The sequence below is a fragment of the Loxodonta africana genome, chromosome 22, assembly GCF_030014295.1.
Source record: "Loxodonta africana isolate mLoxAfr1 chromosome 22, mLoxAfr1.hap2, whole genome shotgun sequence".
NCBI lineage: Eukaryota > Metazoa > Chordata > Mammalia > Proboscidea > Elephantidae > Loxodonta > Loxodonta africana.
In genome coordinates, this window is record NC_087363.1 from 8860585 (window position 1) to 9986126 (window position 1125542).

General features: G+C 42.5%; 3 protein-coding genes, 1 non-coding gene and 1 pseudogene across 10 annotated transcripts; 2 read left to right on the forward strand and 3 right to left on the reverse strand.

Moving 5' to 3' along the window:
* The first annotated feature begins 394228 nt into the window (after nucleotides 1-394228).
* Nucleotides 394229-974925, forward strand: CADPS (calcium dependent secretion activator). 7 transcript variants are annotated; one of them, XM_064274285.1, is made up of 32 exons: nucleotides 394229-394368; nucleotides 394459-394654; nucleotides 534963-535076; nucleotides 546140-546472; nucleotides 666069-666149; nucleotides 683137-683370; nucleotides 688136-688257; nucleotides 754253-754364; nucleotides 765605-765744; nucleotides 779572-779638; nucleotides 792755-792863; nucleotides 798905-799083; nucleotides 800602-800623; nucleotides 812677-812813; nucleotides 816629-816816; nucleotides 833039-833140; nucleotides 834794-834857; nucleotides 835243-835376; nucleotides 848004-848020; nucleotides 853193-853290; nucleotides 854295-854303; nucleotides 862160-862316; nucleotides 863098-863239; nucleotides 871221-871352; nucleotides 874839-874994; nucleotides 879528-879675; nucleotides 888134-888208; nucleotides 889097-889180; nucleotides 924974-925006; nucleotides 933892-933999; nucleotides 970827-970931; nucleotides 974337-974925. In XM_064274285.1, exons 1-32 carry the CDS (start codon nucleotides 394229-394231, stop codon nucleotides 974514-974516), a joined length of 3918 nt encoding a protein of 1305 aa, XP_064130355.1. In that variant the 3' UTR covers nucleotides 974517-974925. The 7 variants fall into 7 exon arrangements, with proteins under 7 accessions (XP_064130355.1, XP_064130353.1, XP_064130357.1 ...); XM_064274283.1 differs by lacking the exons at nucleotides 800602-800623; nucleotides 848004-848020; nucleotides 854295-854303 and adding exons at nucleotides 838603-838620; nucleotides 860924-860944 and having other exon boundaries at nucleotides 394229-394654; nucleotides 798905-799117; nucleotides 835243-835366; nucleotides 853184-853290; XM_064274287.1 differs by lacking the exons at nucleotides 854295-854303; nucleotides 871221-871352.
* TRNAK-UUU (transfer RNA lysine (anticodon UUU)) lies at nucleotides 766465-766537 on the reverse strand. The gene has a single exon. It is a non-coding gene; the product is annotated as a tRNA-Lys (tRNA).
* Nucleotides 911538-911936, reverse strand: LOC100677166 (DNA-directed RNA polymerases I and III subunit RPAC2-like; annotated as a pseudogene).
* Nucleotides 974926-1023843: 48918 nt separating the features above from the next.
* FEZF2 (FEZ family zinc finger 2) lies at nucleotides 1023844-1026531 on the forward strand. Its single transcript, XM_023548083.2, has 4 exons — nucleotides 1023844-1024689; nucleotides 1025000-1025134; nucleotides 1025277-1025409; nucleotides 1026272-1026531. The coding sequence occupies exons 1-4, from the start codon at nucleotides 1023844-1023846 to the stop codon at nucleotides 1026529-1026531; spliced, it is 1374 nt and encodes a 457-aa protein (XP_023403851.2).
* Nucleotides 1026532-1065337: 38806 nt separating this feature from the next.
* On the reverse strand, nucleotides 1065338-1081883 carry CEP15 (centrosomal protein 15). Its single transcript, XM_010589704.3, has 5 exons — nucleotides 1081844-1081883; nucleotides 1080379-1080462; nucleotides 1078555-1078678; nucleotides 1068383-1068457; nucleotides 1065338-1066110 (listed from the first exon to the last, which is right to left on the reverse strand). The coding sequence occupies exons 2-5, from the start codon at nucleotides 1080429-1080431 to the stop codon at nucleotides 1065988-1065990; spliced, it is 375 nt and encodes a 124-aa protein (XP_010588006.1). The 5' UTR covers nucleotides 1080432-1080462; nucleotides 1081844-1081883; the 3' UTR covers nucleotides 1065338-1065987.
* Between the last annotated feature and the right edge of the window lie 43659 nt (nucleotides 1081884-1125542).

Sequence of the window (1125542 nt, forward strand, 5' to 3'; positions counted from 1 at the left end):
ATTGAAGATATGTTTCCCCCACTAGACTGTCATTTCCATGAAGGTAGGGGCTGTGTCTGTATTCCAGCATCTAGTATAGAACCTGGAGCCCTGGTGGCACAGTGGCTTAAGAGCTTGGCTGCTAACCAAAAGATCAGCAGTTCAAATCCACAGCTAAAGGACCTGGTGGTCTACTTCTGAAAAAGTTAGCCAGTGAAAACCTTATGAATAGTAGTAGAACACCTGTACTCTGTAAATATTTGTAGAATGACTTAATAAATTAAAAGTTCCAAGGAGTCAGTTTAATGTTTCTTAACCGAGCAAGATCCAAACAAAGTTGGCCACGGAACCATTTTCGATATAATACCTCTCAACCTTCTTGAACAACTCATGTTCTGTTAAAACACATTGCAGAATACAGGCTTTCAATCAGGACCCTCTCTGGTCCCTCATATCACTCCAGAAAAAAAAAAAAAAATCTTCTAAGCAGAAAATACACAGAGTCAAGTTTTACTGTCCAAAGAGCAAAGGATTCATGGACACTTCTTATTAGATCCCAGGAGGGATCCTAGTTTAGAGGCAAGGGCTTGGTCTTTGAGTTATAACAGGATTGAATTCCAATCCTATCTCTCTGAGGATTACAATTCTTGTATTTCAGGAATGTTGGGAGGATGTAATGAAATAAAACATACAAAACACCTGGTGCAATGCATGGCACGTAGTAGGCTCTCAACAAATGTCACCTCTCACACTTGCACTTACTCCCTTTTTCCATCAATAAAAAACCAAACCCACTGCCATCAAGCCGATTCTGACTAGTAGCAACCCTATAGGACAGAGTAGAACTGCCCCATATGGTTTCCAAGGCTGCAAATCTTAACAGAAGCAGACTGCCATATCTTTCTCCTATGGAGCAAATGACTTTATGATTAGCAGCTGAGTGCTTTAACCACTGTGCCACCAGGGCCACTTTCCATCTATATCACCCAAAACCAAACTCATAGCTGTCAAGTCAATTCCGACTCATAGCAACCCTACAGGACTAAGTAGAACTGCCCCATAGGGTTTCCAAGGAGCACCTGGTGGATTTGAACTGCTGACCTTTTGGTTAGCTGTCATAGATCTTAACCACTCTACCACCAAGGTTTCCTTTCCATCTGAGGAGAAACAAGTTGCTTACAGCCTGCAGAAAATGAAGGAGAAACACAGACAGCTGCTAGATAAATGGGACAAAGATAGCCTCTGTGCTTTGGCTCTAGATTATTTTTTTTGTAAGAGGCTGGGCCTAAAAAAGGGCCTATTAACCCAAAAAGTCTACAGACGTCAAACTCAAATCATTGCACAGCCAACTGTGTAAGAATAGCCCAAACAACCAAGTTTTTAGCCATTTAGAGCCTACCTGCTTTGCATGCCCTGTGAAACGTGTTCAACATCTGCTAGCCCTAGGTTCTTATATGGACCCCGGCTTTGTCCATCCTTCAGAGTTCTCTGTTTCAGAGGCTCCCCACTTTGCTGCAGAGGGATATTGCCTGGGCACATGAAAGCCTCCCCATTTTCCTCTCCTCTCCCCCGGGGTTTCCCTGTTCTCTTCCCCTCCTGGTGCTTGTTTCTGGAGGACCTCCTGCTGTGGGGAATCACCGCTACATGCAAGCTCTCAATGCGTCATCCCAATGAAGAGCTTGCTGGCTACACCACTATCTCATGGTCCTATCTTTTTTCCTGATCAGTCCCACACTTCTCCAAACTTACTACAACAGCGTAACCCTGGCATGGATTATGTTAACTCCTAACCAGCAGGGTCATCAACTAAAGCATCGCTGATCATTTTTCATCTCTACAATTTGCTTAGCCCGTTAGTAAATACTAGACATAGCCCTGCCCTTGAGAATTTTACAATCTAATTATGGAAAAACCACCAACCCAAAGGCAATAACTGGAGAGAAGTAAAATGCTAATAGGAAATGAATTCTAAGAAAGCAGGCAGGAGGATTGAAGTATCTGCCTTTTCTCTCATAAAGGATGGTGGGGAGCATGGCTATGCAATTCCTCTTACGCAGCCTACCATACCGAACAGAGTTTGCCAAATGCTTTTGGGTAGAGTTGGGAAAATCCACCCAAAATAAAACAAAGTTCTGGATTTAACCCGAGACCACAGCACATTTAAGAAGTCTGTCCTCATAAATTCCCAACTAAAGGAAGATCCAAGCTACTTTCTAAAACCTGACTTCTCAGCAGAGAGCTTCATTACAGACCCTAGGAAGCTCAAATGGCAGGCTAATTTCTCTTCTTCCCCAAAATTGAAAACAGCTTGAGCTCTCTAAAGTCCTTGTCATCTACCAAGGCAGATGGAAACTAAAGAAGAGAACAGCCTCATAACAAAATAACAGCAGGATTAACCTATGGAGAGACAGTGGGGACTTGAAGGGATTCAACAGAAAACTATTTCTGGAAAGACTATTACCTTGAGTCTTTTTGCTCTGGCACCACAGCATCATTGGAAAGGATGAACAAAGACTTGAAGCAAAAGAAGGCATTAAAGTGCCCTTTCCTTCCACCAGCCTAGCTTATAAAAACAAATCTAGTTGATTAGCAGAATCTGAGGAAGAGGCTGAATTGGAGAAGGAAGAGTTAATATGCCACATGTGGATTCTCAGGTACCAGTTCGGAATAGCAACATTTTATTCTATTGTACGTGGGGTGGCTATGAGTTGGGGCTCGCTCGATGGCACCTAACAACAACAAGTGGAGCTCACCTGAAGATGTCAAGTATGAAGTCAGATTTCCAAAGGTGATATTCATCCACAATTGATATAAAATTAAATCAATGGTTTTTACAGTGGGCCCTGCTGAACTTCACACTCCATCCCTCCACAATCAACACAAGCATCTCCAGTTTGTCATTTTAATATTTTAATTTTTATTCTGAAAAATGAAAAAGTTACACTGCTTTAAATAAAAAAAAGTGATTGAAAGACACAGTACTAGGTGATTCATGAAGATTTCCCCAAATCTAAGTGTTAATCTATGAGATTGGGAGAGTTACCAATGCAAAACTTACCCATGCCCATGTTCTCTCAAACGATTGTTCACATCTGGAATTAGGGTTCTTCTGTGAGGGAGAATTTTTCCCCACTGCATCTGTTAACTTCCTATGATCTATTGACTTGATTATAGCTTTGAGTATTAGAAAGTCATAGAATTTTATATTAGAAATGCAGTATCAATTAAGAGACAAAAATTTATAAAACATCATTTGACACAAGCAAAAGAAATAGAACCCTAATTTAATGGGTTTGTCAATTGTTCCTCTTTAACATTCAATTTTTTGGTAGAAACATACCTTGGGTATGTAAGCACTTGAGAATCCACAAAACAATATTCATAAGGAGAGGAGGAGAAAGGGAGGGAGAAGATGGGGAAGTGAAGGAAAGTAAAGAAAGAAAAGGAAAGGACAGGAGGGAAAGTAGAAACAGCTTATAAAAATAAATGAGTAGCATAATTTTTTTACTAGTACCTACCAAATGGTTTTACTTCATCTCTTCATCATTCTCACTCTTCAGTCATTCTCCTCTTGTCCCTGTTGCATCAAAAGGCAGGAATGGTGATTGTGAAAATGACTAAGTAAGGAAGGGAACCCAAAAAACCAAACCAAACCCATTGCTATTGAATCGATTCCGACTCATAGCGACCATATTGGACAGAGTAGAACTCCCCCATCGGTTTTCCAAGGAGCAGCTGGCGAATTCCAACTGCCAACCTTGTGGTTAGCAGCCAAATTCTTAACAACTGTGCAACCAGGGCTCCAAGGAAAGGAAACGGATTGGGAAATAAGTAAGGTCTATAGGAAACTGGACCAACCAAATCAACTTGGCTCAGAGCGAATAGGATTTACAGCAATCCTGAAAACCTAGGGTCCTAAGATCCCACTGCCATCGGGTCCTAAGATAAAGGGAAATAAAAGCACAGGACTTGTGTATGCCCATCTTTTTCACACTCCTATTCATACACCAAATAAATTTTCTTTATTCCGATCAGTTCTACTTAAAGCACAGTCTGTGCAACATACCGTGATGCTGCAAGAGAAATAGTTTGCTGGACTCCCCAGAGTAGAGTGCAAAATAGGTTGTTAGCAGAGACTCTCACAGAATAATATTCTTGGTTATCTTTCTACCCTATTTTTAGGCAAATAACACATGCCTTCCATGTTTTTTTGCCAACCATGCCCTCCTCCCCCCTTGAGGTATTTTTGTAAGCATGCTATGATAATGTTTTTACAGCAACATGTAAAACAAATTGGCATAGTGGCTTTCATGAAAATTCTTGTGGGGGGAGGGCACAGGTGCCAAACAAATGTAGACAGTGTGCATTATTTGGGTAAATAGGGTAATCCTATCCAGAAGAATCAGTACTAGTCATTCCCAAAACACTCAAATAAAGTTGTGTGGAAAAGTACTTTTAAAAAATGCCAAACAAGACCTTGTTTCCTGGAGGACAGACCAGGTGGCACGTGGTAGGGTGGCCTTTTAAGATAATGAAGAAGGAGGCATCATTAGAAGACCATACGTGCCCCAGAGAGAGAAAGGCTAGCTCATTCTGTGGTGTATTTGACAGAAGGATCAGGAAGTTCCAATGATGAGCACCGGAAGCCCACATCTTTCCTCGTGCCAACTTTGGAAATAGACCTGGTAAACTTTCCCAAGCAATTTAAATCTCATGTCAGTCACGCAATAATTGGGTCTCATTGTAGTGTCTCTTCTGATACAATTTTAATTCAAAGAAGAGTATCAAACTAGGTGTGAGGCTAATTAAGACATCCATCTCCTCACTCTGAAAACAAATGTACAGTGTGGAAGTTGGTGACTCTATGAGTGTGTGTGTGTGTGTAACTAATAAAAAGTTCTTTTTATCCTCTGACCATCTCTAAACCAAGGCCTTCTCTTAAGTGTTCTTTGAGGAGAACCAATATCAAATTTGCATTGCTGAAATATCTGAAGACAATGAGTGTCTTGTTGAGGTGGAGCAGAGGATTTCCTCTAGGGTCTCACATTATTTGAGGTTCATTAATGTTCATCAAACGAGCCCTGGTGGAGCTGTGGTTAAGCCCTCAGCTACTAACCAACAGTTTGGCAGTTCCAACCCACCAGTTGCTCCACAAGAGAAAGATGCAGCAGTCTGCTTCCATAAAGATTACAGCCTTGGAAATCCTATGGAGCAGTTCTACTCGTATAGGATTGCTATGAGGTGGAATCAACTCAAGGGCTTTTTTTTTTTTTTTTTCATGTTCATGATGCTTGATGCTAGGATTTGAATAGAATTTTTTTCTTTCATTTTTTTTCCCTAAAATGCTGCAGACAATAATTATACAGGAGATTTGCTGTTGTTGAGATCAAGAGAGACTGGAAGATGACTCACCTTTGAATTCTAGGAACCCAGAGTTTCCTTTTCTGATAAATGATTTTACGTTCAAGTGTTCTACTCTTTGTGGACTTTTGTGATTCACACTACATTGAGTTTGGGTATTGTGTTTTGATCTTATTTAGAAGGATCCAAAATATGACTTACTTCAGATAAATCCATACGAAGGAAAGTATCTTGGTACATAAAAGGCACTCAAGGATGCTCATTAAATTGTTTCATCTTGTTCGTGATGAATGTTTCCTGTGAGTCATTTTCCCTTTGGTGACAATGCCGTCATGAGCAAATCAAGTCAAAGATTAAATCCACCTACTCTGGTTCCTGATTTCGAATCCACTTTTAAGGGAATTATCATTTCCAGATAATATGGCAGGAGAAATCAAACCAGAACACACTACAGAGAAAAATTGCTACTGAGTCAGAACATTTAAAAGCTTGTCAGGCTGATGTGTGTGCCAGCACACGTCACTGAGTGAAACCATTTCATGAAATTTGTTGATCTTCCATTCTTCCCATCTCATTCATCCTTCAGTAAATTCTGCATTTTCATGAACAGTGACCTTGGTTAAAATGATGACAAGAATATGAAGCTAAATTTCATTCTTTTACCAGAAAATAGTGCACACTGCCAACAGACATGTAAGTGAAACTGGAAAGCGAGGACTCATAGCTCCTCTCACCTTCTCCCTGAGACCCTGGGACTTCTCTTTATGCGTGCATGTTGACTTTATTCTGTTCTCTTTCTGCAGATCGCTTTCCTCTACTTCACCATTTGGACCAAAATGATGGCCACAACCCCAACTCCAGTCACAGCCCTACATCTACATAACCTCCTAATTCCTATTATCAGCCTCACTTCAATTTTCTAGAATAGAGAATCTGATTGGCCCAGCTCAGGTCAGGTGTCTACTTCCAGTTTAGTCAGCTACCAAACCAAAATCAAACCAGGTGCTGTTGAATCCATTCCAAATCATGATGTCTCTGGTGTGTTAGAGTAGAACCTGTGCTCCATAGGGTTTTCAATAGCTGGTTTTTCAGAAAAAGATCACCAGGAGCCCCTGTGTGGATTTGAACCATCAACCCACAAGTTAGTAGCCTCACTAAAACCAGGGACTCCTTCAATCAGCTACAGCAAGGATCAATGGCCCGTGTGTTCTGCTGCCCCCACGAGGAGAAAAATGTACAAGTGATTGACATGTCCAATATACATTTCATGCTTTTTGGAAGCTAAACTTCAATACAGCTCCATGTCGCATTCAAAAAGTTTGATCCCCAACAATGCAAAAATTAAATGATTGATATAACTCACCCAAGGCCTGAATAGTGCGAGACTTTTCAGGGGGGTGTGTTTATAAATGTCCACTGGAGAAGTCCTACCCTGGCTTTTTCCCTAAACTGGTAATTCTGACCAAGTGAGTCTCAAATGTTAGGGCACATGAAATTCCCCAACAGATAAAAATAAGGATTCCTCTGCCATACTTCAGAAAGTCTGACTAGTTAGTCTAGGGAGAAACCCAGGAATAAAAATTTTTACAAGCCCTCCAAGTGACTCAGGTGTATTTGGGTCAGTTTGAGAAACACAGGTCTAAATTAAATAGAAGGAAAGAAGCGTCAGCGGCTAAGAAATTGAGCAAAGCATCTTATGTGGAGGGGAGAACAAGAACAAAATCAGTCATTTATTTCTGAAGAATGCTTTCTTTGCTATAAACTTTCTCAACCACCACAGAGAACACCTAAACTCCTACTCATGAACAAGCACTCTTCAGTGGATTCTCCACCAGTGTATTTAGCACTGGGGCCCTGGTGGTACAGCAGTTAAACATTTGGCTGCTAACCAAAATGTCAGCAGTTAGAATCCACCAGCCACTCCTTGGAAGCCTTATGGGGCAGTTCGACTCTGTCCCGCAGGGTCACTATGAGTCGGAATCGACCAACGGCAATGGGCTTTGGTATTTAACATGCTCCTGGAATTTGTGGTCAGAAATGCCCAGTCATACCCAGAAAAGGGTATGCAATGTCTGCTTGAAAACGAGAGCATTTTCTAACTGAGGTAGGTAACCGGTTACATCCTCCTGCCTGGCAGGTAACAGAGGGAGCTATTTCTCACACAGGTTATAAACATGAAGCCAGTTTCCCAGACAGAGACAGACAGGGCTCAGCTATCCTCAGAGATTAGCTGCTGAATGAAAATGATACAGATTCTCCTTCTGAGCACCCGTCAAGGGAAGGACATAGACATGCCACAAAGGGGCTGCAGAAGCCAGCTTGAGCTCAGTGACAGAGCATCGTGATGATCATTTCATTCTCTTTTGCAAGAGCCAAGCTTAACAGTGACAGGCACCCAACAGCAACGCCAGAATTTCAGAGGCACGCTCCCTCGCAGCGAGCAGAACATGTCACACAGAAGGAGTTTTTGTTTCCCTCACTCCGGCACCAGGTCAAGTGCCTCTTGGTGCTATATGGAAAGATAAAAGTAAAAAAAAAAAAAAAAATAGAAGACACTTATTTTGGTTTTTTTTGGAAGTACCCTCAGAAAGGCTCTTGAATTGATTGATTCATTTATTCATTCATTTGTTTACTCAACAACATTACTGCAAAATATTAAGGCACCGTTTTCATTAGGCTGTGCCAGAAACTATTCCAAGTGCTAAGGATACAACAAAATGCAGAAACTGACATGGCCCCTGCCTATGAGAAAGAAAGGTGAAAAAGACAGTCATAAAGACAATAATCATATATATATATGATTATATATATGTACAGTAGAACAAAACACTGCCTGGTCCTGCGCCATCCTCACAATCGTTGCTATGCTTGAGCCCGTTGTTGCAGTCACTGTGTCAATCCACCTTGTTGAGGGTCTCCTGTTTTCCACTGACCCTGTACTTTACCAAGCATGATGTCCTTCTCCAGGGACTTATCCCTCCTGATAACATGCCCAAAGTAGGTGAGATGTAGTCTCACCATCCTTGTTTCTAAGGAGCATTCTGGTTGTATATATATATCGTCTGTCAGTTTATCATACTGTGGGGGCTTGCACCTTGCTGTGATGCTGGAAGCTACACCACTAGTTATATATATATATAAATACACGCACATATATGTAATACAAAATTACAAATGAGCTGTTATGGAATAAATTTTGGGGTGCTAGAAATTATGTAAAACGGGGAAACAATCCTGTCAGAGAGGTCAGAAGAGGATGGTGAAACAGAGAGATGGAGTAACAGTCAGGATAATGAGCTGAGGAATAGCCAGAAGTATTTCCAAAAACTTTGGGATGGGAGGGATCTGGGTAATTCAGGAAGTTGATGAAGACTCCAGGTAAAGGAGAGAGAAAAAGTGTGAAGTAAGTTGTTGTTGTTTAGTCGACCCTTGACTCATAGTGACCCATCCAGGCACAAAGGAATGAAACACTGCCTTGTCTTACACCATCCTCATGATCTGTTACCAATCGGACCCTTGTGATCCATAGGGTTTCCGATGGCTGATTTCAGAAGTGGATCAATGGGATTTTCTTCCTAGTCCACCTTAGTCTGGAAGCTCCACTAAAACCCGACCAGCATTGTAGCAACATGTAGGCCTCCACTGACAGATGAGTAGTGGCTCACATAAGGTGCGTTGGCAGGAATCAAATCTGGGCTCCCACATGGAAGATGAGAATTCTGTCCCTGAACGACTGGTTAAGCCGGATTGAAGAGCAGACAGAGCCAGGTCACTCAGGGCCTCACAGGTTTTCTTAAAGGTCTGGATCTCTCTCTTAGGAGCAACAGGAAACCAAATACATTTTTTAAGCAATGAAGAAATGGTGGCTTGGTAGTATGTGATAGGATCTGATTTGTTTTTTGAAGCAGTTACCTGGTATTCTAGAATCTAGTAAATAAATTAAAAGGAGACGAGAATTAGAGTTAACCTACATTCCAAATCATCAATCTTTCAAAATGGCCACCCAATTAGATCAGATATTTCTTTCTGACTAGCCAAACTTTCTAGACTCACTAATACCACGCAACAGAAAGAAACTTCTCCTGTGTTCCAGTGAACACAGATTCTGAGAAATATGTTTTTAAAAAATGTTCCACGGTCAGAGAAGTTTTGAAAAATCTAAGCTCCTTGGGATGTTTCTCCTGTCTTGGGGGTGGGGGGGTCATAATGTGAATTAGCATATTGAAGTCTTAAGGCAGAGGTCCCCAGCCATGGAAAATTCTACTGCCTCAAGCAGCTTGCCTGGCCTGCCCCAAAGCTTTGCATTAGAATCCTAGTTCCTTCCTTTGGCCTGCCCTGCAAAAATTCTGGCTATGCATGAAGTTATATGTAAACCCCAATGCGCCTGTGTAGTATGGTTAAGAATGTTGCTGACGTAACTTGTATGAACTCCCTACTTGTAAACCCCTTAAAAATAACCCTTCCCCTCACCCTCTTGGAGCAGTCTTGGCAGCAGCAGCTCTGATTGCCTCCCTTCCTCGTGCAACAAAATAAAGGTGCCTTTTCTGCTCTTCCACCTTGATCTCTCGTTCATTGGCCAATATGAGTTACGTTGAGCAGAACCTGAGGTTTCCACCCGGTAACAGTCTCTTGGATATTTTGCAGTAAAGAAAGAGTTATCCACAATTCCCAAATGTGATATACTCTTGGGACATGAAATACTCCTGGGACAAATGAAACACTTGTTAGCTTTCTAAGGAATTCATTTGGGGAAATGCTGAAAGTCTTTAGAATAATTTTTTATACACCAGTTTTGGAACCAGGAAATTCTACCTAATACTTTGTTTAAATCTCGTTCTATAGTTTTTCTTTTCTCCTTTTGCAGGGCCCGCTGATGAGTAGCTGCTTACAATCTGTGGAGTGCTCATTCTGTTATTTGCAGCTCAAATCTCCCTTCCCTTTCTCTTCTCCCATCTGAGTTTCATTTGAGGGATCTACCCTCAGGTAATTCTACAATCAGGGTATGGAAAAAGTATTCCTGAACAAAAGGAATTATAATGATTTTTAAAATGGCATGTTCAAATGTGATTTGAAATATGTAGCCGAAAATGTTTAAATGTTGGCTGTTATTGTCAAGACAGAGAACGCTATACTGGAAAGGAATCTGGGAGTCATTTGGTGCAAAACACTCATTTTGTTCAAAAGTAAACTAAAGCTCAGGTAGCCAAGAGGTTGGTCCACGGACACACAGCTGACCCGAATAACACAGCTAGAAGGAGATCAGGTATGTTCACACTCAGCCCCAACTTCTTTTGAAATATATTTTCTGTGGCTCTTTAAAAGCTTGCATAAACTTCTAATTGAATTTGAAGTCAGATATTAATAGCTAATACAAAGACCACTAAAAGGCAATTTAACTAAGTTAAGAATCTTCATAAGAACATATCTTCTTTGTGAGTGAAACTAACCAATTCAATAAAAATGTGGACAAGGAGAAGAAAATTAGAAATATTAAAAATAATGCCCAATAAAGTTTTATGTTCCAGTTATACATGTACTATATAAATTACCTTTAAATCATCCCCAAGATAATCTCTATTGACAATTTCATATATTCATCATGAGTTTTTCATTCTTGGTGGTAGAATGTATTTTTTTCTTAAAAAAAATAAAATGTTAAGAAAATGACTCTGAAAAATATCTCCTTTAACCAAAACCAGTTGACATCAAGTGGACTCCAACTCATGGCAAATCCATGTGTGTCAGAGTAAAACTGTGCTCCCTAGGGTTTTCAATTGCTGATTTTTTACAAGTAGGTCACCAGGCCTCTCTTCCAAGGCACCTCTGGATAGACTCCAACCACCAACCTTTCAGTTAGCAGTTGAACGCATTAGCCATTTGCACCACCCAGGAACTCCATATGCCCTCTAACCTGTTGCCTTCGAGTAGATTCCGACTCGAGTGTAGAACTGCTTCATAGGGTTTCCCAGGAGCAGCTGATGGATTCCAACTGCTGACCTTTTGGTTAGCAGTAGTGGCCCTTAACCATTGTGCCACCAGGGCTTCATATCCCCTTCAGCTCTTCCTTTTCTCCCCCTCTCCTTCCCTTCATCAAGTGTCTGTGGTTGCAGGCAGAAAGATATCTGATCCCAAACAGTAGACCCTACGTTTAAGAGAGGAAAGTCTTTTTTGCTATTTCTGATTTTATACCTTCCAGTTTTTAGTTGCCAAAGATCCTTATCGATGCTTTTACAGAAATAAACTTCAGTTTTTTCTGTCATTGCTGCCCCACACAGGTACACATCTGTAGCCTGGTAGAAATAAAGGCAGATGTGATTCTGTGCCTAAGGGATAGTCTTTCAGACAAGGTGATAGGACATGGCAGAAAGAATGATGACAGCAGTTCAGACAACTGCCCCGGAGTGAGCCTTAGCTGGGAGGCATAAATATGGTGTTTCTCATAGCATTTCCCCTGGCTTTTCAAGAAAAGTAGTCTTCATACACCAAGACTTCTTTACTCAAGCCAGCTTCTTCACCCTGTATGCAACTGAAGAAGCAGCAATCTGTTCTAATACTGGAGCCTAAACAGGCTAAGGGAACCACAGAGACAATTTTTTCACTTCCTATTTCTCCTTGGAGGAGCTATGGTGGCACGGTTGTTAAAGCACTCAGCTGCTGCGGTGTAATGAATTACTTAATATGGCCCTTCTTGCCATAGTCTCTGTGACTCACATGCAATGACTGAGTTGTTGTTGCTGTTAGGTGCCATCGAGTTGATTGCAATTCATATCAACTCTATGCACAACAGAACGAAACACTGCCCAGTCTTGCACCATGCCCACAATCCTTGCTATACCTGAGCCCACTATTGCAGCCACCATGTCAATTCTTCTAGCTGAAGGTCTTCCTCTTTTTTGCTGACCCTCTACTTCACCAAGCATGATGTCCTTCTCCAGGGACTGATCCCACCTGATAACATGTCCTAAGTATGTGAGACATAGTCTCGCCATCCTTCCTTCTAAGGAGCATTCTGGTTGTACTTCTTCCAAGACAGATATTTTTGTTCTTTTGGCAGTCCACCGTATATTCAATATTCTTTGCCAACACCACAATTCAAAGGCATCGATTCTTCTTCCTGTCTTCCTTATTCATCATCCAGCTTTCATATGCACATGAGGCGATTGAAAATACCATGGTTTGTGTCAGGCACACCCTAGTCTTCAAGGTGACATCTTTGATTTTCAGCACTTTGAAGAGGTCTTCTGCAGCAGATTTGCCCAATGCATCGTTTGATTTCTTGACTGCTGCTTCCATGGGTGTTGACTGTGGATCCAAGTAAAATGAAATTTTTGACAACTTTGATCTTTTCTCCATTTATCATGATGTTGTAAACCTAGTTGTGAGGATTTTTGTTTTAAGTTCAGGTGTAATCCATAATGAAGGCTGTGGTCTTTGACCTTCATCAAGTCCTCTTCACTTTCAGCAAGCAAGGTTGTGTCATCTGCATTAACACAGGTTGTTAGTGAGTGGTTGTTAATGAGTCTTCCTCCAATCCTGATGCCCCCTTCTTCAAATAGCCCAGCTTCTCCAACTACTTGCTCAGCATACAGATGGACTAGGTATGGTGAAAGATATAACCCTGAGGCACACCTTTCCTGACTTTAAATCACGCAATATCCCCTTGTTCTGTTCAAACAACTGTCTCTTGATCTATGAGCACAATTAAGTGTTCTGGAATTCCCATTCTTTGCAATGTTATCCATAATTTATTATGATCTGCACGGATGAGTGCCTTAGCATAGTCAATAAAACACAGGTAAACATCTTTCTGGTATTCTCTGCTTTCAGCCAGGATTCATCCGACATCAGCAATGATAACTGTGGTTCCATGTCCTCTTCTAAATCCGGCTTAAATTTCTGGCAGTTTTCTGTCGAGGTACTGCTGCAGCTGCTTTTGAATGATCTTCAGCAAAATTTTGTTTGCACGTGATATTAATGATATTATTTGATAATTTCCACATTTCGTTGGATCACCTTTCTTGGGAATACACATCAATATGGATCTCTTCCAGTCGGTCGGCCAGGTAGCTGTCTTCCAAATTCCTTGGCAGAGATGAGGGAGCACTTTCAGGGCTGCATCAGTTTGTTGAAACATCTCAACTGATATTCCTTCATTTCCTGGAGCCTTGCTTTTCACCATTGCCTTCAGTGCAGCTTGGACTTCTTTCTTTAGTACTATCGGTTCCTGTTCATATGCTTGAAATGGCTGAATGTCAACAAATTCTTTTTGGTATAGTGACTCTGTGTATTCCTTCCATCTTCTTTTGATGCTTCCTGAGTTGTTTAGTATTTTCCCCATAGAATCATTCGGTATTGGAACTTGAGGCTTGAATATTTTCTTCAGTTCTTTCAGCTTGAGAAATGCCAATAGTGTTTTTCCTTTTTGGATTTCTATCTCCAGCCTTTGCATATGTCATTATAACATTTTACTTTGTCTTCTTGAGCCACCCCTTGAAATCTTCTGTTCAGCTCTTTTCTTCATCATTTTTTCCTTTTGCATTAGCTACTTGACGTTCAAGAGCAAGTTTCAGAGTTTCTCCTGACATCCATTTTGGTCTTTTCTTTCTCTTCTGTCTTTTTAATGACCTCTTGCTTTCTTTATGTATGATGTCCTTGATGTCATTCCACAACTCGTCTGGTCTTTGGTAATTAGTGTTCAATGCCCCAAATCTATTCTTGAGATGGTCTCTAAATTCAGGTGGAGCATACTCAAGATTGTACTTTACCTCTCGTGGACTTGTTCTAATTTTCTTCAGTTTCAACTTGACCTTGCCTATGAGCAACTGATGGTCTGTTCCACAGTCGGCCCCTGGCCTTGTTCTGACTGATGATATTGAGCTTTTCCACTGTCTCTTTCCACAGATGTAGTCAGTTTGATTTCTGTGTATTCCATCTGGTGAGGTGTAGTTGCCATTTACGTTGGCGAGAAAAGGTATTTGCAATGAAGAAGTCGTTTGTCTTGCAAAATTCTATCATACGATCTTTGGCATTGTTTCTATCACCAAGGCCGTATTTTCTGACTACTAATCCTTCTTCTTTGTTTCCAACTTCAAATACCAATCACCAGTAAATTATCAATGCATCCTGATTGCATGTCTGATCAATTTCAGACTGCAGAAGTTGGTAAAAATTTTCAATTTATTCATCTTTGGCCTTAGTGCTTGGTGTGTAAATTTGAATAGCCGTATTAACTGGTCTTCCTTGTTGGCATATGGATATCATCCTATCACTGATAGGGTTGTACTTCAGGATAGATCTTGAAATGTTCTTTCTGATGATAAATACAATCCCCTTGCTCTTCAAGTTGTCATTTCCAGCATAGTAGACCATATGATTGTCCGATTCAAAATGGCCGATACTAGTCCATTTCAGCTCAGGATATTGAGGGCTACGCATTCCATTTAATTTTTGACTTTTTACAATTTTCCTAGATTAATAGTTCGTACATTCCACATTCTGATTATTAGTGGATGTTTGCAGCTGTTTCTTCTCATTTTGAGTTATGTCACATCAGCAAATGAAGGTCTGGAAAGCTTGACTCCGTCCATGTCATTAAGGTTGACTCTACTTTGAGGAGGCAACTTTTCTCCAGTCGTGTTTGAATACCTCCCAACCTGAGGGGCTTGTCCTCCTGCACTATTATCAGACAATGTTCTGCTGCTATTCATGAGATTTTCACTGGCTAATTTTTTTGGAAACAGACCATCAGGTCCTCCTTCCTAGTCTGTCTTAGTCTGCAAGCTCAGCTGAAATTTGTCCACCATGGGTGACCCTGCTGGGGTTTGAATACCGGTGGCATAGCTTCCAGCATCACAGCAACATACAAGCCCCCACAGTATGACAAACTGACAGACACATGGGGGAATCATTGAGTGGGAATATACAAATAAGATATATGGAACACTAACGAAGGGATTGGTTAGGTTTGCCATCCTGTTAGGTTTAAAATAAGCCATTCGAGAGGCAGAAGGGGAGGATCTCACCACCACCAAGAAAGAACAGCCAGGAGTGGAGTGCGTCCTTTGAACCCGGGATTCCTGCACTGAGGTGATTGTTCCTGGAACCAGAAGACCAGAAGAGCCGTAATACTAAAGACAGTGAGAAGTGGTGCCAAACAGTGGCAGCCAAGGCGGGAGACCGGCAGAAGATGGCACAGTGGGCTTCTTGGCCCATGGAGGGAAAAAGCTGAGCACCTTCAGGCAGGAGCCTTGCTGGCAGAGCAGTGTACCTTTGGGCACTTGTTGGAGCTAGGTTTGCTGACCTATGAAGCTAAAGCTGAGTGCCTTCAGGCCATGGCCTACTGGTGGAGTGGGGTGCCTCTCAGCACTTATCAGCAGAGTTAAAACAGCTTTGTAACACTTGCCTGAGCAGGGCAGAGGCCAGGCGGAGGGGCTGAGAGGTGAAGAACCAAAGAGAGGCATGCCTGAGGGCGCAGCTGAGAAGAGCCTGTCTTGATCAAAGAGCTGTAACCTGGGTTTTCCTGAACCTGAATTATAACCTGTTACTTGCCTAATAAACCCTGTAATCGTGAATATGGTCTGTGAGTTCTGTGAGACCATCACAACGAATTATCAAACCCAGCAGAAAAGTAGAGGGTGCTGTGGAAGGGACAGTTTGTGTCAGAATCCATAAAGATGGCAGAAAGAGGATGCCACCTCATAGAAATCAGCCTTGGATTGTGGATCTTGATTCTCCTTCCCCCTTGTGAAGTTAGAGGAGGTCAAACACTACCACCACACCATTTTTACAGCTGCTAACCAAAAGTTCAGTGGTTCAAACCCACCGGCCACTCTGCGTAAGATTTACAGCCTTGGAACATTTTGGGGCAGTTCTACTCTGTCCTGTAAGGTCACTGTGAGTTGAAATTGATGATGGCGCTGGGATTTGGTTTATTTCTCCCCTCTAAGGAATTTTTGAGGATAATTTTGTCTCTATGTAATTTTCTTCTTACTGGCTAATTTTAGAATATGGTGTTGCTGTTAGTTGCCATTGAGTCGATTCCCACTCATGCCGACTCCATGTGTGCAAAGTAGAACTGTGCTCCATAGGGTTTTCAAGGCTGTAACCTTTCAGAAGCAGATTACCAGGTCTGTCTTCTGAGGTGCCTCTGGGAGTGTTTAAACCACCATCCTTTTGGCTAATGGTTGAGTGCTTAACCATTTACACCACCATAGCCAACACATAAAACGTACTCTTTCAGGTGCATCTTTATCAAACTTAAACGGTAGTGACAATGCCTGGAAGTATCTTGACTTATCTACCCCCACCTCGCTCTTCACAGCCTATTTTATTTTGTAGAGATGGTACACGGATCTTATCCCACTTGGGTCAAACTGAAAGCACATTTGATTCCCACCATTCTCTCATCTCAGAAAGCAGACACAACTTTCAGGATGCATGGGGAACTGCCTTTGAAACGCTCCTTCTCCTCCAACAATAAATAATACCACAAAGAAGTTAGAGTCAAAATCCTTTTTCTAACCCAGAAAGAGGCTGGAAGTAGGCAAAGATCAAAAAATAAAGACGAGCATCTAAATCATGGTCCCACCATTTATTTGCTGAGAGACCTTTGACAAATTTCTTCATCTTTCTGAGCTTCAGTTCCCTCATCTCTAAAATAGGCATGATAATATTTACTCAAAATATTGTTGGAAAAAGCAACTGAGATTTTATCAAGAGTCTTTCATGGTTTCTTGCACATGGAAGCTCTCAGCCTCTGTGCTCCACCTTCCCTTCTCTGGGCCCCTTTCCACTTCCACACTCAATCTAAGGTAGCTTCGGAAATCAAAGGCCAGCTGTGCATCTAAAAGAAAGTTCTTTGGGAATGTTTGGCCTCTGTCATTTATAGTCTGTCTAATATCTAGGGTTGAATAAAATACCATAAAAGCAAAGCATTTGGGGGAAAAATAAAGAATAGACAACAAATGATCATTATGACAGAAATAAAAATATTCAGCCTAGCAAATAAGCCATATCAATTCCACTGGTACCTATAGATAAGGGGGTCATGGGGATATTAGACAAACATGGGAGCGCAAACAAAAATGTAATGGTTAACACATGAGTTTGGAGTCAAATACAACTATATTCCAAACTTGGCTCTGCCACTTACTAGTTGTGCCATCTTACCTGTTAAAACCTGTTGCCACTGAGTCAATTCTGACTCCTAGTGACCCTGTAAGACAGAATAGAACTGCCTTGCAGGTTTCCAAGGCTATAATCTTTACAGAAACAGATTGCCACATCTTTCTCCTATGGAGCAGCTGGTGGGTTTGAAGCTCAGACCTTTCGGTTGGCAGCTGAGCATTTAACCACTGTACAACCAGGGCTCCTTGTACCACCTTAAGTGAGATATTAATCTCTGTGAGCTTCAATTTTCTCTCTGTAGAAAGAGGGTAATATAACAATATCTAACTTATGGAGTTGTGGGTACTAAATATTATAATGAATGCAATATGTTCTGCACAGAACCTTCCAGGTAAGAGATGTTCAATAAATGGTATCAATTATTTAAAAAAAAATCAGTTATTATTGCTGTTTACGTTTCTTCCTCCCCTCCCCCAGACACTTAAGGTCAAGTTTGATTCACTCCTAATCACAGAGCTTCAGCCTTCTAGCTCTCTAAAATGCACAATAGGAGCCCAATGCTTGAGTACAGAAACAAACAAAAGAAGACAGAAATACGTGTCTTTGATGAACCCTCCTCCTGCGTTAAACACTCAGGGAATAACATGGTGGGTATCAGTGGGGTAGGACAATCCTGAAGTATTATTTCTAGCCATCAAGAAACACTCTACAGTCACTTGAATTCCATGCTCTTCAGCGTTCACACGTGAGACGCGGATTTTGTAAAACATGTTTGTTTTAGCTCAACTGCCCTTTTCTTCTAGAGGAAACTCAGATAATTAGCCATGCTGCCAATGGGGAAGCCTTTGTCTTTGCTCAAGTTAGCTGGCCAGCCTGCAGCTGAAATAACAGATCTTTTCAACAACATTATTTTTATACATAGAATACATAGGAAGCCTGACTTTGTCTTAAGTGGCAAGTACTCAAAGTGAAACCCAGTAGATGTACCTATAGCTTCCTGGGTAAAAATAAGGTGATTTCCAGAGAAGATCCCCATTTGTCTGTCACTTCATGGAAACACTGACAGGAAGCCACGAATCATCATTTTAAAACCCAAAAAAACCCGTTGCCATCTAGTCCATTCTGATTCATAGCAAACCTATAAGACGGAGTAGAACCGCCCCGTAGAGTTTCCAAAGGGGCCTGGTGGATTCAGACTGCTGACCTTTTGGTTAGCAGCTACAGGTCTTCACCACTATGCCGCTAGGGTTTCATCATCATGTTGCCAAGGTTAATGCCTCCGCTCAGTGTAGAGCAGCACAGGCTTGTAGCAAATCAGACCAGTGTGATATGAAATGAAACCAAAGGGAAATAGTTGCTATATTGCTGTTTTGTGTAAATACTAGTCAGGAAAAGAGCATTGGGAAAAAAATCCAATATATAATGTCAAAACCTAAAATAGATAGCTGTTGCTGATCACAGACTAGGTTGTCCAGTAGTCAACAGCTGAAAACTTTTAAATAATTTTACATATGATTTTAAAAAGCTGACATATAATTGTATAATATACAGTAAATTAAAAAATACATAACTATGCTCATGAGGAACCTGTACATAGACTAAGAAGCAGTTGTTTGAACAGAATGAGGGGATACTGCATGGTTTACAATATGGAAACGTGTGTGTCAGGGTTTACCATACTTAGTCTGTATGCTGAGCAAATAATCCAAGAAGCTGGACTATATGAAGAAGAACTTGGCATCGAGATTGGAGAAAGACTCATTAACAACCTGCGATATGCAGATGACACACCTTGTTTGCTGAAAGTGAAGAGGGCTTGAAGCACTTATTGATGAAGATCAAAGACTATGGCTTTCAATATAGATTATACTTCAAGGTAATGAAAACAAAAATCCTCACAACTGGACCCATAAGCAACATCATGATAAATGGAGAAAAGACTGAAGTTGTCAAGGATTTCATTTTACTTGAATCCACAATCAATGCCCATGGAAGCAGCAGTCAAGAAATCAAATGATGCATTGCATTGGGCAAATCTGCTGCAAAAGACCCCTTTCAAGTGTTAAAAAGCAAAGATGTCACTTTGAGGACTCAGGTGCACCTGACCCAAGACATGGTATTTTCAACAGCCTCACATGCATGTGAAAGCTGGATGATGAATGAGGAAGGCTGAAGAAGAATTGATGCCTTTGAATTATGGTGTCGCCAAAGAATATTGAATATACCATGGACTGCCAGAAGAACAAACAAATCTGTCCTGGAAGAAGTATAGCCAGAGTGCTCCTTAGAAGCAAAGACAATGAGGCTTTGTCTCACATACTTCAGACAGGAGGGATCAGTCCCCAGAAAAGGATATCATTCTTGGTAGAGGATCAGTGAAAGAGAGGAAGACCCTCAACTAGATGGATTGACACAGTCTTTCATTCTGTTGTACATAGGGTCACTATGAGTCGGAACTGACTCGATGGCACCTAACAACTACAACAACCATTTATATATATATATATATATATATATATATATATATATATATATATATATAACCCAGTGCCGTTGAGTCGATTATATATATATATATGTAAGTATATATGTATATATGTGTTTACGAGTACATTACATATATATATAATTTGACATGTGGGGAGGCCAAAGTAGCATGTAACTGAAGTATTATGAAATTACAGAATTTAAAAATTCAAATAAGAATGTCTTTGGGTTTTTTAAACAAACATTTACAGTGGCTTTATTAGTAATTGCCAAAATCTGGACACAACTCAAATATCTTTCAGTTGGGGAATGGATAATCAAAGTGTGGCACATCCATACAGTGGAATAGTCCATGGCATTAAAAAGGGACAACTTATTAACATAGCTAACAACATGGATGAATCTCAGAAGCATTGTGATTATTAAAGGAAGCCAGAATCAAAAGGCTACATACTCTGATTCCATTCACAAGCCCTTCTGGAACAGGCAAAACAGATCAATGACTTCCAGGAGCTGGGCGTGTGGCAGAGATTGTCCACTCAGGGGCATGAGGGAATTTCTGGGGGAGGATGGAAAGTTCTGTATCTTGATTGTGGTGGTTGGTTGTCAAAGCTCATAGAACTGGACTCTAAAATGGGTGAATTTTGCTATGTAAATTATGTAGAAAGGAAGGAAGGAACAGGGAGGGAGGGAGGGCTGGCCAGCCTTTGGGTTTAACAGAAAATTCCATGAAGGAGTCTAGCATCTCAGACAGAGCTTTAAATGGCTGAGGTCCCATCCTTGAGGCAACTTAGTATTGACTAAGCGAGGCATATTGAGTTGCAGTTAACTACTTGCTGAGGCCTTAAATCATTGCCACTTGGCCTGGACACACAGCCATGGGAACCAATGAAAGCAGCAGCAACTTCCCAACGGAGTCCCCGGCTCCCCAGGCCCAGGGTGGGCCCTTCCTGTCTTCCTGTCATGGCTTCTTCCCAGCTTATCACATTTGTGTCTCAGTTGAGAGGCTTCCTAGGTCTTCACTGGGTACTTTCTTCCCTGAAACTTCTCTTTCTCTCCACATATCAGAAGTACTTGCAGGAGAAACCAGTGACCCACGACTGTCCACACTTCCAGGACCCTGACAGGCCATGCTCATTAAAAACAAAACAAAACAAAAAAAACCCACTACTGTCGATTCCAACCCATAGTGACCCTATAGGACAGGGTAGAACTAACCCATAGGGTTTCCAAGGTTGTAATCTATATAAAAAAAAAAAAAATTTTTTTTTTTTTTTTTTTTAATCTATATGGAAGTAGACTGCCACATCTTTCTCCCATGGAGTAGCTGGTGGGCTCGAACCCCAACATTTTGGTTAGCAGCCAAGCACTTAACCACTGTGCTACTAGGGCTCCTTAGACCCTGCAAATATCCCTTGTTTGGCAGGCAAAAGCAATGCAAAATATCTGTCTCTTTGCTGGAACTCTTCCAGAGTAAATTAAAGGAAGAAAACAAGAACAGAATTAAAGATCATGTGTAGGAGAAAGGCGATTCCCCAAGGTCTCCCAATGAAAAGTGTATTAATTAGACTTGGTGTTAAATAACAAACCAAGTTGCGATACCGTGCTAACATGATATCTCAACACGTTAATCTGTACTTTTTATATATTCCCTTTCCCGACCAGACTGCCAAGGCTATTGTCTCCCCTCTCCTAGTCCGCACAGAAGTAAAACAAAGACTGAAAAATGTCACCGGCCTAAGCGTGAGGTGGAGTTATTTGATTCCTTCTTTTCATCCTCAGTAGTGGCTAGTCCAAACTGAGATGTGCAGCCAATGTAAAATACACACCGTGTTTTGGACTTGATACAAGAAATAAAACATATCTTAAGATTTAATTTTTAATCTTTAAACCTTAAATAAAAAATATCCCCTAAAGTCTTCTTAAAACCAAACAATAGTTTAGCTTAACTAGTAAAGAATATCTGCCCTGAGCATTCTGCTCTTTTAAGATCTATCTATATGGGATCAAAGTGAAAGCAGCAACTTGAAAGATGAGATAGGAAATTTAGGAGGCAATGAGTTTATGCTAATGGTGGAGGAACAACTTGGAAAAGGAAGGCGAGAATGATTGCACAACTCACAGAATGTCATCAATGTCACTGAATTGTATGTGTAGAAATAGTTGAACTGGTGTATGTTCTGCTGTGTATATTCTCCACAACAATTTAATGTGGGTCTAACCCAAAAAAACCAATGTGGGTCTAGAAAATTAAAAAATACGTATGTGGCTGGCATGTGTTTCTAGGGGAGAATGCAGCTCCACAACCTTGGTAAATCACTGAAGTTTAGTTTCCTCATCTGTAAATAGCGGTAAGGATCAAAGCTAACAAAGGTTGGAAACTTAACTTAGGGGGTTCTCAAAAATGGTTGCAATAATTCACACAAAACCATGGATTTAAGCAATTATTTATACAGTATGCATTGCATGGAGTCCCTGGGTGATGCCAATGGTTAACACACTTGGCTGCTAACCAAAAGGCTAGAGGTTCAAATCCACCCAGGGGTGCCTTAAAAGACAGGCCTGGTGATCTACTTCTGAAAAACCAGCCATCGACAAACCTGTGGAGCACAGTTCTATGCATGGGGTGACCGTAAGTCGGAATCAACTCAACAGCAATGGTTTCCTGGTTATATGTTGTACAGAATATTCAAAAACATAAAATTATTAAAAGACCATAACATAGAGAAATAAGTTTAAACAAAGTAGAGAGAGATTGTAGAGTTCAATTGTCCTACTGTAATTCATGAAAAGCAAAATTCCTTCAACAGGTCTTATGGGCAAGTTGAAATTGTTATCCAAAAGAGTTGAGGGGAGGGGGGCTATGCATTAAGAGGAAATATGGAATGTCTCTGTTAAGGACATTCCTTGGCATTTCAGAGAATTGGAGTGTTTGGGTGATTCTAGGAATGGCAGGGACCTGCACCCCACTCCTGTGAACCACCTACAGGTCATGAGGCCCTAAAGAGGGTCGGCCACATTGACCTAGGTTCTAGGGAGGCTGGGCTTGGGCCATGACTTAAGAGTCCTTGAGACCTGCATCCCCAAACTTTGCATGGAGTTAAAGGTAGGTGGTACCATAGGTAGTACCATCATGGCCTGAGAACCAGAGTCTCTTCCCATTATCTGGACTAAATAAACCGAAACATTCCTGTATGATCTCAAGAGAGAAAAAGAAAGTTCACCTTCCTTAACACACACAGACACACACACATACACAGACGAATGACATTAAAATGTCTGAGACTGGATATGGTGCCAGTTCTGGTAAACGGCCAAACTGGTTCAGAAAAATAGTGATATTTCTTGAATCTCAAGTTCTATATTACAAATTCATGCTAGATTCCCATATATAATTTTTCATACTCATGGAAAAATATTTTGGAAAGATACACCTTCAAGTGTTCTCATTGGTTGTCTCTTGCAATGGAATAGGAATTTGGGGGAGAGGAGTTTCACTTACTATTTTCTTATTTTTCCATAGTATTTGCACTTGAAAAAGAAAAAATGTATACTCCTTTTAGAATAATAATAATAACGTATTTCCATTAAAAAAAAAAAAAAGTCCACAGAAAAAACTTCTCCCTATTTAAGTAAGGAACCCTGGTGGCACAATGGTTAAACACTTGGCTGGTAACCAACAGGTGAAAAGCTCGAACCCACCCAGTGGCTCCACAGGAGAAAAGACCGGCTCCAGTAAAAATGCAAAACCCGTTGCCATGGAGTCCATTCCAACTCAAAGAGACCCAATAGGAAACAGCAGAACTGCCCCAGAGGGTTTCTAAGCAGTTAAGAGCTACAACATGTTAAGGCTGCTAGCCAAAATGTCAGCAGTTCAAATCCACCAGCCACTCCTTGGAAACCCTATGGGGGCAATTCTACTCTGTCCTGTTGGGTCATTATGAGTCAGAAGCCACTCGACGGCAAGGAGTTTTTTTAATCTTTAGGGAAGCAGACTGCCACATCTTCCTCCTGAGGAATGGCTGGTAAGTTCAAATCGCCTACCTTTCAGGTGGAACCCGGGTGACAGTGGTTAAGTGCTAGGCTGTTAACCAACAGGTGGGCAGTGTGAATCCACCAGCTACTCTTTGGAAACCCTATGGAGCAGTTTTACTCTGTCCTACAGGGTCACTATGAGTTGGAATCTAATCAACAGCAATGGGTTTTTCGGATTTACCTTTCAGTTAGCATCCGAACGTTTAACCACTCTACCACCAGGGCTCCTTTCATGAACATCACAGGCTAGAAACCCCTGTGGGATGGTTCTGCTCTGTCACATTGGGTCACTATAAGTTAAAAATAGACTTGACCGCACACAATATATAAGCAATGCTTCAACCGCCTTCCTAGACTTAGAGACTGCTTACTAGTCTCCTGGGGGCTCCAGAAATATGTTCCCAAGTCTCTGGTCTGTAGCTGCTGCCCAATAAAGACATCCCTGTCTCTAGTCCCTCCCTAAGTAGCCCTACGGATCAGGGCACTGACTTCTGAGAGCTGGCCCAGAATGGCAGGGGCTGGGCCATCAACCTTGCAAGCTTCTCCTCAAGTCAAGAAGTACGCTTGAGCACAGCTCTGGGTTTCACGCTGTTGTTCAGGTCACTCAGGGTCAGTTGCTGCGCCACCTGCCCAGGAACTTTTTCCAGGAACTGCCCACCTCACCCAGGAGTAAGTTCACGTCTCTGCTATGTCACCCACACCTCTGGTCAAGGTTGCTTGGTTCAGGGCTGGAAACCTAACTTAACGAGGACAATCTGATTCTGTCTCACAGAAATTTGTAAATGGGAAAAAGACAATGTTGGACCCAGAGGATAACAAGCCCATGGCATGCGGACTTAGAACTTGGAGTCAGCAGAGCAAACTAGTCTGCTGAAAGAGAAAAGCGGGCAGGCAGAAGGAGCCAAGTGAGAAATGGCAGAGGCTACATGTCAGCCCTGACGGCCCAGCAGTGCCATATTCCAGGCTCTGCCCGAGGCCCCAGCATCTTTGTATTCTGGGATAGACCCCTGCACCTTGTATAATTTCCTGCTCTCGCTCAAGCTACATCTAGTTGGTTTCAGTTGCTCATGATGCAAAGGTCCTAAATCAGGCAAAGTTCTACCTACTCTCAGCTCAAACTAGTGAGGACGAATAATTGAGAAAATTAGTCTTAGCTTTCTCTTCTGTAGTAAGAGGATCATCATACCTTTCTTCCCTGCCCAAATTATGAAGTTATAGAAAAGGTCAAAGGTATTTGCCAGAGAATTGTGAAGAGCCGTATGGTGATTCCAACACTGTCACAACCCTGCCTAGATCATCTAGCTCACCCCCAGGATCCTTCAGCCCCACTTGCCACCTAGAGCTGATGCGAACACTATCCTATTTAATACATCTCTTAACGGCAGTGGGTTTGGTTTTTTTGGGTTTATACAAAGTAACTGCATTAGGCTTTTCAGCCTAGGAAAAGATAATTAATCTATTACTATCAGGAAACAGAAGGGGGCACCCTAAGAATATTTAAGCAGCAAGCACCAGCTGGAACACACCTCTAAATACTACAATAAATGCCTTCTCTCAAACATAGGAGAGCAAACAGTGGTCTACTTGGTAATTAAAACCAGTTTTTAAAGCCACACGACTAAGGGGATAAAGACCAAGTGTGCCTAGAGAGAAAAAGGCAATGACTTAAATAAAAGGTAATATCTGTCAAATACTTGATACTTCCAAACAATAATTTTTCTGTTACAGTTGTTTTATAAGAAAAGATGGTTATAAATTATCTCTATTTAATAAATGTGGAAAGGAATTTGGAGAAGGAAGTAATAAAAATTTAGTCTGGAGCAATTTCTATATGCCAAACATTGGTTTTACGAACATTATTTTAATTAGTACTCTATAATAGTCCTGAACAATCCTGGTCAATGAGTAAGGAAGACCAAAGAATTGATGCCTTTGAATTATGGTGCTGGCAAAGAATATTGAACACACCCTGGACTGCCAGAAGAATGAACAGATCTGTCTTGAAAAAAGTACAGACAGGATGCTTCTTAGAAGCGAGGATGGCGAGACTTTGTCTCATGTAGTTTGGACATGTTATCGGAAGAGACCAGTCCCTGAAGAAGGACATCATGCTTGGTGAAGTGGAGGGTCATCGAAAAAGAAGTAGACCTTCCATGAGATGGATTGACACAATGGCTGAAACAATGGGCTCAAACAGAGCAATGATTATGAGGATGGATGGCGTTGGATGCAGGACGGGGCAGTGCTTCGTTCTGTTGTACATCCGGCCACTACGAGTCAGAACAGACTCGACAGCACCTAACAACAACAGCTTAACAATCCAGTGGCGTCGCTAGGGTTGGTGTCACCCAGTGTGGCTACTCAAGGTGTCACCCCCACGTGGACTGCCTCCTGTACCAGGCTCCTTAGCAGTAATTCCCATACGAGAATTCTTAGTAATTTTTTTTTTGTAGGTAGCAATGAAAACAACAGCACGTGCTTGTAGCTACAAGCACGTGCAGGGGAAACCATGCGATTCGAAGCAACATCATAATTGGGTAATAATGGCAGCTCTGCATTAGAAGGTTCAAAAAGTATATTAGCGTAGAGTTTTAGCCTTGTAGGTGTATTGATACATGTATGCTGGGTTTACAAAAAATGTTTTTGTTATTGTCACTAACTACCAACCCGTTGCTGTGGAGTTGATCCGACTCAGAGACCCTGTAGGACAGAGCAGAACTGTCCCATGGGGTTTCCAAGGAGTGGCTGGTGGAATCCAACTGCTGACCTTTGGGTTAGCAGCCAAGATCTTAACCACTGCACCACCAGGGCTCTCACTAACTTCGGGGATATTTTCACAAAAAATAATGAATTTCTGCTGAACCACTGCACAAAAATTTTAAAGACAACCATTTTGGTGCCACCCCCTCAGACAGTGTCATCTGGTGCGGTCCACACACCCCCATACCACCATGGTGACACCACTGCAGCAGTCCTAAGACGTGGGTACTCAAAATATCCCCCAAACCTCCAGTAATTAACGATGCCCTGTTCCAGTCATTTTTAGCAGCACTTCTTTCAGGTAACCCAAGTAGTCTTCTCCATAATGACAGACCTGAAATCAGTCGGGGGATTATTGAAGGAGTCTTTACTGAATTACGCAGATGGAAGAAAGAAGATGGACAGGGGAGGAGAGGGAGATGGGAAACCCACCCACATTTGGGGGGGGAAAAAAAAAGCTTCTACTGAGGGCCTGATCTATTCAAAAAGGCCTTCATGTGTCTGACTGGATAACCAGCTTTCCTTTATTTTTTCATAATTTATTATATTTGTATTGTTGCTGTTGTTGAGAATACACACAGCAAAACATACACCAATTGAGCCGTTTCTACCTGTACAATTCAGTGGCACTGATTACAGTCTTCAAGTTGTGCTACCATCCTCAGCCCCCTTTCCGAGTTGTTCTCTGCCATTAACTTAAACTCACTGCCCTCTAAGGTCCCTGTCTAATCTTTCAAACTACTATTGTCAATTTGATCCCATATAGACAGTTCTTAAAAGAGCACAGCGTTCAAGGCAGACATTCTTTACTAGTTAAGCTAAACTACTGTTTGGTTTTAAGATGACTTCAGGGGATGTTTTTGGTTTAAGATTTCCTTTATTTTTGTACACACAGAACAGCCCAAGTATATATATTTCAGAGACATCAGACAATGTTAACTTAGGCTACGGTGTCCACGTCTGTGTAAGAGTGGACATTTATAAGGGAGCCAAATGTGGCTACTTGATAGGGGACCAGTCAAGGGTGGGGTATTGACTTTGCTGAAAGGGTTTGCAGGCTCCAGATGTTCATTAGCTAATGAATATGAAACATTCACTTGCACATTCACCCTACAGGTGTTCAGGGAAACAATCTTGTTTCAAACAGGTCATCTGCATACAGCCTGAGGGACAGGAGTGGGGAGTTGTCCTTTACACTCCTTTCTCCCTGGATCTCTCCCAGAGCCTCAGGCTAAGGTGGATCTTGGATTCTTTCTTTTCTAGATGGAACAGCTCTTGAAATAAAGACCATGGGCGGCACTTCTGTTCTCCCTTTCTAAGCACTTCAGGACAGAGACAAATTGACTTAGGAAATTTGTGAGTTAATTTTAATGTTAGCCCTTATGTATATAAAGGTTTCTATGGTGGCAGGATGGAAACCCCGGTGGCATACTGGTTAAGAGCTACAGCTGCTAACCAAAAGGTCAGCAGTTCAAATCCACCAGAGGCACCTTGGAAACCATACAGGGCATACATATAGGGTCGCTATGAGTTGGAATAGACTTGACGGCAGTGGGTATGGTTTTTTGTTATAGGGTCGATATGAGTCGGAATCCACTCGATGGCAACAGATTTTTGGGTAGGACTCCCTGAGTTCTGCAAATGTTTAAACACTGGACTACTAGCTGAAAGGTTGGAGGCTCCAACACACTTAGAGGTACCTCAGGAGATAGGCTTGGTGATCTGATTCCAAAAGGTCATAGCCTTGAAAACCCTACTTTGCACACATGGGGTTGCCATGAGTCAGAATCCACTCAAGATCAACTAACAACAAGAGGTGGCACAAAAAGTTTTTGATCAACTACCCACCCAGCAGCTCAGACGAGAAAGACCTGCAGATCTGCTGCTATAGAGATTACAGCCTAGAAAACCCTGTAAGGTAGTCCTACTCTGTCGCATGGGGTCATTGTGAGTTGAAATCAACTTGATAGCACCTAACAACTTACCTAAAGCCTGGTGGTTCAAACCCACCCAGCAGCACCACGAGATAAAGGCAATTTGCTTCCCTTAAGATTACAGACAAGAAAACCCCATGGAGCAATTCTACTCTGTTACATATGGGGTTGCCATGGATTGCAATCGACTCCACTGCAACAGTTTTTTTTTTTTTTTCCCTTGGTCTTATGTATTTACTTATTACATTGAGCAAATCTGCCGCAAAAGACTTCTTTAAGGTTTTGAAAAGCAAAGATCACTTTGAGGAGGACTAAGGTACACCTGACCCAAGCCACGGAATTTCCAATCACCTCATATGCATGCCAAAGTAGGACAGTGAACAAGGAAGACCAAAGAAGAATGGGTGCCTTTAAATTGTGGAGCTGGCAAAGAATACTGAACGTATCAGGGACTGCCAGAAGAACGAACAGATCTGTCTTGGAAAAAGTACAGCCAGAATGTTTCTTGGAAGCAAGGATAGTGTATGACTTTGTCTCACATACTTTTGACAAGTTAACAGGAAGGACCAGTCACTGGAGAAGGACATCATGCTTGGTAAGGTAAAGGGTCAGCAAAAAAAGAGGAAGATTCTCAATGAGATAGATTGACATAGTGGCTGCAACAATGGGCTCAAACATAATGACAATTGTGAGGATGGCCCAGGACCAGACAGTGTTTTGTTCTGTTGTACGTAGTGTTGCTATGAGTCAGAACTAACTTAATGGCACCTAACAACAGTACTTTATGAAAAAAAAAAAAAAAGCTTGCACTTAAAACTCAATTTCACAGGTATTGGAGCCAAGCTAAAGGGGTATTTATATTTTTTAAGTAAATTAAATATTTAAAAAAATTATCATAGGACATGTAGTATGCAGATGAGATTATAAATATTGGGCTAGAGTGTTAATGGCTGAAGTTTGAGAAATACAGATTCAAAGCATAGCACAATTTGAACCAGAGATAAACCCCATTGCTGTCAAGTTGATTCCGACTCATAGTGACCCTATAGGACAGAAAGGAACCGCCCCATAGGGTTTCCAAGGAGCAGCTGGTGGATTCAAACTGTTGACATTTTGATTAACAGCCGAGCTCTGGGTGGAGGGTGGATAGATGAGTGCTGGTTAAGTGAACAAGTAGATAAACCAGGCACGTTGGGAGGATGAATGAATGGATGAGTGCATGCACGCATAGGTAGGTGTGTGAATAAACCAAGAGTGTTGGATGGATGAATGAATGCATGGGTGAATGACTGGGTGGATGAATAGCTGGATAATTGTACCACTGGAAGCATGATAAACTAGAAGTGTTCACTTAGGATATTCCCTTAGCTTGATTTTTTTCTAGTGCAAAGTGACTACACTGAGTTTGAAGGGAAATGGAAGTGGAAATGGGTTCTGGTTCTCAACAAGTGCATCCCAACAAATAGTTGTGGGGAAATCCCTTCACAGGTAAACTGGTAACCTATGGTTAATATAAAAGCTTGGTTTTCTTATGATCTGAACAAAATTGTTAAGAGTTTGAGCTCTAGAGTCAGATTTCCCATGTTAAAATTCTAGCTCTTCTATGTAATTGCTGTTGACCAAAAGCAAGTTGCCGTACTTCTCTGTGCCTCTATCTCCTCAGCCGTAGAATGAGACCAACCATAGAATCAACCCACTCTGAAGGGTTGCTGGGAGGTTTTAAAGGCAACCGAAACTATCATCCAATAAAGTTCAAATTGACACTAATCGATGGATGGTGTTGTTTTGCTGGAATTAAATTGATGCCGTTGAATATAATAAAATAAGGACATTTGCATGTTTTAAGTTTTCCTTCTCAGTTCAAATGTTTCAATTTTGGGTTAGTGGTATCATCAATTTTGTTATTTTTTTCCTTTTTAACAATGAAATAATTTTTAATTTCTAACCATTGTTTTGATGAGCCATTAAATTTAATCACATACTCCAAAATAAAATTGTAATTTTCAAATAATTATCTCATGAAAAATTTTATTTTTAATTATATACTTTTAAAAAACTATGTTTTTTTAGATGGCCTCTAAAATTGTTCCCAACCATCCATCCTTGTACAGTCGTCCCTTGGTAATCGAGGGGAATTGGCTCCAGGACCCCTGTAAATACCAAAATAAGAGGTTACTCAAGTACAACCAGAATGCTCCTCAGAAGCAAGGATGGCAAGACTATGTCGCACATACTTTGGACATGCTGTCAGGGTGGATCAGTCCCTGGAGAAGGACATCGTGCTTGGCCAAGTACAGGGTCAGCGGAAGACCCTCAATGAGGTGGATTGACATAGTGGCTGCAACAATGAGCTCAACCATAGCAACCATTGTAAGGATGGCGCAGGATCGGGCAGTGTTTCTTTCTGTTGTGCACAGGGTCGCTACGAGTCAGAACCGACTCGATGGCACCCAACAGCAAGTTCCTTAAATAAAATGGCACAGTATTTGCAGATAACCTACACACATCCTCCCTATACTTTAAATCATCTCTAGATTACTTGTAATACCTGATACAATGTAAATGCTGTGTAAATAGTTGTTATACGGTATTATTTAGGGAGTAAAGAGAAGGGAAAACAAGGTCAGTACACGTTCAGTACAGATGCAACCAGTGCAGGCCTAATGATATAACACATGTCAGACTCGAGGAGGACAATGCTCATGAATCTGCAGATACAGAAACTGTGGATACAGAGGGCCGACTGCAACTTTGTGTAATCCCCTCCCCTTGAGTGTGGGCTGGACCCAGTGACTCACTTCTGATGACAAAAGTGATGGGATGTCACTTCCATGATTACATTATACAAAGACACTGTTTTCCATCTTGTCCTTGCTCTGGGGGAAGCAAGCAGCCATGTTATGAGTATGTCTATGGAGAGGTTCACATGGCAAAATCTGATATCTCTGGCCAACAACATGTGAGAGCCTGTGACCTGCCAACAGCCCAGGAGTGACTTTGAAAGTGGATCCTATCCCAGTCAAGACTAGAGGTAACTATAGTCCAAGTGATGCCTTAATTACAGCTTTGCGAGAGACCCTGGGTCAGAGGTCATACCTCACAGAAACTGAGATAATAAATGTTTGCTGTTTTAAGGGGCTAAATTTTGGGAAAATTTGTCACACGGCAATGTTCTTATCAGGTGCCATCGAGTTGGTTCTGACTCATAGTGACCCCATTATGTACCACAGAACAAAACACTGGTCGACCCTGCACCATCCTCACGACAGTAATGTCTCAGTCATCTAGTGCTGCCATAACAGAAATACCACACGTGGATGCCTTTAACAAAGTGCAATTTATTCTCTCACAGTCCAGTGGGTTCAAAACAACAACAACAAAAAACCAAACCCAGTTAGGTTACAAGTCCAAATTCAGGGTGTCGGCTCCCGGGGAAGGCTTTCTCTTTCTGTCGGCTCTGGAGGAAGGTCCTTGTCTTCAATCCTACCCTGATGGGGGAGCTTCTCAGGCACAGGGACACTGTGTCCAAAGGATGCGCCCCGCTCCTGGTGCTGCTTTCTTGGTGGTACGAGGTCCCCAACTCTCTGCTTGCTTCCCTTTTCTTTTATCTCTTGAGAGATAAAAGGTGGTGCAGGCCACACCTCAGGGAAACTCCCTTTACATTGGATCAGGGATATGACCTGCGCAAGGGTGGTGTTACAATCCCACCCTAATGCTTTTAAATATAGAATTACAATCACAAAATGGAGGACAACCACAGAATACTGGGAATCATGGCCTAACCAAGTTGGTACACACATTTTTGGAGGGACATAATTCAATCCATGACAAATAGGTATGTTTGAGCCCATTCCTGCAGCCACTGTGTCAATCTACCTCATTGAAGTTCTTCTTCTTTTTCGCTGACCATTCTGCTTTACCAACCATGATGTCCTTCTCCAGGGATTGGTCCCGCCTGATAAAATGTCCAAAGTAAGAAAGACAAAGTCTTACCATCTTCCCTTCTAAGGAGCATTATGGCTGTACTTCTTCCAACACAGATCTGTTTGTTCTTCTGGCAGTCCATGGTATAGTCAATATTCTTTGCCAACACCATAATTCAAAGGCATCAATTCTTCATTCTTCCTTTCTCATTGTCCAGCTTTCGCATACATATGAGATGTACCTTAGCCCTAAAAGTGACATCTTTGATTTTTAACACTTTAAAGAGGTCTTTTGCAGCAGATTTGCCCAATGCAATGTATTGTTTGATTTCTTGACTGCTGCTTCTATGGGCATTGACTGTGGATCCAAGTAAAATGAAATTCTTGACAACTTCAATATTTTCTCAATATGCAGCAATAGATAACACAGACATCAAAATATAAGAATTCTGATAGAACCTTCAAGCAACATTATCCTAAGTCATCAAAGTTCCTTTATTTGTGGGCTTTGACAATTAACTCACTTAGCCTCTCTGACCTCCATCCTTCATCCATAATATGGGGATAAAATAGTCTACAACCTTACAAAACTGTTCATTTATTTAACCTTTACTGTTAACTTGTAAGAGTGCTTCTTACTCCATGAATTGGTTTGTGAATGCAAATAACTATTCTACTTACAAGCTCTCTATTTGCTCCATTCCATGATTGTGGAAAGGCAGGGCCCTTGTGAAGGGTGAAGAAATTAAATACCAGTTTCGGAAATGAGCATTTAGTCGGGCTGAATAAACCTAGATCATTGAGCTTACCTGGCTTTGAGTTCAAATGATAACCAACCCCTATGCAACTGTCATTTTCCCAGGGAGGTCTATTCTGATGATCCTGGGCGAAGCAACTCTGCCTTCTCCCCCAGACCACAGCCCATAAACCTACCTTAATCTCTTCATTGGACTTAGCAATACTGACATTTATTGTGTTCATTCGTGTCTTTTCTGCTTCCTCCTTCAAGTAAATGAGGTTTTTGAGGGCAGGGACCCTCTCTGCCTTGTCCATCGCTAGAACATAGCCACCATGCAGAAGGAGCACGATATATTTATTGTCCGTCTGACAGGGGTAGGAAATGTGTTTTCTGCCTTCATTTTCTTGCCAAGAAAGAGTCGCAGAGCCTTTCAATTAAAGTACCTTTATTAAAAATAAAGAAATCATCTTTATGTTCAATTTAGGATTTTCCTGGTTTTCACAGGATGCAGGATCGATTCCAGTAAAGAGCTACTGGATAGAAGCCCCCAAAGAGTTAAAAAGATCAATGAAAATTCTCTGGCCCTGGATGCTCTAAAAAGTGGGAGATAAACCAAATGACCTTGAGGGCCCTTCTACCTGTTAGCAACTGCCTTTGACACAGGAAAAAGGACAATTAGTCTGTTGTCTCTTATCTGTCACTGTTAATATTGTTTAGGAAGTACAGAGACCCACTATTGACTCATGGGTGATTAAGAACAGATTATCAAAGCCTCAACTGAGAGACTGTGAGGCTAACTTTTAAAATTTTTATTTGGATGGCATTAATTTTCTTCAAGTGAACCTCCATTTATCTTCTTCCTACCAGAATACATCCTCTCGTGTGTGTGTGTGTGTGTGTGTGTGTGTGTGTGTGTGTGTGTCTGGGGGCTGGGAGCTGTGTAAGGAAGAACAGAGATACAAATGTATTCAGATTTTTTTAAGGACCACACAGCATAGTTAAAAAGTATTTTTCATGTAACATTCTGGAAAAATACAATACTTACGTTATTTCATTTGATGCTCCGAAAAGATATTGTTGTAGTAAATAAATTGCTGTAGAAAGATGGTTTAAAAAATAACCTCACCTCCTCTTAATCTCAGAGAATTCACTGAGCCTTTAGCCTGAAAAAAAAAAAAAAAAAAACAAGTCCAGCCTTTTCATTGATTTTACCTTCTAAAGTAAACACCACAAGATGAAAAATTAATTTCAAGTTCCATAGAGGTTGGAAAAGAGGGTTTTTCCTTCTTACTTAACGCTTCTTCCCTCGGGCATGATTCTGGAGCTGAATAAAGACAACATGTTCCAAATTGCCAGTCACATTAGTCTCTGTGTGGGCTGCTTAAGACATACAAATGCTCTGAAAAATGTCTCCCGTCCTACAAAGATAAATGAAGATGCACGGCCGATCAATCGCACTGGAAGTCAAAGGAAGACAGAAAGCCTTGACAAATAAGGAAATGTTGCCTTTCCCCACAGACAAACACTCTGCAAGGAAACTTGAGTGTTGATCAATTACATCAGCCTCCTGACCGTAGACACACCTACAGCCTGCAACGCAACCATCGCCCCCAACACTGACAGAAAAATCTTTCTACAGGATCACTTTATTCACTTAACTTTCATGCTCAAAAACCTTGGAGGACTCCCCACTGTCCTTTAGGTAAATGAAGAAAGTCCTACATTTTCACCTTGATGTTTAAACTTGCCGTCCTGATTTCCCACAACTTCTCGACTTATACCCTATATTCCATTCGAAGTCAACTACCAGTTAAAAAACCAGTTGCTACGGAGTCAGTTCTAACTCCTGGTCACCCCATTTATGTCAGAGTAGGACTGTAATCCGCAGGGTTTTCAATGGCTGATCTTTCAGAAGTAGATGGCCAGGTCTTTCTTCTGAGGCACCTCTGGGTGGACTTGACCTGCCAGCCTTTTTGTTCGCAGCCCCATACATCAACCGTTTGCACCACCCAGGCACTCCAAGTCAACTGCAAGGCATCTCTATTGAGTGTTTGTTATTAGTGTCTCTGCAATGAAGACACTGCAAAAGGAAGTCAAAGCTGTAATAATAGGAAAAAAATTACCAGAGCACAGAATATTTATAAACTTAAGGCCTCCCCTACCATCTCTGCCTCTTGGGTCAATCTCTTCGTTTCTCAGTTATTGTCAGAAGCTGTAAGTGTCCCTCAACACAAGGTAAATACATGAACTGCTTCAACCATTGCAAAAGATGGAACGTTTTATGAGGTTGACAAAAATCATATGTAAGAAATCAAATATTTTTGCAAGTATGGGATCTTCATGGGCAATCCCTGAAAGTGAAGTATAAAGTGACAAAGGCCATGTCATGTCATACATTTGTGTCAAAAGTAATTCACACTCACACACACAAAACACCTTTGATCCACTGTTTATTTAAGACCTAGCATATTGCTGTGATTATAACTGACAGTTTATAAAATAGAAACTAAACTTATTTTTATAAATCATGTCTTATTTTTAAGGTAAATTTCCATTGAAATTTCCCCCTATTACTTACTACAAAATTTTAGTTCCCACTTTAATTGGATCCCCTTTAATGGGACGCCGATTTCCTTTGGTCCTTGCTCGTACCTGAAAATATTCTATACCTTTCTGTTCTGGATGATTTGCACGTCTTCCTGTTGGGATTCTCTTCATCCTTCCAGGTGCAGCTCAAATACCACTGCCTCCAAATATCCTTCTCAATCTCTTCTGATAAAAAGGGACCTCTCTCCCGCAAATGGCCAGCACATCTGTTTGTGGCAACTACGGGACATTTCAGATGCTGCCTGGAGGTATGGAAACTTGAGTGCCACGTTAGGGGAGACTGTGGCCAGGTTCTACATAATTCTCATGCATTCATTCATTCAGCTAGTATTTGTTGAGCTCTTTTCATGTACGAGTCAGCGCTCTGGGGTCAGTGGGCAGACAGCATTGTTTCTGTAAACCATGTCTATATTGAATTCTATGTATTGAATAAAGAGCAAACAAGGAAACCAAGATTTACAGTTTCCTTCTTATGGGCTTTGCAAAAGTGAAAGTAACAATTTAAAACTTTCATGTGATAATGCTGAATTTTACCTGAGCCCTATGATACTAAAAAATAGCAGTGGTTAAAAAATACTTCCACCTTTTGTGTTCAGCAAAACCGCTTACTGCAAATAGCCACCCTTTCTGTAAGACTGAGTTAGAACTCAGGGATGCTTCCTTGTTTACCTATGGCAAAGCTAGGCACCAAGAAAAAAAAAAACAAACCCATTGCCACTGAGTCAATTCTGACTCCCAGTGACCCTACAGGACAGAGTAGAACTGCTCCATAGAGTTTCCAAGGCAGAAACCTTTGCAGAAGCAGATCTCCAGGCCTGTCTTCCACAGGGCCCCTCGTTGGATTCAAACTGCCAACATTTAGGTTATCAATAGCGCACAGCTAGCGCTACCTAAACAAAACAAACCCGTTGTCCTCAAGTCGATTCTGATTCATAGCACCCTTACGGGACACAGTTGAACAGCCCCATAGAGTTTCCAAAGAGTGGCTGGTGGATTCGAACTGCCTATCTTTTGGTCACCAGGGCTCCTAGGGGCCTCTTTATGAGCACGTCTCAGGGAAGAGGCTGGCCTCAGAGTAAAACATTCCAATTTACTACTATTCAATAAGGTCACCCTTTTACCCCGCTTCCCCACACCTGGGTTTTTCCTAGCCAAGTTTACTCTCAGTCTCTATAAAAGAAAAACACATTCTCCTTAACTCTTGAGACACTCGCTGATCTTATGATCAGTGTTCTCCCTATTATACAGCTCCCTCTCCCTATTGAAATAGTCCCCTTCCCTTTTCTTTCTGAATAAAGCCTCTCCCTGTGAAAGTATGGATTTGTTTGTTTCTTGACATGTGTCACTTAAACAAACCCAAACGAAACCCATTGCCCTCGAGTCAATTCCAACTCACAGAGACCCTATAGGACAGAGTAGAACTGCCCCAAAGGGTTTCCAAGGCAGTAATCTTTACGAAAGCAGACTGCCATATCTTTCTACTGAAAACTGGCTGACCTATCAGTTAGTTGCCGAGCACTTAACCACTGTGCCACCAGGGCACCCGTCATTTAAACAAGGGGAGATCTATTCCTTTTCACTGTGGACCTATTTCCAAAAGGAATCGGTTTCAGACTGGAGACCATGGCTGCACCTTGCGGGATATGCAAACTGGCTGGGCCTCAGGGCTCACTCTTGTCTTACCTGCATAGTTGGTGACAATCTGCAGCCCCAGCTCTGTGCAGCCAAGATAGGCACTCTGCAGGTGGTACCCTGACAGGGTGGCATCAAATGGTGCGCTAGGGCCTGTCCCTGGTGAACACCACAATTTCTTTGGGTCAGTTGAATAGCTTCTGCAAACCTGGAAAGCAGTTTCTCAAAGTAACGTCAACGTTCATGAGTTGGTCCAAGCTCGTCACATAATTTCTCCTTCAGGAGGAGGATAGAGAAAGTAGCTGTTGGCTGGGATCTTTACAACACTGATTAGTGTTATTTGTCAGTGTTAGTAGAGAATCCAGATTTTAAAATACCAAGGAATGAACCACTCAGTGAATGACTTCTGAGGCCAAGCGTGTAACACAAGTGCTTCCCGTCATGAGAGCTGATTGGATGACCTGGAGACTATGCATACCATTTAAAGTTACTCCAGTAAAAATTTTTATAAACATTGTGTGTGCATAACAGTACAATTTGGGTCTTGATGTTGCAAGTCCTAATTTGGGGAACAAGTCCCTGTTTTTATTGTTATTTATTTATTCTTTCATTCATTTTGCTGCTGGGGCATCTTCCCAATATCTTGTTTTACAGCTTCCTGGGCCATTTTCCTCATGATAAAGATCCAATTATTTTAATAAAACAAAGGGCAAAGTGGATATCTTGGGAGATTTTACTGTTGAACTCCAAGTTCACGTGTGCACGTGAAAACAGTTTTGGGACTACAAACTGACTCCTGTAAGTATACCATGATAAGCGAAGTGTAGACTGCTGACCAATGCTGCTCTACCCGGTGGCAGACTCTCTCCCTGGCTGAGCCCCCAGGATGTGTCTCTAGCTGCCTTTGGGGAGGAGACTATTGAGAAGATACACACACAATCCCCTGTCCAGAACTCAGAAGCTTCTGAAAGGGGAGGGTCACAGAATACCTTCATTCCTGCCTTTCCCGGAACCAAAGTGTGATGAAAGTTCAAGAAGTTCTTCCCTGAAGGCTCAGAGGACTGTTGCAAAGTTCTTCTGGGAGGACAGGAGGATGGGGGGAGAAAAGAACTACTGGGTGCTGTGAGCTGATTGCTCCCCTCCTCGTACTGCTCAAAGGGTGAGTCCTTGATATTAATTGTCTTTAATCAGATCCTCAATCTTGGCTGCATGTTGAAATCATCCAGGGAGCTTTAAAAAAAAAAAAAAAAAAAAAACTGAGGCTGGGGTCCTAACTTCCAGAAATTGTGATTTAATGGGCTTAGAGAATCTGGGCATCAGGCCTTTTAAGAAGATTCCAATATGCACCCAAGGTAGAGATCCACTAGTCTAGACCTTGCCAGAGAGTAATAAATGCTTCCTTTGCTCAAGTAAAGCAAGGAGATTTATTGAAGGTTTAATAATGGTCTGGACTGCGGAAAACATTTGAAGGAGAAAACAGGTTTTTCGAGGTTGAACATAGCTTCCTTCATGCTTTCTGTTAGTTTACTGCTGTTTCTGTTAGTTCACTGCTGTTTTCCAAGCCACTGTTATGTGACCTTGCTGAGGTCACCTTATGTAACATCTCTGGCATGTAGCCACTATTGTCCCTGAACCCTATAAAACCTCCACCTCCCCTACTGCTGGGTGTGGAAATCTGCTTTGGTCCTGAGGCCGCCAGAGACTGCCTCATACATAAGTCTCCCTAATAAACTCCTTTGCTGCCACACTGGAGTTGCCTGCCTCTTTCTTCAGTCTCTCAGAACACTCCAATTTTAGAGGTAAATTTCAAGTTACTGGTCTATGCCTGGACAATTGCCAAGCCAACCAGGAGACCAAAGAAATGGCAAGTGGAGTGAGGCCTCCGTGGGGAATAACCCAGGTTGGCTATCGACCTCCATGTGGGGAGGTCCAGCTCATATGCTTGATGCATGAGGATGGCCACATAAGTACAGGGATGCCCCAAAAATGCCAAGCAGCATAGCATGGTTCTGGGAAGACACACGCCCTTGTAAGTATGGAAGGGAAGCCAGGATAGCCGTAGCAGTCATAGGGTGTCTGATGCTCTGGGCTGTTAGCTGGCCACTGACGCCCAGCTAGCTGCCAAAGTGCACATAAGAGCCCCACAGGAAGAGCCTCAGTTAGAAAGAGATGTGTGCCAGTTGAGTGTGGCAATGACTGATGCTGCTTTTGAATGATCTTCAGCAAAATTTTGCTTCTGTGTGATATTAATGATATTGTTCAATAATTCCCACATTCAGTTGGATCACCTTTCTTGGGAATAGGCATAAATATGGATCTCTTCCAGTCAGTTGGCCAGGTAGCTGTCTTTCAAATTTCTTGGCATAGGCAAGTGAGCACTTCCAGCGCTGCATCCATTTGTTGAAACATCTCAGTTGATAGTCTGTCAGTTCCTGGAGCCTTGTTTTTCACCAATGCCTTCAGTGCAGCTTGGACTTCTTCCTTCAGTACCACCAGTTGAAAATGACCAATTTTTGAAATGGTTGAACGTCAACCAATTCTTTGTGCTGTACTGACTCTGTGTATTCCCTCCGCCTTCTTTGATGCTTCCTGTGTTGTTTAGTATTTTCCCTGTAGAATCCTTCAGTATTGCAACTCGAGCCTTGAATTTTTTCTTCAGTTCTTTCAGCTTGGGAAATGTTGAGAATGTTCTTCCCTTTTGGTTTTCTAGCTCCAGGTCTTCGCACATGTCCTTATAATACTTTACTCTGTCTTCTCGAGCTGCCCTCTGAAATCTTCTGTTCAGCTCTTTTACATCATCACTTCTTCCATCTGCTTTAGCTGCTCTATATTCAAGAGCAAGTTTCAGACTCTCTTCTGACATCCATTTTGGTCTTTTCTTTCTTTCCTATCTTTTTCATGACCTCTTGCTTTCTTCATGTATGATATCCTTGATGTCATTCCACAACTCATCTTCCATCATTAGTGTTCAACACGTCAAATCTATTCTTGAGATGATCTTTAAATTCAGGTCAGATATACTCAAAGTTGTACTTTGGCTCTCGTGAACTTGTTCTAATTGTCTTCAGTTTCAACCTGAGCTTGTATATGAGCAATTGATGGTCTGTTCCACAGTTGGCCCCTGGCCTTGTTCTGACTGATGATATTGAGCTTTTCCATCATCTGTTTCCACAGATGTAGTTGTTTTGATTCCTGTGTATTCCATCAGGTGAAGTCCATGTGCACAGACCAAACCCACTGCCGTCAAGTCAATTCCGGCTCATAGTGACCCTATAGGACAGAGTAGACCTGCCCCATAGAGTTTCCAAGGAGCGCCTGGCAGATTTGAACAGCCAACTTCCTGGTTAGCAGCCATAGCACTTAGCCACTACCCCACCAGGGTTTCCTCCATGTGTATAAAAAAAAAATCACTGTTTATGTTGTTGGAAAAAGATATTTGCAATGAAGAAGTGGTTGGTCGTACAAAATTCTGCTATGTGATCTCCAGTATTGCTTCTATCACCAAGGCCATATTTTCCAACAACCGATCCTTCTTTGTTTTCAATTTTTGCACTCCAATCACCAGTAATTATCAATGCATCCTGATTGCATGTTCGATCAATTTCAGACTGCAAAAGCTGGTAAAGATCTGCAATTTCTTCATCTTTGGCCTTAGTGGTTGGTGTGTAAATTTGAGTAACAGTTGTATTAACTGGTCCTCCTTGTAGGCATATGGATATTATCCTACCACCGACAACGTTGCACTTCAGGATGGATCTTGAAATATTCTTTTTGACCACGAATGCAATGCCATTTCTCTTCAAGTTGTCGTACCCGGCATAGTAGATCATATGATTGTCTGATTCAAAATGGCCAGTACCAGTCCATTTCTACTCACTAATGCCTAGGATATCGATGTTTATGGTTTCCATTTCATTTTTGATGATTTCCAATTTTCCTAGATTCATACTTCGTACGTTCCATGTTCCAATTATTAATGGATGTTTTTTAGCTGTTTCTTCTCATTTTGAGTCATGCCACATCAGCAAATGAAGGTCCAGAAAGCTTGACTCCATCCACGTCATTAAGGTCGACTCTACTTTGAGGAGGCAGCTCTTCCCCAGTCATTTTTTGAGTGCCTTCTCTTTTTTTTTTTTCCCCCAACCTGGAGCACTCATCTTCTGGCACTATATCAGACAATGTTCCGCTGCTATTCATAAGGTTTTCACTGGCTAATTCTTTTCAGAAGTAGAGTGCTGGGTCCTTTTTCCTAGTCTGTCTTAGTTTGGAAGCTCAACTGAAACCTGTCCTCCGTGGTGACCCTGCTGGTATCTGAATACTGGTGGCATAGCTTCCAGCATCACAGCAACATGCAAGCCCCCACAGTACAACAAACTGACAGACATGTGGGAGGATAAATGTAATATTGTCTAATAATTCTAGCATAAAACCAGTAAGTTAAAATTAATCACTTATGAATCCCTGTTTATACAAGACTATAACTTCAAAGGTTATAAGTATTAGACAGAGGATAATGGCTTCTAGTGAGGATACAAAAAATTAACACTATGGAGGGAAATTTATTGACACAGGGTTAAGGCAACCTAAATGTAATTACGTTAGAAGAACTATTAATGTTGTTAAAAATAAAATTCTAAGAATCTCAATAGCCTGCATGAGTGAGAAATGAGTAATTCAACAATAGCTTAAATTATTAACCGGTGAAACAAATACCTTATCATTCTATGAGTTTAAATCAATAAAATAAAGTTACCTTAAAGGCTATATATTAATCAGAGAACAATCAGTTCAAGGGTTTCCACATAAAATAGTCACCATGGAAGAAGATTAACTAGATGCAACACAATTAGGATTATCAGAAAAACAGAAATTATAAAGCACAATTTAATAATTTCAATTTGTCTATATGAGTTTGAGATTTTAGGTGTCACGCTGAGGTGATTGCAGGGCTGGTCTGGAGGGCTTGGGATCAGCAGTCTACACTAAGTGTCATCTGTTTTGGATCCTTGTAATAGATGAACTTCAGGTTAAGTCCTCTGGTGGGCTAGGTAGTCCAAACGGGAGTTGTAATCTTCTTTAATCGGGAGGGGTACATCTGAGTCATAACTCTCTGAAATTTAGTGGCATAAGGAGTAGTAAGGAGAATTACATACGATCTTTTCCAATGAGAATCTGGGGACTTCTTTGTGTGTGTGTGTGTGTGTGTGTGTGTGTGTGTGTGTGCGTGCTATTCCTTTGGAACAATATCAGGCAGATTTTGGGATTTGCTTTTTGGTTGTTAAAAGCTCTTTTAACCTGTAAAAACATTCCTTAGAGTATTGGATTAAAGATCAACAATGCTTAACAATATTAGAGCTGGTATAAGTCACATAGGAGAGGGCCATTTGATCTGAAGAACTACTTTTCTTACTATAGTTTTTTCAGCACTCATATCCTGGAGTACATAGCTGGATTATTTAAAACATTCTGAACATACTTAATTATAACTTTAATATGTGTTATAATATCTTTTAATTTGTAAGATATTCTGTAATCAACGTGTTATTAGTTACTGAAATAACTGGTCCTTATATAAAAGAGGGAAAGGAAAATAAAAATGGTTTCTTACATTTAAAAATTAGAACATTGAACATCAGCAATATTCTCATAAAAACCTTGTGGTAATTCTCTTAGTTTACTTAGTCTTATGTAGTTAATCTTGGTTCCGTGTTATTCTTGATTAGCAGCAACTTGGAAAACTTCATCAGTTTCTATATAAGAGCTCTAAAAATTCTGATGCAATCCAACAACATCCACATCTGAAATGTTATAGTCTTTTTATAAGTTGATATAGCCTATTTTCCATTAAAACATCAAGTTCAAGCATTCTCAGCAAGTCAGCAAAGAGAAAACTACCTAGAGATGATAAAATTTAATGCAGCTACAATTAACTTACAATAATAATACTATTTAAAAGTGAAAGACTTGATGGAAATTACAACACTAACATAAAACCAAATAAAGTCAATTTAGACAAAAATGTCTTTAAACCTTATTTTTATTTTATTTTATTGTGCTTTAGGTGAATGTTTACAGTGCAACTTAGTTTCGCATTCAAAAACATATACGCAACTTGTTTTGTGACATTGGTTGCAATCCCTACAGTGATTCAGCACTCCTCCCTTTCCCTTCACACCCTGGGTCCCCATGTCTATTCATTCAGATTTCCTGTCCCTTCCTGACTTTCCACCTTTGTTTTTGGGCAGATGTTGCCCATTTAGTCTCATATACTTGTTTGAACTAAGAGGCATGTTTCTCACATGTGTTATTTTTGTTTTATAGGCCTGTCTAATCTTTGGCTGAAAGGTGAACTTTGGGAGTGGCTTCAGTTCTGAGTTAGTAGGGTGTCCAGGGGCCATAATCTCATGGGTTCCTCCAGTCTCTGTCAGACCACTAAGCTTGATCTTCTTGTGTGACCTTGAAATTTGTTCTGCATTTTTCTCTGACTCTGTCCAGGACCCCCTAGTGTGATCCCTGTCACAGTGGTCGGTTAAAATCTTATTTTTAAAGAGCTTTGGCTATAACACGTTATAATCTTGAGACATAATACTATATAGTCAGAGTATACCAAGATTATTACATCTCCAAACATCTGAAATGATGTGTATTTCCTCAGTTAAGTCACTGGCTTGATGATACTAGATTTAAAGGAAATTAAGTTGCAACCAAGTTAGCAATTGAAATAATAAAATTATGACATAATATCATGTGCTTGTTTGTTTACTATCACAGAAATAGAACTAACCTATAAATTTTAACTCAAAGAAAATTTAGCACTTTTTCTGATTTGACATGTTTTATGTAACTCATAACATATTAAATAATCTTTTCTGTATCACTGTTATTATTATTATTTTATAAAACAGAAACAAACCCTTTGCAGCTTTCCATAAAGTTTTAAAGTTGTCAGGAGTTTATTATAGATCATTAAGAAACAATATTTAAATTATTTAAAGCAAAAATTTTAAAGGTAAAACCTTAGTTTTTAAAACCATGTAGCTTGGTTGTAACTCAGGATTTTCATTTTAATGAGAAACCAAATCCTTGTTTTTAAGGCAGATTACATAAAAAATAAATTAACTCTTTAACTTAATAATTAAAAAAACTTTTGTAATTTTTAACAGTGATGAACCCAATTCTTTGTTTATATTATATGACATTAAGGCTGTTAATTCTTAAAAGTTCTTACTTATTGCAACTAAAGGTTTAATGTGTTAAAAAGATTCTCAAAGTAGTAACTAACTGATCCCTAATCAGGTAATGCTACATCATGGGACCAAAGTACAGTACAGGCAGGAGCTGCCGTCTTCCCCCTGTGAATCAGCATTCCCAGGGATCTCGAGCTCAAACAAACACCCACTTTGGGGTCCTCAATTGAAAGAGTGAGTAACTACAAAACAGGCAAGAGTTGCCTCCCCCTGTGAATCTGGAACTTGTCAGATAGTTGGAAAAAAATGAACTGAAAAATAAAAATACTGTAGAGAAACACAGACAGATAACTAACAATAAATCTCCAGGAATTCTAGGCAGATTTTGATTTGGGCAACATTTCACCTGGGGCAACATCACCGGGACCCCAGGAAAGTGGAAAGGGCACAAAAAGCCCATGTGGCATCACAGCTCCCATTTCATCATGTCCCGGGAAGCTGCCAAAAGGTGGTGTGCCTTCTTCCTGGATGGCGAGCCATTTTTTATGTCTAAGAGTAATAAACGCTTACTCTGTTAAAATAAAGCAACGAGATTTATCGAAGGTTTGGTAACAGTCCAGACTGGGGAAAACGTCTGATTTTACAACGTGAACAAACACTTCCAAAATGGCGAATCTGTGGAGACCCTTTAAAGGGTGAGAAGAAAGAACTGGAGATGTACCATTTTGATTGGACATTACAAACTTAGATTAACACGAGACGAGTTTACTAAAGTTGGGGCTAGGAGGCAGGGAGGTTATAGGACTTTTCTCTCTTCGAAGCAGCTTGCTTAAGTTTTTTTTTTTTTGTAGTTGCCTAGAAGACCCAGATAAGAGTCAGCATCAAGGCTTTCTCCCTGAAACATTGTTTCAGGAAGGGTCTTGATAGCTCCTGGGAGACAGTTTATTGTTATTCTCTCAGTTTAACCACAGAGAAACTTCCTTTAGCTTATATTTAGCACACGCTTTAAAGAATAAGTCAGGGGGTATGAACTAAAGAGAAAATACAAAACAAGCTAAATACATAATGTAATTGCAATGGCTGCATAATATGCTATCACGTGTATGCATGATCATTTTTTATAACAGTCCCCTATGGTTATACATTTTGGTTATTTCCCATTTTGGAATATTATAAATGAATTCACTGCTGGAGTTCGCAGGATAGAATTTTGCAAGACCAATGACTTCTTCATTTCAAATACCTTTTTTCGCTAACATAAATGACAACTATACACCAGAACCTTGCCGAATGGAATACACAGGAATCAAATTGACTAGATTTATGCAAAGAAATGATGGAAAAGCTCAATATTGTCAGTCAGAACAAGGCTGAGCCAACTTCAGAACAGATCATCAAATGTTCATGTGCAAATTCAAGTTGAAGCTGAAGAAAATTAGAATAAGTCCAAGAAAGCCAAAGTACAACCTTGAGTATATCCCACCTGAATTTAGAGACGATCTCCAGAACAGATATGACACATTGAACACTAATGACCAAAGACCAGATGAGTTGTGGAATAACATCAAGGACATCATACATGAAGAAAGCAAGAGGTTATTAAGAAGATCAGAAAAAAGAAAAAAAAAAAAAAGAGAATGTCAGAAGAGACTATGAAAACTGCTCCTGAATGTTGAGTAGCTAAAGCAAATGGAAGAAATGATGAAGTAAAAGAGCTGAACAGAAGATTTCAAAGAGCAACTCAAGAAGACAAGGTAAAGTATTATAACTACATGTGCAAAGACCTGGAGTTAGAAAACCAAAAGAGAAGTACAGGCTCAGCATTTCTCAAGCTGAAAGAATTGGAAAAAAAAAAAAAAATCAAGCCTTGCGTTGCAAATAGGGAAGGATTCTATGAGGAAAGTACTGAACAACAGAGGAAGCATCAAAAGAAGATGGAAGGAATACACAGAATCATTGTACCAAAAAGAATTGGTCAATGTTCAATCATTTCAGGAGGTAGCATATGATCAAGAATTGAAGGTACTGAAGGAAGAAGTCCAAGCTGCACTGAAGACACTGGCAAAAAACAAGGCTCTGGGAATTGACAGAATACCAATTGAGATGTTTCAACAAACACATGCAGCACTGAAAGTACTCACTAGACTGTCAAGAAATTTGGAAGACAGATAGCTACCTGGCCAGCTGACTGGAAGACATTCATATTTATGTATATTCTAAAGAATGGTGATCCCCTCAAAATGGATCAAAGACCTAAATATAAAATCTAAAACAAGATCATGGAAGAAAAAATAGGGACAATGCTAGGAGCCCTAAGACATGACATAAACAGTATACAAAACATTACTAACAATGCACAAACACCAGAAGAGAAACTAGATAACTGGGAGCTCCTAAAAATCAAACACCTATGCTCATCCAAAGACTTCACCAAAAGAGTAAAAAGCTTACTTACAGACTGGGAAAAAGTTTTTAGCTATGACATTTCCAATTAGCATCTGATCTCTAAAATCTACATGATACTGCAAAAACTCAACTATGAAAAGACAAATACCCAATTAAAAAATGGGCAAAGGATCTGAATAGTCACTTCACTAAAGAAGACACTCAGGCAGCTAACAGATACGTGAGGAAATGCTCACGATCATTAGTCATTAAAAAAAAAGTCATTAGAGAAATGCAAATCAAAACTACAATGAGATTCCATCTCACTCCAACAAGGCTGGCATTAATCAAAAAAAAAACACAAAATAATGAATGTTAGAGAGGTTGTGGGAAGACTGGAACACTTAGACACTGCTGGTGGGAATGTAAAATGGTACAACCACTTTAGAAATTGATTTGGTGTTTCCTTAAAAAGCTAGAACTAGAACTACCATATGATCCAGCAACCCCACTCCTTAGAATATATCCTAGAGAAATAAGAGCCTTTACATGAACAGGCATGCACACCCATGCTCATTGCAGCACTGTTTACGATAGCAAAAAGATGGAAGCAACCAAGGTGCCCATCGACAGATGAATGGATAAATAAGTTATGGTATAGTCACACAATGGACTATTACACATCGAAAAAGAACAATGATGAATCCGTGACACGTTTCATAACATGGAGGAATCTGAAAGGCATTATGCTGAGTGAAATTAGTCAGCTCCAAAAGGACAAATATTGTATGAGGCCACTATTATAAGAACTCAAGAAATAGTTTAAACAGAGAAGAAAATATTCTTTGAGGGTTATGAGAGGGGGGAGGGAGGAAGAGGTGTATTCACTAAATAGTAAGTAGACAATAACTATTTTAGGTGAAGGGAAAGACAACACACAATACAGGAGAGGTCAGCACAACAGGACTAAACCAAAAGCAAAGAAGTTTCTTGAATAAACTGAATGCTTCGAAGGCCAGAGTAGCAGGGCAGGGGGTTTGGGGACCATGGTTTCAGGGGACATCTAGGTCAGTTGGCATAATAAAATCTATTAAGAAAACATTCTGCATCCCACTTTGGAGAGTGGCATCTGGGGTCTTAAATGCTAGCAAGTGGTCATCTAAGATGCATCAGTTGGTCTCAACCCACCTGGAGCAAAGGAGAAAGAAGAACACCAAAGACAGAAGGTAATCATGAGCCCAAGAGACAGAAAGGGCCACATAAATCAGAGACTACATCAGCCTGAGACCAGAGGAACTAGATGGTGCCCAGCTATAACCGATGACTGCCTTGACAGGAAACATAACAGAGAATCCCTGATGGAGCAGGTGAGTGGTAGGATGCAGACCTCAAATTCTCGTAAAAAGACCAGACTTAATGGCCTGACTGAGACTAGAAGGACCCCAGAGGTCATGGTCCCCAGACCTGTTAGCCCAAGACTAGAACCATTCCCAAAGCCAACTCTTCAGACAGGGATTAGAGTGGACTATAAGATAGAAGGAAACCTTGGTGGCGTAGTTGTTAAGTGCCACAGCTGCTAACCAAAGGGTTGGCAGTTCGAATCCACCAGGCGGTCCTTGGAAACTCTATGGCACAGTTCTAGTCTGTCCTATAGGGTTGCTATGAGTCAGAATCGACTTGATGGCACTGGGTTTTTTTTGGTATAAGATAGAAAATTATACTGGTGAGGAGTGAGCTTCTTGGCTCAAGTAGATACATGAGACTGTGTGGGCAGCTCCTGTCTGGAGGGGAGATGAGGGGGCAGAGGAGGACGGAAGCTGGCTGAATGGACATGGAAATACACAGTGGAGAAAAGGAGTATGCTGTCTCATTAGAGGGAGAGCAACTAGGAGTATATACCAAACCAAAACCAAACCCAGTGCCGTCAAGTTGATTCCAACTCATAGCAACCCTATAGGACAGAGTAGAACTGCCCCATAGAGTTTCCAAGGAGCACCTGGTGGATTCGAACTGCCGACCCTTTGGTTAGCAGCCATAGCACTTAACCACTACTCCATGAGGGTTTCCCAAGGAGTATATAGCAAGGTGTATATAAATTTTTGTATGAGAGACTGACTCGATCTGTAAACTTTCACTTAAAACACAATAAAAACAACAAAAAAAATTAAATGGTGATACAATCCAATATAGAAATTATCAAACGATATCATTCATATCACACACAAGTAAAATTTTACTGAAGATCACTCAAATGCGGTTGCAGTAGTACATACACAGGGAGCCTCCAGAAATTCAAGCCAGACTCAGAAGAGGACGTGACACAATGGAAATCCTTGCTGATGTCAGGTGAATCCTGGCTGAAAGCACAGAATACCAGAAGGATGTTTACCTGCGTTTTATTGACTATGCAAAGGCATTCCACTGCGCGGATCATAACAAAGTGTGGATAACATTGTGCAGAACAGGAATCCCAGAACACTTAACTGTACTCATGAGGAAACTGTACATAGACCAAGAGGAAGTGTTTTGAACAGAATAAGGGGATACTGAGTGGTTTAAAATAAGCAAAGGTGTATGTCAGGATTGTATCCTTTCACTATACTTATTCAACTTGTATGGTGACCAAATAATCCAAGAAAGTGGACTATATGAAGAAGAACGGGACACTGGATTAGAAGAAGATTTATTAACAATCTGCGTTGTATAGATGACACAGTCTTGCCTGCTGAAAGTGAAGAGGCCTAGAAGCACTTACTGGTGAAGATAAAGACTACTGCCTTCAATATGGATTACACCTCAACATAAAGAAAACAAAAATCCTCACAACTCGACCAAAAAGCGACATCATGATAAACAGAGAAAAGATTGAAGTTGTCAAGAGTTTCATTTTACTTGGATCCACAATCAACACCCATGGAAACAGTAGTTAAGAAATTAAATGATGCATTTCATTGGGCAAATCAGCTGCAAAAGACCTCTTAGTATTAAAAGTATTAAAAAGACATCAGTTTAAGGACTAAGGTGTGCCTGACCTAAGCAATCGTGTTTTCAATTGCCTCATATGCATGCGAAAGCTAGACAGTGAATAAGGAAGACGAAAGAAGAATTGACTCCCTTGGATTACAGTGTTGGCGAAGAATATTTAATATACCGTGGACTGCCAGAAGGACGAACAAATCTGTCTTGGAAGAAGTACAGCCAGAATGCTCCTTAGAAGCAAGGATGGTGACATTTCGTCTCACGTACTTTGAACATTTTATCAGGAGGGATCAGTCCCTGGAGAAGAACATTATGCTTGGTAAAGTAGAGGGTCAGAAAAAAGGAGGAAGATCCTCAAAGAGATGGTTTTACACAGTGGCTTCAACAACGGGCTCAAGCATAACAATGATAATGAGGATGGCGCAGGACCATGCAGAATTTCGTTCTGTTGTACATAGGGGGTCACTATTGGTTGGAAGCAACTGGATGGCACCAAACAACAACAAAAACATGTTGCCATCCAGTCCATTTTGAGCCTTGGCGACCCCATGCATCACAGAGTAGAACTAACTCTTCTATAGGCTTTTCTTAGCTATAACATTTAGCGGAAGCAGATCTCCAGACCTTTCTTCCACAGCACTCTGGGATAGGTTTGAGCTGCCAACCTTTCGGTTAGTAGCCAAGTGCATACCATTTGTGTCACCCAGGGACCTTCTAAAATCATATTGTAGCATCAAATAATTATAAACCAAAATTCATAATAAGACTAAAGTAAGATGTCCTCACAGATGAAGTAATTGCTGCAAGAAACTATTAGTGTTGGATTCATGTGTTTAACATATAATCAAGATTTAATAATATCACAAATACATTAAAATTATAAGATATAAGATACATATCAGAGACCAATGATCGTCAATAGGATGGGATACCACTCTAGGATAAGCTGGAAAGTGGGTCTCAAGCATCAATTTACAAAATAATATCACACACTGATGGGCTGGGTGCAACCTCTCACATTCCTATTGTTCTCAGGAATGGCAAACCATTTCCTAATACGCATATGCATTCGCACGTGTGTACGTGTGTGTGTGTGTGTGTTAGAAAAACTGGAGACAATAATCAATGTTGGTATTTCTCCATAGAACTCCCACAAACACCTGAGAGCAGCAGTGCTGAGAAATACATTTGGGAAATGTTGACTGTCTTAATTAGGGAGCAGTTTGTTGCCAGGAGAAGTAAATACATTTCAGACTAGCTGGTGCAACAAGGGGAGTAAAGGTGATAAGACAAGAACACTTCACCTAAGCCGAACTCAGAAGCAACAGCCAGGCCTTGGCAGGTGACGGCGACCACCTCCACCAATACATGCTCTCTAACCTCTACTCTCTTTGAAAATATATTCCAGCAATTTGCTTATTTCACATCCCTTTCAACAAGTCACTTGCAAGGACAGTTCCTGCTGGTCATGACGATGGGCATAAAGGAGGCCCTTGCTAAGCTCTGGTTGCTGGGATGGTGAGCGCATCTGTCTGCAGACACCTGAAGTTCCAAATGCCAAGCTGCCTGAGGCTCCAGGTTTACAATTTATCTCACCAGCAAGAAATGATCAAATCAATGAACTCCAAGCGTGCAATACGCTCCCATTAGGCCAATAAACAGGAGCAGTGCTTGAAAGATTACAAAGCACCCCAGACAGTAAGATAATTAAATTGGCAACAAACGAAAAATGATTGCTATGTGATTTTTGAATGCACACACACACACACACACACAAACACACACAGAGTACCTCCTGGAAGTACACTTTTTTTTTTAAATACCTGATTGTACAGATCCCATGTCCAGAACAGGACTTCTGCCAGTAGAGGTACGTACTGGTGCATAAGTTAGATGTGATTTGTGGAGCCCTGGTGGCAAAGTGGTTAAAGTGCTTAGCTACTAACCAAAAGGTCAGCAGTTCAAACCCACCAGCTACTCCGTGGGAGAAAGATGTGGCAGTCTGCTTTTGTAAAGATTATAGCCTTGGAAGCCCTATGGGGCAGTTCTACTCTGTCCTATAGGGTTGTTATAAGCTAGAATCGACTTTATGGCAAGGGGGTTGTTTATTTTTTGGTGGGGTTTGATGAATTATTTCTTTACAATGCTGAGGTTTTGTAAAGATGATATATGATCATTCTAAAAAATGTTAGTATACAGTGAAAATTCCTTGCATTCCAAATTCATTGCCCCCTGAAATAGCCACTATCAATAGTTCGGTGTTTATGCATACATTTCAGTATGCACACAGATTTAAAATTTAGGGATAAGACCATATGTAGTGTTCCACAACCTACTTCTGTCACTTGATATATTATTGATATCTTTCATGTCAATATATAAATATGGCGAATATTAATGGACTTTGTCAACAAAGTGAAAAGACAACCCACAGATTGGGAGAAAAATTTCAGTTGCCATGTATCAGATAAGGGCCTAGTATCCAAACCATATATAAAACTTTTATAACTTAACAACAAAAAGACAAAGAACCCAACCAAAAAGGCAAAGGGCTTAAGCAGACAGTTCACTAAAGAAGATATTCACATGACCAACAAGCACAGGCAAAGATGCTCAACATCATTGGCCATCAGGGAGACGCAAATCAAAATCACAAGGAGATACCACCACACCCATTTAGAATGGCAATGATCAAAAAAGGAAAAACAAGTGGTGGAGGGGTTGTGGAGAAACTGGGACCTTCATCCATTGCTGGAGGGAGTATAAAATGGTACAGCCACTGCGGAAAACAGTTTGGCAATTCCTCAGAGTGTTGAAAGTAGAACTACCATGTGACCCACCAATCTCAGTCCTGGGTATTTATCCAAGAGACTCGAGAGCAGGCACATTACAGACACAGGTACCAATGTTCATTGTAGCACTATTCACAACAGCCAAAAGATAGAAACAACTGAAATCACCAACAGATGAACGGACAAAGTGTGGTACATGGAATATTATGCAGCCATAAAGATGAAGTTCTGCAGTATGCCACTGAAAACATTACACTGAGTGAAATAAGGCAGTTGCAAAAGGACAAATACCATCAACTACTCACTTTCATGAAATAAGCAAATATATAGAAATCAAAGATTATTAATGGTTACTAGGGATGGCAGGGGGAGGGAGAGGGGAAGTTTTGTTTGGGGGGCACTGAGTTTACACTAATGGTGGTGGAATATTTGGAAAAGGAGAACATTTAAGGGTGGTACAACATGGAAAATGTAATCAATGTCATTGAGTTATAAATGTGGAAGTTGTATTGGTGGATGTTTTCGTGTATATGTTTTTACCACACTAAAAAGGAGGAAATAGATAGACGGATGGACGGACGGACGGACGGACGGACGGACGGACGGACAGACAGAGACAGATATTGCTGCAGAATTGTTCAGTCATATGGATGAGCCATAATTTGTGTGGCCACCAGTCTCTTCATGGGCATTGATTTTCCTTCTTCTGGCAGACTGAGTTTCCTGAATATTGGCCAAATACTACTATTTGTCTAGAAAAACTGGAAATTCATATATTTGGGAAAAAATAGCAGATTGTAAAATGCTGATAAGTAAATCAAAACTTAAAAAAAAAAAAAAGTAAACAACTCCGGCTAGCAGAAATAAAAGACACATTGGCTAGACCTGCCCAGAGAGACACTAGTTTGAGGCCTATGACCCACAAGATAAATTTAGGATTCTTCCCAGTGTAGTCTCCTGCAGATATCCCAGGCTGGTCTCCTGCTGTTCCTCCCAAATGTTCCCTGGACAAGCAACACGGGGCTGCTTGCAGTTCCTCAAACAAACACGCCCTGTAGGCTTGGGCCCTAATGTCTTTCTGCCACTATAGCTGGTTCTACAACACCCTCCTCCCACAGACACATCAATGCTCTTGTCTTCATAGAAAATTCTATTTATTCTTCAAAGCTTGGTTCATATGTCCTTTCTTCTATAAAGTCTTCTCTGAATCTGCACAAAATCAAAAGACCACCATAGTCCTTTGTACATAGAGTGACTGTGGTGTTTCTCACGTGATATTATGGCAAGTTGCTTACCAACCACCATTAGGAATAACTACTGCTAGTTTCCAAGCCCTGTCTTGGTGACTTGTATAGCTTACTAACTGTTCTCCCAGGGTTAATAAGTCCCTGATGTTACTTCCTTCTCTGTAAAGGATGGGAAATGATAGTTTTGTTTTTACTTCCTGGGGTAGCAAACAGTGAAAGAGATACCGCATAAAAAAAAAAAAAACAACTTTTTTTTTTTTTTTTTTTTACTGCATGCAAAGCATTTAATCCAGTGTCTGGCATGCACCAAGCACTTAATAAAGGCTTAGCTTCGTTGCCATTACTTGCCCTGGAATAAGCCATGGAGAGGTGTTCTTATGCGAGGCAAAACAATCACAAGTGAATGTCTGCCATTAGGAAAGACTGTCTTGGAGAATTTGATTTGGGCTCTCAAGCTGGATACGACAGTTTGTTTCGTCTTTTTTTGTTCTTTCCCTTTCTGCAACAAGGCGCATCCCTGAGCTTGGCGGTCACACGCGCTTCTCGTTCCTCAATTCCAGATGCTTGGAAAGATGACAACTTCTCTCTCCTAGTGGCCCCTGAGCACCTCCCAAAATGAATGCTGCATATGCCGGTAGCTTACAGTGAACTTAAAATCCAAATTTGGTGAAAAACACATGTACCCGTTTTAACCTGAATAAGTACACAATTTCATTTGTATAGAATGTTCTCTTATAATAATGCTGTGACTTAGGTATTATGAATTTTATCTTACAGATCAAGAAACTGAGGCAGAAACAGGTTAGGCAATCTGCCCAAGTCACGTGGGTGCTGGAGCAGGGATTGAAACTCAGGTCTGTTGGAAAACAAAGCACAACAATGCTAATGCCCAGCCCAGGAGCCGGCTGATCGCCCTCCTCCCAGGTGGGGAAGGTGCTGAAACCAGGATCGGCTGCATGACTCGGCAAGGGCTGCATGGGCAGAAATGGGGCTGAAATCCACACCTCTACACTCCAGAGGCTTCTTCCGCTCTAGCTCGCTGCCCTCCCTGCCTAAAGAAGCAGTTTACACTCAGGACCACCCCAAAGTAGGGACGGAGATTCTGCAGAGCAGCTGTTGTACTGGAAAAACCATGACTCTTTTTAAGTTTACAAACCGAGAGTTTTATTATGGCGAAAAAGCATTTTGCAAAGTGGGAAATACGGTGCTAGAATAACCTGAACAAAGTGCTTCAGGGGGCTGCAGTGACACAGAAGCTCATGAAGGAAAAAAGTGTCACTGTAAGGGAAACCCTGGTGGTGTAGTGGTTAAGGGTTCAGCTGTTAACCAAAATGTCAGCAGTTCGAGTCCACCAGCCAGTCTCTGGAGACCCTATGGGGTAGCTCTACTCTGTTCTATGGAGTTGCTATGAGTCGGAATTGACTCGACGGCAGTGGCTTTGGCTTTAGTTTAAAGAAAACTTGGTTTAGCCCCAGGTTTAGCATCTCGTCTAACACGTGTACAGGTCTGAATTACCTTTGTTAACATCAGCCGTTTCTAACCGCAAGCCCTTCTTTCGCAGAGCAAAGTAGGTAAAACCGCATTTTTTTTTCTTTTGTAGAAACTGCTTGTATCTAGGTCAGGGTACAGTGGAGATTTTTATAGGCTACATTATATGGTAGAAGCTGCATTTAGAAATCTAAAATGGAGTCACTCAGGACAAGGAGAGATTTGGCTGAGACCTCAGCCAAAAGTCCTAGTCTGTCAGGGGCCTTAGTTTTGGAATGGTCTTCCTCCTTCTAGAAAGGGTCTGTCTTAGTCTGGGTTCTATACAGTGAAGCAGATATATATACATAAATATACAGAGAGAGATTTACTTCAAGGAAACAGCTCATGCAGTTGTGGGAGCTGGCAAGTCCCAAACCTGTGGCATGCCTAGAACATACAGGGTGCTCAATGAATGCTTGCTGAATGAATGAAACCATTCCAATGGTGGGACAAGAATGAAGACATACTTCTCATGGACACCATCGGCATGCCATTTCCATGTTTATATTTATGCCTTCTACCCTCCACCAGGACACCCTGGTGACATAGTGGTTAAGCGCTGCAGCTGTTAACCAAGAGGTCGGCAGTTCAAATCCGCCAGGTGCTCCTTGGAAACTCTATGGGGCAGTTCTACTCTGTCCTATAGGGTCGCTATGAGTTGGAATTGACTCGACGGCAGTGGGTTTGGTTTTGGTTTTTTTACCCTCCACCAAACGACCAGGTCAATCTGTGCGTAATCACAGCCCCACTGGAACAGTTTGGTCATTTCCAGATGAAACCACTGACACCAGCCTCTCCCGCACAGCATCAGATGTTGTCCACAGCTCACACCCCAGGGTCTCCCGCTGACAGCCCCCTACAAGGTAAAGCTCTATATTTCAGCGTGGTACCCCACGGGTCCCAGAAAGTCCCAGAAGCCCAGCTCCGAGCCCCAGCTGCTGTTTTGAGCTCCACCCAGGGATGAAAACCATAACTACAGCCCCTGAGAGTCTTTTGCTCAGAGTCTGAAAAATCTCTCTTTCGAGAAGCAGACATCTGACAGGCACTGCAAAGTCGGCGAGTCTAATTTCAGACTACCTAGGAAATAAAAATAGGATCCCGAATTCAGCTGGAATGGCTGTGAGGAGAATTCAGAAGCCTGGCAAGCTCACAGATGCGTGTGAGCTGCGACTCCTCAGGCAGCTCCTTCTCGCAGCAGCCCAGACCTTGAGGGCCTCTTCTGCCTCCGTGGAGTCAGGCATGTCGTGGCAAAAGGGGACACAGATGGTCAGATCTATCCCTCTCATCTTACAGCTGAGCAAGCTGAGGGCAGGAAAGAAGCCGCTTTCCAAAGAAGGCACAGCAAAGATACATCGTTGGCCACCAACACCTGACCGCCAGCGAACAGGTGCCTTTGTTTTCCCTAAAATGACACTGGGTTGCATGACTCTGCTCCTCTGGCCTTTGGTGACTTCAGAGGCTGCTGACTCAGAAACCGGAACTCTGCAAATCCACGAAATGGCCTGATTTCACATGAAATGCCGAATTTCATCACACTTTCTTGTTCAACCAGGATTAGTTTTAAAAGAATATTAATTCATTCATTAATATTCATTTAGACTCTGTGCTTGGAGGTGGTGGTGTTGTTAGCCGCCCCCTACACAGCAGGACTGGACCACTGTAATCTATAGGGTTTTCATTGACTAATTTTCAGAAGGAGATCACCAGGCCTTTCTTCCTAGCCTGCCTTAGTCTGGAAGTTCCACTGAAACCTGTTCAGCGTCATAGCAACCTGCAAGCCTTCACTGACAGATGGGGGGTGGCCGTGCTTGAGGTTTCATTGGCAGGAATCAAACCTGGGTCGCCTACACGGAAGGCAAGAACTCTACCACTGAACCACCACAGCTCCCGTACGCTTGGAGGTGGCAGACATCTTTTAGCTCCTCCATCCAACTCACAGTGATACCCTTTCTCTGAGGGGCACTTCTCCTCACACCCCAAGGGCTGCCACACTGCCACCCTCTCCAGGGATATTTCTATCATGAGCCCTCCCCATTTCTCTACTCACCGTTGAGTGGACCAAGGATGATACCTAGCTAAAGCTGGACCAATCAGATCGTCTTTCTATTGATTTTGAAATCTGAGAGACTTAGGGAATTAGCCAGTCATCTGAGCTGGTCTCTTAAATGGAGGAAATAAAATCTGGAGAGTTATGAGGAAGGCTTCTCCGGAAGTATGGAGAAGAAAACAAAGCCAGTTGAAGGGAGAAGAACAATGAGAAAGTGGGAAAGCATAACAAAGACAGTGAGAGATAGAGAGGCCAACAGAGGGAGAAACAGAGAGAGGAGGAAGAGGGAGGGACAGAGAAAAGACGAGAGAGGGACAGGAAGAGACAGACAGACAGAGGCAAAGATACAGAGGAGACAGAGACACTCGCACATACACGCATACACACACACGCACATAGACCCACACACATATACACACATTCACACGTACACATATATGTACAATACATACACACACACTCACAGATTGAGAGATTGATAGCTGCCCGGCTTTCAGGTTTTTGTTTCTCCTCATTTGAGGGGCCCAGCTGCTTTGGGGTTCCATGAATAACGCAGTACAATAACCCTCCCTTTTATAATGCGAACTCCTGTTGTTTTCCATTAATTGCAACCAAGGGTTTTAACTACTCTGGCACTCATTCAAAATTCCCTGCTAGTAAAAAAGCAAAATGAGACCAAGTACAAGCCAAAAAGCGATACAGTATTAATGGCGACATATTTGAGGACTAGCCACACCTCTCCGTATCTATTCAAACGCTGCCTGATTATCTTAAGTTAATAAAACCCTCCCCTGGAAAAGCTGTGCGATCCAGCTCTGCAACTGGGAAAGTCAACTACAATTCTCTCAGCATAACCGTAGGATGGGTAGAGCAAGTTGATGTGTCCAAATGTGAAGGAAATAGAATGGAGATTGCCGGAGAGGACAGCATGCTTAGTTACCGTGCTAGAATCCAGCCAAAGGCGCTGAACGCTTTCTTGAGAAAGTGCCTCTGGAAAGCAGGTGGGGTGAGGGGAGCAGGGGTGCCCAGGAAGGGCCAGACGGATGGGGATTAGCATATTGATCATGGCTGCGCACCGTACGTGGCTTCACCTTGCTGCGCTATGTATTGCTCACAGTCAGTCCCCTGGGCTCACACTTGGTGTCCTCACTGCCTAAACGTGCTGCACATTTATTTTATTTCCATGCACCCGGCATTCATTTCTACCTTTCCCTGCAATGCCCACACCCAAATCCTCCACAGGCAGACTCTTGGACACCTTCAAAGCCAGCCTACAAACACTGCTCCTCTGGGGTCTGTCCCAGCCCCCTTGGGGCAAATTCAATCACTTCTTTCTCTACTGTCTCCATTGCACTTGGCATTGGTGCTTATTATATGCCAAGCCCTGTTCTGGGTGCTGGGAACAGAGTGATAAGCTGAATCCTTGCTTTGTTGGGGCTTACCTTCTACTTTGGGAGACAGTAGGAAAATAAGCAATACATAATTTTTAGTATTCATAAAAAAAAAAAGTATTCATGAGTTCTATGAAAAAAAATTAAGCTATGTAAGGTAGTTATTGACTGGAAAACAGGAAGGATCTTATTCTAGTAGTTTTTATACATTACATCTTAGTTGTTCTATGTTTATTCACCTAACTAGCCTACCAGCTTTGAGAAGGTTCTTGCCTGGCACATAGCAAGTGCTCAATAAATTTGTAATCAAAGTAGGAAAGATCAGGACCAGAAAGTCAGTGTTTCACAGTCAAGAGAAAGCTCTTCCAGATTTTACAGGAAGCAGGCGAACTAGAGAGTTAACCAATTTCCCAGTGAATGACTGAAAATTATTTTGTTCCCTGAGAAATGTGAGTATCATATTTTTCTCTGACTTCACCCAGGAATGTAATTAACCAGAAAGCTCTCAGTACTGGTCCCAAGCATCAATATTCCATTTCTCAGTTTCATAAATAGCTGTGTAGACTTGGCCCCACATTCCGTTCACTAGCTTCAATTATTTAGTGCCATGTTTATCCATCCAAAATTTGCTGTCTATTAACTGTGTGGCTCACATTATTTTTCTAGTCACCAACCCAGCTAGGCTGTAATTTTCAACCCAGTGCACTGGGGTTTGTTGTCTGACTTCCATTCCAAACACTGGTTAACTTGGCTTTGGGGAACCTTGGGAGGCTGAGCTACTTGGCTAGAATGGGGCGTATTTTGTTAAGCAAGAATATTCACTCATTTCTGATTACAGGAATGGGGGTGGCGGAGGTGGTGTACCAGAAATACTAAGTTGGAGCCTTAACACTGAAGAAGCCAGTGACTTAGATTTGGAAGGCAGCAAAGGACACAGGCTTGGGGACCAGCTAAAGACTGGTTTGAATTTCTGTTCTTCAACATATGACTTGTTCCTGGACAAGTCAGTCCCAGGTGTCTCCTCTGAAAATGAGGGAAATAACACTTGGCAGTTGCGACTGTTAAGTTTGTGTGTCAACTTGGCTGGCCATGATTCTCAGTGGTTTGGCAGTTATAATGCAATTTGGCAGTTGTATAATGGTGTGATCACCTCCATGATGAGATCTGCTGTGACCAGCCAATCAGTTGAAAGTGAGTTTCCTTGGGGATGTTGCCTGCATCAAATATAAGTGGACTTTCTGTAAAGGCTAATGGGCTTCTGCTCACTCTGAATCCTGCAGCTGGCTCCTCTTCATCTGACCTCCGGTTCTCGGGACTTGAGCTAGCAGCTTACCTGCTGATCTTGGGATTCATCAGCCTCTGCAGTCTGTGAGCCAGAGGCCGGTTTTCTGACCTGCCAACCTTGAGTTCAGCAGCCCCTGCAGCTATGTGAGTTAGGAGAAGCCTCCAGCCTGTCCCACGGACTTGGGACATTTCAGCCTCTACAACTGCGTGAAGCATTTCCTTGATATAAATCACTCTCTGCGTATAGAGAGAGAGATTTCACTGGCTTTGATTCTCTACAGAACCCAGCCTAAAGACAACATTGCTACTGTAACAATCAAATGTAATGTATGCGAAACATCTAGCAGACTATCTCACATGCAGTAGACACCTACGAAATAATTATTAGTAGACCTTGATCAAGGTAATCAACATTGTCAGAAGGAGACTGATATACAACTAGCTTTCCCTCTAGACCAATTATCTCAAAACTGACTGTGTCTGGACATAGACAGCATGATGTAATTAATGTTCTCCACGCTCTTGGCATCAAAGTAGAGATTTGTGTTCAAGAATACCGTGCTGGACAGATGGCCTGGGTGTGAGTGCTGGCTTCACCTCTTTTAGCTGTTATGTCCTTGAACAAGACAGTTAACCTCACCATGCCTGCCTCCTAGTCTGTAAGATGGGGATAACACTAGAGTTTACTTCAAAAGATTGCCCTGATGTGAAATGAGTTAATACATGCAAGGTGCTTAAAGCAGTATCCGGCACAGTGTTTGTTATTATTTGCTTGACATTTTCTTTCAATTGATCGATTTTTTTGTACTTAAATACATTCATTTTAAAAGGAGACTTTATGTCTATAGATGAAAAACCATGTCTAAGAAATAAAATCTAAACATTGCTATGAAAGTTCAGGTAGGCATTATTGCCAGCTGAAGACTAGAGTCTGAGACCTGCATTCTCTTTGTTCAAATGGAATTTTGCAAGTAAGAGAAAAATGTTCGCTATGAGCAGAAATCAACTTCACAGTACCTAGCAACAACAAAGAAATGTTAAAGGTACTCTTGTTCTAAACTGAGACTTTCTACACATAATCAGAACAATTTCTGCCTCTAGATATAAGTGACCCACACTTGAGTAAACTCTTGAGAAATGGAATCAGGAACACCAGCTTCCAGCCCCAGCAACGCTAGTAATCAGCAACAGGACCTTGGGCAAAGTTACTTAACTTCCCTGGGCCTGTTTTTCCTGTATAAAATGAAGAACCAGGGGTTCTAAGATCCCTTTCATCTCTGGAATGCAAAGATTCTGATGTTACCTGGGAAGAAGCTAGTTTTATTGTATTCCTCTGCTTAGCTCCATCAGAGAACCCGTGAGTGACCAAGTCATTCTTTCTTGATTTGAAATGACCACTTCAGACCACTCTTATTGTATGGGAGAGACAGCGCCCTCATCTTAGCTAGATGGAAAATTCCTTCGGACCAGAAATATTGCTCATTTTATATTCTTTCTAGTGCCAGACTGTGAGAAGACTTGGTGATTTCATATGCTTTGTCTAAATAGGACACTCAGCAATATTTATTTTTCTCTTAGAACAATGGGAGACAGAAAGTGAAACTTCGTTGCGCTGGGAGAATATCCTCTGAGATCCTCACATAATCCCAAGTTCACAACATGAGAAGTTTGCATAGATAATGTAGATTCTCCCAATATGGAAAACTCAGTATGGATATAAAGTGTATCATGAGCACACTTTCTTTTTTTTTTTTTTAAATACATTTTTAATCTCTCTCTTGATAATTTAGAAACCTCTTTGGAACACTCATTAAAACAATTTTTTTTATTGAACTTTAGACGAATGTTTACAGAACAAACTAGTTTCTCATCAAACAGTTAGTATGCACATTGTTCTATGACATTGGTTAACAATCCCACAACATGTCAACACTCTCACTTCTCAACCCTAGGTTCCCTATTACCAGCTTTCCTGTTCCCTCCTACTTTCCAGTCCCCGCCCCAAGGCTGGTGTGCCTCTTTAGTCTTGTTTTGTTTCATGGGCCTGTTCAATCTGTGGCTGCAGGGTGAATCCCAGGAGTGGCCTCATTACTGAGCTGAAAGGGTGTCCGGGGTCCATATCCTCAGGGTTTCTCCAGTCTCTGTCAGGCCAAGACTCTCCGCAAGAGAGGATTGCATTCCTTGACTGACATTCCCACTAAGGCAGTGTCCGATGGGTGAGGAGGCATAATCCCCCAGAGTGAACCCAAGGAGCTGTACCAAAGAATGGAAAAGAGGCACCAGGCAGGCAAAAACAACAGATGTCCAGGGCATACACTCCCACGCAGCAGGCTTGTAGCAATCCAGATTTATGCTTCGGTAAAATTAAAATATATAAACACACTACAGGCCATGAAGTTTCAGTTGTTCATGAGCAGTCAAAAACACAAGCGATAACTTTTAATTCCAAGAGTCTACTGTACGCCATTTCTCCTAGTCTCAAAAACACTAGAAATAGCACTGAGGGCAAAAGCAAAGCAATACCACTGTACTTCCTGTCCTAACACTGAGAAGCAAGGCACACCTGAGACTGGCTTTCCCCACCCTGCTCAGCCTGTTACCCAGAGCTGTGGTGAGACACAGGGTCAGGTGTGGAGTAGGTGCTCATTAAATATTTGCAAATGGATGATGATCCCATGTGAATAAAAGGGCATTGTGAATGGAAAATGATTAGACAAAAGGAAGGCATGATTAAAAATCCAAATAAAGCTTTTTTATAGCAGGGTTTGATTGTCTCTAAATGCGATATGCTACAGTTCACAAGCAGCTGTTTGCTTGTCTATCATTTCTTTCTTTGTTGTTAGGTGCCATTGAGTTGATTTCAACTTATGGTGACCCCAAGTGATGCAGTAGAGCTGCCCCATAGATTTTCTGGGCTGTAATCTTTACAGGGAAACCCTGGTGGCATAGTGGTTAAGAGCTATGGCTGCTAACCAAAAGGTTGGCAGTTAGAATGCACCAGGCACTCCTTGGAAACCACATGGGGCAGCTCTACTCTGTCCTATAGGGTCACTATGAGTTGGAATAGACTTGGCGGCAATAGGTTTTTTGTTTGTTTGTTTGTTTAATCTTTACAGAAGCAGATTGCCAGGTCTTTTCTCCATGGAGGCTCTGCGTGGGTTTGAGCTGCCAACCTTTCATTAGCAGCTGAGCACTTAACCATTGTACCACCAGGGCTCCTATTTCTTTCTATAGCCAGCAAGTATTAGGTCTCTTCTTATTCTTCCTCCCTCCAACTACATCCTCATCTCCAGTGGGTGTGGCCTCCCTGTAGTCACCAGCGTAACATGGTAAACTTGGACACCAGTCTGACTTGTAGGATCCTAGGAAATAATACCAACTCTAAGATGCCCAGTGCCTTCTTGGGAGCAGACAATGCCTCAAGCCCAGTTCACAGGAGGAAATTTCCACAAAACTTCATACAGTCTGGACCTCTGAATATTATACCTCCTTCACTGGGCCCTGCTGGGTTAGCCTCCCTCTCATCACCATAGCAATCCACTTTCACATTACTTATTTTAAAAAATATTTTCTTGTGTTTTAGGTGAAAGCCAACATAGCAAATTAGATTTCCATTCAACAATTCATACACAAATTGTTCTGTGATGTGAGTTACAGTCCCCTTAATGTGTCAGTATTCTCACATTCCACCCCGCCTGCCCCCTTTCCATCTGTCCAGTTTCCCTGCCTCTCCTTGTCTTCTCATCTTTGTTTTTGTGTAAATATTGACATTTGGTCTCCTGTAGTTGATTGTTTAAAGGAGCACATTCCTCACGGGGGCGTTATTGGTTTATTTTATAGGTCAGTCTATTATTTGGCTGAAAGGTGACCTCCGGCAGTGGCTTCCATTCCAGGTTAAAAGGGTGTCTCTGGACAACAATCTCAGGGCTTCTTCTGCTCTCTATCAGTACAGTAAGTCTGTTTTTTAATAAATTTGAGCTTTGTTTGACATTTTTCTCCCATTCTAACTGGGAACTTCTATCGTGTCCCTGGTCAGAACAGTCAGTAGCAATAGCCAGGCTAGGGAGGTTGTGGTTCGTGTGGGTCATTAGTCCTGTGAACTAATTTCTTCCTTGAGTCTCTGGCTTCCTTCACTCTCCTTTGCTCAAGACAAGAGGAGACCAACAGTTTTATCTTACATGGCCACTTGCAAGTTTTTAAGACCCCAGACGTTACTCACTAGGCTGTAGAACATTATATTTAGGAATAAAGTTATGCAAATTGACCTAGTTGTCTCATGACACTATCGTCCCGAGTCTTCAAACCCAGTAAATCAATCGCATGAGGGGTTTGGTTGGGTATGTCTAAGAAGTATCCCTGACTGTGGCCACTATGTGCTTTATTGTATATACGAATATATGTGCAGCACATACAAACATGTATATGCATATGCCCACAAATATACCTACAAATGCACATGAATGTATTCCTACATGCCTTCCAACACCCATATATGGCATACATATCTACCTATGTAACCACTCACATATTTTTTGCTTATTATTACTGTTGTTGCAAAGTTGTATATGTTATAGCATTTACTGTAGTTGTCTTTTATTCTTGCATACCTCTCAGTGTCTTCATTTACCTTGGTCACGTTGTACTGACTTCTGCCATTTTGTGTATTGCTTTTCTATCACCAGAATTAACACATGTTTACTATCTAGTAAGTAATACCCCCTTCCTCCCATCCCAACCCTGGTAACCATCAAAGAACTTTGCTTTCTGTGTATATACCTATTCTTGACTATTTATAAAAGTGGTATGCAATATTTGTCCTCTTGTGTTTAACTTATTTCACTCAGCATAATGTCCTCCAGATTCACTCATGTTAGGAGATGTTTCGAGGACTCATCATTATTTTTTACAGTTGCGTAGTATTCCATTATATGTATGTACTACAATTGGTTAATCTATGCATCCATTGATGGGCATTTAGGTTGTTTCTATCTTTCTTCTATTGTGACTAGTGCTGCAGTGAATATGGGTGTGCATATGTCTATTTGTGTCACTGCTCTTGTATCTCTGGGATATATATCTAGGAGTGGAATTGCTAGATCATACAGTATTTCAATTTCTAGGTTTTTTAGGAAGTGTCATACTGTTTTCTGTAGTGGTTGCACCATGTACAATTCCACTGGCAATGTATAAGAGCTCCAATCTCCCCACAACCTCTCCAGTATTCGTTGTTTTCTGTTTTTTTTGATCAGTGCCTTTTCTGCTGGGGTGACAAGGCATCTCATTGTAGTTTTGGTTTGCATCTCTCTAATGGCTAATGATCAGAAGCATCTCTTCATGTGTTTGTCGGCCACCTGAAAGTCCTCTTTGGTGAAGTGTCTGTTCATGTCCTTTGCCCTTTTTTTTACTGGATTGTTTGTCTTTTTGTTGTTGAATTGTTGAAGTTTTCTATACATTTTAGAGATTAGAGCCTTGTCAGAAATGTTATTACCAAAAAAATTTTCCCAGTCTGTAGGTTACCTTTTTATTCTTTTGGTAAAGTCTTTTGATGAGCCTAAGTATTTAATTTTTAGGAGGTCACAGTTATCTAGTTTATCTTCTGTTGTTTGTGCATTTTTAGTTGCATTTGATAGTGTACTTATGCCCAAAATTAGGATCCCTAGCTGTGTCCCTATGTTATCTTCCAGAAATTTTATAGTTTTAGTTTGAACATTTAGGTCTTTGATCCAGTCAGTTTTTGTGTATGGTGTGAGGTATGGATCCTGCTTCATTTTTCTGCAAATGGATATTCAGTTTTGATAGCACCATTTGCTAAAGAGTCTGTCTCTTTCCCGTTGAATGGACTTCAACCCTTTGTCAAAGATCACCTGTTCAAAGGTGGATGGATTTACTTCTGGATTCTCAATTCTGTTCCATTGGTCTATGTTTCTGTCATTGTACCAATACCAGGCTGCTTTGATTACTTGGCTGTGTAGTAATTTCTCAGATTGGGAAGTGCGAGGCCTCCTACTTGCTCTTCAGTATTGCCTTAGCTAATCAGGGCTTCCTTATCACATTACTTATTGATGGCTGTTAACCTAATGATTTTGTGTTCCTCACCAGAGCTCCTCACACCCTGGGATATGCAGCTCCAAGACTAATCAGTGCTTTAGTATCACTCCAGTGATAATAACAACCCCTAACAGTGTGCCAACCAACGTGCTAAGATCATATATATTTCATTTACTTGGTGCAAGATACTTAGCAACATTTCACAGATGAGAAAAACTAATGCCAAGTGATATTAGACAACTTGCTCAAGGTCACAGAGCTGGTAAGTGCTAGAGGTTGTATTCAAACCCAGACTGACTCAAACAGGAGCCCTCTCTGGGACAGTGCTTGGCCATTTAAGTGCTCAGCAGCGTCAAATGAAAGGAGCACCAAGATCACATATCAGACACAAGTAAATATGGAAAACAATGAAGTTTTCTCTAACTCCAACATTTGGTAACTTTGAAAAATAAGATGCAGACCATCACTAGGTAGTGCCAGCTATTGATAGAGAAATATTGAAAGTCGTAAGTATTTAACACCCCAAAATATAGACTCACAACGGTAAAACACTTTAAAGCTCTGTCCTTTAAGCTACCCTTCAGCAGAGCTTACCCTATGCCTGTACAACTAGTCATCATTTTTGCCACTTCTCAAAACAGTGCCAATGGGGTCTGATAAAAAATTAAGAAGGTAAGAAAGGAGAAAGTCCACCATTTGCCTTTTCCATAAACAGTCAGGGCAACACTGAACCAAGAAAACTGTAAATTACCTTTCCACCAATGGTGTGTGGAATTTAGCTAAGGATTAAGAACTACTACTAAGTGGCAGAACCAGGACTGTTGCTATTAGGTGTTGTAGAGTCGATTTTCGACTCATGATGACCCCATGTGACAAAGTACAACTGCCCTATAGGGTTTAATCTTTATGAGAGCAGATTGCCCGGTCTTTTCTCCTGAGGAGCACCTGGTGGATTTGAACTGCCGACCTTTTGCTTAGCAGCCGAGCACTTAACCACTGCACCACCAGGGCTCCTAGAACCAGAATTAAAACTCAAAATTTCAGACATTTTCTCTAGTTTACTTAAGCCTCAGGCAATGTTCTTGTCTGTCCTAGGTGGGTGTTGCTAACAAAGAATTAAAAATACACTGAAATACAAAAAAGGATTCAGAGCAAGGGAAAGGCAGGAGTCCTATTTGGTTTCATTTTACTTGCATTATTTCTCTTTTCAGGTAACAAGCAAATAAAGCTCAATTATGCATTCTGCTCCAAACAAAGCTAGACAGCAAGTCTGTCACTGGAATTTCAGAACTGGAAACTCTTTTCAGGTTTTATGAAGATTTATTATAAATGAGGTATTACAGTGGGTAATAAAGCTAGCTTCGTTGACTACAGCAATGATGGAAAGTAATTAAAAAGCTGTGGCTATACTACATTTTAATTAGGGTAATGGACATGTCTAAATTGCAGGTATCTCCATTCATTATTCTGTTAAAGTTCCATATTTTCTAAAACAGTAATGTACAAAAGTATGTCCCAAGACAGAATGGCTACATGTAATGAATTACTTTAAACATGGACATTATTTTAAATTTTGGCTGAAGACGGTTAATATTTTCAGAAATATCATCTAGGTAATTTTCCATGAAAAGTTTCTGCTATCACCGAGTCACATAAGCCTCTTCTTTCTCCATTAGCTTTCTACAAAAACAACTTATCCCTTTATAATTTGTAGGAAAGTGCTCCAGCACCGTGTCTGAGCATGGCTATTCAAATACTGATTCATTCATTCATCTTTACTTTTGAAATTAAAGTAACTCATTCAAAACAATTTGTGCCCCCCATCTATTCCCAATCTACTCTTCCTGACCCATCTAAGGATAAAAATAAAGATTTCAGCTCAAAAATGTAAGACTGGAATTTTCTGGTTTAGCAACCCATAATAATTGGATTACCAATTATGGTAGAGTGCCTGCAAAGATGGCCACCAATAATTTCTCCCATCCTTGGATAGACATCACTCCTCCCAGCTAGACGTAGAAGCTATTCTCCCGCTCCTGAATCTGGGCCATCCTGTGAGTTGCTTCAATGGAATGTGACAGATGTGACATCGTGAATTCTGAGCCAAAGCCTTAAGAATCTTAGCGGCTTTTGTTTTTGTGTGCTTTGGATCCAGTGCCCATGTAAAGGAGCTCAAGAGATAGTACTAAATGATGACAGACCACAAGAAGAGACACAAGCCCAGCTGCCCCAGCCACTCCAACCACCCCAGCTGAGGCACAGACACATGAATCAAAAGATCTTCACGTTCCAGCTCTACCTGGATTCTCAGTTCAATGAGGCCACATAAGTGATCTCAGTCACACTACATAAAGCAGTGACAAACCATACCCACTGAACCCTGTCCAAATTTCAGACTCATAAGAAAATAGTTACTGTTTCAAGCCACTATACTTTGGGGTGTGTTTTTGTTTTATGCAGCAATAGATAACTGAAACACCAAGATAATCACATTTTATCTTTACTCCACATAGACTAAAAGCTAAGTCCATCAGTTCAACATGTATTTATTAAGCACCTACTTCCAGTTCTGGGGATACAGAGATGATTTATGCACAGTTTCAGCCTTTAAGGAGATTCTTACCTAAAGGAAAATACAGAAATAGAAACACAAAATTACAGTACAATGTTCTAAGAGCTAACACAGAGCTGTGTGGTTGAGGGGTATTAGAGCCAACCTCCTAAAACAGGGAAGGGTGGGGAAGAGGACTACTGAGCTGTGTAGAAGGAGAAGTAATAATTATCCAGATGTGAAAAGAACAGAGGCATCTAGGGCAGAAAGGAGGGGTGGGGTGCAGAGTAGAGGAACTGCAAGAAAGCTGGCATGGCTAGAACGTGAACTGAGCCTGGAAATGATCAGAGACAAGCCTGGTGAGGATGCCAGAATATGAGTAACTCATACCATATCAAGGAGCTTGGTCTTCACAGTATATGGATCAGAACTAATTTTTTAAAGGCAATTATCAGGATAGATACATTGATGAGGTCCACATCTATCATTGTAATAGCCTGGACAATTCAAGCTGGTAAGTGAAAAAGAGTATTTTGGGGGTCATGTAGCAGAGAAGGTAATTAAAGCAGCTCAAAGAATTGGATAAAGAGCTGCAGAAATCTGGGACTCAAGGAACAAAATTGAAACCAAAAACCATCAAGACACATTGACCACCACCAAGACACGTTCACTTGTCTCTTCATCTTCCCAGGGACAATCACTTAAAAACACTTTAGCTGTTTCTTCTGGTTACGATCATATTTTTATAAAAATATGTCTACGTTACTTTTTCTTGAAGCTTCAAGTTTCGACACTGTCCACTGACTTTCTCTTCAAAAATGAAGGCTTTAGTTCTATTACACACCATTTCCCTTGCCTCTACCCCATTCAGCAGAGTTATATGGCAACTTCTGATTAACTACATATCAGTGCTTTTATTATTATGACTATGTAAATATCTCCCACTGTTCAGTCAAGTGGTGTGCCATAATTACATTTAATTTATTTATACCATTTTTGTTTTACCTGGAGTTTTAAAATTGGCTTCTTTTTTATTTGCTTAGTTTTAGGTGTATCAATGAATTCATTCTATATCTTCCAACAACTCTTCAAAATATTTCTCAATACAATTTTTCCAGTGTCAAACTTTTAATATCCTGGCTTCAATATTTCCCTAAAGACATTTCTCCTTGAGCCCACTATACTCCTGCTCCAGCCTGGACCACAATCTCTCCAGCACAAATGAACCCTGGCTTTTCTGTTAGCTGCCATTTTGGGAATTCCCTTCATCTGCGTTGGATCTCTTTTTCTGGATCCCCTTCCTCTGTCCTACTTTGTTCTTATACTTTGATGGGATTTAAAAAAAAAAAAAAAAATGGAAGGTAATTATTTTGAAACATAAAAGTCTGAAAAAGAGACTGGCTTGATTTGTAAACTTTCATTTAAAGCACAATAAAAATTATTTTAAAAAAATTCTTTAAAAAATGTGATTTTTTTTTCTTATTTTCATACTTAATAGTTTGGAGGGCATAAATCTCTAGGTTGAAAATCATTTTCCCTCAGAATTTTGAAACTATTCTTTCTTTGTCTCCCAACTTTCAATGTTGTTATTGAGAACCTTCATGCCATTCAGATCCCTGATCCTTTTTATGTGAAGGTCTCCCAGTCCCTTCTGGAGGATTTTATGTTCTTCTCTTTATTCCTGGTCTTCTGAAATTTCATGAAGGCACACCTCAGTGTAAGTACATTCACTTCCATTGTAAAGTATACTTAGTGAGCTCTTTGAATCTGGAGATTCATGTTCTCAAGTCCTTGAAAATTTCCTTGTTACATTCTCTGAAAATTTTTATAGCAGATGTTGATATTTCCCTGTCCATATCCTCTCAGCATTCACCTCTTCATGTAAAAGGCTACTTAGTGTGAAACTCTGTGATTGTCTGCATGAAAGATCTTTTTTTTTTTTTCTTTCTGGCCATGAAAACACATGAACAAGCCAAATACACCTAGAAAAAGCCCGTAAGCAATGACATAAAAGGAGCGGTAGATTACTATCCCAGCTTTGTCACACTTTGGTTTAATAACTGTCATGTATATTCTTCCAGACCCCCCGCAACGGGACTGACCTCCTGTTGCCTACCGTAGTAATTGCCCTGATAGCACACATTCTACTAGCTTTCTTTTCTTTCTTGTCCCACTGCCCTACAACCCTACTGTTATTAAATAACTTGAGCTCTAATATGTGTCTAAGAGGGAATCCGACCCAAGACAATTTCCTCTCCACAACTTCCTCAACTCTTTTCTTCTATAATTCTAGTAAATCAACTAATGGGCCTAACTGATAGAGCTTCTAATGTTCTTATCATTTACCTCCAGTTGTCCATCCCATTCTTATTGTTGTTGTTCCACTTTTTTAAAGGAGATTTCCTTGTATAAATCTCTTAATCCTTTAATTATTTCTGGCTTCATAGTTTTCATTTCCATTCTTTGCTGGTCTTTGTTCCTTTTTTATAGGCACCTCTTCTTGTTTCATGGATGCAATGTCACTTTTTGAGGATTTTTTTTAAAAGTTTCTTTTAAGTTTTTTTTCCTCTGTTCCTTTCTTCCTCTGTTCATTTGAATATCAATTTGTTAGCTTATTTTGCTGCCTCTCTTACAGATTTCCCCTGCCATCTGGAAGTAGAGTGTTCATACGAAACCTTTCATAAGCCGAAACCACATAAAGGGAAGAAGCAGTTAACATTAATTAACATGGGAAAAAATTATGAGTGTTTCCAGACACAAAAAATAACCTACCAAATCATACCAAATAGCACGTAAAACCTAAAATAACACTGACAAATAGTAAAAACAGAAACAATATGACACACAGCCTGCTCAGGATGTGTGCTGCCTCTTTAATGGCTTGCTGCAATACAAATGCTGAATGCTATTTCTGCTCTTTGCCTTTTTTTCATAAAAGTGAAAATTCTCTTCGTATTTCTTTTGGTTAGTGAAAACAGGTAGTCATGCATCGCGTAACATCCATTCAGGCAACATCCAACCACGTATATGTCTACGGTTCCATAAGTTTTTTTTTTTAAGGGAAGGCAGCTCTCCTTTTGTCGATTATTTCCTCCTAATGGCTTCATGGAGCCCTGCCTGGTGGCACAGTGGTTGAGTTCATCTGCTAACCAAAACGTCAGCAGTTTGAATCCACCAGCCACTCCTTGGAAACCCTATGGGGTTGCCCTGTCCTATAGGGTTGCTATGAGTTGGAATAGACTCGATGGCAATGGGTTTTTGTTTGTTTATTTTTAGAGGTTTTAAAGAGCCCAAATACAGACTCTTGCAGCACTGGACCATGGGTAGGATACAGGCAGGTGAGGCAGAGGACATGGCTCTTGTGGTGGGTTCTTGGCTTTTGTCCAGTGGGTGGCAGTGGTGGGAGCTGTGGGGCCCCAGGATGCTCCTGCTTCTCAAGGGGGTGGGACAGCAGGTGGTGATGGGCACAACCTACTCCCTCCTCACTCACTTCCTCCTGCTCTACTTCCTCAACAATGGCCTCAAACAGGAACAGTCCTGCTTCTGAATATTTACCAATTCACTGAAGTTCTTTCCTAAAAGCAAAGAAACTTCTGCCTCCCAAGGAAAGTAAGTGGGTAGCCCACGCCCTCCTCATGGCCCTGTGAATTGGCCATGTTCTGGCCACCCCTTGTTGGAATTGGAGACCACTGACAATCAGAGAGGAGGGCAGGAGAGAGTAGGGCAGGGGCTGGAACAGCAGGGACACAGGTAGGTGTTTCCCAACGCCCCCTACCCCTCTGCACCAGGATGGGGCCTAAGGGCAGAGCAAGTGGCTTATCTTGGCCTTAGGATCTCGAGGCAAGGACTATGGGCTCAGTGCCTATTCAACATCACACCCCCAGCCTCTCTCTTAAGCCTGGCTGCCCCTCCCTGGCTGTCTGGACTCACTCTCCCCCACGGGATCCAATTCCCAGAGGGGCTCCAGCCCTCACCAAGGCTCCTGCCGACTCCGCAAGCTGTGTAAGCAGACACAGTACAAGCAGAGGCTGTCCGGGCCAGCTGCTCCAGCCCAGGTCACTGCATAATTTGCTCTGGGTGAACCCTCCAGGCCTACCAGGGTGCTGATGGTTTCATGATCCACTGGGAGAGCAGGCTGATGGCACAGCCCCTGACCTCTGCCCATGACAGGGGAACCCCTGAACCCCAAGTCACAGTGTGTGCAGATGCAGCTGCCTCACCTGGCTTGGGAAGGCAGCTGTTGCTCCATGACCTCCGAAGAGCCACAGGCAGGGCCCTGGAGGTTCCATCCTATAGTCCATTTCTGCAAAGTCCCTCGACTGGAGGTGGTACCATGCTTTAACATGTGTGCTCCAGAGCTCCTGCCATCTGGGCGGTAGGACATAGTGGGGCTCCCCTTCTTCTTGAATCCTTTCTGGAGCGATCAGATGGAGATCTATAAACCAGGATCACCTAGCAGTGATGAGGACTACCAGAAACAGGCTCCCACAAGGTTTTAATATAACAGGCTTTATCTGGGACTTGGTTCATAACTACTGGTTATACATAAGTCAGAGGTGTGTGTAACCCAGGGACTGCCTGTATCCAATATAGTGTTCATACAACATCCATATCACATAACATCCTATTTCATAGAACATATCATGGACGTCAAGCAATACATGCCTGTACTAATGTAGGTCTGTCATAAAAGCGAAGTTGCATAAAAAGAACTTTTGAAAAGCAGGGGGCACCTGTATTTGTTGACTCTTGGCTATCCTTTCAGTTAAGTACTAAGAAAGTGATTAGAAATTCTATGTGTGTTGTTGGGGCTTGTCACCTGGTGGGCACATTTTATATTTCATGGCCAGCTGGGTATTTTCTTTGGGATTCTCAAAGATACCATTGGCAGGTGTTTTTGAGGGGGCATTCGGTTTCTCCAGAGAAGGATCCCTCAGTCTTATGCCCGGGGCTAATGCTAAGGATATACGAGCTTCGGGCTGGACAAAGGTGTGGGCTGTGGAACTTAATGGAATAAGCAGACTCTCTTAGCTCCATTTTCCATTTACACCCCTCTTCCACCCTTCTCTGTGCCTAGAGACCTAAGTCTAAAAGGCCTAGAGACCTAAGTCTAAAGTTTCTTCAGCTCAGTTATATCAGGGACCGTTCCTTCCATTTTGTGAGGTGTAGCAGAGATAGCTAGCGGGCTTAAAATCCTACAGGTACAATGCTCCTTATATTAACTTTTAAAATGTCTCCTTGTTTTCAGCTACCACCTCACTGCCCCCTTCTGAATACCAGGTGCCTTCAATTTCTGAACTTATATGATGGTCTCCAGCTGGGCTGCTAACAGAAAGGTCGGTGGTTCAAACCTGCCGGCCGATCCAGGAGAGAAAGATGTGGCCGTCAGCTTCTATAAAGATCGCAGCCTTGGAAACCCTATGGGGCAGCTCTACTATGTCCTATAGAGTTGCTATGAATCAGAATTGACTCAAAGACAGTGGATTGGTTTGGTTTGGTCAGTGCAGCCTGACATCTGAGTAAATGACTACTTGGTAATTTACCATTTATATGTCTGCCATCTGTCTTCATATAAACATATTTAATTTAATAGATGATGGTTTAATCCAAGATGGAGCTTGTATATCAGATCATTTTTCTCTGTGATGTTCTCGGGGTAATTTTCAAAACGAGGAGTTTGACTTTATATTATAAATTATCTTAAAACTGGAAGTCCAGGAAATAAGTTTAGGTGGCATAAGCATTAATTAGAAATAATATCTAAACTAAAAATAGGAGTCATCTATAATAAACTCCTATTCCTATCTTATGGGTCTACACATGTAAACTTATAATCAATCATAAAGTCTTCGAGGGCAGAGAACTCATACACTCACTTTATTTTTGGCACTGCCTGCAGCACAACGCTGGGCACAAGAAATGTTTGATAAATATCATATAAAGTCAATTATTTGGAGAATGGATAAAAGAAACCATACATGCCTGTAATTTTCCTCCAGATCTAAATATCCCCAGGCCGTCATTCACATCTCAAGCTGTGCAAACATGTTGCCCCATTTCTTTGTTACCTATGTGGGCTTTTGCAATTTGCAAGATAGAGATCTTAATTCATCTCCATGTTTCAGACCTCTGCATCTCCTAAGGAAACTAACAACCACTGCCTCATACATTAAGTCCAAATTATCAGTGACTCACTCTCTGTAAAAAGCAATTCACACCTCCCTCCACATCTTCAGAGTCCACAAACATAAAGAGCTTCTGGAAAAGGAAAAAAACTTCTTGCCGTTTTAAGATGATCAGACGAGGACAAGGCAGGAGCTGTTTTACCAGGGAGGGTAGACAAACTAGCAGACAAAACACAAAAGGGCAGAATTTCCCAAAGAATGTGAGATGTCCAACAAAGAAACCATCCTGTGTGAAATACATTTAGCAATCACTGAATAAGTGTCCCCTTCTTGGAGGTTCATACCAAGGAGCCTGGTGGCAAAGTTTTTAAGAGATAATTGCTAACCAAGAGGTCAGCAGTTTGAATCTACCAGCTGCTCCTTGGAAACCCTGTGGGGCAGTTATAAGTTGGAATTGACTTGATGGCGATGGGTTTGGTTTTTTGTTTTGTTTTGACAAGATTATATTTGTTAATTAGAGATACACAGGATTGCAGGGGAAAAAAAAAGTTACCATGTTCCAAATAAAAAATTACACTTTGAAACCAACCCTTCAGACAGGGAATGGACTGGGCTATGGGATAGAAAACGATGCTGGTGAGGAGTGAGCTTCTTAGATCAAGGAGACACATGGGACTATGTGGGCAGCTCCTGTCTGGAAGGGAGATGGGAGGGCAGACGGTTTCACAGGCTGGCTGAATGGACACAAAAATAGAGAGTGGAGGGAAGGAGTGTGCTGTCTCATCGCGGGGAGAGCAACTAGGAGTATATGGCTAGGTATATATAAATTTTTGTATGAGAGACTGACTTGATATGTAATTTCACTTAAAGCACAATAAAAATTTTTTAAAAATTACACTCTGTAAGAGTGCATACATTAACCCATTTTTTGGGGGGGAAGGGGTTGCTTACTGAAGGAAAAAGCATCTGAATAAGGTTTTTTTTTTTTTTTTTAATAAGTACATTAAAGGTTCTGAGAAGTCTTGCAGTAAAGAAATGAGCTAAACTTGGTTTAATTAGATGGTTCCAAATGTATTTGAGACTATAACTTATTTTTCTCATATTAGTAATTAGCCACTCCAAAACTTGGTTTCTCCTTCTGTAAAATGTTGACAACAGTATCTACTTCGGAAGACCATTTTGAGTGCTTAATGAGATAGCCCATTTAAAGCATTTAATCAGTGCCTGGATTATAATAACCAAAACCTGTTGCCGCTGAGTCAATTTTGACTCATAATGACCCTATAGGATGAAATAGAATTTCCCCATAGGGCTTCCAAGGCTGTAATCTTTATGGAAGCAGATTGGCATATCTTTTTCCTACAGAGCAGCTGGTGGGTTTGAACCACTGACCTTTTGATTAGCAGCAGAGTGCTTAGCCACTGAGCCACCAGGGCCCTTTGGTTTATAATAAGCCCTCTGTACATTTTACCTGTAGTAGTTTATTTGTTTAATTGAGGTAGTTGTAGTTTTTGTTGTTGTTAATAACAATATTTTATAGGATATGCCGCAGAGAATACTATATGGGAATATAACAATGTTTGTTGTTACTAGTTACCTCCAAGTCAGACCCTACTTACGGTGATCCCCGAACCACAGACGGAAGTGCTGCCCGGTCCTGTGCCATGCCCATGATCGGTTGCAGACTAGACCACTGGGATCCATAGTGTTTTCATTGGCTGGTTTTTGGAAGTGGATCACCAGTGTTTTCTTCCTCCCAGTCTGACATAATCAGGAAGCTCCGCTGCAACGTGTTCAGCATTACAGGAAAACGCGCAAGCCTCCACTGACAGAAGGGTGCTGGCTGCACGTGAGATGTACTGGCTGAGTATCAAACCCGGTCTCTTTCGTAAAAGGCATGAGTTTTACCACCGAGCCACCAATGCCATCATGTCAATCTTTACACGTCCACAGATCAGTGAAACCTGTGAGTGAGCAAGTCTGGGCTTATCACGGGCTCCCAAAAAATAAAAAATCTTAATATGCCCCCTAACACCCTCTACTCTAGTATTTTAAGCCATGATATTGATGATTTGGGTCCTATTAGTGTCTAAGCTGACGTGGTTCATGGAGGTGCCATTAAATCAGTGGACTGGAACTCCAGGGATGCAATGTGGAAGATAGAAAGAGCTTCGATTTTGGAACTAGGAACACATTTTAGTCCAGACCCAAAGTCTACTCTTTGCTCTCTGCATGATCCTGGACAGTTTACTTAACCTCTCTTGGCCTCAACTTCCTAATCTAGACAGTGAGGTAGTTGGGAAGATTAGCTGAATTACTTGGGGAAAAGAGTGATTCAGTGCGTCGGAGCTATGAGGTCATTTCCTAGTTAGTTCCTTGTACATTCAGGCCTTTATGTGACTTGTGGTGACAACCCTTGCTCTACTGCTTGAATCTGGAACTTCATTCCTGCCTGTACATGGGACAGTATCAGTGTCTGCTGACTGCATCCCCTCCCTACCTCCCATCACCTCACACCTATGCTTACTGGGTTCAGCCCCATGGGGCATTATCCTTGAAGTCCAAAGTGCTAGAATCTTACCACCTTAACACAACTCAGTGCTGAACATACTAGCCACCAAGGCAAAAGGGAGGAAAAACAGGGCCTCGAGGACTTTTGCACTGCCAGGAAAATTTATGTTCAGATTGACCCAAAACTTAAGGCTTCCACATCCACACACCATCCATTTGATGTACACAACAGCCTTGTAGAGTAAACCTACCACCTTTATTATCCTCTTTTTACCTAAGGAGGGACAACCTCAGAGCCTCTATAGGGTTCCCCAAGGTCATCTTATATAGTGGAGCCAGTCCTAGAATCGAGCCTTTCAAACCTATAAAAACGGCATGGTGGGGGTTTCTGACCTCCTCTAACTTCACAAACGGAAAGGAGAATCAAGATCAACAGCCCAAGGCTGATTCCCATGAGGTGGATGTCAGATTTGCCTCCACCCTCCAAACTTTTTACCAATTCTGACACCAACCATCCCTCCCACGGCACTCTCTTATGAGTTCAATAATTTGTTACAATGGCCACATAGAGCTCACAGACAACACTCACGATTATAGGGTTTATTAGGGAAGTAACAGGTTACAATTCAAGTTCAGGAACGCTCAGGATACAGTTCTTCAATCAGCACAGCCTCTTCTCAGCTGCACCCACAGGCAGGCCTCTCTCTGGCCCCAGGGCTTCTGCCCTGCTCGGGCAGGTGTTACAAAGCTCTTTTAGCTCTGCCGATAAGCAGCCTGTCCTATAGGGTCGCTATGAGTTGGAATCAGTCTGGGATAAGTGCCTGGAGGCACCCCACTCCACCAGTAAGCCTCAGCCTGAAGACGTTCAACTCTCTCACTCTGTGGGTCAGCGAGCCTAGCTCTGCTGCCAAGTGCCCAGAGGTACCCCGCTCCACCAAGAAACCTCCTCCCCAAAGGCGCTCAGCTCTCTCAGTCCATGGGTTGGCACACCCACTGTAACCACCTTGCTGTGTGGGCCAGGAAGGCCACCTTGCCATCTCCTGCTGGTCTCCTGGTTAGACTGCCTCTGCTGCTACCATTTCTCCCTTTTGCTGTCTCCGATGTTACAGCTCTCTCTCTCTCTCTCTGTCTCCTGGGTCTAGGAGGTCTCAGTGCAGAGATGCCAGGTCCAGTGAACACACTCCACTCCTAGTTTTTCTTTCTTGGTCATAGTAGGTCCCCCTTGCTCTGGGATTGCCTGCTCTTTTAAGCCTAGCAAGATGGCAAAACCGACCAATCCCCTCATTAGGGTTTCATACACTATATTTGCATGGTCCCACCCCCACAAGGTTGCTATGCACCTTATTTACATTATTAGCAAGCTATCCAATCCCCTTGGTGGGCCACAAGCACTTCATTTGCATACTGGCTCACCCAGTCATTTGGTGGGAGTTACATAGACTATGCTAGAAGGGCCACATTAAGTAATTCACTGCACAGCAAAACCCAAACGGTACATTCCAATAATTCGTCACAACTGCTATGACAAAGCCCACCTGGCACTGTACAAAATCCTCACCTGCATATCTCTCATTTAATCTGTAAAAGAACCCTGGGGTATAGGTAACATTTTCTCCTTCCATAGACAAAGAAACAGGAGCCACTGGAAGGTGGCAGAGCCAGGATTTTAACTGAGGTCTGTGTGACTCCAAAGCTCTCGCTCTGCCCACTAAATTACACAGACTCTGGACAGAACCCTGGATCCGCTTAACGGCTGAAGGACTTCAATAAGATATGATCCAGTAAAGTAGCAGCCGGGCTGCAAATGAGCTCTAATGATTACTTACTGTACACAAACACACAGTTGCCGGCTCCTTAAACACAGGTTTTGAGATGTCTACAAAGACTAGCAGAGTGAACAAGCCTTTCATCAAGACTGAGTCAGTTATGCTGGAAAGATCTGCCAAGAGCTGAGTCAGTCTTTGCCTTGTCCCCTTATTTCCTGGATTTCACCCTCCACCTCTGATTAGTATGCTGGCCCTCTGGCAGGTACTCAGCCTGCTGGGGTGCTTTGATTCTTTCCATTGTTGTTCCTTTCAGATCAGAAATGGGCAGTCGCAAAACTGTGAACATTTGTTTAAACTGACTACAGGGCACCATGCAAGACTCCTTACTTACCTACAGTCTTGGCGATGCCATGCCACATGGTCAAGGTCACGGAGTTTGTAAGTGATGTTGGTGTTGCTGTTGTTGTTGTTAGGTGCCGTCGAGTCAGTTCCGACTCATAGCTACTCTATGCACAACAGAACAGAACACTGCCCGGTCACACGCCATCCTTACAATCGTTGCAGCCACTCTGTCAATCCACCTCATTGAGGATCTTCCTCTTTTCGCTGACCCTGTACTTTGCCAAGCATGATGTCCTTCTCCAGGGACTGATCCCTCCTAACAACATGTCCAAAGTATGTACGATGCAGTCTCACCACCCAAGCTTCTAAGGAGCATTCTAGTTGCACTTCTTCTAAGACGGATTTGTTCGTTCTTCTGGCAGTTCATGGTACGTTCAATATTCTTCGCCAACACCACAATTCGAAGGCATCAATTCTTCTTTGGTCTTCCTTATTCATTGTCCAGCTTTCACATGCATATGATTCAACTGAAAATACCATGGCTTGGGTCAGGCGCACCTTAGTCTTCAAGGTGACGTCTTTGCTCTTCAACACTTTAAAGAGGTCCTTTGCAGCAGATTTACCCAATGCAATGTGTCTTTTGATTTCTTGACTGCTGCTTCCATGGCTGTTGATTGTGGGTCCAAGTAAAATAAAATCCTTGACAACTTCAATCTTTTCTCTGTTTATCATGATGTTGCTTATTGGTCCAGTTGTGAGGATTTTTGTTTTCTTTACGTTAAGGTGCAATCCATACCGAAGGCTGTGGCCTTTGATCTTCATTAGTAAGTGCTTCCAGTCCTTTTCACTTTCAGCGAGCCAGGTTGTGTCACCTGCATAACACAGGTTGTTAATAAGTCTTCTTTCAATCCTAATGCCCTGTTCTTCTTCATATAGTCCAGCTTCTCGTATTATTTGCTCAGCATACAAATTGAATAGGTATGGTGAAAGAATACAACCCTGGCGCACCCCTTTCCTGACTTCAAACCAATCAGTATCCCCTTATTCTGTCCAAACAACTGTCTCTTGATCTAAGTAAATGTTCCTGACGAGCACAATTAAGTGTTCTCGAATTCCCATTCTTCGCAATGTTATCCATAATTTGTTATGATCCCCACAGTCGAACGCCTTTGCATAGCCAATAAACACAGGTAAACATCCTTCTGGTATTCTCTGCTTCCAGCCAGGATTCATCTGACATCAGCAATGATATCCTGGTTTTCTGTCGCTGCTGTAACAAATTATCAAAAACTTGGAAGCTTAAAACAGTACAAATTTAATATCTGTGGGTCAGAAGTCCAAATTGAGTCTGACTGAGCTAAAATCAAGAAATTGACAGGGCTGTGTTCCTTCTGGAGGCTCTGGAGGAGAATCCCCTTCCTTGCCTCTCTGGTTTCTACAGGCTGTCTACATCCCTTGTCTTGTGGCGCCTTCCTTCATCTTCAAAGCTGGCAATGTCCCAGCTGAGTCTTTCCCATCCTGTGTCACTCTGACATTGATTCTTCTGCCTCTTTCTCCACATTTAAGGATACCTGCTAAGTTTGACTGATTGTTGTGGTTAGATGCCATTGTGTCGGTTCCGACTCAGAGCGACCCTGCGTGCAGCAGAATGAAACACTGCCCTGTCCTGCTCCATCCTCACAATTGTTGTTTTGCTTGAGACCATTGTTGCCGCCACTGTGTCAATCCATCTCATTGAGGGTCTTCCTCTTTTTTGTTGACCCTCTATTTTACAAAGCATGATGTCCTTCTCCAGGGACTGATCCCTCCTGATAACATGTCCAAAGTATGTGAGATGTAGTCTTGCCATCCTTGCTTCTAAGCAGCATTCTGGTTGTACTTCTTTCAAGACAAATCAGTTCATTCCTTTAGCAGTCCATGGTATATTCAATATTTTTCACCAACACCACAATTCAAAGGCATCAGTTCTTCCTTCTTCAGTCTTCCTCATTCCTCAGCCAGCTTTCACACGCATATGAGGCAATTGGAAACACCATGGTTTGGGTTAGGCGCACCCTAGTCTTCAAGGCGACATCTTTGCTTTTCAACACTTCAGAGTGGTCTTTTACAGCAGATTTGCCGAATGCAATGCATCTTTTGATTTCTTGACTGCTGCTTCCATGGGTGTTGATTGTGGATCCGGGTAAAATGAAATCTTTGGCAACTTCAATCTTTTCTCCGTTTATTATGATGTTGCTTATTGGTCCACTTGTGAGGATCTTTGTTTTCTTTATGTTGAGGTGTAATCCATACTGAAGACTGTGGTCTTTGATCTTCATCAGTTAAGTGCTTCAAGTCCTCTTCACTTTCAGCAAGCAAGGTTGTGTCATCTGCATAACTCAGGTTGTTAACACGTCTTCCTCCAATCCTGATGCTCTGTTCTTCATATAGTCCAGCTTCTCCGATTATTTGTTCAGCATACAGATTAAATAGGTATGGTGAAAGGATATAACCCTGATGCATACCTTTCCTGACTTTAAACCACACCATATCCCCTTGTTCTGTTCAAACGACTGCCTCTAGATCCAAGCACAGATTCCTCGAGAGCACAGTTAAGTGTTCTGGAATTCTCATTCCTCACAATGTTATCCATAATTTGTTATGATCCACACAGTCGAATGCCTTTGCATAGTCAATAAAACACAGGTAAACATCTTTCTGGTATTCTCTGCTTTCAGCCAGGATCCATCTGACATCAGCAATGATATCCCTGGTTCCACGTCCTCTTCTAAATACAGCTTGAATTTCTGGCAGTTCCCTGTGGCTATGCTGCTGCAGCTGCTTTTGAATGATCTTTAGCAAAATTTTGCTTGCATGTGATATTAATGATATTGTTTGATAATTTCTGCATTCGGTTGGATCACCTTTCTTGGGAATAGGCATAAATATGGATCACCAGTGTCTTCTGTGTGGCTTGGACTTCTTCCTTCGGTACCATCAGTTCCTGATCATATGAAATGCTTGAACGCTGACCAATTCTTTTTGGTATAGTGATTCTGTGTATTCCTTCCAACCTCTTTTGATGCTTCTTGCGTAGTTTAATATTTTGGGGGCAGAATTCTTCAGTATTGCAACTCAAGCCTTGAAGTTTTTCTTCCGTTCTTTCAACTTGAGAATTGCTGAGTGTGTTCTTCCCTTTTGGTTTTCTATCTCTGGGTCTTTGCACATGTCATCATAATGCTTTCAGAGTCTCTTCTGACATCCATTTAGGTCTTTTCTTTCTCTCCTGTCTTTTTAATGGCCTCTTGCTTTCTTCATGAATGATGTCCTTGATGCCATTCCACAACTCATCTGGTCTTTGGTCACTAGTGTTCAATGTGTCAAATCTTTTCTTGAGATGGTCTCTAAATTCAGGTGGGATATGCTCAAGGTCGTACTTTGGCACTTGTGGACTTGTTCAAATTTTCTTCAGTTGAAACTGAAGAAAACTGACTGGTAAGCAGCCTTAATTCCATCTACAACTTTAATTCTCCTCTGCCACGTAAAATAACATAATTACAGGTTTGGGGGCTTAGGATGTGGACATCTTTGAAGACCTATTACTGCACCTAGTGCATAGAACTAGTCATAAATACCTAACCTCTGGGTGGAATCCTTTGTAAGTGTGCAAAATTGAAAACAGAAATAAGAACTCAAGCTTAAAAGATAGTGATTTCAAGGAGATAGGCCTCTCCCCAAAAAACAATCATCAGAAGCATCCATTATATTAAGAAATCTTTCTGCATACAACACATTGTACCATGGTAACTCATTAACCTGCACTGCAAAACTCTAAGGTATTCTTTGGTGAGTAGCTTCTGGGGTCTTACCAGTTTGCTAATGGGCATCTAAGATATATCTGTGGGTTCTATCCCGTCCAGAGCAAAGTAGAATAAAGAAAAAAAAAAAAAAGACACAAGGAAAATATTAGTCCAAAGGACTAATGGACCATATGAACCCAGCCTCCACCAGTCTGAGCCTAGAAGAACTAGATGGTGCCAAGTTACCACCATTGACTGCTCTGACAGGAATCACAGTAGAGGGTCCCAGACAGAGTGCAGGAGAAAATATGTAGAACAAAATTCAAATTCACAAAGAAGACCAGACTTATGGATCTGACAGAAACTGGAGGAACCCCCAGGACCATGGCCCCTGAACACCCTGCTAACTCAGAACTGAAGCCATTCCTGAAGTCCACCTTTCAGTCAAAGATTAGACAGGCCTATAAAACAAAGGATAACACACGTAAGTGATGTGCTTCTTAGTTCAACCAAATGGGCAACACCTGCTGAAAATCAAAGATAAGGCAGGACAGGGCAGGAAAACTGGACAAATGAACACGGGAAACCTGGGGTGCAACCAATGTCACAAAAGAATTTGTGTATAAATTTTTGAATGGGACTTAATGTGTGCTGTAAACCATCACCTAAAGCTCAATAACATTTAAAAAAAAAAAATCCCTGAGAAAAACATTATTTTTGAAGCTAAAAATAGAGAATAAAATTTATCTCTGTAAAAAAAAAAAAAAATCTAAGGTGTTCACTACCCTCTCCATTTTGTAGATGACAGAGACCAAGGCAGAGCTGGGATACAAACCTAAGTCTCTGACTCCATGACTTGCAGTTTGTCTATCACCTGTCTCATCAAGAGAAGGCTTTTACCTTGTGAGGTACCTTTACTGACAAAGACCACCGACTGCCAGGACTGAGAGTGTTGATTAGGCAAGCATATCTTCTAGGCTTACGGCGTATGGTGACAGATGTGCAGGGCATCTTCAAATGCACTGGAACATCGTCAGGTTCAGCCTTCCAAGTCCATCCCATGAACTTGAGTCAGCAAGCCCCTGCTAAGGAGGTCAGGCTTCTTTGGATTCCTTACTTTCCAGGGAATCCTGACAGAAGGTCTCTTCTCTCCCGGGATCAGGTGGCAAGAAGTCCCCTGGTCTCAAATTCCTTTTCTATCTACCAACCAAGGACAGATGTCCTAGTTCTCCCATTTGCCACTGCCTGTGGGAGGAGGGCTTTAAAATGGGAAAGTCCTGAGAAAACCAAGATGAGCTGGCTGTCTTAAAAGAAGGTGAGGAAATATCTAAAAATCATACCCTGAAGTGGATTCCTGGTATTCTTTCTAAAATACTTCATTAATTGGATTTCATTAATCGTTGAATCTGCATTGGAATTAAATATGTGTGGACTCTGGTCAAATATATCTGGCCAAACCCAACTGTCTCACCTATTAACTATATAAATTTGAACAAGTTGCTTAATGGTTTTGAGCCTCAGTTTCCACATCCATAAATTGAACACGGTGGTATTTCCAACCTAGAGTCAATGTGAGGACTGAATGAGACAATGTATGCAAATTTACTATTGCTGCAGGCTCTGAGTACACAAAAAAATCAAACTTATTGTCTCAGAGATGGGTCTAACTCATGGAGACCACATGTGTTACAGATTAGAACTGACCTACAGGGTTTTCTTGGCTGTAATCTTTACAGAAGCAGTTCATCAATTAGGCTTTTCTTCCCTGGCACTGCTGTGTGGGTTCAAACCACAAACCTTTAGGTTAGTCATCAAACATAAACCACTTTGACCACACTCGGGTCTAGCCTCTGAGTGTTATTGTTGTTAGGTGGTGTTGAGTCAATTCCAACTCAAGGTAACCCAGTGTCAACAGAATGAACCACTGCAGAGTCTTGCACCATACTCACAATCTCTGCTATGTTTCAGCCCATTGTTGCAGCCACTATGTCAGTCCACCTCATCGAGGGTGTTCCTCTTTTTTGCTGACCCTCCATTTTACCAAGCACAATGTCCTTCTCCAGAGAATGGTCTCCCCTGATAACATGTTCAAAGTAAGTGAGATAAAGTCTTGCCATGCTCGCTTCTAAGGAGCATTTTGGCTGTATTTCTTCCAAGACAGATTTGTTCATTCTTTGAGCAGTCTATGGTATAGTCAATATTTCTCTTTGACACCATGATTTAAAGGCATCAGTTCTTCTTTAATCTTCCTTACTCATTGTTCAGCTTTCATTTACATATGAGGTGATTGAAAATACCATAGCTTGATCAGGTCCAGCTTAGCCCTCAAGGTGATATCTTTGCTTTCTAACACTTTAAAGAAGTCTTTTGCAGCAGATTTGCCCAATGCAATGCATCTTTTGATTTCCTGACTGCTGCTTCCATGGGCATTGATTGTGAATCCAAGTAAAATGAAACACTTGACAACTTCAGTATTTTCTCTGTTTATCGTGAGGAGCCCTGATGGTTTGAACTCACCAGCCACTCTGTGGGAGAAAGATGTGACAGTCTGCTTTCATAAAGATTTACTGCCTCGGATCCCCCATGAATGGGGCAGTTCTACCCTGTCCTACAGGGTCACTAGGAATCAGAATCGACTTGACAGCAGTGAGTTTGTTTTCTTCTTGGTTTTATCATGGTATTGCTTATTGGTGGAGTTGAGAGAATTTTGTAATTGGTAGTAATTACTACATTTACCTAAGTAATTGATTCAGTAATGGATAATTTTTTTAAATTCCCCAGTGAGGGTTGGACCTTGTCAATAGTGGCTATCTAGTCATATAAACCTTGGTTCAAATCCCAACTTCTCTATTCCTTAGAAGGATGACTGATGGCAAGTCTCTCACCCTCCTTGAACATCATCTGTAAAAGAAAATTATACTATCTCCCTCAAAATGTTATTATTTTAAGAAACAAACGAGATGATAATAAGCTCTTAGCACATGTGCTGGCATGTAATAAATACTCAATAAGTGGTAGATATTATTATTTGTAATAGCATGTGTGGCCTTTTATTGGTTGCAACTAGAATTTAAAAAATCAGAATTTTATTGGCCTGTGGCTTGAGATTTGTGAAGTGTTCCATAATTTTGCAGCCCTGGTGGTTCAGTGGTTAAGACCTTGACTGCTAGCTAAAAGATCAGCAGTTCAAATCCACCAGCCACTCCTTAGAAACTCTGTAGGGCTTTCTACTCTGTCATATAGAATATCTATGAGTTGGAATCAACTTGATGGCAACAGGTTTGGTTTTGGTTTTGTTTTGGCTTGAAAAGTCCAAGGATAGAGCTGGACTGAATCACAGCTAGCTTTTCTAGATACAAATAATAATGCCACCGAGAATCTCCCCTCTCTCACTCCATCCCTTGGAGCCATTTCCTCTATGCTGACTTCACTTTCAAGGAAAATCTCCCCATATGATAGAAAGTGCTTAGCAAACTTCACAGGAAGAAAATCAATCCCAATGGCTTCAACAAAATTTGAGAGTTGATTCTCACTGAACTCACAGGGTTTATGTGCCTGTCCCAGAACCATCGCTATGGACGGAATAAAGGCATATGATGATTTCCCAGCCTGGGTCACATGCCCACCTTTGGAACTGAAGGGATTGGACTCAAATCACCATTCCACATAGACTGAAAGAGGTGATTGGGGATTCCCCAAGGTACAATTAGAAGAAAGGGGGATGAGCAGGCAAAGACTACAGATGTCCTCCATTGTTATATTATTATTATGGTATTATCTGAACTCTCTAGAAACCCAGACCGGCTGAGGAATAAAGGGCTCTTTTAGAGGCTACCTTAATAAACTTCTCATGCAAAAAGTTTTGGTAGACTGGTTCACTATTCTAGCTTGAGTTTTCTAGGGAAATAATACTGCTCATGCTTAGCAGAAAATTTTTAAGCTACCCGAAGAACAGGATAGTGGTGGTTTTAAAATATGCCCATAAGTTCTTTGAAAACCCTGCTTTCAAGTACTGGAGCTTCATTCTTCTCCTCTCGAATGTGGGCTGGACTTGGTAAATCACTTCTAATGAATAGAATATGGCAGAAGTGATGGTGTGTGACTTCCCCTTGCTCTCCCTCTTGGATTGCTCATTTGGGGAGAAGTGAGCTGCCATGTTGGGAGAACCCCTGAGCAGAACTATGGAAAAAAACCTCAAGTTGCAAGGAATTGAGGCTTTCTGTCAATAGCCCATGAGGAACGGAGGCTTCTAGTCAACAGCTCTGAGAGTGCACCATCTTGGAAGAGGACCCTCTAGTCTCAGTCAAGCCTTCATGACTGCAGTTCCTGCCAACATCTTGACTGCAACTTCATGACAGACCCAGAGCCAAAACCATTCAGCTAAGCCTCTTCCTAACCCCCAGAAGCTATGTGAAATTATAAATGTTTGTTATTTTCAGCCAACAAGTTTTTGGGTAACTTGTTATGCAGTAATAGATAACTAATACAAGGACATCAGGCTAAAGGGAATTGGTGTGTAGCATGGGATATGCACTCGAAGAGGTATCAGAAAACCTGAATCCAAAATTGAATGGCAATATCCTTGGACCAATCATTTAATTTCTCTAAGCCTTAGTTTCCCCAAATACAAATTGGGGAAACTAAGGCTTAGAGAAATTAAATGATTGGTCTAAGGATATTGCCATTTCCCAAATACAAATTGGGGAAACAGAATACCCCCTCCATATTTCACAAGGTACTAGTGATAATCAAAATATATAATATAGACATGGTTTAGGGTAGTGGAACTGATCTTCCTCTTACCTAATTAACTTCATATCATCATACCACAATTAACATGGGAAGAAAATACTTTTAAAATGATCAATTCTGTAAGAAACTAGAAATCTTAGAACTGGAAATGACTTTGATGTATAGTCCATTTTCTTGCATTTTTGGCATTTAAGATTTGTATTTAAGCCACAAGTTGCCAAAAATTAAGAGTGAAGGCTAGGATTAGGGTAAGAATTAAGGTTAGGATTAGTTAGTATGAGGTTTAGGGTTTGGATCACAGCAACTCCTAGCAGCAGGTTGGGCTGACCTTACACATTCACCTTTATCAGTCATTGGTGAGAGGCCACTCAGAGAAAGCCATGAGCTTGGAAATGGTCCCGACCTGGAAGAAGGGCATAACCTTGGCCAAGGTCACCCTCCATAGCTGATACAAGTCTGGAAGGGGCTGAGAAGTGAAGGCTGCCTGTCAATAGCATTCCCAGCAGCTGCAGCAGTAAATCCTTTCCTTCAGGGGGTTTGAGGGGCTCATCACTGTGTTCGCATTCAGTATAACATGTATATGTGCCTGGCATCTCATAGGCATTGAGTATTACGATCGCTAGCAGGCATTGGTTCTGGCCTCTTTCTTCTGGTAATCTTCAGAGAGCTTCCTGTCTGCATCCTCAAACCACATGACCCAGAGTAAACCAGTGGGTACAGGGCGAACCTCAGGAAACCCAGACAACAAGAGGGGATGCTGCCCTAATCTACTAATTATTTTCCGGGCAGGAAGTCATCCATAATGGACCATTTCCAGGAGCTTCAGATCATGCAAGGATTTTGCTGGAATGCCTGCGATCTGGCCCAGTACAGGAAGACTCAGAGGACAGATTTTCTGCCTGGCACTATGCTTATTACTCAGCTTTTCTTCCTTAGTGTTCGCTGTTAGCACAGAGCCCTTGTGCTGGCTGCATCTGACGGCAGCAATAACAACGCAACCCTCTGCACTCTGAGCCAATAAACTGGGTTACTGCTCATGCTGGAGGTAGGGCCTTCCAGAGGGAAAGTCTCAGCCACCTCCTCCAATGCAGGCAAGGGCAAGGCTGCTTGTCATCAGCCACATGCTGTACAAAGTCAGGTCAAATGACTATCAGAGACAGCCTTGATGGGAAAGAGAAATGACCAGAGGGAGACTTGGAAGGACGGAGGACAGGCTGATTTCTGTTCCCTGGGAATACAGGGTATATGGGCTGATTAGCTCACTAATTCTCCTTTCTCTTTGCTTCTCTCAGGCATCTCTGGGAATTTAGGAAGAGAATTTGATCAGTCATCATTTCAAAAGCGAGGGACAGCTCTGGATACTCCACCATGGCAGGAACTTTCATTCATTCATTCAGCAAATATTTATCACAGTGCCAGGTGCTGTTCTAGGCCTGGGGATACACCTGTAAACAAGTAACATCTCTAACCCCACGGAAGAAAAACCCTGGTGGTGTAGTGGTTAAGTGCTACAGCTGCTAACCAAGAGGTTGGCAGTTTGAGTCCACCAGGTGCTCCTTGGAAACTCTATGGGGCAGTTCTACTCTGTCCTATAGGGTTGCTATGAGTTGGAAACGACTCGACGGGACTGGGCCTGGGTAACCCTGCAGAGTAGTCCCTGAGTGGTGCAGACAGTTCAATGCTCAACTACTAGCTAAAAGGTCGGTGGTGATTCAAACCCACCCAGAGGTGCCTTGGAAGACAGGCTTGGCACAGTGGTGTCACTAGGATTGGTGACACCCCCACCAAGGACCTCCTCCCTTACCAGACCATACAGAATCCTTGTAAATTGAATTCCCGTATACCAACAAATGCAGTGGCAAAAGTAGTGACACAAAGAACTGCAAAATTAAAATTCCACCTTTAAATTACATCATATGCACAACCTAAATGTATTTACATAGTTTCATGTGGTTGAAGTAAAAAGTCGGTAAGAAAAAAATAGAATTCAAAGTAAAAACGTTTAAGAACTACAACAAAATGGTGCCCATTTGAACATTAAACTTCATGATTCCATGGGACACTTCAGTGGATTAGGTTTGGAAAGCTGGACTGAGAGAGAGCGAGACAGCCAGCCATGCGCTCTTGGGTCATATGCCTTCTCCTCCTCTCGAGGCTCCTGGTCCCAGGCTGGTACTGGTAACTTTTTTCTTTTTAAGTCTGATTATTTTTCTCCACTTGGGAGGACTTTAAAAATTTTTAAATCAAACTTTCCTCTCTTCGAGGGTTTCTGCTGGCTAGAGGGTCCTGGGACCTGTTACCTGAAGGGAGGAGGGAGGAGGGAGGGAGGGAGGGAAGGAGAGAAGGGGGAAGTTGTTCTCCAAGCTGAACTGCTCCATCCAGGGCTCCAGAGGTCCAGGCTGCTTCGGATGTAGTTGGGAGGTTTTTTCCCTCTCGGGTTGTGCCCCCATTTCCCCAGCTCCAGAGGAGGTGTGTGCATGTGCATGTTTGTGTGTGTGCGTGCGTGTCCCACGGTGCCACCCAGTGCATGGGCCCCACAGCCAGGAGAGGGAGAGGCACACACCCAATGATTGGCTCGAGGGGAGGTTGGTGTCACCCCCTCTGACAGTGCCATCCAATGGGGCCCGCACCCCCCACATCCCCCTAGCGATACCAGGAGCCTGGAAACCTGCTTCTGAAATGTCACAGCCTTGAAAACCCTATGCAGCAATTTTCCTTGCACACATGGGGTCACCATGAGTCAGAACTGACTCCACGGTAACTGACAACAACAACCTCACGGAACTTGCTTTCTAGTGGAGGGAGAGAGCCAGGAAACCAAATGTAAGGAAGACATACCATGTGTCTGACAGGAAAGATGCTGAGGAGAGAATCAAACGAGCAACGGGGGACAGGGAGTGCTAGGGACAGGCGGTGATCTGTGATTTTAAATAGGATGGTCAGGGAAGGCTCACTGCAAACAGGATGGGTGAGCAAAGGCCTGGAGAAGGCAGGGCACTGAGCCCAGGGGCTAACTGGGGACACCATGAAGGACTCTCCTGAGCAACACCAGAGGGCCTGGTGAGCATTCCCACAGGGCCCTGTGCGGCTCCTGCCAGCCGGCTCACATTAGCACATCCGGATCACTCAGAACTGGGCTGGCTGAGCATCAGGGCAGTGACCAAGGTCAAGCCCAGACTCTGTGGGAGGGAAACACTGTCTGCCCTTGCCCAGCATCCAGTCACAAAGGGTGTCAGATGCCAGATGGTGAGGGGTGAGAACCTGCATGACCAAAGGGAGCAGCCAGACCGCAAGCAGTGGGTCTGAAACACTCCCCACATCTTGTTCACTGACCTAGTGGCTCCCTATTGTCCTTGGACGGAGGGAGGGTACGCTGAGAGACAAAGCTTCTTCCTGTCTCCCCAGCATTCTCCCAGGTCTTCTCTACAACCTGGGAATACATCTCCCTGAGAATAGTTCAGGCAGCTGACCAGAAGATTAAACAAATAGCCCTTTCTGTGTGCCAGGCACTGGGCTCGGCATATTATATATGTTACCCCATGTGATACAACAAGCCTGTGAAGTGCTACTCTTATCCTTGATTCACAGTGAGGGAACTGAGGCACAAAGAGGTCAAGTGGCTTGCCCAACATCATACAACCAATAAAAGGTGGAGCTAGAATTTCAACTCCTGTAGCCTGTACCTAGACCCCATGTTCTTAGCCACCGGACTATAATATTATAGGTCACATGTTCAGTAATTGGAATTAAGCCCAGACCTGTCTGATCTCAAGTCCACGATCTTAACCAGCATACCATTCCACCTGCCCCCTCTACCTCCCACCATATATCCGCTCCTCACCATTTTGGTTTTTGTTGTTTAAAACATTTAAAGCCCCAATTTTTATAGCATCTAAAACTCACTGTAGGAGGATAGGCAACCTTGGGATTTTGAAGAAATTAAAATGGCTACATTGAATATATTATTTGTTGGAATAATGAAATGATAGACCTTCAGCAATGGAAGAGACCTGACAAGCCATATGACCCACGAAGGAACGCTGATTTGTCCGCTCATTTATTCAGCAAATGTTTATCACAGTGCCAGTGCTGCGTGTTCTGTGTCTGGAGATACAGCAGTAAACAAACCTTCCTGACCTTGTGGAGCTCTCATTCTAGTAGAGGGAGAGAGTCAACAAACACAAGTGTAAATACAACATATAGAGTATGCCATAAGGTGAAAGATGCTGAGATGAAAAAACCCTCCCTCAGCCCTATCTCATGCTTCAGGTCCTTCCTCAACACTCCTTCGAGGGTCCCCCAGCTTCTGCTTGCATACTCTTGCTAATCAGGAGCCCAATCCATTTTTGGACAGATATGAGTGACAGAACTGCATTATTCACAGTCAGATAAAACCTATATGCACTATCATAGCCTGACTCCATGGTCTGGCCTCCCGCTACATTCCAATACACCCGCTCCTCACTTACTGACATGGCTAGGTTCCAAAGGCCAGGTTGTTATGTGAAAATCAGCGTTATGCGAAAATGGAGGATGACCACATCAGATCACAAAATGGAGAATGACTCCATCATTATGTAGCTGCCAAATGACATCATTACAAAACTGCCAAATGACATCATTACAAAACTGCCAAATCACATCATTACATAACTGCCAAACCACTGAGAATCATGGTCCAGTCAAGCTGACACATAACCTTAACCATCATAGCCACCGTTACTCTCACCTCATACCTTGGTGTTTGTTACTACCAGATGTATGTCATTAATGTGCAAAATAGTCAGATAGTTTACTATTGTCATAAATATGAAATGTCAGATAATGAGATAGGTGATGAGTAAGGAGTAGGTTTATTCAAGTATCCCCCTTCCTACTTAAGCTATTGGCTTCCTTTTGGTCCTTGAGTGCGCCAAGTTCTTTTCCACATTTTCTGTTCCTTCTGCTTGGAATGATTGTCTCTTTTGTTCACCTGACTATTCCAGAGGCATCTTTCAGGTCTCAATTCAAACATCATTGTCTTAGTCATCTAGTGCTGCCGTAACAGAAGTACCACAAGTGGATGGCTTCAACAAAGAGAAATTTATTGTCTCACAGTCTAATAGGTTACAAGTACAAATTCAGGGCATCAGCTCCAGGGGAAGGCTTTCTCTCTCTGTCAGCTCTGGAGGAAGGCTTCCCCTGGTTGAGGAGCTTCTCAGGAGCAGGGATCCTGTGTCCAAAGGACGCGCTCTGCTCCTGGTGCTGCTTTCTTGGTGGTATGAGGTCCCCAACTCTCTGCTAGCTACCCTTTCCTCTTATCTCTCGAGGGTAAAAAGGTGGTGCAGGCCACACCCCAGGGAAACTCCCTTTATGTTGGATCAGGGAGGTGACCTGGGTAAAGGTGGTGTTACAATCCCACCCTAATCCTTTTAACCACAGGCAAAGATTATGATTTATAACATACAGGAAAATTACAAAATGGAGGACAACCACACATGGCCCAACCAAGTCGATACACACATTTTTGGGGGTACATAATTTAATCCATGACAGTCATTTTCTCACAGAAGTCTTTAATGAACCCTAAAATAAGATTAGGAGTCCCTGGGCAATACAAACAGTTATGCACTAGGCTACTAACCAGAAAGGTTGGCAGTTCAAGTCCACTCAGAGGCCCATCAGAAGAAAGGCCTGGCAATGTACTTCCAAAAAAATTAGCCATTGAAAACTGTATGGATCACAGTTCTACTCTGAGACACAGGGGGTCATCATGAATCTGGGCCAAATCCACAACAGCTAACAACAGCAACAACAAAATAAGTTTAACTTACTGATTTTCATGACTCTCTACTTTTCTTTCAGAATTTGTTGGATGGATGGCTGCAAAATGGATGGATGGGTGGAATGGGTAAACAGATTACTGCTCATTACTCATGATTCCACCTTTTGGCTTCACCAAACAGGCCTGGTTCCTTTTCCTCATAAGATCCCCTCCAGGATTTACAGAATGAGTTTATGCCCTCTTTCTAGTCTAAACATCCTCAATTCCCCTGTCTTCCATGCCAGACCAAAGCATGGGCAAGGCTGATGTATTGTCCAAAGGGCACCTCTCATAGTTAAATTTGATTCAAGTTGTTTCTAAACGGAATGGAGATTAATGCATGGGAGGAAAAGAATCCTTGACAGAAGCCAGCTGTAAAGGAAAAGAGCAATGGGTGGGAACAATGACAGGAAATCAATGCAGTGATATTTCCGGGAACACCTACGTACAGGAAAGACCTGTACTGACATTATTTATTCTTGCAAATACCTATAGACGTTTTACCAGCGGACCCCTGCCCAGATGGCCCAAGGGTCATCCTTATATGGGGATGATCCTACACACAAGGTTAACCTATTCTAAATGATAATGGCTCAGAGCCATTTCCATCTGCTTCACCCTTAGTACCTGTTAGGGCATTCACATCTTAACCCCTCAGTTCACCCTTTCCAGGTCTAGATTTTTGCTTGAATGAGTTGTTTTCTCTCATTGAGAATTAGCTTCTTCACCTGAGAAACTAAGGATGACAACGCCTGTCTTATTTGGCCCTAACAATCAAATGGTACAAATTAGAAGTTTTACTTAGGGAATAAGATGGTATATGTTTTAAATGAACCACAGAATATATCTTTAGGAGAGGGGAGTGTTAACGTAAACTCTAAGCTGATCGCATTTTAAAAATGGGATCCAGATACGCCAAGGAATATTGAGATTCATCTTCCTATCATGAAAAAGGAGTCTATGGTTTGGCTTCAGGAGGCAGCCAGTCTGTGTGGTAAGACCAGCAAGAAAGATCCTAAGATGCTGAGTTTCAGCTTATGGAGGCAGACATCTCAGGGCCCAAAAGTGTGGCTCTTTCTAATGTGCACAAAATCAGATTTGGCCCAAGGAATCCTTTAATGCTGTTTCCTCGCTGACGTGGAAACCTTGCCCTTCTATAAGTCATAGGAAAAAAAAAAAAAGATGCAAAATGATCTTCAGTAGTATATCCTAGTGGTTCAAAACAAGTTTTGAAATCAAATGACAAGGGTTCTGATCCTGGCCCTGCAGTTATAAGCTGTGTGACCTCAGCATGTCCTTCACTGTTTAAGCCAAATATTTCTCATCTGAGAAGGAAATTTTATATATTTTAAAATAAACAAAATACATCTATTTTATATTTATATTACAGTATAGCATACTATGTTATATACATATTATATATATATATATATAATATGTAATCTTTATTCAGAGCCTGGTAGATAGTAAGAGATTGACAAATGGCAGTGGTTTTTTGTTTGTTTGTGGCATAAAGCCACAGGAAAATCATGTACTGAGTTACAAATTACAATTACAAATACTGGAGTGTGAAATGATATTTACTACAAACACATAACTCAAGTCATACTATAAAAGAATCAAGACCAAAAAATGAGTTTAAAAACATAACGATGGAAAGCATTTTTAATCTATCCTATGAACTCATGGGGATTATTTATTAAAGCTGCCCTCAAATACACTCTAGAATTGATGTTTTGACTAGATTTTAACCCTAGCTGTTGTGCAGGTGTTTTCTCTATAGTGAATAAACAAACACCACCAAGGCGTTCTACAGAAAGTGACACTGGAACTTGAACACCAGCGTTCCCTGCAGCACCAGGCACCGTAGTTAGAATGTCCACCAATAGATGAAAACCAAAAAACCCAGTGCCGTCGAGTCGATTCCGACTCATAGCGACCCTATAGGACAGGGTCGAACTGCTCCATAGAGTTTCCAAGGAGCGCCTGGAGGATTAAAACTGCTGACCCTTCGGTTAGCGGCCGTAGCACTTAACCACTATGCCACCAGGGCTTCCAATAGATGAAAGAATAAACAAAACATGGTGCGTACACACAATGGAATATTACTCAGCCATAAGGAGAAACGAAGTTATGATACATGTTACGACATGGATGAACTCTGAAAACACTGTGCTGAGTGAAATCAGTCAGTCATAAAAAGACAAACATTGTATGAGGAAGTAGGCCGATATACAGACACCAAAGCCTATTAATGGTTACCAGGAGTGTTAAAGCCACCCACCTGTGATATTTCTGGTATTACAGCAGCACTAGGCAACTAAGACAGTGTAGAAATTGTTGAATTGGGAAATGTTATGTTATATATATTTTTATCACAATTACAAAAAAAGAAAATTATATCGGAAGCATTTAACATACCTTCACTCCCTCTGGGCCCTCTAGCCAATGTCAAATATCAAGATTCAGTCTCCCTACTTCCTTCCTTTTTCTCCCTCCAATCCATTATCTACACGGTAGCCAAAGTGATCTTCTTAAAACCTAAATTAGATTATATCACACACACTCCCATCAACCCGCCATATTATTTAAAATCTGCCATGGCTTTCCCTTGCATTGAAAACACAACTCAAACTCTTTCCCCTGGTGCACAAGGCCTGCATGCTCTGACCCCTTCCCTCTTCTCCAAAACCACTATGTGGCAGTGTTCCCCTTGCCCCTGTGCCCCAAACTCATCGAGCTTGGGACAACACTTAAATCAAACCAAGGGCTCCTCTTCACCTGGAACACTCCCTTTCCTCCATCCTTCTCCCACCCCACCCCGCAAAAATTCAGGTCTCTGTTTAAACGTTCCCCTTCAATGAGGCCTTCCCTGACAACCCTATCTAAAACAGCCTCTACCCCATTACTCTCTGTTAAGGATTGAATTGTATCCCCCCAAAATATGTGTCAACTTGGTTAGGCCGTGATTCCCAGTATGCTGTGGTTGTATTTTCCTGTGTGTTATAAGTCATAATCTCTACCTGTGGCTAAAGAAGATTACGGTGGGATTTTAACACCCTTACTAAGTCCATGTCCCTGATCCAATGTAAAGGGAATTTCACTGGAGTGTGGTCTGCACTACCTTTTATCTTACAAGAGATAAAATGAAAGGGAAGCAAGCAGAGAAGGGGATCTCATACCACCAAGAAAGAAGTACCAGGAGCCCAGCGTCCTGCGTGGAGAAGCTCCTAGTCCAGGAGAAGACTGATGATAAGTACCCACCTCCAGAGCCGACAGAGAAAGCCTTCCCCTGGAGCTGGCACCCTGAATTCAGATTTCTAGCCTACTGGACTGTGAGAGAATAAACTTTTCTTTGTTAAAGCCAACCACTTGTGGTATTTCTGTTATAGCAGCACTCGATGACTAAGACACTGTCTCTTACTGCACTATTAGTGTCCTTCTACTAAACGCCTGTTACATACTGCAATCACCTTGTTTATGTATACATTCACTGTCATTTGGGCTGTCTCCCTTCACTAAAATACAAGCTCCGTGAGAACAGGAGCCAGATCTCGTATCCTGAGCTCCCAGCATCACATGATCCTTGTCTCACAGAAAAGCACTTACTGAACATCATCGTGTGGCTCACTGAATGAGCATAGCCAAGCGTCACCTGTTTTCCTAGATGGTGTGTCCCTGAAGACAATGGGCTGGCAGATTGATCACACGCTTGTGGTGTTTATTCTCTGTGTTTATTCACTGGAGAGAAAACACTTGCACATCACAGCCAAGCTCTCTCGGTGAATTAAAACAAAATGATGCAGTCCATGTGGCCCATGAATTATAACTGGAAATTCTGAAAGTTAACTCTGCTGCTGTCAGATTAATTCCTTCCTTTATTCCCCAACTCAGCTATGAATCCAGAGGAAGGGGCAGGTGCAGGTTTGGGGGCAATTGAGAGGTATGTGGCCATGGGGGGCTCAGATCTCTCTTCAGGAAAAACTACAGCACCTTCACATCCACACATCCCCTTCCCCTCCCCAGCTGCTCCCACCAATGACTGAGCACAGCAGGAGTTTCCAGGCTATGAACTCGATTGGGTCCAGTTCAAAACCCGGCTGAGAACTTGCATATCCACCACCAGATATACTGAATCAGAATCTGCAGTTTAACAAGATCCCCAAGTGATTCTTATGTATAATATATTTTGAGAATCACTGCTCTACCAGTGCTTCTCAGAATTGGTCTCTGACTAGCAGCATTAGTCTCAACTGGGAACTTGTTAGAAATGCAAATTCTCAGCAGGAGTTTGGACCAGAACAAACCAGTTCAAAATCCTGGGGGTTTCAAAGCAATACCATTTCTACTGATGCAGCACTGCTCTGGTAAGTAACCTTTGTTCAGCGACACACCATTGGCCTGGTCAAGACTTTCTCAAAACTACACTACGGTGTGAGGGTCTTCCTACTTAATTTTCTGTCTTTTCTTCCTTCCTCCTTCCCTCCCTCCCTCCTTTCTTCTTCTTTCTTTCCTTGCACGGGTGTCAGACATGTCCTGCAATCTAATGGCTCTCTCCTACTCCTGCTCTCTCCCTTTATCCTTCCCTCAATAAATCTTTAGCACAATCTAATGTCATCTTGGAGCCCTGGTGGCACAGTGGTTAAAAGCTTGGCAGCTAAACAAAAGATCGGCAGCTCAAATCCACCAGCCACTCATTGGAAACCCTATGGGACAGTTCTACTCTGTCGTATAGGGTCGCTATGAGTTGGAATCGACTCATTGGCAGAAGGTTGAATGGGTCGGTTGAATCTCATTTTAAGGAGCCTTGGTGGCACAACGGTTAAGCATAAGGCTGCTAACAGAAAGGCTGGTTGTTCAAACCCACCAGCTGCTCCACAGGAGAAAATACCTCTCTATCTGTTCCCATTAAGATTACAGCCCAGGAAACCTTATAGGGCAATTATACTCCACCTTATAGGGTCACTATGAGTCAGAATCAACTCAATGGCACACAACAACCATCTTATCTTAGTGTCTGATTTTCAGAGGACCCAAACTGACACAAGGGGCCTTCTTTGAGAAAAATAAAACAAAATCATAAACATAAATTTGGATACAGGTTCTTGTAAAACAGCCATGCAAAAACTAAGATCCTTGAGACTTAAGCTTCATTGGCATCACAATAAATCCACTCCTTTGCTGTCTATTGGGATCACCTGGAGAGTTCTGAAAAACACTGGGTCTGGGTGTGGCCTGGGCATCAGGACTACTTAAAGCTCCTGGTGTGATTCTGATGCCAACCAGGGTTGGGAGAACCATCACTCTTCATGGATGTCTGGCGGGGCAGCCAGCCTTCAGGAGTTCCAATTCTGGGCCTTGTTTTAAAGAGGTTACAAGGTTCTGTTTCAGCATTTCTGCCTCTAACCAGCTATGTAATGCTGAGCCAGACCCACACTAGCTTCGATTTTTTCTCTCCAGACCTGGAAAATAAGAGGTTCATTACCTATTTCACAGAATCAAATGACCTGGTGAATGTTAAAACACTTCAAAATTGATTTGTGTTATTAATGATGGTTGTACAAAGCAGGCCTTGCCAGATACAGGAGTCTTTACAAGCACGACGTGGGAGTAAGAATCTTGGGCAGAGATACATAAAATTTCCCGATTATTTAACTCACTGAGAATATCAACTCTTAGGAGGTAGGGACCATCATGTCTGTGTGTTTGGTGGCATTAACAATAGGTAATGACAACTCATTATAGAAAAGCAATTTGTTTTTGCCAAAATGAGCTAGGTTGGTATTTCTCAATTTCTCATGGGTATCAGAATCTCCTGGGAGTGCTGGTTAAAAATACAAATGTCTGGGCCACAAGTAAGGTGTATAAAGTAAGGATAAGGGAAGGTGGAGCATGGGGATAAGGGAAGGTGGAGCATGGGGGAAGAGTCTTCATTTTTAATAATTGCCCCCAAGTAATTCTCATGCAAACCCAGCTGCCAGCTCACCTCTTGTAGGCTTGCGGCCAGGGTTCTTCTCCAGTTAAGATGACAGTACCCTCCACTTCCCTGTGTAGCATGCACTTCATCACAAACCGATTTTAGCCCCAAATCCAGCCTACTTGAAATGACCACTTGATTGCAAATTATTTGATCAAGAGTAGATTTTGCACATTAAAATGGAAATTTCTAAATGGGTTTTGGGAATGCAGTAGATACAAAAATAAATACTCAGCAAACATCTGTGCTATTTAGGAACATAACCTAAAATTCTTCTTTATTCTGCAGCACAAATCCAAACAGAAGCAAGAGAGTGAAGGAAAAAACTGTCACTGCTTCCTGGCACTACAGTCACTCAAGATGACACAGAAATCTAATTCCTCTCCTCATTTCTCATGTGCATCTTGATGTAACTTCCTAACTGGTCTCCTGCCTTCAGAATTTCCCACCTCACATCCATAATGATCCCTGCTGGCACAATGGTTAAAGTGCTCGACTACTAACCAAAAAGTCAGCGGTTCAAACCCACCAGCTGCTTGGCAGGAGAAAGCTGTGGCAGTCAGTCTGCTTCATGAAAGATTTGTGGCCTTGGAAACCCTCTGGGACAGTTCTACTCTGTCCTACAGTGTTGCTGAGTTGGAATCGAATTGACGCCTGTGGGTTATCCACAACATGGCCAGTAATCTTTCTGGTATAATTTATAAAACCAAAAAAAAAAAAAAAAAAAGCAAAACAAAACAAGCCCATGCCATCGAGTTGATTCCAACTCACAGTGACCCTATAGGATGGGGTAGAACTGCCGTAGGGCTTCCAAGGCTATAAATCTTTATGGAAGGAGACTGCCACATCTTTCTCCCACGGAGCAGCTGGTGGGTTTGAACTGCTAAACTTCTGGTTAGCAGCCGAGCATTTTAACCACTGTGCCACCAGGACTCTTTAATACCATATTCCTTCTGTTTCATAGCCTTCAATGCCCTAGTGCTTACAACCTTGCTACTCAAAGTGCGGTCTGTGGACCAGCAGCATTGGCATCACCTGGGAGCTTGTTAAACTACAAAATCTCAGGCCCCATCCAGACCTACTCAATCAAAGCTGCGTTTTAACAATATTCCCAGGTGACTTGTATGCGCAATGCTCTGGTCTACGGCATAAGGTACAAGCCATTTAGCCTGACGCACAAAGCTCCCTGTGATCTGGCCTCTGCCCCTCTCTGTAGCCCTGCTCCATACCTTATTCCCCCTTGACCTTCTGTGACTACAAGCTGCCCATCGCTCTGCAAACACACCATGCTCTTCCACTTTCTCACACATTTACACATGCTGTTCCTACTGCCTGGAACACCTTTTACCACTCATCCACTTCTATTCATCCTTCAACACATGCCTGGGCGTCCCCTCCTCTCTGAAGCTTCTTCTGACTCTCCCTCAGAGGGCGTTATTTACTCTTCCCCTGAAAATCTTGTGTGTTTCCATCTGTATCACACAGTGTTGCAATTGTTTTTTGTTGGTCTGCGTTCCTAGATTATGACCATGTACAGGGTAGGTTTGGCCCATTTTTATTTTTAATCTTTCTACCCTATACCTTGCACGTTCTCTGGCATAAAAAACCAAACCTGTTGTCACAGAGTTGACTCCGACTCCTAGCGATCCTACAGGACAGAGTAGAGCTGCCCATGGGGTTTCCAAGGCTGTAATCTTTACAGAAGCAGACTGCCACATCTTTCTCCCATGGAGCAGCTGGTGGATTTGAACTGCCATCCTTTTGGTTAGCAGCCAAGATCTTAACCACTGCACCACCAGGGCTCTTATAAAGTAGGTACTCAATCAGTATTTGATAAATTGACTTGAATACTCAAATACTTTGTTCAAGGACTCCATGGCTATTTTCTTAGTTAGGGCTCTCTAAAAAAACAGAACCAGTGGTATATGTAGAGATAGACAGAGAGAGAGATTTACCTCAAGAAATTGGCCCACACAATTATGAGGGGCTGGCAAGTCCAAAATTCATGGTTCAGTTGGCAAGCTGGGGTCTCCTGCAGGCTTGGATCAGGCAATGCAGAATTAAGTTCTGCCAAAATATCTATTTATATTCAGGAGGCAGAGCACATTCTAAGGAAACCCCTTTTTTTCAACTGATTGATAACATTAAAAAAAAAAAATTTTTTTTTTTTAATTTACATTGGATTATATTCTGGGATGTAATTACATTGCAATTTACATTAAATAACACTATGTAACAGCAACTAGATTGGGTTTGACCAAACAACTGGGAACCACAGTCTAGCCAAGTTGACACATAAAGTTAACCACCACAGCTATGAAGATCAGGGTCTCTGCATATGGCTGTTGTTGTTGTTGTTACGTGCTGTTGAGTTGGTTCCGACTCATAGCAAACCCATGCACAACAGAACGAAACACTGCCCAGTCCTGCACCATCCTCACAATTGTTATTCTTGAGCTCATTGCTGCAGCCACTGTGTCAACCCACCTCATTGAGGGTCTTCCTCTTTTCCGCTGACCCTGTACTTTGCCAAGAATGATGTCCTTCTCCAGGGGCTGATCCCTGCTGACAATCCAAAGTATATAAGACCCAGTTTCATTGTCCTTGCTTCTAAGGAGCATTCTGGCTTTGTTCGTTCTTTTGGCAGCCCATGGTATATTCAATATTCCTCCCCAACACCACAATTCAAAGGTGTCAATTCTTCAGTCTTCCTTATTCATTGTCCAGCTTTCACATGCATATGATGCGATTGAAAATACCACGGCTTGGGTCAGCCACACCTTAGTCTTTAAGGTGACATCTTTGCTTTTCAACACTTTAAAGAGGTCCTTTACAGCAGATTTACCCAAAGCAACGCGTCGTTTGATTTCTTGACTGCTGCTTCCATGGCTGTTAATTGTGGATCCAAGTAAAACGAAATCCTTGACAATGTCAATCTTTTCTCCATTTATCATGATGTTGCTCATTGGTCCAGTTGTGAGGATTTTGGTTTTCTTTATGTTGAGGTATAATCCATACTAAAGGCTGTGGTCTTTGATCTTCATTTGTAAGTGCTTCAAGTCCTTTTTACTTTCAACAACTAAGTACATGTACAATCTGCATAACGCAGGTTGTTAATGAGTCTTCCTTCAATCCTGATGCTCCATTCTTCTTTGTACAGTCCAGCTTCTTGGATTATTTGCTCAGCATACAGATTGAATGGGTATGGTGAAAGGATACAACCCTGACGCACACCTTTCCTGACTTTAAACCAATCAGTATGCCCTTGTTCTGTACAAATAACTGCCTCTTGATCTATGTAAAGGTTCCTCATGAGCACAATTAAGTGTTCTGGAATTTCCATTCTTCACAATATTATCCATAATTTGTTATGATCCACACAGTCAAACGCCTTGGCATAGTCAATAAAACACAGGTAAACATCTTTCTGGTACTCTCTGCTTTCAACCAGGATCCATCTGACATCAGCAATGATATCCCTAATTCCACGTCCTCTTCTGAAACTAACCTGAATTTCTGGCAGTTCCCTGTCGATATACTGCTACAACCATTTTTGAATGACCTTCAGCAAAATTTTGCTTGCATGTGATATTAATGATACTGTTCTATAATTTTTGCATTCGGTTGGATTATCTTTCTTTGGAATCAGCATAAATGTGGATCTTTTCCAGTCAGTTGGCCAGGAAGCTGTCTTCCATACTTCTTGGCTTAGATGAGTGAGCACCTCCAGCGCTGCCTCCATTTGTTGAAACATTTCAATTGGTAGTCTATCAATTCCAAGAGCCCTGTTTTTCACCAATGCCTTCAGAACAGCTTAAACTTCTTCCTTCAGTACCATTGGTTCCTGATCATATGCTACCTCTTGAAATGGCTGAACATCAACTAATTCTTTTTGGTATCATGACTGTGTATTCCTTGCATCTTCTTTTGATGCTTACTGCGTTGTTTAATATTTTCCAACTAGAATCCTTCACTCTTGCAACTCGAGGCTTGAATTTCTTCTTCAGTTCTTTCAGCTTGAGAAAAGCCAAGCATGTTCTTCCCTTTTGGTTTTCTATCTCCTGCTCTTTGCACATGTCATTGTAATACTTTACATTGTCTTCTCGAGACGCCCTTTGAAATCTTCTGTTCAGTTCTTTTACTTCATCATTTCTTCCTTTTGCTTTATCTGTTCGACATTTGAGAGCAAGTTTCAGAGTCTCCTCTGACATCCATCTTGGTCTTTTCTTTCTTTCCTGTCTTTTCAATGACCTCTTTATTTCTTCATATATGTTGTCCTTGATGTCATTCCACAACTTGTCTGGTCTTCAGTTACTAAGTGTTCAATGTGTCAAATGTATTCTTGAGATGGTCTCTAAATTCAGGTGGAATATACTCAAGGTCATATTTTGGCTCTCGTGGACTTGCTCTGATTTTCTTCAGTTTCAGCTTGAACTTGCTTATGAACAATTGATGATATGTTCCACAGCCAGCTACTGGCCTTGTTCTGACTGATGATATTGAGCTTTTCCATCATCTCTTTCCACAGATGCAGTCAATTTGATTCCTGTGTGTTCCATCTGGTGAGGTCCATGTGTATAGTCACTGTTTATGTTGGTGAAAGAAGGCATTTGCAATGAAGAAGTCGTTGGTCTTGCAAAATTCTATTATTTGATCTCCGGCATTGTTTCTGTCACCAAGGCCATATTTTCCAACTACCGATCCTTCTTTGTTTCGAACTTTCGCATTCTAATCACCAGTAATTATCAATGCATCCTGATTTCATGTTCGATCAATTTCAGACTGCAGCAGCTGATAAAAATCTTCTATTTCTTCTTCTTTGGCCTTAGTGGTTGGTGCATAAATTTGAATAATAATTGTATTAACTAGTCTTCTTTGTAGGTGTGTGGATATTATCCTATCACTGACAGTGTTGTACTTCAGGATAGATCTTGAAATGTTCTTTTCGACGATAAATGCAACACCATTCCTCTTTGAGTTGTCATTCCCAGCATAGTAGACTATATGACTGTCTGATTCAAAATGCCCCATACTGGTCCATTTCAGCTCACTAATGCCTAGGATATCAATGTTTATGTGTTCCATTTCCTTTCTGACGATTTCCAAAATGAAATGAAACGTGTCTGTCAGTTTGTCATACTGTGGGGGCTTGTGTGTTGCTGTGATGCTGGAAGCTATGCCACTGGTATTCAGACACCAGCAGAGTCACCTGTGGAAGACAGGTTTCAGCTGAGCTTCCAGACTAAGACAGGCTAGGAAGAAGGATCCGGCAGTCTCCTTTCGAAAAGCATTAGCCAATGAAAACCTTATGAATAGTAGCAGAGCACTGTCTGATATAGTGCCGGAAGATGAGCCCTCCAGGTTGGATGGCACTTAAAAAATGACTGGGGAAGAGCTGCCTCCTCAAATAGAGTGGACCTTAATGATGTGGATGAACTAAAGCTTTCAAGACCTTCATTTGCTCATGGGGCACGACTCAAAATGAGAAGAAACAGCTGAAAACATCCATTAATAATCGGAACCTGGAATGTACAAAGTACGAATCCAGGAAAATTGGAAATCAGCATATGGTTATATAATGCAAAATATGACATGACTAGCATCCGTGAGTATTGTGCAGTATGTAACTGTACATGGCAGCTCTGATGAAGATTAAGTTTGGTCTCTGTATTAGTTAAGTGTTGGTGATGACAAGTGATAGAAGCCAACTCAAGTTAGTTTGTGCCATTGTGCCAATAGTGGGAATTTATTATAACAATAAAGGAATGGTATGGGGATTATAACTAGAACTCATGGAACAGGACTAGAACCAGAAATTCAGACACTTTCATGAATTTTTCTCCATTTTTCACGGTTGTTTCCCTTTGCACACTAGTATTATTTGTCCTTCTAGATGTATGTAAGTTTCCTTTGCTCCTGGTCACATAAAAATTTATGGCCACCCCATTGCTCTAAGTTGACCTTTTATTGATTAAGCCACTCACAAGGACAGAGATAGGATATCCAAAAATCCCAGGGGCAATTATCTAACCCAACTTGGGTCTGGGTCAACCCACTGACCAACCGACTATGGCCCGGGTAGAGTTGTACAACTCAAGCCAGGGCCTCAAACCAGTTCTTCCTGGTTCAGACGTGGCCAAGGAAGTGACACCGGAACAGACCCAAATTTTTAGAAACTGGGTGAACTGGAACGATAACTGGAATGGCAAAAATTATGGTCCAAGTCCAGCTGGAAACTTAATCTATTTCTTAGAAAACAAGGCCAGCATAAGCATTGCATAGCAACCAAATCTGTTGCCCATCAGATTTTGAGCAGAGTTGGAAACAGTGCTGCCTCACTCAAAGATGGTGGCCAACAGCACCACTTGACTGTGTAACACTCTCTGCAGTCCTGAAAATAATCCAATCTCATGCATCAGGCTCCTGAAAGGGCTCACTATACCTTTTCCAAGTCTCCCATTCCAGGGCTTCAACCGGTAATTTCTCCTATTCCAGTCATCATTGCAGATCACCCAAATTGTACAAATTCGGGTCTGTTGCTTCATTAGCCTTGACTGAACTGGTTCAAAGCCCTGGCTCATACATGACTGCTAAGAGTATATTTCTGTGGATATGTGGATGGCAATGTCCCCTGAAAGAGGGGGTCCTTCCACTAATGACTGAAACCATACCCCAAATGGTACTCATTATAATGTAATTATGGAACAGACTGATTCTGCCTGCTTAAAGCCGATAGCACTAACGAGGCAGAAGCCATAGGTTCCATCCTTATATGAGCCAAGAAGATGTGCTTGGTTCCATGCCAAATATCACACAGAGCCCTCAACCGTTGTCTCAATAATGCTTTGGTTGAGTCACCCTCCACCCCTTTGCTGGCCCAATTGCATACCCTAGAGAAAAGATTCACAGACTCTAAGAAAATAGAAACCAAAATTCCGATAGACTCTGACTTCACTAAAGGCAGGAAATGCATCTTATTTATCTTTGTCTCACTTTCCCTGCCCAACAACTGAAACAATTCATGCACCATATGAATCTTCTAGTGGGCTGAATTAAAATGGACTGGACCAGGCCACTTTTTATTGTAAACACTGAGGATGACCAGAACAGCATTGAAAACAATGTATAAATAAGATGCCGTGAGTTGCTGAATAGGAAATAACTACATTATCCTAAACTTTCATTTAGCGGCTTCCCGAGGAGTGGGATGTTACTTCATTATGAATGTAATTGTGGTTTCGGAATCAGCCAGACAGAGGTCTGATATTGGCTTTGCCACGTGCTAGCTGTATCTCTCTATGCAAATGACTTCACCTATCCAGTATCAGTTTCCTCATCTGTAAAACGGAAAGGATGATAATAACTGCCTTATAGGTTATTTATGAGGATTAAATGGAAAGATGTATATAAACTACTTGTCACAGTGCTTAGTGCATAGTGTGCACTCAACAATTGCTAACTATTACAAATATAATTATTCACGCATTTACTTCAGGTGTTGGCTGGCTAAGGGAAACTTCATCAAGTCGCTAGGCACCAGCGTGAGGGGATTAATATTTTCAGGTTACGTCATAATCCCGAAGCATCCATGAGAGCTTGGATGCAATAAGAATTCTTCAAACCCGACTAATTTGCCACTAGGGAGTTGAGAGCTATAATGCTTAATGAGAAAATATACAACCAACTTGTATGGATTCTTTCTAAAGCCTGCACAATTCCCAAGGGACAAAAATCCCAACTCAATATTAAAGTGTTTTGGAAGCTCAAAACATTGCAGAGTAAAAGCTAATGGCAGAGGAACCAGTTTTTTCCTTCAATGTGACCCTAACGTTCCCTCCTTTCTCTAACCTCCAAACCACCTTGACTAAAACCTTGCCACCGCTTGGGTGGGGAGGTAAGAAATACCATCCATCACCGCTGAGTTGATTCCAACTTATAGTAGCCCTCTAGGACAGAGTAGAACTGCCCCATAGAGTTTCCAAGGAGTGGCTGGTGGATTCCGACTGATGACCTTTTGGTCAGTAGCCCAGCACTTAACCGCTGTGCCACCAGGGCTCCATTCCTTGTAGCTAGAAACCCAGAAATCTTGACCAAGTAATTTGGTTTCTTTTCTGGCACCTGTCAGCCAAAATGTCTTCAGTGCATACTTCAGTCTTTCCACTTATGTCTCCAATTGCCAATGGGGATGTCTAAGACTAGGAAGCTGAAACCTGCATAATTTCCTTAACAAAGAATGAGAAGACTCATTGAACTGAAAGAAAACCCAGTAATAACTGGCTCTCCAATATTCTATAAGCAAGCTCTCTCCAAAGATACAGAGAAACTTGGGCTGGGCCAACTTCCTGCTGGTATACAAAATATTAACCCATCATCCACAGCATAAACTGAAACTCTTCTAGTACATTCACCCATCCATATTCATGTTTTTACTTATTTTGTTTTTCAGTATCCTCTACAAGATCTTAAGCTGGCAATGCAGAAACCACAGGTGTATTATTTACTGATATACCTGCTACCTAGCACAGTCCCTGGCATAGAGTAGGCACTCAAGAATGCATTGAATAAACACAGATTATTTCATGTTCATTAACATAAGTCTCTTTTCAGGTTGCATTCTCCAGAACCAAATGCTGAATAAGAGGGTGGGGTTCAAGATTTTTATTAGGGATCAATACCTCTGAAAGGAAGGGAGAAGACGAGGGCTGGACAGACAAAAATTGCGATGCAGGTCCAGAAAGCTTTGGCCAAGCTGGCGGGGATCTCTGCAGCAACTTTTGCCTATCAAAGTGTGTTGTATCACTGAAACGACTAGTCACCTTGCTCAGTCGCCGGATGCTGCAGCAACCTGGTTTGGGGGGAAGGGGGGGATGACTTTGGGCAGGAGAGGTAAGCTGCTTTTTATAACAAAGTAGGAGTTCAGGGGTGTGGATTTTTGTTGTTGTTATTTTTTTAATTTTCTGGAGGGCATTGAGTAAAGAATGTATAAAACCAGAGGGGGCTAAGAAATTAGCCTGAAGACTGTTGCCTGAGTTAGCAGAAATCATTAAAGGATTTTAAGAGACAGATATTTAATTTTAAAACATCTGCTTACAAATCTATAGTGTCACTTCCCACCCCAGAGCCTGTTACTCTGTATCTTTAGTAAAAACATGCTACGTATATACATGGATCCGTCTGGTCCACTGGGGTACATTCACATGGTCAAGCTCTATACTAAAGCTTAAGCAAACACACAGTATATTTAGCATTAAGAATGTGGAGCAGAGATGTAGCACGGCAACATGGAGAAGATATCAAACGGGCTCTGGCAAGTCTATGCAAATAAATTCATTAAGACAGGAAACTGGAGCATCCCCAAGTCAACCTTGCCAGTATCTGATCTGTTGAGTCTCCATTTTCCCCCTCCCTTCCAGGTCTGTGAAGCCCAGGGGGTTGTTCTCAGTGTGAGAGGCTCACCCGAACCAAATTAACTAACCAAGATTGAAACTCAACACTGGCCAGATTCATGTGAGCACACATAGCTCATTTCTCCATTTAATTGACTGTCCTCATAAGCATTTGTAGTCTGGGCACATCCTCCATGTGAATTCCCACTAAGCCCCCCAAAAGTGACTTCATGGGAATCAAGCAAAGAATACTGAGTTGCATATGTGGGTCATACAGAAGAGAGAAAAAGACACAAACCAGGAATTTTGAGCATGGGGTCATAGCGATAATGCCCAGGAGTGCTGGGGAGAACATGCAAGGACATTTGTGTTCTCCAAAGCAAATCCAGAAATCTATCCTCTCAAGGAGTAACGTCTCAAGGATAATCTCCTCTTGGAATATATGAATATCAATTGCTAAGAGAAACCATTTCAATCTAATAATTTTAGTAATGTATACTAATATGTGAAGACATACAGTATTCATTGGAAATATTTATTTATGTTGCAAGCATCCAAAAACCCTACTCTAACTGCGTGGTTCTCAACCAGGGGCAATCCTGCCCCACAGGACATTTGGCAATGTCTGGAGACATTTTTGGTTGTCAGAACTGGAGGAGGAGGGTACAAATGACATCCAGTGGGTAAAAAGGCCAAGACGCTTTTAAACATCCTATAGCACACAGGGCAGCCCCCACAACCAAGAATTATCCAGCTGAAAATGTCGACAGTGCTGAGGTGGAGAAGCACAGCTCTGGAGTGAATTTACTGGGCACATGTACCTGCAAAGTCCAGAGGCAAGTGAGCTTGATCCCGCAGCTTGAAGGAATTCACCCAGGAGCTGGCTCTGTTCTGTCTTTTTAATCTACTTTCTGCGGTGCCGGTTCAATCCTCAGGTTCTTGCCTCCTACCTGCCAGTTCCAGATACTCTCGTTGTGGTACCTACGTGGCTGTAGAGCTTCTGTCTTTACCCTAGTCTACTCAGGAGAAGAGAAATAATTTTCAATCGCCTCCACACAAATCTGAATTGCTTTGGGCATTTGCACAATAGGTTAAGAACCTGTTACAGTGGCCAGTGGGTTGACTACTGATAGTTTAAGCCAGTGGTTCTAAAGCTTTGGCTTCTATCAGAATCACAAGGTTTGTGAAAGCACAGCTGGCTGGGTGCACCTCGGCAGGTCTGCAGGGGCGGTGGTGGTGGGGGGCTCACTTTTTGTATAAAGGGCCAGATAGTGTTTTAGGCTTTTCAGGCTACAGACAGTTTCTGCTTTACTCTCCCTCCTTTGGTTAGCAGCCATAGCTCTTAACCACTACACCACCAGGGTTTCCACCAGGGTGTTAAAAAAAAATAATTTTTTTTTTAGGTGTGAACAATTGCAGGCTCTGGCTTTCTGTTTTTGAATTTGGTGGGACTGAGTCCTCTTATTTTCTTCTACCTTAAAAAATAAATAAATAAATAAACTTATTTTTAAATAAAAACTTCTAAGTAAAAATTTTTGTTAGGTGCTTATTGAATCCATTTTGACTCATAGTGATCCCATGTGACAGAGTAGAACTGCCCCACAGGGTTTCCTAGGCTGTAGTCCTTACAGGAGCAGATCGCTGCGTCTTTTCTCTTGCAGAGCCACTGAATGGGTCCAACTACCAACCTTTCTGTTAGCAGTTGAGCACTTTACCACCAGTGCTCCTTAAATAAAACTTAGTAGGTTAAAGTATTTACACATGTAATACATGCATGCAGAGGCCTTATGAGGGGGTGGGCAGATGAGGGCAGGTAAGACACGTGCCCTGGGCACTGCTTGAGGTGGGGAGCCAATTAGCAGTGTCTATAGTGTCACTATGAGTTGGAATCGACTCCACGGCAATGGATTGTATTTTTTTATTGGCCATCACAGTTCCCATCGCCAGCTGTGAGAGATCATTCAGCAATTTAACACTCATTTCCCTAGGCGCTGTTTTCTGTAGACAGACCCCTGCAAGTACATAGCAGAAAATTTACGTAACGTGGAAAAGCAAAAATAAATAAATAAATTCAGTCGCATTTTTACCACCCATGAAGATAGCCATGGTTGACATTTTGGGTTGTTTCCTTTCATACTTGTCCTTTCTAGGTTTCAAAGTTTGGCACGTTCATGATGAGTGATACACAGTCATGAGTCAGTTAACATCCACAGTACGTTCTGTGAAACAGGACCTTATGTGATCTGGGCTTTGTGTGAACACTGTGCCAAATCAGGCCTTGGAGACCGCTGTCCCACTGCCCAGGGTGGCCTGGAGGGCAGGGCCCATGAAACATCAGGGCATGGAGACCCCCAGGGCCCAGAGGAACCCGGTGTAATCAGCACAGGCTATCCACAACCAAACCCTCTGGATTTCCAAAAGGATCAGGAAAGTTTCCTCTTGTGTTGTGTTCTCCAATATACGTCCCATTCTGTGACAGGGATTTCTGAACTCTGTTATAACTTTATGGGACCATGGACACATATGCAGCTGGACATTGCCCAAGTAGACATTATGCAACGCATGACTGTAGTTTCATATACTGTTTTTGTACAAATGACTTTTTTTTTTTTTGCCTCCCCTGAGGCTTTTCTTCAGAATAAAAGATACATGATGAAAAATGTTCAGAAGTATACGACTTGATGGATTTTCACAAACTGAACATGCCCATGTGACCAGCACCCAGATCAGACATACAACACCACCAGTAACCTCAGAAGCTCCATGGTCTGCAGCCACTATCCTGCCTCAGGAGCAAACACCACCCTGACTTCTATCCCTGTGGCTTAGTTTGCCTGTTAGAACTTGATATAAATGGAATCACACAGTATGTTCTCTTTACCAGTTGCCGTCAAGCTGATTCTGACTCATGGCGGCTCCACGTGCACAGAGTAGAACTGCTCCACAGGGCATCTAAGACTGACCTTTCAGATTGCCAGGACTTTCTTCCAAGGTACCTCTGGGTGGATTCAAACTCCCAACCTATCAATTAGTTACCAAGCACTTAACTTTTTTGGCACCCAGGATTCTTTATGTACTCTTGAGTGTCTGGCTTTTTTGGCTCAACACTTTATATGTGAGAATCATCCATCCATGATTTTGTGTTTACTTTCATTTACTCTAATTGCTGTTCACAACCAACATTTTTTAAAAAATACGTGCGGTGAGAAGAGTGAGGATCTTGCATATTCTAGTTCAGAAAATTGATCTCTGCCATTTCCCAGTGAGGTGATATTATTCAGAATTCTCTCTCTGAAACAGACATCAGAGTGACTTATATTTGAGAGGAGGGCTAAGGGGAAAACGTATGGAAGGTGACTTCCATGGTGACCTCAGAAGATTGTGCATGTATTCAGGACTCTTCAAGTCCCTCAAAATGTGAACAGCCTAAACCAGAAAGGCTTTTCTTAGAAACAGTAAGCATTGAAAGCAAAACGCACAAAATCGTAGGAGTACAGAAAGCAAATAAATGAGCTCACAGGAATTTATTCTGGTCATTTCTAGGGTGTTTTTATGACTCAGGTATTTATTAATTTATGAGAAAGGTTAAAGTCTCAGTTATTATTTAGAGCAGTGCTACTTCTCAAATGGGCAGCGTCACGCTCACCGTAGAGATTGTCAGAAATGCAAATTCTTGAGCTCCATCCTAGACCTACAAAATCTGAATCTCTGGGGATGGAGACCAGAAATCTGGGCATGGATTTTTGAGGTTGAGGAGAGCTGGGTACAAAATCCACTTCTGCCATTTTAAGTGTGTAATCCTGGACAAATCACTTAATCTCTTTGACTCTGTTTCTCAATATATAAAATGCAATCATAATTGCATTGAGTTTTTGTGACTTTCAGACAAAGACATTTTGAAGGGATCACCACGGTGCTCAGTAAAGGGTCCTTAACATGAGGTTTGTTGTCTTTGGGGGTCCATATTTGGGCTTTAGGGCTTCTGTAAAATCCATGATTGGACCAGGGGTGGACAAAACGGGCCAAATTCGTTGCTCAGAGACTCTTTTCTGGGGACTGGGAATCAGGGATATCACTGAATCAGTCTTCACTTATTGTTGGACATGAGGTGTGTAAATGAGGAAGCGGGAGGCAGCCACCTACCGCCATATGTGCAGGGCCGGAGATTCAGCAGGAGTGTTAGAAAGGACAAGAACAAGGCTGAGATGCAGAGACGAAGGGAAATGAGAGACCATGTAGCCCCAGAGAGACAGAGAGTAGGTATTCAATTTCTCAACCCAGTCTCTCCAGAGGTCTGACTACAGTTACCATCCCTGAGCTCCATAAAATACTCCTGCATACTTATACTCTAACCTCCTTGACATTTCAGCTAGTTTGAGGAGATATATGTTAAAACCCTGGTGGCGTAGTGGTTAAGTGCTACGGCTGCTAGCCAAAGGGTCGGCAGTTCAAATCTGCCAGGTGCTCCTTGGAAATTCTATGGGGCAGTTCTACTCTGTCCTATAGGGTCACTATGAGTCGGAATCGACTTGATAGCACTGGGTTTTGTTTTGTTTTGTTTTTATGTTAATTGTAACATGAAAGAACACCTTCCACACTGCCCCAACAAAAAGCCTATTGCATCAACATCTGCCCCAGAGTCCTGGCAGCTGGGGTGGTCTCACCTAGCACAGCGTTCCTGATGCTCCCAGCTCCATACGTCAGCATCTGTAAAATGGAGCATCTTTGGCCAGCTGCAGTAATAATCACAGCAGAGGGAATATTTATATGTTGAATGCAGCTGTGGGGAAGAATGAAGGAAGGTTCTTCCTGAGAAGTCCCTCTTATATAATGAGGAGAGACACGGACTCCATGGTCTAGGACCATTAGGGTGGAAGAGAAGCTTGATCATTAAGCTGTCTTTCAACTTTTTTTTTTTTTTGCTAATACCAGGAAAAAGTAACAAGTATTTGGAGCGACTCTCTCTCCTATATCTGCTTCACCCCCTCCCTAACCTGACCAAACACAGCACTTGGACCACCAGCTGGGCATGCTTAGCAGAAGTTGGTTTTTAGGCAACAGTGACTCTATAGGACAGAGTAGAACTGCCCCACAGGGTTTCCAAGGAGTGGCTGGTGGATTCAAACTGCTGACCTTTTGGTTAGCAGCTGAGCTCTTAACCACTGCATCACTAGGGCTGAAACCTTACAGGTAGGGGTTGATTAAGCCTATACACCACGTTTTGAAGGGATAATGGTGAGCATGCACTGTCCCTACCCCACCACGTGGTGGTCTCCTTGAGAGCAGTGATTGAGACTCCATCCTTAAAGTCCAGAAGAGCACCTGGATTATTCAAGGAACCTCCCATAAACCTGATAACAACCCGATGTAATCAATTTCTCCTTTCCTTTGGGGGGATAAGAAATAAATTAACAAATTATGACTAAGTTCTATCAACTACACAGTTGAATTATCTATAAATAAGGAAAATGTGTAATATTTACAAAATCTTCCTAAAAAAAAATCCTCTTTGTCCAGAAAATATGCTTACTTGCTGTTTAATGTTTCTATTATGAGGGGAACTTGCCCCCAAGTGTCTCAGATGAGATCAGTGAGTTGTGACTGAACGCCAACACCGTCTACAATTTTTGCTCTTGAGGAAGTCATGAAAATAGAGGGTCACAGGTTGGTTGGCTTTCTGACCCTCTGTGTCCACCAGTTTGCCTGAGTGACCTAGAGCTATGGGAGGGAATGGTAATGGCGAGGGGTATCCAGGGCTGCTCAGGCATGCAAAACAATCACACCTTCAACAGAGGGGAAAAGGTAGTGGCCCTAACATCTCGATGATTGCCTTAGAGATAGAACAAAGAAGTAGTTAAAAATTATACTTAAAAAATACTTGATGTCTATCTTGCCTATTTCTGTATGTCCTGGAATTGTGTTTAAAAGAATCAAAGTAAGGCTCATGCATGGAATGGAATTTAGTTTTATTAAGTTTTTTTTAAGACATTTATTCATTTTCCCATTCACTTGATCCATTTCATTAGAAATTATCTAGTTCAATATCCTCGTTATACAGATGAAAAACGAAGGTCAAGGAAGGCAAGGCTGTCTCGTCTAAACTAGGTAATGGCAGAGTCAGGACCTAAATCCAGTCTTGCTCGTCACTGTGCTTTCTCCCTGTGTCATGGTGTTACTTCCGAGTGACCCTTGCTGTGTCCAAGATGTGATGAATAGTTTTTTAAATCCTGCAAATGGGATTTTCCAAGTGATTGAAATGTTCATTGAGGGTTAAGAGATTATATACTGGCACCTTCTTCATCATGTCTGAGTCATTCTCGAAATCTGAGTTAAGCCCTGGAACACCAATTTCCTTACTTCCAACACAGGCACAGAGCCAAGTTCCAGGAAGAAAAGCTGGTAGTGGCCCCAAGGGCCTTGATCATCATTCATAAATCTGTATCTACTCTAAAGAAACATTTTATATCAAGAAGGTGATTATTTCTATAATGCTAAGAGTTATGTTGACTAAAATTAAGTCTTAGTCCTTGGTAAAGAGTTTTCCTTAATTTAAACATGAGCATACACTTGTTTCAGATGTATTTTTGTTTGTCTTTCAGTTTTCTCAGCATCCATTAGGAATTTGCCACTGGCCCTACCCCATGTGATTCTGGCAGGGATGTCAATCATGGGGTCCAGAGTTCACAGTGAAGGCAGAGGATCCAAGATTTAACTTAACAACAGACTTTCCCTCCAGGAATGTGAATATTGGACACACATGTACATGAGACAGCTGATGCTGAATGTTCTAGAGGCAGAAACTTGGAGAGACTGCTCATGAGTTCTTGCCACCGAGATCCACTGAGGATGCTTGCTCCTGTCTTTCCCAATGCCTGGGTCTTCTGTTCTTCCTTCAGTTCCACAAGCTGTTCGGTATCCTTCTTACATATCTTTTGCTTAAGTTACTATAATGGATATCTGTTGCTTACAATCAAAGAACTCTAGTCTTGCTCTACTACTGAGGAGAGATGTAATCCTGAGAAAATTCCTTCCTTTCTTTGGGCCTCTATATTCTTATCTGTTTAATGGGTGTGATTAATTGGATGATCACTGTACATGAACAAATAAGGGAGTGATTGAACAAGAAGGTGAGCAAATTAAAAATAAAAGAACTACTACTTTAATCATTATGCTAAGCCCAGGGGACTACCAAGATAAATGAGACACAGACTAGTGTTAAGACTCTTCTTACTCTATTGTTCTGAAAATCCAACCTTTATGTAACTAGTATAGGAGAGACAGTATTTCCAAACTTTCTCTAATGAAATAAATAATCTTACTCTACCTCTGGAAAGAAATAGTGGGGAATCATAAAAGGGCTATAGAAGGAGGTGTTTTGAGTATTGGTATTTGTTACAAGTTGCCCTTTGGTCCCTATTAGCCCCTTTGGCAGTCCTGATGGGAGGGTGGGCACACTAATGTTGGCTTACTCCTCTACAGCCAGAGTGATTCTCCTACCCCAGAGCATCTTCCACCACGCACATCACTTTGAGCCTTGGCTGATCAGTGTCTAGCTCAGCCAGGGCAGCTGTTGACAGTTTGACACTGTCTTATACCCGGCATGGACACTGATGATACCTTGCAGGTTTTGAAGCTCTTACACAAAACTAGGTCCTCAGCTTGAATTCAAGAAATAAAGTCAGAAATGCCACCTTGTGGCCTGCCTCCAAATTGGTCTTTTTTTACTTCTCTTCTCCAAGTGATATCCCCTACAGGTGTATGGCTGAATGCAGTAAAATGGGTGCAGCCTCCTCTGAAAATGTGGTTTGTGGCCCACAACCTCCCCACCCACATCTGGGCCTTCATGCGTCTTCACCTCAAGTAGAAGAATGTATAAGCTTAACCTTTTTTCCTGAATTAATAGGAAGACTTAAGATTTACTGAGCACTAAGTTCACCATAGCTATCTCCTTTAAACCTCACAAGAACCCAGTGAGATAAGCCTTATTGCCCTCATTTCTCAGTTGGGAAACCTGAGGCTTAGCATTTACAAAGAGGTAGAGCCAGGATTCAAACTCAGGTTGTCTGACTCCAGCCTCCTGGCTTATCTTAATCGCTATACTATCCTGCCTCTCACCTCTCCCTTTGAGAATGGCAAGAGTAAAAACTTAGCTAAATAATCAGACACAGGATTGATAACTGTCCTTTTTTTCCTCTGTTCGGCATCGTTATGTAGGATCTACTACTAAAAATGCCTGGTATCATTCGTATCTAAGTATCTTAGGCTTGGTAGCTGAAATCCTTGTGTGGATGCCCCAAGAAGTAACATGCATTTGCCCTAGTCTCCCATTTCCTGAACCTTCAGGCGTTCAGCTCCAAGTTCTCCAAAGTAAAGTTCTGAATTCCAGGATGGTTTCACCCCAATACACAGGGAATTGTGAAGCTGAATTTCTCTCTTCCTCCTGTCCCACTAAGGCACATATTGTATTTAATATCAAACTGGTCAAAACCTAAATAGAATAGCAAACAATACACACTTTCTGAGTCCTATCACGTATTACAAAATTGAACAAACATGTTCTGAGGAACCTATTCTCTGCTAGTAATTGTACTAGCAGAAAATACCTCATCAGACCACCAGGCTAGGATAAAATGATCATACAAATACAACTGGGGAAAGTCCCGGCAAGTTGCTGCCACACTGCCTATTGGGGTTTTCTTGAAGACTTCTTTCCTGAATCCAGTCTGCATCCATTATAATTATTACCACTTAGTAAGCAGCCACTCTGTGACAGATGATGAACAAAATTCTATACAAATAGCACTGTGTTTAATCAAAAGAATAACAAGAAGCAGATAACAGATGTCTCCGTTGCTCAGAGGAGATTGGGGCATAGAAATTGGTCCAATAAATGGTACGGTCAGGACTCAAACCCAGGCAAGTTCTGACTTCAGAGCACTTTATTCCTGGGCACTGTGCTAGATGTCTTCCACTCTGCCAAGAAAGGAATCACTGCTGTTTTCATAAATCATCCCACCTATGGGTTCAGTGTCATACACTTTACAGATATTCAGATAAATTCCACCTCCCTCGCTCCTACTTATCAGGCAATGGGGGAAATGTATAAAAATATCCAGCCACATTTGTCACACATGATCTGTTTATCATTAGTGCAGTAGAGGCTCAGTAGATTTCCACTGCAATCAGCTGAGGAAATAATCAGTTCTGCTGCAAACTCACCTTGCACTTAACGTCATTCTTTGTCCTTGCAGATGATTTAACCGACTTTCTGGGAACCTAAGTGTTCATACTACAAACGGCCAACATTGAGAGGTGTGAGAAAGTGGTAGGAAGCCTAGGCTTTCTGAAATGGTGTCGCATCTCTTTATGCCTGTGTAAACTGGTGGTTTAACTGGTGGGGCACGAGTATTAGGGACCTAAACTGGACCTAGGATCCTGAGGCTGTGAGCTCTGGAGTAAGCAAGAGGCAGTGCCTTACTAAAACACTCAGCTCTTAGAAAGGCTCTAACCTCTGTTTCTCTGGGGTAGAAGGCATTTTTCCCTCTCCCTTCTGTACGCATCAATGCAGCTGCAGGTCCAAAATAACTAGACCCCTAGTGAAGAGACACAGCAGCGACACTGTGTCCACTTATGACCAAACTGCTTGATATTTGGTCAGTTACCTCCTGTCCACAGAACCTAGCTTAGATTTTCCTTCCGCACATTTGTGGAAAGTCAGAGTAACCATCTCAACATCTGTCATATAACCAATATATTTTTTTACTCAAACAAAATAATACTTATTACAGAAAACCACAACAGCATCAAAAATCAAGAAGCAAAAAAAAAAAAAAAAAGCCACACGATATGTTTCAAAAGTGCTGAGTCCTATCTTGGGGTGGCCTCAGAGACAGTTGGTATACCAAATTATATCATCCTCTTTTCTGCCATTGGCTGCTGTATTGTTAGTTGAGTCCATTATTCAACTATTAAAAAAGGAGCCCAAAGGGGAGTTATGAGACAGTTTCTGATTACACAAATTTATAACCCCCATCTTATCTCCAACAGTTTATTCATATTTCCAGTGTCTTCAGAATTAAATAACTGTTATTCAAAATGACCCTGAAAGAACTTCTTCTGAGTAGGATGTAAAGGTCCATCACTCCCACCCTATCAGCAACAAGTTGGATAAACTACAGAGAGGGTGCAAGGAAATTCAAAGAGCTAAATTCCAGAAATATGATAAGACATTCCTAACAGAGAATAAACAGTTGTTTCATCCTAGTGGAAATGTGGGAGGGAAAGGAATCTCTTGAGACGTGGATGAGGATAAACCAGCCAAACTTTTAATGATTGCATGTGAGCTGACAGGAGATAGAGAACCCCAAGAAGCTTCAACCATAGAGAAATTCTGACCCATTCACCAGCTCCTTCCTACAGGCTTTCACTGAATGCTTGAGGATGTTATGCTGAAGACTGGGAGCAGTGCAAGAGAGCTGAGAAAAATTCCTCCAATCCTCCCAGACCTACACTGCGTTGTTATTCATTGGCCTTCCAAAGACTAAGGGTAGGAAGGAGGGTTAAGATAAACTCCCCAAGATACAGAGTTCTGAAGAGCAAACAGAACTTCCCCAGAGATTCAAAATACTAGGAAAGGCTTAAAGCAGACACAGATCCCAGAAGTCTCACTGGTGGTGATATCCCAAGTCCTTTTGAAGGGAAGATCCTTCGGGTGAACTGAATCTAACTAAAGCTGCATCAAAGCTAAAAAAAAATGTGGACTAAATTGACTCTGTCCACAACATTATACTTCTTACAAAATAATAAATATGTAATTTTCTGGAGGGAAATAATGTCTACTTAAGTCTCTGCTAGTCTTTTACACAAAGTATGTAGGATAAAATAACAAATTTGAGATACTGAAGAAGTAAGAATATGGGACCCATGGTCAAGAGAATAATCACTAGACAGAGACTCAGAAATGGCCAGAGGTTGGCAGTATAAGAGAGGGATAAATTAATCAGAATAAATAGGTTAAAAATCTAGAGGAAATGGTGGACAACATGTGTGAACAGATGAGGAATTTCAGCAGACAAATAAAAAACTATAAAAAGAACCAACTGAAATACCAGAAATTAAAATATATACCAGAAACAGAAAATTCATTTGATGGACTTAACAGCAGACTGGATACAGCAGACAAACAGATCAGTGAACATGAAGATAAGCCAATGGAAATTATCCAAACTGAAACCCAAAGAGAAAAGAGTGCAAAACACAAAACAGAACATCAGTGATCAATGAATCAATATCAAAAGGTCCACCATATATGTAACTGGAGAATCATAAAATGCAGAAAGAATAGGGCAGAATAAATATTTGACAGTTGATGAGCAACATCAACCCACAAATCTAGTAAACATGATAAATCAAAAGGAAACCATTACTAGACACAGGAAGGTCAAACTGCTGAAAAACAAAGATAAGGAAAAATATTAAATGTAGCTGTTATGGATTGAACTGTGTTCCCTCAGAAAAATATGTTGAAATCCTAACCCCTGTGCCTGTGAATGTGACCTTGCTTAGGGAAATGGGTTTTCTTTGCAAGTGCTATCAGTTAGGTTATCGAGTTGCTTCTTAGCCTTTTGGCTAAGATCAAGTGCAGTTAGGTTAATGAGCTCATACTGGAGTAGGGTGGGTCCTAATTGTAATCCCTTCTATGTGATATCTTACAAAAGAGGAGAACAGATGCAGAAAGAGTCACATACCAAGGGAAGACACCAAGGGAAAACACATCTGCAAGCAAAGGAACACAAAGAATTGGCAACAGCCACTAGAAACTAGGAGAGTAGCATGGAAAAGTCCCTCTCCCGAAACCCCCAGAAGGAATCAACGTGGCTGACACCTGATTTGGACCCTAACCTCCAGAACTGTGATAAATGAGTTGCTGTTCTTTAAAGCTACCTACTTAGTGGTATTTTGTTATGGCAGCCCTGGGAATCTATGATAGCAGCCAAAGGAGGGAAAAAAAGAGGTATTAAATATAAGGGAGCAGTGATAAGAACTATGGCTGATTTCCTCTTAGAAATAATAGAGGCCATGAGACAATGAAATATCATCTTTAAGGTGCTGAGAGATAAAAGCAGTCAAGTAACATATCATCTTCAATAAAAATTTCCCTAAAAAAATGAAGTCAAAATAAAGACATTTTCAGACAAAAAAGTTGAGATGATTCATTTCAGCAGGCTTGCACTCTAAAAATGCTAAAAGAAATTCTTCAGAGTGATACCAGATGAAAAGCTTGTAGCTTCAGGAAAAAATGAAGGGCACCAGAAAGGAAAAATGTGTAGGTGAATGCAAAGACCATTTTATGATTTATCTATGCATCTATAGTAATAGCTTTAAATAAGTTTTGACAACTAAAAAAAAGACAGCAATATTCTATTGGGCTTATGTAGAAGTAAAATTAATGACAGCAAGAGCACAAAGTGGGATGGGACAACAGTAGTATACTATTGTAAGGTAATAACATCATCAAGTAGTCTGATACGATTTGAAGGTTGACAGCAACAAGTTAAAGGTGAATATTGTGATCTCTAGAGCTTTTTTTTTTTAAGAGCTACCACTGAAAAAATACACAAAGATATAAAACTAAAAAGTGAAAAAAGGAGGTAAATGGAGTTCTAAAAACACATCAATTCACCCAAATACGAGAGGAAGGAGAACATGATACACACAAAAAAAATTGGTCAAATGGAGAAAAAAAAAAAAAAAACCGAGATGGTAGGCTTAAACCAAACTATATCAATAATTATATTAATGTAAAAGATCATAAAATTTGTATACAACACCCAAACTCTACAGAGGTATTGAGCCAGCTGTATTCCAAATATAGTGGTTGTCTTCTTCAAACCTCATCACAAAGGAAATGGTGAGGTACTGGATAAAGAGATAGCCAATGTGAAGGCTTCCCAGTGACGTGCCTGGCTCAAATAGATGAGCTGGACTAACGGGATTTCTGCTCTCGAGAATACGAATTAGAAAACTAAAAAAGAAATAAGGTGGTTAGAAATAGGAACTAAAGGTTAAATAGTGAACATATTTATTAAAAAAAAAAAGGGGGGGGTACAAGGCAGATTTAGTTCCCTGAGATAGAGTTACAGTGTAAAAGGTCATGGTAATCCCAAGTTATGAAGAAGCAGAAGCCATGAGGTATGGGAAACACCCAGAAAAGAGGGAGAGAATAGGAAAATTAAGAGTGAGAAATGAGTAGAAATCGGCAAAAATGAAAGGAAGCCATATGGTCCAAAAGAGAGACAGAAAAGTTGAGGGAGAAATAAGCCTTAATATAATAGTAAGTGTCCTTCAATTCCATTTCTCAGCAGACCCAGCTTGTCTCTGACAGTTCTCTGTTTCCAGATTCTGGCAGAGGTCAAGGGTATTGGCTTTCATGTCTACAAACCTATATTTCTATTTCAGTTCCCCCACAAGTGGCTTTGTAATCTTAAACTAGTTATTTAATTCACTAATATCCAGTTTCCTCACTTGTAAAATGAGAAAACGATAGCAGTAGCTTCATAGGATTGCTGTGATTGGCACATTGTGAGCACTCAATGAATGGTGGATGCTTTCGGTCATATTATTGTTTTTATTATTCATCCAAATACAGTCTGAGCTTCTAACACAGGTAGGCAGTTCTCTACACACTGGGAATATCGTGGTGAATGAAAACAAAATCCCTGTTACGTGTTATATTCTGTCTCATTTATTACTCTCACAAATATCCTTATGATAGTTTACTTCTCATTCACCGTATTTAAAAAAAAGACTCTGTGCCTTGTATCCAAAAATGCAAAACCAAAAACTAGCAGCGTGGTAGAGTGGAGAAGATTAACAATTCAGGAACTTGTCTGTGGATCTAAAATGTGTCCTTTTGATAATGTTCTTAAACTCTCCGTATATCTATTTGCTCACACCGTGAAAAGGAGTAAAGTACATGATAAATAAGAGGCCATGGGGACCTCTTTTGACCTCATTAGGAGAAAAATACTAGATGAAGTCAAGGAATTACTATGATTTGTTCTATCAGTGTTATTTCTATTGTTCATGATTAACAACTCCAAAGCATACATATTTAAGATTTGTGTAGCATAATAATGGGAGCTTAGGGTCCAAAAATATTATTTTTCTTAATATCCTTGATTAAGAAGTCAGACACACAAGGTTGACACATCAGCAGAAAATAGGCCAGGTTAGGTACATAGAGAGAGACAAATCTGATTCTCTATGTACTCAAAATTTGTTATCCTCCTGTCCTTATTTTTGATAAGCTGATCAAAATCAAAGGTTGTGTTTCTGCCAGAAAATCTGTCATTGAAAAATTATAACTCAGAGATCTCAAGATCCAAAGAGAGTTGTCCTTATGGTGACCTTTACTGTTTTATTCCATTTCATGACCCTGTGTCTTAAAAGAATGAATGAGAAATCAGCAAAAGTCTAGACCAGATTCAGGCATCAGTCATGATTGTGGAAAATAACATGCCTGACTGCTCCTGTCTTACCGCCACGCATCAACAAAGCTCAGTAAACAAGCCTGTGAGTCACGAGGTTCACCAGACAGAAGAAGCATTTCTGAGGCTCAAAGGGAGCAACCAATGCCTCACACTCAAGACACCAGGTCCCGGTGAAGACAATTACCAGACCTGGGATGAGAACTCAGTTTGATGCCTGGTGTTGCCCCTTGCTGTTCTTGGTTATGGACAAGTCCACCCCTCAACTGTAAGTTGAGGGATATGCGACACAATACCTTGTTGTGGAGTTAAAACAAATATGAGAACGTAAATATGCTTGGAAAACAGTAATTGTATAATGAGTATATCTTGAATGAAATAAGATATAAAGGATTGGAAAACACTCTAAAAAGGGAAAAGACTAGAGAGGGCTGAGTAATTTCCTTAATGGACTTCAAAAACAGTGCTCAAATATCTATATTTCAGCCATAGTATTAATTGGCTGCTGGGCTTTATACAAGTTCCTTAACCATTCTGTGTCTCAAATTCCCATGAGAGCAATACCTAAAAATGGCATATCCCAGCCATATACATCTATCCATTTTTGACAATATAGCCATGTAAGTGCTAAATTTCATTAAAAGTTCCCATATTCAGTAATTAACCATTCAAGAAGATTTATTTAATTTCTACTATATGCCCAGTGGAATCCCTGGGTGGTGCAAATGGTTAAGTGCTTGACTACTAGCCGAAAGCTTGGCAGTTCAAACCCACCCTGAGGCACCTTAGAAGAAAGGCCCAGCGATCTGATTCAGAGAGGTCACAGCCTTGAAAACTCTATGGAGTGGTTCTGCTCTTTACATGTGGGATCACCATGAGTTGGAATCGACTCAATGGCAGCTAGGTTGGGTGTCTATGCCCACTACTGTGCTAGCCACAAAAGACAAAGTTAAAAACAAGACCCATGTCAAAGTATACTTGATCAAATAATTTGAAGACTGTGTGTGGTGGCCGGTGACAGGGGAAGTATGGGGGCTGTGGGTGATTGCAGCCGGAGCCCTCACTCTACCATGGGAATCCCACGAACCCAAACATTTCACTGCTCTGGCTTTTCTAGGTAAGAGTTAAAACCATCATCAAAGCTGGGCAGTCTCCTTGAGCTCAGCTGTCTGCCGTGAATGAGAGTCAGAAGCGACATCTGTCACTGCACATGACACTGGCTGTCAGAAACAATTGCATCTTCAAGAAAGGATGAAGAAAATGTCCCCCTCGTGCTCCTAAGTGAGTATGCCAGGTGTACTTTTTATGCAAGAGGGAGCTTTCAAATCAGCAGCTAAAGCAGAGCTCAGGACAGCCTGGAAAGCAACAGACCTATCCATCAGGTGGCTGGCAACCCTCCTCTCTGGAAGAAAGTACGTTCTTCCCCATTGAGTGTATGAGCCTTATTTGTATACAAAAAAAATAGTGCACAGATCTTTGTAAAGAAAAGGTGTACGTGTGGAATTCTGCTGTTTTTGCCTGCCTGCAACTCACCAGGCCCCATCTTTATTAACAGTACTCCAACTGTCTCCAGGAAACCACTCTACCCTACGCCAATATGACGTGACTCGGGGGAGTGGGACATGAGTCTGGCTCCTGGAACGCCCCATCCTCTTCACTTTAATGGCTGGTTGAGAAATGGGGGCATAACACAGACCAAGCCAATGTTTCAATCAGCACTAACCCCAGGATTTTCCCTTGAACAATCAGGAAATAAGGCACCCCAGTTCTGAACTTGAAACTGGATTAAGACTGGACTCATCTACAGCCGTCTTGCCATGTCATTAGGAGAGTCCACGCGAGAACGCACCCAACAAGAGCAAAGGGTAGCCAAGAGGCAGGAGATACCCTGGATCCTGATGGAATAATTTCCAACCTGGAGCTCACCATGCCTAAAGCAGAACCAATCAATTTCTTTAATGAATTTGAGCTGAGTTTTCTGTTACTTGCAATTGAGAGAATTTTGATGGTTACAGATGGTACATATCTGATCACTACCAGGTCAAGTACTTTAGGTTGCAGGGTGGTGAGAACTGTTTTATCTATTCTTCTACACTAATTACCATTTATAAGATAGCTGAATTCGTACCCAGAGCTGTATGATTCCACAGCCCAGATACATAATCATTCTGTTAGACTTGCCTTCCTATCAAGTTAACTTTGTATGTGCGCTACCCAAAGACATTTGAATTTTAAAATATATTCCAAAGGGATACATTCTTTTAACAATACTTGTCAGATGATCGAAATGTCTTTCCTTCCTTTCTCCATATTCTTTTATTGCTAAATTGAAATCAATTTGAAAAATCTTAAGAAGGCAAACATTCTAAGATAGTTTTCTACATCATACTATAGCTGGAATTTCCATTCTGCCCTCTTACTTCTGGCCAAATATTTTCCAAAAGGGCTGGATTTCTGGCAAACAGTTTGGGAATCATTCATGAATGACCACTGGCTGCTAGCTTAATGTGGATGAGTCTTTATGAAAGCAGGTGGTGCTGAAATGTACTAGGAGTTGTGGAAACCCCTGACTGCTCAGGCCTGGTGGAGTCCACATAGGTTTTGAAGTTAGATAGTCCTCAGCTCAAAAGCCAGCTCTTAAAACTAGTAGCAGTGGAACCTCGGACAAGTTACTTAACCCTCCTAAGCCTCAGTGTCCTCCTCAATAAAACGGGTATAATCGTAGTGTCTATCATGCAAGGTTGTTGAAAAGATTAAATGAGATATTATAGTAAAGATACTAGGAACAGAGGAAGGACTCAATAAACCTTAGCCACTGTCACAGATTGAATTGTGTCCCCCCAAAATATCCATCAACTTGACAAAGCCATGATTCCCAGTGTTGTGTGACTGTCCACCATTTTGTCATCTGATGTGATTTTCCCATGTGTAGTAAATTCTACCTCTATGATGTTAATGAGGCAGAATTGGCAGCAGTTATATTGATGAGGCAGGACTCAGTTTCCAAGATTAGATTGTGTCTTAAATCAATCACTTTTGAGATACAAAAGATAGAAGGGAGCAGAGAGACGGGGGACATTATACTACCAAGAAAGCAACACCAAGAGCAGAGCGTGCCCTTTGGGCCTGGGGTCCCTGCACTGAGAAGCTCCTAGACCAGGGGACGGTTGATGACAAGGCCTTCCCCCAGAGCCGACAGGGAAAGAAAGCCTTCCCCTGGAGCTGACGCCCTAAATTCGGACTTCTTGCCTCCTAGACTGTGTAAAAATAAACTTCTCTTTGTTAAAGCTATCTACCGGAGGTATTTCTGTTATAGAATCACAAGATAACTAAGACAGCCACTATCAAGATACACAATTATGCTTATAACCTTCAAGGTGTCCTAATTCATCAGAGCTGCACATTTCATTGCATTTGATTCTTTAGAAATGATAGGAAGGCTCTGGTTTGCCGTGAATCTGAGACCAGAAGGTTCTTCTCTGAACTCAAAGTTCACTGCCCTTTCCTTGCCCAGGAGCAGACCATCAGCAGGCTCCTCCAGGGCAGGGGAAGACTCAGGCCCCTCCGCTGTTTGGGGGCTCTTAATGTAAAAGTATAAAAACTACCAATGCAGGATTTAAAAAAAAAAATAGTGAGGCTAGACAAGGAAATAAAGAGCATCCGGATGGGCAAGGAGGAAGTAAAATTATCTCTATTTGCAGACTACATGATCTTATACACAGAAAACCCTAAGGAATCCTCCAGAAAACTACTGAAACTAATAGAAGAGTTTGGCAGAGTCTCAGGTTATAAGATAAACATACAAAAATCACTTGGATTCCTCTACATCAACAAAAAGAACATCGAAGAGGAAATCACCAAATCAATACCATTCACAGTAGCCCCCAAGAAGATAAAATACTTAGGAATAAATCTTACCAAGGATGTAAAAGACCTATACAAAGAAAACTACAAAGCTCTACTACAAGAAATTCAAAAGGACATACTTAAGTGGAAAAACATACCCTGCTCATGGATACGAAGACTTAACATAGTAAAAATGTCTATTCTACCAAAAGCCATCTATACACACAATGCACTTCCGATCCAAATTCCAATGTCATTTTTTAAGGGGATAGAGAAACAAATCACCAGCTTCACATGGAAGGGAAAGAAGACTCGGATAAGTAAAGCATTACTGAAAAAGAAGAAGAAAGTGGGAGGCCTCACTCTACCTGATTCCAGAACCTATTATACAGCCACAGTAGTCAAAACAGCCTGGTATTGGTACAACAACAGGCACATAGACCAGTGGAACAGAATTGAGAACCCAGATATAAATCCATCCACATATGAGCAGCTGATATTTGACAAAGGCCCAGTGTCAGTTAATTGGGGAAAAGACAGTCTTTTTAACAAATGGTGCTGGCATAACTGGATATCCATTTGCAAAAAAATGAAACAGGACCCATACCTCACACCAAGCACAAAAACTAACTCCAAGTGGATCAAAGACCTAAACATAAAGACTAAAACGATAAAGATCATGGAAGAAAAAATAGGGACAACCCTAGCAGCCCTAATACAAGGCATAAACAGAATACAAAACATTACCAAAAATGATGAAGAGAAACCAGATAACTGGGAGCTCCTAAAAATCAAACACCTATGCTCATCTAAAGACTTCACCAAAAGAATAAAAAGACCACCTACAGACTGGGAAAGAATTTTCAGCTATGACATCTCCGACCAGCGCCTGATCTCTAAAATCTATATGATTCTGTCAAAACTCAACCACAAAAAGACAAACAACCCAATCAAGAAGTGGGCAAAGGATATGAACACACACTTCACTAAAGAAGATATTCAGGCAGCTAACAGATACACGAGAAAATGCTCTCGATCATTAGCCATTAGAAAAACGCAAATTAAAACCACGATGAGATTCCATCTCACTCCAACAAGGCTGGCATTAATCCAAAAAAACACAAAATAATAAATGTTGGAGAGGCTGCGGAGAGATTGGAACTCTTATACACTGCTTGTGGAAATGTAAAATGGTACAACCACTTTGGAAATCTATCTGGCGTTATCTTAAACAATTAGAAATAAAACTACCATACAACCCAGAAATCTCACTCCTCGGAATATACCCTAGAGAAATAAGAGCCTTCACACAAACAGATATATGCACACCCATGTTTATTGCAGCTCTGTTTACAATAGCAAAAAGATGGAAGCAACCAAGGTGTCCAGCAATGGATGAATGGGTAAATAAATTGTGGTATATTCACATAATGGAATACTACGCATGGATAAAGAACAGTGGCGAATCTGTGAAACATTTCATAACATGGAGGAACCTGGAAGGCATTATGCTGAGCAAAATTAGTCAGAGGCAAAAGGACAAATATTGTGTAAGACCACTATTATAAGATCTTGAGAAATAGTATCAACTGAGAAGAACACATACTTTTGTGGTTACGAGGCAGGGAGGGAGGGAGGGTGGGAGAGGGTTTTTTACTGATTAATTAGTAGATAAGAACTGCTTTAGGTGAAGGGAAGGACAACACTCAATACATGGAAGGTCAGCTCAATTGGACTGGACCAAAAGCAAAGAAGTTTCCAGGATAAAATGAATGCTTCAAAGGTCAGCGGAGCAAGGTTTGGGGTTTGGGGACCATGGTTTAAGGGGACTTCTAAGTCAATTGGCAAAATAATTCTATTATGAAAACATTCTGCATCCCACTTTGAAATGTGGCGTCTGGCATCTTAAATGCTAACAAGCAGCCATCTAAGATGCATCAATTGGTCTCAACCCACCTGGAGCAAAGGAGAATGAAGAACACCAAGGTCACACGACAACTAAGAGCCCAAGAGACAGAAAGGGCCACATGAACCAGAGACCTACATCATCCTGAGACCAGAAGAACTAGTTGGTACCCGGCCACAATCGATGACTGCCCTGTCAGGGAGCACAACAGACAACCCCTGAGGGAGCAGATCAGTGGGATGCAGACCCCAAATTCTCATAAAAAGACCAGACTTAATGGTCTGACTGAGACTAGAGGAATCCCGGCGGTCATGGTCCCCAAACCTTCTGTTGGCACAGGACAGGAACCATTCCCGAAGACAACTCAGCAGACATGAAAGGGACTGGACAGTGGGTAGGAGAGAGATGCTGATGAAGAGTGAGCTAATTATATCAGGTGGACACTTGAGAGTGTGTTGGCATCTCCTGTCTGGAGGGGGGATGGGAGGATAGAGAGAGTTGGAAGCTAGCAAAATTGTGACGAAAGGAGAGACTGGAAGGGTTGACTCATTAGGGGGAGAGCAAGTGGGAGTACAGAGTAAGATGTATATAAACTTATATGTGACAGTCTGACTTGATTTGTAAACGTTCACTTGAAGCTCAATAAAAGTTAATAAAAAAAAAATAGTGACATGCATATGAGTTTATATAGTTTTTCCAAATTAACAATTCACAGTGTTGTTCAGGTAATGTGACCCTGTAATGGGGCACTAGGTTAAGGCTTCTGTCTTGTCACCAAACCTATGAGACTATCTTCTTCTTCTAGTCACCATTGTGTCGACTCCAACCCATGGTGACCCCACAAGTGTCAGAGTAGAACTGTGCTCCACAGGGTTTTCAGTGGCTGATTTTTCAGAAGGAGACTGCCAGAAGGCTTCTTGGGTTCACAAATCACACCCCTCTGTTCCAGACCTTCCTCTCTCACTTGGGGCCTAAGAAGCCCCGAGCCCCCTTTCACCCACAGTGTGGAGATGGCAGCCTGAATCACCACAGTACGAGGTATTGATCCTGGGGCAAGCTCTCAAGCCACGTCAGATCCTAATGGGACCTGGCTGAAAATGACAAACCATCAAATGATAGGAGTGAATGGTAATTAGATGCCGTCTAGACCCAAACTCCCATCTGTAAATCCCTTAAGTCCTTTTTGGACTTTTCAAAAAGCCCTGTATGTCAGCTACTATTCCAAAGACTACTTTGGCCAGGGAGACTAACATGAAATAGTATATTGTGGGGCTGGATTAGCTATGGGGACCATCTCTGGCTTTCAGGAGTGAATGTAAGTCATTAGGTATTGAAACTGTCTGACAAGTCCCTCACTCTCAAGCTTTTCTTTTATCTGCAGGATGAGAAACAGGCGCAGACCCAGGTTTCAGCGTGCATGCTTACATTCATTTAACAATAATATTTTGGAGGTACCTGGACTCTGTGATGGCAGGTCTGATGAGTGGACAACCATGTTTACTAAGAACCCACTAAGAACACTTTTCTCGGGCTACCTGACATATCAAAAGGAATGGAGAGCCTAATTAATCTCTAACAAACAAAAACAAAAAGCAGAGTTTTCAGCTTGTCCAGCTGACATTGGAAAGTGTGAAATGACATCTATGGGATCACTTTATAAACTGGACATCTCTACACCAAAGCAAGGGATTTCCATCAGTGTTAAAAGCAGTTTTTATCTTTTAAATTCAATGCAAATGTCCTGTGACCATGAAAAAGTGGGAAAGTGGTCAGATTTGTGAGCCTTGGGGAAGACAACGAAGCGTTTATCTACCTCCTGGGACACAAATTTTCATAAAGGCCGTCGCAAATACAGTGATTAAGTATGCCTATGCCTTGCTGAGTGTCCCTAAGGGCAACATATTCTGGAGAGGGATTGTAAATTGCCTTCTTTGATGATCTGCCCACAGATTTGTTTCTTTGTAGTAAACAACAGGTTCTTTATAAAGGTACACAAGATTATCATAACTTACCAGCATCTGGTCCACTGAGTTTGATACTTGTCTATTTAACACTTATTATGGAAAACCTGGTGGCGTGTGGTTAAGAGCTACAGCTGCTAACCAAAAGGTCGGCAGTTCGAATCTACCAAGCGCTCCTTGGAAACTCTAGGGGACAGTTCTGCTCTGTTCATTAGGGTCCCTATGAGTTGGAATCGACTCGACAGCAACGGGTTTATGGTTTTTATGGAAACCCTGGTGGCACAGTGGTTAAGAGCTACAGCTGCTAACCAAGAGGCTGGCAGTTTGAATCCACCACGCACTCCTTGGAAACCCTATGGGGCAGTTCTACTCTGTCCTATAGGGTCGCTATGAGTTGGAATCGACTTAATGGCAATGGGCTTGGTTTTTTTTATGGTTTTTATAGGGAACCCTGGTGGCGTAGTGGTTAAAGCAATTGGCTGCTAACTGAGAGGTCAGCAGTCTGAACCCACCAGCTGCTCCAAGGGAGAAAGTCATGGCAGTCTGCCTCAGTAAAGATTACAACCTTGGAAACTCTATGGGGCAGTTTTACTCTGTCCTACAGGGTTGCTAAGAGAATCAACTCGACAGCAATTGGTTTTGGTTTTATGTCGCTGTCAGGAGTCTCTAGGTGGGGCAAACTGTAAGTGCTCAACTACTAGCCAAAAGTTTGAACCCATGCAAAACATCTTGGAAGCAAGGCCTGATGATTTGCTTCTAAAAGGTCACAGCCTTGAAAACACTATGGAGCAATTCTACTCTGCACACAGGGGGTCACCATGAGTCAGAATCGACTTGATGGCAACTGGTTTGGTTTTTTTTGCTGTTGTTGTTATGTCCCTGTCAGAGTACTAAGCCAACAGGGGACACAGCTAAGAAAGACACATTCCTCAAAGTCAAAAATGTTACAGTCTAACAGTTACACCCTCAACCAAGAATGCAAATGGCTATAACTCAAAAACAGATGTCCCAAGTGCCATTAGGAATTCAAAAGATAAAGAGACGATGCAGTTGAGGTGAGCAGAAAAAAACTTAATTGAAGAGGTTCATATAACGTGGACCTTGAAGGATGGGTAGGATACTGACAAGTGGGTATAAAGGCTATTCCATCAGAACGAACATGAGTAAACACAGAGAGATTGGAGGGGTAAGCTACTTACAGGAAAAAGCAAGTAATCATGGCATGCCCATTGAAAAGAAATGGAAAATGGTGAAAATAATAAGAAAACAATGGTGAAAAGTAATAACGACGCTGACAGCCAAGAGGAAACATTTACTGAGCTGGGGACAGTTCTAAGGGTTTTCTATTTAATAATACACAATTACAGAACGTGTGATGAAATGTGCATTCTTATATCCTTATTTATGGAAATCTAAGTAGATACATTCTTTCTTAGATTCAGTGTCAATATGAATCAATAGATGTCCCCACCCCCAAAAAGCATATACGTTTAGACCCAGAAGTTCCACATAAAGAAATTTGTTCCAAGAAAATAGACTAATGCAGAAAAACGTAGGCACAAGAATTACGAGAATGTTTACTGAAGCATTGTATATAACATCAAATAATTGGAATCACGGTTGTCCCACAATAGGATATTGAATAAATAATTATTGAAATACTAACGAAGCATTAAAAATTATAAAGGAAATGCAAAATAGTACAGCCACTGTGGGAAAGAGTGTGATGGTCCTCAAAAAACCAAAAATATGACCCAGCAATTGCACTGCTAGGAATATACCCAAGGGACTCAAAAGCAATGACACAGGCAGACACAGGTACACTCATATTTATTGCAGCACTATTCACAGACAGACACAGGTACACTCATATTTATTGCAGCAATATTCACAATCGATATCCTAGGCATTAGTGAGCTGAAATGGACTGGTATTGGCCATTCTGAATCGGACAATCATATAGCCTACTCTGCTCGGAATGACAACTTGAAGAGGAATGGTGTTGCATTCATTGTCAAAAAAACGTTTCAAGATCTATCCTGAAGTACAACACTGTTAGTGATAGGATAATATCCATATGCCTACAAGGAAGGCCAGTTAATACGACTATTATTCAAATTTATGCACCAACCACTACGGCCAAAGATGAAGAAATAGAAGATTTTTATCAGCTCCTGCAGTCTGAAATTGATCGAACATGCAATCAGGATGCATTGATAATTACTGGTGATTGCAATGCGTAAGCTGGAAACAAAGAAGAAGGATCAGTAGTTGGAAAATATGGCCCTGGTGATAGAAACAATGCCGGAGATCGAATGATAGAACTTTGCAAGACCAACGACTTCTTCATAGCAAATACCTTCTTTCACCAACATAAACGGCGACTATACACATGGATCTTGCCAGATGGAACACACACAAATCAAATTGACTAGATCTGTGGAAAGAGATGATGGAAAAGCTCAATATCATCAGTCAGAACAAGGCCAGGGGCCGACTGTGGAACGGACCATCAATTGCTCATACGCAAGTTCAAGCTGAAACTGAAGAAAATCAGAGCAAGTCCACGAGAGCCAAAATATGACCTTGAGTATATCCCACCTGAATTTAGAGACCACCTCAAGAATAGATTTGATGCACTGAACACTAGGAACCGAAGACCAGACAAGTTGTGGAATGACATCAAGGACATCATACATGAAGAAAGCAAGAGGTCATTGAAAAGACAGGGAAGAAAGAAAAGACCAAAACGGATGTCAGAGGAGACTCTGAAACTTGCTCTTGAGCGTCGAACAGCTAAAGCAAAAGGAAGAATTGATAAAGTTAAAGAACTGAACAGAAGATTTCAAAGGGCGTCTCGAGAAGGCAAAGTATTATAATGACATGTGCAAAGAGCTGGAGATGGAAAACCAAAAGGGAAGAACATGCTCAGTGTTTCTCAAGCTGAAAGAACTGAAGAAAAAATTCAAGCCTCGAGTTGCAATAGTGAAGGATTCCATGGGGAAAATATTAAACAATGCAGGAAGCATCAAAAGAAGATGAAAGGAATACACAGGGTCATTACACCAAAAAGAATTAGTTGATGTTCAACCATTTCAAGAGGTGGCATATGATCAGAAACCAATGGTACTGAAGGAAGAAGTCCAAGCTGCTCTGAAGGCATTGGTGAAAAGACTCCAGGAGTTGATGGAATATCAATTGAGATGTTTCAACAAACAGATGCAGCGCTGGAGGTGCTCACTCATCTATGCCAAGAAATATGGAAGACAGCTTCCTGGCCAACTGACTGGAAGAGATCCATATTTATGCCTATTCCCAAGAAAGGTGATCCAACCAAATGTGGAAATTATAGAACAATATCATTAATATCACATGCAAGCAAAATTTTGCTGAAGATCATTCAAAAACGGCTGCAGGAGTATATTGACAGGGGATTGCCAGAAATTCAGGCAGGTTTCAGAAGAGGACGTGGAACCAGGGATATCATTGCTGATGTCAAATGGATCCTGGCTGAAAGCAGAGAATACCAGAAAGATGTTTACCTGTGTTTTATTGACTATGCCAAGGCATTCGACCGTGTGGATCATAACAAATTATGGACAACATTGCGAAGAATGGGAATTCCACAACACTTAATTGTGCTCATGAGGAACCTTTACATGGATCAAGAGGTAGTGGTTCAGACAGAACAAGGGGATACTGATTGGTTTAAAGTCAGGAAAGGTGTGCGTCAGGGTTGTATTCTTTCACCATAACTATTCAATCTGTGTGCTGAGCAAATAATACGAGAAACTGGAAAGTATGAAGAAGAACAGGGCATCAGGATTGGAGGAAGACTCATTAACAACCTGCATTATGCAGATGACACAACCTTGCTTGCTCAAAGTGAAGAGGATTTGAAGCACTTACTAATGAAGATCAAAGACCACAGCCTTCAGTATGGATTGCACCTCAACATAAAGAAAACAAAACTCCTCACCACTAGACCAAGGAGCAACATCATGATACACGGAGAAAAGATTGAAGTTGTCAAGGATTTCATTTTTCTTGGATCCACAATCAACAGCCATGGAAGCAGCAGTCAAGAAATCTAAAGACGCATTGCATTGGGTAAATCTGCTGCAAAGGACCTCTTTAAGGTGTTGAAGAGCAAAGATGTCACCTCGAAGACTAAGGTGCGCCTGACCCAAGCCATGGTATTTTCAATCACGTCATATGCATGTGAAAGCTGGGCAATGAATAAGGAAGACCAAAGAAGAATTGACGCCTTTGAATTGTGGTGTTGGTGAAGAATACTGAATACACCATGGACTTCCAAAAGAATGAACAAATCTGTCTTAGAAGAAGTACAACCAGAATGCCCCTTAAAACCAAGGATGACGGGACTGCGTCTTACATACTTTGGACATGTTGTCAGGAGGGATCAGTCCTTGGAGAAGGACATCATGATTGGTAGAGTACAGGGTCAGCAGAAAAGAGGAAGACCCTGAACGAGGTGGATTGACACAGTGGCTGCAACAATGAGCTCAAGCGTAACAACGATTGTAAGGATGGCGCAGGACCGGGCAGTGTTTCGCTCTGGTGTGCATGGGGTAGCTATGAGTCAGAACCGACGTGATGGCACTTAACAACAACAACAAAAGTGGAGGCAACCTAAATGCCCATCAAGGGATGAATGGATAAACAATACGTGGTACATACATACAATGGTATACTACTCAGCCAGAAAGACAAATGAAGTCTTGATACATGCTAAAACATGGATGGAGCTTGAAGACAATATGCTGAGTGAAATAAGTCAATCACAAAAGGACAAATATTGTATGACCTCACCTATATAAAAAGACAAGAACCGGCAAATTTATAGAAACCAAAGTTTATTTGTGGTTAACAGGAGCAAGTTATTGTTGATAGGTGCCATCAGGTTGGTTCCACCTCATAGCAACTCTATGTACAACAGAATGAAACAGTGCCCAGTCCTGCTCCATCCTCACAATCGCTGCTGTGCTTAAACCCATTGTTGCAGCCACTGTGTGAATCTATCCCATTGAGGGTCTTCCTCTCCTTCACTAACCCTCTACTTTGCCAAGCATGATGTTCTTTTCCAGGGACTGATCCTCCCAATAACATGTCCAAAGTATGTGAGACATAGTCTCACCATCCTTGCTTCTAAGGAGCATTCTAGTTGTACTTCTTCCAAGACACATTTGTTCATTGTTTTGGCAGTCCGTGGTATATTCGATATTCTTCTCCAGCATCACAGTTCAAAGGCATCAATCCTTCTTCAGTCTTCCTTATTCATCGTCCAGCTTCCATATGCATATGAAGTGATTGAAAACACCATGGCTTGGGTCAGGCACACCTTATTCCTTGAGATCACAAGCTTAGTCTCTTTAACAAAAGATTGTGTAGTCACATCCTTGGTGAACATTCTAGAACATATGTCCTTAATTTGTACAACAGAATTCTCCAAATCTTTAACTTCTGTTTTCATTTTGTACGGTTCATTTTTAAGTCTCTTTCCTCTCACATTTTACTGTAAGCAGCAAAAAGAAACCACACAGCCCCTTTAAGATCTTGCTTAGAAATCTCCTCAGCCAAGTGTCCAAGTTCATCACTTAAAAGTTCTACCTCCCATCAAACATTTGAACATAATTCAGACAAGTTCTTTGCTACTGCATAAGAAGTATTGCCCTTCCTCCATTGTCCAATCACACGTTCATCATTTCCTTCTAAAGCCTCAGCAGAAGCACATTTAACATCCATATTTCTAGCAACATTCTGTTGCTGGCACCATATGTATTCTCTAAGAAGATGGAGACTTTCTCTATGGCTCTCTTCACTTCTCTTCTGAGCCCTCACCAGAATTGCCTTTGATGTCCATAATTCTATCAACAGTCTCTCCAAGGCAATCTAGAATTTTACTGTTAAGCACCTTAAAACTATTCCGGTCTCCACTCACTACGCAGTTTCAAAACGACTTCCACATTTTAGATATTTGTTAGAACAGCACCCCACTCTTTGGTACCAAATTCTGTCTTAGTTACCTAGTGCTGCTATAACAGAACTATCACAAGTGAATGGCTTTAACAAACAGAAGTTTATTTTCTTACAGCCAGAAGACTGGAAGTCCAAATTCAGGGTGCCGGCTCTCGGGAAAAGATTTCTCTGGCTGTCAGCACTAGAGGAAGGTCCTTGTCTCCTTTGAGCTTCTTTTCTTCGGCAGTCTTCATCTGGCTTGGCATCTCTCTTCCCCCAACTCTGCTTCTCTTGCTTGCTTGTTTAAGCTCTTTTATATCTCAAAAGAGGTTGATTTAAGAATACTCTATACTAATACTATCTCATTAACATAACAAGGAAAACCCATTCTCAAATGGCATTATAACCACAGGCATTAAAAAAAAAAAAAAAAAAAAAAAAAACTCACCGCCACGGAGTCAATTCGGACTCAAAGTGACTCTATAGGACAGAGTAGAAGTGCCCCAGAGGGTTTCCAAGGAGTGGCTGTGGATTCAAACTGCCAAACTTTGGTTAGTGGCCTAACGCCTAACCACTGTACCACCAGGGCTCCAGCCACAGATATAGGGGTTAGGATTTGCAACACATTTTGGGGGAATACAATTCAATCCATAACACACACGCACAGATAGAAACTATTATAGCTAATAAATGAATTGAGCAAAGTTGAAAGATACAAGATTAACATATAAGAATAGGTAGCAAGGAACAATTTAAAAAGGAAATTAAGAAAAGTTGATTTAGAGTAGTATCAAAAAGATAAAATAGTTGAGAATACATTTAACCAAGATGGTATAAGCCTTATACACTACAAAATATTGTTGAAAGGGATTAAAGAAGGCCTAAGAGCTTGGCTGCTAACCCAAAGGTCAGCAGTTCAAACTCCAGGCTGCTACATAGGAGAAAGAGGTGGCAGTCTGCCTCCACAAAGAATTACAGCCTTGGAAATTCCATGGAGGCAGTTTTACTCTGTTCTATACAGTCGCTACGAGTTGGAATCAACTGGACAGAAAAGAGTTTGGTCTGGTTTGGCCTTAAACAAATGGAAAGTCATCTTGTGCACATGGATTGGAAGAATTGAAATTATTATGATGGCAATATTCTCTAAATTGATCTATAGATTCAGTTCTCCCTCTTTTGCAGAAGTAGACAAGCAGATCCTAAAATTGATATGAAATTTCAAAGAGACTAAATTTCCAAATTAATCTAGAAGAAAAAAAAAAGAAGAGAGCTCACAGTTCCAGATTTCAAAACCTACTACAAAGCTGTAGTAGTCAAAATAGCACGGTACTGGCATCAGGATAGACATACAGACCAATGGAATTGAATAGAATCCAGAATAAACCTGTACATCTATGGTCAACAGATTTTTGACAAGGATGCCAAGACTATTCAGTGGAGTAAAGAATAATTTTTTCAACAAATGGTACTGGAACAACTAGATAGCCACATGCAAAAGAATGAAGTTGGACCTTTACTTGACACCTAAATGTAAGGCCTAAAACTGTAATACTCTTGGATAAAACAGAAGTATTTGAGAATAGAGTCATAGATATGACATCAAAAGAATGAGTAACAAAATAAGATGTAGATAAATTGGATTTCATTAAAAGCAAAAATTTCTGTGCATCAAAGGACACTATCAAGAAAACATGGAGATAACCCGCTCAATGGGAGGAAATATTTGCAAATCATATCTGATAATGAACTGGTATCCATAATACAAAAAGTACCCTTACTAGTCAATAATAGCAAAAGACAAATAACCCAACTAAAAAATTAGACAAATGAAGTGAATAGTTATTTCCCCAAAGAAAAGATTAAAATAGCCAATAACCACATGAAAAGATGTTCAATATCATTAGTCTCTAGGGAAATGCAAATCAAAACCACAATGAGATACTACTTTACACCTACAAGAATGGCTATAATTTTGTAAGTACAAAAAATAACAATTGGCAAAGATGTGAAGAAAATGGAACCCTGATACATTGTTCATGGAATCGTAAAATGGTCAGCCACTTTGTCAAACAGTTTGGCAGTTCCTCAAAAAGTTAAACATAGAATTACCATATGACCCAGCAATTCCATTCCCAGCTACATACCAGAGAGAACTGAGAACAGGTGTTCAAGCAGAAACTTGTACATGAAAGGTCATAGCAGCTATTCACAACAGCCAAAAAGTGGAGACAACTCAAATGCCCATTAACCGATGTACAGATAAACAAACAGGGTATATCCAAACGATGGAATATTTTTCAGCTTTTATAAAAAGGAATGAAGTACTGATACTTGCCACAACATGGATGAGCCTTGAAAACATTATACTAAGTGAAAGAAGCCAGAAACAGAAAGCCACCCACATATTGTTTGATTCCACTTATATGAAATGTCCCCAAAACAGGTAAATTCACAGAGACAGAGAGCAGATTAGGGATTTCCAGGGCTGGTCCGGGGATGGCGGAAATGTGCAGGACTTACTTAATGGGTTCAGCTTTCTTTTTGGGCTGATGAAAATATTTTGGAATTAGATAGTGGTGATGACTACACATCATGAGTGTACTTTTTAGTTAGCGCATTGTACTCTTTGGAATGGTTAAAATGGTGAGTATTGTTACATGAATTTTACGTCAACAGAAAAAATAAATGGCCTTACAAGAATGTATTCATATCTCATTTGTATAATTACAGAATGAGTAAAAATGAAAATTTGAGGCTCCTGCTTATAAAACAAAATTATAAATTACATGCATTATATTTCAAAGAACTTCCAAATTATATGCTACAGTGAAACAGAAGTTTTGTCAATCAGTTTGTATAACATAATTCCAATTTGTAAAACACATGTATTTTGTATGTGTTTATCTAAATAGAAAAAACTCTGAAGGGATATCAGTAAAATTGCTAAAATATATATTTTGTATAATTTGAATATTTTGTTCATTTGTATTTTTTACTTATCCTACCCTGATCATGCAATAAAATAAGATTTAAATTATAAATAAAATCACAATATAGAAAATGAATTCATGCTTTGAAGCAGATATATTCTACTCTACACTTCACCCTGGAATTATTGGTAACTTATCTAAAGGATGGTAGAGTTTCAGTAGATTTTGGGGTCTCAATCAAAGGGGCCAAAGCGGCTCCCTGACCTTTATTTTAACAGCAGGGAATTGAGTCATCAGATCAAGTCAACTACATTCTTTTGCATTCTTGAAACTCTGAGTTCTACCTGTACCATATTTTTGCAAATAACTCGCCCACACATATGATGCTCACAGCACGTCCAGGAAAATAATGCATGATGGAGTTGCACAATTACAAAATAAACATATAACATGTGCATTATTTGTGTGAAAATACAGTAGGGGATGCAAAGATTAGATAAAAGGGAAAATGGTGGCCAAATAATTCTGATAGGTTATGAGAACTGGGAAGGATTTCCAAGAATGATAGGTCAACCAAAAGACTATCAGATTGGTAAGAAAACTGGAAACCACAGGAGAAAAAACATGGCAGTATCAGGGGATTGCATTGTTTTAAGTGGATTATTTTCGTTTAATTCTTACCACAACAGCGCCAACTATACACTACTATTGTAACCTGACCTTACTAATGCCAGTAAATTTCCATCAGTCCTTAAACGAGCCTAAGTCAGATTTGGCCTGCCTCACATGTGCGGAAGCGCCAGCTGTGGCCGTTCATTGAATTCCACAGAGGACGCAGCAACAGGAGGAATGAATCAGAAGGAAAATTATCACCCAGGCCCTATTTCAAAGTGAGAAGTCTGACAAGAACCATGTCACCTCCTGTTTCCTGGCCGCCTTCTAGAGTTTTCCCTCACCAGATCACCTGTGTGGCCACTATCTTCCTGCCCAAATCACATCTAAGCCCTTCTTCCCTGTAGCTCGGGGAGCTGGATCTGAGGAATTTCCTCCTGGCTCCTTGCTCTGCTCATTGCAATAAAATTACTTTCACTTTCTCAAAGACTGGTGTCCAGATAATTGGCAAGTCTAAGGGCACTAGACAAGGACCTACCTTTCTGGGTTTGAGAACACTACCTCAATCTTACAGACAAGGAAATCGAAGCTTACATTATCTAACTTCCAGAGGTCACCCTATAGCAAGCACTGAATACAAGACCGGGAGATAGAAATTACAGAGAAATAGATTTCAGTTCAGCACAGGGAAGAACAAGGATGAGGTGGGCCTCTGTTGCACATACCGAGTTCCACACCACTGGAGGCAATGAAGCACTGCCTAGATTCCTATTAGGTAATGATTCAGAGGAGACTATACCCCTGCTAGATGGTTGGACCATTTGAATGTACAGTTCCTTCCACCCCTGAGGATTCTCTCATCTAGCCTTCTCATCAAGAATGAAACTTGGTCTCCTCCTCTTAACGTTCAGGCAAAAAGCGTTCAGAAACTCTCTCAGGGACCTGAGGTTCTAAGAATTAACAAAGGAACATTTTCACATGTCTCTCCTTTATCCCTGTTACCGTAACGTTCTTTTTCCTTGTTCTTCTCCTTCACTGTTCTTTGAAGAAGAGCAAACAGCCTTATTCCATATCCGGCTCTCTTCCTCACCTCCCACTGCTCGGTCTCATGCTCCATAAGACACATATCCTAGGACAGTTTCATTTTTCCCTTCTCAGTACTCTTTTTTTGATACTTTCAATCAATATGTATCATCAGGACATAGGAAACAGCACAAAATGAGAGAAATAATGTCATGAAATACTGTTAGAACAGTCTTCAGAGCTCCTTTGTTCATGGGACTCAAAGTAAAGTTCTGTTATTTTCTCCCAGCCAGTGTCCCAGAAGCTGCTCTTCCAATGTTAGATCAGGAATAGTGATCGGGGCCCGCTATGATCTTACATTTAAAAAAAGACAAAAGGGTAACTGGGACCAATAAGGATGCAGTGACAGACAACCTTCCCTCAGATCTCCTCTATGGAAATAAAAGTTTCCAATGGTCCTTGCTCCATTCACCCATTCTTTTATTTATTCATCAAGAATCAATTGCACATCTATCATGTAGATGCCAAAGAAGCCGATAAGTAAGACTTGGAAGAGCAAAGCTGAACACACATACTGGGGAGGAGAATGGCCTCCAGCAATAAATTCGTGACAAATAATTCCCACAGGAAAAGCTATTGTTGAAAAATATGGCATTGCAGCCATTGTTTATTGAACACAAATTCATTTAATCTTTCCAACTCTGCAAGGGAAGTATTCTTAATCCCAGATTAGAAATGAATTGAGATTCAGATAGGTTAAAAGACACAGGTCACGTGGCCCACAAGTGGGAGGGCCTGGGTTGAAACCTGTCTCCGAATTCTGTGGTCTTTGCAGGAGAAGTGATAGGGAAGGAAAGAGAATAGATCTCTATACTTCAAGGAAACTTCTTTTCTCCATTTCTGAGAGAGAAATTCCATCAACAATGTCCCCTGCTGAGGAAACAGAAAGGCAGATGAAGAACAGGGACAGGACGAGGGGCCACAGAAAAAAAAACAGGAGCCGGTCTTGGTTTTTCTTCTCTCATGCCCTTTTCCAATACACACACATGCATGTATGCACATACACACGCTTACATCCTAGCAGACACATTTGTGGCGACGTCTGAGCATTCTGTCTTTTTATTTTTTCTTCTACCTGGAATATCCTTCCTTTGATACTCACATCTTGATAATGGAGGAAAATCTATATTGAGACTCTCATTTTCATGAAATCCTTGTTTGGACTATGCCTGGCTATTTTGGTGCATAGTGACACTATTTTCTGAACCAAAATTCTAATAGATTCTGTTAAATCCTACCATTCAAAAGGACTTTAACTTATACACAAGCACAGCCTGTCTCAACAACTCAATCTGAATACCCATCAAAATAAAGACCTTGGTTTCCATGCCTAAATATTTCCCACTTGTAGTACAGTCCTGGGCACAGAGATAAAAGAAATCCTTACTGAAAGATACAATTGATAAAGATAAGGGATCCTTCAGTAAGTGCTATAACATACACAATTTTGCAACAACAACCCAAAAATATGTGTACAGTTACATATGTAGGTATGTATGCATATGCTTGTATAGGTAGGTACATGTTTGTATATATGTATGCATGTACAGGTGTATCTATGTTGTTGTGTGCCTTCAAGTCCATTCCAACTCATAGCGGCCCTATAGGACAGAGTAGAACTGCCTCATAGGGTTTCCAAGGAGGGGCTGGTGGATTCAAACTGCTGACCCTTTTGATTAGCAGGGTGAGTTCTTAACCACTTTGCCACCAGGGCTCCAGGTGTATCTACAGGCGTATGTATATACATGTATGTGGGTGCTGCATGTATGTTCATATATATAATAAAGCACATAGGAAGCAAAGTTATGGATATTTCTTAGACCTAATGAACACCTTATGGGATTGATTTACTGGGTTTGAAAGCTTTAGACCATAGTCTAGTGGGAAAACTCAGTCGATTGGCATAATATAGTTCATAAAGTTTATATTCTATATCCCAGTTTGGTGAGTAGCATCTGGGGTCTTAAAAGCTTGTGAGTGGCAATCTAAGATACAATTATCAATCTCTATACATTGGGAGCAAAAGAGGAAGAAGGAACTAAAGACTCGAAGATTAAACTAGTCTACAGAACTAAGAGCCTGTTCAAACCATGGCCCCATCTACCCTGAGACCAGAAGAAATAGACGGTGCCTGGCTACCACCACTAACCATTCGGATCAGAGACACAATAGATGGACCCTGATGGTTGTTGTTGTTGTTAGGTGTCGTCATGCCAGTTTCAACTCATAGCAACCCTGTATACAACAGAACAAAACACAGCCCAGTTCTGTGCCGTCCTCAAACCGTTGCTATGCTTGAGCCCGTCGTTGCAGCCACTGCTTCAATCCATCTCATTGAGGGTCTTCCTCTTTTTTGCTAACCCTCTACTGACAGACTGGGAGAAAATGGAGAACAAATCTCAAATTCTTAAGAAGTCCAGACTGGACTGGTAGACACTAGAGGCACCTCCAAGACTATCACCCTGAGATACCCTTTAAACTTTGAACTGAAATTACTCGCAGAGGTCACCTTTCAGCTAAGTAACAGTTTGGCTCATAAAATAAACAGTATCACCCACGAGTACCGTGCTCTATTAAAAAATCATCTATATGAGACCAAATGATCAACATTTATCTTAAATGAGAAGGTAAGGGGGCAAGGAAACTAGATTAACGGAAACGGAACAACCAGAATGGAAATAATGAGAATGCTGGCACATTGTGAAAAACGTAGCCAACGTCACTGAACAATTTGTATAGAAATTGTTAAATGGGAACCGAATCTGCTGTGTAAACTTTAACTAAAAACACAATAAAATATTATTTTTTTAAAAAAGAAACAATTGAGAACAATTGGAAAAAATTAATGGTGAGATGTGAGTGGCAGCTCAATACAGTTGGTCAGGACGTAACGGTCTTAGGAGATAGCTTCAGGCTTAATCAGTCAAAGCCTGTCTCCCTCCAGGAGGCACTTGATAGGACTTGTATTGACTCAAATCTGGAGGAAACTTGACTGGCAGCAGGAATAGAAACAATTCTAGCTACTACTGATGACACCATCAGTGAGATCGTTTAGATGCGGCCCATTAGGCTATAAAGGGCAATAAAGCCTTAGCGAAAGGAGGGCAATAGGTAAGAGGCCAGGGCACAGCTGACCAGCACCTCTCACTAGTTTGTGTGTGTGTGCGTGCGTGTGTGTGTGTGTTTAAATAACCAAGAGAATTATGAACTTGGAGGAATTTGTGTTTGGGAACCTGGAAGAGAATATTGATGGTCCGGTCCACATAAAAGGCTGAATTGGATAATTTTTTTCAAATACTGGAAGAATATTTCCTCAATTACTTGTGCTGATCACCATGTAACAGCTACCTGCATCACACACTTTAAGTTTAGTTCGCATTATTAATATCACTTCCACGATTCTCTTAAATTTAGACAATCAACAAAACAGTAAATCAACCCCTGGTTTGTAGCACTTGCCAATTTCTGTGATGTAAATACTCCCACCATATCCTATTTTAAACTACCAATAGGGCATCACTGGATGTGAGTCGGAAACATATGCACCACTGTCCACCATTATACAGTATTTCTATAATATAGATACAATAGATGTTGTAGCTAGAAAAATATGATCTCTGATTACTTATCACCTTTGTTTTATACTATTTAATTGTAAGTTTATATAATTCAAATTTTAATAATGACTGCGTTTAACAGCCAACTTGCAAAATTCTTAGAAGGTTAATAATCAGCTCTTGTGAGCTAGCATGAGCTAGCTTGAGTATGCCGATTAGCCCCTCTTGTTGTAGTCACTTCCTATCTCATTATATTGTGGTAATTTTCATCACAGTACTTATCACAATCTAATGTTACAGTATTTACTTTGTTCTTTATTGTCTATTCCCCAGCTACCAGTAGAATAGGCATTCATGAAAGCAGCACCCTTGCCGTTTTTCACTGTTGCATCCCCAGTGCCTGAACACACCCTGGCATCACAGTAAAAAACAAAACAAAACAAAATCAGTAGCCACAGAGTTGATTCCAACTCATGGCAATCTCATGCTTGCAGAGTAGAACTGTGCTCCATAAGGTTTTCAACAGCTGTAACATTTCAAAAGCAGATAGCCAGGCCTTTTTTCTGGGATGCCTCTGGGTGGATTTGAACTGCCAACCTTTTGGTTAGTATCTGAGTACTTAACCATCTGTGCCAGCCAGGGACTCTGACACTACAGTACATGCTCAATAAATATCCACCAGATGCTGAGTGAGTACAGAATATACACTGTCTTGGTCATCTGGTACTGCTATAACAGAAACACACATACCGCTTTAACAAAGAGAAATTAATATTCTCACAGTCTAGTAGACTAGAATTCCAAATTCAGGGCATCAGCTCCAGGGGAAAGCTTCCTCCGCTGGCCTTCTCATTAATCTTCCCCTGGACTAGCAGCTTCTCCATGCAGGGACCCCGGGTCCAAAGGATGCACTCTGCTCCAGCACTGCTGTCATGGTGGTATGAGGTCCTCCCTCTCTGGTTGCTTCCCTTTCCTTTTTATCTCTTGAGAGATAAAAGGTGGTGCAGGCCGCGCCCCAGGAAACTCCCTTTACATTGATTGGATCAGGGATGTGACCTGGGTAAGGGTGTTACAATCCTACCCTACTCCTCTTTAACATAAAATTACAATCACGAAATGGAGGACAACCACACAACACTGGGAACCGTGGCCTAACCAAGCTGACACATTTTGGGGGGGACACAATTCAATCCGTGACATATATATTTAAAAAAAAAAAAAAAAAAACACTTCCGACCAGTTGATTTCAACTCACGGCAACCCTATACTGAACTTACCAATTAATGAGAGAAATGGCAAATAAGTTAGTAGAAACTGGTCTAAGAAAACAGGAGGTATTTCACAGGTGAAGAAATTTTAACGACCAATAAACATATGAAAAGATACTTAACCTCAGATGAAGTTGAGAAGATATCCTTTTTACACTTATTATACACACCACCCATGCCATAGCTGGGGACTTCCTTACCACACCTCCCCATTTGAAGAGTGATCCTCAGAAATAGGTGTCCCTAAGAGATTCTGGCTCAGAAAGCCCAGAGTCTGTATGTTTTTAACTAGCGCCTTTGATGACCCTAGTCTTGGCGATTCCAGGCTCTCCTGTTGAGAAGCAGTGTTCTTAACCCTAGCTGAACATTAGCTTTGCCTGGGTGTCACTGGGTGGTGCAAATACTTTGCACCCAACTACTAACCTAAAGATCGGTGGTTCAAACCCACTCAGCGATGTTGCTTCTAAAAAGATTACAGCCAAGAAAACTGTGGAGCAGTTCTGCTCTATAACACATGGGGTCGCCATGAGTCAGAATCGACTTGATTACAATGGATTTGGTTTGGGTTTGAGAAGCTTATTAAAACTCAGACACTCCTGACCACCATTGCTTCTCCTCATATACATTGATGGAAGACTGTCACCGAGCTTTTTAAAAATTATTTTTTTAATGTGATTCTTTTCTGCCTGGTAAAAGGCTAAAGCTTATCATAGTCAAGAGTATAAGAAGACAGTCATAGTTAGTTAATTCTTGCTGTTTTAGCTCTGTAAGTATAAATACTACCTAAAAACTGAGCTTATTAAACTTAAAATTATAAAGCCATGTGTCTTTAAAAAATATATTGCAGATTTTTCACCATTTCTGCTTTAAAATACATCTACACACTTAACACACAAATATGCATGTCCTTAGCTTTGTAGAGACAGCTGAATGTGATAGTTGAGGACATGGACCACAGAACAAGACTGCCTGGGTTTCAATCCCAGCTCTGCCCCTAGCTGGCTGTGTGCCCTTGAGCAGGTTTACTGACCCCCTTGTGCCTCAGTTTCTCCATTGGGTTTTCACGAGGATTAAGGAAGTAAAGACATGTGAAGTCCTGAGAGCAGTACCTGGCACATAGTGGGCGGTCTGTCATTGTTATTATTATATCCTTACCATCAGCGTAGCCATGGCTCCAGAAACGCACAGCCTCACAGGAGGGGAAAAGACTGATACCAAAGAAAAGACACCAACTGGTGAGTTCTAAACATTGCTTCAGTCTGCATCAGTGTCTGCACTGACTAGCCCTTGCTCACTTGATAATAACGGCAGCTTAGCATTTTCATAAGCCACGTGATGTGTTGCCCATCTTCTCAGCTCCTTTCCAAAATAACAAGATCCTCTTCAAGCCTTCCAATGAGATGAACTTCAGGTTCATCTTTCACTCTTCAGGGACTAGTAAAGAAAATTTCAAGTGGCAGCCATCACTACCTTTCAAATGCCTTCTCAGAAATGGGGGAAATTATACCATTTTTACTTCAAATCATTCACCAGTGAAGTGAAGCAGATTCTATAAAGGCAACCAAGGTCATCAGAAGAAGAAAATTCTAAAGGCCATTTATATGGCACTGCTGTGATGATCCTAGAGACAATTGATCAAATGCCCCCATATTCCCCCAGGGTCATACTTTTTTCTTTTCTTTTTTTTGATAATTTAATTTATAAAGTAAAAAATAGCAATATAGTTTATCTGTAGTGAGATTAATTACTTTTGTGTGTGGCCTTTCTAGCCATGATCTTGTAACTCCCATCCAGGTGATTGTGTGTGATAGAGTAATTGTGGCCTACCAAGGGGATTGGTCAGTTTTGCTTTAAAAGAGAACCAATTCCAGAGTAGGGAGTGGAGCCCACCACCAAGGAAGGAGAGACACAGCAGCAGAGGCCTGGCAGTAGGAGATGGCATGGTGGGCTTTCCAGCCCACAGAGAGCAAAAGCAGAGTGCCTAAGGGCAGAGACTGAGGGCCAGGGAGAGACATGCCTGTGAGCATGGCTGGGAAGAGGCTGTCCTGATGGAAGAACTGTGTCTTGAGTGTTCCTGAGCCTGAATTGTAACTGTTACTTCCCTAATAAACCCCGTAATTGTGAGTGTAGTCTGTGAGTTCTGTGTGGCCATGGCAATGAATTATCGAAACCAGCAGAGCACCGTGGGAGGAGCAGATGGTGTCAGAATTGGTAAAGATGGCAGAGAAAGACCTGTCTGACCCCCGCCTCATAGGAATCAGCCTTGGGCTGTTGATCTTGGTTCTCCTTCACCCTAGTGGCGAGGGAGGCAGTCAGACGCTTCCCCCAAGCCGTTTTTACATTACCCTGAACAATACTGTCTGCTTCCACAGAGCTTTTGTGCTCTTTGTAAGTGGGATCACACTGGATGTATCTCTGCTGCCTGTTTTCTTACCCCAAACTGTATTTTTGGGATTCACCTTGTTGATTCAAACAGCAGCCACTTCATGTCTAGTCTTCTTCAAAATGGTAGACATTTGGGTTATGTCCAGCTTTTTATTACAAGCAGTACTGGTATAACTTTCCTTGTATTTACATGTTAAAATGGCAAAGAAGAGTTAAGAGAATGATAAACCTAAGATTCAGGAGAGTGCTTCTCTTGGAGGTGAGGAAGGGGGACTGGCATCATGGAGAGGAATGGAGAACTGTCATAGGTATGGTGATGCTCAACTTTTTTAAGTTGGGTTTGTAAATACACACACACACACACACGTACATTCCGACTCACAGCCACCCTATAGTACAGAGTAGAGCTGCCCCATAGGGTTTCTAAGGAACAGCTACTATAAGGAACGGCTGGGTGAATTCAAACTGCCGACCTTTTCGTTACCAGCCTGAGCTTTTAACCACTGCGCCACCAGGGCTCCATAAATATAAAAAAAAATTTTTTTATTTTTTTTTATATACACGTATATATGTATATGTATTTATATATGTTGTATACACACATACATATACATATACATATATATATTAAACTTTATCCTGGGATAATTGTAAATTCATAAGCAGTTGTAAGAAATTCTACAGAGAGATCACATACATCCACCCCTCAATAGTAACATCTGTGATAACTATAGTACAATACCACAACTAGAAAATCGGCATTGTTATAATCCATAGACTTTACTCACAGTTTTGAATATACTCACTTGTGTGTGAGTATTTAGCTCTATGCAATTTCATCCTGTGTGTAGATTCGTATAACGACCACCTCAGGTAAGATGCAGAACAAACAGCTCCATCTCAAGGACCTCTTACAGTAGGCTTCGACAGCCTTAGCCACCTCCCTCCCTTCCCCACGTTAATCCCTGGCAGCCAACAACGTGTTCTCCATCTCTGTAATTTTGTCATTTCAATACTGTTGTATATGTGAAAGCACATGTGTGTGACCTTTGAAGACTGGCTTTTTTCCAATCAGCGTAATTCCCTTGAGATCCAGCAGAGTTGTTGCCTGCATCAATAGTCAGTTCCTTTTTATTGATGAGTAGTAATAAACATGGAAACCCTGGTGGTTGAGCAGTTAAGAGCTACAGCTGCTAACCAAAAGGTCTGCAGTTCGAATCCACCAGGCACTCCGTGGAAACTGCGGGGCAATTCTACTCTGTCCTATTGGGTCACTAGGAGTCGGAATCGGGTCGACGGTAGTGAATTTGGCTTTTTGGTTTAGTAATAAACATATGTACTTTTAAATGTATTATTATAAAAAAGGATAATGTATTGGCTAAAAGGTTGAGACAAAACAATGAGAGAGAAGGTTTCAGAGAAAATTTTTCATCATCCTGGCTTTTTAAATCACCCATTTTGAAGCAAAGAAATAAAAACCTGTAACTGCTTGCCTGCAAGCGTGTGGACCCGTTTGGCTTCAGGAGTCTGACCCTGAGATTTCGATTTTTGTTAACACATGATCATGTCAGTATTACTAGAAATTTTCCTTGGTGGCACAGTGGTTAAATGCTCAGCTGCCAAATCAAAGATTGGCGCAGTCCGAACCCACCAGCTGCTCCACAAAGACGTGGCCATCTGCTTCCGTAAAGATTTACAGCCTTGGAAACCCTGTGAGGCAGTTGTACTCTATCCTATAGGGTCGCTGTGAGTTGGAATCGACTCAACAGCAAAGAGTTTGGTTTGGTTTTGGCAATGAGGAGATGCCATAGATTTTTCAAAGAAAGGATGGCGTCGATCTGAGTTTACTACCTAGAAGCTACCCTAGAAGGGCGGGCTGGTAAAATATGTGGACGAATAATTCCAATACAATTGCAAGTCTTGATAAGATGTTTAAGCCAAGAGAGAAAAAAGTTTTCTGAGTTTTCTGCCATACCATCATTTTTAGTCATGTCAAGAGAACCCATCCACACATTCATTTAACAAACATGTCGTAAGTGCCAACTGTGTGCCACCACTATAGGGTCAAATTCCTGCCATCAAATAGCTAGCAAATGGTCTAATAAAGAAGAAAGACCCGAACAGTTACAGTTCTCTCACCAGGTCATATATTCTTTTACCAACATCAATATTTCTCTCCAGCTTACAGAAGAGAAGACTGAGGCACATAGAAGGGAAGCAATATATCCAGAGTTACATAGTTGGTGAGTCATTTAAAATACCAACACATTTAAAATACAACTGCAATGATAAAAATTCCATGAAGATGTAGTTCTCAAGACGTGATCCCCAGCATTATAACCCCTTAAAAAACAACAGAAACAGCAACAAAATCATAGCAAAACAAGGAGCACAGTAAAAGCACCGTTGTTACTAGCCAATAAGGCATCTGCTAAGGAAAAGTGTTACGGTGGTAACTCTCCTTTTGCTACCTTTTAAGATATTTGATAGAAAAAAGAAACAAAATTATATAAACCCGTAAATCCAGCCCTGTACTTGGGAATTCTCTCCAAATGCCACCTGGGAGGTCTCTGGGTTCAAGCTTTGGCTTGTGTGTGTGTGTGTGTCAGTGTGTGTGTACCAACCAACCGACGGACAGACAGATATTGCTGTAGATTGCTAACATCTCATTCAACAACACCATACCGATATTTACTGAGTTCCCTCAGTGCTGTGACCACTGTGTTCGGAACTGGAGACACTGGGATGAGTAATGTAAAAATGGTTCTTGCTCTCGTGGAGTCTAGGAGCTAAAGGAGAGAGGCCACAGAAGGAGCCCCACTAGTGTAAGTAATTACAAGCTGTGAAAAGGCCCCGAAGGGCAAGTACGGAGAGCCCTGAGGGCTTATTTAAAAACAAAACCAAAAACCCGTTGGGCCTGAGTGGATTCCAACTCACAGTGACCCCGTAGGACAGAGCAGAACTGCCCCATAGGGTTTCTGAGGTGCTGCTGGTGGATTCGCACTGTTGACCTCTGGTTAGCAGCCAAGGTCTTAACCACCGCCACCAGGGCTCCCGAGGGCCAATGGCACCTGCCGATTAGCTGGTCGAACAGGTCAACCCCAACCCCAAAGGTTTAATTCACCAGGACTTTGCTTTTCACTCACCTCAGATTCAAAGCAAGTGTTCCTGAGCAGCAGGAGGTCTTAGAGCGGTGGCTCTGCGGCCCAGGCACCTCGGGCTTGCAGCCCAGCAGCCTCACTGCCCAGGAAGAGGACACCCCGAGGAGGAGGGTGTCTGGGCAGGCCTGGTCCACGGGCTAGGACTTGGCGCGCTCCCGGGAACCTGGGTAATGTAGTCCAGCTGTGTGCCGGCCTGAGGCCAGAGGTCACAGGCGTGGTGAGCGACCAGTCCCGGCCAGTGCAGGACCTTCGGGGAAGGCTCCTTGAGGAGGTGGCATTTCAGCTGAGACCTTAAGAATGAGTCGGAATTACAAGGTGGGGAGGACGCAGGGTTCTCAGCCAGGAGGAACGGCAGCGCAAAAGCCCCGAGACTGAAGTGAGAGGTGTGCCAGGAGCTGAAGACCGACAAGGAGTAAGGAGGTGTGGGGGAGGGAGGCTGAAGAGGCTGGTGAGCAGGTCACACAGGGCTCTGGAGGTCTCAGCAAGGACCAGATTTTAGCCCTGGATCATTGGGTAACCGTCAAGGGTTTCCAGCAGGGATCTGATACTACTGGGTTTGCATTTGAGGAGGGGCATGTAGAACAGGCCAGCCCTATCAGCATCACATTCCTCTGGTGGGGGGAGTGAGTTAGGGATGTTCACATGACTCAGTCAGAGCCTGAGAGAATTCCCCAGTGGGACTTGATCCCTGAGTGGTTTAGGGTAGGGCCATTGCAGGCATCTTAAGATCACAAGCAGGTATCCAATCAGAAAGTGAAGTCAATGCACAGAAAAGATGAGAGAAAAACTGGCTCCTGGTGATGTTATTTAAGCCCCTGGATCAAACTGGAACTGAAGTCCACTGAACTGTTTTGTTATATGACCTACCCAAAAACCAAACCCAGTGCCATCGAGTCGATTCCAACTCAGCTACCCTGTAGGACAGAGTAGAACTGCCCCTTAGGGATTCCAAGGAGTGCCTGGTGGATTCAAACTGCCAACCCTTTGGTTAGCACTTAACCACTACACCACCAGGGTTTCCCTTATATGACCTAGTTAATATCATTTTCTCTAAAAAAAGAAGCAAAAAGTTGCTGTCGACTCTGACTCGTGGCAGCCCCATGTGTGTCACAGTAGAACTGTGCACCCACAGGGTTTTCAATGACTGATTTTTAGAAGTACCTCTGAATGGGCTTGAACTTCCAACCTTCCGGCGATCAGCCAGTGCACTGCACCACTCAGGGACTCCCAGAACCCCTTGGCTGTTGTTAGTGGCCCCGGAGTTTGCTCCCACTCGTGGTGACCTGATGTATAAACGAACAAAACTTTGCCTGGTCCTTTGCTATGTTTAACCCATTGACGTGACTATCAGAACCCTTGTTGCTGCTGAGTATCATGGAGTTGATTTTTGACTCATAGCGACCCCATGTGATGGGTAGAACTGCCCCATAGGCTTTTCTGGGCTGTAATCTTTATGGGAACAGATTGCCACGTCTTTCTCCCACAGAGCCTCTGGGTGGGTTTGAACCACCAACTTTGGGGTTGGTGGCTGAGCACTTATCCTCTGCACCATCAGAACCCCTCAGGTACTTGTAAAAGTGAAACTCTGGGGAGGCCTGAGATTTCCATGTTTTAGCAAGCTTCCGGGGAGATTCTCTTTCACAGTAGTTTAGGCACTGTTTCTACAAAGTGTCTATTGAATATTCCATTGTTGCTAATCAAATTCCTTTAAAGGTGTGTAGGGAAATTAAATTAGGTTATAAAACCCTATTGGGCAGTTCTACTCTGTCACATGGGGGTCCCTATGAGCCGGATTCTACTCCACTGCACCCAACAACAACAATAAAAACATTCTTTTATTTAAAGTAAGAAACGAACAAGCCAAAGTGACCCTCAGGGGCCTTTCATTCCTCCACTGTTTTTTCCTTTTTCTCTAGCCTGTCTCTTCAAGAACACAATGAGAGCTGCCCGCTTTCATTCCTTTATTTTGGCATCACATTAGCACAGACCAATTTCTCACCCCGTGCACCTCCTAGGAAGGAATAATGGAGGGCAGCAAACAAACAATAAAAAGAAGAAACCTTAACCAGGTTGCTTGGAGAAAGACCTCCTCAGCCTTTCAGAGAGCAACTCTCCATGTGTCTCCCATTTGTTCCTTTCTAAGATTCCTTTAGGAGTGCTTATCCCAAGAAATGGCTATTGTCCTGCCCACAATGTCTCAGTCAAGAACAGTTGAAGTCTAGAGCCAGACTACCCTCAGAAGAGGTGTTTTGTTTTAAATCACCTCTAAGATGCTAGGTGGCGCAGCTCCAGCTGTCATGGCGCCTGCATCAAGCCGATGCAGGCAGAGATAAATGGACCAGGCCACCTGCTTCATAATTCAGTCGGTTGCACTGCAAAATATCAAACCACAGAGCAAGAAGACTTACCTCACTTGTACCTTCTTGGTCAGAATTCTCTCTCAGGAAATCATACACTCTGACCAATGCCAGTGTTTCTTTCCTGTTTACAGATGAGAAAGCCAAGGCACAAAAGGGATAGGCAGTTTTTCCAAGGTCACTATAGATGGAAGCGGCCAAACATTTAAAACACCAGTGGATTGCCACAAGGAGTTTGGTGCCGGGGAATGTTAGCTAGAGAATGCATGGGGGATCTAACCCAGCACCTTCATTTAAAAATGAGGAAACTGTGGTCCTGACAGATGAGAATATTCTCCAAGGTTAGACAGAGAGGGGAGCTCCTGGTCTCCGGGCATCCAACGCTGTTCCCACTGCACTGATGACTCAACGCTGGCTGCACATCAAAATTACCAGGGGGAGTACAAAAACCGAACCAACCAAACAAACAATAAAGGTATAAACACTGATCCTCTGGGCCCAGCACCAGGATTCCGATCCGCAGCTCTGGGATGAGGTCTGGGCATCAGTGTTCTGTTCTGTTTTGTTTTGAACTCTCCCACCCCTGAAAAAAACATTTGCCATGAGGTCGACTCCAACTCATGGCGACCCTGCGTGTGTCGGAGTAGAGCTGTGTTCCATGGGGATTTCAGTGGTGATTCTTCCAGAGATTGCCAGGCCTTTCTTCTAACATGCCTGTGGATAGACTTGAACCTCCAGCCTTTAAGTTAGCAGCCGAGCACATTAACCATTTGCACTACTCGGGTACTCCTGTGATTCTCAAATTAGTGTGTGTCGGAATCACTCAGAGCTGAGTCTTGCCCTCAGCGTCTCTAATCCAGTAGATCGGCCCACAAACTTGCATTTCTAGCAAGCACAGTGTGAGAAGCACTGTGCTTACGACTTCATGGTTAAGACTGCCTGGATTCAAATCCTAATTCTGCCATTGACAAGCTGAGGGAATACAAGAAGTTGCCTATCCGCTGCAACAGTGGTTCTCAGGCTGGGGTGATTCTGCCTCCCAGTGATCATTTGGTAACGTCTGGAGACATGTCTACTTTTCACAGCCCAAAGCCTGTTGCAATGTGGCACCCAGTGGGAAGAGGCCAGGGATGCAGCCAAACACCCTGCAATACATAGGACAGCCCTGTACAACAAAGTACTGTCCAGCCCAAAATGTTGATGGTGCCAAAGTTAGGAAGACTTGCCCTATAGCTTTAGTTTCCCTATCTATGAATTGGAGATCACGAGGCTAACTGCCTCATAAAATTAGTGTGAGGATTAAATGGGAAATGACGTGTGAAGCAGTTGACACTGTGCCTGGCACATAGAAAGTGTTTAATGAGTGTTACTTATTGAAGCAAATCCCTTTTATACTAAGTCGCCAACCAATAATTTCAATGCAAATGATTTTGATGCCCAGGTACAAGCAATAATAGGGTGCATTGTCTGTAGGATATTTAAAAACAATAATAAACTTCACTAACATCCATCTGCATTTTATTAACAACTTGTTGTTGTTAGGTGCTGTCAAGTTGGTTCCTACTCATAGTGACCCTGTGTACAACAGAAGGAAATACTGCCTGGTCCTGCACCATCCTCACAATCATTGCTATGCTTGAGCCCGTTGTTGCAGCCACTGTGTCAATCATCTTGTTGAGGATCTTCCTCTTTTTCGCTCCCTCCACTTTACCAAACATGATGTTCTTCTCCAGGGTCTGGTCCCTCCTGATAACATGTCTAAAGTATGTGAGACGTAGTCCCACCATCCTTACTTCCAAAGAACATTCTGGTTGTACTTCTTCCAAGAAAGATTTGTTCATTCTTTTGGCAGCCCATGGCATATTCAATATTCTTCACCAACACCACAATTTGAAGGCATCAATTTTCAACTAGCATTAGAAATTCTAAACAATATTACCAACATAATAGGAGACCTGGTAGTGCAACAGTTAAGAGGTCGGCATCTAACCAAAAGGTCAGCAGTTAGAACCCACCAACCACTCCGAGGCAGAAAGATGTGGCAGTCTGCTTCTGTAAGGATTACAGCCTTACTACATCAGCCTGAGACCAGAAGAACTAGATGGTGCCTGGCTATAACCGATGACTGCCCTGACAGGGAACACAACAGAGAACCCCTGAGGGAGCAGGGGAGCAGTGGGATGCGGATGCCAAATTCTTGTAAAAAGACCAGACTTAGATAGTCTGACTGAGACTAGAAGGACCCTGGTGATCATGGCCCCCAGACCTTCTGTTGGCCCAGGACAGGGACCATTCCCAAAGCCAAATCTTCAGACAGAGATTGGACTGGACAATGGGTTGGAGAGGGATGCTCGTGAGGAGTGAGCTTCTTGGATCAGGTGGACGCTTGAGACTATGTTGGCATCTTCTGCCTGGAGGGGAGATGAGAGGGTGGAGGGGGTTAGAAGCTGGCAAAATGGACAGGAAAAGAGAGTAGAGGGAGAGAGCAGGCTATCTCATTAGGGGGAGAGCAATTGGGAGTATGTAAAAAATGGGAGTATGTAGCAAGGTGTATATAAGTTTTTGTGTGAGGGACTGACTTGATTTGTAAACTTTCACTTAAAGCACAATAAAAATTTAAAAATAAATAAATTTGCATGTTGGTTCTAACTGCCATGAGTTTACCTTCTGGTTAGTGGCAAGACAATGAGTAATATAGATCTAGAAGAAAAACAGTCTACTCAGCTAAGAGATTCTTAGATGATCCAGTTGTTACCAAGGCATCTCTCTCTTTTTTTGTGTAGTCATATCTTGTAGCTGTCTTAGAGTTTTTCTGCACAGAGTGGGAACCAAGCAGGAATATACCCCTCTTTTTAATGTTCTTTGGCGGGTATAATAGATTGAACTGTGCCACCTAAAAATTATGTGTCACTTTGCTAGACCGTGAGTCCCAGTATTGTGTGGTTGTCCACCATTTTGTGATCTGATATGATTTTCCTATGTGTTGTAAATCCTACCTCTATGATGTTAATGAGGTGGGATTAGCAACAGTTATGATAATGAGGCAAGACTCAATCTACAAGATTAGGTTGTGTCTTAAGTCAATCTCTTTGGAGATATCAAAGAGAAAAGCGAGCAGAGAGAAATGGGGACTTCATACTACCAAGAAAGCAGCTCCAGGAGCATAGCACGTCATTTGGACCTGGGGTTCCTGCATGGAGAAGCTCCTAGACCGAGGGAAGATAGGTGACAAGGACCTTTTCCAGAGCTGACAGAGTCTTCCCCAGGGCCAGTGCCCTGAATTCAGACTTCTAGCCTACCAGATGTGAGAGAATAAACTTCTGTTTCTTGAAGCCAAAAAAAAAAAAAAAAAGATCACAACCTTGGAAACCATATGGAGCAGTTCAGCTCTGTCCTATAGGGTTGCTATGAGTCAGAATCAATCGACGACACACAAGAAGCTCAACAGCATCAGAAATTTTAAACTATATTATTGATATAATCCTTCTCCTACCTCCGGGGCACACACGCTTTTATCACCCCACCATGCCGTTACATGAAACAGCTTATTAAGAATTAGGAACTTACGTGCTAAGAGTACTTTTTTAAAAAAGTGCTTTACAGGTATTAACTCATTTAAGAATTTTAGCAGCAAACTATGAGGAAAGTAGTAATGTTATGCCTGTTTTACAGGTGAGTAAACTGAGAACCAAAGATTATTAATGCGTCCAGATCTGAAGCCAGGCTTCTCCAGAGTCAGTGCTCATAGCTGTAAACCACCTGGCTTCCCATCAAATGCCACTGACCTTTTGAAGAAGCATATCTCAGTTCTTTTAAAGCATTAGGCATCTTTCTATCAGAACACAGAGCAGCTCCAATGCTGAGTAATTTTCCCTGAAATGCTGACATTAGAAAAATGTAAAAATGTGTTAAGTTGTTGGGCCCCAGTCTCGAAGGGCTGAAGGTCAAAGCCGAGGTTCTGTTGATGAAGTATCTCCAGCACCAGACACAGAACTGGCACCTGAATAAATGTTTGTTGGCTGAGTTAATGTTTGCTGAGTTCAAGTAGAGAAATGAGCAAAGGTCTGGCTCCTACAGATGTTGTTGTGTGTATGTGGGCAGAAAGTAACATCTGCCACCCAGATCCCTGGGCTTTTTCCAGATGTTTGGAGGAGGGGCCTTATTTGGGGTTAGTTTGCCTCTGTGTGAGTAAACATGTTCTCTGGCTTCTTTTGTGCTGAGTAATGGTTTCGTAGGGTCTAATTTCACAGATAAAAAGCAGCATTGATCATTCTATTTCAGAATTCGGTACAGCGGTCTTGGAGCAGGAATTGGAAAAATGCATCTCCCGGGAGAGAGAATTCCGTTTCCCGTGGGAATATTCTGCTTCTAACTGCTCCTGAAGACAATGTAAGGAAGTCAAAGGTGTGAGTCGGCAAGATTGGAACCATTAGCTCTAAACCAGCTAAGTGACAAAAAGGGTTATAAAGAAAAGGGTTAAAACTGGGGCACGCACTCTTCAAGGGAAGGTCCAGAGGTGCCCAGCACGCATGCAGGCGCGAGCTGTGCAGGTGGCATTTAATAACATTTTCCCATGAGGTGGGATGGGTTTGGAAGGGCTTGCTTCTTCACCCCTGGAGCTGTAGGAATAGAAAATACCATTCGCATTTCCAAGAGACGAGCAGCGCTATGTAAGTGTATTCTTTTAGAAAGCAGAAATGCCAAAATTTTACTTTTATCATTCTTTTTGAAAATTCCTTAAAATGTTACCCATTTTCCTTCCATCTTAAAAAAAGCACGCAGCATTTTCATGCTGACTTAGGGCTTAAATAATGATAATCAGTTATATATTTATATAAAAAAAAACCCTAGGACTGTGTATAATGACACATCCAGGGTTTCTGACACATCCTGTCCCTCCACAGAGAGTAAATGGCCCCAGCCTGCTCCCTTTGAGCTCCTGTCCCCTTGCTTTTTCTATCACAGTCACTTCTCCCTGATGTCTGTATATTTTCTCTAGAGGTCCTTGCCTTTTTTTATTCTACTGGCCTCTTCCATTCTGGTGAAGGCTGGGAAACCAGGTAACTAAGCTTGTTAGAATTGTTTTGAACATAAGAGTAAACAGGTTCAAAATGAAAAAGTGAAAGGCCCTTCTATGAGTGAGGAAAATAATGACATGGTCTTGATGTTATTATTTTCACTCTCCGGAGTTTACAGGTCCAGGCCTAATGTGACCAAATCACGTACACCATATACATGAATAGGAAGAAGACTTAGTATCCTAAAGCTGGCAGTTCTTCCAAACTTGTCTATTTATTGAACGCAATGTAATGTTGCATGAAAGAAGACAGGCACCCAAGAGTTAATTCTGATTATTCCAATTATGCAGTCAACTCAATTCTGAGACCCTATAGGCCAGAAGAGAGCTACCTCAGAGGGTTGCCAAGGCTACAGTCCTTTATGGAAGGAGGCTGCCATGTCTTTCTCCCACGGAGCAGCTGGTGGGTTCGAACTGCCAACCTTTCTGTTAGCAGCGGAGCGCTGTAACCACTTCGCCACTAGGGCTCCAATATATTTAAAAAATAGCTAAGACCACTTTCTGGTTTTGGAAGTCAGGATAGTGGTTACCCGTGGCTGGTGGTAATGACTGGAAGGGGGCACACAGTGGGGGTTCTGAGATGCTGCTGATGTTCTGTTTCCCCAGGTGTGTCCATCAGGCTGTACCCAGTGATCTGGGTACCTTCTGTAGGAGCCCTGGTGGCACAGTGGTTAAGAATATGGCTGCTAACCAAAAGGTTGGCAGTTCGAATCTAACAACCATTCCTTGGAAATCTTCTGGGGTAGTTCTACTCTGTCCTATAGGGTCACTATGAGTTGGGATCAACTCAGTGTCAATAAGTTTGTTTTTGTTTTGTTTTTTGTTATAAGGAGCCCTGATGGTGCAATGATTAAGCACTTGGCTGCTAACTGAAAGGTCAGTGGTTCAAATCCACCAGCCACTCCCAGGGAGAAAGATGTGGCAGGCTGCTTCCTTAAAGATTACAGCCTTGGAAACCCTGTGGGGCAGCTCTTCTCTGTCCTGTAGGAGTTGGAATCGACTCAATGGCAGCAGGTATGATTTGGGTGTGTGTGTTATACTCAGTTAAAATTGTAACAAACCGGAAGCTCCTTCCGTGATTCCAATGTATAGTAAGAGTTGAGAACCACTGGTTTAGAGCTCAGATCAGATTTCTTTCTTCCTTCCCTTCCCAACCTCACCCACCCATGTCCTCCTCTCTCTCTGTCTACCTCCAAAGTGTCAAACACTGTTCTAGCTACAAAGGATGCAGAAAGGAAAAATCTACCATCCTTGCCTACAAAACACTAAATGTTTTCTTGTCTATTAACCTCAGCCTGCCTCCTGACAATGAGTCACTCGCTTACACTGCAGTGGTTGCAAGGTGAAGTTCCCACTAATTACAGCTGCAAAGAAATACCCGACAACCTTCCTGAATAATCGAGCTCCAGTGCATGGGTTGTGACCACATTATGGGCACACTCTGTTACAACAGGTATTAATCACCTAAGATTGTACTGGGGACTATTAGGCCTGAGGTGTAACAGCATGTGCACAGAAATGAGCTGAATTATTGGCACCAGGGTTCTAGAATGCACATGGTGCTTCAACTGTATCTGGCAGGAGGGTCATCCCACTCCCAGAGGGACCATTCTATTCCCAGTTGACACCACATGCTTTCCTGAGCATAAATTACTATAATCCCCTTTCCCCTGGTTTCCCTTTTGCAAGCAGTGTGGGAAAATTAGACTTTCTTCCCTTTCCTTTAGTATTTCCTTTGCCTCTCTCAATATCCCTGCTCCAAAACACAAACAAAAAAGCAATGTCTCTGCAGAATCTAGACTTTGCTGATTTCCAGAACACATATTCATGCCCATATCTTTGTCCTCAGGCACATCCGATAACCAAGGCACCACTGACATGGAAAGTCAAAGAAAATTCTTTATCTTTCACAGCACACTCTGTCTCTTAAGAAAGTGGCCATTGATTATTTGACCGTGGTCATTATGCCAAGGTTTTCCTTCATAAACAAACAAAAGATGGGCTAACCTTGGCCTACTTCCCACCTTTAGTTCATGCTCTCCCTCTGCGGTAACCAGAAAATCTAAATGCCCCAGTGGCAAACAGCCTTGAGAAGTTACCAATGGTTTCATCTTTGGGCACAAATTTCCCTCTACCTACATCTTCCTGATAACCCAGTTAACCCATCTAGATAAGAACACTTACAATGTTCCCAAGAATAGGACTTTCCTTATTTCACTCACTCCAACTCACCCTTTGGGTCCCAGATTAAATGTAAATTCTTCAGGCTAACACTCCCAACCCTTCCAGAACGTTGTTATTGTATGCCCTCCAGGCGATTCCAACTCATTGTGGCCCTCTGCCCCATAGGGTTTCCTAGGCTGTAATCTTTACAGAAGCAGACTGCCACATCCTTCCCCCATGGAGTGGTTGGTGGGTTCAAACCACCAGCCTTTTGGTTAGCAGCCAAGCGCTTAGCCGCTATGCCAAAAGGGCTTCATCCTTCCAGAATAGGTTCCAAAAAACCAAAATCAAACCTGTTGCCTTCAGGTCAGTTCTTACCTAAGATGACCCCATGTTTGGCAGAGTAGAACTATTTCCACAGGTTTTTCAATGCTGTAACCTTTCCGAAGCAGGTCTCTGGGCCTTTCTTTCAAGGTATGTCTGAACTTGTTCGCTGACCCTCTGCTTTACCAAATATGATGTCCTTCTCCAGGGTAACATGTCCAAAGTAAGTGAGACGCAGTCTTACCATTCTCGCTTCTTAGGAGCACTCTGGCTATACTCCTTCCAAGACAGATCTGTTCATTCTTCTAGCAGTCCATGATATATTCAGTATTCTTCACCAACACTATAATTCAAATGTATCAGTTCTTCTTCAGTCTTCCTTATTCATTGTCCAGCTTTCACATGCATATGAGGGGATTGAAAACACCATGGCTTGAGTCATGCCCACCTTAGTCCTTGAAGTGACATCTTTGCTTTTTAACACTTTAAAGAGGTCCTTTGCAGCAGATTTACCCAATGCAATATGTTGTTTGATTTCTTGACTGCTACTTCCATGGGTGTTGATTATGGATTGAAATAAAATGAAACCCTTGACAACTTGAATATTTCCTCCATTTATTATGATGCTGCTTACTGGTCCAATTTTAAGGATTTTTGTTTTCTTTATGTTGAGTTGTAATCCATACTGAGGGCTGTGGTCTTTGATCTTCATCAGCAAGTACTTCAAGTCCTCTTCACTTTCAGCAAATAAGGTCATGTCATCTGCATAACAGGTTGTTAATAAGTCTTCCTCTGATCCTGATGCCCCATTCTTCTTCGGAGAGTCCAGCTTCTCTGATTATTTGCTCAGCTTACAGATTGAATTATTTGCTCAGCACACCGTTTCTGATTTTAACTGAACCATTATAGAATCATATAATTTTCCTTTATAGCATTTAGCCCAGTTTCAACTCATTAGTTTTTGTGATTGTTTGCCTCATTTACCGAGGTATCTCCAGCACCTGGCACAATGCCTGGCACATGGCAGGTGTTGGTAAATATTGTTGAGTAAATGAGTGAGTGGATGAATAAACAGGTGAACCTCCTAAATAATCTTTGTTATTATCTGGAGCTGCAATGGGCATTGCCTTGTCTGAAGTGTGATTTGGGCTGACTCATTTCCCAGGTCTCTGACCGAAAGGTAGTGAGGCTCCAGGTCACAGCTAAAGTCTTATCGGGAGCTATTGATCCAGAGCTGCAAGATTAGTCAGCTTCATCTGGGTTCTTTCTTGGCCACCGTGCTGAGGATCCGGCAGGTCAGTTGAACTAGTTTGAAAACTCATATTAGCATACGTCCGTGGGTGGAATACGCAGTCAAAAACCCCTTGCCATCAAGTCAATTCTGACTCATAGAGACCCTAGAGGACGGAGTAGAACTGCCCCGTGGGGTTCCCAAGGCTATAAATCTTTATGGAAGCAGACTGTCACATCTTTCTCCTGCAGAGCAGCTGGTGTGTTCGAGCCACTGACCTTTTGGTTAGCATCTAAGCACTTAAGAACTGCACCACCAGGGCTCCTAATATACAGTCATCAGCATAGAACATTACAACACTGGTCCAACAGGGAGCGCCTAAGTGCGTAAGCATGTTTGTCTTCAGCCCGAAGTGGACTTCGGTACCAACTCTCTCACCTAGAGGTTAGTGATCACTGCCTCTAACCCTCAATTCCTTCGTCTACACGCCAGGCTTCAAAGGAACAGTTAACTCACAAGATTGGTCTAATGATTCTGTAAGGTAAGGCACAATGCGCACCTCACATTAAGCATTCAACACATTTTAGCTAACATTGTTATTCATTAGTTTCTCAAACTTTCTTTATCACATATATCAGTGCATTTTATCCATCATCTTTGCAAACAATAAACATACAGTCAGCATGGGCCCTTTCATTTCCTGAAGGCTGGTTTAGAGGTAGAGTTTCACTTGTTGGATTTATACACAGCTAGCTTCTTTTTCCCTGGGTGGTATGGTTAATGTTGCTAACTGAAAGGCTGGAAGCTCAAGTTCACCCAGAGACACTTTGGAAGAAAGTCCTGGCAATCTACTTCAGAAAAATTAGCCACTGAAAACTCTATGGAGCACAGTTCTACTCTGACACTCCTGGTGTTGTCATGGGTTGGAATAGACTCAGTGGCAACTGGTTCACTTCCTTTTGCCATACCGTGTAAAGATTTCCACACTAGGGCAGAACTCATTCCCTGTTAAGAAGAGAGCTGTAGGAACAGATAGTTGTCCTCCCTAAAAATCAGCTTTAAACAGTAAGGGTATAATATTTACTGTCCCCTCAAACCCCCAAACCATTACTTGAAACTACAAGGAATTCCCTAGGATATGACCAATTGAATGTGAAATGATCCATATCAGCCTGGGGTCAGACACACCTGGTTTCAAGTCCTGGCTCTACTGTTATAAATGCTACTGTTACCTGACCTTGGACAAGTTACTTAAACTCTCTCTGTCTCTATTTCCTCCTTCTTCAGAAAATAATAATTACTAATGAGTTTACGGTGAGCAATAAATCAAGCAATGCATTTTTCCAATACCAGAAAAATAGCATGCAAATGTCAATTATGTGAACTCTTACCATTTTATCCTGGTATATGACCCTCATTCTAATATTCCTGGATTTGTTGAAGGAGTCTGTGTCCTTCAGGATTGGAATGGTTTCAATCATATCCCCTTTCAACCTCCTCTTTTCAAGATCAAAGCCCTAATTCTTTTAGAGAGTCCATGTTTTTTTCACCCTTTTGAATGGTACTGTCTCCCAGCAATTCCTCCTACGGCTGCTTCTTCAGTCTTGCAGACTATTCAGAAAAAGAGCTTTCTAAGGCAGGCCTTTCATCCACATAGCCAAGGACAGGGCCTTGTCCATAACAAGCACTCGATAAATACTTTTTGAATAGATGAATGAGTAAATGAAGCGAAGACATGCAAAGGCAATCATGGTATTAAGCTAAAAATAAGGTAGGCTTTGTTCCTCCGTTAATGGGCAACAGGACTAAATTACTACATCTCCTTCAAAGAGGTGTTCCAAATCAGTCACTCATGAAGCACCGTACAAAGCCCTATGAATCACAATGATATTGTGAAACACAAGGGTGGGAAAGGGGACTGTCTCCTCTCTATTAGGTGTCTTTCGATTCTTACTCCGGCCAAAATCCACATCATCTAGACACGGCCAAGTTCAAAGGGAAAACGCCTTGGCAGTCACATCCAGGTGCCTCTGTTGACTGAAAACTGGTGGAAACCCAATTGGTTTGGAAGCCCATGGACTGCTAGTCATCTTGAAAAAAAGAAAATTAGATCATTTACTACCTTGTTTGAAACTATCCAGTGCCATTCTGTGATCCTTAACAGTAAACCCAAACTCCTCGTCGCAGCCTAAAAGTCCTACATGATCTGGATCCTGCCTACCTTTCTGCTCAATTGTCATTTCCTCAGACAGCCCTCTCCGGACCCTCTTTATCCCTTAAGGCCGAGGCCAGAGAGTCAATACTGTAGACTCTGGGAGACAAATCATCTGTGTCGCAGCCACTTGGCTCTGCTGTTGTAGTGCTGATGCAGCCCTGGACAATGCAGAGATGCAGCCCTGGACAATGCAGAGACGCAGCCCTGGACAATGCAGAGACGATAGACAATGCATAAACAAAGGAGCATGGCTGTGTGCCCATCAAACTTTATTTACACAAAGAAGTGGTGCCCTATAAATTTAGGACCCTTCCCCTAAGATAAGGCCCCACCCACCAATTTCTATCCCCATACCCTGCTTTAGTTTTTGTTACACATTTTCACATTTTGTTGTTGTTGTTGTTACTTACCTGGCTCAGCTACTAGAATGTGAGCTTCACGTGGACAGAGCCTTTGTTTTGTTGACCACGTGATCGCTAGCATGTGGGACAGTTCCTAGCACAGCTTGTTCAGTCCCTGTTTGTTGAATGAATGGCTTCATCTCCTATCACTTTCTCTTCCACTAGCTGCCCTGACCTTCCTGCAGTTCTTGGAACACCCCAGGCTGTCTTGCCTCCTGGTCCTTGCACTTGCCATTGCCCTCTGCCTGAAGCTTCATTCCCCATATCTTTACCTGCCTGCCTCTTCCTTTTATTCAGGTCTCAGATCAAATGATAGCTCTTTGGATACTAGTTCTTTCAGACATCCATAGCCATTCAACGAAAATCTAATGATCTTCCTTGGAGATCAGTTGGTTTCAAGCTCTCTTTACCAGTCAGGACTTTTGTTTCAGGTGACAAAACACCAATCAAGCTGAAGTCATGCTAGTTACTGGGACTTTAGGCATGGCTGGATCCAGGAGCTCCAGCAATGTCATTGTGAGTCTGCCTTCCCCTATGTCTTGCTTCTCTTCCTTCCCTTTTGGTTTCACTCTTAAGCCGGGTCTATCCATATAGGGAATAAGATGGCCACCACCAACTCCAGGCCTGTATCCTACCACTTGAGCAACGCCAACAGAAATTCAGCTTTACTTCTCTATAAATTCAAAGAGATATCTCTTTTATATCTTATCAAGAATAAACTCTAATTGATCTCTGTTGGGTCACAAGCTCATTCCTGAGTCAATCACATATGAGCAGGGAACTGAAATAGGTGGTGAGCCACGTCTAAGTCAGACGTTCACATATAGCTTGGACTGTGTGGGAGTGGAGTGTTTCCCAAAGGGATATCAGGATGAAGTAACCAATGGCAAAGTAATGGGCCCTGGGCAGGTAAAATCGCCTGGTGCTCTACATCGTTATTTTACAGATGGGTAATCTTGTGACAGGCAAGACTGATTCTTAGTTCATTTTTATCAAGTCCTTCCCTCTGACTCCTGGTGTTCTATTATTCCATCTGTTCTGCCTTTCTTACAGGAAAAGAGTTGACAACTGAATTCACTAAGGTATGAGTCACTCAAGCACCAAGAATCCTTACAGTCTAGTTTTTATAATGAGTATTCATTTCTTTGACAACTATCTATTGAGCACTCACTGGGTGACAGCCTGTGCCAGGTAAATGCTACAGAGAGAGTGGGGAACCAGACAGGCATGTTTTACACAGATTGGAGTATATATTAATAATGCATTGGGGAAAAAACTATATTATTATTCAAAAATTTTAAAGGTCATCAGACAGAGGGCAAATACTCAGGCATTTTCAGATTTGAAGGGTTTATAAAAATTGCATGGCTCTGTTTTCTGTCTCCCAGCCCCTGAGCTATGATTCAGCAGGCCTGGAATAAGACCCAGGAATCCAAATTTTTATAAAGCACTGCCAGGTCATTTTGATGAAGATTGTTCAGGGACCTTGCTTTGAGTACCACTGGCTTAACCTAGTGGAATTATTCTCTAATGACTAAATTTCTGGAATCACTGAATTTCTTCTGCAAAAGGTAAATCTTTGAGCAAGGATACTTTTCTCTTCACAGCATACTGCATAACCAGCCTCTAACCTGTCCTTGGAGTCCCTGGGTGACGCAAATGGTTAACACAGTTGGCTGCTAACTGAAAGGCTGGCAGTTCCGATCACCCAGGGGTGCCTCCAAAGGAATCCCTGGTGATCTACTTCCAAAAAATCAGCCACTGAGAACCCTGCGGGGCACAGCTCTGCTCTGACACTCGTGGGGTCGCTATGAGTCAGAATCAACTCAAAAGCATTTTTGTTTTAATCTGGCCTCCTCATAAAGCACCCGCCTCCACTCCTTGGATGTTGGAATTTGCAAGGTGGATGCTTAATTCCTTGTAGTCATGTGACATGTTGCGGCAGATGCTGTGGGTGCCCCGTCCCCATCCCCTTGATACCGATTCCTTCACAGCGAAGGCTGCTCATTGTGCACCTCAGCCTCTGTCTGTGGGGCTTACCTCTGCCTGTGGGAACACACTTGGCCTCTACAGGTCCAGGTAGAAGGGCAGCAGAGTGAGTTCCTCTAGGGCATCCCTCAGCCAGTGCCAAATGAGGTGGCAGGTACAGAGCCCAGCTTCCTTCCCCTCCATGGGATAACCCTGAGTCATGTCTACATCATCTCTCAGAGTTCCCCAAAAGGACCAAGCTCCAGTTGCCCAAAACGGTAGCTGGCTTGTAAGCCTCCCTTCGTTGGCTTTCTTCCTTACCTAGTCTCAGATCCCCACTCTTTCACTAGTGTTCCTGCCATCTCCTCCTCTATAACCCACCAGTACTTTAATCCTGGTCTCAAGGTCATCTCCATGCGGAATCCAAAGCAAGCAACCATGTATGTCTAATTGTAAAAGCATGTCCTGTGCAAGCAGCAAAGACAAAATAAATAAATCGAATCTCATAGAAATTAAAAACTTTTGTTCATCAAAAGACTTCACAAAAAAAAGTGAAAAGACAAGCTACCAGCTGGAAGAATATCTTCTCCGACAAGAATCTAACAACCAAAATATAAATAAAACTTTGAGAAGTTAATAACAGAAAGACAAATAAGCCAAATGTAAAATAGACAAAGGACTTGGATAGACATTTCATTTAAAGAGGACATTCAGATGGCCACTATACACATGGAAAGATGCTCAGTGTTATTAGCCATCAGAGAAATGCAAATCAAAACCGCGCTGAGATACAATTTCACTCCCACTACTAAGATTTAAAAAGAACAAAAACAAAAAGCCCAGAAAATAATGAACGTTGGCAAGGGTGTGGGGAAATTTGAACCCGTAACCATTGCTTGTGGAAATACAAAATGTTAAAGCCGTTGTGGAATACAGTATGGCAGTTCCTCAAAAAACTAAAAATAGAATTATCATACAACCCAGCAATTCCACTCCTAGGTATATACTCAGAAGACTTGAAAGAAGAGACTCAGAAAGAGACTTGTACACCAGTGTTCGCTGCAGCACTATCACAATAGTCAAAAGATGGAAACAACCTATGTGCCCATCTACAGATGAATGGATAAACAAAATGTGGTACATACATACCATGGAATACTAATCAGCCTGTAGGAGAAATGAAGTCTTGATACATGCTACAGTATGGATGGGGCTGGAAGACATTATGCTGAGAGAAATAAGCCAATCACAAAAGGGCAAATATTGTGTGACCTCACTTACATAAAAAGACAAGAAAAGGCAAACGTATAGAGACCAAAGTTTATTAGTGGTTATCAGGGGCAGGAGGGAGGGAGGGGGGAAAAGGGAGTTAATAGTGATGGAAAAATTGTATTGATTAAGAGGAGGGGTGCACAGCCAATTATATTGTAATTGCTGTCAATAAGTTGTATACCTGTAAAAAGCTGAATTGGCAAAAGCTGTGTGATAGATTTACAACAATGACAAAAAAAAATGTACAACCAAACACATCATGAGATTTGGTTCCTTGGTTTGGAGTTTTAGGGTCATGGTTTTATGGGAAATCCCAGCTAACTGGCCTATAATGTATTCAGTACTTCTATTCTACCTCACAGTTCGTTTCGTAGTACCTGGATCTTAAAAGGTTGCAAGCAGCCATCTAAGGCACAACAACTGGTCTCTATTCACCTGGAGCAACAGAGGAAGGAGAGTCAGGAATAGAAGGAGGACGAGGAATGTGTGACTAATTGCCTCCCCTTTGCCAGGATAAAAACAGAAGAACTGGATGGTGCCTGTCTACCATTACTGAACATTTTGATCAAAGATTCCATAGAAGAATTCTGATCAAAAGGGGGAACATGCAGAACAGAATTTCAAATTATTGTGGACTCCAAATTTCTGTATCTGTGGAAGGGAGATGAACCCTTGAAATGATTGCCCTGAGGTAATCTTTAAACCTTAAACCAAAAATATCCCCTGAAGTCATGTTAAAACAAACAATAGTTCAGTTTAACTGGTCAAAAAGGCTTGCATTATGCTCTTTCAAGAACTACCTATATGGGATCAAAGTGACAAACTCAAAAGATTAGGGGGCAATGAGTTTACATTAATGAGGGAACAACGACGGAGAAAAAAAGGTGAAAATGGTTCTATAACTCGAAGAGTGTAATCAATGTCACTAAGTTGTACATGTAAAAATTACTGAATTGGTGTATTTTTGCTGTGTATATCCTCAACAACAACAAAATAAATAAGATTTACAAAAAAAAAATGTCATCTGTGGACCAGAACGAGAGCATGACCTATTTGCTACCAGTGAGTACAGAGATTGAGAGTAAATATGTGGAAACTTTTCCAGCAATTTGAAATAGTAATGTTATGTATGTTCAAGCTAATCATTAAATACAAGGCTTATATTCTGCAAAAACAAACAAACAAAAAGACCATGTGCTGTGTTTACACTGTTCTTAGAAATGCTGAGTCCTGACAGTTGTCCTCAGACTACATCATCCAGGAAGAGGTTCCAGTCAAGTGTCTGAAAGAATCAAGGCAAGGTTTAAGTTACAGTGAGTCCCTCAACATCCCTGACACACACACTAGCACACAAGCCCTCCGTCAAGCAGAAGAAGGAGAACTTATTACCATTATTATCATTTTGGCCTCTAACTCAAAAAAAGCACTCAGCCCGAATCATGCTAAAAAGTTCTAAAGAAGGATGTGGGAAGGAACAGACTGATATTGAGATGTTATTGTCCTAAAATAGCCATAGAAAGCGCGAAGACTGTGTTTATTATACAGAATACGTATGAGCATGATCAGATGTTCGGCAGAATAGAAGCAAGGAAACAGTGGAAAACGCTGCGGAAAAACCAGCCAAACCCAAAGATTTACTCAAAGAGAGAATATGGACGGAAAGCTGCTTGTTGGGATTTGAATGTTGGTGAATAACTGGCATCTCTCTTCTTTATTTGCTTTGAAACGGTAACAAGTCGTTCTGATGATAATTGCGGAATGTGTCTATTTACAGCAATCTGATGGCCGTGGAGATCATCCCATTTTGTGTTTTATTGATTATCCCCCAGACTGATTCAAGAGCTTCCAGAAGAACTCAGAGAATAAATAGCAACATCAGTGCTTTGTTCACTGACATGAACAGGAAAAGAAAAAGAAAAATACTTGTGGAATGAACACATAAGAAGATACAAAATCAGTACTCAGAAAAGACTGGAGGGGAAAAACAAAAGAAATATATATATATATATATATGTCTTGGAGAACTCTTTCAGACAAATATTCAGAATTTCTGATCACTATTATGCGTCAGAGCCAACTCGACGGCAACAGGTTTATTATTCCTTCTATAACCACCAGGGAGATAAAGATTTGTTTTTCTGTCTGGTATGCAGATCTCTGTCGTATTATTATAGAGGAAAATACACAGCTGAAAAGCTCCTGAAAACAATTCTGCTGTGTTTTTTTTCCCAGTGAATTTCAGATGCGTGCTATTCTTCTGAAACCGTTTATTAGGTATTTTCAGAAATTATCATTAAACCTTTTCCTCCTCGTCTAATTGTAGCAAAGCCAACTATTTCAGTTAGGATTCATTGTTTGCAAGCAATGCAAATTGATTGGGTCTGGCTACCTAAAGCACAAAGTAATTCGTAGGAAGTATGAGGGAAAAACTTTCAGAATTAAAGCAACAGTTGAAGAAACAGAGAAAAAGCTGCCAGGAGCCAGTGACCCTCTGGGGTCCTGGCAGCAGGAACAAATCAACACCCTCATCTACCACAGCTGGGCTGGTCAGTTCCGGCTGCTTCTCTGCCCTCCTGTCACTGTACTCGATATTCAGAACACTGGGAGAGAGCCGCATTTGTCCAGCTTAACCCAAGGCCCACTTCTTGGCAAAGGGCAAGCAGGTACCTGGAATGACAGTTCTTTCAAGATGGCATGCAACGGGGGAGAAGTCATTCCCCAAAAGAAAAACAGGCTCCAGAACCCAAAGAAGGGTGGCTATAGAGCCTGAGGGCCAGGCTAGAGGCTAGAGCCCTACTCAGCTGATTAGTGAGGTAACAATCCAGTTGCCACTGAATTGATTTGACTCGTGGCAACCGCATGTGAGTCAGTTTTCAGTGGCTGGTTTTTCAGTAGATTGCCAGGCCTTTCTTTTGAGGCTCCTCTGGTGGATTCAAACCTCTATCCTTTCAGTCAGCAGTCATGCTCTTAACCCTTGTACCACCCAGGGATGTAAATAAGTGTTTAAAAAAAACAGCCGTAGGCCACTGCGCCTCACTGTCTCGTGGTCTTGCTGCTTTGTCGAAAAGATTTTCTTTGCGGCACTAAGAACCAGCATACCGACATTAATATTTTGTGGACAGGCATCACTTTTGGAGGGTGGTATTCCTCATCCCCCTCTCCTCCCTAGCTTCTCCTCCCTTCTCATTTTCCACTCCAAACTCCAGACACAGAGGTGGCCCTGCCAGTCTATCTCGCCTCTACCAGTCAGTATAGTGCCCTAAAGACTCAGGTTTGAGGGAAAAATTTAAGCTCTCTGAGTTCTAATACACAGCCAATTGCTATATGCTAGAAATTTGATATTTATATTCCTTGTATCAGGTATTTTACATCTGTATTCTCCTCTGTGCATGCAAACCCTCCAGTGTAAAACTAAAAGTAATAATTGTAACACAGCAGGTCCTTGGAGTCTAGTGGGATGTAGTCCAAGGCCTTGAGAACCACCAAATCCTCAAATACATCTCTTCAAATTAAATTTTCCCCACAAAATGTAGCACGGAATAACTGAGAAGCTATAAATATCCCTTTGGTCTTTAATGATTCTATAAATATGAGACTAAAGTCATTTATAAAGCCATTAGAGTAAATTCCGGATCGAGCGCTAACTGAAACAAATCACTTTTTCTTGTTTTAATAATAGAGTGTAGAGATGTGACTCGCCGCTGAATACAGCATTCCCCTCCTTGATGTCTCCAACACATGCAATTTCCAGATAAAAACGCCTAACTCCTTAAACCTCTTCCTGTCTACCACCAATGCTGGGGAAAGGTAGTAGGTAATGAGTTGGGGTCTACTGTTGTTGTTATTGTTTGCCGCTGGTAAGTCAGCCCCTGACTCATGGTGATCCCATACACAACAGAACAAGATACTGCCCAGTCCTGCAACACCCCATAACTGGTTGGAGATGGACTTTGTGTCCATAGGGTTCTTACTGGCTGATTTTTGGAAGTAGATCATCGGGCCTTTCTTCCTAGCCTGTCTTAGTCTGGAAGCTTTGCTGAAACCTGTGCAGCAGCATAACAACATGCAAGCCTCCACTGACAGACAGATGGTGGCTGGGCATGAGGCACACTGGCCAGGAATCGGACCCAGGTCTCCCAAATGGAAGGTGAGAATTACTTTTGTGGACTTGCCAAAGACCTCGCCTTCTTAGCTCTGGTCCCCTCACTTCCAAAATGGGGTAATGACAATATCTCCATGTGACAATTCGTTTTAAATATTTAACAAAGTGTCTGGTATGTCACAAATGCTCAAGATACATTAGCTATCACTTTTATGTAAGTCTTTAAAATACTTCCATTAGGAGACAATTGCTTCTGCAAAAATGAGTAAAGAATAGCAAAGCACTTCAAAATGTATTTCCTGGGTGCTCAGCTGGGCTCTCTTACCAGCCTGGTGGCTGGTTTCCCCCATAATTCATATGTGTATCTTAGCAAAATTTAAAATCTCTTTATGGCATCAGCCATCAGGGTCACTTACAAATAGTTGACATACTCAGTCCATATATGCCATGGACATAATGCAGATGTGATAAATAATTGGGGAGTAAAACGGTAAACTTTTAGAAAGAATGCCCCTGAAATATCACTTTGTTTTAGGACAAAGACAAAAGGATATTAAAGTCAGTAACAAAGTAATTGAGAACATAACTGAACTTCAGAATGCTTATAGCTTATGTATGAAATTATATAATCCTCTGAGTGATTTATTAGAACTCCAGGGTTAATATAAGACGAATTAAATAGAGGGTTCACTGGAGCACTCACCCTATAATGATAATGTGAAGTTTCCCAGGGAACACATTAGAATTGCTGGAATGAAGGCAGACCATGAAAAATAAATAAAAGTCCCAAGATTTGCCATCTTTATCACAGAGTTGAATTAAAAATATCATAGAAGGGGGTAAGAGGAAATCATCATTTAGGAAGCATTGAGTTGCTGTTTATAGTGATGGACATTCTGGCAGTGGATATGGGTAATGTTTGCACAACATTGTTGATGTAATTGGCCTTACTGAATTGAACACGTGAAAAAATGTTGAAATGGCAAATGTTGCATTATCCATATTTTTCCAACAATAAAAAAGAAAGAAATGTCACAGGAGGCACATTTATGGTAAAGTCTATATTATCGCAAATGAATTAACACTATAGTAAACACATAACTGATGACAGCTATTTACGCATCTAAATACCATGTTTGTAGCGAGAATTCCCCATTCGTTTCTATGAAAAATATCTCCAGAGTTCACAATGGGAAGTTATAAATGCTATCTCAAACACAAAGTCCCTCTGTGTACAGAACTTGTGTTTAATAGAAACGTGGTACAGTTTATAAGTGGCCTCAGGGAAGACACGTGACTCCAATTAAATACGGAACCGAAAGATGTCAAATAAATATTCCGGTCCAGGACTTCTCTCCAAGAGGCCTAGGAGATTTAGCGAGAGAGAAATTTACCAGTAAGCTCTTTACCTCCTTGGCAACACTACAGAAAAATGTCTTTCTAACAGCGGATTGTTGCTTGATCTGATGCTGGGCCTTTCCACAGACAATCAACCAACCTGTCACCTCCCCTGCACTCTCATGTCGTAGCACCAAAACATACCAGCATTACTCATTCAGACCTCAGAGTTACCTATCCTCCTTGCAACAGGGCTTTACTTAAAATACAACTAGCCTTGGGAGGAGACAATGCATTATTACCATTGCCTTAGCGAGAACTCGGTCAAGCCACCCAAAAGCCTTTAGCACCTGGGAGGAAAGCCTAGGAACACTCATTTGTGGTATTGGTCAGGGGCACCACAGTGAGGCAAAAAGGAACTCAGCTGAGATATAGTTAGGTAGGTTCTTAAAGAAAATACTGCTCTGCTTGTATGCCAAACTTGCAAATTTTGATAAATGATATTATCTTCAACAAGTATTTATTTCCCTCTCCTCAGACCACTTGGAATTGAACACTTACTTACCTGCCCCACTGACTTTGGCCTTGGCCATGAGACTTGCTTCGTCTGGTAAAATGTGGCCAGGAAGTAAGTAACAGCCTCTCATATGTTTGCACACTTTGACTTGCTCTCTTGCACTTGTGCTGTTTGTCATCAGGGGAACGTTCCCAGGTAGGCTAAGAGAATGTGCAGAACTGAACCCAACCCATAGCCTTCAGAGCCAAGCCTAGCCAATCCCCAACACAATACAGAGCCTCTCCCACTGACCCTTGGGCCATTTGCAGAAAAAAAAAAAAAAAAAATGTTTATTGTTGTAAACTACTGAGCTCTGAGTGATTTTTTATGCAGCATTATTGAGCGATAACTGATGGATTAACGACAATGGCTAATGCCTATGGAGTTCTCACCCTGTGCCAGGCACTAAACTGAGGACTTAACGTTTCTTAACTTGGAGGGGTTAGTATTATTACATTATTTAAAAGCTAAATGATTTTTCTGAAGTCACAAAATAAGCAAGTAGTAGAACAGCTACTAGAAGGCAGATGTTTCAACAAATGGATGCAGCGCTGAAAGCACTCATTTCTCCATGCCAAGACATTTGGAAGACAGCTACCTGGCCCACCAACTGGAAGAGATCCATATTTGTGCCCATTCCAAAGAAAAGTGATCCAAAGGAATGCAGAAATTATTGAGCGGTTTCATTAATATCACCCAACTCACACCCAGTGCCGTCGAGTTGAATCCAACTCATAGCGACCCTATAGAACAGAGTAGAACTGCCCCATAGAGTTTCCAAGGAGCGCCTGGAGGATTCGAACTGCCGACCCTTTGGTTAGTAGCCATAGCACTTAACCACTACTCCACCAGGGTTTCCATTAATACCACACACAAGTAAAATTTTACTGAAGATCATTCAAAAAGAGTTGTAGCAGTATATCGACAGGAAGCTACCAGAAATTCAAGCTGGGCTCAGAAGAAGATGTGAAGTGAGAAGTATCATTGCTGATGTCAGATGGACCTTGGCTGAAAGCAGAGAATACCAGAAAGAGGTTTACCTGTGTTTTACTGACTATGCAAAGGCTTTTCACTGTGTGGATCATAACAAGTTATGGATAACATTACGAAGAATGGCAACTCCAAACCATTTAATTGTGCTCATGAGGAACTTGTATATAGACGAAGAGGCAGTCTTTCCTACAGAACAAGGGAATAATGCGTGGTTTAAAGTCAGGAAAAGGTATGTGTCAGAGTTGTATCCTTTCATGATACTTATCCATTCTGTACACTGAGTAAATGATCTGTGAAACTGGACTATATGAAGAAGAATGGGGCATCAGGATTGGAGGAAGACTCATTAACAACCTGCTTTATGCAGATGACACAACCTTGCTTGAAGCACTTTCTGATGAAGATCAAAAACTACAGCCTTTGATTTGACAAAGTCCAACACCCATTTATGATAAAAACTCTCAGCAAAATAGGAATTGAAGGACAATTCCTCAACTTAATAAAGGGCATCTATACAAAGCCAATGGCCAACATCACTCTAAATGGAGAGAGCCTGAAAGCATCCCTGAGAACAGGAAACAGACAAGGATGCCCTTTATCACCGCTCTTATTCAACATTGTGCTAGAGGTCCTAGCCAGAGCAATTAGGCTAGACAAAGAAATAAAGGGCATCTGGATTCACAAGGAGGAAGTAAAATTAGCTCTACTTGCAGATGACATGATCTTATACACAAAAAACCCTAAGGAATCCTCCAGAAAACTACTGAAACTAATAGAAGAGTTTGGCAGAGTCTCAGGTTATAAGATAAACATACAAAAATCACTTGGATTCCTCTACATCAACAAAAAGAACATCGAAGAGGAAATCACCAAATCAATACCATTCACAGTAGCCCCCGGGAAGATAAAATACTTAGGAATAAATCTTACCAAAGATGTAAAAGACCTATACAAAGAAAACTACAAAGTACTACTGCAAGAAACTAAAAAGGACCTACTTAAGTGGAAAAACATATGTGGCTCATGGATAGGAAGACTTAGCATAGTAAAAATGTCTATTCTACCAAAAGCCATCTATACATACAATGCACTTCTGATCCAAATTCCAATGTCATTTTTTAATGTGATGGAGAAACAAATCACTAACTTCATATGGAAGGGAAAGAAGCCTTGGATAAGTAAAGCATTACTGAAAAAGAAGAAGAAAGTGGGAGACCTCACTCTACCTGATTTTAGAACCTATTATACAGCCACAGTAGTCAAAACAGCCTGGTACTGGTACAACAACAGGCACACAGACCAATGGAACAGAATTGAGAACCCAGATATAAATCCATCCACATATGAGCAGCTGATATTTGACAAAGGACCAGTGTCAGTTAATTGGGGAAAAGATAGTCTTTTCAACAAATGGTGCTAACATAACTGGATATCCATTTGCAGAAAAATGAAACAGGACCCATACCTCACACCATGCACAAAAACTAACTCCAAGTGGATCAAAGACTTAAACATAAAGACTAAAACGATAAAGATCATGGAAGAAAAAATAGGGACAACCTTAGAAGCCCTAATACAAGGTATAAACAGAATACAAAACATTAGCAAAAATGACGAAGAGAAACCAGATAACTGGGAGCTCCTAAAAATCAAACACCTATGCTCATCTAAAGTCTTCACCAAAAAAGTAAAAAGACCACCTACAGATTGGGAAAGAATTTTCAGCTATGACATCTCCGACCAGCGTCTGATCTCTAAAATCTATATGATTCTGTTAAAACTCAACCACAAAAAGACAAACAACCCAATCAAGAAGTGGGCAAAGGATATGAACACACACTTCACTAAAGAAGATATTCAGGCAGCTAACAGATGAGAAAATGCTCTCGATCATTAGCCATTAGAGAAATGCAAATTAAAACTACGATGAGATTTCATCTCACTCCAACAAGGCTGGCATTAATCCAAAAAACACAAAATAATGAATGTTGGAGAGGCTGCGGAGAGATTGGAACTCTTATGCACTGCTGGTGGGAATGTCAAATGGTACAACCACTTTGGAAATCTATCTGGTGTTTTCTTAAAAAGTTAGAAATAGAACTACCATACAACCCAGAAATCTCACTCCTCGGAATACACCCTAGAGAAATAAGAGCCTTCACACCAGCAGATATATGCATACCCATGTTTATTGCAGCTCTGTTTACAATAGCAAAAAGATGGAAGCAACCGAGGTGTCCATCAACAGATGAATAGTTAAATAAATTGTGGTATATTCACACAATGGGATACTACACATCGATAAAGAACAGTGAGGAATCTGTGAAACATTTCATAACATGGAGGAACCTGGAAGACATTATGCTGAGTGAAATTAGTCAGTTGCAAAAGGACAAATATTGTTTAAGACCACTATTATAAGATCTTGAGAAATAGTATAAACTGAGAAGAACACATACTTTTGTGGTTACAAGGTGGGGGAGGGAGGGTGGGAGAGTGTTATTTAGTAATTAGTTAGTAGATAAGAACTATTTTAGGTGAAAGGAAGGACAATACTCAATACATGGAAGGTCAGCTCAACTGGACTGGACCAAAAGCAAAGAAGTTTCCGGGATAAACCGAATGCTTCAAAGGTCAGCAGAGCAAGGGCAGGGGTTTGGGGACTATGGCTTAAGGGGACTTCTAAGTCAATTGGCAAAATAATTCTATTATGAAAACCTTCTGCATCCCACTTTGAAATGTGGCGCCTGGGGTCTTAAATGCTAACAAGCAGCCATCTAAGATGCATCAATTGGTCTCAACCCACTTGGATCAAAGGAGAATGAAGAACACCAAGGTCACACGATAACTAAGAGCCCAAGAGACAGAAAGGGCCACATGAACAGAGACTTACATTATCCTGAGACCAGAAGAACTAGATGGTGCCCGGCCACAACTGATGACTGCCCTGACAGGGAGCACAACAGAGAACCCCTGAGGGAGCAGGAGATCAGTGGGATGCAGACCCCAAATTCTCATAAAAAGACCAGACTTAATGGTCTGACTGAGACTAGAGGAATCCTGGCGGTCATGGTCCCCAAACCTTCTGTTGGCCCAGGACAGGAACCATTCCCGAAGACAACTCATCAGATACGGAAGGGACTGGGCAATGGGTTGGAGAGAGATGCTGGTGAAGAGTGAGCTACATGTATCAGATGGACACTTGAGACTGTGTTGGCATCTCCTGTCTGGAGGGGAGATAGGAGGGTGGTGAGGGTTAAAAAAAAAAAGTTAGAAACTGGCAAAATTGTCACGAAAGGAGAGACTGGAAGGGCTGACTCGTTAGGGGGAGAGTAAGTGGGAGTATGGAGTAAGGTGTATATAAGCTTATATGTGACCGACTGGCTTGATTTGTAAACGTTCACTTAAAGCTCAATAAAAATTATTAAAAAAAAAAAAAAACAAAACTACAGCCTTTGGTATGGATTACACCTCAACATAAAGAAAACAAAAATCCTCACATCTGGACCAATAAGCAACACCACGATAAACAGACAAAAGATTGAGGTTGTCAAGGATTTCATTTTATTTGTATCCACAATCAACACCCACAGAAGCAGCAGTCAAGAAATCAAAAGATGCATTGCATTGGCCAAATTGGCTGCAAAACGCCTCTTTAAAGTGTTGAAAAGCAAGGACTTCTTTTTTATATATATATACTTTTTATTGTGCTTTAAGTGAAAGTTTACAAATCAAGTCAGTCTCTCACACAAAAACCCATATACGCCTTGCTACACACTCCCAATTACTCTCCCCCTAATGAGACAGCCCACTCTTTCTCTCCACTCTCTCTTTTCATGTCCATTTCGCCAGCTTCTAACCCCCTCCACCCTCTCATCTCCCCTCCAGGCAGGACATGCCAACATAGTCTCAAGTGTCCACCTGATCCAAGAAGCTCACTCCTCACCAGCATCCCTCTCCAACACATTGTCCAGTCCAATCCATATCTGAAGAGTTGGCTTCAGGAATGGTTTCTGTCCTGGGCCAACAGAAGGTCTGTGGGCCATGACCACCAGGGTCCTTCTAGTCTCAGTCAGACCATTAAGTCTGGTCTTATGAGAATTTGGGGTCTGCATCCCACTGCTCTCCTGCTCCCTCAGGGGTTCTCTGTTGTGTTCCCTGTCAGGGCAGACATCGTCTGTAGCTGGGCACCATCTAGTTCTCCTGGTCTCAGGATGAAGTAGTCGCTGGTTCATGTGGCCCCTTCTGTCTCTTGGGTTCATAATTGCCTTGTGTCCTTGGTGTTCTTCATTCTCCTTTGATCCCGGTGGATTGAGACCAATTGATGCATCTTAGATGGCTGCTTGCTAGCGTTTAAGACCCCAGGCACCACTCTTCAAAGAGGGATGCAGAATGTTTTCTTAATAGACTTTTTTATGCCAATTGACTTAGATGTCCCCTGAAACCATGGTCCCCAGACTCCTACCCCTGCTACGCTGGCCTTCGAAGCATCCAGTTTATTCAGGAAACTTCTTTGCTTTTGGTTTAGTCCAGTTGTGCTGACCTCCCCTGTATTGTGTGCTGTCTTTCCCTTCACCTAAAGTAGTTCTTATCTACTATCTAATTAGTGAATACCCCTCTCCCACCCTCCCTCCCTCCCCCATCGCATAACCACAAAAGAATGTTTTCTTCTTGGTTTAAACTATTTCTCAAGTTGTTATAATAGTGGTCTTATACAATATTTGTCCTTTTGCAACTGACTAATTTCACTCAGCATAATGTCTTCCAGGTTCCTCCATGTTATGAAATGTTTCACAGATTCATCACTGTTCTTTATCGATGCGTAGTATTCCATTGTGTGAATATACCATAATTTATTTATCCATTCATCTGTTGATGGGCACCTTGGTTGCTTCCATCTTTTTGCTATTGTAAACAGAGCTGCAATAAACATGGGTGTGCATATATCTGTTCATGTAAATGCTCTTATTTCTCTAGGATATATTCCAAGGAGTGGGATTGCTGGATCATATGGTAGTTCTATTTCTAGCTTTTTAAGGAAGCGCCAAATCGATTTCCAAAGCGGTTGTACCATTTGACATTCCCACCAGCAGTTTATAAGTGTTCCAATCTCTCCACAGCCTCTCCAACATTTATTATCTTGTGTGTTTTGGATTAATGCCAACCTTGTTGGAGTGAGATGAAATCTCATTGTAGTTTTGATCTGCATTTTTTTAATGGCTAATGATCGTGAACATTTCCTCATATATCTGTTAGCTATCTGAATGTCTTCTTTACTGGTGTCTATTCATGTCTTTTGCCCATTTTTTAATTGGGTTATTTGTCTTTTTGCAGTTGAGTTTTTGCAGTATCATGTAGATTTTAGAGATCAGGCGCTGATCAGAAATGTCAGAGCTAAAAACTTTTTCCCAGTCTGTAGGTAGTCTTTTTACTCTTTTGGTGAAGTCTTTGGATGAGCATAGGTGTTTGATTTTTAGGAGCTCCCAGTTATCTGGTTTTTCTTCTGCATTCTTTATAATGTTTTGTATAATGTTTTTGCAATGTATTAGGGCTCCTAATGTTATCTCTATTTTTTCTTCCATGATGTTTATTGTTTTAGATTTTATATTTAGGTCTTTGATCCATTTTGAGTTTGTTTTTGTGCATGGAGTGAGGTATGGGTCTTGTTTCATTTTTTTGCAGATGGCTATACAGTTATGCCAGCACCATTTGTTAAAAAGCCTGTCGTTTCCCTATTTAACTGTTTTGGGGCCTTTGTCAAATATAAATAACTGCTCATATGTGGATGGATTTATGTCTGGATTCTCAAGTCTGTTCCATTGGTCCATGTATCTGTTGTTGTACCAGTACCAGGCTGTTTTGACTATTGTGGTGGTATAATAGGTTCTAAAATCAGGTAAAGTAAGGCCTCCCACTTTGTTCTTTTTCAGTAATGCCTTATTTATCCGGGCCTCTTTCCCTTCCATATGAAATTGGTGATTTTTTTCTCCATCTCATTAAAGAATGTCCTTGGGATTTGGATCGGAATTGCATTAAATGTATAGATCGCTTTTGGTAGAATAGACATTTTTATAATGTTAAGTCTTCCTATCCACAAGCAAGGTATGTTCTTCCACTTATGTAAGTCTCTTTTGGTTTCTTGCAGAAGTGTACTGTAGTTTTCTTTGTATAAGTCTTTTACATCTTTGGTAAGATTTATTCCTAAGTATTTTATCTTCTTGGGGGCTATTGTAAATGGCATTGATTTGGTGATTTCCTCTTCGATGTTCTTTTTGTTGGTGTAGAGGAATCCAACTGATTTTTGCATGTTTATGTTGTATCCCGATACTCTGCTAAACTCTTCTATTAGTTTTAGTAGTTTTCTGGAGGATTCCTTAGGGTTTTCTGTGTATAAGATCATATTATCTGCAAATAGAGATACTTTTACTTCTTCCTTGCCAATCTGGATGCTCTTTATTTCTTTATCTAGCCTCACTGCTGTGGCTAGGACTTTCAGCAAAATGTTGAATAAGAATGGTGATAAAGGGCATCCTTGTCTGGTATCCGATCTCAGTGGGAATGTTTTCAGGCTCTCTTCATTTACGGTGATGTTGGCTGTTGGCTTTGTATAAGTGCCCTTTATGATGCTGAGAAATTTTCCTTCTATTCCTATTTTGCTGAGAGTTTTTATCATGAATGAGTGTTGAACTTTGTCAAATGCCTTTTCTGCATCAATTGATAAAATCATGTGATTCTTGTCTTTTGTTTTATTTATGTGGTGGATTACATTAATTGTTTTTCTAATGTTGAACCATCCCTGCATACCTGGTATGAATCCCACTTGGTCATGGTGAAATTATTTTTTTTTGATATGTTGTTGAATTCTATTGGCTAGAATTTTGTTGAGGATTTTTGCATCTACATTCACGAGGGATATAGGCCTATAATTTTCTTTTCTTGTGGTGTCTTTACCTGGTTTTGGCATCAGGAATATGGTGGCTTCAAAGAATGTGTTTTGTAGTGTTTCATCCTTTTCTATGCTCTGAAATACCTTTAGTAGTAGTGGTGTTACCTCTTCTCTGGAAGTTTAGTAGAACTGTGCAGTGAAGCCATCCGGACCAGGGCTTGTTTTTATTGGGAGTTTTTTGATTACTGTTTCAATCTCTTCTTTTGTTACAGGTCTATTTAGTTGTTCTACCTCTGTTTACGTTAGTTTAGGTAGGTAGTGCGTTTCCAGGAATTCATCCATTTCTTCTAGGTTTTCAAATTTGTTTGAGTATAGTTTTTCATAGTAACCTGATATGATTCTTTTAATTTCAGTTGGGTCTCTTATAATATCGCACATCTCATTTCTTATTTGGGTTATTTGCTTCCTCTCCTGTTTTTCTTTTGTCACTTTGGCCAGTGGTTTATCAATTTTGTTGATTTTTTCAAGAAACTGGCTTTTGGTCTTGTTAATTCTTTCAATTGTTTTTCTGTTTTCTATTTCATTTAGTTCAGCTCTAGTTTTTATTATTTCTTTTCTTCTGGTGCGTGTGGGTTTCTTTTGTTGCTCTGCTCTCTTTCTATTTGTTCAAGGTGTAGGGATAATTCTTTGATTTTGGCCCTTTCTTCTTTTTGGATGTGTGCATTTATTGATATAAATTGGCCTCTGAGCACCGTTTTTGCTGTGTCCCAAAGGTGAAAAGCAAAGACTTTTTTAAAGTGTTGAGGACCAAGGTGCGCCTGACCCAAGCCATGGTGTTTTCATTCGCAGCTTATGCATGCAAAGCTGGACAATGAATAAGAAAGACTGAAGAAGAATTAATGCCTTGGAGTTATGGTGTTGGTGAAGAATATTGAATACACCATGAGCTGCCAGAAGAACAAACAAATCTATCTTGGAAGAAGTACAGCCAGAATGCTCCTTAGAAGTGAGGATGATGAGACTTCCTCTCACATATTTTGAACATATTATTAGGAGGGACCGGTCCCTGGAGAAGGACATCATGCTTGGTAAAATAGGCGGTGAGCGAGAAAAAAAAGAAGAACCTCAGTGAGATGGATTGACACACTGGCTATAAGAACAGGCTCAAAAATAGCAACAATTGTGAGGATAGTGCAGGACCAGGCAGTGTTTCGTTCTGTTATATATAGGGCCACTATAAGTTGGAACCAACTGGACGGCATCTAACGATAACAACAACAGAGCTGAGATTCAAATTCAGGACTATCTGACTCTAGTGCCTGTTATTTTCCCTTGCCCTTGCATTGCCTCTCTAGTGCTGATTTCAGTCAGTGTTGGAGGGTCACGACCCCACTTTTTTACTGCTCTTGAATTCGTTTGTCCTACATTGTGGTTTTTGTTGTTAGCTGCCATCAAGTCAGCCCCTTCCTCATCGCAATCCTATGTACAATAGAATGAAAAGCTGCCTTGTCCTGCGCCATCCCCATAATTAATAAACCATAGATCATGTTGTTATGTCCAGAGGGCTTTCACTGGCTAGTTTTGGGAAATAGGCCATCAGGCCTGTCTTCCTATTCTGTTTTAGTCTGGAAGCTCTGCTGAAGCCTGTCCAATGCTAAACCAGTTCATGTCGAGTCAATTCAGACTCATGGCCACCGCATGTGTGTCAGAATCAAGGTGCATATGAGCGTACTCAAATCACCAATTTTTCAGCAAGCAGCCTAGCACATTAACTGTTTGAACCACACAGGGACGCCTGCCCTACATTAAATCAAAAAACCCCAAACTCATTGCCGTCAAGTAGATTATAACTCATAGCGGACCCATAGGACAGAGTAGAATTGCCCCCATAGAGTTTCCAACAAGTGGCTGGTGGATTCGAACTGCTGCCCTTTTCATTAGCAGCCAACCTCGTAACCACTGCGCCACCAGGGCTCCTACATTTGTAATTGTTTATTGAGTACTTTTTTTTTTTTTTTTTACAGCACGCTATGCACTGAGTCTGCATACAGTAAGGACTCACTGTTTGAATGTAAGTTAGCTATTGTTTTTAGTGTTACCATGTGAATTTGTGAAAAAAAATTAACAGATAATGAGATATTAAAACAATAAAAGGAAAAAATAATTTGTTTCTATAAATAATATTTGATGAAACCAAAGAGACTACTTATAATTATCCATGACTGATCGCTACCAAATATGATCTCAGAGATTTAATTTCATTATCAGAAAAAAAAAAAATTCACTTGAAACCTGGAAAAAAAAGTATTTTCTCACTGACAGCTTCTGTATTCTGAACTATCTCTTAGACTCTAAACTTGTCCTAAAAAGAAACAAACAAAAATCATATAACTCCCCTTCAGCACATGGTGTTTCTTCATGAGGAGGGATTATATGGAGGTTAGAATATTTTTAAATAGAGAAAAAAAAAAATGCCCACGTCCAAAAACAATATCCTGGGGTATAGAAGGAAGATATTCTTTCTTCGTAAACAGTTTTTCAGAACTTTAAAGAGTTAGAAGGGACAAAGTATTTATTGAACAACTAACTACTAGATGCCAGGTGCTAACATAAGTTCTGCAAATCTTAACATCATCTGATCAAACACCCTTGTTTTACACTTAAGGAAATCACAGGGAGTGTTCACAACATCCCTGGTCACATAGCTGGTAGTTGTCCATGGAGACTTGGAATCAAAGTTGTCCAGATCCAGCAAACCAGGCATCTTGTTTAGACTGAGCCAGATCAGAACCAGGAAAGTGATAATGGTTGCTCTGAACCTAGAGTCACAAGTGAAGATGTTCAGGTAAATAAATGAGTGAAGGTGGCCAGGTGTGAGACAGTAGGGAGTGAGGAGGTCTGTGGTGAGATGGAGGGCACATACCCTGTAGCAGTCACCTTTGAGTGCCCACTCACAAGCCATTCCTTGCACCATTTCTCCTAGCTAACAGTGCCCTGATTTTGTTCAGGTGGTAATGTTCCCAAACCCAGGTAATGAATGGGAATTGATGTGAACAGATCATGGAAGGATAATCCTATAATCCTTCACCAGCGCCTGAGGCTTACTTGTAGGTGGCTTCTGTAAAGATTAACTTTCCTGAAAAAAGAAAATGGTGGGTGAGGAGCACTCCCTTGAATGACCTCCTTCCCTTATACACTGAGAACAGCAGAGCAAAAGAGAGAAAGATGGCATCGATAAGCTCTTAAATGAAGCCTAGACAAGCCTACCTCCAGACTCCTTGCTAAGTAAATAATAAATGACCTATTGGTTTAAGCCTCTATTACTTGCAGCAGAACGCATTCCTAATTGCTCCATGTCCCAACTAAAGAAGCAGCTGCTGCTCAGATCTTGCTGATTATTGAACCTGGGAAATGCAGGCCCAGTTTTGCCATATCTTCCACTAAGCTAGATGTCTGCTTTTTTTTTTTAATTGTGAAATCACCTGGTTTTAAAAATATTGGCAAAAAATCAAATTATTAAAACATCGTGCATACCAAACACAACACATCTGCGGGCCAATTCTGAGACTAGCAATCCTGCAGTTCTTGCAAGTTGTGCATATCAAGTTTGTAAACTCTGCCTTCAATAAATTACCCCTTTTTGCTGGCATGGTCTTATAGGAAACCCACAGAAGGACAATCAAAAAGCGATTATCATGTGACCACTGAATCCTGCAGACATAAAAAGCCAGATTTGCCTTCCTAGACTCAAGAAGAAAAGAAATGGCTTCTCCATACACCTGGGCTCGGATTTAAGAAGAAAGTTGAATTATTAGGTCATAAAAAAAAAAAAAAAAGAGAGAGGATTAAGTCTGCTTAGACACTTCAATGGGCCTGTTTTCAGAATTAATTTGTCATTCTTTTGATAAGATTTCAGAAACAGTTTACAGACCTACTTGGAGCCCATAGATCATGCAACTCATATCAAAAGAGGAAGAATATAAGACTTGCTACATACATGTCAATAATCAAACCAGGAGTCTGCAGCTTATCTTGTGTTTATTCTGTGGTTTAAGATGCTGCCCCAGGCTGGAATAACAGCAGCAATGGTAGAAACAGCAACAGTAACGCAATGGCTTCCACCCAATATAAGCCTAAAAATAAATCTGTTGTTTTACTTTGAGAAACTGCCCTCCCCTGCCCCATATGGTACCAATGGAACTGTTAGATCCTGGGGACTTGCCTACCTGTTGGATGCAGGAAGAGCACATGACCCAGGTTGGCCAGTCGTTTTACCTGTGCCTTCTTGTGTGGTTGGCAGGGGGGTGGGGACGTGATGCGAGCAGAGAAAGGCAGAGTCCCTTTGTGAGGGTTGATATGTTGACAGAGTCATAGTCTCTTGCCTCCATCATAATCCTGAACTGTAAAGAAGTACTTTGTGTGATACCAGGCGCCATCTAAACAGGAAAGGCATAGAATCCACCTGAAAAAGAAGCCAAGTGATTCGTGTGCAGCCTAGAAGTGGGGAGAGAGGCAGAGCCCTGACAATAATATTTAAATCCTGGATCCAGCTGTGCCTGAAAGGAGCTCCCTGCTTGGATGTTCCCATTAAATAAACCAGTAGATTCCTGAGGAAATGTTGCTAAACAGTCAGAACAGAAGTGTGCTGGGAGTACAGAGCAACTAAATGGGAACCAAAATTGTCTGCCTAGAATCAGGAAGAGAGATTTTAATCCAGCGCCTCCCAGGAGTTCTCATGGGAGGGACAAAGAGTGTTAATAGGAAGCAGAACAAAAAGAAATAAGGAATGCAGTACATACGACGACATGTATTAATAAGAGGCTCTCTATTCCTTATTCTCAACAAGTCAATCTATCTCGAATTTATCATCCTTCTTTTTCTTTTTTTTCTCTGCCTCCGAATGAGGCGTGCATTCCCCAAACAGAGAGCACGGCCTCCCGTGGATGATGCAGGGCAGACAGGCATCTTACAAGCCAGATAGAATAAAGTATATTCTTACACTGACAAGAAGGAATAAACATCTTCCCCACTTGGAACACAGGCTTTAGGGTCAGGTAAACTTGGCTTGGAGCCTCAGATCTCCCTATAACTAACCAGCTGTGAAACTTGTATGTGTTACCTAAACTCTGAGCCTCTGTCTTCTCAGGAGGAATACAGGTTTTGGCGAACATTACACGACAGATTCTGTGCAAAGGTATGTAACACAATCCTTTGCACATTGTATAAATTCAATCAAGAGGTGTTCGACACCCAGTCCCTTTTTTTCCCTCCATTATCTCTTTCTTGCTGTCAAGCTCCCTCTCAATTACTTGGTTTTCTTTTTCTGTTATTTCTCTCTTTATCAAAGTCTTCTGTGGACCATATCTCATTTGTTTCTATCCCAGAATATAAGACAGTGGACAACACAGAGTGGTGTTCAATAAATCCCCTGCCCTGACTTATCCCAAGAGCATCCAAAATGTATCTCCAGCTACTTCTTTGACATTTCCACTCACATGCCCAGTGGACACCTCAAATTGAACACAGCCAGAACAGAACTCTTCATTTCCTCCATACCAGCAAGTCTGTTCCTGTCTCAGTGTTCTCCATCTGAGCAAATGAGACCACCATCCATCCAGGATCTAACTAATTCTACCCTTCTACTCCTCCTCCGTACCTAAATCATCAGGGAGTCCAACTGCCTCTGTCTCCTGAGTACAACAGGGATCTCATCTTCTTCCCTGCCAGTGCTGGCACTGTTGTTCAAGCCACCATCAGCTTTTGTCTTGTCTCCTGGAGTCTCAGCTAGTCTGTTACTGAGTTCAGAGTTAGCTTAAACTGATTACCATGGAAAGTTCCAGTGGAGACAGAACTGATTTTCAACATCCTCAACTAATGAGAATTTACTGCAAGTTAGAAAAGTCAAATGACCGCCCTGAGTTTTCTCCATCTGGGACAAAGACCAGGAATTCTTGGGAACTTGAGTGTCACGGAGAGATGCGAGCTGACATCCCCTGGCATCAGATAGTACATATCCTTTCAAGCTTCGCCATTCTCTTGATGGTTATCTTTCCATCCTTGTGATATGAGAGGGGAGGCGTGGTTTCTTAAGAACTTCATGAGACGTTTAAGAGAACTTGTCAGTTAATTAGACTCTCATGACATTCAATCAATCACTGCCTGAAGACGCAAGAGGAAAGGCAGCAATTAATCAAGGTTTCTGCTGCTGAAACAAAACGAAAGCACTTAAGCTACAAGGTTACTGGCCAGAATCCTGGTGGCAATTGCAGCTACCTTTTAAGAGTAATAATATTTTGGATGAGCCATATGAAGTTGCCTTTTTTGGTTTTTCTTTTTATTTTTTTGTTTGCTTTGTTTTTGGTATGTCAAAAACAGTTAAGTAATAGCAATTTCTATTATTTAATCTTATAACCACTAGTGTTTATTCAGGAGTCCCTGGGTGGGATGCTCGGCTGCTTACTGAAGGGTTGGAGGTTCAAGTCCACCCAAAGGTGCCTCAGAAGAAAGGCTTGAAGTTCTTAAGAAACCACGCCTCCCTTCTCATATCACAAGGATGGAAAGATAACCATCAAAAGGATGGCGAAGCTTGAAAGAATGTGTGCTACCTGATACCAGGGAATGTCAGCTCATATCTCTCCACGGCATCTGCTTCTGAAAAATCAACCACTGGAAACCACGTGAAGCACAGTTCTACTCTGACACACATGGACTCAACACGAGGCAAAATCGACTCGAGGGCAACTGCTAATTGCTTATTTATTGTGAACTAAGTATCAGGCACAGTATCAAACGCTTTATGTGCATGGAATAAAAGTGCTTAGCACATTTAAAAGGATTACTAACTATTGGCAATAATAATAACTAATAACGCATTACTCAGTTCCCACAATAAACCTACAGGGTATTATTATCCCATTTTATAGATTGAGAAACTGAATTCAAATTCAAATACTAGTAAATGGCACAGTCAGAAATAAAGACAGGTCTTTGAGAGTCTAAATGCCTCCAGTTGCTGCTTTACTGAGTACCTACTCTGTGCTGGCACTTGGAATACATTATCTCTAATTCTCACAAAAGCAGGGTTTGCTCCCATTTTGAAGAGGAGGAAACTGAGCCTCTAAGTGGTTGTGGCTTAATGTCAGATAACGTGAGCACAGCTGTGATTCAAACCCAGAACCGACTCCACAGACAACGTGGGCACAGCTGGATTCAAACCCAGAGCTGACTCCACAATGTGGGCACAGCTGGATTCAAACCCAAAACCAACTCCACAAAGAGTAAGGACATAAAATGATGCAAATCCAGAACTGCCTCCACAGCACTTACTGCTTTTTGGTATGCCAAACTACCTTTCCTAAACTGAGGAAGAGGAGAAAAAATTGTGTGTGTGTGATTTGCTAAGATGAGTCAGCTGGATTTATAAAAGGGCCATTTTCTTGTACTTCTGGAGACTGTGCAATTTGTATTATTTTCCCGAGAGTACAATGTCCATCCTGATCAACATGGAGGTCAGGAATGAAGCCAGGACCCGAGCCCCAAATTTGTTCTGGGTAAAAGTACTGCTGATGGCTTCCTGTTCGCCAGTGAACTTGAAAGCTCTTGGCTGTCCCTGGAGACTGTCCTGCCTCCTCCCACTTCTCCTCAGGGAACCAATGCCTGCAATGTGTGTGGAATGACTCACTAAAATGTAAAAATGAACAGATCTTTCAGGGGCTGTCAGCTGACACTGAGAAATTTGGTTCAGATCATCAACCAAATGGAACTTGATTCATCTGTATCAGGATGACAGGAAAAAGTCAACTCTCAAGAGCCTTGTACCTTTCATTTCAATTAGTTCAAATAATGTAAAGCAAATGCTTTTAAGCCATTAAAACTCAACAAGCTGCCCACATCTTCCCATAAATACTCTACCTCTACTCTCCCTCTTACCTTACCAGAGACATAAGAAATTGCTAAATTCAAAGGATGCAATCATTTCCCCCACTCACATGTTGACTGAACCTATCTATACTTGCCAAAAATCCAATTCTGTTAGCCTCAACCTTTTTCATGAGACACTCACAGGGAAAAAACTCAGAAGAGTAGAATCAGGGACCACCCCTAGAATAGAAAGAAAGGATGTGATTTGGAGAAACTCTTTACATACAGATAAACACATAGAATCCCAAATATTTATTATCTATTATGTGGAGACATCTCTTCTTTTTTCTTAATTATACTGTGGAGGTTAAGAGCATGGACTTGGAAATAAGAGAAACCTTCCTTCGAATTCTGGCTCTACAACTTACTAGCTGTGTCAACACAGTTTTTGTTTGTTTGTTTTTTCAAACACCTCATCTAATTTCTCTCCCCTATCAAGTGGACTAATATTAGTTACAAGTTCCTAAGATTTTTGTAAAGATTAAATGAAATATAAAGCTTGTAAAGTGCTTAGAATGATGTCTGGCACACATAAGTGCTCAAGAAATGTTATAAATTAAATTATCATCCATGTATTGTTGTTGTTAGGTACCATCAAGTCAGCTCTGACTCGTAGAGACCCTATGCACAACAGAATGAAACACTGCCTGGTCCTGAGCCGTCCTTACAATCGTTGTCATGCTTGAGCTCATTGTTGCAGCCACTGTGTCAGTCCACCTCGTTGAGGGTCTTCCTCTTTTCCGCTGACCCTGTACTCTGTCAAGCATGATGTCCTTCTCCAGGGACTGGTCCCTCCTGACAACATGTCCAAAGTATGTAAGACGCAGTCTCGCCATCCTTGCTTCTAAGGAGCATTCTGGTTCTACTTTTTCTAAGACAGATTTGTTCGTTCTTTTGGCAGTCCATGGGATATGCAATACTCTTCCCCAACACCACAATTCAAAGGCGTCAATTCTTCTTCAGTCTTCCTTATTCATTGTCCAGCTTTCACATGCATGGGATGAGATTGAAAATACCATGGCTTGGGTCAGACGCACCTTAGTCTTCAAGGTGACGTCTTTGCTTTTCAACACTTTGAAGAGGTCCTTTGCAGCAGATTTACCCAATGCAATGCGTCTTTAGATTTCTTGACTGCTGCTTCCATGGCTGTTGATTGTGGATCCAAGTAAAATGAAATCCTTGACAACTTCAATCTTTTCTCTGTTTATCACCATGTTGCTCATTGGTCCAGTTGTGAGGATTTTTGTTTTCTTTATGTTGAGGTGTAATCCATACTGAAGGCTGTGGTCTTTGATCTTCATTAGTAAGTGCTTCAAGTCCTTTTCACTTTCAGCAAGCAAGGTTGTGTCATCTGCATAATGCAGGTTGTCAATAAGTCTTCCTCCAATCCTGATGTCCCGTTCTTCTTCATATAGTCCACCGTCTCGTATTATTTGTTCAGCATACAGATTGAATAGTTATGGTGAAAGAATACAACCCTGACGCACACCTTTCCTGACTTTAAACCAATCAGTATCCCCTTGTTCTGTCCAAACAACTGCCTCTTGATCTATGTAAAGGTTCCTCATGAGCACAATTAAGAGTTCTGGAATTCCCATTCTTTGCAATGTTATCCATAGTTTGTTATGATCCACAGAGTGGAATACCTTTGCATAGTCAATAAAACACAGGATGTTTACCTGTGTTTTATCCATGTATTAGACAACAATATTTTTGTTGTAAGCAAGAGAAACCCAACTGAAACAAGTTTAAGGAAAAAATAAAATAATAAAAACAATAAAATCAAAACTAGTGACTAACATAACTCACAAGTTTACGAAATTATCAGGTTCAGACTCAGCTGGATCCAGAGACAAAACCTATATCATCAAGAATCTGAATACGCGTTAGCAGCTTACATTTTACCCCTGGAAAAAGAATTTTTCTTTCCTAATAGTTCCAATAAAAGCCATAGGCCTTTCTCATACTGGACTAAAATTCTTACCTAACCATCTCTCAAGCAATTGTTGTGGCTTTTATTGAGCAGGCCTGGATCGTATCCCAACCTAGAAGCTGTGGAATGGAGTGAACCCCAGCTGAACTCCATGGTCTGAATGTGGGGGAGAAATAAATCTCCAAAATAAAACTGAGATTCCATTTCCAGAAGGAGAAGGAACAGGGGCCAGAAAGGCAAAGGTAACAGATGCTCAGTCTAGCCTCCAAGAGTTAAAGCTGGTGTGAATGTGAAATCCAAGACAGACAACTTTGTGACAAGTCACTCATCATATAGAAATCAGAAAACTTTGAAGGTGACATGAGGTCTTTTTTCGAAAAGCCAATCTCCATTCTGAATCCATTCTTAATACACATGGGTCAAATATAGAGTCTTTAGACTCTTTTAACTTATTTCCAAGGCTGCTATAATGTGGCTGATTACACAGAGGATGGCATTTCACAGTTCATTTAAAATCACCTCTAAATGTATAGAAGTCTGAAGAGACAGCTTTTCCTGTGGAAGGAAAGGTTCCAGTCTGCATCTTTATGCACATTTTTTCATTCTCAAACCTGTGAAGTAGGTCTCATTGACACTATTTTACAGATGAGAAAACCAAGGCTCAGCAAATTTAAGTGAGTTGCTAAAGCTGTGCAGGTATGAACGTAACCAGCTGGGTTTCTAATCCAAATTTGTCAGACTCCAAAGTTTATACTTATTCCTACAATTGGCTATCAGTTTTCTCAGCTCCAGCCATGCAGCGTTCTTTCCCCTTTTTGCTCTTTGTTCCATATTTGAAATGCTCTGTAAAGGAGGTAGGACAGTCATGAATAAATCCAAGAGTCTCCAAGCACAAGTAATCTTTTTTTGTGGCAACACCAAGTACAGGTGAAAAAGCATTTTCACAATAGGTGAGGACCTGCCACCTCCAACAAAGAGCCACCCTCTTTAATGTGAAATGTCTCACGTTCCACCTCAACTCAAGGAGGGGTGCTTTTAAAACATCTGAAGAAAATCCTTTCAGCCATTTTGAGTCAAGCAAGTGTGACAAAGCAAATATTCTGCACTCCACAAAGAGTCTGTCTGTTGCTTGTACTCATCATTGAAAATTCCAGCTCTCACCACAGCTAGCTTGACATGAGGAGAGCTTTTGCTGAAAGAAGTAAGTCAAGTAGCTGGAATTGTTTTGTAGTTGTGGTGGTTGTTGTTGACGGTTGTGTCAGTCATCTAGTGCACCTATAACAGAAATACCACAAGTGGATGGCTTTAACAAAGAGAAGCTTATTCTCTCATAGTCCAGTAGGCTAGAAGTCTGAATTCAGGGCGCCGGTTCCAGGGGAAGGCTTTCTGTCTCTGTCAGCTCCGGAGGAAGGTCCTTGTCATCAGTCTTCCCTTGGTCTGGGAGTATCTCAGCACAGGAACCTCAGGTCCAAAGGATGCGCTGCGGTCCTGGTACTGCTTTCTTGGTGGTGAGGTCCCCATGTCTCTCTGCTTGCTTCTCTCTTTTATGTCTCAAAAGAGATTGGTTTAAGACATTATCTATCTTGTCTCATTACATTATAGTGATAGGATTTACAACACATGGGGAAATCACATCAGATAACAAAATGGTAGACAGTCATACAATACTGGGAATCATGACCTAGTCAAGTTGACAGATATTTTGGGGGGGACATGATTCAATTCATGATGAGTTTTTGTATTTATTTATTTTGAGTTTGCAAGCATGGTGGTCATGGGCTCATCTTAAATTGATTAATGTATATGGGATATTTGTAGGAAATTTTCCATTAGAGAAATTCCCTATTTAGGAGATTGTTGGTCCAAGATGATATGTTACCTGAAATGACTGCTTTCCCTGAAACGTGGCTCAAATTATGCTATGTTACTCAAGAGGACACCCACCACATCATTCCTCATTGACATCCTTAGTTAAAATTTAAGAAGTATGAAAGCTTCTTACCTCTTTCTGCCTCTTGAAGAACTGAGGAATGTTCTAGGATCCAGCACCCACCCAATTGGCTGAGACCAGGGTCCATCCATTCCTTGTTCGTTCATTCCTAGAGCTCAAAGTGCCATGACTATCCGAGACGAGTTCTCCATATGGTGACAGATTTGGCAGAAAAGTTGCTGAGCATGGTGATCCCAGTGGTTACTTCGACTGCTTCTTTCCCGCTGTCTTTTCAGAAGTGAAATGGGTTGGTCCTAACGGGTACTCACATGGAAGCAGAGTTATCAAATAACTGCTCAAGAAAAAAAAAAAAAGAAGAATTTTCATTTTTATTTGAACTCCATTATATAGTTAACTTTCCTTTTCTCTTTGTGTCTGTTTTCTTACTGTTTCTGGAGCATGCTAATGTTAAAAATCTACATATATTTCCTTCAGAATGTGCTGAGTGGCAGAATGATACACACAAACATACATATCAGATAGATAAATATAGATAGTCCACAAAGTTACAAGCTTGGAGTTTGGCAATTTCTCCTGGTATTGCCATAATGCGTGAGAAATTATTAATATTTATTAGTTCCTATAGAAGCAGACCATGAGACAAGGAATAGAGTTAAGTAGGTTGATAGGTGGTTCCAGGAAGCATCAATGCAGGAGAAAACCAAAAAAAAAAAACAAACCGCTGCTGTCGAGTGAATTCCAACTCATGGTGACCCTGTAGGACAGAGGAGAATTAACCCATAGGTTTTCCAAGGAGCAGCTGGAGGATTTGAACTGCTGACCTTTTGGTTAGCAGCTGAACTCTTAACCACCACACTACCAGAGTGAAATGTGGAAGGGAAGAAAGCTAATACAGGGTGCTTTCATGAGCAGGTTATGGCAGTGGGCAGCTGGAGCTCAATCTAGCCACAGGCATCTGGAAGGCAGTGTAGATCAGGGGCCTCAGAGTCATGGGATTTTGATTCACCTACTCCCATCCCTCACTGGTTGTGGCCTGTTCCTGGTGTTAACTCCCCCATATTTCTGGTTTGTCCCACTGTGAGCCCGGTACACTCTGTGACCAGAGAAATCCTTCAGAGAGTTGCAAGAGCCTTGGGTAGGGTGCCGGGACCTGTATAGAGTGGTGTGGCAACCCATCCCTGCAAAGTATGCTGCCATAGTAGATAGCCTCTAAAATGAGCCCAGTGCTCCCCATCTCCCGATATTCATACCTGTGTGTAATTCCCTTCCCTTGAGTGTAGGCTGAACCTGATGACTCACTTCTAATGAACAGAATATGACCAAAGTGATGAGATGTCACTTCGAGATTATTGTTGTCAGTTGCCCTCAAGTCAGCTCTGACTCACGGTGACCTTAGGGATAACAGAACAAAATGTTGCCTGGTCCTGTACCATCTTCATGATTGTTGATATGTTTGAGTCCATTGTTGAAGCTATTGTGCTAATCCATTTCATTGAGGGTATCCAAGATTACAAAAAACCAAAAACCAAACCCACTGCCTTAGAGTCGATTCTGACTCATAGTGACCCTATAGGACAAAGTAGAATTGCCCCATAGAGTTTCCAAGGAGTGCCTGGTGGATTTGAACTACTGACCTTTGGGTTAGCAGCTGTAGCTCTTAACTACTATACCACCAGGGTCCCCAAACCAAGATTAAAAAAAAAACTAAACCTGTTGCTGTCGAGTTGATTCTGACTCATAGCGACCCTATAGGATAGAGTAGAACTGCCCCATACGGTTCCCAAGGAGTACTTGGTGGATTTGAACTGCTGACCTTTTGGTTAGCAGCCGTAGCCCTTAACCCCTATGCTACCAGGGTTTCTTTAATCCAAGATTGGGTGACTAAAATATTGCCTTGCTCACCCCTCTTTCAAGCTCTCATGCTAGAAATAGTTATCTTCAGAGCTACCCTGTGGAAAGGCCCATGTGATGAGGTGAGGAATTGAGGCCCTCAGACCAACAGCCTGTGAGAGACTGAAGCCTGCCAACAGCCACGTGAGTAAGCATGAAAGTGGATCCTGCAGCCTCAGTGGAGCCTTGAGATGACTGCAGCTCAAGCTGACACCTTGATGAAAGCCTGTGGGAGACTCTGAGTCTGAGACAATTAGTTATCTAGTGCTGCAATACAGAAAAACCATAGGCGGATGGCTTTAACAGAAATTTACTTTCTTACAGGTTAGGAGGCTAGAAGTCCAACTTCAAAGCGCCGGCTCTAGGGAAAGGCTTTCTCAGCTCTGAGGGAAGGCCCTTATCACTTCAGCTTCTGTTTCCTGGTTCTTTGGGGATCTTCATGAGGCTTGGCATCTATCTTCCCCCATCTCTGCCTGCTTAATTGTCCTAATCTGCTCTTTTTATATCTTGTAAGAGATTGATTGGAGACAAACCCTACACTAATCCTGTATAATTAACATAACAAAGACAGCCCATTCCCAAATGTCATCGAGTTGATTCGACTCATAGTAACTATATAGGACAGAGTAGAAACCCACAGAGTTTCTAAGGAGCAGCTGGTGGATTCAAACTGCAGACCCATTGGTTAGCAGCCAAGCTCTTGACCACTATGCCACCTGGGCTCCTAACCACAGGTATAGAAATTAGAATTTATATCACTTTTTTTTTTTTAATTTTTATTGTGCTTTAAGTGAAAGTTTACAAATCAAGTCAGTCTCTCACACAAAAACTTATATACACCTTGCAACATACTCCCAGTTGCTCCCCCCAATGAGACAGCCCGCTCCCTCCCTCCACTCTCTCTTCGTTTCCATTTCCCCAGCTTCTAACCCCCTCTATCCTCTCATCTCCCCTCCAGGCAGAAGATGCCAACATAGTCTGAAGTGTCCACCTGATTCAAGAAGCTCACTCCTCACCAGCATCCCTCTCCAACCCATTGTCCAATCCAATCTCTGTCTGAAGAGTTGGCATTGGGAATGGTTCCTGTCCTGGGGCAACAGAAGGTCTGGGGCCATGACCTGTGTCCTTCTAGTCTCAGTCAGACCATTAAGTCTGGTCTTATGAGAATTTGGGATCTGGATCCCACTGCTCTCCTGCTCCCTCAGGGGTTCTCTGTTGTGTTCCCTGTCAGGGCAGTCATGGGTTGTAGCCATCATCTAGTTCTTCTGGTCTCAGGCTGAGGTAGTCTCTGGTTATGTGGCCCTGTCTGTCTCTTGGGCTGGTAATTACCTTGTGTCCTTGGCGTTCTTCGTTCTCCTTTGATCCAGGTGAGTTGAGACCAGTTGATGCATCTTAGATGGCCGCTTGCTAGCGTTTAAGACCCCAGACGCCACTCTCCAAAGTGGGATGCAGAATGTTTTCTTAATAGATTTTATTATGCCAATTGACATAGATGTCCCCTGAAACCATGGTCCCCAAACCCCTGCCCCTACAGGACATATTTTTGAGAGACACAGTTCAATCCATAACAGGCACCCAGCTAAGCCATGCACAGATCCTGACCTACTGAAAACTGTGAGATAATAAATATTTGTTGTTCTAAGTTTTGGGGTAATTTTTTACACAGCAATATGTAACAAATACAGCTGCACTATAAAAACCAAATGTTTTTCTATCATTTTCTAATGATAAGAGCTTCAGAAGGGGCATTAACAGGTTTATCTGACCAAGGCGTACTGCTAATAGCTTTCACAAGATTTTCAAAGAATTTCAACAGGTCAATGGAGAACTTGCTTAGATTTTTATTTTATTTTATTATTGATTTAATTGGGCAACTTAGCATATAGAACAATGACCTGCTTATTGGACACAGTAACTGAAATTATAACCAGAACAAATATATTGGAACTAAAATGTGTTACAGCCAAATGAGAATCAGTTAACTTTACACAGTTGGTTCCTGACTCTGGCATATATTATATGTTTCTCAAAGCTGTTGAGTGAAACCTTGAGCCCTGTTACTCCCTGTCCTGAAATAACCACAGCTAGGAAACAGTCTCTAAATGACACGAAGTCTGGTCACATGCAGTACTGAAATACAGTCTGGGAAGTCAGAAATTTGTGCACATAGTAATTCATTTCTAAACTTGGGATAGAGCCATCATATAACACTAGATCTACATTTCAAACTGGAACGTTCTACTTTGTCCTGAAAGGATAGAGCTAGTACCAAAAAAAACCCAAACCCACTGCCATCAAGTCGATTCCGACTCATAGCGACTCTATAGGACAGCGTAGAGCTGCTTGATAGAGTTTCCAAGGAGCGCCTGGTGGATTTGAACTGCCGACTTCTTGGTTAGCAGCTGTAGCACTTAACTACTATGCCACTAGAAACCCTGGTGGCATAGTGGGTAAGTATTATGACTGCTAACCAAAAGGTCAGCAGTTTGAATCCACCAGGCACTCCTTGGAAACGCTATGGGATAGTTCTGCTCTGTCCTATATGTTGCTATGAGTTGGAATTGACTGGATGGCAATGGTTTTTTGTTGTTGTTGTTTAGTAGCCCAATACACCCTTGAGAAATTTCCCTACAAGGGCCTAGCAGTCTCCTTTCACACTTTCTCTTGAGACGTCTTTATATTTAAGCAAGCCATAATAAAATCTACATGCCCTTTACTTGAAGGTAGACCAAATATCAGCAAAAAGGTACACATGTTGCTTTCACAAATTCCTTGCTCAAGGTCCTTTGTGGCTTAGAAACTCTGCTTGCTTGATTTTTATGATTTTACAAAAGAAGAGTGAGAACTCCATCTCTCAAGGTCAGTAACAATAATAAAGACTGTGGTTTGTTTCTGCCCAGGCCCACAACTTCTCTCCAGGAGGAAACAACAAGGGGAGCTGGGGCCCCTTCTCTGAGTTTGGCTCGTCACAGTCACAGTGCGGAGTCCCAGGAGACCCCTCTGCTGTCTGTCCCAACAGCGAGACAGCTCTGCCTGCCCTGGTGTCCAAGACAATTGGGAAAAAGAACTGAGAAGGCACAATCCTGCAAAATTTCTGGATATCGCTGGGCACGGCGTTTGATAGACAGTAAAGATATAGTGGAGCCCTGGTGGCCCGATGGTTAAAACTCAGGCTGCTAACCAAAAGTTTGGGAGTTCAAACCCATCAGCTGCTCCTTGGAAACCCTATGGGGCAGTTCTACTCTGTCCTATAGGGACTCTATGAGTCGGAATTGACTCAATGGCAACAGGTTTTAGTTTGTGTTAGCCTTGGCAGCCTACTTCCCGCAGGCCACTGACTTAGCTCCTCTTACTTCGGACATAACAGAGGGAAAGGGTCTTATTTTGGGGTTTGGGGATGAGAAGGAAGCAGCCCCATCCTCCCACCCCTGCACTCAGGATGGGTGCTTTAAGCCCTGGATATTTTCCACTACAGAACATCTGATGGCGGCTGCGATAAAGAACTCCTACTTGAGGATGACTCAGCTGCTCTGGTCTTCTGCCAGACTCCTGCTCGTGAGGGAGTAGAAGGGGCCTCCAAGAAGGGGTGGATGGAACACCTGCAGCAGGGATGGTCTGCGGTCAGGACTTGACCTTTTACTATCCTTCCCCCCAGTCCATCCCCATAACGATGGCCAGTGTTTCTCCAGTGCCCTTTATGTGCTAGATGCAAACGATGCCATTTTATAGATGAGAAAAGAAGATGAAGAAGTTACTCACCCCGCACTGCTTTGAGCCTGCACTGTCCTAACCACTACCCTGCCCGCCTTTCTGAGCAGAAATGCATTATTCCTGGTGCCTCCCATTCGGGGTCCTTACATCAGGGACTCAGAGCTCTCTCTCTCTCTCTGCCAAAGAAGAAGAGGGGAGGGGTCTTATCACTGATGGCTCAGCTGCTCTATCTTTTGCAGAGACAAGTTTCAGGGGGATAAAAGCAAAGGATACTTCTGGATAAGCTGTTTGAACTTTACAAAGCTACCTTTCATTTGTAATAGAACTAGAGCCAAAAACCTGCCTGCATTTTGAACCCAAAACATAATTACAGTGGCTTTGCTTCTTTTCCTAGGAAGGAAAATCAACACATTATCTGGATAAGAAAATTCCCGTGCTTGGCTCAATATGTATATCACAATTTTATCTCAGCTTCTCAGGTAAGAATGTTGGAAGCTGCAGAGAATGAGGGGACCTCTTGGTTGTGACCCCCATCCTCTCTGTCATCACTAGGGCCTGGAGCTGTATGTACTGTTCCCGTATCCAGAGTGAAGAATCTTTTACCACAAATGGGAACAATATTTCTGTATTTATAAGTCCAAGAGATTCAGACACATCTGCTCATATTTACACCAATTCTGTTGCGGCTGTAAAATTGCATATGCTATTTTGATGAAACCGTGTCTTAATTTCATTACCAGCCTGAGTAATCATGTGATAATTGCCCGATTTCCAAGTAGCCATACAAAAATGATATTTAGGGGCTATTCTGAGTTGTTTTTTTATTTTAAGACTCATGACTTTAATAAAATGCTGTGCTATTTTACCTTCCTAAATGGAAGCCAATGTAATATATTTTCTAGTTACTCAAAGGTCTGTGCTTTGAAGGGAAGATAGCTGACTTTTAGCTTAAGGGGGAGTCATTGGCAATCATGGTGGTCATCCAATCCAGGCATAGAAATCCACAACCAAGTGCATTTGAGGTGAGGAAAGATACTGTAGAAAAAAGAGCTCAGGATTTGACCTCAGACAGACCGGGTTAGCAGTCAAGTGCCTTCACTAACTAGTTAGTTGTGTTACCTTATGTAAAAGTCACATAACTTCTCTGAACCTTACTCTTCTCATCTAGGAAAATGGGTTTAAAAAAAAAAACTGTCTTCTATGAATCTTAGATATTATACATACGAGGTGCCTAGGATGATAATTGGTATGCAGTAGGTGCTCGATAAATGATAGTTATTATTACTTTGCTTGGAAACCCTGGTGGTGATCAAGTGCTATGGCTGCTAACCAAAGGGTCAGCAGTTCCTGATCATATGCTACCTCTTGAAATGGCTGAAAGTCATCCAATTCTTTTTGGTATAATGACTCTGTGTATTCCTTCTTTTGATGCTTCCTGCATGGTTTAATATTTTCCCCATAGAATCCTTCACCATTGCAACTCAAAGCTTGAATTTTTTCTTCAGTTCTTTCAGCTTGAAAAATGCCAAGTGTGTTCTTCCCTTTTGGTTTTCTGCCTCCAGGTCTTTGCACATGTCATTATAATACTTTGTCTTCTGAAGCCACCCTTTGAAATCTTCTGTTCAGTACTTTGACTTCATCATTTCTTCCTTTCGCTTTAGCCACTTGATGTTCAACGGCAAGCTTCAGAGTCTCTTCTGACAACCATTTTGGTCTTTTCTTTCTTTCCTATCTTTTTAATGACCTCTGGCTTTCTTCATGTATGATGTCCTTTATGTCATTCCACAACTTGTCTGGCCTTTGGTCATTAGTGTTTAACACATCAAATTTATTCTTGAGGTGCTCTCTAAATTCAGGTATGATATACTCAAGGTTGTTCTTTGGCTCTTATGGACTTGTTCTAATTTTCTTCAGTTCAACTTGAACTGGCATGTGAGCAACCGATGGTTTGTTCCACAGTCAGCCCCTGGCCTTGTTCTGACTGATGATATTGAGCTTTTCCATCATCTCTTTCCACAGATGTAGTTGATTTGATTCCTGTGTATTCCATCTGGTGAGGTTCATGTGTTTAATCGCCATTTATATTGGTGAAAAAAGGTATTTGCAATGAAGAAGTCATTGAGCTTGCAAAATTCTATCATGCCATCTCCACCATCGTTTCTACCACCAAAACCATATTTTCCAACTACGGATCCTTCTTCTTTGTTTCCAACTTTCGCATTCCAATCACCAGTAATTATCAGAGCATCCTGATTGCATGTTCAATCAATTTCAGACTGCAGAAGCTGAGAAAAGTCTTCAATTTCTTCATTTTTGGCCTTAGTGGTTGGTGCATAAATTTGAATAATAGTCATATTAACTGGTCTTCCTCGTAGGCGTATGGATATTATCCAATCACTGACAGCATTGTACTTCAGGATAGATCTTGAAATGTTCTTGTTAACAATGAATACAATGCCATTCCTCTTCGAGTTGTCATTCCTGGCATAGTAGACTATGTGATTGTCTAATTCAAAATGGCCAATACCAGTCCATTTCAGCTCACTAATGCCCAGTATATCGATCTTCATGCATTCCATTTCATTTTTGACAATTTCTAATTTTCTTAGATTCATACTTCATACATTCCACGTTTCAATTATTAATGGATGTTTGCAGCTATTTCTTCTCATTTTGAGTTGTGCCACATCAGCAAATGAAGGTCCTGAAAGCTTGGCTCCATCCACGTCATTAAGGTCAACTCTACTCTGAGGAGGCAGCTCTTCCCCTGTCATCTTTTGAGTGCCTTCCAACCTGAGGGGCTCATCTTCCAGTGTTATATCAGGCAATGTTCCGCTGCTATTGATAAGATTTTCACTGGCTAATTCTTTTCAGAAGTAGACCGCCGGGTCCCTCTTCTTAGTCTGTCTTAGTCTGTAAGCTCAGTTGAAACCTGTCCATCATGGGTGACCCTACTGGTATCTGAATACTGTTGACATAGCTTCCAGCATCACAGCAACACGCAAGCCCCCACAGTACGACAAACTGGCAGGCACTCCATACAGTGCCATAAAAATGACAGTCAATACTCATTTAGTGTCTACTATTTTTTTATGTGCAGGCACTGTGCTAAGACTTTCCTGTGTTATCTCACTGGTTCCTCACGATAATTCCATGAGATAGTTGCTTTCCTTATTCCATTTAATGGATGAGGAAAGTAGGTTTCAGGGAGGTAAGTAACTTCCCTAGGGTCACATAGCTAGTAAGTGGCAGAGCTAGCCAGGACACGCATAGTTTGGCTGCAAATCCCACACTTCACACTAGTGAGCCACACAGTCTCTTGATGATACTATCATTCCTATAAAAGGAACATCAGCAACTTCCAAAAACACATTCTTCTAAGACACAGTAACTGAGATAGGATGTTAAACCAAATTAAAAACTACGGAAAGATAATGAAGCATTGGTTCTTTCCCCATACATTTTCTCATCAAAACTCACGATCCTGTTAGATTTATTGTTTTTTTTTTTTTATTCTAGCTCCTTCTTAAAAAAAAAAAAAAAAAACTTTTGATTGGCATCTTCTTGGCAGTCACTATAATTTAATCTATCTACCTTCTCCTTTAATCATTTTACTCTCAACTGTTTCTATGCAAAGGAAGAAAAAAAGTCACTTTTCTTTTGCTTTATTATCTCTATTTTGAAAATCTTGGGAGGCTTTGTATGTTTTTCTTTTCTTTTTCAAACTCTACCATTTCCAGGATACAGGTCACATATTCAAGAAGAAGAAAAGATGGACAGCTTGGCTCCAATTATTTGTTTTCCAGTTGAGATTAGAGAAGAAGAAGCACTGAAGGTGGGAGAATATTCCCGTTCATTCAAGCATAAGACACGTATTTACTGAGCATTTACTACAAGCTACGTCCTTTGATAGATTTAGTAGAACATTCAGCCTAGAGAACAGATATATCAGTCAGATAATCAATCAATAAATGTACAGGTGCACTGAGAGCTATGGGTATAGTAAAAACTTATACTAGATGAGTTGACCTCATCTGGAAGGTCCAAGAAGCTTCTCTAAGGAAGAGACACTCTCTTCCTAGCCAGAAGAACGGGGTTGGGGACCACAGAGAGGAAGGGGCAAGAGTGTGCCAGGTAGAAAGAACAGCACCTGCGCAGGTCTTGTGGGAAGAAGGATTTAAAAGACCAGTGTAGCTAGAGCATGAAACAAAAGCTCGTCCAGAAGTCAGAGATTCAAGCAACTTGTCCAGAGCCCCTCAAGCTCAAATGTGGCTGGGCCAGGATTTGAAGCCAGGTTCATCTGACAACCAAGGCAACAGACCTGGATACCTTGCTAGTCTGCACGATAGTACTGGGGTTTATTGACAAGACCATCGAAGTGAGAAGACCCAGGTGGCAGAGGTAGCAGGAGGGCACCAGGAACTTAGGGCTAGGAAAAAAGAAGCTTATTGGAAATGGGATTTCCTTCTGGCTGGTTGAGTAGTCTGACAAACATTGTAAGGGTTGTGAACCTGAGTTAAGGACATATGCATACACATCTCAGGAACATAAAATGTCTTTGTCAGTGAAGACGTTAGGAGTCTTTAGGTGAAATGTACCACAAGGTGAGACTTAGTCCATTTTAAGGGGCTTAGAAACTAAGGTTGATAAGGCTTCCCAACAAGAAAGGAAAAAAAACAGAATATGCTTCCAATGAGAATCACTAATGATTTAATATGGAATTGAGTTTGCCTATTTTCAATAAATATTTTCCACATTCATGAAAATATTACGTGAATAGTCTATGAATATATTCCATGAACATTGTCCATTTTCAGTGACTATTTTCTCCTTAAAACCCTTTCTTGCTATTCTTCATGGTTTGCTCCATGCCTCCGGGTATAGGATTTAATTATTATTATATGCTCAGTAAGACAGCTTTTGTTCTCAAGTTTAAGTCTGTTCAACAATGCTAGTCCCAATCTTTTAAACAAGTAATGTAAAATCTGTGTGAAGAGCAAATAGCATATTCATTTGACTGAATAATAAAATTTTATCTCTAATACTAAAGCTTTTCTGTTCTCTCCTTGGCCAATCTAAAGACGAGATGGTGGTGTCCCTTGATTTTAGGATTACAGTATTGTGTATTTCTATCCTTTGTCTGCATGATACCATCAAATTTAAGATTTTGCCACAGATATTTAGGATATGGTGGTAAAAGATCACTATCTAACCTGAGTAAATAATTAGATTAAACTCTAAAGAAAAACAGTCTTGTTGCAAAAAAAGTCTACATGATTTTTTTTTTTTTTTTTTGGATGTAGTCTGCCCATGTGGTCTAGATTCACTTATTTAAAAAACATGTGGGGATTGGAACATAAATAAATATTGCATATTGCTCCATTGAAAGCTTTCATAAAGAGCTATTATTGTATACTGGCAATATTATCACGGCCTACACATTTCCTTCATTTGATAATTCATTGTTGCTTTTAAATGACAGCTTTACTGTGAAGTCTAAATGGCTAACGACTAAGTAGACACTTCATGAAATACCCTAAATTATGCTGAAGAATGTTGCTAATATAGCAAAGCATGCTTTGTTCTTTCAAAAAGATATTATTATACATTTCCATGTCTAGAGCCTATTTACTATCTTACTATAATAGACAGAATGCATGAGAATCTCAGTTTCATGTAAGATATATGACCTTTCATATATGAAATAAGGCTAAAGACCCGTTAGTGTAACCAAGACATGTGCAATGAATTTTCTCCCACTTGTAGTCACCAGAATATTTTAAAATTGTTATTAAGGCACTTGAATCATTCTAAAAAGGATCTGAACTGCCATAACAAATAACATGGTTTTCAAGATGGCAGATCAAGGTTAAGGGGATGGTGAGTGGCCATGAAAGCTCAGTCTTTTTCTGTGTGGAACTCAGCAATATTTTAAAGCATCAAATTCGAGTTTGGACCATATTAGGACTTATTAGTTGAGAAACATAATTCTGTAGACGAGGCCCTTTTTGCAATCTAAGAAAAGCCCTAGATGTCTCTCATCCTACCCAGTAATTACCAGTTGCTAAGTTGAGTTGTATGCATGTAAAAATAGAAAAGAATTAATTTGAGTGGGACTAAATATAGAAGACAAAATCCAGGTCCTATTGTATTAGAATTCCACATGACTCAACCAATTCCCATAGGTTGACAACCAGTCTTAATTTTAAATCTAGAGACTTTATAGCAGTAAAAAGTATTTCCTAATTAGGTAAGGCACTTGCCCATCGTTCTCCACCCTTGGTGGTTATCACAAGAAGCCATTTACATTTTTGACTGAACATTTCAGAGTTTCCAATTTTGTTCCAAGCCCCATTTCACTTCCAAGAATTGTGCCTAATTGTCATAGATATGGTACAATCACTAAACCATGGTGGGAACTGAGCTGGGAGCAGTAAGCAGAGCTTTAGTTACAAGGAAAAGGCTTAACTGTCACTCATGCTGACCAAATCTCAAAGGCGTGATAAATGGTAGAGCTTCATTTAATTACCAATTTTTCTTTCATGACAGTAAAAATTATCGTAAATTATGCACACAAGTAATTCATCACAGGGAATATGCCAAAAGATCTAGGTCTGTTATATTAAATAATGTTGACTCAAGACTTTGTGAAAATTAAAATTATAGAGCAAGAGGATAAAGTTTGTCCTGCTACTTAGTACAAATGAAGTCTCCCTACTTGTTTGAATATGCCTAGCAAATAATATTGAATATACCATGGACTGCCAGAAGAAGGAATAAGTCTGTCTTGGAAGAAGTACAGCCAGAGTGCTCCTTGAAAACAAGGATGGCAAGACTTTGTCTCACGTAGTTTGGACATGTTATCAAGAGGGGCCAGTCCCTAGAGAAGGCCATTATGCTTGGTAAGGTAGAGGGTCAGAGAAAAAGAGGAAGACCCTCGAAGAGATGGTTTGATACAGTGGCTGCAATAATGAACTGAAACATAGCAGCTATTGTGAGGATGGTCCAGGGCTGGGCAGTGTTTCGTTCTGTTGTTGCACATACGATCGCTATGAGTAGGAATCGACTCAACAGCACCTAACAACAACAACCTATTCCTCAATCATCATTCAATTGTGCAGTGCAAAGAGATACTAAGGATTTCAACTCAATTTAGTAGGTATTTGTTCAGTGCCCACTAAGCAAAAAGCATTGCCTTAGGTTCTAGTTCATAGGCCCATTTTGGTCTCATTTGATCTCAAGGTTGTGCTACTAGCCCATTCTTAAGAGAGGTGAGAGTGGTAAATGACAGCTCTTACCTTAGCCCAATAAAATTTTTCATAAATTCTTTGAAATTTCAACTTTTCATATTCAGAAGAATTTGCTATAAAATTTTTTGCCATATCAAAATCTGAAGTTCTAGCTTGTGTCTTAGTGAATGAGATGTTTTGACTCCAAATCCAGTAAGTTTTCCATTATACATGGTTGTTGTTGTGTGCCATTGAGTTGATTCCAACTAATAGTGGCCCTACACAAGGAAGCCTCTTCTAAAGTTGCACACATAGAGCTGATAATGAGGGCCAAGACTGTCAGAGATGAGCATAAGTGAAGCAAATTTTGATAAGGGGTAACAGAATATTATGAGAAAGAAGGTGGCCTAGGCCAAGCTCTATACTAGGGAGTTCAGGGGGACCAAAGAGAGCAACAGAGGCACTGAGAGTCAAAGAGCTGGGATACTCCTCTAAGGGAAATATACTGAAAAAATGTTATATATATATAGTAACGACTACCACTACTGACCATTTTTAAATGCAAAATGTCCGAGGAATAGTGCTAAGCACTTTACGTGCCTTATCTCATTAAATCCTCACAATAACAAACGTTCTGTATTTCTCGTTTTTTAGTAGAGGAAACTGAAGCATAAAGGGGTTAAGAAACTTGCCGGGGACACACACAACTGGAAAGTGGCAGAGCCACTGGATTCAAACCCAGCTGTGCCTCCAGAGCTCAAATTCTTAATCACTTCTAGTCCCTCATAAAAATAGAATTTACAAATCTGAGAGGAGTGGAGTTAGTCTCCATTCAATAAAGGGCACTTCAATTGCCTCAAGTAAAAAACATTTAGGAATGTGTTAGAATGCTCCAAATTGAGGCACCTGGCTGGAGCAGGATAGCTAACCCCAGTTTGAGTCAAACTCCATATTGTTAACTAGACTCCATTCTGAATCAGACTTTAGCTTGACCAAAGCCCCTGCCTCTGCAGTCCTGAGAATGCAACCCAGGACTTCCCTAAATTGTAACCCCTCGCAGCAAATAAGGGCGAGGATATGTGTGTGGCTGTTCCAGGAGTGGTTTGCTCTCACTGCCCCTCCCGTATTTGCTGATGTTCAGAGAGATTATGGTGTTGATGTCTCTCCCTGCTCCTCCCCATTTTACTTATAGGGCATGTGCTATCCTGCATTTACCATCCCCATTTCACCATATAAAAGGCCTGCCTCTCCGTCAGAATGTTGGAGCACTTTGTAGAGTCTTCTCTGCCCTGTGTTTCCCCAATTTGTAAATTGTATTATCCTTAATAAATCTCTTTGCTTTTACTTTAACAGAGTGAGTATAATTTCTCGTTGACAGGAGTAATCCTTGAGTGACTCTTTTTCATTTACTCCAACCCCAACTTTCATTCCATCTTGTCATCTCTACTTCCAAAGTGTACACTAAACCTTGTCACCCGAATATCAGACTACCATCTCTCAGTGGGCCACTACAGTCACCTCTAAATGGTCTCCTCGCTTCCCTATTCATGCTCCTTTTAGCAGTCAGAGTGATCATATTAAAAAGCAAATCAGATTATGACACTACCCTGTTTAAAAAAAAATTTTTTTTTTTTAGAACTCAGCAATTACTCACCATCACTGTTAGAATAAAATTCAAAATCCTTTCCATGGCCTAGCAGATTCCTCGGGATCTATGCTGTCACCCCTTCAAATTAATGCCTTATCCCATTACACTTTGATCTAGTTATACTGCCCTTTCTATTCCTTGAACATGCCAAGGTAGGTTCCACCCTGGGACCATTGCTCCTCCCTCTGCTGGGAGTGAGTTTCCTCCAGATCTTTTGGTGGCTCAGGTTCCAGTTACTGCATAGTTTTCTCCATGAATCTTCCTCTGAACCCCTAATCTCTTCACACCTTATCCCTCCAAACCCACTTTTTGTTTCTTCATAGTACTTATCACTACCTGATAGTTTTCCATTTGTTACTTTTTTATTATGTCTTTCTCAATCTCATCTATAATTTCTATCAGTGTAGGTTCTTAATCTTTCTTTTTCCTTCATTTTCCAGCACTAAGATTAGTACCTGGAACGTATTAGTTACTCACAAAATACCGAAGATTGTATGGATGAATGAATGGAGAGACCAAGGCTCAAAGAAATTGTTTTCGTTTGGTGCCATCGAGAGTCAGTTCTGGCTCATGGTGAACCCATATACAACAGAACAAAACACTGCCCAGTTCTGTGTCATCCTCACAATCATTTCTGTGTTTGAGGTCATTGTTGCAGCCACTGTTTCAATCCGTCTTGTTGAGGGTCTTCTTCTTGTTCAATGACCTTCTCCTTTACAAAGCATGATGCCCTTCTTCTTTGACTGGCCCCTGCTGATAACATATTCAAAGAACATGAGACAAAGTCTTGCCATTTTAGCTTCCAAGGAGCATTCTGGCTTTTTTTTTTTTAATTGTGCTTTAAGTGAAAGTTTATAGCTCAAGTTAGTTTCTCATACAAAATAATTATATACACACTGTTATATGACCCTGGTTGCTCTCCCTATAATGTGGCAGCACACTCCTTCTTTCCACCCCAGATTTCCTGTGTCCATTCAACCAGCTCCTGTCCCTCTCTGCCATCTCATTTTGCCTCTGGACAGGAGCTGCCCATTTAGTCTCATGTATCTAAAAAAAATTTTTTTTTTTTTTAATCTACTTGAGCTAAGAAGCACACTCCTCACGAGTATCATTTTATGTCCTATCCAAAAAAAAACCCACTCTCGTTGAGTCCTATAGTCCAGTCTAATCTCTGTCTGAAGAGTCGGCTTCAGGAATGGTTTAGTTTTGAGCTAACAGAGAATCTGGGGCCCATGTCTCCCAGGGCCCCTTTAGTCTCAGACCATTAAGTCTGGTCTTTTTACTAGGATTTGTGTTCTGCTCCCCACTTTTTCAGGGCAGCCATTGGTGGTAGCCAGGAACCATCTAGTTCTTCTGGCCTCAGGCTAATGGAATCTATGGTTTATATGGCCCTTTCTGTCTCTTGGGCTCATATTTTCTTTGTGTCTTTGATGTTCCTCATTCTCCTTTGCTGCGGGTGGGTTGGGTGGGACTAATCGATGCACCTTAGATGCCTACATGCTAGCTTTTAAGACCCCAAATGCTACTCACCAAAGTGGGATGCAGAACATTTTCTTAATAAACTTTGTTATGCCAATTGACCTACATGTCCCCTGAAACCATGGTCCCCTGACCCCCATCTGGCTGTACTTCTTCCAAGACAGATTTGTTTGTTCTTCTGGCAGTCCATGATATATTCACTATTCTTCGCCAACACCACAGTTCAAAGGTAACAACTCTTCTTCGATCTTCCTTATTCATTGTCCAGCTTTTGCATGCACACAAGGCGATTAATAACACCATGGCTTGGGTCAGGTGCACACTAGTCCTCAAGGTGACAAGTTTGCCTTTAAACATTTTAAAAATGTCTTTTGCGGCAGATTTGTCCAGTACAATGGGTTGTTTGATTTCTTGATTGTGGATTCCATGAGTGGTGATTGTGGATTCAAGTAAAATTAAATCCTTGACAATTTCAATATTTTCTCCATTTTTTGAGGGTTTTTGTTTTCTGTATGTTGAGGTGTAATCCATGCAGAAGGCTGTAGTCTTTGATCTTCATCAGTAAGTACTTCAAGTCTTCACTTTCAGCAAGCAATGTTGTGTCATCTGCATATCGTAGGTTGTTAATGAGTCTTCCTCTAATCCTGATGCTGCATTCTTCTTCATTTGTTTAGCTTCTCTGATTATTTGTTCTGCATACAGATTAAGTAAGTGTGGTGAAAGGTTACAATCCTGACACACCTTTTCTGATTTTAAACTGCATGGTTTAAAAACAGGGAAATTAAGGGGAACTTAATCCATGACCCAGGCTCCTGAGTGGAACAAGTGGTTTGCATTCAACTATGAACTTAAAGGTGGGTGGTTTGAACCTACCCAGTGGCACTGCAGAAGAAAGACCTGGTGATCTGTTTCTGTAAAGATTACAGTAAAAAAAAAAAAAACCCTATGGGGCAGTTTTACTCTGTAACACTTGAGGTCACCATGGCTGGAATCCACTCATTGGCAATGAGTTTGGTTTTGGCTGGGAAATCCATGGCTCCATGGCTAGTACAAGGTGTAGCCAGAACCAGATTTAGGTCTTCTCACCTATCCAGGGATCTTTTTACTACGTGACGTTGCTGTCACGTCTGTCCTCATTGCCTTTACAGCAATGGAGGAAGCTAAGACCCATGTACAAATGACTATTTGCTAGTCAGAAGGTGTTAAGTCTATAATTGCTATGGGAACACAGGTTAGTAGTGCTCAGGGGGTCAAGGAAGAGTTGGCATTTGAGTTAAGTCTTAAAGAATAGTAGGGTTTGGATTTGCAGCTATGGAGGCTAAGAGTGGGTATAGCGTGGGCAAAGGCAGAGAGGTGGAGAAGTTCGGGACATGTTCCCCTACAAGAATAAAACATAAAATTGGAAGAGATAAGTGAAGAGGAGGCAAAGGTTGACACATCAGCCTCCCACTCTGCAACCTTCAAGCCTGTGGGAGAACTTTTGCAACCGACACTAGAGTTAAGAGATTCTTAATTGTACCTCTTTATTTTTTAGCTTAACGGTTACAATGCCCAGCCTACTTCTATCCCACCTTTATTACGATGCTTTCACACAGTTCAGATTTAATTTTTTTTTTTTTAGGTTGCCTTAGACTCTGATGACATAATTACAGCAAAACTGGTTGGTGGGTAGAAAGAAGTGAGAGTCAGGAAGTGTGGGTTCTTAGCTCACTGCAGGACACTGGGTGGGTTTTCACCTCTCCATATGTCAGTTTACTCAGCTGGCAAGATCCAGTCTTAATACTCTAGTAAAATTTTACTGTTTGATCTAGAAAATCGATTGCCACTGACTAAGTCCCTGAGTCATTCACTTATTCACCCATTCATGTAGTGTTTATTGACTGTCTCCTTATTGGGGAATGCACTAGTTTCTTTGGGCCGCCATAGTAAGTATCACAAATGGGCTGAGCTAGAACAACAGGAATCTATTCTCTTACAGTTCTGCAGGCCAGAGTCTGAAATCAAGATGTCCACAGGGTTACTCTCCCTCCAGAGATGCTAGAGGAGGGTCTTTCCTTGCCTCTCCTGGCTTCTGGTGGCTCCTGACGTTCCTTGACTTGTGGCAACATAACTCCAATCTCTATTTCCATCTTTGCGTGGCCCTCTTCTCCCTCTGTCTCTCTGTTTCCTCTCCTGTTCTTATATGGACACCAGTCATTGGACTTAGGGCCTACCCTAAATCCAACAAAGAGCTCAAATAGTGATGATTGTGAGGAAGGTGCAAAACTGGGCAGTGTTTGGTTCTGTTGTACATAGAGTCACTATTGAGTCGGAACCAACTCAACAACACCTAACAACAACAACTAAATCCAGAATGACTTTATCTCAAGAACCTAAGCTAATTACATCTGCAAAGACCCTATTTCCAAATAAAGTCATATTCACAGGTACCAGGGGTTAGGACTTTTGAACATATCTTTTCGAACACAATTCAGCCAACTACAGGGAGCTGCACAGGATGAAGACCCTAGGTCCTGGAGACAGTCTAAGCTCAAAACCCACTTTTACCACTCCCTAGTCACCATGTGACCTTGACAAGGCACTGAATGTAATCATCTAGGATTATCCGGAGGACTAAATGAGATTCTACATACAAAGTACTTAGACATGACTGGCACACAGTCAGTGTTCAGTAAATATCAGTGGCTTGTGTATTGCTGTGATGCTGGAAGCTATGTGGTAGACAGGTTTCAGCAGAACTTCCAGGCTAAGACAGACTAGGAAGAAAGGTCTGGCAATCTACTTCTGAAAATAAGCCAATGAAAACCTTATTGATCACGATAGAACACTGCCTGCCTTGATTGTTTTGGACACATTATCAGGAGGGATCAATTGCTGGAGGAGGACATCATACTTGGTGACGTAGAGGACCATCAAGGGAGTGAGAGTCATTGTTGGCACAATAAGCCTGAACATGATGGAGATGTAAGGATGCTGCAGGACTGAGCATTTCATTTGGTTGTCCATGAGGTTGCCATGAGTCAGAGTCGACTGGACAGCTGCCATCTATCTATCTCCACCTATCATCTCTCCATCTTATAACTGTTAGACCTTTACCAAAACATTTCCAATGATGGGGCTATCTTTCCATCCAGAAAACAAATTTTTGACCAAACCAAACCACTACAAGGAGAGTAGAAGTAGTTCTCTGAAAACTAAAAGCCAAACTTCTGTCCAAAAGCAAGACTAGAAGGCAGGAATGGACAGAAACTGGATGAATGGACACAGGGAACCTGGGTGGAAAGGGGGAGTGTGCTCTCACATTGTGGGGATTGCAAACAATGTCACAAAACAATATGTGCATAAATCTTTGAATGAGAAATTAACTTAAGCTGTAAACTTTCACCTAAAGCACAATAAAATAAATAAAAATACAAATTAAAAGCCAAAAACCTTACTATAGAAAACATGGGCCTGACTTCCCTAGACTGACTCTCTACACTGATTACATTATCCAGATAAATGTTCAGTTGCCAAGTTAATGGCATCCAAATAGACAAAGGCTGGATTTCAGGTTCATTCAATACCTTTTTTACTTTCTAATGGGCAATTCCCACGTTTACCCAGCACGATTGGAAAGATGTAGTTAAGACAGTAGGTTTCTTAGAGTATGAAGTCTATTGAGCTTAAAGCAAACTATCATTTTTACTCCTTGAAATCTTGATAATAGGAACAAGAATCCAATTTGTAGAGATTTTTTTGCCCTATGTTTCCGTTGTTTATATGCCTCCAAGAATGCATACTTTGATTGCAGTGGCCTGTCGTTTTCTGCTGTCTGTGCAGAAGCAGCTGCTGTTGCTTTCTAAGACGCGGGACCTGTCTCTGCTTACTTCTCCAGCCTCGTTGTGCACCCGTTCACTCATCAGAAGTTGCCAATCAGCTACCATGTGTCATGCACTCTGGTGGACACTGAGCAAACCTCTGGTGACTTATAAAGTGTACATAGCATAGATGTTTTAGGATTTTCGAGTTCAGGCACAGGACCCCAGGGATCCTGAGCAGGACCTCTTTAAGATATTAAAGGACAAGCTGAGAGCTCTCAGGACACAGGGAAAATAGGATAGCAATGTTCTGACTCTTCTGGAAAATTACGTGGTTACAACATTGCAGTGGGAGTTGGGTGGGGTGGCTGAGAGCAGACTGGAGGGAGATGTTATTCTATTGTTGTTAGGTGCCATCGAGTTGGTTCTGATTCACAGCAACCCTATGTACAATAGAACAGAACACTGCCTGGTCCTGTGCCACCCTCACTATCATTGTTATGCTTGAGCCCATTGCTGCATCCACTGTGTCAACCCATCTCAATAAGGGTCTTCCTCTTTTTTGCTGACCCTCTACTTTACCAAGCATGATGTTCTTCTCCAGGGACTGATTCCTCCTGATAACATGTCCAAAGTATGTGAGACATGGTCTCACCATCCTTGCTTCTAAGGAACAGTCTGGTTGTACTTCTTCCAGGACAGATTTGTTCATTCTTTTGACAGTCCATGATATATTCGGTATTCTTCGCCAACACCGTAATTCGAAGGCATCGATTCTTCTTTGGTCTTCCTTATTCATCACCCAGCTTTTGCATGCATATGAGGCGATTGAAAACACCATGGCTTGGGTCAGGTTGTTATTCTGGAGTTTATCAATTCTTCTTTCTTTGGTTTCAGGTTTGGTCTGTATCACTATTTATGTTGTACACCGTAAGATTCTGATGCTGACACAAATGCCTTAACTTATTTGTCCCATGACTCTGGATACCAAAGTAGGAGCAGGGTCCAGGTAGCTGTTCTATCATCTTCACTTAACTTAAGCTCTATAATAGTGGCAACTATACCTGCTTGGAAACCCTGGTGGCATAGTGGTTAAGTGTGACAGCTGCTAACCAAAAGGGAGGCAGTTTGAATCCACCAGGCGCACCTTGGAAACTCTGTGGGGCAGTTCCACTCTGTCCCAAAGGGTCACTATGAGTCGGAATTGACTCGATGGCAATGGGTTTGTTTTTTTGCTGTTTTTTATGCCTGTCTCGTTCATCATTGTATGCCTGCCACCTGGAATACAGAAAAAAACTCGAAAGTGTTCATTAAATACTTGTGGAAGGACAGAAAGAAGGAGAGACGGAAAAAAAGGAGAAAGAGAGGAAAGATGGAGGTGACAAAATTGTTTTAATTCTCCTGGAATCTAGATTTCTGACTTTCATGGAAGTTGAGGTAACCCACACAGGCCAATGCCCTTTGATGTCCTTTTGCACTTTGAGCCTTGAAAAAACTGGTTCCTAAATGCCACTTCGGAGTCAAAAGATGGTCTAGATAAGCTAGTAAGACTGTTTTGCCTTGGGGATTTTGCTCTTTTGAAGAAGAAGTCAGTTACAGGGAAACAAGACTCCAAAGGTCAGACTGAGAACCATGTTTAGGGTAAATTAGTAATTTTTTTTAATTGCTCTTCAAAATGGTGCTGTATGAAAATCCTCCCTGACCACAGATTTGCTTATGTTCTGTTCCCATCCTTTTTTCTGTGGCAATGCCGTTAAGAATTTTGGAAGTTCTGCTCATCTTCAGGACATTTCTGACACTCAGGACAAAATGCTACCTTAATTTGCAAGTTGTATATTCAATAAACTTCAATCAATTTCTATTATTAGCTTAATACTGTTTTTAACAGAGGGAAGGATCACAATCTATAAGATAAACCAGGTGCCCTCGAGTCACCAGGCCTTTCCTCTGAGGCACCTCTAGGTGGACTCAAACCTCCAAACTTTTGGTTAGCTGTTGAGCTCATTAACCGTTTACACCACCCAAAGACTCCATAGTTCAGATACAAAACTAATAGCCTTGGCTGCAGTTGGCCATTTAAAAGATGAGATTATATAGAGAGTGATCCACCATTCATGACTAAGCTACAGTTTTTGCTCAGCCCTGAGTTCCTAACTCTGCTTGTTGGCAACCTTTTTTCCTTACAGCTTCTGCTTTCTCATGGATTGAGACGCCTCTCAGCTACAGGTGGGGCCCTGGTGGCACAGTGGTTGAGTGTTGAGCTGCTGACTGAAAGGATGGCAGTTCAAATCTTCCAGCTGCTCCTTGGAAACCCTATGGGGTAGTTCTACTGTGTCCTCTAGGGTTGCTATGAGTTGGAATTGACTCGACAGCAGTAGATTTGGTTTTTTGATTTTTCAGCTACAGATTACCAGCATTTAACCCACTGCTGTCGAGTCGATTCCAACTCATAGCGAGACTACAGGGCAGAGTAGAACTGCCCCATAGGATTTCCAAGGCTGTAATCTTTATGGAACAGACTGACACATCTTTCTCTCTCGGTGTGGCTTGTGGGTTCGAAATATCCAACTTTTGGTTAGCTTTAATCTAACCCTATTAGGGCCTCTCTATTCAACCCTTCAGCCTTGACTCCTGCTAGTTGCCTCCTTCTCTTTCTGTTTCCCAGTTCAAACTCCCATGAGACAGATAATCTCACTGGTTCATTTAGTTTTACCTTTTTTTTTTTTCAACTCCACTACATCACATTAGTCATTAATGGTTTGACTCACCCTTTGTCAGATGCTCACTCTTAGGCTAATTAGCTGTGGTTAGACATATTAGGGACAGGATATCTATTTTACAAACATTTTTGGGAAGAAATGCAACCATTCCAAGATGAAGTCATTCAATAAACAGCACACTAATTCTTTGCAGCAGCTCATTACCATATTGGCCAATCTATTTAAAAAAAAAAAAAAAGACAGATACATCTGAGACCAAAACTATTCTACTGGAATCACAGGGAAGCCAATAAAACACATCATCTACACAGCTTAAGAAATGAAGCTTGACTCATTCCAAGAAAATTGTCCCAGTGGGAGTGCTGATGAGATCCTCCTGTTTCCCCCCATCCACTCTGGATTATCTCCATGCCGGCCAATTATTTTCACACAATGAAAACACCCATATAGGAAATATTTCCAAATGCAAATATGCTCTCTCCCCTTTGAAGAGATCTCTCTTGGCTTCATTATTTCACGGCATGCAATTTACACCACTTTCTCTGTTGCTCCAGCCACTGGCATCGGTGGAATGAAGCAGGCATGAAATAACATTGTTTCCATAGAGGTCACCGTCCTTTGGACAGTAAAAAAGGTTTTTTTTTAATGTTCTGGGCCCAAATTGAAAAACACAACTGGGTTCTTTCTAATCTCTAGATGTTGGCACATGTGTTTAAGCAAAGAATTTGTGACAATTAAGGCATCAGGAAAGACGAAACGACGCAATGAGTGTGTCCCTTTTGTAGTAATACCGGAAACTGTGCTCAGTACAGCGCAGCATCCAACCCTACAAGCCTCCCTTAAGCTGACAAATGATATTTCATTTATTTTAAATCAACCAAGTATCCCTAGAGAATTTCACCAGAAAGCCAAATGTAATTACGTAAACACATAGGCTTCCCATCTATGCATGTATTATACCAACAGGAAAATATACCTTAAGTGCAACACAGAAGGACTAAAATTTGTAAAATGTGTCTTAATGTTTTAAGAATAACAATATTAGACTTAGAGTGGAACAAACATGCTTTAGCAAAAAAAAAAAAAAAAAGAATAAGCACAGAAGATATAATTCCACCCTTACTGTGGTTGGAATTACCCAAAAGTAGCTGCTCCTCATTCAAATGAAGTTTCCTCTGTTTCGTAGTGCTCATTTCAATAACGTACTTATTCAAATCCTAGAAAATTGCTAAGTTCATCTTGACTAGGCAATGCTGGCCTGAGGGCACAGGCTGGTTTTTATTTATTCATTATGTTTATATAAGGTCTCTTTCCCAAACCACTCCCGGCATCGCAGAGAATATTTAACTGATGTTGGACCAACATCACATGTAATGAGAAGTGAGACCATGTCTAAGGAGAAATGGCAGCAGAAGAGAAGAAACAAGGAGGGAGACTAAGAGACAACGGAGATATTTGTGATGGGACGAAGACACCGTAGGCTTTCAAATGCCAAGATAAAAATGTGACGCCCCAGCACCGGCCTTCCACAGCCACTCCGGATGGTATAATGGCACAAGACCTGCTTTTATGGAGGAATGGTGTTTTGAATCTCTTTTTTAAAACCCCACAGGTAGAGCAAACATTTGGGAACCTTGTTTTTAACAGATATGTTGGGTGACAGAAAAATCTGGAAATGGATCATGGTGATGATTGAACAACGTGATGAACGTAATTAACGTCACCGAGCTGTACAAGCAAAAAATGTTAAAATGGCCAATGTCTTGTTCCATATATATTTACCACCATAAAAAAAATACATGTGCTGTATGCTGATAACATTTAATGTTCATATCAGATGACAAGATGCTTATTTAAACGTGTTTTAATACTCTCCTATCTTACAGTTGGAAACTCTGGCAGCACAGCTATGGCTGCTAACCAAAAGGTTGGCAGTTCGAATCCACCAGGTGCTCCTTGAAAACCCTATGGAGCAGTTCTACTCTGCTCTATAGGGTCGCTATAAGTCAGAATCGACTTGACAGCAATGGATGTTTTTGACTTTCTAACAATTAAAGCTCCTGCCCACTTCACCTGGGTCTGATGTGACCCAGCTTCTTTTCATAGTTCACACCATTTGAGAAGTACTGAACATCAGGAAGGAGAATGACTGGAGGGTGGCAGAGTTTGTACGCATTAGTCGGTAATACTGCCTAAAAAGTTAACAGGAAATACCCTCTCCTTCTGGCCAGGGACAGGTAGGAGGGATTTTGAAAAAAGTTCTCCAAACGTAACAGCTGTTGAACTCCTTCTCTGACTCTTAATCTCTACAAAACTCATTGAGTGGTAGAGACAGTAGGCTCATGCCATTTTAAACACTAACAGTAAAGAAGAAGCAAAGGAGCGAATTGAGATGAGAACCTGAGCAGTGGGTAAAATTTTTTAAAATTTCATTTTATGAGGAAAACAGAAGACTAAAGAGTTTATACCTTTTACACCCTTGCTGATATAAAATGTAATTATTTGTTAAAGCACTGACAACTGTTGGCTTCTAAAAAGTTAATGCCAAGATTCAGACACATGGTACGGAGAAGATTCAGGAGGGATGGATCCTGGACCCTTTTACGTTAACCCTGAGAGCCTCAGTGGTGGGAGATGACCGAGACGGAGGATATGCTTGCTCCCAGACCAATGCTTCTTTCAACACTGCATTGGTGAACCACAGAGGGAACAGTACTTTTCTCCTAGGCCTCTGTTTCTGGTCAATTTAATTTAGCACAATTCATCCCGGTTGTACAACCGTTAAGCACTTGGTTGCTGACTGAAAGGTTGGCGGTTCAAACCCACCCAGTGGCTCTGACAGAGAAAGACCTGGTGATCTGTACAGCCTAAGAAACTCTATGCGGCAGCTCTTCTCTGTTCTATAGGGTCACTACAAGTTGGAACCGACTCGACGGCACACGACAACTATTTGTGGGACGGCTACACGGTGTTTGGAGCTATGGCACATACTACCCAGAGTCCCAAGAGTCAGCCTAGAGAGAAGCCTGAAGATGGCATGCTATAAAATATATATTTAAAAAAAAAAAATTTTTTTAAACCACTTCTTTTATCAGAGGATTATGAGAAAACAGTGAAAGAAGAATATTTGCTCTCCATGAGCGTTTCTTAAAATGGCCATAGGAATTTTAAAACTCATTGAATTTTAATTCCCATTCGTTTCAAAAACAATTTTATCTTGAATGATTCTCTGGAGAAAAACTTTGTCTTCCTTCAAAGATCAATAAATGAATTCCAAGTCAAGAGAACTCATTAGTAACGGTTTATTTATTGTCATTTAATCAACGCTTTTCCAATTCCTTATCTGCAAACTTATTGACCCAACAAAATTTAATGTTTAAGAATATTAATGGCAAAGGGGACACAGGTAACTGAAATGAAAATAAGAAATGTTAGCTGTTGCCTAGTCTTTTAAAAAGAACTTAATAGGGTCCTTATAACCAGAAAGCTAGATTAGGCTGAAGATGGCAAGCATAATACTTAAATTAGGTCTTTCGGACTCTCCCCGGGGAGTTTGAATCTTGAGTGAGTGACAGAAAAGCAGAAGGAATGTTTCGTGGTGACTCCTCCCAGCAGCAGCCCCATAACAGTCCTTGTTCTGGCAATGATCCTGGCTCCCTGGGGTTGCCTTAGAGCCTCCCCGTTTCCCAGACCGGTTCTGCAGCCTTCCCTAAAAAAAAAAAAAAAAAAAAAACTATAGGTCCCCCAAATCTCTGCCACCCCCCAGTACATTCCCTTCTGCTTAAGGTAAGACTCCCAGGGTTGGTTTCTGTTGCCGAAAATGAAGAAGCCTGGTCAAAAACATAAAATGACCTCTGGTGCTTTGTTGATTTCTGAAGAATGAGATACCTGGTGAAGGAGCTCCTGGTGGTGCACATGGTTAAGCACAGGACTTTGAAAGGCTAGAGGTTCATACCCACCCAGGGGCACCTCAGAAGACAGGCCTGGTGATGCACTTCCCCACGACAATTGAGGAGAGACTTCTCTTCTGCGGACCTCCCAATCATGCTTGTTGGGGGCATTTTCACCTGAGCCTGTGTGAGTCCTGAGAGAAGAGGGCTGTATTAATTCACTAAAAGTGCTACTATGGGGAAAGGTAAAACCGGGTACTGCCTAGTTGACTACAACTCATTTTTTTTCATGGCAACCCCATATGTGTCAGAGTAGAAATGTGCTCCATACGGTTTTCAATGGCTGATTTTTCCAAAGTAAAATCACCAGACTTTTCTTCCAGTGTCCCTCTGGATGGATTCTACCCACCAACCTTTCAGTTAGTAGCCAAGCACAGAACTGTTTGTGCCACCCAGGGACTCCGGGGAATGGTGAGGAGGAAAAGAGAACCTTTGCGTGTCCTTTGACCAGCCAGCCATCCTCCTTCTCCGTGATTCTTAGCTGACTCGCCTCTCAGTCTCACCTGCTCCCAGGAAACCAGAGCAAATGATCGAGAACTAAAGAAATTAAAACTTACTGCCCACAGGCATTTACCTCAGAAAAATCCAAACCCAGCTTGTGACGGATAGGCTGAAAACTAAGGAATGGAATTTTCCGATTCTGCCTGTTAAATTCTAAAAAGAGAGAGAGAAAGAAGTGACAAAATGGCAGGCCTTAAATATAAGTGTGATGCTTCTGTGTTTTTTGACAGTAAAATGGTGTCACTTTATGCTCTTGTAATGTGTTAAAAAAAAAAAAACATAATGTCAAATTACACCAAAAATATTTAACTCTTTTAGAATGGTTGGTTTGTCTCTAGGGGATTTAAAGACATTTTCCACACACTTGTTTTAATAAAGCAATCCTGAGAGTATTTTCAGATCATGCCATGATACAACCACTTCAACAGGTGATAGATTCTATTTTAATTTCAGTATCTCTTATTTTTCCCTGTGGTTTCCTTTTTAATTTGTTGATGGCTACCTTTTTCTTTACCTAGAATTCCTCCTGGACCGTAGTTTCTTTTTCAGCAGAGTCATATCCAAAGATGAACACCCTTTTCGTATTCCTAAGTTGTTCTTCTTTCCCTCTTACCTGAAGTTGATCTCAATCGAGGCTTAATTAGCCATGAACAAGTCAACACGCTAAGATTTCTAATTAATGGTGGCTAAAAAAAAAAAAACCCATCAAGTTAATGTCCTTGCAAATTATCTCCTTCTAGAGATTATTACAATTTGCAGGTGCAAATCCATTATTTATTATATAGGGGGTTTAGCAGACAGAGATGCTGGGTGGTGCAAACGGGTAATGTGCTTGGCTATTAACCAGTAGGTTGGAGGTTTTGGCCCACCCAAAGGTACCTTGGAAGAAAGACCTGGAGATGTACTTCTGAAAAATCAGTCATTGAAAACACTATGGAGCACTGGCCTACTCTGCTGCATGTGGGGTTACCGTGAGTCGACTCAAAGGCAACTGGTTGGTTAGCAGACGCTAATCTTGAACATAACACAGGGGTGTCTCTTCCCATGAAGGGGTGAGATTCCAAAGTCAATGTGTAAGGTGAAAAATGTGTGCAGTCAAAATTACCCTCTTGACAAAGCCTTAAATGGCACTGGTGTCCACGAGTCCCATATGGCCACCTAAACCAAAAAAAAAAAAAAAAAACCAAACCCATTGCCACTGAGTTGATTCCAATTCATAGCAACCCTATAAGACAGAGTAGAACTGGCCCATAGAGTTTCCATGGAGCACCTGGTGGATCCAAACTGCCAACCTTTTGGTTAGCAGCCATAGCATTTAACCATTACACCACCGGGGTTTCCGTATGGCCACATAGGCCACCCTTTTTTCAGTTAAGCTCCAGATGAGTGGCACTTAGGGGATATGCTGAATGAAAAATAATTACTTCTAAACACTAGAGTCACGTAAATGTGGCAAGGTGCTTGCCCTGTGAGGTAAATGTGGAAACAATAGCTTCCCATCATATCTCAAGCTCAACCTAAGGCCTGTGTTCTGATGGAACCTGACCCGAGTTACCTGTGTTATTTAAATTGCTTACTCTCTCTGGCACCTCCCTCCCTCCACCCATTTCTCTTTCTTTTTTTTTTAGGTAAGCACACAAAGATGAACTTATGTAATTTAAACAGCACAGGATATGAGGCCACCATAATATCTTTTAAGCAACAATCAGACTGGGTTAAATTTTGGCCATCAGAATTTTTCATATTTTATATTTGTACTGTTTCTTGCATTCATAAAATCCACATTCTAATTTCAAATTCTCTGGCAAGAGTCTCTATGCCAAAGTTTCAAAAGAAACCAAAAGTACTTTACTCAAAATCAGTCAGGCTGAGCACCCAGTTCTGAGGTCTGGTGAGTACTCACTCACAAGAACATCAGGGCTAATCTAGAAAATTCTTTTCAACACAGGTAAGCCATCTGCATTGGGAAATGTTGCCTTCATCTTTTTGCCACAGGAATCTGCAAAATACTGGCATTTTGTAGGTTCTTTGAAAATGCTTGTTGAATGAGGAAAAAGGGGGGAGGAATGGGAGGGAGAGAAAGAAGAAGGGATGACAGAAGAAGAAAAGAGAGAGAGGGAAAGAATGAAGGAAAAGAAGGAACGAAAAAGAAAGGAGGTAAGGGAGACAGCAAGGGAGGAAGAGAGGTGAGAGAACTGAAGGGGCAAGAAGGAAAAGAAAGGCAGGAGCTGATAGAAACTAACAGCATGAGCTTGAAATCAGTCTAAATCCACTGTGTGAGGTCTGATTCCACACATTTGTAACTCTATGACCTTGGGCAAGTTATATTTTCTCTTTGTTCTCAGTTTTCTCAGCTCAGTTTGTAGACAGTAATGAAAAGGCTACCACATAGTGATTCAATAAATAGTAGCTGTACCTGCCATTAAAACATAAATCATATTAAGTCAATAGTAGAAATTGACTGTAGTTTATTTAATACACGATTTATAGATTGGGGCAACATTTCTACTAGAAAATAAAAAATGTTCCAAAAAGGGAAGAACTGTCAAAGGGTTCTTACCCCATATTATCGACATTGCCTTGGAAACAGGGCCAGAATGTTGTTATGCGCCACCGAGTCAGTTCCGACTCATAGCGACCCTACGCACAACAGAACAAAACACTGCCCTGTCCTGTGCCATCCTCACAATGGTTGTCATGCTTGAGCCCATTGCTGCAGCCACTGTGTCAATCCATCTCTTTGAGGGTCTTCCTCTTTTTCGCTGACCCTCTACTTCGCCAGGCATGCTGTCCTTCTCTAGGGACTGATCCTTTATGATAATATGTCCAAAGTATATGAGATGTAAACTCACCATCCTTACTTCTAAGGGACATTCTGGCTGTACTTCTTCCAAAACAGATTTGTTCATTCTTTTGGCAGTCCATGGTATATTCAATATTCTTTGCCAAATCCATAAGTCAAAGGCATCAATTCTTCTTCAGTTTTCCTTATTCATTGTCTAGCTTTCACATGCATATGAAGCGATTGAAAACACCATGGCCTGGATCAGGCGGTCCTTAGTCTTCCAGCTGATATCTTTGCTTTTTAACACTTTAAAGAGGTCTTTTGCAGCAGATTTGCCCAATGCAATGTGTCATTTGATTTCTTGACTGCTGCTCCCATGGCTGTTGATTGTGGATCCAAGTAAAATTAAATCTTAAAAAATGAATCTAGGCCATGTTTGACTTAAAGGCGGTTTTAGGAAGCCAGTTTTCTAAAGGCTCAAGGTTCAAAGATCGAGTCAGGGTGATGGCTTGGGTGGGACACTTTAACTTCTATGGAACCTAAAAATCTAGATTCCATGAAAAATTTGCTTCTCACCACTAAACGTTTATCATTGGGCCATATTTGGCATTCTATTCTGAGTTATCATGTGATTATTCATAAAAAAATAAACGTTTATATAAGTTAAAAAGCCCTGTGGCGTAGTGGTTAAGAGTTCGGCTGCTAACCAAAAGGTCAGCAGTACAAATCCACCAGCTGCTCCTTGGAAACCCCGTGGGGCAGTTCTTCCCTTTTCTATATGGTCACTATGAGTTGGAATTGATTCAATGGCAATGAACTTGGTTTGGTAATAGTTTATATAAGTAAAAAATAAATGTTTATATAATTTTTAAAAGTTTACTTAAGTAAATGTTTATATATCAGAACTACAGAGTTGGGCAGTAACTAGTTATGTTGTCCCGAACAGTCTGACCACAAAGACTATAACAGAAGCATGAAAAATCTTCTGAAGGATCTTCCAAAAATGCTGCCCTCACAGACAAAAAACACACAGATGTGGCACTTCCTTCCATACACCAAACAATTGGTCTGTAATCCTAGCATCTTCTCAGTTAGGAAAGTGTTACTATTCTCATTTTTTTAAGGAAATGGAGTCCAGAGAAGTTAAGTAATTTGTCTAAGGTCACACAGGTCAGAAGAGGCAGAGCCAGGATTCAATCTCACATCTACTGAGTCCACAACAGCGAGGCACCACCCTCAGGCTCGTTATTCTAAGTTGGCTGAGTAACTCCACAGAAAATGTTAAAAGTCTTCAAAAAATGTTTTAGTTATCTAGTGCTGCTATAACAGAAATACCATAAGTGGGTGGCTTTAACTAACAGAAATTTATTTTCTCACAGTTTAGGAGGCTAGAAGTCCTAACTCAGGGTGCTGGCTCTCGGGGAAGGATTTTTCTCTCTGTCAGCGCTGAAGGAATTTCCTTACCTCTTCTAAACTTCTGTTCCTGGGCACTCTTCATGTGGCCAGGCATCTCTCTTCCCCCATCTCTGCTTGCTAGCTTGCCTTTAACATTTCTTATATCTCAAAAGAGATTGACTCAAGACATACCCTACACTAATCCTGTCTCATTAACATAACAAAAATAACTCATTCCCAAAGGGATAATAACCACAGGTGTAGAGGATAGGATTTACAACCCATATTTTGGGGGGACACAATTCAGTCCATAACAAGAAGCAAACTGTTTCTTGGGATAGAAACACATGGCTAAAAGAAAGCTCACAGAGGAGTAGGTGTTGAAGGAGAATGATCAGTTTAACGCAAAGCACATTCACTACCAGGCTCCCTTGAGTGATTTTTCTCTCTCAGACAATATGAAGCCCTAACAGGTAATGGTAAAGGACTCCTCACAATAGGGTCCTTGACTTCATATTATGTGACAAGCACTGTTCTAAGCCTTTTTACAGGTACTAAGTCATTCAAGGATGCTCCTTAGAAGTGAGGATGGCGAAACTTCAGCGCACTTACTTTAAACACATCATCAGGAAAGCCCAATTTTTAGAAAGGGACATAGTGGTTGGTAAAGTAGAGGGTCAGCAAAAACAGAAACCCTCAATGAGGTGGATTGACACAGTAGCCTCAACAATGGACTCAAACATACCAACAATCATGAAAATGGCCCATGACTGGGTTCTATTACATGTAAGGCCGCTGTGAGTCAGAGCCAACCCGACGGCAACTAACAGCGAAAACAACTCGTTCCATTCTTACAATAACACTTTAGGGCAGGTTCTGAGGCCTGGAGAAGTTAATATAGCATGTAAGTAAGATGGAGCCCTGGCGGCACAGCGGCTAAAAGCTTGGCTGCTAACCAAAAGGTTGGCAGTTCAAGTCCACCAACCATTCCTTGGAAACTCTATGCGGTAGTTCTACTCTGTCCTATAGGGTTGCTGTGGGTCGGAACCAACTGGATGGCACACAACAACAACAATCATAATGATTAGCTGATTTGCTTGTCACCAGTGATCTATGGGAGCAAAATGGTCATTAGCCAAACTTTGGTTAAGCTTCTCACCTTCCCCCAGATTCCTGAAATTTTTGTCCCTCCCTCCCTCAGCCTGAGCCAATGTAAAGCCCCTTCTTAAAAGCCCCTTCTGAGAGTAGATTGGCCTTGGGTAAAAATCCTCTGATCTATTGTCCTGTCACACCACCCTTCCACCCACTTCCTCACATTTGGTTCTTTTAACTTTGTTTACATTTACTCCTCCCTGTGAAATAAAAAAGGAGCCCTGGTGGTACGGTGGTTAAGCACTTAGCTGCTAACCCAGGAGATACTCCACTGGAGAAAGGGTTGTTATCCGTCAGAATTGACTCGACGGCAGTGGGTTTGGTTTTTGTTTTTTTTTATGAAAGAAAACCCCTTTTTAACTAACCCTCGAGATGCTTGCAGATCCAAGATCAGAATATTCTTCCCATTGCAATAGCCACCTCCCTACCCCCACGTGGTAATATTACAGTAATTCTTTTGAATGAAGTCTCTCCCTACTAAATCTGGATTTTTTTTTTTTAATTCCAGAAACTTTTATATATATACATACATAAGGAGCCCTGGTGGCACAGCGGCTAAGCATTCAGCTGCTAACCAAAAATTAGCAGTTCGAATCTACCAGCTGCTTCTTGGAAACCTTATGGGGCAGTTCTACTCTGTCCTATAGGGTTGCTATGAGTTGGAACGGACTTGAGGACAGTGGGTTTGGGTTTTGGTGGCGCAGTGGTTAAAGCGCTTGTCTGCTAACCAAAAGGTCGGTGGTTTGAATCCTCCAGCCAATCCACAGGGTGGAAGATATAGCAGTCTGCTTCTGTAAAGACTTACAATCTTGGAAACCCCACGGGACAGTTCTACTCTGTACTACAAGGTTGCTATGAGTCAGAAATTAACTCAACAGCAGTGGGTTTGGTTTTGGTTTGTATACATACACACATGCACACATATATAATCCCTGGATGCAGATGGCTAATCTACTTAGCTGCTAACTGAAAGCTTGGTGGTTTGAGACCACCCAGGGGAGCCTTGACAGAAAGGCCAATTTCCAATGAAATCAGCTATTGAAAAGTCTACAGAGCACAGTTCTACTCTGACACACGCAGGGGCACCATGAGCTGGAATAAACTCAATGACAATTGATTTACCCATATATATATGCTTATTCATATATACACATAAATATATGTGATGCATACAATACATGAAACACTCAGTGCCTGTGGGATAGGGAACTCAGTAAATATAGGCTGCCATTTTCATACACTGTGAGAATTTATACATTTTAGGAGTTGAGCACCATCATTATTTCAGATATAACTCAAACTTAGACCACAAAGTAGGCAGTCTCTATAGTTATTTGATGCTCTGTAGCTTTTTCCAAAAACATCTAAAGCTGACAGATTGACAGAAATAGCATGAAAAGGAGTGTAGTATCCGAAGGACTTGCAGAGGGGGTCTTTCACCTGTTCTCTGCTTTGCTGCCTGAAAGAAAACAGCTTCAAGCCTGTGCTCTGCTGGTTAACGTTGGCTGTATTGAAAGCCAAGTCAACATCTTGTCCAGCTTATGTTAAGTGCTGTGCAGTGTCTTCCTTGGTGGCACGAAGAAGTGGTGGCAGCCTCTAGTTCCCCAAATGCATTTAGCTATCAGGAAATCTTTTGTCATGTAGGAAACCCTGGTGGCATAGTGGTTAAATGCCACCTTTGGTCGGCAGTTTGAATCTACTAGGCGCTCCTTAGAAACTCTATGGGGCAGTTCCGCTCTGTCATATAGGGTCGCTATGAGTTGGAATCGAGTCGGAGGCAATGAGCTTTTTGTTTTGGTTTGGTTTTTTTGTCATGTAAGGTGGCGCAGTGTTTAAAGCGATGGACTGCTAACCAAAAGGTCAGCCTCCGAAACACCAGCAGCTCCGCAGGAGAAAGATGGGCCAGTCTGCTTCTGTAGAGAATGGCAGCCTTGGAAACCCAATGGGGTCTCTCTAAGGTTGTATTGACTCAGTGGCAGTGGGTATGGTTTTGGTTTGTCACGGAAGAGCAGTAAAAACATTATGGGGAAAGAAGAGAAGGGAAAAGGAAGCTACAAAGTAGCTTAACCAATAGTTAAAAAAAAAGTTATGCACCATTCCCTTCTTTTTTAAAACAGCACCCCAGTATTCCTCAACGAATCATCCCTTTCCCACTCATGGTCAATATGACTTGGGTGGAACTGACATTACGCACCACTCCCTCCCTGAGAGAGGGCAGGAATTGGCCCAGGGCTGGCCAGTCAGCATCTCCCATCCCTTTGGTGGTAGAGATTGGTTCAGGGTGGGCCAAGTGGGCCAATGAGAATCAACGCTGGGACATTTGTTGATGGAATTAGCAAACAGGGGCACCTGTTGCTGAGGTCACTAATTAGCTGGAACAAAACGTTGGAGTGGTTGGTAGCCATCATGCCACCATTTTAGGGGCAACCTCATTGGAAACGGAGCCATACAAAAGGAAAGTAGAGCCTAGAGATGGCGAAAGGGAGATGGCATCTTTAAAACTCTGTACGGAGCCATGCCTGAGCCAGCCCTACTCCGCGTGTTTCAGTTACAGGAGAAATAAATTCATTCTCTGTTCTCCTTCCTTCTCTGCCCTTCCCTCTTGGTTTTGGTTGGTATTCTGGTCATAGTTAAATGTGTTCTCAATTTCACCTTATGCTTGACTCTAACCTCCCAAATTGTAGAAAGCTGCATCTCCCTGTAGAAACCCTATTCAAAAAATTAATCATAAGACTTCAGAATGATTGAAAGACTAGCAGACAGCTTAAGCAGAAGCTCATTGTCCTGGGGGAATCACTTCTCCAAATTAATAAAAATATCCATGTCTACATTATGGAACACAAACTCACTTTCCCAGATTTATAAACTTCCAGACAGATACCCAACTCTATTAAGATGCTGATGGCTTTTATGAAGCTCTGCTGAAAAGAGGAGAAACAGATGCCTCCCTATGAGATATGCTCATGTGGCCCATGGGCCCCATTCATTATCTTGGAGGTAGGATGGGGGTGTCAGAGAAGTGGGAAGAACAGTAAGGGGCTCTTTTCAAATCAGTTCACTGTTCAAGCAGAAACAAGGAAACAATCAGCCATGTCTTCATTGTGCCCATCCTGCCTTTCACATGGAGAATACAAACCAAATTAGATTTGAAAAATGGGCTATTATCTGCCCTCATTGAGGAGAAAAGAAGCTACACATTGCTCACTGGGAGTTGGTGTCCTGCTGAGAATTCCTAATGAAATCATTGTAGCTGCTTGGTCACTTTTGTAGAAGTCCAGTGCTATTACTTATCTTTTTAGATGATTTTTAAACTTCTGGTGTGATTAGCACGCAATTAACAAAATAATAAAGGAGAAGGTTTTACTTAGAAAATAACTGAATGGGGCATTTCCTCTTTGTCTTGCCACCAAACATTAATCGCATTTGCTCGTTCAATACGTATTTATTGAGCAACTGCTGTGTGCCAAGCACGGTCCCAGGTACTGGAGTACAGCAGACACCAACGCAGTCAAAGTTGCTGTTGTACGTGGAATTCACTTCCTAGTTGAAGACATGCTCTGAGCAGGTAAACATACAAATGATCATGAAGGAAGGAGTAAGGCATCTTCAGGGAGTGATAAGTGCTTTCATAAATACAAATATTGTAATGCAAGAGAAGAGGCAGCGGTGACTCAGTGGTAGAACTCTCACCTTCCATGCAGGATACCCAGGTTTGATTCCCAGCCAATGCACCACGTGCACAGCCACCAACTGTCCCTCAGTGGAGGCTTGTGTGTTGTTATGACACTGGAGAGTTCAACAGAGCTTCCAGACTAAGACGGACTAGGAAGAAGGTGCAGTGATCTACTTCTGAAAACCAGCCAATGAAAACCCTGTGAATCACAAAGTGGCCAAAGTTTAGTTCCGTTGTGCATGGGGTCACCTTGGGTCAAGAACCACTTCAATGGCACTTAACAATGACAAATACGAGAGTGACTGTTGGGGTGTGGGCATCTTTATTTAGGTGACGAGGTAGTGAGGCTTCACTGAGGAAGTGAAGGAGGAGGGGTACAAACCAAGAAAACAGGAAGTATAGGGTTTCTTGTTTTAAAAACAAAAATACAAGAAACCCAGTTATATTTGAATTTCAGATAAACAACAAATTTTTCTTATACTCATTACCATAAGTATAAAATAACTTTTTTTTTTTTTTATCTAGCAACCCTAAAAGTACAAAGGCTCAGAAGTAGGACCAACCTTAGTGTAATCGAGAATCAGTAAGGCTAGAAGAGCTGGAGTTTGGGGGTGAGAGGAAAGTGATTGGATGTGAGGTTGAAAATGGAGGCAATCAAGGTTAGAGGTTTGGGTTTTATTCTTAAGGCAATAGAAAGCTACTGGAGAGTTTTATACAGGTGAATATCATAACCTGGTTTTTTCATTGATTGCCCAGGCTGCTGCTGCAGGAGACTAGATTGGGGTGGGTGGGAGCATGGAGGCAGAGATCCAGGGAGGAGGTGATTGTGTGGGTCCAGTTGTGTGAGATGATGGGGCCATCTCACTCCAGGATGACAGCCGTGGAGGTGAAGAGAAGTGATCTGTATCCGTTAGGGTGTTGAGTTGTAATCCATAGACACTGACTCTGGTCATCTTTAGCACAAAAGGGGTTTTTTTTGGAAATACATGTGAAGGCTGAAGAAACCGACTCGGATGATGGGCTGGAATTAAGGGAGCAAAGGTAGCAGAAAGGAGTCCTTGGGCAGTGCAAACAGTTAAGTGCTCTGCTATTAGCTGAAAGATTGGTGGTTCAAATCCACCCAGAGATACCTTAGAAGACAGGCCTGATGGATCTGCTTCTGAAAGGTCAGTTGTGAAATCCCTATGAAGTAGCTCTACTCTGTACCACAGGTTCAAACCAGTTGATTTTGGTTCGAACCCCTGCTGAGAATTTGCAGTTCTAAAAGTTCTCTACCAAGAATTTGCATTTCTAACAAGTTCCCAGGAAGTTATGTATAAGAATCACCTCAGGATCTTGTTAAAATGTAGATTCTGATTCAGTATATCTGGGGTGGAAAGGCAAACTCTCAGTAGGGAACTTATTAGAAATGCAAATTCTCAGCATGGGTCTAAACGAGAATCAACTGGTTTGAAGCCCTGCTCTGCATGCATGGGGTCACCATGAGTCAGCATCTACTCAGCAACAACTGAAACCCAGCCAAGATCTTGCCATGAAAACAATACAGATGCCAGCACCATGCCTTGTCCCTTCAGATCTGCATTCCACATGTTGTCATCTTCCTGTGAATATGTTTGCCCTGTCCCTACATCACCACATCATTCTCTTAAGATTCAAAGCCCTGAAAGGGAGAAGCCAAGATGGCGGACTAGTCAGATGCACCATACTAACTCTCCACAGCAAAAATGGCGGACTAGTCAGATGCACCATACTACTCCTCTACAGCAAAGATGGTGGACTAGTCAGATGCACCATACTACCCCTCTACAGCAAAGACCCAAGAAACCAAGTGAAATAGATTCAGATAACAATCCTGGAACCCTACACATCAAAAAGGAAGGATAAAGAATTGAACAAAATGACAAAATAAATAGATAATTCAAAACCAAGAGATGTACAAAAATAGCAACTAGAAATTCAGAAGATTAACAACAAAATCTCAGAAATAGATAACTCAATGGAAAGACATAGTGGAGTTGAATCAATGGAAGACAGGTTCAGTGAAATAGAGGACAAATCCCTTGATACTAATTTGTCTAAGGAATATTCAGAAAAAAGAAAAATGAAAAAAAGCCAAAGAGTTATGTGGAACACTATCAAGAGGAATAATTTAAGCATGTTGGGAATTCCAGAACAGGAGGAGACAAAACAAAAAGCACAGAGAAGTTTTTTGAAGATTTGCTGGTAGAAAACTTCCTTGATATCATGAAAGATGAGAAGATGTCTATCCAAGAAGCTCAACAAACCCCATACAGGATAAGCCAAAAAACCAAACCCACTGCCATAGAGTTAATTCTGACTCATAGTAACCCTATAGGACAGAATAGAACTGCCGCATCAGCTTTCCAAGGAGCACCTCGTAGATTCGAACTGCCCACCTTTTGGTTAGCAGCCATAGCACTTAATCACTATGCTACCAGAGTTTCCCCATACAGGATAGAGCTCTCAAAAAAGCCGCCAAGACATAGCAAATCAAACTTTGAAAAGCCAAAGATAAAGAATCTGGAGAGCAGCTCAGGAAAAAAGGAAATCATCACCTACAAAGGGGAACCAATAAGACTAAGCTACAATTTCTTGGCAGAAACCATGTTGGCAAGAAGGCAATGGGATGACATATATAAAATCACAAAAGGAAAAAAAAACATTGCCAGCCAAGAATTATATATTCAGCAAAACTGTCTCTCAAATACTATGGTGAAATTAGGACATTTACAGATAAACAGAAATTAGGGAAACTTGTAAAAAAAAAAGAAAAAAAGACCAACCTTACAAGAAATATTAAAGGGAGTCCATCAGATAGAGAACCAACAAAATCACACAACAACCTGAGATTAAGACACAGGACAACATCACCCAGGTACCAATCAAGACAAAGAATTCTCAAAATAAATAAATAAAGCTATAAGACTGAAAACATGGAACCAGAGACATCAACCTGTAAATGATGACAACCTCAAAATAAAAAGAGGGAGTAAATGGTGTAGCTACAGAACTTCCATATGGAGAGGAAGTTAAAGTAATATCAAGATATAACAGGTTATTTTAAACTTAGGAAGATAGATGTAAATTTCAGGTTAATTACAAAGAGAATTAATAAACCTACTCACCAAAATAAAAAAGAAAACCATAAAGACTCAGCAAATTAGAGTTAAAATGAAATTAAAAGAAAATCCATAAACAAAAATAACTCAGTACAGAAAAGTAAGCAGAACAAAGAAACTATTTCAACACCACAAAAAAAAAGCAGAGCGAAATGATAGCAGTAAATATACACCACCAATAATCACACTGAATGTGAATGGGTTAAATAGCCCCACGAATCTGTCAGTTTGTCATCCTATAGAGGCTTGCATGTTGCCGTGAAGCTGGAAGCTATGCCACCAGTATTCAAATAACAGCAGGGTCTACTTCTGAAAAAAATCAGCCAATGAAAACCTTATGAATAGCAGCGGAACATTGTCTGATATAGTGCTGGAAGATGAGCCCCCCAGGTTGGAAGGCACTCAGAATGTGACTGGGGAAGAGCTATCTCCTCAAAGTAGAGTCAACCTTAATGACGCGGATGGAGTAAAGCTTTTGGGACCTTCGTTTGCTGATGTGGCATGACTCAAAATAAGAAGAAACAACTGCAAACATCCATTAATTAATGTACGAAGTATGAATCCAGGAAAATTGGAAGTCGTCAAAAATGAAATGGAACGCATAAGCATCAATATCCTAGGCATTAGTCAGCTGCAATGGACTGGTATTGGCCATTTCAAATCAGCCAATCATATGTTATACTATACTGGGAATGACAAATTGGAAAGGACTGACGCTGGATTCATCACCCAGAAAAACATTTTTATGGTTACCAGAGATGGGAATAGGAGGGAGGGGCAATCACTAATGCTGAGCAGACACGTGTAAACTTTGGTGAAGGGAAAGGCAGTACACAATATGGAGGAAGTCAGCACAACGTGACCAAGGCAAAGGGAGACACTGAGAGGTACACAAGAATAAAAGGCAACAAAGGTGAATACTAAAACCAAAAAAACAGTGAATAATATACATAATTCTGCAACAACAGTACTAAGAAGCAGTAACTTATGAGTGGATACATAGGTAGATATGTGTGCTGAACAGGTGTGGGAGGGCATATGGGAGTACACCCATATGCATATATAGATTTGACTGGGGATATTTCTATGTACATATTGTATGTGCTGCATGCATATTCATATATAATAGAGCACACAGGGGGCACAATCATGGAAACTTCCTAGACATAACCAAACACCTGGAGGGACCTAGTTATTGGGCTTGAAAGCCAAGGACCGTAGTCCTGGGGGACATCTAGGTCGACTGGCATAACATAATTCACAAAGATAATGTTCTACATCCTACTCTGGTGAGTAACATCTAGGGTCTTAAAATCTTGCTAGCAGTCATCTAAGATACAACTATTGGTCTCTTTCCGTCTGAAGCAAAGGAGAGTGAAGAAAACCAAAGACTCAAAGACACAATTAGTCCAAAGGACTAATAGGCCACAGGAACCACAGCCTCTACCAGCCTGAAACCAGAGGAACTAGATGGTGCCTGGCTACCACTACTGACAGCTCTGACCAGGATCACAGTAGAAGGTCCTGGTTAGAGTGAAAAAAAAAAAAAGAGTAGACCAAATTTCAAATTCATAAAAAGGCCAGATTTACCAGTCTGAGAGTTACTGGAGGAACCCCCGAGAATGTAGCCCTTAGATGCCCTTCTAACTTGGAACTGAAGCCATTCCCAGAGATCGCTTTCAGCCAAATAACAGACAGGGCTACAAAATAAACAATAACACCCATGAGGAAAGTGCTTCTTAGAACAATCATCTACATGAGACCAAAAGGACAACATACGCCAAAAGCAAAGATGAGAAGGCAGGAAAACCAGACAAATTGAAACGGGAAACTCAAGGTGGTAATGAGGAGAGTGCTGATACTTTGCAGAGATTGCAACCTATGTCATGGAGCAATTTGTGTATAAACTATTGAATGGGAAACTAATTTGCTCTGCAAACCTTCCCCTAAAGCACAATAAATGTGTGTGTGTGTGTGTGTGTGTATAATCAAAGCCCTGGGTGGGATCATTTGAATGGCCAGTGCCTTTTCACAGGTCCATCCTTCGGCTGCTGGGGAGAGGGATAGGGGCTATATGGCTCCTTTGGGTTCTGCAGTGGAAGAATGGGGGCTCCGTTTCCCACCATGACTCAGACTAAGAGGGATTTAACCCATTCAGGGATCATGTTCAACCCGGGTGGCCCAAAAAAATGGTCAATATCCACTATATGGATCTTTACTGTTTTATCAGAAAAGTGACCAAAAGATCATAATTCTGGGAGTTGTCTATAATTTGTTAAAGTACAAAGATCATCATGATTAGATGGATACTCTGAGTGAAGAGAAACTTCAGCACTTATGTCTAAAAGTTCCACCTATGTGAGCAGAGAAAGGAAGAAATAAGACTGATCAGTGGCAGGTACAGGGAAGGCCTGGGGATTTTAATGGCTGGTAAACACAATCTGAGTCAACAGTGAGCTGTGGCTGACAAAACAGCATAAATCCCCATGGAAACAAAACCAAAGGGAATTAGAAGGGAGGAACCCAGGGAGAAAACATACTGCAGCCCTTTGCCTGATTGATAGTAGACTCAGGTATTTTTCTGACCAGTATTTTTTTTTTTTTTTTGGCAGACATGAACAATCTTAATGCTCTGACCATCACTGAACCCCAACTCTTCTCCAAAATACAAGGCTCTTTTGTTACCACGAGGCTAAAGAAGGAAGTTGACACCTTCCAAGGAAGGTGGAGTCTTAGACTCTGTAGGCAGACAGACCTGGACCAGCAAGTTATGGATTGAATGGTGTCCCCCAAAACAATGCACTGAAGTCCTAACCCTGTATCTTGGAATGTGACTTTGTCTGGGGAAACAGGGTTTTTCTTTGCAGATGTTATCAGTCAAGTTAACAAGGTTATACTGGTACAAACCAAAACCAAAAAACCAAACCCGTTGCCATCGACTCGATTCCAACTCATAGTGACCCTATAGGACAGGGTAAAACTGCCTCATAGGGTGCTGTTTTATAGCAGGGGAAAACCATCATGGAATCTGAATTACACACAGGGGAAGAGGCCACGTCAAGACACTCCTACAAGCAGCAAAGGAACGCCAAGGATGGTCGGCAGCCACTGGAAGCCAGGAGAGAGAGCCTTAGCTTAAAGGAAGATGATAATAAACCAAACTGATACAGCCATTGTAAGAATTAAATGAGCGAAACCGTGGAAATTAATAAGTCTAGTGCCCAGCATGTGGTAATTGTTCAATAAATGTTAGCTATTTCTTTCAAGAAGAATGTTTCATAGCTTCTAAGAGCAGTGTCTCAGAATTGAATGTACAGAGAGAGGGCAATTAATAGATACTCATTGAAAAAAAAATTTTTTTTTAATTAAATTGAAATATCTGCTTAAAATTGCCTACGGAGAGAAAAGAAGCCTTGAAAATAAATGAATAATCAATCATACAAAGGAAAGAGACTAAAAGGCCCAATATAATTTCATTCTTTATCTCAGTAGAAGTGTGTCTTTGCGTTAATAGGCTACTACTTAAAGTTCCTTGGGGTCCCTGGGTGGTACAAAGAACTCGACTGCTAAGTGAAAGGTTGGTAGTTTGAGTCCACCCAGAGATGACCTGGAGGAAAGGCCTGGCAATCTACTTGTTAAAAATCAGCTACTGAACACTTTATGGAGCACAGCTCTGTTCTGACACTCATTGGGTCACCATGAGCTGTAATTGGTTCTACAGCAACTCTTTTCTACTAAATATTCCTGTATTTGTGATCCCACCCCAGAGGATAGGCGCTCCATAAACATTTAAAATGAATGTAGCAACACTCAGCATGGATATTGTAGGCTACATTGAACCTGACTCTGGCTCACACTTCATCTATTTCCACCCAAAGACTCACTGCCAGATCTTTTAACTCTGTGACCTAGAAACCGAGAACCAAATAGTCATAAATAAAATTCACATCTTCCCTTACAGTTTCCACTCAAACCTCATTCTATGAAACCTTTAGAAGACAAGACAGCAAAGTGGTTGTTAAATTTTGATGCAACAGGGAGTATTTTATAGAGGAGAAATGTACCCATTACATCAAAAACAGAGTACTGGTGGCATAATCTATCATATTCATTTACTTGATACTTAGTGACATATTCTAAATAAATCCTTAACTTTATAAAAGTAAAGCAACACTAATCTTATTCATCTTACCTTTCAATTTTTCATGAAAAGGAAAAATTAATCAGTACATCAAATGAAGAGAAAGGCAAACGGACCAGCTTTTTGAGCTTGCAAGCAATAGGCATTCACGTGGGATATAAAAATACCATGTGTTGAATTCTAGGCCAGGACTCCAAAAAATATGTACATTTCCCTGGCAAGCTGGCTTTTAATAAGCCACAGGCGAAGGCATGCTTGGCTTGGCTTGGCTATATTTTCTGTGGACCATCAAGTGAACTGTCTTTAATATCGAGCTTCTTTTTATCTCCTGCTTTCAGCCAGGGCTTATCCTCTTCTCTGCAGGGCACTTGGATGGAAGCAATATTGAATTTCCAGTACTAGTAAGGAGCCATTGGAAATCAGATCCAGGAAAGGCTAAATTCCCACTCATTTCTATACAAAGAACCAGCAGAAAGGAGCTTTGGTTGGTTTTAACGTTATTTCTAGTGAACAGTAAGGGTGTGTACTTAAGTTTAGCTTAATTTGTCATGAACTAAAGCTTTGTTCCACGTTATTTCCACCCTGGGCTTTTCAATGATGACCTTTTTGCACTGAGTAGAATTGCTTAGTTCTTCAGTTGGTCATTGATCAATTGTTCATCTATACACTTCTGAGGATAAGATTATGATAGGGACAATGCTGGTATAGACAGGTATAGGACAAGCTGCCCCTCCAGGAGTTTGTGATAAACATAACTAATGTCACTGAACTATACACAAATGTTCAAATGGCAGACAATGTGTTACATATGTATTTACCACGATAAACACTGGATCTGCTCTGTTAAGTTTGCCATAGTCCTCACTATTCCCAATTGCTTATACAGAGCATCCTCTCTTCCTGTATGTTACTCACCTTGTCCTTTAACGCAGTGAGTTTGCAAAGTCTTTTTGAAGCCATAAACAGATATGCAAGTTGTGTGTGTGTGGAAGTGGAGAAGGAAACACATTTTCATATGGAATGTACAACTACATCCAATATAAGAAAAGACCTAGGCAAAAAGACCTAGCTTAGGCTAAAAAAAAGGAAAAAAAAATTTTTTTTTTTTTTTTTAGGCTAGGAGGCACAAATTGTTAAGTGCTCAACTGCTAACCAAAAGATTGGCCATTCAAACCCACCCAGGGACACCTGGAAGACAGGCCTGGTGCTCTGCTTCCAAAAGGACACAGACTTGAAAACCCTATGCAGTAGTTCTACTCTGCACACTTGGGGTCGCCATGAGTCAAGATTGAGTTGAAGGCAACTAACAATGAGGCAAAAATCACTGATATATTTTACTGCCAATTAACTAGTAGTTAAAAAATTTGGACTTAATATCTACTTACATTGTTGAATGGGCAAAGGAGAAATGGAAATGCTATTCAGAACTTAGTTATCGTTTAAATTACTCATCATCAGTAGCTTTATAGACATTTTTCCCTTATTTTGTCTAATCCAGTAACTACAAAAGATGTGGAGATACGTTCTGCTAAAGCCCACACTAAAAGGATAGAAAGCTTGGTCATGAGAAATGATGGATTATTTTCTTTAATGCCTGCCTGCATTGAACAGCATCACATGGCTAAGCTAGATCAGTTTCAATCTCTTTAAATACTTGGAGCTCAGCTAATCTCACTACCGGCTCAGGTCAGTTAATTAAAGAAGAAAATAAAGAAAGTGTTGTTATCCAAAGTCAGTCTTATAATTCTTTTTTTTAAGTTGAAGCCATTTTCTTCATGGTTTTATTTGTTATTTCTCTCCTGGATGATTTCAACATGACTTAGTATCAATCTTCCTTCAGTCTCTACTCTTATTTTTTACTTTGAAAGGAAACATAGTTCATTAAAGGTTTATGTTGGAGGTTGAAAAAACAAACCATCTTCTTCTCATTTAACTCACCCTCCTCCAGAGATTTTTCTTCATTCTCCTAATTAAAAATTAACCATTAACTGCACCTCATCTTTCCTTTCTTGTATTTTTCTGACATCTTCCTGGGAAAAAGCTTTTCCTCTTCATTCCCCACCACCGATCCCAATGTCCCACGGAGCCCTGATGGTGCAGTGGTCAAGCACTTGACTGCTAACCTAAAGGTCAAAAGTTCGAACCCACCCAGTGGCTCTGTGGGAGAAAAAAACCTGGCAATCTACTTCCATAAAGATTACAGCCTAGAAAACCTCATGAAGTAGTTATACCCTGTCACATAGGGTCACTACTAGTTGGAATCAAGTGGATGGCATCCAACAACTTCCAGTCTGTCTTTCCTGTTCTTGAGTTGGCTAAAGGAGTTAGGATCATAGATGCTAAAATATTACCAATTAAGAGACTTTTTTTTTTTTTTTTTTTGGTAACAAGCAGTTTGAAGCAAAGAGCCTAGGAAGGCATAACTTGAAGAGTTATTTTCTAGCCAAGAAATTTGTTCCCTTAAGGCAAAGAGACCCCCCCACCCCACCCATCCCTGTCAAGATCAATCTTTTTGAAATCGGAGCAACGTTTCTCAAAATTATGATTTCCACTCCGTTGGTGGGAATTTCCGCAAATGTTATGCAAGGTCTAAAAATGTCACCGGTCTTCCCTCTGACAGCTTGTTGTTCTGCATCATTTAATGCTTTCAAACAATGTTTTTTAAAGGGATGGCAGCTTTTCTGAGGAAAAGTGACAGAATATATAAGATATTTTTTCCTCAATCATGGATAAGAAAGATGTAATTTTGAGATTGAGCGTCTTTCCTCTACATCTGAAAGATGCATTGCCCACAATATGCAATTATATGTCTCAAGACAAATAATTTCACAAATACAGAGCTACCAACTGATTGAAGAAGAGACATTGTTGGTATTTCATGAAAAGATACACCATGCATAATTTAAGAAGGTAAAATTATGCAAGGTGTAACTTTTCACATTGGAAAGAATTTTAGAGAGTACAACTGTTTCTTCTCAACCTTTGTCAAACGGTCTTCCCTTCCCTATATATCAATTTGTTCTTTCTTCATCATTATGAGGACAAATTCCTGGAGCAGATCAACGTCCACTGGCAATGCAAAAAAAAAAAAAAAAACTCAGGCTTTCTGGCTGCATCCATTTCCATCCATTCTGGTATTTTAACTAAGATTATTTCTTCTCAAGTAGAAATAAAAAGAAATTTTTGGCGGGGGGAGGCAAATTACAAAAAAAAAAAAATTTTCATCAAGATAATGATATCTAATTTATATATATACAATGCTTAACAAAAATAAACAAAATCGACATAATTTCCAAGATGCTAGGTGTCTAGAGATTTATTTGATGTAAAAGTCCTAAGTTCAGGCTTAATTTTTAAATGATATCATTTCTAAATACTTAATGGTATTGACTTTTTATTCATGGTATTACTTGACAAGTTACATTACATATACGTGAATATTTATTAAAATGTTTTTATTAAATCTGACTATCCGTATTGTTTCCATTTCCAAAATCATCAAATGGTTATGATTTTAATGGGTATTTTATTTAGATATTTGTTTTCCAAAAATGAACATTTATAAACAATCTTTAGAGTTTAATTGATGAAGACAATCAATCTGTAAAACTTAGAACAAACTATTCTGGCTGTCTGCGTGGGTCAGGTGCAGTAGCTAACGGGAAAGTCTTCAGCTCCTTATTACCATCTTTTCTGATCCCTGTGATTATGATCACCATCTGTCTTCTTTATCTCTCTCCTCCCTCCCTGCCTCCCTCCCTCCTTCCTTTCTCCCTCTTTGCCTCCATCCTTCTCTTTCTCCTTTCCTTCCTTCCTGGCTGTCTGCCTTCCTGGCTGCCTGCCTTCCTTTTAAACAACATCTATTGAGCATCTAGTGGTGCAACAATTAAGTGCTCACCTGCTAACCAAAAGGTTGGCGGTTCAAGTCCACCTGGAGATGCTAGATGAGAAAGACCTGGCTATCTTGATGGGGCAGTTCTATACTGTCACATGGGGTCACTATGAGTTAGAATCAGCTCCATGGCACCTAACAACAACACTGAGTAACTAATATGAGCCAGGATGTGAACAAAACAAAATCCTTGCATTCATGAAGCTTACAGCCCAGTGGAGGGAGAGTGACAGAAAATAAATAAATATTTATATAATGACTAAAAAGTGTGGTCATAAAAAAAAAAGACAGAGTTTGGTGGTAAAGAATAGTAACCCAGTCATTGCCTTCAAGTCAAATCTGACTTATAGTGATCCTATAGGACAGGGTAGAACTGCCCACATAGGGTTTTCAAGGCTGTAAATCTTTACAGAAGCTGACTGCCACAACTTTCTCTTGCAGAGCAGCTGGTGGGTTCAAACCACTAGCCTTTGGACTAGCAGCCAAACTTCTAACCACTGTGCCACTAGGACTCCTTAAAAGAATGGTAAAAACCCAAACCCATTGCCATGGAGCCAATTTCAACTCATAGCAACCATGTAGATTTGCCCCATAGGGTTTCCAAGGATTTGAACCACCAATCTTTTGATTAGTAGCGAAGCTCTTAACCACTACGCCTCCAGAGCTCCTTAAAGAATGATATAAAACAGAAACCAAACCCATTGCCATTGAGTCAATTCTGGCTCATAGCAACCCTATAGGACAGAATAGAACTGCCCCATAGGGTTTCTAAGGAGTAGCTGGTATATTCGAACTGCCGACCTTTTGGTTAACAGCTGTAGCTCTTAACCACTGTGCCACCAGGGCTCCAAAAAAGAATGTTAATAAACAAACCAAAACTATTGCCATGGAGTCAATTCCAACTCATAGCAACCCTGTAGGACGGAGTAGACCTTCCCCGTAAGATTTCCAAGGAGCACCTAGTGGATTTGAACTACCAACCTTCTGGTTAGCAGCCAAGCTCTTAACCGTTGCACCACCAGGGCTCTGCTAATGAAATGACTTATGGAAGACTTCATCTTGTCCATGAAAAAATAAAGTGGAAAATGGATATTTGTATCACAGAATTTAAAAAAATATGAGGGAAGAACTAGATGGTGCCTGACTACAACCAATGACTGCTCCAACAGGGAACACATCAGAGAACCCCTGAGGGGAGTAGGACAGCAGTAGGACACAGATCTCAAATTCTTGTAAAAACACCAGACTTAATGGTCTGACTGAGACTAGAAGGACCCCGGATGTCATGGTCCCCAGACCTTCTGTTAGTCCGAGACAGGAACCATTCCCAAAGCCAACTCTTCAGACAGGAATTGGACTGGACTATGTGATAGAAAATGATACTGGTGATGAGTGAGCTTCTTGGATCAAGTAGACACATGAGACTATGTGGGCAGCTCCTGTCTGGAGGGGAGATGAGAGGGCAGAGGGGGTCAGAGGCTGGCCGAGTGGACACAAAAATAGAGTGGAGAGAAGGAGTGGAGAGCATTAGGGGGAGAGCAACTAGGAGTATATAGCAAGGTATATATAAAATTTTGTATGAAAGACTGACTTGATTTATAAACTTTCACTTAAAGCACAATAAAAATTAAAAAAAAATACATGACGGAAAACACTTCTCAATTATGTAAGTATCTTAGTTGAAGGGGAATATTATATTGTAAGCAGTATAGGGAAGTACCTCAATGCATCTTTTTCATGACTGTAGATCCAGGAAAAACAACTCAGCCAACAAACATTGTTGAGAGGGCCTACTTTGTGTCAGGCACTGTTCAAGGACCTGGAAATGCAGCAGTGAACAAAGCCAATACATAGCAGCTGTAAAGCAGGGTCGTCGCATGCAGCTGCTCAGGCAGAGCACTGCACAATTCTCAGGGCACATTCATATGGGCTATGATATGCCCTGGATGTACAATCTAGTAGCACTGCTCCAACTGCGTCTCACATTCCAGTGAGGGGAAGACAGGTCAGAAACAAATAAGAACATCACAAGGAAGTGCTCAGGGTGGGGGGGGGGGGGTGGCGGGGAGGGTGGCATAAAGCAAGATAAGAAGGAGAAGAGGAGTAGGGAGGGCTATTTCTGATATTACAGTCCCAGGGCAAGTCTCCCTGATAGAGTGATATCAAGGAGGGAGCAACTGGGATATCTGGGGGTGGGGCAAGCATTCTAGGCAAAGGGGGCAGGTATTCTGAGGAAAATGGTGTGTTCAAGGAACATCTCAGAAGTCAGTGTGGCTCAGCCAGAGTCAGAGAGGAGGCTTGAAGTGGGACCCAAAGATGAAGAGCGACATAGCCCAAAACCAGATCTTGCAGAGCCTTTGAGGCCACTGTAAAGACTCTGATTTTGACCCTGAGAGAGATAGAAAGCCATCAGCAGGTTTTGAGCAGAGGAGTGATTTGCCCTGACTCATGCTTTATGGGAATCATTCGGGCTTCTGTTTTAAGAACAAACTACAGTGGGGAGAAGGTAGAAACAGGGAGACTGTGGCAGTAGTAGACCATTGCAGTAAGTTAGGTGTCAGGTGATGGTAGCTTGGGCCAGGTGATAACAGGGGAGGTGGTGAGTGGTTTAATTCTCATATATTTTGAAAGTACAATAGGATTTTCTAATGGATTAGAGATGGAACATGAGAGAAAAAAAAAAAGAGCCAAGAATGACTTCAAGGTTTTTGTCCTGAGCAACTCAAAGAATGGGATGCTGCTTACTGAGACAGATTGGGAACAATCTGAGAGAAAATCAGGAGTTCCTACATAGATGGTTAAATTTGAGATACTTATAACTCTATGGGGCACTTCTACTCTGTCCTATAGGGTCGCTATGTGCTGGAATCGACTCGACGGCACTGGGTTTGGTTTTTTTTTTTTGGTTTATTAGAAATCCAAGTGGAAAGGTCAAGTAAGTTTTAGGTATGTGAATATAGAATTTAGTGGAGACATTGGATTGGAGACATAATCTGGGAGTTGTTGCTATTTAGTTAACATAAAGATTTGAGATGAGACAAAATCTCCTAGTTAGTGGTTGTCATGGTTCCCAGTCCTGGCTATACATTGTAACCTCCTGGGGGAGCTTTCAGAAGTACTGATGGCTGAGCCCCATCCCAGATCAATGAAATAAAAGTCCTGGGATGACACCAAGGTATTAGTATTTTTAAAAAAAGTGCTCCACTTGATCTTAATAATGGTTTGAGAACCGTTGACCTAGGCAGTCAATGAACTGATGAAGGAATGTCTAAGATCTCAGACCTGGAACACTACTGTTCATAAATCAGGACGATGAAGAGGAACCAGCAAAGGAGACAGGGACTGAGGTAAGTGAAATAGATCAGGGGTCAAAAAGCTTTTCCGATTAAGGGGCAGAGACAGGGGCCTCATCTACGGAAAACAGCGCCTATGGTGATTAGCTTTAAAGTGCTGAGTGATGTCTCACAGCTGGTGATAGAACCGCGGTGGCCAATAGAAATTGCTCTATAGTGCCCCCTCAGGCAGCGCCCGGGGCATGCGCCCTACCTGCCTTACCTTAGAGACACCTCTGATCAGATAGTCAACATTTCTGGTTTTATGAGCCACTACTCAGCTCTACTGTACTCAGCTCTACTACCGTAGCATTAAAGCAGCCTTAGTACATACACGAATGAGTGTGGCTGCGTTCCAATAAAACTTTATTTAAAAAAACAGGTGGTGGACCAGATCTGGCCCATGAACTATAATTTTAGATTGGTCCTGGTGGTCTCTTAGTCAGATTGTGATGGTGAGCTGGTGGGGTGGGAATATAGACGGAACACATAGAGTGCCATGGGACACCTCTTTAGTGACTCACGAAGATACCAAGACCATTGGAGGGATGGTTAACAGAGTGTGTAGGCACCCCTTACTCATTTAAATACTCCAAATATTTTTTAGTAAAATCTGTTGTGCCTAATATAATGTTTGTAGGGAGGTATTTAACAATAGGCATTGATTTTTATAATTTCAAAAAATCCTTTTTTTAAAATAAAAACTACAACAAAATGAGAGAATATGCAATTCTAAACAACACCATGAATAATTGGTTAATGTTTTCTTTTAGTGTTGAATATACTGCTACTTTCAATACAGGTCTGTGGGGGGAACATTCTTCTCCTAAGACCTCCTGTTTGTGGTTTCCCTGGAGGTTTCATTTTACACCACACTTGTAAAACCGAGGCAGAATGTATTCTATCTGATGGGTTGTCCCAGAGACATAAGGGTAAAAACATATTGCTAATGTTGAAACCAGAAGCCTCCAGAAAATTGCAAAGAACTCTTTGAAAATGCAACTTCCCACACAAGGGGGAAAAAAATCACAAGGAGAGCGATTCTTTGGAGACCCAGACTAGTGCTTTCATTCCATTAGCAGCTAAATCACAACAATAATTCCGGTAATTTGCAGTTTCACAGGACCTCTAACTCAAACAGGACTTTGGAAACCTAAATTATTCTGTGCCTAAGAAGAATGCCATCTACAAAGACAGGAAGGAAACAGCAGCAGCAGTTTAAATAAATGATTGTTCTAAGCGGTCAAATAGCAGGGAAAGTAGAAGTAAATCCTAGAGGCAGAATTCCCAAACTCTGGCCAACCCTACACACAAGTGAGGTGTCATCATGACTACTGGGGGGAGGGGGGTGCTCCAGGTCACTAGAAGAGTCTGTGTACAGTGAGGCACAAAACTTACTGCCATTGAGTGGATTCTGACTCATGGCAACCCCATATGATACAGAGTAGAACTGCTCCATTGGGTTTAATGGCTGTGATCTTACAGAAGCAGACAGCCAGGTCTTTTGCCCGTGGCGCCGCTGGGTGAGTTCAAACAGCCAACCTTTCAGCTAGGAGCTGAGCACAAACCATTTGTGCCATCCAGGGGCTTGGGGCTACAATCAAAACCAAATCAAGTTCATTGCCATCAAGTTGCTTTTGACTCATAATGACCCTATAGGACAGAATAGAACTGCCCCACAGGGTTTCCAAAGAGCAGCTGGTGATTTCGAACTGTCGACCTTCTTGTTAGCAGCCGAATTCTCAACTACTGTGCCACCAGGGCTCCGATATAACCAAAAAACTAAACCTGTTGCTGTTGAGTCAATTATGACTCATAGGGACCCTATAGGACAGAGTAGAACTGCTCCATAGGGTTTCCAAGGAGCAGCTGGTGGATTCAAAGGGCTGACCCTTTTGTTAGTTAGTAGTAGTAGCTCTGAAAGGAATCAGCAAATTGGAAGTACAGAAAGCAGCTGCCAATCCAGTCCTTCACAACTCTCCAACAATGTCCAAATGGGGCTAATCAAGCAAGACGTGGATTAGAAATCAACCAGCGTCTATTGTGTACCTACTGTGCCCCAGTCCTCTGTTGGGTGTGATATTAAATCTTGATATTAAGATACAGTGGAGTGGAAGGCTTCCACTTCTGCCCAAGATGGTCTAGTGCCATTCCTCCCAGGCCCTCCCTCTTACAACTAAAATACTCCAGATATAACACAATAAACCAGCCTAGGAAGACTCTGAAAAGTGGGAAAAGGCAGACAGCCTAGGCTTTCCTTACTGCTTTTCTTATACCCCAGACTGGGTGTTGCAGAAGACTCCAACCCTGAACCATAAGTAAGTACTGGCAAAACAAAACAAAAAAAAAGCTCAAGAAAAGTCTGTTTCCCTAACCAAAAACAAGGTAAAGAGTGGAAGAACAACAGAAAATCTTTTCAGCCATGCCCACCCTGCAGAAGCCAAACATCAACAGAACAATGTACCACCTCAACTTTTGCCCCCGCCAGGGTTCAGCACAGTCGAGCAGGAAAGCAACCTTCATTCCTCAATCAGCAACTTGCAGAAGCAGGCTGTCCTCAAATTCCCTTGCTGGGTGGTGCTATTAAACCATCTGGGGGCTTGGTTCTGATTTCTAACACCATAGACTAGTTTTGTCTGATTTTGAAGTTCGTGTGAATGGAACAACACTGTGTGTGTTCTTTTGTGTCTGACCTCTTTTGTGTAACAAAATGTTTTTGAGATTTATCCAAGTGGTTGCATTTATCAGTAGTTAGCTCCTTTTTGGAGACCTGGTTCACAGTGGTTAAGAGCTATGGCTGCCAACCAAAAAGTCAGCAGTTTGAATCCACCAGCTGCTCCTTGGAAGCCCTATGGAACAGTTCTACTCTGTCTTACAGGGTTGCTATGACTCCAATTTGACTGTACTGTAACTGGTTTGCCTTGGTTTGGGCTGGTCCCCGAATGGCGCAAATTTGTTAATGTACACTCGGCTGCTAATCAAAAGGTTAGAGGTTCAAGTCTACCCAGAGGCATCTTGGAAGAAAGACTGGCCATCTACTTCTGAAAAATCAGCCATTGAAAATCCTGTGGAGCACACTTCTACTCTGACACTCATGGGATTGCCATGAATTGGAATCCACTTGGCTGCAGCTGGAGAAGAAGGATCATATTATATGGATATACACAGCTTGTTTATTCATTCTTCTGTTGATGGACATTCGTGTTGTCCCTGGTTTGGAGTTATTATGACTAAAGCTACTTTGAACATTCTGTACAATCTTTGTATCAGTATAACTGATCTTGATTTGACCATGTAGATGACAATCCAAATAAATATCAATATCCTTGCTATATTCATCTATTTTGGCCATCTTGTCTAACTAAATTAACCAGATAATTGTTAAATTTTATCTCACTTCATATTGTTTATAATCAGTCTCAATAGAAAGAAAAAGGATGTAAGAATTGGGTGAAATGAACCCAGTGGGGTCAAAAGATGGCATTTCAGTTCAGGCTAGTTGTATAGAGATTTATATTTCACTAATTCAACCCACTTATTGAATCCAGCCAAGTATCAACATAAAGATGAATGGGATGGTGTCCTTGCTGTTTATGAGCTCACAGCCACGTCTCTTGATAATTTGAAAGCTAAACCATTTAATTTGAGGGAGCTTGAGAGACTTTTTTTTTTTTGAGAGAGGCGCAACTTGTTGAATTCTTGGTCTTTGGATGCTATTTTTGGATGAACCTTTTCTGAAGTTAGAAGTGATTAAATTCCATGCCGAGCAGGGAAACTGACGAGCTTTTAAGATCAACAAACCAAAGGGAATGATAAGAATTTAAATGACTTCTATTCTTTGGAAAGCACAAGACAATGTTATGTGATGAGTAGAATGCCAATTCATCCTTCATTTATGGGCTATTCCTGAAGTACTCTAATCTTTCCCCGATGAAAGAAAGAAAGCGGGTGGTAGGCGAGTTGTTTTTGATACAGATCCAACCAATGACACAGAGAATCTGTTACTCCTAACAGCAATACAGGATTCATGTCAGGTAAACTCTGAATCAGGGGTGGATTACCCAATAGGCAAGGTAAGTACAGTGCTTACTTTGCTTACCAGATCATCTGCACTGAAATGTCTTATAGATTAGTAAGAAAGCACAAGTAAGCCCGTGCTTACCTTATTTACTGGGTCATCTGCCCCTGTCAGGGACTGTAAATTTGAAAAGAGGCTTTGATTCTGTAGGAAGGTGCTGTGGAGCTGGGAGAGAGATAGATGTCAGTCATATCTAGGAGGGTCTTTGATGTGGTGAAAACATATGAAATTGTTCACTTCAGATGATCTGGTAAGCAAGCTAACCACTGTGCTTACCTTGCCTATTGGGTAATCTGCATCTGCTCTGAACCTAGCTGCGTTAGCCACACTGGAAGCCTAATGGGTCCCTAGGGAAGGGGATGGGATACAAGGGTGAAGCTAGAAATCATGGGTGAAAATAAAAACTGAGATGATGCTATGAATGGGATTAACTTTTCTAATGTGCTTTTATTTGTCTTTTTTCTTTGTTTTTGATCACAGGTTCTAGGCATTCTAATTTCCAAATCACAATGCGTTTTTGCAAGTTTTCAGTTTGAAATGCCTTGGCTTTCTGGCTCCTTATCTAGCTGTAATGGGCAACACTGGTTAAATTATGGCAAGGTACAGTATGAAATCCTTCTCACAGAGTTTTGTGGGACCAGCATCAAAACCATAAATGGGAACATTTACTAAGCCTTTCAGAGGCAAGGAGCTCCTGTTAGATGCTGCTAAGTGCTCATCATCTTTGTAGGAGAGTCACAACTCAGCCGTAAAAGTCCTGCAGAAAGGTGTCCACACACAACAGGCAGCATTTCTACAGCCTTCAGGCTGATGACGCTGATTCTCCAGGCAACACTAAGGGAGGAACTTGAATTATCTTGTTTCTGAGAAACTCTTTGGACTGCAGTCCTCATTTGCTTTACTCTGGCCTTTGTGATATGCTTTTCTGTTGGTATGTTGAATCTCTGTGCTGAAAGTTCACTTAAAGTACAATAAAGTTTTGATCAACTAAATTAAAAATAGAGGTTGCTTGCCTCTTCTACACTCTGCAAATTGCCTTTCTGCCCATTAGCTGGTAATGGCTTCGTTTTCAGTTTACGTGGCCTAGCAGTTTTCTGAATCTCCCTGAACCCTCTCTCACCCTACTTGTATGTTCTGCATTTGTTCTATCACTTCCATATAGTTTTCGTTTGTTATTTTTGTTTTTATTTTTTGGTAGGAAGGATGATTCCAGCAGAAAAGGGACCCCATGTCAGATAGGAATGTGGATCCCATCTGTTGTTGTTGTTGATGTTGTTAAGTGCCATCAAATTGACCCCATATGACAGAATAGAACATTCCCATAGGGTTTTCTTGGCTGTAATCTTTATGGGAGCAGATTGCCAGGTCTTTTTCCCGAAGAGTCACTTGGTAGATTCAAGCTACCAACATTTTGCCAGAAGAACACTTAACTGCTGCACCACCAGGGCTCCATGGATCCCAAGTAACTCCTGTGTTAAACCATTAAGCATCCCCTGGTCACATCTCAGAATTATACTTTAAATCATTTTTAAACTACTCATTGGGATGTGGGTCACAGAGGCTGTAACTGATTCTCTCTTTGAGACCTTGTGTGACCTTGACATTCCTAGTTACCAAAGGTAGGATATCCCTTAAGCCTGTTCTCTAAGACAAATAAAGTGTTAACCACTAGCCTGACCCTTATCGCTGAATGCCAAAGGCAGCTGCAGCCACTCTAGCCTGGAAGAATCTCCTACCTTGTTCTTACCTGTAGCATCTAATGATGGATAGGCTGGTGCAAACTTAAAACTGAACCTAGAATTCAGAAGGACAATTTTGCTGTCTTATTCTGACCACAACTGTACCCGAGACAAGATTTACATGGTCTGAAACCCATCTCATGACAATTTGCTTGACCCCAGGTTTTCTCACAGGACTTGAATTGGTGACTAGTTCTCTTACACTCATCATTTTCTCAAATAGAAACCCATTCTTTTTATTTCTGTTGCTAGCTGCCATGGTGTCAGCTCTGACTCATGGTGAACCCAGGTACAGCACAAAAAAGTTGCCCACTACTACACCATCTTCGTGATCACTGGTATGTTCAAGTCCATTGTTGTAGCCACTGTGTATTTTGAGCGACTTCCAAACTAGAGGGCTTATCTTCCAGCAGTATAATGGACAATATTCTGTTGTGATCTATAGGGTTTCCGTTGGCTAGTTTTTGAAAGTAGATCACTAGGCCTTTCTTCCTAGTCTGCTTTAGTTTGGAAGCTCCACCAAAACCTGTTCACCATGGATGATCCTGTTGGTATTTGAAATACCTGTGACATAGCTTCTAGCATTATAACAACATGAAAGCCACTACGGTATGACGAACTGAAAGATGGGTGGTGGATTTATTTCTACCACGTATCAGTAACTACCAACTATTTAAAAAATAATAATAAACAAGATACTTCCTTCACTGAGTTTACATTTTGGTAGGCAATAAACACAAACATAAATCAACAATATTCTTTTGGATCATGATAAGTACTATGAAGAAAATAAACAGGGTGGCTTCGTAGACGTTAACGGTAGGAACCTACTTTAGATAAAGTATTTGGAGAAGATCATGGATTGTTTCAAGAAGAAAATGAGGGCAAATGCTGTACAAATAGGTGTTTTACTGTTATTTTATAGTCAGATTTTAGAGCATATATCAAACAGGTTTATCAGGAAGCAGATGATACATTTAAATGGGTTTGGGGAAGAGTTTTAAGAAGGGACTCCAATGTTGTGGGTAGTGTTAAGGAAAACCAAAAACAGGCAATAATGCTCCCCCGACCAAAGCTAGGCATGAAGGGACAAGAAGGGTGATGCGTTTCTGGGATTTGGAGAGGGTTGCTTTGGTTTTAAGAGGGATACCTAACAGGAGCAGTGACCTTAAAAGGAGAGCACAGGATCACTCATTACCTGGCAAGGTGTGAGCCAGCAAAACAAAGACCCCAATCTCAATTTCCTGCTGTTTTCCAGCCTCCCCCATTGTCCAGTTATTAGTGAAACTCAACCAGAGGCCAGGGCAAAGCATCCCGGATGTTGCAGTCCACAGAGATCAGCCTCCCAGCACATAGAACAAAGCAGAGAAGGGTAGAGATGTCTATGGAGAGCCAATGGCAAATAATCATCACAGGATAAAATGAACTGGATGTGATCCAGGAATCTGAGTGGTGCAAATAGTTAAGAGCTCAACTACTAGCCGAAACGTTGGTGGTTCAAATCTACCCATAGGCACTTCAGAAGACAGGACTGGTGATCCACTTCCAAAAGGTCACATCCTTGAAAACCCTATGGTGCAGTTCTACCCTGCCCACATGAGATCGCCATGAGTTGGAACTGACTTGATGGCAACTAGCAACAACAGATGTGGTCTGCCAGTGTTGAAATGTTGAAGTTGCAGTTGCCGTTAAGACCTGCCGTTAAGACCATTCTCACTCATAGTGACCCTATAGGACAGGGTAGAACTGCCCCATAGGGTTTCCAAGGAGTGGCTGGTGGATTCAAACGGCTGACCTTTTGATTAACAGCCAACCTCCTAACCACTAAAGGCAAATATTCACCTAAAGGATGAAGGAAACCAATCAAATACACAACTAATGCCTCACCGTAAAACTGACCCATGCACAAAGGCAGTTCGTGGTATAGGACCACCAAGGCTGCCTTACAGCACCCTTGGTAATTCAGTAACTAAAGTATTTCCCGTGAAGTATCATTCCACAGCAAATTTTGTCATAATGAGATCGTGTTGTGTAATTTTTTAGAAAAAAATCAAGGTATCCTGACAATTGTAACAGCAAGCATTCTAAATAAGAGTGCACCAACCATTTGAGTGACTGTTTGAGACATTCAATATGACAAGAAGCTTTGGAAGCTTAAGCTCTGGTTTATCCTGGATAAAATGAAAATTGCCTCCTGGCTGGTCTTGCATAAATTTGGATTGCAGGTAATAAGTGACAAGATGGATTTTCCTTTCCAATGAAATCACTTGTTACCCTTCAGCCCACCTTCAATTACTTATGCTATCTTTAGTATTCAAAATATATTTCTATATATACACCAAATCATAGGAAACTATTTAAGGGCCAGAAAGAAATTTTATTTCCTTGATATTTTGTGCCCCATCAATTTCAAAGTTATCTGTTCATGGTTTATTTCTATTCAAATAAACTCTACAGCATAGTAGATATTTACCGAATGCCTATCCTGTGCTAGATTCAAGCAAAAAATTGCGTACAGTAAAACTTCCTTTGACATGTTCCAAACTTGCCCAATGTGTATTGAATAGTACGTGTGACTTTGTGGTTACAGCCCTGTATTAGTTTATCTCTTCATTAATCAGTATTACTCCATTACTCTCAATTGATATTTGAATTTCTTCCCTTGAGGGTATTGGTATAGTATCACAGCCTATTCACCTGTCTACTTGATTAATGTATTTTACCTCTTGGTTGGTGGTTGTAAAGCCCTTAGAATCATCCACACATTCTTCCCAAGGGTTTTGCCAATAGGATTGACTGTGACAGGCTTACTTGCACCCACTGACTGCTTAAAATAAGAGATGTCATGGAGCCATTGCAAGCCAGCTTAATTGAAATCCTGGAAGTTAGGATCGCCTTGTTATGACTTTGCTGTGCCACATACTGTGGAGACACAAAGATGATGCTCATGTAGTTTCTGAACTCACAGAGACCCCGGCCTATGGTTGAGGGTGGGGGTGGAGATAGTACAAAACAGCTAAAACACAAAGGACGGGTACTGTCTTAGGCTGGATTCACTAGAGAAGAAAAACCAGTGCAGCATCTGAATATAGAGAGAGATTTATATAAAGGAAATAGTTCACGAGGTGTGGGGGTTGGAAAGTCACAAGTCTGTGGGTCAGGCTGGAGGCTTCTCCTGATGCACGTAGCCTCAGGTGCTGGCAAATCCAAGATTGGAAGGTCAGACAGGAGATCTCTGGTTCACAGACTGTGAAGGCCAAGGGATCCCAAGATCAGCAGGCAAGACTTGAGCTGCTAGCTCAAGTCCCAAAAGCTGGAAGTCAGGTGAACAGGAGCCAGCTGTGAGATCCATAATGAACAAAAGCCCTCGAGCCTTGCCAGAAGGGCCATCTATATTGGATGCAGGCCACACCCCCAAAGAGACTGCCTTTCAACTGATTGGCTACTCACTGCAGATCCCATCATGGAGGTGATCGCATTATATAAGATCTCATTATGGAGGTGATTACATCATTAAAAAGCTGCCAAGCTACATCATAACTGCCAAACCACTGAGGATCATGGCCCAGCCAAGCTGACACACAACCTTAATGATGACAGGAGTATTTTAAGCAAAGCAGAGGAAGGGGCTAAAACTGGGAAATTTGAGAAGGCCAAAGAGAGGAGGTGGCATTTGAGCAGGACCTTAAAAGATAGGACTTCAAGGGACAGAAATAGAGGGAAAGGAGAGTTGAGACAGAGAAAATATAAGCAAACTCTCAAGGGTGGGAAAGGGCAGAGGTGTTTAAGAAATGTGAGTTGCTACTGTTTGGGAAAGAAGTAGAAGGGGGGTTGCAGTGGCAAGAGCAAGGCTAATAGGATAAAAGAAATCTGGTTATGAATCCCAGCTCTGCCTCTTCCGTGACCCTGAGCATGCCATTCAAACTTGCCAAGGCTCAGGTGCCTCATCTTCTGAATAGAAAAAGTAATAGCACCTTTTTATAGGGTGGTTGTGAGGATTAAACAAGGTGAGGTGTTCGCTGAATGCTAATATCCTTCCCTATTTTTTTATATCTTATATTCATTCTGAAAATCACTGTACTTTCAAATACAGCAAAAGTAAGATTTGAATACTGATTTAAAAAAAAAAATGTAAATCTTTATGGAGGCAGATTGCCACATCTTTCTCCCAAGGAGCAGCTTGTGGGTTCAAACTGCTGACCTATTAGTTAGCAGATAAGAGCTTAACCAAGGAGCCACCAAGGCTCCTTCATTAAAGATATAATATGATTAAATCTACCACTTGTCTATCAGTTCGTCGTACTGGGCCGGCTTGCATGTTACTATGATGCTGGAGCTATGCTACCGGTATTTCAAATACCAGCAGAGTCACACATGGTGGAAAGGTTTCAGTGGAGCTTCCAGACTAAGACAGACTAGGAAGACAGGCCTCTTGACCTATTTCCAAAAATTAACCAATTAAAACACTAAGAATCACAACAGACTATTGTCTGACTGGCTTGCTTTGGACTTGTCATCAGGAGGGATCAATCGCTAGAAGAAGATATTGTGTTCAGTGGAGCAGAGGGCCATTGATGACCAGGGAGACCCTCAGTGGGTTGAATTGACACAATAGCCACAGCAATGAACGTGAGCATGCTAGTGACTGTGAGAATTATGCAGGACTGGACAACGTTTCTTTCTGATGTATATAAGGTTGTCATGATTTGGAGTCAAATGAGCAACAGCTAACAAAAACAACTATTAGGCAGATAAAGAGATAGACAAAAGGATGGGTGAATGGATGAATGGATGGATAGCTGGATAGATAGATAGATTAGATAGATAGATTAGATAGATAGATAGATGATAGATAGATGATAGATAGATAGATTAGATAGATAGATAGATTAGATAGATAGATAGACAGACAGATAGATAGATAGATAGATGATAGATAGATAGATAGATAGATGATAGATAGATAGACAGACAGACAGACAGATAGATTAGATAGATAGATAGATAGACAGATAGATAGATACATAGATAGATAGATAGATAGATAGACAGACAGATAGATAGATAGATGATAGATAAAAAAAAAAAAAACTAGTTCCATCGATAGATAGATAAAATGGGTGATCTTAGCTCATTTATTTTTCATCAGTTATTTTCTGAGTATCTACTGTGTGTTCAATTCTTTTTTCCCTTTTAAAATGTTCCTTTCTTTCTTGTTCCCTTAATTCCTTCCTTCTTTGCTTTCATTTTTTTCTTTTTAATCCAAAGTAACATTATGTTAATTCCAAACCTCATTGCAGAACTCTCATCAGTTGGAAATGACCAAGCAAAGGTGCCATTCCCTGAGCCAGTTAAGCCTGAAAACCTGGTATCAAAGCAGGAGGTGAGAAACGTCAGTTTGTTCATCCCCAGGTCCCCTTCTCAGGCCCATACACAAGTCAGATCTGACCACCATGATATGAAGAAAAGTGAGTCCAAAGGCTACACATCAGTGACAAGAAAAATAGCCAAAGCAAGAGACAAGATGTTGATCCTTACGGTCCAGTCCTGAGCTACCCAAACTCTTATGCTGCAAGAGGGAGACAGAGCCTGCACCTCCCCGCCAGGGATAAAGCAGTGATGTGCTGAGGGTCAGTTCACATTCTACCTTCAGTGAAAGGGGTGGAGAGAGAACGCTGACTAAGACCGGTCCCTGCCCTCAAAGGGCTTGCCTGCTGGTGAGAAAGAGAGACAGTACCATGAGATAAATGCCATAAGCATATTAAAGATTTCCATGTGGCTCTCAGGGAGGGCTTCCAGGCCAAGTGACATTCACACTGCATCTTGAGGGATGAACAGAAGTTTACTTGAAGGTCAGTTTGGGGATCTTAGATGTTGCTGTTGTGTGCTGTCAGGTTGATTCTAACTCATAACAACTGCATGTGACAAACTAGAACTGCCCCCAAAATTTTCCTAGGTGGTAATCTTTATAGGAAAAGCCAGGAGCCAGCTGCAGAACACAGCATCAGTTGCTCATATGCAAGTTCAAGTTGCAGCTGAAGAAAATTAAAACAAGTCCATGGGAGCCAATGTACAAACCTGAGTATATCTCACCTGAATTTGGAGACTCTCTCAAGAACAAATTTGATACATGAGCACTAATGACTAAAGACTAGATGAGTCGTGGGATGACATCAAGGACATCATGCATGAAGAAAGCAAAAGGTCATGAAAAAGACATAAAAGAAAGAAAATACCAAAATGGATGTCAGAAGAGACTTCGAAACTTACTCTTGAACAAAGAGTAGCTAAAGCAAAAGGAAGAAATGATGAAGAAAAAGAGCACTGAACAGAAGATTTCAAAGGGCAGCTTGAGATGACAAAGTAAAGTATTATAATGACATGTGTAAAGACTTGGAGGTAGAAAACTAAAAGGGAAGAACATGCTCGGCATTTCTTAAGCTGGAAAAACTGAAGAAAAAATTCAAGCCTTGAGTTGCAATATTGAAGGATTCTATGGGCAAAATACTGAACAACAAAAGAAGATGGAAGGAATACACAGTCATTGTACCAAGAAGAATTGGTTGATGTAACCATTTCAGGAGGTAGCATATGATCAAGAACCGATGGTACTGAAGGAAGAAGTCCAAGCCGCACTGAAGGCATTGGCAAAAAACAAGGCTCCAGGAATTGATGAAATACCAACTTAGATGATTCAAGAAAGGGATGCAGCACTGGAGGTACTCACTCAACTGTGCCAAGAAATTTGGAAGACAGCTACCTGGCCAACCAGCTGGAAGAGATCCATATTCATGCCCATTCCAAAGAAAGGTGATTCAACAAAATGTGGAAATTATCAAACAGTATCATTAGTATCACATGCAAGAGAAGTCTTGCTGAAGATCATTCAAAAACAATGGCAGCAGCACACTGACAGAAAACTGCCAGAAATTCAAGTGGGATTCAGAAGAGGACATGGAACAAGGAGCATCATTGATGATGTCAGATGGATCTTGGCTGAAATCAGAGAATTCCAGAAAGATGTTTACCTTCATTTTATTGAGTATGCAAAAGTATTCCACAGTGTGGATCCTAACAAATTATAGATAACCTTGCAAAGAATGGGCATTCCAGAATACTTAATTGTGCTCACAAGGAACCTGTACAGAGACCAAGAGGCAGTCGTTCGAGCAGAACAAGGGGACACTGCATGGTTTAAAATCAGGAAAGGTGTGCTTCAGGGTTGTATCCTTTTACCGTACTTATTCAATCTGTATGCTGAGAAAATAATACAATAAATTGGGATATAAGAAGAAGAACTTGGCATCAAGTTTTAAGGAAGACTCATTAACAACCTGCATTATGCAGAGACACAGGCTTGCTTGCTGAAAGTGAAAAAGACATGAAGCACTTACTGATGAAGATCAAAGACCACAACTATCAGTATGGCTTATACCTCATCATAAAGAAAACAAAAATCCTCACAACTAGACCAATAAGCAATATCATGATAAACAGAGAAAAGTTGGAAGTTGTCAAGAATTTCATTCTACTTGAATTCGCTATTAATGCCCATGGAAGCAGCGGTCAGGAAATCAAACAATATATTGCACTGGACAAATCTTCTGCAAAACCAAAAAAAAAAAAAACCTGTTGCCGTCTAATTGGTTCGGACTCAGAGCCACCCCATAAGACAGAATAGAACTGCCGCATAGTTTTTCTAAGGAGCAGCTGGTGGATTTGAACTGCTGACCTTTTGGTTACCAGCCAAGCTCTTAACTACCATGCCACCAGGACTTCTCTGCAAAAGACATCTTTAAAATGTTAAGGTGCTCCTGACCTAAGCCATGATATTTTCAGTCATCTCATATGCATGTGAAAGCTAAATAATGAATAAGGAAGACTAAAGAAGAATTGATGCCCTTAAATTATGGTGTTGGCAAAGAGTATTGAATATACATACCATGGACTTCCAGAAGAACAAACAGATCTTTCTCAGAAGAAGTACAGCCAGAATGCTCCTTAGAAGCGAGCATGATGAGACTTTGTCTCACTTACTTTGGACATGTTATAAGGAGGGACCAGTCCCTGAAGAAGGACATCATGTTTGGTAAAGCAGAGGTTAAGTGAAAAAAAGGAAGATCCGCAACGAGATGGACTGACTCAGTGGCTGCAACAATGGGCTCAAACAGCAATGATTGTGAGGATGACAATGACACAGGACCAGGCAATGTTTCCTTCTGTTGTGCATGGGGTCTCTATGAGTCGGAACCAACTCGACAGCATCGAACAATAACAATCTTTACTGGAGCAGATCACCAGGCCTTTCTCCCGTGGAGCCACCAGGTGGATTCGAACTGCTAACCTTTTGATTAGCAGCTGAGAACCTAACCATTACGCTACCAAGGCTCCCGGTATCTTAGATAAACTGCTTGCCGTCGAGTCAATTCTGACTTATCACAACACTATAGAACAGAGTAGAACTGCCCCATAGTGTTTCCAAGGAGTGGCTGGTGGATCTGAGCTGCTGACCTTTTGGTTAGTAGCCTCAGCTCTTAACCACACTGTACTACCAGGGCTCTGGTATCTTAGATCCAAACCAAACTCACTGCTGTTGAGTCGATTCCAACTCATAGTGACCCTATAGGACAGGGTAGAACTGCCCCGTAGAGTTTCCAAGGAGCTGCTGACCTTCTGGTTAGCAGCCGTCAGACTTAACCACTACGCCACCAGGGATCCGGTATCTTAGATAGGAGGATATTATTTCTATGCATGAATAAAAAGTGGGTGAAAGGGTACGCAGCGCTTGTTTTTAGAAACCCGATAGTGTTTCCTCAGTTTTGGATTTTGCCTTGGTTTGTATTTTCCTCTCGGCCATTTTACCTAGTCAGCAAATTCCAGTGGTAAAGCACAAATGCAGAGCTGCAGCCTGACTGTCTCAGGAGATGAATAGTCCCAGGGCTTGCAAGTTTGCAGGCTTGAGGAAGATCCTCCCTCCTCTTCAGAGCCCAGACCCTTTCTCAGGAGCCTGGGGTGCAGGCACCAGGGAGAAGATCAAAGTAGTTTGCTTGTGTTGGGCCCTTTAAAAGCCACTTGCAATAATACCAGGGAGAGACAAATGAGCTGGAGAATTGAATTTTTAGCAGCAGATTTATACACTACCTTTACTGCACTTTGTTCCTCATAAAACTCGTAGGTGCCCACCCCCAAACGCTAGAAAATAAGGGTGCCAGTACAGCGGGGACTACTCTCAAGATGCTAGCTATTCACCACAGCCATCATGTTTCTGTGGTGGCCCAGTTCTTTGACACTCGTCAGTGCTCACCAGCTCCTAGACTCCAAAGGTTTGCAAAACGCAGCACTCTTAAAAAACTTAAGGCACTCCATTAATTTCAAATTGCTCCACTCTACCCAGACCCAAACTGTTCTCATTTCCAAAGGAAATGACTCTTGAGAACCCGAAGAGCCTCAATTACTCTAAATCACTCTGCAAGGCAAGCACAAAATTAATCAGGGCCCCTGTGTGTGTCTGTTAGACGTCAGCAAGGCACGCAGCAGAGAATGCCATAAATAAAAACTCCAAGTCTGACCGTTGGCCAAAACCTCAGGGAAGTCTGCTTTCCACTGGGTAAAATAAAGCAGCACCAACCTGTTCAGCACATTCTCCTGTGTGGGAGGAAAACCTGAAAAATATCTCAAATAGATAAATAAAGCTCTGATCAGCAGGGAGTTGTGTCTTCACTGTTTGTCCATTAACAAAGATGCTTGCATATTTTCTTAAAATTTTGAAAGAGTCATGCTTACTTATAGCTGCTAGGGCAACGTCCATCTAGACCATGGTCAACGTTTAGGGCCTTTGTGCACTTGACCATTGTGGGGGCTACAAGGCCTTCGGTGCCTTGGCAGTTTGTAGATGCTTTTTGGATGGTTTAGAAACCAAAGCTACTGTAAGTAGAAGAGGCCCTAGAGATCTTCTTTGCAGTGGAGATAAACACAAAACAGAATATTCTGAAGATATCATCATCATGAGTAGTTACCAAGCATTCGTGATGCCAGACACTATGATAAAAGTTTAGTATGGCAACACTCGAATTCTCACAACAACCCTATGAAGGAAGACCTTTTAGTGCCCCAAACATCAGATTGCCATGAGTCAGAATTGACTAGACAGCAACAGGTTTGTTTTTTTTTTTCCCCCGAGTGGTACAAACAACTAATGCACTCAGCTACCAACTGAAAGGTTAAGGGTTGAGTCTACCCAGAGTTGCCTTGGAAGAAAGACCTGGTGATCTACTACTGAAAAATCAACCATTGAAAACCCTATGGAGCACATTTCTACTCTGACACACATGGGGCTGCCATGAGTTAGAATTGACTCAACAGCGGCTGGTGCTGCTAGTGGTATCTTACATATGGGAAACCTGTAGAGGCTAAGTAAGTTGTCCAAGATGCCACCCTGACATGTGGAGAAGCAGAGATTCAAGGCAAGTGCCATTGGACTATAGACCCTCTCCTCCAGCTACAGGGCTGGACCACAATGGATGGTGGAGCCGGAATAAGGACCCAGCCCTTCCGACTCCATTTAGCTCTCCTCATAGGCAGTGTTGACTAACTAAGTCATGGGCAGAGCACACAAGTCCTTTTCTTTCAGCCCACCTCGGACTATGAGCTTCTTGTAGAAGACAACTCTGTTTCTTCCAATTGTGTACCCAACACCTACTAAAGCCAGGCCTTTAGTTATTGATCAATTAATGTTCATTGAATGAAAAAGTGAATAAATGAATTTAACCAAAAGTCTCACGGCCTTTGACAGTTTTCAAGTTTGCTATTGATTTCCAAAGACATCAAAAGCCTAGGATACAATTTGGCTTCCAAAAATATCCATGAATCCACTTCCAAAGAGGAGTCATTCCCAATTAATGTCAACTTCCCACCCATCCCACACGTCCATTACGCAACGAGTGGACAAAATTGCTCAGAGTGAATATAGAGCTGTCCTGGACAAGATGCCTAAGCTTGTTCTCTATGACAGATTCAGGCCTTTGTCTCAGACATAATTCAGTCGAGGGGTAAAGGAGAGCAGCAGCTGAAATACTTACTAAAATAACTGAAGAATGTATTTAAGAAGTTTCTTCTTTCCTGAGGAAAGTTACGGGTGGAAAATACTTAAGATTTATTCACATATAGCTTACAAAAATAATTCCCTGATACATTAGGAGTTCCCACGCACTTCATATAATCAGCCTATTTTGGAACTTTTCAAAACCATAGCCACTCAGTTCCCAAACACACATTATATCAGACTAATTAGGTGCCATATGAATAACCCAGATTTGTAGATATACCCATGTAGGGCTAGTTTTTAGGAGAAAAATAGGGTGCAGGCTGGGATTAAGAACACGGCTACTGAAATCAGACTGCCTGAGTTCAAATGTTCACCTCTGCCACTTACCAACTGTGGTTCTTTGGCAAGTTATTAATATCCTTGTGTCTCATTTCCCTCACTTTTAAAAGGGGGATGATTATAAAAATGCCAAGTACTCAATTGCATAAGGGCAATCTGAGGACGAATTGAAATGATACACGTAGAATTTATAAAACCATCAAGCCCATGATAAATATATACCAAAGGTTAAATACATTGTTAACTTTCTGTTGTTATCAACTTACCTTATTTTTTCAGATCTCATTTGGAAGAGTGTGAGTTGAAAGGTGTCTACCATTGAAAAGGTAGCTTTTGTAATACACCTGTAGGCTTACCAATTTGATCTCTGAGAGATGCAAGTTCCATTTCCACAGCTGAGATTACATGCTATCACTATACTCTCGGTAGAAATGTACCCAAATTGCTTGGGACAAAACTGAAGGAAACGAACAAACAGAAATTCTCTGACCTCAACACAGAATTGATGAAAACGCTTAGTTATGATGACTTGCTAGGCGTTAAACTACATGTAATTTCTGATCCTCACTGCCTTAAAGGATAGCCGTTACCATCCTTTTTATAAATGTGAATGCTGAGACTCCAAGAGGCTACATCATCTGCTCCAGGCACAAAGCTAGAAAACGACTCAGATGGGTTGTGAATCCTGCTCTTTCTTACCAAAGCCCACCCCTCCTTCCCTATGTAGTTCTTCTCAGCCGTGTCAGTGCGTTAGAATCTCCTGGGGAGTTTTAAAACTGTTAATACCCAGGAAAGGAGCCCTGGTGGTACAATGGTTAAGCACTCCACTGCTGAATGAAAGGTTGGTGGTTCAAACCTACCCAACAGCTCCACAGGAGAAAAACCTGGCAATCTGCTCCTGTAAAGATTGTCGTTGTTGTTGTTGTTGTTGTTTGCCATCGAGTCAATTCTAACTCATAGTGACCCGGGAGAACGGAGCAGAACTGCCCCACAGGGCTCCCAAGGAGCCGCTGGTGGATTCCAACTGCTGACCTTTTGGTTAGCAGCCATAGCTCTTAACCACTTTGCCACCAGGGCTCCCTTGTAAAGGTTAAAAAAAAATATAGCCTAGCAAATCCTATTGGGCACCCAATAGCAATACCCAGGACCCACTCAAAACAATTAAATCAGAACTTCAGGGGGTGGAGGGAAAACTCAGACACCTGTAATTCATAAGCTTTCCAGGTGGTTCTCATGTACAGCGAGAGCTAAGGAGCACTGGTCTAGACTCTGCTATCTCTCTGACGTGTGTAAATTAACGAGTAACTAAAAGGAGTGCTCTTCGCATTATCTATTCCATTAATTAGCTTAAAGAAGCTTAAAGGGAGACTATTTGCATCATTTACTCAATGAACTAATTTTCCCTTCTTAGAGAGCCATCAATTCAAATTTGAATGAAGAATCTCACATCACTTAATTTGTTTCTAGATTATGAGCCATAAAATATTTTCCTTCAAAAGTGTTTTTTTCCTTAAAAGTTATTTTTAAGAGCCCCCTTTATGTCACTATTGCTAGCTACAAGAGACATACAGAAAAAACAAACGGTTGCTTTTCTCAAGGAGCTTGTGGGCATTATTGCAACAAACATCTTTTGAGCATTTTCTTGACACACGGCATTGCACAAGCCATTGAGTATTGTCTTAGGCTGGGATCTCTAGAGAAGCAAAACCAGTGAAGCCTATATATATGCAGAGAGAAAGAGAGAGAGAGAAGTATATCTCAATGCAATGGCTCATGTACTTGTAGAGGCTGGCAAGTCCCAAGTCCATAGGCAAGCATCAGGCTGTAGGCTTCTCCCGTCTCATGTAGCTGCAGGGGCTGATGATCCCAAGATCAGCAGGTCAGACGGCATGACTCTGGTTCACAGGCTGCAGAGGTTGATGAATCCCAAGAGCAGCAGGTAAGACAGCAGGCCACTGGCTCACAGGCTGCAGAGGATGACAAATCCCAAAATCAGCAGGCAATACAGGAGGCAACTGACTCGAGTCCCAAGAACTGGAGGTCAGATGATGAAGAGCCAGATGCAGGATCCAGAGCAGACCAGTAAGCTTTGCTAGAACGTCCATATATATACATATATAGGATGCAGGCCACACCCCCGAGGAAACTTCCCTTACAACTGATTAGCTGATCACATCAGATCACATCATGGAGGATGACTACATCATTACATAACTGCCAAACTACATCATTACACAACTGACAACCCACTGAGAATCTTTGTATAACTGACAACCCACTGAGAATCAGTCAAGATGACACACAATCTTAACCATCACAGGTATAAGGTGGCAAACAACATACAACTCCTGCCTCTTGGAACTTACAGTTTAGCAGGAAGACAAGTGATCAACTTGGAAACCAGTAAGTAAATATATAACTACCAATACCGATAAATGTCATGACAGAAACAACAGAGAGGGTCTCCTTTGGGTTGGGTGATCAAGGATAGTTTCCATTAAACAGCTTCAAAATCGTGAGACTATTTGAAAGTTGTCCCATTTAGTCACCATAATTAATTTCATAACAATGGGAATACTCGGTATATTCACTTTGGTGTCTTTCTTTTTCTCAGCATAAACCTTTTGAAATGCATTCATATTGTTGAATTATCACTATCTCATTCTTTATTATTGCTAAGTAGAAGTTCACTGTATGAACATATCCTTGGTGATTTTTATGCACACAAAAACTTAAGAATTGCTGAAATAGACTGTCCGCTCCTTAAGGGTAGGCATACTGCCCACCATATTGCATTTAGTAGGTACTCAAAAGACATTAGCTAATTTGATAAATTTTGATGTTCATAGGTAATGTCTATTGTTTTATCTCCTGCACACAATATTCATGTGACTTTTTTTTTTTTTTTGAAGTAGACATTCATTTGAGCCAATAGGAGGCAGGATTATTTCCATAGAAGGCAAATAACTCATTTGGGGTGAGGACAAAGAATTATATCAACAGCGTAGAATCTGTTTATTCTCAGGGTTCTTTAAAACTAAATGTGTCTAATGCTGGTAGACATTGTCCTGTCCATTAACATGTTCATGGTTGGTCTTAATCTTTAGCAGTGATGTTGATTAACTGCATGTCTTAGTCATCTAGTGCCACTATAACAGAAATACCAGAAGTGGATGGTTTTAACAAACAGAAATATATTTTCTCACAGTTTAGGAGGCCAGAAGTCCTAATTTAGGGCACCAGCTCGAGGGACGGCTTCCTTCTATGTCAGCTCTGGAGGAAGGTCCTGGTCTCTCTGAGCTTCTGTACCTGGACAACCTTCATGTGGCCTGGCATCTCTCTTCCCTCATCTCTGCTACTCGCTTGTTAATCGCTTTTATATCTCAAAAGAGATTGACTTGAGACACGCCCTACACTAATATTGTCTCATTAACGTAACAAACCCATTCTCAAATGGGATCATAACCTCAGGTATAGGGGTTAGGATTTACAACACATATCTTGGGGGGACACTGGTCAAACCATAACATTACACAAAATTCAGATGCATAGAATATAGACTGTAAGTTCCTAGTAATGCCTGACTTAGCCTTATTCGTCTCCACTTCCATGATATCCCAAGTCATAGCATCTAGAGCTCAATAAATGTTTCTGGAATTGAACTGAGTGTAGACAAATTGGAGCCCTAGTGGCATCGTGGTTAAAGTACTTGACTGCTAACCAAAAGGTCAGCGGTTCGAACCCACCAGCCGCTCCATGGGAGAAAGATGTGGCAGTCCCCTTCCACAAAGATTTACTGCCGTGGAAACCCTGTGGGGCAGTCGTGCTCTGTCCTGTAGGGTCTCTATGAGATGGAACTGACTCTGGCAGTGGGTTTGGATTTTTTGAGTAGACAAATTGCTTTAACACCAAATACAAATGTTTACAATGTGTTTATCTGCAATAATTAGTTTGCGAAATGTTAAAAGTAACCCTTACCCAGCCTGCATTTTAATTCAGGGCACATTTCTGAGCTGAGATGGATGTGCTCACTAACATTTCCCATGGAACCAGACTAACATTTAAAGTAGTTAGTATGCCAGCAGCAGAGCTGTCTGGGAAATGTCAGTGCTGTTCGCGATTACGAGCTGGTCTAAATGAAGAAAACAAGCTCCTGTTAATAAACTGAGCTGTGTACACGCTTCAGAAGCCTATTAAAATGAAGGAAGCCTGACGTTACTAAACTAAAAGGCTTAGACATATTATCACCTATTCAAATCTATTCATTAATCACGGGATAAAACCATCAAGAGCGATTCCATTTTGATGGGAGGCAGTTAGAAGATCGTTGAGCCTCCAGGCTCTGAGGTCAGGTTCAATTAGGTCTGCCATTTCCTGCCTGAGACCTGGGCAATACATCCAACCTCTCTGAGCCTTCGTTTCCTGACTTATAAAGAGGCCATGATATTAAGGAGCACACTGGGCCACTGTAGGATTCAGTCACGTAAGGCATTACACGAAGGCTTGCCAGCCCAGCAGCATCACCTGAGAGCTTGTTAGAAACCCAGAATCGCAAGCTTCACCCCAGACTGGCTGAATCAGAAACTCCATTTTAGCAAGACCTCCAGGTGACTCGCACGCATGTTCAATGCTCAGTAAGTATGAGCTGCTATTATTCCATGAAAAATACAAATGGATACACGTGTGTGTGTGCGTAAGGAGCCCTGGGGCAGCAGTGTTCAACTCTTGGCTGCTAACTGAAAGGCCGCTGTTCAAACCCACCAGCTGCCCTGTGGGAGAAAGATGTGGCAGTCTGCTTCCATAAAGATGTACCGCCTTGGAAAGCTATGGGGCAGTTCTACTATCCCATAGGGCCTGCACGAGTTGGAATGAGCTCGACAGCGGTGTGTTTGGTATTGGTTTAGCATGTGTATGTCTGTCTGTCTGCCTCTGTGTATGTACATGCACCTCTATCTCTGTCTGTCTGTGTAAACACACATTTCATCCTCTCCTAAGGGTGAGTCAGGTGTGTTTCATGACCACATTTTATATGTCTTTCATCTTAGACTTCTTTCACAGATCTACTGTCCTTTAATGTACGGCACCCCTGTAAACAGCTTTCTTAGTGTTGATGATCATTTGCAAAGCCAGGGTCCAACAGCAGACATTCATCACCTGAAATGCAGGTTTGATTTCTTTTGAGACTACCAATTCACAGCATTATCAAAGTTGGCAGGCTTATGTTAAAACGAAATTAATTGGCCTCTTTCTCTCTGCATAGCCGTGAACGGTATATATTGGTTTTAAATGGATTCTTTACCCTCTGACAGCTTGGGTACTGCTTTCCACACCCATAACTGACAGCAAAAGATGAAACATAAAGGGACAAAGACAGGAGATTTAAGAGGCGATCATTTCTAGCTTCTTCAAGCTTATTTTAACCAAGACTAGAGACCGCGTGGTGGGCAGGGACAGCAATGCCCTCTCCTGGATTGTCCCCTCTGCATCAACATTGCCTGTGTTGTCTGCTAACCTCTAAGAGAAATAAAAGGTTCAGCATCTGGCTTTGAGAATTCTCTGTCTCCCTTGAGTGGAAGCTGGGAGCACAGCAAAGCCAATGGATTCCTTACGAGCTTCAAACGGAAAATACAAACCATGGAAAATTTTCCAAGCAGCATGCTGGCCCCAAAGCAAATGGACTGAAGAGGGTGTCAGGCCATAAAAAGTGAACGTGCTGGAGTCTCTTCTAAGAATGGCTGAGTCATTTTAAATTATGCTGCAACATCTCTGCTCTTCTTCTACGGCTGTCACTGGACTGAACAGAAGAAATAGAAGGCAGCTACAACGGAAGCTTGGAAAATGGGGGGTCAGGAATTCACGCCCCCGTTTGCGTGGCTGCACGCACACACACACGCTCGCTTCTTGGGCCCTTTGTTCACATGTTTAGCAAGTTTACTTCCCTGGGTCTCTCACGTTGCTCCGGGGCACTCTTCTTATAGAGATGATGAATCTAATAACAAAATTCACGTGCAGTAGCAGCATCTGGTAACACTGTTCTGATGTTTTTTTCTTAACTTGTTATAAAATGTTGAAAGTACACACAAAAGGCACAAATAAGACGTTTCTATGCAACATCCTATAAAGGCTTCTTATCTCATAGAGAATAAAGCCCAGCGGAGCCACCTGCCCTGGCCTTCCAGCCCATGCGGACCGCTTCCCCCTCTCAACCACCCTGCCCATCTCTCACTCCACCCAGCCACTAGCTGCCTCACATTTCCAGAATGTGCCAGATCATTCCTCTGCTTCCATACTCACCCTCCATATGTTTGACACGTTTCCTCAGTTCCTGCAGATCTCTCTGCCATGTCTCCTTATCAGGCAGGCTTTCCTATAGCCCTAAAGGAAACAGCTATCTCTCCATGCCCACCCTCCAGTCTCAGCATTCTAGGTCACCTCACCCCGCTATGTTCTTCTCCATAGTGCTAATCACCACCTTAAATAGGATACATTTCGTGGTACATTTCTTTTTTTTTTTTTAACTAACTGTCCATAATTAAAACATAAGTTCCACGAGATCAGGGATTTTTGTTTTATACCTGCTGTAGCTATATCAACAGAGGAGCCCTGGTGGTACAGTGGTTAAGAGCTCAGCTGCTACCCAAAAAGTTGGCAGTGCAAATCCATCAGGCACTCCTTGGAAACCCTGTAGGGAAGTTCTACTCTATCCTATAGGGTCTCTATGATTTGGAACCTACTCGACAGCAATGGTTTTTTTTTTTACTGTTTTTTTCCCAAAACCTAGGAAAGAGCCTGATGCATGGCAAACCCGTTGCTGTCGAGTTGATGCCAACTCACAGCCACCCTGAAGGACAGAGTAGAACTGCCCCATAGGGTTCCCAAGGCTGTAAATATTTTTTTCCTTATTATTATTTTTTAAACCTTACTGTGTTTTTGGTGAAAGTTTATACCACAAGTTAGTTTCTCATTCAAAAATTTATACACAAATTGTATGGCGACATTGGTGGCAATCTCTGCATTGTGTCAGCACTCTCCCCATTTCCCTTACACCCCGGGTTCACTGCAACCATTCATCCAGGTTTCCTGTCCCTTCCTGCCTTCTGGTCTTTGCTTTTGGGGCAAGGCTGTAAATCTTTACGGAAGCAAACTGCCACATCTTTCTCCCAAGTGGCTGGTGGGTTCGAACCGCCAACCTTTTGGTTAGCAGCCTCACAGTTTAACCACTGTGCCACCAGAGCACACACACACAAAAAAAAACCCATTGCCAGCTCCAGAGGATCTATAATAACTGTTCAATGAATGAGTGGTTTTAACTTCAGAGTATCAACCAACCAGATTAAGAAAATTATAAATATATGTATGTTGTTGTAGTTAGGTGCCATTGAGTTGATTCTGACTCATAGTGACCCCATGTGACACAGAACTGCCCCATAGGGTTTTTTTCTAGGCTGTAATCTTTAGGAAGCAAAATCGTGAAGCCTTTCTCCCTTGGAGCCTCTGAGTGAGTTTGAACAGGCAACCTTTCAGTTAACAGCCGAGAGCTTAACTGTTACGTCACCAGAGCGCCTAATATATGTGATATAGATACAACAAAAAATTATATACCTGTGAATGTGCATCAGGACAGTTAAAGTCACCCATGTACCTTCCTGGTCCATCCCCCTCCCTCTTTCCCGGAAGTAACCACTATCCTGAATTTAGTGCTTATCATTTCCATACATTTCTTTATATTATGTGTATACGTATTCCCAACTAATACATAAAATAAGGGTAGATGTAGAGTACAGTATTTAAAGTATAGTAATATATAAGTTAATTGAGTGTAATCATATAGTAAAGAACCAAAATAATAATAATAAACCAAACCAAACCCCTTGCCATCAAATTGATTCCTACTCATAGCAACCCTATAGGACAGGGTAGATCTGCCCCACAGGGTTCTCAAGGAGCGCCTGGTGGATTCCAACTGCTGACCTTTTAGTTGGCCGTAGTAGCTCTTAACCACTACACCGCCAGGTTTTCCCAGTAAAGAACAGGGCTGCAGACTTCACTGCATATCATAACCATCTAGGGAGATTACAAAATGCCCATTTCCAGGTTATGCTGCTGTTGTTCGCTACCGTTGATTCAGCCACCAATTCATGGTGGCCCTATGCATATCACATCATTCAGACTTGTAGAGTTTTCATTGCCTGATTTTCAGAAGTAGAGTGCCAGGCCTTTCTTTCTAGTCTGTGGTGGTCTGGAAGCTCTGCTGAAACCTGTTCATCAACACAGCAACACACAAGCCTCCACCAACAGATGGGTGGTGGCTTTGCACGAAGTGTGTTGGCTGGGCGTCGAACCCAGGTCTCCCACGGGAAAGGTGAGACTTCTACCACTGACCCACCACTGACCACACCCAGGTTATACCGTATCAATTTCGTCTGAAAATCTCTGGAGTTGGGACCTAGCATCACTTTTTTTTTTTTTTTTAAGCTCCTGGATGCTTCCAAGGGGCAGCCAGATTTGAGGGCCAGTGTTATTGCCCATGACAGACTGTAGTACTTAGGAGGCAGGTTCAAGAGCCATCTGCTGGGATCTGAACCCCGTCTCCAAATCTCTCCAGATTTCTAATGCTCCTCTGACCCAACACTCAGCCACCAGAGGCAGAAGCAGGACACAAAATCTGATGCTACCCCTTCAACTAACCTCTTTTGGGCATTTTTCTGAAATATTAAACCCTCAGTCATTTTTAAATAGCTTTCATCTAAGTCACTGAAAATCTCAAAAAAAAAAGGGGGGGGGCCAATTCCTTGCTTCATAATGCTCATTAATTTTGCCTGAATTTTAAAAAATTTATTGAAGTATAACATATATGCAGAAGTGTACAGATCGTGATCGTACCACTTGATGATTTTCATAAACTGAATATACTCATGTAACCAGCAACTGGATCAAGATACAGAGCATCACTCGCCCCAGACGCCCTCTCTCAGCTCCCCTTCCTGTCTCTACCCTCCCCAAAGTAACTAGCCACTTAACATCTACCATAGTAGATTCACATCACCTATTTTTGAACTTGATGAAAATGAAATTATACAGTATGTGCTCTTTTGTCTGACTTTTTTCACTCAACATAATAAAAAAAGCATTACTTTTTAATATCTTTCCTATTTTAAAGGAAAAGTGTAAAAGAGAAAAACCATGCAGAAAGAAACCAAAAGGCACTACTTATAAATACTGTATTTGATTCACTACATAAACAAAACTCAAAGAAACGACATCAAGGGTCCTGTAATTTATTTTTTAAAAGAGAGTTACCCATTTTTCTTCAAAGAATAGAGAAGCTTTTAGATTGCCTATGTTACCAACGCATTCATAGGCCTGTCAGTGTGCTTTGCACAACGTATATCACTTAGAAAACAACATGAACATAGATTATCTGGAAAGACATTGCTGGAAAGCCAGGTGAGGCCAACTCTGTGTCCTGCTGGAAGGTTCCGACAGTCGGTAATCTCAAATTTATTTTTATTTCATCTGGGAGTGCATGGTTTAAAAGATAAATGTGATCTCATGGTGACGATTTTAAGCTAATAACAATATTAATCTGAAATACACTTTGATTTGTTTATTCAACAGGTTCAGAGCTCTGGGAATACAATGCTGAGCAAAGGCAGACTTGGTGACATTAATGAAAGACTCATGTAAGTAAATTCAAACATAAACTATGCTAATGGCTGAGAGAAGCTGGGCACAGGCCTGTATGAGCGTATCAAGGGGAGTCGACATGATGGGAAGGGTCAGGGAATGTTTCTCCAAGGAGGTGATGATGTTGTTGTTGGGTGCTATCCCCAACTCATAGCAACCCAAAGTGACAGAGCAGAACTGCCCCATCGGGTTTTCAAGGCTGTAATCTTTATGCGAGCAGATTGCCGAGTCTTTCTCCCACAGAGCCTCTGGGTGGGGTCGAACCTCCAGCCTTTCAGTTAGCAGCTAAGTCTTAAAAGTTGCACCACCAGGGCTCCTTAAGTGATGATGAAGCTGGTTCTTAAAAGCAGGAAAGCAGCTGAATGGTTGTTCTATGCTGTGGAACCTATTCCAAGTCTTAGCAGCCCAGCATGACAGAGTAGAACCGCCCCGTAGGGCTTTCTAGGCTGTAATCTTCAGGGGAGAAGATCACCAGGTCTTTTCCTCCTGGGGAGCTGCTGGGTGGGTTCAAACCGCCCACCTTTTGGTTAGCAGCCAACCACTTAACCATTGCTTAACCAAACCAAAAGCAAATCCACGCCGTGGAGATGATTCCAAGTCATGGTGACCATAGTGACCACAGTGACCACGGTGACCATGGTGACCATAGTGACCACGGTGACCACGGTGGCCACGGTGACCACAGTGACCACGGTGACCACGGTGACCAAGGTGACCACGGTAACCACGGTGGCCATGGTGACCACGGTGACCACAGTGACCATAGTGACCATGGTGACCCCACGGGTTTCCAAGGCTGTAAATCTCTGTGGAAGCAGACTGCCACGTCTCTCTCCTATGGAGCCACTGGAGGTTTGGAACCACTGGCCTTTCAGTTAGCAGCCAAGTGCTTTAACCACTGCACCACCAGGGCTCCTTATTGTAAAGAATGGCCCTGGAATTAAAAAACAACATGAAAAATTTACAAACTGCATGTACAGAAATTGAGTACAACACCTCAGGGGTCTGTCTGCCTAGAGTGATCTCCACTGTCCCCACAGTCCTCCACGCACGCACTCACTCACACACACTCGGATGGACACTCACTCACTCATTCACTCACACTCACACACTTACACTCATACACACTCACAGACACACACACATAGTCATTCATACACACACTCACACACATTCACACTCACTCACACTCCCTCACACACTCACATACACTCACATACACTCACTCACACTCACTCACACACAGTCACTCATACACGCTCAGACACACACACTCACACACACACACACATTCACATACTCACTGACTCATACACTCACTCACTCACACACACACTCACACTCTCACTCACTCACACACACTCACACAGCTTTAGCTGTAAAGCTCAGGTGTCGTGCGGAATTTCTCTTCCTAGGGATGCAGCCCCTGAGTGCTATCCATGCGCCCAAAGGAAGTCGAGGCCCCTAATTCTACACTTTCATATTTTTCCTCACATCTTCTTCATAGCATTTCTGATAGACCCCCCCCTTTTTAAGACTAGCATGCACATCGTAAGTACACAATAAACACTGACTCTTAATTTGTACAAACATTTCACTTGTTCTATATCTACCTCTGCAAAAACACCCCCAGCTCTGTGAAGGCAGGGACCATAAGACATGTTGTCCCCAGTAACCCCAGCACTGGGCATGGTGATTGGCAGCAATAGGCCAGGGCAGCGCAGTGTGAAGTATAAAAGCGCCAGAGTGAGAACAGGTTGAATCTACGGCTAGCAGTTGTTGATGCTACCTTGCCATTATGAGTTGAATTGTGTCCCTACCCACACCCCTCAAATATGTGTTGGAATGCTAACCTCTACACCTGTAGAAAGGAGCCCTGGTGGTGCAATGGTTAAGTGTTCGGCTGCTAACCGAAAGGACAAAAGACCTGGTGATCTGCTGCTGCAAAGATAGTTGTTAGGTGCCGTCCAGTAGATTCCAACTCATAGTGACCCTGTGTACCACAGAACGAAACACTGCCCGGTCCTGCACCATGCTCATAATCTTTGTTACGCTTAAGCCCATTGTTAGAGCCACTGTGTCAATCCATCTCTTTGAGGGTCTTCCTCTTTTTCTCTGACCCTTCACTTTACCAAGCATGACACCCGTCTCCAGGGACTGGTCCCTCCTGATAACATGTCCAAAGTATGTGAGACCAAGTTTCTCCAGCCTTGCTTCTAAGGAGCATTCTGGCTGTACTTCTTCCAAGACAGATCTATTCATTCTTCTAGCAGTCTATGGTATATTCAATATTCTTTGCCAACACCATAATTCAAGGGCCTCAGTTCTTCTTCCATCTTATTCATTGTCCAGTTTTCACATACATATGAAGCAATTGAAAATACCATGGCTTGGTCAAGCACCCCTTAGTCCTCAAAGTGACTTTTTTGCTTTTTAACACTTTAAAGACGTAAAGATTACAGCCTAGGAAACCCTGTGGGACAGTTCTACTCTGTCATGTAGGGTCACTATGAATGGAAATCTACTTGATAGCACACAACAACAACATACCGGTAGATGTAATCCCATTTGAGATACTTTTTCTTTGTTATGTTAATGAGACCATGTCAGTGTAAGATGTGTCTCAAACCAATTACTTTTGAGCTATAAAAAGGCTGCGGATTAGGCACAGAAGCCAGCAAGCACAGTTGGGGGAAGGTAGATGCCATGCCATGTGAAGACTGCCAGGGAAATCAAGCCGAAAAGAGACAAGGACCTTTCCCAAAGGCCATCAGAGAGAGAACGAGTTCAGGGTGGTGGCCTGAATTCAGACTTCTAGCCTCCTAAACTATTACAAAATATATTTCTGTCGATTAAAGCCACACACTTGTGGTATTACATGCCTTGCCAAAAAAATAACTCCTGTGATAAAATCTCACAGAGTTGTATCAAATGAGTTAATATTTAGAAACTAAAAGGAACAGTGCCTGACTCATAGTAAGGGATCTGTGTATTAGCTATGAGTCAGAATCGACTAGATGGCAACGGGTTACTAGGGATTCAATAACTACTCCTGTTCTATTCTGCCTCCTTGAATACGACACTAACATAATCTTAGCACCATGAGGCCATGTTTTATAATCCAGTAATGTGAGAACTGAACTCCACGATATGGTTCACCCAGGGCCACTTCGTGCATCTTGGTCCCTCCTCAGCTGAGTTAACTAAGCCTTGTGGTAGACTCATGGAGGTCAGTAGGACTCACTTGGAAAGGACCCAAACTGAGGGTCCAGTTAAAAGAATGTTTACTCTTTAAACACTTGACCCTTCGTTCCCTCTTCCCACTTCACCAACTGGGCTCCTTTCCAGCCTCATATGTGGCTTCATGCTCCTCAATTTCAAAAGAACTCCAGCATTTTTTTAACTGAAAAGGAACGTAGAAATTATCTAGTCCAACATCAGTGGCTTCTATACGAAGAAATAGAGGCTCAGAGACAAAAAGTGAGTGGGTCAAGGTCAACCTGCAAGACTACAGCAGATCCGGGATGAAGAAGAATGCCCCTTGACTCCAAAAACAGTGTGCTTTCTACCACGTCACACAAGTCCACAATTGCTTTGGCTATTGTTGCACTGGCTGGTCTTCACTTCTAAAGCAAACCAGAGGAATCTGCCCATCCTGTTGGGAATCTGGAGTGGAAAGTACAGTAATAACTTCTTGTTATTTTCCCAAATGAAAAGAGTGGCATAGATAATAAATATGCAATGCAGTGATAATTTATACAAATTAAATGCATTAGGAGCTAGTGTTTATTGCATATTTATGTTGTGCCAGGCATTGTGTAAATCACACAACATTTATTATGTCATGTTGTCCTTTAAGAAAAAGGAGAAAAAAAAATGCATATTACTATTATAAGCCTTACTAGCCTGGAGAGGTTAAGTGGCTTGCCTGAGGTCACACGGCTTGTATGAGCTAAGACTTCAATTCGATGATCTTACTCTAGAATAGCATCGCCCAATATAAATATAATGCGGGCCACGTATGTAATTTTAAGTTTCCTAGTAGCCAAAAAAAACCAAAACCAAACCCAGTGCCATTGAATCGATTCCGACTCATAGTGACCCTATAGGACAGAGTAGAACTGCCCCATAGAGTTTCCAAGGGGCACCTGGCGGATTTGAACTGCCAGCCCTTTGGTTAGCAGCCGTAGCACTTAACCACTACGCCACCAGGGTTTCCTCATCGTAAACCCAGTCCAGTAATAATAATAATAATAATAACCACTACGTCACCAGGGTTTCCTCCTAGTAGACACATTAAAAAATAAAAAGAAACAGGTGAAACTCATTTTCCATTTAAGTCAATACATCCAAAGTATTATTATTCCAACATGTGATCAATACAAAGATTACTAATGAGTTAGCTAACATTCTTTATTCATGTAAGCTTTGAAACCCAGCGTGCATTTTTACACTTACAGAATGTTTCAATTTGAACACTAGCTGCTCATCAGAATTATTTAATCTGTATTTAGATTTTTCAAAACTTACAGTTCAAAAAGAATATTCATATACCCAAGTTGTTCCAAATATACTTAAAAGCTTTCCAATTACTGAGCTGAGTATTCGTTTTCAAAATTAAATTCAAACCAGTCTTAAATAAAATTTAAAAATCCAGTTCCTGGGTCCTACTTTGCCACATTTCAAGTGCTCAAAGCCCACATGACTCTTGTGGCTACCAGCTTTGAGCTCCTGGCCTAACTGCTTTCACAGTACACTTAACCAGTTGCCGACTCATAGTGACCCTACAGGGCAGAGTAGAACTGCCCTATGGGGTTTCAAGGAGTGGATGGTGGATTCAAACTGCTGACCTTTTGGTTAGCAGCCGAAGTTCTTACTAGCGTAAGCTTAGTGTCATGAGGACATGTCTATAGAATCCAACAAAATGAGAGCTGATTTCTACAGTATTGTTTACCCATGGCCACTTCATTCACCCGGGGCCCCCCTCACCTGAGCTAATGGGCTTCAGCAGGACTGCTTTGGAAACAGGCTAAACCGAGAGTCCAGGGAGGTTAGTCAGGAATAGAGTCTGAGTGGAGCAGAGCAGATACACCATGGAAATAAATCATTTCACAAAGACATTCATGCTTAGGGCTTCTGAAGCCAAGAGCAGAAGCTACCCCACCGCTGGAGGTCACCTTTCAGCCAGATATCAGGCTGGCCTATAAAATAAAGAATACCCATGAAGATGGTGCACCTTTAAACAATCAACTACAGGAGCCCAGACGGTCAATACTGACACAAAAGCAAAGATGAGAAGGCAGGGGGCAGGGAAACTGGACGATGGGAACAGGGCAGGCAGGGTGGAATGTGAGAGTGCTGACACATTACAGGGATAGTAACTCACGTCACGGAACAATTTGTGCATGAATTGTTGAGTGGGAGTCTAATTTCCCATGTAAACCTTAACCCAAAACTCAATAAAATATTCAAAAGAAGAGAGAGAGAGAGAGAGGAGCTATAATTCCCTCTGGGGTGAAGAGAGTCAGTGGGTCATCTCTTCCTTTCGAGGCGAGAGCATGCTTAAAAAAAAAAAAAAATTTTTTTTTTTTTTTATGCTTACTTAGTGGGAAATAAAATGTTCTGATCATCCTAGTGTAAAATCGCCAGCATGGGGGTTGGGAGACGTGGTCTGGAAATGTACTCATAACGCACTTACCTCATCACACCAACCAACCAGGACCTCAGAGAATTCCTTCTTTAATTAATTGGTTTATTCAGGCACTCTTTTTTTTTTTTTCGTTCAATAAACATTTACTGAGAAACTACCAGTCATCTGTCAGTTTGTCATACTATGATGACTGACGTGTGTCTGTGATGCTGAAAGCCATGTCACTGGTATTTCAAATACCGGCAGGATCATCCATGGTAGGCAGGTTTCAGTGGAGCTTCCAGGTTAAGACAGACTAGGAAGAAAGGCTTGGTGATCTGCTTCCAAAAGTCAGCCAACTCAATGGCGACTAACAACAACAACCATGTACTAAATACTTGACACGTGTTATCTCAGAAGAATCATTACAACAACCTTATGGGGAGAGTGCTGTTATTATTCTCAGCTTACAGATGATGAAACTGTGGTTGTCTTACTCCAGACCTGGAGCTATGGTATGCTGACATACAAAGTCACGTGGGTAAGAAAAAGCACAGCACATTAGAGGAGTCCAAGGAAATCGGGTGTCCCCAGGGGTAAGGTGTGTATGAGCATGTGGCAGAAATATGAGGGTCAGATCTGGTGGTAAGCTCAGAAGTTTGAATTTATTCTGAAAAAAAATGAGAAGCCACTAGGCAGGTTTTACACAGGAGACTGACATGATATTGTTGCTGTTTTATAGCATATCAGGTAAGAATCTTGCTGTTGGAACCCGCAGAAAAATCTAATCCAATCTAGAAACGTTGTTGTTGTTGTTAGGTGCGGTTTAGCCACTTCGAACTCATTGCCACCCTATATGCAATGGAACAAAACACCGCCCAGTCCTGGGCCATCCTCACAATCATTTATGCTTGTGCCCAGTGTTGCAGCCACTGTGTCAATCCACCTCATTGAGAGTCTTCCTTTCTCACGGACCCTCTGCTTTATCAAGCATGATGTCCTTCTCCAGGGACTGATATCTGGTGATAACATGTCCAAAGTATGTGAGACATAGTCTCACCATCCTTGCTTCTAAAGGGCATTCTGGTTGTATTTCTTCCAAGACAGATTTTTTCATCCTTTTAGCAGTCTATGGTATATTCAATATTCTTCACCAGAGCCACAATTCAAAGGTATCAGTTCTTCTTTAGTCTTCCTTATTCATTGTCCAGCTTTCACATGCATAGGATGAGATTGAAAGCACCATGGCTTGTGTCAGGCACACCTTAGCCTTCAAGGTGATGTCTTTGCTTTTTAACACTTTAAAGAGGTCTTTTGTAGCAGATTTACCCAATGCAATGCATCTTTTGATTTCTTGACTGCTGCTTCCATGGGTGTTGATTGCGGATCCAAGTAAAATGAAATCCTTGACTTTAGTTTTTCTGTGCTTATCGTGATGTTGTTTATTGGTCTAGTTGTGAGGATTTTGATTTTCTTTGTGTTAAGGTGTAATCCATAATGAAGGCTGTTGTCTTTGATCTTCATTAGTAAGTACTTCAAGTCCTCTTCACTTTGAGCAAGCAAGGTTGTGTCATCTGCATATGGCAGGTTGTTGATGAGTCTTCCTCCAATCCTGATTACCCATTCTTCTTCATATGGTCCAGCTTCTCAGATTATTTGCTCTGCATGAAGACTGGATAAGTATGATGAAAGGATACAATGCTGACACAGGCCTTTCCTGACTTTAATTCACTCAGTATCCCTTTGTTCTGTTCAGACGACTGCCTTTTGATTCATGTACAGGTTCCTCATGAGCACAATTAAGTGTCCTGGAATTCTCACTCTTTATGATGTCATGCATAGTTTGTTATGATCCACACAGTCAAATGGCTTTTGCATAGTCAATAAAACACAGGTAAACATCCTTCTGGTATTCTCTGCTTTCAGCCAGGATCCCTCTGACATCAGCAGTGATATCCCTGGTTCCACGTCCTCTTCTGAATACGGTTTGGATTTCTGGCAGTTCCCTGTCAATGTACTGCTGCAACCACTTTTGAATGCCTTCAGGAAAATTTTACGTGTGTGACATTAATGATACTGTTCGACAATTTCCACATTTGGTTGGATCACCTTTCTTGGAAATAGGCATAAATATGTATTTCTTCCAGTGAGTTGGCCTGGTAGCTGTCTTCCAAATTTCTTTGCATAGACCAATGAGCACTTCCAGCACTGTATCCATTTGTTGAAACATCTCAACTCGTATTCCATTAATTCCGGGAGACTTGTTTGTCGAAAATGCCTTCAGTGCAGCTCGGACCTCTTCCTTCAGTACCACTGGTTCCCAATCATATGCTACCTCCCAAAATGGTTGAACATATATATGTAGTGACTCTGTATTCCTTCCATCCTCTTTTGATGCTTCCCGCACCATTTAATATATTCCCTGTAGAATTCTTCAATATTGCAACTCGAGGCTTGTTTTTTTTCTTCAGTTCTTTCAGCTTGAGAAATGCCAAGTGTGTTCTTCCCTTTAGGTTTTCTACCACCAGGTCCTTGCACATGTCATTATAATAGTTTACTTTGTCTTCTCCAGCTGCCCTTTGAAATCTTCTGTTAAGCTCTTTTACTTCATCATTTCTTCCTTTCGCTTTAGCTATTCAACATTCAAGAGCAAGTTTCAGGGTCTCATCTGACATTATTTTGTCTTTTCTTTCTTTCCCATCTTTTCAATGACCTCCTGCTTTCTCCATGTATAATGTCCTTGAGGTCATTCCACAACTCGTCTGGTCTTCAATCATTAGTGTTCAATGCATCAAATATACTCTTGAGATGGTCTCCAAATTCAGGTGGGATATACTCAAGGTCGTACTTTGGCTCTCATGGACTTGTTCTAATTTTCTCTGGCTTGAACTTGAAATTGCATATGAGCAATAGATGGTCTGTTCTGAAGTCAGCCCCTGGCCTTGTTCTGACTGAAGATACTGAGCTTTTTCATCATCTCTCTCCACAGATGTAGATGATTTGACTCCTGTGTGTTCCATCTGGCATCTGGCGAGGCCCACGTGTATAGTCACTGTTTAGGTTGTTTGAAAAAGGTATTTGCAAAGAAGACGTCATTGGTCCTGCAAAATTCTGTCTTGTGATCTCCAGCATCATTTCTACCACCGAGGACATATTTTCCAACTACAAATCCTTCTTCTTTGTTTCCAACCTTCACACTCCAATCACCAGTAATTATCAATGCATCCTCATTGCATGTTCGATCAATTTCAGAGTGCAGAAGTTGGTAAAAATCTTCAATTTCTTCATCTTAGTGGTTAGTGAGTAAATTTGAATAATAGTCATATAGTCTTTTTGTAGGTGTATAGATATTATCCTATCACTGACAGCATTGTACTTCAGGATCGATCTTGAAATGTCCTTTTGACAATGAATCCAATGTCATTCCTCTTCAAGTTGTCATTCCAGCATAGTAGACCACATGATTGTCCAATTTGAAATGGCTGACATCAGTCCATTGCAGCTGACTAATGCCTAGGATATCGGTGTTTATGCGTTCCATTTCATTTTTTATGATTTCCAATTTTCCTAGATTCATACTTTGTACATTCCACATTCTGATTATTAATGGAACTAGTCACATAAAATAGGCAAGGCAAATACAATCTTTTGATTGGCTTAGGCCTGAGCCACAAAATCTACTCCTGGAGCTGGGGGTGAAGTCATCTTCACCCAGAAGCATGCACCTGAGATTGCCAAGGAAATTCAGGGTGCTGGCATCACAAGTCATTTTTGCTGTTAAGGAACTCTGAAAAGTCTGGCCACTGTATGCCATCTGACAACACCAGGCAAGGGGTGTGATTTTGCCTCCATAGGCCTGATGCCCTGGTCAAAACTTACAGTTTGAATGTGATGTAAATGGAGAATTTCCAGAAGTAGAAAGTGTCCTGCATGATACTGTGATTGGTGAGTCAATGGTCCGGTAAAGCGCAGAGGGAAGATGCAAGTGGTAGAAAGCAGAGGGAGAATTAGGCTGGACGTGGCTCATTATTTAGACTAGTCAGGAGAAGGAATTCATCAATCTTCCCCCAAAACTGTAGCCATGCCCAAATGATGGCGACATTCCACCATTTTCCATCACCATAGTTGGTTGCCGTTTCCTACAGAGGCAGTAAGAATCTCTGTGTTGGGAATGTACAACAAAATGAACTACCATTCTCAATTCTTACGTGGAGTAATAAATTTCTACAGGAAAAAAGGATCATTTCTGTAAAACAGAATCAGTAAACTCCTCCCACTGGGGAAGCTGGCTTTAAGACAAAAACAGTAGAGAAATTGAAGTTGGAGTTTCAGGCTGTGAATTACATGTTTTATTTTCTATGATTGATTTTTGCTATTTAATTACAATGACGCCTTGTTAAATCAAACACTTCCCAAGGGATGCTGAAAATTTTTACTGTACCTTTTTATTTGTCTCAATAAATAAATTATGTTTCCTTGTGGTGGTGTTGCTACTTTTACCCCTAACATTTTTCATAACAAACACTTATAGAAACTGGCAGCTAATAAAAACAGATTAAAATTAAATCATGAAAGAATTTCTACAAGGATCCACATTCTATTGGATTGAGAGGTTAAGAAGGAAAAACATGAGGCTTAAAAACACACTTTTTTTTTTCACAGTTTTAATACTATTCTTTAGTTTCTGTCCTCATGCAAAGTGAAATGGAGGAATCAAGACAAGTAAACAGATTGTACCACATTTTATGGCACTTTGACGTTGAGAACATCTGCTTGATGAGGCCGTAAAATCCATATTTAAATACCACCAGGGCATTAACTCCTTGAAGACAGAGAGGATGATTCTGCTTATTTTCACTCTATCCATGGCTTGCCCATAGTGAGAGCTCAAGAAATTCATTGAATGAATATGCTGAAAAAAATAAATTTAGGATAAGGAAGGTGGTTTTCTAAAGGGTTGACTGAGTAGGCAAGGCCTAAGAGCTGTGAGAGGATCAAAATTTGACGTGAGTTCCCTGACTTAGCCTGATCCAATCTTCAGTTACCTAATCGTTGTTGTTGTTAGCTGTCCTGGAGTCAACCCCTGACTCATGGCGACCCATTCACACGGATATGAAACGCTTCCAGGTTCTTTGCTGATCATACCTTGGCGGTCCACAGGGTTTTCATTGGCTGATTTTCAGAAGTAGATTGCCAGGCCTTTCTTCCCAGTCTGTCTTAGCCTGGAAGCACCACTGAAACCTACTCAGCATCATAGCAACACAAAAGCTTCCACTGGCAGATGGGTGGTGGCTGTGCTTGAAGTGCCAGGAATCAAACGCTGGTTTCCTGCATAGAATGTAAGAATTCTACTGCTGAAACACCAATGCCTCATTACCTAATTAAAATGATAGTAATAAAAGATAGTATCCCTGGAAGTACTACTTTCATCCCCAGCACCTATTTCCTCTTCTATCTCCCCATCAGCTCCCAGTTTTCATTGGGGAATCCACAGCACCTTAAAAAAACTGAATCCGAGTCTGGAAGCTCTGCTGAAACCTGTTCGGCATCATAGCAGCACGCAAGCCTCCACTGACGGATGGTGGTAGCAGTATATGAGCGGATATTCAATTCCTTTGTGTACACTGAGAAAATCTCCAATGGAGAAAGTGAAGTACAGCAGCTAGCCAAAAAAATCCGAGAGAAGTTCAACCGCTACTTGGATGTGGTCAATCGGAACAAGCAAGTTGTAGAGGCTTCCTATACAGCTCACCTGACCTCTCCCCTAACTGCAATTCAAGACTGCTGTACTATCCCACCTTCCATGATGGAGGTTGGTTAGTGCATATTTTTTTTAAAAAATCCAATACTGGAGGCGGGGCCAAGATAGCGGACTAGGTGGATGCTACCGCGGATCCCTCTTGCAACAAAGACTCAGAAAAACAAGTGAATCGATCACATATGTAACAATCTACGAACTCTGAACAACAAACACAGACTTAGAGACGGAGAACGAACAAATACAGGTAGACAGCAATCGTTTTCAGAACTAGGAGCCAGCGTACCAGCTGATTACCTGGAAAATCTAGTTTCCCAGTGATGGCTCGGAGACAGCAGTCCATATCAAACCACATAAAGAAACAGACCATGACAGCTTCTCCAACCCCCCAAACAAAAGAATCAAAATCTTTCCCAAATGAAGATACAATCCTGGAATTATCAGATACAGAATATAAAAAACTAATTTACAGAATGCTTAAAGATATCACAAATGAAATTAGGATAACTGCAGAAAAAGCCAAGGAACACACTGGTAAAACGGTTGAAGAACTCAAAAAGATCATTCAAGAACTTAGTGGAAAAATTAATAAGTTACAAGAATCCATAGAGAGACAGCATGTAGAAATCCAAAAGATTAACAATAAAATTACAGAATTAGACAACGCAAGAGAAAGTCAGAGGAGCAGACTCGATCAATTAGAATGTAGACTGGGACTTCTGGAGGACCAAGGAATCAACACCAAAATAGCTGAAAAAAAATCAGATAAAAGAATTTAAAAAAATGAAGAAACCCTAAGAATCATGTGGGACTCTATCAAGAAGGATAACTTGCGAGTGATTGGAGTCCCAGAACAGGGAGGGGGGACAGAAAACACAGAGAAAATAGTTGAACTCCTGACACAAAACTTCCCTGACATCATGAAAGACGAAAGGATATCTATCCAAGATGCTCATCGAACCCCATTTAAGATTGATCCAAAAAGAAAAACACCAAGACATATTATCATCAAACCTGCCAAAGGCAAAGACAAACAGAAAATTTTAAAAGCAGCCAGGGAGAAAAGAAAGGTTTCCTTCAAGGGAGAATCAATAAGAATAAGTTCAGACTACTCAGCAGAAACCATGCAGGCAAGAAGGGAATGGGACGACGTATAAAGAGCACTGAAGGAGAAAAACTGCCAACCAAGGATCATATATCCAGCAAAACTCTCTCTGAAACATGAAGGAGAAATTAAGATATTTACAGATAAACACAAGTTTAGAGAATTTGCAAAAACTAAACCAAGACTGCAAGAAATGCTAAAGGAGATTGTTTGGCCTGATGACCAATAATATCAGGTACCAGCACAATACAAGGTCACAAAACAGAATGTCCTGATATCAACGCAACTCAAACAGGGAAAGCACAAAAACAAACAAATTAAGATTAATTCTAAAAAATAAATAAATAAGCAAAATAATACACATAACAGGGAATCATGGAAATCAATAGATAAACGATCACAATATTCAAAAAGAGGGACTAAATATAGGAGGCATTGAACTGCCACATGGAGAGTGATACAAGGCGATATAGAAAGATACAAGTTAGGTTTTTACTTAGAAAAATAGGGGTAAATAATAAGGTAACCACAAAAAGGAATATCAATTCCATAACTCAAGAAAAAAGCCAAGAAAAACGTAACGACTCAACAAACATAAAGTTAAACATTATGAAAATGAGGATCTCACAATCTACTAAGAAAAACGTCTCAGCACAAAAAAGTATGTGGAAAAATGAAATGGCCAACAACACACATGAAAAGGCATCAAAATGACAGCACTAAAAACTTATTTATCTATAATTACGCTGAATGTAAATGGACTAAATGCACCAATAGAGAGACAGAGAGTCACGGACTAGATAAAGAAACACGATCCATCTATATGCTGCCTACAAGAGACACACCTTAGACTTAGACACACAAACAAACTAAAACTCAAAGGATGGAAAAAAATATATCAAGCAAATAATAAGCAAAAAAGAAGAGGAGTAGCAATATTAATTTCTGACAAAATAGACTTTAGACTTAAATCCGCAACAAAGGATAAAGAAGGACACTATATAATGATAAAAGGGACAATTGATCAGGAAGACATATCCATATTAAATATTTATGCACCCAATGACAGGGCTGCAAGATACATAAATCAAATTTTAACAGAATTGAAAAGCGAGATAGACACCTCCACATTTATAGTAGGAGACTTCAACACACCACTTTCGGAGAAGGACAGGACATCCAGTAAGAAGCTCAATAGAGACACAGAAGACCTACTTACAACAATCAACCAACTTGACCTCATAGACTTATACAGAACTCTCCACCCAACTGCTGCAAAATATACTTTTTTTTCTAGTGCACATGGAACATTCTCTAGAATAGACCACATATTAGGTCACAAAACAAATCTTTGCAGAATCCAAAACATCGAAATATTACCAAGCATCTTCTCAGACCATAAGGCAATGAAGCTAGAAATCAATAACAGAAAAACTAGAGAAAAGATATCAAATACTTGGAAAATGAACAATACCCTCCTGAAAAAAGACTGGGTTATAGAAGACAGCAAGGAGGGAATAAGGAAATTCTTAGAAAGCAACGAGAATGAAAATACTTCCTATCAAAACCTCTGGGACACAGCAAAAGCAGTGCTCAGAGGCCAATTTATATCGATAAATGCACACATACAAAAAGAAGAAAGAGCCAAAATCAGAGAACTGTCCCGACAACTTGAACAAATAGAAAGTGAGCAACAAAAGAACCCATCAGCCACCAGAAGAAAACAAATAATAAAAATTAGAGCTGAACTAAATGAATTAGAGAACAGAAAAACAATTGAATGAATTAACAAAGCCAAAAGCTGGTTCTTTGAAAAAATTAACAAAATTGATAAACCATTGGCTAGACTGACTAAAGAAAAACAGGAAAGGAAACAAATAACCTGAATAAGAAACGAGAAGGACCGCATCACAACAGAACCAAATGAAATTAAAAGAATCATTTCAGATTACTACGTAAAATTGTACTCTAACAAATTTGAAAACCTAGAAGAAATGGATAAATTCTTGGAAAAATACTACCTACCTAAACTAACACATTCAGAAGTAGAACAACTAAATAGACCCATAACAAAAAAAGAGATTGAAACGGTAATCAAAAAACTCCCAACAAAAAAAAGTCCTGGCCCAGACGGCTTCACTGCAGAGTTCTACCAAACCTTCAGAGAAGACTTAACACCACTACTACTGAAGGTATTTCAAAGCATAGAAAAAGACGGAATACTACCCAACTCATTCTATGAAGCTACCATCTCCCTGATACCAAAACCAGGTAAAGACATTACAAAAAAAGAAAATTACAGACCTATATCCCTCATGAACATAGATGCAAAAATCCTCAACAAAATTCGAGCCAATAGAATCCAACAACACATCAAAAAAATAATTCACCCTGATCAAGTGGGACTTATACCAGGTATGCAAGGCTGGTTTAATATCAGAAAAACCATTAATGTAATCCATCACATAAATAAAACAAAAGATAAAAACCACATGATCTTATCACTAGATGCAGAAAAGGCATTTGACAAAGTTCAACACCCATTTATGATAAAAACTCTTACCAAAATAGGAATTGAAGGAAAATTCCTCAACATAATAAAGGGCATCTATGCAAAGCCAACAGCCAATATCACTCTAAATGGAGAGAACCTGAAAGCATTTCCCTTGAGAACGGGAACCAGACAAGGATGCCCTTTATCCAACAGCCAATATCACTCTAAATGGAGAGAACCTGAAAGCATTTCCCTTGAGAACGGGAACCAGACAAGGATGCCCTTTATCACCACTCTTATTCAACATCGTACTTGAAGTCCTAGCCAGGGCAATTAGGCTAGACAAAGAAATAAAGGGTATCCAGATTGGCAAGGAGGAAGTAAAGCTATCACTATTTGCAGATGACATGATCGTATACATGGAAAACCCCAAGGAATCCTCCAGAAAACTACTGAAACTAATAGAAGAGTTTGGCAGAGTCTCAGGTTATAAAATAAACATACAAAAATCACTTGGATTCCTCTACATCAACAAAAAGAACACCGAAGAGGAAATAACCAAATCAATACCATTCACAGTAGCCCCCAAGAAGATAAAATACTTAGGAATAAATCTTACCAAGGATGTAAAAGACCTATACAAAGAAAACTATAAAACTCGCTACAAGAAATTCAAAAGGACATACTTAAGTGGAAAAACATACCCTGCTCATGGATAGGAAGACTTAACATAGTAAAAATGTCTATTCTACCAAAAGCCATCTATACATATAACGCACTTCCAATCCAAATACCAATGTCATATTTTAAGGGCGTAGAGAAACAAATCACTAATTTCATATGGAAGGGAAAGAACCCCCGGATAAGCAAAGCATTACTGAAAAAAAAGAAGAAAGTGGGAGGCCTCACTCTACCTGATTTCAGAACCTATTATACAGCTACAGTAGTCAAAACAGCCTGGTACTGGTACAACAACAGGCACATAGACCCATGGAATAGAATTGAGAACCCAGATATAAATCCATCCATGTATGAGCAGCTGATATTTGACAAAGGACCAGTATCAGTCAATTGGGGAAAAGATAGTCTTTTTAACAAATGGTGCTGGCATAACTGGATATCCATTTGCAAAAGAATGAAACAGGACCCATACCTCACACCATGCACAAAAACTAACTCCAAGTGGATCAAAGACCTAAACATAAAGACTAAAACAATAAAGATCATGGAAGAAAAAATAGGGACAACCCTAGGAGCCCTAATACAGGGCATAAACAGAATACAAAACATTACCAAAAATGATGAAGAGAAACCAGATAACTGGGAGCTCCTAAAAATCAAACACCTGTGCTCATCTAAAGACTTCACCAAAAGAGTAAAAAGACCACCTACATATTGGGAAAGAATATTCAGCTATGACATCTCAGACCAGTGCCTGATCTCTAAAATCTACATGATTCTGTCAAAACTCAACCACAAAAAGACAAACAACCCAATCAAGAAGTGGGCAAAGGAAATGAACACACATTTCACTAAAGAAGATATTCAGGCAGCCAACAGATACATGAGAAAATGCTCCCGATCATTAGCCATTAGAGAAATGCAAATTAAAACTACGATGAGATTGCATCTCACACCAACTAGACTGGCATTAATCCAAAAAACACAAAATTATAAATGTTGGAGAGGCTGCGGAGAGATTGGAACTCTCATACACTGCTGGTGGGATTGTAAAACGGTACAACCACTTTGGAAATCCATCTGGCATTATCTTAAACAGTTAGAAATAGAACTACCATACAACCCAGAAATCCCACTCCTCGGAATATACCCTAGAGATACAAGAGCCTTCACACAAACAGATATATGCACACCCATGTTTATTGCAGCTCTGTTTACAATAGCAAAAAGCTGGAAGCAACCAAGATGTCCGTCAACGGATGAATGGGTAAATAAATTGTGGTATATTCACACAATGGAATACTACGCATCGATAAAGAACAGTGACGAATCTCTGAAACATTTCATAACATGGAGGAATCTGGAAGGCATTATGCTGAGCGAAATGAGTCAGAGGCAAAGAACAAATATTGTATAAGACCACTATTATAAGATCTTGAGAAATAGAAAAAATGGAGAAGAACACATACTTTTGTGGTTACAAAGGGGGGAGGGAGGGAGGGAGGGAGAGAGTTTTTTATTGATCAATCAGTAGATAAGAACTGCTTTGGGTGAAGGGAAAGACAACACTCAATACATGGAAGGTCAGCCTAATTGGACTGGACTAAAAGCAAAGAGGTTTCCGGGATAAAATGAAAGCTTCAAAGGTCAGGGAGCAGGGGCTGGGGTCTGGGGAACATGGTTTGAGGGGACTTCTAAGTCAATGGGCAAAATAATTCTATTATGAAAACATTCTGCATCCCACTTTGAATTGTGGCGCCTGGGGTCCTAAATGCCAACAAGCGGCCATCTAAGATGCATCAATTGGTCTCAACCCACCTGGAGCAAAGGCAAAGGAAGAACACCAAGGTCACACGACAACTAAGAACCCAAGAGACAGAAAGGGCCACATGAACCAGAGACCTACATCATCCTGAGACCAGAAGAACTAGTTGGTGCCCGGCCACAATCGATGTCTGCCCTGTCAGGGAGCACAACAGAGAACTCCTGAGGGAGCAGGAGACCAATGGGATACAGACCCCAAATTCTCATAAAAAGACCATACTTAATGGTATGACTGCGACCAGAGGAATCCCAGAGACAATGCTCCCTAGAACTTCCAATGGCACAGGACAGGAACCATCCCCGAAGACAACTCATCAGGCATGAAAAGGACTGGTCAGTGGGGGGAGAGAGATGCTGATGAAGAGTGAGCTAATTAAATCAGGTGGACATGGGAGAGTGTGTAGGCAACTCTTGACTGGAGGGGGGATGGGAAGATAGAGAGAGAGGGAAGATGGCAAAATTGGCACGAAAGGAGAGACTGAAAGGGCTGACTCAATAGGGGGAGAGCAAGTGGGAGAAGGGAGTAAGATGTATGTAAACCTACATGTGACAGACTGATTGGAATGGTAAATGTTCACTTGAAGCTTAATAAAAGTTAATTAAAAAAAAAAAAAACCTGAATCCGTTTTGAGCTTCAGGAGCGCATGACCTAAAATAAGCCAGCCAATCAGTGCCTTCCCCTCCCTGCTTGCCATGATTGGTTCAGGTTGGGCATGAGACCCAAATCAACCCAGTCAGAGTGACTCAAAATTTCTACAGGGAACGTTGAGACACAGATGGGTTTTTCTCTGGACAGAGTGGAGTACGGGTGGGAGCCTGGGTCACGTGCAGGGGTGTGCAGAATAAGGCCTGTGGCAGATGCCGCCCTTGTTGTCCTGCAGAAAGCCAGCAAGATGAAAATGCAGATTCACCTGGAGGGTAAATCTGAGAAAAGTAAGGGAACTAGAGCCACAGTCCACTGTGAACCCCTGGGTCAAGCCCCACCTAAAGTTCGATTTAACTTTGAATTTTTTGCAAGACACCAGTCTCTTTATTGTCTGAGTCGGGATTTGGAGGAAAAAGAGTCACGGTCAACACAATGATATTTGTAGAGTTCTTGCCATGGGTAAGTGTGGTAGTAAGCACTCAACACACAATATTTTATTTAGTCTTCTGTTGTTGTTGTTAGATGCCGTGGAGTCTGTTCCGACTCACAGCAACCCTGTGTACAACAGAACAAAACATTGCCTGGTCCTGCACTGTCCTCACAATCGTCGTTATCCACGCGCCCATTGTTGCAGCTGCTGTGTCGATTTATCTCTACAACATCCATATGAGTCAATCATTATATTATTCTCATTTTACAGATGAAAAAACTGGGAGATTTTACAGAAAAGTTTAGTGATTTGCTCAAAACGAGAAATCTATTAAATCGTAGAAGCTGGCTCCACAGCCCGTACAACTAACCACTTTACTCCAAGCCCTGAGACCACATTGCCTCCTATCCAATCAACTGACCACTTGCTGTCGAGTCAGTTCCAACTCATGGCAGCCCCGTAAGTGTCAGGGCAAGACTGTGTACCAGAGTTTTCAGTGGCTGACTTTTTGGAAGTAGATGACCAGGGCTTTCTTCCAAGATGCCTCTGAGCAGACTCAAACCCCCAACCTTTCTGTTGATTGCACCAACCAGGGACTCCATTGCCTCCTTTCAGGACCTCTACTGTGGCAGGCTCTTTTTTTAAATTTCCCCCAGCCTAAAAAATTCCTTAAGGAGCCCTGATGGTGCAGTGGTTAACTGCTCAGCTGCTAACCAAAAGGTTGGCAGTTTGAATCTACCAGCAGCTCCCCAGGGAAAAGACTTGACAATCTGCTCCATAAAGATTGCACCCTAGGAAGCCCTGTGGGAAGCTCTACTCTGTCATATAGGGTCTCTATGGGTCAGAATTGACTCTATGGCACACAATAACAACAAAAATGTTCTTTCATAGTGACCCTGTAGGACAGAGTAGAACTGCCCCCATGGGGTTTCCAAGGCTGTAATCTTTACGGAAGCAGACTGCCACATCTTTGTCCTGCAGAGCAGCTGGTGGGTTCGAACAGCTGACATTGCTTAGCAGCTGAGTGCTTTAACCACTGTGCCACCAGGGCTCCTAGGAGCTTCCCAGGAACTCCTTATTCTATCCTCCTGCTGTTTCCTCTTTTTACACTCTTCACATTCTGTACGTATGCCCCACTAGAATGTAAACTACAGAGCCCTGGTGATGCTAAGGTTAAGTGTTCTGCTGCTCACCAAAAGGTCGACAGTTTGAATCCACCCAGCAGCTCCTCAGGAGAAAGACCTGGCGATGTGCTCCAGTAAAGATTATAGGAAACCCTGTGGGGCAGTTCAACTGTGTCCCATGGAGCCACTATGAATAGAAATTGACTCGACTGACACCTAACAACAGAATGTAAACTACCTGAAGGCAGAAACCTTGAACTATGTTTCTTCCTGTATTCCCATGCCTAGCACAGAGCGTGGCATGGGGCATACCCTTAGTAAACACTTGATATTTGTTGAACAAATAAATACTGTAATTAATTAGAAATGATTACCATTATTCAGATGTTAATCTCACATTAATGTGTGCTAGGAAATAAAACAGGAATGGAGAGAAGAGAGAGAAAGCAAGACTGATTTTAGATCTTTGCTGGTAGATTTGTTTTGCTGGCACCTGAGCAATTTGATGAGCCAGCAGGTCTGCATTCATCTGTGAGTAGCCAAGTTATCATTTTAAATGCCCTCTGTAACCAGTCACACGCGTGGCTACCCAAACAGCTATTTAAGGGAAGAGAGGAAGAAGTTGACTCCAGGTGCTGTGTGATTCACAGGCACGAGGAAGCCAAGTGGAGGGGAATGGAATAAAAATGAGTGTTGAACAAGATCAGCTCTGTCCAGCTGTTCAGGGCACCTTCTCAGCAGCCCTTTCCCCAAACCCATTTCTGCTGGAGCCCTCTTGGTAAAGCCTCACTCCCACCCCACTGCCCACCCAGGGCTGCACCGCTTTCCCTAAGCTCACCTGTCTCAGAAGGTGACTTGGCTTTAAAATGTGGGGTAGTTAAGTGTTCCTGGGGGCAACCCTCAAACAACAGAGGCTAGGAGTCAATGAGAAACGCTGCCATCTCCCATTCCTGACTGTGTTCTTGAGTTTTCCTCAGAGGGTCCCCAGTGGGGTTGAGCTCTGGTTGTCCGTGGTGGGAACCAGCTTAATAACACAAACTTGATTGGCTTTATTCACCCCTCCTCTCTCACTCTCTCGCTTTTCACTTGTGCTTACTGAGTGAGCTCTCCTCCAAAATAAACTACCTGCACCCAAGTCCTTGTCTCAAGATCTGCTTTCAGGTGAGGCTTTGAGCAAATTTACAAAACAGATTCTTCCCATGACAAGTAAAATTGTATTTTAGCCCACCTCCCCTGCCCCCTGAACCAGGCGATTTGTGCAGCCCCAAAGTCCACAACTAGATGCTGCACTCTTGCTCCAGCCATTTTTTGCATCTCCTCAGATATAGCAAAAATATTTCTAAGCTTTATCAACCACCAAATTCCGAAAGGACTTATTCCGCAAAACTCTATTTCTCCCCAGAATCAATCTATTATGTGTGAATATACATATTGAAGCCTCCTCTTATGGACAATAAAAATGATTATAGTAAAAGTTATGTTTAATTTTTGTTTCCAAATTACTATACCATACATTCTTACAAATCTCTCATATGCAGATAGTACTCTCACTGTGCAATGAGAAAACTGAATCTCGAAGATAACTGATTTGCCCAAAGCAAAACTAGTTAGTTAGGTAGGATATGATGAACTTAATATTCAAAACCCAATCTTCCGATCCTTAAAACTTTTCTGTCAGCCCAGGGAGCCTCAATAAGATGGCCATGATACATACAACTGAGCATTTTTGAAAGCTAAATATTCTTTCCCTTACTCTGCTGAGTGCTATAAATTTCCTACTGATGTGGTCAATTTAGAGGCATATAGAACTCGGCATATATTTTTCATTTGAGTGGATGAATAGCTGAAGGGATGAGTAAGGAGGAAATGGAATTGATTCCTTGTTTATTCCCTAATATTGCCAATTAAAACATATATGGTTCACTTATAACAACAACAACCATTATGCCAAAGAGACCCAAATCTGTGAGGAATGGGTGCATTTGAAATCAGATCGGGACTAGAATCTTACCTTTTAATGACTTTGAGACTTTGAGCAACTCTGCTCATAGGGATGCTTAGAGGACTAAATGAGACAATATTTCATTCATAATTTCAGTAACACAACAGATTTCAATAATTGTTGTTATTGTGCGCCATAGAGTCAATTCTGACTCATAGAGACCCTGTATGACAGAGTAGGCTGCCCCTAGGGTTTCCTAGGGTGCAATCTTTATGTAGCGTATCGTTAATCTTTACAGAAGCAGACTGCCACATCTTTCTTCTGAAGAGCAACTGGTGGGTTCAAACCGAGACCTTTTGGTAAAAAAGGCCTTCAGGGGCTTTGGATAAACCCCCAATCTCTTTGACTTCTCTTTCCATTTAACCAAAATTAAAAAAAAACCAAGCTCGTTGCCATGGAGTCAATTCTGACTCATAGCCACCCTGTAGGACAGAGTAGAACTGTCCCATAGGGTTTCCAAGGACAGGGTGGTAGATTTACACTGCTGACCTTTCGGTTAGCAGCCGAGTTCTTGATGCTAAAGCCAGAAAAAGACATCACATTTGACACTCAGACATTCAGAATTCTTGTCCCTGGACACAAGATCTGATCACTCCAGCATCATTTCTTACATCGTCTGTTGATCATCGTCTCTAGAGGCTAATACAACCTCAGGTTTGGCATTTTGTATAGGAAAAAATAGATACTTGACTTGAGAAGGTGTGAGGAATTAGAACCTCAGTTTATTTGTTTTGTTAGCTTGCCAGCTTCTTCCTCTTCTTCACAGAGCATCAATGTGATTTTATTCTTTCTCTTCAAAACCTGTAACATCCTCTGTCATTTATTTTCCCACAAGTGATTAAATTCACTTGAGTAGTTTCAATCCTGTCCCCCCTGCCCACAAGTTGGTCTGTATGTTTAGATTCATCCAGAATAGGACAATAAACACCTAGTTTGTATGAACTTCCAGCATGGGGAGTAGGCATAGCTAAACTATCCAAATACTCCCAATGCTGCCTATATCCTCAGGCCTTGCCATTTTAGCGCCCTTGTTACCACAATTTTGTGAGTAAGAGCCACCTGCTGCAAACAGCCAATTCTTGAGATGGGGGTGAGGTAGGTAGCAAGAGCTTTATTATATGTCCACATATAGGAGACAGAAAGGGATGAACTCCTCCTAAACCGACCTCCCCAAACTCGAGGCCAGTTGGAGGCTTTATAGGAAAGGGGACATGGGTTTTAGGAACTTGTGGAATGTCTGTTCTCCTTCTGTGTGGTCACGCCTCAGACATGTTGACCTTTTTCTGTCATTGTCTCATCAGCCCAGGGGATGACTGGTGCCATCCTGGTTCCTGGTCACAAGATGGGTGTACTGTCCTGTCTGACAGACTTAGATTGATAGCTCTTATTTTTCCACAGTCCTAAGGGGAACATTGTTTAATTTTTAACTTCTGGAGGAACTGAACTACAAAACAGCAAAATCATACTAGGAGATAGACAGGCTAGGTAAGGAAAAATGGTGCAGTTTCTGTTCAAGATATGACTAAGCAGCCTGTTCCACCCTCTGCCTGGTTCTAACAGACAGACGGTTCTTCTCTCTAGTCAGAAATGCCATAAAACTAGCACACACCTGCACGTATACTGCCATGATCTCTTAACCAATGAATGACTGATAAAAGTTGGCATATAAAAACTCTAGCACCCTAGGCCTTCAGTGGGATAATTCTGAGGCCTGTTTTCTACACTATTTCCCGGAGTTCACCACAGGATTAAATGCCAGGAACTCTCTAGTGTTGGCTGGCTTGGTAACAGTCGGTTTTCACTGCTTGCCCTTCCCTGTCTTGTTTCCCCACTTCTGTACTGGTAACTAAGAGTAGAAATCTACTCGATGGCACCCAACAACAGCTACTGATTTCCACGCCTCCCAAAGAAACTACTTACGAATCTTTTCTTAGGAAACAAAATTAAGGCATACATCATTCCTAAGCATGAAGAATTTCTAGTCTATTAAAGATTCAATTTAAACACAAAATGACATAAAAAATGCATGAGGATTTCCAGTGACCCAACAGGGTGTGCTAGTTTTTCAAGTTCTTCTTTGAAATCTAGTAAATAGTGAATTAAAAATTCACCTCTACTGTTTAGCATAATGGCTGTCTGTGGTTACCATAGGGAATTGTTAGTTAATCCCATCAAAGGCTGCTCCCTTGCTGAGAGGGGAAGGCCCACTCTCCTCCTCACCACCCTTCTGCACCAGGGGCCATGTCTCATTAGCATCTTGCTGATGGCAGATTAAGCAACTGGAGAAACAGAGGACGCTATTCTGCTTTGGTCTCAGAATCAAAGTTTCAATGTCAGAAGCTATGATTGAATTATTAAACTTTTAAAGTAAGGAAAGTCACTTTCAGCTCCAGTTCTGTCTGAATAGCCAAATAAGAAACAGAGAGAGAAAGACAGAGAGCCAGCAAGCATAATGAAAGCGTCAGTTATCTAAAACTTGAGAGTGAAAGAAAATAAGAAAAATAATATAATAACAGCTCACATTTTTTAGTATTTATTATGTGTCCAGTACCCTTCTCACAACAACTTTAAAAGGTAGGTATTTTCATCCTTATTTTACAGGTGAGAAAACTGACTTGCTCAAATATTGAGGAAGAAACAAATATAAGCTTCTAGAGAGTCAGGATTATATCTTGTTCACAACTGTAACCTCTTAGTGTAATATCCCATGCATAAAAATTGTTTGATTAAGTGTTTATTGGATGTTTGATGAAGCTGAAAATCTATCTTGAGGATAAAAGTATTCAATCTCAAAGGAATCATTTAGCACAGAGGTCAGCAAACATCTTCTGTAAAGGACCAGATAGCACATATTTTGGGCTTTGCAGACCTTAAGGTCTCTGTCAAAAGCTCCTCAAGCTTACTCTGTTATTGTAATACAAAAGCTGTCATAGAGGATATGATGTAGTCACATGACATGTGTCATAGCAGCTGTGTTTCAGTAAAACTTTATTTACAAAACTAGCAAAAGGCTCTATTTGGTCCATGGGCCATAGTTTGTAGATTGTTGATCTGGGGCCTTGCTACTGAAACTGGAGTCTGTGGTCCAGCACCATCATCATCATCACCTGGGGTAAAAATGCAGAATCTCAGCCCCATCCCAAACCAAAAACCCTTTGTCGTGGACTGAATTCTGATTCAGAGGACCCTACAGGACAGAGTAGAACCGCCCCTCAGAGTTCCCAAGGCTGTAATCTTTATGGAAGCAGATCTTCCCATCCTCCCGAAGAATGGCTGGGTTGGAGACACCTACTTTTGGTTAGCAGTTGAGGGCTTAACCACTGTACCACCAGGGTTCTTTAGCCCCATCCCAGAACCACTAAATTAGAGCCTGAGTTTTAAAAAGGGCCCCAAAGATTTTTATGCACATTAAAGTTTGAGAAGCACAGCTCTAGAAGACTTGAATAGTGTTGGTCGTCAATCAAGATCATTATATGGATTTTTAAATAAATTTTTATTTCCATTCAATATTGTCTGACTGTGATGATAGCAGAAATTTGCTCGGTTTTACATGATTATCCAGGTTTACACTGGTCACCCTTCCTTACTGGTAGAGAGAGGAACAGGAAACCCGAGGAGCATCAGTTTAAGGCCTACAAAACTGGATCAGACCACCAAATCTGGTCAGTTCAATTCCGTACGGCTCACAAGTACTCACACCACAACATAGAACCAAGAATCCTAGTGTCTTCCTTTCCTCCCATGAAGAAGAAACAGCTTCTACTAAACTGAACCAATCAGCACTGAATTCGATTGCTTCGATGTGTGTACAAATAATTTAGGTGTCCTTGGCATCACAGTCATTAAATGCCCACAAAGGGCACAGTTGTTCCCATAAATGTCAGGTTTGGAACCTTGGAAAAAATGAATGCCTCTCTCCAAGGGCTGAAATACCATCTCGTTAAACTTGCTAATTGCTTTGTGTTTTATCAAAGATGAATCCGTAGTGGAAATGACAAAGGAGGAAGAGCCTGGGACTGAAGGGGAGTGAAAAGAGTACCACCCTGAGTCAGAAAACAATTGGCTTCCTGGTATTAACCACAAGTAGCTTGAGTGCTCAGAACCTCAGTATTAGCCTCCGTAAAATGGGGATTAAAAACACCATAGAGTTGATCTGAACTCATAAAGACCCTATAGAACAAAGTAGAACTGCCCTATAGGGCTTCCAAGAAGTGGCTGGTGGATTAAAACTTCCAATCTTTTGGTTGGCAGCCATAATTTATCAGTATCTACATAAAAATGTTATAGACACACAACCTTTGATCCAACAAACACACTCCAAGGAATATGTTCTACACAAATTTTTGCATATGCGTGTAAAGGCTTATACTGAAAGATATTCATGCAGTGCTATTTTAATAGTAAATCTGGGAGCAATGTAATGTTCATGAATAGGAAAATGGCTAAATAAGTCATGGGACAGCTGACTATGTTGTAATATGGGGCTGTTGAAAAGAGGTGGATCCATTTGCACTGAAGTGAAACTATGTGCTGTATCTTCAAGTGAAAAAAGATGCAAAGCAACGCCATATTTCCTTGATTCCAAATGTGCATTTTTCATGTTATTTTAAGATACGTCTTATAATTGTGATGTCTTATAATTTGCTATCACCCAGGCAACAGTCATCATCCTGTACATAAGATAATGAACATTATACAATTGATGCATCTTATATTTAACACACTATGGAAAAAGAACCATATACATATGACTGTTGTTGTTGTTGTTTGTTGCTGTTAAGTTGGCCCCGGACTCATGGCAATGCCATATATTACAGAGTAGAACTGTTTTGTAGGGTTTTCCTGGCTGTAATCTTTATGGAAACAGTTCACCAGGGCTTTCTTTTTTTTCTTTTAAGGGTGAGTTTGAACCACCAACCTTTAGGTTAGCAGCCAGTCTCTTGATTGCAAGCTACTTGCGCCACCAGGCTCCTATACATATGTGTCCAGATGCGTTTATATATGTTTCTTTTACACTGTATATTTATACTTACAAACATATATATACATATATATGAAATCGTAGAAAGATATCTAGAAATATGCATATGAGACCAACAGTAATCATTTCTAAGAAGAAGGATTAAATAAATGGGGTTGGAGGCAGCAGAACAGGGAGAGGTGTTTTGCTTTTCAGTTTTTACACTTTTCGTGTTTTTTAATTTTTATGGTGAACATGTTTTACTTTTAAATTTAAAAAGATAGTATAATAATAGTGTCTATACTTCTGTCACAAGAGTGAAGTGAAAAATATTATCATGCATATGTATGCAAGTGCTATGCAAACTGTAAGGGGCTGCTGAGCTGGGCAGCAGATCGACTTTTTTCCTTATCTGCAAAGACTACATGTATGAAACATTTAGGGCTGCCACCTTTTTAATTTTTTTGCCTCTAGTGCTGCATTTATTCTGTGGGAAGACGAGCCTGGGGTGGCCCCTGGTAGCAGGAGAAGCCAATCTTTGGCTCCTTGGGATATCACTTGAATCACGAATATGTCATGAGACATTCCTTCATGAGGCTAATCACCAAGGAAATGTCAAAACATAGGCAAGTTGTGAGTAAATAGACTCAGACGCCTTGGTGCAAACTTGCTGAGAACAGAGGCTGTAGTTTCCATATGCCCCGACAGACTCCACTGGATAGAAGAAGGCCCTCATGAATATTAACGAGTTATGCATTTCAGGAGGAGCCCTGGAGGAGCAAATGGTTAAGGGCTCAGCAGCTAACCAAAACGTTGACGTCAAGGACATCATACATGAAGAAAGCAAGAGATGGTTGAAAAGACAGGAACGAAAGAAAGACCAAGGTGGATGTCAGAGGAGACTCTAAAACTTGCTCTTGAACAACGAGCAGCTAAAGCAAAAGGAAGAATTGATGAAGTAAAAGAACTGAACAGAAAATTTCAAAGGGTGGCTCGAGAAGACAAAGGGAAGTATTGGAAGAGCTGGAGATAGAAAACCAAAAGGGAAGAACACACTCGGTGTTTCTCAAGCTGAAAGAATTAAAGAAAAAATTCAAGCCTCAAGTTGCAATACTGAAGGATTCTGTGTGGAAAATATTAAACAATGCAGGAAGCATCAAAAGAAGATAGAAGGAATACATAGAGTCATTGTGCCAAAAAGAATTACTCGATGTTCAAGCATTTCAAGAGGTAGCGTATGATCAAGAACCGATGGTTCTGAAGGAAGAAGCCCAAGCTGCACTGTAGGCAGTGGTGAAAAACAAGGATCCAAGAATTGATGAAATAGCAATTAAGATGTTTCAACAAATGGATGCAGTGCTGGAAGTGATCACTTGTCTCTGCCAAGAAATATGGAAGACAGCTACCTGGCCAACTGACCGGAAAGGATTCATATTTATGCCTATACCCAAGAAAAGATGATCCAGCTGAATGCGGACATTATCGAACAATATCATTAATATCACACAAAATCAAAATTTTGCTGAAGATCATTCAAAAACAGCTGCAGCAGTATATTGACAGGGAACTGCCAGAAATTCAGGCCAGATTCAGAAGAGGACATGGAACCAGGGATATCATTGCTGATGTCAGATAAATGCTGGCTGAAAGCAGAGAATACCAGAAAGATGTTTACCTGTGTTTTATTGACGATGCAAAGGCGTTCGACTGTGTGGATCATAACAAACTATGGATAACATTGCGAAGAATGGGAATTCCAGAACACTTAATTGTGCTCATGAGGAACCTGTACATAGATCAAGAGGCAGTTGTTCGGACAGAACAAGAGGACACTGAGTGGTTGAAAGTCAGGAAAGGTGTGTGTCAGGGTTGTATTCTTTCACCATAACTATTCAATCTGTTTGCTGAACAAATAATCTGAGAAGCTGGACTATATGAAGAAGAAATGGGCATCAGGATTGGAGGAAGACTCATTAACAACTTGTGTTATGCAGATGACACAACCTTGCTTGCTGAAAGTGAAGAGGACTTGAAGCACTTACTGATGAAAATCAAAGACCACAGACTTCAGTATGGATTACACCTCAACATAAAGAAAACAAAAATCCTCACAACTGGACAATAAGCCACATCATGATAAATGGAGGAAAGATTGAAGTTGTCAAGGATTTCATTTTACTTGGATCCACAATCAACACCCACGGAAGCAGCAGTCAAGAAATCAGAAGATGTGTTGCATTGGGCAAATCTGCTGCAAAGGACCTCTTTAAAGTGTTGAAAAGCAAAGATGTCACCTTGAAGACTAAGGTGCACCTGACACAAGCCATGGTATTTTCAATTGCATCGTATGCATGTGAAACCTGGACAATGAATGAGGGAGACCAAAGAAGAATTGATGCCTTTGAATTGTGGTGCTGGCAAAGAATGTTGAATATACCATGGACTGCAAGAAGGACAAACAAGTCTCTCTTGGAAAAATTACAGCCAGAATGTTCCTTAGAAGCAAGGATGGTGAGACTGGATCTTACATACTTCGAACGTGTTGTCAGGAAGGATCAGTCCCTTGAGAAGGACATCATCCTTGGTACAGTACAGGGTAAGGAGAAAAGAGGAAGACCCTCAGCAAGATGGACTGACACAGTGGCTGTAGCAATGCGCTTAAGCATAACAACTATTGTAAGGTTGGTGCAGTGTTTTGCTGTGTTGTACATGGGGTCGCTGTGAGTCGGAACCGACTCAACAGTACTTAACAACAACGACATACATTTCACAAGGAGCCCTGGAGAGGCAAATGGTTAAGGGCTCAGCGGCTACCAAAAGATTGATGTTTTGAACCACCCAGTGGCTCTGTGGGAGACCTGGCAATCTGCTCCAGTAAACATTGCATCCTAGGAAGCCATATGGAACAATTCTACTCTGTCACATGGGTCCCTATGAGTCACAGTTGACTCAACAGCACCTAACAAGAATGGTACATTTCAGGGCAAATGGTGGTGGCAGAACCAAGCAAGCCAGTCTATCTCATGACAAAGAGCCAGGCCCTCATGTAAGGTGGACTGAAGGGAAAAGACAACAGTCTGATGCCTCAAAGTATCCCTGTGAAAGCCAGAACAGTGCCCTGGACAACAGTGCCTGTGTTTCTCCGGCAGAGTTCTATCACATATGATGATGCCTGTGGCTGTGCTTTGCAAACTGTAGTATCATGTTCATTCTTGTATTGTAGGCATATATGGACATTTCGTGACAACGTCTACATTGTTAGCTCCTGGTACTCAGTCCCTTCTATGAATCTTGTGCTTTGCTATCAGCAGAACTTAGGCAAAACTGACATAGCAACCTAGCTTCTTTCAGAGTGAGAAAATCTCTGTTCTTGTGTTCTCAGCCTCCTCTTCTAAAAAGTGGAGATAATACCAACTCACCGGGCTGTGATGGTTAAAGGAGGCAATGTTTGTAAAATTGCCAGCACTGTCCCTAAAAGTGTGTTGATACACCCACTCCTCACTTGGTTAACTTCCAAAGATCAGGTCGTTATGTGAAAATCCGTGTTAGGCAAAAATGAAGGATTTTTTTTTCTGTTTTCAGACCAGCCATTTGTCCATTTTTTTATTTAGAAAATATAGTCATAGAAATAATAACAGCCAAGATTTACGGATGTGTTCGTCACTGTGATGAGTCCACTTATGGATTATTCCTCTGTGGAGACGGAGGCTTGGAGGAGACAAAGCTGGATGAAGCCAGGCTGTGTGACTGGAGGACCCAGGGCTTAACCACCTCACCTTCCTCCTGTTCTGGGTCAGAGCTTCCCTCACAGAGCTGCCTCCAGGCTCCGCTCCCATCCCTGCAAGCCCTGCACTCACCGTCCCAAAGCCTGCTCTGCCCTCTGGGCCTGGTGATTCACCAAGGCTCAGGGATCCCTGCAAGGGCACTGGGAGCCTGGCGGTTTGTCTGGCCCCACCGAGGCAGAGGCTTCAGGCCCCATTTGGCTCATTTTGGGATGTCGCTATAGCATGATTTTTTTTCCAAACACCCTCTCTGTTACCTCTTTCTTTCCTCCATTCCCAGCCGTTGTCATTTTGAGCTGCAGGGCCTCAGACTGCATAGGAGCTGGAAACCCAGAACAGGTGCCCGCTGGCTCGGTGCTACCTGAGCATCCGCCCGGGGACTGTGGCTGCAGAGGAGGCCACCCCCATGCGGCAGCTGAATGCTGTGGCCTGGCCAGCAGGCAGACACCGAGGGCATGGGACATCGTGGCCCAACTTCCTGGAGACTGCCCAGAGACCATCCTCGAGGGTGGGGACACTCCACAGCGGTTGCCTCCATTCCCAAGAACTTGTTAATGCACAAAATAGCCAGAGAGTAGATTCTTCACTATTGTTGTAAATGTGAAAGGCTGGATAATGAGATAGTCAATAAGCCAGGAGAAGGTATGTGGTCATCTCTTCCACATGTTGGTCCCAATAAAATGTTTAAATTAGCCACTGGCTATTCCTGTGTAAAATTAGTTTGTGATTTCATTTGAAAAGTTATAGTAACTCACCCTGCAGTTCCCCAGGGATAAACATGAAATATTCTGCTATTGTCAAAGAAGTTAAATTGCTGTTGTTTTATCCTTAAAAGTATGTATCATGTGCCCAGTACCTCTGCTTTTATTAGGAACACAAAATAAATAGAAGACACTGACTTGTGCTAGTTTTCAATGCTTATGCTGCGCTGAAATGTTCAGATACACTGTGTAAGTTTTCAGTTGCCACAATGATGCAAAATAACTAGTCAAAGTTCACACAGCTACCTAGCCTCATCAGGATTGGAGGAAGACCCATTAACAGCTTGTGATGTGCAGATGACACAATCTTGCTTGCAGAAAGTGAAGAGGACTTGAAGAAGATCAAAGACTACAGCCTTCAGTATGGATTGCACCTCAACATAAAGAAAACACAAATCCTCACACTTGGACCAACAAGCAACATCATGATAAATAGAGAAAATATTGAAGTTATCAAGGATTTCATTTCACTTGGATCCATAATCAATGCTCGTGGGAGCAGCAGTTAGGAAATCAAATGACACCTTGCAAATCTGTTGCAAAAGACCTCTTTAAAGTGTTGAAAAGCAAAGGTGTCATTTTAAAGACTAAGGTGCGCCTGACCCAAGCCATGGTATTTTCAGTCACTTACTATGCATATAAAAGAGGGACAATGAATAAGGAGGACCGAAGAAGAATTGATGCCTTTGATCGTGGTGTTGGCAAAGAATATTGAATATACCATGAACAACCAGAAGGACAAACAAGTTTCTCTTGGGAGAAGTACACTCAGAATGCTCCTTAGAAGCAAGGATGGCAAAATTTCTTCTCTCATATTTCGGACATGTTACCAGGAGGGGCCAGTCCCTGGAGAAGGACATCATGCTTGGTAAATTAGAGGGTCAGTGAAAAAGAGGAAGACCCTCAATGAGATGGATTGACACAGTGGTTGCAACAATGGGCTTAACCATAGCAACGATCGTGGGGATGGCACAGGACCGGGCAATGTTTCATTCTGTTGGACACAGGGTCACTATGAGTCAGACCTGACTCAACAGCACCTAACAACAACACCTAGCTTCCTTGAGAGTAGTATAATATTTCATGTTTTTCTGGGGATAAATGTAGGCTCAGTGTCTTAGGCTGGATTCTCTAGAGAAGCAAAACCAGTGACAAGTATATATATTTAGAGAGAGAGAGAGAGAGATTTATCTCAAGAAAATGGCTCACATGGCTGTAGAGGCTGGCAAGTCCCAATCCATGGGTCAGGCGTCAAGCTAGAGGCTTCTCCTCACTATGTAACTGAGGGGCCGAATAACCCAAAATCAGCAGATCAGAGAGCAGGCCACTGGCTCATGGACTGTGGAGGCTGACAAACCCAAGATCAGCAGGCAATATGACAGACCTCTGGCTCAAGTCCCAAGAACTGCAGGCCAGATAATAAGTCAGATGCAAGATCCAGAGCAAGCAAGTGAGTTTTGCTGAATGTCCCTATATATATTAGATGAAGGCCACAGCCCCAGGAAAACTTTCCTTATAATTAATTGGTTGATCACATCATAGAGGTTTACTACAGTATTACATAACTGCCAAACTACATCATTACATAATTGCCAAACCACTGAGAATCAGCCAAGTTGACACACAACCCTAACCATCACAGTTCACCCATTGTCAGCTTGGCACCTGTGCACATTTCCTTAAACCATACACAATCTCTAAATAAAGACAATTACAAAATCATACTTCTGCCTAACGTGATAGAACTAACATGCATACAGCCAAAACCACACTAGCCCTGTTTACATCTTATAGTTTATAACAGAAGAAAACAAAAATATTTGATGCACACAGACAAGGAAGACATAACAATAACAATTACAACCCTCATTTCTACAACTCATGTGGTCATAACTGGTATTTAGAATAACCTCCTTCCACCACTCATTCCCTATTCCCTTTGGCATCAACAAGCACCTCAGCTGGTCATGATTCTTTCTTGGTGGGGTGACCCAAATCTTCATTCCTGGAGAGTCTGGGCCATTAGTAGTCATATCAGAATAGGGTTGCTGTAGTTTTCCATTGACTTCAATTACAGGGCATGGTATTACTAAGAAACGTTCTAAGGGATCTCCTGTATTCCAGACATACTCTTCTTCACCTCCATTATGTAATATCAGTCTGATTTCCCATTGGTAACTAGAGTCAATTGCACCAGCCAATATGGTGACTTCCTTCTTTTCCTGTTGATTCAGAAGCATGAGGAGCCAAAGCAGCACAGCAGCACTCTAATTCCAGTTCAATAGAATCAGTGTTGTGTCTCCTGGTGGAAGCATTCCTCCCTTTGGAACTAAGACCTCTAGACCCGAAAAGCATAGGGTCAAGGGGACAGGGACCAAATATTTTACAAGTGATTCACTAGGGGTAATAGTGAATGTTGCCACTCCCATTTCCACCCCTTGATTCCTGGAACTGTGAATTCTGGCTATGGAGAAACAGCACCATATATTGGATGCTGGTTTAGAGCATACACAGCCTCCTGGAGAACATTGTCCCAACTCTGAAAAGTATTGCAACCTACCTGGCACCATGATTGTGTCTTTAGAAGGGCATTTTGTCATTCTATCAAGCCAGCTTCTTCAGGATGATGGGGAACGTGGTAAGACCAGTGAATTCCACAAGCATGGGCCCCTTGCTGCAAAATGAGTCCCTTGATCTAAGACTACACAAGGCTGTGTAGTATACCATGATGGTGGATAAGGCATTCCGTGAGTCCACAGATGGTAGTTTCAGCAGAAGCATAGTGTGCAGGGAAGGTAAATCTGTATCCAGAGTAAGTGCCTATCTCAGTAAGAACGAAACCCTGCCCTTTCCATGATGGAAATTGTTCAATGTAATCAACCTGCCACCAGGTTGCTGGCTGATTGCCTCAGGGGATGGTGCCATATTGGGGACTCAGTGTTGGTCTCTGCTGCTGGCAGATTGAGCACTCAGCAGTGGCTGTAGCCTTGTTGAGCCCATGCATAACCTCCATCCCTGCCACCATGGTCACTTTGTTCACAAGCCAATTGGGCAACGATGGGAGTGGCTGGGGAAAGAGGATGATTGGTTTCCACAAAACGCGTAATTCTATCCACTTGATTGTTAAACTCCTCCTCTGCTGAATTCATCCTTTGGTGAACATTCCCATGAACCACATTCAGAGAAGTCAGTTCACCTACCTCTTCCCCATACTTCCTTGTCACCAATTTTCCTCTTGTGCTGGGTCAGAGCTTCCCTTGCAAAGCTGCCTCCAGGCTCCTCTCCCACCACTGCAAGCCCTGCATTCATGATCCCAGAGCCTGCTCTGCCCTCCTTGCCTGATGAGTCACTGAGGCTCAGGGCTTCCTTTAAGGGCTCTGGCAGCCTGGCTGTGCACACGGCCCTACCGAGAGGCCTCAGGCTCAGTTTGGCTCAATACTCACACACATTTCTTCCAAACACTCTCTCTGATACCTGTTTCTTTCCTTCCTTCCCACCCTACAGCAATTTTGAACCGCAGGGCCTCAGGCAGTATAGGAGCTAGGAACCCAGAACAGGTACCCACCGGCTCAGTTCTGCCTGCGCATCTGCCCAGAGGCCATAGCCATGGAGGAGGTTGTCCCCATGCAGCAGCTGGACACAGTGCTCCCAACAGCAAGAGGGAGTGGAGGGTGTGGGACAGCACAGCACAGCTTCCCAGAGGCCGCCTGGAGACCCTCCTCAAGAAGGGGACACACCACAGCCATTGTTATCATACCCACCACCTCATTAATGCACACAATAGTCAGATAGTAGATTTTTACTGTCGTTGTAAATGTTAAATGTGGGTTAATGAGATAGTCAATAAGTGAGGGGTAGGTGTACTCTTTTCACTTCTCTGTTTCTGAAATCATGTTTTTAGTTAGAAAACCCACTGAGCCTCCTTTGGGACTGGGTATGGCCTCGGTTTTGCCCAAGGTTTCCTTCCCTCCTCTGTGAGGGCTGCTTATATCTGAGCTGGCATTCAGGGGAAGTACAGCAGACTTTCTTCCATTTCAGGAAGGGGAGGGACTGGTATCCCCAAAAGGATCTCTGAAAGATCTACCTGGTTGGTTTCAGATCCCAAGAGGCCCTGTAGTGGTTAGGGAGCAGTCTCCACTTAGATAACCCACCTCCTGACTCCATTATAGGGAACATTCTGTAGGAGTTCACAATAGCCCAGCAGCCAACAGTTACCAGTTAAAGAAGGGGTAGTCACACTCCAAATGGACTCCCAGGGAGGTCTGTCTTTTTGCCATCAGAGCCCTCCCTATAGTAGGTTAGCTGTAGGTGTAGCTGCCATGAAAGATGCCTGCTTCTTAGCACACAGCAGCCTCAGTCAGCAGTCCTCAACACCAACCTAAAGGGGAAGCAGACAGACCCGAACTGACTACCCGGGAGGTCTGGCCTGTTGGCTTCAGAGGCCTGAGCTATGGGGTGCACAGAGAGGCCAGTAGAGTGATTTTTATAGGAGCACACTCCACTACACCGGCCTTCTGTAGCAATTTGCAGTAGGCTTGCAGCTAACAGTGTTCAGGTAGGGTAGGTGCTGACACACTCCAAATGGACCCCAGGGAAGTCTACCTTGTTGCTATCAGAGCCCCCCGCCCAGAGCGTGTTGGTTGTGGGTGTAGTGTCCACTAAATAGGCCTGCTTTTTAGCACAACAGCAGCCTCAGTCAGCAATCCACATTACTGTTCACAGCAGTTTGATGCTTATGTGGCTGAGGGAGGGGTAGTGATGTTGGGAGAAGCAATTTTCCTACCATATGCGGCTCATTGCTGTTTTTTTGATTCTTGCCTCTCTGCAGTTTCCCTCTGCTTTGCTCAGCTCCCCTATCCAGAGTCCCTCAAATCTGGGCACTGTTTCTTTGTTGTATTTCTTGTTGTATTTGCGGGAGATAGAATGATTTTTTTGTCTATAGTGCCATCTTCCAAGAATACCCAAGTGCTTTTTTAAACCTCTGTTTATGTTGGCCAAGGCAAGTAAATAAGCCAGTTCAGAATCAAAGGATGAAGAAGTAGACCCTGTCTCTTTAGTGCAAGAAATTGCAAAGTCATATGGCAAAAATTGGAGATACAAGTAGGAGGTAGAGAATTGAGGCCATCGATGTAATCAGTATGCCATATCAAGTTGTGATGCTATATAATTTATAAAGCATTTTCATATGTCATCATGCATCTAAATGCATTCCTAAACACTGTATGAAGACAGTTAATTCTTTCAGTTGGACAGCTATGAGTGGTGGCTTCAATGCTGAAATTTATTTTTACTTCTAGCATCTGAATCGTATATATATGCTGTGATAGTTTGAACTTAAATTTCAGAGATCAGTGAATAAAATTGCCTCTTTGATTTTTGCATGTGCAGTTTGTGGTTGCCTGACACACCTTTATAGGAGGTTTGGTGGCACAGTGGTTAAGTGCTTGGTTTTTATATAAAAGGTTGGTGGTTTAAACCTACCAGACTCTCCATGGGAGAAAGATGTGGCAGTCTGCTTCCATAAAGGCTCGCGGCCTTAGAAACCCTATGGGGAAGTTCTACTCTGTCTTATAGGGTTGCCATGAGTTGGAATTGAATCGATGGCAATGAGTTTAGTTTTGGCAGGATTTGGATACACCTTTACGGTTGCCTGATAAATATATGCCTATCCATCTTTCAAAACTCACCTATTAGATCACCTCCTCCAGGGAGACTCTCTCCAGATAGAGCTACCTCTGTGCTTTGTACCTAACTCTACTTTCATCCCACTATTTGTTTTAGCTGCCATCTACCTCTCTAGACTCTGAGCCCATTGACAGAGTGAGGAACACAGGTTCTTGAGTCAAGTGGCTGGGGTTCAAATCCCAATTTTTTCCTACATATGGGACCTTGGACAAGTTATTCAACTTAGGCTCTGCATGTCTCCATTTTATCATCTGTGTAATGTGAATAATAATTGCTCTTGCTTAAAAGTGATATTGAGAGAATTAAATGAGCATTAAACATTTGATAGAATACCTGACACAGACAGCTCAATAAAATTTGATTAAAATATTAATAAAATTAGCTATTATTTATTATTAATAACCTTATCCTTTTTATTATTTAGTAGGCTTTATACTGCCTTGTAACTGTATAACACTGGGTCTGGACTACCAAAGTACTCCTAGATATTTGAGTCTCACCAGGGTTCTTTCACATCAATAGCTTGGATCAAAATTATTAATAATATTGCATTCAGGACCTAAAGAAGAAGAGGACAGAGAATTAATAGCTGGGCAGAGGAAAAAGCCTCATTCTGACCCTGATACACAATTCCCCAAGAGGAAATACAGGAGGATCGAAATGTACCCAATTAATATTCATCTTTATAGATCTCATTTCTAGGTGCTGTCTTTCTGTTCCTCTGAACAGAGGGTTCATTCAAGTCATTTCAACAAGCTCTGTTTGCCAAAAACCAAATAATAAGATGACGAAGATGACACAAGGATAGTGGAACATAAAATGAAATGGCATAACCCACCCGCAAGGCTCGACAAGGCAATGAACTAGAAAGACATAAGCTGCCCCAAAATCCTCAACTTGAATTATGAGTTTACTTTGAGGTTTCTCATCTTCAAAATGGGTGAACTGAGGATTAGAAGAACTGAACAGATGGCATCTCGATAAATTGAATTAATACTCTGAAAATGAGGGAGGAAACATATTGCAGATAAAATTCAGAAAGTATTTTAAGTAGAATAAAGTGTATGTGATATTTTGATGTTTTTGAAGATTAATTTCAGTGTCCATGTCACTGCCATTTAGCACATTGTAGGCAAAGAATCTTAGCGAATGAAAAAGTGTACTTTAGCATTTATTTACTATGTCACAGTGCTCCCAAATATTACTTTTAAAAGATTAGCTTGGTGTATGAATAATAAACATACTATTGTTTATCAAAAAATTTATCTTTGTAGAATCATGTAATTGGGATTTTAATACATATATATATTTTTTAATTTATACATAATAACAACAAAAATTAAAAAGCTCAATAGTGCAAAAAGGTAGACAATGAAAAATGAGTGTCTCTCGCCTCTAATCCTCATTCCTCAACACTATTACCAATTTCTTATACATCCTTTCCTTTCTTCTTTATGCTATGTGTTCTGACAATTATTTTACAGCTTGAGAGATTTAAAGATTTCTTAAGAAACCTGTGGCAGCTGGAATTCTACGGGACTGCCTTGTGTTTTGGTCTTCCAAGTTTTCCGCTTCTGACAGGGTGTAGTCTTAACCCAAAACCCAGTGCCATTGGGTCGATTCCAACTCATAGCGTCTTACCACTTATTTATTGCTCTTTTTAGTGGAACACATTTGTGTTTTCCTTCTCTGACAGGTTTCTGGTTTACATAGGGTCTGGCTTTCTTAGGTTTTACTGTATATTAAAAAAAATTTTTTTTTAAAGAAACTAAAACTTTGCATCTTAGAGAATTTTCATGGTTCGGGACAGTTTGTTCAGCGAATCAGTCAGGATTAGTTTGATTTCAGGTAATCAAACCAAAGCCGATTTAAGCAAAAAAAGGAAACGTTTTAGCTCATGGGAAAATATCCAGCTCAAACATACCTGGAGGTCTTGGCTGTGGTTCTTTCTTCCACTTCTTGGCTGTATTGTCTTCTTGCTGCCTCCATCTTTATACTCCCCTGAGCTACAAAACAGCACTCAGGAGCTCCACATTCCTCCTGCTTCAAATCCAGCAGAATGAAAAAGAGAACTTCTCTTCTCCAGCTATTCAGTGAAAGTTCTAAGCTTAATTCTTTTGGTCCAAATTGTCTTATGCCCATCCCTGAGCCAATGGCTGTGCCCAGAGAGATGTCCTAACCTGTACCTCCTCCCAAAGAAGCATGTGGCTGAAGAGTGAGGGAGGTTGTATCACGCAAAGTAAAATTGGAGTTATTATTGGGGAAATTACCTGAAGAAGCATGACCTGCTGATGCCAGAAAAACCAAAACAAACCAACTTACAGTGACCCCATGTGTGTAGAGTAGAGCTGCTTTATAGGGTTTTCAAGGCTGTGACCTTTTGGAAGCAGATTGCCAGGCCTTTCTTCTAAGATGTGTTTGGGTGGGTTTGAACTACCAACCTTTTTGCTCAGTAGTGGAGCACTTAAACATTTGCACCACCCAGGGACTGAATTGATGGTAAAACCAAAAAAACCAAACCCATTACTGTTGAGTCGATTCTGACTCACAGCAACCCTATAGGACAGAATAGAAATGCCCCATAGGGTTTCCAAGGAGTAGCTGGTGGATTCTAGCTGCCAACCTTTTGGTTAGCAGCCGAGCTCTTAACCACTACACCGCCCCATAAACTTGTTGCCATTGAGTCAATTCTAACTCATAGCAACCCTATGGAACAGAGCAGAACTGTCCCTACAGAGTTTCCAAGGAGCACCTGGTGAATTCGAACTGCTGACCTTTTCTTTAGCAGTTGCAGGGCTCTGAATAGATGGTGTGCAGTGAATTTCTGCATAGATGGTTGGGAGACAGAAATCACAAAACCCACTGCCCACATCCAGTTAGGAGTGAAATGGGAGTAGATATCTCCTGCTTTGGAAGAGAAACTAGCTATACCTAAAACTAGGGAAACTGTATCCTCCTTTTACAGTGCCACGTAATTGTTTATTTTCAAACCTTATTTTTTATTATAGAATAAACTTCAGTGGACAATGGGTATAAGTTGTCTGTATAAAAGGCATTCCAATGGTCCTGTTTTCTACAATACAGACTCAAATTAAAGAGCACAATAATTCAGATTTTGGTCATTTTCCGATGGCTTTTCAGAATCATTCCTGGCAAACACATGCTGATAACATAGCATTATACTTTTCGCCCCTTCAGGTGACTGAGCACCTTCCACTGCTGGAAGGTGCTTAGTCAGGAAAACTGACAATTCAATGTTTGCGTCAGCCAGACAATGTGAATGTACACAACACAACCTATTGTCAATAAGATTATTAAATAATATTCAGATGACTCCTCTCAAAGTAGAGAAATGACAGGTAACACTCGTATAGGAGAAGTAAACCAACAGGTAATACAGGGCAAAATATCTCTTTAAGACACATATTTTAAATGGTATTTAGAATGTTGTTTACAATCTGAAAACTATTCATTGGCATTGAAAATATACTGCTTTTAACTTCATGATTGCAGTAGGCTCAGGCTGGGATAGAGATCACCTAGTCTAGTGAAGTGGATGTACGATGGAACAGACCCTTAGGAAAAATCAACTCAGGTGTTGGCTTAAATGCAAATCACTGGGCATGATCCTGGGCTAATAAACCATCACTTCTGCAGGCGGGATCTGAGAGCCTATGTATTAATAACCTTAATTGATGACGCTTATGCAGTCCAAATTTGAAAAATGTGGATGGCCCAACCCCCTCATTTTATAAAGAAGGCTGTTGAAGCACAGAAGGGGGAAGTGATTTGCCAGTAAATGGCCAATTTGGGGCTAAAGCCATGTGTCCTAAGTGCCAAACTTACTTACCTCCTCTCTTGCTTCCCACTTTTCTGTAGGTCCATTTCCATAGGGTCACTGATAAATCTGGCTGATCAGGGGGTCAAAGCTGGTGTGAAATTCTATTAGAAACCTGTCTGGTTGGCAAATTACCATATCAGTGGGCTTTAGCTGTTCCTCAGAGAATTTATTTCCCTGGCTGTACAAAGCAACCTGTCTAGTTCAATGCTTAGTTAGCTAGTTCTTCAACAAAAATGTTCCAGATGAAGAATATTTTCCCTTAGTCGAAAGGCCATATATTCAAAAGATCAAAATCAACCAGTGGGACACATTCAAGTTCAGGATACACTGCACCTGAAATGTACCCTGCTCACAGCCCAATCAAATCCTACTGTGTTCTCTACAGTGAAAGTGAAGAGAGGCTAGAGAAATTATTAAGCTGAAACGATCTAGATTTTATTTTTCCTGGCTACCTTAGGTTACCATACATAAAATTGTACCCGGATAATTTATCTGGAGTGATGTTTCAATCTGAATTAAGCAGGCATCATGATTTCCAGTGCCCGAGATTTTTGTTTCCTTGACTCTGCTGTGACTGATTCAACTTTGTGTCTTCAGTATCCAGCTGAATGCCTGGTACATAATACTATAGCATTACATAGGAGATACATATACCATAGACATAAAGAGACAGGGCCACTGGCGTGCTCATAAACAACTGACTCTCCGGGAGGGGAAACTAGTCCTGATTTGTAGCATTTACTGACTTCCGTGGTGTAAAGTGTGCACAAAGGCCAATTTCAAGTTTGATATCAGTGGATACAAATTTGGAAAGAGACGTGTCATCGCCCACCATTGTATAATGCTGCCACAGAAATAACGTCATCAGCATGGATAAAGTACATCCTAAAATAATTACAAAGCTATGAGTTTTGTTTTTTATTACCTTTTTTAAAAGTGTAATTTATTTCACTGGAAGTTGAGATAATTTGATTTTTAGTAATGGCCGTATTGAACAACTCGTGCTCAAAATGCCTGAAGGTCTAATAATTGAGAGGCAAATGTTACCCGGCAAGCAATCTACCTTCTGCTTTGCAATTACTCTTCTCCATGTCTTTCCGGCTACAAGTGTTTTAGATGATAATGCTTTATTACTCCTCAAATTCTACTCCTGTCCTTGCAAACAGAGACAGGTACCACACCTGGGTTTAAGGCCTAAGGAAGCCAGTCACCCTCTGGGCAAGGGCTCACCCCCTTCTTTCCCTCTCCAGAGCACTAAACCACTCCCCTGCTGTCTCTGTGGAAGATTCCCATTACTGCAGCACTGTGTCCGCCAGGGCTAACTTGGCTGCTGGCCCGTCCTGCTACAGAACCCTAGGGAGAAGGTGACATCTGTGTCTCTCCCCCAGTAATATCCTGTCTGTTTCTATTCCTTCTCTTGGGCAGCTGGCGCAACCACTCTGAGTCGCAGGTGTGGGGTATGGAGGGAGAGAGGCACTCGAGCTGTAACCCCCAAAGAGAAAAAAAAAACTAAGAGATTCTTCTGCGGGTAACTGGTAGTCATGCCTTTTGTAGGCTGTTCCCTTTACCTTAAACCTGAACATGTCTCCTCAAGCCTGTGGGCAGCATGCCCGAATTCCCAGATCTCAAGTCACTGTGACAGTGTCTCTGTCAGTCCCCTGTGCTTAGTTGTGAGGATTTCTCCTTGTGTGCTGTTTACTGTTTGTTTTGGGGGGGATTGTTTTTGTTACTTTTTTAAAGGGTGCACGTCTGTGATCAACATTGTGACTTGGAGATAATAAAACTTAGACTGTAAACATGGCTCCCTTAAAGACAAAAACTTCAGTTGCCACTGGAAAGGGTTTGAGGGTAAAAAAAAATCTGGATTTCAGTCATGATTTCAGTCAAATACTAACTCTGAGATGCTGAGCAAATCTACTTCATCCCCTTGTGCCTCACTTTCTTTATCTATATAATGGAATAATAGTATGTATCTCACAGGTTACATGAGGAATAAATGAGAAAGTACATGTAGAATTGGTGGCATCTTGTAAAAGTTGAGAAACTATCTCAGTTCTCCTGGAATCCAGATTTCTGGGTCCATAGAGTTGGCGTGGCTCACTCAGGCCATTTGCTCTTGGGTGCCCTTATGAAACTTGAACCTTTGATAATCTGGTTCCTGGGGGTCGCCTTCAAGTCAATGACCTAGATAAACTAGTCAGGCTTTTGCCTTGGGCATTCTGTTATTTTGAAGAATTGAGTCATTTTTGGGAAATAGACTCCAAGGGTCAGACTGGGAGCCATATTTAGGGTAAATCGGTGATTATTTTAATTTTTCTTCAAGACAATGCTGTATGAAAACCCTTCCCAGTCACAAATTTTGCTCATCAGTTCTGTTCCCACTCTTTTTCCACGGCAATGCTGATAAGATTTGGTAAAAAGAGTTTTGGAAGTTTTGGGAACATTTCTGACACTCTAGCCAAAATGTTACCCCAATTTGCAAATTATATATTCAGTAAACTTCAATCAATTTCTATTATTGGCTTAATATGATTTTTTTGTCTTAACAGAGCTCACCAAATATCAGCTTTTAGTAATAATAATGATAATACTCAATAAATGCTGACTCAGTAATGGATGGATAAAAAGGTGGATGTTTTTCAGGTGGGAGAAAAAAAACATGCCTTTGTGATTGCAATATAAATAAATAAAAATGAGTTGTATTCACCCATAAAACGTCTCTGAGGAGAAAATGGAATCTTCCACTCTGAACTGCTGGGGAATTTAACCATCTCCTTTGTTTTCCTGTGAAGTTACAGGGCTAGCATTATGTTAAGAGATACAGCATGACTTGCTATTAGTAGTGTTAGCAGCGACTGAAAAACCAGGGAAAGAAATGCCTCTTCTTCACTCCTAAATACAGTAGCCTTGCTCTGGAAACACAAGCGTTAAGTCCCCTCTTTCAGACATGATTTCTGCAAGTCCAGGGCCTGTTCCCCTTGGAAAAGGCTGATCTGGCTTTGTCAGACCATACCTCAGCTAATATTAAGTGGCATTGTTTTCCCTCCAGCTACGGCCTCCTCTTCTAAGACCATCTAAGGAGACATCTCTTTCCTGCTCGCATGGATGGATCCCAGAGCAACTTAACGGTGCCTTGTGAGGCTGTCTCCCTCAGATGCAACATCTGACATATTGGAAACGCTTTTCTTCTCAGACTGAAGTTCAACACTTTTCTTTCTGAATTGCCTCTTCCTTTCTATTCCAGTCAGGGCTCTAGTTCACATTCACGTGCTGAGAGAAGAGAGAAAAGAGCTCCTGAGAACTGTGGGTCTTGGATTTTCTGTGCAATAATATTTCAGAGCAAGCGAAGAATTGGAAGCCTATTTGCCATCAAACTCACCTTTCTGAAGCATCCCAACAAAGCCCCAACGGTGGTGCAAACAGGCTTTTGATAAAAGTCTGTATCAGTGCTTGGAATTAGAACATTGGCCTCCTCACTGTAAGTCTAGAATTTTTTTCATCAAATCAAGCTGCTTTTTGTGGGGGAGGGGCGTGTGTGCCTGACGTATAAAAGTGGATTCACTTTTACTTCTTCCAAAAGCTAAACACTTTGATGAGATGGCATGTGTTTTGTTATGTGTATTTTTATACAAAACAAAACACTGGAGTGCACCTATGTGTTTCACTGAGGGCAGAAATCTACTTCTATTTTCCAAACTAAATTTTTTTAAATGAAGAAAATATATCTTAAAATATCTACAACAGCGCTGGTAATCAAGGAAGAAGTTCCATCAAAGGGCAATAATAAAAGATGGGTGGAAACCTGGAATAGAAGGAACTTCGTGAACCTGGTGAAGGTTACCTTCTGAAAAACTAGAGCAAGCGCCATTCTTAATGTTCTACTTTCCTTTTAAAATCAAGGAAAACACCAGCATGTTCAGTCTAGCTTCTTCTGTTTTCCTGGAAGTTTTTCAGTGGTTCCACAAAGACAGAAGCACAGGAGTTAGACAGAAAGAAAATTGTCATTCATAAATGGTAAAAACCTAAAAAACTCAAAGGAATCATCAGAGAAATTATTAGAGTTAATGAGAGAATTTAAGAGAGATTGTTGGCTATAAGATCAATGTGCAAAAATAAATCTATATCCCAGCATAAAGTATTTACAAAATTGATTTTGAAAGTCTATGCTTATAAAATTTATAGTATACAGGGGAGTGAAGCTAAAGAATTGCTACCATGTTAATGGGTAAGATTCTGGATCATAAGTTAGTGATTCTCTTCAAAATAAATTATGTTAAGTACTATTCCCATCAAAATCCCTACAGCTTTTTAAAAATTGCTTCTAAAGTTTATATGAAAAGCAACAGGCATACACCATGAACATTTTAAAGCAAAACTAGGTTGTGAGAAAGACATGCTTCCCAGATACCAAGACCCGGTATAAATCTATAGTAATTAATACAGAGTCATATTATTTTTGGTAAACAGAAAATGGACAAAAATGGGCAGCAATGGACAGAAGACATAACAGAATCGCAAACCCAGAATAATACACTTAGGAATATGTAAGAACAAAATCTAAAAGTCACAAACTATAAAGAAAAACACTGACAAACTAAAGACCTAAAAACAAAAAAATCTTTAAAACAAATGTAGAAGATGTGAAAGTATGTCATTTTCAGTTACAGAAGCTGTTTATATATTAGGAATACTAATCCATTACCAGATTTATGCACCTATTTTATTGTTGCCAAGTTGATGACCCACTATCCACTCAGTTGAGGAGCCCTTGAAACAGGCTGCTCAGCCATGTCTTGAACAGAACTTGAGCCATTTTTCCTTTCCCTAGCCTGTCTCTGTCTCCAAGTATTATTTTGCTGTTAACTCCCCTAAAAGTTAAATGTTAACTAATGTTTCCCCTAGGACCATGAAAAACAGGTGATATCAATCTAAGCCTGTCGAACAGGATGAAGGATGGTGCCAGCCACCCCCTGCGCTGATGGGATAATGGCAAGAAAAAATCAACATGTTTGAAATAGGACCACTGAAGCCAGACAGAAAGAGAATGGACATTCCACAAGTTCCTAAAACCCATGTCACCCTTTGCCTACAAAACCCCAGGTGGACTGCAGTTCCTCGAGACAGACAGCTTTAGGAGGAGATCATTCGCCTCTGTCTCTGTATACCGGTATATCTAATAAAGCTCTTGCTACCCACCTCACCCCTGTCTCAAGAATTGGCTGTTTGCGGCAGGCAGCTCTAACTCGCAAAATTGCGGTAATACTCTGGTGACACAGGTGTTAAGTGCTCAGCTGCAACCAAAAGGTCAGCGCTATGAACCCATCAGCCACTCCACAGGAGAAAGACGTGGCAGTCTGCTTCTGTAAAGCTTACAGCCTTGGGAACCACGGGGCAGTTCTACTCTGTCCTAGAGGTTACGATGAGTTGGAGTCAACTTGACGGCAAAGGGTTTGATTTTGGTTTTGGTGGCACAATGATTAAGTACTCAGCTGCTAACAGAAAGGTTGGCAGTTCGAACCCAACCAGCAGCTCTGAGGGAGAAAACCTGGTGATCTGCTTTGGTAAAGATTACAGCCTGGAAGACCCTGTGGGGCAGTTCTACTCTGTCATATGGGGTCACTATGAATCAGAACTGACTCGACAGCACCCAACAATAATGCCATCCACTCAATTACATAGGCCCCAAACCTAGGAGACCTCCTTAGCTCCTTTCTCTGTTTTACAGCCACATTCAATCCACCAGCAAGTCCTCTTGACTCCATCACCAAACATATACAAATGCACCATTTTTGATCCTACTGTTGAGTTAAAGCTGCCGTTGTACGCCTCTGAGCCACTGAAGTACCTTTCTAGCTTATTTCCTTTTTTCCTCTCAGCATCACTTTCCCTGCACTCTGATCAACCTGAACAGATAAGTGATTTTTTTTTAAATAATAAATATAGCCCCTGTACGCCTGGCCCAAGCCATGGTGTTTCAAATTGCCTCATATGCATGCAAAAGCTGGACTACACATAAAGAAGACCAAAGAAGAATTGATACCTTTGAATTATGGTGTTGGCAAAGAATATTGAATATACCATGGACTGTCAAAGCAATGAACAAATCTGTCTTGGAAGAAGTACAATCAGAATGCTCCTTAGAAGCAACGATGGTGAGACTATGTTTCACGTACTTTGGACATGTTATCAGGAGTGGTCAGTCCCTGGAAACAGACATCATGCTTGTTAAAGTAAAAGGTCAGCAAAAAAGAGGGAGATCCTTAACGAGATGGATTGACACAGCGGCTGCGGCCATGAGCTCAAGCATGACAATGTTTGCGAGGATGGGCACGTCCGGCAGTGCTTCATTCTGTGGTACATAGGGCTGCTAGGAGTTGGAGCCTGCTGGATGGGCACCTAACAACAACAACACAAGCTTGCTTAAAATCCTCCAGTGATCCCCAATTGTAGTTAGAATAACATTTAAACTTTTCAACACGTCCTTGTTTTTGTTGGGCACCATCAAGTTGATTTTGTCTCATACCTGCTCCATGTAACAGGGTAGAACTGCTCCATTGGGTTTTCTAAGCTGTAATCTTTACGGGAGCACATCATCAGGTCTTCCTATCACGGAGCCACTGAGTGGCTTCAAATTGCCAACCTTTTGGTTAGCAGTCGAGTGCCTAACCTTTGTGGCAGCAGGGCTCTTTAACATGTCTTCAAGGCCTGCTGCTGCCTGTTCCTCACCTATCTCTCTGGTTTCTCCTCCTAATGTCCTAAATGAATAATTTCTTTTGTAAGAATCAGCACAAAGCTGGTTCCTATAAGATGGAGATTAAAGATGTCCCAAATGTCCAACTTTTCTAAGGTGCTATACTACTCCATCATCTCCAACATCAGCTACGCCCTCTCCCCTCAGCACTCTCCCTCCTGTCTTTGGGTTCCCTAATTCCCTGCAATGCCTCACAAAGCTCCTGAACAGAACCATATAAAGGAAATGGCTCACACAGTTGTGGAGGCTGGCAAGTCCCAGATTTGTGGGTCAGGCATAGGCTTCTCCCAACCCACATGGCTGCAGGGGCTGACAAACCCAAACCAGCAGTTGAGACCACAGACTGCTGGCTTATAAGGCTACAAATCAGGTCATACACTAGGCCGCCAGCCCACGAGGCTGTGGAGGGCAGTGAATCCCAGAATCGGCAGGTCAGGCAAAGGCCCCTGGAGAGGACAGTTGATCACAAATTCTCCCAGAAGCCATCCAAGTGTTTGTTGTGTACAAGAATAAGCACTTTTTATGGTATGTATCCTTGGAAACACATGGTGTGTATACGGGAAAGAGAGGGACATGAAAATTTGAGGAGAGTTTAATAAAGATTATGAGTTACAAAGGGGAACGATTTTCATCAGAACATGGAGAGGACTGTACAGAGGGAGAGAGCCAACTGAATGGAGCTCTGGCTTTCTGTAGAGGTAGTCTGAAGGGAAGGGAGCTGGGGAAATAAATACCTGACCCCATCATCTTCTTGCCCTGGGGGCTTCAGGGCTCCCACTGGAAAAGCAGAATTCAGAAGGGAAAGGAGCTCATTAACACAGTCGTGATTAATGAGCCTTCCGGGCACAGTCCAGGCTGGAAACCAGTGAAAAGTAGGTCCAAGGGGAAGCAGGTTCTGTCCTGCCCACCTCACTGGTTGGTTATATAATCTTTGCAACAGCCCTAAGGGGGGCTTACCACTATTACCCACATTTTCACATGAGGAACATGAAGCTTAGAGAGGTTGAGTCCTGGCTGACAGTTGGCATGTGGTGGGGATGGGGTCTAAATCTAGACAGTCCCAGTCATGAGTCAAGGAGATCATTGCTATAAGTGACACTTACTGCTCCCTCATAGGTGGAGACTACATCTTAGATTAGGTAAAAAACTGGACTTACACCAAAAGAAAGAGCTGAGGTTTCCCAGTTCCGCCTGGCTCCCAAGGCCACATTCCACTTGTAACACCAAATGGGTGTCCACTGCACAGCCACCACGAGAGGCAAACACTTAGGATGTTTTCCCATAATATCCAAATGGAAAAGGGACTTCACCAATAGTACTAGTTAGAGTACTCAACTCGTTATGACCTGAGTTGGGTGAACAGATGTCCTTAGAAATTAATGACAATATTCACAATGACAAAAAAAAAAAAAAATAGCAAGGAGCAGGCCAATATTTTCCAGTCCTACACTTTGCAAAACCCCAGGGGGCGCTTAGCAGTATTCTGAGGGTTTACACTGTTAGAGATGTTGAGATTGTCTGATTTTCTTTTGATATTTTAAGACCGTAAAATAAAATGAAGTGTTTTTTTTTTTTTCCCTTCTTGTTTTAAAAAACAGAACAGTTTAAGGTCTAGCAGCTCTTACCATGTGTACCTGGTGGAGAGTGGTTAAGAACTATGGCTGGCTGTTAACCAAAAGGTTGGCGGTTCGAATCCACCAGGCACTCCTTGGAAACCATATGGAACAGTTCTACTCTGTCCTATAGGGTCGACTATGAGTCAGAATCAACTTGACGGCAATGGGTTTGCTTTTGGTTTTTGGAATCTGTTTTCACTCTGCTGAATGCTGCTGGCCAAACCAGAGGCTCCACAGCCGCAGTTTTGTTTGTTTTTACATATTATTGATTATTCACACATTATTTAATTTATACTCTTAACAGACCATTGGAGAAAGATAGGAAGCATGAGAAAAGCAAGAAATTAATGACCATGAAAATGATAACAAATCTACCATTTCCCCTCAATTGATATCCTCTAGATTCATACATTGATCCCTCTGATCAGAACTTTTAATCCACACATCAGGATGTTCCTACTACCTCAACTTCCGTTGTTCAATAAAGGTACTTCAAACCAAAAAAAAAAAAAATCCCACTGCCATTGAGTTGATTCCGACTCATGGTGACCCTACAGGACAGAGTAGAACTGCCCATGGGGATTCCCAGGCTGTGACCTTTATGGCAGCAGCTGCCATGCCACATTTTCTCCCGTGGAGCAGCTGGTGGGTTCAAACCACAGGCCGGTTAGCAGCTGAGCGTTTAACCACTGCACCACCAGGGCTCCAAAGGAACTTCGGTGATGATTACAGTTAATTTGGCTTTTGATTTATTGTAGATTAAAAATAACTATCCATATGATGGGTTATTTTCAGAGACGTGTTGCAAATAGAAGCCCTGAAAATTTTTATTAACTTGTCATTTGGACACAAAACACAAAAACATTAAAAATAAACCAGTTAACATAAAAAGTGAAAAATCCCAGCATTCCAAACGAGTCATGAAGCCATTTTTAAAAGTCTATTTTTGATGCTGTAACACCTGTTAAATCCCAAACTTTATTTTAATAACCATAAGGTCCTCAAACTAAGATATAATATCCTTTAAAAAATTATTTTATTACAGAATTGATTCAAAGTAAATTAACTAGTGTCTGTCCTTTTTTAAAGGAGAAAAGTTGCAATTTCTTTTTACATATAAAGTGATTATTATTGATGATTATTTTAAATTTTATTTTATTCTACAATATAGATCTAAATCATTTTTTAATCACTTAATATCTTTATGATATTCCATGGAAGAAATAATGAAGTAATTTATTAACCTGCCAAGGGAATTCATGAAACATTGCTATATGTAGTTGACTTTGCTTTTGTCCATTTGGTATGATTTCTGGCAATGATACCTGGAGTCTCTTTTGGGAAATACGCCCTCCTAGTTTTTTTAGTCATAGTCCATATGGTTTAGGTGAAGCTGACCTGATTCCCTGGCTTGTTGTTGAGGGCACCTTGGCCCAGATCTGGAAAATTAGAATGCGGAAAGCCCTTGGCCACAGTGGTTGGTTCAAGAGTAGACCATCCCGAATTAGGCCATGGACTTTTACTAGAACCAGTAGAATAAAGAAGCTCTCTTTTGGCTGGTCACCAGCTGTCTGTCAGTTTGCAGTACTGTGGTAACTTGTGTGTTGCTATGTGCTAGAAGCTCTGCCACCAGTATTTTAAATATAGCCAGGTCATTCATGATGGAGATGTTTCAGAAAAGCTTCCAGACTAGGACAGATTACGAAGAAAAGCCTGGCAATCTACTTCCAAAAATTAGCCAATGAAAACCTTATGGATCACCACAGAATATGCTCCAACGGCTTGCTTTGGACACATCACCAGGAAAAATCAAGTGCTGAACAAGGACATCATGTTTGGTGAAGTAAAGGGTCAACAAGGGCAAGGGAGGCCCCCTGGTGCAATGGATTGGCACCGTAGCCACAATAATGGCTTCAAACACGCCAGCAATTATTGAGATGACACAGGACCAGGCAAGTTTCGTTCTGCTGTATATAAAGTCGCCATGAGTCGGAGATGACTTGACAGCATCTAACTACAACAAGAACTTTTGGGGGGAGCCACCAGGATGGAAGAATGTAAAATTGGAATTATCTTACCACTACGTGAGAAGAGTCTTCCTGAGAAGAAAGCAGAGTCAAGTGATGGATAGAGACAGACTCCAGATGACACGTTTGAGCACCTGCATGGAGCTGTGACTGAAGCCAGCTGGATTCTACTTCCAGACTTCTCAGTTACATCAAGCAATAACTTGATAGATTTCCTTGAATGAGTCACTTTATTTCTCTGGACTTCAAAATTTTTATCTATAAAATAAAAGCATTAGATTAGCTGACTGCCTAAGATCTCTCTCAACTTACATTTTTTGATGTTGTGATTAACCACGCATTAGTGACTCCATGGATAGAGTTCTTAAAAGAACCTGACTGGAGCTGACAAAATGAATGGTGCTGGCCACCTCTGCCTTCTTTGTAGATAACAAAAGATGAATCTTACAAAAGTCATAATTGAAGGGTCCTTGGGAGATATCTAGTCCTCCTGAGTCTGGCTGTAAATGGAAAACATACAGCAATTGTTTTACACGTGGTATCTTTGTTTTGACGGAACTCAAGGGCAAATGACTGGGTTAACTTAATCAAAGATGTCATTTACAACCTGAGCTACGATCCTAAGATCCCTGCCCCATTTTGACGAATAATGCTGCCATTTATCCCTGTATTTGATAAAGTTTCACAGGTATTTGATAAAATTCTATTTGTACAATTTACCAAATGCAAAAGAAAGTCCTTTATGCAATCTCTCATAGTTTAATAATTCTTTGATGGACAGCATCAATAGCTCCTGCTAATTATTTTCCCCATAAGGTAGGGTATTATGTTTCCTGGAAGATGTTTTACAGGTAGGAAACCTTCTGAAAATATATAATATTTTGACCTTTTAAGATAAGAGGCTTGTTGTGAAACTAGTCCTTTTTATTACCAGGGTGTCATTCAAAATAAAATAATACCTTTAGACATGTTGCAGCAATTTACTTGCTATTACTCAAATCTTACCCTCTAATTAGAAGGAGAAATATGAAGCCTCATCAGCACATAATTTTGCAGACTCTATGTCAGAAAATTACCATATTTTATTCTTGTCTAGCTCCAAAATTTGTAGGCATGGAGGAAAAAAGTTCACTTCTAAATGCAAGATATGACTTATAACAAAGGAATACTTGAGAGGTGAGAGCACGAGCTTAGGCTAATCGAAGGTTTTGGACAAGTTCCAAAAGGCAGATTTTGAAATATGACTCAATCTCTGAATCCCACTTGCTTTCGGATGCAGTGAAAAAAGAAACGAAGTCATTCGGGGTGAGAGAAAACTATGAAAACCAGGATTTTTTAAAGCTCTGCTGGAAATGTTTATAGAGCCAAGTGTATTTCAGGAGGAATTCTTGAGGGCATAAGGATTTCATCCTCAGGCTGGATAACACAGACCCGAGTAAGTGGCAGAGATCTCCCTACACTGTAATCCAAGTCTGCTTTGCTCTATCATTTCTACCAAACAAAACAAAATCTGTTGCTGTTGTGTTGATTCCAACTCACGGCAACTCTCTATGACTGAGTAGAACTGTCCCATGGGACTTCTGAGGCTGTAAATCTTTATGGAAGCAGGCTGCAACACCTTTCTCCTGCAGAGCAGCTGGTGTGTTCAAACCGCCTACCTTTCAATTAGCAGCCAGGTGCTTAACCACTGCACCACCAGGGCTCCAGTATATGAGTCTATCATCTCTACCCAGCATCTATTTGCATATCCCTATTAGTGTAGGTGGAAACCCTGGAGGCATAGTGGTTAAGTGCTATGGCTGCTAACCAAAAGGTCAGCAGCTCAAATCCACCAAGCGCTCCTTGGAAACTCTATAGGGCAATTCTACTCTGTCCTGTAGGGTCGCTACGAGTTGGAATTAACTCGACAGCAACGGGGTATGGGATTATTGTAGGCGAGGAGCCTTGGTGGCACAGTGGTTAAGTACTCAGCTGCTCACCAGAAGGTCAGCAGTTGGAACCCACCAGTCACTTCATGGCTGAAAGATGAGGCAGCCTGATTCCATGAAGATTTACAACCTTGGAAACCCCGTGGGGCAGTTCTACTCTGTCCAGTAAGGTCACTATGAGTCAGAATCACACGATGGCAGTGGGCTTGGGTTTTTTTGTTTTCGTTTTTTAATTAGGTTAGGTTAGAGTCTATCACAGATCACCCTAAAATTACAGTACTACAACAAAATCAAGGTTATTTCTCAGTCCCTCATAGTCCAGTAATGGTGTCCCTGGTCAGGAGGACTTCCTCTTGGTCATTCTCTCTTGTGGCTCCTCTAGGCCCTCGGCCCTCTCCCTTCAGCTGGCGGATGGGAAAAGAGGGCATAGGCAAGGCACACCTGCTTCTTAACTACTTTGGCGTCAAAATGACATCACTTCTCCTCACACCTTACTGGCCAGAACTCAGTCACATGTCTACATTCTGGTACAAAGGAAAAGGGAAGCATAATCTAACTGGGTGCCAGGAGGAAAAAGAAAGGATCTGCAGACCATGTCATAGTTTCTGCCACATTACCTCCCTGTCTCTCTCTCTTCCTGCCTCTGCAGAAGCAATATTGCTAAGTAGTAAGAATGCAGGCTATCGAGCCAGATTACTGGATAAAACGCAAATTCTGCTCTTAGAAGCTTTGTCATCTTGGGCAATTATGTCAGCTTCCTGTGTTTACTCTTTTGTAAAACGGGAATAATGAAAGTACTTATTCATAGCATTACCGTGCATATTAAATAAATGGATACCCGTAAAGAACTTAGAATATGCCTGGAACTTAGAGACTTCTCAATCTATGTATCAATTGGACTTCTAGGTTGTGACAGAAAGTCTTTGCTGACTTAAGCAAAAGAGAATTTGTGAGGGGAATAGAGGTTGGGAGTAGCTCACAGAATCAAAGGAAGATTTAGAAAACTAGCAAAAAGCAAGGGACTTTCAGAGGGCCAGGCATCAGAAACCAGGGTAGTCTTCAGAGGAGCAGGCCCGTAGATCCACAGTCCTCCTCTGCTGCTGAGGTGAGGACATCCTTCAAATGCCACCACACCCTGCAACACTTACTCAAATTCCAAGTGCTGCAAGAGACTGTCCAATTGGCCTGGCTGAAGTCGAATGCCTGCCCTTGGGCTTCCCAGAGTAGAAAGAAAGGGGCTTTGGCTCTGCTTGCTTCTCAGTTCCCAAGAATGCATACAATGGTACGTTCCTAAACGGAGGCAAAATTTTAAAAGTCACTGTTTCTTGCCATGGTTGGATGCCTGACAACTGAAAAAAATGATAAATATCCATTATGTGATCCTTCTCCCCATCCATTCATCCACCCATCCATCCACCCACCCAACCACCTATCAGTCCATCCATCCATCCATCTGTCTGTCCGTCAGTCCGTCTGTCCATCCGTCCGTCCATCCATCCACTCATCCATCCATCCATCCACTCACCCATCCACCTATCCATCCACCCATCCATCCATCTACTCATCCACCCATCCATCCAACCATCCGTCCGTCCGTCCATCCATCCATCCATCCACCCATCCATCCATCCACTCACCCATCCACCTATCCATCCATCTACTCATCCACCCATCCATCCAACCATCCGTCCGTCCGTCCATCCACCCATCCATCCAACCATCCATCCGTCTGTCCATCCATCCGTCCGTCCGTCCATCCGTCCGTCCATCCATCCATCCTTCCGTCCGTCTGTCTGTCCGTCCATCCGTCCATCCATCCATCCACTCATCCACCCACCCACTTGCCCACCCACACGTCCTACCCATCCATCCACCCACCCATCCACCTGTCCCCCACCCACCCATCCATCCATCCATCCATCTGTCCGTCCGTCCGTCCATCCATCCATCTACCCATACACCCATCCACACAGATGTATCCATAAATACATACATATCTGCCAACAAACACACATTGGCAGATTTCAGTCATGTTCTTTATGTCCAAGTGTCCATAAAAAGTGAGTCAGAGGCAGCTTTTACGGACCTAATTCTCCCCAAAGCCTGTGTCCCCCTGAGTAGTAGATGAAAAACATTGCAACCTGAAAAGAATTGACTTGAAAGAATTAGGCCCCTGCCTAAACACCTAACATAGTACAAAAGAGTGACTCCTGCCTGGGGCTAGTGCAATTTTAGGTTTCAAAATGCAAGATATTAGTTTCAATGACAGCACAAAATGAGCTGTTTGAATCTTAAATCCAGGATGCACCTAAAGCAAGAACGTCACTTTCAAATTCAGATCCAAAATTTACATTAAAGGCAAAGAGTGTGTGTGAATTCTATTTAAAACTCTCTTTTACAAAATCGGATTAGGGCTGCCATTGATGCCAAGCTCCTATTCTACCTGAAATGGATTTAATGCTTTGAGCAGAGTTTAAGGCTTTCTTCTGGAACTAACAACCTCATTTAATTTGCAATTTCTATATTAGAAATGACATAGTCAAAATTAAAACAAATTACATTATTCTTCAATGAAATTCTAAATTAGCTCTTGGAATCTCCAACTATGACAGCCCCCACAAAAGATTCTGTATTTTAAGGGCGCTAATAGTCTTGGCATTTTAGTGCCATGTTTTTGAGGAATTAAAATTCAGTCACCAAAATGTGTGGTAATACAGTTGAAATAGATACCTTTTTGTGACTGCCTCCCACCGTTTAATGGTTGGGTGCTAGGCACCATGCTAAAATATCTACATAGATAAGCTCATTTAGTTCTCACAACAGCCTATGGTGGAGGCTTTATTTTTTCTGCTTCATATATGGGTAAGGAGTCCCTGGGTTAACGTGATCTGCAGCTAACCAAAAGGGTGGAAGTTTGAGTTCACCTCAAAGAAGACAGGCCTGGAGACCTAGTCCTGAAAACTCAGCCATTGCAAACCTTACAGAACACAGTTCTGCCCTGACACACACGGGGTCACCATGAGTCAGAGTCGACAGCAACTGGTATATGGGGAAACTGAGGCTTGTAATATCAAGTAGCTTCCCCAACTTTACACACATATAAATGATGGAACTGGAAACCAAATCCAGTAGTTAGATTCTAGAACCCATGCTCAACCACTATACAGTTTTGCAGGTCCGATTTAACTGTCCTTCCCATCCACACAATTGGCTTATTAGCAGCTGTGTTTGGTATATGGCACCTCACTACCTTGGCTATTATTATTAGGGTTGGATATCTCATCTGAGAATGGCTAGCTAGGGTAGTGCTCCTGGAAATCTGGAATTGAGACTAAGAGATTCCTGTTTAGCCTGTGGTAGCTTCAGTAAATGTTCATCTTCTCCACTTGATATGGGACTGAGTAAAGGAAACCTGGACTGCGGAGGGCAGAAGAATTAAGAGGACATGCCAAGAGAAGCTTCGGTGTTTTTTAAATCGTTTTTGTGTGTGTTTAATCAGCATTTAGTGAAACAAGCATTTGATGGCAACCTCAAGAGTAATAGCTGTGTTGGAGACATACTCTGCTAGATTTTTATAAATACAATTATCTCAGGACTCAAGAAATCTGTTTTATGCAAGACAACACTACAGAAATATGTATGTACCTTTTATTCACTTTGCTATTATGCTTTCAAATGACTTTTTTTTTTTTTTTACCACTTAACTCCTGTGAGAAGTCCCAAAGACATCTTATTTGTAGGTTGTTGTTCAGAATAAAGCACTGGTATTTAATTCACTGTTTTTTCTTGGGGCTCCCTTTTAAAATAAGTGCCTTTTTCTGTATCACGTTGTTGTTGTAGCTAAGTGCCGTCAAGTCTATTTCCATTCACAGTGACCACATGGAGCAGAGTAGAACTGCCCCACAGGGTTTTGTAGGCTATAATCTTTACGAGAGCAGATCACTAGGTCTTTCTCCTGAAGAGCCGCTAGTTGTGTTTAAACCACCAACCTTTCAGCTAGCAGCTGTCTTAGGCTGGTTTCTCCGGAGAAGCAAAGCCAGTGAAGCATGTACGTGTGTGTGTGTGTATATATATATATACCTGTTGCTGTCAAGTCAATTCCGACTCATAGTGCCCATGTAGGGCAGAGTGGAACTGTTCCACAGGGTTTCCAAGGAGTGACTGGTAGATTCGAACTGCTGACCTTTTTGTTAACAGCCAAATGCTTACAACCACTGGCCACCAGAGCTCCCCAGGCTGGGCAAGCACCGCCGAAAAGGGTTAGAGAAAGTGTCCCCATGGAAAGCTACAGCCTTGGAAACCCTATGGAACAGTTCTACTTTGTCATGTAGAGTTGCTGTGTGTTGGAATCGACTCAACGGCAATGGGTTTTGGCTGCCCCTGGGTAGGTGCTCCACCATGGTGTGTATATTCTGTGTGTACACATGTATGGGAGAGTGGTAGATCCAGGACACACAGCATAGAGATCATCATCTCCTAAGCCTGCCTCCTCATGGGTGATGGTGGATGGGGAAGTTTTACTCATGAGAAGCCGCAGCAGCCACGAAATGAACAAATTTATTCCAAGTTTTGCCTGAGGGCTCTATGGATTAACAACAACAGCTAATATACAGGTATCAACGCCTACTAAGTCTTGGCACTGTTCTGAACGGTTCATGCGCGTGATCCTGGGTATTCCTAATAATAACTTTATGAGGTAGCGTTTTTATTATCCCCATTTTAGAGATGAAGAAACTGAGGGACAGAGAACCCACACTCTTAACCACTACATGGGAGTTATTAGGGGTTGGAGTCGGGGAGTTTGTTGAAGGAAGAATAAAATTTTCCATACAGAACATGAAACTGGGCAACGTATGGCTTGTCTTTGGGATTTCTGATCTCTGGTAGGACTTGAGTGTTTTCCAAGCTCCTACCCAGGGAAAATAAAAAGCCAAAAATGGAGAGAGTTTCCGAATGTAACGGAAGTGGCAGTGCCCTCAGAAATGTTGAGCCCTCAGCGTCATATTCAAGATTCAAATACAATACTTGACTCCAGGGATATTCCAGAGGAGCGTCCTTCTCCTAAGATTGAGAAAGTGGAGTCTCTCAGAAGGCAATGAAGAAGCAGATTGACTCAAGGGAGGAGAAGGTCCTCCCTTTTCTGATCTTGGTCCTTGATTATAAAGGAGAAACCAGCATCGGTACCAGTTGCCGTTGAGTCAAGGCCAACTCATAGCTACCCTATGTGTGTCAAAGCAGAACTGTATTCCATAGGGCTTTTAATTGCTGATCTTTTGGAAGTAGATTGCCAGACCTTTCTTCGAAGGTGCCTCCGGGTGGACTTGAACCTTTAAACTTTCAGTTGGTAGCTGAGCACGTTAACTGTTCGTACCACCCAGGAAAGGCCGATTTCAATTCCGTCTGACCTAAAGGTGTGAGCGAGTTCTCCTCCTCCTCCCAGAAGATTCCCTTGATAATTCTGGCCATCTCTCCTACCTAGAACTCCTACTGCACTTATTTTGTAGCCAAGGCCAGAATGCCACCCTCAGTGTAGAAAAGAAACAATTGCAGGTCCACTGCCTGAGCCCCTCTGTTGCAGCTCCAGCTGTGGCAGCAGCAGGGACAACAGCAACTGAAGGAATATTTGCATCAGCGAGTCGGGCCAATGCCAAGATCCAGACGCAGACGTGTGTTTAGGCTTTATTCAGTCTTTGCTGCAGTGGTTGCTGCTGTCCTCTTCCTTCTGATCCTCCAGTCCCTCTCTTTTCTCTTCGGAGGGCCTGGTCCCAGGTTCCAAGGAGGCCAGCTTGCCTCTGTAGCCTAATGGTCAAAGACCATAAGTCTGGATGAGTCCACTGAGGGATTCAGAGGGAAGGAGGCCAAATGCAGCCGGGAAATGAGCTGACAAATGAGCTGAAACAAAAAGGCCCGGCATGAAGAGATGGCTGCGGTCACTGCGCATTTGGATCTCACCACCTACCACACGCTAAAGAGTTAAAGGAGATTGCCTCCCTTTCACACCTTAGCAAAGGCCTCCTGCGGAATGGGCCCGTCTCCAGCTCTCTGGAGCACTGTCTTTTCAGGCCTCGCTAAAAATGCCTCGATAAGAAATGTGCAATTATGTTCCAAATCTCCCCATCCTCCTGCCTTCCCCTGCACCGAGCCGTTACTACTTCCCTGTTTCCATCAGCTGCAGTTCTCCTATAAGGATAATGCATAAGTGGCTTTTTTTTACTCAGACCTCGGAGCACTGTTCCATGTCCCTGTGGGCATACTGTTTCAAAGAACAATTCCCTGCAGAAGGAGGGTCGCCCATCTTATCCTGCCCGTGTTGAATACATATCTGTTGGTTATAGAATCAGAAATTGTACAGGCTTAAATGTTGAATCGTGTGTGTGTGTGTGTGTGTGTCTTTTATTAAGATGAAATTCTCTTCTGAGCTAAAGCATGTCTCTCTTTTAGATAATAAACCCTGGGACCCAGTCAGTTTCTTTACAGTACGGTGGTATTATCTTTGGGGAAAAAAATTTTTTGGGGCTTTAAAATATAGACACATACACCCTTTTTCCTCACCTAGCTCAGTGTTTCTCAACCCCGGCACTATTGCTGTTTGGACTGGTTAATTCCTTGTGGCACAATGGTTAAGCACTCAGCTGCTAAAGGAAAGGTTGTTGGTTCCAGCCCACCCAGCCACTCCTTGGGAGAAAGACCTGACAATCTGCTCCCGTAAAGATTACATACTAGAAAACCCTCTGGGGCAGTTCTACTCTGTCACGTGGGGTCACTATGAGTGGGAATCAACTCAACAGCACCACACAACAACAGCAATTCTTTGATGAGGGCTTGTCCTGTGTATTACAGGATGTTTAGTAGCATCCCTGGCCTCTACCCACTAGATAGCAGTATAACTTCTGTACACCGCGCCCCTCCCCGGGAGTTATGACAACCAAAAAAAAAAAAATGTTTCCTGCATTGCCAAACACGCCCCTGAGCAGGCGGCAAAATTGCCCAGTTGAGAACCCTGAGCTAGAGAAAAGGCATAGGGCTTTCACACAGTAGGCACTCAATATGTGGTGTAAGTGTGAACAAATAAGAGAGTTTTCTACGATAATTCTATCGGTTATAGAATCAGAGATTATGAGACATAAATATTGAACCACGTGCGTGTGTGGGTGTGCGTGCATGTGTTTTACTGAGATGAAATTCTCTTTCTGAGCTCAAGTACGTTTCTCTTTTAGATAAGAAACCCCCACTGCTTTGGGGGAAAGGCACAGCATCCAAACTTGGCCTTGATGGCTAACGTGGGGCCACAGCTTACCTGTCAAGTCAGATCTCAAGCCATGCGTCCACCGCTCTTTGCTCCGGCCGTACTGCCTTCTGCCTCTGCAGTTAGCCAAGCTGGGTCTTCTCTGCAGATGGCTTCCTCCACCTTCTTTGCAAACTTAACTCCTGTTTATCCTCAGAGTTCATTCAAGTGACGCTTTCTCGGGGAAATGACAGTGAGGTCCTCCCTTAATGGGCTTCACCCTTTGTATAACGAGTCTTGATACCTTATGATTCTTAGTTCTTGTCTTGGATGAAAGTTTACATTTGCTTGTGGATTTTTACTAAATGTCTGTCCGCCCCCACCCCCTCCACCCCCATTAACTAGACTGTAAGCTCCATGAGGGCAGGGACTAGGACCAGGTTTGGTTTGCTTTTTTTTGATTCCCATTTTCCTCCATTGTTGCCCAGCATCCAGCGCAGTTCTTAGATCGCCATGAGGTACAAGGTATTTGAATAAATGAGTGCATGAATAGATGATTTGAAGGACTATTTCCTAACAGATTGACTCTTTCAAATATCCTAATTCCTTGTTTCTGTCAAATAAAAGATGCTGGTAAATATCAAAATGATGCCCTTTTATTTTAAAACCTTGAGCTGGGTTCACGCATTTAATTGGTCCCTCAATGATGTGGAAAACAGCAAGCACTTGCGCACCATAATTTGGACTACCACATATCATACCAGTCGCTGTCAGGCTGGTTCGGACTCACCCCGTGTGTGTTAGAGTAGAACTGTGCTCCATAGGGTTTTCAATGGCTGGTTTCTCACAAGTAGATCTCCAGGACTTTCTTGTGAGGTGTCTCGGGGTGGATTTGAACCTCCAACTTTTCAGTTAACAGCCAAGCACATTAGCTGTCTGCACTGCCCAAAGACTTCTATAACTTAAAATCAGCTAAATTAGAAGACCTGAGAGCAGTGTTCCTCAAATTTTAGTACACCACAGTCACCTACTGGCTTGTTGAAACACCAGGTACTGGGCTCCGCCTCCAAACTTCTGCTGCTTATTTAAGAGGTCTGAGTAGGGCCTGAGACTGTGCATCTGTGACATGTTCCAAGGCAGTGCTGATGTCGCTGTTTGGGGAACCACTGCCCTAGAGGAAGCAGAACCACGGAGGCCAGACTCCTCTCAGTTGTGGCCTCTCTGTGAGACATCAACAACGATTTTACTGAAATTGTGGTCCAGAATCTTGAAATGACTGGCCACAAGCACATAGCTAGCTAGAAGGCTGTGGAGTCCAGCTGTAACTGATTGCAAAGCCTGTGTTCATTAACTACCAGGCCAGGATCTCTCACTTGCTGAATGGCAAGAATTGCTGAGGCCAGTTTTAAATAAAAAGGTGAACTTCCCTCCCTAGGAGGCAAGTTCGGGATTCACTGTGCTGGCTCTACTTCCTGCCTCCCACTCACAGACACAGCCCTGGGCCTGGGACTGTCCCTGCACCCCTTCTTCTTCCTGAGCCACCCCCAGGCTGCTCCATCACGGAACTGTGACACAAACCAACCTACTTGGTGCTTCTTCAGCCGGGCTGTCTCCAGAGATCAGCAGTGGTGTGTGGGAGCTATGCAAAACTGCAGAGAAAAAAAGGCACTTTTTTCTTTAATTGGAGCATCAAGTCTTACTCCTTGGTGAGTAATTTAAGACATATACATATATATTTGTATTTAAAACAGTGTTATTATACACTATGAGAAAAATTTCATGTACACGTGTGTGTGTGTTTAAGGTAAAATACAGACTTTAGATAAAACTAATGCTTGAGATGAGCAAACATTCCCCACCATTGGACAACCCCTACCAGCACGGACCGAGGGTTGCCAGATAAAACATAGGATGATCAATTAGTGTCAGATAAATATGTCCTATGCAATACTTGGGATGTACTTATACTAAAAATTATTCATTATTTATCTGAATCAACTCCATGATAACAGGTTTAAAGAGCCCTGGTGGTGCAGTAGTTAAACGCTCAGCTGTTAACTGAAAGGTCAGCCGTTCTAACCCCTCTGCTGCCCCATATGAGAAAGATATGGCAATCTGCTTCCTTAAAAGACTTACAGCCTTGGAAATCCTATGGGGCAGTTCCACTCTGTCCTACAGGATCACTGTGAGTCAGAATTAACTCACTGGCAACGGGTTTGGCTTTTGGTTTGATATCCTGTTTTTTCCCTTTATAAATGTGGCAATTATAGAACAATATCATTAATATCACATGCAAGCAAAATTTTGCTGAAGATCATTTAAAAACTGCTGCAGGGGAGGCGGGGCAAAGATGGCTGACTAGGTAGATGCTACCTCGGATCCCTCTTGCAACAAAGCCTCGGAAAAAACAAGTGAATTGATCACATACATGACAATCTATGAACCCTGACCATCAAACACAGATCTAAAGAGTTGACCTGAGTGACAGAGACTGAGAACAAACAACCACGGGGAAGCAGCGACTGTTTTCAGAGCCTGGAGCCAGCGTCCCTGTCAGGAAACCTTGGCGCCGGGCTTTGGACTGGGTTCGGGAGAGCTGAGCATGGCATCCTGTGATGGCGCAAACACGGGGCGCAGCCCTAGCCCCCAGAAGTGACCTCGGGGGAAGCCCAGCCAGTGCACGAAGGCAGCGCAGAGACGCGGCTGACAGGAGGAGAAGTCACCGGAAGGCAGCGACTGGTTTTGGAGCCGGGAGTGCAGTGTCCCAGCTGGGGAACCTTGGCGCGGGGCTTTGGATTGGCAGCGGAGGAACTGACCGCGGCTTCTGAGACAGCGCAAGCAGGGGACGCGGGCCTGATCATCGGGGACAATCTCCAACCAGCGCACACAGTCCACATGCCCCTCGGGAATCTCAGATAAAACAGTCATCCCAAGCAAGATAAGTAACTTTGTTTATATTCGGGGTGCTACTCTCTCCTATTTATCTGAACCCTCCCCTCCCCACCCCAGGCGGCTTCATTAACATTGGAATTTCCTGAGCCAGAAAGTAAACTGCTCTGTGGATCTTCTTTCTTTTGTTTTGTTTTTGTCTTTTCCTAACCCATTCTCCCAGCCTGAGAGAAGCAGCTACAAAAAACCCAGGGACCAAAAATTCTTCCCTAATTGGACTAGAAACAGAACCAGCTCCAGCCAAGCATACATGATCCACAGTCTTGGGCTTTCATCCCTACAGGGAACAAGGTGGCTATTATAATGCAAAGGCATTTCTGATACGGATCTGACTGTAATTGATTTAGTGGATTACTGGAAAGACAAGTTTCCCAGGTCTAATACCTCTGGGTATTCAACAGAGCCCTCACTGACCCACAACAGGGAACTGAGGGCTAAAGCTCCCCCCAGACCACCTAGCCTCCTGCCTTAGGGGTCTAAGGAGGGTGACACCTACCAATCTGTAGAGGTACTTGCACTGGGGGCCTAAGGTACAGCTGCAGAGCCCACGCACCAAAGTACGTTAGGAATAGAGACACACCTACCTCACTGGAACTTGGGGGAAGCCTGTCAGCATCCTGCCCCCCCCCCCCAGAGTGTGAACCCCTGCTGCTACTAGAATCTGGTGCACACAACTATCATCGCTACTTCTCTAAGTGGATAGGTGACAGTCTGCACCACACACTTGGTGACCCAAAATCAGATTCTACTCAAGAATAGTGAATGGACTCTTAGGCTTATATATCTGGTAACAGCCCAAACCAGCTGGTAATAGGACATAAGTGACTCAAGGGCTACAACAATCAAGACAGCACAATCTAGTAACCCATCTAAGTATATTGAAAGAAAACAAAACAAGATAAGACTCAGTGAACAAATATAGAATAAATCACTACAATATCTTAGTGATGGCTCGGAGACAGCAGTCGATATCAAACCACTTAAAGAAGCAGACCATGATTGCTTCTACAACTCCCCAAACTAAAGAATCAAAATCTTTCCCAAATGAAGATACAATCCTGGAATTGCCAGATGCAGAATATAAAAAACTAATTTACAGAATGCTTCAAGATATCAGGTATGACCTTAGAAATGAAATAAGGCAATCTACAGAAAAAGCCAAGGAACACACTGATAAAGCAGTTGAAGAACTCAAAAAGATTATTCAAGAACATAGTGGAAAAATTTATAAATTGCAAGAATCCATAGAGAGACAGCATTCAGAAATCCAAAAGATTAACAATAAAATTATAGAGTTAGACATCGCAATAGGAAGTCAGAGGAGCATACTCGAGCAATTGGAATCCAGAGTGGGAAATCTGGAGGACCAGGGAATTGACACCAATATAGCTGAAAAAAATCAGATAAAAGAATTTAAAAAAATGAAGAAACCCTAAGAATCCCGTGGGACTCTATCAAGAAGAATAACTTGCGTGTGATTGGAGTCCCAGAACAGGGAGGGATAACAGAAAACACAGACAGAATAGTTGAAGATCTGTTGGCAGAAAACTTCCCTGACATCATGAAAGACGAAAGGATATCTATCCAAGATGCTCATCGAACCCCATTTAAGATTGATCCAAAAAGAAAACCACCAAGACATATTATCATCAAACTTGCCAAAACCAAAGATAAAGAGAAAATTTTAAAAGCAGCCAGGGATAAAAGAAAGGTCTCCTGCAAGGGAGAATCAATAAGAATAAGTTCAGACTACTCAGCAGAAACCATGCAGGCAAGAAGGCAATGGGATGACATATACAGAGCACTAAAGGAGAAAAATTGCCAGCCAAGGATCGTATATCCAGCAAAACTCTCTCTCAAATATGAAGGCGAAATTAAAACATTTACAGATAAACACAAGCTTAGAGAATTTGCAAAAACCAAACCAAAGCTACAAGAAATACTAAAGGAAATTGTTTGGTCAGAAAACCAATAACATCAGATACCAACACAACACAAGGTCACAGAACAGAACATCCTGATATCAACTCAAATAGGGAAATCACAAAAACAAATTAAGATTAATTTTAAAAAGAAAAAAAACGCTCAAAACAGGGAATCATTGAAGTCAATATATAAAAGATCACAATAATCAAAAAGAGGGACTAAATACAGGTGACATAGAACTGCCATATGGAGAGAGATATAAGGCGATATAGGACAATACAAGTTAGGTTTTTACTTAGAAAAATAGGGGTAAATATTAAGGTAACCACAAAGAGGTATAACAACCCCATAACTCAAAATAAAATCCAAGAAAAACGTAATGACTCAGCAAACATAAAGTCAAATACTATGAAAATGAGGAACACACAATTTACAACGAAAAATGTCTCAGCACAAAAAAGTAAGTGGAAAAATGAAATTGTCAACAACACACATAAAAAGGCATCAAAATGACAGCACTAAACACATACTTATCTATAATTACGCTGAATGTAAATGGACTAAACGCACCAATAAAGAGACAGAGAGTCTCGGACTGGATAAAGAAACACGATCCGTCTATATGCTGCCTACAAGAGACACACCTTAGACTTAGAGACACAAACAAACTAAAACTCAAAGGATGGAAAAAAATATATCAAGCAAACAATAAGCAAAAAAGAAGAGGAGTAGCAATATTAATTTCTGACAAAATAGACTTTAGACTTAAATCCACCACAAAGGATAAAGAAGGACACTACATAATGATAAAAGGGACAATTGATCAGGAAGACATAACCATATTAAATATTTATGCACCCAATGACAGGGCTGCAAGATACATAAATCAAATTTTAACAGAATTGAAAAGTGAGATAGACACCTCCACAATTATAGTAGGAGACTTCAACACACCACTTTCGGAGAAGGACAGGACATCCAGTAAGAAGCTCAATACAGACACGGAAGACCAAATTGCTACAATCAACCAACTTGACCTCATTGACTTATACAGAACACTCCACTCAACTGCTACAAAGTATCCTTTTTTCCTAGCACACATGGAATATTCTCTAGAATAGACCACATATTAGGTCATAAAACAAACCTTTGCAGAATCCAAAACATCAAAATATTACAAAGCATCTTCTCAGACCATAAGGCCATAAAAGTGGAAATCAATAACAGAAAAACTAGGGAAAAGAAATCAAATACTTGGAAACTGAACAATACCCTGCTGAAAAAAGATTGGGTTATAGAAGACATTAAGGAGGGAATAAAGAAATTCATAGAATGCAATGAGAATGAAAACACTTGCTATCAAAACCTCTGGGACACAGCAAAAGCAGTGCTCAGAGGTCAATTTATATTGATAAATGCACACATACAAAAAGAAGAAAGAGCCAAAAGCAGAGAACTGTCCCGACAACTTGAACAAATAGAAAGTGAGCAACAAAAGAATCCAGCAGACAACAGAAGAAAATAAATAATAAAAATCAGAGCTGAACTAAATGAATTAGAGAACAGAAAAACAATTGAAAGAATTAACAAAGCCAAAAGCTGGTTCTTTGAAAAAATTAACAAAATTGATAAACCATTGGCTAGACTGACTAAAGAAATACAGGAAAGGAAACAAATAACCCAAATAAGAAACGAGATGGGCCACATCACAACAAACCCAACTGAAATTAAAAGAATCATATCAGATTATTACGAAAAATTACTCTAACAAAAACTTTACTCTAACAAAAAATTACTCTAACAAATTTGCAAACCTTGAAGAAATGGATGAATTCCTAGAAAAACACTACCTACCTAAACTAACACAATCAGAAGTAGAACAAATAAATAGACCCGTAACAAAAAAAGAGATTGAAATGGTAATCAAAAAACTCTCAACAAAAAAAAGCTCTGGCCCGGACTTCTTCACTGCAGAGTTCTACCAAACTTTCAGAGAAGAGTTAACACCACTACTACTGAAGGTATTTCAAAGCATAGAAAATGACTGAATACTACCTAACTCATCCTATGACGCCACCATATCCCTGATCCCAAAAACAGGTAAAGACATCACAAAAAAAGAAAATTATAGACCTATATCCCTCATGAACATAAATGCAAAAATCCTCAACAAAATTCTAGCCAATAGAATTCAACAACATATCAAAAAAAAATCCACCACGACCAAGTGGGATTTATACCAGGTATGCAAGGCTCGTTTAATATTAGAAAAACCATTAATGTAATCCACCATATAAATAAAACAAAAGACAACATGATCTTATCAATTGATGCCGAAAAGGCATTTGACAAAGTCCAACACCCATTCATGATAAACACTCTCAGAAAATTGGAATTGAAGGAAAATTCCTCAACATAATAAAGGGCATCTATACAAAGCCAACAGCCAACATCACTCTAAATGGAGAGAGCCTGAAAGCATTTCCCTTGAGAACGGGAACCAGACAAGGATGCCCTTCATCACCGCTCGTATTCAACATTGTGCTAGACGTCCTAGCCAGAGCAATTAGGCTAGACAAAGAAATAAATGGCATCCGGATTGGCAAGGAGGAAGTAAAATTACCTCTATTTGCAGATGACATGATCTTATACGCAGAAAACCTTAAGGAATCCTCCAGAAAACTACTGAAACTAATAGAAGAGTTTGGCAGAGTCACAGGTTACAAGATAAACATACAAAAATCACTTGGATTCCTCTACATCAACAAAAAGAACATCGAAGAGGAAATCACCAAATCCATACCATTCACAGTAGCCCCCAAGAAGATAAAATACTTAGGAATAAATCTTACCAAAGATGTAAAAGACCTATACAAAGAAAACTACAAAGTACTACTGCAAGAAACTAAAAAGGACCTACCTAAGTGGAAAAACATACCTTGCTCGGGGATAGGAAGACTTAACATAGTAAAAATATCTATTTTACCAAAAGCCATCTATACATACAACGCACTTCCGATCCAAATTCCAATGACATTTTTCAAAGTGATGGAGAAACAAATCACCAACTTCATATGGAAGGGAAAGAAGCCTCGGATAAGTAAAGCATTACTGAAAAAGAAGAAGAAAGTGGGAGGCCTCACTTTACCTGATTTTAGAACCTATTATACAGCCACAGTAGTCAAAACAGCCTGGTACTGGTACAACAACAGGCACATAGACCAATGGAACAGAATTGAGAACCCAGATATAAATCCATCCATGTATGAGCAGCTGATATTTGACAAAGGCCCAGTGTCAGTTAATTGGGGAAAAGATAGTCTTTTTAACAAATGGTGCTGGCATAACTGGATATCCATTTGCAAAAAAATGAAACAGGACCCATACCTCACACCATGCACAAAAACTAACTCCAAGTGGATCAAAGACCTAAACATAAAGACTGAAACAATAAAGATCATGGAAGAAAAAATAGGGACAACGTTAGGAGCCCTAATTCAAGGCATAAACAGAATACATAATATTACCAAAAATGACAAAGAGAAACCAGATAACTGGGAGCTCCTAAAAATCAAACACCTATGCTCATCTAAAGACTTCACCAAAAGAGTAAAAAGACCACCTACAGATTGGGAAAGAATTTTCAGTTATGACATCTCTGACCAGCGCCTAATCTCTAAAATCTATATGATTCTGTTAAAACTCAACCACAAAAAGACAAACAACGCAATCAAGAAGTGGGCAAAGGATATGAACACACACTTCACTAAAGAAGATATTCAGGCAGCTAACAGATAGATGAGAAAATGCTCTCGATCATTAGGCATTAGAGAAATGCAAATTAAAACTACGATGAGATTCTATCTCACTCCAACAAGGCTGGCATTAATCCAAAAAACACAAAATAATAGATGTTGGAGAGGCTGTGGAGAGATTGGAATTCTTACACACTGCTGGTGGGAATGTAAAATGGTACAACCACTTTGGAAATCTATCTGGCATTTTCTTAAAAAGTTAGAAATAGAACTACCATACAACCCAGAAAGCCCACTCCTTGGAATATACCCTAGAGAAATAAGAGCCTTCACACGAACAGAAATATGCACACCCATGTTTATTGCAGCTCTGTTTACAATAGCAAAAAGCTGGAAGCAACCAAGGTGTCCATCAACGGATGAATGGCTAAATAAATTGTGGTATATTCACACAATGGAATATCACGCATCGATAAAGGACAGTGACGAATCTGTAAAACATTTCATAACATGGAGGAACCTGGAAGGCATTATGCTGAGTGAAATTAGTCAGAGGCGAAAGGACAAATATTGTATAAGACCACTATTATAAGATCTTGAGAAATAGTATAAACTGAGAAGAACACATACTTTTGTGGTTATGAGGGGGAGAGGGAGGGAGGGTGGGAGAAGGTTATTTACTGATTAGTTAGTAGATAAGAACTATTTTAGGTGAATGGAAGGACAATACTCAATACACGGAAGGTCAGCTCAAATGGACTGGACCAAAAGCAAAGAAGTTTCCTGGATAAACTGAATGCTTCAAAGGTCAGCGGAGCAAGGGCGGGGGTTTGGGGACTATGGCTTAAGGGGACTTCTAAGTCAATTGGCATAATAATTCTATTATGAAAACATTCTGCATCCCACTTTGAAGTGTGGCATCTGGGGTCTTAAATGCTAACAAGCGGCCATCTAGATGCATCAGTGGGTCTCAACCCACCTGGATCAAAGCAGAAAGAAGAACAAGAACACCAAGATCACACGACAACTATGAGCCCAAGAGACAGAAAGGGCCACATGAACCAGAGTCTTACATCATCCTGAGACCAGAAGAACTAGATGGTGCCCAGCCACAACCGATGACTGCCCTGACAGAGAGCACAACAGAGAACCCCTGAGGGAGCAGGAGATCAGTGGGATGCAGACCCCAAATTCTTGTGAAAAGACCAGACTTAATGGTCTGACTGAGACTAGAGGAATCCCAGCGGTCATGGTCCCCAAACCTTCTGTTGGCCCAGGACAGGAACCATTCCTGAAGACAACTCATTACACATGGAAGGGACTGGACAATGGGTTGGAGAGAGATGCTGATGAAGAGTGAGCTACTTGTATCAGGTGGACACTTGAGACTGTGTTGGCATCTCCTGTCTGGAGGGGACATAGGAGGGTAGAGAGGGTTAGAAACTGGCAAAATTGTCACGAAAGGAGAGACTGGAAGGGCTGACTCATTAGGGGGAGAGTAAGTGGGAGTATGGAGTAAGGTGTATATAAGCTTATATGTGACAGACTGACTTGATTTGTAAACGTTCACTTAAAGCTCAATAAAAATTGTTAAAAAAAAAAGAAAAAAACAAAAAACAGCTGCAGCTGTGTATTGACAGGGAACTGCTAGAAATTCAGGCCAGTTTCAGAAGAGAACGTGGAACCAGGGATATCATGGCTGATGTCAAATGGATCTTGGCTGAAAGCAGCAAATACCAGAAGGATGTTTACCTGTGTTTTATTGACTATGTAAAGGCATTCGACTGTGTGGATCATAACAAATTACAGATAACATCCTGAAGAATAGGAATACCAAAACACTTAATTGTGCTCATGAGGAACCTGTACATAGATCAAGAGGCAGTTGTTCGGACAGAACAAGAGGATACTGCATGGTTTGAAGTCAGGAAAGGTGTGTGTCAGGGTTGTATCCTTCCACCATACCTATTCAGTCTGTATGCTGAGCAAATAATCTGAGAACCTGAACTATATGAAGAACAGATGACAGGATTGGAGGAAGACTCATTAACAACCTGCATTATGCAGATGACACAACCTTGCTTGCCGAAAGTGAAAAGGACTTGAAGCACTTACTAATGAAGATCAAAGACCACAGCCTTCAGTATGGATTGCACCTCAACATAAAGGAAACAAAAATCCTCACAACTGGACCAATGAGCAACATCATAATAAACAGAGAAAAGGTTGAAGTTGTCAAGGATTTTATTTTACTTGGATCCACAATCAACACCCATGGAAGCAGCAGTCAAGAAATCAAAAGACACATTGCATTGGGTAAATCTGCTGCAAAGGACCTCTTTAAAGTGTTGAAAAGTAAAGATGTCACCTTGAAGACTAAGGTGCGTCTGACCCAAGCCATGGTATTTTCAATCGTATCCTACGCATGTGAAAGCTGGACAATGAATAAGGATGACCGAAGAAGAACTGACGCCTTTGAATTGTGGTGTTGGGGAAGAATGTTGAATATACTATGGACTGCCAAAAGAACGAACAAATCTGTCTTGGAAGAAGTACAACCAGAATGCTCCTTAGAAGCAAGAATGGCGAGATTGTGTCTTACATATTTTGGACATGTTACCAGGAGGGGCCAGTCCCTGGAGAAGGACATCATGCTTGGCAAAGTACAGGGTCAGTGAAAAGAGGAAGACCCTCGATGAGGTGGATTGACACAGCGGCTGCAACAATGTGCTCAAGCATAACAATGATTGTAAGGATGGCACAGGACTGGGCAGTGTTTCGTTCTGTTGTGCAAAGGGTCGCTATGAGTCAGAACCGAATCAATGGCACCTAACAACAACAACACAAATTTGGCAGCCCTAAGTCTTGATGTAAAATGTCTTTCTTACGGAGGCATAGACCAAAACATTCAAAGGCCATGGGTCTATGCAGTGAATGGGTCAGTCGATTCTTCAACCTTGTCCATGCTACCTTCTCAAAGAGTCAGTTCTCTCCCACCAACCTTGGCGATGGCAGTTCAGTGTACCACGTGATCCCTTCCTCAGACACTGCTGCCTGGATCAGGGTGAACATCTGGCCTGAGAGGAAGCAATACAAAGACTGGATCTGAGCCAATCATCCTGCCCTGAGGATAGGCCTTAAGATACTGTGCCTTAAGCTCCACGGAAATGTGGATGCAGCCTGGTGGGGGGCGGGGGAGGGGGGTCATGTTGGGTTGTTGGCAAATAGAAGCAGCTAGTCGAGAGGAAGGGAAGCAAGTATGAGAGGGACCACTCAGTCCCAAGAGAGGGAGAGAGCTCAGGCCCAATGAAGTCACTGATGAACGAAGAGTAATTTTGTGTCCCAAATTTCCACTTCCAGCTCTTATGTGGTCATGTTGTTATTTCTGACCCTTGAGTGTCTGCGAGATTGTTGTGTTGGTATGTCTTTATTTATTTGAAATAAATTTCCCTTTTCTTAAATAAGTTAGAGCAGGTTGGGTTCCTTGCTACCAGTTGGTCTGTCCCTAAGACAGTTTATTTGAGCAGTGGTAGTGTCAGTAAATTAATATTTATTGTGGAAATACAGAGAAAGACATGTTCAAAATGACTGAGAGAACCTGATGGCTGATGAATAAGAACAAAAGCTATCGTTGTTGTTAGCTGCCATAGAGTGGGCACCCGACTCCTAGCAACCCCACACACAATGAAAGAAAACGTTGCCCAGTCCTGCACCATCCCTATGGTCAGTTGTGGATTGGATCCTTGTGACCCATAGTGTTTTCACTGGCTGATTTTCAAAAGTAGATCACCAGGATTTTCTTCCTAGTCCATCTTAGTCTGGAAGCTCCACTGAAGCTTGTTCAGCATCATAACAACACACATGCCTCTGCTCATGGACAGGTGGTGACTGCTCATGAGGTATATTGGCTGGGAATCGAACCTAGGTCTCTTGCATGGAAGGTGAGAATTCTATCACTGACCAATGACCAATATCTATCACTGACCAAGTACCAATGACCGCATACAATAATAATAACTACTGTTTATTTGGTGCCTCTATGTTCTGAGAGGGTCAGTGATTCAAATCCGCCAGATGCTCCTTGGAAACTCTGTGGGGCGGTTCTACTCTGTCCTATAGGGTTGCTATGAGTTGGAATTGACTTGACGGCATAGGGTTTCAGGGTATGTTCTGAGAAACAGAGTTGACAATCCAGTGGCTGAAAAAAAAAAGCCACCATAAATGGAAATACTTACCACCATCCGACAAGTTCTCTACTTTTTACAAATGCAGACACTCCATCTTCAAGAGATTAAGGAAATACCCCTGGGTCACCTTACTGGTGAGGGACAGCAGGGACTTGTCCAGATTCATCATCCTCCACTCTTGGGGTCTTTTCCACCATGCCACTTCATTGGCCAGTAAAGGACAAAGACCAAGGAAACCAGATCCCAGCCTCTGTGACCACGAAAAAAGCCCAAAGTGGAGCTGTGCTGCTCTTTCCCTTTTAATTTCTTTCTTCAACTTACATTCTGACAGTAGTCAATCAATATTGCTGAGTCCATTTCCACACAACCCCAAATGAAGTAGAAATGACTACTATACAGTTAATTTGATCAACAGTAAAGCCACACAATTCAGGATTTTTTTTTTTTTTTTTTTGTCTTTAGAAAAGAATTTGTCTTCTCCAACTGCTGGTTTTCCGTTCTGCACTGACTCCATGCAAGATTAACAAGGCCCTGGTGATGCAGCCGCTGGGTGTGTAACAGCCCAACCCTCCAGCCCTCACCTACTCCCTGGTTCAGTTAGAGCTGTACCCATTCCTCCAGCCCTCACCTACTCCCTGGCTCGATTAGTGTTGCACCCATCCCTCCAGCCCTCACCTACTCCCTGGCTCAGTTAGTGTTGTACCCATCCCTCCAGCCCTCACCTACTCCCTGGTTCAGTTAGTGCTGTACCCATCCCTCCAGCCCTCACAAACTCCCTGGCTCAGTTAGTGTTGTACCCATCCCTCCAGTCCCCTTTCATAGCAACTGAGGAGGACCCAGAGCTGCTGTATACCATATTCTTCAGAATATAATCCACATCCTTAGTATGAAGGACTTTCGGATCAATCCCTCCAGGACCTGAATCTGACCTACCTTTCCCCACTTCCATTCCACAGCCCACGCATGCATTCCTGCATGCACGTGTTGATGCATGGATTTGTACATGGGACATTTATTGAGTCCCTATCATGCACCAGCCCTGTTACAGGCATTCAAGGATTAATAACAAATGGCTTATACTTTCAAGGGCATAACACGGACCAGGTACTAGGCTAAGCAAATTACTGGCACTCACCTACTTTATGTTCTTTACAAATCTCAGAGGTGTTTACTATTACCATTTTACAACTGAGGAAACCAAAGCATAAAGAGGGTGTTTAACTTCCTAAAGAAAGCAAAGCAAATAAATGGCAGAGCCAAGATTCAAACCCAGATCTTTCTAACCCTAGAATCTAAATACAGAGCTATTGTTCCCCACTGCATCCCCAGAATGAAGCCTGCAAGTTCCCTGTCCACAAACAGGGAGAAGTAGACACATAAATATAAATTAAATGCAGCCGAAGAGTATTATGATAGAAGTTTAGAAAAGGGGATCATAACTCATCAAACTGGCTTTCTCATTATCCTCCAAGCACCAGCTCTCTGCCATTGCTCATTTCATTTCTCTTGTCTGGAGTCCCCACTCAACTTCTCTCAATTTGTCTAATCCTTCTGCTACTTTAAGATTTCCACACTATCCCTACTAACCCATGGCAGACATAGCTAATCAGTCATGATACTCTTTCCTGTCTAACCTGGAATTACCTCAGAATCCTTTGCAACACGACCATCAGAGTCCTAAAACCAAGCCCATTGCTGTTGAGTCAATTCCTATTCACAGTGATCCTATAGGATAGAGTAGAACTGCTCCATAGGGTTTCCAGAGAGCGGCTGGCAGATTTAAAGAGCCGACCTTTTGGTTAGCAGCCAAGCTCTTAACCACTGCTCCATCAGGGCTCCTCAAGGTAAAAAAAAAAAAAACACAAGGTAAATCACTATTAATTAGAGTTGGCACATAAAATACATTCTTTCCCTCTCTAAGCTTGTCTACCCTGCAAATGGGGAAGTTGAGGCTCAGGGAGCTGGAATAATTGGCTTGACCTCATACAGTGAGTCAAACACAGACCAAGGTCTAGAAACCAGGCCCCCTCCCTTCTTCCCAAGGTTCTTTCTCCTGCCCCTCGCTCCCCCCATTCTCAGCCTCATACCATTGTATTGCCAATAGTGAGAAATGATGATAAACGAAGTTCTAGCAAGCAGAGAGAGAAAGAAAGTGAAATGCCAATTACTCAGTCTCGACATATTGGGTGCCCGTTTGCAAGCTGCATGGGAATACACCTACGGAAAATGTCTTTAATTAGAGACAGATTCTGATGAAAGGTTGGCAGTGTCTCCGAAATTCTTGTTTGCATTTAAGTACACGGAACGCTATGCATTTATATCATTTCCATGCCATATTTGAGCTGAGGAATATTAAATATTTATTCTTTGTCAGTTACTGAGTAACATCCTGCTCAGCTTTCCTATTTACTAACACCACATATTTAGTCCATGGCTGCATTTCCAGTTGGCTATTTGAAACATCACATTCCGCAGATTCTTAGGTATTAAAAGGACATTTAGATTTACAAAGAAAAAGGTAAGAATTAGCCGCCTGTAAGATAAAGTACTGCTCTACTTATGGTCTCTTAAGCCCACAGTGCCATAGGAAGTACCTTTAGAACCGTGGAGATTGGGTTTGCACCAAAAGTCTGTCTTTGCCAGCTGTGTGGCCTTGGACAAATTAATTAACCTCTCTGATCCTGGTTCCTCAACTCTACTAGAGATGCAAGATTGGTATAAAACAAGAGGGACTATATTGTGTCTGAATCCAAAAATGGCAGCTTTGTTCTCCTTCATCCTCTGCTACACCTTTGCTTATACTGCACCATTGCTTGGAAAACCCCCCTGGGTACTGAAATCCTCCACCTCCAGCAGGCCCATCCCAAGTCCCACCTCAGCAAAGCCGGTCTGACCACTCCAGCCCGGTGATCACTATTTCCTCTGAATTCCCAGAATACTTACAGTTTAAGCCACCAATTTGGGCACTTAAAGTACACTACCTTAGATTATTATTTAATTTTTAACGCATATGTCATGTCTCTTGCTTAAAAAACACTACCTTTCTGTCTACTTTATCCTAAAGTAGTAAAGTAGTAGCAGCAAATAATTACTAAGTACTTCTATGTGCCAGCCCTGTGTTAAGTATTCTTTATGTATTATCTCATTTAGCTCTTATAACTACCATATGAAGTAGCTACTATTAATATCCTGATTGCGAGGCAGAGTCTTCAAAAGATTAAGTCACTTTCCCATGATAATAACTGTATAGGTTAAACAGAATTGGTCTGTGGCTTAGAGCCTTTGCCCTGGCTATTCTCTCTGCCTTAAATTCTTCAACCACTAATATGTTAAATAAATATTGGATGGATGGATAGACGGATGGACGGATGGACGGGTGGGTGGGTGGGTGGATGGATGGATGGTTGGGTGGGTGAAAGGATGGATTGAAAAAACCATATATCTGAATTATCACTATAATTGTTCTCACTTTGGCTCAAGTTTTCAAGGCTAGCTGATACCAGGAGCCCATCCCAGTTGCCATTCAAACATTCAAAGACCCACAAGTTACAGAGTCAAACATTGTGAGCCCTGAACCAGCCTCTTCCTACTGAGGCTTTCCCTAGTCACTCTATTTAATATTTCCAGCCCTATCTTCCTGCCTACACTTTCAGCTTTATTTTTCTCCTTAATACTTCCAAAAATCTAAACCAAACCTGTTGCCGTTGAGTCAATTCTAACTCATAATGACCCTATAGGCCAGAATAGAACTGTTCTATAGGGTTCCTAAGGAGCACCTGGTAGATTTGAACTGCTGACCTCTTGGTTAGCAACGGTAGCTCTTAACCACTACGCCACTAGGGTTTCCACCTTAATGCTTAGTTTATCTTAATTACTATGCCTATGTGTGTGTGTATATTTTTAAGTTGAATAATTTTTTAAAATTATTGTCTGCCTCCCCCCATTAGAACGTGTACCAGTTACTATGGCTACCTAACAAGCCCACCCAAAAGTTAGTGGTGTAAAACAGCCATTTAGTATGCTCATGAATTCTTTGGGTCAGGAACGTGGTATGAAACAGCTGTTTAGTATACTCATGATTCTGTGGGTCAGGAATGAGGACAGGACATGATGAGGACAGCGCCTCTCTGCTCTACCATGAGGGGGCCCCAGCTAGAAGACCCAGCAGCCAAGAGCTAATTCTTCTGAAGGCTTTTTCACTAACACATCTGGCAACTGATGCTGACTGTCAGCTTGGGTGTCTCAGTCCCATTTCATATAAGCCTCTCCACATAGGTTTTTTTTTTTTTTTTTTAATTTATTTATTGTGCTTTAGGCAAAAGTTTACAAATCAAGTCAGTCTCTTATACGAAAAGCCATACACACCCTGCCGTGTACTCCCAGCTGCTCTCCCCTTAGTGAAACAGCACATTCCTCCTCTCCACACTGTATTCCCCTTGTCCTTTCAACCAGCTCCTGTCCCCCTCTTCCTTCTCATCTCAGGACAGACAGGAGTCACCCGCATGGTCTCATGTGTCTACTTGAGCCAAGAAGCTAACTCCTCACTCCTCACCAGTATCATTACCTGTCTTATAAAAAAAAAAAAAAAAAACCTGTCTTATAGTCCAGGCCAATTCCTCTCTGTAGAGTTGGCTTCAGGAATGGCTCCAGTCTTGGGCTATCAAAGGGCCAGGGGACCATGACCATCAAAGTCCCTCTGGTCTCAGTCAGATTGTTAAGCCTGGTCCTTTTACAAGAATTTAAGATCTGCATCCCACTGTTCTCCTGCTCCATCAGGGATTCTCTGTTGTGTTCCCTGTCAGGGCAGTGATCGGTGGTAGCCAGATACCACCTAGCTCTTCTTGTCTCAGGCTGATGGGGTCTCTGGTTTATGTGGCCCTTTCTGTCTTTTGGGCCCATATTTACCTTGTGTATTTGGTGTTCTTCCTTCTTCCTTGCTCCAGGAGAGTTGAGACCAATTTATGCATCTTAAATGGCTGCTTGCTACCATTTAAGACCCCAGATGCCTCTCACCAATGTGGGATGCAGAACGTTTTCTTAATACATTCTGTTATGCCAATCGACCTAGGTAACCCCTGAAACCATGGTCCCCAAACCCCCTTCCCTGTTACTCTGTCCTTCAAAGCATTTGGTTGTATTCAGAAAACTTCTTTGCTTTTGGCTTAGTCCAGTTATGCTGACTATCTCTGTGTTATGTGTTGCCCTTCTCTTCACCTTAAAAAATTTCATCTACTATCTAAAAAAAAAAAAAATTTTTTTTTTTTTTTTGTTAGTGAATATCCCTCTCCCTCCCACCCACCCTCGTAACTATCAAAGAGTGTTTTCTTCTGTGTTTAAACTTTATCTGCAGGCCTTATACTAGTGGTCTCATACAATGTTTGTCCTTTCGCAACTGACTAATTTCACTCAGTATAATGCCTTCCAGATTCCTCCATGTTATGAAACATTTCAGAGATTCATCATTGTTCTTAGCCATTGTATAGTATTCCATTGTGTGACTATACCGTAATTTATTTATCCATTCATCTGTTGATGGGCACCTTGGTTGCTTCCATCTTTTTGCTATTGTAAACAGTGCTGCAATGAACATGGGTGTGCATATATCTGTTTGTGTGAAGGCTCTTATTTCTTTAGGGTATATTCCAAGGAGTCCACATATGTTATTTTGAGCTTCTTTGCTGCATGGTGTCTGGGTTCCAGCAGGAAGCGTCTAGAGAGGGAGAGCCAGGCTATGTGACCTGACCTGGAAGTCGCATGGGCTCACTTCTGCCACATTCCATTGGTTGGAGCTGTCACAATTTGCCCAAGTACAAGGGGAAAGGAAATAGACTCCATTTAAGGGACAGTGACAAGGTTCTGGAGCAACACCTGGGAGCGGAAATCTTGCTGTGGTCCTTTTTGGAAAAGATAATCTGTCACAGAATGTAAGTGTCACGAAGGCAAGAATTTATGTCTGGTTTGTTCCCTGCCTGCTTCTCCTATGTAGAGCAGGTTTGACCTCGAGTAGGTAGACAATAAATTTGTGTTGGATAAACGAAAGAGTGCCAGTTTGCAAGACTTGTGACTGGTCAAATGTCTCGTTTCATGGAAGATGAAACTGAGACCCATGCCTGAAGGCAGAGCTGGGACTCTACCTGGGCTTCTGCATCCAGTCTCATGTTCTTCCCACATCCAGATTCTGCTCTCTAGGATGAAGTAGCTGGGAAAATACGAGAGTAAAAATCACATTGTGACTCAATGTCTGGAGAGAATGACCAATTTTGGAACTCCTGGAGAGCTCTTGGAAGTAACAACACTTCTCCCAACAAAATAACCGCACTATAAACTGCTGGTTGTTAAGAAACTTGTGGGAGTGCACCATGTTCATAGAAACAGCTAGAAGCCTAGGGAACAATTATTCCAAATTGATCTCCTATGGCTCAATCCTATGGGATTCAAATTGTCCTAAGTTGTGAGGTGGCAGTGAACCAAGTGCTGTGATATCTTGAAGGACCATTGATTGACCTCTGAATAGGATTCTGAGCAATTTGAGCCAAAACTAAATACTGTTTGGGACTCCTAATGAAATTTTATGTGCCTCTTGTGCTGTACACATTTAGAAAGTAACTGCTAGGCTGGTTGCAACGCTTTCATGCTCTGTTCTCAGATGACTGCACAAAGTTCATGTCATCCAGTTTATTAGCAGGTTATTATTAGATGACACTGTTAAGAATTATCTAGAGGTCAAAAAGAATATCAAAGGTAAGAGTAGAAATAAAACATTTCCCAGAAAGAACCCAACATTTCCCAACTGATAAGATGAAAGAGAGACAAGAAAAAACTTATGAGTGACAATAGGGCAGAGTGGTTAAAAACATCAACTTTGGCACCAGAATCTCTGGACTAAAATAACCCTTCCATCACCTACCACCTGTTTAAACTTTGGGGCATTACTTACGCTCTCTGTCCCACAGTTTCTGTATCTGTAAAATAGAGATAATGACAGCATAGACCCCATGGCTTTGTTTGAATATCAAGAAAATTAATAAATATAAAGCATTTAGAAGACTGCTTTGGACATAACAATATGTTGCAGAAAAATATAACATAAATGCTAACTGCAATTATCGCTATGCAAGAGATTTATCCATCTAAACATTTGATCATCCCTCAACAAAGAATCATTGGCATCAATAGCCACATAGCAAGCAGGCAGTGGAGCTGAGACATGAACTCCAAAATCCTAAACTCAATCTCTGTGCCTTGACATCTTCCATTTAGAAGTCTCTTTATTCCTCTCCTGGGAGCTGCATTTGCAGTTATCATTAGCTAAAAGAGTTACCCAAAATCTAGTTCAAAGGACCATTTTCCTACAGACAGTAGAACATGGGAAGGAATAAAAGTTGAATGCCTAAGAACCAAGGTCTGAAGCTCACTGAGCTTGGTAATTTCCCTGAAATAAGGCTATGTGAAGGAGTATGACAGGAAGCAGCACAGAGGACACGTAGACCTGGATGAATGAAAATGTAATACTGGGAAAATACAGGAGTATGGAAGTATAGGTAATCCTGCCTCTCTTTATTAAAGGGGAAGACTTAAAACTCCTGCCCCCCATCCGTTGTAATGGCTCGGTTGTTGAGCTCCTCCACATTTGCCCCATAATTTCTGTGTAGACAAACAGAAGACTGCTTGTCCTAACTTCTTTGCTAAAACTTCCTTTCTATAGGGTACCTGCTAAGAGTCCAAGTGTAACCTCTTGCCTCTTCCCACACACATCTCTTCTGAAATTGGAGAGGAGGATGTCAAGGCTTGATGTCCTCTGAGCAGAAATCTGAGTTGTCAGATCCATGTTACTTTACACAATGATTTACTGAGTTCACCACCTGTCAAGAAGAGTGCTAAGTGCTGCATTGAATGCCCATTACAATTATTAAGTAGGTACTATTACTGTACCCATTTCATAGACAAGGAAGCAATGACTCAAGGGGTTGTGATCGTTACTGTTGTGCGTCAATTTGCTGGGCCATGATTCTCAGTGGTTTGCCAGTTATGATATAGTTTGGCAGTTGTATGATGATGTGCCCACATGTTTCTGTCAGCTTGTCGTACTGTAGGGGCTTGCATGTTGGTGTGATGCTGGAAGCTATGCCACCAGTAGTCAGATACTGGCTGGGTCACCCATGGAAGACAGGTTTCAGCTGAGCTTCTAGACTAAGACAGACTAGGAAGAAGCACCCAGCAGTCTACTTCTGAAAAGAATTAGCCAGTGAAAACCTTATGAATAGCAGCAGAGCTTTGTCTGATATAGTGCGGGAAGATGAGCCCCCAGGTTGGAAGGCACTCAAAAAATGACTGGGGAACAGCTGCCTCCTCAAAGTAGAGTTGACCTTAATTACATGGATGGAGCCAAGCTTTCAAGACCTTCATTTGCTGATGTAGCACAACTCAAAATGAGAATAAACAGCTGAAAGCATCCGTTAATAATCAGAACCTGGAATGTACAAAATATAAATCTAGGAAATGGAACACATAAACATCAATATCCTAGGCATTAGTGAGCTGAAATGGACTGGTATTGGCCATTTTGAATCAGACAATCATATAGTCTACTATGTGGGGAATGACAATTTGAAGAGGAATGGTATTGCATTCATCATCAAAAAGAGCATTTCAAGATCTAATCTGAAGTACAACACTGTCAATGATAAGATAATAACCATACACCTACAAGGAAGACCAGTTAATACGACTGTTATTCAAATTTACACACCAACCACTAAGGCCGAAGATGAAGAAATTGAAGATTTTTACCAGCTTCTGCTGTCTGATATTGACCAAACATGCAATCAGGATGCATTGATAATTACTGGTGATTGGAATGACAAAGTTGGAAACAAAGAAGAAGGATCGGTAGTTGGAAAATATGGCCTTGGTGATAGAAACAATGCTGGAGATCGAATGATAGAATTTTGCAAGACCAATGACTTCTTCATTGCAAATACCTTCTTTCACCAACATAAACAGCGGCTATACACATGGATCTTGCCAGCTGGAACACACAGGAATCAAACTGATTACATCTGTGGAAAGAACAGATAGAAAAGCTCAATGTCATCAGTCAGAAAGAGGCCAGGGGCCGACTGTGGAACAGACCTTCAATTGCTCATATGCAAGTTCAGGCTGAAACTGAAGAAAAGCAGAGCAAGCCCATGAGAGCCAAAATATGACCTTGAGCACATCCCACCTGAATTTAGAGACCATCTGAAGAACAGATTTGATGCATTGAACACTAGTGACCTAAGACCAGACAAGTTGTGGAATGACATCAAGGACATCATCCAAGGTCATTGAAAAGACAGGAAAGAAAGAAAAGACCAAGATGGGTGTCAGAGAACACTCTGAAACTTGCTCTCGAATGTTGAGCAGCGAAAGCAAAAGAAAGAAATGATGAAGTAAAAGAACTGAACAGAAGATTTCAAAGGGCGGCTTGAGAAAACAAAGTATTATAATGACATGTGCAAAGAGCTGGAGATAGAAAATCAAAAGGGAAGAACACCCTTGGTGTTTCTCAAGCTGAAAGAACTGAAGAAAAAATTCAAGCCTTGAGTTGCAATAGTGAAGAATTCTATGGGAAAAATATTAAACAACGCCGGAAGCATCAAAAGAAGATGGAAGGAATACACAGGGTCATTATACCGAAAAGAATTAGTCAACGTTCAACCATTTCAAGACGTGGCATATGATCGGGAACTGATGGTACTGAAGGAAGAGGTCCAAGCTGCTTTGAAGTCACTGGCAAAAAACAAGGCTCTAGGAATTGACGGAATATCAGTTGATATGTTTCAACAAACAGATGCAGCACCAGAGGCGTTCACGTGCCTATACCAAGAAATATGGAAGACAGCTTCCTAGCCAACTGACTAGAAGAGATCCGTATTTATGCCTATTCCCAAGAAAGGTGATCGAACCGAATGTGGAAATTATAGAACAATATCATTAATATCACAGGCAGGCAAAATTTTGCTGAAGATCATTCAAAAATGGCTGCAGCAGTATATCGACAGGGAACTGCCAGAAATTCAGGCCAGTTTCAGAGAGGACGTGGAACCAGGGATATATATCATGTTAATGTCAGATGGATCCTGGCTGAAAGCAGAGAATACCAAAAGGATGTTTACCTGTGTTTTATTGACTATGTAAAGGCATTCGACTGCGTGAATTATAACAAATTATGGATAACGTTGCGAAGAATGGGAATTCCAGAACACTTAATTGTGCTTATAAGGAAACTTTACATAAATAAAGAGGCAGTTGTTCGCACAGAACAAGGGGATACTGATTGGTTTAAAGTCAGGAAAGGTGTGCGTCAGGGTTGTATTCTTTCACCATAACTATTCAATCTGTATGCTGAACAAATAATATGAGAAGCTGGACTGTATGAAGAAGAATGGGAATTGGAGGAAGATTCATTAACAACTTGCGTTATGCAGATGACACAACCTTGCTTGCTGAAAGTGAAAAGGACTTGAAGCACTTACTAATGAAGATCAAAGACCACAGCCTTCAGTATGGATTGCACCTCAACCTAAAAAAAAAAAAAGAAAACAAAAATCCCCACAACTGGACTGATGAGCAACGTCATGATAAACAGAGAAAAGATTGAAGTTGTCAAGGATTTCATTTTAGTTGGATCCACAATCAACAGCTATGGAAGCAGCAGTCAAGAAATCAAAAGACAGATTGCATTGGGTAAATTTGCTGCAAAGGACCTCTTCAAAGCGTTGAAAATAAAGATGTCACCTTAAAGACTAAGGTGCGCCTGACCCAAGCCATGGTATTTTCAATCACATCATATGCATGTGAAAGCTGGACAATGAATAAGGAAGACCGAAGAAGAATTGACGGCTTTGAATTGTGGTGTTGGAGAGGAATGTTGAATATACCGTGGACTGCCAAACGAACGAACAAATCTGTCTTGGAAGAAGTACAACCAGAATGCTCCTTAGAAGCAAGGATGGCAAGACTGCATCTTACAAATTTTGGACATGTTGTCAGAAGGGATCAGTCCCTGGAGAGGGACATCATGCTTGGCAATGTACAGGGTCAGCTGAAAAGAGGAAGATCCTCAATCAGGTGGATCGAAACAGTTGCTGCAACAATGAGCTAAGGCATAACAACGATTGTGAGGATGGCACAGGACCGGGCAGTGCTTCGTTCTGTTGTGCACAGGATCTCTATGAGTTGGAACTGACTCAACAGCACCTAACAACAGCAATGATGACGTGATCACTTCCATGATGAGATTTGATATAATGTGACCACCTCCTTAATGAGATCTAGTGTATGTAGCCAATCAGTTGAAAAGGAGTTTCCTTGGGGCTGTGGTGTACATCCAATATAGGTGGACTCTCTGGCAAGCAAGGCTGGTGGACTTTTTCTTTCTCTGGATCCTGCAGCTGTCTTTTGTTCATCTGTCCTCTGCTTCTTGGGACCTGAGCTAGCAACTTACCTACCATCTTGTCTGCTGATCTTTGGATTAGTCGGCCTTTGCAGCCTGTGAACCAGAGCCATGCTGTCTGACTTGCCGATCAAGGGTTTGCCAGTCCCTGTGGCTACATGACTCAGGAGAAGCCTCCAGCCAGACCCACGTTCCAGCCTCACAACCACATGATCCACCTCCTTAATATAAATCTCTCTCCATGTGTACTTATACGCTTTACTGGTTTTTCTTCTCTAGAGAACCCAGCCTAAGACAGAGGTTAAGTAACTTGCCCAAAGCAAAAAATAGGAAAACCAGAGCTGAGATTCAGACTGAGATATTCCTGACTCCAAGCCCATGCTGTCAGTATCTGGGAGAAACTGCTTCATAATCCAGAACGCTTATGGTGGACTGCAGGGTCCAGGGTGACCCAGGTTCTGTTTCCTCTCTGACCTTTCCTCTCCATCACACCATTCCAGCCACACTGGGCTCATTACTGTTTCTTGAAGATAAGGATGAAAGGACCTGCCTTAGGGCACTTCCCTAGCTGTTCCCTCAGCTTGGAGCACTTTTCCCCCAGATATGTGCTTATCTCACTGCCTTAACCTAGTCTCTGCTCACCTTTGCTCAAGCCTCACCTTCTCAATGAGCTTTTCTGATCTGTTCAGTACTGCGAACTGTTCTACACCCTCCCACCCTGCTCCCCTTAACTGACTCACCTTCTTCTCTTTTCCTTAACACTACAGCCTCCTTACATATTGTATAATTTACTTACATTCAGGTTTATTGGTTGTCTTTCTCTCCCACTAAAATGCAAGCAACGTAACCAATGAGAGCAGGGATACTTATTTAGACACATCCTTGATGTATCCCAAGCACCTATGAAAGGATCTGGTGCGTAGTAGATGCTCCTTTGTCAAATGGAGAATGAATAGCCCTTCCCAAGGGGCACATTTAGGAGACCCTGGGTGAACAAACAGTTAAGACACTTGTCCGCTAACCACAATGTTGGCGGTTCAAGGCCATTCACAGCACCTCAGAAGAAAAGCCTGGTGATCTACTTCTGAAGAATCAGCCACTGAAAATCCTACAGAAAACAGTTCAGCTATGACACACATGGGGTCATCATGAGTCAGAATCAACTTGATAGCAACTAGAAAATGCACATTTTACCATTTTCCAGCCTTTCTTTAATCTTATCCTGAGAACTTGTCTCATTCCTAAATTATATGGCATAAAAATCTTCCTAATATCCCTGAGTATTTTTTTTTTTAACTTGGACACATTCTATTTAAATTTATATATACCATTTCCTTCATAATCCTTCAGATTCCCCCCTCCCTCTCTCCCTCCCTCCTTCCTTTCTTCTTTATAACACTTTACAAGCCATCCACCCTATGGCTGGCACTCTACCAGCTTCATGGCATGGAACAATGAAAAATTCATGACCTCTGACCTCTACAAAATCCTCACTGTCTTAATTCAGACTCACCAGATGCAGACCCTGAGACCAGGGTTATTCGCAAATGATGTTTTCAGCGCTCCTAGGAGAAGCAAGTAAAGGAGTGGGAGAATCAGGACCGGGAATGGGGTAAAAGCCAAGCAGAGGTGCTCTTTCAGGCAAAAGTCCAGCCTCAGCCTGACCCAATCAGGGAGGTCTGGTGTCTAAATCATCTCTCAATGTTTGTCCTGACTGGAGGCGGGGGCCTGGGCTCTCACACTCCCACAGCACTCATCCCTGGGCTAAGGGCTGCCCAGGTAACATAATGCCCCAGACACTTCTACCTCGTGCTGAAGCAGCTCTCATAGCTCCAGCCCAGACAGCACAGGTGCAACAGCACACTGAAGCCAGAAGAGGGGGCACAGGTAAGGGGGATCCTAGGGGACCTGGCTTGAGCAGACAGAATTAATTAATTGCCTTTAACATTCATTTTGGAGCTTGATTGCTTTCTTTCTCTTTGCTTCTTTATACATAAGATCTCTCTCCTTCATCCCATCATGGCTTCTAGACTTCTTTCTGCCTCCCTCTCTGCCTTCCCACCTGTTTATGGAAAAATTAAAATGGACCAAGCATTCTGCCGGGGCTAAACATGAGACCCCTGTCTGCAGGAAATCCACAGCTTGCTGCCGCTACCGAAACATGGCAGGGATCATTACCGCATGAATTGCTGCAGCCTGAATCACCCCGTTCTACATTTATTCTATTGAATACTTTAACCACATGGACAACTTCCCATCTCCTTCCTTTGAGCTGTATTTGAGTTCACCTCCTCAGGTGTTCAGCATCTATTAGGGTGTTTAGAATTCTCCCAGTCTTGTGTCACCCATAAATTTGTCCAGTAACGAGCCACTGACAGAAGTGTTGACACCGTTCTATGGGAGATACAGATGTACGGATTGACGGCTAGGTTGGCGCAGGTGAAATTAACCAGCACATCTGAAAACATGTGCTTCCTCAGCTCCACCTGGCTGTACTGTTGTCTCATCCAGCTTTTTATTTTTATTTTTTTTTTCTTGTTTTGGGATTTAGGCGATGAATTTTGGTCAAATTCATTTGATACAATATAGACATGCTGTCTCTGTACTAGTGCCCTGACTTTGCAGAAAAAATGGCCTTCACAGAGCTTCCTGGACAGAACACCAGCTTTGGGCTCAAAAACCTCGGTTCGACCCCTGTATATATCACATCTCACATGTACAAAGCAGTGCGCAGGATTTCTCATCAGGTGGACTTGAAAGGACTGGATTGTATGCTCCACAGAGACAAGGGCCAGGAAGACATCACTAACAAGCGTATAATGAGCAACAACACGGTGTCTGGACACAGTAGGCCACCAATACTTATGTGATTTCTATGCCAAAAATAGAAATGTCTTAAAAATGTACTGTTTAACTAAGAAGACAAACTATATTCTTACCTTTTCACTCTTTTTTTATTACAAGCTATTTAAACAATGGATGAATGAACGTATAAATGAGTGAACAAGCCAGATGACAATAAAGTTCAGAGCTTCTAACAAGAGAGCATTGCAGACCTTAGGCTACTCTGGATCCTTTAAGGATCAGGACAAGGTGTTAATTAATTTACTAAAATCCCCATTTTATCAGTCTGGTGGCCCTCTCAACAACAGGAAATCAGATTAGATTACCAAGAATTAGTTTAACAATCTTCCTGTAGGGATTTCCCCCCTCTAATCTGTAATGCAAAAAGCCTCCAAATTAAATCTTCCTGAAATTCAATCTTTTATTAATTATTCCTAGCACCACCTTTCATCTCTCTCTCTCGCCTACCTCAATCACTCATCAACTGTTTCAATTAGACAACAATAACATCCTATTTGATGGTAATATTTCAAATTCAATGGGAGTAGGTAAGTGCTGTGATGTCTATGCCCAAAATAGAAATGTCTTTAAAATGTACTGTCTGATTAGGAAGACAAATATCCTCACAAACCATATATTTTATCTTTTTATTACAACCTATATAACCAGGATGAGAACGGGCACCCCAGGTCCGAATAGCATCATTCAACATGTTGAGATTCTCCTATGGATGGGCGGGGGGCGGGGGGGGGGTGGTCAGGGACATGGCAGGAGTGGGCATCACACCCGTTTTGAAAACTGAGCATCAAGGCTAAGGTAACTTACTCTTGTGGAAAGCTGAACTTTTATATAGCCACCTTAGAGTGGCTTTTTCTACTATTATGACCTTATGAACCATTTTCTGGAACACGAGTTTATAATAATGATAACATCTACCATCCATTGAGTACTTAGTTATATGCCAGACACTATGCTAAAGGCTCTTCTACACCCATCAGCTCATTTAACCCTCACCTCTCTATTAAGATGGAGTCCCTGGGTGGTACAAACAGGCAAGTTCTCAGCTCTACTAACGAAAAGGCTGGTGGTTCGAGTCTACACAGAAGTGTCTCGGAAGAATGGCCTGGCGATCTGCTTCCGAAAGGTCGCAGCCTGGAAAATCCTATGGAGCAATTCTACTCTGCACAGATGTGGTCGCCATGACTCAGAATCGGCTCCACAGCAACTGGTTTGGTTTGGTTTTTTACATAAGTAGTTACGGTTGTATTTCCCATTCTACAGATGAGGAAATGGAAGCTCAGGAACGTTAAGTGACCTGCCTAAGGTTACCCAGGTGGCAGAGAGTAGAATGGGGATTGAAAAACAAGCTGTCTGACACTATTGTCTGCTCTCTTCATCCCTGATTATACTGACTCCATATGCATTCTTTAAATGGCGGGTAGGTGAAAAGAGAAATACGCTTTCCATTCGCTTAGCGTAAATATTTCAATGCTAATCCTTTGATTCATTCTATAAATATTGCAAGCCACTCTGAGTCAATAGATCAATGAGTGTTGGTAAAAGAGAAGGGACATTAACGCAACGATTATTATTATTTTTTGTTTAGTATTCAACATGTATCGGGTACTGTACCAGGTGCTTTCCATAATTATTTTAATCAGCATACTCATACTGTCCGTAACACCGCCACAGAGTAACCAAAAAAAAAAAAAAAAACCAAACCCAGTGCCGTCGAGTTGATTCCGACTCAAAGCGACCCTATAGGACAGAATGGAACTGCCCCATAGAGTTTCCAAGGAGCACCTGGTGGATTCAAACTACCGACCCTTTGGTTAGCAGCCGTAGCACTTAACCGCTACGCCACCAGGGTTTCCACCACAGAGTAAGGACCCAATAAATACATGTTAAAACAAACAGCCAAACTGCTGCTGTAAAGCTGAGAGCATCAGTTGACAGATTTGGAGGGGTGGTATCCAAAGAGCCCACTCCTTTTTCCGTTCCACAAAATTTTAGACTCAACTTCCTAATAAGGACAGCTATGGAAATACTCTTTGTGAACATGTATTGTTAGGTGGAAAAGCAATAATGTAAATTTTGAATATGTTTTTTAGATTGTAGATGTAGCTTCAGTTGACTTCTATAAAGGACGAAAAATCATGGCCAGAAGGGTGTCAGTTAAAATATTAAGTATGAGTGGAATCAGTCAAATTTGGTGAGTTATTTGAAGAGGTTGGGGTTCCAGAGCACAGAGAGAATAGCTGGAGGTGTCCCATGGACAGAAAGAGATTAAAGGTACCCCTACTCCAGAAGAGAGAGAATGCAAAATTTGGCACTAGACTTCTCACAATGACTTCCTACCCCATGTCTAGTCCAATGGGAATGGATACAAAGTTCAATGAGACTTTCACAAGATAGTGCAGATCTGCTGCCCATTCCTTCCCCAAATTATCCGCAGAGTGCCCCTTCCATCTGCCTACCAGAGCGACACCCCAGCCCTGCCCATATGTCTGTACAAACCACCTTTTGCAATGCTTGGCTCACAGTCATGCACCCTCTTCTTTGTACCCCTTTCCTTCTTATTCTCCAAGTCTTTGAGGGTGGTGAGAGGAAAAAGAGAACCAGAGGCAGCTATCTCTATTTTCAGATTGTTTCATCCCTGGCTAGACTTGGGGTAACAGCAGATAGCTACAAATGGAAAAATCAGAATATATTAAAGATTTTGAAAATCAAATCCAGGAAAGTACCCATCTGCCCCATTTTACAGATGAGAAAATGAAGTCTCAGAGAAGGTAGTAACTTACCTGAGGTATAGAGTGTGTGGCAGAGCTGGGATTTAAACTCAGATGTCTCTGCCTCCAAAGAGAAGACAGAAAGCTTTGTGAAATAAATGTTCCATTTAGAATTCAAAACAGATCTTATAGTGAGGTGGTGACAAAAATCAAGCCACAAGGTTGATAATGGACATTCTGCTTTGGCAAGAACTTTAGCGCTTAAACAGCAGGGAACTAAAACAACAGATTGGGGCATGGAACTTGTGAAGGGGCACCAAACAGATTATTTAAAAAACCTTGTTAAAGGAAACTACTGTCTATTTGTAGATTACTGAAGGTGGAGAAGGGAGAAAGAAAAAAAAAAAAACTCTGCTTCACACAATATGACATCATGGTGTAAAACTGTTAGAATATTTTGGAATTAGAAGTTTAAACTGCTTGTAAAAATTAGTTAATCCAGAATGAAGATTATGTACCTAGCAGAAGGGGAATGCTACCTATCAGAAACATTCCCTTGGTGGTCATGACTCACTGAAGTCAAAGCATTAGTAGAAATAAGACACAAAACAGAAACAATTCTTTATCAAGTCATAAGAATACTAACTGACACTTTTTTTAATTTTTAGTTTATTTTTGATTGCTGTTGAGAACATACACAGCAGAACATACACCAATTCAACAATTTCTTCATGTAGAATTCCATGACATTGATAACATTGTTTGAGTTGTGCAACCATTCTCAACCTCCTTTTCTGAGTTGTTCCTCTCCCGGTAGAGTAAACTCACAGTCCCCTAAATTTCCTATCTAATCTTTTGAGTTGCTGTTATCATTTGATCCTATATAGATAGATGTTAAAAGAGCACAATGATCAAGGCAGATATCCTTTACTAGTTAAGCTAAACTATTTGGTTTTAAAGAGAATTCAGGGATATTTTTGGCTTAAAGTTTAAGGATTATCTCAGGGCAACAGTTTCAGGGATTCAATCCAGCTTCCATGGATCCAGAAAGTCTGTATTCCATGAGAACTTGAAATCCTATTCTTCATTTCCCCATTTTGATCAGAATTCTTCTATGGAATCTTTGATCAAAATGTTCAGTAATGGCAACTGGGTACCATCCCGTTCTTCTGGTCTCACAGCAAAGGAAGCAGTTGTTCCTGGAGGCAACTAACCACACATCTCATATCCTCCTTCTGTTGTTGACTCCCCTTCTTCCTTTGTTATTCCAGGCAAATAGAGACCAGTTGTTGTACTTTGAATGGACACATGCAAACTTTTAAGACCCCAGCCACTATCCAATGAACCAGGAGGTAGAACAGAAGCACTGAACAGATTATTAGGCCAATTGCTTGGGATGTCCCATAAAACCATGACCCTAAACTTTCAAACCAAGGAACCAAATCCCATGAGGTATTTTGTTGTACATAAGAAGCCTCAGAAGCTATTCTTTTTTTTTTTTTGTCATTATTGTAAATATATTTATCACACAACTTTCACCAGTTCAACTTTTTACTTGTGTACAACTTATTGACAGAAATTACATTAATCAACTGTGCAACCCCACCCTAACTGATGTGAAGAGACATTTTGTCCTCATAAGGTCCACTGAAAACACAATAGAAGTCAAGAAATGCAATAACTCAAGCCCAGTTCAAAGGCATACCCATTGTACAAATTACTGTCCCGCCATCTCTAACCCATCACGACCTGTATGTGTCAGAGCAGAGCTATGCTCCCTAGTGTTCCCCCCGCCCAGTTCAGAATCGAATCGACGGCAGCGTGTTTAGTGTTTTCAATGACTGATTTTTCAGAAGTAGATCACCAAGCCTTTCTTCTGAGGTGCCTCTGAGTAGACGTCAACATTTCAGTTAGCAACTGAGCATGTTAACCATTTGTACCAGCCAGGATCTCCTCAAAGGAGTAAACTTTGATGAAATCCTGTGTAGATTAAACTTTTCTAAAACAAAGAAAGAGTGAGAAATTGTCACAAAGCACAGTAGACTTGGGAGGCATGATAACAAAATGCAATGTGGTTCCCTGGATTGGATCCTGGAACAGAAAGAGGACAGTAATGGAAAAAACTGGTCAAATCCAAATAAAGCCTGGAGTGTAGTTAATGGTAATGTGCTAATGTCAGTGTCTTCATTTTGACAAAGGTACCGTGGCGGTAAACTGGGTGAGCGGTACACAGGAACTCTCTATACTATCTTTGCCACTTTTTGGTAAACCTAATATTATTCCAAAAATAAAAAGTTAATTTACAAAACTCTTTCTACTCCACCATGATATTTTTGTAATGGTCTCCCAATTCGGTGTTCTCTTCCCCTATCACCATAGCAACCTACATCCTGTGACAAGTGTGGGGAGGTTACAGAAGAGGAGGAAGAAGCAAGCCGCAAATGTGACCTTGTTTCCCAATCAAGGGATGGTGTCCACAGGGGGCTCCTCCAGCAAGTGTGCCTTTTATTGTCAGCACTTTGCATCTTGGAATATATAACACCCGTCCATGAGCCCTGAAATTATCCCAGATGGTGCTCCTGGTTGTCTTGCCATTTAAGGCTGTTGCTTAGTCCATAAGTGCTGTGCTTAGTTTCAAGACTCAACAATCACAGAAATATTCATCTTACATAAATGTACACATCCGGTAGGGAGAAAGAGAAGGCCGACTTTCTAAGAAAAAGAGAATGTGATAATGCCCTAAGCATAGATGTTCTTCTCTCAGAAGACAGAAACCTATTACGTTGTCTAGCTTAGAAATCAAAGAGAAAAAAAAAACTACTGGCCAAATTCTAACTCTCTTCAAGAGAGAGGAGGAAAGAAACAAAAATCTCTGACAACTGGAAAAACCCAAAAAGCATTCCGGACATCGAATTCTCCTGAGAATCCTATTATTTAACATCAACCGGTAACTTACTTATTGAGCCCTGGTGGCACAGTGGTAAAGAGTTTGGCTGGTAACCAAAAGATCAGCTGTTCAAACCCACCACCTGCTTCTCAGGGGAAAGATGTGGTGGTCTGCTTCCATAAAGATTTACAACCTTGGAAATCCTATGAGGCAGTTCTACTCTGTCCTATGATAGGGTCGCTATGAGTCGGAATCAACTCGTCAGCCGTGGGTTTGGTTTTATTACTTATTAAATTGCCACTATCTGCTAGTCTGACTTGTGTTTGTATGTAAGTCCTCTCACTTAAAGAATGATTAGCACTTTTTAGAAAAAATGTCGATAATAAACTGTTCACAGAGGTACCATGTTTCCTGAAAAGCATGTGATTAGTGAAAATATGAGGTGAAAAACAAGCAACAACTATGATGGCAGCCGACTTCAGCATGGAGAGAGAAAAGTATTTAAGTTCTAACTTGCATGATAGATATGCAAATTTTGTTTTTAAAAGTCAAAAATATGATAGAGAATATTCTGTGGCTTCCTTTATAATATGCCTGGGATGGAGGGTTCACATCTTAAATATGTGAGTTTTTTTTTTTTTCCAGTTATTGAGAATCTACTACATGTCAGGTACTCTTCGTCATGTTTTACATGTATTATGTACTATAAATCTATGAAGACGATAATTTTCAAAGCTAGAAAGCTGAGTCAATTAATTTAATATTGTCTCAGTCTGAAATATTAAGTAAATAGTTGAGAGAGAGAGAGGAGAGTTTGGGAGTAGGTACCAAATCCAAAACAAAGCCCATTGTCCTGGAGTCATTCCAACTAGGGAGAGAAAAATTGAGGAGGGAGGAAGTGAGAGAGTGAGGGTGGGAAAAAAGGAAGTTAAAAACAGATCCTGCCAGGGGCTTAATTGAACACCTCACAACTTCTTCTCCCACTCAAAATGCTTTAAACAATGTACCTTATCTATGAATATTGATGCTCTCCAACGGAGCGGAGTCCTGGTGGCGCAGTGGTTAAGGACTTGGCTGCTAACCAAAAGGTCAGCAGTTCAAATCCACCAGCCGCTCCTTGGAAACCCTATGGAGCAGTTCTACTGCGTCCTATAGGGTTGTGATGAGTCAATGGGTTTTGTTTTGTTTTGTTTTGGGGGGTTTCTAACACAGAAGAAAAATAATAGTTTTGTCTATTTGGTCCTTGTTAGACAGTAACCCTTCTACTGGTCCCTTTTTGAAAATTCCATCTTGAAGGAGTCTCTTAGCTGACAACAGCCAATCCTTTCCTTTTCTTAAAGGTTGTTGTTATTTTTAATTCAAAACATGTTGGTTAAGGAGTCCTGGTGGCACAACAGTTAAGCACTTGGCTGCTAAGTGAAAGTTTGGTCGTTCAAATTCACCCAGTGGCTCCACAGTAGAAAGACTTGGCAATCTGTTCCCATAAATACCACAGCCTAGAAAACCCTGTGGGGCAATTCTACTCTGTCTATGCAGTCACTATGGGTCAGAATTGAGTCCATGGCACCTAACAACAACATGTGGGTTGTAAAGACTAGAAGAATCTCTGCAGAGCCTGTGCTGGCCTTCCAGATAACTCAGGCCAGGAGCAGCATACAGACACAATCTTGGACTTAAGGTCCCCCCACCCCCACCCCCACCTCCTTTTTATCATTGAATTTATTTTATTGGATTTTTAAAAAGTGCTTATCATTACAAGTCAAACAAAAAGTTAATAACATTCCTTTCCCTTCAAGCATCCCTCCCCACACCCTCTGGGAAACCAATCCAATGCTGATAGATTAGTGGATATCCTTCCACACAGTTATCTATGCTCATGCAAACAATAAAAAACATAAATGCTCAGAAAATGGTTTTGACACAATATTTTACAAAAATGGGATCGTATCCTTCACTACCCTGAAACTTGTTTTTTTTTTTTCGTTCGGCAATTATATTGTGAACTCCATCCAGGCCAATACATACAGATCTAACTCATTCTCTTTTTGTTTATAGCTGTTTAACACTTCATAGAATAACTGTGCCAGAACTTAATCAGCCATCCCTCTATTCATAGACTTTGTTTCTAGTTTTGTTTTCCAGTATACAATGTTATAATAAATATTTATATCCACCTACATCTACTTATATATGGATGTTTTTGTTGTTGTGTGCCATTGACTCGATTCCAACTTAGAGTGACCCTATATGAGAGAGTAGAACTGCACCATAGGGTTTCTAAGACTGTAATCTTTACAGGAGGAGATTGCCAAGTCTTTTCTCCCAAAGAGCAACTGGATGTGTTCAAATTGCCAGTCATTTGGTTAACAGCTGAGCGCTTAACTATTGCACCACCAGTGCTCCTTTATAGAGATCTATGTTTACGTCTGTGCTGCAATGGATTGCTTTTATATGGCCTTTCTCGTCATGGTCTTGTAACTTCCACCAAATGATTGTGTGGGCCTATGCAAATAAGGTGCTTTTGGCCCACCGAGGGGATTAGACAGCTTGCTAATAACGTAAATAAGGTGCGTGGTACCTTTGTGGGGCTGGGGTCATGCAAATAAGGTGTATGGAACCCTAACGAGGTGGTTGGTCAGTTTTTTGCCATTCCACTAAGCTTAAAATGAGCCATCCCAGTGGTGGAAAGAGGGAACTTCACTACCACTGAGAAAGAAAGATGAGAGCAGAGTATGTCCTTTGGACCCAGGGTTCCTGCACTGAGAACTTCCTTGACCCAGGAGACAGAGAAAGAGAGCTGTAACACTAGAGACGGCATGAGTCTTTGAAAAGCAGTGGCAGAGAAATGGTGGTGGCAGAACCAGGAGACCAGCATGAGACAGCACAGTGCCCACAGAGCAAGGCAGTGTATGTGGGTGTGCCAACACAACGAGCAAGAGAGCTGAGGCCTTTGGGTGGAGGCTTGCCGATGGAGTGGGGTGCATTTGTTGGCAGAGCTAAAGAGCTTTGTAATATTTCCCTGAGCAAGGTGGAGACCGGGTGAGGGGCCAAGAAGCTGAGGGCCAGAGAGAGCCCTGCCTTTGGGCACAACTGAGAAGAGGCTGCTTGTATCCTGAGCCATTCCTGATCCTGAATTGTAAACCATGACTTCCCTAATAAACCCCATAATCATGAGTATTGTCTATGAGTTCTGTGTGGCTATTGCAACAAATTATCGAACCCAGCAAAGAAGTAGAGAGTGCTGTGGGAGGGATATCTGGTGCCAGAATTGGTAAAAAGTTTGGAGGATGGAGGTATGTTTGACCTCCACCTCATGGGAATCAGCCTTGGGCCATTAATCTGGATTCTCTCTTCTCCCCCTCATGAAGTTAGAGTAGGTCAGTGGCCCCCATGCCATTTTTTACGTGTTTATGTAAATAGATATAGGTAGATGTTTTATTTCTGTTGGAAAGATTCCTCAAAATGAGACTATTGACTCAAAGAAGTGACCCACTTTCTGATCCAGACGTAGTAGCAATTATAACTACAAGCATTCATTCTTTCCTTTTTTAAATATTTGGAGCCCCTTGAGGGTCATATATTAACATAAAATTAGCAGAATCCAAAGTGTAGTTATTGGCACAAAGTACCTTCCATGCCATGGGACCAAGCAACGTCCTCAAGTGAGCCTGATGGGAAGAGAGACATTGTCACAAAGATTTCATAAACCAAAGTGTGATGGTAACTTCACTAGGCTCCACTCTCACGGCCCACTCTCATCAAAACAGTAAATTACTAGTGAAGGGGGTGGGAAAAGCAGTTTCCGAGATTATCTTAACCAACGTGCTTATCTCTTTGGAATGCTAAGATTTACCCACCGCCTATTATTGAGGGCAAAGGTGGTTCAGTGATAGAATTCTCGTCTTCCATGTGGGAGGCCCAGGTTTGATTCCTGGCCAATGCACCTCATACAGAGCCACCCACTGTCAGCGGAGGCTTGTGTGTTTCTCTGATGCTGAACAGGTTTCAGCAGAGCTTCCAGACTAAGATGGACTAGGAAGAAAGGTCTGACAATCTACTTCTGAAAATTAGCCAAAGAAAGCCCTATGGTTCACAATAGAATATTATCCAATATAGTACCAGAAGATGTGTCTCATAGGTCGGAAGATACTCAAAATTCACAGTGGCCACAACAATGGACTCGAGTATGCCAACGAAGGTGAAGATGGGCAACGTTTCATCCTGTTGTAATGGGGTCACAGAGAGTCGGAGTCAACTCCATGGTAACTGACAACAGATGACTGATCTAAGAATTAGATGGGATTGTGCATTCGAGAGTGCTGGCACAGTGCCCAGCACATAACGAGACCGCAGTCAGTAAGTATTATCATTTGTAACCTGCCCCTCCAATGTGATCAATCCTCAAGGAAGCTCCAGCTTTTCTCTGAGACCACTTACGCTTTTCCTTCCATTTAGGAGTTGCTTTTCTTCCTCCCCTAAGCCCTCTGTTCTTGCTAAGATCCATTCACCCTGTCTCTAAGAAGTGAATCAGGGCCTTAGTGCTAGAATCACGGATGCAGAAAAGGGTTGAGAACATGAGATCAGCTTGCAGTTTGACTGGAAGCCAAGGGCAAAGGAGCCCAGGCCCCTTTGCAGGCCACAGCATGAGCACCACATTAAAACTCCTGATTGTTCTGCATCCTAAGAGGACAACCCAGGAGATCACAGAGTGCCAAATAGGGCCAGAGGCAGGTAGAGAAATATCCTTCCATCCACTTTGAGATGAAGTGTTTGGGTTTGGGGAGCTACAGAATCGGCAAAATATACAGTGTTTCATATTCCCTCGCCCTGGCCTTTTACCAGCTGCCAGGCCAACTCGCTTTCTACCCATTGCCCTTAAGACCAGGAAGTAGAGACTGTTTATATCAATCTACTGTCGCAGGGCAGGAAGGGAGGCCAATTTAGCCGCTATGCCACTACTCCATTAGGATTTCTTCTTATTCCACTGTGCCCAGGCCCAACAAGCCTTAAATAGTGTCCTTAGACCAGCAATATCTGTTGTGTGCTTGTGTGTCAGCAGTACCCAGCACAACACCCAGCACAAGGTAGGCACCCACTAAATAATGACAATGTTTCTTTTACTGAACGAAATCATGATACCAGAGCTAGAATGAACCAAAGTTTGCCATACTCTCCGCCTCCTGCATGGCAGACTCTCTGGCAAGACAAGCACGTGATTCTACTGCAGGGTTTGCTTTTCCGCTTCTCTTCCTTGGCCATATTTCAGAGGCTACATAAGATTTGGGGGCATGAGAGCCCTCATAGTAGCCCAGTGTTCCCCCAAATGCAGAAGTCCATCGAGGGGACCAAATCATCGTTTGCTTTATTGAATCAAGTAATATGAAGCAGGTATTTAATGAAGAGGAGCCCTGGTGGCGCAGTGATTAAAGTACTTGGATACTAACCAGCAGGTCAGCAGTTTGAACCCACCAGCCACTCCTTGGGAGGAAGATGTGGTAGTTTACTTCCATAAAGATTGACAGTCTTAGAAGCCCTATGGGGCGGTTCTACTCTGTCCTGTAGGGTCACTATGAGTCAGAATCTACTTGATGGCAATGGGTTTGGTATGGGTTTATTGAATGAAGTAATATGGAGTAGATTCTTTTTTTTTTTTTTTTTTCTTTGCCAACATCCATTGGCCCTTCTCCTGAGGACCAAACCCATATTTTCCTTGAGGAATCATACATCCCTCATCCCAGCTCATATTCTTCAGGGGTAAGACCCTGACACTAAGAGTGGGCTTGTGATTTTGGACCAGCTACCCAGAATGCTGCAGGCCCTTAGCCAGAGTGATCAGGCAGAAGTGGTATTTGCCCCGAGTCCAATGAGGTTCAACTCAAATTCTGGGGGACTCTTGGGAAGAAAGAATATTTCTTTTTGAAGGACGTAAACTGAAAGGACATTATCTGGAGTTGCCAAGGGGCATGGCATGGACCTGGTGTGACGTCAACACAAAGCAAGGCACAGCATAAAGGGGAAAGGAACAGTCATTTTATATATGTATAATTTTTTTTGTTTTGTTTTTTGCTTTTCTTGAGAATATACACAGCAAAACATAACCAATTCGAGTTTCTATGTGTATAATTCGGTGACATTGATTATATTCTTCTAGTTATGCAACCATTCTCAACTTCCTTTTCTGAGTTATAGCTCCCCCATTAACATAAACTTACTGCCACCTAAAGTTCCTATCTAATCTTTCAAGTTTCTGTCGTCAGTCTGATCCCATATAAACAGATCTTAAAACGGGACAATGCTCAAGGCAGACATTCTTTACTGGTTAAGCTAAACTATTGTTTGGTTTTTAGAAGACTCCAGGGGATATTTTTCATTTAAAGTTTAAAGGTTATCTCAGGGCAATAGTATCAGGAGTTCATCCAGCCTCCAGGGCTCCAGAAAGCCTGGATCGATGAGAATTTGAAATTCTGTTCTGCATGTTCCCCCTTTTGATGAGGATTCTTCTACAGAATCTGTGATCACAATGAGGAAGAGAGTCTTGATGACTTCTCTTGCACTCTGAACTGACCTTGCCTGAAGCTCTATGACTGGACTTGAGTTAAGTGAATCAATGCATTCCCTCTTTGCTTAAGCCAGTTTGAGCTGAGTTTCTGTTTCTTGTAACCAAAGCAGTTGTTCCCTGTGCCATTTCCTCAGTGCTACTAAGGCTGCTCCCAGTGACTCTGTGTACCAGGGCCGAGAGGCCAGATGACCTGCTCTCTGGTTCCAATGGCAGCAGCCTCTGGAGCCCTAATCAAAAGAGACCAAATGGCAAGATGCTCACATGTTCATGGCAGCAATTTTAAGGATGTCCTGTGTGGGACTGACCCCAAGAAGGTATTCTAAAAAGGGTCTTGCTTATGTAATTTAAATTCTTAAAATAGCTACAGGTTGAATCTGAGAATCCCATTGGGGTTCCTGACTACCTAACCTGGGCTGGAGAGGTCAGAGATTCTCCATGAGTGACAAATAGGCTGACAGCAAATAGGCTAAGAGCAAAATCGGCTCTTATCATCCACAGAGGGTAAGAGTGGGTCTGGACTCTAAGCAGCATCAGTGACTTTGCGTTTATTTAACGACTTCTCAAAAATACCTTCAGCAGCACAGGAGAGCTGACCCATTTTTGGGTGTGGAATCAATAGACTAATAAAAGTAATTCTTAAAAATAGCTTTCCCTTCTTAAAATATATTTCCCATTGAGGAGCAACAAGAAGAAAACTTTTTATTTCCACCCTGGTTCATTTTCCTATGGCTTGAAGCAGAGTAAGACAGAAGCTTTGGTGTACTGGGTGGTTGTTTGCCTGGATACAGCGCACAGTGATTGCCACTCCTGGGTGGAAACCACAGTCCAGGTTCCCAGCTCTCCGCGGCGAGCGGCTTCTCCTCCCTCAAGAGGGAGAAACGGCCAGGCCATAGAGGCTCCCAGAGGGTGCATCTGGTGTTCATATCCTGTTTCCATCAAACTGAAACATGGAACTGAGAGTAAGAAGCGGGGTCAGGAGTGCTGATAATGGCAGCTCGGAACAGGGTGATGAAGTCCCCTGGGATGGCCCCTCAGATTCTCCTGGAGCTGAGTGGAGAAGATGAAGGAGGAAATCTATCTTCAGAAAAATGGCAAACTCTGGAGAAATGGCTGTAATTTGGCTTGTGTGGACACTGTCCTTTTCTTGGGTTTGGGTTTTTCTCGTTCTGACACTCTCAGAATGACGGTGTTAAGACTCCATCCCTTTATTATCATTATTCTTTCTTTCTTTTTCCCAAGGATTCTCTTTCCAGCTCATGGAGATGAAAATATCATCCTCCTTCTTTCAGATTCTGCCCAGAACTTCCTGTACCAGTAATAATTCCTGGTCTAGGTCCCATCTAGGGAGCCCTGGTGGCACAACAGTTAAGCACTTCGGTGCTAACCAAAAGGTTGGTTGAACCCACCCAGAGGCTCAGCGGGAGAAGACCTGGTGATCTGCTCTTGTAAAGATTACAGTCCAAAAAACGCTATGGGATTGTTCTACCCTGTTCTGTAGGGTTACTGTGAGTTGGGAACAACTCAACAGCACAGAGCACACAGCAACAACAACAATGTCCAGTCTCCTCCAGCCATGTGACATAAAAAGCCCGAAGGAGCATCACTCAAGGTGGGGACACAGACCATCTGCACCAATCCCTCCTTGGGCACCTGACAAAAGTGCATTTTCCAGAAAAGCATCATAGACCTACTATATTGAAATCCCAGGGAATGGATCCCAGGAATTTCCATCTTTAAGATTGTTCTCAGGCATTCTTTATGCACACAAAAATTTGAAAGCCATGATGCCCAATGTTAACAACAAAGCTTTGAGTTGCCATGGGCAGACAGCCAAATAGAGCTTCCTGTCTCCATATGCCCTCTGATCTCCAGGGGAGGACCCCAGTTTCAGGATGGTATTCAAAACTGAGTGAGGGGGAAAATGAAAGAAAGGGAACAGAAGTAGCTGCAATCCTTCATTGTCCAAGCAATAGGTCCTGTTTCCCTCTAGATCATGGAGTCCTTTCCTTTTTCTTACATTTTGGCCTTACACATTGAAGGCAAACAAACTCTGCCACTGGTGGCAGGATGCAGAGATCCTGGTCCTTGGGGTCCCACGGTACTTTGAAGGAAGCCAAGGACCAGTCTAGCTGGTCACAACTTAAATCTTACCATCTTCCTACTGCCAAAGTGTCTCACAGAACAACAACCATATGGCACCAAAGCCTATTTCAACAGTGTGTATTTTAAATATCACTTATATGTATTACTGGATTCCTGGTGGTACAGTGGTTAAGGGCTCGGCTGCTAACCAAAAGGTCAGCAGTTCAAATTCACCAGTCACTCTTTGGAAGCAGTTCTACTCTGTCCTATAGGGTCACTGTGAGTCGGAATCAACTTGACAGCAACGGGCTATATTTATACTGTACACCAGGATAACTTTTCAGGCTTTTCCCAAAACAATACCACCATTATTACTCATAAGACCAAGAGACAGGGGGCTTATTATCAAAAGACCAGCTAATGAAACCTGCCTGCATTCTGGAAGGTCTGTCCTAATCCATTCCTTGTTTTGAAAGGGTTTAAGTGTTAAATCCTTGGGTAAGTTATTTAACATTTCCAAACCCAAGTTTCCTTAGCTAGAATACTTAGGATTACTCTGAGGGTTAAGTAGCAAGGCTCAGGTAATGTAAATATTAAATTTCATCATCATAATCATCCCTAGTTTTCTCCATACTCCTTGTGGATACATTTACTACCAATAAGGGCATAACACAGATTTCCTCCTTGGGTTTTTGGTTTTCCATCTTCTCACATTAACAGGGCTCCTAAGTAAAGTTATTTGATCTTGTGAGTTCAGTACCATTTTCCCACCCGTGCCTCCCATGGAGACACCATTCAACATCAGGGACAACTCTCACCTTTTCTTGTCTATTCCCCACAAAGCCCCTTTGGTTCAGTTTGTTCCTGTTATTCATATTGGACTCAATATCCCATCAACCACTCCTCGTCACTGTTTCCCATCCTTTCCTCATCCTAATAAGGAAACTTGAACAAGTTTTGTATTCTTCCTTTGTCTCTACCATATGCATTGTTTAGCCTCATAGTTCAAAATGCATATTATGGCCTATAAGAAAATAATTTTCACAGCACACGGCCATCTCTGGGGGCATGTTGGACAGGTGAAACTTACAAATCCCATCAAGGAACATTAACCAGAGACTTCATGAAAGTAGCTTTGAGTTGAATTGAGGAAGGTGCTTGGAGCTTCTGGGATTTTAAAGGTAAATCTGTCATCATCCTTTTTCCCCTTCCCCGACTCAGCTTGTGAGGCTCCAGTTGGGATCCTGCAATAAGCAATCTTAGAATCCCATTTACCCTGTAGTATGCTGAGGTATCAAAGAGCACAGGTTTGAATGAATATCATGGGGTATTTGTTAGGAAAACATGAGAGAGAACGTGTAAAGCACTTAGTGCCTACATCACTTAAGCAAGTAGCCCAACAATGAACGTGGTATATATCATCACCATTATAGTCATCATCAACATTTATTACTAACATCACCATTATTCTCCAAATAGTACAAATTTTAAAGATGAATTAATCTTGTTATTGTTGTTGTTGTGTGCCATTGAGTCGATTACGATTCATAGCAACCTTATAGGACAGAATGGAACTGCTCCATAGGGTTTCCAAGACCATAATTTTTACAGAAGCAGACTGCCACAGCTTTCTGTCATGGAGCAGCTGGTGGGTTCAAACCACCAACCTTTCATTTAACAGCCACTGAACCACCAGGGCTCCTTAATTAATCTTAGAGTCCTCTAAAGAGAATAATAAAATTCTAAGTTAAAAAAAAAGGATGGTAGCAAAGCAGATTTTGTAAGTAGATTTTTCTGCTTCAGGAAATGTTGACAGGTGTTCATGTTAGCTAGAGAGTGACAGAGCAGGATTTGAACCCAGGTCTATTATTCCAGTGTCTGAGCAGATCCTTCCATGTACCATGCTGTTTTTGCCCTTGAGCTTCTGCTCACATGGTTCTCTCTGCCTAGAATCTCACTCTGTCTTCCTTCTCCCGTAGGAAAGATTTCATCTTAATGCCTTTCTGGCACTGTCATGGGGACATAGTCCAGCATGGACAGTGTTCTCCCAAGATCTCTCTTTGGTAGGTTTCCATCTTTCATACGTATTAGACCCACTGTCAGCTCTGGTTTTCTACTTCTTCATACTGTTTCACATCCCAGCTCTAGGTATTCCTCCTAAATGGTCACGTATCACCAGGCATAGATCTATCCTTGGACATTCCAGAATATGCTACCCTTTTTTATTTTTTCTTGTATTGCCTGCATTCCCAATGTTAAAACAAAAGATCATTTTAAGCCAGGAATAAAAAATGATTGAAGTTTATTTAATACACGATTTGCAAACTGGGGTAACATTTCAATTAAAGCCAAAAAAAAAAAAAACCATTGCCTTCAAGTTAGTTCTGACTCATAACTACTCTATAGGACAGAGTAGAACCACCCCTGTAGGGTTTCCAAGGAGCAGCTGGTGGATTTGAACTGTCAACCTTCTGGTTAGCAGTCATAGCACTTAACCACTGCACCACCAGGGCTCCACATTTTGATTGTCGTTATGTGCCATTGAGTTGCTTCTGACTCATAACCAAAAAAAAAAAAAATCCTACTGGACAGAGTAGAACTGCTCCTAAGGTTCCCAAGGAGCTGCTGGTGAATTCAAACTGCCAACCTTTTGGTTAGCAGCCGAGCTCTTAACCACTGCGCCACCAGGACCCCTCATAGTGACTCAAAAATGTTCAGAGATGAGAAAACTTTTAAAGACTTTTATACCCAACCTTATAGGCATTGCCATGGAAAAAAGGCCAGAACAGTACTGATAAACAATTTGTGGTCAGGGAGGGTTTCTTACAGCATTGTCTTGAAGAACAATTAAAATAATCACTGATTTACCCTAAAACATAGCTCTAGTCTGACCTTTAGAGTCTTGCTTCCTGAAACTGACCAAATTCTTCAAAACAGCACAATGCCCAAAGCAAAATGGTCTTATTAGTTTCTCTAGCCCACTGTCAACTCAAAGGTGACTCTTAGAAACCAGTTTCTTCAAGGCTAGAGGTTCAAAAGGACATCTAATGGTATTGGGGGGCCACCCCAACTCCATGGAACCCAGAAATCTGGACTCCAAAATCATTAAAACTGTTTCTCACCAACTAGGCAATGAGCTCCTTGGAAGCAGAAAGCTTGGCTTCTGCAACTTTGTATTCTGAGGACATAGCTCAGAAGCTGGTACATGACAGGGGCTCAATGTGCATTTATTACATCAATGAATAAATCAACTAGGAAGTCAAGAGTTACTTTACAAGCATTATTAGAAATTCCCATATACCTGCCATAAATGACAAGAATGATCAGAACTCTTGCTCACAGACTCTGGCTTAAGTGACAGTTGACTCTGGTCTCGATGCTTAAAAACACGTCCACATTCCAGTAGGCAGAAACGATCAAGATGCCTCTGAGGTCCTGGAATGCACTTTCGGGGTGCATACACCTGGACTCTTGGCTCACGGTGTGGTTTCTCACATGATTCTTGTCACTTAGCATCCCTAAGCTTGAAAACTGGCACTTACTGAAAGGAACCTCTGGGGTAGGGGAAAATCCTGATTCCCTGATATGTTCCAACAGGGACAGAAGGATGGCAGCTTCATTGCCTGCCAATTTTTTAATGATGAATATTTTGGTATGATTATAAGTAAGTAAAACAAGCCTACCAGGGAATCAAATAATCCAGAAACATGGAAACATAGATTATTGTTTGCCTCCCGTCTTCCTCTCAAGTTGATTTGTTTTGCCTTTGCTAAAAAAAAAAATAAGGTCAGGTGGCAGAAAAATTACATTGGAGAACTTAAATCTACAAAATCATAGTGCGAGGAAACCTGCTGTCTCTTACCCCATCAAACCATCAAATACATAACTCTGCTCTGGAGCCCTTGGAATTATGGAGAAAATATTTGATTAGTTTAAGATTTCGGTATGTTAAAAAAAAAAAAAAATCACCCTGTTTGACCCCCTTCCTCCCCCCAACTACCTCTCCAGATTGGGTGGAAGACGGAAATCTCTGGGACCAACCTCTTTGAAATTTTGTAGTAAAATAGAGATAGTTTGAAAAGAATTCCTAGTTCAGAACAATAATAGAGGTGAGAGCAGATTTCTTTTCAAATTTCTGGAGTGAAATAAAAAAGCTTAGATATTATGGTGTCTTTGTAGTAATCTGAAGCACAGTTTTTGTTATGTTAATGAACGCATACTACTATTCCAGGACTCACTATGTTTTCCTTTCAAACGAAAGCACTTTCAGAATCCAGACAGACTAGGTTAGGGCAACCCTACCTTTCCTATCACCATTTTGTAAGCCAATCTCCCAACACCCAGCATATGTTAGTTAGTTGAATTAATGAGAGCAATCAACAAAGAAGCCAAGATTAGCAATGAGCACACTCAATGGAAAACTTCATCTTACTCCAAAACCTTCTCTTGTCATTTGAATGTCATCGCTAAATATGAGAATGCCTTCTTGTATACTTCCCTTTATGTTTTAGTCTCGTTCACGGACTTTCTGACTCACCCCTATTCATGATCAAACACAAATTTCACAAAAGGTTTAATTGCATCCAGACATTAATAAACATTCTGTTTGAGATCAGCAAATAAGGCTATAGGAAAGTGGGGGATCTTTTTGTTATGCAAATACAAAGCATTGGAAGCTCTTTCTGAAAGCTCTTTAGCTGAGCCCTCAAAAAGAAATGTCTGAATGGCCTTTTCTTTCTTTTTTTTCCCCCAGGAATATCAACCTCATTGCAAGTCTCTTTATACCCAACCCACTGAGGCCCTTATTTCCCGGTCATTTGACAAGTTCTTCCTGAGATGAATTTTGATAAAATATGTAATGATAACTTCAAGTATTTTTTTTTAATAATATTTTATTGTGTTTTAGGTGAAAGTTTACACTGCAAATTAGGTTCCCATTTAGCAATTTTTATACAAATTGTTCTGTGGAATTGGTTACATTTTTCATAATGTGTCAGCATTCTCATTATTTCCATTCTTTTTGTTCTGTTTCCGTTAATTCAGCTTCCCTGCCCCTCCTTACCTTCTCATTTTTGCTTTAGGGTAAATGTTGACCCTTTGGTCTCACATAGTTGGTTATGTAAGGGAGCAGAGTACTTATAGGCAATCTATCATTTGGATGAACGGTGACCTCCGGGAGTAGCTTCAGTTTCAAGTTCAAAGGGAATCATAGGGTGATAGTCTTGTGGGTTCCTCTAGTCTCTATTTGTCCAGTAAGTCTGACCTTTTTAGGAGTTTGAGTTTTATTCTACATTTTTCTCCCATTCCACCCGGGACCTTCTATTGTGTCCCTGGTCAGAACGGTTGGTAGAGGTAGCTGGGCACTATCTAGTTCTTCTGATCTCAGGCTAAGTGAGGCCATGGTTCGTGAGGGCTACTAGTCCTGTGTACTAGGTTCTTCTTTGAGTCTTTCGTCTCCTTCTTTCTCTTTTGTTTCTGACCAGTAGAGACCAACAGTTGTATGTTAGATAGCTGCTCACAAGCTTTTAAGACCTCAGACGCTACTCACCAAACTAGGATGTAGAACATTATCTTCATGAACTATGGTATGCCAATTGACTAAGTTCCCCCACAAGACTAAGGTCCTAAGCCTTTCAACCCTATAACCCAATCTCTCAAGGTGTTTGGATCTGTCTAGGAAGCCTCCGTAACTCTGCCCTCATGTGCTTTATTACGTATATGAATGTATGTGTATACACACTCCTACAGGTACACCTATGCATGCATGTGCATGTACTCCCATGTGCCTTCCTATACACATATATGCATAGATACATATCTATGTAACTCCACTCAAGTTTTCTTTGATTGTTATTTCAGGCAGTCCCCAGGTTATAAACATCAGACTTACAGACAACTCATACTTACGAATGGACTGCCGTAAAGCCTATTACATCAAAATTTTGAGTTAAATACAATGGTCATAATAACGCATGCACTATTTTGTGACCATGAAAACATTGCACGGTTAGAAAGTGTTTCTTAAGTGTTTCATATGCATCCAAACCAAACTTACTGCCGTCAAGTCAATTCCAACTCATAGCAACCCATAAAAAAAAAAAAAAAAATTAGAACAGAGTAAAGCTACCCCATGCATTTCCAAGACTGTAAATCATTATAGAAGCAGACTGCCATACCTTTCTCCTGAGTAGTGTCTGTTGGATTTCAACTATCGACCTTTTGGTTAATAGCTGAATGCTTAATCACTATGCCACCAGGGTTCCTATATTATATGCATGTTGTTGTTTTGTTGTTAGGTGCTGTCGAGTCAGTTACAGCTCAAAGTGACCCTATGCACAGCAGAAGGAAACAGTGCCCAGTCATGCTCCATCCTCACAATTGTTATATTTGAGCTCGTTGTTGCAGCCACTGTGTCAATCCATCTCTTTGAGGGTCTTTCTCTTTTTCGCTGGCCCTCTACTTTACCAAGCATGATGTCCTTCTCCAGGGACTGATCCCTCCTAACAACATGCCCAAATTATGTGAGACACAGTCTCACCATCCTTGCTTCCAAGGAGCATTCTGGTTGTACGTCTTCCAAGACAGATATTTTCATTCCTTTGGCAGTCCATGGTATATTCAATATTCTTCGCCAACACCACAATTCAAAGGCATCAATTCTTCTTCAGTCTTCCTTATTCACTATCCAGCTTTCCCATGCATATGAGGTGATTGAAAACACCGCAGCTTGGATCAGGCACACCTTAGTCCTAAGGGTGATATCTTTGCTTTTTATCACTTTAAAGAGATCTGTTACAGCCAATTTGCCCAATGCAATCTGTCTTTTGATTTCTTGACTGCTGCTTCCATGGCTGTTGATTGTGGATCCAAGTAAAATGAAATCCTTGACAACTTCAATCTTTTCTCTAGTTATCATGATGTTGCTTATTGGTCCAGTTGTGAGGATTTTTGTCTTCTTTATGTTTAGGTGTAATCCATACTGAAGGCTCTGGTCTTTGACCTTTATCAGTAAGTGCTTCAAGGCCTCTTTACTTTCAGCAAGCAAGGTTGTGTCATCCACATAACGCAGGTTGTTAATGAGTCTTCCTCCAATCCTGATGCCCCGTTCTTCTTCATATAGTCCAGCTTCTTGTATTATTTGCTCAGCACACAGACTGAATAGGTATGATGAAAGGATACAACCCTGGCACACACCTTTCCTGACTTTAAGTCATGCAGTATCCCCTCGTTCTGTTCAAATGACTGTCTCTTGATCCATGTACAGATTCCTCATGAGCACATTTATCCACAATGTTATCCATAATTTGTTATGATCCATGATCCACACAGTCAAATGCCTTAGCATAGTCAATAAAACACAGGTAAACATCTTTCTGATATTCTCTGCTTTCAGCCAGGATCTATCTGACATTAGCAATGATATCCCTGGTCCACATCGTCTTCTAAATTCAGGTTGAATTTCTTGCAGTTTCCTGTTGATATACTGCTGCAATCGCTTTTGAATGATCTTTAGCAAAATTTTGCTTGCACATGATATTAATGATATTGTTCAGAAATTTCAGCATTCAGTTGGGTCACCTTTCTTGGGAATGGGCACAAATACGGATCTCTTCTAGTCGGTTGGCCAGGTAATTCTCTTCCAAATTTCTTGGCATGGACAAATGAGCACTTTCAGAGCTGCATGTACTCCTTGAAACATTTTGATTGGTATTCCGTCAATTGCTGGAGACTTGTTTTTCACTCGTGCCTTCAGTGCAGCTTGGACACCATCAGTTCCTGACCATATGTAACCTCCTGAGATGGCTGAATGTCAACCAATTCTTTTTGATATAGTGACTCTGTGTATTCCTTTCTTCTTTTGATGCTTCCTGCATCATTTAATATTTTCCCCATAGGATCCTTCAATATTGCAAATCAAGTTTTTACTATTTTCTTCAGTTCTTTCAGCTTGAAAAATGCTGAGTGTTTTCTTCCCTTTTGGTTTTCTATCTTCAGGTCTTTGTCCATATCATCATTATACTTTGTCTTCTCAAGCTGCCCTTTGAAATCTTCTGTTCAGCTATTTTACTTCATCATGTCATCCTTTTGCTTTAGGTACTTGATGTTCAAGAGCAAGTTTCAGGGTCTCTTCTGACATTCATTTAGGTCCTTTCTTTTTCTCCTATCTTTTTAATGACCTCTTGCTTTCTTCATGTACGATGTCCTTAATGTCATTCCACAACTCATCTGGTCTTCTTCAGTCATTAGTGTTCAACGTGTCAAGTCCATTCTTGAGATGGTCTCTAAATTCAGGTGGGATATGCTTAGAGATGTAAAGCATACACTGTATACTAATTCAAACATTTGACTAACCGATGCTAAATCAGGACCATATGTACCTGTTCTGACTTACCTACAAATTTGACTTTAGAATAGACTTAGGAACAGATCTTGCTTGTTAACTCAGGGCTGCCTGTACTGTTGTTGCAAAATTGTGAAACTTCATGTATTTTATAAGCTATGTCAAATGAAATCTTTTACTCAGGGATGGAAAGTTAAGTTCTTGATGAGAAAGTAGAATTTTTGCAGAAGATTATTTAACAGGAACTGTTCTCTCTGTAAGAGACAAACACTGAACGTATCTCTTAGTCCTTCTATTTGGTGGGACATAAACTGATGCATAATATTGAAAATGGCTTCCATTTCATGAACACTTATCATGTGCCAGACATTGTACTAAGCATTTTGGATGCATTAACTTGATTAATCTTCACAAAAATCCTATGCATTATTGGTACTTTTATTGCCGATTTCAAGGTCGAATTGCCTAATTTGTCCAAAATCACACAGATGGTAAAGCAGGATTTGAACTCAAGTCTATCTGATTCTAAAGGCATAACTTCTAGCCTGTATGCAATATTGGGTGTTTTAAAGTCTTGGTTTAGATGTCTTTTTTCTTTCTGGAAAATGAATAAACAGGAAGCACCTGAACACATTTATCCAGCCAATATCTCTTATAAAAAAAAAAAAAAAAAGCCCATTGCCATCGAGTAGATTACAACTCATCTCCATCCTATGGGACACAGTAGAGTTGCCTCATAGTGTTTTCAAGGAGCAGCTGGTGGATTCGAACTGCCAACCTTTTGGTTAGCAGCTGAGCTCTTAATCACTGTGCTACCGGGGTCCCATACCATGTCTACAAGGGCCAAAAATCAATACACAAAACATGGCAATAACAAAGGTAATCATGGTGACAAAGAGATGAAAAGTTCGACCTTGGGATTATGTTAATAAATTGTGAAATATAAATTGATATGGGGATTTCAGATATTTGCCTTTATCACCTAGATGCCAGGCAACCTGGGCAAGTTTTCCATTAAACTCATTGCTGTTGAGTCAATTCTGACTCATAGCTACCCTATAAAGACAGAGTAGAACTGCCCCGTAGGATTTCCAAGACTATAATCTTTACAGAAGCAGACTGCCGTGTCTTTCCCTCTCGGAAACAGCTGGGAGATTTGAACAATTGACCTATAGGTTAGCAGCTGAGCATTTTAACCAATGTGCCACCAGGGCTCCTTTGGGCAAACTTGAGGGGGCTTAATATGCTACAATGTATCTTTCATTTTGAACTAATTATGCCTACAACAGATTAGTTTTAAGGTCACATATCTTGTATCCTGAATTTGGGTGCAATTTGAACATATACCACTTTTTATCACCCAACTAATAAAACTTTGGCAAGAAACTGAGGACTCATTTGCCCTGAATAGCCCTGCATACATAATTAGGCCACATGATGAAGTTATCCCATGATGGCTATTCCCTCTGCCTGAGAAATCACCAGAAGCTATGCATATGTATGGATGGAAAATAAGGATTACTCAGTTTAATGTGATTACTCAACCTACTGTCTGAAGGTATCATCATAGCCCCAAGGTTTTCCCTTTCCCACCCATTTCCTGAAGTAATCAAATGGCTATGGCTACTGCATGGTAAATGTACTGTTTTAATGGCTGGCTGTACCATGACTCAGTGATTCATAGGAGTCTCATTTTGTTGTGCAGTATAAATACTAACACAATGAAAGATAAGGTTATGGATTAGGTCTCACTTTTTGCAGCCTCTCCACAGTGAGTTGAGTCTGAGTGCAGAGCGTTGTTTAAGCAGTCATTGCTTTTCCTATGATGAGTAGATTGAATTGGAGATTGATTTTTCTTGACCAAGGAAAGGCTGTACACTAGCCTTTTTGTGGCATGAAGCAATGCCCTCGAGGAAATGGCAGAGGCATATCTCTGTGCCTTTTCAAGTACACACCGTGGGTTCCCCTTAGAGTCCTTTCCAATCCTTCCAGCTTAGCTACTTGGCCCCTGTCCTTGACTTATCCCCCCTACTTATACTGGTAGACCTTCTGAAAATATAGAAGGAAACCAAGATATCAGAGTGGGTGAAGAAGGGGAAGGTATTACATCTACGGTAAAGGAGTACAACACCCACCAAGACGTATGCTATAACCTTGATGTGCATTCTCATAGTCTACTGCAGGTTACAAGTCCTAGGTTGCCTTTCTCTTAAGAAGCAAGTAGTTTCTCACTGGCCTTGGTAAGCTATCACTCCCTCCTCTGCTTCCAAAATTTCATAATAGTTATCAACATCATCACTATGTCCACTGGCACTTAGCAGAGGCTTGATATGGGCTCCACTTCGTTCTAAGCACACAAGAATAGTGCCAGAGTTCCAAATACATCTGATGCCAAGACATGTATCATCGAGGAACAAGTACAGAGGTTCATCCAGTTTCTCGGTTGCAGGACAGTCAGGGGTCTGAGAGATGGAGCCAGCTGGTAAAAAGTAGTAACTTGGATTATGGTCTTGCAGGGAGAAAGGCAAGCTTCTGGCTCTCTTCTATCCTGTTTGCCACCCTCATTTCTCTCCTTCTCAAAAGAAGATAATACCAATCAGATTAATCAGGTGAGGTGTGTCAGTTGAACCATGTTTACTAGCAGCCAGGTCATTGCATCGAAGAGCCATGTCATCCATTTTCTTCTTCCATGTGACTAGGGTGAGTTGGTTCAATATCTGCATTCATGGGACTGGCCCATCTATCTCTTTCTGTTTTCAGGCATTCCCAATTGTGCTAAGGTTTATTTCACTTTCCTGTTCCTTGCAAGTGACCAAAGAGCAATAAAATATCAAAATATGAATTCTGGCTGGTGGGGATAGAGATTCTGCTTAGATTTAGAGCCTCAAGTACAGGTTTCACGCCCACATTATCAGGGGTCTGTGTTGGAGGAGTACTGAGCCCTGGCCCACTTATTACTAATAAGCATTGTGATTTTCATACACAATTGTTCTCTGTGTATCTCTCAAGAGCCACATGGAGTGAAGGACAATGGGAGAACAAGATTCGACATTCCTGAGTTGGTTGCAATAGACCAAATTTCATCATAACCCAACCCCAAGTTCTTATAGGGTCCCTTGTTACTCACAAGTGTTTGTGTACAGTTTGTGAGTGAAAAATAACAGTATGTCAGCATCTCCTTAAATATTCTTTTGGATCCAGACTGGGACAGGAAGTTCTTACTGATGAAAGAAACAAGAGAGGAGGAAATGGAGTTCTTAGAGACAATGGGATCGATTCATGGACTCCACTCTGTAAGAAGAGTCAGTGTCTCCTGAAAGGAGGAAGAAGAGGGAGAACCACACTCACAGGAGCAGAGCCCAGGCCTTAACTGACTTCGTTGGTTTGGTTTGGCATGTGGGTGACTAGACCTGGTTTAAAATATTTCCCTGACATGCCTACCCCTATTGACTCCTGACCTAGGTGATAGTATCTATTCCTTGATTCAGACCAGTTGCTTACTTTCCCTTCATTGATCAATCCTCTTTCAACCTCTTTTTCAGAGTCACTTTCTTCCTTCAAAAGATCGGGTAAAACCCATGTGTCATATTACTTAATAAGCAACCAGATCAGTCTAAATTGAAGAACCCTTTCTTTTATAGAAAACCGAAAACAAGCTTGTTAATATGTGTTATGTATGTTTCTATAATTATTTCAAATCTCATAAGGTATAAAACACTATTATGCTTTCAAAATACATAATATGAACTTAAAAATAGAAATATGTCTACATATTTCTAACATTAACCATAAGTAATTAGAAACTGTAAGCCATTAGAAAGTTATTTAAAAAATTTCTGAACTTAGACATAGGAACACAGAAGTATGCGAAGAATGTGGTAAACAACCCTTGAATTAAATTGACTTTGACCTGACATGCTGTGATAAAAGAACACGTAACATAGTTAATCTTTGTAAACAATCTTTGAGACATAAGTCTAAACAACTTCCCTAATCTCTAACCTTAAAGAAAAATGTGACATTTGGCTAATCTCTAACCCTGAAGAAAAGAGTTTTCACATTCGTCTTTAACATTACACTGGTCCCTATTGTGTGAGGCCAAGATGAGAAATTCACATATAAACCCTGAATTTCTGCTCAGTCACTGAGAGGAGGCAGAGGCAATTGGATCTTTCTCTGGTCTTGTACTCTCTCTGAAGACCAAAAGTGTGTTGAGACTCTGCCCACCACCGTTGACCTCAGGTCCTAGCTCCTAGGGACCTCCGCCCAGTTCCAGCTGTGGTTAAGCCTTTCTCTCATTAAAGGTAAAAGTCTCACAATTTGGACTCTAGCCATTTAACTAACTTTGTAATTGTTAATTCTGATTCTTCGATTCTAAATTAACATTGTGAGGTCTTGCATTTCTTGCCATGACTACCTTGTAATAAAATAATGAGCTTATGCATGATAAACCTGAGTATCTACCAGGTTTTTAAGATAAAATCCTACACAACAATATGAAAATACCCTGATTTCAGTTATTGCTATTCACAATCTGTTGAAAGCCTGCCAGTATAAAGTCACAGTAGTATATGGAAACAATTACCATGTTTTTACACAAATAACGCTGGCCTTCTGTGTTTGTTTGCCAGCTTCACCCTCCTCTCCCCCCAGGTATCTTCATATGCATGCTATGCTAATTTTTTTTTTTTTACACCAACATGTGAAAGAGGATTGGCATGGTGGTGCTTGTGGGGGGTGGGCGGGGGGGCAGTGCAGGGAGGGAGGGTGGGAGAAGACATGGCCGGCAAACAAACACAGAAGGCGCGAGTTATCTGTGTGAAAATATGGTAAATGTCACCCAGACAATCAACCCAGAAAATTCTTTTGAGAAAGTGAAAATATAATGTTAGCAACTTCTACCAAGGCAAGACAAATTGGAGAATTGGGCTATTTAGGCAAATTACCTACTTAATATTTTTGTTGTTGTTAGTTTCCATCCCTTGTGCTCTGACTCATGGCAACCAACCCCATGTAAAATAGAACAAAACATTGCTCAGCCCTGCACCATCTTAACAGTCATCGGTATACTCAAGTCCATTGTTGCAGTCACTGTGTGTTTTGAGTGGCTTCCAACTTAGTGGTATCATCTTCCAGCACTCTATCAAGACATATTATGTTGTGATCCATAGGATTTTCATTGATTTTTGGAAGTAGATTACCAGGTCTTTCTCCTAGTTTGTCTTAGCCTGGAAGCTCTGCTGAAACCTGTTCATCATGGTTGACCACACTGGTGGCATAGCTTCTAGCATCACAGCAACACAAAAGCCACCATAGTATGACAAGTTGACAGACTTACCATGTGGCAAATGCTGTTTAAGTACTTTTCCCTTTTATTTGCTGATGCGTCTCTCTACCCCAGAGTCAACGCAGAATGACTCAACTAGACACAAGTAGACACTGGCATAAACTGCATTTCAATCCATCCCACTTCTATTAAAAGATGTTGTGTATGGAAGAAACAAGAAATGTGATTACCCTTGTGAGTAGTTGGTTTTCAGGTTAACTATTTATTATAAAATGTGTTGTTCCATTTTTCTTTTTCATCATCTTAAGTAATGAGAGTGGCTTTCCAAGACCAATTCTTGCCAATAGTATTATTTATCATTCTAAAATATGCTTTGTTCCTGGAGTGGAAGAAGATGTTTTTGTGTGGTTGATTTTATTATTTTTGGCCTTATGATTATCCTTCAATTCCATCCTAATCCACTTCATTTTACTTTAGCAAGAATCATCATGTGGCAAGGAGTAATGATAAAGCATGAGTTTCTCAAACAGCAGAGACCATTTTTTAAGTCCCTGAAAATACCATCTAAAAACACGACAAGGATCAGTTAAACAAATAAGCAAATTATCTACTATTCAATGACCTCTTTCTGAATTATTTGATATCTGTATGTTGTTTTTCCTTCCAGTTATTTGTGTCCAACTTTTGACCATGTCATTTATCAAAAATCCCACTCCCACCAGTTGAAAAAAAAAATGTTTAAAGCTAAAATCTGTTGAAAATTACTTTTTATGTATCATCTGATTTAATCTCCATGTCACCCTGAGGAAAGTGAGTACTACCATTTTTCATTTGGTGGATAAGGAAATTGAGGCTGGGTCATTAAATAATTTGCTCAGAATAACTCTGCTATTAAGTGGCAGAGGCGGGACTTCCTAAATCCAGAGTCCAGGCATTTAACTTTTAAGGTGTACGATCGAGCCCTGTGACACAATGGTTAAGAGCTCACCTGCTAACCAAAAGCTTGGCAGTTGGACTTTACCAGCTGCTCCTTGGAAACCGTATGGGGCAGTTCTACTGTATTCTATAGGGTCACTATGAGTCGAAATCAACTTGATGGCAACAGGTTTGGTTTTGGTTTAAGGTATGCCATAAGGTACAAACTAGTCCATTTTGGTGCTTGTGAGCAGTTCTTAAAATTTTTTAAATTAAAAAATATTGGATGAGATGACTATATCTAGATAATATAAAATTTACTGTGAAATGTAAAAAAAAAAAAAAAAGAGAGAGAGAGATTTAACTTGGCCAAACTCTATCGTCTAGTAACAAACATACAAAAACATGAAAATGAACATTAAACTGGATTTTATTTGAGGGAAACATGATTTAGAGTTACATAAAGAAGTGATTGTTTTTACTCGTACAAGGCAAGGTTATGGAAGCTCCATAGATGCATCCAAACTCCCTGAAGTACTGAATTGCTGGGCTAAGCATTGTGGTGACCATAATCTCGGGGAACATCTAGATCAATTGGCATAACAGAGTTTATAAGGAAAAAGTTCTACATTCTACTTTGGTGAGTAGTGTCTGGGGCCTTAAAAGACTGTGATGGGCCATCTAGGGTACTCCACTGGTCTCACCCCTTGGGAGCAAGGGAGAATGAAGAAAACTAAAGATAAAAGAGAAAGATTAGTCCAAAGGACTAATGAACCACATCTACTACGCCTCCACCAGACTGAGTCCAGTATAACTAGATGGTGCCCGGCTACCACCATTGACTACTCTGACAGGGACCACAAGAGAGGGTCCTGGGCAGAGCTGGAGAAAAATGTAGAACAAAATTCTAACTCAAAAAGAACAACCAGACTTACTGACCTGACAGAGACTGGAGAAACCCAGGGAGTATAGCCCCTGGACACCCTTTTAGCTCAGTAATGAACTCACTCCTAAGGTTCACCCTGAAGTCAAAGGTTAGGCCCATAAGACAAAACGAGACTAAAGGGGCACAAAAGCCCAGAGGCAAAGACTAGAAGGCAGGAGGGGATAGGAAAATTGGTAATAGGGAACCCAAGATCAAAAAGGGAGAGTGTTGACATATCGTGGTGTTGTTAACCAATGTCATAAAACAATATGTATATTATTTAATGAGAAACTAGTTTGTTCTGTGACCCTTCATCTAAAGCACAATAAAAAAAAAAAAACTTTAAAAAATAGCATAATAAATATCAGTTACTGGAAAAACAATGAAAAAACTAAAAAAAAAAAAAAAGTGATTGTTTTTCACCAAAGTGTTGATCAATTGAAAACGAGTCAGACATTCCCGTGTATTTGTGGCCTGTTATGTAATAATCACCACAGCAAACACTTTAGAGAGGAACGAAGATTGTCTAGGTCTAGATTAGAAAACCCTGATCTAGTATCTTAGTCATTCCCATTTCCTCAGTTTTTTTGTGGGTGGGATTTGAAAAAACGTACTTGATACAGAACTTCTACTTTCATAATATGCCCTCCAGATGGCTGAATAAAATTTATTCCATCACCTTTAGGTTATCCAAGTTTCCTACAAAACACAACTGAAGGTGGGAATGGCACAAACAGGCGAGTACTTAAAATAGCTTGTTTGGGGACATAAATACTTATGTGTGTAAGTACATACGGTAGAATTCTGGTTTTTAAAAAATTAAAACATGGGTGTTACTAACAAGAGGTTGATTTTGTTGTTGTTAGTCGCCGCTGAGCTGGTCCGACTCATGGTGACCTTATATATAACAGAACAAAATGTTGCCTGGTCCTGTGCCATCTTCATGATCATTGGTATGTTTTAGTCCATTGTTGTGCCTTTTTAACAAGAGGCAGAAAAACATTAAAAAGTCTTTGGATGCTCTCTGGTGTTACTTTCTATCTTGTTCATCAAAATTTGCATTTAGGGAAGCCACAAATCCTGGTTCAGATGTCCATGGAGTTCTGGTTGGCATATCTTACCTTTAGCACTAGTAAAGAGTTATATTTCCAAGGACATTGAATTGACTTGTAGCTAAGCGATGTCTTCGAAAGGGTGTACATTTAAAAATACAGCAATATACACCTTTGAAAGAATTATAGAAGTATTTTTGGTAAAATCAATTTAATCTCTTTGATTGTACAGTCCTGGGAGATTAAGAAGATTGTTAAATTTATTTAAGCAATATTATATTTAATACAAAAATCATTGGTTTATATGATTAACATAAGGTGGATACTGAATCTCTGTATTGATGACTATGATTGGGGAAAAAACAAAACAAAACATAACCTCAAAGAAATTTGTAAAAATACAAAACCAAGCAAAATTCTATTATAACAGAGAAATTACAAATGGCTCTGCAGATGAAATTCATAGCCACTCTGCCACCAATAATCGCTTAACGAAGAAATATTTAATTAGTAAAAGGCCTTTGTCGGAATTTCAAGAGCACCTCCCTCCTTGCCCAGTCACCACGTGCTCCCAGCTAACCTTTTATTTGTGTCCTAAACATGGTCCCTTCTCCAGGCCAAATGGATTATAATTTCAGCTCTTCTTTCCCTCCTTGCCTCACCTTATTTACCCACTCCCCATCTCCTTAGAACTCTGTGCCTTACTTGGTCCCTTGCCTTATAAAAAAAAAAAATTATAGCTACAGCTTTATTGACCACTTTTTCCATTTATAATATCTTCCCTTTCCACCATGCTTCTCATGTTCTTCCTTTAAAATGTAACTCAAAGCTGGCCTCTCCTTTGAGAAATATACCATTCTCTCCCGCTCCAAGTTGCTTTATTTATGTAAGCTTGTTGCAGTTTATTGACTTGAATTTGTTGATATGTTGCTTTGAAATAAGTGTCATTAATCCTTTTAGGTGTTTATACTGTATTTCTAAAAGGAGGTTATAGACTGTTATGGGCTGAATTGTATCCGCTTAAAACGTATCTCAACTTGGCTAGGCCATGATTCCCAGTATTGTGTGATTGTCCACCATTTTGTCATCTGATGTGATTTTCCTTTGTGTTGTAAATCCTACCTCCATGATGTTAATGAAGCAGGATTAGAGGCACTTATGCTAATAAGGCAGGACTCAATCTACAAGATTAGGTTGTATCTTGAGTCAATCTCTTTTGAGATATAAAAGAGAGAAGCAAGGAGAGAGATGAGGGACTGCCTACCACCAGGAATGAAAAACCAGGACGGGAGCAAGTCCTTTGGAACCAGGGTCCCTGCACTGAGAAGCTCCTAGACCAGGGAAAGATTGATGACAAGGACCTTCCTCCAGAGCTGACACAGAAAGAAAGCCTTCCCCTGGAGCTGGCATCCTGAATTCAGACTTCTAGCCTCCTAGACTGTGAGAGAGTAAACTTCTGTTTGTTAAAGTCATCCACTTGTGGTATTTCTGTTATAGCAGCACTAGATAACTAAGACAGACTCTTTAAAAGAATGTCTTAAAATTCCAGCCACCACACTAGAACAGCGTTCATTCCGTAGAAAGGTACTGAATGAATTCTGTTGTTTGATTGGCCTGCTCTCGTTTCTGTCCCAGAAAGACCAGTACAACATGATTTGAACATTTTTTTTCTCCTTTAGAAGAATGGAAAAGTGAGGACAAATTGTAGCAATCTCCATTGTTCAATTGTTTATTTTAAATTGATACAGACTGTGCCAGGGTCACAGAAATTGTGTCCTCGAAGAGAGTTTGATGGTGAAGTCTAAACTATCCATATATTAATTCAAAAAATGAAACAAAATTGTTGAAGTTAATGTGAAATGAGATGTTTTGAGTTCATTGTTAGATCTCAGACAGGTTAGCCAGTGCTTCACTGGAATATCAAAGCCTACAGAAAAGCTCATGGTAAATTTGCAAAACACATAGAGACAGATGTGATGTAAACTTTAAACTCAAGCTACACTTTTACAATCGCTCCCACGAGTACGTGCGGATAATTAGAAAATCCATAAACATAGGAGATAGGATGGGGGGAGGTGGAAAGGGGTCTCAGGGTAGCCTAAGATTCCAGGGTGGTGGGTTATTTTGTTTTTGGATACATCTGCGGGCTCGCTGCTTAGATTCAGCACGCTGGCCAGCTCCCCCTTCCGCCGGGTTTATTGACCTTAGTGGAAGGCGCCGGGTGAAGGAAGGCACCATCTGCCGCTTTTTATTAATAGATAACCGGAGAAACAGGGATGAGGACAGCGCGACAGAGCCAGTGCATTAGACGCTGAAGCCTCTGAGTTCTCGGGGGGGATTTTGATCTCGGGGTCCCCACTCACCGCCTACATCCTCCAGCGAGCCAGAATGGAGGAAAGACTGAGCAATCTGCAACGCTTCCATTTCTCTGGCAGTCTCGGCTCAGCAGAAAGCAATCTACTTCTCGGAGCTGAACGTTCCTCATAGTTTTGGGGGTTGGGAGAGTGGGGAGGGGGGTACTACTTCAATAGTTGAGCTGCATGGTTGATGCCCTAATCCACTCAAAATTTGGTACGTTTATTTTAATGGCAGTGGGCATCTCTAAATTGCTGTAATCAGAGTTTGGTGGGGCACACACACTGCCCAGCCCAGTGCCCCCACGCCCCAGGCGTTAAGAAGCCTGGGGATAGAGGATGAATCCTTTCTTTCCCGTGTGGAATCTCGAAGACTTCCTCTTAGTGAGACCTCTGAATTTAGCGTCTCCAAACAGTCCCCTCTTCACAGACAAGAACTCACCACTGGTTTCTCTATTTCTCCCTGCCCAAGAACTTTTTGTCTGCCGGAGGAGGAGAGGGGTCGAGACAATGAGAGATGGGGATCGTAAAAGAAATTATCCACAAAAACAAGGAGGGGACGGCGTTGGGTCAGTACCGAGGCCCTGAGGCACGCGCTGCGCTCTTCTCCCTCCAGCTCTCTGCAGCCGCCCTTTACGCTGCGGACACGGGAGAGTTAAGCCAATAAACACGTAAGCGCCGCTCCCTCCCCAATCGGCAAGATGCCTCTTCGGCTCTTGGCTGCATCGACAGCTTGCAACACTCGGCATCTTTTCTGGAGGCGCCTCCTTCAGAGGCTGCAGATGGCATCCAGCTGCGGGCTCCGGGCTCGCAATTAATTCTCCCCCTTGCCCATCTCGGGTCCACGGACGCACCTCTCCCTGCCCCTCCTCCCTTCGCGCTCCTGGGTCTGAGCCCAGCTCCCGGTCGCCGGGCGGAAGCAGCAGTCGCCGCGGCGAGGCTGAGCAGCAGCGCGCTCACTCCCTGATTTGGTGAGAGGCGACCACCCGGGAGAGCCGACCCCTAGCTGCCTCCAGCGCCCCCCACCTTTTGCACCCCAAGCCGGGGGCTGCAGGGGTCCCCCCACCTCAGGCGCCACCATGCTGGACCCTTCGTCCAGCGAAGAAGAGTCAGATGAGATCGTGGAAGAGGAGAGCGGCAAGGAGGTGCTCGGCTCGGCCGCGTCCGGCGCGCGCCTGTCTCCCAGCCGCACCAGCGAGGGCTCGGCCGGCGGCGCCGGGCTGGGGGGCAGCGGCGCCGGAGTGGGCGCGGGCGGCGGCGGGGGCAGCGGCCCGGGCAGCGGCGGGGCCGGGGGACTGCAGCCCAGCAGCCGCGCCGGCGGCGGCCGGCCCTCCAGCCCCAGCCCGTCGGTGGTGAGCGAGAAGGAGAAAGAGGAGTTGGAGCGGCTGCAGAAGGAGGAAGAGGAGAGGAAGAAGAGGCTGCAGCTCTATGTGTTCGTCATGCGCTGCATAGCCTACCCCTTCAACGCCAAGCAGCCCACCGACATGGCTCGCCGGCAGCAGAAGGTAGGTGTGCCGGGGAGGCCCCGGGAGCGGCGCCGGGACGTCGCCAGGTGGCGGGGCGAACAATGGGAGCTGGCGGCGCCGCGGGCACCCGGGAAAGGGGCTCCGAGACTCTCGCGCGGCCGGGCCCGGCCCAGCCCAGAGCGCGCCGGCAGCGGCCGAGAGCCGGACAGGGGCCTGGAGCCCAGCAGGCGCACCCGGGCCTCCCTCCCCGAGCGTCGGGAACGCCACCGGCAGGTCCTGCCTGGCGGCCCGGAGGTCTGGGGCGTGAGGCCTGGCTCGCTCGCTGCGCTCCCAGCGCGCTCCGGCGCCAGGCGGTGTCCGCCCTCGGCTTGGGGCCCGCCCTTCTGGGCGTGCGCTCAGCGGGCGGGGCGCCGGCTGTGCGGGACGAGAGCGCCCGGAGCCGCGCTCGGCTCGGCGGGCGGAGAGCAGCCGCGGACGGGCGGAGGGAGCGAGTCCGGGAGGCTGTGAGCACCCTCCTGTCCCGCCCGGCCGGCTGGCCCCCGACTGGCGTCGCCCAGGGGTGCCGGAGCGCGAGCCCCAGACAGAGGTTTTCCCCTGTTTCTCCTCCGCCCGGGTGCCATGGCGCGCCGCGCCCTCTGATCCTTCCGCCCGGGTCAGCCCCTCCACCTGCCTCCCTTTGGCCGGCCACTCCTCGTCCCAAGGTGACTTCGCCGCTACCTTCTGGCTTGCCCAGGCCCTCCAGACTCGGCCCTGTTGGCTTGATAAAGTGCAGTTGCAAAAAGCCTCGCAATTACAAGCATCAAAAGCTTTTTTGTGTGAGGCTGGGGCAAGGCTGCGGCGGCTTGGACTGCCTTTGATAGGAAAAAAGCGCCGATTTCTCTCAGCGGCACTGTAGCCCGAGAAAGGCGGGGGTGGTTACTGCTGGGAGAGGTGCTGCGGCAGGGGTCCCAGGAGAAGGGGTCAGGTACTTGGTTGGAGAGAGTTAATGAGGAAAGTCAGCATTCTGCTCAGTCTCTTTTAAATGAATCTGCTGCACCTGAGCAAGCGGAAAAGCCACTCAAGCCCCCAGAGGGGCGGTGTGAGAAGGCAGCTCTAACCCCGCCAAAGTTGCGAGACCCGTTTCTTAAAATAGCGAATTTCTAGGTTGCTTCTAAGACGAAATTGTATGTTACTGTAGGGGAGTGTTGGGTTTTCCTATATTTATCCTCTTATCGCGAGTTAGCACAGATTTCTCTGTTTGTTTTGCATATCTATGTACATACACCGCCCAGCGCTGATGATTTATTTCAGCTATCACGAGTTTGGTTAATAGTTTTATTTAAAAAAATAAAACTCATTTCCTGGTTGAGAAACACCAGACGGGCTACACACCCCACACCCCCCCGCAATCACGGCCTTGCTCCCCACTACAGCCGCTTTGCTTTTTCAACCTATGTTTTGGACCGCAGAAAGCAAAAGTATCCTCAGAGCAGTGAAAGTTTTCTGGATATGCTTTCTTGAGCTTGGATGTTGGGTCCTTTGCACAGGACCCGGCATTTCAAGTTTCACTTGGAATTAGGGTAATTGGGAAATTCCATCTCCAAAATCTATCCCATTAATAGCTGCACCAACCAAAGATGTCCTATTCCTTTGGCAGAGAAAACTGTTGTCAGTTCCAAAAAGCAAAAACAAGAACGAAACATACCCCTTGCCATTTATCACTCGAAAGTCTCCAGAATTCTGGTCTTTAAATGCATGCTTAACCCAGGCACCAGGATGAGGGAAGGAGACTGTTCCCACAGAGAGCCCGAGCTAAACAGAGCCTTCAAACACCTGAGAAAGATTATCACGAGGCCACAGTTTTCTAAGCTGATTGCGTGTTTCACCTGAATCCATTCAAAGCAGTGGTATTCCAGGGCTCGCTGGTTGTTTTTACACATGACCTTAACGTCAGAGAGAGTCCAGAACTGACACTTGCTTTTGGTGGAACTATTTTTAGTTATTGCCGCAAAGTAGTCCTGGATTCATCTCGGCAAAGCCACAGCTACACTGGGGAGCTGAAAATATGTACACATGCACACATATGTATTTATACACACATATATGTATTTACCATTGTACTAAGATATATATGTCCGTTCCATATGTATGTCCATTCCTTCTTAAACTAAAGGTAAATAGGCTTTTCCGTTGCTGTGTATTTTTTTTAAGTTTTTAGTGCCTTCCTGAAAAAGGGTATTTTGGTAAGTGTATGTTTTTCCAAGTATAAAGCTTGGAACTTTGATAGGAAAAAAAAAAGTGACCATTGAAAGTAACTAAAAGGTTTGCATAATCATTGCAGTAAAATTTAACACCAACAAAATAGATTGATGAGCTAAAATTAGTCTTGGAGAAATGTAAACTAGTTCTAACCTACAAATGAGTTTGTAGTAGAATAGAAAGAGATGAATTGGAAATGTCAGAGGGAAAATGAAGAGAGAAAGGGAACTGAGTGGCAGGGAGGGCGGAGGAAAAGAAAAGCCTGTGAAAGGGAATTGCTGAGTGTAGGGGGTTATATTGTGCAGAGTAGAACTATGTACTTTATGAAACCAAATAGTCTGGTATATTATCGGCTAACGTTTTCCAAGTACCTACTATGTGCAGGGCACTTCACTTAAATCTTTTAATAGACTTTATTTTTTAGAACAGCTTCAGTTTCACTGAAAAATTGAGATTATGTAGAGTTCTCATGTACCCCATCCCCAGTTTCCTCTGTTATTGGTGTCTTAGAGTAGTGTGGTACATTTGAAAATTAATGAAGCAATATTCATACATTACTGTTAGTCCATAGTTCATTCAGATTTCCTTAGTTTTACCTCATTTCCTTTTTTTTTCTGTTCTTAGATCATTTTTTTATGGCAGTAAATATATATATACCAAATCGCTTGCCTTTTCAGCATTCTCCATGTGTACGAGGCAGACATTAGTTAGGTTTATCTTGTTTCCAGATTTTCCCATCACCCTTTATAGAAGCTCAGTGTCCCCTAAGCACTGAACCGGGGTCACATTTCATTCTCCTATCCCTACAATGTAGGAATCACTATCCCCATCTTTCGAAGAGAAAACGGAGGCCGGAGAATTCTCTGTAATTTGCCTAAAGCACTCTGTAGGTTGTAGTTGAAAGAGTGGGAACTGGAGCCTGGGCCATTCTGACTCCACTGGAGACACTAACCAGAAATATTTGCAGGGAAACGCAGAGCCTTAGCATCCTGACATGTGTCACGTGTTTCTTGACCCAGGGCTATTTGTATTTGAGTAGAGATGTCTGCCCCCCTCATTTGGGGACCTGTCAAATAGCCAGCGTCGGCAAAATGGGCACTTAGGTACTAACCTCATGAAGACTGTAAAGGAGAGAGACAGGCTGTTAGCTGGCACATCTCAACCGCTGACTGCTGTCAGCCTTTCTATGTGGTACAAGCTGAAAGGAAAAAAAAAAAAAAAAAAGAAGGATTTAGTTCAGCCACTATTGGAAAGGAACAGAGAGAGAAGGTGCTGGTGCTTGGATAATTTGATAGTTAATTACCTTGGTTCCACTTTTATTGGGCTAAGGTGTGCCTGGGAATCCCAACAGCCTTCCCAATTAAAAGAGGGACTTTAAGCACAGACAATTTTTAAAACAGATTTCATCATTTAGAGGTATATTTCACTGTGTCACCATGAATCTAAATATAATGTTGATGGTAGTGACAACTTAGGACTAAAATAAAAATCCATCCACCAGACCGCCACAGTATATGTTTTAGCAGCTTATAAATGACAATAAGAAAAACAGTTCCTTGCTTTTTTTTTTTTGTTCTTTTGTCAGAATGGCAGGGTAAATACCTAGAAGTTGGCATGGCAAAGCTGTACCATATGTTTCTGAATCATGTAGTAACGGTGAGGGGTGGCTACCTCGTGTGAACTAGCTACTTAAAGATGTTAACTGAGGGAAGGTGAAATCAGGCAATGTGAACAATTCTGTGTAATGTTTAGATTGACATATGCCCAATTTTTTTAATTGGCTAGGAATTAATCATAATGCCTGGATTACCAACCATCTAAAGCATGAATGTTCTGTGTGTGTATGTGGGTATGTGTTCATGCGTGTACACATGTGATGAGGCAAAGGGGGATGCTAAAAACGTGTCTACCCTATATGAACTCCTCTTCCGTTCCAGTGGAGTTTATGACCAGACCAAATGTGTTGTAAATCCAAGCTGCTCGCTCCCATGTGATTCAGTTTAGGCCTTACTGTGAAATGATGGCCGCCATGGAGGCAGTGGTAGCCACAGAAATTCCATCTTTATTCAGTTTACTTCTCGGGCTTTGTGTTTGGTCTTGACTCAAAACCCCTTACCTTTCATAAAATTCAAGACCTAGTACTAGCTAACTACGTATGTGTTTGAGTGTATGTGAGTGTGCATATTTTAAGTTAATAATACTGATTCATCCATTCAGATATGCTTTGAGGCACTTGGGTTGGGTCCGTTCAAAATTCCTAAGGTTTGCTTCCCTGATACAACATGATTTGCATTTAAAAAATAAAATATGCTAACCTTTTGGAAACCGAGGGCTGTTAAGCCAGGTTTCCTTCACACAGAATTGTGTGTTAATCTCTTCACCAGGGGAAGTATTGAATTATTTAAATCAACTTTTTGCCGGCCCCGCCCCTGGCCCCAAGCTCCTTGGTGCAGTGGGCAGGAAGCTTTATGCCCTGGTCCTTGTACAGACATCCTGAAGATGCAGAATACCAAAAAAGTTATAAAAGAAGTTCTTGCCTCATTACACGCCTGAAATAGCATTTTGCTTCCCTAAAACTGGACTGAAGAACAAAGGAAATGAAATCCTTCATTCCTGAAGAATTGTACTGTGCCAAGTGGTGAAAGTCGGGTGATTCAGAGAGCTTTTCCTTACAAAAGCAAATTTAATACACAGTCACAGGCTATCATACTGAAATATAACCAGCATTGGTGATTGGGGCCAAGGGTCTATAAAACTTAATCTGGAATGATCAGGACAGTCCAAGGATCTAGCTCTCACTAAATAAATAAGTCATCCGTCAGCCACCATTTTTTCACCATACCAAGCACTCCCCCAGGCTTGGTGGCAAATCCAAAAGAGATCTGTGAGATATGGTTCTTGAACTGGGGGAGCTTATGTTCTCGTCTGAAAGATAAGATGTATACACACCAAATAAATTGAGAATAAGGAAAAGTGTTTAACTGTAAGATGCTGATGATAAGGGGGAGGCAGAGAGAGAGAGCTTGCATGCACACAGGACTGGACATAATAATGGGAAACACCTTCGTGGAGGAGGTAGACTAGGTCCGGTCTTGAAGAATGAGTATAATTTGTGTAAGTGTAGGGAAGACCGTAGTGTTCAGTCTGGAGAAGATCACGGGGTACGTGGAAAGAAGTTGTCGTTTGTGGGAGACTCAGTCAGACTCCTTTGGTTGCAAGTGACAGAAGCACAACTCGGAGTGGCTAAAAAGCAAAAAGAAAATAAAAGCGGGGGAATTATTGATGCATGTGATTGAAAAGTGCAGTGCAGTGGTAACTTCAGGTATGGTTGGATGCGGGAGTTCAAATGACTTCCTCGAAAGAATGAAGAATGCTGGTTCCTGAGGGGAAAGATATATATTAAACCTTTGTTTGAGCACAAACTCTACCGCTAAAAAAAAAGTAACCACTAATTGTGGGCAGATCGTCTAATGCCTCTGGGGCAATTTCTTCGCCTGTCATATAGGGTGAGAGTGGAGGAGATGGAGAAGCTACAGGTAATCTCTAGTGCCCCCTCCAGTATGATAGTTGACGGTTCTCTTTGGGCAATGAGATTACTTGTCACCAAGACCTATTCATTCATTGAAACTTGTACTTGGTATGTTTTGACATTACTAAATACAGAGTGGCTTAAAAAAAAGTGTGAGATGGTTAAAGATGAGTTCAATTAGTCCAACTACCTAAATTTTCAGATGAGCAACTGGGATCTCAAAAGGTTCCAAGACTACAGGGTCCGTGAGAGATTATAAACGGTGGTCTTTGAGCAGAAAGTGACTCACGAATGTATTTTGTTGTGTCTACAAGGCATTTTTTAAATTAGCTCCCAACATTTAAAAAGTACCAAGATGTTTCATGTAAAAATATGCATTTCTGGCTTCTCTTACAATTGGAAAATGTGGCAATACTGGGCCTGAGTTTTTATGGGTTTGCAAAAAGCAAAAGAAATAAGACTACCCAACCATCACTTAAATTATGAAATGTTAATCTCTTTTAACTACAATTATTCTTGTTGCAAGGGAGACGCCGTATATATCTATGATTCGACTCGATGGCACTGGGTTAGTAGTGCGTGGGCTATCTGGTGCCTGCCAATGTCAGCCTCTCGCCATTGCTGCACAGGTACAGTGGTACCGCAGACAAGAAAAGAATCTGTCATTTGGAACCCTACATTCCCTGTCTTTGGCAACTGTAATGTATCCTTACTAGCATCAGGCTTATGATTTCTGCAGAACTGGAGGGCTGATGTTCAGAATTACCTCGTTACTTTTTAATTGGTCATTCCAAGCACATGATGGAATTGCAGGTAAGGAAAGGGGAATGAAGTCAACTAACGGCTTGATTTCAGGCAACCAGGACGCTTGAGTGCTGGTTGTTGCCCTTGACATCTTGATGGGGAGGCAGTGAAGGACAATGGCTAAGGACATGGACTCTGAAGTTGGAATACCTGATTTACATGCTGGTTGTGCCCCTAAATGCCTGTGTGACCTTGGGCGACTTACTTAACCTCTCTTACTTAACCTTTCAGTAAAGTCAAGTCCATCACCGGGTTCTCATGAACCTCAAGTAAGATAATACAGTAAAGATCTTAGAGTAATGCCTGGCATGTGGTAAATGATGTATAAGTGTTAGCTGTTGTTATTGTTAAGTTGATATGTGCAATGTTGTGCTGTTTTTACCTCTGAAAGGATTGAGCTAGTTAATGTATATAAAGCACTAGCCATATACCCATCGCCATTGAGTCGGTTCCGACTCATAGCAACCATATAGGACCAGGTAGAACGGCCCCACAGGGTTTCCAAGGCCACAGTCTTTACGGAAGCAGACTGCCAAATCTTTCTCCCGCAGTGTGGCTGATGGGTTCTAACCGACCATCATTCTGTTATCAGCCGAGCATTTAACCACTGCACCACCAGCGCTCCTTAAAGAACTGGTCATAGCAAGCCCTACATTTACTGTTGCTGCCATCATCACCATCATCGTACTGCCATCACATGCAGACCGAGAAGGCAGGTGGTTATGATTATAGCGCCGCCTATGAAATAGAAAAAAAAAAAAAAAAAGAAATAGAAGGGGTCAGCATTATAATAATGCCTATTTTTGTCTCTTGTTGAGATACTTCACTAATATTTCCTTTTTCTTTTTTTCTTTTAAACATTTTATGGTGCTTTAGGTGAAAGTTTACATAGCAAATTAGTTTTCCATTCAATAATTCATATGCAGGGTGTTCCTGGACATTGGTTGCAATTCTTGCAATATGTCAGCACTCTCGCCATTTCCACCCTGGGTTCCCTCTTTCCATTCGTCCTGTCTCCCTGTCCCTTCCTGCCTTCTCGTCTTTGCTTTTGGGCACATGTTGCCCTTTTGGTCTTGTATAGTTGAATGTTCTTTGGAACACATTCCTCATGCGTGTTACTGTTTATTTTATAGGCTAGTATGTTATTTGGTTGAAAGGTGGCCTCTGTGAGTGGCTTCATTTCCACGTTTCAAGGGTGTCTTAGGGTAGTAGTCTCAGGAGTTCCTCCAGTCTCTATCAGACCAGTAAGTCTGGTCTTTTTGATGAATTTGACTTTTGTACTACATTTTTCACTCATTCTAACCAGGACCTTCTATTGTGTTCCTCGTCAGAGCAGTCAGTACTGGTAGCTGGGTACCATTTAGTTCTGGTCTCAGGCTAGAGGAGGTTGTGGTTCATGTGGGCCGCTAGTCCCTTGGACTAATTGCTTCCTTGAGTCTCTGGTTTTCTTCACCCTCCTTTGCTCCAAATGGGAAGAGGCCAGTAGTTGTATCTTAGATGGCTGTTTGCAACCTTTTAAAACCTCAGACGCTACTCACCAGCCTAGGATGTAGGACATTGCCTTTATGAGCTATGTTATGCCAGTTGACCTAGGTGCCCCCAAAACTATGGTCCTTAGCCTTCAAGCCCAGGAGCTCAGTCCTGTGAGGTGTTTGGATATATCCAAGAAGTTTCCATACTTGTGCCTCCTATGTCCTCTATTATATGTATGAATATACACACCACACATACAAATATGCACGTAGAAATATCCACAACCACGTATGCACACAGGTGTACTCCCGTACAGCCTCCCATGCCTATTTAGCATACGTGTCTACCTATGTATCCACCCATAGATGGTTGTTCGTTCTTACTGTTGTTGCAGGATTGTAGATGTTATAGTACCCACTGTAGTTGCCCTTTATTCTTGTGTACCTCTCAGTGTTTCCTTTTCCTTGGTAATGTTGTGCTGACTTCCCCTTTTGTGTATTGCCTTTTCCCTTGCCAGAATTAACGTCTGTCTATTATCTATTGTATTTTTTTTACTATCTATTTAGTGATTCTCCCTCTCTCCCCCTCCCATCCCTGGTAACCATCAAAGAATGCTGCTTTCTGTGTGTAAACCTATTCTTGACTTTTTATAATACTGGTCTCATACAATATTTATCCTTTTGTGATATTTCACTGAGCATAATGTCCTCCAGATTAATCCATGTTGTGAGATGTTTTGCAAATACATCATTATTTTTTATCATTGCTTAGTATTCCATTGTATGTGTGCACCACAATTTGTTTATCCCTTCATCCACCAGTGGGCATTTATGCTGCTTCCATCTTTTTGCTATTGTGAATAATGCTGCAGTGAACATGGGTGTGCATAGCTCTGTTCGAGTCACAGCTCGTATTTCTCTAGATATATACCTAGGAGCAGAATTGCTGGATCGTACAGTGTATCTCTTTCTAGCTTTTTAAAAAATTTTATTGTGCTTTAAGTGATAGTTTACAAATCAAGTCAGTCTCTCACACAAAAACTTATGTACACCTTGCTACATGCTCCCAATTGCTCTCCCCCTAACAAGACAACCAATCCCTCCCTCCACTCTCTCTTTTCATGTCCATTCTGCCAGCTTCTAACCCCCTCTACCCTCTCATCTCCCCTTCAGGGAGGAGATGCCAACATAGTCTCAAGTGTCCACCTGATCCAAGAAGCTCACTCCTCACCAGCATCCCTCTCCAACCCATTGTCCAGTCCAATCCCTGTCTGAAGAGTTGGCTTTGGGAATGGTTCCTGCCCTGGGCCAACAGAGGGTCTGGGGACCATGGCCACTGGGGTCCTTGTAGTCGCAGTCAGACCATTAAGTCTGGTCTTTTCACAAGAATTTGGGGTCTGCATCCCACTGCTATCCTGCTCCCTAAGGGGTTCTCTGTTGTGTTCCCTGTCAGGGCAGTCATCCGTTGTGGCTGGGCACCACATAGTTCTTCTGGTCTCAGGCTGATGTAGTCTGTGGTTTATGTGGCCCTTTCTGTCTCTTGGGCTTGTAATTGCCTTGTGTCTTTCTAGCTTTTTAAGGAACTGCCGTACCATTTTCCATAGTGGTTGTATATTTTACAGTACCACCAGCAGTGTATGAGTTCCAGTCTCCCCACAACTGCACCAGCATTTGTTTTCTATTTTTTTTTTTTATTCATCAGTGCCATTATTGCCAGGATGAGATGGTATCTCATATTAATTTTGATTTACTTCTCTCTAATTTTTTTAATGGCTAATGATTGTGAGCATTTCTTCATGTGTTTGTTAGCTGCCTCAATGTCTCCTTTGGTGAAGTGTCTGTCCATCTCCTTTGCCCATTTTTGATTGGATTGTCTTTTTGTTGAATGATCGAAGTTATCTATATATTGCAGAGATTAGACCCCTGTCAGATATGTCATTGCTAAATATTTTTTCCCAGTCTTTAGGTTCTCTTTATACTCTTCTGGTGAAGCCTTTTGATGAGCATTTAAGTGTTTAATTTTTTGGAGGCCCCAGTTATCTAGTTTATCTTCTGCTGTTTGTGCATTTTTACTTATGTTTGATATTCCATTTATGCCATAAATTAGGGCCACTTGCTTTGTCCCTCTCTTTTCTTCCATGAACTTTTAGGCTTAACATTTTGGTCTTTGACCCCTTTTGAGTTAGTTTTTGTGTTTGGTGTGAGGTATGGATCCAGTTTCATTTTCTGCAAATCGATATCCAGTTTTGCCAGCACTATTTTTTTAAAGAGACTAACTTTTCTCCATTTAATAGACTTTGACCCTTTGTTGACAATCAACTGTCCAAAGCTGGATGGAGTTATTTCTGGATTCTCAATTCTGTTGTATTCATCTATATGTCTGTCATCGTACCAGGCTGTTTTGACTACTGTGTCTGCGTAGTAGGTTCTGAGATCAGGAAGTGTGAGACCTCCTGCTTTATTCTTCTTCAATAATGCTTTAGCTGTCCAGGGCCTCTTTCCTTTCCATATAAAGTTGGAGATTAGTTTTTCCATTTCTTTAAAGAATGTTATTGGAATTTAGATTGTGATTGCATTATATCTATAGATCACTTTGGGTAGTATTGACATTTTCACAATGTTAAGGCTTCCTATCCATGAGCATGGTATGTTTTTCCATTTATGTAAGTCTCTTTTGGTACCTTGCAGTAATGTTTTGTAGTTTTCTTTGTATAAGTCTTTTCTGTTTCTGGTTAGATTTGTTCTTAAATATTTAATCCTTTTGGGGGCTATTGTAAATGGTATCAATTACCTTTTTGGAGTTCTCTTTGTTAGCATAGACAAATCCAACTGATTTTTGTATGTTGATCTTGTACCCTGCCACTTTGCTGAACTTCCCTAACTAGGACTTCCAGTGCAATATTGAATAAGAGAGGTGATAAAGGGCATCCTTGTTGGGTTGCCAATCTCAGGGAGAACGTTTTCAGTCTCTGTTTATTGAGAATAATGTTGGCTGTTGGTTTTGTATATATGCCTTTAATTATATTGAGGAATTTTCCCTTCTATTCCTATTTTTCTGAGCATTTTTTATCAGAAGAGGGTGTTGGATTTTATCAAATATCTTTTCTGCACCAATTGAAATGATCATGTGATTCTTTCCCTTTTTTTTTTTTCCATTTATGTGGTGAATTACATTGATTGATTTCCTAATGTTGAACCATCCTTGCACACCAGGTATGAATCCCACTTCATCAAGATTTTTTTTTTTAATATGCTGTTGAATTGTATTGGCTAGAATTTTGTTGAAAATTTTTGCATCTATGTTCATGAGGGATATTGGTCTGTAATTTTCTTTTGTAGTGGTGTGTTTCCCTGGCTTTGGCATCAGGGCTATTCTGGCTTCATGAATTAGGGAATATTCCTTCCTTTTCTATGTCTGGAATAATTTGAGTAGAATTGGTGTCAACACTTCTCTGAACATTCAGTAGAATTCTCTAGTGAAGCCGTCTGGGCCAGGGGTTTTTTTTTTTTTTTTTTTTTTTTTACCTCTTCAATGTCTTCTTCTGTTATGGGTCTGTTCAAAATTTTTACCTCAGTTTGTGTTAGTTTAGGGAGGTAGTGTGTTTCTAGAAATTTGGCCATGTCTTCTAGGTTTTCAAATTTGTTGGAGTGGAATTTTTCATAATATTGTGTTATGATCTTTTTATCTCAGTTCGTTCTGTTGTGATGTCACCCATCTCATTTTGTGTTTTGGTTATTTGCATCTTCTTTTCTTTTGTCAGGTTGGCCAGCGGTTTGTCAGTTTTATTAATCCTCTCAAAGAACCAACTTCTAGTCTTGTTGATTCTTTTTCTTTTTCCTTTAATTTAGTTCTGCTCTCATCTTTATTATTTCCTTTCTTCTGCTGACCATGAGCTTATTTTTCTGCTCTTTTTCTATTTGTTCGAGTTGTAGGGTTAAACTATTTGTTTTGGTCCTTTGTTCTTTTTGATGTGTGCATTTATTGCTATAAATTCTCCCCTGAACACTGCTTTTGCTGACTAATATTTCTTTAGATGAAGAGCAGGGGTCCCTTTCCCTAGTTTCAAATGCCGACTTTGATTAAAAAACAAACAAACAGTATGGTCAAGATTCCCAGGAGATTTTTTTAAAATGGCTAGTGGGTCTTTTGTCTTGTAATGCCAAGCACAGAGTCCCTGAATGATGCAAATGGTTAAGCGTTCAACTACTAGGTGAAAAGCTGGTGATTTGGACCCACACAGAGGTGCCTTGGAGGACAGACCTGGCGATCTGCTTCTGAAAGATCATAGCCATGAAAACTATGCAGCACTTCTACTCTGCACACATCGGGGCACCATGAGTCAGAATCTACTTGACGGCAGCACACTGGGATTTTACATAGCTTATTTTTTTTATCAGAAGACTCTGATAAAGTATTTAGGGTCACTCAACTAGTAAATGATGGGGCCCTCAGAGATTTTTTTTTAATAATTTTTATTGTGCTTTAAGTGAAAGCTTACAAATCAAGTCAGTCTCTCACACAAAAACTTACATACACCCTGCTACAGACTCCCAATTACTCTCCCCCTAATGAGACAGCCCACTCTCTCCCTCCACTCTCTTTTGGTGTCCATTTCACCAGCTTCTAACCCCCTCCAGGCAAGAGATGCCCACATACTCTCAAGTGCCCACCTGATCTAAGAAGCTCACTCCTCACCAGCATCCCTCTCCAACCCATTGTCTAGTCTAATCCATGTCTGAAGGGTTGGCTTTGGGAATGGTTTCTGTCCTGGGGCAACAGAAGGTCTGGGGGCCATGACCACTGGGGTCCTTCCAGTATCAGTCAGACCATTAAGTCTGGTCTTTTTATGAGAATTCCCTCAGAGATTCTTATTCCCAATTAGCCTTTCTTTTCCCCAAATCATGCTTAATATCAAAGAATAGGTTACCTGCCTTTCTCAAGTCTTGGTATTTTGATCTTGATCCAAATAGGTCTTTAAAAATTCTGGTTTACATTGTTGTTGTTGTTAGTTGCCGTTGTTTCGACTCTGCCTTGTGGTGACCCTATGTACAACAGAACAGAACATTGCCTGGCTCTGTGCCATCCTTATGATCATTGGCATGCTCAAGCCCATTGTTGTGGCCACTGTGTATTTTGAGTGCCTTCCACCATAGAAGGCCCATCTCCAGCACTCTATCAGGCAATATTTTGTTTTTATACATAGGATTTTCATTGGATAATTTTTGGAACTATATTGCCACGCCTTTCTTCCTTGTCTGTCTTAGTCTGGAAGAGTCACTGAAACCTGTCCACCATGGGTGACCCTGCTAGTATTTGCAATATCAGTGGCATAGCTTCCAGCATCACAGACACATGCAAGCCACCACAGTATGACAAACCGACAGGTGGGTGGTGGTGGTTTACATTAGTGACAATGATTATTGCCATTGCAAATGAACACAGAGAATATATGTTTTTATGTTTGTGTAAAGAATACATTCTAAGCATATGTGACAAATATTAAGCATACACCTGACTTCTCCATATATTTAGGCAAAGGCAGACTCGCGTGAGTATGTAGTATGTTGTAGAGCATATTCCCCGGTTCAGATTCCTGCTTGGCTCTGTGACCTGGTGGTTTGTGACCTTGGGCAGATTATCAGATTTCTTTAGGTCTTACTTTTCTCATCTGTAAAATGGGAAAAACAGTAATATCGAGGAGTACAAGAGTAATATATGTTAAGGGCTTAACAAGTATGTTAAGCTTAACAAGTACATTCAGCTCAAGCAGTACTCACTATGGGTTAGAGGTTGAGCAAGTGTTAGCAGGGACAGTCGTCATAGAATTCTTGTGTTTTTGCCCCCAAACACCCCCAGACGATATCATGTTGCAGCGTTTTTGCCCATGCTGTCCCTTATTCTAGAGCGCCCTTCTCATCTTTTTCCACCTAATTTATTCTTGTTCATCTTTTGATTAACATGGGCGTTATCTCCTTGAAGAATCCGTACCCATTCCTTTTTACTGGGCTAAATACTCCCACAGCTCCGTGCTGTGTCTCTGCTTTACCTCCTATGCACTGTATTTAAATTGCCTTTTGTGTGTGTGCCTCTCTCCCACTAGGAACCCAAGACAGGGACCACAGCTTAAAAAAAAAAAAAAACTTTAATTCCCTACAGCCCACAACTGTTAAGACTTCACACTGATACTTTATTTTCTAAGGAGTTTCTAAGGAGAGGAAGTGAAGTCTGTCTCTGTTACAGAGACAACTTACTTACTTTTATAAAATCTTCTCCATGGAAAACATGAAGGGTGAACCCATTACCAGATAATTTCCAAGTAATTTACGCTGCAGAAGCATACTGTTGATCATCTTCCATTTTGGCCTGTTTGTACCAACGACTGAAACATTTCTAGATCCATAATAGAGAAGGGTCTTCTTTTAAAGCCCACAAGCAAATAGGAATTCCTTGGAATGGCTGAATTCCTGTTGAACCACTATAATGCTTCTTTAAGTGGCCAAATATTAAAATCAGAACACGCCCAAGGTGATAGTAAGTCTCCACACTCGGTATGTGTTCTTTGGTAAGTTTTATTTGATTTAGCTCTTTCTGAGTTAAAACAAAAACAAAAAAAAAGAGTGGGCAGTCAACAGCACTATAGTAAAAATTTGGCTGCTTAAAATATTATCGGTCTCGATGTTGCCAAAGGTGCATCATGACATCTATAAGCTCTGTGTATCTAAATATAAATAAATATGCTTCTTTTCTACACTTTATTCTTCTATTGGATTTTAATGTTGTTTTTTCTGTTCTTTATTGTAAGTGGTCTACAATCCTTTCTGTATATAGTTGGGATATAAATAATAACTATAGAACTATTGCATATTGGATATGGTAGTAAGAATATAATAGGAATGACATGTATACATACATGTTGTTGTTGTTACGGTTGTCAGGTACCATCAAGTCAGTTCCAACTCACAGTGACCGTATGTACAACAGAACGAAACACTGCCCGGTCCTGTGCCATGCTCACAATTGTTGTTATGCTTAAGCCCACTGTTGCAGCCCTTTGTCAGTCCACCTCCTTGAGGGTCTTCCTCTTTTCCACTGACACTGTACTTTACCAAGCATGATGTCCTTCTCCAGGGACTGATCCCTCCTGACAACATGTCCAAAGTATGTAACATGCAGTCTCGCCATCCTTGCTTCTAAGGAGCATTCTGGTTGTACTTCTTCCAAGACAGATTTGTTCATTCTTTGACAGTCTATGGTATATTCAATATTCTTCGGCAACACCACAATTCAAAGGCATCAATTCTTTTCCAGTCTTCCTTATTCATTGTCCAGCTTTCACATACATATGATACGATTGAAAATACCATGACTTGGGTCAGGCGCACCTTAGTCGTCAAGGTGACATCCTTGCTTTCAAAGCTTTAATGAGGTCTTTTCCAGCAGATTTGCCCAATGCAATCTGTCTTTTGATTTCTTGACTGCTGCTTCCATGGGTGTTGATTGTGGATCCAAGTAAAATGAAATCTTTGACAAATTCAATCTTTTCTTTGTTTATCATGTTGCTTATTGATCCAGTTGCGAGGATTTTTGTTTTCTTTACCTTGAGGTATAATCCATATATATATGTATATGAAAAACTGCTTATGTTATAGAATTTTCTGATATTTCAGTCATAGGGAAAATTAACCTTTCTATGTCATCTCTTTCATTTTTTTTAATTTTTATTTTTCATGTTTTTTATTGTGGTTTCAGTGAAAGTTTACAAATCAAGTCAGTCTCTCACACAAAAACTTACATACACCTTGCTACATACTCCCAATTACTTTTTTTTCTTCAACTTGCTTTTTTTTTTTATTAACTTTTATTAAGCTTCAAGTGAACGTTTACAAATCCAATCAGTCTGTCACATATAAGTTTACATACATCTTACTCCGTACTCCCCCCTGCTCTTCCCCTATTGAGTCAGCCCTTTCAGTCTCTCCTTTCGTGAGAATTTTGCCGGCTGCCCTCTCTCTCTATCCTCCCATCCCCCCTCCAGACAAGAGCTGCCAACACACTCTCAAGTGTCCACCTGATATAATTAGCTCACTCTTCATCAGCATCTCTCTCCCACCCGTTGACCAGTCCCTACCATGTCTAATGAGTTGTCTTCGGGGATGGTTCCCGTCCTGTGCCGACAGAAGGTCTGGGGAGCATGGCCGCCGGGATTCCTCAAGTCTCAGTCAGACCATTAAATATGGTCTTTTTTATGAGAATTTGGGGTCTGCATCCCACTGATCTCCTGTTCCCTCAGGAGTTCTCTGTTGTGCTCCCTGTCAGGGCAGTCATCGATTGTGGCCGGGCACCAACTAGTTCTTCTGGTCTCAGGATGATGTAGGTCTCTGGTTCTTGTGGCCCTTTCTGTCTCTTGGGCTCCTAGTTGTCGTGTGACCTTGGTGTTCTTCATTTTCCTTTGCTCCAGGTGGGTTGAGACCAATTGATGCATCTTAGATGGCCGCTTGCTAGCATTTAAGATCCCAGACGCCACATTTCAAAGTGGGATGCAGAATGTTTTCATAATAGAATTATTTTGCCAATTGACTTAGAAGTCCCCTCAAACCATGTTCCCCAGACCCCCGCCCCTGCTCCGCTGACCTTTGAAGCATTCATTTTATCCCGGAAACTTCTTTGCTTTTGGTCCAGTCCAATTGAGCTGACCTTCCATGTATTGAGTGTTGTCTTTCCCTTCACCCAAAGCAGTTCTTATCTACTGATTGATCAATAAAAAACCCTCTCCCTCCCTCCCTCCCTCCCTCCCCCCTTCGTAACCACGGAAGTGTGTGTTCTTCTCAGTTTTTACTATTTCTCAAGATCTTATAATAGTGGTCTTATACAATATTTGTCCTTTTGCCTCTGACTAATTTCGCTCAGCATAATGCCTTCCAGGTTCCTCCATGTTATGAAATGTTTCACAGATTCGTCACTGTTCTTTATTGATGCGTAGTATTCCATTGTGTGAATATACCACAATTTATTTAGCCATTCATCCGTTGATGGACACCTTGGTTGCTTCCAGCTTTTTGCTATTGTAAACAGAGCTGCAATAAACATGGGTGTGCATATATCTGTTTGTGTGAAGGCTCTTGTATCTCTAGGGTATATTCCGAGGAGTGGGATTTCTGGCTTGTATGGAAGTTCTATTTCTAACTGTTTAAGATAACGCCAGATAGATTTCCAAAGTGGTTGTACCATTTTACATTCCCACCAGCAGTGTATAAGAGTTCCAATCTCTCCGCAGACTTTCCAACATTTATTATTTTGTGTTTTTTGGATTAATGCCAGCCTTGTTGGAGTGAGAGGGAATCTCATCGTAGTTTTAATTTGCATTTCTCTAATGGCTAATGATCGAGAGCATTTTCTCATGTACCTGTTGGCTGCCTGAATATCTTCTTTAGTGAAATGTGTGTTCATCTCCTTTGCCCACTTCTTGATTGGGTTGTTTGTCTTTTTGTGGTTGAGTTTTGACAGAATCATGTAGATTTTAGAGATCAGGCGCTGGTCTGAGATGTCATAGCTGAAAATTCTTTCCCAGTCTGTAGGTGGTCTTTTTACTCTTTTGGTGAAGTCTTTAGATGAGCATAGGTGTTTGATTTTTAGGAGCTCCCAGTTATCGGGTTTCTCTTCATCATTTTTGGTAATGTTTTGTATTCTGTTTATGCCTTGTATTAGGGCTCCTAGGGTTGTTCCTATTTTTTCTTCCATGATCTTTATTGTTTTAGTTTTTATGTTTAGGTCTTTGATCCACTTGGAGTTAGTTTTTGTGCATGGTGTGAGGTATGGGTCCTGTTTCATTCTTTTGCAAATGGATATCCAGTTATGCCAGCACCATTTGTTAAAAAGACTATCTTTTCCCCAATTAACTGACACTGGTCCTTTGTCAAATATCAGCTGCTCATATGTGGATGGATTTATATCTGGGTTCTCAATTCTGTTCCATTGGTCTGTGTGCCTGTTGTTGTACCAGTACCAGGCTGTTTTGACTACTGTGGCTGTATAATAGGTTCTAAAATCAGGTAGAGTGAGGCCTCCCACTTTCTTCTTCTTTTTCAGTAATGCTTTGCTTATCCGGGGTTTCTTTCCCTTCCATATGAAATTGGTGATTTGTTTCTCTATCGCCTTAAAATATGACATTGGGATTTGGATCGGAAGTGCGTTATATGTATAGATGGCTTTTGGTAGAATAGACATTTTCACTATGTTAAGTCTTCCTATCCATGAGCAAGGTATGTTTTTCCACTTAAGTATGTCTTTTTGAATTTCTTGTAGTAGAGCTTTGTAGTTTTCTTTGTATAAGTCTTTTACATCCTTGGTAAGATTTATTCCTAAGTATTTTATCTTCTTGGGGGCTACTGTGAATGGTATTGATTTGGTTATTTCCTCTTCGGTGTTCTTTTTGTTGATGTAGAGGAATCCAAGTTATTTTTGTATGTTTATTTCATAACCTGAGACTCTGCCAAACTCTTCTATTAGTTTCAGTAGTTTTCTGGAGGATTCCTTAGGGTTTTCTGTGTATAAGATCATGTCATCTGCAAATAGTGATAACTTTACTTCCTCCTTGCCAATCCAGATACCCTTTATTTCTTTGTCTAGGCTAATTGCCCTGGTTAGGACTTTAAGTACGATGTTGAATAAGAGCGGTGATAAAGGGCATCCTTGTCTGGTTCCCGTTCTCAAGGGAAATGCTTTCAGGTTCTCTCCATTTAGAGTGATATTGGCTGTTGGCTTTGCATAGATGCCCTTTATTATGTTGAGGAATTTTCCTTCAATTCCTATTTTGGTAAGAGTTTTTATCATAAATGGGTGTTGGACTTTGTCAAATGCCTTTTCTGCATGAATTGATAAGATCATGTGGTTTTTGTCTTTTGTTTTATTTATGTGATGGATTACATTAATGGTTTTTCTGATATTAAACCAGCCTTGCCTACCTGGTATAAATCCCACTTGATCATGGTGAATTATTTTTTTGATGTGTTGTTGGATTCTATTGGCTAGAATTTTGTTGAGGATTTTTGCATCTATGTTCATGAGGGATATAGGTCTGTAATTTTCTTTTTTTGTAATGTCTTTACCTGGTTTTGGTATCAGGGAGATGATGGCTTCGTAGAATGAGTTGGGTAGTATTCCATCATTTTCTATGCTTTGAAATACCTTCAGTAGTAGTGGTGTTAACTCTTCTCTGAAAGTTTGGTAGAACTCTGCAGTGAAGCCGTCCGGGCCAGGGCTTTTTTTTGTTGGAAGTTTTTTGATTACCGTTTCAATCTCTTTTTTTGTCATGGGTCTATTTAGTTGTTCTACTTCTGAATGTGTTAGTTTAGGTAGGTAGTGTTTTTCCAAGAATTCATCCATTTCTTCTAGGTTTTCAAATTTGTTAGAGTACAATTTTTCGTAGTAATCTGAAATGATTCTTTTAATTTCATTTGGTTCTGTTGTGATGTGGTCCTTCTCGTTTCTTATTCAGGTTATTTGTTTCCTTTCCTGTTTTTCTTTAGTCAGTCTAGCCAATGGTTTATCAATTTTGTTAATTTTTTCAAAGAACCAGCTTTTGGCTTTGTTAATTCTTTCAATTGTTTTTCTGTTCTCTAATTAATTTAGTTCAGCTCTAATTTTTATTATTTGTTTTCTTCTGGTGCCTGATGGGTTCTTTTGTTGCTCACTTTCTATTTGTTCAGGTTGTTGGGACAGTTCTCTGCTTTTGGCTCTTTCTTCTTTTTGTATGTGTGCATTTATCGATATAAATTGGCCTCTGAGCACTGCTTTTGCTGTGTCCCAGAGGTTTTGATAGGAAGTATTTTCATTCTCGTTGCATTGTATGAATTTCCTTATTCCCTCCTTGATGGCTTCTATAACCCAGTCTTTTTTCAGGAGGGTATTGTTCATTTTCCAAGTATTTGATTTCTTTTCCCTAGTTTTTCTGTTATTGATTTCTAGTTTTATTGCCTTGTGGTCTGAGAAGATGCTTTGTAATATTTCGATGTTTTGGACTCTGCAAAGGTTTGTTTTATAACCTAGTATGTGGTCTATTCTAGAGAATGTTCCATGTGGGCTAGAAAAAAAAGTATACTTTGCAGCAGTTGGGTGGAGAGTTCTGTATAAGTCAATGAGGTCAAGTTGGTTGATTGTTGTAAGTAGGTCTTCCGTGTCTGTATTGAGCTTCTTACTGGATGTCCTGTCCTTGTCTGAAAGTGGTGTGTTGAAGTCTCCTACTATAATTGTGGAGGTATCTATCTCGCTTTTCAATTCTGTTAAAATTTGATTTATGTATCTTGCAGCCCTGTCATTGGGTGCATAAATATTTAATATGGTGATGTCTTCCTGATCAATTGTCCCTTTTATCATTATATAGTGTCCTTCTTTATCCTTTGTTGCGGATTTAAGTCTAAAGTCTATTTTGTCAGAAATTAATATTGCTACTCCTCTTCTTTTTTGCTTATTATTTGCTTGATATATTTTTTCCATCCTTTGAGTTTTAGTTTGTTTGTGTCTCTGAGTCTAAGGTGTGTCTCTTGTAGGCAGCATATAGATGGATCGTGTTTCTTTATCCAGTCCGTGACTCTCTGTCTCTTTATTGGTGCATTTAGTCCATTTACATTCAGCGTAATTATAGATAAATAAGTTTTTAGCGTTGTCATTTTGATGCCTTTTCATGTGTGTTGTTGGCAATTTCATTTTTCCACATACTTTTTTGTGCTGAGATGTTTTTCTTAGTAAATTGTGAGATCCTCATTTTCATAGTGTTTGACTTTATGTTGGTTGAGTTGTTACGTTTTTCTTGGCTTTTATCTTGAGTTATGGAGTTGTTATACCTTTTTGTGGTTACCTTATTATTTACCCCTATTTTTCTAAGTAAAAACCTAACTTGTATCGTTCTATATCGCCTTGTATCACTCTCCATCTGGCAGTTCAATGCCTCCTGTATTTAGTCCCTGTTTTTGATTATTGTGATCTTTTACCTATTGACGTCCATGATTCCCTGTTATGTGTATTATTATTTTTTTTTAATCTTAATTTGTTTGTTTTTGTGATTTCCGTATTTGAGTTGATATCAGGACATTCTGTTTTGTGACCTTGTATTGTGCTGGTATCTGATATTATTGGTTTTCTGACCAAACAATATCCTTTAGTATTTCTTGTAGCTTTGGTTTGGTTTTTGCAAATTCTCTAAACTTGTGTTTATCTGTAAATATCTTAATTTCGCCTTCATATTTCAGAGAGAGTTTTGCTGGATATATGATCCTTTGCTGGCAGTTTTTCTCCTTCAGTGCTCTGTATGTGTCATCCCATTCCCTTCTTGCCTGCATGGTTTCTGCTGAGTAGTCTGAACTTATTCTTATTGATTCTCCCTTGAAGGAAACCTTTCTTTTCTCCCTGGCTGCTTTTAAAATTTTCTCTTTATCTTTGGTTTTGGCGAGTTTGATGATAATATGTCTTGGTGTTTTTCTTTTTGGATCAATCTTAAATGGGGTTCGATGAGCATCTTGGATAGATATCCTTTCGTCTTTCATGATGGCAGGGAAGTTTTTTGTCAGGAGTTCTTCAACTATTTTCTCTGTGTTTTCTGTTCCCCCTCCCTGTTCTGGGACTCCAATCACCCGCAAGTTATCCTTCTTGATAGAGTCCCACATGATTCTTAGGGTTTCTTCATTTTTTTTAATTCTTTTATCTGATTTTTTTTCAGCTATGTTGGTGTTGATTCCCTGGTCCTCCAGATGTCCCAGTCTGCATTCTAATTGCTCGAGTCTGCTCCTCTGACTTCCTATTGCGTTGTCTAATTCTGTAATTTTATTGTTAATCTTTTGGATTTCTACATGCTGTCTCTCTATGGATCCTTGCAACTTATTAATTTTTCCACTATGTTCTTGAATAATCTTTTTGAGTTCTTCAACAGTTTTATCGGTGTGTTCCCTGGCTTTTTCTGCAGTTTGCCTTATTTCGTTTGTGATGTCTTAAAGCATTCTGTAAATTAGTTTTTTATATTCTGTATCCAATAATTCCAGGATTGTATCTTCATTTGGGAAAGATTTTGATTCTTTTGTTTGGGGGGTTGTAGAAGCTGTCATGGTCTGCTTCTTTATGTGGTTTGATATGGACTGCTGTCTCCGAGCCATCACTGGGAAACTAGTTTTTCCAGAAAATCTGCTGACTGGTACGCTGGCTCCAGGCTCTGAAAACAATCGCTGCCTCCCCATATTTGTTCGTTCTCTGTCTCTAAATCTGTGTTTGTTGTTCAGAGTTCGTAGATTGTTATGTATGTGATCAATTCACTTGTTTTTCCGAGTCTTTGTTGCAAGAGGGATCCGCGGTAGTGTCCACCTAGTCTGCCATCTTCTCCCCGCCTCCTCCCAATTACTTTTTTTAATGAGACTGCCCGCTCTCTCCCTCCACTCTCTCTTTTCGTGTCCATTTCGCCAGCTTCTAACCCCCTCTACCCTCTCATCTCCCCTCCAGGCAGGAGATGCCAACATAGTCTCAAGTGTCCACCTGATCCAAGAAGCTCACTCCTCACTACCATCCCTCTCCAACCCATTGTCCAGTCCAATCCATGTCTGAAGAGTTAGCTTCGGGAATGGTTCCTGTCCTGGGGCAACAGAAGGTCTGGGGGCCATGACCACTGGGGTCCTTCTAGTCTCAGTCAGACCATTAAGTCTGGTCTTTTTATGAGAATTTGGGGTCTGCATCCCCCTGCTCTCCTGCTCCCTCAGGGGTTCTCTGTTGTGTTCACTGTCAGGGCAGTCATCCCTTGTAGCCGGGAACCATCTAGTTCTTCTGATCTCAGGATGATGTAGTCTCTGGTTCATGTGGCCCTTTCTGTGTCTTGGGCTCATAATTACGTTGTGTCCTTTGTGTTCTTCATTCTCCTTTGATCCAGGTGGGTTGAGAGCAATTGATGCATCTTAGATGGCTACTTGCTAGCGTTTAAGACCCCAGACACCACTCTTCAAAGTGGGATGCAGAATGTTTTCTTAATAGATTTTATTATGCCAATTGACTTAGATGTTCCCTGAAACCATGGTCCCCAAACCCATACCCCTGCTGCACTGGCCTTCAAAGCTTTCAGTTTATTCAAGAAACTTCTTTGCTTTTGGTTTAGTCCAGTTGTGCTGACCTCCCCTGTATTGTGTGCTGTCTTTCCCTTCACCTAAAGTAGTTCTTATCTACTGTCTAATTAGTGAATGCCCCCTCCCATCCTCCCTCCCTCCCCCACCCTCCCTCCCTCCCCCGCCCTCCCTCCCCCACCCCGTAACCACAAAAGAATGTTTTCTTCTCAGTTTAAACTATTTCTCAAGTTCTTATAATAGTGGTCTTATACAATATTTGTCCCTTCGCAACTGACTAATTTCACTCAGCATAATGGCTTCCAGGTTCCTCCATGTTATGAAATGTCTCACAGATTCCTCACTGTGACTATATGTGAATATACCATAATTTACTTATCCATTCATCTGTTGATGGGCACCTCGGTTGCTTCCATCTTTTTGCTATTGTAAACAGTGCTGCAATAAACATGGGTGTGCATATATCTGTTCATGTAAAGGCTCTTATTTCTCTAGGATATATTCCAAGGAGTGGGATTGCTGGATCGTATGGTAGTTCTATTTCTAGCTTTTTCAGGAAGCGCCAAATCGATTTCCAAAGCGGTTGTACCATTTGACATTCCCACCAGCAGTGTATAAGTGTTCCCATCTCTCCACAGCCTCTCCAACATTTATTATTTTGTGTTTTTTGGATTAATGCCAGCCTTGTTGGAGTGAGATGGAATCTCATGGTAGTTTTGATCTGCATTTCTCTAATGGCTAATAATCGTGAACATTTACTCATATATCTGTTAGCTACCTGAGTGGCTTCTTTAGTGAACTGTCTATTCATATCTTTTGCACACTTTTTAATTGGGTTATTTGTCTTTTTTTGCAGTTGAGTTTTTGCAGTATCATGCAGATTTTAGAGATCAGGCGCTAATCAGAAATGTCATAGCTAAAAACATTTTCCCAGTCTGTAGGTAGTCTTTTTACTCTTTTGGTGAAGTCTTTGGATGAGTATAGGTGTTTGATTTTTAGGAGCTCCCAGTTATCTAGTTTTTCTTCTGCATTCTTAATCATGTTTTGTATACTGTTTATGCCATGTATTAGGACTCCTAACGTTGTCCCTATTTTTTCTTCCATGATCTTTATCGTTTATATTTTATATTTAGGTCTTTGGTCCATCTTGAGCTCGTTTTTCTGCATGGAGTGAGGTATGGGTCTTCTTTCATTTTTTTGCAGGTAGATATCCAGTTATGCCAGTACCATTTGTTAAAAAGACAGTCTTTTCCCCATTTAACTGTTTTGGGGCCTTTGTCAAATATCAACTGCTCATATGTGGATGGATTTATGTCTGGATTGTCAATTCTGTTCCATTGGTCCATGTATCTGTTGTTGTGCCAGTACCAGGCTGTTTTGACTACTGTCGCGGTATAATAGGTTCTAAAATCAGGTAGAGTGAGGCCTCCCACTTTGTTCTTCTTTTTCAGTAATGCCTTATTTATCCGGGGCCTCTTTCCCTTCCATATGAAGTTGGTGATTTGTTTCTCCATCTCATTAAAGAATGTCGTTGGGATTTGGATCAGAATTGGATTAAATGTATAAATCACTTTTGGTAGAAAAGACATTTTTATAATGTTAAGTCTTCCTATCCATGGGCGAGGTATGTTTTTCCACTTATGTAAGTCTCTTTTGGTTTCTTGCAGAAGTGTACTGTAGTTTTCTTTGTATAGGTCTTTTACATCCTTGGTAAGATTTATTCCTAAGTATCTTATCTTCTTGGGGGCTACTGTGAATGGTATTGATTTGGTTATTTCCTCTTCGGTGTTCTTTTTGTTGGTGTAGAGGAATCCAACTGATTTTTGTATGCTTATGAACTCTTCTATTAGTTTCAGTAGTTTTCTGGAGGATTCCTTAGGGTTTTCTGTGTATAAGATCATGTCATCTGCAAATAGAGATACTTTAACTTCTTCCTTGCCAATCTGTATGCGCTTTATTTCTTTTTCTAGCCTAACTGCTCTGGCTAGGACCTCCAACACAATGTTGAATAAGAGGGGTGATAAAGGGCATCCTTGTCTGGTTCCCGATCTCAGTGGGAATGCTTTCAGGCTCTCTCCATTTAGGCTGATGTTGGCTGTTGGCTTTATGTAAATGCCCTTTATTATGTTGAGGAATTTTCCTTCTATTCCTATTTTGCTGGGAGTTTTTATCATGAATGCGTGTTGAACTTTGTCAAATGTGTTTTCTGCATGAATTGATAAAATCATGTGATTCTTGTCTTCTGTTTTATTTATGTGGTGGATTACGTTAATTGTTTTCCTAATGTTGAACCATCCCTGCATACCTGGTATGAATCCCACTTGGTCATGGTGAATTATTTTTTGATATGGTGTTGAATTCTATTGGCTAGAATTTTGTTGTGGATTTTTGCATCTACATTCATGAGGGATATAGGTCTATAATTTTCTTTTCTTGTAGTGTCTTTACCTGGTTTTGGTATCAGGGATATGGTGGCTTCATAGAATGAGTTTGTTAGTATTCCGTCTTTTTCTATGCTCTGAAATACCTTTAGTAGTAGTGGTGTTACCTCTTCTCTGAAAGTTTGGTAGAACTCTGCAGTGAAGCCGTCTGGAACAGGGCTTTTTTTTCTTAGGAGTTTTTTGATTACCTTTTCAATCTCTTCTTTTGTTATGGGTCTATTTAGTTGTTCTACTTCTGTTTGTGTTAGTTTAGGTAGGTAGTGTGTTTCTAGGAATTCATCCATTTCTTCTAGGTTTTCAAATTTGAGTATAGTTTTTCATGGTAATCTGATATGATTCTTTTAATTTCAGTTGGGTCTGTTGTAATATCGCCCATCTCATTTCTTATTTGGGTTATTTGCTTCCTCTCCTGTTTTTCTTTTGTCAGTTTGGCCAGTGGTTTATCAATTTTGTTGATTTTTTCAAGAAACCAGCTTTTGGTCTTGTTAATTCTTTCAATTGTTTTTCTGTTTTCTATTTCATTTAGTTCAGCTCTAATTTTTATTATTTGTTTTCTTCTGGTGCCTGTGGGTTTCTTTTGTTGCTCTCTTTCTATTTGTTCAAGTTGTAGGGATAATTCTTTGATTTTGGCCCTTTCTTCTTTTTGGATGTGTGCATTTATTGATATAAATTGGCCTCTGAGCACCAGTTTTGCTGTGTTCCAAAGGTGCTAATAGGAAGTGTTTTCATTCTTATTGGATTCTATGAATTTCTTTATTCCATCCTTAATGTCTTCTATAATCCAGACTTTTTTGAGCAGGGTATCGTTCAGTTTCCAAGTGTGTGATTTCTTTTCCCTATTTTTCCTGTTATTGATTTCCACTTTTATGGCCTTATGGTCAGAGAAGATGCTTTGTAATATTTCAGTGTTTTGGAAGGTTTGCTTTATGACCTAATATGTGGTCTATTCTAGAGAATGTTCCATGTGCACTAGAAAAGAAAGTATACTTGGTTGCTGTTGGGTGGAGAGTTCTGTATATGTCTACGAGGTCAAGTTGGTTGATTGTGAAATTTAGATCTTCTGTGTCTTTATTGAGCTTCTTTCTGGATGTCCTGTCCTTCACGGAAAGTGGTGTGTTGAAGTCTCCTACTATTATTGTGGAGCTGTCTATCTCACTTTTCAATGCTGATAGAGTTTGTTTTATGTATCTTTCAGCCCTGTCATTGGGTGCATAAATATTTAATATGGTTATATCTTCTTGGTGTATTTTCCCTTTAATCATTGTATAGTGACCTTCCTCATCCTTTCTAATGGATTTAACTTAAAAGTCTATTTTGTCAGGAATTAATATTGCCACTCCTGTTCTTTTTTGATTGTTGTTTGCTTGATATATTTTTTTCCATCCTTTGAGTTTTAGTTTGTTTGTGTCTCTAAGTCTAAGGTGTGCCTCTTGTAGGCAGCATATAGACGGATCTTGTGTTTTAATCTATTCTGCCACTCTCTGTCTCTTTATTGGCACATTTAGTCCAGTTACAGTCAGGGTAACTATGGATAGGTATGAATTTAGTGCTATCATTTTGATGTCTTTTTTTGTGTGTTGTTAACAGTTTTTTGTTCCCACGTAATTTTATGTGCTGAGTAGATTATATATTGTGCTTTCCTCATACTTGTTGATTTTGTTTCTGCTGAGTCTATATTTTTCTTGTATTTTATTTTGATGAGCAGGATAGTTTGTCTCCTTTGTGGTTAACTTATTACTTACCCCTATTTTTCTAAATTTAAACCTAACTTTTATTTCTGTGTATCACCGTATCTTCCTCTCCATATGGATTGTGTATGATTACATTTCTTGGTCCCTCTTTATTATTTTAATGTTGTCTTCTTTTTATAATAACATCACTGTTACCCTGTTTTGAGCTTTTTTTTTTTTTAATATATTTATATATATAATCTTGCTTTGTTGTTTTGGACTTCCCTCTCTGGGTTGACTTCCGGTTGCTCTGCCCAGTGTTCTAGTCTTGGGTTGATGCCTGATATTATTGATTTTCTAACTGAAGAACTCCTTTTAGTATTTCTTGTAGTTTTGGTTTGGTTTTTACGAATTCCCTCAACTTGTGTTTTTCTGGAAATGTCTTAATTTCACCTTCGTATTTAAGAGACAGTTTTGATGGATATATGATTCTTGGCAGGCAGTTCTTTTCCTTCAATTTTTTAAATATGTCATCCCATTGCCTTCTTGCTTGCATGGTTTCTGATGAGTAGTCGGAGTTTATTCTTATTGGTTCTCCTTTGTAGGTAACTTTTCTTTTATCCCTCACTGCTCTTGTGTCTGTCTCTTTATCTTGGCTTTGGCAAGCTTGATTATAATATGCCTTAGCGACTTTCTTTTAAGACCTACTTCTTTTTTTTTTATGTGGAGTTTGATGAGCATCTTGGATAGATATCTTCTCATCTTTCACAATATCAGGGAAGTTTTCTGCCAACAAATCTTCAACAATTTTCCCCGTATTTTCTGTTATCCCTCCCTGTTCTGGTACTCCAATCTCTTGTAGGTTATTTCTCTTGATAGAGTCCCAAATGATTCTTAAGGTTTCTTCATTTTTTTAATTGTTTTATCTGATTTTTCTTCAAATATATTAGTGCCAAGTGATTTATCTTCGAGTTCAGAAATTCTAGCTTCTACTTTCTCAATTCTGCTCATCTTTCTATTGAGTTGTCTACTTCTGTAATTTTATTGTTAATCTTCTGAATTTCTGATTGCTGCCTGTCTGTGGATTTTTCCAGCTTATTAAACTTTTCAGTATGTTCCTGAATAATCTTTCTAATGTCTTCAGTTGCTTTATCTGTGTGTTCCTTGGCTTGTTCTGGGTATTGCTTCATTTCCTTCCTGATGTCTTGAAGCGTTCTGTATGTTAAACTTTTGTGTTCTGCATCTGGTAATTCCAGGAATGCACTTTCATCTAGAAGATCCCTGGATTCTTTGTTCTGAGAGCCTATTGATGTGATCATGGTCTGTTTCTTTATGTGACTTGATATTGACTGTTGTCTCCGAGCCATCTATAAGTTATTTTATTAGTTTATGCTTGCTTACTGTGTCATAGGTGCTTGCTTTGTTTTGTTTTGGTATACCCCTATGGGTTGCTTGAGTGAGCTAGCTTGATTATTTTCACCTTTGGAGCTCTGGTGTCCTGTCCCCAGCTGGCTAGAGCTGTTATCAGGTATATCAGTCTAGGAGACCATTCAGTTTCCTTGTATGAATTCAGCTCAGGTTTCTAGGTAGCTGATCATCAAGTGTGTGGTACAGGCTCTGTCCTACAGTCTTAGAGGGGCAGGGGTTGTTGGCATGTATACTGGTATCTGATTGTAGCAGGGGGTCATGCTCTGAACAAGGCAGGGGGCTGAGAACTGACCCCCAAATGTCTCTGAGGAAAGCACTTCCCTGTTCCCTAGAGCATGCAGGTGGGTGGGTTCTGCAGAGGGACCATGGTCACCCAAAGTTTTTGGTTGTAAGGACTAGGAGGTACCAGTTATCTTTGGACCCCTATTGCAGGTGGCTGGGCGACTTGAGTGGAGCTACCAGTCCTTAGGTCCCTGTTGTGGGTAGGCGAGGACCTTGTTTAATAGGCCAAGCAATGTCAAGCATCAAACACCCACCTCTCCACCGCACATCTGAAATGGTTGGACTTTGCCAACAAGGGCCTATTCTCCTGATATAGGCCCACACAGATCCATGCAGAAGGGAAAGGTGCTCAAATCCATGGATGGTTTATGCCTGGAGAGGAGCCGCTTTTGTCCTGAGCTCCCTCGGTTAATGGAGCTAGCAAATTATCTTTTCCTCCAATTGCAAATTTTTTCCTTCCCCAAGGCTTGAAGGATGGCTCTAGGTGCTCACCCAGGCCTATCTTAGGCCCAGGGATTCAGCCACTGAAGCTGGCTTGGGGGTGGAGGGGTGCGGTAAAATATATGCAAGTACTTAGCTTTTGCCAAGAGCACCGTTCCCCTTAGGTTCCAGAGGTGTGAGTGGGTTGTGTGGCTGGCTGCTTCTCCCTGAGGAAACTGCGGTCCAATGCTAGTACCAGCCTGCCGCCGCTGCCGCGGCTTCAGGAATGGTTCTGAGGGCTCCCTGCGATTTAGCTCTAGTAACTCCTCTCCACTTCTGAACGGTCTCTTCCTCCCCCTGCCCCTCAGTTCATTTTCTAAGCTTGCCTTTGAAGCTCAGGGCTCCCAGCTTGTCACAAATATACTCATTTCACTTGTTTTTTCAGGCTTTTGTTGTATAAAAAAAAAAAATTTTTTTTTTTTTTTGTTGTATAGAGGGCTCACCCGAAGAGTCTGTCTATTCCGCCATCTTGGCTCCGCCTCGCCTATGTCATCCCTTTCGTTTTAAAAATTGAGGGAAGCATTTGGAGGTTTGAAAAGTGAATTGAATTATCAGGCCTTCAAGTGTTCCAGTCTTCCAACTACTTTTCTAAATTGAGGGATGTGGAGTAAACTGATAATGTATTGATGTCTCTTCAGCAGCCTATAGGAGAAAAATACCGACTTATCATGTAAAGTGGCATTTTTTCAGGGCCCCTATGTGCAGGTGGAAAGGTCTGAGCCATTTTGAAGGTAACCCTTTTATCATCTCTAAGTGTTCCAGAAGCACATGCTAAGTTACAAATCCTTCTGGGACCTGTAGTGTTTCTAAAGTTTAGGGGCAGAGAGTTTATGTTAATGGTGGTAGAATAAGTTGGAAAAGGATAGCAGGACTGGTCACACAATGTGAAGAATGTAAACAGTGTCACTGAATTGTACATGTAGTTTGTTGAGATGGTGTATGTTTTACTGTGTGTATTTTCATGAGTGAATGAAGGGAGAGAGGAAAGAAGGAAGAATAAAGCAGAGTCAGTTTTAATAAGCGAATTGCTATTAACGCTTGTCTTCTTTCTTTATACAGGCAGTCCCTGGTTTAGAAATGTCTGATTTATGGACAACTCATACTTAACAACGGACTGCCATAAAGCCTATTAGTACGATAAAAAATTGAGTTAAATACAATGGTTCATAATAATGAACTCACACACTACTTTGTGATGCTCGTGAAAACACAGTTTAGAAGTGTTTCTTTAGTGTTCTATTTGCATAGAAAGGTAAAATGTATACTATATACTAAGACAAACATTTGACTAACTGACATTAAATAGGAACTTTATGTATCTATTCCGATATACCTACAAATTCAACTTAAAAATAGACTTAGGGACAAATCTCATTCATAGCCCAGGACTGGTGGCTTATAAGCAGCAAAGGACACACGTTACCATTTCAGAACCTATAGTGTGATGAACAAAGCCTATAACATAATTCAATCAATGCATCTAATCCTGCTTTAACAATCACGATTTATACTATTTAGTGCCTAAGAAACATCTCTAACCCAAAATTCTCAAAACATTCAAGTCAGTTACTCAGTAAAATAATGTCTCACAAGAAAAAAAAAAAAAAAGACAAAGTAATTTTGGCAACCACTCAGGGTGATACAGAGAATATACTATGCCACTTAAGAAATCAAAATGAAAACACTGAAAATTCTCACAAATAATTATGGCTTCTGTTGCCCTTACAGAAAAACAGCCTTTTGGTGTGGATGTGGGCATAGAGTTCTTTAAGCAAATGAGTTGAAATATATCTTGAACGTCTACTTTGGTAATTTTTGTGACAAGTACAGCAAGTGCTGTCTATAAGGCAGCGTGTTATAACGTACTGTGTTCAATACATTTCTTGGGGGCTCTTCCATATTCAATTTTTGTTACACATCATCGGATAACATTGTTTTGAACCACTTTTACGTTCACTAGATCCTCTAGGGAGAACATGCAGGGAACTTAGACGGCCTTCCTGACCTCTAGAAACCTAGCAATCTGGTTATTACATTGAGATGCACCCAAGTAGAATATAACTTACGGTGTAAGACAGGTTGTGGTGAATGTCTGAGTCTTAAATATTGGTGCTTTCTGGGTCGTCACCCTTGGCTGTCATCTCATCTAGCGCTATTCCATCTCTTTGGGCAACCTCATCACAAATGGTGGCTTTACTGCCATCTCCACACTTGCATCTTAAATCTTTATTTCCAGTCTGTGCCCCTCGCCAGGCCTCCAAATCCATACATCTCATCATTTATGATAGCTATGGAGTGTGTGGTCCACGGGCTGGTGTGAGCCAGTGAAGCCTTTATCATGAGTCCACTATGAGATAAGGAATTTGCACCAGATCAACTCACTGCTTCTACCTTCAGGAAAGCCTTGCCATAAAAACATCATCATCTGAATTGAACAGTATGTTTTGTGATGAAGTTGGTGTAATTTCTGGCATAAGCTCTTAATCTTGGTAAGGAATGGTAACAAAATGTTTGCAGATAGCAGAGGTCCACACACCACACTTTAAAGAGCACTGGGTTCCATCACATCTCCTCTAGGAAGCCCTCCGACCACTCAAGAATAGAGTTTAACTCCTCATGCAGGTTCTTTCCCCCTCTGTTTTCTAACTTAGTGACTGGCATGCTGGTGCTACTCACTATATACTCAGCTGTCCAAGGTAGACATGTGCAACTCAACTTCAGATCTTTACTGTTGCTTATTGTCACCACCAAGGGATGCATACATCCTATGACTGTTCCTCCTAAGAAAATTTCCGTTTTCTTCTTCCTCACTGATGCCCTGCATTGGGTCCTCATGACTGTGTGCATGGACTTTTGCAACAATCTCCTACCTGTTCTTTCTGCTCTCTTTCTTGCCCATACTCTATCCATCCACTACAGGGATCATTCAGAAGCACAAATTTCAGTCATGACCCTTCCCCACTAAGAATTTCTCTGCAGCTTTCTGTTGCCAACACAGGATGAAATCTTAACTCATCTGCATGGTATAACTGGGTCCTCCCTCCCACCCAGCATCATCTCCTACAGGTCTCCTGCACACACACTGGGCTTCAGCCCAGGAACTTACTAACCAACCCCATTCAGGTCCATGCTCTTCTGTGCCTTACTATCTCTGCACGCACTCTTCCTCCTGCTTGTTCCTCCCCACCTTCCCTTCCACTGCTCTCCCAGGTAGACTGTGTCACTCAGTCATTATACTGAACAGGGATAAATAGTGAACATTTAATGGATATTTACTCTGTATAGCCACTGCATTACAAATTTACAAGCCGTATTTAATCTTTACAATAACCCTATACAATAGGTACTGTTGTTGTTGTGTGCCTTCAAGTTGATTCCAACTCATAGCAATCTTATATTGATGGAGTAGAACTGCCCTATAGGGTTTCCTAGGCTGTAAACTGTGCGGGAGCAGACCGTCAGGTCTTTTCTCCCTCAGAGCTGCTGGGTGGGTTCAAACCACCAGCCTTTCGGTTAGCAGCCAAGCACTTAACCATTGAGCCATCAGTGCTCCTTATAATAGATCCTAATCATACCAAACCTACAGATAAGGAAACCAAGAGCCAAAGCATCTAAGAAACTTGTCTTAGGTCAGACACGTATAGGAAATGGTAGAGCTGGGCTTAGGACCCAGGGAGTCTGACTCTAGCCTACATTCTTAACCATGTGCTTATTAACTACACTGGGACATTTAGCACATATTATTTCAGTGTTTGTTTCTTTCTCCTAACTCTGTAGGGATCATTTCAGTTCGTATCCACAGGTAGGTTGACAGTAAACATGATAGGTGCTCAATAAATAGTTGTTGAAATAATTCATGATTATTTGGAGGACAGAACGGTGATGAATATTTCTATTTATAACATGTTCCCACCACTTGTCTGCCGGATTGTCATACTGTGGTGGCTTGTGTGTTGTTGTGATGTTGGAAGCTATGCCACTAACATTTCAAATACTATCAGGGGCACCCATGATGGGCATATTTCAGCTGAGTTTCCAGACTAAGGCAGACTAGGAAGAAAGGCCTGGTGGTTTTCTTTTGAAAATTAGCCAGTGAAAACACTACGGATCACAACAGAACATTGTCCAGCTTACTTGCTTTGGACATGTCATCGGGAAGGATCAATTGCTGGAGGAGGACATCATGTTGGGTGAGGAAGGGGGCCATTGAGGACCATGGAGGCTCTTGATGAAGTGGACTGACACAATAGCTGCAATGGGACTTGAACATGCTGGTGATTGCAAGGTTGACGCAGGACCGGGCAACATTTTGGTCTGTTGGACACAAGGTCCGCATGAGTCAGAGCTGACTCAACAGCAGCTATCTATCTCTCTTATCTATCCCTGTCTGTCTGTCTGTCTATGTATCTACCGCATATTCACTGAGATTATCTCATTTCTTCTTGAAAACAACCTTTTTGAGTAGGCGGGGCTTATATTGTAAATCCCAGGTTTATTGTGGGCAAAAGTGAGGTCCAGAGAGCTCCTACCGGGAGAAAAGAACTACAGAGCACCAGCCCAGGCCTCCTAACTGCTTCCACTGCACTGTCTCAGATCTGCATGAAGAATGGCTGAGGCCACTGCAGACTTTTGAAGGCTGCGGTGACTCACATTCTTAGAGACTGCCCCCACCCCGCCCTACTTCATAGCAGACATTAAAATGCACTTCACATCCCACATTCATTTAACTTTTTTTATTGTAAAAAAACAGGAAATTTTTTTTTCAGCCTTGTTTTTTTTTTTTCCATTTTTATTGTACTTTAGATGAAGATTTACAGAACCAAACTAGTTTCACATTAAACAGTTAGTACACATATTGTTTTATTACATTGGTTAACAATCCTATGACATGTGAATACTCTCCCTTCTCAACCTTGCGTTCCCTATTACCAGCTTTCCTGTTCCCTCCTGCCTTCAGGTCCTTGCCCCTGGGCCGGTGCGCCCCTTTAGTCTGGTTTTGTTTTATGGGCCTGTCCAATATTTGGCTGAAGGGTGAACCTCAGAAGTAACTTCATTACTGAGCTGAAAGGGTGTCTGGGGTCATACTCTCAGGGTTTCTCCAGTCTCTGTCAGGCTAGCAACTCTGGTCTTTCTTTTTGAGTTAGATTTTTTTTTTAAATAATTTTTATTGTGCTTTAAGTGAAAGTTTACAAATCAAGTCAGTCTGTCACACATAAGCCTATATACACCTTACTGCATACTCCCATTTACTCTCCCCCAATGAGTCAGCCTTGTTTTTTAAATGACTTGACTTTGTAATTTATTTGGTTACTAATTGACTATGATTTCTCATGAATCATGGTGCATTTACTGGAATCCTTGCAAATTGAAAAAAACAACCTCACCAATTGTTTCCAAATGTAGTGATATTTTATGAGTACTTTTTAAGTTTAACAATTAGTAGGATTGACAAAGGTTTGGAAGTCATTTAAACTGAATATTTATTAATTTTCATTTTTATTTTCACATTTTGGAGACAGTATGTTTTATTTAACATCTTAAGACTATTACTATTTTTAGGATCTTAAAACTTTAAAGGCTCTAGTCACCATGCCTCTGTTGCTTAAGGGATAAAAGAGCTTTGGATCAGGCTTGCTGGAAGAAGCGGTATTTAAATTAAGCTTCAAGTTGGCTGAGAAGATCAAAGGATAAGGGTGTGAGATATTTTGGGGGAAGGAAGGATACTTTTAAGTGTTCAGAGATGAGATAATGCAAAGTAAATAAGAGGGCCTCTGAATGGAAAAATACAATTGTGTAAAATTCCAGTAGTGGGAGATAGAAAAAATAAATAAATAAAGAACAGTGATTGGCTTATGATTGTGAATGGCCATCGATACCAGGGTGAAAGAGTCAGAGGGCTTTCCCCTGTGGACAGTGGGGAACTACTGAGGAATTGTGAACAGCAAAGTGACATGACCAGTGTAGATTCTTAAGAAGATTAAACAAGGTATATGGAAGGTTAGGAGATGGAAGAGAAAGAACTAGTGTCAGTGTCTTCACGTCGCGAGAAAAGGTCATGAGTTAGGCCTGAACGTCTTATCCAGTAGAGGTGATCTGTAGAGTTGTGTGGGTAAATTTGTAGAACATCTCAGAGAATTAATGCCTATATGGAGAAGTGTCTTGAATCAATAGTTCAAGGCATTTCTTTAAGCAGCTGTTGATGCTTGTCTTCATTTTATTAGAGTAGCTTTTACGTATTTGTTGTAATGTGTGGGGTACAAATGCTCATTTCTCTTCTAACAAAATCTTAAAAATGTGAAGCAAGGTGGCTGCCCTTTAAATTATGTTTCATTTCAGTGATCACTATTCAGATACCTTCCTGAGCAGGCTGCAAAACACTCCTGTATAATAACATTGTGGAAAACATAATATCATTTGAACAAAGATTATAGAGCTGGATCGACATGATTTCAGAAAATGTGGGATTCTATTTTAGGTTCCAGCTGCCCTGGAGGATCCAGATGGAGCTTAATCTGGCCGCAAGGTCATAAGCCCCACAACTAGCCCAGGTTTATAACAAGCCCACAAGAGGCAGGGGAGGGGCCCTGACTTCTGGTATAAGCATAGCGTCTGGAGAGGATATTTCTAAGAGTGTCCAATCATACTAAAAGAGAAACTTGGATCTGTCCCTACCACCAAATGATTCCATCCCCCAAACAGGTCTAGTTCTATTTAGGCGTCTGAGGGAGCAGGCACATTCGAGCTCCCTGCTCTTCCTCACTCCTTTCCAAGTGGAAAGATTCCGATCAAAGTGGTAAGATTCCCTAAAAGCTATTGGATCACACTTATCAGCGACCAGAGCCACTTACTTACTAAAAGGGAGGCATAAGTTCCCCAATCATCTTTCTCTTCTAATACATTCTTAGGCAGCATCTTCTCTTCAGTCTCTATATGGTCTGTTAATAGAGGTGGTAAGATTTGGAGCTGGGCATGGGGGAGAGAAAGGCTACAGGTTCCATCCTAGTCTTCCAAAGCTAATAATAACAAGGACTTTGTTTTTCCATTTGTCATTGCTATCTCTGTGTATAGCTCCCTGAGAAGACAATGACTTTGGTCGAAGGAAGTTGCAGGTATTCTGGGGCCACCAGATCATCACACCATCACAATACTTACCCGAGGGCCTCAGCTGGCTTCCCAGAGTTGGCTGCATTGCAGCTGAGGAATAGGTAGGATTTGGACATGGGAAGTCAAGAGAATAGGCATTCTGGAGATAGCGTGAGCAAATGCACTGAAGAAAAAACAAAGCTAGAAAAAAGAGCACATAAGAAGTATAAGATTGGAAAAGCAGGTTGGGACCAGATAGTGGTACACTTTGAATATGATTAGACTTTGTCAGTTGTACTGTATTTGATGGACAGTAGAGAGCCTTTATGAGTCAGAATCGACTCGATGCCAATGGGTTTGGTTTTGTTTCTTAGAGAGCCTTTGAAAATAATCTCTACCCCTGAGTAGCTCTCACGAAGATACCACTGAACTGTGGCATGTTGTTGTTAGTTTTTGTCTGGTTGGCTGCCGTTCATGGCAACCTTAGCGTGTAACAGAACGAAACATTACCTGATCTGGTGTCGTCTTCATGATCATTGCTTTGTTTGAGTCAATCGTGGTGCCTATTGTGCCAATCCATCTCATTGAAGGTTTCCCTCATTTTCACTGGCCTTCTGATTTACCAACCATGATGTCCTTTTCTAGTGATTGGTCTTGCCTGATGACACTTCCAGAGTAAGAGAGTCAAAGTCTCACCATCCTCGCTTCTAAGGAGCGTTCTGGCTATATTCCTTCTCAGACTGATTTGTTTGTTCCTCTGGTAGTCCACGGTATATTCAGTATCATTCGCCAACACCACAGTTTGGATGCAGCATTTTTTCTTCTGTCTTCCTCTTCCATTGTCCAGTGTTTACATGCAAATGAGGTGATTGGGTCAAGCACACCTTAGTTATCAAAGTGGCATCTCTGCTTTTCAGAAATTAGAAGAGGTCTTTTTCAGCAGATTTGCCCATTTGATTTCTTGACTGCTACTTCCATGGATGTTGATTGTTGATGCAAGTAGAATGAATTCACTGGCCATTTCAATTTCTTCTCAAGAGCTGTGGCACAGGGCCTATCAAGGATGATGTAGACATCTGGAGGGTCGCCTAATGGAGGGTGACTGGCCTTGACCTTGTACTGAAGTGGTGTGTTTTCCCATAAGATGCTTGGAGGCTTCAAGATTTCCAAAGAATATCATCATCACAAGCAAAGGAGTGTCGTGAATTGCTCCAGCATTTTTCCATGGCCAGGTTAGAAACAAATTCTCATGAGCTTTGACAAATGCCCCACATCACCTGCTAGCCTTCCTGTTTAGACTGGCCATGGAGGAAAGGAAAGGATTTCTATCCTTTCTGTCCTTACTGTCTGCGTTCCACAGGCAGCCTACGCACTATTGTGTATTATGACTGAGGACTATAGACCTTCTGAGCGAATAGGCGCTGGTTAAGAACTGTACTTGTTTTAATTAATCAAAAGCACCTTTCCCCCCTGAAGCGACAATCTAAAAGATTGTGAATCTGCCTTTTAGACCAAAGAACTTTTTATATTTTTTCCCCCATTTCCATGTGCTGAGAGCACAGAGCTGTCTTTTAGGCAATATTCAATTAGGATTTGAATCGGGAGGTTTGCTGAGCTCTTACAGGGACATAACATACAGGTAGTCACTTGCTCTGCTTCCATTTGACTGTGCGCAGCCAACAGTCCATCAATTCTCACTGAATAAATACGTATCTGCTGCAGCTTAAGTTAAATATTATGCCAAATTCACAGTGTCTGTTTATTTTCTCTTGACCCGGCAATAAATGACAGTGTTAGAGGTTAGTAGCAAATCCTTGAAATGGAAAACGAAGGTCAACGTTATACACACCGTAAACGCCAAAATTTAGGGGAATTTATGATCCAGAACATTTCTGTCTTCTCCACCCACGGTAAGAACTCTGCATTTCTGTTTTGTGCACTCACATAAATGCTTTTATGCAAGGTTTTCTCTAATCATTATCCTTGGGCCTATTCTTTTGTTTCCAGCATAATCCATTGTTCAACACTAGCTTTTTCATTGAGCTATGGTTTCAGAACAAAAAAAATCCACTCCTGGGATTTTTTTTTTTAATTCTAAAAAGGATTCTTGTCTACAAATATGATAGCAACACAGATGTCTAGTGAATATGGTCATTTTATATACTCCAAATTAACCTGCTTCTTGAAAATCCAGATATTTGAGGACAACAGCAATATAAGACATTTATGTTAAGTTGGATGAAAATTTACACTTGTTTCATGACCCCGAACTCATACAAGCAACACATATCACCTAAAGTGATTTGGATAATCCACAAAATTATCCAGTGAATTTTATCAATAAGATCAACCAATTCAGAGGATTCCAATGAATCTTTCTAGTGTACCTTTTAAATAGAATAAAACCTGTACATCCTACTTTTAGTGGACGCTACTGGTCACCCACCTATGATTTACTCCCCACTTCCAAACAATTTCATTTTTTCAGATAACTGCCCCACCTTCAGGAGCCCTGGTGACACAGTGGTTAAAGCGCTCAGCTGCTAACCGAAACATTGGCGGTTCAAACCCACAAGTCAATCTTGTGGGAGAAAGCTGTGGCAGTCTGCTTCCATAAAGATTACAGCCTGGGAAACCCTACAGGGTAGTTCTACTCTGTCCTTACGGGGTTGCTATGAGTTAGAATCAACTCGATGGTAGCGGGTTTGGGTTGGCCCTATCTCTACCTTCAGAAGTAAGAGCAGATTAGTCCAAGCCAAGCAGCACATGGTGCTGTACTGGAAATACACTTGGTTCATCGGTGGCCATGTGACTTAAATTGATCTAATCATATTGAACCCAAACCCATTGCCATTGAGTCGATTCTGACTCATGGCAACCCTGTAGGACAGTAGAACGGTCCCATAGTGTTTCTAAGGAGTGGCTGGTGGATTCAAACTGCCAACCTTTTGGTTAGCAGCCAAGCTTTTAATCACTGCACCACCAGGGCTCCAGTCACACTGAAGGGAAAGACTTGAACCCCGTAATTGGGAGAGAGTTTTCACTCTTCCTTTTCTGATGGACATAACCAAGAAAGCATGTGCTGTGACTGCTGTTATTTGTGTTAGGTGCCATCAAGTCTGTTCCAACTTGTTGTTGTTGTTAGGTGTTGTCGACTCGGTTCCAACTCATATTGACCCCATGCACAACAAAACGAAACACTGCCTGGTCCTATGCCACCCCCACAATTGTTATACTTGAGCCCATTGTTGCAGCCACTGTGTCAATCCATCTCATTGAAGATCTTCCTCACTTTTGCTGACCCTCTACTTTACCAAGCATGATGTCCTTCTGCAGGGACTGGTCCCTCCTGATAATATGTCCAAAGTATGTGAGATGAAGTCTCACCATCCTTGCCCCTAAGGAGCATTCTGGCTGTACTTCTTCCAAGACATATTTGTTTGTTCTTCTGGCAGTCCATGGTATATTCAATATTCTTTGCCAACACTGTAATTGAAAGGTGTCAGTTCTTCTGTCTTCCTTATTCATTGTCCAGCTTTCGCATGCATATGAGGCGATTAGAAATATCATGGCTTGGGCCAGGTGCATCTTAGTCTTCAAGATGACATCTTTGGTTTTAACACTTTAAAGAGGTCTTTTGCAACAGATTTACCCAATGCAATACATCCTTTGATTTCTTGACTGCTGCTTCCATGGGTGTTGATTGTGGATCCAGGTAAAATGAAATCCTTGACAACTTCAATATTTTCTTCATTTATCATGTTGCTTATTGGTCCAGTTGTGAGGATTTTTGTTTTCTTTATGTTTAGGTGTAATCCATACTGAAGGCTGTGGTCTTTGCTCTTCAAGTGCTTCAAGTCCTCTTTACTTTCAGCAAGCAAGGTTGTGTCATTTGCATATCACGGTCTGTTAATCCTGATGCTGTGATTGCTACTGGTAGCCCTTTTAGAACCATGAGAAGACCCAGTTTAGGCTGAATCCAGGGCTGAAGATAGCAAAGTAATTGAGATATGAAAATACCTTGTGTTTCTGATGACAGTATTGGGACACAACCTTGCGCGAGGCCTGAAGATGACCATTCATCTGGATTTCTAATAATGTAGTAAATCTCCTTGTTGTGTAAGTTAATTTGAGCTGGGGTTTTCCTTACTTTCAGACAATAAGCCTGTCATTTATTGCCAGTTCATGATGAAATAAACAATCACTGTTAGTTTGATACTGTATTTCTCTCCAGAACAATTCTTGGACATGAATTATCAGGCCTTAACTCTATTTTTATTTTACATATTTAAATTCAAACATAGGTAGAAAGATATTCCTATTTACCATGTAACAAGCAGAATAAGAATTATTATCTCTTAACACTAAGTATAATTTAGCAAAACAAGTTTTACCACACTGAAACTGATGCGAAATTGTACATTACAGATTAGTAAGTAAACACAAGTAAGCCGGTGCGTACCTTGCTTATTAGGTAATCGTCCCTGATTTTATCCCTTTTTCTGTTTCTTATTTATTTTTAAGAACTTGTTTTTTAGTGGCATTAACACTTCATTGTATCTGCAATATACTTTTTGTCATTAGACCTTCTTTATGTTTTAGCTGAAGAGAATTTTTTAATGTAGTGAAATCTATCCAGTTTTCCCTTTATGGTTTCTGTGTTCCATACACTGAAAAACCTTCTCCACCCAAAGGTTATAATCTTGCTCATACACATTTTCTTCTGTTTTTATGATTTTATTTATTACCTTTACATTTTTCGCTCGTCTGAAATTTATGTTGGTGTAATGAATGCGGTATGGAACCAACTTATTTTTCTTTCCAAACGACTAGCTAGGGATCCTAATAGCATAGATTAAATAATCTTCTTTTTTCTGCACTTATTTTAAATGCCTCCTTTATGAAATCCGCTGAATTCTTATCAATATTTGAGTTTATTTTTGAGCTCTAGGTAGAGAGCCATGGCGACTTCCCCTTTCTGCACCATTGTAGCTAGGATGTCATTACCATAGCTTTGTAGTTGTTTGTTGTTGTTAGGTGCCATCAAGTCATTTTCATGTGACAGAGTTAACTGCCCCATAGAATTTTCTAGATTGTAATCTTTACGGGAACATATTGACAGGTCTTTCTCCTGAAGAGCTGCTGGGTGGATTCGAACTGCTGATCTTTTGGTTAACAACCGAGTATTGTGCCACCAGGGCTCCTAGCTTTGTGATATGTGTTAGAATATATTTGTAGAGAAGTTCTTTTTGTTATACTTCATCAGAGTATCCTGGATTCCTCCTGCATTTTGTATCCTTTGAGAAAACAATTTTTAATGATTCTTTCAGTTTTAAAATAAAAGATCCATTCAGATTTTGATTGGAATTCCATTGCATCTGTAGATTAACGTAGGGAGTGCTGACATCTCTATGACATTGAGTCCTTCTCTCCAAGACCTTGGTATATCTTTGCATTAATTAAAAAAAATATGTACCTCAGTTTATTTTTGCATTTTTCAATATTAAAAAAAAAAACCCGTTGCTGTCGAGTCAATTATGGTTCCTAAGTATTTACTGTTGAATTTATTCCTAATTAAATTATAGTATTTATTAAATAGTCCCCACTTAAGTGACTCCTGGCATTAACTAAATGTCTCCATTCCCTCTGTAAAATGTCTAGATGTTTGGGGCTAACACCTACTCGCTAATACACCTGGGCGTTGCTGCTCCCATCAGCTGAGCTGTTTGCTCATCAAGAGTCATTGTGCTTCCCAAACTTGTTTAAACTACTTTCAGTTGTTATTGTAATCCCATAATTCAATGAAATATTGTGTAACTTCATGATAACAAATCTGTCTTAAAAGAAGTACAACCAGACTGCTCCTTGGAAGCAAGGATGGTGAGACTGCATCTCACATGCTTTGGACATGTTATCAGAAGGGATCAGTCCCTGAAGAAGGACATCATGCTTGGTAAAGTAGAGAGTCACCAAAACAAAGGAAGACCCTCAACGAGGTGGATCGACACAGTGGCTACAACAGTGGGCTCAAGCGTAGCAACAATTGTGAGAGTGACTCAGGTCCCAGCAGTGTTTTGTTCTGTTGTGCATAGGGCCACTATGAGTTGGAACAGACTAGACAGCACCTAACAACAACTTGATAGACATGACTGTGAAAACAATGGATAGTCTTTGTTTATATTATCCAAGTTGATTGTTTTGGGAAAATTAAATCATATCTAAAAATGTCATTAAATTGTAGTTGGGCAAAATTACAGTAAAATTTTGTGGGAAAAATCATAAAAATCTAGAAGGATTCTTTGGATAGATTACTCCACAAGTTCTTTAAGTTTTGACTCCTCTTTAAAGAAAGAAAATTACAAATCAGAGGCATTATATTATGGGTGTTAAGGGGGATGTACACCTTGAATCACTGAATTCAAGCACCTAGACAAAGTCATAACCAATCATCCAAAAAAAAAAAAAAAGGGAAATGAATGTATAATTATGTGTTTTAAGTAAAATTAGATATTTAAGTTACCGTATTTTTTATAGTATTCTATTTCAACCAAATTTATGTGTCCTGCTATCCTGATTACAAGGAGCTAGTGGCACAGTGGTTAAGCGTGGGCTGCTAACAGAAAGGTTGGCAGTTTGAATCCACCAGCTGCTACTTGGGAGAAAAATGTGGCATTCTGCTTCCATAAATATTACAGCCTTGGAAACCTTATGGGGTAGTTCTGCTCTGTCCTGTAGGATCACTATGAGTCAGAATCAACTCGATGGCAATGAGTATCCTGATTGCATCAGATGAAAAGACTTTTACGGTACTTTATGTGTTTGTGGACATAAAACTATGAATTTAAAAAATACTTTTTCAAATAATTTTCAACTATTTTTAGTGTTTCCAGATAATCAATTATGACAAATGAAAATAAGTTTGCTTCCTTTTCAATATGTTTATACCTTTTTCCAATTTTATTGGCTAATATTGAGATCTTTAGTATTTCAAGTCATGGCAAGATGGCATGGTGCATACGTTGTCAGGTGCATAGCTTTGTGAAAAATTTAAATTTAGAATATTTAATTTCATTATAATTAGAGTTTTCTTTGAAAATATTCAGAATTTACACCTAGTGAAAATCTAGGATGCTCCATAATATTGCTGATTTTTTTGGAAGTAGATCTCCAGGGCTTTCTTCCAAGGTGCCTCTGGGTTGACTCAACCACCAGCCTTTTAGTTAGCCACTGAAGGCATTTGGGAGCAGATAGGGGAAATTATGGTTTTTTTTTTTTTTTTTTTTTTAGGGGAAACTATGGAGCCCTGGTAGTGCAGTGGTTAAGAGCTTGGCTGCTAACCAAAAGGTTGGCAGTTCAAACCCACTAGCCACTCCTTGAAAACCCTATGCAGTAATTCTACTCTGTCCTATAGGGTCACTAGGAGTCAGAATTGACTTGACAGCAATGGGTTTGGTTTTTGGTTTAGGGGAAACAACTACATTTTACTTATGCCTGAACAATCCCAACAACCAAAAAATTTATGCAGTCTTTGCAACCTATACTTTTCCAGCCTGGTGATACTCTAACCCACATCCTTGTAGAAGGCATCATGTGAGACCCCTAAAATAACCATCCATGCCCTTCTTACTGCTCTCCATGTTCCTGACAGCAAGAGATCACCCAATCCTCTAAGCGTTTCCCAGCATTCCCTTTGCCATTAATAAGAGTGTTCTCCCTCAGAGAGGTGTGATTTGAAGCTGAAAATTGTAGTGCTTTATTTTAAAAACAGTAGAATAAAATTCACTGCACCAAAAGACGAGTATTCCTGCCACCACATACACTGATTGCTTGCTTTGACCTTCACAGGGCAAAGCTATGAAAGGATCATAGAGAGAGGAACTTAATGTTTTAAGAGGGAGATTAGTGATTTTATTCTGTTGATTCTAACCATCCAGATTCTGTCTCTCAGTGTACATAGTTCAGGAGGTGATGACCTTGTGGGTTGCAATTGTAGCAAGCAAATTACTTTTAAAATTTGCTGAGCTGAGATTTCTGCATTTTTTGTTCATTCTTAATAAGCTCTTTTTACAAATGTCCTTGAAAAGGCTCAGATGCATGTCAACAGAGCAGCAGTCAGGTGAGCATAAAATGACACTGAAAGGGGAAAATTCAATCTTTCTTTTTACTGACTTCCTCCCATATATTTCCATACCCTCTGGCAACATATCACTATATTCTTGACTATCGGCCATAAATACTGAAAATACTGTGGTTGAGGATGATGGAATCTCTTCTGACTTGACCTCGGAGACTTATGTTTTATTTTCTGCAGGTTCTTTCTGGTTTTTTTATTCTGCCTTCCAAAAGAGGTGGTGGAAGTTGCAGTGATCACAGTGATGTTTTCCGCCTTTTTGTTCTATTCATTTAGGAATTCAGTTCATTCCCTTTGTGCGAAACTAAAGTGTCGAGTGCAAGATAAAGCATTGAGCCACTGCTGAGGCAGCTTTTCTAGGACTTGTGGTCCATTTGCATTTCCCTGGAGAACTGGGAAATGAATGCCAGAAGATGGTACCAGTCCAAATCTTTTGAACATTTTTTTAAATAAAAGAATAATTAAACATTGGAAGTATTAGTGACGTTGCTCTGACCCGAGGTATTTTAAGTTCATAGCTATTTATTCATTTATTCAGTGCAAAAAAAAAAAAATTTTTTTTTTTTGGACATGTAGACAAATAACTACAATGTGAAGTCATGAGTGAAAAATACCAGAAGGAAGAGATAAATAAAGGTGGCTCATGGCTTCTGAGAGCCCCCGAAAGGAAGTGGCTTCTGAGCTGAATTCTGAAATATTAATGAGGTTTCAAAAAGCAAAAATTGTGGATCAGCTGAAGCAAACTCTCAGAGGTAGGGAAGTGCACGGCACTACTTTTAAAGGCTTGGGGTGATGTACGTTGCCTGGAGCAGAGGATACACTTCAGGAAATTTATAGAAAAAGGGTGCCAGCTAGAATCAGATCACGGCAAACCTCAGATGTCAGGTCAGTGAATTTGGACTTATTTTGTACGTAAGGAGGGATGAGGTAGTAAAGATTTTTAATTAGGAGAAAACTTCTCTGAAGTAAGTGTGTGTTTATTTGTAAAGTCCCTGTTGTACAGATTGCAGGAGAAAAGATTGGTGATGGGTCAAGTTAAGGAGATAATATCAGGGCCATTATGAATCTGGCTGGACCTCTGACAAATGAAGAAAAAAGAAGAGATAGATGCAAAGTCATTCCTAAGGAAATCCTGATGGGATTTCATAATCGTAAGTGGCGGGGCAGGAATATTTTGTCACAGCAGAATGCAAAGATGTTGTCAACAAAGTTATCAAAGCCTACTAGGTTCATGTCAAAAGGACTTGACAGCCTGCTAGAATAGGCTCTGACTGGACAAGCAGCAGGTACTTTCAGCATGAGTATGAGTAATAACAGAAATGTCTTGAAACACATTAAATTTATTCAAACCCATAAAGTTTATAATAACATGAAGAAAAAACACTTACCAATGGCTTTTGGTGGAAGCTAGAAAACCAACATGTTTTAAAAATTAATAAATAAAAGGAAAGAATCCAGCATTTATCCTGTTTTTCTTCATGACTGCTTCAGGCCAACCAGGTAAAGGGAAGCTCCTCCTTGTAGAGCAATCCAAGTAAACATGTGAAGAACAGATGATAGAATTAGACCATCATCATTTTGTAACCCTTAATGAAATTAATGGGTCTAGGCAGTGATCATAAGTGACTGCTGGTGCTATAAAAAGGTAATAACTAGACATTATGTATATGTGTTTGTGTGTGTGTGTGTGTGTATGCACTCCTTACTTCTTGATAAAGACCAAGTCATTACGTGAAAATCAGCGTTATGGAAAAATGAACAATGAGAACATCAGATCACAAAATGGAGGATGACTACATAATTACATAACTGCCAAATTATATCATCATGTAACTACGTAATTACATCAGTACATAACTGCCAAATTCCATCAGTACATAAATGCCAAATTGCATTATTACATAACTGCCAAGCCACTGAGAATCACAGCCCACCAAAGTTGACACATAACGTTAACCACCACAGCCAGCGTTTCTCTGTCCTTGCACCTTAGCATTTGTTACTGCCAGATGTAAATTGTTAATGTGCAAAATAGTTGGACAGTAGATTTTTTACTATTGTCACAAATGCAAAATGTCCAATAACAAGGCAGTTGATAAATGAGGAGTATACATACACTAATGGAAGTCAAAATACTGCCAATGCAGTAGTCTTGCCAGAAGATTAAACCTGAATCTGATCAGTCATCTAGAGCTATTAGAGGGGGCAGAGGAGCATGCCACATGTCATATGGGTATAAAATCAGAGAACATAGGGCTATCGGAAACTCTTCAGAATAAAAAATCTGGTCTCTTCAACAATAACAGTAAAGTCACAAGAAGAGACAGATGAGAGAGAGGGAGGAAGAGAGAAGAGGAAAAGGAACTGATAGATTAAAAGAGATTAAAGAGACATATCGAACAATACACTGGTATTCAGATACCAGCAGGGTCACCCATGGAGGACAGGTTTCAGCTGAGCTTCCAGACTAAGACAGACTAGGAAGAAGGACCCGGCAGTCTACTTCTGAAAAGCATTAGCCAGTGAAAACCTTACGAGTAACAGCGGAATATTGTCTGATACAGTGCTGGAAGATGAGCCCCCCAGGTTGGAAGGCACTCAAAAGATGACTGGGGAAGAGCTGCCTCCTCAAAGTAGAGTCGGCCTTAATAATGTGGATGGAGTAAAGCTTTCGGGACCTTCATTTGCTGATATGGCATTACTCAAAATGAGAAGAAACAGCTGCAAACATCCATTAATAATTGGAACCTGGAATGTATGAAGTATGAATCTAGGAAAATTGGAAATCGCCAAAAATGAAATGGAACACATAAACAATATCCTAGGCATTAGTGAGCTGAAATGGACTGGTGCTGGCCATTTTGAATTGGACGATCATATAGTCTACTATGCCGGGAATGAAAACTTGAAGAGGAATGGTGTTGCATTATCGTCAAAAAGAACTATTTCAAGATCTGTCCTGTTGCATTATCGTCAAAAAGAACTATTTCAAGATCTATCCTGTTGCATTATCGTCAAAAAGAACTATTTCAAGATCTATCCTGTTGCATTATCGTCAAAAAGAACTATTTCAAGATCTATCCTGAAGATCAGTGATAGGCTAATATCCATACGCCTACGAGGAAGACCAGTTAATACGACTATTATTCAAATTTATGCACCAACCACTAGGGCCAAAGATGAAGAAATAGAAGATTTTTATCAGCTGCTGCAGTCTGAAATTGATCTAACATACAATCAAGATGCATTGGTAATTACTGGTGATTGGAATGCAAAAGTTGGAAACAAAGAAGAAGGATCAGTAGTTGGAAAATATGGCCTTGGTGATAGAAACAATGCCGGCGATCAAATGATAGAATTTTGCAAGACCAACGACTCCTTCATTGCAAATACCTTCTTTCACCAACATAAATGGTGACTATACACATGGACCTTGCCAGGTGGAACACACGGAAATCAAATCAGACTACATCTGTGGAAAGAGACGATGGAAAAGCTCAATATCATCAGTCAGAGGAAGGCCAGGGGCTGACTGTGAAACAGACCATCAATTGCTCATATGCAAGTTCAAGGTGAAACTGAAGAAAATCAGAGCAAGTCCACCAGAGCCAAAATATGACCTTGAGTATATCCCACCTGAATTTAGAGACCATCTGAAGAATAGATTTGACGCATTGAACACTAGCGACCGAAGACCAGATGAGTTGTGGAATGACATCAAGGACATCATCCATGGAGAAAGCAAGAGGTCGTTGAAAAGACAGGAAGGAAAGAAAAGACCAACATGGATGTCAGAGGAGGCTCTGAAACTTGCTCTCGAATGTCAAACAGCTAAAGCAAAAGGAAGAATTGATGAAGTAAAAGAACTGAACAGAAGATTTCAAAGGGCATCTCGAGAAGACAAAATATTGTAATGACATGTGCAAAGAGCTGGAGATGGAAAACCAAAAGGGAAGAACATGCTTGGCATTTCTCAAGCTGAAAGAGCTGAAGAAAAAATTCAAGCCTCGAGTTGCAATAGTGAAGGATTCCATGGGGGAAAATATTAAATGACACAGGAAGCATCAAAAGAAGATGGAAGGAATACACAGAGTCGTTATACCAAAAAAAATCAGCTGATGTTCAACCATTTCAAGAGGTAGCGTATGATCAGGAACTGATGGTACTGAAGGAAGAAGTCCAGGCTGCTCTGAAGGCATTGGCAAAAAACAAGGCTCCAGAAATTGATAGAATATCAATTGAGATGTTTCAACAAACAGATGCAGCGCTGGAGGTGCTCACTCATCTATGCTAAGAAATATGGAAGACAGCTTCCTGGCCAACTGACAATGCCTATTCCCAAGAAGGGTGATCCAACTGAATGTGGAAATTATAGAACAATATCATTAATACTGAATATTGCTGAAGATCATTCAAAAACGCCTGCAGCAGTATATTGACAGGGAACTGCCAGAAATTCAGTCCGGCTTCAGAAGAGGACATGGAACCAGGGATATTATTGCTGATGTTAGATGGATCCTGGCTGAAAGCAGAGAATACCAGAAGGATGTTTATGTGTGTTTTATTGACTATGCAAAGGCATTCAATTGTGTGGGTAATAACAAACTATGGATAACATTGGGAAGAATGGAAATTCCAGAACACTTAATTGTGCTCATGAGGAAACTTTACATTGATCAAGAGGCAGTTGTTTGGAGAGAACAAGGGGATACTGCATGGTTTAAAGTCGGGAAAGGTGTGTGCCAGGGTTGTATTCTTTCAGCATACCTATTCAATCTGTATGCTGAGCAAATAATCCGAGAAGCTGGACTATATGAAGAAGAACAGGTATCAGGATTGGAGGAAGACTCATTAACAACCTGCGTTATGCAGATGACACAACCTAGCTTGCTGAAAGTGAAGAGGACCTGAAGCACTTACTGATGAAGATCAGACACAGCCTTCAGTATGGATTACACCTCAACATAAAGAAAACAAAAATCCTCACAACTGGACCAATGAGCAACATCATGATAAATAGAAGATTGAAGTTGTCAAGGATTTCATTTTACTTGGATCCACAATCAACAGCCATGGAAGCAGCAGTCAAGAAATCAAAAGATGCATTGCATTGGGCAAATCTGCTGCAAAGGACCTCTTTAAAGTGTCGAAGAGCAAAGGTGTCACCTTGAAGACTAAGGTGCACCTGACCCAAGCCATGGTATTTTCAATTGCATCATATGCATGTGAAAGCTGGACAATGAATAAGGAAGACCGAAGAAGAGTTGACGCCTTTGAATTGTGGTGCTGGCGAGGAATATTGAATATCCCATGGACTGCCAGAAGAACGAACAAATGTCTTAGAAGAAGTACAACCAGAATGCTCCTTAGTAGCAAGGATGGCGAGACTGCATCTTACATACTTTGGACATGTTGTAAGGAGGCACCATCCCTGGAGAAGGACATCATGCTTGGCAAAGTACAAGGTCAGCAGAAAAGAGGAAGACCCTCATTGAGGTGGATTGACACAGTGGCTGCAACAATGAGCTCAAGCATAACAACAGTTGTAAGGATGGCGCAGCACTGGGCAGTGTTTCGTTCTGTTGTGCATAGGGTCACTATGAGTCGGAACCCACTCGATGGCATCTAACAACAACAACAACATCAAACAATTACATGGCAATTGCTTCAGGATGACAGGAGTTGGGAATTGAATCTAAGTTTTCAATATCTCTTTATAATTATGATGATAATAATGGTAATGGCAATGATCCTCATATCCTTGTTGATGGCCTCAAGCATTTATCCTGTCTTTCCTCACACTGCCCTGGAGGCCAGTATACTGAATGCTTAGTATCAATCTTATCACTTGCATTTGCATGTATAGTCTCTTTTCATCCTCAGACAAAGCTATGAGATGTGCATTAATTATCCTCCATTTAGAGTTAATGGGCTGAGACTCAGAGTTAAAGGATCGCCTATCTGTAAGTTGCAGGTTCTACATGAAGGGCTACATTTTTGGCCACCCAACATCTGGAAACCCTGGTGGCCTAGCAGTTAGGTGCTACGGCTGCTAACCAAAGGGTCGGCAGTTCAAATCTGCCAGGTGCTCCTTGGAAACACTATGGTGCAGTTCTGCTCTGTCCTATGGGGTCACTATGAGTCAGAACCGACTCAATGGCACTTGGGTTTGGTTTTTGGTTTAACATCTGGATACTTCTATTTTGGGGGAACTTGCAGTGAATAGAATCTTGGGATGTGGGACTCTGTCTGTCAACACCGAAGCCCAAAAGACCAGATACTTGTTCCTTCATATCTCTGACAAGGCCTGGAAATCTGACCTGAGATTGGCTGGTCTGATGGCCACTTGCTTCTGAGATGTAAAGTGTAGAAGAGTTGAAGCAGAGGGGACAGAACCATTTAGAATTTACTCCATCCACAGTGGTAGCACCCTGTGTCCCATGGGAATAAAGATGGCAGAGTTAAAAGCCCCACTGGTGGTGGTCAGTTTCCATGGCTTTTTCCAGGAATGATCTGGATTTTTCTCAGCAGCCTGGCCTTGGTTCCTGCTTGTTTTCTGAGCATGTTCTGCCGTCCTGGAGACCCTGCTGTTTACACAGTGCTTTTCCGGTAAACACCTTTTCTTCTTAAATTAACCAGAATTCTTCTCTCTTGCTAGCAACCCACAACCCTGATTAGTTTGGCCAGAGTTTGACCCCAAATCTGTCTGCATCTGAGCCTCTCAGTTTACCACATAATTAAGACCACCAGCTAGAGAGTACTGTCTCTTAAGTTTACATATTACACTAAAAAGCCACTTTCTCATTTGCATTACTATCCTGTGTAGTCAACCCTTGAGGTTTTGACGGCTCTAGTTGTATTCCTCATACAATTCAGAGGTGATGGTAACTATGGATCCTTACAACTTCCTTATATTTGTATCCAGTCTCAGGTGATTCCTTGTTCCCTACCACCCTGGGGTGTTGTGTGTCTCCAGCTCCAACAGGTGTTCACCGAGAGTGCTTTGCTCCTCATACAGAGGAAGAAAGAAAGAAGGCACGGGGGAAACTGCACATGAATTCAACTTGGGGGAAAATTTCAAAGTAACCATAAGAATAGGCAAGTATGTCAAATAGGGGGTATTATCAACCTGAATCAGATTATCCACCCTGAATTCTCATTCTCAGCAAGATGGTTTTACATTTTACCTTTCATGACTGTTTCTTCAAGTCTAGGACTTCTGTTGTTTGCAACCTAGTGTTTCCAACCTGATGAAGCAAAGTTTGTGCTAATGGATGACACTTAACCCTGGTTAACCTTATCAGAGAGAGTCTAACCCTCATGTCTGTGTTTTGGATCTGTGCCTTTTTTCCCCCTCCTTTCCTAGATGATAGTGGTAGAGGTTCAGTGAAAGACCATTTTGAAAGGACATAGCAATGACATTTGCTCCTATATACAAAGTGTCTGCATTTAGCCCTACATTATGTAATCAGAATTAAAGTTTTAGATTGTATGTAGTTACCAAAGGCCTAGATTTTGGGGGAGAATACCTGCAAAGCCCTAGGATAGCATCTTATTTTAAAGGAAAAATAAGTATTGATCTTTTTACATTCTTAAACTCCGGTGGAGACTTTTAGTTGTCTTCTAGTATCTATTCTCTTCTTAGTAATAGGACCTGATTTGGAAACAAAATGAAAACACTTTTCAACCCCCCACCCCCCACCCCCCCCCCGCCCTTGTAGCTAGGTGTGGAATTTCAGACTAAATTCTGGTCAATGGAATGAAAGCACAAGTGCCTGAGTGACTTCCAAGAAGTGTCCTTTAACCTTCTTCTCCTCCTTTCTGCTGGCTAGAAAGCAGATCTGATGGCTGGATCTTTAGCAGCCACCTTGGGCCACAAAGCAGGAGTTTTGTTTTGAAAATGATGAAACAACAAAATGAAAGTAACTTCAGGCCCAGATGATGTTGAATTCACCTCTGTACAGCTTCCTTCCAACCTCAGCTTGCACACACACACACCGATTACTATCTTTGTTATATTTTGATATCTTACAACTCACATGTACTTCTGTTTGAAATACAAACATGAGACGTTGTCTGTCTTTAATATAGAAATCTAAGATATATCTGTTTCATGACCATGGGGCTTCACTAATAACGGAAAAATACATGTGGCTTTAATCATAAGCAAAGAGTAAGAAAACAGGGCAAAATAATTGTTTTCTGTTTAATAACAATTATTAATAATCTCTTAAATGATTGGGTATTTGCATATAGTATTTGGAAGATTAACGCTTTAACTTTAAGCTGCATCCTTTGTCTCACGGGGAAGACCACTCTTGGTAGAATTACCTGTTAATGTTTTTGCGCTTTAGGAAAAAAAACAAAAAACCCTGAAATTTTCCATTGGAGCATAGATGAAAAAACATTTGGTTATACCAGAGCCCGATAGTGTCACTAAACTTGATGATGAATCGTCATTTTAATTTTAAACACATTTGTCATGTGCTTTACAAATTAGCGGATCCTTGCTGGCACAGTGGTTAGTTAAGTGTTCAGCTGCTAACCAAAAGGTCGGCAGTTTGAATCCACCCACCACTCTCTGCTCTGTCCTGTAGGGTTGCTATGAGTTGCAGTCAACTCGACGGCAACGGGTTTGGTTTGTTAACGGGTTACAAAGTAGCATGCTATCCGGGGGGTAGGGAGAGCCTGGGCTCTCCACCGGACTCACTGGGTCTAGTCTGAAGAGCCTTCGGAGTGGACTTTGGTCTAACAGTGCAGAGTGTTTGCGTGTTGTTGTTGTTAGGTGCCATCGAGTTGGTTCTGACTCTTAGAAACCCTACTGAACAGAGTAAAACTGCCCCATAGGGTTTCCAAGGAGTGGCTGGTGGATTTGAACTGCCAACCTTTTGGTTAGCAGCCAAGCTCTTAACCACTGCCACACCAGGGGTCTTGTGTTTGCATATATATGGTTAATCCTGCTCGTCATGAAAGTGAGTGCAGAACTTCTAAATTCTGAGAATTTTAAGCGAAGTCAAGGTCTATAGAGTGAGATGGGAATGGCACAAGCCATGGAGGCCGGATTCTGGCTCTTCACCTCCTTGTTTTTTCACCTTAGGAAAGACATTTAACTTCCCTGAGCCTCAATTTCCTCACCTATAAAACAAGGCTAATCTCTGCCGTAGTGTAATTTTTAGAAAGATTTAATTAAATGGTATAGTCTAGGCAGTGTGCCATTATAGTGCTAGGGACATCACTGACACTCAAGAAAAAGCACTTAAGATTATTGTTATTGTCAATGTGATGGCGATGATTAAATGAATGGAGTGGTGATTACGCAGAAAATTAAACACAGTCTTGCGGTGAAATTAAAAAGAGTTATCTTAATTGGTGGTCTGTATTGGGTGGATTTACTGAAGAAAATCTCACTCTGTAGTGGCCAAGGGTGCAGACTCTGTGACTCTCTGGGTTCCGGTCCCTCCGTACCACTTAGCAGCTCTCTGCCTTGGGCAAGTTAACTTCTCTGTACCTCAGTATCCTCATCAGAAAAATGGGGATAATAATAGTACCTGCCTCAATGGGCTCTTGTTCTTGTGAAAATCAGGTGAGATAATATACGTAAAGCTCTTGGAATAGTGCCTAGCAGTGGGGAGTGGTGTATTAGTTTTAGCTCTTGTTATTGCTGAGCTGATACGTGAATACCGTCCCCTTTTTTATCTATGATGAATGAGGTTCTCTATACAAATGATTCCAAATAATCTTAGTTTATTTCAAAAAGGATTATCTGCTTCTGGGATGTGATTTGAATAGTTTCTTCATGTTTGGTTTTAATCTGAGGCTATATGTTGTCTAAATTTACACTCATGGCTAATGCCCATGAATAGGAGAACTGTCATATAAATATTTTCGGTAAGTGAAAAATACTTTGATTTAAAGGCATAAGTCTGTTTTCCCAATGCTCATTTGTAGGGGGAGAGAGCCATAGGACAGAGAGAAATAATATGTTAACATATTTGGGAGAGAAAATTGTAGCTGGAAGACATAGTTTCAAAGTGCCTTCTTAGGGAAGCCCCCATAATAAAAAGAGATCCAGGAGGCCATAGGATATTCCATTTTACTATTTCCTTTTGATATGAATTATTTTACATCTTGCAAACCCAAATGCCAAAATGGGTACCCGGGAGCTTAAGGATTTGTCCCTCCCCAGGAAGGTGGTTTGGGGATAAGCCCGTCCTATGTGACTGTGTCACGTGCCATGTGCACGTATCACTCTGGGGACTCCAGATGCAAGTCTAGGCCAGTGGCCTTTTGCTTTGTTTTGGGTGAAAGGATTTTCCTTTCTTCTCTTAGTCACTTACTGATAGATCTGTTTTCCTCTCAACATTTCACCTGCTGGTTGGTACCTGACAATGGATTTAGATGAGGCTCAGAGGAGATATTTGCCAGCAATAAGGACTGTGAAAGAATACAATGTGTTACAGGGGGAAATTTAGGAATCTCGTTTGCTGCCTGGAGACGGGGAATGGATTAAATGAGGTCCCTGTTGCTCTACAGCAAATGGCTTTTAGATGAATGAGTAAGAAGACTGTCTGGTTCTTGGAGGCGCCAAGATTATTAGTACCCCAGAACAGGACTTAAACTAATTTATTCTGTTATGATCTCCTGACTTGGTCGATGTAACACAACGGGTTGGCAATAATCCAAAAACCAGATGTGCAGACAAGATCCTGCCCCATTGGAGACCCCGATTTCTGAATATCTTGGATAACTTCCAGTCCTTGATTTTGGATTTGGATTATTTCCTATGAGCCAGTTCTTCTGGTCAGAATGTCAAGGGCTTGTATTGGAATGTGAAAACATTATAAAAACTCTTACTGCTTCCACTTTGGCTTACCAGTCAACTCTAGGCTGTTAACCAGGCTGTTAACTATATTGATTATTTATTTCCCATCTATACATGTGACGGGTACACACACTTTAAGGCACAAACACACATGCAAACAAGTGTACACATATAAAAATTATACACCTACAAAAACATACACACTATTTTGTTTTCTAGGAAAGAGTTTTTAAAGTAGACATTATGACAGAAAAACTAAGTTTTCATTTATGCGATTAAGAATATCATGGTGATCTGGCTGTCGTGTTAAACCATGCATTCTGGGATATTATTATTAAATACTGTGGACATCACTGTGGTACACCATCTCGTCTCTTTGAATTTAATACCATTTAATAATATTACATTGGATTTATATGTCGTTACCACAAAGAACCCAATGTTTCATAGACAACTTCATTTTATACCCAAATGTCCTTATGAGTTAGAGATAAGGGGTGGTCACTATGCTTGTTTAAAAGGATGGGAAGTTTAAGGCTGAGAAAGGTTAAATAAAAACTTGTGGGGGTCATACAGTAAGCCAGCGGCAATAATAATGAGGATAATTAGGTTTTTTTGTAGTTTACAAAGCAGTCCGCGCACATTATCTAATTTAATCTTTATTACAGACCTATCCTGGGTTCACTTAACATGGCCGACTCAATTTACTCCAACTCAGTGTGCTGCATAGGGAGTTCATCCTTCCCTGCCCGTCCCTCCACACATGACTCAGCTCCCCTCGCCCCCGCCCTGAATCTCCTGTGTCAGGTGGTGCAATCACCATGCACCCAAGTTAGAAATCCCAGTAGCTACGCTTGCATGCGCCCACCCCCTCTCATCCCTTGTGTAATCAGCCACCAAGTCAGTCCATGTTCATCTCATAAGTGTTTACTGCATCTGGCTCCATTGTATCCCCTTAGCCAGGAAGCTGGTGCATGTTTTGATCCCAGCTCTTGCAATCATCATTTCTGTCTACTTCGAAGACCTCTTTTAATTAGTCTCCTTCCTCCAGTCCTATACCTCTCCAACTCAGTCTTTAGTCTCACTACCAGATACATCCCTCTGTGTAAGCCCTTAGTTGGTCCTTGATACCACAGGAAGTCTTAGCTCTTTGCAGAGGAATTGGGCCCTTTACGGTCTAGCCCGCCCTGCTTCTCTGTTTTCACCACTCTGTCTCATATTCTGGGCTCCAGCAGCACATGGCCCTTCACATTCACAATGTTGTTTTTCACCTTAAAAAAAAAAAAAGCCACTGCCATTGAGTATGGCTCATGGCGAACCCACATGTTTCAGAGTAGAGCTGTGCTCCATAGGTTTTCAGTGGCTGTGATCTTTCAGAATTAGATTGCCAGGCCTTTCTTCCTAGGCCTCTCAAATTTGAACCACTAGCCTTTTGGTTAATAGCTGAGCCCTTAACCATTTGCACCACGGAGGGCTCCCTTTGAGCCATTGTGTAACCTCTCTGTGTCAAGGGCCCTGACCATCCCCCTCCCTACTCCTTTTGAAATACGACCTCTTTAAGCAGAGCTTTCCTGGACAAATGTGGAATTCGCATCTCTCATCTGTGCCCCCATAATCCTCTGTCACTGGACTTTGCAGTTAATTGTACTTAATCTACTTATGTTTATTTTACAGTTGTCCACTCACCCTAGACCAGGAGCTCCTCCAGGAAAGGGGCGTTATCTTATTCACCTTGATATTTGAAGGGCCTGCCCAGTGCCTGGAGCAAACAAAGCAGGTGCTCAAAAGTATGTGGGTTGGAGAAGTCTCATTTTATATATGGGAAATCTGATGCTCAGATCTCTGAAGCAATCTGCCCATTAATTCCACAAGTCTAGGGTCCTAGCAGTTTCTTCTATAGCCAAGATTATTAATAAATACTGACTGTGACCCAGGTGCTTCTCTAAGTATTTTATAAATATTAACTCCCCTAGTTAACAACTGTATGGGATATGTTTTATTATTCATACCAAAGAGGTTAAGCAATTTCCTAGCAATCACCCACAAAGTAGTAGAGGCAGGATTTGAACCCAGAGTCTGTGCCTTTAACCCTTAAAAATCTGAAGAATGCAGACTTTCTGGCCTAAAACTCTGTGCACCCACCACGTTTTGCATACAGTTTTAGGGGTTTCACAGATTCCGTAAGGACTGTAGAAGAATTCCTTGTTGTTGAAGAATCCCAGGTGAATGACCTTAGCACTGGGTTTTCTTACCTTTACAGTATCTGAAAGCTCTTTGACTTTCCAAGTATTGCATGGTCTGTACTTATCCTGCCTCCTAATTTTGGCTTTTTTATTTGCCATCTGTAAACCAAGCTTTGTCTCTCCATGTCACTTCAAATTGTGTTTCCCACCTCTGTCAAACTAGAGACCCACACATTTCTGACTCATCTCCAAGCCTCATGATTTCATTAGCCATTTGTTAGTGAGGTCAGTAATACACAGAGGGAATGAGCCCCTGGGCTGATCTCTGGGATGCTCCAGAAGTAGGCACGTCTTTTCCAGTCTGTACAGGTGATGGTCACTCATAACTCACTCCTCAGTGACGTACTTAAGGAACACATGGATTTCTCAAAGGGATCAGAGTTGCATCCATTTTCTTAAAAGCTAGTCCATTCATATAAAGCCACCCGTCTGTCAGCTTCAGCACATGCATTTTGCAGGCTATTTCCAACTGATAGTGACCTTATAGGACAGAGTAGTACTGCCCCATAGGGTTTTCAGGGAGTGGCTGATGGATTCAAACTGCTGCCTTTTTGGTTAGCAGCTGTAGTTCTTAACCACTGCACCACTAGAGCTCCTTAATCGCATCAGAAGGAAATGAAAGGCTAACATTTGTTGAGGGCTCACTATGTGGCAAGTCTTAGACATTTATGCATCGTGTCTGGTGGTGACAATTTTGCTGTACTTTACAGTTAAGGAAAATGAGACCCAGAGAGGGTAGGTCATTTGCCACAGGTCAACTCAGCTAGTAAGTGATGAAACCAAGGTTGAAACCTGCATCAGACTTCAGTTCCATATTCTTTCCGCTATGGTCGCTTGCTCTGTGGTCTCCTAATGTTAAGAAATGTCTCCTACTTGGCTACGGCTCATGTCCTGGCATGGAGGGATGACATCATTCATTGTGAAACATGGTAGAGGACAGCTCATGAGATCAAAAGAAAACAGAGGGCAGAACATTGGGTAGCCCCAGACGTGAATCAGGGGGCATTCCAAGTTGCTTCTGGAAGATGAACCCAACCCAGAAAGCTACCTTGAAAATTAGTTCTGGTTGGCCCACGTGGCGGACCCAAATTAATGGTACAACTGGAAGAAGCTTGCTGTGCTTTGCTCACCTTTCCTTTTGGACTGATTTTCGTAGGGGTGTTTCTAAGTGTGCAGCTCCTCTGCGCTGCACTTCTTGCAGCTTTCCTTCTGCTGTCCACGTGGGCTGGGGAACTGAGCAGTGGAAGGTCTAAGAGCCCCAACTCTGCAGTCAGATGCGAGTTTTTATTCCAGCTCAGTCCCACACGAGCTGCATGATCTTGAGAAAATTACTCTCGTTTCCCCATGGGTAAAATGGCAGTAATAACATCACCATAAAAAGGTTATTAAAAAGATTAAATGTCTGCAAGTTCCCAGGCACACAGAATGTGATGGGATATCAGTGTTAGTACATTACTGCTGGATCAGTGGGAAGAGGAGCCTCGATGTCCTCCAGACACCAAGAAATGGTGTGAGGCCCTCCCTACCATTGTGAAGAGCCAGCTACAAAACATCTCATAAATTTAGGCTGAGCAGCAAGATGTCTGCACTGGCATAAAGATGGGTGAGGCAGCTAGTATCCAGAGAAACTGATTATAGACATCCTGGGAGGAATAAATGTGTTCCTGACTCCTTTTCTCAAAAGAAGGCTCCAGAATTTATGCCCAAACTGAAACGTTTCTAGCTTAATATCTTTCAGAAGCTTCTCCACAGCCTTCAGGATGGAGCTCCAACTCCTAGGTATGGCACACAATACTTTTTATAGTCCAAATCTAGGCTCTCCAGCCTTGACCCTAAGTGCACCCTTCACTTTGGCCCCATTGAGTAACTCTTGGCCTTTGCATGTGCTGTTTCCTCTGACTACATTCCCTTTATGTTTATAAACCAAAAACCAAACCCACTGCCATTGAGTTGATTCTGACTCATAGTGACCCTATAGGACAGAGTAGAACTGCCCCATAGAGTTTCCAATGAGTGCCTGGCGGATTCAAACTGCTGACCTCTTGGTTAGCAGCTGTAGCACTTAACCACTACGCCACAAGGGTTTCCTTTATTATATGTGTGTGTGTGTGTGTGTATATACATATGTGTATGCACATGCGTACATACATACACAGGGCATAAAAGCGTATATAAACATATACATGCATGCACACATGTACATACATGCACACATCTACATACACATACATAATGTATACGTATACACACGTTGATATATCACACATAAATGTGCATATAATATGTACATATACACACATACATGGGGCATATAAACGTATATAAACATATACAGGCATGCACACATGCACATACATGCACACATACATATACACACATATATACATACACATATTTGTATATCACGAATGTGCATATATACATATGTACATACACACATACATACATGCACACTTCTACGTACATATATACATGCATGTATACACACATTATACAGGCTACCTCCAAATCAGCATTTACAATTCTGGTCACGTATTAACTCCTCAGAGAGGCTTTTGCCTAAGCCTCCGTCGTAGCTGGCCAAGGGACCTTCCCTTTACGATCTCCCTGAATCCAGCGCCTTCCTTTCTCTCTGTCGTGTTCATTGTCTGTGTCCTCCGCCAGCCCACGTGCTCTTGGTGGACAGGGCACCACCTCTGTTGCCTCAGTATCTGACATGTAATAGGTCATAATAGGAATGAGGGAGGAAAGCTGGTGCCAGGAATTTCTTAGGTTATTTTTGTTTGTTTATTTGGGTCTGAATTAGCTTGATTACTCAGTCAGCTCTTGGAGAGCAGGAGAAATGCCTTATCTTTGAATCCCATGTGTTTAGACCAGTGAGTCTCAACCATAGCCGCACTTGGGTACTCCCCAGAAGCTCTGAAGAACCTGGAAACCCAGGTCTCAGTACCTTTAAAACATCTCCCCAGGTGATGTCAATGTACATCTAGAGTTCTGAGCCGCTGGATTAACCAGAAAGCATTCACCAAATGTGTGCAGTGACAGAACCATTCAGTCAGTAAATCTCACCTGGACAGCAGGTGCAGTTGTAGATAAAAAAAAAAAAGGGGTGGGGGGGGGAAGGTGAAGAATGAAGGGCAAGGAGGAGAGAGAGAGAAGGACTCCATTAGCTTTTGGTGGAGACATCCAACGAGCTTGATTCCCCCAGCAATGCAAACAGTTATTCCAAGATAATTTAATGTAAACAGTTTCACTTTTTTCCTTGTCATTTTTAATTCTTTTGGGCATTGTCAAGTCTAGGCTCAGGATGGGGAAGCTGGTTTTCCATGAACTGTTCTTTAAACGTCACAGTAAACAGGAGACTGTCTGACAGTTCCTCCTGTCAAGACTACGCAGCTCAATTCTGCCCTTTGAGACACTTGCCATGTCCCCTTTGTGAGCTTCACGCAGCTGCTCTCTCTCATAATAAGACAGCCAGTACTGGCCTGCATAATTCATGATTACAAGGTGTATACGTGTGATGATAAAGGAAACTGATGTTTAATTTACACGGCCCCATATTTTCTCATGAAGAGCCAAGGACACCAAATCACAGACTCAATAATGAGAAGTAACAAGGAAAACACATCTGAATGTCATTTTACAGACATGACTCAAGAGAACTGGATTTGGAGTTTATATGAATATCAGGAAGAAAATAGGTTTTTGGAAAATCCAACGGAAATGTGGCATTTTACATGGGATTTTCTGAGTTTAACACCACAGTCTGCCTACTGTTTCCTGATGATGTAAATTTACTGTAAGGAAACCTGCATTATCAGTCCTTTCTATTCTATTCCAAGGTAGTATTTAACGGGGAGAGGTAACTTTGCTATATTAGGTATCTTCATTTATTCGCATAAAAAAAAAGTGCTCTAATTTCCATTTTTCCATTTCAAAAGCCATCACTAGGCATTATTTCTTCAGAAAGCGGATTTACATTTTGCAAAGATTTAGAAAGCTTTCCAATTAAATTATATAAAATTGTCTGTTTCAAGATATTTTATAGTTTATATTCCAAATAACGAAACTCACTTCTCTAAAAATTATTCCCTCCTCCAAGCAAATGGGCAATGGGAGTAAAACTCCATATTTGAAGTCTGATGACAGACTTGATTATGGGACCACTCACTGTTAAATGAAACCAAAACTAAATCCATTGCTTTCGAGTCAATTCCAACTCACAGCTGCCCTATAGGACAGAGTAGAACTGCCCTGTGTTTCCAAGGAGTGCCTGGTGGATTTGAACTGCCGACTTTTGGTTAGCAGATGTAGCTCTTAACCACTGCACCACCAGGGTTTCCACTCACTGTTACTGGGGTGTATTTCTGTAATTGTAATTGCGAGAACATGGTACTCTCTTGCCTTAATTTTCCCAAAGGCCAAGGAAGCCCCTTACCTACACAATTAGGTTGTCCTCCATGACTTAGCTGGACTCAGAATCAAATACAGTTTTGATGCTTCCAGGAAGAGCAGACAGACAGGAGGATCAAATGAACTTTGATAATACTACTTAGCATACCAGTGAGTGCTTGGTGATCCCAGGCTGGTCTTGGTTAGTATTAACTGATACGTATGCGATGATTGGAACTAAGCCTCACGGAAACCCTGTATGGTAATATCACAACCCTGGTGTTTCAGATGAGGAGGCTGAAGCATGCAGAGGGTGGGTGACTTGCCCGTAGTCACAGCTGATATGGGGTGGAACTGAGGCTCTAATAGATCTGACCCCAAGGTTGGTGCCCTTAACCACTTTGCTCCTGCCTCAGTGTCACTGAAGAAGCACTAACACCCAGTTGATTTAGAGGAACTCAGAAGACCTGATTTCCATAACCAGTGTGTGGTGAGCCTCAGGAAGTCACTTGCCTCTCTGCTTCCTTGCTATAAAATGAAGACATCTTTCTCCAGTGTGTTAGGCCATCCTTTGAGTCTGAATTGCTTGCCGCCAGATAGCCCATCTCTATCCAGTTAGAAATGCTGACCATTCTAAAGAAGATGGGCGCAGCCAGGTGAAAAGGCATCAGCTTGCCGCACTTATGGATGTGTAAGCACCACCGAGCTGCGAGTTTGTGTACTGTGTTGGCTTGTGTATTGCTATGATGCTGGAAGCTATGCCTCTGGTATTTCAAATACCAACATGGTCGCCCATGGTAGACAGATTTCAGTGGCGCTTCCAGACTAAGAGAGACTAGGAAGAAAGGCCTGGTGATCTACGTCCACAAATAAGCCATTGACAGTCCTATAGGTTACAACAGAACATTGTCTGCTATACTGCTGTAAGGTAAGACCCCTGAGTTGGAAGGCACTGAAAATACACAGTGGCCGCAACAAAGGACTTGAATGTAACAGTCATTGTGAGGACGGTACAGGACTGGACTACACTCTGTTCTGTTGTACCTGGAGTTGCCGTGAGTCAGAGCTGACTCGATAAATAAAAAACTAACAGTAACAACAAGCCATGAGATGCCCCAAAGCAGGGTGTTATCCTAAACCTACGTGGCCAGAAGAGCCCTCTTGGTGTTTTGTGGGGCCAAGAGACCACATCTTCACATTGCCCGAGAGTCCTCAAATTTGTTGAAAACATGACTTCTTCTTTTATCTACACTCATGATTATTTTTGCTTCTTACAAAATCCCATGACAGAAAACCTGTAAAATTCAAATAAGAAAAACAGAAAAATATGATCATAATCACTGATCACATCAGAAAGAACAATTCAGTGCACATATTTCTAGTATCCTTTTTTCTGTGTATTACATAGTCATATATACATTTTTTGAACAAATGAGATTATAGTATATGTGTGGCTTATGACCTAATTTTTCCCCCATTAATATTTTTTTTAGTAACTGAGTTTTCTTAAAAGCAATCCTATGCAGAACCATAATATGTAAACAGATAAAAATGGGCATTCTCTCTTTGAGGGGAAGAGATATGGAGGGCAAGGACAGAGACCAGGCTCAGCTCCAGCTTCTCTCTCTGTCTCCCTTATGCCTTCTATGGGGGACCCCGAAGGGCTACAGGGCTCTGCAGAGCCCAGTTTGAAAAACTTTATTCTTCGATACCAGTTAAAACTAGTAACCAGGTGCTGTCACGTCGCTTCTGACTTGTGGTGACCCTATGTGTCTCAGGGTAGAATTGTACTCTGTGAGGTTTTCAGTGGCAGTGACTTTTTGGAAGTAGATTGTCAGGCCTTTCTTCCAAGTCACCTCTAAGTGGATTCGAACTGCCAATCTTTCAGTTAGTTGCCAAGCACTTATAAGATTCCATTTTATATTAGTCCAAAGCCCAGAATTTTGACAATGAATATCTCCCCCAGGATAAAAATCATATTAAAAGGCTCTAGAAGCCATAATAGTTGAAACTATCATTTCAAAAACCCACAAATAGTAGAAAAATTTGTACTATTTTCTTCAGGCCAGTAAAGTAGCCTGGACTCTCCCCAAGAACAGACCATTAAAAGAGAACCAGGACCCAAAGAAAGTGGTCGGTGGCTTTCTTATTCTTTTCTAATTTTAAATATACAAATAGGTCAATAACAAATACTCCCTACCTAGTGGAAGCAGATCCTGAAAAATGAACAATAAGGAGTTGATGGTGGTGGTTTTTAAAGGAGTGGAGGGGCTCTTTGGTCCATCCACGCAAGCACAGATGAGTCCGTAGCCAGCAAGAAGCAGAAGGTCCCCTTCTTCTCTGCCCTTTGGTGTCATGACTGTGAGACTGGGAGGTTGTTCAGCAGTTGCCGCAGTTGGCTTCGTCCATCACACGAGGCGATGCCTCAGCCGCAGCCGCTTGTCTTTTTACCTCTGGGATCTATAGATATGGACTAAGCAAAGCGCGGTGTTTTCACATCAGAAGCTGATGACGACTGGTGTACGGAGAGACAGAATTAAATAGATTCTTCCCTGCTCTCCCTTTCTTAGTTCTACTGGTAGCAAGTTCCTCTCAAGCTAGAATTTATGTCGCTCAGTGAAAATTCTGCTCCAAAGTGAAATTTATTCTCGGTGTCTTCTGTTAGCGCGAAACCACCTGCCTGGTCATATTTAATGCCTTCGTTTTTTTTTTTTACGGTAGATAGGGCTGCACCTTTATCTCACAAACGTTCTCTAAGATCTAGGCATGCGGCTTCCAGATTCTGTTTTAACTTTGACATTATTATACCCTGTAGCCTTGAGCAAGTCATTTAAGCTGCCTGTTCCTCTGAGATCATAAAGCCACTTTATTTATCCCTTAAGGCTTTTTATAAAACACTTCTTTAAGAGATTTACATGAATTGGTGGTTCTCAAACCTAGTTGCACACTCAGATCACCTGGGGTAACTTGAAAAAATACCAGGAGCAAGCTCCAGTGATTCTTAAGCGCAGCCTGGATTGAGAAACGAAAACCAGTTGATTCCAACTCATGGCGACCCCGCATGTGTCAAAGTAGAAATCTGCTCCATAGGGTTTTTGGCTGAAGTTATCAGAAGTAGATCGCCAGGCCTTCCTTCCAAGGCACCTCTGGCTGGATTTGAATCTCCAACCTTCTGGTGAGCAGCTGAGTGCATTAACTGTTCGCACACCCTGGGCACTCACAAGCCCAGATAAGTCTATGCAGTATTCTCATCCTCTGTGTTTGATCTCTGTTTCTTTTATAACTCTAACCTAAAAGGTCTCCAGTTGTTATTTATGTACATGGTTACTTGTATGAACAATGAAGTGTTAGCTTCTTAAGGAAAGAGACAGTCGTGTAATCATCTTTGTGTTCTCACCATTTCCTGACCAGGGGGAAACTGGGTTCAAACAGTAGCTCTAAGACTTACTAGCTGTGTTCTCTCGGGCAAGACACTTAGCTTTTCCAAGCCTCTGCTTCCTTTACCTGTTTTGTACAGATGAGAATTCAGATGCTTACGCTGCAGGGTGGTCCTGAGGCTTCAGTTTAATTGTTTATGAAGCCTTATAGCACTGATTTGAGAGTCCGCTGAGACCAGCTACATAACAGATGCTTGCTGAATTTAATGCCTCGTGTGTAGTGATTTTTCCATTGTGGGATCACTCCTTCATCATTCAGCAAACATTTAGAGCACTTCCAAATGTGGTTCTAGGTATTTGGGATCCTTTGGATAATATGTTCATTGAGCTTAGATTCTAGAAGATCATATCTGCGACCTGATTTAAATTTTAGAAATATCTATGGGGAATACTGAACGAGTTTTCTTATGCCCAAATCAAATGAAATCCTGAAGGTTAAGAGAGATCGTGATTTGGAGATGGAGCCATTACTGTAATCCAGGATTCAGGACCCAATGCTCATGCCATCATGAAAGCCATCATCTTGATTCTCGAATCACTGACCGTGACAGTAGGAATATTGTCACAGAAGCAGCCTCATGTAGGGGATAAAAGTGTGCACCCTGAAGTTGGACTAGCTAGCTGTGACTAGTGGCTCTGCCATTTATTTGCAGCATGACTTTAGGCTTCAGTTTTCTCATCTGGAAAATAAACATAATAATATTGACTTCAAAGAGTTTTTGTGAGAATAAGTGTATGTGAAGTTCTGCACAGCACCTGGCACACAGCACAAGACAGATGTTAGCTATTACGATGCTTATTATTATACTGCTGTTCGTTGCTGTCAAGTCAATTCCAATTCATGGTGCCACCATGTGTTACAGAGTAGAGCTGCTCCGTGAGGTTTTCTAGGCTGTAATCTTAACAGAAGCAGATTGCCAGGCCTTTTCTTCTGTGATACCGCTGGGTGGGTTTGAACTTGCCAACCTTTAGTTTGGTAATTGAGCACAAACCATGTGCATCACATAGGGACCTTATTACTATACAGGTTTTCCCCACTATCCAAAAGTAGAGTGTTCCTATGAAACCTTTCGTAAGTCAAAATGATGTAAAGCGATTACCATTAATTGATAAGGGAAAAATTTTTGAGCATTCCCAGGCCCAAAAAGTAACCCAGCAAATCATATCAAACCAAACATAAAATAAGGCTGTTGTTGTAAAATAAGGCGGTTCCGACTCACAGTGACCCTGTGCACAACAGAACGAAATGCTGGCCGCTCCTTCCCCACACTCACAATCCTTGTTGTGCTTGAGCCTACTGTTGTAGCCACTGACTGTGTCAGTCTATTTCATTGAGGGTAGTCTTCTTTTTTGCTGTCCCTCTACTTTACCAAGAATGATGTCCATCTCCATGGACTGGTCCCTCCTGTTAGCATGTCCAAAGTACATGAGGCAAAGTCTCACCATCCTCGCTTCCAAGGAGCGCCTGACTGTACTTTTTCTAAGACAGGTTTGTTCGTTCTTCTCACAGTCTATAGTATGTTCAATATTCTTTGCCAGCACCATAATTCAAAGGCATCAATTCTTCTTCTGTCTTCCTTATTCATTGTCCAGTTTTCTCATGCATACGAGGCAATTGAAAACACCATGGCTTGGGTCAGGCACACCTTAGTCCTCAAAGTGACATCTTTGCTTTTTAACACTTTGAAGAGGTCTTTTGCAGCAGATTTGCCCAATGTAATACATCGTTTGATTTCTTGAGCACTGCTTCCATGGACATTGATATGATAAACATAAAGCCTGTATAAAGTAGCAATAATTTATGTACAATGTTGTTTCACAGATATAGTTCAAAGCTACGGTAGCTTGATGCTGAGATGCTGAGTGTAGTTCCTGGGGAAGGAGCTTGGCGACGCCACCTTTGCTGCTTGGGGTGCGTGCTGCCTCTTCCATGGCTGCCTGCACAACAAATGCTGACTGCTGTTTGTGCTTTGCACCTGGGTAAAAGTGAAAATCTTCCAATTTCTTTCAGTTAGCAAAAACAGGTAGGTCTTTTGTAAAAGCAAAGTGGTGTAAAGTGAACTTTCGAAAAGCGGAGGACACCTGTACCTATGCTTAGAAAGTGAGTGGTCTCTGTTTAAAAACTGCCCCGGACCTCAGAAAGCTTCCATGAGCTGCTGCTTTTAAAATGAATGGGGTGGTTAAAAGCAAATACCCTAAGTTACAATCCTTGGAATGTACACGCTTCTCCACAATGGTACGTCCAGGAGAAGCAATGACTCTGCCGTTTGTGCAGATGAAGGCATATATCTTCCCAGCAAATCGGAATAGTTTCTGGCCAAGAGCTGGTAAAGTCCACCGTTCGCAGGAGGACACGTGAGAACACTGTACGCCAGTTTATAGAATGACAGCTGGATAATAGAAGGAAGTATCATATGGAGCCTGTAGCTTGGGATTGGATGAAATGAACTCTATGTGTGCATGTGTTTCTGTTATAAGCATAACGTAATCACGGCTCCCCAGAACATGTGCAATCTTATCTCAGGAGAGAAATCTCCAGGCCCAGGGCGTCCATCAGCCAATGCGATAGCTTTGAGATCACTGGAAAGGGGAAAGGCCCTGTATTGAAAGGCTTCTTAAACCATGTTTGTGCAGCTATGGAACCGATTTCCCGTGGGGAGACTTTGTGGCTGAGCGGGGTTGTGGGGTTTCTAATTAATTTAGTTTCTAGCACTCCACATAGCCATTATCCTATCACCTTGTTTTCCCTGTGTTTACTCTTCCAGGGAAAAATGGGGGGGGGTGGTGAGGGGGGAACAAAGACATCAGCATAAGTGTTTCCACCATTTCCTCACTGGCTGCAGGTATTAGCTGATAAGCACATCCAAGGGGGGAAGATTGCTAGCAGATGATTGTGATTAAAGTGGACTAGAAAAGAGCTTTGAACTCAGATGGGGGTAAATGTTCTCTTTTATGTTGGAGCTGATCCCGATTTGTAAAAACGTCAGAGCCTAGAGAAGCAACTTAGGTCAATTGCTGTGGGCTGGAGGAGAGAGAGGGTGATTTTCAAAGAGTGGCACCGGCTGTACCTCTCACCAGGTGGAAAAGGTGAGGCCCCCTAGGTGCCAGGCCGCCAGAGGAGACGTGGGACTATGGGAAGAAGCTCTGGTCTCCTGTAATGACGGAGTTCAGTGTAGTGGGTAGGTGCCTGAATAGAGCAAAGCACCGGATACTTTAGGAGCAAAGAGGGAACCTCCCCGCTTGGTGGTGGTGGACAGAAGAGAGGAAGGAGTACATATCGGCAGAGGACACTCCACTGCTGATTGACAACAGGCTGGCTGTTTGGCAAGGATAGCACCTGAATCTGCAATCAAGTGGATAGCTGAAACTCAGCACCTCTGCCAACTTCTCCATCCACCACATACCTTGCTTATCTTTCTCAGTATAGGACCACTATTTTTGGTCCTGTATCAAAGAAATGACCATCAGAAATAAGTGCGGTACTCGTTAGCATTGGGTATAAAGCCTAGAGAGCTAATACAAACATCTTGATGAAGATTTGATTTGCTCACTCTTCTTGACCCAGAATGCAGAAGTGTTTCTAGCAAATGGTAGACCCTTAATGGATAGTCCATGGGTGGGTGTAGATAGTTGCACTTGGAGCTTTATCAAAGTGTTTTCACATTTATCTGTTCATTCAGTCTCCACGAGCCACCTGTGACCTGGGAACTAATAATCATCTCATATGTAGGGAAACCAAGGTCTCAGAAGGTGAGAAGCTTGTATTCTCTTAACCCGTAAAATCCTGTGTATTCCATTTTCATTATTCCCAATACATTTTTCTTTGATGATTATTGCACTCTGCATGGGTAGCAAACTCAGTTTCCTGCAGAGATTATGCATGTGAGGGTAAGAGATTAAAGCAGTCTGGTGTTTGGGGTAACACAGGTGGGAGTAGTGGGGAATACAGTGAAATGGAGCATGTGTACATCAACTGGAGAAAAACAAAATCTATGAAAAAACCTAGGCAGTCCAAGCCACAGACTCCTGTTTATCGGCAAGATTAAATCCAGAAGCAGCAAGTTTACTGCCTCACAGAAAAACTGAAATATAAAATTACGTCCCAAGCAGAATAATAATAAGTAGAAGAAATTTTTTTTTAAAAAAAAATCTGTTAGAACTATTTACATGTTATTACAGGTATACTTAATTAAACATCTAATTTGGCCCCTAACTGGACACACCTATTAAATTGAATATTAAGAGGTTACTGATGTGCAAGATAAGCCTAGACCTAACCCTTGTGTTACAGTAAAAAAAAAAATTGCTAGTAAGTCAATTCCAACTCATAGTGACTCTATAGGGTAGAGTAGAACTGTCCCATAGGGTTTCCAAGGAGCCACTGGTGGATTTGAACTGCTGACCTTTTGGTTAGCAGCCTGCTGTTAACTACTTCACCGTTGGGGCTTCTGTGTTGTATAAGGCTCTGCTATATCTATTTGTCCTTTGGTGCAGATTCCAGTCACTTATGTTATTAAAAAAAAAAAAAAAGGAAAAGGAAAAGCTGTTCTGGCAAAGGCAGGATTATCCCAAGGATCGTTTGGTCTTTTCCCAGTTCCCTGACAATAACCCTACGTTTCTGCCCAGTTACATCAAGGTCGTTCCCCTGGTAACTGAAACAATGGGAAGTATTTTATGGAGACTATGTATGCCTGGCTAGGCTACACGTTTCATGGCGTACAATGACAATATGGTAGAAAGAGTGCTGGAATTGCCATCTGGAGGCCCAGTTTGGAGTCTTGGCTACGTGACTTACTAAAAGTGTGGCATTTCCCTGTGGCCCAATTCTGTATCAGTGGCTGTCTGTGGGGAGGGAGGGGACAGTTAGCCTAGAGAGCACTGAAATTGTGGTTGGATGGGGGCTTGGTTGTGACCGTGACCGAGCAGGACGATTGGCGTTGAACGAGTTGGTGCCCGTGACTGCTGCCCGTCCTGTCATGCAACGAAGCAGCATCCTATCCAAGACGCACAGTTTCCCTCTTGGAGAAACAGCGCTGTAGGTAATTCATTTACCCTCATCAGCCCCATTGCCCTCATTTGTGAAATGTCTTACTCAGTTTGTAGGATCAAAGCCCATTGCCTTCAAGTCGATTTCCTACTCACAGCAACCCTGTAGGACAGAGTAGAACTGCCCCATAGGGCTTAAAGGCTGTGAATCCTTACAAAAGCAGACTGCCACATCTTTCTCCTGCAGAGCAGCTGGTGGATTCGAACCACCAACCTCTCTGTTAGCAGTTGAGTGCGTTAACCACTGGGCGACCAGGGCCCCTGATTATGAAGATGAAATGAGGTAATGTGTGAAAGTGCTTCATAAGCCCTAAAGCACTGCATGCGTGTGAGGTATTATAATGAAGACTCTCTTTCGGAGGCAAAGCTCTTTAAAACAAATTGTGACCTGCACAGATCTGTAGTCTCCCTCTCTTTTTACACGATTTAACCTGGACCATCTGGACTAAGTTTTTTTTTCTTCTAAATTTTATTTGTGTGTGGTTTTTTTTTTTTTTTTTGAGAATATACACAGCAAAACATGCACCAACTCACCAGTTTCAACATGTACGATTTATGACATTGATTTCTATATTTTTATGCAAATAACCCACACTTTCTACGTTTGTTTGCCAACCGCGGCTTCCCCAGGAGAGGTATTTTCATAAGCACTACTATGCCAATAGTTTTGTACATGTTGCTGTGTAAAAAAAACAAAAAATCAGCATAATGTGCTTACAAAAATACCTTGTTGGGGGAGGGCATGGCTGGCAGACAAATATAGAAGGTGTGTATTTTTTGTGTGAAAATACGGTACTTTCTTTGAGTGGTGCAACCATTCTCATCCTCTTTTTCTGACTTCCTTCCTCCCTTATTAACATAAATTCACTACCCCAAAGGTTCCCATCTAATCTTTCTAGTAGCTTTCATCAATTTGAATCCCATATAGGTAGTTCTTAAGAGAGCACAATGCTCAAGTCAGATCTTTTTTTAACTGCTTAAGCTAAATAATTGTTCAGTTTTAACATGACTTCAGGGGATATTTTTGGTTTAAGGTTTAAAGATTATCTCAGGGCAATAGTTTCAGGGCCTTATCCAGCCTCCATGGCTCCAGGAAGTCTAGAGTCCATGAGAATTTGAAATTCTGTTCTCAATTTCCCCCCTTTTGATCAGGATTCTTCTATAGAATCTTTGATAAAAATATTCAGTAGTGGTAGCTGGGCACCATCCAGTTCTGGTCTCATGGCAAAGGAGGCAGCTGTTCATGGAGGCAGATAGTCACATATTCCATTTCTTCCTCCTATTCCTGACTCTCGTCAAGATGCTCGTGTTGATCCATTGAGATCGTCCGGTTTTCTCTGCTCTTAGAAACAATGCCTCAGCCACAAGGTGTGTTTATCTTTGTTTTTCTTTGTAGTGTCAACTGCAGTGATGATTTCCCATTATCTAATATCTGTGAGGATACTGGTGGTTCGGTGGTAGAATTCTTGCCTTCTGTGCGGAAGACCTGGGTTCGATTCCTGGTGAAGGCACCTGAGGTGCTGTCACCGCCCGTCTGTCAGTGGAGGCTTGGATGTTGCTGTGATGCTGAACAGATTGAGACAGACTAGGAAGAAAGGCCTGGCAATCTACTTCTGAAAATCAGCCAGTGACAACCCTGTGGATCACAATAGTCTGCCCTCTAACAGATCATGGGGGTTGGGCAGGCCCCAGGGGCATTTTGTGTCATCGTGCATGGGGTCATCATGAGTGCCGTGACTTGGGCCAGCTCTGCGGCAGGTAAAAACCATCATTTGATATCAAAGATACTCGCAAGAATAGTTTCCAGATTATTCATAAAGTCTTAGAAATACCTGGGCTTGGAAAAGTCTAGATAGCATACACAGCATAACTGCTAAGACTATGAATTCAGAATCTGAAGAAGTCCAGTTTGAGGCCAGACTCCACCATGTCTTCACTGGCTGTGGGATCCTGGGCATGTTCATTGACCATTCTAATCCCTGGTTATGCATCAGATGGGTACTACAGTACTAGCTTCACGGGTGTTGTGAGGGTTAAGTGAAATATCTTTGGCAGAGTGAGTGTTCCCAGTAAAAATATACTTTCATCTTGTCCAGCTCCAATATTTGCTTGCAAAGAGGTCACCCTGCCTTTGTATTCATACCTCACCATCGATGGAGGCACTCACCCTGTTTCTGACTTCCTGGAAAGATGTCATTAGGGATTCTGTCACATTTCCAGTCCCAGAGTGGAGAGATTCCTTTATAGAACTGTGGGGGCAAATCAGGAAACAGCCTCCACCCGCTTTGCAGCGTGTTGTCTGATCTTGCCTGCAATCAGATCATCTACGGGGTGCCTGTGTGTCATGTCAAGTCTCCCATCAGAACCATTAACAGGCAGTCAGTTGATGTGAAATTCTTGGCTCCCAACAACAGCTTAGGTGTATTTTTAAATATTCTGTCTGGCAGCTTGGGGCGGGGGGGAACTGGATAGGCAGCAGCCAGCAGATTTATTTTCCAATAAAGATTCTTTATCCCCAACCTGCCTACACCTTCCGAGGAAGGAATAGGCTGAGAGATGCTGAACCAGAATAGAGTGGCCACGTTACCTAACAACCACACCTGAGGATGGGTGCTAGACACGCCCATGAATTAACAGAGCAAGGAGACCCTCTTTGAGCGTGGCTAAGACAGCAAGCAGGAGCGTCTAGGTCTGAGTGACTTCTGTGAAGGTGTAAGAGTGATGTGAGGGGCTCCTTCTGCGCGGAGCTTCCTCTCAGCTGCTCTGGGGCTGTGAGGATTTGAAGGCTCAGAAAGGGGTGAGATTTATGGATCTGAGGCAGGATGCCCCAGGTTGCTTTTCCCAGACCACTTTCTGCCCTTCTTGCTGTGACACCTTTCTTTTTAAGCTTCTGATCTTGAGATCATTGTAGATTCATATGCTGTTGAAATAATAGAGAGAGGTCCTCTACGGCCTTCACTCAGTTTACCTCACTGGGACATCTTGTGTATCTACAGTACAGTATCACAGCCAGGAAGTTGACATTGACACAATCTACAGTCCATCTACCTTGTTCAGATCTCACAAGTTTTACATGTCCCAGGACACCAACTTTAAGGAAGATACAGCCTGCTTTCCTAGTGAAACAAACCCCTCTCCTAACTGTGGGTAGGTAATTCTTTAACTCCCTTGATAACGCTGACCAGTTAAAAACATGGTAAGAGCAAAAGTCCTTTTATCTCCAAAATCTCTCAGTAGCCCCTCAAGAATCTGTTTCTGTCTCTCATTCTCTCTTCTACCTCCACTGTCTTGTCTATCACTTGACTCAAAATTCTTGGGATAAAGAGTTGTGTCCCAAGATCACATTGTTCTTAGGATCAGGCACTCAAACCAAGACCAAATCCACAGCTGTCGAGTCGAGTCTGACTCTTAGCAGCCTTATAGGGCAGAGGAAAACTGCTCCATACGGTCTCCAAGGCTGTAGTCTTTAAGGAAGTAGATTCCCACGTCTTCTGTGGAGTGTCTGGTGGGTTCCAACCATCGACTTTTTTGGTTAGCAGCCGTGTGCTTTAGCCACTGCGCCACTGAGGCTTCTTAGAATCAGACACCCACCTGTATTTTAGTTACTTATAAGCCGGTGGCTTATGTGCAGTTAGGAGGCTAAACTCTGAATTATTTGAGGTCAAGGAATTTGAAGATCTGGTTGACACTGGGAGGTTCTCCTGGTGCTGTAGCTGCTGCTGAAACCTCCCAGCTCAAGCGTACGATTCCGTGTCTCTGGTAGACTCAGGGCTGAGGGTAGAGAAAGAGCTTTGACTGCTGGTGTAGATGTTGAAGGACCATTGCCGCTTCATACGTTGGAAGCTGCCTCCTTGTTTCTGGCAAGGCCAGGCAGAAGCTGTTTTCAAAGCTTAAAGTTACTCTCCGTGGGCTACTGGGACCATGTTGAAGCCTGTGTAGAAGGCATTGAAGGTTGAAGGCTGAACACCTGGTGCCTAAACTCCAGCCCATTATTGATCGTGTGACACGTTACGCCACCACACCCCCCGCCCCCACCTCACTTTCCTCATCTTTAAGAGATTAGAGATGTAGATGACAGGTCACACTTCCTAGGGCAGTTATTAGGTTTAAAGGACAGAAGGCAGTGTCTCTCAAACTTGAGCATGTGTTGGCATCACTTGGAGGGCTTGTTCCAACAGACTGCTGGGCCTCCTCCCCAAATTTTGGGGTTCAGTGGGTCTGGGGTGAAGGCTGATAATTTGCGTTTCTGACAGTTTCTCCGGTGCTGCTCCTGCTGCAGGTTTGGGGACCATGCTTGGTGAACTCCTGACCTAAGAGTCTAGCAGCCTGCCCGGCACTGAGTGAGCACCCGGCACCGAGTGAGCACCCCGCACCGAGTGAGCAGCCGGCACCGAGTGAGCAGCCGGCACCGAGTGAGCACCCGGGGAAGCTGGCTCTCCTCTAAGCTAATAAGGAGTGAGGTCCCTCGCCCACCAAAGAAACATAACTGAGTTCTCTTACCTGCTAGACCCTGATCCCCTGGTGGACAGAGACCAAGTCTAAAGAAGCAATGTTAAAATACAAGACTGTGACATCACCGAGCCTGTTTGACAAGGGTCGCAGTACCAGGTGCCCTCCAGTCGACTCCGACTCATGGTGCCCCCAAGTGTGTCAGAGCAGAACTGTGCTCCAAAGGGGTTTCAATGGCTGATTTTTTTGGACATAGGTTGCCACGCCTTTCTTCTAAGGAGCCTTTGGGTGGACTTGAACCTCCCGTCTTTTGGTTAGCAGCCAAGCATGTTAACTGTTTGCACCAGAAACTCCTTGACAAGGGCACATAGCCAGTTTTGATATGGCCCAGTTGAAGTGATTTCCCCCTAAAATCGAATTTAGGGCTGGGGGGGTTCCTGCTGTTTGTGTATGCACTTGTATGCGTGTGCACGCTCGTATGTGCACACACTTCTTGGCTGTGAGTACCAGCTTCACCCGCACACGTTATATCTTAACCAGGCAGGCCTGCCCTACATAAATGCTTTCAGCCTGTGTACGTGGGAGAGGATGTGGGAGAAGGAAGCTCTGGAAAGCAAGTGTTCTTAGAAGAACTGCAAAGAACCTTTCATTAGAAGAGGGATTAAAATATTTTGGTCCCTGAGCCATTCTCTTTAAATACAGTAAATTACCTCAGCTCCTGATAAAAAAATAAACTGAAGGCTACGGAATTATCTTTTTTTTTTTTAATAGTATTGATGTATTTCACTTGTGCTATGAGTGATATAAAGAAAATTACCCCAAATGTTATTTTCTTTGCTTCCCTGGATGTTTTTTGTAAGAGGGAGACCCAGGTATAAGCCTGAGGGATTATTTTAAAAATCTCCTGTACCCTCCCTTTCCTGGTATTGCATGCAACCCTTGATTTCTTTTTATTATTAGCTCACCCTCCAGATTCCTTCCATGCTCTGACTTCAACACCGGAGCAAACACTTTTGCAGCCTATGATAATACTCAGATTTATTGCTGTAGCCTCAAACTTGACCTCTAGATTCAAGGCACCATTGAACCCGGTGCTGCGACAAATGGCGTCATGGACTCCATTTTTAACAGATGATAACTCTGTTGAATATTCACGCATTATCCAAACATCAGTAGCTTTACCTTCCTGTCAAATATCGAGCTGGGCTTTGGAATGTATCAGGTTTTTTTCCAGTTATTGAGACAGGTACCAATAACACAAGCCGAAAAGTGTTTCAGAATGGGGAGATTTGAACGACAGTGGCAATCTCAGCCTTTGATATCCATTAGGATTTGGTTCTTTGTCACAATCCTTCTAATCTGAGATTACTTCAGGCTATTTCTTCCCTTGTGCATTATGTAATGTCTGCAAAGAGAAGTCAGATGGAGAAGACGTGGCAGGTTTCCAGGGGCTCTCATGCGCCTTGTAAACCTGCAGCTCCCTAAGACCCAACAAGGAGACAACTGATGGGACACCTGAGCCCTGGCTGGTTCATTCCTAGGGATAGGCAACCAACAGCAACTGAAATAGTAATTGCTTTTCTTTATCCAAAGAAATCATGGATGAGACGATTAAACAGATTAAGGCTTACCTCCATCAATGCACCAGAATAAACAGTCTTCTTTTCTGATAGGACTTCAACTGTCAGTCAAAGGATTAGACCTTTGCAGGAGTGGAGAGAGGTAGTGGCCTGTGAATGCATTCAGATTTGCAAGTGACAGCTGTGTATTTTAATCCTGGCGCTACGCGTTGATCTTGCCCTCTCTTTGAAGTCTGCTGTTCTACCAACTGCAGGCTTTCTGCCCCGCCCCCACCATTTTTCTCATATTAAAAAAAAAAAGGATATTTTAAAAACTCACTTAAAAATAGTACTGCACTGGATCACCCAAAGGGGAAACATAATTAAAAACAACCATTTTTATCACCCTCAGTGAAGACCAACTTTGGAGATGCGATTAACTTTGGAATGGAAGAGTCTGATTATTTTCTCAGGAATGCAGCTCTGTATATCTAAATCTCCCCCGGCCCCCGCCCCCGGATTTTGTACTTACAGGGAGGCTGTTGATCCATTTCTCAGTTCAGCTGAGGGCGGAGTGTGGGCTTTTAATCTAAGGTGGTGCAATTATGCCTGTTGGTTTAAATTGCAGCAGCTGGGTTAGTGTGGCCGCAAAATGCATGTTCCGTTTTCTCATTAGCTGTCATGCAGTTGTCTGCACCTATTAATTTTTTGGAAAGGTAATAGATATCTCTGGAGAAACTAAGAGAAAGTGGCAGAATAAATGGCGGGCCATTTTTTATGTGGTGACAGAATTTAAGCATTTGCAGTTTTCTGACTGTCCTCAGTCAAGGCTCTGAGTTCATTATCTCAACCTCGACATCAGGACTCGTGATTGGCAAACTCAATTTCTAAACACCATTTCCCTGCCTGAAAGTGAGAGTCCCATTAGCCAAGACTATGTTTCTGAATGTTTTTGTACTTAATGAGTAAGGTGGGACAAGCTAACCGTCAGCTACTCTATTGAACTAGGGGACATCCATCCATCCATCTATCCGTCCATCCATCTGTCCATCCACCCATCATCCATCCATCATCCATGCATCCATCATCCCTGCATCCATGCATCCATCCATCAGCTGGGTGAATTCAAGCCGCCAACCTTTCAGTTAGCTGACAAGTGCTTAACCACTGTGCCACAAGGCTCATTGTATAACCCATACTTCTATCAAAATAGAGAACATTTCCATCACTCTTGAAAGTTCCCTCTTGCCTCTTCACAGCTAATCTCTACTCACCCACCTCCACTACCATCTCCTACAGACAGCCAGTGTCCTTATCTCTTTGACCAAAAATTAGCTTTGCCTGTTCTGAAACTTCATGTAAACAGACACATGTGATGTGTGGTCTTTTATGCCTGGTTTCTTTCACTCAGAATAATGCTCTTGAGATTCACCGATGTTGTTGTGCATGTTAGTAACTTGCTCCTTTGAATTGCTGGGAAGTTTTCCATAGTACGGATGTAACACAGTTTATGTATCTGTTTTCCTTTTGATGGACATGTGTATTATTTCCAGTTTTTAACTACAGGCAGTCCCAGTATTACGAATAAGTTCTGTTCCTAAGTCTGTCTATAAGTTGAATTTGTATGTAAGTCAGAACAGTTAGGTATGGTTCATATCTAATTTCTGTTAGTCAGTTTGTCTTAGTATACAGTATGTAGTGTACCTTTCTATGCATAAAAAAAATTAAAGAAACACTTCCAGGTACACAAAACATCTTTAACATAATAATAATACTGTTTTGGTGTGTGCTAAAAAAGTAGCATTTTTACTATGAACCATGTATGTACCTTAATATAATAGGCTTTATAGGGGTTGATTCATAACTATGGGTTGTACTCAGGGACTGCCTGTATTATGAGTCAAGTTTTTATGTACATTTCCATACAAGTTATTTTGTGGACATGTTTTCATTTCTTTTGGGTATATAGCCAGGAGTGGTAGCTAGGAGTGGAATTGCTGGCTCATAAGGTAGGTATATGCTCACCTTATCTGCCAAGCCATTATGCAGAGTGATTGTACCATTTTACACACATACCAGCAATGTGTAAGGATTCTTGTTATCTACATTCTCTTCTCTCCAACGCTGGTTGTCAGTCTTCTTAGTTTTATTCATTCAGGTACACGTAGGGTGGTATCTCATTGTAGTTCCACTTACATTTTCCTGGTGACAGATGATGTGAAGTGCTTTTTCATGGTGCTTGTTAGCCATTCGTGTATCTTCCTTTGTGAAGTGTTCAAGTCCCTTACCCATTTTTAAAACTGAGTTGTTCGACTTTTTATGATTGTGTTGCAGGAGTTCTGTCCCTGCCTCCTCTGAGAGTTTGATACAGTAGGTCTAGTGTGGTCCCCATGTGACTCTGATGTGCAGACAAGTTTAAGGATCACTGTATTCACGGATGGGGCCCTGGTGGTGCAATGGTTAAGAGCTGCGGCTTCTAACCAAAACGTCGGCGGTTTGAATCCACCAGCTGCTCTGTGGAAACCCTGTGGGACAGTTCTACTCTGTCCTATAGAATCGCCTCGATGGCAGCGGGTTTGGTTTGGGGTTGGTATTCATGGATAAGATGTTAGTTTGCTAAGACTTAACCATACTTTAGATTTCCCCATCTAGAAGCTTGCCTGGCAATTCTTTTAAATTGTCAGCAGAAATACATTGAAAAATGATTTCCAGTTTCCTCCTCACTGTGGACTTGGCATAGAATCTTAATGTCAAACTTCAGCCAGAAAATTCCTTGGTCACTTAAACCAAACTTGGGTTGCACACAAGGTACTGCTAGAGTTAAAGGGCCCTTGAGTCAATTTCTATAGGAGCCCTGATGGCACAGTGGTTAAGTGCTCGGTTGCTAATGGAAAGGTCAGCACTTTGAACCCACCAGCCACTCCCCGGGAGTCTCCTTCCATAAAAAATACAGCCTCGGAAAACCTATGGGGCACTTCCACTCTGTCCTATAGGGTCGCTATGAGTTGGAATTGACTTGATGGCAGTGGTTGGGTTTTGGTTTGGTTTGGAGTCAATTTCTAGCAGCATCCTAAACCACATCCTTTAAAAGAAATGTGGTAATGCAGGCATTTGAACTTGGAAGCCCGTATGTAATTTGTGTTCTTTTCTAAGTAAAATTGGTTTAGAAACTCCTTGAACCTTGTGTTAATGTTCATATCATACCAATTTGTCTAGCAGACAACCTTCCTGACCCAAAATGTTAGGTTTCTACTTGATAATTATTTGGGCCCTTAAAGTGATTTACAGAGTATACTGAACAAGCTGTCCTATTAAGTGTCTCTCTTTACCCTTGCAATTAAAGATTAAAGAAAAAGTCCATCCAATTATTTAATACACCCTCGACATTTTCTCTTTAAAGGAAATTCCAGATTTAGAAGTTGCTTTGACCTTGGTCTGTGTTTCTAGGGGATTAAAGGGCTAAGGAAACAGAGTATTCAAGGAAGAAAAGATTTCTACAAACTTGTGAGTGCCATGAGTCAGTCCCCTACTCAGGGCGACCCCAGGCACGGTGGAATGCAATGCCACCTAGTCCTGTGCCATGCTGTGACTGGTTGCAGACTGGGCAGTTGTGACCCACAGGGTTTTCATTGGCTGATTTTTGGAAATGGATCTTAAGACCTTTCTTCCTAGTCCATCTTAGTCTGGAAGCTCCGCAGAAGCCCGCTTAGCATCACAGCAACACAGAGCCTCCGCTGATAGACGGGTGCTTGCTGCACACGGGGTGCACTGGGTGGGAATCGAACGCAGGTCTCCCGCTGGAAGGCAAGGATTCTATCACTGAACTACCTGGAAATGTGCCAGGGAGCCCTACTGCTTTAATAAGTCAGTACAAAGATGGCACATACAGTGCATCTCACAGGAAAATACTGGTTGGTACAGCTACCTGGAGGGTCACGCAAGACCTTCCCTCTTCTGTGGAAAAGTGTGCTGCAGTTCCTCTGTGATGCCGTCATCAGCCCTGGGCACGAATGTGCCTGTTTCAATACTGTGTATTTGACCTTTCAAGATATGAGGTTCTGAAGTTAGCCAGAGAGCAAGATCAAACAAATTGTACAGTGTCCCTCAAATATTCGGTTCTCCTGATGTTTAGAAAGGCTCATCAGTCGACTTTCAATTCTCCTTGTAAGTAAGCGGAGATATTTTAAATCCTAGGGAAGGATGATACTCAAATCCTCAGAGACCCTTTGCTCCGGTGGCCTCACCTGCCTTTGTTTTTACTTCCTGGTCTTGGACCATTTCATGTTATTCCCAGTAGGTTGGGGTTTAAAAAAGCTAAAGAAAGTTCAAGCCAGATTCTTCACTATGCCTGCAAGTCTGGCTTGAATATTTTGATAAGGAGAAGGTGGAGGGAACCTGGGCTTCGATGCAGCTTCTGGGTCGCTCGTAGCCGCCTGTTATCCTTGTCACTGCAGACTGCAGTGACTTGAGAGCGAAAGGATTAGCACAGGACACTGAAATGTGGAAGGAGCGATGACTACATGTCAGCTGATTGGTTTACTCCAGGAGGAACTGTGTTCGAAAAATTCTTCTGGGAAAAACGCGAGGCTTTCTTCAGGCGCAGCTCCACACAGCTCTGCTCTGGGGTAGGTTTCTGCAGTGATAGCGTGGTCTTTTCATCCATCGGTGCCAGGAAGGCTGCATTTAGCCAGACCTGCCATTCATTCATTTATTTTTTAAACTTACCAGTGAGGAGAAATTACTTCCTTTTTCTCAGCTTGGAATCATGCATTGGCTCTGTAAATGCCCGTCCTAGGCTGTGAATGGATTTTTTTTTTTTTTTATGTTCTCTGCTGGTTTTTGGGTGGGCTGTAATTTCCATATGATGCTTTGAAATGAGGTTGTTTTAGCACAAGTTACATTAGTGGAAAGCAGAAACTCACAAAATACCCACCTTTGTAAACACATTTATTCCAGGTGGGTAGGGTGGAAAGTGGGGGACAATCTCTAAGCCCAGAATGTAGTCAGTTTCTTGGGGTTTGTACCCAAAGGCAGCTGCTAGGTTGTTGTTGTTAGCTGCCTTCAAGTCAGTCCCCAGCTCATGGCAACCCCATGCACAACAGGGCCGAACCGTGTGATCTGTGTAATTGGTGAAACCAGTGGGTTATCACTGGCTGACTTTCCTAAATGGGTCTTCAGGCCTTTCTTCCTAGTCTGTCTTAGACTGGAAGCTCTGCTGTTCAGCATCACAGCAACACTCAAGCCTCCTTTGACAGACGGGTAGTGGCCACATTTGAGGTGCACTGACTGGAATGGAACCTGGGTCCCCCAAGTGGAGGGGGAGAATTCTGCCTCTGACCCGTCACCGTCTCTGCTGAGAGCTACCCTTTTCCCAAGGAGACACTGTCCAGGAATGTTGAAATGGAAAGGATTGTTCCCCCACAACATAAAAGGTTTTGGTAGATGGAACATAATTTTCATCCCTTTGGCCATACCTGTATTTCTTATAAAATAAGAATTCATAACGAGAGAGGGTCTCTTTGTTAGCCTTTGAAACCTTATACAAATATATCCCCCCTTCCTCCTTGTGGCCATTCTCTTTGGCAGCTAGATGGACGGAGAAAAATCGATCTCTCTTCCAGCTCAACTCGGAGAAAGAAATGAGAATTTGATAATAACTATTTTAACTTTTTTTTTTTTTATTTTAACTATTCAAGCTCCCCACATGATCATGAAAAGATTCACTTGAAGGCTTCAAAGGGACGCATAGCTGTTCTAGTTCAGTCAGAAGTTAGTTATCGCTAATCTCTTATTTTCAATTATTTTGCTCACCTGAAGAAGAGGATAGATACTACTCACGTTCGTGCGCGCGCGCACACACACACACACAAAACTCCTTTTACTTAAAAGCCACACCAGTTGTTTTATCTCAGCCTAGAATTTCAGTAGGGTAGGAACAAGAGACAGCATAAATGGACCAAACTGACAGAAACCATGAGGCAGTAGTCTATGATGCCAAAACTCTAGCTTATTCATGTCTGATCATTTTTTATATAAATGACATTGAAGTGATATAAATGCAGAAAATTACACACATCCTGTGTATACACCTGTGTAATCTGCAGCCAGAATAAGAAAGAAGATACTGCTGACACCCGGGAGTCCTCTTCTGGCCCCTCGGGTCATTTCCCCCTACAGGGGTAACCACCATCCTGCCTCCTAACACCGTAGATTACTTTTGCCTGTTTTTGAACTTTATGTAAATAGAATCATAATGTATGATGACTCCTGTGTCTAGCTTCTTTCATTTCAGTAATTTGTCTGTGAGGGTCATCCACTTTGCTGCCCTTAGCAATAGTTTACTCGTTTTCATTCTGTGTAGTGTTTTCACCCTTTCTACTGGTGTTGGGAAGCCCTGGTGGCACAGTGGTTAAGAGCTACGGCTGCTAACCAGAAGGTCGGCAGTTTGAATCCGCCAGGCGCTCCTTGGAAACTGTATAGGGCAGTTCTCCTCTGTCCTATAGGGTCGCTATGAGTCGGAACCGACTCGACGGCAACGGGTTTGGTTTTATTTTTGGTTACTGGTGTTGGACATTTGGGTTGTTTCAGGTTTGGGGCTATTTCCATTTGTGTTGCTGTGATCAATCTCATATTTGTATTTTTGTGCCTATACAGATACGTATTTTTGTCTGCAGTTATTTTAAGGACTCACACCAAAAATCTAAGAAAACAGAAATTTAATTTAAATAATAATAAAAAAACTTTAGCTTAAAAAGGAGAGAACAATTTCCAAAGAGCTGACTAGCTCTGCTAAGAAAAGCTAGTTTCTGTCAAGTCGATTCCAACTCATAGTGACCAACTCATGGTGACCATCTCATGGTGACCAACTCGTGGTGACCCATGTATGTCAGAGTAGGACTGTTCTCCAGTGGGTTTTCAATGGCTGATTTTTAAGACATAGATCGCTGGGCCTTCCTTCCGAGGCACCTGTAGGTGGACTTGAACCCCCAACCTTCCAATTAGCAGCTGAGCACGTTAACCAGTTGCACCACTCAAGGACTACAGCTCTGTCAAGAGGGACCAAAAAGAAAGCAGAAATAAAGGAAAACCTGTTTTGTGAAGTTCGTGTTTCTCCATAGACCTGAAAATTGAGTTTGCTTTTAAAATATCGGAAACCCTGGTGGCATAGTGGTTAAGTGCTACAGCTGCTAACCAAAGGGTCAGCAGTTCGAATCCACCAGGCGCTCCTTGGAAACCCTATGGGGCAGTTCTACTCTGTCCTATAGGGTCGCTATGAGTCAGAATCAACTCAACGGCACTGGGTTTGGATGTTTTTGGTTTTAAAATGTTAAAATGTGTTTAGTGATTCATATCATCGACTAATTGCCTTGATCTTTAAAGTCAAGAAAACAGTGGAAAGAGGAAGAGAGTCGGGACTCCCTGTGCTCAGCAGTTAAGGTTCGTGGAGATGAGTCGGAACCGACTGGATGGCACTGGGTTTGGTTTTTTTTTGTTTTGGAGATAATGCCGAACGATTGCAGGGCACACAAAGTCTACTCCAGCTGCAACTGAGAGTGTTGTCACAGTCACAGCTTCACGCTGGTGTTTCCAGATTGAGAGTGTTCTCATAGTCACAGCTTCCCACTGGTGTTTCCGGAATGTGGCTTGACACTTCAGGAGGAATCGCAGGTTTGAAGACCAGTATCATTCAGGGTCTCACACAGTGTAAACGCTTTCCTGGAATTTGATTGTGCAGTTTGGAAAGTCATAGACCCGTGGTGAGATGTATATGAAGTGTAAAGTACACACAGATTTTGAAGACTTAGTTAAAAAGAAAAGAAGAAACGAATTAAAAAAAGAAAAAGAATACAAAACTGCATATTTTTTTTATATTATTGATTGCATTTTGAAATGATAATACTGTGGATATTTTGGGTTAAATGTATCATTAAAACTATTTTCACCTATTTCTTTTTACTTCATTAACACAGCTACTGGAAAATTTAAATTACGTGTGTGCCTTGCGTTATGTTTCTTACAGACCTTCAACCTCATCTCCCAAATACTGGTGATTTGGCTCAGTAAATAATGAATCTGAGAGGATAGGGAAATATGTTTTTCTGGGTGATGCATTACAAATGCTTGCTTTCTGTATCTACCCACAGATTCCGTGGCATACGCGGGCTTAGGATGGGTTGTAGCTACCTTTTACCTTGCTGTTATCATGGCTCTCATCGTAATGTGAATAGACATTTAGCGTATGCCAGCAGTGTACAGGGCTACCATCTGTTGTTGTTGTTGCTGTCCCGTCAGCTCCGACTCGTGCCGACCTCATGTGTAACACAATGAAGCGTTGCCTTGTCCTGCACCATCTTCGTGATCATTGGTACGCTTGAGTCCATTGCTGTGGCTGTTATGTCAATCCATCTCACTCAGGGTTTCCCTTGTTTTCACTGACCCTCTGTTTTATAACACAGGATATCCTTTTATAGTGACCGGTCTTTCCCAATGACGTGTCCAAAGCAAGCAAATTGAAGTCTCACCATTCTCTCTTCTAAGGAGCGTTCTGGTTGTATTTCTTCTAAGACTGATTTATTCATTATTTTGGCAGTCCACAGTATATTCAATATTCTTCGTCAGCACCGCACTTCGAAAGCTTCAATTCTTCCTCTGTCTTCCTTTTTCACTATCTGACTTTTAATGCATATGAGGTGATTAAGAAGACTTGGGTCAGATTCTTTTAAAGGCTTTAAAGAAGTCTTTTTCAGCAGATTTGCCCAAGGCAATACTTTGATTTCTTGATGGCTGCTTCCATGGACGTCTTATATGGCCATTGCCTCTGATTGAAAAGAAAAGCCCAACAAGTTTAATTCATTCTTTAGTTTATTCATGCAATAACAATTTATTGATCTTCTACTGCATGCTGGTGCCTAGATTAAGCATGGGGGGATTCAGTGATAAAACACAGCCTCTGCTAGAAAGTAGCCTGGAGCCAAATGAACTGAGACAGAGGGGAGAAAATGCAGCAAGTCTATGGAAAGTAGAGACCCTGTGGGCATGTTAGGGAGTCTGACCTGCTTTAGATGCTTCTGGTCAGTGCCCTTCTCTTCCCACTCTTCCCCTCAGAAGCCAGGAAGTCAGAGGATCCTGGAAGGTCACCAACTGAGAGTGCCCTGGGAAGGGAGTCTGACGTACAGACATTAATCTGCTGCCTGAAGAGCCGAGCCTCTGGGCTCGTGCCTTGGCTTGCTGCTGTCTCAGATGAAATGATGAAGAACCCACTCATCCTCTTATAATTCAGGAAAGGGTCTGACAGCAGTTTCCTAAAAGAGCATGCGTATGGCCTTTCAGATGATGGAGAGGGTACACTTAATTGCATAATGCTGAACCACTTAATCACACCTGTGAGTGGCTTGCATGATGCCTCTAGAACCTTCTAGACATCACCTTACTTACACTGGCTGGCCCGAAACAGCCCACGCCAGTGTTTCCCTGCTGCCTTTAAAAGGAGTCTGTGTCTATATCTGAGGCTAAACGACTCTGGGTGTGTTGTCGTGGTTGTACCTTTACAATGACTTAGAATACCAAAGGCAGCTTTTTGTTAACTTGTTTTCTAGCAGGGAGGAATAGTTTCTGGACAGTACATTTCTGGATTCAAATTTCAGCTCTGAGCCACCTCAAGCATATTAGCTAGATTGAGTGTCATCACCTCACAGTTGAAGGCCAACCTACACGAGAAGGTGAAAACTTTTAAAAAGTGACATTTCTCTGATTATACCAGTAGAATTACACTCACTATACAAAATGTATGCATGCAGAAAAGTATATAAAAATAAGTTAAAGATCACTTGTTAAATATGTTAACATTTTTGTATATTTCCTTCCAATTGTTTTTGGAGATGATTTTTTCATAGTTGAGGTCATCCTATGTTTAAAACCCTATGGTATACAGCTCTAGCCTGAAACGCATGAGGTTGCTCTGAGTCAGAGACAACTTGACAGCAACTCGCTTTTTTTTTTTTTTGGATATTTATATAATTATGTATCCTGTCTTTTCACTTGAAATTATTGTAAATGAAAAATTCTTTAGTAACAATTTTCATTTTATTTATTGTATCTCATAGGATGAACATATCAGAATTATTCAATCCTTTTGTCATCGGAGGGCATTTAGGTAGATAAAAAGCAGTTTTAAAACTTAATTCAGACTCCAACATAGTGTTCTTTTTGATTTTTTAAGGTTATAAACTAATTTGCTTAAACTGTGACACTCAGAAATGTAAATGTTCTCATTTTGAAGAGAAAAATGAACATTCTGGCAAAAATCAGCTGAGCATATAATAAGCACTAGTCGCTGATCCTAGATGAAGGAATCATGAGTTAAAAATCACCGTATGGCTACGCGTTCAGTTGCCTGGGAGAAGGCGTTAGGCGGCACACCTGTCTGGGAAGGAAGTGAGATTTGTGGCAGGGAAGATTCCATGACTTGTTGGGTGGGCTCTGAGCTGGGCTTTGCAGGGTGAGGTAGGATTTAAATAAGCCTCTGCAATACAGGGCTTCCAACAGTCGTGTGGCATATCCCTTAATCTACAAATACTGGTTTCTGTGATTGTTTGTAAACATCAGATGCAAATCCGTACTGCCAAATGGATGCATTTTTACCACAAGGCTTACAGTGTGGACGTGTGTGCTTCTGAGAGAGAGAGAAAAATACCAACCAGTTACGTCCAGTAGCGATTATGTGACGTACACCACCGAAACCGCTTAGGAGAGCTGGTTTGCAGACTCTCCTAGCTGGTAGGAGGAGTGGGTGGGATACACAGAAAAGAGCAGAGAGCAGGTAGGTTACACTGTGAGGCCACTCTGTCAGGTAAATGTTGGCAATATTGTGGAGAGATTGACTTGATTAATGTAGTCTTTACATTCAGCTTTTTATGCCATTTACATCACTAACTCTTAGCTTTTGTTGGGTCATCACCTTTCTTGAAATCTGATGAAAACTAAGGACTTCCTCTCCACCAAAAAAGAGAAAATGTATGTATATATATAAAATAAAGATTTCTTGCATTCATTTCTCAACGTCTACCATTTTACTTGCAATTTCCTGGGTCCCAGATGAAGAAGCCCCAATTTATAAACAAAGTCTGGTTACATAAAGTAAGACTCCACAATTCTGGGCTTCCTTCTCCCTCTAGTTCTTTTGACTTTTAAATCAGGTTCACTGGAAGTGGAAAGGGAGCAGGGAACTCGGATTGACTGAGCCTCTCCTGCGTGTGTCCCTGGGTGAGGTACCAGGTGAGCGTTTAGCCCTGACTCCTCACAGCAGCCCCCGGCGGGCAGCACCTCCACTTAAGAACTGGAAGTGGAAAATCAATATTGACAGCAGAATATTCAGACCAGGAAGCTTCTGGGAACAAGGACCCTCAAGAATTAAGTGGTGGTTTCAGGATATGGATTTTCAGCCCTTTCTGCTCCTTAGCATGCAAAACCCCAGATTCTGCTACATCGCTGTATTTTAACTGAACAATGGGAGCCATTGTTTTGTTCTCTCCATGGCTGTTAGAAATCGAGGCTCTGGGAAAGAACACACCATCAGTAACCAATTAGAGAAATAAGGAACTTAATCATATTCTTCGGTCAGAATTCCCCCCAAAGGTTTTAATACACAGTGGAAATGCATTTGAGGAGCTTCTTAGTATTTGAATCTCATAGTTAGTGACTTTTGTTATTAATGGTATCAATAATAAGCCTAACAATAACAATAATATGGCCACAAATACATAGTTTGAGTACTCATTATCAACTGGCTAGATACTTGTGTGAATAATATCACTCAACTCTTTGACTGTAGAGAGTGTTATTAGCTTTACTTTATAGACAGGAAAGTTGCTCAAGGTTCCCCTGCTAAGTGCTCAGCTACTAATTGAAAAGTCAGCTGTTTGAACCCACCAGCTGCTCCACCGGACAAAGATGTGACAGTCTGTTTTCCAAGATTACAGCTTTGGAAACTCTATGGGACAGTTCCGCTCTGTCCTATAGGGTTGATATGAATCAGAATCAACTCGATGGCAATGGGATTTTCACTCTAGAGACTCTGAGAGTTGGTAATCTGTCTACCTGGAGCTCTTCAGTCTCCCTCCCTTTCTCTCGTTTTTACCTTATGTCCCCCTTCTTCTGCCTCTCATCTTCTCTCTCACTTTGTGCCCAAAGTCTGACTTTCAAAGACTGGCACCTTAATTTTCTCATACAGCTATCAGTCTTTTATCTCATTCGAGAAAAGATCGAAGTTGTCAAGGATTTCGTTTTACTTGGGTCCACAATCAACACTCATAGAAACAGCAGTGAAGGAATCAAAAGAAGCACTGCACTGGGCAAATCAGCTGTGAAAGACCTCTTTAAAGTATTGAAAAGCAAAGATGTTACCTTGAGGACCAAGGTGCGCCTGACTCAAGCCAGGCGCATCACATGCGTGTGAAAGATGGACAATGAACAAGGAAGACTGAAGAAGAATTGAAGCCTTTGGATTGTGGTGTTGGCGAAGAATATTGAATATACCGTGGACCTACAAAAGAACAAACAAAACTGTCTTGAAAGAAGTACAACCAGAATGTTCCTTAGAAGCAAGGATGGTGAGACTGCATCTTACATACTTTGGACATGTTGTCAGGAGGGATCAGTCACTAGAGAAGGACATCATGCTTGGTAAAGTACAGGGTCAGCAGAAAACAGGAAGACTTTCAATGAGATGGATTAACAGTGGCTGCAACAAGGGGCTCAAGCGTAACAACGATTGTAAGGATGATGCAGGACTGGGCAGTGTGTCGTTCTGTGGTACGTGTTGTCGCTATGAGTCGGGACCAACTTGACAGCACCTAACAGCAACAACAACATTCTATTTAGAAATATTCAGCATAGGGTGAAACCAAGGATACCTAAAACTGCACATGATACAATTTGATATTGCCTAAAAATTGTTGGGAAATATCACCATCTTAACAAAATTTAGATGTGCAAAATTTGACCCAGGAAAATGAAGTTTGGTAGAAATAATGGCCAGTGAGAAAATTCTCTGTGGCAAAAAAATCTGTAAAATGACTATGAATGAAATCTAAATGGTGAAGCAAATATTAATTTTTCAAAAAGAAATGAGCTAAAAGGAGAACGAAGAAAACTGAAGACTCAAGGAAGCAATTAGTCCAGGGGACTAATGGCCCACATGAACTAGAACCTCCTCTGATATGAGACCAGAAGAACTAGATGGTGCCCAGCTACCACTACCGACCACTCTGACCTGGATCACCATAGAAGGTCCTGGTTAGAATGGGTGAAAAATGTAGAACAAAATTCAAATTCTTAAAAAAAGACGAGACTCACTGGTCTGCTGAAGACTGGAGCAACCCCCAAGACTATGGCCCTAAAACAGTCTTCTTGCTGGAAACTGAAGCCACTCCTGTAGGTCGCCTCTCAACCAAGTAATAGACTAACCTGTAAAATAAACAATAACACCCGTGAGGGACGTGCTTCTTAGAATAAACTACCGTATGGGGCCGAAAGGGCAATGTTTACCCAAAAGAAAAAGGAGAAGGCAGGGAAATGGGATGAATGGAAACGGGGAAACTGGGGAGGCAATGGGGAGAGTGCTGACACATTGTGGGGATTGCAACCAATGTCACGGAACAGTCTGTGTCTGAAATATTGATGGGAAAACTCATCTGCTGTGTACACTTTCACCTAAAGCAATAAAATGCTCAGAAAAGAAAGGAAGAAATGAGCTCATTCCTATAAAAATATTTTGATAAAAAGAAAATGAAAGATTTGGAAATGATTCAGTTGTGCTTGATGGAAATTTGATTAAGGAATTAAATTGGCTTAATGGCATTTCTCTAGAAACTACTGCCTTGATGCAGATGCTCGTTGTGTTCATTTAAGTCTGATTACTGTTTGCCATAAAGAAATTTGTGGTATCAAAATGGCGAGGTCAAACCCTGGGGTCAAAGTGCCTTCTTCCCTGATAGATTCATTTTAGGCAGTCTCCTCCATGAGTCAGAACCAGGTTTTGTTTTGTTTTGTTTTTGGTTCTGTGAAGATTACAGGCTAGAAAACCCTGTGGGGCAGTCAGCAGCACACAACAGCAGCAAAATAAACACAAATTTTCCCTAAATTTTGAGAATTGATTTCTGTTCCAGAAGTTAAAGGCCCATTGAAGTAATCCTTAATTTCAAAGTCCTTGATTTGGAAAAGTGACTGCTTTTGAGCTGTGGGTTTTCCAGTCTTAATCAAGACTGAATGTTGAGAGGAAATACTCCAGCATCTCATACAGAGAGAGCTGCAGGTTCCTCGCCTGAGCAAAGGCAGTTTCTGAATTAGTGTCATCTGAATTCCTGCCTTTTCAACTGGAAACAGTCCTCCCTAAAATACTTGTTTGTGCTTCTGTTCCTATGCTTTTTTTTTTTTAGTTGTATTTCATTGCAGTTGAGGTTAATATTAGTTGAATTCAACTTTGGTAACTAAATTCAGTAACAGCCTCTGCCAATTACTAGCTGTATGGCCTTAGCCATGTGATTTTATCTTTCTGATCCTATTTCCTCAACTATAAATGACACACACACAGAGTATAGAGTTGTTGTTAGAATTGAGAGGAAGATTTTAAATCCCCGACTTACAGTAGATGCTCAATAAATCGTAGCCTTTACTGTTGCCATTGTCATTAGTACGTTGCACATTTTCTCTGCACCCTGTGTAATTATGCTAGCTGTTTTGTTTCAGTGTTTAGTCCCCCAGTTAGGTTGACAACTTCCCAAGGCAAGGATTAGGCTCTGCTTCCTTCGTTAGTTAAGATCCTTGCAGAAAACGGTGGGTTCACTCAGATGGTGTTACTGAGGGGTGCTTATTAAAGGATCATTTACAGAGCAATGAGCAGGGTAAGGAAACTGACAAGGGATGGAGAAGCATCCTGGGTCTAGAAACACACAGTGCCCTCGGCTTGAAGAGGCAGGAGAGAGACCCACTAGTGAGAGCTTGTACCCCTGGAAGAGGAGCCACCCAGTAAGAGCTGGGGCTTTAGATAGGTAAGTGCCAAACTGCTCCCTGGCAGGAAAGAACCAGGAGAATAAAAACTCAGCCCCTCTTTGGTCTCTCCCTCTAATCTCCTTCTGCTGCCTTCCATTGGCTGAGCCCCACAGAAAGCCAGAAAGCAAGGCAGCTGGTTAAGACAGCCTGCAGAAACGGTGCTGGGATGGACAGCATTTCATTCTATTATACATTACCATCACCCTGAGTCTGAGCTGACTCCATGGCAACCGACGACAAGAACAAACATGGAGCAGGAAGCAGTGTAGAGCGTGGATCCGGGGAAGCAAGCTGAGAGGAAGCAGCAGAGCCTCTCCTGCCCAGGCAGTTAACGTGGCTGCTTCACACATGGCTTTTCCACTTGCTGTCACCTCGATTCTGACTCGTGGCTACCCTATATGTGTCTGAGTAGAAGTGTTCCATAAGGTTTTCGGTGGCTAATTTTTAGGAAGTTGATTGCCAGGCCTTTCTTCCAAGGCCCCTCTGGGTGAACTCAAGCCACCAGTCTTTCTGGTTAGCAGCCCCTCGTGATAACTGTCTGCATTACCCAGGGACTCCTTTACGTTAACAGGTACTGATAAATGTTTGTGGAAGGAGAGGAAGGGAAGACTGACTGGAGGAGGTTCAGAAACTGTAGAAGATTCATCTTTAAATATAGACTGAGAAAGTTTCTGCCTCCTAGCATAGTAGTTTAGAGGTGAGGTTTGGGATTCCACCGACCCCAGTTAGAATCAAACTTTTATCCCTTCTTTTTAACCGTGTGATCGAGGGCAGGAACTTAACCAGCTCAGTGTCAGTATCTTCCTCAGGGAAGCGATATAGGCTGATAGCTGCTTCACAGGCGACTTTGAGGAGCAGATGGGGTGATGTGTACCGTGTGCCTGCCACAGAAACAGGAGCTTTAAGAAATGTGTAGGCGAGTGCATTCTCAGTACCAGGGGTTCTCTGCTGGGGGTAACCCCCCCCAAGAGTGAATTCTTAGTACCAGGAGTTCTCTGCTGGGGGTAACCCCCCCCCACCAAGTGAATTCCCAGTACAGGGGTTCTCTGCTGGGGGTAACCCCCCCCCCACCAAGTGAATTCCCAGTACCAGTGGTTCTCTGCTGGGGGTAACCCCCGCCACGAGTGAATTCTCAGTACCAGTGGTTCTCTGCTGGGGGTAACCCCCACTGCCATGAGTGAATTCTCAGTACCAGTGGTTCTCAGCTGGGGGTACCCCCCCCACCAGAGAAGATTCTGCCATGTCTGGAGACGTGTTTGGTTATAACAACTGAGGAGGGTGGTCCTAATGGCATCTCCCAGGTAGAGGCCAGGGATGCTTTCAGACATCTTACTATGCCCAAGATAGTTCTCACCACAAGAATTATCTGGCCCCAAATGTCAATAGTGCCAAGACTGAGAATCCTGCTCTGTATTGGTTCATCTCTGCATCTCCATCCTTGGGCAGCTGAATTACTTTGTACCGGTTCCTAAGACCCCTTGTTCACGTATGCAAATTTGAGATTTTGTCCTCCCCTCCTTTAAAAAAAATGAGGAGACATTATGTATGTAGCACTTCAGCAGGGTAGGATTTTTCCCTCCACTATTACCAAAAAAAAAAAACTAATACATAAGGAAAAAAAATAGAAATCACTGTGCTATGTTGTACCCTGAGCTACAGCTACCCAATATTAAAGCACTTATGTCAATACATGTTATAGATTTGCAAGCCAACAACAATAGAGAGCTATTTCTAGGGGCATTTCAAATCATCAGGGAGCGATATGTTGGAACACATTGTTATTTCTGCAGCTGTAATCTCTGCCGAGTCTCTTTCCTACAGGAAACAGAAGCCACAAACAAACTTGAAAACTAATGAATCTGAAATGAGTCAGTGGAATTAAGCATTCATTTAAATAAGGTCTGTTCTGAGACATAGTTTGAATGTGTGTTTCTTTTTTCTCTCTCATTCACTCTTTGCTCTCCCCTAGCTCCCTCCCACTCTGCCGGAGTCATTGCCCTGGCAACAAGGGGCTTTCCTCTTGCTCTGGGGGAAGGTCAAGGTTATTAAAGCAGCTGCCCTTGACCTCAAAGTAGCTCTGTGCCTCGCCACTTGTTTAATTTCCACCAACCTCAAAGGAAGAGTGGTCCTCCCAGCTTTCTCATTCGTTCATTCACTAAGTATTGTAGTCACTGGCTCAGGCAGTAAAGGCATAATGTAATCTACCAGGGGAGAGGGAGAATTATCTGGCCCCAAATGTTAACAGTGGTGAGGCTGAGGAACCCTGATAAATAGCTGTGGAGGTTAAATTTATGTGTCAGCCTGGCTAGGCTATGGTGCCCACTTGTTGCATCAAACGTTGGTCTCTGTGAAGTAGGCACGTGTGATCAGCACTTCAATCAGCTGGCCTTAACTGAAGCAGATTACTCTCCATCACATGGGTGGGCGTCATCCCATCAGTCGAAGGCCTCAGGAGCAAAACTGGAGGTTTCCTGAGGGAGGATTCTGCCTCCAGACTATAGTCATCCTGCCAGAATTCCCCATCTCTCTCCCACCACCTGGCCTATGAGTTTTAGAACATCAGGCTGCCACAATTTCCAACCTGTCACCTGACCTGCAGATTTTGGACTTGCCAGCCCATCCCTCCACCCCATTCACATGAGCCAATTTCTCAAAATAAACCAATCTTTCTCTCCAAACATTGCCATATGTTGTCAGGGGCTGGGGGGTAGGGGACCAAAATCTCCCCTGATTGAAAACTATTGCTGCGTATACAGGGAGAAACAAAAGTACGTTGAATCCCATCACCTGGAAATGGTACTACGTTGGTGTCTTCCAGGCCTCTTTCTAAACTTTCTCTGTGTTTGCTTCCAAATGTTGTTTTTGCAAAGAACAGCCACCTCAGAGCAAGGTTCCCTCCTCCGCTAATTAGTGGGTACTCTACCCCTTGGGCCTTCTGCTGAATAAATCATCCAGCAGGAGTAGTGATGTGGAGACTCGTGGCTCAGCAATCCTGAGCATTAAAGCGGATCTTGGAGGTGGAAGCATGGTGGCACGCTGTGAGGAAGCAGGGCGCGGAGGAGGCTGGCGTTCTCTGCCTCGTGGCTCTCTCCATTCGTGAGCATTCTTCTTGCTCATCTCAGGAGCCCATAGGACTACCAGGTGACCCTGCGGCTCTTCCACCTCTGAACCCCAGGACTAGTGTGCCTTAGGCAGCGTAGGAGGATCGCTGGTGATGACCTGTTTTGGGGACACAGAAGAAGACATTCTTTCTCAGGATCAACACTCTGCACCAGAGAATGGGAGGAAAGAGGGGGATGGCAGTGACTTGATCTGAGACCCTGGAGAAAATGATTTAAAAAGTGTGACGGCGCCTAACATTATGCATGTCACTTAATAAAAAAAAAAAAACCATTGCTGTCGAGTCGATTCCGACTCATAGCGACCCTGTAGGGCAGAGTAGAACTGCCCCATAGTTTCCAAGGAGCTCCTGTTGGATTCAAACTGCTGACCTTTTGGTTAGCTCTTAACCACTATGCATTAAGTTTCCTGTCACTTGATAAGTGCCCATAAATGTTTGTTTGCTTATTTAGTTCGTTCAGCATCTGGCATGTTAAGGCAGTGCCTGTGCCTTTTCCATTTCAAAACCATCCCCCTCCTGGAAAGTCTCAAACTCCATCCCCATCATGGTGCATTTGCCAAAGATTCAGTGACTCATTCAAGGAAAATATATTAGGCGTCTAAAATCATGGGCCGTGCTGGACAAAGCAGACAAAGTGGACAAAGCGCACACCTTTTCTGCCCTCATGGAGCTCACATGGTCGTTTAGGAAGTAGAAACCAGTCAAAGTATCACATGGCTAAATGTCAAATGTTTGCAACTCTGTCCACCGCTTTGAAGGGGAGGGTGGTCGGTACTCCCTTGAAGATTTGACCTGGGTGGGAGGGCAGTTCACAGCAGGTTGCTCAGGTGATGCAAAGGCTGTTCAGGGATCAGAATAATGAGTGGAAGTGAATTAGGTGAGGAAGATGGGGACGAGGAAAGCACTCAGGCAGAGACAGAGCGTGTGCAAAGCCCAGTGGACGAGTTGCCTTGTAAAAGAATCCTCAGGTAATATCTCAAGAATGTGTTTGCGTGTGTGCACGTGTGTGTATGTGTATGTGTGTTAATGTGGTATCACTGGTTCCTGCCCAAACTGCATAATACTAGGTTATAGTCAAAATTTGGCTCGACTTTTTATGTCCTGCGGTTAAGAAAACCAAAAGCCAAACCCCTCGCATCGAGTCAATTCCCACCCCTAGCAACTCTGTATGACAGAGCGGAGCTGCCCCGTAGGATCTCCAGGGCTGTGATCTTCACAGAAGCAGACTGCCACGTCTTCCCGCAGAGTGGCTGGTGGGTTCCAACCACCGACCTATTGGTTACAGCCAAGCACTTAATCACTGTGTCACCAAGGATTTTTGTATGAAAGAGATAGTTTTCCTTCTTTATATGGTTTTGGTATCAGGGTAATGCTGGCCTCATAAAACGAGTTGGAAAGTGTTTCTTCCTGTTCTCTTTTCCGGAAGAGATTGTATAAAACGGGTGTTAGTGGTTCTTTAAATGCTTGGTAGTGTTCTCCAGTGAAGCCGTCTGGGACTAGAGAGTTCATTATTGGGAACTCTTTAATTACTAATTCAATTCCTTTAATAGTTACAGGGCTATTCAGGTTGTCTATTTCATTTGATTACGGTTTAATCGCATTTAATTTCTGCTGATAGTATTATTTACTTAGATTTTTGCTGTTCAGATCAGCTTTAGAAGGCAAATTTGCAAGTCTTCCTTTGACTTCATTACTGAGTAGAAAATACAAGGAAGTGTGTTAGCACATGCAATGTGGAAGAGTGCTACCTAAGGACTGTGTCCAACAATGACAAAAAAATTATAAAGAGAGAAAAATCAGTGTCCAGGAAAATCTAGTCAGGCTAGATGATCAAAACTGCAAGTGTATGATGTTGTGGAAAGAGCATAAATTCTGAGCTCAGAACTACCAGCGTTTAGGTGGGAGCCTGAACAAACTCCTTCTCTTCTCTAAGCCTGTTTCCTCATCTTTAAAGTGGGATAATGACAATTACCTCACAGCATCAGTGTGAGGACTAGGGATGAGGAAAAACACTGCCTGGTCCATTGTTGGAGCCAAATAAAGGTTTTACCTTATAAAGTTGAAACTGCTGAGTTTTAAACATTGAACCACAGATTTCATTTAGAGCTTCCTGGAGGCCACAGCAAAACAGGAAACTTAACGTGATTGATATGGTTCAGGAAGTAAAAGCACAGAAATTCTCAGGGTAAGACAAGATTACCTGGGAATGTTGGAATGAAATGTTTTGTCCAGGGGTTCAGTGAGGCCTCACTGAGCAATACAGGAGACAGTATCTTTAATATTATCCCTGTAACAAATAAGTTCTGTACAATTATTTCTTCTTTAATCTCTCAGAGTAACCCAAAGTCGTAGAGCCAAAGAGCAGTTTTGGGGCAAAGAGTATCTCGTATTCAGCCTCACACTTGCCAAAAATGGCCTTGCATCGGTGGCATTTGCCATGTGAATCGTCTAGTCTCTTTTTTATTTTGCAGGCACACATTTTCCTGGTGCTCATGGAACACTGTCTTTCAGTTTACTCTCTAAGCAACTCTTTGAAGTTGTGTGTCCACTTTACAGATGAGGAAACTAGGGCTTAATTCCAAGGTTAGTCACCGAGTCGTTAAGTGATAGAGTCAGGACTTGGACCAAGGTTCATTTTTCAATCACTCAGTTCTTTCCTTACCCTTTACCCCAGCCTGCCACTTTAACAAATGTAGCGAGGCTTATGTATTCCTCTGAAGGAAAAAGAAGGGGCTTTGTATAAAAGTGGAAAGAAGAAAAATTAAATTGGAGGCTCTAGGTGTAAAATTATTTTATTACTAAGACATCAAGGAAGGCTGTTTCATAAATGAATTTTTTGGGAGAGATGTTTTAATCTTTTTGTTGTTGTTATTTTGGCTTATCCCAATCCGTTTAACTAAAGTGACACAAATAAAAAGGATATTAAGAAACACATTCATCAAGACCACAGCCCTGCAATATAAACACCAAATTACACAGATGGCTTTGGTTTTGAACTCTGTGCCTTCAAAACAAGCAGAAACAAATGAGCCTGTTAATATTAGCAAGGATAATGCAAAGCTACAATTTGTAACTTACATGTAATTCTGTATTTTATCAGTCAGGTTAGCTTATGTCCAGTAAATACAGCAAAGTTAACTGGCATTTAACATGTCCTCCTAGTTGATCTCATTTTTCTACATGATTCTAGGTGAGAGTGTAATAAACTCAGATGATTAGCGTCTTCAAAGGGACTCCAAACCAAAACCAAACCCGCTGCCATCGAGTCGATTCTGACTCGTAGTGACCCTACAGGACACAGTAGAACTGCCCCATAGAGTTTCCAAGGAGCACTTGGCAGATTCAAACTGTCGACCTCTTGGTTAGCAGTCGTAGCACTTAACCACTACGCCACCAGGGTTTCAAAGAGAGTGGGCCCCCTGAACCATGCAAGGAGCTTCACTTAGGATAAAGACCTTAATCATTGCCTTCAGCATTTTCTTCACTCAGATTCACGCTGCTGCTGCTGGTGATGATTACCAAGAGCTCTGAAGGGTCTGTGATTTTACCCTAGTGGCAAGGTACCTAGCGAGCCTGCCAGAGATTCATGGAACCTGACAGATGCCTTGAGACTCATACTATCAGGAACAAAGGTCAGCAGGCACTACGCTTCCTGTTTGCACTGGTTCCTCCCAACTTCTGTGGGGGCGACATGATGGAGCCGACGTACAGGCTATGCCTGCTGTTGGTCTGTGTCACAGTGAAGGAGCCCCAAGCTTAGGAAAGCCCGATCCTATAAGGGGCTGCTGGCAAACCTACCTCATTTTGTCCCAGAGGGAGTCTTTATCATCCTTGTCAGCAAAAAGATCTGCCCTCTGCCCTGAAGGGAGGTCCTATCTAAGTCTTCCAAGAATGCTTGACATACAAACAACCTTGAAAAGACTACAGACCAAAAGCTGTCACAAGGAATGTGAAAACACTCTTGAGAATCACTTCCCAACAGTGATGAGGATGATGGTGGAGGGCAGGGGACTAACGTTAATTGAGCTGTCCCACCCCAGACTTTGAGCTAATCCCTTTACATACATAACTTCATTCAACCCTCATTACAACCCTAGAAGTAGACAGCATTATCTACATTTATACAAAAATGTAACTGAGACTCATTAAAGTAACTTTCCCAGGGTCACATACGCAGAAAATGGCAGAGCCAATACGCGGAGGCAGGTCTGTTTGACTCCAGAATCTGTGCCCTTAATCTTAACATTATTTTGCAGCTTTACAAAATATGTTTTCCACAGAGGAAGCAAGTCGTTATATGAAAATAGAAAGAATTTAGATAGAGTCTGTGAAGGTGTAACCATTTTCCTTTCCAAGACATGAAGGGAGACAGTTTTATCAGAAAACCGCTGGGAGAGTAGGTGACAGGGATCAGACTTGAATCTAGGGGGTCCATTTCCAGAGCTGGAGCACCGCACCCCAAGCTGTATCGCCTTCATTGGACAGAGGAGCCCTCAGTTCCAAAAGCCAGAGTCCACAGTAAACTCTGGGCAGCAAGCACCCTTTTTTGGCTCTTTGACATTCTCTTTAAGACATGCATGGTTCCTCCACACACCTGGGTTGAGTGTCAGCAGTGGTGTAAACCATGTGAAGTGTTGCTCTTCTCCTGGAGAACCTAGGCAGCTTAGGAACACATGACCCAGATGGGCCAACCATGGGAGGACCACCACACCAAGGAGCTGAAAACAGTGGTCATCTAATGCTGGGTGAGCAGTTCTATAAGCTAACAGCAGGAGTGGCTGGTGATGTCAATGTCAGGATACCTTCAGAGACCTAGAGAGATTCATGGCAGTGGATTACCCATCAGCACCTGGGAACATCTGATGCTTTAAGAGCCAGCATAGGTCATTCATTCACTCACTCAGCAAATTCTTAATGTCTACTATCAATGGGATCGTTGTCCCTAGTCTGATGGAAATACTGTCAAGCAATTCTGTTATCAGGACACTAGCGATATATCCTATGAGGGAGCCAAATGGAAAGCTAATGGGAGAAGATAAGGAAGAGGCCCTAACACATCCCAGGGACATTGGGGAAGCGTCACAGCAGTGACACCTGGACTGAGCTTTGAAAGATTAGTAGAAATGTGACCCCCCTCTTTATATCCTTCATTGCACTTATTCTGATCTGGAATGTTTATTTCATATTCACGTATGTTGTCTACCTCCCCTTCTTAGACCATAAGCTCCAAAAGGGGAAGAACCGTGTCCTCCTTCCTCTCTTTTCTAATCACCGTCCCAAGAATAGTGGACGCTGAGTATTTATTAATGAATGAATGTTGGGCATTAAGTTTCGCTTTTATTTCTCACGATGGTCTTTAAAAACACGCGTGGGCATTTTGCAATACCAAACAATGACTTTGTTGTAAGTAATTTTCAGGAAACCTTTTAAATTTGCCTTCATGGCAATATCTACACTCTTTTATGCCAGGCAGGAGGCAAAATGGAGTGAGAGTTGGTTGACTCATTCATTTGTTACCTATTTTCTGAGCATCTATTACATGCAAAGCTCTAGGTGTTGAGTGGTCACATAGAAGCCAATAACTTCCCTGCCCGTGAAGAGATCATACATAGCCATGGGACACTTACACACACTGTTTAAGAAAAGACAGACAAGAGGCATAACTCGCTAAAAAAAAAAAAAAGAAGTTAAATCCCTATTTCCTGTACAATCCTTGCAGAAACACCCATCTAGTACCTCAGACTTTGAACAGGAGGAGACTTTTGGGTTGGATGATACAGATTAACTCTGCACATTGATTAATTTCCCATCCTCATCTCACTTCTCTTAGAACAAGGAAAAAAGTTGCAAGTGGTGAAATTGTAAATATCAGCCTGCTTACCATTTTAAGAAAAAATGAAGAGTTAACTCAGAAATACTCTATTAGCTAATGAGTAGGTGATTACTGTAGTCAATTAACGGGAGCTGGTGTTGCCATAGCAATGGTTTGTTTATCCAAAGAATTTCTATCACACGTCCTCATTGGTTCCAACATTCTCTACATAATTTAGATTGTATTTTTTTCTTTTCATCACTAAGGCACACAGGTTTATTAAGTAGTCCAGCTTATCCCCAAATATGCTGATGCCAAATGGCTGTAAAATATTTATGCAGGTCATTTAAGTTGAATCAGAAATGATTTTCCAATCAGAGTGAAATCATCTCTTAGTTTAAGCAAATGACGCCACTCTAAAAAAGAGTTGCAATATTGCCCAAGCCTGCCCTCTCTGCTTTCTCCAGCAAAACTTTTAACGTCTTTTTAACACTAACGTTTGTCTGCTTATGTAAGTCTTCGTGGACTTCATCACCCTTTCTCTTAACTTGACCAAGTACAAATCATTGCCTTGTAGGAACTCAAGGAAAGGAAACATTGAGGTCCCATCCTAAAAACGCGAAGAACTTAATACCTTTCCTGAAGGTGTCATGCTCCTGTTTAAAACCTTCAATAGCTCCCCATTGCTTATAGGATCAAATCCATTATTTCTGTCTCTTGATTCAAGACCATCCATGATCTGGTCCATGCCATCCCTTCCTCACACTTGTTGTTAGTTGCCATCGAGCCTGCTCCAACTCCTGACCACCATATGTAGAACACAACGAAGTATTGTCCAACCATTCACTTGATCTTCATGATCATTTGTATGTTTGATCTACTGTTATGGCAGTTGTGTCAATCTCGTTGAAGGTTTCCTTTGTTTTCGTTGGTCCTTAACTTTACCAAACATAATGTCCATTTCTAGTGATTGGGTTTTACCGATGACAAGTCCAAAGTAAGCCAGCTGAAGTCTCGCCATCCTTGCTTCTAAGGAACATTCTGATTGCGTTTCTTCTAAGACTGATTTGTTCATTCTTCTGGCAGTCCATGGTAGATCCAATATTCTTCACTAACATCACAGTTCACATGCATCAATTCTTCTTTCTTCCTTTTTTATTGTCCAGCTTTCACCTGCATAGTAGGCAATTGAAAATACCATGGATTAGGTCAGGCACATCTTGGTCATCAAAGTGACATCTTTCCTTTTTAAAACTTTAAGGAGACCTTTTGCAGCACATTTTCCCAAATGCAATATATAGTTTGATTTCTCGACTGCTGCTTCCATTGACATCCAAATAGAATGAAATCCTTGACAACTTCAATTTCTTCTCCATTTATCACTGTGTTGCTTATTGGTCCAGTTGTGAGGATTTTCTTTTTCTTCATGTTCAGCTGTAATTCATGCCGTCCTCACACTTAACCATCTCATAATATTTAGCCACTTAGGGATTACCCACCCATTGTGATTTCCATACCCTTGTTCACACTGCTTCTTCACCTGGAATGCCTGTCCCAGCTTTCTTTACTTGACCATTTCCCACTCATCCTTCAAAAATCAGCTCCTCTTTCATGTCCTATATGAAGCTTCCCCCACTACCCAGATTGGAATAAGAGCCCCTTTATAATCCAAAATACCAGTGGTCAACAGAACATTCTGTTGAAACCATCCATCCATATTTGCTTCACCCGATAAACTAAAAGCTCCACAAAAGATCATATGTGTTCTTTGCATCTTTATACTCCAATGTCTGCCACTTGTCAGCACTCAGGAAATATTTGTTGAATGAATAACTGAATGACTGAGTGCCCATGAGGAAGAAGCTGAAATGGGAAGTCAGCGAAGCAGGAGAGACCTTAAAAATACAAGTCTAGTGAGGAAAGAAGACAAGTCCAAGGAGTACAGCTAATGAAAGCAGAAGCAAATGTGTATATTTCTGAGCCAACATTTATTGAGCAACTGTGTACAAGGATTGGGAGTGCAGTGATAAGTAAGATAAACAAGGGCCCTACCTCATGGAGCTCACTTCTAGGGCATACGTTAACAAGATTATAACAAAAAAGGTAACTTCTGTGGGGGAATTAGCAAGGTAAAGGTGATGAAAATGGTGGTGGGGAGAGAGCTTTAGACTGGATGGTCAAGGAGGCCCATTTGACAAGGTGATTTTGGAAATGACACCTGAGGGATAAGAGTGGGCTAGCTTTGCAAAGAGCTGGTGGGAGAGCATTCAAGCATGTGCAAAGGCCCTGAGGGGGGAAAAAAGTTGGAGATTTTGAGGAAGAGAAGATTTTTTATTTTTTTGCATGATTCTTTTTTCTTCTTTTTAAATTTTTGTTGAAACTATACACAGCAAAACATATACCAATTCAATAATTTCTACATGTACAATTCATTGCCATTGACTACATCTTTCAAGTTGTGCAACAATTCTCACCCTGCTTTTCCAAATTACTCTTCCCCATTAACGTAAATTCATTGCCCCCTAAGCTTCTCATCTAACCTTTTAAATTGTTGTTGCCAATCTGATCCCATACAGGTAGTTCTTCAAAAGAGCGTGATGTTCAAGGCAAACTTTTTTTTTTAATTTTATTGTGCTTTAAGTGAAAGTTTACAGCACAAATTAGTTTCTCATCAATATTTCATACACAGATTGTTCCCTGACATAGGTTACAATCCCTACAATGCGTCAGCACTCTCCGCCTTTCCACCCCAGATTCCCTGTGTCCATTCGTCCAGTTTTCCTGTCCCTTCTTGCTTTCTGGGGCTTTGCTTTTGGGCAGATATTGCCCTTTTGGTTTTGTATACTTGACTGAATTAAGAAGCACGTTCCTTATGTGTGTTATTGTTTGTTTTATAGGCCTGTCTAATCTTTGACTAAAACGTGGACTTCGGGTTCTGTGTTCTTGGTAGATTGTCCCTTTAATCTTTATATAATATCCTTCCTCGCCTTGTATGATGAATTTAAGGCAAATATTCTTTACTAAATAAGTTAGCCTATCATTTTGTTTAAAAAAGATTTCAAAAAAAGAAACTTATTGCTGCGAGTCGATTCCAACTCATAGTGACCGTACAGAACAGTGTAGAACTGCCCCGTAGGGTTTCCAAGAAGCAGCTGGTGGATTCAAACTGCCAGCCTTTTGGTTAGCAGCCTGAGCTCTTAATTGCTGTGCCACAAGGGCACCAAAAAAGCCTTCAGGGGATCTTTTTGGTTTAAGGTTTAAAGATTGTCTCAGGGCAATAGTTTCGAGGGTTCATCAACCTTAATAATTTCAGAAAATTTGGATTCCATAAGAATTGAGATCTATTACTATCTAGAAGTCAGATTGGAGAGTTAGAGGGCCCAGGTTCAGAGAGAAGATGCTGAGTAAAAATAAGGGTGGCTTGTGGGTGACCCTGAGATCAGAAGGACTCAGGAGCAGCAGAGAAGGAACCCCTGAGAACCCGTGAAGCTCTGGCAGGGAGACAAGCTCTGGAAGCAGAGCCTCCTCAGGCTAATTACCGGCACCCACATTCTATAAACTGACATGCAACAGGAGAAGGGAAAAACTAGATTTGGGGGAATTCTTTAAACTGCTGAGACCAGAACATTCACTAGGAAGAGCTTTGGCACTCTACCACTTTGCCTCTGTCTTGTAAACACGAACTGCACATTTCGTATCTCACAAAATTTGTAAGCAGAACCCTCCCCTCTCTAGGGTGGGGCAGGCAGAGGAAAGAGGGACTTTAGCAACCATTTCTGCTTGGTGTTTTTCATTACTGTCTTGCATAAATGCAATGAAAATAGTGGCTAATATCAACGATCACTAAATTCCAGTCCCTGGTGCCATAGTGGTTAAGCGCTACGGCTGCTAACCAAAGGGTCAGCAGTTCGAATCCGCCAGTTGCTCCTTAGAAACTCTACGGGGCAGTTCTGCTCTGTCCTAGAGGGCCACTATGAGTTGGAATTGACTCAATGGCACTGGGTTTGGTTTTTGGTTTGGGTGCGAAGCACCTTGTAGCACAATGGCTACCAGCTCCCTGCGCTCAAATACTACTCCCCACCTCCACTTAACTTGCTCTGTGGCTTTTGGTAAGTTATTTACGTATCTGTGCCTTCATTTCCAAGGAGGCCTGGTGGCACAGTGGTTAAGTGCTCAGCTGCTAACCCAAAGTTCTGTGGTTCAAACCTACGCAGTGGCTCCATGGGAGAAAAGAACTGGTAATTTGCTCCTATAAAGATTACAGGTTAGGAAACCCTATGGGACAGTTCTACTCTGACATTTGGGGTCACTATGTGTTGGAATCCACTCCACGGCACACAGCAACAACAGCCTTTATTTCCTCATCTGTAAAATGGGTGGGAAGGTGGAGGTAACAGTGGGAGTAATTAATATTAGAAAAATGCTTAAAGTAGCACCTCACACATGCTAATGTAATGCCAGCTTCGATTACTAACTTATTTAATTATCACAACAAACCTATCAGATGGGTGCAACTGTTATCTCCATTCTAGATATCAGAAAACTTTAGAGGCTTTGTGGAACTGGCTCAGAGTTTCATAGCTAGCCAGCGGCAGAGCTGGGATTTGAACCCAGGCTGACTTCAGAGGCCAAGCTCTTGGTCATCGAGTTCACACTTTTTATTATAATGTGAGTTGGACCCTGGTGGTACAGTAGTTAAGAGCTCAGATGCTAATGAAAAAGTTGGCAGTTCAAATCCGCCAGTTGCTGCTTAGAGACCCTATGGAGCAGTTCTACTCTGTCCTCCAGGGTCACTATGAGTCTGTGATGGTTAAGATTGTGTGTCAACTTGGCTGGGCCATAATTCTCAGTGTTTTGGCAGCTGTATAATGTTGTGATCACTTCCCTGTTGAGATCTGATATGTGATCACCCCCATGATGGGATCTGCTGTGAGTGGCCCGTCAGTTGAAGGGGAGCTTTCTTGGGCGTGTGGCCTGCATCATCAAGTGTGGGCAGATGTTCAGCCAGGGCTCTGGGGCTTTTGCTGGTTCTGAATCCTGCAGCTGGCTGCTGTTTGTCTGACCTCCGTTTATTGGGACTTGAGCTAGCAACTTACCTGCAGTCTTGCCTGCCAGTCTTGGGATTTGTTGATCTTCACAGCCTGTGAGCAACAGCCCTGCTCTCTGGCCTACCAATCTTGGGTTCACCAGCCCCTGCAGCAACATGAATCAGAAGCCTCTTTCCTGACTCACAGACTTGGGACATTAAAGCCTCTATAATGGCATGGGGTATTTTCTTAATATAAATCTCTCTATCTATATATATTTATACACTTTACTGGTTTTGCTTCTCTAGAGAACCTAGCCTAAGACAGAGTCAGAATTGACAGTAACAAGTTTTTTTTTTTTTTTTTAATGCCTAATGAGGAGCCCTGGTGGCACAGTGGTTAAGAGCTCAGCTGCTAATCAAATCCACCAGCCATTCCTTGGAAGCCCTATGGGGCAGTTCTACTCTGCCCTATAGGGTCCTTATGAGTTGGAATGGACTCAACAGCAATGGGTTTATAATATGGATTGGAAAGTAGGCTCATTTGTTCAGTCTTACTTTGGTAGATTTTGATTGTATATTTTGTTTGTTTATTTAAGGGGTGTAAGAGAAGATGGGCACAGGTGAGCAGGAAATCCAAAGGTCTTGGGTTGCTCACGCCTTTGCTCTATATGACAGCCCAGAATGTTCCACAGCCCATACAACAAATTGTATGGTGATTGGAGCTCCCACTCCTCAAGGGCTTTTCCACAGTGTTCACTACAATTTATAATAATGACTCTGAGGAACAAAATCATCAAACACACACAAGTACATACACACACATCATGTTCAGGATGGTTCCATTTTTTTTCTTCTGAAAATTGGAAATCCATAAGCATGCCTACTGAAATTCTCTAAAACCACAGTAACTATGCTCAGAAAATAACCCCATCCCTAACCAATGTGAGATAGCCAAGTTATGTGCAGCTAGGGTCAGGATGAATCAGGAGAAAGGACCCCAGTTATTGAGTGCATTCATTTTCCAGCAATAGTTTGTGTCAAAAAGTCCATGTTCTGGGTTAACACTGATGCGGGAAACCGAGAAGGGATGCTTAATGGAATGGCCTGCCACATACATTAGCTCAAATATGGAATTTGTTCCTCCAGCCTCCTCCATAACATTTAATTCAGTTCATGGATAAATTGGTCAGCAGCGCCAGTTAAACGAATTCTGTATAATTTAGGTCTTTGTTGGATTCTTTCCATGAAGGCTCAGTTACAGAGAATTCCAAAAGGACCCTGCTTCACGCAGATAGCCAGCAGTGGCATGGACCCCTACAGGGAGCAGAGGAAAGCTATCAAGTTATACAGGAACCCTGGTGGCACAGTGGTTAAGCTCCTGGCTGATAACCGGAAGGTTAGTGGTTTGAACCCACCAGCCGCTCTGCAGAAGAAAGATGTGGCAGTCTGCTTCCATAAAGATTTACAGCCTTGGGAACACTACGGGGCAGTTCTACTCTGTCCTATAGGTTCGCTATGAGTCAGAGATCAGCTCTACAGCGATGAGTATAAGTTATACACTTGACCTATGAGATCAGATAATCCAAAAACAAACCTCTTGCCGTCAAGTCCTGACTGACAGCAACCCATGTGCTGCAGAGTAGAACTGCTCCATAGAGTTTTCTTGGTTGTGATCTTTATGGAAGCAGATTGCTAGGCCTTGTCTTTCATAACGCCACTGGGTGGACTAGAACTGCACAATTTGCGCCACCCAGGGACATCGAGGAATCCGAAAGTAATACCGTATTCCTATACCATATTGATTTTTCTGTGTTATGTTTCACAAGCATTGTGCATGCTTTTTGACATCCACAAGTTCTGCTACATTTGTTCTGAAAGCCAAGCAAAGCCAGGGCAGAATTACTTTGTGAAGAAAAGTACAAGCATACTTCAGACATACTGTGGGTTTGGTTTCAGATCACCGCAATAAAGCAAATATCACAATAAAGTCAGTCACAGGAATTTTTCTGGTTTCCCATTGCATATAAAAGTCATGTTTACACTATACTGTAGTCTATTAAGTGTGCAATAGCATTATGTCTAAAAAAACAATGTATATGCCATAATTAAAAAATACCTTATTGCTAAAAAATGCTGACCATTGTCTGAGCCTTCGATGAGTCATAATCTTTTTGTTGGAGGGTCTTGCCTCAATGTTGATGGCTGTTACCTGATCAGGGTGGTGGTTGCTGAAGATTGGGGTGGCTGTGACAATTTCTTAAAATAAGACAACAATGAAGTTCGCTGCATCAGTTGACTCTTTCACAAAAGATTTCTCTGTGGCATGTGATGCTGTTTGATAGCATTTTACGCACAGTAGAATTTCTTTCCCAATTGGAGTCAATCCTCTCCAACTCTGCCACTGCTTTATCAACTAAGTTAATGCAGTATTCTAAATTCTGTGTTGTTATTTCAACAATGTTCACAGCATCATTACTAGGAGTAGATTCCATCTCAAGAAACCACTTTCTTTGTTCATCCATAAGAAGCAACTCATCCATAAAAGTTTTATCATGAGATTGCAGCAATTCAGTCACATCTTCAGGCTCCACTTCTAATTCTAGTTCTCTTGCTGTTTCCACCACATCTGTAGTTACTTCTTCCACGGAAGTCTTGAACCCCTCAGGGTCATCCATGAGGTTTGGAATCAACTTCTTCCAAATGCCTGCTACTGTTGATATTTTGACCTCCTCCCATGAATCATGAATGTTCTTAATGGCATCTAGATTGGTGAATCCTTTCCAGAAGGTTTTCAATTTACTTTGCCCAGATCCATCTGAGGAATCACTATGTATGGCAGCTATAGCCTTATAAAATGTATTTCTTAAACAATAAGACTTGAAAGTCAAAACTACTCCTTGATCAGCGGGCTGCAGAATGGATGTTGTGTTAGCAGACATGAGAACAGTGTTAATCTCCTTGTACATCTCCATCAGAGCTCTCGGTTGACCAGGGGCATTGTCAATATGCAGTAATATTTTGAGAGGAGTCTTTTGTTCTGAGCAGTAGTTCTCAGCAGTGGGCTTAAAATATTCAGTAACTCATGTTGTAAACAGATGTGCTGTCATCCAGGCTTTGTTGTTCCATTTATAGAGCACAGGCAGAGTAGATCTAGCATAATTCTTAAGGGCCCTGGGATTTTCAGAATGGTAAATAAGCATTGGCTTCAGCTTCGAGTAACCAGCTATATTAGCCCCTAGCAAGAGAGGCAGCCTAATTTTTGAAGCTTTGAAGCATTGACTTCTCCTCTCCAGCTGTCACAGACGATATCGTCTTCCAATACAAGGCTCTTTTGTCTACATTGAAAAACTCTATTTAGTGTGGCCCCTTCATCACTTATCTCAGCCAGATCTCCTGGAGAACCTGCAGCTTCTCTCTATATCAGCGCTTGCTGCTCACCTGGCACTTTCACGATATGGAGCTGGCTTCTTTCCTTAAACCTCATGAACCAACCTCTGCTAGATTCAAACTTTTCTCCTGCAGCGTCCTCACTTCTCTCAGCCTTCTTATACTTGAAGAGAGTTAGGGTCTTGTTCCAGATGAGACTTTGGCTTAAGGGAATATTGTGACTGGTTTGATCACCTATGCAGACCACTAAAACTTTCTCCGTATCAGCAATAAGGCTGTTTTGTTTTCTCATCATTTCTGTGTTCGCTGGAGTAGCACGTTTAATTTTCTTCAAGAACTTTTCCTTTGCATTCACAACTTGGCTGTTTGGTGCAAGAGGCCCAGCTTTCAGCCTATCTCCGCTTTTGACATGTCTTCCTTACTAACGTCAATCATTTCTAGCTTTTGATTTAAAGTGAGAGAGGTGCGACTCTTCCTTTCACTAAAACACTTAGAGGCCACTTTAGGGTTATTAATTGGCTGAATTTTAATATTGTTGTGTCTCAGAGAATAAGCAGGCCTGAGGAGAGGAAGAGAGACGGGGGAATGGCTGGTCGTTGGAGCTGTCAGAAGGCACACAACATTCATCGATTAAGCTCACCATTTCATATGGGTGCAGTCTGTGGCGCCTCAAAACAATTATAATAGTAACATCAAAGATCACTGATCACAGATCACCATAACAGACAGGTATAATAATAATGAAAAAGTCTGAAATATTGCAAGGATTACCAAGATGTGACCCAGAGAAATGAAGTGAGCACATGCTGCTGGAAAAGTGGTGCTGACAGACTTGCTCAACTCAGGGTTGCCACAAACCTTCAAATTGTAAAAAACGCAATATCTGCAAAGCACAATAAAGCAAAATGCAGTGAAACGGGGTATACCTGTACTTCCAAACCCTTCTTAGGCTGATGACCTTTAGGTGTTTTTTTAAAAAAAGCCACTTGGTTACTGAGTAGGTTGTGTGTGTGTTTAAGGTACATGAATGGTTTTATTTTATTCACCTATGGTATTTTTCCAGCTTATCTTTACTGAGCTGCCAATTACTTGACACTCTGTTGAGTACTTTCAATGTATCAACTCATTTAATATTTACATAATCCAGTGAGGTTGATATTACTACTATGCCCATTTTACAGATGAAGACTAAGATGCAGCAAAGTTAAGATATTTGCTAGTGGGTGGCAGAGCTGGGATACCAATCCAGGTAATCTAGATTCAGAATCTGTGTGCTCCGAGCTATCCTGCCTCCCAGACGTAGGTTCTCAATGACTACTTGTTAAATGAATGAATCATCACCTAGGCATTCATTAGGAACATGTACCAAGATCCCATGGCAGAGGATTTGATCTTAAAATTTAAAAAATACTCTCATTTTTTACATGACTTGATTACCTCACAATATATATTTTTTCCTTATTCCTGTGTGTTAATATTCTTTTTTTTAATTGTGCTTTAAGTGAAAGTTTATAAATCAAGTCAGTCTCCCATACAAAAACTTATACCCACCTTGCAATGTAACTCTAGCTGCTCTCACCCTAATGTGACAGCACACTCCTCCTCTCCACCCTGTATTCCCCGTGTCCATTCAACCACCTCCTGTCCCCATCTGCCTTCTCATCTCGCCTCCAGACAGGAGCTGCCCACATAGTCTCATGTGTCTGCTGCAGCCAAGAAGCCCACTCCTCACCAGTATCATTTTCTATCCCATAGTCCAGTCCAATCCCTGTTTGAATAGTTGGCTTTAGGAATGGTTCTAGTCTTGGGCTAACAGAGGTTCCGGGGGCCATGACCTCTGGGGTTCCTCCAGTCTCAGTCAGACCATTAAGTCTGGTCTTTTTACTAGAATTTGAGGTCTGCATCCCACTGTTCTCCTGCTCCGTCAGGTACTCTCTGTTGTGTTCCCTGTCAGGGCAGTCATTGATAGTAGCTGGGCACCATCTAGTTCTCCCAGTCTCAGACTGATGGAGTCTCTGGTTTATATGGCCCTTTCTGTCTCTTGGGCTTATATTTACCTTGTGTCTTTGGTGTTCTTCATTCTCCTTTGCTCTAGGTGGGTTGACACCAATTGATGCATCTTAGACGGCAGCTTGCTACCTTACAATATTTTATTTAACGTAAAATACATCCATGTACTGAGACTATTTCTCTTCATAAGTACTGAATTGGGTAAGAGGGCCATTCTCCAAGAATGAAGCCACATGAGATTTAGTGCCTTTTCATCATGGGCTACAGTTTAGGGTTTGATCTGCCCCATGGGTTCATCTGGCACCCTGTGATGGCACAGCAGTTAAAAGCTTGGCTGCTAACCAAAAGGCTGGCAGTTCGAATCCATCAGCTGCTCCTTGGAAACCCTATGGCACAGTTCTATTCTGTCTTATAGGGTCACTAAGAATCAAAATCAACTCAACAGCCATGGCTTTTGTGTGTCCCCTGGTTGGACTCATACCGCTACTTTCTTTTCGGGAAGTATAACAGGGTTATTAAAAACATACTCTTTAGGTGGAACGTGAATTCTGCCATCCTGACTCTGTGATTTGGGGAAAGTCACTCAGTCTCTCTATGTCTTGGTTTCCTCACTTGAAGTAGCTGTGTCTACTTCCCAGGGCTGCCATGAGAAGGTACTGAGACAGCACTCGTAAAGCTCTTGGCACAAAGCGTAGCTCCTAGTGAACACTCATGTATGTGGTGACCGTTGATAGAACTTCATTAACACTGTGATAGCGAACATAGGTAGAAATTTATGTTCCCGTGGCTCCATTTTATGTGCTTGAGATTTGCTTCCAAGTTCTGAGTTTTGTGCGTTAGGTTTTGCTGAATTTATCACTCGGGGAAATCCTTCAGCATGTGTTCTTGAGCCCATTTTCCACTTGGAGAAAATGAGACCTGAAGTTGCCCAGAAGATGCTTCTCGCATGCCAGACATTCCAGAAAAACGTTAGAATTGGAATTTTACCCAAATCTTCTCCATTCTCACTTCCAAGTGTCAGACTCTGAAAATGTATTATGATAATAATACAAATGGTGCTGCTGGTGACGATGATCATCGTGAGGGTGATGGAAGCCGTCTAAAATGAGTGCTTATTTTTGCCTGTTCAGGATGCATTTATATACATTATCTCATTTAATCTTCACAACAACCAATAAGGTAGATGCTGTTATTTCTAGAAGGCAAGAGAGGTTATTGCTTTGTCCAGGGTCACACAATTAGGAACAACAGAGATATGACCAGAAACAAACTGTCTGATGCCAAAACCTATGCTTTTAATCATCACAAGAGTCCCCAGTAAGATCAGTCATTTGGAAAATAGTCCCTGCTTTGAGTAGAAATCAGTGATAATATTTCTTCTAATCATTGACTGTCTGCCAAATTGCCAGGATTGAATATGTAGCCACATCAATATTGGAACCTAAGCCGTGTTTCCCATTGCAGTCCATTTAAGATCAAGGGAAAATACCGTATGCTAGTAGCCTATGCCCTATGCTAGTAGCCTTTCAAATTTGAAGTTAAGTAGAATTTGTTTTCAGAGTCCACTTGGAAATGTCCGAGTGAAAAGCCACTTTGTTTTGTAAGGAGAGATTTATTTTGCCCGGATTCATTAGCTCTCTGGTTGAACACACAGAGAGCAGCAGGACAGCAGATTACTCAAACAAACAAGTCATCTGATTGAAAGCACACTAATAACTGCTATTTAGAAGAGACCCTGTCTGTGGGAAAGTCTCTTCAGCAACAAGTCATGTCATCAAATTAGGAGCTAAAACAGAGACTGATGTATGCATGCAGTAGCTTTTCAGACTTTAAAAATGCATCCATGTGTGTCTCCCCAGTCATTTGATGGGACTTTAACACACATGATTTGGAGTCATGAATCTTATTTAAGTGGGCGTTGGGAAGTGAGTGGCTCTCTGTGAGTCACCAATTTTCTGGGTATCCCCTCTGTAAAGTGCATGCTCATCTCAGCTTCCTCTTAGCTCTGTTTATTCAAAATAATAATAATAATAATTTTTGTTTTCTAAGGAGACCTAGGGATACAGAAACCATATTACGCAGACAGCACCAGCAGAGCCCGAGAGGAGGGTGGAGAAGGATATGTATGGTGAGAAGGACTTGGCACTCTGCCCCATCTGATTCTTCCAAAAGCCTCTTACTTTTTTTTGTGCACTTTGTAAACAAAATAAGGGAGGTAACTAGTGAGGAAAGTTATTGTCTTCTCTGTCCTTCAGTCATTTCAGAGTTGAGTGTCTGTGGTACATATATGTCATCTAATGAGCCTTAAGGGATGCCTGACCTAGTTGAGCAGCTGTGCCTTTAATAAAACTGCCAACATAAGTTGTGGAATTTCTTATACAACTGGGAGATTCCTTCAATGACACACTGAAGGTTACTTGAATCTTCTTGTTTAGACATAACATGGGTGGCAGTGACCAGACTTTGTTGCATAATGATGGTCGTGATGATGGTGATGGTGGTGATGATGATGATGGTTACAATGAAGATGATGATGACTATGAAGATGATGATGACAATGACAGTGGTTATGATGGCAACAACAGTGATGATGATAATGAGAGTGATGATAATATTTAACATTTTGGGATATGTATCATGTGCAAGCATCAAGATACAACTTTATATATTATCTCATTTTTTGTTTAAAACAATCATAATGAAGATACTACTAATATACCTATTTTACAGACAAACTGGGAGCCCTGGTGGCACAGTGGTTAACCAAAAGGTCAGCAGTTTGAATCCACCAGCCGCTTCTTAAAAACCCTAAGGGGCAGTTCTACTCTGTCCTATAGGGTTGCTATGAGTCAGAATCGACTTTACAGCAATGAGTTTGGTTTATAGACAAATTGAGGCTTAGAGAAGCTGTGCTGTTTTCCCAAGGCCACATAGTTAGTGGGCAGTGAAGCCTGCTCAATCTCAAATAATCTGTTTTCAGAATGAATATCCTTAATCTTTATATCTATAGTCTCCAAACTTTTTGGAACACACACCCATCAGTAAATACTTCAAGGACGCCAACTCCTTATAATTACTCATTTAATAATAATGAATACTATACTTACATACATAATAAACCCAAAAAAAAATGAAACCTGTAGCCATTGAATCGATTCCGACTTATAGCTACCCTGTAGGACAGAACAGAACTTCCCCACAGGGTTTCCAAAGAGCAGATGGTGGATTCCAACTGTCGACCTTTTGGTTAGCAGCCAAGCTCTTAACCACCGCATCACCAGGGCTCCCTATATATATGTAATGAGACATACATAAAAAGTAGAAATTAAAAACAATGAGCCAATGATGAACAATGTTTCAGTTTTATTGTGTTTACCAACGGCACAAAAATGTTTTTGCTCTTGTGAAAAAGATAAATCGCAATTAATATTTTAATGAAAGTAATATGCTTGAATACACTTTGGTATTTTTGAACATCCTTGTCTAATGATTTATGGATCAATAATTCAAAAGCTCATACCTGAAGTTTTTTTTTTTTTAAATAATTTTTATTGTGCTTTAAGTGAAAGTTTACAAATCAAGGCAGTCTCTCACACAAAAACCCATATACATCTTGCTACACACTCCCAATTACTCCTCCCCTAATGAGACAGCCCGCTCTCTCCCTCCACTCTCTCTTTTCGTGTCTATTTCGCCAGCTTCTAACTGCCTCCACCCTCCCATCTCCCCTCCAGGCAGGAGATGCCAACATTGTCTCAAGTGTCCACCTGATACAAGAAGCTCACTCCTCACCAGCATCCCTCTCCAAACCACTGTCGAGTCCAATCCACGTCTGAAGAGTTGGCTTCGGGAATGGTTCCTGTCCTGGGGCAACGGAAGGTCTGGGGGCCATGACCACCGGGGTCCTTCCAGTCTCAGTCAGACCACAAAGTCTGGTTTTATGAGAATTTGGGGTCTGCATCCCACTGCTCTCCTGCTCCCTCAGGGGTTCTCTGTTGTGTTCCCTGTCAGGGCAGTCATCGGTTGTAGCCAGGCACCATCTAGTTCTTCTGGTCTCAGGATGATGTAGTCACTGGTTCATGTGGCCCCTTCTGTCTCTTGGGCTCATAATCGCCTTGTGTCCTTGGTGTTCTTCATTCTCCTTTGATCCAGATGGGTTGAGACCAATTGATGCATCTTAGATGGCTGCTTGCTAGCGTTTAAGACCCCAGATGCTACTCTTCAAAGTGAGATGCAGAATGTTCTCCTAATAGATTTTATTATGCCAACTGACTTAAATGTCCCCTGAAACCATGGTCCCCAGACCCCTGCCCCTGCTACACTGGCCTTCGAAGCATTCAGTTTATTCAGGAAACTTCTTTGCTTTTGGTTTAGTCCAATTGTGCTGACCTCCCCTGTATTGTGTGCTGTCTTTCCCTTCATCTAAAGTAGTTCTTATCTACTATCTAATTACTGAATGCCCCCTTCTGTCCCTCCTCCCTCCCCCATCTCGTAACCACAAAAGAATGTTTTCTTCTCAGTTTAAACTATTTCTCAAGTTCTTATAATAGCGGTCTTATGCAATATTTATCCTTTTCCAACTGACTAATTTCACTCAGCATAATGCCTTCCAGGTTCCTCCATGTTATGAAATGTTTCACAGATTCCTCACTGTTCTTTATCGATGTGTAGTATTCTATTGTGTGAATATACCATAATTTATTTATCCGTTCATCCGTTGATGGGCATGTTGGTTGCTTCCATCCTTTTGCTATTGTAAACAGTGCTGCAATATACGTGGGTGTGCATATATCTGTTCATGTAAAGGCTCTTATTTCTCTAGGATATATTCCGAGGAGTGGGATTGCTGGATCGTATGGTAGTTCTATTTCTAGCTTTTTAAGGAAGAACCAAGTGGATTTCCAAAGTGGTTGTACCATTTGACGTTCCCACCAGCAGTGTAGAAGTGTTCCAATCTCTCCACAGCCTCTCCAACATTTATTTTGTGTTTTTTGGATTAATGCCAGCCTTGTTGGAGTGAGATGAAACCTCATTGTAGTTTTGATCTGCATTTCTCTAATGGCTAATGATCGTGAACATTCACTCATATATCTGTTAGCTACCTGAATGTCTTCTTTACTGAAGTGTCTATTCATATCTTTTGCCCATTTTTTAATTGGGTTATTTGTCTTTTTGCAATTGAGTTTTTGCATTATCATGTAGATTTTAGAGATCAGGCGCTGATCAGAAATGTCATAGCTAAAAACTTGTTCCCAGTCTGTAGGTAGTCTTTTTACTCTTTTGGTGAAGTCTTTGGATGAGCATAAGTGTTTGATTTTTAGGAGCTCCCAGTTATCTAGTTTTTCTTCTGCATTCTTTATAATGTTTTGTATACTGTTTATGCCATGTATTAGGGCTCCTAACGTTGTCCCTATTTTTTCTTCCATGATCTTTATCATTTTATATTTAGGTCTTTGATCCACTTTGAGTTTGTTTTTGAGCATGGAGTGAGGAATGGGTCTTGTTTCATTTTTTGGCAGATAGATATCCAGTTATGCCAGCACCATTTGTTAAAAAGACTATCTCTTCCACATTTAACTGTTTTGGGGCCTTTGTCAAGTATCAACTGCTCATATGTGGATGGATTTATGTCTGGATTCTCAATTCTGTTCCATTGGTCCATGTATCTATTGTTGTACTAGTACCAGGCTGTTTTGACTACTGTGGCAGTATAATAGGTTCTAAAATCAGGTAAAGTAAGGCCTCCCACTTTGTTCTTCTTTTTCAGTAATGCCTTATTTACCTGGGGCCTCTTTCCCTTCCATATGAAGTTGGTGATTTGTTTTTGCATCTCATTAAAGAATGTCTTTGGGATTTGGATCGGAATTGCATTAAATGTATAGATCGCTTTTGTTAAAATAGTCATTTTTGTAATGTTAAGTCTTCCTATCCATGAGCAAGGTATGTTCTTCCACTTATGTCTCTATTGGTTTCTTGCGGAAGTGTACTGTAGTTTTCTTTGTATAAGTCTTTTACATCTCTGGTAAGATTTATTCCTAAGTATTGTATCTTCTTGGGGGCTACTGTGAATGGCATTGGTTTGGTGATTTCCTCTTTAATGTTCTTTTTGTTAGTGTAGAGGAATCCAACTGATTTTTGTATGTTTATCTTGTATCCCGATACTCTGCTGAACTCTTCTATTAGTTTCAGTAGTTTTCTGGAGGATTCCTTAGGGTTTTCTGTGTCTAAGATCATGTCGTCTGCAAACACAGATACTTTGACTTCTTCCTTGCCAATCTGTATGCCCTTTATTTCTTTTTCTAGCCTAATTGCTCTGGCTAGGACTTCCAGTACAATGTTGAATAAGAGGGCATCCTTGTCTGGTTCCCTATCTCAATGGGAATGTTTTCACGCTCTCTCCATTTAGGGTGATGTTGGCTGTTGGCTTTGTATAAATGCCCTTTATTATGTTGAGAAATTTTCCTTCTATTCCTATTTTGCTGAGAGTTTTTATCATGAATGAGTTTTGAACTTTGTCAAATGCCTTTTCTGCATCAATTGATAAAATCATGTGATTCTTGTCTTTTGTTGTATTTATGTGGTGGATTACATTAATTGTTTTCCTAATGTTGAACCATCCCTGCATACCTGGTATGAATCCCACTTGGTCATGGTGAATTATTGTTTTGATATGTTGTTGAATTCTATTGGCTAGAATTTTGTTGAGGATTTTTGCATCTACATTCATGAGGGATATAGGTCTATAATTTTCTTTTCTTGTGGTGTCTTTACCTGGTTTTGGTATCAGGGATATGGTGGCTTCACAGAATGAGTTTGTTAGTATTCTGTCCTTTTCTATGCTCTAAAATACCTTTAGTAGTAGTGGTGTTAACTCTTCTCTGAAAGTTTGGTAGAACTCTGCAGTGAAGCCTTCTGAACCAGGCTTTTTTTTGTTGGGAGTTTTTTGATTACCTTTTCAATCTCTTCTTTTGTTATGGGTCTATTTACTTGTTCTATCTTTCTGTTAGTTTAGGTAGGTAGTGTGTTTCTAGGAATTCATCCATTTCTTCTAGGTTTTCAAATTTGTTTGAGTATAGTATTTCATAGTAATCTGATATGATTCTTTTAATTTCAGTTGGGTCTGTTGTAATATCACCCATCTCATTTCTTATTCGGGTTATTTGCTTCCTCTCCTGTTTTTCTTTTGTCAGTTTGGCCAGTGGTTTATCAATTTTGTTGAGTTTTTTCAAGAAACCAGCTTTTGGTCTTGTTAATTCTTTCATTCGTTTTTCTGTTTTCTATTTCATTTAGTTCAGCTCTAGTTTTTATTATTTGTTTTCTTCTGGTGCCTGTGGGTTTCTTGTGTTGCTCTCTTTCCATTTGTTCAAGTTGTATGGATAATTCTTTGATTTTGGCCCTTTCTTCTTTTTGGATGTGTGCATTTATTGATATAAATTGGCCTCTGAGCACCGCTTTTGCTGTGTTCCAAAGGTTCTAATAGGAAGTGTTTTCATTCTCATTGGATTCTATGAATTTCTTTATTCCATCCTTAATGTCTTCTATAATCCAATCTTTTTTGAGCAGGGTATTGTTCAGTTTCCAAGTGTGTGATTTCTTTTCCCTGTTATTGATTTCCACTTTTATGGCCTTATGGTCAGAGAAGATGCTTTGTAATATTTCAATGTTTTGGATTCTGCTAAGGCTTGCTTTATGACCTAATATGTGGTCTATTCTAGAGAATGTTCCATGTGCACTAGAAAAGAAAGTATACTTGGTTTCTGTTGGGTGGAGAGTTCTGTATATGTCTACAAGGTCAAGTTGGTTCATTGTGAAATTTAGATCTTCTGTGTCTTTATTGAGCTTCTTTCTGGATGTCCTGTCCTTCACGGAAAGTGGTGTGTTGAAGTCTCCTACTATTATTGTGGAGCTGTCTATCTCACTTTTCAATGCTGATAGAGTTTGTTTTACGTATCTTGCAGCCCTGTCATTGGGTGCATAAATATTCAATATGGTTATATCTTCTTGGTGTATTTTCCCTTTAATCATTACATAGTGACCTTCCTTATCCTTTCTAATGGATTTAACTTGAAAGTCTATTTTTTCAGAAAGTAATATTGCCACTCCTGTTCTTTTTTGATTGTTGTTTGCTTGATATATTTTTTTCATCCTTTGAGTTTTAGTTTCTTTGTGTCTCTAAGTCTAAGGTGTGTCTTTTGTAGGCAGCATATAGATGGATCTTGTTTTTTAATCCATTCTGCTGCTCTCTGTCTCTTTATTGGTGCATTTAGTCCATTGACATTCATGGTAACTTTGGATAGGTATGAATTCAGTGCTATCCTTTTGATGTCTTTCTTTGTGTGTTGACAGTTTCTTTTCCCATTTGATTTTATGTGCTGAGTATATTTTCTTTATATATTGTCCTTTCCTCATATTTGTTGTCATTGATTTTGTTTCTGCTGAGTCTATTTTTCCCTTGTATTTTATTTTGATGAGTAGGATAGTTTGTCTCCTTTGTGGTTACCTTATTATTTACCCCTGTTTTTCTAAATTTCAAACTAACTTTTATTTCTTTTTATCGCTGTATCTTCCCCTCCATATGGAAGGTATATGATTACATTTCTTAATCCCTCTTTAATATTTTAATGTTGTCTCCTTTTGTATAATAACATCGCTGTTACCTGTTTTGGGTTTTTTGTGTTTTTTTTAATAATCTTGCTTCGTTTTTTTGGATTTCCCTGTCTGGGTTGACTTCTGGTTGCTCTGCCCAGTGTTCTAGTCCTGGGTCGATACCTGGTATTATTGATTTTCTAACTGAAGAACTCCCTTTAGTATTTCTTGTAGTTTTTGGTTTGGTTTTTATGAATTCCCTCAACTTGTGCTTATCTGGAAATGTCTTAATTTCACCTTCACATTTAAGAGACAGTTTTGATAGATATATGATTCTTGGCAGGCAAATTTTTTCCTTCAGTTTTTTAAATATGTCATCCCATTGCCTTCTTGCCTGCATGGTTTCTGACGAGTAGTCTGAGCTTATTCTTATTGTCTCTCCTTTGTAGGTGACTCTTCTTTTATCCCTCGCTGCTCTTGTAATTGTCTCTTTATCTCTGGTTTTGGCAAGCTTGATTATAATGTCTTGGTGACTTTCTTTTAAGATCTACCTTATGTGGAGTTTGATGAGCATCTCGGATAGATATCTTCTCATCTTTCACAATATCATGGAAGTTTTCTGCCAACAAATCTTCAACAATTTTCCTCGTATTTTCTATTATCCCTCCCTGTTCTGGTACTCCAATCACTCGTAGGTTATTTCTCTTGATAGAGTCCCACGTGATTCTTAAGGTTTCTTCATTTTTTAAAATTCTTTTATCTGATTTTTCTTCAGATATATTAGTGCCAAGTGATTTATCTTTGAGTTCAGAAATTCTAGCTTCTACTTGCTTAATTCTGCTCCTCTGACTTTCTATTGAGCTGTCTACTTCTGTAATTTTATTGTTAATCTGAATTTCTGATTCCTGTCTGTCTATGGATTTTTCCAGCTTATTAAGCTTTTCATTATGTTCCTGAATAATCTTTCTAATTTCTTCAGTTACTTTATCTGTGTGTCCCTTGGCTCATTCTGCATATTGCCTCATTCCCTTCCTGGTGTCTTGAAGGGTTCTGTATATTAAACTTTTGTATTTTGTATCTGGTAATTCCAGGAATGCACGTTCATCTAGAAGATCCCTGGATTCTCTGTTCTGAGAGCCTGTTGAGGTGATAATGGTCTGTTTCTTTATGTGACTTGATATTGACTGTTGTCTCTGAGCCATCTATAAGTTATTGTATTAGTTTTTGCTTGCTTACTATGTCGTAGCTGCTTGCTTTGTTTTGTTTTGGTATACCCCTATGGGTTGTTTGAGTGAGCTAGCTTATTTTCACTTTTGGAGCTCTGGTGTCCTTTCCCCAGCTGGCTTACTGTTATCAGGTATATTAGTCTAGTTGTCCATTTAGCTTTCTTGTATGAATTCAGCTCAGGCTTCCAGGTAGCTGATATCAAGTGTGTGGTATGGGCTCTGTCCTACAGTCTTAGAGGGGCGGGGTGATTGGTGTATATACCAGTATCTAATTGCAGCAGGGGGTCACACTCTGAATAAGGCAGGGGGCTGAGAACGATTCCCAAGTGTTTCTGAGGAAAACGCGTCTCTGTTCTCTAGAGCGTGCTGGTGGGTGGGTTCTGCAGAGGGACCATGGGCACCCAAAGTTTTTGTTGCAAGGACTAGGAGGTACCAGTTATCTCTGGACCCCTGTTGTGGGTGGCTGGGTGACCTGAGTGGAGCTACCAGTCCTTAGGTCCCTGATGTGGGTAGGTGAGGACCTTGTTTAATAGGCAAAGCAATGTCAGACGTCAAACACCTACCTCTCCACCGCACAGCTGAAATGGTTGGAGTTTGCCAACAAGGACCTATTCTACCTATATAGGCCCACACAGGTCCATGCAGAAGGGAAAGGTGCTCAAGGTCCATGGATATTTTATGCCTGGACAGGAGCCACTTCTGTCCTGAGCTCCCCCTGTTAATGCAGCTAGCAAATTATCTTTTCCCCCCAGTTGCCAATTTTTTCCTTCCCCAAGGCCAGGAGGATGGCCCTAGGTGCTCACCAGGGTCTATCTTAGGCCCAGGGATTCAGCCGCTGAAGCCAGCTTGGGGGCGGGGGGGTGGGGGCGAGCACGGTAAAGTATATGCAAGTACTTAGCTTTTGCCGAGAGCCCGCTTCTCCTCAGGTTCCGGAGGTGCGAGTGGGCTGCGTGGCTGGCTGCTTCTCCCTGAGGAAACTGCGGCCCAATGCTAGGACCAGTCCAGCCGCCACTGCCGCCGCCACCACCACTCCGGGAATGGTGCCTGAGGGCTCCCCAGGATTCCGGTCGGGCAACTCCTCTCCACTTCTGAACAACCTCTTCCTCCCCCTGCCCCTCAGTTCATTATCTAAGCTTGCCTTTGATGCTCAGGGCTCCCAGCTTGTCACCAATATACTCATTTCACTTGTTTTTTCGGGTCTTTGTTGTAAAGAGGGTTCCACGGAAGCGTCTGTCTATTCCGCCATCTTGGCTTCGCCTCCAGCAATGGGTTTTTAATTCTCTGAAAAGAAAGGTTGTGAGGCTTTCTGTAACCATACTGTTTGCCAGTATCACAGGGTACAGATAAAATTCAACATTTTCACTTTTAAAAACGTTTCTTAGAACTCAAAAGTCTCAATCCAATTATGAGGATTGTGGGGGCCAAAAGGAAGAATTTCAGTGACGTGGAGGATGTAAAGCTTCCTCTGATCTCTATCATTATTTTTTAAAATCAGACAATCAAGCTCAGAACGCTGGCCTCCACATCACCCCTGCCATCTTGCTGTCTGCTGGGACTGGGTGCAGTCTTTCATGGGTTTCTCAGATCGCTCAGACTCCCATAGACTCCTGCAGCCTTCAGCATACGAGTACTGGTGCGTCCTGACTCCCAGGAGTAGTTTTCTCCCAACTCTGGTCCCTGGTACCCACCCACACGAACTTGCTCTTTCTGGAAGCCTTGTAACACCTTACAACACTTTCTATTTCTGCTCCAGGATTCTCCGCTGCCCGTGCTGCTGTCAAATATGCCATTCTCCCTTGTTTCCTGGGTATATCAGAGGCCCAGGAGGCTGAGCCAGCATGTCTGTTCTTCTTTGGGCTTCCATCCATACCCAACTTCAAAGCTGCTTGTCCTTTGAAAGGATGAGGTTTGTGTAGAGCATGTCTCTAAACAGAAGTGTATCAATGGAGTGTATTTCCTGACATGCCCTGAGTTGCTCTGACAGCACAGTCATTGCTTTTGTGTTTGCCAGCCTCTGACTCAGCTCCAAAAGGGCTGGTGGTTTTTGTTTGCTATGAGCCGCCCCGGAGAGTATCGCTCCCGGGAGAGACTGTACGGCCTGCCCTGGAACAAGCCCCCTGGTTACGGGTAATGTGAGTACATTCGCCTGTGTCCTTTCACCCCCAGAAAAGCTCACCTTCTGCAACACGAGGTTGCCTGTCTCCAATGGATCTCATTCATGTCAGCAGCCAGAGTCACAGATCTTGAAGCAGGTTGGCTCCTAATAAACATCACTCTTCTTTTTGTTAATGTGGAACCGAATTCTGGAGAGAGATCAGGACTAAAATTTATTGAGTAGCTCTTGACTTCCAGACCCTGTAAGTTGTTTATGTGTTGTCAAAGTACATCTTTCAACAAGTTCAAAACACAAGTATCCTACAAATACATAATGAGAATTTATGAAAGATTTATTTATTAATGCAGAAGGAGCCCTGGTGGCACAGTGGTTAAAGTGCTTGGCTGCTAACTGAAAGGTCAGCGGTTTGAACCCACCAAGCTGCTCTGCAGAAGAAAGATATGTGGCAATCTGCTCCCATAGAGATTTATAGCCTTGGAAACCATGCAGGGCAGTTCTACTTTATCTTATGAGGTCACTAAGAGTCAGAATCAACTCACTGGCAATATTTTTTGTTGTTGTTGTTAATGAAGATACCAGGAGGATGAAAAACCTGGTTCAAAGAGCACTTGAGAACTAGAAATTTATATTGTGTCTCGGAAAAGGAGTGCCACAGGAAGCCTGCTAAGTTACATACAAACTGGTTAATGTCCACAGGTCAGTAAACCCGTAACGTTAGAGGTTAGCTTTTCTTCTAACAAATCGTTTACAACTTAGCAATATGCCACAAGTTAACCTCGGACTTCACAGAGTCTGAGGCCTAATCAATAGAAAAAAGTGAGTCGAACAAACTCCTGCTCTTCTGGAAGATGGAATAAGGGATCTTTGGGCAGGCTTTTTAGATAATGCTTTGCATGAGGAGAAAGGTCACACAGTCATCTTTTAGCTTTATTTCCAGGTCTTGGGTAATTTTTCTTAATAAATTACTAATTTAATATCTAAGGGTCTGTGAGATAAATATCAGTACCCCCATTTTATAAGACAAGCAAATTTAGAGGAATTTGATACCATACCCAAAGTCACATAACTCAGAGGAGAGCAGGAAAGAGCACAAATCCATCTTCATTCCCACTTAGGTTTTTATAAAACTATATCCAGCTGTATTTTATGATATATGCATTTTTTTTTCTGTATCAGGCAAGGAATGCTGGTAGCTCAGTGGTTGAGCGCTTGGCTGCTAACTGAAAGGTCGGCAGTAGGAGCCCACCAGCCGCTCTGTGGGGGAAAGATGTAGCAGACTGTTCCTGTGAAGATTATGACCTTGGAAACCCTACGGGGCAGTTCTGCTCTGTCTTGTAGAGTCACTGTGAATTGGAGTCGACTCCATGGCAGTGAGTTTGGTTGGTACATCAGGCAGAGGGTAGTGGTGGCTCAGTGATAGAATCCTCCCCCTCCATGTGGAGGATCCGGGCTTGATTCCTGGCCAGTGTACCTCATGCACAGCCATGACATGACCCATCTGTCACTGGAGGCTTGAGTGTTGCTGTGATTGCTGAACAGACTTCAGTGGGGCTTCCAAACTAAGTGGACTAGGAAGAAAGGCCTGGCCACCTACTTCCAAAAATCAGCCAACAAAAACCCTATGGATTACAATGGTCTGATTCCATTTTGCCTGGGGTTGCCGTGAGTCAGGGGTCAACTTGACAGCAGCTAACACAACAACAACGACAACATGTACCAGGCACTCTGCTCGCGCAAGAAATGCAATAGTGACTGGAACAGACTCCATCTCAACCCTCACGGGCACCTTATAGCACGAAAGAGGCACATTCAACAGACAGAGCAAGGGTGGTGGGTACTGCACATTCAGGAGCTGTAGGGGTAGGTAGCCTAACCTGGGTGTTCATAGAAGGCTTCCTGGAGGAAGTGGCATTGTACTTGGGTATAGAAAGTAGAGTGGGACATGGGAGGAGACGCATTGCAGGCATGGATGAGAGCTCTGTGTTGAGAAAGAGTTAGTACGGGAATGAGTATCTCCCAGCTGCGCTCTTCAGGTAAGAATTCTAGATTGTAAAGAAGTGGGATGAATTTTCTTTCAGTTTCAAGTCTTCCCAGTCATAAATTTATAGTGATGAAGCTGTAGAGGGTGGAGGAAGAGAGAGACATGGGGGAAGCGTAGGGGAGAAGGACGGAAAAGGAGGGAGCTTTCCATGGTATGCACAAATCACTCGAATTTCAGGACTTCGGTGAGCCAGATGCTGTCACGCTGGTAGCTCGAAATCAGCCGTGCTTGACATACTGACAACAGGTACGTCAGCAAACACTGCAAACCAGGGCTTTTGTATTTTATTTTTTTGGTCTTTTTCTCTCCTGGAGAGCCAATTGTTAAACCTTTACCGGCATACCATGGCAGCTTCCCCAGGAGACAGGAGGAAATTCAAAATCAGAGGTCCATTTGTCACATTCAGAAAAGATAATTAACTGCCTCTGATTCCATGGATTGTACTTCTCTAAAATTGGAAAATACCCCTGTAGAATAAAATGTCATAAAATCTGTGTGCAAGGGGCTGCGGTGGCCACATACTCCAACCCCTCAGGTCAGTGAAGAATCCCCTCCAAACAGGCACATACTTTCAGTGATTGGAAACTCTCTGCACCACATGTCAACCTGATGCATTTGTAAAGAGTTCCAAGTAATAGCCAGTTCATCCTCATGTTGCCCTTGAACTTCCTTTCCTGTGCCTTCTACCTGGTCCTGCTTTAGTCTTCTGGGACTGCACAGAAAAAATAGCCTCTAGTTCACGCGAAGACATTGCAGAATATTCAGTCCATGCTACGGAGAAGAGAAAAACAATCCTCTATAAGCACCTACCATCATTCAGCTCATGCAGCAAGCATCTCTTGTGGCAGCTGTAAATTTGGCTGAGCATCAGAAATGCTCGCGAAGCTACTCAACTTGTATATAGCTGGGTCTCCGCCTCCGTCGTTCTGAGTGGGTAGGTTTGTGGTGGGGCCAAAGGCGTCTGTGTATTTTATAAAGCTTCATGGGTAATGCTGATGCAAATGGTGAGCCCTGGATCTACTGAGCCTCCTGGCTGCTGCTAGGACCTGGGGTCCAGTGATAAATGAAGGCAGTGACCCCTACTTAGGAGCTCCCAGTCTAGTGGGAAGGACACACATGAATGTCCACCAACTGGATAAATGGGTAAACAAAGTGTGGTATATCCATACAATGGAATATTACACTGCCATAAAGAGATGTGAAGTCCTGATACGTGCTGCAATGCGGATGAGCCCTGAAAACATTATGCTGAGTATAATAAGTCAGTCAAAGAAGGACAACGGTTGTATGATCCCACTTATATGAAATATCTAGAACAGGCGAATGAATAAAGACCAAAGTTTATTAGTGGCTACCAGTGGTGGGAGAGGGAGGGAGGGAAGGCATCACTGCTTAGGAGACACTGAGCTTCTGTCAAGGGTGATGGAAAAATTTAGAAATGGATAGCAGTGATGGCTGCACAACACAGTGAATGTAGTTAATGTCACTGAATTTTACATGTGAAAAATGTTGAAATGGCGAATGTTTTATATATACAAATGTGTGGAGCTCTGGTGGCACAGTGGTTAAGAGCTCAGTTGCTAACTGAAAGGTCTGCAGTTTGAATCCACCAGCCACTCCCTGGAAACCCTACAGGGCAGTTCTGCTCTGTCCTATAGGGTCGCTATGAGTAGAAATTGACTCGATGGCAATGAGTTCGGTTTCTTGGGGATAGGTATATATGTGTATATATGTATACACACACACATATATACATATGTATATACATATGTACATATACATATATATATATATATATATATATATATATATATATATAGAAACCCTGGTGGCATAGTAGTTAAGTGCTACAGCTGCTAACCAAAAGGTTGACAGGTCCAATCTACCAAGTGCTCCTTGGAAACTCTCTGGGGCAGTTCTACTCTGTCTTGTAGGGTTGCTATGAGTCGAAATCAACCTGACGGCAAAGAATATTTTTGTTTGTATGTGCGTGTGTATATATACTTATCACATCCGAATGTTAATGCTTTACATTAATACTCTAATAAATGTCCAGAGACACAGGATCAGGGGTTAGGGGGAGCCATCAGAGAGAAGTGACCTTAAACAAAGTCTTAAAGGCCACGTAAGGCTTTTTTTTTTTTTTTAAGGCTTAGCCAGGTAAAGAAAGTGAAGGGAGAAGACAGAAGGAAAGGCTTTTAAATGGCCTTAGTAGCCAAAAGAGGAGGATACCTTAGTGGCATTGTCTGAACTTGAGAAAAATGAAGTTTGACCTCTCGTTAATCAGCCATAGGGGCTATATTCTAGACACAGCATAAAAAGTGTATTGTTTCCTGATTGCAGACATATATTACAAGGAAGAAAAAAAAAGTTCCTCAAAGAGATTTCAGTAATATTCTATCCAGCACCCCTGAGTGCTTACCAACTCATGAAATAAACACCACTTGTCTATGGATAGGACAGGCGGCTTCAGTCAACCTGAAGGGCATTCACCCGACTCCCTGCTTCCATGAGGAGCCAAATCTATTTCTCTGTCAGATTGAACAAGAATAATTAAATCACCAATGCCTTTAAAATATCAATAACATGAAACCTCCAGGGAGGTGGTGGTGGGGGTGGGTGTTGAGCCAATGATAAACATCGTTTTAATAAGCCAGAACTCATTTGTGAGTGAAAGGTCTCTGAAATGTCTGCAAAATGAGCTGGCTCATATTGCCACAAGGCATTGGATGATGGAACTCAAGAACTCTACTGGCTTTCGCTATATCCTGTTTCTAAATTATATGCTCAGCTCTGCATGGTTTGCGATGCTATATTTGGGTCCCTTTATAGAAAATCTGAGTTTGCCACGTGTGTTTCTAGTATTAGCCCGTTTCAGAGCACGTTCAGACTTTGCCGTGTTTCTTCCCCCTGCTATCCTGGATCATGAATGGAGATGGTTGGAACACCCAGCCGAGGTCTCCACATCCCCCAAGTACCCCAGGAGCCTGACAGCGACTGCTGATCAACCCTTCCTTCTCTCACTGTTGGCTGACGGGGCAAGGTTCTGCTCTAAACCAGTGTCAGCGAGGCTCATGGTCACAGTTCGTGAGGTGTTCAATGTAAGCATCTTCTAGAACATGTACGTAGACTGCACTGACATGTGCTTTTCAACTTTTCCCCTGGAAATAACTGCTACTGGTAAGTTCATTATTGAGCTCCTCAGACCCAGGGTAGTGTTTGGTGATGTAGTGATTTCATGTGCTGACACGCTGGTCTCTTTAAGCTGGGAGCCAGCCCTATGGAACCGTCTGCCGTTGCAGTTCCGATACCTCTGTGCAGTTTTATTTTTCTACCTTTCTGTTGTGCAGGCTGGTACTGAGAGCTGCCTCGCATCCTTTTTGGGAATCCTCAGGGTCTAAATTGTAAATTAACAAAAGACATTCTTGCTCTTTCCCCCAAGCAGGCCTCCCCATTTTCTGGTCCCTCTTTCTGTACTGACCTTGCACCCCTATCCTAGAGTGCCCTTATCTTTCCTCCTCCCAGGCCCCTCCTCCTTTCTCCCAATTCCTGCCTCTCCCAGCTGAGATTCCAGACACTGTTCAAGACCTTTTCCTCCTCAGATGTGACAGTTCGTGTGAAACACTCACCTGATTCTGTTCTGTTCCCTGATTCTGCATGCCTTCAAATCATCCCACGCCCCTGCATAAAACACTTCAGCCCCTACTCGCTCTCTAGATTCCTTTTTCTAATTTGTTTTCCTTTTTTTTTTTTTTTTTTTTAAGTAATTGTTTTATGAGAGAGTCCCAGCTCCATCAATGCTTGAATTCTGTCTCTGAAATCACTTAGCCGATTGCCATGGAGTCAATTCTGACCATAATGACCCTGTATGTTTCAGAGTACAGCTGTGCTCCGTGAGTTTCCATGGCTGGGAACTTTCAGAAGTAGATCACTAGGCCTTGCTCCTGAGGTGCTTCTGGGTGGGTTCAAACTGCCAGCCTTTTGGGTAGCAGCCGATTGCTTGCCTGCACCACCCAGGAACCCTACGCGATGACTAAGTGGCTGTCATTTCCCTTGAGGTCATGGAGTCCTTCAGTGTAGGATTGTGTGGCTGCTCACGCTCCTCCTCCTTTCTCTCCTGCCTGAATAGCTCTGTAGGACCACATGGCTGATTGGCCTTCCTGTTTTTCAGTTGTTTAAAAATTCAGAGTTAATCTTTTAAAAGTGGTGATTAAATATATTGAGCTCCTACCCTAAAGTTAAAAAAAAAAAAAAGCAGTAACTTTTATGTGTGGCAGATGTTTAAAACCTTTCTAAAGAAGCATTTCTTAAGCTGTGGTAGCTGTGCATCATGGTACATGAGCGCTGAGATGATGGTGCACGTCAGTTCTGGTGTGCATCATGGTACATGAGTTCTGAGATGATGGTGCACGTCAGTTCTGGTGTGCAGCATGGTACATGAGCGCTGAGATGATGGTGCACGTCAGTTCTGGTGTGCATCATGGTACATGAGCGCTGAGATGATGGTGCACATCAGTTCTGGTGTGCATCATGGTACATGAGCTCTGCGATGATGGTGCACGTCAGTTCTGGTGTGCAGCATGGTACATGAGCACTGAGATGATGGTGCACGTCAGTTCTGGTGTGCATCATGGTACATGAGCTCTGAGATGATGGTGCACGTCAGTTCTGGTGTGCATCATGGTACATGAGCGCTGAGATGATGGTGCACGTCAGTTCTGGTGTGAATCATGGTACATGAGCGCTGAGATGATGGTGCACGTCAGTTCTGGTGTGCATCATGGTACATGAGCGCTGAGATGATGGTGCACGTCAGTTCTGGTGTCCATCATGGTACATGAGCGCTGAGATGATGGTGCACGTCAGTTCTGGTGTGCATCATGGTACATGAGCTCTGAGATGATGGTGCACGTCAGTTCTGGTGTGCATTATGGTACATGAGCTCTGAGATGATGGTGCACGTCAGTTCTGGTGTGCATCATGATACGTGAGCACTGAGATGATGGTGCACATCAATTCTAACTAGAGCTAGCACATGGAACCTGTGGCTTCACAGATATTACTGCTTGGAATGAGTTTCAGTTTAAAAAAGTGAAGTGATTTTAAAATATATTTAAAGAAAAATATAGCAGTGGTATAGGCGGTAGATGGAGAGGGACACTCATCCCCGTTTTATTTGAATGGTTGACTTTTGGGAAACATGTCCCAGTGGATACTCGGGACGCCAGCCTCATTGAAACTTCCCATTTTCATTACTTTTGTCCCTTCAACTTCTATCATCAGAATTATTCAGTCATGTTTTTATGGTGAAGTCTTTCGAATTGACTTCTTTCCCTGAAACCAAATAAATACAACTCACAACACCTTTTCTAGAATATGTTACATAATAAAAAAATGAGAAGAATATTATGTAAATAAGTAAATATTTGAGTAAAATAATACAACTTCTAAGTTTCCCAGAAGCAAGACTTCCTTAAGGGTAGAAAATATTTTAATCTGGTTTTGGAAGGGGATATTTTATTTGTTAATAAAATTAATGGACCACTATAAATTTTTGATAACCTTCAAGGAAAGGAAATTAAATAAACATGGTTTTCATCTCCCTAGGCTAACTGATGACTTTTAAAGCACTTGTTTACTTGACATTTTTGCTAGTTTTCTATAAGGAAGAAGAGTGATACTCCTTTAAAAAAAAAAAAATAGTGATTTCTTTTCAAAAAAGAAATAGAACACTAAGCTTCTGTTAAGGGTAATAAAAAATATCTGGGTACAACAACATGATAAACATAATTAATGTCACAGAACTGTACACATGAAGATGTTGAAATACAAATGTTTGTTACATACATATTTACCACAATTAAAGAAAGAAGAAATAGAGCATAGCTCATATTATTAAGTTGCAGTAGACAGTGCTGATCTTATATTTTAAGCAGAGAAGTACTTCACCACCGTGTACAATTAGAATATCTTTCCACACACAAAGACACTTTTTTCTATAGTTTGTACTTAGAATGCTCCCATTTTAGCTTCATTCTTTGGGGGCAAGCTTTGCTCCCGTTTCTTTTATAAGGCAGTTGTTACTGTGATAGGAAGCATATTAACCAATAAGCACCTTAAAAGAAGAAAAAAATGTTCAGTTCTGACTCATAGAGACCCTATAGGACAGAATAGAACTGCCCCACAGGGTTTCCAGGGAGCAGCTGGTGGATTTGAACTGTCAACCTTTTGGTTAGCAGCCAAGCTCTTAATCACTGTACCACCCAGGGTCTAATAAGCTCCTTAGGTCAATGAAAAAGAGGAAGACCCTTGAGGAAATGGGTTGACACAGTGGCTACAACAATGAGCTCAAACACAGCCACGACTGTGAGGGTGGTGCAGGACCAGGCAGGCAGTGTTTCGTTCTGTTGTGCATGGGGTCACTGAGTCGGAGTCGACTCAACAGCACCTAACAACAACAGCTATGTTTATTTTCATGACTGGGAAAAGCCATGTATGTCCATTAGAAAAGCATTTGGCTGCAAATAAGAGAAATCTCACGGCGACTTGAACAGAGATTCATTTTTCCTCACAAATGTGCGGGCCAGAGGGGCTAGTTGCAAATGCTTGTTCGGTTATTCATAAAGGTAACATCCAACATGTCTGCATGGTCACAAGATGTACACCACAGCTTGGTGTCCATCTTATGTCTGTCTTCTCAGTAGTAGCAGAAAAAAGGGGTAGAGGGGAAGACAAAGTTACACTACCTGGTGTACTTCTTTTAATTGGGATTTCATAAGTTTTCCCAGAAGACCCTCTACAGCTTTCTGCCTCTATCTCATGGCCACTGTAGTTGCAATGGAGGCTAAGAAAAGGAGTATTTGGCTTTCCATCCTCTGTGATGGGAAGGCCAAGGAAGAAGGGGGTAGAAAAGGTAACAACAATGTGACTAAAAGAGCAAGGCAGGGATGAGGGAAAACCGAGTAATAATAATCAGTATTGTTGTTGTTTTTATTACTGAGTCCTTCCTCTACACTGGAGAGTGTGCATATATTGTCTCATCTTGTCCTCAAAGTATTCCTATAAATTAGATAAACTTATCCCCAATTTACAGAGGAGAAAACCAACATCACCTACGTGCCCAAGGTCTTATATCAAAGCTAGGAATTGACCTGAGCTCGCTCTGACCTCAGCATCGACTCTCCTGAGTCCAGTGCTCAGAACGTGTGGTTTTCCCTCCACTTAGACTCCACTCCACACTTCTCCAGAATGCTGCAGTAAATGAGAGACTGCCTGGGCTTTCCGGGCCTTGCTTAATGAGGTGGACTGAACCAAGAATGCTCCAATAGTTCTAGCAAATGCTGCCACAGTACTTTCTTCTGCAATAATTACCTTTCATCTTTTCAGATTTTCTGCTCTTGGAACTCATTACTTCAATTCTGAATTCCGACCTGATGCACAAGTGGTTTCTATGTATTTTGGCCACTTTTAGATGGGCTTCTATTTTAGGAGGCTTCTTTTGTAAGTGGCTCGAAGAAGCGTGGTTGTCTATTTAGAGTTTTACCATCAGCTACTCTGCGTCAGTCATTTCAGTTTGCTCATGCAAGGTCACCTCCAGGGTGAAATCCTATCTAGGTCAGCTAACTTTTATTACCCAGAGATAAACTCTGTCACACGGATTGTCCTTAGACTGGCTGCTATATGAGCTTCTATGTGAGATTTTCATTCACAAATGTGGTCGGCAAAGGGGTGCAAAGAATTAAAGATAAATACACAATTTCAAACTAAGCTTTAAGACATTTTAGAGCTAAGATTGTAACTTACTCATTTTATACCTCCAGAGCCTAACACCATGCCTGGTACACATAGTAAGATCACCTATTCGCTCAACAGATTTTTTTGTTGTTGTCAGGTGTCATCAAGCCAGTTCTGGCTCATAGCAACCCTATGTACAACAGAACGAAACACTGCCAGATCCTGCGCCATTCTCATGATAGTTGTTATGCTTGAGCTCATTGTTGCAGCCACTGTGTCAGTCCATTTCATTGAGGGTCTTCCCCTTTTTCGCTGGCCCTCTACTTTACCAAGCATGATGTCCTTCTTCAGGGACTGGTCCCTCCTGATTACATGTCCAAAGCATGTGAGATGCAGTCTCTCCATCTTTGCTTCCATGGAACACTGTGGTTGTACTTCCTCTAAAACAGATTTGTTCGTTCTTTTGTCAATCCATGGTATGTTCAATATTTTTCGCCAACACCACAGTTCAAAGGCATCAATTCTTCTTCTTCGGTCTTCCTTATTCATTGTCCAGCTTTCACATGCATATGATGCGATTGAAAACACCATGGCTTGGGTCAGGCACACCTTAGTCCTCAAGGTGACATCTTTGCTTCTGAACACTTTAAAGAGATCGCTTGCAGCTGATTTGCAAAATGCAATACTTCTTTTGATTTCTTAACTGCTGCTTCCATGGGCATTGATTGTGGATCCAAGTAAAATGAAATCCTTGACAACCTTAATCTTTTCTCCGTTTACCGTGATGTTGCTCATTGGTCCAGTTGTGAGGATTTTTGTTTTCTTTGTGTTGAGGTGTAATCTGTACTGAAGGCTGTGGTCTTTGATCTTCATCGAGAAGATAGATGCTGACTGTGGTAAAGACAGTGAGGGAAATTCACAAGGCCCAGGGTGACATGAGAGGGATTAGTGTGGGGAGACCTTCCTGGGAAATGCTGGGTAGGCCGATCACTAAGGGCGAGAAGGCGGCAACCGTGGGGAGGAGGATGGGGAGGAGTGTCCACATGGGAGAGTATGTACAAAGGCTTTCACCTAAGAAAGGTTTGGACGTATTCGAGAAGCAGAAAAAAAAGTTCAGTGTCATGGATTGAATTGTGTCCCCCAAAAAAGTGTGTTAACTTAGCTAGGCCATAATTTCCAGTATTGCGTGGTTGTCCTCTATTTTGTGATGTGATGATTATTCTATGTGTTGTAAACCCTAGTCTCTATGATTTTAATGAGGCAGGACTCAATCTCCAGTATTAGGTTGTATCTTGAGTCGATCTCTTTTGCGATATAAAAGAGAAAAAGCAAGCAGAGTGGAGAGGGACCTCATACCACCAAGAAAGGGGAGTCAGGAGCACAGTACGTCATTTGGACCCGGGGTCTCTGTGTGCTGAGAAGCTCCTAGATCAGGGGAAGATTGATCACAGGGACCTTTCCCCAGACCCAACAGAGAGAAAGCCTTTCCCTGGAGCTGGCACCCTGAATTCAGACTTCTAGCCCCCTAGACTGTGAGAGAAGAAATTTCTCTTTCTTAAAGCCATTCACACGTGGTATTTCTGTTATAGTAGCACCAGATGACTAAGACATCCTGTGTGGCTGGAGCAGGGTAGGTGAAGAGCAGAGTGGGACAGGACAAAGCCAGGAGTGAACAGAAGCCACATGGGGTAGGCCCTAGGGCCATTACGTTGATGGTCTGCACCTTAGCATTTGAGTGTTCTTTTTTGCCAGACAGTGGGAGGTGGGTCTTATAATCTCCATTTTTCATATGAGGAATTGAGGCTTAGGGGAAGTAACTTGATGAAGGTCACATAGTTTGGAAGGGAGTGATTATCATGAGGACTTGAACCCAGATCCCTCTGACCCCAGATTGTGTTCTCAACTCTTGACTCATGACCTGGCCTGGGAGCAGTATTGTTAATTGTTGTTAGCTTCCATCAGGTTTTCCTCTGACTCATGGCAATCCCATGCACAACAGAACAAAACACTGCCCAGTCCTGCACCATCCCTGTGATTGGTTGTGGATTGGACTCTTGTGATCCATAAGGTTTTCGTTGGCTGATTTTCAGAAGTAGATTGCCAGGCCTTTCTTCCTAGGCTGAAACCTATTCAGCGTCACAGCAGCACACAACCTCCACTGACAGATGGGCGGTGTCTGCACATACTAGGAGCAGCAGTGTGAAATAACCACTCTACAGAATGATACGTGCACCCTTAGGATTGCGAAACAAGTAATGAGCAAGTAGGAAACTCCACCTAGGGGAACCTGGAAAGAGCCATGTGCACTGAATTTTGAAGGATAGGTATGAAATTTTCTCATAAGAAAGCACCCTTGAGGGAACAGTGTTTGCAAAGACACACACACAAAACGCATTGCCTTTGAGTAGATTCCGACTCATAGTGACCTTATAAGACAGGGTAGAACTGCGCCTTAGAGTTTCCACGGAGTGCCTGGTGGACTTGAACTGCTGACCTTTTGGCTGGCAGCTGTAGCGCTTACCCACTAATCCACCAGGGTTTTCGAAGAATGGAACTGCTCCATAAGGTTTCCAAGGAACAGCTGGTGGATTGAACTTCTTGGTTAGCAGCTGTAGCTCTTAACCATTACGCCACAAAGACACACAGGTGAGAGTTAATAATCACAGCAGTGAAGACTTACTGAGCATTCATTCTGTGCCAGGTTCTGCAGTGAATAGTTTTCTTAACCAGTGAATCTTCACAACAATCATGAGGTCTGCACTGGCCCCGTTTTAAAGATGAAAAAAAAAAAATGAAGTGTAGAAAGTTTTGTCATTTTCCCAGTGGGACCCAGCTAGTAAGTCGCTTTTAAATAATTAAATACTATGCTTGTTTAATTAGTGATGAGAAAGTGGTGAGTTTGAACTGGCGGGTGGTGAAACTTAGGCTCCAGCATGGCTTTGCTGTGGGAATCTGTGCCTCTAATTTATCTGCTAGGAGCTTGATGTGGCCAGGGAAGCGTGAGATGTTTTGTGTGGCTTCATAACGTTTGTTCTCTGAACTTACTAAAATTAATGTTCCTGAATGTTTTTTTCTCTTCCTCCCTCCCTCCCTCCCTCCCTCCCTTCCTCCCTTCCTTCCTTCCTTCCTTCCTTCCTTCCTCTTTCTCTCTCTCTCTCTCTGAGAATTTTATATTCTGTAAAAGGAGCCCTGGTAGTACAGTGGTTAAGCACTTGGCTGCTAACTGAAAGGTCGTTGTGGTGTGAACCCACCAGCCGCTCCATGGGAGAAAGATGTGGCAGTCTGCTTATGTAAAGATTACGGCCTTGGAAACCTATGGGGCAGTTCTACTCTGTCCTGTAGGGTCACTATGAGTCGGAATCAACTCGATGGCAGTGGGTTTGGATATTCTGTGATCTCTGTCCCCTGAAAGCCTAAAAGAGTTTGTGTGAGGAATTATATGCTTTTCCTCTCACCTAGACCATGAGTTCCTTGAGGACAATCCTCTGTTTCTTTTGATTCCGCAGTATGTAACCCCAGCTACGAGGCTCTGGGAGGCCAGGAACTGGGTGTATTTTGTTGACCATTGAACCCTCAGGCCCTAGAACAAGGCTGAGCAGATGGTAAGGCACTCTGTAAAATTCCAAAACAGATGAAGGTGATGCTTATTTCTAAAGGCTAGAGAGATAATGGATTTAGCCCAAGTCGGCAATCTGTCTCAATCGATTGTTGTATGGCACCTAATTTTATTTCAATTACTTAGGCATTTAAGGCAAAACCAGGTTTCTTGCCCTACCACCCTGCTCTTCAAAATCACACAAGCCTGGTATTGACCTAGCTGTGGAAGAATTCTGAGCAAGGCATTCTGTGAGAAGCCTTGGCTGGTTGAGTTCTGTAAGGATTTATGACTTAGGCCAGTTAAAAGTAGCCTGTTTAAAAGAAATTCCCATTATGGTATCATTTTTATGAGCAAGTCAATCGCTGCCTCATATTTTATTGTAAGTGGTTTCAAGTGCATATAAAGGAACTGTAATTTTCTATACAACCCCACTGATACCCACATCCTTAGGTCAGAACAGGAAAGCCTAAGTGGTGACAAGTGAACCCTTTGTGCTCCAGGCCTGAGCTGCTCCACAGAAAGCCGCTGCCACATGTGGCTGCTGATACTTCCGGTGTGGTTCATCTCAACTGAGATCTGCTGTCAGTATAAAATAAAACCAGATTCCATATAAAAGAGAAATATGAAAGAGCTCATCAATAGTTTTTTATAATGATCACGTGTTGAGTTGATAATATTTTGGATATATTGTGTTAAATAAGGTATACTAAAGTTCATTTCAACTGTTTTTTGTTTTTTTGTTTTTTTAATGTGGCTACTAGAAAATGAGAATTTACACATGGCTAGCGTTGGCCAGTGGTCCTCTGGAACATGACAAATGTGAACCTGGTAGAAACCTCTTCTCTTGTGTCTGTCCATTATTCTGTCTTTCCCAGGTTTCACCCTAAGTCATGCACCCAAGTCCCCATCTATGTCCATTCTCAAAATACTGTTCCATGTTGGCTTTTCGTGATTGAGTCAAAAGTCAAGCCATCTGGAGGCTCCTATACCCTTAAACTGTAACTCCTATAGCAAGACTTGTATTGACTCTAATTATAAAAGTACTTTCAATTTATATAACAATTCATAAATTAAAAAAAACATATTTCATTGAATACCCATAACCAACTGTGTTAGTGATCTAGTGCTGCATCAACACAAATACCACAAGTGAGTGGCTTTAAAGAACGGAAATTTATTTTCTCACGGTTGTGGAGGATGGAAATCTAAATCAGGGTCTGGCCATGAAGAGTCCTTCCTTGTCCGTAGCCCTGGACCTTCCTTGGTTCCTTGGCAATCCTCACATGGCTTCTGTCCTCCCCATATGTGTGTTTTTTTTTGTGTCTATTCTGGTCTTTTTATAACTCAGAAGTAATTAGATTTGGGATCTACCCTATACTAGTGTGACTTCAAATTACTGTTTTGTTAGATTACATTATGGAAGACAATTACATTACAATTTATATTAGGTTACATTATGGAACAACAACTAGATTAGTGTTTGGCCAAGCATTGGGAACCATAACCTAACCAAGCTGACACATAAAATAACCATTACACCCTCCCAAGGCAGCAGGTAATTAGAATTATCACCATTTTCCAGCCGAAAAAACTGAGAACGAGGTAACATTTATCTATTTAAACCTGGTCCTGTTTCAGGAAAGCTCTTTGCTCTTGGCCAACTCAAAGAGTATAAGTGGCTTTTCCAAAAGACACAGTGGGCAACAGAGCCGGGTCTGAGATTATCTTCTTACTCTTCCTACTAAGACAGCAGCTCTCAGAGACAGTATTCCACTGTCAAGTATGAAGCATAACTTTTTACAAATAACAATTAAAGTGGCACCGTTTTTAGCTGACATTCTCTGTATAAATTAGAACGGATTTAAGGATATCCTAAAATAACATATCTCTCGTAAAGTTCGTTTATTCCTCCGTTTAACAAGCACTTATCTTGCACCTGCCCTGTGTAAGGCATTAAACTGGACCCTGGGGAAACACCAATGAACAAAATAGCAAGAAAAGACAAGTTATCTAACAAATTTAATCATAACTAACAGGTAGTTAAAATAAAGCATGTGCTGCAGAATCGCATGAATGGAGGCCCTGCCCTAGGCTAGGGGTTGGGAAGGGCTTCATGAGGTAGTGCTGCTTGTACTGAGCTGGAAGGACAGCAGAACATGCCTGATGAGAGCTGGAGGAGAGGGAATAGGGAGAGGTTTTTTTTTTTTTTTTTTTTTTTTGTGCTTTAAGTGAAAGTTTAGAGCTCAAGTTAATTTCTCATACAAAAATTTATACACATGTTGTTTTGTGACATTAGCTGCAACCCCCACAATGGAACAGCACACTCCTCCTTTCCACCCCAGGTTCCCTGTGCCTGTTCAACCAGCTTCTGTCCCTTCCTGCCTTCTCATCTTGCCTCCGGCCAGGAGCCGCCCATTTGGTCTCGAGTATCTGCTCCTCACATGCATTATTTTACGTTTTATAGGCCAGTCTAATCTTCGAAGAGTGGGCTTCAGGAATGGTTACAGTTCTGGGTTAACAGAGTATCCAGGGGCCATAGTTTTGGGGACTTCTCCAGTCTCTGTCAGACCATTAAAGGGGAGACTTCTTTTAGAAATGTTTTCCTGAGTGGGAGAGAAAGGCCGGGATGGGTTGAGATGACAGGGAATTGAATATACATGTAATTCTACATGTATGATACAACCTGGAAGTGTGTTCTGCACCTAAGTGTCGTTCATCATATGGTCATAAATGTAACAACAGCATTACAGTTTGAAAACTTCTGCATATCTTCATGATGCTCTTTGTGGGGTATTTTAGACCACCCGAGGGACTCTTGGAGCCCTAATGAAGCAGGCAGTCATGAAAGGGTTATTAAGGGTTATTAACCATCCCATAATGGTTATTTTTTAAGAAAAGTCTACTCTTGCTATATTTTTATTACAACTTTTACAGCACTTCACCATGATTGGCTGAATCCCCAGGTTTCCTGTCTTCTCCTGGCAGGAGGCTGAGGCGCAGGCATACTGACTCCAAACCTACCCACTATATGACCTTCATGGGGTGGCAGGAGCCAGCCATCACCATTTTTTCAGGGCTGTACACAGTATTTCTAGAGCCATGTGCAAAAACCCATTCATTAAAATTATGTGGCGTGGGCACGCATCACAAGACTGAAGATCCTCCCCTCACTGTTCATGCATATGTATGTCACTCCCTATAAAGGGAGCAAATCTGCCCTGGTTCAGGGAGTTGGCAGCCTTAGGTCATGCAACCCTGCCTGTCTCCCACTTTGTAAACTGTGAATAAACCTTTCTGTTCTTCCAGTCTTGTGTCTGGCTAACTTCAATTTGCTAGTCTGCTTGACAAGAACCTATTAGTTGACAGCTTCATTGGCAACAGGGGTTAAGAGCTCAGCTGCTAACCAAAAGGTCAGCAGTTTGAATCCACCAGCTGCTCCTTGGAAAGCCTGTGAGGGCAGTTCTACTCTGTCCTACAGGGTTGCTATGAGAATCGACTTGACAGCAACAGGTTTTCAGGGGCCTGCCCAGGATGCTTTTTTATTAAATATTTAACAATTGGCTTTCAAAAAAAAAAAAAAAAAAAAGCCCTGATTTGTAGCATTTACCAATTTCCTTGGTGTAAATACTCTAACCTTGGCTATAACCAACCTGCCAATGAGACGTCATTGAACACGGAATTAGGCAGAGACATGCAACAGCACACCACATGTATAGTTCCCACCAAACAAATACAGTTGACATGAGTGACCTCAAGAGATCAGATAATAGTAAAACGTGATACAATCATCAGGAGGCAATGAGTTTTGAGTATGTATGTATTACCTTTGTTTTTAATTATGAGTTTATATTTTGAAATCTTTTAATAATGGCCATGTTTTAACAACCAGCTGGCAAAATTCCTGCAAATGTAACAATTGGGCCTCGCAATCCCGTGAAAGGTGGCCCCAGCACACCACTGCGCCTGTGCATCTTCGCTGTGAAGTAGCCTGACGCTTGTCTAGAACAAGTCCTCACTGCCCCCTCTTTCTCTGCTTCTTACAGATCAGCAAACAGCAGCTCCAGACCGTCAAGGACCGCTTCCAGGCTTTCCTCAATGGAGAAACCCAGATCGTGGCTGACGAAGCCTTCATGAACGCCGTCCAGAGTTACTATGAGGTAAGGCCATACAGAAGAATGGAGACTGCCCCAGCCCAAGGCCCCAGGATTCTGAGCTGCAGGGCAGTGGAAGCAGTGGCCTTGGCCTTCCGTAGGACCATTCCTCCTGAGGCAAAGGGGTTGGCAATTGCTTGCTTCGGAAAATAACCACAGCAATTTTAAGGAAATCAGTGTTTTGTTCGGGGGAAAACTGTAAATAGGAGTTACTATATTTACCAAGTGCTACATGCTTTGCATAAGTTTTCTGTTTAATCTTCACAATAGCCTTATGAGTGAAATCTTGATATTACTCCAATTTTACTGATGAAGAGACTAAGACTCAGAGACATTAAGTCAATTACTTAGGGTCACACACCTATTAAAATGCCACAAACAAAGACTTGAACTGAGTCTGGAGCATTTTCCCACTACTTATATCCTTTCCAAAGGCTGTTACCACCTCCCAAGAATGGTGTCTTAACCAGCTCGCTTGTTTTCTATTAAAATGGTCCTGTGGGTTCTTTTGGAGTCCTAGTGGTGTAGTGGTTAAGAGCTCAGGCTGCTAACCCTCTGGGACAGTTCTACTCTGTTGTGTAGGTTCGCTGTGAGTCAGAACTGACTCAACAGCACTTAACAACAACAACAGGACACTGTCCAAAATGTAATGCTGTTTCCTGAAGAAAACCTACAGGGGATAGAATATGTCTTGAGTTGTATCACAGACAGCTTCTCACTGCTAGAACTCAGAGGATTATCAGTAAAATGGATTTGCAGTCCCACAAGTATTTTTAAATTTGTAAGCATTCTTTCTTAATGTGTACACTTACCACAATTGGCTCTGTAACTATTGTTTGTACATCAGTAGTGAAGCAGACGGGCCATACCTTCCTGTTGGTCAAGTTTTCCTGACATGCATGTTTTCTTATTCAAACTTCATTTCCTATCATTTGGGGTTTATATGCTCATGAATGATTATTTGGTCATGAAAAGACATTTTACCTTATTTTAAGCTACTTAAATGTGAATCAGACAAAATCTCTGTATTTGGAGTCCAGTGTCCTAATGTATTATCCGTTGTCAAGGCCAGATTAAAATCATTACAAACCAACCCTGAGCACTGAAAAGCTTATGGCAACCTGTCATATCCAATTCAAAATAATAAGAATAAATGGTAAGATAAGTATAAGAAAATCTAACAAAATCTGATTTCCCTTCCCACAGGGTTCCTTCCTGCCTTCTTTCTTTTTAGTTATTAGATAGAATATTGTTTCAAAACGAAGATCTTGGTGCTTGTGCCTTGCTAGTGCTCTAGGCATTGGGCGCTCCAGTCCATAATAAATGCTTTGAAAATGTTAACCTCTGTGGAGAAGTTCTGATTCAGGAAAACTCTCTTCCCCTCCTGCTACGTGACTTCTTTCCTGGAGAGGCTGAAACTAGATGGCAGTTAGATCTGTCAGCGACCTTAGGAAAACCGTATTGATTGGTTTGCTGACTGGCGTATAATACGAAGCAGCATTTGTCTCTTGGATGCCTGCTGGGTCCCACCACAGACTCATTTTACATACCGTTCCTTCAGATCTGGTTTAGAAGTCAAGTTCATTTTTATATTTGTCCAAATTTAAACTTTTTAATTTCATTTTACAAGTAGCAGTAATTATTGCCAGCGAGCATCAAACTTGCTGCTTACTCTAACGTGACTCAATTTGGGTTGAATTTAATGGAGAGTGAAAACGAGATGGGGAGTAACGGTGATGTACAGCAATGAATAACTTGAATATATTTAACTGAAGATTCAGTTCAGAACCTGCCAGGGAATGCAATTAGCCCCCCCACCCCCAACCCTTTTTTCAAGTTCTCAAGTCAGTGGAGAACTAATGGGAGAAGCTTATCAGGCCAGGCAGACCCTTGTCAACAGTTCTCCATGTTTAGAGCTGCTCACAAGGGTTTGTAAATTTGTAGATTGTAAATCTTAATTAGGAAGCTCATTTGACTAATGAAGTGCCATTTCTATCTATTAATTAAATCTGAAAATTAATAGTCATCAATGTACTAATTTGTCTCTGGAAATTACCATTTATATCTGCTAACTGAAAGGTCGGTGGTCCGAACCCACCAGCCACTCAGTGGGAGAAAGATGAGGCAGCTTGCTTCCGTAAAGATAAAAGCCTTGAATGTAGAACAAAATTAAAATTCACAAAATACAAAACCAGACTTACTGGTCTGACAGAGACTAGAGGAACCCCCAGTACTATGGGCCCCAAACACCCTACTAACTCAGAACTGAAGCCACTCCTGCAGTCCACCTTTCAGTCAAAGATTAGAGAGGCCTATAAAACAAACAATAACACACATGAGGAACATGCTTCTTTGTTCAGTCAAGTATATGAGACCAAGTGGGCAACACCTGCCCAAAAGCAAAGATGAGATGGCAGGTAGCGAGGGGAAAAGTTTACAAATAGACACAGGATCGTGGGGTGGAAAGGGAAAGGGAAGAGGCTGACATAGTGCGGGGATGGTAGGCAATGTCACAACACAAGTTGTGTGTAAATGTTTGAATAAGAAACTAATTTGCCCTGTAAACGTTCACATAAAGCACAATTAAAAAAAAAAAAAAAAAGATCATAGCCTTGGAAACCTTATGGGGCAGATCTACTCTGACCTATAGGGTTGCTATGAGTCAGAATTGACTCAAAGGCAATGGGTATCCACAATGATCCTCCCATTTTCCTCTATAGCAGCTAGTTTATTTGAAAGAGCTTCTTTTTAGTCTGGTGAGAATACAGACATTGAGAAATTGCTAAATATTTACTGTTAAGATTTGTGTAATGTATAGAATAATGTGGGGTCAGTGGTTAAGAGCTATGGCTGCTAACCAAAAGATTGGCAATTCTAATCCACCAGCTGCTCCTTAGAAACCCTGTGGGGCAGTTCTACTCTGTCCTATAGGGTCACTGGTCACTATGAGTTAACTCCGTGGCAGCAATTTTGGGTTTTTTGGTTTATATCCATTAGTAAAGCTTCAGAAGTCTTGGGATCGGGTTTTCCAAGGAAGTCTAATCCTGCAAAGCAAACGTCCCCAATCAAGGGGTCAGGCTTAACACTTACTTGGGAGAGGTCCCTTTGTCTTACCTCCCCCCCCCCACCCCCTGACCTATTCTTTCACTCTTGGGTGGTGAGGAAGCTAGTATCTCCTCTTTCATCCTCCTCTGGGATCCACTTGCTTCCCTGTCAGCATCTGTCTTAGCCAGGACTTTTGAGTTACAAGGGACAGATGCATATTTCAAACTGGCTGAAAAGGTAAATTTATTTGCTCCAATAATTTAAACTTCTAGGGGTAGGTCTGGCTTCAGGTATGACTGGATCCAGAGACTCCAAAGATGCCAGAAAGGTGATTACCTTTTCCCCTGTGTCTTGGCTCTGCTTTCTCCTACGTTGGCTTCATTCATGGGTAGGTTCCCTCCATGTGAGGACACTAGCAGATCCATTTCGTGTCCTACCAGCTTAGCAACCCCAGGAACAAGGAGAACACCTCCTCGCTGAGAGTCCCACAGAAGGCCCAGCGGTGACTCTAGCCAGGCTGACATGGGGTGTGGGTTCCTTCTTAAAGCAGTCACGGTGGCTCGGAGGTAAAGTATCCTGGAGGACCAGGCCTAGGACAAATGCCAGCTCTGGAGCCTAAGTGCAGGCCAGCCTCCCTGGAACCATCAGCATTGAAACTGCAACTGTCCCAGTAAGAAATCAGGGAACATTTTACAGAACGAATGTGAATGTGGTCAGTGGACAAAACAAACGTGCTTCCTCCTTCCAGCCTCTCTCAGCCCCCACCCTACCCTACCTCTCTCAGCCCCCACCCTACCCTACCACACCATGTGTCTACGTCCCAGGTTACCAAAGGTAATGACTTTAAGGAGACAAAGAGTGCAACTTTTCCTTCCAAGAGTTCTGAGATTACTGTAGTAGAAAAATTCTGTTTTAGACATTAGCCTTGTTTTACTAAGGTAATATTGGATTGTCAGCCTGTCAGAGTAGTAAAGAACAGTATTTTTTTTAAAAAATACCAAGAGTAGAAGAGGTGCTGCCATTTACCATCTGTGTGGTAACCGAGGCAACAACCAACAGCAGCCAGCTGGTGAGGCTTGGGCCCTGGCTGGGGTGGGGTGAAGGGAGGCCAAGGTGGCCTTGAGGGCCTGCAGGTTTGTTCTGTCCTTTCCTGGGGGTCTGCTTGTCATGCAGACTAACAGATTAATCCTTTAGTCCCTTCTGTTATGGCTCTAAGGACCCTAAGGAACTCCATGCTGTTCCCACACCCATGTTCCTATCAGAGAGCCCACCCGTATCTCCCTGGCCCCAGACCTTTTCTAACTCTCAAGTCTCTTAGGACAAATGTCTAAAATATGAACCCTCTCACCCCTCTTCCTCACACCCACACCCCCTGATTAATCTCGGTCCCTTCACATGCTGGTCCTGGCTTTAGAGAAGAGAGAACAGAGGTGGATGGAACAGTTTTCCAAAAGCTTTCCTCGGTCAGATCCTGCTGGAAGGAAACGGGGGGACTTGTGGCAACTGGAGGTGCAGAATGGAATGGAAACCCTGGTGGCACCTTGGTTAAGTGCTAAAGCTGCTAACCAAAAGGTTGGCAGTTCAAATCCACCAGGCGCTCCTTGGAAACTCTATGGGGCAGTTTTGCTCTGTCCTGTAGGGTTGCTATGGGTCAGAATTGACTCGACAGCAATGGATTTGGATTTTTTTATTTGGAGTTGTAGAATATGGCAGAAATGGACTGAGGTTAAATTAAGCCAATAATAATGATAATAATTTATATTATTACATTTGAAGTAGGCTTTAGAAAAGGCTTCTACCAGGATATCTTATCTCTGGAAGCCAGGTAGAGGTTCTACTAGATGCCTCACCATTCGGACGAATCCACGCCAATGCCATCCCACCCTTGTGCCACCCCGTTCAGAATCTGTTCCCCTGTCGGGGGTTATCCTCGTTAGCTGAGCTCAGGTCCCAACCCAGCACTTAGCTAAGCAAGGACAAATGCGCCATAAGTGATAATCCCACTAAAGCTGCATGCGGCGGAAAATGGGTTCTCTGAAGAAATGCTGCCGTGCTCTTATCCGGACAAGGAGGACGCGGGGAGCCACAGCCTGGGGGTTTTCTACGCACAGGGTGACACGCTGTCTGGAATCTTTATGGGTGACTTCTTTTTAACCAAAGAGAAGCATAGATCAAGTCACACCCAGCCATTTATCTGAAATGAAGTGGTGTATTTTCCAATAAGCAAAACCACTGTAACTACTCAGTGTCTTGAAGCAGACACATCCCTGGAAGAGTAACTATCAGTTCTAAAGGCATTTGTTCTTGTGGAGAAGACCAGGCAAGGAGGAGGCAGAGGCAGAGCGGTCAAGAGCGTGGGTGTAGCATCTTAGAGACATGGGGCGGATTCTAGTTCTGCTCCACACTGGCTGTGGGGCCTTGGCCAAGCCTGAACCCCAGTTTCATCATCTGTGATAGGACCATGCCTTGTGTAATGGTTGCCAGGACAAAGTGAGATTATATATATATATATATATATATATATACATACATACATATATGTGTGTGTCTGGGTATGTCTACGTATGTATGTGTAGGTGTATGTATATACATATATGTGTATATACACACATACATTCATGTCGGGGCATACACACACCCAGACACACCCAGACACATACGTATGTGTGTATGTGTATATATACATACATATCGACTTGAGAGCACTGGGTTGGGTTTTTTTTGTTATACATGTACACACCCAGATACATACATATGTACCTGTGTATATACACACACATATATACATATACACACCCAGGTACGTATGTGTATATACACACATTTGTACATATACACACCCAGATACATACATATGTGCATATCTGTATATACACGCACATATACATATACACACCAGATACATACATATGTACATACATGTATATATACACACATATGCATATACACACCAAATACATACCTATGTGCATATGTGTACACACACATACACGTATACATACCCAGATACCTACGTGCGTACGTATATATACACACAAATGCATACATCTACACACCCAGATACATACACACACACATATATACATACGTGCACCTAGACACACTCAGACTGGTGGTGCAATGGTTAAGCACTTGGCTGCTAACCGAAAGATTGGTGTTTTGAACCCACCAGCCACTCTGCAGGAGAAAAGCCCTGGCGACCTACTCCCGTAAAGATTACGGTCTAGAAGACCCTGTGGGACAGTTCTACTCTGTCACACAGGGTCACTGTGAGTAGAAATTGACCCGACGGCACCTGGCAACATACATACCTATCTATGCATATATTTACTCTCTTGGCACTAAGTGTGGAGCCTGGCAAGTGTCATGATTAATGCAGGAAGAGAAGAAGGCGGGAACGGTGGGGACCGTTTGCCGCACAGAAATGACAGAATTGACAGTTTATAGCATCAGTCTAGTTGTGAAGCCTGAGTTTGGGGTAAGCTGGGCAAGGTTGATGCAGGGACAGCATAGAGAAAGAGGCAGGGGGATTGCTTTGGCCCCAACCTGCTGCCACCTCTCACAAGGTCTTGGCCCCACATCTGCTTCTGAAGTTAGCCCCAGAATCCTTTGCTTTTTGGTCAGGAATATCTTTAAGATTCAAAAATGTATTTTAAAAATTAACATGAACCTTTCCTCAAAGATTATGCAGATATAATATGGGGATTATTAAAAAAAAGAAATTGATGTAGGAAAAAAATCTCAATTAAAATGGTTAAAAAAAAAAAGCCTGTAATCCTATCGTCCTAAATATCTTTTGAAGCTTATGAAAAAATATGTACATTTTGCATTGCTCCATGACAGTCCACTAAAAAATAATAAAAAATAATAGCTAGCTTTTATTACATCCTTAATTTGTAACAGGCTCCATGCTAACCAACTGACATGCATTATCTCACTGAATCTCACCCAAATCCTACAAGGCAGGATTTTTATTATCCCTGCCTTAAGGGTGAGGAAACTGAAGCCAAGAAAGATTAAGTAACTTACCCAGGTAACAAAAACTAGCAAGGAGCAGAGCCAGGATTTTAACCCAGATGACCTGGCACCAGAGCCCACGTTCCTAAATGCCATACCTACCGTTATTTATGTACCATGCATTAATACCAGCCAGGTTTTTACAAAAATCTTATTACTCTGACATCTAGGTCCCTTTCTTATTTATACTGGAATGGTAAGCAGGAAAGGATCTTCTAAAACAACCTTGAGGTTGCTTGGCTCTGGTGATGGGGGGAAGGACTGATGGATGAGGCCGAGTTGCTGCATTGACTGCCCTTCACAAGCCTGTATTTACTTGTTTATCTTCCATCTCCCATTATGGCCTCTCTGGAAGTTGGCAGAGGAGAATGAGAGGATTTATAGTTGTGCCTGTGTAGAACTGTGCCTGGGGTTGAAGGCTCTTGCAACAGCCACAAAAAAAAAAAAAAAAAAAAAGTTCCCAGTACAAATGAGTTTCAAGGGTTGTTTTAGGAACACACAAACACAACAGTAGTTAGTGGCTGTATTCATTACAGAGCCAAGCTGGCCCAGGCTCCATGTCCTCTCTGACAGACTGAGAAGCCAAGACAGACGATATGTCTGGAAAATTACTTTCCTGCTGCTACCCTCTCTCCCGTGACTGTCTGCCTCCTTCTGGCACTTCATCTTTCCTGTCTCCTCAGTCTTCAGCATCCTTCCTCCACCCACTTGACGTTCCACCCGTCTGCCTTCTGGCTAGGATCTGGCAGTCACATATTACCTCTGGACAGACTTGCTCTCCATGTTTTAAAGTCCACTCAGTTTGGTCGTTGTCAAAGAAGGCTGGCTGGATTAACCCCAGGTGACAGCGAAGGAGAGTGAGGTTGAAAGAAGTTAAGTGACTGTCTCAGGTCATGCATCTAGTGGTTCAACAAACATGTACTGAGTGGCTACTATGTACAAAGGAAGGGACTATGCAAGGCAGATGTTGTACCAGGATCTGGGGGCCACCCAGCCAGTTAGGGACACCAGCCAGGTGCCCAGTGAGCCAACATACGCTTTTCCAACTCCCCTATTATCAGATCCCACAGAAAATGTAGCCAAAGTCAGGTGTTTTCAGACACCAATATATCGTGCCTGCTGTTCCCCCTTTCTTTCTTGCCCCATCCTAGTGCAGTCTCACTCAGTAGGGTCTCTGCTGGAGGAGTTGGCTTTGTTCTCGTTGCTCATGTACTCATTCAGCAAGTGTTTACCGAGCATCAACTCTGCCAAGCACAACACCGAGTGCAAGGTGATAGGAAGAAGTCGCAGAAAAAGCAGATACAACCCCTGACTTCTTGATATTTATATCTGTTCCCAGTTATATTGATTAACCAAACAGTCAGAAAACAAGTGTCAAATGGCAGCTGTGGAAGGACTTTGGGGAAAAGGAATACAGTGGTGAGAACTGATAGTAGGATTTGCCCCAAGTCTGTGGGACACTGGTGGGCACATGGGAAGGAGAGCATGGTTTATTATCAATTCAGTGTTTTCAAGTCACCTCTCCCAGGTATTCATTAGAGTTGACAACAAAGAATTAACCCCTGTCCATCTCCACCACCATCATCACCCCTGAGCCCCAACAGGTGCCTTCCAGCTCAACTGTCTGCTCTCTTGGCGTCCTCCAGGTCTGTCCTCCACAATGAAGTCAGAGAATGTAAATTGGATTGCTCCATTTTTCAGCTTAAAGTCTTCTACAGCTTCCAGGTGGCCTTAAAGGAAGACCAATGCCCTTAACATGGCTCCTGTGTTCTTGATCATATGGCTGCTTCCTGCCCATCTTGCTTCATTGGCTCTCCTGCCCCTCAGAGCCTTGCCACATGGGATCACCCTCATTCCTCAGACCTTCAGGGTCTTTACAGATATCATTCCTTCTCTGTGAAATGTTCTTCCACACTCTCCTCACCTATCCATCTTTCCCATACTGTCTCAAAGGTATATTCCTCCAGGAAGTCTTCCCTAAGCATGGGCTAGAACAGATTCCTCAGTCTCACAGTCCCCTGGACTTTCGCTGGAGAGCATTTATCCCAGATTGTAATTATATTGGTATGGGATTATTAGGATGATGTCTGAGGCCCGTAAGGTCTGTGTCTGTTTTGCTTACCACTCTATCCTTGCCACCTGGCACCTGGCACAGTACCTTCTAGCTGATGAGCACCCAAAGAAAGAGTGAGTGGGTTCGTGAAGAAAAGTATAAACGTTAAAGCTGGAAGGACAACTATTCAGTATACAGATAAAAGACTGGAGAATCAGAGAGGGTAGGTCACACAGCAAGTTAGAGGCAGACTTGGCCTGGAGTTATGGTTTACAGCTCGTCACAGTGCTACACTACCACGCCAGAAACTTCCGTCTGCCTGAAAACTTTGATTTTTTTTTTTTTTAAGATCTAGACCTGTGATGGAGACACATAACATGTTAAATGCAGAACCCATCACATTAAGCATTACAGGGTTTCAGGTGAATTCTTTAGCTCATTAAGACTCATAAAGCCTGAGGATTCATTTGAAACACATTCTCTACAATTGATTTTAAATTTAACCATAAGGTCTCAACCAAGCACCAGTTCTCAGGCACAGGGAAACAGGCCATGGCCTCTAGCCTGTGAAGCGACCCCTCAGCCCTTCTTCTCTCTAAATTAGTTCATTATGTCTAGAATAAATAGAGTCCACCATTTTAACATTTCTTCTCCCTGGGAAAGGTTTTGTAATAGACCATGAGGCAGCAAGCCCCCCCGCCCCCGCCGCCACCCCACCACCGCCCCAGCAATGTTGACTTGTGGCCAACGAGAGCGTTTCCTGAAATCTGACAAGGGAGCAAGAGTTTGCTGTTTCTAGAAGGATATTTATGCACCTTCTGAAGTGTGACCAGGACACAGCTCGAAAGTGTCAGATGCATCCTGTCTCTGAACATGAAACAGCGCCTTCAGCGCCTTGTATTACACCCCAGAACCATGTAGCTGTGTAAGCTTCTGAAGGGTGGGCGCTGGAGCAAAAGCAGAATGTTCTTAATAAGTTTTTTACAGACGGCTTGGTTCCAGGACCCAGGCAGCAGTAACGAGACAAACCAAGGGTTCTCCACCAGGCAGGAAAACCACCGGAAGGAAGGCGCCTGAGTGGAGTGAAAGGAGTGTTCTTTTGTAGTCAAACAATTGAATTACCTAGAGCAAGTCCCTTCTCTCTGGAGCCTTGGTGTTTCCAACTACAAAATGGACTGATTTTCACACCCATGTCCTTTGGCAAGTCACTTTTGCAGTGTGAGGCACTGTCCAAGGTACTGATGATGGTGTGAGGAACAGGATACGGTCTCCTCGCCCCCACGTAGAGCTCATATTTCAGGATGGGAGACAGACATTAAGCAAATATTTACCTGATACTTGTTTGATTTCAACTGTGTTGAGTATCATTGTGTGGATAAAATGAGCTACAAATAAAGGTTAACATTTAAATGCCGTGTGCCAGACATTACACCACATACTTTACATATAACAGAAAAACAACTCATATGGCATTTTTAGGTATTGTTTTCAGTGTTTCTCATATCTTAACTCATTTAATTCCCATTTTAAAATACCTAGGATGCAGGGTCTACTATTACCCCCATTTTATGGATCAGGAAACTGAGATACAGAGAGGTACTCTTGCCAAAAGCCACACAGCTATTAAGTGGCAGAGAAGGCAACCAGGCAGTGTGAGCTCAGGCTGTACTTGCCCACTCCTCTCTGCTACCTCTCCTGATACTATCGTCTCATTTAACCCTTGCCACAGCCCAGTATGTGCTGCCATTGCCCTCATCTTGAGTATTTGGACACAGAAGCAGCATATGTAAGTGGCTTGTCTGAGTTCACACAGCTGGGGAGCAAGGGGCAGCATTTCACCCACTCTCATGCCTCTTGAGGCTCATGTGAGGGGGTTGGACCTGTGCACAGCCCCAGGGAACTGTGCCTTCATGGGCAATGTCTAACTCTCTCTCCTGGCCTTGCCCTTGCTCAGGTGTTTCTGAAGAGCGACCGCGTGGCCCGCATGGTCCAGAGCGGGGGCTGCTCGGCCAACGACTCGCGGGAGGTCTTCAAGAAACACATTGAGAAGAGGGTACGCAGCCTGCCTGAGATCGATGGCCTCAGCAAAGAGACCGTGCTGAGCTCCTGGATGGCCAAGTTCGACGCCATCTACCGCGGGGAAGAGGACCCTAGGAAGCAACAGGCTCGCATGACAGCCAGCGCAGCCTCCGAGCTGATTCTGAGCAAGGAGCAGCTCTACGAGATGTTCCAGAACATCCTTGGGATCAAGAAGTTCGAACACCAGCTGCTGTACAATGCCTGCCAGGTAAGGCACCTCTCACCTGGGCCTAGGGCTGTGTGCGAGCAGGGCTGCAATACGACTCCTAATTAAAGACTATATATTATATCTATACTGGTATAAAGCCAGATAGAATCCAGACTAGAGTATATTCACACTTCTTGTTTTAGAAGAAATTAAAGCATGTTTGTGAGCCTCTACAAGTATTATGGCCCTAGGTACCATGCTTATTGGGTCTAACGGGTAAGTTGGCCTGTAAGGCCCAGCTCCTGTGGTGTTCAAAGTGCTACAACATCGAAATCACGATTTTTCTTTTCTTTTTAAAAGGTGGTTCTGCCTCTAAAATAACATGGTGTGTACCGCACTGAGGGGCTTGCACTTGCTTAGACAACTGGACATAGCACTTCATCACCAAGAGTAATTACTTCAAACAGGAAGATTCTGGAGGGCTTGCAGTTAATCATAACCATACACCAGCCACACCATGAATTACCAAGTGAATCTAAGGGGCCTAACCAAGGTTCTGCTTGGGCTCACCCCCAAAATGGGCCTGTGTGTCTTCTGGGTGGGGGTGTGGAGGAGGAACCGCCCCAGATCTGGATTATCAGCCTAATCTCCCCATTAATTCATTCAGCAAATGCTGATTGAGTGCCTACTTTGTAGTTGTTTGCATATTTTAGTGAGTATCATTTGGGAGTATTTCTGAAATGCATGTGGCCAGCCCAGAACTCTAAGGATTTTGATTCTGCAGCTCCAAGGTTCTCGTTGTTAGCTGCCATCATGTCAGCCTCTGACTCATGGTAACCCCACGCGCCTCAGAACAAAACGCTGCCTGGTCCTGTGCCATCGCCGTGAAGAGTTTCGGATGAGACCGCTGTGATCCACAGGGTTTACGTTTGGCTGATTTTCAGAAGTAGATCACCAGGCCTTTCTTCCTAGTCTGTCTTAGGAAGCTCCACTGAAACCTGTTCAGAACCACAGCACCATGGAAACAGCCACTGTAAGGGGGTGGTGGTTGTGTACGAGGTGCGTTGACCAGCAATCTAACTGGGGTCTCCTGCATGGAAGGGGGCAATTCTACCACGGAACCCAGGTGCCCCCAGAGTGGCTGCTGTTGCTGTTATGGGTGAGTTGATTTCAACTCACAGCATTTTAAACAAGGGCCTCCATTCCGGGTAATTTTGCTGCCTTTATTCACCTAAGAAACTCAGCTGTTTCCTGGTCTACCTGAGCCAACTCCACCTCTTGTAGGTTAAATTGTGTTAAACGTTTGTGACACCATCAGAACAGTGCCATAAACATTTAACACAAGAACTACCGGATGTTGAGGCTTATTTCTTCCCACCTCCGCAACTACCCCTGGTTTAAGTCACCAGTATCCCTTAGCTGGATGGCTGAAGGCTGTACCCAGCTGTTAGCCCCACCTGCTCTCTCTCCCTGCTAGAATGAACCCACTGTACAGCAGATAGTCTTTTAAAAATATAATAATACAAATTGGGTCATGTAACTCCTCTTCTTAAAACCCTCCAGGGTGTCCTGTCACACTTAGAGTGACTCCCCAGCTAAGGCCTAAAGGCAGTCCATGAGCACGTTAAAGTGCCGAACTTCACGGCACTCTCCCAGCCTACATAGTCACTGACTGGCTCTCTGTTTCCCCAGCACATCAGATTGGTTCCCACTCCTGGGTCTTTGTGTTTGCTTTTCCCTCAGCTCAGAAGGCTCTTTGCCAGTTCCTTTGCATGACCGGCACAGCTTAGGCATCACCTCCTCCAAGGGGTCTTCCAAGACCACCTCATCTAAAGTCCCCCTTGCTGTGGTCTTCACCAACCCACCCTCTATCAGGTCCCCTCCTCTGTTTTCATTACAGCCTTTGTCACTGCTTTCCACTGTCTTGTTAATCTTGTTAATCTGTTTATTATCTGTCTCACTCTCCCCACCCAGCCTCGCCAGACTGTTAGCCCCATGAGGGTGAAGATCCATCTTTGCCTTATTTATTAATATTTACAGTGCATTAAACAGTGTTTGGCACTTAGTGGGTGTTCAATAAATGTTTGCTGGATTAGTAAACAGATAATGGAAAATTGTTTTAGTTGGTAGCTGGGGTCTTGTTACCCTCTATTATGTCTCAGCCAGAATATTTGCATGTTTTTGTACATAGGAGCTTGTTTAACGTTCCATTATGTAATACGTATGTTACATTCAAAGGTATTCCTGGCATCTTTCTTCTAAGCCAACTTCAATTCAAAACACTAATTGCCAACCCAGAGGAAGGGGACTTCTTTGATTGGGTCAAGAATTATTTTGAAATTCTCAAATGCATCTTAATATAAAAGTAAACTTAATTGGTATTTTATTGAAAATGTTATTGTACCTCAAGTGGTACTTTTAGAGTGGGGTAGATAGGTGGTCTTGCGCTCCACCACCCTCTCCACCACCAGAAAATGGGTGGTTGTAGCTTCAAAAGGAAGGACGGTCACCCTCGTGGGTTATAGTGAAGATTCAAAACTACAGAGAAAGCCAAGTGTTCCTAAACCCTAAATTCATCTTTCTTCTTATTGCTTATCACACGTATTGGCTGTTCTTCCTCAAACATCAGCATCATGGAATGAATCCATTGCTATGCCATTCCTTGTCTTATCTGTTTTGGTTTTTTTTAGTTTGTTGAGTAGGGTTACGTGTCAGGATCGTATTTTACTCTTTTTCTATAAAAATGAATTATTTCGACTCATTTCATTTTCAACACTTTTCCATGAGTTAGAGAAAAACAATGTAATAATATAAAAGAATGGTGCTCTCTCTCCCTAGAGTAATGATAGCCCCCCTTGCAAAGAAGGAATTGTAAGATGGTAAAAGAAAGGCCTGCTTTGGGGCAGGGGTATTTAAGGCCTTTATTATCCTACTTATTTCCGGAGTCTGATTATTGCTTCTGGGTTTCATTCCAATAGAAACAAGTGCAAAGAATGTATGCAGATAATTCACAGAAGAAAATATACAAATGAATTTTACATAGATGACTTTTAAAATTTCTGTATCTTTAATAATATGAGAAGACTTATATATCAGCAAACAGTAAAGATATTTTAAAAGGAAGATAGTATTGGTGAAGATAATATATGGCAAATATTATAGAAATGGGTAATCTCATACCTTACTGTTGCAATAAATTGTTATTGTAACTTTTCTGTAGAGGAATTTATTAATTTGCAGCAAAGCTCCTTTAAAAGGAGCAAATCAATCTTTTGACACAGCAGCTTGACTTCTAGGAATTTGTTATGAAATGGGTCCCAAGAAGTTCACTGCAGCATTGATTATGACAGTGAAAAAATGGAAGCACTCTTAATGGTCAACAGCAGGGGGTCAATTAGTTACATTTTGATTTAACCATATGAGGGAATACTTTCAGCCAATACGAGAGTTGTTGAAGAAGAAAGCTCATTACGTGGAAAACGCTCATTAGATATAAACTAATGAGTCAGGTCACGAAATATGTTGGGGAAGTACCATCCCATTGTTATGGGGCAAAAAGAAAGCATGCGAATGTCAGGGAAGAACAACAACAACAAATTGTTAACCCTGTCTTGCCCTAGGTGGTAGCATTACGGTTGATCTTTATGAGTTCTGTTGGCGCTTTTCTGTGTCTCCATACTTCCTGTCTTAAAAAATCAACAAAGAGACCAACAGAATGGTGGGATATGAACAAAATTATTTCTGCACTGTTTCCCAGACATAAGTCATTCACATACTGCCTTCACGTTTTTTTTGCCATTTTTGTGTAACATCTACTTGATTACTTAGCTAATATTTCTTATTAAACCAACTCACTTCTTAAAGGTCACCTTTCTCTTAACAAGTAACATATATGTGGAATCACTACTTAAATCTACTAGTTTTTTTATGTAAAAACTTTTTAAAAATTGTTGTTAAAAATATACATAGCAAAACATATACCAATTCAACAGTTTCTGCCCGTACAATTCAGTGACATTGATTACCTTCTTCAAGCTGTGCAGCCATTCTCACCCTCCTTTTCCAAATTGTTCCACCCCCATTAACATAAACTCACTGCCCCCGAAGGTTCCCTTCCAATGCTATTGTCATTTTGATCCCATATTGTTGTTCTTCTTGTTAGGTGCCCTGGAGTCCGTTCTGACTCATAGTGGCCCTGTGCACAACAGAATGAAACAATGCCCTGTCCTGTGCCATCCTTACAATTGTTGTTATGCTTGAGCTCATTGTTGTGGCCACTGTGTCAATCCACCTCATTGAGGGTGTTCCTCTTTTCCGCTGACCCTGTACTCTGCCAAGCATGATGTCCTTCTCCAGGCACTGATCCCTCCTGACAACATACCCAAAGTATATAAGACGCAGTCTCGCCATCCTTGCCTCTAAGGAGCATTCTGGTTGTACTTCTTCGAAGACAGATTTATTCATTCTTCTGGCAGTCCATGGCATATTCAATATTCCTCACCAACACCACAATTCAAAGGCATCAATTCTTCAGTCTTCCTTATTCATTGTCCAGCTTTCACATGCGTATGATGCAACTGAAAATACCATGGCTTGGGTCAGGCGCACCTTAGTCTTCAAGGTGACATCTTTGCTCTTCAACACTTTGAAGAGGTCCTTTGCAGCAGATTTACCCAATGCAATGTGTCTTTTGATTTCTTGACTGCTGCTTCCATGGGTGTTGATTGTGGATCCAAGTAAAATGAAATCCTTGACAACGTCAATCTTTTCTCCGTTTATCATGATGTTGCTCATTGGTCCAGTTGTGAGGGTTTTTGTTGTCTTTATGCTGAGGTGCAATCCATACTGAAAGCTGTGGTCTTTGGTCTTCATTAGTAAGTGCTTCAAGTCGTTTTCATTTTCAGCAAGCAAGGTTGTGTCATCTGCATAACACAGGTTGTTAACAAATCTTCCTCCAATCCTGCTGCCCCGTTCTTCTTCATATAGTCCAGCTTCTTGGATTATTTGCTCAGCATACAGATTAAATAGGTATGGTGAAAGAATACAACCCTGGTGCACACCTTTCCTGACTTTAAACCAATCAGTATCCCCTGTTCTGTATGAACAACTGCCTCTTGATCTATGTAAAGGTTCCTCATGAGCACAATTAAGTGTTCTGGAATTCCCATTCTTCGCAAGGTTATCCATAGTTTGTTATGATCCACACAATCGAATGCCTTTGCATAGTCAATAAAACACAGGTAAACATCCTTCTGGTATTCTCTGCTTTCAGCCAGGATCCATCTGACATTAGCAATGATATCCCTGATTCCACATCCTCTCTGAAACTGGCCTGAATTTCTGGCAGTTCCCTGTCAATATACTGCTGCAGGCATTTTTGAATGATCAGCAAAATTTTACTTGCGGGTGATATTAATGATATTGTCCTATAATTTCCACATTTGGTTGGATCACCGTTCTTGGGAATAGGCATAAATATGGATCTTTTTCAGTCAGTTGGCCAGGAAGCTGTCTTCCATATTTCTTGGCGTAGACGAGTGAGCACCTCCAGCGCTGCATCTGTTTGTTGAAACATCTCAATTGATATTCCATTAATTCCTGGAGCCTTGTTTTTCACCAATGCCTTCAGAGCAGCTTGGACTTTTTCCTTCAGTACCATCGGTTCCTGATCATATGCTGCCTCTTGAAATGGCTGAACATCAACTAATTGTTTTTGGTATAGTGACTCTGTGTATTCCTGCCATCTTCTTTTGATGCTTCCTGCATCATTTAATATTTTCCCCATGGAATCCTTCACTATTGCAACTCAAGGCTTGAATTTTTTCTTCAGTTCCTTCAGCTTGAGAAACACCAAGTGTGTTCTTCCCTTTTGGTTTTCCATTTCCAGCTCTTTGCACATGTCATTATAATACTTTACTTTGTCTTCTCGAGACGACCTTTGAAATCTTCTGTTCAGTTCTTTTACTTCATCAATTCTTCCTTTTGCTTTAGCTGCTGGACATTCAAGAGCAAGTTTCAGAATCTCCTCTGACATCCATCTTGGTCTTTTCTTTCTTTCCTGTCTTTTCAATGACCTCTTGCTTTCTTCATGGATGATGTCCTTGATGTCCTTCCACAACTCGTCTGGTCTTCGGTCGCCAGTGTTCAATGCTTCAAATCTATTCTTCAGATGGTCTCTAAATTCGGGTGGGATATACTCAAGGTCATATTTTGGCTCTGGTGGACTTGCTTTGATTTTCTTCAGTTTCATCTTGAACTTGCATATGAGCAATTGATGGTCCGTTCCACAGCCGGCCCCTGGCCTTGTTCTGACTGATGATATTGAGCTTTTCCATCTTCTATTTCCACAGATGTAGTCAGTTTGATTTCTGTGTGTTCCATCTGCCAAGGCCCATGTGTATAGTCAGCATTTATGTTGGTGAAAGAAGGTATTTGCAATGAAGAAGTCATTGGTCTTGCAAAATTCTATCATTCGATCTCCAGCATTGTTTCTATCACCAAGGCCATATTTTCCAACTACTGGTCCTTCTTCTTTGTTCCCAACTTTCGCATTAAATTCACCAGTAATTATCAATGCATCTTGATTGCATGTTCAATCAATTTCGGACTGCATGTGATCCCATGTAGATAGTTCTTAAAAAGAGCACAATGCTCAAAGCAGACATTAGTTACTAGTTAAGCTAAACTGTTGTTTGGTTTAAAGACTTCAGGGATATTTTTGGTTAAGGTTTAAAGATTATCTCAGGACAGTAGTTTCAGGGGTTCATCCAGCCTCCATGGCTCCAGGAAGTCTGGATTCCATGAGAATTTGAACTTGAACTTCCGTAACACACATTAAAATGAAAATGTACTATGAAAGTAGAAACTGTGTATTGGTATGCTCTGTTATCATCTTACACCACCAGTGATGTGGGAGGCAGGTTGGTAGGACAGAGTTCTCTGATGCCACCCCCAAAATAGTTCCTGACTGCTCATAACAGCTTTCACCTGAAGTCTGTGTAGCCAGGCCACAAAGCATAGATCTGTCTTATCTAACTCCTCCTCCCTTGCTGCCCGGCTGTATGTGGACAGACAGAAATACAGTGCTTCTCAAGCCCTGCAGTCCGGTGTCAGAAATTACAGATTCACTCACTCCCTTTCTCATAGACTACATGAAGCCTTGCAAAACCCACCAACTCACAGGAAAAGGGACACAGAAATGAAATCATATCACCTTCATCCTCACTTTCATTTTGTTTTGTTTTTCCTTGACTTTCTCCTTACGAGACAAAATGACTCCTGAGTGCTTCCCAAACCAAAAATCTGCATCGTCTTTTCCTCTAACACGCACCATAGCACAAGGAATATTGCCGTCTGATTTTTGGTGCTGCTTTCTAAAACTGCCCGTGATCTCTCTTTATGAGGTTCTGCCAGCAACTGTAGTTTTTATCTCAAATGAGAAATGGCATTTATCAAAGAACAATTGTACTGGTTACATATCAGTGGTCGGTTGTAACATCAACTGTGTCTGTCCAAACATATGAGAAAAAAATCGAGGAGCCTCAATGAATATGTCCTCCATATTTTCACGTGGAATTTTTTTAAACATCTGTTTGTTTATTTGAAAATGGATGGGTCTAACTCAAAGAAGAGTTGGATCACACTCAACATAACATCCAGCATAAAACAACTGGCAATTATTATCAAGTTGGTATTGTTTTTATGTTTCCTAGACTCCGGTAGCACTGGGCTGCTAACCAAAAGGGTAGTGGTTTGAACCCACCCAGTGGCTCCATAGGAGAAAGACCTGGCAATCTGCTTCCATAAAGATTACATCCTAGGAAACCCTATGGGGCAGTTCTACCATGTTCTACAGGGTCACTATAAGTCAGAATCGGCTCAGCACCACACAACTCTTGGGAAGAAGCAGTTGATTATGTAGCTATTTACCATTTCAGTTAAATTCTAAACCTCACTCAGTCACTGAACTAGTGGATCTCTTTGAGAAGTGCTCCAGTCATTTGGTAAATGAGACTAAGTACCTGCTTTCATCTTCATAAAATGCAAAGCTAATAATAGTCATAATAATTTAGCAGGTAGTAAGTATTTTACAGCATTTTTAAAGTATGACTCAGCCTGTCTCCCCTTTCCATTTAGTGGCCTCTGACCTTGGCTTCGATTTGTTGCCCAGTTGTACCAGGTGTCTGCTGCTTTTACCCCTTTGCTTCCTTGACAAAGTTTTCAAGTTATCCTTAATCACCTCATTCTAAAATGTGTGTATATTTTCCCTTAAAAAACATGCATCAGGTGCATTTTAGAAGCAGACAAGTGTACATTTCAATATGTTTCTAAATGCAAATAAGCTCTTCTTAATGAAGCCACCCAGGTAACTTCCAAGGGCGTGTGGATGAGTGTACTCTTCAAGTCCATTGTTCCCGTTGTGCTCGTTGAGAATGCTGTTTCCGGTTGTGCTCCTCCCGACCTGCTCTAAGCTCCCAGAATACTCAGCAGCACAACTCCAGACTCCTAGCCATCCTTTGTGCCCGAGGATTGTTCATGTTAATATAAATTGACCTCTGAGCAGGGATAACAGCCGTGCACCCTCCGTCTAACAGGAGACGACAGTACTCTCCTCATTTGTCCTCTCTGCATTTCTAGAGACTTTTCAGATGGGTCTAGAAGACTTCACTAGAGTCACATGGAACAGAATTTCCCAATCCATAAATGCTTTTGCATTTTCAGGGCTGAATTTCCCATCGTTACTGAACAGCTAATTTTCTCAGCGTTTCATTTCCTTTCCTCTAAACCATCATCGATTTGGCCTTTGATGGTGTGGTTGTCTTATTACGCTGCTGTCTTCCTTGGTCTTGATTAGCACTTGGCAGCTTTTCAGATAGTTTATTAGACTCTGAAGAGAAACCTCAAATTATCATGTTTTCAGCTGTGACCCAGATTGCTGGGTTATAGCTGTACCTCATTACTGAGCCTTTAATCCCTTTTTCCTGGTCCAGAAGTTGCCAGTGGATCTCTTGGCTCAGGATTTACTTCTTGGGACAGGCTCTGTTTCTTAGTCACTTTTCCTGCCCTTCTAACACCAAGACAGTACTTTGCACATAATAGTCTTTCAATAAATACCTGTTGAAGAAATGCATTGCAATCTGGGTGGGGAAGGAGGCTGGCAATGGCAATCTAGTATTAAGATTGCTATTCAACAGCATTCTTTCATTTATTTCAACATGGTTTCATTTATTTTATTTCAACATGGTTTCATTTATTTTATTTCAACATGGTTTCATTTATTTTATTTCAACATTGTTTCATTTATTCATTAAGCAGCTGTTTCTAAGAATTTCCTGTGCACTGGGCACCCTGTTAGGTATCAGGGACAGAGACTAAACTTTCTTTCTGGGCCCTAGAAGAGCCCATGCTCTTAACTGTCTTCCCCATCGCTCACCAGACACCTCCCAATAACTTTATAGTTGTTGTCCTTCTGCTTAGAGTGTTGTATTCCTTTTCATTGTATGGCTGCACAAAAAATTGCCACAAATTCAGTGGCTTGAAACTGTCTCAATTTGTGTAGGTCAGAAGTCCGGCCATGACTTAGCTGGGTTCTCCACACGGGCTCTCATAAAACTGAAATTAAGGTTTCAGCTGGACTGTGTTCTCATCTGGTGTGCTCACCTAGGGAAGGACCCACCACCAAGCTCCCTTTGGTTTTTGGCACAACTCATTTCCTTGCAGCTGTAGAATTCTTCAAAGCCAGCAAAAGAGAGTGAATCACTATGGCTTCAGGTCTCTAATTTAAAGGTATCACCTGATTAAGTCAGGCCCACCCAGGATAATCTCCCTTTAGAGTAACTTAAAGTCAGCTGCTTAGGACTCTAATTACATCTGCAAAGTCACTTCACTTTTGTCACATATTGTTAGTTACAAATAAGTCACAGGATCTGCTTACATTCAAGGGGAGGGACTAGACTAGGGCCTGACTCCCTGGGGGCTGTCCTAGTGTTGCCTGCCACAAGGGCTCTTTCCCCAAACTATTGCTTGTCATATGGCTGACTCTCTCCAGCATCAACTTTTAGAGAGGCTGACCTCTCACCATTCTGTCTAAAATAGGCTTCTCTTTTTCTGAAGGTGTACCCTGTTGACCATCAGACCACTTATCTCCATCTGAGTTACCTCACATACTTACTTTGTTATTGTCTAGCTCCTCCCCTGGACTATCTCTACAAGGACAAAGACCATGCCTGTTGCAGTCATCACTGTATGGACAACACATAACCCAGTGCCTGGCAAGAAATAGATGCTCAATTGAATTTTGTCTAAATCAGTAAATGCAGAGGCCGAGGCATCAGTGGCCTCACGAGGTGTAAATTCCCACGTTGCACAAAAGCACATGTTTGGTTGTTTCTGTTTTTCTGGTGAGACAGATTTCAGTGCTGGAACGGACATGTCAGTCTAAGACCTGAATCCACCTGCTGAGCTCTTGTTTTTAGTGTGGGCATTACCTGAGGTTCACAGTATTCTCCCAGGCATAAACTTCCCCTCTGTTTACACTCAACCTGTCTCTCCTATCACATGGTTGAAAGAAGAGGACAGAAATTAAACCTTTTCCTTCCAAAGTCACACATTGCCTCTTATAGTCATTAGATAGTTGATGGACTGCTGGTTTGCAGTGGCTTTGCTTGCTAGGTGTACTTTAATTTCAGCATTCTGGGAATGTGGAAAGAGAACAAGACGTATATGACATGTAAACACATCCCACTCAAGTGGTAGGGGGAAAATAAGAGGGCATTAAATGTATTGGGGGAGGGTCACAGGACCACATGGCACCGTTAAGTCCCCAGAGCAAGAATTCTGTGATGATCGCATCATGATTGTTCTTACTTCTCTTTTGGTTCTTCCTAGAGCAGATACGTCTATCTGCCTTCACCTGCTGTTACTGAGAGACTACGTGCAATGGAAGGTTGAGATTGAGAGACAGTGGGTATCCTGCATCCAGGGAACAGGGAATTGGGTATTTTCTATGAAGACTTTGAAACTGCTGTGGACATTTTCGCAGTCTGCTCCTTTTGTTACCAAAGCAAAAGAAAAAATAAGCTCTTTTATTCAAAGTCTTCCATACGTGGTGAACCACAAAATTGTAATCAGAGGTATTAAAGAGATGTCCTTTCAGAAAAAGACAGACAGAAATAGTATTTTCTACTTTTGCCACCTTTCACAATTGATGAAATCTATTGTGAACTGTCTAGCACAGGTTTGCAAGTAGAGATGTTTTACCAGCCTGCTGACATGTTCCACCAGCCAAGCCTTTTCATGGTAATAAGTTATAGTTATCTTCTTCCAACGTGCAAGCTTCTTACTTCCTCAGTGATTTAGACCTAGAGTTAGGGGAAGCTTGGGAAGTGGAGTGTAGTGTACCGATTAAGTTTTTCTGCTAACTCATCTTGTTTCAATTCTGTTGAAAATATGCACAAAATATATTTGTTCCCTTTGCTGCCAAACTAGTGAATGACTCTGCACCAGTCTTTTGTGGTGGATTCTAATCAGTGGAGGCCTCAGGATCTGTGTTCTGACCCCGGATTTGAACAAAAATAATAGCAACCCCACAGTATAAGAATTTACAATGTGCCAGCTGCAAAACCTGGTACTTTTTGTGTGTTATTATATTTAATACTCAGAACAAGCCTGTGAGGTAGACATTTTTACCTGCATTTTAATGATAAGAAAACTGAAACACAGAGAAGTTAAATAATTTGTCTGAAGTCAAACAGCCAGGCAGAAGCAAAGCTGGGACGTGAACTCAAAAGGCAAGCTCTTCATCTCAGTTGCTGAAAATGGTAGTGATTTTATATAGAGAGAGAAGACTCTGGTGATGAAGTGATAAATTCATTGAGCTCATCCATACTGTAGGCAAGGAGCTCTGGTGGCACAGTGCTTAAAGTGCTTGGCTGCTAACCCAAAGGGTCGGCGATTTAAAACCACCAGCCGCTCCACAGGAGGAAGGTGTGGCTGTGCTTCCGTGAAGATTATTACAGGTTGGAAACCCTATGGGGCAGTTCTACTCTGTCCTGCAGGGTCGTTATAAGTCAGAATTGACTTGATGGCACACAACCACAACAACATACTCTAGGAAAGGGTGTGTGTGTGTGTGTGTGTGTGTGTGTGTGTGTGTGTGCGCTACTAAATCTCTTATGAGTTTGTTTTCCTATAACTTGCTTCTTCTAAAACTGTTGGAGGGAAAGAAAAGTCAGTGGAGGACTCGATTCTATATCATCATGATTTTAATTGGCATGTTTTATTCAGGACCAATTAGGTTTGTGTTTTCTTCACTGATTTGGGTTCAATCACATTAATACAAGTATTTCCTGATTTAATTTTTTTCAACATACTTAACAAAGCCACAGACCACCCTCAGGCTCAATGATTCATTTAGAGGACTCACAGGACTCATAAAAGTTGTTATGCTCATGGTTACAGTGAAAGGGTAAAGACTGAAAACAGTAAAGGGAAAAGGCACCCAGGGAAAAGCCCAGGAGAAACCAGGTACAACTGCCCAGGTGTCTGTCTCAGCTGGAAGTGCTAAGTCTCCCTGCAGTGATGTGTGAAAACATGTACAAGGTGTTGCCAACCACGGAAGCAAACCTGAGCCTTGGTAGCCAAGTTTCCGATTGGGGCCAGTCATGAAGGCATGTAGCACCTGTGTGATTGACCTCGGCTACTCATACTCCAGCAAAAACAGGCGTTCACCATAAATCACACTATTAGCATAAACTAGTTGATCAAATTGATACCATGTGGCCCAGGGCCTGGAGCGTACAAAAACCATCTTATCAGACACAAGATTCCCGGGGCTCAGAGCTTATCTTCTGTCCTGGAACCAACTATTACTGGGAATGGCACACTTTGAGCAACCAGACTTACACACCCGGTGACCCCAGGCTTACACACCCAGTGACCCCAGGCTTACATACCCAGTGACCTCAGGCTTACACACCCGGTGACCCCAGGCTTACACACCCAATGACCCCAGGCTTACACACCCGGTGACCCCAGGCTTACACACCCAGTGGCCCCAGACTTAGAACATAGTTGCCATTTGCAAGAAGAACACCCACAAAAGCACATATGAACGTTCCAATTAAGTTTTTTAAATGAAGAATGAAATCGGGGGTTGGCAAACCTTCTCTGTAAAGGTACAGTTAGTGAATATTTTCAACTCTGCAAGACATTTGTCTCTGTAGCAGAGATTGAACTCTGCCATTGCAGAGAAGGAGCCACAGATAATAAATAAAAAACCAGGCAGGACTCTGTTCCAGTAAAGCCTTACTTATAAAAACAGGCAGCCACCAGGCTTTGCTCATGGGCTGTAGAATTTAAAACATTATCACATCTTAACAGAAAGAATTCTTTACTTTCCAGAAATTCATCTATGCATATAAGATCTTACCTTTTCATTGTAAAAGATTTTAACATAAAACTTATCATCCCATCCATTCTGTGAACTGTGGAAAGTGATAGTTTTTTGCAGTGTTAGACCGGAAGACAGACAGATTCATTATGTAACAGAGGAGCCATGGTTACACTCATTATGTAACAAGTGTACAATGTCAGATTCTTAATATACTGGACTCAATACAGGTTCTGCTCCTTACCACTGTAAGTCTTGGATAAGTCACTTAACTTCCCTAAGCTTGTCTGCAAAATGGAAATATTAACATAATGTTCCTCATCGTGTTTATTCTGAGACCGTCATAAGTCAATAAATAAATCACTTAGCACCATACTTGGTATATACACTTTCAAAGTATATAAACTGTCATTACTGTTTATTACTACTAGTACTTGAGCAAGACCTGGTACACAAGTAGGGCTTTACCAAGGGCCGTGATTCTTTTTAGAATTTCATAGCCAAGACCTTTGCCATAGTGATCATTTAGTTATAATTTAACCCTAGTACTGTTCAGAAGCTAAACATTGAAGACTCATGGGTGCAACATTATTCTCTAAGGTTTCCAGGATTCAAGTTTGTATTCTGGCTCTGCTAGTTACTGTGTAATTTGTGTGATATGAGGCAGCCAGCTAACCTCTCTGAGCTTCGCTTTCTCCATATCTAAAATGGGAATAATGTTATTACCCACCTAATAGGGTAGGTTTGCTAGTTATTATTTAAAAAAAAAAAAAATTTTTTTTTTCCATTAATTAACCAAGTTCATGTGTCTTGGTAAAGTTCCATTTTGAAGAGTAATGATGTTTAGGATTGGGCTGGTGCTGTAAAGTCAGTCTTTGAAATCAAACAGTTAATCAGACTATACTGAGGGAAAATGTGAAGAAGTATAACACAAGGCCCTTGCCTTCAAGAAGTATACAATGTCCAAGGAAGCCACATCCATTCAATGGTGAAGGAACAGTCTCTTCAACAAATGGGGCTGGCAAAGCTGGATTTCCACACACAGAAAAATGAAGTAAGATCCACACACCTCATGCCATACACAGAAACTAATTCAAAATGGATCAAGGACCTAAATGTTAAATCTAAAACCATGAAGTTCATAGAAGAAGATGTAGGAACAAAGCTTTGGAAACTACTCTTTTCCAATGATAGATTATTGAACACAACAAAGAATGCACTAGCAACAGAAAACAAAATAGTTAACTGGGGCCTCATGAAAGTTAAATACTTATGTTTATCAAAAGACTTTATCAAAAGAGTAAAGAGGCAACCTATGGACTGGGAAAAAGTTTTGGGGAACAGTATAACCAACAAGTCTAATATCTGAAATAGAAAACTTCTACAACTTAACAACAAAAAGACAACCCAATCAAAAACTGGGCAAAGGACACAAACGGACACTTTACCAAAAAGGATATTCAAATAGCCAACAGACACAGGAAAAGATGTTCAAGGTCATTAGCCATCAGAGAAATGCAAATCAAAACCACAATGGGATACCATTTCATGCCCACTAGGATGGCTAGGATTAAAAAAATGAAAATAGCAAGTATTGAAGGGGATGTGGAAAAATTGGAACCCTCATCCATTCATGTGTGAATGCAAAATGTGACAGCCGTTGTAGAGAACTATCTGTCAGTTCCTTAAAGTACTAGAAGTAGAGCCACCTTATAACCCAGGAATTCTACTCTTAAGTATATACCCAACGGATCTAATAGAAGTGAGACAAACAGATATACAGACGCCTATTTTTTTTTTATGTTCATTGTAGCACTATTCACAATAGCAAAAAGATGGAAACAACATAAGTGACCATCAATGGATGAATAGATAAGTAAAATATGGTACATACATGCAATGGAATAATGAGTTCCCGAGATATCTTACAATGTAGATGAACCTAGAGAACATTAGGTTGAGCAAAACAGGTCATTCACGAAAGATGAATACTGTATGTTCTCACTTTTACAAAATGACATGAATAGGTATAATACAGAAGCTAGTGTTCTTTAGTAGTTACCAGAGGTGGGGGGGGGAGGGAGAAACACTCCCTAGGTAGTAGTTACTTTTTGTTTACAGTAATGGGAAAGGTAGCACCAAATATGGGGGAACTTTGCAATGCATGACTGATGTAACTGATGTCAGTAAGCTGTACATAGGGGAAAAGCAATGATGGGCAAATGCTACGTTGTGTATGGTTCTGCAACAATAACAGCAACAAAAAAGGGGGAGGGGCTACAGATGCTGATACTAATTAGACATAACCAGTCACCTCAAGGGATTAGGTCTTTTGGTTTGGGGGCTTAGAGAAGAGGTGTTGTGGGACAACCCAGTCAATTGGCATAATACAGTTATTAAAGATTATATCCTCCCTCCCAGTTTGGTGACTAGTGTCTGAAGTCTTAAAAGCTTGCAAGCGGCCGTCTAAGATACAACTATTGGCCTTTATTCAACTGGAAGAATAGAGAAAGAAGGAAGCCCAAGAATCAGAGAAGGAATGGACTGTAAGACCAGCTTTCTACATGAACTGCTGCCTTCTTCACTTTGCAATCAGAAGAACTAGATGATGCCTGGCTAGCACTACCCAATGTTCTGATCAGTAATACAATAAATGAGTCCTGATAAAAAGGGAAATAAATGAGGACAAGAATATTAAATTCTTACAGAATCCAGGCTCACTGGACCTATGAAGGCTGGAGTAGTCCCCGAGACCATGGCCCTGAGTTGCTCTTGAAACCTTGAATTGAAACTGTCCCCTGAAGTCACCTTTACACTGAGTAACAGTGTAGCCCAAAGAGTAAAGATTGTCACCCTTGGGTATTGCATTTCATTAAAAAAGATATATATATATATATATATATACATGTGTGTATAAGACCAAAGGGTCAACAGCTGTTATATAGCGTAGATGAGAAGGTTGCAAGGCAGGGAGAGTAAGTAAATGAAACAACTGGAAAATTCTAACATCTAGGGGCAATGTGATGTAGTAGAGATGTTACGTTTTATAGAGACATCTGAGTATGAGTCCATGCTCAGCTACTTATTATCTATGTAAACTTCAAGTTAATAAAACAAGGATATTGATACCTATGAGGTAGAAATAAAGTATGTAAAAAACCTGTTGCATGATAACAATTTAATAAATGGTAGCCTGAGTTGGTCAAGAAGCCCTGGTAGCACAGTGGTTTAAAAGCTTGGCTGCTAATCAGAAAGTTGGCAGTTTGAATCCACCAGCCGCTCCTTGGAAACCCTATGGGGCAGTTCTACTCTGTCCTGTAGGGTTTCTCTGAGTCAGAATTGACTCAGCAGCAACAGACCTTTTTTTTTTTTCCAGTTGGCCAAGGTGGTGGCAATGGTTGTGGAGGGAGGGAGTGGTGGCCTTAACAGCTGGAAGACTTTGGAGATCTCAGATATCAATGGGCTAATTGGTCAGTGGACATTCCACAGAGGAGCTACTGGTTGAATGATGAGAAGATCTTTTAGGCTGAGTAAAGGGAGATTATCTGAGATTTCCTCTATCCTCTTTTGCCAGAAAGGGCCAAAATAGAGAAGAAACTGTATCATAAGAATAATGTGGTTGGTTAAATAATTGTCCCAGTTCTTCACTCTCCTATATTAGAATTAAACACGTTGTCACGGCTTCACGGTGGGTTGGGTGAACTTCTCCATCACTTAACTTGGGGCTTAGCTATCTCAATGGCATGGTGGGTTGTTAGCAGACTTGAAGAGAAGAGGGCTTTAAATGTGCTTGTGCATTTGGTCTGCTGTTGTTGCATTTCGGTGCTCTTTTAAGAGAAGGACATGTCCCAAGTAGTTGTTGTCCCTCCAGCCCTGGTTTAACACACATGCGGCAGAACTAAACTGAACCCACAGCCTGGAAGCAAGCCCAGCCAACACGTACTCTAAAACAGTCACAGCCTAGAGCTTACAGCCCAGTCCAGCCTAGATCAGCAAAACCCCCGCCAACTCACAGACCCATGAACGTGACTGCAAATGTTTGTTGGTGTAAGTCACAGAGTTTGGGCATGGTTTGTTGTTGAACATTATTGTCACAACAGCTCACTAACACAATACATTTAAAGTAAGTATACACTATAAGGGAAACCCTGGTGGCAAAGTGGTTAAGGTCAGCAGTTCGAATCCACTAGGTGCTCCTTGGAAACCCTATGGGGCAGTTCTTCTCTGTCCTATAGGGTCACTATGAGTTGGAATCAACTTGATGGCAATCGGTTTGGGTTATACACTATAAGTAGCAGACTGCTAGTAAGACACAGGTATAACTATAGTGAGATAGTAGTATTAACTACCAACTTGTCCTTACTATTGTAATTATGCTAATCTAGGATCTCTTGTTTCTCTCATTCAACCTGAATTGTCCACTTCTGTGGATTCTCCTGGTGTATTTGCTTCCTGGCCTCAATGCTGATATACTAACTTTAAGGGATTCAGTCTATGATACTGGAAGGAAGGAGAAGATAGGTTGGCTGGGGTAAAGATTTGTGAACTCACGCAAGATAGTTTTGCTCATTATCAAAAAATAAAGGTGGGATGTGAATTGATTTGGGAACTGGGCAAGAGATCAGGAAGTCTGAAATCCCGTTGACTAGGGAGGCCAAGAAAACTTAACAAGGATTCTTAGAAATCTGAAAATCCCTGGCCTTTGTTGAGGTGCATTTCATTTACTGCTGCCGTGGTGCCTATATTGGTTAGCTATTTGCTTGTAACAAACTGCTCTCAAACTCAGTGGCTTAGAACAGCAAGCATTTATTATTACACTCACAAGTCTCCACCTGAACTGGGTGGTTTTCTGGGCTGAGCTGGGCTCACTTATGTGTTCATTGGCAGCTGTGGACATGGTAGACAGCTCTGTTCTGTTAGGGGGTCGGTGGGCTATAGGTTGATCTGGGATGACTTCAGCTGGGATGGCTCAGCTGTGCTCTACGTGATCTCACCCCCTAGGCGTCTTCAGATGGCTGCTGGACAGGGTTCTCAGTGAGAGAATGGAGGACTGTGAGGACCCTCGAAGTGTAGGTTCAGGCCTCTCGCTCTGTTACTTCTGCCGTATTCTGCTGGCCAGGTGAAGTCAAAACTTCAGCCAAAATTTAAGGAAAGGAGGAACAGATTCCCTCTCGACGGGAGGAGCTAAGAGGTCACATCGCAGACCGTGGGTCCGCGCTCAGGAGTGACGGGTTTAAGGAAAGGAGGAACAGATTCCGTCTCTCGACGGGAGGAGCTAGGAGGTCACATCGCAGACCGTGGGGCCGCGCTCAGGAGTGAAGGGTCTAAGGAAAGGAGGAACAGATTCCATCTCGATGGGAGGAGCTAAGAGGTCACATTGCAGACCGTGGGGCTGCGCTCAGGAGTGAAGGGTCGTGCTCACCTTTGAATCCACCGCAGCCCATTAGGCCACTCGTGTTGTTCACGTACCCTAATATTCAACTCTTAGAGCCAGTAATTCCCGACTTCTTTGTCTCAGTCCTCTACTGCTGCTATAACAGAAATACCGCAAGTGGGTGGCTTTAACAAACAGAAATTTATTTTCTCACAGTTTAGGAGAGTAGAAGTGTGAATTCAGGGCACTGGCTCTAGGAGAAGGCTCTCTTTCTCTCTCGTAGGCTCTGGGGGAAGATCCTTTCTGTTCAGCTTCTATTCCTTGGCTCTTTGGTGATCTTCATGCTGCATGGCATCTGTCTTCCCCCAACTCTGCTTCTTGACGGCTTGTTTAATCCCTTTTATATCTCAAAAGAGGTTGACTTAAAGACACGCCCTATACTAACACTGTCACATTTATATAACAAAGAAAACCCTTTCTCAAGTGGAACTGTAACTACAGCTCTACCGTTGCTGTTGTTGACTGACTCATAGTGACCTTATGGGACAGAGTAGAACTGCCCCATAGGGTTTCCAAGGCTGTAATCTTTGTGGAACCAGACTGCCACATCTTTCTCCTGCGGGGTGGCTGATGAGTTCGAACCGCCAACCTTTCCGTTAGCAGCCAAGTGCTTTAACCACTGTACCAGCAGGGCTCCTACGACAGGAATCACCACCACACGTTGCCATTGAGCCAATTCCTACTTATAGCGAACCTATAGGACAGACTAGAACTGCTCCATAGGGGTTCCAGGGAGTGGCTGGTGGATTCAAACTGCCGACCTTTTGGTTAGCAGCTGGGTGCTTAACCACTGCGCTGCCAGGGCTTCTACCACAGGAATAGGGGTTAGGATTTAAAACACATTTCTGGCAAATATAATTCAATCCATGGCATTCTTTTACCAGTCTCTTTTAATGTTTAGTTTATGTTTTGTTATGGAATAATATTTGTATTACTAGAGAAAAAAATAAATTCCACATATAACAAGGAAATGTGATCTGAAGGTCATTGACCTATTCTAAATATAAAGTCAGGCAGAATTTTAAAATGTGGAACTGTTTTTGTTCTCAGAAAACTATTAGCAAACAGAGAGATAAGCCAGATAATGTTTTCAATTAGCCGTCTGGAGAGTAGTCAGCGTCTTATTGTCTTATCTCTTATCTGCATTTTCAAATACCTTTCAGAGAAAAGAACATATTTTGTCTTCTGATCCTTTTGTCTTTAAGAAACATTAGCCACTTTTCCACATTAAGATACTGTCTTAATTAGAATAAAATCAGAGAAACCTCATAGAAAGGTAAGGTGAAAGCGGAATTAGATGTGTAAGGCTGGATACACCATTACCAATAAAACAAATCTCAAGCATGCATTTGTTGCACGTGAATTGAGTCTATATATGCCAGACACTGTCCCTGGGTGGAGCAAAAGGTTTACACTCAACTACCAGCCTAAAGGTTGGAGGTTCAAACCCAGCCAGTGCACTGTGGAAGGAAGGCCTGGTGATGTTTCCATACAGATAACAGTCGAGAAAACCCTATAGAGCAGTTCTACTCTGTAACTCATGGGGTTGCTATGAGTCGGAAGTGACTCGACAGCAATGAGTTTTTGGGTCCTAGGAAATGGGGACACAGCAGTGAATGCCACAGGCAAGATTCCTGTGCTCAGGAAACTGGTGTTTAACTGGTAATACAGAGCAAAAAAGTAAATAAACTCATGATGTCATCCCAAGAGAGAAGGACTGTAAAGAAAATACACCAAAAAGAAAAGGTAGAAGGTAAAGGTGCTTTTTAAGATCGTGTGGACAGAGAAGCTTCCCTGGAGTAGAGAATCTTGAGGTGAGAATGAAGTGAGGGAGCTGGCTGTGAGGACATGGGAGAGAGCATACCGGAAAAAGGAAGCAGCAGATGAAAGAGAAGAGTGAGCTTGGCTTATATGAGGAACAGAGGAGAAGGTCAGTGTGGGTGGAGCTCAGAGACCCAGCAGAGACTGATAGGAAATGCATTCAGAGAGGTGGGCCCAGGGCAGATTCCCCAGGGTTGCTGAGGCCATAGTGAAGAGCTGGGATTTATCCCAAGGGTGATGGAAGCTATTAGTGAGAGGCCGATAAGACCTGAATTACCTGAGAGAAGGAAAGAGGAGGCAACTGATGTCTGCAGAACCTTTTTATGATTGATTCGTCTCCCTGGCTTTAAGAGTTTGATAAATCTGTAGTTTGGAAATGAAATGTTTGCCCTTGTTTGTGGAGGTCGTCTGGCATACAGTACATAACCAGTAATCCCCTAGAAAGCAGTAAGGAGCCCTGGTCTTGTTCCCTTATTGTTTTCCCACTCTTTCCAACTCACTACCATCCTTCCAAAAGGTGGCTATTTAATCTTTCCCATCAAATGACCCTCGAACACTTTCCTCTGGTTTAAGTTTAGTATTTGTGTCTGTCATGGGATGAGATGGAAAGTCATGGAATTATTGGTGCAGGAAATGATAGAAGGACTTACTCCATAAATTTGTCTCCAAAGAGAATTTCTTGCAAACCATACCAGATAGTCAGTTAGTTGCCCAAGATTTACCTCTGTGGCTGCCTTACCCCACAGGACGTCACCGTGAAATAATCGTTTTAATGATACGTTCATGTTGTTAGTTCTGCATAAGCCAATGGGATGGACTATGGTTTGGTTTTTCTTATTTGTTGAAAATAAAGTTTTATGAAAATGATGACAGTTTGCACAACTTTCTCTTAATGGCGATGCTGTCTTTTTTTTAAGTTTGTTGTTGAGAATACACACGGCAAAACATACACCAATTCAACCATTTCTACATGTATAATTCAGTGACATTGATTACATTCTTGGAGTCATACAACCATTCTCACTCTCCTTTTCTGAGTTGTTCTTCCTCCATTAACATAATCTCACTACCCCCTAAGTTTCCTATCTAATCTTTCAAGTTGTTGCTGTCAGTTCGATCCCATCTAGATAGGTCTTGAAAGAGCACAATGTTCAAGGCAGACATTCTTTACTAGTTAAGGTAAACTATTGTTTGGTGTTAAGAAGACTTCAAGAGATATTTTTGATTGAAGATATAAAGATTATCTCAGGACAATAGTTTCAGGAAGTCTGGATTCTATGAGAATTTTAAATTCTGCTCTGCATTTTCCCCCTCCTGATCAGGGTTCTATAGAATCTTTTATCAAAATGTTCAATAACTGTAGCTGGGCATCATATTTTTATGCCAAGTTATGCAGTTTGCATCCTTTTGTTTGATCCTTATAGTTTCTCCATGAGGCAAGAAGGACATGTTATTATTTTCCTTTAAAGATGAGGGAAATTATACCTAGACAGGTTGAAAGACTGGCCCAAGGTCACACAGGTGCCATAGTTAGAACTTGAACCTAACACATCGCTCACTACACTGAACTCTTGCTGTCTTACACTGTTCCCTATGCCACCTCTCTGAAGCTGACTACCTATCCAGTAATCAGGAAGATCAGTTGTATTAGAACACACTGATTTGACTGAGCGTACTACTTAGGCATATGCTAAGCTGCTATGACCAAAGAGACCCAAAGACCTTTATTTTTTTCTCATGTACAAATCTAAGCTAGTTCTTCAATCCATCTCTTTTTTTTTTCAATGATATTTTGTTGTGTTTTTGGTGAAGGTTTACATAGCAATTTAGGTTCCCATTCAATAATTTGTATACAAGCTGTTTAGTGACATTGGTAAAATTCTTCACAATGCATGAACATTCTCATTATTTCTGTTCTGGTTGTTCCGTTTTCATTAATCTAGTTTCATCTTACAATCTCATCTTTGTTTTAATTGTTGGTCATTTGGCCTCATATGGGTGATTTTTTTTTTTTAATTAGCACAGTACTTAGGTGTGATATTAATTAGTCTGTTATTCAATTTATTATTTAGCTGCAAGGTGGACCTCAGGGGTTCATTTTCGTTCAAGGCTTGAAGAGTACCCCAGGGTGATAATCTCGGGGAGTCCTCCAGTCTCCATCAGTTGAATAGGTCTGGGTTTTCTTGTTGTTGTTGTTGTTGTTTTTAGGAATTTGAGGTTCTGTTTCATATTTTTCTCCCATTCTATCGAGGTCCATCTATTGTGGTCCTAACTAGAATGTTCAGTAGTCATAGGTGGGCACCATCTAGTTCTTCTGGTCTCAGGGTGGATGAGGCCATTGTCTAGTTCTTCAATCCTGTTGCACCATCATCTCTTAGGGTATTAGCCTGTGTGCACATGTTTGAAGCTATTTCACGCCCAATGTGTTTATCTTTGGCCCACAAGAATAGAGAAAGAGGAAGTGGTAGATAAGCTGCTTCCTTTTAAGAGTGTGACCCAGAAGTTATACTCACCTCCACTCAGATCCCACTGGCAAGAGCTTAACCACTTGACCACATCTCTTTTCAGAGAAGGTGAGAAGTGTAGGCTGTAGCTGGACAGCCATGTTGTTGTAGTGTGCCACTGAGGCGATTCTGACTCATAGCGGCCCTATAGGACAGACTAGAACTGCCCCACAGGGTTTCCAGGGAGTGGCTGGTAGATTCAAACTGCCAACCTTTTGATTAGCAGCCTGAGCTCTTAACCACTTCATCACCAGGGCTCCATGGACAGCCATATGCCCAGCTAAAACTCGGTGGGGCTGGGGATTCAAGCACTATAGAGAAAAAAGTGAGAATGGATATAAAAGATGTTTAGTAATTTCTACCATTTTGACAGATTCTTTTTATTATTATCAAATAATGTTTAAGACAAGGAACCCTAGTGGTGGTGCAGTGGTTAAAGCACTTGGCTGCTAAGTGAAAGGTCAGTGGTTCAAACCCACCAGCCACTCTGTGGGAGAAAGATGTGGCAGCCTGCTTCTGTAAAGATTATAGCTAGAAACCCTATGAGGCAGCTCTACTCTGTCCTATAGGGTCACTGTGTCGGAATCAACTTGACAGTAGCGAGTTTGATTTTGGTAATATTTAAGACATTAAAAAAAATGGTACAAAGTATAATAGCACCAACACCTGTGCTATTATTGTTAACCCATAACCCAGGTTAGTAAATAAATATTATCAGAGTAATTGCAGTCTCAATCCCCTAAACTGCCCTAAACATAAAGTAACCATTTTTCTGCTTTTGCTGTTTACATTTTCCAAACATTTCTTAATATTTTTGTTACCAGTACGTAACCTTAGCAGGTCTACAGTATTGTTGAGACAGTTTTAAGTCTTCATATAAGGCATATTGAACTGTATCTTTCTCCCACTTCATTTCGGACTTGTTATAACATTGGAGAGATTCATTCATGTTGATACATGTAGCTCTGTTGGCTCATTTTCACTTCTTAGTATTTTATTAAGTGTAGCCCATTGTTTACTCAGTAAACAAATTGTAATTTTTTGCTAATACACAAAGTGCTGCTCTGAATATTTCTGTGCGTATATCCTTGTCTTGCTCATCCTTGTGCACACATGCATGAATTTCCCAGGGGATACATCAGAAGTACAGTTACTGAGACTGTGCACACATATGTGAATTTCTCCAGGAGGTACATCAGAAGTACAGTTACTGAGACTGTGCACACATACATGAATTTCCCAGGGGATAAGTCAGAAGTACAGTTACTGAGACTGTGCACACATACATGAATTTCCCAGGGGATACGTCAGAAGTACAGTTACTGAGACTGTGCACACATACATGAATTTCCCAGGGGATACGTCAGAAGTACAGTTACTGAGACTGTGCACGCATGCGTGAATTTCTCCAGGGGATACATCAGAAGTACAGTTACTGAGACTGTGCACGCATGCGTGAATTTCTCCAGGGGATACATCAGAAGTACAATTACTGAGACATGAGGTAACTGTACCTTAAAGTTATTAGATATTAAATAATTTTTTAATTAGTTGTACATTCTCATGGGCAGAACATAAGCAACTACTTGTATTGTTTACAAATAGCCGTAGTTGAAAAGTAAAGTTTTATTATAGTGCAGGAACTAAACTGATCCTATGTTGCTGGGGGAAGAGTAACCACTTGGAAGACTCTTTGGTGATGGTGTTTACTAAAATTAAACATGTCCCTACCATGTGCCTGAGCAGCTCCACCCCCTGCTGCGTACCCAAGAGAATGAGGACGTTTGTCCACCAAAAGATGCGTACAGGGATATTTGCAGCAACTTCATTCCTAACAGACAAAAATCGGAAACGACTCAAATATCCGTCCACACTAGAGCAGACAAGCCATAATATACAGTCATCCGATGGAATACTCATAGTCATTTTTTTTTTAAGTTCAACAAAATGGATGAATTTTGGAATCAACTCAGTGGCAGTGGTTTTTTTGTGTGTGTGTTTTGTTTTTACACTGAGAGGAAAAAAGCCAGACCCAAAAAGTATATATTGTATGATTTCAGTTATACAAGATTCGAGATCAGGAAAGAGCAATCGGTAGCAATAGAAATCAGCATAACAATTACTTCAGCAGGAGCGGGGGAGGGGCTGGGGGTATCGATTTGAGATGCACGAGGAAGCTTCAGGGTCTAGAAATGTTGTATGTCCGTGCTGTCGAACACGGTAGTCATTAAATAGGTCCCTGAGTGGCACAAACAGTTTGTGCTTGACTACTGACCTAAAGGTTGGCAATTCAAACCTACCCAGTGGTACTGCAGAAGAAAGGCCTGGCAATCTGCTTTCATAAAGTTTACAGCCAAGAAAACCCTGTGGAACCATCCTACTCTGTAACACATGGGGTCACCATGAGTCAGAATCAGCAAGTAACCACATTAAATGAAATTAAAATTCAGTTCCTCAATCACACTGGCTAAATGTCAAGTGCTCAGTAATCACATGTGGCCCATGGCTACCAAACTGGACAGCACAGAGCATTTTCATCCTTAAAGAAGGTTCTGTTGAATCGCTCTGCTCTGTATCTGAGTCCAGTGGTGGTTACATAGTTATATACACATATAAAAATTCACAAAGCTGTGCCATTAAAGTTTTCTCTGTATTATGTTATGCTTCATAAAAATGGAAGGAGGAGCAAGAAAACAAAAAGAAGAAAAGTCTTATAAATAAGGAACTACCTTGTTTGAATTTTGAATATGATATGTGATGTGAGGAGCCCTGGTGGGACAGTGGTTAAGCATTCAGCGCCAACCAAAAGGTCAGCAGTTTGAATCCACCAGCCGCTCCTTGGAACCCCTGTGTGGCAGTTCTACTCTGTCCTATAGGGTTGCTATGAATTGGAATCAAGTCTAAGGCAACGGGTTTGTGTGCATGTGTGTGTGTGTGTATGTGTGAACTCAGGATAAAAAAATTACAGGAGTTCTGTACAAAAGTAACAAATTAATAGGACTTTTAGAAGAGATAATTTCTCATTAAGTTAAATTAGGCTCCTTCTATGTTTGTAGATTTGGCAAATTATCAAACCAAAAATAAAAACCTAATGCTCGTCTCTCAGGCAAGTTTTCTCAAGTTCTGAATCATCCGTGGATGCTCTTCTGACATCATTGCCTTTGTTACATTTTGTGTAAATATATATTGCTGATTTGACTTCATCAGGAAGCGTGGTTTCAGTCATTTTCTGCCCAGCTTCTGTACCTTCATTCATGTAGAGATGTACAACCCCCAACCAAAAACCAAACCCACTGCCATCTAGTCTATCCTCACTCACAGCGACCCTGTAGGATACAGTAAAACTGCCCCATAGGGTTTCCAAGGCTGTAATCTTTATGGAAGCAGATTGCCACATCTTCTTCCTGCAGAGTGGCTGGTGAGTTCGAACAGCTGACCTTTCGGTTAGAAGCAGAGTGCTTTAACCACTGCACCACCAGGGCTCACACAGCCCCCAACTGTGAACAACTGCACACTGTGTAATGAGTTAGAGTGATCCGATTTCTGGCTTATCAAAGTTAATTGGAAGCTTAACTTGAATCTTTGTCACAGACTCCTGATTAGCCCTTTATCTTACGTTTGCAACAAGAATATAAAAACACCCCAAAAACAAAGCCAGCTGCCACCAGTCAATTCCAACTCATGGTGCCCCATGTGTTTCAGAGTAGAGCTGCCTCCATAGGGTTTGCAATGGCTATGAAATTTTAGACGTAAATCGAGAGGCCTTTCTTTCTAGGTGCCTCTGGTTGGATTTGAACCACCAACTTTTGGTTAGCAGCCAAGCAGGTTAATTGTTTGCACCACCCAAGGATCCTGTTAAAAAATACCTTTCAGTATATACGTACTTTTAGATCAACAAGAAACATAAGACAGAAGCAGTTATTACAGAATTGTAGGTGAAAACAGACAACCTTACACTGAAGATAAACACATGGTCTCCGTCATGTTCAATCAGAGCAGAATAAATAAGAAGAGCTGTGTGACCTTGGGCAACTTCTTACCCTCCTCGAGCCTCTTTCCTCAGTTTTTGCCTTCCCTGACTCTGCCGACTAGAGTTACTGTCTCCTCCCTTCGATCTCTTCCATCACAAGTCATTGCAACCCCTGTTGTTGTTGTTAGGTGCCATCAAGTCGGTTCTGACTCATAGCTACCCTGTGTACAGCAGAACAAAACACTCCCCGGTCCTGTGCCATCCTCACAATTATTGTTATGCTTGAGCCCATTGTTGCAGCCACTGTGTCAATTACTGATGATAATTACTGATAATTACAAACAATGATAATTATTGGTGATTGGAATGCAAAAGTTGGAAATAAAGAAGGATCGGTAGTTGGAAAATATGGGCTTGGTGATAGAAATGGTGCTGGAGATCCCATGATAGAATTTTGCAAGACCAACAACTTCTTCATTGCAAGTGCCTTTTTTCAACAACTTTATATTGCACTCCCTGGAATGGCACAAAGTACAGTTGTCCTATAACTTAGTCCCACACATATCATTTTCCTCCATGACATCATGAGCGTCGGGGACTGTGAAGAGCATCTTGGCTTCCTTAGCACATAAGCTATTGCCTGGCCAGCAGGGAATCTCGAAAAAGATTTGGTGAATATGTGAGTTGGTGAATGAATGAATTAATGCTGTATTGGTTATTTATGGAAACCCTGGTGGCGTAGTGGTTAAGTGCTACAGCTCCTAACCAAAAAGTCGGCAGTTCAAATCCACCAGGCGCTCCTTGGAAACTCTATGGGACAATTCTACTCCGTCCTATGGGGTTGCTATGAGTCGTAATCGACTCAACAGCAGTAGGTTTGGTTTTTGTTTTTTTAGTTGTTTATGGCAGTGTAACACATTAACCCAAAACAGTGGCTTGAAAAAGCACACATTTATTGTCTGACAGTTTCTGAGAGTCAGGAATCTAGGCACAGCTTAGCCGCGTCCTCATGTTCAGGGTCTCTCACAGACTACAATCGAGGTGTGGCCGGAGCCATGGTCTTCCCAACTGGGGCTGATCTGTTTCCAAGCCCCCTCAGTAGTTACTGGAAGGATTTATGTGCTATTGGACTAAAGGCCTCAGTTCCTTATCGTGTGCACCTCTCCAATATGGTAGCTCGCTTGGTCAGAGCCAGGAAGTGAGAGAGTCTGCCAGCAATAAAGAAGTCACAGACTTTTATAACCCCATCACAAAAGTGACATCCCATTGCTTTTATTGTATTCTCTTCCTTAGACACTCTGTGGGTGGTGCAAGTGGTTAACACGCTCTGCTGATAACTGAAAGGTTACAGGTTTGAGTCTACATAGAGATGCCTCAAAAGAAAGAAAGGCTTGGTGAAAACCAGCCATTGAAGACACTGTGGTACACAGTTCCACTCTGATGCACATGGGGTCACTTTGAGTGGGAGTTGACTGGAGGGCAACTGGTTTAATTCACTAGGCCCGGCCCTCACTCAAGGGATAGGAATTGCCCAAGGGTATGAACACCACAAAGCGGGGATCATCGGGGCCATACCAGAAGCACCCTACCACAATGCCTGCTTCACAGACTGTGAGGACATTGAAGATGACATGATGTCTAGGAAGGATACAATATGCTTGCCATTGGCTCTTCCTAAATTGTCCCTTCCCCTAGAAAGCACTTCCCCCATGTCTTTATCTTTCATGTTTCATTTTAAATCCCACAACCTCAAAGGGACCTTCCTTGAATACTAAAGTGTAGTCCCTAGCCCGTTCTTTTAACCTAACACCCTATTCCGCTCCTTTACAGCACAAATTACCATCCATGGTATTTTATTTACCTGCTGTTGATCTCCTCCACTAGAAAATAAGCTCCCTGAGGACAGGGACCCAGCCTGTCTGATTCATCCCTCTCTTACCAGGCCCTCAAGTATGGTGGACCTCAATAAATATATATTGAAAAATTGTGTTACCTTATCATATCACACTTTATTCGCTTTGTAAAATTAGTGCCGGTTGGAGTCTGAGGTTCAGAATCACAGCAGAGCTGTCCCAGGGTGGTGGTGTTAGCTGCTGTTGAGTCAGCCCCAGACTCACGGCGACCCCATGCACAACAGAATAAAATGCTCCCTGTCCTGTGCCCTTCCCCTAATAGTAGTGGGTCAGACTATTGTGATCCATAGGTTTTCATTGTCTGATTTTTGAAAGTAGATTGCCAGGCCTTTCCTCCTAGTTCGTCTTAGTCTGGAAGCTCCATTGAAACCTGTTAAACAGCATAGCAACACGTAAGCCCCCACTGCATTGGCTGGGAATCGAATGCTCGTCTCTGTGGGGGACTCTTTATTGTGCTGAACTTTGAGAGGGTATCCCAACAGAGCAAGCCAACCTGGGATGCAGGTTATTGATGCAACCTTGAAGGAAGGCAATATTGAGGCACTTTCTTAGCAATTCTTTTATTGGAATAACTGGATTTTAATGATTGAGTTGAGGTGAATAAGTATGGTGATGACATGTGTGTCTGGTTTTTGTTAATGCCTTTTCCTACTGTCTCCTCCAGTCTCTGCCATATCTCCAGAGTAACCACTGGCCTCACATGCCTCTGTACCATACCTCCTAGTCCTCCTTCTGCCCCAGCTAGAAGGGATGCACTTTCCAGTGCTACAGTCCCCTTTGCCGTCAAGTCAATTCCAAGTCATAGCAACCCTGTAAGACAGAGTAGAACTGCCCCATAGGCTTTCCAAGGACTAGCTGGTGGATTCCAACTGCTGATCATTTGGTTAGCAGCTGAGCTCTTAGCCACTGTGCCACCAGGGCTCCAGTGCTGTAATAGCTACTATTTATTGAGTAATACCTATATGGCAGGCATTGTACTGAAAACTATTACTTATGTTCTTCCCAATTCTCACAATTTTTATACAAGAGAAGACTGAACTTTAGAGAACTTAAAAACCAAACACAGGCTTACCAGACTTTGAAGGCCAAGTGAATCTCACCATGCGCTGTTTTCACCACCCACCCACCCATCAACTCTCCCCTCTCCCAGCATATATAAGGAAAACTGGAAAGATTTGGGAGTGTGTGTGAGTCCTGGTCACAGTTATGCCACTAACCATGTGACCTCAGATAAGTCATTTTTAACCTCTGTAAAATGCAAGTATCAATCTCTTTGAGGAGGTCTATTAGATTCCAACTCAGGCCTGGTCCCCAGATATCAGAATAGGGAGAAGCCTGAGCCCAAAAGGAGATCTCATACCTATGTCAAATTCTCCTTCCCTCCCAGCCTTTAAACTGAAACGTTTAAGGAGCCAGAATATGGGTTTTATGTACTCTGCCAGACATCAGGAAAGTGAATAACTAAGTGGCCAAAGTGTTGACTTATAAAAAGAAGCTTCTTGAGGTGAAAGACAACTGCCCCATGCAGGCTGATTCAGGTCTGGTCCAACTCTGCAAGGCACCCTTTACAGGGGTGATTGACAGTCTAGTCATGGCAGAAGGTTTATTGGCTCCAACATAGCTCTCGGTGACCCAGGTAACCAAAGACAGAAATAAGCCCAATCCCTGTGGGGCACAGGCATTATGGGTGCATTCCCTGGTGGTAGGAAGAGTGATCTGAGGAGGGCTTAAGAGGGTGGAGAGTAGGAGGGGCTGAGGACAGACCAGTGTTGGACTAGAAGACTATTGACTTTTTGGAGGGCTGTCCCACTTTGTTGTGGCGGGCTTCCCTGTTTAGCAGGGCCCCTGGCCTCTACTTACTAGATCCTAGTAGCACCCAACCCAGTTGTGACAAGCAAAAGGTCCCCAGACATGGGCAAATGCCCCTGGAAGACAAAATCATAACTAGTTGAGAACCATTGGAGTAGGGAGAGGGCTTTTGTATCAGTCAGGATAGGCTAGATATGCTACAGTAACAAACAGCCTCAGTGTCTCAATGGCTTAAAAAGGCAAGAGTTTATTCCTTGCTCGTGCTATGTATTCACGATGCATGGTAGAAAGTCTCAGTTCTTCATAGTTACTCACAGACTTGGGCTGATGAAGCAGCCAACATTTCCAATGTCATGAATTGCCATGCCAGAGGGAAGAGTGTTCTGGTGGGACTCGAACCAGCTGTTAAATGCTTCATTACAGAAGTTTCACATCACTTGCTGTCAGCTCATTGGCCGGAACTAGGCTCACCCAACCACAAGGAGACCAGGAAATGCATCCTTACCAGGTGGTGACAGAGAGGACCCCAAAACCCAACCCCAGTGCCGTCAAGTCGATTCCGACTCATAGCGACCCTGCAGGACAGAGTAGAACTGCCCCATAGAGTTTCCAAGGAGCGCCTGGCAGATAGGGAGGAGAACCAGAAATATTTGTTGAAGCAGCACTAATGGCCGCCACAGATGCAGAGAAGTCTTCCCACCCTGTCGACGTAGATGAGAAAGTGTTAAGGTCAAGATACAGAAAGGTGCCCAGCACTTCCAGAAGACAGCAGTAACAATAACATTGATGACAATAGTGACTACAATTTGGACGGTGCTTATTGTGTCAGATAATTTAACTCTCACATAACTCAAAAACGCGAGTACTTTTTTCCTTTCCATTTTGCTGCTGATGAAGCTGAGACACAGTGCAGCTGAGCAATTTGCGTAGAGCACCACAGCTAGTAAGTAGCTGAGTTGGCTTTCTTGTCTCTCTGACAACAAACAAGCTCTGAAACCTCACTTTGTAAATCAGTTTGGCCAATATGCAAACCTCTGCCCTTCATTATGGGGGTGAATAAGTAAGCTGTCTCCCCTGTGATCTGCCCTGCACCTTTGTGGCTTGAGTTAGAGGCATGGTTGTTACGTGCTTACAAGCTTCTTCCATCCTTCCATTCCACAACAATTTTTCTTGATGAATTCCACCATTTCTACAGCACTTGGAAGAGCACCTTAAGTCACTCCTTCATGGGGCAGTCATGCTCAGAGAACAAACAGGATCTGTTCCCAGTTACTCAGAGACAGCACAGAGCTCCACATCAGCCTGGGTACTAGGAAAACAGAGACCTACACTAAAATCAGGTAGTGTTTCTAGATCTCAGATGCTGAAAGCCAGGATGTTGATTATAAAAGCAATCAATAATAAAAATGACTAACGTTTATGCCAGATACTGTCGAAGGATGCATTATTCACGCAGGTTGTGGTTAGGTGCTGTCTAGTCAATTTTGACTCCTAGTGAGCCAATGTGACAAATTAGAACTGACCCATAAATTTTCTTGGCTGTAATCTTTACGGGAGCAGATTGCCAGATTTTTCTCCTGTGGGGCCACTGGCAGAGTTTGAACCATCAATCTTTTGGTTAGCAGTCAAGCACTTAACCATGGCACCCCCAGCACCCCTGTATTCATGAAGGTAAGTACTGTTAATATCATCATTGTCAAAAAAAAAAAAAAAAACCGTCTACTTGGTTCCAACTCATAGAGACCCTATAAGACAAAGTAGAACTGTCCCATAGGATTGCCAAGGAGTGGCTGGTAGATTTGAACTGCCGACTTTTGGTTAGCAGCCAAGCTCTTACCCACTGTGCCACCAGGGCTCCTTGTATTCACACAGGCAAATACTGTTAATATCATCATTGTTGAGATGCGAAAATTAAAGCTGAGAGAACTAGCCGAGATCACGCAGCAGATTTTTGGAGGGGTTCCATATTTGACTCTAAATCTCATTTATCCACATTATTAGCGGACCTTTTGCGTCAAATTGCTTTAAGGTTTAAAAACACACAGGTCCCTTTCTAGTTACGCCCAGGCCCCCTTGTCAGGCTTATAGCAGGAAAAGTGGACAGAGACGTATCGTGTCTACATACAAACGGTCAGGTTTTCCCAGGGAGCCTTCAGAATGAGCTAACTCGGCCACTTAAGTTCTTATTTCTGAGAGGACATTTAGATTTCCCTATGAAACAACACTGGGTTCACAGTCTCCCCCAAGCTCAGACTCCAGTGTCTAATGCCATATTTGAGGGGGCTGTTGAAGTTTTGGGTTGAAGACCTTTGGTAATCAGGATTTTTAAAGGAGAATGTTGAAGGAATGAAGGTGTCGTAGGAAAAGCAAAAGGTGAGATCTGACTCTGAGTATCTTCCAAAGAATTTAAATGAGTTTATTTAAAGAAAAAGTGAGGTGAGTGTTAGATTTAAGAGAGGCTTCCTTGATTAAGTTGGAGGCAGATTGTTAAAGAGAATAAGGAGCTTATACTATCCCCTCTCCCCCTGTACGGAGCCCTGGTGGCATAGTGGCTAAGAACTCAGCTGCTAACCAAAAGTTTGGCGGTTCGAATCCACCAGCTGCTCCTTGGGAACCCTATGGGGCAGCTCTGCTCTGTCCTATAGGGTCGCTATGAGGTGGAGTTGGAATCGACTCCACGGCGACAGGTTTAGTTTTGTTTTTTTTTTTTCTCGCCCCACACAAGCCTGAGAAGAGGCCAGTCCATGCCGGATGCAAATAGCCAGTGTGGTAGAAAGAACACAGACTTTGCAGACATACACTTCAGGGTTTGTATTACAACTCTGTTCTTTACCAGCGTGTGACCTTGAGCACTGATTTCACCTTGCTAAGGCTCAATTTCCCCATCTGGAAAATCAACACAGTACAATGCACTCTCTCTGCTGGCTGTTCAAAATTGTACCATGTAAGATATAGATGGCAGCTCTACCCTGGTGGAAGCTATGCAAGCAAACCTTAACCCGAATTGAGTTTGTGCCTCTTCTCAGAGTCTACCCCCCCACCCCATTCCTACATCCAGGTGAAGGAGACCAGCAGTCAGAATGTTTTCATTTTTATTTCGCTGCAGGTATAAGAGAACTAAGTATTTGGCGGGGAGGGGGAGCTTTATCAAGATTTCCATTTTCTGTATCCAGTTCTCTCTGAGTGAATCATAGACTCCCAGAACTGAAACAACAATGTTAGCTTCCAAATGAATGTTAGTCTTGTCCCTCAAGACAATGGTTATAAAAGGCTTCTATTGTGCCCTCATTCAAAGTAGTGTTAGTGTTACTGTTTACAAAACCTTCCTCTGATGGGAAAAAAGGAGTTTGCCCTGCAGACCTCAGTGTGGGAAGCCTGGCATCTCTGCAGGTGCCTCTTTAAGGGTGCATTGGCCATTTTTACAGATGTTGGGAATGACAATGTCTCTTTTGTTGAAGAGGCTACCCATTTTAGAGTCTGTGGCTGTTGCCATGGAGACAACCGTGCGATCAGAGGGAAACTGGGTATTGGGCCTATTAAACCAACATTGCTCCTCAAATTGCCTACCATCCGAAATGGTTTTTGCAGATTAGTTTTACCTGTTTTTGAAAGTCACAAAAAATGAAATTATAAAGTGTGTAACTTCTTGTGTCTGCATTCTGTTGCTCAGCTTCACATCTGTGAGGTTTATTTATATTGTTGCTGATAAAGGTAGTTTGCTCTCATTCCTTGATCTGTAGTATTCCATTGTGTGAGCATGCCAGCATTTATCTATGCAGGCTGCTGTTGATGGACATGTGGATTGTTTCTAGTTTGGGGCCACTATGAATAAAGCTGACCTGAGCATTCTTGTACATTCTATTTGATGGATGTTAGCACTCTTTTTCTTTTGGGTAAATATCCAGAAGTAGAATTGCTGGATCATGGGTTATACATATGTCCAGCTTCAGTAGATATTGCCAAACGGTTTTTCAACGTGGTTGTGCCAATTGACACTATCATGGCAATGTGAGAGAGCGTTGGCTGCTTTACCTTCTCGCCACCAAATAGGCCTTACCTATGTTACCTTAAAGCAATGAGTTTTTAAAAAAGGAGTTGCCTGTAAAGACCTGTATCTGTCCACATAACTCCCCCAAATGCTCACCAATGCCACACAGAACCGAGAATCAAGCAAGAACTTGTTTCCCTCATGGATGGTTTTTCTAACCTTACTCTTCCATTGGAGCCCTGGTGGCACAGTGGTTAAAATCTTGGCTTCTAACCAAAAGGTTGGCAGTTCAAATCCATCACTCTCCTTAGAAACCCCACGGGGCAGTTCTACTCTGTCTTATAAGAAAGAAAGATAATTTTTGTTTGAATGTTTGTTGGTTGGGAGAAAAATATAAAGGAATCAGAAGGATTAATTACTTTGTACTTAAATCGTTTTTACTTTCTTTTGTCAGAACCCTGTATTGATCATTAGCCATTGCTCAAGACACTCAATGAATATATGTAAAACTCTGTGATCGACTTCTGATTTCCAGCAATTCCAGTTTCACTTTCTCTGCAGAGTTGTTTCACCCAGGTCACTTGAACTATTGCATATTCCTTGCATAACTAGGAAATGAGGAATCTTGGGTCTCTGTAATTAAGGATACAGCAAATCAGCCTTCCTCGTAGAGTGCATGTCACGGCAGAACGTGATTTCATATCTTCTCTAGTGAAGGCTAGGTCAGTGGTTCCCAAGCAGGCTCACACTCGCCCCGTTCATGTTTGCAGCTAAGGTCTGGCCCAGTGAGATCCTCAGGGTTGTTCTTGTTTAAGCCAAGGGGTACAACTGTGTGTTCCATTTCATCCGGAGCCAGAGTTTACTGCAGTTTTAGATATAGGAAAGTCAAAGAGTTTGGAGAAGTATTCACAAATGCATTCCTTATACTGTGAAGAGCTACAAAGGAAATTGATGTGATTACTCATCCACCTGAGTGAAATTCAGAAGCCCCTCCATGGAGCTTACATGGCTGTTTCTTTCACTGCTACTCAGGGGAGATATTGTCAGGCAAGCGTTACCAACAATAACTACAGCCAGTGACTGCCAGGCTGCCCTCCACCACCCCAGCCTGGAATTATCCAAGTAGGGAACTTTAAAAATATCCCCACGGCACTTTCCTCAGCCTGTCTGTCTCGTCCCTCCATCTTCTGCCTTTTGTCTGAATAGCATTTTTCCTGAGGCAGGCTCCCTTCTCTTTGCTCAGAGAGCAAGCAGTTCGGCATCACGTTGAGGGCTGTGTCTAGGTCTGTGCCCTTGTGCTCCAATCTAGACTGTACATGCTCTAGCCACGTGACCTTGAGCAACCGCTATGTCACTACTCCTCAGTTACCCTTTTTTTTTTTTTTAAGTGGGAGCAATGAGAATGTCCTAGTAGGGCTGTGAGGTTCCAGGGAGATCTTGTAGAGTTCTGGGCGCACCGAGAGTCCTCAATAAATGTTATTAGCTGCTGCTGCTGCTGTGACTCAAGTGACCTGTCTTTGTGAGGGTGACCCCACCACAGCAGTGAATTCAGGAGCAGGGGCTGATGTCTTTTCCTCAGCAGCTAGTTCAGACTTAATCACAGGGCCTCATAAAAAGTAAACAACAGTAATAATGGGCATCGGCCAGTGCTTCCTGTATGCCAGGCAGTTCTAAGCATTTTGTACTCGTTATTTCATTTAATCATCACATCATCCTGTCAGGAGAGTACTGTTATCATCCCTGCCTTCACCTGAGGAAACCGAGGCACAGGATTGTTAGGTGGTATGTCCGAGATCACAGAGCTAATTAGTGTCAGAGTTAGTGTTTAAACCAAGAGAGCCTGTCTCTGCTACACCATACTTTCTCATTGAACATTTATGGATTAATTTACCTGGGTTCCAGGTTCTGTAAGAATGAAACTCACAGATAAAGGTTTAGACCTGTGCTAGCCAGTACAATAGCCACTAGTTACCTATCACTGTTTAAATTAATTAAAATCCACCAAAAATAAAAATTCAGCTCCTTGCTCACACCAGACACATTTCAAGTGCTCAGCAGCCACACGTGGCTGTTGGCTGCCATCTTTCACAGTGCAGATATAGAACATTGCTATTATTGCAGAAAGTTCTATTGGACAGCTCTATTAGAATTTGAATTTTTGAATAAAGGAAGCAGGATTGAAAAGTCCAAGTTTGTTCTTGAAGACAAGATCAGGAATTCAGCATTTGGGAGCCCCCGGAAATGGAAAGTGAATAACACAGATGATGGAAGTCCTCCAGTAGGCAGACAGACCAGCCCAGCCCATCTAGGGAGCAGGTAGCTTGCTGGCTAACAGCTGGGTCTCTGGATTTATGTCCACCTGTGGTTCAACCCCAGGCTCCATCAAAAACTAGCTGTGTTTCTCAGGCAAGTCATTTAACTTCCCTATGTTTTACCTTATCCTAAGGAAAGTCAAGGAGATGTTGGAGGGTTCTGAGCAGTGGAGAGGTGTGATGTGCCTTCTGGAAATTTCATGGAGAGGATTGATGTGAAGAGAGAAATTAGAGTCCAAAAAATAAGATAAACTACTGGTTACCATGTGTGGGCCCTCGGACCAGTGACAGCTCTTGGCAGAATGTTCACGGCTCCATTTTGACATGAGGAAGATAAAGACAATGGCCTGCGTGTGTGTGTGTGTGTGTGTGTGTGTGTGTGACCATGTATGTTAGAATTCCAACCATTCCAGGTGTCCTTTCTTGGGAATGTCTTGTCATTTGAAGAATACTACCTTTCTAGTTTTGGATGTTAAAATCCACTTTATTTATAAAATAAATGGTAGGAAATTTTTTATGCCTATACCAGACAAAAGAAAATGTTGACAATCTTGTGTCTGTGCCTTGATTCATTTTTAATTGCCTCATATGCATGTGAAAGCTGGACAATGAAAAAGGAAGATGGAAGAATTGATACATTCAAATTGTGATGGTGGTGAAGAGTGTATGTGAGGAGAATGGATAAATCAGTCTTAGAAGAAATACAGGTAGAATGTTCCTTAGAAGCAAGATGGTAAGACTTCAGCTTGCTTACTATGGACACGTCATCAGAAAAGACCAGTCTCTAGAAAAGGACATCATGTTTAGTAAAATAGAGGACCAGGGAAAATGAGGGGAATCCTCAGTGAGGTGGATTGACACAATAGCTACAACCAAAAAACCAACCAAACCCCTTGCTGGTGAGTTGATTCTAGCTCACAGGGACCCTAGAGGACAGCGTAGAACTGCCCCACAGGGTTTCCAAGGGGTGCCTGGTGGATTCAAAGAGCCGACCTTTTGGTTAGCAACCATAGCTCTCAACCACTACACCACCAGGTTTCCATAGCTACATGCCACCATCATGAAGATGTCACATGACTGGGCAGCATTTCATTCGGTTGTAAACATGGTCACCGTGAGTCAGAGCCAACTCAATGACAACTAACAGCAAACAACAGTCCACGAAACCTCAACGTCTGGGAACTAATGAGTTAGACACCACTGAAACGGAACCCAGGTGATGGCTGATGAGTTCTTAGGGAAAAGGAAGAGGCAAGTTGGAGAGTAACTGGCCAAACCCAGCAGGCATGCAGATGGAAACTATCAAAGAGAAGGGAGCAAAGGAGGGGGAGTGGTATCCACAGAAGCCATGGTGTCTCCCCCACTGTGAATGAAGGGGTGGCCCTTGGGGTGGTTAGTGCTGATCTGAAGACCTGCTGCTGAGTTTTCAGTTCTTCTGTTCCACCCCTGTTCTGTGACAGCCCCTGCGCGTCAGACAGCCCGGCTTACTGCATACAGGGAAACAGTCGGCTGGCATCTCTCACAGCACCAGAAAGCCACAGGCACAGCTCTCTGGCCACTGCAGAACCAAGTGAGGCCCTGGCCTGTGAGAGCCTCCAGACCCTCCACCTCCTAGCCTGTGACGCCTGAGTGCCCCTCCTCTTCCTTCTCCAGACACCTGGCCCTGGAGGAGAAGGCTCTCCACAGCATCTCAGTGGATTTCCACCTCGCTGAGATGCGGCTAGCACAGCACCTCTCAGACGGTGCCTGCAGAGGCAGGAAAGGAAGCCAGCAAGGCGCCAGGGCTCAGGGAGCTGCCAGGCCCCAGAGCTGCCAGCTCCAAGCAGCAGGCAGCTCGCATTTTAAGCAGCATATGCAAATTAAATTAGCAAGGGTTCCACTTTGTCTCCTGAGCGGCTCAGCCACACTCCCCGATAGTTCACAAACTGAACTGACCCAGTTTGAAATTAAAATCAGGTTTATTTTTAGAGGGATATATTTGCCCCTTGCCTCGGTCTCAGTGGATGCTTTTTCCTATTTGGCCTGATAAACACCCGAGGACAGGAGCCCCAGACTTGCTGTGTTTTTCCCATAGGCACTTGATAGATAAAAGAATCTCGGAGTCCTGCTCATGTATATCAGACTGCATCAATGAGCCCCAAGCCCTGTTGTCCTGCATCCGTGTCACCAAAGAAGGGGAGCCGTTTTCCTTTACCTGTCTGCCATCCTTAAGGCTAGTGTCATGGTGTTTGTGGCGGTTAAGAGCCTGGTCATGCCTGGGCTCAGTGGGACCTACTGGAACTCACTGGGGGCCCTATGACATCTTTCTTGGTGAAAATCCAGTCATTGTGGATTGCTGCTTTGCAGTCAGGTCTGAGAACATTATTCATCCCAACTGAGGGCTCGGTACTTTTCCTTTGCACTCTTTTCCCAAGAAATTACTCGTAGAATTGTGTGGTTAACATTTGTCTCTTTTCTGAAAGCTGTAAGCTCCCTGAAAGCACCAGCCTGCTCTGGCTTGTCCATCACTACCCCCAGAGCCGAGTATGTACTAAAATACATTCTCAACAAGTGAGTCAGATCGTCTAATAGGCCAGTGGTTCTCAACTGGGCTGATTTTGCACCCCTCCCCTTCCCTGGGGCATTGGTAACGTCTGGAGACATTTTGGGCTCAACTGCGGGGAGGGCGCGACCAGCATCTAGTAGAAGATAAAAGCCAATGGTGCTGCTAAACACACTGCACACTGCATAGGACAGCCCCCATGACAACAAATTACCCAGTTCCCAATGTCAATTGTGCTGAAGTTGTCCTGTGCTAGATAAATCTACCCAGGGGTGGTTATGCCTAAGCCAGGCAGACTACTCTCTCAGTTATGGAAGCTATTGGATACTGACTTTTTTGGCCAGAGTTATAGATATCACCGCCCTCACCAGAAAAGGAGCTGTTCATCTTAGATTTTCCTCAGGGAGTTCCTGGGTGGTGCAGTTAATGCACTAGGCTGCTGACTGAAAGGTTAGTGGTTCAAGTCCACCCAGAGGTGCTTTGAAAGAAAGACCTGGTGATCTACTTCTGAAAAATCAGCTGTTGAAAACCCTGTGAAGCACAGTTCTACTCGGACACATTTGGGGTCACCACAAGTTGAAATCAGTTCAGTGGCACCTGGTCTTGAGGATAGTAGTTGATTTACTCAAAGGCAAAATAGCACATTATCCAAAGCTGAAGTGAACTACAAATGAACCTGTAAATACATTGCAACAACTCCATCTTCTGGCTCCAGCCCCTGCCTGCATGACACAGGACCTCACCCAATGCCTGAATATACCCCAGTTACTTCTGAGATATTCACTTGGGCTCATATCCATGTTTATGAAGCCACTTGAGGGTGGTGCTTCACGTGTCACTGCTGCCCCTATGCTCTATGGAAGTGCTGGCTTCCTTCCCAGAACCCTGTCTTCAGGGCTTCCAAAGCTGCAGAACCTTCGAGGAGCCCTGCAGGCTGTGCCTCACCTTGTCAGCAATACCTCCTTCCACTGAGAGGTAGAGCAATCTTCTCCCAACTCCAAGTGGAGTTTCGGTCTAATACAGGCCAGGGTGGGGTTCTAGAGCCAGAAAGCCGGGGTTTAAATCCAGGCACTGCCACTTACCATCTGTCTGACCATGGCCAGATACTTTAACTCCCCAAGCCTCAGATTCCTCAGCTATAAAATGGGAATAATGACAGCATCGACCCCATTGGGTGGCTATGAGATGGTACGTGAACCCTTGTAGAGTTCCTGGCACATCACAGCTAATGCTTGTTGAGTGCTTCCTATTACCGTGTTGTTGTTGTTAGACTTGTGTTTTGAAACCAGACTGCCAGGATTCACAACTCAGATCTGACACTGGCTGTGTGACCTTGAGCAAGTTACTTAAACTCCCTATGCCTCAGAATCTTCATTGGCAAAATGGGGATTTAAAATAGTACCTACTTCACAAGGCTGTCGTGAAAATTAAATAAAGTATATAAAGCTCTTAGCATAATCCCCAACACATAGTAAGCACTGTTAATAACTGTTGTCATGTAAAATCATTATTATTTAAATATTATTAACCAAAGATGAGTGATTTTTGCTAGCCTTTTCTGTTGACTCTAAGAGGTTAGAAAGCTGTCTCTATCAAACTAGGTGCTCTAAACCAGCCAAGTAGTTTGGAAGTCAGCTGTGTCCAGAAGCTTCACAGCGGACCAGGAAAAGTGTCACTGAGTCCCTTAGGACGGGACAGTGTGGTGGCCCCAGAATCTCTTCACTCACACACACGCAATGCTTGGAGCCTGCTGGACATGGATTTTCTAAGTTCCCTACCCTTATTGGAGCCCTGGTGGTACAGTGGTTAAGAACTCGGCTGCTTACCAGAAGGCTGGCAGTTTGAATCCACCAGCCGCTCCTTGGAAACCCTATGGGGCAGTTCTACTCTAGCTTTTAGGGTCACTGTAAGTAGGAATCGACTCAACAGCAATGGGTTTTTTTCCTGCCCTTATTTGTACACAAGGACAAATTCTCTTCTCAGGTAAAGCAAATTCTTCTCTGATTTCTGGCTAAGGCACCCAGGGTGGCCAGTGTTTCAGACCTGCACGGGGATGTTCTGGTGAACTTCTCACCCCCGACGGCTCTGGAGAACAGCGGCATTTGGACCCACCCCACCCCTGAGAAATCCGAGTCTCTCTATTTTTACTTTCTCTTTTCTTTCCAACAATCTAACATATGTGAGAGAGAGGGACGGATCAGTGATTACCAACACTGAGCTCTGGGTGAGGCAAAACAGGCTCCACCTCGCATAAGCCGGCTGACTTTGTGATTTACTCAGCCCTCCTCTGCCTAATCGCTACATCTGTAAACTGAGGAGAAAAATATCACCTCCTTCATATGGTTCTTGTACTCGACCGATAACAATAATGTTGGAGTTTCTAGTCAACCCAGCAGTGCCTCAAAAGAAAGGCCTGGAAATCTACTTTCAAAAGATCAGCCATTGAAAACTCTGTGGAACACAGTTCTACTGGGACACAGGTGGGTGAATCAGGCTGCTAGACAGCAATCGCTTTACGTATAGTTCTTGTGGGCTGAAATGAGATAACTCATGTAATTATGAATTCATGTCATCAAGTCGGCCCTGTCCAGTGGTGACCCCATGCACAATGGAATGAAACGCTGCCCTGTCCTGCACCAGCTATGATTGATTATAGACCAGACAGTGTTTCATTGTGATCCATAGGATTTTCATTGGCTGATTTTCAGAAGAAGATTGCCAGGCCTTTTTTCCTGTCTTAATATGGACGTTTCACTGAAACCTGCTCAGCATCATAGCAGCATGCAAGCCTCCACTGACAGACAGGTGCTGGTTGTGCGTGAGGTGCTTTGGCTGGGGTGGGGTGTAGAGAGCTGGGAATGTTTTGTCAATGGGATGAGTGGTCACCACAACCATTCAGTGTATTGGGAAGATGGACCTCTTCTTTTGGTGATGGCTAAATTCTTCAGGATGTGTATTTTCCAGGAATGCACTGGCCTTCTTTTTAGATTACCCACTTATTTATATTTAACAAATACTTGCTGAGAGCAGTTACTGTGCTAGCACTGGGAGATAACGGTAAGCAAAAAACAGATAAAATCTCTGTACCCATGTAATTTACAGGCCACTGGGGGAGATCAACGTTAATTTAAAAATCACACAAATGAATTTATAGTTATAAATTGAAATAAAGGTTCTGAAGGAAATGGAGCTCTGTGGAAGAATATGATAGAGATTAGAGGTCGAGTTTGGTGTTGAAGGATAAATAGGCATTTACCAGATGAAGTAGAGCAGCACCGAGGAACATTTTGTGCAGCGGGAGTAGCATGTGCAAAGGCCCTGGGGTGGGAGAGGAACTGAAAGTATGAGGGGTTGAAAGAAGGCCTGTGAGTCCAGGGAGGGCCAAAGAAGGGCATGCTAGAAGGCGGGGCTAGACAGGCAGACAGAGACTAGGCCATTCAGGTCCCATGTGAGACCCGGCCAGGACCTTGGTCTTTATCAAGAGCTGAAACCCTGGAAGGGTTTTATGCTCGGAACTGGTATATGAGTCCAGATGGCATCCTGATGAACTCCAACTTACGAAGGAACCCTTGTTTTTGGAAGCATTAATAATTCCCTTCCCTTACCAGAATTGTTCTAAAATCATAGGTCTGTACCTTTACGTGCAGCCATTTAAAGCAGATTCTCTCAGCCTCCCTCCAAACCTGAACCCCAGAGCCAGCTCTGTACAAAAAATGCGTCCCTTTCTATTTGCACCTCTCGCACTCAAGGAGGCCTCCCTTGGCTCTGAGAAGGAAATGCAGTAAATGTCCTGGAACAGCAGTGCAGCTGTGCAGAGAGCAACATATTCCTAATGTGGCCAAAAACATGGCGTCCCTCCTGAGAGTATGGCTGCCAGCAGCCTTCCAGACATGTAGGGCTGGCTGGGTCACCTCCCTAACCTTGGGGGATTGGAGTTTACAGATCTGCTGCCAAACTGACTCAACTTGCTGAGCCCACCCCAGTCTCATTCTGCATCTTTACGTGGATGAGAAGAACTGAGCAACAGTTTCTCAGCTGGGAGGCATCAAGGATTTTCACAAGGAATTTCACCTGGCTATGCTTGTCTTGGGGGTCCCTGGATGGTGCAGATGGTTAAATGCTTAGCTATCAACCAAAAGCTTGGCGGTTGGGATCCACCAGCTGCTCCTTGGAAACCCTAGAGGGGAATTCTACTCTGTCCTATAGGGTTGCTATGAGTTGGAATCGACTCAGCGCCAACAGATTTTGTTTTTATTTTTGTTTTTGTGCTAATCTTGGGAGTCCCTGCATGGTGCAAACAGTTAAGTGCTCAGCTATCAACCAAAAGGTTGGCAGTTTGAATCCACACAAAAACAACTTGGAAGAAAGGCCTAGTGATCTGCTTCTGAAAGATCACAGCCATTGAAAACTCTATGGAGCACAGTTCTACTCTGATACACATGGGTTCGCCACGAGTCAGGATCCACCTGATAGCTGGCTCTGGTGCTTATATTAGAGAAGGAGCCTGGATTCTGCCCTTCAGACGTGTGAAGAAGAACAGCAAGTCTCTCGTCATTTCCCTTTAGGTTGACATATAAGAGTCTGGAAGCCCTATAGAGATGGAAGTGTTTAATCTTTATGCCCTGAGGAAAAAAGTCCCTGATTCATAGTGGGTCCTCACACATTCATATTGATAGATTTTAAAAATAAAAAATTTGTAATTCATTCATTAGCCTAACTACCCTTGACTGAGCACCTACAATGAGCCAGGCCCTGTGCCAGGCACCAGGAATATGGCCGACGTGAACAAGGCAGGTATGCTTTCAGTGCTCATGGAACTTTCATTCTGGTGAGAGAAGACAGACAATAAAGGTGTAAATGATGAAAGAAGTCAGGTAAGTGCACATGGAGGTAAGTGCTATGGAGAGAATAAAATCAGGCAGTAGGTCAGTGCATTGAGGACCGAAGAAGAGATTTCTTTAGTTGGAGTGATCAGAAGAAGAATCACTCCAAGAAGGTGACATGTGGCCCAAGACCTAAATAACAAGAGAAGGCAGTGGTGAGCTAGATGGGGACAAGTTCCCAGGCAAAGGGAATGACAAGTGCAAAAAGCTTGCGTTGAAAACGAGCATGATGTGTTGGAGGAGAACGGGGACAATAAGGAAGGTGGTAAGGAATGAGGGCAGAGAGGTGGGTGGGATCCGGGTCTTGTTGGGGCTAGGAGTCCACAACAATGAGTTTGGAATTTATCCAAACTGCAGTAGAACACCACTGGTGAATTTTAAGCAGGATAGTAATAAAATCTCCTCTATGCCATGAGAAGAAGGCTCTGGCAACTTGTGGAGACAGGGCGGAAGGAGGCGACCTGTTAGTGAGAGATGATGGTGGTTTGTAGATATTAAGAAGCTATCAGGTTCAGCAGAAAATACAGAGGAGATAGGGGTTAAAAAAGAAACCCATTGCCATCAAATTGATTCCAATTCATGGAAACCCCATGTGTTACAGACTAGAACTGCTCCATAGGGTTTTCTTGGCTGTAATCTTTACAGAAGTAGATCGCTAGGCCTTTCCTTGCAGCACTGCTGGGTGAGTTCGAAATGCCAATCTTTCAGGTAGTTGCTAAGCGCAAACCTTTTGCACCACCTAGGATCTTACAGAGACAGGGACAATAAAAATTACTGGTGGGGGAGATACTTGGGGTAAGAGGGAAAAGAAGAAATAAGGATAATACCCAGCTTTTTAAAATATGAGCAATGGGATTGATGTAGGTGCTATTTTCTAAGAAGCAGAGACCAGAAAAGAACAGATTTGGGGACACGGTGGAACCAAGATTTTTTGTGCAAAATGAAGTTTGAAACTTCTAGATATCTGAGTGGACATGTTTGAGAAGCACGTGTATATGTAAGGAGCTCAAGGCTGGAGATGTGATTGGGGCATTCAGTTGTGTAATAAATGCCAAATATCACAGGATTTACATTAATACCAGAACATTTGGCAATTATCTATTCTTTCATCCAACAAGTACCTGTTTACTACTCCAACATGTGAGACTGTAGAAAATTCCAGAGCATCTAATCTTATCTTGGCTTGTGATACATGAAGGGTGCAGCTCATCATTGGTTGATTTACCTGCTGGTCTTCCACTCACTGGGTCTGTTGTGTGAGAGGTGGATGGAATGGAGACTGTTGTTAGGTGCCACTAAGTCAGTTGCAACTCACAGCAACCCCACGTACAACAGAACAGAACACTGCCTGGTCCTGCGCCATCCTCACAATCATTGCTGTTTGAGCCCATTTTTGCAGCCACTGTGTCAATCCATCTCATTGAGTGTCTTCTGCTTTTTTGCTGACCCTCTACTTTACCAAGCACGATGTCCTTCTTTGGGAACTGGTCCCTCCTGAAAACATGTCCAAAGTATGTGAGTCGAAGTCTTACCATCCTCACTTCGAAGGAGCGTTCTGGCTATAGTTCTTCCAAGATAGTTTTGTTCTTTCTTCTGGAAGGCCATGGTATATTCAATATTCTTCTCCAACACAATAATTCAAAAGCATTAATTCTTTTTCAGTCTTCCTTATTTACTGTCCAGCTTTCACATGCATATGAGATTATTGAAAATACCATGGATTGGGTCAGGCATACCAAGTAACACTTTTGCTTTTTAAAACTTTAAAGAGGCCTTTTGCAACAGACTTACCCAATGTAATAAATACATCTTTTGATTTCCTGACTGCTGCTTCCATGGACATTGTGGATCCAAATAAAATGAAATCCTTGACCACTTCAATATTTTCTCCATTAATTATGATGTTGCTTATTGGTCCAGTTGTGAGGATTTTTGTTCTCTTTATGTTGAGATGTAATCTGTATTGAAGGCTGTGGTCTTTGATCTTCATCAGTAAGTGCTTCAAGTCCTCTTGGCTTTCAGCAAGCAAGGCTGTGTCATCTGCATAACGCACGTTGTTAATGAGTCTTCCTCCAATCCCGATGCCACATTCGTCTTCATATAGTCCAGCTCCTCTGGTTATTTGCTCAGCATAGAGATTGAGTAAGTATGGTGAAACTATACAACACTTTCCTGATTTTAAGCCACGCAGTATCCTCTTTTTCTGTTTGAAAGACTGCCTTTTGGTCTATGTATAGATTCCTCATGAGCTTAACTAAGTGTTCTGATATTCCCATTTTTTGCATGTTATGCGTAATTTGTTATGATCCACACAGTTGAATACCTTTGCATAGTCAATGAAACACAGGAAAACATCTTTTTGGTATTCTCTGCTTTCAGCCAAGATCCATCTGACATCAGCAGTGATATCTCTCATTCCATGTCCTCTTCTGAATGATATTGTTCGATAATTTCCACATTCTGTTGGATCTCCTTTCTTTGGAATGGGACACAAATATGAATCTCTTCCAATTGGTTGACCAGGTAGCTGTCTTCCAAGTTTCTTTGCATAGATGAGTAAGTGTTTCCAGCATCACATTCATTTGTTGAAACATCTCAATTGATATTCCATCAATTCCTGGAGGCTTCTTTTTGCCAATGCCTTCGGTGTAGCTTAGACTCCTTCTTTCAGTACCATCGGTTCTTGATCATATGCTACCTGTTGAAATGGCTGAAAGTTGATCAGTTCTTTTTAGTACAGTGATTCTATGAATTCCTTCCATCTTCTTTTGATGCTTCCTGCATCATTTAATATTTTGCCCATAGAATCCTTCAATGTTGCACCTTGAGGCTTGAATTTTTTTTTTTTTTTTTTTTTTGAGTTCTTTCACCTTAAAAATGAGAGCATGTTCTTCCCTTTTGGTTTTCTAATGCCGGGTCTTTGCACATTTCATTGTAATACCTTACATTGTCTTCTTAAGCTGCCCTTTAAAATCTTCTGTTTAGCTCTTTTACTTCATCATTTCTTCCATTTGCTTTAGCTACTCTTCATTAATGAGCAAGTTTCAGAGTCTCTTCTGACTTCCATTTTGGTCTTTTTTTTTTCTGTCTTTTTAATAACCTTTTGCTTTCTTCATATATGATATCTTTGATGTCATTCTACAACTCGTCTGGCCTTTGGTCATTAGTGTTCAATCCATCAAATCTATTCTTGAGATGGTCTCTAAATTCAGGTGGGATATACTCAAGGTCATACTTTGGTTCTCATGGAATTGTTTTAATTTTCTTCATCTTCAACTTGAAGTTGCTTATGAGCAGTTCATGGTCTGTTCCATAGTTGGCCCCTTGCCTTGCTCTGACTGATGACATTGAGCGTCTCTATCATCTCTGGCCAAAGATGTAGTTGATTTGATTCTTGCCTATTCCATCCAGTGAGGTTCAAGTGTATAGTCACCATTTATGTTGTTGAAAAAAGATATTTCCAATGAATTAGTCCTTAAAACCAAAAAAACCAAACCCATTGGTGTTGAGTCAATTCCGACTCATAGCAACCCTACAGAATAGAGCAGAATTGCCACATAAGGTTTCCAAGGAGCAGCTGGTAGATTCGAACTGCTGAACTTTTGGTTAATAGCCAAGCTCTTAACCACTGTGCTACCAGGGCTCCGAATTAGGCATTACAAAAAAAAAAAAACCAAACCAAACCCAGTGCCATCAAGTCAATTCCGACTCATAGCAACCCTATAGGACAGAGTAGAACTGTCCCATAGAGTTTCCAAGGAGAGCCTGGCAGATTCAAACTGCCGACCCTTTGGTTAGCAACCGTAGCACTTAACCGCTATGCCACCAGGGTTTCCTGAATTAGTCATTAGTCTTGCAAAATTATATTATTCGATCTCCAGTGTCATTTCTATCACCAAGGCCATATTTTCCAACTACCCATCCGTCTTCTTTGTTTCCAACTTTCCCATTTCAATCACCAGTAATTATCAATGCATCTTGATTGCATGTTTAATCAATTTCAGACTACAGAAGTTGTAAAAACTTTAATTTCTTCATCTTTGGGGTTAGTGGTTGGTGTGTAAATTTGAATAATAGTCATATCAACTGGGCTTTCATGTAGGCACAGTACATGATAGCATTGTACTTCAAGATAGATCTTGAAATGTTCTTTTTGACAATGAATGTGACACCATGCTTCTTCAATTTGTCATTCCCAACTTGTAGACCATATGATTGTCTGATTCAAAATGGCCAATACCAAACCTTTTCAGCTCACTAATGCCTAGGATATTGATCTTTATCAATACCCCATAGCCTGATATAATAGATAAAGATCATGTTATTTCTTTGTCCCTATTTCGTTTTTAAGGTTTTATTTTGATACCCACAAGTAGTAGAAAATAGCAGTGAAGTCTTCCCATTTAGATGATAGTATCTAATGTAATGCCACCTTGAGAAAATAGCAAAGTGTTTTTATTTGTCAGACCATGTAGCAAGCAACTGATAAAGTTCTGCATTTATCTAAAGGTCTGGCTTCACATTTAAAAGAAAAAGAAAAACCAATAAACTGTCACTCAGAGACTTGAACCCTAAGCCTTCCACATTTTGCAGAAGTTCTCCTGTCATTTTCTATTGCGTCTGGTTTATGATTCTGTAAATTAAAATGCTGTACTGTGTGTTACAGTCTATTGTTTTGGTATGTAAAACACCATAATTCAAAGGCATCAATTCTTCTTCGGTCTTCCTTATTCATTGATAAACCCTCACATGCATATGAGGCAATTGAGAATACCTCGCCTTGGGTCAGGCACACCTTAGTCATTAAAGTGATGTTTTTGCTTTTTAAAATTTTAAAGCGATCTTTTGCAGCAGATTTGTCCAATGCAATATGCCATTTTATTTCTTGACTGCTGTGTTTTGTGTGGATTCTTTTGAGTTTTCTATACATAATCATATCACCTGTGAAAAAGAATTTTACTTCTTCCTTCCCAATTTGGATACCTTTTATTTCTTTTTGTTGCCTAATTGCTTTGGCTAGGATTTCCAGTACAATATTGAATAGCAGTGGTGAGACTGGGCATTCTTGCTTTATTCTTAATATTAAGGGGAAATTTTCCAGTCTTTCTCCATTAAGTAAATGTTAATTGTGTGTGTGTGTGTGTGTGTGTGTTTAATAAATGCCCTTTATCGTGTTGCTGAGTGTTTTCATCATAAAAGGTGTTGGATTTTGTCAAATGCCTTCTCTGCACCCATTGAGATGATTGTGTGGCTCTTTTCCTTTGTTCTGTTAATGTGGTGTATTATATTGATTGATTTTCTAATGCTGAACCACTTTGCATTCCTGGGATAAATCCCAGTTAATTGTATTGTATAATCCTTTTAATCTGCTTTTGGATTAGATTTGCTAGCTTTTTGTTAAGAATTTTTGCATCTGTATTCATAAGAGATATTGGTCTGTACTTTTCTTTCTTGTGGTATCTTTGTTTGGCTTTGGTATCAAAGTAACACAAGCCTCACAGAATGAGCTAGGAAGTGTTTCTTCTTCGTCTGTTATTTAGAAAGATTGAGTCACTTCCTCTGTAAGTAGTTGGTAGAATTCCTCAGTGAAGCCATCTGGTCCAGGACTTTTCTTCTTTGGGACTTTTTTGATTCCTGATTCAATCTCTTCACTTATAGTGGGTTTGTGAGAGCCTCTATATCTTCTTAAGTCAGTACAGGAAGTCCTTCTATGTGCCAGACATTGAATTAATCACTAGAAAATACACGAATATGAAAGATAGCCCCAAAACTCAAGGAGCTTACACTAAAGAGGGAAAACAAGCTTCCCAAACCGTATCAAAAACATAGTAGACATTCAGTAAATGTTGGATGAATTGTTATTAGTTGCTATTAATTCAAGTCCAACTCATGGCAACCCCAAAAGTGCAGAGAAGAACTGGGCTCCGTAGGGTTTTCAAGGCTGTGGCTTTCGGAAGCAGTTTGCCAGGCCTTACTTCTTAGACACGTCTGGGTGGGTTTGAACCACCAACCTTTTGGTTAGTAGTCCACCACTTAATTTGCATCATCCAGGGACTCCACTGAATGAATATATATCTCAAAAATATTTTATGTGCATTATTAATAATTATAATAGTAATAGTTAAGTATCACATTTCCCTGGTTGTGTGTGTCTACATTTTTTTTTACATTTTGTTTGTTTAAATTGCTATCCACATGATGTCATTGTGATTGGTAATATATCTCTCAAGTCTCTTTTAATCCATAAGTAGAAATGTGATTTTTTTAAATAAAAGTTTTACTGACTCCAGAAAAAAAACAGGGTTGTACATGGCAGGAGATTCTGCATCAGCAAAAGCTTTAAATAGCAAGAATATTGTGCTCCTAAACGTCTTCTCTTTACGACTCCAGCCCTGTCATGTCTTGTTTACATCTGTGAATTTTGTCAAGTACCATCACATCCAGTTTTTCTGCCCGTCTAAGCGCTTTCTTTGAACGACCTGATATTTTGCAGGCAGGCTTCTTCTCTTGGAAGTATTTTGCTTTGTGCAGACCCCTCTATCCTTTCCCTTGGGACAGTGCACCCTATAGAGATTGTCTTTGTTGTGATTTCAGGTAGTCTTCACCCTCACCACAGCTAAACGGCCACTCTGAGGACATTACTGGCAAGGGAAAGCCTTCCTTTGTTAACCAACCAGTCACCATTGAGTCAACTCCACCTTACGGCAACCCTATGTGTGTCAGAGTAGAACTGTGCTCCATAGGTCCTTTCTTCTGAAACTCCTCTAAGTGAACTCCAAACTCCAACCTTTTGATTAGCAGCTGAGGCTGTTAACCATTCCACCCAGGAATCCTAAAATTGACCTAATGGAGACTCCGTATCCGCAAGCAAACTGTCTAAAGTTAGGGACTTGTACAGTTCTGGGCAGCAAAAATGAACAAAATGAGCAAGTAACAGTCATGACGTGCAGCTATTTAATGCTGCGTGTGTAATTCCTTCACTGTGGAAAGGATTGCTTTAGTACCACTTCTTTGTAACAGAGAAATTGGCAGTAACCTCCACGGTTTGTTTTGTTGCTTCATTGCCTTTCTTCTGTACCAACTAACTTTGTGACTTGGGTTACATATCAGTGTTTAAGAGCATTTGGATATCAAACAGACTTTTGGTAGCTCCCAGCTCCTTCCCTTACTGGCTGGGGAAGCCTCAGTTACCTCATCTGTAAAAGGGGCTGATAATAATATATAATTACTCTCACTGATTTAATTAAAGATGAAGGCACTGGAAGGATATGGAAAATTGAGAGCCAAAGAAACAACTGGAAACCAGGTTCAGAAAAGGCCAAAAGCCAGGCAGCTACCTGATCTAAATAGCAGGAACTAATGAATATCTCCCCAGCACACCACCGCTGAGAGGAGCAGCTCTGACTCTAAGATTCCAAGTCCCTAGCATGTCATACTGGCCAGACTTGGGTGCCAAGATCACTCCTTCACAAGATTCCTTGATTGACAGGTTCCAACAAGACTAGATATGGTGAGGAAGAGGTCATCTCCCTGAAGGAAACTGAAATCCTATTACCAGCAGAAAGAGGAATGATCTGGGCAACAAAACTAACGCCCACCACCCCACTGCGATGACTCGTGTGTTGCTGTGATGCTGGAAGCTGTGCCACCAGTATGTCAAAGTCCAGTTTCAATGGAACTTCCAGACTAAGACAGACCAAAGAAGAGAGGCCTGGCAACGTACTTCTGAAAATCAGTCAATGAAAACTCGATGGATCACAAAAGAACATTTGCTGGAAGATGCAAATACCCCAGTGATCATGATCTATTAATGTGGTGTATTACACTGATTGATTTTCTAATGCTGCACCACTCTTGCGTTACTGGGAGGAATCTCAGTTGATGAGGATCAGGCAGTGTTTCTTCCTCTTATACGTAAGGTCTCTATGAGTCAGAGCAGACTTGATGGCAACTAACAACAGCAACAGACAATAACACACGTGAAGTTCACAGTGTCTGGAATTTGTAAAAGCTCAGTAAGTGGTAGACAGTGTTATTACAGTAGAAAGGAGCAAATGAGTACTAGTCAGCCACAATGCAAAGCTATACAATCATTACCAAACCCCCAGGATGTGAAAAATTCCTTCAGGTCCTGACTTTATTACTCTAGAATTCTCAGAGCTAGCCAGGTTTGATGCTGGCTCATTTGCATCCACTAACTTTATGACCTGGAGCCTTGACCTTGCTGGCCAGTTTCACCTTGCACAAAATGATGATAGTAAAACCAAGTTATGTCTGAGGACTACTGTAGAGCAGTTGTCAAGGACCTGGGGAAATAAAGAGGGTTTTCTGGGCCAAACCTCTCCAGTGAAATCAAAGAGAAGACCTGAGGCAAGTTGCTTAAAAACCACATTTTACATATTTTAAAAGGGGTATTTTGTTTATAACTCTACCTCATTACAAAAGATTTTTGGTTGCTCATGTTTTACATAAGTAGTAATGACCCAGCTCTTAACCAGCCAAGTTAAGGATAAAAAAATGCAAGTTAGAAAATGAAATCCAGAGGTAAGCCAGAAGGCTTCATTTTTAATTGGTCATTTAAGAAACATGTCTATAACTCAAATAGGAAAATGAGCAAAAGACATAAACATGGAATAAATACAAATATACAGTAAGCACGCGAAAAAGTTTCAGCATTGCTAGTCATCAATGAAATCCATGTTTGGAAAAGCAGTGACAGATTTTTCCCCTATCATACTGGCAACAATTAACCAAAGATTGCTGGTGCCTGGTGTTGGTAAGGGTGCAAGGGCCTGGCACCTCACACGGGACTGGCACCTTGCATAGGGGACTGGCACCTCGCATAGGGGACTGGCACCTCATACCTGCTGGTGGGGATGTAAGTTGGCACTACCTTGCTGCGATTTTTAAAAAATTATTTTAAAATTAATTTAAGAAAATACCCTTTGACCTTACTTTCCAGTTCAAGTAACCTGCCTTACAGAAATATTCATACGTGTCATTGAAGAAATGTGTACATGAAGATGCAATGCTTTTAATAATAAAATTTAAAAATCAAAAAACCATCAATTGGGGAATTGCTTAAAATTTATACACATATTTAATGAAAGTCTTTGTAGCTGCTAAACAATGAGGTATGTCTATCTTCTGAAATGGAAAAGGATTCAAAATACGATTTTAATGGCAATACTAAGTTGTAGAAAATAGGTAGTAGGATAGCATTTTGGAAGCACATGTGTATAAATGCTTTAGAAGGATTAAGAGTCTATAACTTAGGAATGTTTGGATTTTGTTAAGTTGCCACCGAGCAGCCACTTTGAGGATGGCACTGTTCCTTGCCTTCAGATCAGAAAAGAAAATGAGTTTCTCAGTCACAGACTTTATGTCATAATTGGGAAGACATAATAGATACACATGAGGCTATTAGACTATAAAGTAATACTATAATAAACTAATGACCAAAACGGGTACCAACCAAGAGAACAGTCATGTTGTTCCAAGGTGCTAGGAGTAGTCGACATGGATACAAGTGGTAATTGCTATTAAAACAGAAAAAAAACAAAGATGTGGTTCAAACTCAGGAACTTCTCAGAACCTGGAGATGGAGACCAGACTGTGAAGCAAGCCAAAGAGGAAGGCAGAGCAGCAGAAACTGGGAGACATATAGTAGGGATCAATCTCCCATGTCACTGGAGCCTACCAAACAAAAACCCAGTGCCGTCGAGTCGATTCCAACTCATAGCAACCCTATAGGACAGAGTAGAACTGCTCCAAAGAGTTTCCAAGGAGCGCCTGGTGGATTTGAACTGCTGGCCCTTTGGTTAGCAGCCGTAGCACTTAACCACTACACTACCAGGGTTTCCACTGGAGTCTAAGCGAGTGGCATAAAAGAATAAAGGAGCCCTGGTGACACAGTAGGTAAGCACTAGGCTGCTAACCAAAAGGTCAGCAGTGGGAATCCACCAGCTGCTCCTTGGAAACCCTATAAGGCAGTTCTACCCTGTCCTACAGGGTCACTCTGAGTCAGAATCGACTTGACGGCAACGGATTTTTTTTTTTTATGGATAAAGTAGTAAAATAAGTTGCCTGAGAGTTAGAAAAATTACCATTCTTATGTGGTTTATTAATGGCGTTTTAATCCCAATGTTCTTTTACTCACATGTTCTGTGTACATGTTAAACAGGTGAGACTATTCTTCACATCTGCCAAGAATTGTGGTCCCTCCCTTCTGCTTCACTTTTCTGATTTTAATAGAAACAAGGGTAGAAAATATTTCCTTTCCTCTGAACTCTACTATAAGAAAAATCACAGCCTGAGCACAGCAAGAAACAACAGCTGACAAGCTTTGTGTCGGAGAGACACTAGGGAGCAGTGGGGACTGTGGGGGAACTGGAGAGCCCCTACTCCTTCTGAAGGGCCAGCGACTGCTCTGCTCATTTAGGAGTGATGGTCGGTTGTTGCCAGGTATTCCTTCCTGCATTCTTTTGTTTGTTCTTTCCTTTTCTTAAAAGAAAGTTGTTGTTGTTGTTGTTGTTAGGTGCTATCCAGCTGATTCTGACTCATAGTGACCCTGTGTACAACAGAACAAAACACTGCCCAGTCCTGCACCACCCTAACAATTGTTGTTATGCTTGAGCCCATTGTGGCAGCCACTGTGTCAATCCATCTTGTTGAGAGTCTTCCTCTTTTTCGCTGACCCTCTACTTTACCAAACATGATGTCCTTCTCCAGGCACTGGTCCCTTCTGATAATATGTCCAAAGTACATGAGACCAAGTCTCGCCATCCTTGCTTCTAAAGAGCACTCTGGCTGTACTTCTTCCAAGACAGATTTGTTCATTCTTCAGGCAGTCCATGGCATATTCAATATTCTTCTCCAGCACCATAATTCAAAGGTGTGAATTCTTCTTCAGTCTTCCTTATTCATTTTCCAGCTTTCACATGCATATGAGACAATTGAAAACATCATGGCTTGGGTCATGCACACCTTAGTCCTCAAAGTGACATCTTTGCTTTTTAACACATTAAAGAGGTCTAAGAGAAAGTAGATATCTAGAATTTCAGATAAAATCTCTTGGTTTTGAAATGCTGACAACTAATTTAAAATTTTATATTGAACATTGAACCGAACCAAACGTACCTACAGGCTCTTTTCAGCTGAGTAGTGGGGTCCAGGTTTAGACCCTGGTGGTGTAATGGCTAAGCACTATGGCTGCTAACCAAAAGGTGAGTAGGTCAAATCCACCAGGTGCTCCTTGAAAACTCAATGGGGCAGGTCTACTCTGTTCTATAGGGTCGCTATGGGTTGAATTCAACTCAGCAGTGATGGGTTTAGTTTTTTCTATAGGAAAGCTTCAAACTATGACTCAGGGGGCCTGAGTTTCAATGCCACCTACTAGCCATGTGGGTGATTCTGGACAATCCCGTCAGCCTTCCGTTTCTGTTTCCTCATTAATACCACCACTGACATGGCTGAGCTCATCACCCTCAGTAGCTAAACATTTAAGATTTGGAAAACCACAGTCTGACAAAGAGAGCTCGACTATCTCACAGAGAGATTAATGGGGCTTTAGGGGGAGCCCATAAATAGAACTTAGGAAGTCCATGATCTCAATTAGGGAAAACATTACATTTTAGTATCTTTACCTAAAACTTATTTCCTACAGTTATGAACATAGACAACAAACTATAATATTAACAGATAATTTCTTATTGTATTAGTAGTTGTTACAGGTACCTTGAAATATTGCTCACACTTATTTAAAAAAAAAAAAGTCAATGTTAGATTTGCTCCTGTTGTTGTTAGGTGCCATCGAGTTGGTTCCGACCCATAGCGACCCTATAGGACAGAGCAGAACTGCCCCATTGGGTTTCCAAGGAGTGGCTGGTAGATTTGAACTGCCAACTTTTTGGCTAGCAACCATAGCACCGTGCCACCAGGGCTCCAGATTTGCTGCTAGATCTTGTTATTTAGTGAGTTAATCAGTAAGTTAATCATATTTTTAAATGTGATATTTAAAAACATTTTGATAGCTATGTTAAAAAAAAAAAAAACTGGTTATCTTTGTCATCCCATATAGCAAATTTAATACATGTAACGGCATTATTCTGAGAAGGGTGTAAGCTTCACCAGACCATGCCAAGGGGTCCTTGGCACAGAAGAGCTCGAGAACCTCTGCCCTGTTTTGTGCTTGCCTTCCTGTGGCAGCAGGAGTCAGTGACTGCTTTCTGGGGAGGGCATAAGCCTGTGGAAAGGTCACAATTCACTGGGGAGACCTGGCAGTCTGCAGGAAGGAGTATGCATGGAGGAAATCCTAAATCAGGAATTAGAAATGATAAGCGTGGGTAGGCAGCAATGATAAGCTCGAGTTGGACTGAAAGTGTTTAACTTCCTCCTGCCCTGATAAAGATTCATCCTCTTTTTTTTCGCTATTCTCTATCACCTTGTGAAGAAATTGCCCAAAGACAAGTTCACAAACGTGGTGGGAGATGGGGGCGCGGAAAGCGCAGTGTTCTACAATCTGAACCAGTGCTTCTTGGCCCCAGCTGAAGGCCAGCATCATCTGCGAAACTGCTCAAAAAATACCACAGGAGAGGGTAGGGGTCCTGGTGTTACTGACAGGGAGGGACTGAGAGAGCCTTTGTTGTCCTCAGATGCCGTCGGGTTGAGTTTGACTCAGCAACCCCATGTTACAGTCTTGATCTGGGTGGTGGGTAAATGGGCTCACCTATACAGAAAAATTCATCGAGCTGTACATTTAAGATTCATGCACTTATACCTCAATAAAATAAAGAATACCCATGCCCAGGCCCCACCAGCAATAATTCTAATTTTACTAGTCTGAGGTGGGCTTAGAAATCAGTATTTCTTTAAAAGCTCCCTCACCAATTCTAATGTGCAGCCTAGACGGAAGACCACCTAGAAGATTTATAGGGTGGGATCATTTATTCGGCCATCACCTCCTCAAATATTTGAGTGGCAAGAAGCAGTGAAAATATGAACGAGATGGTGGTCCCTGTTCTTGAGACTTTTATTAAGTGAAATAAAGCCACAATTACCTTTATAGACAAGTTTGCATGTAACCTAGAGGTTCTCCAACTTCAGTGCCCAACCTCAGAATCAGCTGGGAAGGTTGTTGAGAATATGATCCACGGGCTCCATCCCAGAGATTCTGATTCACTAGGTCTCAGTGGGGCCTAAGGAATCTGCCTGAGGAACACTGGTAACGTGAGGTCTGCCATGGTGACTGGCTCTTGGCAGGAGGCAGCAGCTAGTTGTTGAGTGTGTGAGTCACTGAGCCACAACCATGTATGCCGTATCTGATTTAATAGTGAGAAACAGTCCTCCGAAGGTGCCTATCAGACACAACTCAGTGGTTCAGAGGAGGAGACCACAGAAGGGGGGACATTCAACAATTTGCCCAAAGTTAAATACCAACTCATATCCGCCATCTAGTCAACTCCAACTCATAGTGACCTTATAGGACAGAGTAGAACTGCCCCATAAGGTTTCTAAGGAGCACCTAGTGGATTCAAACTGCCGTCCTTTTGGTTAGCCACCGGAACTCTTAACCACTGTGCCACCAGGTTTGCCAAAGTCAAATAGCTACTAACCAAGCGGGTGAGCAGAGAGTCAAGCATGTGTCTGTTTAACTCTCAAAAGCAATGTTCTCTGTCGACAGGCAATGCTGCAAATTCTCTGCAGTTCTAAAAATTCACGTACGTTTTTCGAAGTCTGATCATTCGTAAAGAAACATAGTTTTGTTTTTTTTCCCCCTTGGGAGGGGGCTAGTGTTAGGGCCAGAGAAGAGGAAGGAGTGACCAGATCTGTGGGAAGACTGCTGAGACACACCCCTGTTTGAAATGAAGCTGGAGATCCTCAGTTGGAAACTTTTTAACTGGAAGATGCTGGAAGACGCATCTGGAAGCTTTTAGTTAGCTCTGGCAAGTACCTTCAAAAGCCTTTGCTGTGAAAGGAAAGGTGTTGTACACCTGAGCGCATCCCCTCATATCCACGGAGCCTTCTCCTGGGCGGAGCCCCAGCAAAGAGAGGCTCCTGGAGCTAATTGCTCTGTGTCTGCACTGCTTCTGCTGACTCCAGTCCCTCGGGCTTCCCTGAAAGTCAAGATGTGTACTTACCTCACCTCTGCCCCTGTCTTTATCCTGTTCAGCCACTGAAGAGGCCTGAGCTGCTCAGCTTTCTGCTTCATCATTGATCCAGCCGAGCAGGCAATTATAGCAGGTTCACAGTGAACTCACCACAGTTTCTTCTTTGAGTCTCATTAGGATCAATTTTAACAGAGACTGGGAAGGAGGTAGAATTTTCTTGCAGGGCTCTCTACTCCCCAGATCAGCTTTTGGCTCCTCTCCTAATTGGTAGCTCTGTCATATGAAAAGGAAGCTGTGCAGAAGGGTGTGGACCCTGGGGACAGGATCCAAACCAAACCCACTGCTGTCCAGTGGATTTCGACTCATAGTGACCGTATAGGACAGAGTAGGACTGCCCCATAAGGTTTGCAAGGCTATAATCTTTATGGAAGCAGACTGCCACATCTTTCTCCCGCACAGTGGCTGGTGGGTTCAAACCGCCAACCTTTCGGTTAGCAGCAAGCACTTAACCACTGTGCCACCAGGGCTCCAGGGACAGGATGCCTGTGTGTAAATCACCACTTATTTCCAGTAACATTGGGCAAGTTACCAACCTCTCGATACTTCACTTCTCATCTGTGAAACACGGATAACGGCCATAATACACACCACATCCGCTTGTGGAAATTAAATAAGATTTTGCATAGAGAGTACTTAGCATAGTTCTGAAGGAATGCTAATAATACATGTATAAAGACACACATGTACAATATATACATTGACAATATATGTGTGCATACATGTAATCCCTGACTTATAACGGGGTCCTGTTCCATCAATTCCTTTGTAAGTTGGTTCTAATTTAAGTCAAATACCTCTTTTTTTTTTTTTAAGTTTTCATTATTATTGCCTTTTGTTGTCAGTATCTTTAAAAATCCTACCTTTGAGCATCTGCGACTGAACATCTAAGAATAGCATTTGCAAATTACGTGCTGCAACAGAGTAGAACATTGTATACATTCGACTGTGTGGATCATAACAAACTATGGATAACACTGCGAAGAATGGGAATTCCAAAACACTTAATTGTGCTCTCGAGGAACCTTTACATAGATCAAGAGGCAGTTGTTCGGATAGACCAAGAGATACTGAGTGGTTTAAAGTCAGGAAAGGTATGCTTCAGGGTTGTACCCTTTCACCATACCTATTTAATCTGTATGCTGAGCAGATAATATGAGAAGCTGGACTTTATGAAGAAGAACGGGGCATCAGGATTGAAGGAAGACTCGTTAACAACCTGCGTTATGCAGATGACACAACCTTGCTTGCTGAAAGTGAAGACAACTTGAAGCACTTACTAATGAAGATCAAAGACCACAGCCTTCAGTATGGATTACACCTCAACATAAAGAAAACAAAAATCCTCACAACTGGACCAATGAGCAACATCGTGATAAACAGAGAGAAGAATGAAGTTGTCAAGGATTTCATTTTACTTGGATCCACAATCAACACCCATGGAAGCAGCAGTCAAGAAATCAAAAGACGTATTGCATTGAGCAAATCTGCTGCAAAGGACCTCTTCAAAGTGTTGAAGATTAAAGATGTCACCCTGAAGGCTAAGGTGCACCTGACCCAAGCCATGGTATTTTCAATCGCATCATATGCATGTGAAAGCTGGACAATGAATAAAGAAGACTGAAGAAGAGTTGACATCTTTGAATTGTGGTGTTGGGGAAGAATATTGAATATACCACAGCCTACCAAAAGAACGAACAAGTCTGTCTTGGAAGAAGTGTGGCCAGGATGCTCCTTAGAGGCAAGGATGGCGAGACTGTGTCTTACATACTTTGGACGTGTTGTCAGGAGGGATCAGTCCCTGGAGAAGGACATCATGCTTGGCAGGATACAGGGCCAGCGGAAAAGAGGAAGAAGACCCTCAAAGAGGTGGATTGACACAGTGGCTGCAACAATGAGCTCAAACATAGAAACGATTGTAAGGATGGCGCAGGACTGGGCAGTGTTTCATTGTGTTGTGCACAGGGTCACTATAAGTCGGAACCGACTCGACGGCACCAAACAACAACATATATTGTAGTACATATTACTGGTGATAAGATGTACGAGAAAAGAAAGACGATCATGAGTGTGGTTTGTCATAACTCCAATACATTGTAAGTCTGGGACTATTGTATTTTTACACAGATAACATGCGCCTTCTACATTTGTTTGGCAACCACACTCTCCCCCCACCAGGTATTTTCGTAAGTGTGCTATGCTAATTTTTTTACAGCAACATGTAAAAGAATCAGCATACAGGTGCTTATGAAAGTACCTTGCAGGAGAGGGCACAGTTGGCAAAGAAACATGGTAGGCGTGCGTTATTTGAGTAAAAATATGGTGTGTGTCTGTTTGTGTATATATATGTATAGATATATACACACACATATACACAAATGTAATTATTTCCTGGCTACTTCTGCCTTCCTTCCCCACCTTGACACTTCCGCTGTGCTCTGAGATCTCCTTATACCAGTGCAGTCCAGGACAAATACAATACAAGCCACATCATTTTAAATTTTCTGGTAGCCACATTAAAAAAAGCAAAAATAAGTAGGTAAATTATCTTAATAATAGATTTTATTTAACCTAATATATCCAAAATATTGTCATTTCAACACATGATCAATATAAAAATTATTAAAGAAATATTTTATGTTCTTTTTTTTAAAAAACTAAGTCTTGGAGATTTACTCTGTGCTTACACTGACAGCACGCATCTCAGTTTGGACTAGCCACATTTCAGGTAACCAGCAGGCTCAGGGAACTAGAGTAATGGACAGCAAATCCTTAGCCTATTATCCTCCCCCCTTTATGAAAGTAGATCAACTCAGTATTTTCCCTTCAGGCCCCATTAGCAGCTTTCGATTCTTTCATTCATCCGGGAAGTATTTATTAAGTGCCTACTGTGTGCCAGCCACTGTGCTGAGTGTTGTAGATACGGGGATGACATAGTCCGTTTCCCCTTTACAGGTAAGAGATGCTTCCTCCTTTACAAACAGTGAAGGTTCCTGCTGCAAAGCCTGTGATTAAATTAAAGTGAAAAACACAAGTGTTTTGTGTTACAAGATACTAGGGAACATAGACAAAACAATGTAAAGATTCAAATAATTAATTTCGGGTTGATAGGATGCAGCGATTGAGAGCAATATCAGACATGGGATCAGCTGTACTTTGATAAGGAGGCCATGGTAGGCTTCACTGAGGAGAGGCTGCTGCTGAAGTCTTTATCTGAGGGAAGCAATGATCTGGGGGACTCCAGGCAGAAGGAGCTGCCAATGAAGCCCCCGAGCTGGAAACATGTCTGGCATCCTCTAGAAGCTGCCTGAAGGCTGGTGTGCTGGGGGGGAGGCAGGCAAGATGGAGCTGGCATGAGAAGACAGCAGCCAGCGAGCCAGGCCCTGGAGATCATCACGGACAGTGTGGGTTTTATTCCAGGGGCAGCAGGAGGAGCTGGAAGAAGGGGGAGGACATACATATTTTCATAAAATCACTCTGACTACTGACAACATGGTAGATTGGAGGGGGGCCAGGGAGACCCCTCTTGTGGCTCTGGTGGAAAATTCGGGGTGACTAAGAAGAGTGAGCTGGTCAAAGGTAAAGAATCTCTCCGTTGGTCTCTTGTGGCAGCTGCCTGTGTGAAGACAAGGATACTGCCTTGAGGGGAGAGAGGAACCCCAAATACCCTCACTGCAGACACGTAACTTGCCTGAATTCCATAGATTTCCCGAATGTGACGTAAGTGGTGAAGGAGCCCAGTGCAAAGTCTGAGATCAAATGAAGGTGGAGAAGACAGCAAAGGACACTGATTTGACCACTTCTCCCCAGAGCAGCTCTTCAGCACTCCTTGGCCGGAATATCACACTTGTCATATTTTAATGCCAAGCTGGGATCCCAAAAAAGCCCAAGTGCGCTGGCCTCGATGAACTTGTATGGGGTCTCTCTGTGCTCTTGATCCCCTCACTCTGCTAATTCCCCTGGGGATTTCCCCAGACTGGGCTTTCCAGAAGTTATGTCGTACAATAAAGGGGAAAAAGGATCTTCCCTTTCTGTGGTTTGTTACTGAGTGGAAGGTTGTCTGGTCTAGAGAATGCCTGCAAATTCTCAAGGAGCAGAAATTATCCAGAGCTCCTCTTATACTTGCTAAAACTTAAAGGCAAGGTTTTACAAGTTCAGGGCTGCTATGTCTGGCTGTTGTTACTTGATGTATAAAAGGAACAAATCATTCTAAGTAATGCCCAGCACTTGGCAATGATGACCACTTTAATTTCAGCATAAGAAATCCGTCATCATTAGCATGAAGTCCAATTCAGAGCGGGCAGATAAAAGGAAGCCTGCAGGTGAACAGAAGACCAAATTAGAGATCCTTGTTGCAGGCAAAGAAACCCTGGTGGTACAGTGGTTAAGAGTTCAGCTGCTAACCAAAAGGTTGGCAGTTCAAATCCACCAGGCGCTCCTCGGAAGCCGTATGGGGCAGTTCTACACTGTCCTGTATGTGGGGTCTCTATGAGTCAGAATCAACTCAGTGGCAATGGGTTTGGGTTGTTTTTATATTTTTGTTTGTGGGCAAAAAAAGTGAAGAAAGAAAACGGTAATTGGAATAAATAGAACCCCAAAGGATACCAGCAAATTTTCTTAGATATCATTATATCATGTGTGAGTAATAGGAAGAGCCAAGTGAAAGACCAATTTATACTCATGCTAGTACACACAGACAAGCAGCTCACAGCTACAATTTACCAGGAGCGATTGGAGGGGTGAATTCAGAGAGCCCGAAAGGAATGTTCTCTGAGAGTAAAGAATGAAGCTACCCTTTATCACTCAGGCCAAGAGAAATGCCCTATCCAGCTAAACCACTGTATCATAACGTTCTGTTTCACTCTCCACAGCACAGCACGGGTATTTGTTGTGGCTGCTGTTAGTTGCCGTTGATGAAATGTACTCTGACTCATAGTAACCTTGTGTACAAATGGAAATGTTGCCTGGTCCTGTGCCATCGTCATAGCATTGGCAGGTTTGAGTCCACTGTTGCAGATATTATGTAGTGCTTCCCAACCTAGGAGGCTCATCTTCCAGCACTTTATCAAACAATATTCTGTGATCTGTAAGGTTTTCATTAGTCAATTTTTGCAAGTAGATTGATAGGCCTTTCTTCCTAGTCTGTCTTAGTCTGGAAGCTCTGCTGAAACCTGTCCACCATGGGTGACCCTGCTCGTATTTGAAATACTGATGGCATAGCTTCCAGCATCACAGCAACACGCAAGCCACCACAGTACGACAGACTGACAGGTGGGTGGTGGCAGCACAAATATAAAACTATCTGAAATTGTCTTCCCCATTAGAAGGCATGCTCCCAGTAAGCAGAGCCTCGTCTGACTCATTACTGCTGTGTCCCAAGTACCAAAACTTGCCCTATGTGTGATGTAACAATAAACGGGTAGAAGGAATGAAGGAAGTCAGAGGCCTGCAGCATGGTGACCAAGTGTTGCTTAATTAAAAATCGCTCGTGCTCCCAGGAATTCACTCATGGAAACCCTTTTCTAGATGGAGGGCTTATAGAGGAACAGGCTTTGCTGTAGGCATCGGGTCAGCGGGATTGAACGTCGCGTTTTATCCACGGGCTGGCTCTTTGGGATTATGTACTCGTCTTTTAAAATTCCACCTTTTGCAACTAAGGGAAGATCCGACTACCATTTCATCTCACCGTGATTCGCCTCCCCTTCATCTGGAAGAATCGTGAGGCCTTTGCCAGTCTCTGAGCCTCCAGTTCCCATGATTCGTTCTGACTCCCTCCCTAGGGTATGCCACTCGTAAGATTTCTCTCTTCAACTTGCCATTAATCCAGCTGAAGAAAAACTGGCTTCAGAATTCAATTCCAGCTTCCTGACGTGACAGGCCAACTGTCAGCAATCTTTGAAGACTGTAGAAAGAGGCTCCCAAGAGCTTCCTCGAATCCACACGACAGAGTCCCCAGCTGTGAGGCCTAATCCCAGTTCCCTGAGCAGAAAATAGAAAAAGCCCACTGGTTCCCCTTAGATTAACTATAGGACCATCCTCCATTCCCAGTGAGCAGTCCCTCCCTGGACTATGACTTCCGGCAGGAAAAGGTTTGAAGTCCATTAATCAGTTTAATACATCTTCAGAACTCATTAAGTAGGGCCACTCAGTTGGAAGTGTGAATAGTCTCACGCAAACTTCTCTAGATTTACCGAAGAGTCGAATCAGAGTGTTCATACATGAATTCATTTAAAGAGCAAGTTGCCTTAATACCTTGTAAATAACTGTCAAAATTTTACAAGCTTTTAATAATATGCTTGTTATATAACTCTCACAATGACCCAATGTGGTAGGTACCACCATTACCCCCATTTCATGGACAAGAAAACTGAGGCTCAGAGAGGTGAAGACCCTTACCCAAGATGACATAGCCAGGAAGACATAAGGAGTCCTGGTGGCATAGTGGTTAAGCACTTGGCTGCTAACTGAAAGGTTGGCAGTTCAAACCCACCAGCCACTGCACTGGAGAAAGGTGTGGCAGTCTGCTTCCATAAAGATTACAGCCTTGGAAACTCTATGGAGCAATTCTATTCTGTTCTAGAGGGTCGCTATGAGTTGAAATCAACTGGACAAGTTCATCTGTGTTGGTTTTGTTACATAATGGGGCTTATCTCTACAAAAAGGTTTGTATGAACAGAACACTGAGATGTTAATGGAGCAGTTAAGAGCATGGGCTCTGGGGGCAGGATGTCTCAGTTCAAATCCTACTTCCTGGCTATGTCATCCTGGCCAAGGGACTGCACCTCTCTGTGCCTCAGTTCCCTCATCCATGAAATGGGGGTGATGGTGGTACCTACCACACTGGGTCACTGTGAGAACTAAGTGACATAATTCATAAAAAGTGCCGAGTTATAGGGCCACACTGTTAAATACAGTAGCCTCTGGCCACATGTAGCTGATTTCAAGTGTTGAGTAGTCACGTGTGGTTAGTAGCTACCATATTGAGCAATGCAAGTAAAACATTTCCATCATCGCAGGAAGTTCTGTTGAACAAAGACTGACAGAAACAGATTAAAAATCACCCCAGTAACCCCTGTATTTCCTTTACTTCCTTCTAGTGGGTCAGCAGGCACTCTCAGACCATTTGTCTTATGTTTGTTCCCTTACCTCTGTTCTCATCATCACCATTCGTTCATGCCTGACGATACAGTTCAACTGGTCTCCCAACCCCTCTTCTCTGCAGTGTCCTCTGGAGCTTCCCCACAGCCCCTGCTTCCTCCTTCCTCTGTCTGGCTCACCCTGTGCCATTGGGACTAGCCACCTGGGCCTCGGTCTTCATGCTCCTGTGTCCATTTTTGCATCTATTTTTGTGTTTCCCACAGTACTTGTATGTAATAGGTATTCAGATGTTTGAAGGAGTGAGTGAGTCTGTGAATAATTGGACAAACCTTTCTCTGCTGGGGAATAGACAGCTATATCTAGCCTTTAGTCATTCTGCACAGCACTCTTCTGTAACGGCATCTGTGCCCGGAGGCAGTGACTACAGGTGTGTGCCTGCAGATGCCTGCCATGAAATCAGGTGTCAAACGGGGCATCTCTTCCATGCACCGCTTTGTCCTTGGGCTCTTTGAAGTCTCTTTCTGGTGGCCTCCAGGCCCCCTGGCAGAGCCCAGGTATTGCACTTCCATCTGAATTCTGTGCACACCTGTGTCTTTAAGATGGGTGGCCCTGGGCCCCTGTGCTGGGGTTTTCTAGTCCTGGACCCCCACTCCCTGTAGTGACCAACAGTGGTAATAATGACCGTTCCCCAAAATAGCTCCTCCCTCTCCTTGTCTAGAAGAGTGATGTGGGTGAGACTTCAGTTTCTGGGGTTCCACTAAGGGCACCCGTGCTGCCACTAGCACTCACTAGCTGTGTAGCCTTGGGGACATTACTTAAAAAATTCTGTTCTTCTGTTTCCCCAACCATAAACTGGGGACAATAATCACATACCCTTCATAGAGTGACCATGAGGAATAAAGGAGACAATGCGTGTCAAGAGCCAGCACATTGCCTGATATAAGGCAAGAGCTAAATCAATGTTAGAGTGTTAGTCCTAGAGTTCCCACTTTAATCTCACCATTGAGTCATGGGTTGAGGTTCCAACTCCCTCGTTAAAAATGCAAAAATCATTCCTAATAGAGGTAAGCCACTATCAGCAATTGAGTTATGATCATTATAATTAAGAGAACTAAGATTTATTTAAGGAGCACTTACTATGTACCAGAGGAGTCTCTGGCTGGTGAGAACAGTTCACGTGCGTGTCTGCTAACTGAAAGGTTAGTAGATCTGGCAATCTGCTTCCAAAAAAATCAGCCACTGAAAACCCACCAGAGCACAGTTCTATTTTGACACGTATGGGTTCGCCAGGAGTCGGAATCAACTCGACAGCAATTGGTTGATGGTTTTACTGTGTATATACCAGACTCTGGGCCAATGCCTGACCTATATCATCTAATTTAACCCCCGAGTAATCCAAGGGAGCAAGTAACCAAGATGGAAGCCACAATGCCTTTTATGACTTAGTCTTCAAAGCCGCAAATTGTTCCTTCTGCTCTATCCCGTCCTTAGAAGCATGTCACTTATCCAGCCCACACTCAAGGGGAGGGGAAGTAGGCTCTACCTCTTGAAGAGAAAAGAACCAAAGAATTTGTAAATGTATTTTTAAAACCATCACAGATGTAAGATAGATTTCTAGGTTGTGGTCTAAGAAGTTTGGAAGCCACTCATCTAGATTGAATGTTGTTAGTCGCCTTTGAGTAGATCCCCAGCTCACGGTGACCCCATCTGACAGAGTAGAACTGTTCAATAGGGTCTTCTTGGTTGTAACCTGTATGGGAGAAGATCAACAGGCCTTCCTCCCATGGAGCCACTGAGTGCCAGCCTATAGGTTAGCATCCAGTCACAAACTGCTTGTACCACCCAGGCCCCTCCAAGTTGAATATACTATCTAATTTACCAGGTTGGAATCATGACCCAATATACGGTGGTGATAGAAGACCCACAGAGATCATAGAAACCCATAGAACAGAGGTTGGCAAATTTTTTCTCTAAAGGGCAAGATAGTAAGTATTTTAGGCTTTGAAGGCTGTATAATCCCTGTTGCAATGACTCAGCTCTGCTCTTTTAACACAAAATCTGCCATAGATAATATGTAAACAAATGGATATGACTGTGTTCCCGTCAAACTCTATTCGCAAAAACAGGACATCAGCCAGCTTTGGCTCATGACCTAGGTCCACCCCTGACCTAGAAAAATATTTATCAACACAGGCTTTATAGTGAACTCAAGAGAATTTTTCCTAAATGACCACACCTCAGTTCAAAGAAATCAAGAGGTGAGAACCCAGACATCAGTATTATTTTTAAAAGATTACCAGGTGATTTCAAAGTACATTGAGGGTTAAGACCCACTGATGCAGGGAATCATTATTCAATTGGAGAAACTTAGGCACAAGAGGGTTAGAAGACGAACCTGATATTGCCTGGACAGGACATACCTGGTAGGCCAGTATGCCGGGCCTCTGGTAGAGGGACTTCTAGAGGAATTGCTTCATCGCTAATGAAGAAGTCTGAAGAGAATGTAAAAATACATCTGAGGCTTGGAGTCATTATTTATTGACTTTGGGCAAGTAAATTCACCTCTCCAGTTCCCTTTCCTTGTCCGTGAAATCATAGCAAACATTTCTGAACATTTATTGTGTGACATAATGTGCTAAGTGCTCTGTGTAGATTGATGATTAATAGGGCTAGAATGGAACCTTTGGTTGAGCTAGGATTCGAACCTTTGTCTCTCCAAAGCCGGTACACTTGACTGCCTTGCTGCATCTCTCAGGGTTCTTGCAAGGATTGAATGAGATAATCTGTGAAAACGTGTTTTTAAGCTCTAAAGCATCACAGATTTGTCAAGCATTATTATAGAGGGCGAGGGTATCGGCGACGGTGCCCTTGGAATGTTATCCATCAGAGCATCCTCCTGTGCGAAGAGCTCTGTCCTAGGTAGGCGGGCCTGCACACCGTAATTGATGGAGAGGCCCCCCTGGACCGATACAAGGTGCGGCCCCTATCTTGACAGTGCAGGACAAATGAGTACAAGGCGTTCTGTCTCCTGTCTTCCCTCTCCTGACACAGAACAGCTTCACTGTCCTTAATAGGGTTTTCACCCCATCTCCATATATTTTGGGTAGCCTACTACATTAAAAAAAAAAATTTTTTTTTTTTTTTTTACTACATAAGGAGCCCTGGGGGCACAACAGTTAAACACTTGGCTACTAACCCACAGGTTGGTGGTTCAAATCCACCCAGCAGCTCTGCAGGAGAAGGACCTGGAGGTCTGCTTCCATGAAGATTACAGCCAGGGCTTTGAACTTGTCCTCCCTGGTTCAATTGCCGAGGAAGCAACACCGGAACAGACCCAAATTTTTTAATTTTTTAAAAAATTTTATATAATCTGGGTGAACTGGAACCATATCCAGATCAGGAAAAATTACAGGCCAAAACCCTGCGAGAAACTTAATCTCCCTTTGAGAAACCCAGGGCAGCGTATGCATTGCATAGCAACCAAATTTCTTGCCCCTTGGATTTTGCACAGAGCCAGAAACAACAGTGCCCCACTCAAAGATGGCGGCCGACTGCTCCATTTTGAATATGTGTTGCTCTCTGCAGTCCTGGCAATAATCCAGTCTCATGCATCAGGCCCCAGAAAGGTCTCATTCACTACGCTTCTTCTGAGTCTCCCACTACAGGGCTTTGACTGGTTATTTTTCCCATCCTGGTTAGGTTCCAGATTAGCTAAATTTAAAAAATTTGCGTCTGATCAGCTTTGTCAGCCATGACTGAACCAACACAAAGCCTGATTACAGCCAGGAAAACCCAATGGGGCAGTTCTACCCTGTCGCATGGGGTCACTATGAGTTGGAATTGACTCAACAGCACCCAACAACTACAACACTAAACCCACTGCCATCGAGTCGATTCCGACTCGTAGCGATAAGTGAATTGGGTCAGTTTGCCAGCAGGCCTTCTTCTTGCTGTGCCACCTCTCCCCTGACCATGCTGCAGGCCACTCTCTTGGGCTGCAGCGGCACCCTCTGCTGTTGGTCTGTCTGCCTATGTCAGTCAGGGCCGGTCAGGAGACCAAAACCACTGGAACAGAGAGGATTTCGTATGAAGGATTGTTAGCTATGTATAATATAAATTTATTAACTACCACTACCACCACCAGTTACCAATGAGTTGGTTCCAAGGCACAGTGACCCCATGTGTGTTAAGCAGAACTATGCTACATAGGGTTTTCACTGGGTGATTTTTCAGATATAGATCACCAGGCCAGTAGGGGGATAGGGGAGGCTGCAGGGTAGAAGGAGGAGAAGGTATTTTCTTCTTCCTGCTTGCTTCCTGGTGACATCCCAGCAAAGCTTCTTCACCCTGGCAGAAGCAGTGCTTCCCTTAGCAGCAGCTGGATCCAGCTTGCAGAATTTTTAACCCTTGGCAAAACCAGTCTCATGCACTGCCCTCAGAGAAACCAACGCCAGAAGCAGGGCCCCCTCCCCAGAAGTCGGAGTATCACTCACAGGGTCCCATCTCTGAGTTCAGAGACACCAGCATCAGCTCCACTCTCCCCCCTCAGAGGTTTGAATTTCAGCTGTGTGTGGCCCCCTTCTTTAAGCTTCTAAGTTTTAAACCTTCCGACCCAGCCCGTTTGTTTCCTTAACCCCAGGAGTGGTGGCTGCTTGCTGCAACTGCTGTCTGTACTACACCTTAAGTTCTCATTTTACCTTTGCCATTACCTAGCCTACAACTTCAGAAACCCTGGGTGATACAAACAGTTAACACGCCAAAAAGTTGGAAGGTCAAGTCCTTCCAGAGGTATGTAGGAAGAAAGGCCTGGCTCCTCTCAATATTGCACCTAACAAGCCATTCACAGAATGTTTTCTTTTCCTGCCCCATAACTTTGAACTTGCTGGCTTGGAGATCTTGTCTTCCCCATCCCCTCATTTTTTTTTTAATACAAGTTTTAGTGAACATTAATTTTTCAAAGCAGCAGTCCAGAAATCAAATGATGTATTGCATTGGGTGATTCAGCTGCAAAAGACCTCTTTAAAGTTCTAAAAAGCACAGATGTCAGATGACTAAGGTGTGCCTCACCCAAGCCAACGTCTTTTAAATCGCCACATATGCATTCTAAAGCTGGACAATGAAAAAGGAAGACAGAAGAAGAGTTGATGCATTTGAATTGTGGTGTTGGCGAAGAGTACGGCATATACTAGGGGCTGCCAGAATACTGAATATACTAGGGGCTGCCAGAAGAACAAATCAGTCCTAGAAGAAATACAGCCAGAATGCTCCCTAGAAGCAAGGACAGTGAAACTTTGTCTTGCTTACTTTGGACACATCATTAAAAGGACTAATTGATAATCATGTCTGGTAAAGTAGAGGGCCAGTGAAAAAAGGAAAACCTTCAGTGAGATGGATACAACAGCACAATGATGGGCTCACACATATCAAAGATCATGAAGATGGTGAAGGACCAGGCATCCATGGGCTGGAGCCAACTCAATGGCAACTAATAACAACAACAATTTTAAATTTAGTCTTCGGATAACAGAACTCAGATAGAACTGTGACTGCATTTTCGTAGTAACTAACAGAGCCCAGAGATGGGGATGGTGACTGCTGGGATTTTTGCACTCCCTCATTTTGGGGAGATGGTGAGAAGGTTTTGGCTTGTATAAAGGGGAGAAGTGGAAACAAAAGAGTTGTTCGTTGTTCTATAGACATTCAAATATGCATAGAAGGGTGCGTTTGGATGCTTAATAGCCAAAGAGGTGAACTGGTCTAGTGAGCAGGTAATTGTTTCTTAGTTCCAAATCTGTCCTTCTGTATTATGATGTGTGAAACTGGGGCTATTGCTGTCAGTCACTGTTGTATTGGTCCCCACCTCATGTATTACTGATAGGATTTTCTTGGCTGTAATCTTTATGCAAGCAGTCAACCAGGCCTTTTCTTCTACAGAGCTGCTGAGTGAGTTCGAATAGCTAAGCTTTCGGTTAGCAGCCGATCACAAACTGTTTGTGTCACCTGGGATCCTTGATGCGGGAGCAGAAGCCTACACACCACGTCGCTGCTCAGCTGGCTGGTCCCCCTTCAGCTGGGATTCCTGGACCTGTGTGCTCTGGCACTGGGAGAAACAGCACTATATGATGTTCTCTGATTCAAAGCGTGTGCTGCAACCTGTAAGACAAAGCCCCGTTCTTTTTAAGGTGCTGCCTCCTAACCAGCAACGTAACTGAGTTTTCAGTAAACCATTCCACCTTGAAGTTAGGTCAGTGGCGTCTAGGTGATGGGGTAAAACGAGTTAATCCCATGGCAGAAGCCCATTGCTGCACTTCTTTTGCTGTGAAATGAGTTCCTCAATCAGACCCAACGCTGTGTGGAATGCCTTGATGGCGGATGGGACATTCTGCGCATCCGCAGATGGCGCTACTGGCAGAAGCATTACGGGCAGGGAAGGCAAATCTATATCCAGAATATGTGTCTATTCTAACAAGGACAAATTTCTGACCCTGCCATGATGTGGGGGGTCTAATGTAATCAGCCTGTCACCAGGTGGCTGGCTGGTCTCCAGGAAGTGGTGCCATATTGAGGATTCACTATTAGTCGCTGCTGTAGGCAGATTAGTCACTTAGAGTGGTATCAGCCAGGTCAGCCTTAGGCAGGGGAGGGCCATGTTGCTGAGCCAATTCCTAACTTCCATCTCAGCCACCGTGGCCACTTTGTACATGGGCCCACTGACTAAGCGCTTGGGTAGCTGGGGAAGAGGCTGCCTGACATCCCCAGGGCATGTCATTTTGTGCATCTGATTGATAGCCTCCTCTGCAGCAGTTGCCTTTTCATGAGCCTTCCCATACAACAGGAATGAAATGTGGATGCACTTCGTTGTTAGAACTGATGAACATAAACTTAGTGATATGGATCATAAAGTGGCAAATGAAGAAACTCAGACTTTCAATGGTTAGCTCATCCTGGTGGCAGAAATGGAATTTTTGTATATATTTCCCCACTCATTTAGCCACCAAATGTGTCTTGAGAAGCTACTCTGTGCCCTGCACGATCTGGGTGCTGGTGGCACATTTGGTGGGCATCCCTGTCCTTGTGCACCCCTTTCAACTCTGGGTGAGAGATAGACAATGAAAATATCCACAGATGAATACACAAAGTAATCATGGTTTGGCAGAAGAGCTGTGAAGGAAATAAAGAGATTGTCATAATCAAGAGTAACAGGGTGGGGGTAACGAGCACTACTTTCGATAAAGTGGTCCAGAAGGACCTCTCTATGGAAGTGAATTTAAGCTGAGACCTGATGTACAGGGAGAAACCAGCATGGCAATAGGGAGAAACTGAGTGTTTCTGGCAGAGGAAAAAGAACGTGTAGGCATTCTGGGATGGGGTAAACTTGATATCCAAGAAACGGGAAAACAAAGTCAGTGAGGGGAACAGTGACTCCAGATGAGACTAGAAAGATTATAGAGATCAAATTGTCTCCTAAGAGACCGTTATAATTCTAAGCACGATTAAGAAGAGACATTGAGTTTTAAGTATGGGCATGATATGGCCTTTTTTATATTATAAAGATATCAACTCTCTCCAAGTTAATCTATAAATCTATAAATTTAAAGGAATCCTAATAAATATACCAGCAGCCCTGGTGATGCAACGGTTACGTGCTCGGCTGCTAACTGAAAGGTTAGCAATTTGAACCCACCCAACAGCTCTGTGGGAAAAAGACCGTAAAGATTACAGCCTTAGTGCAGTTCCCCTCTGTCTCGTGCAGTCACTATGAGTTGGAATCAGCTTGACAGCACCCAATAACAACAACAATAAAAACATCAACAGGTTTTATTGTTAAAAACAAAACCTCACTTTGGCTATATGTAGAGACTGTATTACAGGGACAAGATTCAAATCAGGGCGACCAGGTAGAACGGTACTGCAACCAGCCTTGTAAGCAATGATGGTGGCTTGGAATAGGTTGGTGACAGTGGGAATAGAAAGGAATAGCATCCTTCAAGACGTGGTTACAGGGTCTGGTTTATGTTTGTTTATGTTTATGTGACAGGCCAATGGGATATAGTCTTATGGGTTCCAGCCCATTTCCAGAAGACTGAGACAACATAGAGGTTTTATGTCTTGGAACAACAAATAGGTTTTATCTCTGGGGCCAGCTCCGATCAAGTGGTAGTCGTTGTGGCGAGCAATATTGAGGCCCAGTGGGAAAGAGTGCAGGGATGAAGTAGCGAGGCCTGCTGTGATGCAGGAGAGAAAGGCAGTAAATGCTCCAGGCATTCTCCTTCTCTGGATGGGATGATTCCTCTCTATTCAACAGTTCTTATACTTTGTTGAATATGAGAATTTCCTTGAACATGGGCTACAAATGCAGGGAATGGTACTCCATCTCCTAGAAATTCTGATCCAAAGGTTCGGGATGAATTCTGAGCACCTGTTTTCTTTACAAACTCCCAGGCTATTCTGATGCAGACCAGGATTTGAGAACATAGTCTAAAATGCTACCAATCCTATTGTAAGAAAGGAGCTCTGATGGCTCAATGGTTAAGCACTCAGCTGCTAACCACATGGACAGCAGTTGGAACCCACCAGCAGCTCCGTGGGAGAAAAGACCTGGAGATCTGCTCCCCTGAAGAGTACAGCCTCGGAACCCTACGGGGCAGCTCTGCTCTGTGCTGTAGGGTAGCTGTGAGTCAGGATCCGCTTGACAGCAGACAATAATAACTATTGTAAAAAAAAAAAAAAAAATTTTTTTTTTTTTTATTGTAAAGGGTACAGCAATGTTTTTATTTTTTTTTACAGCAATGGCAGGTTGGAACGATGGTGGGGTTGAGAATTTCACGTGATGGATGCTAAGTGACAGTGCTTATAAAAGAAAACCCACATGCATCTGGAGTTATAAATTCATTTCACAAGAGAAGACCACATTGTTGAAAGGACCATGCTATGTATTTATTCATCATCTTAACCGAGGGAGCTCCTCCTGGGAGGAAAGGCCATTACAGTCTGTTGGAAGAATCATTTTTGAAGTGTGTTTTCCTCTGTGTGCAGGTGAATGTGTCTTCGAGAAATTCTGTGATAAGGCAGGTGGGTGTTTGGTCCCATTCTTCTCTTCTCAAGGATTTTTGCAGTAATCAAGCCTAACCACTCATTTAGATTCCAAGTCATAGACCCCTAAGGTCAAGAGCCCAGTGAGGTGGGTAGGTTCCTAGCAGAATTGTCAGGGAAAGCATGCTTACCACGCTGCTGCAGTGAGCAGAGAGACTGGCCAAGTGCTTCTTTTAATTTATACAATGAAGATGAGAGCAACTCCTGGGGCTGCTGCATTTTATCGCCAAGTCTGGCACTGACTTCCCCTGTGGCCTTGGGAAGTTATTTAGTGGCTCACTTTCAGACTCCCAGTCCATAAAGAAAGGAATTTGCTGTTTACGTCAGAGGAAAATTATGTGGAAGAAAATACAAAGTTCTGTACAGCTGCTATGATCGCAGTGAGGTTCTGCAGTGACGTTCTACTCCTGTATCATCCATTTAATGAACACCTACTGTGTGTCGAGTTCCGTTCTCATCATTAGGAAAAGAGCACAAAGAGCAGACATTGGTCTGGCTGTTATAGAGAAAACAGGAGTATTTGAGATGGCAGTTGGTGGTGGTGATGTTTCCACATAATGTTCATAGTTAATCATGAGAATCTTCAGTTCACTCATCTTGGTCACCAGCATCGCGCCATAAATAAAATTCACCAATCATGCCTCCTTAAACAGATGCAAAGCAGCAGATGTGCTTGGGTAGCAAGCAGCTTAAACTAATTCTAGACGGCTTAAATAAGAGCGTTTTGTTTTATGTTTTTAAAGGAACTGTTGAGGAAGCAGATCTTGGGAAGGACAGGACCACGACTGCTCTGACTTTCCAACAGCAGACACCTCTTCAGGGTGCAGTCATCTGGATAACTCCAACTTAATTCTACCCTTGCACTCCTCTGCTTATGATTAAGATTCTCAGAAGAGGGTCTGATTGGCTTTATTGAGTTATATGGCCACTTTTTGGCCTGGGTAGGAGGGTCGGGACAGTGGACACAAGGGTTATACCTTGTTTGAGGTTGCTATCCCACCGGAAAAGCAGGGCTCCATTGCCAGAACAAAGGATAGCATTCTACAACAAGCAAAACCAGCAAATTTCCACGGAGATGTTGATTTGTGACATGCAGAGGTATGGCAGTGGTTGGAGACGTTGAAGTACGTGATGTCAAAATGTTAGGGTGGGCTCATAAAACAAAACTAAGCAACAACAACAGAAAAAAAAAAAAAACAGGCATCCATACAGAGTCCTGAATAACACATTTCCTCATTTAAAAAATATCTAATGGTGTCTGCTTCGTTTTAGAAGAAGTCACTGCTGACAGCGAGAAGCACTGTTTATTTTCTCTAAGCATATTCTAGTAGATGACTTGGATTAATTTTAAAAATCTTCTGATCATGTGGTTTCCATATTCATTTCACTTTCATCTCATCCTCAGAAACCCTGGTGATTAAGCTTTTATGTAATCTATCAATAGAATACATCTATAGACATTGTTCCTCAATTCTCTCCCTTATTCTTTCACATCTGGCTGGCATCACCCCATAAGCTAAACCAAAGCTGTTGCCGTCCAGTTGATTCCGACTCATAGCAACCCCATAGGATAGAGTAGAATTGCCCCATAGGGTTTCCAAGGCCGTAAATTTTTACAGAAGCAGATAGCCACATCTTTCTCCTGCGGAGTGGCTGCTGGGCTCAGTTAGCAGCAAAGTGGGTAATTACTGTGCCACTAGGGCTTCTTATCACCCCATGGATTCCTCTAAATTCAGTGGTCATGCTCCAGGCCACGTCTTCTACCTCCACAGAACTGACACTACTGGCCACACCCTGATATGTCAAACTTACCACCTCCCTGGCTCCCAGCATGGTTTGCTCTCCGGGTTGTCCTCCTTTTCTTTGGTTGCTCCTTCTCTGACTCCTTCATGGTCTCTTCATGGCTCTGAAATGGAGCTGTTCACATGGTTCTGACAAGGACTTCTATTCTTCTCTCTGGACAGTCTCACAGCCTCAGTGACCAATGAATGACAGCAACTACCATTTTCATTCAGGTGATTCCCAATTCCCTACCCTCTTTTCAGTCTCTTCCATATGCACTGATCTCACATTTTCAACTAGCATGCCCAATGTTCTTAACTCAGTCTACCCAAAATGAGTTCATCACTGGCTTCAGCATAGAAAACACCCATTGCTGTCAAATCAATTTGGACTCATACCAACACTGTAGGATAGAGTAGAACTGCCCCGTACAGTTTCTGAGGTTGTGATCTTTACAGGAGAAGATCTCTAGGCCTTTTTTTCCCCATAGAGTGGTTAGTGGATTTGAACCACCAACCTTTCCATTAGCAGCCAAGCTCTTAACCACTGTGCCACTAGGGCTCCTTCGCCTCAATGTATCAGTCTTTTTTCTAGTTTCTGACATCATATGCTCAAGAAACCAGACTGAAAACCTCAAAATATCATCTTCTTCTCCCTAGATCTGAGTCATCCCGAGTCACTGCTGTTGCTAGTAAGTACCCTGGTTCAAACCCTTGTGATCTTGTGCCTCCAATTTGGCAATCACCTGCTGCTTCTGCTTTCTGTCATTAGCACGCTTCCTTCTTTTCCATCTACTTTGGTTTCTCATGCCCAAACCGAGATATCATTTTGATCATGTGTCACTCCTGCCACGAAAACCGTTTAAAGTCTTCCTGTATCTAAAGGAGGAGTCAAGATCTCGAATGCTAACAGAGTTAACAGAAATGAAGTGGGCTAGGTGTAAGAAAAGTCAACTTTAGTATTTCCTGATGTTCAGTAGAAAACAAAGAGCTACAAACATGCATCTTATCAGTGTTTATGATAACCTACCCTAAAAAAAAAAAAAAAAGTAGCCCTGTTGGTGCAATCTTTAAACAGTTGCCTACTAACCAAGAGGTCAGCAGTTCGAACCCAGCAGCTCCATGGGAGAAAAGACCTGGCAATCCACTTCCATAAAGATCACAGCCTAGGAAACCCAACGGGGCAGTTCTACTCTGTCCTGTAGGGTCTCTCTGAGTTGGAATCAACTCGATGACACGCAACAACCACCGCCACCCTGTAATTAATCACAACTTCCTCTCTTCCTCAGTATGCTGTGAAGACAGCAGGGAACGACGGGAACTGTGGTCCAATGGAGCGTGAATACCCCACTTCACAGGGGCCATTGATAATAGGCACCATCTCCAGCAGTATCATGTTGGCAGATCTTCCAGAATTTCAAGAGTAGCTGAAAATGTGGATTAAAAGAATATATCGTAGAGCACACTTAACACACATCTCCACTCCAAACATGGCGTACTAGGCACCTGCTTGGGACTCTTAGCTAAATGCTTATTACTCCTCTTCTCTAGCCAAACCAACTATTCATCGTGCTTCTAAACTTGCTTTGGGATTTTCTACCACCATATTTTTGCCTATGCAGTTTCCTGCACCCAGAATTCCCCCTCACCCCATTTTCCATTTCTGCCATTTGAAACCTTACCCATCCTGCCCAGATCAAGAACTGCTTTCTAGTGTCTTCTCTAGTTGTTAAAAGGGAAATGTATCTCCTGGGAGAGAAGACTGAAGAAGCTATTAGCGCATTGGTGTGAGCTGATGTGTCAAAGAAAAGCAGAGCGCAAGGCTTTAAAATATCAGGATGAGGGTCTGATATGGTTTGGTGGCTTGGCAGAAAGAAAGCCTCTAATGTCAAAAAACGCATGTCCGAAAGCTTATACAAACACAAAAATCAAAAACAAATTAATTTTTTTTTATTTTATTGTGGTAAAATATGTAGCAAAATGGCCATTTTAACCAAAATAAAAAAATCTTTTTTTCTGACATTATTTCCACCATGCTAAGTGACATCACCACTGTTTCCCAAAGTCTTTCATCATCCAGAACAGAAACTAAGTAGCCCTACAGAATAGCCCTGTCCCCCTTCCCCCCAATCCCTGGTAACCACGAATCTGCTTTGTTTCTATGAATTTGCCTATTCTAGATATTTCATATAAGGAGAATCATACAGTGTCCTTTTCTGTCTGACCTGTTTCACTCAGTGTAATGTTTTCAAGGTTCATCCATGTAGTGGCATGTATCCAGACATCATTTCTCTTCATGGCTGATAATATTCCATTTTATAACTATTCTGTATTTTATTTATCCATTCATCTGTTGATGGATACTTGGGTGGTTTTACTTTCGGGCTATTGTGAATAATGCTGTAATGAATACTGGTATTTAAGGAATCTGTTTAAGACCCTGCTTCAAGTCTTTTGGGTGTCTGCCTAGGAATGAAATTGCTGGGACTCATGGTAATTCTGTGGGTGCCTGTGTTACTTTTTGATGGCCCAGCTGTTTTCCGTGGCGGCTGCCCCATTTTATATTCCCACCAGAATGCTCAAGGGTTCCAATTTTTCCATATCCTCAACTAACACTTGCTATTTTCCATTTTTCTGATAATAGCCATCGAAGTGAGGGTGAAGTGGTACCTTACTGTGTTTTTTTTCCCCCTAATGACTAATACAGGAGCCCTGCTGGCGCAGTGGTTAAGCCTTCAGCTGGTAACCAAAAGGTGGGCAGTTCAAATCCACCAGCCACTCCTTGGAAACCCTTTGGAGCACTTCTACTCCATCCTATAGGGTCACTATGGTTTTTTTGTTTTTAATGACTAGTAACTAACGTTGAACATCTCTTCATCAGCTTTTTTAGCCATTTGTATACCTTCATTGGAGAAATATCTATTCAAGCCCTTTGCCTATTTCTTTTTTTTTTTTTAATTGGGTTGTTTATCTTGCTGTTGTTGAGTTCTTCATTTATTAGCTCTAGTGGCTTACTTGTGATTTTCCGTATACACGGTCATGCCTTCTGCATGTAGAGTTTTGTTTCTTCCTCTCTGATTTGGATACCTTTTATTTTGTTTTCTTGCCTGATTGCTCTAGCTAGAACTACACATATAATATTGAATGACAGTGGGGAAAGCAGGCATCCTTGTCTTCTTCCTGATATTAGGGGTACGTCTTTCTTTTACCATTGAATATGATGGTAAAAAGAATTGGTTTTTTCATAACTGACTTTGATCAGGTTGAGGAACTTCCCTTCTGTGTCTAGATGGTCAAGTGTTTTCTCATAAAAGGGTACTGAATTTTGTCATATGTCTTTTCTGTGTCTGTGCCTGTGTCATTAAGATGATCATGTGGTTCTTTTCCTTCATTTTATTAATGTGGTGTATTTACATCGATTGATTTTCTAATGTTGACCCACCCTTGCAATTCAGGCGGAATAGGTCCCACCTGGTCATGGTGTGTAATCCTTTTAAGATGCTGTTAGGTTCCGTTTACTAGTATTTTGTTGAGGATTTTTGCACTTACGTGTATAATGGATATTATTCTGTAGTTCTCTTTTCTTATGGTGTCTGTATCTGGCTTTGGCATCAGGGTGATGCTGACCACATAGAATGACTCAGGAAGTCCCCCTTCCTTTTATATTTTTTTAAAGCACTTGAGAAGGATTGGTGTTAATTCTTCTTTAAATATTTGTTAGAAATCACAGGTGAGGCCATCCAGTGCTGGACTTTTCCTTGTTGAGAATATGTTGGTTTGTATGATATGCCGTAGAACTTGTCCCCTGAGGTTGATGGAGAGTTGACTGCACTGTATTACACAGTGATTCAGTTCTCACTCTGGAAGCCCTGGGCACTGACATTCAAGTGAAGGTCTTGGCTAACACCGCCTTTATTTTTGGGCCTTGGTTTTTTCTCCTTCCACACTTTTATAGCAGTTGGAGGTCATCATCTCTGGATGGCATTCTACTCTCTTGGCATTATTTCGTAATTATGTTTACATTATGATTTTAAAGTTCATTGTGTACAATGTTTTCAGAGTCACATTTCCATTACAGGGAAGGTGTTATAAGCCAACTAACGTAATAACAGAAAAAAACGGAATGGAAGAATGCATTCTTTTTTCAGTTCAGGTGTAGCGTGGAAAAATTTTGCCTAGAGAAAACACTTTACTGCTTGGAGGAAATCAAATGTCAGCTCTTCCTTATTCAAGATGTATTCATTGTTAGAACTGGGAAATTCTTCTGCAAATAAATATCACCCGTAATTCTTGAAAGCTGCCAAATCACAGCCTTGTAACAAAGGAAGTCAAGAGAAATATCATTTGTCATACTATTATTCACACTCTGGACAAACAATTTTTTCTGGGACTCATTTGGAGAAAACTGCTGACAATATCAATTCAATTTATAGTCTTCTCCCCTACGTGGCCTCTTGCTCCCACCATGGGCCCCTCTGGACAGCAGGGCTATAGTATCTCCATCACCTTGAGATGCTCAGGCATTTCCAGGGCTTTGTGATCCATTGTGGGGGATGTTGATGAGAAAGGAGAGCAGGGTGACACAGAAGCTTCTGAGTGTGGCCAGTTCTATAGTGTCAGCATGAGAAAGGCTGTTTCAAAACCTGAAAGCTTCCTTACAACTAAGGTGACAAGCACAGATGACAGACTAGGATGAAAAGATGTTTACAGCGGTGAGAGCAAGAACAAAATGAGGCTTCTGGCTAGATGGGAGGCTGGAAAGTGTTGCCAGCTGGTGGACCAGATGGAGCACTAGATCTGGAAGTTAAGACCTAGTTTTGATGCCTGAACCCACCTCCATTTTCCTGTGTGCATGGCACACAGTAGGGACTCTGCAAATATCGGATAATCTGAACAAGAATGATAATATAGCAACAACAATGCCCACTTACCGATCACTTCTGGTCAATTCAACAGCCACAATGATGCTTGTAGGTAGAGACTGTTGTACCCATTTTAGTGATGAGAAGCTGAAGCTCACAAAATACATTTAGTGCAGTGGTTCTCAACAGGGGCAGTTTTGACCCCCAGGGGACATTTGGTAATGTCTAGAGACATTTTTTTGTTATTGTCACAACCGGAAGGGAAGAGCTACTGGGCTCTATTGCATAAAGGCCAGGGATCTTTTAAACATCCTACATTGCACTGGACAGCCCCTACAATAAAGAATTTTCCATCCCAAAGTTTTCACTAGTGCTGAGATTGAGAAATTATGATTAGTTGATTGGAGATTTTTATCAAATCCCAGCCTCTCTGCTCCCTAGCATACTCTCCTAACCACAGGGCGCCTCACCAATGAGATGTGGTAAGCACCTATAGCATAGTGGATACTCAAAAAACAGTATGAATGAATGAATAAAGAGAATAAAAGAATGATTGACTTCGGGGATTTTTCTTTATCTTTCTAGGCCTCAATTTTATCAACTGTAAAATCAGTATGTTGTTTCAATTCTGCCTATTTCACAACGCTGTAGTGCAGTTCAGGTGGACTAATGTCTTTGAAAGTTGTTTGTAAATTGTGACAACTGTATAATAAAGAATTTTGCCATAAGTTTTTTAAGATGGAACTGAAAAACATGTGAGGGATAACCAGGAAGAACCAAGAAAAACTGTTAATACATAGTGCTGAAATGTAAGCTCAAGAGTTCAAAATAGATGATATTAATAGAAAGGTGAAATAACCATGATACCCCTGAAAATTGAAAATGTTCAAGCTTAGCACTAACTTACTGGCACCCCAAGAGTCTCACGTGTCTCCTTTCTGGTAATTTACCTTCTCATCATTTAATTAAAAACAAGAAAAACTCCTTTAGCTGGCAAGAGTTGCGTCCATTTTCTTAGAACTTTTTAACAGTCACCCGATAAAATGCCTTTGGTTGTTGATGGAAAATCGTTTTGGCTTGAATCAGATGGCATTTTGCTGTATTTCCAACCTGGTTTGCAACTTTTTCACATATTCCCTGAGGATGTTGAGGGCAGTTTTTCTCTCCTTGTTTTGATGAGTAAATTTTAGCCATTTTAAATTGCTCGCTGACATTAGAAAAACAAGGACAGATGGAAGGGATTTGCCACCCTGCTTTTGGGCCCCCTCAACCCACCAAGACTGTTGATCCCTCTTCCCTGCTGAAAACAAAGCTCCTCGTGGCATTTTAAGCTGCAAGCCTTTGGCCATAAAGCAAGCAACCCCTTCTTGATGGCTGTCTCCCAAGCTGTGTGACAGCTGCCACAGCCAGGCTACTTGATGATGGCCCTAGGATATCACCATCATCACAATTATGCTATTAAGAGCTAGCATGAAGCCAGCATCTTCTGGGCATCACTGCGTGGGGAGGAGCATGTGGCATTAAAATCCATTCCTGCCTAATTGTTGCTGTTAGCTGCAGTCGGGTTAACCCCCAACTCAGGGCAACCCCACGCACAATAGAACAAAATGCTGCCCAGTCTTGTGCCATTCCCACGATTGGTTATGGAACAGACTATTGTGATCCATAGGGTTTTCACCAGCTGATTTTGAAAAGTATGTGGCCAGGCCTTTCTTCCTCATCCACCTTAGTCTGGAAGCTCCACTGAAACCTGTTCAGCATCAGAGCAGCACACAAGCCTCCACTGAGAGGTGGGTGGTGGCTGCGTATGAGGTATATTGGTTGGGAATCTAACCTGGGTCTCCCACATGGAAGGCAGGAATTCTACCCCTGAACCACCAATGCCTCCCAACTGCCTAATTACCCAGTGCATTCTGGGAAGCTGTCTTAGTGAAAGATGCTATCAAAATGTGTAATGTTAAATAAGTGGTCAGTCTGAAATATAAATAAGTTGGGCCTCACTCATTATGAGCCTCCTGTACAAAATAGGCAACGTACCACAGTGGAATATACTCCCTAAGCCACCCCAGCACCATCGAATCGATTCTGACTCAGCGACCCCATAGGGTTCCCAAGGCTGTAAATCTCTGTGGAAGCAGACGGCCACATCTTTCTCCCGCAGAGCCACTGGTGGTTTCGAACTGCTGACCTTTTGGTTAGCAGTTGATCACTTTAACCACTGTACCACCAGGGCTCCTAAACAGAGTTCATGTGCCTTTGCTTGTCGGTAGTCTAACCATCGTTTTTTCTTACATCATGATTTTTTAGGTATATTAACTCATTTGCCAAAAGCAGGGCTTCAGAAATTTAAGGGGACTATCTCTCAGGTTCAGAGTTAACACATAAATGTATTTCTGTTACTTGGGACCAAAGACATGTTCCTGCAGACTGATGTCAGCTGATCCATTGACTCCCTCTTCCGCCTGACTTTCTGAAATAACTTCGAATAGATGCTGGGTTGTGCGTGGGCAGAGGGGGCGTTGTTGTTGTTTCCTTTATTGTTGTTTTCCCTCTGTAGAAAGGCATGGGTATTTTATGGTTCTGAGATGCTATACAGAGAAAAGGAAGATGCTCTTCTGTTTGCCAAAAACATGTACAACATTTTTTACATTCACTGGAATGCAGTCACCTTGTTTTCTTCTGGTCACTCTTCATTTATAGTCTTTTCCTGACTCTGCTGCTTTCTAGCTGGGCGAGCAAGTCACTTTACATTCTGGGCGTCAGTTTACTGACATCTAAACTAAAATGTTAGGATTAGTCTATTTTTAAACTGCCTTTTTATTCTAAGCATTAGCATCATTAACACTTCTTTGATTTATATGATGCATTTATAGTTCGCCAAGTGCTCCCATATGAAGTCTATTAATTGCTCATTTTTTTTTTGTTTTTACATTAGCTAGTCACAATTGCTTGTGACAGTGTGGGTGTATATGTGTGGGTTAGAAGGCCAAATTTAATACCTGTGAGAGCTGGTGAGCTTTCTTCTGCTCCATAACCACATCACACCTGGGTGACCACCTGAAAAAGAAGTAATCTTAAAAGTAAAATACGTGTTACTTTTCTGCTCATATATTCTTAAGGGGGGATATTAAATAATGCTTGTTTATTATAGAACAGTATTCTGGAAAAAAAAGTCAGAAAAATGTGCAGAAGGAAGCAAATAATCCCTGAAATCTTTCTGTTTCTGTTGTGTATTGCTGCATAACAAACTTCCTCAAAAATTTGGCTTAAAAGAGCAGCCATTTTATTAGTTCTTATGATATATGGGTTGACTGGGTTTAGCTGGGTGGTTCTTCTGCTCTGTGTGATATCAGTGGGACTGTAGTCATCTGTAGGTTCACCTGGGCTGGAGCACTGAAGATAGTTACTCGCATGGGTGACAATTACCGGTGACTGTCACTGGCATTTCATCTAGGGCTTTCTACACAGAGTGCTTCACTTCTCCTGGACATAGCCTCTCCATGTATCCTGGGCTTTTCATAGCATGGCAGCTGTGTGCCAACAGACAGAAAACGGAAGCTGCCAGTCCACTTAAGGCTTGGGCTCAGAAGTTCCAGAACACACTTAAGCTCCATCCTACTGGCCAAAGCCAGTATTGAGGCTAGCTCAGATTCAAGGGGAGGGGAATTGTATCTCATTTCTTTTTAAAAATATTTTTATTATGCTCTAAGTGAAAGTTTACAGCTCAAGTTAGTTCCTCATACAAAAATGTATACATACATTGTTATATGACCCTAGTTGCTCTCTCTATAATGTGACAGCACGCTTCTCTTTTCCACCCCCGGTTTCCCATGACATGCAATGTGCTGAGTGACTTAAGCCAGTGAGGACCCTCCCCTGAGCTTGTCGTCAGCTTCTGCCAAAGTTTGCTGACATCTCAGCTTCTGACTCTGTTGACTGGCAAAGTGAGAGTATTAAAATGGACTAGTTTGGAAATCCTCTGCCTCTCTGGACACTACCAGTTTTCAGAGTTGACTGCGAAGCACTAATGTTGACAGTGGAAAGAGTGCTTTCAATGCATGTGCTTAAGGTGGTCACGAAGAGCTGCCTCTTCGGTACACCGGGCTTCTTTGCAAGCATGCCCAATTAAGCGCTTCCAGGATTTAAGTGTCTCACATAAAGTAGATGGAACCAGTCAGTTCTGGCATTTTCTGCTCATTTAGTGATTCACTGGCTTCCTGGGGGCATAGGTTCCCTAGGATAAACTGAAAAAAAAAAATAGCTACTTCACTTATCTTTAATGTTCAAAAAAAAGCTGAGTCTTTCCTTGATTCCAGAAATACTTTTATGGTGGTATCAAGGCACAGCCACAGAATCTGTGGACTGTGAAATAGAATTTCAATTATTAAAGAAGGAAGCCTCCACCTTTCTGAATTGTCTGTCCCAGGTGCTGCTGAAAATAGCTCACTCTCATTCCTTCCAATTATTTTCTTACCGCCTTTGAATTTGTTAGTTAATAAGCCAGCGTGGCAATAAGAACCTTGTAATTCATCTACAGGCTCAAACACAGTGTGTCTCTTTAGATATGATTTTTCCCCAACCAAGGTCACCTCGAGAACAAAAGACCGAAAGTGTCATCTTTTCCTCCATTGCCATCCACACCCCCCAGCAAACCTCGTACCTCCTTACGTGTTACAGAAGGCACTCAGGAACAGAATTTAGAACAAAGCAGGGGAGCGTTAGGGATCACGTAAGCATATGGAAGTCCTTGTGCCAGTGACTGAAGACCTTGGGTTCTTCAAGAGGAGATCGCGTAGCATGGACTCTGAGGATCAGCTTGGAATGAGAATCCAGTGTAGAGTTCTGTTCTTATGGATTTGTCAGACAACAAAAATCTTGTCCACCATTTGTTTCTTTCTTCAGGGCCCTCTTGGAGACAGGAGAGAAATTAGATACAGTCGTTTCCCTCAGTAGTTTCTAATCTAGCAGGAGCATTAGATACCTGTGCAGACAGTAATAATACCGAGATAGAATGGGATAAGTGCTGTGAGAGGGCCATCAAGAAGGCTACACAGAGAAGATCCATTTCCTTCTTTCTTTGCACAAGTATTTGCTGAACACCTAACACAGACCAGGACTCCCACTGTGGTGTAAACAGTTAATGTGCTCAGCTGCTAAGCAAAATGTTCTAGTTCGAGTCCACCCAGAGATGCCTAGAAAGGAAGCCCTGGAGCTCTACTTCCGAAAAATCAGCCACTGCAGACCCTATGGAGCAGTTCTACTCTGACACACGTGGGGTCGTCATGAGTCAGAATCGACACAATGGCAACAGGTTTGGTTTTGATTTTAACGCAGGTGGGGCTCTGTGCCAGTCTCTAATGGTACCATGTCAATAACAAGAACAACTACCAAAAAGGTAAAAAAAAAAAAAAAAAAAGGAAATTACAGCCTAAAGGAGAAATAAGCATCAATCATGCAATCCCACTAATGGGTGTATAGTTACAGATGAACCTGGATTCTGTGAGGGAGATTCCATGGTTTTATGGGAGCCTTTGCTAGGCAGGGGACCAGCACATCTGATGTGGGCTCAGAAGCCTGGGAGATCTAGTCATGCAGAGAAGCTTTCTGGGCCAAGGAAACACTGTCAGCAAAACCAAGGAAGGGAATCGTGTGAAGCCTCTAGGAGAATCAGCAAAAGCTCAGTTCAGCAGGATCACTTAGATCACGGTGCGAGAGGAGGCTGGAAACGTGGGTTGAGCCCAGATGGTGAAGAGCCAGGCTGCATCCTCATAGTTTTCAAAAATCGGTTCAAAGTGGTGGTTTTTCACAACCCCCTCTGGGCTTTCCTGTAGGGATAAGCCTCTGGACAGCCACCATCATCAACAACCACATCAACACTATGTCTGTCAGAGAAATGTGCTTTCTTAGTTTTGTGTTGGGGCATCTAGACAGAATTCCCATTTTTGAAGTACTATTCTGCTTTTTCAAAAATTGAGACGCACCTCTGATGGCAGTGGGGAGCCATTGAAAGTCCTTGAAGATGTGAGCAGCACAATCATACGTGTGCTTTAGATCACTCTCATGGCTGCAGAGATGGAGAAGAGACAGCTATTACAGTGGTCCAGGTGGCCATATCAGAGGTCTGAACTAAGGACACAATGGGGAATGAGGAGAAAAATACAGACATTATTAGGAGCAGCAGTACAGAAGAGGACAGGAGAGCATTTGAAAAATGATCGGATGTGGTTGGCAATGAGAGAGGAAATTCAAGGAGTTGCTGAAGTTTCAGGCCTCCATGTTAGGGAGGACTGAAGTGCCATTTATGCCGGTTGCCATCAAGTCAACTGCAACTCATGGCGACCCCTCATGTGTCAGAGTAGATCTGTGCTACGTAAGTTTCCAGTGACTGATTTTTCGGAAGTAGGTCGCCAGGCCTTTCTTACAAGGCACCGCTGGGTGAACTCAAACCTCCAACCTTTTGATTAGCTGCTGAGCACATTAACGATTTGCACCACTCTGGGACTCCAAAGTGCCATTCGTAGAAATAGGTCATTCTGAATGATGGCCAACTCGAGAGAGAGGTGGGGTGATGAGTTCAGCTTTAACCTACCACTGCTTTATCTGCACGGTTTCATTGAATCTTCAAACCAGCCTATAGAGGTGTAGATACTGTGGTTATTCCCATTTTTCAGATGAGCAAACAGGTTCATAGAGAGGAAGCCAATTTTTGAAGGGGGCAGAACTTCTAAATAAATGGCTGAACTTCCAAACTCAACTCTTAACCCTTATGGCTTCCGTCTCACTTGGATGGTTCCAACACCCTCTCATCTGTTCTCCCAGTTCCCTCTCTATCACCCCTCACCACGAGAGCGATCCAGGACAGATCCAATCCTCTTGTTTTTCTCGTCAATGCATTTTAGTAGTTCCTCATTGCCTGTAGAGATGGTTTCTTTTTATTAAGCAGTGTGACACTTTTCAAAATGGGAAAGTTTATCAAAGGACCTGGGTGTAATCCATAACTAGTTTATTGACGATTCTGCACCCGGTGAAGAAAAACATGAAAACAGTTTTTTTTTTCCCCCATTCATTACCTTCAGCCTTGCCCTGTCGAAAACTCCCTCTTCTGTTTCTTAATGAAAACTCATGCATGGTTCTTAGCTTTCAGTCACTTTCAGGTTTGTATCAAAAGCCAAGCCTGGTTTAAAACATCAATGTCATCTCCAATTTAAAGCTCATCACCCCCGCCCCCCGCCTCCTCTGGACCTAGTCTGTGTGCACTGGGGTCAGTGCAGGGAACTGAAGAGTATTGGATAGTGTTGGGGAAAGGCAAGGACCTTTTAGCCTAACTGGGCGTGTAACTGCATTCTCCTCCCTTTTATTTCACTACCTCTCCATTGGTCCCACTGTGTGGTACCTGCTAAATGCTGGTGCTCTCTGGAGAGGCATGCATGAACCTTGGGGGCCCCAGTAATGGGGGGCCCTCCCTGGTAAGGGAGATCTCCTTCAGCTTGACATCTTCCAAGCACACATCCATTCCCATCTCTGGGACTCCATTCCAGAGCCTCCTGTTACTGGTGCTCCCTGGCCCAGCATCCATTTTCTAGGATGGGCTTCCAGCAAGATAACTCAAGACCAGCTACTTCCTGCCGTGTGCACTTGGCCCATGAGAAACCCAAGCATCGTTGCCACACCAAATAGTGGTTGTAGAGGTAATGCCACAGGTGTCCCCATCAGGCTGCCATCTCTCTGCAGTTCTCTTTGCATTTTAGATCTGCTCAACTAGACATAGAGGGAGGATCTACCAGTGGGCTGCAGAGCAGACACCCAGCAGGAAAAGGCGATGCCTGCCTTCTCACAGGCATCTCACCCTCTATAAGGTATCTTCTTGGAGGGTGGAGCAGCGGGAAGCACACAGGGAGGATGGTGAGATGCCTGGCTTCTCACAGGCATCCCACCCTCTACAAGGTATCTTCTTGGAGGGTGAAGCAGCAGGGAGCACACAGGAAGGCATCCGACCCCCTACGAGGTATCTTCTTGGAGGGTGAAGCAGCAGGGAGCACACAGGGAGGCATCCCACCCTCTACAAGGTATCTTCTTGGAGGGTGAAGCAGCGGGGAGCACACAGGAAGGCATCCAACCCCCTACGAGGTATCTTCTTGGAGGGTGAAGCAGCAGGGAGCACACAGGGAGGCATCCCACCCCCCGCAAGGTATCTTCCTGGAGGGTGAAGCAGCGGGGAGCACACAGGGAGGATGAAGAAGAGTCACAGCAGTCTCAGCCAGGCTAGCGCCTCTGAAACAGGAACAGCTTTTCTTTCTAATCAGTCCCTCACCTCTTCTTTCCCAGCTTTCTGCTTCTACATTGCTGTTGTTGGGTGCCATCCAGTCGATCCCGACTCACAGCCACTCCATGTGACAGAGCAGAGCTGCCTCATAGGGTTTCCTAGGCTGTCATCTTTACAGGACCCGATCACCGGGTCTTTTCTCCCAAGGAGCTGCTGATGGGTTCAAACCATTGACCTTTTCATTAGCACACTTAGCCATTGTGCCACCAGGGCTCCTTTCTGCTTCTATAAAACCCATGCCAAACCAAACCCATTGCCGTCAAGTCCATTCCAACTCATAGCGACCTTATAGGATAGAGTAGAAATGCCCCAGAGGCTTTCCCAGGAGCAGCTGGTGGATTCAAACTGCCGACCTTTTGTTTAACAGCTGAACACTTAATCACTGCACCACCAGGGCTCCTCTCCTTCTATAGACAGGGGTAGAGCTGGTGGGGAGGGGTTGATGGGATGAGGATCAGCAGTAGCAGTGCTAGTTTGGACACCTGTTATTAAGCCCTGGATAGTATGGGTGACCCCCTAAAGTTTGTGTCTCTCTTCAGTCGAGAATAGCAGGAAGAATCCTGTCTTCATTTCTGAGGGCTGCTGTCACACAAATACCACAAGTGGATGGATTTGAAGAACAGAAATTTACTTTCTTACAATTTAGGAGGCTGTAAGTCCAAATTCAGGGCACCAGCTCTGGGGAAAGGCTCACTTTCTGTTGGCTCTGGGGGAAGATCCTGGCCTCAGCATCTGTAGACTTGGCATCACTGGGTTGACTGGCAATGTCTACGTGCCATCTGTCTTCTCTGTTTGTGCTTGCTTGTCTCTGCGTCTGTGCTACTCCTTATACTGTCTACCAGTCTTAGAAGCTACTGGGCTTAGGACACGTGCTACTCTGATAATGGCCTCATTAATACAACGAAGAAAATCCTCTTCCTAAATAGGTTTATATCCACAGGTATAGAGGTTAGAACTCTGACGCACATTTTGGGGGGACACAATTCAATCCTTAACAAATCTCATTTGATATCCTGTTGCAGAAATTCCCTTGGGCCAACCAGTATTTCTCCTTGCAGATTTGTTTAAATAAAGCTTATATGTTAAAAAAAAAAAAAAAAAGGCATAAATTCATGCTTTAAAAAAACCTTCACAAGGAAAGAATGACATAAACCTGGGAGCCAGAAATCTCCACTCCACACTCACTGCAGGCTTATCAGGCAAGATAAGCTGGTCTAAGGTGTTCTCCTTTAAAATGAATTCATTGCAAGATCTTTCTTCTTTACAAGATTAGTGTGGTTTCTCATTTCAGTGAAAGAAATGCCAGAAACACAGCCGTTAGAGCCAAGCATTATTTTTCCCCACCTTAGGAGATAGTGACAATGAGAAACATAAAAAGATAACTAAAAGAGGAATTTAGTTAAGAGGGAGGGAGAAATCTTTTGTATTACTGGAAAAGGGGTGGGATTTTTTTACTTTTATCTTGCAGCGAATTAAATAAAGGAATAGCATGATAGCTCACTTAAAAGTCTTCCCCAGCCCCTCCTCCTGTCATACCCCTAGGTTTTCTGTACCTTTTGTTCTGGTTCAGTTCTGGGAAGAACCTCAGACTTACAAATCAAGAGGAAGTTGCATTGTGTTTGCAGCACCCTTTCTCTCTGAGCGGCAGGTTGGCGGCCTGGTTTGAGTGTATTTGAGTCAAAATACAGTGGACAAGGTGTTGGGGAAGAGTGCACTCGGCCGCAGCTGTGTCCATTGAACACGGGAAGTGGGACACAGACCTGCACAGAGCATAGTGGGGCTGCCTACTGCAAACCCTCCAGCATGCTGTACCCACTGAACCCCAGGGTCTTACACACGTTAGTGAATTATGCTCCAAAGCCAAGTTCCACAAATACTTGTCTGGATTATTCCTGCAAACCTGGCAACTCCTAGAACATATTATTTGCGCGTAGTATGAACTGTCAAAATTTCCTTCTGATCTCTTCCTTCCCCCAAACTGTTTCAGATCTCAGCCCAGGTTTAACGTTATAAAGTCAAGCCTTCAGATCAGCTTAGCAGCATTCTCTTCACCCCATAATCAAATGTTGTCAGGGCAAACATCTTCCCTGACTGAGGTCAGCGTCTCAACCTCACCACTACTGATTGACGTTTTGGGCTGTCCTGTATATTGTAGGATGTTTAGCAGTACTCCTGGCCTCTACCCATCAGATGCCATTAGCACCACCCCCTCAGTTGTGACAATCAAAACTGTCTCGAGACATTGACAGATGCTTGGGTGGGAAAATTACCTCTGATGAAGAATTTTAGAGACGAGGAACACCTGTAAGTACTCTACTCCTAGATTAATTTTTAGGAGCCCTGGTGGTACAGTGGTTAAAGCACTCAGCTGTGAACAGAAAGCTTGGCTGTTCAAACCGCCAGCCTTTCAGTGGCAGAAAGATGTGGCAGTCTGTTTCCATAAAGATTTACAGCCTTGAAGACCCTATGGGGCAGTTCTACTCTGTCCTATTGTTACTGAGTGGAAACCCCAGGTTCTTACTTGATATCTTGGTTATCTAGTGCTGCTATAATAGAGATACCACAAGTGCATAGCTTTAACAAAGAAAAATTTATTCTCTCACAGTCTAGTGGGTTTCAAGTCCAAATTCAGGGTGTCGGCTCCAGGGGAAGGCTTTCTCTCTCTCTCTGTCGGCTCTGGAGGAAGGTCTTTGTCCTCAATCTTCCCCTGGTCAAGGAGCTTCTTAGGTGCAGGGACCCTGGGTCCAAAAGACATACTCTGCTCCTGGTGCTGCTCTCTTGGTGATATAAGGTCCCAACTCTCTGGTTGCTTCCATATCCTTTTATCTGTTGAGAGATAAAAGGTGGTGCAGGCCACACCCCAGGGAAACTGCCTTTACCTGGGATCAGGGAGGTGACCTGGTAAGGGTGGTATTACAATCCCACCCTAATCTTCTTAACGTAAAATTACAATCAGAAAATGGAGGACAACCACACAATACTGGAATCATGGCCTAACCAAGCCGATACACAGATTTTTGGGGGAACATAATTCAATCCATGACACCTGGCATGATGTGTATTAGCCAATAAATGAGAGACCCAGGTGGGAGAACAGGAGAGGCACCTTTATTTCCTTGTACAAGGAAATGGAGTCAGCTGGAGCTGTTGCTGCCAAGACTGCTCACTAAGGGCAGGCAAGCAAGTTACTTTTAAAGGGGTTTACAAGTAGGGAGTTCGTACGAGTTACATTCTTTATGCTCAAGGACTGGGAATAATGACTCCAATATTATCTCCTAAATCATTCTTTTCTTTTGATCAGAGATACTAATACTTGGACTTAGTCAAGCCCTTAGATGGTGGCCATGGCAGACTCTTGAAACTCACGGTGCTGGATTTCCACTGGATACCATCTAGTTCTGTACCAAAATCTTAAGTAAGAACAACGTTCCCATCAATCACATTGCCGAATCGGCAAGTAGACTGAATGTACATCAACGTTTTAGCCTGAGGCTTTTTTTTTTTGCCCTTTTAGGTGTGGAAGACAATAGAAGATAAGTTTTATTATGCCTAATACTGTCAGGATGCAGACTAGAAACATTGCTATCCTTTGCAGTACTGATCTAGCCCGTGTACTTATTCCTGATGGTAACAAACCAAATAAATCTGGTGTTTGTAAGGGTGTTACGGTGTGTAACCAAGTAGCTTGCTGTCTAATTCTATGTCTATACTGTTCTACTTTTCCTGTATATTTATCCAAATGCAACAAGAGGTATTTGCTACTCATAGATTACGCTTTCTTGGGCTAATTAAAAAAAACTAAGGCTATTTTGTTATCTCATGTCACCTTGGTTAATGATGTCAGAGATTACTATTGTGTTTTTATCTCATTACCAACTTCATCTGTTATTTGTCCCATAATGACTGACAAATTTTGTAAAGATTTTTCTGATTCGCCTATACTATAACTAGGAATTAAACTATCAACCATAGCCTGAATTTTGGACCAAGGGGTTTCTTTTTGACTCTTGTTTTATAATGTGTAACAATTTAACACTACCTTTTCAATATTTACTAGCATCATTACTATGAATATCTAAAGGTGGTCTTAAAATTCTCAAAGTGCTTTCCCATGCATTCACCAGGAACCTAAACAAGAGATTGCTCATGTAAACTCACTGTCAGTTGGAAAGGGCTAGAGGAAACAGAAGGTGTAGAAAAATTCACGTGTGACAACCGGATTTTCATTAGAGAATACATGGTTAACAAGATGATATAGGATGGACCTCTCCTGTTGGAGGTCTTCAGTTAATCCATTTAAAACATGCTAAGTGTTGTTCTCGAGGGCAAGCTGTCCCTCCTTGACCTACCTATTAACAGTCATGGGTCACTTTGTTAAAGCCATCCACTTGAGATATTTCTGTTATAGCAGCACTAGATGACTAAGACAGAATTTGGTATTGAGAGAGTGGGGTACTGCTTTAAAAGATACCTAAAATGTGGAAGTGGTTTTGAAACTGTGAATGGATAGAGGACTCAGAAGGAGTGAGGAGAACATTAACACTGGAGAGGGCACAGATAGTGAGAAACACCAGCAGAGAACTGCAGCAGCAGAACCAGACCAGCACGGGATGGTTTTGGAGCTGACACATGGAGTGAGAGCTAAGTGCCTTTGCACAGGAGGCTTCCTGGCAGAGTGGGGTGCCTCCGGGCACTTACTTGTGGAGCTGGGCTTGCTGACCCACAGAGCAAGAGAGCTGAGTGCCTTCCAGCTGAAATTTACTGGTGAAGGGGGGTCCCCCCAGGCACTTATCGGTGGAGCTACAGAGTTTTGGGACACTTGCCCCAGCAGGGAATATGCAGGTGTGAGGTCCGAGGGCAGAGAGGCCAAGGAGCACAGGAAGCAGAAGCTGAAGAGACAAGGAACACAGGAAGCCAGGCTGCCTCAGTCTCAAAAGGTATGGCCTCGGCCTCTGGGGTCTCAAAGAGTGGAGCAATGGCCTCTGGTGTTTCTAAGGGTGGAGTCGCCTCTCAGATGGACTAGGGGAATGGTGCACCTAAAGCCGAGCTAGTAGAGTTGCCAACCCAGTGGGCCTGGAAGGTGGAGCTGAAGCCCAGGGCTGAGGGTCCTCCACTCAGAATCCAGAGAGTGTGGCCAATACCTAGAGTCTGGAGGGCAGGGCCATTGTGTAAAATGTGTCAGAGAACGGAGGATTATTTTCAAAGCCTTGAGGGCTAATGTAATATGTTCTGCTGACTTGCTTGGTGCCTGTTATGCCTTCTTTCCCTCCAGTTTCTCCTATTTTTAATGGAAATGTCTAGCTTCTGCCTGTTCTGCCATTGTACTTTGGAAGCAGATGACTTATATTCCAGATTTCACAGATGAAGAATTTTTGGATTTTGGACTTGGAGTTGATTTAAAACTTTTGCTATATGATGGGGTGAATATTGAATATGTCTTACACATGGCAAGGACATGAATTTTGGGGGGCCAAAGGGTAGAATGTCATGGATTGAACTGTGTCCCCCCAAAATATGTGTCAACTTGGTTAGGTCTTGATTCCCAGTATTGTATGGTTATCCTCCATTCTGTGATTTTCCTACATGTTATAAATCATAATCTTTGCCTGTGGTTAAAGAGGATTAGGGTAGAATGTACTACCCTTGCTCAGGTCACATCTCTGATACAATGATTCCCTGGGGTATGGCCTGCACCACCTTTTATCTTAAAAGAGATAAAAGGAAAGGGAAGCAAGCAGAGAGTGGGGAACCTCATACCACCAAGAAAGCAGTGGCGGGAGCAAAGTGTGTCCTTTGGACCGCAGGTTTTGCACAGAGAAGCTCCTAGTCCAGGGAAAGATTGATGACAAGGACCTTTCTGCAGAGCTGACAGAGAAAGCCTTCTCCCGGAGCTGATGCCCTGAATGTGGACTTCTAGCCTACTAGACTATGAGAAAATAAGTTTCTGTTTGTTAAAGCCATCCACTTGTGGTATTTCTGTTACAGCAGCACTAGATAAATAAGATGGTCACTTTCTCCGAAGCAGAAGTGTCGCAAAAATGTTTTTATGAGAGAAGAACTTCTGATTCAAAAGTTAAACTATCTAAACCCATGAGGTAAATAATTTAGGAAAAAAGAAAATGGTTTCTTATATCTAGAAAGTAGGACCTTAAAACCTCAGCAATATTCCCACATAAAACCCATAGTTTCCTTTCATTTACTTAGTCTTATGTAATTAATTTCTGTTCCTTGTGATTCTGGATCAGCCACAGTCTGTGAACCCATTAGCTTCTACATAGGAGTTCTGGAAATTTTATTCAGTCTAGTAACAGTCCTTTTCGCAAGTCCAGTACAGTCCATCTTTCTGTTGAGATATTTTGGTCAAACCTTTTCAGCAAATCAGCAAAGTAAAAACTTATCTGCAGATGACAAAACTTAATATGGTCATGATTAACTTACAAAAATAATACTCTTACAGTGAAAGACCTGATAGAAATTCATTACATTAACATAAAGACCAAATTAAATCAGTTGAAAAAAGAAAAGTTTTAGATAAAAATATTTCTAAGTGTAACCATTAACCATGTTTTTAAAGAGCTTCAGATACAATGCATAATAATCTTGAGACATAATACCATATAGTCAGGATATACAAAGAATATACCAAGATTATCAAGAAAAAACTAGGTAAAAATATTTCTAAATAAAACCATTAACCATGTTTTTCAGGAGCTTCAGATATATAATACATAATAATCTTGAGGCATTATACCTCAAGGTATACCAAGAATATACCAAGATTATCAAGTCTCTAAATACCTGAATAGTAATTTTTTTTTAATTTTTATACGTAAATGATGTGAATTCCCCAAACTGTTGGCTTTGATAAAGTTGTGACCAAGTTAACAACTAAGAAATAATAAAATTATGACACAATATTATGTGCTTTCTGTCTAATATTGGCAAAAACACAAGAGTACTAACATACAATTTTAACTCAAAGAGAATCAGGTGTTTCTCTTGATTTTGACAACACGTTCCCTGTAACTTATTAAATAAAACTTTTTAGCACTTTTCCTTTATAAACATCTTTTGTGGCTTTCCGTGAAGTTTCAGAGTTGTCAGGAGCTTATTGTAGCTCACTGTGAAACAATACTTAAGTTATTTAACCAAAGATCTTAAAGTAAAAACCTTAGCTTTTTTTTTTTTTTCTAAAGCCATGTGGCTTGGTTTTCAACTCTGAAATCTTATTCTAATGAGAGAATGACCCTTTGTCTTCTAGGCAGATTACACAAAGAATAAATTAATACTTTAACTCAGAGATCAAAGAAAATTTTATTTTAACCAGCAAGAAACCCAGTTCTTTGTTTTATATTTTATTTAATGTTAAAGCTCTTAAAAATCTGATAAATTAAACCATTAAACTTTAGTCAGATAAAACTTTTAACCATATCAAATAAATTTCTTTTTAATAAACCTCTTAAATGTTGCCTTTGTTTCATATCTCTTACAGTACATTCTTTTAAAATGGCAAAGATGAACACACTCATATACAGACTTGAATATATATGTGTGTGTGTGTGTGTGTGTGTGTGTATGCATAAAAACTCATTGCCATCAAGTCAATTCCGACTCATAGAGACTCTATAGGATAGAGTGGAACTGCCCCATAGAGTTTCCAAGGAGCGCCTGGTGGATCTGAACTGCAGACTTTTTGGTTAGCAGCTGTAGCTCTTAACCATATATATATATATATCCTTTCTCTTGTGGCATAAAAAGCAAAAGTATATAAGTTTAAATTATGACAAATAAATATTAACTCAATAAGTTACCTAAAAGGTCTTAGGAATTATTTTAAGCCTGTGTACCATAAAACATAACTGTTGTTGAAAGTCTGTTAAACATTCTAAGTTTTCATTCAACTTTCACAATTTTTCATATTTTCCCAATCTAATTTTAGCCCTAAAAGATTTTATCAACTGCCTTTGGAAATCACAAAGTCTCTGTTCAACTGACCAATTCATTGATATGGATGTAACCTTAAAGTGTCTTTCTAGGGCTGGAGGCCATTTCAGGTGTGTCTCGTTGTGATTTCTTTCTTTTTTTTTTTTTTGGCTTCGGTTCCCCTATAATAGAGAAGACTTGTTTACAGTTCTTTTATGATTGGAATCCACCCAATTTCTGATAATTGTAGTAAAGTAGCGGTTTTTCTTATCTTCTTTTTGTCTTAAAGGGGTCTTCACCTAGTTGGAAAGGGTCTTTCAAAAAGCTTCCCTAGAGCTATATGAACTTGGAGACTGGGGGGTAAGGAACCTTGATGTTGTTCTACCCTCTCTATTCTTTGACTCATGGTAGAAGACAAGATTAGGCCATTCTGATTCATTTACATATGTTTAAATTGATCTAGGCATTTTGAAAGGCTATGGCTATCTACCCAGTAAATACCAAAGCTCTTCATCAATTCTGTAAATGAATCCATCAATTCTTGGCTAGGGAGACTAGGGCCTGGAGGAGTCCTCCCAATTCATTTACATATGTTTAAATCGATCTAGGCATTTTGAAAGACAAAAGATAACTAATTGCTTTCCCTTTTACTATTCTCTTGGAAAGCAGTTTTGCTTTCTCTTTATCACAACCTTTTATGTACCCAGTAAATACCAAAGCACTTTAGCAGTTTTTTTCTGGGCTTCCCTCCTTTTTCATACTCTGAAACTGTTAGTTTTACTCTGAGACAAGATTGTCTTTTTTCTTTAAATAAAACACCCATATAATATCTAGCTTAAATTACTTACAAAGGCTTTGCCTTTATGACTGACTTAAACATAATGTTTTTCAATATAGCTACTAAAAATCTAAATCATAAGACAGACATAAGACACAGCTTTTCGTGGATGAGGAAAGAACTGAGGTTCTAAGACAGACTTACAAAAAACAGCAATTCTCAGCCATAGCCTCCAACCTGATACAAGACAGAAACTTAGACAAAATGCTCTAGACCAAAAGCAAGCTCTCAGAACAAAAGGAGACAGAAAGACCACATAAATTCACTGAACAATACCACACAAAACAAGGATATGGGGTTTCTAGTTTCTTAAAGCATATATAGCAATTTTTGGTAAGATCAACTCAATTCAATGGAAATAACAGGTTTTAGATAAAATTTTACTAATTTGTCAGAGTGTCAGATAGAGGAATATTATTGCAATTCTTTCTTGAGAAACTCTATCATAAAGCAGGTATGCTGCTACCACGTCTTCTGCAAATTTTATAAAACAGGTCAGGAGCTGCCACTTCTCCCTGCAAATTTAGAAAATCGGAATAGTATTTTCCAGGTTTTCCCTGAGCCACAAAAAGAAACCTAACGAGGACCACTGTGGGGTTTGGACAGTGTTTTGCTTACACCAATGTGTACCTTCATTGCACAAGAGTTTGCTTGTGTGTGGCAGGCAGCCTAGTGCTCTAGCCTGTCTTGCAACCACCTTATCCTATCACGGGAGTCTTTAATGCTCATGATGAGCAACGGCTACCACCCTAATGGCTTTTACTGGTCAACCCGTTCCTGAATTTTTGCAGCTTATAGTGACTCTCTAAGCTCTTTGAAAATAGAATTACCTGTTTAATGTTTCAAGTGCCCAAATTTGGACCTAAGCTGCAGTTCACCAAGAGTTACTAGTTATCACTCTTAAACAAATGATCAAGCAAAAATCTAAGAAAGATTCTCCTTAACCAAACAACCAGTTTTTCAAAAAAAAAAAAATACGCCAAACAGAACTTAAGAAAGCACGAGAAAAAGAACAAAAAGAATAAGCAAGGCTCGTTTTCTGAGAACACTCACCCTGCTGGTGTCAAAGGGACATGGCATGCAAGTGCTTGGGCCCAGAAGATAAGGGAAAAAAAAAAATTTATTTTTATTTTATTATATCCAGAAGATAGGACCTCTCTTTTTGTTGGCTTCTGCTCCATAGTCCAGGTCTCCTCGAGGTCAACTGGATTCATGGTTTTAGAATCTCTGCAACAACTATACCATTAACTCTTGTAGGGTGAAAACACAACAAAGTTTAGTAAAGCAAAAAGAAAGGTTTTATTTGGTATATATTTAAAGAGGCAAAAGTAGAAAAGGGTCAAGCATGCTGTCAGAGCCATGTCTGTCCAAGTCTCTGTTTCCAGTTCTTAAGGATGCATCTTAGTGGGTTGCATTCCGGGATCCCTTGAACATTCCCCATTCTCTGGATACACACATGCATGCACTCACACAATCTAATCTGTTGCCCCAACTTAACAGGTACCTGAGCCTTTTATCCCCTCAGCAGTCAATTCCTCCCATTTCTTGGGACTCTTCTAAGCCCTTACCTAGGAATTCCTCTGTCACTTACCAAATAACCTCAGATTCCTAATGCCCTCAATGGTCAATTTCTGTCTATTCTTGGGACTCTTCTAAGGCCTTACCTAGACACTTAGTAAACAACCCAGCTGTGTTTCATATCTCTCAAAGAGCCATCATTTGGGTCCTAGGGGGATCAGCTCTCAGAGCTGCTCCAAGGTCTCCAGGAGAAATCTCCTGGTGGCACCAGACATCGGGGCTGTTCTGTTTTCCAATCCACCTCAGGAACCAAGCAGATGGCTCTTGGCTGGCTTACCAGAAATGTTACCAGATGGAAACCCCAGGTTCTTACTCGGCATGGCTCGTATTAGCCAATAAACAGGAGACCGAGGTGGGAGAACAGGAAAGGCACCTTCATTTTGTTGTGCAAGGAAATGGGGTCATTCAGAGCTGGTGCTGCCAAGACTGCTCATCAAGGGTGGGCAGGCAAGTTACTTTTTTTTTCTTTCTTTTTAAAATAAATTTAATGAGTTAGGTAAATAAATACTACCCTGGTCACAAGCAAGCAACAATCTTAAAATGTCAGAGGAAGGTTTCAGGGGCGATGGACAGAGAGGAACATTAAATGGCCATATTTGTATGGGTGGAATTTGAGGGCATGTTTGTTTTTATAACCACTGACAAGGCTAGGCAGTTAGTCAGGAAATGATGAAGTAATATCAATAGCTAAGAGATGAGTGAGCCAGACTCAATACAAAAGTACAGAAGATACAATATAAGTAATGTAGAATGCCAAGTTACCCTCTGTTATGGATTGAATTGTGTCCCCCTAAAATGTGTGCCAACTTGGATAGGCCATGATCCCCAGTATTGTATGGTTGTCCACCATTTTGTGAGCTGATGTGATTATCCTATGTGTTCTAAGTCCTAACCTCTATGATGTTAATAAGGCAGGATTACAGGCAGTTATGTTAATGAGGCAGGACTCAATCTACAGGATTAGGTTGTATTTTGACTCAATCTCTTCTGCGATATAAAAGAGAAGCAAGTAGAGAGAAGGAGGGACCTCATGCCACCAAGAAGGAAGTGCCAGGAGTGGAACACTTCCTCTCCTTTGGACCTGGGGTCTCTGTGCTGAGAGGCTTGTAGACCAGGGGAAGGTTGATGACAAGGACCTTCCCCCAGAGCCAACAGAGAGAGGAAGCCTTCTCCAGGAGCTGGCGCACTGAATTTCAATTTCTAGCCTCCTAGTCTGTGAGAGGAACCCTGCTGGTGCAGTGATTAAGAGTTCAGCTGCTAACCAAAATGTTGGTGGTTCAAACCCACCACCTGCTCCTTGGAAACCCTGTGGGGCAGTTCTTCTCTGTCCTATAGCGTTGCTACTAATCAGAATTGACTTGATGGCAACGGGTAGACTGAGAGAATAAATTTCTGTCCGTTAAAGCCTCTGCTTGTGGTATTTCTATTAACGTAGTACTACATAACTAAGACACCGTCCTATTTTAGAACTGTAACCTAGTATTGAAGTTTCTGGAGTAGAGGTTCTGTCCATTTTTAAGGTCACAGATACTTTGGAAAATATGATGAAAGCTGTATACTCTTGCCCCAGAAATTGCACATATATAAACTCTAGGCAAGTTACTTTTAAAGGGGTTTACAAATAGGGAGCTCATACAAGTTATGTCAGCAACATTCTTAATCGCAGGCGCGGTGGGATTTACATATAACCTCCAAGTAAAAGCAGAATTCAAATGCAAAGCTTGGGGTTGGGGGAGGGATGCAGCTCAGCAAAGGAAATGATTTTTCAATACAACATTGCAGGGGAGAAAGCCAGGCAAAGACTACAGCACTGTGGGGGCTCTGTCTCACTATAGGGTCATCATGAGTTGAAACCAACTCTACGGAAATGGGTTTTTTTGTGAGAAAAAACAGTCAACCATTACTTTAAAGTACAGATGAGAATGTAAGGGGACAGGGAAACTAGATTAATGGAAATGGAACAACCAAAATGGAAATAATGAGAAAGTTCACACATTATGAAGAATGTAACCAATGTCACTGAACAACTTGTATAGAAATTGTTGACTGGGAACCTAAACTGCTGTATAAACCTTCACCGAAAACACAATAAAATATTACTAAAAAAAAGAAAAAGAAAGAAAGAATCATAGAGATCATAGAATTTTGTTCAGAAAAACCCCAATCTGGAGCTCTGTTGAACCTGAACCTGGTTTTTGTAATGGGGGACTGCAGTTAGGAGAGACTGGATGCCTTCTTATGCATAATGATGGCTCATGTTACAGCTTAGGTGGAGGACCATCTCCTGGGCTTCTGCAGCCCTGCTTTTCTGATAAGAAACTGGAGGTTGTCATGAAATTAATCACCCCAGAGGGATTTGCAGAGGGATGTATAGCTCCGAGCCCTATAGCTCCGAGCCCTGGCTGTTCCCCAGTGATAAAAAAAAAAAAAAAAAAAGTGCTAGCCAGTATAAATTGCCGGTGCTTGTTGACTCAGAGATTAATTATAAATGATATGTAAGCTTATAAATTTTTCAAAATTTTCTCCTCGCTGAGTGCATCAGTCTTACTTCCTATCACAGGTGTAAGAAGCCTTCCAACTGCCCTACATCAAAGCCACAGACAGTCACCTGGGGCATTATCTTGTTCCGTGCAGGCTGGCTGCATATGTTGACTCCAAGTTTTTTAATCAGCCTTTTTCCAACTCAACTGCACAGGTCAGGCTGTAGAGACAGAATCCATTAAGCACCATCTGAATTCACTGTCAAGCGGTGGAGACAGAATCCGTGAAGCACCACCTGAAACCGGCAGGGGCCTTGTGGCATCAGAATTTGATATCGCAATGGCCGAATTTCATAATAAGAAATGACAGGAGTACACATTTTGCTGAAATGTCAGCAAAACGCCTGCAGGACTTAAAAGGAGGTGAAATACTGTCAACAAATAATAATAATAACCTCTGCATGGTCCTTTTAACTGCTCGAAGCATTTTCATATCTATTTAAGTATCTCATTTACTTCAAATCCTGTACTTTTAGACCACCCACTCATTTTTATTAGATAAAGTAAACAGGTAGCTGATCCAATCATCACTTAATCAGTAGGGTTGACAGTGATGGCCACTACTGGTTGAATGATAAAAGCTTACAGGATAATTTTTCAGTGAAAAACAAACACACACACACACAGATCAGCTTAGAACATGGAGCGTCCTCTATTACATGGAGGACAATATTTATGGGCAATCACTCGAGAAACATGTATTGAGTGCCTACTTTGTGACTGGCATTATCTGAGCTATTAACCTAATAATCATTTGGGCCTTACCTCATGTTAAAACCATTTCTCTAAACTGTAGTTCCCCACTTTCTTGCCTGAGGGTACAGCGAGCATTTTGCTCAAAGGCGTAATTTTTCAAGTAAATGCCCAGTGTCCCAGGACTGGTAGCAAAAAGGGCAGGACATTGACCTTTAGAAACAAAATCCCCACCGTGAACTTTCTATTCTTGTGGAAGTCAGTCTTTTTTTTTGAATGTGGTGAATTGAGGTCCCACTTCTTTGTATTCCTTTTGAGGTTTTATAGTAATTTTTGACGGGGAGGGAATATTTGCTACGCTCACTGCAAAGTTTTTTTTTTTTTTTTCTCTCTCTCTCTCTCTCTCTCTCTAAAGGCCCTAGGAAACATTCCTTTAACTAAGAAATTTCCACTTAAGAGCATTGGCAAATATGAAAGGCCAAAATGCACTGTCTGATCTTAAGAAAAGTTTCACAGAGAAGTAGCCTGGAATGTGAATTACAAATAAAATTTCAAGTCCAGAAATCATTAAATCTTGATGGTCTACGTGACACTCAAAATGTTTCTCAGTCTGAGTGACTGCGAGTGCACTGGGAAGAAATTAGATCATGAGGCTCAAGGATCATCTTGATTTGAACCTCCTTAGTGCTGAGCATGGGTATTTTAGTCAATATTGTTTTAATTTATACTGGTTGAAATGTTGTTTATTTGCAGGTTTCTTTTTCCTAGGAGGAAACCCTGGTGGTGTAGTGGTTAAGAGCTATGGCTGCTAACCAAAAGGTTGGCAGTTTGATTCCACCAAGCACTCCTTGGAAGCTCTATGGGGCAGTTCTGCTCTGTCCTGTAGGTTAGGTATGAGTCAGAATCAACTCAATGGCAACAGGTTTTTTTTTTTTTTGGTTTCTCCCAGGAAGGTACTTTCTTCGTCTATTTCCTTCCTTTAAACCAAAGTCACGTTGCCCTTTTATGATGCAGATTGAATTACGCTCTACCATGTTAACTCGAGTTACTTTGAACTGATGTAGAGTAATCCACACCGGCCAGGTAAAAGAGAGAATTGAGCAATTTCTAGATGTTCAAGATGGAGGCTATATTGTAGGTACCTTAACCAGAATCCATGGTAGTTTTTTTGTGCAGAGACAATAATGCTTATGAAATATTTCACGTGTTTCTGGACATTTTCTCACTTCCCTTGCAATTAGATTAGGGCTGTGTGACTAGTTCCAGCAAACAGACTCTTTTCCCCTGTCACAATGATCCTGGAAGCCATGTGTTGAGATGGCAGAGTTGCCAAGTGGTGATGAATCCATCATCCTAGATCCCTGCATGACTGTGTGGAGCCTCCATAATCCATATTGAACATATAGGATAAAAAATGAACTGTTGTTGTGTTAAGCTGCTGAGATTTCAGGGCTAATTTATTGTGGAACAAATTAGCCTATCCTGATTAATTCCCTCCCCTTTTTTAAATTTAATTTTAAAATACTTGTGTTTTTTAGTACAACACTTGATTTTCCTTGTTTATGATTGACATGGAATTACTGACCCCAACTTCATCAATAATACAAAATCTTCTACTTCTTCTGAATCTCCCCAGCCACGTCCAACTTGCTACATATACGGCACTAGGCACGGAGTGGAAACTCTGGTGGCATAGTGGTTAAGTGCTATGGCTGCTAACCAAAAAGTTGGCAGTTCAAATCTACCAGGCACTCCTTGGAAACTCTACGGGGCAGTTCTACTCTGTTTATACGGTTGCTATGAGTTGGAATCAACTTGACAGCAATAGGTTTGTTTTTTTTTTTTTTTGGTTTAGGCACAGAGTAGGCATCAATATAGCCCAGTAAATATGTTTAAAACTCTCATTTGTGCCAGAGTAGATAATATCCTGATATCTTTTCTCACGTGTAACACACAATGCAGTATACTGAAAGCAAGAAGCGTTTAATGAGGGCTGTTTATGAAATCCGGTTCTCTTTAACTCACTTTTTTCCTCCCCCCATAGGAGATTTTGGAGCCTTGCTCTTTTTAATAATACCTTCTCCTCTTGCCCACAGACACTTTGAAAAGAAATCATTAGAAAATGTACCTACTTGGTTATGGATTTGACACCAGGAACTAGCTGTTCCTTTGACAGGTCTTAATCAAGGCGAACCCACCCTTTGTAAATATTTTTGGCTTTGAATGGTAACACCATGGTAGACACACTCTTCAGGGAAGGCAAAATGAGATAATGATAGATGTGGGTGAATAGACCCAATTTATAGCAGGTATTTGTGTAATGATCAGCCTGAGACTAGAAATTAAGTGTGTCTTCTATTTGTGACATGCTGTTCAAAGGAAACAGTGGCAGGTGTGACAGCTCCTATGTGCCCCAGAAGTGACATTGCCTCTCCTGAGTTTTGTCTGGCATGGGCATCTCTGATTTCTAGCTCTGGGTGTTTTCTAGGGCCTTCAGGCTCTCTCTTACACACACGTGGGTGCGCTGAAGCCATAATTGCCGAAGCTGGAAAATTGAATTTCATTTTGACCTTGTGAGTTACTTTTACATGGTGTTATCAATACTTTGAAAATGAACTTTACTTCCTCTTACAATAAAGAGTGGGTACTTTTAGCAGACTTTCCATTTTATTAGTTGTTAGAAGTATTTTAGACATCACTGGGTATTTCCTGTTGAGCATGTTACCTGTGCCGTTTATAAATTACTTTCCACCACTATATAAATTACTTTCTACCACTATTTTGTGCTGCTGGGAGATCAAAATTATTCAACAGCATAAAAAAAAAAAAGCGTTTTCTCTCCTGTGATATTCACGTCAAAGTCTCCAGAGAATAAAATCACCCATGGCTCATTTTGAAAAAGTGATCATTTTTCATCAAATTGACTGCCTGAACAGAAATTAATAAAAACTAAATGCAAACACCAGGGAAATAAAAATTATCATTTGTATTTGTGCAACACTTCACTAATTTTTTAAAACCTTTTTGTTTCTGAAACAATCCTGACAGTTCTCCTGGATTTAAGCAGCATAGAGTTTGTGTTCTGGCTCTACCACCCCTTTGAGATCTTGCTTTAATCTCTCTGAGCCTCAGTTTTCTCATCTGTAAAGTGGGACTCATAGTAATAATAATGCCTACATGAAGGGGTCTTTTTGAGATTAAATGAGATAATATATGAGAGACACAATGCCTGGCTGCAACAAATACTCATTAATCAATATGTCAGCCAATGCCTGGCCACAGAAAATACTCGTTGATCAATATGTCAACCGTGCCTGGCAAGAGCAAATACTCATTAATCAATAGATATGTCAGCCAATGCCTGGCCACAACAAATACTTGTTGATCAATATGTCAGCCATGCCTAACCACAACAAATACTCATTGATCAATAAATATGTCAGCCAATGCCTGGCCACAAAAATACTCGTTGATCAATATGTTAGCCGATGCCTGACCACAGAAAATATATATTGATCAATGTGTTAGCCTGTGCCTGGCCCCAGCAAATACTTGTTGATCAATATGTTAGCCAATGCTTGGCCACAGCAAATACTCGTTGATCAATATGTTAGCCAGTGCCTAGCTACAGCAAATACTCGTTGATCAATATGTTAAGCTCTTATGTTGACCGTAAACTCATAGAAGGCAAGTTCTACGTTCATTCTGCACACAGCTCATAGCACAGTCCTGCTACAAATCAAGTATTTCATGAATATTGGTTAAATTATTACTGGAGTGTTGTTGTTAGGTAGCATCGAGTTGGTTCTGACTCATAGCAACCCTATGTACAAAAGAACGAAACACTGCCTGGTCCTGCACCATCCTCACAATTGTTGCTACGCTTGAGCCCCGTTGTTGCAGCCACTGCATCAACCCATCTCGTTGAGGGTCTTCCTCTTTTTCACTGACTGTCTACTTTACCAAGCATAATGACCTTCTCCAGGGACCAATCCCTCCTGATAACCTGTCCAAAGTACATGAGACAATCTCGCCATTCTCCCTTCTAAGGACCATTCTGGTCGTACTTCTTGCAAGACAGGTTTATGCATTCTTTTGGCAGTCCATGGTGTATTCAATATTCTTCACCAACACCATAATTCAAAGGCATCAGTTCTTCCTTATTGTTAATATTAATATCTCCAATTTCTAGATCAGAAAACTGAGGATTACAGAGTGGAACTGGTTCACAACTCTATGATTCCCATCACTTTAGTCAGCTATTCTCTACCCTTTCTTCCCTTAGATACTCAATTCCATTCTTTCATTTATTCACTCAGCAAGGATTAAATACGTTTAAACCATTTGCATTAAGATTTTAACTTAGGCCATGATTTGAGCACCTGTTAACTGTCAGATAGCACACTAAGTGCTCCGAAAACATATCCCATTAACTCACCAAAGCAACTATGCCAAGGAGATACAATCATCTCCTTCTCAGATTCAATGCTGCAAGTCTTTCTCACTCGCCAGCCTTGTGTCAGTCACTGGGGATTTTATAGTGAGCAAGACAAGGTCTCTGCCCTCGAGCACTTTACAGCCTTGCTGGGACAGGGACATGGAGCAGGGAATGTGGGTGTGAAGGGGATCATAAAAGGTGAGGTTCGGAATGCTAGGGGAGCCTAAAGAAGTTGATCTTGGCCGGGACCAAGAAGGCTCCTAAGAACCTCAGAACAACATCGAGGCTAGAGCTTGGATTAACAAGTATTAGCCAGACAACGACTAGGGAGAGCAGGCGTATCAGCCCAGGCCAGGTGGGAATATGTCATGTTTGAGAACCTAGAAGAACAAGAAGACTCGAGCCTAGAGAACGAGGCGGAGTAGGGGATGAGGCTGGAAAACTGTGCAGGAGCCAGATGGCGGACATTTCCCTAAGTTTTGATAAGCGTCTGGGACTCCCAGCGCCAAGGAAACTGGAGAGCTGTTGAGGGCTGGAAGCAGGAGAGTGGCATGACAAACGCACACTGCAGAAAGATGACCAGGCTGCAGTGCTGAGCAGGGATTAGATCCTTGTTCCTCAAAGTGTGGTCCTCAGCATCAGCTTCGCCCCAGAGTTTGCGAGACGGGCAGATTCTCAAGCTTCGCCCCAGACCAACTGAACCAAAAATCTCCAGAGAAGAGTCCCAGGAGTCTGTGTTTTAGCAAGCTTTCTGGGTGATCCTTAACGTGCACCAAACTTGAGGATCTGCTGGGTTTTGGCAGAAGTTTTCAATCTTGCTGCACATTAGTGGCACCTGGAGAGTGAAAAATAATAATAATAATACTGCTGCCTGGGACTTGACTCAAAACATCTGATTAATTGGTCTGGGGTGCAGCCGGGACATCAGGATTTTCTTTCATCTCCCCTAGGTACAGCCAGGAATGAGAACTGTTATATTAGAGGAAGCAAGCGAGAAGGCAGATGAACAGGTCGGTGGTCAGGATGGAGACAGTGGTAGCTGGCCTAGGCATGTGGATAAACAGAATGGATGGATTCAAGAGATATTTAGGAGGTAGAACAGGGTGACTGATCAGATATAGAAACTGTATCCTGAAAGGTTATATAACTTGACCAAGGTCACACAGCTGGAAAGGGACACAACAGGCTGGTCCCCTGAATCTTCTCTTCACAAAGTCTGCTTCTTCTACACTCTGGGCTTTGGCTGCTGCACTCACACCCACACGGGGGACAATGCCCACCTCCTTCCTTGAGTGGCTTTGGTCCCCTGTGTCCTGATGATCGTGCAGGTGAACTGGACTCTCTTCTAGCCCCAGCTGTGAGTATCATTAAGACGATCCATAATGTGTGCGCCAGGCTGGGTAAACTGTGGTCTCTGGCCTCAATAGCACTAAATTATAGCCTTGACTTTGTGAACCTCATCATATTTGAGGCAGCACGCTGAGTGCTTTATGAGTAACAACTTCTCTCGTTCTCGTAACGAGCCTCTGCATTGGCATTGTTACCATCAGCCCTGCCCACTTTGCAGATGAGGCAGCAGAGAGAGATGAGTTTGTTGTCCAGGGTCATGAAGACACTAAGTGGCAAAGCAAAGACTTGAGCAAAGATCTGACCGTGTCCAGCTCCTGGGTCCCTGACCAATGTGCCACACAGCTGCTCTGATTGGGAAGGGACGTGGAAGACACAGGACACGTAGAAAGCTGGACTGGCTAGCAATGCCTGTAAAAGTGAGCTGGGGAGTTCAGGGCTGGTGCGATTCACGGATGCTTCCTGAAGAAAGTGGGTCTGAAGCCAGACCCCGAATGATACATCAGACTGAGAATGGCGGGAAGGAGAGGGAGGGGAGGTCATTCCAGGACTGGGGTGGGAATGGGGAAAAACTGGCTGAGAACTTCAGGCTTATAAAAGATTAGATTGGCTTTCTGTTGGTGTATTTTTATGTATTTACTTGCTGCTTGCTCAGAGAATTACTGCATTTAGAGCTCTTGTGTTATGTTTACTGTGTTGCCAGAAACCAGCAAAGACATAAAAGTGGTGACTCCAATGCAGACGGTGTTCTCATTGGCTGGCAGGCCCTGGGAGTTAAGTCCTGCATTCTCCAGTCAGGAGAAATGTGTCCTTCAGGATGGAAACTCTGACCTGCTCCAGGTCTTCTCTTGGAGGGGAAGTAAGACATGGTGAAGAAAGGCACTCACTGTCTTATTTTAACTCCTCCACAAATGAAGTAGCATCTACTGGGGTGGTTTTTATAAAAACAGAACGTAACAGAGTGTGCTTGGGACACCAGGCTCCGTGTTTTCTCCACAGGCAATCCTGGAACAGAGCCCCAGTCAAGATGAGCAGTGATGGGGGCCGGGGCTGCAGGTTTCATCAGCGATTCACCCCAATAACAACAATAGAAGTAATAATAAGTTAACCTATAATGTACCAAATGCCTACTGTGTAAGAAAATAGCATTACTCATTTATTATAGTCATTACAATATTATTATATTCATAATTATTATAATCATTGTGATTATAATTATAATAATCATTACGATATTAATGATTATTGTAATTATTGTTATATCATTACAGCAGTCCTCTGAGTCTCTTACTTTGGAGATACAGACACAGACCCTCTGAGAGCCTGCCTGCCCTGGCCCTGGTCACACAGAGCGAGTAGGTGAGAGAGTCAGGGTTAGATCTCAACCTCTTCTGATACTAAAAGCTCTGCCCTTTCTCCTGAGTGCTGCGGCCTCTGTGCAGGACCACGTACCTCCAGAACCCCTAGCAAGCTACTTAGCCTTTGGAAGTTTGGTCTCTTACCTGAAAGAGGTGCGGGGGGGATCTGTCGTGCCTACTTCAAATGTTGTTAGAACCAGCGTTAGTGTAATGGTGAACATGTTCAGGCTGTGGAATACCAAGTATTATTGGCTGCAAAGATTCACTGAAAGTGGCTGGTGCCAGGCGCTCTGCTGAGTGTACCCAGATCATCTCATTTAATCTCCCACCACCCCTGTGAGGTGGGTATTATCATTATTATTCCCATTTAGAGTGAAGAGAGTTGGAAAAAAAAAATTTTAAGTTAAGGCTCAGAGAGGCCAAATAACTTGCCCAAGGTCGCTCAGCTTTAAAGTGGAAAAGCAAAGATTTAAACCTGGACAACGGGGTGTGCGTATGTGTGTGTGTGCGAGAGAGAGAGATGGACAGAGGGAAGCAGGGCTGTAAGAGAAGGCAGGGAAGGAATTTGGAGGCAGAGCCAAGAACTGAATGCAGCGTATCCACAGGCCAAACCTCAGTGCACCCTGGAAACAGGAGCCTGGCATCCACATTCCCCGGCTGTACGTTTCCTGACGGCAGTGCCCCGGGAAGGCAGGCATTCATTCGCTGGAGTGATTGGTCTCCAAAGGAGATAAAAACCGTGGGGCTGTGGAAAAAAGGGGGGCCATGCCAGCTGTTAGGAGTGCCTTGTGGGGAGACACCTCCTCTCCCTCTTCCCCAGCCTCCTCTGCAGTGGCTCTTGGCAGCTTCCATCTCAGACACAGGTCCTCAGCAACCGAGGGGCCAGGCTGGGAAGTAGAGAAGAAACAAGGTGAGCAGATGGAGCTAAAGCCATCAGAGGTGTGGCTTGCCCACAGGTGCTTACGGTGTCAGTCCCTGGAAGCCCAGAACTAGAAAAAGCTTTATCAGGAATGCGACCAGTACTGTGGCAACAAAGCTCAGTCTTTACCTAATTCTTCAGAGGGTGGCATTTTCTGGGACACAGCCCTAAGCAGCAAGACATAGCAGACTGGACATTAGCAGATGTGGAATTCAGCCCTGGTTCTCTCACTTTGTCCCTGTGGGCAGGTCCTTTCCTTCTCTGGGTCACAGGTAATTAACTTTGGTAAGTCAGGCAGTCAGTCTATTCCAGGGCTTCGAACCCGCTGCTTAAAAATTTGCAATTCCACCCCAGATATGCTGAATCAGAGTCTACATTTTAACAGGATCCCCAGGCGATTCTCATGTATAATAAGTTTCAAGAACGACTGCTCTATTAATGGTTCTTAGAGTTGGTCCCTAACTAGCAGCATTAGCATCACCTCACCTGGAAACTTGTTAGAAATCCAAATTTTTAGGAGGGGTTCAAACCGGAACCAACCAGTTTGAAGCATCGGTTTATTCATTCAGCAGTTACTTACTGAGAGCCCACTGTGCTAGGTGCTAGGTGCCAGAGACACCACAGTGAACAAAATCACACCCATCCCTGCCCCATGGAGCTTACAGTCTAGTCAGGGAGATAGATGAGGATAGATAATCACATGACTTCATGAAACTGTGATAAGTGCTAATAAGGAGAAGTGCATAATGCCAAGAGAGCACGTGGTCAGAGCAGCTCTCCTAGCAGGAGGTAGGAAGAGTGTGCTGCCAAACTGAAGGATGAAGGAGGAGTTACCAGTCACAGTGGAGGGGATCCAGGAGCAAGGGAACAGTGCTCCAGGTATAAGGAACAGCGTGTGCAAAGACCCAGTGGCAGGGAAAGCAAGCCATTCCAAAGGACTCAGCAAAGGGCTTGACAGTGAGGGATGATGAGGTTTGGGATGTGGCTGTAGAGCTCAGTAGGGTTACATCCCCGGCCGCACGTTTACCGGATCACCTCTAAAGCTCCTTCCAGCCACAGTTCTCAGTCATTTTCATTTTAGTCCCCAGGCTAAATCTGGTCCATTGTGCCTGAGACGGAATACCACAGATTTTTCCAGAAACCGGAGCACTTATTCAAATAGTACATAAAGTAATCTGCCTGTTTCTTTTGAAAGATCCCACAGCTAAGGACAAATTGAGGACTAGATACTGGCTGCTGACATACATCCTGGGGCTCCTTCCACCACCCCGTGCTTTTCATAAATCTCCAAGGAGAGGGAGGGAAGTCTAAAAATAGTGATAGTTCTAGAGCTGGGTACTGAGGACCTACCACGCGCCAGCTCCATGCTAGATGCTTTGCATGAGTATCATCCCATTTAATCCTCCTAACGGCATGTTAGGGAAGGTATGGGTGTTGGTTTCCTAGGCCTGCCATAGCAAAGTACCACCAAGTGGGCTGCTAACGCAACAGGAAATTTATTCCCTCACGGTTCCAGAGGTCTGAAGTTTGAAAGCAAGGCGTCGGCAGGGCCATACTCCCTCCAAAACCTCTAGGGGAGAATCCTTTCTCGTCTTTTCTAGCTTCTGGTGGTCCCAGGCACTCCGTGGCTCCTGGCAGCATCGCTCCAATCTCTGCTCTGTCTTCACATGGCGTCTCCCCTCTGCGTCCGAGTCTTGGCGTAGCATCTCCCGTCTGTGTGCCTGTCTTCAGGTGGCGTCTCCCCTGTGTCTGCGTACACGTGGCATCTCCCCTCTGTGCCCTCTCCTTCTCTTGTAAAGACACCAGTCACATTGCATTAAGGGTCCACCCTATTCCAGTACTACCTCTTCTTAACTAAGTACACCTGCAGGGACCCTCCTTCACATTCTGAGATCCCTTGAATGACATGAGTTTTGGAGGAACACCATCCAACCCAGCACTGTGCCGAGCACTTATTTACAGAGAAGGAAACTGAGGCTTGGAAAGGTCCAGTAATTTGCTCAATCCATTTTAGGGAGGAAACTGCAGAGCCAAGATTTGGGCCAGTCAGCCTGTCCTCCCTTGCCCACCACCACAAGCTGTCTCATTTAGTCCTGATGGCAGCCATGCAAGATAAAAAAGATTTCCATTTTGCAGTCAGGAAACTGAGGCTCCAAGAGGTAAAGAAACTTCTCAAGGTCACCTGGCTGGGAAGTGAGTCTCAGGCTTGTGCCCTCCCCCACCACATTCCCAGCTGTGACCCTGTCTAAGCCTCTGTCTGCATTGGCTGAAGAGGCTCAGCCCCAGGGTTGGAGACAGTCTCAAGCTGTGGGACGGGATTGAACTGATGGTTTAGACTATGTACGTAGTCCTGCACTTGGGCGATGCTGAGCTCAGTTTTCTGCTTCCATCACTTTAAAAGTCCGAGGAAATGTTTCCATTCGTTTGGCCGCAGAGTCAGAACAGCCACACCACCTCTGCTTGACCCCTGCTCCCAGGAGGATGGTCTGTCTAATTAGGTAAAAAGCCTCTGTGCACACATACATTTTTTAACCCCAATGAGCTGTCACAGGGAAGGTTTGCCCTGGGATTGGCTCTTCCCTGAGTGGAGAAGACCAGCATGGCAAACAAAGCCTTGTTTCCATGGAAGCTCACTATCTGGCTTTTCCTTTCCAGCACTTGAAAAGGTAATTACTCCTTTTCAGTTTGTATTTTTGGATTTTGTACCACCGGACTGTCAGGCTCCTCAGCCAAAGATGGGCCTCTCTCATGCCAGGCTATTTAAGGGAACTGGGGCTGCCTTTCATTGTTCATCCTCCCTTCACACCATTCACTGTCAGGGGCAGTATCCACCCTCGGGTCACTCCTGCTAATTAAAGCCTAACAGAGAGCAAAGGCACTCAACTTCAGAGAAGATGGGAGACACAGAGAAGCCAGGGAGCTCTGCCAAGAGGTGGGAGCCCCTGAGCCTACCCCCTCACTGCACAGACTGTCACACCAAAACCCCACATTCACGCCAGGAAGGGACACTGTCCCACCTGGTACTTCTTATCTGAGCCTTCAACGCCCCATTGTGGCCCTGGTCAGAAGTGCAGCCAGCACCAATGACAGCAGTCACCGTTTCCTGAGGGCTGACCAACAGGTTGGCAGTTTGAATCCACCCAGTGGTGCAACAGAAGAAGGGCATGGCAATCTACTTCCATAGGATTAAAAAAAAAAAAAAAAAACCCATTGACGCCGAGTTGATTCCAATTCATAGTGACCCTGTAGGACAGAGTGGAACTGCCCCATAGGGTTTCCGTAGGGTTCCAGCCATTGAAAACCCTCTGAGGGCAGTTCTACTCTGAGACACGCGAAGCCGTTGTGAGTGATAATCTACTCAGTGATTGGTTTTTTTTTTTTTTTTTTTTGCTGTGTCCCAGGCACCATGCTGAGCACTTCATATCTCGGTTAACGCTCATGACGACCGTAGACAGAATTATTATCCTGATTTGTACGTGAACAGACCTGAAGCACAGGGAGGCTAGGTAACTTGCCCAAGGTCACACAGCGCTAAGTGGCAGAGCCAGGATAAAGATACGCCTACTGTTGTCATTTCTTAAGGAGGGAGCTGGCACTGCTCTAGCTGCCCCAGAAACAATCTGTCATTCGTGCCAGGTGACGGATGGTCTGCATTTCTCTGCCTCCTGATGGTAGCCCTATGCATCAAATGGACTCACGTCTATAAGTAACAAAAGCGAAGATGCTGAGTTAGCTAATTGTCAGGACCAATTAGATAGCAAAAAAAGAAGGCACGTAGGGAAGCTAGCATAATGCAAGGCAAACGAGCTCTGGTTTGAGGCAGTGAGACTCAATTTCAAATGGCTCTTTACCAGCAGTGTGAACCGGGGCATGTTTTCAGTCTTCCTGGGACTCAGTTTCCTCATCTGTAAAATGGGGATAATAGTGGTACCTAAAGCCATTGAACATGTGGAATTTCCCTAACTGCTCGGTGGAAGGTTTGCTTTCGGTGGAATATCTCAGTAAAAGACAAAGTCAGATGCAGTTAATTAGGCTTACTTACTCTAGAACTTCTTGAACTCTTGATTATGCTAATGCTGTTATTACTCAGTGCTGAAAAGTTGGTTCCTACTCACAGCAACCCTGTGTACAGCAGAATGAAACACTGCCCGGTCCTGTGCCATCCTCACAGTCATTGCTATGTTTGAGCCCGTTGTTGCAGCCACTGTGTCAATCTATCTCGTTGAAGATCTTCCTCTTTTTCCCTGACCCACCGCTTTACCAAGCATGATGTCCTTCTCCAGGGACTGATCCCTCCTGATAACATGTACAAAGTATGTGAGATGAAGTCTCACCTTCCTCCCTTCTAAGGAGCGTCCTGGCTGTACTTCTTCCAAGACAGATTTATTCGTTCTTCTGGCAGACCATGGTATATTCAATATTCTTCACCAACGTCATAATTAAAATGCATCAGTTCTTCTTTGGTCTTCCTTATTCGTTGTCCAGCTTTCACATGCATATGAGGCGATTGAAAATACCATGGCTTGGATCAGGCGCACCTTAGTTCTCAAGGTGGTATCTTTGCTTTCTAATATTTCAGTGAGGTCCTTTGCAGCAGATCCGCCCAATGCAATATGCCATTTGATTTCTTGACTGCTGCTTCCATGGGCTTTGATTATGCTGATACATATTACAGATTTTCTAGAAGGAAAGCACCTCCTGACCCCAGAACTCTTTTTCCTGGGAAAAGCGCGTTAGCATCTGTTTTGGGGGCCATGTTTTCCACGTGGGCCCATCAGCAAGCAGCGAGCCATCGGGGTGCACTGCTGGTCAGCAGGCAGTGTGATTGCTTTTGGATGGTTCTCTTTACACTTATTTAGAGTAGGGTTTTCCAACTGCCATCCTAAGGGCATTATGCAGAAACTGAAAATCTAAGTTTAGAGAAGAATTAAGTTGGACAAAATCTGACAAATTTCCTTACTTCATAGCTTCTCAGGCTTCATATTTCGACACAGCATTTCCCAAATTTATCTGAGCATGGAACCCTTTCTTCTGGAGCATCTAATAAGATTGTTCAGCATAACACCCTTTAGGAAATATTACTTGAGAATATATGGTCAAATGTTGCAATCCAGTCTTTGTAATCTAGGATATAATTCTGTTCCCCAAAACTGCTGGGGAACCACTTCACACCCACTAGGATGGCTATTGTAAAACAAACAAACAAACAAACCTAAATACAGAAAATAACAAGTGTTGGGGAGGCTGTAGAAAAACTGGAACCTTCATCTAGTGCTGGGGGCCGAGGTGGAACTAAGGCACGGCAGGTAGGGCAGGTAGTGCACCTGCCCTGGGCACACGGTGCCACTGAGCAGTTTCTATTAACCCAGTAGGGCCAGCGGTGTATCTACAGAAAGTGGCGCCTGTGGCAAGCACTGAAATTGTTCCCCTGTCCAAACACCTGACACCCCTCTTTTATATTACTTTACCATAATATTGTCTCAAAAATACAGGTCAAGCTCGTTAATCTTTTAATTAACACATTACCATACTTGAAGAAGGCTGTTGGGCTGTACCAGGTTAATAGAAACTGCTCAGTGGAGCCATGTGCCCAGGGCCAGTGCAACATCCTAGATACACCACTGGCTGGGGGTGGTGTGAAATGGTGCAGCTGCCATGGAAAACAGTTTGGCAGTTCCTCAAAAAGTTAAACATAGAATTAGCACACAAGCCAGTGATTTCCACACCTGGGTATATAAGCAAAAGGATTGAAAGCAGGAACTCAAACAGATATACGTACACTGATGTTTATCGCAGCATTATTCACAATAGCCGAAATGTCGAAAACCACCCAAGTGTCCATCAGCAGATGAATGGATAGACAAAATGTGGTAATACCCATACAACGGGATATTATTCAGCCATAAAGAGAAATGAAGTCCTGATACATGACATAGATGAACTGTGAAAACATGAAGTCCTACAAAAAAGGACAAATATTGTATGATCACTCTTACATGAAACATCTAGAACGGGCAAATGTACAGAGACAGGAAGTAGGTGGGTGGTTACCAGGGGCTGGGGGCCGCGGAGATCAGGGAGTCAGTGCTCACTGGGCACAGGGTTTCTGTTGGGGTGAGGAAAAAGCTGTGGGAACAAGTAGTATGGGGTGGTTACACAACCCTGTGAATGTAATTAACACCACTGAAATGTATACGTAACATGGTTAAAATGGCAACTTTTATGTTACATATATTTTACCACAGTTAAAATTAAAAAATAAACTGTCAACAGGAGGAGAGAAAGCAACGCTGACTCCAGAGCTGAATACTGTGGCCAAAGGGCACGGCACACAGAAAACAGGGATGTTTCTGTGCTTTAGAAAACGTAAACCAAAGGAGACTAATCGCGACACTTCCAAAGCGTGACCATAAGTTTTCTAGTTGTTATTGTTTATATCGTACTAGAAAGAATTTATTTTCTATACCTTTTCATAGTACAGCTAAGATCCTTTTTTTTTTTTTTTTTTTTTTTGAAGCAGAGAGCTGGTTTGTGTATCATTTGCACATTTTTGAATAAAAATATCTTTTAGGAGAAAGGGACTTAGAAAACCCACGTATTTATGAAGCTACTTTTTTATTGTGAGGTAACATGTGTTAAAAAGAGGAATTAAGCCCAACCTATTTGAGTGCCACAATTCCCTACTTATTAAATATTTCTGTGAACAAAATAAATGGTAAATTACTGAAAGATAGCAGACTCAATTACAGTTTAAAGGCTAATGCTAAGCTTGCTTGGAAATGAGAGAATCTTCACTCCCAGAGCAGGGCTCCTCAAACTACAGCCCACCACCTGTTTTTGCAAATAAAGTTTTATTGGAACACAGCCATGCTCACTCATTTATAATTGTCTATGGCTGATTTCACACTACAGTGAACGAGCTGAGTCATTGCAACAGAGACTTTATGGCCCACAAAGCCTAAAATATTTATTGTCTGATTCTTTATAGAAGCAGTCATCAATCCCCGTCACAGGTTCATAAAAAGTTAGAGTAGAAAGGGAAGAAGGTTACATAACCAACTCCATCATTCCGCAGATGGGAAAACTGAAACCAAAGAAGTTAGCGTATTGTCCAAGCTATTGACCCTCATATCCTAATAGCTCTAACCATAAAGGAAGACAGGGATAGATTTCAACGTAGGTATCAACACCAAGTACGCAGTAGTGGCTCTCTGGGGTGCTGGTTGAGAAAGTCTCTAAGTTCAATGAGAAGGAATGAAATGATTAAGTGATCTTCCATGAGCTAGGGGTGAGAGAGGAGCAGAATATGTGCCATGTGTGTGCCATGGAAGGAGCCCTGGTGCCACAATGGCTAAAGCACTCAGCTGCTAACCAAAAGGCCGGTGGTTCGAACTCACCAGCCACTCTGTGGGAGAATGATGTGGCAGTCTGCTTCCGTAAAGATTATAGCTTTGGAAACCCTATGGGGCTATTCTACTCAATCCTATAGGGTTGCCGAGTTGGAATTGACTCAATGGCAGTGGCGTATATGTGCCATGGAGTCCCTGGGTGGTATAAACGGTTAGAACACTTATCCACTAGCTGAAATGTTGGAGGTTCGAGTCCGTCCAGGGGCACCTAGGAAGAAAGCCCTGATGATCTACTGAAAAATCAGCCACTGAAAACCCTGTGGAGCACACTTCTGCTCTGACACACAAGGGGCCACCCTGAGTCGGAGTTGGCTTGACAGGGACTGGCTTTTTATGTGCTGTGACTGTGTGCTACGTCTGCTCCACACATTTCTGATAGTTGTATTGCCGTCTCCTTCCTTGTATGCCTGGTCTGTAAGCACTTTTTCCATTGGACCAAAACAGAAGCACCGCTGCCTAGCAGTTCAGAAATGAGTGATGATTGTTGTATAAGGTCATTTAAGTGTCTCTCCTAGCAACTGCCCACCACATCATGCTAGCCTAAGAGAATTTTACTTGTATTTCACACAAATTGGCTTTGTTTGTTACAACCATCATAACTTTTAGAGAAGGTAAAATATGTCTAAGGCAGCACATGTCTGAATGTGAGCTGAAAATGGAAGGTCATGAGTTTATTGCCTGTTTTGACCCAAACTGAAAGTTCCCATGTTTGTGTTTTCATGCAGCTGGATAATCCAGATGAGCAAGCAGCGCAGATCAGACGGGAGTTGGATGGACGTCTCCAAATGGCAGACCAAATAGCCAGGGTAAGGAAACTCCGGGGCACTTGCTGAGGGACCAGGCAGAAGTCCTCCACAGGAAGCACACTGGTTATTAAGGGCCTTCTGAAGATAAAATTTTAAGTGCTTGGCTACTAACTGAAAGGCTGGCAGCTCAAATCCACCTGGAGGTGACTCAGAAGAAAGATCTGCTTCCGGAAGATCACAGCCATTGACAATCCTATGGAGCACTGTTCCACTCTGGCACGCATTCTGGTCACCATGAGTCAGGGCTGTATCGACAGTAATTGGTTTGGTGTTTTAGTCGGACAATAAAATTAAGAAGCACAGAGGAGGGCAGATGAGGACAAGCTCCCTGATGGGGCTCTCAGCCCTCTTCCCTCCCTTCAAGCTCTCCCAGAGATAACTGGTCATTTCCTGTGCTCCAGACAACACCCAAACTCTCACCTCCACCTCTCTTCTCGTCTCCAGGCTCCTGTTTACAACTGCCTATTGAACATCTCCACTTAGATGTTCCCCTGGCTTTTCAAATTGAATGTGTTCAAAGTCTGTCTCCTTACCCTCCCCTCCCACCACACACACATACCTACATTTACTCTTCTCCTCGTATTCTCTATCCAATTACTACAGAGCACTCTCAGTTTCTCCTTCCTTCCCACAACAGTCCACACTCAACCAGCCTCCCAGTGTCCTGATGCTGCCTCCATCTCATTCCTGTTCTCAGGCACCACAGCTTTAAATGAGATCCTCTTGTTCTAAGCCTGGATCTTGCAATAGCCTCATAATGGGATTCCTGGCCCTGATCTCTCCTGCTCCTGTCCATCCCTAACATTACTGCCATTCTAAAACCCATATATGAACATTTCAAAATCCAGGCTCAAAAACCTGCAGTAGATCCCCCCCATTATCCCCAGAGGGAAAAAAAATCTAACGTCTTTAGAATGGTATTCAAAGCTCTGAATCAAGGAACCACATCCTTCCTTATCGACCTCACCCCTGCCCCACAACTTTCCCACCAGAACTCCCCAGTCCAGCTACCTAGACCTCTCCTCTGAGTATACCAGTCCTTTGCAACCTCTGTGTCTTTGTACCCACTGGTCTCTCAACCCAGTGAAATGGACTTTCTTTTCTCCTTCACTTGGCAAACTCTTCAACTCAGCCTTTAATACCTGACTTACAACACCTTCTCTAAGTGGTTAGCTCATCTTGCCTCACACAGACCTTTATTATTGATTGCACTTAATTGAATGGTGATTGCTTCTGTATCTGAGTCTCGCAGTAGATATGGCTTCTCTAGGGATGGAATTATGTCGTACTTTTTTTTTTTTTATTGTGTACTATAGCTGTGTTATCTATTATTACTGTCGCTGCTGTTTGTGTTATTGTTATTACTAGTAACAATGCTGGCAGTATTTACTGAGTGCTGACTCTGCCAAGCATGCTAAATGTTTCACATGCACCGTCTCACTCAATCCTCAGAACAGCGCAATAAGGAAATTTTAGTTACTACTCTTGCTTTGAGTCGGAATCAACTCAACGACAGTGTTTTTTTTTTTTTTTTTTACTCTTGCTTTTGAGACAGGGAAATCCAGACTGAGCATGATAGCTGCTAGTTAAGAGGATTACTGGACCCTCAACTCAGGTCTCTCTAAATAGCAGTCTGGAACTAGGGTGAGGCACTCACCTTGGGTGAAAAATTTAAGGAAGTGCCAAAAAACTTAGTAATTAAGATAAATTATACCTTATTGCAATATTTTTTTTAAATCATAATTAACGCAAAAAAAGTCCATGATGATCAAAATTTTAAATGAAGACAAGATCCTACTGGTTCAAATTGTAGTCACAGGTCATGTAAGAATTTGAGGGGAGGGGGCTGGAGGGTGGCAGGGAGGATGGGCAAGGAGGATAGCTTAGCACTCAGCCTTCTCTTTCTGGAGAGAAGAGTCTCAGGACTTGGACACACGGAAAGGAATCCTACAGGAAGTGAAACCAAAGAGAGATTCAGAGAAACATGAAAATTCCTCTGTTTGTGCTCAAGCAGTTTTATTGAAATGTTGTGTTTCTTGTTTTTGGATACCTTCAAAGATTTTGGTCAAGTCTGCCTGGTGGCTAAAAATAGTATGCATTTGGGGATTTGTCTGAAGGTACTGTGAAAGGCTCTTATGTTCTCAAATACTGCTAAATGTGGGAGCAAACATCAATAAGGCTTTGGAATTTGCTTTGCCTGTAAACTCACTTTGTCCTCTGAGAAGATAATCCAGAACGGAGGTCATTTGGTCCATTGCCCTGTCTTTAGGCAGCCTGTACATCCCCAACTAGTAAGTATTCGTCCCCATTTAAATGAAACCACACTTGTGCCCTTCAAAAGCAAGCTCATGACACCTTCATTTTAGTTGTTCAGTTCATTTGACGCTTAGCGTGATAATTTAAGAAACTAGCATTAGAAGAGAGAGATAAGCATTAGGCTAACTTTAATTTTTAGAAAGACCATAGATGAACAACTGCTATACAGTAAGCCAAGATGCTCATTTCTGAACAGTAAATCAAAGAATTCTCTACCCCAGCCTACACCATTAAATATTCTCATATCAAGTAGGGTGTTATTAACAACTTAGAACTAAGTTTTCTTGGTCAAAGAAATAGGCAGGTGAAGTGAAACTTGGTTATTATTCACAGAGAATGGAGAATACTTTCAAAACATATGGAAGGCCCCCAAATATTCAGGGTTTTGTGGATTTCTACGAGATATTTGTCCAGTACCTTCTCCTTTTCTTCTCCTCTCCTGCAGTCTTCCTCCAGTCCTCCTTTCATGTCAGTGGCCCCCTTCCCATAATAAGTTGGTCTCAGAGTAAGCTATTCACCCAAGCTGAACCAAACACAGTTCCCCAGCCTGCCCTGGCCACAAGTGATTGGTCAAAGAATAGACACCTGATGTAAATTAGGCCAATGAATCCCTTCCCTGGAATATGTGGGCTGGGGAATCAGCAGAACTACATCTTTCCAGTGGTAGAAAGTTCATCTTCAGGCATTCTTCCATGTAGGAAAAAGAAGATGAAAGAATAAAGCCAACACAGAGAGAAACAGAGAATACACTGAGAGTCCTCAGCATGTTTAAGTCACTGTTGTTGTTGTTGTTGTTGTTGTTGTTGTTAGGTGCTGTCCAGTCGATTCCAACTCATAGCAACCCTACACACAACAGAATGAAGCACTGTGCAGTCCTGTACCATCCTCACAATCCTTGTTATGCTTGAGCCCATTGTTGCAGCCCCTGTGTCCATCCACCTTATTGAGGGCCTTCCTCTTTTTCACTGACCGTTTACTTTACCAAGCACGATGTCCTCCTCCAGGAAATTATCCTTCCTGATAATGTGTCCAAAGTACACAAGATGAAATCTCACCATCCTTGCTTCTAAGGAGCATTCTAGCTGTACTTCTTCCAAGACAGCTTTGTTCGTTCTTTTGGCAGCCCGTGGTATATTAAATATTCTTCGTCAATACCACAATTGAAAGGCATCAATTCTTTTTCAGTATTCCTTATTCATCGTTCAGCTTTCACACATATATGAGGTGATTGAAAACACCATGGCTTGGGTCAGGTATACCTTAGTCTTTGTCTTAGTCATCTAGTGCTGCTATAACAGAAATACTACAAGTGGATGGCTTTAACAAAGAGAAACTTATTCTCTCACTGTCTAGTAGGCTACAAATCCAAATTCAGGGCATCAGCTCCAGGGAAAGGCCTCCTCTTGCTGTTGACTCTGGAGGAAAGTCCTTGTCATCAGTCTTCCCTTGGTCTGGGAGCATCTCAGTGCAGGAACCTCACATCCAAAGGATGTGTTCTGCTCCCAGCACTGCTTTCTTGGTAGTATGAGGTCCCCATGTCTCTCTGCTCACTTCTCTCTTTTATATCTCAAAAGAGATTGGCTTAAGACACTACCTAATCTTGTAGACCTCATCAATATAACTGTCACTAATCCATCTCATTATATCGTAGTGATAGGATTTACAACAGGGAAATCACATCAGAAAATAAAATGGTAGACAATCATATGATTATACAAGGGAATCATGACCTAGCCAAGTTGACAGATATTTTGGGGGAACACAGTCCAATCCATGACAGTCTTCAAGGTGACATCTTTGCTTTTCAACACTTCAAAGAGGTCGTTTGCAGCAGATTTGACCAATGCAATGTGTCTTTTGATTTCTCGACTGCTGCTTTCATGAGTGTTCATTGTGGATCCAAGTAAAACCGAATCCTCGACAACTTCAATCTTTTCTCCATTTATCATGATGTGGCTTATTGTCCAGTTGTGAGGATTTTTTTTTTTTTCCTTATGTTGAGGTGTAATCCATACTGAAGGCTGTGGTCTTTGACCTTCATCAGTAAGTGCCCCAAGTACTCTTCATTTTCTGCAAGCAAGGCTGTGTCATCTGCATAATGCACGTTGTTAATGAGTCTTCCTCCAATCCTGATGCACCGTTCTTCTTCATATAGTCAAGTTTCTTAGATTATTTACTCAACATACAGATGGAATGGGTATGGTGAAATCAGATACAACCCTGACACACACCTTTCTTGACTTTAAACCACACAGTATCCTCTTGTTCTGTCTGAACGACTGCCTCTTAGTCTACGTAAATGTTCCTCATCAGCACAATTAAGTGTTCTGGAATTCCCTTCTTTACAATGTTATCCATAATTTGTTATGATCCACACAGTCAAATGCCTTTGCGTAGTCAGTAAAACACAGGTAAACATCTTTCTGGTATTCTCTGCTTTCAGCCAGGATCCATCTGACATCAGCAATGATATCCCTCGTTCCACATCCTCTTCTGAATCTGGACTGAATTTCTGGCAGTTTCCTGTTGATATACTGCTGCAGCCACTTTTGAAATGATCTTCAGCAAAATTTTATTTGCCTGTAATATTAATGATATTGTTTGATAACTTCTGCATTCAATTGGATCATCTTTCTTGGGAATAGGCATAAATATGGATCTCTTCCAGTCAGTTGGCCAGGTAGCTGTCTTCCAAATCTCTTGGCATAGACGAGTGAACACTTCTAGTGTTGCATCCATTTGTTGAAACATCTCAACTGGTATTCCGTCAATTCCTGGGGCCTTGTTTTTTGCCATTCCCTTCAGTGAAGCTTGGATTTCTTCCTTCAGTACCATCGGTTCCTGATCATATGCCATCTCCTGAAATGGTTGAGTATCAACCAATTCTTTTTGGCATAACGACTATGTGTATTCCTTCCATCTTCTTTGTATACTTTCTGCGTCATTTAATATTTTCCCCATAGAATCCTTCAGTGTTGCAACTTGAGGCTTGAATTTTTCTTTAGTTCTTTCGGCTTGAGAAATGCTGAATATGTTCTTCCCCTTTGGTTTTCTATCTCCAGGTCTTTGCACATGTCATTATAATACTTTACTTTGTCTTCTCAAGCCACCCTTTGAAATAGTCTGTTAAGCTCTTTTACTTCATCATTTCTTCTCTTGCCTTAGCTACTTGACATTCAAAAGCAAGTTCCAGGGTCTCTGCTGACATGCATTTTGGTCTTTTCTTTCTTTCCTGTTTTTCTAATAATCTCTTACTTTCTTCACGTATTATGTCCTTGATGTCATTCCACAACTCATCTGGCCTTCAGTCATTAGTGTTCAACGCATCAAATCTATTCTTGAGATGATTTCTAAAGTTAGGTGGGACATACTCAAGGTTGTGCTTTGGCTCTCATGAACTTGCTCTAATTTTCTTCAGTTTTAGCTTGAACTTGCATATGAGCAATTGATGGTCTATTCTGCAGTCTGACCTGGTCTTGTTCAGACTGAAGATATTGAGCTTTTCCATCATTTCTTTGCACAGATATAGTCAATTTGATTCCTGTGTATTCCATCTGGTGAGGTCCATGTGTATCATCACTGTTTATGTTCATGAAAAAAGGTACTTGCAATGAAGAAGTCATTGGTCTCGCAAAATTCTATCATCCGATCTCCAGCATCATTTCTATCACTGAGGCCGTATTTTCCAACTACCAATCCTTCTTTGTTTCCAACTTTTACATTCCAATCATGAGTAATTATCAGTGCATCCTGAGTGCATGTGCAGTCAATTTCGGACTGCTAAAGTTGGTAAAAAGCTTCAATTTCTTCATCTTTGGCCTTAGTGCTTGGTACATAAATTTGAATAATAATCGTATTCACTGGTCTCCCTTTTAGGCATATGGATATTGTCCTACCACTGACAGCATTGGACTTCAGGATAGACGTTGAAACGTTCTTTTTGGCAATAAATGCAACTCCATTCCTCTTCAAGTTGTCATTCCCAGCATGGTAGACCCTGGTTCCAGTTAATTTTTGAGTCTCAATCCTGTAGCTGCTTTTCCTTCAGTTTAGTTGGATTCAAAGAAAAGTAAATTCTCCCTTTGCCTAAACCAGCCTGATTAATACTGAGGAAGATCGGGAAATATTCACTAAAAATCTAATACCAAGATCTGAGATATTGACTAGCTCATAAAGAGATATTGAAACAGCATCTCTGCTTATCTTCTTTTAGCATGCCCTGATTTTTCTATTTCCAGCATCGCAGTGAATTTTAGTCAGGGTGTGCAATTCAACCCATATGGCTGAACGTCAGCTCCTGTGAATATCATAACCAGAAATTCCTGGATATAGCTGTCGGCCATCATACATAATTCACTCTCTCTCTGAATTAAAAGATTGGTAGAGCACTTCAGATTTCAAGCAACAGGCAGCAACCCTGGGAAGCTTATGTAGAAGAGGGGGTTGATTCTAGGGACCAAGGAGAATCTCAGAGCCCATGGGCAAAGTACAGCCAGAACCCAGGGAAGATCCAGAACCAGGGACTACAAGGGGTCAGAGCTTTCTCTCCATCTTACAACTCTGTGTGTCCCGTTCATTATTCTTTCTTTCTCTGGAAATCAGTTTTATTTTCTTCACTCGTGGGAAACACGGCTGCCCTGCAGCTCTGCATGTTTTTGATGTGGCCAAACAGGTCGTGCAGCCAGTCAGCCTCCTCGCCTCTTTGTCTCTCTCTCTCTCTCTCACCTCTCCCCTTTGTTCACTTACCAGGCACCATCAAGTCAACTCCAACTCATGCCAAGTCCAACTCGTATGTCGGAGCAGAACTGTGCTCCACAGGGTGTTCAACAGCTCATTTTTTAACAGTAGGTTGTCAAGCCTTTCTTCCTAAGCACCTATGGGTGGACTTGAACCACCAACTTTTTGGTTAGCAGCCACGTGCATTAACCATTTGACCACCCAGGGATTCCCTTTTTCTCCCTACCCTCTTCAAATTTACAATTCTAAGAGTCAGGTTTCTGATTGGTCAAACTTGGTTCAAGAGCCAACCGTTGGTGCAAATAACCAGCCCCCTGTGGAAAGGGAGTGAGGCGGTCTCGTTGAGCACGTGGATGGCGAAGACGTATCACTGAGGGTAAGGATGGTGCCTAAGAGGTAGGGCTGTTGAGTGGGATGGTAGGTATAAATTAGAAGACATGGCAAGATACATTCAGTACTAACAACTAGCATATTTACTGTGTGCCGAACACTCTTCCAAGAATTTTGTACTTAATAACCCCTCTAACCCTCTAACCTTCCGACAACCTCATGGGAAAGTGCTATCGTGATCCCCATTTTGCAGATGAGGAGACTGAAGCAGACAATAGAGGACTTGGCCAAGATCACTCCAGGACCAGAATCTACACTCTCAACCAGGAAGCACACTAACATTACAGTACGCCTTCCCAAATACAGGCCTTCATTTTCACCATCACCCCAGTCTAGAGATCCAGCATGCCCTCCACCCAGTCCTTTACCTTGCCTTAGCCACACTGTAACCACGCTGACCTCTCTCTCTGCTCATCAGTCCTTTATTAACTGTCAGGCACTGGCTGAGCAATTGCACATAAACTCTTATTTAGACCTGTGACTCATGATCCTGTGGGTTACACTAATTCTCTTCAGTGTGGACACAGCAAAGAGCTTAGGTGACGTGGCCAAGTTCACTCAGCCAGTAAGTAGAAAGCTGAACTGAAACCCTGGTCCTCTGATTCCAACCGTCATGCTCTTCTTTTGAGTAATCAGACGAGAGGCAAGAAGACACACAAGAACACGACCACCTCTCTCTCCACCTTCTTGTCTCCATTTTGGTTGCCCCTTCAGGAAATTGCTTTCTCTCTTCCACTCAGATTTCCTGTGCATTCCCTTCTGTTTATCCAGAAGTCCAAATAAAGCAGCAGCTTTAGACACAACTGGCTTCTGGAATTCAGAATCCTGTCTATGGATTCCTTCCTCGGGATCTGGAAAAAGAGGTTGTAGGGACCCTGGGTGTTCCACAAGCAGCATTCTCATCATCACATGCTTCCCCTGAAAGGCATACTTCTGTCCTCTCTTCCTCAGAGAGAAGGAAGGCAAGAGCAAGGCGGCTTTGCCCTACCCGCAACCCCACACTGAGATCTATCTGTTCCATCACACCAACGTCCCAGGAGTCAACAGAGAGAAGCGGCTGCAGGAGCCCTCACTGTGGATATCAGACGTGCTGCCTTGAAAGTTCCCAGGAGAGATCTAAATACATTTTTTTTAATCTGGTAGAAAAGACTTCCTAATCCCTGTTCAAACATTTCCCCAAATCCTCTCATGTTGATATTAAAGTGTCCCCAAACTTCATCCAGGAATTAAGTCTAAGTTATTTAAACTGTGTGATCAGAAGTTGACACTGGATCTTAAACAGGCAGATTGTGGCATTAGTGCTGCTCTGATATTTGCCAGTTCTTTTGGCCACATTTTGGGGTAAAATTCCAAGATTCTTCAGCTAATTACATAAGACAAAGAATCCTGCTTTTGTAGTATTGGTGGCAGAGGTGTGGGAGTAAGAAGCCATTGGTTTTTCAAGCTATAATTTAGATGTGCAGTCATGTAACCCCCAATTTTATGCAGCACAAAATTACCATCTCATACCATGGTGCTGTTGAAATAAGAATATACCCCCAGGAAAGCAACAGTATCTGGATGTTTCCCTGATGGAAAAGCTCTGCTCTGCACATTGCCAAAACTCAGATAGAAATGGAATTTTCTCTTACAGAGAATGGTGCTAACCCCCGGATAACAAATGAATTGTGCTATGTCTGCATCACCCAGGGCTGTGAAGGAGCGCGGGGTCCGGGCACGCAGCAGGAGTTTAGTTCATCACCCGGTGCTGTGAAGGAGCGCGGGGTCCGGGCACGCAGCAGGAGTTTAGTTCATCACCCGGTGCTGTGAAGGAGCGCGGGGTCCGGGCACGCAGCAGGAGTTTAGTTCATCACCCGGTGCTGTGAAGGAGCACGGGGTCCGGGCACGCAGCAGGAGTTTAGTTCATCACCCAGTGCTGTGAAGGAGCGCGGGGTCCGGGCACGCAGCAGGAGTTTAGTTCATCACCCAGTGCTGTGAAGGAGCGCGGGGTCCGGGCACGCAGCAGGAGTTTAGTTCATCACCCAGGGCTGTGAAGGAGCGCGGGGTCTAGGCACGCAGCAGGAGTTTAGTTCAGTTTGTTGCCTGAAAGAACGTGCATAGGAAGCATCTCCATGACTTTGGCCTTTGCCAGATAGTAAAAACCCAGGGGAGCTTGAGATCAGGAAAAATCTCAATGCCAGTGAGGTTCTGTGAAGCTCATTCAGGTGAAGAAAGGTCCTTCACCTCTCTGAATTTTAGTTTCTGTGTTTGAGATAGGAGTAATAAACCACATAGTTACTACTAACCCCATTCAGAAAAGCTGAGGAAGTAAGGCTAAGCCATTGAAAGACCAGTTTGGGTAAAGAAGGCAATTCAGGGAACCCTAATAAAAACCTGTTCCCAAAATGCCTTCTAACATCTGTGGTGCCGATTTTGACAAACGACTACCAAGACCTTCTTTCTCTCATTTACTGTGCCTGCCCCATCCCCATCTCTCCCTACTCTTTACCCCACACCCACCTCATACAGTCCACATTGACTGGGTGCTAATGGAGTGGTCATTGGTGTGGAAGACTCTGTTCCCACCAGCCTCTGCTTCAGCTCTGTGAAATGGGGTCATACACGGAAGGTACGCTACCCTGAGAGGCACCATAGCAGGCTTTCTCCACCTCCACACTATGGACGTTTGGGGTTGCTTGGTTCTGCGCTATCATATGGTAGTAGCTAAGGACATGGTCTCTGGAGCCAGTCTGCTGGGTTTCAAACTTGACTCGACCAATTACTGATTTAACTTTAATAGCATCTACCTCAGTGGAGTTTTGAGGTGATTAAGTGAGGTGAAATTAAGTGAGGTGAAATGCTTAAACCAAGGTCCAGTATATAGTTGTTGTTAGCTGCCATTGGGTCAGCTCTGACTCGTGGGGACCTTATGTAGGACAGAATGAAACATTGCCTGGTCTGACCTCACCCTCACAACCTCCAGCATGTTCAAATCCATCGCTGAGGCTATTGTGTCATTCTATCTCACCAAGGGTCTACCTCACCCTCGCTGGCTCTCTGCTTCACCAAATACGATGTCCCTCTCCAGTGATTGATCCCTCCTGATAACATGTCCAAAGCAAAAAATTGGACAATCTTCTGTTGTGATTCGTAGGGTCTTCATTGGTAATTTTCAGAAGTAGATTGCCAGGCCTTTCTTCCTAGTTTGTCTTAGTCTGGAAGTTCACTGAAACCTGTCCACCATGAGTGACCCTGCTGATATTGAAATACCAGTGGCATAGCTTCCAGCATCATAGCAACATGCAAGCCACCACAGTGTAACAGGCAGATGGGTGGTGGAGTAAATAGTTAAAACTCAAACCAAACCCAATGCTCAAGTCAATTCCGACTCATAAAAAACCAAAAACCAAACCCGGTGCCATCGAGTCAATTCCAACTCATAGCAACCCTATAGGACAGAGTAGAACTGCCCCTTAGAGTTTCCAAGGAGCGCCTGGCAGATTGAAACTGCCGGCCCTTGGGTTAGCAGCTGTAGCACTTAACCACTACGCCACCAGGGTTTCCTATTCCGACTCATAGCCACCTTAAAAGACAGAGTAGAACTACCCCATAGGGTTTTCAAAGAGCAGCTGGTAGATTCAAACTGCCAACCTTTTGGTTAGCAGCTGAGCTCTTATCCACTGCACCACCAGGGCTCCAAATACTTAGTTAGCACTCAGTAGATGCCGGCTATTATCATTACCTTTACCATAGTTGGGGCCCTGGTGGTGCAGTGGTTAAGAGCTCAGCTGCTAACCAAAAGGTTGGCAGTTCAAATCCACCAGCTGGTCTTTGGAAACCCTATGGGGCAGTTCTACTCTGTCCTATAGGGTCGCTATGAGTTGGAATCAACTCGATGGCAACGGGTTTGATTTTGGGTTTGGTTTACTATAGTGACCACCATTACCATTCATAGTGTTTTCGTTAGCAGAGTTTATGTGCATGCCTGGTTTACATACATATGTAGAGTCAGTACTCAAAAAGTATTAACATTTGTTCTTAGCTCTTACTCCTCATAATAACTCTATGACTTATCCCTGTTTCAAATATGGAAACTGAAATTCAGAGAGGTGAAGAAGCTAGTCTAAAGTCACGTAGCTAGTAAGTTGGAGACCCAGGATTCAAAGTTGAGTATGATCCACTAAAATGGACTGGATAAGGTTCTTTTCTTCTGTGCCCCTTTTACTTTCTGCATTCCTCTGTTGGTAAAGTACAGGGTCAGTGAAGAGGAGGAAGGCCTTTAGTGAGATGGATTGACACAGTGGTTGCAACAATGGGCTCAAGCGTAACAACGATCGCGAGGAAGGCGCAGGTCCCAGCAGTGTTTCGTTGGGCTGTACATAGGGTTGCCATGAGTTGGAACCGGCTCATCGGCACCTAGCAACAACAGCAATGCCTCTGTTACTTCTTCTGTCACATGACATCTAACTGGTCACTTTCTGGCATGCCCTTCCCCAGATACCATCACCACATCCCCAGTGATAACCACATCACCCAACACATGACAGAAACCCAGGGAGTATTTGAGGGATTGGATGGGATAGCCGCCACACTGCCTTTAAGCTCCCATATCGACAAGGTCCCCATCTGTCACCTCCCACCTTGGGATCGCCTGCCAGTAAATGTGTCTTGACCTCTGGAGTCTAGGGAACGTCTCTCTGAGTGGAGAGGCTTTGTCAGCTTCTATACATACCTCCTTCATCCTCTCTGGGTAGAAATGCAAAGCCAGAAAAGAAAAGAAGTTGGCTGGGGGAGCTGTTAGCACCTTCAAATGCTACTTTTCAATGTGTTCCCCAAAAGCCCTCAGTGTAGCTGAGCATAAACAGCCCTGGTGGGGACTGTTGTTGGGAGACCATCCCCACTGAGGAATGTTAGCAGCCCCAAACAAAAATAAATGGCCAGTGGAAACTTTCTTTGGAGGCCTTAGCTTACCCGTATGCCATACCTTTCACAAAGCAGTACGAATAAACAGTTCTTTCGTCAAGGCTAATTTACTGTTTTGCTTGGAAAAGTAGCAATAGAGACAGACGACCACAGTTTCCTTGTTTTGGCACAACTTCAGCTTTGAAATGTGTTTGTAATGGGCTGCGTGGAAAACTCCACTCAAGAACCACAGCCTGGACTGGCAGAATGCTGTTTCTTCTCAAGGCTTAAGTACCCGGGACAGAAAAATGGCCTTGTTTTCCTGCAGATTTCAGTGTTATGAGTCTCTGTTTATGATGCCATTAGGAGCTGTCCAAGGCCTGGGAGAATGGCTCATTCTTCAGATTTTCCCAGTATTCTACTGCAGAGGCCTTGGCACTCTGGGCCAGAGTGGTGGAATCTGTGACCATTGGGTTTTCCAAAACTTCAAGGCTGTGGGGTTAAAAGGTTCAGTATGGCCCAACGATGGGTGTGATAATATGGACTGCATTTGATAGTACAGTCTTTCACGTCTGAATGGCTGGAAAGAACATATTTCACAGGTGTTATGGTTTGTCTCTGCATCCCATGGCAACTGCAAAGCCAGCAGCTGGCAGTAAAAATCAGAGATATCACTTACCCCGCTGCCCCAAGAATACCATGTAGTTCACTGAGGTTTGTGTCCCAGTATGGAAAGAAAGAGACAGGTCACTATAACGGCCTTCGGACTATTGGGATGTAAACTTTGCTGCTCGGCAGCCTTTAAGGAGCCTGGGGACCACTATTGCCCCATGAATTAACCCACCTCATTCTTCTCCTCACTCTCAGAAGTACTGTGTTCAAAAGGAGATGAGGGAATATTTTGTGGCCACATACGGTTATATAGACCTTCTTGGATTCATGGTTGCCTGTAATATTTTCCATAAGAAGGAGGGAAAAGCAGTGGCCCAACCTCAGCCAACTCAACCTGATGCAGACTCTTCCTCATCCTTCAGAGCCTCAGCCCAAGGGTCACCTCCTCTGGGAAACCATCCGTGATTATCTTGGGAAGATTTCACTTCTCATATACTTCCATTGTAGTATGTGCCTTGATGTTTCATTATATATCTTACTCCTCGAGGAGTATAGGTCCACATCCTTTCATCATGACCCCCCCCCCCCCAGTGCCTAATACTGTGCCTGGTACACTGTTGCTGGCAGTAAATGCAATGGTGCCACTGGGCAGTTTCTATTAACCTCGTGTGGTCTGGCGTCCTTCCTCAAGCATGGTAATGCGTTAATTAAAAGATTAGCGAGCTTGACTTGTATTTTTGAGCTGATATTATGGTAAAGTTACCTAAAAGAAGGGTGTCAGATGTTTGGACAGGGGTGTAATTTCAGTGCTTGCCATAGGCGCCATTTTCCATAGATACACAACTGTTAGACACAGTTCTATTCATGGTACCAGGTAAATAAAAACTCCTCAGGGGCGCCATGGGCCAAGGCTGGTGCAGTATTTGCCCTAATCATGCCTCTAAAAATGTATCCTGAGTGTACGGTGGCCCAGCAGCTAAGTCTTTGCATCCCCCTGATCTGTTTCCCAGAGGATGCTCAAGTTTGGAGGCTCACAGGCATCCCATGATTAAGTCCAAGAAGGAGCCAATCAAGCCCACCATGCAGGAGTTTTAGAGAAAGGACTCGTAGGATTTTCCTGCGTTGAATCATCCTGTTTCCTTTTGAGCCTGGCAAGTCATCATCTCATTTCAGAGGCGCCTGTCCTGCCTCTTCCCTCACATTCACCCACGTGTGTTCAGAAATCACCATGCAGTGGTTGAGCCCAGCCTTAAAGCAAGAAGTGATTGTACCAAGAGGTTCCAGAAGACGCCAGTACTCTAAGGCTGCTGGGTGGGTTTCAGACCCCTGTACTCATTTACATGGAAAATCAGAATCTCGTTGTTCTTCCAGAACTTAGTTTATCCCCTTTCCACCTCCTCTTCACAGCTGAGTTTCAGCTATATTGGTATTTAATGGGGACATTTGGATAAGCCATGCATCCATTCACTCAACACATGTGCACTAAATTTTTACTATATGCCAAGCATTGTGCCAGATACCAAGGATTCAACAGGGGTATCACGATAGGTATGGTCCGGCTTTGTGGATCAGCAGGAAAGACAGACATTACACAGATAAGTTTCAAAATTGATTCATTAATTATAATAAGCTTTACCAAGGAGGTGAACTTCATATTATAAGCAATTACAATAGACGGGTGCAATCCAGGGAAGTAAAATTTTGAAGCTGAAATCTGGAAGGAGACACGACGGCTGAGAGTTAGCCAAGGAGGTGGAGGAAAGGGCAGCAATACTTACGAAGGCCCCAGGTAGGAGGAACACTGGCACAAAGGTGTTCCCAAGCTCTCTGTGGAGGACTCAGTCTGTGTATTGGGGTCAAGGTGCCTTGGTGCAAGGAAGAAATGCCGTTCTAGCTAGGTAGTGGGTGGGGGAATTGTTGAAAGGAAAATAAAAGAATTTCAAGGAACCCAAACAGGAAGAATGACTAGGCCTTATAGATATTAAAGGAGTTTCTGGGTAGTGCAAGGGGTTAACACACTCAGATGCTAACCTGAAGGTTGGAAGTTCGAGTCTATCCAGAGGTGCCTTGAAAGAAAGGCCTGCCAATCTGCTTCCAAAAAATCAACTATTGAAAACTCTTTGGAGCACAGTTCTACTTTTGACACCATGGGTCACCACGAGTCGAAGTCAAACCTCCTTTCTGTAACTCTAGACAACCTGACTCTCCCTCCCTCCTTCTCCCTCTCTTTCCATACGTGCACGCGCGCACACACACACACACACACACATATTCATATATATTGTATCTCTCTTTCTCCTATTTCTCAAGTGTCTTATTCTACTTCCACAGGATCCAATATGGCATTAGGCCCTGAACCTACACACTTTTACTGGTTCAGATCCACCAACTGATGGCAGTCTTAATGGCTCTCAGTACAGCTGCTTGAGAGAGTGGATCTGGTTGATTTCTAGCCAGTTTTGTTGTTGTTGTTGGTGGTGGTGGTGGTGGTTGACTTGGAGTCAGGTGTTCATGTACTAAACACCTTTTTCTTTTTTTGCCACCCAAAATTCATACCCCCATTGCTGTCTGGGAAGCCACTTCATCTTGTATGTGATCTTGGTGGACGCCTACTCCCAGCTACAGGGATGGAGGACATAACTGTTCCTTAAGCAATTCAGCACAGCATATTCCTGGCTGTAGAAATTGGTTCGGCATATGTCTATACCCTAAGTAAGTTCACTTAGATTTTTGGTGAAAACTGAGGGATGAAAGACATCTCCATGGAGATATTTATTCTTCCTTTAGATAGTGTGATATGATGTTTGGAGGTCCAGATCTTTAGCAGCTTTTTTGTGACGTAAGAGAAGCCAGACTGAGCATGGAGCCAACCCAGAGAAACCAAATCCAAGACTTGGAGTAAAAAGTCCGCTGTTGTCACATAATCTGAGCCTGATTCTAACCTTGCCTGAAGGTGGATCTACCCCAGGACATTTCCAGCTACTAAATTCCTTTTGTTGTTTAAGCCAGTTCAAGTTGTAGTTTTCTGTTACTTGCAACAAAAGTCAAACTGATTTAGCTTGCCCCTCGTCCAGTCAGAGAGGGGTGGGGAGGACAAGTCTGTTTCAATGGGAAATGATTCTTTGAGAAGGTGATGGGTCCAGGTACACTCAGGGTATCTAGACTCCTTAGAGATATGAAGAAACAAACACTATGGCAAGAGCTTGTTGCAATTACAACTGAGTTCATAAGCAAGGAAGGAAAAAATAGAGCTAAGTTCTGATGCCAAATTGCTTTATCTTCATTTCTAAAAGAATTTTAATTACATTTTTATCACTTCATTAATTTTTTTCAATTTTTCTTGAAAGCAGTAACTATTCTTTTTAGAGATAGCCACAGGCTATGTTTGAAACCTCTCATATGAGCGCCTATGGAATTATTCATGTGAGAAAATCTCTACAGATATCCAGAAATAGGGTGTCTTTCTGTCTCTGTAACTTAAAAACAGCACACTGCATTTAGTGAAAAAGAAAAACGGTTTGAACCGAAAACGGGTTTGAAAAATATCACCCCATTTTTCTTTCCACAAATCAAATTTGCTGAAAAAATGTGCAGGAAATATAGAAATATAATAAAGCATTTGACTCTTACTGTATGTTTATATATGTTATCTGTTAGGAGGCAAGCAGCCGTCTACTCAGCTAGGCTAAATGTTTTTCCAGCACAGTGCCACAGTAAACCAAAACAACTGCTGCTGTTGAGTCGATTCTGACTCACGGTGACCCCATGCATTGCAGAGTAGAACTACTGCATAGCGTTTTCTTGGGCGTAATCTTTATAGAAGCAGATTGCCAGGCCTTTCTTCCACAGGGCCTCTGGGTGGATTCGAACTGCCAGCCTTTATGTTAGTAGTCAAGCACAAATCACTTGCGTCACCCAGGGACCTCATATACCTAGGCAAATGTCACTACTGATACATGTTGTCACAACTCTGGGCTGTGAGATAAAAGCCTTCTCTGTGAATCAGACCTCTGTTTACTCCTCTGCTCATACTTTTCTTTTCCTTTGCAAGGAGCGCAAATTTCCCAAGTTCGTTTCCAAAGAAATGGAAAACATGTACATCGAGGAGCTGAAGTCGTCCGTCAACCTGCTCATGGCCAACCTGGAGAGCATGCCGGTGTCCAAAGGCGGCGAGTTCAAGCTTCAGAAGCTGAAACGCAGCCACAACACCTCCATCATCGACCTGGGCGAGGAGAGCGAAAACCAGCTCTCCAAGTCAGACGTCGTGCTGTCTTTCTCCCTGGAGGTAAAAAGCATTGCACGTTTCCTAGCCCAGCGAGGGCCGTGGCGATTAGCTGCACCGCAGCCAGCTGGTATGCCCCCGTAAGCCCCAGAGTAGTTATTAAAATAACGGCTTGCTAAACAGAGATCAGCTAACCAGCGAGGGATTCCCCACCTCCAGGAGCCCAGCCTTTTCTAAAGGAAAGGCAATCTCAAGATCCACCTACTAAATTTAATCTTGGCCTATTGCCAACATGATTTTATGCATCCCTGTCTTACAGCAGTGCTCCAGGATTCTATAAAGGTGTTACCCAATCCAGGGAGTTTTACATTTTGGCAGCCTACATTGCAGGTGTGATAGAAGCAATTTAGTATCATTTTTTGTGGTGAATTATTAATTTTCTTTCCTTTTTTTTTTTTGTCAACTGTATGGAGCACTAGTGACATACTGCTTAAGAGCTTGGCTGTTAACCAAAAGGTCTGCAGTTTGAATCCACCAGCCACTCCCTGGAAACCCTATGGGGCAGTTCTAGTTCTACTCTGTCCTATAGGGTCACTGTAGGGTCACCACGAGTCAGAATCGACTCAATGCAACGGGTTTGGTTAGGTTTTGTTTATCATCTACACAAATGGGTTTGGTTAGGTTTTGTTTATCATCTACACAGTAGACAGTCTTTTGTTGTGGTCAACTTTTATTTAGTGTATCTTAGCATCCAAAGTAAGAACCTATGGGGGCCAGTATTGTAGCAGAATGCTCAACAGGTCAATAAATTTCTCTATAATGCCTACTCACACGTTATGGTTATTAGACACATACTCTAAGGCAGTGCTTGGATCTACATACATCAGCGTTACCTGGGAAGCTAGCTAAGTATGCAGATTCCTGAGTACCACCAAGGCCACCGAAGCAGAGTGTCTAGGGTGGGAATATAGACTGGTGCAGCCACTTTGGAAAACAGTTTGACAAAAAGTTAAAGATAAAGCCACCATGTGACCCAGCAACTCAGCTCCTAGGGCCTACCTAAGAGAAGTGAAAGCACATATCTACACAGAGACGAGAAACAGTATTCGTGTTGTTGCTATCAGCTGCTGTCAGGTTGGCCCCCGGCTCACAGTGACCCCAGTTCATGGGAACCCCATGCGCAGTGGCACAAAACGCTGCCCAGCCCTGCACCATCCCCATCATCAGTTGCAGATCAGACCATTGTGATCCACAGGGTTTTCACTGGCTGATTTTCAGAAGTAGGTCTCCAGGCCTTTCTTCCTAGTCCATCTTAGTCTGGAGGCTCTGCTGAAACCTGTTCAGCATCATAGCAACGTGCAAGCCTCCACTGACAGACGGGGGTGGCTGTGCTGAGGTGCCTTGGCCAGAAACCGAACCCGGCTCTCCAGCACGGAAGGTGAGAGCTCTGCCACTGAGCCACCGCTGCCCCTGGCACTACTGATGACAGCCAAAACCAGAAACAGCTTAAGTGTCCCTCAGCTGGTGAATGGGTGAACAAAATGCAGTGTAGCCACACAACCAAATGCGATAAAGCAGCAAAAACGAGCAAACTACTGCCACCTGCTGTGGCGGGAAAAGGCCCTGAGGATGTTATGCTCAGAGAAAGACTACATATCGTGTGATTCTGTTTGTACGAAATGTCCAGGAGAGAAAGGTGAATCTACAGAGACAGGAAGTAGATTAGCGATTCCCTGGGGCAGGGGATGGAAACAGGCATGAGGGACCCCATTGGAGGGGATTAAAATATCCTAAAATTCATTTATGATGATAGTCACACAACTTGATAGGTTTACTAAAGCCCATTGAATTGCACACTTGAAATGGGGTAATTACATGATATGCAAAATACTCCTCAATAAAGTAACCCCCAGCACCCAGTAGTCAAGGAAAAAACTGTATAAGCAGGGTGCAGCCTTGGAATCTGCCTCCAGTGAGCTCTCCGGGTACTTCTTATGTACTCCCAAGTTTGAGAGCCACTAATAACTTATTAAAACTCAAAATTACACAAGGGATTTTATGATGCCCCTCTCTTTGGCAAGACCAAAAGAATAGATCAAATTTCTATAGATTGAATTAGCATTTGTAAAGACTAAATTAATTTTCCTGAATGTCATTATGGCTTGCTGGGAATTACCTGCTGGAAATTTGTTTTTTCTGCGCTCAGTTTGGAACCAGATAGTCACATTACGGTGTTTGCAGCATGCATTTTGCAGTCGGAAGAGGCAGTGTTCAATTAAATATAGAGCGCTTGGTGTGTGAAAAAGTCATCGGTGTAATTTCACAGAAACTTTCTTTTTTTTAATCCTGCCACCCGAGGTGTTGAATGCTTTTTCTTAGGTGTCTTTGAATTTGATTATTGCCAATTAGAGGTGGCAATTTATTCCCCACTCCTCCTGTCTTCCCACAGAAGGGGCGGGGGGAGTAGTTTATTGATTTTCACGAAGCTTTTAAATCTGTAATTTTCTAATTGTTTGTCAGTCCTCAGCATTACGCAGCCAATCACCTGAAATACAGGAGTAGGTGAATCCAACCACACTCTCGCGTGTCCACGGTAGAAACAGGCTTGAACTTCTAAGTACGAGTACAGAATAAAATACCCGAGGGCCCCCAAAGATGTTTTAATTGGAAGAACAGCAAATTGCACACCGTACTGAAAGTGCCAGCCAAAGTTATTGTGCAGCTATTCGTGAAGGTGTTTGTGAAGGCAAGAAGGAGGAGAAAGAGGGCTGTCTTCTCATCCAGGCAGACTGGGATCTGAACTTGCTGGTTGGCGCGAGGCACTGTTTCCATAATTGTAGAATTGCGAGGCTGGAAGGGACACCGGAGAGCAGTTAACTTTGCAGCAACGGAGCTGAGGTTGGGGAAGCCGAGTGGCATGGCCTGGGGCAAAGGTAGGGGAGTGCTCTGATGAAAAGCAATGGGCTTTTTTAGAATGCCGCTATGTGCCAGGTTCTTTACTGATATTAACTCAATGAATCCTTGCAACGATCTTCTGAAGCACTTGCAGACATGGAAGCAAAGGCTTGGAGAGGTTAAGAAACTTGCACAAGATTGCACAGCTAGTGAAGATGCGGAATCAGGATTTGAACCCAGATCTTTTGAACTCCCAATTCGTGCTCTTTCCACTCTGCTTCCCATTTCTTTCCACTTGTACAGCTCTTCCCAGTGTAAAATGTTCCAGTTATCTCCTTTGACCCTCTCCCAACAGCCATATACACACAAACGACACATACCATCACCCCCTTCACAGATAATAAAACCGAGGCTCAAGAGATTAGAAAGAAAAAGGTCTCAATGCCAAGTCATTGCCCCACAGCACATGACTAGTACCAAACCAAACCTGCTGCCGTCGAGTCAATTCCGACTCCTCGTGACCCCATAGACAGGGTAGAACTGCCCATTGGGTTTCCAGGGAGCAGCTGGTAGATTCGAACTGCCGACCTTTTGGTTAGCAGCCAAACCCTTAGCCACTGCATCACTGTTTTTCAAAGTATGGTTCTGGGACCAGCAACATCAGCATCACCAAGGAAATTATTAGAAATCCAAAGTCTCAGACCTACTCAGTCAGAAACTCTGGAGGCGGAGTCCAGAGAGATTTCTTTTCATCAGCCCCCCAGGGAATGCTGATTCACACTAAAGTCTGAGAACCACTGGGCTGTTAAGTTGTAGAACTGTGGCTTTTGAATCCTGGTTCAGTGTTAGCCATTCTGGACTTCTTTGAATCAAGTCTGTTAACTAATATGTGTTTTTTGCACACCCGCATTCTTCTCCTTGTTTGATGGTGTTGCCTCTTTTTTGGAGTGTAATTGAGTGATTTTTATGTACCTTGTTCCTTGTCTATCTCTGATATAAGTCATTTGATTCATATTTTTAAACCAATCTCAATCTTCCCTCTGTCTCTCTCTTAGTATAGGGCATGCTATTGTTGATTAGAACTACAGGTAATTGTGTGGCGTTTGGGGTATCAGCGAGAGGTGCCGGGAACTGTAATCAATATGTCTTGATCCGTCATGATACCAGCCCTGTCCCTCAGTCTAGGCCAGAAAACATGCAAGTGAAGACATGTTTTTCTTTTGATCCAACAGTGTTGGGCTGCGTAGAGTTGGTGTATTTTATTCCTCCTTATTTAGATTCCTGGTGCAAATTTCAAAATCCAACTACTGATCACAATTCTGATTTAGACTTACATCTTCTCATAGGAAAAATCGGAGTGTCTGACAACTCTGGACTCAGGGAAGACAGGCAACAATGGGCTAACACTGAGTAGTAACCACTTTCTTTACGTGGAGCATGTGTATTCCCATTTGCCACAGTCCCCACCATTCCCTATTATCTGACACTAATGCTGAATGCTACTTGCCATTTATCTTGGCACTTCACTGTCACTTACCTTATTGTAAAGGGAAAAGTGAATTTGTTCTTGGGCATTTCTCTGCCAAGTGCTAAAACAAAAGCTAGACTGTTTCTAAAGAAAAGTAGAAGAGAGCCTGTTTCTTTATGAAAGTGAAAAGTAATCCTATGTATTTAGCACAGAAAAGATTAAGACATTTCACTTTGCCTGTCTGGCCCCTGTGAGTATCTGAATTGGAGAGCCTTGTGTTTCCATCTAGGAGGCAACAAGCTACACTGTGAGAAACTGCATCGTCATGCGAGACTGGCCCCAGTATGACTGGTGGAAACCTGATAGAACCCCTCAGATGTAACTTCTCATCTCTGCTTCTTCCCCTGGGTGATGCTGCATATGGGCTTTGGTAATAACCTCCAGTATGTCTGATTCTGTTTCCAGGTGGTGATCATGGAAGTCCAAGGCCTCAAATCCTTGGCCCCAAATCGCATCGTGTATTGTACAATGGAGGTGGAAGGAGGAGAAAAACTGCAGACTGACCAGGCTGAAGCTTCTAAACCGACGTAAGTTATGTTTCTCCACAGTTCATCTTCCAGGGATTATTGTCATTGGCTTCATTTTGGTCAAGTCCAAGAGAAAAGACTGGTTTCCTCAGAAGGTTCTAAAAGACATGTGTGAGTTGGTGGTAGGTGCCTTCCATGGGGTTCCAACTCATAATGACCCTGTGTACAACAGAACAAAACACTGCCTGGTCCTGTGCCATCCTCACAGCCATTGCTGTTTGAGCCCATTGTTGTAGCCACTGTGTCAATCCATCTCATTGAGGGTCTTGCTCTTTTTCACTGACCCTCTGCTTTACTAAGCATGATGTCCTTCTGCAGAGACTGATCCTTCTTGATAACATGTCCAAAGCACATGAGACCAAGTCTTGCCATCCTTGCTTCTGAGGAGCATTCTGGCTGTACTTCCTCCAAGACAGATTTGTTTCTTCTTCTAGCAGTCTGTGGCGTATTCAATATTCTTCTTCAACACCATTTCAAAGGCATCAATTCTTCTTCTGTCTTCCTTATTCACTGTCCAGCTTTCACATGCATATGAGGCAATTGAAAATACCATGGATTGGGTCAATCGTACCTTAGTCCTCAAAGTGACATTTTTCCTTTATAACACTTTAAAGAGGTCTTTTGCAACAGATTTGCCCAATGCAATACGTCGTTTGATCTCTTGACTGATGCTTCCAGTTGTGAGGATTTTTGTTTTCTTTATGTTGAGGTGCAGTCCGTACTGAAGGCTGTAGTCTTTGATCTTTATCAGTAAGTGCCTCAAGTCCTCTTCGCTTTTAGCAACCAAGGTTGTGTTGTATGTGTATTGCAGGTTGTTAATGAGTTTTCCTCCAGTCCTGATGCCCCATTCTTCACATACTCCAGCTTCTCAGATTATTTGCTCAGCATACAGATTGAGTAAGTATGGTGAAAGTATACAACCCTGAAGTGTACATTTCCTGATTTTAAACCATCCAGTATTCCCTTCTTCTGTTTGAACGACTGCCTCTTAGTCTACGTACAGGTTCCTCATGAGTACAATTAAGTGTTCTGGAATTCCCATTCTTGGTAATGTTATCCATAATTTGTTATGACCCACACAGTTAAATGCCTTTGCATAGTCCATAAACACAGGTAAACGTCTTTCATGTAGTCTCTGCTTTCAGCCAGGAGCCATCTCTCATCAGCAATGTTATCTCTCATCTCGTGCCCTCTTCTGAATCAGGCTTCAATTTCTGGCAGTTCCTGGTCCATACGCTGCTCCACAACCATTTTTGAATCATCTTCAGCAAAAGTTTATGTGTGTGTGATATTAATATTGTTTGATAATTTCTGCATTTTGTTGGATCACCTTTCTTTGGAATGGGCACAAATATGGATCTCTTCCAGTCGATTGGCCAGGTAACTGTCTTCCAGATTTCTTGGCATAGATGAGTGAATGCGTCCAGCACTGCATCTGTTTGTTGAAACATCTCAGTTGGCATTCCATCAGTTCCTGGAGCCTTGTTTTTCATCGATGCCTTCAGGGCAGTTTGGACCTCTTCCTTCAGTACCATTGGTTCTTGGTCATATGCTGCCTCCTGAAGAGGTTGAACCTCGACCAGTTCTTTTGGTAGAGTGACTGTGTATTCCTTCCATCTTCTTGTGATGCTTCCTGTGTTGTTCAGTATTTTGCCCATAGAGTCCTTCAGTATTGCAGTCTGAGGCTTGAATTGTTTCTTCAGTTCTTTCAGCTTGAGAAATGCTGAGCATGTTCTTCCCTTTTGGTTTTCTAACTCCAGATCTTTGCTCATTTCTACCTGCCCTTTGAGATCTTCTTCTTAGCTCTTTTATGTGATCATTTCTTCCATTTGCTTTAGCTACTGTACATTCAAAAACAAGTTTCTCAAAGTCCCTTCTGACATCCATTTTGGTCTTTTCTTTCTTTCCTGTCTTTTTAATGACCTTTTGCTTTCTTCATCCATGATGTCCTTGATGTCATCCCATAACTCATCTGGTCTTCAGTCATTAATGTTCAATGGAACAACCACCTTGTTTATTTTTCAAACAGGATGACCTGACTACATTTATATTCGGCAGCTGTAATGAGGATTCCAGCTCCTTCAAAGCAGAAAACCAAAGGAAATTAAAGAAACAGTCTTCTTTCTGGAGGTTTTAGGTATTCACCTTGCAGAGTTTAGTCCCAACTTCCATCCTTAACTATGATGGAAGGAAGAGTTTAGTATAAGTGTTTTTAATTATGTTTTCCAAATAATATTTGGTTTACAATATAACAGTTTTTTTTTTTTCAAAATATTTATTAGGTGTGATGGTTGTGAATGTATCAGCAAAGCAGTATGTTGCATTGGACACAATGTATCAGTTCACTAAGTCAGCACGTATTTGTCACATGCTTGCTGTGTGTGTGCACATAAGGTACTCTGGCACAGGAAAGGACAGTAGTCATTATTGTAGTCCTACAGAGCTTACAGTCCAGTGGGGCATCAGACAATTAAATAACCACATGAATATATAATTACAAATCGTTAAAAGTGCATAGAAGGAAAGGGTGCTTTGGGAGCAGATCACAGGGGGACCTGAACCGGTTGTGGGGTCACTATCAGTAGCCCTTCCTCAGGATATATGTGGCATTTGACCTAATACCATAACCATTGAGCAAGGGGCATGGAGGCTAAGAGTGCAGAGCAGTCAAGGCAGAGTGAACAGCTTCTGCAAAGACCCTGGGGTACACAAGGCAAGGAGGAATTGAAAAGAGGCCCATGGAGCTGGGTACAGAGAACAAGGGGGATATGATGCCATAAGCTGCTGAAGAAGTAGGTAGGGGCCAGGCCGTATAGATCCTGGTTAGGCCATGGAGAGGAAAGTGTGGGGAAACGTGACTGGATCTGTGATTTGCAATCTCTCTCTGTTTGCAGTGGAGGGGCCGGCATCATTGCAGGAGACCAGGCAGGAATCTGGTGCAGGATTCAAGAGAGGTGGTGTCTCATGCATCTGGGTCGGGGGATACTCAGGCTGCAGAAATTCTTGAAGGATCACTTGCTCCCTCCCCTCCCTACCCACGGCCTCATTGGCTTCCTTTTCTATCTAGCTAAGCCAGCCTAGGCTAATGAGCACCTTTTTGCTGTTGTTGTTAACTCATAAGAGAGTCATACAAGGGTAAGCCCCGGCAAGTTGGCTGCCTTTCCTCCCCCCAGACCATTATGAAATGTTTGGCAGAACATGAATAACTTACCAGGATGTCCAAACAAAACAGTTCAAAGAAAGCTCTGAATGTTTCCTGGACTAGAGAAAAATCGGAGGGTTTTGTATGCCTTCATGTGATTCTTCACGTGAACAGGCAGAGACCCCTGATGGGCAGAAGCTAGGGGAAATTGATGAGCCTGATTGGGGGGGGGGGTGTGGTAATAGAAGGCAGCACACCTTGTCACACACCGCCCTCCCTCTCTTTCTAAAACTGGCAGTGAACGCAGCTTGTTTTTTACTGCCATTGATGAAATCTCAGCTTTTCCCCAGCAATCACCATGGCCTGATGTGTCACAATGCTGTTATGTTGGACTGCTCTATTTGTATGCCTTTTCTGAAGAGGTGTGAGCCATGGGGGAAGAAGAACCTATCTGGTGTTTCCTCCTACTGTTTAAGATGTCGGGCCCAATGTGGTGTCACAAGATAGAGGAAGAAAGGAGAAAGCTCTGATTATCCCAACAAGTTATTGCTTCACGTAGGCTATTTTAACTCAGAACACAATTCAGGTTATTTTATTGTACTTGTAAAAAAACGGCATGGAGGCGGAGTCTGACCTCCTCTAACTTCACAAGGGGGCAGAAGAACCAAGATCAACGCCCGAGGCTGAGACATGCCTCCTCTCTCTGCCGTCTTTACCAACTCTGACACCAGCTGTCCCTCCCACGGCACTCTCTACTCCTCTCCTGGGTTTGATAATTGATTGCCTTGGCCACACAGAACTCACAGTCCATACGATTATGGGGTTTTTTTAGGGAAGTAACAGTTACAATTCAGGCTCAGGGACACTCAGGATACAGTTCTTCCATCAGTACAGCCTCTTCCCAGGCATGTTCACAGGCATGTCTTTCCCTGGCCCTTGGCCTCTGCCCAAAGGCACTCAGCTTTCTCTCTCCTTGGGCTGCCACTCCCGCTTCTCACTGCCTTCAGGGTTATAAAGTGCCCTCTCTCTCCCTCCCCCCCCCCCCCCCCGCCCCCCGGCATGCAGGCACTCTCTCTGTCTCTGCTTCTAGGAGCTTCTCAGTGCAGGGAGCCCAGGTCCAAGAGACTTCCTGGCTCCTGGCTGTTCTTTCTTGGCTGTGGTGGGCTCCTCTCTTCCCCACCTCTGGGGTGGCTCATTTCAAGCCCAGCCAGTTGGCAAAAGTGACTAACCCCCTTGGTGGGCTACAATAACTGTATATGCACAGTCTGCCCAGTCACCTGGGTGGGAGTTATAAGACCATTGACCATTGCTATAAAGGCCACACACAAAAGTGATCTATGACACCACAGTATTTTAAGGTTTCAGTTGCCACAGTGAGTCATGAGTTAACTTTCATGTGCTTATGAATGTGTAAAACAGAGCTTCAGATTCAAAATAAATGTGGCATGCTTGTGTCTACCTACTCGAAATATTTATGCTTCGTATACATATTTACTCGTGTGCATCATTACATCTGAACACATAAACGTTGCACTCTGAAACATTTTGGTTTTCTGACTAGAAGTATCCTTTTTCAATTTCTCTTCAGTGAGTTGGTATTATCAAAATGCCACAGAAAGTTTCTTTTTAAAAAATACATTAAGAATGCAGGTTTCATGACCAGGGTCAAGTCAAATCAATCAGCAGTGGCTACCTCGAGGGCTGTGCTGAGAAGGATTCTGAGCCAAATCTGTACTCGGAAGACAGTAGTGCCCTGATCGGCTGGCAATGTCTGCCATGGAAGAAGAATGAGAATGAGTGCCTTGCGTTTGCATTTCTAGCGATCAGCTCCCGTAAAGATTACAGACTAGAAAACCCTGTTCTACTCTGTCACATGGGGTCACTATAAGTTTAAATCAACTCAGCATCACCCAACAATGACATAGTATCCCAAAGAGGTACACCTGGAGGTTGAAATCTACCAATGCCCATGTTTCTCCCTGCCCCCTCCTTTATTCTTTCTGTATAAATTCTCCTTATAACTATCGTTCATCTTCCTTCTAAACCCACACTTATTTTTCCAATACTCGTCTTTTTCTTTTTCTTTGTCATAGTTCAGTTCTGGTAGTTTTCCTCTGCATCCAGTTTTATCTGATAGGCTGAGTGGACTTTTTGTGCAGGGACCCTTTGTCTTCCTACTTCCCAAGTGTTGACTTGCACAGCATCCTCTCCATCAAGTCTTTCCTCTGAAGCTTTTCACTTTTCTCCTTTCCTTCCACACTTCTACTTACGATTTTTCCCATCACTAATCTCCAGCTGTCATCTCTGCTACTTCATTTTGATTATCCCAAAAGAATGTTCTTTTGGAGGTTATCTTTTCTCTATCCTAAGCACTTTATCAGCTGACAAATTTAGCCCTTTTTCTGCCCTATTTGTTCTCTGAATCTTGTCTTTGATTATTCTTCTAGCACACCAACGCCCATACTTCATTTATACATTCTGAAACAAAAATCCCATGCGAGCCTGTTTCGCTCATAAATGCTGTTGTTTCCGATATCACGTATTCCACCCTGGTAATTGCAATGCTGATATCTTGCCCTGTTTTGCATCTGCAAGAAATTCCTTTTTAAGAAAGTGAAATATCCTTTTAGTAATTTCGTATGTTGGTTACGTGTTGAAACAGTAATATTTGGGATTGCCGTTGTTGTCAGTTGCCACTGAGTCGGCTCCGACTCATAGCCCCCTGTTGTGTAACAGTGCAAAACGCTGCCTGGTCCTGCCCCAGCTTCATGGTCATTGCTGTGTCTGAGCCCACTGTTGCAGCCACTGTGTCAGTCCATCCCACTGAGGGTCTCCCTCTTTTTTGCTGACTCTCTACTTTACCAAGCATGATGTCCTTCTCCAGTGATATTGGGTTAAATAACATATATTATTAAAATTACAGTAATTCCACCAACTCGATGCTTAGGGAACACTGAGCTTCTGTTAAGGGCGATGGTATAGTTTGGGAATGGATAAGGGTAATGGTTGAACAACATGATGAACATAATTTCATTGAAATGTACATCTGAGGAATGTTGAAAAGGCAAATGTTTTGTTACATATGTATTTGCCACAATTAAAAAAGAAAAAAATTAATTCCACCTGTTTCTTTGTACTTTTTTTAATGTGGGCACTAAAAAATTTTAATTCCATATGTAGCTTGCATTTTATTTCTGCGGGACAGTGCTATTTTAGACAAATTGATGCATTATTATTATTATTGCTTAAACAACACAAAATTATTATCTTGCAGTTCCGTAGGATAAAGGCCAGCACGGGGCTCACTGGGTTAAAGTCAAGGGGTTGGCAGGGCTGCATTCCTTTCTGGAGGCTCCAGGGAAGAATCTGTTTCCTTGCCCTTCCCAGCGTCTAGAGGCTGCCTGCATTTCTTGACTCGTGGTTTTCTCTCCTGTCTTCAAAGCCAGCCGCAATGTTCCATCTCTGTGCCTTTCTCCCATACTCATCTTCCCCTGACTCTCTTTTGCTTTCCTCTGAGTGTATGTATACCAAACCCATTGCCACTGAGTTGATTCTGACTCATAGCATCCCTCTAGGACAGGGTGGAACTGCCCCATAGAGTTTCCAAGGAGTGCCTGGTGGATTAGAACCGTTGAACTTTTGATTAGCAGCCAAGCACTTAACCACTGTGCCACTAGGGCTTATATATGTATATATATTTTTTCTTTTTTTTTTTTAAAGAATGTCTGCAAGGAATTTGACTTGTCTTTCTTTCAACCGTACTCGCAATTCAGGAGTACACTGTACAATAACCAGTTTGTTCAATAGTGTGTGTTCTTTGGAACAAGTGTCGTTGTTAGCTGCCATTAAGTTAGCCTCCAACTCATGACGCCACATTCATAACGTAACGAATTGTTGCCCAGCCCGCAGCATCCCCATGATCAGTTGCAGATCAGGCTGTTGTGATCCACAGGATTTTCACTGGCTGATTTTCAGAAGTAGATCACCAGGCCTTTCTTCCTGGTTTGTCTAAGCCTGGAAGTTCTGCTGAATCCCTGTTCAGCATCGCAGCGACATGCAAGCCTCCACTGACAGATAGGCAGTGGCTGTGCTGAGGTGCATTGGCTGGGAACCGAACCTGGGTCTCCTGCATCTCTTGCATGAAAGGCGAGACTTCTGCCACTGACCCGCCACTGCCATGTAGAATACTCCAAGAAAAACAAGAAGTGGGGGAGTGGTACCATGGCCAAGTAAGTCTGGGAAATGCAAGATATCATATCTCTTTCTGACTTATTCACCATATCCGTGGCCATTTTACAGGCTTTGAAGATTTCCAACAGTAAATAACCCTGTTTATCTTTGTTTTTCCCTGAGTTTCCCAAACTTATTTCAATTACCGTTTATTAACATCCACTGGAAATCTTGGTCTATGTTGGCCGTACCTAGAAATGGTGATTCTGAGTCTCCCTTGCCTCTGTTATCAATGCCATCTCTTCCCTCACGACCAGGGTCCTCCCTGCATGGTCCTTTGGAGCAGTTACATAATAAAAGGATGCCATATTCATGAGTTAAATCTACTTCCTGGTTGGAAACCATGACGTGTGTGTGTGAGAGGCGGGTGGGGGCAGAAGGTTTTATACTCTCAGCTAAATTGGAGCCCCCACTCATCCTTCACTTTATCAGTCAATCTGTTTGCTGCATATGGGCTACTTTCAAGCAAGCTGTATATTCTCTCAAATCTGTTGTCCTCTTTTCCTGGATTTTTAACTTGGAGACCCAGGAGAATACAAGACCAAAAGTTTCCAAGGGGTATTTATTAAAGAATATTAGCTCCCTTTGGTGATGCGTTGTTTCTGCTCCTGGTGGGAAACCAGTGGCAGTGCTGAGCAGAAGACGCTGATCCTGTTAATAGGTGTGCGGTCTCGGCAAGGACAGGGAATGGAGATGAAAGGGTCTGTGTGGGCTCCAGAACCCAGATACAGTTGTCCACCTCCTTCAGACTAGAGCAGAGGGCTTTTCTTGACATTAGGCAGCATTTTTCAAAGGGTGGCACTCTTGCCTCTGCAGATCGAGAAGACTATGCTAGGTTTTATTAAGACACATCATTGAGGAGCAAATCTCGTGGGCAGGAAGTTGCTCCTTTCCTAATTAGTTCTCAGTTTTTCAGATCAGGTCAAGGAAAAAGTTTCTATTTGGTGCTAAACCAAAAACCAAACCTGTTGCCGTTGAATTGATTTTGACTCATGGCAACCCTATAGGCCAGAGTAGAACTGCCCCGCAGGGTTTCCAAGGAGCAGCTGGTGAATTCAAACTGCTAACCTTGTGGTTAGCAGTTGAGCTCTTAACCACGGTGCCACCAGGGCTCCAATTTGGTGTGACCAGGCCTTTAACACCTCCACAGGCCTCAGACTCAGCGCCTTGTGCAGGCAACTGTATCCAGTTAGAATTTAACAGCGTTGTTTTAGATTTCATTGTGGTTTCCTAGATGTCATTTTAAAAAATCATGAACGTATCTTGTGTTGGTGTGTGGGAACAGCAAAGATTCGGAAGATGATATGCAAATTATTTTAGTTTGGGGAAATCGATGTAAGAAAACCTGACAAATCCCTGAGTGGGAGATAGACTCCAAAATTATTGTCTTTCTTGGTGTATTTATACAACCACTTCAGGTGTGAGTTCCCTCTAAGGAAAGATTGTCCTAAGGATTAAAATACTAGAGCAAATTTTAAATAATTTTCCTGAAAAGAAAGGCAGCCTGAATTAAACCAAAAGAAAAACCAAACCAGCTTCAATTGAGTCTATTTCGACTCATAACAACCCCGTAGGACAGAGTAGAACTGCCCCATATGGTTTCCAGGAAGCAGCTGGTGGATTCAAACTGCCCACCTTTTGGTTAGCTGCCAAACTCTTAACCACTGCACCTCCAGAGCTCCCAGTTTGACTTAGCTGCCCAATATTGTGCTAACTTTTCTGGAATTATATTCCTCTGAATTAAAACCAAGGATACCACTTGGCATTTGATTATTTAGCAAGTTCACCACTCCCTGACAAGCCATGGACTTGATGAAGCATGGATTTCATCATTGCTATGAATTAGAAAGCTCAAACTGGTTCCCGCCATTTTCTGAGGGAATAAGAAAACAAAAAGCCCTAAGTGGGAAATCTGGCCATAGGCCTAGCATTTTTAAATGGTGCCTTATCAGATGAGATGTATTAAAAAAAAAAAAAAAAAAAAAATGCAGTGATTTTATATAACATCTTTCTTCTATAAAACATATTATTTGCCCTGGTGGTACAACTTAGAGTAGACCAGGCTCATTATGCCAGATTATTCATAGAAATGGAGTCCTGTTACATCGCCACACATTTAGTCAGTCCCAGCATCAGAAAGGAAGTTGCTCACTCCAGTCCCTTGCCTCCTGTATCACCTTTAAAGGTACTTCCTTCTGCAATGTAACTGAAAAATGTTTCTATGAACAAGGCCTTGGCAGGATTTATATGAAAATAGACTGTCTCTCTTGAATGGCTCTTCTGAAATTTGGATGTAAGGAAAGGCACTTATGTTCCCTCAGCAAGGTATACGGGGTGTTTTCCTGTGACAACACTAAACCAGTACAGGTGCTACAGCCCTGAGTAACGTATATTGAGCTGTGGCCTCATGGAGTGGACGTTCTAGAAAAGGACATAAGCAATAAATGAATGAACAAATAAATACGTAAGAACGACAGATTGCAATACATGCTCTGAAGGACATGAACAGGCTACTGCTGTAGAAAGTAGTGGGAGTATGGGCTACTTTAGTGGCCAAGGATGCCACTTTGTAGAAGATAATGTTGGAGCTGACACCTCAAGGCTGAGAAGGAACCAGCCATTGGAAGAACCAAGGACAGAGCGTTCTAGACACAGGGAACGGCAAGTGCAGTGGCTTTGAGTTGGGAAGAGGCTTGATGTGTTTCTAGCGTAGAAAGGAGGGTGGTATGACGAGAGAATAGTAAGTAAGAAGGAGCGAGTCACAGGAAAAGTCTGAAGAATAAGGCAGGGACACACAGCTCGGTGCCTTATAGGCCACAAAAAAGGACTTTGAACTTTACTCCAAGACCATGAAGAGGCATTGGGGGATTTCAATCCAGGGAGGGTACAACTGGAATTACATCTTGAAACCTGAATTATCTTTAAGGGCCAGTATAAACTTCAGACCACAGGTATATTTGTCAACAAAATAGTTGAGCACATACTCTTTGCCAGGCACTGGTTACCTAGGTGGAGCCCCTGGGTGGTACAAACGATTAACACGCTCGGCTGCTAACTGGAAGGTTGGAGGTTTGAATCCACCCAGAGGAACCTTGGAAGAAAAGCCTGGTGACCTACTTCTAAAAACTCAGCCACTGAAAACCCTATGGAACACAGTTCTACCCTGACACATATGGTGTCATCATGAGTCAGAACTGACTCAATGGCAGCTGGTTTAGATAGCTTTAGAGTAGTGAATAAAACAGATGTGGTACTTGAAGTCCTAGGGCCAGGGAGAAAAGTTAGCTGAGAAAAAACCGGTGGCTGGTGCAGGATGCTCTCCAGAAGCCACTGTATCTTCTGAGAACTTCAAAAGCCACTACATGGAAAGGGGAGTGAGGCCCCCTGAGAATCAGCTCCACCCCTCTCTACCTTCCTGGACACTCCATGCTCAAGTTCAAAGTTATAATACTAAGCGGGAACCTGGGTACCATTTCTCTTGTTTCTCCTTCCTGAGAAAAAGCTCACCTTCTTTCAAGGTTAGATTAAATCCTAAGTGGTAAAGGCCAACACTGACCCAGATGTTCAGTTTTGCTAGGAGCCCACGAGTTTGTGTGAGTTGGCAGGAAACACAATTAGAATCACTGTTTGGGAAGCTCAGAGACTGTCCTGCCTCTCTGACCAGAAAACTTGGTTCAAAAGCCGTAAAGTTTATTTCAGGACAGTTTTTGTTTGTCTGAGAGCTGAAGCGGGAATGTAGGCTGCTTGATGAGACCAAAAGCAGTGGTGTGGACAGCGGAGAGGAACGGGGTGCTAGAGAAGAAGCTTTGAAGAGGGAGCTTCCAGTGCTGCTCCATCACGAATTTGCTGACTTGACTTTTATAAGTCACGGAGCTTTCTGGCCTCACCAAGTCCTGATAATACCCTTTCTACCTCAATAATGCTATAAAATTCTTTCATCCAGCTGGAGAAAAATTGTAATGGCATAACACAGGGAGGAGTTTTCAGGAATTGCAACTCCTAGTTGGTGAAATTTTTGGAGTTGGTGTGTGTTCCAGAATTAGATGATCAAGTGGTGGCTGGCGCTTGGCAGTTAAGCGCTGATGTTCCCTCCAAATGTGAAAAGACACGAGAGGCTTGATTTCATGAGTCCAGTCTTAGGTAGGAATGAAAGAAGGCTGTATGTTTTTAATAGCCCTTTAAGGACTAAGTGGCAGGTAGATTCGTCTAGTTTCTCATTCAGCTCCTTGAACGTCTTGCCTGAGAACCTGACCTGCTACTTGGGTCTAATACTGGAGTAATCTGAGAATCGGACTGATTGGCCATCGTTGTTCAGTGGAAATGCAATTCAATATCTTTCTACCAAGTGTGGAAAACCACTAGGCCTGTAATTTAGTGATTAAGGAGAATATAGGAAGGGATGCCATACAGTTACTTACTTGTGCTGATGGGATGCAGTCCAGAAGCTCTAAATCCTCACTAATAAGAAAACAGGAGAGGCTCGTTTTAGACTGGTCAGAGAATAGAAGCATATAGTGTTGTGGACAAGATCACAAAATCAGGAGCCAGAGCCCGGGATCCATATCTCAGCTTTGGGCAGTTTACTTAATTCTTTGCAGGACCTCGAACTGGTTCATTTGGGTTCAAACCTCTGCTGAGAATTTGCATTTCCGCCCCAGATAGACTGAATCAGAACCTACATTTTTAACAAGCTCCCCAGGTGATTCTTATGTATAACTTCCTGGGAACTTGTTAGAAGCCCTAACTCTTTGTGCCTCAGTTTCCACATTCTTGAGGCAATAAAGTACATTAGCATATATGAAGCACTTCACATAGTAATCACTATATAAATGTTGACTGTAATTATGATTCATTCCTGCTTGGAGAATGGGGGAATGGAAAAAAAAAAGTGGCCTGGGTATAAATAGTAATTGCTAACATTGATTCAACACTTTCTGTAGGCCAGGTGCTATGCTAAGTATTTCATTCTCATCGTCTTATTTCATGTGCCACGGAAACCTATGAAATAGATACTATTATTATTCCCATTTTATTGATGTAAACACTGAGATCCAGAGAGGTTAGATCACTTGGTCAAGGTTGCACAGCTAATAAATATTTGAGCCAGGAGCCAAACTCAAGGCCTATACTTCTAACCCATTCTGCTATTCTGCCTTTTTAAAAGACATCAGAAACTGAAGGGATTTTAATGAACATTCCGTACTCAGCAAAGCTCTCTAAAGGGGTCATTTCCTGTCTGTAAATTCAGTTGTTTTGTGGGTTAAATTACCACCTGTATTTAAATGGTGATGTGTGTGCTGTCGTTCTCACCCCAGTACAGGGGTTCCGCCTCAGTGCAGACGCTTGCCCATGGCAGGCATTTTTACAACCATACACATCAGCACTGTTAGGTCTGCAGAAAGGAGCCATGCCTGGCCTCTGCTCTTGAGGCGCTTACAAAATCCCAGGAGAGCCACTAATGATAATGATCGCCGTTGCTGTGGAAATCATTACCCATAACAGCTGCAGCTACCATTTATTGAAATCTGCTAGGTCCCAGGCACTAGGCTAGATGGGACCATATGGTTAAGAGGCAGACCTGGGTTTAAATCCCAGCTCCACCAGTCACTAGGGGAACACTAGAGGCAAGTGGGTTCTCCTCATTGAGCCTCAGTTTCCCCAAGTGTGGAGTGGAGACAGTAACACAACCTGTCCCATGAGGTTGTGCTCAGAAAATTGTATGACCAAGGGCTGAGTTCAGTGCCCAGTATATGGTAACCTCTCAAGAAATATTATTTATGGCCAAAAACTCACTGTTATCTCACGGAATCCCACTTCGTACTGTTAAGAAATTGGCACCAACTATCCCCTCATTATACATAAGAAAAAAGAAGCTCAGAGAAGTTAGGAAGCCTGCTCCAAAGTTCTGCCGTTGTAAAGCCCCGCCGTTGTAAAGCCCTGCTGTTGTTAGTTGCTGTTGAGTTGCCTCCAGCTCGCGGTAACCCCGTGGATAACAACAGACCTAAACGCTGCCCAGGCCTGCGCCATCTCATGACTGTTGGTATGTCTGAGTCCGTTGTTGGCAGCCGTTGTGTCAATCCGTCTCATCGAAGGTTTCCCTCACCCTCACTGGCCCTCCGTTTTACCACACATGATGTCTTTCTCCAGAGATTGGTCCCCCTTGATGACACATCCAAAGTAAGTGAGTTGAAGTTTCAGACAATATTCTGTGATGTATACATGTTCCTCGGCTAATTTTTGGAAAAGAAGATTGCCAGGCCTTTCTTCCTAGTTTGCCTTAGCCTGGAAGCTCCTCGGAAACCTATCCACCATGAGGGACCCTGCTGGTATTTGAGATACGGTGCCATCACTTCCAGCATCACAGCAACATGCAGGCCACCACAGCACTACAAACTGACGTGCAGGTGGTGGCCCCAAATCCTCTTTCTTCCCAAGTGCAGACTGGACCCCAAACACCGTGGAAAGCAAATAACCAAGTCTCCAAAAAGAAAAAGGAGCCCTGTTGTCTAAGTGCTTTAGGGATTCAGCAGACAGACCTCAAGGTGGGCTGCCGAGGCTTTGATGGTACAAGAGCTGGTTCTCAAAGGCTACAGGAATGGGCTTGGACAGCATCCTCCTTGAGTCCTTACCTGAGCCACAACAGATACCCCAAACCATCCAGCCACTGCAGCTTCCGTCTTGACAAGCCCTTCCTGCCAGCTTCTTTCTGGATCAAACCTTTGTTCAAGAGGTTTCAGTGCTGCTGAGATAGTGCTTTCTGTGTGCTCGCAAGGTTCTTGTTTGTTTTATCACAACCCCCTGTGCTGTGACATAGAGCTGACCTCACTACGGGGTGCAGATGGGGATGGAGCCTTGGGGGAAGCCAGATGCCCTTCTTGGCATGATGCCAACCGTAAGGTTGTTGGAAATTTCTGGGGCTGTGGTGGTTAAATTCTGGAGTCCTTCTAAGTGACCTGGGTTACTTGGTAAGGGCCGGCAAATTCTCGCCCCACCCCATACCTTCTGGTTGAGAGGGTTTAAGGTGGGGCAACCTTTTTGGGCAGCCTCTAATAGCTGGAAACTGGTTGGAAACAGTGATCATATGGAAAATGAAGGTTTAGCCTGGGTATAATATAACTAACATGGTTATGTTGGCTGAGTAGTTATTAAATCCTTCTGAACTTATTTCTTTTTTTTTTTTTTCAAGACTTTATGTCTAGAGAAGTCTTAGATTTAGAGAAAAACTGTGCAGAAAATACAGAGCATTCTCCTTCCTGCACCCTCTCTCCTATTACTAACATCTTGGGTGCTGTGGTGCGTTTGTAACAAGTGATGAGCCAACAGGGGTACGTTATTATTAACTGAAGTTCACAGTTTACCTTAGGGGACACTCTTTGTGTTGTACAGTCCTGTGGGCTTTGACAAATGCATAATGTCGTGTGTTTACCATTACAGTAGCCCAGGAAATAGTTTCATTGCCCTGAAATGCCCAGTCTCCACCTGCTTACCTCTCCCACTCTACCCCAGAACCCCTGGCAGCCACTGATCTTTTTACTGTCTCTACAGTTTTGCCTTTCCCAAAGAGTATCCTATAGCTAGAATCATACAGTGTGTAGCTTTTTCAGACTGGCTTCTTTCGCTCAGCAGTAGGCATTTGGGGTTCCTTCATGACTTTTCGTGGTTTAATAGCTCATTTCTTTTTATTGCTGAATTAAACTCCATTATATGGATATGCCACAGCTTGTTTATACATTCACCTATTGAACGATATCTTGGTTGCTTCCAGTTTGGGGCCATTGTGAATAAAACTTCTGTAAACATTTGTATGCAGGATTTTTGTGAACTTATGTCTTCAGCTCATTTGGGTAAATACCTAGGAAGGCAACTGTTGGGTCACTGAACTGTTTCTTCATCTGTAAAATGAGACGAACAATAATTACATCACAGGCTTGTTGGACTCAGGTGACATAATGTAAGAGCTGTCATTCTTTGTAATTCTTGTCAACAGTGGACTCAGGTAGCAACAAAGGATGTCAAAGTGAGGTGATGTGCAGCGAGGACATTTAAGGTGCTCTCTCAGTTAGATGCCCATTGTTACAAAGGACATCAAAGTGAGGTGATGTGCAGTAAGGACGGACGTTTAAGGTGCTCTCTCTCTTTCAGTTAGATGCCCATTGTTACTTTCCCATTAATTCATGAGTAGGTTCCTTTTTTGTTGTTGGAAAAACCTACATATTGGGCTAGTTTTCTTACAATGTCTTCCATGTAGTAGATGCTCAACAAATCTTGATTAATTCAGAACTAAGCCTTAATAGCAAGTGGTGAGGGGCTGTGGAGTGCTGAGAAGGATGTCTGTGTGTTGGCTTGAAAACCTCTTTAAAGAACTGACGATCATAATGGTAATTATGGTGGAGATTTCTCCAATCACATGAGTCACTCAGTATCTAAAAGAACAGACAATGGCTGTGAAATAAAGTGAACACATTTGGTGAGCTTTTTCTTGACACCAAACCATCTGTCCCTTTTCAATTAATGAACAACACACACACACAAACACCCCAAGGAATTGCTAGGTGTATCAGAAGTTAAATTAAATCTAGGTAAACTTAGAGGTATCTTGCACTTGGCAAATTCTCTGTCATGTAATCTCATTAAGGCAGTGTTTTATTGTTTGGATTTTTTTTTTCTTTTGTAATCTTAATAGAGAGATGGATGGAATAAAAAGAGAACTCCTGTCCACCATAACTTACACGTCAAGTTATAACATCAGTATTTGAGAACTATTGTTGTCAGGTGCCCTCGAGTCAATCCTGACTTATTGGAACTCTGTATGACACAGTAGAAGTGCCCTGTACAATTTCCTAGGCTGTAATTTTTTAATCTTTACAGGAGCAGATTGCCAGGTCTTTCTCCCTCGGATCCGCCTGGTGAGTTTGAACCGCGAAGCTTTCAGTTAGCCACCGAGTGCTTAACCATTGCACCACCAGGACTCCTCTGAGGGCTCCTAGGAGAGAGGAATAAGAGGCAGGAAGCCCTGGATGTGACGTCCCAGTTGTGCTCTGCCATGTGCAGTGCCTTGTCTCCGTCTCTGCTGCGTCAAATCGAGTAGCCTCCGTCTACCCCAGGAGCAGATCTGGGTGATTTTCTGTCAAGCTGAGTGTAGCAGGATTTGCTTTTCTCTCTCACTTTCCCTGTATAGAGAGACCCCCAAACAAAACAAATCTCAAAACCAGCCTGCTCTCTGGAAATGCCAACCTTTAGAAGAACTCAGTGGGATGTTTGGTTTGGGATGAGAACTTAGCGTGGGCCTGCTACATGTTGCTCTCACAGATATCTGTGACTCAGGGACAGAATCAGTTACACTGCAGAGGGCCGGGCGTGAGACGCTCCTGGCCAGACTCCTTTGCTCCTTCACCTCCTTTCCGTCAGCCCTTCCCTCATCTCATTTATCTGAGTGGCTAGGATGTGCTAATCACTGGGCCAGGTGCAGGGGACACAGCAGTGAACCAAACAAGCAAAAACCCTGCCATCAAGGCACCACACAGGAGCCCTGGTGGCAAAAAGGTTGGTGGTCAAAACCAACCCAGTGACTCCGTGGGAGAAAGACTTGGCCATCTGCTCCCTTGTAGACTTTAGCCTAGAAGCCCTTAGGGGGCAGTTCTGCTCTGCACACATGGGGGCGCTATAAGTGAAAACTGACTCTGTGGCACCCAACAATAATAATGCACCCACACCATGGGACAAACAGCAGACAAGACAACTTTCAATTACGGTCGGCGGAGATACTTCAAGGTCAGCTTTGGTCATACTAGTTGGTCAAAATCTACTCTGCTGCTTTGGCTTCAACCTTGCCCTTGTAGGGCTTCCTGGTCAAATGTCACTTCTAGTCCTCTCTGCTACCCTTGAACTTGTACATGCTACATAAATAGCCATCATAACCAATCAGTGTGATGATGTCTGTGATACAGACATTCTGATTTATTGTTAATACCTAATATTAATTTCCAAATATACACAGGTGTTCTAGATACACATTGCAGTCTGGATATTCCTGTGTGCTTCATATTTATATGTTGAAAATTCTGTCAGTGGAACTATAAATACGGATATACATCTATTTATTACTGAGGTGTCAGTGTTTGTAAAATTGACAACTATAAAAATGGCATATATGAAAAAATTAAGATTTTCAAATCGTCAAGTGAATATTAAAAGAATGTGTTCATGTGATATGTTTATATTTATATACTTAGCACAAGCATTATGTCCCTTCTGAGCCAAGATATCTTTATAAAATGTAAATCGTAGCGCAAGGCAGAAAAGTAAGGCTGTATCCTAATTCTCATCTTTGTAGGCCTGTTTGGTATAGTTACAGCCATCACATTAGACACAATAAAATAAGGCTTGCCTCAATCTGTTCCTATCAGGAAAAAAGGAAAGCTCACTAACTCACTGCCAGCCTTACTGTCAGCAGTTCCCACACGAGCAAAGCTGGCCCCGAAGTATCTCACTCCTCCACCAACCGCAAGTCGAAGTCAATACTATTTGATGCTCGTCCTAAATGTGCCGTATAGAGGCACCAGAAAGAAGACATTGGCTGATGTTACTGAGAAAATATCGTTCCTTCTCTATAAGAACAGAAGTTTAAATTCTATTAAGATTGCAATAATAACTAAATTGTTAATAATTCCATTTTATTCTTATATTCCCAGAAGTTTGTTCTGTGACATTGATACTTGGCTTCGGCCAAGTATTTATTTTAACCTTTGGTCCATTCAGCGTCCAACCAAAATGTGGGCTTAGAGCACCTCCAGTGAACCAGAGGTGCAGGTGATTTGTGGAGACTCACCTGACTGAAGACGCTGCTTTAGTTAAGCTGGTCAGAAAGTGTCTAGAGAAGCAACATTTGGCCTTACACCTGAGCAAGGAGCCAGCCATGCAAAGAACGTGCAGGGCAGAGGATCTGAGTTCAGAGACCCTGTGGTAGGGAGGAGTCTGGATGTCTGAGGGACAGAAAAACACCAGAGTGGCAGAAGCAGGTGCCGGGAACGGAAGGAAGTGAGTCAGCAAGACTGCCCCAGGCCAGATCACACCGGACGCTGGAGGCCAAGGTACGAAGTTTGGGCTCTAAGCCCAAAAGTAACCTGATCAGATTTACATCTTATAAAAAAACAGACTTTATTTTTAAAGTAGTTTCAGATTTATAGACAAAATTGTGCAGAAAATATAGTCTTACATAAGCCCTCTGCCCCCTGCACACATCTCTCCTTCCTGCAGCACCTTGGTTACAGTCAATGAGCTAGTATTGCTACATTATTAACTAATACCGCAGTTACATTAGGATTCGCTCTTTGTGTACAGTTCTATGGGTTTTCATACTGTCCACCACGAGAGCATCGTGCAGAAGAGCTTCTTGTCCCTCATATGCCTTGTACCTATTCATCTCTCCCTGGTAACCACTAATCTTTTTACTGCCTCTATAGTTTGCCTTTTCCAGAGTGTCATATACACCTACTCCTCACTTATCGGCTATCTCACATTTGCAACTATAGTAAAAAATCTACTATCTGGCTGTTTTGCACATTAACAACATACGTCTGGTAGTAATGAATGCCAAAGTGTGAGGTGAGAGTAACACTGGCTATGATGGTTAAGGTTATGTGTCAGCTTGGCTGGGCCATGATTCTCAATGGATTGGCACTTATGTAATGATGTAACTTGGCAGTTTTGTAATGATTTAATTTGTCAGTCATCCTCCATTTTGTGATCTGATGTGGTCATCCTCCATTTTTGCATAACAGCGATTTTCACGTAATGACCTGGTTTTTAGAGCCCATGCATGTTTGTAAGTGAGGAGTGGGTGTCGTTGGGATCCTACAATATGTGGCTTTTTCAGATTGGCTTCTTGGATATACATTTTTAAAAAATCTTCCTGGCTGCTGTGTGGAGAATGGACTGCATGAGGCATAGGCAGAGGAGGAGACAGGGAGCCAGTGGGGAGGCTGTGGCAGTCATCATGTGAGAGATGGGGGCAGCAGAGGAGAGGGAGTGAGAGAACTGGATTCTAGATTCATTTGGACATGGAGCCAAGACTCTCCTTTGGGTCCTATTCCTGGCAACACACCACATATGTGACCACCACCCGTCTCTTAGTGGAGGCTTGTGTGTTGCTATGATGCTGAAGAGGCTTCAGTGGAGCTTTCAGACTAATATGGACTAGGAAGAAAGGCCTGGCAATCTACTTTCAAATATCAGCCAGTAAAAACCCTATGGATCACAACAGTTCAATCCCCAACCAATCATGGGGATGGCACAGGACTGGGTAGCATTTCGTTCCATCCTGCATGGGGTCACCAGAAGTCGGGGGCTGACTTGGTGGCAGCTGACAACAACAAATACTCTTCTTTGGGGTAGTACAGTGCAGTCGGCTCTTCTCTCATGAGTTTGCTGTCGACTATCACCACCACACCTTGCTTTACACACACCGCTTGGCAATCTGTAAGTTACGTAGTTCAGCATCTTGGAGCATGACCTCGAATGAGTTGAAGCTAGCCCAGCATCTCATACAACCTTGTGGGTAAAGGATAGTCAGCCAGAAACAGGGACAGCCGGTGCTCTAGCTGGGTCCTTTATTCCCCTCAAGGATTACAACACAGCTGCACCAAATTCGTTCTTTCTCCAAGTCAGCAAAGACGTGTCTTTTACAGAATGCTACATGCTGACATTAGGGTGACATTGACACCAAACCAAAAAAGAAAATGACTGCATTGGCTTCTCCCTCAAGGTGTCACTTCCTGCTTGGTTTATAAGTCAAACTGCACTGTGCTTGTAGTGATTGCGGCCGGTAGGCAGGCTTCAATGTGAAAGCGTTTCAAGAAACGGTCCTACTGAGCGAGTGAGCTGCTCTCCCTAGGTAATGGGGGTGCTGGGTACTTGGAGTCTTCCATGAGGATGATGTTTAACTACAGGTACATCAGTCAGGCTCGACTCAGACTTCCCTGTGGCATCTCGGACCCGGGACTCTGCCGACAGACGCACCTCGCTGAGACCTGGTGGGAGGGAGGGGTGGCTATTTTGTGCACCCACTTCAAAGGATATTTACTCAGGAATGACTCCGTACCAGGCAGTAGGCTCAGTCTTATTACTGGCTTTGTTTTTAAATAAGATTTGATGTTTCCTGATGGTAAAAATAATGTTCATTGCGAAAAATTGAGGGAAAGTGTAAGGAAAAATGAAATATTACTTACGGCCCCAGCCCCGGCAGCAGTCACGGTACATGTTTTACTGTTGCTTCCAGTTTGCTTGTCTGTATCTGTGGGCGTGCACACGCGCACACACGTGCGCACACGCACACACATGCGTGCACTCGCACACACAAGCGTGAAACCTTGTATGGATCGTTTTATACTCATCCATGAGTGTTTCATTAGGCTGAATTCCTAGAAATGGTCATACTGGTTCACAGCTCCTTGTTTCCTGCACGTGGGTGAGTAGTGTGAGTCGCCAGCTCGTCCCGGTCTGCCCGGCACTGCCCAGTTCTAGCACTGTCAGTCCTGCGTCCCGGGGCGACCGGGGACAGTCAGCCACACCACTCCAGCGCAAACGTGTCTGCTCAACCGCTGTCATCCTGAATGCTGGGGAAGATGTGTGATTGGAAGCCTCTTCCCGAACGTATTTGCTGGGAGACCTCCATCTTTTCAGCGTCCATCATCAGGAAGCTGTCTGGGTTTCTGGCCGCCTCAGGGCCTCCGTTGCCCGTCTTTCAACTTGAGCCAGAAATTAAGATGTGGTTCAGCTGTTTGTATATAAACAGAAGCAAGTCATTGTGCTCAAAGGAAGGTCACTTCGTGGCCTAAATGAGCAATCTCCATTTGCTCCATTTGTCTAGATACATAAAGAGCATCACGATTAGAATTATTCTATAAACAGCAGAGTGATACTTCGTGTAACTAAGCAAGTAGATTGCATGGTGGTGTTTGTACATAGAGAGCAATTCAATGTCTTAGTTATATTTGCGTGGGATCTTAGGTGGTAAAAACTGCAGGAGAGGACAAAGTCATGGATTAAAATATGTAGAGAGAAACAAGGCACATGAAACAAATACAAGTCATTGTAGGAATTTTCTAGGTCTTTCACAATAACCCATTGCCTTTGAGTGAATTCCGGCTCATAGCGACCCTGTAGGATGGAGTAGAACTCTCCCATGGGGTTTCCAAGGCTGTAGTCCTTACAGAAGCAGACTGCCACGTCTTTCTCCCATGGAGTGGCTACTGGATTCAAACTACCTACTCTTTCGGTTAGCAGCCAAGCACTTAACCACTGCGCCACCAGTGTTCCTTTTCTCTCACAATAACTAGTCCCTGGATGGTGCAAACAGTTAACACACTCGCTGCTAACCAAAAGGTTGGAGTTTCGAATCTATTCAGAGGCACCTCTGGAGAAAGGCCTGGTCGTCTGCTTTGGAAAACTCAGCCACTGAAAACCCTGTGGAGCACAGTTCTGCTCTGACACACAACGGGGTTGCCGGGAGTCGGAATTGACTTGGCTACAACTGGTTTGGTTTTTTAGTAACAAATGTAAGTTCTTTTTTTAAATAGAATTTTGTGTTCATTCCTCCCTAATTTATTTTTAAACCTATCAGGTATCAAGACATATTGCACATGTTAAGTTCAAGTAGAAATGAGTCTGCCAAGCAAGTCTTTGGACCAAGGCTTTCATTAAAGTAAACAAAGGAGCCCTGGTGGCGCAGCAGTTGAGCACTTGGCTGCTAACCAAAAGGTTGGTGGTTTGAACTCACCCAGTGGCTCCACAACAGGAAGAACTAGCAATCTGCTCCCATAAAAATTACAGCCTAGAAAACCCTATGGGGTAGTTCTACTCTGTCACACCAGGTCACTGGGAGTCGAAATCAACTCAGTGGCACCTAACAACGACAACAAAGATCACCTGCCAACCCCTTTACCTAACAGCTAAACTTCTTCTAGAGTCTAAACCTGTTGCCATCAAGTCGATCCCAACTCGTGGCGCCCCATGTGCTACAGAGTAGACCTGTTCTTGATTGTAATCCCACGAAAGCTGCTGGGTGGGTTTGAACTGCCAATCTTTAGGCTAGCATTTGAGCACAAACCACGTATGATACTCAGGCTCCTTTTCCAGAGTCTAGGAACAAGTATTATATGTAGAAAATGTATGTGTGTCTGTGTACAGATACATACACACACATATATATCTATGAGAGGATTCTCTTTTCCTTTTGGTTTGTATTATCTCTTTTTAAAAAGTTAACTAAGAAAGAGGCTTGACCCATAATTGACATAAAAAATACCCAGGCACTGTGAAATAAGATGAAAAACTGATATAATCTTGAGGATACTCTAAATAGAGAGGTGATGAATAGGGCTTCATCTTCAGACCTAGGTTTCTAGGGTAACTGGAACCACAGGTCCCTTGGAATTTATATCAAGCACCTTGTTAAAAAGTGAGGGTATGCAAGCCAACTCCAGACCAGCAGTAAATATGCTATCTGCACTGATTTTGTAGACCCGATGTGCTGGTCAGAAGTGCGTACTTTCTCTACATGATGTTAAACCTAATTAAGGAACAACTGAGTAAATTTTCTTCATAGGAAGACTTGTTTTAAAAAGAAAATGGAAAAGTACAGACCTAAAAATATTGTCAGTTCAACCAAAACAAAAACTATAGTTTGATATGGATCTGGGTATTTTGTATCTACAGATCTGCTTTGCATTCTGAATTAACCTGTCTCTAAAAAAAAATTTTTTTATTCATTCAATCAATAACTGTTTACATAAAAATATGTATTAGACATTGCTCTGGGCACTAGCAGAAGAAAGTCCTGGCAATCTACTTCTAAAAAATCAGCCGTTGAAAACCCTGTGGAGCACAGCTCTGCTCTGACCCATGGGGGAGCCATGAGTCGGTGTCGACTTGAGGGTACCTGGTTGGTCTAGGCACTAGGGATACAACAGCGAACAAGATGGCCACAGTCACTGCCTTTAGGGAACCTGTGTTCTAGAGGTAGTGGACATAAGGTAACTATGCAGACAAAGATGATTTAACACAGCACCCTGAAGAAAACACATCACCCCGTGATGTTCTGGCTGGTCTGGAAATGTCTCCCTCAGGAGGTGCTATTTGAGTTGAGCCTTAAATGTCAAGGATCCAGTCACCTCAAGATCAAGAGGAATAACATTCAAGGAAGAGGAAAGAGCAAGTTTAAAGTCCTGGAGGTGGGAATGAGCTTGTTATATTCAGGGGACAGAAAGAACGTTATATCTGGAGTATGTGAGCAAGAAGGAAAGCAGTAAGACAGGCGTTCAGAGAAGTAGTCAGGGGCTGGATCACACAGGCCATGGAAGGACCTTGGTTTCAGTTTTAATGCAACAGGAAACCATCAGACAGCTGTGAGCAAAGGGCTGCCATGATGCCAGTCGCGTTGTGGGGAATGGATAGCAGAGACACAAGAGTGGAAACAGATCCCCAACACTCTTAACTCAGAACTGAAGTCATTCCCAAAAACCCTATGGATCACAACAGTCTGATCCGTAACCAGTCATGGTGATGGTGCAGGACCAGGCAGCGTTTTGTTGTATTGTGCGTGGGATATCCATGAGCTGGGGGCTCCCAAGGCTCACCCTTCAGCCAAAGATTAGACAGGCCTGTAAAAGAAACAATAACACACGTGAGAAAGTGCTTCATAATTCAGTCATGTATACGAGACTAATGGGCACACCTGCCCAAAAGCGAAGACAAGAAGGCAGAAAGGCACAGGAAAACTGGATGAATGGAAATGGGGAACCTGGGGTAGAGAAGAGGGTGTTGACACATCGCAGAGCTGGCAACCACTGTCACAAAACAATTTGAGTACTAACTGTTTAATGAAAAACTAATTTACTCTGTAAATTTTCACCTAACACACACACACACACACACACAAAAAAAAAAAAAAAGAGTGGATGCAGAATACTAAATTGTTGTCATTAGCTGCCATCAAGTTAGCCCCCAGCTCATGGTGACCCCATGCACAATGGAACAAAACGCTGCCTGGTCCTGCACCGTCACCACGATCGGTTACAGATCAGACCGTTGTGACCCACAGGGCTTTCATTGGCGGGCTGGTTTTGGGACGTAGGTCGCCAGGCCATCTTTCCCAGGCTGTCTTCGTCTGGAAGCTCCACTGAAACCTGGTCAGCATCACAGCCACACACAGGCCTCCGCTGACAGACAGGTGGTGGCTGGGCCGGAGGTGTGCTGGCTGGGAATCAAACCTGCGTCTTTCACATGGAAGGAAGGAAGTCTACCACTGAAGCGCCACTGCCCAAGAATGTTGAAGAGCTGTGTGGTAGTCTAGATCAAAGTCGAGCCATGGCCTCCTAAGGGTTCCATTGGCATCACGCTTCAGAAATTACATATATGAGTGTACTACTCAACCATAGTAGTACATGCTACAACAACATTGATGAATTTGAAAAACATTACCCTGAGTGAAAGAAGCCAGCTGCAAAAGATCACAGACTACTTGATTCCATTTATATAAAATGTCCACAAAAGGCAAATCCGTGGAGATAGAAAGTGGATGAGTGGTGGTCTACGACTGAGAGTGGGAGGTGCTGCCAACAGGCACAGGGGATTTTGGGGGCGATCAATAGGTCATAAAATTAGATTGTGACTATGGTTATACAATGCTATAAGTTTACTAGAAATCATTGAGTTATACACTTAAGACAAGTGAATGATTGTATGTAAATTATACCTCAGTATAGCTGTGATTGGAGCCCCGGTGGCACAGCGGTTAAGAGCTCAGCTACTAACCAAAAGGTCAGCAGTTTTAATCCACCAGCCACTCCTTGGAAACCCTATGGGGCAGTTCTACTCTGTCCTATAGAGTCGCTATGAGTCAGAATTGACTCGACAACAACGGGTTTTTTGGTTTTTATAGCTGTTATTAAAAAAAAAATCATTAGAAAAAAAATACATGTATGTTACATGTGTTCTTTCTTTCAAAAGTATAGAAGCAGAGAGGCCAGTAGGAGACCTACTGCGGTCATCCGGGCAGGAGATGGTGGCGGCTTAGACTGTAGTCACAAGGAGAAAAATAGATGTTTTAGAGAACGACCCAGAATGGCTTATGGCTGAATTAAATGTGTGTGGAAAGGGGTAGATGTGGTGGAGACAAAAGACAAAAGTAGGACAGCATCTCAGCCTGGGGTTTGAGCGTCCATGTAGTTCTGGTGTCATTTCATGGGTGAGGAAAGAGCAGTTTACTAATCTTTCACCACGCATGGTAGGCCACCATCAGTGGGAAGCAAGTTGCTAATAATTACTAAATTTCATCCCCACCACCCGTCTGTCACTTTGTCATACTGTGGTGGCCTGCATGTGGTTCTGATGCTGGAAGCTATGCCACTGGTATTCAAAAGCCAGCAGGGTCACCCATGGTAGACAGGTTTCAGAGGAGCGTCCAGACTAAGATAGCCTAGGAAGGAAGGCCTCGTGACCTACTCAGCGGAAGTTAGCCAGGGAACACCTTATGGCTCACCATGAATTTTGTCTGATATAGAGCTGGAAGGGGAACCCCCTAGGTTGGGAGGATCATGAAGATGACACCAGACCGGGCAACATTTCGTTCTGTGATATATAAGGTCACCATGAGTCAGAGCTGACTCAACAGCCACCAATACCAGCGAAAAATTTTGCCCCCGAAAAAGTAAATTAAAAAAAGAAGAGTTTTCCCTGCATTAACATCTCTCTGCTTCTCTTGTGCTTTACTGTGCTTTTGGAGTCTGGAGGACAGCGATGTGCAATCATATGGCTGATGTGCAGAGGGAACTGCGTCTCCTCTGCGTCCACCGTATCTCTGCCATAGCCCCAAGCGAGCAATTGCCGCTCAGACGGCGCCCACAGCTGTACCCGAGCATCCGGCAGCGTGCGTCACTGCTCTGCGCATTTCCCGGAGCATTTCTTTCCAACCTGGATCTGCCCCAGGAGAGAATCACACAGCAGAACACCCGCCTCCTTAGTGTTTCCTGTGTGTGAAGTGGGGCCCTGGTGGCTCAGTGGTTAGGAGCTCAGCTGCTAACCAAAGGCAGGCAGTTCAAATCCACCAGCCACTCCTATTTAGACATTGTTATCATGAAAAATGGTACGTGCAAAAACTTTCCAAGGGCAGGTAGTAGATCAATGGACTTATGAACATGTTGCCTACCCTGGGGTTCCTCAGAATGTCCGATGACAGTTTGAGCCTGAATGTATTTGAGACATCAGATAATGGCTTTGCCATTGGTTTTTGAAACATTGATGGTGACACAGTCCACAGGAGAGAGGGATGGTGACACAGTCCACAGGAGGGATGGTGACAAAGTCCACAGGAGGGATGGCAATGTAGTCCCCAGGAGGGAGGGGAATTAATGCATGCTTGAGGATCTTGGGTGATCCAAATTAAATTACCATGAAGCTCAAGAGGCCTCCAGCTCTGATGGATGGCCTAAACAGCAGCTTAGGATGCTGAGTAGAGTAGGGCGTGTGTATACATTTCTTAATTCCATACGAGCATATAATTTTAAAAGAACAGCATCAAATAACGATTTGTTTTAAAGAATCTCATCCTGAAAGCATTACTCCGTTTAGTAATTTCTGTAGTTACAGCATCAATACAGTTGATGTGTTTCAAAACTCTAAGTTTGAAATTTTTAGTTTAGTAAACAGGCTATAAAGCAGGTCTTATTTGCTTTCTAACAAATAAGGCAGAACAGCTTGTCCGTGGGGATTTAAAACATAATTTACATTTAGGTTTATTTTTCCAGACAGTCCATAAGTAGAGTTTGCAAAGCTGACTAAAACTAAGGCACTGGAAAATTAAAAAGAGAGATTTATTTTTTTCGCCCTAAAATTGAGCTCAGTTGTAATTTAAAACTAACTGCTTTAATGAGACAGAATAATTGGATTGGGCGGTGGTTTGCATAGTTTGTCAGAGTCAGACCATGACAATTCATGTTTACTATTCTGTTGGAAGCAGGACACACATGAAAAATAACTGGAAAGAAAGCAAAATGTAATGTGGAAATGATTCAGAGGAATTAAGAACTTAAAGTTATGTAAAAATAAATCCTCATCTGTGCATATTATGTGATGAGGTTCCATGGAAAAATTCTTTCCAAATCTGCCTTTCAGAAGAATTAGGACAGATGTCTGTGTGTAGGTCTCTCTCCCTCTGTCATCACCAACACACCTTTAACGTTCGCCCAAATCTGCCTTTCAGAAGAATTAGGACAGATGTCTGTGTGTAGGTCTCCCTCCCTTTGTCATCACCAACACACCTTTAACGTTCACCGTGGCTGAACAGGCAGTGTATAGTGATAGCAAAGCGTTTCTAAAACTCTCATTCCTGCCCACCCCCACACCTTATCTACACACCACTGGTACTCTTGTTTGTTTTTCATATGTGTATTTTTAAATCTACTCCTATTTTTAAACTTAGATTTTAAAGGAAATCTGGTTATGCCTGATTGTTCAAGAAAGTATTTATAAAAAAAAAAAAAAACCTTCAGTGAAAATAAAACAGTGTTAGTAAATTCTAGGTTGATTTTGTATCCTGCAGAAGGCTCTAAATGTCAGCCTACCTGGCCTCTCTTTAAAACAAAGGAGGATTAGCAAATTTAAGACATTGTTCCACCAGAGTGAGACTTCCTTCCCGGGGTAGTCAGAAGAAGCGGAAGAGAAAGACTAACTCACAAGGCCCTGTGATGACTCATCTCTGTCCCACCTAAAACCATCTCCCAGGGTACAAGAGCCACATTTTGAGAATCACCGTGCTCAGTCTCTTTTTTTCTTGAATGGCTTAACTATACCCTGTGAATTTCCCTGATTTATGCCCATTCTTTTGTGTGGTTTTTCTGGGGAATTCCATGGTTTCCTTTCGGCTTAGTAAATTTTTCCATGCCAGCTTGCAAAGTGAAGTGAATGAGGAGGATTTTAATTAGTGATTTTGTTCAGTTTGTGCGGTCAAGACAAAAGAAAGCATTTTTTCCCATAACTGGATTTGCCTTCTGGATTACCTGAAGAAAATATCTAATGAAAGAGTTAATTCTTGATGGGAAAACCACAGAGAGCTTCATGGGGAACAAAAGCGTTTGAAATAGGTCCTTATTTTTCCCTGGGTTTTATTTTTACATACATGAGCATTTTATCTCAGCATTGAAAATGATGCAATGACAATTACAGAAGACGCTACCAGACCACAGATAAATAAATAAGCAGTTTATTTTATAAATTTTAATTTGAGTATCTACACTGTGTAAAACAATGTTGTTAGGTGCTGTCGAGTCAGTTCCAACTCATAGTGACCCTGTGTACAAGAGAACAAAACACCGCCCTGTCCTGCTCCATCCTTACTATCGTTATGCTTGAGCCCGCTGGTGCAGCCACTGTGTCAATCTGTCTCATCGAGGGTCTTCCTCTTTTCCGCTGACCCTGTACCCTGCCAAGCATGGTGTCCTTCTCCAGGGACTGATCCCTCCTGACAACATGTCCGAAGTATGGGAGATGCAGTCTCGCCATCCTCGCTTCTTAGGAGCCTTCTGGTTGTACTTCTCCCACGGCAAATTTGTTCTTCCTCTGGCAGTCCGTGGTATATTCAGTATTCTTCCCCCAAACCACAATTCAGAGGCGTCAATTCTGCTTTCGCCTTCCTTATTCGTTTTTCCAGCTTTCTCATGCATGAAAACACCATGGCTTGGGTCAGACGCACCTTAGTTCTCAAAGTTCTCATCTTTGCTTTTTAATACTTTAAAGAGATCTTTTGCAGCATATTTGCCCAATGCAATGCGTCAAACATTGTAAAACACTACTCTGTCCTATAGGGTCGCTATGAGTCGGAATCGACTCGATGGCACTGGGTTTGTTTTCTACACCGTGCAAAGATGAGGAACTGCAAAACGAAGACTGCGCTAGAATGCTGTAACACGGGGAGATAAGCCTTGTACGTTAGTTATCAGTTGCTGCGGAGTCGATTCCAGCTCGTGGCGACCTGTGTGTGCAGAGCGGAACTGCCCCATAGGGTTTTCAAGGCTGTGGCCTTTCAGAAGCAGATCGCCAGGCCTGTCTTCCTAGGCGCCTCTGGGTGGGTTGGAACCTCCAACCTTTCAGCTAGTAGTCAAGTACTTAACGGTTTGCGTCACCCGGGGACTCCTATGTACGTTAATAAAAAAGGAGTGTGAAATAGAAAGGATTCCATTACGTGGGAAACTGCAGATTCCTTCTGACTGGGAAAGCCAAAGAATGCTTCATGCAGGCAATAGCTTTTGAATTTGCCTTTAACTTATGGCTGTGAAGCAGTCCCAAGAGCAGGGGGAGTGGAAGGAGCATTCCGGCAGAAGGAAGCAGTGCCCACCAAGCCACGCAAGTGCCGGACTACATGGGATGCAGACGAGGAGAGACAGGGTGCTACACATAGAGGCTGACTCCAGGCAATGGAGGGCATTGATAATTAACTAAGGGAGACAACTTGAAGAAAACAGCTACATTCAGGGACAATGTAAAAACTGGAGAAAGAAAACACATGAATTGCCATCAGCGTGACCCCAGCTCTAGTGGGTAGTGATTTCTATGCTGCCTCCCCATACCAAGTTCAGAGTCCAGAAAAAGGGGATCCAATTGGCTCATCCCAGGATCAGTCAGCTGTGTGGTCAGGAAGGCAAGATCATATAGACAAACATGGCTTACTGGCGGCCCAAACCAGTGCCCGGAGGTCGGGTCAGAGAGCATAGAATCCTGTGCTGGACACTGATGTACGCCCATGTCAGCACAACTCCATAAAGCGGGAATTATCATTCTCATTTTGTAGATAAGAAAAACTAAGGCTCAGAACCCATTAGGTAACTTGCCCTGTGAAATGGGAAGAAACTTGGAAGTAAAAAGGAAGGAAGGAAGAGAAGAGAATCTGGTCAGAGAATTACCAAATTCTCAGCAAGTTCGCCTGGAAAGAGAGATGGGCAGCTTCATGTCTCAACAAGAAATTTTTTAAGACTCTTTAAGAGACTAGAGAAGTTTTGGAATAAGTTCCTTTAAAAAAAAAAAATGTTACCAGCCCTGATTTAAATCATTCTTTGCACAGCTGTGTACTTAGCAGAGAGCATGTTATTTGCATTTTTTGGATCCTTTTTCCTGGAGACAGATGGGTGGTCTGACGCAATTCACAAACAGCCGGAGCTGGGGAGGCCGCGCGGGTACCCTGGGGTCAGGGTGGGGAAGAAAGGGTAGGGGGCCAGAGTCTCAGGAACCCAACATTGTGTCTACCCAAAGACACACAGCCCCGTCAGTCCTTTTTTGACTTGTGTAACTCCTAGAATTACCTGAACTTTTCATACTACTGGGTGAAAGTGGAAGATTCAGTCCAGGGCTTCTCAGCCTCAGCACTGTTGATATTTTGACCAGTTAATCCTGTGTTGGGAGTCCCTGGGTGGTACAAATGCTTCATGCACTTGGCTGCTAAGCGAAAGCTTAGAGGTTTCAGTGTACCGAGGGGTGCCTTGGAAGAAGTCCTGGTGATCTACTTTGGAAAAATTAGTCATTGACAACCCTGTGGAGCACAGTTCTAATCTGATACACATGGGGCCACCATGACTCAGGGTCAACTCGACAGCAATGGTTACCCTGGGCTGCAGGGTGCTGTTCTGTGCATTATAGTATGTTTAGCAGCATCCCTGGTCCCTAAAAAGTTATAAAAGGAATAAGAGAAAGAAGCCTATAAATACAGGCTGAGTAGATACCAGGAGCACCCCACCCCCAAGTTGTGACAACCAAAAATGTTAACAGACATTGCCAAATGTAGGGGCGGGGGTGGGGGGAGGAGGGAAGGGGCAAAATCCCCCACAGTTGGGATCTACTGATGCAATCAGTGATTCTTTTTATCTGTGACATGGAACCATTTTTGTTTGTTTTCAATGACTGAGACAGTGGCTTGAGAACATGGTCGTTCAGCCATGCAAAGCTGTGCAGTTTGTGGCCATTGTCCTTGTCAGCAGCAGCATCAGTGAAAGATGATACTGAATAGTCAGGTTATCTAGTGGTTTAATTCAGAAAAATGACCAGTCCAGGATCTAGCACTTACTGTTGACAAATAGTGACCCAGGTACAGCTAGCAAGCAAGAAGGCTAGCGGTTTATTGTAAATCAGTTTAAGATTTTATTCTCCGGCCATGTTATCTTCTTCTATGCCAAAAATAATTAACAATCCATTCCAGTCTAGTCTATTTCCTGATGGTATCCTGGGGTGGGACCTGATTAAAGCGACTCACCCGGAGGAAATGGAGGGGTTGTTGCATTTCAGCGTTAATACTAGGTGGTTGTCAGCCACCAATAGAGAATAACAGGGGCGCTTTTGATTTCAGAAACTCAACGCCCTGCATCTGTCTAAGTTCCAAATTCTCCAAAAAGTGGGACTTGGAACGGCTCTGTTCGACCTTTTGTCTGTCTCTGGCTCAGTCAGCTCAGACAGGGCAGAGCTATGGGGCACAGACCTGAAACTCCTACAGCCCTGTCCTTACCCCAACCCTCAATTTCCAGAGAAGGAAGATGGAATTTTCTGGAGGTACACTCACCTTCCATACCACTATTATGCTTTTATATAAAATGCATTCAAGGTTCATTTTTAGAACATAAAAAAAATTTTTTTTTTCTTTTTTAACCAGGGTGCGTTTTTAAATTACATTTGAATGTTAGTTAACTCTAGCTCACTCCCTCCCTCTTAGTTGATTAAGTTTACTCAGTTGAATTAAAAAGGTAGTTAAGGAAGCAACGGACCTAGTATGTCTTGGAAAGTTTCAAAATCAGCTGAAATATTTCTGCAGCAAATGGAGGTGTACTTGGGAACCCAGAATTTCAAACGCACGGTGGCTGAGTTTTAGCGACAGGCGCTCTGCCATTTAGCTTGTGCAAAAGCTGGGGAAGCATTTACAGCCTGAGATTGCCATCTAGTGGCTGAATTCTGCTATACCGCCCTTTCTGTCTGGGTTTCACTTATCAATCCACAAATCATTAAGTGGGCCAGTGTCTCCCTGCCAGGCCAGAGTTAAACGTCAAATGATTATATAAGAAGAAGGAATATTCTAAAAACACCAGTACCTAACATGTTGTGCTTTGCATTTATTTAAGACATTTTCGTATTTTTTATTTAATCATGGCTGGTTCTCTACCTTTAAAATCCCAGCTAAAATAGGAAAGCCTACAATTACCGTCTTCTGGAGAACAAGTCAGATATGCATAAGCATATAGGCATGATTGTTCAGGCTTGGGAAGACGTTTCAATGGACCAGGAAAAAAACTAAAAGACATGAGGCACAAGAAGCAGTGCCTTGTAGGTCTTGCTCCCTGTGGAGCACCAAGCATTCAGCCTGGCAGATAGTAGAAACACATTGAATATGTGCGGCTGAAAGTGGGAGCTATCCAAAAGTCAGAGACCTTTCATTCCATTTCATCTTCCACGCCCCAAAGGCTGGGCAATGAGATATGGGGAGGCCCCACTCAGTATCCAGCACTGGATCTGGCTCCCCGGGCATACAGACTAGCTGTGAGCTGGAACCAGCACAAGGAAACCAATTAAAGGCAATTGAGAAATAAGCTATGCATGGTAGGGGTGACTGCGGGAGGAGAGATGACCGAGGGCTGGAATTATTCAGGTCGTTCACAGAGGAGGTGAGGCTTGTATGGCAGTATGAGTAGGATTTAAAGAAGGAAGGAATGAGAGCCATTACTTGTGGAGGAAGCAGCCACAAGAAGTTTGGTAGTGAGTCTGACCATGGGGTTTGGGGGGGACTGAGGTCAGCAAGAGGAGAGAGGAGGAAAAAAGGGTGCTGTGGTAATTGTGATATTGCTGTGCTAGCTCAGTAGGCATTTCCACGTCTCGAAGTTTGGCATTCTGATCTGCCTGGGTGACTTCTAAGATTCTTAACTTCCTATGAACAGCTTCGCACACCAGCATCCTCTTTTTGCTCCTCTGCCACCTGTCCTCCATCCTTCCATCCAGGTAAGAATTCTCGGGACATAGGAGGCTCCCTGAATGCAATGTTGAGAGTTCACTTCCCGGAGGGCTCTGTGGCTCCCCCACATCCAGAGATTTGTCTGTTCTTTTTTTATTCACACCAGCTCCACAGGAAAATCAACAGCACCTTGGACAGAGATTAAGTCATAGAAACAAAGGATGCTCAGCCAGGAAGGGGGCGTTGAGTCCATGCTGTCCAACATTCTCACTGTTCAGATGAAACGACTGGCTGGAGAGGGGGCAGAGCGCATGCAGAGTTACACCGCACTAGAGCTGGGCTAGAACCTGGGCTTCTAAACTCTCGGTCTGAGCTCTTTCTAATTCACACACCTCTAATCTCCACATCCTGAAAGTGGCAAAGGGGGCTGAGTCCCTCACCTGCTCTGGGGGTTCTGTCGGGAGTTAAGATGGCTGGGTCCTTGGCCAAGGTGACAGTTCGGAGGCAGACGCTGGCAGGTCATGGAGGCCAGCAGGAATTGAGGAGTCATGGCAGTGGCCCCAGAGGATGCTGGGTGTGTTGAGGCCCAGCTGTACTTCCCAGAAGACGGGGTCACCTGTATTAGCACAGGCTTAAAAAAAAGGGACTCTGAAGTTAAGCTCTCTGGGGTTGAATTGCAGCTTCACTCCTTGCTCATCTGGTGACCTCAAGTGGGTTCCCCAACATCTTTGATCCAGGTTTCCTGGTCTATGAAATGGCAGTGGTGGCACAGTGGTTAAAGCACTCGGCTGCTATCCAAAATGTCGGTGGTTCAAACCCACCCGCAGCTCCTGCAGTAGAAAGCTGTGGCAGTCTTCTTCCATAAAGATTACAGCCATGGAAACCCTGTGGGGCAGGTCTACTCCGTCCTTTAGGTTGCTATGAGTCAGAAATGACTCGACAGCATACGACAACAGCAACAATAATAGTATCTGCTCCATACAGCTGTTGTAACAATGAAGAAAATACTATGTGTAAAGTGTTTAGCACAGTGCCTAGAATAAAAAATAGTTGCTGTCAAGGCAATTCTGACTCATGACAACAGCATGTGCATCAGAGTGGAACTGTGCTCCACAGGATTTTCACTGGCTAATTTTTCTAAAGTAGATTGCCAGGCCTTTCTTCCAAGGCGCCTCTGGTTGGGCTCGAACCACCAACCTTGCACTTAGCAGCTAAGCATGTTAACTATTTGCGATATCAAGGGACTCCTTGCTTAGTATATTGCATGTTAAATAAATTAGCCATATCATCTTATTCTTTGCCTTATTTTTCGTCCTCTTGTTATTGGTGTTATTTAGTTGAATTACCTTGACCAAGTTACTTAACAACTCTAAATTTCATCATCTTTGTAAAATTGGGATAAAAGCCTTACTTTACTGTGACTGTGGTGCTGATTAAATGAGATCGTGCAGATAAAGTGCTTAGCACAAGACCAGACACGTAGTAGGCCTTCAGCCAGTGTCTCTTTGATGAGTGAATCATAAGAAACCCCTAAATGATAACGGCCCCTCAGCCCTAACTCCCTTCCTGCCACACCAAGAGGAAGAGGGCTGGATCTGTGGGGACATTTCTCTTTCCAATAGGGTTAAATTTAATAATAGGAACAGACACCAGTTCTCAAGAGTTAAAAAAAAAAAAAAAAATCAAAAGCACTCAATAAATAATGCTGTTTTGTGCATCAATAACAAATGCAGTGTTCAAACCACACAGAACAACCTTTCCACCACCAAATAAGCCAAGAGAATAAATTAAGACAACAAAATCATCTATAATCATAGCCTCAGACCAGCAAGTGCATCCTTCAGCAACCTCTGTCCACAGATAATATATTAATGGGTTCCAACAAAGGACCTCAGAGACAGGTCATTAGAGGGAAGGGAATAAAAACACACCATACTGAATAATACCGAAATGTCTCCACTCAGTGGGAAAACTAATACTTCAAGGAACCTAAACAAATAGTACAAACATTTTTGTAGATCCTTGTAAATTCCAAGGAGGCAGAAGGGACAGATGCTGGGCCAGAAAACCAGTGAGAAACCGTGGCCTTTCCCAACGGCTCTGGATGGGCAGCGGGCAGAAAGTGCTAGGGAAAGTCTCCCCTCTTCTAGCCATGGCTTGAAAAGCCCCACAGTAGAGTAGAGACATGCTATTTGAATCCCGCCACTGGTCTGCCGGTTTGTCACACTGGTGGTTTACATGTTGCTGAGATACTGGGAACTATGCCGCTGGCATTTCAAATACCAGCAGGATCACCCATGGTGGACAGATTTCAGCAGAGCTTCTAGACTAAGGCAGACGCAGAAGACAGGCCAGGAAATCTACTTCTGAAAATTAGCCAATGAAAACCCCATGGATGACCACAGAATATTATCTGGTAACGGTGCTGGAAAATGAGCCCCCTAGGTTGGAAAAAAAAAAGTTGGAAGACAGGCAGAATTCACAGTAGCGGCAATGGTGGACTCAAACGTACTAAGGATCATGAAGATAGCGCAGGACCAGGAAATGTTTCCTTCTGTTATGCATATCGTCACCATGAGTCGGAGCTGAGCTGAGAGCAATGAACAGCAACAATGATGTTGAATGCAGGCCCTTCTTTTCAGGCTGGAGCACACAGGGGACCTGCAGTCATGGAGCAGCTTCTTGACACATCAACTTATTGGTAAAACCTGAAAGAGCATTTTTATATTGAAACAAACAGCCATGCTATGGGGTAGAATGAAAAACTGTGCAGGGTTTTTTAATCAGAATACATAAAATAAATGTGCCTGCAGAGCGGCGTTTCAGACAGAGCTACCGGGCTCCTAAGAGTTAAGGCCTATCCTCCGCTCACTTGCCTCCACCACCAAGAACTGAGTTAAAACATTAAACCTCTTGGAATTCCACGTAGGCTGCAGATACTTTCGGGAGGAAACATAGGTTAGTCCAGGAGTCATCACACTTTCTGTAAAGGACCAGGCAGTAAATATTTCAACCATACAGTCTTTGAAATGGTGACTCAGCTCTGCCATTGTAATGTGCAAGCAGCCACAGACAATATGTAAAAAAAATGAGTGTGGATGTGCTCCAATAAAACTTTATTTATAAAATCAAGTATAAACTGAGAAGAACACATACTTTTGTGGTTACGAGGAGGGGAGGGAGGGAGGGAGGAAGAGGGTTTTTTTTTACTGATTAATTAGTAGATAAGAACTGCTTTAGGTGAAGGGAAGGACAACACTCAATACATGGAAGGTCAGCTCAATTGGACTGGACCAAAAGCAAAGAAGTTTCCGGGATAAAATGAATGCTTCAAAGGTCAGCGGAGCAAGGGCGGGGGTTTGGGGACCATGGTTTAAGGGGACTTCTAAGTCAATTGGCAAAATAATTCTATTATGAAATCATTCTGCATCCCACTCTGAGATGTGGCGTCTGGGGTCTTAAATGCTAACAAGCGGCCATCTAAGATGCATCAGTTGGTCTCAACCTACCTGGAGCAAAGGAGAATGAAGAACACCAAGGTCACACGACAACTAAGAGCCCAAGAGACAGAAAGGGCCACATGAACCAGAGACTTACATCATCCTGAGACCAGAAGAACTAGTTGGTGCCCGGCCACAATCGATGACTGCCCTGACAGGGAGCACAGCAGAGGACCCCTGAGGAGCAGGAGATCAGTGGGATGCAGACCCCAAATCCTCACAAAAAGACCATACTTAATGGTCTGACTGAGACTAGAGGAATCCCGGCGGTCATGGTCCCCAAACCTTCTGTTGGCACAGGACAGGAACCATCCCCGAAGACAGCTCATCAGACATGAAAGGGACTGGACAGTGGGTAGGAGAGAGATGCTGATGAAGAGTGAGCTAATGATATCAGGTGGACACTTGAGACTGTGTTGGCATCTCCTGTCTGGAGGGGGGATGGGAGGATAGAGAGAGTTGGCAGCTGACAAAATTGTCACGAAAGGAGAGACTGGAAGGGCTGACTCATTAGGGGGAGAGCAAGTGGGAGTACGGAGTAAGATGTATATAAACTTATGTGTGACAGTCTGACTTGATTTGTAAACGTTCACTTGAAGCTCAATAAAAGTTAATAAAAAAAAAAAAAAACTTTATTTATAAAATCAAGCAACAGACAGTATTTGGCCCCCAGGCCGCAGTTTGCCAGCCCCTGGGGTGAGCATCATCAACATTAGTGAAGATTAGATTATTGTACAATAATCTAGAATGGTAGTTCTCTGAGAGCAGTGACCTTTCTTGGCTTGTACTCAAAGTGCCTAGAACGGTGCCTGGGGCCTACTAGGTGCCAACAAATGTGTTGAATGACTATACAAAGGAATTATTAGGTTTTCAGACTAGGCTGTGTTCTGTTAAGGGCTTGAAGGACTGGAACTCAGGACGAGTAAGGTTTGATTAGAAGAGGAGTTCTCAAGAAATGTCCAAATGATGGATTAATGGCAGCCCAGCTAGAAAAGCAAAATGTCAGACTCTGAGCCTGAGGCAGTGGGTATCTGGGAGAAGGAGCTGCATGGATGGTGGGAAGAAGTACCTGGAAAGGGAGAAGGCAAATGAAGAAACATGAATAGGTGGGGCTCTGCTAAAGCCTTCTTCTGTCGCAAGTAACAGAATCCCACTTCAGACTGGCCTAGACTAAGGATGGCTTCAGCCTTCCATGTAACCAAACAGTCTAGAGCTACAGGTGTGGCTGGATCCAGATGCCCAAATTATGTCGTCAGAATTTCCCTCTCTCTCGCTCTCTTTCTTTCAGCTCTTTTCCTCTGGTGTGTCTTCATCCTCCAGCAGCCTCTCTCCTCATAGAGGCAAGCTGCTTGCTGCCAGTAGCTCCTCGGCCACATTCTGCATGTGTAGTAACCCTGACAGAAGAGCTTCTCCCTCCCTGTGGTTTCAGCACAAGCCCTGTGTCTAACTCTTACTGACTCAATCAAGTCAGGTATCCAACCCTTACAGCCACCAGGGCCTAGGGAACGCAGTGTCGTGAATGACTACCTCTCATTCCAGAGGTGGGTCAGCCCTGCCCAAACCACATGAATCAAGGTCAAGAAGGGCAGTTCTCAGGGAAGGACTGGAATACTGTAACCAGAATCAGGGACAAGGATGCTGAGCAGGCAAAAACAACGGATGTCCATGAACTTCTTCCACTTTATCAGTTTTCCCTGGACCAACTCTGCCTGCCCGCTGAGAGCTTCCCCTTCACATCAAGCCAGTGGAGCACAGCAGAAGAGGAATTCCACTGGATTTTCCGTAGTCGATTTTTCCAGAGGTAGAGTCTGAGATTTCTGCTCCTTATCTAGCAGCCTCATTAGCCACCCTCCATAGCCACCGGCGCTTCTTCCTGCAAGTAAAGAATGGCCTCCATACCTCTCTGTCTCCATATTAAATAAGCTCCCACATGATATGACCCTTTACGCCTTTGCCTTCTCCTGCATAACCCTTGTCACACCTGTAGCCACTTGTCCGTTTTGGACTTTTCCACCAGCCTGTGAGCTCCTTGAAGGCAGGGACTGGGTCTGCAATAATGCCAAACAGAGTAGGTGCTTGATAAATGTTTATTGATTGAAGCAATAAATAAAACCAGTTGGCACTGAGTCATTTCCGACTTAGGGTGCCACCCCAGGTGTGTCAGAGCTGTGCTCGGTGACCCCAGGTGTGTCAGAGCTGTGCTCCGTTGGGTTGCCACGGAGTCATTTCTGACTTACGGTGACCCCAGGTGTGTCAGAACTGTGCTCCGTTGGGGTTTCAATGGCTGATTTTTTTTTCAGAAGTATACCACCAGGTCTTCCTTTTGAGGTACCTCTGAGTAAACTTGAACCATCAACTTTTTGGTTAGCAGCCAAGTATGTTAACCATTCGCACGCCCAGGGACTCCAAAGAAATAAATGCGTAGTTTGAAATACATCCCAGGAGCAAAAGGAAAGCACTGGAGGATTTTTAGTAGCGATTGCTTTCAGCTTCCCCTCCCCCACATTCTCTCTCTCTGCCCCTCCTAACTGTACGCATTCTCAGAACCCGTTCTTGTTACCCCCACCACCACAACAATGGACACGAATCCCTGCCCACCACATCAATCCCATTCTCCTCTGGACCCTGATGCTCTTTGCCTCTCTTATTCATTTAGTAACTAATTGTGTTCTGCCTTGGGACATTTCTTAAGTTTATTAAACTGTTTAGTCCTTCAGTGCGGCTCTTTAATTGTTTAGGTAATTATTCAATTCTTCAAATGAGCTAGACAGAAACTAGGAGCCAGACATCTTAGTAGCACCCTGAAACTTAGCTTTGTGGAATATACAGAGTAGGTGATCAATTAACATCAGTCAAGAGATGGATTGTACATCTTTTCCCCAGGTGCCAGGGTATCATGAAATCATAAAATTTTAGGTGCCAATTTTTTTCTGCAGGCTTTTTTTTTTTTTTTTACAAGATTAGTGTGGCATTTGAGTTACAAAAACTATTCCTAGTAAAAACTATGTATAAGTTTACTCAAGTAACTTCAATAAAATTTGGACATACAATATATAGATAGATCATATCTTATGATAAATATCTGAGATATTACATACTGAAAAACTACTCCCAGCCTTGGTGAATCTATAACTTCTCGACAGTCTAATCTAGGGTTTGGCAACCTCAACATTATTGACATTTTGGGCCAGGCTTGCTTGAGTGTGTGGGGAGGGTTGGGGGGAGGAGGCCATCCTGTGCACCATAGGATATTTAGCAGCATCCCTGGCCTCTACTATCGAGATGCCAGTAGCACCCTCCCTCCCAGCTGTGACAACCAAAAATGTCTCCAGACATTGACAAGTGTCACCTTGGGACCAAAATCACTCCCGATTGAGGACCGCTAATCTACTCCATCAACCAAAAGAGATAAGATCTTCAGATGGCAGAGTCACTGTGGAAAGGGTGTCAGACCTGGGTTCCTCCAGAATGTACCAGCAAGAACATTCTTACTTAACAATTGGTGAGGTGTACATGCAGGTGCATGTGCACACACACAGACATGCACACAGACACGTGCCTGCATGCACACACATGTACACACTCACGTACACATACGCACACACATGCACACACACCTACACATACACACAAATACATACATGTGCACACATGCACACGTGCACACAACGTGCACACACACGCACCCATTCACACATATGCGCACGTACACACATGCGTACAAACACACGCACACGCACATGTACACGGGTGCTTGCATGTGTACTCAGGGATAAACTACCCAAATGAGAAGTGCAGGGGGCGAGATAAACCAGAAGCCAGTCAGTCTATTTATGTGTCCTGTTCCTGCCCCTATACCACCTCCGTCTCTAGGGACTTCAAGGCTTGGTGAGAGAATGAGCCCCAAGCCTTCTGTTGAAAATGGTTTGCCTTGGCCACAAGTGGTCTTGAATTTTTTCTCAATCAAGTTTGGTGTAGCAGAAAGAAAAAACATCCCGGACTGTAAAATCCAACTTGCCTGTTTGAACCCTGGCTCGAGTCCTTGCCGGTTTTTGTCGTCATGTGAGTTTCTTACTCCTCTGAACTTCTGTTGCTCATCTGTGACTCAGACATTGTAACGATGTCGTCAGAACTGTGAGAAGACTGAATATGATACTGTGTGTCAGACTCTGAGTTCATGTTCTACTGCTGCTGTAACAAATGACCTCAAACTTAGTTAAAACAATGCAAATTTGCTGTCTTACAGTTCTGAAGGTCGGAACTCTGAAATGGGTCTCACTGGCTAAGACAAGGAGCCCTGGTGGTGCAGTGGTTAAGTGCTCGGCTGCTAACCAAAAGGTTGGCGGTTGGAATCCATTATCCGCTCCTTGGAAACCCTGTGGGGCAGTTCTACTCTGTCCTATAGGGTCACTGTGAGTCGGAATTGACTCAACAGCAACAGGTTTGGTGTTTTTGGTTTGGGGTAAGACAAATGTATTGGCTGACTGTGTTCCCTCTGAAAGCTCAGGGATAATGGATTTCCCGGACTTTTCCACCTTCCAGAGGCTACCTGCATTACTTAGCTTGTGGTCCCTTCCTCCATCTCCAGGGCCATCAGTTGTATCACTCTGACTTCCCTGCTACCATCATGTCTCCTTCTCTGACTCTGAGGCTCCCACCTCTTCTTTCACTTATAAGGCCTCTTGTCATTGCATTGTGCACACCTGGACTGTCTCCCCATCCCATGACCCTTAATCGCACCTGCAAAGTGCCTTTGCCATGTAAGGTAACATAGCCACAAGTTTCGGGGAGTAGGATATTGACATTTTGGGGCCCTTTAGTATGCCTACCACGGTCTGCCCTCTCGCCCCCAAAGATTCACATCTATCCCACATGAAAAATTCATTTACCACATTCCAACATCCCCCAGAGTATCAACCCAGTATAGCATTGGCTCAGAGTCCAAAATCTCATCTAAATTTTATCAGCTCAAAAGTCTCAAGTCTCGTTGTCTGAATCCAGTATGGGTGAGCCTCTCGGTTTAATTCAGCCTGAGGCACAATTCCTCTGCATCTGTGAATCTGTAAAACTAAAGAAACTAATTTTCTCCCACAGCACAGGGCTGGGACAGGCACAGAATAATGTTGTTAGGTGCTGTCAGGTCGGTTCCGGCTCATACCAACCCTAAGTACAACAGAACGAAACACTGCCCAGTCCTGCATCATCCTCACAACCATTGTTATGCTTGAGCTTATTGTTGCAGCCACCGTGTCAATCCATCTCGTTGAGGGTCTGCCTCTTTTTTGCTGACCATCTGCTCTACCAAGCATGATGTCCTTCTCCAGGGACTGGTCCCTCCTGATGGTCCGTCTTTGATGTGGTGAAAAACAGGTGATACTGTGCACTACAGATTAGTAAGTAAGCACAAGTAAGCCCATGTGTACCTTGCTTTTTGGGTGATCTGTGCTTGTCTACATCCTAGGGTTGTTGCGAGGACTTGGGAAGATAATGTGTGTGCAGTAACCTCCCTTCCCCCATCCACAGCTTCGCTTTACTCAGTTTCAGTTACCCACCGTCAGCCTTGGTCCAAAACTGTTAAACGAGCGGCGTGATGAAATCTCACACAGTCCTGCCCAGGGACCACATTCACATAACTATTATTATGGTATATTGTTATAATTGTTCTAGTTTATTATTACTTATTGTTGTTAATCTCTTACTGTACCTAGTTTATAAATTGAGCTTTAGCATAGGTATGTACATGTGGGACAAAATATAGTATATATAGGCTCCTGCACCATCTATGGTTTCAGGTGTCCACGGGGGTCCTGGGACGTATCCCCTGCAGGTAAGGGGGGACTACTGTATAGTGCTCAACATGATGTCTAGGACTTAAAAAAAGCATTTAATAAATATTATTTTTGTTATTGACACATACAAACATGTAGAATTACAGACACAGCATTGACCAAACCAAGATCCTGTACATACCATCGGATTTCAGTGTAAGCTCCTTATTGATAAGGTCTGTATATAAATCAGGCGTTCCAGCTAACCCTCAACCGCGGCTCTAGGAAGGCTCAACTATGTATCAGTTACTCATTTGTGTCACTTACCTGATTTTTTTGATGTGTTCTTTCACTTCTCCCAGAATGTAACTTTGGTTTTTGCTACTCTCTATGATGGAGCCCTGGCGGCACAATGGTTAAGAACTCAGCTGCCAATCAAAAGGTTAGCAGTTCGAATCTGCCAGCCACTACTTGGAAACCCTATGGGGCAGCTCTGCTCTGTCCTATCCGGTCACTGTGAGTCGGAATCAACTTGACAGCAATGAGTTTGGTTTGGATTTACGAAGGAGAAGCAAAATTTCAACACCCCAAGTATCACCAATATTTGTGCCTGACACAAGACAGAAGGAGAAAAAAAATGCCCAATGTAAACAGCACTGAATTTTCATGTTAGGCACAGATGTTGAATTTTTAATGATACAAATAATTCATAAAATTTTACAAGTACCATAACAGATAATGAAATTATCGTTCCCTACTTAAAGTGATGAAGTTAATGACCACAGTTCTATGAATTTCCTTGCATGATTGATGGAGGAAATAAAGCTGATTTTATTGTTCTCGTAATGAACTGCCGGAGCCTAACTACTGGTAGCCAGGTTGGAGGGAGGGCGGGCATTTGTAGCCAGAGAAAAAAGACACATAGACTTCTTTAGGGGAGTGTGGGCTGGAGTTCAAATGAAAACATGTGGTGTTGATTCTGCCATTCCCCATCAAGGGAAGGGAGCTGAAACTATGTGCCGTAGTACTCAGAAGGTCACGGAGTGTGTCCTTGTGTCCGTGTGTCTGAAAGCTGTGAGAGGAGGGCTTGACGTGCTAATGGTCACAGACTTCTGATTTTCAACAAATTTACTTATCACAACATTTTACTCAGAGACGGATGTCTTGTTCTTTTACTTCTTCATTCTCTTCTTCTTCCTTCTTCTTTTGCTGCCTCTATTGCTCCTCCTCCTCCTCTCTCACCTTCTCCTTCTCTCTCTCTCTTTCCCTCTCTGTCTCTCCCCTTCTCTCTCTCCCTCTCTCCTCTCTCTGCCTCTCTCTCTCCCTCAGGCTGGTATTGTATCTTCTGGGTGCTTGACATTCCCAGGAGACAGTGAGGCAGCCTCAAGAAGTCAGAGCATTCCTCCTCCTCCAAACCTGGTTTCTAGCATTCAGGTGTTAATTGAGGTCTCAGCTGTGCTTCCTGCATCCTGCTTTCTTGACTTGGCTGACCTGCCGACCTGAACCAGGTAGTAGTCAACATTCAGGGTAGATTCGGCTTTAATTTACTAAGTGAGATGACCTCTATAAAAAGCACTTACAGTGACTGGCACATAGCAAGCCTGAAGTCAGTGTTTTGTTACTGTGGGAGATTCAGTCTTATAACTTACTACTGAGAATCACTATTGTAATAACTTACAAAGTTATCATCCCAGTAGCCACTGTTCTGGTTTGCCCATTAGCACCTCACGAACTAAAACAGACAGGTGACCTTGATCAGCATCTCAAAGAAACTGAATAATTACTATTTCCCTCTTTCAAGGCCCCAGTGACATTGAGGGGATATCTGTTATTGGTAGACAAAGGCCTGTCTGCTTATTCATCCTTCTGACTCTTTATCAGATAAAGTTTGTTTTGTAGGCCTGTTTGCTGTGTGTCCAGCACTCTCTGAGGTCTGTTCAGAAACAGAGCCAAGCGGTAAAATCACCAAGGAAGAACATTAAAAATACACTTCCCGGACAAAAATTCCTGCATGGATGTTATGAAATAGAACTGGGAATCTCTATTTTAGTGTCCCACCCAGCCTCCCCAAACTCCTGATTTTGAGACCCTTATCTTGTCCCATCTAAAATCTCGCATGCCCCCCGCCTCTCCTTCCTCTAATCAATCTGTACATTCTTGACAAATTGTCATCCTAAATCACGTACCAGCTAAAATGTACTGAGAACTTCAGTGGTACCTGATGCTGTATTGAGCCCTTCACATTCATTATCTCATTTAATCCTCACGACAACCCTAAAAGGTAGACATTGTTATGCCCCCATTTACAGATGAGAAAATTGAGGCTCAGGGACTTAGAGGACTTCCACGAGATCACACTGCTGGTTAGCGGGGGCATCAGGAAATCTGATTACAGAACTCAGCTCCTAAATCCTACGTAATAACGACTCACCGTCTTCATGACATCAGTCCTCTATCAAAGGCTCCTTCTTCCCCGCAGCAGGGACTCAAATGTAAACACTTACAGGAACTAGGACTAAGCTTCTTTTATCAAGAACAGGCATACCTGCCCAGGTACGAGACCAGGTCCTTGGCTCCCTACCTTCAGGAGATTATCATCAACCTTAACAAGTATCATTGGCTCAAGGACTGATCTTTGTCATTCTTTTAGATATTTGCTTCTTAATTTTGGCAATTTCTATGCCATGGCTCAGGTGTTGACTTTGCAAACAGGAGTCAAAAGGTAACTTGTTGGAGAAAAAGAGGTTAAAAGGTCTAGGGGCTCACATAGCTCAGCTCAGCTTGTCTCGCTGACCTTCACCACCCACCTGCCCTGTGTTTGGAGCTTATCCTGAGATCCTGATGTCAACTCGTTGGAGTTAAAGAGGCTAGGAGTAGAACTCAGACATCAGACAGAGGGGCTAACATCTATCACTAGCACACACATGACTTTTGGCAAATTACTTAATCCTTCTAAGCTTCACTTCCCTCCTCTGTGAAATGGGGTTAGCAATCATAACGACCCCATCGCATCACGGTGAGGATTAAATGAGGGATGTGTGGACAGCACTGGCCTGTAATAAGTGCTCAGTAGGTGATAGCTGGTAAGATGACTGATGCCCATGGTGGTGGTCAATAATTAAAGAGGTTGTGTGGCTCAACCCAGAGTAAGAAAAGCCCCCAGAGACCTTACCCCTGTGATGGGTAGGGAGTTGGCAGGGGGGATGCTTTCATGGCTAGACTGATTGGCTCAGGGAAGGCAGAAGGGAGTTGGAAGAAAAAACATACATGGAGACATCTCCCCTAACAGCTTCTTTTCTCCCCAACCCCCAGGCCCTTCTCCAAGAACAACCCACCCCCATGCTGAATTGCTTGCCCTCCTTTCTAACAAGCCTCTCAAGTTGTTTGACAGTTTTTTCCTTCCTGGTAGGGATCAGCTCCGCCTGCTCTCACCAGGACCCCAGTGTTTGGTCAGGAGGATGTCCCTGCACCCAGCATTCCTTCGAGACGGCCTTGGTTACCCAGAACCAAATGATTAGTTAGTGAGAACTTTGGTGCATTGGTCAGTCTCACCCAGAGTTTGCCAGAGTGCCCTCCACCAAACAGTAGCTGTTCGCGATGCTCTGTGAAAGGGGGGTTCTGTGGTCACATAGTTGGACCCTGGTGCCATGGTGGTTAATAGCTCAGCTGCTAACCAAAAAGTTGGCAGTTCGAATCCACCAGCCACTCCTTGGAAACCCTATGGGGCAGTTCTCCTCTGTCCTCTTGGGTCACTATGAGAGGACATCGACTCAACGGCAACAGTTTTGTTTTGTTTTCCTTTTTAATAGTCACACGAGTTTGGGAAATTTTCCATGCTGTGGCCCCCACCTGAAGATTCAGAATGACATAAGCATAATGAAAGCTCTGAGAAGTCTTGTGTAAATAACCTGGGCTTTTTGTTTAAGCCAGCACTTCTTCTACTTACTTCATCATGATACCTGCTCACTCCTGAGGGCACCAGTCACTTGCACAGCACATTCTGAGCAAGGCCACCCTTTACAAAACTGCCCATGTTCAGGCACTTTCACCCAGGAGCTATGGAGGCTAAACTACAGAGAGAGAATGAATATCAAACCAGACTCATAAACTCACTAGACAAATATTTCCAGGATGCTGGGCACCAGAGACAATATAGAGACCTAGAGTTTAGTGAAGAACAGAACAAATGTATGGCCCCTCCCTCCTGATGGGTTTGAAGCTGTGCCCCCACCCCCACCCCATTCTTCCCTCCCTAGAGGAGGACACAGAAGGAGAGGAGAAGCTTGCTTGGGACCCCTCCTCTTTCTGGTCTCAGCTCAAGCACCATGTCCACAGTGAGCACCATCCCACCTGTGTGGCCCTGCCCCAGCCACTGTCTCATGACCTCATTCTACTTACTGTCTTTGTAGTTCCTACCGTTCTCAGAAATCACCTTATTTACTGGATTCTGAGCTGTCTTGCCCAAACAATGTGAACTTGGTGAGCAAAGGGACCTTCTCCATCTTATTCTCTCTGAGTCTTACCTAGAACAGAGCCTGGCACATAATGGGTGCTCAATACACATTGGGCAGCTGGGTGAATTTGTGAGTGTATTAACAATAACAAAGGAGCAACAACAAATGAGGACTGTTGAGGCTAAGTCAGCAAACTTGCCCTCACTCACTGGAAAACCTGGCGGGAGAGGCCAGGGCAGCTGCCCAGTCCATTCCCTGCTGTCTGTATTACTGCTCCAGCCCCTCGTCTTGCTCTTCTCCCAAGTCCAGGGGGGAAGGCACTTGTCTTGCCCCCAGTGACTCACCTCCATTACAGATGAAACAGTCCCCTTCAGCAATTAGGCCTCTTAATGTAATTGACTCGGATCAAAATGCGTAAATCAGAAGGCTCCAGGCCTGAGGCCTAGAAGCCCAGCAGGAAATGGATGGGGACAAAGCAGGTGGGAACAGTCTGGGAGAATCTTTTGAAGTTGGGAAGTTAGAAAGGGAACTCTTAACGGGCTCCTTTAAAGACTAGAGAAAACCCTCGCATTTATCCTGTTATCACTAGAACAGCTACCACTTATTCAGGACTTGAGATGTTGCAGGTACTCTGCTAAACCTTTTGTGAGTTTTATTTCATGTAACGCAATTTAGGAATTAAAACTCGGATTACCCCCTTTTCAGATGTGAAAACTGAGGACCAGAGAATTTAAGTAGCATCGCATGGTTACACAGCTCCTTGGTGGCCAAGAAGGTATCACAGCTGGCCTGGAGCATTCAGAATATTCTACTTCTGTTGAATGAGAATTATCCTGGCACCAGGACTCTTAAGTAGCACTGTTTCAGAAGTAGGCATTCAACAAATACTTGCTAAGTATCCAAAATCTGTCAGGCATTGTTTAAACACGGATACAGCAGAGAACAAAACCCACGAAAAAGACACTCCTCCACAGAGCCTGGCTTCTCGTGGGGAGAGAGGCAATAAGCAAACAGTGACAGAAGTAAAATACATATAGAATGGTGGTCAGTGCTAAGGAGAGAAATGAAGGAGTGCTGGGGGTGCTGACCATGAGGTGACTTTGGCACAGAGGCTTGAAGAGGCTGAGAGAGTGAGTCATGCAGATAGCAGACATAGGGAACAGCAAGTGCGAAGGCCCTGAGGTGGAACCATGCTTAGCACTTTTGAGGAATAGGCAAGAGGCCAGCATGACTAGAGCTGAGTGAATGAGAATGAGAGTGGTAGGAGATGAGTCAGGCAATGAAGCCCTAGCTTATGTAGGGCTTGGTAGGCCATAGGTCATTTGTTCTGAGATGAGAAAGCACTGAAGAGTTTTGAGCAGAGGAGTAATCTCTGCTCACTTTTTAAGTGATGGTGTCGGGGGGTGGAACAGGGCAAATGCTGAAAAATGAGCTAGAAGGCTGTTGCAATAAATCAGAGGCTCAGACCTGGTGTTATCGATGGAGGTGGTAAGTTGTTTTTAGGTGCCGTTAAGTAGGTTCCGACTCATACCCACCCTATGTACAACAGAACGAAACACTGCCCAGTCCTGCACCATCCTCACAATCATTGCTATGTTTGAGCCCATTGTTGCAGCCACTGTGTCAATCCATCTCATTGAACATTTCCTCCTTTTCACTGACATTCCACTTTACCAAGCATGACATCCTTCTCCAGGGACTGGTCGCTCCTGATGACATGTCCAAAGTATATGAGACAAAGTCTTGTCATCCTTGCTTCTAAAGAGCACTCTGGTTGTACTTCTTCCAAGACAGATTTGTTCATTCTTTTTCCAGTCCATGGTATATTCAATATTCTTCGCCAGCACCACAAATCAAAGGCGTCAATTCTTCTGTCTTCCTTATTCATTGTCCAACTTTCACATGCATATGATGTGATTGAAAATACCATGGCTTGGGTCAGAAACACCTTAGTCTTCAAGGTAACATCTTTGTTTTTTAACCGTTCGAGAAGGTCTTTTGCAGCAGATTTGCCCAATGCAATGCATCTTTTGATTTCTTGACTACAGATTCCATGGGCGTTGATTGTTGATCCAAGAAAAATGAAATCTAGGACAACTTCGATATTTTCTCCATTTATCACGATGTTGCTTATTGGTCCAGTTGTGAGGATTTTTCTTTTCTTTATGTTGAAGTGTAATCCATACTGAAGGCTGTGGCTTTGATCATCATTAGTAAGTGCTTCAAGTCTCCTCACTTTCAGCAAGTAAGGCTGTGTCATCTGCGTGTCGCAGGTTGTTAATAAGACTTCCTCAAATCCTGATGCCATGTTTTTCTTCATATGGTCCGACTTCTCAGATTATGAGCTCAGCATACAGGATGAATAAGTATGGCGAAACAATACAACCCTGACACACACCTTTTCCAATTTTAAACCACTCAGTATCCCCTTGTTCTGTTCCAATAACTGCTTATTGGTCTAGGTACAGGCTCCACATGAGCACAATTTAGTGTTCTGGAATTCCCATTCTTCGCAGTGTTATCCATAATATTGGTATAACTGAGGTGATAAGAAGTGGTCCAATTCTGTCTATTGGCCTATTGGTTCTTGAAGGTAGAACCACCAGATTTGCTAAAGGATTGGGTATGCTGTGTGAGTGACAAAGGTGCCATAGATGACTGTAAGCTTTGGACCTGAGCAACTAGAAGGATGGAGTTGCAGATTGCTGACCTGAAGAAGAAGGTTACATGTCCCTCTCAGGAGGAAGTGCATGGCAGAAATACCAGTGCCCACTTACTTGACCTGGGCAAAGGGCATGAAGCTGACTGTTGTTGAAAGGGGGTATACAAGCCAGCACTGAAGGAAATCACAGTGAATCCCAGCTCCTGTCAGCCTCCACATAGATATTTGAAAAACCCCATGCCAGTCATAATGTTTAGTAACATCTGGGCTTAGGGACACTCTGGCCAGCAGGGTCATCTTAGCCACTGGACTCTACTAGCTTAGTGGGGCCCACGTGCTTTACAAAAGCCTCTGAAACTATTTAAACCCTGAAAGGAAGTGTATTCCCTGTCAAATACATAAAGATAACTGAAAAATCAAAAATATTAATTTTTTTAAATTTAGTCAACTGCAACTCAGTCCAACTTTTGTGAATTTTTTTTTTAATTCATTTTTAAAACCTGGGTCTGGGGTCTCTTTTAGTACATTTAATATTATGTGAGTGGTGGCTCCAGAGTACAAGTAGCTAGGCCCTGTGAAATGTCCCTGCATGGTGCAAAAACAGTTAACGTGCTCAGCTGCTAAGCAAAAGCGTGCCTCAGAAGAAAGCCTTGGTGATCTACTTCTAAAAAATCAGCCGCTGAAAACCCCACGGAGCACAATTCTACTCTGACACACGTAGGTCACCGTGTGTCAGAACTGAGTCGACAGCAGCTGGTTTTAGGGCCTGTGGGGGACTAAAATGAGCCCGGTGGTGGGTACGAGAACAGTTAGGTATGATTTGCATTCCTCTAAGAAACATCCATATACCAGGCTCTGGTTGAGCAGTGGTGATATTTCTCTACAACTGAGCTTCATCACTTTTCAGGAAGTGGCTCACTTTTCAAGAACCTCTCTGGCTCCAGATTGGGCCTTTGCCATGTACTTGGCCTCCGGGGTAATTTCCCTAATAATTTAAGACACTACCTCAGTCTTTACTGAAGGGCGTTTGGCCAGCTGGCCCTGGTCACTTCGCGTTGAGGCTCCTGGAATTCATGACCACTCCAAGTGGTTTCTCATGAATGCTGAACAGAGAGAAAGAAGAACAAACTCACAAGCCAGTCCCTGGGGGAAGAATCAAGCGTGGCTCACAGCCATGTCCTGCGGGCTCCCTCTCTGTGGGGTGACGGGAATCCAACCTGTGAAAGCAGTTAACCTCCTCCCCTATGCAAACTGACAAGAGCTCCCATAATCCCCTCTGTCAAAGGCAACTCAGAGGTCTCACAGGATGGGGCAGGCCACTTGGAGGGCAGCCAAGGCTCTGAATGGCATCCCTATACCCCCCACCTGCTGCCTCTCTACATCTACCACAGCTTGGCTGCCCACTTGGGCAGAGCCGCGGATGTTGGGGACAGGCAAGTGCTTCTGAGGTTGGCTTTATGGTCATTGCCTTCCATGCAGGAGGCTTGATCTGGGGTTCCTTTGATGTGGTTAGGGCTCCCCCTGGGAGCCCAGCCAGCGGTGGCTTGAGAGACACTGGCTGCCTGCCTTGGCCCTGGGAGGTGTTGGCACTCTTGCTCATTAGGGAACTTAGTGCCCGTGGCAGCCTTACCAGCACAACCAGGCCTCAGTCCAGTTCTCACACTGTGCGTAGAGTCTGCCTCACTTGACACTGGCAAAACAGGGAGGTTATTCTCTGAGTAGATGTGAGCTTTGAGCTACTTTTTCAAGCTAGCAAGGTCATCTGGCAAATGTCTAATGAGCGACTACCATGACTTTAGATAATACGCAAGGACCATAAGATGTGCCTGAACTCTCCAGGATGTACTATTCTAAAGACTCCAGACCAATCTACAGGAGACAGAGTGGAAACAGGAGGTCGTGATTAAGTACCCCATATAACAAATCACCCCAAAACTCAGTGGCTTAGAACAATAGTCATTTATTTTTATTCACTCATCTGAAAATTGGTTGGGAGTTGGCTGATCCATATAAGGCTTGGCCAGGTGGCTCGGCTTCAAGCAGTGGGCCTGGCTCAGTTCTGCTCCACCTAGTCCATTCTGGGATCCAAGGTGGAAGGGGAAGTAGCTAAGTTGAGGAAGTTCTGCTCACGGTAATGACAGAGTCACAAGAAGCCAAGTCCAACCAATAACATCCCATCAGCCAAAGCAAGTCACATGGATCGTCTCAAAGTCAAGGATGGGAGAGGTATACTCCGCCCAGAGGGAGGCCAAGGTAAGTTGCATGGACAAACCCAACATTAGTGGGCAGGAAGGAAACTCCACCTTTGGAGAAGGCAGGAGAGACTGAATACTCTTGAGCAGTAATCTGATCCATCTCTGGAGGCAAAGGGGGGTGGGGGTGGGGGAAGTATTCCAGGTGCTCGGAGGAAGGAACCAGACCCAGCTCTTAGCACTTGCACCTTTTCATGGCTGCCAAAAAAAAAAAAAGCTGGACCCAAATTCAATTCCCAATTTTATTTTTTCCAGATGGAGAAAACACAAAAGCCATTGTTCAGATGATTTTTAAAACATTTGCAAGGTCAGCTGACATCATGATTTTCAATTCTAGTTCTGGCACTTCGCTAAGTTGTGGTGTAACTTTGAGGTATCACTGAATATTAGCCTCACAATCTTTATAGAAAATATTGTGGAGTTCTTGGTAAAGTAGAGGGTCACTGAGAAAGAGGAAGATCCTGGGTGAGGTGAAATGACACAGTGACCACAACAATGGGCTCAGGCATAACAACAATTGTGAGGATGGTGCGAGACGGGGCAGTGTTTCGATCTGTTGTACACAAAGTCGCTATGAGTTAGAACCAACTCGACGGCACAAACAACAACAACAACATGGAGTTCTTATTGAGAATCAGATTGGGAAGCATTTTCTCATCTAATTCTAACAAGAAAACGCTAAGAGATAAGGACAATTAATATCCCCATTTTACAGGTAATAAAATAGAGGCTGCAAGAGTTACAGTCAGCTGCTCAAAGTCACTCAGTTAGAAAGTGGCACAGGTAGATGTGGAGCCCAGGCTGCCAGACTCCAGATCCTGCTCTCTTAATCCTGCATCCCTGGGATAATGCTACCTTTGCCCCCATGAAGAACTTACGCCGTGCTCAGTGCTTCTCTGATCTACCTGATAGGCAGGGAGATAGGAAACCCTCTAAGGTAGATACTGGTAGCAAGCCCATTTTATAGATATGAAAACTGAGACCTGAGGGGTTAATACATTGTCTCAGATAATAAAACTGTTAGAAAATGGGAATAGAACTGTCTGACTCCAGAGTTCTTCCCCACCACCGTACTAGCGTTCTCACTTGAAAACGCGGGATATGGACTAAGTTCATCTTTCAATGCCGAGTCTGTTATTCTGTCTCTCCCATTTGTTTTTCCTCGTTTGGCTCATGTTGTCAATGGAAGTAGTGGGAATGCAAAGGGGTTCACTTTGTACTTCCCCTGGCCCAGGCCTCCCAACTGCTTTGGTCTAGCCGTGTGCAGTGTGGGTCCTGTATCCCCTTGAGCTTTCTGTAGGCTGCAAAGTCTCCTAAAGCTAATTCAAGCTCTAAAGACACAGTTCACCGTAGAGCCTCCCAGTAGTTTCTGGGAATCACAGGTTGCAATGTAAATAAGCAGCTCAGGGTATGACAGGAAAAAGCTCAGTGTTGGGAATTAAATAGGAGCCTGCCTGGCTGCGTCACAGGAGAAGGTGAACGCATGTCCTCCCGCGAGCTCCTCTTTGTACTCGGCCCTGTGGTGAGCAGTCCATTTCTGTGAGAGGCCCTCGGAACTTGGGGTAAACAGATGGTTGGAGGAAAACAGCCAGGTGACGGGGATGAGGGAGAACCCCAGACTGGGTAGACAGAGCTATCATTTCCAATGACAGAAACCTTACTTCCTTTGACAATGACGTGGTATATCTTGGGCCATGTTGTAAGCTCCATTTCAGAGAAAGCAACACTGACGCTCAAGCCATGTAATGCGCTGTCATCTCCGTGATTTGGCCTTGGACAGCTCCTTCCTACTGCATTCCAGCTCCACCACCCTGGCCCCACACTACATCACCGCACGCAGCCCCACCCCACCGCATCCTACTCTAGTCCCACATCACCGTTACTTAACTCCAACCTTGGGTTCCCATTTAGATTTCCCTGTTGAACACCGATGTATTTTCTGGGGCTTCGAACCAGGTCATTCAGGTTTGAACCCCTGCTGAGATTTTGCATTTTCACCCCAGAAACACTGAATCAGAATCTACATTTTAATAAGATCCCCAGGTGATTCTTAAGTAGAATGCATTTTGAGAACCGCTGCTGTACTAATGAATCTCAGAAATTGTCCCTAACCTGCAGCATTAGCATCATCTGGGAACTTGTTAGAAATGCACATTCTCAGCAAAGGTTTGAACCTGAATGAGCCGGTCCAAAGCCCTGATATTTTCTTATGAACTAAACGTCAGTGAATAATACACTAAGCTCTCATAGCTTGATAGGGTCTCAAAATGTCCAGGCCCTCCTTTTTAGGTAAAATATTACCCTCTCCCCATTATGCAGGTAAGCAAACTGATACTCTGATAGGGGCTTAACCAAGGTCACATAACTAATGAGTGAATAAGGATCAATGCGAAGGTCTCCTGTATTGGGATTTTGTGTGTATATATGTGTGTGTGTGTGCTTTAGATCAAGGTTTACAGAGCAAATTAGTTTCTCATTGAACAATTAATGCACATATTGTTTTGTGACATTGGCCACCAACCCCATGACGTTTCAACACTCTCCCCTTCTCAACCTCAGGTTCCCCATGTCTATTCGTCCAGGTTTTCTGTCCCTTCCTGCCTTCTCATCTTTGCTTTTGGGCAGGTGTACCCATTAGTCTCACATACATGGTTGAACTACTTGTGTTATTGTTTGATTTATAGGCCTGTCTAATCTTTGGCTGAAGGGTAAACTTCAGGAGTGACTTTAGTACTGAGCTAAAAGGGTGTTCGTGGGCCATACTCTCAGGGTTTCTCCAGTCTCTGTCAGATCAGTAAGTCTGGTCTTTTTTTATGAGTTAGAACTTTGTTCTACATTTTTCTCCAGCCCTGTCCAGACCCTCTATTGTGATCCCTGTCAGAGCAGTCAGTGGTGATAGCTTGGCACCATCTAGTTGTGCTGGGCTCAGGCTGGTGGAGGCTGTGGTACTTGTGGTCCATTAGTCCTTTGGACTAATCTTTCCATTGTGTCTTTGGTTTTCTTCATTCTCCTTTGCTGCAAATGGGGTGGGACTAGTAGATATATCCTTGATGGCCGCTCACAAGCTTTTAAGACCCCAGTCGCTACTCAGCAAAGCAGGATATAGAACATTTTCTTTATAAACTATGTTATGCCAGTTGATGTAGATGTCCCCCAAGGTCTCCTGTATTTGAATGATGTATTGTATATATTATTCCCTCCAGCCTTCATTCAAACAGCATTATTGAATGTTTTCTCTATGCTGGGCAGGAGCTAAACGCTGGAATATAGCAGCCGGCAAGATGGACATGGTCCCTGGCTTTATGAATGTTACAGTCTAGAATTTTCCTTCACTTTGTCTTCAGCCATACCAATGAATGTAAATCCATGGATAATGAAGCATTGTTAAATTTCACATTCAACTTGTATCCCATCTCCCCAGGTGTATATGTGTATAGAGGAATTCGCAACCTGATGAATTCATTCCTTCAGCAAATGCCTCGTAAGCATGCCTTGTGTGCCAGGCACTGTCCTAGGTGCTAGGGATGCAGCAACGAAGGACATAGACAGAGAGCCCTGCCCTCCTGGAGTTTACATTCTAGCAGGAAGAGACAAACAAGAAAACTAAGGTGGAAGTAAATCATACAGGTGATGACAGCTTCCTAGTGAAATTTTAACTGGCCACCGTATTTAAAATATCCTCCATTTCCTTTCCTGGCCCTCCACCCTCCCTCTCCTAATTTATTTTCCTCTGTAGCAATGATAAGATTTGTGATACAAGTAGGAAATATGGAAGATTTGGTACGAAGTGGACGTGGGGTGAAAAGGAGAAAATAAGGGTGATGTCCAGGTGGCTGGTGGTACCTCTGAGTTGGGGAGGCCTTAGAGGAACAGACATGAGGAAGGAAAGTTAAAGTTGAGGTTTGGTCACATTGGGTTTAAGATTCCTGGAGAGGAGACATTCTAGTGGAAATGTCAAGGAGGCAAACCAAAGCCTTCATCTCTCTGCCTCCCAGACAACCCAACTTCTGCGAAGCAAGTGCCTCATTTATGTAGATAAGAGGTAGCTTAGCTTTTCTAGTACATCAAAGGCCCCAAATTCCATCCTCTCAATTAGCTTGCATGAGACACGCCGTAATGGCCCAGCTCATCTGCTTGGAGTTGAATATCATGTAGTGTGCCTGAAAAGCAGGCCAAAAGATTGTAATGCAGTGCCTCCAGGCAGTTATTAACTTCCTCTCTTAGCAACAGGACCACAGCCGTTTCCTGCCCTGAAATGACACTTCGGCCTTCTTAAAGCCCACAGTTAATTTTACGAACCGCACCGATTTAACACCCAGCTCACATGAACCATATACCTTGAATAAATGTAAATCTTGTCTCTGTGGCATGAATTATGGCCGTCGGCTTCATGTCACCATGGCAACTAATGACATCATCCCCCAGCAAGGACCTGCAGAAAATCCAATTCTCCAAGGGTCCCTGTTTGCCTGAAGTGGCTGTGTTCTTGGCTCACACACACACACATTGGTAAATATCACTCTGTCGTCAAAGGTTTGCAGTGGATGTTTACTGTCATTTTGGGAGGTATATTCCCTTTGTGGCAAATGTTGTTTTTTGTTCATGGGGGGAAAAATTTTAATGAAAATTACTGTGTGTATTTAATTAGCAACATTTGTTGATAACATATGGTCTGAGGAGGCTTCTGCAAATAAGAGGCTTTAAATAGTAAATAGAGATGTGATTGCAGTGAAGCAGATGCTCTCCAAACACACAGCACGAGGTAGCTTTGCTTCTCTATTTCTCCCCCTCTCCCGCCCCCCACCCAGCCCCAAGGCATAGCCCCTCCTGCATATTCTCCCCCAGATCAAAGTCCTCACTTTCAAAGCAGCAGCTCTGCGGAATAGGTTTGGAGAACTCATGACGAATGTACTGTGACTTTAAAAGTCACCTCCACCCCCAAATATGAATTATCTGCTACTCATGTTTATTATTTGATATCAATAATGATGTAGTGTGACAGAATGAGTCAGCCAGCTCAAGTGGATCCCAAAACAGCATTTGGACACCACGTGTCTGACATGCATTGATACACAGCCCCCGATTTCCCAATAAGCCAGAAGTGCTAGAAAGAGTAGCACGCAGAACATACAGCAGCCAACTGAATTGCCACACGGTGAAGTATGTGCGCTTTATTCTCGCGGATGCATTCAGCTGAGCATACTTCTAATCTGCTAATGAAAATAAAAGTATTTCCATTAGGCCGAGCCAGCTAAATTACTGTTTAAAACAGGGGTCAGATCTGGAGGGTAATATGTTAGCCTTGTTGGCCATACGGTCTCTGTTGCAACTACTGAACTCTGCCGATGTAGCGCGAAAGCAGCCATTGACAACAGGTAAACCACTGAACATAGCTGTGTTCTAATACAACTTTATTTATGGACAGTGAAATTTGAATTGCATACAATTTTCAAGCGGCACAAAACATTATTTTTCTTTCTTTTGGTCATTTTCAACCATTGGAAACTGTAAAAACCATTCTTAGCTCGTGAGCTGTACTTAAACAGGCGACAGACTGGATTTAGCCTCTGAGCCATAGTTTGTCAACCCCTGGTCTATAATCAGAAAATGAAAGGCTTACATTTTTTAGTGCCATGTGCTTAGGTATTGAGTTAAATACTATATATGTAGATGCTTATCTCTTACTTAATCCTTGCATCAACCTTTTGGGGCCGTTACTATTCTTATTCCCAATTTATAGATGTGCAAGCTGAGGCTCACTCTCACTCTGAGTAAGAAATGTTATCATTTCTTCACGTGGTGTCTCCCCAGTAGATGTCATATCCATAAGGGCAGAGCTTATATCTCACTCACCTGTGGATCCACGGCAGCACCTAATACAGTGATTTGTACAAGGTAGGCATTCAGGAAGCATTTCCTAAGTGAAGGGAGAGATGAAGGGTAATTATAGGCCTGATTCCTAAGCAGTGGAAGTCGGAGCTTCATCCGGTCCCACACGGGGCTTGACTGTACATCTGCTTATCCCCCACCTTCTTTGAAAAAGGGTTTGTGTTGGAACAGAGACACACGTTCCTTCATATTTGGAGGTGCCGTTGTGAGTGATGGCATTTCTAGAGTCTATGCTTCTATGCTTATGACTGTAAAGATGAAAAGTAATCCTCGTTGTTAGTTGTTAGTTGCCCTCAAATCAGCTCTGACTCATGGTGACCCTGTGTGTAATGGAATAAACTATTGCCCAGTCATGTGTCATCTTTAGGATCATGGGTACGTTTGCATCCATTGTTGCAGCCACTGTGTGTTTTGCGGGCCTTCCAACCTGGGGTGCTCACCTTCCAGAGCTCTATGGGACAATGTTCTGTTGTGGTCCGTAAGGTCCTTACTGGCTAATTTTCGGAACTAGATCCTCAGACTTTTCTCCTGGTCTGCCTTAGTCTGGAAGCCCTGCTGAAGCCTGTCCACCATGGATGACCCTGCTGGTATTCGAGTTACCGGTAACAGAGCTTCCACCATTGCAGAAACACACAAGCTATCACAGTACGACAAACTGACAGACGGGTGGTGGAGAAGTAATAGTAATAGCTGATAACTCAGCGTCACTTTCCAGCATTATACCCATGGGCATCCACAGTGCTTCTAGTCCTCGGCCTCATGAGCTGACACCTTGGCCCTCCAGGACCTACGTCTTCTCCCCAGAGTGCTGCGGTTGCTACTGTGCTCTGAGTCTCCACTGCATACTGGCAGCCATTGTATGCACTTCACAGAGTCGGTGTGCTCCTGAAAGCCATCTCATCCTCAAGGATATAAAGCCCTCAGGTGACCTCAAGGGGCAGCCACACCCTTGGTTACCTCCTGTGTCTCATCTCTCCACAGTTCTCTGAATTTGGTGACATGGCTTTTCTGAATGTCTCACTTCTTCCTCGTCGTTAAACAAATATTTATTGTGTTCTAGGCCCCGTGCTGGTTGCAGAAAATCCAAAAAAAAAAAGTGGTCCTTGCTCTTGAGTCCCAGGGTGGTGCAACTGGTTAAGACTCTACTAATAGCCAAAAGGTTGGCGGTTCAAACCCACCCAGAGGCACCTTGGAAGAAAGGCATGGCGTTCTGCTTCCAAAAGATCACAACCTTGAAAACCCTATGGAGTGCAGGTCTTCTCTGCACACATGAGGTCACCATGATTTGGAATCAACTCGGTGGTAGCTGGTTTGGTTTCCCTTGAGGTGTTCATTGTCTAGAAAGGAAAACAGAGACACACAAGGATAATTGTCAAACTACACTGTAGTACTGTATTATGCATTATTGAGAGGCAGTACAGCCCTGTGGCTTCATGCTTGGGCATTGGGGTCAGCAACTGGGTTGGAAGCCCAGCTCTGTGATAGCCTGAGACCCTGGCCTAGTTACGTAACCTCCCCAAGCCCTCATTTTTCTATTTACAAAGTAGGGATAATAACAGAATATACCTCCTAGAGTTGTCAAAAAGGTAATTAAAGAAAAGCACCCAACCGAGCAGCTGGCAAACATAAGGACTCAATAATTGACGGCTATCGTTAGCATGGAAACCCCGGTGGCGTAGTGGTTAAGTGCTATGACTGATAATCAAAAGGTCAGCAGTTTGTACCCACCAGGCGCTGCTTAGAAACTCTACGGGGCAGTTCAGCCCTATCCTGTAGGGTCGCTATGAGTCTGAATCAACTCGACAGCAAGGGGTTTGTTTTTTTGGGTTTTTTATGTTAGCATTTTGGTAAGCAAGCCGTACAGTGGGAGTGCAGCAGTAGATGTGGTGGGGTCGCAGAAGGGGAGTGTCGAACCCATTTTACTTTATCCGCCTTGTGTTCAGAGGGATGTTCCATCAGCTAACCTCCCCAGCCTCTGCTGACAGTCAATACGATCAGCCTCTGATTGTTTCAAATCAAAGTTCAGTTTTATTTCAGTTCTGGGAAACTTTTAAGAAGAGGTATTCATCTTAACAGGCACAGTCCATTGCACAGGAAGGGAAAAAGTAACGGGTAGAGGAAAATGCAACCATGAGAGACAGGTTCATGTATCAACTTGTGGTCCCACCAAGAGGCCAAGGTTTCTGAAGCCTCCCCTGCTGGCTGATTTGTCTTTGTGATTCCACAAATGTACCACTCTGGAAAGTAGACTGAATACATGAAACAAATTCAGACTTAGGAGCAGAGCGGCCCAGAGCCCCAAAGAGTCTCGAAATGGCATTCTCCCTTTGAGATTCAAAGGTAACTGATGTTAACTGGTTCAAGGCACCAAGGAGTAAGCAGGTGGGACAGGTGGGAGGCAAAATGGTGGCATGGTTAGGGGTTTGGGTTGTGGAGCCGGACTGCCCCTTACCCTGTATGACTCTGGGGACATTATCTAGCCTCCCTGAGCCTCAGTTTCCTTATCTGTAACTAAGTGGGTGATAATTAAAGGCAAGTCACAGAGTGGTCAAGAGGGTTTAAAATGATAATATATGTGTATCACCATATAACATTTTTATAAAGATTAGCATTTGTGCCCGGTACATAGTAATCACTGCATAAATGTTAGCTGTTTTGTTATATAAAGATAGCCAGGTCTCTCCATGGCTGGAAAAAGAAAGACAAAGAATGGACATTTTCATGTCTTTTTTTTCCCGTAGGGGAGAGGAACAGTGAAGAATGCTGATAATTAAACTTCCTAGGTGCTCCTATGAAATGAAGCTGGACGTAGTTTGCACCGAGCTCAATCTCTGTAGCCAGTGGCAGCCAATACCCACTGCATTTCCCAGCCTCAGTTCAGACTCACCAGGCTAAAGAAGGCAGTCGTGGGTGGTTCAGTGGTAGAATTCTCATCTTCTCTGCTGGAGACCTGGGTTCAGTTCCTGGCCAGCGCACCTCAGACTCAGCCACCGCCCGTCTGTCAGTGGAGGCTGGTGTGTTGCTCCGATGCTGAACAAGTTTCAGCGGAGCTTCCAGACTAAGACAGACTAGGAAAAAAGGCCTGGCAAACTACTTCTGAAAATCAGCCAGCGGAAAGCTTATGGATCACAATTGACCTTCCAACCAATCATGGGATGGTGCAGGACTGAGCAGTGTGTCTTTCTGATGTTCATGGGGTCCCCATGAGTCGGGGGCTGACTGGTCAGCAGCTAACAACAACAACAAGGTGATCTTTAAAGACTAACGAAGCTGGAATGGCCGAGACAGTGTAGGCTTCACGAGCAGAACGTGTGGACTGTGCAGTTGCTCAGGGCCCCAGGCTCAGAAAGACCCCATGTTTGGCTTAACAGTCTGTTGTCACCATCTCGGAATTCTTGGTAATTTGATCTTTGAACTCATGTTTTATAAGTGAGATCTGATGTAATGAGAAGCGTGTGTCTGAGCAGAGGAGACACTCATGAAAGAGAAAAATGCTTTCTGTTTTAGTACCTTTGATGGCACCTTTTTCCCTGCATTTTGACCAAAGAGGCCACATTTCCATTTGCACTGGGCCCTGTAAATCGTGTAGCCAGTTCTCATTAGACAGGGGAACATTTTCTTCTTGTCTGTGCCACTGGGCTGGTTTACCATTTTGAAATCTAAGGATAAATTGTGATTCAGGAGTGACCTAACAACTTGAGGTGAGCCAGGAGTCATGGTGGGAAGCCAAAAGCATGGCTGCAGGCCTGGTGGAAAGGCAGAGACTCAGGTCCAGATGGATGGGGCTGTCAAGGCAGCCTCCTGCGGCTTGAACTGCGTCCAGCTGACACAGCCCGGTTCCTCTCTGACGGGGTCCTGGTGGCCTCGCACTGCTCCAAGGTCTGAGTCATGTTAAACGCTGATGAGCTGAGCATCCTTGGCCAGCAGCAGGGGTTCACGTAGGACTGGGTTAGTTTCCACTGAGCAGGCCAGGAAATCCCCAAGAGCCAGGCCCCAGGATAGAGTTTCATGGGGATACAGCAGGGGTACCCGGGGCCGCTGGGCTCACAGTCTCTGCTTTGTGGCTCAGTGTTAAAACTTCTCATTGTGTAGCTCTGTTGATTTCCAGCAGGAATCTTCCCCTCCCCATGACCTAGTATTAACAGCATCGTTTATCATAAATAATGAATTAACAGTTGTGGTTTTTGTCAGCGTTGCTAATCATTAGCAATGCTCGTTAGTGATGATCATGACAAGACTCAGCAAGGGCTGCACACTGGGAATTCAGAGATTTGGGTTCTGGCCAACTCTGCCACAATTCACTGGGATAACATGGGCAGGGTCTTGAGTTTCTTCTCAGTGTTCCCATCTGTGAAATGGAAACAATAATAACAGTTTTACTGACTATTCACCAGTGTCCATCTTGCTTGCTGTCGTATCCCCAGAGCTTAGCACAGGCTCAGAGACTTAGCAGATGCTTCATAAATATGCGTTGAATGGATGATGTCAAATAGTCATGATTATCATTATTGCTGGAGCATGTGACTTTATTTTGGGAAGGTAACGGAGCCTAAATTTTTTTTTAATTGTGCTTTAAGTGAAAGCTTACAATTCAAGTCACTCTCTCACACAAAACTGTATACACATGTAAGTCTAGCTGCTCTCCCCCTGATGTAACAGCACACTCCTCCTCTCCACCCTGTATTCCCTGTGTCCTTTCAACCAGCTCCTGTCCCCCTCTGTCTTCTCATCTCCCCTCCAGACAGGAGCTGCCCACATAGTCTCATGTGTCTACATGAGCCAAGAAGTTCACTCCTCACCAGTATCATTTTCTGTCTTATGGTCCAGTCCAATCCCTGTCTGAAGAGTTGGCCTCGGGAATGGTTCCTGTCTGGGGAAGGTAGCCTCAATTTGTTGGGTCCTTGTCCTATGCCAAGCACCCAGCCATTTGCTCTACAACTGCTCTGTGAAATGAACTCAAAGCTGAGAATACCCAGGCATGGGGTGTTAGTTAACTTGCCCCGTGCCTCCCAGTGACTAAGCAGGGATTTGAACTAAGGATGCCGGGCTCAAGATCCCATGGCTTGTCACTTTAGCTTAGAAGAGGCTCCCCAGCCTCAGGGTGTGCTGCAGCTGCTGATGATCGTTAGGGGTTTCTGTCTGTATATCTAATGTTTTGCTGTTGTGTTTGAAAACCGTTTCTTCTTGCTCTGTCTCATGTCCTCCTTCAGGCCCTCTCCCTTTCTCTATAACCCCTATTATGCTTTCTCAATAATTTTCGTGCACTTAAATCCCTGTGGTGGCACAGTGGTTACAGTGCTTGGCTGCTAACCTAAAGGTTGGCGGTTTGAGACCACCAGCTGCTCTGTGGGAGGAAGATGTGGCAGTCTGCTTCTATAAAGACTTATAGCCTTAGAAACCCAATGGGACAATTCTACTCTGTCCCCATCACTATGAGTCAGAATTTGACTCGATGGCACTGGCTCTTGGTTTTAAATCCCCGTGGATCTGTTTCCCCCTCATCTCCATTGTTCTGGTCCTCTCTTGTAACTCTCTCCAGGTTCCCTCTTTTAGAGTTAATGTGCTTTCTTTGATTGAGGGCAACAGTAAGACTAGAAGTCAGGTTTCATACTTTACAAAAGAAAAAATGCAAATGGCCAACCAACACAAGGTAAAACTTTCAAGCCTACTAGTAGTCAGATGAATGCCCATGAAAACAACAATACAAAGTAGACAAAGGAAAGTGAATAATGACATCCAGCACAGGCCAGGAGCCCTGGGATTTGTACTTTCCTGTATAGGGTCGCTATGAGTTGGAATGGAATCGACGGCAGCGGGTTTTTTGCCCTGATGGTGGAAGGACAGTTGTTTCCTTTGAGGAAAGCATTTTGGGAATCAATACCCCAAGCTTTGAACGTCTTCATCGGTGAGCACAGCTCCTGTAGCATTGCAAGAGCTCCATAATGTGTAGTGATAAATTCATGGAGAAATGATCTCCCATCTGGGTATCCATCCCAAGGAAATAATCAGGGATGAAATAAAAAATTAATGTCTAATGCAGTCTCAATAATAGAGTTACATTATAGAGTCATGAGCTTGAGAGAGAGATTCTTGGTACACAGTGCTCATGGCAGCATTATTCACAATGGCCAAAAGATAGAAGCCACCCAAGTGTCCCTCAACAGAAGAATGGATGAACTTAATGCAATGTGTCTGTACAATGGGATATTATTCGGTCATAAAGGGAAGTGAAATTCTGATACATACTATGACATGGATGAACCTCGAAGACGTGCTGAGTGAAGTAAGTCAGACATGGAAGAACAAATTTTGTATGATCCCTGACCCAATGACAAACCCATTGCCACCTAGCGGATTCTGATTCACAGCCGCCCTATAGTGGCACTATAGGACAGAGTGGAACTGCCCCCCTTGGGTTTCCAAGGCTATAATCTTTACGGAAGCAGACTGCCACACCTTTCTCCCCTGTGCGTTTGAACTGCCAACATTTCAATTAGCAGGCGAGTGCTTTAAGCACCACGCCACCAGGGCTCCTTTGCATGACCCCACTTGTATGAAATATCTAAACTAGGCAAATGCATCGAGACAAAAGTAGATGGGGTTACAGGGGTTTGGGGGAGTGGGGAGCAAGGAGCTAATGCTTAGTGGGTACTGAATTTCGGTTTGAGGAGATGAAAATGTTTCGGAAACAGTGGTCATGGTTGCAGAAAACTGAATGTAACTGATATCTCTGAATTGGATAGGTAAAAATTTACAATACATTTTAAACTCACAGTAGCCAACAATTTACATTTTAAAATGGTTCAGTTGCGAAGTCTATATATGAAATCCTATCTATGGTATTCCCTAATTCTGAGAAAGAACATGTATTTGGCATCATTCGTTCATTCAACAAATATTTATTAAGTGCCTTCTCTGTGCCGAGCACTGTGCTAAGTACTGAGTATACAACATAAACAAAACCCACAGTCCCTGTTCTTCTGAGGCTTACAGAATACTAGCGGATTCAGCTATTAACCAGTCATGCAAAGTGAATTATAAACCAAGTGCTGGCTAGGAAGAAAAATTAAACAGTATGTTAAATAGATTTAACTGGAACCAAAGTTAGACTGAGCGATCAAGGGACATCTTCTGTGGGAAAGTGGTATTTAAGCTGGGACCTGAAGAGGTCACCAGGTGAAAGTGGGCTGGCGATAAGCATTGGTGACAGGGAGCTGTGCATGCGGCACCCCTGAGGGGAAAGACTCAGGAGCCCTGAAACTGGAGCAGATGACTGGGGGCGAGATTGCAGCCTGAGTGCAATGGGACAGAGGCCCTAGAAGAGTTTAGGGCAGGGGCTCAGTGCAATCCAGATTACACTTCTGGAAGACCACTCCAATTGCAGGTACAGAAAAGATGGACACAGCTCTGTAAGAATAATGACGAATGAATGAAGACACAGTCTGAGGGGCCCTTTAGGGGCTCAGATCAGCCAAGCCTGGCTCTCTGCCCAAATGCTGAATAAACCAGGCTCTCCTCTGGGGAGACCTTCGACTCTGATACCCACAGACCAGTGGGCAGGGAATGGCATTTCCCATATCCTGATCCTTCTGCCTCCAAGCCCTCCTGGACAGTGCTGAGCTGCATTCATGACCCTTTACTTAGTGGTCTCTCAATGCCAGTGGAAACAGGGCTTCCTGCCCCAGCTACGGCTGAGGTCTCATTTTAAGGTCAGATGTTGCCTTGGACCAAATGAAGAACCATTTCTAGAAGTGCAGTTTCTAAGAACTAAAGATTGATTCAAAGAATAATGAGAAGTTAGTGATTGCCTTAGAATAATTGCTTGTAGGTATAACAAATACTTGGGGAAAGTTCTCACCAACTTGATTTCATGCTAATTCCAAGTGATTCCTTCTAGTACTCTGTGAAGATCCTGGCAACTTCTGAGCATCTGTCTGCATTTGCCTAACAAGTTAATTAACACTTTTTGTCACTCTGGCAGCTTTGGAGGGAAGGGGAGGGGGATGTGACAGCCAGCGCTGCCTGAGGTTAACCCTGCGTTCACCTGGCCCGGGGAAGAAGGCCACTGAGTTGAGCACTGTCAAGCCAGAGGTGTCCACACTGTCTTTCTCTGATTCTGTCCACAGTTGGGGTACCCAGGGTGACTTCTCGACAACCCACGCACTGCCCGCCGTGAAGGTGAAGCTGTTCACAGAGAGCACCGGTGTCCTGGCCTTGGAAGACAAGGAGCTCGGACGGGTGAGCGCTTCCTGTTCAAGGGGAATTCAACAGAGCTGGAGGGCAAGTGCCCCAGAGTGCCTGAGTCAAGTCACCAGAGCCTGGGTCACCAAAAGGCAGCAATGCCAAGAGGTGACAAGCAAGGCTCCACTCCTTATTGGCTGTGTGACTTTGGGCAAGTCCCTCCACCTCTCCAAACCTCAGGTTCTCATCTGTAAATCTGGCTAATAGTAGTGTACACTGCAGAAGTCAGAGCAGGGTCCTCACACCTTCAGACCCAAACAGCCTTTCATAGCAAAGACTCATAATGCCCCTTTACTATCCTGAAGTGAATTCTTAATTTAACAAACCTACTCCTCTAATTTTAAAATCAACAGAATCTCATAATATTCAGAAAAAACTAGTTGTCACCGAGTCAACCAAGTCAACTTTAACTCATGGCAAACCCACGTGTGTCAGAGTAAACTCTGCTCCGTAAGGTTTTCAAAGGATGATTTTTTTTGAGGAAGTAAATCTCCACGCCTTTTTCTGAGGTGCCTCTGGGCGGACTTGAACCTCCAATCTTTCACTTAACAGTTCGGCACATTAAGGATTTGCACCGCCCGGGGCTCTGTCATAGTATGGACTCTTACCTAATATAAAGGAGAACTAAAAGAAAAGTAGCTGGTAATAAAATAATGATGTCCATATGTAAATACACAGATACCTCTGTGCTAGAAGGCCTAAACAAGCAGTGCTTGGCTCGCCTCCGCATGGAGAGTCACTGGCGAACGTGACGCCTCCAAAAACCCACTGAGTTGGGGGCTCAAAAGCCTGATTGCCAGTAGTGTGATTTTCTGAAATGGTAAACAGCCATTGGTAAAGTTTCCATGACTTTCCTGGAAAAGCGGCAGAAATACTTTGTGCTTATATGCAAAAGAAGTTAGTATCTAGACTCAGCTAATTATGAGCAAGTGTTCTACCTCTGTTAAGATCTGATGGGAATATTCAGGAGCCAGCTGGGACCTAGGATGACCACACTGGAGAGGACCATCTTACACACTGCAGGGTGTTTAGCATCCCTGAGCATCGCCCGTTAAATGTCAGTAGAGCCCAGCACCAATTATTCCGTCCACCAGAAATGTCCCCAACATTTCTGAAACACCCCTGGAGGTTGTACCACCCTCTTTGGTAACAGCAGAGGTAATAGAGTCAGTATTCCTTCTCGCACCTCTGCAGTCGACTCTGCACCAAGCAGCCAGTAGGGTTTTTACAACCTAAATTAGACTTGTCTCTTGCTTGCTTAAAAGGCTTCCGTGACCCCACACTGCTCTTACAATCAAACCTGAACCCTTTAGCACAGTCCGCAAGGACTCGGGTGAGCTGGCCCCTGCCCACCTCTTCAGCCTAGTCTGCTGCCACACCCCCCTCAGCCACCATGCCCCAGCATGACTGGCCAGATTTCAGCTCCTCAAATAAACCAAATTCTTTCCCAGCTCAGGGAGCTTTCTCTCTGCCTGGAACCTTCTCCTCCCCAGCTCTTCAAAAGGCTGCCTCCTTTTCTGCGTCCTGCCCCCTCCTGGGAGAGCCCTTTCCTACAGCTCTTTCTGCTTCATTCGCGCTCTGGGCCCCTGTTCATGCGCTCCCTGAACTTACCGCAAATGAGCAAGAGAGAAAGAAAATTTACAGGGTTTTGGTTTCTGTCTCCCTCATCGGTCTATAAAAACTTCATGGGGATAGAAACCTGAACTATTTTGTTCACCAGCCTGTACCCAGAGCCCAACACATAGACTTTCTTTTTTTTCTTTTTCTTTAATTGTGCTTTAAGTGAAAGTTCACAAATCAAGCCAGCCTCTCATTTTTTTTTTTTCATACAAAAATTTATATAGACCTTGCTATGTACTCCTGGTTGCTCGCCCCCTAATGAGACAACAAACTTCTCTCCACTCTCTATTTTCATGTCCATTCAGCCAGCCTCTGACCCCCTCTGCCCTCTCATCTCCCCTCCAGACAGGAGCTGCCCACAGTCTCATGTATCTGCTTCAGCCAAGAAGCCCACTCCTCACCAATATCATTTTCTATCCCATAGTCCAGTTCAATCCCTGTCTGAAGAGTTGGCTTTAAAAATGGTTCCAGTCTTGGGCTAACAGAAGGTCTGGGAACCATGGCCTCCAGGGTCCTTCTAGTTTCAGTCAGACCATTAAGTCTGGTCTTTTTACAAGAATTTAAGGTCTGCATCCCGTAGCTCTCCTGCTCCATCAGGGTTTCTCTGTTGCCAACATACAGACTTTCAATAAATTTTGTTTCATCCTGGTTGAATGCATAACCCCTCCTAATAGCTGTGTGACCTTGGCCAAGTCATTTAACCTCTCTGAGCCTCTGATTCAGTCCTTAGAGTGAAGAGCACTCACCCTTAGACAAGTGCACAGGCACACACACGCCTAACAACACCAGCAGGAACACATTTCCCGTGCTTTTTTTTTTCCCACTTCCTCAATCTCACTTTAATCTGGAGAAGTGACCCAGAATCATTCTACTAGGACATAGACCACAGATGGAGGTAAAACAAAAAGTAAACAAGGCTGACAACAAAAACAGTGTGGACTTTTAGGCACGGAAAGGAAGGTGAAAAAGGAGAAGAGGTTTAGCTGTTTTCTTTGAGAAATACAAGAAAGCCAAACTCACTGCCATCAAGTCAATTCCAACTCATAGCAACCCTATAGGACAGAGTAGAACTGCTCCAAAGGGACTGTGAATATTTATGGACTATTTATGGAAGCAAACTACCATATCTTTCTCCCGCGGAGCAGCTGGTAGGTTCAAACCACTGACCTTTTGGCTAGCAGCTGAGCTCTTTAACCACTGCACCACGAGGGCTCCTTTGAGAAATGACAAGTATTTATTTCTACATCTAGGGAAAGAGAGACACACATACAAAAAGAAAACTTGTTGCACTGAATCAATTCCAACTCATGAAGACCCCGCATGTTACAGAAGAGAACTGTTCCTTAGGGTTTTTTCGGCTGTAATCTTTATGGAAGCAGGTCGCCAGGCCTTTCTTCCCTGGTGCCACTGGGTGGTTTCAGACTGCCAACTCCAAGTTGAGTACAAAGCATTTGTGCTACCCATGAACGTAGAGTGAGGAAAATGGCCTGCCTTTCATTTTTCTTTAAACTTTCATTTTTCCGTGAAAGCGGTTGTTGAGAACTGTGAGCAACTCAGGGACCCAGGGTATCAGTGTTGATGGGACAAGTATAACCCACCATCCAGGAATGTCGCACCTGGGCCTGTAGTTGAGCTTCAAGGGCCCGTGATCCCCTGGAAATTGTCTGCAGATGTGCATTCTTCTAGACTCTCTAGTCCACAGGCTCATCAGTGTCTCAAATCTCTTCCCACTCAGAAAAGCCAAAATCCAGGGGGCTGTTCAAACCCTGTTATTTTATAGATGAGAAAACAGATTCAATGAGAGTAGGGAACTTTCCCAGAGCCACCCCGCTAGCTGAGATCTGTGAGTCATACACCGACCACTGTCCTAAGGACTCCGTGTGCCTCTCCTTGTTGATCCCTCACCATAACCCAAACAAGCTGGGTGCAGTTGTTACTCCTCTTACACAGAGGAGGAAACCGAGGCCCAGACAAGTGAGTCACTTGCCAGGAGTGATGTTGACTCACCTCCAGGCTCTCTTCACTACACTGTTGTCCCTAAGGAATCCTGGTGGCGTGGTGGTTAAGCACTCAGTGGGAGAAAAGACTTGGCGATCTGCTCCTGGAAAGACTAACCAAAAACCCGTTGCCACCAAGGTTGATTCTGACTCATAGCACCCCTATATGACAGAGTAGAACTGCCCACATAGGGTTTCCAAGGAGCAGCTAGTGGATTGGAACTGCCAACCTTTTGGTTAGCAGCCGAGCTCTTAACCGCTGCGCTACCAGGCATCCCCAGAAAGATTACAGACTAGGAAACCTTATGGGGCAGTTCTACTCTGTCACATGGGGTTGCTATGAGTCGGAATTTACTTGCTGCAACATTGTCCCTAAGCAAAAATGTAGCCACAGGCTCTGCTATTGTAATGTAGACCTCAAGCTTGCCAGTGCCCTGCACAGCCACTCACTTCCTTAGGCGCTCTCTCCTCCAGATCGTTATATATTCTCCCAGATACTAGTTTACTCTTGTTTGGTACCAAAGAAATTTCCCACCAGCAGTTGTGGAGCTGGTCTGTCAGGCCCTTGTGTTGGCTGGGGCGCCCTCTCCCTCCAGCGCCTCCACGGACAGCCACTGAATGAGTGAGCAGTACTCTCTTTAAGAGTGAGGTGATCTGGGGGACCCCTGGGAGAGTGTCTGTAGACTCTGACGCTTTCTGAGCTCAGCAAGTCACGGCCACATTCTTAATCCAGGTATGATGTTTATTCACCCAAAGGCTTGTAGTTTGTCTCACTTTTATTAACCTTTTTAATGGAAAAAGTAATTCATGCACATTGTAAAAAAATGAAAATAAAAATAAAACCATACAAGTAGTTTAATATCCCTAAGGGACAGGGATATCCCCCAAGCACTCCTTTCTAGAGAAAAGCCTTGTTTTTAATTTATCCTGTAAACCAAAACCAAACCCATAGCCGTTGAGTCAGCATAGCTGATCCCTAGGGTTTTCTTGGCTGCAGTCTTTACAGAAGCAGATTGCTAGGTCTTTCTTCCGCAGCTGTGTGGGTTCAAACCACCAGGCCTTAGGTTAGTTGTCAAGCACAAACCATTTGCAGCACCCAGGGACCTTAATTTATTGTGTATCCTTCCCAGACACTTTGTGCGTACATGCATACGTGTATATACCCTTCTTTAAAAAACAGAAAGCACAATTTGAAGGTACTATGTGCCGACTTCACTGTACTTTGCTTGAATATCAGGATATTTGGAGACTAGTCCGCCACAGCCCATGCTGCCCTTCCTCCTTTTTTCACAGCTGTGTAGCTCTCAAAACACCCAAGCCAGACCCGCTGCCTTGAGTTGACTCCGACTCAGAGCAAACCTGTTTTGCGTGGCTGTAACATGCTTTACTTACTGAGTCCTCTAATGTGAATTTTTAGATTGTTTCCAGTCTGTGACTATATAAATGATGCCTCAGTGAATAGCCTTGAATTTATCTCTTTGCACATACATGTGCATACCTATAAGTTAAAAAAAAAAAAAATTCTGCCCAGTGAAACTCGAACGTGGGCAGATAGAACCGAATTACTCTCTGAAGAGCACACAGCAGCGAATCCCTCCACAAACTGCATACAAGGGTGCCTATGGCCCCAGCCATTGCCGGCTTGGCAATACCGTCAGACTTTTCTTCAGCCGGTGTGAGTGTGGGCTGCTGTGTTCCGTCGTATGTGTCGTGCACAGAGACAGCAGGACTCAAGACAGGCAGAACCCCTTAACCTCACGAAGCTTCAGGGACACAGACGTGGGACGGGAAAATTAGTACAGCCTGGCGATTGCTCTGCTGAGGCACGTGAGAACATAGCAAGGGGACGTAGCCCTCCGAGGGGCACAGGACAAGCTACTAGGTGAGTCTGCAGGGAGTCAGCCAGGTAATGGTGGGGAAAAGGGCAGTCTCCCGGAAGGAGCCATCTGGGTGCTCAGATCACTCGGGGAAGCCAAGGCTGGCTGGAATGCAGTGTGCCAAATAGGACGGCATGGTTCCCACGTCAGCACCCCACATCAAAGCTCAGCACACATGGGCCATGACGGCGAGATGATGAGGTGCTTGGTTAGCAGCCTGGAATGTCCAGATGGGGTGTCTGGTCTCGGGGCACATGTGCCCCCGGAAGGACCCTCATAATTCAGGAGGCCGACGTACAAAGGAGTCGAGGGCCTGGGGGTGCGTGGCAGGGTGGAGACAGAGATGGAGGGCTGCAGTGACTTCCCCACCCACCTTGCAGAAAAGGCATCCCCCGGGGAGCCACCACGTGGGAGAAGAAGTCTTTGTGGGGCAGTCAGTAACGAGCGGCGGCCATTTGCATCGGTGAATGGACGCCATATTGCTAGTGGGAAACGTGCCCAGAATCCATATGGTGGGAGGCCTGTTAACGAGCTCCAGGTGCCCAGAGTGCCACTCCCATTTTGATTTTGCCAAATGGGCAGGAGCAGGAGGAGGCCACGGACCTTTTCTGCTGCTGTTCTGGCCTTGGCCGGGGTTTCTCTTACCAGTCCCTCCCACTCCTTGCTTCCCAGTACATCACACTCTCCTTCACCACTCAAGCCAAACTGGTGCAGAACCGAGAGCCAGCTTCCCTGGCGTCTGCAGCTTCCCTTCCATCCCCCAGAGGCTGAGGCCTCAGAATGTAGGACGTGATACATTTGGGGTGGCATTGATAGACTGGTCAGTATCTTGAGGGAAGCAGTCCTTGTGGTGCAACAGTTAAGTGCTCAGCTGCTAACCAAAAAGTTGGTGGTTTGAACCCACCAGCCACTCCACAGGAGGAAGATGGGGCAGCCTGCTTCCGTGCAGATTTACAGCCTTGAAAACCCTGTGGGCCAGTTCTACTCTGTCCTGTGGGGTCACTCTGAGTCAGAATCAAATAGACGCAATGAGTTTGATTTTTCTGGACCATTAACGAGGAACCCTGGTGATGCAGTGATTAAAGGGCTTGTCTGCTAACCAAAAGGTGGGTGGTTCAAACCCATCAGCCCCTCTACGGGAGAAAGATCTGGCAGCCTGCTTCTGCAAAAATCCACAGCCTTGGGAGTCCTACGGGGCAGTTCTACTCTATCCTGTCGTGTTGCTATGAGTCAGAATCAAATCAACGGCCATGGGTTTTATCTTTAACAGTGGAGCAAATGGTTAAAGCACTTAGCTGCTAACCAAAAGGTTGGTGGTTCAAGTCTACCCACAGGTGCTTCAGGAGAAAGGCCTGGTGATCTACGTCTTAAAAAAGTCAGCCACTGGGACCTTCTGGAGCACAGTTCTCCTCTGACACACGGGGGGCTGCCATGAAGGACCTGCAGGGCACAGTTCTACTCTGCCAGACGTGGGGCTGCCATGAAGGACCTGCAGGGCACAGTTCTACTCTGCCAGACGTGGGGCTGCCATGAAGGACCTGCAGGGCACAGTTCTACTCTGACAGAGGTGGGGCTGCCATGAAGCACTTGCAGGGCACAGTTCTACTCTGACACACGTGGGGTTGCCACGAAGGACCTGTAGGCACAGGTCTCCTCTGACACACGTGGGGTTGCCATGAAGGACCTGCAGGCACAGGTCTACTCCGACACACGTGGGGTTGCCATGAAGGACCTGCAGGCACAGTTCTACTCTGACACACGTGGGGCTGCCATGAAGGACCTGCAGAGCACAGTTCTACTCTGACACACGTGGGGTTGCCATGAAGGACCTTCAGGGCACAGTTCTATTCTGACACACGTGGGGCTGCGTTGACGGACCTGCAGGGCACAGTTCTACTCTGACACACGTGGGGTTGCCATGAAGGACCTGCAGGGCACAGTTCTACTCTGACACGCGTGGGGTTGCCATGAAGGACCTTCAGGGCACAGTTCTACTCTGACACGCGTGGGGCTGCGTTGACGGACCTGCAGGGCACAGTTTTACTCTGACACACGTGGGGTTGCCATGAAGGACCTGCAGGCACAGTTCTACTCTGACACACGTGGGGCTGCCATGAAGGACCTGCAGGCACAGTTCTACTCTGACACACGTGGGGTTGCCATGAAGGACCTGCAGGGCACGGTTCTACTCTGACACACGTGGGGTTGCCATGAAGGACCTGCAGGGCACGGTTCTACTCTGACACACGTGGGGTTGCCATGAAGGACCTGCAGGGCACAGTTCTATTCTGACACACGTGGGGCTGCCTTGACGGACCTGCAGGGCACAGTTTTACTCTGACACACGTGGGGTTGCCATGAAGGACCTGCAGGCACAGTTCTACTCTGACACACGTGGGGCTGCCATGAAGGACCTGCAGGCACAGTTCTACTCTGACACACGTGGGGTTGCCATGAAGGACCTTCAGGGCACAGTTCTATTCTGACACACGTGGGGCTGCCTTGACGGACCTGCAGAGCACAGTTTTACTCTGACACACGTGGGGTTGCCATGAAGGACCTTCAGGGCACAGTTCTACTCTGACACGCGTGGGGTTGCCATGAAGGACCTGCAGGGCACAGTTCTACTCTGACACACGTAGGGTTGCCATGAAGGACCTGCAGGGCACAGTTCTACTCTGACACACGTGGGGTTGCCATGAAGGACCTGCAGGGCACAGTTCTACTCTGACACGCGTGGGGTTGCCATGAAGGACCTGCAGAGCACAGTTCTCCTCTGACACACGTAGGGTTGCCATGAAGGACCTGCAGGGCACAGTTCTACTCTGACACACGGGTTGCCATGAAGGACCTGCAGGCACAGTTCTACTCTGACACACGTGGGGCTGCCATGAAGGACCTGCAGGCACAGTTCTACTCTGACACACGTGGGGTTGCCATGAAGGACCTGCAGGGCACAGTTCTACTCTGACACGTGGGGTTGCCATGAAGGACCTGCAGGGCACAGTTCTACTCTGACACACGTGGGGTTGCCATGAAGGACCTGCAGGGCACAGTTCTACTCTGACACGCGTGGGGCTGCCGTGAAGGACCTGCAGGCACAGTTCTCCTCTGACACACGTGGGATTGCCATGAAGGACCTGCAGGGCACAGTTCTACTCTGACACACGGGTTGCCATGAAGGACCTGCAGAGCACAGTTCTACTCTGACACACGTGGGGTTGCCATGAAGGACCTGCAGGCACAGTTCTACTCTGACACACGTGGGGTTGCCATGAAGGACCTGCAGGGCACAGTTCTACTCTGACACACGTGGGGTTGCCATGAAGTACCTGCAGGGCACAGTTCTACTCTGTCACACGTGGGGTTGCCGTGGGTTGGAATCAGCTTGACGGCAACTGGTATATCTTATCCTTCACAATGAGCTTCCCTGTAAATATTTATGGCACTTTAAGATATTAGCTAGCGATAGTACAAAGCTTTTAAAAGGTATTTAAATTTTTTTCAACTTTAGCCTATCCTTTAGAACTTCTATATTTGTGTGTGTTTTATGATATTTGGTACATTAATACAAAGTAAACATATATAATGTAAAATATTAACCTACAGAGGTTGGAATAATTGCTTAAAAATATTTTACTGAAGTGGCCAGCAAAAAAACCAAACTCGTTGCCATGGAGTGGATCCTGACTCACAGCGACCCTCTTACACAGAGTAGAACTGCCCTGTGGGGTTTCCAAGGAGTGGTCTGGCATCATCAAGAAACTTGGGCAGCCACTGGCCTGGAAACTCAGGTCTTCCTGTATTCCTGTATTTTGATCATGTCATAAGACACTGGAAGACTCAAATTTTGTGTTTAGTAAGAATGTCTAAGATTTGTTGTTGTTTGTTATGTGCTATCAAGTTGATTCCGACTCAGAGCTACCCATATGTGACGGAGTAGAACCGCCCCATAGGGTTCCCTAGGCTGTAATCTTTACGGGAGCAGACTGACAGGTCCTTTCTCCCACAGAGCTGCTGGGTGGGTTTGAACCATCCATCTTTCAGTTGGCAGCCTAGCAGTTAACCATTTGCCCCACCAGGGCTCCTTTTTCTTTCCTGAGAAAGGAAATTTAATAATTTTTTAAAAAAAGTTAGCCCTAGGATCAGAGTAGTAGTGGTGAATGAAGAGGGGAAGAAATCAGCACAACTGAGGCCTGGCAGAGCACACTGAGCTTTCTTCCTGCCGTGTTCTCCTGCCCCTCTCAGATTTCTTCTCCCCAGTCACACAGAAAACCATATGCTTCTACCCTCCAAGCACGGCTGAGCTTCCATGGCCGCAACAAAGCTGACTCAGCATCTGGAAGGCTATCACACCCACCCTGAGCCTCTGAACCCCTCCCAGCCCACCACCCCCCTGCTTCCGAGAGGAGCCCTCCGTCCCTGCACCTGGAGGAAATAGACGCTTTGAAAGCAGAGCCAAAGCAACAAACCAGGGCATGCTGCCATAGCAGAAGCAAAGTCTTAGCAATCCCAGCGTTTGTCGTGCCTATATTTAGTTCACATTCCCTCATTTAGGGGGTTTTCCAGATATTTCACTCCTGCCTCAGTGCGTGTTTCCCAGGTTCCATGTGGCTCCTGAGGGTGCTCTCGTCACAAAATGAAAACGTGATGCTACAGAGCGATGCTTCTTGATTCATTTGCAACATCTGAGAGGGTGAAAACTGAGGCAGAAGACCCAAAAGAAAGTGCCGTGTCTGAGCCATGGGGGACAATGGCATTGTCCAAAGCAGATGGCTCTTTGAGCCGTGCACGCCTCCAGCCATGCCATGAGCCATGGCGGACAATGGCATTGTCCGAAGCAGATGGCTCTTTGAGCCGTGCACGCCTCCAGCCATGCCAGGACAAGGTTGTGCATACGTTTTCAAGTCACGGTGAAATCCCAGTGAAATGTGTGACCCTGAGCAGGTCCCTCCCCCACCTGAGTCTCACATTCTCCCCATCAGAGAAGGTCCCTTCCGTTTTTCCCTGTAGCCTTTGCAGAAGTTCGCCTCTCGCAAAGGTGAAGGAGATCCAGGAGAGTGGGAAGAGAGGGCGGGCCAGAGTTGTTCTCTAATACGGGAGGGTACCTCTTCCTTTCTAATACGGGAGGGTACCTCTTCCTTTCTAATACGGGAGGGTACCTCTTCCTTTCTAATACGGGAGGGTACCTCTTCCTTTCTAATACGGGAGGGTACCTCTTCCTTTCTAATACGGGAGGGTACCTCTTCCTTTCTAATACGGGAGGGTACCTCTTCCTTTCTAATACGGGAGGGTACCTCTTCCTTTCTAATACGGGAGGGTACCTCTTCCTTTTGTGCATACTTACACGTACGGCTTCCATGAAGTTGGAGAGCACGATGCACGCTAAACATCCTCTGTTCTGGCCGCTCTGCCACGGTGAGAGATCTCACTGAACTCCAGAAAAGTAAAGGTAGAATCACAGAAATCATGATCCTTCACCTTTATGGAATTAGCCAGGAAGAGAGACAGGAGAGCCAGAGAAGGCCATTTCTGGCTTCTCGGCATGAGCCAGACAAGGTTTGTAGATGGAGCCTCGGATCTGAGTCCAACAACCAGCCCTCCACTTCAGTTCGCTGTCTTTCCGCTGTCTGTGTGACCTGGACAAGTCATGCAACCTCAGCATCAAAATGTTCTCATTTGTAAATCATGCCCATAACGGTGTTTCTATTTCCAGCTGAGACAGTTTCCTTTTTCCCTACAGGTTATTCTCCATCCCACCCCGAACAGCCCCAAACAGTCTGAGTGGCACAAAATGACAGTCTCCAAAAACTGCCCCGATCAAGATCTCAAAATCAAACTTGCTGTCCGAATGGATAAGCCTCAAAACATGAAGCACTCTGGGTAAGTGTCTCTTTTCCAAGTGGTGATTTTGGGTACACATCCATTCATTTCTTAAAATAACAAAAAAAAAAGAAAAAACTATTTCATTTATTGAACTATGTGGAAGGAAACAAAACATCCAAGAGAGGTTAATGAAATATTTGACTTTGACATTTACTGTACCAACAAAGCCCACTGCCATCAAGTTGATTCTGACTCATAGTGACCCTATAGGTCAGAGTAGAACTGCCCCATAGGGTTTCCAAGGCTGTAATCTTCACAGAAGCAGACTGCCCCATCTTTCTCCTTAATCCAACTTTGTGATTAGCAGCTGAGAGCTTAACCGCTGCATCACCAGGAATCCTTGATATTTACTATACCAAACCAAACTAAACCCACTGCCATCGAGTCAATTCTGACTCATAGCAACCCTGTAGGACAGAGTAGAACTGCCACAGTACTGTTTCCAAGGAGCAGCTGATAGATTCAAACTGCTGACCTTCTGGTTAGCAGCCGTAGCTTGTTGTAGTTCTTAACCACTGTACCACCAGGGCTCCAGTATTTACTATTAAAAAAAGATCCATTGCCATCAAGTCAATTCCAACTCATAGTGACCTTATGGGAGAGTGTAGAACTGCCACATAGAGTTTCCAAGGAGCTCCTGGTGGATTCAAATTGCTGACCTTTTGGCTGGCAGCTATAGCACTTAACCACTATGCTATCAGGGTTCCCAAACGGCAGTACCCGAACAGGGACATGAACCCTGGACCCTCAGATTAAAAGTCTGATGCTCTACCGACTGAGCTATCCAGGCGTATTTATTTACTGTAGGTTTCCTTTATTCTTAAGATTACTATAACTGCCTTTTTTGCCTACTGTTACAATAGAACAGTTCCCTTCACTTTCTGTATGATAGAATTGCCAGTAAGATTCAAAATTTTTCTAGAAGCATCTGGGCGATTCTGGTTTGGGGTGTTACAGGCTTCAGGTACCTTCTCTGAGGCGTCCAGAACCTTCAGCCTGCATGGGTTGCTCACGTGCACCTGGATTGAGAAGCACACCTGTGAGGTTTGGCCAGTTGCTGCATGACACCTTTAGCGTCACTTTTAAACTGATGACAAGAAAATAGTAAATTTTTGATCGTCTTCATTTTCTTAAGGTTTGAGAGGAATGGATAGATTAAGAAATTTTAAGTGAGGCAAAAAGAACAGGTAAGATAGTTTTATCTCACAAATCAAACCAATGATTTGTACAAAAAATGTTTATTGACACATAGATGCATGCTGAGCCATGGCTTGTTAAACCACGTCACTCGGACCCTCCATCTCCAGGAGTGTGATCACTTAGAGTGAAGCTGGGCCGTGTAACTCCGAGCAGAGGGGTGATTAACCGGCATGAGGGGGTGCATAGTCTGTTTTCAAGTGTTCTGCAGGTGTCTTTTGCCAACTACCTACCTTAGCTCTTAGCCCCTCTCGTCAGTAGGAAGGTCTCATTCATTCTTTTTTGGGTGCACATGCTTATGAGAGGGCTTAAAATGGTAAAACTGCTGACAAAACTGGGATTGGTTGTAGGTACTACAGGTTTGGGGAATTCAGGATCCCAGTATCAGGGCTTGAGAGAGAGAGAGAGCTGTTGTCAAGTTGACCTCAACTCTTGGCAACACCATATACAACAGAACAAAACATTGTCTGGTCCTGCGTCATTCTCATGTTTGCAGGATGTTTGAGTCCACTGTTGTGAGTAGTGTGCTAGTCCATCTCACCCTTGCTGGCCCTCTACTTCACCAAACATGATGTCCTCCTCTAGACACCGATCCCTCCTGATGAAGTGTCCAAAGCAAGCAAGTCAGACAGTGCTCTGGTGTGATCCATAAGGTTTTCATTGGCTGATTTTTTCGGAAGTAGATCACTAGGCCTTTCTCCCTAGACTGTCTTAGTTTGGAAACTCCACTGAAACATGTCCATCCTGGGTGACCCTGCTGGTATTTGAAATACTGATGGCATAGCTTCCAGCATCATAGCAACACACAAGCCACCACAGTACAACTGACAGATGGGTGGTGTCAGGGCCTAGCCACTGATTAATGCGGGTTTAGACAGAACCCTACGAGGAGTCCAGAAAGGAGTGACTAGGATAGGAAGTGGACACCCCAGCAGATAAGCAGACCACAGCAGATGTGGTCAGAGAGTAGAGAACGGGGCCCTAGCCTTGCCACCTTGGAGTTGTAGGGACCCCAGAAAGCCCAAGGCTCCAGAGGAGGTCACGTGTGGAGAACTCAGGTGAACAAAGGGCCACCCAGCGAGCTGGAGACCTGTTACTGAACCAGAGCACTGACTTGGATTTGGGGAATTTACACTGCCTTGCCTTGAGGCCATAATAGTCCTGGAGGCTGAGCTGGGATTAGGCAAAGCTCTGCCCATAGGCCAGGCCCTTGTTACACACTACACTCAGTCCCTTTTCAGTTGTCCATAGTCAAGTCCAGTGGTTTTTCTGCAATTAAATCCACGTCTTGTGAAGATGTCTCAGGAAATGTTTCTGAGACCCGCTTTATCTCCTTCTTTCCATGCTTATGGCATGTATTCCCAAAATATGACATGTAATTTCCCTCTAACATCCCTTTCCCCTCCGTGGTAAACCTACTCGTTTCAAGACAAAGGGGCTGAGAATTCTGCCATGTTCCTTCCGCACTGAGAAGACGACCCTGCGTCTCTAACAAAGTAAAAGCCAGTGGCTGAAGAGCCAGTCCTGACGCACGGTGACCCCGTGTGTGTCAGAGTAGACCGCGCTCCACAGTCCTGACTCACGGTGACCCCGTGTGTGTCAGAGTAGACCGCGCTCCACAGTCCTGACTCACGGTGACCCCGTGTGTGTCAGGGCAGACCGCGCTCCGCAGTCCTGACGCACGGTGACCCCGTGTGTGTCAGAGCAGACCGCGCTCCGCAGTCCTGAGACACGGTGACCCCGTGTGTGTCAGAGCAGACCGCGCTCCGCAGTCCTGACTCACGGTGACCCCGTGTGTGTCAGAGCAGACCGCGCTCCGCAGTCCTGACGCACGGTGACCCCGTGTGTGTCAGGGGAGCAGACTGCGCTCCGCAGTCCTGACTCATGGTGACCCCGTGTGTGTCAGGGTAGACTGCGCTCCGCAGGGTTTTCAATGGCTGGGTTTTTTTGGAAGCAGATCACCAGGCCTTTCTTCTGACGTACTTCTGGGTGGACTCAAACCCCTAGCCTTTAAGCTCCAACCTTTCGGTTAGCAGCCCAGCATGTTAACCATTTGCACCACCCAGGGGCTTCTTTAGCAAAATACTCACTCATAAATACCCAGTAAGCATTTGCTGAAGGAACCAGAGCATGAAGTGAACAGGACAGAGGGAGGAAGAGAGAAAAGAAGAGGAGAGGGCAGATCAGAGAGAGAACAGAAATATGAACAAGCACGCCTGTCCTCCAAGCTGCTTTTCTTTCTTTCTTTTTCTTTCCTTTTTATCTTCCTTGAAAGGAACAGCAGCTCAGCCCACTTTCTAGGCCCCTTCGAAGTACTATACTTGTACTTTCGCACTCTCTCATGTATCCCCACAGGAGCCACTTGACATAGCTGTTATTTTCCCCTTTGGTCAAATTCCCATTTCTCACAACCTTTTTTTTACTCTGTTTAAAGTTGAACTAACTGATCTGGATTCAGTAATTTTTCCATTGATTCATTTGTAAAATCATTTACATATTTCAGGCTACCTTGACTCCACTGATGCCAAAAGAAATACGTAGCTTACTTCCAACAGATTCCATAGCTATATCAGATCACTAGGCTGCCTTTTCAAAATTACCCCTGCCGGGAAGTAGAGTGGGGAAGTCTGGAAGAGCCGGGAGAAGTGAGCAATGAATGGCGCCATCACACTGTCAGGCCAGCGTGGCCTCGTCAGGGGTGAGCTACCCGAGGTGCATAAGGAACAACTCAAGGAAAATAAAAATGCTTATGGACGACATTTTTTTCTCTATTTAAACTTAAAATGGTTTTATTGAGCTCCATGGTGTGTGCTCGGGGTAGAAGGATCAGAGCAGTGTCATAGTGTGCAGAGAGGAGGAGGAAGAGGGCCTGTTGAGAAGCATAGCTGGGTTATAAAGTATATCCACTTTAATGTTTTCTAAAATAGAAAAGGAAAATCACAATTCCTGCCAATGACTTCTTGTTGATGGGCTGTGTGTGGTTCCTTGAATGAGCCACTGGGCCATTCAAAATACCTTTTTTTTTTTTTAGTTAAATAGAAAAATGTCAGTGAGAAAAAGCAGTACTGCTTTTTGGCCTTAAAACATTAATATCTGGGTGTATTTGAGAATAAGCAGCTCCTAGGTGGCTTTCTGAAAGCCCTCGTGGTGTAGTGGTTAAGAGCTTGGCTGCTAACCAAAAGGTCCACAGTTCGAATCCACCAGCCACTCCTTGGAAACGCTATGGGGCAGTTTTACTCTGTCCTATAGGGTCACTATGAGTCAGAATCGACTCAACGGCAACAGGTTTTTAACGGGTGGTTTTCTGATTTTTCATCTTTTACGCCCATATGGAGTTTCCGAGTCCAGGAAGTCCATTCCCATGCAATATCTCATTTCACCACTGAAACAACCTTACAAGGGTGGTCGTGGTGGTACTGTCCTCCCGTCTTACCGAACAGCCCCTCCCTTCGCCCAGGTTCTCAGTCCAAGAGCCACAAAGTAATCCTTGACATTTCTCTTTCTCTCTCACCCCCATCACGTCCATCAGCAACTTTGTTCTACTCTACCTTCGAGAAAATTCTAGAATTCAGCCCCTCATCACCACCTCCAGGTAACACTGGAACCCAAGCCACCATCACCTCTCCCTGGACCAGTTGCCATCGCGTCATGGAGAGGTCCCCTGCTTCTGTCCTTGCCTCCTTATAGTCAGCTTCCCACCCAGAAGCCAGAATAATCTCTTTGAAGGATCTTGGTGTTCCAATGCTGGAAACTCTTCAAAGATTCCTCCTCTCATTCAGAGTGAAAGCCGGCATCCTTACCGTGGCTATGAGGCCCTCTCTGATAAGGACCCCACTCCCTGTCTGACTTGGGTCACTCTGCTCCAGCCATGTTTCCCTCCTTGATCTTCCTCACAGACTCCAAGTGCGCTCCGCCCTCTAGACTCTTGTCCCTGCCCTCTGCCCTGCCTGGGATGGCCTTCTTTCCCCTCCTGCGCCTATCTGCGTGACTCTCCTTATCAGAATGGCTTGCCCGGCCAACCTGTGCCCTCTCTTCTTACCCTGCTCTGTCGTCATCAGAGCACCTACCACCGCCTCACGTATTATATATTACTTTGCATATTCCTTTGTTTTCTGTCTTCCCCACTAGACTGTGGGTTTCATGTCACCAGGACATTTGTCTGCTGTGTTCATAGACCCTAGTATAGGACCTGACATGTGGTAGAAATCCCATAAATTATGTGTTGCATGAATGAATAAGGGAAGAAATGAATCCCGACTTTACAGATAGGGCAGTTGAGGCTTAAAACCCAAAACCAAACCCGTTGACATCAAGTTGATTCTGACTCATAGCGACTCTATAGGACAGAGTAGAACTACCTCATAGAGTTTCCAAGGAGCGCCTGGTGGATTCAAACTGCTGACTTTTTTAGTTAGCAGCTGTAGCTCTTAACCACTACGCCACCAGGGTTTCCAGCTGAGGCTTAGGGAAGCGAAAAGACTCCCCCAAGGCAGCCCAAGCTGCAGAGCTGGCGCTAGAGTTGTGTTGCTACTTTCAGTTCAGCCTGAATGGAGGAAGCTGAGACTTGAATAAAACACAGAGCTGTGCATGGCTTCACCTTGAACTTGGTGAACTACAGTCCACCAGCCAGGAGTGATTCACAGTAATTGTGCTTTTTCTTTTATGTTCTAACATACCTTAAAAAGGAGATACAACTTGTAACTCCAGCCATACTTCTTAAAATCCCCTTTCCTTTTCTGTTGTCTGGCTGGGCTACAGCTCTAGACCTCTCATTCTTTTACACCGTGCTCTCTCCTTCCCCTGAGTCTGTAGACACTGCCCACATGAGCACAGATTCTGGAACCACACTGCCTAGGCTGGACAAACTTAATGTTTCCTGTGATTCCATTTTATCTCCCCTGTGGGCTTATTATTTATAAATGTCAAGTAGGCCAAGTTGATTGATAAAAGCCCATTGTTGTCGAGTTGATTCCAACTCATAGCGACCCTGTAGGACAGACTAGAACTGCCCCATAGGGTTTCCAAAGAGTAGCTGGTGGGTTTAAATAGCAGACCTTTTGGTTAGCAGCTGTAGCTCTTAACCACTGCGCCACCAGGGCTCCAGTTGGTTGATAGTGTTATTCAAATCGTTTATATCCTTACTAATTTTCTCTGAATTACTGAGAGAGGGAAGTATTAAAATCTCTGACTGTAATTGTGAATTTTTTTGCTTCTCCTTGCAATGTGGTCTATTTTTGCTTCATATAATTTGAAGCTCTACTGTTAGATAATAACGTTGTTTGTTAAAACACAGGAGGCAAGCCGAGACAAGGTCTCCCATGACTCAGCATTTGTTTAGGATCTCCGGGACTTAGGTTCAGCCCAACCACAACTGCCTTTTCTCTCCAGTCCTTAGTAGTTCTCTCTGGCCTATCGTGTAATTAAAACGCTCCCAGCGAATGACAGGGATGCCGGTGACTCACTGGCACGGGTTTTGTGGAAATGCTACAAACAAAGATACTTTAGAATTGTGATGTAAAATACAACCTGGAGCTCCAAAACCAGACAGGTACACCCCTCTTTATTTTCCCAGTAGATCTGCCCCTCAAAACGGAAGCTAAATCCAAACAGGGAATTCACCGATGAGCCCTTGGCAAAGCTGGGGCAGCTCTACTCTGTTCTGTGGGGTCTCTATGAGTCAGAATCTGCTCGACAGCAGTGGGGTGGCTTTTTTTTGTCGCTGGGTTTTTTGTTTTGTTTTTCTGGTAGATCAGGACTACTATTTTTACTACTGTTACTAAACCAAGCCCTTTGCTGTCGAGTCGATTCTGACTTACGGTAACCCCGTGTGTGCAGAGAACTGCTCCATAGGGTTGTTGCGGGCTCTGATCTTTCAGAAGTAGATCACCAGGCCTTTCTTCTGAGTTGCCTCTGGGTGGATTCGAACCATGAACCTTTCGGTTAGTGGCCAGCCGCTTAACTGTTTGTGCTATCCAGGGACTCCATTGCTACTACTACTATTATTTGGTGCCATCAAGTTAATTTTGACTCATAGCAACACCGTGTGTTACAGAGTAGAACTGCCCCATAGGGTTTTCTAGGCTGTAATTTTCACAGAACCAGATTGCCAGGCCTTTCTCTTGTGGAGCCACTGGGTGGGTTCAAACCACCAACTAATATAACAGTAATAATAATGCCTAACATTTACTGAGTACTTACTGTGTACCACTTACCATGCTAAGCTCTGATATGCATCACCTCAGTCACTACCACAATCATACGAAGTAGATACTATGTGATACCTGGGGAAACTGAGGCTCAGGACAGCTAAACCACTGGACAGTGAATGGCAGGGCCAGGACTCCCACCTGGATATTCCTGCCCTGGATCTGAGATCATAGTTGCCAGGCTCATCACACTAGAACCTGATTTATCTGTTGGTAAATCCAGATTGCCACGTCTCCGTCTGCCTGAAGCGAGAGTCGAGGGCCACGAGTGCCCACCTAGATAGATCTGTCTTCAGTGTGAGGAGCTGGGAGGGGGAAGCCACCTGTGTCTGCAATAACAGAACTTCCATCTGCTCCAGGTACTTTGCATTCTGTTTAACGAGTGTGTTTCGACCTAGCGAAATACAGAGCCGGAGCCGACTAGACAGAAACAGTGCATTGCAGGCCTCCGTTTTTCTCAGTTTTGACACCTTCTGGTATGTGCCAAATTAGCAATAAATTCTGAGGAAAGCCTCAGAGGGAAAGCCCCTCCTTCACGCAAACCAAGTGATACTTTCCGAAGGAGGACTGTTAATTTTTCTCTGATCCCGCTCCGCGCTCGCAGGCTCTTCACCAGAAAGCCTCTCTGTTCAGCTGGAATGGCAGTTCATGTTGTCATTTCAGTAAGGAAACCAAAGCGTGTCACCCAGAGTGGGGAGAAGAACTCAGTGAAGAGGGTGCTCTAGAATCAGACTGTTCTGAGTTAAAGTTCTGGTTATGTCATTCATCAGCTGTGCCACCCCAGCAAAGTTACTTAACCTTTCTGAACCTCAGTTTCCTCATCGTATAAAAATAGTAGTGAATTTATAAGTACACACTTGGTGCTATGTATTGTTGTAAGAAGTTATTTTTCATTGATTTAATCCTCACAACAACCCTTGAGATAGGGACTGTTATCATCCCCATTCTACAGATGGGAAAACAGAGGTAAAGGAAAGTCCAGAAAAGTGCCCAAGGTCACACATTAATCCAGGCAACGTGGCTCCAGATCTAAGATTTTAACCCCTCCATTATACTACTCAGAGCCCTGGTCGCACAGTGGTTAAGAGCCTGGCTGCTAACCAAAAATTTTGCAGTTCCAATCCACCAGCCACTCCTTGGAAACCCTTTGGGGCAGTTCTACTGTGTCCTATAGGGTAGCTATGAGTCAGACTCGACGGTAAGGGGGATTATATGGCTCACCCCATGGCTGGGTGTCGTAAAGCAGGTAAAGTGCCTGGCCCAGCACGGAAGACTGGTAAAAGTCCACTAAGCAGTAGTTATTCTTATTATGAAGGAAAGTTAATCATTCTTTATTAGTTACAGCCTATGGGTTCTAGTCGACTCCTTTTTCTACTTGCAATCTCATCAATAAAAACTGTAAACAACAACAAAAAAAAACCAAAACCAGTGCCATCGAGTCGATTCTGACTCATAGCAACCCTAAACTATAGGCACGTTAAATGATATGGTGGCTGCATTCATTGTTTCAAACCTCTTCAGGGAAGAAGAAATGGGTAGAAGCTGCCAGATAAAATTCCAGCAAAGTGTGAGACTGTTGCAGTCTTGCCAGTCGTTACTAAAAATGCACAATTCTTCACCCCCTTTCTATATTTGATCTTTTATTCCATCTCTTTCCCTATGGCCACATGCCCAAGAAGAATTCTTTTCACATATTTAGCTGTCTTTTCCTGCTAATAAATGATATGCTCCCTTCTGCACACAGAGATTCATTTTCTTTGTTTTGTTTTTTAATTTTATTGTGCTTTAGGTGAAAATTTACCTTGCAAAGTAGTTTCTCATTCAAAAATTTATACATAAATTGTTTTCTGACACTGGTTGCAGCCCCTGTAATATGTCAGGACTCACCCCCTTGCCCTTCACACCCCGGGTTGCCCACGTCTACTCGTCTAGCTTTCTGTCCTTTCCTGCCTTATTATCTTTGCTTTTAGGTAGCTGTTGCCCATTTGGTCTCATCTACTTGATTGAACTGAGTGTACAGAGAGAGACTTTGTAGTAAGGGTCAACATTTCTCATTCAGCTACTTCCTGCGCATGCCCTATGCTTATACTTCCCAAGAATTCTCTCGTTTAATCCTCACGATGACCCTCTGGGAGAGGAACCGTTCCTGCCCCTGTCTCACAAAGCTCCAAGAGATTACGCACCTTGCCCAGTATCTCAGAGCAATTGCAGAGCTGGAGCAGGAAGACTAGCCCTTAACCACTACATGCCAAGAGCCTTCTCTCTCCTTAACTTTAGCAGGGCCCCTGTTTGAGGTCCGTTTCTGCCATGAATACATTAATTGGTCGTTGTTATTTCAAGAAGGGTAAGGGCAGTCCCAGGGCAGCTAAGCGATCCACATAACAGAGCTGACCATGTTGGTCTCAGCAGCACGGCCGGGCTGATGAACTTACTGACCACCGGGCAATTCCCTCTCCCTCAGCCTGGTCCAGGCACCATCATCTCTTGCCTGCACCACTGCAGCCATTTCTCACTGACCTCACTGCTTTCCCTCAGTGTATTCTCCACCCAGCAGCCAGTATGATCATCTTAAAACAGAACTATAACCTTGCCATGCCCCTGCTTAAAAACTTTCCATAGCTCCTCATTCGTATCTTTTTTTTTTATGTCAGCGATCTGATTTACCCATCTACGAGATTGTGCTGGCTGCTATGTGATGAGTGGCCTGTAGGGGCCAGGAGTGAGAGCAGAGACATTTAGGAGGCTACTGCAGTGATCTAGGTGGAGATGATGGTGGCTTGCCTGGAGGGTGGCGGTGGAGATGGAAAGAGATAGGATATATCGGGAGAAACCATTTGCCATCGAGTTGATTCTAACTCATGGTGACACCATGTTTGTCAGGGTATAGCTGTGCTCCATAGGGTTTTCAATGCCTGACTTTTCAGAAGTAGATCCTCAGGCCTTTCTTCCAAGGCACCTCTGGGTGAATTCGAACCTGCAACGTTTTGGTTAGCTGCCAAGCGTGTTAACCATTTGCAGCACCCAGAGACTGCATTTTTGAGAAATAGAACTCAAACGTCTTGGCAGTGACTGGGTTTGCATATTTCATTGCAGTGTTTTAAAATCGCATCAGAAACCTTTGTAAAGATCACTCGGGGTTCTCTAGAGCATGGCATTCAAAACCAGTTGAAATGTAACAGGTATCTATTGACCACCTGCAGCGTATCAGGAACTGTGCTAGGAATTTAGAAAGGAGGAAAAGTAGGTTCCTTTTCCCTCAAGTAGGTCACCGTCTGATAGGAACAATATGAAAACAAACAAATTACAGTAGTGTGATAATTGTAAGCAGAACTACCTACAAGGCCCAGAAGGTGATGACGTCAAAGCTAAGATTTAAACTCGGGAAGAATATTAGTTCTGACCCAAGGGGTAGGGGAAGGCATCCCAGCAGCAGAGCATGTACACAGTTATGGGAGGCAGGGCTTACACGTTACGGTGTGGTCAGGAATTACGGGTAATATAATGTGCAAAATCTGAGTCTAGATAGGTAAGCAGAGCAAGGTAATGAAGAGCTCATTAGCGCAGCCCAAAATGCTGAACATTGTCGTATAGACTCAGGCCTTTCAGTGTATTCATACCACTGATGGTAAAAACCAAAACCAAACCGTTGCCATGGTGACCCCAAGCATCTCAGAGTAGAACTTTGTTCTATAGGGTTGTCAATGGCAGATTTTCTGAAAGTAGATCACCAGACTTTCTTTCAAGGTGCGTCTGAGTGGACTTGAACCACCAGCCTTTTGGTTAGCAGCTGGACACTTAACCGTTTGCATCACCCAACGATGTCCACTGATGGTACAAGATCATTTTAGTGACGTACAGACAAACATATGTTAGTTACAAAGTTTAGCGAGACTAAAGGGGCACACCAGCCCAGGGGCAAGGACTAGAAGGCAGAAGGGGACAGGAAAGCTGGCAACAGGGAACCCAAGGTCAAGAAGGGAGAGTATCGACATGTCATGGGGTCGTTAACCAATGTCATACAACAATATGTGTACTAACTGTTTAATGAGAAGCTAGTTTGTTCTGTCAACCTTGATCTAAAGTGCAATAAGAAAGAAAGAAAAGAGCGAGGAGCGTATAATGATCAGGACAGACACGCTTGTTTAGGCAAGTTAGAAAAGTTTGTCTAGAAATTGACAGCTGCCAACAATTAATGATTAATGTGTGCACTAACTTCGTTATAAACTTCAGCCTTGCTTTGTTAAGAAATAAAAAATCATTTTAGATGTAACATGATCATTAAAAATAGATTGCTACTATTTTCATTAAAATTTCCATGCTCCCCCAAAAAAGTTACATATGCTTTTTAATGTGTTACATAATATATAAGTAGTTTATCAAGCCTATAATATATAAAAAAAAAATTTTTTTGTCATAATATAAAGTTTCCTTTCAAAGTAAATTTATTCATTTTAAGTAAGTCAATTTAAAGAAAAAATAACAAGTTAATCATAGTACAAGTGGACAGATATAGGTCAAATCATGAAAGTAGAATGCAAGTGGCCCAAGTTTGGGGTACCCTTCTGTGGGCAGGGGAGACCCATGGAAGGGGTTTCAGCAGGGAAAAGACATGATAGGATGACATGATAGGGTTTGATTATTTTTTTTTAATGGCAAGGGAGAATTTGAGACCAAGAGACTTTGCCTATTCTTCAATCACTCTCTGTTTTATAGATTTAAAAAAAAAAAAAAAAATTTTTTTTTAAGTGGGTAGGACTGTATGAAAGATACTAGAAAAGGGCTGTTACATTATGTAAGAGAGAGAAAATGAAAATGTTGATAATAATATATTATATTTAAAAAAAATTTTTTAAGTGGGTAGGACTATATGAAAGATACTAGAAAAGGGCTGTTACATTATGTAAGAGAGAGAAAATGAAAATGTTGATAATAATATATTATATTAAAAAAAATTTTTTAAGTGGGTAGGACTGTATGAAAGATACTAGAAAAGGGCTGTTACATTATGTAAGAGAGAGAAAATGAAAATGTTGATAATAATATATTATTTGCACTTGAAATCAAAGAATAAGATGAGTAATCTCGTTTCCAGAAGGATTTCAACTAAAGCAGAATAGCACGGTCTATGTAATTGGGAAATAAGAAGCGAACTCTTTTCGTATCAGTTTTAATGGCTCAGAGAGCCCCTCCTCCAGAATTTCATCCATCTCAGAATGATGAAATCATTCTTGTGTCCCTGAAACCAGTTAAGCAGCTCCTCTGTAGTCGTCCATGGAAGTAAAAATGTGGTCTGAGACTGAATAGTGGAGGTGTGAACTGGACAGACTGAGCAGATTAAAGAACTTTCCAGGCGGTGTTATCAGTGGCACTTGGTGGTTGGGAATAAGGATGAGGAAACAGAAGGACCCAGGATGAGTCCTGAGGACGGGAGTAGATTGTTGTCACCAGGCACTCCTAAGAGCCCCTGAAATTTGCCAAACAGTGTAAATTTCAACTAGTTGCAGTCTTCATTATGTTCCAAAACAGAAATTCTGTCTGATTCTAGGTGAAGTGTGTACTTGAAAATTCTATAGTTAGTTTCTGATGTGTGGCAGATACAGCCAGTTCTGGAAGCTGATCACTGAATGCGTTGGAGTATGACCAGATCTCCCCTGTGCTTGGTCTGGTCGGCCAAGTATGACCAGATCTCCCCTGTGCTTGGTGTGGTCGGCCTGAGCTGCCAGCCTCTCTTCCTTAATCAGTGCCAGCTCTCCATCTAACAATCCACAAGGCTAGTGGCGTAATTCATGAGTGGGTTAGTAATACTGATTTAAAATCTCCAGACAGCTTTAAGCTATGCCTGTCTTTCTTAACCCTTCTTTTTATTTCATTTTTCTGTTTTAAACTTTTCTATATAAAGATGAACTTCCACGAACAGAAGAGCATTTTAGGAAGGAAGGAGTAGGCGGAATTTCCTATATTGACCTGAAACTTTCCTCCCTGTAATATATCAGTATTTGCCAGAATTATAGCAAAAAAAAGTGAAGATTTTCCTGAATGAGACCTGACAAGAGGTGAAAGAATTGGAGTTGTGAGATTTAGCACTTTTTTCCCGTCTTGTGCAGTACCTTTCAGGAGCTTCCCTACCCTGAAGACTTTTAGCACATATGCAGATTAATTCCCCAAGTAGCATTTTCCAAGGTACTTCCTGCAATCAGTCGAGGAATCTAAGTTCCATGATGGGACACAATTCCTTCTCTAAGCTGAAGTGAACCATGCCTGCCATTCCATTTCCTCAACTTTACAGTGCCGAGATTTGCTTTCGGTCCAAGCCATGTGCCTTTACTTGTTTATGGGTACCAAGCTCCATGGTAAAGCATGCTAAATGGTACACTCACTCAACAAGCGTTAACGCTGCTCTGGTCTTTTTCCTTTCCCTTAGGTATTTATGGGCCATCGGTAAGAATGTGTGGAAGAGATGGAAGAAAAGGTTTTTTGTATTGGTTCAGGTAACTCTTCAACTCTAATATAAGCATTACAATCCATTAGTATTAAAGATTTGATAGGATTAATTAATGTTTTCAATTGAAGGATGACTTACATAAAGTACACAAAGCTTAAGCATTTAGCTCAATGAATTTTTGCATATCACATACATATCTGTGTAACCATCATTCAGAGGAAGATGTAGACAATTTCCAGTACCCTAGAGGGCTCCCTTGTGCTTCTTTTCTTTTTTAGTAACATGTCATAATTAAAATGTTAATGCATGCTCATTATTGTGCCCTGGACAGAGATGGAGAACCCCAGAGACGGAGACAGCACATGCTGAATTAGGGAAGGAGGGACACTGGAATTGTTCTGTATGAATCTGGTGTTTCTGAAGGCCATCACACAGATCGTCATCATGAGAAAAAATCAGGACTTAGTTGGATTTTTTGCATCTATGTGATTGTTTGGCAAGACTGCGTCTTACATACTTTAGACATGTTGTCAGGAGGGATCAGTCCCTGGAGAAGGACATCATGCTTGGCAAAGTACAGGGTCAGCAGAAAAGAAGAAGACCCTCAATGAGGTAGATTGACACCGTGGCTGCAACAGTGGGCTCAAGCATAACAACGATTGTAAGGATGGCTCAGGACCGGGCAGTGTTTCGTTCTTTTGTACATAGGGTCACTGTGAGTCGGAACCAACTCACGGCACCTAACAACAACGGCAACATGTGATTGTTTAGTATGTTTGGTTTTGAGTTACCTGTGGGAAGCACCCCACTCTTCTTGGTGCTTGAGGCTTCCAAACATCTTAACCAAGCTCCCGTAAGCACCTTTAACAGCCTGGAATAACTTTTATTTTTTAACCACAGCTAGTCAAACTCCTCATGTCGTTGTGCAGCTTGCTCTTTTCACTCAAATTCTTGTGGACACTCTTCCACGTTTGCACGCGCAGCTCTGGCTCTAGTGCCTAGAGAGTTTGCCTCTTGGGTCAGATTTCGAGACTTCCCCAGTCAGGGCTGTTATTAACAATGCCGCCAGGCGCACCTGTGTTTATACAGATGCAGATATAGATACTAATAAGACATTACTGTTTTTATTGTTAGTTGTCATCAAGTTGATTCCGACTCATGGCAACCCCGTGTGTGCAGAGTAGAACTGCCCCATGGCGTTTTCAAGAAAGAGATCTCCAGGCCTACCTACCGAGGCACCTCTGGGTGGGTTTAATCTGCCAGCCTTTCGGATAACAGTTGAGCGCTTAACTGTTTCTGCCATCCAGGGACTCCAATAGCATGTTAGTATCATATTAGTGGTATCTTTGCTTTCTTGAGTGTGTCTCTAAAAAAAAAAAAAAAAAATACTGGAAATAGTAGTACATGTCCTTAAAAAGACATTTTTTGGAATTTGTTTTTTGAATCCGGTTTGCAGTTTACAAAGGAATTTGCCATTGGCTTTTATTAATTTGTAGGCTGTACTAGAGCATTTTAAACTATAGCTTAATTTGAAAAATTTGAATTTATACTCTGAAAGATGTCACTAAGGGTGTCAACTTATAACTTAGTGAGGAAGGTGCTTATTGGGTTAACATGTTGGCCATAAGCAGTGACTGTTACTGAGAGTGCTACCAATTCCAAAACCTCACTAGAAAGCCACTCCCTCTGAGGTCTCTGGAGCCCTGGTGGCACAGTGATAAGAGCTCGGCTGCTAATCAAAAGGTCGACAGTTTGAATCCACCAGCCACTCCTTGGAAACCCTATGGGGCAGTTTTACTCTGTCCTGTAGGGTCACTATGAGTTGGAATTGACTTGATAGCAACGGGTTTGGTTTTTTTCTTTTTGGCTCTTAGGTCTCAATGACCTTGAAACTTCCACCAACCCTGAGCTTCTAAGACTAGACCTTCTACATATACACCCAGGTCTCTGCTGTGCCATTAAAGCAAAATTCATCTCTCTGACTGTAAGCAAGAGGTAGTTCTTGCTTTCATTGTCATTATGGGCTACAACAGAACTTAAAGGTAAATCAGCCAAGAGGAAAACTTTGGAATGCTGCCCCCCCCCCAATATAATCCACAGCCAAACAACAGAAGACATTTCATCCTGAGATACCTTCCCTCAAACTCTCAACTGGCCAATACTTACTGAGCACCTATTTGTGTAGGGCACAATGATAGGATGAAGAGAAGAACTAAGAGGCCTGTCCAGAAGGGTATCGGTTAGAGTTCTTTAGATGCAAACAACAGGAACAGACTCAGGCAAATTTAGGCAAAAGAATAATGAATGCATTGGGACACTCTAGAGGTGGATTATCTGATGGGTGAAAAAGCTCAGTGACCACCCTTGTTAAGAGCAGGACCCAGAGCAGCTCCAGAGATCCAAGTGGTGGGACCATGGCCAGGATCTTCACTTTCGTCATAGGACAGACTCGACTCTGACCATCTTCTCTCCTTGCATCACTCCTCTCAATTGCCAAGGTTCAGGAAAAGAGAATTGGATTAGTCCAACTTGGGTCATGCACCCAACTTTTAAGTGGGGGCAGAGTGTGGCAGCTTGATTGACAGTCTCACTGAGCTGTTTCCAATGCAGAAATCAGGATGCTGTTACCAGAAGGGGGAATGGTTGATGGGCAGGAAAATAGAACTGCTGTCCATTCTAAAGACAGTACACTCTAAAGGGAGAGAGGAGATGCACTGAAGAGACGGTGCTGACAGTACTGAATTATGGCGGGTTCTCCCCACCTGGTGCTTCTCATTGCACTTAGCATTGCATCCTCTCTTAGAATGTGAGCGTCCCTGACCTCCGCTAATAGACTGGCACCTGATTTAAGTGCCAGTTCTGTTTCTGGTACATCTTTGTGTACCTACCCTTCCCCCACCCACCACCACCACCACATACACACACACACCCTGTAGCCCAGTGTCCCGCACAGACCTTCAGGAAATGTTTGGTGGAAGAAAGAAGGAAAAGGAAGGGAAAGAACACAGGCAGTGCCTTTGATGGTCTGATAAAGGAGACATGGTGTGTTCTGGAAAGTGGCCGGTGACAACTTCACAGAAGAAGTAGGACAAGCAGTCCTTTGAGATGATATGGAGCCCCTCCCTGTGAGATAGCCAGTTGTTGCTCCACTAGACACACAACCCCTCTCTGATAATTTTCAAAATCACCAAATACTTTGGAGAAGTAGCTGACCTACTGTGGAAGAGATTTTAGGGGGAAACAGTCTTCAGGAAGAAACAAGAGGAAATATCCATGAAGCCATGTCTATACAGTACGGGCTGAGCTGAAAAGGAGACAGTGACGTGGTTTAGGCAGTGCGACTGGAACTCATTTGTTTTAAGACCTTTACACTGAGCCTTCAACCAACACAAGGTGAGAATCATACCATAGCCAAAAAGGAAGCTCTGAGCTCACTTCTAGGAGTCCCTGGGTGATGCAAGCCATTAAGCCCTCGGCTACTAACCGAAAGGCTGGCGGTTCAAACCCACCCAGAAGCTTCTCAGAAGAAAGGGCTACTTTTGAAAGGTTATAGCCATTGAAAACCCTATGGAGCACAGTTCTACTCTGACACACATTGGGTTGGAATCGACTCAACAGCAATTGCTGTGTGTGTGCCTGTGTGTGTGCACACATGTGCTTACTTCTGAAAACCATAAGACTACACAGCCCATCCAAAGATCAGCATCTTTCCTGGAAGGGCAGAAGAGAAGATCTGCAGGATTTCATGAGGTTTCTCAGTGATCAGCTTTCATGTACATGTGGTTACCATTAACATTAAGGAGCCACTGAGGCACGTTAGGTAAATCAATCCCCAAATTAAACTTTCTGTTAGCCTGTATCAGATTCCTCCCTTGGCAGCCCCTGTGGTCTGCAGGGGGGATTTGACAGTGCCATGACCGCAAAGGTCATGGGGAGCTGACACGAGAATTCAGGGCTTCTGTGTGCAAGCTTGTCAATTCACGACAACTTCTAAAAGCAATTTTGATGTCCAGTATAAGAAATACTGGGTCATTTCATGATTCTTTCCATTGCTTATTCTCCACTATGTAAGTAATGACATTTAGAGATGCTTCACCAAAATGATAAAGAAAAACTCATCCCTTCCAAAACAACCCCAATAACAACATAGTTGCAGGAGAGAAGTTCAAGGCCACCAATCCCGGCCCCAATTCAGGGAAAGCAGAAATGCCCCAGGTTGTCTGAAGAAAACGAGGCGGTCCGCTAGTGCCCAGTGGTGTCCGACAGCCGCATGCAGCGCTGAACTCAGTGGCACATACAGACAATTTTCAGCCTCCGTTTAGCCATCAGGGAAACCCTCATGGAGTAGTGGTTAAGTGCTATGGCTGCTAACCAAAGGGTCGGCAGTTTGAATCCACCAGCTGCTCCTTGGAAACTCTGTGGAGCAGTTCTACTCTGTCCTACAGGGTCGCTATGAGTCGGAGTCGACTTGACTGCACTGGGTTTGGTTTTTTGGTTTTTAGCCACCAAACTCTTACAGTGGAACGCAGAGTGCCAAAGTGGAAACAGGAGCTCCACAAATCTGCAGTGGGTAGAGGAAAGGGGCAAGGGGGCAGATGCCCTGAAGGCTGCCCCTCTCCCCAGGCAGCCTCAGAGAGACTTCTGTGGAAGACAGTGTGAAAGCCACCAGGTAGAAAGTGTATACAAGCCACTTAACCATGTTTTGTTCCTTTCCATTCAGATGTTAGGTCTCTTGTGGAGTGTAGTTTATACAGTGTTGGCAATACATAATTTCCAGCACAATTATGAATTCCATTAGATTTATATGCCAGGAAGCTTGTTTGAAAAACCTAAGAGGGAGAGAACATATCCAACGCTAATCCCCCTGCCCAATTCAATTCAGTTTTTTTCTCTCTCAAACACACATGTGCTCACTCTCTCACACACACGCCCGCTTTTTTCTCTCTCGCTAATGCAGAACCATTAAAATTCTCCCCAGGTGAGACTTCCTTTCAGTGCTGCTAGCCAGGGGCAAAGGGCATCCTCAGGAGGGTGTTGAACCAAAGCAGCGATTCCCATTTTTAAGGATAAGGGCTAAGATTATTACGCACGTGCCCAGAGCCTGCCCCACCGACTGCGAAGGGAATGAAGCCGTTGTGGAATGTCCCTGCACACCGAGACAATGTTCTCCGAGTGGGGGCTTAAACCACCTGCATCAGGTGTTACTTAAAATGCAGATTCCAAGGCCCCACCCAGAAGCTTCTGATGCAGTAGGTCCGGGGTGGGGCCCAGGACTCTGTATGTTTACCAAGCACCCTAGGAGATACTGATGCAGGTAGTCCAGAGACCACCTTTGGAGAAACGCTGCCTTACAGGTCATTGTCCCTTTTAAAACGAAGGTTCGTATTCCCTCCGTGGAGTTTCTGTTCTCCATGCAGCCGAGCATCAGGGGACCTAAACAGAAGATTAGATGCAAATGGCATGATAAAGCCTCCTCAGATGCATTCCTGGAGATTCCAGCGTATGCCCTGCGAGCAGGGCCACAGAGCTTAGCCAAGGATTAAGGGGAAATGCGTCCACAGTGACCAAGTTGAGAATTTGCTGAATAAACTCATTCTAAATGCCAGGGGCCGTGGTAAAGACCAACACAATGATTATTACTATTACTAACTCTAGTGAGATTGTCTTAGCTGGGTTCTGTAGAGAAGCAAAACCAGTAAAGTGTATAAATATATACAGAGAGAGATTTATATCAAGGAAATGGCTCACGTGGTTGTAGAGGCTGGAATGTCCCAAGTCCGTGGGTCAGGCTGGAGGCTTCTCCTGATTCACTTAGCCATAGGGCGTGGTGAACCCAAGATCGGTAGGTCAGAGAGATGGGCTCTTGCTCACAGGCTGTGAAGATCGACTGATTGCAAGATCAGCAGGCAAGGTTGTAGGTAAGCTGCTAGCTTACATCCCAAGAACTGGAGGTCAGATGAACAGGAGCCAGCTGCAGAGTCCAGAGTGAGCAAAAGCCCATAAGCCCTGCCAGAACATGCACTTACATTTGATGCAGGCCACACACCCAAGGAAACTCCTTGATTTCAACTGATTGGCTACTCACAGCAGATGCCATTATGGAGGTGATCACATTATATCAGATCTCATCATGGAAGCGATCACAACATCATACAACTGCCAAACTACTTCATAACTGCTAAACTACTGAGAGTCATGGCCCAGACAAGTTGGCTCACAACCATCACAGGGACCAAACCAATGCTAATGATACAGGTGTCAGTTCCATAGAGTTCCCCTTGAAATCTGAATGCCCCACCTGGGGAGGAAGGAAAGCAGGCCCACTCATCACCTTCCCAGGCTAGATGTCTCACCTCTATCTTTTTATTTCAAAAGTATTTTTCTTCTATGACCAAAAGGTTTCTGGCCAAAATCATTTCCTGATTGGTCTTTGGCCAAAATACTTCTGAGGACTTTTTCCTCCATTTTAGCACCATGTGAGCTATAATACTGTGTGGTTCCTCTAAAACACTAATAATCCCTTATATTTATAAGGTCACTTTAAAGTTTACAGGGTGTTTGTCCAGCTGGTCTTCGGAACCTCTTTAAACCACAGCGAGAGCAAGTTTTATCCCCATTTTACAATGGAAGAAACTGAGATTCAGAGAGCTTAGTGACTTGTTCAAGGTGAACAATTCGTGAAATGTGAACCCAGGTTTTCTAACTCCAAGTACCTTCCATGAGTCCACACACGGAGATGAGAATGGTGTACAAAGAGAAATGTGTGTATAGACTGTTCTGGAACACAACTGCCTTACGTCAGATGGAACCATATCCTGTGCTTCTGATTTTCTAAAGAGTATAATGACTAAAAACTCTGACTGTCCCAGCTTTCAGAAAAGTCACTGAATCTGAAAGAGGTAAAATAGTACCAGATCATATAAAAAATGTCTTGGAATTCACCAGTAGCCACCTGGGAACACAATATTAAAATAAGCTAACCACAAAAATGAATCGTAGTAAGTATAAGTACTTGAGTGATTTATAACTGAATAAATGTTCATTTTTCCCTCTCAACTTCACAATTGCTCTAAAGGGCATTTATATTTATGTTCTAGTTACAAAGGACAAAAATCAACCCAGACTAGCTTCAGTTTTAAAAAGGGAACAATTGTATAGGTCAGTAAATGAAATTAGTATTTAGCTAAAGAGCCTTCCGGCATGGTTAGGCCCAGGGCTTAGACAAAGTCCTCACTACACAGTCTTTGTGTTTATAATCTTGTGCCTGCACTTTCCTCTGAGCTGACTTCACCCTCAGGCAGGCTCTCTCTACATGGTGGATGCTAGTGGTTCAAGGCTGACCACAGCTCAACAACCCTAGAGAGAAGAAAATTTCTCTTCTCTGGTAGTTCTACTAGAGGCCCTGGCTGAGCTTTCATTGGTCGAACGTTGTCATGTGCCTATCCCTGCACCAGTCACTGCAGTCAAGAAGATGTAAGCCAGTTGGCCAGGCCTAGGTCACAAGCTCCACCCACCCTACCTCCAGCTAGAGGGGTTAGCCCTACACAAACCACAGGTACTGTAAGTGGGAAGAGGATGGTTTCCCAAGGAAAATCAGGATTCAGGTGCCAGAGGAAAATAAACGCTCAGCATGGAAACGTAAGAAATGGCCCACAGATGTTCACGTCATCCCATCTACAGATAATAAAACTGAGTCCTAGAAATGTTAACTGAGCTCTCCAGAGTCGTGCAACTAGAAAGAGAATCATACCCAGGTCTGTAGAGCTCTAAAACTTGTTCTTTTTCCACTCGGCGAAACGGCCTTCATGTCAGTGTCCACCAGAAACCTGGGACCTAACCTCAATGATCCCTCATTTGCAGTCACATTGCATTAAATATGATGCTTAATCCCCAGAACTGTTGTGCTTCACACATGAAAATGTTCTCCATTCTCAGATGTTGGGGGGGCCAGTCAGCCAGTGCTTTACCGGGAAACCCTTCCCACCCACCCCAACTAGACTGAGCCTCCAAGCTTTTACGGTACCCTTTTGTTGCTAGGTGCCATCGAGTTGGCTCTTACTCATAGTGACCCTGTATGCAACAGAAGGAAACACTGCCCGGTCCTGCGCCATCCTCATCACGGTTTCTATGCTGAGCCCATTGTCGCAGCCACTGTGTCAATCCGTACCTTACGCCTCTTTTTTTAATGCTTATCACTATAAAATAACACATTTCTCAGATAATGGTATTAATATCTGCCTTCCCACTAAGCATGTGGGCAGGAGTCATGTCTGATTTTGTACATCTTTACAGTCCCAGCACCAAGCATACTACCTAAGTATTTGTTGAATCAATCAAGCAATCATCCATCTGCCCTGAGTAAAGAATTCTCTTCTAAAATGTATGTATGTGAACTCCAGGGCTAGTGGCCAGGGTTCAGTAACGATAACAGCCGAGTCATTCTCAAAAAACAATAGTAAAGATATGGAAGGAGATTTAGACAAAATGCATTGTGTTATTAGTTGCGTGTCTCCCATGCCTGCTGGGAGTTGGGGAGGGAAGATCCAGGGACAAGAAAGACTGATCCTCTTCTCTCATCATTAGACCCCAGGCTAGATACAATTGGAACTTAAGAACAACCTGAGTTCTAATGGCTCTAGATGGTCCAGGCAGTTCCTATACGTTAAAATTTGTTGTTGTTGGTTAGGTACCATCAAGTCACTTCCAGCTCATAGCAACCTCATGTGATAGAGTAGAACCCCCCCTACTAGGTCTGTCTGGGCTGTAATCTCTATGGAGCAGATAATCTCTATGGAGCAGATAGCCAGGTCTTTTTCCCACAGAGCGTCTGGGTGGGTTCAAACAGCCATCTTTTCTGATAGCAGCCAAGTGCTTAACCATTATGCCACCAAGGCTCCTCATATGTTAAATAAACCCATTACAGTCGAGTCAATTCCAACTCATAGCAACCCTGTAGGACAGAGTAGAACTGCCCCATAGGGTTTTCAAGGAACAGCTGGTGGATTCAAACTGCTGACCTTTTGGTTAGTAGCCAAGTTCTTAACCACTGTGCCACTAGGGCTCCTGTGTTAAAATCGTGGTTCTCAAGCCTCAGTGTGCATTAACAATCACTTAGGAAAATCATGAAAAATGTAGACTCCGAGACTCACCCTAGGCTGAGAATCTGATTCAGTTGCTCTGACTCAGATAATTTGCATATTTACAACCCCCTCTCCAACCAGTCTAATAATGGCCACAGGCCACTCTTTGAAAAACCTCGTCCTTAGTTTAAAGATGTGGCTGGGAGTGAGCTAGGGATTTCCTGTCTGATCTCAGACCTGGAGCTAGAAAGGGGGCAGTGGTGGTTCATTGGTGGAGTTCTCACCCTCCATGCAGAAGTCCCAGGTTGGCCTCCTGGCTAATGCACCTCGCGTTAAGCAGCCACCAGCTGTCTGTCAGTAGTGTTGCTATGAGGATGACAAGGTTGGCAAGGAACAAAGGCCTGGTGATCTACTTCCAAAAATCAGCCAATGAAACCTCTGTGGGTCACAGCAGTCCAATCTACAACCAATGACAGAGGTGGTGCAGGACCAGGCGGCATTTCCTGCCATCGTGCGTGGGGTCACCATGAGTCGGGACCAACTCAAAGGCAGCTAAGAAGAACAAGAGAATTAGAAAAGGCACCATGTATCTGAGGTTCGGTCACCATTTCAACAAAATCTTCAAGACCGTGCCCTCAGAAGCCCCAACAGCCCATTCACATCATCCCATAAGGTGCCTACCAGCTGAAAATCCCAATGGTGCAAAAAGCCTAGCCCTTTAAGCCCTTCCTTGAAAGCGCACATTCAGGGATCTGCTGGCAATGTGAGGTCACTAGATGCCTGTGGTTTCTAGCCCCGCTTCTCTAACAGGGACGGCCGCCTTTCTGACTTCTCACTTGTACTCTAGGCTTGCGTTTTCACGCCGTTATTAGAACAGCTACTACTGTCTCGTTAACTTTTTATAGAAATACAGTTTAGGTAGAATTCTCCTGTGGCACGGAAACCTGCATTTCCTTGGAAATACGTTTCACTTGGTGAGGGCTTGTGGAAGTGTTAGAAAGTAACGAAAGTACCCAAATCTTGGCTCTTCCCCCTCCTCTACCCTGTGAGCACCCTAGAAAAATGGGAGTTCCCCAAATAATTTGCAATGATTAGAATTACTCTACAAGAAATAATTTCTTCTCCCCTCCTTTATTTCCTAAAGTAAGTTGCCAAGTATTAAATTAAAATGCTTCTAATAAACCAAACCAAAACCCCACTGCCGTCAAGTCAGTCCTGACTCACAGTGGCCCTATGGGACAGAGTAGCCCCACACAGCTTCCAAGGCTGTGGACCTCCGCTGATGCAGACTGCCACATCTTCCTCCTGCGGAGTGGCTGGCGGGTTCAAACTGTCAACCTTTCAGTTAGCAGCCGAGCGCTTAAACACTGCACCACCAGTGCTCCTTCTCACGAGCCAACTCGAGTTTATCTCAGCCCAAAGCTTCAGCAGGGTAGCCAGAAGAGGGCAGCAGCGTACAGCACTCTAAGAAGCAAGCAGCTAAGCTAGAAAAGGAAAAATCAAAAAGCCCAAACCAGGCGGTAATAGTAAATGCATGAATCTTGAAATAACATTTTCCTGTTGTGGTGTTTGTCTGATATCAAGTGAATATGAGCAACTCTCTATTAGTTTGACTAATCACATTAACCAATGATATGATGTCAACTGTTCCAGCAACTTCTGTGATCATGTTGGGGGCCATGGGGAATCCATTATCCAGAGGACCAGTAACAGGTTGGGAAAGGCTGTCCCTACGCTTGGAGTAGCGTATGTAAACTGTGGGGAAGAGAAACAGCCTTAATGGACTGTGCATCTTCTACTTAACTTTCTAGAACCAATCAGACTCAGTTAGTGAGTGCCCACTATGGTATGGTGCAGCAGTTAACGTGCTTGGCTGCTAACCAAGGGGCCGGCGATTTGATCCCACTACCCACTCCGTGGGAGGAAGATGTGGCAGTCTGCTTCTGTAAAGATTTACAGCCTTGGAAACCCTATGGGGCCGTTCTACTCTGTCCTGTAGGGTCTCTACATGTCAGAATAGGCTTGACAGCGATGGATTCACTATGGTATATTCTGCTTATGGGGATGGAAATACAACCAAGAAGTATGACTCCCTCGCCCTGACTTTAAAGGGTTTATAATCTAGCAGACAAATATACATGAGGAAAAAAAAAAGAACTGAGTTACTGTATATTAGAATGTTAGCACCAGACACAAGGAAGTTGCTTACCTCGGTACGTACACTGAGTGTTTGCTGTGTGCATGTTACACACTGTGTTAAGCCTGTTACATGCTCAGCCAGTCCCCCAGCGACAACAAGATGCCGGTGTCTTTATCATCCTCACTGTACGGATGAGGATTCGGGAGCTCATGGCGGTGACAGCTAATCAGAGCTGGGATGGGGTCCCAGACCTACCTGACCACCCCAGCTTGCACTCTTAACCCTCCTTTTTAAAGAGGCTGTTATTGATCATTCTGCTTACTACAAAGAATTAAAGCCTTCCTCATACACTTGTGGAAATACTCTAATTGATCCGGCCTCACGTTTTCCTCCAAGCCCATTAAGGTCTTGCAGTACAGAGAGCAGGTTCTGCCTGCCAAATGCATGAAAAAGAAACCTGAGCTGGGAAATACAGTTCTCCTCAGGAACCGACAGGGGGCAGCAGCAGATAGATCAACCACGAATCACTCTTCCGTGGACCTCTGGTCGCCTGGGACTTTGGCCACAGGAGATCCTTACGGGGGCCAGAGTCAGCCAATGTCTTATCTCCATTTTTAAAAAAAGGTGGGGGAGGAGGCAAATTGCACCATGGAGAAGTAGACTAAAAAGGTGGGGTCAAAAGTCAGTTGGAAAATGTCCCTTTTAATAAAGGGAAATAGAGCGTGAGGGACGTGGCACCCTTTGCCGAGACCTTTGACATCTGTGGATGGTAAGAACGCCCATGAGATTTAGCCCAGAGCTGAGAGGCTGCTTGCCCTCCCACGGGCTCCATGCAGACAAGCCAGATGTGGAGACGCCAAGTACACACACTGGGTTGGGAGGAGCCACCACGGTCCTGGGGGCAGCCTGCAGTGTGAGCGCCACCTGGCCTGGGCAGTGGTGCCACGTCAGGCAGATGGTGCCTCGGCAGAGTGAGGGGCTGCCATTTAGGAGGCAGGGAGGGCGGTCGTGCCGTCGGGGGCTGAGGATCATCCTACTGTGATTGGCACCCAGCGACCGAGCACTCATCATTTGTGACAGTGTGTCTGTCACTCTGCACTTGTCTGAGATGAAGGAACCAAAAGCGCTCTTACGGTGGGGGTGGGAAACCCAAAAATGTGTAAGTCAATGCCACTGGCCTCCAAAAATAAAATGCTAGTAAAAAAAAAAAAGTTAGAATGTAAATAAATATGTTTCTTTTCCCTCCCGTAAGACCAGAAGGCCTGCTGTGTCTCTGCAGGTTGGTGCTCTCAGCCAGGGCAGTAGTAATATTAGCTAGAACTTATAAAATCACCCATATCCAGCCAGTTTTGACCTACAAAAATAGCAATTTCTTATGTTGTTGTTGGTAGGTGCCTTCGAGTCGTTCTGACTCAGTGACACTAAGTACAACAGAACGAAACACTGCCCAGTCCTGTGCCATCCTCGCTATCTTTGTTACGCTTGAGTCCATCTTTGGAGCCATTGTGTCAATCCATCTCGTTGTGGGTCTTCCTCTTTTTTGCTGACCCTCTGTTTTACCAGCTACAATATAAGCAATTACTTACAGTTTAACCATTTACAACAATAACAGCGAAAATGGTAATATTGGAATAAATAACTTACGGAAACCAATTCTAAATGCCTCCACTTGTGAACTCATTGGATCCTCACTATAAACCACAATGGGGTTGGTTCTGTGATTATTCCCAGGCTATAGTTGAGGTAATAGAGGACCAGAGAGGTTAAGTAACACAGCCAAGTAACAAAGTCACACAGCCAAGAGGTGGTAAAACTCAGTTTGAACCATCTACTGAGTCCAAGGGCTCAAGGAAGAGGATGTGGTTGGTGGGGAGGTTTCTTGGGGAAGATTTCTGGGGACTTTCTAAGGGACTAACCTCGCATCTGTGCTTTGCCTCCCCAGGTCAGTCAGTACACGTTCGCCATGTGCAGTTACAGGGAGAAAAAAGCAGAGCCCCAGGAGCTTCTACAACTGGATGGCTACACCGTGGATTACACTGACCCCCAGCCAGGTACCCGCCCACCCTCAAGGCCCCGAACCCACAAGACTCTTCACTTCCCCAGGTCAACAATCAACTAATATTTGTTGAATGCTCACTCTGTGCCAGGCACCGTCCCTGATCTTAAAAGAGTTTCCATTCTGGTAGATTCATAGCCATTCAGACCAAAATCTTTGGTTTTAGTCAAGGGATCCACTGGCTTAAGTGCAAAAAGAATCCGTAGGATGTTTTTCTTTTACATACCCATATAAGGGGCTAGCCAAATGCCTGCACCAAGTATGTACTCACCTTAGAATGCTGAAAAGAATGTCCTGTACATGAACCGGGAGTGACGTGTGTGCATGCATGTGTGTTGTTTTCCCCAGTGGTATCTGGGCTTGACAGATAAAATGTGTGTGAGACCAAGGGAGGCTGCCCTGTACCTCCATATCTCCTGACTATAACTCAGGAGCTGATAAGGTTGGCTCCTGGCATTTAAAAATGAAAGACTTACCTAAATGTCTTTTTCCCCAGAGAAGGTATCAGTCTACAAGCATAGACATCCAAGCTCCTAAGCCTCGTGTAACTAAGAGACCACACAAATGCTGGTATTTCCTGTAAGTTCTCCACACTGCCTAAGTTCTACATCCTGTCCCCTCACACCTCTCCCCCCACCCATTTTATCTTCTTCCCCAAAAAATGAATAGAAATCAGTCTCAAACAACCTTCAAAATGGGTGTGTGTGTGTGTGTGTGTGTGAAATCATTTCAGCATATTAATGAACCGCAGGCACCAGCAGCCCTCTCCCAGAGAAGTTGGTTTCTATGCCAGATCTGCGCAGGGGAAGCGTTTCCAACCATACTGCATTATTTGGCCCAAAACCTTTTTTTTCTACTCACATATTGCTCTTCCACATGCAACAAAATACACATAAAAGAAAAAAACCGAGTTCGAGAGAAGATGGGGTGTTAACCTGAAAAGGTGTGACAGGGACAGCCTTCAGTCCAGTCCCCGAGGAAAATCAGTGCCCTCAGAATCCCAGCCCAGAGTGGCATGGGCCAGCCCAGAGTGGCATGGGCCAGCCCCAGGCCCTTGGCCTTCTATTTGCAGTTTGCATTGGCCAGAGCTGACCACTTAAGGCGTGAGTTGGAAGCTCTGCCTGGAAACCCCCTTGTGAATAGAACCTACAAGCTTGAGGCAAACAATTTCACACAACGTTTCACAGCGAGGTGTAGCTCCTACATTAAAACCCAACCCTTAGGACATCCTCTGTTCTTAAATCATTGGGTTTCCACCAAAGAAACAGATTCAGTCTTTCCTAATACCTACATTTTAACTGTAGATATTTAAGTGGAAAAACGATAAGAGAAGGAAAAACAGTAGGATTTTATGATAATAACTCCTTTTAAGCCAGTTTGCAACTCATTTTCCTTTACGTGAGTGCATTTGGTCTTCTCGGCAATCTCACAGAGCAGATAGGCCGGGGTTACAATCCCATCTTGTAAATGAAGAAGCTGAGCTTCCATGAGGCTGAAGGGCTGCACCTGACTGCTGACGGTGGAGCTGGGATCACGGGTGTAATCCACACCCCCTCTCGGGCACTCGCACTGAAACGGAGCTAAGTGTGCAGCTACAACAAGGCTCTAGTGGTTATCGTATGAAATGAAAGCGAATTTCTCTTCCTAAGTTACGGTGGGGGGAGAAAGTTTTCCATCTATATGCAAAGGGGGTAACTGTACATGTTTTAAAAGCTTCTTTTCTTTCTCGATCCCGTGGGATATAGTTTATAAATTCCTTTACTAAAGATGTAAGTGGAAAGTCAATCAATTACGCTCTTGAGAATACCATGTGCCTTTCCATGTGCCAAGTCCTGTTTATTTCCAAAGTAATGTTTGATGTAAAACGGAGTTTAAGATACTACAGGTGTTTTAAGGAAAGTCTAACTCAGAATTGTTAAAAATAGAAGTTCTTGGGCCCGGCTCCTAACCCAGGATCCAGAATAGAGGACGGCAGAATCCGTGTATTTAAATAAACCCTTCAGAGGGTTCTTACCCATGGTATAGTTTGAGTTGGAGATCTCAGTAATGCACGTTTAACGGTGGTTGCTAGGAGTCGGAATTGACTCGACAGCAACAGGCTTTTTGGGTTTTCATGGATTTGAGAAGTCTCCTTAACTTTTTTTTTTTTTTTATCCTTAACTTCTCCCTGAAAAGTGAGTGTACATACAAGCGGAGAAAAACCTCTGAGTCCATCTGTCCACCTCCTACTCTGGTGGAAATGTTTATGAAGTAGTTACCCTGGTAGACTTTTCCCCTCTACCACAGGTGTGGGGGATGTGACTGGGGTCCAGATGATCACCCGGGCACGAACGTTTGTGCCTGTTGAGGGACATTGAAGTGTGAGTTTCAGGAATTGGTAAATAATTGTATGCAACTTTTCCATACGGCCTGCCCATTTGAAGCTAAAAAAATGAAGATGCTTTATCTTTCCCTGGGTCTGGTTCAGAGAATTTGCCACAATCTCAATTCCCATTATATTAAGTAATTAAGTCTTCAAAGAAAAAGATAATTGAGAATAATTTGGTGACACCATTTATCAAGCAACTGAATTAATCGTACACAACTCCGTGTGGACCTCTTTAGCACCATATGTAAGATACGTCCATCTGGGTCGTTGGAAGGCCAGTCCCTCTCCCCTGGGAACTGGCCACCACTCCCTCGCTTGGCCTGCCTCCATCCATTCCTGGGCGTGTCCTCTCATCCTTGACAGGTCGGTGTCTGTGGGACTGTATCCACGTTCTTCACGGAGGGCCCTCAGGCTTTGATACAATGTCACACATCACATTTTGCAGATTTAGTCTCCAGGAATGGTGCCTTTCCGAAAACTCCCCTGCCCTTGCAGCAAATATCGATGTTCACTTTGCTTTCTCTTCCCCTCTTGGTTTTGGAAAGATTCTGTCGCTTTTCTCCCTTCTTGCTCTCCTGCGTGTCTCCTTGTCTCTCAGAGGTTCTGTGCTCCCTGTCGCTCTGCTGCTACCGTTGCCATTGCTTCAGCTGCTTTAGCTGTTTCTCTTTGGCTTTGCTCACACCACAGTTAGTCTTCATTCTTGTCAGTAACCCTCACAGGGCTATTACTCTCGGCCAAGCTCTGCTTTTCATGCTCTGCAGCAGTATAGCCCAGTGCTTACAAGTTCTGGAGCCAGACAGTCTGGGTTAGAAGCCCAGCTCTGTTGCTTACAGCCCAACTCTGTGTCCATGGGCTGGGTATCACCTTCACTGTGCCTCAGTTTCCTCATCTATAAAATGGGAATAACAGTACTTTCTTCATAGGGTTGTTGGGAGGGTTAAATAAGATTTGAAACAGTGTGGCTTCTTTCTAGCTCTACCTCTGAATAACTTTTCAATAGAGAGGGCTCCCCACCTTCCTGAGGGAACCTCTGAATGGACTTTCTGACAGTAGTTCCAGGAACACAGTATCCTCACTCTCAGCACAGGCCTTGGGGGCGGGGGAGGCAGTGGGGCAGCAGATATGCCCTTCCAGAGATGTCTATGCTGGCGTTCGCTGACTGTAGTGAAGTAGCTAATCCCAAAGATGACCATGGTACTCTAGAAGGTCTGCTGAGCCGTTCTTCCTTCTAACTTCCTGGTTCTCACTTCTCAGGGCTCAAAGGTCCCTCAAAGCTCCTCTTCGTCCTCCCTCCCCCACCAGGATTTTCATCCTTATCTTGCCATCCATTAGTTTCATTAGGGTTTCCCAGCTTGCTAACTCTACACCAGCAACCCAGATCACACCTATAAAAACACCCAGAAAGAAACTAGACAAAATGTTCCTTCATAATTATAACCACCAAAAAGATTTTATTAAAGCTTTATTGATGTTGCACCATTGTTGTTGTTGTTAGGTGCCATCGAGTCAGTTCCAACTCATAGCAACCCTATAGGACAGAGTAGAACTGCCCAATGGCGTTTCCAAGGAGCGGCTGGATTTGAACTGCTGACTTTATGGTTAGCAGCCAAGCTCTTACCCACTGCCCCACCAGGGCTCTGAAAGTACCCCACAAAAAGACAAACCTATTGCCATCAAGTTGATTCTGACTCATAGCAACCCTATAGGACAGAGTAGAACTGCCCTATAGGGTTTCCAAGAAGCGCCTTGTGGACTTGAACTGTCGACCTTTTGGTTAGCAGCTGAGCTCTTAACCACTGTGCCACCAGGGTTTCCAAGGAGGGGGTCCAGGCTGGGGATACAGAGGTAGGAACTAGGGGCATATTCATAGTATTTAAAGGATGAATCGCAGTCCGCAGGGAGGGGTGTAGATAAAGGAGAGAAGAGATCTAAGGACAGAATCCTAGGAAACTCCAATACATAAAGGCCAGGAAGAAGAGGAGGAACCAGCAAAGGAGACTGGGAAAGAGTGGTCCAGGGAGTAGGAGGAAAATCAGGCTTCCTGGAACCCAATGAAGAAAGTGTTTCAAAGACAAGGGGGTAACTGATCATTGGATTTGATAATGTGGAGGTCATTGGTGACCTTAATAAGAAACGTTTTAGTGGTCAGAAGCCTGATTTGAATGGCTTTAAGGCAGAAAAGGAGGAGATAAACCCTTGCCACTCAAAGTGAGGTGCTCAGACCAGCACCATCTGCCTCATCTGGGAACTTGTTAGAAATGCAGAGTCTTAGGCCCCACCCCAGACCTACTGAATCAGAAGCAGCATTTTAACAAGACACCCAGGTGATTTTTATGTTTATTACAATTTGAGAAATCCTAGTATAGATCCCCTTTTGTTGTGAAGAAAACAATAGGCCAGTAGCTGACGGGAGAGGTGGGATCCAGAGAGACTTTCTATTTGTCTGTTTGTTTTAATCAGTTTATGTTTTTTGGGATAGGAGAAATAATATGTGTAAGCCAGGAGCCATTGAGTTGACTCCAATTCATAGTGACCCCATGTGTGTCAGAGTAGACCTATGCTCCCTAGGGTTTTCAAAGGCTGGTTTTTCAGAAGTAGATTGCCAAACCTTTCTTCTGAGGTGCCTCTGGATAGACTCAAACCTCCAGCCTTTGGGTTAGCAGCCAAGGGTAGTAAACTTTGCACCACCCAGGGACTCCCAGTACGCATACAGGCAAATGTTTACCCAGCCAGTAAAATGAAAATGCAAACTGCTTGACAGTTCTATCCCCAGCAGGGCAGAGAGAGATAAGAGCCAGGCTCATAAGGCCCGTTTAACATCGTAGCGGCATTCTGTGGCCACATGGATATCAGCCTTCCCAGCCTAAGGGTTTATCTCCTCCTTTTCTGCCTTGAAGCCGTTCAAATCAGGCTTCTGACCACTAAAACATTTCTTATTAAGGTCACCAATGACCTCCACATTACCAAATCCAATGATCAGTTACCCCCTTCTCTCTGAAACACTTTCATCATTTGGTTCCAGGAAGCCTGATTTTCCTCCTACTCCCTGGACTGCTCCTTCTCAGTCTCCTTTGCTGGTTCCTCCTCTTCTTCCTGGCCTTTATGTATTGGAGTTTCCTAGGATTCTGTCCTTAGATCACCTCCTCTCTTTGGGCGTGGAGCCCTGGTGGTGCAGTGGGTAAGAGCTTGGCTGCTAACCAAAAGGTGGGTGGTTCAAATCCACCAGCCACTCCTTGGAAACCCGATGGGGCAGTTCTGCTCTGTCCTGTAGGGTCACTATGAGTCAGAATTAAGTCAATGGTGACAGTTTTAAAAATTATTTATTTATTTATTTTTGGCTCTTTGGTCCTAAAGAAAAGCAGAAAAAAATCTCCTTTCTAAAGCCTGTGTCCTTCCTAGAACATTGCAACTCAGCCTAGTAAAACCAAACCAGTTGCTGTCGAGTTGATTCCAACTCATGGTGACCCCACCTGTTGCAGAGTAAAACTGTGCTTCATAGGGTTCTCATGGCTCTGACCTTTCATAGGTAGGTCATCAGGCCTTTACTCCAAGGCACCCCTGGGTGGATTCTAACTGCCAACCTTTCAGTTAGTAGCCCAGCACTTAACTATTTACACTGCCCAGGGACTCCTCAGCCTAGTAGAAGTGGTTATTCCCTTGTGTTCCAGGTTTGGAAGGTGGCCGCGCCTTCTTCAATGCAGTCAAAGAAGGAGACACTGTGATATTTGCAAGTGACGATGAGCAAGATCGCATCCTGTGGGTCCAAGCCATGTATCGGGCCACCGGGCAGTCACACAAGCCTGTGCCCCCGACCCAAGTCCAGAAACTCAACGCCAAGGGAGGGAACGTGCCTCAGCTGGATGCCCCCATCTCTCAATTTTGTAAGTAAACATGCCATTTCACAAAAATAGCTCTATAGAGTAAAGTAAAGTAAATCTTCCAAAATCTAATTAGAAAATCTAGTTGCTTTTGTGTCAAGGATTTATAAAATCACATTTGCTGAAAACATATAGTGAATTCCGGGGGAAAGCTGGGACAGAAATGTTAGATGAAGGTAATTTTAAAGTGCAATACTTGACATGTTCTCCCCAAGGATGACACAGAGGAAAATAGAACATCCCTGTAGGTTTCAGGTGAATTTTGATCTCTTTGTTTTCGTGAAAATTTGGAATTCACAGCCCAACATGTATTTGTTTGAGTCCTTCAAATACAGTATATTATTTATGTCCTTGCCTCATTTCTTCCAATTAAAAGTAATTTAAAAATAGGGCTTGATTTGAAATAAATTTAAATCTGCAACTTAGAACCATTTAAAAATAAAAGATGACATTATCACATGCAGTGGGGAAAAAAAAAAAAAAGGTCCTAAAATCCCGTTCTGAGCTACGCCATAAAAATACCAGGACCCAAAAATGAAAGCATCTCCTTAAACAGCCCCAGTTAATATTCCAGCGTCTTCTTCTCTTACCGTTGCATTCGTATAGCTTCCCTGCCCTTTCTTGCTACCTGGGACTGCCAGTACCTAGGAGGGTAAGGAGAAAGCCAGCATACAGGTGGGGAAATTTATTAAAACATAGAAAATGGAGACATAAACCAGGAAATAGAGTAAATCCATTTCAGTTACAAACATTAACCCTAACTGGAGACTCTTGCCTTGCCCCTAATATCCAATCAATTAGAGTTAACTCAGGTACAAGCCACGGTTGGCAGTTAACCATGGCAATCGCTTACTTTAGTGTGAACCCCACTCATTGAGTCTAGTTCACTGAGCACCTGTCTAGGTGATGGAGATGTACTAATGAAGAAGGCAGGTGAGGTCCCAGCTTTTATTGGGGAGCATCCATCCCCCTGCATCCCAGTGGGGGAGCCTAGACAGCAAACAAGTCAACAAATGAATAAGACAGTTTCAGACATTGCTAAATACCGTGAAAGATGTCATGCAATGGTGGCTGACGGGTGGAGAGGAAACATTAGATAAGTGATTAGTAAAGGCTTCTCTGAGCTTACATACAAATGATAGGAAGTCAGCCCCACAAATATCTGAGGAACGAGAATAGCAACAGTAGGGAAAGCAAGTGCAAAGGCCCTAAAGCAGAAACTCGACCTTTAACAGAGTGGTTCACATTGTCTTTTCTCTGTTGCTCTTAAGTGAAATATGAATATGGATAGAATACCTTTGAAGCTGCCGCAACTAAAGAGAGCTAAATTCACTTTTGAACAAATTCCACACTCGTGTCCATTTCTATGTCATTGAACCTTGCAACATCCTTGCTGACGGGGAACACAACTCTTTTTGAATGGCAAATACTAACCACCAGGTGCTCCCTGAAATTTCTGTCCATTGTTGACAGTTTCCTTAAGGAAGATGCATGCCCTCATGGAACATTGTAAATAACCACCCAACCACTGCCCCATCTCCAGCGGGGAATGGGAACGCAACCAGAAAGTCACAAAAGGATAAGGAAGAGGTTGAAGTGGGATCTGAAGAAGTGATAGCCCTCCTGCCCGCAACCGCCACCAAGCTCCCCGTTCTCTTTGTGTGTTCTCTAGCAGCTTGTGGCATTTAGGTTAATCTGAAATCAATAAAAAGAGAAGACAGCATCTCTTTCTAATGTTTTAGTCGTTAGTTGAGATAACCAAAACCAAACCCTTTGCTGTAGAGTTGATTCCAACTCATAGCAACCCTATAGGACAGAGTAGAACTGGCCCCCCCCCATAGGGTTTCCAAGGCTGTAACCTTTGTGGAAGTAGACTGTCACATCTTTCTCCCGACTGTTGGGTTCGAGCTGCCAATCATTTGGTTATCAGCTGAGCACTTAACCACTGCACCACCAGGGCTCCTTAGTTAAGATAAAGCATACATAATAGTTGTTTAATTAAAAACAAAAAACTATGCAATAGAATTTCCCCTTTCACCTTGCCTGACATGCCCCTTTTAATAAATTGGGAACCATGCATCCTATTACACACCCTGTATCCCTGTATCAGAAAAATAACTCCTAGTTCCAATCATCATCCAAATCGACCTCATAAAACATGTATCTCAGGTGAGATTTGGAAAATACTGGTCTTATTTCCAAATGCTCTCCGTTTCACCTTGCCTTCTGTGTCTCTCTGTTCTATCATCTGCCTAGATTAAGAAATTACTATAGTTTATGACTGGCCCCACTTAAAGAAGGCTATTCAGGGGTAAAATTAAATGGAGGCCGGACAGTGATTAAAAAAAGAAGACCAGTGATCGAAGTTGCTGCAGAGGAGATGTCTCTTCATGGAAGTACACAGAGGCTCCTGACTTAGATTTTCCTCTTTGAATAGGATTCACTTAGCCATAAAATTAAACTGCTAGCCGTTAGGCATCAGCAGAGAAATTCGGTTGAGTACACAAGCTGGATGTATGTCTCTACTCTAGTTGACATAAAAAACATAGGCAACTTTTATTAAAAGGGGCATCCGAAGGAAAATCCTAAGGGTGAGAATTTGAGGGGTAAATAAGATCATCCCTGGAGAGCATGTGAGGCAGCCTGAGAGATGAATTGAGAAGGTGAGATAACACACCTCTGGGATTTATCAGTGTGGTGGTGCCACCCTCTTTATTGTCTCCCTAAGTCACTGCCCAAGAACTGGAGTTCTCCAAAGATTCCACCAAATTCTTTAAAACAAGGGCAATACATTCAGCCATGCAGGTGTGCTCTGCAAGAGGCACCTTTCACATAGATAAAAATGTCAATGGCACCCACTGAGTTGTGCAGCACGCAAATTGTGTAACTGTATGTAGTGATGTAATAAACAGTAATCTCTACCGAGAGCTTCAATTCATTAGTGTTGAACCCAACAGTCCCATGGTTACTCTATCATCCCCGAGACAGGGTCTCAGCACTTCCAAATTCTGTCTCTTCCTAGCTTAGGCACTTAATAAAATCTGCATCCAGAGAAGACCCAGTAAGTGGGGCGCCTGTTCCCGCAATTTGGAAGCCAGCAGAGGAAACCACTCAGGATTTAATCACTCCAGCCTCCTGCACCTGAGCATTTGCCATTAGGAGTATATATGAGAGAGATCAAAAAAGGAGTCAAGATTTTTACATTGTGAGATGTCACTAAGTAGTTCTTATGCATAACAACCAAAAAAAATGACTAGGCTGCATGTCGTAGTTTTTAGTGCAGTCTGCCCAGAATGGCAGTTAATGCAGGATTAGTTCACAGCTGCCTTTAATCTATTCAATTCAACCCATCATGCTTTATGTACGGGCAACTTAGTCAAACCAATAGTCTTCATTTATACTTAGAGTGACCAACTCATACTGGTTTGCCTAGGACTTTCCTAGTTTGCTCAGGATTTCCCTGGTCTTAGCACTGAAAGTCCTCTGTCCCAGGATACCTGCGCCTCAGTCCTGGGCAAACCCCAAAGGTTGGTCACCCTGTACTACAAAGCAAGATTACAGAAAAGCGGTGAACAATGGTAACATAGTTACAAATAGCAAGCTTTGGTCCTTCGCTTGCATTTGGTTTCTAGTCTATACGTTGAATTTGTTTTCATTAAGTAACATCACAAAATTAAGTCAATCACAGATTGTCTGGCTAGCAAAAAGAGTAAAAACAATCAAGTATTGCATTTTAAAAAGATTTCCTTGACTTTCAAAAGGTAAGGGTCTCTATTAAATACTTAATTCTGGCATGCCTCACTAAATCCTGATTTTGAGTATTTGGTGAAAGCCTTTGCCATTCCTGTTAGTGAATGATTTTTAAGAACATCTGTTCTCAATGGCTTAACTTAGTTATCACTTTATTAGTATTTCCATGGCAAAGGGAAGCTGCACAGAAGTGGGAAAGGTTTTGTGGGGGGGCGGGTGGTAAAGAAAAATAAACACTCCAGTCTTCCAATGTCACTGTCTGCTCAAGGAAAACTTGAGAATGGTACTCTTTACAGTTTAAGAAGCTTGGAAGTAATTGTGAGTTTATTTGGGTCTCTTTCTAAATTCAATTTAACAGAGTTTTGAGTGAGGTGGCTTTTTTTTTTTTTTTTTTTTACAATTTCAAAACATAAAGACACGTGTAAGAAAGAGTGGAGTGGAGTATTTATATAGAATTATAAAAACCAAAAAAATAGATCCTGCTATTCATTCGTTTGTGTGTGACCCTACAAAGGCTTTGTGGGGGGTTCTATCAATCTTTTAAAACTTTTTTTTTCTTTTGGGGTTTCTTTTGTGCTTGTTCCTAATGTTGATTTAATTTTTTTCTTTTTTGTTAAATTTTGTAAAAAATTAAGTCAGTACCTAGCTATACAGCTTTTTAAAATATATTCTTGCCATTTTCCCATTTCTAAGGCCAATGTTGCTTACCTTGGAAACGATGCCCAAACCTGTAGTTGAGTGTTGCCACAATTTACTATGCCGAGTGGCCTCTCACTGAGACCCCTTATTCCTGTCCATGTGTGTTACTGAAACGGTAAAAATCAGTACGTCAGTCCTCATTTAGGTGCTGGGGGGATATATTTTAAGCTTTGGCGTTTAGTCAATGATTACTTGATGTATCACTTGCAACAACTCTCATGCTTAATGTCTGTCCTCAACTAATAACTGTTAATCACATCATAGATCCCCAAAGTTGGGTGTTTTTGAAAATGACTGGATTTTTACTGCCACTTAAAGAGTCTTCAGCAGTTAGAGGGGGGGAGGGTTGGTTACTGTTGGTTTGGGGAGGGTTTGATTTTGGTTTTTGTTTTGTTTCATTTCGTTTCGTTTTTCAGTTTTCTTGTTCAATCTTTGCTCGAACCCAAGAACGTTAGCTGTTAGGTTAGAACTCCTGTCTGCTTTCCTGAGCCTTGTTGCTAGTCTTTATGTTATTCTGGTTTGTTCCTTCTTACCCTGCTAACTTCTAGCTGGACTGAAGGGTAAGTGCTCCCCTATAGCTAGCACAGCTCAGATAATCAGACTAGATTATCTGACACCTGCAATGTGCTCCCCCTCTTCCTCAATCTATCTCCCTCATGTCTAGACCTTGTAGTGAAACTTCTCATGTTATTTTCCTGACCTTAGGTCTGAAATGTCAGCTTCCATAGGAAGCTAGGATGCATGTGGTGTGTGCATAATTGCCTCCTCTCCTTGGCTTCCATATTGGCATCAAATGATCCTCTCAGTAAAGCCAACCATGAACACCTCCTATTTTTTTTTCATTCCAAGATTATTAATTAATATCACAATGAAATGGCAAATAAAGCCTTTGTTTCATGGAATTCACAGCTACCTGACTGCTTAATGCCTGAAAACAGATCATTTTGCACTCTGACAATGTGTTGTTGTTGTTTTTCCTTCCCCATTCCAAAGATTAGTTTGGACCAATGGTGTGGTAGCCATCGATCCCTGAATAGATAGAAAGGTAGGGTAGGAAGTCCAGAGATGTTAACTGAGCAAGACTTGGAGAATTAGCGAAATCCAATGACTAACTAAAGCAAATGTATTATGTGAACATTAAAGAATTAATTCTACCCAGCTTGAGAGCAGGGTCTAAAGCCCTAATTGAGGATTAATTCTGAAAGGAGAGCTATACTACCTGGGGCTACCACTCACAAAAAACAGAAGTTAAGGACGTGATCACGTCCACGCTGCTCGTCCACAGAAGCTCCAGAGTCCCCAGCTCCCAGTGCCAAGGAGGGTTTCACCTCTGGTGTCAGATGTCTCACCGAAGAACAATGGCAACAATCACTTCTTTTTTTTTTTTTTTAACCTCATTTGTATTTGTTATCAATTTTTCTAAAAAATACACCTGTAAGAGAGAAAAAAGAAACACTGAAACTTTAGAAAACTCTTTCAGTATTTGAGTTACCGATCAAAGGGTATACAGTTCCTTTATCCCTGTAGGAAAAAGCTGCCCGCCAAAAATGTGGGGAGGGAAGACCCGACATAAGAGCTAGAAGATTTGTCAAGAGAGCAGGCAAATATGTACCTGAGTATTCTGAATGCTGATATTAGAAGGCATAGGTCACATCATCCCTCCTGACCACGTAACAGTAGTCCTTTCTTTCCATTCTTTTTGTCTCTTTAACTTGCTTTCTCCCTTTCTTCCTTTTTTCTTTTATTTTGCATAAATGTACCCCTGACTAGCAGACAGACTTTTTCACCACTTCAAGCAGATACCTAATTTAACTTTACTTTACTTTGAATGTCTGATGAGGCATTTTTAAAAAAAATTTAGCGGGGTGGATTTTGCTGTACTTTTTTTTAAAGACTGAAAGAAAGGATGGATGAATAGATGACTGAGTGAATTCCATTCTAAGTTAATTTACATGTCTTTGCACAAGAACACATTGCTGTCATAGTAGATTTTCGCCCAAATAGCTGTTTGCCTTAATTCCTTTCTATATTTTATCTCATGAGATCTTTGCTGTATCTTCTTGTATTGTCAACTTGCAGTTGCTATATTGCAGGAATGCAATATCCAAGAATTAACTCAATATCAATTTAATTTGCATAACCCAAACCACACTGTAAATGACTTTCCTTCTCATTGTAAAATTAAATGGCTTTTTTAAAGAATAGATTCCCACAAGCAGGCCCAAGATATTCCAAACACCATGATATGATCTAGTTAGACTATTAAATGAAGGTATGTATCTTTGTAACCGACTCCAGACACATTTAACATCTTATTCACTAAGTAGTTGAGGATTTTCCTGGTAGATAGTGATTTACAGTAAGGTGCTTCATTAACTACGATCAAGTATAGAAAATATATCTCACCCATGTACGGAACATAAAGACATCATCAAGGATTCTGTAAAGCAATTGAAAGTGTAATGACTACAGCAGGAAGAATTATGAATCGTATATTTACTTGTTTTGAAAGCTTTGGCAAAGTCTCTGTTAGGTTTTATACTCAAAGCAACCTTCTTACAAAGAATTGTAAAAGTGAACATTGAAATAACATCCCATGCTTAGCCCCTTGGGTATAGTGCAGTAGTCATTTTAAATTCAAGATTTTTGCAGAATTCAGAGTTGCCCTCGATAGCTTCTGAAGAAGCCATCCCCTCTTGGCCATGCACGTTAGCTTGGCTTAGTTGAAGGGACCATGAAAGAACTCAGTTGCTTTTCAGTTAAGTGGTGCTCTGTGTGCCTCAGGGAAGCAGGCATGGGAGGACCCATCTTCTGCTTGCTGTGCAGAGCTCAGGCAGTGCACAACGACCCCGTTCACTTCACCAGCCAAGAAAAACTCTCCTAGACACATCCATAACCAGCCAGCTGCTGTCAATCATTGTCATTTCTTTATTTCATGTCTTCTGATGAGGTTGACTACTGTCATTGCTCGTTATTGTCCAAACCATACGTTCACTCTTGTACTGTCAAGCAGACATGACAAGCACCCATTCTCCATATAAGAAATATACAAAGTCACCTTTTAATTTGCAGGCTGAGTTCACAGATGACTTTAGACTTATAGTAGCTATTGCCTTGTCTCTAGCATCCATCCGGCAAAACAAAAGCCCATAACTGCACTCAAAATTTCAGGGAGAAAACAGCTACCCCCACCTTATTATAAAAGAGACTCATTCAAAAAAGGAGCCTTTTGCGGAGAATTGATTAACAATACAATCAGAATTATTTTTAACAGTGTAATTTCCTTTTCCCTAGCCCATAAGAAATTCCAAATGTAATATTACAAAATAAAAAGGGAGTTTTGACCTTTTGTCTTTATTTCTTTAACTGTTAGGATAATAGGAAGACTTCAATAAAATAAAATTGTGAAAGCTATATTATTTCCCTAAGAAAATTATACTCATTTGATGGACATTACTACAAACCTGTCTAAAAACATACGTGTCTGAAACATGATCGTATAAATATGTTTGCTGTTGAGACAAGAGATCATGAAAAATACTAAATTTTTTTTCCAGTTGTGAGGGAAGAAAAAAGGAAAAGATTATCAAACATGAAATGAACCTAAACACGATTGATTAAACAACAACATAAACGGTAGGGTGACCTATGAGGAAGCATATCACTGACATTTTAATGAAGTGGATTAAATGAGAGTATAAAACCCACATCATGGTCTCACTTTAGGAATAGTGCTTAAATGCTAAACCAGAATTGTTTCTGAGGACACTGAGGGTACGATTTCGATTAGTTTCCTTTCGAAAGTGTACGCGCCCTCTGTAAGCCCACATGCCTCTCAGCCTGCTCTGTGTGGTGTGTACCGCTGATGCTGCTTTAAGTTTCTTGATGTACCAAGATCAGCTTTATCATCTAAGCTTAGCCTGAGGTCAGTCCTCTCTTCCCATGCCATAAAGGACTTCAAAATCCTTATGCAAAAGTAACACAGATGTGGAACAGGCAGCAGCGTTGGGAGGTGTGTTGGATTATGCCCTACACGCACAAAATCACACAGCTCATTTTCAGGACATTTGGAGCCTTGAAGACCGGCAGAACTTAAGGACTCCTCGGCCAGGTCTGGAGAAGGTAAAGGTTGGAGTCAGTTCTTAAAATGCAGTGAATCCTTGCTTTCTATTAAAAAAAAAAAAAAAATCATGTAATTGAAAATGAGCATTGATATGCAGCTCCTAAAGAAGAGATGATAATCCAAGCATCAGTGGGGCTTTAAGCAGCCACTCTACTCAGTACCTAACTCTGTTTTCCCCAGCCTCATGTTCAAGTTCATTTTTTTGTTTTGTTTTGTTTTGACACATGCCAAGTACTGCTCCCAAAGTGTCCTGGATCGGGGAATCTACTCTCCTGTGCTTTTGCTCAGGGCTGTTTTCCCTCCTAAGGTCAACATTGGAGTTTTCTTTTTCTTTCATCTACCAATTCCAATTGTTTGTACAGAGGAAAATGGAGTTGCAAAGAACATTTTTTTTTTTTTCCTTAACGTTCAGCACCGTAGAGAAGCAGGCTGGGAGAGTGCAGGAACGACGGTATGGTGGTGCTTCGGAAGCACCCACGAGTTCTTTGAAACAGAACTTGGAACAGCTGGACCACTGCAGTGTTTTATTTTAAGAGAGACAACATATGTAATGCATATGGCCCTAGACATGTATGGAGACACAGGCAGACAACCTGAATGGTATCCAAAGACACCTGCACCTAGAATTCTGTTTCCTTCTATACGATTTTTCCCCCTAAGAGCACATGTTCCCACTTCGGGATTTTCAAGACACCATCTGAATCCCTATGTGTGTGACTCCTTAATAAAGCTGATGAGAAGTTTCTGGGGATAAAGGTGTTGGAGTAAGTCAGGACCTGGCTCCTCTGGGAGCCGGCAGAGGAAATAACAAATCAGAAACTTGCCCTCAAGGAACATATTATCTACCAAGGGATTTGAGTGTATGTACATTTGAATGTATGTATGTTCTCTTTGACAACAGAGGAATTGGAACATCACCCAGCAAAAACACTGAGGCGGAATGTAGGGACTGGTTATACAGGAGCAGATCCATAACACAGAGACGCTGGGAAGAACTTTCAGCTTCCTATGACCAGCATGGTTCAAGAAGCGAGGAAGGGATGGAGCGTTAGCTATAAATGCAGAGATGCCCTTCTTGCTGACAAAGACTTGCTTCGGGGGCGCTAAGAAGCCTGCCCTCTTACTAGTAGTTAGTGTTGACTGAGCGCTTACTATGCTAGCCAACCCACAAGCTGCATACCAAAACCAAACCAAACCCATTGCCATCAAGTCAATTCCAACTGGTAGCAATGCTATAAAACAGAGTAGAGCTGCCCCCATAGGGTTTCCAAGCAGTGGCTGGTGGATTCCAACTGGTGACCTTTTGGTTAGCAGCCATAGCTCTAAACCACTGTGCCACCAGGACTCCATAGGTACTTCTTATCAGGTCATCTCAACTACCCTCTGAGGGTCAACTTGATTACTAACCCGGTTATAAATGAGGAGAGTGAGACGGAGAAACAGCAGCAACCTGCCTTGTGTCAAACGCCTAGTAGATGGCAGTCTTTCTGGCCGCCCCCCATGTACACCTACTTAACCGCCTACTATCCTGAAGTTGTTGTTGCTTCTTGCCCCCAAGTCATGGCCACACACAGCAGGATCAGGCTGCTGTGATCCACAGGGCTTTCACTGGCTGATTTTCAGAAGTAGAGCGCTAGGCCTTTCTTCTTAGTCTGTCTTAGTCTGGAAGCGCCACTGAAACCTGTTCAGCGTCACAGATGTGCACAAGCCCCCACTGACAGACGAGTGGTAGCTGTACACGTGGTGTGTGGGCTTGGAATGGCAGCCAGTCCTCCTGCACAGAAGACAAGAATTCTGCCTCTGAGCCACAGTCCTCTGCCTTGTGAACTGGTCCCCTTGACCTCAGCACATCGACAGTCCATAAGACCAAGAAATAGAAAATATCTTGAAAGGGTGAAATTCTTCTTTTGATGAAGTAGGTTCATCATTTCAACAAATATGTATTGAGTACCCACTATGTGCCAGGCACTGCTCTTGGTGCTGTAAATACAGCAGAGAACATAGAGTTCTTTCATGCTCTGAAAAGCTTAAAAATCAGATCCTTTCTACTGACACGTTAAAGTAGCATCCCCCCCCCCCAACCCCGCCACCTTGTTCTTAATATAACAAGCTCAATGAAATTTTCAAAGGTTTCATGAGAGCCAGCCACCTCTTTAAGCACTCTTGAGTTACTGGAACCATTAAGAGAATTAGCCTAATTCTGAGTAAACGATAATTTTGTTCAAACAAAATCCAGGGGCTGCCCGTTTTACTTGCTGAAAATTCCCACTGCATTAAGTTCCATCCACACATAGAGAAGGTGTGCAATGAGTCTAAAGATCATTAAATTACAGTCCCTGAGAGCAGAAAGGGAGCTGAGAGGTCAACTCATTTTACACACAAAGAAACTGAGGCTCGGAGAGATAAACAACCTGGCCGGGATTCCTACAGCTAATTGGAAATGGAGCCCAAACTACAATTCCGACTTCCCAGATCTGGCCCCAGGCTCTTCATGTGAACCCAGGTCACTGTTTGAGGCTGGGAGGAAAGAAAGGAAAAAGAATTTTTATTTCGATAGAATTATTCTCTGAAAAGGAAAACAGACTGATTTTAAGCACATTTCTCTGTAAGCCCACTTTAAAATGTAAGTAAAAATGAAATGGTTCTTTAGACTTCCTCAAACCGAAGAATTAGCACTGAGTCGGTATCTGTTTAGCTGTGTGATGGTTGTAGGGTGGTGGGTGGAGGGGCTGTGGGTCTAAATCCAGGTCACCACTAGGAGCCAAGCTGCCTTTTCAGCTCCATTTCCTGAGTGGTCAGCAAGGCAAAATAGCTCATAGCAAAGTGCTGGAGAGGCTTACCAAATAAATAAAGGGTAAGAGACGGGAGGTGTGCCGTATTTTATTAACAGCCACGAAAGAGCCCCCTTCTGCCTGCCCTGAATGACCGATTGTACCATCATAATTGAAGAGCAACGAAATAGCAAAGCCCAACTGGCAAAGTAAGGACCCGGCAGGTTTATCAGCGTGCAGCCTCTTGTGAGAAAGCCGAGAACAAGAAGCTGATGCTAGCCAAAATGCCTCATTGATTCTGTCCAAATCAGGAGGCACGGGGATGGGTGAGCCTTTTCATGAGGATGAAATGGGATGAGCAGCTAGCGTGCACCCCACCTTGAGTTTTTCCTGCATTAAAAAGAACAAGCTGACAGAATGAGATGAGAAGCAGAACTATCACCAGGGATGGAGAGGTGCCACCTGGACTGCCTGGGTGGCATTCTGCCAGGGGAGCCCTAAAGATGGAGCAGGTTTCACACACTGGCCCTGAATCCGAGAAGCCACAGACCCCGTAGGGGTGCCCAGCTTTTTCCCCAGCGCCAGCTTCCTGGCCACCACTCCTCCCAGCCATCCTGAGCCAAAGGAGAAATGTCGTTGGGAGACCCAACAGCCAAAGGAAAATTGAAGCCCCCAGTCTCAAATTGAAGTGCAGTTTCCTGAGGGCAAATGGAGACAGTCCCCAGAGCCGAGAGGATTCTCTCAGATTCTCTAACTCCTGCACAAGCTCGTGTTTTCATCATCCTAACGGTGCGATTTGGCTCTGAAAACACACATTCTTCAGCTTGTCTTCCAGAAGCTGTTGTTCCTGTGTGTCCTGGGCATAAAGAACACATCTTCTTCACACACTGACCACTGGCTGCTTCTGTGAAATGCAGCAGATCTTAACAACTTAACAATAAGAGGACATAAATCTGACATTCCACGCATTTAGGTTTGAATGAGAAATCATCACGGTAAAGCCACGCTGCTTCTGCAGCCCAAGCTTTAATCTGTACCCCAAGAATGGGAGAAAAAACCCTGTCTGGGAGGGAGACCACCTAGGAAAATATCATCCAAATGCCCTCTCCAAGTCAGAAATCAGTTTTCCCATGTCCTGACAGCCATCACTGGCTCCTGGCAGGTCCCCGTGTTCCCGTAGAATGTTGCCCTCAAAGAGATGAATAAAATCTTGCCCGATCTGATATAAACTTCTCCATCTGCATAGTCGGCATTATCAGGAGAGTGCGAGAGATGAAGTGGAGTGAGCTGACGCCTTTAGTGCACAGCACTTCATTCCTGCCTCCCTAGGAACCGCTTGGCCACCCTCCATTTGAATTCTCTGAGTTATTTTGCCAGTTGAGTATAGTGTATTTTAGTTACACATGTTGGGGTTAATTAGTTAGCCCTTAGGAGGTTTTGCCTACAGCCTTCACCCTGTAACGAAAAGTGTGAATACATTGAGACTATTAGTTTACAGTCAATGGCAGATCATAGCCCTTGCTGAGTAAATTTCTGTTTGTCTGTTTTATGAGCTTTCCGAGCTGCGTAAGCACACGACAAAGCAATGTCCTTGGCTATCGCAAATTAAACTCCCACTTAACTGAGTCTCCAGGTTTCAGTGAAAATATTTTGTTATTTTATTTTATTTTTTTTTAGTTTTGGAGGGCGGGGACTCAAACCTTTCATGAAACCAAATTGGCAATGGAAATTGGGAGTGGGTACAAATACTGTAACTTTGCTGAAAATCAGCATAACCTTTTTTCCAGACAATCCCGACAAATGTAGAGAAATTGCTCTAGACATGACCGCTGGAATGGCAGAATCTATTAAAAACGTAAAAAAGCTACATAGCCTTCTATAAGCAAAGATCCGATCTGCTTTCAGTGTTTGGTGAAACGCAGGCGAAGTTACGATCTTGTGCTTAGTTTTTAAAGAACAACATAAAGGCACTGGAATTGTGATCATTTGATAAACATGTTGATGCCAATATATTTTTGCCTAAATGCAATAAACTCACCAGTAAGTGATGCAAGTTGACAATGGGAGGTAGAAAGAATATCTTGGGGATGCTGGCGGGAGGTAATGGGGAAAGCTCTCGTGTTCGTAATGCCTAGTGAATTCCTGTGTATTTGAAATGTAAAAGAAAATGTGATGTTTTTCTCTGAATTGTGTCTCTCTCCACATGTACAAACGTACAGACGCAGATAGAGCTCAGAAACATGGCATGGATGAATTTATCTCTTCCAACCCCTGTAACTTTGACCACGCGGCCCTCTTTGAGACGGTGCAGCGCCTTACTTTGGATCACAGACTTAATGATTCCTATTCTTGCCTGGCAAGTATATTCTTTGGTCTACAGCAACTTAAACATAAGAACTTAAAAAAAAAAAGAAAAAAAAAATTTCTCCACCTTCATGTCAGCGGCTCTTTTCTCCGTTACAGAATCCCTGTACAGTTATACACGGGTTGGTGATTTCCTGGGCTGAGAGAGTTTTACTTACCAAAGAAGCGAGGCTGAGCAGAAAAGTTGTCAGCAGAGATGGGTCCAATTCCCCAGACTCCTTGTCTTAGCAGCCCCCCTTTCAGCTGCTACACGAGACATATTCCCACCAGGGTAACCGAGTTTGGCACCTGCCTAGGGAGAACTTGTAAAAATCGCCTCGGTATCTTAGACTTTGAGATTCCCCCCACTCCCCGCCCAGATGATAAGGCTGGGCGCTTCTGCCTTAGAAATATGAATGTGTTCTTTTGTGTATATTTTTTTAAAGATTAAAATGATTTGCAAATAAATTCCTCTTCATTGTCCATAAAAAAAAAAAAAATGGTGTGTTTGGTTAAGTGGCTTTTCTGTTGTTGTCGTAGTGTTCAGAGCATTCTTCACCCTTTGGAGGAATTTTTTGTGGAACTTTAGGCATTGAAGGTCCAGCTATCCAGCAGGAGCACCCCACCTTTCCTGAAATCCTGTTTTAAACCTATATTTAAATCATTTAAATAGCAGTCTATTATGTCTTTATGGGATTTCTGAACACTCGTTTTTGATCTTAAATGATTACATTCATAAGCCTAAAATAAGACCCAATGTATTTCCTTCTGCATAAATCCCTCATTCATTTCTTCAGTGTCCTCAACCCTGCTTTATAGATGGGAAAGGCAAGGGGGGAAATAACGGAATGACTTTCCTCAGAGGAAAAGTCTCATCCCTGATTCGAAGCACTAAAGTTAGTTGAGGTTAATTTATCCATATAGTGTTAATATTGTAATTAACTACGGTCAGCATATTGTTGACATTAATATTTTCCATTTGTGTGTATCTATAATATCTCTTCTACATGGCATGGCTATATACTAATTGTCTCTTTTGGCTAATTTTTATTTTGTATTCCTTCTTTTTGCTGCATTAGAAGCCAAAATGTCAAAAATCATAGGTAAAATACTCTCATAAACAAAAACAGGGTTATGCAGAATAATTTATTAATCTGCATCTCATAAAACATTCATTGATTATCTCAGGTTTAGAATCACTTTATCAGAGGAATCTGAACTCTGCCAAGTTGGAAAGAAACATACCACTTGACTTTAAAAACAAACAAACCAAAAAAAAAAAAAAAAAAGCTTACCTTGCACTCAAGGCAGTTTTTTGCAAATTTGTTTCCTAAGATTATGCGATTATTTGTATAATTATAAATTGCATTTGTGAGACGTGTCAGAAAATGCCTCTAGATTTAAATCATTCCCTTTTATGTATAACTCCTGTTTTCTTAAGAAATTTTTTTGAGGGGCCTTATTTTTGAGAGTTTTTTGGAATCATTTTTTTTAAACAATTTTGTTTTTAAATTCATCACTAAGGGAAGTTAGGAAACGCTCTCTACAAATTAAACTAACGATAAAATTTTCAAGTCTATTTTCTATTAGGTACTTATAGGCTTAAAAATACAGTGCAAAATCCAAGATTAATTATGAATAGCATAAAATAGCTTCTTTCCCCATCTATATACCTGTATCTATTAATCGTCGCCCCAATTTTTCAGAAAATAACAGAAATTAAAAGGATTTTATCTCCTTCCTCTATATATTCCATTTTCTCATCATTACAGTCTTTTTTTCAGTTGGTTTTGGAGACCGACCAGCAGAGATACATAAATTTTTCTGTGTCTTCGACTGAGTTCCTAATTGATATTTCTTCAACTCTTTTCAAAGCAGCTATTTTGGCATCTACAAAAGACTTGGTGTCATCTGAGTCGTAGAAAATATATTTTAATCTTTCACAGCAGTGTTGTTTCTAAGATTTAGCATTTGGGGTAGCAGATGGGGTGGCAGAGAAGTTGCCTATAGGGGCAGCCCACTGCCTCGACTAATCTCCCGCCCTCTGCAGTAACTTCTCATTTGAAATAGGAAAGATGCTGTCTTTCCTTGGATGCATCACTGAGCTGCGTGTAGTCAACTGAAGATTCCCCAGATCCCTAATAAGAGGTTAGAGTGTTGCACAGGCCTCCCTTGCTGCAATTCTGTGGTCTCTACCTGTCCTCCAGTCCATTTCTCCTTTTGCCTTTTCTCTCCCAAGCTGAAGCAGTATTCAAAAGATGACTCAGAGAAGATCCTCAAAGTAAAATTAAATTTATATTTAAAACAACTCTAAATTCCCAGCTTACAAAGGACCACCTATATTTGTTAATCTTTTTGCTTCAGACAGGCAATGACACCAAAAGACGAGATGTGATTTCAGGCTCTGCCCAAGGGTGAACCTGAGCGTCAAGTAACCGGCCTTTCTAAGCATCTGTTTTCTTAAGTCTTTGGGTGGCAGAAACAGTTAAGTGCTCAGCTAACAACCAAAAGGAAGAAAGACCTGGTGACCTGTTTCCAAAAGGTCACAGTCATTGAAAACCCTGGGGAGCGCAGCTGTACTGTGGTACACGTGGGGTCGCCGTGAGTCGGAGCTGACTCAAAGGCAGCTAGTTTGGTTTGATTTTAGTTTATTTTCTTAAGAACATAATGGAGGCGGCAATTTCTATCCCACCATGCCACCCAATTCACTCTGAATTGGAGATTCCATCTGGGTTCTCTTTCATTGAAGATTTTGGGCTAGTCCCACAACAAGCAAATAAAATAAGAAGAAAACAGTCTCCAGGACAAAAATGAACCAGGGCCCCAGGAGGTCCTCTCAGCTTAACTGAGTTGTATCTGACTTACAACTTGAAAACTAAGTCATACTGTTCGCTTTGGAGAGTTATGGTAGTACCTTCATTTTAAAATAAAAAGAGTGTTTTCCAAAATGAAAGGATTTATGAAGCCCTGGCATGTGGTGTTGGAGAGATTAAGCACTCAGCCGTGCCGCGGGAGAAAGATGTGGCGGTCTGCTTCCGTAAGGATTACAGCCTTGGAAACCCCCTGGGGCAGTTCTACTCTGTCCTATATGGTCCCTATGAGTCGGAATCAACTTGATGGCGATGGGTTTGGGTTTTGGTTTGGTGTGTATATAGACCAAGCCCAATATTTCTTAACTCTTCACAATAGAGAGAACAGAGGACTTGAAATAAGACGGAACCGGGTTTGAGTCTTGCCTCTACGTTATATATCTGTGTAGGTCACTTAACAGCCCTGATTTCCACTTCCTCACCTATGAAGTGAAGGTAAACTTCCCCTGTCTCCCCCTACAAGGTTACTATAGAGTTCATTGGAAAGTTCTTTGTCAAGTGTAAACTCTGTACCAATTTAAGGCCTTAATGCCATTATTTTCTTTTACCAGTAGCCAGAACTTTGCCCCCATCCACTCACAAATACTCTTTTAAGATGCACCGTTCAGTGTTAGAGCAGTGAGTGACTCTATTTCTAGAATCATCCTGTTGGCTGATCAGACTCCACCACTTACTAGCTCTGGGATCCTGGGAAAATTCTATGTCCTCCCTAACCTCAGTTTTCACATCCATAAACAGGGATTACAGTACCTACCTTATCAGGCTGTTATGAGGACTAAGCTAGACCATACACATAAAGTGTTTAGCACTGCATATTAAGGCCGGCCCTTGATACACAGTCACTACATGTTTGCTCTGACCGTTTCTTAGTACCCTCCTCCAGCCACTCTCAATGCTAGCAGCTCTCTGGAAAACAACCTGTATTTAAAAGGAAGTCTCTCATTTATTCCCCAAACAGGGCTGGTTCAGTCCAGGCCAGGTGTTTGTGCTAGACGAGTATTGCGCCCGAAACGGAGTCCGAGGGTGTCACCGACATCTCTGCTACCTCAGAGACTTGCTCGAGCGGGCAGAAAATGGCGCCATGATTGACCCCACCCTCCTTCACTATAGCTTTGCGTTCTGTGCATCGCACGTCCACGGGAACAGGTAGGCATGTTTCTGGAAGTGCTTCAAATGCAATGGTTTATAGTCAGTCCTGCTTTTAGGGTCACCCATCCCCATTCCCTCAGCACCACACACACACATACAGACACACACACACGCACCAGAGGCACAAATACAAAGGTCTGAATTCATTTTTCTCCTTTCAAGATACTTGAAAGGAAGGGCAAAAGGGATTTGTAGAGCAGTCTGTGAGGTTAGAACGATCTGGGTTCAAACCATGGCTCCTCCATTTATTAGCAATGACGCTAGTTGTCAGTTAAACCCTCTGTGCCAGGGTTTTCGCAAAATGAGAATAGTAAAGATAGTATCCTCATGGTGTTGTTGAAGGAATGCAAGTAGATGTAAAGGATTTAGCCCAGATCCTAGAGCATGTCAAGAACGTAATAAATATCGGCTTTTTTTGTTGTCATCATTCATTCATTCATCCCATAAATAATGAATTACTGCTCACTAAGTGTCAGACACTCTGTAGGCATGCCACATACATGGTGAGGAAAACACAGACATCTGAGGAATACAGGGTCACATACAGATTGGTGTCCTGAGGAGAAGGAAGAAGCTCCATGAAAGCATTTAACAAAGGAACGTGACTCAGATGGGGTGGCAGGCTGTCAGGGAGTGCCTCCGTGAGGAAGTGGTGCTTGAGGTAAGAACTGAGGCGTGTGTAGGAGTTCAGTGCTTCCAGGCAAAGGGAACAGCACGTACAAAGGCCCTGTAGAGGGAGGGAACCAAGCGTGTTCCAAGAGCTGAAACAAGCTCGGTGAATCTGGAACGCAAAGATGATGATAACACTTGGAATTTAATCATAGAGCTGAGAAGAACTTTGGAGTTTACAGTCTAATCCAACCCCTCATTTTATAGGTGTTATAGGCAAGACCGGAAACCCTGGTGGCGTAGTGGTTAAGTGCTATGGCTGCAAACCAAAGGGTTGGCAGTTCGAATCCGCCAGGCGCTCCTTGGAAGCTCTATGGGGCAGTTCTACTCTGTCCTCTAGGGTCGCTATGAGTTGGAATCGACTCAACGGCACTGGGTTTGGTTTTGGGTTTATAGGCAAGACCGGAAAGTCAAGTCTCCTGACTCCTTGCTAAGTGTTCTATTTCTCTAGACCTTGCCCAGTTCCTGGAGGAAAAGATCCATGTTCTGAAAATTGCAAACCAGCAAATGATCTAAGAACACTAGCATTTGGCTCTGGAGAGGTGGAATACATTTCCACACTGCCACAGCCAGTTGACTCTTCCAGTGTATGTAGCCTCAGACTGGAGTAAAGACAAGCTCGAGTCATCTCAGGGCATTCCAGCCAACCTCCAGAAGAAAGCTCAGTGGCTTCAGGAACCCAGCCACAGATGCAGAAGTTGCTGCTCTGGGGAACCTCAAGTGTGGGAGAATCCCAAACTGACTACACTTATTTTAAATCACAACCCTGTCCGTTATCTTCATCTTTGCAAGCTATACAGCTCTGAAATATCTGTGGGGTCGTTCTGTGCTTTTCCTCACTGTCGTGCTGGTAGATTTTATGAAATGCAAAGTCAACATGTAAAGCTAGATAACAATAACATCATAGGTTTGAATATTTAACAGGCAACAAGGTTATCACCACCTCCCATTGTTATAAGATTCCTTAATCCAGCACATGACCTTTTATTTGCATAAAAGATACTCAGGACAACTCTGATACCTGGGGGTATCTGTGCATAATCTTGATTTTTATAAATATGTACACTTTGATGACTATCTGTTACAGCCCCTTGGACTGAATTCTTTAAAAGGAGAGAGAGGGAGTGAAGTTGCATTATATTCTCTGGGTTGTCACACTGTATTCTACATATGTTACTGAATAAGAAAGTGTTACAAAATAATGAAGTGTTTTTGTAAACTCCCTGGTAAACATCATCATGAATTATGATACACATTGTCTGGATTTCATATTGTAAGACTGCCACTTGATTCACAGTTAGGTTTATACATCTTGTCATGGAAACAGTTTTGGATTTCTTATTTTCTTTTCAGTTCTGATTTTCCTTATGCAAGTTTGCATCTTTTTTTTTTTTTTGCTTATTATTTTAGTCTGAATGCATTTGCTCCGCTTTTTGATGCATTCTTCTTTTTTCTTTCTTTTGTTTGTGCATGCATGTGTGCCCTTGATTCTCCCATGGCTGGCCTCGCTCTGTGCATGCCTGTGTGGCCGCCCCTCCACAGTCAGCAAATGCATGCGTACCTTAGTGGACTGCCACCAAACACAGACCCAGGAGGGGGCAAAACTCCCTCTCTATCTGAACAAGAGGCTAAAAAAGACACCAAAAAGGAATCCAAAAAAAGAAAAGATTTAAAATCCCAGACAAATCCAGAGCCCAAAAGGTAAGAAGTTCTGTGTGTGTTGGCTTGTGTTTTGCCCTGTCTGTCTTCTTTCCCCATCCCTCTATCCTTTTCACCAATTCCTCCGTAGAAAACAGCAAGCCTTATCTATTCCTGAGATCCCTGTTCCTTTAAGGGTTTTCAAAGATTCACTTAAAAAAAAAGAATCCTAGCAATGGGCAAAAATACTGAGTATTCGCCCTGAGTTTGAATCAGGTGTTTAATGATTTTTGAAACATGTTCATGTTGAAAAGGCCAATTGAGAAATTTGTAAACAGAACTGTGAGTCAGATTGCTTTTCAGTGGCATCTTGTTAGGGCCCTGGTACCCTACCAAATTCTTCATAATAAGCAACCCATGCTGTATAATTTCTGAATGATGTTGAAGGAGCAAACAAAGTGGGTTGGCATAAGATGGACCTGTGCATTTATAGGGAATCTTTGGGTGGTGCAAATAGTTAATGTGCTCAGCTGCTAACCAAAAGATTGGAAGTTCAAGTCCACCCAGAGATACCTCAGAAGAAAGGCCTGGCAATCTACTTCCAAAAACTCAGCCATTGAAAACCCTGAGAAGTACACTTCTGCTCCGACATACGTGGGGTCACCACAAGTCAGAGTGGACCCAATGGTGACTGGTGCTAGGCAGACATTTATGGTGGCACCTTCGGTTCTCAGCAAACTTCCTTCAGCTCCACATCCGCCTCATGAAAAGAAGTCAATCTGCAAGTAATTATTTAGAGTAAAGATTCAAAATAAATATTATAACTAAGCTAATGACTCTTCGTAGTCATTATGTATGGATTATATGATGAGGCCACCTTTAAGGCATGATGAATTCTAAGCTTACGTTTATTCTCTCCCGTTTCCTATCTTTGAGGCTGCTCTCATTGGGAATTAATTTATTAATTATCCCCCGTGTTATCATTGTGTGCTTCCTCATCTTCCGCCTCTCTCCCTGTCAATAACACTGACATGTTAAAGTTTTGTGATGATTTTGAAACTGACGACCTGACCCTGGCGTTGACAAGCTACACAAAGTTTGCAAGCCTGTGTGTTTTATGCTTCAGGATGAATTTATTTCTAAGCCCTGAAATGTATGCAGTTCATTTGTAGAGAGATGAAATGAAAATGCCAACCTCCGCTTCCTAGAGAATGCGGCAGGCTGTCACTCAGTGTCCGGAGGTCCAGCAGGGAAGGGCAAAGAAAGCCTGAGTCCACGTGGCCACCCAATTCCCGGACCTGCTCCGTACAAGGGAGGAGATGAAGTGGAGTTTCTGTTTGTGCTTTGCTGCCAGAGTCAGACTCTGAGGCAGCAGTAGCTTGCAGTCAGTAAGAGTGCATGAGGGATGTTGTGGGCGCCTGAAGGTCAAGTCTGACAAAATGACAGGCTGTCAGAGAGGAAGCTCCCTTGGCCGCTGTCCAGGGTGCTGCTTTGGGAACACAGGCTGATGAGCACTGAGCAGAGCAGAGAGCGAAGGGCCACTGGTAAAACGCAGCGCTCACTGGAGCCTAGCCTACTCCTTGTGCCATGGCAAACTACCTAAAGGGATCTGGAATGGTACTTTGAGAGGTTTACCTTTGTTCCAGGATCTATGTTTGCATTGTATGTTTCTAATGAAGAAGAACACAAAGTATCAGTCTGTAGCATGCTACGGTTTACCAAGTATATTCAAACATTTTTTTCTCATTTTCTATAATATATTCAGGTTAGCTGTTTTTACAACCATTTTTGCAGATGATGAGACTGGGTGTCTGTAAAATTAAGTAGCAAAACCCTTCCTTTGTTCACTGCTCCCACTCTTCTGAAGACCTGAGTTTTAGAGCCTGTTCTACATAGACATAGGAGCATCATATCTCCTCTCTCTGTCTCAGTTTTCTCATCTGAAAAATGAGCAAATTGAATCATGGCATCTGTAATATCCCTTTAACCTCTAAAATTCTCTTCTATGGGTTACAACCTGAAATGAAATAGCCCACCTGCCAGGTTTCATAAATAAGATTCAATTAAAATAAGGAGAATTGCTACCATTTAATAAGTGCTTGCTGGTGGTGCAGTGGTTAAGGGCTCAGCTGCTAACCAAAAGGGCAGCATTTTGAATCTACCAGCTGCTCCTGGAGACCCTGTGGGGCAGTTTTACTCTGTCCTACAGGGTCACCGTGAATCGGAACTGACTCGACGGCCGCAGGTTTGGGTTTATATGCCATACACTGTGTGAAGTGCTGTTTACATAGGTTTTCCCATTTTATTCTTATTACATTCCTATCAGATAAGAATTATTATTACCCTCATCTAACTAATGAGGAACTCGAGGCTAAAATAAGTTCAGTCACTTGCCCAAAGCCCCACGTTCGAACATGGATATTCTGACTTCAGGGACTACATTTGCAGCCATTCTGCCTACTGCCTGCCCAGCACTGGCACCTGTGTATGGTGTGGGATTTGCTCTCTGCCTGCCCAGCACTGGCACCTGTGTGTGGTGTGGGATTTGCTCTCTGCCTGCCCAGCACTGGCACCTGTGTATGGTGTGGGATTTGCTCTCTGTTTCAACATTTCTGGGCGAGGTGCTATAGCCTCACTTGATTCAATGAAACAGTTGTCCATTTGGGGCCTTAAAGTGCCCAAAATCAGTTTGGCCTACTGGTAGCTTTGGTTGGTTGTAGAGAAAGTCAGTCTATCTAGAGCTTGAGGAACGCTGGTGGCCCAGTGGTTAAGTGCTTGGCTGCTAACCAGTAGTTCAGCAGTTCAAGCCTACCAACCGCTCCTCAGAAGAAAGATGTGGCAGTCTGCTTCCTTAAAGATTACAGCCTTGGAACCCCTGTGGGGCAGTTCTACTCTGTCCTATAGAGTTGTCATGAGTCAGAATCGACTGGATGGCAATGGGTTTTGGCTCTTTTTCTTTTCCTTTTCTTTTTTGATTTATCTAGAGTTTAGTTCATCTAATGGGAGAGCGTTCTTTGAACACTAATTAACAGCCTTTTGATATTGGGGAAACTATTATCCTAACCTCTTTCACCAACATGAACGCCATTTGCATGTGGAGATGTTCTCTACCTGTTGACCCAGGTTAAGAAGAAGTTCATGACTCATGTAAACAAATTTCCATTTAACTGGATTTAGCAGAACAATGGAGCTGATCCCACTCTCATCTCACAACCAGCTTTTAGATGAGAAGCTACTGAACACACTGCTATTAACTCAGCAACCCCACGGTGGAGGCAGAGCCCTGGCCTCCTGCAGCTGGAAGTCCTCCGTGGCCACTCAGATGGCTGTGACTGAGGTCCTCTCACCTACTCTGGAAGCCAGAATCCTTGATGGCACAGTGGTTAAGTGTTTGGCTGCTAACCAAAAGACTGACAGTTTGAATCCACTTGCTGCTCCTTGGAAACCCTATGGGGCAGTTGTACTCTGTCGTATAAGGCCACTATGAGTTCGAATAGACTCGATGGCAATGGATTTTTTTTTTGTTTTTTTTTTCTGGAAGCCTGTGCTACATGACTATGAATGGATTCACTGCCTGTGTGAGTCCAGAAGATTCTCATCAAACACAGATACCTCTGGCCTCTCAGGAAGGTGTTTGCTGTCGACAGTTCCAAGCACTAGAAGATACGGAACCAGCCACACACTTGGCACCTTTTAGAATGGTGGCCCCCAATCAAGGGTCATCCCCCACAAAGGACATTTGGCAACATCTGGAAACATTTTTGATCATCACAAGTGAGAAAACTAGTGGCTTTGGCACCTAGTGGGAGAGGCCAGGAATGGTGCTGAACATCCTACAGTGCCAGGATATCCATCCCACCAACAAAGAGTTACCCAGCCCCAAATGTCCATAGTGCCAAGGTTGGAACCCTGTTTTAAACCAGACTCCCAGGTAATGGACTGAAATTTACCCTTTTCCTGTGGATTTTTTTTATTGGTTTCATTTATACAGACTTGCTCTGTGTCTAAAGGCCTAGCAGCTGCCACCACTGATTTTCAGTTTGTGCAGTGGTGCTCACACTCTGGTGTGCATATAAATCACATGGGTTGTTTTTTGTTTGTTTGTTTGTTTTTCTTTTAAACACAGAGTACTAGGTCCCAACCTCAAATAACTTGATTTGGCAAGTCTTAGATGGAGCCTAGGCTTTTAATACTTTCTCCGTAGGGGACTCTAAAGCATTTGGTCTTCAGATCACATTTACTTAAGGCCTTGGTGGTCATACGTAGCTCACGTTGGAATCACTTGGGAGGCCTAAAAATGCTGATGTCCAGGCCACACCTGAAGAGGTTTTGGTTTAATTAATCTGGTATGACTCTAAGCATCATGAATTTAAAATCTCCTCGAATAATTCTAATATGTAGCAATGTTTACAAACCACTGATGGAAGGAATGTTAGTTGGGACCAGCCCTTTACAACTTAACCCATTTTCTCAAAAGGGAGAAGGGGAAAGAAAAAAAAAAAGGATACTGTAAGTATGTTCAGCTGGTTGCATTTGGCGATCGTAAAATCCACAGATGTAAATCGCTATATCTTCTGATTTTTAAATCAGCTCCTAAGGTTGCAGTACTTAATTTTCACCATAATATTTTTAGTATTCTTTCTAGATGACATTTAGATTAGCATCTCTTTGGTCACTGTCCCACAGTGACAAAGCAATCAAACAGCTCTGATGATTGCAAGTTGCGCCAATGTGCCTTGGATCCCTTTATTACTGGGTTGGAATTTTTTCTCATTTACATTATTATTTAACATTTCTTGAATGCCAGTGCTGCTCTTCACATATGGCCCACATAGAGAGTACATTGTATCAGCAATTAACAAATCCATAATGCCAGCCTCCCCAACCCAAAGTAAGCTGCACAGATTAATGAGTCTGCACACAGATGTAAGAGGGCACTAGTCCTAAAAATCTCTGAAAATACGTCCAAGGACTCTTTTGGGAGATGTGTTTGGAGCCAAAGTGCTGCCCACGTGCAGAGTCCATGTGATCTTTGTGTAACTGATTTGAGTAACTGAACGACCAAATAAAACACACTTTTCTCCCCTGCTCCTCCGCCAGGGCCCCAAAGTCAACGAATGGTTCCATCCACCCAGTTACCCAAGACAGAGCCTGGGAAGCCATCCTTGACTCTTCCTTCTCCCTCAGCCCGTTGCACCTGTTCAATTACCATTCCCTGTCAATGCTCTTAAGTCTCTTTTAGGTCCATCCACTTCTCTCTCTCCAATGCCACTACCATAGTTCAAGTCTCTATTTTTTTCCTCCCCTGGGCTGCTGTAATTGCCATATCACCCATGTCCTTGCTTCCAGTGTTGCAACCCCTTGCCCAGTCCATGCCCCATGCTGGTTTTTTATTTCGCTCTTTGCGAATGCCTACCCAGCAGTAAATGAGTAATTTTGCACATGTATATTTTTTTCTTTTCATTCCAACCTCTCCTGTGTCTCTCTGTTTTCTCTCTTCCTCTTATACACACACATATATTATGCCTGGTGCTTTAACTCTGCCCCTGCCGCCCTCCACGAAGAGGAATACACACACACGCAACTGTGTAGCAGAGATAGCTCTGTTTCACCAACCTCTGAACACGCACTTTCTGTAGAAGGCAGGTATTGGTGGGAGATGTCAGTGACCCACGCATTCTTGGTCTCCTGTTACCAACTGACACATGGCATTATTGCAGTCATGGATACGGGCATGTCATTGCTTGGCCTTCCAGCTCTGAGCAGGTGTTAGCCTTGCGTATGACTGAGTCATACTCTCTAAATTCTAAAAAGCCAATTTTATTTTTTAAAAATCCAGACTTACTGGACCCACTGAGGCAGAAGGAATCCCTGAGACTATTACCCTGAAATATTCTTTAAGCCTTGAATTGAAACTATTCTGTCAAGCCACCTTTTAGCCAAATAGTAGGTTAGCCCATAAAGCGACGAATATCACCCTTGAGTACTGAGCTCTTTTTAAAAAACCATCTGTATGAGACCAAATGGTCAACAAATGCTCTAAAGCATAGATGAGAGGGATGGGGGGCTCTGAGACTAGGTTAATGGGAACAGAAAGACAAGAATGGAAATGATAAGAATGTTGATACAGTATAACCAATGTCACTTAACAATACTGTAGAAATTGTTGAATGGGAACCTTTTATGCAGTGTCCACTTCTACTGAAAATACAATAAAATACTATAAAAAAAAAAAAAAAACCCATTTACCTAATAGGGAATACTTGTAAGAGAGGGAAAAAAATGTCCAAACACATTTCAGGTAAAAGCAGGCATCCTTGATGTCCAAGGAAAAGATTCTCTTTAAAGCTCGTCTTCTGATTGTTAACCCACGTGACTCTCTTCCTGAAGAAAACTTGCCCCATGAATACAGCAGATTTTCTAACCCAGGCATAGATCCGCAACGTAATGAGTTATCTAGCCCATTGGTACAATCTACTTTGCCCATGACAAATCATCAAGAAATGTGCATTTTTCTTCTAAAATTCTAACAGTGTGTCCTCATCCTGTGGCCACTGGATTCACGTGCAAAAGAAACATTTTCAGATGTCACACCCCTTTCAGGGTAGTGTGATACCAAAACAGCCACATATATTACTGGTCTGACCTTTCAGAAGTCTTTAGAGGGTCTTCAAGTTGTAATCTAAAGCCTAATTGTCTGTGTCTGTCTAGAAATAAAGAAACTCATCTCCTCTCATCTTATTCCTCAAAGAGAAAAATCTGTGTAGTATCAAGTTTGGAAACTTGTCCTTCTGTGGGGAAAAATACATGCTTTCCTGCAATGCATACATTTTATATAATCTTTCTAATCATCTGTTGAGTCCTTGCATCATTCAGTACCAGGCATAACCTAGGCAACTTTGACTAATGTCCTCATGCTGATAGCATCCATATTCTTTGTGATTGTTCAGTAGGGAGAGACTTCTCAACCACTCCCATCCTTATAACAGAGTGAATGACACTTTCTGATAGTGTTGAGTTATAACTATGTATTTAGGAAAACGGTAAGCAAATCAGAAAAGTATATCTTTGCCCTCTTCACGCCTCTTCTTGAAATTGACTAATAATAGTCAACTCCAAGAAGCTACACATTTGTAATGTGGAAACTGTGTGTTGTTGCTTTCTATCTTACCCTTTGTGAAGCAAATACTTCGATATAGATGATGTTGTAGAAACCGTGTGTTGTTGCTTCCTATCTTGCTCTTTGCAAAACAAACACTTTGATGTATTTGTTTTAGCAGCGTGTCTGACCCCCAGGGCGTCAGGGCATAATTAGAAAAGGGCACGGGCTGGAGGGAGGGAGAGGAAAGGAATGAGGCTGGGCTTTCCTAATGAGGCAGTGACCAGGGAATGCCAGAGCCCTGATTACAATTTATAATTAACCTAGAGATTATACAAACCATCCCGATGAGCAAGCAGGGATGTCTCCTTTTGAGAGGATAGTACTTTAGTGCTGTCTTGAATTCGTAGTTATCAACCACATGAGAAAGACAAAGAAAATATTCAGGCTAAAATGAAATTCAGACATAACCATTCTAACACTTGTAAGGAAAAAGCGTTACCGGAAGAAGTCAATTAAAAAAAAAAGTCAGGTTTGGTCTAAGTGTTCTATTTAGGGAGCATTCATTACAAGGAGCATCTACTAAAATATTCTCTTCTACCCCATCCCTTTAAGCTCTCATTCCCTTATTGCTGGGCTGGAACAATTTAGTAGCAAGGAGGATTCAGTTATCATGCTTGTTTAAGGACATCTTCATGGATCCACAACGTGGTCTGCAGGCATACATCCATTTGGACAGAGAGAATATATCGTGTTTACGGTGCCTGCACCAGCATATGTGGACATTTGCATTTGGATATGGAAGTATATTCTCTCTTCAGTTGGAATTTTATGCCTTGGTGGTGGTGATTGGAGGCTTAATTTAAAGCTGGCTGTCTGCAGAGAGGTGGACCAGCCACTCTTTCCTCCTGTGGAATTTATACATTTCTTTTTGCACCTGGATTTTGCACTTGATCACTGAATAGATGCAGTATCGGAACACATCATTCATGCTAAGTTAAGATTAATTTAGCAACCTGACCTTCCTGAAAAGACATCTTACCTTTCTAATGAGGGTTATATAGCCCAGCTTTCAAAGTAACATGAAGACCATGCTAGCAGGATAATTAAATGCTGGGAGTCTACCTGCTCACCTGGGTGGGTAGAGGCAATTTAAAGACCCCAAAGAGGTAAATTTGTTTTATACACACACACACACACATTGCAGCTTAGGTTCTTGGACTGGGTCATTCCCACTCCGTTTCTAATATCGAAATAAAATGTTTTACATTAAAATTTCAGCATTTGATTGGGTGAACCGTGCGTGCAGTAGACATTAATCCATAAGCTCTGTCTCAGAAGCATCTGGGGGAAAGGGGGACAATTAGCATAACTAAGAAGTAAGTCAGAGCATAGGCTGCTGGGTTATGGTAGTTTCCATCTGACAAAAAAAAAAGAAAGATGCAAGTCTAGATGCATTATTATTTGTGACATGGCTCACAATGGGAGACAGTGAGGGGAGTGAAGATGACAGGGCTGGTGCTAACCACCGTGACAAGGACTTGAAGAGCAGCCGACATGACATCTTTCCTATCCTGCTGCTGAAAATGTCAACTTTGTGAAGGACAGTGAGAAAATGGTTTGCCGAAAACTTGAAAGGTGGATTCCAGAGATGCCTGCCATGTCAGATGCAATAGCGTCTGCGTGGCTGCAGAGACCCACTTCTGGCCTCGCTGATGGCCTGCAGATGGGAGAGCTTCCAGTCTTCGGCAGAGCTCCAAAAATGGCTACACTTGACCTGCATATTGTCTGCAGTTTGCGGGATCATGATATACATGAAGTGAGTTGTTAGCCAGTGTGCACTTGGGTGGAACCAGACGAGAGGCTGCATTTCCTTCTCCTTTATGTCTGTGTGTCTCTAATGCTAGATTCAAAGGCATCGATGCTCCTGCTAAAGTCGGAGGCAGAGGTGTAGAGGAAGGGAGAGGTGCTTTTATGAACTTATATCAGTTCGATGTAACAAAAACTAACTCTGGATAATCTAAAGCAAAGGGAGAGAATAATGATGGCAGCCTGAAAGAAATGGAGGGGAAAGCTGGAATTGAGGCAGCTATAGAAGACTAGAAAGCAGGACCAGAGCAGTGGTTCACAGGCCTTAACTGCACATTGGAATAACCCAGGAAGCTTTAAAAAACAAAACAAAACAAAACAAAAAACTAAATTTCCATCAGCAGATGAATTAATAAACAAATGGGGTACATACGTATGTTGGAATAACCCAGGAAGTTTCCATCAACATGAATGAACAAACAAAACATGATACATACATACAATGGAGTATTACTCATCCATAAAGAGAAATAAAGTTTCAATACATGCTACAACATGAAGGAACCTTGAAAACATTGCCCTGATTGAAATAAGTCAATCACAAGAAGACAAATATTGTAGGATCTCACTTATATGAACCATCTGGCACAGGCAACATAGAAAGACAGAGTTTCTGAGTGGTCACCAGGGGTGGGAGGCACTGCTTAGGAAGCACTGAGTTTCTATTTATTGCACTGGAAAGTTTGGTAATGGATCTTGGTGATGATTGATTGTACAACATGATTAATGTCATTAAAAAAAAAAATAGTGTCACTAAATTGTCCCCATGAAAAATCTTGAATTGTCAAATGTTGTGTTAGATATATCTTTACAACAATAAAAAAAATTAAACTGATAGCCAAACAAACAAACAAAAAAAGCCCATTTCTTGGCCCCACCAAAAACAAACAAACCCTTCATCAATAAGTCGATTCAGATGCATAGAGACCCCACTGCAGACAAACTCAATCAGAGCTTTGAGGGTGGGACCTTTGCAAAGCTCCTCCCACGGTTCTAAGGCACAGCCCAGGATTGAAGACTGCTGACCTAGGGGGTCAGTCTGGTCCGGGCACAGCCACTGGGATGCACAAATTCCACCCGCATCTTTCTTCCACCCATGCCTCTGTTTCTGTACATAAAGGTGTGGTCATAGCCCAGCTTGGATGCACGGGGGCCGCGCAGGGGAGGAGCTGGCCTCCAAAAAGCACTTGAGCATTCATAGCAGGAGAGCAGACACCTGGATTTACCCGCCCCAGGATACCCACAGTGCAGGCGGGGTAATTCCTCCAGGGGACCTTCGGGTGCTCCTAGGGGGAGACCATGGATGTTAAGAAGCCAAGTAACAACAGGGGCAAAATGTGCATAGCCAGGACATGCGCGGGCAAGGGATTCAGGCTCCTAGACATGTGTTCTAAGTAACCATACATCTCAGCCTGGAATTTTCCAGCTAAAAGTTTTAATCCCAGCTCCACCCCTCCTTCTTCTCTTATCCCTTGTGACTCCTTAAGTGTTAAAAGTATTGAATGAGATAGAGTCAATTTTATGACAATTATAGAATCAACCCCAAATGTTTTCAGAAAAAAAAAAAAATGAAGCATGGACTTGTAAGAGACACCAATACATTCTTGCTATTTATTTTGCAACCAGCACTCCTTGGAATGGCACCCTGGACACAGTGCAAATGCCGGCCCCCTTGGGAAAGCACTGTTGGCCTGATGGGTGGCCCGAGTACCTCTTGCAGAAGCTCTCCAGTTTCAGATTTACTCCAGCCTGACTGCAGCTGTGAACTTGGCGGCAAACAGACCCCTTCAGCCACTGGCAGAGCCACCCACCCAGCAGTTTCTCATTCTAGAGCACTGGCTCTCATAGTGTGGTCCCCAAGCCAGCAGCACCCATGTTACCAGAAAGCTTGTGAGAAATGCAGACTGTCAGGCCCCATCCCAGACCTACTGAATAGGCTGTTCTGGGAGCGGGGCCCAGCAAGGTGGGTTCTCAGGAGCCCTCCCGTTGATTCTGAGGCATACTCAAGTTTGAGCAACATTGACCTAGAAAAAGTATTTTATTGCTTCTGTGAAAAATATTTTACCAGGGTTCTTCAGTTCATAACCTCTATGGTCATAAACCTGTACAATTAGCATTGACGGATTATAGAGGTCAATGGAAAAAAAACGGATGTTTGACAGAATTTTCTAAAAACAACTAAGTGAAATCCAAGCCTGCCCCCCCGAAAAAAGATATTTTTGCTTTTTACTTGATAGAGTTACAACCTGTGATCTTTGACAAATTAGGTTATTTCTGCGTGTCTTTTTATCAGTTTGTAAAATCCTGTTAGCAGTAACCGTGTCAGAGGGAACCTGGGAATTACAGAGACACTTGGGTTCAATGTGGTTTGTTTGGTCACCTGTTTTTGTTGACGCGCTCTTGACTAGTACCTTACGGACTTAATAAGGTTAGTTTGTCTCATTATTTTAAAATAAAACTAGTCATGTGATATAGCGATTAAGAAGCAAATTTAAGAAGAGTCTGCAAAAATAATTTTGTAATTGTTTACTTTTTTTTAATAGTGAAATTAACAATACTCAGAAAATAGTCCCAGGAGAGGTTAGCAGGGAAGTCAGAGCTGCCATCTGATAGCATTAATTACAAATGTGAATCATCAGAATAAAAGCTGAAAAAACCATAATCAAGTTTTAGTTTATAACAAGACCCTTTGTCCTGAGAATTAACGGAGAAGGCCAGGCACACACTAAAATGCTCAGTAAAACTACCTGTCTTTATCATTTCAAACATAAATCTAAAAGCTGCCTTCTAACTGCCCAGTTGCCTTATAGAAAGAACTTGGATAACGAATGAATGATTATTCAGAGAGAGATCTGGCTCTTAATACTGACCACAGACATCACTGGGCTGTCCATGCTAAATGTTGCCATGTTTTTCCTGGGATGTATCAACTTGTCCCTGAACCATGAATTATAGTTAATGGCATTTTTTTCCTGTGGGTTAATTCCCTGCTAAAAAACAAAATGCTTAAAATGGCTCCCTTTTCCCCAAACTGAGTATGTGCACACACCAGTTGTATAAATGTGTGTATAACAAGCTGAGTTGTTGTCAGCAAAATTCAAAAGCCACAGCTACAGGAAGTTGTAGGTTATAACAAAACAGGAGGAGCTGCCTTAGAAAGGGTCACAGGTATTTGATGGGGGCAGATGAATTTATCCTGACATTTAACTACAGATTTCACGGGCATTTCATGTTTTTTTTTTTTTTTTAAATAATCTTTGTAAATTAACGTTTGAGATTTTGCCAGAAAATATGAAAAAATAAGGGTGCATTCCTAGATTCCAGCAGCCCTCCTGATGGTTACCATTTTGCCTGCTTTCTTCCTTTAAATTCAGGAGAGTGGGAAGGAATGGATTAGGCAGGATTTTGGTGGGTGCTTTTTTCTAAAACGGGGGAGGGAAAGGGTTTCCATTTTTCGAATAGGGTACTTTCAGTATCTAAAAAGAAGGGAAGTGACCAATTAACCCCTAACAGGAGGTAGATTGCAACCATTTGCCAAGTCTTTTGTGCAGTCAGACTGGTCTAGTGTACAGGATTTTCCCAACTTATGCTGGATCCTTGAGAAGGCCTATAAATAAGACCATTTGTTTGGTCTCAAGATGACTTGCATTTGCAAACTGAAGAGTGTTCCAATAAAGTTTCATAGTGACGCACCAGTCTGCAAACTGGCTCAGCCCGTAGTCAAAACAAGTCACTACGGGATCTGGGAAGCTGAAGCCTTTGAATGGGTCAGATTATCCTGCGTCTCATTTGGCACAGATTAATTTGGGCTATAAATATGCAGCCTCCCTTTATGTTTTCAACCTGAATGGCTCATCACAAATACAGAAAATGTGTATGAAAATGGATGATGACTTCAAAGTACGAGAATACTGTTATTAAACTGAAATGCACATATTTGTGCCGAGGCCCTTCTTTTGATAACAGTGAGCATCCGTCCACTAAGACTGTAAGACATATGTGGGTTGCTCTTCGGTTAATACATTGAAAGAAAAGAAAAAAAACTGTTGCTGTCGGGTCAATTCTGACTCATAGTGGCCCTGTAGGATAGAGTAGAACTGCCCTATAAGGCTTCCAAGGCTACAATCTTTATGGAAGCAGACGGCCACATCTTTCTCCCGCAGGGCAGCTGGTGGGTTTGAACCACCCCCTTTTCAGTTAGCAGCTGAGCGCTTTAACCACTGCACCACCAGGGCTCTTAGTTCATACATCAGATTCTTAATCTGAACATCTGTAACTGCAACCTGGAAACTGAGTCATTTAAGAATGTTTAACACCCAGCAAGACACACACTTAAAAGGCGTCTGGTTTTCACAGTAATTTGTGTACATAAGCCAGGGGTCATAATTTCATAGTAATTTGTGTACATCTATGAGAGACAGATGATGCAAATCAGAGATGTGGACCAGGTAGGTACCTGCCCCAGGTAAAGAAGAAGCCATCAGAAGGCTCTTGGCAATTAAGTCAGCCCTTCTCAATTCACTGTAATAACAAGTAAGGTCACATCTGAGGTAACAAATGGTGCTGAATTTTCAAGAGAAACCAGAAATCAGAACTGTATTATAAAACATTCCTATCCATAAAATGTGAGCAGCTAATTCAAGTGTTATAAGAAGCTGTGGGTCAAACAAGGACAGATCTGGGAGCTGGGTTTAACCTGCAAGACAGCAGTTGTACTATTTTACGATAAATGAGCTGCAGCTCAGCAGATGTTTCCGAAATGTTAATCCCAAACAAACAAAAAAACACCCCTTTGGTAGCCAGCTGTGAGTAGTGGGGCTTCTTTTAAGGTCACATCAATCATTATCATTGTTTCTTCTAAAATGGACAGTTTCCTCCTGCTAGAGATTTGATTTGATGGTGTCGGCATATGAGGCCCTGTCATGTCATGACATCTTCTTTCAGGCCTGATGGAATCGGAACTGTGACCGTTGAAGAAAAAGAACGTTTTGAAGAAATCAAAGAGAGACTCCGGGTTCTGTTGGAAAATCAGATTACACATTTTAGGTATGGATTTGGGTTTCAGGGTTTGTCAGGTGATTGGAGGCAGGAAGGGGCAAATAAAGGGCTTGATTTTCAAGAACTGTAAATCTGTCGAGACACATTGGACGTTTAGAAGTAAATGAAGAAAGCAAAACAGTGGGACATGGTTCAGCAGTAGGAATAGACTGAATTCTTAAGTTCCTTTTATTTCCACTGAAAGAACCAAGCCTTCCTTGTACAAGCTGACCTGGCTCATCAGCCCTTTATACAAAGCTGAATTTGAAGCTCCTTTAAGCTCCCTAAATAAAACAGTTAAAAATGCCCATGAATCAACTCAAAATGAACAGGGAAGGAAAGCAGTTGTACCCATGGGAGAGCCTCCACCTTCTCCGTTACCTTCCCTCTCAGAAATAGCACTAGCTGGCTGTGGGGGAAGGGAGGAGCCGTGGATCAGCCTTGGCTCGAGGCAGCCAGCAGACTGCAGTGCTGGAGCCTTCCACCACACAGCCCACTTCTCCCCTGGAGCAAATTGGACGTTTCTAATGCTATGCTGGAGCCCTGGTGGTGCAACAGTTAAGCGCTCAGCTCCTAACCAAACCCGCCAGCCACTCTGCAGGAGGAAAGACCTGGCGATCTGCTCCTGTAAAGATTACAGCCTGAGAAACCGTCAAACTCTCTGTCCTATAGAGTCCCTGTAAGTCAGAATCGACTCAGTGGCACACAACAACAGCAGCAACAGGGCTGCGCTGGTTAGGTCGCAGTAGTAATAGTAATTCCTATTTAGTAAACACTTACCATGTGCCATTTACAGGACTAAAGTCTGGGCAAACATTCATTCATGTTTTAAATCTTCACAACAACTTCCTAAGCTAGTTATTTAAACAAGGAGTAAATGAAGGCTCAGAGAGGTTAAGTAACTTGCCCGAGGCCACCCAGCTAGGAGTGGAAAAAGCAGGATGCTTACGTAGGGTTGTCTGAGTTTAAGTAGCCTCTACTGTTCCTCTGTTCCATGAAGGAAAAGTGTCCTTGAAGGACTCGTTTCAGCCCGAAACGGTCAATAGAGCTCTTAGTGGTACCTGCTATAGTTCTATGTGTGCCATCAAAATTCTCCCAGATGAATATTGATTTGTTACACACACTTATTACACTGTATCACACTACACTACACCATGCTATACTACACTATGTGTATGTAAGATGCTTTGCCAGTAACAAAAGGTCCAATGGCAATGAAAAACTACAAGCAAGGAAAGGCAGCAGAATCATGAATTGGCTCTAAATACACTCCTCTAGATCATATTTTAATCCTTTGGAGATTTAAGTATGTTTGAATTTCAGCCTGTTTCCACTAGTATGTTTTAATGCTGGTGTCTATAATAAGAACTAAGGTCAAGTTTGAGCTAACAAATGGTTCTCCTTCACAATAGACATCTAAACAGAGCCTTATGCCATCACTCTAAATATTCTTTTCTGCTGCAGACATTTGCAGAGTCCCTCTTTAGTCATTATTCACACATACACGTATTGTATACACACATATATGGAGTGAATTCAGATTAACATAACACAACGTGACAAAATAAAAATCATTTTCCGTTCCTTGGAGAAAGTTGCAGCATATTTCATGCTAAATGAAATAGATTTGGGCAACCTGAAGAATCTTATGTCTTTTTTCAGGTATTGCTTTCCATTTGGTCGACCTGAAGGTGCTTTAAAAGCTACTCTGTCACTCTTGGAAAGGGTAAGAATGAAAGTAAAAGACAGATGACGTATATGCAGAAACACGGACATAATTGTAATGAATCTTTCTTAAAGATTCATTTACAGTTCACCAAGGATCAGAAGAAAAGTGAGGAGACCGTGGAAATTCTAGCTATTTCATCCCAGACTCCCAAATAGTTGGGCACATTGAAGATGTGCACCTAGCCCTGATACTTGAATGGGCTTTGTCATCATAAATGTGCATAGCAATTCTGGTGTTTCCCCCCTAATGATGACTCTGAATCAGTATGAACTCAAGGAAGCATCTACAACTAATTTTAACCTTGAACCCTTTGAGAAGTGTACATGAGTCATGCATTTGTTTCAACTGTCTTAGTAATCCTTTTGTTTTTCCCCACCCCAAGGTTTTGATGAAAGATATTGTGACCCCCGTTCCACAAGAGGAGGTAAAAACAGTCATCCGTAAATGTCTAGAGCAAGCTGCTTTAGTCAACTATTCTCGACTGTCAGAGTATGCCAAAATTGAAGGTAAGGCTTCCTCCTGCCCCCAGCTTTGAATTTAAATGTTAGTATGCCTCCCGGGGAAGCCTCTCTCTTTTCTGATAGGCACCAGAAATCAGTCCATCTGACTATGTTAAGCTAAAACTGGAAAGCACTTAAAATGTGAAAACTTCTTGGTTGTGGCCAAATAAATGAATCAAAGAACGGGGACTCAGGAAGCAATCTTTGTAGGGGAAGAATATTGAATATCCAGCATTATCAGATTAACTGAGTTTCTTCTGAGAGTCTGTCTTGGCCCTGAGTATCTGGTCTGTGGTCAATGGTTTCCTATGACAGAATTCTGGAGGCTTGCTACCTTTTTTAAACAGAGAAAAATGAAACAGTTTGCTGTCAGCTGCTGGTAGCACCGGAAGGGAAACAAAAATTGAATAAAGCAACGCTGGGGTTTTGCTTAACTCCTCCTTCTCCCTTGAAAATAGCGTATCTTTTAGTAGTATTTCTGATGGCTCCAGGATTAATCTAGATCTCATTCAATCTTGTCATGCTGGACCTGAGGTGGTTGTTACCATTGCCCTCTGAAATTTTAGGGAAGTGGTCACTGATGACCTAGTAGTCATCCAAAGGCTCTTAGTAAACTCTACTGGAGAAGATGTGGTTCTTTGGGACCTCTACATTTGCAAAGATATTAATCATTTTTCATTGTTACCTTATTGGCTGCTATAGGGTGATTTGAAAACCACACCCACGTTGACCAGTGGTGTAAGTGTTTAAATGTGGAAGTTCTGTGTGCAAAACTCAATGTGTCCGCCTTCTGGAACCTGATGTTTTCCCACACGTGAAACGTGCACCTGACTCAAATCAACAAGTGCACATTGTCTGCCCTTTGGACGTGACTAGAAAAAAAAAGACCTAACCAACCAAGCCCCATCACTTACCTTGCCAAAGACCTCATTTCCTCAGAGAATTAGGTTATGATCATATCAAATTCACAGTGTTCTGTACATTATATGTCCTCTCTCTCTCAATTTTGTCTGTCTGACGATGCAAATTGTGTACCAGTGGTAATGAATTCATTGTTATGCATCCAGGGAGAAACACTTAAGAATTGGGCACTAAAAGGATGTTTATCAACTCTTGGCTGGGTAATGAGTGACAAAAATAGAAGAACAAGAAGATCGTGAAAGGGCGATATTAGCAAATAATTGTTCCAGCAGTCACCTTCCCAGGACGTAATAATTGATTGTATTTGGTAAAGCCAACCAGGTACCTGATAATTCTAGGCAAGGCCAGACACGGGCTGGGATCAAGAAACATTCGCCTCGTAGGTCCTGGTCTAGCTATTACTAGTCTTTTGGTAAGACCTGCTCTCTTCTTTCAGATAAATACATACAAAAACAAACTTTAAGATCTGTAAGTAAAAATGCATTCATTTCCAAAGTAGATCAGCTAGTCTGTAATTCCCTTTTGTGCCTCAATTCTTCTTGGTTGTGTTGATTATCTTTTGCACTGTGACTTTTAGGTCTGGGGATTCTTTGAAGAAACCAATCCTTTTTTTTTTTTTTTCCCCAACTCTCTTTTCAGAGAAGTACCTCATTCCACACTACCTGCTCTCTTCCGCTTCTCTCCTTCCTTGTCCGTGATTGGCTCAGCCACGTTTTGACGTCACCTCTGCAAAAGTGGCTGTGACACCAATTTCAAAGCATGCTGGGATTGTTAATTCAGACAACCCAACATCCTCTGGCTGCATGTGTCAGGTTTTCTTCCATGAACATAGTCCACCGTAGGCTGAGACATTGCAGCTCTAAAGATATTACTACCAGACAACTTTCTTTTACAATGCCCCAATCCTGCCCTCAGAAAAGAAATCTTCCACGTTTGCATTTGAGGCCCTTCTGTGAGCATTAACAGCTTAGTTACCTGAGAATTTCAGAAAGAAGATGTAGTAATATTGTTGGAGACTATGTTTATGAAGAAATACCTCAAGAGCCTTAGATACTAAAGTCTGAAATCCTTAGTATCTTGGAGCCTTAAATCGATAAAATTCTGTTTCCCTTTACTCATGATGTTTTGGTCATTGTATTCTTGCAAACAGTTCTAAAGAGACATGTAAAATCATGGTCACAATCTCTCTCGTGACTCACGGCATGCTGAATGGTTAATCCAGTAGATCTCCGATTTTGGAAATCCTTTTTCTTTTATCCTGTGTCGATCCCAAAATACTCTGTGGCTATTTTCCTTTGAGCTAATGTAACGTTTTCCTCTAACCTGTGTGACCTTTAACCTCTTTACCTCTGACCTAAGCCTCTTGCATGCCCAAATCCTCTTTTATAGGGAAAAAGAGAGAAATGTATGAGCATCCTGTCTTCTGCTTGGCCTCCCAAGTGATGGATTTAACCATTCGTGAGTACCTACTGCCTCGCCACGCTGTCCTCACTCTGTTTCCATTATTTCAAGAAAATCCAGATCCAAACCAACTCACTCTCCTTGCTTCAAGTTTTTTAGCATTGGCTTGTCTGTTGGTTCTGTCTGTGAAACCCAGTGTGAGAAGTCCAGTCACTTTTTACCAGCCTAAAGCAGGTTAGACAATTAAGCCATTTGTTTGTGATCAACTCAGACTTGTCTGTAAGTTTTTCAGTTATTCTCTGTCTGTGACCTGAATGCATTTTTACTTTGCTTGTGTGTAACCCCAGTTTGTAAAGTGCTTGTCACTGGTACACAATCCAAAGGTAGCCGCTAGGCCGGGGAACAATGCGTTAGGTGTCAGATAAAGGACATTTGGGGCAAAGTCATGCCTTCTTTCCCATGTTTAAGATGTCAAAGCTATTATGGGTATGAGATCACACAAGGTGGTCTGTTCTCTGTGAAAACCAGATCTTGTATGCCTCCTGTCTGTTCTCTCAAGCTGGGATGCTTTTCTTTGTTCTCTCTGGAGATTTTCACCTGTTCTTGTCCTCTAAGCACTGGCTAGAACATATGACTTAATTGCCACTTGGAGGGTTCATGTATATTTCATAGCTTGATTTCACATGAAACTTAATTTTACTAATTTTCTATTTGTGCAGCATTTTCCACCTCTGTGAAGGAGCCTTTTTTTGCTGGCCCCCACACTTCGGGCGGTGGGAACCCAAGGGCAACCTTTTCTTCTCAATATCATGTATCACACATAAGTGGGGGGCATTTTGGTCCACTTGCTCATTAATCCTGCGTATGTGTTCTTGTTTCTCTCTCTCTTCTTTCCTTGTTGTGCTCTCTCTTTCATATAGAGAATCAAAAGGACGCAGGTGAACCAATTGTATATGCATTCTAAACTCTCAGGACTGTTGAGTTACATTTAGCTTCTGTTTCTGTTTCTGTTTTTAATAGCTCCTTAAGGTATGTACTCCCAGAGACTGACGTGGAGGTGCAGTAATACTTAAGGAGTTAATTTGTGCTGTCTGACTATATCTCATGCCCATCAGATGTTGACCTTTTAGAGCAGAATTTCCGCAAAGGTGTAGAATCCTGGTTTGCTAGGGAGCTTCATTTCATCTTTGGTTTTGGGATTCCAGCAATTTGGCCTCATGTGTTTTTCCGTTCTGTTTTTCGTTTTTTAAAAAGTTGCTGAACCAAACTAACCTTTCTTATCTGTTTTTCATTTCTTTTTCTGTTTTCTGCCCTATTGGGAAGGTTGTGTTCTTTGATGAATGTGTATCAGCCAAGACAGAGGGAAGTTGTCTGTGTTGTTCTTGTGTGTATCATGTGATGAGGCACAATGCATGGCTAGGTGGCTGGACAGGGGCTGTGGCTGGAAGTTTCCTGAGAGCGAAGCTACTAGGAAGATCTCTGGCTTTAGAACTTTTCTTCTTGTTTGGTCCCAAAACTTCAGAACCTACTTTGAGGAGAGCTCTAACTTAAGACTTGTATAAGTGTATAATATCGACCAATGTTTTAAAGTCCAAAGGATCTCAAAAGATGACAGTCATTTGCATAAAGTTAACAGTAGATCCAGCATACTTCACATCAGTTCAGAAGGCATTTTTGAGCACCTGCCAAGCCCCAGGCTAGGGATAAGTATTTGAAGACACACCATCTTATGTTCAAGACACAGAGGCCTTTCTCTCCATGGTAGGGAAGGTATCCATGCATTCATTTGTTCATTCCTTCATTTGAGAAGAACTTAGCGGGAGCCTACCATGGGCCAGGTGCTGTGTTACAAGATAACACAGAGGCCAGACTGCATCTTAGAGTCTGGGGGTTCTTAACCTGGAATTTATGCCAACTTTTGCTCATTTATGGATTTTTCAGAGGAAAAAGTCCTCAGCTCACACCTCAAAAGCTGACAGAGAGTCATGGAAGGGTCTTTAAGGAGAGACAGTTTGGTGGTTTATGTTCCTGAAACATCACACTGGCAGCAATGGAGAGAGTTGTGTGAGGAGGAGAAATAAGAGTAAATCTGGACCCAAAACTTAAGGTCGAAGATGAATTTGAAGCTTAGCATGTCCAAGGTCTCTTCTAGGCATATCGGATCTCGATCACAATCATAATTATGTCTTTAAACCCTTTAAATGTTTCTTTGTAATCCCTCCCCCACTTCCCAATTTCCTTAAAGGGTACAGAAAAGCAGGACATGGGTGGGTATGCACAGCCAACTGTATGGAGGTGGCAGGGCACAGCCAACCAGGATAGGGCAGACTGCCGGGGACCGGAATACGGACAGCCTTCACTCAGGCTGTGCTTTGAGCGTCTATGGGACTCTGCAGATGGCATTTTGGTGGACTTATGCTTTCTGTCTGGTGGCATTATTAGGAATTAAATGTTCCTTTTAATTACAGTAGCTCAAAAAAAAAAAAAAAAGATGCAAAAGGCTGTTACTCTATGAAAGAAAAGCTGTGATTCCTGCAAATGGATTCTTTTATTTTAAATACGTTTCCATATAAACGTCACACGTTCCGAACCCAGCAATCTCTGGGAAAGTCTATACTGCTACTGCTGTTTTGCCTCAGTTCTTGGCTAAATACTTGCATAATTGTCTGAGCATCATAGTTATTGCAGTGGAATTTGGGATAAAATGTTTTTCTTAAAATATGCCAAGTCTTTGCAAAAACATAGATTGATAGACGGACAGATAGGCGGACAGAGATTAGCCCACCTATGGGCATAGGCACTGTGCTGAAGACTTTACATGAATTATCTTATTTAATCTTTACTTTAGTCCGGTAAAGAATATTTTCTTATTGCTACTTGCACAGACGAGGGAGCTGAGATTCAGAAAGGACCCATGACTTTCTCCGTCAGGATTTGAACCTGGTCTGTCTGAATTCAAATACCAAGCTTTTTTGTCTCTTTCCATTATGCAGCCTTTCCAGCTGGCACTGGTGGGCATTTGGACAGTATCCATTTATTCAGTGGGTAAGGCCAGAAGTACCTACAACTTTTACTTTCGGAAGACCACTGAAAAGACAGAGAATTTCTTTCTCGGACCAAATCATTGTCAAAATCTTTCCATCGTGAAGCCTTCCCGTGGGTGGTTAGGATTCCCTGAGGCTGCCAAAGAACTGAGGGCTTTTGTTCTCCCCAATTGACGGAAGCCTTCCAGAGCAGATTAAACCCATCAGAGAGACTTCCAAGCAGATTCTGTGCTATTGAGGTTCTGTATCTTTACCTACCTGCAGCAAATTTCCTAAGGTCTACGTCCTGTCAGAGAGAAAGAGATAATCGGACTTATAATACCCACAACTTGAAGTATGAAGCTCACCACCCTGCTGCCTCCCTCAAGGAACCAGCAAGGGTGAATCCCATCCCTGGCAAGATCCAGGCCAGTCTAAGCTGAGGACTATCTCATGCTCCAAATTTTATTCATGAGAGACTAGATGTACTTCTTTTCACCCTTTTTGTTTAAATGGTATATAAATCAGAGTTTCCAAGCCCAAATCATTCTGTGGACTGGTACCTCATCTACACATCACAAAATGAGAGGCAAAAAAAAATAAGAGGGCAAGGAGGTACATGTGTCAAACACCATCACCAAGAAAGATCTTAGAAGAAGAGAGGATGTGTTTAAAATATGCCACACACCAACAACTATGACACCAGTGTCTCTTCTACCAGAAAAAGGATATGATATTGCTGATGATAACAACTGTCATTTATTGAAAGTTTAGTATGTGCATTGGTGGTTCAGTGGTGGAATTCTTGCCTTCCATGTAGAAGACCTGGGTTCTACTCCCAGCCAGTACTCTTGTACACAGCCATGGCCCATCTGCCATCAGCAGTTTGTGTGTTGCTATGATGCTGAATAGGCCTCAGCAGAGCTTCCAGACTAAGACGGATGAAGAAAGAAGGCTTGGTGATCTACTTAAGAAAATCAGCCAGTGAAAACACTATGGATCACAATTACCTGATCCTTAACAGATAATAGGTCTGGCGCAGGACCAGGCAATGTTTCATTCCATTGTGCATGGGGTTGCCGTGAGTAGGGGCCAACTCAAGAGTAGCTAAAATTAACGACAGTAAGTATTTACATGTATATTTCACTTCTCACAACAACCCTATGAGATAAATATTAAATTGCTATATATTATTGAATCTAAGATGCCATCAATTATAGAATGCATCGTAAAGTTTTGTACCCCTAAGGAAAAAAGCATGCTGCCAATCAAATTATGACACGCCATCAAAATGTTAAAATGTGTCTCTTATACTCAATGAAATGAGAAATCAATCTTCTGTACATGGAAATCCTGAGGTAGGGGGAGGTTGAGTAACTTGCCCAAGGTTACATAGCTAGCTAGTTGCAGAAAAATAATTTTAATGCGGGCCTATCTAACATGGTACCAGAAAGAATTGGTCAGCATTCAATCATTTCAGGAGGTAGCATATGATCAATAACTGATGGTACTGAAGGAAGAAGTCCAAGCTGCACAGAAGGGAATGGTGGAAAGCAAGGCTCCAGCAATTGGTGGAATACCAGTTGAGATGTTTCAACAAATGGGTGCAGCACTGGAAGTGCTCATTCATCTGTGTCAAGGAATTTGGAAAACAGCTACCCGGCCAACCAACTGGAGGAGATCCATATTTGTGCCCATTCCAAAGAAAAGTGATTCAACAGAATGTGGAATTTATCGAACAATATCGTTAATATCACACAAAAGTAAAATTTTGCTGAAGATCATTCAAAAGCGGTTGCAGCAGGCAGTACATCAACAGGGAACTGTCAGAAGTTCAAGCTAGATTCAGAAGAGGACATGGAATAAGAGATATCATTGCTGATGTCAGATGGATCTTGACTGAAAACAGAGAATACCAGAAAGATGTTTACCTTTGTTTTACTGTTTCGACAGTGTGGATTATAACAAATTATGGATAACATTGTGAAGAATGGTAATGCCAGAACGTTTAACTTTGCTCGTGCAGAACCTATACACAGACCAAGAGGCAGTCATACGAACAGAACAAGGGGATACTGTGCGGTTTAAAGTCAGGAAATGTGTGCGTCAGGGTTATGTCCTTTCACCATACTCATTCAGTCTGTATGCTGAGCAAATAATCCAAGAAACTGGACTATATAAAGAAGAATAGGGCATCAGGATTGGAGGAAGATCCATTAACAACCTGCATTATGCAGATGATACAACCTTGCTTGCTGAAAGTGAAGAGGACTTGAAGCACTTACTGAGGAAGATCAAAGACTACAATCTTCAGTATGGATTATACCTCAACATAAAGAAAACAAAAATCCTCACAACTGGACTAATAAGCAATATTATGATAAACAGAGAAAATACCGAAGTTGTCAAGGATTTCATTTTACTTGGATCCACAATGAACATTCACTCATGGACGCAGCAGTAAAGAAATAAAGTGACCTATTGTGTTGGGCAAATCTGCTACAAAAGACCTCTTTAAAGTGTTAAAAAGCAAAGATGTCACCCTGAAGACTAAGGTGCGCCTGATCCAAGCCATGGTGTTTTCAACCGCCCCATATGCATGCAAAAGCTGGACAATGAATAAGGAAGACCTACGAAGAATTGATGCCTTTGAATTATGGTGTTGGCAAAGAATATTGAATATACCATGGACTGCCAGAAGAATGAACAAATCTGTCTTAGAAGAAGTACAGCCAGCATGCACCTTTGAAGTGAGGATGATGAGACTTCATCCCATGTATTTTGGATATATGATCAGGCGGGACAAGTCCCTGGAGAAGGACATCATGTTTGGTAAATTAGAAGGCCAGTGAAGAAAGGGAAGACCTCAATGAGATGGATTGACACAGTGGCTGCAAAAATGGTATCTTAGTCATCTAGTGCTGCTATAACAGAAATACCACAAATGGATGGCTTTAACAAAGAGGAATTCATTCTCTCACAGTTTAGGAGGCTACAAGTTGAAATTCAAGGTGCCAGCTCTAGGGGAAGGCTTTCTCTCTGTGTTGGTTCTGGGAGAAAGTCCTTGTCATCAATCTTCCCCTGGCCTAGGAGCTTCTCATGCAAGAACCCCAGGTCCAAAGGACACTCTCTGCTAGGCTCTGCTTTCTTGGTGGTATGAGGTCCTCCTATCTCTCTCTGCTCTGCTCACTTCTGTCTTTTATATCTCAAAAGAGATTGACTCAAGATACAACCTGATCTTGTGGTTTGAGTCATGCCTCAGTAACATAACTGCCTCTAATCCTGCCACATTAACATCATGAAACCAAACCCAAACCCCTTGCCGTGGAGTCAATTCCAACTCATAGCGACCCTATAGGACAGAGTAGAACTGCCCCATAGAGTTCCAAGGAGTGCTCAGTGGATTCAAACTGCTGACCTTTTGGTTAGCAGCCATAGCTCTCAACTACTACGCCACCAGGGTTTCCCATTAGCATCACAGAGGCAGGATTTACAACACATAGGAAAATCATATCAGATGACCAAACGATGGGCAATCACATAATACTGGGAATCATGGCCTTCCCAAGTTGACAGACATTTTAGGGGGACACAATTCAATCCATAACAAATGGACTCAAGCATAACAAGGATTGTGAGGATGGCACAGGACCAGACAGTTTTTCATCCTGTTGTACATAGGGTCGCTATGAGTCAGAACCAACTCAACAGCACCCAACAACAACAACACCTAACCCATAGCTCACACTTCCAACTTATACACCATGAAACACTTGTGATTTCCCAGCAATAAAATTGTAAGACCAAAGAAGGGCTTCTCAGTAATTTAATTACAAGCCTTCGTTGAACAGGTGTCGAAACTCTGGCCTAGAAGAGAGAAGCTATATTCAAAATTAGATGGATAATTAGCGACTCTCTAGTATCCTAAGTGGAACCTCTGTGGTGCAAATGGTTAACATACTTGGCCGCTAACCAAAAGGCTGGAGGTTCCAGTCCACCCAGAGAGGCCTCAGAAGAAAGGCCTGGCAGTCTATATCCAAAAAAACCCAGCATTCAAAACTCTGTAGAGCACAGTTCTACTCTGACACACGTGGGGTCACCATGAGTCAGAGTCAACTTGCTGGCGAGTGGCTAGTGTCCTGAGTACTAGTCGAGAGCCGTCACACTCCGCCAGGCCACCTCACCTTCCAGCCAAGAGGGTTGGCCCTGTCCATCACCCGCTAACTGATCTGAGCATCCAGCTGGTGTCTGATGATGTCTGCAGACCACATGTGCCGTCTCGGCACAGTGCCTGGCACACAGGAAGCACTTACTACTAGCTATTATTATTCATTCATTATTGTAATTAAAAAACAAAAAACCTCTGTCACGTCCAAATTTCAGATGTCAGAAATGGAGTTTAAAGCACCGCTTCTCAAATTTTAATGTTCCTACAAAATCCCTGGGGATCTTGTCGAGATGCAGATTATGATCCAGCAGGTTTGGGAGGAGCCTGAGGGTTTGCATTTTTAACAAGGACCCAGGTGATGCTGAAGCTGTGGATCCAGGGATTGTGCTGGTTTTCATTTCTTAGACACAACAGGTCAGCCTTATGGACAAAGCCTGCCTTGGGATACCAAGATATCAAATTATTGAAGAAAAATATCACAGTAGCATTATTGCTTCCTGGAGGATATAATTTATTTAAATTATCTTAAATGCATTTATTTACATTAAGACACCTGAAGTTGTTCTCTGGTTTGGAAGTTTAAGTTAAGCAATTCAGCTTAGTCCATATGTTACGTGACCGGGGGCCTTGGGTGGGAGGTCAGACTTGCTGTAGAGTTGATAGGCACGCTGCAAACACCGAGTGTTTAGGTTTCTATGAAAGCACTGCATTAGGCAGGATTCACTGACGATTCACCTCCATCAATATTTGAGGACGTGTCCTGGGCCAGGCACTCTGCTAGCCCAAGAGCTACAATTCGCCAGGCAAGGCGAGACAGAATGTATATAATTTGCTATTATTTGGGGCCATAGGTAGAAGGCAGTGGCGGTTCAGCGGTAGACTTGTTGGCGCCCATGCAGGATACCTGAGTTCAATTGTCAGCCATTATACCTCACGCACAGCCGATACCTGTCTGTCAATGGAAGCTTGTGCGTTGCTATGGCGCTAAGCAGGTCTCAGTGGAGCTTCCAGACTAAGATGGACTAGGAAGGAAGGCCTGGCACTCTACGTCAGAAAATCAGCCAGTGAAAACCCTGTGGAGGGCAGCTAACAGCAACAGGAGGCCGTAAGTGCTCAAGGAGAGCTGTAAACAGAGGAACAGGCTTTATTACAAAAGCACTGGGGAGCGCATCAAGGTTTTGGAGCAGGGGTGTGGCAGGAGCACACGTGCAGCATTTCACAGAAGTCTCTCTGCTGCTGCGCGGAGAACACAGGGCAGACCAGGAAAGGGGCGGGAGTCTGGCTGGGAAGCCTTTGTACCTGTGTGGCTGGAGCTGATGGGACCTGAGTCACGTGTCCACCCCCTCAGCAGGCGTGTCTCATACCGTGGCTGAGAAAGTCGAGAGGCATTTTGGAGGTAGAATGGACAGGCTGTGCCACCCATATCCATACAGGGAACAGTCAAAGATGGTTCCAACAAAAAGAGCAGAGAAAATGATCCATGATTCATCCAACAGTCTTTATTAACATACAATCTATACTCTCCTAGAGACTTAATCAGAGCCCTGGTAGTGCAGTGGTTAAGTGTTTGGCTGCTAACCAAAAGGTCAGCAATTCAAATCCACCAGCTCCTTGAAAACCCTATGGGGTAGTTCTACTCTATCCTCTAGCGTTGCTATGGGTTGGAATGGAATTGAGGGCAACAGGTTTGGTTGTTTTTTTAGGGACTTATGCTTCTGAGTGGGAGCAGTGGAGATGCAGTGAGATCAGGTGTGTATAATGGACAGTCCCACTAGAGCAGTTAGGGAGAACCCTAACCCTGTGTTCCTTGGGTCCAGGTGCCCATCATCTTAGGGAAACAGAGTCCTCTGGAAAGCATGAGGGACTATCTGCTTAGCTTTCTGTTACAACTCCAGCTTTTATTCACCACCCCCCACCCCCGCAGGAAAGTCATAGCAACAAAGTCCAGGCTAGTTGTTTTCAATAAAGGCAAACTGCTGGACTGCTGGCATCTTCGGCTGCATACGAGTAGGCTGGGACAGGTTAAAAGTGGGCTTTCCATCAGTCATATCCATCTCTCATTGTGAGATCTCAGGGGCTGGCAACCCGCTTGCTGGAACTAGAGATGGTCAGCTTATTTGAGGGCTAATTGGGGTGTCTCTCCCTCCTGGGTGCTTCTCTTCCTTGGCTTAGCCAAGCGTGCAGAGGAATTCTCTTTTTGTTTTTCCGCAGTCACATGTAACTCTCTCTCTGGAAGCCAAGCAGATTTAATTGTGTAAACATGAGCAATGGTAATTGGGTAAATGAAGCTGGAAACCAAGGTATGATGTTTTTGTTTTGCTCTGTGAGAAAAAAAAAAAAATAGGGAGCATGTTTTTCCATGGTGGCAAACCTCCCTGTCAGAATTCCGGACAGACAGTTGGCAGAAGGGAATCCCTTTTTAATTCCTCATCGAGACCCATTGAGCTAAAATCTGCTGCCTTGTGAGTTATGGATCAGCCTGGGGGTGCTTCCTTATTTATGAACCACCGGATCAAGCGTTTCTCCACACAGGTTCAGTTATGGAACAAGTAAGAAGTTTCCACGAGAATTGCACTTTCAGATAACACACATTCGCTGAAAGAACCAGGAGGCTGTGTTACCAGAGCTATGCCTAACTGTAGCAGAACTGTAGGTGGAAAACCAGATTTAAACAAAATTTAAAATATGGAGCTTTTTTTTTTTTGGTGAAAGGATCAGCAGTTGCCTTCCTTTAAATAGCTCTCTTTTAAAATTGCTTTTTGCAAATTCTATTTGTACACAATCTTACCAAACAAATAAATAAGATATGCATGAGGATTTTTTTTTTTTAATTCTGCATTGAAAGCATTGAGGTAGTCCAGCAAGAAAAAGATCTTGTCAACGTTTGCTTTTAATAGATGATTCTGCCAGAGTATTATATATATATCCTTATTTCCCAGCCTTTTTTTATATTAATGTCTCTAGAATTCCATTTCCTATAAGCCTACAGTAAAATTCATTTTCTCAGTTAAAAATTCAAGCAAACCAAGAAGCAAACTTGGCAATGGAGTATGTCCCTCTCACCATACAGACTGCTTTGTAAACCAGAACTCTGAGAAAGAAGTGGGTCCAAAGTTAATGAGACACTCATTAAAGAGACAGAGAACTGTAGACACTGGAAGTGCTGTGTGCCGGTATCAAAGGGAGGCTATTGTTATAGGATGTTTGCTGTGCTGATATTGTAAACCACATGACAGATGGGTCAAGTGCTGATTACGGTATTCTAACATTTGGAATAGCAAGTAACATATTTGATAAGTTGGCAAGTTTTTATATATGATTCAACCCACAATATAAAACCCACGAGAATTCCAAGTTGAAAATAATTAAATGAGCTGGAAACAATCAGATACCACACATTTTTTCCCCCCAAATCACAGATTTTTACATCTTGAAATTCCACAAAGGAAGCAAGAATATTTCCTAGCTGCTTGAACTAGTAACGGCCCTTCATCTGCTTTTGTAAAGCAATTAATTCCTGCCTTCTCGCAGCATGGAGGTAACCATAAACATTTGTAGCATCTTAATGCTTTACTACAGAGATCTCTCCCATATATTGTTTTATTTGCTCTTTCAGCAACCCTGCAAGGTAGACAGAAAAGGTATTTAATATTCTCAATTTCTAGATGAGGACCCTAAAGCACTGAGAGGTTTAAAAAGCAGGGACAAGGTTATACAGAAAGTTAAGTAGCATATTGAGGATGAGAAACCAGCCCCTCCAGCTATTAATACGTCAAGTCAAACTTCTGGGCGTCTGGAAGGAAGAAGCAGCTGTTAACATACAGATATTCTTTACTGTACAAAAGCGTATCTTCTTTTGGCTGGTGAAGCTGCTGCCATCATTCAGGTACATCCATCTGGGTTGAGACACACCCAGTGTTTGCATTCAGCCTCTGAATGTCTCAGTGGGGGTGGTGCTGGTGACGCTGGTAAGAGTCCCGTTCCTTGTCAACCCATGTCACAACTCTGTAAAGTCAAAGTAACGCCGACAAAGTAGCAGCTCTCCATTTGTGTTTCGTCACTTTTGCCTGTTCCGTTGTTCTTTTCAGAGGTCATCATCTTACTTGTCACCCTTTGTTAAAGTCACTTTGTCTCTTTACTTTTTTACCGTCTCTCTTCACCTACCTGAGCAGCTCCCCCACCACCTCCTGGGCCTCCTCCACCCACCCAAAGGCAGACCAGCACGTTGTATCAGAGGCTCAAGGGCACGCCTAGGCCAAAATCAAGTACTGTCACCTCGTACCAGTCCTTTACGCGGGCGGCTTCCTAGCTTAGTTTGCTTTTCTGTTCACGTTTCTTCTTGAAATTTCGGTTTGGAATATTAAGCTGAGGCTCAGGCTCTCGAGTTTAACGCCGTAGGTTTTGAGAGACTCAAAAGAGAGCATTTATTTCCAAATGTCCACATTTTTTTTTGTCCAGCTATGTCTGACATATGCAACATTTTCAAATCTCAATGTCAGCACAAAATAACATTGTTGTGGCATAACATTTTGCATGACGATTTTCTTCTATGTTATGAGCTTCGGTTTTGTATGAAATGTTTCCTAAGTCTACTGTATTTTTAGTTCCCTTTTGTCAGTGCTCCAGCTAGTACAAGATTGGGGGACAGGAATAAAGCAATACATTTTAAGACAGCAGAATTGACAAAAATAAATAAATAATAATTTCTAAGCACAAATTTCCCGACCTCTGTTGGGGGAGAGGGAGGAGCTGCTAGAGAATTTTACACAATATTTTCTTTAAAGACAACATCTTAGAGAAGTCACTTTTAGTGCCATTTTTGCCACTTAGCTAGCAAATTAGCTATGCAAATGAAGAAGAAAGTAGTGCTGTGTCTCAATAAAGTGGCTCGATCTACAGACAATGGAATAGCAGCTAATTAATAGTAAATGAAAGTCTGGTTACATGGCTTAATTGGCAGATCAAGCATTCTAGATTGAAGGATCCTTAACCTGCTTATTTTAATGGTTGCGTGTTAAAGTTAAATTGGAAAGGGTTTTATGAAACATACTGTCTGTATATATACATCAGGCAAACACATATCTGAGGACATGTGCGCGTACTCATAAAATGGCTGCACGCACATGTACACTTTATGTGTATATATCGATCTACATTGTAGTCAAGCTAAGAGTATTGTACATTAATACACACCTTCAGATGGTCCTAGCTTAAGCATCTTGGATGTCTCCAAACATAAAAACCATTCACAGTTTATAAGTAAAACTACATAAAAAGATTGGTGGGAATTACTTCCCTTTTACACTGTATGTCATGTCCAGCTAGAATCCCCTAGATCGGTGAGTATTCCACCCAAAAGGACAATGCTGTCTACTTGTAAAGCCAGAGATTTCAAAGATGTGCCTCAAGTAGGACCTCTTGCAGGTTTGTATTAATGTACAGGCTTGTCTGGTTACTAGAAAATGTATGTAAGTATGCGATGTGTGTATGTGGGTGTATGTGTCCAATGGGTAATAAGCATAGGATGAGGACTTTGCAAATTGATGTGTAAATGTGAATATCAACTAGTAAAAAATAGTAGTCTATGCATGTTTACTATCAAAATGCAAATACCTCACTCTGCGCATATTACCCAAACATATATACACAGTATGTTTGCAGAAATGCCTGAAGGTCTACTGATGAAATTATGATAATCTGTTTATGAAATTATAAATAGACCAGGTGCCCCAAAAAGCACAGAAATCAATCCTGTGTCTCACTCTTTCCCAGATAGTTAATGTTCTGGACCAGACAATGAGCTATTGGTCCCTAAGCTCCCCACATCTCCCTGCTCTGGGTGTCAGATATTCTCTGCCTGTACTATGTTCCCACCAGCTCCTGCCTTCATGCCAAAGCCATCTCCAGCCAGATTCCTGCCTGGGTGTAGCATTGACCTGAATCCAGAAGGCCCATTTTCACACCAGCCATCAGGCCTTGTTGGATTGAAACTTTCAACCCTTGGGTGAACTTACCCAGTCCCATCCATCACTCTTAGCTCCCATTTGGCTAGAACACTCTTTTTGCATAGAGTTTCAATGAATTTATTTTTCATTATCAAGTCCTAATTTCTAATGATCTGATATGGTCTTCACTTACCTAAGAAATGTGCAAAGGGAAATTATGAAGCCTTTTTTAAAAATTGGCATTGTATTATGATTTGGTTTTGATCTACTTCCGAAGAGTCAGCCATTGAAAACCCTATAGAGCACAGTTCTACTCTGACACACATGGGGTCACCATGAGGTGGGTTCAACTCAATGGCAGCTGGCTACGATTTGGTTTAAAACCCCCTTCTTTCCCCCACAAAAAAACAAAAAACTTTTTGTGAAGTATCAGGTAATTTTCTCTGCCAAGAAAATCCCTGAATCCAACACCTACCTGCTTCAAATGAAGAGCAGAAAATCAGTTTCAGCAGTCCTTTGCACAGACCTGTGCGCACCTGTAGAATGACACCAAGTGATCACCATTCCTGTTATACTCATGCAGTCTGAATGACCCTAAAGGCTTCGAGGTTTGAAGGGTGCTAAGCAAGACATAAAGGAGCCGTAGTGGTGCAATGGTTAAGCACTTGGCTGCTAACCAAAAGGTCAGCAATTCGAGCCCACCAGCCATTCCAAGGGAGGAAGACATGGCAGTCTGCTTCCATGAAGATTACAGCCTTGGAAGACCTACGGCAGTTCTACTCTGTCCTACAGCATCACTGTGAGTTGGAATCAGCTCAATGGCACACAATAACAGCAAGCAAAAAAACAAAGGAGCCCTATAGGTGCAATGGAAACCCTGGTGGCTTAGTGGTTAAGTGCTACAGCTGTTAACCAAGAGGTTGGCAGTTCAAATCCGCCGGGAGCTCCTTGGAAACTCTACAGGGCAGTTCTATTCTGTCCTATAGGGTCGCTATGAGTCAGAATCAACTCAACGGCACTGGGTTTGGTTTTGGTTTATAGGTGCAACAGCAACCCTGGTGGCATAGCAGTTAAGAGCTAGGGCTGCTAACAAAAAGGTTGGCAGTTTGGATCCACCAGACGCTCTTTGGAAACTCTATGGGGCAGTTCTACTCAGTCCTGTAGGGTCGCTGTGAGTTGGAATCAACTCAACAGCAAGTGGTTTGGTTTTTTGGTAGGTGCAACAATGAAGCATCATCTGCTAACCAAAAGGTCGGCAGTTCAAAACCACCCAGGGGCTCCATGGGAGGAAGACCTGGCAATCTGCTTCCATGAAGCTTACAGCCTACGAAACCCTATAGGACAGTTCTACTCTGTCACATGGGGTCACTATGAGTCGAAAATTGACTCAACAGCACCTAACAACAACAAAAAAGAAATAGGAGTTTTTTGGTGAAATCAGACTGGTTGAATTCAGACAATTTCATGGACTAAGAAGCCTTTTCTATTTTAAAAGTTCTATTTTCCCCAAGGAAAAAAGGTTATAAATGTTGGCATCAGACTGACATTGACAAACGGAGCCCTAGACCAGGTATAGCATTAGCCAGGGATCCAGGGATCAGCTTGTCCTTGAGCTGTGTAAAAATACAACCCTTTCAACACAATAGAGACTAAAAACGAAGACCACACCCAAGTACTTCGTTGCCACTTAACTGATAAAGTTTCAATTGTACTATCCCATGGCACAAACTGCTGGTCATCTACCCCAGCACCCTTTTAATAATTCTATCCTGCCCTCTACCTAATGGCCCAGGAATGTCTGATTTTCTTTGCAATCTCCTCCCCGGAAAACTTGAAACAGGCAGACCTTTGAATCTGCTTTCTTAAACGGAGTGTTCCAATACCTGTTAAACATGCAGACTTGTAATGAAAAACGATGCTGTAGTATCAAATGTTTAGTGACACATCCAGAAAACAAATGTAGCAGCAATCGAGATTAAGCTTCTGTTACGTCTTCCCACTCCACGTAGCACGAGTGCAGGCTAGAGAGCGGTATAAAATAGTGCGTTTCTGCTGTCTTTAAAGAACGTGTGTACAAAATGTTGCTAAATTTGAAATGTGCTGTCTGAGACTTCATTGAGTTGAAGATGCAAATTTAAAGCTGGAGCACTGTTTCTTCCTAATATGTGTATAATGATGGAGGGGATAATAATAACAAAATGGCTTTATCGTTTGCTCACTACTAGTTACATGGCACTGAACATTTGCATGAGACTTTTTTTAAAAAATGGATTAACCATTCAAAATTTCCTATCCACTAGTTCTAATGGCCGCAAAACTAGCCTGCCACCTTCTCTGAATTTTAACACAAATTCTTGTACTACAGAAAATGTAGGCCGGTTAATCACTCCTGCCAAAAAGCTCGAAGACACAATACGTCTTGCTGAACTAGTCATTGAAGTTCTTCAACAAAACGAGGAGCATCATGCAGAGGTGAGCAGGTGTGCTGGGAAATGTCTTTCATGGTCCTTAGTGGAGGTTGCAGACTGATTCTACTGGCCAGCTTGTCTACGAAGCCTTAACTCCCAATTTCTTTCAACTGGGCTTGCAAAGAGAATAAAAGCAGTTTTGCAAGAAGAACCCTTGGGAGGTTGTTTAAAACAACCAAAAAAGTGGTTGTGCCTTATACGTTTCAGCCTAAGTTTTCAGATGTTTCTAGCAACGAGCAGAAGAGGTGAGTGTGTTTAAAGATAATTATTCAGGTAGCATATGGTTACTATTGTCCAGAACACACAAAATATTTTTTGGTCTTTTGTGGTTGTTTTTGTTGCCACCACTGTTGTTTTTATTGGTTCTTTGGTGTGCGGATCATGGGCCATCTTTTTTTAATTTGTCAGTGTAGATTATTGCTAGCACTACGGTCTTCATTTCTAACCTTAAATTTACTTGGGTGGCTAAACAGTGGCAGAAGCAAATTATTCTGTGTTGTTCAACGTGTCTATTCTCCAGCCTACATCTACATAAATAGTTTACTTTTTTATCAACCACTGTCCAAATGACTGTTTTGATAATAATTATAAACCAAGGGATTTCAAAGCCAACTAAATCCCAAACCCATAAGGACTTTAAACTACCCAACCCTCCTAAGGGAAGATTCCCAGATCGGATTGTGATCAAACTGTTGTATCACTGCTTGTTTCAAGCCTGAGATTTAAAATCATATCTTTTAAAATAAGCTTTTGGAAAATTGCACTAATCCTCACTCTTCCTCTGTATCTAAATCGACAGCAAAAGAGGGGAAAAAGGCATTCCATAAAAGTAATTTCTCAAGCACCCTAAAATGACCAACCCCAGGCAGGCCTAAATGAAAGTCAACAGTCTAGACAGATTATACATAATACACCATAAATCCAGTTGTCCCAACTAATGCCTGATTGCATATTTAAATTTCCTCCCTGTTTCTCTACTGTTCGTTCAATCTTGGCTGATCCTGGCAGGGGAAAGAGGTATGTGACTAAACCCAATGAAATAGCCACCTGCTGTCAAACTCTCTGCATGACCTTCCAATTCCATGTCTTCTAAAGGACCTTTTCCCAGTGCTCCTGCTTTCTAACACTGACCCAAGGAATGTAACAGCAACGTCCAGTAGACTGCTTGTGAAGCGGGGGGCCCTCCACGGCAGGGTAAACGTGGGGGATTCTCTCGTGAGTGCATGAAGCAGTTGACAGACCTAACAGCAAGTGCAGTTACATCCGAAGACACCCCGCGCCCCGCCTGATTCTGTCCTTAGCCTGCGTAGTCCCCTGTATGTCTGTACTTACCTTTATTACGGCAGGTGAGTAACAAACGCAGTGGCTAGCCGGAGTGACACTAATCTTCCTCTGAAGTGTTGTACGTGCATTGTATATACAGTATTTATATAGAGAGAGAGTGCTGAAGAAGCACCGTTCCCACCTCCAAGAACGAGGGCTCATATACAAGGCAGTGTGACCGACTCATACAGCACCCAGCAGGGCTCAGCCAGAGTGAGAACGGGAGCAGATCAACAACCTCCAGGCATATAAACCTAGGACTAGCCTCCAGGCATATAAACCTAGGATTAACCTCCAGGGATATAAACCTATAATTAACCTCCAGGCATATAAACCTAGGATTAACCTCCGGGCATCTAAACCTAGGACTAACCTCCAGGCATCTTAACCTGGACTAACCTCCAGGCATATAAAATGAACTCAGAAAAACCCAAAAACCAAAACTGTTGCCATCCAGTCGATTTCGACTCATAGCGACCCCAAAGGTCAGGGTAGAACTGCCCCATAGAGTTTCCAAGGAGTGCCTGGTGGATTTGAACTGCCGACCTTTTGGTTAGCAGCTGTAGCACTTAAGCACTACACCACCAGGGTTTCCAAAGTGAACTCAGGTCAGAATTTTTTTTTCCTCTCTTCTGTATATGGCGTTCTTTTCAGATTGGGGCATTTGAGATTCAAGAGGTGGTAAGTACGCTCTTCCAGGTGTCCTCAAAATCATCCCCAGAGGCGTGGAGGGGATCTGGCCCGGCCTCCCCTGGTTTGGGTGACTGAGGCTTTTCCCAGGATGCCAGATCAAGTCAACACACTTTTTGAAGACATGGCTACAAGCAGAATGGTTTTCTTCAGTCACAGTTCAGCTCATAAATGAATGAAAAAAGAAAAACCACAGGGCGTAGTTGATTTTTCTCAAGTCATTCTCTGAGGCTGCTACAGGCTAAGAGAAAGGATGTGTATTTTTTCAAATTACTCAAAAAAGTTGCCAGAGGAGAGTTTACATTCCAAAGAAGGCATGTTCACTTTTCTAAGAAGCCCTTTTTCACTAAATTGATCATCACCTTAAACTGCCCTAATGACCATCATCACAAAATATTTTAATCTTACATAATCCAAAAGCCATTTGGAGTGAATAACTAGGGCAGAACTAAATTCAATTCTGTTCTCATTCCCGACTTCAGAAGTTAGGAATGAAAACTTCAGCGTACTGTAGAATTTCAGAAGCCAGGTTTGCTTTTAGATAAATGCACGGGATTGTTCCCCAAATTACTAATTTCACCCAATCACAAAATCTTGTTACTTGAGATCAATTGATGAGTTAATCAACCCACTAAAAGCTACCGTTGGAGCATTTCCTATTTGCTGAGCGCCGAGGCACCCACCTGGGTGATTTTTCAAGGACAAAGAGTTATAAAATAACCTAGCCCTTCAAGCAACAGAATTCAGAGCAGCCAGGAGCTCAAGCTCCTAATTCCAGTTTAGCCCCTTCCATGCTTTGTGACCTCGAGCTAGTTACTTAACCTCTCTCATCCTGTATATTGGAAATGATAATAGAATCTACCTCAAAGTGCTGTCATTAGGCTGGAGACTACGTGAAGGGAAGCATTTGGTATTACACCTGGCACTTAGGAAGCACTCAACAAAGGTTGGCTGTTTTATTAGGAACAGACTAAGGAAGCAAAATATATGAGTATGTAATCATGAAAAGCACAAAGCCTAAGTGGGAAGTACCAAGTGAATGATACACTCAAAATGTATTGAAAGGAGAGCGACTTCATTTCAAGGTGGAGTGACCAAAAAGGTGCCCCCACCTGTCCTCAGCCTTCACTACTGATTGCCATCACCTGGGACGCTCTCAAAACATACCAATGCCCAGGTGTCACCCCAGCTCGATCAGTGTGAATCTCATGGGGAAGGGCCAAGCGTTGGTAATTTTTTAAAGCTGCCCAGGTTATGCCAGTGTACAGCTGGGCTTGAGAACCACCGGGCTGGAGCTGAAGATGTACAATTTGCACTGGCACACCAAAGATGGGTTGTTGCTGCCGAAAAGGATGAAGTTCAAACAAATTTTTCTCTACAGACCAGTACTCACTGCCATATTCTTTGGGTGCACAGTAAACTCTAGAAAATCATCAAATCATAAGCATGGATTTTGGCTCTACAGCCATGTGTTTGGTGGTACCACACAGATGAAAGTGACAAATAGACTTGCCTTCACCCCCTGAAAATAATAGTCCTTAAAGCCATTTTAATTCCAAAATAAAGCAATTAAATATCCCAATAGAAAAAATTTCCTAGCAGCTAAAAATATATCATATATACATACATGCAGTGTATGGTAGCATGTGTCACATTTATGTCTTAATTATAACTTCATTCTGTTCTCAGAGTCTAAGCTATTAAAACACACACATGCACACACAAACACACATGAATTATGCCTTCATGTATTGTTGCTTCACTTTCCCAATCTCTCTCTCTATGTATACGTATGTACATGTATACATGTATTGTGCAATGTAGCAGGGTACATATATGCATGCTAGTCTGTGTGCAGACTGTACAGTGTATTCAGTGTGGCAGACTGTGTGCAGACTATACAGTGTGTTCAGTGTGGCAGACTGTGTGCAGACTGTACAGTGTGTTCAGTGTGGCAGACTGTGTGCAGACTGTACAGTGTGTTCAGTGTGGTAGACTGTGTGCAGACTACAGAGTGTGTTCAGTGTGGTAGACTGTGTGCAGACTACAGAGTGTATTCAGTGTGGCTGACTGTGTGCAGACTATACAGTGTGTTCAGTGTGGCAGACTGTGTGCAGACTGTACAGTGTGTTCAGTGTGGTAGACTGTGTGCAGACTATACAGTGTGTTCAGTGTGGTAGACTGTGTGCAGACTACAGAGTGTGTTCAGTGTGGTAGACTGTGTGCAGACTATACAGTGTGTTCAGTGTGGTAGACTGTGTGCAGACTACAGAGTGTATTCAGTGTGGCTGACTGTGTGCAGACTATACAGTGTGTTCAGTGTGGTTGACTGTGTGTGCAGACTGTACAGTGTGTTCAGTGTGGTTGACTGTGTGTGCAGACTGTACAGTGTGTTCAGTGCGGTTGACTGTGTGTGCAGACTACAGAGTGTATTCAGTGTGGCTGACTGTGTGCAGACTGTACAGTGTGTTCAGTGCGGTTGACTGTGTGTGCAGACTGTACAGTGTATTCAGTGCGGTAGACTGTGCAGACTGTACAGTGTATTCAGTGTGGCAGACTGTGTGCAGACTATACAGTGTGTTCAGTGTGGCAGACTGTGTGCAGACTGTACAGTGTGTTCAGTGTGGCAGACTGTGTGCAGACTGTACAGTGTGTTCAGTGTGGTAGACTGTGTGCAGACTACAGAGTGTGTTCAGTGTGGTAGACTGTGTGCAGACTACAGAGTGTATTCAGTGTGGCTGACTGTGTGCAGACTATACAGTGTGTTCAGTGTGGCAGACTGTGTGCAGACTGTACAGTGTGTTCAGTGTGGTAGACTGTGTGCAGACTATACAGTGTGTTCAGTGTGGTAGACTGTGTGCAGACTACAGAGTGTGTTCAGTGTGGTAGACTGTGTGCAGACTATACAGTGTGTTCAGTGTGGTAGACTGTGTGCAGACTACAGAGTGTATTCAGTGTGGCTGACTGTGTGCAGACTATACAGTGTGTTCAGTGTGGTTGACTGTGTGTGCAGACTGTACAGTGTGTTCAGTGTGGTTGACTGTGTGTGCAGACTGTACAGTGTGTTCAGTGCGGTTGACTGTGTGTGCAGACTACAGAGTGTATTCAGTGTGGCTGACTGTGTGCAGACTGTACAGTGTGTTCAGTGCGGTTGACTGTGTGTGCAGACTGTACAGTGTATTCAGTGCGGTAGACTGTGCAGACTGTACAGTGTATTCAGTGTGGCTGACTGTGTGCAGACTACAGAGTGTGTTCAGTGTGGTAGACTGTGTGCAGACTACAGAGTGTATTCAGTGTGGCTGACTGTGTGCAGACTGTACAGTGTGTTCAGTGCGGTTGACTGTGTGTGCAGACTGTACAGTGTATTCAGTGCGGTAGACTGTGTGTGCAGTCTGTACAGTGTATTCAGTGCGGTAGACTGTGTGTGCAGACTGTACAGTGTATTCAGTGCGGTAGACTGTGTGTGCAGACTGTACAGTGTATTCAGTGCGGTTGACTGTGTGTGCAGACTGTACAGTGTGTTCAGTGTGGTTGACTGTGTGTGCAGACTGTACAGTGTGTTCAGTGTGGTTGACTGTGTGTGCAGACTGTACAGTGTGTTCAGTGTGGTAGACTGTGTGTGCAGACTGTACAGTGTGTTCAGTGTGGTAGACTGTGTGTGCAGACTGTACAGTGTGTTCAGTGTGGTTGACTGTGTGTGCAGACTGTACAGTGTGTTCAGTGTGGTTGACTGTGTGCAGACTGTACAGTGTATTCCGTGTGGTTGACTGTGTGCAGACTGTACAGTGTATTCCGTGTGGTTGACTGTGTGCAGACTGTACAGTGTATTCCGTGTGGTTGACTGTGTGCAGACTGTACAGTGTATTCAGTGTGGTTGACTGTGTGTGCAGACTGTACAGTGTATTCAGTGTGGTTGACTGTGTGTGCAGACTGTACAGTGTATTCAGTGTGGTTGACTGTGTGTGCAGACTGTACAGTGTATTCCGTGTGGTTGACTGTGTGTGCAGACTGTACACTGTACTCAGTGTGGCTGACTCTCCCTAAAGCCCACGTCTCTGCCTTTGAATAATGAAAACCATTGGGTAGGTTATTAGAAGCCGAAGTATAGCTCCTCATTGTCTTTGGAAAAGGTTTCTAAAAACTGAGATGCCCATAAATATTATGTTAGCACATGTACAAAAAGAGCATTCACCTGTACCAGCAAGCATAAAATAAATATAGTTTGGAAAAAAAAAAAAAAACCTTGTCTTGCCCAACTCAGTTACACAGACTCTGTCAGTGACCGAGATTATGATATGGCTCTTTGGTTGTTACTTCTCTTGCTTGCTAGAATCTTCTTCTTCTCGGAGAATCAGGTGTCATTATGGGGTTTTGAAAGAATTACCTAGGGTGTACAGAAACAGCCCTGGTCTCTACCTCTTCTGCAATCCCAAATTTAAATTCTCTTGGTTCACTAGAGTGCTACATTCCTCTGCCAAGCTCCAATGGTGATAATTCATATCACAGTACTCTTTGTTCTTTGTAGGGCTCCCTAGCTATATGGTGATTAACACAACCACTGCAGATCTTTGCTCAGTAATTTATGAAATTACACCTTGGGGCTAAGTTCTCTGTAGATGGTAGACGTGGCTGCTTCCTGTGGCCTCTGATTTGCAACTTTAAATTAAAAAGCTACAAGAACTAGGTATGAGGTTGGATTAAGACATTTTTAAGTCCAGGCATTTAGGGTTGCTTTTTTGTTCAGTTTGTTTTTTTTCCTGTCATCCTGGAGCAAAATCATGGCAGAAAGGCAACTCGGTCTCCCTTGTAAACATTTTCCTGGACTCACCATGAAGATGTAAAGTTAATTCAGTGACTAAAGAATTAGTGCACATTTGGTGTGCCTTTATGAATTTTGCAGACAGGGTCAGAACGGGGTGGGTGGGGCCTCCAGCAGGTTCCAGTTTCTGCCTAAAAGACAGGTGGCTGGGAGTGCAGCGGGGATGGGATGGAGGGTTTCTTCCTCTTTCGGACTTCGCCAGGCAGGCAGTGGAACAAGCCCCAAACCCCAGGGCTTTTGTCCTCAGGTGGTAACACTACAATAAAACCTCACTGGTTCAGACCCAAATACTTGGAATTTATGAGAATTCAATTGCAGACGTGGCTCTTTTAATTTTCCTTAAGTAAAATGTTTGACATGATCTCAAATTTCTCTGGGAGTTCTAAAGGCTCCTCTTACGAGTGAGATGAACCAAGCTCATTTTTTCCCTCTCGGGGGAAAAAAGCTTCCCTTTGTCTTCGATTTATAGGTCAGCTTACCTTACAATTATTAGAAGCTTAAAAAAAAAAAAAACTTTTATATTTGTAATACGTTCATATGAAAACCAAGGTAGACCAAATTAATACCTTTTAACTTTGTACCCAATTATAGACTACATTGGAAGCAGTAAACTGATAGGTCTGTTTAGAAAGCCCAATAATTTAGGCTGTGTTGCTGACACCCTGGCATCTCCCCTCCCCCGTCACTCTGAATCAGTGAGGTTTTACTGTAAATTAAAATGGAAACAGCAGGTGTCTATCTCCAGCCAAGCCAGCCTTGTGGAATGGTCCATGACTTGATTTTTTCCATTTAATTTGCAAACCAGCCACATGTTGATAAAGGAGAAGTAAGTAAAATGAAGTCTCATGAAAGGAGCGAGGTGGACTCCTAGCCTGCCTCTTAGTGGCTGTTAGAATACCCCTAATAACTAATAAATCATAGAAGAGCTTGGCCATTGAACAAACTCTTTCATTTATGGAATTATCTCCATAATCATCTTTCATGTTTCCAAACGCCTTCCCTTTTTTTTTTTTTTTGGTGAATGCTCCGGAAAGTGTTTCCAACGTAAATACTTTACGGCGTTGGGTGGGGAGGTGGGGTATCAGGAGGGGCTGGCAATTTTGTTGTGTCCTGTTTTTCTCTGCTCTCTTTGAAGTCAGCAAAAAAGGGCCTGTTGACACCGCCACTCATTCTGCATGCCCCCTGCCAGAACTGATTGGTCCACATGCATGCAGTGTGCCTTTGAATTGCATTCACATCTGGCCCAGTCCGATGCGAATGTCACCCCCGAGACCCTGCACAATGATTTCCAAGGACCCATGTGCATGAAAATGAGTTACTTCACTGATATTTTTTGGTTTTCAATGTACATATGTATCCAACACCCCAGAAAAGTAAGTCCTAATCTTACTGAGTGTTTCCTAGCCTAAAGCCTGATCGTTCCTACAGACCAGATACCAAACCGAAGGCTCCCTGCTTAAAGAGATCTTGACTCAAAGTGTTGTGGCAATTGCAACAATGGCTCCCTTTGACCTGGTATAAAATAGGAGAAACATTTCCAATGTGTGGGGAAACATGAGTTCTTGAGTTTGTATGAGACCATAGACAATTAAGCCCCAGGCATGTAGATATAAGGTGAAGAATAATCACAAAATTTCAAGTTAGCAGACCAGCAGAAAACCCATAAACACAGTGAAGAAACTCCCAAATTCTAATACTGTAGAGCAAGAACTAGCCCACAACGGTGATCAAGAGCATGACTCAAAACATACTGAGTTATTGTAAATTGAACAGAAGTTAACGTCTGTCATTTCTACAGCAGCGTCCTCTGACCAACAGGTCAGAATGGAGTCTCTAAGGCAGCCTGGCTTCATGAAAGGCATTGCCTTGGGACACTTGGAGACCCTGTTGTATCAAAAATGCTGTTCCCTTTACAATAAAATTACCAAACCCTGATGGATGCACAATTAACCTTGTACAGTGAGGTCTTGCGTTCATGTCCTAGGTCCGAGAAAGAAGCTCATCACGTCTTTGTCTGTTGTTTTTCTGCCAAATTTCAAAGGCCTTTGCATGGTGGTCAGACTTAATGGTGGAACATGCTGAGACGTTCCTGTCACTCTTTGCGGTGGACATGGATGCAGCATTAGAGGTGCAGCCCCCAGACTCGTGGGACAGTTTTCCGCTGTTTCAGCTGCTGAATGATTCTCTCCGTACTGATCGTATGTATCACCTTCGACTATTTGATGTTCTTAAGTGGTGTGCGATAAACAGATCACTGAAACATCTTTATCCCAGGTAGACTTCAGGCTGGGCATAGCCCTTTATATTTTTATTATTACTTTAAAAAAAGAAAAAAATACTCTCACAGCTGATGGACATTGCCTTTCTTCCAACAAGTGTCCTGTTGCAAGGAGTCCCTCTCTTAATGGACAGAAGAACACGAGGGCCACGTGAGAAGAGGTGTTACTCTGTGTGTTTTAGCCTCTCTTGAACAAGTTAATTAACTTAACCCCTTCACATTTGGCAATTTTTATTGAAAGATGCTTTCTAGATGAAAAACAATTTCTAGCTTAACACTACTCCATCTTAACAGTAGCACAGAGCCATAGAATAGAGCTTCTTCCCCAGGGAGGATGGGGGAGGTGAGGAGGGGTATTCTTTCTTTTTGGTAACGTAATGGGAGGAAGGGTAGCAAGTGCAAAAGTAAAACAAAAAACAAGCAAAAATGTGCGGATTGTTGTTTGTTGTTTTTGAAAGAAGCATGATTCTTCTTCCTTTTAGAAGGGCAACACAAATGGGTAAAATGTTTTTGAAGCCCACTTTCCTTCTGAAAAGATTTAAGCATGAGCTTCAAGACTGTTATGTACTTTTCTTTCTCCTCTCTTTTTGGCTTCCTTAGCAGAAGCATGCTTAATGTAGAAGACAGTTGCCTCTGTGTGTGCGTTGTACGTTGATAAAGCAACTGTGGTTTCTTACCAAGCTTTTGCTTATCTGTTCTAGATAATTTGTGCAATGGAAAATTTCACAAACATCTGCAAGACCTGTTTGCCCCACTTGTTGTTAGATATGTGGATTTGATGGAGTCCTCAATTGCACAATCCATTCACAGGGGCTTTGAGCGGGAGTCATGGGAACCAGTCAAGTAAGGAAACCTCTTTTGATACCATCGGAGTATGGGTGCAAATGGCGGAGAGTCATACAGAGATGGATTAATGGTGTCATGGGGTTTTATTGTTAGCGTGGATGGAGACTGGACGGATTTTCTGCTGTGGTGCTTGTCATCACCCACTTGCCAAAGTGGAGGGGGGAAGAGGTCAAGAAACGTTTCATGCAATGGAATCTTTGTTTTATTGCACAAGATAAATAAGAAATATAAGCCTGGCTGTGACATGTGTACTGTGTATCGTACTCCCATGGTGTTACCCCTAGGGATTAGTGCTTCCCAGAGTATGTTCCGTGGGTGTGTCTAGGCAAGGAATCCGTAAACTTCTTCTCTAAAAGGCCAGATAGTAACTATTTTAGACTACGTGAGCCATTTGATCTCTGTCACAACTACCCAGCTCTGTCAGTGTAGTGGAAAACCAGCCATAGACAATAGGAATGAGTGGGGCTGTGTTCCTATAAGATGTTTACAAAAGCAGGAGGCTGCGCTGCGGGCCATAGTTTGCCCTTCCCCGGTCTAGGCCTCTGAGACTCATCTCAAGAAAAGGACTGGATAGCCAAATGTGTTTAGGAAACACTATTTTTATTTACCCTACTAGTCCACCCCCACATCTTTGTCTCCCAAAGAGCCACAGAGCCCACTGGTGTACTTTAAACGTCTGAGAATATAGTAATACAGAATCTTGTTTAACTCTGTTTAATCCAGAATTTCCTAAATGTTATTTCATCATGGCACTCTTTTTTTGTGTGTGTGGGGGATAAGTATCCTGCAGGACAAATTACAAGAAATCCTGTTGGTGGTGAACTGGTCAGTTCCCACAACTACGTGGCAAATCTTAAAGCCTATTTGAGGATGTTTGGCAGGTTCAGTGCCGCCTGTAATCTCCAGCAAAGGGGAGGGCTGATACTCCAGCCTGCCAGAGTGTCAGCTTCAGACTCCCCTTGCTGGAAAGATAGAGGACTCCTATCTGAAGAGCTTCCTGGCATGACTGGAAAAGGTTCTGATAAAGCCTGGTTTTGGCTTCACCCTGTTAGAGCCTCTTTACTGTAATAAGATCATTTTGTTCTCTCTAGCCCCTTGCATCTTTGGGATGCAGCAACCAGGATGAGGTTATGTACAATCAAACTTCCAGGCACTCCGGAACAAATAATCAAGAGGCTGTATTCCTCAGTTTAGAGGCCTTGACTCATGCCCAGTCTTGAAGCAGTTTTCTGAAATGAGGTCCTCCCTCTAATATCACGTTGTAGGAGACTCTAACTGATAAAGAAACAAATGCCTCCTTTCCACGTCTGAGCCACGAGGGAACATTTTGGTGCAAGTTAATAAGCAGTAGTTCTTCATTTGCAAGCATCAAGAAATCTAAATTTTGGCGTGTTGTGTAACAGCCTCTTCATGTGGCCCTGCTGACTTTTAACATGGAGGATAAAACTGGGTCCCTTCATGATAAGGCATCAACAGAGGACTCTTTTTTTTTTCTTCTTTGAATAGTCACTATCAACAAGACAATTGTGCTTTGACGTGAAAAGGAAAAGGAAGTTAAAATTAGTAACGCTCATCTATTTTAAATAGCAGTGGTCTTGAAATTGCATTTACTTACTTGGTTATAAATGTGGAGGCTACTATTCCCAAGGCACATTGGGGAGAATGGTCAGTACCGTTCACTTCTTCTTAAATAGCCCTGCCTCAGCCTCCATTTACAAGCCAAAGGCAATTGTTTGAACCTGTCAGAGCTTGTTTTTTCATCTGAAAAGCTGATAAAAAATGACCCTACCCAGTGTCTGAAAATTGTCATGAAGCCCCCCAGTAATGTCACTAGGGCCATCTTAAATTTAAGCCTGTAAAATTCTTCACAAATCAGATATATGACCATTATTCCTTTTGAAGCATTAAATATCCTTCATAGTATCAGAAGTAAAGAGAGAATCAAAGTCATTTTCATAATTGAAAGTCTCAGCCTGGGAAGGTTTGGTTAGGGATTCTTTTACTGATTTAAAAAAAAAATATTTGAACTCTTGGATCCATAATTCAAAGATCTGAAAGTATGTGACAGAATAATAGTTGTTAACAGGAACCTGAGAATATTTTATGTAGATGTGTTTTTGTAAAGTCACTTTTTGCTGTCCAAAATTATGCTGTCGGTTACTAAATGGGATTGCAGTTTGTTCAGTTCATGCTAAATAGTACGTGCCTTTCAGAGTATATGGAGATATTTGAAGGTGCCAACAAAACATAAGCTAAATTAAAATTCTCTGAAATGACACACATTTTATTAGCTGATTTGTAAACAGCAGGCAGATGACACGGAACAGCTTTGCAGAACCATACAAAATGGAGGGAAAGAGAGGAGATTGGGGCATGTTTACGTGCTAGGAGGAAGGCGTTTCCCCACACCTCCACCATGTGAAGAAAAACAAAGTAGGAACCTTCATCTGACCACTTACTTATTAGCCTGTTGACACAAGAAGCAGGATTTATTTTTCCTTTTGGACAGCAGGAGACAATGCTACAAGATACGGGTTTTACTAAAAACAGAGCAAAAGTTTTTACTCTTCAGATAATCTTATTCCAAAAGGTGACCCTAGAAAAGGAAATAGAGAGTCATCATCTGGGCTTGGTACAACGTCAGCCACTTGATTGAAAGAGTAGAATGTCTAACTCCCACGGCTGCCTTCCTCTAAAAGCTGGCCTTCTATCTCTGCCGGGAGAGAAAAGGAGCCAGCACCTCAGTTTCCACTAGGCCAAATACGGTCGAGTTAGAATCTCTACGCCATAGTTTCTGACCAGAGCTGAGGATAGTTAGCCCACGTTGTTAATAAAATCTGGAGCCCATAGCCTTTTCATGGGAATCCATCAGGACATGTCTTAGGGCCATGACCCACAGTTGGAGAGCTTGTTCACAACCCTCCCGGCAGCCCTGAATCTTAGCTGTTGGCCCAGCCAGCAGTCAGTGGGCAACATTTCCACCAGCTAATTAGCATCATCTCGTTCTTAGTCGAGTCATGACCGCCTTTAGTGTGGACGGAAACTTAGAAAGTTCTAATCCAAAGTCTTGCTCAGGTCAGGACCCGCTGCTACCTCCCCTCTGATGGATGACCCCCCCTCCCCCCAGTCTGTACTTTACCACCTTCAGGCACAGAGAACCTCGGCTTCATGGCCACTGGTTTCGTGTTGGGGTGGCCCTGCCCAGTACAAATAAACCCTGCTTCCAAATTTATTACCTTGGAAACTTTTTTTTCTTCATACAGGCACTCTGCAAAATCTGGATTTCTCATTTCTCAAAATGCATGCCTTCTTTCTGCCTGAGATACGCATATGAAAAGTAATTTTAAAAGAATATCCTTTTCCAGATTGCCTCTTAATGATATTAAGCCATTAGACGAAAGACACGTTGGCAAACATCTAGATGGCCTGGTGTGAAATAAACGAGTACTGGGCTTAGAATCAGAACTCCCAACTCTGCCAGCAACTTGCTGGGTGACCTCTGGCAAAGCACTTGACCTTCCTGAGCCTCAGTATCTTCCTTGGTAAAACAAGGGCTCTGAATCCAAGGCTTTTCCAATACCAGTATTCTTGAAAATGGCACATTCCATATTCACACACATATACATGTTTGATCAGCCCTGCCTCCCCAGTGCCTCGAACAGGGCCTGGGACATAGCAGGTGTTCGGTAAATATTTGTTGATTTGCAGACTGACATATAGGAACTTGTGCAGACCAATAAAATGTAAGGGTACAGTAGGAAAATTATGGGGATGGGAAAGAGAGAAAATGATACATTCTCCCAGTTGGGGATTTCAATGTAGTTGGGTCTGAGCAAGAGACGCAGAAGAAAAATGACTTTCAAATGCCAATTATGCCTCTACAGAGAGGTGGCTCATATCCAGAGGATCTATTTAGTGTGTTGCACACACCACAGGTATTCTGTGCCGTCACATGTACAAATGCCGGAGGGCAGAGCTGTGAGGGAATAGAGGAGAGGGGAACTTGAGCTAAGGGGTCCGAGATGCCATAAAGGAGTTACCTGGAGAATAAGATGTGGGGTAGGAGTACTGGTACACAGCAGGAGCCAAGCTAGAAATATGGGAGATGGCAGAGCAGGCTGTACAGTGAATGGTGGGTTTTGGCCAGCATGCATTATAAAGGAGGCAAGCCATAACGTTGGAGAGAATGATTGGGAGATTCTAAAATCCCATGAAGTTTACAATTTTATTCTCTAGGTCATGCATTCTCAACAAGGGCTTTATAGCCCCCAAGTCAGCAAAAATTTGTTCTCTGTAGGTGGGGGGACAGAAAAAAAATCTTCTTCTTTTTATGAATATATGTACAGGTATACATACAGTGGAGTTCCTGGGTGATCCAAATGGTTAAGTGCTTGGCTCCTAAATGAAAGATTGCCAGCCTGAATCCACCCAGAGGTGCCTCAGAAGAAAGGCCTGGGAGTCTACTTCCGAAAGAGCATAGCCATTGAAAACCCTATGGAGTGTAGTTCCACCCTGATATACATGGGGTCGCCATGAGTCAGAATCAACTTGACACCAGCTGGCTATACCTAGAGTACATAAACAGATACACAGTCTATCTGTGGTATTAAATTTTCATAGAAAAGTCAGTGGGGGGGTGGGGTGATGATACAAAATAAAAGGTTAAGAAACTCCACTCTTTAGGAAGATCTCAAAGAGTGCTCATGCCCCAAAGTAGGGACTAGGTCAGAAAATAAACAAATGCTCATAAAAGTAGAAGGCTTTCCGTACCTTAAATCTAACCCCATCCATCAATCTAAAACAGAGGTCTTTGCGAGAAGATCTAGCCACATCTCTTCTGCATGGAGGTGTGATCTTGATTCGAATTAATTCTAGAAAGCGAAGACTGACTCCACCTCCAGTCACTCCTATCATCAGAAGGGATGAGACCTGCACACATCTGTAAGGTTCACCCATGTGAGGGAGAGCAGAGGAGAACATTTTAATCCAGTGGTCAAGGGACAGACCCTTTCACCTGAATGGGAACTACTCTTTTTTAGCAGTCTCCCAAATGAATGGAAGAGTCTAATTTTAACCTATCAGTTGTTAGGATTGCAATTGACACTTCTCGTACTGTCCAGAGACACCCAATTATGGTCCTTGCAGAGGAGCGTGACGGACTTATTTGTAGGTACTTGTTAAAGGACCCTCTTTAAAATGATGATTTATTATATCTATCAGCAGCTCCAGGAGCCTGATCTGAACAAAGTGCTACTGGAAGTAATGGGGAATATGTAGCAAGTTGTGTATAAGTTTTTATGTGAGAGACTGACTTGATTTGTAAACTTACACTTAAAGCACAATAAAAATTATTTAAAAAAAAACAAAGTGCAACTGGAAAATTCCCCCTTTTCTCATGGATATTAGTAAACTATTACACTTGGAATTACCTCTTTAATTATTAAGATAAGTTACTAATATCCAAATGAAATGTTAAGAACACGCTACATTATTTTGCTGCAAGCAGGAATACCAAGCACGTTTCATCCTTGTAAAAGCAGAGCTTTTTAACACATCACATGAAGGGACTGTTGCTCTAGGAGCCCAGTGTAGTAGTGCAGTCAAAATGTCGTATTTTATAAACACGGTACGTTTTGATTAATATGACAATTTATAAAAATTTTCATGTGCAAACGAAGCTCATTTCTGATTTGTGTACCCACCGTCCACTAATATGTTTACACTGAGTTACTTTCACATCCATTTATACGTTTGTTATTCATCCCTTGCTACTTTTAATTTGCTCAGAATCGACATTTTGACTTTACAGGCTGCCCTCTCTAAAGAGCTCCTAATTCCTTGATCACTATTCAGTGTGTGTATCATTTAATGACCACATTTGCTTATAGAGGATTACACATGTATCAGTGGAAATCGCCAATGGTTTGTTACATGGCAGTGTTTAAGACCGAGAACTACCAGGTACTGAATTCACGGGCACATTCCCCAGTAAAACAGACAATATTTCCCTTTGACTTCATAGTCATATTTAGCTCCTCTTCTCCCGAGTGCCCTTTAGTACCCTTTAGTCCCAAGTTGTTGTTGTTGTTAGGCACCATCAAGTAGGTTCCGACTCACAGCGACTCTATCTACAACAGAACGAAACACTGCCCAATCCTGTTCCATCCTCACAATCGTTGCTATGTTTGAGCCCATTGTTGCAGCCACTGTGTCAGTCCATCTCCTTGAGGGCCTTCCCCTTTTTCGCTGGCCCTCTACCTTACCAAGCATGATGTCCTTCTCCAGGGACTGGTCCCTCCTGATAACATGTCCAAAGAAGAGACTTATAATTGACTCTCCCAAAATGTGAAGTGTATTGGACAAACCTGTTTCCATTAAGGAAGGGATTGCCAGGTTGGCACATTTGCATTCTAGGTTTTTCAGTTGAAAAGTCAGAGCTATATTGCCATCGTGAGAGGCTGACTTGTGTCTAGAGGGAGACCGGCATCCAGACTATCCACGGGGTGCAGAATTTCTGGCTTAGGAGGAGGCTCACCTTACTAAGCAAGCCCAGAGGCAGCTCCAGCCATTGCGGCCATCCTATTAGCCAAACACAGCTTGCCGCGGGCAGGGTGGCTTCGTCAAAACTTGCTCTCCTTCTGCAAGATCCAAAAAGAGAACCTCAGCTCCTTTGCCAAAGTGCTGTCAATGCTACTTGCCCAGGAAGGCTCTTCTCAGATGCAGAGGTAGGCTGGGTCCACCATGCCAGTGGCTTTGGCTGGATGGGGCACCCTTAAAATGCCACAGCAGAGGCACACAGCACATGTATAGCAGCGCATGACACAAGCCCTCCAAAGGGATAGGGTTGATTCGACTCATAAAACCATCCATCTCTCTTTCATCGTATCAGTTGGTCAGTCTTTGTTCAAAAACAAAAAGCTGATACAAGATATCATTTTAAACTGTTTCTACCTTTTTTTATTTTGATGTTTTATGGCAAAATCACAGCTCTATTAATTTTCACAAACTGAACACACCCACGTAACCATCCCCCAGACCAAGGAACAGAACACCACCACGAGTCCCCCCCTCCCCCGCCATGCTTCCTTCCAGGCTCTATCCCGTTTCCAGGGGTAACTACTATGATATAAGCTTACACTTTAAATCTACTTTGGGTCAAAGAATTTAATGTAAGAGCTCAATTGGGGGATCTTTTCTTTCCCTAGGTGTCTGTTTCTATGCATAAAACTTTCTCCGCTTTAATGAGACTTAACTTGGGAGAGGAAGTTTCCATTTTCTTCTAGTGTTCTGTAGAATTATCTAATGTTGATCCGTTTTCTTGATGAGATTACTTCATCTCAGCCATAAACTCTGACAGCCCATCGCACATACCCCCATCTTCAAAAGTAGCCTTTGGAAAGGGTTTTGTTTCTGTATGTCATCATTATGTATGCGTTCACATGGCCAACTTCCTGTTATATCTTTTATCTAATTTCTGACTGGAGAAAGTGCCTTCATCAAAAAAATGTATAAATAAAAACAAAAAAGTTAGAGTGTTTCCACCATTTCTCTTAATCTTAGCTACGTCACAGCATCCCCAGCCGTGACGACACCAAGGGTCTCAAGAACCTCAAGTTCTTCCTGTGCGACAGGTGCTGGACGCTTTTGGCAATGGGTCTGGGAACAGAAGGACTCTCACAAGGCCATTTAAACCACGCGATCATTTTGTAGGGGTGCTCCATGAATGTCCATGCTTTTAAGTCACTCTCTGGCAGTGTTTTTTTTTTTTTTTTGGTTTTTCCCATTAACTTTTGTCATTTCTTACTGAATACTGAGCCCCACCACAGCTTTCCATCCATAACTGCTTCCTGGGAGTGTGTTGTTTTCGCTGTTGTCTTGCTGTGGACTTAGCCAATTTATGTACAACTGTCACATGCTTCTGCCACACCCGCGTTGTCACCATGATGCTATTTTTTCTTTCTGTCTGTTTCTTCCACAGGAGTTTAACCAGTAACCTACCCAGTGTGAACCTTCCCAAAGTACCAAATCTGCCAGTTAACATCCCTCTAGGCATCCCACAAATGCCTACTTTTTCGGCACCCTCATGGATGGCTGCTATATATGATGCTGAGTGTGTATTCAGTTCACATTAGATCTAATTTAAATTTAAGTGATCTTGGCATGGATATGTATTGTTTATTTCCATACATCCTATATAACAGAGATGAAGATAGATAATTAGACATATTTTGCTGATCATACAGAGACAATATTGTTTATTTCTGGCATGCATCGTGTTTGTGAGACATTTTCTCTACATATACAGCACTAACAATTTGTCTTACGCCCACTGAACGCTTGAGGAACTATGTTGCACTTCCTGAATTCTTTTGCAAAAGCATTATACCTTTTTTTTTTTTTTTTAATGCAGGTAGCATGACATTAGGAGTTACTCATCCAAAAACAGTCCAGGAAATCTCTTCAATGGGCCAGCCAGTCATCTCTGACCCCCTATAAATCTAAGAGGAAAATACACTTACCTAGAAGTTTTTTTTTTTTAATAAATAATTTTCTAGAGACTGTTTGAACCATAGGAGCCCTGATGGTGCAGTGGTTAAGAGCTACAGCTGCTAACCAAAAGGTCGGCAGTTTGATTCCACCAGCCACTCCTTGGAAACCCTATGGGGCGGTTCTACTCTGTCCTATAGTGTGGCGTTGAGTTGGAATCTACTTGACGGCAATGGGTTGGCTTTCGGTTGGGTTGGTTTGAACCATAAAGCTTATTTCTGGTGTCACCAAATGGTACGATATGGTGATAGTATGTTCAGGGCTTAAATGAAGACTTGTGAACAGATCAAGCCTTGATAATGCAGACGTTATGTAAAGATACTTTCAAGGGTCATAATGCGATATGAAACAGGAAGAACTCTCTAGGTAGCAGGAAGGTCTGTGAGAATTTGAAAATGCAAGATTCAAACAATAAAAAATTTAAATTTTTGGTAGCCATATCACCTGTGGTCTGAAAACCAGGACTGCCCAGGGTGGTTTTGCTCGGAGGCTGCTCTGTCTCTTTAAGCCAGCAGTTTGAAGGTGAGGCGTCTGAGCAGCCATTGCTTCTAGCTTAGGAAACAAATCCTCTGTCCTTTTTTCCTTGGTGAGAAGACCCAGCACTCCTAAATTCTACCTCAGAGAAATTAAATTAGAACCACGTGCGTGATTTAATAAGTGAAATAAGGTTTAGTGATTCTGTACCCTCCTTTGATCCTTTTCTTATTCCCTAGCTAATTATAGGCCAGATAAGCTTTTTCTTGAAAGAATAAATTGGCACATTTTCAAAGGGAAGTGTTATTATCAAAGGGATAAAAAATGATCTGAAGCTGGCAGTGATGTTTTGAAAATCTTAAAATCACATCCATCAAGACGGTCCTAGGCATTTTTATTTTTGCAGTGATCCAGGTAGAGAACGGGACATGTAAACGACAGCTCTACCTGACTCCTCCAAAGCTGTCTCATATTTATAACAACCTATATTTGTTTGCGAGCTCACAAAGAAATCATACGGTCAATGTGTCTGATTCTCTTTTAAAGACAAATTAAGACCTCCAAAAATTAGCATCTAAAAAAAAACTTCTAAAAAAAGAAACACAAATCATATTCATGCTAAGATGACTACATTAGAAGTTAGATTAGGTAGTATCTGTTCAAAATCTTAAAGAATAAATATCTGAAATCTTCTCCTGCTTTCCTCTGTGCATGCTCTGTGACATTGGTTTTGAAAAGATATGAATCAAGACATTGTGACAACGCAGATAATGGTCTCTATTCAATTAGTGAAGGCACGAGTGGGAACACGTTTTGGTAACTGCTCAGCAATCAAAATAATCTTGGTGCTATTGCCTTAACATTAACAGTTTATCTTAAAAATAAAAAGAAAATATTCTTTTCCTCATGTCAAAACTTAATAATAAGCTCTTCAAAGAAAAGGAAAAAAAAAAACCCTAGAAGAATTTTTTGAAAGTCTGAAACCAGATGGGTGTCAAAATGTTGTTGTAATAAATACCAATTATTGCATTCATATGTACTTAATGATTTAAAACATACAACCGTGCAGTTCCAAAATGGGGCTTCAGCTAGACAAAGTTGGGGTTTCTTTTTCCCAAGCACAGGATGGGGTCAGGGGAAGGCTGAACTTTCCCCGGGGGACAATGCGTTCCCCGGCTTTTGAACAGTGCTTACGGCAGTATCTGAGAAGAAGGTGTGGGTTCTCAGTCACCCACCAGGAAATGCCTGATTCTATATCTTTTCATAATTCTGGTCGCCTCCTTTGCCACCTTTCATTTTAAGGACGTGTTTCCATGTTTCCTGCTCCTTCGTGTCAGATACATCTACGTACTGACCTGAGACTGGTCTGTCCTTGAGAGCATTGCCCTGTTGGTCCCACCGTAGGGTCCCTCTCGGCATGTTGGGAGTTTGCCCCTCCGCACCCCGCAGTAGCTGTGTATGCGTTATGCACTAGCTCTCTTTCTCTCTGAAGCATTAATTCAATGCAGCTGGCATCTGTCACAATAGAAACACCCACTCTCATCTGTTTCTATAGACGATGTCAGAACAAGTGGTAATGCATGGTGTGTCGGCCATTTGATAAAGTACCGTGTTAGCATTAGTGGTATGCGAGGAAGGGGGTGGGGGGGCCACCCCTCCGAGCTCCAAATGGGACTGCTACAAAAGAGAAAGGCAGCCAAGAAGGGCAGGAGGGTGAGAGGTGAAGCATTTCCTGTGCACAGGCTTTCCGAGGACACCCCAGGTAAACGTTTCTTAGACGTCATTGTGCAGAAAGGAGTCAAGACCAATGTCTCCATCTGTACAGAGGACTGGGTAAGATGACGCAACAGTCAAAGAGTTCAGGTTTGAGCCCCAAAGCATGGCAGGTATCCCTTGTCCACTCACCTCCCCCTGACTGGCCTCGTCCTGGGGCTGCCTGTGCAATGGGCTGGTCTATGAAAATTGGAGCAACTACCAAACTGAACTAGAATCTTGGATTCAAGGTATCCAGGTGTGCCTGTCTTGATTTGAGTCGCCCCGATTTCTTTCCAGCTCTTCAAGAGAGAAAGCAGGTCCTCGCTCACCACTTTGTTAGCACTGGCCTTGTGAAACGGGAAGCCTTTTGCAATCTCCAAGAGGCCTCTGCCCTGGAGGCGAGCTGGGGAAGTGCATGAAACCCTGAGTTTTAATAACTGCATGTTGCCATGTAGTTATTATCCGTTGAGACTTACTTCTCCCCCTGGTTCGTGGCCTTCATCTGAATCATCACATGTGTTAATGTGGTTATTAAAAGAAGGCTGATTTTTACCATACACTGTTCTCCGCCTTGTTATGGGGCAACACCTTCTTCAGACTTCTTGCTGGTCTGGAGCAATTGGCCACGCAAAGCAGACTAAGTCTTGTATGGTAAAACTCAAAATCTGCCGGTGGAGACTGCCCCCGCCTCCAGCGCCGACACACGTCGTTTGTATGTGGAAGCCACCGTTTGCCTCCTAGCCCCAGTTGTCCTCATGTCAGCTTTTTCAGAGCCTGAGGCCAGTGGATGACTCCTCTTTTCTAATCTTTATTCTGCCAGTAATGGGTCGGGCACCTCAGAAGACCTGTTCTGGAAACTTGATGCCCTGCAGACCTTCATTAGGGACTTGCACTGGCCGGAAGAAGAGTTTGGAAAACACCTGGAACAACGGCTAAAGCTGATGGCAAGTGACATGATTGAATCTTGTGTCAAAAGGTGAGCAAAGTTGTCTGGACAGGCTCCTCACGCTTTCTCTACTCTATACTGACTAGGGAAGGCTAGATGGCCCCGGGGGCGCAGTGGATAAGAGCTTGGCTGCCAACCAAAAGGTCGGCAGTTCTAATCCACCAGCTGCTCCTTGGAAACTCTATGGGGCATTTCTACTCTGTCCTATAGGGTCGCTATGAGTCAGAATCGACATGGCATTGTTGTTGTTGTTGTTGTTGTTGTTGTAGTTAGGTGGCCATGTGGTCAATTGGCCATAATCTGGAACTCTTTGGAGAAGATAATAGCTTGTCAAAGTCAGCTGAAGTGTTGACTGCCCAGCCTAGACTCCGCTTCCCTGCCCCTCACCTGTCTCAAACTCTGAACACTCTGACCACAAGTTTTTTAGTGGTTGTTGGCTCCATAAGGGAAGATTCTTATCCACTCCTGTTCATCTCTGTAGCCCCAATATCTGGCAATGTTTCGCACAAAATTTTCACTTAATAGATACTGATTGAATGTATATGTGTGTGCTTGGAAGGACGGTTGGATGAAAGAAAGAAAAGAAAACGCAGTTCTGGAGCTGGCACATCCAGCACAGGTAAGCAGCGATCTAGTGATTTACCAGCGACACGGGCAGGACCTCAGCAGCATCATCTGTCCTGTATATATGAACTGAGTACCTACTATGTGCCAACTATGAGTTGTCTTGCCCAGTATCTAACTAGATATCAAAAAGGGCATGTGAGATATTGAGCATGCATTTTGATGTCCCACAGATTGTCTGCTTTGTCACCGTGGTATGTCATACTGAGGTGGGAATGCCACATTTGAAGCTCCCAGGCGGATAGTCCTGAGAAGGAGCAGGGAAGAAAATGAGGACAGTAAGCATCCATTCAACAAAAATCGCCTGAGCGCCTCCTATATGCCAGGCGAAGTGCTGAGTTCTTGGCTTACAATGAAGAATGGGAGGCCACACCGCTTCCCTCATGGAGTATCTATATCAGTTTAAGATATAGAAATAAAATTCCACCAACTTAACATCATCATCATCATTCTGTCTATCCCCAGACACACATCCAAATTCTTTCTCCAGCTCATAATGGTTTCATTATTTTTCTCATTCAAAAAGGACCACAGGCAGCTCAGGCCACTCCATATCTCCAGATGTTGTCTAGTTTAGTTGATGGATCAGTTGCAGGTGGTAGGGGCTCAGTTTGGCTGGGAGTGCTCTGAATTCATCCTTTTGTATCTTGGAAGAAGAGAAGTAAGAGCATCAAAAGTGGGAACTCAAAAGGCAAAAGAGCAACCTGATCCCAGGTAGGTGAGCATCTCAGCAGGATTTGGGAAAGGAAGCATGTGCTCTAGAGAATCTGGGCAAGTGTCTGGTACCACGTCTGGAAGCTTAAAGTCCTGGTGATCCAGATTTGGTGTTGTACTATTTTCTTCCCATTCTTAGAACTAAAGGCAAGACTTTCTCAAACCCAACAAGGTCAAAAGTTTCCTTAGAGTTCTGAATTCCACCATTTTATATACAAAACCGGTTGCCATCGAGTCAATTCTGACTCGTGGCAACCCCAGGCATAGACTATATCAATTTCAGGAAAAGCAAATCTGTTTTCCCACAGTCAAACTATTGTACCAAAAGGGGAAAAAAAAACAAAAAACAAAAAAACCCACTTTATTGCAGGACACTTCCTGGAGGCAAAAAGTTGTCCCCTGATCTGTTCTAGGGGCTAAAATGCATTAGACTTAAAATTTGTCTGTGGACAGCTTTCGATGTGGTACAGACACTTGCACAGTAAGACATTCATACCCATCTCTGAGAAGCCAGCCTTCTGAGAGTAAGAAATACGGAGATGCTTAGAGAAAAGGGGAAGACATGTGGATGTCAGAGGAAACAGTGACTCGTTTTATCCCTTAGCACATCGTCATCACGTCTTCGTGAGTCAGCCACCTCGAGGAATGTGAGCTGCTCAGAGGCAGGGAGTAGAAGGTATTAGTTTTTGCACCCGTCACTCTCCCCAGGTCCCAACACCATGCTTCGCATGTGGCAGCTGTTGAGTAAAGTTTTATTGACAGAAGCTGGCCATCGACACATGTATTCCTCTAGCTGGCCCTGGACGCTTCAGTTTCCTTCTGTCCCTTTCCATTAAAGCCCTTAACATCAGCACAAACAAAAATAGTTGGAAATATCAGCCCCAGACCCCCAGATTCAGAGGAAAGAATGTGAAGATGACCTTGACTGTTCCAGGACGTGGAATCTGCACTAGTGGAGCCTAGGACCCACCCTTTCCTCTTTGCCAGACCCAAACCCAGTGCCGTTGAGTTGATTCCGACTCTTAGCGACCCTGTAGGACAGAGTAGAACTGCCCCATAGAGTTTCCAAGGAGCGCCTGGTAGATTTGAACTGCCGACCCTTTGGTTAGCAGCCGTAGCACTTAACTACTACGCCACCAGGGTTTCGTAGCCCCTTGTCCTAGAACGACAATTTAGTAAGGGCGTTGTTCCGTAGCTGTAAACTTGCAATGCCAAAAAGTGAGAAAGGCACTTCTCGTTTCTAAGTTTTGTCATTCATTTAGCAGACATCTGCTCAGCCTCCAGTCTAGTCTGCGTCAGGTACTGTACTAGGTACAAAACGGGTACCCGATTCTGCCCTCAAGGGTAGTTGGTTTTATTAAGGGACCTCCCATTCCTGGCTTTTGGTCCCATAGAGAAAAGTCAGTGGGTATCAGCCCTCTCGGTCACATTAATTTTGCATTCAGCTTCCTCTCTCTGCAGCCCCGTGCTCAAGGGCTATGAACAGTTCTCCTGTGAAAACAGAAGACGATGGCTTCATTGGGAGGGAGGGATTTGTCATTTCCATTTCTTAAGTCGTGCCGGAAGTGGCACACCAGCTTCCGACGATCAGTACAGGACCCGTCCACCTCAGTCCCCGCCAGCTGCCTTTCCACACAGCCGGAAACCAAGCATGATCAGGCAGCAGAGAATGATTAGAAAGGGGCTTCAGTGCCCTGAGTCTTTAGAAACCAAGATACCTTTGCTTTAACAGAATCCTGTAATATATAGGGGTGTCTTTTTTTTTTTTTTAAGTTTTTTTTCTTAAGAACTGGGCTTCCAACCTTAGAAATTAGACTTGGCTTGCCTGCATGCACCCGGGCATGTTAGCAAGCTGGCATCCTTTCCTGAGCTCACTAGCTGTGCAGTCCTGCTAGGCACTGTTAGAAAACCGTGAATGCAGCCCCTCTAAAAGCAATGCTTTCCTGGAGGCCGCATCATCTCCAGAACCTGACATCGAACCGCGGTGCTGAAAAGATCCCTTGGACTAGAAGAGGCTTTAATAAGGCCACTTACTGTTTTAAAGACCAGTGATGATGTGACCCACTTCTCTGAACCTTTTAAGATAGAACTGGGCCCCTTTAAAATGCTGATACGGAGGATTATACACCTGCATTGCCAGCTGACCATGCCGGGCTAGGTTTTGCCTGTAAATGGTTAGTACATTGCTGGTGTCATTCTGTTACCTGACTATGTCAGAATTGGAATCCCTGGGGTGTACAAACAGTTCATGTGCTCAGCTGCTAACAAAAAGGTTAGAGGTTCAAGTCCACCCAGAGGCACCTTGGAAGAAAGGCCTGGCAATCTACTTCCAAAAACTCAGCCGTCGAAAGCCTTATGGAGCACAGTTCTACTCTGACACACACATGGGTCTCCACGAGTCAGAATCAACTCGACAGCAACTGGGTACTGCTACTACATCAGAATGTTATATCGGGAGTCCACCATCACACAATTCTTCAATTGTAAGTATATTATGACATTTCGAATGATAAAAATAATATATCCTTATTGCAAAACAATACACTGACATTGGGAAAAAACAATGTAATAGCAGCTCCCCAATACTACTCTTCCGATTTCCCTCCCTTCTCCAAAGGCAGCCATCTGTAACAGCTTGGTATATCCCCCTTTGCTTTAACAAGCAAAAAAATATTTTTGTAGTCTTTAAAGCAATTTTTTTTTTTGCAATATAATGAACTTGCTGGGTTTCAATCTCTTTTAAAACCAGAAAGAACAAAAACAATAAATGTCACTTAAGACTTTTTTCCCCTACCATGAGGTTTTGAAGTTTAGAAGCCGTTTTTTTTTTTTTTTTTTTTCCTTCCCAATGAAGCGATTCAAAGTAGGCCATTGCCAATGAGAGAGAAAGTGCATATGTTATAATGCTGTAATCGGGTTTTGTTCATTCATTCATTCTCCTGCAATTAGAGTTCTCCATAGCATGGAAACAACAGACAAAAATGCACCGAGCTACAGGTGTTCCATGTACTGCTGGAGCGGGGGGCGGGGGTCTACTTAGCTGTCTCCATGAATAGGCCCACCATAGTTGGGAAAATCATTTAAAAAAGAACACACGTGAAGTCATTGTTGATTGAAACTGATTACAGCCCTCAGTTTTCTTTTTCCCTGACCTCTCAGAAAATGTCTCCTCCACCCGCTGCCATCTGAACACTGAATTAATCTTTTCCCACTTTGTTTTAATAGAACCAGGATTGCATTTGAAGTTAAACTGCAAAAAACCAGTCGATCAACAGATTTTCGAGTCCCACAGGCAATATGCACCATGTTCAATGTTATGGTGGACGCCAAAGCTCAGTCAACAAAACTCTGCAGCATGGAAATGGGCCAAGAGGTAAAAAAAAAAAAATCATAATAATAACATATTCTTTCCCCTCCATCGATCATGTAGAAGATAGCTTCACAAATTCCTTCCATCCACTAGGTTCAGAAATATACTTTAACATTTGTGGATTAAGATGCACACACAGTCTGCAGATGAGTGTGTGGTATCTGTTTGTCAAATACATTTCCAAGGCACACGCTGGTGTGAATGCCATTCATTCACTTGGGCGTGATTCCTGGCAAGAGTTGGGGTGGCTGCAAAGTTCCTTGAAGCCGAATGGTGTTTGCCGACCTTTTTTTCTTAGGCTGGTATCTCTAACAGACCTGTGGCTGCCAGGATGCAGGTTATTTGCACACCTGAGGTGCATGTGATCACTTTGGACATCTGGAAAGCAGATCTTTCTTTCTTATACCAGGCAACTTCTGCAACCGATCATGTTAGCTCACCCTGCTACCAGCCCTGGGCCAGCAGGTTCTGGAAATCGTAGACTTTCCAATTTTCATTAGATTGAGTTGATGGTGAAATGTCCCTGACCTGCTAAGTTTCCAATTCCAAGCGGTATTTAAAATATAAGAAGAAGGAAACAGCACCTTGGGCTTGATTAAAGATTATCATGATCATTTTTCTCCAATGGCCTTACGCCAGCTAGATATTCATATACCAATTTAGAATTAATTCAGAAACATTTCTGGCAACTCTCATGCTGTTGCCAATTGGCAGAAATTGCTCCTAAATCAGATCTTTCGATACCAGCCTTACATGCTCAGGATTTTTACTAAATTACATTTGCTCCTTATTCGCTGTTTATCTTCTCTCTCGGCACCTTCCATTTTTAAATGTGGATGGGTGGTATTCTCTTCCTGGCAAGATCATCTCTGTCCTTGCTTCTCCCCCAACTCACTTCCTCAGCTACCCCCAGGCAGCTTCAGGAGCAGAAGGGGACCTCTCCCTGGGGTTACACTCTGGGCAGTGGGGCCAGTGCAGCAGGCTCCTTGCTTTTCTTCCTAGACCCGTTTGCCGCATTTGACTGAGCTGGAGCAGAGGTTCTCAGATGTCAGTGTACTTCAGACCCATCTAGAGAGCTCCTTAAACCACAGATTGCTGCACCCCACCCCAAGAGCTTCTGATAGATCTGGGATGCAACCCAAGAATTTGCGTTTCTGGCAGCTTCCCTAGTGATGCTGGATGGGGGACGACAGTGAGAACCAGTGGCCTGGAGGCTCAATGACCGAGGAAGAGTAAGGAGAAGGGTGCAGGCACTAGAACGACCCCCTAGTGAAGGGCCTAGGTTGGGTGTCCGGACACATGGATTCTTGCCCTGTGTCAGTCTGTGCTGCAGACTGAGGTTGGACAGGTCGTTCATTCAGGCTCTTTGAGTCTCGGTTTTCTCTTCTGTAGAAAGGACAGCACTATTCTGGTTTTATTCAGTCTGCTTGTAGCTGCAGAGTCAGTTCTTCAGACTTTACCCAGCCCAACATGTGAAACAAATAAAAGTAGGACTTCTCTGAATGACTGGGGAAAGGGGGCTGAGGAAGAGAACCTCAAGGCCAAGCTGCCACGTTCCTCACCATCACTGCTTCTTTGCTGTCCAATGCCCACCACCCACCTGAGCTTTTCTGGGGGACTGTGAACAATCCCTTAGGCTTCAGAGAGCCCACTTTAAAAACTCAAAGATCCCTTCGAGCTCTAACTTTCCAGAATTCTATCCCCTCTGGATTTTTCTCCCTGTGGGGCTTCTTCTTTTGTTTGTTTGTAATATAATTCACATACATTTTAAGATAAAATTCACATACATTCACCAAGTTGTACAGCCATGACTACTATTGAATTTCAAAACACTTCATCGCTCTGGAAAGAAATCCCAGAGCCATTAGCAGTCCCATTCCCCACCCCTCTACCCACTGCCAGCCCTAGGCAACTTCTAATGTCCTTCAAGTCTCTAAGTATATTCCTATTGTGGACATTTTATATAAATGGAACCTTACTGTGTAGGCTTGAGTCTGGCATCTGCCATCAGCATGTTTCCAAGATTCATCCTTGTCACCGCGTGTTATCAGTTTCTTTTTTATGGCTGAATATTTCGTTTTATGGATATACCACATTTTGTTTATCCATTCGTGAGTTGATGGACGTTGTTTCCGTCTTTTGGCTGTTATGAAAATTGCCACTGTGAACATTCACGTACAACTTTTTTACGTGGACCTGTGTTTTCAGTTCTCTTGGGTTTACACCTAGAAGTAGAATTGCTGGGTCCTGTGGTAACTCTGTGTTTAAGTTTCTTAGCAGCTTCAAACTGTTTTCCAAAGCGGTGGTATAGTTTTACATACCCACCGACAGTGTATAAGGGTTCCAATTTCTCTATGTCCTCACCAACACTTTTTAGTGTCTGTCTTTTTGATTACAGCCATCCTAGTGGGTGTGAAGTGTATCTCATGGTTTTGATTTGCAATGATATTGAGCATCTTTTTATGTGCTTATTGACCGTTTGTGTATCTTCTTTGAAAAAAATGTCTGGTTAAACACTTTGTCATTCTTTAAACTGGGTTATTTGTCTTTTATTACTGAATTGTAGGAGTTTTTTTCTTTTTTTCATATATTCTGGGTACTAGATAATTATCATATATGTGATTTGCAATTATTTTCTTCCATTCTGTAGGCTGTCTTTTCATTTTCTTAATGGTGTCCTTTGAAGCACAAACATTTTTAACTCTGATGAAGTCCAATTCATCTACTTCCCCTAGGAGCATCTTAGGTGTTCATGTTACCTGAGTTTCACAAGGATGACATCAGACCAGAGTGAGAAAGGGTGGAGGCAATAGGAATGGCTTCCTTTTCCCCTCAGCAGCCCTGACAGTCCCTCTCCACATTGATTGAATTATGGCCATATTTAAAGAGCGCCTGCATACCTGTTCAGGACAGCTGAACAGTTCTTCCAAACAAGCCAAGTCAATCTGATGTTAACAGCTTTGTCTTTTTGAACTGGGGGTTTGGGGAGACTAGTGGGAGTGGGGGCTTGTTGTCACAGACTCAACTGAGGATCAGATAAAAGTTACAGAGCCATTTTCCAGGAAAAAAAAATAGTTTTACACAATTTTTAATTTCAGAGGATCCATGGACCATTTAGGCCCAACTATGGACTCCAGTTGAATATATATACTGAGAAATAGCAAGTTGGCTTTTATCACAGTGGCCCCTGTCTCTCAGCTTTACTGCTTCTGTGCTGGGATAGAATGAAACTGGCTTAACCTTGGAGTCTGGATTTCCAGGAGAGCGGGTTGTCCAGTGGCTTAATCATCCTGTGAACCTCACACCTTGGCTGCCAAACTGTGACCTTGAACAAGTCCCTTTCTCTTGTAGGCTTACTGTCATCATATGTCAAATGAGGATTTAGTGTGTAACTCCCAACCTTTGGGTTGCATGCAGCTAGCTGAAACTGGGGATAAAAACTGACTCACAGCAACCCTATAGTACAGAGAAGAACTGCCCCATAGGGTTTCCAAGGAGCATCTGGTGGATTCAAACTGCCAACCTTTTGTTTAGCAGCCGAACTCTTAATCACTAAGTCACCAGGGTTTCGAAATTGGGGATAAGGCCCCCTAACTTCTAGCTATAAGATTAGGAAGTTTGCAACTAGACAGCAGTGCCTGTGTCTTTCTGAACATGGTTGTTTGATAAAGTATGTTGCTCCCATGAAACTCTTTTAGATGGAAACTATAACAGGATTTTTAAACATTTCTTTCTCTTGTTGAAATAGTGCATACCCCCGGCCTAAGTGATCATTATTAAGGGCCCATCCAGCACTGCATTCTATTCTATGATTCTGATCCAAAGACTGTTGGTTTTCCCAAGCCATGCTGGAGAGACCTGCCACGCCATTTATTTCTCTTTAATGTAATTGGAGACATCTTTTTAAGTGACCAGCTTGTCAGAAGTGAGGTTTCTTCTGACCTGAGAATGCCAACTGGCAGAGAACAGTCAGAATGAAGCCAGACATCACTGTCTATAAATATGTATTTCCTCTGAGGGGCCACTAGCACGGTGGCTCTGACCTTGAGCAGAACATCAAGGGGAAGTCACTTTTCTCACTTTGGAGAATGGGGATACTCAGTAAAACTGGCTAAGGATGACTGGAAACATCCTAACACTGAGAGAAGAATAGATGGAAATCCATTGTTTTCATGTGGTTTCCGCTTTGTGAGTATTAGGTATTAAGTCCATATGAAAAATCTAGTTACCAATACCTGCCTCTACCTGGATTCCAGCTCCTTCAGCCTATTTTAGACTAGATACTGGCCAGGTGATACAATATTCTTCAATTTTAAGATCGCTGTCAGGGTGAACTCTCATCTAAAAGCAGCTGTTGAAACATTTGTTAACCATACTTTTCCATCTTAAATATTTATTTTTTCATGAAAATTTGCAAAGCACCCATAGAGAGGAAATCATGTATTAAATAGTTTCTCACTTGGTCTAGTGTGTTTTCGTCTCGTTTCCAAGGTCAGATGGTCTTAACAGAAAGACAACATCCACACAATCTGTTCCATGACAAGGCAAAATGTGCAGCACAGGAAGTCAAGTGGAGTGATTTTCACGTAGTGATCATGGATTTGCAGCAACTTAGCTCATCAGAGCAAAAGTGAGCTCCCCAGACTTTACATTCTATTGAAGATTTAGCAGTGCCCTGGCTACTACCGTGACCTAGGACCCCAGAATATGATTTGGGCATGTATGTCAAGTCAATCCAAGAAGGCCAGCAGAAAGTACTAGAAAATGTGAAGATGGGAAGGGCCCCTCTTTGCACCCTAATTAAGATACAGATAGAATGGAATAGTCAATGCAACTGCAAGAGCTTTTGTGACAAGATAATCTAATGGGAGGGGGCGGTAACTTAAAGATGCCCCACTGGTATTTATACCCCTTGATGGAGCTTCCCATCTGCATAGAACAATGAATCTTCCAAGAAAGAGCAAAGAATGAAGGCATAATACTCACTATTGCTTCATAAGAGCAATTTGATCAAGTAAGTATATATCAGGAGAATCTGGCAAAAAGGTTTATGTATTCGGTAGCTACGTGAACAGGAATGGGGGCCGCTTTGATATTAGCCCCTTTGCTACATGATAAGCAGACCAGACATTGCCCTACCCTTTCATCTTTCCCAAAGTAGGTTTTGTTTTATTTTAGGCATAATTTACATACAATAAAGTTTACCGATTTTAAATGAGTTTAGAGACATACGCATACATGTAACCACCACCCAATCAATTAGTGATAGTACTACTGCTACATAGCACTTTTAAATTTCCAAAACAAGTTTGCATGCATTGTTTCATTACTCTGTTAGGTGAATATGATTTTTATATTCACAACAGGGATAATTCTAGCCCCATTACAAAGATGAGGAAACAGGCCGGTGGAGATTAATTTACTCAAGGTTCCTCTGGAAGTAAGCAGAATAATCATATCAAAATGATTTGTTTTTATAAACGGGGGAAAAAAAAAAGAAATGTTGATTATAACAGGAGAGGAGTGGGGGGGGGGATCATAGAATTTGCACAAAGTAAAAGGGAGAGAAAATGGAGCTACCTGGAGAGAAGTTAGGGCCCGGTTTGAAAAAGTTGAAGGTGAGATGTTTCCACGAACCGCTATATCTCCGTATACTTTGATTTGGATGCCACTTAAAGAATGAAAATATTTCAGGTTTGAGGTTCATTAACTCCTCAGACTAAGACCCATAAGCTTTTTTGGTGTGTGGAGAACAATTACTCTTGGCTCTGTTCAGCATTTCAGCTAAGTTTTCCAAGAGCATGTTTCTATTGCCAATGTTGTTGTTCTTTGCCTGGCTGCCATTACTGATTGTTTTGATCAGAGATTCTATAGAAGAATTCTGATCAAAAGAGGGAAGATAGCAGCACAGAATTTAAAATTATCAATGGAATTCAGACTTTCTGAATCCAATGAAGCTAGATGAACCCACAAGACTATTGCCCTGAGCTGATCTTTAAACCTTAAGCCAAAACTATCCCTTGAAGTCTTCTTAGAACCACAAAGTACTTTATCTTAAGAAGTAAACTGTCTGCCTAGAGCATTATGCTCTTTTAAAGAATCATCCATATGAGATCAAATTGGCAACAGCAACTCGAAAGCCTAGATGAGAAGCTTGAGGGAGGTGAGTTTAAGTCAATGTTGGTAGGACAATTTGGAGAAGGATGGCAAGAATATGTGCACAACTTGAAGAATGCAATCAGTGTCACTGAGTTGTACATGTAGAAATTGTTGAAATGGTGTATGACTGTATATTTTCGTGAGAAAAAAAGTCCTGCATCTAATATTTCATAACGGTATTATTTTGCACACCGCTAGACTTTCTGGTTTAGTTGAATCCCATAATTAATTTAATAAATATAAATCATTTACAGCAGCTCAAAGAAAACCTAGCAGAGGAAGGCAGTCACATGAGGAGGGAAATTAAGCATGTGATTCTGGATCTTAGCTCAAGATCTAAAAATGAATTTGGAGCCCCGTCAATATTCCTGAATTCTTTTGCTCCTACATCTTTCTTTGTATTTCTAGAACAGAATTCTGCAGATTTTTTTTTTTTTTTTTTTACATTTAGCTCCAGTTTTATGCCACCTGCTAGTAAATCCTTTCTTGAAGATAGTGGTGTAGCCAACATGGGTTCTGATTCATCAGGGCTATACAACACGGACCATTTGCTATATTATTTCTCTTCTAATGCACCAAAACAAAACTGGATGAGAGGACTAAGTGCTAAGACCATCTATCCCTACGCTTAGCTTCTATTTGATGAATATGAACAAATAATTATGTTTGAGTCACAATTATAGTTGACAAAGTGCTTTCACATCTAGGCCTTCACTTAGTCTTCAAAACAAATGTGAGACTGAAAGCAGACTGCCAGGAAAGGACCTTATATTAATAATAAAATGGAAGAATAAACCCACTGCCGTTGAGTCAATTCTAACTCACAGTGACCCTACAGGACAGAGTAGAACTGCCGCATATGATTTACAAGGAGCACCTGGTGGATTCAAACTGCCGACCTTTTGGTTAGCCACAGTAGCTCTTAACCATTACGCCCACCAGGATTTCCACAAAGAAAAGAATATACCAGCTAAAAATACCTTTACACAGGGCTTACCTCATCCCCTTTCCAAAATCAATGGTTTGCACTAGCTTCCCTCCTCTCGTTGGTCCTGGGTGGTAGTAGTATTATCTTTTTTTTTTTACAGATAAGGAAACTAAATTTTCTTAGACAGCATGACTTCCCAACTTTGCACCGGAACTCTATCCAGGTCTTCCCGTTACAAACGAAACTCCCCTTAGACTTGAAGTGAATTAACTGACTTCACAGCCCTTGGCTCACTCTAAAAATTCGGATTGCCAGTTATCAGACTATCAGACCACATTTCCTATTGCTTATTATTTATGGATGTTTTCATAGCTTTTTGGATAGCTTGTTTAATTTTTATTTTCTCATGTGTCCTTTTGTCCTAATTTTTATTTGCACTGTTCCCTTTTTTTTCTGTTCCTAATTAATCATCCTCCTTCTGAAAGTTTACTAAAGAGTGGGTAAGTGCATTTTCCTTTCCAAAAAACAATGTTCTGCATTGTTATTTTTTGTTAGTTAAGGAAATATGGAAAAATTCAAATGGATACTAAAATGATCTAATAAATGTCAAGGAGCTGGCATATAACACTTTCTGTTGAAATTGCCTTTCCTTTTTCCCTGGCATTTACAGCAGATTTTTGTTTGTGTGGGGGTTTGTTTTAGTATTACAATTTAAATTAAATCGACACTGGCAGAGAAATTGGAAAATTCAGCAGCAGTCTCGGTAGAGGCTCTGAGCCTAGGTCTGCTAATCCGTTAATGGAGAAAATCAGACACTTGGACGCGACACTGAGTCAACACCTGGAGATAGAATTGGGGAGCTCTGGGGCATTAACCCAGGGTACTTGAAGGCTCTAGAACTGTTTTTGCAAAATCAGTCAGAGTGTCTTAGTTCGATTCCCTTTGGAAGAAGATCTCTACTACCCAAGCCACGTCCCCCACCAGCTGTTTTGAAAATACAGTTTTTCATTTCTTGTATTAAATTATTTTGGTGTATTGCTTTGTGAGACCCAGACCAACACACTGCTAGGCTGTTAAAGCCATTCGCGTGTGCCGTTTGTAAATATGTGTATGTGTCTACACATACCAAAGCCATCAAAAGCCTTGGGTAAGGAACAATGAGACTGATGGTATTTTTGTTTTGTTTTTTAAGCTTCAGATCTCTCTCCATCAAAGACCTGGAGTCAGAGTCTTAGAACTGCTCCCGGGACTAAGGAAATAACCTGGGTCTGCAGGCCAGGCTTCATTTATAAATTACGTTGTCTAAAACTTACTGCTGAATGAGGTGCCATCACCTCCCAAACATGCTAATATTTGTCTTTCTGTGTTCTTTAGCATCAATACCATTCAAAAATAGATGAACTAATTGAAGAAACTGTTAAAGAAATGATAACACTCTTGGTTGCAAAGGTAACCTTCAGCATCAGGTGAAATGTCTCGTTGTGAACATTCTTTGTTCTGTCTGCATTTTCATTAAAATGTAACACGTTAAAAAGTTGAGCCGGATACTTGTGTTTCTCAGGAAACAAGATTGTACCTCACCCAGCCTCAGCTCTGAATGACTTTTCCGATGATCCTGCGCTGTGTGAAGATAAATTGATGAAGTGGCATATGTTAACTTATTAAGAATTTGTCCCCAAACGTTGCCCTGGGTTATGCAGAAAATGTTTGTTTTGTTTTTCAGCACTGACAAAGTTAGATTTTTAAATACAGAAAGTTAACTGGTAATACGGAATTCTGCCATCATGAAAACCCCCTCTCTAGTTTCAAATGCAGTGAGAGTCATAATAAAACATAAAAGTCAGATAAAGCTATTTCAGTCACCCTCATGAATTACAGAATTTTAACTAAGTAATGCTGAATGGAAAGACATTTATATTTGCCAGTGCTAAACTTCTGTTTCCCCAAATTACTGATAAAATACAAATAAAAATAGATTGGATTAAATGTAGTGCTAATATGTAACGTAAAAACTGCTTTGCACAGTTTTTGGATTTTGAAAAGTGCATTTAATATTATCGCATGCTGTATGCACTTCAATAATATTTTGTCACTTTGTACTTCTGTAACACTCTATATTTGCAATCACATAATAATGAAGAGAAAGCCGGATAAGTCAAATATTTCTATATAAAGGCAATCTATTCCTTTCCAGAAGGCTGGAATCAAATAATAGAGCGTAAAAATGAGCAGAGGGCTCAGTCCCCGTCTCTGTGTGGCTGGGAAATGTTGCTCTTTATCGTGAACAATGACAGTTTGAAATAATAATTCTTTTTTTTCTTTATTGCTGTTTTTTAGTTTGTCACTATTTTGGAAGGAGTACTGGCAAAATTATCCAGATACGATGAAGGGACTTTGTTTTCCTCTTTTCTGTCATTTACCGTAAGTAAAGAGCTTTCCTTTCTGGTTCTTGTTTCATTCTGGTTTTGGTTCTTATTTGGGGGAGGGGTGCTGTTGTGTCATATTGTATATGTGTGTGTGTGTGTGTGTGTGTGCGTGTGCACGTGTGTTTTCATTGCAGTCAACTACCAATGTGTGATACTAATGCTAGGAGAATTAGCGGGACATTTTATAAGAGCAGATAGCACAAAATCATTTCTATCTTATTTATGAATGTACTGTATATGTGTGCTTGGGTATACATAAACACACATACACACCTCTACATGTGTGTATCAAAAGAGTCACCTGCCTGTGTGCACCTCAGCTATCTCGGGCAAATCACTTAATGATCCTGAGTACCATTCCCTCACCTGTAAATGGGGCAGATTGATTTCTGAGGTTGTGAATGGAAACCTACTGGTCAGGTAGCGCTTGCAAATATGTTTTATTTGCTCCTCACCGTTTTGGGTACATTTTCTTAACTGAATCCATTGCCAATGTTTAACGATCTGGAGATTTCATAGAGAAGTCCAGATTTCAGAGTTTTCTTTAAAAAGTGCGTGATCTGCAGCAGTGGGCCCGCATATCTGCATAGCCATGGGCAGCTAGAGCTGAGTCACCACAGTCCCATGGACCCGATGTGTGTTTCTGGTTTGCCATAGCCTGTTCTTGAGTGTTTCGCTCATTCACCTGCCTGCCTGGGGCCATCTGAGTTTACAACCTCTGAAGCAGATGATCTCTGAGTCCTCTACAAATCCTGAGATGCTCTGGTTCTGTGTCAGTGTTAACAAGGCACAGAAGTGGTAACGGGAAGGCAGCCTTATTTTCTGTGGCTAAGTGATCAATGGAGATGGCAGCTATAGGTGGGCTACTTCAGTGGCCCAGGTGTCTTACCCTTCCTGGGGCTGGGTGAGCACCACAGATGCCTGCTTTCTTGCCGTTTTTGAAAGTGGAGTTTTGCTGGCTCTGAGACCATAACAAAGGCAGTCAGTTTAGGACTTACCTTACGTTATGAGAATTCTCCCCAAAACATACTGAATGCCAAGACATCATCTGTCACAGTGAAGTGGGTAGCACATCATCGTCTTCGAATCCAACAGAACTGGGTTCAAATCCCATTGTAGGTATTAACCAGCTGTGTGATCTTGAGCAGGTGTCTTATCCTCTCTGAGTCTTGATTTTCTCATTGGTAAAGATGGGGTAGGGGGGAGAATAATGTCTTCCATACAGAGCTGTTGTAAGGATAATAATGTAAGTAAAGGAGCTTAGCATAGTCATTGTACATAATAAACTAAAAACTAAACCCACTGCCATCACGTCGATTCCAACTCAGAGTGACCCTACAGGACAGAGTAGAACTGCCCCATTAGGTTTCCAAGTCTGTAAATTATTACAGAAACAGACTGCCACATCTTTCTCCCACAGAGCAGCTGATGGGTTCAAAACACTGACCTTTCGATTAGCAGCTGAGTTCTTAACAACTGTGCCACCAGGACTCATCATTGTATACAATAAACCAAAACTCGTTGCCATTGAGCCAATTCCAACTCATAGCAGCTCTGTAGGACAGAGTAGAACTGCCCCATAGTGTTTCCAAGGGGCAGCTGGTGGATTCAAACTGCCAACCTTTTGGTTACCAGCTGAACTCTTATCCACTGTGCCACTAGGGCTTCATTGTACATAACAGGCCTCAATAAATGGCAGCTATCACTAAAACTTTTTAGTTTTAGTTTATCATTAATAAAAGGTAACTAGGATCTCCATGAGTTGTAGTTGACTCAGTGACAGCAGATTTTTCGTTTTTTAATATTATTATAAGATGCAAACAGGCACACACACAGTCCTTCCAAATATACCCACTTTGGTCTTTCCCCAACCCATACATTGCTTTTCCTGGAAGTTAATGGACGTATAGGCAGACACATTGACAATCATCTCTGGGTAGGCTCCGTGTGTCTACATGCCCAGCTTGTTTTCATGATGTAGCGCTGACCTTCCCAGGTACAAGGAGTGAACCCAATCCCAGGAGTGTGGTGGCCTCAGTCCCTGGGCTTATTGGTGAAGGTGGTGTGGGAAGGGATGATGACAATAAGAATTCGAACCAATTCCACTTGGTAGAACCACACCCATAATCTGTCACTGCTGAAAGGAAATCTCTCCAAACCCCTCCTTTGACAAAGAAACCAAGGCTCATAGAGGAGGAGTAATTTGTCTAAGGTCATGTAGCAACGAGCAGAGCAAAGACAGAAATGTAGAGCTCCTGCCAACGTCCCCATCACCACCACGGAACCGCATCCTGGAGAGAGTGGGCTTCAGCTGGCAGTTGCCTGGCGCTAGAAGGCAGATGGGCAAGCGAGTGGGGAAGATTCATAAAGAAGGATTCAGGGCACATGAGTGGGAAATATTAGAAAATCTTACATTCCTCAGCTAAGTCCTGGAAATGCTAAAAAGAGGCAGAACTAAATGCAACATTTCTGGAAAAGGTTCCCTTGACACCCAAAAAATATATCACTTTTTGGGAGTCTTCATTTTGAGCAACTATTTCTACTGCACTGTACCTGTGAAAACCAGGAAAGCCCGCTTTGCTCTTTATTGAACAGAATGCAACCCACCAAGGACCCCACCCTAACTGCTGACTTACCCAGAGGACTCTGTGAAAGGTGGCCCCAGGGCAGCAATACCAAGAACATGGCACCAGGGAGATTCTCATGGGAGGGTGAGAAACACAGAAGACACAGAGTCTCCTATGCAGGAGTCTTCAAGCTGAAATTTCTATCTTCTCATCTGCCTTTCCCGAGACACTTTGCAGCCTCACAACCTGCCTACTAAAGGCACCATAATTGCAGAGCACTTGGGTGCCCATTCCCAGGCATGTAACTTCCCTTCCTTAGTGACACATCTCCCACACACTTGGCCACCCAGAGGCCAAAAGCACCCACTTACCATTTGCAGCCCATGTTCTCATCTCCTGTGGGTATCCCAGTATTGGAGAACACGAGCCATGCCTAGATATGGCAAGGATACCTCCACACATTGATTCTGAGCTCCTGCCCAAATTGCAACGGGCCTTTGAAGGCTTCCTGCAGCCCAGTCGTATTAATTACCCAGGAGTGGAGTGGGGGTAAAGGGGCTGAGCAGAGGCACAGGTACTGGGCAAGGAGCCTTGGAATCAAGGGTGAGAGAACCAGCTGTGAGTCCCAAGACACTGGACAAAAGCTTGGAGGTAGCGCCGGCACCTGGCATGATTTCCCTCACTCTGCTCCCATTTCTGATTCCATTCTTCAAGCATTACTGTGCACTTACCACATCCTCACCTCAGCCCGGCTGCCAAGTATGAGCCATGTGCTCTGCCCCCCAGAAAGCTGACAAGTATCGACAAATATGCCACCCTTTCCCCCTCTTTCTCCCGCTGAGCGCCTCCTTTCCTGGGTGGGCTCGATTTCATGGTCCAAGCCAGACATTTTGGAAAACGTCTGCAGTGGCACAGAGCAGGCAGGAATATTTATTTCTCGTCTCCATCTGCATTGCTTCCTCTCTTGGAGAGGAGTTGGGGGGAGGAGGGAGGGGGAGATGTGGCTTCTCCGTGCCAGCCCGGGAGGCGCCCAAGCGTGCCCCTCCTCTCCTCCCTCCCCAGCCTCGGCAGCAGTAGCAGCCTGGGATTTATGGAGGCAGGCGCCTTCCGAACTTTTGGAGGATCAGCCCAGTTGGAAGACACAGTTAGCAACCTTGCACCCATTTCCCTTGACTGCGGGATGTGCTGTCGTGTGGGATGCTTGCTTGGAAGTGGCCATGTCTTGTGGGCACTGTCACGCTGTTCTTTTAGGAGGCCAGAAAGAGGGTGAGCAGGTGCCTGCATTCCTCTACCAGAAAGTTAAATCGTTGCCTTGGTCCAGTCCAGGTGTTAACAAACATGCTGGTTCTGGAGTCCATTCATTGATTCACTTATTTACTCTCCCAACCTATATCTACTGCATACCTGTGTACCACATAGGAGTCCCTGGATGGCACAAGTGGTCAAGCACTTGGCTACTAACTGAAAGATTGCCAGTTCAGATCCACCCAGAGGCACCTTGGAAGAAAGGCCCGGCAATCTGCTTCTCTAAAGATTACAGCCAAAAAAACCCTACGGAGCAGCTCTACTCTATAACACATAGGGGTTGCTTTGATCATAACTGACTCGACAGCAACAGGCATGGGTTTTTGGTATGTGTCATGCATCATGCTAGGGGCTAAGTGTACAGCAACGAGCAAGAAAGACATGCTGTCTGTCCCCGTGGAGCTTACATTTAGCAAAGGAGACAGCAAGAAAACCGTAGCCTAGGAAAGTGCTGGAGTGAGAGAAGGCGGATGGTGGCATTACTCCTGTTAGGGCGGTCAGCGGTGGACGGGTGGGGAGTCTCACTGAGGAGGTGATGTGTGAGCTGAAACGTGAAGGAGCCAGCATGGCAAACAGGAGAGAAGACTCTTCTGGACAAAACAGCAGCTGCAGTGGTCCTAAAGCAGGAAAGCCAGAGCTGTTTTTGAGGGATATTTTGGAAGTAGCATAAACAGGGCTTAGGGATGGTGTAGTGGTTAAGTGCTACGGCTGCTAACCAAAAGGCCAGGAGTTCAAATCTACCAGCTGCTCCTTGGAAGCCCTATGGGGCAGTTCTACCCTGTCCTATAGTGTTACTGTGAGTCGGACTCGACGGCAATGGGTCTTACGGATCGAGTGGATGTTGGGAGTGGAGAATCGATTGGATAGGGCAGAGGTGGAAGCCCCAAGAACTGTGATGTATGGGAGGGCTCAGATGAGCCAAATGAGTCCTGAGAGTCAATGGGGTACAATGGGGTGCAGCCCAGAGTGGGGAGACCTGGGATGGGACCCCAGCCCCACCCCTCACCAAGGAGCAAGAGACCACATGTTGGCTTATAATAACCTTTACTGTAAAATGACGATGGTTATATTAGATGAGTTTGAATGTCTAAAATAGCCACAGCTCCCGTTTTCTAAGCACTTGCTAAGAGCCAGGCACAGGGCTAAGTGCTTTAAATATATTTGTCTTATTGAGTTGTCTGAATAATTCCATTCCAAGGACACTATTCTGCAGATGGTGAGCAAAGCCTCAGGGAGGCTCAGCCCCCACCCAACCTGCATACTCCCTCCAGGTAAACTCAGGAGGCTCAGAGAAGGGGTGAAGAGGTAGGAAGAACCCAGCACCTCCTCAAGCAGCTGGAACGGTTATGTGAAATCCTCTGAACCCACTGCCATCGAGTCAATTCTGACTCCTAGCAACCCTATAGAATGGAATAGAACTGCCCCATAGGGTTTCCAAGGCTGTAATCTTTAAAGAAGCAGACTGCCACATCTTACTCCCTTGGAGCGGCTGGTGGGTTTGAACTGTCGACCTTTCAGTTAGCAGCTGAGTGCTTTAACTACTGCATCACCAGGTTTCCATCGAAATCCACTAAAGTCACCTAAAATTCATCCAAGATCCCCCATCAACCAAATCCATTTGTGGTGGTTACAACGTAATATGGAAGCCACTCAGGATAGTAAAGCCCATTTTAGGGTTCCAAGGACCCCAAACCTCTATTTCCAGTCTCCTATGTCTCAAATTCAAATTATGGAGCACTGGTGGGGAAGTAGCTAAGAGCTCTGCTGCTAACCAAAAGGTTGGCAGTTCAAATCCACCAGCTGCTCATTGGAAACCCCTTGGGGCAGTTCTGCTCAGTCCTATAGGGTGGCTATGAGTCAGAATTGACTTGACAGCAATGGGTTTTTATATGTCAAATTACCCTCGTTCACCTTTTTCCTTTTGCCATCATTTTATTCATTTTGCCACTTAGAAACGAAACACAGTAGACACAGTTCTTCCTGCTAGAGTCGGAGGAGGCCACGGGCAGGGTTGATCAGCAGCTTCGAGGACTTTGGTGTAGAGCCCTTGATGTCGTGTCACAGAACGAGACTGCCACCTTGGTCCATGCGGGACTAGATCAAGGGAATTCACTTCTCTACACAGAACATTTTGTTCAGGAAGCATTTCGAATTTTAGACTTGGGTTCTTGCGAGGGTTTTTTAGTTGTGCTTCATTTTTGCTTTCGCTTTGGGAAGTGTCCAGGGGAATGAGCATGGGGAACAAGAGAGAGGGCTCTGTACAGTGTGCCCTGGTGATGGGGGATGCAGAAAGAGGTCTTGGCCCACCCCCTAAGAGATTAATGTCATCAGATTTTCAGAGGCTGAATTCATGTCATTCAACCCAATTGGCTTCTACATTGCAGAGTGGCAGTGCCTGCCTGGGGCGGGAACACTAACCACGGTAGTTAGGAATGGTTGTTGTTGATACTGTTTGTTGCCGTAAGTAGACTCTGTCTCGTGGCAACCTTGTGTATAACAGAAAGAAACGTTGCTTGGTCCTGCACCATCTTTATGATCGTGGGTATGTTTGAGTCCTTTGTTGAGCCTCTTGTGTCAATCCGTCTCACTAAGGGTTTCCCTCGTTTTTGCTGACCCTCTAACAAACATAACATCCTTTCCTAGTGATTGGTCTTTCCTGATGACATGTCCAGAGTAAGTGAGCCATAGTCTCACCATTCTTGCTTCTAAGAAACGTTCTGGTTGTATTTTTTCTAAGATGGATTTGTTTGTTCTTCTGGCAGCCCATAATATATTCAGTATTCTCCACCAACACCACATTTCCAAAGTATCAATTCTTTTTCTGGCTCCCTTTTTCACTATCCACTTTCCCACGCAAATGAAGCAATTAAAAAGCCCATGGCTTGGGTAAGGTGTATCTTTGTCCTCAAAGTGACATCTTTGCTTTTTAAAATTTTAAAGAGGTCCTTTGCAGTAGATTTGCCCAATACAATACATTGTTTGATTTCTTGACTGCTGCTTCCGTGGACATTGATGGTAGATCCAAGTAGAATGAAATCGTTGACAACTTCAATTTCTTCTGCATTTATCATGATGTTGTTTATTGGTCCAGTTGTGAGGATTTTCATTTTCTTAGTAATGTTGTTGTTAGCTGCTGTCAAGTGGATTTCAGCTCATGTTGACCCCATGTGTGCAGAGTAGAACTATTCTCTCGGATTGTCAAGGCTGTGACCTTTTGGAAGCAGATTGCCAGGCCTGTCTTCCAAGGTGACTCTGGGTTTGAACTGCCAACTTTTCAATAAGTAGTGGAACACAACCATTTGCACCAGCCAGGGACTCTTTTTCTTGGTAATAGCTGGTATTTATTGAATGTATACTGTGTGCGGGTGCTATGCTAAGTGACTTATGTGCATTTTCTAATGTGATCCTCACAATCACACTGGGCAATAGAGTCTGTTATTCTCTGCATTTTACAGCTGAGGAAAGTTGAGTAACTTGTCTGAAGTCACATAGCTACTAAGACTCTACCTTAGATTTACTCCTTTATTATCACCAGCATGTTATTCCCACAGACCACAGGAACTCATAAATAAGGCCAATTAGTAATTCTTCCAAGGGTCACAGTCCCTGCGTGTTGCAAACAGTTAATGCCCTCAGCCGATCATTGAAAGATTAGAAGTTTGAGTTCACCCAGGAGTACCTTGGAAGAAAGGCCTGGTGATCTCCTTCTGAAAATCAGCTATTGAAAACGCTATGGAGCACAGTTCTATTCTGACACATATGGGGTTTTCTTGAGTCAGAATTGACTCAACAGCAACTGGTTACTGGTTCCAGGGGGTACCTACTAACCGATTAACATGTCAGCAAAAATAGTTTATAAATAATTTCCCACCAGCCATCCAGCTTTGCCAAAGCACTGAAGTAATGGGCATTCAAAACTCACCACTTGCCTTTGACTTTCAAGGTAATCTTCAGTTTTGTGTTAGTCCTTCATTCGTCACATGGCTGTTGAGTGTCCACTCTGTGCAGGCCCTGGGACTGAGCAGTGAATGGGATGGACAATGTCTCTGCCTCCATAGAACATGCAGGCACCGGGGCTGAGCAGCGAATGAGATGGACAGTGTCTCTGCCTCCACAGAACATTCACGTGCATGAGGGAGACAGATTCTGAACAAGCCATTTGCGAGTGTGGGGACTGTTCACAGAGCAGTCATCGGTGCGGTGGAACAAAAGAGCCAGAGGACCCGACCTTACCTGGGAAGACATGAATGAAATGACATTTGCGTGAGACGTAAAGGATAAGAAAAATTTTACCTGGCAAAAAAGAATGGTCCAAGGTACAAAGACCTGGAGGAGAAAGGAAGGGACTAATACATTCTGGGAACCAGAAGACATTCATTACGACTCGAGAAGGACTTGAGCAAAAGGGGGGAAATGACTGGAATGGGTTTCAAGAGCCATGCAGACAGCTGATCATCCATCCAGGAGCTTGCCCGTGTTGTGGAATTTAAGGTTTTTAATCTGGGGTAGTATCAGAATTGATCAGGCTGGAGAAGTTAAGAAAGGTCCGCGAGAGACCAGATCCCTGTTACAAACTGGTGCTGGGTTTGTGGTCTTCTGATTTCGAAGCTTTGAGCTTATTCCCTCTATTTTCCTCAGCTTCGATTACACAAACCAACAAAAACCCCGTGCCCTAAAAAGTTAGGCAGCTATAAAACACTGATCTGCCCTCTACTGACTTCTTTCATCAGCAGCTCCCCAGTGTTTCAGAATTTGACATCCACTTTGGGGTCTGTGACAGATAATTTTATCACCTAGTAGGACATCCTTATTTCCAGTTCATGCCTTGAAATTGCAGTTGACAATTAACATAACTGCTGTCCAAAGCAAATGCTTCAGAATCTCCTTAGAAGAAAAAATAAGTATCCAAAGTTCACCGTTTCCCTCAAAACTCTGTAGTTATACAGATATGTGTCAAAGAGAACAAAAGACAGACACAGGATTTCTTCAGGCTGTGAGGTGCTGAACGACCAGGTCACAGAAATGGTAGCTACAAAAGAAATACCTAATAAACATGTCCTTAGCTTCAAACGGGGAATAATGTTCTGAAATTAAAAGGTGGAGTTACAGATTCTGCCCTGACCTCCAGACCACATGCAGTGGGAAGCTTTTCACCAGAAAGATAGAGGGGAAAATGTGAATGTGAAGCACAGACTAACAGCAATGTAGGCCAGTTACTGACTATCTCTGAGCCTCAGTTTCTTCATCTGTAGAGTGGGTATGCCAATGCTGACTTCAGAGAGCCATTGGGATAATTAAAGATAAATGAGCAATAGACCTTGCTATGAGTCGGAATTGACTCAACGGCAACGTGTTTGGTTTAGGCTTTGCATGATGCCTGGCACGTAGTAGGTCCTTGTAAACAGCCACTCTTAGCCTGATCATCATCTTACTCAAAACTGTAGGAAGGACATTTATGACATGGTACCTGAGATGGCATTAGATGTTACACAGACTCAGGATTAAATAACAGCAGATCACGCTGTGAGAGGGTTATTCCCTTTCCAATTCTCTTTTCGTCCTTATCCTCATGGTATCAAGGAGAAAGTTTTAGTTTAGTCCTTGTCTGTCTTTGACACTTCTCTAAAACTTTCAAACTTTCATGTGTAACAGGAAGAGAGAGCACACAGGTCTTCAGCACCTTCAGCAGGCAACCCTGACTACCTATAGTAGCTTCATTTTGTTTATGTTGTATTTATCTTCACCCTTACCTTCTGTTATTGCAAGTGATATTCATTTTCCATTCATGTGTCACGGATTGAATTTTGTCCCCCCAAAATATGTGTCAACTTGGTTAGGCCATGATTCCCAGTATTGTGTGGTTGTCCTCCATTTTGTGATGTTCCTGTGTGTTATAAATCATACTCTCTGCCTATGGTTAAAGAGGATTAGGGTGGGCTGTAACACCCTTGCTCAGGTCACATCCCTTATCCAACATAAAGATAGTTTTCCTGGGGTGTGGCCTGTACCACCTTTTATCTTAAAAGTGATAAAAGGAAAGGGAAGCAAGCAGAGTGGGGGACCTCATACCACCAAGAAAGCAGTGCTGGGAGCAGAGCATATCCTTTGGACCCAGGGTTCTTGTGCAGAGAAACTCCTAGTCCAGGGAAAGACTGATGAGAAGGACCTTCCTCCAGAACCAACAGAGAGAGAAAGGCTTCCCTTGGAGATGACACCCTGACTTTGGACTTGTAGCCTACTAGACTGTGAGAAAGTACATTTCTCTTTGTTAAAGCGATCCACCTGTGGTATTTCTGTTATAGCAGCTCTAGAGAACTAAGACACATGGTAATGACATAAAGTTTCCCTTTGTAATTAATTTAAGTATTTAAAAAGTGAGCTGATTAAAAGAAGAATATTGAGTAAATGTAATATAAATGGTGCATGGATTGTAGACAAAATCAGGAAGGTGGTATTGATGCTGGAAGTTTGGGAAATACTGATACATTCTAGCAGTTATAGAAATTGGGGCCAGAGAAGGGAAGTTATTTGCATAGCTAGTTTAGTCACAGAACCCAGGCCTCCTATCTCATCCAATTATTTGTTTTCCCCCACTCTTTACAAGAGATGAAAAGGCAAAAAAAAAAAAAAAAAAGCCTCTCCACTGCATAACAGACCTGAGCTGACTGTGATAGACAAATTGTTGACTATTTCTGAGCCTTGGTTTCTTCAACTGTAGAGTAAGGATGTTCTACAGATGGTAGCAATGTTGTAAACAACTTCAACCATCAAGTTCAGGCTGAGGCAGCTTCAGGGGGAAGACAGGGACTTCATGCAGAAGCATTGCTCCTCGGTCCTGACCACACAGCCCTCATGTGCTCGCACCGGTGCCACGCAGGAGCCAGTGACATGAGCAAGACACAGTCCTCGCCCAGTTCAAGCTTGCCTTCTGTTGGGCTCTTACGGTTGAGAGATGTTTAAGAGGCAAAGCAAAACCCAAGAAATACCAGAGGTGGGCAGAGGTCCTCACTTATAATCAAACAAAAATAAGCCCTGATGCCTGTTTGGAGGTTTTACAAAAATTACAACTTTCCAATTTGCGCTTTGGAGTTTCTCCTAAAATGAGCATATGCCATTTAAAGAGGCAAAAAGGAAAAGCAGTACAGCGTGGCCATTAACAGGGCAGACTCTGGAGTCAAAGGGACCCGTGTTCAAATACTAGCTCCATCATGCACTAGCTGTGGGTCTTTTAGGATGTCATTTAACCTCTCTGAGCCTCCATTTCTTTATCTGGAAATGACGATAATCATCACATCCACTGTCGTGAGGGTTAAATGCTTATAAATTGCTTAGCCTCATGCCAGGGGAACAGTAAGCATGTGACCATTGTTAAGTCTTAGCAGTATAAGAAGGTGGGTTTGAAGGAGCCCTTGAGCCTGGTAGAAATCCTCTCTGGGAATGAAGGGTTGGGACAGAAATCAGGGAAACTGGAAGGAAAAACAGGTCTACTTCAGTTGGGCATCTGTTTGGAAGCCCCAGGAGGGAAGAGAGATGAGAACATACACTTCCTGGACCCAGTCTCAGAGCACAGCACCCTGAGCAGCGGGAGACGAGAACAAGTCTCCTCGTTAATGAGGCTGCGCGTGGTTCTAGTCACTGCAATGAACAGAACGCCTTTGCTTGATACGATCATTTCCCTGCCTCTCGCCCGGCCGCCCAGCAGTGCCAGCAGCTCTCCGTTTAATGAAGGCTGGGGACTCTGAGTGGTGTGGTGGGATGGGCTGTAGGAGGCTTTATTACCCTCATTACTATGATAATAGTTTAATCACGATCAATATTTATGGGCATGCATAGAAGCCCTGCAATCAACTAGCGGCTCTGCAACTCAAGTTTTCGTGTTCTTGCCTAAGGCAACTTTGCCAGGGAGCCTGGGCTTTCTCCTGCTTCCCCTGGTCCCCCTGAAATCTGCGGTGGTTCTCAGAGATCATTTCAGAACATCCATCCTGGTGACATAGACAGTTATAGATAATGTCTTATTTGTGGTAATAGGTGAATATTAATAAAATAGAGCACTCTTTACTTTTCAAAGCACTCCGGTACTCAGTCTGGTTTTTACCTTTACATTTTGATAAATTATCTGGTGAAAAAGGGAAGACAGTCTAGGGGGCAGCATAATACAGTACAGAGTCCTTTGAAGTCAGACCTGAAAATAAAAATAAAAACTAGTTGCCATCAAGTCAGCTCTGACTCATGGCAGCACCGTGTCAGAGTAGAACTCTGCGCCATCACAGGGTTTTCAATGGCTGGTTTTTTGGAAGTAGATCACCAGGCCTTTTTTCTGAGGTGCCTCTGGGGGGGCTCAAATCTCCAATATTTTTGTTTGTAACCAAGCACTTTACCGTTTGCATCAGGGATTTACTTGGGTTCAAATCCTAGCCCTACCACTTCTTAACCGTGTGCCCTGGAAAAACTCTCTGAGCCACAGTTTGTTCATTTGTAAAATGAGGAGGCAAATTCTTACAGGAATTTTTTTTTTAAGTGCGATATAGGCATTTAGTCGCTGGTACATGCATCCATATTTGTGTACATTGCTGCATACCCGGTATTAAGTACTCCTGTGTGGTCCGTGAGAAAACTGCACAATAAATTGCTTTTCCCAAGGTCACACAGGCAATAATTGAGAGAGCAGGAGAGAGAGTCCAGACTTGGAATCCAATATTCTCTTTTCCATTTTCTGAAAAAATTTTAACACTGATTCCATTTATAGGCAACTTAGGGAAATCTTACTTTAAAACATGTCAATGTTTAGCTGTTCCCTTTCAAATGCAACTCATATTCTGAGAGCCAGTCGTCATTCTTCTGGACAGTGGCTCTCTGGTGAACTGCCCTGAGAAATTCTGAGTGTCACACTTATAAACTCTGGCCCTCCCAAAGCAGTAAGTGGGGGAAGGTGGCGTCACAGCGTATGTGCACCTGTGTAGCGTTTACATGGTGCACACGGGGGGAGGCACCTCACAGCTGGCAGGACACACTCTTGTTCTTGGGTGAGCAATGGAGACATCTCAGCCCTCTGGAGACAGAACTCTGGGCACCCATCGTGCTGTCTGTGAGTCCACGTGCACTTCAGAGGTTATGTATTTTTCTCCAGCCCTCTCTAATCGTCACTGGGCCCCAAGCAGGAGCCACTGAGGTCTGCTCAACTGCTCACCCGCACACGCAGTCCCAGTACATCCACCCACTCGCGCGTTCTGTCTCACCCAAGCAGTCGCTCCCTCAGTTGGCACTTGCAGTTAATTCATCTTCCCAGGATGCACTTCGAGCAGCCAGATTACGAGTTGAGGGGAGCTGCTGGATTTTGCTTTTGCCTTTGTAGGAGGTGTGTCTCAGAACCAGGATTTTAGTCAAGCAGAGATCCTGAAGAAGTGAGCTGGGAGAAGATACCTTCTCCTCGCAGAATGCCTTTCTCCACTAGAGCAGTGAAACTTTTATCCCTGGTTTTGTTCTTTTGTCAACAATGTTTTAACGAACGTAATACAGGCACATGGTCAAAAAATGAAATCTTACAGAAATACTCATGATTTTTAAAAAAGCAAAAGTTCTCTGCCATGCCCCTTCCCACCCTCATCCCTTACCCTGGAAGGGACCCTTCTACACCCTTTTGTTTTTACCCCCATAGCCTAAGTACTGTTCTTGTATTGCTATTCGCTGATTTACCAAACTTAGAGATTATCTGACTGCTGACGTGACAGATAGAGCTTTAGCTCACCTCACCATCTTCCTCTCCTCCTCCCTTCTCCTGATACAGTTCTATCCGTGCTGTTGTTCGTCCCTTGGTATCTTTACAAATTTAAATAATACCCTTCCACCTTCATTTCTTGTTTCACCCACAAGGTGAGGCTGTTAATACCCAAAGCCTTGATTTCCCCTGCTTCCCCTTCCAAATAATCTTGTATTCTAATGGGACAACTGAATGACACCCCTCTTCATTCTCATCATTTAAAGATGCGGTAGCCTGCATTTATGAATATCTCTTGCCTCGAGACCAGCACTGTCCAATAGAACTCCCTGCCACGGTGAAAATATCCTGTAGCTGAACTTTCCAATACAGTAGCCGCTAGCCACATGTGGTTCTTGAGCCCTTGAAATGTGGTTAGTGTGACTAAAAGATTGAATTTTTTATTTGTATTTCATTATAATTCATTTAAATTTAGATAAACACACGTGGCTGATGACCTGCTGCAGTCACATCAACCTTTGTATGTAAGTCCAATTACCTAGAACACCGTGATTTAAATTTATTAATAGCTGACGGTTACATAGTTTTACTTACTGTGTTCTAGGAACTGTACTAAGGACTCAGGTAATAACTCAACAATGCTGTCACGAGTAATAAACCAAAAAGAAAATGAAAAAACCACCAAACCCATTGCTGTCAAGTCAATTCCGACTTACAGCGTCCCTTTAAGACAGAATAGAACTGCCCCACAGGGTTTCCAAGGCTATAATCTTTAAGAAAGCAGACTACCCCATCTTTCTCCTGTGGAGCAGCTGATAAGGAAAAAGACATGATAAGGTTAAGTAACATGTCTAGTAAGTAGCAGAGCTGGAATATGGCCGAATTTAAGCCAACTGCAGAGTCTCTGACCTGAAGGACTTCTCTATACTGCCTCTAATCCCAATTAGAAATCCCCAGATCTTTTTTCAGGTACTTCTTTTTTTATGTATATAATTTTTATTGTGCTTCAAGTGAAAGTTTACAAATCAAGGCAGTCTCTCACACAAAAACCCATATACACCTTGCTACACACTCCCAATTACTCTCCCCCTACTGAGACAGCCCGCTTTCTCCCTGTACTCTCTCTTTTCATGTCCATTTGCCAGCTTCTAACCCCCTCCACACTCTCATCTCCCCTCCAGGCAGGAGATGCCAACATAGTCTCAAGCGTCCACCTGATCCAAGAAGCTCATTCCTCACCAGCATCCCTCTCCAACCCATTGTCCAGTCCAGTCCATGTCTGAAGAGTTGGCTTCGGGAATGGTTCCTGTCCTGGGCCAACAGAAGGCCTGGGGGCCATGACCACCAGGGTCCTTCTAGTCTCAGTCAGACCATTAAGTCTGGTCTTATGAGAATTTCGGATCTGCATCCCACTGCTCTCCTGCTCCCTCAGGGGTTCTCTGTTGTGTTCCCTGTCAGGGCAGTCATCGGTTGTAGCCGGGCACCATCTAGTTCTTCTGGTCTCAGGATGATGTAGTCTCTGGTTCATGTGGCCCCTTCTGTCTCTTGGGCTCATAATCGCCTTGTGTCCTTGGTGTTCTTCATTCTCCTTTGATCCAGATGGGTTGAGACCAATTGATGCATCTTAGATGGCTGCTTGCTAGCGTTTAAGACCCCAGACGCCACTCTTCAAAGTAGAATGCAGAATGTTTTCTTAATAGATTTTATTATGCCAGTTGATTTAGATGTCCCCTGAAACCATGGTCCCCAGACCCCTGCCCCTGCTACGCTGGCCTTCGAAGCATTCAGTTTATTCAGGAAACTTCTTTCCTTTTGGTTTAGTCCAATTGTGCTGACCGCCCCTGTACTGTGTGCTGTCTTTCCCTTCACCTGAAGTAGTTCTTACCTACTATCTAATTAGTGAATGCCCCTCTTCCACCCTCCCTCCCTCCCCTCCTCCTAACCACAAAAGAATGTTTTCTTCTCAGTTTAAACTATTTCTCAAGTTCTTATAATAGTGGTCTTATACAATATTTGTCCTTTTGCAGCTGACTCATTTCACTCAGGATAATGCCTTCCAGGTTCCTCCATGTTATGAGATGTTTCATAGATTCCTCACTGTTCTTTATCGATGTGTAGCATTCCTTTGTGTGAATATACCATAGTTTATTTATCCATTCATCCGTTGATGGGCACCTTGGTTGCTTCCATCTTTTTGCTATTGTAAACAGTGCTGCAATAAACATGGGTATGCATATATCTGTTCGTGTAAAGGCTCTTATTTCTCTAGGATATATTCCAAGGAGTGGGATTGCTGGATCGTATGGTAGTTCTATTTCTAGCTTTCTAAGGAAGCGCCAAATCGATTTCCAAAGTGGTTGTACCGTTTGACGTTCCCACCAGCAGTGTAGAAGTGTTCCAATCTCTCCACAGCCTCTCCAACATTTATTCTTTTGTATTTTTTGGATTGATGCCAGCCTTGTTGGAGTGAGGTGAAATCTCATTATACTTTTGATCTGCATTTCTCTAATGGCTAATGATCGTGAACATTTCCTCATGTATCTGTTAGCTACCTGAATGTCTTCTTTAGTGAAGTGTCTATTCATATCTTTTGCCCATTTTTTAATGGGGTTATTTGTCTTTTTGCAGTTGAGTTTTTGCAGTATCATGTAGATTTTAGAGATCAGGCGCTGATCAGAAATGTCATAGCTGAAAACCTGTTCCCAGTCTGTAGGTAGTCTTTTTACTCTTTTGGTGAAGTCTTTGGAAGAGCATAGGTGTTTGATTTTTAGGAGCTCCCATTTATCTAGTTTTTCTTCTACATTCATTATAATGTTTTGTATACTGTTTATACCATGTATTAGGGCTCCTAACGTTGTCCCTATTTTTTCTTCCATGATCTTTATTGTTTTAGATTTTATATTTAGGTCTTTGATCGATTTTGAATTACCTTTTGTGCATGGAGTGAGGTATGGGTCTTGTTTCATTTTTTTGCAGATGGATATCCAGTTCTGCCAGCACCGTTTGTTAAAAAGACAGTCTTTTTCCTGTTTAACAGTTTGGGGGCCTTTGTCACATTTCAACTGCTCATATGTGGATGCATTTATGTCTGGATTCTCAGTTCTGTTCCATTGGTCCATGTGTCTGTAGTTGTACCAGTACCAGGCTGTTTTGACTACTGTAGTGGTATAATAGGTTCTAAAATCAGGTAAAGTAAGGCCTCCCACTTTGTTCTTCTTTTTCAGTAATGCCTTATTTATCTGGGGCCTCTTTCCCTTCCAAATGAAGTCGGTGATTTCTTTCTCCATCTCATTAAAGAATGTCGTTGGGATTTGGATTGGAATTGCATTGAATGTATAGATCGCTTGTGGTAGAATAGACATTTTTATAATGTTAAGTCTTCCTATCCACGAGCAAGGCATGTTCTTCCACTTATGTAAGTCTCTTTTGGTTTCTTGCAGAAGTGTACTGTAGTTTTCTTTGTACAAATCTTTTACATCTCTGGTAAGATTTATTCCTAAGTATTTTATCTTCTTGGTGGCTACTGTAAATGGCATTGATTTGGTGATTTCCTCTAGATGTTCTTTTTGTTGGTGTAGAGCAATCCAACTGATTTTTGTATGTTTATCTTGTATCCCGATACTCTGCTGAACTCTTCTATTAGTTTTAGTAGTTTTCTGGAGGATTCCTTAGGGTTTTCTGTGTATAAGATCATGTCATCTGCAAACAGAGATACTTTGACTTCCTCCTTGCCAATCTGGATGCCCTTTATTTCTTTATCTAGCCTAATTGCTCTGGCTAGGACTTCCAACACAATGTTGAATAAGAGTGGTGATAAACGGCATCCTTGTCTGGTTCCCGATCTCAATGGGAATGTTTTCAGGCTCTCTCCATTTAGGGTGCTTTTGGCTTTTGGCCTTGTATAAATGCCCTTTATTATGTTGAGGAATTTTTCTTCTATTCCTATTTTGCTGAGAGTTTTTATCATGAATGAGTGTTGAACTTTGTCAAATGCCTTTTCTGCATCAGTTGATAAAATCAAGTGATTCTTGTCTTTTGTTTTATTTATGTGATGAATTACATTAATTGTTTTTCTAATGTTGAACCATCCCTGCATACCTGGTATGAATCCCACTTGGTGATGGTGAATTATTTTTTTGATATGTTGTTGAATTCTATCGGCTAGAATTTTGTTCAGGATTTTTGCATCTACATTCCTGAGAGATATAGGTCTATAATTTTCTTTTCTTGTGGTGTCTTTACCTGGTTTTGGTATCAGGGATATGGTGGCTTCATAGAATGAGTTTAGTAGCATTCCATCCTTTTCTATGTTCTGAAATACCTTTAGTAGTAGTGGTGTTAACTCTTCTGTGAAAGTTTGATACAACTCTGCAGTGAAGCCATCCGGACCAGGGCTTTTTTTTGTTGGGAGTTTTTTGATTCCCTTTTCAAACTCTTCTTTTGTTATGGGTCTATTTAGTTGTTGTACCTCCGTTTGTGTTAGTTTAGGTAGGTAGTATGTTTCTAGGAATTCATCCATTTCTTCTAGGTTTTCAAATTTGTTTGAGTATAGTTTTCCATAGTAATCTGATATGATTCTTTTAATTCAGTTAGGTGTGTTTTAATATCGCCCCTCTCATTTCTTATTCGGGTTATTTGCTTCCTGTTCTGTTTTTCTTTTGTCAGTTTGGCCAGTGATTTATCAATTTTGTTGGTTTTTTGAAAAAATCAGCTTTTGGTCTTGTTAATTCTTTTAATTGTTTTTCTGTTTTCTATTGTGTTTAGTTCAGCTCTAATTTTTATTATTTGGTTTCTTCTGGTGCCTCTGGGTTTGTTTTGTTGCTCTGTATTTGTTCAAGTTGTAGGGATAGTTCTTTGATTTTGGCCCTTTCTTCTTTTTGGATGTGTGCATTTATTGATATAAATTGGCCTCTGAGCACTGCTTTTGCTGTGTCCCAAATGTTCTGATAGGAAGTGTTTTCATTCTCATTGGATTCTATGAATTTCTTTACTCCATCCTTAGTGTCTTCTATAATCCAGTCTTTTTTGAGCAGGGCATTGTTCAGTTTCCAAGTGTTTGATTTCTTTTCCTGTTATTGATTTCCACTTTTATGGCCTTATGGTCAGAGAAGATGCTTTGTAATATTTCAATGTTTTGGATTCTGCTAAGGCTTACTTTATGACCTAATATGTGATCTATTCTAGAGAATGTTCCATGTGCACTAGAAAATAAAGTATACTTGGTTGCTGTTGGGTGGAATGTTCTGTGTATATCTACCAGGTCAAGTTGTTTGATTGTGGCATTTAGATCTTCCATGTCTTTATTGAGCTTCTTTCTGGATGTCCTGTCCTTCACTGAAAGTGGTGTGTCAAAGTCTCCTACTATTATTGTGGAGCTGTCTATCTTACTTTTCAATGCTGATAGAGTTTGTTTTATGTATCTTGCAGCCCTGTCATTGGGTGCATAAATATTTAATATGGTTGTATCTTCTTGGTGTATTGTCCCTTTAATCATTATATAGTGTCCTTCCTTATCCTTTCTGATGGATTTAACTTTGAAGTCTGTTTTGTCAGAAATTAATATTGCCACTCCTGTTCTTTTTTGATTATTGTTTGCTTGATTTATTTTTTTCCATCCTTTGAGTTTTAGTTTGTTTGTGTCTCTAAGTCTAAGGTGTGTCTCTTGTAGGCAGCATATAGACGGATCTTGTTTTTCAATCCATTCTGCCACTCTCTGTCTCTTTATTGGTGCATTTAGTCCATTTACATTCAGGGTAATTATGGATAGGTATGAATTGAGTGCTATCATTTTGATGTCCTTTTTTTGTATGTTGTTGACAGTTTCTTTTTCCCACTTGATTTTATGTGCTTAGTAGATTTTCTTTATATACTGCCCTTTCCTCATATTTTTATTGTGGATTTTGTTTCTGCTGAGTCTGTATTTTTCCCTTGTATTTTATTTTGATGAGTAGGATAGTTTGTCTCCTTTGTGGTTGCCTTTTTATTTACCTCTATTTTTCTAAATTTAAAACTAACTTTTATTTCTTTGTATCACCATATCTTCCTCTCCATATAGAATGTGTATAATTACATTTCTTAATCCCTCTTTATTATTTTAATGTTGTCTTCTTTTATATAATAACATTGCTTTTACCCTGTTTGGGGCTTTTTTTTTTTTTTTAAATACTGTCGCTTTGTTTTTTTGGATCTCCCTGCCTGGGTTGACTTCTGGTTGCTCTGCCCAGTGTTCTAGTCTTGGGTTGATGCCTGATATTATTGATTTTCTAACCAAAGAACTCCCTTTAGTATTTCTTATAGTTCTGGTTTGATTTTTACGAATTCCCTAAACTTGTGTTTATCTGGAAATGTCTTAATTTCACCTTCATATTTAAGAGGCACTTTTGCTGGATATATGATTCTTGGCAGGCAATTTTTTTCCTTCAGTTTTTTAAATATGTCATCCAATTGCCTTCTTGCCTGCATGGTTTCTGCCGAGTAGTCCCAGCTTATTCTTATTGGCTCTCCTTTGTAGTTGACTTTTCATTTATCCCTCGCTGCTCTTATAATTGTCTCTTTATCTTTGGTTTTGGCAAGCTTGATTATAATATGCCTTGGTGACTTTCTTTTAAGATCTACCTCATATGGAGTTCGATGAGCATCTTGGATAGATATCTTCTCATCTTTCACAATATCAGGGAAGTTTTCTACCAACAAATCTGCAACAATTTTCTCTGTATTTTCTGTTATCCCTCCCTGTTCTGGTACTCCAGTCACTCGTAGGTTATTTGTCTTTATAGAGTCCCACATGATTCATAAGTTTTCTTCATTTTTTTTAATTCTTTTATCTGATTTTTCTTGAAATATATTAGTGCCAAGTGATTTATCTTCAAGTTCAGAAATTCTAGCTTCTGCTTGCTCAATTCTGCTCCTCTGACTTTCTATTGAGTTGTCTAATTCTGTAATTTTATTGCTAATCTTCTGAATTTCTGATTGCTGTCTGTCTATGGATTTTTCCAGCTTATTAAACTTTTCGTTATGTTCCTGAATAAGCTTTCTAATTTCTTCAGTTCCTTTATCTGTGTGTTCCTTGGCTTGTTCTGCGTATTGCCTCATTTCCTTCCTGATGTCTTGAAGGGTTCTTCTGTATATTAAACTTTTGCATTCTGCATCTGGCAATTCCAGGAATGCACTTTCATCTAGAAGATCCCTGGATTCTTTGTTTTGAGAGCCTGTTAAGGTGATCAAGTTCTGTTTCTTTATGTGACTTGATATTGACTGTTATCTCTGAGCCATCTATAAGTTATTGTATTAGTTTACGCTTGCTTACTGTGTCGTAGCTGCTTGCTTTGTTTTGTTTTGGTATACCCCTATGGGTTGCTTAAGTGAGCTAGCTTGGTTATTTTCACCTTTGGAGCTCTGGTGTCCTGTCCCCAGCTGGCTAGAGGTGTTATCAGGTATATTAGTCTAGGAGTCCATTCAGTTCTCTTCTATGACATCAGCTCAGGCTTCCAGGTAGCTGATATCAAGTGTGTGGTACAGGCTCTGTCGTAGAGTCTGAGAGGGGCAGGGGTGATTGGCGTATATACTGGTATCTGATTGCAGCAGGGAGTCGTGCTCTGAACAAGGCAGGGGGCAGAGAACCGACCCCCAGTGTCTCTGAGGAAAACGTGTCTCTGTTCCCCAGAGTATTCTGGTGGGTGGGTTCTGCAGAGGGACCATCGGCACCCAAAGTTTTTGGTTGTAAGGACTGGGAGGTACCAGTTATCTCTGAACCCCTGACACGGGTGGCTAGGTGACCTGAGTGGAGCTACCAGTCCTGAGGTCCCTGATGTGGGTAGGTGAGGACCTTGTTTAATAGGGAAAGCAATGTCAAACGTTAAACACCCACTTCTCCATCGCACAGCTGAAATGGTTGGACTTTGACAGCAAGGGTCTACTGTCCTGAAATAGGCCCACACAGGTCCATGCAGAAGGGAAAGGTACGCAAGGTCCACAGATGGTTTATGCCTGGACAGGAGCCGCTTCTGTCCTGAGCTCCCCCGGTTAATGGAACTAGCAAATTATCTCCCCCCCCCCCCCCACCGTTGCAAATTTTTTCCTTCCCCAAGGCCGGGAGGATGGCTGTAGGTACTCACCAAGGTCTATCTCAGGCCCAGAGATGCAGCCGCTGAAGCCGGCTTGGGGCTTGGGCGGGGGGCGCTGTAAAATATACGCAAGTACTTAGCTTTTGCCAAGAGCGCCCTTCTCCTCAGGTTCTGGAGGTGTGAGTAGGTTCTGTGGCTGGCTGCTTCTCCCTGAGGAAACTGCGGCCCAACGCTAGTACCAGCCCACCACCGCTGCCACCACCACCACCACTCCGGGAATGGTGCCTGAGGGCTCCCTGCAATTCAGGTCCGGTAACTCCTTTCCGCTTCTGAACAGTCTCTTCCTCCTCCTGCCCTTCAGTTCGTTGTCTAAGCTTGCCTTTGATGCTCAGGGCTCCCAGCTTGTTACCAATATACTCGTTTCACTTGTTTTTTGGGGTCTTTGTTGTACAGAGGGCTCGCCGGAAGCATCTGTCTATTCCACCATCTTGGCTCCACCTTTTTTTTTTTTTAATAAAAGCAGAAATTTATTCCAAGAATACAAAGATACTTTTAGAGACTCCAGCAGATGCAGCGGGCAGATAGCTAGAAGCACGCCTTCCTGAGGGTTGGATTGTGCTGTCCTCACAGTTCTGCTCCTGGGTTCTGCGTGATCATGAAGAGAATATCCTAGAACATCCGCATCATATAGAGCATAAGGGGCTAGAATGTAGATTCTTTCCCACTTGCCTTTTTGGTCCTTAGAGTCCTTTATGCTCTCCTCAGACTTGCAAAGCCCTCATTGACAGACATTCACAGGCTCATTGGGACTTCTCTGAAATAGCTCAGCAGCTGAAGACCACCTTGCATCTGAATGTGTAGATTAATTTTGCTCTCTGAAGGATGGTTGTAGCATAACCAGAGTATTCCACTTCCAGGTTTTTCATGATCACGTAACGAGGAGAATTCCCCAGGGCGTGGTCCTCTTCCTGCAACACAAATGTCACACGTGTCTGTCTGTTCTGGCTGCCTGGCCCTTTTCCAGGGCCATCTTCCTCTCACCTTCAGCCACTGAGGTCTTCAATCCATGTGTTTTCTTTCCAGATCCTGGTCCTCTTCCATCGTGGGGGTGGGCTTTGGGCTGCTCAGGTGGTGCTGGTGGACCGGAGGCTCCACCCTATATTGCGCAATGTACAAGTGAACAGGAAGGAAGGAAGGGGCAGATGCTGTCAGTCTGCCGATGAGTGATGTGGTCATGGCCTCTCCTGTGTTGTCAGCCTGAGCAGTGCTCATCACTGGAGCTATGTGCACTGAAATGTAACTGCTGCCCATTCCATTCCTGCTGCTGAGAGACCACGTAAACTGGGAGAGATGGGCACATGCAAGGACTCGGCAAATTAGCAGAAAGGCTTGGTGTCCAGTCACAGGAAGGGTGTTCCTTTGGCCTGGTCATTCCAACAACAGTATGGTAGCATCATGGGGACATTGGTGGTTCAGTGGTAGAATTCTTGCCTTCCACGCAAGAGACCTGGGTTGGATTCCTGGCCAGTGTGCGTCGTGCACGGCCACCACCCACCTGTCAGTGGAGGCTTGTGTGTGGCTGTGATGCTGAACAGGTTTCGGTGAAGCTTCCAGGAGAAGACAGAATAGGAAGAAAGGCCTGGAAATCAGAAGATTCCATCTGAAACCTGTCAATCACGGGGATGGTGCTAGACCAGCCGGGCCTGTTTTGTTCTGTTGTGCGTGGGGGCACCATGAGTCTGGGCCCGCTGGACAGTAGCTACAGCAACGTGTGCGTTGTGCTCGTCAGTCCTCACAACAGCCCCGCGAGGCACAGATGAGGTGGCTACAGCCGACCAGGTTGCTGGAAGGATTAAATGAGGCAATTCATGAGAAGCACCTAAAACAGTGCCTGGCATGGTGAATACGCAACACACGCTGCCTTTTATCTCTTTGCCAAGTGTATTTACAGGGCCATGCTATGCTACATTGTCTGGTACCTATGTGGATGGTCTTTATTTATCTCTAATTCATTTTTTCCCTTTCCCTGTTGCTGTAGTTTTTTCCTGGGGCCTCATTTCCAGAGCTCTTATTAACACTAGAATATTAATAGCCTTTTGTTTTACTACCAGACTACTTATAGCCTTTTCAAGGTGTGGGAAGTGTTTCCTAGCCCACAATTCTCCTACAACCTGCTTTGTACACCATCCGAGTTACAGACTTCTTTTGTTTCTTTAATCTAGAACCTTAGGAGAAAATGACCAGCCCTTTCAGCTGTTATAATAGATAACAACATAAAGCTAACATGCCAGAGACCTAAATGAGGTCAGTCAGCTAGTTAATGGTCAAATTAGCATTGGAAATTGATGGTTTCTGATTTACCCTGCTCCCACCCCAGTGTCTCCCACTTAAGTCACGGTCTAGACTAGAGGTCAGCAAACTTCCATAAAGAATCAGGCAGTAAACAGACTTTACGGGGCCCTGGTGGAGCAGTGGTTAAAGGCTCGGCTGCTAACCAGAAGCTCAGCAGTGTGAACCCACAGGCTGCGCCTTGGACATCCTATGCGGCAGTTCTAATCTGTCCTGTAGGGTCACTGTGAGTCGGAATTGACACCACGGCAACGGGTTTGTGGGCCATGCAGTCTCTGCCACTATAGTGCAGAAGCAGCCGTAGACAATACGTAAATGAATGGACGTGGCTGTGTTCCAATAAAGCTTTATTTATGGGTACTGAATTTTATACAATTTTCACATGTCAGGAACTACTATTCTTCTTTTGATTTTTTTTTCAACCATTTAAAATGTGAGAACCATTCTTAGCTCATGAGACATACAAAAACAGGCAGCAGACTGAATTTGGTCCACGAGCCATGGTCTGCCAACCCCTGTTCTCGTCTATGAAATGCTGGGAATATATTTAGTGTAGCCAACTCCCACCTAACTGTGAGGGAACCAGGTGGCGTAGTGGTTAAGTGCTATGGCCGCTAACCAAAGGATCGGCAGTTTGAATCCTCCAGGCGCTCCTTAGAAACTCTATGGGACAGTTCTACTCTGGACTATAGGGTCGCTATGAGTCAGAATCTACTCGACGGCACTGGGTTTTTTTTTTTTTTTAATACAATTAAACCAGCTGCCATCAAGTCAGTTCCAACTCATGGTGACCACAGGTGTGTCAGTGTAGAACTATGCTCCATAGGGCCTTCAATGAATGATTTTTTGGAAGTAGATTGGCAGGCCTTTCTTCCAAGGCACCTCCGGGTGGACTATAACCATCAACCTTTCAGGTAACAGTAAATGCTTTAATCATTTGTACCACCCAGAGACTCCTAATACTATTAAAAAAAAAAAAATACTATTAAAAAATAATTAATGTTTATTGAGCCCCTACTGTACACAAGGCACTGTGTTAAGCACTTTGCATAGTAACAACCTATTTTAAGCTTCACAAGAACCCTCTGAAGAAGATACTATTGTTATCCTCATTTTGGGGATGAGGTTTCCCAAGGTCACACAACCAGTGAGTGATGGAGCATAATTCAAACCAAGGTCCGAGCCACTCCAGAGGCCCTGCACCTCTCCCAAAGAACGTTCCCCTTCTCCCAGACCCAGGTTGTCAGAGCAGGAAATAGCCTTAGAATTATACATTGTTTTCAGAGCATCAAAAACGTGGTGTAGTGAAAGAGGTCTCTGCTTTATAGTCAGTCCTGGGCTTGGACTCTGGCTCCATCACTTACTCTTCACCTCTTGGCAGTTGCTCAACCTCTGTGAGCCTCAGCTTCTTCATCTGTGAAACGGGGATGGTACACGAACCTTCCAAATTTCTGCAGCGATATTCATTGAGCTGATAATTATACATAAGGTCCCCAGCACAGCATAACCTGCCTATGTGCACAATAAATGTCATTCAGTATCAGGTGAAATCAGGCTGCTCCTTGATGACTTTCTAGCCAGGAGATCTAGGAACACCTACATCCCCTCCTAGATCGCCGCTGACTTCCCCACAGCCTCCTCCAGGGAAATACATGTACTAGATAGCATTGGGAAAACTCGAGACAAAGTAGCACCTAACTGAATGTTTCGGTTATCTATTTCTGCTTAACAAACTATACCAAAATTAGTGGCTTAAAACAATCTATTTTGCTCACAGTTTTGTGGGCCGAAATCTGGGAAGAGCTGGGCAGGGAGGTTCTTTGGCTTCATGTGGCATTGGCTGGAGTCACTCACTTGACTGCGTTCAGCAGATGGCAGGGCTGGGCTGGGGCTGGATGTCTGATAATTTGGCGTTTCTCCATGTGGCTTGTCTCTCTCCACGTGGAATCTCACCCTCTGGACTTCTCCATGGGCTTTTCACAGCACAGGAGTCTCGGGGCAGTCACACTCACACGGTAGCTGGCTTTCAACAGCAAGGAAGCTGGAGCTGCCAGCCCTCTGCAAGGGTGGGCTCAGACCTGGCATAGAATCACTTCTACCATATTCTGTTGGTCAAAGCAGACACAGGCCAACCCAGACACAAGGCAGGGTGGAGGGACAGACTCCACATCTCAAGGAGGAAGCAGCAGTCACATACCAGTAACCAGTCGCCATCAAGTTGATTCCGACTCATGGTGACCCCATGTGTGTCAGAGTAGAACCCTGCTGCGTAGAGTTTTCAATGCGTGATTTTTTTGGAAGTAGATTGCCAAGCCTTTCTTCTGAGGTGCCTCTGGGGAGACTCAAACTGCCACCTTTTTGGTTAGCCGCTGAGCATGTTAACCGTTTGTGCCACCCAGGGACTCTGGCATGCTGGCATGCTCATAGGGAAACAAAGCGCTTGATGACAGCCGTCTTTTGAAACAAACTACCACGTTGTGAACTGGGCTTCAGATCTGCATTTCAATGCAGAGAACTCTAAGGGAACTTCAGAGCCGCACAGACCTGGGTTTGAATTGTGCTGCATCACTTTCTAGTTGTAAGGCCTTGGGGATATTTACAGCATCTGTAACTTCATCTTCCATATCTCTTCCTGCAAAAGGAGGGTAACAGCAGTATCATCTTCAGAGAGTACTTGTGAGCCTTAAAATACATTGATGGCGTGCAAAGTGCTCAACATGGTGCCAGGTATACAGGAAGAGCTCAATAAACGTGAGTCAATAGTCTTTTAGAGTTAGATTCACTCACGGTTAGCTGGGAGTTGGCTGTACTGGGTATGTTCTTGTCATGCTGGTCTCCAAGAGTCTCTTCCTAAGAGATTAGGTCTGAGGAGCTAGGGAGAAAGAGAATCAGAGAGAGGGTCTCGACCACAACCTGGAACATGGCCAGGAAAGAAGAGAGGAAGTGAGGTAGCAGGCCTCTACTGCAGGATGTCACACATTCCCGCCTGATGCATTCTAACCATGAAACAGGAGCACCACACCCAAGTGTGAGGGGATTCCAGGTGTAACGGCCCCTGTCTTAGGCTGGGTTCTCTAGAGAAGGAAAACCAGTGAAGCATATAAATATATATACAGAGATATTTATGTCAAGGAAATGGCTTCTGTGGTTGTAGAGACTGGGAAGTCCCAAGTCCGTGGGTCAGGCTGGAGGCTTCTCCCGACTCATGTAGCTGCAGGGGCTAGCAAACCCAAGATTGGCAGATCAGACAGCAGGCCTCTGGCTCACAGGCTGCAAGGCTGACAAATCCCAAATTGGGCAGGTGAGCTCAAGTCCCAAGAAGCAGAGGTCAGATGAACAGATGCCAGCTGTAGAATCCAGAGCAAACAAAAGACAGCGAGCTCTGCCAGAAAGTCCATCTATATTCGATGCAGGCCACACCCCCAAGGAAACTCCCTTTCAACTGATTGGCTGCTCATAACAGACCTTATCATGGAGATGATTACATTATATCAGATCTCATTGTGGAGACGATTACATCATTACATAGCTGCCAAACCACATCATAACTGCCTAACCGCTGAGAATCATGGTCGAGCCAAGTTGACACACAACCTTAACCATCACAGCCCCACCCACTAGCAAACATAGCCCAACCAGTGCCCTGGAATCTGAGCAATCAAATCAGCCCCTTTGGAGCTGACTGGGAAAAGGAATATCAAAATAACAAGGAGGAAAATGCAGAAGAGAATTTCACATCCTCACAAACTCCAGACTTTCTGGAGCCATGGAGGCTGGATGAACCCCTGAAGTGATTACCCCGAGATAAACTTTAAAAATTAAACCAAAAATATCCCCTGAAATCTTCTTAAAACCAAATAGTTTAGCTGAACTAGAATATCTGCCTTGGGCATTGTGCTGTTTTCAAGATGTTATCTACTTGAGATCAAATTGACAACAGCAATGTGAAAGATAAACAGAAACTTCAGGGGGCAGTAAATTTATGTTAATGGGGAGGAACAACTCAGAAAAGGAAGGTGAGAATGGCTGCACACCATATGATTAATGTCACTGAATTGTAGAAACTGTTGAATCAGTGTATGTTTTGCTGTGTATATTCTCAACAACAAAATAAATAAAATTTTTAAAAACAACCAATATTACTGAACACATACTATGCGCTCAGCCCGTGCAAAGGTTTTCACATACATTAACTCATCGAATCCTTTACATGCAGTAAATGAATTAATATAGGTAGGATGCTTAGAATAGTGTCCTATACTGGTGGCTGCTTAAGAAACCTGTCTTTTATTATTAATAATCCATACAACCAGCCTATGAGGTATTGTTATTGTTGTTAGTGTTGCTGTCATTGTTACTATTTTCAGACAGGAGGCTGATGCTTAGCTTCCCTGGCCCCCAGCTGGTGGGTGATAGAACTGCATGCCAGCCCAGGCATCTGACTCCTGACCCCAGATCTTAACCCTACACTGTACTGCCTGTAGTGTGTAGGAGAAAGAGATACTTTGAGCCCTTCTTGTAGAGGCAACAAATACCAGTCCCTTTTCATTTCTGGTAAAAATTATTGATTGAATCGTACCTTGTTGCCCTTTCTTTCTTAGTCTCCCTTGAAGAGTGTTAAAGCTTTAAAACCAACTTCGAGAAAGTGCTAGAGACTTCTACCTGGTTTAAGGAACCTGAATACTGAGTAAAGAGTACCATTCAACAAATTTTTATTGAGCATCTACTATATACCAGGTAGTGTAGACATTGAGAAGAGAAGGAAATTCATAATCCTCATATTCCAGAGATGAGGATGGTGATAGATGATAAAATCAAACTAATAAGAAATAAAAATATTTCATGAATGGTGGTGGCACTGAGCAATATTTTTACATACAATTCTTCCACTGAATAGCGTTGACTCTCAAAAAAAAATTTTTTTTTTTAAATCTAGATCTCTTATGATTATCTGGGTTAGGGAAACAGAGAAAGGAACAAAATCGCACTGTTATTCTTGTAGCAGAAATTTCAAAGGCCAAACATTGTGGTAAATTTTGCTAGCCCCTTGAAATGGTAGTGTGGTTGGCAGTTTCTAAGCAAAGGCAGAGAAATCAACCCAGAGCCCCTGTGAAGTCAGATGGGTGGGGGGTCCGCTCACATGGAGAATCAATAATTTCTGTAGTTGACTTTTTTTTAAAAGACCATGGAGAGAAAGGAGAGCTCAGGCAGTCACTAAGGCAGTGGTATCTGTTCAGGCTTCTTTTTCTTCCATCTTTGAGTCTTACCCAACAGATTTGTTTGCAAAAAGGGCCTAATCCACTTCTTTTTTTTTTTTGGTCCATGCATTGATTTAATAGTATCAAACCCTGAGGTCCTCGTGGTCTGCACCTGGGTTGCTTTTTCTCCTATTGAAGCAACAGAAGTGGTTTAAGCCCCCGTCGCGCTCCCTACAAAGTTACACAATGATTAACTCAGGTCCCCTTATTAGGACCAGGCAGAAGAAAATCCCTTAGTCATCAGCATTGTGAAAATCCCAGAATGGTGTGTGTTCAATGAAAAGATTACCTTGGGCACCTGAAAAATAATGGAGGGGCTCAACAGAGAAACCATTAAGCCTGTCTACACACGCTAAGTCAGGTGGAGGGTCAGGGTCATTAGCAGGGACTTTCAGACTAGAGAAGCCTGCTTTGGACCTTCTGCCCCAAAGAGTCAGCGCAGATAATTATTCAAATCCCTGAGACATTTGTTCTGGAGAAGCCATTTTAGGTTGTGTCTACACACACACAAACACACACACACAAAAGAAGTCTTAAATATGACTGGTCAATAATAGTAGCTTGATAGATATTTTGTTTTTCAACTGGATGATAGGCAGCGTACCGGATAGGAGGTCAAAAGCTGTAACTTGTTAGCTGCATGACCTCAAGCCAAGTTACTTCATCGCTCTTAGCCTTAATTTCTTCAATCGTAAAATAGAAATATTAATGAGACCCCTCAGAGGGTTGTCCTGAGTATTAAATAAGCTAACAAATGCAGTATTCCTAAGTCAGTGCCTGGCAAGTAGTAAACACTCAAGAAATGTTAGTTATTGTTATTAGTTGTTGGGTGAACATGACTCAGCTGAGGTTTTGGAGAGACTGTGCATTTAGACATCATCTAAGAAGGGGGGCAGGAAACCATGGCGCAAACACCTTCATCCTCCAGCCTTTGATGTGGTACCTTGCTCGTAGTAAGTTTTCTTTGCTTCAAAAAAAAAAAATCCCAATACCTGTTGCCATCAAGTAAATTCCGACTCATAGCAACCCTATAGGACAGAGTAGAACTGCCCCGTAAGGTTTCCAAGGAGTGGCTGGTGGATTCAAACTGCCGACCTTTTTGGTTAGTAGCCATAGCTCTTAACCACTGCACCACCAGGGCTCCTTTCTTTGCCTCAGGTGGGTGAAAACACGTTGAACAGTTTGCTCAAAGACAGCTTGCCTTCCTACCTTGGTCTCCATCAGCTTTTCCTTATTCGTTTCTCCATTTCTACCCTCCTTTTCCAGAACTGACTCCCTAGGGTGGGTGGTTCATGTATACTGCTAATGAAGGGAGACCATCCCACCAAAGGGGTTGATGAGAAAGCAGAGAATCTCAGCAAATGAAATCAGGCTGAAGTCACAGTTCTTGCCTGTTCTTTGAGGGCAGTCGAGAAAGGTCAGTCCAGATGTCTGGGTCAAACCCCTCTCCCTCGTCTTTGTCCTTTGTTCCAGGGCAGGTGGCTTGGAACCAGAGGGCTGCACAGAGGGCACTGGCCTGGGGAACTGCCCTCTTGCTCACCCCTCAGCTCAACCATCCTGAGGCAGGGGAGCAGAGGTCTCTGCAGGCAGCGTAGATGTTTTGAGGGCTAGTTCTCCAGGGCAGAGGGTGCCAGAGAGTTAGTCAGAAAGTCTGCCAGGCTGAGAGTCAGCCCAGATGCTTGCTGGTAACCTGGGGAAATTCCAGCCTCCTTTTCATGGTATTAAATGGCCTGTGGGCTAGAGGTGGGCAGTGAAACTGGCTGTCCTCACCAAGATGAAGAGTATTTGCTTTTGTCTACACCAATAAACCAGCATTTCCAGTAATCGTGATCAGAATTTTATCAGTTTACCCATTGCCCTTTGGGGTCAGTTCTGACTCATAGCAATGCTATAGGATAGAAGGGGACTGCCCAACAGGGTTTTCAAGGCTGTACTCTTTATGGGAGCAGACGGCCATATCTTCTCCTGTGGAGTGGCTGGTGGGTTTGAACCACTGACCTTTTGGTTAGCAGCCAAGCTCTTAACCACTGCGCGCACCAGGGCTCTTTATGATCAGAATAGCTAACATGTAGTGAACATTTACCATGTGCCCAACACTGTTCTGAACACTTAGATGTATTATCTCATCCAATCTTCCCAGTATCCCTTTGAGTAATGTTATTATTATCCCCATTAATGTTACTTAGTAATGTTAAAGTAACATTGTTATTGAGCCCACAGAGAGGGCTCAGAGAAGCTACGTAACTTTCTCAAAGTCACCAAATTAAACAGTGGCAAAGCCAGACTTCTGACCTAGCCAGTCTTGAACTCCTCCTCATAACCACTTCACTGTGAAGATTTCTTTTCAAGTTAAAAAAGGAAAAGGAAATCACTCCCATGTACACTTTAGACAATCATTATAGAAAAAAAATATATATAAAGACCAAAAATAACTATAAAATAGGTAGTGCTTTTTAAGAAATGTGCATTTTATTCATCAAAACAACATCTACATGTATTTGTATAACTTGTGAGGCCTGTTTTTTATTTGGTCTGGAAACCGTGCCTGGGGCATGCTTGGGTGTTCTGGGCCTTAGCAGTGATTCCAGACCCTTAGTGAGCTGGGCAGATCTGTTCCTTCCTCTGTGTAGCTAGCAAAAAGACCTGTGGGTACCTAAAAGAAATGTGATGCTTAGAGGCAGCATGGCAGTCTGCTGGAGGGTTCAGGAGCCAGAGTCCTCGCTCTGGTTCTCCCAGTGTATTCACTCTGCTACATCTCAACATGTCAAATATAACATGTCTGCCTCTCAAAGAGACGAGACTCAGAGAACAGGAAGCTGCCTTAGAGGTAGCCGATCACATTCAGAGTGTCCTCCATATCTTCTATGTGAGCCATACCAGTGAGGGTCTCTACCAGTGGAGATAGCCAGTCGCTGGCTGGACTGTGATGTTGTTTGAACCTTCTTCTAGGGTCCCTGCCATTTAACTCATTCATCCTGATTCTCTGCTCTGGAGCTACTGCAAACAAGTTCAGTCCTCTACAGTGAAGCTCGTTAACTGCATGGAGATTAAGGTTTTCTTTCCCATTAGCCCGTCTGTATTAGTGTGCTAGGGTTGCGGTAACAAAACACAGCAAAGGGTTGGGGGGGGGCTTTAAATAACAGCAAAGAATTACATCAGAGTTCTGGAAGCTGGGAGCCTGAGATCAGGTGTTGGCCATGTTGATTCCTCCTGAGGTTCCCAGAGCGAACCTGCACCATGCCTCTTTCCTAGCTTCTCGTAGGCTCCAGGCTTCTTGCCTTGCAGCTGAAGCATCACATGACACCCTTCCTTTGTCTCCCTGTCTCTGTGTACTCTTTCTTCTTTTATAAGGGCGAAATACAGGATCAGGATCCACACTACTCTAATGCTGCTGCAGGTCAAATCCACCAGCCACTCCTTAGAAACCTATGGGGCAGTCCTACTCTGTCCTGTAGGGCTGCTATGAGTCCGAATTGACTCAACAGCATGGGGTTTTATTTTTTATTTTATTTCAGTTTTTTTGGTCTACTCTAGTAAGACCTCATGTTAAGCTAACTGATAACATCTCCAAAAACCCTGTTTCCAAACAGGGTTACATTCACAGGTTTAGGACTTCAACATATCTTTTGGGAGGGGACACAATTCAACACATAACACCTTCCTTTCCCAAGCAAGATGCCTTTGCTTTCACTTTCTTTGTGGAATACCATTCCAGCCTCCCCTGTATCCTCACTGTCACCATCCTTCTTAAAGTTCCAATGGCCGGAGCCAAGATGATGCAACTCTGTGTGACTAAATAGCCATAAAGCCACAACTTACCATGAGCCCTTTATTCCTGTTATTATGGGATGGAGGAGTAAGGGTGAGTGAGCAGGGAGCAGACAGATAACCAAGCCCAACAAACCAGACGCTGGTACAAGTAGGAGCGTGGAGAGTTTTCACGGGTGACGTTGAGCTTGCGTCTTCTTCCCAAACTGCCTTGAAAGGAATAGAATTTGGCTGGTGTCATCCTCCGGATTGGAACTGCATGTCAGTGGTAAAATGGAGAGTAGGCGTGTTTAAAGGTTGGTCATTTCAACTGTAGCAAAACTCCTACCAACTGCCAGGCATCAACTCTACAGAGCAAGGAGGCAGTTTCTAGCTGAGAAGAGTTCTTTTGCTCTGACCGCTGAAGCTTGAATTCCTTGTACTTTCTTACCTTTATTGAGGACACCAGGAGATCCAAAGGAGAAATTCAGGCTCAAAAGACCCACACATCAGTCCTCCTGACTTAGGCCATGAGCAAATAAATTCCTAAAATTCTCTGGGTTTTAGTTTTCTCAGTTGCAAATGGAGATGAATAATAGCCCCTGTTTTCCAGCCTGGCTTAAAAGGGAAACGGTAGGAGAAAGTATTTTTGCAAAGTAAAAGAAATCCCATAAATCCTAGTGCAAAGGAAGGAGACTTTGAAGAAAGAAAGGCTACCTTCTTACCAGAACTAGATTCTGGAACAGGAAGGGAAAGGAGAGATTTGGGGATTGGAAATTATTTAGTAGAAATATTAATTGTGAACAATCCGGAAAGCTTTCCCCAAATCTCTTTAAGGGCCACGAGTGGTTTCCTTAACCCACCAGCCATTGCAGGTGGTCAGCTCTATCTACAACTATGTGGGCCTGTAGACCGACTGACACAGTAACTGCTCAATTTAGTCATTCCTCTGCTTATTTTTCAACCATTCTAAAGTCAGAACTGATTGCTTGTTTTCCCACAAGTCTTCCCTCCACACGTCTTCCCTGAGAGCAATTTCTAAGCCAGGTACCAGGTGAGTCACTGGAGAGACAGCCATGAACAAAACCAACGCAGCCTTTGCCCTCGTGACGTTCTATGGGAGACAGAAATTGCACAAATAATTCCTGAATTGCAATTACAATCAGTGCTGCAAAGAAGTGTAGAGGTCTAAGACAATCTGTAACAGGAGGACCCTCAGCATCATCTTGGGTGCTGTCAGTGATTCAAGACAATGGAATATCTTACCTCTCAATGATTAACTGACCATTGTGTGTTCAGCCCTTTAAAGCTGATGAAGCATGTTCTCATGTTTCTCCCTTACGCACACTGTTAACCCTGAAAAGTTTCAGAAAGGTAGGAACCAAGTCTTGGGAACTTGAATCCGTATTCCCAGGGTCAACAAGATCTGGCACTTAACAGAACTTATGACTCTGGATCTTGGGCTCTTTCTATCTCACCCCATCGGTTCACTGGCTTCTCTCCCTTGGGAGCTGACATTTTGAAAAGTAGCTTTGAGGAAGCCACAATAGGGAAAAGCACCCCAACAGGTACTTTCCCGGGAGTCGTTTGAGTGCAGAGTTGTGATTCGCCATATTGACGTCAGCCAAGTGGCAAGAGGCAGCCTCCTGGAGATGTGAAAAGACATCCTAACTGCTTCGTGTACATTGCAGTCTTTGTAGTTTCCAGTAAGACTGCAAACCCTTTCTAACCCCCAAAATGCAGCCCTTCAGTGTTACTTTTCCCTTAAGGAACATGTGTGACCTGAGTCAAAATGAGCGACGTATAATCTCAGACATACTCCCATCCATTTTATCCCTCAAACCTGACTGTTGATTAATTTCTCACAGCACCAGAGCTCGCCCGGACTTCATACAAATTAGCCATCTTAGCTACCACTTGTCATGTGCTTACTACCCCCAGGGCTTTGTGTGCATTCACTGTGATGTCAGCCTATTAAAGTAGGCACTAATAGCATCTCCACTGTGCAGATGAGGTAACCAAGGCTCAGAAAGATGAAGTCACTTGCCCAAGGTCACACAGCTTACAGGTGTAGAGCTGGGATTCAAACCCGGGCCTGATTCCAAACTCCATGCCCTCAAACACTACACTCGACCACACTCCCTCTCCAAAAACTGAAGATACGTTTTATAACCACTTCCTGTATTTTCCCTCTGCGTTCTTCAGCATCTAAGGCCAGGAGACACAACAGCAGCCTGGGTACAGTTTTGAAAGGCTCTGGTAGACCCTCCCTGCCCCTACCCACAGACACCCATCTCCCTCCAGATTGAGAATATCCACCCATCACATCCCCTACTCTTGAAGGGAGTTGAGTTCATGGAAACTAAGAACTGAGGGATCCATTTAGGATAAACCTGCTGCCAAACTACACAAAGATCCAAGACGCACGAGGTGACAGTGCCTTGGCTCTTTCTCTAGATTAAGGGCGAATCAGTTTGGGCTTAGCTAGAATCATGTTTCACCCTTTTAAAGGGAGGGAGGAAAACGCGAAGCTCCCACACCAGCTAGAGAATCTGAATCAGCGAGCCTGTGCAATCTCTCTCTAACTCACTCTCTCTCCAAAGCAGCAGTGGCTATGGCTTGAAATAAAACAGCAAACAGATTTTATTTTTCAGTACCTTTTTGGTTTTTCCTGGGCAGCCCTGTGTGCCAGCATATTGTTTTAACTCCAATGGTGATACAGCATTGAGCTGTGAACAGTGAAACGTAAACAGCAAACTCACTTCTGTCTTCTTTCTTCCGCAGGTGAAGGCAGCTTCCAAATATGTGGATGTACCCGTGAGTACCTGAAAATTGTTCTCTTCTTTTCTTTCGTCAGAATTGTGATGGTGCTACTTTTGTTAGTTGGTGGTAAATTATATAGCCCTGCCTTGTGCCGTTAGAGAGGGGAGGGGAGCTGCAAATATTTCACAGTGAAATTGTGTTCAAGCGAGAAGAGGGTACAATTTCTTTCATCAAGAAGAGAGGCCCCGTTGGAGGCTAAATCCAGCTCCCTTTCGTTTTCGGTGGTTTCGTTTCTTGGTTCCGGTGGTTTCTCTGGTTTATTTCATGCTGTTTTCATTCCTGAACCGCCCCTCCTGTATCCCTACCTTGGGGGTAGGGCTGTGAGCTAGAAATTTGCACAAGGGTGTCGGTGGTTTTTTTAAAAAACAAATTCTGAATTTGTTCATTTTGGGGTCAATTCTGCAGTTGTTTTAAGGAAACCTTACAGAACTGCTTATAATTAGGACAGGCCTCATTAATGAAGAGAGCACTCGAAGTTCACAGATAAAGCACTTGAAGTTGTCCAAAATTTACATTTAAATTGAGGTTAAATACTACACATGAATGCTAGCATGTAGGATTACCTGTGGTGAGTCAGGACACACTTATAGACAGACTCTGCCCCGCCTATTAGCACAGTAAAATTGGAGAGATGTAAGTATATTGCAATAAAGCGGGAAAGACAACGATTCTGTCTCTCCATTACTAACAAAGAGGTGTGAGTCTATGACAAAATGTTAAACCTAGACAGCTTATCTCAGCAGCCACCAAGGGCCTTGTACTGAACGTTTCTCATTCTGAACGTGCTTAAGTGCTGTCCTTGTTCAAATACTTATTTGTTAAAATTTGTTTTTTTTCCTGAAAGGATTTATATTAACATTTAAATTCATTTCCCCAGGAAGCTAAGTGTGTAATGGTTTATTGGCTTATTTCTCCAAGGAAGACAAAATGGAAAATTGTAGTGAACTTAGCATTAGCATATACTCTGTTTGTTTAATGAAAGAACGTACAATCAATAATTACGCTTTGAATTTATATAATGTTTCTCATCAGGGGATCTCAGACACCTCCACATAGATAGTCCTAATAATGGAGACTGAAAGTAGCTCCCATAGCTGCAGCCAGGAGAGAAGTTAAGTAATTCACTTCCCCAAGCCCCATAGTATGAACTTTCAGTTCACAGGGAACAAGCTACTCAAAACCTGGTTTATTTCTGCACCCTTAAAATGGAGATAATAATACCTAACTCATGGGGGTGCTGGGCAAATTAAATGAGATGACATATAAGGCACACCGAGCACCATACCTGCCCGGCGCTTGGTAGACACAGCAGCAGAGAGGAGCATGTGGCGGTGGTAGAATGCCTACTCTCCACTGAACAGGTGGAGGGAGGGGGTGGGGTGAACTTGCTGACATCAGCCCCTCGCCCGCACTGGTCTTCAACAGTGATTTAAACTGAAATTCCAGGCTCCCGACCCAGAGATCTGGAGCCCCGGAGGGTGCAAACAGTTAACCCACTCAGCTGCTAACTGAAAGGTTGGAGCTTCAAGTCCATCCAGAGGTGCTCAGAAAAAAGACCTGGCCATCTACTCCAAAAAAAAAATCAGCCATTGAAAACCCTGTGGAGCACAGCTCTACTCTGACACACATGGGGCCGCCATGAGTCCGAGCTGACCCTAAGGCAACGGGTTAACCCATAGATCTGGTGGCTGGGGTTTGTTTTATGTAGGTCTCCAGACAGGGGCGAGACTACAACAGTGAGGTCTGAATGGGTGGCTGGAAGGCAAGACCCAAACACCTGGAGAGGTTTTATCTGGCAGTGAGTACTAGCATCAGGTTATGTTAGGTTAAGTCCCATGACACTGGCATTTTTGGTAGGTCAAAAAAAGTCAATATGAGCAGCTTAAAGTGGTTCGGGAAACCCTGGTGGCATAGTGGGTAAGTGCTACGGCTGCTAACCAAAGAGTCAGCAGTTCGAATCTGCCGGGAGTTCCTTGGAAACTCTATGGGGCAGTTCTACTCTGTCCCTATAGAGTCGCTATGAGTCAGAATCAACTCGACGGCACTGGGTTTGGGTTTTTTTTTTTTTTTTAATGTGGTTCGACCTCATAAGTCCTCTAAGACGGATTCGGATTTGTTGTGAAGATAAGGGGAAAAACGGACTGTGTATTGACATGAAAGGTGCCTTGATCTGTCTTCATCAGTGTTTATGGATTAATTACGCTCGGTCAGAAGCCTTGCTAGCCTATGAAGGCACCAAAGGAAATTCACAGCTTTTCCGCTCTCTGGGTGATACAAATGGTTAGTGCCCTCAGCTAATAACTGAAAGACTGGAGTTTCAAGTCCACCCAGAGGCACCTTGAAAGAAAGGCCTGGCAATCTACGTACTTCCAAAAATATCAGCCATTGGAAACTCTATGGAACGCAGTTGTCCTCTGACACACCTGGGGTCACCATGATTGAAGTCGACTCAACAGCAGCCATGGTTTTTTTCCCCACCCTCTGGAGAGGCAGAAGAAAATGCCGCAGCATATGCTCCGAGATGTGGTGCCCGGACCACTGATGATAGTAATGTAATTACAGCAACAAGCAAACCTTATAAAGCACTCACTCGGGGACAGGCACCATCCTGAGAGCACTTTACATTTTATCTCACAACAAGCCCAACTGAAGGACGAGGACAGTGAGGCACAGAGGTCAGTTTGCCCCAGGTCCCACAGCTGGCGAGTGGCAGAGCTGAGATTTCAATGTACACTCTTACAGCTGTGCCAACGACAAGATAATCTGAGCTACTGCATAGATGAACATCTTCTATTTGGATAGTTAAGTTGATTATTTTAGGGAGTATTAGAAAAAATACAGCTAGCACATCGAGGCCATGATTTCACCAATCACTATGTCTTAGGGCACAGCTACACTGTAGCATTCAGTTGATTAAAAAATACGTTTATAGCAATAATTACAGTAATAATAATATAATAAATACTGTAGTAAACAATTTTATAGTAAATACGGACATACTTATATGTACATTATCTGCTTATGGTAAATGTCTTAGTTATCCAGTGCTGCTATAACAGAAATACCCAAGTGGGTGGGCTTAACAAACAGAAATGTATCTTCTCACAGTTTAGGAGACTAGAAGTCCCAATTCAGGGTGCTGGCTTAGGGGAAGCCCTTCTCTTTCTGTGGGCTCTGGAAGAAGGTCCTTGTCTCTTCCGAGCTTCTTCTCCTGGGCGATCTCCACATGGCTTAACATCTCTCTTCCCCCACCCTCTGCTTGCTCACTGATTTATTTAATCTCTTTTGTGTTTGGAGAGAGATTGATTTAAGACAAACCCCACATCAATCTGTTTCATTAACATAACAAATAAAACCCATTCCCAAACAGGTATTAAAAAAAAAAAAAAAAACCCACTGCCATCCAGTCCACAGAGCAGAGCTGCCCCATAGGGTTTCCAAGGAGTGCCTGGTAAATTTGAATTGTCAGCCTTTTGGTTAGCAGCCGAACTCTTAACCACTGTGCCACCAGGGCTCCAACCACAGGTATTAAAAAAAAAACCAAACCCATTGCTGTCGAGTTGATTCTGACTCATAGCTACCCTACAGGACTGAGTAGAACTGCCCCATAGAGTTTCCAAGGAGCATCTGGTGGATTTGAACTGTCAACCTTTTGGTTAGCAGCCGTAGCACTTAACCGCTATGCCACCAGGGTTTCCATCACAGGTATAGGGGTTAGGATTTACAACACATATTTCTGGGGGGACACAATTCAATCCATAACAGTAAATAGTAATCATTTACTTCTTGAAACAACCCTAGAAGGGGGTATTATTATCGTCCCATTTACAGCTGAGGAAATGGAGGTCGCCTGGCAAGTAGTAGCAGACGGAATACCCCAGTGCTGGCGGTTTGCCTGTAGTTCCTGTGCTACCCGTGGGAAGCTGCAGCAGGCTGGCCCTGGCTCCCGAGAGGCCGTTGTGTTTCTTTCCAAGTCCACCTCCAGCAAGGTCACATGGTAGCTGGAAATCAGCCATGGTGGGAGTATTGACACCATGGAAATTGGCATCACTGTAAATTAGCATTTGTTTTTTGTTTCTGTTTTCAAGAGCCAGTTTACCAGCCGTCACTGACTATGACCTACTAAGTCTGCGCTCCTCAAACCAGAATGTGCAGCAGTAATGCTTGGCGAGGTTTTTTAGTTTGCTTCCTTTTTTAAATAACAATCCCCAGCCTCTTGCCTCCAGAGATTCTGATTTGGTAGTTGTAGGGTGGAATCTCGGAATCTCTTTCTAAAAAGCTCTCCATGTCATTCTGACATGTAACAAGCTTGGGAACTAGTGGTGACCCTGGCTGCTTATTGGAAGCTCCTGGGAAGCTTTTCCAGATATTAATGGCTGTGGTCACTTGCCAGAGAAATTAAAGCCGAACCTCTGGGGCGGACCCCAGGCATCAGTATTTTCTTAACACTTCCCAGTTAAGAGCCGTTGGATAAAATCATTTCTTGAGTTGTTTCTAGCTCTGAAGGCTCTGAGTCCATGTGTGTTCTCCATGAGGTTTTTGGCACACAGTTTATGGGTTTAGTTCCGTGTGGGGACTAGTAGTTAGCTACCTTAGAGATTTGTCTCTTTTAGTTATGGACACTAATGGAGAACAGCGCTGTCAGCAGTCACTCAAAACATGGCAAACGTTGAAAGCCTGTCTCTTTGTCTTGGATGCAGTATTCGACCCTTTGGTATATGTAGCAGATTTGCATTCCTAATTAGGGCTTGCTTAGAATACTGAAAATTGGAGTTTTTTCCCTCAATCTCAGAAGTGTCCTGTTAGGGGCAAGTTTAGATGAAAATGTCCTGTTTTCCCTAAACCAGAGTGGTTTATGCACAAATTCTCTCTTTCACACATAGATGGAGTTAACCATACAGATATTTATTTGTTGCAGGTTTAATGTGTTTCCTAAAATCTATGCCCTAGTCCATCAGTCTGCCACATTTAAAATAAGTAAACAATATCACTTAGAAGTTTGTCCTGCTACATGTAGGTAGCAATGCGGCATAAAGCCTTATTTATCCTGTAATATCAGTTGTTCAGACAAGTATATTTCCCAGCTAAATACAGGTTATCTTATTGGTGAGCAGTCTTTATTTGACCCATTTTGGTTGGAAATCTACTTAGAATACATTGCACACCCTTGCCTGACTCTCTAAACAGGGTTGTTGCTAGCTCCCATTGAGTCCGCCTCCAATTCATGTTGACCCTGTGCACAGTGGAATGAATCGCTGCCCCAGCATCCACCATGATCCATGATCGGTTGTGGATCAGACCATTGTGATCCACAGGGTTTTCACTGACTGGTTTTTGAAAGTAGATCACTGGCCTTTGTTCCTAGTCTGTTTTCATCTGGAAGCCCTGCTAAAACTTGTTCGGCATCACAGCAACACGCGAGCCTCTACTGACAGACGGGTGGTGGCTGCACATGGGGTACATTGGCCCGGAATTAAACCCAGGTCTCCCGAATGGAAGGCTGAACAACCAATGCCTCATTAAATAGGGGATACTTGCTGCCATAGAGTCGATTCCGACTCATAGTGACCCTATAGGGCAGGGTAGATCTGCCCCCATAGGGTTTCTAAAGCTGTGATCTTTATGGAAGCAGATTGCCACACCTATCTCCTACAGAGCAGCTGTTGGATTTGAACCACCGACCTTTTGGTTAACAGCAGGGTGCTTAACCACTGCATCCTCAGGGCTCCTTATTAAATAGGGTACTGACCGTAATTTAATTTAATCTTTGTTCAGTGGCTCAGGATCACCACTATAACTGTCTATTTCCTCAGAGGCTACACAGTGAAACACTTTCCCAGGTGGTTGGCCTTCCCCCTTACGTGCAGGGCATCAGGAGAAGTGAGCATTCTTTCTTATCTGCACACTGTTTCATCCAGTTCCCCTCTTCCCCGTTCGTGGGAAATCGTGCCTTGGAATTTGGTATGTCGTCATCGTCGTTAGCTGCAGTCAAGTCAGCTTAGATTCATGGCAGCCACATGTACAACACAACGAAAGGCTGCCCGATCCTGCGCCATCTTCATGATCATTGGCATGTCTGAGCCCATTGTTGCAGCCGTTGTGTAGTGCCTCCCAACCTAGGGGCTCATCTTCCAGCACTCTATCAGACAGCACCCTGTGTGACCCGTAGGGCTTTCTTTGGCTAATTTTTGGATGTAGAGCATCAGGCCGTTCTTCCTAGTCTGTCTTAGTCTGGAAGCTCCACTGAAACCTGTCCGCCACGGGCAACTCTGCTGGTATCTGAATACCGGTGGCACAGCTTCCAGCATCACAGCAACACACAAGCGCCCACAGCACGACAAACTGACAGACGGGGGTGGGAATTGGATATAAAGCCAGTTTCAAAGGAGATGGCTGTGGTGGGGACTGAGGACTTTTAGGAGATAGCTGCACATGTCTAGCCCAGACACTATCATTTTCATTCGAAGTTGGCTCCCCTGAGGTCCCTTTTCTCGGTTCTAAAGGAGATTCTGAAGGTAGGCAAGGCTACGGAGTGACGTAGTATTGTGAGGAGAAAATCAGAAGCGCTCGTGTTTGGGTAGCAATTTACAGTTGTTTAGGCATTAACTGATCATCTAAACAGTGCTTCCAGGTAAGTAGTAGAGCTGTTATTAATCCCATTGTATGGCTAAGTAACCGAGGCCCAGAGAAGTTTGAATGGTTTGCACAAAGTTCCCATTTGTGGGGGATCTAGTAAAATCTCCAGTAGTCTGACTGAAGAGCTGAACAAAGGAGTGGGGAGGGGGCATTTACTCATTTGTTTATGCACTCATTCATTCAGCACATATTTACTGAGCACCTACTATGTGCCAGGCTCCATTCTAAGTACTGGGGACACAATAGAAAGTAGACAAAACAAAGCCCTCATCTTCATGGAGATTGTGCTCTAGTGGGAAAAGACAGACAAAACAACTAGATAATATAAGGTGAGCTATATTGATGAGTGCTATAAAGAAAAAATGGGGTCCTGGTGGTGTAGTGATTAAGAGCTTGGCTGCTACCCAAAAGGTCAGCAGTTTGAATCTACCAGCCACTCCTTGGAAACCCTATGGGGCAGTTCTGCTCTGTCCTACAAGGTTGCTGTGAGTTGGAATTGACTGGATGACAATGACTTTGATTTTGATTTCCAGTTGAAGAAAAATAAGCATCCAAAGATAGAGAACCATGGAGTTTCTTAACTACCTGGGTGAAATGAACCATACTGATTTAAAAAGAAAGAAACTTTTTCAAAACTTAGTGAAATGCCCCTTTGAAAAGGACAGTAAACCTAAGTGAAGAAAGGAATGGTGAAAATAACGGTAATTGTAGATCTCTGTTGTTAGCATTGTGGGTTACTAATTGGTCTGACGAATTTGGCTTTGGATCGTAGCTCTAAGATGGCTGTGAGTACCCAGGAAAAGGCCACATCTGCCATAAATATCATTAGGGAAGAAATGGAGACAATAAGTTTCTCCAGTCCCCCCAGACAGGGGTCCCTGTTCCCTCCCGAGAAGGGCCTCTGATGTGCGGCTGCCAAAGGGAGAGAAGGAAAGAGATGCCAGCTTAGAACTGAGAGCTCGCACTTCCTCCCATTGGAGAACCACTATTGTTTTGTATCAGAAAACTGCAACAATTATAGGACCATCATGGATCCTGCTCAATCCACTGGCTGAAAATTGCTTGAAAGTGTAACATTTGACTACTGTGGCTTTGGGTTGTCCTCATTGTTTTTCAAATTAATACCTTGTCATTGTTTTAGCAGGTGTTAAGAAATGTTACCAGCATCCCGGGGGCCAAGCTTTGGCCCTTTGCTTGGTAATTGTTTGCTTTGTATCAGGGGGGAAAAAAAAAATACAGTCCTACTGTTTCCAAACCTTCTTCATTTTCACCCTGGAAATTACACAGAAGTGTTAACTAACTTCAATTTGCAGTGCCTGACAGTCACGTCTTGCAGAAAAATGATACTTTGTGATCTAAGGTAAATCACAGGAATGAAAACTCCTCTTTTTAGTGATTAGCAAACATACATACCTACTGTGGAAATGTAAGGGGTTTGTGGCAGCTCTCCTAATGACCCATATTACAGTGTTTTAATGGGTTTCTCTGGAGAGAACTTTGATTGCGACATTTCAAGCAGTGTGCATTCTGAGTTTCTTTTTCTTACAATAAATTATTTCCTAACTACTGGATGAACCACCTGCTTACCTTTCCAGAAAATCTAATTTATTTAAAAATCAAATCTTTTCTCTCTCTCTCCTCTCTTTTTTTTAATCCTGCGTGGGGATGCAAAGAGAAGTGGTCAGATGTCTCCTAAGTAACCCGATTAGCAAAGCCTCACTACATGCTCAGATTGAACTCCCCTGCCCCCCCAAAATGTGATTTGGGTCGGAGGGACGTGGATTGAAATGTGGTGTTTTTACTAAGCACTTTCTCAATTTTTTTTTAAGAGCAAAGGGGATGGGGAAGGCTGTCACCTTTCTAATGATAGTTTGAGGATGGTAGAAAACAGATGATTTTGTTACTCTTTAATTGGGGTTTCAGTCTAAAAAACAGCTGGAAAATGTCTCTGGCGTATCCAGTGAAGACTGATCCATTGGATTTTTTTCTAACAAAAAAAAAAAATCAGTAGTAGAAAAAATATTTATAAGATCCTACAATCCTGACTCCCTTCTTAGCCAGCCTTGATTTCTGGAAAGAGCAGGAAGTTCTAATATCAGTTCCTCCCAGTGGAGGCTGTGGCTGCAAGGTGAACCAGCAAAGGTGAGGTGGGGTGTGGAGGCGGGGGAGAGTAAAGATGCAGGGAAGAGAAGGAAGAGTCGCTGTCTGAAATTCCATTTTCATGTTTTCCTGTTTCTTCACAGAAACCCGGAATGGACGTGGCCGATGCCTATGTGACTTTTGTCCGACACTCCCAGGACGTCCTGCGTGATAAGGTCAATGAGGAGATGTATATAGAAAGGTTATTTGATGTAAGTAAATGCCTTCTCCTCCTTGAAGAGCAAGGAGGAGACCCTCCAAAATGTGACAAAATAAGAGACAGGAGGATAAGTCACATTTTGAGAAAATGGATTGGTCCCGATGCAAACAAAATCTTTCCCTCTCCCTCTGCCTTAGGCTCTTCTCTGTTTTGTGTCTGTTCCGAACCCGCTCTGGTGTGGCAGTGTCTCAGTCCCAGTGTGTGTGATACATAGGAGAGTGCACAGCCTCATGGCGGGCAGGCTCCAGCCTACATGGAGCATGTGAGACAGCTTCTTGGTCGTGGTTCTGCGCCTGGCAGTCTGGCCCCTCTTTAGGCCGATGTTCTTGTCGGGGAAGCTGAGGCCAACTCCCTCTTGGGGCAGTGGTACCAGCTGTGGCAGGCAGATGTGCAGTGAATGTTACATTGTTACCGCCTCAAAGATGCTCTCATGTCTGGAAGATTAAAACCCCCAGCCCTGGGTCTCAGAAACACTGATGCTGCAGCTGCTCAGCTGTTTTGGTCCTCCCTGCCCGCCCGCCCACCTGGAAACCTCCGAGAATCAGCCGGTCTACAACGAGCAGGTACCCTAGGCTGCAAGACCCAAATTTAAACTTTTCCAAAAGCATGCTTTCCCAAAAACCTACATTTCCGAGGGTTAATCGCTATCAAGCAATCTTATTTCCACTGTGACTATATCTGCCCTGCCAAAGCAAGCCACTGAGGCAAGCAATAGATAAATAAATAAAATAAAGAAATCTGCTTCAGTCTCAAATTGCCTGCTTCCTTCAGGCCAAAGCAGACAGAGCTGCCGAAGCCAGCCAGCTATTTTGCCTCAGGTTTCCACCGAACTTGCCAGCGTAGACCCGGCCAGAGTGCATGGAAGCCAACATGTGTGTCTCCGTGTGGCTCTGTGTGCAGCATCTTTCTGTCTCGTGAAGTGCGAGCCCCTCCCGTCCAGGTTTCCGTATGTTTAGTGCCAGCCCAAACATTAGTGTTTTGGTCTACTATGGAATCCGTGTTTCTCTGTTTCTTCCGTGATTGTGTTCCGCAATTTGCATTGAGTTTTTTGTTGTTGTTGTTTTTGTTCCGCAGCTAACAGCTCATTGCTGGCACGGCTTTGGGATTCTGTCACTCCTGACTCTCATAGGCTTTGTCTTCCAGCTCACTCGCTTTCCTCATGTGTTGAAAAGGCTCCTTCCCGAGGCCCTTTTCCAGTCACCCCCTTTCTGTGCTCATACCCCCTTCTCTGCATCACCTTTCTTTGAGAAACCCCTCTTACTTTTTAATTCCCACCCGTCCCCTCTCTTTCGGATTAAAATGGAACTTATCTCTCATGTCAAATGTTTTATCACATTGTATCAAGTGGCATGAATCAGAATCAAATAATCTTCCTGTGGACATCTTCTAGCATGACCCACCCACTGGGAATGCCCCGTGCGTGCACAAAGCGCTCTGCATGCCTGCCTTTATGGGAGTCCAGAGCCTAGCCTGTCTGGGTCACAGTCACCCATCCGATAGGCATTGAAAACAGACAGGCCGCACCCTTGGCTCTGAGCTGGGAGTGCCGACACCGTGCCCATCTCTGCCGAATTAAATTACAAGCCACAAATTTTCAAGAAGCCTGTGGATTGTTCTTTTCAATGCCTAGGTTGCCTTTTTTTTTTTTTTTTTTGGATCAGTATTTTCCAATTCTCAGTTTTGTGCAGCCCGTGAGTGAGTGTGCGTGCATGATCCTGTGTGAGCGTGTGTGCGGATAACCTCGAGCTCTTAAATGCTTCAAAACATCTAGTACTGAATTCGACGTTTGATCTGCGGTTTAGCCTGTCGCTTTGTTGACAAATAGCCCACACTTCCCTTTCCTTTTTAATGAGAAGTGCAGAGGGACAAAAACTTTTTCATTAAGTGGCCTCGTGGAAGGCAGCAAGGCAAGTTGTCCCCTTCTGTGGCTCTTTTCAAGGCCAAGTGCAAGTTAATCTTGGTTCAGAAAGTAAGGGTGCAGCCTTGGCTAGCACACATGGTAAAACTGGACTTGCTGGACAGGCAAATTCAAGCTCCCTGGTCTTTAATGTGAATTAACATTGAAAATAAACATTACTAAGAATATGTTTCTCAGAAAGCAAATCATGTTTAGGGTCATTCAGAAAATAACTGTTGCCTCCAGTTCCTTGCTGAATGACACTGACCAGCCTAAAATGACTTTAGTATCATGGAAACCACCAAGGTTTAGTATCATCTCATCCTGATTATGTGTTCCCCAGGAAGTCCTAGTTATGCCCTCCTGACTCTGATTTTAAAGGCTTAGCTCTTATAATCATTCTGGGGGATCACCCCCACCCCATGGGAAAAAAGCTTCAGGGACTTCTCTAGACATAACGATTTCATTTGCCATTTACTTTCCTGTTTCCCAAATAACCTGCTCCCCTGATTTATAGAATATTGGTGCTAGGCAACCTAACTGACGAAGTGCAAAAGAAGTTATTGAATCTGTCACGGATTTAAAACATTTGTCGTTTGAAAAGCCCAGAGCTTCTGAAAAGCTTCGTTACCATGCCATCTCTGTTATTTAATTCAGTACTTACTGTTTTTCTATAATCTAACACCAAAACATCAGATTACCAACATGTTTGATTATTTTCAGCTTCTGTTTCCTCAAGCATGGTGTTTATTTCTTTGCGTACATGCCCTGCAAGGCTACCGTGTCCACCGAGCTAAACACAGGAACAGGAGTACTTAGGCTGAGGGTCTGTGAAACCTGCCACCTTCAGTTTCTCCCTGCCATTAGCTTCTCTCCTCTAAACACCGTTCGTTAATGAGTATTGGTCCTGGGACAGGTTTCTAAACAATTGGCAGGAATCGATGCAGAAAGATTTGTTGATCTGCAAGGTTTCTCTTCCAAATTGTTGCATTTTGATAAATGGCAAAAATGAATAATAGAAAATTAACATTTTGAATGAAGAAAAATATATGTATCTCCTACTAGAGTGTTTTGCTGTTCAGGGGTTGTTGATTCCTACTGTTGTGTCGTTGTCTGGTTTTCAGTTCCTGTAGCATCTGTCCTCACAAGGCTTGTTCTCAGAGTGCCTGTGGTGGTTTTAGCTCTGTTTCAAATCGCACTTTTACTTACCTGAAGATCCTTTAAGTCCTGGCTATTTGGTATTGTTCCCTTTTTTTTTTTTTTTAACCCTTTTGAGTTTGCCCTTGTAGGAAAGCCTGGATGGCATTAGTGTTTGTTTGTATACAAGGGTGTTTGGACTTATAGCTGGCCATTTAATGACGGTGTCGTCTGTTGTAACTGGGCCCCCAACTCACTGCACTCCGAGACGGTTTTCTCTCTGCCTCCTCATTGTACTTTTGGCTGGAAGTGGGTGCTTCTGGGAGATTATCAGCATAGCATTTGGGGCTCTATTTTGATGTTCTGCATTTTTCTCTCTCTAATTTTTACTTTCTTTATGTAACTTAAGAGCAGGCTTTACAAATTCATCCTCACCGATTTTTTTTTTCAATAGGCATTCTCTAGATTTATTGAAGAAATACATTCAGATATAAAATTGCCTAACCAGGTTTTTTTTTTAAAAAAAAATGCAGTGAAAGTGTCTCTGTCAAGCCATATAATTGATTTATATAGTCTTTCTATAAAATATTGACAGCTTCTTTGATAATGCACCTAAGAAAAAACTAACCACTCCAAAGTAAAGTGCCATCAGAAAAGAATCCTCAGACTGCTTCCCCAATAGTTCACATGTGTAGCTGTATATTTTTTTAATCTGTTTCTGTCATTTTTTTTTTTTTTTTTCTAAAAAATGAAGTGCAACCATAAACTAGTTTCAGCTCTGGAAAGTATTAGTTTATAATATTTTGAAACCAAAGATTCAAAGCAGGAGATTTAAAGCAGGAGAGTATCTGTAAATAGTAGTGAGTTTAAATTTTATTAAAGATGCTAAATATGTAAAAGAAAATCCAATTGCCTGCAGGACTGAAGTGGGAGCTTGGCCTCCTTGAATATTAGTGCCGACTCTGAAAAAAAAAGACTCTGAAAGGACACATAAAACGCCAATAGGAAATAATCATTGTGTTCCTACAGCAGCAGCTAAGGAGGAAAACACAAGCTGAAGATGTAACTTGAAGGCAGCGACTTAAAGGCAGAGTATCCGTAATCATGCAGATGGCTTTGCCCCCCTTCTCTGCTGATTAATTCAGCATCTTCCCCAAAACAAAAACATGCTTTTTGAAATTAGAGATCAGATCATCAAGAGAAGCACCTAAGATTTCCAGGTCTAAACAAAAATTAATTTATTTTCTTTCCTCCTTGTACTTCTTGAAGACACAGACCGAGGAGAAAATCAGGATTAAAAGAGATGTGCTTAGGGTGAATTCATCTGTTTAACCCTCCCAGGCTCGGAGATGAGTGATTAAAAAGCCATCTCAAATTTGGATGGGATCCACACTGGTCGTAATGCCGCATCCGAGGTGGCTTTCTTCAGGCCCTGTGTCGTTGTGAAGCAGGCCTGGGGAACATTTGACTAGAGACGATACATGGATTATATAGGTCAATTATACACTTAATCTGCCTTCTGGAGGATTAAGTATTTGCAGATTGACTCTGCATTTGGCTTCTCCGTGGCAGCTATCAGATCAGGAAAGGGCCCCATACGAGCTGCCTTGTAAGACCTTCATTAGGCAGCTCTGGCAGGTTCAGATAGGGCCGCTGCTCAGGACTCTTTGCCGGCACGGACTTTAATTTGCTGTTGCATTATCAAATCGTGTATTTGTCCACTTTATGTGTCAGCACAATAATTGAGTGTGAATATTTCCCTTTAAAGGGGTAACTTGAAGAGAGAAACCTCTGCCTATTGTAGTATAGTTACTGTACTTATATATGAAACCACAGATCACCTTCTTTTAATAACCTTATTAAATTACAAAAGTACTGTACATGGGAACATGCATTAATCAAAGTAGGAGTCATCCTGCTCAAGAGAGTAAGTCCTGAGAAGACGCTGCTAGGAAAGCATCACGTTGTATCCATAACGTGTATCACCTGCTACGCAGGTGAGGAGAACACCCTCGGAAAGTGCAAAGTGGGGTGGGGAACAGGAGATTCACAAAGGCTATGAGGTACAGATTTAGGAGCTAATTAAAGAAAATCAAGGCATAGTGTACCGTAGACACTGAGGTAGTGCGCTAACTCCTCCACAAGCAGCATCCAGACTTGAGTATGCCACATGGGTGTTACTGTGCAGTGACCAAGGGCCTTGCTCCAGAGCCTTCAGACCTCAGCCTTGCTCATTACCAGCCGGGTGACCTTGGACAAGGTATTTAATCTCTCAGAGCTTCAGCTGATTCATCTTTAAAACAGGGATGATAATAAGCAAAGCCTTCCTCATGGAGTGTTGTTGTGAGGGGGAATGGCCACGTGTTTCTGCAGCGCGGGGCTCCGAGGAAGCGTTTGGTGGCAGCCATCATCACCATCATCACCACCAATGAAAGGGAAATGCTTTTCCAGCCCTCTTTCTCGTTCAACAAAACATGGACCCGTTTTAAGGTGATATAAGAGTCGCCCTGTCACTCTAAGATGTTAACTCAAGCTTGCTTAGAATTCCTTGTTGGACAGCAGCCTGGTGCCTTTTTTTTACTTTTGGTAAAATGCATGTTTCTGACACAGGCAGAATACTGATGGTCAAGACTGGGACATTTAAGACAGCCAGATAGGAGCAGGAATCCTGGTTTTGCCACTTCCTAGCGTTGAGTTACTTAGCCACTCTGAGCCTCAATTTTCTCATCTGTTAGGAAATCCACTTCTACTTATTGTGAGGATTAGATAGCACAATAATGTAGACTGGCCTCGTTAAAAATTCAGGTCTTTTATGACCATCACCATCATCTCACAGAACTGCTTGTTCCTTCAAATAATTTTGAAATGCCTGAGCTATACCTCTTCAACCAAACCACAGCACTTTGGCAAATAAATCAAAATTGACCTTCTGAACCTGAGGAGGATTTTTTTTTGGGGGGGGAGGGCTAAAGGGATTAACACCTTTTATTTTTGCTGTTGCCGATAGGTGCCGTTGAGTTGGTTCTGATTCATAGCGACCACATGTACAAAGCAACGAAACACTGCTCGGTCCTATACCATCCTCACAATCGTTCTTCTTGAGCCCATTGTTGCAGCCACTGTGTCAGTCCATCTCATTGAGGGTCTTCCTCTTTTTCACAGATCCTCTACTTTAACAAGCACCACGTCCTTCTCCAGGGACTGATCCCTCTTGATAACATGTCCTAAGTATGTGAGACGTAGTCTCGCCATCCTTGCTTCTAAGGAGCATTTAGCCTGTGCCTCTTCCAAGACAGATCTGCCTGTTCTCCTGGCAGTTCACGGTGTGTTCAGTATTATTACAGAGGCAGTATTGTACATGGTGGAAATTTAGAAAATGCAGCTAAACAAAAATAAGAAAATGAAAATGTCATGTTCCCTCACCCTGAGATAAAAGAAACAAACAAAAAACCAAACCCAGAGCCATTGAGTTGATTCCGACTCATAGCAACCCTATAGGACAGAGTAGAACTCCCCCCATAGAGTTTCCAAGGAGCGCCTGGTGGATTTGAACTGCTGACCCTTTGGTTAGCAGCCGTAGCGCTTAACCACTACGCCACGAGGGTTTCCACCCTGAGATTATTACCCGTTAATTCTTCCAGATCTTTTTCCACATACTTATATCCATGTATGTACTTTTTACCAAAATGACATCATGTTTTGCTTACTGTTTTTTACCTTCTTTAAGGTAATGATCTTCATTGTCTGTGTCAATAAGCATTCATGTACTACACTATCCAAATTCAAAACTCCCCGCTTGTCCCAAATACATTCTTCATGTTTGTGCAAACCTGTAGCTGGTGCGTTGCGGCCCGTTACATCTGGTTGTGCTGGCCCTTTTCTCGTGGTCCTCGTGTGTTAAAGGGCCTGCTAGGCCAATTGTCCTGCTGACTGGAGGGATGTTTTACTCTCTAAACACAGAACTGATTTGGGGAGGGAAAAAAAATCTAGCTGCATTCGAATAAAGCATTCTTTGAAACATAATTAGTAACTTAGCAGAATTCAACCAGAGTTTTTTAAAGCTGTTCTCCGTAATTTAGGAGAGTTTCTGAGGCTAAGTTTGAAGTAGAAAAAGACAAAGCTAAAATGCAGGAACTCACAGAGGCCAGGGTCCCAGCTGGCTGTGTGACGAGCTATGGGATCTTGTTTCATATACGGAGGCACAGCTGTGTGAGCCAGATGGGCACCCTGAGGTCCGTGGTTCAGTATTTCCTGTGTGGCTACAGCTACTTCGGTGAAGTCTGGGACACGGGGCTTCGCTTGGACAAACACCCCATGTACATTAGGCAGGCGCCTTTGTTAATTTGACTGGGATTTTCCCAGAGGTTATTAATCTGAAATGAAGTCCTCCAAATCAGGCTGAAGCTGAGCTTTTCGGTACTTTTCAGATCAGATTTTAATTGAACAGCGACCTTGTCTCTGTTGTCCTCGATCATGAGGCTATAGAGCATGCTTACCAGCCTTCTAGGGCATCCGTTAGCATCTGTGCAATTATGGATGTTGGAACGGGAAAAAAAAAAAACCCAAAACCTGCCAGGAAGGATATTTGGGAAAGGAGAGGTGGTGGATCCTTTCACCTAATTTTGAGCCCAAAGTTCTGGCAGGAAGCCAGGTCTTGAGCCATGCCTTAAAACAGAAGAGGAATGTCGCTTTCCAGGCAAAGTGAGAAGACTGGACACAAAGTCAGGAGAAATGAGAATGGGACGGCCCCTGCCTCCCACGCTGATCTGTAACATTATCTGTTATATACATAGATGTATGTCACACTGCCTGATTCATATATATTATATACCAAAACCAAACCAAACCCAGAGCCGTCGAGTCGATTCTGACTCATAGCGACCCTATAGGACAGAGTAGAACTGCCCCATAGAGCTTCCAAGGAGCACCTGGCGGATTTGAACTGCCGACCCTTTGGTTAGCAGCTGTAGCACTTAACCACTACGCCACCAGAGTTTCCATATATATACATAGTGTAAAACCTACAAAAGTTGGAACCTGTGTAAGGAGGAAGCCTGTCAGAGAAGGAAAACAAATATTTTTCATTAATAGAGAGTGATAGAAAAGTAGTAAGACTGCACCCTGTCAAAGGTGGAAAACTTGTGAGACCTGGAAGAACAAGGCAGTCCTGTTGAGTTTCAGTTCTCATGAGTTTCATTGTGTTTATTGTTAGGTACCACTGAGTTGACAGTCTTTTCTTCCTAGTCTGTGTTAGTCTGGAAGCTCTGATGAAGCCTGTCCACCATGGGTGACACAGCCTCACTTAAAGACCCAGTGTCTTTGTGGTTCCTCTATCACCCACCATCTAAATCTGCTTTTAGCAGAAAATTTGATAATTCCTCTCCTACTAAGGCCAAGAAGGCTGAAAGTATTGCCCTCCTTGGAATATTTGCAATTTTAACTGAAGATTTAACCAAAGAATAAAGCACTAATGATAGAAGTTTTTGTGTGGCTGAAAGTATTGCCCTCCTTGGAATATTTGCAATTTTAACAGAAGATTTAACCAAAGAATAAAGTGCTAATGATAGAAGTTTTTGTGTCTTCGAGACGACAGAAAGCAAGCTCTATTAGAGTAGGAAGAGATGGAAAAAACAGTACTTTGACGTCTCTGGTGCCTGGTCGCAGTGGATCTCTTACTCAAATATGAATCCTCTCTTGCACCAGGACCTTCACAAAAGCAAGAAAATGACAACAATTAATTCCTTTGCTTTTGGAGTCTTAGATATAGAAATGCATTAATATTCCATATGGATATGGGAACACCTCTCTCTGCCTGGTGGTTTGAGGTTTCAGCATCCATACGTGCAGAAAAGATAACCAGCCAAAAAAAAAAAAAAAGTTGCCATCGAGTTGATTCTGCCTCATAGTGACCCTATAGGACTGAGTAGAACTGCCCCATAGAGTTGCGAAGGAGCAGCTGGTGGATTCAAACTGCTGACCTCTTGATTAGCAGCAAAGTTCTTCACCACTGTGCCACCGGGGCTCCCAGAAAAGATAAGGAGAACTTAATGGATTTTGGATGAATTGTGTAAAATGGGCTATTACTATAAAAAAGGAATTGAGTGTTTGGTTTTGTGTGTGTGTGTGTGTGTGTGTGTGTGTTGGTATATCCTCGGACTCACAGCTCAGTAGCACACTCTCAGCTAGTTCTTTTCTCATCTGGTGATCGGTTTCTTTCCTAAGCCGTTTACGGAAATAGGTCTTGTTTACTTTCAGGCAAATCTTACACACAACCAGTCCTGAATTCTCTCTGGGGCTTGTGTGCAATGAACAGCATTCTTACGTGTCTTTACCAGAACAGCTTTCTGTGTTCCAGGAGACATTTGGTAAAGATAGTTAATTTGTTTTCTTTTCCAGAGAAGAATGTTCCATTAATCACTCTAAGAAACCAGGCTGATTGCTCTGTTCTGTTAAGGTCACAGTATTCTTGCTAACATGACCCACTCAATACTTTGTGTCTTAGAAAAGGGTTTTTATTTTCTTATGGCAGACTGGGGCATGGAGGCAGAAAGTGACAGACTGTCATACACACCACGCACGTGCACACACACACGCACACACGTGGTGCACACACACACGCAGAATGGCCAAGGCACATTTTGTGGAACAAATAATTATCACATTGTGTTGCAGAAGACGAGATGTACTACGTCCTCAAATACTTCCCATTAATTAACCGAGTAGCTGTTTCTTTCCCTGCCAGACTTGGTGTAGGCTACTAGCAAGGGATTTCACTCTCTACACCTAGAGTCACAGCCACTTGCTTTTTTTTTTTTAATGAATGAATTTAAAGCATCATCTAGGTCCTTGCTACTCAAAGTATGGTCCATGAACCGTCAGAATCAGGATCACCTGGGAGTTAGTAAGAGCAGCAGAATCTCACATTAACCCAGCTCGAATGAATCAGAGTCTGCATTTTAACAAAGTCCTCAGGTGGTTCCAATGCACATTAAAACTGGGCATTCTGGCCTTGATATGTGACTTTCAAGCTTGTTTGCCCACAACTCACAATAAGAAACAAATTTTACATTGCAGCTGAGTAGGCTCCTTCTCTCTCTCTCTCCCTGTGCACACACACACGTACATACACACACACAAGTGAAACAAAAGTTAGTGAATTAATATTTACCCTTGCTACAAGTGACACTGTCTGATATTTTCTATTCCAAATGTCAAAAATGGTGGTGGTAACCAGTAGAATGATGTTGCTACACACCGATTGGTCACAACCCTCCATTTTAAAAACGCATCTAGGGCAATGTTTCTCACCCCCAGCACTATTAAAATTTTAGGCCAGCGAATTCTTTGTTGTTGGGGACTAGTCTGCCCTTGGTTGTGAAGATCACACACAGCCGAATGTCCCGTGGGGGGCAGATTCGCCCCCAGCTGAGAACCCCTGATCCAGAGGACCTGGAAAAGAAGTTAATGCTAAGTTATTCCTACAAGGTGGCCTTCTGTCTGCAGGCCAGGTGCCCCTCTGCCACCACCACACACAAAAGGGTTTAAACCCCAAACCGAAGCTGTTGCTGTTCGGTTGGTTCTGACTCACAGCGACCCCACACGTTACAAAGTAGGACTGCTCCACAGGATTTTCTTGGCTGTAGTCTTTACAGAAGACCACCAGGCCTTTCTTCCGTGGCACCACTCGGTGGACTCCAACTGACAACCTTTGGGTTAGTAGTTGAACACAAACCGTTTGTGCCACCCAGGGATCAAACGTGATTAGTATGTTGTAAAAACAACAAAAGTTGAGTTTAAGAATTGTTACAAAGATTACTGAAGCAGTTCATTTGCCAACCCCAGAGTTAGCCTGGGAGTCTGTGCCAGGCTCTGAAGTAGAGTATGTTTGGGGGACTTGATGCTGTGACAGGGAGAGCTGGTGAGCAGCCAAGACTACCTTTACCCCATTACTGTGTCTCCCTAGGACCACGCTTCTTGGAGCCAAGACAAGGACCTGGAGCAGTTCGATCGCCTGTACAGGTTCCCACTGTGTCCTCCTTGTTGCTTTTCCTTCCCTTTTCTAATCCCACCTGGACCTTGGTAAGCAGTCATTGCTTCCACTAAGTGGCCGTGCATTATTTTTGTGTGGCCAAAAAAACCTAAAAGAAGGCTCAACTTAAATACTTCATCCCACAGCCCCTATTCAGAAGAGAACAGTTACAAGGCTCTTGTTCTGTTCAACTCCCGCAAGATGGCTAAAATCCCATGAATGGAGTCTAGTGATGTGGCTCCACTATGAATATTCCTGTATGAAAAAGCTTACAATCATGGTGTCTCTTGCCATATTGGGTACCCTTGACTGCTTTGGCAGAGATTTTCATGCCAACCATCCCTGCGGTAAAGCCAGGTATCCCAGCAAAGCCCCTCATCCTGCCCGGGATGAGGGATTATTAATTATCAGATCCACATGCCAACCAGGGTGCAAAGGTCCCCTCATTATTTGTGCAAAAACATTTTAGAAAAAATAAATGGTATGTCAAGTAAGCAGAGCTATATTCATGAGCTGTTTTCTCATGAAATTTTCTAAAATCACCTTGAAAAGAGAAGAACTGCACTCCTCTTTGTTCAGAAAATTCATTCTGTGAACTAGGAAACCATCCTGGTGAAGAAAAAAGACCCAGCTGCGAGGCGCTTTACTAATTTTGGAAGCTCTAAGTCAGTGTTCCTCAACCAGGGGCACTTTGCCCTGCCCCCCCGCCAGGGACTCTTCAGCCATATCTAGAGACAGTTTTGGTTGTCGACACTGGGGGAGGGGGCATGCCATTGGTGTCTAGTGAGTAGAGGCCAGGGATGCTGCCAAACATCCTATAATCCACCGGAGCCTCCACAACAGAGAATTATCCGGCCCCGCATGTCAACGGTGTGGAGGAAAACCTGCTCCAGGCGACCCTTCCACATCCGCAAAGCCTGTCTTTAATGGGATGGGCTATTTGAGCTTATATTTTAATATAAATCCTGAGCATTTTCTGTGGGTCATTTTATCACCGGGATCCCAGTGACCATCTCTAAAGAAGACCCTACCTGGCAGGTATTTCAGAAACCAGCCTCAGAAATTCATTTGACAAGCTTCACTCCAAAACGTCTTCTTAGGGTCTAAAAAATAAAAACCAAGGAATCATTAACACCTAAGAGTTCAGCTGCTAACCAAATGATCAGCAGTTCGAATCCACCAGCTGCTCCTTGGAAACTCTATGGTGCAGTTCTACTCTGTCCTAGAGGGTCGCCTTGAGTCAGAATTGTCTCGACAGCAGTGGGTTTGGGTTTTTTGTTTTTTTTGTTTTTTTTTTTGTCAGCTTGAACTTAACACTCACCCATGCGTTGTTCCAGTGGAGCGTCAGTACATAAACAAAAACTCAAATCTTGTCAATTAAATGAGTCACTACGGCTTCTGTCTACTGGAAGGTGCCCCTTCAAGTTTTTAAGGGACTTGTCCCTTCGAATCAGCAGAAGTTAAGAGCATGGCCTTTGCAGTCCGACGTCCCGAAGTTCAGTTCCTGGGTCTGTCACTGACTAGTGTGTGACTTTAGATAAGCTCCTTTAACCTCTCCAAGCCTCAATCCCCTCCTCTGTAAAAATGGGAATAAAAACAGTTACCTAGTTCTTTGAATCAGGAGGACTAAATGAGACAATGCCTGAAAAGCACAAACTCCAGTGCCTGGCATATAGAAATTGTTCCATAAGAATCTGGTTGTTGACGTTGTTCTTGTCATTGTTATCAGCAGTGGTTGTTGTCGTTGTTAGCAACCATCAAGTCAGTCCCCGAATCATGGCAACCGAATGTGCAAGGGAATGAAAGGCTGCCTGGTCCTATGCCTTCCCCAGGATTGGTTGTGGGTCAGACTGTTGTGATCCATAGAGCTTTTCGTGGCTGATTTTCAGAAGTAAGTCACCAGGCCTTTCTTCCTAGTCCATCTTAGTCTGGAAGCTCTGCTGAAACCTGTTCAGCATCAGAGCAGCACACAAGCGTCCACAGACAGACGGGGGTGGCTGCACTTGAGGTGCGTTGGCTGGGAATTGAACTCACTTTCCTACATGGAAGGCAAGAATTCTACCACTGAATCACCATGTCCTCAGCCCGTAGTGGTTACAGTAAGTCCTCGGGTTGTGAGCATCTGACTTACGGACAGCTCTTGTTTGTCCTTTCATGTTCTGTAAATTTGCCCTCAGCCAATCAAACGATTGAACCAACCCCTACTCTCACCAAATCCGCCTTCACTTGCCGCACATCCAGGTTTTACATCATTGAAGAGGCTTCGAGCCTTTCCTTGCACTAACCCACCAAACACACTGCCCTTGAGTCCATTCCAACTCACAACGACCCTGTAGGACAGAGTAGAACTGCCCCATAGAGTTCCCAAGGAGCGTCTGGTGGATTCAAACTGCCGACCTTTTGGTTAGCAGCCGTAGCTCTTAACCACTGCGCCGCCAGGGTTTCCTTCTTGCACTAAAGTAAGGCTAAATGAGAACCATATGCACCTGTTCTGACTCACCTACAATTTCGACTCAAAGACACACTTGGGAACAGATCTCCGTAACCCGGGGGTTGCCTGTAGTGTAAAAACCAACACACACGCTTGCCTAATACAGCTGTAGGCTTTGCAACAACGAGAAGAAAAGTAGTGCTAAAATCCCTGCCAACAGGAATTTTAAAAGCCAGAGATGAAACCATCAGAGAACAAGAAAGCAATAGCAAAGAGCTCAGTTGTGCTGTAGAAGCCCTAAAGAAAATCCATTTTAAAGTCGAGTCAGATCCTGACGGGATGGAGGCCTCAGAGAAAGCTCCCCAGAGAGGGTAGGACTGGGCTAGATCTAACACAAGTCTGGGGTTTGCGGGGGAGAAAGAGGTCAGGGTTTCACGCTCAGGCACTAAGCAGGGAAACAGTATTGCTCAGCAGCTGGAAACCACCAGCCACTCCTTGGGAACCTTGTGGGGGCAGCTCTACTCTGTCCTGTAGGGTTGCTATAAGTTGCTATGGGTTTGGTTTTGGTTTGGGCAGCGCCCCGACTCACCAGTACCGTGTCTTCATTAGCCTTAGCAGAGCTTTTCTGTGGAGGGGCCCTTTCAGAGCTTAGAAAAGGGAAGGGCTTCATCTGGGTTCTGATGATCCAATCTGTTGTTGGTAGGTGCCATCCAGTTGGTTCTGATTCACAGTAGCCCCACATGTAACAGAAGGAAATGTTACCTGGTCCTGCGCCATCCTCACAAGAGTAGGTATGTTTGAGCCCATTTCGCAGCCACTGTGTCAGTCCAGCACACTGAGGGTCTTCCTCTTTTTTGCTGACCCTCTACTTTACCAACCATGATGTCCTTCTCCAGGAGTTGGTCCCTCCTGTTAACATGTCCAAAGTAAGTGAGGTGAAGCCTCAATTTTAAGGAACAGTCTGGCAGTACTTCCTCCAAGACAGATTTATTCATTCTTCTGGCAATCCATGGTACATTCAATATTCTTTGCCAACTCCATAATTCCAAATGCATCAATTCTTCTTCATTTTTTCCTTTTTCATTGTCCAGCTTTTGCATGCATATGAGGCAATTGAAAATAACATGGCTTGGGTCAAGCGTACCTTAGTCATCAAAGTGACATCTTTGCTTTTTAAGAGGTCTTTAAGAGATCTTTTCTGGATATTTTCTTTGTAGGCATTTGTTGCTCCGTAACTTCAAGGGCTAAATTCTCTTTATATGAATGTGTGTTACTTTGTCTTTTAATGCGTGATGCTTAACGAGGGGTGTGCTTCAATATTGCGTATGTATATATATATATATTTTTTTTTTTTTTTTAATTTTCTCATCAGGGCTCAAAGCTAAATATTCTGAGTCAGTAGATATAAGGTGGGGCTCAGGCAACGGATTTGTTTGTTTGTTTTTTAACAAGTTCCAAGGACTTAATCTGGTCAAGAATCACACTGATTTAGAACAGTATTCTCCATCGGAAGTAACTTTTTCACCCAGGGGACATTTAGCAATGTCTGGAGAAAGTTTTTGGTTGTCACAACTTAGGGGGTACGGAGCCTAGGGCATGCAGTGGGTTGAGGCCAAGGATGCTTCTAAATATCCTACAGTGCATAGGACAGACCCTCACAACAAAAAGTTACCTAGCCCAAATCTCAATAATGTTGAGATTGATGAACCCTGATTTACAGAATAAAAGGTACCAGGAGACATGTTTATTTCTATTATTTTCATTAATACGCTTCCTACTTTGAGTCCTATAAAGCAGTTTCCTGCTCAGTTTGTTGTCATTGTTATTTCTATAGCAACCTTGCAAAGAGATAGGGGAAGGTACAATATTTCCACTTAAAGACAGGAAACCCAAAGTCCTGAGTGTGCCCAGGGCCCCAAGGCCCCAGGGCCCTGTCTCCTGGGGCTATGGGTTTTCCTTCCCCCTCCCCTAGTATTGTCTCCCTTTATTCACCTTTGTGTCCCCAGGGTCTGGCATGTGTAATCCTTGGTAACTGTTCGTTAAACTGGTATTAATAAATCTCTAGGCCTCTCTTAGTAACTCTAACTCAAAACTAGTAACCAAATCCTCTAAGTATCTCACTATGGTTTTTTGCAGTTGTCACTTGACTTTTTCAGGCACCTTTAAAATACAGCATTCAGGCTTATTGAATGGGGAGCAAATTGTTTAGGCACATCTAATTTTTTGGTTAATTTGAAGGTTAATTTGCAAACTTTTTCTGTTTCAACTCCAGCTCTTGAAACAATTTCTAAAATGTCTTAGTTCTGCTTTTAGCCTTACTGAGCGTGTGGAAACAGAATCTAACCTTGGTCAAAATCTTTCAGAGCTCTGGCTTTGCCCTGCTTAACCCCAGATGTCACCACCCAGTCATGAAGACGTAAAAAGGATGAATTATCCAGGATTATACCACTAGTAAGGAGCCCTGGTGGTGCAGTGGTTAAGCACTCAGCTGCTAACCAAAAGGTAGGCAGTTCGAACCCAGCATCTGCTCCTTGGAAGGAAGATGAAGCAGCCTGCTTCCATAAAGATTACTCCCTTGGAGCAGTTCTGTTCCGTCCTACGGGGTCGCTATGAGTCAGAATCGACTTGATGGCAACAGGTTTGATTTCACACTACAAGTAAGTTCCCAGAGTCCAGATCTAGGGCCCTTTCCACAGTACCCCATGCATGCCTCAAGAAGATGGGGCTGAAATATTTATATCCCCCAAAGCACATTGTGAACGCTGCTCTTTCAATTAAATCCCAGAGATGACTTTTGATGGGGAAGAGAAAGGGCAGCGTTCTCCAAAAAGGCTAATGAAGGGGAAGGATTCTAATTAATTGAGGGTTCTAATAATTGGCTGTTCAATAACAACAATGTTAACATTTATTCAGAGTTTACCATATGTACCTTTTCCTGTTGGACATTGGAGACAATGGCATTTCCTTGTTACAGGTGTTACTTCTCTTAAATGCTTTTAGCAGCACTGGGAGGGAGAGGTCTTTAAGAACCCCATTTTACACCTAGTGATGCTCATGAGAGCCAGTATTTCTGGGGCACTTTTCTAGACGCTGAAATGTAATAACTTATGTCATTCTCATAAGCTCCTTATGACATAGGTTTTTACAGATGAAGAAATTGACTCGCTGAGCCTTCAGTTGACTTCACTAAACTCAGAAGCCTCCTAAGTGATAAATCATAAATCAAACCCCTTTTTTTCTGACCCAAACAGTGGGATCCCAACCATAATCTCTTAGAAGGGGGGGGAGGAAAAAAACCTACACTGTTCAAATATGTGCTCTCCATCCCCAACAGTCCCTACTCCACAGAGTTCTTGGTGTCCCAAGTTCGTCCACTGGGGTCTCGCTCTAATAGAGAGCCTGTTTCCTATGTGGTACCCCAGCAGGACAGGAGGCAGGAATTTCTATCCGATGACCCCATGGTTAGAACGTGGCTTATTAGTCACTGCTTGTCCACTGACAATGGTGGGAGTTACAAGGCGAATCGGGGAGACCGCTCAGTGAAAGCTCAGTCCCATGGGGGTAGGGCTTCTCTAGAATGTGAGGACCTTGTCCCTGGACCCAAGCTCCATAAGGACCAGCAGAATCTAGAGACCTGAAGATGGGAGAGCCCAGAGCGAGCTGTTGTAGCCCACTTCAGGGTGAAACTCCACGCTCAGCTGAGAGGGACCGCAGCACAGTAGGGAGCCTTGCAAACCATATGTGCTGCAAAACCCGGTTCTACCTAGCCCCAACTAGGGGTGGTTTCAGCTTTCAGTCTGTCTCTCCCCCTGTGCTCCATCTAAGATCTCTTAGCTCATAAGAATAAAGCTTTGTGGTTTATTTTTTGGGGGGGTGGGGGGCTGATGGTAACACAATACCATTACATCCCAGACAGTTGATAAACGGTTTAGGGTAGCAGCTTAAGTGCCTTAAGCAAAGCTTGACACAGTGGGGTTATTAAGCAACAATGCCCAAGATTTCCCTACGAGACCCTGTTGACTCTTTGAGCTGTTTTCAATGGCACGATGACGTTGCACAGATCAGCTCTACTTTAAGGGAGTGTGGGGCAGGTAATCCAAAATTACAGAATAATGTGGTTATACAATCTGTGCAGAATACAAAGGGAGTTGCAACTAAATCATTACATGGTCATTACCCAGTAATACCTAAGTTGTCAGCAATGTGGAAATTTGAGATCAGGTATCAGCAAAGTCCTTCCTTGATTTATTTCTGGCCAAAGCTGACAATAAACAATGTGACAAGGTGATGAGAGAAAGAAAGAAGGAAGGAAGAAAAGAAGGAAGGGAAAAGAGGTTTTTTTTTTTTTTTTTTCCTCTGAAAGCTTTAAACAGCTTAGCAGATAGATCTTCAGCTATCAGTTAACCCTAGAAAATGGCAAATCCTTTTTGCCAGTGGAAAGTGGTCTATAGACATTGTTTCAGGAGAGTTTGTTTATTCCAAATATGTCTGGTTTTGGCGTTCAGTCTTCGAAGCAAGTGGGGGCTCAGCAGTGGCACCGATTCATGATGCTCACTCTCCGCACTACCCAGCCACTGCCTGTGGTTTTGCCCACCACCAAACAGCACTGCCCGAGGCCCAGGGGGACATGGACGTGGAGATGAGGGGATTTCTTTTAAGGCCGCCCCGCTTGGCTTCCACGGATTTGGAGAAATGGAAGCCTGTTTGCATTTGTTGGTGGGCACATTGGAAATAAATTTGGGCGTTCACCTTAAAAATCTCCCAAGCGGCAAGATGACAAAGACATGCTATGATGTCTTTAGCGGTCTTTGTAACCTTGGCCAGGCGAGGAGGTTTATCAAAAGAAATATGTAAATAACACAACCTGCTTTACAAAGGAAAATAGAATAAAATGAACCCGAGACATCCATAGGAGAACACCATTTTTGCCCTCAGCTTTTCTTCTTTTAACTTGAGATGCGCAGCCTCACGGTCCAGAGCAAAGAATAGCACACTCGGAAAAACCCCAGACCCAGGGCATCCCTCAATACCCACGAAAGAACCCGAAAGAGTCTTCAGCTTCGCACACAATACTATTATTAAACCCAACATTATCATAGCCAAATCATTGGCTTGGGCAAAGGCCCCCCTTCCCCCACCTTTTTTTGGGGGGGAAGGGGAAATGTTGGGAGGGGCAGGGAAACCAAGCCAATCAAAGTTAAAATAAAGTCTCTTTCTAGCAAGACTACTGTCTATAACATGTTGTTCCTTATAGAAAGTGGGGTATGGTGGCATTTGCTTGATTAACTTGCTCAACAAAAGTGACAGCTGCTGTGGTTGCATGGGGATAAGCTGTACGGCGCAGTTCCGCCTTTGTACATCTGTCAGCAAAAAAGGAGGAATAAAGAGTGAAAAGAGACAAATTGGTCCCAAAAGACACTCCATTCAACTTAGGAGGTTTGCCCCATTCAGGCGCTCGCTGTGAGCCTCAAGTACTGAGAGCTTATTCAATTTCATTCACTCTTTCGAATGAACCCACAAGTGTTTAATTTCTTATTCTTTCGCCTCAAAAAAAGGGGGGAGAGGAAGGGGGAGGGAGCCTTGTAGATGGGAAGCATTAATGGCAAGGCAGGGTGACCCAGGCCCCACATACAGCATTCCCCGGGTTACGAACGAGATCCGTTCCTGTGTCTTTACGAATTTGTAGGGAAGTTGGACCAGGTGCATAGGGTCCCCATTTAGCCTTACTTTAGTGCAAGGAAAGGCTTGAAGCCTCTTCAATGATGTAAAAGCTGGACGTGCAGCAAGAGAAGGTGCGTGTGAAGGATTTGTTTTTTTTAGGGGTTGGTTCAGTCATTTCAAAGTGAGGGCAAATCTGCATGACGTTAAAGGGCAAGTACCCGTTGTCCATACAGTTGGGCATTTATAACCCGTAGCCCAGGCGCTGCCTATGTTAACTCGTGGCTAATCTACAGTTTAACTCTGTGTGCTCAGGCCTTGGACCTGTCTGAATGCTTCAGTGGGGGCCTGACACAGACTTTTCACCTTCCAGCTGGCGGATCCCAAGCCATCTGTAGATATGCAGGGAACCCAGCAAGGTAGAATGTGTGTCTTTTGTGAAGACCGTGGCTTGAGGTTTATGGATTTACGGAGATGGGTTGGCTGGCTCCTTAGGGTAAGATCTGGGTACGTGATGTGGCAAATGTGATTATTTTTTCCTCCCAGAAAAAGAAATACAGAAAAAAATTAGAGTCACACAGAGTGAGAAGTAGTAAGAGGGGAATATGGTTTCCAGAGATTAAAAATAAAGCAAGAGGAAAGGGCTCCACTGGGAGGCAAAGCCCAGCGGTACATAGTGAAAACACGTGTTAACTTTTAAAAAAGCAGCACTTTGTCTGTCTTTTCCTCTTCCCAGACCCCAGGGCATCAGAACCCCTTTTCTGGTCTCCTTTAAATGGGCAGTCAGTGTGGACGCCTAAATGTCTCCTCTTGTGAGAGCAAGAAACCTTCTCCAGTCCACCAGCTAGTATGCTCTGCTCAATTTCCTGCCTTCTACTCTCCTGCCTCCATGCCCCAACACCCCTTCCAGGTCCTGAACCAGCATCTGAGTGTTATCCTTTCCTCATTGACAGCTTTTTTTGGAAACCACTCAATTCCGTCTCTGGCTGCTAAAATGAGCATAACCCATTGCCATCGAGTCAATTCCAATCCATGACGACCCCACATGTGACAGAATAGGACTGTGGTCTGTAGGGCTTGCAGTGATGGATTTTTTGGATGTGGAAGTGCCTCTGGGTAGACTGGAACCACAAACCTTTTCGATTAGTAGCCGAGTGCGTTAACCAATAATACCACCCAGGGATTCCAAAATGATCATACTCTTCCCATGAGAAAGCCTTCCCCCAAAGAGCGCCCGCTGACTGAGTCGACAGCCGTCTGCTTAGAGGACTTTGGAAGAGGGTTCTGCCACTGATAGTTGTTGAGTTTTGTTGTCCTTGAACTCTGGGGCTCTGGGCAGTACCTTCTGCATAGTGTATTTGTGAATTTTCATCCTCCACTTGGATTCTCGCTGTATGGTTTGAACTCAAGCATTCTGTTCACCTGTCTACCTGAACATTCCCTGTGATGGCGGGGAAGTTACCTGAATGTACAGACCATGTCTTTTTATACTGAGGGGTAATGGCTGAAACCACCTCAACCCAGGAAAACAGCTCCCCGAAGCCCTGTGAATTTTCCTACATAAGAACTTCTCTAGCTCACAAACCTCTCATGATTCATGACGACAGAAGGTTTAATATGTGCAAATTGTGAAATTAGCCCTAATGTGCTTCACCAGCCCTGTTTTAAAAAGACAAAGTTGGCACTCCACTTTATCATTCCGTTCTGTACATGAGTTACAATCCTTATTTTAGAGTATGATTTCTATAATCATTTCTATATGATATGCAAATTTCTTATTCAGTCGCTTACGTCAATCTGCTTGCGAATTAATGCAGCTCGCCCTAAATGCAGTTCTCATACCTAAGAGGCCGCCGCGGAGTGGGCAGGTGCTGTTCATAAACAATCTGCGTTCAGTTCAAAGGATGCACCCTTCCCCACCCGTCAGGGCCTGTATGCACGTCAGAGAAGGGTTTTCAGATGAATTCCCCACTTCTGACACGGATGAAGGCGGGTAGGGTGTGCCGCCCAAAGGACGATTTCGTCTGAGACGTAATTGAGCTTTAAATGACTGAGATGACTTGAAAGCGTGAATTCAGATTGTAACTATACATTTTCTCAAAACAGTGGGACCCTTTGAGAAGACAGAGGCCAAAGGCACGGGGGTCCATTTTCTGTGTACACAGGGAGGCCTAGGGCTAAATCCCCGACATCCCCAGAGGAAAATAGGCCCCAGAGGAAGGTATTGTTAACAGTGGTCAGTTTGTTAATGCCCAAACTGCACACCTGCCCTGGGAGGCCCAGGTGGCAGACAAGGCCTGGTTAGAGGCTGACTGGGGCTTAATACATTGGGCTCATTGTCTACGTCTCTTGGAGAAAGAAGGTTTTGAACGGAGAAAGTCCAGGTATATAAGAGCAGTGTTCCTTTTGTGTTAAACAGCACAATTCCCTGGTCTGCTGGCTGAAAGTTAGGTGTTGGCTTCTGAAGTTTGAACTTGTCTATTTAGCAGAGGCCCTGATTTTACTGTAATGGGTCCTGCCAATGAGCCAGGGGTTGTTAGAACAGCTGGTGTCGGGGCCATGTTCCATCGTTCATTCAGGGTTGACCACCAGTTAGGGCTGTATTCAACCCCTTGCAAGCCCAGCAGTTTCAGGAGGCGAGCACAGAGCTAATTTTGATATCGAAATGGGGTTTTTTCTTCCCGGACGGTGGAGCTTTAGACATTAATCAAGTCCTTCAGATAGAGAAGAGATGTGTATTTCACTATTTGGGGACCTCAAAGTCAAAGGTGGAGGGATTTTGCAGGAAGTCATGTCTTAGTTCTCATTTAACTTTATATTAAATAGGGCCTAGAGTTATGGGAAAAAAAAATCCTTATTTAGGGAACCCACAGGGCTCCAGGATCTCTGGAGGGTCAGAAGCAGGAAAAATATAATAAAAATTAAAAGTCAGTGTATTAATATGGACTTATTACATTTCCTTTTTCATAGAGTATAAATTCATATAAATATACTGTAGAAAAATAAAATGGGATAAAAAATGGCTTCTTGAGGTTTTTGTGAGAATTGAATGAGTTTAATGCACATGAACTGCTCAGCATAGTGCCTGTCACATACGCAGTACTTGCTAAATGTTTGCTATCATTATTATTATTAATGACTCATATTTTCATTAAAGATACTATAGAACATTTTTTTCCAAAGTGGGTTCCTAGAATACAAATACCTCAAGAAATGTTAATAGGTAGTTCACGAAAAGCTGTTCTTTAGTCAAATAAGTTTGGAAAATATTAGGTGAAACAGAGTTACACGAGTTTCTTGAATGCAGAACTCAGAGCGTTTAATATGCAAGTGTAACACTGTGAACCTGAATCAGCCGGAGTATTCAGACGAGGATACACTGTACATATAGGTATCCACACACACACTCAGAGGCCAGCAATGAGTGCAGAAGTAGGAAAGTTTATGCTAGTATTGATTTTATTTCCTTTCCTGAAATGACTTGCAATCAGATCTGTCTCAGTGTTGTCGCGCCTGTCTGTACTTAGCCTCTCAGGCCTGATGAAGTAGCAAACATTCCCCGGGAAGAGCCTCCAGGTTCCTCCTTGCAAACTTTGGAGACGCTAGCTGGAGGCCTGAGTGAGAATCACCACTTTCCCCGCAGCTGGGAGGCTGCTGGCCTCTGACCACACGTCCTTTTCTTTTTATCGGGCATTGTTCTGTGTCTTCATGATGTTTTCGACGGCGTCCCACAGCCTCAAACTCATAAACTTCAGAACCACCTTGGATTGAAAAGGTGAAAGGCCTCTTTCTCAAAATTTCCAAACAAGCTCTTACCCTAGACAAAGAGAGAAGCAGCCCATATCTGGAGTTTTTCAGGCCAAGTGTATGTCACCGTCGAAATAAATAAAAAGACACAAAGTCCTTGGATTGGTTGGTCCAGGCTGGGAGCCTGCGATAGAGGTCACTGGTGTGAGTTACTATGGTAATTGAGTAGTATCAGCAATAGTTTTGCTCTCGTGAGCATTAAAGCACATAATAATGGCAAACAACAGTGGTTAAAGCAAGCAGGTAGGATTACTGTGTTCTTTTGTCAGAAGTATATAATGTCTTGTAGTCAGTTTTAAAGACTTCTCAACCCCCAATCCACCCCACTGTCACCTGCTGAGTAATTTTGTATGCTTAATCTCCTGCCCTCAACTCTTAAGCTCTCTGCTAATTTGAGGCAAACGGGTATTTCTGACATTAAATAGGGCAGCAAGGAAGCTCTGACCTAGAAAACCCGCATTCTGAAGCACTGAGAAAAATATTCTTTGAGCAATTTTGTTAAGACTCTTTTGAATGACGAGGGAAAAAAAATAGCTTTCCCTGAAACGGGAGGTTGCAGCCTCCCGAGGAAGGGATTTTGCAGAACAAGAAAAAAAAAAAGAAAGAAAGAAAGAGAAACTTGCAGCGCATCCCCACTCCCAACTTCCCCCATAAAACTTGTCACTTCGCATCGCCATCCGCTACCCCGACAATAATCACTCCGTGCCTATTGCTAATTGCAAGCACAGCTGAGGCCCAGCGGGGAGCCCTTGCACAGTCTCAGGCCTTTATACGAGGCTCAATCTGTTGTATGGCACTTGTTCACACACAAAAAAACTACCAGCAAAGGCAGAAAGAGGCAGAGTCACAGGTTTCTTGTAATCCCTCCGCCTCCCCGCTGACAGCCCAGCCCTAGAAGCATTCCTGGTTTTGTCCTCCTCTTTACAAAATCTGAAGTGACCTTAAGCTGCAAGCATGTCAGCTTTTGAATGTCGAGTTGCCGGCTCCTTCAGGTGCTTTAAGGGGCGGCGGTGGCGGGGGGGGGGGGGGGGCCTGCATCTGGCTTCTGTGTGTCTGTTTGCTGCACCCCTGGGGCAAGCTGTGGCTTCCTGTAACATGTAAAATATGAGTGTGAACTCAGGGTTCATGGCAAGGAACAGGAGGTCAGGCCGCCATTCAGCTCTAAGTAAAGAAACCGGGAGTTTGCAGATGTTTTTCTGTATGTGTAATGTCACCCCCGCCCCCCCCCCCAGCCACGGAGCCACCAAGCACCGTTTTTTGATAAGATGTGCCACAATCAGTGTGCTACTTGCAGATTTATTCATATCAATTTTTGCAATTTATATATTCAGAGACAAGATTGCTATTTCGGCGACTTTATGTTGGATGTCGTACGTTTGGGTCTAGAGAAAGAGGGGAAAGGAGCGTGGGGGGTGGGGAGTGCACAGGATGGGCAGAGAGAGAAAAGAAATTAAGCCTGTTCCCCAAGCCACCGGCTGGGGTGTTGTCAAGGAGACAAAGCATCAGACAGGAGGGTCCGAGTCCCCCTTTTGCCCAGCGGTCACTTCCTGCCCAGGCTTGGGGCTGGGAAATCTACCCCTTCTGGCCCCAGAGAAGGCCACTAATGGCCAGTGTGTGGGGGAGAGTGGGGTCGGGGAAGAGAATTCTCCCAGTAAACAAGGCCCAGGCCACCGGAAGAAAGGCCTTCCCACTCTCCCTTGAGGTCAAGGACAGGTGTATCCTTGGCCCAGGCCTCTGTTTGGGGCTGGCAGGGGCGCCCAGCCCTTCCTCTCCACCTCACCACCATCCAAGATGGGAAGGGAATTAAGCCCCCTGTGAAACCTGGGCTTGCAGAAATTTCTGTTCCCCACCCAAAGCCTCAAACTGTATTTTTACCGAAGGAAGACGTTGGTCGAGCGAACACAGAGATTAATCCTCCTTAGCCTGGGGGATAAACGCTCCTCAGTGGGGCAGTGTTAATTGCTGAGCTTGGTGCAAAGATCGTTTTGAGGCATTTAAGAAATACATGATTTTTATTAGTATAACTGTTCCACGTAGGAGTTATTTCTCAGCAAAGGGCAAAAGCTTTGCCTGCCTGGCATTATTAGCCTAATTCTACTTAATTGTTTCCTAAAATAAGGGCTTCCTGAGCACACATTCCAAACCTTAATAAGTCTATAGTGGGAGGAGTGATGCTGGAGGTGGAAGCTGCTGCCCTTTTGGGCAAGAGGGCCTGGGCTCTCAGGGCTGGCTGGGTGCCTTCGGATCAAATCTGCACTTAGAAAATCGGGGGGCAGGGGTTGGTAAGGAGAAGGGGAGTCTGTGCAGACATATGAGATGGTGTGATAGGCAGTGTGGAAAAGACGTCCTTTTCTGTCGTTTGGACCCGGTCCTCTATGAGGATTCTCAGTTCTCCTCTCCGGACTTAATTTAATTCCTCTTCACAGATTTAGAAATGTTGGCCCGTGGCGTGTTTTAAATAAACTAAATAAATGACTGAGCAAATGCTACCAGATTTGTTCTTTGTTCTCCATCCACAGTGTCAGAACACGGCCTTGAAATACTGTCTCCGTCCCGGCATGAAATGAAATGCCCGTGTTTGTCTTACAAAGAATTCGTTGCTGTCTGTGACCGTGTTCGGGTGTGCCAGATAAGAGTGTTCCGTTGCTCTGTTTTCCGACTTTCTTCAGCAAAGGTTCCTTTTCAGTATAGGAAGTGATTTTTATCGCCCATCTTTTTATAAGAGCCCTTACTCTGGGGGTGGCAATGGTGGCAGCATGGCATTTGCCTTTGAGTTGAGGTAGCATTCACAATTACAGTTTCACACGAGTACCTCTGTGTTCCCATCATCCACGCCTTCCTGTCTTTAAGTAGATACCTACTTTGACTTGCTTTTCCTATTCGAAGGTAGTAAACCGTTCACAAATACCCTATGATTATTCGGAAAGGAAACCTTTCAGACACCATCAAGCCTCCTGATAGTGCCCCTGGCCATATTGAGAGGTGGGGCTGGGTAGGATTAAAAGAGGGTTTTGTGGCTTGTAGGTTTCATACCGTCTGATTGATTCAGAGTCAACAAACTCATTTCCAGCCTGGCTTTGGCTGGTTTGTAGAGCTCGCAGGGACTGCCAACAAGTTAATCAAACAATTAAAAAAAAAAAAAAACACAGAATGTGTCTTTTGGGAGACAGACCCCTGTATGTAGTGCATAGAAGCTAAGCTTGGAATTAAACTCTCTTGCTTGATTTGCTTCCAGAAAGGATCCATTAGGACTTTTATCTCCCCTTGACCTTTTCCCAGGCATTAATACTGATGGGACTGACCCGGGTTAGAAGACAGAGATACATGTACTAAGTCAGGAGGAACCCAAGTAAGGATCGTTTTGATCATTCATTTGAAATTTTGATGCTAAAGACTTTCTTATTTGTGGATGTTTCTCCACATTTCAGGTTCAGAGGGTTGAAATTGGTCTTGCATGGATAACTGATTTTCATAAAAGAATACTAAGATATCATTTAGTCCTTTTCTGTTGTTGTTATTGTGGCGTGCCATTGAGTCGATTCCAACTCGTAGTAACCCTGTAAGAGGATAGAGCAGAACTGCCCCATAGGGATTCTAAGGCTGTAACCTTTATGGTAGCAGATCACCAGATCTTTCCCCTAAAGAGACGCTGGGTGGGTCCGAACCAACAACTTTTTGATGAGCAGCTAAGTGTTTAATCATTTGTGCCATGAGGGTTCCTTAGGCCCTTTCTAAGGGGATTAAAATAATATTGCCCCCAGATGCTAAGTTCCATACATGTTTCTATATAAGAAGCAAAAATTTTGAACAGCAACAACTTAAAATGTGCTTTTTAAGTTATTATTTCTTTTGTACTGTTTCTTCCTTATGAGAAGACCCTGAAGGCAAAAGAATAGCTGAATATTCTTAACACCAGGTTGTAGACAGCTGTCATCTCTGGAGCCGCAGTTTCAGCAACGTGGTCTTGGACTTTGAGTCCTTCAGGGGATTCGATCCAGACTTTCGGACATAACATCCTTAAATAGCTACAGCACAAGACAGCTTGTAAGGACTTCAGTGATGTGAATTTTTAGGCGTCCAAATAATTGCAGATGTGAAAAAGAAAAAAATGCACACTCAGTCAAAAGGGACATTTGAAGTGACTGGAAAGGTCATTCTAATTATATGTGTCCTCTGATGTTGGTGTCTGGCTATGGCTTTGTGCTTTTAGCTGAGCGTCCTGAAGCTGTGACCGGGAAATACCCATTTCTAAGAGCTGTTGTTTTGGTGGATCTAATCCTGAATTAGAGCAACACTCAAGTTAGGCAAAAGATCGCACCTTTCAATGGTGTACCCGTTTTTTAAAGCGTTCAGATGATTCACCCTTTCCAGAAAGTGTTTATAAAGCTTGCCCAGTCATTCCGTGTTTTGTCCACTTGGCATGATGACGTTAACGTTCCAGGTTTCTTAGTCAAACCCTCTCTGAGCCTTTGGCTAGAATGCCAAATATAGCCAGACTCCTGGCCGTCGTTGGCCCCGAGAGCCCCATGGAGCTGTGGAGTTGGTGGCTTAGATTAATGAAGCTGTGGGTATTTTGGTGGATGTGTACAGAAACCCTGGCTGAGGCTTGCATGTGGTCTTAAATCACCCACATTGTAAGGATGAAATGTACATGGAAAACTTCAGACATAAAAGGTTTCATTACAGTATTTCAGTGCAGCAATTCTAGGTTGTTCTGTTTTTTGGAGACTTTTTTTTTTCCTCCTAACTGATAGCCCACTTTTGTCACCAAAAACAAAGTGAAGAACTTAGTCATATGGGTGTGGTCAAAGTATTATCTTTCTCTTTGACTCCTTGCCAACAAACATGTTATTTCTTTATTAGACATTCTTGGCAAGGTGCTGAAGCAATTTCTCTGATGTGTGGCTGTATTGAGTTGAAGACAGGGTACTTTCCAGAGAAAAGATAAAAAAATCCTCCAGCATTCACTGTGCCGCTTTGGTCCCAAAATACAGGTTGGTTACCAAGAGGTTACCAAGTTACCTGTTTGCTCAGGCCGTTTTTGAAGAATGGCAGCTGCTCAGAAAGCTTTGCGCAACCCAGAATACCTCCCGCTTAGGAAAATATGATTTCTTATTTGTGAAGCAAGGTGGTAGGTGGAAGCTGAGATAATAACAGCCAACACTTAGTATTTGCCTAGCACTGTTGTAAAGGAGCCCTGGTGATGTAATAGTTAAACACTCAGCTGCTAACTGAAAGGCTGGCGGTTTGAACCCACCCAGTGGCTCCAAGGGAGAAAAGACCTGGCAGTCTGCTCCTGTAAAGATTACAGCCTAGAAAACCCTAAGGAACAGCTCTACTCTGCTGCATGAGGTTGCTGAGACTCAAAAATCGACTTGAAGGCACCTAACAACAGTACTGTTGTAAGCATGCCACACACATTAGCTCATTTTATTCTCACTTAGCAGATGAGAAAACTGAGGCACAGAGAGATCAAGGGGTTTGTCAAGGTTCAAATGCAGCAGGTCTGGTTCCAGAGTCCGTTCTCCTAGCCCCTAGGCTGCACTGCGTCTTGGATATGAGTCTCGCAGACTATTGAGTCCAGGCTCCGCCTGCCTCTGGCTGCTAGACCACTTTATCTCTCTGAGTCTCAGTTTTGTCATCTGTAAAATGAGTCTATGATTATAATAAAGACACTGTTTAGAGTTTAAGGATGAACTGCCCAGGAATTTAGTGCTTGCCTGCCTGGCATATGTGCCTTGAACATGCCAGTTTCAAAGGAAATACATGTTTAGAAATTAACTAAAAATACAACTCGATTCTTAGTGAATTCCAGCGATCATTCAGGGTGGCTTACAAGTTTTTAATCAAAGAAAGTATGTGGACATGTACGTTTATATATGGCGTGGTTGTTCCTCCTTAAGCCAAATACCCTAATTTTTAAAATAGATCATTTTTATGATGTTGAGCCAAATATTATTCTCAGCTATAGGCACAAAGGAGCCCTGGTTAAGATCTCGGTTGCTAAACAAAGAGTCAGCAGTTCAAATCCACCATCTGCTTCTTGGAAATTCTATAGGGCAGTTCTACTCTGCCTTATAGGGTCGCTATGAGTTGGAATCAACTCAACAGCAATGGGTTTATTGGCAAAAAGCAACTTGTCTTGTTAGGAGTGTGTGTGTTTATGTGTGTGTGCACATGTGTCTTGCTAAAAGTGATACAGTACAGAATGCATGTTATACTTCAATAAAATTCTTGTAAAAACAAAAAGAAACAACACGGGAAGATCTGTGTTTTGCACTAGACTATAGGGTCGCTGTGGGTTGGAATCGACTTGACGGCAGTGGGTTTGGTTTGGGGTTTTATGTTCGTTAAGGAAACCCTGGTGGCGCAGTGGTTAAGTGCTATAGCTACTAACCAAAAGGTCGGCAGTTTGGACCCACCAGGTGCTTCTTGGAAACTCTGCGGGGCAGTTCTACTCTGTCCTGTAGGGTCGCTATGAGTCAGAATCGACTCGACGGCAGCGGGTTTGGTTTTACGTTCATTTAATTCATGACTCTACCTAAAATTGTTTCTCATGTAACACCTCCAGGTGACATCTTGTTTAATTTCACGTGAGACAAGTTTAAAGGCTACATTATTTTACTCTTCCTAATCACTAAAAATTTTAAAATAAAATTAAAATGTATAATTTTTCAGAACTGAAAATTTTTTTATCGTACTTTAGATGAAAGTTTACAGAGCAAACTAGTTCGTCATTAAACAATTAATACGCATATTGTTTTGTGACATTGGTTGCCAACCCCATGACACATCAACGCTCTCCCTTCTCTATCTTGGGTTCCGTATTACCAGCTTTCTTGCTTCCTCCTACCTTCTTGTCCTTGCCCCTGGGCTGGTGTGCCCATTTAGCCTCGTTTTGTTTTATGGGCCTGTCTAATCTTTTTTTTTTTTTCTAATCTTTGGCTGAAGGATGAACCTCAGGAGTGACTTCACTACTGAGCTATACGGGTGTCCAGGGGCCATATTCTCAGGGTTTCTCCAGTCTCTGTCAGACCAGTAAGTCTGGTCTTTGTGTGTGTGTGTGTGTGTGTGTGTGTGTGTGTGTGAGCTAAAATTTTGTTCTTCAGTTCTGTCTGGGACCCTGTACTGTGATCCCTATCAGAGCAGTCGGTAGTGGTCGCCAGGCACCATCCAGTTGTGCTGGACTCAGCCTGGTGTGGGCTGTGGTAGTTGTGGTCCATCAGACCTTTAGACTAATCTTTCCCTTGGTTTTCTTCATTCTCCCTTGCTCAGAACTGAAATTCTGATCTATATTATACCTCTTGTATCTCCAAAACTCTGCTAGGGAAATTCAGCCCACTGCGATGAATGCAACTCTTGTAGTTGTATTTCTCCTCGAAAACTCAAACTGTGCAGAGAGAACTTTTTCCCAGGAGCAACTGCTGAGTTAGTTACCAACCTAGGATCAAACAAGAAGAAATGAGGTAGGACTTGTTGTTGTTAGTTGCCATTGAGTTGACTTCGACTCATGGCAGCTCCACGTGTGCGGAGTAGAACTGCTCCATTGGGTTTTCAAGGCCGTGACCTTTCAAAAGCACGTCAGCAGGCTGTCTTCTGAGGCACCTCTGGGTGGATTCAAACCACCAACCTTTCAGCTGGCAGTCAGACGCTTACCCCTTTGTGCCACCCAGGGCCTCCTCGGTAGGACTTGAGGGGGAAGAACAAGACATGTTGATTCTGGCTTAGAAAGTGACGTGAGCCATCTGGCTTTCTCTGATCATTCTCCTTAGAGTCGGCAATAGTTGTCTCTCATTCGTTGGTTCTTGAAGGCTGTTCAGTGGGTTTCCATGGAAAGGCCCCTGACTCCCACCTCTGCTGAGTAACTTTCTAAGGTCCCGAGAGGTAGAGCCAGTCAACATCAAGCTGAGCTGGGCTCTGAGGGAGAGGGTTCAACAGCATCGTCTCACCCACACACTTCTCCTTGGAGCTGAATGGTTTTGCTGAGGAGACGCCTAGAACCAGAGCTGTTTCTGTGTAAATAATCCACTATTTTTAAGTTATTGCGTTAGATGTAGCCAGTTTGTACAGGTATAGTGGTAAATAACCAACTTGAGACCCGCACAACCACTTAATGGTTGTGAGATCATGGGGTACTTATTTAACCTACCTCTGCCCTTTCTTTCGTACACAAAGGGGGGCCATTAATAGTGCCAGCCTCTTAAGAGGTCAGCATGGTGATTAAATCATGTAATGCTTCTAGGGTGCTTAACTCGGCGCCTGCTCATCGTAAGGACTCAGTGTTCAATGCAAGTTAACTGCTTTTATTAATGGTGCATGTGTGTGTGTGTACTGTGCTAAATAGTATTTTGTTAAAAACAATAGCCTCTGAAGTTTCATAGAATAGTCTGAGGGTTTGGTGAGTTAAGAGGCTAAATTGCCCTTGTGATTAATGAGTCTGGAAAAGCAGAATAGTTCTATCTCATTTCAGCCTCTATTCCTTGTTCCCGTTGCCACTCATCAGTGGCATGAGGCTTGATCAATAAACAAATGAGCCATTAACAGTAAAGGTCTCTTTAGGGCATTAAATTCATATCAAGATGCTGGTGGCCAGCAATTAAGCCTCGTGTAGGTGGTTGTTGTGAGGTGGTAGTGGTGGTGACGGTGGGAGAAATAGCCATATCAGCGATCACTGTAGTAAAGCCCTCCATTTCTGACCAAGCATTATCCAAATCTAAGTCAGAATCCATATTCTGTGAACCCTCCATTGTCCAGTGAGGTGTTAATTATTCACTTTATCTCTCAATCCTGCTTCCCTTTCAGGGGATAGCATTTCCAGGGGAAAAGTGAACCCCAGGGCAGGTATTAGAGAGAAGTGAATGAGACGCTCATCTTGGTTGCAAAATTTTAGAGGGAGCCAAACATCATAGTGATCAAGATAAGCAATAGTTTAATTCAAACTTTTTTTTAATAAAAATTAATGCCAAAAAATTCCAGGATGAACAAAATATCAAAGTCTGACACTGCGATTACATGACACTGTCTCACTCACTTCTCCCTAATCCTGGATGCAGTGAACCCCAGTGTTACAGAGGAGACATTTTATGTATAAGGGCTTCTCCATGTGGAGTTGCTGTGGTTAGAGGGCAGAGTGTGAGGATATGTGCACATTCAGGAGCTAAGGTTCTACTACTACAAATGGATCGAGAAGATTCCTTTGTATTATATTGGAAGTATATCTGGTATGTATCTGAGAATAATAACAATAGCAGCTAAATTTTATGGAGCGCTTACTATATGACAGGCCTTCTGCTGGACACTTTACATAAATTGTCTTTTAAGGCTAACAGTAATCCCGTGAAGTAGATGCTGTTGTTAACCCAGGAGGAGGCTGAGGGTCAGAGAATTAAGTAGCTTGCTTGAGGTTATCCAGCTAGCACATGGGGTCACCATGAATCAACTGCAGGGCAAAAATAACAACAAGAAGAAGTAGCCAACATCGGCTGAAGTTGTCATTGATCCCCACAGGCTTTGAGAAATTGCTCATTGTTTGTGTGAATTCTTTTAATCCAAGATTTCAATCTAGCTCAGTATATATATAGTCTAGCATATACGTCATTGTACCCAAGATCAGCTTACGTATTTGAGTTGTGATCTACCACAAAACAACTTCCCAACACAATTGCATTTGCTAAGAGATAGTGATGTATCAGTTAAAACTTTGACAGGCAATCTCAGAAATATTCCAATAGGAATGGTTTCCTCCGCCACCTCACGGCTTTCCTTGGTAGCCTGCTCTGTTTCTTCTCTTGTTGTTTGGTCTCTCTTAGGTTGATAGAGCGAGAAAAGAAGGAAGAGGTGATGAAGACCATGATGACGGTAGTGGTGGTAGCGGTGCCTGCTGCGGCAGCAGCTCCTAACATTTATCGAGGCCTTATTCTTTGCCCATACTAGCATTATCTCATGTAATCTTTACTAATAGCCTAATTAATCCCTACTTTAAAAAAAAAAAATTTTTTTTTTTTTTTTTTATTACCGGGAAACCGAGTCTCTGAGAACATAAGTAACTTGTCCAAGACCACAAGTCCAGGTCTGTGTTTAGATCTGTGCCCTTAACCACTACGTTATGGAAAGGAAGAAAGAACTAAATGGCAGAGTTTCAGATCAGCCTTGCTGCTCCCTTTAAACAGAGCCGTTGTATCTGTTGCAGCTACTGGAGAAGCAAACCTTTTCCAAAGGCCCTGTTATCAGGCAGGCCGTAGCTGTGATGGGTCTGTTTTGGGTTCCAAGTCCAAAACCTTCACCAGGGTAGGAAGTCTTAAATTAATACAGCTGAATCCTGAGATGGCAGCAAGAGTCGTGATTGTACTTAGGTATTTAGGACATGTTGTCAGCTCACAATTTGATTCTGTGGGTTTAGGATACCTTTTACTAAGATTTTAGTGCCCAGGGGTTGCCAGCTCTGAAAAAGGTGTATCTGAGGCAAAGATAAAACAAAATGGGGACTGTAAAAATGCTGTATTTTGTCTTTTGAAGAGTCATAACAAACCTGCTGCATGAGCACCCATCTGAGACAAAGCAAACCTGATTAGTACACACAGTGACTCCCAAGAGGAGGAGCAGGGAAAGCCAGGCACCCAGAGGTGTGTGAATGGCCTTTAACGCCTGGCTTTCTGGGAGGGGGAAAGCCCTGGTTTGTGGCTTTTGCTGATTTCCGTGGTGTAAATCCTCCCACCACGACCAATTTCTAGCTACCTATGTGACGTCCCTGAAGAGATGGGAAGAGATGCGTCACATCACGCTCATGACCAGCCTAATGTCAATTCAGTGGCCGTCCTAGAGAATTGCTGCTTCTGGGTTCACTGGCTGTGTGACCTTGGGCAAGCCACTTCACTTCTCTGGGCTGTTGTTTACTCCTCTACAAAGGATAAAATGGAAGATCCCTTTTACCTCTAACATTTTAAAGTTCTAGAAGGCAGCGCCTCCTGCTTTCTTCAACATCCAAGTGCCTTTAAGCGCCTTTCTGGAAAACCAAGTTAGCGCTGTGCTGCATCCAAAAGTACCTCCCATTTCATCTTCTGAGCATAAGGCTTGGAAAGGAGTGACTTACTCCCTTTTGCCTCTTTAAATGCGTAGCCAATGGGGCATCATACATTTCTTACACTTCTTTTGCTAGATGTGAGATCCAGGAGGGAAAGCATGGCTGTTCCAGGGCTGTCTTGCTCTCGCGGCTGGGAATCTGTGAGTGTGCTGCCGTCCTGACCCACTGCCACGTGCGTTTCCTACCTCCCTACCCGTGCAGCCACGGAGCAAGGGCGTTGATAGCATTCTGCCTTTTTATTTATTATTATTCTAATTTTACTATCCGAACGCCGTTTACAAGAGTGGGAACTGCTTATATAAAACGCAAGGGGGGCTTTGTGGCATTTTTTCCCTGAAAGGTGGCTTGTCTCTCAGCAAAGAGAAAAAGGCATGTTGTGCAAAGCTTGCTGGCAGTGACACCAGCCAGCGCCGGTTTGCCTGTTGTCGCAGCCAAAGCAAAACGCCACCTCTGCCTGGAAGCCAGAGTGGCACTTTCCTCTTTTATGGCCCTGAGATTCACCCACCCTGAAGCCCTAGGTGTGTAGGTTTGGCCAGGAGGTCACTAGGGTTCTTCAAAGGTCATCTTCCAATCTTGGGATGTAGGGGCAGGGCAGGGTGAGCATTGCCCATGACCCTCAAAATAGATTATTTGGGCCCCAGATTGCTATTGAGAGTCCAAGGCATGTCAGCTACAGCCAAGGAGCATGGAATTGGAGGCCTGGGATGAATACAAAGAGCCCCCAAATTGCTGAGAATAAGGTAAAACAACAAAAAATCGCTGTCAAGTCGATTCCGACTCATAGTGGCCCTGTAAGACGGAGTAGAACTGCCCCATGGGGTTTCCAAGGAGCAGCTGGTGGGTTCAAACTGCCGACCTTTTTTGGATAGCATCTGAGCTCTTAACCACTGTGCCATCAAGGCTCTGGGAAAAAGGTAGGGCTACAGAAACGCCAGTGACCCAGTGACATTCCTGTCCCCAGACCACTTCTTAACAAACCCAGAGGCACTGGCAGCAAAAGCTCCAGAATCCCAAGGCAGCTGGTGCCAAAAACACCCCCCAACAACTGATCCCCCCTCAAAAACAAAAAAACTTCCAGTAAAATATTCTCACCCCTAGAGGGGAAAACCTGTCCACGCTGGAAGCAACTTGACCCTGGAAATCTCTCTTCTCCACGGAGTGAACTGCAATTCTCAAGGAAAAAAAATCTCCCTCTGCCACCCCCACCCTCCCCCACCTGCTCCTGGGGAGGGACAGAAGGTTCCTAAAACTGACAGTTTCACTCCATGATCTTTAAAAGAGCAGGAGTTGGCTGGGAGGCTGCAGAGCTGCATTGGTTGGGGTGGTGTGGTCGCTGCGGCTGGGCTCCAGAGACAGCCCCAATTGGCTCTGATGAGCAAGGAGCCTAGAAAGGAGAGACTGCAGAGAGGATTTCTGAACACCATGGCTGAGACTGTGTCGTTTCTTGCAAGGTGAAACTTGGCAGTTATACCTTGCAAGCAAAAACCAAATTAATTAAAAAAAAAAAAAAAGAAGAAGAAATTAAGTCAGAAACAAGGCTTCGGAAAAACTGTGAGTGTTAGGCATAAACTGATTTTGGATGATCTTTAGGTGAGAAAGGGTGGAGTTACCATCAGAAACATGTTTTTGTTTATGCTTTTTAAATCCCCACTGGTGTGTGATGTGTGTGCGTGCGTGTGTGTGTGCGTGCGTGTGTGCGTGTGTTGGTTAGCATGAGAACATGCATCGTCTAAATTCTCTTACCACTCTTTTTTTTTCTTTTCTGAGTCTTTTCTGTGTACAGATCATATAGAAGCCCTATGAATAAATCTATAGGTCTATCCACACCTTTTCATTTTATTTGTAAATTGTTTGGTGTAAGCAGCAGAGCGTAATGAAACCTGGTGAAGTTTAAAAGATTAGATTTTTTTTCATACTGACACTTTATAACACTGTTCATATGTCTCCGAGTGAGATTTATGAATATATGAGCAGTACTGCAAAATTATCCCGCACCAGAGACTTCCTGCACCACAGGGGTGGCAGTCTGAAGTGACACAGCTTCAAGCATTTTTCACAGACAAGAAGCAAAATTTAACCCCCTTAAGGGGAAGTATGATTTCAACAGCTTGAAATGAGCTCATTTGTAGATTTTTTTTTCTTCTTCTTCTCATCTTCTATAATTTTTTGGTGTTAAGATTAAAACAGATTGCAGCGCCAACACAGGGGCACATAAGCTGCCCAGAGTATGGTTTGGCCCCTAAAGACAAATCGTCATTCATTGTCTTTGTCAGGAAGACCCCAAGAGCGTAAATGAAGGCAAACTTCACCCTAAATTCCAAGGGCCCTCAGACTGATTCCCAGAGCTGTACTTAGCAGATGGGGGTCTGGATTTTTCAGAAGGTAAGTGGCAAGTGACATCAGTTGGTTCAGTGGAGAAGCCCCCATCTTTGGGCATCCAAGACAATGGCGTTAGGAAATAACACAGTGGCTTGACTCTCAGCCGAGTAAAATGAACCAGTATAAAGGGGAATCAGAAAAGCAAAAAAATGGCCTCTATGAATTGACTGTGGATGGAATGTTTATGGTGGAAGAGCTCGGATTTAGATTCAAAGTCCAAACCGACCTCGTTTAGGCGGATCCAGCACCTGGTGAGCTGGAGTGAAGTAGTGTTTCTGATTGATCTCTCTGCTCTCAGAGCCTCTTTAACGGCTTGTGTTTCCGCCAAGGGGGCCGTTCCCTCCCTGCTCTGTACACTCTCCATGATGCGTTGGCTGGAGAACTTTTGTCTCTTTTTTCAGCAATGGTACAACAGCTCCATGAATGTCATCTGCACCTGGTTGACGGACCGCATGGACTTGCAGCTTCACATTTATCAGTTGAAAACTCTAATTAGGATGGTAAAGGTAAAAGAAAAATCATTGTTCTTCTTTGCAAATAGCTCACTAAACTGTTTCATTAGCGAGCTGCAGAACTTCCTTAACAGAAAGAGTTGTCAGTTTGTAGATAAAACAAGATGCTCTCTGCAAGAATATCTCCTGCAAGTAAAACCTAGCAAGTCCCTTGGGATGCGTGGTTAATTTCTTACACAGGCATCCAAGGAAAATTTAACAAAAAGGAATTTGAAATCTTTATCCAGACTAGAAATACACTTTATGTATTTGCCATGCAAAAATACTACATCAGCCACACTACCATTTGCATTAGACTTTCAAAAGCTGACTTTTGGGATCACTATGCTAATCACATCGATCACCAATTTCGTTTATGGATTAAACCAAAAAACCAAACCCGTTGCCATCGAGCCATTTCTGACTCAGAGCAACCCTACAGCTTAATTAAATAAAAATTTTGCCACAGTTAATTTAACAAAAATATTTACTTCCAGCTAATTCTAAATATGTCCTGTGATCACTATCAGAATGCAAATCGATATTGTTCTCATAGTTAATTGAAGTAGTTTCTCAACAACGCGTGTATACAATCAAATGTAAAGGATCACAAAGGTGAGATAACATACCCTGAAAGTAGCTTTTTTCCCTGTTTTTGTGTGTGCGCGCGCCTTGGACTGATGATAATTATTTCAGCGTGAAATCTCAGTGGTTTACGTGAAATAATAAGATCACAGAAGGGGGTAAATACGTTTTTGATCATTTCAGTTTCCATTTGATGGTTCGCCATAGAGGGTTTTAAAACATGCACATGCAAAAATCTTGTTCAAAGCACAAAGTCTCCTTTAAAATATTTTAACAATAAAACCTAGCTAAATTTCTATTTCTTACCCATTTGCCAAGTCTCTCTCCTTTCCCCCCTCCCCCATTTCCTAGCCCCCTTCCGGATTAGCACTATTTCACTGAAGGTGCCCTTCTACCCTGGCGCTGACTTAAAACCAATTACTGTTCGGTTCTGTGTAATTAAGGAGAATTCTTATCATCTGCATTTGATCTCACAAAGTGCAAGCCCAGGGAAGGTTATAAACAGCAGTGCGCTGCAAGCCACTACCAGTGCTGCAGCTCTTAAAAAGCAGCACAGGCACTTGGACCGCGGATCCAGCCTAATTTTCACATTTTTTACTTCAGTTCCTTCAGGCAGACTCACTGACCTAACCACTCGAATTCCATTTTCTGGGTATAAATGCTATTTGGGGAAGCTTTCTGTTTGACCCTTACTGGGTGGACATGAGAAGAAGACATATAAATTTAATATTTTCAGGTATCTTCTCCTGACTGATATTCCCAGATCTATGTTGGGAATGTTGGAATTTGCTATATTTTATTAAGAAAAAAAAAATGTAAGTCAGAGAGGAGGTTTAATCTTATCCTTCTGCCAAAAAATACAGGCATGAACCACAAGAAAGGGGACACCGAAATGTCACGGCCAAAAGGACCCCTGCACTTTTGCCAAGAGTAGGCGCAGCTTAACTGGTGCCAGAACACAGAGACAGAAAACAGAAATCACCGCCTATTTGCCAAGTATATTGCCCAGAGGTCTGCCTCTCTAGGGCAAACTTCCAAGAATAATTGGCTTTCTTTCCTACCTAGGCAGCCACTTTGTTCATTCATTCATTCACTCACTCACTCATTCGGCAAGCATTTAATCATTTTTCCAACATTTGATATTAATTGAGCCCCTACTTATTTATTTTAAAATAAACCCTTTGCCGTTGAGTCAATTCCAATGCATGGCAGCCCTGTAGGACAGAGTAGAACTGCCACGTCTTTTTCCCAATTATTTTAAAATACGGATAATTAAAAAATGAGTCGATGTGATCCCTGTCCTTAAAGCCTTTAGAATCTAGTGGGGGAATACAAGCTCTGGAACCTGAATATAGGGGAAAATACTCAAGTGCATCTACCTTTTTTCCCTCCCATATTCTGGCAACAATTATATTGCTCTAAGTGGCAACAAAACAAGTGATTGAAAAGTATGAAAAAAAAGTCAAGTGAGTCACCTGGCCATCCGGTCTACACCACGCCTAGCATTTCTTCAGCCTCCTCCTACCCTTTCCCCACCAGGTTAGGACCCAGTTCACTAGCTACCTGGCTTCCTCCTCCCAGGAGAGCTGCGAAGCTTGGTCCATAATTAGGACGACCTTGTAATTTATTGTCTAAGCCAGGTTACTTTTTTAAAAGTGACAAAGGCACTGTTAATAATCAGTCCAGGACAGGCATAAACTGGAAAACAGGACTTGTGCGTATTATTCTATCCATAATTTTATGATATTGGACTTCATTAAGCCAAGCTGCATTCCCTTGTTAACTCCACAGTGATTACAACATCTGACCTTCAGGAGGGGTTGACACTGTGATTGTCGACTGCATTAGACAGCCTGGTAAATACAGAAATCCCAATGGGAGTGGCGTCCAAGCATGTTAACGTCCCTCCTCTTGCACCTTCACCAAGGCTCCCGTATCAACAGGAGAAACAAACAGCAAAATCAGAAGCTGAAATGATATGCAGCACGATGACAAGAGTTGTAGTTAGAGACCTTTAAAAAATTTTTTATGAAGTAGACAACAGCCAGATGTTCCTGGTCATGTTCAATTAATGCGAAGGGATTTCTAGAAAAACAGTCCCTAAGATACCTAAGGAAATCTGAGAGAAATCACCCGAAGGAACAAAGAAAGAACTTGTGGCACTCTAGTACCAAACCATTGTTCTTGAAAAAGAGCCAGAATTTTTCCCTGAGACCATGGAGTTGTGAACAGAATAGATACAGCCGTTTCCCAAGGAAATGAGAAGTGAATCACATGCCTGCAACATATTGATGAGGCATTAGCGCTCCGTCTTCCCGTCATTGTCGCTGCCCGTGATAGGTTTCATATAGCAACATACATATGTCTGTCTTGTGAGGGAGACAGAAGGATATGGCTCATGCAATTAAAAGCCTCAGGAATACTAAAGACCAGACTGCAGCAGAAATCGCGAAATACCAAAATCAGTTGATCCATTATTTATTTGTTATAGCCCCTTACGCTGCCTATCACATTATATTATAATAACCTAAGAAAGAACCAGACTCCCCCCTCAAAAAAAAAAAGAAAAGAAACCAAAACAATTACGGAATGTTTCCCTTTATGGAACTGAATAAACACAGCTTATGTTCTTTGCTCTGTCTCATCTAATACAGTTTATCCTGTCACAATTTCCCCCTTTCTGTCATTCAACAAATCTTAATTTTCAGTACAAGTGAAATCTGAGCGTGGTGGTTTTGCGGTTGTTGAGGCATAAAGGGTGACACCCATGCTTGCTTTGCGTCCTCCCCCTGCCCTTCAAGATCTCCTTTTTCATTGCATCTTTTCCCTCTTTAGAAAACCTATAGAGATTTCCGATTGCAAGGGGTCCTGGACTCGACCTTAAACAGCAAGACCTATGAAACCATCCGGAACCGTCTCACTGTGGAAGAAGCCACAGCCTCAGTGAGCGAGGGTGGGGGCCTACAGGGCATCAGCATGAAGGACAGCGACGAGGAAGACGAAGAAGACGATTAGGCCGTTTGATCCTGGAGCCCATTGGGACGGAGCCCTGTAACTAATGCATGTCCTTAGTCTGTTAGTTAACCCCATTAGGGAACTTTCTGTCAACTCCCACGCCCATGAGATGTTTATCAATACAATTGCCATTTTAGCTATGTGGTACCAAGATTAGCAGATGACCTTCGAATCTACTGATTTTCTGATTCCATGTTTATATGTTTACAAGCAATATGGAACACCATTCTTAAAACACTGTTCATGGAGACCACTTGGTCCAGCCACTAGGCATGTCCCTGACAACAAGCAAAGTGAAATGATGCTTCATTGATACACTGTGTATACATCGGTGATAGATGGATGCCAGGGCCAGTATACCAAGAACTTTCATTTCTTTGTTTCGCTTATGTGGATGCCAATTATTTAAATGAGTACATAAATAAATTTAATTAAGATACATAGGTCTGCTTTGTTTTTTGGGTTTTTTTTTTTTTTTTAACAAAAGGCAAGTCTCCAACAACCAACTTTAGTTGCTTTTTGTTCCCCCAAAACGAAAATATGAACCCCTTGTGTCCTTGTTAACTCATCCTTTCACTTATCTGTACAGTTAGCCAAAAAAGCATGGCTACCTACCAATGAACTGATCCTCTTCATGCCAAGGCAAGGGCGATCCTATCATAACGTAACATCAAGCACAGTTCAGAGCAACTGTCTTCTGTCAAAGGTTATCCTATGAAATGTTACATTTTGCATTTACGTTTCAATAACTGTGTATGTAAAAAAAAAAAAAACCCTGAATATTTAAATTACAACCCTAGACTATAAATGTGTTTATAATAAGATATGGGTATTTCCCTCAGTAGATTGTAACCATACTCTGGATTCTTTTGTTGCACAATGTTTTTTATATCTGTCATGTACATTGCATTTGACCCATCACTGCATGGCCCTGGGCCCTCTGCAGAGCTGTTTTGTTCTGTGTAAAGTAGTGGCTCCATCTTGCTTTTGCCTTATGTAAAGCCTACAGTTATGAAAGTGTGGAAAACTGTGGCTTCTCAATAAATAATTATTCAGATGTCCTAACAATGCACACTCGAGTTTTTTTTTTTCCCCCATCTCCTTTGAAAGTGAGAACCAAGACACGAGAAGCTAGAAAACATAGAAAAGAAGAGGGAAGGGGTAATTTTCTTAGAGTGTTCTCAAAACTCATGGAGTGGTGGTTTTCCCATGCTCGTAGTTCTCCACAAAACAGCGCCGAAAATTCCGCTAATTCAGACTCCACTAATTGAGAATCTGTGGGCATTGTGACATGTTGGGCAGATTACGCTTGTGTTATCGGGTAAATAAGAGTTTGCTAAGCAAGTGAGTGGTGTAAACGAGAGAAATGTTTCTCCTGTATGGGGGGAAGGCCAACAAACTGTTTTTAAGCACTACTTTAACAGCAGTGTTTGCATTCAAACAAAGCGTGTGCCAATTATATATGATTCTTATATATTTGTTAAAGCGTTTGACAAGATTCCCTAAGATTCAGAGCCCTCTTTTCACTCCCTAGTCCCTATCAGCAATAGAATCACCTAGGTTTGAAAGAAATTAAACATTTTTTACCCTTTTTTTTTTTTCTTTTATGTGTTACTAAATCAAACTGACCTTTCCTGGGGGTGGCTGAGGTTTCAGGGAAACGGCTACTTTTCCCATAGAACAGGTAGAATGGTCACCAGGTGTTCTCTGCAAATCAACACTTCAAGGCAGCATGTTCCACCCTGTTTAATCTTTGAGATCTGTGAGTACAAACCGACCGTCCTTCCTGCCTAGCGGGTTTACAAGAACAGTGCCCATTTAATGGGCAACTGTTCTGCACCAAGCATTTTGCATGTATTATCTTATTTAAATCTCACAACAACCCTAATAGCAGAGGACTGTTATTATCTTTATTATAGATGAGGAAAGGTTAAGGTAACTCACCCGACATTTACACAACATCATGCAGGAACGATACTTCAGAGATGTCACCATACAACTGGTAATACAAATGGCGGAGATGAGCCACTCGGATGATGAAAAACACTTTTCCCAACGGCACACAGTTAAGCAGGAGTGGCAAAGCCAGGATGGTTAAAAATGTATTTGTATTGTATTTTTAGTAAAGTAAAGCATATCTCTTGCAACAATTGCAAACAACTCAGAAATGTGCAAAGTAAATAGGAGGCATCTGTTCAGTATATAGGAGTTAGAAACAGGAGGAAAATGCTCACAGTGCCTTGGGGGAGCCCTAAGAGAGTGGGTTAGATAAGTGACCAAAGGCATGCTCCTAAAGGCATAAAGAGGACCAACTCAGAAGGGACTGTGTCTCTAAAACCAGGTCAACAACAGATTCTCCATAAGGAGAATTCACTACAGCCTCACGTTGAGGATCCTGTGAAGTAGCATCTCTCGCTGGACTTCCAAGGAAGGGCTGTGAGAAAGGAAATGACATCAGGAAACAGCAGAGAGAAAGAACTGACCAAAAAATTTTTTTTAATTTTATTGTGAAAGTTTACAGCTCACGTTAATTTCTCATTCAAAGAATTATACATACATTCTTTTGTGACATTGGTTGCAATCCCCACAATGTGACAGCATGCTCCCCGCTTCCACCCAGGTTCCCTGTGTCCATTGGCCCAGTTCCTGTCCCCTCTTGCCTTATCGTCCTGCTTTCGAGCAGGAGTTGTCCATTTGGTCTTGTGTGTTCGATTGAACTAAGAAGCATGTTCCTCACATGTCTTACTGTTTATTTTATAGGACTGTCTAATCTCTGTTTGAAAAGCTGACCTCGGGAGTGGTTTTAGTTCTGAGTTAGCTGGGCGTCTGGGGGCCATAGTCTCAGGGGTTCCTCCAGTCTCTGTCAGACCAGTAAATCTGCTTTGTTTGTTTGTTGGGGGGGGGTTGTATGTGAATTTGAATTTTGTTCTACGTTTTTTTCCTGCTGTGGCCGGGACTCTCTGTTGTGATCCCCGTCAGAGCGGTTGGTGGTGGTAGCCAGACACCACCTGGTTCTCCTGGGCTCAGGCCGAGGAGGCTGTGGTTCCTGTGGAGAACTGGCCGGATTTAGGCCCCAGTTTGTCCTTGCCACAGACTCAAAGCTGAGAAGCCAGCTATGGTATCTTGAGCTTTCTCTTTTTTCCTTCTTAATTTAAATATAATGTGCACACAGCTCAGTGATTTATCACAAAGTGGACACACTCATAGAACAACCACCCAGGTCAATAAGTGGAATAGGACCTACCTACGTCCCCAGACACGCCCACGTCCTTGCCCCTCACCAATGACTAACCAGTTAACCAGTTGCTGACAAGTTGATTCCTACTCATGCTGACCTCATGTATATCAGAGTAGAACTGTGCTCAATAGGATTTTCAAGGCTGATTTTTCAGAAGTAGATTGCCAGGCCTTTCTTCTGAAGTGCCTCTGGGTAGACTCAAACCTCCAAACTTTCAGTTAGCAAGTGACCACGTTAGCCAGGTGCACCACCCAGGGACTCCTCCAACCACTCCTCCATCCTTACTCTCTAAAGGTAACCACTACCCTGGCTTCTAATACCATGCATTGCATTTGCCCGTTTTAACCTTTACATGATTAGAATTGCAGTATATTTTCTTTCATGTCTGGCTTCTTTTGCTCTCAATTATGTCATTGGCGTAAGTGTAGTTCATTTATTTTCATTGATGTCTAGTGTTCCATTGTATGAATATACCACTATTTATTGTCATTGATATCTAGTATTCCATCTTATGGACATACCACTATTTATCGTCACTGATATCTAGTATTCCATTGTATGGATATACCACTATTTATCCATGTTTCCATGTTGTTTTCAGTTTTTGGCTGTCATGAATAATGCTGCCATGAATTTTCTTGTACTTATCCTTTGGTGCCGTTGCTGAGTCACAGGGTGAAGGTTTGTTCATTTCTGGGAGACACTGCCAGTTTTCTGTGGTGGGTGTGCAAAGTTACCCTCTCACCAGCAGTGTGTCAGAGCCTCAGTTGCCCTGCATCCTTGCCGACACGAAGTATGTCGCTCTTTAAGTTTCACCCTTCTGGGAGCTGGTACAGTGGTTTATAGTTTTGTTTCTCTGGTCATAAAAATGGAGCTGGTTGCCTTTTACTACGCATATTGGCAATTTGGATGACCTCTTTTGTGAAGCGTCTGCCTAAATCTTTCACCCTTTTTTAAAGGAGGACATTTCTGGAGCTAACTGAGGGCTGAGGGGGAAGAGGCCAGATGGGTGATGAGACATAGAGATGGGAAGGGAAGGCTTAACCTAAGCAGAAAGCATTCACTGTGATAACAATCAATCCACGGTAGCTTTTGTGTACATACTTGTCTGGGATGTGCCAGAAATACCAGGCTCTCTCTAATCCATTCCCTCTCATCACCCAGCTAAACTTTCTAAACAAGCAAGTCAGATCTCGTTCTCATCCAATTAAAAGCCCTCAGTGGCTCCCCTTGCCCACAGAATGAAGTCCCAGCTCCTTCAGATAGCCTACAAGTTCACATACAATCTGACCCTCTCTGTCTACCATCCTTCTCTCTCTAGGCTACAGCTACACTGACCATCTTTCAGTTCCTCCTGTGAACCACGGTCCTTCCCACCCGGAGCCCTCCCCCTAGCTCCCCTTTTCATCCGTCAAATCCCAGCTAATCTTGACAAATCTCATCCTCATCTCTATCTCCTCCCATTCAGCATCCATGTCCCTGGTATATGCTCTCATAACATTCTCCTCTTCATGGTATTCATCACACCATTCATGAAGGAGTTATTTGCATAATCACACTCTTTACATCCTTTTTCTCTACTTTAGCGGGGTGTGGGCTGCACTAGCTTCCCCACTCTGTCCTCTGTGTGCCCAATAAATATATGATTAATAAATGAAGGCTGAAAATACAAAGACATAGGTGGTCTGACTGCTGTTCTCTTAGAGCCTGTAGTTTAGGTGGTCTGAATCTTATCTTAGAGCCTGTGGTCTAGGTGGTATGAATCTTATCTTAGAACCTGTGGTCTAGGTGGTATGAATCTTATCTTAAAATCTGTGGTCGAGGTGGTAGGAATCTTCCAAAGATTCATACAGACTAAATACTATAAGATTCTGAGGAGGGAGAAGGAAAAGAAGGCTTCCTGGAGGAAGCGGGCTTTGAAGAACAGAGAGGAGAAGAGAGAACAAGGGCAAAAGCAGAGGGAAGAGGGCAATGGTGCCGCTCGGTTGTACGCTCCGCAGAGCCAGGGAAATGTGTTGGTTTTCTTCTCTGATGGAGTCCCATTGCCCACAGTAAACACTCAACAGATACACATTGATTTAAGTCATCAGCGAATGTGCTTAGTGTGTTAGGGGAGCCTGGCTTCATGCCAAGATTTATGTAGGGGGGCTTGGGAGAGGTTATGACAGAAATAGTAGATAAGAAGTAAAAGAAGGATACTTGGTTTAGTTCGGTTTGGGTTTGTTGGTCTGCATAGCTGAGAGCTAGCCAGTACTTGTATTTTTTTCAAAACATTTGCAGATAATTTTAAAGTTAAAAAAAAAATCAAATGGAACAGAGTTGTATGAAATAAAAAAGTTCAAGCCTCTTTCCTTCCCAACCCATTGCTAACAAACAGGCATTTGTTCTTCCTGGTGTTTTCAATGAATATACAAGCATGTTGGATACGTTGATATATGTGCTGTATACAAATGGGAATCACCCTGAACGTACTATTTGGCAAATTATGTATTCCATACATCATTGTAGGGTCATTTCCATGTCTGCACATAGAGGTTTTCTGTGTTGCTTTTCAGGGTTGAAAATTTCTATGGAAATTTCCCAGTCAAAGAAGAGACAAGAGCAAGGTAAGGTAAACTGAAAATCCAGACAAAATCAGGGTGGATTGAAACATAATGGAGGAGACGAGCCATCAGTAGAAGTGGCCTTCGCGACTGCTGATGCATTTCTGAAACGCTCCAAATCCAATCTCAGTCTAACGGCACATATTACGGTTATCTGCATATGTGTCTGTCTCCCCACTAGACTGCCAACTTCTTGAGGTCAAGGACTGTGTACTCATCTGTGTATGGCAGTCTGGTGCCTGGGCTATAGTACACCATTTGTCCTTGAGTCGATTCTGACTCATGGTGGCTCCATGTGTGTCAGAGTAGAACTGTACTCTGTAGGTTCTCAATGGATGACTCTCTGGAAGTAGATCACCAGGCTTTTCTTCAGAGGTGCCTCTAAGTGGATTTGAACCTCCAACCTTTCAGTTAGCAGCCAAGCACGTTGATCATTTGCACCATCCAGGGACTCCCCAAGATAGAGCATGCACTCAATAAACGTGGGTTGTATTGAAGTGGTGACCATCAGAGAGGCATGCCTGGTATCATCATGCCCAAAAAACATAAACTAAATTTATTGCAATGTACTCCGTCTATAAAGAAGTAATTACTAAAGATGGTGGAGAATCTCTATGGTTTTGGGAATGCCATCCACTTCACCACTAACATGGCCAGAATTTCCAGTGCAGACGTGAATACTCATACTGTCATAAATTTGGGTTTCTAAAAGAATTTTAGGAAATCAACCAACTAACAAGGGTTATATCATGACTGTTTAAGCACAAACTTTATAAGTTCGTTTTTATTGAAATTTTTCAATCCAAAGTAAGTGTGTTCTTTGTGGCCAACTTCCATCAGCCATATGATTAACAAATCTGAAATGAAATCAAATTATGCACAATCCTGCAATTCTTGGTAAACAAAATTTTTTAAATCAATATTCATCTTTTATTCAAGGTTGTTTTGCTTCTTCCTCTAAATACTAAAATTATCATCTGTTTTCCTTTTTACGAAACTGCGGATTTCATCTAACATTATAAATCTGCATTTGTTGTAACTAAGCAAAACATGAGAAAAGGGCCGATGATGGTGCAGTCTGCCAGCAGAGTTCTCTACCCTGATGACAGTGCCTTGAAGGTCAAAGAAAAACACTGAGCAACACATTAATCATAGCCATAAGCTACCAGAGGGATAAAACGATTTAAATCAATACGCACAACTAGAGAACGAGAGGAATGCTAAGGCGACAATAGGCCAAAAGTACGCAAATCAGATTTTTGATTATTTCCTAAGAATTGATGGTGGGATGTCAAGAAGCAACTGTAAGCATGGTTAAGTTGGCATATTTCCCTCTGTCCATCAGAAACCAGTTGGCTTGTTTCCTGGGTGGTGAATACAATTGCAAAGAATAAACAAGGCTTTGCTTAAATCTCCCAGCAAGAAACATGTGATGAGGATGATACAGAATTCAGAGAAGGTGTTGAGAATTTTAGAATGTATTTAAAAGAAAACCAAAGGCAATGTAAAAAGACAAATGTTGGTGTGGTATTTGCTGCAAAGGAAAGTATAGTTTATGTGGAAGCTATGACTAGGTTTCAAATGTAATGTCACTGTATTATACCCACTCGTCACTCACTGACACAGTTCAGATCCAAAGACCAGGTTGTTATGTGAAAATCGGCATTACGCAAAAATGGAGGATGACTACGTCACTACATAACTGTCAAATTACATCATCATATAACTGCCAAACCACTGAGAATCATAGCCTAGCCAAGTCGACACATAACCTAGCCATCAGAGGCATCTTGCCTTGCACCTCGGCGTTCATTACTGCCAGTCAGATTTTTTAATATTGTCATAAATGTGAAATATTTGGATAACGAGATAGTTGATAAGTGAGGAGTAGATGTATATACATGGTTAACACACTCAGCTGCTAACTCAAAGGTTGGAAGTTGGAGTCTACACAGAGGCACCTCAGAAGAAAGGCCTGGTAATCTACTTTTGGAAAATCAGCCATTGAAAACCGTATGGAGCCCGGTTCTGCTCTGGCACACGTGGGGTCTCCGTGAGTTGGAACTGACTCGTCAGTAACTGGTTTGTATCATATTTTGTAAATGAGACCGCTGAGCTGTACTGCTCACTTTTTCTCCTCCATCACCACCTGGAATAGGGTTTTGAACATAACTTCATGCACAGTATTTTTTGGTTAAATTAATTTTGAATGAAAAAAGTATCCTCCAAAAAACCATAATATCAAGATTAAAAAAAAAAAAATTATAGACTAAAAATTCCAGAGCATATGGAGAGTATTGACATCGCAATGGATCTGGGAAGTTTGAACTCTTCAGAGGACGCTTCGATTAAATGCAAATTTCTAGTTTTGTGATGTTGGAAGTTGAACTTCTGTGAAGCGATTTTGGCAGGATGAGGAGATGTCTTTCTCACCAAAACTCAGAGTACTTAAATAGTCCTGATAAAATAATTCTGAAGAGGTTAAAATAGACTAAAAAAAAAAAAAAAAATCCATTACCATTGAGCGAGTCCCATCTCATGGTGACCACAGGTGACACAAAGTAGAACTGCTCCATGGGGTTTTCTTGGCTGTAATCTTAACATAAGCAGATAGCCAGGCCTTTCTTTTGCAGTACCCCTGGGTGGGTTCCAACCACCAACCTTCAGGTTACTAAAAAAGTGCAAATTGTTTGTGCCACCTAGGGACTAATGATCTCCAAATCAAGGAAATGGGTTTCTCTCTGCACTCATAGCAAGTAAAACCACCTTCAATCTTCTCCAACTTTTAGTCAATGCCTATACCAATGTATATTTTGTTTGCATACTTTTAACACCTCTGGAATTGGACTGCATCCTTTCACTGCAAGTAAACAAATTCATGTGCATCCGCCCTCTGTCGCCAGCCCACCTCCCTGAGAAGGTGCTGTCAGTTGCCACTGAATCCGCTCCGACTTATAGGCTCCCCATGTGTGCCGAGTAGAATTGCACTCCACAGGGTTTTCAAAGCTGTGACCTTCCAGAAGCAGATCGCCAGGCCTTCCTTCCAAGACGCCTCTGGGTGGGTTTGAACCACCGACGTTTCTGTTAGTAAGCCAGCACGTCACCATTTGTGCCACCCAGGGACTTGCTAGACACGTAGTCTTGGGCTAATCTTCCTTAGGAGAAAAGGAAAAGGAGGTGCCTGTTCCAGAGACGACCCTCCCACCAAGCGAACCAAGGGCAGGGGAGGAATAGGGATTGACTCAGGATCGAACGTGACACGACACAAGTGCCCACTTCCCCTCAGTGTATTACAGAAAGATGATCCTCGAAAGGAGAAGCGGCCGCAATCCTGTTACTACAAAGAATGGGGACTCAAACCACAATATTTCAAAAGCGATGCCAAGGTGAAAGCAAGGGACTTCGGGTTTTGTAGGCAACTGAGGGGTGAGGGGGCAAAAGGGAGTAGAAAGTAGGGGTTAGAAGCTCAGGTTCTAGGGTCAGGCTGCCCTTGGTCCAGATTTCAGAGGATGGGGTACCATCCACTAGCCATGTGATTCAGCAAATTACTAAAGCTCCCTAGGCCTCAATGTTCTCATCTGTAAGACAGAAATACCCAGAGTAACATCATAAGCATTGTTCATTGCTATAAGTTCACTGGGTCGTCCAGAAGGTTAAACCTGTTAATACATGTAGAGCACAGAAAGTGGCGCACGAGCTAAGTGCTCAATAAATGTTAGCTCTTGTTTCACTGGTAATTTCTCAAGCTCTCAAGAGCTTGCTGCATGTTGCAGGCTCTGAGCAGATCGTGGGTATAGCTGCGACACCACCCTGGAGAAGCTGGGTTCTGTTTCTCACCGTTCCTGAGCCACTTCTTTCCAAAACTACAGCTCGAATGATCAGCTGATGGCTGGGCAGCAATGTGGTGAGCAAGGTATTTTTGCTGCACTTTTTTTTTTCTTTAGTATTTGCTTTTGTGCCTTGAAAGAGATTAACTTGTTTCCCTTGCCTGCATGTGTTCACGTTCTTTTGGCCATGGATCTCAGTAAGTAATTGTTAAAGGAGAGAATTAACGAATAAATGGATCGTGTCCCCTTCATCATCAGCAGCACTGCCGTAATCTGGGTTTTCCCACAAACAGACCCTGAGACGAGGATTGGAGTGCAGGTAGTTCACTTGGGAAGGAGCCCTGGTTGCTCAATGGCTAAGTGCTCAGATGCCAACTGAAAGGTCAGTAGTTCAAACCCACCCAGCAACTCTGTGGAAGGAAGGACCTGGCAATCTGCTCCCATAAAGACTACAGCCTAGGAAACCCTATGCGGCAGTCCTACTTTGTCCTATAGGGTGGCTATGAGTCAGAATAGACCCGACGGCACACAACAACAAGAGTTCCCTTGGAGGTGATCCCGAGGAACACCAGCAGGGAAATGAGAAGGAGCCTGGGAAGGGAAAGCAGCCCCTGTGGGTAAGTGGAATTGGATTCCCCTAGTGAAATCTGGGAGCCACGGTAGAAAATACATTTTTAAGTTATCCTTCCTGAGGGGTGAGGGAGCTGGGGTATGTATTTGTAGCCCACTCTTGTTGTCATTAGTTGAGGGCAGCTGGAGGAAGTGGTGAGGGCAACCCCACTGCCATTAAGTCAATTCCAGCCCATAGCCACCGTATAGGATAGAGTAGAACCTCCCCCATAGGGTTTCCAAGGCCGTAATCTTTATGGAAACAGGCTGCCGCCTCTTTCTTCCACGGAGCAGCTGGTGGGTTTGAACTGCCAACCTTCATGTTAGCAGCCGAGTGCTTAACCCCTGTACCACCAGGGCCCCTGTGGTGAGGGCAGGGGAGGTTAATTTCCCTGCACTGCAGGCCTGCAGGCCAGGTGGACAAGGCACATCACAGAAAACCCTCAGGCAAATAACTGGAAGATGGCAGCGGGAAATCAGTCCTGCTCACACTGCAGGGTAAGGGCCAAGAGGTCAGGGCAGGGCACCAACACCATCGGCTACAATCGCCCTTCTGCAAGCCAGGGCCAAGGCCGCGGTCAGTCCTGGCCTGAGGGGTGCAAGGGCGAGTCAGCGTCCTACAGTGGTGAGGAACATTGCCTAACCAGGCCAGTCTCAGAAACCTCCCAAGAGTGGTGAAATAAATTCCAGCCATCAATACAATGGAGCTGGGAAAAAAGGTAGATTTATATATGGCGGTACTGATAGATTGCCAAGAAATACTGTTAAGAGCAGCTTTTAAAGAATTCTCCTACTTGTGTAAAAATCGTTAATAAGCAAATATTTTTTCAAAAGGTCAAATAAGCACTTGTCATTTTGGCTTCCCAAAATCCACGGAAATGGAAAGGGGAAAACTGACCCCCCTCCGCACCCCTGACTGCTGTTGTTTTTGTTGTTAGCTGCCATCCATTGAGTCAGCCCCCAACTAATGGGGACCCCATGCACAACACAATCGGACGGTTGTGGTCCACAGGGTTTTCACTGATTTTCAGAAGTAGGTCAGCAGACCTTTCTTCCTAGTCTTAGTCTGGAAGCTCTGCTGAAACCTGTTCAGCATCAGAGCAACACTTAGACCTCCTGACACACGGGTGGAGGCTGTACATGGGGTGCACTGGTTGAGAATGGAACCCAAGTCTCTGGCATGGAAGCCAAGAATTCTACCACTGAACCACTACTGCCTAATAAACACATGCTCTAGCCCAGGACTTTGACTCTTGAGAGATAGACCCAAAGGCACAGCAGCGTTAAGGGACTTTTGCTGTGGCCACAGGAAGTCCAGGGGCGTGACTCAGCCACAGACCCAGCAGCAGCAGCAGCCCAAACAGCACCGTTTCTGTGATTGCCTTTGAACTTGTGTCACCTCCATCGTCCCCTGGTTCCTGACTGAACCTGCTTCCTCAGCCTTCAGTAGATTCTATAAGCTACTTCGTATCCTTCCAATAAGCTCCTTTTCTGATTATATTAACCAGTCGTTTTCTGTTGTTGGTGACTGTCTTAGTTACCTAGGACTGCGATAACAGAAATACCACAAGTGGATGGCTTTAAAGGACAAGTTTATTCTCTCACAGTCTAGGAGGCTAGAAGGCAGAATTCAGGGTGCCAGCTCCAGGGGGAGGCTCTCTCTCTTTCTGTGTCAGCTGTCAAGGAAGGTCCTTGTCCTCAATCTTCTCCTGGTCTGGGAGCTTCTCAGCGCAGGGACCCTGGGTCCAGAGGACACGCTCTGCTTCCGGCGCTGCATTCTTGGTGGTACGAGGTCCCCCGTCTCTCTGCTTGCTTCTCTCTTTTATATCTCAAAAGAGTTTGACTTAAAACAAAACCTAATCTTGTAGACCAAGTCCTGCCTCATTAATGTCATAGAAGTAGGATTTACAACACATACGAAAATCACATCAGATGACGAAATGGTGGGCAATCACACAAGACTGGGAATCACGGCCCAGCCAAGTTGACACACGTTTTGGGGGGACACAGTTCAATCCATAACAGTGACCCAAAGCCCTGGCTGACACAGGCACTGAGGAAACTGGTCACTGCGGTGCCTCTGGAGAGGGGACTGCAGACTTTGGGGGGAGCAGGTGTATTTTCAGTGCACGCTGTTTTCTGTTCTTTGATTTTTTTTTTTTTTTTACCCATGTGATGTATCGTTTTTCAAATTGAGAACTTTTTTAAAGATAGTAGTTTAAGAGATTTGTTTGAAAAAGTGGCCCAATAGAGGCAGCCCCTAGACAAGAAAAATGTGGAATAAAGAACAACGTTAGCAGCAGGCGCAGGACGGGAAGCTGGGCATTGCCTCTCATTCTGCTCAAGTCCTCTGACCCCGGGGACGTCCTTGACCTGAAGCGTGTGGCTAGAACGCAAGAAGTCCATGAGCTTGAGTGGGAAAAACCAGGAGGCCACCAACCACAGTCCCATCTGCGGTGTCTGTGACTTATCACCAATACAAATCACGGATATTTTGATATCACTTTACAGTTGCTGAGATATCTCAAAATATCATTTACGGTCGTCAGCACTTCTAAGTTACCTCCCGGTTATTAGACCCACCGCTGGATTTTATTCAGTGCATTAAGAAAGAACCATGTCTATCCCTGTGTCACAAGTTTAGAATTTAACATTTTGGAAGCTGTGTATATCAATCTGATTGGTCCCCTTGGACCCTACAAATTTCACCTTAAAAACCCATTGCAATTTCACCTTATGCATTTAAAAACATTATTCTGAGAAGGGGTCCACAGGCTTCACCAGACTGTTAAAGGGGTCCTTGGGGCTCACACACGCACACAGACGCATGCACACAAACTCACGCACACACAGAAAGTCAGAAAAGTTGAGGACCTCTGCTGCCAGTGCTCTTCTTCTTTTTTTTTTTTTTTAACAATTCAGTGGCTTTTATTTATTCACAAAGTGGTCACATTAGAGTTCGACTTTAGGAAATGTAGGGAAATGTTTTTAGAAATATTATCTTCCAGCTTCAAAACAACCAAATCTGTAGGAGTACAAAGGGCCATTCATTTTATACTTCAAATTGTAGTGCAATACAATATTTACTTCCTGGATCTGGATTTGCAGCCCTGATGGCGCAGTGATTGAGAGCTCAGCTGCTATCCAAAAGGTCGGTAGTTTGAATCCACCAGCCGCTCCTCGGAAACCCTGTGGGGCAGTCCTACTCTGTCTGATAGGGTCACTATGAGTCGGAATTGACCCGACAGCAATGGGTTTGGGTTTTTTCGGTTTTATATCTGGATTTGGAGCCCTGGTGGCGCAGTGCTTGAGAGCTCGGCTGCAAACCAAAACATCGGCAGTTCGAATCCATTAGCCACTCCTTGGAAACCCTACGGAGCAGTTCTACTCGGTCCTATAGGGCCGCTATGATTTGGAATTAACTCAACAGCAGCAGGTTTTTATATCTGGATTTGGTGATGGCTGTAGTTATTTTGTGTGTGTGATAAAAAATATATATAACAAACCATTTGCCATTTCAGCATTTTTACGGTACAATTCCGTGACTTTAACTACATTCACCATGGTGTGCAGTCATGACCACTATCCACTTCCAGTTTGTCTGTCGCCCTTAACAGAAGCTCATAGCCCCCTAAGCAATGACTCCTTTCCCCTCCCTCCCACCCTGGTAAGCTCTAGTGATCTTTGGTCTCTGAACATTTTCCTATTCTAGCTATTTCATATAAGTAAGGTCATAAAATATTTGTCCCTTTGTGACTTATTTCACTCAGCATAATGTTTTCAGGGTTCAACCATATTGTAGCATGTGCCAAAACTTCATTTTTCTTCATGGCTGAGTAATATTCCATGTATGGATGTACCACATTTTGCCTATCCATTCATTGGTTGATGGATGTTTAGGTTGTTTCCACCTTTTGGCTATCATGAATAGCACTGCAGTAAATGTTGGTGTACACACACCTATCTGCACTCCCGCTTTCGATTCTTTTGAGTACATACCTAGACGTGGAATTGCTGGGTCATATGGTGATTCTATATTTAACTTTTTGAGGAACCATCAAACTGTTTTCCACAAGGGCTGTACCATTTTACAATCCCACTAACAATGGATGAAGGATTCAATTTTCTCCACATCCTCACCAACACCAGTCGGTTTCCATTTGTTTTCATCATACCCATCACAGTGGGGTGAAGCGGTATCTCATTGTAGCTTTGATTTGCGTTTCCCTAATGAGACTGATCATCTTTTAATATGCTTGTTGGCCATCTGTATATCTTCTTCAGGGAAATATCTATTCAGTTCTGTCATGGATTGAATTGTATCCCCCAAAAGTATGTGTCAACTTGGCTAGGCCATGATTCCCAATATTGTGTGGTTGTCCTCCATTTTGTGATATGATGTAATTGTCCTCCATTCTGTGATGTGTTATGAATCCTAACATCTATGTGTTAATGAGGCAGGATCTTGTGTGGGATGTATCTTGAGTTACCGCCTTACTCAAGTCACACCCTTACCTAAGTCACACCCTTGCTTAAGTCACACTTTTTATCTTACAAGAGATAAAAGGAGAGGGAAGTGAGCAGAGAGGGCAGGGAACTTGCTACCACCAAAAAAAAAGAGCCGGGAGCAGAGCACAGCATTTGGACCCAGGGTCTCTGCACTGAGAACCTCCAAGACTCAGGGGAAGATTGATGTTAAGACACATGGAGGTCTCTAGGGACTGCCGGGCCCATAGATGTTGAAAGGAAACAAGGACCTGCCACGAAGGCTGACAGAGAGAAAGCCTTCCTCTAGAGCTAGTGCCCTGAATTCAGACTTCTAGCCTCCTAAACTGTGAGAGAATAAATTTCTGTTCGTTAAAGCCATTCATTTGTGTATTTCTGTTACAGCAGCACTAAATAACTACAACATGGTCCTTTGCCTTTTTTTTTTTTTAAATTGGGTTGTTTGTCTTTTTGTTGTTGAGTTGTAAGAGTTTTTTTTATATATTCTGGACATTAAATCCTTACCCAATATATGGTTTCCCAACATTTTCTCCCAGTCTATAGGTTATCTCTTCACTTTGTTGATACAGTTCATCCATCGACCCTTAATTTTCTCACCTATAAAGTGGGGGCAGTATGTTTTCCTTTTTATGAGCAAATTGTATATGCTATACACTTTTTTAAATTTCTGGAAATAAAGCCAAGCTGTCAAGCTGGACAAAACATGAGACAAATGATAGTCTACAGTTTACTGCTTGAGAATATGAATAGGTCAGATTTTCATATTGCTGGATAAGATGAGATAGGGAGTAAGAGCAAGGAGTGTGGGGGCTCATACTGCCTGATAGGAATTTGGGCTCTACCATTCCACTGAACATGTGGCCTTCAGCTAATCACTGATAAACACCAAGGCTCGCTGGCTTCATCTGAAGATAGGGATTAATTGGTACCCCTACTTTATAGGGTAGCAGTGTTGATGCAATAGTAACAAAGAAAGGGCCACATAAAACAGAGACTACATCAGCCTGAAGCCAGAAGAGCTAGATGGTGCCCGGCTACAACCGATGACTGCCCTGACAGGGAACACAACAGGGGCAGGAGAGCAGTGGGATGCAAACCTCAAATTCTTGCAAAAAGACCAGACTTAATGGTCTGACTGAGACTGGAAGGACCCCAGTGGTCATGGCCCCAGACCTTCTGTTGCCCCAGGACAGGAACCATTCCCAAAGCCAACTCTTCACACAGGGATTGGACTGGACAATGGGTTGGAGAGGGATGCTGGTGAGGAGTAAGCTTCTTGGATCAGGTGGACGCTTGAGACTATGTTGGGATCTCCTCCCTGGAGGGGAGATGAGAGGGTACAGGGGATTAGAAGCTGGTGAAATGGACACGAAAAGAGAGATTGGAGGGAAGGAGCAGGCTGTCTCATTAGGAGGAGAGCAATTGGGAGTATGTAGCAAGGTATACATAAGTTTTTGTGTGAGAGACTGACTTGTAAACATTCACTTAAAGCACAATAAAAATTAAAAAAAAAAAGGTAACAAAGATGGCTTATAATTACTTAGTTCACAGGGACCTGGCATGTAGCAAGAAACCAGTAAGAGCGGTTGCCTCTGGGGAAAGAGCCTAGAGTTTCACTTCATACTCCGTTATGTTGTTTGAACTCCATAAGCATTAGCAAGTATTGCTATTGCATCCAAAAACCAATGAGCCTGGAAACATAAACATTTGATCTACTAATAATCCCATACATGGTAAATACTCATTTATTTACTCCTTTGTGCTCTTTAGGTGAAAACTTAGTCTAACATAAATCGAAAGAGAATACTTACCATACCACATTATGTTAAGTAAACAAACACTCGAGCTTAATCGAGCAATAGGACCAGAGACTCAGTTGTCAGGGCTCTTCTCTCCTTCCCCTAGTCAGCTCATATTTATAGAACACTGAGTTCCTCCTGTACATTACCACCTTGTACTTGTACCACCTCCACGTCCACCCCCAAGGGAACAACGGAGGAGTGGATGGGAAGGAGAAAGGGCTCTAACGGAAACCTTTACTCTGGAATTAAAATAAATATGTTCTCAGTATCCAAGGGAAAAGTCTTTCTTCTCTGGAAAGGCTTCCCTCTCTTCAGTTAAAAACTAGGCACCTTTTTAAATATTAGCAAGGAGAATGAAACCATCACTATATATTCCAGAACTGCAGAGAATAAAAAGTCAGTCTGCCTGCTAACTACTGTCAGTAACTAAGAATCTTGATGTATGCCGAGCATTGTCTAAAATACAGTGGGAAAATGTCTATATTTGTAAACCAACATAAGGCCTGCCCTGTCCTTACAGACTAAACACACACACACACAGTGCAAAATGCAGTGCTACAAGCTGAGTTCAAGGGTGTACGTGCCAGAAATATAAAGAAAAGTAAGAGTAATTCTTTTCTTGTTAAAATTGATCCAGCAAACCAAGTGTATTGAGTACCTGCTCTCCAGGTGGTGAGTGTGACCAGAGGTACCAACAGAGAGGGCCCCTGCCCTCCAGGATTTCACAGGTCAGGGGGCTTCAACAGCAAAGATTGGCCCTCAAAGGAATGTTCAAGAAGACATGGCAGAAAGAGGGCAGTATAATCACCAGCACCACGGAGATGCTGTCAGCAAAATGCAGGCTGCAGGAAACACTACAGGACAAACAACCTCATTTCTTCAAGAAATAAATTGCAAGGGAAAAAAGAGAGAGATGGAGAGGAAACTCTAAATTGAAACAGATTTAAAAGGTGTAAGAACAACATGAAGAATCTAATCAGTGTCACACACACACAAAGGCTTAACAGCCAATCGCAATATGCATATCTTATTTGGATCCTGATTCAAACAAAGGATTTTTTTTTTTTTTTAATTATGACATTTACAAGAGAATTGGAAACTTGAACACTGGCTGGGTATTTGATGATGTTAAAGAATTATTGTTACTATTTTAAGTGTGGAAACCCTAGTGGTGTAGTAATTAAGTGCTACGGCTCTGCTAGCCAAAAGGTCAGCAGTTTGAATCCGCCAGGCACTCTGTGGAAACTCTATGGGGTAGTTCTACTCTATTCCGGTCACTATGAGCCGGAATCAACTTGACAGCAGTGGGTTTGGTTTTTGGGTTTTGGTTTTAAGTGTTGGTCCTGTATTTACAGATGACAAAATACTATGTCTGGGATTTGCTCTGGAATAACATGAGGGGGAGGTGGACGGGGGTGTAGAAAAATCAGGATTGGTGTGGATTGATGGTATTGGAGCCAGGTCATGGAACGTGGGTTCATTGTATTATTCTGTGCTTCTTTTGTGTCTATACAAAATTCCTCAAAACGAGTGTTTGAGTGTCTTTTTAAATTACCAGGATAGGCCTGGCAGCAGTCAGAGAGGTAAGTAAAAACATGCAGTTCTCTGGCTGAAGAGGCCTTCAGATTCAGCACAAAAATCTAGCTCTTGGAGGAGAATATCCCTCCTTTTTGCACCCTCCTTTCTGGGTTTGGTTTTTGGTTTGCCCAAACAACCTCATTTCTGTAGATGGAGTGAGATAGGCGCAAGACCTTTATTCTCACATCTGGTACTTCCTTTGCCTGGAGCTTCAGATCCTTTTCCTAGGTGTGGTGAGAGATTCAAATTGATCTGGTCCCTCTTACCAGCGTTCTCCCTCCTGGCCAGCCAGCGTGCATTGGAAAACACCCCTACTCTGAAAAGGCTACCTACTGTACAATTCCAACGTTATGACACGCGGGAAAAGGCAAAACTACGGAGACAGTGAAAAGCCCATTGTTCTCCAGGGGCTAGAGAGGGTGGGGGAGGGGAGAATAGGTGGAGCACAGGGCATTTCGGGGGTGATGAAAGTGTTCTGACAGCAATGGTAGATTCCAACTCATAGCGACCCTATAGGACAGAGTAGAACTGTCCCAAAGGTTTCCAAGGAGCAGCTCAAGGATTGGAACTGGTTAACAGCCAAGCTCTTAACAACTGAGCCACTATCCAGTTAACTATTATTTCAGCTAGAAACGCCTTTTGAAGTGATGAGTTTCTTAAATTTTGTACCTTTGCTGTCAGGGAGTTGTTTGGGTTTTTGTGTTTGTTTTTTTACTCCCCACTCCCAGCCCTACCCTTTTTGGACAACTTAAACCAACCTCGCCACACCCATTATCCATTCCCCAACGCCTGGCACACAGTCAGACATACAGAAAGTATTTATGCATACCTGCTGATTGAATAACAATATAAGCTCCATGAGGGCAGAAATTGTGTCTATCTTGGTAAGCACTGTATCCACGGCATCTAGATGATGCCCGCTATAGTTAGCCTTAAAATAGGTGTATTGGCAAGCTAAGAACTGAGTTATATATCCTTCCAGTCTTCCAGGACTAGAGAATTGTTATCTTTGTAGTTGGCCTGAATTCAAGCACCAGCCCTTGCCTCTGCCCTGCCTTAACTCCTTTAATTGTGGGTCTTTGGCATCTTTCTTGAAGCATCAAAGTCAGATTTGCAGCCAGTGCCCGGGGCAGAATTCACCAGAGATTTGCACCAAGGAATTGTCAAGTATTTGGTTTGCTTTCTGTGTTCCAAGACTAAAATAAACTGCCCCCATCCTCTCCCAGACCTAAACTACTGGTTTTGCTAACTGGGTCATTTGCCAGCAAGCCAAGATTCTGTCTTTTTTCCCCTGGTCTTGAGTAGGGCCAAGAACCAGTGAGCTTAGCTCTAAGGTTGTGCCAAGGCTTTCTACTACTGCCAGTTCCTATAAATATGCAATACCCTATCCTCCCACCCTTAACCAGCCCCTCCACCTCCCAAGAATCTGCCCCAGAGCGTCTCTGGAAAGTTTGGGGGAACCCCTGGCCTGAGGTCCTTTACCAGAAGCCCTGAGCAAGGACACCACGTCCAAATTCAAAGCTGCCACCCCTCTCTGAGGTCTTGAGTGAGAAGAATTCTTGAAATGAACTCTCCTTATTAAGCATCCTTAAGCCTATTGCAGGTTCCCTAGGAAGCTGCATCAACTGCCAAGCTCCAAAGCCAACTATGTTAGAAGTTTGGATACAGCTGGGTTGAAAAAGTTTATGCGAAAGGCCAATTAATTGATGTGCTTGGTCCAGAAGAAGAAATCAAAAGGGCCATAGGGGCATTACTCAAGAAGCAGGTGAGGAACAGTGTTTCCTCGGGGAACTGAGATGAGGGTGCCACGTCAGACAAACATATGCTGATTATCTACATATGTAATATATCTATAGCTTGATAATAGCTCGGCTGTTAACCAAGAGGTCAGCAGTTTGAATCCACCACCCGCTCCTTGGAAACCCTATGGGGCAGTTCTACTTTGTCCTATAGGGTTGCTATGAGTCGCAATCAACTCTACAGCAGCGGATTTTGGGTATAAGTACTATAATAGATATATAGAAAAGTAAACCAATAAAAGTGTATTTAAGAGATATATAGAAGTATTACAGATATATAGAAAAGTATACAAATAATCAGCATACACAGCTCAGTGAACAGTCACAAACCAAAATCCAGACCAAGAAGAAGACCATTACCAGCATCTCCTCATACCCCCCCAGATTTTGCCTATTTCTCCACTTCATTTGAATATACTGTGTTCTCTTTTGGATCTGGCTACTTTTGCTCAACATTACATTTGTGAGACTCATTCATGCTGTTGAGTGTAACCGTATTTTGTTGATTCTTATTGATGTATAATATTTCATTGTGTGAACATACCACCATTTATCAGTTCTCCTCTTGATGGTTATTCAGACAGTTTCCAATTTAGGACTATTACAAATAGTGATGCTATGAGCATTCTAGTATACCTTTTGGTGAACATAGACACACAATCCTGTGTGTCTATACTTAGGAGTGGAATTGGTGGGTCACAACTTTATATTTGTATTTTTTTTTTAAGGAATACAAATATACAACTTTAGTAGATTCAATAGTTTGTCCCAATTTACATTCCACCAGCTAATTTATGCTAAACAGCTTATGCTAATTGTTTATTTTGGGGTTTTTAACATGGTGCTTCCCCTACATGTCAGTCAGTTTGTCGTACTGTGGGGGCTTGTGTATTGCTGTGATGCTGGAAGCTATGCCACCAGTATTCAGATACCAGCAGAGTCACCCATGGTGGACAGGTTTCAGCTGAGGTTCCAGACTAAGACAGACTAGGAAGAAGGACCCAGAAGACTACTTCCAAAAAGAATCAGCTTGTGAAAATCTTATGCCAGAAGATGAGCCTCCAGTTTGGAAGGCACTCAAAAGACAACTATGGAAGAACTGCCTCCTCAAAGTAGAGTCGACCTTAATGAGGTAGATGGAGTAAAGCCTTTGGGACATTCATTTGATGATGTGGCATGACTCAAAATGAGAAGAAACAGCTGCAAACATCCATTAATAATTGGAATGTGGGATGTACAAAGTATGAATCTAGGAAAATTGGAAATTGTCGAAAGTAAAATGCAACGCATAAAGATCAATAACCTAGGCATTAGTGAGCTGAAATGGACTGGTATTGGTCATTTTGAATCAGACAATCATATGGTCTACAATGCTGGGAATGACAATTTGAAGAGGAATGGTGTTGCATTCATTGCCAAAAAGAACATTACAAGATCTATCCTGAAGTACAATGCTGTCAGTGATAGGACAATATCCGTATGCCTACAAGGAAGACTAGTTAATACGACCATTATTCAAATTTACGCAACAAACACTTAAGCCAAAGATGAAAACACTGAAGATTTTTATCAGCTTCTGCAGTCTGAAATTGACTGAACATGCAATCAGGATGCATTGATAATTACTGGTGATTGGAATGAGAAAGTTGGAAACAAAGAAGAAGGATTGGTAGTTGGAAAATATGGCCTTGTGATAGAAACAGTGCTGGAGATGGCATGATAGAATTTTGCAAAACCATTGACTTCTTCATTGGAAATACCTTTTTCACCAACATAAGCGGCAACTATATACATGTACCTCACCAGATGGAATACACATTAATTAAATCAACTACATCTGTGGAAAGAGGCGATGGAAAAGCTCAATATCCTCAGTCAGAACAAGGCCAGGGACCAACTGTGGATCAGACCATCAATTGCTCGTATGCAAGTTCATGTTGAAACTTAAGAAAATTAGAACAAGTCCACGAGAGCCAAAGCGTGACCTTGAGTATATCCCACCTGAAATTAGAGACCATCTCAAGAATAGATTTGATGCGTAAGGTGGAGCCAAGATGGCGGAATAGACAGACGCTTCCGGTGAGCCCTCTTTACAACAAAGACCCGAAAAAACAAGTGAAACAAGTATATTTCTGACAAGCTGGGAGCCCTGAGAATCAAAGACAAGCTTAGACAACGAACTGAGGGGCAGGGGGAGGAAGAGGCCATTCAGAAGTGAGAGGAGTTACTGGACCTGAATTGTGGGGAGCCCTCAGGCACCACTCCTGGAGCGGCAGCGGGAGCGGTGGAGGGCTGCTCCTAGCGTTCGGCTGCAGTTTCCTCAGGGAGAAGCAGCCAGCCACACAGCCCACTCACACCTCTGGAACCTGAGGAGAATGGCGCTCTGGACAAAAGCTAAGTACCTGTGTATATTTTACCGTGCACCCCCACCCCCAAGCCAGCTTCAGCGGCTGAATCCCTGGGCTTAAGATAGGCCCTGGTGAGCACCTAGAGCCATCCTCCTGGCCTTGGGGAAGGAAAAAATTTGCAACTGGGGGGAAAAGATAATTTGCTAGCTCTATTTACCGGGAGAGCTCAGGACAGAAGTGGCTCCTGTCCAGGCATAAAATGTCCGTGGAACTTGAGCACCTTTCCCTTCTGCATGGACCTGTGTGGGCCTATTTCGGGAGAATAGGCCCTTATTGGCAGACTCCAACCATTTCAGCTGTGCGGTGGAGAGGTGGGTGTTTGACATTTGACGTTACTTTGGCTATTAAACAAGGTCCTCACCTACCCACATCAGACCTAAGGACTGGTAGCTCCACTCAGGTCACGCAGCCACCCGCGACAAGGGTCCAAAGATAACTAGTACCTCCCAGTCCTTACAACCAAAAACTTTGGGTGTCCATGGTCCCTCTGCAGAACCCACCCATGAGTACACTCGAGGGAACAGAGACGCATTTTTCTCAGAGACACTTGGGGGTCGGTTCTCAGCCCCCTGCCTTGTTCAGAGCATGACCCCCTGCTGCAATCAGATACCGGTATATACGCCAATCACCCCTGCCCCTCTCAGACTCTAGGACAGAGCCTCTACCACACACTTGATGATCAGCTACCTGGAAACCTAAGCTGAATTCATACAAGAAAACTAACAGACTCCTAGATTGATATAACTGATAACATCTCTAACCAGCTGGGGACAGGACACCAGAGCTCCAAAGACAAAAATAATCAGGTTAGCTCACTTAAGCAACCCATAGGGGTATACAAAAAAAAAAAAAAAGCAAGCAGCTATGACACAGTAAGCAAGCATAAACTAATACAATAACTTATAGATGGCTCAGAGACAACAGTCAATATCAAGTCACATAAAGAAACAGACCATGATCACCTCAACAGCCTCTCAAAACAAAGAATCCAGGGATCTTCTAGATGAAAGTGCATTCCTGGGATTACCAGATGCAGAATACAAAAGTGTAATATACAGAACCCTTCAAGACATCAGGAACGAAATGAGGCAATATGCAGCACAAGCCAAGGAACACACAGAAAAAGCAACTGAAGAAATTAGAAAGATTTTCAGGAACATAATGAAAAGTTTAATAAGCTGGAAAAATCCATAGACAGACAGCAATCAGAAATTCAGAAGATTAACAATAAAATTACAGAATTAGACAACTCAATAGAAAGTCAGAGGAGCAAAATTGAGCAAGTAGAAGCTAGAATTTCTGAACTTGAAGATAAATCACGTGGCACTAATATATTTGAAGAAAAATCAGATAAAAGAATTAAAAAAAATGAAGAAACCTTAAGAATCATGTGGGACTCTATCAAGAGAAATAACCTACGAGTGATTGGACTACCAGAACAGGGAGGGATAACAAAAAATACAGAGAAAATTGTTGAAGATTTGTTGGCAGAAAACTTCCCTGATACTGTGAAACATGAGACGATATCTATCCAAGATGCTCATTGAACTCCACATAACGTAGATCTTAAAAGAAAGTCACCAATACATATTATAATCAAACTTGCAAAAACCAAAGATAAAGAGAGAATTATAAGAGCAGTGAGGGATAAATGAAAAGTCAACTACAAAGGAGAGCCAATAAGAATAAGCTGGGACTACTCGGCAGAAACCATGCAGGCAAGAAGGCAATGGGATGACATATTTAAAAAATTGAAGGAAAAAAATTGCCTGCCAGGAATCATATATCCAGCAAAACTGTCTCTTAAATGTGAAGGTGAAATTAAGACATTTCCAGATAAACACAAGTTTAGGGAATTCATAAAGCCCAAACCAAAACTACAAGAAATACTAAAGGGAGTTCTTTGGTTAGAAAATCAGTAATATCAGGTATCAACCCAAGACTAGAACACTGGGCAGGGCAACCAGAAGTCAAGCCAGACAGGGAGATCCAAAAAAACAACAGCATATTAAAAAAAAAAAAAAAGCCCAAAACAGGGTAACAGTGATGTTATTATATAAAAGAAGACAACATAAAGAGGGATTAAGAAATGTAATCATACACCTTCCATATGGAGAGGAAGATACGGCGATACAAAGAAACAAAAGTTAGTTTTAAATTTAGAAAAATAGGGGTAAATAATTAAAAAATAATAATAATAATTAAAAAAAAATTAGGTAACCACAAATGAGACAAACTATCCTACTCATCAAAATAAAATACAAGCGAAAAATACAGACTCAGCAGAAACAAAATCAACAACAACAAATATGAGAAAAGGACAATATATAAAGAAAATATACTCAGCACATAAAATTAAGGGGGAAAAAGAAACTGTCAACACAAAAAAAGACATCAAAATGATAGCACTCAATTCATACCTATCCATAATTATCCTGAATGTAAATAGACTAAATGCACCAATAAAGAGACAGAGAGTGGCAGAATGGAATAAAAAACAAGATCCGTCTATATGCTGCATGCAAGAAATACACCTTAGAATTGGAGACAAAAATAAACTAAAACTCAAAGGATGGGAAAAAATATATCAAGCAAACAATAATCAAAAAAGAGCAGGAGTGGCAATATTAATTTCCAACAAAACAGACTTTAAAGTTAAATCCATCAGAAAGGATAAGGAAGGACACTATATAATGACTAAAGGGACAATATGCCAAGAAGATATAACCATATTAAATATTTATGCACCCAAAGACAGGGCTACAAGATTCATAAAACAAACTCAGCATTCAAAAGTGAGATAGACAGCTCCGCAATAATAGTAGGAGACTTCAACACACCACCTTCCGTGAAAGACAGGACATCCAGAAAGAAGCTCAATAAAGACACGGAAGATCTAAATGCCACAATCAACCAACTTGACCTTGTAAACGTATACAGAACACTCCACCCAACAGCAACCAAATATACTTTCTTTTCTAGTGCACATGGAACATTCTCTAGAATAGGCCACATATTATTAGGTCATAAAGCAAGCTTTAGCAGAATCCAAAACATTGAAATATTACAAAGCATCTTCTCTGACCATAAGGCCATAAAAGTGGAAATCAATAACAGGAAAAGCAGGGAAAAGAAATCAAACACTTGGAAACTGAACAATACCCTGCTCAAAAAAGACTGGATTACAGAAGACATTAAGGACGGAATAAAGAAATTCAGAGAATCCAATGAGAATGAAAACACGTCCTATCAGAACCTTTGGGACACACCAAAAGCGGTGCTCAGAGGCCAATTTATATCAATAAATGCACACATCCAAAAAGAAGAAAGGGCCAATATCAAAGAATTATCCCTACAACTTGAACAAAAAGAAAGAAAGCAACAAAAGAAACCCACAGGCACCAGAAGAAACCAAATAATAAAAACTAGAGCTGAACTAAATGAAATAGAAAACAAAAAAACAATTGAAAGAATTAACAAGACCAAAAGCTGGTTTTTTTAAAAAATCAACAAAATTGATAAACCACTGGCCAAAATGACAAAAGAAAAACAGGAGAGGAAGCAAATAACCCGAATAACAAAAGAGAGGGATGATATTACGACAGACCTAACTGAATTAAAAGAACCATATCAGATTATTATGAAAAGCTATACTCAAACAAACTTGAAAACCTAGAAGAGGAAGGGGGCCAAGATCACGGACTAGGTAGACGCTACCTCGGATCCCTCTTGCAACAAAGACTCGGAAAAACAAGTGAATTGATCAAGTACATAACAATCTATGAACCCTGAACAACAAACACAGATTTAGAGACGGAAAATGAACAAATACGGGGAAGCAGTGATTGTTTTCGGAGCCTGGAGCCAGCGTCCCAGTCAGGTAACCTTTGGCACCCGATTTAGGGCAGAGCCCAGGGGAGCTGACGGCGCAAACAAGGGGCCCAGCCCTACCCCCTGAACTCACCCCGGGAGGGGGCCCATCCGGTTCGCGTGGGCAGCGTGGTGACGCAGCCGGTGGGAGAAGTCCCCGGGAGGCAGTGACTGGTCTTGGAGCTGGGAGAGCAGCGTCCCAGCTGGAGAACCGTCCTGCTGGGATTTTGACTGGGCGCTGGCGCGGCACAAGCACGGAGAGCTGCTCCACTCCCCTGAACTAACCCCGGGAGGGGGCCGAGCCAGTCCACGGGGGCGGTGCGGCGACAGCTGGCGGGACGAGAAGTCCCCGGGAGGCAGCGACTGATTTTGGAGCCGGGAGTAAAGCGTCCCAGCAGGGGAACCTTGACGCTGGCAGCGGGTGGCTTCGGAGGGCCAGACCCCCGGGGGCAATCTCCACACAGCCAGCACACATAGGCGGCACGCCCCACGGGAAACTCAGATATAATAGTCATTCCAAGCAAGACAAGCAACTCTGGCTATATTTTGAGGTGCTACTCTCCTATCTCTCTGATCCCTCCCCCACCCTTCCCAGGCGGCTTCATTAACATTGGAATTGCCTGAGCCAGAGGGAGAACGGATCCGCGGCAGCTTTGCTTTCTCCCCTTTTTTTTTCTTTTGGTATTTTCCTAACCCACTCTTTCGGCCTGAGAGAAGGAACAAACAAACAAACAAAAACCAGGGACCAAAAATCCACCCCTAATTGGACTGAAAACACACAACCAGCTACAGCCAAGCATATCTGATCCAAATCTCAGACTTTCATCCTTACAGGGAACAAGGTGGCGGTTATAATCCAAAGGCAATTCTGATAGGGATCTGACTGCATTTGTTTTTAGCGGATTTTCTGGAAAAACTAGTTTCCCAGTGATGGCTCGGAGACAGCAGTCCATATCAAACCACATAAAGAAGCAGACCATGACAGCTTCTACAACCCCCCAAAAAAAAGAATCAAAATCTTTCCCAAATGAAGATACAATCCTGGAATTATCAGATACAGAATATAAAAAACTAATTTACAGAATGCTTCAAGACATCACAAACGAAATAAGGCAAACTGCAGAAAAATCCAAGGAACACACTGATAAAACTGTTGAAGAACTCAAAAAGATTATTCAAGAACATAGTGGAAAAATTAATAAGTTGCAAGAATCCATAGAGAGACAGCATGTAGAAATCCGAAAGATTAACAATAAAATTACAGAATTAGACAACGCAATAGGAAGTCAGAGGAGCAGACTCGAGCAATTAGAACACAGACTGGGACATCTGGAGGACCAGGGAATTAACACCAACATAGCTGAAAAAAAATCAGATAAAAGAATTAAAAAAATGAAGAAACCCTAAGAATCATGTGGGACTCTATCAAGAAGGATAACTTGTGTGTGATTGGAGTCCCAGAACAGGGAGGGAAGACAGAAAACACAGAGAAAATAGTTGAAGAACTCCTGACACAAAACTTCCCTGACATCATGAAAGACAAAAGGATATCTATCCAAGATGCTCATCGAACCCCATTTAAGATTGATCCAAAAAGAAAAACACCAAGACATATTATCGTCAAACTTGCCAAAACCAAAGATAAACAGAAAATTTTAAAAGCAGCCAGGGAGAAAAGAAAGGTTTCCTTCAAGGGAGAATCAATAAGAATAAGTTCAGACTACTCAGCAGAAACCATGCAGGCAAGAAGGGAATGGGACGACATATACAGAGCACTGAAGGAGAAAAACTGCCAGCCAAGGATCATATATCCAGCAAAACTCTCTCTGAAATATGAAGGGGAAATTAAGATATTTACAGATAAACACAAGTTTAGAGAATTTGCAAAAACCAAACTAAGGCTACAAGAAATACTAAAGGATATTGTTTGGGCAGAAAACCAATAATATCAGATACCAGCACAACACAAGGTCACAAAACAGAACATCCTGATATCGACTCAAATAGGGAAATCACAAAAACAAATTTAGATTAATTTAAAAAAATATATACTCATAACAGGGAATCACGGAAGTCAATATGTAAAAGATCACAATAATCAAAAAGAGGGACTAAATACAGGAGGCATAGAACTGCCATATGGAGAGTGATACAAGGTGATATAGAACAATACAAGTTAGGTTTTTACTTAGAAAAATAGGGGTAAATAATAAGGTAACCACAAAGAGCTATAACAACTTCATAACTCAAGATAAAAACCAAGAAAAACGTAACGACTCAACAAACATAAAGTCAAACACTACGAAAATGAGGATCTCAAAATTTACTAAGAAAAACATCTCAGCACAAAAAAGTATGTGGAAAAATGAAATTGCCAACAACACACATAAAAAGGCATCAAAATGACAACACTAAACACTTATTTACCTATAATTACGCTGAATGTAAATGGACTAAATGCACCAATTAAGAGAGAGTCTCGGACTGGATAAAGAAACACGATCTGTCTATATGCTGCCTACAAGAGACACACCTTAGACTTAGAGACACAAACAAACTAAAACTCAAAGGATGGCAAAAAATATGTCAAGCAAACAATAAGCAAAAAAGAAGAGGAGTAGCAATATTAATTTCTGACGAAATAGACTTTAGACTTAAATCCACCACAAAGGATAAAGAAGGACACTACATAATGATAAAAGGGACAATTGATCAGGAAGACATAACCATATTAAATATTTATGCACCCAATAACAGGGCTGCAAGATACATAAATCGAATTTTAACAGAATTGAAAAGTGAGATAGACACCTCCACAATTATAGTAGGAGACTTCAACACACCACTTTCGGAGAAGGACAGGACATCCAGTAAGAAGCTCAATAGAGACACGGAAGACCTAATTACAACAATCAACCAAGTTGACCTCATTGACTTATACAGAACTCTCTACCCAACTGCTGCAAAGTATACTTTTTTTTCTAGTGCACATGGAACATTCTCTAGAATAGACCACATATTAGGTCATAAAACAAATCTTTGCAGAGTCCAAAACATCAAAATATTACAAAGCATCTTCTCAGACCACAAGGCAATAAAACTAGAAATCAGTAACAGAAAAACTAGGGAAAAGAAATCAAATACTTGGAAACTGAACAATACCCTCCTGAAAAAAGACTGGGTTATAGAAGACATCAAGGAGGGAATAAGGAAATTCATAGAATGCAACGAGAATGAAAATACTTCCTATCAAAACCTCTGCGACACAGCAAAAGCAGTGCTCAGAGGCCAATTTATATCGATAAATGCACACATACAAAAAGAAGAAACAGACAAAATCAGAGAACTGTCCCGACAACTTGAACAAATAGAAAGTGAGCAACAAAAGAATCCATCAGGCACCAGAAGAAAACAAATAATAAAAATTAGAGCTGAACTAAATGAATTAGAGAACAGAAAAACAATTGAAAGAATTAACAAAGCCAAAAGCTGGTTCTTTGAAAAAATTAACAAAATTGATAAACCATTGGCTAGACTGACTAAAGAAATACAGGAAAGGAAACAAATAACCCGAATAAGAAACGAGAAGGACCACATCACAACAGAACCAGCTGAAATTAAAAGAATCATATGAGATTATTACGAAAAATTGTACTCTAACAAATTTGCAAATCTAGAAGAAATGGATGAATTCCTGGAAAAACACTACCTACCTAAACTAACACATTCAGAAGTAGAACAACTAAATAGACCCATAACAAAAAAAGAGATTGAAACGGTAATCAAAAAACTCCCAACAAAAAAAAGCCCTGGCCCGGACGGCTTCACTGCAGAGTTCTACCAAACTTTCAGAGAAGAGTTAACCCCACTACTACTGAAGGTATTTCAAAGCATAGAAAATGATGGAATACTACCCAACTCATTGTATGAAGCCACCATCTCCCTGATACCAAAACCAGGTAAAGACATTACAAAAAAAGAAAATTACAGACCTATATCCCTCATGAACATAGATGCAAAAATCCTCAACAAAATTCTAGCCAATAGAATTCAACAACATATCAAAAAAATAATTCACCACGATCAAGTGGGATTTATACGAGGTATGCAAGGCTGGTTTAATATCAGAAAAACCATTAATGTAATCCACCATATAAATAAAACAAAAGATAAAAACCACATGATCTTATCAATTGATGCAGAAAAGGCATTTGACAAAGTCCAACACCCATTTATGATAAAAACTCTCAGCAAAATCGGAATTGAAGGAAAATTCCTCAACATAATAAAGGGCATCTATGCAAAGCCAACAGCCAATATCATTCTAAATGGAGAGAACCTGAAAGCATTTCCCTTGAGAACGGGAACCAGACAAGGATGCCCTTTATCACCGCTCTCATTCAACATCATGCTAGAAGCCCTAGCCAGGGCAATTAGGCTAGACAGAGAAATAAAAGGCATCCGGATTGGCAAGGAGGAAGTAAAATTATCCCTATTTGCAGATGACATGATCTTATACACAGAAAACCCTAAGGAATCCTCCAGAAAACTACTGAAACTAGTAGAAGAGTTTGGCAGAGTCTCAGGTTATAAAATAAACATACAAAAATCACTTGGATTCCTCTACATCAACAAAAAGAACACCGAAGAGGAAATAACCAAATCAATACCATTCACAGTAGCCACCAAGAAGATAAAATACTTAGGAATAAATCTTACCAAGGATGTAAAAGACCTATACAAAGAAAACTACAAAGCTCTACTACAAGAAATTAAAAAGGACATACTTAAGTGGAAAGACATACCTTGCTCATGGATAGGAAGACTTAACATAGTAAAAATGTCTATTCTACCAAAAGCCATCTATACATATAACGCACTTCCGATCCAAATTCCAATGTCATATTTTAAGGGAATAGAGAAACAAATCACCAATTTCATATGGAAGGGAAAGAAGCCTCGGATAAGCAAAGCATTACTGAAAAAGAAGAAGTAAGTGGGAGGCCTCACTCTACCTGATTTCAGAACCTATTATACAGCCACAGTAGTCAAAACAGCCTGGTACTGGTACAACAACAGGCACATAGACCAATGGAACAGAATTGAGAACCCAGATATAAATCCATCCATGTATGAGCAGCTGATATTTGACAAAGGACCAGTGTCAGTTAATTGGGGAAAAGATAGTCTTTTTAACAAATGGTGCTGGCATAACTGGATATCCATTTGCAAAAAAATGAAACAGGACCCATACCTCACACCATGCACAAAAACTAACTCCAAGTGGATCAAAGACCTAAACATAAAGACTAAAACGATAAAGATCATGGAAGAAAAAATAGGGACAACTCTAGGAGCCCTAATACAAGGCATAAACAGAATACAAAACATTACCAAAAATGACGAACAGAAACCCGATAACTGGGAGCTCCTAAAAATCAAACACGTATGCTCATCTAAAGACTTCACCAAAAGAGTAAAAAGACCACCTACAGACTGGGAAAGAATTTTCAGCTATGACATCTCCGACCAGCGCCTGATCTCTAAAATCTACATGATTCTGTCAAAACTCAACCACAAAAAGACAAACGACCCAACCAAGAAGTGGGCAAAGGATATGAACACACACTTCACTAAAGAAGATATTCAGGCAGCTAACAGATACATGAGAAAATGCTCTTGATCATTAGCCGTTAGAGAAATGCAAATTAAAACTATGATGAGATTCCATCTCACTCCAACAAGGCTGGCATTAATCCAAAAAACACAAAACAATAAATGTTGGAGAGGCTGCGGAGAGATTTAGAACTCTTATACACTGCTGGTGGGAATGTAAAATGGTACAACCACTTTGGAAATCCATCTGGTGTTATCTTAAACAGTTAGAAATAGAACTACCATACAACCCAGAAATCCCACTCCTCGGAATATACCCTAGAGAAACAAGAGCCTTCACACAAACAGATATATGCACACCCATGTTTATTGCAGCTCTGTTTACAATAGCAAAAAGCTGGAAGTAACCAAGGTGTCCATCAACGGATGAATCAGTAAATAAATTGTGGTATATTCACACAATGGAATACTACGCATCGATAAAGAACAGTGACGAATCTGTGAAACATTTCATAACATGGAGGAACCTGGAAGGCATTATGCTGAGCAAAATTAGTCAGAGGCAAAAGGACAAATATTGTATAAGACCACTATTGTAAGATCTTGAGAAATAGTAAAAACTGAGAAGAACACATACTTTTGTGGTTACGAGGGGGGGAGGGAGGGAGGGAGGGAGAGGGTTTTTTACTGATTAATTAGTAGATAAGAACTGCTTTAGGTGAAGGGAAAGACAACACTCAATATATGGAAGGTCAGCTCAATTGGACTGGACCAAAGGAAAGAAGTTTCCGGGAGAAAATGAATGCTTCAAAGGTCAGCAGAGCAAGGGCAGGGGTTTGGGGACCATGGTTTAAGGGGACTTCTAAGTCAATTGGCAAAATAATTCTATTATGAAAACATTCTGCATCCCACTTTGAAATGTGGCATCTGGGGTCTTAAATGCTAACAAGCGGCCAATTGGTCTCAACTCACCTGGAGCAAAGGAGAATGAAGAACACCAAGGTCACACGACAACTAAGAGCCCAAGAGACAGAAAGGGCCACATGAACCAGAGACTTACATCATCCTGAGACCAGAAGAACTAGTTGGTGCCCGGCCACAATCGATGTCTGCCCTGACAGGGAGCACAACAGAGAACCCCTGAGGGAGCAGGAGATCAGTGGGATGCAGACCCCAAATTCTCATAAAAAGACCATACTTAATGGTCTGACTGAGACTAGAGGAATCCCGGCGGCCATGGTCCCCAGACCTTCTGTTGGCACAGGACAGGAACCATCCCCGAAGACAACTCATCAGACATGAAAGGGACTGGACAGTGGGTGGGAAAGAGATGCTGATGAAGAGTGAGCTAATTATATCAGGTGGACACTTGAGATTGTGTTGGCATCTCCTGTCTGGAGAGGGGATGGGAGGATAGAGAGAGTGGGAAGCTGGCAAAATTGTCACGAAAGGAGAGACTGGAAGGGCTGACTCATTAGGGGGAGAGCAAGTGGGAGTACGGAGTAAGATGTATGTAAACTTATATGTGACAGACTGACTTGATTTGTAAACGTTCACTTGAAGCTCAATGAAAGTTAATAAAAAAAAAACCTAGAAGAAATGGATGAATTCCTAGAAACACACTACCTACCTAAACTAACACAAACAGAGGTAGAACAACAAAATAGACCCATAACAAAAGAAGAGATTGAAAAGGTAATCAAAAAACTCCCCCCCCAAAAAAAAAGCCGTGATCCCGACGGCTTCTCTGCAGAGTTCTACCAAACTTTCAGAGAAGAGTTAACACCACTACTACTAAAGGTATTTCAGAGCATAGAAAAGGACGGAATGCTACCAAACTCATTCTATGAAGCCACTATATCCCTGATACCAAAACACCACAAGAAAAGAAAATTATAGACGTATATCCCGCATGAATGTAGATACAAAAATCCTCAACAAAATTCTAGCCAATACAATTCAAAAACATATCAAAGAAATAATTCACCGTGTCCAAGTGGGATTCATACCAGGTATGCAGGGATGGTTCAACATTAGAAAAACAATTAATGTAACCCACCACACAAATAAAACAAGAGACAAGAATCACATGATTTTATCAATTGTTGCAGAAAAGGCTTTTGACAAAGTTCAACACTCATTCATGATAAAAACTCTCAGCAAAATAGGAATAGAAGGAAAATTCCTCGACATAATAAAGGGCATTTATACAAAGCCAAAAGCCAACACCACCCTAAATTGAGGGAGCCTGAAAACATTCCCACTGAGATCGGGAACCAGACAAGGATTCCTTTTATCACCACTCGTATTCAACATTGTCCTGGAAGTCCTAGCCAGAGCAATTAGGCTAGATTAAGGAATAAAGGGCATCCAGATTGGCAAGGAAGAAGTCAAAGTGTCTCCGTTTGCAGATGACATGATCTTATACACAGAAAACCCTAAGGAATCCTCCAGAAAACTACTGAAACTAGTAGAAGAGTTAAGCAGAGTATCGGGATACAAACTAAACATACAAAAATCAGCTGGATTCCTCTACACCAACAAAAAGAAGATCGAAGAAGAAATCACCAAATCAATGCCATTTACAGTAGCCCCCAAGAAGATAAAATACTTAGGAATAAATCTTACCAGACATGTAAAAGACTTATACAAAGAAAACTACAATACACTTCTGCAAGAAACCAAAAGAGACTCACATAAGTGGAAGAACATGCCTTGCTCGTGGATAGGAAGACTTAACATTATAAAAATGTCTGTGCTACCAAAAGTGATCTATATATTTAATGCAATTCTGATCCAAATCCCAACGACATCCTTTAATGAGATGGAGAAAGAAATCACCGACTTCATATGGAAGGGAAAGAGGCCCCGGACAAATAAGGCATTACTGAAAAAGAAGAACAAAGTGGGAGGCCTTACTTTACCTGATTTTAGAACCTATTATACCGCCACAGTAGTCAAAACAGCCTGGTACTGGTACAACAACAGATACATGGGCCAGTGGAACAGAACTGAGAATCCAGACATAAATTCATCCACATATGAGCAGTTGATATGTGACAAAGGCCCCAAAACAGTTAAATGGGAAAAAGACAGTCTTTTTAACAGGTGGTGCTGCCATAACTGGATATCCATCTGCAAAAAAATGAAACAAGACCCATACCTCACACCATGCACAAAAACTAACTTAAAATGGATCAAAGACCTAAATATAAAATCTAAGACGATAAAGATCATGGAAGAAAAAATAGGGACGTTAGGAGCCCTAATACATGGCATAAACAGTATACAAAAAATTATGAAGAATGCAGAAGAAAAACTAGATAACTGGGAGCTCCTAAAAATCAAACACCTATGCTCATCCAAAGACTTCACCAAAAGAGTAAAAAGACTACCTACAGACTGGGAACAAGTTTTTAGCTATGACATTTCTGATCACCACCTGATCTCTAAAATCTACATGATACTGCAAAAACTCAACTGCAAAAAGACAAATAACCCAATTAAAAAATGGGCAAAAGATATGAATAGACACTTCACTAAAGAAGACATTCAGGTAGCTAACAGATATATGAGGAAATGTTCACGATCATTAGCCATTAGAGAAATGCAGATCAAAACTACAATGAGATTTCATCTCACTCCAACAAGGCTGGCATTAATCCAAAAAACACAAAAGAATAAATGTTGGAGAGGCTGTGGAGAGATTGGAACACTTCTACACTGCTGGTGGGAACGTCAAACGGTACAACCACTTTGGAAATCGATTTGGCGCTTCCTTAGAAAGCTAGAAATAGAACTACCATACGATCCAGCAATCCCACTCCTTGGAATATATCCTAGAGAAATAAGAGCCTTTACACGAACAGATATATGCATACCCATGTTTATTGCAGCACTGTTTACAATAGCAAAAAGATGGAAGCAACCAAGGTGCCCATCAACGGATGAATGGATAAATAAACTATGGTATATTCACACAAAGGAATGCTACACATCGATAAAGAACAGTGAGGAATCTATGAAACATCTCATAACATGGAGGAACCTGGAAGGCATTATCCTGAGTGAAATGAGTCAGCTGCAAAAGGACAAATATTGTATAAGACCACTATTATAAGAACTTGAGAAATAGTTTAAACTGAGAAGAAAACATTCTTTTGTGGTTACCAGAGGGGGGAGGGAGGGAGGGTGGAGAGTGGCATTCACTAATTAGGTAGTAGATAAGGACTACTTTAGGTGAAGGGAAAGACGGTACACAATACAGGGGAGGTCAGCACACTTGGACTAAACCAAAAGCAAAGAAGTTTCCTGAATAAACTGAATGCTTCGAAGGCCAGCGTAGCAGGGGCAGGGGTCTGGGGACCATGGTTTCAGGGGACATCTATGTCAATTGGCATAATAAAATCTATTAAGAAAACATTCTGCATCCCACTTTGAAGAGTGGCGTCTGGGGTCTTAAACGCTAGCAAGCAGCCATCTAAGATGCATCAATTGGTCTCAACCCATGTGGATCAAAGGAGAATGAAGAACACCAAGGACACAAGGCAATTACGAGTCCAAGAGACAGAAAGGGCCACATGAACCAGAGACTACATCATCCTGAGACCAGAAGAACTAGATGGTGCCTGGCTACAACCGATGACTGCCCTGACAGGGAACACAACAGAGAACCCCTGAGGGAGCAGGAGAGCAGTGGGGTGCAGACCCCAAAGTCTCATAAGACCAAACTTAATGGTCTGACTGAGACTGGAAGGACCCCGGTGGTCATGGCCCCCAGACCTTCCGTTGCCCCAGGACAGGAACCATTCCCAAAGCCAACTCTTCAGACATGGATTGGACTGGACAGTGGTTTGGAGAGGGATGCTGGTGAGGAGTGAGCTTCTTGGATCAGGTGGACACTTGAGACTATGTTGGGATCTCCTGTCTGGAGGGGAGAAGAGAGGGTGGAGGGGGTTAGAAGCTGGTGAAAAGGACACGAAAAGAGAGAGCGGAGGGAGAGAGCAGGCTGTTTCAGTAAAATAATTGGGAGTGTGTAACCCAGTCCTAGTGCCTTCGAGGAGTGTGTAGCAAGGTGTACATGGGTTTTTGTGTGAGAGACTGACTTGATTTGTAAACTTTCACTTAAAGCACAATAAATATTAAAAAAAAAAAATAGATTTGATGCATTGAACACTAATGACCTAAGATCAGATGAGTTGTGGAATGACATCAAGGAAATCATACATGAAGAAAGAGGTCATTAAAAAGACAGGAAAGAAAGAAAAGACCAAAATGGATGTCAGAAGAAACTCTGAAACTTGCTCTTGAACATCGAGCAGCTAAAGCAAAAAGAAGAAATGATGAAGTAAAAGAACTGAACAGAAGATTTCAAAGGGTGGCTCGAGCAGACAAAGTATTGTAATGACACGTGCAAAGACCTGGAGATAGAAAACCAAAGGGAAGAACATGCTCAGCGTTTCTCAAGCTGAAAGAACTGAAGAAAAATTCAAGCCTTGAGTTGCAATAGTGAAGGATTCTATGGGGAAAATATTAAAGAACTGAAGGAGCATCAAAAGAAGATGGAAGGAATACACGGTGTCATTATACCAAAAAGAATTGGTTGACGTTCAACCGTTTCGAGAGGTAGCACATGATCAGGAACCAGTGGTGCTGAAGGAAGCAGTCCAAGCTGCACTGAAGGCAAAAAACAATTGATGGAATACAATTGAGATGTTTCAGCCATTGGATGCAGCACTGGAAGTGCTCACTGGTCTATGCCAACAAATTTGGAAAACAGCTACCTGGCCAACTGACTGGAAGAGATCCATATTTATGCCTATTCCCAAGAAAGGTGATCCAACCAAATGCGGAAATTATTGAACAATATCATTAATATCACAAGCAAGTAAAATTTTGCTGAACACCCTTCAAAAGTGGCTGCAGCAGTATATTCACAGGGAACTGCCAGAAATTCAGTCTGGATTCAGAAGCGCATGTGAAACCAGGGATATCATTGCTGATGTCAGATGGATCCTGGCTGAAAGCAGAGAATACCAGAAGGATGTTTACCTGTGTTTTATTGACTATGCAAAGGCATTCGACTTTGTGGATCATAACAAATTAAGGATAACATTGTGAAAAATGGGAATTCCTAAACACTTAATTGTGCTCATGAGGAATCTGTACATAGATCGAGAGGAAGTTGTTCAGACAGAACAAAGAGATACTGAGTGGTTTAAAGTCAGGAAAGGTGTGCTTCAGGGTTGTATCCTTTCACCATACCTATTCAATCTGTATGCTGCTGAGCAGATAATCCAAGAAGCTGGACTATATGAAGAAGAAGGGGCATCAGGATTGGAGGAAGACTCATTAACAACCTGTGTTATGGAGATGTCACAACACTGCTTGCTGAAAGTGAAGAAGACTTGAAGCACTTACTGATGAAGGTCAAAGACCACAGCCTTCAGTATGGATTATACCTCAACATAAAACAAAAATCCTCACAACTGGACCAATAAGCAACATCATATTGAACAGAGAAAAGATTGAAGTTGTCAAGGATTTCATTTTACTTGGATCCACAATCAACACCCAAGGAAGCAGCAGTCAAGAAATCTAAAGACGCATTGCATTGTCCAAATCTGCTGCAAAGGACCTCTTTTTTTTTTTTTTAATTATTTTTATTGTGCTTTAAGTAAAAGTTTACAAATCAAGTCAGTCTCTCACACAAAAACCCATGTACACCTTGCTACACACTCCTCGAAGGCACTAGGACTGGGTTACACACTCCCAATTATTTTACTGAAACAGCCTGCTCTCTCCCTCCGCTCTCTCTTTTCGTGTCCTTTTCACCAGCTTCTAACCCCCTCCACCCTCTCTTCTCCCCTCCAGACAGGAGATCCCAACATAGTCTCAAGTGTCCACCTGATCCAAGAAGCTCACTCCTCACCAGCATCCCTCTCCAAACCACTGTCCAGTCCAATCCATGTCTGAAGAGTTGGCTTTGGGAATGGTTCCTGTCCTGGGGCAACGGAAGGTCTGGGGGCCATGACCACCGGGGTCCTTCCAGTCTCAGTCAGACCATTAAGTTTGGTCTTATGAGACTTTGGGGTCTGCACCCCACTGCTCTCCTGCTCCCTCAGGGGTTCTCTGTTGTGTTCCCTGTCAGGGCAGTCATCGGTTGTAGCCAGGCACCATCTAGTTCTTCTGGTCTCAGGATGATGTAGTCTCTGGTTCATGTGGCCCTTTCTGTCTCTTGGACTCGTAATTGCCTTGTGTCCTTGGTGTTCTTCATTCTCCTTTGATCCACATGGGTTGAGACCAATTGATGCATCTTAGATGGCTGCTTGCTAGCGTTTAAGACCCCAGACGCCACTCTTCAAAGTGGGATGCAGAATGTTTTCTTAATAGATTTTATTATGCCAATTGACATAGATGTCCCCTGAAACCATGGTCCCCAGACCCCTGCCCCTGCTACGCTGGCCTTCGAAGCATTCAGTTTATTCAGGAAACTTCTTTGCTTTTGGTTTAGTCCAAGTGTGCTGACCTCCCCTGTATTGTGTACCGTCTTTCCCTTCACCTAAAGTAGTCCTTATCTACTACCTAATTAGTGAATGCCACTCTCCACCCTCCCTCCCTCCCCCCTCTGGTAACCACAAAAGAATGTTTTCTTCTCAGTTTAAACTATTTCTCAAGTTCTTATAATAGTGGTCTTATACAATATTTGTCCTTTTGCAGCTGACTCATTTCACTCAGGATAATGCCTTCCAGGTTCCTCCATGTTATGAGATGTTTCATAGATTCCTCACTGTTCTTTATCGATGTGTAGCATTCCTTTGTGTGAATATACCATAGTTTATTTATCCATTCATCCGTTGATGGGCACCTTGGTTGCTTCCATCTTTTTGCTATTGTAAACAGTGCTGCAATAAACATGGGTATGCATATATCTGTTCGTGTAAAGGCTCTTATTTCTCTAGGATATATTCCAAGGAGTGGGATTGCTGGATCGTATGGTAGTTCTATTTCTAGCTTTCTAAGGAAGCGCCAAATCGATTTCCAAAGTGGTTGTACCGTTTGACGTTCCCACCAGCAGTGTAGAAGTGTTCCAATCTCTCCACAGCCTCTCCAACATTTATTCTTTTGTGTTTTTTGGATTAATGCCAGCCTTGTTGGAGTGAGATGAAATCTCATTGTAGTTTTGATCTGCATTTCTCTAATGGCTAATGATCGTGAACATTTCCTCATATATCTGTTAGCTACCTGAATGTCTTCTTTAGTGAAGTGTCTATTCATATCTTTTGCCCATTTTTTAATTGGGTTATTTGTCTTTTTGCAGTTGAGTTTTTGCAGTATCATGTAGATTTTAGAGATCAGGTGGTGATCAGAAATGTCATAGCTAAAAACTTGTTCCCAGTCTGTAGGTAGTCTTTTTACTCTTTTGGTGAAGTCTTTGGATGAGCATAGGTGTTTGATTTTTAGGAGCTCCCAGTTATCTAGTTTTTCTTCTGCATTCTTCATAATTTTTTGTATACTGTTTATGCCATGTATTAGGGCTCCTAACGTCCCTATTTTTTCTTCCATGATCTTTATCGTCTTAGATTTTATATTTAGGTCTTTGATCCATTTTAAGTTAGTTTTTGTGCATGGTGTGAGGTATGGGTCTTGTTTCATTTTTTTGCAGATGGATATCCAGTTATGGCAGCACCACCTGTTAAAAAGACTGTCTTTTTCCCATTTAACTGTTTTGGGGCCTTTGTCACATATCAACTGCTCATATGTGGATGAATTTATGTCTGGATTCTCAGTTCTGTTCCACTGGCCCATGTATCTGTTGTTGTACCAGTACCAGGCTGTTTTGACTACTGTGGCGGTATAATAGGTTCTAAAATCAGGTAAAGTAAGGCCTCCCACTTTGTTCTTCTTTTTCAGTAATGCCTTATTTGTCCGGGGCCTCTTTCCCTTCCATATGAAGTCGGTGATTTCTTTCTCCATCTCATTAAAGGATGTCGTTGGGATTTGGATCAGAATTGCATTAAATATATAGATCACTTTTGGTAGCACAGACATTTTTATAATGTTAAGTCTTCCTATCCACGAGCAAGGCATGTTCTTCCACTTATGTGAGTCTCTTTTGGTTTCTTGCAGAAGTGTATTGTAGTTTTCTTTGTATAAGTCTTTTACATGTCTGGTAAGATTTATTCCTAAGTATTTTATCTTCTTGGGGGCTACTGTAAATGGCATTGATTTGGTGATTTCTTCTTCGATCTTCTTTTTGTTGGTGTAGAGGAATCCAGCTGATTTTTGTATGTTTAGTTTGTATCCCGATACTCTGCTTAACTCTTCTACTAGTTTCAGTAGTTTTCTGGAGGATTCCTTAGGGTTTTCTGTGTATAAGATCATGTCATCTGCAAATAGAGATACTTTGACTTTTTCTGCAAAGGGTCTCTTCAAAGTTTTGAAAAGCAAAGATGTCACCTTGAGGACTAAGGTGCGCCTGACCCAAGCCATGGCATTTTCAATCACGTCATATGCATGCAAAAGCTGGACAATGAATAAGGAAGACCAAAGAAGAATTGATGCGTTTGAATTGTGGTGTTGGCAAAGAATATTGAATATACCACAGACTGCCAAAAGAACGAACAGATCTGTCTTGGCAAAAGCACAACTAGAATGCTCCTTGGAAGCAAGGATGACAAGACTGTGTCTTACATACTTTGGACATGTTGTCAGGAGGGATCAGTTCCTGGAAAAGGACATCACGATTGGTAAAGTTCAAAACAAAAAAACCTCATTGCTCTTGAGTTGATTCCAACTCATAGCAACCCTGTAAGACAGAGCAGAGTTGCCCCATAGAGTTTCCAAGGAGTGCCTGGTGGATTCAAACTGCCAACCTTTTGGTTAGCAGATGTAGCTTTTAACCACTATGCCACCAGGGTTTCCAGTAAAGTATAGGGTCAGAGGAAAAGTCAAAGCCCCTCAAAAAGGTGGATTGATACAGTGGCTGCAACCATGGGCTCAAGCATAACAAGGATTGTGAGGAGGACATTGTTTCATTCTGTGATACACAGGGTTGCTATGAGGTGGAATGAAGTCAGTGGCACCTAACAACAAACAACAACAACATCGTGCTTAGACGCACAAGTTCTGAAAACAATCTCTCATCAATTATGTAACCCTAGAGATGTTACCTGGCCTCAATTTTTACATCTGTATAATGGGATTATTGATTATATACACTGACTTCATGGGCAGAGGGTGTAAGTTCTGACTGGGGTGAGTATATTAAATGTTTAGCTTAGTACTGGGTCAAGTATATGATAGGTGCTCAGTATAAGTAACTATTTGCTGATTATTATCCTTGTTTAATCCCCTAAGTGGGAGGGTCTCTCTCTCTCTCTCTCTCTCTGTGTGTGTGTGTGTGTGGAAGACAGCAATGGAGACCGAAAGACATTGATTCTTTCTTAGTTGAGCTCTATACTGCATTTGAGCTGTTCCAATTTTGTCTTTACCTAAGTCAGACTACAAACTCAGCTGCCCAGGGAGCACTCAGACAGAGATCTATCTTTACCTAGGTGAGAAGGGGGTCGGCTGAACACAGGAGAGGTCAATACACAGAAAGACCGTTTCCATCCCCACGCACACCTGGAAAGTTCCTATCAAAAAAAAAACCAAAACAGAGCCAAGAGACTCACCTGTAAAGTGATCAAAGCATTCCAGGTGCTGATCCAATGGGCGTCCATCTCAGGCTCACACTGCCCAGCAAATTGACAGCAGTATGGGTGACCCTGTTGGTTCTTTTCACCTCCTTGTCCTTTCCAACCCTCCTTTTCCCTGCTGGCTTTACTCCTTTACTCCTGCTCTCAGGACTTAAGGCTAATAGCTTTGGGCAGGCTCCACTGCCAAGGGAGGATCCTACAGTCTTCCCGAAGAGTCAGAAATCAAGGTCACCTGAACTACCCAGGGCTGGTCACTCACCCAAACACCCTTCTGCTCCATATACGTATAATGTGTGTGTATGTGTGTGGTGTGTGTGTATGTGTATATATGTGTACAAATCACAACCAAACCAAACCCCGTGCAGTCGAGTCGATTCCGACTCATAGCGACCCTATAGGACAGAGTAGAACTGCCCCACAGGGTTTCCAAGGAGAGCCTGGAGGATTCGAACTGCCACCCCTTTGGTTAGCAGCTGTAGCACTTAACCACTACGCCACCTGGGTTTCCATGTATGTGTACAGATACCCATATATGTGTGTGTGTGTATATATATATATATATATATATATATATATAAATGATTGTTATTTAAAAGCAGTTATTTCCTCTCAGTTGCACACCAAAATTGCGTGGCAAGAGGAAAATGGAGGTACGCGGGTCGACTTCCTTCCCCCGCAGCGCCTTGCAAAATGACACGTCGGCTGGCAAATTGTTGCATGCAGGTATTGGATCAGATTCCTAATTAAATGGCATTTCCAGTGAAGGGTTGTCGATAGCAATGAGAATTGTGTGTGTGTGTGTGTGTGTGTATGCTATGCGTACATATGCATATATATGGGATATGCATATATATGTGTGTAATTATATATGCATCCAGGGCAGAGAGGAGAATGCACCAAGCTTGCTTCGGTAGAGCCTGCAGACCTGCTCTTGTGGAGACTCCCTCGGGCCTAGGAGCGCACACTGCCCAGATTTCCGAAGACGCGCCAAATGTCTTCTGATGTGATCGCGGACGGGGTTGGGAGGATCCAGGAAATCACACTAAGGCTGCACTACCGGCCCCCGCCCCCGCCCCTGACTGTAAAGCCGGCTGCCCCCGGCTTATAGGCGCCTCTCCTACTCCAGGGTGAAAACCAGTCTGTGGGCACATTAGGATTTGCAAACCAGTCCCCGAACGCAACCCGCGCTGCGAAACCGCCGCCGGCTGCAGCGGGCCGGGCTCCGGGCCATGCTGGCGGCGGGTAACGCAGCCTCCCCGAGGATGCGGGCAGATGCCGACGGCTCGGGCCCATCTGGGCTCCCGCGCGCCGCCCGCACCCGGAGCCGGGGCGCTGTCCTCGCCGGCCGGGATCAGGGTTCTTTGTTCCCGAGCGCGCTAATCCGCGAGCGGCGCGCACCGCAGGCAGGCCCTGCGCCCTGAGCCAGCTAGCCAGCGGCCAGCCGGCTCGACTGTTTTTCAATAAAACGGTTCCTGGGGAGCCGGGGTGAGAAAGACAGCAGAAGAATGTCTTTGGGAAGTTAATCTATTTTCAGCAGTGGCTGAGAGCGACACCATGTAAATCAGATCCTAAAGGTCCCTCTTGGAAGAAGGAAGGGAGGAAGATTCCTTAAACCATAAGTTTGTTTTGGTTTGGATTTTTTTTTTTTCTTTCCCTTTCCCCAAACACTTCACGGAGGGGCGAGGTGAAGGAACATCAAATCTGCCTGGCCTGCGTTTTCCCCAAACTCAGGAGCCCTGTGCGAGCGAGCGAGCATCTTTTCCCTCCGAGCAGCCCGGCTCCCTGGGGGACGGCGCTGGACTAGGTAATGCAGCCTAGTGATCCAGCGAGAAAAGCACAATAGCGTTTAAAATAAGTGTTCCTTGTCATCTGGAAGCCAAGGATCCCAGGGCTAGAATGGCTACACGTCCTGGAGTGGGTGTGCTTTGCCTTTTCCCTCCGTGATCCCAGGGGTGGTGCAAACGTCTGAGCTATTGCACAAGGAAGGATTTTTCTCTGCTGTTGTTTACACCCAGGAAAGGCGTCTACCAAGCAACTTGTCCCAAAGTGAGGGCCATGAATGATATTTTCTAAAGTTATTTTTTAAACAAAAGTCATGATTACAGTGGTTCGGGTTAGTGGCCATAAAACAGCCAGAGGAAGAGGGTGGACGCGAGGCGCAGCGCTAGCCACTCCAGTCATATTTAATAGGCTTCCCGCCAGAATCAACAGACAGCCGCCAACTGCGCTGAAACCTGCGATTTCAATTAAAACACTGCACTCCAGCCCTTGGGGTTGGACCCGGGTCCCCCATCAGCGTGCCAGGGCGCCCCAGGTCGCTGCCCGGCCAGGCACGCGGAGCCTCGGGCGGCGCACGCGCACACGCGCTGGCCTAGACGCCGGGCTCCGCCGCGTGGGCGCGCGCAGGCCGCGGGGCGCAGGCCGCGGGGCGCAGGCCGCGGGGCGCAGGCCGCGGGGCGCAGGCCGCGGGGCGCAGGCCGCGGGGCGCAGGCCGCGGGGCGCAGGCCTAACTCTCGCGATGCTTCCCTCCGCGCCGCCAGCCTGGAGGCCGGGGCGTGGGCAAGATGGCGTCGGGCAGTTGGCCGAGGGGGCGCGAGGCGGACGGGCGCAGAGCTGAGGCCTGGGGCGGAGAGCAGCCCGGCGGGCACCACGGTGGGCCCGAGGCCCAGGGCCGAGCGCCAAGGGCCGCATCCGCGCCGTCGAGCGAGGCGGGCTGTCGGACGCCCCCGGCGCGGCCTGCGGCCTAGTGGGCCTCGCTTGGGCCGCGGCCTCGCCTCCTGCTCGTGGTCCGCTCGGAGCCCCTGTCGACCCCGAAGCCGGGGCGGAGGCCGAGCCCCGGCGCCTCCAGAGCGGAACTTGCGTGCCCGTCTGGGTGGGCAGAGAGACTGGGGCTTCCCGCCCGTTGCCTCGCCGTCTGTGCCCTTGTGCAGGAAAATAGTTCTCGTAAAGGGCAGGACTTCTTTAGGGAGGAGGGTTTGGATCCCTGGCCCTGAAATCGTCTGCTTGCTCCTGGAGCCTCGCGTGGCTTTCCACATCGAGTTATTTTGGACTCCGCCCCTCCCCAGTGAAAATGTATAGGTAGAAACAAAAAGTCATGCCTCAATTCCACAGAAACCCCTCCATCAACTTTGTGAAATTGTCAGTGTTTAATATATTTGGTTTCTCGCTCTCTCAGGCATTTCAGCCTAAAAAAAGAAAGAAAAAAAGAAAAACTGCCTATAAAATTCATTTGGAGGGTTGGGGGGCAACGAATGGAAATCTCAGCACTCAACCATTCGCCACGTTCCCCAGCCCTCTATTATTCTGCCTGAAATCATCTCGTTTACAGAAAATATTTGTTTGCACTATTAGTTGGTACTGGAGTTAATTACTCAATGTGTTAACGTGAAGTAATATGTATAAAAGTAGGATCAGTGTTTATTGTGTGGGTGAGCTGTTGAGCTGTGCTTGAATAAACTGCAATTAGGGTTAGATAGAGATTAATTAACATCTGAGTGGCAAGGTGTAAAATAGTTTCCAACCCTCCACTTCAATATAATCTGCAGGCGAGGCAAGGAGAAGTTTGTGGAAGCTAATTAAATACTTTCATAAAAGCCAGTGTATTCACGCAAGATTTGGAAAGAGAGGCACATTAGGAGCAACTTGTTTTTACCCAAATGTTTTTTGTTTTTTGTTTTTTTTTCTGCGGAGGTAGCACTCCTTTGTGATGCTGGGTAGAGAGAGGTGGCTTATGCAACCACAAAAAACGCTCAGGGATGGCGAGGCAGGTTCACCGGAATCCTTTCAGCCTGCTGGAGCTTTCAAATGAACAGATCTTTGGAGCCGCCGCCGAGATCGACAATTACCCAATTTGGAAAGGGGGTGGGGTGCCGTCCTGGTGGCTGCACAGGGCTCCCCAGGAAAGTCGGGATAGAAATTGGGGTTTTGAGACCCTGGTGCCTGTGTTGATGTTGTCTCAGTGTTGGGTGAGTTGTGTAATGCTTGGTGGTTGAGAAGGGGGTAACTGTGCTGTGGTTTCCACATTGGCATGGGGATGGGGGTACAGTGGGTCTGGAATTCGCCTCCCTGAACATCTCCAAAATTAAATGGGGTGTAGGGAAGCGTTCTCCCGAAGAGGAGCAAGCCTTTTTCTAGCAATGATATCTGGAAGTTTGAGGAGAGCCTTTTAGGGGGCAGACTCGAGATGGCTGACTTTAGAGGTAGTTTCAGAGCCATTGAGTCTTGGCAGGGTGAGAAAATTAACCCAACTAAGTCGCCCTCCTGCCCACTTTCTCTCCCAGACCTCTCTTTGTTCCCCCTCCTGGCTTTCCAAATACACTTTTCCTTTACCTGCCCTGTCAATGTCCTGTCCGAAATGAGTGTCAGAGAAATGGAAACTGGGTGGGTGGATGGGCAGGAGGAAAAGGAGTTGTGATGGGGGAAAGGGAGTGATTTAATGAGGTGAAAATTAGACCCTTCCTTGTCCCTTCCCTTGCCGGTTTTCCGGGCATGTTTCGAAGTGTTCAGGGGTTGCGGCCCGGTATCCCGGCCCCTCAAGATCTGTTCCTGAGTGGTGGAGTTTGCCTCCAGCAGCATTTTTTCGGGCTCCACATGATGGTGTGCCTTTGGAGATGGAATTCACTATCAAACCCTTAACCCTGTTTGCTCATATTATACCCACCGTAATCCTCTTAAACTGTGGTTGCGGCTACAAAGCTCGTGGTCTTGCAAAAGCCGGCTGGCAAGATATAATTGTCCCGCGAACAAAACCGGCCAAAACTTTTCAAAAACCCCTGTATCCTTTCCTCCACCTAATTCTCTCGCGTGCGCTCTTGCTAGGACCCCCCCCCCAAAAAAAAACCCTCAGCCTCGACCACTTTTGTTGTCGCCAGGAGCACCCGGCCTGTTGAAAGTGCTGGAGCGTCTGTGAGCAGTTTGTTGTGATACGCAGGTGGAATGGTCTGCAAACAGATGAATTCAGCCCCTCCAAACCGAGCACAGAGCGCGCTGCTTTTGTGCGCTCGGCACAAAACGCTGAATTCCTCCGAACTTACTTGGGGCCTGCCTAGAAAAGGGCCTTTTCTTCCCTCTGCTTGTACCTCTGGCCACACTAAGTCCTGACCGCCCCCCTTCAGGCCCCCTCCCTCTCCCCTCTGATAATCCTTCTCTTTATTTTAGAAAAACACAAAACCCGGTTCCACGCGGTGCTTTAGTGGCTACAAGTGAAAGAGCTGCCTTGGCAGAATTCAGCTCTATGAATCACTTCTGAAAATTGGTTCGACTGAATGGCTTTAGGAGGAAAACGTTTTAATAGGATCCAGGGGAGGTTCTGCTGTTTCAATCTGCTCCTTAAACAGGTGGAGATTGGACCTTCTCAATTATACAAACAGTAAGTACCCATCAGCGGGGAGAGCTGCCCTCGGAATCCTCCCTGCGCGCAGCCCCAGACCAGCAGCAGAACCGGTCTTTGCCTTAGAAACGCGATTCTGATCGATTAGGGTCTCAAACAGTCCCCCAGCTCGTCTAGTAGTCTCCCCCAGCAGTGGGCAGGGGACCGGCTAGAGAGCAGGAGGCGCACCCGCAGGGCGCCGAAGCCCCAGGGATCTGGGCGCTGGGTCCCGCTCCTGCTGACGCTTAGAGGTCGTCCTTAGGCGGCGGGAGCTCTCTCCCGACCTCCGACGCCCGCCAAGGAGAGCTCATTGCTTTTGCATAAATTAATATTTCCCCATTAACAAGTCACCCCCTCCAAACGCAGCGCCGGAGTCCCTGCGCCACATCCTAATGAGGTAATTATCATTTGCGCGTGTTCGGGGCTGGCGCCGGCTCCGTAGGTAAATGGCAGTTTATTAGCACGATGCCCAGCTCGGCTGCGGAGGGCTAAGGGATACTTTGGTGACTAGACGGACACCCAGGGACCCTTTGGAACGGTGCGCCCGGGGCCCCTGCCCTCCTCGCGTCCCCCAAACCTGTAGGCCCCCAAAGTTGTGAATCACGTACGGAACTCTGCCTAGGCTTGGGTTTGGGCTCCCCCCCCTTCTTTCTACCGGCAAAACCATCACGATTCTTCCCCCTCCCCCTCCCGTCTCTTCCCTCCTTCCGATTCGCAAACCGCTCGCGCTTTCCCGAGGGGTGTGCGGGCGCCAGTTGCCTCCTTTTAAAGTTTGAGGGGCGGTGGCGGCAGTGGCCGGCAGGCGCGGGGGAACACAGGGGCCGCTACGGGAGCCGCGCCGCCGCCCATGTCATTCCACTTCAAGTGACTTCATGTGATGTCAGCTGAATGTAAAAGACAGTGATCTCACGCGAAGGGGGAGATGTTTGCCATCAAAATGTGACAGAGAAGACACGCTTCATGGCTCGGAACGCATCTCCTTGGCGGTGGGGGAAAGAGGTAACTGCGAGGTGGCTCTCGGTCCTCTGACTTCGCCCCTTCACTGTTCAGCTCCCGGCTCGCGTGGTGGAGGCCAGGATACAGGGAAGGGCTCAGGGGGGTAATTTGAGGCTCTTTTTTTCTTTCTTTTTTCCTCTTCTTTTCCTTTGTAACCCTCCCCCTTCTTCCTTTCAAAGTCCCAGGGTAAGGGCTGGTAGGTTCCTCTGGGCACCGGGTTAATGGGCAGTAATTTGGTACCCTTGGGTGCACTTTGTTCTGCCTCTGTTCATTTGAATGCAAATAGGTGACCCCGGCCCGACAAGGTGCTTATTAAATTGCGTCCCCCCCCCCCCCCCCTTTTCCGGAATGCAGACTTAGAGGAGAGAGGCTGCTCCCCGGCCCAGTCCGGCTCGGCTCCGTGCGCCATGGCAAGCTCTGCTTCCCTGGAGACCATGGTCCCCCCGGCGTGCCCGCGCGCGGGAGCGTCACCGGCCACTTCCAAGACGCTGGCCTTCTCCATAGAGCGCATCATGGCCAAGACGTCCGAGCCCCGCGCGCCCTTTGAGCCCCGGCCCGGGGCGCTGGAGGCGGACGGCGGCCAGGGCAAGAAACTGATCAATCTCTGCTCACCTCTGCCCTGTATGATCCCCCTGCAGCCCCTGGGCTACGAGGTGCCGTCCAAGACGCTACTCAGTTACTCCGAGCTCTGGAAAAGCAGCCTCCGGGCGGGCGGCGGCGGAGGAGGAGGAGGAGGCGGCGGTGGCGGGGGGGCCCCAGTGTGCGGCGCCAGCGGCTTGTGCAAAACCAACTGTGGCGTCTGCTGCAAGGCCGAGCTAGGCATGGCGCCGTCCGCGCTGCCCGCGGGCAGGGTCATCAAGCCGCAGGTCATCAACCAGGCTATGGGGCTGCCGGCCAGTGGGTCACTCTACTATTTCAACTACCTGGACTCTGCCGCATACCCGCCTTCGGAGCTGCTCCGCAGCCACCTCTTCCCTTCCGGCCTCCTCAACGCTCAGGCCCCAGCCGCCCTGGCCGCGCACCCGAAGCTCTTTCTGCTGGAGAACGCCAAGCTGGCCAGCCTGGCCGCGGACAAGTTCCCCCACCCGCCCCCCTACCCGCATAAAGAGCGCTTGCCCGCTCCGCTGGAGCAGGTGCTGAAGGAGAACTCAGCCCTGACCGCCGAGCGCGGCGGTGTCAAGGGCCACAGCAAGCTGCCCGGGAGCTCCTCGGACGGCAAGCCCAAGAACTTCACCTGCGAGGTGTGCGGCAAGGTGAGGCCCGGGGTCCGCGGGGCGACCGGCAGCGGCTGCTTCCCTGTTCTCGAGCTGGGGGGGCTCCCCCGTATCTGCTACTCAAATCGGGGGCCTAGCTGGGCCACAGTTCCCTCTTCGGTAAAATGGGGATGGCCCTTGTCAGCCGCCACACGGGACTAAGGTGAACAGCAGGTCGGGAAGAGCTTTGCAAACTGAAAGGGGCTCTGGTTTCTGAAGGGGGTGTTGTTGGGAGCTGATTGTGGCCTCCCAGGGCTGACTCTAGACCCTTGTTTGGACGCACCACAAGCCCCCTTCATGTCCCCCATAGGTGTTTAACGCCCACTATAACCTCACTCGCCACATGCCGGTCCACACCGGAGCCAGACCGTTCGTGTGCAAAGTCTGCGGGAAAGGCTTCCGCCAGGCCAGCACGCTCTGCAGACACAAAATTATCCACACCCAGGTACGTGGGCAGCCCCCCGCCGGAGCGCTGGCGCCGGGGAGAAGATGGCCCAGGGTTCCCCCTTACCCCTCCCGTGGGGCCCGCGTCCCTTCGATGCCCCGCCAGGGTTACCACCTCACTGTGCACGCGCCCTTCTCCGCAGGAAAAGCCGCATAAATGCAACCAGTGCGGCAAAGCTTTCAACCGCAGCTCCACGCTCAACACGCACGTCCGCATCCACGCCGGCTACAAGCCCTTCGTTTGCGAATTTTGCGGCAAAGGCTTTCATCAAAAAGGTAATGTGCCGGGCTAGGCCTTCTCCTCGCCTCGGGACTCGGCGGGTGGCGGCTGGTGGGAAGGCGAAGAGGGATCCGGGGAGAGGGAGCGCGAAAGCCGCCGGCTCCGGCGCGGCTTTTCTGTGGAATCGGGTTTTGAAGGGTTTAGGTGGAAGCTCTCAGGCGGGTTAGCACACCTCGCTGGATTCCGGGTGGGTGCACCGGGAGACTCAGACTTTGGGGAATGGGAAGGGGGCAGAGGGAAAGGGAACAGGAGAAGGGGTATTGCCCTGTAGGAAAAGGTTCCCTTTGTAGCTGGGACTCCGCTTTCACATGAGTAAAATTCGAAACGAAATTCAAGTCCTGGGAACCGTTCAGGACTCGGGGAAAAACGGCTATATAGTCCAGCGCCGCCAGGCCTGGCGCTCGGCTCAGATTTCCTGAAGCAAATTTGGATCCCTAGGTGGTGTTCGGGGGCCGAGAAGGGGTAACTTTAAAAAAGAGAAGGAAAAAAAGAGAGAGAGAGAAAGAGGGTTCCTGCGAATGTTCAGCCCGGGTTCCTGCGAGTGTCTTCGAGCGAGGCAGCCGCCGGGAGCGGGAGCGGAGCAACGCACAAGCGTCCCGGCCGGCCCGAGCACGGCGGGAGGGCGGGCGCTGCGCGGACCTCAGGGCTGGGTGGGAAGGGGCTCGAAGCCGCCCAGCCGGGCTCGGCCCTGGGTCCAGTTGGGAGAGCCCGGGCTTGATGCAGACGAAGTTTGACAACTTCTTCACTCGGAGAGGTCGCGGCCCGCCTAACCAAGCGTCACCTTTTTTGCTAAGCTGCCCCGGGACGCCCCTTCCTCCCCTCCCCCTACTTTTTTTTTTTTTTTTCCGTCTCTCGTAGGGAACTACAAGAACCACAAGCTGACCCACAGCGGCGAGAAGCAGTACAAATGTACCATCTGCAACAAGGCCTTCCACCAGGTCTACAACCTGACCTTCCACATGCACACCCACAACGACAAGAAGCCTTTCACCTGCGCCACTTGCGGCAAAGGGTTTTGCAGAAACTTTGACTTAAAGAAACACGTGCGCAAACTCCACGACAGTGTGGGGCCCGCCACTCCCTCCGCAAAGGACTTGGCTCGGACAGTGCAGAGCTGAGAGCTGCGTCTCCCTCCTTTCCAGCCCCGTCCCACCCCAAAACAGATGACACGCATAAACTTACTGGTGAAATTAAAAGGGGGGAAAAAAACTAAAGCAGAGAGGCTAGAATCTATTTATCGAAACCAGCATATTTTTGGGAAGCTAAACATTTCCTCGATGACTGGCAGCGAACGCGTGGCTCCCACCTTTGTATATTCAGGAAACTTATTTAAATCCAGTGCACCGCAACGTATTTAATTCCAGGCCTTGGCTTCTCGGGCGGCTCGTTTTCACCCCAGCCTGTCACCAAGAGCGCCCCGGAGGAGCGCGGCGCCCTCAGCCATCTTTATACAGCCATGTAAATTCTCCTGTACAAGCGACCACGGAATATATACGTATATATGACTCAATAAACAGAATCATTAGTGCGCGTTTTCTTTCCCCCGTCCCCTCGCCGCAAGGTCAGCTCAGCAACCCCAAAGAAAGAGAAGGAAATAGGCATTTATATTATTTTCCCTCAAAATGAGACTGACTTTGGAGCGCCAGGCCAAGGTGAGGTCAAATCGTTGCTGTGGCAGCACAAACGTAGTTTAGATCCCAGGGTCGTGGGCGCAAAGCCTGCGTACGGCCTCTCCGTGGTGCCAGGTTTCTATTCAGCGACTGTTTCGACGGTTGGGATTCTGGGTTTTGCCCCATTAGGTGAGAAAATTAGAAAAAGGGTTAAAAGTGGCGTGCGGGAAGTTGGCTTTGGGTGTACGTCTAGGAGCAAAGCAGCTGCCCACGCACAGGTCAGCAGCCAGAGCTCTGCCCCACAGGTGCGCCTCTGGGCACGTCCCTTTTCCTGAGGGTGGCAAGCCTCGCAGTCAATCTTCTCAGGGCTCTTCAGCTGGAGACTAAGGGCCCCAACCCAGCCGGAGCCCCGGGCTCCCAGGCCTGCGCTCGGAGTCTCGGGGCAACCTCCGGACGCTGGGCGCCCTTCCGCGGGAGGGCGCGCCCGGGCTGCTGGGGCTCAGGCTGCCGCCTCTAGCGCCCACGTTACCGCGCATTCAGCCCATTTCCTGCGCCGCTTTCTCCGCCGGCCGCCGAGCACGTTGGTGAAATGATCTCACGCTTGCTTTCTAAGTAATGACCCAAATTAAGAGAGAAAACAGAGACCCTTCAAACAGCATTACATTAATCATCTAATCATTCCCAGGAGGGGCCGTCGCCGCCGCCGCAGCGTTTGATCCGGACCTGGATAATCAAGAGCTCAGATTACCCGCGCGGCGCGCGGGGCCGCCCCGACACACTTTTAATATCAGCGGGCGGTTCAGCCCACGTCCTCCGGAGAGAGGTTCCCCAGCGAGAGGAGGACATGCGGCGCTGGGCCCGGGTGTGCGTTCCCACGCAGCCTAGCTGGTGCGGAAACTGCGGAGGCAGGGCGCTGACCCCACGTGGACTTCCGCCAGTGGTGGTGGCTACTTGGAGGGAAAGGTGGTTAGTGAGAAGGACAATCCTCAGGTAAGTCTCACAGTGACCTGAGTGAGGGTTATCTCAACGCCTGGTATACAGCAGGCGCTCAATGCTGAGCACGTTAGAGGCTTCCATAATGTATTTCCCAAGCGCTTGCTCCATGCCAGCCTGTCGAATGTTGACAACACCGCGCAAGCTGGAGATTATTATTCCATTTTATGGACGAAGAAACTGAGGTAGAAATATGCTAAATGGCACACCCAGCTACAGGGCTAGATAGCGAGGGGATTTGAACCCCGGCTTCCAGGCAACTTAAGCTGCCTTCCGTCCTCTTCGTTGGAGGAGGAGCCTCAGAAGTGGGGCCCGGGAACGATTTTCGGCTGCAAGGTGGAAGCTCTGTCCTGGCCAGAGCCAGTGTGCAGTCCCCAGGCCCCTCCTCAACTTGCAGACCCATTACGCTCGCTGGGGAAGGAGAACTGCCGATTTTGTTTGCACAGAGGACGGCGACAGCTTCCTCAGGCTGTCGCAGGGGTATTTTTAGCACCTCCGATTCAGAAATAGGAACGTGTACATTAGAATTCCATTTCCTGAAAGGAGCGCGTCCTCGTTTTTTTGTATCCCACCCCCTCCCCCCACGAGTCTGGGGAGACGCAGCCAAGGGAGGGGGGATGAGGAAGCAAGTGGAAATTGAAATGTTAGCTCGCTCTGGCTGCGGTTCGCTGTGGAACGAGATCGGGACACAGAGCAACATGCATATTCAACTCCAAAATCTCGGTGGCTGCCACCACCCCAGGAAACCCCAGGATGGGTGAGGAGGACTTGGCCCACAAGGATATGGACATATCTGCCTCGCTGTTCTCAGACGTCGACTCAAGGGCGATTGCAGGCCAGTTTGAGAAGTCAGCTCCCTTCCTTGTTCTCATAAAAACAGGGTTTTATTAGCACGCCTGCTCCCTCCCCCCATTTCTGGGGAATCTTGGTTCCCCACACCAGCCATCTCAGCCCAGTTTCTTCCTTTACTCCATTCTGGAAAGGATCCTGTGCAGGTAAGCTGCGTGGAGGTCAAGCAATGGTCCGGGCAAGCCCTTTTTCTTCCTAAATAGGTCCAGAACGTTGGGCAAGGGGCAAACGCAAGAAATCTAGAGCAAAACTATCCTCTTTCAGAAGTAGGGAAAAAAAGGTTGGCCTGTGTGTGAAAATCTTGGTCAAGTTCTCCTCTTTCACTTTAAAAAGGGAGGATAAATAAATAATATTTCCATCCAGAAAAATAACTTCCCTAACCATCAAGTGAGAGAACTTTGAGAAATTCTTCTGTAATAAGTTTTCAGAGGAGAAAGAAAAAAGGGGTCATCTGTCTCATACACCTGGAGAGATTTGTTTCCAGGCGGCAGTTCTGCCCAGAGGCAGGGAATTGGTTGGTTGCAAGTGAGGCAGCAAATAAAATGATTGGGTGGAATAGGAGGTACTGTGTCTGGGGCTGCCCATCTTTGCAGAGGTACAGTAGCTGTGGTTCAAGGGTGTACCTAAGCAGAGTTTCTTGTACCTTCCAACCTCCTCAGGGTTGTTTCCTCATAACCTGATTGTTACTTAACCTTCACACCAGCTCCTGTCAATCACTCTGACCTGAGAAGGTGTTATTTCACAGCTGGTGGTAACTGTACATAGAGTCCTTCTGTACCTGTAGGGCTTGGCTCTGCTTTCAACAGGGTGGAAGTCATTCCCCCTGGGGTAAAGATGTCTGTCTCATTCAGGTGTGGGATTCAGGAAGGGATTCCTTCACCCGAAAGGGTAGTGCAAGGAGAAAAGGAATCTCCTGCCTGGATTACTAAATGCTTTTCACAGCCAGCACACTTCCTGAAGCCAACACTAAGTCCTCTCGGTAACCATCTTAGCTGGGATTCTTCTTAGTTATTCACCATGCATCGGAATTGATGGGTGAAAGGCTGGGTTTCCTAACTGATTTTTTTTCCTCTTAATATTAAACTGTTTGCATGACTTGTAGTTTGCAATATTAATAAATGACTTAAACAAGGTAGTCATCAGCTGCATGTTAATCTTCTAACCTTGATTAAATTGAAGAGGCCGCCCTTAAAAAATTTTTTTAAAAATCAAATTGCGGGGGAGGGGAATCCTGTCACAGACACAAAAAAGACTCCAATTATCTTTTCCCCACAAGATGTTTGTTCTGTCCATGACTGCTCACACTTCAGCAATCTTGCCAGCAAGACTCAAAAAAAAAAAAAAAAAAAACCCTCTTCCAAAGCCACAGCCTTGTACATAACAGATTGAACAATCCTATTGCCTTAGGCGGGTTAGAGGTTCCTCCCTGCAAAGAGCGACACAGAGAAGTTGCCAGCATCCAGACACATTTTGGGGGGCACTGTGCTCGTTCTCGCCTTGGCTGCTGAAGTGGGTCTATATGGTCCTCATTTTGTTGTTAGGCCCATAAGAGGATGGGGGCTGACTGAGCCAAACCCAAGAGTTACAGCAACAGGGCGTCCAGGTGTGCTGGTGGTAAATGGGCTGGGGGGAGGGGTGCTCACGGGGTGGGGGACTGCGGAAGAGAGGACAGGAGTCTTGAGAAAACGCTGGGAAATAAACAACCTCAAGGCAGCTGCGTTGCCCTTTTCCCTGCACTTCCCTCTCAAACGTCTGAGCAACCGGTTTGCTCCTAGAAACATGTTAATTGCCAGCGGAGCTCATTAAGGCATGCACATGCAAAACACAGCAAGAAAGATTAAATGGACAAAAGTGCAATAATGAACTGTCAACAATCGGGCCCATCTACGAGGCCAGGATCACTCAAGAATGAGGCATTTAGAGGCAACAAAGGATTGTCTGGGACAGGAAGAAAAGACGACCTAGACTTTTGTTTAGTCAACACAATTGATTACAAATGAGAGATTAACAGGATAGCTTCAGATTTTTTTTAAAAGAGGCAGAAAAGAAAAGTCCAATTAAGTCCACCGAATGTTAACTACATTGCGTTCCATGCCTAGCCCCAAAGAAATTCTCATTAAACCATCCCTGGCGATCCCTTTTGGAAAGTAATTTGTCTCCCTGATGGAGCACAGAAAGAGAATCGTGTAAAAGAAAGCGTTAGTTCTTGGCACAATGAGCTTAGGAGACACACCAGAAAGAGCCAAAGGGGGAGTTAATGAGCATCTGACAAACTGCTTGGATTCAGGCCTAGAGAACAGCGATGAAAAGATGAAATTGGCCAACAACTATTCTTTATATCAAACATAAAAAGGCCAATCTGAAATGGGCTGCTCAAAACTGGTTTAAAGTACAGAGCCCAAGAGCAGAGAGCCATGGCCAGAGGCCTTGGTGGACAGCGTACAGACAGTGTGAAGAGCTCCAGCAGCCAAGAGCTACAAAATGAGCGCAGCAGAGGCCTTCCCACTGCAGAACACGCTGCAGCCCTGGGCCCAGGCCTTGGTGGGTGCTCATTTGAAGCTCTTGGTACCACCCGCCCCCCATCCCCCACCGTCTGGGCATTTCTTTCGTGAGTGAAAAAGAAACGATTCAAGCTAGCCTTTGGGGTTTCCCCCCAAATTCTGGTAATTAGCCCCTAACCCATAACCAAAAACCCATTGCCTTCGAGTCGATTAGCCCCTGGCATTCACCAAACCACTCCCTTCCCTTCTAGAGCCACAGGGACCCCCAGAGGCACCATATGCCACCAGCACCCATTCAGTGCTTGTACTCTCCTTCCTCCTAGTGACCATTCAAAACCCTCACCCCAGGTAAATGGCTTCTTGATGCTGCATGGAGGTGGCAAGCAAAAGAAGACATTGATCATATGGTGGCTTTGTGGACAGGTATTTACATTATTTCTTACAATTGTTCACTTGGCTTTAAGAAGCCACCTCATTGTTAATGTTTCCCTTTTTGAACAAAGTAGGTCAATGGGATGTGTCATTATGGAAGATATATCTTAATTAAGTGCACACATCCAGGCATCTCAATAGCAGAAGCATCGGGATGTTCTTTTACATCCAGTGTCCAGTAAACCAGGTAAACAGAAGTGAGGTGTGATGGGGTTTTCAGCCAAGGATCCCGGAGCCCAGGCTCTGGTTTCTTACTTCCTTGCTTATTCCATCCTCGAGGTGGGGTGAGTGGCATCTCAGATACTAGAATGCAGCATTTAAAGTCTTGATTCCAGATTTTGTGTTCTTACTCTCAAATCCTTGGTAACAGCTATCACATTTCTGAGGGATTGGCTTGCACTTCAAGCTTTGCTCTTGCTTCATGGAAAAATATATTGGTGTCTAGAAGTAAGAAAAGGGGGAAGAAGAAGTACACCAATTCAAAATAAAAACAGTTATCTAAGATTAAAAACTACTTCTGGCTCTCAAAGCACGGAGGTGTTACAGAATCTAGAAAGCTGGGCTTCAGGAAACAGGGGAGAAAACGGGACTGCCCTCTTTCAGATTAACCAGTCTGATACAGGGAGCTCTTCACCAAGGCGTCAAAGCTTCTGGACCCAACGGGACCGTCACTGTTTCTTTCCTTTCTTTGCTGTTTTTGAGTCCTAGGTCTTATTTGGAGCTCTTTTTCCTCAGAGTTGCAATTTCCTCATTTTGCCCCCCCAAAGCGGGTGGTGGTGAATTTGAGAGTGGTCTGTATGAAGAGAAAGGAGATTGAGTCGTTAGGAGCATGAGATCAGGCATCTGAGCAGCGGAGTTAGAATCCTAGCTTAGCCACTTACCAGCTGCGTGACCCTGGACAAGCAACTTTTGTTTCTACTTCCCCGTTTGCCATACGCGGATATTAAAAGTAGGTAGCTTACAGGGTTGTTGTGAGGATGAAATGATTTAGCCGGTATAGTTAGGACTTAGCACAGCACCAGGCACATAACATAGTAAGCATTCCAGAAGTTAGCTATTGTGATTGGAAAACCCCAAGCAGTAAAACCTGAACACAGCATTTATAAGGACACCTCACCTGTGTTACCTTGTTGCCTCCCCTGTATGTATTTATTAGGCAGGTTTTCTTAGCCCCATTTTAAAGGGGGAACAAACTGAATTTCTGAGAGGGTGTGACATCCTTTGGTCTCCACAACTGGGACACGATGGTACGGGGACTCACTCTCACACTCAGGTGGCGGTGGTCCTGGTGCCATGGTTCTGAACACTAATAGGCATATGAATCACACAAAGTCTGTGCTACAAATACAGATTCTTGGGCCCCACTTACTGAGATGTCAAGTCAATAAATCTGGTCAGGGGCCCAGGAATCTGCATTTTAACCTGAGGCAGGTGGTTCCCAGACTGCACTTTGAGAGACATTGATCCAGCGTCAGTGTTCCTCCCACCTCACCATGATGCTCCCTTTGAAAGATAAAACGTCATCATCAGCTCTTGACCCCTTAAAAAGTGTCAGGCACTATACTCGGTGCTGGAGCTACAAACTGGAGAAGGACATAGCCTCTACCCAGGAAGAGTTCACAGTTACCAAAAAACAAACCAAACCCAGTGCCGTCCAGTCGATTCGGACTCATAGCGACCCTACGGCGACAGAATAGAACTGCCCGCATAGAGTTTCCAAGGAGCGCCTGGCGGATTCAAACTGCCCACCCTTTGGTTAGCAGCCGTAGCACTTAACCACTACGCCACCAGGGTTCCAAGTAGTAGGGGAGAAAAACAATTTCCATAAAACACTTGGACATGAAGATGAAATTGGGCATTCAATCCAGTCTGGGCTGGGGTGTGTAGTGGACAGCTGTTATTTTTGCCTGCTGACCATCATTCTCGACAGCATCCGAAGTTCCATTTAGCCAATTCACTCCTCTCCCATTCTCAGTCCGTATGGCTCCATGGAGGGCGCATGACCCAGGCCTGGCCAATCAGAGCACAGCATCGTCGTGGGCCCCACCGAATGGTTCAGGCCTGGGCACCTGACCCACGCTGAGCTAATCAATGAGCATTCTCCCCAGCACCTGTGCTGGAGCAAAGTCTTTCTTGTGGGGTTTATACACGGGTTGGGTGGTGGTCTGGGTAGCTGGGGTGGCCTCACTTGCCACCATGTTGGGGAGACCTGCCTGTGCTGAGAGTATTCGAGGTGGAGAGCGAGAGGAACTGGCCGTGATGACCACATTGGACCCCGGTGTGGCTGAAGCCAGATGGACCCCTGGACTTCCCAGGTGTTCGCACTGATCGAGCCTCTCTGCTCTAACCGTGAGGCTCCTGCCTGATAGCAGCAGAAGGAAGCCTTGAAAGAGTGTTAGCTGCCGAGGATGGAGGAAAAGGGGCCTGGGCCAGCCTGCGGGAAAGCGCAGAGGAGAAAGAAAGACCGCAAGTTGGTGGGCGCTAGATGCGGTGTGGTATCGCTGGGTTTAATGTCAGTAGGTTTTTAAACACCTGTGGCCTCTGGGCTAGAGGGTTGTCTTACCTGAGTCCCAGGTTCCTCCTCTGCAAAACGAGCACAGCAGCACCTACCGGGCAGGGCCGCTCCCACTGGTTCAGTGCAGTGGGAGCAGGTAGAGCACCTGATCCATGGCAGGCATTCCGATAAAGGGCTGAGTTACTGTCGTGGAAAGGTGAGGTATCCTAAGAGGGAGTGACTGGATGACGTTTTCAATTTCCTGAATGGCACAGTGGAGTGTGTACTGGAGCTGTAGGTGTCTTGGGACAGAGAGCAGCGCCCTATTAGCAGTGGCCTGTTTCCGAGCCATGCAGCGGGAGGCACGCATATAGGCTTGGAGTCAGCATATACCAGCTCCTTCCAGCACTGGCCAGCCACATGGCCTTGAGTTATTCCTCCAGCATTCAGAGACCCTGCTGCCTCATCTTTAAATTCTTTAACATAAAAAAAAAAACAAACATAATGTTTTAAAAAAAAACAAACAAACTCGTTGCCCTCGAGTACCTTAGGACTCATAGTGATTCTATAGGTCAGAGTAGAACTGCCCCATACGAGTTTCCAAGGAGGGCCTGGCAGGCTTGAACTGCTGATCTTTTGGTTAGCAGCTGTAGTATTTAACCAGTACGCTGTTGGAAGAGTTTAAATGAAATACTATGTGTAGCCAAACCAAAACCAAACGCAGTGCCATCGAGTTGATTCTGACTCATAGCGACCCTACAGGACAGAGTAGAACTGCCCCATAGAGTTTCCAAGGAGTGCCTGGTGGATTCAAACTGCTGACCCTTTGGTTAGGAGCTGTAGCGCTTAACCACTACACCACCAGGGTTTCCACTATGTGTAAAGTGATGTTCAATCCAAAAAAAAAAAAACAAACCCACTGCCGTCGAGTCAATTCTAACTCATAGCGACCCTATAGGACAGAGTAGAACTGCCCTATAGAGTTTCCAAGGAGCGCTGGGCGGATTTGAACTGCCGACACTTTTGGTTAGCAGCCAAAACACTTAACCACTACACCACCAGGGTTTCCAGATGTTCAATAGATTGCAGCTATGTTACTATTACCACTAATTACTGCTACTCTTATTACCACTCATACAACCCTGGGAAGCTTAGTTGGCAGAGCAAGCTAGACCATAGCATCCTTTAGCCAAAAAAAAAAAAAGGTGTAAGCGCTGCAAGGGTGGGGACTGTGTGGCTTTGTTGACTGCTTTCGTAGAATACACTAAGACTTGATGAATGAAATGATTAGGAGATTGGGTGCGAAGGTTACCCTCTCAACCCTCCTGGCAGCCACATTGCATTCCCATTCTGGGGCAATTCAGTAATAAAACAAACATCAAAGGCCTTCTATTTCCCAAGCATTGTGGCAGGGATACAACCAGGAACAAGACAGACTTTGACTTTGTGGAGCTTGTATCGTAATGATGGGTGACAAGTCAAAAAATGAAATCTGAAATAATTCGTGACTATGGCAAGTTTCGGGGAGGAAAGAAGAGGGTGATAGGGTAGAATGTGTCTGGAAGGAGGCTCCTTTGAAGGTCAGTCAGGACCAGCGTTGGTTCAGTTCAGGTCCTTGTTACATCAGGAACTAAGGGGACCATGAGTACTACTCAAGTCAGCCCCTTGAGGTAACCCACCTGGACTTGATCAAAAAGCCTCCACTCCCCACAGCTACTATCAACTTGGAACTCAGAGAAGGGGTTTTCCAAGATCTGCTGTGGAAAACGAAGAGCAGCCCTGGGCAGGGGCAGTATAGACTGTTGACCTAAATACCATTTTCTCACTGAATGGCATGGTAATTGATCAAAGTAACAAATTTGATAGAGATACTGCTGCCATGTTTTTAAAGAGTGTGATTCCCAGCCAAGTCTCCAGATGGAATCACCCAAGCAACACATCCTTGACTTAAATGTGACTGTTTAACAGTTATATTGGGTAGGCCATATTTTTCCAAAGGAGGTGGTTGCTTGTCTTAGGAACTTGAGACTCTTAACAGACTTTTGGGTGAGAGCTTTCCAGGATACCGTTCTTTCTCTCATGCTTCCTGAAGTCACAGAAGTCAGAGTCCTAGCTGTAGTGTCGAGAGGAGAACGGAATGGTAGAGTGAACTGTTACACAGCTCATGGGAACAGGAGGTTTGTACAATGTCTTAGTGCCAGTGGCTGTCACAAATGAATGGCTCGTAAGCATAAGGGTGGTTGAGTTGTTTTTGCCTGACCAGCCTCCATTTTTCCCTTCTTCTGGTTATCGGTGTTGACATTTTGCTTTGGGTGAGTTTCTCTTCTCCGCTGAACACAGACCACTGGGGACTCTGAAGCAAGACCCAATGCCACATCCACTGGCCAGGGGACAGGCATGGGACCCAGGGTGGGTCAAACATGCCTCCTCTGGAATTGTGACCCTTGAGCAGAGGATAAGACTGGTAAATTAACTTGAGGCTGCGGAGCGGTTTGTTACCTTCACATCTCTAGTTGCCCTAATTCCTGCCCTTTGTTCTGTGAGCTCCCCATACATTTCGGTGAATTCCTTTCCCACATAGATTGGCCACAGTTGGTTTCTGTGACTTGGCACCCAAAGATGCTGGCTGGCACAGCAGTCTTCCCACCGTGACCCACCTTCTCTTTATAGCCCTTAGAAACAGAACATCAGAAGTTCAGGATTGGGTTTTCTTCCCCAGCATTTTACTGTCCACCTGCATCCCTTTTTTCAGTTTTAAGGATCTTTCCAGTAGACGTGGGCCACACATTCCGTGCTCTGGCTTTGCTTCTTGAAAAACTTGTGATGAAGAAAACCCTGTTCACACCCGTGTGTATATTCAGAACAAATGTCTTGAGGTGAGGTGGGGCTGGGCTGAGTCAAGTGGTTCAGGAAGGGAGCAGTTAAAAACAGTACAATGGTGGAATTCAGAATGGTTGTGCAGAGAGAGTTGTCTGGGTGTAATAGCCTTTTCTCCCAGCACTCCTATGATGTAGGGACAACTGAACTGTAGTCAAAAGAGGAGATCTCAGCATAGACTTCAGGATGATAGTTGGCTTGACGTCAGGCAGTAAAACAGGAAGAAGGCTGGTTTTATTCCTGAGGGGCTGAGCCTAGAAGTCTGTGTTTTGTTTTTTGAAGAATGCAAACTGTAAAACCTCTTGCACAATTGAGGCCGGAAATGTTATTTTATCCCTTGTCCCTTCCCAAATATGAATGAATGAATGAATGTAATTTCCCCAAAACCCTATATGTTCAGTAATGTTGTCAGTATACAGAAATCAAGGTAACAACTAGGAGAAAAATACGCTAGCTGCAAGGGGGACAGTGAAGGGGGACTGGCTTTGGCAAATGCCGAATCTCCTGATAGGTGTTGTTAGCTGGGTGAGTCAGCCGCGACTGGTGGAGATCGCAGGCGCGGCAGAATGAGGTGCTCCTGCTGCTGCTCCTGCTCCACCCCCGATCGCTTGCAGACTGGGTTGTTGGGATCCGGAGGATTTTTATTGGCTGATTTTTGGAAGTAGATCACCAGGCCTTTCTTCCTACTCCATCTTAGTCTGGAGGCTCTGCTGAAACCTCTTCAGTATCATAGCAGCACACAAGCCGGACAGGTGGTGTCCGTACATGATCCACAGAAAAAAACAAAAACCAAACCTGTTGCCCTTGAGTCGATTCCAACTCATAGTGGCCCCATAGGACAGAGTGGAACTGCCCCATAGAGTTTCCAAGGAGCACCTGCTGAATTCGAACTGCTGACCTTTTGGTTAACAGCTCTAGCACTTAACCACTACAACACTGGCGTTTCCATGATCCACCTGGAAAGCCAGAATTCTACCTCGGACCCACCCAGGCCTCATGAATCTCCTGGTAGCTAAGGCAGAAAGGGAAGGCCAATAGGTTATATAGTGTGTTGTTGTTCTTCAAGAGACAGTAGAAAACAAAACAGCCTCCTTGATCAGCTTTCCTTCGGATTTTCTCTCAGGCATCATCCTCAACCTTGAATATTGTGGCATATGTGTTCCTGAGCCTGAATGTTGATCAGGTTCTGCTAGGTTAGCCCCAGCCGAGTTGTGTAGTAACCAGAAGGTGTCAGTTACCTTCATTTTTAGAGCTCCTTGATTGTTGTGGCTGATTCATGAAAACGCATGGCTTTTAGCAAAATTGTCCTCTTGGATGGAATCTTCTCTTATATAAATATCTTCTGTTTTATACATCTATAATAATTTTCAGATCGGTTCTCTCTGGGGATGAAGAGCAGAGCAGAGTTCCATGTCTTGAGTGTGTCGGAGTAAATATGGGATTTAAACGGCAGGTCTAGGATTAATTTGGAGAAGATGCACAGGGTCTCTACGGTTTTCTCTCAGATCTATAAAATTGACATAAGACCATTGACTGCCGCAAAGGAATATTGTGTTGGAAAAAGAATGTGCTGATGTTTGCCATTGCATCCCCGGAGGGGTGCTTTGCAGAACTCACAAGCGGCTGCTCTGAGCTCAGAGTACTCCTCGCGTCACTTCTGGGTAGGCCCCGGGAAATCAGCAGCTTTGGAAGTCAGCGTTATACATTCCATCCTCTGGGCAAAGACATGCCAGCGTGCCTGCTAGGGAAGGAGATGTGGGAGTTTTCAGCTTCCCGTGAGTTCTTTAATGGTGGCCATTTTCCTGCAGGGCTTGTGTTTTCCCACTTCAGGCACTTTGCACATGCTGTTCCCTCAACTGAGCCCGGAGAGTGGCTTCCTACTCCTCCTGTACCTCGCTTTTCTTGTGGCTGGCTCCTTCTCATCCTCGGAGTTTAGCTTAAAATATTGTCACCATGCAGGTCTTTTCTGGAAAGGAGGCATTAGATCATAGGGACAACACAGTAACCGTTGTGGTAGGCTGGGCTTAGACAGAGGCTTATCCTTGGAAAGGGAGCACCTAGGAGGTACAGATGGTTAATTAGCTCAGTGGCTAACCTATAGGTTGGAGGTTCAAGTCTACCCAGAGGCACCTTGGAAGAAAGGCCTGGCAGCCCGCTTATGAAAAATCAGCCATTGTAAGCCCCATGGCGCACAGTTCTACTCTGGCACACATGGGGTCACCATGAGTAGGAGTTGACCCGACAGCAATTCCTTTGGTGTTTTTGGTTTTACTGTGTCTTACGAGGCCCTCTCCACCCCCTCCCATCACATCTCTGAGCTCATCTGCTTCCTCCCTCTCACTCATTCCTCTCCAGCTGCAGTGGCCTCCTTGACGTTCCGCACATGTGCCAAGCAAGCTCCTGCCTTTGCATATGCTGTGCCTGTCTCTGGAACTTTTTTCTGCATGGATCATCCGTCTCCTGCTTCAGGTGTGTGCTCGGGTCTTGCCTTCTTACGCACACTTTCCCCTGTCAATCTACTGGAGATGTGAAACTTTCTCCTCTCTCTCACATATTCTCCCATTCCCACATATTCCTTATCCTCCTTCCCTGGCTTTAGTTTTCTCCAAAACACTTTTCACTACCTGATAGAGATATAGTTTATTTATTCATTGCCTCTCTTCCCCCACTTGAACGTAAGCCTCATTAGGGCAGGGATCTGTGAAGGCTTCTTTTCACTATTGCATTCCTTAGATCTCAGAATAGCACCTGAGGCATAGATGGTCTGTAAATATTAAATGAATAGCTGTCTTGCCTCTTCTGATCTGCCCCATCTCTTTGTTGCCCCCAGGGTCCTAAGAAGTTTTTGCTGAATATTACTTAAAAGAACCTATCAAATCTAAACCAAACCTATTGCTGTCAATTGCAACTCATAGCGACCCTATATGACAGAGAAGAACTGCCCCATAGGGCTTCCAAGGAGCAGCTGGTGGATTTGCACTGTGACCTTCTGGCTAACAGCCTATGGTAAGCTATAAATAGATACTAAATAACAATCGCTTCTGAAAGTATACTGTGTACACTTTGTTAAACTGCAGATTATCTTTACCAGACACAGGACTTTCAGCCTAGAATAAGGCTGCAAAGCCTTAGCTTTTTGTGTTCTGCTCTCATTGGTGGGTCTGGATGATCATTTGTAAAACAAAATAATGTCTTCTCACACTGTGCTTTTCCCCTCCTCCCACTGACATGGAGCATGGCTTTCCCTCTGCAGTCAGCTTCTTTCCATTGCTGACCATCTCTGGATCAGGCAGCATCTTCTAAAGGTAGGGCAGGGGTGTAAGCTTTTGACTGAGCTCTGCTCTTGAGAGAGAAGACAAAAAAGCAATCAGAAAGCATTGAAGAGGTTGAATTTATGAAGGCGTTTCCACCTTACCATCTAAAGCTAGAAGCTGCCCTTCAAGGGTTACCTTAATTAGTCTGTTGTTTTAATAACTGCAGCTCACGAGTGATATCTGCTTATGTGCCACTAAGCTGGATGATGCCATCATGGTAAGCCAGAGTCTGTTTTGTTTTTAAGAAGCAGGCCTTCACTGTAAACAGTGATGGAAGAATCACATTGATTGAGGGTAGAGCTGCACAGCTCATTATCGCAAGTGCTGTCAATAAATTGTACACCTGTCAAAAGTTGAATTGACGAAAGTTGTGTGATAGGAATATATTTACAACAACAACAGCAACAAAAGTAGCTGCTGAGGCTACCTCAGCACAACCAAACACCTCATGGGATTTGATTCCTTGGTTTGGAGGTTTAGGGTCATGGTTTCATGGAACATTCCAGCTAATTGGCCTAATAACATGTTTGGTGCTTCTGTTCTACCCCCTAGCTCCTTGCATAGTTCCTGGGGTCTTAAACACTTGCAGTAGGCTGTCCAAGACACAAAAATTGGTCTCTGTTTGCCTGGAGGAAAAAGGAGAGTCAGGAATAAGAGGAGGAAATGGAACGTGTGGCTAATTGCCTTCATGAACAACTGCCTCCTTTGCCCTGAGACCAGAAGAACTGGATGGTGCCTGGCTCCATTACTGAACTTTTTGATCAACAGTTTTATAGAAGAATCCTGATCAAAAGGGGTAAATGCTGAACAGAATTTAAAAATCTCATGGACTGCAGATTTTCTGGAGACACGGAGGCTGGATGAACCCCCCAAAACTATTGCCCTAAAATAATCTTTAAACCTCAAATAGTTTAGCTTAACCAGTAAAGAATGTCTGCCTTGAACATTATGGTCTTTTAAGAACTGTCTATATGGGATCAAATTGACAAGAGCAACTTGAAAGATTAGATAGGAAACTTAGGGAGCAGTGAGTTTATGTTAACTGGGGAGAAACAACTCAGAAATGGAGGGTGACAATGGTTGCACAGATCACAGAATGTAATCAGTGTCGCTGAATTGTACGTAGAGATACTGTTGAAATATGTATGTTTTGCTGTGTACTGGAAACCCTGGTGGCGTAGTGGTTGAGAGCTACACCTGCTAACCAAAAAGTCAGCAGTTTGAATCCACCAGGCACTCCTTGGAAACTCTATGGGGCAGTTCTACTCTGTCCTATAGGGTTGCTCTGAGTCGGAATCGACTCAACGGCAACCGGTTTGGTTTTTTTGGTTTGCTGTGTATATTCCCAGAAATCATGGCGGCGTAGTGGTTAAGAGCTACGGATGCTTACCAAAAGGTCGGCAAACTCTGTGGCACAGTTCTACTCTGCCCTATAGGATCGCTATGAGTTGGAATTGACGCAGTGGCAGTGTTTTTTTTTTTTTTTCGGTGTATATTCTGAATAACAAAATAAATAAAAAAGAAGCAGCCCTTCCTGTCAATATATAAAAGTTTCTCCTTTTGTAGAGACCTCAGCACACGTTTCTGCCACACCCTGCATTCTTTCTCTGCATTCTTGCACCCTGACCTTGAGCTGCTCAGCACCATAGACTTACCAGCCTCTGTTCCACTTGCCTGTCTCTAATCTCTGCCCCACGCTCATCTAGGGGCTTCCGAATGTTTTGCTGTCCGGTTGATTTCAACCCGTGGTGATCCTACATGTTACAGAGTAGAACTGTTCCACAGGGTTTTCTTTGCTGTAACCTTTACGGAAGCAGGTTGCAAGGCCTTCCTTCTGCTGCACTGCTGGGTGGGTTCGAACCACCAACCTTTAGGTTAGTAGGTGAGTGGAAATCCCTTTACACCACCCAGGGACTCTGCTGGGACAGTAAGCGTTACAAATAGTTTGTTGAAAAAATTAATAAATATAATTATTCTCTTTCTCTTTTATTAGTGATTTGGATTGGTAACTTTTTTTATGCTTTAGGTCAAAGTTCATAGCTCATTAATTTCTCATTTAAATATTTATATAGATATTGTTTTGTGACATTGGTTGCAGTCCCCACAATGTGACAGCATGCTCCCCCTTTCTACCCTGGGTTCCCTGTGTCCATTTGTCCAGTTCCAGTCCCTTCCCTGCCTTCTCCTCTTGCTTTTGGGCAGGAGTTGCCCATTTGGTCTCTATATCTGATTGAACTAAGGAGCACGTTCCTTACCTGTTGGGTTGGTAACTTTTATTTGACTTACATTTGAATCGCACCTTAATTACTCTTAGGTAATCGATGACCACAAAATGTGTCATTACAACTTTATGGAAAATTTATACACAAATATTTGCAGAATCTCTATCTAATTACCCTGACTTTTTTCTTAACAATTGCATATTAACAAAAAAAAACCAGACCTGTTGCAGTTGAGTTGATTCCTACTCATAGTGACCCTATGGGACAGAGTAGAACTGCCCCAGAGGTGTTTCCAAGGAGCAGCTGGTGGATTTGAACTGCGACCTTTTGGCCAGCAGCTGTAGCTCGCCATAGCTGTTAACCACTGCGCCACCAGGGCTTCAGTTGCATATTAAAAAAAAAAAATTTTTTTTTTTTTTAATATTAGAACAGCTTAAATATTTCCCCCAATTAGGAACCCCTTCTTTAGCTTATTTTATAAAGTATGGAAATTCACAGGTATTTTTTAGGAGTTAAGGATTAAAACGCCACGAGTTCTGAAAAAACTCACCTTTTGGTAGTCACAAATGCTGCCCCTGTGTCAAATAACTTCTAAATCCTCCTCCAGAATTTGCCTCTGGTCTGTGGCACTTTACTGATCAGTTTTCACAAAGTGTAGGAAAAGAAAATAAATTGTCTCCAAAATGATGTTTATAATCTCATATCTAAATTAGAACATGTCGGTTCCACAGCGGTAGTCACTATGGAAATAGAAACATATAGGCCTCGATTCTAAATCGAGACAGTGTTTAGCTGGGTGGTATATAGTTTCCATCATGTTTTTAAAAAATCTGTTACAGTGTACGCATTTTCAAAGCCCTGCTTTTGATGAGCTTCTGAGAAATAATGCGTGGGTCAGATTAGAATGAAATTAACTCTGTATACACATCACAATTATATTGTGTGCTGCCCTATTAACGAAAATTCTGTTGAATGATTATTTTATGGGTTTTTAAAAATAAAGCAAAAACATATTTGAAATAAATCCATGGAAGCCTTCATAACAGGCAGATATACTTAAACACTATCTCCTTTCAAATTCTTCTAAAATTCAAGTGTTGTATTAAGAATACTGACAAGTATAGAATGGATTTTAGAGTTGAAATAGAATTGCCACTCACATCTCAGTTTACACCTAATTATCAAGCTTAATTTAGTTTTAGAAACAGTTTAAAAATATATTTGGTAGTTTAAAAATTGTCAGCTTTAAAACAGAACAAAAAGCCCAGACGTAGTAATAGACATAATTTATTCTAAAGTTATACATACAAAAGTCTTTAAACTTACTTCAGAGTTTTGGAAGTTAAAGAAATGCTTCCTCCTATTCAAAGGAAGAAACGGCGTCTTCTTTTTCATACTGTTTGTTCTTGCAATTTAGGTGTCAAATATTCAACCGATATCTGCGTGCCTACTATGTGCCAGGCACTGCTCTAAAATTGAATGTCACTTCCCAAATAACATAAAAACATGCTGGGATGGTTTTGCTTTCAGTATCATAAACCAAGCGTGTAACCCCTTCACATAAAGTGCATAATTATTCTCTTTTGAAATTACACAGTGCTTTCTCTTTTTTCTATTTTTTTTTTCTCTCAAAGAGCTCAAGATGCTTTGAGTCAAAACACGTTATCTTCACGTTACCCCCCCTGAATTTAGTGCGAACCAGTCCCACCTACCTTTCCTTCACCAGACATGCTTTTCTAAAAATTAGCAGCGGAAGGAGACATTACACCGTCCTTGGTAAAGGCAGAGAGAGAGAGAGCAATTCTCCCAGTTCCTTGCCTAGTAATCTCCCATAAGTTGCCAGGTGAGGGCGACCCAGTCTCCCCTTCCCCTCAAAGAGATCTGCTTCCAAAATTCAGCCCACCTTCTTTCCTCGTTTCTCTCTCCAAGCCTTAGACTTTCACCTTCAGCATCTCTCACTCTGCTGACACTTAACCTCAGAGATCACCTGCTTACAGACACAGTGCAGTGGTGTGTAATGAAATACACAGGTCAGGCCGTCTAGTGTATGTGTGTAGAATTTGAGCCATTTGGACATCCTTTTTAGTATACAACTTGTCTCATAATTAGCCAGGATGCTGAGATCTTTCTTGGAAGCAGCTGACATCTTACAGTCATGCCTCCAAATGTACTGAGGATCACGATGTGTGACATTCAGATGCGTGAGAAAGCATTTTCCTTGTTTCTGATAGTTAACCTGGCCATCACTATTCTTGTCTACCTTTGTTTGCTCTCCATTCAACTCTACCCCATTTGTTAGAGTACCCCTAAACTTCTCAGGGACTTGGATGGTTCAGGTCTTTATCTGAAACTTGCACACTTAGTATTTGTTTTGCAACTGGAATGACAGCTGTTTTGGGTCCCAGAGACCCACTGTTAGTTTAGACTTACAAATTGCTTATCAAATAATAGATATGAAGCTTTGTCTGCAATTCTAAAAACCCAGTATATCATTTAGAGCTCTTAGCAGCAAGAAATAGGCAAAGGGACTTCAACAACAAAGTGATCACTTCACATTACAAAAAACCTGGAAGTAGAGGCCTCAGCTCTGTTTCTGTGTAATTCTCTTAGTTTGGTTCTCTTCTGTGTGCGTTTTACTTAAGGCTGGTAGCAAGGTGCTGCAGCAGTTCCCAGCCTTCTGTGAAGTTCTGACAATGTCTGGATGAACCAGGTCTTGTGTCTCTTACATCCGAGCAGCAGAACTTCTCCCAGAAACCCTCCTGGCAGACTTGCTCTATGTCTCATTGGCCAGAATTTTATGACATGCTCATTCCTAAACCAATCACTGGTAAGAAGAAGATAGAGCATGATGGGCTAAATCAATTAGAATACCAGCTCCAGTTGCCTTCCAGTGGATTCCGACACTATGTGTCAGCATAGTGCACTCCATAGGGTTTTTAATGGTTGATTTTTTTTTTTTTTTTTTTTTTGAGGGAGAAGTAGATCACCAGGTCTTTCTTTTGTAGTGTCTCCGGGTAGATTCGAACCTCCAGCCTTTCAGTTAGCAGCTGAGTGTGTTAACGGTTTGCACCACCCAGGGACTCTTCAGTTGGAACTATCCTCTGAAACTAACCCAGGGGGTGGGACAGCTTCCCTGGAGCGCTGAACAGCTGGAAAAGGTGATTTCTGAATAAAACTGAGTTTCAGTTGAGAAGGGGGTGGCAATATGAATGCTAGATAATCAGCCAGCCGTGTCGGCTACGCACGGTTTCGGGAAAGAGGTCAAGAAAAGTATTCACCAAGTCAGAGTGGCATTTTAGAACTGATGGCCTCCTTCCCCTAGGTTAGCAAAAGGAAGGTACAGACTGATATATTTCACATCATTGATGTTTTTTTCAATCTGTTAGCACACTAAAAACAAAAGTATAGATAGATTTATTTAATGTTGGAAATTCCCACTTAGTACAAAAATAGAATTTGTCTCTTTAAAAAGAATTTAGCAGCCTATACAGTTAACTTGCTTCATAAATTAGCAATTATAAGTACAACAGAAATAAAGCGTTTAATAACCTTTGTGTCCAAAGTTCAAAATATTATTAATGGAGAAGATTAATTAGCGGAAGTCATCTGAATACACTTTGTCAGTTGTTTTCCTTGAAGTTTAACATTTAGATTAAACCCCGAATTCGAAAGAAACAAATATTTTTGATGGTACTTGGCATATTTTTTACTACATTATGTGTTGCTGTGGAATTTACGAGATCAACATTAAGGTGTCAGCAGAGAGACACACATCTTCGCACTGCGATAGACATTATCAGGCACCTCCCAAAGCAGCAGCAGCTATTTACACTGAACTTAAATAGGCAACTATGGAAATGTCAAAAAGCATTACATTTTTGGAAGCTGGAAACACTGAGTAGAATTAGGTTTTTCATTCTTAATTTGCATTCAAGTGACCAAAAAGTGTCTTTCCTCGTTAGGACGATTCCGTGTGGGCAGAGCAAAGAGGCAGGTAGTTAGTGTCTCAAACTGTACATCACCAGCCATGGGTGCCTCATTAAATCAACATAGAGGTGGCCATCAGCATTTTGTTCCCTATTATTTTGTTAAGGTTCTTGAGTAGCAGAAACAATTCGTGCGCACTATTAACCTAAAGGTTGGTACTTTGAACCCACCCAGTGGTGTCACTGAAGAAAGGTTCTGTAAAGACTACAGTGAGGAAGACCCTATAGGGCTCAGTCCTACTCTGTAGCACACGGGATCACCATGAGCTATAGTTGACAGCAACCAATTATTTTTTTTTCCAAGCAAACAAAAAAACTCCAGAAAATATACATAGTGAGGGTGTTATATATAGAGAGGGTAAGAGTAGGTTCATTTCATTTGAACTTAAATTTTTATGATCGTTTTCAAGCATATACAAAAGTAGAGAAAATGGTATAATGAACCGTCATCGTCCAGATTCAATAATTATCAAAGTTTTTACCACATTAGCCTCATCTTTTTTTTTTTTTTGCAGATGTATTTTAAAGTAAATCCCAGACCCGTATACTTGTTTATCTTTAAAAAGTATAGGCAGTTTCTTAAATAACCACAATGTAATTATTATTATTCCTTGTAAAATTAATAATTATTTCATATAGTGGACTCCCTGGGTCAAGTAAACTGTTAATATGCTTAGCTGGTAACTGAAAGGTTGGAAGTGGAAGCCCACCCAGAGTCACTTCAGAGGAAAGGTCTTGCAATTTACTTCTAAAAAATCAGCCCTAAAAACTCTATGGAGCAGTTTTGCCATGGGACCAGAAGAACCGGATGGTGCCCAGCTACCATTACTGAACACTTTGATCAAAGAATCTATAGAAAACTCTTGATCCAAAGGTGGAAAATCCAGAACAGAATTTCAAGTTGTCATGGACTCCAGACTTCCTGGAGCCACAGAGACAAGCTGATTCCTTCAAACTATTGCCCTAAGATAATCTGTAAACCTTAAACCAAAAATGTCCCCTGAAGTGTTCTTAAAACCAAACCATAGTTTAGCTTAACTAGTAAAGAACGCCTGCCTTGAGCATTGTGCTTTTTCAAGATCTATCTATATGGGATCAGGCTCACAACATCAACTCAGAAGATTAGATAGGAAACTTGGGGTGGGGCAGTGAGTTTATAATGGGGAGATGAACAACTCAGAAAAGGAAGGTGAGAATAATTGTACAACTCAAAGAATATGATCAATGCCACTAAATTGTACATGTAGAAACTGTTGAATTTGTGTATGTTCTGCTGTGTAGATTCTTGACAACAAAGAAAACAAAAACAAAGACTATAAAACACAGTTTTATGCCAACACACATGGGGTTGCTATGAGTTGGAATCTACTCAACGGCAATTGTTTTCTTTTTTTAAATTTGACATCACGTAATATCTGTCTTAGTTATTTAGAGCTGATGTAACAGAGATACCAGAAGTGGGTGGCTTTAAAGAACAAATTTATTTTCTCACAGTTCTGGAGGCCAAAAGTCCAAATCAGGGTCTCGGCCGTTAGTTCCTTCTTTGAGCCTCCATCTAGCTTCTGGTGTCTGCGGGCGATCCGTGGTGTGCTTTGTCATCTTTATTCCCCCGGGTGTGTTTCTGTGTCTGTTCTGCTCTTTTTGAAACTCAGAAGTGATTAGGTTTAGGATTCATCCTACTCTGGTGTGACCTCATTAACATAACAAAATCCCTCTTTAAAAAAAAAAAATTTTTTTTTTTTTTTCCCAAAACAGGGCCATATTTACAAGTACAGGGATTAAGATTTCAGTACATACTTTTGGGGAACACAACTCAACCCATAACATTATCCAGTCTTCATTCTATTTCCTCAGTTAGCTTTTTAAAAATAAGTTATTTTTACAGTTGATGTATTTGAAACAGAAAATGTTTATCTCAGTGATGTGTCTGTATTTCTGTTTATGGTAGGTCACAATGTGTAATAGATTTTGTACTGTGGGTTATAGTAAAAAAATTTTTTTTGGAAAGTCATTGTCTGAGGACATTGACGTATTTTGATTGGGAAATCAAGAGCAAACATTTCTTCTTGTGGATGGGCAGTTTGTATACAACACTAAAAAGATATCAAAAAGTAAAAGTGTTAGCAATCAACTGAATGTTTCTTCTATGTGGACCTAAAGAAATGCTTTGACTTTTTTTTTTTCCTTCCCAACTGAGGTATCAGAATTTTCTTATTTCACGATACATGAGCCCTGCATTCAGAAGCTAATGATTTGACTGTTTGTGGGATTTGACTAAGCAACTCAGACTAAAGAGATCCAGCCTCAGGTTTAATAGTCTCATCCTCAAACAAATAATGAATTTAGAGCCTCGTATGTCCCTAAAAGCCAGGAAACCCTGGTGGCATAGTGGTTAAGAGCTATGGCTGCTAACCAAAAGGTTGGCAGTTCAAATCCACCAGGTGCTCCTTGGAAGCCCTATGGGACAGTTCTACTCTGTCCTCTAGGGTCACTATGAGTCGGAATTGACTTGATGGCAGGCAGTGGGTTTTTTTGTGTTTTTTTTTTTTTTTAATTTTTATTGTGCTTTAAGTGAAAGTTTACAAATCAAGTCAGTCTCTCACACAAAAACCTATATGCACCTTGCTACATACTCCCAATTGCTCTCCCCCTAATAAGACAACCTGCTCCCTCCCTCCACTGTCTCTTTTCATGTCCATTTCACCAGCTTCTAACCCCCTTTACCCTCTCATCTCCCTTCCAGGGAGGAGATGCCAACATAGCCTCAAGTGTCCACCTCATCCAAGCAGCTCACTTCTCACCAGCATCCCTCTCCAACTCATTGTCCAGTCCAATCCTTGTGTGAAGAGTTGGCTTTGGGAATGGTTCCTGTCCTGGGGCAACAGAAGGTCTGGGGGCCATGACCACTGGGGTCCTTCTAGTCTCAGTCAGACCATAAAGTCTGGTCTTTTTTTGAGAATTTGGGGTCTGCATCCCACTGCTCTCCTGCTCCCTCAGGGGTTCTCTGTTGTGTTCCCTGTCAGGGCAGTCATAGGTTGTAACCAGGCACCATCTAGCTCTTCTGGTCTCAGGATGATGTAGTCTCTGCTTTATGTGGCCCTTTCTGTCTCTTGGGCTTGTAATTACCTTGTGTCCTTGGTGTTCTTCATTCTCCTTTGATCCAGGTGGGTTGAGACCAATTGATGCATCTTAGATGGCCACTTGCTGGTATTTAAGACCCCAGACGCCTCTCTCCAAGGTGGGATGCAAAATGTTTTCTTAATAGATTTTATTATGCCAGTTGACTTAGATGTCCCCTGAAACCATGGTCCTCAAACCCCTGTCCCTGCTACACTGGCCTTCAAAGCATTCAGATTATTCAGGAAACTTCTTTGCTTTTGGTTTAGTCCAATTGTGCTGGCCTCATCTGTATTGTGTGTTGTCTTTCCCTCCACCTAAAGTAGTTCTTATCTATTATCTAATTATTCAATACCCTCTCCCACCTTCCCTCCCTCCCCTCTCATGTAACCATCAAAGAACATTTTCTTCTCTGTTTAAGCTATTTCTCGAGTTCTTATAAAAGTGGTCTTATACAATATTTGTCCTTTTGCAACTGACTCATTTCACTCAGCATAATGCCTTCCAGATTCCTCCATGTTATGAAATGTTTCACAGGTTCCTCACTGTTCTTTATCGATGCATAGTATTCCATTGTGTGAATATACCTTAATTTATTTATCCATTCATCCGTTGATGGGCACCTTGGTTGCTTCCATCTTTTTGCTATTGTAAACAGTGCTGCGGTGAACATGGGTGTACATATAACTGTTCGTGTAAAGGCTCTTATTTCTCTAGGATATATTCCAAGGAGTGGGATTGCTGGATCCTATGGTAGTTCTATTTCTAGCTTTTTAAGGAAGTGCCAAATCGATTTCCAAAGTGGTTGTACCATTTGACACTCCCACCAGCAGTGTAAAAGTGTACCAATCTCTCCACAGCCTCTCCAACATTTATTCTTTTGTGTTTTTTGGATTAATGCCAGCCTTGTTGGAGTGAGATGGAATCTCATTGTAGTTTTGATTTGCATTTCTCTAATGGCTAGTGATCGTGAGCATTTCCCCATGTATCTGTTAGTTACCTGAATGTCTTCTTTAGTGAAGTGTCTATTCATATCTTTTGCCCATTTTTTAATTGGGTTATTTGTCTTTTTTGCAGTTGAGTTTTTGCAGTATCATGTAGATTTTAGAGATCAGGCACTGATCAGAAATGTCATAGCTAAAAATTTTTCTCAGTCTGTAGGTAGTCTTTTTACTCTTTTGGTGAAGTCTTTGGATGAGCCTAGGTGTTTGATTTTTAGGAGCTCCCAGTTATCTAGTTTTTCTTCTACGTTCTTTATAATGTTTTCTATACCATTTATGCCATGTATTAGGGCTCCTAACGTTGTCCCTATTTTTTCTTCCATGATCTTTATTGTTTTAGATTTTATATTAGGCCTTTGATCCATTTTGAGCTCGTTTTTGTGCATGGAGTGAGGTATGGGTCTTGTTTCATTTTTTTGCAGATGGCTGTCCAGTTAAGGTAGCAGGTTTTTTAATGGGTATGTCCTTAAAAAAGCATTTAGTGGGAAAAAAAATGGCAAGGCTGAGTGTTTAGGTGTGTGATATATTTTTACTCCCTTCAACTTCAAGTCAACAAATTAGAGAATAACAAGAATTAAAGTTTTTTTTTTTTGGCAACTGTGTTCTCAAAGGCCCATTGAGATAATAGCATCACATCTTCCTAGCCACAGGGCCTTTGCATATGTTAATACTATCAGCCAAGAAGACTTAATCTTTCCACCCACTGCTGGTTCTAGTTTTTCCTTTTCTTCCTTTAAATCTCAGCCTTCTCTTCCCCAGCAAAGGCTTCCCAGATTGTGTGCTTAAACCACCATGGGCCACTCCTTTATAGAGCTTACTAGTGTTGCAATTTTTACATTTTTCTGTTGTGTTGATTCATTTAATGTTTGTTTCCCTGTCTAGATTCTGTGAATCCCTTGCTTCTGGCCACCCTCTCTGACTGCTTCTTGAGGCAGCAGTGGTTCATTGCCGTGGCCCCTCTGTTTTTCTGCTGTCACCATTTCTGACTCTGACAGTTTCCCGTCTTGTTTTTGAGCAGGACTATATAGGGCTGCTATGAGTTGGAATCCACTCAATGGCAACGGGTTATACGGGTATTTGTTTCTTTCTCTTTTAATTTATTCAAAATATGCTCATCAAGTATCTTCTAGGTGCCAGGCACTGTGATAGGGGCTGATGATATGGTGATGATAAGACAGAGTCCCTGTTGTCAGGGAGCTTACATTTCAGTGGGAGGAGTAGACAACAAACATATTAATAAACATATAATACAATGTATTATACTATGAAGATAAAGCAGGTAAGATGATGGAGAGTTATGGGGCACAAGGAGGGTGTCTTATTGTAGAGAAAGCGGTCAGGGAAGGCCTCTACAAAGAGATGAGATTTGAGTAGAGACCTGAATGAAGTGAGGGAAAAAAGAGTTTTCCAAGCCCCTGTATTAGCTAGTGCAAAAGCCCTGAGGTAGGAGGGAAGAACAGGATGGAAGTGGTTGGAGCTCAGAGGGTGAAGGGGCAGAATGATAGGAAACGATGACAGAAAGGTAGGCAAGATCCAGATCATGTAGGACTTCCTAGGCCACGATACCTTATTTTAAGGGTAATGGGAAGCCTTGGAGATCTGTGGGTGGGAGAGTATCATTTAGAGGACTCTAGTTTTTCTGTGGTGAAAAGACAGACAAGGATGGAAGCACAGAGAACCCTGAAGAGGCCATTGCAGTAGTCCAGGCAAGGGGGTCCAGGCTTATGGTAATAGGGAAATAGTCAGATATGGGATGTAATTTGAAGGTGGGGCCAACATGACTTGCTGATGGTGGGAGGGAAAAAAGCATTAAGGGTGACTCCAAGGTTTTGACCTGAGCTACTGGAGGGATGATGGCATTTACTAAGATGGAGAAGACCCTGGAAGGAGCAGGTTTGAGGAGAAAAATCTAAAGTTCTGTTCTGGACATGTTAAATTTGAGATGCTTATTAGATATCCAAGTGTTGAGTGGATGTTCAGCTCAAGAGAAAAGTCAGAGCTGAGGATATGAATCTTGGAGTTGTCCTCTTAGAGGTGGCATTAAAAACCATGGGCTAGATGACAGCACTGAGGGGATGAACATAGCTAGAGAGGCAAATAGGAAGAAAGTCTGAGCTGTGGGGCACTCAAATGTTTCAGAGTCAATAGGAAGAGGAGCCAGTAGACTGAGGAGTTGTCAGGGGTAACCAAGGGAAACCCAGTGAAGAAGCAATGAGGGAATGATCATTTGTGTCAAAGTCTGCTGAGAGATTGAAAAAGGTGAGTACTTAGGACAAACATTGGGTTTAGAAAGAAAGAAGACATTGGCAATCTTGACTAGAGCATTCTCAGTGGAGAGCGCTGGGGAGAAATGCCCCTTATTTATAAGGGTTGGGTGCAGAAGGAGAGGAGTCAGTATTACTTAGGTGCCATCTTGAAAATAGAAGTCTCTTGGCTAATTTCTACTATTTTACTCATCCATTAAAATATAGCACAGGTTTCTTCTCCTTTGCTCCTCCAGGTTCCTTCCTCCACCCCTTCCCTCCCCATCTCCCAGGCTGTGTTAAAAGCCTTTCCTTGGGCTTTCTTTAACACTCCACTTTATCTGTATGTTTAGCTGACACACACAGACAAGAGGCCCTGAGAGAGGCACATTGTTTGTCCCCACCCATAATACTTAGCCCATTTGTTAAATTCAGCTTTACTTCCTATTTGATTTAAAAAGGGGGGACGTGGTAAAAGGAAGCTTTGTTCTAATTACAGTAAAGTTTTGTGGGATGAGCAAGCAACCACCGATTTAATGCAAAAACCACACCATTTCTCATGACATTGGTACTGCCTGTAGCATCAGGCCAAGGCACTGAGAGGCCCTGGTATATCTGTAAGAACAGTTCTTTTTGGCTGAAGGTTAATAGAAAGGTCTTTGCTCAGAGCCTTAAATGAGTGAGTGAGGATGATGTTAATTCCATTTTGGACTCTCATCCTATTAAGTATATGAAGTTAAAATACCTTCTCTGAAACCACTGGTTCCTTTCAGCCTAATTTTAACTGGTAATTGCTTCTCTGTGGTTCCTCTGGGAACCTGATGGTGTAGTAGTGGGAATAGGGGACAAGGAGAAATGAAGAATGCCGAGTCCCCAGGTATAAGAGGGGAACCTCTACTGTGACTTCGACAGTCACTTAATGTCACACTGCTTTCATTTCACCATCCGTAATTCGATGACTAATAGTATTTGTCTGCAATGTACTTTTCCTGTAAAGGTGCTTCATTACCACCAAGTATTAACGTTACTTCCAGTGATTATCAAGGTCTTCTGAGGAGAAACAAACCTTTGATTTCAGTATCCAGCTTCTTCTATCTTGCATCGTAAGCAAACCAATGCCAAATTATTTTATCTGGCTTGCAGCCCCATACTGTTTCATCTTTAATAAATGTTCTCACCAAATGTATTTTAATTAAAAGTCTGGGCAAAATGCAAATTCTGTCATCCAAAACATATTCATTGAGTACCTAGTATCTCCTAGGCATTGTGCTTGGATTTGGGACTTGAAAAATGAATACAGGTGAAGCTTAGGGACTAAACGCATCTAAATACAACTCTGAGGACAAAAGAGTATTCTCCTCTGCTCTTAAACACTTGCCCTTACTTTCTAAAATACTCTGTTAGACGTGAAGGATGAAAATCTCAACCAGCTATTTAACCTGAAGTTTCCTCCCCAAATTCAGCAGTTACAGGCTTCATAGTTAAATATTAGAGTAGATTCTAAAAAATGCTTATAAATTTACAGAATCAGAAAATTGCAAAGGATCTTAGTGATTGTCTAGCTATTCAATAGAAATACACTGTGACTCACATGTAATTTTTAATTTTCTAGTAGCCATTTTAGAAAAAGTAAAAAACAGGTAAAATTCATTTCAATATATTTTATTTGTCCCAGTGTATTAAAAATATTATCATTTCAATATGTAATCAATATACAGATTATTAACAAGCTATTTTACATCCTTTTGTTCAGACTTTTTAAAATTCAGCATGTATTTTATACTTACAGCATCCCTCAACTTGGATGTTAATTTTTTACTGGAAATACTGATCTCTATTTAGATTTCATAAAATTTACAGTTGAAAAAGTAGATTCACTTACCCAAGTTGTTCCAAACATACTTAAAAGCTTTCCAATAATTGAAATGAAATAAAATTGAAATTAAATTTCTCATTTGCTCCATTTCAGTTACTCAAGAGTCAGATGCTGGCTGGTGGCTACCATATTCGACAGCCTAGATAATATATTTCCAAGTTCAACTGGACAGTGCTGATCTTATTCAACTCAGTGCGGAAGCTGAGTGGCAGTTAGTGGCAGACCTGGGACTGGAATCTTGTCTGTCAGGAGTTTCATACACATCAAAACACACCTAGAGCACCAGCCTTTCAAAAGGCAGGCATTAAAGTGACTTTGAGTACATGGAGTATAATGCATAGTTTAACCATAGATTAGAGAAGTTTCCAAGAGGGAATTAACTTGATTATATGTGTTTGATTGTCACAAATATGATTTAAATAAAATAACACTATGGGAGTGTTCAGGTTATGTTTTATGAAAATCTTCTTTGCGTTCTTTATTATAAAGCTATTCATTAAGCTTATACAATTTCCAGATTAGTAGCAGTACAAATGTTTCACCGGAAAACCCCAACTCAAGACCTTCCAATAAGAAAACAAAACTCTGTTCTGATCATATTGTCTGAGAAATTATGGAATCTGCTCTGCGTTCTTCCACTGAAGGCATTTTAGATGTTCATACTAGGTTAGCCCTATTTCCTTCACTGAGTCAGAACGGATTTGATGGCAGCTAACACCAGCACCATGTTGTGTATCACTTTTCTTGTTCATTGTCTAGCTCTGTCTTCCACCCTCCCACCCCCTACCCTACCAGAATGTAAGTTCCATAAGGACACGGATTTGGGGGGGCTGTTTTGTTCACTGCTGTATTCTCAGTGCTTAAAAGTAACTGTGCCTGCTACACAGTACCAAAAACCTGATGCTATGGAGTCGATTCTGACTCACAGTGGCCCCTTGTATCACAGAGTAGAACTGCGTCTTGGGGTTTTATTGGCTGTAATCTTTTTTTTATTATTTTATTTACTTTGTTGTTGTTGAGAATATACACAGCAAAACGTGAACCAATTCAACAGTTTCTGCATGTAAAACCAACTAGGAGGTAAAACAGGAATAGAAGCACTGTACAAGTTATTAGGCCAGTTAACTGGGATGTCCCATGGAACCATGACCCTAAACCTCCAAACCCAGAAACCAGATCCCATCAGGGTTTTGGTTGTACATAAGCATCCTCAGCAGCTACTCACTTGTTGCTGTTGTTGTTGTTGTTGTAAATATGTCTGTCACACAACTTTTGTCAATTTAACTTTTTATAGGTATACAACTTATTCATAGAAATTACAATAATCAGCTGTGCACCCCTACCCTTAATCAATGTGATATTTCCATCACCATTAACTCCTCCTTTCCCCCTCCCTCTGGTAACCACTAAAAAACTTTGGTCCCATATATTTGACTTTCTTATCTTTTTATATACATGAGGTCATGTAATATTTGTCCTTTAGTGCTTATTTCACTCGGCATAATGTCTTCCAGCTCCGTCTGTGTTGCAGCATGTATCAAGACTTCATTTCTCTTACTGGCTGAGTAGTAGTCTGTTGTATGTATGTGCCACACTTTGTTTATCCATTCCTCTGTGGATGGGCATTTAGGTGGTTTCCACCTTTTGGCTATGGTGAGTAGTACAGCGGTGAACATTGGTGTAAAAGTCTCTGAGTCTCTGCTTTCAAGTCTTTTTGGTATATACCCAGGAGTGAAATTGCTTGGTCATATAATAGTTCTATTTTTAGTTTTTTCAGGCCCTCTCACACTGCTTTCCACAACAGCTGTACCATTTTGCATTCCAGCCCACATTTGTGGTTTTTTTTTTTTTTTTTTTTTTTGCAGCTGTAGCTCTTATCCACTACGCCACCAGGGTTTCCTAGCTAGCCTAGTGGTAGTGAAATGGTATCTCACTGTGGTTTTGATTTGCATCTCTCTGATGGCTAAGGATGCTAAGCATCATTTCATATGTTTGGTGGCCATTTGAATGTCCTCTTTGATGAAATGTCTCTTCAAGTCCTTTGCCCATTTTATTATTGGATTGTTTGTCTTTTTGTTAAGTTGTTGAAGTTTTATATATAATTTGGCTATTAGATTTTTGTTGGATATATGGTTTCTGAAGATATTCTCCCAGTCAGTAGCTTTTCTTTTTGCTTTTTTGGTAAAGTCTTTTGATGGACAAAATTTTTTAATTTTTGTGAAGTCCCAGTGCTTTTGTTATCATGTTAGGTAATCCATCGTCAAGAGCCAGGCCTGACAGTGTTGTCCCTGCTTTTTCTTCTAAGAATTTTATTGTTTTAGTTTGTACATTCAGATCCTTAATCCATTTTGAATTTGTTTTTGTGTATGGTGTCAGGCATGGATCCTGTTTGATTTTCTTGCATGTGGAAATCCATATTTTCCCAGCACCATTTATTGAAGAGACTCTTCTTTTCCTATCGAATGGACTTCGCACCCTTGTCAAAACCAGTTGACCACAGATGTGTGAGTTTATTTCTGGACTCTCACTTCTATTCCATTGGTATTGGTGTCTATTGTTATACCAGTACCAGACTGTTCTGATTACTGTAGCTGTCTACACCAAGACCAAACCAAACCCATTGCCGTCGAGTCAATTCCGACTCATAGCGACCCTATAGGACAGAGTAGAACTGTCCCATAGAGTTTCCAAGGAGCGCCTGGTGTATTCAAACTGCTGACCTTTATGTTAGCAGCCGTAGCACTTAACCACTATGCCACCAGGGTTTCCGTAGCCATACACAATGTTTTAAAATTGGGAAGTGTGAGTCCTCATACTTTATTCTTCTCTTTCAATATCGTTTTACTTAGTCAGGACCTCTTGCCATTCCATATAAAATTGTAGATTGGTTTTTCTCTTTCTGTAAAGAAGGCTGTTGGAATTTTGATCACGATTGCCTTGAATCTATAGATTGCTTTAGGTGATATTGACATCTTAACAATATTAAGTCTTCCAATCCATGAACATGGGACATGTTTCCATTTAAGTCTTCTTTAATCTCTTTCAGCCATGTCTTATAGTTGTCATTGTATAAGCCCTTCACTTTCGTGGTTAGATATATTCCCAGGTATTTTATTCTCTTAGATGCTATTGTAAATGAAATTGTTTGCCTAATTTTCCTTTCAGATTTCTCATTGCTGGTGTATAGAAACCCAACTGATTTTTGTTGTTGACCTTGTACCTTGTAACATTGCTAAATTCTTCTATTAGCTCTAGAAGTTTTCTTGTGGACTCTTTGTAATTTTCTATATATAAAATTATACCATCTATGAATAGAGATCATTTTACTTCGTTTCCAGTCTGGATACCTTTTATTTCTTTTTTCTTGTTTTATTGTCTGGTTAGGACTTCTAATACAGTATTGAATAGAAGTGGTGAGAGTGGGCACCCTTGTCTTGGTCCCGATTTCAAAGGGAAAGCTCTCAGTCTATCTTCTTCAAGTACGATGTTGGCTATTGGCTTTTCATATATGCTCTGAGTCATGTTGCGGAATTTCCCTTCTATTTCAATCTTCTTTTGGGTTTTCATCAAGAGACGGTACTGGATTTTTCAAATGCTTTTTCTGCATCCATAGAGATGATCATGTGGTTTTTTCCTTTGTTTTTTTTTTTTAATTAACTTTTATTAAGCTTCAAGTGAACATTTACAATTCCAATCAGTCTGTCACATGTAAGTTTACATACATCTTACTCCCTTCTCCCACTTGCTCTCCCCCATTGAGTCAGCCCTTTCAGCCTCTCGTTTCGTGCCAATTTTGCCGTCTTCCCTCTCTCTCTATCTTCCCATCCCCCCTCCAGTCAAGAGTTGCCAACACACTCTCCGGTGTCCACCTGATTTAATTAGCTCACTCTTCATCAGCATCTCTCTCCCCCCCCCCACTGACCAGTCCCTTTCATGTCTGATGAGTTGTCTTCGGGGATGGTTCCTGTCCTGTGCCAACAGAAGGTCTGGGGAGCAGTGCCACCGGGATTCCTCTAGTCGCACTCAGACCATTAAGTATGGTCTTTTTATGAGAGTTTGGGGTCTGTATCCCACTGATCTCCTGCTCCCTCAGGGGTTCTCTGTTGTGCTCCCTGTCAGGGCAGTCATCGATTGTGGCCGGGCACCAACTAGTTCTTCTGGTCTCAGGATGATGTAGGTCTCTGGTTCATGTGGCCCTTTCTGTCTCTTGGGTTCTTAGTTTCCTTTGTTTTATTGATGTGGTGTATTACATTAATTGATTTTCTAATGCTGAACCATCTCTGCATTTCTGGAATAAATCCCACTTGGTTATAGTGTATGATGTTGAATTCTGTTTCCTTGTATTTTTTTTTTTTTTTTGAGAATTTTTCTTCTATATTCATAAGAGATGTTGGCTTGTAGTTTTATTGTGGTGTCTTCACCTGGTTTGGGTATCAGGGCTATGTTTGCTTCATACAATGCATTAGGAAGTATTCTTTATCTTTTAGAAGAGTTTAACAGTATTTGGTATCAATTCTCCTCTAAATGTTTGGTAGAATTTCTCAGTGAAACCATTGGGTCCAGGCCTTTTTTGGGGGAGGAGGTTTTTGATCACTGATTCTGTCACTTCACTTGATATGGCCTGTTGAGGCTTTCTATTTCCTCTTGAGTCAGTTTGGGTAGGCTGTGTGCTTTTAAGAATTTGTCCATTTCATCTAGGTTATCCAGTTTGCTGCCATACAGTTGTTCACAATATTGCCACAATTCTATTTCTCTTGGGCCAGTTGTAATGTCCCCCCTTTCATTTTTAATTTTGATTATTTGCATCTTTTCTCTTATTTTCTTTGTCATTGTAGCTAAAGGTTTGTTGGTTTGTTGATCTTTGCAAAGAACCAACTTCTGGTTTTATTGATTCTACTTTTCTGTTTTCCATTTTATGTATTTATTCTCTGCTCTTTGTTATTTCCTTTCTTCTAGTAGGTTTAGGCTTAGTTTGTTCTTCTCTTTCTAGTTCCTGGAGTTGTTGAGTTAGGCTGTTGATTTGAGATCTTTTCTCTTTCTTCATGTAGGCATTTATTGCTATAAGTTTCCCTCTGAGTACTGCCTTTGCCGCATCCCAGAAGTTTTGGTGTGTTGTGCTTTCCTTTTCATTTTGACTCCAGGAAATTTCTAATTTTTTTCTTTGACCCATTTGTAGTTTAACAGTGTGTTATTTAATTTCCATATGTTTGTGTATTTTGCGTTTTTTTTTTTTTTTCCATTGCTTATTTCTAGCTTCACTCTGTCATGGTTGAGAAAATAAGTTTTATGATTTCAACCTTTTAAAATTTATCAAGACTTGCTTTGTGACCTAACATGTCTACCCTGGAGAATGATCCACATGCACTGGAGTACAATGTATATTGTGCTGTTTTGGGGTAAAGTGTTCTATATGCGTCTGTTAAGTCTAGTTGGTTTATAGTGTCATTTAAGTCCCCTGTTTCCTTGTTGCTCTTCTTTCTAGATGTTCTGTCCAATATTGAAAGTGGTGTATTGAAGTGTCCAACTATTGTGGTAGTACTATCTATTTTTCCCTTCAATTCTATCTGTTTGCCTTATATATTTAGGTGCCCCAATTTTGGGTACATATTTGTGATTGTTAAATATTCTTAATTGACCCTTTTATCACTAATGTCCATCTTTATCTCTTCTAACAGATTTTGTCTTAAAGTTTACTTTGTCTGATATTAAGATTGCCATTCCAGCTCTCTTTTGGTTATTATTTCCATGTAATATTTTTTTCCATCCTTTCACATTCAACCTATTTGTATGCTTAGGTTTAAGGTGTATCTCTTGTAAACAGCATACAGCTGGGTCAGGTTTTTTTTAATCCATTCTGATTGTAATCTTTATGGAAGTAGATTAACAGATCTTTCTCCTGTGGCACTGCTGGCTGGGTATGAACTGCCTATCTCTAGGCTAGCAGTTGAGCACAGACCCTCTGCACCACCCTGCTACACGTGGGCAGTTGGTAACGTCTGCTGAACGAGTGAGTGAATGCTGCTCAAATGTTAACCGTGTTTACTGAATATCATTTGAAAGATTTCTACATTTCGTTTCTTTTAAACATCTCAGTGCTTAAGCTTTTTTGGATCAGCGGTTTCTAGTATACGTGTTATGTTGTGTTCCTGTTGGGTGCTGGCGAGTTGATTCCAGCTCATAGTGGCCCCATGTGAGAGTAGAACAGCCCCATAGGCTTTTCTTGGCTGTAATCTTTATGGAAGCAGATCACCAGGCCTTTTCTTCTGTGGTGCAGCTGCTTGGGTTTGAACAGCCAACCTTTCAGTTAGCAGCCAAGTAGTTAACCGCTGTGCCACCAGCTGTTCATTATAAGTGTTATTAAAAAAAAAACAACAAAACTTTGCTGTCAAGTCGATTCTGACTCAAAGCAACCCTACAAGACAGAATAACTGCCCCATAGGTTTTCCAAGGCTGTAATCTTTACAGAAGCACACTGCTACATCTTTTTACTGTAGAGCAGCTGGTAGGTTCAAATCAGAGACCTTTCAGTTAGCAGCCGAGTGCTTAGCCACTGCACCTCCACGGCTCCTCACAAGTGTTATAACTGAACCCATTGCCATCGAGTCGGTTTATACTCATAGTAGCCCTATACGACAGAGTAGAACTGCCATATAGGCTTTCCACGGAGAGGCCGGTGGATTTGAACTGCCAATCTTTTCGTTAGTAGCTGAGGTCTTAACCATTGTGCCACTAGGGCTCTGCTATAGTGTTATACAAAAACTAAAAATATAGACCTTATAAATTATTGAAAACCAGGAACAAAAATAATTAAGTGATAGTGAGAAGATAGAGACAAGATAGATGGAATAGGCAAAATATAGAAAGGGAATTTGTCACTCTCTGATTTGTCTCCAGATTGGTGTTGTGTAAAATATCAGAAAAACTTCCACATTGATAACTAGAGTCAGGAAGGAATAATGGAAATTCTTTGACCTTAACAGTAGAGGTTAGGTTGCAAGCAAACACCTGATCAATTATCATGAAAATGATAGAAACAAAGTGAATTATCCTTTCTAAAATAACATTACATCGATTCCTCTAAATACAACTTTTTTTTTTTTTTTTACTGTACTTACTCTAGATACTCCTTTAGCAGAATTTCAGTCTCTGTCATTGTCTGAGACACAAGTTAGAGTTTTTTAAATAGCAAGAACTTTAAAAAATTACTCTTAGAAAACCAGGTCCTTTTTCTTGCAGGCAGGGAAACTTGACTCTGAGAGGTAAGACGATGTCCGGAAATGTTTCCAGCCTTCTGTCTTTGTTGGAGACATTTTCCTTTTGTTGGATCTTGGGAAGGATATAATCTCAGTTCCACTGAGAAACAGAGATCACAATGCCAGGTGTCAAACCCACAAATCGGCCCTCTCCTTAACTGCCAGAGTTTGACACGTCCCATGTTTGTCCCAGAAAATGCTAAACATTCTTTTGTTAGCAATGGGGAATTAAATTTCCTATGTAGACAAATTAATTTCTAAATTATAAGAGAAACAAAAAAGCACCACCCAGAAACACGGAAGGAGAGAGAGAGAAACCCTTGTTCCAACTTGAACCATTTTCAAGGTTCTCTCCCTTTTCCCAGCTCCTCCCTGTTTCCACAGACCTTTGTCCTGGATGAAATCATCACCTGGCTGTTTCCTTCTCTGGAGACTGATTTTGGTCAGACATTCCTAAAAAAGATATCTTAGTATCCTAATTAAAGCAGAGAGGGCAAAACAGGGCAGACTATTGAAAAGAAGAGTGTTTTAAGCCCTGTAGCTATTACGTTTGGGCAGTTTTTGAAAGGGAGGGGGAAAGAAACTTCCTCAGTGGGAATTTAAGACTTTATTATAAATAAAACTTGTTTTTTTTTTTTTTAATGAGAGTATGTGAATTGGCTTAGAGTAAAAAGATTAATAGACTAAGGAAGGAAAAGGAAAGAGAATATATTTTGTAGATGAGCCAAATTCGTGGCTTTCTTACAGCTAAAGCTTAATGTCTTCCTCTTGTCTGAATTTGGTGATTGCAAACCCTGGTTTTGTACACACACACACACACACGTACACACACGCACCGCCCAGGGCATTTCCAGTTGTCTCAGAAGTGAAAAAATAACCTCCAGATAAGTTTAATTTTCATTAAAAGATCAATATGCCCACATATCCACTTTATTACTATTATTAAAAAGCTGAATGAGCCAGAAAAGTGAAAGTTGGAAAGAAAAGGAAAGATCATCCTTGAGCCTTCAGCTGCCAAGTTAAGCCAGGAGGAGAAAACCTGCATCCCTGTAATTTTGGTGTCACCTGCACTGCTCCCCGTCTATGAGAAGGAGCACATGTCACCCTCCCAGAGTGCTGTGCCCTTTCCTTGGTACTGAAAATGGATCTTTGGAAGTTTGGAGAAAAGCTGCAGCTCCTTCTGATCCTTAGCATTTTCTAATTTAATAATTTCATCTACCAGAAGTGTTTCAGCAGAAAATGAGTTTTGCCTATTTATGCATTTGCAACAATCTAAGAAAGGCTCTGGAAACAGGTTCTTGAACCCTTTATTTTGAAAACTCCATTATTCTAAAAAAAAAAACCCAATTCATAGTTTCCATGGAGAGCAGCAGGTACAGTGTAGTGTGTGATAAGGATACTGAGTTAGGGGAAAACTATTAGTAGTTTCTTTTTCTTTGTCTGATTCCTACTAAATGTACAAAAATATATATTACTTCATGCATTTCTCTCTTCCTCGTGGAAAGCAGTATTTGAAAATTCCTATGTGAAGCTAATTTACCATGAGGGATATTAAAGCCCTTTAACTGGGTGTCCAGGTCCCTAAGGGTGAAAAAAATTTTTTTTTTTTCTTTAAAGCGTACACCATGTGGTGCAATCTGTTCCAGTCTACAAGGCGTGGGGGAGAGATCCGTAGGGGCAGGAGTAAGTCATCTCCCAGGGTTGGTGAGCTGTGAGCTAGAAGTGGGAAGACGCTGCTGCCCAAGGGTGGAAATGCCCCCTCCACCCTCAGGGGTGACCAGGCTGTGCTCATCGGGTGCTTTTCTCTTCAACTATTTAGAAGGTCAGTCGGCTTGGGCGAGGGAAGACGCCAGCCTTTTCCGAGATGGTTAGGTTGCCATTCATTTTGTATTTTAATCTAACCTGCTGGCGATTTAATTTACATATTTTGAAGTGTATGCTCATATATGTGAGGACATTAACTTATTAACCACTGTTTAATTTTGGAATGTTCCTACTTGCTTGACACAATATTTTACCATCTCAGCAAATGTTCGGCCTTTTTTTTTTTTTTTTGACTAAAAAGAATTCAGTTCACGTGCTTCATTCACCTTCTTCCTGTGTGCATATGCTGGGAAAGGCCGGATGTTAAAGAAAAACACAACAGCTCCCGCAGGCTCCTTTCCTCTACGTCTAAATCTGTTTACCAGTTCGGAGCTGCTGGGGGAAATCTGCGTTCTCCTGCTAAATCAGCTGGACGGCTAGAAACCAAACTGTAATGTAACACAGAAAAAAATTATCCATTTTTCTTCATGACAAAACATTCTTGAGAAGGTGTAAAATTGTTTTGCTCTCTACGCCAGCTTTCTTTTTTCTTCCTTTCTGTCTTCCTTTTTTTAATGTTGTTTAAGCTGATACTTTTTATAGTTATGTAACGGTTCTAATATTTTGTGACATTTTGTATTGTGACACGATAGATGAGATTGTCATCGGACTGACACCCTGTGCTGTTTGTTCCTTAATTACAACTGCTAACACTGGAGACAAGTGTGCTAAGCTGCCAGCACGTATTATGAAAACAACGGTATTGTTACCCACACCAACACCCACTCAACAGGATATTTCCAAGATGGCAGTTTTTTGAGGAACTTATCAGCACAGTGGACATTTCAACTTAGCTTTTTTTTTTTTTTAAGCTTTTCCTATTATTTTCATTTACAAACATAAACCAGTTGGAAATTTAAAATCTTTAATTGTAATATAATGTAGATTCCCTTTGCTAACAGAGGCTGTGTGTGTGTATCTGAGCCCTGGTGGTGCAGTGGTTAAGGGCTCTGCTGCTAACCAAAAGGCTGGCAGTTCAAATCCATGAGCCACTCCTTGGAAACCCTATGGGGCAGTTCTACTTTGTCCTGTAGGGTCGCTATGAGTCAGAACCAACTTGATGGCAATGAGTTTCGGTTTATAAAAGTATGTATGTGTGTGTACGTGTTTATATATATACATAATGCTCAAACAGGTGAACTAAAGCTGGTTAGGGTTGTGACCCAAAACCTCCTGACAACTGTTTTAGAAATAAAGAGCGGGGGGAGGGGGGGAACGTTTAGAGATGAAAAGATGAGGGGGGGGCTATTATTTGTCTTCATAGGGATGGCAATCCTTAAAAACCAAGTTAAAGTCCAGTAAACATTCCCGGCTCTAACAGGTACCCTTGTTCAAGGCGAAGCCGGAGCCCTCCCACAACGGGCTACTAACAGGACTCTCAGTCCTTCCCCAGAACTTTTAGAGGTGTGATTATCTGCGAGATTCAAAATCTTATGAACCTATTTTCTGATAGATTTTCTTCAACTGAAACAGTTAAAGGCCATCGTCTTTTCATTTATTAGAAGAAACTATATTTGCAAACAACCATCTTGATCCTGTGCCTCCTCCCATAGTAAAATAATTGGAAAATAAAGACCCTAGAAAACTTAAAATCAGAACTGACAACCAATATTCACAGTTTAGATGAGAATAACTGTAAATGAGTTTTTAAGCGACACACACAGCACTCATTTGACCATTTAATTAGTAAGTAGGCCAGCTTTCAGTATTAGTTCTTAATGCGTCCATGGGTTTGGCAGAAAGCAAATTCATCATCTTGAAATGGTAGTAGGTCTCTCAGTGATAACCTGAGGCCTTCCAGTACGTCCTCTTCTTTTCGTTGTCAGTTCAGAGTTAACAGAGCCATGTGGAGGTATTTGATTCCCAAAGTCCCTGAAATCACCTGCATGTTCTTTGATATTAAGCTTTACTAAACAGGTTTTTTGAAACAGCATGCGAAGACATTATTGCTGTACTTCTTTTTCTGCTTCATTTTGATTTTCAGCACCAATAGGATATGGTGCTTTTCCCAAAAGAAACTGTTCCCATTTGGGAATATATTCTTTTACTGATGCCCAGTAACGAGCCTGGGGGAAAAAAATCCAAAAGTAAAGAAAGCATATCAAGCAATCGAACTTGGCTCTTCATAATAGTCTGAATGTTTATTCACTCGTGTGTATGTACACACACACACACTCACACACAGGCACGCACATATATATGTAGAATGTACTTCCTCTGCAGAACATTTTATGTTAATTTTAGAAAAAAATCTGGCTACTTACTAGTGTTAATTTTCAAATTTCTGTGTAAAACCAGAGGCTGGCAGAATTACAAATTGGGGGTGTTATTGTGATTTTACACGCCCTCTTGTGGCCAACCTTGGGATTACTGCCAGTAGTATCGTTTGTGGCTTTACAACAATCAAATGTTTTTGTTTAGTGTTTCAGATCCTACACCAAATGATTACCCATACTACAATTATTATAATTAAATGATTAAACATGAACACGTTTCAGAATTAACATCAAAAGATTTCACCCAGGATGAGATCAGGAACTGATCTAGTTAGTATGTTGCTCCCTAAATTTGGAAACCCTGGTGGCGTGGTGGTTAAGCGCTACAGCTGCTGACCAAGAGGTGGACAGCTCAAAGCCGCCAGGCGCTCCTGGGAAATGCTCCTGGGAAACGCTACCCTGTCCTATAGGGTCGCTATGAGTCGGAATCGACTTGACGACAGTGGGTTTAATAGTGTAGGGAAAATAGTAAAAATATGGATCTACTATGTCTTTTAGAAGGACACCTGGTATAACAAATCATAATTTCTTCCTAATTCTTTTTTTTATGATAAGAGAATAATATGATAAAACCTGTGAAAGTGGAACCTGTGTAAGGCAGGAACCTGTCACAGAAGTAAAACGCAAACATTTCCCACTAAAATGAGTGATAGAAAAGTGGTAAGGCTGCGCTTTGTCAAAGGTGGAAGACTTGGGAGTCCTGGAAAGACAAGGCAGTCCCACTGAGTTCCAGCTGTCCCAGGTTTATTTCACTGTGTCAGTATCATCTAACCATTTTCAATACAAACAACTTGAATGTTGAGATGCCATATTACTGGCCTGACTTCCAGTGATCACAGGCTACAGGAGCATGTGAGCGTCACCATACTGTGTATAGGAGCTTTGCTGGTTTCTTGAGATACTGCCCTAAGGATGTGAAATAAAACCAAACTGCCAAAAGCAAGTGCATTTTCTATTAGATCATCACTTCTGACCTCATTTTGGGAAATTCAGCCAAAGGATCTGACAGCACTAGGAGCACGTACTTACTCACGATGGGCATTAAGAAGGTACAGCGTTCTGAGAGCAGGAAATGGCGAGGGACTCTACATGTCCCCACAACTAGGCCTGTGGTCGGAGAAACAGCCCACAGCCTGGCATGCTTCAATAAGGGCCATCCTGCTGTGCAAGGCTAGCTAAGAAAAATACCAACTAGGGCTTCTCAGCCATTCACAGCTGGACTAACCCTTACTGGGTGGGCCCTCAACACTCCAGCGTCAGGTCTTGGGGAATGCAACAAAGAAAAAGACGTCCAAGGCACAACTTTGTACCAAAGTGTTTTCAGTCCTTGACCACTGACTTTTCTTATTACTTTAGATGACACAGAAAATTGAGGGGCAAATTCTCTTCCTTTAATTTTGAGTCTTCATCTCCCAGGTTAGGCAGGAAGCAAAATTGTATTTGGGAAAGGTCATTAAAAATAAAGCTCAAAGTATTCTTTATGTAGTAAGTTCACAGTCATTCACAAACACAATCATACACCAAATATGGTTTATTTTTTGCCAACTAATTCCCAATCTCTTCTTGAACTGCGCAAAATAAAACAGGCAAAAGCCACGGTATGCTGCATGATGATACACACTTAAATGGCTTTGGCTAAATTTCTGGTGAAGGGACTGAGCTTTTCCAGCAGGGAACACCCGTCGGTTAGGTGTGCTGTCATCTTCAGCGTCAGTGCGTATTGTCGGTTGTGGTTTAACAGGGTACTTGCTTTCAGCCGACGAGGTGAAAAGACACTGGGGTCTTTGTGAAATTTCCACTTGATAAAAAATAATTTTCAATCACGATAGTTATCGTTTACCCTCTATGCATGAAGCATATAATTGTGGATGTATGAAGATCAAGCAGACACACCCTATCTTAGTGGATCAGTAAATCTGAGAAATACACACTTGTTGCCTTGTGCTGTCAATGGATTCTGACTCACGGCAACCCCATGTGTTACTGAGTGGAACTACACATAACCATTGCTTGATTTAGAACGCAATGACAGGGGCTCTCTTTTTACTTTTAAGATTCTCACCTCAAGAGAAACCACCTCAGGCCGTGGAAGTGGGTGAATCCTGGTCTGTAGAGACTTTGCTGCTGCTTCTATATCCTGTAAGAGACAATAGATTTTTAAAGAGGAAGTGTATTTACATAAACATACAGACGTGACACCTGTACTGATAGGGTCTGTGTCCCAAGTCTCTCACTTTAAATACTCTCCGAATATACTACGTGAGTAGAGGGGGAGGGGCGCTCAGGTAGGAGAACTGATCACTGGTGGGTTACCCCAGTTTGAAAGTAGAAAGTGCAGGGCTTATTTTAAAATAGATGGGGTGGTGGTACTTCTAAGTTCTGTCTTTTCACTTTAAATAGCCAGTAAATGCCAGTAATTCTTGCCAAAAGAGCTTCCTGTACAACTGCTCAGAGCATGCACTTAGCTCTGAAATTACCTAAAAAGTCACAAAGATAAAAGCCAAATATTCAGATACTGAAACAGACACTCAGACCTACACTGTGCTAGCCTTAAAAGTGAAGAGTTCCAGTCTCCCCAGATTATGAAACTGTGTGTTAATGGTATATGTGACATTTATTCAAAGTTCCACTTTTATATATCATACTTACAGAAATTTTCCACATGTTAAAAAGAAAATTCAAAGAGGTAGCTCAGTCCCTGACAAGAGCCTTTCCACTATACTGTCGAAATTTTTAGTACTAGATTTCTAAGATAATTTCAACAGGAAATTTAGGTAGTGTAAAACAGTATAATTGATAGGTGGTGTTATCACTCAGCTGATGACATTCAGTGTATTTTCTCTTATGGTTGTAAAAATTCAAGAGTAAATTTAATTCATATCCTGGTAAAGAGTTTACCTTGGCACATGCATGAAGTTCATGCCCAGAAATGCAGGGCTCTGCTTGTTACTGAGGCATTTGTGCCCTATTTCATAAATAAGCTCCCCAAAATCACCTGTGTTCTGTTTATTTCTCATGTATGTCAAGTTCACAGAGACCTTGGTTAATGGCTGTGTAAATTCTGTCTCGTTTGAGCTCAGTGAGTTGGTAGAAAAGAGAAGGCTCTTTGATCCTTGCACAAGCACTGGAGCAGTCCAAGTACAGGCCTGTTGGACAGACGGAGGGAGCTGGGAAGGGACGTGGGAGTGGGGTGTGAAGACGCCAAAGCTGAACAGGAGAAAAGAGGCAGCAGATGGCAGTGGCGGGAGCAAGGAATGGGTGTGAAACGTAAAAGGGAAAAACAGGAAATTCCCTGAAGGGACTCCCCAAAGTTGTACAACCATTGACGCACCTGCTGTCTAGAAGGAGGTAATCTGAAGGGGAAAAAACCCCCATCAATTTAGGGATAAAAAGCCCCTCTAGCAGAGGGTCAACCCTATATCAGGAGTTTACAGAGGAGACACATGCTAAAGAGCTCTTGATGCCGATGCCAAATAAGATACAGAAGCCAAAGTATTCTGTGATTGCGTTGAGATTTTACAAGGTCCTAGGAAAAAGATTTATGTTTATAAGTCAGAACCAGAACACAAATAGAATAACCACAACCCCAATGATACCGTTATTCTGAGAACAGTTACGAAGTTACTGCAAGTGGCAGATCTAGGTGCCACTAGCAAGTAGGCAATATTGGAAGCATTTTTCTTGAAGACCAGAAAATACCTTATGGAAGAGCGGAGAGAAGTTGGGATATGTGGCCTGGGAAAGTAGGCCATAGTTAGAAACTTGACTGTCATCTCTGCAGCATTTTGACAGCGGATTATCACCCTTCTAAGAACTTCTTTTTGAGCTTAAGTGATATTTCACTTTCTTAGACTTTTTTGTTTTTTCATCTTTCTGACTCCTACTTTTCTTTCTCCTTAGCTGGCTCCTCTTTTCTCTCCTTGCTCCTAAGTGTGGGCTTTCTTAAGATTTGTGGCATCTGTCCCCATGTTTTTACCTTTCCTCCCTCCAAGATTGCTTCTCTGTCTTCAGCTAACTATTACTATAGGGCTGGCTGACTTTTCTTCATAGTCCTTACTTCTCAGCCTAACTAACTAAAACTAAGCTAATATTCTCCCTACTTAATGTCTTACTGTTGGTGGGGACTGTATTCACCTAGATACCTATGCTGTATTCTCCATATCCAACTCCTTAACCCCTGCCGTTTTAAATGTCAGAGCTCTACAGGATTGTTCTTCAAGATGCTTCTTCTAGTCTTTTCCATTTCATTTCCAGTGCTGCTGTCGTTGCTTGCCATTGAGTCGATTCCAATTCGTGGCAAGCCCCGTATGTGCAGAGTAGAAGTGCACTCCATAGGGTTTTCAAGGCTGTGCTTTCAGAAGCAGATTACTAGGCCTGTCTTCCGAGGCACTCTGGGTGGGTCTGAACTGCCAACCTTTCAGTTGCCTTAGCCATTTGTGCCCCCCAGGGTCTCCACTTCCAATGCTATGCCCTTATTATATTCATTCTTTCAGCAAATACTTGTTGAGCCCTCACTCGTGAGTAGACGACATCTTACTCCACTTTGATCAATACCTAACATGGGATTCACTAGTCTTCCTGAAGAACTACTTTAAATATGTCCTTCCTTAGATTAAAAACAAATAATAGAGACCTAGTACATAGAGAATGATGTCTAAATTCCTTATCCTGATTGGAAAATCTCTGCAGTTTAACCTCCGCCTTGTGTAACAAGTTGATTTTGCCCTACTGGGGCCACAGTCAACACAGAGAATTCAAACCTAAGATAATGTATTTCCCAAATCCCTTTTATGACGACGGAGAAAGTAGTCAAAATGTATGATTGTGTGGGGCTTCCCCGTTAGGACAACGTGCCCGTTTGGAGTGGCCTTGGAACCTTGTAATTAAATGAATACACTCATGATTTGGAAAGATGAAATACGGGCACAAAAAGTCATGTGCTGAGATCTCCTCTCCAATCCCAATACTTCCATATAAAAACCTTCCCTTTGATCATTATCTGCTAGAAAACACCAACAACAAAAAAACCCCAAACCGGTTGCCTTCAGGTGGATTCTGACTCATAGTGACCCTATAAGACAGAGTAGAACTGTCCCATAGGGTTTCCAAAAAGCTGCTAAATGGATTCGAACTGCCAACCTTTTGGTTAGCAGTCAAGCTCTTAACCACTGTGCCACCAGGGCTCCAAGCTGCTAGAACGTAAGGACGATGTCCACACAACCTCTACGCATCAATGTATCAACTGAAGTTCACGGCATGTGGTAGGCACTTAAATGCATAGGAAGTCCCCAGGTACCAACGTCTGTCTTAGGGGCAACTCGTCCTTGCCCTTTCATGTAACGTAAATTTGCCCTCTCTTTGAAACGTTTGAAACAACCCCAACTCAAAACAAACTCCTTATTGCAATCACCTTCACTCGCTGCACACGCAACATTTAAATCACTGAAAAGGCTTCCCGCCTTCTCTTGCATTGAAGTAAGGCTAAATGGAAACCGGGTGCACCTGTCCCGACACACCTACAAATCCCACATGAGGGCACACTCAGGAACGGGTTCCTTTATAACCTGGGCACTGCCTGTATTCAAAAATGAATAAGTGCAAAGGCGTCAAAGTTTCCTGAGTATAAGACAAAAACTCAAAAAAAAAACAAAAAGTTACCCAGGGGGAGGGAGGCAGAAGGGAAGAGAGGAGAGAGAAGCTAGACTTCCTGACTATACCTTGTTTTACAGATCTGCACTAGACTGTTTACATCTTTGTGTATTTATAGAACAAATAAAAATACAATCTTAAAAATTGAAAACAAAATGAAATAAATTAACTGCTAACTGAGTTGATGGCATAACCCCACAGAGAACTGTATCAAGTGGTCTCGGAGAACCCAGCTTTTTGATCCAACATTTGTAGTCGGGTGCACCCTAAGGACAAAAAGAATTGCAAAAATCATCGAAATGAAAATGATTTTCAGTAATGATGTTGGTGCTAGTGATGTCTATATCAGGATAAAGTAAATAGTTATGCTGGTGTTGGAAAATTCTTAGAGAAATGAGGTTTTTGGTGTGAGGAAAAGAAGATAGAGGGACAAGAGAGATGATTTTAAGTTAAAACCTTGCAATCCTATATTTGAACTAGAAATACCAATATGAACTCTTGATGTATTTTCTTTGTTAAAAAAAAAAAAAGTGCAATAAGCGACCACAAAAAGGATCCAGGGCTCTTTGGAGCACGGGATCATTTTAGGTCTGGGCAGCAAATGCACACAGTGAGTCTGAAAGATCTAAACACACTAGAAAGAAAAGAAACTATCAAAAGCTGTCAGCATCATGTCAAAGACATTCAGGAGCCACCTTCTGCAGGCTCCCATTTGGTGAAGATGGGACAACTTGAGCATCAGGAAGAATAGAAGTTGCAATGGATCGAAACATTTCAAATTCCAGGTATATTAAGCACACACACAGCTCATTGGTCACCTCTGCAAGATGCTAGAGGACCAGCCTATTATTTTACAAAGTAAAGAAAGGGAAAGAATCTAGTACTTACCATGCATTTTCCCATATAAACGATACTTAAACGTAATTGACGAGGGGGAATTTCTTTTCACAGAAATACCCACTGCCGCCGAGATACCCACTGCTGCCGAGTTGATTCCAACTCGTAGCAATCCCCTAGGGTTTCGGAGGCTGTAAATCCTGACGGAAGCAGACCGCCATATCTTTCATATAAATAGTTAGCAATTAAATGAGAAGGAATAAAATATAGCAGGTTTCAGATGCCTGTGTTTAAGTAAGGCTGCTCATAATTAGGAAGGGTAAAATAGGAACTCAAAAATGTCCTGTGCTGTGGCCATCTTGCCTCCTTGCCCACCCCGCCTCCACCCCCAACCCAACATTCTCCATCTCACTTTATGTATATACTGAGCCCAACTCTGGCCAAACTTGTTTTAAGCCTTCTGCTAGAAGGCCAGTTTCTGAGACAGAAAAAGTAAGATAATAAAGTATGAGTTACAGGCTCATTGGTACAAGGCACACTTAAGCATCTGTGAAACTTACTCTATCGCTGTGCCTTTGGTGAACTGGAGAAAGCGAGAAACCTATGGCGGCAAGTGGAGATACATGTCCTGTCAGTCATTGGCCCTCCTCGGTGGCAGCTGGTTGAAAGCCCGGCTTACCTGCCACCTTGCCAGGAGGGCTTCCAGGGCGCTTCTCAGTGGAAGCCTTGTATCTCTAATCTCCACAGCACTTTCCCATTCTTTCTCACCTTACTGTTTGTCCAGCTACGTCATGAGATGGCGTGTGTTAACCCCAAGTTGCCTTTCTGGGTAAAACTAAATTTGGGATGGATGACAGCTTATATCATAGAAATATTTATAGAAATAAAATCCTGCCTTCCTCTTCTATACCAGTCATGTTAATTGTTTGAAAAGGCAGATAAGTTTCATTTTATTTATATTAATCGGAAAAGTCATTCAGCCTGTGTTTTCAAAGTCCACTGTCCTTCATGATTTTTAACGACCAAAGCAAAATTTTTGTGAACCTGACTGATTTCTCACTTCTCATATCCATTTATGTACTAATATGTTCTGATATCTTATAGGAAACCCGGGTGGCATAGTGGTTAAGTGCTACAGCTGTTAAGCAAAAGGTCAGCAGTTCAAATCCACCAGGCGCTCCTTGGAAACTCTATGGGGCAGTTCTACTCTGTCCTATAGGGTCACTATGAGTCAGAATGAACTCAACAGCAATGGGTTTGGTTTTTTGGTGTTTAGTATCTGATAGGGTTACTCTCTTCCTTTTTCCTTCTCTTTTAAAAAAACATTCTTTGATAGTCTTGTTTATTTTTCAAGTGAACTTAGAGAAATTGTATTGAGTTCTCTGTAAATTTTGTTGGAATTTTATTCAATCTAAAGATAAGTTTGTGAAAACTGGTTTAAGACATAATCTCAGCCAGCATTAAGGCATATATCTCTATTTAAATTTTCTTTTAAATCTCCCATTTAAATGCAGTAATTGTCTTTACAGTGATTATGCATATCCTTTGTTAAGTGCATTCTCAATTATTTTATCATTGTATTGCTAATATGAATGTGATCTCTTATATTTTCCAGCTATATACATAGGCTTGCTATCGATTTTTCTACGTTTACTTTTTATCTGTTAATTTTACTCAACTTGTGCTAGTTTTAAAACAACTTTGGTCTTACTATGTCATCACATCATTAGAAAATGCTAGTGTTCTCTCTTCCTTTCCAAAAGCTAAAGCACGTTTCTGTTGAGTGTTCAAAACATTGGTCAGAAGATGTAAATGAGGTCAGATAACGAACGGTGATAGAGCTCCCGCTTATCTGGTTACTAACTTTACAGGGAACCCTTCCAAGCCCCAATGGAACCATTTTTAAAGTGCACTCTGTACTTCTTAAGTACACATTCCAGATGTAACTTCATCTGTTCTTGATAAGGAGCATTAATATTGTGGTTTCCCTGTCTCTGAATTAAGAGATTAACCTAGATCAGTGGTTTTCACACAGTATTCCTAGGACCACAGCAGGGCAGGCAGGGAAAGCCTGAAGGAGAACTTTATACCAGAAAGGTCCATATTTATCCATTTTACATCTTTGGAAAAAAGTTTTTATGCTCAAAAAAGCAGAGGTACTGGGGTGGGGCACTGTAGATGAGAATCTAATCTAATTTTTACCATTAGAGTCTAATCTAAACCTTTAGATTAGAACTGAATCTAATGTAAGTAATCTAACCTATAGATTAGAACCTAAAGTAATCCAGTCTAGATGCTTCTTAAATTCTGTTGTTGTTATTAGGTGCCCTTCAGACTCAGTGACCCTATATACGACAAAACAAAACATTGCCTGGTCCTATATCATCCTCACAATTCTTGTTATGCTTGAGCCCATTATTGCAGCCACCATATCAATCCATCTCATTGAGGGTCTTATTGGTCCAGTTTGAGGATTTCTGTTTTCTTTACATTGAGGTGTAATCGATACTGAAGGTCTCTGATCTTCCTCAGTAAGTGCTTCAAGTCCTCTTTAAGCAAGCAAGGTTGTATCATCTGCAGGTTGTTAGAGTCTTCCTTCAATCCTGATGCCCTATTTTTCTTTATATAGTCCAGCTTCTTGGATTATTTGCTCAGCATACAGATTGAGTAGGTATGGTGAAAGAATAAAACCCTGATGCACACCTTTCCTGACTTTAAACCATACAGTAGCCCCTTGTTCTGTTCGAACAGCTGCCTCTTGATCTATGTCCAGGTTCTTCATGAACACAATTAAAGTGTTCTGGAATTCCTGTTTTTCCCAGTGTTATCCATAAAATTTGTTATGATCCACAGTCAAATGTCTTTGCATAGTCAATAAAACACAGGTAAACATCTTTCTGGCATTTTCTGTGTAGAGCCAGGATCCACCTAACATCAGCAATGGTATCCCTGGCTTCACGTTGTCTTCTGAATTGGCCTGAATTTCTGGCAGCTCCCTGTCAATAGACGGCTGCAGCCTCTTTGAATGAGCTTCAGAAATGATCTGCAGGAAAATTGTACTTGCCTGTGACACTAATGATGTTGTCCTATAATTTCCTCGTTCAGTGGGATCACCTTTCCTGGGAATAGGCATAAATATGAATCTCTTCCAGCCGGTTGGCCAGGTAGCTGTCTTCCAATTTTTTTAGCATAGATGAGCCAGCACTTTCAGTGCTGTATCCATTTGTGGAAACATCTCAATTGGTCTTCTGTCAATTCCTGAAGCCTTGTTTTTTGCCAGTTCCTTCAGTGCAGCTTGGACTTCTTCCTTCAGTACCTTCCGTTCCTGATCATATGCTACCTCTGGAAATGGCTGAACATTGACCAGTTCTTTTTGGTACAGTGACTCTGTGTATTCCTTCCATCTTCTTTTGATGCTTCTGGCATTGTTCAGTATTTTGCCCATAGAATCCTGGTGTTAGAAAACCAAAAGGGAAGAACGTGCTTGGCATTTCTCAAGTTGAAGGAACTGTAGAAAAAATTCAAGCCTTGAGTTGCAATACTGAAGGATTCTGTGGGCAAAATACTGTTCTTAAAGTCTGCCAACCAACTTAACACTCCCTAACCAAGTGCTAATGATTTCACTTCCAAAATGACTTTTTGGTCATTGTTGTTAGCTGCCCTGGAGTCGATTCTGACTCATGGTGACCTCATGTGTGCAGATTGCAAATGTGCTCCACAGGATTTTCAAGGCCTTTTTGTTAACTACCATTGAATCTATTCTGCATCATTTTTTAAAAATTATAGAAAAAGCAGGATAAAAAAAATTGCATATAAAATAATTGGAAGAACGTTAAAAAAAAAAAAAAAGACAGGGAAGAGGCTTCACTCCTAGAAGCAAGCATTTTTCCTGGCCTGTAGTAGGTGTTCAGTAAACATTTATTAAAGGGAGGAAAGGAAATATACAATATTTGTGATAGGAGGAATGATGGGTAGATTGTGCTATTTAGTCGTCTTTACCCTTTCAGATTTTTTACAATGAGAATATATTGCTTAGATAATCAGGGAAAAAATTCCACACTAAACCGAAGTTCCTCATGACCTGACATCAGGTTCATTAGCTTCCTTGTAGATATGACAGTGATTTCTTAGCCACCCAGCTTGCTTCATCACTCATGAAATCGCCTTGCATTCAAATAGCCAGTGAAGGTTCCTTAAATACCCCCGTGTATCTTTCTTATATAAATCTATGTTCTTCTTCTGCCCCAACACTGTCAGTATTATATTATTTCTACATATCAAGGCTCACCTTCTTAGTATGGCCCCACAATACATATCCAACCTTGTTCCTGTGACTTTCCTGGTCAGTTAGCACTGTCCCATGGACATTAGCAGAGCCACTCATTCTGCTGGTCTTGGCTATCCTGAAAGAATCCTATGGAATGCTCGCCTTGTCTTCTGCCTGCTCAGATACAGTGCAAGCCTCCTCTCCTCTCTGAGGCCTCTTAGAATATTCTAGCTCTCAAAGATCTTTTTATTTGTATTCCTGTAACACTGAGTCTGTAACGTGCTATTTAACATTTGATCACATAAGGTCTCGTATTTTGTGTGTGACAACCTTAGGTCAACAACTACGCCTGTAGGCTCCTTGATGTCAAGAACACTGGTTTACAGTTAGTTTGGTTTCTCCACTTTCTGCCTAGAGCTAGCTCAACAGTAAGGGACCTCCAGGCATCCATCAAATACTTGCTAATTAAAAGGAAGACACTTGAAAACCAAATATCACTGGCTGCAGAGAGCTAGTATTCAAGCTCTCTCATTTGGTTTTTCTGGCTTTTCATGGCAAATTCCAAATTATCCTATGTATTTCCATTTAAAAATAAATATTGCAAACGCCATTGGGCAAGTAAGACATATGGCAATATAGAATGCTTTGGTAGCACTATGGCTGTGACTTAAATTACTGTGGATCAAACTGCCAGAAGCTGAGAAGAGAACTGAATTTTCCTCTCCCTTTATTCTTTACTGAGGAGGGAAGATAACTATATTATGCCTATCGATGAAAATATTTAACAATAAAAACTGAAAACATTGCTTTATAACTTAAATGATATAGTCTTACTACCAACTGTTTTAGTCATAGGATCTCTTGGAAGCTTGAGTGGAAGCAAACTTTAGGGTTTTAATTATGGATGAAGCCATACAATTCTGGAAGCAAAGTAGAGCAAGCGGCCAAAAACGTTACACAGATGATTTTTCTCCAAATGGGCGCATCGGCCAAATGGGGAAGCCCCGCACAATCCTACACTTTGACCACCTCCTCTGTCACCATCAAAAGGGATTTGGGAAACATGTTATCTCAGATTTGAATTCTGTGTGTTGACTGTGGCCGCAATAGGGCAAAATCAAATTTTCTTTATTTTTATGACGTTAAATAGTTAAGAGTTGGATTTAAATACGTTACGGTTACTTTATGGTCTTTTAAGATTGCCCATCAAATAAAAGAAGATGGAAGATGGAAAGCTACATCTTCTATTTCTTACTTCTTACACAAGGTGACCTTAAAATCCTTCTGTAATCATTGATTTTCTGACCGATTTAACACATTTAGTTTATGCAGACTATTCATCCAACTAAAATGGGTTTAAAAATATTGTTTCATTAATTTTATTTATTATGCAGAACAAAAACTTTATATAAATCAAAATTATGAAATTCATGTTTTCAGAAAGCTGATAAAATCTCCATTCTAAACTCATGGAAACTTACGTTTAAAAGACTAAGGTTCCTTTTATAAGCAGTCTCAGCTGCTTGACTCTGAGATGCCTTGTCTGTGTTTTGATCTCCATATTTATTCTTCATTTGTTGAAGTAACATTAATCTTTGTGATACTCTAGAAAAAAATGAAGATTAAATAAAGTTAACAAAAAAGGAAACACTTTATTGCCTCTCCTATATAAAAAAGTAATTTTTTAATTGTACCTTACTCCAAGTCCAACTTATTTTGAAAACCATGTACTCCATCAATTAAAAAGATGAGGAAAAACTTACTCAGATGAACTAAGTTCAGTAAGTCTTAAATCAGTGAGTAAAGTTATTTTCATTAGCATATTCTTTGTATATACTATAAGTTCATGCCGTTCTGTTTTTTTAGTCTCTCTGGTATTCTGAAATGATTTTAGGGTGTTGAAGATATGTTTTAACTTTTGGTGAAAATGCAAACTGTAATACATATCTCTTTGTACACATACTTATATATACCTCCCCACACATGTACATTGATATAACTTGCTATACGAAACCTTCTGCTTAACACTTCAGTACCCCTGAATCTCATGTTACACATTTAGAATTGTGCTAAACTTCCATATGTTTGAAGAAGCAATAAAAATATTTTTCTTCTTTTTCCAAGAGAAATATGATGGTTGGCTAGATGAGTGAGAGGCTGGCTGTATGTATGTATGTAGGCTCCCAGCAAGGTGAAACAGCGATTGAAGAAAGATGTGAAACGTCAGAGTGATTGTCAAATTAATTTGTTGCATATAATATACTTTAAAAGTTTCTCACTGTTCAAATATTTGTTCTACAAGATTTTGGTCCTCTTAAATGATGAATAAAAAAATGTCAAGTGATAAAAATGCATCAGTGGTATACGTTAACAGTCTAACCATTTCTCAAACATTTGTGCAGGTACTCAAGAAACATTGTTTCATAGGGCTGTTCTTGAGGGTGCAACTAAAAACCCAGGTCTTCCGGCAGTAATGTCTGTAAGGGAAACAGAAGGCCAAGGAAGACGTCCTGGTAATTAAAGACAAGGAAAGCATGAGAGCCCAGGTGAGGTAGAGAAGGGGAAGGTTCCTATTACCTGTCAGAGCAGGACTGGCTACATAAACTGCAGGGCCCACTGCAAAATGAAAATGAGGGGAGGGGAGCAGATATACTTGCTCAGAAATTAGATGGTGACATTAGAGCACTGCGCCAAATGCCAGGCCCTACCAAGTGCAGGGCCTGTGACTGAACAGGCCACACACCTATGAAGTAGGCCCTAAATAAAAGGTTTAGATAAACCTATTAAACATCAGTGTGGAGCCTGCGGGGGGGGGGGGGGAGCAGGGGGAGGGGGGAATTAATCTAGTTGTTAATAGTGAAACTTGGATGGGAGACTGCCTAGGAATACTGGGTGCTGTAGGTGTTTAAGGAACTCTGGTGGCACAGTGGTTAAGAGCTCAGGCCACTAACCAAAAGGTCAGCAGTTCGAATCCACCAGCGGCTCCTTGGAAACCCTATGGTGCGGTTCTACTCTGTCCTGTAGGGTCACTATGAGTCAGAATTGACTCAACGACAACAGGTTTCATTTTTTTATTAACAGTGAAAAGTAAAAAGATATACAACATATTTATACCTTTTAATCTTTGTTATTTTTAAGAGACAGTTAACAGTCCCAGATACCAAAATGTACCAACTCGAGTGTGAGAAAATCAAAATACAAATAGCTTTTGGATTTTTAAATCTTCTGTGCACACGATGTTTCACTCATAGAGTCAACAGCATTTATATAATTAGATTATCCTGAAAAGAAAAACAAAAACTTACACTTTTTCATGTCTTTTAGAAAGGCGAACTTCTTGAGCAAACAAGGGGATCATCTTTAATCAAAGCAGAGTTATAAGCTTCCTGCTAAATAATAAAAACATTTAAAGTTGCTTCTACCATGTGTCCTCAGCTTTGCAACATCTGATAATTTTAGTACCTCAACCCATTGGTTCTCTCAGAAGAGAAAATAAAACTTAAGATGTAATAATGGATAAAATGAAGGAATTCATTTAAACACATTTTTATTCATGATACATAGTTTTAGGTATGCCAGATGCAATCCAGAACACTCAGACTTAGGTAAATTCAACATACTTCACGTTTTCTCCTCCTTTTTCCACACTCTAACCTTAATCAGAATTCAGAACAAACAAGCAGCTGGTACTAAGACTAGTAAACACTTTATTGAATCAACAGAAAGAAAAAAAAATCCACTCGTAAAATTCAACACAGGAAAACCATCCCTTATGTATGTGCACACACACACACAGAAAGGCAAACAAGTATGAGAACCAACTGGAAACTCATGGTCTTTCCTTTATTGGAAGGCTGCCCAGTTCTACCATCTCTCTTGTAAACAGGAGAGTATTTTTCAAGTGTAACGGTGCGGAAAAACACAATTACTCCCTTCACTTCACTTCATCTGTTGAGCACTTTGTTTGGGGAGGTGAGAGAATGCTGTTTTCATGGCACACACTGCACCTGGAGCGAGTTCACCTTGGCTGAAGAGCCCGGGTCAATACAGATTGAGGTCTATCAAAAGGCTTTGAAGGCCCTGAGCCCGGGTGCAAATGGTGAAGGAGCCTGCCCCCAGAGAGAAAAAGACAGGAGAACTAAGTTCCGTTCTGGAATTAAGCACGGACAGTCCTCAATTTTATGAAATTAAACACGAGTGTCTACCAATGGAGCCCTGGCGGGGCAGTGATTAAGAGCTCAGTGCTAACCAAAAGGTCTTCAGTTCGAATCCACCGGCCGCTCCTTGGAAACCCTATGGGGCAGCTCTGTGCTCTAGGGTCGCTATGAGTCGTGGCTTGGTCTCCTAACGGTCCGCGCGCCCAGCGCTGGTAGACGGGCTTGTTCAGCACCGAGGACAGCAGCCCCGACTGGCGTCTGTTCACGTGTTTGCTGCCGGGATCCCTGCAGGCCCGTCCCCCGCCTCCCGCCCGCTTTCCTTTTACGAGGAGGTGACTACTGCCCGCACTGGGGAGGGCCGGGGCCGCTAGCCCAGGTTAACTTTCTCCCTGTTGCCCCTGCCAGCAGCCCGGCAGGCAAACCCCACGGCGGACTCCGCCTACTGAAGCGAAGCCAGAGGGCTCCGCGTCGGGCTCCTCGCCCCCCCGCCCCGCGTAGACCCCAAGGGCGTAGGAACCCCTCAGCCTCGACAGCGTCCTCCCCGCCGGGGCTGCAGCACTGCGCTCCTGGGGACAGCGGGGCCCCGATTCCCCGCTCCGCCCGGTGGACTCACCAACCCCGGGACTCCTCGGAGAGCGCACCGGTGACTGCGGGGCTGGGGCCTCCGCGCAGGCCTGCGCGTCATCGCGCCGCCGCCTCTGCGCAGGCGCCGCACACCGTGGCGTCATCACGTCGTCGTCACGTCGCTATAAAAGGCGGTGTCCAGCTGGGGCGCCCAGTGAGTCCGCTGCCTGACTGGAGCTGGAGGTGGAGAGTGAGGGAAGGTGACCTGCAAGCGTCGCTGCAAGCCCTCGAGAAGTCCGTTTGATAATAGCTGGATTACAGGGCCTTTTAAAGATAGGTCTGCGTGTGTCAAAACGGCTTCAGAGAGTGAAACTCGTTTTTCTAAGCTGGAATGTCGCAGCAGAGTGTTGTAGGGGAAGACTCTTCAACCATGTCCAAAGCGTTTGAACGGACTTTACGTGTACTCAACCCCAAAAAACCCAAGCCTGCTGCTATGGAGTCCATTCCGACTCATGGCAACCCTATAGGACAGAGTAGAACTGCCCCATAGAGTTTCCAAGGAGCGCCTGGTTCAAACTGCCGACCTTTTGTTTAATAGCAGAGCTCTTAATCATTGGGCCGCTGAGCGTTCAGCAAACATCTGTTGAGCACCTTGGTTCTGAGCAAAGCAGGGAAGGCCTTGCCCACTTGTGGTTTGCAATTCCTCTAGGGACAGTAGTGATGGGTCACATTTCGAGGGTTTTCTGTGTCGCTGTGCTTCTGTGGGTTATCCCATTGAATCCGCACCACACCCTGTGACGTGGGTACCCTTATCCTCTCTGGACAGACGCGGAACCCAGTGTGACTGTTAGTTTGTCCAAGGTTGTAGCAGAACTTTTACTAAAATTTTCACAGCCCCTAGAACACACACTGGATAATAACCCCTTAGGGCTATGAAGTGCGTTCTTACACATCCTCATGTTTATTCCTGGAAAAAGCTTTGTGAGGTGTGTGGTTCTATCTAACCTTAGTTTTTACAGAGGAAGAAACTGACGCTCAAGAGAAGTAAAGTTGCTTTTTTCCTGAAAGTTACTCAGCTGGTAAAGGGCAAAGAGCTAGGACTCCAATCCAGATGTTTTTAATTTTTTTTCTCTAGAAAAATCTGCATGAAATTTAGCCACAGGACTGTTGCAGGTAATGGTTCCTTTGCGTGGAAAGTCCGTTACCAAGATAGCCACAGAGGTTGACTTCCTCATGTCCTTCAATGCTGCTGCTTCAAGAAGTGTTCCCTGAACCCTCTCTGTAAAACTACAGTCCTAGCCCCCTGACTCTTTATCCTCTTTCTGCTTTATTTGTCTCCACAATACAGCACCATTCCACAGGTAACCACTTGTTCATTTGTTTCTGAGTGCCCCCCCAATTCATTAGAATTCAAACTTCCTAAGGACAAATATTATGGTCTTTTATTTGCTGCTGTATCCTCAGCAACTAGAACTACCTGACATATAAGCACTCAGTGAATATTTTTGAATGAATGAAAAACCCACACCAATTGAAATACTATTATAATTTAAAAGAACTCTGTCTTTAGTTGACAGAATCCTTGGTTTAGCTGTTCTACACCTTTACTGCTTAATAAAGAAGAATAATAGAGCCTTGAATGGACTTGAGTTCTGGGAATGAAATAGAATGTTTGTATGGTTATAAGGCATATTTGTTTATCTTCTGTGTAAGATTCCAAAAAGAGTTCTTTCCTTAGGTTGGTGATGAATTAATACAAATATGGGAGACCTCACATTAAAGCATTTGTGTGTTGCTTAAGACAAACTTTGCTCATTGCTCCGCTCTGTGTAAGTTCGCATAGTGACACAGTGAGGACAAACCCAACTCTTTGAACTTCAAGCCCAGTTTTTGTTTTTTTTTTTTTAGCTCCATTGTTGGTCTTAGCTGTGGATCAAGAGAAAGTTTCTTGAAATTTTTAGAAGAACAGCAACCAGGAAGACCTCTCAGACACTTAGAGATTATCTAGATAGACTGTGATAATCTATAGCGTCCTACAGAAGTGCTTACTCTCTACTTAAAGACGTGCTGTGATAGTGCTCCTTCTGATGACATAGCCCACAGTTGATTCTTTGCTGTGAAGAAGCATCTCTGGTAATAGCACAGCGTATCTATTAACATAGCTTTAGTATTTATTAGGAAAATTTAGGTACCTTCTGGAGTGAAGTATTCATGGTCTACCATGCAAGTTATTACAGCCTGCTAAGTAACATGCAGCCCATAATGGAGCATTTGGTGAAGATAATGTTACCTAACCCTGGACTAGTTCTGTGCACCAGCATACTGTAATTCTTCTGCAGTATTATTTAGTTATAAATTCTGTAAAGATGCGTTTTTTATACGTCTGTAAGATGTAGCCTCCGCCCTCAAGAGCTACAGTCTGGCTGGGCTCTTAGGGGGTAAACAGTAAGCTGGAGGATGATGGCTGACAACATAAAATGGCTAGTATTTACTGAGTACTCATTCTGTACCAGGCACTTTCCGTGAATGACCACATCTGATACCCTCTGAGGAAGAGTGCTGAGCCGCTGCTATTCCCATTTTTATAACTGAGGAAAATGAGGCTTAGAGAAATGACTTACCTAAGATCATACTGCTAGTAGATGAACTCCAGCCTGTTGGATGCCAGTACTCTGAATAATTATTGTTGTTGTTAGGTGCCAATGAGTCGGTTCCGACTCATAGAGACCCTGTGTACAGAAAATTCTGCCTGGTCCTGCCCCATCCTTACAATCATTGTCATCCTTGAGCCCATTGTTGCAGCCACTGTGTCAATCCATCTTGTTGAGGGTCTTCCTATTTTTCCCTGGCCATAACTTGACGGCAGTGGGTTTGGTTTTCGTTTGGTACCTTACCAAGTGTCTTAGTCATCTAGTGCAGAAATACCACAAATTGGATGGGTTTAACGAAGATAAATTTATTTTCTCACAGTCTAGTAAGCCAGAAGTCCAAATTCAGGGTGCCAGCTCCAGGAGAAGGCTTTCTCTCTCTGTTGGCACTGGAGGAATGTCCTTGTCATCAATCTTCCCCTAGACTAGGAGCTTCTCCAACCAGGAACTCTGGGTCCAAAGGACGTGCTTACTTTCTTGGTGATATGAGGTCCCCCTCCTCTGCTTGCTACCCTTTCATTTTATCTCTTGTAAGATAAAAGGTGCTGCAGGCCACACCCCAGGGAAACTCCCTTTACATTGAATCAGGGATGTGACCTTAGTAAGGGTGTTACAATCCCACACTAATCCTCTTTAACATAAAATTTCAATCACGAAATGGAGAATAACCACACAATACTGGGAACCCTGGTCTAACCAAGTTGACACGTACTTTGGGGGGGACACTATTCAATCCGTGACACCAAGCATGATGCCCTTCTCCAGGGGCTGATCCCGCGTGATAACATGTCCAAAGTATATGAGACATAGTCTCCCCATCCTTGCTTCTAAGGAGCGTTCTGGTTGTACTCCTTCCAAGACAGATTTGTTCATTCTTTTGGCAGTCCATGGTATATTCAGTATTCTTCACCAACACCGCAATTCAAAGGCATCAGTTCTTCTGTCTTCCTTATTCATCATCCAGCTTTAGCATGCATATGAGGCAATTGAAAACACCATGCCTTGGGCCAGACGTACCTGAGTCTTCAAGGTGACATCTTTGCTTTTCAATACTTAAAAGAGGTCTTTTGCAGCTGATTTGCCCAATGCAATGCGTCTTTTGATTTCTTGACTGCCACATCCATGGGCGTTGATTGTGGATCCAAGTAAAATGAAATCCTTGACAGCTTCAGTTTTTCTCCGTTTATCATGGTGTTGCTTATTGGTCCAGTTGTGAGGATTTTTGTTTCCTTTACCTAGAGGTGTAATCCATACTAGATGTCCCCTGAAACCATGGTCCCCAGACCCTCGCCCCTGATACTCTGTCCCTCAAAGTGTTTGGTTGTATTCAGGAGCCTTAGCTTTTGGTTTGGTCCCATTGTCCTGGCTTCCCCTGTATTGTGTGTTGTCCTTCCCTTCACCTAAAATAAACCCTGGTGGGGTAGTGGTTAAGTGCTACAGCTGCTAACCAAAAGGGTCGGCAGTTGGAATCCGCCAGGTGCTTCTTGGAAACTCCATGGGGCAATTTCACTCTGTCCTATAGAGTCGCTATGAGTCGGAATCGACTCGATGGCACTGGGTTAGGTTTTTGGTTTGGTACTATCTAATTAGTGAATACTCCTCTTCCTCTCTCCCCACCCTTGTAACCATCAAAGAATGTTTTCTTCTGTGATTAAACCTTTTCTTAAGCTCTAATAATAGTGGTCTCATACAATATTTGCCCTTTTGCAACTGACTAGTGACTGTATGAGACCTTCCATCTTCTTTTGATGCTTCCTGCGTCATCTAATATTTTTCCCGTAGAATACTTCAGTATTCCAAAGCGAAGGTACAGTTTTTTTCTTCAGTTTGTTCAGCCTGAGAAATGCCATGCCTGTTCTTCCCTTTTGGTTTTCTACCTCCAGGTCTTTGCACGTGTAGTTATAAAACTTTGTCTTCTCGAGCTACCTTTCAAAATCTTCTGTTCAGCTCTTTTACTTCATAGTTTCTTCCTTTTGCTCTAGCTACTCGACGTTCAAGAACAACTTTCAGAGTCTCTTCTGACATCCTTTTGGTCTTTTCTTTGTTTCCTGTTTTTTTAATGACCTCTTGCTTTCTTCATGTATGATGTCCTTGATGTCATTCCATAGCTCGTCTGGTCTTCGGTCATCAGTGTTCAGTGCATCAAATCTTTTCTTGAGATGGTCTCTAAATTCAGGTGGGATATATTCAAGGTCGTACTTTGGCTCTCCTGGACTTGTTCTAATTTTCTTCAGTTTCAACTTGAACTTGCATGTGAGTAATTGATGGTCTGATTCACAATTGGTGCCTAGCCTTGTTCTGACTGATGATATTGAGCTTTTCCATCGTCTCTTTACACAGATGCAGTCAGTTTGATTCCTGTGTATTCCACCTAGCAAGGTCCGTTTGTATAGTTGCCATTTATGTTGATGAAAAAAGGTATTTGCAATGAAGAAGTCGTTGGTCTCGCAAAATTCTGTCATGCGATCTCTGGCATTGTTTCTATCGCCAAGGCCAATCCTTCTTCTTTGTTTCCAGCTTTCACATTCCAATCACGAGTAATTATCAATGTGTCTTGATTGCATATTTGATTAATTTCAGACTACAGAAGCTCATAAAAATCTTCAATTTCTTCATGTTTGGCCTTAGTGATTGGTGAGTAAATTTGAATAATAGTTATATTAGTTGATCTTGTAGGCGTATGGATATTACCCTATCACTAACATCGTTGTACTTCAGGGTAGATATTGAAATGTTCTTTTTAATGATGAATGCAATGCCATTCCTCTTCAAGGTGTCATTCCTGGCACAGTAGACCACATGATTGTTGATTCAAAATGGCCAGCACCAGTCCATTTCAGCTCACTAATGCCTAGGATATTGATATTTATGCATTCCATTTCATTTTTGACGATTTCCAATTTTCCTAGATTCATACTTACTACCTTCCAGGTTCTGATTATTAATGCATGTTTGCAGCTGTTTCTTCCCATTTCGAGCCGTGCCACATCAGCAAATGAAGGACCCAAGAGCTTGACTCCATCCACGTCATTAAGGTCAACTCTACTTTGAGGAGGCAGCTCTTCCCCAGTAGTAATTTGAGTGCTTTCCAACCTGAGGGTCTTATCTTCTGGCACTCTATCAGACAGTGTTCCACTGCTATTCATTAGGTTTTCACTGTCCAATTCTTTTCAGAAGTAAGACCACTGGGTCCTACTTCCTAGTCTTAGTCTGGAAACTCAGCTGAAACCTGTCCACCATGGGTGACCCTACTGGTATTTGCATACTGGTGGCATAGCTTCCAGCACCACAGCAATACACAAGCCCCTACAGTACGACAAACTGGGAGACGAATCAGTTTGAATAATTGTGTGCCAAATCGACAATGTATAATTTAAATATATGATGCAGATTGCAAAGATTCTAAAGAAGAGTGAGCACAGTGGGCTGGAATAGTCTAGATAGCATTTTGGAAGACTGAGGAGGACTTTGAGATATGGGAGAGATTTGGAGGTCTGTTTGTGACTGAGTGCCTCAGGTGGCAGGGGACAGTTGTGTGTCCTAAGTGAAGGAAGCAGTGTGTACAGAAGTGTGCACGTGGCAATACATCTGGAGTGGGGGCCCATGGAAAGAAAGCACTGAGAAGAATATTTTCTTCTCATTTTCCCCAGTTTTGAAGATTTCATTTCTGGTGTTAGAAAATTTGGAAATGAAGGTTTATAATAATAAAAAGAAGGAGGTCTAGGAAAATGTGGGACTGGTAAATAGAAACTAGAATTGAGAACAGAAAAGGGAGGTATGAGAATGGAGTAAGAAATAATGAAAAGAATTGTAGAGTTATAGGCTATTTCAAAGATTCCAAATGACTAACGGTAGAGTCTGTTATGTATAGTAGAGGCTGTCTTTTAGATTTCTTTTGATTTATACTCTGGGTAGACAAGTACTAAGAAAATCATGCACAATTCATGATTGCAATGGAATTAGTTTTCCTTCCTGTTTTAGGAAATCCCAGATGAAATTTGGCAAAATGCATTCAACTGCCTGTATTTCTGAGTTTCCTCAGTTTGAAATAAAATCATTAGAATATTACCTTGTTCCATAGTTGTAGTCTGTCCATTTTACTATGGAAAATATATTTAGTACTTGAAATATATCTGAAATGATTGAAATTGGCTTTTGGTGAGCTATGACCAGAGAGAATTTATAACTAGGCATCTATTTAGGAGCTTTTGTCAGAAGAACCAGCTATCAATCTAGGTGCAATCAGGGTAAAACTCTGCAGTAGAGAGAGCATTATCCCAACTGGTGTATACAAAGCAGACCTTCTTGACAGAGAGCAAGGCCGAGCTGATACTGTTTTGCCCAGTCCTGGAGAGTTCCAGTGAGAATTTGCATATACGTCTTCCTTCCTTAAAAAGGTAAATTAAAAACCTCATTATTTCCAAATTTCTCTTGAGACTGGGTTAGAATTTTAAATTTGAAGGCATACAGGGTAATTCTTAGGAAATCATTTGTATATTATATGCAGAGGAAGTTTGTCTACGTCTCGCTTCGCACATTTCAGTAATTTAAGGCTCACACAACCCTTTTGTTTTAAAATAACATTTTCAGCTGCACGCAATTTATAAAAACTTTTTCCTTTTTTATTTTTTGGATTCTTGTATCCTTGGTTTCCCAGTGTCTCAGTATATTCACTACTGCCTCTGAATCTTTAACCCAGGCTTGCTTTTTTTTTTTTGAAGTAGACATCATCTCTTTCATAGCCTTCCTCCCCGTTTCTTTATTTTCTCATTTTTTCCCGCTTTTGTTTTTACAGTCCTACAACAACTTTATCATTAGTCCATTATTGAGCAAGCAGTAAAGAACCTTCTTAAATGCATGCTTGACTACTTAGTAAGCATTGTATTCTGCCACTCCCATCATTTTTTAATGCTCTGTGTTTATTGAAGGCATTGGAGGCTCTTTGCACCACTAAGTTCTGTTTTTTTTTTTTTAAATTGTACTTTAGATGAAGGTTTACAGAACAAAGTAGCTTCTCATTAAACAGTTGGTACACATGTTGTTTTATGATACTGGTTAACAACCCCATGACATGTCAACACTCTCTCTTCTCTATCTTGGGCTCCCTGTTACCAGCTTTCCTATCCCCTCCTGCCTTCTACTCCTTGCCCCAGGGCTGGTGTGCCCCTTTAGTCTCGTTTTGTTTTATGGGCCTGTATAATCTTTGGCTGAGGGTGAACCTCGGGAGTGACTTCATTACTGAGCTGTAAGGATCTCCGGGGGCCGTACTCTCGGGGTTTCTCTAGTCTCTGCCAGGCCAGTAAGTCTGGCCTTTTTTTGTGAGTTAGAATTTTGTTCTACGTTTTTTCACCAGCTCTGTCCGGGCCCCTCTCTTGTGATCCCTGTCAGAGCAGTCAGTGGTGGTAGCCGGGCACCATCTAGTTGTAGTGGACTCAGTCTGGTGGAGGCCGTGGTAGATACGGTCCCTAAGTCCTTTGGACTAATCTTTCCCTTGTATTTTTAGTTTTCTTCATTCTCCCTTGCCCCAGATGGGATGAGACCAGTGGACTATCTTAGATGGCTGCTCACAGTCTTTTAAGACCCCAGATGCTACTCACCAAAGTAGAATGTAGAACATTTTTTTTGTAAACAATGTTATGCCAATTGAGGTAGATCTTCCCGAGACCATGGTCACCAGAGCGCTCAGCCCAGCAATTTGGTCCCTCAGGGAGTTTGGATGTGTCTGTGGAGCTTCCATGACCTTGTGTCCTATAAGATGCGCTGCACCAGCAAGTTTTTGATCATTATAGTTTGTAATACGAATCCACCAGAAAGCTTCTGTGTAACGTCCTCGGAAAAAACAAGAGTTGTATTTTCATTGGATTGCAACTTCCGTGTTTGAGGGTCTAATGATGTGTACCAATATTGTCAGAAAAGGCTGTTAGAGTTGAATAATTTGGGGACAGTTCATTAAAAACCAAAACAAAGAAGACAACACATCCTTTAAGCATATGAGCACAACACAAAAAAAAATTTTGCCAAATATTTTGAACACTTTCTGTCGGTGCATTTCTTCTTTTGTCAGAGCATTAGGTCTTATTTTCAAACCTGACTTTATTTTTCTGTTAAGTATTCCTTTGCTATTGCTTTTCAGTAGTGGTTTTTCTTAAATTGAAAGCTGATTGTAGTGACAGTTTATTCTTACAAAATCTTTCCTCAAATTTGGACAGAAATGCCACTTTTAACTTAAAAGCATTAAAAAGCTTAGTTATTTAAATGTGTACTTGAGATTTAGCTAGTTTTTATAGTCATGTTTTTCAGAGGTTAAAAAAACAACTAAATTTCTTCATGTTTTGGCCTGTTTCCTTGGGCTCTGGAAAAAATACAAATAAAAAATCAAAGAAATAGACTGAAAATTAATTTTCTTTAAGTTTTTTAATGTATTTCCTTAAGTCCAAATGTGTATTAGATTGCTTGGTGACCTGTTTATACATTCAAAAATACATCATGTTTTCATTAGGTTAAATGTAAGCCTCAATTTTGAGTCAACTTAAAATATTTACAGTGAGTAGATTGTTGAAAGTGCCTTGAAAAATTGGATAAATAATGTTATCCTTTAACGGTTTTTTTTTTTTTGGTCTGAAGAATGTTTTTTGATGTGAAATAGGGATTGAATTTGTTGGCTTATATACCCAAATTTTTGTGAAGAATAGTAGACAGGAAAAAGAAATGTATTCATTTTAACTCTAGATGGCAGTTAAACACAACCAACAAAGACCGACTTATTTGAAATACCGAAACACAAAAATAGTAAACACACACACATTCTGTTCTACCATCCAGTAATTATCTTCTCAAAATGATGCCTGGGATTGGTATTACTAAACAGACACATATAAAGTGTCATTACACACAAGGGAAATAAATAGTATAGGCCTGTAAGTGCAAGATTTTTCTTCAGCCAGTAACATGGTATACACCTGTGCAGTAGTTTATATTGCCTGTATCTTATTTTGTCATTTTTACTAACATTTAGTTCGGTGTAGTTTCATTTCATGCACAATTATTTACCAATATCAATTCAAACCATATGTCATTGGAAAAACTCTTACATATTTAATGTTCTGCAATTTTAAAATAGAGACGAAGCCCATTTTCATAGCAAAATGTGTTCCATAAAAGTCCACTCCAAAATCTGGTGTAAATACCTATACAACTACAATTGAGATTTCATTTTCCATAACTGTACCGTGTATTTAAAAATATATTTTTTGGGTTTTTTTGTAAGTATTTGATTCACAATGGTAGCTAGTTTGGGGGGGGGCAATAAAATTAGGAGCCCTGGTTATGCAGTGGTTAAGCGCTTGGATGCTAACTGGTAGGTAGGCAGTTCAAATCCATCAGGCTCTGTGAGGGAGAAAGATGTGGCAGAGTGCTTCCATAAAGATTTACAGCCTTGGAAACCCTATGGGGCAGCTCTATTCTGTCCTATAGAGTTGCTATGAGTCAGCGTTGACTTGCCAGCAATGGGTTTGATTTTTGGGTAAAATTATGTTTCTGAGAGCACTTACAAGAGAACGGAAAAGTTTGTGAGATCATAGTTTGTTCTTTGCTAATGGTCTTGATTCTGTCATTTCTAGAGACTGGTAGAGTGCAGCTTTCTTTTGTTTATGACACGGGGTCTAGCAAATAGTACAAAGAGGGATTAAAAGTATACCTAATGAGTCTCATCCTACTTATCAGATGGTTTAGAAAAGGAAAGAATGCGGTATCTTTTAAAAAAAACAGCTTATTACAGATTTTATATGAAATAGCTGAATCTTGTTGAGAGGACTCATTTGATAGAATTTGATTTCCTGTGTTTATCAACTTATGCCCTCTGAGTCTATTTCCAAATCATGGATTTTGCTGAGGCAGCAATGAGTGGATGCCCAGGCCTTGCCATCCCCACTCTTGTAGACTTGCTCTCAGGTAGGCACGGGTGAAGTTGTAGTAAGGAATAGTGTTTTCAGGCACAAAGGTGTTGGGGTGCAGTTCAGACTGCTGGAAGCTTAGGGCCTTGAACACCTCATACCCTGGAATTAGCACTTGGATTTTGGGTTGGTTGTAGAATAAAAGTTCAATAATCTCCACAAGAGGTTGTCACATTGCAGAGTTCTTTTGCCTTTGTAATTACTTCCTAGACTCCAAACTCATCATAGCAGGTGTGAGTTCATAACAGGTCCTTTTTTTCTTTCAAAGAAATTATTTTTTATTTTAAAGCATCTTCCAAGTTTTATATTAATGCAGGATAATAGATCGCTGAACTAAGATATATTTGGATGCTGTGAAGGTAACCATCCTTTTTTCACTGTGGTGGACTCCATTTTCACTTGGATGGATTGTGAATATGAATATACGCACATATAATGTAGGGTGAGTATATAATGTGGATTTTTTTCTGGGTATATGTGAATTACGTAAAAATTTTATTGTGGTAAAATATATGTAACAGTCATTTTAACCATTTGGTGTACAGTTCAGTGGCATTAATTACATTCACCATTTTGTGCTACCATCACCACTGTCCTGGTTACCTAGTGCTGCCTTAACGAAATGTACCACAAGTGGGTACCTTTGAGAACAGAAATTTCAATTTCAAGCTGTCCTTGTGTTATTCAATTCTCATTTCACTCCATTGTGCTTGGAGAAGATGCTTTGTATGATTTCAGTCTTTTTAAATTCATTGAGACATTTTGTGATCTAACATACGGTCTATCCTGGAGAATGATCCATGTGCACTGGGGAAGAATGTGGACTGTGGTGCTGTTGGGTAGTGTTGTGTATATGTCTATTAGGTCTACACGGTTTATAGTGTTGTTCAAGTCCTCTGTTTCCTTATCTTCTGTCTTGATATTCTACTCATTATTGAAAGTGGGGTATTGAAGTGTAGAACAATTGTTCCAGAGCTACCTCTTTTTCCCTTCAATTCTGTCAATGTTTGTCTCATGTATTTGGGGTCTCTGTTATATCTTCTTGAATTGACCCTGATATCATTATATAATTTTTTGTCTCTAGTAGCAATTTGACTTAAAGTCTGATATATGTATAGCCCCGCCACTCTCTTTTTGCTGCTATTTGCATGGAATATTTTTTTCCCTCCTTTCACCTTCAACCTCCCAGGGTCATTGGATCTAAAGGGAGCCTCTTGTTGACAGCACGTAGATGCCGATCATGTTTTCTTATCCATTCTGCCAGTCTCTGCCTTTTGATTAGGCTGTTTAACCCATTTTCACTTAAAGTGATTGCTGTTAAGGAATGGCTTCGTTTCTTTGCTATTTGTTTTCTGTGTGTCTTCTACTTTTTATGTCTCTCATTTCCTCCAGAACGGCCTAACTTTGTGTTTAGCTGATTTTCTCTAGTGAACAGTTTTGATTCTCTTTTCGTTTCCTTTTGTGTATACTTTAGAGATACTCTCTCTGTGGTTACCATGAGGATTACATTTAACATCTTAAAATTATAACAGTATGATTTAAACTGTTACCAATTAAACTGTATTAATATACAAAACTCTGTTCCTATACCACTCTTTCTCCCTGTTTACTGCTGCTGTGAAAAACGACATCTCTATACATTGTGTGTCCAATAATATGTTTTTATTTTTTTATGTGTTTGTTTTTTAAATCCTGAAGGCAGAACAAGTAGAATTACTACCATAAAATTGAGCTTAAATTTACATATTAAAGTACTTTTACTGGAGATTTTTTTTCCTTCATTCATCTGCAAGTTACTCTCTAGCTTCTCTTCTTTTCAACCTGCAAGGCTTCTTGGAGCATTTCTTGCAGGGCTGGTCACATGGTAATGAACTCCTTCAGTTTTTCTTAATCTGGGAATGTCTGGGAGTTTCACTCTTATTTTTGAAGGACAGTTTTGCTGGATGTGGAATTCTTGGTTGACAGTTATTTTCTTTCAGCACTAAATGTGACGTCCAACTGCTGCCTTAACTCCATGGTTTCTGAAGAGAAGTTGGCATTTAATCTTATTGAGGATCCTGTATATGTTACAGTTTGCTTTTCTCTTGCTGCTTTTAGGATTGTCTCTTTATCTTTTGTTCTTAAGAGTGTGATTATAATGTGTCTCATTGTGGATCTCTTTGCATTTATCCAATTTGAAATTCATTGATCCATGGACATGTAGATTCTGATTTTTGTTGAATTTGGGAAGTTTTCACCAATTATTTCTTCAAATATTATTTCTGTCCCCTTCTTTCTCTTTTCCTTCTGGGGCTGCCATAATGTGTATATTGGATCACTTGATGGTATTCTGCAAGTCTCTTAGGCTTTGTTCACTTTTCATTCTTCTCGTTTCTCAAACTTTATAATCTCAACTGCCTTATCCTCACATTTGCTGGTTCTTCCGCCAGTTGAAATCTGATATCAAGCCCCTCAGATGAATTTTCTATTTTTGTTATTTTACTTGTCAGCTCTAGTGTTTCTGTGTGGCTCTTTTTAAAAATTTTTCTCTATTGAAATTCTAATTTTGCTTTTGTATAGTTTCACTGATTTCCTGTTGTTGTGTTTTCTTTTAACTCTTTGAGTATATTTAGTTGATGTTTTAAAGTTTTTGTGTACTAAATACATTCATTATCTGCTGTTTTTCAGGGGCAGTTTCTGTCATTTTATTTTGTTCATTTGCACAGGCCATCCTTTCCTGTTTCTTTGTATGTTTTGTTGAAACCAGGTTATTTGGCTATTATAATTTAGTAATTCTGGAAATCAGCCTCTTCCCCATTCCCCAGGGGCTCTCTTCTTATTTTATTTTTTATATTGTTGGAAGCTGTAGTTGCCACTTTAACACCGGACTTCCTGGCAGAGAGTGGCAGTTCATTGCTGGTCCAACACCAGGCTCCCCACCTGGTAGTGCCCTCGGTCATTGCTTTATCACCAGGCTTCCTTACTGGGGCACTGGCTGTACCACTTCAACACCAGACTCCCTGCTTGGGGGCTGCGGCTGTCCCTGCTTCACCATTAGGTTCTCTACCATCAGCGCCGACTTCTGCTGCTTCAGCACATTCTCCCCATCTGTGCCGCCCCAATCCCAGAGACTCCCTGCCCGGGGCGGGGGGCGCTGTCCTGAGTTGGCCATGCTGAGTTGGGAAGGGGGATGACTCATTGACAGATGGAGAACTGATGGTTTTCCTATCACTTATATGTCACCTTTTTCTTGATTCAGCATTTGTTTAGATGCTCTAACCCGTTGGTCTCCAAGTTCTGAGACTATAGATATCACCAGTCTCTGCTTTTGTAGGGGAATGGGGGTTTGCCGCTGCTTAGGCTACCATCCTGCTCTTCCTCTAACCACAGGTTCTTGATAAATGCTTGTTGAATACATTAAGCTGGGAGCAGGATAAACGCATAATCATTTTAAATTTCTGTGTTCTTTATTTGTTCTTTCTGTCAGAGACCTTTACTGCCCAGTCTGTCAACAATAATTCTTTTCATCATCACTTTCTATCCTCTTACCTTGCCTTATTTTTTTTGTGGTACTTAACTCTGCCATACATATATATACATACGTATATGTTTTTATATGTTTACTTATTTATTGTCTTTCTCTCCTTCTAGCGTATCAACTTCATGAAGGCAAGAACCTTGTTTGCTTCGCTGATTGCTGTATCTTCAGTAACTAGAAAAGGGACTAGCCCTGTTCTGTTGAAAATAATTGTAGAATAAATGAATCAATAATATCTAGGTAACTGGTCAGCTCTCATTGTTTAACTAGTCAGAGCTCAAGCACTGCTGAAAGGTTGGCAGTTTGAAAACCACCCAGAGGTGCCTTGGAAGACAGGCCTGGCATTCTGCTTCTGAAAGATCACAGCCTTGAAAACCCTATGGAGCACACTTCTACTCTGCAACACATGGGATCACCATGCTTCAGAATTGACTCAATGGCGACTGTTTTGATTTGGAGGTAGCTATTGTAATAATGAGTGTTATTGTGCCGTCGAGTCAGTTCTGACTCATAGTGACCCTATGTACCACAGAATGAAACACTGCCTGGTCCTGTGCCATCCTTAAAATTGCTGTCATGCTTGAGCTCATTGCTGCAGCCACTGTGTCAATCAGTGTTGTTGAGGGCCTTCCTCTTTTCCACTGACCTTGTACTTTCTGAAGCGTGATGTCCTTCTGCAGGGACTGATCCCTCCTGACAACATGTCCAAAGTATGCAAGATGGTAGTCTTGGCATCCTTGCTTCTGAGGAGCATTCTGGTTGTACTTCTGCCAAGATGGATTTGTTCATTCTTTTGGCAGCCCATGGTATATTCAATATTCTTTGCCAACACCACAATTCAAAGGAGTTAGTTCTTCTTAAAAGTCTTCATTATTCATTGTCCAGCTTCCACATGCATATGATGCAATTGAAAGTACCATGGCTTATGGCTTAGTCTTCAGGGCGACATCTTTGCTTTTCAACACTTTAAAGAGGTCCTTTGCAGCAGATTTGCTGAATGCAATGCGTCTTTTGATTTCTTGACTGCTGCTTCCATGGCTGTTAATTGCGGATCCAAATAAAATGAAGTCCTTGACAACTTCAATCTTTTCTCTGTTTATCATGATGTGGCTTATTGGCCCAGTTGTGAGGATTTTTGTTTTCTTTATGTTGAGGTGTTAACCATACTGAAGGCTGTGGTCTATGATCTTCGTCAGTAAGTGCTTCAAGTCCTCTTCACTTTCAGCAAGCAAGGTTGTGTCATCTGCATAATGCACGTTGTTAATGAGCCTTCCTCCAATCCTGATGCCCCATTCTTCTTCATGTAGTCTAGCTTCTTGGATTATTTGCTCAGCATATAGATTGAATAGGTATGGTGAAAGGATACAACCCTGATGCACGCCTTTCATGACTTTAAACCACACAGTGTCCCCTTGTCCCTTGTCCCCTTGTCTGAACAACTGTCTCCTTATCTATGTGCAGGTTCCTCATGAGCACAATTAAGTGTTCTGGAATTCCCATTCTTTGCAATGCTATCCATAATTTGTTATGATCCACACAGTCGAATGCCTTTGCATAGTCAATAAAACACAGGTAAACATCCTTCTTGTATTCTCTGCTTTCAGCCAGGATCCATCAGACATCAGCAATGATATCCCTGGTTCCACATCCTCTTCTGAATCTGGCCTGAATTTCTGGCAGTTCCCTGTTGATATACTGCTGCAGCCACTTTTGAATGATCTTCAGGAAAATTTTGTTTGTGTGTGATATTAATGATATTGTTCTATAATTTCCATGCATTTGGTTGGATCGCCTTTCTTGGGAATAGGCATAAATATGGATCTCTTTCAGTCAGTTGGCCAGGAAGCTGTCTTCCAAATGTGTTGGCATAGATGAGTGAGCACTTCCAGCATTGTATCCATTTGTTGAAACATCTCAGGTGATATTCTGTCAATTTCTGGAGCCATGTTTTTTGCCAATGCCTTCAGTGCAGCTTGGACTTCTTCCTTCAGTACCATCAGTTCCTGATATGCTGCCTCTTGAAATGGTTGAACATCAACTAATTCTTTTTGGTATAATGACTCTCTGTATTCCTTCCACCTTCTTTTGATGATTCCTGCTTTATTTAATATTTTCCCCATGGAATCCTTCACTATTGCAACTCAAGGGTTGAATTATTTAGAAAAATAATAAGTGGTAGGAGCCAATTCATAAGTTTGGATAGGGATGCAGAGAGAGGCAAAGTTAGCAAGGCGCTGTAAGTTATGATACATATACCTCAGTGCTGTAATTCTGAGATGTTTGCCAGTCATTGTAACTCATGACCCTAATAGATTTTTTTCATTTTAAAAAATTTGACTTCATATATTATTGGTCCCTGGGTGGCGCAAATGGTTTGTGCTCAGCTACTAACTGAAAGGTTGGTAGTTTGAATCCACTTAGTGGTGCTGTGGAAGAAAGCCCTGGCGATGTACGTCCGTAAGCTCACAGTCATTGAAAACCTTGCAGAAAACAGTTCTGTTCTGGCACACGTGGGGCCACCGTGACTCAGAATCAGCATGATGGCAGTAGACCCGGTTTTCTGGTTTTGTCAGAAAGTTATATTTTCTGAACCAACACTATACTGTTAACATTTGAAGCTCACAGTAAAATTCTGGGGATGTGTTTCATAATTATATACACATATCATATAATTATATTTTTTTATATATACAATATACGTTAAATATATTGTATTATACATGTGTGTGTGTGTGTGTGTGTGTGTGTGTGTGTGTGTGTGTATGCATATATATAGGCATGTGCCCCATAACCTTGGTTTGGACAACAGCTGACCGCATATACCTCCGTGGACCCATAAGTTTTTTTTTTTTTTTTAAGAGAAAGCAGCTTTCCTTTTATTTATTCTTTCTTCCTAATGTTTTTAAAGACCGTAACCCAGACTCTGACAGCACTAGACCACAGGTGGGATACAGGCAGGTAAGGCAGCAGTCTGGGTGTCGGCTCTCAGGCTTAGTCCAGCAGGCAGGCGGCAGCGCAGACTGGACGGGCTGCTCCTCCTCACGTGGGTGAAATAGTGGTGGGCTAGGCACTCTCCACTCCCTCCTCGCTTTCTCAACTATGGCCCCCAAGCGGGGCAGTCCTGATTCTGAATATTTAGCAGCTCACTAAAGTTCATCCCTAAATGCAAACTTTTTCCTTCCAGGTGAAGTAAGCAGCAGCCCCTACCCCTAGTGGCTATACACCTTGGCCATGCTCTGGCCACCCAGTTAGGGCCCAATGACATTCAGATGGGGAGGGTGGGGCAGTGCCTGGAACAGCAGGGACACAGGCAGGTGTATCCTGATGGGCCCCATCTCTCTGTGTCAGAATGGGACCTAGGGGCCGAGCCACCTGCTTGGCCTTAGAATGTCAAGGCTAGGACTCAGGGGCTTAGTGTCTTGAATGATATCACACTCCCAGCTTCTCTTTTCAGCCTGGCTGCCCTTCCTTGCCTGTCTGAACTAACGCCCCTCCTCCATGAGACCTGATTCGCAGAGGGGCTCCAGCCCTCACCAAGGCCCTGCCGACCCCCCTAGCTGTGTGAGCTGACTTGGTGCAAGCGGAGGCCGTCCCAGCCAGCTGCTCCAGCCCGGCTCACTGTGTCATGCGCTCTGGGCAAACCCTTCCAGGCCCACCAGGGCAGTGATGATTTTGTGATCCACTGGAGGAGCAGACTGATGGCACAGTCCCTGACCCCTGTCTATGAGAGAGGAACCCCCGAACCCCAGGTCACAGCCTGTGTGGATGCAGCTACCTCACCTGGCTTGGGAAGGGGGCTGTTGCTCCATGAACTCCAACGAGCCCCAGGCAGGGCCCTGGAGGTACCATCCTGCAATCCACTCTTGCAAAGTCTCTCCCCTGGAGACAGCACCATGCCTTAATGTGTGTGCTCCAGAGCTCCTGCCATGTGGGCAATAGGAGATGCTGGAGCCCCCCTCCTTCTTGAGTTCTTTCTGGAGCAATCGGGTAGAAACCAATAAACCAAGCTTACCCAGCAGTGATGAGGACCACCGGAAGTAGGTTCTCATAAGATTTTAATATAATAGGCTTTAACTGGGGCTTGGTTCATAACTATGGGTTGTACATAAGTCAGATGTTGGTAGCCTGGGGACTGCCTGTATATAATATGGTGTTTGCAAAACATCTAAATCACGTAACATCCTATTTCATAGAACATAAAATAAATTATTAAATATATATTATTAAATAATAAATATACATATTCAATAATTTATTTTGTTGTTGAGAATATACACAGCAAAGATACACACCAATTCTAGTTTCTACATGTACAATTCAGTGACATTGATTACATTCTTCAAGTTGTACATCCTTACCATCCTTTTTCTGAGTTGTCCCTTCTGCATTCACATAAACTCACTGCCCTCTAAAGTTCCAATCTGTTTTCACAGTTGCTGGTGTCAGTTTGATCCCATATAGATACATTTAAAAAGAACATAAAGTTCAAGGCAGACATTCTTTTCTAGTTAAGCTAAACTGTCGTTTGGTTCCAAGAAGATTTCAGGGGATATTTTTCACTTAAGGTTTAAAGATTGTCTTAGGGCAACAGTTTTGGGAGCTCATCTAGCCTCCATAGCTTCAGAAAGTCAGGATTCCTTGAGATTTTGAAATTCTGTTCTGCATTTTCCCCTTGTGGTCATGATTCTTCTGGAGAATCTTTGATCAAAAGGTTCAGTAATGGTAGCCAGATCATAATAACGTCTTGAATCGCTATCAGGTAACTCAACCTTCAGGAGCAAGTTTCAGAGTCTCCTCTGATATCCATTTTGGTCTTTTCTTTCTTTTCTGTTTTTTTTTTTTTTTTATATATATATATAATTTTTATTGTGCTTGAAGTGAAAGTTTACAAATCAAGTCAGTCTCTCACACAAAAACCCATATACACCTTGCTACACACACCCATTAATCTCCCCCCTAATGAGACAACCCACTCTCTCCCTCTACTCTCTCTTTTCATGTGCACTTCGCCAGCTTCTAACCCCCTCCACCCTCTTATCTCCCCTCCAGGCAGGAGGTGCCAACATAGTCTCAAGTGTCCACCTGATCCAAGAAGCTCACTCCTCACCAGCATCCCTCTCCAATCCATTGTCCAGTCCAATCCATGTCTGAAGAGTTGGTTTCGGGAATGGTTCCTGTCCTGGGCCAACGGAAGGTCTGGAGGCAGTGACCACCGGGGTCCTACCAGTCTCAGACTGACCATTAAGTCTGATCTTTTTATGAGAATTTGGGGTCTGCATCCCACTGCTCTCCTGCTCCCTCAGGGGTTCTCTGCTGTGTTCCCTGTCAGGGCAGTCATCGGTTGTAGCCAGGCACCATCTAGCTCTTCTGGTCTCAGGATAATGTAGTCTCTGCTTTATGTGGCCCTTTCTGTCTCTTGGGCTTGTAATTACCTTGTGTCTTTGGTGTTCTTCATTCTCCTTTGATCCAGGTGGGTTGAGACCAATTGATGCATCTTAGATGGCCGCTTTTTAGTGTTTAAGACCCCAGACGCCTCTCTCCAAGGTGGTATGCAGAATGTTACCTTAATAGATTTTATTATGCCAGTTGACTTAGATGTCCCCTGAAACCATGGTCCCCAGACCCCTGCCCCTGCTACGCTGGCCTTCGAAGCATTCAGATTATTCAGGAAACATCTTTGCTTTTGGTTTAGTCCAATTGTGCTGACCTCCCCTGTATTGTGTGCTGTCTTTCCCTTCACCTAAAGTAGTTCTTATCTACTATCTAATTAGTGAATGCCCCACTCCCATCCTCCCTTCCTCCCCCGCTCCTCCCCGTAACCACAAAAGAATGTTTTCTTCTCAGTTTAAACTATTTCTCAAGTTCTTATAACAGTGGTCTTATACAATATTTGTTCTTTTGCAACAGACTCGTTTCACTCAGCATAATGCCTTCCAGGTTCCTCCATGTTATGAAATGTTTCACAGATTCCTCACTGTTCTTTATCGATGTGTAGCATTCCATTGTGTGAATATACCATAATTTATTTATCCATTCATCCGTTGATGGGCACCTTGGTTGCTTCCATCTTTTTGCTATTGTTAACAGTGCTGCAATAAACATGGGTATGCATATATCTGTTCGCGTAAAGGCTCTTATTTCTCTAGGATATATTCCAAGGAGTGGGATTGCTGGATCATATGGTAGTTCTATTTCTAGCTTTTTAAGGAAGCGCCAAATCGATTTCCAAAGTGGTTGTACTATTTTACATTCCCACCAGCAGTGTAGAAGTGTTCCAATCTCTCCACAGCCTCTCCAACATTTATTCTTTTGTGTTTTTTGGATTAATGCCAGCCTCGTTGGAGTGAGATGAAACTTCATTGTAGTTTTGATCTGCATTTCTCTAATGGCTAATGATGGTGAACATTTCCTCATATAATATCTGTTAGCTACCTGAATGTCTTCTTTAGTGAAGTGTCTATTCATATCTTTTGCCCATTTTTTAATTGGGTTATTTGTCTTTTTGCAGTTGAGTTTTTGCAGTATCATGTAGATTTTAGTGATCAGGTGCTGACCAGAAATGTCATAGCTAAAATTTTTTCTCAGTCTGTAGGTAGTCTTTTTACTCTTTTGGTGAAGTCTTTGGAAGAGCATAGGTGTTTAATTTTTAGGAGCTCCCAGTATCTAGTTCTTCTTCTGCATTCTTTATAATGTTTTGTATACTCTTTATGCCAGGTATTAGGGCTCCTAACGTTGTCTCTTTTTTTTTCTTCCATGATCTTTATCGTTTTAGATTTTTATATTTACGTCTTTGATCCATTTTGAGTTAGCTTTTGTGCGTGGAGTGAGGTATGGGTCTTGTTTCATTTTTTTGCAGATGAATGTCCAGTTATGCCAGCACCATTTGTTTAAAAGACTGTCTTTTCCCCATTTAACTGTTTTGGGGCCTTTGTCAAATATCAACTGCTCATATGTGGATGGATTTATGTCTGGATTCTCAGTTCTGTTCCATTGGTCCGTGTATCGGTTGTTGTACCAGTACCAGGCTGTTTTGACTACTGTGGCAGTATAATAGGTTCTAAAATCAGGTAAAGTAAGGCCTCCCACTTTGTTCTTCTTTTTCAGTAATGCCCTTATTTATCCGGGGCCTCTTTCCCTTCCATATGAAGTTGGTGATTTGTTTCTCCATCTCATTAAAGAATGTCATTGGGATTTGGATCGGAATTGCATTAAATGTATAGATCACTTTTGGTAGAATAGACATTTTTATAATGTTAATTCTTCCTATCCACGAGCAAGGTATGTTCTTCCGCTTATGTAAGTCTCTCTTGGTTTCTTGCAGAAGTGTGCTGTAGTTTTCTTTGTAGAAGACTTTTACGTCTCTGGTCAGATTTATTCCTAAGTATTTTATCTTCTTGGGAGCTACTGTAAATGGCATTGATTTGGTGATTTCCTCGTTGACGTTCTTTTTGTTGGTGTAGAGGAATCCAACCGATTTTTGTATGTTTGTCTTGTATCCTGATACTCTGCTGAACTCTTCTATTAGTTTTAGTAGTTTTCTGGAGGATTCCTTAGGGTTTTCTGTGTATAAGATCATGTCATCTGCAAACGGAGATACTTTGACTTCTTCCTTGCCAATCTGGATGCCCTTTATTTCCTTATCTAGCCTAATCGCTCTGGCCAGGACTTCCAGCACAATGTTGAATAAAAGTGGTGATAAAGGACATCCTTGTCTGGTTCCCGATCTCAGTGGGAATGTTTTCAGGCTTTCTCCATTTAGGGTGATGTTGGCTGTTGGCTTTGTATAAATGCCCTTTATTATGTTGAGGAATTTTCCTTCTTTTCCTATTTTGCTGAGAGTTTTTATCATGAATGAGTGTTGAACTTTGTCAAATGCCTTTTCTGCATCAATTGATAAAATCATGTGATTCTTGTCTTTTGTTTTATTTATGTGGTGGATTACATTAATTGTTTTTCTACTGTTGAACCATCCCTGCATACCTGGTATTAGTTCCACTTGGTCATGGTGAATTACTTTTTAATATGCTGTTGAATTCTATTGGCTAGAATTTTGTGAGGATTTTTGCATCTACATTCATGAGGGATATAGGTCTATAATTTTCTTTTCTTGTGGTGTATTTACCAAAGGGTTGGCAGTTCGAATCCGCCAGGTGCTCCTTGGACACTCTATGGGGCAGTTCTACTCTGTCTTATACGGTCGCTGTGAGTCGGAATCTACTCGATGGCACTGGGTTTGGTTTTTGGTGGTGTATTTACCTGGTTTTGGTATCAGGGATATGGTGGCTTCAAAGAATGAGTTTGGTAGTATTCTGTCCTTTTCTATGCTCTGAAATACCTTTAGTAGTAGTGGTAACTCTTCTCTGAAAGTTTGGTAGAACTCTGCAGTGAAGCCGTCCAGACCAGGGCTTTTTTTTTATTGGGAGTTTTTTGATTACATTTTCAATCTCTTCTTCTGTTATGGGTCTATTTAGTTGTTTTACCTCTGTCTGTGTTAGTTTAGGCAGGTAGTGCGTTTGTAGGAATTCATCTATTTCTTCTAGGTTTTCAAATTTGTTTGAGTATAGTTTTCCATAGTAATCTGATATGATTTTTTTTTAATTCATTTGGGTCTGTTGTAATATCGCCCCTCTCATTTCTTATTCAAGTTATTTGCCTCCTGTCCTGTTTTTCTTTTGTCAGTTTGGCCAGTGGTTTATCAATTTTGTTGATTTTTTCAAGAAACTAGCTTTTGGTCTTGTTAATTCTTTCAATTGTTTTTCTGTTTTCTATTTCATTTAGTTCAGCTCTAGTTTTTATTATTTGGTTTCTTCTGGTACCTGTGGGTTTCTTTTGTTGCTCTCCTTCTATTTGTTCAAGTTGTAGAGATAATTCTTTGATTTTGGCCCTTTCTTCTTTTTGGATGTGTGCATTTATTGATATAAATTGGCCTCTGAGCACCGCTTTTGCTGTGTCCCAAAAGTTCTGATAGGACGTGTTTTTATTCTCATTGGATTCTCTGAATTTCTTTATTCCGTCCTTAATGTCTTCTGTAATCCAGTCTTTTTTGAGCAGGGTATTGTTCAGTTTCCAAGTGTTTGATTTCTTTTCCCTGCTTTTCCTGTTATTGATTTCCACTTTTATGGCCTTATGGTCAGAGAAGATACTTGGTAATATTTCAATGTTTTGGATTCTGCTGAGGCTTGCTTTATGATCTAATATGTAGTCTATTCCAGAGAATGTTCCATGTGCACTAGAAAAGAAAGTATACTTGGTCGCTGTTGGGTGGAGTGTTCTGTATATGTCTACTAGGTCAAGTTGTTTGATTGTGGCATTTAGATCTTCTGTGTCTTTATTGAGCTTCTTTCTGGATGTCCTGTCCTTCACGAAAAGTGGTGTGTTGAAGTCTCTTACTATTATTGTGGAGCTGTCTATCTTACTTTTCAGTGCTGATAGTTTGTTTTATGTATCTTGCAGCCCTATCATTGGGTCCTTAAATATTTAATATGGTTGTATCTTCTTGGTGTATTGTCCCTTTAATCATTATATAGTGTCCTTCCTTATCCTTTCTGATGGATTTAACTTTAAAGTCTGTTTTGTCAGAAATTAATATTGCCACTGCTGCTCTTTTTTGATTGTTGTTTGCTTGATATATTTTTTCCCGTCCTTTGAGTTTTAGTTTGTGTCTCTAAGTCTAAGGTGTTTCTCTTGTAGGCAGCATATAGATGGATCTTATTTCTTAATCTATTCTGCCACTCTCTGTCTCTTTATTGGTGCATTTAGTCCATTTACATTCAGGGTAATTATGGATAGGTATGAATTTAGTGCTATCATTTTGATGTCTTTTTTGTGTGTTGACAGTTTCTTTTTCCCACTTGATTTTATGTGCTTAGTAGATTTTCTTTATATATTGTCCTTTCCTCATATTTGTTGTTGTTGATTTTGTTTCTGCTGAGTCTGTATTTTCCCCTTGTATTTTATTTCGATGAGTAGGATAGTTTGTCTCCTTTGTGGTTACCTTATTATTTACCCCTACTTTTCTAACTTTAAAACTAACTTTCGTTTCTTTGTATCGCCGTATCTTCCTCTCCATATGGAAGGTGTATGATTACATTTCTTAATCCCTCTTTACTATTTTAATGTTGTCTTCTTTTATATAATAACATCGCTGTTACCCTGTTTTGGGCTTTTTTTTTTAATACTCTTGCTTTGTTTTTTTTGGATCTCCCTGTCTGGCTTGACTTCTGGTTGCTCTGCCCAGTGTTCTAGTCTTGGGTTGATACCTGATATTACTGATTTTCTAAGCAAAGAACTCCCTTTAGTATTTCTTGTAGTTTTGGTTTGGGCTTTACGAAGTCCCTAAACTTGTGCTTATTTGGAAATGTCCTAATTTCACCTTCATATTTAAGAGACAGTTTTGCTGGATATATAACTCTTGGCAGGCAATTTTTTTCCTGCAGTTTTGTAAATATTCATCCCATTGCCTTCTTGCCTGCGTGGTTTCTGCCAAGTAGTCCCAGCTTATTCTTATTGGCTCTCCTTTGTAGGTGACTTTTCGTTTATCCCTCGCTGCTCTTATAATTGTCTCCTTATCTTTGGTTTTGGCAAGGTTGATTATAATATGTCTTGGTGACTTTCTTTTAAGATCTACATTATGTGGAGTTCAATGAGCATCTTGGATAGATATCTTCTCATCTTTCACAATATCAGGGAATTTTCTGCCAACAAATCTTCAACAATTTTCTCTGTATTTTCTGTTATCCCTCCCTGTTCTGGTACTCCAGTCACTCATAGGTTATTTCTCTTGATAGAGTCGCACATGATTCTTAAGATTTCTTCATTTTTTTAAATTCTTTTATCTGTTTTTTCTTCAAATATATTAGTGCCAAGTGTTTTATCTCCGAGTTCCGAAATTCTAGATTCTACTTGGTCAATTGTGCTCCTCTGACTTTCTATTGAGTTGTCTAATTCTGTAATTTTATTGTTAATCTTCTGAATTTCTGATTGCTGTCTGTCTATGGATTTTTCCAGCTTATTAAACTTTTCATTATGCTCTTGAATAATCTTTCTAATTTCTTCAGTTGCTTTTTCTGTGTGTTCCTTGGCTTGTTCTGCGTATTGCCTCATTTCCTTCTGATGTCTTGAAGGGTCCTGAATATTAAACTTTTGTAGTCTGCATCTGGTAATTCCAGGAATGCACTTTCATCTAGAAGATCCCTGGGTTCTTTGTTTTGAGAGCCTGTTGAGGTGATCATGGTCTGTTTCTTAATGTGACTTGATATTGACTGTTGTCTCTGAGCCATCTATAAGTTATTGTATTAGTTTATGCTTGCTTACTGTGTCGTAGCTGCTTGCTTTGTTTGGTTTTGGTATACCCCTATGGGTTGCTTGAGTGAGCTAACTTGATTATTTTTGTCTTTGGAGCTCTGGTGTCCTGTCCCCAGCTGGCTAGAGATGTTATCAGGTATAGCAGTCTAGGAGTCCATTCCATTTTCTTGTATGAATTCATCTCAGCTTCCAGGAAGCTGATCATCAAGTTTGTGGTACAGGCTCTGTCGTACAGTCTGAGAGGGGCAGGGGTGATTGGCGTATATACCGGTATCTGATTGCAGCAGGGGGTCACACCCTGAATAAGGCAGGGGGCTGAGAGCCGACCCCCAAGTGTCTCTGAGGAAAACGTGTCCCTGTTCCCTAGAGTGTGCTGGTGGGTGGGTTCTGCAGAGGGACCATCGGCACCCAGAGTTTTTGGTTGTAAGGACTGGGAGGTACCAGTTATCTTTGGACCCCGTCACAGGTGGCTGGGTGACCTGAGTGGAGCTACCAGTCCTTAGGTCCCTGAATGTGGGTAGATGAGGACCTTGTTTAATAGGCAAGGCAATATCAGATGTCAAACATCCACCTCTCCACCGCACAGCTGAAATGGTTGGTGTCTGCCAACAAGGGCCTATTCTCCCAAAATAGGCCCACACAGGTCCATTCAGAAGGGAAAGGTGCTCAAGGTCGATGGACAGTTTATGCCTGGACAGGAGCTGCTTCTGTCCTGAGCTCTCCTGGTTAATAGAGCTAGCAAATTATCTTTTCCCCCCAGTTGTAAATTTTTTCCTTCCCCAAGGCTCTAGGTGCTCACCAGGGTCTATCTCAGGCCCAGGGATTCAGCCGCTGAAGGTGGCTTGGGGGTGGAGGGGGTCGCGCGGTAAAATATACGCAAGTACTTAGCTTTTGCTGAGAGTGCCGCTCTCCTCAGGTTCCGGAGGTGTGAGTAGGCTGTGTGGCTGGCTGCTTCTCCCTGAGGAAACTGGGCCAAACACTAGTACCAGCCTGCTGCCGCTGTTGTCACCGCTGCAGGAATGGTGCCCTGAGGGCTCCCCATGATTTAGGTCTGGTAACTCCTCTCCACTTCTGAATGGTCTCTTCCTCCCCCTGCCCCTCAATTTGTTGTCTAAGTTTGCCTTTGATGCTCAGGGCTCCCAGCTTGTCACAAATATACTTGTTTCACTTGTTTTTACAGGTCTTTGTTATAAAGAGGGCTCGCCGGAAGCGTCTGTCTATTCCGCCATCTTAGCTTTGCCTTCTCTTTTCTGCCTTTTTAACAACCTCTTGCTTTCTTCATGTATGATATCCTTGATGTCATTCCACAATTTATCTGGTCTTCAGTCATTAACGTTCAACACATCAGATATATTCTGGAGACAGTCTCTAAATTCAGGTGGGAGGTACTCAAGTTCATACTTTGGGTCTCGTGGACTTGCTCTAAATTTTTTCAGTTTCAACTTGAACTTGTGTATGAGTAATAGATGGTCTGATTCGCAGTCAGCACCTGGCCTTGTTCTGACTGATGATATTGAGCTTTTCCATCATCTCTGTTCACAGATGATAGTTGGTTTGATTCCTGTGTATTCCATCTAGCGAGACCCATGTGTATAGTCGCCGTTTATGTTGATGAAAAAAGGTATTTGCAATGAAGAAGTCATTACTCTTGCAAAATTCTATCATGTGATTTCTGGCATCACCAAGGCCAGATTTTCCAGCTACCGATCCTTCTTTGTTTCCATCTTTTGCATTCCAGCCACCAGTAATTATCAGTGCATCCTGATTGCATGTTCGATCAATTTCAGACTGCAGAAGCTGGTAAATATTTTCAATGTCTTCATCTTTGGCCTTAGAGGTTGGTGCGTAAATTTGAATAATAGTTGTATTAACTAGTTTTCCTTGTAGGCGTATGGACATTATCCTATCATTGACAGTGTTGTACTTCAGGCTAAATCTTGAAATGTTGTTTTTGATGATGAATGTTACACCATTCCTCTTCAAGTTGCCATTCCCAGTATAGTATACCACATGATTGTCCAGTTCAACACGACCAATACCAGTCCATTTCAGTTCACTAATGCCTAGGGTATTGATCTTTATGTGTTCCATTTCTGCTGGTATTCATAGGGTTTTCACTGGCTAATTCTCTTCAGAAGTAGACCACCAGATCCTTTTTCCTAGTCTATCTTAGTCTGGAAGCTCAGCCGAAACCTGTCCGCCATGGGTAACCCTGCTAATATTTGAATACTGATAGCTTCCAGTGTCACAGCATGGTACGACAAGCTGAGAGTCATGTGGAAAAAATACAAAAGGGAAAAATGATGAAGTAGAAGAGCTGAACAGAAGATTTCAAAGGGCAGCTCAAGAAGGCAAAGTATTATGATGCCATGTGCAAAGACCTGGAGATAGAAAACCAAAAGGGAAGAACACCCTTGGTGTTTCTCAAGCAGAAAGAACTGAAGAAAAAATTGAAGCCTCAAGTTGCAATACTGAAGGATTCTATGGGGAAAATATTAAATGACACAGGAAGCATCAAAAGAAGATGGAAGGAATACACAGAGTCACTATACTAAAAAAGAATTGGTCAGTGTTCAACCATTTCAGGAGGTAACATATGATCATGAACCGATGGTACTGAAGGAAGAAGTCTAAGCTGCATGGAAAGTATTGGCAAAAAACAGGCTCTGGGAATTGACAGAATATCAACTGACATGTTTCAACAAATGGATGCAGCGCTGGAAGTGCTCACTCGTCTATGCCAAGAAGTTTGGAAGACAGCTACCTGGCCAACTGACTGAAAGAGATCCATATTTATGCCTGTTCCCAAGAAAGGTGACCCAATAAAATGTGGAAATTATCAAACAATATCATTACTATCACGTGAAAGCAAAATTTTGCTGAAGATCATTCAAAAGCAGCTGCAGCAGTATATTGACAGGGAACTGCCAGAGATTCAAGCTGGATTTAGAAGAAGATGTGGAACCAGGGATGTCATTGCTGATGTCAAACGGATCATGGCTGAAAGAGAATACCAGAAAGATGTCTGCCTGTGTTTTATTGACTATGCTAAGGCATTCGACTGTGTGGATCATAAACAAATTATGGATAACATTGTGGAGAATGGGAATTCCAGGACACTTAACTGTGCTCATGAGGAATCTGTACATAGATCAAGAGGCAGTTGTTCGAACAGAATGAGGGGATACTGCGTGGTTTAAAGTCAGGAAAGGTGTGCGTCAGGGTTGTATCCTTTCACCATACCTGTTTAATCTGTATGCTGAAGCTGGACTATATGAAGAAGAACGGGGCATCAGGATTGGAGGAAGACTCATTAACCTGCGTTATGCAGATGACACAACCTTGCTTGCTGAAAGTGAAGACTACTTGAAGCACTGACTGAAGAAGATCAAGGACAGCAGGCTTCAGTATGGATTATACCTCAACATAAAGAAAACAAAAATCGTCATAACTGATGGAAGAAGGAAGGATGGCAAGACTATGTCTCAAATACTTTGGACAGGATCAGTCCCTGAAGAAGGACATCATGCTTGGTAAAGTAGAGGGTCAGTGAAAAAGAGGAGGACCCTCAACGAGATGGATTGACACTGTGGCCGCAACAGTGGGCTCAATCATATCAACAATTGTGAAGATGGCCCAGGACCGATCAGTGTTTTGCTCTGTTGCATATAGAGTCACTACGATTTGGAGCTGACTTGAGGGCACATAACAACAATAGCGTCAGATAACTAAGGATTATGAGAGATATCATTAAATAATGATTTATAAGTTTGCTTTATATTTCCTTAGTATATGTGGATTTTTGACAGAGAAGTAACGACAAAGCATAGAAAGTGTATTATATTTAAAGTATTTCAACAATGTTGTAAGATTTCTCTCACACTTTTGCTTTTTATATAATTTGTTGTCTATTTGTGTAAGACAGTTTTCTGAAAGAGAGGGTTAGTGTGACAGTGGAACACTCATTCATTTCATGGAACCAAAATATTATTTTTTTCCCAGAACTGTATAATTTAATGATTCAAATGAATTTCTGACCGCTGCAAGTGCTTTCAGAAACTCTGGTGGCACAGTGGTTAAGTGCTACAGCTGATAACCAAAGGGTAGACAGTTCAAATCCGCCAGGCACTCCTTGGAAACTCTATGGGGCAGTTCTACTCTATCCTATAGGGTCGCTATGAGTCGGAATCGACTCAACGACCCTGGGTTTGGTTTTCGTTTGGCAAGTGCTTTCACATCCCTTTTGAGGTTGGTTTTTTTTTCATTGGTAGTTTTTAATGTAGCAATGTTGCAAGTACCTATGGGGCTTTATGGAAAAGTGTGGGAACAAAATATAGGTTTATATAAATTTCCTTTCCTGGCAGCTTTGCTATGCATAAATACATCCATATAAAATTTGCACTTTGGGCAATGAAAACCATCCTTAAACAAAGCATGTGCAGAAAAAGAAACATAAAAATAATAAACTCATTTTCCTACCTCAGACACAATAGTAATTATGAGCTAGTTTACACTGTGAATAGACCTGAGAAGTTTGACCTTTACAACTGAAGTACACTGGGACCTTGGCACTGATACTTCCCAGGGAGGCAGTGTCGTGCAGTGGCAGCATTGCCAAATTAGATACATGAATCCAGCTCTGGATTTGCTACTTGAGAACTGTTTCATCATTGGTAAGAAAGGGAAAATTTCACCTTTTTTTCCTACTTTACAGGCTACTGTGGAAAGCCAAATGAGAGAATGCATGTGAAAATGCTTTTAGAATTGAAAAGCACTGTAAAAGGTAAGGTTTTCATTTTAGAGTGGCATTTTAGACTGTATCACACATAGTCTTATTACTGAGGTATGGTGAAAACCTTATTATAAGTTGTTTAAATTAGGAAGTGATTCTGCTTCGTGGACTCACTTTTCCTCAAGAGCAAGGCCGTAGTATTTTACTTCTGATGTATTCTATGAAATTCCAGCTCCTATCTTTTCAAAGATAATACTTTCTCTCATCTTTGTAGTAAAATGAGCTGAGAAAACTGATTAAACCTTACTTAGCATGTGAATAAAGATATTTATACATTTATTTAACATGCAAGTGAAGGTAAATTTTTAAGTCTTGTAACAGTGTCCTTAACTTTACATTTTATTATTAACCTTTGTGAACTACTTTCCTCGTCCCTTTTAGATTCATAATGACTGAGTATTCATTTATCCTAGAATTAAAAAAAAAATTCTCAGAAGTTGCTGATAAGCAAATAATCTAATTTTTCCTTATTTTTTATTTTGTTAAAAGTGAAAGTTTACATTTCAAGTCAGTTTCTCATACAAAAACATATACACACATTGTTAACGTGACTGTAGTTGCTCTCCCTGTAATGTGACAGAACACTCCTCCTCTCCACCATATATTTCCTGTGTCCATTCAACCAGCTCCTGCCCCCTCTGCCTTCTCATTTTACCTCCAGCCAGGAGCTGCCGATTTAGTCTCATGTATCTACTTTTTTTTTAATCTACTTCAGCTAAGAAGCACACTCCTCACCAGTATCATGTTATGTCTTATAGTCCAGCCTAATCTTTGCCTGAAGAGTTGGTTTCAGGAATGGTTTTAGTTCTGGGCTAAAAGAGAGTCTGGGGACCATGTCTTCTGGAGTCCCTCCAGTCTCAGTGAGACCATTAAGTCTGGTTTTTTTACTAGAATTTCAGTTCTGCATCCCACTTTTCTCCTGCTCCATCAGGGACTCTCTGTTGTGTTCCCTGTCAGGATGGTCATTGGTGGTAGCCTAGCACCATCTCAGGCTGATGGAGTCTCTGGTTTTTATGTGGCTTATTTTCCTAGTGTCTTTGGTGTTCTTTCCTCTCCTTTGGCTTGGGACCAATTGATGCATCTTAGATGGCAAAAAAAAAAAAAAATTTATTTTTATTTATTTTTATTTAGATGGCAGCTTGCTAGCTTTTAAGACCCCAGACACCACTCACCAAATTGGCATGCAGAACATTTTCTTAACTTTGTTATACCAACTAACCTGGATGTCCCCTGAAACCATGGTCCCTAGACCCTCGCCCCTGCTACTCTGCCTCTCAAAGTATTTGGTTGTATTCAGGAAACTTCTTAGCTTTTGGTTTAATCCAGCTGTGCTGCCTTTCCCTGTATTGTGTGTTGTCCTTCCCTTCACCTAAAGTAATTCTTGTCTACTATCTCGTTAGTAAATACCCCTCTTCCTCCCTCCCCACCCTTGTAACCATCAAGGAATGTTTTCTTCAGTGTTTAAACTTTTTCTTGAGTTCTTATAATAGTGGTCTCATACAGTATTTGTTCTTTTGTGACTGACTAATTTCACTCAGCCTAATGCCTCCCAGATTCATCCATGTTACGAGATGTTTCACGGATTCATCATTGTTTTTTTTATCATGGTGTAGTGTTCCATTGTGTGAATATACCATAATTTGTTTATCCATTCATCTATTGATGGACACCTAGGTTGTTTCCATCTTTTTGCTATTGTAAACAGTGCCGTAATGAACATGGGTGTGCATATATCTATTCGTGTGAGGGCTCTTATTTCTCTAGGATATATTTCAAGGAGTGGGATTGCTGGATCGTATGGTATCTAAACTAAATTTTAAAATATCTAAACTAAATTTTAAAATGTTTTTAAACCTACAGAGCAAGTTTCCCAGGAAAGTAGAATTAACAAGTCGATCAGACTTTGAGGTATTTCTTGAAAGCACTAAATTATAATACTGTTTAATCCCCAGATATATGAAAAAGGTTGTTATTTTGGTTTACTGCTTTAGTGGGAGCTGTACTATTTTTGTATTTAAATTTTGCAATCATTCTTATGACCACTTTTAGGTAGGGTGAACCTTTTCTAAAGCTGGACAATTCTGATCTATCTTTAAGAAGAGATGTTTTTAAGGGAAAACATTGTGAAAATGATACTGACTCAGACAGAGAGCCTATTTTATAGCCTTTTTCTGACAGTAACATTATTGATATACTTACAGTTTCAGTGGCTTTCACCTGCTTGCAAGATAAAGTCCAAACTCTTCAGACTGACACTCAAGGACTTGAATGTGTCAAGGAGTACGTATGCATAATTAGTTAAAAATAAAAGCAGAGAGATTTATCGAAGGCTCAGGACAGTTTGAACTGGGGACACTTCTGATGTTACAAAGTGAAACCAAATTCTCTAAAATGGTGACGTCACAGAAAGCATTGTTATTAATTAAAATACACCATTGTGATTGGAAATTACAGGATTAGGTGAACAAGAGGCAGGGCAACTCAAAGCGGGGGCTTCACAGTGTTTGGCCGGAAACCTGAACATGGGCTGTCTGGACCGGCTAGTTTAAATACATGACTGAGGGATTTTTACAGGGTGGTCACAAGGTAATTACTTAAAACATTTTCTGAGGGCTGCTGATGGGATTCCTGATGAGGCTGTAGTGTCAAGAACCTCCCTTAAGAACATTTTCTCCATATCTTCAGTTTGACTGCAGAGAAAAACATTTGCTTTGTTATGTACTTAAGCCTGTTAGGAGAGGTCTATCCACATTACCTCTTCCGCACATCTCCTCGTCACCAGTTTTCCAATCATGTTCCTTCCGTGTCCCTGACCATTCAGCGAAGCCGTTGGCCACAGCCCATGAATCGGCATACAGTCGCACATCTGGCCATTTCTTCTTTCAAGCAAAGTAACAGCCAGGTGCACTGCTTGAAGTTCTGCCCATTGAAAGGATTTCTCTTCACCACTGTCCTTCAGGGAGGTCCCAGAAAGGGGCTGTAGTGCTACGTCTGTCCACTTCCCAGTGGTGCCTGCATATTGCACAAAACCGTCTGTGAACCAGGCGTGTATTTTCTTTCTCAGTCAGCTAATCATAAGGACTTCCCATGAGGGCATAGGTGTAGGCTGGAAGATGGAAAGTAATGTGATAGAGGTGGAGACCATGGACATTTGGTCACTTCCTCATGCAACTTACTTGTGCCTTCAGGTCCTGCTGAGGCCCAGCATCATATATACCACTTCGATGCACATCCAACTATATAACTTTGTGGGTCAGACAACACCAGTTCACGATGCGCAGCTCAGGCCACATGGTGACTTGGTGGCCCATAGTTAGGCGTTCAGTCTCTACTAAGGCCCAGTAACAAGCGAAAAGCTGTTTTTCAGAAGTAGAGTAGTTACCTGCAGAGGATGGTGGAGCTTGGTTCCAAAATCCTAAGGGTTCGTACTTGATTCATTGATAGGGGCCTGCCAAAGACTTGAGACGGCATCTCTGCCTGCCACTGGCACTTCAGGCACCTTTGGATCAGCTGCATCATATGGCCCAAGTGGCAGAGCTGCTTGCATGGCAACCTGTACCTGCTTCAGAGCCTTCTCTTGGTCTGGACCCCACTCAAAATAACAATTTTTTGAGTCAATTGATAAATAGGCAAGAGTAGCACACTGAAATAAGGGATATGTTGCCTCCAGAATCCAAAGAAGCCCACAAGGCACTGTGCCTCCTTTTTAGTTGTGGGAGGGGCTGGATGCTTCACTTCAGAAGGAATATCTCAACATGCTGTATACCACTGGAGCCCTGAAAATTTCACTGAGGTGGAAGGCAGTTGAATTTTTGTCAGATTAATTTCCAACTCTCTAGCATACAAATGTTTTACTAATATGTCCAGAGTCATTGACACTTTTTCCTTATTAGGTCTTATCAGCACAATGTCATCAACGTAATGAACCAGTGTGACATCTTGTGGAAGGGAAAGGTGATCAAGGTCCCTGCTGACTAAATTATGACATAGGGCTGGAGAAATGATATACCACTGAGGTAGAACACTGAAGGCATACTGATGGCCTTGCCAGCTGAAGGCAAACTGCTTCTGGTGGTCTTTCAAAACAGGTATAGAGAGAAAGGCATTAGACAGATCAATAGCTACATACCAGGTATCAGGAGATGTATTAATTTGCTCAAGCAATGAAAATGAAACCACAACTGGAATAGCAACTATAATTGGAGTCACCACTTGGTTAAATTTTTGATAATTCACTGTCATTTTCCAAGATCCATCTGTTTTTGCACAGGCCAAATAGGCAAGTTGAACAGGGATGTGGTGGGAATCACTGCTCCTATGTCCTTCAAGTTTTTGAGGGTGGCAGTAATCTGTGTACCCCCTCCAGGAGTGCAGTATTGCTTTTGGTTTACTACTTTCCTAGGTAGGGGCAGTTCTAATGGCTTCCACTTGGCTTGTCCTACCATAATAGCCCTTACTCCACTTGTCAGGGATCCAATGTGGGGATTCTGGCAGTTGCTGATTATATCTATCCCAAGTATGCATTCTGGAATTGAACAAATCACTACAGGATGGGTTCAGGGACCCACTGGACCCAGTGTGAGACAAATATGTGCTAAGAATCCATTAATAACCTGACCTCCATATGTTCCCACTCTGACTGGTGGGCCACAGTGACATTTTGGGTCTCTTGAAATTAATGTCAGTTTAGAGCCAGTATCTAGTAATCCCCCAAAAGCCTGATTATTTCCTCTTCCCCAGTGAACAGTCCCTGTCGCAAAAAGCCATAGATCCTTTTGGGTAAGGCTGGGAGAAAGACTAACAGTACAAATTTTTTGAAGTGTAGTGGGGTCCTTTCTCAGGGGAATCTGGTCCCCCCCCCTTCATTCAAGGAGTTGTGGGTCTGTTAATCGCTCAAGTCACGATTGAGGGGTCACGACTCTCTATTCTGGCGATTCAAGTTAGACTGCCATTCACTTGACATAGAATTCTTCTGCTTGGACAGATCAAGTAAGTATTTAGAAGATTTCCCCATCTATTTCACTCCTAGGGACACCATGACTAAGTAGCCAAGGCCATAAGTCCATATGTGTGAGATTATTCTAATTACTCTTTTGACTCCCCTGTTCTTTACGGTAATCACACTTACCTTGTCTTTGTCCACTGAGTGCTGCCACTTGGCCTCTACCACCACAGGGTCTAATCAGCCCCATTGTAGTTAGGTGTCTTGATTCAGTCAGGGCAGTTCCCACTGTCAAATCTGACTTACATAAAATAGCAATCACAGCAGTCTTTGAAGATGCTGGGGCTTCCTTCACAAATTTTTTCCTCACTGATGTGGTGAAAGGTGTGTCCTCTGGGTGCTCCACGGGTGGGTCCGTGGGTCCAACTTTATAAACACACTCTAACATTCCAATTTCCTTAAACCTTGGGATACCTTCTTGTATACCAGGGCAGGTCTGGCATTTCAACTTGATTTAGTGTAGGCCACCCTTTAATCCGTGCTTCAGTGAACCAATCAAATAAACTAGTAAATCTTTTCCTAATCTCTCAAGCTGAAACTTTGAAGGAAGAATCTGTTCTTAGTGGACCCATATCAATAAGCTCAGATTGATCCAACTTGATTTTCTTGCACCATTATCCCACACCCTTAATAGCCTTTCTCATACATATTCCCCAAGCTTCTGTTTGTACATATTAGAAAAGTTAAGCAGTTCTTTTGGAGTGTAGCGTACCTCCTCGTGGGTCACACTTTGTACTTCACCTTTTGAGGCTTGCAGGGTCTTAAGTCTATTTATAGTTCTAAAAGCAAAAATGGGTGGGGGGGGATATGTTCTAACAACATTCAGCAATGTCTTGTAAGGCATCTGCCTCAAGAGACGCTCCATGCAATGCCCCAGATGCCACCCCAGATATCTCAGACAAAAGCTCTTCAGACACAGCTGGGTTAATCTCATCAGACTGAGGTGGAAGGGATAGTGGTTTTGCTGGGGGGTGAGGTGGCTTAGCAGACTAAGGCGGAATAATTTCTTCAGATGGGAATAAGAAGGCTGATTTTGTTGGCAGGAGTGACTTAATTGAATTTAGGGGCTCAGTGTCCACAGCTTCCTGATTATGTGGTCATATGTCCCCATCCCAAGTTTCAGGATCCCATTTATTCCCAATAATGTCCTCACTTTAAGTCCATTTGAGTTTGGGAATTCAGCTGGTGTTGTAATTCTGTCACTCTTACATTAAGACTCTGTGTTTGTTTTTTTTTGCAATCTTAGCTGTTACTACAAGAAATAAGGTTTTCTTTCAGGGAACAAATGGCAACTTACAGGTTTTTTATGCAGTGCTTGAGTTGTGACTCTGAAGTCCTGAGCTCATCTCTTTCTTTCACCACTTTGTCTAGCGAAAGCAGAACCAACTGCCCAGGTTTCCATAAGCCTTAGTTTTACAGAAATGCTGAAAGGTGTCAAATACACAATCACCCAGAGCCTTGTTTCTCACAAATATTTAATCCAATGATGGTGATATTTTATGTGTTTCTACTGCCACCTCATGCCATAGATTAGCAGTGCCCTCTTCCCTGCTGGAATTAGAGCCATTAGTGTGGTTAGGTTTAGCCAGACTTGAGAACCAGTTCAGAAAACTCACCCAGAAGAGCTTGTTCCTTTAGAACTGCTCTCAGTACCAAATGTCTTATGCTGGGTTCTCTAGAGAAGCAAAACTAGTGAAGCGTGTATATGTGTTTGTGTGTGTACATATATATGTGTATACACACACACACATATATGCACACACGGAAGACTAAGGTGCGCCTGACCCAAGCCATGGTGTTTTCATTCACCTCCTATGCATGTGAAAACTGGATGATGAATAAAGAAGACCAAAGAGGAATTGATGCCTTTGAATTGTAGTGTTGGAGAATACTGAATATACCATGGACTACCAAAAGAATGAACAAATCTGTCTTGGAAGAAGTACAACCAGAATGCTCCTTAGAATTTGGACATGTTGTCAGGAGGGATCAGTCCCCGGAGAAGGACATCATGCTTGGTATAGGGTCATAGAAAAAGAGGAAGGCCTCAACAAGATGGATTGACACAGTGGCTGCAACAATGGGTTTAAGTTTAATGACGATTGTGAGGATGGCACAACCAGGCAGTGTTTCGTCCTGTTGTACATGGGATCACTATGAGTCGGAACTGACTTGGTGGCACCTAACAACAACAACAGTACATGTATATATACACACACACACACAATATACTATATACGTATACCCACTGCCATCAAATCGATTCCAACTCATAGCGACCCTATAGGACAGAGTAGAACTGCCCTGCAGAGTTTCCAAGGAGTGCCTAGTGGATATGAACTGCCGACCTCTTGGTTAAGAGCCGTATCACTTAACCACTATGCCACCAGGGTTTCCATATACGTATATAGTATATATTTCTCGTGTGTGTGTATATATATATATATATACACACATGTATTTATATTGTGTGTATATATACACACACAATATAAACAATACACATACATACATATGTATATGTATGTATGTATACTGTTGTTGTTAGGTGCTGTTGAGTGGGTTCTGACTCACGGTGACCCCAAGTGCAACAGAAGGAAATACTGCCTGGTCCTATGCCAATCTCACGATCTTTGCTACGCTTGAGTGTATTGTTTCAGCCACTGTACCAATCTGTCTTATTGAAGATCTTCCTCTTTTTCATTGACCATCCACTCTACCAAGCATGATATTCTTCTCCAGGGACTGGCCTCTCCTGATTACAAGAGATGAATTCTCGCCATCCTTCTAAGGAGTGTTCTCGCTGTACTTCTTCCAAGATAGATTAATTTGTTCTTCTGGCAGTCCATGGTATATTTGCCAACAGCATAATTCAAAGGCATCAACCCTTCTTTGGTGTTTCTTATTTATTGTCCAGTTTTCAGATGCGTGTAGCCAAGTTGACACATAGCATTAAACGTCACACAGTCTAAGGTAGTAGAACTGTTGATTGTTCTTGAAAAACTAGATCTTAAATTAAAATGTTGTAATTTTGAACTAATTAAATACGAAAATAGTACTGTAAGTGGGGAATTGATGCATAAACTGAGACATGTTATCCTATTTTTTAAGAAGTAACTTTGTACTTTTAACATTAAGAAATGATATATAATGTTTAATGATTTTTTTTCCCAGAATGAAAACTATCTTTTACACATTCTTATGGTAATACATAAGGAGCCCTGTGGCACAATGGTTAAGCACTTGGCTGCTAACTAAAAGGTTGGCAGTTTGAACCCACCAGCAACTCCATGTGAGAAAAGATCCAGCAATCTCCTTCTGTAAAGACTAGAGCCTAGGATACCCTCTGGGGAACTTCTACTCTGTCACATAGGGTTGCTTTGAGTTGCAGTTGATTCGATGGCACACAACAACAAGGTAATACATGTTTCTTGTAAAAAGTTCATACTTCAATAAATACAGTAAAATCTGTGAAAGCTGGAACCTGTGTAAGGTGAAAACTTTTCAGAGGAGGAAAGCTAAAATATTTTCAACTAAAACAGGTGATAGAAAAGTGGCAAGACTGCACTCTGTCAAAGGCAGAAAAGTTTGTGAGACCTGGAAAAACAAGGCAGTCCCATCAAGTTCTAGATCTTATAGGTTTCACTGTAAGTTGAAAGTATAATTTCAACTCTTTGCATTTGACTATTCAGAGACAGAAATAGAGTGCTGGGTCCTTCTTCCTAGTCTGTCTTAGTCTTGAAGCTCTGCTGAAACTTGTCCACCAATGGTGACCCTGCTGGTATTTGAAATACCAGTGACAAAGCTTTCCGTATTATAGCAGCATGCAAGCTACCACAGTATGACAAACTGATAGCTGGTAGATAGATAGCATTGAATTGAATAATTCTATGCTATCTAATAGAGTAATTGAGTAATTCTATGAAAAGATAGCATAGAATTGAGTAACACTTGTTTTGATAAAACAAACATTACTAAATAGATAGCATAAAGAATTAGTAAAGTTTGTTTTATCCAGTCTAACAGTCTCTTTCTTTTAATTGGTGTGTTTAGATCATTTATATTTAATGTAATTATTGATATGGTTGGATATAAGTCTACTAAATGTAATTATTGACACAGTTGGATATAGGTCTATCATTTTATTATACATTTATGTTCATTAGATTTTTGCTTCTCTGTTCCTTTTTTCTTGCCTTATTTTGGATTATTAAAATGTTTATAAATACTGCAATTTAACTTATCTATATTTTCATTGGCTTTTTTGCTGTATCTCTTCATACTATTTTTAGCTGTTGCTCTAGAGACTATGATATTCATACCTAATATTTCATAGTCTAATGTTTTATTATTTCAGGTGAAATGTAGATAACTTGAAGCAATATGGATCCCTTCCCTCTCTTCTGTTGACCTTTATATGTATTTGCCATGTGTATTACATCAAAATACAATGAAAACCCTACCAAAGTTATAACTTGCACTTTCAACATTCATATATATTTAAAAGAACTGAAGAGGAAAAACAGTCTTTTATATTGAACATTTCTGTTGCTCTTTTTTTCTTCTTAAAGATCCAGGTTTCTTTCTGACATTATTGTCTTTCTACCTGTACAACTTACTTTAGCATTTCATTTAGAGCAGGTTTCCTGAGAATGAATTCTCATAGTTTTCTTTCATTTGCCTTTTTTTGTCTTTCATTTTTGAAGGCAGAATTTATGAATTTGTTTTCTTCATTTCTGAAGGATATTTGTTGCATATGGAAATCTGTGTTTTCAGTTCTTTTTTTCAACATCTGAAAGATGCCGTACCACTGCCTTCCAGCTTACATGGTTTCTAAAGAACAATCTGCAGTCATTCATATCTTTGTCTTGTTATATATGTCTTTTTCTTTTGTAGTTGCTTTCAATATATTATCTTTTGTTTTTAGGAATTTGATTGTGATGTGTGCTTTTCTTTGAGTTTTTTTGTTTGTTGATCTTCTTGAGTCTATAAATTTATGTCTTTCATAAAATTGAGGCAATTTTCAGTAATCATTTTTTCCTGTGGATATATATTTCCTCTCTTAATCTGAGATTCCAGTCACATATTTATTAGAACTTTGGAATGGTTCCACCTGTCCCTGAGTCTGTTTTCATACTATTTTTGTATTTTGCTCGTATTTCAAGATATTTAAAATTTTTTCAAGAACATGCTAAATGTGCGTTTAATAAATTTTGTGCTTGAAAATTCCAGTGTATCAAGTATTTGCAAATATCGTTTTACTATATTGTTTTTTTCTGCATCACTTATTATACTTTGTTTCCTTATGTGTTATATGATTGTTAAATCTAAACTCATATCCCTTCAGATTTAGTCTGAATGAAGTCTTTGAAGTTCTGGTTAAAAATTTGACTGATTTAAGAGAAGATTTGTTTTTGATTCTGCTGGTAATGTGAATATGACCTTTTATCTAATATTCTCAACTTGACCTTCTCAAACCACATATGTAGTATAATTTTAGACCATAAACCCATGGCTTTTGGTTTTTATGTGAGATTATATTTCTTCCTTTCCTAGTGTCAAGGTTTTGATATGGATGTTTGTTTGCTATTCCATTTTATAGGGTAAGTTTATTTTTTGTTTAGCCTTACACTTAGGCTATAGTCCTTTTGGAGTCTAGCTTTAGTGTATGTTGGACAGGCTGCTAAAATAGAAGCTCAGAGATGCTAGGATTGGGCAGAAACCCTCAAAGTGAAAGCCAGGAGGGCCTTAGTTCCTCTTTTCATTTCATATTTGGCCACTGCCATTTTCTTTCCTTTTGTGTCAGCTCTGTGAACACTTACTGCTTCATAGAAAATTTGTTTTTTTATGTTTTTATTGTCTCATTGGAAGGATGGTTTAAAAGTTTTTTGTTATTATTGTAGAAAATGAAAGATCTTGATTACTTTTTTAATCAGTTATTTGGGAAAGTATTGAAATTTGCTAGGTATATCAGCTTTTCGTTATTCTAATTTTATAGTGTTGTGGACTTATTTCTACTTGTTGCCTTTCTTTCTGTTTGTTCCATGGTCACTTTTTGTAAATGCGCTGGACATTTGAAAAGAATGTGCAATTTCTTTTTGGTTTAGTTGTTTTTGTTGGATGCTGTCAGGTAAATTCCAACTCATAGCAATGCCATGAGTTAGATTTTTATTGAATCTACTAGCGTAAACTTTTTTCCTAACAAATAGTAATTCCAAGCATGTATGTCATGTATCCATTAGCAAACCATTCTTGCTTTATCTTTTTTCCTCCCTATTTTGTGTGTGTGTCATTTAATAACTGCAGTACCACTAAGGTCAGGCTTTTAAATTGCTTTATTAAAATCCTGTCTGTCCATCACTGAGAGAGATATGTTAAAGTCATCGGCTTTAATAAAATCAATACTAATTATCATTTTGTTGGTTTCTTCTTGTTCTGTGAGTTTTCGCTTTATATATTTTAGATACATGTTAGGTGCATGTAGATTTCATGACTGTTATATTGCTCTCAGGATACTTTAAAAACTCCCTTCCATTACTTTTTTTCTCTCCTCCTTTGTTCCTGTCGCCTTCTCTTACTCCCATTCTCCCATCCTCAGTAGAGAGACATGACCACTTACATATCATCCGCATTGTTCCCTACTATGCTTTATTTTTTCTTTGCCCTTTTACATGATATTATATTAGATATTTGTTTATATATTTGTTGTCTATCATATGTTAGGTTCCATGAGGTCAGGGGCTTTATTTTGTGCACTACTTTATCCCTCGCACCTGGGATACCTCCTGGCATGGAGTGATTGCTCAGTAAATTTTGTTGAATATTGAAAGAAGAAAGTGGTTGTGGTCAATTGCTGAGAGATTGTTTTAGTTGAGGACAAAGAAGAAGGTATTTGGAGAACTCGATAAGAGCTGTGGGATGATGATGGTAGAACCTCAATTTGAATAGGTTGAGGGGAGAATGAAAAAAAAATAGTTTGTGGCTATAGACAACTCTTTCAAGAGTTTTTATAATCAGAGGGAAGAACCAAAATGAGATGGGAGTTAAAGGAGTCTTGGCAGCAAGAGATCATTTTTCCAAATTGCTGATAGTATGGCATATTCACAGTCCTAAATGAATGATTTAGTAGAGAAAGAGAAGTTTATGATTTAATTAAGTGGAGGGCTAATTGCACAAATGACGTTTTAAAGGAGACAAGAAGACATGGGCTACATGCAAGTAATGGAAGATGAAAAGGTTGGCCTTAGCAGGAACAGGGACACTTCATCTTCTGAAACAAGGGGAGCAGAGATTGTGGGTTACACGTGCACGTAGGCTGATAAGCTTTTAGTTGATTTTTACCTGAATTACTGAGATGAGCTAGTGCTAAGTGTTTTATTTAAGTGTTCTTACGTGAACACCTTACCCTGTAGTCAGTGGAGGTGTCATAGTACACCATGAAGTTCTGGAGAGCATCTGCCTTTCTGTTTGGAGTGCTTTTGCAGTATACAATACCATGCCTTCCGTTTGTGTTTGTCTCACAGATAGGAAGGTAGTGTTATAGGATGGCTAATGATAGAATACAGCTGCTCTCAGCTGAGCAGTCGCAGTCCACCTGCTCTGTTGCATATGCTTCTTAGAGATATAGGATACCAGGGGATTTAACCTAGAAAGTTTCCAGAACACTGGACAAATAGAGAGCTTTTGAGGGAGATGCTGGTGGGGGCAGTTGCTGCAGCGTTTTAAAAGTTTTCCTCATGCTGTTCAGAATTTCCGGAGATATTTAGGCCCCAATCCCTTTTAGACTAGCAAGAGGCTTTTCTATTTTTTTTTTTTTAAAACCTGGGATAAATTTTAAAAGCCCAGAATGTTGTGGAACTGTGTAGCCTGTGTACACACATGCACACACATACAGGGCATTACAAAGTGAGGAAGACAGATGGGGGAAGTGGGAAACGCTTTGTCTAGTGGAGAATGTTTGATTCTGTCCCAACAAAAAGTGCCTTGATAATAAATAATACTGGTAAATTCAGTTTAAGTTACCATGATTACTGTGTATCTTTCCATGAAAAATCTCTTATGTCTAGTATCATCTTAGTTATTTTTATAATGGTCAGTTTTGAAACATTCTCAGGATTCAGGAGTCATGAGAATGATAAATATTGGGATATGTATTTTATTTTTTAAAACATGAACAGTTAAAAGATAAATAACCATAATTTAGTCAAATTAGCACAAGAAAAAGGTGGTCTTATTTATATAGTGAGCTACTGTGAAATAATGTACTTTGTAGGTTTTAAGAATATGTTACAAAAACAGGAAGTGTCTCCTAAATTTAATTTATAGCCATTTCTTCACAATATGATAGGGAGTGCTAAGGAGGCCAGGCAGATCTAAGGTGAGGGATGACCGTGGTTATGATGTGACAGTGATATATTGAAGGTCCTGAGAGGTGTAGGAGTTAAAAGTCAGCTGAGGAGAAAGGAGTCATCACTGTTTTATTGGCTTACGTGGTTTTGGGGTAGAGATAGAGTACCACAGTTGGTGACAGAAA

What these genes read in the sequence shown, in the direction of transcription:
- CADPS (XM_064274283.1), top strand. Translation starts at nt 394,229, where the DNA reads ATGCTGGACCCTTCGTCCAGCGAAGAAGAGTCAGATGAGATCGTGGAA. An exon ending in CCAAATATGTGGATGTACCC is followed by an intron (nt 925,007 to 933,891) that starts GTGAGTACCTGA and finishes GTTTCTTCACAG; the next exon opens with AAACCCGGAATGGACGTGGC. An exon ending in ATATAGAAAGGTTATTTGAT is followed by an intron (nt 934,000 to 970,826) that starts GTAAGTAAATGC and finishes CTCTTTTTTCAG; the next exon opens with CAATGGTACAACAGCTCCAT.
- FEZF2 (XM_023548083.2), top strand. Translation starts at nt 1,023,844, where the DNA reads ATGGCAAGCTCTGCTTCCCTGGAGACCATGGTCCCCCCGGCGTGCCCG. An exon ending in CCTGCGAGGTGTGCGGCAAG is followed by an intron (nt 1,024,690 to 1,024,999) that starts GTGAGGCCCGGG and finishes TGTCCCCCATAG; the next exon opens with GTGTTTAACGCCCACTATAA. An exon ending in ACAAAATTATCCACACCCAG is followed by an intron (nt 1,025,135 to 1,025,276) that starts GTACGTGGGCAG and finishes CCTTCTCCGCAG; the next exon opens with GAAAAGCCGCATAAATGCAA.
- CEP15 (XM_010589704.3), bottom strand. Translation starts at nt 1,080,431, where the DNA reads ATGATCCCCTTGTTTGCTCAAGAAGTTCGCCTTTCTAAAAGACATGAA. An exon ending in GGAACCTTAGTCTTTTAAAC is followed by an intron (nt 1,068,458 to 1,078,554) that starts GTAAGTTTCCAT and finishes TGTCTCTTACAG; the next exon opens with GATATAGAAGCAGCAGCAAA. An exon ending in CTGAGGTGGTTTCTCTTGAG is followed by an intron (nt 1,066,111 to 1,068,382) that starts GTGAGAATCTTA and finishes TTTTTCCCCCAG; the next exon opens with GCTCGTTACTGGGCATCAGT.